The sequence below is a fragment of the Triturus cristatus genome, chromosome 4_2 (genome assembly GCF_964204655.1).
Source record: "Triturus cristatus chromosome 4_2, aTriCri1.1, whole genome shotgun sequence".
Taxonomy (NCBI): Eukaryota; Metazoa; Chordata; class Amphibia; order Caudata; family Salamandridae; genus Triturus; species Triturus cristatus.
Window position 1 is genome coordinate 266,766,456 of NC_140586.1, and position 942,100 is coordinate 267,708,555.

General features: G+C 45.2%; 1 protein-coding gene and 1 pseudogene across 1 annotated transcript; one reads left to right on the top strand and one right to left on the bottom strand.

Moving 5' to 3' along the window:
• The first annotated feature begins 167,954 nt into the window (after nucleotides 1-167,954).
• On the top strand, nucleotides 167,955-169,086 carry LOC146833605 (inhibitor of nuclear factor kappa-B kinase subunit alpha-like; annotated as a pseudogene).
• A 10,043-nt stretch (nucleotides 169,087-179,129) lies between these two features.
• LOC146833606 (cytochrome P450 2D15-like) lies at nucleotides 179,130-744,268 on the bottom strand. The gene is made up of 9 exons (XM_085601485.1): nucleotides 743,497-744,268; nucleotides 695,443-695,614; nucleotides 663,850-664,002; nucleotides 562,569-562,729; nucleotides 524,375-524,548; nucleotides 418,588-418,729; nucleotides 227,106-227,293; nucleotides 186,971-187,112; nucleotides 179,130-179,685 (listed from the first exon to the last, which is right to left on the bottom strand). Exons 1-9 carry the CDS (start codon nucleotides 743,704-743,706, stop codon nucleotides 179,507-179,509), a joined length of 1,521 nt encoding a protein of 506 aa, XP_085457611.1. The 5' UTR covers nucleotides 743,707-744,268; the 3' UTR covers nucleotides 179,130-179,506.
• Nucleotides 744,269-942,100: the final 197,832 nt, after the last annotated feature.

Genomic DNA, 942,100 nt, shown 5'->3' on the forward strand with positions numbered 1-942,100 from the left:
GTCTGTTGCACAATGTTGTTCAGGAAAATAATCTGTTGTAGTATAAGGCATGCTATAAATAGTGCCTCTGTTCCCTGAACCTGCCATTCCTTCGTCCCCCAGACTGATTTAATGTCTATTGTGTCTTTCCATAGGTCGAAACGCTGTTCAGATAGTTGGGCAATAAATGATGCAGAGTATATCTGTTTTGTGTTAGTAAGCATACATTTCTTTGCAGATTTAGGTGCAAACTTATAATAATACGAGCATGGATCTGATGTATTAAACCCAGAAAAATAAGCAAATGTTCGTACAAATGTTTGTGAACTACCTTTTGGTGGTGTTGGGCAATGTTCCCATTGATGGTATGTAAAAACATTACGTGATGCATTTGTTTTATGTTAAAAAATGATGACTATAGTTTTGATAACAGTAAATTGTGTGGAAATCAATATAACCATCAAACATTTCATTTTTCGGGAATGCAGCAGATTGCTCGAAATCAGACATCATACTGTTACCATTTTAAAATTCCAATCGTCAGAGTATGTAATAGAGGTGATGATATAATTTGAAGAAATTTTGAATACATAAGGTATTTTCAAAAGTTCCGTGGAACCACATACATCATGAGAAACTCTGACCCAAACTATTCCGTCAGGAACGGGAACCCCTATAATGTTCACAGAGGACAGGTCTCTCTGTTCACGATGAGATGACAAATGAGGTTTCAGTACCAGGTTCACATGTGATACTGCGAAGCATTCTGGGAGATACTATCCATTCATGAGCAAGAAAAAGATAGTCACACCCCTATCTAGAAGAGTAGAAACAATATTCCAGTTATTATCCAGAGCTGTTGGCATGGTGAAACTAAGTATGTCTTTTTCAAAAGTATGTAAAAATCATGAAGTTGTTTTCTGCAGGAAACTGGAGATGGCGGAGACTCAGGTTCACATAGATCCAGAGAAAAACTGTCAAAATCAATAAAGTAGCTAGATGTGGTTCAATCTATCTTTGCTAGCCTAGCATGTATTGTTGAACTTGTAGATGTCGCCTGTAGAGGCATGTTTATGTAGATGTTGGTGTTAGGCCGAATTGATATTTGTGTTTCATTTGTGTTTTGATGTTCAATTTCAATAGGAACGAGTTCCATTTCATTGTTGGAAACTCCATTACTTCGAATCGTTGACTCTTCGAATGTTATAAGTCTTTCTGTCTGTACTTCCTGTATGTTAGTAAGAGGAGATTGGCTGCTATTCAGGAGCCCATGTGGCATGCTATTCAAGATCAGCCACATAGTGTGGTTTGATCCGATCAATGGAGACAAATCTCTTTTCTTTCTTGCCGGCAGGAGGCAGAATTAGTACTGTTCTTGTTCCTTCGACAGCCAGGACAGTTACAGGCATTCTGTATGATGGACCAAATTCTTTCTAGTCCACAATCTTTTCTCTACCCAGATCCCCAACCTTTGTGATCCAGGCAGGTCTTGCCATTACTGATTTGACTTCCCCAGTTGTGGTGCATTTTACTTGGACGTTGCTTTGTTGTTGCCCAGAATTCATTGAGTTCCTGTAAAACAGCCAAAAATGTATTGATGTCAAATGCTTTTTTATCCACCACTGTGCTGCCACAATCGAGGTCAGGTACCCATATTCTCATCCTAAATAGGACTTTGTAACGGGTAATACTTCCTAGTGAACTTCTTGGCATGTTATTACACACCCTCTGGGCCCCATATAGGCGATTGACCCAACTACCACCCAAACCTAATACCCTTGCTGTTAAAGATTGCTTTAAGACGCGGTTTTTCCTCTCGACGACTGAATTCCCTCGGGATGGTATGGAGAGGAATACTGCAATGCCACACCCAAACTTCCCATGGCTTCCTTGTAAGCCCTAGAGCTAAACGCGGGGCCACGGTCAGAATGTAATGTGCCAACTGCGTATGTCCCTATGAAGACTCGCAACTCTTTCATAGCAGTTTGAGTGTCAGCCGCGTCCGGAGGCCAAACCCACAGGAATCTAGAGCATGAATGTACTTCCACCAAGATGTACTTGTAAGCCCCACCAGATTGTAAGGGACCCCGTGCTCTCAATGCCACTAGCGTCAAGCTATCCTGGCTGATGAGGGGTGAAACCCTGAAACCGGTCCTAGGATGCTTGGTTCCAGTTCAGGGAGGACCTGGCCTGGCAGTTCGGGCTGGACTGTTCCCATTGGGCACAGGGTCAAGACTGATTTGCGTATAGATGGGTTCAAACTGGAATGGCATGAGGAGCAAAAAAAGATGGATTTAGGCCCAGATATCTGTTCTGGGGTGAATGTATGACATTGTTCTGCATTCGGTGCAGCAATTGTTGTTTTTGCAATTGTCACCCCGAGTGGGATGGGTGTGCTCAGACGTGGGTCCCATGCTCTCTATACCACTGGAGTCAAGCTATCCTGGCTGATGAGGGGTGAAACCTCAAACTGGTCCTAGAATGCTTGGTTCCAGTCCAGGGAGGACCTGACCTGGCAGTTCAGGCTGGACTGTTCCCATTGGGCACAGGGTAAAGACTGATTTGCATATGGCAGGATTCAAATTGGAATGGCATGGGGAGCAAAAAACAATGGATTTAGGCACAGATCTCTGTACTAGGGTGAGTGTATGACATTGTTCTGCATTCTGTCCATCAATTGTTCTTTTTGCATTTGTCACCCCGAGTGGAACGGGTATGCCCAGACGTGGGTCCTGTGTTCTCCATACAACTGGAATCAAGCTATCCTAGCTGATGAGGGCAGTAGAGGGCAGTAGAGAAACTGTTGCAGTAATCCCTGCATGTGCAGAACCCAGGCTCTTGTGGGCAGCGAGAATTACCGCTAATCTGCGATCCATGTTTGGTATTAATCTATCCCCCACTCCTGGAATCTGAGCATACAGAATGTTCTTTGCATCTAACTTGTAGGAGTACTTGAGTAGAAAGCTTTTTGGCACGGCTGGGCTGTTTTTGCATGAAGCAATGACAGCTACTATTATGTCTCCATCTATTCTCATGCTAGAACAAGTGAATGCAGCTATGGCAGCAGCTTGTACTGTCGCCTTCGTGGCTTCATCACCCAATGAATTCCATTCAACGTGAACACCATCACATTGATGACTTGGTGGCAGGTCTTTTTTTAGCTCTGCCACTTGTTCCCAAAGCAATTTGTGCTTTATTGTGCAACTTTTTGAGTCTTTAAACCCATTCTGACCCCAGTAGTGAACATTTTCATTGTATGACTGGACACAATAGAATGAATGGCACACTGTATCTGTGGGGAATTCCCGATCCTTTTGTATTTGAGCCAGTAATATAGCTCTTAATTCTGCCAGCTGTGCTGTGCAGTCTCCAAGCGACTGCGTCTTCGTACTACTCAGATGGAACTTGCTGTCCTGCATAAGCCCTTTAACGATCACACATGCTGCGCTGTATTGCTGTTTACTTCCTACGGCAAGCTGAGCAGAACCATCAGTGTAAATATTTTATTCATACTGATCTAAAGGCAGGATTTCATACAGGAGTGGATATTCTTGTTCGTACTGCAAGAATGCTAGTGTTTTTAGTGTTGAATCAAATTAGTAGTCTACATCTGTTCTAGTGGGAGAATTAGCCCATTGTATCCATCGTGGATGTAGCGCTTTTGCATTTGGAACGCTAGCTTTTGTAACAGCCTCTAAGGCCGGTGCTCTTTCTTTCACTACTACAGTCTGTATTGCTGTCAGAATTATTTCTGTAGAAGCAAAACGCATTTCAGCGTTCATGCATAAGTGTGATTTGTATGCAATGGGTACCGTTTCGCCTTCATTGAAGGTTAGGTAAATGAATCCTGATTGACCCGCTATAACAGGGATCACCAGATTTGTAGTATTTACACGTGTGTGTAGGTGTTTGGAAGCTATCATGTCAGCTTGTAAGGAACAAGGGATATCAGTGTGTTCCTGTGTCCAATGTCTAATTGAAAAATCAGATCTGATTAATTTGTAAAAAGGTTCTGCCAAAAAATCAGAATCCCAATACGGATTGTAGATTTTTCAAAGTATTTGGAGGTTAAAGCAGCGTACACTTTTCTAAAAAGTTGGCTGCTAGGCTTTTTCCTCCACTTGATAACTTGTATTCGAAAAATAGGACATTGAGGAGGCTATTTTTGGTTCTTTAAAGTTACATTTGTAGCCTTCAGAGGTGAACCCCAAAATTATGTTGCTCACTCTGGTCAAATGATCCAATAAATCATCATCTGTTAGATAAATATCATCCACATAGGACAATGACTCCTCATCAAAATTTTGAAGTAACTGTTACCCTAGCTGAGAACAACCCGGGGCTATTCTTATACCCTTGGGACAGGCAACAGAATTGACGTTGAGAGCCTAAGGCTGAGAATGCTGTCAAGTACATGCTTTCAGGTGCTATATGTTGGCAGAAAAATCCATTTGAGATGTCTAATGTTCTTGTGTATTTTTTCCGCACAATATTAATCATTAAATGCGGCACTATGTGCATACTGTACTGCAAATGTCTTTGTGCAGGTGTTCAAATGCCAGTAGTCTAAAACTAGACGGTATGAATTGTCAGGTTTCATTACTGGAAACAAAGGATTATTCATTGAAGAGGTGCAATTCTCTATTACACCTTGGTATTCAAGTTGTTCTTGTTTTATTGGGTATTGTCTCAGTGGAGTTGGAGTTATTTTTACTGGTATTACATGGTCAGGTGACTTAGCAGCCCACCCTACATGGTTGCGTTTCAATGTAGGAGCTAATGCAACCGCCCACTCCTGCGCATATGAATGTTTTAGATATACTGGAACAAGGTTGGAAAAAGCAGGTAAAATTACTGTTTCTCCCTTTGGGCACTCCATACCAATTTCAGGCGGCCAATCTTTTTCAGCTAAGAGGATGTCATAGCCAAAAGTCAGGTTCTCCCAAAAGAGATCATTAATTTTTCTGGGTTAGCCCCCCTCCATTTGGAGTGTTATTTTGTATAATGGGTATGGGACACTTACCCTAGTAGCAGGTGTCTCCACAGTGATATGTTCATCCAACGCCACTGTCACCAGAAATGTCATCAGGTTCTAGCGAGCTATTGCTACTTCTGCTGCGCTGTCTAGCATCATCAGAGCCCATTCCCCGTTCAGAAGTTGAGTCCTAAGAATTCTAGGCATGTCTTACTTTAAGACCAGCTACCTTCTTCTTTTTAAATTGAGGTTTTGATTTTGGTTTATCTTCTTTATTGATATTATAGTCTGAAGAACGATGCATATTTCTGGAGTTTGTTCATTCTTCTTGTCTGTGTTTTCACTGTCCTTTCCTCTCTGAGTTTTTTAATAAACCTTGAATGGAACGAGAGGAACTTGTATCAGTATCCTGATACCTGTCAGGTTTTTTAAGGCTATCACGATTCTTAAGGTTATACCTCCGTTGGGAGGGCTTCTGTTGAGGAGACCCACCCCTTGATTGTGATCTATTCTCTCTATTCTTCTTTTTTTATTATCCCATTTCATTTTGGAAGAATCAGGTGCTTGCTTGGTGTTATCTATTTCTGGACAACCCATGAGTTGAGGTTTTGTTGCTCTAGCTCCCAAATTATTTCTACCTAATTCGGCATATGTGTCTTCGATAATTTTAGGTAATTCACGCTCCTGCTGTATAGGAGTGAAATCCCTCAGGCGTTGGCGTATGGCCACTGCTGCTGCCTTCCCTTTTATGTTTGCTAATATATTAGTTGATACCTGGCAACATTTCCTAACAATTTCATCCCTAAGTTCAGAGCAGGTTCTGCTCCGTACTCATTCTGTATCTGTCTTAATACATCTGGTATCACTGCTATTGAAGGGATACCATGAGTTCTGGTATAGATGGCAGCGTAAACTGTATCCCAAGAGGTACAATGACCTATCTGGGGATCTATCCCCATTGGCAAGCAGATTGTTAGCATTCTGTGTTTTTCTTGAGGGCTTGTGTGTAAAAACACTGCCTCTAACTCTGTGATTTTCTGAGCTATCCAGAATGGCATTAGCTCACGTCTAGTGGGCATTTTACCCATAACTGTGTGTAGCGTTTGTCCAGCTGGTGCAGCCCTTGTTGACTGAATTGTGAGTGTTCTCATAACGAACTGTGTCAGATTTCTGTAAAGTTTTATTATTTCTTTGTGTAGTAGATGTAAGTATGCTCTGGCATTGTGTAAATGTTTGGATGCCTTGTGTAAGCCACTAGGACTGGCCAAGTCTCTCCGTCTCGACCGAGTGGACTGAGTCTTACTTTATCTTTTATGAGTGGGAGGGCGCCTTTAAACCAGTTTGTGTGTTCCTGGTAGATAAGCAGAACTTCAATGTCCTCATATGGACAACATTCCTCTGGTATTTCATCTTCAGTGTAAGAATTAAATGTATTTGTGCGTGCATCTGCGGGTGGGAATTTAACCCATGAATAGAAAACCTCTGTCCTGTATGAGTTGTGTGCCTCAATCACGAAATTTACTGTCCCACCTCTTGCTGTGACTCCATAGTCTGCTAATGTTAAAGTAAGGGCAGTTCTTACTTTTTCTGTAATGTTAATATCACCTTCCTGTTCTCGTTCCCCTGCTGCATCTGCTTGTAACGCAGCGTTCTCTTCAACAGACATTGTTGAAAGAGTTTCAAGGAAATTGAGATAAGGTTTTATTCACAATAGGAACTATTTGTCCCTCAAGCTTGAATAAACCTACAGCCAATACATAGGATATGCCATTCATCACTCGAGTGACACATCAGTACACACATCAAAGTCACTTTGCATTCAGTCAGCTGGACACACACATTGCAACACATGCCACTCAATGCTACAAGCTTGCACACTCATACCCAGTGACTCACCATTATGATAAGAAGTTGCGTATGAGCTGACTCTGGATATCATCCTCCTCCTCCTCATCACTTACCTCGTGACCAAGCCCTGGATCCTCCACAGGTGGGTGTTGCTCCTCATCAGGATCAAGGATGAGTGGCACTGCCTTCTCAACGGCCATGTTGTGCAGCATGCAGCACACAATGAAGATTTTGCACACCTTCTCCGGTGCATATGAGAGGGACCCGCCTGTCTTGTCAAGGCACCGGAATCGGCTCTTCAGGAGGCCAAACGTCCTCTCAATCAATCGCCTGGTCTGCCCGTGTGCATTGTTGTACCTGTGACCTGCAGCTGTTCTTGGGTTGCGGAGAGGTGTCATTAGCCATGGCATGTTGGGATATCCAGAGTCCCCTTCATGGAAACATCATGTAAATAAGTGGGTCAGGAGATGCCGTAAGAGCCAAAGATACCGCAACACACAGGACCAACAGAGTATACCCACCAACAAGACATGCTCGTTCGTTGTGCAGCCGCAGCATCATTTGTGGCACCCTGCTACGCCTCATGATGTAGGCATCGTGTGCTGATCCTGGAAAACATGCACAGACATGGGATATCAGCATGTTAGCAAGACACACCACAAGGGCATTTATTGAGTGGTAATGTTTACGGCTGCGATAGGCTTGCTCCTGTGCCTGTGGTGATACCAAAGCCACATGTGTCCCATCAATGGACCCAATGACATGGAGCATCCCTCCCAGGGCATAGAAATCACCCTTGACATCTGTCAACTCCCCAGGAGTGGGAAATTTGATGAACTCATCAAGATGCTCCGACATGGCTGCCAAAACATCACGCAGGACACGGCTGAACATTGTCTGTGACATCCCACCAACATCAGCTATGGTCAATTGAAACGTACCTGTGGCAAAAAAATGTAGGGCTGCCATCACCTTCATCTTTGGGGTCAGCACAGTAGGATACCTGTGTCGTGGTTGGAGGTGTGGTGCCAGCCTGTCGGTCAAGTCCTCAATCAACTGTTGAGTGAATCTGTAACGTCGGATGCAGGCACGTTCCCTCATGGCAGCCAAGTCTGGCATTGTTCTTGGGACAGGCGGCGCCCTGCAAGACATTGTTAGGAATCATGAAGATTGAGAGTTTGCCAACATCAATGTCAATGAACATAGCACATGCTAAACCGCTACTACACATCAGGTAACTATGGAGCCTGGTGTGTGCAATACATCCAGGACACATATGCCACCTTGCTGGCACTCCTACCAAAAGCCAGATACACCTGTTGATTGTCAAGTCTACATGACAGGCCCTGAAATGAGCTGGGGCAAGTCTGAGTGAACAGCCAGAGATATCACCGGAGTGACACACATCCACATAGCTGCATTGGAAGGATGTCATCTCATCCAGACAGTTGACTGCAAGGCACACGCACAGGTCACATGGAATGTCAAATGTACATATGACACACATTGCGATGAAGGGGTAGACGTGACAACAATTAAACACAGCCATTGAGACGACGCAGACATGTATGCCTGGAAAATATGATGTCCGATGCACACAGACCCTACAACCGTGGGAATCCACATGTGGCATGGTGTGCGTAGATGTGTGCCATGCCCATCTCCACACAGACCCATGTTGGATGCACCAACAGCAGATGCAGTTGACGGAACACTAACAGCAAGCTAATGGGAACACATGACACACACCTGACATAGTCACATAGGGGCACGCTGATCGTGACATGTCAGTTGAGAGAGTGTCCCTGTCCCTGGCATCAGGAGACAGGTGCGGGTGGTGATGACTGTGCCATCCCACTGCTGCTGTGCATGACACAGTTGGACTACAGACACACATGTGGCAAGTGGCAAGGTGATGTGTGCCACATAGTGCCCCATCACACATGACATGTGTAGACAGGTCATCACACATCAATTGTGCAACTAGATGAGATGACATGTGCAATATCACTGGCTGACACACCTAGGGCCTGCACATGAAAGTATGCAATGACAAGTACTTGATGGACATCCTTGTGCGACTCGTAGCCCTTCATTCCTGGCATGTGTACGCCTGTATTACCATAGTAAGCATGTGAAACGCACCGTACACCCGCAATCATCGCGTGTGTACACTTCGTTTCACGATTGTACTTGTGCAGTAGGGGTACGTGTGAAACGCACCGTACACCCGCAATCATCGCGTGTCTACGCTTGATTTCACCATTGTACTTGTGCCGTAGGGGTACGTGTGAAACGCACCGTACACCCGCAATCATTGTGTGTGTAAGCTTCGTTTCACCATTGTACTTGTGCCGTAGGAGTACGTGTGAAACACACCATACACCCGCAATCATCGCGTGTGTACGCTTTGTTTCACCATTGTACTTGTGCCATAGGGGTACGTGTGAAACGCACCGTACACTCGCAATCATCGCGTGTGTACGCTTTGTTTCACCATTGTACTTGTGCCATAGGGGTACATGTGAAACGCACCGTACACCCGCAATCATCGTGTGTGTACGCTTCGTTTCACCATTGTACTTGTGCCGTAGGGGTACGTGTGAAACGCACCATACACACGCAATCATCGCGTGTGTATGCTTTGTTTCACCATTGTACTTGTGCCGTAGGGGTACGTGTGAAACGCACCGTACACCCGCAATCATCCCATGTGTACGCTTCGTTTCACCATTGTACTTGTGCCGTAGGGGTACGTGTGAAACGCACCGTACACACGCAATCATCACGTGTGTATGCTTCGTTTCACCATTGCACTTGTGCCGTAGGGGTACGTGTGAAACGCACCGTACCTGTGTGTGGATTTCAAAATTACATAGGGGACACATAAGGGACAAGTATTAGGCCATAAATGCATGCTGGTTGTCATGGATACTGAGTTTTCCGTTGAAATGTGTCCATCAGGTGTCCTGGAACAGTCAGTTGGCCAAAAAATACAATGTTGCAAAGTGGTTGTTGACTTGACATGATGCTCAAAATTTGAATGGTGCAAATGCGTGTCATAGGTGTATGTTTAAAGGGATTGGAGTAAACGTACGATGCAAATGTGTCTGAGCAATCACTATGTACTCCTCACAATGAATGCCCCTCAGCAAGACAGATATAAGGCATCCAGAACCCATGAGAGGGCACTTGCCTGCACAACTTTCCAGTCGACCACACTGCTGCTGTCTCTGCTTCCTCTGGAAGAAAAGGGTATAAGGAGCACTCCGATTTGTAAGCAAAACTAAATTTACAATTTTGGACGTGTTGGGATGAAGGTATTTCATCTAAGGGTGCTGAGGTACCACATCCGTTGTCACCACGGATGTGAAACTATAAGAGGGTGAAACAAGTGGGAAAACCCACTTGGTACCTCGCACTGTTCACTGAATGGGAAAAAATCCCTAAGTGCAAATTTATCAAAAAATTTTTAGAAAATTAATTCTTAATTAAGAACAAGAGGAATGTGTTTATGGTATTTAAACGATTTTTACAACAAGAAAACAGCAAAAAATTAATCATCACATAAGCATTGTTCATTTCACAATACGTTTAACAATGAATTGGTACACCATATTCAATTTGGATAAATGTACAATGAACTTAAATTTCTGAAGAAGAAAATAATCAAGTTGTATTTGTTATCATTGTTGTTGGAGCCCAATGCATTTCGGGATTTGTGGAATCCCTTCATCAGGGGCAGTCTAGAAAATAAACAAACAAAACCATGTAGATAAGGAACCTTAACCTCTTGAGTGCCCATGACGAGATGGTCTCGTCATGGGCCGTGGTTGCGCTGTGCCCATGACGAGACTATCTCGTCATGAACCCCGCCCGCTAATGAAAGGGCCGGCACAGGGCGGGGAAAGGGCGGGGCACTCAAGGGGTTAAAGATTCAAGCAAAATTTGGGTTGATGCTCAAGTGGTGGAGACGCATGCATGTGTAACCTCGGTGACGGTTACTGATATTGTCGAGTCAAGTGCACATGTTCCAAAATGGTGGGATTAGTATATAAGTATGGTAAAGAAAAGAGAAACGTGAACAAAGATGTCAGGTAGGGTAGAAAACCAACAAGATCTTCAGGATGTGACGAGTGAAAGATGAGAAACGTGAAAAATTATGAAAATGGGAACTAGCCTCAAGTGCTGAAGAAAGTGAACGTTGAAACACTCACCTCAATGAAGCACCAATGATGAAGAGTCAATGGGTGACCAGCCAGTCAGTCGCTTTAAACAAACTATTAAGGTACTGGAGTGTAAGGAAAAAATAAAACGATGATGTAGCCTTGTATTCAAGATCCAGCCTTACTGAACTGAGCTGAGTATAAATGAAAAGTAAGCGTTTACCTGAAGTCTCGGCGAGACTGTTGAAGAAGCTGTGTTTCCGGGCAATGTCGTGGAATTGTAAACCGGGCATGAGCGTATGCTGGCGGGAGATGCGTGGGCGAGTCCACAAGAAACAATCTGTAAACTCTGGACCATGTCACGTACTGTGGAGAGGGCCCAGCCATTCACCCTGGAGGAGAATGGGGCCTTGCTGGACGTCCTCCTCCCACAGTACCCCAAGCTGTATGGGAGACCAGGGGAGCAGGTGAGTGCTGTCTCCACTACCTTTCCCTATGCACCTGTTGTGTGACTGTCACTTCTGGCATTGTGTCCAGGTGTGACAGACATGCAATGTTGTTTAGAGTGGGTCCCAGGGGGGAACATGCTTATGTCTCTCATGCAGAGCATGAGGTAGTTCCTGTGTGCACTCCTCACTTGCATTGTGCTTACTGTGACATTCACTGCATAGTGCATGACACATTCAGCCTGGCAAATCCTTGGTGGCTTTGTTTCCTATTGTCCTGAGGTGAGTCAGTGGTCCCTCCGGTGTGACAGGTGACTGTACCCACAGATGTGTATGAGTTGAGTGGACCTGTGGTGAGAGTGTCCAAATGATGTGTACAACCTCATGGACATTGATGTGTGTCAATGTTCCTTGTCATGTGGGTGAGTGTCTGTGTGAAGTGTTGCACCACAGCTGCATGGAGGAGGCAACAGATCTACCCATCTGATGTGAGGAGTAAGCCGTGCTGTGTGTCTGACTTGCAGAGCTGGCACGACGCCTGTGACACCCCACTGGTAAGTGGCACATGTGCAGAGTGAGGGTTGTATCCGCTGTTGTGACTGACAGGCGAGTGATCTGTGCCTGGGTGTGTCTGTCTAGTCTGCTGAGGGTGCGTCAGTGGTGTGGGACATGTGACTGCTTGAAAACGTGCTGGCCATCAGCCTGCTGTTGCATGTGCTGCACAGTGTGTGCCATGATCAGTGAGTGTGTCGCACCCCTCATGCCACCTGTTGACTTTCAATGCATTGGGGCTTGCACACAGGCCAATTTCTTATTGTGAATGATGCAATTCCTGTCAGCATCCTATGCCCTGTTCAACATTTTAAAGATGTTCAAATGTGTGTCTCTGGGACATGGATCAGGTGAATTGATGTTGTGTCACTTTGTCATCCTGACAGGTAACTGCCTACGAGAAGGGGGTGATCTGGAGGGACATCGTCAGGGCCGTGAGATCTGCAGGGGAGCGTAGTCGGAGCCTGCCCCAGGTCCGCAAAAGGTGGCAGGACATCCGGTGCTGGACCCGGCGGATCGCCCGGGTCCAGCTTGGGATCGACTCTCCACGCCCCCACGGCGGGTGCCGACGCCTGACCCCCCACATGAGCCGGGTCCTGGCGGTGGTAATCCCTGACCTCGATAGGCAGTTACAGGAGAGACTGCATCAACGAGGGGGTAGGTACATGGCTGTTTGTTGTGTTATGTGTCACCAGCTTTTGGGAGTGCTCTGTAGCCTGGATACACTCCCAGAGTTTATATGTGCAGTGCATTTTCTGTTCCCCAATGTCACCTGGTGCTCTTTTTCATCCCTTCCCCTCCTTGGCATGTGTCCCATGGTCTGTGTGTAATCACATTTGCTCATGGTCATCTAAGGTTCCAGTAAATCTAAGTGCACATTGCTTTCTGCATCATGTGGGAGGGTGGTCTGTGACTTGTGTTGGTACCTTGCCTGTGCCATGACCTGTTCACTATGATCTGTATCAATCACATTGACTCAGGTATGGGTGGTTGTGCGGGAGAGGCCTACATGGGCACCCCTGATTTTTCCTTGCCAGGTCTGACCTGTGTGTGAGAATTGGCTGTACAAAGGATCACCATGCAGTGCCCCTGTAATGCTGGCCAGTGCTTAATGTTCGTGTTTTGCAGCCTGTGTAATTTTTTCAAAAACATTATTCCTGCTCATACATTTTTGGCACCTATGTGTGGTTCAGATGCAACGCAGTTTGGACTTTGTGTGCTGACATCTGTGTGGACATTCTGGCTTTCCAATGAGGGTGTCTCCACAGTACAGCTATGCTTTTTAACAACCCAATTGCAGGCCCAGTAGCTTATGCATTGTCCTGGGTGTGGACATTGGTGCCACTCCAGATGATAGGCAGTAGGTCATATGTATAGCCAACTGTGTAATCAGGTGACAGATGGCCATGTGACAACTGACATAATTGAAGTTGTTACTCTAAAAAAATTGTACCTTGGCACTCACAGCACTTGTCAACAGTTCTTTATGTTTTACATGTGGTAATTTGATGATTTGTGTTGAGAACACTGATGTGCCTGCATGAAAGATGTCTCCCAAGGAAGTGCACACCAAACAACATTTCCACTTTCATGGAACACGCTGGCACCTTTGCAAATAAGCCACTGTTAGAATTAAATGGTGTTGCAGATACTCCATATACATGTTCCCACAGTGGTCTGGATTTTGTGAGACTCCTTTGTTGTTGGTGATACAAACTAACAAGTCTCAAGACATCCAGACCTCCGTGGGCCCATGTATAGGTACTTTCTGCAACACCATTCATTTCTAACAGTGGCTTTTTGGAAAAGGTGCCAGCTTCTTCAATGACAGTGTAAATGTAGTTTTGTGTGCTCTGCCTTGTAAGACATATTTCAAGCAGGCACATGAGTGTTCTTTTTGCGAAATGGCAAATTGGCACATTCCAAACATGTCGATTGTGTAAAGTATTGTGAGTCCCAAGGTACCAACATTTTTTTGTTTTGTGTTCCAAAGGACTTACAGGTCTCTGAGTGTGGTGACACCTTGAGTATTGAGGTGTTTCAGTTTACATTGGGTGCACCACTACTGTTTCTTTCAGGGTAAACAAGAGGTGGCATGACTTCATTGTATTGCTGTGCTCACCTGTTCACAGACACTCGCTTCTCAGTGTATTTCTCATTCAAGTAGTGGCCTGGTGTGTTCTTTTTTTCCTTGTGTCCAAGTGGCATAGTGGGTCTACCAACTGGGCAATACCGTGCTTACATATGTGCGGAGTAATCTAGCTGTTACTCATGATGCATTGCCTGATATGCACTGTGACCAATTGCTTTTTGTGCTCATGTGTCAGATGTATACAGGTGACTGATGCATTTCGGTTTCTTCTCCTTGCCCACAGCATCATCATTCGCAACGGAGGGAGACACCTGCACGGATCTGGAGGAGGGACCCAGCGACAGTGCCACCAGTGCTGTGGAGTCAGGAGGAGCCAGTGGCACGGAGGGCGAGGCGAGTCAGTCAGAGGACCTGTCTGGACACGATACCAGCTACGACGCCGACGGGTCAGACGCTGACCTCCTGGGGGAGGCGGAGGCTGCAACACCACCTGGCAGCATCCCTACATCTGTCCCCGCCTCCTCCGTTACCATCTCCGCCCTCCCAGTTGCTCCCGTCCCTTCTGTCCGTGCAGAGGCCCACCATGTCTCCTTTGGCCCAGGCACCGCACCCCCTGCCCCTGTCACCCCTGCTGCCCTCAGTGAAGAGTCTGTGGACATACTGCAGCAGTTACAGGTTGGGCAGGCATCGGTGCTGAATGTCCTCCATGAACACACTCAACTGCTCACACAGATGGTGTCGTTCATGAAGGGCATGTCAGCAACGATGTCTGACCAATGCAGGATTCTGCAGTCCATGGACTCTTCCCTGACGGCAGCAGTTAGTCTCCTGCAGCGCTCCATCCCCCCCTACCCATCCACACTTCCCTCTCCCATGCCTGTCCAACACACACCCAGACTGTCACGGGCACGCACCCCACCAGACACAGCCAGAAAACCCCCAAGTAAGGCAAAGCACACACCTCCTGGTATGCACACTCAGGGGGATGTAGGCACACCCACAGGGTCTGGGAACAGATGACATACACACAGTCCGCAGTCCTCACAACCCTGTTCCTCCAAAACCACTCCCCTTGGCTCCCCTGCCAAACTCTCACCCAAGGAGATCTTTATGGGTGAGCTGGACCTCGCCCCCACTGAGCGACCACCCCACAAGCGGGTGAGGAAGTCCCCGGGCACGGAAGTTGAGTCCCCCACCAGGTCGACCCCCTCCCCCAAGAGAGCTGCACCCCATCCCTCACCCACCACACCCTCTGTTGACCCTGGGGAATCCTCAGGTGCAGGGGTTCAGATGGAGGCACTGGCAGTGGTGTGCAGTGCCGAGCTCGCCTCCACCTTCGGTGCTGCCCCACCCCCTGTGGTGGAGACATCCCACCCTGCACCCGCAAGACCTACCCTTCCCCCTCCTGTCCCTGCATTGCCTGGTACTGCCACAGATGATGCGCTCCCCGGTCGACAAACCTTGAGGTTCCTTTGTGCAGGCAAGCTAGGGGTAGACGCGGTCCCCTACGTCCCCCCTTGAACTTGAAATATGGACTGGCCATTGGCCTCTGTAAATAGTCTATTTTTGCTACTCTTTTTTTGTGCTGAATAAAGCCTTTATTTTTACTTTCAACACTATTGCATTTCAGGTACTTGATGTTGGTGCTGAGGCTTCTGGAGTAGGTGTTCTGGTAATGTGTTAGGGTTCTGAGAAATGTTTTTGTATGATGGTCATGAGGTGGACCATGGTATCTGTGTGCCATCACAATGTCTCTGCAAAGAATCATTGGTAGTGTGTGTTAATTTTGTTTAGAGACATTGTCCCAAGGAGTGTTCCTTCCTCTGTGGCACCTGACATCTTCCCTGCAAACAGTTGCACAATTGTTGTGCTGACCTGTGTCAACATTTCCTTTGTTGGTGACGCATCCCTTCAAAAATGGCCATGCCTGCTCACCGATGTCTCCTGCTGAATCGTCTGTGCCATCCTTGCTAGTCACTGTACTTGTGTTTTGAGCATGTCGAAATGCCTTCATGGTCAAATTCCCCCTTTTCAGCACTATGGATCTGTGTACTCACGGCCTACCACACAAATGGTACTTGTTATGTAGGGTATTTGGGCACCTGACTGACAATTGTGGGCATTGTATCTAGGGGACTTCCACCCTATTCCTTCCATGAGAGACACCATCTTGGTGGCTGGACCAGCACCTGGACATTCCTATCAGTCCTGGGATGTGCGTGACAGGCTATCTTAGTTTTGTAGGCAGTTACATGACTATACAGTCTGTGGCATGATATCAGGGTGTGTATTGTGCTGCATCCACCATGGGTGGGTATGCATGTGTTATATGTCCTCACACCCACATGTGCTGTGTCATGCAGTGTGTGAAAGACATCCATCCACCTGGGAGTGGGACACTGCTGTCAGTGATGTGTTGTCATAGCACTATCATCATAGTCCAAAGTTAGGGATGCGTCCATACCACCATGTAGGTGTGGTCATCTGATAATGATGTACACCCCCCCATACCTCTGTCCACTGCTGGGAGTCGTCTGCACCCACCCCCATATGTCTGGACACTGCTGGTATTCATCTGCACACACCCCTCATATTGCAGGCCACTGCTGGGAGTCCTGTGCACCCACCCCCATATGTCTGGACACTGCTGGTATTCATCTGCACACACCCCTCATATTGCAGGCCACTACTGGGAGTCCTGTGCACCCACCCCCATATGTCTCTGTCCACTGCTGGGATTCATCTGCACCCACCCCCATGTCTCTGTCCACTGCTGGGAGTCCTCTGCACCCACCCCCATGTCTCTGTCCACTGCTGGGAGTCCTGTGCACCCACCCCATATGTCTGGACACTGCTGGTATTCATCTGCACACGCCCTTCATATTGCAGGCCACTGCTGGGAGTCCTGTGCACCCACCCCCATGTATCTGTCCACTGCTGGGAGTCCTGTGCACCCACCCCCATATGTCTGGACACTGCTGGTATTCATCTGCACACACCCCTCATATTGCAGGCCACTGCTGGGAGTCCTGTGCACCCACCCCCATATGTCTCTGTCCACTGCTGGGAGTCCTCTGCACCCACCCCCATGTCTCTGTCCACTGCTGGGAGTCGTCTGCACCCACCCCCATGTCTCTGTCCACTGCTGGGAGTCGTCTGCACCCACCCCCTTGTCTCTGTCCACTGCTGGGAGTCTTCTGCACCCACCCCCATGTCTCTGTCCACTGCTGGAAGTCGTCTGCACCCATCCCCATATGTCTGGACACTGCTGGTATTCATCTGCACACACCCCTCATTTTGCAGGCCACTGCTGGGAGTCCTGTGCACCCACCCCCATATGTCTGGACACTGCTGGTATTCATCTGCGCACACCCCTCATATTGCAGGCCACTGCTGGGAGTCCTGTGCACCCACCCCCATATGTCTCTGTCCACTGCTGGGAGTCGTCTGCACCCACCCCCATGTCTCTGTCCACTGCTGGGAGTCCTCTGCACCCACCCCTATGTCTCTGTCCACTGCTGGGAGTCCTGTGCACCCATCCCCATATGTCTGGACACTGCTGGTATTCATCTGCACACACCCCTCATATTGCAGGCCACTGCTGGGAGTCCTGTGCACCCACCCCCATGTCTCTGTCCACTGCTGGGAGTCCTGTGCACCCACCCCCATATGTCTGGACACTGCTGGTATTCATCTGCACACACCCCTCATATTGCAGGCAACTGCTGGGAGTCCTGTGCACCCACCCCCATGTCTCTGTCCACTGCTGGGAGTCTTCTGCACCCACCCCCATGTCTCTGTCCACTGCTGGGAGTCGTCTGCCCCCACCCCCATATGTCTGGACACTGCTGGTATTCATCTGCACACACCCCTCATATTGCAGGCCACTGCTGGGAGTCCTGTGCACCCACCCCCATATGTCTCTGTCCACTGCTGGGAGTCGTCTGCACCCACCCCCATGTCTCTGTCCACTGCTGGGAGTCCCCTGCACCCACCCCCATGTCTCTGTCCACTGCTGGGAGTCCTGTGCACCCACCCCCATATGTCTGGACACTGCTGGTATTCATCTGCACACACCCCTCATATTGCAGGCCACTGCTGGGAGTCCTCTGCACCCACCCCCATGTCTCTGTCCACTGCTGGGAGTCATCTGCACCCACCCCTATGTCTCTGTCCACTGCTGGGAGTCGTCTGCACCCACCCCCATGTCTCTGTCCACTGCTGGGAGTCTTCTGCACCCACCCCCAAGTCTCTGTCCACTGCTGGGAGTCCTGTGCACCCACCCCCATATGTCTGGAAACAGGGCCCCCAACTACCTTTTGTAACAAGATTAATAAGCGGTCTATTTTGCTCGCTTTCCGCTATTGCACGTGAATTATGCCACCGCAGAGCAATGGCCACAATACTTGGTGATACCCTAATACTTGGCAATGGCCACAATACTTGGCGATACCAATCAGGCTACCTTGGGACATGCAACTACTGTACCGTAGTATAGCCCAGACCAGGCATACTAAATCTATAACTACATTCCTTTTCTTTCCTCTTTATTAATGAAGAGAACGTTTGTATGCCTGGAACTCCCAACTCCATACACAACCTTACACTTCAACAGGATCTACCATGTTAGGAACAGCACTCTATACCTGAGTAGTCATATCCTTTGCCATTTAACACGTGGTTTTACGTTTATCTCACTTCACAGATAGCTAATTGGCTAGCCTGTGATACCGCCACAAGCTGATTGAAGCACTAATACCTGTCGCTCTAGGTGAGTTTCACCTTAACAATATGACATGCTACTTATTCTCCTATGCGATGAATTAAATTGGTTTTAATTATGAGATGTCTACCACTTAAGGGTGTAAAGAATGACTTTATCACCACCCTTAGACTTGATCCGCCAATTGGCACTCACTTAGGTTTTTTACCTGCACTTTGACATAGACAATAACGGGCACATCAGCAGACTGATGTCATATGCCTCACAATGGTTTGCTTGGCTTGAGGTATGCACGGTCGCAAACATAAGCAAATATGATCCTGATGTTAATTCTGATATTCCCTTCTCCGCAGGTTGCTCCATTGCGACGATTGGCACACCTTAGTGGTGCCAGACCCAGATAGTGATATTATCACCCTCTGTACACTGTAGATAGAAACACACACAGGTCCTGACGAAATGCCATGAGGGCATGAAACATGTCGACCACAAGAGTAGGAGACAGTTAGAGACAAATACAAGTCACACTAACTGTCCATCTTCCTCTAACTTTTTAATGAGGTGGACAGCTGTCCTGAATAAACACAATTAACAGACTATCCAACCTTTTTTAACTCACTCCACTCATCTACATTCCAAGAGGCCCCTCACACCCACGCACTAAACGGCAAGGAACAAAAGATCTCCGCCAAAGCGCCCGACGAGGAGCAGGCCCAGATGATGAAGCATGACACCTAGCTTGCTGGGTGTGTGAGGGCATTAGTTCCTAATATGGGAACTCCCCTTCCCTACCTATAGGTTCATTGAGTCCAGTCAATATTGACCGATTTGAGAATTGACCTCACAAACAAACCATCCTCCTTAGGAACTGCATACCCTTTCTAAATATAGTCCTGTGCACCCACCCCCATATGTCTGGACACTGCTGGTATTCATCTGCACACACCCCTCATATTGCAGGCCACTGCTGGGAGTCCTGTGCACCCACCCCCATGTCTCTGTCCACTGCTGGGAGTCCTCTGCACCCACCCCCATGTCTCTGTCCACTGCTGGGAGTCCTCTGCACCCACCCCCATGTCTCTGTCCACTGCTGGGAGTCCTCTGCACCCACCCCCATGTCTCTGTCCACTGCTGGGAGTCCTGGGCACCCACCCCCATATGTCTGGACACTGCTGGTATTCATCTGCACACACCCCTCATATTGCAGGCCACTGCTGGGAGTCCTGTGCACCCACCCCCATATGTCTGGACACTGCTGGTATTCATCTGCACACATCCCTCATATTGCAGGCCACTGCTGGGAGTCCTGTGCACCCACCCCCATATGTCTGGACACTGCTGTTATTCATCTGCACACACCCCTCATATTGCAGGCCACTGCTGGGAGTCCTGTGCACCCACCCCCATATGTCTGGACACTGCTGGTATTCATCTGCATCCACCCCCATGTCTCTGTCCACTGCTGGGAGTCCTCTGCACCCACCCCCATGTCTCTGTCCACTGTTGGGAGTCCTGTGCACCTACCCCCATATGTCTGGACACTGCTGGTATTTATCTGCACCCACCCCTATATGTGTGGCCACTGCTGGGAATCCTCTGTACCCACCCACCCCCTTGGAGCAGTACACTGCTGGCCTGGACCTACACACACACCAATATGAAGGTAACATGCAGGGCCAGTCTGTAAGCCCACATTCCTGGCGTGTGTACGCCTCGTATCCCAAATGTACTGGTGCCGTAGGAGGACGTGTGAAACGCACCGTACCCACGCATTCATTGCGTGTGTACGGTCCGTATCACTATTGTACTGGTGCCGTAGGGGTACGTGTGAAACGCACCGTACCCACGCATTCATTGCATGTGTACGGTCAGTATCACTGTTCTACTGGTGCCATAGGGGTACGTGTGGAACGCACCGTACCCACGCATTCATTGCGTGTGTACGGTCCGTATCACTGTTCTACTGGTGCCGTAGGGGTACGTGTGGAACGCACCGTACCCACGCATTCATTGCATGTGTACGGTCTGTATCACTGTTCTACTGGTGCCGTAGGGGTACGTGTGAAACGCACCGTACCCACGCATTCATTGCGTGTGTACGCCGGTCCGTATCACTGTTCTACTGGTGCCGTAGGGGTATGTGAGGAACGCACTGTACCCGCGCATTCATTGCGTGTGTACGGTCCGTATGACTGTTCTACTGGTGCTGTAGGGGTACGTGTGGAACGCACTGTACCCACGCATTCATTGCGTGTGTACGGTTCGTATGACTGTTCTACTGGTGCCGTAGGGGGTACGTGTGCAACGCACCGTACCCACGCATTCATTGCATGCGTACGGTCCGTATCACTGTTCTACTGGTGCTAGGGGTACGTGTGCAACGCACCGTACACATCCACTTCCGTTGTTGCGGTACGCAGGGGTTGCTGGCCACGCCCCCCAAGTGACCAGACCCTGGTGGTAATGTATGGACTCCATATTATAGGTTTTGCTTTTGGTATGGGGTATGTTTCCTGCCCCTCACCCCCCCCCCGGCCCCTGGGTGTTGTTCTCACCTTCTGCGGCATGTGCGTCGGGTCCGGTGCACCAGGTCGTAGGCTAGGAGGACCGGGATGACACGTACAATGGGTTCATGGTGTGTACGTCGCGTACCGGGGCTGCGTTGCGTAGCGGTTCGCGTTGGACTCTGCTTTTCCGGCTGTGTTTGGCTCCCGTAAAAAAAGAGCCGTACGGAGTGACGTAGGGACGAATCATACTTGCTGGGCCAGAAAACGCTGCTTGAATGCGTCCGGACGTCGCGTACAAGCTGTTCCGGATCAGAATTGTTTTTTTTTTTTACCCGTACGGTGTTTTGAACGAAACGTACGGAAATAGGCTTTCTGTACGAATCGTACTTCCTAGGTTGTACGGACAGTTTAATGGGTATGAGTCGTACGGAGAAAAAGCTCCATACAATGATTCGTACAGCCGTATTCCCAGGAATGGAATCGGCCCCTTTATGTTTAAGTGAAATGAACACAGCACTTTTACACAGTTCAGTTTCAGAGGTTCAAAAGTTTGTGATGATATACAGTTTAGTTTTTTTGGTTCACCAGAGGAGTGTGGAGAAAGTGAGAGCTTGATAAGTGTAGGTGTTGAAGAATATGGGAAAGATATTAGTATTGATGAGTTGCAGAAGAAATTACAAAGTTTAAGACAGTTTCATGTGAAAAAACAAACCAGGAGGTCGATTAGGATGGGGTTCGGAAAAGCATTCCGACCACCGTGGTAGCGGAAATTAACCGTCCGCATGTACCAAGGCAAAACCGGCGATCAGATTAGGATGCACCGCCAGAAAAATCCAACCGCCACGGACTTGCTACGAAAAGACCAAAAACCGCCGTTCGACCAGCGAAATGACCACAAGTGAAATTACGATACAATGGCGGTGCCAGAGGAACAATCATTTGTATCCGACCGCCGCGATCGCAGTAAATGGTGAATGGTAGAGCCGACGGAACGACTGTTGCATTCCAACCGCCGCGCGGAAAGAGTAATGGCGGTCGAAGGCAACCACACAACAAGCCTACCAAGTGTGGCTGTATATCTGGCTCAGCCTAAAAAAACATCTAACACACCCCAATGACACATCCCCATGGCAACTAAAAAATACAATCCCAGGTCAACCCACACAACACACCTGACATGAATACTCTATTTTGACCCACCCACATAGCTGAGTATAAGTCCAGCCGCTTCCCTGCCCAGAATCCTTTGCACAACTACAGAACTGAAGGGCCCAACCCCAAGCACAAAGGAGAGGCAAATCAGCACACATCGCACCATCACAACCACACACACACACCACACACACCACCACCACCACCTTCACACCTGCAGCTTACACCCATTTGCACATCACACACCATGTCACATAAGAAAATGCCCAAATTCAATGACAATGAGTTTTCAATAATGGTAGATGAGATAATCAGAGTAGAACCACAATTGTTTGGAAGCATGGTCCAAAAGACACAAGTAGCCACAAAAAATCAAATGTGGGCAAGGATAGTCAACAAAGTCAATTCAGTAGGGACCACACCAAGCACCCCGATGGACATCAAGAGGAGGTGGCATGACCTCAAGAGCAGGGTGAAAGAGCGTGCCAACAAGAACCATGAGCTGGCTCAGGGGACTGGCGGTGGCCCTCCCATTCCACCACTAACATTCAGTGAAGGTGCTTTTCACACTGCATCCAGGGAGTCTCACTGGAATACCCAGATGAGTGGTGGCTGGTAAGTACCAACAAATGTCTCACATTACACTGCTATGTACTGTCTTGCCCAAATACAAAGCTACCCTTCCTAAACACAAATGCACTTACGTACAACACACTCTTCCCAACACATGTCTCACAGATCTAACATTTCCTTCCTCTGAATCGCCCCAAAGCTAGCTAGCAAGATTTCCATGGGGGCATGTGGACAGGCAGCCAGCACTACAACTTCCACCAGGCCTCCTTGTCCCGCAGCTGAGCAGGATGGTAGACTCCTCCCACGCATAACCCTGTGGCAGCCATTTCATTGCACTCCTCAAACTAACAGGTAGGTAGCCTGCTCATGCCCTTCTGTCTCACCCCTGAGAAGTATGTAACACTCCCTCCATCCAAGAGCCATGCGTAACCTATTCCCCTCCTCTGCTCCACTGCACAGTGAGCTAGCCTTCTGAACAGGGAGGGGTGTTTGTGGGTGGTAAGCCTGCACTACAACTCCCACCAGGCCCCCTTGTCCCACAACTGAGCAGGATGGAGCACTCCCCCCCCACCCGGAAGATTATGGCAGCCATTTCATTGCTCACCAACACCTAACATGTAGGTAGCCATCTTAACAGGGATGGGTGTTTGTGGGTGGGAATCCTGTACTATAACTCTCACCAGGCCCCCTTGTCCCACAGCTGAGCAGGATAGAGCACTCCCCCCACCCAGAAGCATGTGGCAGCCATTTGATTGCTCTCATCAAACTAGCAGTTAGGTAGCCATCTTAACAGGAGGGGTGTTTGTGGGTGGGAAGCCTGCACTACAACTCGCACCAGCCACCCTTGACCCACTGCTGAGCAGGATGGAGCACTCCCCACACCCAGAACCATGTGGCAGTCATTTCCCTCCAATGTGTCACCAAACAGGTAGTTAGTCAGAGTCATATGACCACACCAGCACTCACATGTCATCCAACTTGGCATAGATCCAAAAGCCACATCCAGTGTGCAGGCAGCTAAGTGCACATAACTCTCACAGAAATTAAACTTTGACTCACCAAGTCAAATGTGGAAGAAATTGAGGACCCAATCATGCACAGAATACAATGCGTAAGTGCCATGGTGTCAGAGCATGAAGACCCATATGGACACAAAACTTGCATGGTCAATCTGACAAACAAAGTGAAGTACATGATATGAAAAAGGTATGTATAACATTACAATGGCTAGTTCTTGCTCAGCTGAAATTGATTCCATGAAGAGCAAACAAAAAAGACGCATCACATAAAGTTTATGTGCCGCAAGTTGTTAGATGATGGCATGTCCTTGTAATCACACAATCTGTACGTGGCACATGGTTTCAATTCACATTTCCCACCATGGACAAGTAATGTATGCACCTCAACATCATGTCATGTTGCTCAGAATCTTGTTGCCATACCAAGTGTTTGCAATGTAAAGTGTTTGGTGTATCAAATGTAACATCCTAAAGTCTAACACCAAGCTTGTGGAGTGCACTTCAATGACCATTTGACCTCTGTTCAAAAGGAGATCCACACCACTAACCTGCAGAGTCTGTCTCCCCCCCAGAACATAAACTCTCAGATGCAGACTCCCTATGTTTCTCGGATGAGGAGCAGCAACCTGGCCCATCTGGACTGCCAGGGTGCACCACATTGACCCCTGCTACAATGACCTGTGCAGCGTCAACCACCACCATCACCACTGCTGCCTGTAACACTCACCCTGCCTCAATGGTTACCAACACCACAACGCAATCAGAGGATAGCAGGGAGAGTGTGCGGGTGCGTCTAGTGCCAAGGGCACAGGTCTGGGTCAGCAGGGCAGGTGTGAGGGCAGTTGGGGGACAAATACAGGAGGACACTGGGACCGAAACCCTGGCCACCATCGCAAGAGTCCTTGGTGCATATGAACAGAACCAGGGACAGATGGGCCAGGTTGTGGAAGAAGTGCGTGAGCTCTGCTTGCTGCTGAGGTCCATGGACACACGTATGTGCGAACTTGTGGACCTCATGGGCCAGCTTGTGGGTGTTCTGAGGGACAGACATTCGGCCTAAATGACAGCTCAACCCCCCTCCAGTGGCCCATCTGCTGATACTCCCACCACCTCAGCTGCGGCCAGAGAGAGGGGTGAGCTGCAACAAAATGACTCCTCAGACACCGCTGAGCCTGCAGCAGAGGCCCCCCTGCCAAATGCTTGAGGGGCCATCCGAGAAACACCAGGGGAGGATCACGTGGCAATGCACCATCCAGATGCTAGTCGCTGAACCAGCCATGATGGCACCTGTGTTCCCCTTGACATTGAATTTGTTGACTATCCTTACCCACATTGCCATGTTGATGGCAGGAGTCTGTTGGACTGTGTGACTACATCTATGTGGTGCTACTCTATTTGTCTTATTTACTAGACCTGGGCGGTAAATTCCGTTCCGCTCGCGGAATTTGGGTAATTTCGCGTTCCGCGGAGAACACGGAATTGCCCAAAATTCTGCGTTCCGCAGCTTCGCGGAATTTTTTGCTTGTTCACGTTCCCAAAATGCGTGTTTGCGAGATATTTCACCCCGAGCACGCAAACAGGGTTCGCAAACAGGAAAAAAGCTTTGCGAACAACTAATTAAGCGTGTTCGCGGAATTTCTGTGTGCTCGCGGAGATTTTTTACCGTTTTGCGGAGCTTTGCCTAGCGCGACTACGCAAATTCCGCCCACCCCTATTATTTACCATCACTGATAACTCATAAATTCACTTAGCACAATTTAGTAAATAATCACTTCTCTGTCACAAATACTTATTGTAAATAAACACTCTTTACACACCTATGTCTTTGTGTTAGCTCCATGTTTATCACAGTATGTACAATGTCCACTCTGCTTCCAATGTATCACACGTTCTGATTGTGACAAGGCATTGAGAGGGCGAAGGAACCTAGAAAGACACAAGAGATTGCTATTTACTTGTCAGGTGATGCCATCACAGCTAGAACACACCACTATCCATCAACGTACAAAAACCAGCACACATAACAATGAGCAACAACATCATCATAGACATGAGGTACCTGGATAAAGATACCCTGTGCCACACATATCAGCCATTAGCACAGAGCCAACAACAGCCAGCAGTCAAAAAGATCATCTATGCCTTGCCACTACCATCAAAGACAACAGACAATGTCACTATTGTAAAATGTCACTTACACTCAAGGGGAGTAGTTGTCGATGAGCTGTTGACGCAGGTCAACATCTTCCTCTTTTCCACTATCGTCGTCACTGGGCATGTGTGGGATTGCAGGGGGGGCATCTGCTGCTCATCATCATCCAGGAGCAGGGGATCTCTTTGCGCAAGGCCAAGTTGTGGTGCATGCAGCATGCAACTATGATCTGACACACCTTGTGGGGAGAGTAGAGAAGTGCACCTCCGCTCTTGTACAGGCACCGGAATCTAGACTTCAGAAGCCCAAAAGTACGCTCCACCCCACGATGTGTCCTCCCATGTGCATCATTGTAGCAGACTTCACCCGGGGTCCTTGGATTCCTGAGTGGGCTCAGCAACCAAGACCAGTTGGGATACGCAGAGTCACCTAGGTGTGAGATACAGATTGCAATTTACTAATATAAACAGTAGCTGAGAACAGCATGTCACTCATACAGCACATTACTTGACTCTGCATAATCACCAACAAGTCACACACGTTCCGGATGCAGATTTTCCATCAATTGTGGGATGCTGCTGTTACGCAGTATGTAGGAGTCATGTGCATAACCGGGGAATTTGGCACAGACATGGGAGATAATCATATCCGCTTGGCATACCATTTGCATATTAATGGAATGGAAATCTTTCCTGTTCTGGTAGATGTGCTCACGTGCCTCTGGTGAAACTAGGCCAACTTGTGTGCAGTCAATGGCGCCAACAACATTAGGTATGTGTCCAAGATCATACAAATCACCCTTCACACCTGCCAATTCATGTCTCCTTGGGAAGTGGATGTAGCGGTCCTTGTATGTCATCATTGCGGACAGGACATAACGTAGCGCCGTGCTGAACATAGCTTGAGACATCCCACCGGCGATGGCCACTGTGTACTGAAACAAATCAGTTGCAAAGATATGCAGGGCCTCCATCACCTTAACTGTTGGCATCAAAGCAGTCAGATAGGTTCTGTAAGACCTCAGATGGTGCTCCAACTGACCACATACGTCTTGAAGGGTAAGGCGATCCAGACGGAATTTCCTTATGATGTCCTCATCCTCCATGTTCGCCAGCACTGGGAACGGACGATTCACATTTGGTTGTCTCCTACATAATATGAAAGGGAACACATATCAATCTAATTCCCCTATGAGATGTGTCAAACATCTTACACCTTGACTGACGCAGCGCCAACAATGACTGGACTGTACCAACAGCTTAATGTACAAGTCACTTGCATGGACACCTTAATCTCATGTAGTCGTACATGTGGTCAGTATGTACATACTGACTATCTCCCAAACAGATTCTGACTATGTTAATGGTAAATGGTACACTCCTACATCTTGTGTCCCCAGTCCTGGGAGTAATTGACACAGCACATGTTGGAAGCAGCAACATTGCTGACTTCTATGTACCTGCTGTACCTGCCACACCTTCTTGCTTAAGTTGCACAGAGCACAGCTTTTCAACACAATGAGCACAGTGTGTGTAAGCGGTTCAACTATCAGAATCAATACTGCAATGTGCACAGTGAAATAGGCACATTATGTGGTCAGTCCATCATTACTGTGGGTTGATTAGCCTTCTCACACATTGACATGTTTACAAATATGAAACATCATTACACGCCAAATCTGTGTACTTGCACACAAATATCATAGGTGACATGTGAGTAAGTACATGCCAATGCATGTAATCATGTGCACTGACATGGCATGTGTAGGCATCAGTGAGTTAAATGTCACACTAGCATTACATTTTGCAAACAGATGCTGTACTACATTGTGAAGGTATAGTGTTCAATGATGAAAATTGGCTATTGCTATTGCTAGAACATGTGTCCATAGGTGCGGTATGCGTACTCCGCCACCTTGATCATGGTCATTGGCCACAATTGAAAAATGCAGGATTGCACTAGCGACCGCCTGGCCCCGTGTTGTGCCACCGCCAATGCCCATGCCATTGCAGCCAATGGGATCTGCGATCGCGGTAGTGAAATACAATTTTGAAACCCGCGCTAGGCGTGCTCCGCTACCGCAGGCCAAGTCATTGGTTATGATTGAAAGATGCCAAATAATGGTAGCGACCGCCTGGCCCTCAGGGTGTGCCACCGCCAATGCCCATGCAATTGCAGCCAATGGAAACTGTGATTGCAGTAGTGAAATACAATTTTGAAACCCGCGGTAGGCGTACTCCACTACCATGGGCCCGGACATTGGTTACAATTGAAAGATGCCAAATCGCGGTAGCAACCGCCTGGCTTCCGCGGTGTGACACCGCCTGTGCCAATGCCATTGCAGCCATTTGGAACCACGATCACGGTAGTGAAATACAATTTTGAAACTTGCGCTAGGCATGCTCTGCTTCCGCGGTCCCGGTTATTGGATACAATTGAATAATGCTAACCACGCAGACCAATTGCAGCAGCAGAGTACCACAGAAACAACCCCATGGGCCTATAAATCTCTGTGAGGGAGCCACACATTTCACTTGCATTCAGACACTGCTGCCTGCCATTCTTCACTACCAACTGCTGCTGTTCCTGTATACTGGATCCAGTGATTGCGAGAGCTGAGAACATCAGGGCCAGTCCTTTCACCTCAGAGGAGCTGGAGGTCCTGGTGGACAAGGTCCTTGCACAGTATGGGAGGCTGTATGGTGTGCCAGATGTACTGGTAAGTGTTTCAGAGTAAAAGTTTGAGAGTGCTCAGAATGCTTACATGATGTTTCTCTGCAGTAGTATGTGCCTGTGAGTGCAAGTCAATGGGCATGCATCCATATTTTTCCTATAGCATGCTCCATACATGGCCTATTAAGAATTGCATTTGAGTATGTGGGGAGGATGGCAACATGGACATTTCTACAGCCCTTCTTCAGCAAAAAAAAAAAACGTTGGTCTGAGACTGGGTAATGTAAATGTGTGATACACTGCCTAGCATGCTGACTTCATGTGAATGGATTGTGTAGCCTTATTTCCACAGATCCATGGCTGCATTGAAGGATGAGAGTGACATGCAGTGTTTTGGCAGCCATACAGTTACACTGCTGGTTTGAAACAGACATTGCCTGTGCCAAGTGATGCCATAGTCCATTAAGTCTTCACTTGCTCATTTGTGACATTACAAATGTATTTTGTCCAGAGGGTACTGAATGCTGTGGGTACAGTTCTCAAATTGCCCCTATGGTGATGAGTACAATGCCTGAGTGTAACACTCTTGGTGGCAATTCACCAATGACACATCAGATAAATGTAAGTTGGAGATGTCATCCTTCTATTGATTTCATTATGTGTTCAGTCTCGAATGTGTAGGCACTGTGTGCCCTATAATATTGTACTTGCATGTAATTTCTCTGATGGCCCACGTTTTACCTCAGTGTGAGTCCCTCTGGCCTGCATAGAAAGTGCCTAATGTTACAAGGACCCATCACTAAATGGACTGAGTGAAACTTATGTGTTGTCCACCACCCTATTTCTCACTGACTTTCTTAGGCCTGAGGATTGCATAAAACAGGACTACACCTTGTGAGAAATGTGCGAGAATGTAAGACCATGGCCCTAAATGTGACTACCATGACACATGTAGTCATTCACTGGTCAAGGACATTGAGGGGTGTGTAGTGTTGGACACAGTGAGTCTGCCCCAACACATCATTTCCAATGTATTGTATGTCATGCTCACTCACATACTGCATCATAGATGAGGGCCATTTTCACAGTGCTTGCTGTGCTGGCACTCTGCATGAATATGAGATGGCCATGTACTGTGTCCATCATTATACATGTATACATTTCTATGAGCTTATTTGATGCAAGTGTACTATGTGTCATACTGTATGGCCTCTGCTCAACATTTTTGTATTTGTGTGGTATGTATTTTCAGGTTCCAGTACTGACACACAGTGGTACATAAAACCGTGTCACTGAAACTTCGTCTTCTTGTCTCCCATGCCTGCAGCTTAAGGTCCACCAGCGTCAGGCGATATGGAGGACGATTGCACTCAAGGTGCGGGCTCTGGGTGTCTCCAACCGACGGCACACACACTGACACAAGAGGTAGGATGACATCTGCCGGCTGAGCAAAAACATGGCAGAGATTACGCTGGGTGTGCTCCCTCAGTGTGGTAGGTTGGCCGCAGGAGCATGACACCACTAATGGCCCGCATCTTGGCAGTGACACAGCCAGAGCTGGATGGATGCATGAGGGCCCATCAGCAGCAAGTTAGGGGTGAGTATTCAGCTAAGTGTGAGCTAAGTGTGACTTTGGGTGTAAGTGACTGCATGAATCCCAAACATGAGTCAGTGGGAAGCTCTGTGATGTCTCTAGTGTGATGCAATGGCTTCTAAGTGGCCTCAGTGTTGAGTGCAGCTGTTCTGAATTTATACAACATGTGGTTTCTCATGTGTTTAAAACCATGACCCTTGTCATTGACAGATGAGATGTGGCCTTGTGACATATGCTGCAGTATGAGTGTCATAGACATCACCTGGCAGTAAACAGCAGTGATTATCGTGTTAGGGTGCATTCATAGTGTGTTGTGCATAACAGATAATTTGTGAAATCTACACATCTGACACCAATGTACAACTGTAGTTGTGCTTCAAAGCACAACATGGTGAATTTCAGGAGCTTGTAGCCATTGCAAAACGACATTTTGGAGTTTGTATCTGCGGTGTTCCCTTAAAGTGACTGCATATGTGGCAGAGACAACATGTTTTGATGTATATCTATCTCACCTACAGGCACGTAGGCATGCTTACAGAGAATAGTATGTGTGTTTACAGTGTGGCACAGGGCCAGGTATTTGGCTGTGTCAACACCACATGGAGCATTACTATCAACTATGCATGTTTCCATGCATCTTCTGATGATTGCATAAATGTAGCAGATGCTGACTGTACATGGTGGAGTCCAACATGGAAGTATCATTTTAAACTTTTGTGCTTTGCTTGCATATGATGTTTGTGAGTATGGCACCATACTGAACCCATGTCTCTGTCTCTTGCAGCATCTACCGAGGGCAGGCAAGGACGGGGAATGGACACCAGTTGGGAAGCTTTTGGCATGACTGCTACACATGAGTTCCCTGACACTGAGTGACCAGCGCCTCGGAGGGGGACAGGAGTGCCCTGGATGATTCCCGCCCGGAAACACCAACCTCCACAACTTCAGACTCCAGCGGTGACTCCTCGATGTTGGCGGGCACAAGAAGTTCCATACCTGCCTCTTCTTCTACCACACCTCGTCCAGTGCCCACCCTCCCGGATGCTCCCACAAGTGATGTCCGTGCATGCAGCCCTAGGAAGGGTAGAGTCTCCTTCTGCCCAGGCACCACTGCCCCTGCCCCTGTCTCCCCTCCTGCCCTCAGTGTGTAGGCGGTCAACCTTTTGCGGCAGCTGTGTGTGGGTCAGACTGCTCTCCTGAATGCCTTCCAGGATCATGACTAGAAGGTGGCACAGGTAGTTGCCTTCATGGAGGGCATTCATTCTGACGTGGGTGGCCTACACCAAACTGTCCAGTCTTTGTCCTCCACAGTGACGGCAGCCCTCATGCACAAAGTCCTCCACATGCAGCACACAACAGCATCACTCGAAGCTTACCAGACCACAGACACCATCACCCCAACACAAAACGGGCACACATGAGCGCAAAACCAAAAGCCCATCACGTGACACTCAGGGGCATCATGCCAAGAAGCAGGCATCAACACCACATTCATCAAAATCACCACCATCCAAGGGCACCCTCATCACCACACCTTCTCCCAAAGATCAACAAACACTTGCCCTGTCTTCTGTGAACCTGGTGCCTGCAACGGCTAAGCCCAACCACATTTCAAAGGCAAATTCACCCACAACGTCAACTCCCACCCACACCTCTGTGAAGCAGGGACAAGAGAGCAAAGTGGGGGTTTACCTCGACAACAGGGGATGCGGGGGAAGATGCAAAGCCACCCCAAGAATACTACCAGGTCCAGCAAATCCCTAAGGGGAGAGCCACCTGATACACCTCTGATGGAGAGTGAGGCTGTTGTGCCCACCTCACTTCCCACTCCGGCCAAGACACTTGTGGGCTATTGAATCCCCAAGCAGTTGAGACCAGCCCTCAACATACACCCTCAACCACTGTGCCTCCACGCAGCATGTCTCCACCTCCCCGTGCCACCACTCCACCTTGTCCAAGCAGCCCTCAGGCTCCCACCAGCCACGGATGCCTCTACCTCAGCCAATTCTCCCTCTCCCAGGTCCAGTCCTCCAGGCTCTAGAATTAGATCAGGATATATGTTCACACTCATAGTTACTCTGTCAGCAAATGATTCTTGTGACAAGACAATAACATTTCTGTATAGGTACCCAATGAAAAGGCACGGTAGCCGAAAACCAGCATCACAGCTTCTGCCACAAATGCATCCTAATTCTAGAGCCTTGAAGAAGTCCCTTGCAGGGACAAAACGCGTCAACTAATTGGATTGTGAATATTGAATTTTATCTGCTTGATTCATTCATCACCTTCAATAAAGAATTACTTTTAAAAGAAAACAAGAGCGCATGGACTTGAAGAATTTCTTCAGATTATCAATAATAACTTTGGTCTAAATATTCTTTGACTATATTGATGATTTTTTGAGTGCGAATTCCAATCTTTCTTGCTGTAATAACTTTGGGTTTTCCAAATAAGGAGTGGAGAGGGGTGCACTCCTAGGTTTTCCTGCACCAGCATAGCTTGCCCTAATATTTATTGACAAGTAACCCTCTTTCTCGCTCTTTTTGTAAGCTCGCATGGGTGGTACAGCTTTCTCCCACCTTGCCCCACTTTATTGGAACCAACTTCCTATCCACTTGCGTCAATGCAGAAACTTCCTGGTTTTTAGAAAGCTGCTGAAAATCATGCTGTTCTGATTCATCACCCCCTTGGTTGGTTATGACAGTCACAGCGCGGAGATACCCCTGCTGGGCTGATTCAGGCGCTTTACAAATTAAATTATCTAAAAAATAAATAAAAAGATTTCTCCAACAGCTGTGCCTTAACTGCCCATATGTAGCACCTGGGCTGTGGTGATTCCCATGGCAGTGGATGGTGTTACCCATTTCCTGTGCAGTTTCTCATGCACACATGTGCGGACTAGAAATATGGACTGGCCACTGGCCTTGCTGTTTTGAACTTTTGATGCCCATTTCCTGTGCAGTTTGTCATATACAGATGTTCATACTAGGACGTTTTACTGGCCAATGGCCTTGATGTTTTGCACTTTTGATGTCTAGCTGGGTCTGGTGGCTCAGTGGACTAATGCATCCACTGCAGGGGCCTGTGTTTGACCTCATGGTCACAGGCTCAAATCCCGGTGGGGCCAAGATGCCCCGTTGCTGGAGTGAATGTGCGCTTTGCAAATACACGTTATGTTATGTTATCTGGATTATATGTAATAAAGATTGTTACTCATGTTGTCTGCTTTGTCGCTGCCCTTGATAAATAAAAGGATTTATGTATGGGTATAGGACTATAAGTTCTGTATGCCACTTTCACATTGGCAATTACTTGATTAACTTTTTCAGAGGTTTACAGAGGTGACAGGCACTTTTGTTCTTCTTGAGTCTGAGGCTTGAGGGTGCAATCATTCTATGCTCAGGTTTGCTCAATTGTACACGTCATGTTAGGATGCAATACCACAACAGAGGTGAATTCTATCCACAGGATTATTTGCGGGGGTGGCCAGGGTCCGTCAGATCTGTGGGATCTTTCTTGATGTGTGAACAGCAGTGTTGATGTTTAGTCATCTTTATTAGGCCTGTCTTCATAGTCACATGGTTACATTTGAATGTGTACACGTGAATAGTCATACAGTGTGATTGGCCTGTCATTGTCAGTAGTGTTGATGTGTATGTGCCCCTGCACATGCCAACTACACACATGTATCATCCAGGTAATGAGTGCCTGTTTGGTTACATTGCCAGACATTTGCTTCAGATTGTGGGCACATGGAGGAGTTGTAGGTTGAGAACTGTGCAGTGTGTCTGTGTGTCCTTGCACTCCTGGGGGACATCTACCTGTTGCGGCTGTCAGTTGTGAGTATGCAGAGTGTGTCGCTGCAAAGTGTGTGTTGTGTTTTGTTGATTGGAAATAGGTCTTATTTAAGTTTGTGCTCACTGTGCTGACCTGCTCAGACACACTGACATTATTTGTGAGTTTTCTTATGCATTTCGGTCACTTGACACATTTTTGGGACAAGTACAGTATGTGGTATTAGGAGTCATACCATACCCTATAGGTGCTTCTGATGCCTACACATTGTGAGTTACTCCTCTATGTGTTTTTGCACTGTACACTACTCACCTGTGCAAAACTGATGTGCACACCACTTCACTCTCATGTCTTCCACCCTATGCCTTGTCAGTGTGTGACCCTCCCCACCACTTCATAGTGTGACACTATACTGTGAGAGGATGATCTGTGTACTGGACCAATGTGCCACTCTGGACAGTTTCGCAGTTAGTTATGTGTTATTTTCATCTACTTGGTTGCAGTCATGGTTGCTCATGTGCAGTGCATCTGTTTGAGCAGCACAGTCCTCTAGTCATGTTGTTTGCATCTGGGTTTTCCTGAGTTGTGCAGCTGTGGTAATGGCTAAGCTGTATGTCTGTTTGCTGAGGTACTTCTACCCTTCCTGAGTGTGATGTGATCTGTGTGCTGTGATGATTTGTGGTGTGGAAGTTTATTGTGGGGCACTCAGACAAGTGTGCTACTGGTTTTGTTGATGTTCACACACTGCTTACTGTGCATGCAGTGCTGCTGTCAGTGTATGTTGCCTTGTACTTGACTGGTGTGCATCCCCCTGATGTTGGGCTGAGTTGACTATGTGATAAATTGTTTTTGGCATATGTTGTGTTTTTGTTTTTGATGGATGAAGTGTTTGGCCTTTGTTGGCTCTTTCTAGTGACAGGTGCATGTGTGTGTGATGTTCTATTTGCATGAGATTGTGTTAGAGTAGTTTGTGCATTGTAATACATTCAGATGTGTGTTGAATGTGTAGTGTGCATTTTGTGTGTGTATGTCACATGCAGCAATGTGGAGTCTTGTTCATGAACTTGTTTTGAGTGCAAAATAATGCTATGTCCTCCTATATTTAACCTGTCACTTGTCAGGATTCTGCATGTGCATGCTTGTAGTACACATTAACACCATGCTCACTTGATGACTGGTGTGGTGTCTATGTCTGTGTTAGCTGAGTTGTCCCATTGATCACAATTAGTGTTCATGATTGGCATTTGATGATGCAATTCTTGTTTGGGTTAGGGTATGGTATCTGTGCATTTATCCAGAGTGAAAATGTTGTGCAATCCTGTTCTGTCTAGGCTTACATTGCCTATCTGCTGTTTGCCTGTACATGGCTGAGCTTGTTGAACTTCTTTGGATGTTGTTTGGGATATTTGTGTTTGACTTTTGGTTTTTGATCAGCATTGGTTCAGACATCCCTGAGTGTATAATTGGTTGTCAGGAGACTCACAGGACCTTATTTGCACTTTTATGTGTGTTTGTAGCAGGTGTTGAGTGTTGCAGGTGTGAGATGGGTAGATGAGGTGTATGTCTGAAGGTCCTACTTGGGTTTGACAGTCAGGGAGTGTGACAATGAGCCATGTGTGTTGTACTGGTGGCATAGACATATCAAGTTAGTTGACAGAGATGTGGGGCTTGTCGCTGTGTGGCTTCTGACACTTCCTATCATTCCTGTGCTGAGGCATAGCTTGCATCGCTGTATCCCAGAGATATTGCACAGATGTCACTTTGGTTTAATTTCAATCACTGTGCCTCCCATGTCTGATTTGATGGCCTAAGAGTAGTGTGATATGTTCCTCCTCTTGCATGTTATGTACAAATGCTATGTGGCTTGCTCCATGGTTTCACTGCACTGTGCACTCCACTTTGGGCTAGTCCATTTATTGGCAAACATTGCTGCTGACCTAGGGTATGTGAATGTGGCAGAGTGACACATGACATGCAGTGTGAACAGTTCAGGGGTTGTTAATATGCAGACTGAGTCTTCATTTCTTAATTTACTCACTTTGATTCACATGAGTGGAAGGCAGGTGTGAGGAGGAGGGTTGTCCAGCCCCTGACCTTCTGTGCAGGGTGTTCATCTTCACCACCACCTACCTCCCAGTAAATCTACCTTGCCCTTTGATGTGTGAGGCGCGAGTTTGAGCCACAACTGGCTGCTAAATAGTGCATTGGGGGGCACAAGAGGGGCACACAGCATGTTCAGAAATGGATGTGGGAAGCATGCTGTGGGCTGTGGCCAACTGATGTGGCTCACCATGTGAGTAGGGTGAAGGTAGAGCCCTGGGAACCTGCCCAGACAGACCATGCCTGGCGCCAGCCCTGCCTACTACATTGTGCGCAGGTTTTCCCGTGTCTTCACTGCAGCGGTGACATTGGGACATTGCAGTGATTTCGCTGTTGATGGGTGACCCCGATGCGGAAGTGTGGATTTCTAGCAAGCAGGAAATATCAGAGTACACTGGTGGATATGTTCCTGTCTCCACCAGAGTGTTTGATGTGGACAGGAACCGTATTTCAGCACAGGAGTTGTGTGCTGTGGTTGTATGCGGAGATGTGTTATTTCTGGTGTTGACCACGGCGACGTCTTATCTGCTGGTAGTAGATCAGGTACAGCAGCGGAAGGCTTGAAGAGGGATTCCAGTTTCGATCTCCGCAGTAGTGCTTCCGCCATCTCCGAGTGGCAGGTTTCTCCGCTGTGTTGTGATGGGCTGTTTGAGGCTTCGTGATTTGTCCGGCAGTCGTAACGTCGTTCCGCAGGGCGGTCTTTCTCTATTGGCTCCCTCCGCCACTGTTGCGGAAGGAAATTCCTGGTGGATCCGGTAACTCCACAGCAGAGGGGAAATGGGCTATCTTTGAACATTGTAATATGGCGGTCACGCGAACCACCGCTGGAGTGCGGAAAAGGATGTTTTCCGCCAGCAACACAGATGTGCCAAACACCGCCATCCTAATGAGCCCCTATGTTTCTATTTGTTATTGAAGTACTCACTATAGAATTCAAACTAGGAATGTTGATTTATATTTAAAAAGTGAAAAGGACAAAAAATGTAAGTGCCAGCAATTTGGTGCTTATTTGTAGGTAGAAGGTCAGTTTGAGTTGGCTGCTGATCAAGTTATTTGTAAAAACTGTTACAAAAAATTAGAAGAAAACAAAATTCCAGCTAGAGCAGTGCATGACAACTTAGAGTTGGTAGCTATTCATCAGGAACTGGCAGATTTGAATGCATATGAGTCCATTCTTATTCAATCTGTACACTCATTTCAGGCCATAGTTCATATGGAGCCTAAAACAGGTAAGCTGCCACCAACAGATTTACAAAGAGGCCTGAAAGCAAGAGTTGTGTACTTACCTTTAAGATTTAAAAAAAAAAATATTGAAACTGTTGGTGTTGACAGGGAGGAAAATGAGCCAGTAGTTATTCTAGTAAATGGTGTACCAACAAAGAGTCGAAAAATCTGGCAAGAGTTTGTAGATGTTAATAAACTTCAAAAGGCTACATGATATCTGGTACAGAATAATATTTATCATAAGAATGTAAATGTTGATGAACAGGTAATTTCAAGTGGCCAAATAGAATATGTGGACAAGTCCAAGAGTGAAGAGATTTTTTAACATTATACTATACATCCTCTACATTCAAAGGAGATGATTCGAAACAGTATTGAATTATTTCAAATGAAGGCAGCAAAGGGAACTCCCATTAGTGTATGGGAAAAAAGTTTAGAAGCTCATTGTTTTCCACAGCTATTCCCCACTGGAGAAGGTGGATGATTTGATGAGCGTGCTGTATGGATTCCAGCTTCAGAATACCGCTCAACAAGATTGTACTGTGAAGATCCAAGATTTTGACAACGCATTCTATACATATTTCAACTTCTGTTTGAACATGATTTGTCTACAGTTTCATATGCAGTGAATCACATATTAAAAACAGGAGTTCATCTTCCGCATGTTTCTACAAAAGAATTAATGGACAAAGTTCAACAAATAGATGAAAATGTATAGTCTCAGTTAATTAATTTGATGGCGTGTCAATGTGGTAGCAATGAATACTGGTTTCGTTGTCACAGTGAACTTAAATGTATGTTACAAAACGTAGGTACCCCTGCATGGTTTGTAACACTTAGCTGTGCTGAATGTGCATGGGACGATTTACTTGAATTTCTACGATAAGCAAATTCAATTGTTATAAATATTGACTTGAAGAACCCTGGAGAACTTTGTTCCTTGGATCCTGTAAATGTTTGCAGGTATTTTAACCATAGGTATTAAAGTGTGATGTCCTTTATCTGCAATAAAAATATTCCTCCTCTTGGAGAAGTTACTGATTTCTTTTGGCGAAAAGAGTACCAAGCCAGAGGTGCTCCTGATATACACATGCTATTATGGATAAAAAATGTTCAGAAATTTGGAACTGATACTAATGAAACTGTTTTGTCTTTCATTGAACTGTATGTTACATGTACCATTCCAAGACAAGGAGGAGAAAAGAGCTTGAGACAACAAGTTTTACGGTTTCAAAGTCATCGATGTGGGAAATATTGTCGACGAAAATACAAATGTAAAGGTAAATTTTATACAAAATGTCGTTTTGGATTCACATGTCCAATAATTTCTAAGGGAATAGGAAATAGTTTTTTGTCAGCAGTAAGGCATACAGTAACTCAGAAATCTCTGAAAAATACACATAACTTAAAAAGAACTGAAGATTTAAAATACATTAATGACTACAATCCAGTTTTTTTGAAAATGTGGAATGCAAACATGGATAATCAATATGTTGCAGATAATTCAATTGTTGTTGCTCGCTATGTTACATCATATATAACCAAATCTGACAAGGCAGAGATGAAAAAAATGTGGGAAGAAATTTCACAAGAGAGGAGTCTAAGTAAGAAATTGTACAGCTTTAGCTTGAAAATGCTTTCCCATTGAGAGATTGGATCCTATGAATGTGTGGATCACTTGAGCTCTGACAGTTTATATTCAAAGTCAAGAGGAATTATTTGGGTAAGTTTAGGTCTTGCCTCTACACGAAATATTGAAGCATTTACAAGAAATTGAATAATTAGCACAGAATGAACCAGAGAGTATAGATATTGTTAAAACGAATATGTTTGGTACATACTATCCCAAAAGGAGTCCACATCTCAAAAACCTATCTCTGTATGAAATACTTCACCACTACAGCTTTAAAAGAAAAGTTATAGAAAATATAAAAGAAGAACATTTTACAGTAATTGGATGTGATGGATATGTAGTAAAACATGCCAAAGGAAATCTTATTAACCACAGAAAACTAAGCTGCGAAAGTCTAGATAAGAGGGAATTTTTCTATTTAGCACTTCTGCAACTGTTCAAACCTTGGTGTAGTGAAACCAAATTACTTGGAGATTTCGACTGCTATGAAGATTCTTTGAATGCAAGTAAAGATGATATTCAGTGCTCAATTTTCCCTACATATCTACAAATGTTAAATGATGAGATGGAACAAGAAACTACTATTGCCGCTGAAATAGCTAGAGAAAGTTCTCAAGATAGTCAAAGTTCTGGTCCACTGAGTCAAGATCCCCTGGGACAACCAATTATTGAAAATGAAGACGCAATAGCTATGAATGAGGTAGAAACTGCAATGCAACAAGCACAACAGGATATTATTCAATTAGAAAAGTTTGAAGAGAAATAAATATATCTACAAGTGATACAACAAATACAACATGGTTTGCTGCATGAAAAAAAAGAATGCCAATATTCATCATTTAACCCTATTCTACTCAGTGGTCAAGCTGGAACAGGAAAACGTTTCTTAATTAAAGTTTTGACCAGTTGAGAGGTCCAAATGAATTAGCAGCACACAACAATAAAGGAATTACTTTACATAGATTACTTATGCTACCAAATGAACATGATAATAAATTGGAATATCAGAAGTTATCTGGAGAAGCTTGTTATGAAGTGTCAAGAGAACTGAAGAAAATGAAACATTTATTCATTGATGAGGTGAGCATGGTCTCAAACTTAATGCTTGCCTTTGTACACTTGAGAATGCAACAAATTTTAAAAACAGATTATGATGTTTTGTTTGGAGGAAACATTTAATTGTATTCGGACATCTACTACAACTAACTCCTGTAAAAGTACAACCTGTTTTTAAAACACTTGTCCATGAAGACACTAGGATATCTTTTGGAAGTACTGGAAATGTGAACATTTGGTTACATTTTGAATATAAAGAACTTATTACGAATATGCGGCAAACAAGTGATGAAGATTAAGGAAATATTCTTCAAAGCATAGGAATCGGTGTCTTGACGAAACATGTGAAACAAGCTTTAGAAAGTCAGCTACTAAGGAACTTGTTTACAACTGGAAACACAGCGGCTGAAGTAATGGACAATAAGCTTGGAGAAAAGCAGTCTATAGTTTGCCTAATGCCTACACTCAAGAGTGTTCTACATTTAATCAAGAACTTTTGAAACTGGAAAAACAATAAATAGTAGAAATTGAAGCTATTTTTAAATTGATCACCATGGAGTGACTATTATTCTTACAGAGAAACTACAGCCTAATTGCATTCTTTGGAAAAGTCTGTATCTAAAGCTGCAGGCTTAGAAAAGACTTTACATGTATGTATAAACTGTCAGGTAATTTTGCGGCATGATCTGAATATAGAAGAAGGTTTAGTAAATGGAGCCATGGAAAAAAGTTGTTGATTTTGCAAAATTTCAGAACAGAGATGAAATAGGATTTTTGATTATAAAATGTAATTAGATGAAAGAGGTAAGACAGTTTGGGCATTGTGTTGTATGTTTTTTGCTTGTAAAAGATTTGTATGTTTGCAGAAAACAGTTTACTATTTAGCATGTGCAGTAACTATTCATAAATCTCAAGGTTTAAGTATAGACAATGCTTTTGGAAAAATTGGAACAACAGTGTTCAAAGAGAGAATGGCATGCATTGCATTGTCTCGAGTAAGAACATTGTCTGGTATATATTTGATAGATTTCAATGAGAAAAAGGTTAGTGTTGATGCAAATTGCGCAAGAGAGTATAATCATTTAAGAAAACTTTATACAACTGATTTAGGTGAATATCCCATATATGAGAAATGTGTAGTGTGTCCAAAATAGAAATATGTCAAACACTCAATTGAGGTTCCAAAAAAGAAAACAATTGAAAAGAAACTTGGAGGTGTAAAGAAAAAGAAAATGGAAACTATGGATGACATTGTAGGATACCAGTTGGAAAATAGTTCAGGTATCAACTGTTATGCTAATGTGATTCAGAATGTTGTGTTTTATGTACAAGATCTTCATTATGAAATCATGGGAAATTGTGAAAAAATATTCTGTTCTTTACTACAGCATGTATTTCAACAGTTGGTAACTGACAGAAGTAAAATTCATACTGCTTCTGTAATTCGGCATCTTTTGGATATTTGTACTGGTCCTTTGACATTTACTCTTAATATACAACAAGAGGCACAAGAACTTCTAATCCTTATGCTTGGAGTATTAGAACATGAAGGAATACAGATTGAAAACTTATTTGGGCTAAGTTACAGATGGGATCATAAATGTAAAGAGTGTTAATTTACTTTCCCTACTGAAATACAGAGAGAACGATTCATATACTTGACGATACCAGACTTCAAATCAGTACCTTTTAACAAATTGATAAAAACAGCCAATAAGGATATGAAATGTTCGCATTGCAGATCAGAGATGTTGTCTATATCACATATATATTACATAATATAATATGCAATAACGTGAAAAATGTTTAATGTTTATTTATATGTTACTTGCTTCTAATATAAATTATGTGGATCCTTTACACTATTTGAAAACTATCATCAAGTTGCTGATGTAATCACCCAGGCAGTCATCCTTTAAGGCAAACACTACCTATGTTCTCATGTATTCTCTCTAGCATAACTCTTGCACTAATAGGATAACCCAGGCATTATCCTTGCATTGTTCCTTTTACACAGAAACAATCCATACATTTATCCAATCAGCCAGGCAATACCCCTGTACTCATGCAATCACCAGTGCACTGCCCATGTATTCATAAATCACTCAGGCACTACTCTTGCACTCAACTATTCACTCAGGCACTACCCATGCACTCATTCATTCTCTCAGGTACTACACATGCACTCATGCAATGACCCAGGGATTACTCTTGCAGACATCCCTTTACTCAGGCACTACCCTTGCATTGATCTAAGCACCCAGACATTACTCTTGAAGTCATGCAATCGCCCAGGCACTACCCATGCACTTATCCAATCACCCAGGCAGTACCTCTGCACTTATGGAATCACCCAGGCACTGCCCATGTACTCATGCAATCACTCAGAATCTATTCTTGCACTCAACCATTTACTGGGGCACTCCCTTGCACTCATGCAATCAAGGAGGCACTCTCCAAACAAACATCTAATCACTCAGGCATTAACCATACATTAATGCAATCACCCAGGCACTACTCTTCCACTCAAACATTCACTCAGGCACTACCCATGCACTCATCCAGTCATTCAGGCACTTCCCAAGCACTCATGCAATGACTCAGGCATTACCATTAAACTCACACTTTCACTCATGTACTTCTCATACACTCATCCAATTACTCAGACACTACTCCTGCACTCATGGATTCACCCAGGCACTACCCATGCACTCATCCAATTACCCAGGCATTACTCTTACAGTCATACTTTTACTCAGGCACTACCCATGCACTGATGTAAGCACCCAGACATTACCCTTGCACTCATAAAGTCACTCAGGCAGTACTTATGCACTCATCCAATCACCCAGACAGTACCTTTGTGCTTATACATTTACCCAGGCACTACCGATGCATTCATGTAATCACGCTCATACTTTTACTCAGGTACTTGATACACACTCATACAATCACCCAGGCACTCCCCCTGCACTCATGCAATCACATACGACCTACCTATGCACTCCCGCAATCAAGGAGGCACTACCTATACACCTATCCAGTGAATCAGGCATTACCTACGCAATCGTGCAATCACTCACTCACTACTCTTGTACTCAACCATTCACTGAGACAGTGCCCATGCACTCATCATTCACTCAGGCACTACCCATGCACTCATACAATCAAGGAGGCACTTCCTATACACACACCCAATCAATGAGACATTACCTATGCAGTCATGCAATCACCCAGGCACTACTCTTCCACTCAACCATTCACTCAAGCACTATCCATGCACTCATCCATTCAGTCAGGCTGTATGTAAACACTCTTCCAATGACCCAGGTACTACAGCTGGACTAATACATTCACTCAGGCACAACCCATGCACTCATATATTCCTCCGAGCACTACCCATGCAATGACCCAGGCATTTGCCTTGCACTTATGCTTTCACTCAGGTTTTTCCCATGTGCTCATACAATCACCCAGGCACACCCCCTGCACTTATGCAATCACCCAGGCACTACCCATGTACTCATGCAATCACTCAGGTACTACTCTTGCACTCAACTATTCACTCAGGCACTACCCATGCACTCATCCATTCTCTCAGGCACCACCCATGCACTAATCCAATGACCCAGGCATTACTCTTACAGTCATCCTTTTATTCAAGCACTACCCATGCACCGATGTAAGCACCCAGACATTACCCTTGTACTCATAAAGTCACTCGGACAGTACTTATGCGCTCATCCAATCACCCAGACAGTATATCTGTACTTATACATTCACCCAGACACTACCCATGCGCTCTTTCAATGATCCAGGCATTAGCCTTGCACTCATACTTTCACTCAGGTACTTTGCATGCACTCATACAATCACACAGGCACTACCCCTGCACTCATGCAATCACATAGGACCTACCTATGTACTCATGCAATCAAGGAGGCACTACCTATACACACATCCAATCAATCAGGCAGTACCTATGCAATCGTGCAATCACTCACTCACTCACTACTCTTGCACTCAACCATTCACTGAGACAGTCCCCATGCTCTGATCCATTCACTCAGGCACTACCCCTGCACTCATACAATCAAGGAGGCACTACCTATACACACATCCAAACAATTAGACAATGCCTACGCGTTCGTGCAATCACTCACTTACTACTCTTTCACTCAACCATTCACTCAGGCACTACCCATGCACTCATCCATTCCCTCAAGCACAACCCATGCACTCATCCATTCACTCTCCAATCATCTAGGCAATACACATGCACTCATAGAAACCCTCAGGCAGTACTGTTGCACTCATTCTTTCACTCTGGCAGTAGCCATGCATTCATGCAATCACCCAGACACTACATATATACTCATACAATGACCCAGGCACTATGAATGCACTAATGCAGTCATTCAAACACTACTCTTACACTCAACCATTCACACAGGTATTATGCATACACTCATCCATTCACAGGCTGTATGTAAACACTCTTCCAATGACCCAGGTACTACAGCTGGACTAATACATTCACTCAGGCACAACCCATGCACTCATATATTCCTCCGAGCACTACCCATGCAATGACCCAGGCATTTGCCTTGCACTTATGCTTTCACTCAGGGTTTTCCCATGTGCTCATACAATCACCCAGGCACACCCCCTGCACTTATGCAATCACCCAGGCACTACCCATGTACTCATGCAATCACTCAGGTACTACTCTTGCACTCAACTATTCACTCAGGCACTACCCATGCACTCATCCATTCTCTCAGGCACCACCCATGCACTAATCCAATGACCCAGGCATTACTCTTACAGTCATCCTTTTATTCAAGCACTACCCATGCACCGATGTAAGCACCCAGACATTACCCTTGTACTCATAAAGTCACTCGGACAGTACTTATGCGCTCATCCAATCACCCAGACAGTATATCTGTACTTATACATTCACCCAGACACTACCCATGCGCTCTTTCAATGATCCAGGCATTAGCCTTGCACTCATACTTTCACTCAGGTACTTTGCATGCACTCATACAATCACACAGGCACTACCCCTGCACTCATGCAATCACATAGGACCTACCTATGTACTCATGCAATCAAGGAGGCACTACCTATACACACATCCAATCAATCAGGCAGTACCTATGCAATCGTGCAATCACTCACTCACTCACTACTCTTGCACTCAACCATTCACTGAGACAGTCCCCATGCTCTGATCCATTCACTCAGGCACTACCCCTGCACTCATACAATCAAGGAGGCACTACCTATACACACATCCAAACAATTAGACAATGCCTACGCGTTCGTGCAATCACTCACTTACTACTCTTTCACTCAACCATTCACTCAGGCACTACCCATGCACTCATCCATTCCCTCAAGCACAACCCATGCACTCATCCATTCACTCTCCAATCATCTAGGCAATACACATGCACTCATAGAAACCCTCAGGCAGTACTGTTGCACTCATTTTTTCACTCTGGCAGTAGCCATGCATTCATGCAATCACCCAGACACTACATATATACTCATACAATGACCCAGGCACTATGAATGCACTAATGCAGTCATTCAAACACTACTCTTACACTCAACCATTCACACAGGTATTATGCATACAGTCATCCATTCACTCTGCCACTAATTATGCAGATATCAAATCACACAAGGACTATTCTTTTACTTATTCATTCACTTACGTATTATGCATGCGTTCATCCACTCACTGAGACACTACTTGTACACAACTCTAACATTGATCATACACACATTTATACAAGCAATCACTTTCACTACAAACGATTCTTCTATTTTTAACCAGTTTAGGTGGTTCCATTAAAACCTTTTTTTTTTTTAGCAATTTTTTATTTTTTTATTTTTTAAAGTTCGTGGGAGTTTTTTGTTTTTTTTAAAAGAAATAAAAAAAGTTAAAGAGTCCAACTGTGCTGTTTCTTTTAAATAAAGAAACAGAAGCAACAAAACAAAACAAAAACATAAATTAACACTTATGTGCTCCGACAAGAGTCTTGATAGTGTCAATGGAGAGCTCTCCAACACAAAGAGTTATCTTGCATTTTCTGCAGTGGATGCCAGCATCCGCCAACTCCGGAACAATGAGAGGTTGTGGAGTAGTCAAAACAACCTCTGCAGATGTTGATGGTTGAGCTCCATCATCACTGGCTGCTTGCTGTCTTCTTTGGCGCTCCACCTCTCATGCAAGATGAACAGGGTGTATTGTTTCCAGGTGCTTATTCATTGAAGAAGAACCATATGAGTACTTCTCCTCTGATCCTCTGGAGAGGACTTGATGGCAGATTGTGCAAGTTACCTTCCGAGCGTTGACTTTCTTTTCACCTTCGGATACTGTAAAGAAAGCCCACACAATACTTTCCTATCTCATCTTAACTGGCTCCTCCACCTCCTCCATCTCCTCCTGCTGCTCTTCAGGAAACGCTGATGCCATTTTATATTTTCAAAAATGAAGAACACCCCAAAAAATACAACATTTACAGAGCCTACAAAACAGGTAGTCTTTAAGGCAGGCACACCCAACATGAAGGGACTGGAATAGGTGTTGGTTCCACCCACCAAGAGAATGAAAAGCTTTTTATGTGGAGTCACGTAGGGGTCACACACCCTACGCGTTTGCATCGTGCACCCGTAAAATGTACTAAATGTAATTTAAAACTGTAAATTACTATTAGGATAGATATTGTGTTTCAAAGTATTTCAATGGAAAGTCTTTATGCAAAACAGATATTTAAACTTGAAACATTTATATTTCATACTTTTGAAAATTACGCCGGAGTCGTATCCCCTAAGCGTACCTGAAAATATGTGATGGCAGAGTTCGCGATCCCTATGCGTCCAGTGCGGGATGGTGCTGCATACGTAAAAATGTGCTTTAAACATCTTAACAATATTTCACAAGAACGCTAATACAAATTTTTAGGATTGATTAATACACCTCTTTTATAAAAAAAAATATTATTTCAGTGTAAGTATGTATTTTTGGATTACATTCATGTAACGGATTTGCGCACCCAATGTGTAGATCCGCTACCAGTATGCGATACCTTCTCTTCCACAAAAAACTGTTAAAAACATTTTAAAACAAATTTGTAACATCTTTATTACTATTTTTATGTACTTCGTAATAAGCCTTCTTGTCAAAAAATATATTTACTAATTCTAAATATGTATTTTAGAATAATATTCTTATAACGGATCAGTGCACCCATCGTGTAGGTTCGCGTACGGTACACAACTCTTTTCTTTGTTTAAAAAAAATATATATAAAGAAGATAGTTATCATAAGAAAAGAACATAACAACTTTCATACTATTAAAAGCAATCATACAAAATTTAATTTAGCAAAAAATACTTAACAAACTATGCTAAACTTTTTTTATTTTTTATTTTTGAATTCAAAATTCTGGTATGTAATATCACACTGTACAAAATTACAAACAAGAAAACAATGTTAATTCAAATAAATAACACTAAATCTTTGATCAACTATGTTATATATTTTTTTAAAAGTGATTATAATTATTTTAAAACTTTATAAAAAATACTTTAAAAAACAAAGACAAAAATAATACTTACAAACATCTTTTCATAAATAAAATGGTTTAAAAATACGTAGAAATTCACTGAAAAAAAACAGAGGTTTCAGGGACGTTATAGTTAGGAATTAGCAATTAAAAAACATTAAAAATTAATTGAACAAACTGAGGTTTTAGTTACATTATAGTTAGGCTGGCATTTACTCATACAAAACAAGAGAAATTCAGCCGTTATAGTTAGCTGAGCTAACTATAAATCACACCCCTGCAATGCACTGCTGATTATGTCACATATTACATCACTCATGACATGTTCAGTGACATCACTGATGACATCACTGATGACATCTCAAATGACATCACCAATGACATCACTGATGACATCATCCACTTAATATCTGATGCACCTCCTCACACCCTAATATAACATTTTATACACCCACTCTAAAATATAGACTACCATTCTCAAAACCTTAGATACACCAATACCAGTTAGTACATACCCACTCATTGATTCAAAGGTGTACAGACATCCACTCACTCACCCATACAGTTACTCATTCACACAGTCACTCATCAATACAGCCACTAATATATGCACTCATATACCCATACAGACTCACACCCCACCACTCACCCATAGAGTTACTCACACACCTAGTCAATCACCCAAATAATCAATCACACTGCCATGTACTCACCTATACAGTAACCTCACTTATTCATACAGATACTAACACATACTACCTCTCTTATACAAATACTGACACAAGCACACACTAATCCATACAGCCACTCCCACAATCACTCACTCTCACATATAGTCACTTATATACTCTAGCATTCACATATACTGCCTTTCACATATGTAGTTTGCCACATATATACCACTGAGACATCCATGCACTCACCACCACAGCCATACACATGCTCACTCACCCATACAACCCCTAGCAGAGGCATTCATGAACCCATACACCCAGTGATTCACCCACTCACACATCCATGCAGGGAGTCACAACCCCCTTACCTTCCCACACGGACACTCAGGCACCCATACAGGTACTCAGACAACCAATCAATAGCCCAAGTAGACACTCATGTAGCTACTCACAAACCCATGCAGCCACTTACACACCAACTGAAAGACTGATACAGACACTCATACAGATTAGTCACTCACCTATACATTCACTGGGACACGTATAGTCAGTTACTTACACAGTCCGTCATGCATCACCCACAGAATCATCCATACAGACTCTCATACACCCACTCATTCTTCAATACACCTTGGCGTATATATATATATATATATATATATATATATATGTAAATCCAAAGATGCGGCACTCAGGGAAGAGATTTTTCAAAAGTGAATTTATTTGCCAAACAGCTCCACCAACGCGTTTCAGCCAACAAGGCCTTGGTCACGGTCAGTGAGTCCTTTCTCTATTGCACCTTATATACATCCACTAGATCGTAATGTTGCATTGTGGGTGATGTAGTGCATTTAAAAACCAAAAGTGTGTATAGATCCAGAAGGGTACTCAAAATCGACTGTTAAATAACAGGAAAAGAGAATTTCAACTGAGTTACGGTCTAGTACCAGACATTTCATATAAGTTTGAATTATAGTGCTAGTAGAAAAACGATAAGTGACATTACTATCATGATATCTGACAGTGTAGATTACATGCTCAAGTAATTGTATAGTACAATTATTATATAAGTGGCATAATTAATGTAAAATGCAAAGGTTTCAAAGTCCTATGTTTTCTAGGGCGGAAGTAGAAAAAGGAGGAACACAAACAAGAAGAGAAAGCAAGTTAGTTGAGAGAGTAGAGGTCCCAATCAGGTTCATCGGAGATCAACAACTTCATCATGTAACGGGACTTTATTCCAGGTGTACATAAAGTTCTTCGTCATTATTCATGCCTCGCGGGTTCTTCGTTTTGAGTTTAATTATGTAGCGTGATTCAAGTTGGCGAAGTTTCCTGATTCTATTGCCACCTCGCTCATTCACTGGGATGGTGTCAATCCCATAGTAACACATTGATCTCCAGTCCCCCTTCTGGCAGAGTATCATGTGTTTAGCAGTTGCGTAGGCGATGTCTTTATTTTTCACTGCTCGAATGTGTTCAAGAATACGCTTTTTTAGTGGGCAGATGGTGCTCCCCACATATTGCTGTCCACAGGTGCATTCAATGACGTAGATCACGAATTTGGTGTTGCAAGTTATTCTTGTCCTTATTGTTACAATGTTTCCGTTAGGCTCTGTAATAGTTCTTGTGTTTTTGCCAATCTTGCATGCCTTGCACGAATTGCATTTAGTAAACCCATTTTGTTTTTCCGTTAGCCAAGTTGTTTCTTCTTTTTGTACAAAATGGCTTTTGACAAGCATATCCCTGAGAGATTTGGTTTTCCTGTATGTAACAGTTGGTTTGGTGCCAACTAGTTTTCCTATGTCTGGATCTTTCATGATTAGGTGCCAATGTTTTCTGATTTTGCCCATGATGGTGCTGCTTTCTTTACTGTAGGTAGTTACAAATCTCGGTATTTGTTTTTCATCTTCAGGTATTGGTGTCATTTTGGGTATTAGGGTCTCTGCTCGGCTCTTTTTGTCAATTCTTTTTTTGTTTTTCTTGAGAGTGGGTTCTGAGTAACCTCTTTCTCTGAACCTTTCCATGGATTCGTGAATTTTGTCTTCGGCATCTTCTGGTTTAGAGCAGTTCCGTTTTAATCGCATAAATTCCCCATAGGGAATACTGTCCAGAAGGGGCTTGGGGTGGAAGCTGGTTCCGTGCAGGATACTGTTTGTTGCTGTTTCCTTTCTGTATAATGTAGAGTGAATCTGATCGTTCTCAATGTAGATCAGAGTGTCCAGGAAAGGGATTTCGGACCTGCTCATACTGTATGTAAAGGATAGGCCGATTTCATTGTTGTTCAGTTTCTCAAAATACTTTTTGAAATCTTCATCTGTGCCATTCCAAATTAAAAACAGATCGTCGATGTAACGAACCCATAAAACAGTCTTTTCTAGTTCTTCCTGGTTGTCAAGATTCCACGCAATAGTTTTCTCCCACCATCCCATGGTGATATTGGCGTAGTTTACAGAGAAGGAAATGCCCATGGCTGTTCCGCACATTTGTTTGAACAGTTCCTTATTGAAACAAAAAATGTTGTTCGTAAGACACATTTCGATCATGCTGAGAAGCATTTGAGTGTGTTTTTTTTCCGTGATTTTCCTTTGTCTCAAAAAGTAATTGCATGCTTCCAGACCCACCTCATGTCGTATAGATGTGTATAATGAAACCGCATCTATGGTGATCAGCAGAAACTGATTGTTCCAGGATATCCCATTCAAGACACGCAGGAAGTCTCCGGTGTCCCTAATGTAGGAGCTCATGCTGCGGGCTATTGGAGCAAGGAAGTGGTCCACATATTCTGATACGTTCTCAAACATAGAGTCACATGAGGACACGATCGGTCTGCCCGGTGGATGGTGTAGGGTTTTGTGGATTTTAGGCAGAAAGTATATAGTAGGAATAGTAGGGAATTCGTTCGTCATGAATTTCAATTCCTCTGCGCTAATTAGGTTTTCGTTGTGCCATTTGGTTAGTTTTTCATTAAGGTTCTTAATCATTGTGTTCATTGGATTAGTAGTAATCCTGTTGTAATTTGAGGTATTGTTCAATTGTCTGTATGCTTCGTTCAGGTAATCTTCAGTGTTTAGAAGTACTGTATTGCCGCCTTTATCCGCCGGTTTTATTATCAGATTTTTATTTTGCATCAGGTTTTTGATTGCTTCTCGTTCTTTTTTGCTCATGTTCTCTCTGTTTGTAACATTTCTGGTAGTTGTAATTTTATCCAGTTCTTCAATTACTGCCTCGCTAAATTGGTCGAAGCGATTTCCAGGTGGTAAGACAGGGCAATACTTTGATTTCTTCTTAAGTCCGCTGTCTGGTCTTTTGTCTGTTTCTATTGCCAGGTGTTCAAGAAGTTGTTCCTCAGTCATCTCATCATCATTTAGGTCAAATAAGAGATCAAAGATATTTTTTAAATCAGTTGCTTGGTCAATACTTAGCATGGGTTCCTGGTTTGGAGGAGATTCATCATTAGATATCTGTACGTTCATCATCTCTTTGGAGGCTTTGTTTGCGTGGATTTTAGCAAGTTTCAGTTTACGAATATATTTATACAGATCTATCCTCACTTGAGTATGGTCAAAATGACTTTCTGGGCAGAAAGATAATCCTTTGTTTAGTGCGGATTCTTCTTCAGGTGTGAGTACATGTTTAGAAAGGTTAATGATCAGGTTGACATTGTGTGTTTTTATTTTCGGTTCCGAAGCGAATATTGTCTTTTTCCGCTTAGCGCGTCTGGTTTTTCTAGTACTTGTGAGGGGTGTTCTCCCCTTCCTCGTCCGCGGTTTTGGTTTCTTCCGCGGCCTCTTCCTCGTGTCAAGGTCTGATCTACATGCATCAGCCGCATTTCCTCTAAAAAATTCGTTTTTGGGCCAGGTGTTACTCCAGTGTTAGATTCTCCTTCACTAAGGTCTGATTCCCCTTCAGTTGTGCTGTCTGTTGATCTTGGAATCTGTGCGGGGTAATTTTTCTTTAAAGTTTCGAACCTTTTAGCAAAAGTGAGGATTCTTCCATAACGATAGTCTTGTTCGTCTCGTATAAATTTTCGTTTTTTTCGTTCCTGAATTTCATTCTCGTATTTTTCCAGTCTTGACTCCATGTCTTTGCGTAATTTTGTAACTTCCTCCAAGTTTGAATGTGCTTGTATCAATGTCTCTAATTCTTCAAGATGTTTTGTTATTTCCAGCAAGTCGATGTTTGCGTGTTTAATTAAGATGCGCATCATGTTCATGGAACATTGGGCGTTATTTTCTGCCCACTCTTCCAGTAGTTCAATTTTAGTATCAGGATGTGTTGGCATTGTGAAGATACGAAGTCCTCTAGGGACTCGTTTGACTTCTATATAATTCTCAAGTGCAAGTATCTCCCAACTTTTGTTGATTTCCCTCTTGTATAGTCTCTCCATTTTATTGAATTGTTGTTTGATAGTAAGATCAGCCGGTGATGTCGTTACTCTGGAGGTAACGTCCTCTGTCTGTTCCGTGGGTTCCGTCACTTTAAATAAAGTTGCCACTGTCATCGCTCGTTTTCCTTTGCGAGCTTCCATTTTTACAATTCCTGTTTTATTTAAGTCGAAAAAACACACTGGAGCTGTGTGTGAATTGTGGCATATATTGCTATGGTCTCTTTCCCAATGTGTCTGTGAGGAGGCTCCCGCTGTATAGGTATACAGATCGGGTCGTGTGCGTCCTACAACAAACAAACAGTCGCTTCGAGAAGTGCGCTATGTATCAGGCAGATGTCACTCACCCTGACGAAGACTCCCGTGCGGGCGGCGTCCTCCGACTCCGTCCTACGGCGCTTGCTCACAGGGCGAGTTGCTTTCATCCAACGTGGAGACGTGCACTCTCGGGTGCTCCCAGGTCAGTTAATCGCCAAAACAAAGGGACCCAAAATTCCGGGGCACACTGGCAGCGGGTGCTCTGCATACGGGCCGGATCCAGGCCCCAAAATTCAAACGTAAATCCAAAGATGCGGCACTCAGGGAAGAGATTTTTCAAAAGTGAATTTATTTGCCAAACAGCTCCACCAACGCGTTTCAGCCAACAAGGCCTTGGTCACGGTCAGTGAGTCCTTTCTCTATTGCACCTTATATACATCCACTAGATCGTAATGTTGCATTGTGGGTGATGTAGTGCATTTAAAAACCAAAAGTGTGTATAGATCCAGAAGGGTACTCAAAATCGACTGTTAAATAACAGGAAAAGAGAATTTCAACTGAGTTACGGTCTAGTACCAGACATTTCATATAAGTTTGAATTATAGTGCTAGTAGAAAAACGATAAGTGACATTACTAGCAGAGCACCCGCTGCCAGTGTGCCCCGGAATTTTGGGTCCCTTTGTTTTGGCGATATATATATATATATATATATATATATATATATATATATATATATATATATATATATTACCTACTGGCGGTCGCCAGTAGGTATTTATAGTTAGGACCAAGATTCCATAGGAAGAACATTTTTTGTTTTGCTTATAACTTTGGCGTCGTTTGATGAATCTTCATGAAATTTTCCAAACTAATTCTTTGTTCATATCAGTTCCTATGTTCAAAGGTTGGGGGTGATTCATCAAGGGGGGGGCGAGAAAAAATGGGGGTCCCAAAACGTGTTTTCTCCATGTTAATTTCCGTAGGAAACTTTAGACAAGGCTACAGGTCGAATGGGTGAATGGAATTATCCCAAATTTGGCAGGGAGAAGGGTCTTGGTCTAGAAAGCACGCTTGTGTTTATTTGGTGTTAATCTGTTCAGTAGTTTTTGAGAAATATAGAAATTTACATAAATCGATATTTGGGAATTCTGCCATCTGATTAGCTGAGGCGTTACAAGCACGAGCTTGCTGCTTATTGGTTGTGAGCACTGCGAGTGGTTGCAGCTAGGAAGTGTTGACCACCATTTTGTTATTCCGTTGAAGTGAGTAAGGGGAAAAAAGGGCAAAAAGAGTAGGAAAGAGGAGGGTAGGAGCGCTGTGAGGTCTGTGGGGTGGTTAGGGTGTGCTATACAGGGAGTGTGAAGCTATGTATTCACCCCTACAAGTGTGAAAGTGCTGTTTTGCCCATAGTGAGATGGTGCTGAGGTGAGGTGCGGTACACTCGGGGATGAAACCGTGAGCTGATTGCTGTAAACTGATGTGCTCTGGGCGCTGTAGGATACTGGAAGCTGTAGCATAGCTGTGCAAGTGGTGTTAGTATGGGTTTGGAGTACGGCAGTGTGAGCTCTGTGGGGTGGTTAGGGTGTGCTATACAGGGAGTGTGAATTATTCACCCCTAGCGGAGTGAAAGTGCTGTTTTGACCAGAGTGAGATGGTGCTGAGGTGAGGTGCCAGTACACTCGGGGATGAAACCGTGAGCTGATTGCTGTAAACTGATGTGCTCCTGGTGCTGTAGCATACTGGCCGCTGTAGCATAGCCATGCAAGTGGTGTTAGTATGGGTTTAGACTAGAGCAGGAGTGGGAAGCAAACTACTCACCCCTACCGGTCTGAAGACTCGAATGGAGTGTTTTAGCAAGCAGAAATAAAGAAATAATCGTGAAGAATATAATGCAGAATGTTGCAATGCCACAGAAGACAAATGGTGAAATCAGGTGTGTTTAAGAAAGTGGCTGTGTGGGATAAAGCGATGGAGTCTGCAAGTTATATAAAAAAGTGTCTTTATGTAAGTGCCATAAATGGTACCACTGGTGCAAGAGCTAAGGCATCCAGCTGAGGCAAACTCCAACCGCTTCTGTTGTATTCAAACATAAGCTCTTGCATCAGTCAATTCCACATTACATGTTACAGTTCCATGTGACATAAACAATACCTATTAGTCAGTCAATCCACTTTATTCGATTAGTTAAAATCATAAAAGTACAATACACAACATACAAAAAACACATTCCTAAAAAAGCATTTGAGCGAGATGTATAAAACAATGACACTTGTGTATTTCATCATAGCCAAATATCTCAAAGTTAAAAAAGTTCCATAAAATATTGTCAATAAGATTTATACATTGATTAAGATGGGGTATATTTTTTTCTGAGCCTTACAGCAGCAACAAGATAACAAGCAATATTAAAAATATCCCAGGGATTACTCAGCATTTGCAAATAAAGTAACGCAGGTCTGACATGTACAAAACCCATTCCTTTCAGTATAGGGATTAAAATCTTCCAACGGATATCAATATAAAAATCACAGAACATCATGAAATGTAAAGTATTTTGTGGTTAATAATTATCACATTGACAGGGTTCTGCATCCTCAGGTTTACACCCAACGAGAAGTGAATCAAATTAAAACGGAACCTGGTCAGGAGCCAGCGATGGAAAGGCTTGGTCACAATTTTCAAATAGGGTTCAATTAAAATAGTTGTTTTTATCAAGAAATGTGCCCTAACTAAGGGTTTCTGTAGCTCCTATTCTTCCCGTTCCATCATCAATGTATTCATAAAATTCATTTTGACCCACTTCACGTCTTCCTTCCTGATCCTTTCTGGGACTTCAAATAGTTCTGGTCGCCCTATTTTAGATAACATACGCTTAACATAGGACAGCCACTTAATATTACTAGAATTATCGAGTTTGACACAGGACCGCAAGATCTGGTGATTCAGGGTTAATTCTGGGTTGAGCCAGGTCTTAAGCCAACAAAGCAACGGCGCTATGCTCAAGATGTCAGAGACATAGCTCAACCCTAATTCTTGATGTAGAGCAAAATTTGGGGTGGATTGAGGTACAGACAGGAGGCTACGTATAAATATATTTTCAGCTATCTGTACCCCCGCCTGCTGTTTAAATCCCCATATAGATGAACCATAGGCCGCAATAGCCAGACACTTCGATCTATATATCTTAAGAATGGCCTCTACAGGTCGGGCCCCCAAACACTGGGTAAACCCTAATAGGGATGAAGTAGATCTAATGACTGCATTTTTCCTAATTTTTTGTTGGGGTGTCCAAGAAGGTCTTTCATCAAATAATACCCCTAGGTATGTAAAAGAGGACACCGTAGACACTTCCAACCCATTACAATAAAAAGATTTAGCTTTTCTAGCTCTATAACCTGTTGTCATAATATGTGACTTCCCGATGTTCACTACCAGGTCCAAGGACTGCATGCAGGCCCCAAAGGCATCCAAAAGCCGCTGGAGGCCAACCGCAGTGCATGCTAAAAGAACAGCATCGTCCGCGTATAGGAGAACCGGAATTTGACAATCTCCTATATGCGGAATATCCAGGCTCGCTTCCACTAGAGACTTGTCCAGGTCGTTAATATAAAGTGTAAAAAGCAGAGGCGCCAATATGCACCCCTGACGAATGCCCCTTCCTGATTTAAAAGACCTTGTACATTTGCCATCCTGGGAAATCCTAACTGATGCTGAGAGGTCACGATGAAGATCAGCCAGAAAATACACTAGACAAGAGTCAATACCCATTTCCAACAAGATATTCCATAGCTTCGACCTGTTAACCAGGTCGAACGCTGAGTATAAGTCCATAAATGCCGTCTTCAGGAAACCTTCTTTAGCCATGGTATGTTTACTCATTAATAAGTATAGGTTAAGACACTGGTCCATAGTGCTTCTGCCTTATCTAAAACCATACTGTAAGTTAGATAAAATCTTATTATCAGTAGCCCAATCTGTAATTTTAGTTAAAATCACCTTACCTAGTATTTCAACAGAAGAATCAATCAGAGATATCGGTCTATAGCACCGTGGATCCCCTCTCTGACATTTTTTGAAAACTGGGATAATAATCGACTAGGACCAGGATTCGGGAAACCCTAGCGATCCAGAGGCGTTAAAAACATTGGTTAATATTTTCGCCCAAAATTTAGGGTTACATTTATAAAGATCTGCAGGAACGAAGGTCTGGGCCAGGTGCCTTATTACTAGAGGTCTCATTTATAGCTCTCTCAATTTCCTCCTCATTAAAAACAAGTGGTACTATGTCTTGCTGTGATGATGGCCTGGGGATAGTGTCCAGTTCCTCAGTGGAGACATAAATTGCCTCAAAATGGGATAGCCACTGTACCTCTGTGATATTGCTTTCCTGTAAGTCGTTTTCCAGATCGGGGAAGAACGGCGTGTTAACATTAGTCCAAAATCTTGAACTATCCTTTAACACCTTGACAGTTAATAGAGCATTCCACACCTCTGACTTAATCTCTGATTTCTGCCTATGGACAGCTGTCTTATACTGCCTCCATAATCTCGCTATCAATACCTTATCTTGAGGTGAGCTTTTCAATGCTAAAACTAGGGAGCGGTGAGCACGTGAACAGTTGCAATCGAACCATCTTTCTCCACAGATAGTTCTAGGTTTGATGTTAGTGGTCATATCACGAGCTATCAGTCTGCAAATGCCATCAAGGGCTCTAAGAACCACATCCTTAGGACTAGAGGAATCAGCACATGTTATGATACGCCCTATAGTTTTCGTGCACAAGTCCGTGAAAAAGGTATCATGCGTCACTTTAGACCACTTAAGCCTCCTCCCCTGATCACGAGTTACCACACTACTAGCTCCCAGATTCTTTCCTCTTAATCCCAATAGACCACAACTTTTATCCAGTTCTAATATGACAGGATTGTGATCGCTAAAAGACGACAGCCTAGCATTATAAAATACTACCTTACCTAACAGCATGGGGGACAGGAATATATAAACAATAATAGTATCTCTGGCCTTAGATTAAAACGCAGGACACCGATCAGAATGATTAAAAAAGCTGGGTTCAAAAAGATCGGCTTCAGTCAAAAGGGCCTCTAATCTCTTCCCCTGTATTGAATGCTCAAAGTGAGGGATGGTCGAGTGACTGTGCCCAAGGTGATCATCGATAGAGCAATGCAAATCACACAAGTGTATATTAAAATCACCCATAAGTAATATGTGATAAGAAGTGGATTGCTTCGACCTATAATCTTCTAGAAAGAGTTTCAAATTACTCAAGTGTTGGTTCATAAAATCACCTTCTCCAGAATTATAAAAATTTACAAGTTAGTAGAGTTACTAACTTCTACTATCAAGCAGTTAAAAGAATCTACCTCTATCCTTTTTGTAGATCCCATTAGCTTAAGGGAAAGAAGAAGCATTAGTCCACCCTTTGCTCTACCAGCTGGGGCAGGGCGGGCAGATAGAAAGTAAGAACTGAACCCGTCCAGCCAAAAGCTATCCCCCCTGTCCCATGTTTCCTGAAGAGCAATTATATCATATGATTTTATGGAATCTATCCAATTTGGGTCATCTCTTTTAGATCTAAGACCCGCGATGTTCCAGCTGATAATTCTACAGTTAGTGGAGATTTCAGCTCCTATGTCACCTAGGGTATAGACGTTAGGGCTTAATTCAAGTATACAGTCCTCGTTCCCCGCCAGTCAATCATTCCTATCCATCTGGGTAAATGAGAGAAATCTGTTAGAGAGAGGTAAACCTTCCTCTTCGAGCCTTGACAACTGGCCTACTAGTTTTGAAGATACTACTCCTCCTCCACTTACTTTACCAGGGCAGAGTACAGGACTTTTACTGTGAGAGGGGCACATCAGGGACTGTTGAAAAATAGTAGAACTAGTAACGCTTAGCCTGTCAGGAGCTCGTGATGCACTTACTGGGGGGTAGAAATAACCTAATGGCAAGGCCCTAATACCCCCCCATGTGACTCAGTGGCGTCCCAAAACAGCCTGTTGACTATATCCTGTTTGTTAAAATTGGCTATAATACAGTCACCAGGTACATGTTTGGGTCGATTACCCACCCAGGAAACCCGTCTAGCCATTATAATGTGAGTAGAGCAGTAATAGTCACACCAGTTTTTTGTCTTACCCACCAGAGCAGCTGTTATTATTATTATTTGGAGTTTTATATCGCGCACGGTTACCCTTGAGCATCCCAGCGCTATCCAGAGACCGACCAAAGCCAACACATGACACACTAGTCTGGGAAAAGATGAGTTTTTAATAGTTTGCGGAAACGCCGAGTACTAATCTCTGCCCGCAGAACAAGTGGAAGCGAGTTCCAAGCGGAGGCCGTGTCCACTGAGAGCCTTCTCCCTCCAGTACGGGCTCGTCTTACTCTAGGAGACTGGAGGAGGAATTTATGATCCGAACGGAGGGCCCTTGCTGCTTTATAGGGTTGGATCATATTCCTTAAGATCGCAGGACCCTTCCCCTGCAGACTCTTCTGTGCCATAAAGAGTGCTTTAAAGGTTACTCTTTGCCGCACCGGAAGCCAGTGAAGCGCCTTTAGTGCCGGTTTGGCGGACTGCCTTCTGGGAACGTTTGTAAGCAGTCTGGCCGCTGCGTTTTGCACCTGCTGCAACTTCTTAAATGTAGATTCTGGCGCGCCCAAAAAGAGTGCATTGCTGTAATCCAGCCTTGAAATGATGAGCCCCTGTATAAGCAATTTATGGGAGGTGTCAGGGAGGAGTGACAGAATCTTGCGGGCTGACCGGAGCATACCAAAACATACACCAGCGGTCTTTTTGGCGTGTGTTCTAAATGTCAGATCCTGCTCCAGCCACACCCCCAGGCTCTTGATCTCCTTCTTCGGGCTGGGAGGGGCTCCCATGCAGTCAGGCCAGCTACTGGGAGACAGAGCAAAAGACGTTTGGCCTAAGATCATGAGCTCAGTCTTTGAGCCATTCAGTTTAAGGGATGAAGTCGACATCCACCTAAACACTTCCTCCAAGCAAGAATGAAGTACCGCAGGTTGCTTCTCTAATTGAGAGAGCCCAACCACCAACTGCGTGTCATCCGCGTAGCTAATGATGTTAAAGCCGAACGGAGACACCACATCCTCCAGGGGGGCCATATATACATTAAATAAGCTGTTGATTCATTATCAGGGCCACAGGAATGGCTTCTGGGGGGAGATTACTTCTGCTATCATTAGGTCTTATATTTCTCTTTTGCTGAGCAGGATTCTCGTTAATTACCGTGGACAAACCATTTAATTGCATATTGGCTAGACATATCAACATGGGGGGATTTCCCTCCCCCTAGGCCCAGATCTTGAGAAACCTCAGGTCTACCAACAGAATTAGGCTTTACTCCCCCCCTCCGAGAGTGAGAATGGTTGAGTGCCTAGATGTTTCCCTCGAAGAATGGGCGTGGTTGCTAATAGAGGAGTAGGTAACAAGCCTAAATTAGCATTAACTTCCAGCGTATGCTTTGTATCCCTCATGAAAGAATACATGAAGGAATCCAACCGCACACATTTTTTCTTTAAATCCACCACACAAGAGTTCAAAGTATCAATTACATCTTTAGCGATACTATTCAATATAGATTCAAACCGAGCACTAAAAATGTCCTCAACCAAATTCCGTAATGTCAATTGAATATTCTCATCCACCCCGACACCATCTTGGGGGTACTGTTTTTAGAGCCCTTATGCCGCTTACTGGCTTTTCTGCTGGTACGTTTTTCCCCTACGGACCCCTCAATTGGGCCCCTTAGTGTCCTTTCCTCAGCCAGTGTGGGAACTTCGGGTATTACATCCACACCCCCTGACACTGCAGTATCGTGGGTCTGAGCTTCACTCCTCGCACTTGGGCCACTAATCAGCACCACCAGTTCCAAAGGTACGGGAATGTGTGGCAGAGGATCAGTTGCCTCAATCCATTCTCCATGATTTTGGCTTGAACCCAGTCCCAGTTCCTTTTCAGCGTTAGCTATCTCCTTGCTCAAGGCTCCCACGGCCGAGGTCAAGTATGAAATTATAGATGGAGACTTTCTAGGGATTTTGGCTTTTATGTGACATAAACAATACCTATTAGACATGAATGACTGTAAATTGTAGAATGAAAATAAAGGTAGGATACGATTACCACACTGTGCCAACCAGTTCCTAAACAATGCCGTATTTTTTGATCTTGATCGCCAGTTCATTAGCAGAGGCTGAGGATGAGCTAATTTGTGTGAAAGGGCTTCATGGATAAGAGGCAGGTAGAGAGACGTGTGTACAAAGAATAGATATGGTTTCAAAATAGATGTCGGGTTTAGGCTAATTTAGCAGGTAAATAGCATGTTTGCATAGGCCATACATCATCCATCCTTGGTTAGTGTGGAGAGGTAAGGGCCAATAAGGAAAACAGAGTTCAAATGCCTTAGCATACTTAGAAAGTTATTATATGAAAATAGTTCATTTGAAGTGTATTACAAAATTTTATAGGAAAAAGTAAAAAAAGGTGGAAAAAATCAATCCAAGAATAAAGTGAATTTCTTACAAGTCTTGGAGATTGCAGTCCGGAAGTTCTTCAGCGGCTTGAGATGCGTAATGTTCCAAGAGACGATTGTTGCCATCGTGTGAGAGAAGCGAATGTAAATGTAAATGTCAAGGTACTTATAGAGCGCACTGTCACCAGACGGCCACCTTGCAGTGTCGCCTTTGCGGTTTCCTGGCGCTGATACTCATACCGCTGTAGAACCCCTCCTGGCTTTCCCTGTGAAGAGTCCACTCCTGGTCGCCCCCAGGGTGAAGCCAGGCATCCTTAGCGCTGTTGGGGCCGGTGTGGAGGCTAAGCAAGCTATTGCCCAGAGTTGCAGCGTGGGGCCCGTGATTAGAATAGGCACCGAGGCGAGAATAGACAGGTCCGAGGAAATTGAGCCCGAGCCCCGCCGAGGCGGGAATCGAACCCTGGTCCCTGGCCAGAACTCTGCTTCAGGGTCTGCCGCTCTAACCATTGAGCCACACTCCTCCACTCCAATTCGATCCAATTCATATCCTCGAAGGGACAGTAATGTTCCTCGAATGTTGGAGCAGCAATTTGAATTGGCAGGCAATCTGCGATGTTGTCAAAGGTCACATGTTGCAGGAGATCTTTCGCTGCTGCGCAGAAATCCCATTCCGCCAGGATACCTTTTTGCGTTGCATCCGCCATTGCTCCACTGCCCGAACAATCAAATTCATGGTTTTCAAGATACTCCATTACCTGCTGGATATCGGGAGCATTTGCTGGGATGTTGGCAAGGCATAGATCCATTCGCCAGTCGATTGGGCAAGTTTTGCAATAAAAAGATGGTTGCACGCAGATTCTATATGTGTAAATAAATGCCATGCTGTAGCTGGCTCCGATAATAGATAGAGGCAGGCAGCCAAAAAGTTGTTCCATTTTTTCATGGTATCGATGTAGCTTCGCGTAGAGGCGTGTTCTGTCGGACATGCTTGTTACCACAGGGAGCGTAGCCATTTTTAACAAGCTAAAATAGTAGTAGGATGGCCGCAAATAGAGCGAGAATTATGGGCACTGTTGCTGTTATTCCAGAGATGATCGAATGAATGAAGTCTGGTATTAGACTAAAAACAGTTTGAAAGCCTGTGAGAAGGCCGGAGGAGACAATGTTAAACAAGCATTTATGAGAGTTTGAGCTATTGGCATTGTAAATGACAATGCCTTTTATTTATGTTTTGATCTTTAAAACATCAATAAAAGTCATTGTCATTTACAATGCCAATAACTTAAACTCGCTTAAATGCGATACCTATTGCTTTGCAAATCCTAGTTGAATACTGTGCTTCAAAGGACCTGGAGCAGGATTATGATAAGGCCTGATGTAGGATCATCTTTCTCCAACAATCCTACCCCAAGTCATACTCACTGCTTGAAAGACCGGCAGCGAAGCCCACCCCAGCTAGACTTCCCTTCAGATCAGTGATCCTTGCTTCCTCTGAATCCCTTCCATCAAACTTTCAGCTCTGTCCTTGTCAAACATGTAAACTCTGATCAGCTGTCAAACTCATTGGAGTCTACATTAGAGATATCAGGTATCACCTACTCCTAGGCCTCCGAACCAGAGGTGTAGCAAGGGTGCCAAGATACCTAATGCAACAAGGAAACTGACTACCCCAAGCTCCTTGTTATGTTTAAACAGATCCGGAGCCGGTGCAACTGCACCTACTGCACAATCGATAGCTTTGACCCGTCTCCGACCATGTGAAATAAATTCACCTGAAGCTGTTCATTGTGAGTCATTCATGTGGCTAGTGGGAAAAACCTAGCTTTACCTCTTTCAGTAACTTGCACATTACATCATCAGTCCATCATGCACCTGACAAGTGAGCCATATTTAGCTATGGGGGGGGCCGTCTTTAATATGCTTCATAGATCCCAGCAGATGAGGGGTGGCTGAATACACATCACGGCGCCTCGCACGGACAGAAACAGGTCAGATCCAGGACAGGCTGTAACTCACCGGCTGATGGAATATCGGCACAGGCGGCGACGGGCTGTGAGCCCCCAATTAGTGATGATAGAGACTGCTCTACCCCGGCCACGCAAACGACATGATTCCGTACAAAAGTTTCTTTTGTTACCGGATAAAAATATGCATTTAATTCAAGGTCTCCCAAAAAAGCAGGAACTGTGACACAAACATCACGTGCAATGCCATACGTGTTGCTATGGCTGCAGCTTGTACACAGGACTGGAGAGGAACACATTCTATTATCACAAAAGCTACACAAAAACAAAAGGCCTCAGTCTGCCTCCGAGAGTCAGGCAGCACCGGGTCCTACCGAGAGCTGGGTTCTGATTAAACGTTTTTTAACTGATGAACTTCTAATTTGTATATAATTCCACACACATTTAGTAAATGTTTATGATTCTGCTGGCACTCCTGGCTATGCACACGCACACAAGCCATTGGATCACCGTTCGGCTACGATTTTGTGACTTTGGAATTTAAATTACGCAAGTGAGCGCACAGCTACTAATCGTAATAAGCTGTTGCCACGCCATTGTGCGAATGAAAAAAAAAAGGGCTCACCCAGTAATTAAAAGACACTGTGTAACGCCGCAAGTAAAAGATCCAGTCCGGGTGGGCGGGGCCAAATGGAAACAGGGCTGTAACAAGGAGGGACTAAGAAGCCTCATTTACAATCGAAAGCCTGCTTTTAGCATGGATGATGACACAAGCCAATGGGTACAAGGGGCGGGGCTTAAACTCCACATCTGAAATATCCAGATTACAAGAAGCCTCGCAGAGCGAGCAGCGCATGCGCGCTACAACGCAGGTCTGCGAGACCTAAAAAGCACTATGAAGCGGCAACGCAGGCCGTGACATAGAGCTATTTTTTTCTGACTTCTGGTGGGGGTAGGCTCCATAGACAACGGGATGGAGGGTGGTAAGGAGCAATAGGATGGTAAAAAAAAAAATAGTCCTATGACATTTCCAGAAATTGCCGTGTCATAGCGCTATTTTTTTCTTATAGCGGTGGGTGTGGGGCAAAACAGCAGGTGGTGGGAGAGAAGAAGCCACACAGACTATGGAAGGGTGGTGGTGGTGGGATAAAAGCAACATGAACACCTGTGGGGCAGAATCAGTATGGGAAGCAGAAATAAAATAGTACCTAAAGCACAGTGAGCAGTGGAAGGAAAACAGAAGGACACTAATAAAACTAAATCAATCAGTACATGGTTGCTGCTTCAAACTGTTGAACAGGAAGTGCCATCTGCAGGAGCTGGTCACATAGGAAGTAACGAATAAGAGTGATAATGAAGCCAATTTTTGATAAGTACTGGGCGGTCTCCAAGCCCCTTACAGTACACAATAACCCTCGCAGCGACAGTGCACACACTGTCGGCAGGCGAGACATAAAAATGATAAAACAGGCAAAACATCCCTCAAAAGAAATGAAAAAGTGTGAACAAAATTAGAATCCATATTTATGACTGCAGCTTCCCAGCCCATTGGTATCTTTTGAAGGCCCTATATGTCACTCTGCCTCAGCCAAAAAGCATTTGAGGCAAAAGCATTCTCTTATTTCTTCATAACTTTTGTACAGAACCACACGCTGCCTTTTGACCACCAGGTGAATTTACAACGATTAAGGCACAGTGAGAGGGGCAATGTTTTTCTTGATTCCTGGGGCCACATCCAATAAATGTTAAATACTCCACAGGCCAGCACCAACAAGACAACATATTCAATTTAAAATCTTGCAGACATTTTAAAATTTAACAGCACTGATCCTCAATTGAAGACACTAAATAAACGTATTTTTAAATATGATTTTTCTATTACAAAAACAAGCATTCACACTTAATTCAAGAAACTAGAACATCATATTTTTCAGGAAGATTTACTCATCACAAAAAAAATATATATATATTTTTAAAGTCCAAAAAGATACATTTACTTTGCATCTGCCAATACCTCCTTTAAAGATTGATATTATATATCTCACACAATTAAAACCATCAACTATAGACAGACAATCTAAGATTTGGTGTAATATATACTGTACATTTCATTAATATTAAACCCTCAAGACAATGTAAACACAAAATAAAAAAGACTAATTGCAACTCTAAGCATAACTTATGCAACAACACCACAAAACACCCAGCTTTGAAATGAGTATTTCAAGAATGTTAGTTGGTTTAGAAAGGCTTTCACCACCTCCCACTTCTGTCACACAGTTGAACATAGAGATGCTGCCAGGAATGCAAGAGCCACAAGCCAGCGTGAAATACTTGTGGACAGTGATTCTGTTCATAACAAAACGCCGCCGCAGTACTTCTAGAATCGTGGAGCTATAACATTTGCATCCAAACAATGTACTACGCGCTGACCAAAGATAGCAATGTTCATAGAGACAGGCTCGTTTACAGAAGTCAAACTGCGTTGCTTCAACGAGCAATTCATTCAAACGTGGGCTGGGTAAACATGCAACAAGTTCAGGTTGATGTCTCATGTGCATCACTCTGTTCCATACTGTTTTGTAAATATTACCACGCTCTCTAATTACAAGACAGATGATCATGTCCCCAGGCAGTGAATAGAGAGGTTGGTCAACAGTGACACACCCAGCCGGGTGTGTCTTGGCTGCTAATACCCTGTCATCTGATGATTCCTGGCATACTTCTAGCGACAGAACAAAATGATAAAATAATATTTTTTAAAAGACTAATAAATATACCAGGAATATCTATACTGACGGCAGATTGCAGTCTGTTCGCCCCTGGCTATGCCTTTTCCCTAGACGCTAGGGAGATTATAGTAGAAACATTTGACTGGTCAAGGTGATGTGGTAATCTCAATAAAGTGCCACAGGCCAACTCTCTGACGGATTTTCCTACATGTGGCCATCTCGCACCAGCCGGAAGTTTTCACAGAACACAAAGCGCCTAGGGGAACAATCTCAAAAATATTGAGTCAGAAGAAACGTGGCAGCATTATGCAATGAATCGCCTCGCCAAATACTTTGCATTTTCTGTTATATAATTCTTACTAGCAAAGACTCAATAACACACACCTAGGACAGGCACAAAAACATTCACCCGGAAAAGAGACGTGGTTTTCTGATCTCTAAACAAGAGGTCGGTCACTAAAACCAGACGTAACAAAGCTAACCGCCTACCCCGCTATTTCGCCAAAAACATTCTTCAGTCCACTCCTGCATTGAGAATGTGCGATGCCCAGACCTGCAGATGTGTGCCCGCTCTTTAAGAGTGTGCACAGTGTTTGTAAACATGATCCCCACGCACTTTCAATCGGCGTCGTTTTCAAGGCAGACGTAACGTAACCAGTTTAGACGGCAGGTGCCAATGAGTGCAGACTGCGTGCGCCGTATCACGCAAGGCCGAGCTCACGACAAAGGGAAAACGTGATGGGGTGGATACATGTTGCAAAAGAGACAGAGAGACGTCGGCCAGCCTAGCTAGCTCACATCAGAGGAATGCTGCTTCAAAAGCAAACGGAAGAACATACTCGTAAAGTTGGAAAGTCTGCATGATTTGGCATTACATGTAAAGTGGTAAAGATGGCATTTCCCAACTAACACTTTCAAGAAAGACAAGCCCGGCGATCGGCGGAGCGTTGCGTGCGCGCGCTTGGGGGCGTGTGCGTCTGCGCTTCTCAGAAGCGCGTCCACAGACCCCGATCGCTGCGCGTGCCTCGGTCTGTCTCCCTTGAAAGGCATCACGGTAACAATAGTTCTCGTTGGCGGCAGCGCTTCGCGCTGCAACGCCAGCGAGACCTAAAAAGGGTGCCATACCTTAAATGTCAGATGTGTTGAAATTTGTGTAACAATTCACAAAGTGTAATGGGAGGTTTGTATTTAAAAGGGAGTGTATTTTACTTGAAGTTTGTGCTATCTGCAGTCGAATTACTTTTGGAGAAGTGAGGGACACTTCTGTTTGAAACAAAAGCGCTTTCAATTTGCTCCGTTTAATAAAATCTGTTTTCAAAGTAGGTATTGAAGGTCAAGTTGAACTTTGGGAGATACTTTGTGTGTGTGGGAATAGAGATTGCCAGAGGAAGTTATCCGGTTTGAACCAGTAAGGACATACGGTATGCCAGCTAACATTGCGTAGCAGTCCATGTTATTAAGAAGCAGATAACTGCCGTTAGAAAGCTGTGTGAATGTTGGTCTGATTGTGGCAGTTGGCGTGCTTTTAAGAAAGCACGCAAGATTGGGGGCTGTAAGCTTAGAATCGTTGTGCAGTTGGACATTCATGCATAGTAATGAATGACTGCCATTATGGTCGCACTTTTCACCTGTGAGAAAAACTTCTGTATCCTCTTTAAGACAGCAATATGTAAATGGGAGAAACCACTGCTCGTAAATAAACAAGCTACCGTATATAATCACATACAACATGACAAACAACATGTACACCTAGCAGACACAACGACACTACGTACTGTGGGAACCGTGGCTAACCATTTACACAAACCAAACATGGCATGGCACCTCTGCCACACAATGCAGAATGCGGGGAGAGATGGGAGCAAAGTATGTGCGAAGGTGGCAAGTGATTCTCGATTATAAAAGTATACAATGCAAAGTGTTGAGGGGACTTGACGAAGAGACTTGAGTATGCAGAGCACAGACATTTACATGTCAACATACACTGATGGTCTACTGAGTGAAGTCGACAGTGGACGCAACCATGATAGTACAGTCAGTAGGGAAGATTTCGAAAACATGGAGCGTACGTGCCCCCTTTCCCCCCAAATCTTTAGCGTAGTGTGCTGGCTCGGCGTACGCAAGGCTAGCATAGGGGTATGAATAAAAGGCACGTTTCTCTGGGCGTGGTTCTCTTCCGGAATGGCGAACATGTCGATCAGGTCTGCGCAGCTTACACCGCCATGAGGCTGACGCCGTGAGTGAGGGTGGCTGTGGGAATAATGCTCTCAGCCTGCTGCTACCCAGAAACAGTCTTGGCCGCTGCGACGCACATATGCCCCACAGTTCACCTTTCGACACCGTCATATGTGAAAGAGGGCCCCCACGTGCCAGCGGAAGCTTTTGGGCTGAGGTCTGCGAGCTGGGAAGGCTCCTGAGATCAACACTGGCTACAGCGACACAGGCAGACAGCACCCAGCCTGAGGCCCAGCACCATGAAGTGCTCTGTATACTACTAACACAGTAGTCGAAGAGGTACCAACAGTGGAACAGTGTCTTGATCCCACAATGGACGATGTTAGAACTGCATCTGAGAGTGCAGATGAAGGTACTCCTTTCGACCAGCTGTAACCAACTCTAGGTCCCAACAGTGGAACGGTGTCTTGATCCCACAATGGACAATGTTAGAACTACATCTGAGAGTGGAGATGAAGGTACTCCCTTTGACCAGGTGCAAGCAACTCTAGCTCCCAACAGTGGAACGGTGTCTTGATCCCACAATGGACGATGTCCAATATTACCAACTGCTTGTGAATTTTCACAGAAGTCCCTGCGTTAACGTGCATCAGACTGTGCTGACGTAGCTAAGTGCTGCACATGATTATTGTGCTTGGTTGACACCAGTCGGTGGAGTACACCGCGGTACAGCAGGTCCGAACAGTGGAACGGGGTCTTGATCCGAAAATGGACGATGTTAGAACTGCATCTGAGAGTGAAGATGAAGGTACTCCCTTCGACCAGGTGTAACAAACTCTAGGTCCCAACAGTGGAACGGTGTCTTGATACCAGAATGGATGATGTCCGATACTACGTGCTGCTTGGTTTTCACAGAACTCCCTCCGTTGAGGTGCATCAGACTCTCTGCTCCCGTAGCTAATTGCTGCACATGATTATTGGGGTTGGGTGACTGCAGTCGGTGGAGTACACCACGGTACAGCAGGTCCGAACAGTGGAACGGGGTCTTGATCAAACAATGGACGATGTTAGAACTGTATCTGAGAATTGAGATGAAGGTACTCCCTTCGACCAGGTGCAAGCAACTCTAGGTCCCAACAACAGTGGAACGGTGTCTTGATCCCAAAATGGACGATGTCCGATATTACTTGCTGCTTGGTTTTGACAGAACTCCCTCCGTTGTGGTGCATCAGACTCTGTGCTTCCGTAGCTAACTGCTGCGCATGATTATTGGGCTTGGTTGACTGCAGTCGGTGGAGTTCACCGTGGTACAGCAGGTGGGAACAGTGAAACGGGGTCTTGATTCCGTGATTGCGGATGTCAGAAGTTAAAGTTTGTGATATTTCTGTGTACCCAGTTTGATCAGGTGCAACCAACTGCGTGCATCCGAATCCAACAGCACGTAGCTGTGAGGCGTTAATGACAACTGCCTCTGGCCTAGAGTGCGGTCAGCAGGGCTCACAGTTCAGATGGAGTGGTGATTGTTTAATTGTGATTGTTTAATTACAGAATCCAGTAGGCAACTAACTACAACGTCTATTGAAATATACACAATAGCCTTTTAGTATACTTGCTTGAAGAAGTTTTATAAGATGACTTATAGGTCTAGTACAATGACCAAATTCTTCTTGGTAGTGGTAAAGAACACTATAACAGTGTACACAGTGGACAGCAGAGATCGCAATTCGAATTGTTTTGATTTATTTAATGCAGAGTTTTGTGTAATTTATTTTGTTGTATTTTGTGAAGAGGACGTGAGAAAAAGTATTCATGGAAGACTGTGCTCACTACTGCCTTCAATTTACACTGCAGACAGCAGAGTTCACAATTCAGATCGTGTAGCTATTGTAGATGACGCAGTCCGCCATTCATCCATAGAGTTACTCACACACCTAGTCAGTCAGGCAAAGAATCAATCACATACCCATTTACTCATATATACAGTTATACACACCAACTGCGCTATTTATACAGACACCACATCACTTATTTATGCAGATACTAACACATACTTACTGTCTTATACAATTACTGATACAAGCAGACACTTTTATACATCCACTCCTTCAAATAACTTACTCCGCGGTACGCAAAATTACACAATTTCCACAAATTCCGCAAGCGGAATGGAATTTACCACCCAGGCTTAGTTTATATACTCCAACACTCACATATACTGCCTTAAAACATATGTAGTTACTCACACATATACCAGTGAGACATTAATTCACTCACCAACACACCCATACACACACTAACTCACCCATACAGCCCTTCCCAGATGTACTTTTGAAACCATACAACCAGTGAATCATCCACTCAGACATGTATGCGCAGAGTCACACACTCCCCACCCACCCACCCACACAGACACTCAGGCACTCATACAGATACTCGGCCAAAAAATCAATAACCCATATAGACACTCATGTAGCTACTCACCAACCCATGCAGCCGCTTATACACCAACTGGGACACTAATACAGACTTTCACACAGTTTAGTCACTAACCCATACATTCAGTAACACATGTTCAATCACTCAGTTATACAGTCAGGCACGCACCTACTAAATAATCCATTCAGGGACTTGTACATTCACTCTTTCTTCAATACACCTTGGCATAGATATATATGAAAAATATTTAAACTTTACAGAAACACACATTCACTGGATGATGTCATTTGAGATGTCATCAGTGATGTCATCAGTGATGTCACTGACCATGTCATGAGTGATGTAATATGTGACGTCATCACCAGTGCATTGCGGGCGCACGAGTTATAGTTAGCTCAACTAACTATAACAGGCGAATTTCTCTGGTTTTATATGAGTCAAATGTCCAACTAACTATAACATCCCTGAAACCTATGTTTTTTTCAGTGAATATATATATATATATATATATATATATATATATATATATGTAATATTCTTAAACTTTTTAGAAACACACACTCACTGGATGATGTCATCAGTGATGTAATATGTGACATCATCAGCAGTGCATTGCGAGGGTACAAGTTATAGTTAGCTAAGCTAACTATAATGGCTGAATTTCTCCAGTTTTGTATGAATAAAAGTAAGCCTAACTATAACGCAACTGAAACCTCTGTTTTTTTCATTGAATTTCTAAGGTTTTTTAAATGCTAATTCCTAACTATTGCATCCCTGAAACCTCTGTATTTTTCAGTGAATTTATAAGGTTTTTTAAATGCTAATTTCCAACTATAACGTCCCTGAAACCTCAGTTTTTTTAAAATGAATATATATAAACACACACACACACTTTTATACAATAATATATTTATGGATGCATAAATTTAAAACGTAATTTTAACTACCCATACCAATAACCTTCCTGATCCCTAAAGATTCCTTACAACCCATTGAACCCTATCCTTTTGTGAACCATAAAACCCTGCAAGACCACCTTACACTACCCTTCCCTGAACATTAAAAATATCTGTACAACTCCTTAGTGCTACCCTTCCCTTAAAGCTATAAACCCTTTATTAGGCATTACAACCATCCGTAAACAATAAGAATGCCTTACAGCCCCATAACACTGCCCTTCCTGAAACCTAAAACCCTTGACCCTACCCTTTCCTGAACCCTAACAAACCCTTATTAGCCGGCCATAACACTACCCATTCCTAAACCACAAAATTAACCTTGACTCCTCTTATCACTGCCTTTCCCTGAACTCTAAAAAACCCTTGTTACTCCTTATTCCCTAAAAACCTATTACCTTAAACCCTTTTACAATGTGTTGTTACTGTAACACACTGTAACTTATATTGTAATTCTAGAAACATTGTAGTGTCATACATGGTGCTGAATACACTTTGGTGGTGTCTGACTATATTATATATCCTTTTCAGCCAAACTGTGAGTGAAACTGAGACAATGTGCTATCTTAGTGTCCTCATGCCTTCCTCTGGCACAGGCACTGTCCGTTTTTAAGGGCGCAATCCCCCACCTTTTTCTAACATATGTTCGGGTGAGGCAGTTAGGTGCTGTACGTTCACTAAATGCGCAGGTGCCTGGCTGCCTAAGCTGACATTTTCCAGGATGAAGGTTTCAGAGCCTTGTAGGTGTGACCTTCTTAGCCCAGCAAAGCACTGGAGTTCCTTCCCCTCAAGACAAGGGGGTGCACCATATATAGACACCAAACTGGGCACTTCAGTTTTACGCCCTGAAGTGCCCAGGGCCCATGGTCCATCAGAGAAGCCCCGTCACAGAGTGGGGTGGGATTAGCAGTCTTGCTAACCCCGTCCTACTCAGTGATGGGAAAAGGACTGCTGTCTCCTCTACTTGTTTGACCCATAATAAGGTTAGCGAACAAAAGGAGGTGGCAGTCCCAATCCTCCAGTAACAACGAGGCATCCATCTTGTGACTCTATCTTGTCACCGCAGCCTGGTACGTTATTTTTAATTTTGGGTGCCTGGCATCTATGTATGAATGTATGTATGTATATTTGTGCATGCTGTGAATGGGTGAGAGCGTGTGTATTTGCTCCTGAATGGTGGGTATACATGTGAGTGCTTGGGAATGTATGGGTGAGTTTGTGTGTATGGTGATGTGTAAGTGTGGATGTGTGTGTGTGTGTGTGTGTGTGTGTGTGTGTGTGGGCGTTGCCCACCTGCCTACCTTAAATTACAAACCAGCCATGCTCTGGCAGACTGCAGAAAACTCCTGATAAGATGGGCTCAATTTTCCCACAAATTAAAAATGCACAATTGAAAAAAGCAGCCAAAATGAGTCAAAACTGAGGGATTTTTGAAGCTAGTGTGGGACGAAGTGGAGTTGAGCCATCCAAAGCCCAGGGATAGAGACAAGCTGCGAGCCTGGTTGACTTTCAGTTATATTAGGGACATTCTTGTTGTCCAGTCAGTCAGTTTTAAATGTATTATTTGGCTGCACAAGTGTGTACTCTGTGTTGCCCTCATGTCTAAAGTTTGGTAGTTGATTGCGTAACTGTGAGCAACCCTCAGTGAGCCTTCATCCTACTGGCTGACCACAGCACACTTTACTGAACCCTACCTTTGTTCCTGTATCCTAAGGAGCAATTAATGTTAGCTGCAGAGGTGCAGGCCCCCTGTTGTAGTCAGGACTGCGAATTGCTAAGAGCTCCTGAAACTTTTTCTTAAGGGACTGGTTAGACTAGTGTATGGCACATGCAAAACAATCTCTATTGACTTAAACAATGCATATGACAGGTTAGTACTCAATGTCAGTGACCCATGTGGGCTGTTTTGTTAGTGAATCCTTTTTGAACAGTGCACATCCTGAACATATATATTTCAAGGCGCTCTCATATGTGTTATTGACCTCACTAGCACGTATGAAGCACCTTGAAAAACGTAAGCTCAACATATGTGCTGTAGAATAGAGGTTTGTGATCCAATTTATTATTAAAGAGAGCAAAGCCAAGGGTGGATTCTGGCTTGAAGATACTATACACAAGCTGAGTCTTCAGAATAACTGCTACGTAGATCATGCCACTAACATTTTAGAATATAAGATGTTAAAAATTAGAAAAAGTGGATTCCTTTAACTCTCAGGCTTCATTCCTCAGTACATCACATAGAAGTAATACAAATATGAGTTTTTAAACATACACTGAGAACTATTCCTGGCCTTGCCCTCATGACAACGCTATCAGTGAATTCAGAGGTAGGTCAGTTACGGATACCCTATAGACAAGGGCCATTGGAATTATGCCATTCAGCGGCCACAGCTTTTTTGCATACTTATGAATTTGCCACAATTTCCACATAATTCTACATCTGCTGTGTAATCTGAAGATTTTAACAAAAAAAATGTTTTAAGCTCAAAAGGATGAAAAGTTACCTAAACATGGCAACATGGGTTCATGCACAGTTGATGGCCCTTTTCAAAATCTTTTGGTTGGGTATTTTGGTATTTGGTAGTGAGAATGCTACTACTGAGGTGTAATCTTTGCCCAGACAGTATTGGCATGTGTAAACATTACAAAAACAATGAACAGTATCACAAAATGTGCAACATTTGGCTGCATACTTTGCTTTTTCTTGACGCATAATTTAGACATCCCTGCTGCATAATTTTAGGCTATTCTGATGCATAATTCCAGTGGCCCTGCCTATATAATAGAATATGTAGTTATGTGGACTAGATTCTAATTATGGCTGGAGCAACGTTATAGGTTATGAAATCAAACATGAGGTTTTTGTACTAGAGGTGGGCGTGCCACTGAAAACTCGAGGCATGTTCAAGCCAGATGATGGCTCTGGCTCAGTTCCAGGTTTGCTTGGTCCCTGGAGCCCAAAATAAGCCAAGCGTTCATGTTGCTGCTTGCTGCCTGCCACTCAGGTTGTCATCTAATGCACCAAGAAATGAAGACAAAAATTTGATGACATACCTTTGCTGTAAATTTTTGAAGTAAAACAGACAAGAGAAAAGCAGATGCCTGGCTAGTGGCTGAATTGTACAGTGCTAAACAAGAAATCCCAGCTTCCCTGCTTGCAACATTGTGTGATTATGTGCAAATATTATGTTTCACAAATACTCCTTTTTCTTCATTATTACATTTGAGAGAGCCTTCAAATATGGGCCATCAGGATGTATGCTATCAAATAAGGTCTTATTTTTTGTTTGATATAGTGTTATGTTGCTCCATCTTTATTACAAATCTACCCCACAAAAATGTGGGTACGAATATGTTATGTGTTTGTGTAAAGCAAACTATCACTCAGGAGAGCATCCTGGCGCTGAGCAGATGAGTGTGCCTAGCCATGCTTAGGACAAGGAAGGATGATGAGTAGAAAAGCTGAGGGGCATATTTACAAGCCCCTTGCACCACATTTGCGTCACTTTTAACATGGGAAAAGTGACGCAAAAGTGGCGCAAGGGGCTAGTAAATGTGCCCCTGAGTTTTCAGCTTATTGCTGGATTAAGGAAAAGAGGAGGATCTGGGGGTCTTTGGCCATGCATAAGAGGGTAAGTTACTGTGCACGATGGTTGGTTAAGGTGTATGTGGTTCTGGGCACGGGAGTGGTGGATGTGGATGGGTGTTTGAGGTCTTGAGGGAGGTGCAAGTGAAGACTCCCTTTGTGGTGTGTAGAACAGTGTGGCAAGTGGCAGGAGGGATCGAGAGCACAGAGGAACACGGTCGGTACGGGGATAATCAGGGTTCCATGCACTGGGCGCAGTCTAGGTATAGACGTACTTGCCATGGCATGCTAGCAGCGCAGTCACTGCACATCTGCACTGTGATAGACATGTAGGGGCAGATTTACAAGCCCCATGCGCCACTTTTACGCCGCCGTTGCGTCACTTTAATGACGCAGTGGTGGCGCAAAGCTAGCGCCATGCTGCAACAGATTTACAACGTGACGCATCTAGGGAGATGCGTCACGTTGTAAAGCCCTGCGCCACATTAAACCCGCGTCAGGTTTAATGTATGCAGGGTGGGCGTTACGTCGGAAAAAGCCTCGGAAAAGTGACGCAGTGAAATCTACAAGATTTCACGCAGTCACTTTTCCGACGCTGGTGCGTCAAATCCTTACGCCTGCTTCAAGCAAGCGTAAGGCGTGATGCACCATGTTAAGGATAGGGCAGGTTGGAACAGTGCTGGAGTTGCGTCGCGCTTACGCCGGCAGATGCGTCTCACATCTGCTTGTCCTTGCGCCACGATGCACCACATTGTAAATGCGGCGCATCTGCGGTGGCACAAGGGCAAACTTGCGTGACGCATCTTCCCTGGCGCATCCCTGCGGATTTGCAGGGATGCGCCAGGGAACGTAAATCTGCCCCTAAGTAGGTGCTGGGAGGGTGGGAAGTGCTGTGGGCGGAGCTGAGAAGGTGCATGATACTGGGGAATGAGAACAAGGTCAGGAGCACTGGGATGAGGAAAGGGTGGCAAAATTGGAAAAACAGAGGCAAAACTAGCCGAAAACAGGGCACAGAGAAGTACACAATACCAAGAGAAAACTAGCTGAAATGGGGCACAGACAAGGGTAAAATCACAGAACAAAGAGCCGCAAACAAGAGCATAGAATGGGCCACAGACAAGGGCAAAAATGAAGCATAAAGAGGCACAAACAAGGACTAAAATGAAGCATATAGAGGCTAAGACAAGGGTTGAAACGGCAAGAAAATGGGCACAGAGAGGCAAAAAAACAAAAGCAAAACAAGCAGAAAATGGGCACAGAAGAATCACAAAACAAGGGAAAACAAGCAGGAAAAGAGACACATACAAGAGCCAAATAAAAGCATGAAGAAACTTAAACAGGTAGAAACGAGCAGAAAATGGGATACACAAGGACAAAAACGAAGCACAAAGAGGCACAAACAACCCAGAAACCAGCAAAAAAAATGGGGCACAAGAGAGTCAGAAAGCGGGGAAAATTAGGTACAAACAAAGGCAAAAACAAAACACACAGAGGTACAAACAAGTGCGGAGAGGCATAAACAAGGTTTGAAACAAGAAGAAAAGTGTCACAGAGATGCAAAAAACAATGGAAAAACAGGACACAGACAAGGGCAAACATTACGCACAAACAAGGGGAAAATGAGCCCATCATGCAATGTCATCTCGAATTGTGCACTGTACAAAAAACATAAAATAGGATTTAGGCGCTTTCATATGTTTATAGTGCACTCACTATAACATACGAGAGCTCCTTTGAACACTCTAGCTCAGAATGTGCGCTTTACAAAAATGTGTTTTTTAATGTTCAGCATACACTATCCGAAACTCAACCAGCAGTTAGTCATCTTACCGGCTGCGGAGGGGCATTCCAGGGGCTCACTTCTGCATATACCAGCCCCGCTTCAACCTCAAAAGTCTGTAGAGAGGGAGCCCTGGGGCGGCTGGGAATGAGAGTCTGGGGTGGCTTGCTGTGGGGTTAGTGTACAGGCCCTGCGACCCAAACTGTACTGCAGCGAATGGCGTATAACTGGACTGTCTGCGGTCTGATCCTGCAAGTGTTATCAACGTGCGCCTGTATACAACCCCTTCGCTCGCTGAGCCACCGGAGGCCCCCAGTTCACTTTCTAAAGTGGGCTCTGCAATTTCCATTGAACTTCGCTTTGATTAGCTGTGAGTGTCATGTGCTTTTCAGTGTGCATTATACACACTATTCACCATATCTATTTCATTCATATCCTTATCCAGTTCAGTCAATATTTTGTGTACGTTAATGTGATTCTTATCCAATTTCAGTTATGCACCTATCTCACTGTTCAAGATTTTTTAAATGAGCTTATATGCTATATGAGCTCAATATAAAACAGTACACTTTCTAGCACTAGATCACAGTACAGTACACACATGGAACAACATATCCTATAATCAGGGTTGCTGGAATTATGTGATTCTGCAGCTGTTGCATTTTTACGCTTAATTATGGATTTGCCACATAATCCACCATCTGCCGCATAATCTGCAGATTTTAGGAAAAACAAATGTTGCTTCTAGCTCAAATGGATGAAAACATAAGAAAAACATAAAAACACATGACAACACCTGGTTCAGAGCACTGGAAGGCCCCCTTGAATACGTAGTTTGGTCATCTTTCGTTTGCTTGTTGCTGCATTTGGTATTCAATCAATTAATCTTATCTTTATTTCGACAAATAGTCATAAAAGTTCATACAGTTTAAAAAAACAATAACATTTAGAAAAATAACTATAGAATGGAAGTTGAGAATACAATACCATAACAAACATACAACTAATAAAAAAATTTAGCAGCGGGGAGAAGCCGATATTACAGATCATCCCAGTATTAATAGGAAGTATAAGGTACCTACATAGAGGCTTTGGACTTAAAAAGCCCATATCAGGACGTTTAATGAGTTAGACCAAGTACATAAAACTTCAAGCTAAGGGCACACTAGTCTTCTTTTCCTCCACATAGATGCAAGAAATGATGATACTGCAAATACTGTTTGCCTGGATAAGTCTGTTTTAAGCAGCCTATAAGCTGACATACATTGAGTGAACCCCAAGTTCCTACAAACAGGCACAATCCAATACTTCCTAGTCTTTTTATAAGCAGGGCAGAAAAATAGTATATGTAAATCAGTTTCCTGCTCTACATCACAGCTAGGACAGTTTCCAGGGGAAAGCGGTGACCATTTGCTAGTAAAAGCTCTTATGGGAAGTGTACCGTATCTCCACTGCAAATAGAGTTTTCTAGTAAAATAAGGTCTAATCTCACTCAAAGCCTCCTCAAAGTAGTAGAAGTCTTTACCTATTAAGAAAGTTTGTATTAAAATAGAAGATTGAGATTTAGAAATAGATTCTACTATTTTAGACTCATAGTAAGAATTAATAAGATGCTTTCGGGAAACAGTAGAACAAGTTGTCGCCGGGTCTGACCACAGCTCTGAAAAGCCTAATAAGCCTAGTTCCTTCTTCACAAAACTAAGCCAAGGATGTTTCCCTGCACTAGGTAGGCTCAGAACTTCCGTTAATTCATTTCTGTACACCTGGAGCTCTGGAGTAGTCCAGATCCTCCGCCAAAAGATTAGAGGTTTAAGTCCAAGAACTTGATCGATAGGGCGCAAGCCCAGATCAAGTCTCAGTGGAAGTAGGGGCGTACTCAAGGGAAGGGCTAGCAATTGCCTTAAAAACTTAGATTCTATAGATGGAATCTCAGAACAGCATTTGATCCCCCAAAGTTCAGCTCCATATACTACACGACCACGAGCCTGCAGTTTATATATTTCGAGAGGTGGGCCAATCGGTTTTGCACATGATGTGTTAAAAAATTTCATTATCCCCCCAGTTGCTTGAACTAATTTCAACTGGGCCTTAGTTTGATGTGGAACCCAGGTCATTCTTTCGTTTAGGGTAAGCCCCAAATAGTCGAAGGTATGGACCCTTTCTAAAGTGATCCCCCCTATAGACGGATTTGGGCGCGTCGTGGTTGGAGGATTAAAAATCATAAATTTAGTTTTAAGGGTATTAATTTCTAAGCCCTGCTCCAAACAAAATAACTCAAAGCCATCCAAAAACCCGCTGTAAGCCTAAAGGGGATTTGGAAAGCAATAGAGTATCGTCTGCAAACATTATCGCTGGAACCCTATTACCAGCGAGTTTAGGGGCATCGCTATTAATAACCTTATTTAGATATGAGAAGGCTCCATTGACGTAGAGACAGAAAAGGGTAGGAGCCAAAACGCACCCCTGTCTGACTCCTTTGTCAACGGTAAATCTAGATGTTAGGACCCCATTCTTCCCACACCTAACTTGTGCAAAATTTCCCTTGTGAAGACGAATTACCATGTTCAGTAAAGAGTCAGGGACGCCCAACTTTGATAAAACAGACCACAGTTTAAATCTAGGAACCAAATCAAAAGCCGCACGCAGATCCACGAACACAGTGTATAACGAACCACCCTCCACCCTTACAGTCTTCCAATACAGCATCGTAAGGCGAAAAATTTGGTCCAAGGTTGAAACATTTTTTCTAAACCCTGCCTGGTAGGGACTAAGGATGGAGAACTCCTCCATCCAGTCTCTAAGACGCTCTAGAATCAACCTTGCAAACATTTTTGGGGGAACGTCTATGAGCCTTTTTTGAAAACTGGCACTATCTCGGCTCCAAGCCAAGTGCTGGGTATTGCCATACCCTTCTGAATTGCATTAAATAGCGCCGTTAAGTAAGGGGCCCAGACCAGCGGTTCATTTTTAAAAAGATCGCCAGGAAGTTTGTCCAAGCCCGGCGCTTTGCCAGCAGGGAGACTAGATAATATATCAGAAACTTCCTGTTCCCCAAAATCATTTCCATATTGAGAAGTAGAAGATTTGTTCAAATTTTCCCCCTCAGCCGAAACATTAATGGGAAAGTCACTAGCATAGAGGGAAGAAAAGTGGCCTTCCCAAACACTGGCAGCGATGTTAGGGGCTATCGCTGATACAGGTTCCGATGAACCCGTATTAACAATTTGCCAGAACTTGCGGGGATCTTTTTTTTGTAGTGCCTCAATTAGTTTATCCCAGTTATCACTGTCCCACTCTGACTTAGCATGGGCAATTAGTTGCTTATATTCCCAACGTTTCTATCTAATTAAGGCCTTATTATTATTAGACTTAACAGCTTCGAGGAGTTGTGTTTTTACTTTCCTGCAAGCAGTGTTGTACCAAGTTGGTATGGTACGGCTCTTGCTTTTTTTAGGCACTAAAGGATTTAACACATTGGCCAAAATGGTGATTAACTCCAAATTTAAGTCCTCAAATTTTTTATAAGTTTCAGAAGTGGGAACATGCAACGGTAGGGAACCTACAGCTTCCAATAGCGGAATTACCTTCCCATAGAGTTCAGGAATTGCACCGGGGATGTTAACTAGTTTTTCCCACCTCACCCTACGTCTATTGCTGGATAGATGGTAACCTGTATCGGAAACCCTCATTTCAGTACCTGGGGTAGTACAAGTCCCCGGAAGTAGGAACTGAAGAATCAGTGGATTATGGTCGCTATCTTCCCTTGGTATAACCTTAAAATCTAGCACCTTATCCCACGCACGGGTCTCAACAAATATATAGTCCAACAAAGACTCTTTACCGGGTTTATTGAAAGTACACTTGGCAGGGACATCTGATTTGGTACGTGCCCTAATTGAATATTTTAGAGTTAGGGCCGTAATCTGGACAACCAAAGGCGTCCATGACCTGGGTGAATTACCCACAACTGGGGGTATTGTCCAATAATCATCCTCCTCCTGGATGTCGGAACGGGCTCAAAATGACAGTTGAAATCTCCCCCTATTAGGAGGATAGGGCCCAGGGGAATAGTATTTAAAAATATCGAAAGCTCGTCAATGGTATTCGACTCCGCTGTAATGTTCACCGGTCTGGAATAAACATTGATCAAAGTGAGCCGCACATCATTTCGCCACACTAAAATCACACACTCGACATCAGAAGATGCCGTGTCCACAACTGTCGCCTGACAACCAAGATGAGTACGGACCCAGATGGTCAAGCCCCCTGATGGTCTACCCTGCCCCCCCACCTAGCTGGGATCGAAAAAGAGGCAAAACCGCTCCGGAAGTGTTCATCCCTTGCCCAGGTTTCTTGGAAGAGACATATATCATTCTTGTCTATAAACTGTCCCCACTCGGGGCACATTAGTTTATTGCCAATCCCAGCTATATTCCAAGATAAAATTTTCAACTGCGCAAGGGAAGATGGGATTTCCAAAATTGGGTCCACAATAGCTTCACTGGTTGTTTGGTTTACAACCCCCAAGCTGTTCGCATTAGTCGTAATCAGTTCAGCTAGGGGTAGAAGAGAAAGGGAAGATCTAGATAATATACTTTTGACTACATCCACCCGCTCTGGACCATCCTTAATCACTGCTATAGTTCTAGGTTCGATTCGAGAGCTTTTCATCCTATCCCTAGCGGCAACAAGCAGCTGACCCACTGGATTAGAATTAATAGGTAGTCAATCTATCTCGCTCAAACATCTGAACCTGTTATAATCTCTCAGGTACTGAGTGGTACTTAGGGGATGATGACTATTCATAGACCCTCTAAAACGACTTGTGCAACCCACCCTCGTCCACCCTGATTCTTGAACCTCAACATGGCGGCTACTAAGTGGTGGATAGAAGAAAGCCAATGGAAGAGTCCGAATCAAGTATTCTTCCTCTATATGGCGGCAGCTCAGAATAAAAGAGACTGCTCCAGCATCCCTTAGGTTTACAACAACACAATCTCCACTAATAATTTTCTTTGATGGTCCCACCCATTGCACTCTTCTAACCATCAAAATTTCACCAGAAAAGTTTGGGGGGAGAGGTCTATACTTATTTAACCAACTTACTACTTTATTCTTAAGTGACGCAAATGATTCTTCTTTTGCTTTAGTAAGTTTGGGAACTCCCGCTAGAACAACAACCAATGGCGCTGCTTCCGGACGGAGATTTAATATTTGTTCCTTCCCCAGGGTATTGGCCTCCTGAGGTTCTTGCTCTGTGCCCAAAACGGGCTTGTCCACCCCCTCACTAAGGGAGGAGGGGACAGAAAGCTTACTCTCTAATGCAGCAGCCTGTAAATGAAGAGGGGGGTTTGCCGGAGTTGGAACAACTGGTGGGAGGATGAGATTAGGTAAACACTCAGTTAATACAGTGTCAACCCTCCCCCTTCTCGAACTTGATGGGATACATTGATGATCGGACCTAGGCTCAATAGCCCTTTCTATATTTGCCAGCCTAGAATCTATTTGGTCAAGTTTAGTGAGAAGGGGGTTCAGTAAAGATTTCAGAAGACCCTCGAAATCCTGCATATGGGGATCAGCCCTTACCCGGGTGTTACCACTATTGATCATGGTAGAAAAATGATCTACCAGGGCGGTCTGGATGGAATGAAAGGCCGGTAGAGATGCAGGGTCATTTGCTGGAGAAGACATCGCCTTAGAATTAACCCCTCGAGAGGAGTCTAAAAGAGGTGTAGCCGCAAGTGTCCTTTGCTTTTTACTTCCCTCAGCAAGTGGTCCCCTTTTTCTTTTAGGCACAGCCCCCTCCCTATTGGCTCTTAAGCTCTTACGGCTGGGTTCAGGTCCTCTATCAAGCGTTTGATTAGATACAGGAAGAAGATTAGGACTATTAAGGGGCAAGGAGGGGACAATATTTCCACCAGAGGGGCACACAGGGACTGAAGGGATATTTGCCTCTAAACGGTCACTAAGCAATGCAGGCTCACAAAGCATATTGGGCCTATCGGGTGTTCTTACATTAGCTATGTGACCAAGAGACGATCTTTTGGCATTGTCAATGCCTTGCGAGAGCAGCCTATCCAAAATAGTTATCTCATTAGAAATTAGGGAGTTGGCTCTAAGCAAAAAACAATCCAATGTGCCCGACATTGATACACTAGACGAGAGAGCTTTACTTCTAGTCTACCTAGTCGACATTTCCTATATACCTGAAATAAATAGACCCCAAGGGTAGCAATCTCTGAACAGGCGGAACAATAACGTACGAACAACCAAGAGGAATGGCCCGGTCCGGTCTGAATCGGTCTGTAACAGGCCCGCCCTTGGCCCGGGCTTTGCCCGCGCTGCGTGACTATACACAAGAGTTTTCAATGCAACGCAGGAGGGCGGAGTCACAAGGAAGAGGCAGCAGGTGAGTGATGGAGGGCTGCTGGACCTCGCAGTCCCGTGGGCAAACTCCCTCGAAGGCAACAACAGGCTCCCGAATGGCTCCCGCGAAGTGGGGGCCGTGAGGCGTTTTGTAGCGTCCTTAACAGGGAGGCGGAGTCACAAGGAAGAGGCAGCAGGTGAGTGATGGAGGGCTGCTGGACCTTGCAGTCCCGTGGGCAAACTCCCTCGAAGGCAACAACAGGCTCCCGAACGGCTCCCGCGAAGCGGGGGCCGTGAGGCGTTTTGTAGCGTCCTTAACAGGGAGGCGGAGTCACAAGGAAGAGGCAGCAGGTGAGTGATGGAGGGCTGCTGACCTCGCAGTCCCGTGGGCAAACTCCCTCGAAGGCAACAACACGCTCCCGAACGGCTCCCGCGAAGCGGGGGCCGTGAGGCGTTTTGTAGCGTCCTTAACAGGGAGGCGGAGTCACAAGGAAGAGGCAGCAGGTGAGTGATGGAGGGCTGCTGGACCTCGCAGTCCCATGGGCAAACTCCCTCGAAGGCAACAACAGGCTCCCGAACGGCACCCTCGAAGCGGGGGCCGTGAGGCGTTTTGTAGCGTCCTTAACAGGGAGGCGGAGTCACAAGGAAGAGGCAGCAGGTGAATGATGGAGGGCTGCTGGACCTTGCAGTCCCGTGGGCAAACTCCCTCGAAGGCAACAACAGGCTCCCGAACGGCACCCGTGAAGCGGGGGCCGTGAGGCGTTTTGTAGCATCCTTAACAGGGAGGCGGAGTCACAAGGAAGAGGCAGCAGGTGAGTGATGGAGAGCTGCTGGACCTCGCAGTCCCGTGGGCAAACTCCCTCGAAGGCAACAACAGGTTCCCGAACGGCCCCGCGAAGCAGGGCCGTGAGGCGTTTTGTAGCGACCTTAACAGGGAGGCGGAGTCACCAGGAAGAGGCAGCAGGTGAGTGATGGAGGGCTGCTGGACCTCGCAGTCCCGTGGGCAAACTCCCTCGAAGGCAACAACAGGCTCCCGAACGGCTCCCGCGAAGCGGGGGCCGTGAGGCGTTTAGTAGCGTCCTTAACAGGGAGGCCGAGTCACAAGGAAGAGGCAGCAGGTGAGTGATGGAGCGCTGCTGGACCTCGCAGTCCCGTGGGCAAACTCCCTCGAAGGCAACAACAGGCTCCCGAACGGCACCCAGTTGGTACTAAGATGAAATCTTTTCACAGACAATCAATCAATAAATCAATAGATTTGTAGAGCGTTACTCGTCACCCATGAGGGTATCCAGGCGCTGGCAGGGTCCAGTTGATTAGCCGAATAGCCAGGTCTTCAGGGACTTTCATAACTCTGGAAAACATGGGGAGGTCCGTAGATGAAAGGGTAGCTCTGGTGAGGCAGGAGGAAAGCCACCTGAGAGCTGCTCTTTGGATGCCTATGTTGTGCAGCCTTGTGATGAGTTAGTGGTGGGAGACTGTATCGAAGGATGCTGAGAGGTGTGGGAGGATCAGAGCTGCAGATGCTTCTAAGTAGAGTAGAGCTTGGATGTCATCGGCAGCTGCGTTGAGGGCTGTCTCGGTGCTGGGGTTGCTGAGGAATCCAGATTGGGACTGGGAGTCAAGCAGAAGTTCCATTCCAGATGCGAGGAGAGTTATTGGTTGATGGTTTTTTCTAATACCTTGTCCGGGAACGGGAGCAGGGAGATTGGCCGATAGTTGTTGAGCACCAACACAAACTTGCTTACCTATTGGAGCTAGAAAACCCAGATGTCTCTTTTTTAAAGAATATTGGGCAGATTCAGCATCTGGCCCTGATTTTTAATAAAGCTATTACTTAAGGTTACGACCTAATCAGGGTGGTTAGACTACATAAGCAAGGAGGTGGAATAGTGATTATTCACTTCAAAGCCACTTTCAAGCCCCTTGGCACCTTAACTGTGAAGCACTTATTTTCAATTTAAAAATTTGCTATACTTATTCCTTTAACGGTCTCCTGATTTATCGCACCGCAGGTCCCAAGGAAAGATTGTCAGTCAGTTATTCGATCTTTTATAAACAGACCATAAACGCACACAAATACGTATAAAATTTTCGGACCAATAAATATACATATATACAAGGTTAAAATGAGTATTAAACAAATTCACTGTGATCCAAGTAAGACCATTAAAATCATTTAAATAAAAAAATTAATGATTAAAATTGCACAATACTAGTAGGATGTGAGCCCTCCTTTTTCCTCTTCCTAAAACAGGCCCATAAAAATGAAGCGGTACAAAAGGGGGTGGTAATGGACGGAGCATCAGAACCAATCAAACACTCACACCCAGTCAACAGATCTGGGTTTGATCCATCACCGTTCTTTAGCCCACTCTGCCACCCCAGTTCAGACAAGGCCATATGCAAATCAGTCTGACCCTGTGCCTCATGGGAACAGTCCAGCCCGAACTGCCAAGCCATGTCTTCCCTGGACCGGAAACAAGCTTCCTAGGACCGGTTTCTGGCATTTCAGCCGTCTTCAGCCAGGCTTGCTTGAATCCAGTGGCAAAGTGAGCAAGGGACTCAACGTCTGAGCATACCCTGCCAACTTATGGCGAACAAAGTGGTACAAAAGGGGGTGGTGATGGACGGAGCATCAGAACCAATCAAACACTCACACCCAGTCAACAGATCTGGGTTTGATCCATCACCGTTCTTTAGCCCACTCTGCCACCCCAGTTCAGACAAGGCCATATGCAAATCAGTCTGACCCTGTGCCTCATGGGAACAGTCCAGCCCGAACTGCCAAGCCATGTCTTCCCTGGACCGGAAACAAGCTTCCTAGGACCGGTTTCTGGCATTTCAGCCGTCTTCAGCCAGGCTTGCTTGAATCCAGTGGCAAAGTGAGCAAGGGACTCAACGTCTGAGCATACCCTGCCAACTTATGGTGAACAAAGCGGTACAAAAGGGGGTGGTGATGGACGGAGCATCAGAACCAATCAAACACTCACACCCAGTCAACAGATCTGGGTTTGATCCATCACCGTTCTTTAGCCCACTCTGCCACCCCAGTTCAGACAAGGCCATATGCAAATCAGTCTGACCCTGTGCCTCATGGGAACAGTCCAGCCCGAACTGCCAAGCCATGTCTTCCCTGGACCGGAAACAAGCGACACAGAAACATACATATGGGTCCGATAAGGCCTTTAGAAAGTCTATGGCGTCCCTGCATTGCCTAAAATGATGGTGCCTCAGGATTGGAAGTATAAATGTTTTCCTTTCCTCTGAATAATTTCTGCAGAATAATACGATATGTAAGTCTGACTGCACGGCATGGTTATTACAAGGGCAGCGTGCCAGATCTGCTAGTCTGTATTTATTTTATGGGTAAACCAGGAGTTACGGAATCATATTCAGTCTAAAGCGCAATAAAATAAATCTATGCTGTGCATTATTTATACGACATAAATAATGGAAACCTTCTCCTGGTATTGATGAAACTAGATCGTATGCAATGGAGGAGTGATGGATACGGTATTTTTCCCTTTGTGCATAATTTAATCTTCGAGTATATAAATCCGTTATCCGTTTCTTCGTGACCTCTTTACAGCAATCGAGATCCTGAAAAAGCTTTCCCAGATTTCCTGTGGTAATAGTGGCTGGGAGGTTAGGTCCCCTTCAGTCGTCCCTGAAGGGCATTGTGCGGCTCGTGTAAAATTAAGGTTGGAGGTAGCATTTAAGGGCTGTGTTACAACGCTGGTGGGGCCACCAGATGATTTAGGTGATGTTTGTGTTGGTATTGCCACTGGGAGTGGCCCCCGTGGGTCGCTCAATGGTACTGAATCAGTAATTGTAGACGTTATTGGTAGAGAATCATGCATCAGAGGCATACGGGCTAATGGAGTCCGATTCTGCGATTCTAACTCTGCCAGTTGCAGTTCTATTTGGGACAATTTAGCGAGAATGGGAACAATTATTTAGCCTTAATGTAATCTCTGTCCCGATAGGATTCCACTGCAGAACCTGAGACGACAGAGTGGTTGATGGCGTTAGTGGTGCTATCTTTTTAAAGTGCATAGGGTGCCCCCTTGTTTGAACAGTTTTAGATTCAGGGGCACAAGTGTTTTTAAATTTTCTAAGTTTAGCGCCGTTAGTAGTCCCCCCTGCTCTGGTTCGCTTGGCAGGTGGAAGTGGTGAAGACTAATCCAATAACGAGACATTCTGAGAAGGGCTATCTAAACCCCTTCCCGAAACACTCTCTGTAGATGGATTTGGGTCTAATGGAAGAGCTGTTAGGGTTACAGGTACTGGCAACTGAATTGCTGGGGAAGTAGTAGTCTCTAGGGCTGAGGGCAAACCTAATATTAGGAAGGTCGTATCCAAAGAAAGACGTCTCTCCGTCAGCTCTATCTCGTGTGAGAGAACACTTGCTGCTCTGACTAAGAAGGAGTCCAGCGTGGCTCCAACCCTCCCTCCAGTCTTCTCTTTTAAACCCTTTCCTTTTGACATGGCAGCAGGCAGGAAATGTAAATGATAGACAGTACCTTATCCAGATGCAGATGAAAGAGAGTGGGCCTAGCCGAGCCTCCTTCAGGTTCCAATGGGTGTGGACGAGGCCGCCCTTGGCCTGGGCTTTGCCCGGGCACGCCTGCGCGCGTCCCACACTGCGGGAGCCCAGGCCACCTCTTATGCACCTCCTGGCGCTTGTGAAGTAAGTTGGCACCTCCCCTGGCGCATTGGAGTGTGGGCGTTGGAGTCCCCACCTCAAAATGCGGGTGATGTGGTAGACAGAAGGGCAAATCAGCAAGGGCTCCCCAAGGATAGGTTGACCCAATCACTGCTAGGATTCATGGAATGTTGTGTAATACCCCAAATTTCCAATTTCAGGGGATTTTAACTTCCCTTTAGAATCTGCACATGACATGGATAGGGAACATCTAATGGATAACCTACAGAGTTTTGAGTTCCTATAAAGCGTGAAACATCCAACTCATGAAGCCAATCCTATGATTAATGGCATTTTTACAAATAAGATTTAGTTGTTAATCTTTAGTTCAACAACAGGTATCCTACCTTAAGGATTCTGCACATGCCATCTCAATTTTTGAAGGAAATATCTTCAACAGGGTGACCCAGTTCTTGGTCACCCTGGATATTGAAGATTTATATACCAACAATCCCCGGATGAAACCATCACAGTAGTAGGGTCCCTGTTAGAAAGGACAGATATCCATGGTGGCAGCATGGAGTTCATCTTGAGCTGCATCACAATGGTGTTAAAAAATAATTTGTTTCTATTTGAAGAAGACTTATTCCAGCAGGTGAGTGGGACCAGCATGGGAGCCACTTGTGCTCCCAGTCTGGCCTGCCTATACGTGGGGGAATTTGAAGCCAAACATGTCTTCAATGAAGCGGCGCCATTCTTTGAGAACGTGAGTCATTGGCCTGCTTCATTGATGACATAGTTTTTATTTGGGAAGGCAGTGAGGAGGAATTAGAGGAGTTCATCATGTGGCTGAACCTGGGGGACCCCAATTTAAGGTTCACAGAACAATATAGCAAAGAGAAAATTTGTTTTTAGATATCTGTATTAAAGACAACAATGGAAGCCTATTGGTGGAGCTTTACACCAAGCCAATCGATAAAAACACTCTTTTACATAATGAGAGATTCCATTCAAAAGCCCCGAGGGATAATATTCCCTTTGGACAGTTTCTACGGTTGTGTAGAAATTGTTCATCTATGTCGGATTTCAATAGACATTCAGATATGCTTAAATTAAAAGTGAAAGATCGAGGCTATCCCAGAAAACTGATTAACCAATCGTATAAACAGCTAAATATTACGTTCGAGACTACATGTTAGATCAAGGTAGAACAAGAAATTCTGAATCAAACAAAGAGAAACTAGTATTTGTTAGTCAGTTCTCTGTTAGGAATTACCAATGTGGAATGTGTTCTATTTGTGAACACTGTATGGTGGCAAAGAAGCTTAATTTTAATGGTCAGGAAATCATCTGCAATAGTTTGAACAATTGCCGCAGTAAAAACTTGATTTATCTTTTAACATGCCCTTTCGGTTTAGGGTATGTTGGTGAAACCAGTCGCGAACTCCGAATAAGAGTGTTAGAACACAAATCAGCACTCAGAATGAATAAAGAGAATGCACCCCTGACTGAACATTTTTCCAAATTGAACCACAGATGCAATGATTTTCGTTGGTTTATTCTGGAAAGAATTTCAGGTAATAAGAGAGGAGGCGATTTAGAAAAGAAAATGAAACTGAGGGAACAGTGGTATATCTTCAAACTAAACACTGTGCATAATGGACACAATTCCAGAGAGGATTGAATGTCCATTATTTGATAAAATCGTCTCATTAATTATAAAACAAAGGGATCATTAATGGACTGGATGCCCATGATTTTATAACATCACGTTTCACATTATATGAGAAAGGGATCTTTATTTCAGTCTAGGACCAGTTGGAATATCTGTAAATAATGTCCAGGAAACTAATCATACCTTATGGGTCATTTTTATCATCACCCTGTGGGATCTTACACCAGGTGACCCGTTGTGGTTATGGGAAAATAATTGTATTATTAAAAGAAACACTGGGCACCTATAATTAAAATTAGATTCATGCCCAGCTTATAGAATATATTGGGTTGTTTGTTGGATTTCCTTTTTTTATTTGAACAGTCACTGGGCAACAAGTAGATCATTAGGATATTAGGCTTTGAGCGCTTCACTTTAATGCAGGTAGCGTTAAGGAGCAGGGTGTTTGACAACTGGAGTGTAGCGTTCTAGTCTTCGCGTGTGCGCGATGACATAGGACGCGCCGGCCATCTTAGAAGATCGGCAGTTAGCGCGGAGCCGTGGGGCGGATCGCACGTCTCCAGGCGCTCTCCCTTGATGATAGTAATTAATGCACTAAATACCTGATATCGAGCAACGACTGTGTGCCTGTGTCATTAACCCCTGGTGGGGCAAATCACAACATTACAACTAGCGACGAGACTGGGACCCGGGGGGAACAGATAAGTACCCAGGAGGAGCCCAGAACCCAAGTGAGCAGATACCACGAACCAAGGAAGCACAGAGACACCAAGCAGGCACAATACAGTAAGGAGAGCGCAGCAGAGGGGAAGGCAAGGACTAATGCAGAAAGCACAGTGCACACTGGAGAAATAATAGCTGCAGCTGGTGCATCGGCACGGGCGGAAGTACGGCGATCCACACAGCCACACCCCAAGGCAAGGGATAGTGGGTAGAGCAACCGCACAGGAAGGACACGGCCCACCAGAAGGGAAACCCAGCGACCGGGGAAGTGCGCAGGCCAGAACTCCTGTTCAAGGGAAGCAGACGGACCGCCGAAGGACCTGGCGGAGCAAGCAGGACACAGACAAGGAGGTGGAGCAGAGGGGCAACAGAGTCCCCCACGCATACCAAGGCAAAGTGCGCCAGGTAGCCCAAGGGGTGAAGAAGAGTCACCGGGAAGAAGAGCAGACATGTGCGCCCAACCGTTCTCACTCACGACTCCCATCCCATTCCTGCCGAAACCAGGAGACCCGTCGATGAAGTGGGAAGACTGGAGAGAATACTTTATGAACTATCTGGAAGTCCTAGAAGATGAAAACGGAGAAGCATTTCCAAGTAAGAGAAGGAAGAGAATATTACTTCACAACCTAGGCCCAGAAGGCATCAGAGTGTTCCAGAACATAGTCCCGATGCTACGACAAGCGGCAGATGATGACGTATTCCAACATGCCATTGACGACCTGAACAAGCATTATAGACCGGCAGTGTGCACGTCCATAGACTGATACAACTTCCAACAAAGGAAACAGGCAGCGGGAGAGTCGGTAGAGGAGTATGTGGCCGCTCTGAGAAAGTTAGCGGCCACGTGTAAATTTGTAGCGCTGCACGACGAATTCATAAAGGATCAGATCATAATGCACACGATGAACGCGATGATCCAGGACAAGCTGTGGGTGAATGGAGAGGCGACCTTGAAGGAAGTTATAGCCATGGTGAAGAAGGCGGAGCTGTCAAAGAGATGCGCGGAGGCGGCAAAGAGAGAGACAACAGTCAGGCCCATGGTGAACAAAGTCACCGAAGTGGAACCACTGGAAAGAAGCAAGGGATCGACGGGGGACGTGAGAGGGCAGGCAAAATGGACGCCCAAGTCAGCACCGGCGAAGAAGCCGAGTAATGAAGGCCCGAACAAGTGCTACCGGTGCGGCAGTCTGTCCCATCCAGCCTACGACAAACGTTGTACTGCGTTCCGAGCGAAATGCATGTTTTGCGGTATAGTAGGCCATTACGAGAAAGTGTGTCGCAGAAAACAAAAGAGAACAGCGGTAAAGTATGTTGCACAGGAAACAGAGGTGGAAGGTGAAGAGGAAGAGATAGACGATGGAGTGTTGTGCATAGAAGAACACATACTGGGAATAGACTGCAACCGTCCCAAGAAACCCCAGTGTGACCTGGTGATAGGAGGGATACCGATAAAGATGGTAGCGGATTCAGGATCTCCGTACACCATAATACAAAAGACGGTATGGGAAGATCACTTCAAAGGCCACCTAGGGAAGCACCTGGAGCCCCCAGACATTCGTCCAGTCACATTCACGGGAGACCCTATCCCCATGGTGGGGTACAGAAGATTGAAATTCGAATTCAAAGAACGGAACGCGACATGCAAACTGTACGTGGCAGAGAAAGGCCCTTCGGTGCTAGGGTGGATTGACCAAGGAGACCTAGGAATACAATTGAACCCGGGAGGCATCACGCAAGTCTTGATGACCGGTGAAGAACAACGACCAGTTACAGGGAAACTGAAAGAGGAATTCCCCACAGTGTTCAGTGGCAAGGTTGGAAAATTAACTAAATTCACACACAAGATAGAACTCAGGGCGGAAGCGAAACCGGTGTGTCACAAAGTAAGGAACATTCCGATGGCAATCAGAGAGAACATACAACTGGAATTACGCAGATTAGAGGACAGTGGCATCATAGAACCGATCACCAGCGCAGAATGATTAGCTCCATTGGTGGTAGCAATGAAACCGAATGGCAAGGTGCGTCTATGTGTGGACTTGAGAGAATTGAACAAGAAATTCCCACTACCGAGGATAGACGAAATGCTGGCAATGACCAAAGGGCTGAAATGGTTCTCTACCATCGACCTCACATCAGCATACCACCAGATAGCCCTACAACACACATGCAGGAAACTGACGTTGTTCATAACCCCGTTCGGATGCTACCAGTTTCGCAGGATGCCATTCGGGCTAGCCTTGGCAGCGGCAGTATTCCAGAAACTCATGCACAGACTATTCAAAGAAGTAGAGGGTGTTCAGTACTTCCAAGATGACATCTTGGTAATGGGGAAGTGCAAAGCAGACCATGATGCCAAGCTGTCCACGGTTCTACATGTCTTGGAACGTAATGGACTCACAGCAGAGTGGGACGAATGCCGGTTCAGGATGACAGCAGTTACCTACCTGGGGCATGAGATCAGTGACCAAGGTATCACACCTAAACAATCCAATATCAAAGCTATATGTGATGCACCATCCCCTGGACCAAGGAAGAAGTCAGTTCATTCCTAGGCATGGCTGAATTCTACAGCAAATTTGTGCCTCACTTTGCTACCAAGACACACCACCTACGTCAACTCCTACGGGATAAAACAACCTTCAAATGGACTGAAGAGACTCAGGGAGAGTTCCAGAAGATCAAGACAGACATCAGCACAGCAGTCCCCTTGAGCGGTTATGATCAACAAGCCAGGTCAGTGTTGACGATTCTAGTGAAAGGGGCCTGGGTGCGGTCTTGATGCAAGAAACGAAGGAAGGGGAACTAAACACCCTCAGCTTCGCATCCAGAGCCTTATTGCCCATGGAACAAAAGTACAGCGTGATAGAAAAGGAAATGTTGGCAGCAGTATGGGCAATGGAGAAATTCCTCCAATTCCTATGCGGCACAAGATTCAGGATCAGAACCGACCACAAACCCCTGGTCAAAGTCCTCACATCATCGGCACATGCCCATGCGATCCCCCGCATAGCGAAAATGACTTTTAAACTACTGGATTACTGGTACGATGTAGAACACATTCCAGGAACCCGAAACAAAGTAGCAGACTACCTCAGTCGTGTTGCAGCCATGGAGGAAGCTCAGAGAGACTCTGAGGAAGAAGACCTTAGAGTGGCATTCACGGAGGATCATGAACGGGTGATAGGCAAAGAGGAGTGGAAGGAAGTGTACAAGGCTGACATGGACATCGAGGAGGTCAAAAAGTACACCCTTGAGGGTTGGCCCGAAAAGAGACACATGAGGATATCGCTCCGATAATTCTTCGAAGTGAGAGAGGAGTTATCAGTGGGTGACTGAGGGATCTTCCTGCGGAGAGGCAAAAAAGTAGTTCCGCCCCACGCGTTGGTGCCCCGTCTACTAGCCATCATACACGAAGGACACCTAGGCATTGTGAAAACGAAGCTTAGGGCGAAGCAGATGTATTGGTGGCCAGCGATGGACAACCAGATAGAGAGGCACGTGCGGGAGTGTGAACAATGCCAAAGAGCGGACAAGTCTCAAAGCATGATGCGTCCTCCCTTAGGAAAAATTTACAACCCTACTAACCCTTGGGAAGATTTGTCGATAGACATCTTAGGGACGATATTGGACAACCAAGGAGTCCAGAAATACGTGGCAGTAATGGTGGACCGGTACTCAAAGTGGCCTGAAGTGGACATACAGGAAGACATGGACACTGACAAAATATTAAAATTTCTAACCACTGTTTTCCTCAGAGAGGGGATTCCACGCTCTCTTCTAAGTGACAATGGGCCCCAGTTCACTTCAGACAAATGGAATGCGTATATGGGGAGGAATGGGACAAAAGTCAAACATACCTCCATATACCATCCAGCGGGGAACGGACTAGCCGACAGGTTTAACAGAGTCATCATGGGCTCGATACAATCAGCGATAGGATCAGGGAAGGATTGGGAGAAAGAACTCATGTGCATGTTGTGGGCGTATAGGATTACCCTAACAAGCACAGGATACAGTCCCTTCCAAATTCTCCGAGGCCGAGACCTGTTCACGAGAGACAATGTTGTCTGGAAGGAGCGCACGATTACAAGCAAGTGGTCTCCCGCGGTAGTACAACATAATCTGGAAAAGGCCCAGAGAATATATACCGAACATTATAACAGGAGGAGGAATGTCAATGAGGCCGAGTTGGAGAGAGGTGAATGGGTGCGAGTAAAACTAGCCCAGTTAAGGAGAAAGGGCGACAGTAAGTTCAGTGCGCCCATGCAAGTAGAAGAAGTCTACAACCGAGCAGCTTTATTAAGTAACGGGAAAGTCTGGTCCCAAGATAGGATGTCCAAATGCAACAAAATCCTGGGATGGAGTGAGAAAGAGAGTGGACAAACTGGAACCCCCCAGATACCAGGAGTGGAGAACAATCTGGAGAGAGTGGGATCGGGGGTAATCAGAGAAAGAGGAGGAGAAGAAGAAGTAGAGGAAAGGAGTGATCCGAGAGCGGAGGAGGAGTCGAGAAGCACTCTCAGCTCGCCGTGCGGAGGAGTTCCCTGGAGTGGAGAAGGAAGAGGAACCAGGAACACCCAAGAAATAGCTGAGTACACTTCCATGACTCCGGTGAGGCGAACCCGCATGGGGAGAGCTGTGGTAAGGCCGTTGAAGTACAAAGACTTTGAGATGGGAGAAGGGAACCAGGCGAACAGCAATTAACCTATAGACATTCGTTTATTTGTAAATTGTTGTAACTGTAAAGGGAGGAGATATGTAGTGTAGCGTTCTAGTCTTCGCGTGTGCGCGATGACCTAGAACGTGGCGGCCATCTTAGAAGATCGGCAGTTAGCGCGGAGCCGTGGGGCGGATCGCACGTCTCCCGGCGCTCTCCCTTAATGATAGTAATTAATGCAATAAATACCTGATATCGAGCAACGACTGTGTGCCTGTGTCATTAACCCCTGGTGGGGCAAATCACAACATTACAACAACATGCACCTAATAAAGTTCTCTGTGTTGGAAAAAGGCATGTAAAAAACGACCGAACTTTGCAGCACAAAGACGTGTGTCACGTGCTTCTTACGCTTACGTTTACACCGGAGCAAATAGTGGGCGGGCATATAAACAGCGCGGTGTATCAGAGCTGCGTTTTACAGCCACATGAAAAATTGAAGGCACGCCGGCTCCCTGTATGAGGTAAGCGAGTAGTTAGGAACGTGAGCAGGATCGAGGTTAGAAATGTAGGTTCTTCAAGATCATGAGAGCAATACGGTAGGCCCCTAGCAGCTCCGGTAGCTAGTATATCGGGGAAGGGACTTTGAAGGCAATAACTGGATTGAAATAGAGCCGCTTTCAGTACGCGGTGGGACAGGTTACAAACATTTAGAATTGGCAAGGTTGTAGCGATTTAAGTCCTTCGGCACCGCATGGCCAAAACATTTTTGTTTTGTATTATAAATTGGATAGGGATTTTAGAAACAATCGAATATGGGTAAAATCTGCAGTCAACTAAGTTTCCATACACTGTAAGGGTAACATATTATTGTTTGTTTTGGCAGTTCTGAGAGGGCCACAGAAACAAAAGGACCCTAAGAACAAACAAATAAATACAAAAGTAAGTTACTAGTCATGCCCATAAGTTACTATTGTGTGTGTATAAAATTATAACACTAGAAAGAGTGGTTATCGCGTGTCTTTTTAATTGTGTGGATTGGAATCAAGGATTCGTGTTTTTTATAAGGAAACAACCGTACAAGAAGGGATTCCGGATAATGGTGAAACTTCACTAGTTGACCGGAGGTGGGTGAAACTTAGTTTTCAGCACCTATTTTTATAACTAGAACTATAGATACATTGTTGGTTCTTTTAAAATAATTAATGTTTCATTTGATATAGGTAAATAAAGAATGGTGAGTATGGGAAGCCGTTCACGTCAAAATTACAGATCCCCATATACGACTCCTTCTGAAATGCATATTATGATGCAAAATGATTATGAAACACACCAGAATGAATGTAATATCTGTCAAGGTAAATATGATACCTGGCAGAGTGAATCTGACTTGAACCAAAACAAATATGAAACCTGGCAGAGTGAATATACTCCTTAGTGATTAATATGAATAACACACACTGTGAATTGAATAAGAGATATATCGAAATATACATCAATGGTACTTTAATGAGTATGGCCCTCACTATAAAAAATGTATCAATCAGTGAAACAAATACAATATGCATCAAAAAGAATGGGACATTCCTTGAAATGACTGACACATGCCAGGAGGAATATGACATACATTAAAATTAATATGACAGATTGAAATGAATGCACGTTACTGAAATGAATATATTATATTCTGAAAAGAATATAATGCATAATGAAATTGTAATAACATACAATGAAATGAACATAACACATGTTGCAATTAATATAAATTGAGTTGAAATGAATATTATCTAGATTGCAATGAACATGAGATATACAGAAATCAATAGGAGATGATTTCAAATGAATATGGCTTGTGTTGAAAGGAATATAAGCCCATTGAACTGAATTTGACATGCCATAAAATGAGTATGAACAAAGCTGAAATTCTCATGACATTTGTCAAAATTAATATGGCATGCATTGAAATTAATATGATACATATTTAAATGAATATGATATATGTTAAAATGGATAAGTTGCATCTTAAAATGAATATGACAAGTGTTAATATGAATAAAACATTGACTGAAATAAATATAACATTGATTGAAAAAAATCTAAAACATGTTAAAATGAATATGAAATGAGTTGAAATTAATATGAGGTCCATTGAAATTAATTTGACATGTATTAAAATGAATACGAGTAACATCAAAATGAACATGACATTTATGAAAACTAATACAGCTTGCTTTGAAAGTAATTTGATACACATTGACATGATTATGATAGGTGTTGAAATGGATATGATTCATGTTAAATTAATGTAAGATGTATTATTTTGAATGAGACATCTATTGAAATATGCTAAGATGAATAGGACATGCATTGAAATGAATATGAGCCCCATTAAATTTGATTCAAAATGCCTTAAATGAATATGACCAATACTGAAAATAAAATGAAATTTGTCAAAATGAATATGTTATCCTTTAAAATTAATATGATATACATCAAAATGAATATTTCATGCATTGAAATGAATATGACCTATGTTGAAATAGATGTGACCCATGTTAAAATTATTCTGACAGGTGTTAAGGTGAATCTGACATCTATTGAAATTAATATGACATTCATTGAAAGGAATATGACATGTTAAGATGAATATGAACCACTTTGAAATGAATATGACACCTGTTGAAATTAATATGGCCACATCAAAATGAATATGGCATTTATTAAAATGAATATGGCATTTTATGCAATGAATATGAAACTATTTGAGATTAATGTAGCATGCTTTGAAATAATAAGCACACATCGAAATGAACACAAGACATGTTTAAATGAATATGACCCCTGTTCAAATGAATACGGCTTGCAATGAACTTATGTTGATTTACTTTAAAATTAGTATTACATATAGAATTGAATATTACATATTCTGAAAGAATATGATAAGGACTAAATAGAATTAACTAAAATTAATATAACACAAATGTAATAGAATATAAAACAAGGAACCAGCCTTTACCATGCATCCATTACATCCATCCATTTGCAACGCAGGTAAGTATTCTACATTTGTCTCACTGTACTTATCACATAGGTAAGTAGTTTTGTAAATAACACAATTTTTTTATGTGGGCGGAGAGGTAAAGGGAGGTAAGGATGATTTTAGGGTTTAGTGATGGTTAGAGGTAGAGGGAGGTAAGAATAATATTTGGTTTTAGGGGTGGTAGAGGTAAAGGGAGGTAATGGTGATTTTGGGGTTTATGAATTGTTTTGAGGTAAAGGGAGGTAAGGAATAAAAAAGGGTCTCTCATGTACAAAATAAAAAGAAAACCCTCACACATATACATTTATATATATTTACATATATATCCATATACATGGGTGTGCACACAAATGTATATATCTTTATTGTTTGAGGATTACAATGCCGTCTAAATTATGCAAAAGAGGAAGCAGGGAACTCTGGGTAGTTCCCAAGTTTATATGGAGTTTAGCTCCTTTCTATGGAGCACTCTACAACACCACTGAATCTGCTCACCTCAAATGTCCATTTTTCTAGCAAAGTTTCTAAGCATAGGATTTGTACAGTGTGATCCACTCCAAGCTAGCAAGTGACTAAGGGCCTGATTACGACTTTGGCAGTCTTGGATTGGGCTGCCACACCAGCGCCATGCTCCAAGACCGCCAAACCCATAGTCTGGCCACTCGCCGTATTCCAATTGGAATACAGGTCGGGCAGTCCTGCGGCAGCTGGCCGGCCCACAGCGGTGCCTATCAAAGACTCATATGTGAACCTTAGAAAGCCAGCGCAGTGTAACTGCCACAGCGCGTTCCAGCGCGGCATGGACTGTGGAGTTTATGTTGTGCTGGAACAGGGGGCGCATGCAGACAGGGGTGGAAACCATGTGCCCCCTGCCTGCATTCCCTGGCCCAGAGGCAACAGGGGGCACCCTCAGTTTCCACACTTTTCATGGTGGGCTTACCGCCATGAAAACCGTAGCGGTGAGGGAAATTCGTAATATGCTTGGCAGTGCCACAGCAGCACCACCAGCATATTGTGGGCCTCAGACCGCTGCAAGACTGACAGGGATTGTGGATCCCTGTGGTAACAGCAGTCCTATGGGCAGTCTGACCGTCAAACTCGCAATACGGCAATTGGACCACTGGTAGCCCACCGCCTCCGCGAGTTTGGTGGTCCATCAGACTGCCAAATTCTTAATCAGACCCTAAGTCTTTTGTCGTTTTTAGAACAATGTTTTTAAACATAGGATTAGCTAGCGCCATCCATGACGAGATATAAAATAACCAAGGTGTTTTACCACTTCAGGCACTGTATCACAACTTTGAATTAAATAAAAGCAACCCTTGACACATGAGTCAATCAGTCAATCATGTGACTTGTAACGTGCAACTACTCACCCATAAGGGTCTCAAAGCGCTGGGGGTGTGTGGGGAGAAGACTGCTGATCTGTCGAAGGCACTGTGGTTCAGTCGAAGAGCCAGCTCTTGAGGTCCTTTCTGAATCGAGGCAGTGATGATGATTGCCTGAGGTGGAGATGCACTGTTTTCCTAGTCTTTACTGGAGGAGAAGGATCTTCTTCCGGCCGTGGTCTTATGGATACGTGACCAGGGCCAGTTGAGCTGATCGGAGGTCTCTGGTGGTTGACTGGAATGCGAGACGGTGGTTGAGTTACACAGGCCCCACGTCATGTAGGGCTTTGCAGGCACGTGTGAGGAGCTTGAAGGTGATTCATTTGTTGAGTGGGACCAGTGGAGGTCTCTAAGTTGGTGGGTGATGTGGTTGTGGTGGGGGATATTGTGGATGAGTCTGGCAGAGACGTTCTGAATGTTCTGCAGTTTCTTGAGGTGTTTCTAATTGATGCCGGCTTAGAGTGTTTTGCCGTAATTGAGTCTGCTGCTGATGAGTGTGTGGGTGAACATCTTTCTGGACTTGGTGGGGATCCACTTGAAGATCCTTCGGAGCAGGTGTAGCATGTGGAATCAGGATGATGAGACTGTGTTGATCTGGTGGCGCATGGTGAGCGAGGAGTCCAGAATGATGCAGAGGTTTCGTGTGTGATCTGTGAGTGTGGGGGGATCCAAAATCTGTGGGCCACCAGGAGTCGTCCCAGGCAGAGGGGGTGGAGACCAGGATGAGGATTTCAGTCTGCTCTGAGTTGAGCTTGAGGCAGCTGTCCTTCATCCAGGTGGTGACAGCTTTCATCCCGTCATTGAAGTTGTTCTTGGCGACTGTGGGTTCGTTGGTGAGGGATAGGATCAGCTGGGTGTTGTGGGCGTAGGCAAAGATGTTGAGTTTGTGGTTCCTGACGATGGCTGCAAGTGGGTCCATGTAGCTGTTGAAGAGAGTGGGGCCCAGGGAGGATCCCTGAGGCACTCTGCATCTGATCTCTGTGGGTTCAGAGTGTAACTGTGGTAGTCTGACTCTCTATGTTTTATCAGTGAGGAAGAAGCGGATCCCTTCCAGGGCTTTGTCACCGATGCTGGCTTCATAGAGTCTTGTGCATAGGGTGTGGTGGGAGATGGTGTCGAAGATGGCCGAGAGGTCCAGGAGGATGAGGGCTGCAGTTTTGCCTTGGTCAAGGAAGGTGCAGACGTCATCTGTGGCTGTGAAGAGTGAGGTCTTGGTGCTGTGGTTGCTTCGGAAGACGTATTGGGAGAGGTCCAGGATGTGGTTCTCTTCAATGAACTCAGAAAGTTGGGCGTTGATTGCCTTCTCGATGACCTTGGCTAAGAAAGGGAGCAGAGAGATGGGTCTGAAGTTCTTGAGGTCCTTCGGGTCAGCAGAGGGTTTCTTCAGCAAGGGGTTGATCTCTGAGTGTTTCCAGTCTTTCAGGAAGGTGTCAGAGTTGATGGAGCAGTTGATGATGCACCAGAGTTCGGGGCGATGGAGGTGGCGGCTCTGTTGAAGATGTGGTTCAGGCATGGGTCCGAGGGGGCTCCAGACAGAATGCTCTTCATGATCTTGAGGGTGTTTTCAGCAATAAGGGGAGTCCCACTGAGCAGGGTCTGCTGGGGTCCGGTGTCATTTGGTGTGGTGGTTGCGGGTGGGGTGAGAGGGTCTTGGGTATTGAGGCTGTTGTAGATCTACTTAATCTTGCAGTGGAGGAAGGTGCTGCGGATGTTGCAAAGATCTTGGGAGGGTGGGATGTCTGCTGTCTCTGTGCTGGGTTTGGCACATTTTTTGACCATGGCGAAAATGTATTTGCTGTTCAGTGCGTTGTTGTTGATCCTTTCTTGTGGGGCAGCTTTCTTTGTTCTAATGAGGCGGTGGTGTGCAATGACAGCGGTTTTGAAGACTGAGTGTTCCTCTGGGGTCTTGCTGCTCCTTCATCTCTCCTTGAGTCATCTACAGGTGCGTCTGGACTCATGAAAGGCGGGAAAGAACCAGCTGGCTTTTTGGAGTGTTGCTTGCCTGAGGTTTTCTTGAGGGTAGCCAGTGTGTCGGCGCAGTTGGAGATCCATCGGTGGTTGCGTGCTGAGGTATTAGTGTCCGCAGATGTCGAAGGTGGGGTTTCGTTGAGGGAGGTGGTGAGCTGTTCTTCGTGACCTTGTTCCAATTTCTGCAAGAGTATCGGGGGGTCAGAGTGGTGTACGGTGGGTTTGGATGCAGCGGTGGTCAGTCCAAAGGAGCTCCGAGGTGTGGCTGAGGGTGATGTTGCCATTTGCGGAGAGGATGGGGTTGAGCGTGTGTCCTACTGAGTAGGTTGGGGAGGTGACCCGTAGTTTGAGTCTGACAGTGGTGAGGTCCTCCAGCAGGGATGATGTGTTCTTGTTGTTAGGGTTGTACAGGTGAAAGTTGAGGTCACCGAAGAGGATGTAGTCTGCGGAGGCCAGAGCGTGTGGTGCGTTGAAGTCGATGATGGAGTCGCTGAAGGGTGGACAGGGTCTGTAGATGAGGGTGCCACAAAGGGTTGTGTTCGGGTTGGTATGGACCTGGAAGTGCAGGTGCTCCATGTTAGGCGAGTGGTCGTCCGAGTGGGTGTGGAGGTGGAGGGTACTTTTGTGTACGATGAGGATGCCTCCATCTGGTTTATTGATGCAGTTCTTGTGAATGATCTTGTAGTCATCCGGGATGGCGGTGGTGATGTCCGGGGCAGAGGTGGAGTTCATCCAGGTTTCAATGAGGAAGATGATGTCGGGGTTGATGGAGTAGAATAGGTCCCAGATCTCCACTGCGCTTTTGTGGAGGGAGCATGTGTTGAGAAGGATACAGCTGAGGCGACTGGGTCCAGTATTTGCCGGCCGTGTGGTGGGTAGGGCTGGAGTGCAGTGGCAGGCGAAGGTACAACTGCAGTTTTGGCAGGTAAAAGGGCTTTGGGTGTCATTTGGCGATGCCCGGCGGCAAGCAGTGTGGCTGTCAGTTGTTTAAGGCATGGAGGGTGTTGGTGTCATAGTGGTGAATGGTCCGAGGACCAGGGTCCGTGGGGCTGGGCGTGGTCCAGGAGCCTTCGGCATGCAGCAGTGTGGCTGCCATTAAGTAACGTGAGGGGGAGGTCTGGACAGCTGGGGGGCGGGAGAAGGCGGTAAGGTGCGTTGGAGGAGGGTGGGGCTGCAGGGAAAAGCAGTGGTTGGGACACGGCGAGGAAAATGTACAAAAGTGAACACAGGAAAAAGTGGAAAAGCGGAAAAATGCAGAAAGTGACAGAAAAGCAGAAAAATGCCGAAAGTGAAAAAGTGACAGAAAAGCAGAAATCATGTAAGGAGTAAAAAAGAGAAGGTGGCAGTCCCAAACAGCGTGCCTCAGCAGAGTGTGTCAGCAGTCACTCACACAGAGTCTCTCGGTGGATTTTCAGGCCCTGCAGGGGCAGCAAGAGCATACCAGGGCCCCACAATGTCAGTCAGGGCGGGCATGAATGCACTCCAGAGCCGCCACAGGTCCCCTCATACCAACAAGCTCTGGCCAGCCATGGCGAGAAGCGCTGGCCAGCTGTGGTGACCCCACACCCAAGAAGGCAGCTGCGTCCGAGGCCGGCACCAGGCGCAGAATCCCGACCTGCAAGGCCACATGGGTGAGGCACGGCTGGCACACCACAACCTGGGACACCCCCAGCAGGTAGCCTCTCAGCTACGCTGCCCAGGCTCCCCACCAACCCAATCAAGGCTGTGTGCAGCCGCAGCAAATCCAGGAGAGAGGTAGGAAAAAATGGGGGGAAAGATGCCCCAGGGAAGTTTGGATAATGGAATAGTTCCTCCGGCCGGCTCAACAAATGTTTAGCTCTTATTAGAGCTCTCCAGAGAGAGACAGCTTTGTCCAAACACAAGACAGCACCCAGTATAGGTTTCTCACACACATATATTTGCATACTTATATAAATATATACATATAGGAGTGTGTGCACAAACATATGACTATACATACATATAGGTACATATTTATATATATATATATACACACACACACACACATATATATATATATAAAAAAAGAAGCAGAGAACTCTGGGTAGTTCTCAGGTTTAGGTGGAAGGCAGCTCCTGTATTAAGCACCCTCAACACCAGCAACACTCTAAATTAGATCACCTCAAATGTCTGCTTTTCTATCAAAGTGTTAAAGCGTAGGATTAGCACAGTGCCATCCACGCCGAGATAGAAAGGGACAAAGTCATTTGCCATTTCTACAGCAAAGTTTTCAAGCATAGGACTAGCACAGTGATATTCAAGCCGAGTAATAAAATGACAATAGACTTTTAACATTTCAGGCACAGTATTACAGCTTTGAATGGTAAAATACCAACCAAGCCAACCTGAAATGAATAAAAGCAACCCTGACATGTGTTTCGCTCTCATTAGAGCTCTACCGAGAGGTATAGCTTTGTCCAGACACAAGGAAGCACCCAGTATAAGTCAAAACAATACCCTTTCAGGCTTAGAGTGACACATAAATTATGCAAAAAAGAAGCAGAGAATTCTGGCTAGTTCTCAAGCTTAGGTTGAAAGCAGCTCCTGTATAGAGCACCCTCAACACCAGTGACACTCTAAATTTGGTCATCTCAGATGTCTGCTTTTCTATCAAAGACTTTGATAGAAAAGCAGACATTTGTCACTATAAAAACAACATCCAGAGTAAGAGGGGCAGTCCTCGTGGGAGGCTACAGCAGGAGAAAAAGAGGTACTAAGGAGAGACTTAGAAACAAATTAACCAATGAACAAAAAACAATTCAAAAAGACAGTCAAAGGAGCCAATTAAGTACATAGCCAGAAAATGGGCAGGATGTCAAGCCCATATTCTGAAACCAGCATGTCTCGAAGAGACAGCGCAAGTCTTAAGCGAGACCTAGAAATGTTAAAAGGAATACAACACTCAATAATTCATCACTGAGCCTATATTCACAGTGTGGGGATGAAATGTTAGGGAAGAGTGATGAAAGATAAATCAGGGCTGATAGAGATCAGAAATGAAAGGGTGATGGATGGGGATAAGGACTGAGACTAAGGCATGAAGAGTAAGTGGTGCGAGATGAGAAGTACTGCATGAGGTATGAGGAGCAAGAGATAAGCAGTGAAAAAAGGTAAACGAGGGATGAGTGATTAGGAGTGAAGGCTGAGAAATGAAGACTGAAGAGTAAGAGTACAAAACCAAGGATGAAGGCTGAGGGATGAGGAATGAGAAGTAAGGGATGAGAGTTAAAGAGTGAGTAATTGTTAGTGAGAGATTAAGAAAGAGATGTGAAAGGTTATTGAGGGACAAGGAATAATTAGTGATGATAAAGGATGAAGAGTAAGAGAGGAGAAGTGTAGGACAAGCAGTGAGAGAAGAGAGGTAAAGAATGAGGTAAAAATGAGGTGTGAGGGTTGAAAGATGAGGGATGATGACTGAGGGTTGAGGCCTGAGCAGTGAAAAATGAGAAGAGTGTGGGACAAGGAATCTGGCAGGAGTAAGGTGTAAGCGATAAGGTATGAGGAAGGAAAGAAGAGATGTAAAGGTCTCAGGATGAAGAAAGAGAAGTGAAAAATGAGAAATGAGGGCTTCGGGATAGGAAGCAAGGAATGAAAAGCAATGAGGTCAGAATGAAAATTGAGGAATGGGAGATGAAGATTGAGGGATGAGAAGTCTGAAGTAAGGCAATAAAGAGATGAAAATGAAACTGAAGAGTGAGAGATGAGGAATGAGAGATAAAGAGTGAGGTATGAGGTCTGAAAGTAGAAGAGTGTCGGATGGGATGAGGAACTAGCACTGATAAATAAGAATTGAATGGTGACGTGGAGAATGGGGGTTAAGGAGGGAGGTTTGATGAATGAGGGGTGATCACTGAGTCATGAGGACAAAGGAAATTGGAGATAGGGATGAGTGATAAGGAATACGTAATAAGAACAGAGGCATGTGGTGTGAGGTATTAGATTGCCCTAAAATAGACAGGGTGGTGAACATTTTAGGATATCACAATTTGTCAATTGCACTTATCAAGCAAAGCGAAAGGAAGAGGTGAAATCCAAGAGGTATAGAATGAGCGATTAGGTGTAAAAGGTGAGGAAGAATGAAGGGAGGATGAGGGAAGAAGGATGAGGGTCCAGGGCTTCTGGAGCATTTGATTGTTGTTAAGGACACACCGAACCTCCAAAAGGACCTTCTTGTAAGAAGATTCAGAAGTTTGAGATCATTTGGAGCATTTTTGTCAAAAATCGCCATAGCTTGACCGACCTGTCGTCAACAGCCAAAACCGGCGACATCAAACCGTGACTTGCCCTTGTCATTGTTGTGTGCTCTATCACCGTGGATAGTTCTCCTGCCCTTCCCTAATGGAGAACTCAACCCAGGAGAACCTTTCATGTCAGGGGCTAGTCACTCCACCCCATTTAGGGCATAAAAACGATTTGAGGTGGGAATTGTAAAAGCAACAGGCCTCATCACATGCTCAATAGGAGTCCTTACAGGGCCAATGCAAATACATGACCTTTTTTTTGCAAAATTATCACATTCCCTAAAACATAATGGTTTATAAAAATACCCCAGCTGGAATAACCCAATCATAGACTCTGTCCTGAGTTGGGGAAGCTGGCCAAATAACCACTGCCATTACCTGGGGATCTGAAATTTATAATTATGCAATCACTACAATGATCCTTGGGTCCCGACATCAACCACCCCACTCTCCATGTGAGCGAAATCTCATTAGCCATGTAATAGGGGAACTTCCTCTGTTGGGCCAGCCAATTTAAATCATGTATTAGTTAATTCGTCCTAGCCCTACATACGAATCATTGATTCACATTCAACTCAGGAACTCTTACCAAAACAAGTACATAGGCGCAAGATGCTGTGGTGAGACCGGTCACTGGTTGCCTCTGTATGGATACTGGGGTATTTAGAATAGGTGGCTGTATCCCCGCAGCTCTAGTGTTAAAGGACAACGAGGCCTTATTAACTGCTAATGCTGTGTATGTGTGAAAAGTACTTGCAACCTCAGTCCCTTTACCATGGCTAATTACAGCATCTCTAGGTAAAGTGGCTGTGTAGCTGGTGCTAGAGTCCTTAACCAATTTGAGTTGGCAGTTGGAGGTCATAACCTGGGCACCATCCTCTACTACTGGTATTGAACATACAACTTGCTTTTGCTGGGATAAAACGCAACCGAGGCCCCTTTGGATGGCCTCCAACCGCACTATCAATGAGGAAAGTTCTTTATGTGGATAGTCTTTAATTTTTTCCAAATTGAACTCTGACATCCGCAGCCCCAGGAGGTGTAAGCATGATCCCCTCTAGGATGGAATTATAAGGGTCAATAATGTTCGAGTCAGCATATGGGCTAGCAGGGGCTAGAGGGGACTGAGACGTGTGCTGCTGTTTAGGCGGTTTGGTGGCTCAAGAAGGTCGAGATGTAACATTCAGGCACGCCCCTGTTGGATTATGGGACAAATGTGCCTCCTCATCACTGGCTTGGTTGTTACCCAACCTCAAATGGTCCACTGCACTATTTGTACCAGTTGGGCTGCATGATAAGGAGCCGTCCAAGCTTGAAACATTTAGGACTTCCTGAGACAATAGTCTCTCAGTCAAGGCTATTTCTGTGGAAATTATCTCCATAGTCCTCTGCAACATTTTATCGATGCAAGTAGTCTTAGAGGGAGAAGGTTCTTTCGCCTCAACCTCCTGGGGTTTGCGTTTTCCCATTGTAATTTGGCGTTATCAAAACCTCAAGATCATGAGAGGCAGTATCCACAGAATAGCAACCAGGGTAGAGCTATACCCAAACACGTTAACACCTCCATGCTATTCAGCTCTCCAATACAATAATAGATAGACCCCAGGATCACGAGGACAGAGGGTGGGCCCAGCCTCCTCCGGGCTCTATCAGGGGTAAGGACATGTCAGGCCGTGGCCCGCGCTGCAGGAGTTTGGGGATTGCTTTAAGCGCTAAACACACTCCTCCCCTGGCTGCAGGTGCACGTCTCCTGGAGCGATGGCAGCTAGGACATGGAGTCCCCAAACAGTGGTGTAAGTCCAAAGAGTAAAATGGGGGATGGATGGTGACATGGTGGGAATGTTTATACACACTGATTCCAGGACAAAAGCTCTAAATCTAATAGTATCTGAAGCGCCATCTCGACCCCATTGTAGCTTTGATGAATGCCACTATGGTTTGGAGATGCCGTCCTGATGTGTTAAAAAATGTTCTGAGAAAAGAGGGATACTGTTGTATTGTTAATCTATTAAAATATATGCTGCCCCATGTGTTAAGGCACTGTATTTACTACAGGGAAGTTTATTGTTTTGTATAGAGTTCATATAACACAAAAGTGAATTTAAAATAAATAAAAAAATAAAAAAATTACAGAATGGTTTAAATATGAGAACTCTTGAAATTGATATAAATAACCGTGAGGCAAATAACACTTTTCTTGAAATTAATATATGCATCACTGGAATTGGATATGAATCACATTGTGTTGCATAGAATACTGAATGAAATGGATAAGGATGTGAATTAATTGGATATGGTGAATTGTGTGTATAACACATACTGAAAAGCACGTGACACCGACAGCCAATCACTGTTGGATCTTCTGACGCCGCATTTTGGCGTAGGGAAGTTAATGGTTCAGTGCGCTGGTGGGCGTGGATCCTGTCGGAGGTCAGGGCGCTGTGGCCCTTGCGTTCACCCCATACCACGAGCTCCGCTCGCATTTATGAACGGCAGGGAAATCCTGGAGTGTCCATGCCCATTATTGCTACTCAGTGCGGAGCCTTGATGACCATCAGCGGCTGAAGGAGTGAGGCGGGCATGGCCAGGCTTGCTCCGTGCTTGATGCATCTTTGGGCCCTTTGACACGGCGCATGTCCTATAAACTGTTATGGGAACTAAATTTCCTACAGCTGCGAAGCACTGCAGCCGCGCTCTCAGGTGTCCATCAGCGCCACCCACCCGAGCTCTAGCCGAGTGTCGCTGCTGTATCGTAGCGAGGAGCCACTGCTGCCCCTCGGAGATGCATATTTTTGGTTGAGAGAGGCTGTGGTGGTGATAGCGTCTGCGGCCACGAGGCCGTGGCCGGATGCGCTAGCGGTGAGAACACCGTTCTACTCGGCGTGCCAGCGGACTCCTCTCTCCCTTATGAGCCCCTGTTGGTCAGCCGGCCCATGTACGGAGGTAGTACGAGCAGGGCCGGCTTTAGGGCAGTGCGACCGGTGCCACCTTCCTGGGGGCGCCGTGTTTGAAAGTTTATTTTGCCTTTGAAGCACCTGCTGCAGCGTTTCTTTCCGCCTGCAATTACCAGGCCTCACATAAATGTCAAGATAACTTGTGTGATTAATTATCTTCCTGGAGAGAGATCAGCATTTTGTATAGTTGAGGTTTTGACTTGGGTGAAGTTAGTGCAGAGGGTTAATATGCCTGCTGCAAAGAACGTGTACCAAGTAGATTGCAGAGTGCGTGTGATGTAAACTGATCAGCTGGTTACTGCTTTCACAAGAGACATCCTTTTATTACTTGCAATTTATAACTTAAAGTCCTAATATAGAATAGCGAGCTATTAACTTTAATCCTAGAACTGCATACACACTGCAAAGTATACATTATTAGAACATTGATTAATGTTGCAAAAAGGGTTAATTTGGCTAGAAACCGATTCTTATTATTAAAGAAAACTCCCAACTATGCTGTTTATTTTTCGACTCTGAGTTTGTGCTTCTCCACACCAAGCACTCAAACTATACTGCCTACCAGTATGGATGACACGTGACTCCTACACTTTTAGTCCTTTGGCTTATGTAACATTTCCTAGACACTGATTTACACACGTATGATTGATTGTCTCTGTGTAATGTGTGTGTGATTCAAAGTGCTCGGACACCCTACACTGGTATGAGTGGCGCTATATAACTAATTCAATGCATCTGAGAGAGTGTGGTCATGGAGACTTGGGGACATATCAAAAACAGCCGGCGATAATTATCGCTGAGCGCACTTAGCGCTCGGATAATTATCGCTGGCTAGCGCCGATTTTTATCGCTGAGATAGCGTGCTATTAGCAACGCTTATCTCAATAGCGATAAAAATCCTGGCGCTAAGTGGCTAACGTGAATCTCACGTTAGCTTGTTGATAGGGACAGACAAACTTAGCCATGATATCCTCCTTCCATAGGATATCATGGCTAAGTCAGAAAAATACCAGACGTAAAAAAGCAGCGTTAACCGCGATTAGCGCTGCTTTTTTGTCTCTAACAGGGTTAGCGATATTCTTGATAATAGGAGAAATGTCGCTTAGCGACATTTCTCCTATTATTTTACTCTGGAACGCCCCCTTTGCATCTCATTAGAGATGCAAGGGGAAGCGTAGAGTAAAAGGGTGCTAACATGCGAATTTGCATGTTAGCACCCTGTTGTTGATAGGGTGCTAGTTTTATCTCTGCTTTTTTGGCTTTTAAAGCCAAAAAAGCAGAGATAAAGCCCTTGTTGATATGCCCCTTGGTCACTGTTAAAGGGTGCTAGTGAGAGAATCCGTGGTGGAGGTGGTCATTGGGGGGGGCGCCAACAAACATTGTCGCAGAGGGCGCCACCAGCACTAAAGCCGGCCCTGAGTACGAGCTACCTTCCGGATCTCTACTGGCGCCCTGGAAAGTGCTACTGTATGAGGCTCCATTGCTACATGATGTCCATCCTGATCCTAGCGTGCAAGCTGTTACCACACTCCTTATAAGGCCCTCAAAGTAGTGTGCCATTAAATACTGAAAGTGATGGAGATAGACGCTTCGGCATCAGATCAGCGCTCTATAACAAGGTGATGCAATTTCCATCTGGGCCTGCATCCTGGCTAAACACGGGCTGCGCGCTGAATCAGCATCCTGCCAACCCTCCCGATTCAGGTGGGAGACCACCGATTTCAAGGCTAGTCTCGCACCTCCTGATTCCTGCTGAGAAAACCCCGATTCCTCTGTGGGCTTCTCCGTACAGGCACAGTTTGTGTGACTCAAAGTATCCCTTACCAGTGCCAGTGACCTTCTCTCCCTGCAGGCCAGTGTACATTTTTGTCACGCTCTCTGCTGGCCATGGCACTTTCTTCGTGCTCTGGGAAAAGCAAATAGGTCTCACCTATTGTGTACAAGTGAGTGGATTGTGGAAAAGGGAGCTAAGCAGTGTAGTCAGTCAGGGAGCGGAGAGCGTTGAAGACACACAGTTAAGGGTGAAAGTTCCAGAAACAAGCCATTGGCTCTCTGGTGCTCAATAACAAAGAGGGCAAGCAGTTATTTCAAAGATGCTCACTAGCCCACCTAATCATCCCTAGTGATGAGCTGGACAAGTGTAGATCACAACCCCCATTAATGAGCTAAAAAAGCAGATAGTGGTGAGAGGCTAGCAGAGTCCTGTAGTGTGCACCTATTCAAATAAATCAGCAATTTGGAAGCGGCTTTTGAGACCCTCTGAAGAATTACAGAAGTATTGACATGATGCCCGAGAACAATATTTGCAGTCTTGTAGTTGTATCTTGAGAGCCACTTTTGTAATCGTCTGTAGAGTGAAAAATGTTCAATGTGATCCTTATCAGCTATTGTCCTTATTTTAGTTTGTAAAATATGTACCACGGCTCTGTGTTGAGAAAGTGGTCTTTTTAATTCCTTGCCTGCTCATGACGGAACCACTCCGTCATGAGCCACGGGCGCCGTGTGCTCATGACGGAGTGGTTCCGTCATGCTGCGGCCGTTGGCGGCCGCTCCGCCCTCGCGGCACTGATTCCACGCCTGTGCGGGCGAACAATGCAAGTGGGCGGAGTCGTGACGGAACCACTCCGTCATGAGCACAGCGCGCCCGTGGCTCATGACGGAGTGGTTCCGTCACGAGCATGGCTGCGCCACTAACACCCCGAACCCCCCCAGCGCCGCGGCAAAATTTGTGCCGCGGCGAAGGGGTTAAACCATACTGCTTATGTTTTGTAATGAGATAAACAAAGGACATTGAAATGGGTCCCTTCCAGGCAAAAACACTAATTGATTTCTGAATGATGAGTGTAAGAGGATAAAGGTAACCATGTTGTTCCTGCCTACATTTCACATGCTTTACTTAATCTTGCATTCCCTATGTTTTCGCTTTTTCCAAGATGGTGGTACTTTTTTTTATGCAGCATAATACTCTTGTCTAGTGCATAATTTTAATTGAGTCGCATCCAGGTGTTTATAGAGGGGCACAATTGGGTTGTAGCTGAAGGCAGTATGAGTTTCTCTCAGTGGGGCCGTATGGTGTTCAGTGGGGAGGGGGAGGATGTGGCACTATGGCCAAAGCTGCTGAATTTAGAATTGAGAAACCAGGTTCAAACTTCATGACCAGTCCACCAGACCACTCTCCTGAGGAAGCACATTCCCATGCTACACCATAGAAGCCCTGGTGTCTTAGTGTTAGATTTGGTGGTCTCTAGTTGGCATAGGTAGGTACCTGTGACAAATGGGGACCCTTGCATCTAGTCAGGGTAAGGGGGTACACTCCTAAAATAACCCCTGCTCACCCCCATGGTAGCTTGGCACGAGCAGACAGGCTTATCTCAGAGGCAGTGTGTAAAGCATTTGTGAACACATACAGTAATCAAGTGACAACACTACAGATGGACACCACACCAGGTTTATATCAAAAGTATTCTTTGTATAGACTTATCACAAGACCACAAATGACAAAAATCCACAATACTGTACTTAAAATGGTAGAATTAGCTTAGTTCTCTTAAGATGGTAAATGCGACACTCCGAGTTCAATATACCTTAAGATGCGTAACGCAAGACAACGAAAGTGTTGCAAGGATGGTGATGCGTTGAAGATCTGGTGCATAGAAACAAAGATGGCGTCTTCTTGGTGCGACACGATGCGAGTCGCGACAGGCCCTGCAACACGCTTCCCGGTGATGCGGCGGCATCTGATGCGACGCCGATCCTCTTCTCTGGTGATGCGAGTTGCTTCGCCAACAATGCAAGCTGTGACAGACCCTGCGACACGCTTCCCAGTGAGGCGGCGGTGTCTGATGCAACGTCGATCCTCTTCTCCGGCGATGCGAGGCACTTTCTCGTTGTGAAGTGGCAGTGCAGTGACACACTTCTTGCTCATGAGTCACGCTTGCAGTTCCTTGCGACACGCAGTCCCTCAGAAAGCCTCGCAAAACAGCAGGCACTTCCAAATAACTCTTGGGGAGCTGGTGAGTGAAGTCTGTTGTCCCTGAGACTTCAGCATGAGGCAAGCTCTTTTCTCAAGCCCTTGGAGATCCTTCACAAGTTGAATAAAGTACACAAAGTTCCTTTCTCCTCTCTTTGGCAGTCAGGCAACCACTGCAGGCCAATCCCTCAAGCTTAGGGATAGTCTCTCTGGTCTCTGTCTCTCTGGTTCCGCTCCTCAGCAAAGGTTTCTTCTTGTGTACCAAAGTGATCTAAAGTTCTTGGGTCCCAATATTTATACTCAGTTTCTCTTTGTTCTCTGAAGGCAGAGAGGCCTTTGCCTAGTCCAAACCAGTTCTGGTCAGTCCTGGAGCCCTCTGTTTACATGACTCCTTTCCTTTCACAGTGCAGGGCAGAGACATCAGACGCACCACAGGAGGTTGAGCCAGCATTGTGGAGGGAAGGCACAGCCCTATTCAGGTCCCAGGTGCAACTCCTCCCACCCATCTACATGGAGATCTATATTCAGCCTGTCTCCTGGAATTTCCCCAGCCCCTGTCACTCAAACTCCAGACAAGGAATACACAACCTAGCAGAAGCATGTTTGGATGGTTAGACAAGAAAATAACTACTTTCAAAAAGTGGTATTTTCAAACACAGAATGTTAAAAGCAACTTCACTAAAAGATGTATTTTATCATTCTGAGTTCAGGCATACTAAACTCGAATTTCTACCATGCTGCCTGAGTCAGTTAGGATTATAAGATGTAATAATCAAACTGCCCATTCTGGCCTATGGAGAACAGTTAGCCTTGCAATAGTGAAAAACTAAAATGCTGTAATTCACTTTTAGGACATGCCACACACATCAGAGCTTGTCCTACCTTATACTTACAATGCACCCTGCTCTTGGGCCTACCATAGGGGTGTCTGATATGAAGAAAAGGGAAGGTTTAGGGACTGGCAAGTGGGTGCACTTGCCCAGTCAGCATGGCAGTACCAAACTGCACCCAGGATCTGCAATGGCAAGCCTTAGACACACTTTTACAGGCTGCTTCTGTGGGTGGGTCAACCAGTGCTGCAATTCGGATTACCAGCCCTGGTCACTCCTGGTGCACTGTACTAGGGTCTGACAGGTAATCCAAACCAGGCAATCATGGAATCACTAATCCATACATGAATTTACAATAGGTAGTACTTGTACTGTGGCAATGGATAGCAGTGGCACAGTGCCCAAAGCATCTAACACCAGCAAAAACACGAGGCAACAGCAAAAAGTGAAAGGGAGACCCACGCCAAGGTGCCAGGTCTAACACTTAGCACAAGCAGGTGGAACCTAACAGTGGCACGTGTGGGTTAAACTCGAAGACCTGTCCACCACAATCCATACTGAAGTTCACCTCCAGACTTGCGGATGAGCCAAAGCAGCACACCCTAGCACAACAGTAACTGTCACTGAGGTCACAGGATCCCTGAGGCCAGTCTGCCTCACCCATTGGGACCTCAATTGGCCTTGTTTTATTAGTAGAAGTGCAACTCCCCAGGTATTGGTAATGTATGATTTGCACGCACTCCAAAGTACGTGGCTTATTTACAAGCCCCTATCGCCACCACAGCGTCACTTTCAGTGAGGATGTGATGGCGGTAGGGGCCTCGGCTTATTTACAAGGCAGCAGTAAGCCACTTAACATGGCTTAACGCTGCCTTGTAAATAAGGCACCCCTCACGCTGTATTTAGCATGAAAAGGGAGGGCAATGGGTGTTGCAGTGGTCGTTCCACCCACCCATTGATTTTGATGCTGCCCCCTATTTACAAAGGATGCGTAAATAGAAGGCAGTGCCAAAATTAAGACCAGGGAAAATCTGGTCTTAAACAGGCGAAATGAGAAGAAATGCTTTATTTCTCCTCGTTTTTGCTGTTTCCATGTGTGCTAACACACCTCGAATGAGCAAAGAGGTAGGAGATCCTTCAAATCCCATGCACTTATTAAGAAAAACGCACTATAAGTATCATTGCAGTCCATTATCCAAAGAGGAATCTGGGCCAGGATAACATCTAAAGGAAATATACCAACAATGATACATCATTCCTTTGCTATGTGAACAAACCTCCCTTCTCTCGACAGATCCTAGGATTGAAGGAGGTGCAAGGGAATAAGCAGTGGAAGTAGGGAGGTGTGGGAAACAGGGAAAGTGCAACAAAGGAAAAAGCAGTGGTGGGGTCGGGGGAGGTGGTGATCAGTGGACGGAGCATGAGGGCGGGTGGGAGGGGACAGAGCTTGCAAAAGCATGAGCTCTCTGTAGAGTGCTGAAAAAGAAATAAAAAAAGTAGGTCCAAAAGTGATCGTAAAAGCGGGAGCAGTGGTTGTTTTACAGTACTTGGTCCATACTCTGGTCGGAGGGCTAAACACTAAAAGAGGCATTACCATACATGCCAGGGGCAAATGGTGACAAAGAATATGAGACAGTCAATGGAGTGAGCAAATGGGAAGCATGTGGGCTGGCTAAGGCCCACATATTCAACACAGCAGTCTCCTTGATACAGTACATGGACTGTCTAGCCAAGACCTAAAAAAAACCTGGTGTGACAGCCTCAGTCGCACCAGCAATCCCTGCCTGCCCAGAGCAGAAATTAATATACTTCACCTGTTGCAGTTCTTGCACCGGGTGACTGCTGCTCACATCAGAGAAAGGACCTGTCTGTGCTGGTTCCCGAAACTGATGAGGCACATAAGAAATACCCTCCAAAGAATAGAAGAGATGAGGGTTTACTACTCTATAGTAGTCCTCGAATACTTGGTGAGTATTTGCCAACCTCGCAGTACTTTTGACAAGTAGGGAGAGTAAAAATACGGGCATGTTACATACATGCAAACATTTTAGAACAGCAAAAAGGGAGATTTTGAAAACAAAAATCGAGCTAAAGGTTCTTGCCCATTGACTTCTAATGAAGCAGGGGCTATTTCAGGATGGAGACACCTAAAAGAAAGCCATTTTTGGCTTCTGAATCAGGAGTCTCCAAGTCTGTTGGAATGTATGTGTTGGTGCGGATTATGAGCTTGAACAAACATGGGCCAGCAACCCTGGACGTGTGGGCTTCCATTTGTCCCTGTCTATAACCATTTAGTTCTTGGGCACAGAGGAAATGTCAACTGTAGTCGAGCGATAATGTAACATAATGCCCCCTCTGCCTGGTGTCTAAATTTTGAAAAAGCAGCCAAGTCGTCCCATGTCATGTGCGACTACTTCACCCAGCCCTGACTGTTTATTACACTACTCAACATTGTGAGCCTTGTAGTTTTATTTTTACAATTAAAGTATGGCCATAGATAATACAGCATGTTCCGCGCGGATGCCCAAACAGCCAGAGCTTAGGGATTCTGCCGACAGGGACTGCTCTTGTGTGAGTTGGACAACATGTTTGCCACGTTCTCTCTGCCTGCCACAGCGCTTTCTCTGTGCTCCTGACAGGTACAGGAAAAAAATTGTATTTACACTTCCGATATCTGATCCTGCGGAAGCACGTTTGCAAGTCCCACACATGACAATAGACCTGATTCAGGCCTCATTAGAAGTCAATGGGAAAAAAACATTCTCCCGTTTATTTTTTTAAAAACCTCCGGCTTTCCTCTTCTAAAATATTGGCATGTATGGGAGTGCTTTGATAGTATACACTCCTCGTCGCTTGTTCCCATTATCTGCTGGACTCTCAGCGCTGGATTCTGTCTGCGGCCACCATGACTCCTGCCTCTGTCTAGGGTTTACATGCTTTTCACTGCTGACCGAAGGGCTGACGCCTATCTGCTGCCTACACTTTCCCTGCCAAGCTGTTTACTAGCTGTCTCTAACCTTGCTATAATTTCTGTGCCTCCCGAGCATCAGGAGTTTATTCTTAGGAGGCACACTGGGTGCATTAGTACCTCTCAGACTGCTGCCTGGCACCACTGGGGTGTCACAGGCCTTCCATCTTCTTACCATCGCCAGTGGAGGCATTGTTTCTACTAAGTTTCTCCTGAAGAAGGAGATCACTGGAGGACCCTTGATGAGTGTACACTACTTTCCACAGTTCTCTCTATTAATGATATGCACCCAGCGGGGGGTGGTCCCTTTAGGGCTCCAGGGCTATGCCCCCACCTTGTTATACCAAGAGAGAATAATAATCTTTTATTCACTTTGGTATAAAAAGAAAAGGTTAAGGCAGCTCTGTTAGAGACAATGTCTGGTGCAGGCACATAAAGGCACCTGCACCAGCCATCAGAGAGTATCTGCGGCTGTTGAAACCCTCAGCTCTGGCCTCAGGCCCCTGACATTCCTTAGTGCCTCCCAATCTGTGACGTGGTAAAGTGTCACAGATAAAGTTAGACACCGGTGTTGCAGCCTGAAGCCCTGCAGTGCCTGAGGCCACATATCAATCTGCAAGTCACCCCACCCTTTCCGAGCTTGTCCCAGAGTTGGGAAAGGGTGGGGTGAATGAGCAGAGTCTGAAAACTCGAATCTGCGACTGCACAGGTTTGAGGTTTCAGTTTTAATTGTCCAAAGCTGAAAGGTTCAGCAGCAAAAGGGACCTGCATAGACAGCAAGGTAAGTAAAAATGCTTTTAAATAGTGTGTATGTATATGTGAGTGTGTGTCCATGAGAGTGTGCGTATTTGTGTGCATGTATGTGTGAGTAAAAGAGTGTCAATGAAGGAGTGAGTCAAAGTGAGGACTGTGAGTGATAAGAGTGAGAATGAATGAGTGAGGGAAACAGACAGAGAGTGTAACTGAATGTTACTGTTTGTGAGACTGAGGGAGTCTTAGTGAGTCAGAATGAGTGGGACAGTGAGTCAGTGTGAGAGAGTGATACTGAATGAGTCAGAGTGAGCAAGAATGATTGTGTCTGAGGACCTTTGGAGTTTGGTGAGGTCTCAGTGGCAGGAAGAGACAGTCTTTACGGATTGTCAAGTCTGGCAGTGGCGGGCAAGGTTTCGTGCCCAAATGTCCACAGCAGGTTTTCTGTTCTTGGGGTCAATAGCTCTTCTTTGTCCTTTCTCTTAGGTCCATCAGATCTGAAGTTTAGCGGCTTAGGTATGCCGCCTTATATACTAAATGTAGGGGCATTAAATGTAGTACCAGGTAATGTCCATTTCGCCATCTCCCTTAGGTTGACTATACCCTCTGTATGACCCCTCCCACTGGGGAATGGGTATACCCATAACATGATGATTTCCCTCCAAATCAAGATTGAGGGGAATGAAAAATGTGTTTCACCTCGCCTGCTACACCTTAGCCGAGGTGCTAGCTGAAGGTGGGCATGCCTCCTGTGCTTTCTAGTATTCCCACCTGTCCTCCTGCCAAGAGTGAGGTTATGACAGGAGGGTTGGCATCCTCCACTAGTTGGAGCTGCCTGCTTTACATTTCAAAGATGGAATGGCCTTTGAAGCTTTGCACCCTGGAAGACTGTTCCTGCCCTGGAGGAGGTGTGAATCACCTCCGCTGGGAGGAGACTTTGTTCCCGGCCTCTGAGAGCGCAGGCTCTCACCCCATGAGGTCAGGTACACATCTAGTGGTGGCAGCTGGCTGGGAATGGTCAGTAACCACACTAGCAGTCTGTAGGTTTTCAGGGGGCATCTGATGTTTGGTACCAAACATCTGTGGGTACAGTGAAGCCACCATAGAGCTAGCAAACTCATAATGACAAGTGTCCTGCCCATGTACTCGATATGGCTTTTCTGTGCACTTACAGTATCCAAGAATGGACTTAAATATTGTAGGGGCATATCTGCTCCCGCAGCTAAATCCACACCTGAAGTATAGTGTACCCTGCCTTAGGGCTGGTAAGGCCTGCTGTAGGGGTGACTTACCTATATCACAGGCAGTGACTGTAGTTGACTCTTCTAGTTTTGCTTGCATCAAGGCATGCAGCCTGCAGTCGCAGTTTGCATATCCTTGGTGAGGGGACCCTAGTATCGCACAATTGGTGCTGCAGCCCCAGTGGTCCCTCTTCAGTTCCTATGCCTTTGGTAACAGACGTAGCCTCTACTAGGGACCTATAAAGTGGTCTGAAGCTGTGCCAGTTGTAGGGAGCACTTGCACTGATCAGCAGTGGCAAAGTGCCCAAAGCATCTAGACCAGCAAAAACGAAATCCAGCACACAGCAAAAATACAGTGGGCAGAGGCAAAAAGACAGGGGAAACCACGCCAAGGATGCCAGGTCTAATACTTTCTCCATTTATTAACTATGAAGACTGCTTTTCTAATGCCTATTAGAAATCGACCAGAAGGGTCAGCGAATTGCAGGCACTCTCTGTTCACCCTCCGTACAACATCTTCTATCCGGACAATCTGGTACTTTGAACACATGCCTCCTTCCTGTAGGTTGTGATTCCTTTCCATGTAGGCCAGAATATCACACTGCCTAACTTCTTTTCTCCACCTCACAGGAGGAGAGACTTCACGGTCTGGACCCAAAGAGAGAGTAGTAGCTCTACCTTGATCGCACAAAGCAGTTCCAGGTAGACGATCAACTCTTTGTGGGGTACCTAGGGGCTAAGAAAGGGAAGGCTGTGCTGAAACTGACCTCCTCAAGAGGGATAATGCTTTGCATAAATATCTGCTATGCATTGACCAATGTGTTTATTCAAGACAAGGGAACCCAAGAGGTGTACAAGGACCTTGGGTCGCAATTTACTATAAAAACACTGGTCCTTGTTGAAGGTCAATTTTTGGTGAAAATAAATATAGAAGGAAATCAGTTCTATATAATTACTAACCAGCCAGATAGTAAGATTTAATCAACAAAAATATCTGGTGGTCACACTGCATATGACTAAAGTGGGACACAGTCCTGTATCCAAAGCATACATGTGGAGACAATTAACAGAAAGGACAAATAATCAGGCAAAACAAAGTGCTTGTTTGTAAATGTAACGGGTTTAAACAAGCGTAATAATCAATAACAGCTGCTACACGTTACATCTAGATAAGTGTGTGTGCACTGTGTTTTTAAAAGTCGACGACGTTTTGATCCCTTTTACATGGTTATTGGGATCAACATCAGGACAACATTAGATAAATGCCTGAAGGACATACATCTTAGTATAAACCGTAATAGGTACTAAGTGCTAGGAGTCCGTGGCCACTAGGTGGTTCAATGCTAAGCGACGGGAGCGGCTCGGGGTGCTTGAGTCGGTTTAAATCAGTGCTAAGGAAATGCCGTTGCTTGGGGTCTTGAAGTTAGGCATAATATGCCATGGTAGTCAATTATTTGAAATAGCGGGCGTTGCTGAAAGCAAGGGTTCTGTTTACCGTGTACCACGGTAGCTTCGGCTGTATGGATGCCCGCAGTGCTCTAAGCAAGGGGTCCGTGTGTAGGATCTGGCAGTAGGGGCTGCACGTCAACGTGGCACATATGACTTTCAGTGTAGGCAGCCGGTCGGTGCTCGAAAGCAGGGGGTCCTAGACGGCAGGATGACCGTCAGTGTGAAGCACGGTGGCTTGAATGGATGAAGCAACCCCCTGAGGGCTTACGTACTCATTCCACCAGAGCCAAGGCTGTGACCACTGAGTTTTCCCAAGGAGTCCCTGTCCTGGACATCTGTCAGGCAGCAACATGGGCATCTCTGCACATGTTAACCAAGCACTACTGCCTGGACAGTCAGGTCCAGCATGCTTCTTGCTGCTCACAAAAGCCAAGTGCAGCAGATTCAGTCTGCCTGGCATCCTTTTGCAAGCTCAGCATTTTCTGAGCAATGACTAATGATGAGGGTCCAGACTTGCAAAGTTCATCAGCCTGAGGGGGGACATCCTATGACACTCCTAGTTCCTCTATGACCAATGGCTCCCAGGCCATGACAAACCTACTTTTGCCATAGTTCCTCTTTGTGTTACTCTAAACAGGCCAAAAATGCAATGTGTCAGAGCAAATCCACTATGACAAAGGTCTTGGCCACACTAAACCTGGGCTCTGAGGCTGTGGGTGTGAGTGGGGAGTGTACCATGGTAATCCTAGTGCCGTCCCACATCTAGCACTAAAATGCAGTTTGAAGCACTCTCTGTACCTAGAACAAACCCAGAGACTGACTCCTGGTAGGTCACAACAAAGCACGGTCTATCAGTAAAAGGCATTAGATACAAAAGAATAGTCTTGGTATCCTTTTCTCTCTCTGTCAATTGTTAGATGTGGCTCAACAGAACTGTTAAGCATGATTGGACATTACAGTGCCAACAGCCTCCCCTGTGAATATTCTGTAGCATTCCGAGAGGTCATCTCTGCCCATTCAAGTCAGCCTATTTGCTTCTGGGATGCAGTTCACACATTTTGCACACCTATTACCAGGTTTGAGAACAGCTTGGGAGTTGGCAAAAGTGAATGCTATTTAGCCTTGTGAGAGAGATCAGGCAGAATAATGTTAACTTTCTTTTAATATTTCTATTTATTATAAATTCAAAATCACTCTGACTCTCTATAGAGGACAGCAAAACCTCAAACATACATGGACGTCATTGGTAGGCTTTCAGGTCTATGAGATTGACGGCTTTGTGATCCAAACAGCACAGCAGGGAAGGGTGTGGCTGGAATCTGTGCTGCCTGTTTTCTTCACGTGTTTTTCAATGTGTTCCTGTCCACAATCCCTCCTCTTCCTGAGCAGCCCCGTTCAGTGTCCAAGTGAGCTCTACAACTTGCATTGAACTCCACTGTGATTGGCTGTCAGAGTCATGTGCTTTTCAGTATGTGTTATACACACAATTCACCATATCCAATTCATTCATATCCTTATCCAGTTCATTCAATATTCTATACAACACAATGTGATTCATATCCAATTTCAGTGGTGTCCCTATTCATATCGAGAACAGTGTTATTTGCCTCACTGTTAGTTATATCAACTTCAAAATGTGTCTTATTGAAACCATCCTACTGGCTAGTCGTTCAAATGTATGTGTTTCGTAGAAGCTTGCTTTTGTTTGGTTTATGACCTTTATTTCTCCAACATTTTACCTCTGTTTGCGCACTCTTCTCGCAATGTTCCTTTATTTTTGGATTTGTTTAAAATGTATGCAATACCCTTATTCCAGAAGCAACATTTTACTTAGTTTAATTAGGTGAATTTATATTTTTTATATTTTTTGCTTTCTGGTTGTGCCTCTTTTATTTATGTGCAGGCTTGACACATTTTTTACGGATGTTCCTTTAGGATGTGTAGTGATGTCACTGGGTTACTGTATGTGTTTACAAATGCTTTACACACTGCCTCTGAGATAAGCCTGTCTTCTCGTGCCTATCTACTAAGGGGGTGAGCAGGGGTTAATTTAGGAGTGTACCCCCTTACCCTGACTAGACACAAGGGTCTCTATTTGGTCAAAGGTGCCTACCTCTGCCAAATAGAGACCCCCAAATCTAACACTGCCCATATGGTTCATTCAGCTTTCATCAGGGCCTCTCTACCTTCCTGACTATGGGTAAGTATGCAGGGTATACCAATAACATTTTTTTACGGAATCCCTGCAACTGTCCAGAAAAAGGTAATCTACAAACTCTCACTTGGTTGCCTGAGCATTAGGGTTAGGAAGGGAGGAAAAGAAAGAGCTGCAGTCTTCCAAGTTCCCAGGAGCAGGTTGTCATAAGAAGCATGCGGCAAGGCCTAGAGTGGCGCTCCCCCATCCCCCAAACCTCGGATCAGGCTGGGGAGCTTCTGTCTCAATATCAGTAGTCCTGGGACAAACAAGGATGGAGGACATCAGGTGCAATTCTAAAGTGGCTGCCTCAATCAGAAGTTTGGCGGTATTTAGTGTACAGAAAGTATTTTAAACTTGTTAGCTCGTAGCGCAAATATTGGTTAGCTCAGTCTACGTTGCTTGAACCCTCCTCTGGGACAGGAGGCTCATGCGGTGACACAAACAGTCTTAGTTTTTGATGCATTTCTGCACAAAAGGTGCAGTGCTTTGAGAAGTAAGGAAAAGGTAGGGCCTGTTGCAATGCATGATCTTAAGTAGCACTGGATACAGCATTGCACAGTGTATTCCAGCTTGGCACAGTTTTCAGTTAATGTCAAACACCCACACCGGGCCCCTTGGACTGTTAGCGTGAAATACAGAACGATGGAAAGAGTGATGTTCTCGTGTGTCAGAACGTCACTGTCTGCTTTTCTCAGGCCAGGTGAACATTCTAGAGATAATTGAGCCCCATGTGAGAGGCTAGGACCCAGAGATCTGTAAGCCCTTTCCACAGCGAACAATGCGAAAAGCTGTCAGCTCCACAAAGGTATTTGAGAAGCCATATTGCCTGTGTTTGTTGCCTCAGGCATAAGTATGACTCATAGGTTGTTGCATTATGATCTGGCTGTAAGTGCTCGCTCTTCACTTTTAGGACATTTAGTACTTAAATGATGTTTACTATTTTTTTCATTGTAGTCAGCCGTGTTGCGCTAGTTTCATCTATAGTAATCCATTTTTCTTGCTTGCTGAGAGCAGTGGTTTGCGTGTCCACTCTGGAGTAAAGCATTTCAATCTTGTTATCTATAGATGTCAAGCTTTACTGGATATGTACTAGGTGCAAATTAATTTTGTCGTCATCCGTTTCCATGATGGCTCCCTGAGAGGATAATGCTTGTTCCGATGAGTGAGCTATGTCTGTCCTCTTGGTTTCAAAGTCCAATTTAGCTTACATGGTGTCATCCTTCCCCATCATGCATACAAGGGTATAGGTAATTGGGCATTGCATGAAGCTCCCAGATGCACAGTAGAGGTAGGATATGTGATCATTGGTGGATGCTGTGGTTGCTGGCGGAGCTCAGCTGTGAATTGAGGGCACACGCCCTACAGTACATATGCTGCAGATCTCAACATTCTCAATGCAGTCCACTTCTCTCCAGATCACCCCAACGTCGCTAGGACGAGGGACTGGACACCCGACAGAATTTTACACAATGAAGGCATTGAAGTCTATGTCCACTTTTGCTCCTGACACTGGAAATACAGCAGGCTACCCTCAAGGTTAGTCCCAGTAACGATGCACAGCAGCCAATCAATTTGCTTTAGGGTTTCAAGGGGGCCAAATACAATGCAAGAGCCCATCCCAGGCCAAGCAATTGCAGTGGGGCCAAGCTGTGCTGTGTAGCACCTGTACATACCACAGGGGTACTTTAAAAGGATATATGGGCCTCAGTGGTGGGCATCAGTAACATGCCGAGATGAGGGCGACCCCAAGGCCAAGCAGGCCCCTCTCGAACTCACAGGGCGCTCACCTGTCCCCATGGACATATATATTTTCCTCAGTGCCACTGCGGAGAGTAGGATCTGCTTTCTTTGGTTACTCCCACTTTTTGCTGGTGTTTCACTGTTTTTCGAATTTAGTCTGGCTGTGTCCCTGCTATCCAGGACCCCAGCCTAGCTGCTTCCTCTCTAAATTGATTTCATGTACAATAGGTACACTCCAGTTTGGTTACTGGGGTACCCTTGTGAGTCGCTAGTATATGGTACACTAGGTACTAAGGGCATAGGTACCCCAGAGGCCTACCAGGGGCTGCTGCATGTATTATGCCACCCCTGAGAAGCCTTCCAAAATGACACCACAGGACTGCTACTGCAGCCTGGGTAAGGTGGTGCATACACCCCTTACTAAGATATAGGTTACCTATATCTACCTTTAATCACTTCAAATATAAACCTATCAGTCACTCCTATGGCAGGCCTTATCAATCCTGAAGGCAGAGTGCTTGGTTTTGTGTGAGAGGGTGCCAATGCATGAGCTTGGCCCCATTGCAGCTTTCAGAGCCTATTCTCTGAGACTGTTCAGTGATGCAGCGAGACCATATACTCTTAAGTGCATTATAACCTTGCGGTAAATGCTAACTTTGGAATGGCTGCATGGAAACATGTAGTGTTTGGTGTCAAACACTTTGGAATCCTACCCCCCCCCCGCCAGTCCTGGCAGCGGGGGTAGAATTCCACCCTTCTAGGGGGAGAGACATGTACACACTGGTCTCACTGGTAATAGTTTAAAAGAGCCCTGGCATCACAAAATGGATGCTGCAGCCACAGACACGAGTCTGGCCTCCTGCTGCTGACCGAACCTCCAGCAGGGGAGGCCTGGACAATAGGTTTCCTGTCACAGGGAGGTGTAACCACCTCCCGGACAGGCTTTAGTGTATTGGGGCTGGGTAGGTGCACTCTGAGAGTGCTTTGAAGTCAGCACTGGGGGCACATTTGGTGTCCCTGTGCATAGCCCAGTTCAAACCGGTTGCAGGGGCTACCAGCCCCTGCTCTGGCTCAAAACTGGACAAAGGAAATGGGTGTAGCCACCCCTCTTTCCAGACCCTCCCATAGGTGGGTCCCCAGAGTATGTCCAACCCCTTTCTTTAGTTTAGTCCATTGTTAATTGAGGCCGTCCTGAAGGGTCGGGGGCCCCGGTACTCGGAGGTTTGTGTTTGGATATATATATATATATATATATATATATATATATGGAAAATTCTCCAATTAAAGGGAGCCCCTATATATATATATATATATATATATATATATATATATATATATATATATATATGGAAAATTCTCCAATTAAAGGGAGCCCCCATCCTGCAGGGCGGCTTCACAGAAAGGGGCATGGAGCATTCCATGATTTGGCACACCAAAAAAAAAGAGAAGTGAACCCCAACTCGGTAAATCACTGGCTTTATTGTGTCTCAAGGGTGGCAGAGCATCAGTCCTTACGCGTTTTGGTTGTTGGTCATGGCCTTGCTCACAGGTGAGGAAAGTCTCATTGAATAAACTCGCATCATTTAAATCACAATGATCACGTGACCCGGTGCAATCCTACATTTCCAAAAATGCACCGGGGTGTTGATGCAAACTGTGGTAGATGTACAATAATGCTGAATAGCATCTTGATGCCACAGTCTGATTAAAATCATTGCCCAGTGCTTGGACTGTGATGTAATGTAGATCTTGCTGGATAGAGTCCCAAATCGCAGTTTAAAAGTCTGCATGCAATGTAATGTTAAAAAAATGAAATGTCACATATAAATTGTGTAGCGTTTACCTTCCATGTTTAAAGTCCTCATGATGTACTGCCCATGGTATCACCATATCTTTGAACACAATGCCAGAGAGACCAAGTTGGCAAGAGGAGACATAACTTCTCTTGTACTCCCTTGCAAAAATACCTGGGAAATCCTTTTTGTCTGCATGTCGTCACATGGGACATATATTTATATATCTATGCATATATATAAATGTATATATGTGTGTGTGTGTGTTTATTTTTTAACCTCTACCCACTTCCTACAACCAAAAATTATCCTTACCTCCCTTTACTTGTAACCACCTTTAAACCCTAAAGTCATCCTTACCTCCCTTTATCTCTGTGCGCACATAAAAAATTATCTTATTTACAAAAATACTTACCTGCCTGATAAATTGCTGTGTGACAAATGTAGAAATACTTAATTGTGTGGCAAATGGATGCATGTAATTGATGCGTGGTAAAGGCTGGCTCCTGTGTGTAATATTCATTTTAGTTACTTCATTTTTAGTCCTTATCATATCCTTTCAGAATATGTAATATTAATTTTAATATGTAATATTAATTTATTTTACAGCTGCTCAACATAAGTTCAATGCAAGCCATGTTCATTTAAGCAGGGGTCATACTCATTTAAACATGGCTTGTGTTCATTTCGTTATGTGGTTTATTCATTTCAAAGCATGCTACATTTATCTCACATAGTTTCATATTTATTTCAAAAGGTGTCATATTAATTTTAATAAATGTCATGTTAATTTTGATGTGGGCCATATTAATTTCACCAGGTGTCATATTCATTTCAAAGTGGTTCATATTCATCTTAGCATGTGTCCTATTCCTTTCAATGAATGTCATATTTATTTCAATTGATGTCATATTCACCTTAACACCTGCCATAATATTTTCAACATGGGTCATTTCCATTTCAACATAGGTCATATTTATTTCAGTACATGTAATATTTGTTTTGATGTGTGTCAGATTAATTTCAAAGCATTATATATTCATTTTGACAGGTTTCATTTTAATTTCAGCATTGGTCATACTTTTTTTAAGACAAGTTGAATATATTTCAATGGGGCTCATATTAATTTCATTGCATGTCATAGTCATCTTAGCATGTATTATACTCCTTTCAATGGATGTCTCATTCATATTAACACATCTTATATTCATTCTAACATGAAACATATCCATTTCAACAGGTATTATAATCATGTTAATGTGCATCATATTACTTTCAATGTAACCCGTCTTCATTTTGATAAATACCATGTTCATTTTAACGTTATTTGTATTAATTTTGAAACATGTCAAATTAATTTCAATGAAGCTCATATTCATTTCAACACATTGAATATTCATTTTAGCATGTGTTATATTCCTTTCAATCAATGTTATATTTATTTCAATGGATACCATATGCATATTAACGCTTGTCATATTAATTTTAGGATGCAACTTTTCCAGTTTAGCACATATCATATTCACTTCAATATGTGTCATATTCATATCAATGCAAGCCATATTCATTGTGACAAATGCCATGAGAATTTCAGCTTGGACATACTCTTTTTAAGGCATGTCTACTTCAATTCAATGGGGCTTATAATCATTTCAGCACAAGCCAGATTCATTTTAAATCATCTTCTATTTATTTCTGTATATCTCATATTCATTGGAATCTGGGTAACAAACATTTCACCACAATTCATATTCATTGCAACATGTGTAATGCTTATTTCAGTTTATGTTATATTATTTTCAATGTGCATTATATTCTTTTCAGGATACAATATATTCATTTCAGTAACTTACATTCATTTCAATGTCATATTCATTTCAATGCATGCCGTATACCTCTTGGCATATGTCAGTCATTTCAAGAAATGTCCCATTCTGTCTGATGCATATTGTATACATTTCAGTAATAGCTATATTATTTACAGTGAGTGCCATATTTATTTTAGCATGATTGATATGTATTTCAGTACTGCTCTTATTCAGTTTGTACTGCGTTTTATTCATATCATTCACTAAGCAGCATATTCAATCTGCCAGGTTTCATATTTGTTTTGATTCAAGTCAGATTCACTCTGCCAGGTATCATAATTATTTTGACACATATTACATTAATTCTGGTGTGTGTCATATTCATTTTGCAGCAGGCTATGGATTTCAGAAGGTGTCCTATATGGGGATCTGTAATTTTGACATGAACGGCTTCCCATAGGTGAGCGTATTTTAGAACAGGGCATGAAGAAACATAGCCCAAATACATAACGAAGCTTTCACTCTATAAAGCACATATTAGTAGTAGGCCTTTTTAATACAACCACGTTTGACCAAACAATTGATAATATTGATAGGAAGGTGAGGTAACGCATTGAATTAAAAAGACACTATTGTTGTGTCCTCTTTATGTGGTCTCGCAATAGGTGAAACAAATTCCAGTTCACTGATACGAACAGTTGGATCCATGTATCCGTGATCAACTAGTACCTTAATTATAAAGAACCATGAATTATAGGTAAGCACTGCATTATATTACATAATAACGGTAGAATTGTGTATATATAGAAGTGCATGAGAGAACATATTGGTGTGGAACAAAGGAGCAGAGTATATGGCATGAATGCAATTAAAACACTGTGGGTACCAAGAAGTTTTGTATGTTGGTATCACAAACGGTATAGTGTTTATGCTTTTCTCTTCTGTCTTGAAAAGCTTATTAGGAATCTGTGCCATGTTGTTTTTATTTCTAATAATGTTGTTTCTTTTTATGATGTTAGTATCAGCATTGATGTAATGATTTGTCTGCAGTACTTATTGATTTATCATATATTTGTATTGTAGATGTTTTATTCACCGAGAGTACTATTCCATGTAGTCTTGATAAAGAAGGTCCAACTATTACTAAACCTTCGAAACGCATCGACGCCTGTCCACCATAAACTCACCACTCTCAATTCACCCCAAATGCTGATGAATTTTGAAACATTGGGGTGTTTTGTACAGTGTTTGGTAGTGGTTGTGGTACCCAATGACAAAAATGTAATGTCTTTATCATCTCTCGCGTTGTGTTTCTAACAATAATCTTGTGAAATTGTTGTTTTTAGTGTTTTACATCTGTTTTTCAGATGAAATGTTTTTTTTAATTTTGTATTACAATTTTAATAAAGTCAGCATATTAATGCATCACCTGTAGGTTTCTGTGCCAACACGTAGACTATTGGTGTTTACAGTGTCACCCTTGAGTGAATGTTGAATAGTGGATTGACGAATGGTTGTGGTGTCTGTGAAGGAATCTTGTGGAAGTTGTAATTCCTATTGGTATTCCCAGAGGACACCTAATTTAGAATTTTTACAAATAATCCTGACGTAGTGGTTAAGAAAATTGTGCTGCTGGCCTGGACAGACCACAGGGACATTGTTTTCAAATGAGGTATTTACACGATAAAGTGTTCTACTTCCAATGCATCTGCAGCGATAAAATACAGCCCCTGGAAGAATATTGGCGATCTCAAACTAAATAATCTGTTGTGTGAGTCTAAGGCCATTATTAATGCTGACACTGATGTTGAGCAAGCATCTGCTAATTATGTCGGCTGGATAAATAAAGCAGTTGCCCACTTTGCTACTCTAACAATCAGGCCAAAGCATAGGTCAACACCCTTGGCGCTATGGTATTCTCAGGTGCTTAGAGAACTCAAACAAAAATGCAGGCTACAGCAGCAGCACTAAAGGCCCGTTTATATTCAGAGGAAAAAATCAAATATAAAACGCTGATAAAGGAATATAAAAAAAATATATAGGTGCAACCAAAACAAACCTTTTGACGGAAAAAATGCAGCAACTCCACTACGGAGCTATTTAACACAGTGAGGCAATTATCCAGCTTCTGTAATAAACACATGAGACAAACAACTTTGTGATAAAATATCAGATTTTTTTGGGACTAAAATAAATAAAACATTTCTGGAATTTAACATCAGAAAACTCAGAGCCCCAACCAATTACAGAGATGGCTGAGAAAACCATTTCTGCTGAATTATGTCAATACCCTTCTACTTTGGCCACCTTTACCCCACTTACTGAAGAGAAATATCTAAATCGGGTGGCCCGTCAGACCTTTTGCCTCCTCAGATTCTCCACCCGGTATCAAAGACTATTTCAGTCCATTCTACTGTAGTCCTTAATAAGATCCTTATTTCTGGCTGCTTTCAAGTTACGTGGGAAAAGGCATCCATCTTACCTTTCTATAGAAACCCTCACTTGACCCCCTTGATGTGAAGAATTATAGGCCAATTTAGCACCTTCCCCTACCAGTCTAGTTCCTAGAAAGGCTATGGAATAAGGGATCATGCTGTTCTTGAAACCACTAACCTCCTTGACTCTTCATAACATGGGTTCAGACCCAATTATTGTATGAAATCTGCCCTGGTGGCGGCCACAGAACAAAATCAGAATTACCATAGATGGAGGGGGCAAGGCAGTATTGATCTTGTTTGACCTTTTGGCAGCTTTCGACATGGTCAACCATTTCCTGCTAGCCAACCATCCTGATAGAATTGGTATAAAGGGTACAGCCTTAAAACTTATTACCTCTTTTTTGACCCATAGAAAGCAAGTGATTGCTCTGGAGGACTTTACCTCTGACCTGTTCAATCTCTCCTGTGGGGTTACCCAGGGATCTTCATTGAGTCCTGTCCTTTTTAATGCCTACATTATTCCTTTGATTAAACTTATCCGATCAGGTGGCATTTTAGTTTTTTTACTATTCAAACGATCCAAATTGTTGTGCCTCTATCTTTGGAACCAGAAAGTGTGGCTAAGAAATGTAATACCTGCATGGGTAGCATTTTTGATTGGCTGCAGAAGAATTGGTTCAAACTAAATCCCAACAAAATGGAGGTACTGGTCTTTGTCAACAATACCTCCTATTGAAAATCTACTTGGTGGCCCTCCAATCTCGGGTCCTGCCCAATTTCAGTCCAGAAAGCAAAAATTGTAGGTGTTATCTTTGACGCCAGGCTAGCATTCATGGACTACACAAATCAGTTAACGTCCTCCTGCTTTCTCACTCTAAAAGTATTTTTTTAAATTCTTCTCTTCCTCCCAATAGAATTAAGATAAACAGTTATAATTGCTCTAGTAGTTTCCAAAGTAAGCTATTGCAACCCCTTGTATTTAGGCTCTCAAACTTGCATACAAAATAAATTGCAGACTCTTCAAAATGCAGCAGCCCAGGTTCTGATGAACCTTCCAAACTTTTGCTCAGTCTCCCAAACAATTAAGGAACTGCATTGGTTACCAATCAGGGCCTGAATCAAGTTCAAAGCTTTATGTTCGGCACATAAGGCTCTGCACCAAGTTGGTCCACTCTTTTTCCCAAACTTCTTTAAATTGTATGTACCTACACGCACCCTGTGGTCCTGTGTAACAACACAGGTAATCAGTTCCAGAATTAAAAAGTGCACTGGGAAGGAAGACATTTTTCCTACTCTGCCTGTACATGGTGGAACTCTATGCCTGACCACCTCCGAGCACAGCCTAATCATCTGAATTTTAGGAAACAACAATAAACTTGGCTCGTCTGCTCCTCCATTCAATTTCCCTTCTCTGCCTTGTCCAGTAACAATCAGGTCTGACACTAGCGCCAAGATGCTGATTTTCGTATTTGTGTGCTTTATAAAATAATCAACATAACGTAACAAGAAGCTGGAGTTGTTGGGGGTGATGAAGCCCTCCAGTTGCTCCATGTCCAGTCCTGTGGTTCTGGCCCCAAAACTAGCCCTGCAAGTCACCACACCTGAACTGAGGTTCTGTGTGGATTACAGAGGGCTACATTCTGTGACCAAGACTGATGCTCATCCTATTCCTAGGTTGATGAGTTCACTGAGAGGATAGGGGCTGCCCAGTACATGAGTACCTTTGATCTTACATCAGGGTACTGGCAGATTGCCCTAACAGATGGGAGCCAAGGACGAGGTCAGTCTTCTCCACTCCAGAGGGCCACTATCAGTTTAGGGTGAAGTTATTTGGATTACCACTTTTTAGAGGCTGGTGAACCAGCTCCTTGCTGGTTTGGGGGCCTTCTCAACTGCCTACCTGGATGACATAGCTGTCTTCAAGAGCAGTTGGGAGGATCATCTCTTTGTCCTCCGGGAAGTGCATCAGACCCTGCAATGGGCAAACCTGACTCTCAATGGCAGTAAGTGCCAAGTAGGGCAGGGGTCTGTGGTATACCCGAGACACCCGATGGACAGGAGGAATGTGGAACTCCTTCAGGCCAAGACAGAATCCATCATGGCCTTGCAGCCCCCAAAACCCAGACTGAGATCAGAGTCTTCTTGGACCTCACTGGGTACTATAGGAGGTTTGTCAAGGGTTGTTGCACAATTGCTGCCCCCTTGACTAACCTGACTTCCAAGAAGCAGCCCTAAAATGTGATATGAACAGAGGCTTGCCAAAAGCATTGGACTCCCTGAAGCAAGCCATGTGTAAAGCTCCTGCGCTCAAGGCCCCTGACTTCTCCAAAGAATTTATTATTCAGACTGATGCCTATAGGGACAGTACTTTCACAGCTCAATGAAGAGGGCCTTGACAAACCTCCAGCCTTCATCTTCAGGAGGTTACTACCCAGGCAACAGAGGTAGAGTGCAATAGAGAGAGAAGCTTTGCTGTGGTCTGGGCTCGGAAGACGCTGAGGCCATATCTGTTGCCACTCACTTCCTGATTCAGGTTGACCACAGAACCATCAAGTGGCTTATGCAAATGCAGGGTGAAAATCCCAAACTTATGAAGTGGTTTCCCTATAGGGTATGGACTTTAAAAAAATATATATATTTTATTTGTGAATTTTCAAAAGAAAAAAAGAACAATGTACATTCGTTCAAATCAGAGCTTTGGCAGGGTAATTCCATTATGTAGAGATTATTCGGCAGAACATAACATTACACAATTTGGCACGATAAATATTCACAGACATGACAGTATGCTAAAGTGCATTTTATGATAGGATAGACAATACAGTATTGTTATAAAAAAAATCAGTCATCACACATTAGATACTGTGAGCAGATAAGCAGTGAGTGGACCCCAAATATCATGAGGCTTCAATGTAGTGGGCAATTCCTCAGCATAGCATGTGAGCTGATCCCGACAATATGTCAAGTCCTGCAACCATAGTTTAGTGGAGGGCGAAGACCGCCCCCCCCAACCCATGGAGACTCTGCGTTTAGCGAATAGCAAGATAGAGCTACAAATTTCCTATGAGATGCCTTGATATTTGCTACGGAGCCCAATAGGCACAGCTGTGGAGTACATGCTATGGGCAGCCCCACCATCTGATGCGGAATTTGCGTGACTGTTCTCCAATACTCATCCACCTTCGGACAATCCCAGGCTAAGTGATAGAAATTGGCGTCCAAGGCACCATAGCGCCTACATCGGTCAGAATCTCTCAACCCACACTTATACAGCTGTGCCGGGGTATAATACATTTGGTGTAAATATTTAAAATGCACCAATCCCAGGTTCCCATTCGCTGTTAATTGTCCAGTCAGACAGCAGCAGTCAAACCATTCCTTTTCAAGAAGCGGTTCAGGGAGCTTGTCGTTCCATTTAGACAACGTAGACATATCCATCGCAGCCGCATTCCCCTATGAGGCATGATATAGTCTTGTGACCAACTTGGCTCTGGATGTGATAGTGTATATAAGTTGCAATGCTTCAAGTGTTTGCGGCTCTGCAGGGAACTGTGGATAAGGCATACGCATGGCAGATCGCAGCCTAGTGTAGACAAACAACTGCATGGTAGTGGCATTGCACACAGCAGGTATATTGTCAGACGCTACAAAATGACCCCCAGGAAACACATCTTCCATGGTGATCAGAGCCATGTCACTAAGGGTCCTTAATGTACCAGTTTCTTGTGTAACAGAGAGTTCGTAGTGATGTAATAATGGCATGCCAGGAGCATATAATGGTAATTTCTGTGCCCATTTCCCTAACTCACGCCAGGCCCTGGCTGTAGTCTGGACAGTGTCAAATTCCCCTTTCTCAAATACCGTGTGTTTGTTGACTATCATAGCTTTAAGTGGTATAGGGTGTACCGCACCAGCCTCCACCGCCACATGGGGTATATAAGCTGGATCTTGTTGCCAATAATACGCGTAATGGGCCTGCTCACAGAGGTAGTAGAGATGAAAGTCTGGTGCTGTGAACCCCCCTTGCTTGTAAGGAAGTGTAAGCTTTTCCCATTTGAGATGAGGCTTTTTACCTCCCCATGCCAACGCGATCAAGAGGGAGCGGAGCTGATCAAAACGGTGTTGTGTTAAATGTACTGGTATGTTTAAAAATAGATATAAAAAGCGTGGTAGGATTATCATCTTCATGAGTGCTATACGATCTGCAAAGGATAAGGGTAATTTGATCCGACTTACTTGCCCCTTAAGACGCGTGACGGCCGTGCCATAATTGGATTGTACGACCGTTTGTGGGTCCCTGTGGAGTCATCTTCTTAAGTATTTTACAGTGTCAGTACACCATGTTAAGGTATAATCTAGGTCGATGTGGTGTGTGTTATCCGTAAGGGGTAGTATGAGTGATTTGGACCAGCTGATTCCCAATCCAGAGAACCATTCAAACCGTATATACACCCGAATGAGTTGTGCAAGTTGTGTAGCGGGGTCCCGAATATACAACACCATGTCATCAGCATGCATGGAAACCGCCAAGGGGCGTTGCTAAAAACGTAGTGCTGCCTGCGCATAGCATTGCCTCAAAATCCACGCCAACGGTTCCAGTATGAGCGCAAATAGTAACGGCCGCGTGCCGCGCTGAATAGTAAAAGTCTCCGACAGCTGACTGTTAACCCTCACACGAGATAGTTGGTTAGTATAAGGTAGCTTGATCTAATTAGTTAAAATAAACGGTACACCCATGCGATGCAAAATTGCAAACATATAAGACCAGAAGATAGAATCAAAGGCCTTTGCAGCATCTAGGAGCACCGCAACTGCCGGTAATGTGGGCTCCAGTACATGCATTACAGCAAAGAGCGTTCTTAAATTATGGGCCGTAGGGCGAGCTGGGACGAACCCAGATTGATCAGGGAGGACCATACCGGGAAGACACAACTTCAATCTTGTTGCTAATACCTTCGCTAAAATATTAACATCCGTATTGATCAATGATAGTGATCTATATACACTCACATTCAAGTTCAACACAGACAGATGTTACACTATTCGCCACTTCATTAACTGTCTTTCTAGCTATGTGGTGTATGTTCTGATCTGTGGGTGTAACAAAATCTATGTGGGCAGCACTGTGAGACCACTCAAGAGTCGCATACAGGAGCATCGCAGAGCAGCTTTACATGGAGATACTACGTACGCTCTAGTCTCACATACCTGTACAGAAGGAGTGGATAGGTCTAAGTTCCGTTTTCATGGCATTGACGTGGCTCTACCAATGAATAGAGGTGGGGATAGGGAACTCAGACTTAGGCAATTGGAGGCAAGATGGATTTGTATTTTGCGATCGGTTACGCTAGGTTTCAATAGTGATAATGAAATGCATTACTTTCTATAAATCTGTACAGCGTAGAAAGACATAATGCTTATTGAAATACCTATGTGTTTGGACTTGTAACATGTCACTATTTGTGAATTATGTTCTGTGTGTTCTAATTTGACAAATGTGAATTTTGTGATGTGCTGTCCATGTTTGACATGTAATATATTCGTACACTGTAAGATACCCGTAACCTCTTTGTCTGTACTGTTTCACTCATGTTTTATTCTTGTTGGCTGTATTATTGAATCAACTCAATTACACTCCTTCACATGGTGTAATTCTTGGACTATATCGGTCACTGGTGTGGATATACTCCATCCATGCTTTTTGTTCCATCCTTGTTACTCTCTGGTCTCATATCCTCCCGGACTCTGGGTATTTTCCGAGTCTCATAATTCATAACTATTGTCAATACGACTTTTATACCCTCTTTACACATTGGATCCAATAAAAAATAAGATGTTTTCAGGACGTACCGTGTCCCACACATATGACTGCTTTACAGTCGTTTCTGCTGTATCTTGCACGTTTTACTCTTTTGACAATTGCAAAGAAAAATGTTTTTGGATTTTATTGTAGGCCCCCAGCGTCTATGTAACACGGAGTCAGTGTACCTTTGGCTTACTAATGCCTTGTTTTTACATGTGTTGCTTAAAGTGCATTTTAGGTTTCACATGGCTTTAAATGCACACGATTGTTCCTTTTCGATACGGTCCGGTTCCGTTTTGAATGCATTTCATAATCATACTTATTAACGATACGGTTTTCTTTCAGATTAACCGTTTTTGATTTGGACGAATACCGCTCCCTTACGTAATTTTAATCTTATTACTATGTTTTAAGTAACGTTGGACATTATTCGGGCTATGCTTACGCTATCGTAGTAATGATCACCTTATACCGGAACCATCCAAAGATGGCGCAGCACATACGTCCGATAGCTTGGTGCTTGCCGGATACAGGAAATGACATCACTTATTGAAAACCGGAACCACTCCAAGATGGAGTAGTCAGGATGCATACACTGTCTAGTTCATACTCCTTATCGGGGACATCCCGGAAGCGCACGCCTTGGCGCCGAAATATAAAGGCCACTTTGACATTTCCTCTGGTAACCGTTCCGACACGACGGCAAGCACGGCGTTATTGACCCCCCGAAAGTACAACTTGGAATACTCTACTCGAAGTAAGCATGGGTCTGGGTTTTTAGCGTGTCTTCCTTGTATTCGATTACAAATTTGTGATCACAATAGATGTACTCCAGCCAAACGTTTTACTTGAGTCGTATGATGGCTTTTTAACTGCTAAATTAGGGTAGGGCTACCATGCGCATGTTGCGAATATGGCTGAGTAGGGTAGCGGTTTGAAGAGAATTTCTGTTTTTTTGTTAAACGTAGCTAACGGGACTTTGCTCTATCTATGGGGGCTTCACATACGTGCAGTTCAGCTCCTCTGACTGACTGACGATGTTGGCGTAAAGTTTCAATTACACAAGTGTATTTGTAATGAATATTATTCTATCAAGTGAGTTTTTGTCATGGGTAGGATCTAGTTTTGCTTTGCTCAGGTTCGCTTTAGTAGGACTCTGATCTTGCATCGAATACCTCATGTTTGACTTTGAGTTTGCTGTGCTATTCATTTTCCTTACTGATCATAATAGGCCCACTTACGGATAGGGCGTATTTGTATTACATTTGGGCAGATACCAGCCCTTTTACCTAGTGTCGTTTCTCACGAAAGAGTTTGTTTCTCAAATTTGATATTTAATTTTTTTCTCAGACCTAATACTACTAGGACTCCTTGAGAACTCTCATCCCGGATGTACTTTATGACTTATGAGCATTTACGTTTCACTCTTCATTTTGGTGAGTGTATTTCTATGTCTCTGAGCCTTAAGGACAACTGATTTTAATTTCTCCCTAAGAATATACTTATATGTGGCTTTATTATCTATAGATTCTACCTACACTGTATGCGACGACACCTGTGGAACATACTTTGTGCATCTACGTTTAATATTGCGTGGTAAGCGTTTCACATCTCGCTTCCCTCTTCTCAAATAATTCACCTTAGACTTTATCTTTTATTGGGTCCGTGTTTGTTTTAGACACCTGTTCAATTGGGGAAAGTAATAAGGTGTCGCTAACAGGGCTTAAGACCTTGTGCTCTCGTGCATTTCTTTTTGGCAACCTTGTCCAGTCACATGAGCTAGCCTTTTTGTCACCACTATGCTAGTTCAGTTTCTCGCACGCCCCACACGGGTCACATGGGTGACTAAGTCAACTCACGGCAGTTCACCAACCTGGTCTATTCCGCACTTATATTGTTGAACCAACTTGTTGCTGTTTTTCCCTATCTGTCATCAGCATGCTCTTTTTCTTTTCTTTCATTTTCATTTCTCTTTAACGTCTCTTTTCCTTACTTCATTTTGCTCTCACTATGGTTTGTAAATGAATTCTCTATGTGTACCGAGTAAGGATACATTCCATATTTTTGTATGATTCCCAAACAGCCTTGAAAAAGCCCATGTTTGGGCGAAACGCGTTGGCTGTGAACATTGTCGCACTGTGTCTAGGAATAAAGAACACCTGAATACTGCGAATATTTCGTGTGAACTGAAAATTTGTGCTTGTGTTGTATTACTTCTATACAGCTTTCTCTTGTGTTGCCTCTCATATTTCTATAAAAACAATCTATATGCATTGCACCTCTCCGGTGGTTTGTCAGGCTTTAATAGCGTAATTACGAGTGCCTCACTTAGGGTCGGCGGCAAGCATTGCGTCTCGTATGCTTCCTCATACAACTGGAGAAGACAAGGGACGAGCAGATCTATATATTCTTTGTAGAATTCCGCTGGCAACCCATCGGTACCGGCAGACTTTCCGTTTGGCAGCGCAACAATCGCGTCCCGTAGTTCATCTAGGCTAAGGGGATGCATTAGGAACTCCTGCTGCCCCCGCGAGAGCCATACCAGTGCGATATTGTCTAAATATTTTGCAAGTTCTGCCTCGTCTGCTGCCTGGCGATGTGCATACATCCCCGCATAATATTCTGCAAAGGTCTTAAGTATATTGGGTGTATCGTAATGTGTGACTTCATCTGCGATGACCGCTTTGATTAGACAAGTTTTATGGTGTGGCTCAATCATGTGGCTGGCCAGTGCTCTACCCGGTCTTCCAGCTTCGCCATAGTATCGAGCAGTGCCCCGGCGCGACATATACCTGATTTCTTGATCCGCCACCTCATTATACTCTGTGATTTTAGCTTTGATAAGTGCCAGCGTGGAAGGATCTGCTGTTTGTTCATAACAGCGCTCGAGATTAGGCCTGGGCGGTAAATTACGTTCCGCTCACGGAATTTGCGGAATTTCGGTAATTTCGCGTTCCGCGGAGAACGCGAAATTGCCCAAAATTCTGCTTTCCGCGACTTCGCGAAATTTTTTCATTGTTCGCGTTCTCAAAATGCGTGTTCGCGAGATATTTTTCCCCGAGCACGCAAACAGCAACTGTGAACAGAAAAAAGCATCGCAAACAAGCAATTCCGCGTGTTCGCGGAATTTCTGCATGTTCGCGGAGATTTTTTACCGTTTCGCGGAGATTTGCGTAACGCGATTACGCAAATTCCGCCCACCCCTACTCGAGATACCACAATTCCCTCTCAAGTGCAGATATAGTGCGGTGCAGCGATTTTAGCACCCCAGCCTGCAGACCTATACAGGCCCCCCGTATAGTCACTTTAAATGCTTCCCAAAGCATTTCGATAGTCTGAACCGATCCTGTGTTATGCGAGAAGTAGTCAGCTATGGTTTCACGGACACCCTCACATAAAACTTGGTATAAGAGGGAAGACGGTTGCAGTCGCCATTGGTATTGGGAGGGGATGCGAGATTGCGCAATGTGCTGAGGTGCACCGGGGAGTGGTCGGATAATGTCCGAGGTAGATGTTTAATCTGTACAGTCCATGTAGCGACATTGTGTGTGACTAGCCAGTAGTCTATGCGTGACAATGACTGGCGTGCATATGAGTGGGACGTACCTTCCCGGGAACCTGGATGCCTCAACCGCCAAATGTCCGTAAGCCCTAAGGATACCATACCATCACACACAGACACAGTGGCTTTCTTGGGAGGGGGATCCACTGTTGACACTATCCAATACAGGATTTAGAACAGTGTTAAAATCGCCCCCACAGATAATGTCTGATGAAGGTAGTTTATATAGCTTGCCCCATAATGTGTCATAAAATGCAGGATCATCAACATTTGGACCATAAAGTTTAACGACAACCATCTGCGTGCCATAGAGTGTTCCCTGCACTATAATGTATCGCCCTTCTTCCTCTTCCTCTACGTGTATTGGTACAAAAGGAATGCCCTTCTTTATAAGAATCATCACACTCCACACATAGGAGGAGTAAGATGCGGCTAGACGCACCCCCGCCCATCTGGTAGCAACAGTGGAAACAGCACGTTTGTTAAGGTGAGTTTCTTGCAATAGGGCAACCTGTATATGATGACAATCAAGGTATGATAGTACCTGCTACACTTTTTTAGGGTTGTTAAGCCCTATAACATTCCAACTTAACCACAACAGTGGGGATGGTTTGGGATCAGTCATTTTGTTCTATGATGTGGAGTATATCCGTGCCATTGCCTAGATAAAAGAGGTTAGTATAAACCCTGCTCTGCCAATATAAAATGTTCAAAGCTCTAAGAATGTGATAGCGTTCCCCAACAAGTCCCCCCACCCACAGCAGCATTAGAACCTTGCTGCGATATCCCTGTTCCAAAACAAAACAGCATATACACAATTGCATCTGTAAATCCTTGAAAATACCATGAGAAAAAGCATAAATCACCATTACAAAGGCACCAAAGAGCGCCAGAACAAAAGAAAACACATTGTGGGGAATACCCATACTGTGGGTCAGTAGTAGCCATCAGCCCCGCAAATTAACAGGGTGGGTCAAGACCAAAGAGGTAGGCCAACCAGCCATCAGCGTATGAACAATTGACGTGCCCCCGTATAGGATGCCATCAAAGAGCAACTTTGTAGAGTAATCAACCTACAATACCCAAAATTTGAAACATTTTACAGACGACATAGAACTAGCAGAACATAATAGGTGATACAATAAAAGATCCAATATTAGCTGATAACCACATAAAGCACTGACAATAATTGGCCATAATATTCAAGATGCCAACTGGAGCCATTAGGGACAGTGCAACTAAGTAGAACTAACAGTATGAGTCTCACGTGTTCAGCCCTCAGAGTCCGAGTCAGCACCCCTTTCACGAATGGACTTCTGCCACTCAATCCGTCGAATATATTGGAGTACATCTTTGGGCGTTGTGAAAATGCTTGCCTTTCCCGCATGTTGGATCCGCAGACGGGCAGGATACAGGATCGCATACTGGATGTGTAGGGATTGTAATTTCTTTTTGACAGCTTGAAATTCACCACGTGCCTGTTGTACGGCGACAGTAAATTCTGGAAAGAGTTCAACCTTCATTCCCTGATAGTCCAGATTGCCTTTTTCCCTGGCCAAGCGAAGTGCTGTGCCCCGATCCCGATAATTCAAAGTCTGGCTATGATAGGACGAGGTGGAGCCCTAGGCACAGGGTGGGCAACCAGTGAACGGCGGGCCCGTTCCACTATGAGCACCTTGGAAAAATGATCAGCACCCAGGAGAGATACCAGCAGCGTCTTGACAAAGGATTCCATGGGCCCGAAATGCCCATTATGCAAAGGTTGTTCCTGCAGGACAGAGCCTCGATGTCCTCGTTCTTCGCACTTATCACCTCCAGAAGCTTCTTCATACTGGCGCAGGAGGAGCTGACAGCCTCCACGCGATCTTCAGTAGTCGATATACATTGCTCTGCCTCCGCTATCTGCGTACCATATTTATCTATTTTCATCGCCATGGTGTCCATACGTTGGTTAATGTGGTCAATTTTTACATCTATAGACTGGAAGCTCTGTTGCATGCTTAACATCAGGCGCTATAGTTTTGTAGTTGATCCTGCTTCAGGATCCGGGTCCGTGTCCGAGGTGTTAGGGGTTTGGGCTTTTGTGTGTTTTTTTATTTCAAATTGCAACTTGCTCTGCTGCTTGTCTGTCCTGCCCATTATGGCTATGGTCCAGTGCAGGCAATGAACAGACAGATGATCAGAGGCTTAGGTATAGACAGATCGCCACAGAACCAGGACCCAGCTGAGAATTAAACGTGAGCCTGGACCCCACCACCTATTGCACAGCAGGAAGACAGTTTAGAAAAACTGATGTATGCCTCTGAGAATGTTATTCATGCAAGTGGTCCGCAGCCGCCCGGTTCCGTAGATCCCTTCAAACAGTGCAGTACCCCAGGCAGTCATGAGCTGAGTTGCAGCAGGAAGGCACAGGAGCAGGGCCACCGCCAGTCGGAACAATCAGTTTAAAGACCAGACTCACAGCAAATCCGGGGAAAGCGTCTCCACAATACAGAAACCAGTAGATCCAGAGATTGTGCACCAAAACATATGGAACACAGCCAGCAGCACCACAGAAAAGACCGCGTGTAGTCACATTGACGTTGGTTTCCTGTCAGAGTATATGAACAGGCAGACTTCCCAAAATGTAGAGGCCCAGCACGTCCCAGCAATAGCAGCAGACTGTAAGGTGGTACTCAGGCACCAAGGATTATGAAGAGGAGACCAAGCATTAGACTCACCAGCAGCCAGCCAGTTTGACAGCACTCACACAGGCCAGGTTTCGCAGACACAGCTTGCAGAGGCAGGAGGGCCACAATGTCGAAATCGGGGGTAAATGTGTACAGTTAACTGAAAAATGCAGCACTCGTTACCATACATGCCAACACTCCCGATTCAGGCGTGAGACTACCGATTTGAAGGCTAGTCTCCCGCCTCCCGATTCCTGCAAGCAAAAACCCGATTCCTCGGGGTTTCAGCTGACAGGGCTTGGTAATGTGTAACGTGCTAATTCTTCCAGCAATAGTCAGAATGGCGATGCAGGGGCTCTAGAAGGGGTGAAAAACCAACAAAGCCCCATTAACAACCGTATGGTCTTTTAAACACCTGTGAAGTACTGGGGGGGGGGGGGGCGGCTGTGTGTGTACCCGGAAGCTGTTTCAGCCCGGGCTGACGGGGGAGGAGGGGGGGGATGTATGCACTGACCGCAACCTGCCAGGCCAGTGCACAACTCTTGCATCCCCCTCTTTCTCTGCCTGCCATTGCGCTCCATGCTTCTGAAAGGTGATAAAAAAATACACGTGAATTTGCTTTCAAATGTCCGATCCTGCAGCAGCACAGTTCCAAAGTCCATACATGACAGAAACCCGATTTAAGGCCCCATTCTCCCGATTTTTTTTTTTATTTTTAAATCTCCCACTTTGCTCTTCTGAAATGTTGGCATGTATGCTCGTTACCGCTATAATTATGTCCGTCTCCAGGCTCGCTAACAGCCGTCACACTGTGGAGCAGTTCTTTAGATGCAGTGGCGCCCAGCTCCTCAGCGGGCCGCCTCCAGCCGGGAAGGGGGGCTTGGGGGGGGAAGGCGACCGCAGGGAGTCCCCACCCCCGGGCAGTTTGGGAGGGGGCGTGTGGAGGGAGGGGTTTGCTGGCCCTGCGCGGTCTTTTCGAACTTGGGCTTGTTGGTAGGGAAAAGATAGCCCAAATGCAGCCCAAGTGGAGCCCAAATGTATCGAAATGTTGCCCAGGTATAAATACCTTGGGCGCCCGCCCCCGGCCACCATTTTAGGTTTGGTGACCTGGTGGCCGGGAGCTAGGATAGTGTCGTGTTTTTTGTCGAGGACTGTCAGTTAGGGGTATTGTCTGCCGGTATTGCTGTTCTATTGTGATGGCGTCGCAAGATTATCGGGTTCTTGAGGCCCTCCGGTTGCTGTCTGAAGCAGGCCGTATGGATTTAGTCGTGGGTGAGGTGGCGGGGCCGTCGCGCCCTACGCGTCAGGCCTCTGCCGGAGTGGCGGCTGCGGTGGCGGCGTGCTCATCGCCGAAGCGGGTGAAGCCAACGACGGTGAGTGAGCGGGGCCGCTCGCGTCTACGTAAGGCGGCCCCCGCTCGTGTCGCTTCGCCGGGTGGGTTGGGTGCGGTGGGGGGTGTGTCGGCGGGGGGGCGGGCCTTTCTTTGGTGCCGGCGAGCGTTTCTCCCTCCCCCGTGGTGGGAGCTAAGCGCGGGGGCGGGCGCGGGTTGAAAAGACGCGCGTCGTCTGCTCCGAAGGGCGAGGTGTTGAGCGCGAGGGAGGGGGGACGCGCGCGGAGTGCGGAGGGGGCGGAGGTGTTGTTCCCTGTCCCGGTTAAGGAGCGTGGGGGTTTCCCTGAGGCGGAGCTTGCGGGGGTGAAGGGGGACAGGCCTGTGAGGTGGGTAGAGGTGAGAGGGGCTATGAGGCAGGGGTGAGGTCCTCAAGGGATTCAGCGTCGGGAGGGCTGGGGTTGGTGAAGTCGCATGAGTGGTGCAGGTTGGGGAGGGTGCAACAGGCGAGTGGGGTGTCAGGGCCTGATAGCCCCTTGTTGTTTTCCCCGGATTCTTCGGCGGGGGGCGCGGGTTTTTCGGTGGGGGCGAGCTCGCTGGGGGAAGGGGAATGGGCGCAGGTGGAGGGGTGGTGTTCGGCGCAGGACTTGAGGTGGCAGGGGGAGCAGGGGTTTTTGGAGCGGGGGAGTTTAGAGCAGCTGGAGGTCCAGGGAGGGGCGGGCTGGCAGGCCGTAGGTGAGGAGTTTGTTGGGGGGGCTGGGGAAGGGGAATGTGGGGAAGATGGTTGGTTTGTTGGGGTCGGGGAGACAATTGGGGGGGGTGTGGCGAGCGAGGGCCTGGATATTTTTCCCTCCTGGGCAGAGGTTGTAAGGGGTCTTGGTGGGGAGGGAGCGGGGGGGTGGTCGAGTGCCAGGGGGTCGGTCACGGGAGGTGGCAGCGGGTCGAGGGTGGTGTATGGGGCGAGCGGGCGGGCCCGTTCTAGGCCGGTTAGGTCGCTGTCTATGGGGAGAGGTTATGGCGAGGTTGCGGCGTCGGCGCTGGGTCACGCTAGGCTGGAATGGAGTGAAGATGAGGAGGAGAGGGTAGCGCCGCAGAGTGTGGGAGTGGGACGAGTGAGTGCGTCGGTTAGTGGGGTGTCGAGTGCGGGTTGTTTGCGTGGTTTTGGATCACGGGCAGCTAGTGGTTTTATTGCTCCTGGCACACCAGTCCAAACTTTTTCTTTCCAGGATAGGTCAAGTAGCAGAGCAGCAGACTCGGTAGGGCGAGGTGCGGCCCATTATCGCCGAGGAGAAGGGAGGATGAGGCCTTGCGCGGCACATTCCGTACCGGCGGGGGATCCCGTCGCGGCCAGCTCACGAAGGTCCGGCGCGGCCTCGCTGGCCCCAACGTCACGCCGGTCGAGGTGGACGGAATTTTCTGAGAGGATGGACAGTTGTGTTAGGCGGTGTAGAGGGGAGGACCGGCGTGTACAGTCGGCTCCCCCGCAGGATGGCTTTAAGGCCGCGGAGGCCGGTAGTGCTCATTCAGGGTCCGGTAAGGCCCGTGTGGTGGATTTTGCTCCAGAAGAGTTGATGGTGGATGAGCCACTACTCCTGGATTATGATGAGGACAGCCCCGAGGAAGGGGAGATTCGGGGCTCCGAGGGGGGGGGAATTTCTCATGTTTCTCATAGTCTGTTGCAGGTTCCGGGTGTGGCACCTAGCGCACAGTCCTTGGTGGTGAAGCCTACAGGAGAGCACGGCCCGTCAGCGAGGGCGCATCCTCCACGGGATTCTTCTGCACGGGGAATGAGGCGGTCGGAGTCGGTCCGCACACCCTCGTTAGAGCCAGGTGAGAGCGCAAAAACACAGGCCAAACCTATTATGGTGTCTGTGGGGTCTGGGGAGGACGGGGGTGGGGGTCTGTCCGAGGGGAGATTATATAGAGGCAAGTATGTGAAGGACACGGGGGTTGGTACGGGGACGGAGGGAGCATTGTGTGGGGCCAAGGTGGAGAGTGGGTCTAAGGCGGAGGCAGGCGATGGTAAGGAAAAGCCGCAGAGCAAGGAACTAAAGATCAAGAAGCTCCCCTATATGGGGGTGACTAAGCCCCTGGGTGCGCATTTAATGCTGGTGACGAAAGAGCGTATTTGGAAGGGCGAATATGTTGAGATTCTGAAACTGTTACACAGGGAGGTGAGGTCTAAGGAGGGTTCTAAAGAGGAGGAGTACGAGTTGGCCAAACGCCCTAAGGTGCCGCTGACGATCGAGAATTGGACAGCAGCGTTTTTAATTTATGCTAGTGTCTACTGCGAAAAGTTTCCCGAGCGCTGCGTAGCCATATTTAAGTATATGGACGTTATTCGAAAGGCTCAAATCACGGGTACGGGTTATGCTTGGGCCCAGTATGACGAGGAATTTCGAGCCCGTATGGCTTGGGATGCTGAAGCTAAATGGGGTGAGTTGGATAATGACCTGTGGCAACATACCATGGGGGCCGCACCAGGGGGTAAGACGATTTTTACGGCTAGTGGTCTGCCGTTAGTTTATCGGCCCTTTCAGGGGAAGCCCACCCGGGGTGGGGTGGGAGGCTCAGCCGCATCACAGTCTGGGGCCGGGGCTTGTTGGGATTACAACAAGGGTCTGTGCACGCGAGAGTACTGTAAATACAAACACGAGTGTTCTAAGTGCGGCAAGCGGCACCCCCTCGTCAACTGCTGGGGAGTTAGGCCCTCAGGAGGGCAGCAAGCAGGTGCAGGGTTGTCTGGCAGCGCGCAGCAGTCACAGGGTGGGCGGGGGGGTAGGGGCGCACAAGGTTCTGGGCCAAAGGGCTCCTACGCCAATTAAACTGGATCGGCTGCAGGCTGCCTTGGATGGCTACGGGGACTTGGTGGCAAAGCGAACTCTTTTGGATGGTTTCAGGTGGGGTTTTCATTTGGGGTACCACGGGCCCCGGCAGAGAAGGTGGGCGGATAATTTGAAATCCGCGGCAGAACACAAGCTGGTGGTGAGGGAGAAATTGCGGAAGGAAGTGCGTGAGGGAAGGATGGCAGGCCCGTTTGGAGAGTGGCCAGTTCCTAATTTGATCATTTCCCCTATTGGTGTGGTGCCCAAGAAAGAGGAGGGGCAGTTTCGGCTGATTCAGCATTTGTCATGGCCTGAAGGGTCGTCAGTCAATGATTTTATCGATGAAGACGCTGCTTCGGTGTCATACTCCTCAGTTGACGTTGCCATGTCACTGGTTGTGGCCGCGGGCGCAGCTGCAGGGATGGCAAAGTGCGATATTAAGTCGGCTTTCCGGCTGCTCCCGGTTCATCCGGACGACTGGCCTTTGTTGGGCATACAATTTGAGGGTGAGTGGTATGTGGATAAGGCGCTACCTATGGGCTGCTCGGTGTCCTGTGCTCTGTTTGAGCTCTTCAGCACTTTTTTGCAGTGGTTTTTCACGCATCGCACTGGTCACAGCTGGGTCACACATTATTTGGATGATTTCTTTTTTGTGGGCTCTTCGGGCTCTTCGGAGTGCCGACGTGCGTTGGAGTCGTTTCAGGAGCTTATGGAGGAGTTGGGGGTGCCGTTAGCTCCGGAGAAAACAATGGGGCCGGATACTGTCATTTCATTTCTGGGCATTGAACTTGACTCAGTTGCGATGCAGGCTCGGTTGCCCGCGGATAAGAAATCCAAAATGTTGGTTTTGCTGGAGGAGATGTTGGCTCGACCGAAGGTAACGGTGAAGGAAATACAGGTGTTGTTAGGCCATCTAAACTTTGCTTGTAGGGTGGTTCGGGCGGGGCGGACTTTCTGTCGGCGCCTGGGCCGGGCTTTAGCAGGCCGGCACTTGCCTCATCATCATGTGCGCCTGTCGGCAGGGGTGAAGGAGGATCTGCGGATGTGGTCCTTTTTCTTGCACTCATTTAACGGGGTGCCCTTGGCCAGGGACGAGGATGTACAGTGGGACGTGCAGCTGTTTTCAGATGCAGCGGGCAGTGAAGGTTTTGGCATTTACTGGCAGGGGCATTGGTGTGCGGAGCAGTGGCCTCAGGAGTGGAAGAATGGTGGGCGGAGCATTGCCTTTTTGGAACTTTTCCCACTGTTGGTGGCGTTGACAATCTGGGGCGCAGAGCTGGAACACAAGAGGGTACTTTTCCGTGTGGACAACATGGCGGTGGTGCAAATCGTCAATAGACAATCGGCCAGGGACGAGCAGATTTTGAAATTAATGAGGGTGTTTGTGCTGGGCTGTTTGCGCTATGACATTTCATTCAGGGCTTTGCATGTGCCGGGTGTGGACAATGACATTGCGGATGCTTTGTCTCGTTCACAGTGGGGGAGATTCCATGGGCTGGCCAAGGAGGCGGACAGGACACCGACCCCGATGCCGGAGCACCTTTGGTCGGTCGGCAACGCAGGGTGTTTCAACTGGTGGTAGGTTCCTTGTCGGTTTCCACGCGTACGGCGTACACATTGGCATGGAATGAATTTTTGGCTTCAGGTGCTAGTAGGAGGGACGAGCCGGGGCGCAGTTCGGAGGATGTGGTTCATTTTATCCTTGACCTCATTGAGAAGGGTTTGTCGCGAGTCACTATTGCGGGGAAGCTGGCTGGGGTGGCGTTCATGGGTAAGCTTTTTTGGGGTTATGCCCCGTCTGCTGGGGAAATAGGTCGCAGGATGCTGGAGGGGTGGGCGAGGGAACGGGGCGGTACTGGGGTGTCCCGTTTGCCGATTTCCTGGCAGACGCTGGCTCGTTTGCTGGCTGTGTTGCCTGCAGTTTGCATTGATGAGTTTGAAGTTGCATTGTTTTCTACCCTTATGGTTTTCATGTTTTTTGGAGCTTTCAGGGTTTCGGAGCTCCTGGGGACCAAGGTGAAGCGGGGGATTTGTTGGCAGGATGTTTTCCTATCGGACACAGGTGTACACGTTTGGTTGGCCAGTTCCAAAACAGATCAGAAGGGGGTGGGAAAAGGGGTTTGGTTGGAAGCAGGATCCCCTAGTTGCACATGCCCGCTGCGCTTGGCCCGGCAATGGAGGACGCTCTCAGGGGGGGATGGGGGTGAGTTAGTTTTTCAGCACAGGGACGGGGCGCGCGTCTCTGACTATCAGCTGCGTATGGTCCTGCGTAAGGGGTTGCAGCAGTTGGGGTTGGATGGAGCTCAGTTTGGGACACATTCTTTCAGGATTGGGGCAGCGACTGAGGCGCATAACCGGGGTTGGTCGCAGGGCGACATAATGCGCTTGGGGCGTTGGTCTTCTTCCTGCTTTCACAAATATGTGCGGGAGGATCCTCCTTCGGCGCCTGCGTCCATTGTTTTGGTGTGAGTCTCATATTTGTTTTTCATTTCAGGTTCGGTGGCCGGGCCACACACGAGGGAGTTGACGGTGTGGATTGTGGGGCATTCCTTCGTCAAGTGGGCGCACGTTCAGGCGTGCAAAAGTTATTTTGGGGAAAGTTTGGGTTTCAATGGCAGCCTTTTTCGACTGGTATGGAAGGGAATGGGGGGGATGCTTTGGAGGGAGCTGATCCCCTGTCTGAATAAAGCCATGGTGAGGGGTCAATGCCCGGATATTCTCTTAATTCACTTGGGGGAGAATGATCTTTGTAGTGTGAAAAGGGTGGTATTGTTGCGAGCCATGAAAAGAGACTTGGCGTTGTTGAAAGAGCAGTGGTCGGGTTGTCATGTTCTCTGGACAGAATTGGTCCCGCGGAGGGTGTGGAGAGGGGCGTTGAAGCCCAGGGCGGTTGATAGGTCTCGGAGGAAAGTGAATTTGGAGATCTCCCGGTTTTGTCGAGATTTGGGCTTTGGGAGAGTCACCCATAAAGATATCCGTTTTGAGGCGGTAGAGTTTTTTCGGGGAGATGGGGTCCATTTGTCGAGGTTGGGCATGGATCTTTATTTGTTGGAGCTCAGGGAGGTCTTGTCTCGGTGCTTGAGGGGGCAGAATCAAGCTCGTTGTGCTTAAAGCCTTTTTTGTTGGGGGGCAGAAAGAGGGGAGGGTAGTTGCACCGCCCCCCTCTTTCTGGGTGGCGGGGGTTATGGTGAATTCTGGTCAGTTTTACCGGAAGTTGGTGGAGTTATTGGGGTTGAGTTGGGGTTATCGACAGGAAAAGGTTAGTTTGGGAAGTTTAGTTCGGTTACACAGTTTGGGGGCCGATAGCTGGAAAGGGGCAGGCAGGGGAGTTTTGGTTAACAGAAGGTTTGGATTTAGAGATTGTTGGGGGGTTATACAGGAGTGTAATGTTTTATAATGTTTTATAATGTTTTTATATTGTTGTAATGTTGTAATGTACGGGCGGGGGCGGGCTCGAAGGTATTTAGGGGAGGGGGCGGGGGGCGGGGCTAGGCATGTTATATTTAGTGAGGCCTAGTTTTGGAAGGCGTTTCGGCCAAGGATTTTAATTTGTAATGTGCACCTGTTTCCAATAAAGCGGCCTTTTACACACAATATTCTTGTCAGTGGCCTGCTTCCCCCCCTCCACCCCTCCCTCCCAAGGGGGGCTTGGGGGGGAAGGCGACCGCAGGGAGTCCCCACCCCCGGGCAGTTTGGGAGGGGGCGTGTGGAGGGAGGGGTTTGCTGGCCCTGCGCGGTCTTTTCGAACTTGGGCTTGTTGGTAGGGAAAAGATAGCCCAAATGCAGCCCAAGTGGAGCCCAAATGTATCGAAATGTTGCCCAGGTATAAATACCTTGGGCGCCCGCCCCCGGCCACCATTTTAGGTTTGGTGACCTGGTGGCCGGGAGCTAGGATAGTGTCGTGTTTTTTGTCCCCACCCTCCCCTCCCTCAAAAAACACGTTTTTGGGTTTTTTGCCCCCCTTTTGGTTTTGTTTCGGGGTTTTTCGTTTGGGGTTTTTTAGTGTAGGTTTTCCGTTTTTTCCCTTTGGCGTTTTTCCCCAGGCGTTTTGTGGGAACAGGTGTGCAAGGGGTTTTTGCTATGTTTGTACCTTGTCGCTTGGAGCAGGTGCGGTGCGGGGGTTATGGTGAATTCTGGTCAGTTTTACCGGAAGTTGGTGGAGTTATTGGGGTTGAGTTGGGGTTATCGACAGGAAAAGGTTAGTTTGGGAAGTTTAGTTCGGTTACACAGTTTGGGGGCCGATAGCTGGAAAGGGGCAGGCAGGGGAGTTTTGGTTAACAGAAGGTTTGGATTTAGAGATTGTTGGGGGGTTATACAGGAGTGTAATGTTTTATAATGTTTTATAATGTTTTTATATTGTTGTAATGTTGTAATGTACGGGCGGGGGCGGGCTCGAAAGTATTTAGGGGAGGGGGCGGGGGGCGGGGCTAGGCATGTTATATTTAGTGAGGCCTAGTTTTGGAAGGCGTTTCGGCCAAGGATTTTAATTTGTAATGTGCACCTGTTTCCAATAAAGCGGCCTTTTACACACAATATTCTTGTCAGTGGCCTGCTTCCCCCCCTCCACCCCTCCCTCCCAAAATGGCGCCGAAGATGGAGATCGCGCGCCGCCGCCCAAGCAGCGATGCCAAACGAGCCCACTCGCAGGAGAGATGCGGGCCGTGCACAAAAAAGCCCGATATGGAGACCGACACTGCAGGCTAGATCAGGGCTCAAAGCCCACCGCATATAGATGCCCCAAAGTACCACTGAGTGCGGCAGTAACCAAGAGCGGGACGGGTGCCGCAACACCGGTAGCTCACCTCGAGTCCACAGCTCCGGCAACGGCGGACGTCCGAGCAGATCAACAGGATTATAATGCAGGCGCCACACAAAACACCATCTGGCGTGCCTCCGCGGTGTTTAGAGGCAGACGTCCCGAATGTACAGAACAGCAGCAGGGCACAGGTGAGTCCCAGCAGCGGAGCTCAGCAGCCAGGGCACCCTGGGGCCGCCATCTTGCGCAGATCAGGAAAAACGCTGTATAAAGTGTGTCACAGGGCATTGAAGAGCCGCAGCAACAACCTCAGAATGCTCCTCTGTGCCCCAGAAGTCCTGATATATTACTTACAGCCGTGAATGGCTGTTATGTTGGGCCCTAGGCCCTCATGCTCGGCAGCAGTAACGGACACAGACACATAGTTGGGGTAGTAGGGAACTGGCCACGAGCACGTGCTCTCGGCCCTTTTATTACCCTCGTCACCTGACCCAGTGACGTAGGTGGTGGGTGGGTGTAAAGAGTATTACACACATGCATGAACACTAGAACGTGTCCATGCTAGGACACTACATTCCTCCCAATTTTTAATAACAAAAACCCAAAGTCAAAGTTCAACCTGGGGGAGAAAGAAAGATATACACAGATGTAATACAGTGACCAAACTTCTGCAGAGTCGCTCACACTTCAGCTGCTTGGAGTCACAGACGATGTTCTTCCTGTCGCGGACGATGTTCTTCCTGTCGCGTAGACCACCAGTTCACTGTGGCACCAGCCTGGGTGCTCGATGGATCCAGTCTGTTGACGACTCTGCTTTGAAGTTGTACTCACTGTCTTTTCTTCACTTTATTTCCATGGCGACAAACGCAGTTGAAGTTCTTGTGGTTCACCGCTAGATGTTGCCGTTCATCTTTTAGTCCAGTCCTATTCTTCATCGGTGGCGTGTATTCTGTTTTAGCAAAAGACGGGTTGTTCGCAAGAACACCCCTCTCACCAGGATGCCCCTCTCGCAGGTGTTCCCCTGCCACGGGATATCCCTGAGGCCCTCTTCATCAGATCTGGCCTGGGTTGTGTGTCCTGTATCGTGTTACTCCCATGCCGATAAGTGCGGGTGCGGAGGAGACGACAGGTCTCACCTCAGATTCCGCAGTCAGACCTGGAGGGTAGCTGTTGGCTCCTGTCTTTCGCGCGCGATGTCTTCATCCTCCTGGGACCTTTGCTGAAGGGCGGCTGATGACCATCTCTCGTCGCGGGGATGCTCTCTCTCACTGGCATCCCTGAGGCCTTTGCCCCTGAGTCACCACGGCTGGCATTGTCCAGTGTCCGCGTGACCCCAAAGGTGGATGTTCCGAACGGTCCGGCCTGCTCACCTCTGCAGATCCCAGGTATGGTGAATGCATCGTCAAGCAGATGGTCTTCTCTCCGTGCCACGGGTGTTCACAGGACTTGCTCTCCATGTTCTGGCACTTGTCGCCTTCCTTATCTTCAGGGTGTGAGTAGTCTTGCCACACTCCTCTCTCTTTCCTCGATTCTTTTCTCCGTGAGGGTGTCGAGTCACTCTGACTTCTTCTCCTTCTTCTTGCAGTGGCAACCATGCCACTCAGATCTCTTTCTTTCCCCTTTTTCCTTTTAGTGGCAGACGTGCCACTCTGATGTCATCTTCCTTCTTTTATTGTAGTGGCAAATGTGCCACTCCGACATCTTCTTTGGCTTGTGGTGGCAAACGTGCCACTCCGATCTCTTCTTTCTTGTAGTGGCAAACGTGCCACTCCGATATCTTCTTCCCTTCGCTTCACGACCTACTCTGGACCGTTTCTCTTCTCCTCTTGGTCTGGCCAGGCTTCTCCATGCAGCGCGCGCACTCTGCACGTGTTCCCCCTGGTCTTGTCCTCGTCCGAGAACACTCTCTCCATCTTCCTCAGCATTCCGAGTTAGGGTCGTGACTTTCTCTTCATCTTCTCCTTTTCACCAGTTACTTTGGTTGTTGAAGTTCGTGGGGCCATACTCTTGGTCCTCTTCGTTCTTCTTGAGCTTCTTGGACCACTTGACGGTCCGAGCTGCCGATCACTGTCAGGATACCTTCGGTGTTGTCGTCAGACCTCTTGTTCTGTCGCTTCACTGACCCGTGCGTCGGTTACCTCCTTTTGCAACCCCTGGCGGGTTGGCTTCTGTGGTGCGACCATTTGGCAGGTCGGCTTGGCCTTTGTGGTGCGACCATTTGGCTGGTCGGCTTGACCTTTAAGGTGCGACCATTTGGCTGGTCGGCTTGACGAGGTGTGTCACGTCGTGTGACTACCTGTGTTCGCTGCCTTGTCAGGCGCTGGTGCACGCTCATCTTCGTACCGTCGTGGTACATCCTCAGTGTAGCGTTGCTCCTTGTACCGTGATCTCTTGATGTGGTGGCTTCTTGGCGCCACTGGGTGTGGCTCGACATCCTTGCCCGCCAGTGTCGGATACTTGCTGCGCCCATCCTCTTCAGTGGGTTCCTCTCCTGTAGGCGCTGCAGTGTACCTTCCGCGTCCGGGGTACACCTGCGCTGAGTCCTTTAGTTCGCTCGAGGGTTCGCTCCACTTGATGCGGCGACAGCGCAGTCCTTGCTGGGGTGGATGTGGCTTGACACCGTTTTTCCTTCTTCCTCCTTGTCGCTGTGGGATGGTGCTGCATCCCTGTGGCACACCGTCTCTTCTTCCTTGCGCTTCTGTCGCGTTCCTGCGCTTCTGGCGCATTCCTGTGCGCCTCCGTCGCGTTCCCGTGCACTCACCATTGTGCATCAGTCTGCCCTTGCGGTACATGCCTCGCTGCCTCTTCTCCAATCCTTCTATTCTTCTTCCAGCAGCTGGTGCAATACTGCCCTCCGGCCACTAGATGGCAGTGCAAGGTATGCTCTTCCCTCCATTCAGCAGCAACCTTCTCTGCTGCACATGTTTTCTTCATTGTTCTTTCACTTTCCAGGCTTCGGTAGAGTGCAGACGGGCTGGAGCTACAACAGAGCAGTGGAGGGCAGGACACGAGCCTCGACAGCAGGTACGTTTTTTTTTTTCATTTACTTTCTTTGGAGGCAGGGGGCACAGGCTTATGGGCTGCTCAGAGGGAGAGGCAACACTCTGCGGGGCACAATGACAGTCAGTGCCATCACGCGCACCGCTTTAGTTTACTTTTGGCGCTGCTGGCCATTTGCCTCTCCAGTAGGCGCTGCTGGGGGTCCTGCGAGGTTGGGCATGATCCGGATGGCCGGCGGCGGCCGTTCCTCACTGTTGTGATCACCCTCCCTGCCCGCGGCAGCTTCCTGCAGTCCTCGCGCGGCAGGGGGGGGTGTGTACTCGCAGAACTCCTCGCCTCTTTCGGCGTGTATTTATTTATTTAATGCCGTGAGCGGCGCTGGCCGCGTACAGTTCCGTGGGTGTCTCCCTCCCTCCCGTGGCAGCCTCGCTCACTTCTCCTGCTGCGCGGGCGGGGGGGGGAAACGGTGGTAGTGTAGCTCTTCGACTACGGGCCGCCAGCACTCTTCTTTGCTCTCCCGCCCCCCCCCCGCAGCCTCATTCAGCTTGCTTGCCACGCGGGGAGCGGGCGGGGAGACGGGGTCTCCGTGATGCGGCTTCTGAGGGTGGGCTGCTCTTACACCGGTGCTGCTTCTTCCTTCGGCCGCGGACCGGGCACTCCCTTTTCTCTTCCCACACCCCGCCGCAGCAGCCTCTCCTTCCATACGCAGCGCGGCGGGGAGGGGGGGTGCTACTGTCGTTGCTCGACTGCGGGTGGGCTCCGCTTTTACTTGGTGAGCTGCTCTCCTCGGGCCACGGGCCGGACGCTTGCTTCGGGCTCCTCACTTGCGGCGGGCATGTAGCGCTTCCCCCAGGGTGGAGGAGGAGCGGGGTGGGCACCCGCTGTCTCCCGTTTATCTTTCTGGCTCACCTCCGGCTTACGGGCCTCCTCCCTCCCGCGGGTGGGCTCCGCGTGGTTTCCTCCTGTTGCGAGGGTCGTGGCCGACGCGGGTGGGCTCCGCTCGGACCACTCATCGACCGGGCACGGCGGCAGGCTCGACAGGGTCGGGTGGGCACCCGACCTCCTCCTGCGGGGCCACGGCGTCGCGGCCAATGCGGGTGGGCTCCGCTCGGCGTGACTTCACCACGGGGCACTGCGGCAGGGTTTTACGGGGTCGGGGTGGGCACCCGACTTCCGCGCTTTTCCTTCCGGGGCTCGTCGCACGCCCGGCGGGCGATCAGGCGCTGTTCTCGCCTGCTGGGGTGCCTCTCCACAGGCATCTCCTCTCCCCCTTTCAGATTGCTGGGCTGCTGCACGCTGGGGCTTAGACCCTCGTCGCCATTGTTATGTTGGGCCCTAGGCCCTCATGCTCGGCAGCAGTAACGGACACAGACACATAGTTGGGGTAGTAGGGAACTGGCCACGAGCACGTGCGCTCGGCCCTTTTATTACCCTCGTCACCTGACCCAGTGACGTAGGTGGTGGGTGGGTGTAAAGAGTATTACACACATGCATGAACACTAGAACGTGTCCATGCTAGGACACTACAAATGGCACCAAGTAATGAGGATATTAGGCGGATTATTGTCTTGACCAGCAGAGCAGCACTAAAGTGCAGCCATCTTGCTGTGGGCTCACTAGCGCCCACCTAGGGTATGGATTTTAGGGTGGAGCACAGACCAGGAGTAGACCATGCCGGGGCTGATGGTTTGTTCAGTTTCTTTCGCCTTGGTGATGAGAACACCCTAGAGGTTATGTACCTCTCCCCACTTTCAGCTGGGAGGCACAGGTGTTGGACCTGTCATCCTAATGGTGGTCTTCCTCCAACCTTTTGCCTGCTTATCTGCACATTTTGCTGTATCCTGTCATTGGCCTTAGGACTCTGAGCACTTCACCACTGCAAATCAGTGCTAAAGTGCATGTGCTTTTCCCCTAAACATGTTGATATTGGTATATACCTGATTGGCATAATAAGGTTACCTGTAAGTCCCTTGTAAAGAGGTACACCGTGCATCCAGGGCCTGTCATCTAAATGGTACTAGTGGGCCTGCAGCACTGGTTGTGCCAATCACACACGTAGCTTTTCAAACCTGTCTCAGGCCTGCCATTGCAGGGCATGGGTATGCAGTTCAATGCCACTTCGACTTGGCATTTAAAACCTTTTGCCAAACCTAAACTCCCCTTTTATTACACATACGTTACCCCGAAGGGAGGCCCTCAGTGACCCTAAGGGCAGGGTGCTGTGTAACTATAAGGCAGGACATGTACTTGTAAGTTTTACATGTCCAAATAGTGACCAACAGCCAAATTTGTTTTTCACAGCTCTGAGACCTACTCCTTCCAAAGTCTAGCACTGGTGAGTTCTTGAACACATTTTAAGCTGTAATTCCTGATTAAAAGGGAGTAGATACTTATGTTAAAAATCTTTGGAATAGTGGTGATAAATTCTCTTTAATGGTAATGTTGGGTTTGACATTACCGTTTTAGAAATGCCACTTTTAGAGGACCTGGCTTGGCAGTTCGGTTTGGACTCTTCCCATGAGGCACAGGGTCAAGACTGATTTGCATATGGCTGGGTCTAAACTGAAGTGGCATGGTGAGCAAAAGAACGATGGATTTAACCCATATCTCTTGACTGGGGGTGAATGTATGATTAATTCAGCATTCTGTCCATCATTTGTTTGCGTAGCACTTTTAGAAAGTGGGCATTTCTCTGCTCTTAACTTTGCTCCGTGTGTCTGCAGTCTGTCTCCAGTATCTGTCTGGGCTGAGTGACAGCTACACTTTGTGCAGTCCCTCTAGACAGCCGCAACACAGGAAGGGCTGGGATTGAAAGGGAATGTATGTGCATTCATCTGCATTCTGATATCCTTCCTGGGCAGGAAGGGGAGAAGAGGCTCACACTTACATCGGAATAGGTTGTATCTTGCCCTCACACAAAGGGCTTTTTTATCCCCTTCTGGAAGTCTGGAGCCAGGGCTGGCCTGAAAGGGATCCTTGTGCACTTCAGAGAGTTCCTTTGAAGTCACCCCTACATCAAAGGAAACAATAACAGGAGTAAGGCCGTTAACCCAGGTGAGACTGGGCATAGTATGCAACAAACAACAGTGTCTCAACTGGAAAATATTTACTGACAGGGCAAATAAAGGCAATTAAATAAATCACAATCAGAAAGGGAAGCAAGGGAAGGGAGACCACAGCGTATTTAAGTAGTTTGAGGAGCACTACAGTACACATGAATATACATTGACAATGACACACAACTTGAGCACTGTGCGTGCTAGTGAAAAAGTGGGCGGCGCAGTGACACAAGGGTGCAGAGAACAGCGTAAACAGCGATAACGGGTAAAGTGGTCAAAAATGCAAATTATATACAGTGTATATATACAAAATTTCAGATAAATAGATTGACCACAACAGTGCCCAAGTTCTAGGCAGGGTAGTCAACGGCATTTCAACCTGAAATATTGCAGGTCATCATCAGGCCAATGGTCAAAAGTTTGAGGGTAGTGCTCTATAGGAAGAGGAGAGGGAGAAAGAATAAGTATCTGTGAGGTGCAGGGGGAAGGTGAACAATAGATAAGGTGAGTGGAGATTACCTAACAAAGAGTCCAAGGTAACGGTGTGAGTGAATCAAGAGTTAACAATTCAAGGGGCATCGGGAAACCAGGTTGGAGCTGTATAGGGATGAGGACAAGGTAAGGAAACATCAGAATGAATGTAAAGGCAGCAGAAACAAAACAAAACTATCCCAGAGTGTGTATGAATAATTACCCAATAAAAGGTCCTGTAACTTTTGCCAGCAATGTGCGAAGGACTAACACTGTATGAAGATCCAAAGCGGGCCGTGTAAGTAATTCCAAGGTCCACTCGGTAAGGGGGCGTGGCAAAGGATCTGAAGGAAGGGAGGGGTAAATTAAGTATACAAAAGGCGAGCTTGAAAAAACAATAAAGTCATGGCAGAACCGGCACTTACATGCAGATGGCGATGGCACAATGGCTCGAGAATTCCTAGGATTGGAGCGGAGGAGTGAAGCCTCGCAGAGTGAAGCCGGGTCGAGGACGAGTGAAGTGTCCTTGAACACCGGAGTGCCAAACAGGGATAGTGAAGTACCCGGAAGTAGGATGATGTGACGCGAGTGACGCGAGTCACGAGAGGTGGAGAACTAGACAGGGGAAAGAAAAGGATCGTCGTGGCCCCCCAGGGGGACCAAGGGGTGCTGATTAAGGGACGAAGTACACCGAGCGTGCTAGGTTCAAGGCTGCTCTTGGGCTATACCAAACAAATAATATACAATAAATATTCCTGCATCATGTCACTTAACAGTAATTACATTGTGTTAATCATAATTTCCATATTATGCGAAACAGGGCTCAATAAGGCAGGTAGTTAAGCAATAACTGAGTGGATCCACTGGAGGGGAAATAATGAACGTGAAACAGACAAAGGTGGTGGCATAGTGATCATGGACATGGAGAACTATGACAACGAGATCCTACACCAACTGAAAAATACCTCTCGCTATCGACCTTTACCCAAAGATCCCCTCTCTGAAATTCGGATCCAAATACAATCTGTCACAACACATGCCCTTGACTCTGGCATCATCACTAAAAAAGAACACGCTTTTCTCAATGACCCTCACCCCCCAGCTATTTATGTACTACCCAAGGTCCTCAAGAACTCAACCAACCCCCCTGGACGACCGATAGTTTCTGGTTGTGGTTCCATTCTGGAACCACTTGGTAAATACATTGACTCTTTTCATAAATAATTTGTACAATTAACTGACACTTTTGTAAGGGACAGCACACATCTCATCAACATCGCATAGCAATGACCTCATGATAGGTCTAGACATTGAGGCATTATTCCCCACTCTGAAGGCCTCTCTGTCATTACACAACTCCTTGATGCACGTCCCAGACCAGTCCGCATACCCACTGATTTCATCATTGATCTACTACGCATTGCTCTCACCAAGATTTATTTTCTCTACAAAGACACATTCTTTCTACAAATCAAAGGTGTAGCCATGGGGGCGTGTTTCACCCTAATTTTGCTATTCTTTATGTCCACCATCTCAAAACCACTCTCTTTCTATCAACACACAATCCTTTCCTTATCCAAGTCAACCTCTGGTGTCGATACATCGATGATATTCTCTTATTCTGGCACGGCACACATGAAGACCTGGCAGCCTTCATAACCTGGCTTAACAACTGCCAAAACCACCTCAAATTTACATCTGATGTCAGAACTAATGACCTACCTTTCCTTGACCTCACTCTGCACGTCGAGGACGGTATCTTAGGTACGGCCCTAAACCGCAAACCTACAGAGCGTAACACTTTCCTTATGTACTGGAGTTATCATCCCAGAGGCCTCAGGGACGGCTTACCCTACGGTCAATTTCTCTGAATCCGCAGAAATTGTAAATGGCGCAAGGACTACTTCAAAGAAGCAGCCATCCTCACACAAAAATTGATTGCCAGAGGCTACCCAAAACGGATTGTTTCCCGTGCATCCAAAAGGGCATGGCTCTGCCACAGAAAGATCATACTCTCCCCCTCACCCAAACGCACCAACCAACGCATCCCATTTGTCTCGACGTACAGTCCCTCGAGCAACTTGGTCAGTAGGGTTATAAAAAGAAACTGGCCCATACTGCGCACCCATGCACCCTTCATAGAACCTCAAATGGGCAGCAACCTAGCAGATAAACTTGTCCATGCTATCACCTGGCCCCAAATTTAAAGTAAAACCCAAACAGTTACATCACTCTGGGGGCTACCACCTACCCTAGGACACTACAAATGCCAGTCCTGTACAGCCTGTAACTTCACCTACAACGCTAAAGAATTAGTAAACGCAGGACATTCTTACAAACTCAAAAACTTCACAAACTGTCGCACAACTAACGTCATCTACGTGATACGATGCCCGTGTAATCTTTTATACATCGGCCAAACCAACCAGATGGCACAGCAACGCATCTTTGAGTAGCAGAGCCACATTAGATGCAACTTCGAAACAGCTCCCTTGGTCATCCACTACAGAGGAAAAATCCACTCTGAAACAGACTTGACCTGGTTGGTGATTGACCACCCCACGCTGCCACTCAGGGGTGGCAACCTACAATTGTTACTGAATAAATGTGAATGCAGGTGGATTGCACGCTGCAACTCCATTGAAAATGGGTTGAACACCCAAGATGAATGGAATTCAGTTATTACAGCCCCATGAACCCACCTCTTGTTCCTCGGTCCGTATTTACACAGCCCAATGCCCCACCTATACAGAGTTTGCGGTCAGACACCTAGGATGATCATATATTCAGGTTGTTCCCAATCTATCGTTATACCACCACACGTACCCTTCACTGTTGTCATTTCTATCAACACAACTATACCAGGTCATTTGGCTGGGACCCCCAGTCTCTCCCTTGGCCCCCACTCTTTACAACATCAGCATTATGTGAACATATGTGTTAGTAATATTTGTACGAATGGTTATTCACTTATCTGCAGGCATTTTGCCATTCCCATGTTAAAAATAATTGTGCTTGATCTCCTAAACCATACTTGAAATTCTATGACTGGTTATTTAATCTGCCTTTGTTGTTTCTCCTATGCAATGCTTGCCTCACGTTCATTATTTCCTCTCCGGTGGATCCAATCAGTTATTATATAACTACCTGCCTTATTGAGCCCTGTTTCACATAATATGGAAATTATGATTAACACAAGGTAATTACTGTTAAGTGACATGATGCGGGAATATTTATTGATTATTATTTGTTTTGTGTAGCTCAAGAGCAGCCGTGAACCTAGCAGGCTCAGTGTACTTTGTCCCTTAATCAGCACCCCTTGGTCCCCCTGGGGGCCCACGACGATCCTTTTCTTTCCCCTGTCTAGTTCTCTGCCCCTCGTGACTCGTGTCACGTCATCCTACTTCCGGGTACTTCTCTCTTCCCTTCCTTCAGATCCTTCGCCATGCCCCATTACCGAGTGGCCCTTGGAATTACTTACACTGCCCGCTTTGGATCTTCATACAGTGTTAGTCCTTCGCAAATTGCTGGCAAAAGTTACAGGACCTTTTATTGGGTAACTATTCATACACACTCTGTGATAGTTTGGTTATGTTCCTGCTGCCTTTACATCCATCCTGATGTTTCCTTACCTTGCCTCATCCCTATACAGCTCCAATCCGGTTTCCTGATGCCCCCTTGAATTGTTAACTCTTGATTCACTCAGACCATTACCTTGGACTCTTTGTTAGGTAATCTCCACTCACCTCATCTATTGTTCACCTTCTCCCTGGGCCTCTCAGATACTTATTCTTTCTCCCTCTCCTCTTTCTATAGAGCACTACCCTCAAACATTTGACCATTGTCCTGATGATGACCTGCAATAATTCAGGTTGAAACGCTGTTGACTACCCAGTCTAGAACTCGGGCACTGTTGTGGTCAATCTATTTATCTGACATTTTGTATATAAATACTGTATATATTTTGCATTTTTGACCACTTTACCTGTTATCGCCGTTTACGCTGTTCTCTGCACCCTTGTGTCACTGTGCCGCCCACTTTTTCACTAGCACGCACACTGCTCAAGTTGTGTCATCGTCAATGTATATTCATGTGTACTGTAGTGCTCCTCAAACTACTTACATAAATTATTATTTTTTCACCCTACCATCACTCTGGGGTCTCCTTTATCTTGCTTCCCTTTCTGATTGTGATTTATTTCATTGCCTTTATTTGTTCTGTCTGTAAATATTTTCCAGTTGAGACCCTGTTGTTTGTTGCACCCCTACATTAAAGGCACTCTTGGGTATACATCTTAGGGCTCTGGCCCTACCAAATCAGTATGCAAATGGACCTGGGAAGGTCTCTGCTGGAGTAAATACTGCTGTGCTGTAAGGATTGCTACTTTGCCTTGATAGTTCTGAGGAACTGCGTCTCTGCTTTGCTGAGCTGCCCTGCTGACTGCTGATTTCTGCCCTGCTGATAAAAAGGACAAGATCCATCTCACTTGAACTCAGAGTGATTCCAAGAGCTTGCTGGCTTGCCTCCTATTTTATGAAGTCTCAGGGAAACAAAAGACTTCCCGCAATCCTGCTGGTGCTGCTGGACTCTGCTGTCTGTGAGTCCTACCCTTGCCTGAGGTGCCCATTCCAGTCTTGGGCCTCAGAATTGGGTTTCTGGAGCTTTTTCCTACCTCAATATCGATGCAGCAGTGACTTTGTGTTAATTGGAACCGAAGCATCACCTTCGATGCCAAAGCAGCAGCTGCTCGAAGACAGCAGTTCTACACCCAGCACAGCTCATCTCGGATGGGCAAAGTGGCTTGACATCAACGCTGCACCTGCATCATAAAGGGGTTTGATACCGAAGTTTCCATTGATGGTGTAAATCAGCGACGACGCGCGGCTCCATCTACGGATCAACAACGACGCGGCGACTCCTTGACTCCTTGCCTCGAGTCTTCGACGTCGACCAAATTCCATCCAAGGTATTTCTTCAGCTGGACCTGTCTGGGTCCTGTAGCCAGTCTGCCTTCAATTGCAGCTGGCCTGAACGTTGACTTTGCACCAGTCCCTCGCGATCTGAAGTAACATTTTGGCGGCTAGTGACTTCTAAGCACTGTTTTTCTATTTAATCTTTAAGAATTCATATCTCAACTTCTACTTATTGGATTTTTTTCATTTTGGTCTTGCTTTACTCAGATAACTATTCACCATTTTTCTTAACCTGTGTGGAGTCCTTTTGTGATATTTCATTGAGTTACTATATTTCAAGTGTTGCACAAATACTTTACGCCTCTTAAGTTAAGCCTGACTGTTCTGTGCCAAGGTACCAGAGGGTGAGCACAGGTTAATTTAGGAATGTATCTGACTTACCCTGGCTAGGGTGGTGGTCCATACTTGGACAAAGTGTAAACCTCTGCCAACTAGAGGCCCCATTTCTAACAGAGAAGTTCTTGAATGAATACCTTATGATTTGGGTCAGTTTGGGTTGTCATCTTTATGGTGCCCACAGAAGGCTATACTAAATGGGTTGGAGTGGTCCGAGCACTCTGGTGAGAGTTGGTTGAGAAAAGTCTAAAAGAATATGGGTAAAATCATGTGGTTGAGTGTATTTTCCTTTTTAAGTTGGTGGGTATTATTTTTTATGTCATTAGGAGATGTTGATGTCTTTAAAAGAGTTTCCCACCGACTTCATGTTGGGATGCCCTGACAGCTTGAAGTCTTTCCACAAGCATAATTGGTGTTGGTATAGGTGACTAGAAATTCAATTATTTTACAGACTGGTGATTTGTAGCTCAAGTGAAAAGTGGTTGCTTGGTGGGTGTGAATCCTAGTTGGTGGAGAAGCTTTACTGACTGTAATGCTGAAGTGAGTTTCTCTAACTGTAAAATTGATTTGTGCGTCATGGAGAGGCCTTTGTTGAACATGTGAGGTTGCGGCTGGTGTGTTATTTTGTGCCCATGTTGGATGATTTGATCAAGGGCAGGAGATATGTTTGGAGCGCCATGCAGTTCATGATAAATGCAATGTCTAGGCTGTGCGATAAAGTTTGCTATGCTCGCTAAGTGTCTGTGATTGAAGTGTGCATTGATGAATGCAATTGCGCATGGAGGTGTGGTAATAGATTGAAGGTGTGGGGATTAGATCAATTGTGATGTAGACGAGTTTGTTAGGTGCATGAGTGCATGCTGCTACATGGTGTCACTGTCATTCAATTATGCCTTAACTTGAATATGCTGAGAGTAAGATGCCATTGGTTTTTGTATAGGCTGACTGTGATAGGTCAGGTGGAGGCCACTGGGCTGAAGGATTTCAGTACATCTTAAAAACAGAAAAATAGGTCCAGGATTCTGATAGCTCATGTCCGTCTTGAGAAGGTTCATGCCCAGCCTAATGAGGTATGATTTCCTATCTTGGTAAGGGCTCAAGTCTAGCCTTCTGGAGTCTACTATCCTTCTCACTGAGTACTCATGTTTAACCATATGTGGGTTCAGGTCCACTTTTCTAATGTGTCCTGTCCATGATTCTATTGATCCACGTCCAGCAGGCACTTTAAAGGCTTAACTTTAGTCCACAGTGTTGCAAACTCATGTTTACCCTGCTTAGATTTAATGCCTTACCTACTAAGAGCTCATGTACAATCGTCTGAGATTCATGTCTAATCTTCAAAGTGCACATTCCCGTCCTTCTGAGTACTCATGTCCAACCTCTTGGGGTCTCATATTCAGCCTGCTTAAGTCTTATGTCCACTAATCTGATGGTTTATATCCAACCTAGGGAGAGCCCATTTACACTCAGGGCTCCTGTACACCGCACTGCGGGTTAACATCTAATTGGCCACAGTAAGGGTGTACCTTGAGGCATCTACTCTGATTCAATTAATTGTATAGCCTGGTATGAGTTCATCTCTATCTTTTTTGAGCTCATATTCAGTGTCCACCCTGAGGGACCTGTTGTGATAAGAGCTAAAGGCATCTCATTGAAAATATTCCTTATTGCATTTCGTGAGTGAGTGCATATGTGTGTGTGTCTGCCTGTGTGTGTGTCTGTCTGTGTGTGTGCGGGAGAGAGAGAGAAAGACAAAAATATATTTTCTTTGATTTTGAATTATACTTATCAAATTTTATAACAACCTTTAAACTTTTCATCTTTCTTTTAAAAAAGTTAAAACATAGCTAAAGTAAACACATAACTTTTAAACATTCTTACTAAAATTGGAATACAAATAAATATGTTAATGAGGGTGGGTAAGTGTTATGTAATATTATTTAGAAGTGTGTATTTATAACTTAATTTCTCATATATGTAAAATATTAGATTTTTAATACACATTTAATTTAATGAATTATTGCAAAGAACATTTTATTTTACTAGCTTCAAGGTGATAATAAAACTTTTTTAATTATACTACATTAGTATTAAGCATTAGAATGTCTTTTTTTTTTTTTAAATAAACTTTTTTACATTTCCTCACTCTGTCCGGTATTGAGAGCTCCACCTCGGTGCTGGAGCTTCTCACCATCAGTTGCTTGACAGTTACACCATCATGTGCAAAGTTACTACTAGTAACTTTACAATAGTAAAGCTCCACTCCCTCGTTTGAGGGGTGTAAACATGTAAGTATGCAGCTAGGTACACTAAAAATCTACTCTGGGAATTTGCTGACTAGAAAAAGAATTGAAAGATACCCCTTGGTGTAAGATGAGATATATATTTAAGTAAATATGTAGATGTAGATTTACCTTTGTGAATCAGCCCTATATAGTTATTGAGCTGTCTGTATTTTACAAATGATTCTACAATATTTTGTAGAAACCTTTTTAGTGCAGCTGTAGGAATTTGCAAATATGACATCCCTCTAAATGGCCATGACACTCCTCTAAATATGTAGAAACTGTAAGGCCAGAGTAGCGGCATACTACAGGAAGATAGGCAAGGAGGCATGTAATAATAACAACACCATAGCACTTCATATCACACTTCTGCCATCACAAGCCAATGTAAATTATAAGTGTTGGTATTATTCATTTTAAAGGAACAAAACTTACCATCTCTCAAAGGATGGACGGCTGAGCTGACCTCACCGAAATTCAACTTCATGACTTTCAGCTCACAGCCGCAGTCAGTTTGGATGTTTAACTCACTGACCCTTCTTTCTGGTGTTAGTTTGATAATAAGTAATTATATAGCAAAAACATAATCTGAATTGCCTCTAAGCACTACAGCATGTACATAGACTGTATCAGTTCCTTAGTAGGCGTATACATCTATTCCCTGTGTCTTGTTTGTACTGTGGCATTTTTTATTACTAAATTACGTTTTTTATATATCGCGAACAGCTACTTTTAAAGAATGTTCCCGCTCTGCAACATGAGTATTATGGGAGGGAGGAACGAGAACATTACTGGCCAAAAGGATAGGTTTTTAATGATTTGCGAAAGCCAGATGTAGGGGAAGATTTTCAACTACTGGCGCATCTCTGCAAATCAGCAGTGATGCGCCAGAACTGATGCGTCACGTAATCCCCCCCTTGCGCCACGACGGATGCGTCGCATTTACAATGCGGCGCACCATGGTGCAAGGAGGGGAAGATGCGTGACGCATCTTGTGGCGTACGGGTGGCGCATTGCTGGAGTCGCGTCGCAAGCGCGACACAACTCCTGCAATGCACAGGGGCCGCCCATACTTAACATGGTGCGTCACGCCTGCTTCAAGCAGGCGTAAGGATTTGATGCAGCAGCGTCGTAAAACTGACTCAGTGAAGTCTTGCAGATTTCACTGCGTCAGTTTTACGGGGCTTTCCTGCGAGGGAACGCCAACCCGGTGACAGAACGCCCACATGAAACCTGACGCAGGTTTCATGTGGCGCAGGGCTTTACAACGTGACGCATCTGCCTAGATGCGTCACGTTGTAAATAAGTTGCAACGTGGCACATGGTTCACGCCGCTGCTGCGTCAGAAAAGTGACGCAACAGCAGCGTAAAAGTGTCGCAAGGGGCTTGTAAATTTGCCCCTCAGTTTCAATACTGAGATGTATTGGGATGCAGTTCCTTATTTTGGCTGTGCGTACTAGAAAGGAGATCCCATCACGTCTAGGTCTTTTGAAGTAGGGGGCTGCTATCAGGTGGGCACTTCTGGGCCATAGATTTCTGCTAGCTTGGTTCTCTTAGATTCTTAATTTAGACAAGTGGGGCCAGCGTTTTGCAGAGCCCCGTGTGTAGTATGTGCTTTAAAGGTGATCCTTTTGCAGACTGGAAGCTATTGCAGTTTGGCTAGGAATGGTAAGGTAGGGGTACCATTTTGGAGATTGAAAAGAAGATGTACTGCTGTGTTTTAGACGACCTGTAAATGGCGGATTAGGTATGCCGATAGTCCCACATACAAGGCGTTCGTGTAGTCCACTCTAGAGAGAATTGTGACATGGACCACGGTTTTTCAGGTCTCGTCTACAAGAAGGTGTAGGAAGTTTTTGAGTGCCCTTAGGATCCATATGCAGTTTCTGGAAACTGTGAATCTGGGTCTTGAAAGATAAGTTACTATTGAAGATCACTCAGAGATTTCTCGCTGATTGAGTAGGTGGAGGGGGGTATGTCCATCCTTTAGCCAAGCGCCTGACCTGCCCGGGTTGGGGTTTAACCCTAACAATAGGATTTACATTTTATCCACGTTGAATTGAAGATGAATTTACCTTAGCCAGCCTAAGACTGCTCTCATGCAGTTAGAAAAGGACTTCTCTATAGTGTCTGAGTTTACCTCATGGGAGAAAACCAACTGAGTGTCATTGGTATATGGGATGATAGTGATGCTGAAAAACTCTACCAGGGTGGCAAGTGGTAACATTTAAACATTAAATAATGTTGAGCTTAGAGATGAGCCTTGCGGTACCCCACATTGGAGTGGTTTGGCCTTGGAGAAGTGAAGGTTCATTCAGACTGAGTGTTCCCCCTGGGTGGGAAACAGGTCAAGCACTTCAAGGCGGTTTCTCTGATTTCACAGTTAGAGAGGCATTGTAGAAGAATGTTATGGGGGACAGTGTTGAAAGCCGCCAACAGGTTTAAAAGAATCAGGGCGGCATTGTGTCTATACCAGGACAGCCGAGTACTCAAGAATATGCATTCTGCAGCACACATTGAAGGAGCAAAAAGCCATTAATGACTATTTATGTGCAGGAATATGTCCCATCCCGCACATAAACAATCATCAAATAATGACGATGCGGGGCGCGGCCAAGCCCACAGCCAAGATGGCCGCATTGCATTGGAGCTCCAGCAGTATCTGCCTGCAACATCGCTAGAAGGGAGCTCAACACACATTCACCCACATCCTAAACATGGAACTGCACCCCATCTTCCGGAAGGGCTGGGTCAGCTACGTTGTATATTTGTTCAATAACAGCAAGACAGCATATGAAGGACCCTTTGCTCCCAGAAGTTTGTCCGAGTGTGTGAATTACATTGTTCAGGACAGCAAAATTCAGTTGCCTATTGCTCAGCTAAGGAAAGGGTGGGCAGAAGCTGTGCATTACGTTTCTAGATTGAAAGATGACTACAGCCGACTCTTCCAAGGACAAAGAACTGCAATGCTGAGCCTTCTCCGATACAATGCTAATATGACTAAAATGAAGAACACAATGGTGTCCGCCTCGCAACAGCTCCTAGCTAAGCTAGACTTTTTCCAGCCAAGTATCCTCATTGACCTGGACCGCTACAATGACCAGATGGCATATAGAATATCCTCAGAAAAGATGCTCAAAGCCTGGAAGGAAAAGGAAGAAAAGGCAATCCAGTGTGCAAAGGCTGCAAAAATGAGCTACCTAGGTGAACACATCATGGTCCTACACACAGAAATTGTGAAACTACAGAGAAGTCCCTATACCCAACGCCAAAGGGATGTCAGAGAGAACCTGGACCAAAGAGCCATGGAGTTATACGAGCAACTGAAACCACGATCACCAGAGCATGGCTAGAGCGAAAGCACAGAGATGGTGAAGATCATCATACAAACTGTACAGAGCCAGGATCGTGTCCTCATAGAGCTGTTTGGCCATCTCAGCAAATTGTTGGGGTGTAAGCAGAAGATCATCGGCTTGATTCCCAGAATTGAGATGGTGCTAAGTAATATTAAGGAAGCAGACACCTCTCTGATGCAGATGCATGGCAAGAGCCAGCGGGAGATCTGGCACTTACTCAAAATTGCCTGTATGCAGAGCTCTTCTCGATCCCTTGTAACATCTAGTTTTGAAGTGCCTGCCACCCCCGACACCAGTGTGGTGTCCCCAGACTACTTGTGGAAATATTCCACATCCGTTGTCCCCAATGACGGACACCTAAGAAGGAGAGCCATGTACACGTATGATAGCTGAAAATCAGGAAAACCTGGGCTGTCTCTGCACTTTAATACAGGAAGCCAGACAAGAACAGAGTAAGAGCATGATGAGCTTGGACTGGAGTTGGCTGTCATAATATGAATGGACCATCCATCTGTCTGACTGATATTGGAAAAGGGTCTGATCATGAAATGAAGTTCAGGAGTGTGTGTACTTCTTTGGATAAGGAAACCTTCCTTCTCCAGCGAGCTATTCTATGGACGTCATGCACAAAGAGAAGTGCCTCATATTGATACTGGGGTTCCAGCTACATTTCTGATAGACTCTGGTGTTTTTCCTTATCTTCAGTGTGTGTTTTTTTAAAGACAACTAAGATCTAGGAGTTATGGCCAATGGGTTGAGGGGAATGGGTGGCCTCATAACCTGGAACATTGGTCAGTCAAAGTACTTTTTGTGAGTGCATAGCAGAGGCACAAGGGGGAGACTAATCACCGCACTTAAGCAGACAAGCACACACAACAGATACAGAGCAGCACTCGTTTGAACTGTTTATAATCACAAACCGAAAACATAATGAGTTCTTTACATGACCTAGGGCCTCATGTAGGTAGCCAAATACCGGTCGGTAACGGCCGATTTTCGGTAATTATACCGTTACCGACCGGTATTTTGGCTTTTGAGATGTAGGGGGAGAATTTCATGATTCGTATTTACCGAATCGGTAAATTTACAGATTCGGTAGATACCGAATCATGAAATGAGATGTAGGGGGAGTGTGTGGTGGGTGTGGGGATTCGTTATTTACCACCAAATAAAGGTTGGTGGTAAATGACGAATAGGTGAAAAAAAGCATTTTTGTGCACGTTTAAGTGTGCAATGTGGCAGACATACATGCCCGTAGGGCATTTATGTGCGCCACATGTGCACACATGGCCGAATCAGGGGTGCAACAGGGTGTCAATGTGACACCCTGCCACCCTTGCATGTGCTCCCCCATTACCGAATCGGTATTTACCGATTCGGTAATGAGGCATACCTTCCCATCAATGGGAAGGTATGCCTCATTACCGAATCGGTAAATACCGATTCGGTAATTACCGAATTTTTCCGATTCGGTAATATTTACCGACTCATTACCTACATTGCATTTACCACTTCATAAATACCGAATCGGTATGATTCGGTATTTATGAAGTGGTAAATGCCAGCCCACCTACATAAGGCCCCTACTCTTTTCTGCTGAAGCAAACATGAGCACTAATCAGCCACCGAGATAAAGAGCCCTTCTTGTTGCTCCATGCGTTTTCCCTGGGGCTGCAGAGGAGATTGTGTTCTTGCGGAGTAGAACGGTTCCCTCAGAATTTGTTGTTCGAGAACTGGAGGCCATTGTTCAGAAATTAATTACCTGAGGTAGTGTGAGGGAAATAGTTTCACGACTTTGAATGATGCAACCTTGCTTGTCCACACACAGACCTCTTATAGAAGACCTCCAGTTCGAAAGGGCACACAGTACTGCTTAATGGTCTTATCATTGGTTCAGTGGTAGAGACCTTTTTCAGGGAGCACTGGCAACCACATTTACACATCCTAGGCTCCAGAGAGCCCAAAGGTATTCTTGTTGGGTGGTTTATTTTGAAGTTTGCCCAAACAAGTAACTTTCTCTACAAGGACTCAGTTTTAATTAGGCCAGTGAGTGAAAAACTCTTATAAGGGACATGGAGCTATGTTTGGCATTCCTCCATGGACACAGCAGATATCCCGGTCTCTGGATGAGTATACTATGAAGTGAACTAAAATCCGATCACAATGGCTCTGTATGTGTAAAAGAGCAGCGGGGGCATTAGGGCCTCAGGAGTTTTCCTCACTGTTTGTGAGGGGCCTCACAAACAGTGTCAGCTGCCAGCAGTTTGCAGTGGGGACAGGGAGCCTTCAACACCGCTGGGGTGGGACTCGTCCCCTAGCAGGCCTCTCTCCACTCGCAGTGCAGGAGGTGACGTCACCCTCCTGGCACCGATAAGATCTTCTCGGCACTCCCTCAGCACAGGGAGTGTGCGGGCGTGCCCGGGCCATGTCCGGGCAAAGCCTGGGCCAAGGGCAGGCCCATCTGCGCCCGTCCACGCCAGACCGAGGCAGGGGAGGGCCACCCTATTTGGCTTACATCTTTGTAACTCGGGGCCCAGTTGTGGAATACCGATCCCAAGCGCTAAGAAACGCATAATGGATTGAACTTGTGTTGGGCGATTCCTCCTAAAACTTTGATAAGCAGAAAGGAAGTGAGCTAATAAGCGAAAGAACTAAGGGGACAATTTGGATGGAGGGCGGATGTTCTCCGCCGGGCGGGCGGTTGCAACCGCTGGACCGGCGGCGGACATCCACCCACTATCGAAGCCCTGTACACCACCGGTCCGATTAGCATTGCGGTCGTGACCGCCACGGTCGGATTTCCACGGCGGAGCATAATAATTGGACCAGCGGTTTTCCCGCGGTCCTGGCAGGCGATATATTCCCGCTACCATGGCGGTCGGGGTGCTTTTCCGCATGCCATCCTAATGGACCTCTTAATCTTTTTATTTTGGTTTTGCTTCAACCTCCCTCCTTCTTCAAAAGACTGTGTGACTTTTAATGATTTTATAGTAGGGTAGATCTGTAAGTAAGACAGGTCTACGGTCCAGCTAGTCTGATTAGGGTTTGTGTAGTATACTGAACATTTTATGTTATGTACTGAATGCTGTTGTAAATAATTCCTTGTGATTAGCATATTTTAGCATATTTTGACCTGTTTTCCATTCTGATATTATCTATTTTTAGCTTAAGTCTCGTGGGTCATTATTATATCGTACCTAGCCCTTTTACTTCACTTGGAATTTTGTATCCCCTCACTATAATTCAATAATCACCTTACCTGGAGCCCTTCCATTTTGGTACCTGACATTTTTGCACTTTTGCATTTTGCACCTTGCATTTTTGCATTTTTGCGCAGTGCATCTCTTGTAGTCTGCATTTTTGCACTTTGCTCTTTGCACCTTGTACTCTGAGGACACGGTTCTTAGGGATATAGTAGTAATAGTCCGGATGTCGAAGCGCAAACCACAAAAACAACAAAAACTTTGTAGTTGACCCCCCATGTGCCACAATTGATTCCTATCTAGTGCGGGCGGTTAGCGCAATTAACGTAAAAATAGATAGGGCGGAACGCAGCATCTCATTATGTGTGTGCATGGTGAAGGAAGACATGGTCGAGGTGGGTTGTGGGATTGACCAACAAGAAGTGGAGGTTGTCCCCTTAATGGGCAACAAGGCACCTCCCCAATAACGGGGTACAGGGAACTTTGGTACAGATTTATATACATTATCGCCACAACTGCATTCGCCTAGTGGTTCACCTACCCCGAAAAGGAAAAGGGGTTGTAAAAAAATCCAGGTGAAAACAGGGACTACTAATAAAAGTAAGAAAGGCCCATCATTGAACTCAATTGTCAATGTACGCGAAGATCCCCCTGATCTAGGTCTTCTGGCAGATATACAAATTAACCAGATTGTAGCTCTTTTAACCCAAAAGCTAGAAGTATAATTATAGCCACTTCACGATAAACTAGACAAACTCAATGGGGAAGTCGCTAAGCTCAGCGGTATAATAAAACATATTAGTGAAAATCCCAGGGAGAAGACGAATGGGATATTGGGGGGACCCGTTGATCAACTACCGCAGGGGTTAACCACCGCTAACATGGGAACTAGTACCCCAAGTATTAACATTAGGGATAATAGGGACTGCGGGGGCCAAGGTAGAAAACCGCTAGGGAACAAAATCAGTGCCAATATGACCTCAACTCACCCTAACCAGAGTGTGACCATGATTAATCAACCCCGTCCTGGCAGAGGGGATAGGATTGAAAGGGTTCAGATGATCCTGAATCCAAACAAACAAGATGAGATGGGGGCCCCTGAGGGAAGAACTGGTATGTAAATAAATGTACCCCCTGAATGCTGCACATATGTGGCAGTTTTGGTGAATGTACCTCAGCTTGAGCCGGGCCAAAAGGAATTGGATTATACTTTAAAAAATAAAGTGGTACACTGGTTGAACAAGAATTGTGGATACCCAGTGGGTTGGGCTGACCAGATACTCTTAACTAGAAGAGTAAGCTGGATTGGCCCCTTAGAAAAGTCACTGTAAGGTGATTGTATTATCATCAATTTTAAGAGCCCAAACTGGGCTAGGGGCACTTTGGAAAGAGTGGTTGTACCATTACATAATGATCCCAATGTAGTTTTATTACCTTTAGGTTTTTTTATAGACACCTAAAGCCACACATAATAGTGGAGGAGACCAGGGGAAATTTAGAGCTAAGCCAGCAGTGCCAGCACAGCTATTTTATACATTACCAGTATCTAATAGATTTTAAACCCTAAGTTCGCTTCAAGAAAATGATTGACAGAGCACTGCCCGTCTACCCAACGTGGTGAATAGACACGACGGAGATGGGCCGACGGAAGAAGAGCTGACAGGAGACAGCGTATCTAACGTTGCCAAGCCTTTTTTTAATCATGCCTAATTCCACACCCATTGCCACAAATCCACCTGTAACACACCCTTCTACTAGGGAGAAGGATGCTGGTATAGGTGAATACTCTGAAAGTAAAGGGATTCTGCCAGTAATCACTAAACACTTACCTGCAATGATCCCCCCTATTAGTGAGGAAGATGTGAGCATATGTGAACACCTAGATGATAATATAGGGAATTTGCCAGTTAACGGCTATACTACCGTTACTTGGAATATAGCCGGACTGGCAAATAAAAAGGATTCGCTGGGCTGGGGAGATTTTTTTAATAAACATGATATAATTTGTTTACAAGAAACCTGGGGTATAGAACCTGTACATTTGAAGGGTTTAACTCCTATGTTCTGCCTGCATCAACCTCCCCTGCAGGCAGAGCTAAAGGTGGGTTGTTAATTCTTTTGTCAAATAAATTGGTAGTTAGAAGGGTGATCAAAATAGGAAATCACTCGCAGATATTGTGGATGCATTATAAAGATGGGTGGGATGTTTTGCTGGTTAATTTTTACAATAATATTTTTGATTCAACTCGCCATAATGTAGTACTTGAATTAGAGAAGGGGATAGATAATTTGGTTAAAGCAGTGAATACTAACTTTGCAATTGTATGGGTCGGGGATTTTAATACACCAATATGCCTACTATCTATGACTAAAGTTTGTGGGTTTAAGAGCGATGAAGAGGATGATTGTATACACTTCCCACACAATATTTATGGAGATTCCCTAAATACAGCATTGGCCAAATATGATCTCGATTTAATGCAATGTGCACAAGATAGGAATGGTAGGGAGATACCAAGGTTTATTGGAAGAAATGCTAATACTAAGATTGATCATGTTTTAGTATCCAAAAGTATTGTACATCTATGCTTAACTCTGAGGATTGGCCAATTGCTACTTAGGGGTCGATTCCGATCCTGTATTTTTTTTTCCCGTACGACTCATATCCGTAAATTTTTCCATAAGAATCGTACAAGTCCCGTCCGACCCATGAAGTACGATTCGTATGTAAAAAATACATACGGATCCGCCCTATCCGTACGAATCAGATCGGGAAAAGTTGTACGAGACGGACCTGGACACTTTTCCGTACGAAGCCTAAAAATACAGTCCGACCGTACAAGTATGATCCGGACCGGCTTTCCGATTTACGAATTGTACAGAAAACGTCCTGTACACGGGGAATGACTTGTACATATGCAATGTCGGTGTACGCACCGTACCCACGCATTCATTGCGTGTGTACGGTCCGTATCACAGTTCTAATGGTGCCTAGGGGTACGTGTGCAACACACCGTACACGTCCACTTCCGTCGATGCGGTATGCAGGGGTTGCTGGGCACGCCCCCCCAAGTGACCATATCCTGGTGGTAATGTATGGGCTCCATATTATAGGTTTGGCTTTGGGTATGGGGTATGTTTCCTGCCCCTCACCCCCACCCTGGCCCCTGGGTGTTGTTCTTACCTTCTGCGGTGTGTGCGTCGGGTCCGGTGCACCAGGTCGTAGGCCAAGAGGACCGGGATGACACGTACGACGGGGTTCATGGCATGTACGTCGCGTACCGGGGCTCCGTTTGTAGGATTCTGCTTTCACGGCTGTTTTTCGCTCCCGTAATCAAAGAGACGTACGTAGTGTCGTAGGGACGAATCGTACTTGCTGGGCCGGAAATCGCTGCTTAAATACGTCCGGACGTCGCGTACAAGCTGTTCCGGATCAGAATCGATGTTTTTTTTTAGCCGTATGGTCTTTTGTACGATTCGTACGGAAAAAGGCTTTCTGTACGAATCGTACTTCCTAGGTTGTAAGAAGAGTTTACCGGGTACGAGTCGTACGGAGAAAACACTCCGTACAGCGATTCATATGGCCTTTTTCCAGGATTGGAAGCGGCCCCTTAGTGATCATAATTGTATTATTTTATGCCAATGCTTATTTGGGGCAACAAATTTGTAATGCAACAAATGGTTACTGGTAATATTACCCCGTTTAGACCAAACGGTACAAGAATTAAGTGGAAAGGTATTAAACCAGCTAAAGTTTTAAATAATATTATTATAGAATGTGGTAAGGAGATTTCTGATTGCCTTGAAGTGGAGGTTAAACCTACAATGATATTAATCAATTTTTGTAAAATTAATGATACTATTGACAAGATAATGACTGCACCACCCAGAGAAAAATCTACACAAAGTAGGGGTTGGTTTAACCATGTATGTACCCAGTCTCTGAACCAACTAAAACAGGCACTTTGTAGTGGACCAAGGAATACGGTATTAGTTCAAAAGTTAAGATCAGACTACAAATCAGCCCTTAAGCTGAGGAAGAGGGAGCTCCAAGAGGAGGCATGGGATAAACTATCATTGGCTGCGGGTACATCTAATAATAAGCTTTTTTGGGAAACTGTTAAATCGCCTTTTCTCAAGAATGAATATCTGCCTGAACTACTGTCCCATGTTAGCTGTGAGGAATGGATGCTATACTTCTCCGGCATTTTTAACCCACATGATCATGATGTTCTTCAAAATCCTAGTCTAATAGAATGAAAATGGCCTATCATTCCCCTAAATATCATGCTTGATGAGGTTGAATTAGGAATTAGGGGTAGCAATGGCAGAAAAGCCCCGGGCCCCGACGGTGTCCCCATATGTTTATAAAACGGTGCCAGATCTATGGGGCCTGATACTCACTAGAGTTTTTAATGCTGCAGTCACTGAGTGTGCCCCTCTTACATGAGGCCAATCAGTTATTATCTCCATCTACAAAAAGAGGAATAAATCAGAAGCTAAAAATTATCGTCCGATTTCCCTTTTGGACTCTTCAGTAAATGTGATGAGCAGGGTTTTATTAGTAAGACTGGAGGTGTGGATAACGGTGAATGGGATGTTATCACAGGCTCAATATGGTTTTAGAAAATGGTTAGGTACGATAGAGAAATGTATACTTCTAGAGCTTTTAATGGGCAAATATACATGTGCTAAACAAGGGTGTCTTTTTTATGCTTTGCTGATCTTAGTAGTGCTTTTGATCTAGTGGATCATGCCATTCTCTGGCTAGTTTAACTTAATCTTGGTGCCCCAGAGCCCATTATTTATTTTCTTGTGAGGTTATATGACAAATTATCAACTAGAGTCCGGTATGGCCAACGAGGTGAATGTACAACAAATTTTAAGGTCATACGTGGCATCTGCCAAGGCTGTGTCTTAGCGCCATTGCTTTTTACCTTATTTATAAATGAAGTTGACGCAGTTCTTAAGTTGGTGCAGGCGGATGCACCCCAAGCTGCACGTCAGGCCGTACCAGTTCTGCTATATGCAGACGATGCTGTGCTTTTATCAAGAACCCCGTTTGGCCTACAGCGATTAATAGATAGGTTCGCAGTCTTTATTACTGGAAGGAAGTTGTTAACTAATAAGGCTAAAACATATACTATGGTATGTGGTATAAAATCCAGGAAATTGAACGCTTTTTTTAAAGATGGGGCGAGAGTGGAAACTGTTGACAATTTCTGTTATCTGGGGATAACTTTTTCTGGTAACGGTAATTGGTCATCCAACCTGTCTAATGTGTGTGCAAAGATGTCAAAAAGTGTGCATGGGGTCTTTTGGTTTGCATCCAAACTGGATGAACGATGTTTCAAGTACATAACAGACATCTATAAAGCTAGGTGTGCCTCTATTGCATTATATGGTGCAGGGGTGTGGGGCCACAATACCAGTCAGGAATTGCAATTAGAGGAACATTCCTTCTTAAAAAAACTTTTATGCCTTCCTGCATCTGCATCCTCTGTCAATACATTGTGAAGTGGGGCTAAGATAGCTGTCAGATCTGATCGCTCTGAAACCTTGAATGCTCTGGAGATCAATTTGGTGTAAAGAGGAGACAACATTTACCCAATCTATGGTCCAGGATTGCTTGAAATTGGACAAATGTTTATCGATCCACTAGCAAAAATAAATAGCAGATGTTAACAGACATCTATTTAGGATCATGATCTGGGAAAGCCCAACTGATGTGATGGACCTGTCTAAACAGGAGATAAAGAACACATTTCTGGCCCATAAAAATGAGTGTAGGATGAGAATTGTTGGGAAACAAGCCATATACCTGCTTTACCAATCGATTGTAGATATTGATAGCTTTCAAACCTATCTGTCACTAGTTTCAAGACCCTCACATCGTTTTGTACTAACAAGGATGAGATTGGGTATTGTTCACCATTTAATTGCATTTCCCGAAATGAAAATACGCACTGTCACTTTATGCCCATGTGATGAGTATTCTAAACAGAGCACTATGCACTTTCTACTTCTGTGTGGTTTATACCTGAATCATAGACTTTATCTTAAACCCTTGATCAAGAAATACAATGTAAATACTACTAATGCAGCTCTGAGCCTATTGTTTGCACTAACAGATCCCGAGATGTATTTTTCTGTTGCCACGTTTATCTTAAAATCTATTCATGTAAGAAAAAGTATTGTTTTTTTAACAGTTTTTAACTGATTTTAATGTACTAACTAATTAAGATTATATCTGTGTAATTGGATTTAATTGTTTGTATATGTATATTTGCTGCTTTTCTGGTGCTACACAAACCGAATAAAGCTTGCTGAACCGATGTGTATAAGAGCACTCTCTTTCATTTACGGCTTTAGTGTTTTCTCTGAGAAGAACTAAAGTATGCAGAGGAGTAAAAAATAGTTTCAACTTATATGTGAATCACCCAGGATCTTTTATGTTGGAAGACTCAGGCAAAAGATCCTGGTTAAAACAGTCAGTGCCAGTAGAATTCGTGCCATCGTGTTAACCTTTTGTAAAAATAGATTTGTTGATTTCCACAGTACATGCACAACCAATTAAACCATTCCTAATGTGTTTGTTAATTTACTGAAGTGTGAATATAAGTAACTATTTTGAGGTTTCAATGGTTTTATTTAGATAATGTAACTAAGAGAAACACTTCTATTGATTTCTTTAATAAAAACAAATCAAATAATGACGATTTGCTACTATGTGTGCTGCACAATGCAGCACACATTGAAGTAACAAATAGCCATTATGGATTGTTTATGTACAGGAAGGGAACAATTATTCCCTGCATCACAGGCACCCTTGCACTATGGTGAAAGGGTGCTGGCATTGGCGCTAGGCAGCTAAATTTAGCATCAGCACACACAGGGGTGCGCTGTATTGTTGCCAATATGGTGAATCCCTGCATTATGGAAATGTCGGCGCGGGACTGCCAAATTTGGTGCAGCCCCGCGCTCCGACATTGTCTAGGAAATATGCCCCCTAATGTTTCTCCTTGGAGAAAAGCTTTATAATGGGTTAAGTTCAAAATAGCACACCTTTAAGGTGTGTACTAAACAATTAGCTGCCAGTGACTCACCACAATGGTTCCCTCAACAATTGTTAAACAAGAGCTCTTGGTGGTTTATTTGACTTTTAGCTGCTGCCAGCTATAAAGCAAACATTGTTTAATAAACCGGGGATCCCATATAATTCTTACCAGGCCATGAAAAAAGAGGTCAATAAAAAAAAAGCAATGTATGAAAATCTCAGTTACTGCCTATTCATCTGTCAAGGTCAATTTAAAACGCTGGAGAAACCAAATGTTCCATGATTCGTTTAATGAGGAATTCAAATCATACACAAGCCCACAAATGTTCATTATGTTATATTCACAGACAGGAAATATACATTTCAGTATGGAATTTCAAAACAATATGCCAACAAAGGTATGGTTTACATTTAATTTACATTTTTATATTCCAAAATAAAATTATTTATTTTGTCTCAAGTGTGTTAAGTGCTCTCCTATTTTATCATCATTTCAAATTTGCATGCTCTTTTTACATGAACATAAAGGGGGGGGGGGGTTTAAAGGGTGCATCATTTAAACTCCAGATATCATTTCCTGGAAGAACCACCTATGACTTCATTGTTTCAGATATCATCGTGGTGAGATGCTTGGCATGCAGGGTGATGTTCCTTCATCTTACTTCGGCACATAACTGGTAAGGCGTGGGAGCTCTAATGATACTATCAATGGTCTCCTCACTTGGCCTTGGCTGCTTCCTTGGAATGGAGAACGTGAACTGCTGAAGAAAAATGGTGAAGAAGAGGAAGAGCTCCATCCTGGCCAGCTGCTCCCCCAAACAGACGCGGCGTCCTGTGAGACAAGGGTAAAAGTGAAAAGAAATATTTCAAAAAGTGAAACCAAGCTGAAGCTTTTTAATATTTTGTGGGATAATACCTTTCCACCATCTAACCAAGCATCAGAACAGTGTATAATATTGTAATAATAACGTGCCCTAAAAGTATTACTATTAATCTTTCAGAAAATTGTGCTTAGCGTTCAAATTCTTTTCACTTTTATCAGCGTTAATTAACATATGCTCCGCCCCTTAATACCAACAATAAAAATAAGATGTAAAGAACAAAAGACTTGATGGAAGCTAAGAGAAAAATTGCAAAACAGTGGGCTTAATTTAAACTTTGGCCAAGCTAGCAATTATTTCTAATGCATTGGCAGGAACAGCTGTCACAGAGGCTCTTTTTAATACTGTTTACAGTTTGGTGCAGGTCTTCCATGCCAGTTGGAGCATTTAGCAGTTTTCACTGCCCCTTTACCCATGTACCTGAGAAGCCCAGGTCAAAAAAGGTACCTCTACACTGATTCTAGGCTTAAATCCCATCTGCCATGGGCGTGATCATAATGCCTACTCTGCTAGGAGAAACGTAAAGTAGGAGGAAGGTATTGTGAACTTCAGTGGACAATCAAAGTACGCTACTCTCACACTCTTGACTCTGCGTGTTCTAACCAAACAGATTGCTCTAAGCCCTGGCATGGATTTCCAGTAACAAAGTCTGGAGTGTGACCATTCTCTTGGGTCATTACTTATGTGTGGCTAAGCTACTCAGACTGCCCTGTTTGGTGGCTGAAGGATGTTACTGACCTACTGATCTTTTTATTGGTTTTCTGTGCTGTGTTGTATCACCTACAAATCACAAGGCTGCTGTGGTACATCAGAGCAGAGTGGGAACATACATCACAAGAGGCATCTACCAGCATCCCAAGAACATCAAGTGCTTTTCTGTCCTATTCTTTGATGCAGTGGAGAAGGTCACAGTTCTGAAGAAAAAATCTGGGCAGATGCACTCATTGGGTGGTAACAGCAGAGGGCCTCTTTTCTATCAATCAATGTTTTCACCAACTGACTCAGTAACACAGAGAAATACTTCTCTTAGGGTACACCCTGGGAACTCCCTCTCAGTCTCCAGACTAAGCTCTTTTACACGTTATGCATACTGGCATTCAGGCACTTCCAGGGAGTCCCATGTGCACCGTCTGTTGCCATCAACAGTAGCCATCTTCTGTAGGTCTGTTTGAAGCACTGCCATTTATGGTGCTAAAAGAAGTCAGGCATGAGGCATAGAGGGTACCTTCACAATACTAATCCACTTAATCGCCTGCTACTTTCCACTCATTCACTCCCTGATGGGATGCCCTTACAAAGTGTTCTGTGAACAGGTAGCATATGGTCACAATTAAAATGTATTCAGCCTCAAATGATGCTCAGACCGCTAAGATAATAGTCTTTAAGTACTGAAAGAAGTGGGGCTAGAAAATATATATGCAAGTAATGGGTCCTCATTCTGCCATAAATTGCATAAACGTTTACAAGTAATCACTTATATTTCATTTTGTGATTTGATTTTTAACTAGAATTACATTTTATGAAGGATATTTTAGAAGCTGTCAGAGGATCTTGGATCTTTACCAAGTTAGATCCAGAGGGGGGCTTTATTCATTGCAAGGAGTGGCTATAAATAGGAGATAGCTTTTTGGACATCCTTTGGGCATTATGAATACTTGGTCAGTCCCTACAGATTCAGCAATGCCCCTTAAGTATTCCGTATATTTACGGACAGTGTATTCTCGTATATATAAAATATATTTGTCATCATACAACTTGATGATATGTTGATGTTGTTCAAGACTGCACCAGCTCATTAAAATCATGCTCAAGAACCTTTATGTCATCTTTGAATAATCAATTCAGCTGTAAACCCAAGGAGTGCCAATTTGGGGTTGAAGAAATTGAATATTTATGGTATATTTTAACTCCTGAAGGACTAACAATGGGCCCAAGCTTTTTTGGCTTTGATGGAAAGACTATCAACATCTGTTATCAGATTTATGGGAATTGTAACTTTTTTTAGCAATGATTTGTAAAGTGAAATCACCAGAATCCTAAATATAGAACAATTACAAAATGGATTCTGCTGGGATTCTCGAACAGGAAAGACATTTAAGAAGTTAAAGGCTGTCCTAACTGGTGCACTACTTCTCCGGCATCCAAACACAACCAAGATATTTGCGGTTGAAACTGGTGCCTCAAAATTCATTTAAGGGAAGGACATTAACAAGAGTAGAATGATGAACCAAGCACACCCTATGTTTTAATCCCTCTACATACTTTCTTCAGCTGAATGCAATTACTCCATGATAGACAGAGAACTTTTAGCAATGAAAGCAGCCGGCATGGATGGGAGACATACACTTGTGCGTGGCAGACACACGTTTGAGATCAGAACTGACCATAGGAACTTAAAAACCTTATCGACTGTAGGACTAGTTGGCAAGTAAATTCGGCCTACTTCTTTTTCACTACAATCGAAAGCATTTAGCATATTCTTTGCCCAGGAGGTATTCAAGGGAGAAAGAATATGAGACTCAAGCCATCATTCTCGTTCAACGAGTAATCTATGTAATCTCAACCTTTATTGATGAAGTTTGTTGAAAAAAGCAAAACATAAACAGTGAGAAGGTTAAACAATTGACTGAAAAGCATGCACTAAATGGCTGAGCTGTATTTCTTCTGTTCAACACTATAGGGCTGATTAGGATGCCGTTCAGAGTTTCCTATGACCAACATCCCTGCGGTTACTAGACCGACCAACCGTGGGTCAGCGGTCCGAAAACACAATTACAATGCAACCGCACATGTTTTCATAAGACATCCTACAACAAAACTGGGAACTACCTACCTTACGCCTAGTTTGCTTATAATGATAGAATTCAGGGTGCCAAAAAGGTTACTCCTTTGTTTTGTATGCAAGGGTTCCATCAAAGACATGGCTGTAAACTAATTAGATCACCAACTTTAAGATAAGCTGTCTCTAACGTGTTTCAAAATCTGGCTGCATTTAGGGATCTAGGTAAGAAAATCTGCAAGCAGCCTAAGACTATAAGAATTTTTTTTAGATAAAGATAGATAACATTAATCTGATTGTGTCATTAATGAGAACATCTGATTTATCACCATGATTATTGCTACCTAACCATGGTTGATTTAACTTAGATCCCTAACTCTTAGGTCATTTTCCCATCACTCATAAGATTAATCTTGTAACTGTCCATCTGAAGTTGCCCTCCATTTGGAAAGTATATCAGATATTTCACAAATCAGAGCTTTTATTTCTGATCTTTCCTCTTGAGTTTCCTTACCCCCTCCTTCAGTTGTGGAAAAAGGTTCAGTGATCGAATATTGATGCTAAAAACATCGATGTTCTAAATATCCAAAAAAAACTTGACTACAAAAATATCGACTCCAATACCTTAACAGGTAAGTACAAAAATATTGAAGTGAAAAATATAGATGTGACAAATATGAATTAACAATATAAATAAAATAATATATGTTAAATCTAAAAAATATTAATATAATTTTGAACACAATTAAATACATTTATTATACTTTAACTAAATATAAAAAATAAACTTAATTTAAAAAAATATAAAGACACAAACATAATAATATATACGTATACATATATTTACTTTAAAATAATTTATTAACTATTATCTTTATTTAAGTTTTAAACTTTCAAATTATATAAAAATAAAAAATATACATATCTCAATAATTTAAAATAAAAAAATAACCATTCTATAATTAATTAAAACATTTAACTATTAAAAAAAAATAAAACGTACATTTCACAATTCAATAAATACAACAGTAGGGAAAATGTTGGATAGAGGAATAATTAAATTTACTATTCCAACTCCCGTGAGTGCAACAGTAGGGAAAGTGTTGGATATCGAAGTCGTAAAAATTACTATTCCCACTCCAGTGAGTGCAACAGTAGGGAAAGTATTGGATAGCGGAGGGGTAAGAATTACTATTCCCACACCAAACAGAGCACCAGTAGGGAACATTTTGGATACTGGATGGGAAATAATTACTATTCTCACTCCAGTGAGTGCAACAGTAGGGAAAGTATTGTATAGCGGAGGGGTAAGAATTACTATTCCCACACCAAACAGAGCACCAGTAGGGAACATTTTGGATACTGGATGGGAAATAATTACTATTCCCACTCCAGTGAGTGCAACAGTAGGGAAAGTGCTGGATAGCGGAGGGGTAAAAACTACTTTTTCCACTCCAGTGAGTGCAACAGTAGGGAAAGTATTGTATAGCAGAGGGGTAAGAATTACTATTCCCACTCCAGTGAATGCAACAGTAGGGAAAGTATTGGATAGCGGAGAGGTAACATTTACCATTCCCACTCCAGTGAGTGCAACAGTAGGGAAAATATTGGATAGCAAAGGGGTAAAAATTACAATTCCCACTCCAGTGAGTGCAATAGTATGGAAAGTATTGGATAGCGGGGGGGGGGGGTAAAAATTACTATTTCCACTCCAGTGAGTGCAACAGTAGGGAAAGTATTGGATAGTGAAGAGATACAAATTTCTATTCCCACTCCAGTGAGTGCAACAGTAGGGAAAGTGCTGGATAGTGGAGGGGTAAAAATTACTATTTCCACTCCAATGAGTGCAACAGTAGGGAAAATGCTGGATAGCAGAGGGGTAAAATTTACTATTCCCACTCCAGTGAGTGCAACAGTAGGGAAAGTTTTGATTAAGAATTTTATACCAATCAATTTCTACACTCAGAATCAAGAAAATAGATATTTTGGATCATTCATTGATCTCATACATATCGAATGAGAAGACAATACGAATGCTCAAAGATGGAGACTGAATGCTGTTTGTCTGCAATTAATGGTTAATAATTATTTCGCCTAAAAGTGTTCTACATATACTGCATGTGTCAGGGTCACCCAAATTTCGATTATGTCTCATGTATATAAATTATTTAATTCTACCATTATATCTTTGGAGCAAATTATAAGGTTGTGAATATTTTAAATTTATTCTAATAATCCTGTTAAGTATAGTGTTAAGTATAATGGATCTTGAAAGCTCTTAGCTACTTATCTGTCCTTAAAAAAATATAAAAAACTAAATATATGCTACTAGATAATTAGATGGTAACATTTACATTTTTGGTTAGGATACATTTGATGAATTTATGAAATACTATGCTAAGCTTTTGGATGAACCACAATATATTCATCCTGATGATATTGCTATATTCCTAAAAACGTGTAATTTATCTACTATTTCTTGAGATGAGACACATATGCTAGCTGCTCTGATAAACTTGCATAAAACTGCTGCAGCAAAAAGCACTTGAAAGTCAGATGATTATGCAGTTCATTTATCCCTGAACCATGTGTCCTTCAGGGTAACCAGTGAACACCCTTCAGTTCCTTCCTTGAGGCAACCATTCATTGGCTTCCTCCTTGTCTAAGGTTATCAGAGAGGCAGATCGTCAAAGAACAATTGACCAAATCCAAATCTGACCCATTGTTATAAACATTTAAGCTCCTGGTACATGCTTCCATGACTGGCTTGACACCAACTTTGCATGTGCCCAGCTTCTAGTCCAATGGGTACCGTGGCACTGTAAAAATCCAACCATTTCTGGTGGATTTGGGATATAGTGCTGGGAATTAACTTTTGCTCAAGTGGTGAATACAGTGAATGTGCACCAGATTTAGTAATAGCCAACAGTAGTCACTGGACTAGTGGACTACAACAGTATTGTGTATAGACATTAAGAAATAGACATGGCCCAATTCACCTCTCTGTTACTGTTTATAAGTTAAGCTTTGTAGGGCTCTTCTGGCTATTTTTGGGAGAGTTTGTGGGCACTGCATTGGCCTGAGAGATTTTATAGCAGGTACTGGAAATCTCATGAAAACATGGCAACTTCAAACAGTATATCAAATTTCAGACCGGTGGCAGGCTGATGGCCACATTTAACTATATGAAGAGATTACGCCCTGTGCTTTTTACTGCCAGAACTCATTCTCATTGCAAATTATCCCTATTTGTTCATGGGGCAATGATAATTTATCCTGGTACGGTGCTCACAAAGTGATCTTGGTTCCATTCTTAAAATGTAGGAAAATGATCAAAAACACATAAAAACTTAGCACTTGAATCTTTGGCACTATGATAATGTTTGAGGTCAAATTTCTGGCAAGGACATAGCTGAGGAGTTCTGTTTTTGTTTTTGTCAAAAGCCAAGCACTGAACCTTCAACTATGAAGAGGTATGCCATTGCCGTACTATATTCCGACTGTCTATACTTTCATCACCTCCTTGAGTTAGCATTTGACTACTCTCTGCATTGTTACTGATAGGATTGTGTGCTAAAGGAGAGAACTTTGTTATTTTAATTGGTTCTAATAGAAAATTGGACCCATGACACTAGAATAAATTAATCATACTTTACCATTGGGGTCCACTTATCTGGTAGCCCTAGTACCACTCAAATTAGGTCTCATAAGGAGTATCAAAAATACTTTACATATGCATGACCTAGGTGCTCATGGTGGGATTATGTCTTCAACATCTTCAAGGATATTGCCAGAAAAAATAGATGGCAGGGCAGTTCCTATTTATAATTCCTACCTGCATAACAAATCTCAGCTGTTATTGCTCTACGACATTGTAACCAAAATATTGTTAGATAGAAATAGCATGTTTTAAATATAATTTGTAAACATATTGCACCATTAAAGTTAGTAATAGAAGTCTGCACTCAACGGAGCAATATTTTGGTAAACAATATTTAGGATACACTATTTCTCTTAAATAATATTTTTGCTAACAATATTCTAACATACCCTGGCCATGTGAAAGTCTGATTTATGGCTATACATGGGTTCTTGCAACCATATCGAGTTTCAGGCATGTATTTATTCTTTAGTCTTCTTTTTTTAACATAAGTGATTGTGGTTATATAGTGTGTTTATCAATGTACTTACTTACCTTGGCGACTAAAAGGACATTTCGCAATAGTAGGATTGTCAAAAATATTAAACTCAGAGGACTTTACATCTTTCACCAATTGGATACTCTGTGTCGATGTCATCTATTTATGCCTTCTTATATGCACATAATATGAGCATCATTGTCCTCATATACAAATAAATGTATGTTACAGTCACCTAGCCTATATATCAGACAAGTTTCCTCTATCAACCAGACTGTGCTAATCTACATCTGCAAAGCCTAACAAGCATGTATTTACCTGCAGAAAAAGGCATGAAGGCATCTCGTTTGATGAATTGACCATCTGCGTCCAAGAAGTGTTCTGGATAAAACTGGTATGGCCTTGCCCATATAGACTCATCCTTCAGGACGGACGACAGGTTGAACATGAGCATTGTGCCCTAGAAGTAAAAACTGACGTGTTAAACCATGTAGGTGATGCATTTTTTCTCTATTTCTGCAGGAAAACATAAAGGCTAAATGGACAACACACAAAGAACATTTCTGGTTTGCAGGCTCTTTTAACTTTAAAACTACACTGCTCAGTTCAGGGATAACTGTGAGAAAAGTGATTTATTATATAGTGTGGTTGTGCAACCTCACCATGTAATAAACTCAGAAGTCTGTCTTGGGTCCAGTCAGGCTCATTTACAAAACCTTAGCACAACCTTGTGTAGTTGTGGCTTCAGGCAGTCTGTTTTTGTCAAAGGAAAAAGTATAAAGCATTTAGGAGTAACAAAACAGTTGAATAAGAAAACAACATGAAGGAAATACGACCCCAATTTATAAAAAAAGGTTTTATTTTTATGAATTTCTTGATACTAAAAGAAAAAAAAATGCATAAATTATTAAGTAAATATAAAACCACTGCTTTTCTTTCAAATCACAAACAAGCATTGACAACTACCGTGGTTAGTGGTTACTTTGAATACTTTTGTAAAGTTGTAAACAACTACTCTGGTCCCCTTTGGGCGGCCAACTCCAGCAAGGAGCAAGTCACAGGAGCCAATGAGGCTTACTTGGGCAATTCCCTCACACTCATAGCAATCTCCGTCCAGTCCAGGTTTTAATTGCAAACTGCCTTTGACTTCTATGGAGTGCTCCTGATGAAAAGGACACAGGATGCTGAAGATGGTGAAGGATGCTGAGGATGCTGATCTGATGATGGGGTTCTTCATGGGGCCACTTCTCAGTCCACAGTCAGGGTGGGGTGACTTTGGACACAGGGGTTGATGAACCTTAAAGTCCAGCCAAAACACATTTGCCACTGGTCTCCAGTTGAAATGAAACACATGGTTCACTTTAACTGGTGATAACTCCCAACCTGGGTGATGAAACTGCTCTCAGACAACTCTCCTAGACTTGGGTGCAATTTTTGAGAGTCAGGAGTTGGACTCCGGGGGCGTGGCTTGGCGCCCGAAGGAGATGGCGGCGTTCGGCTAGGAGCTCCGTCCATACCAGGGTCTACCGGCGGTTCGCGCCTCATTTTCCACCAACAAAGGGCAGTCTTCCCTGTCGGAACATGCCAGGATCCTTTTTTGGCGCTGAGGCACAGTTATTTTAGGACTTACAGCTCATTTTATTTTCGGTCGCGGCTCGTTATCGGCCGCGGCCGCCATCTTGTTTACTCTCGCCCGTGATCGCCTCAGCAGCGCGCCTTATCGCGCATGGATCCCCTGGGCGCCTCACGCTTATACTACTGTCCCCAGCACCTCCTGAAGCACAGATGTGGATAATCTGCACTCTAAGGTGACTTTTTTCTTCTCTCTTCAACTATGATTATTTCCGTTGCCTTTTTTCAGCTGACTGGAATTTTCAATTTTCCTCATATATGGCGGCCATCTTTATGACTCTAACCTCCAACATTTTTTACTCCAATTCTGTGGCCTGGCATTTCCCTTCCTTTTTTAATTTGCTCCCTGGTCCTTTTTCAGCTGGGCAGTAAGATATTTCTTTCTTCTTTTTGACCTCACGTTCCATTAGTGTGCTGATGGCGCATTGCTCCAGTCAAGTCCAAAAACGTAGTTATATTAAGAATTCCAAATTATTCACAGCATTGGTTCATCTGGAGGCTTCTCAGTCTTTATCTTCAACCGAGATGACATCAACTGCGGACATCTCCTCACAGCCTTTGGCAAAAGTGAACTCTAAGAGGTTAAAGAAAGACCCGCCTTCGCCTCCTAAGTCCTCCTCGCCCATCTCAATGGAGCTAATCCTCGAAGAGATACGGGCCCTGCGCCCTTACATGGAGGAGACGAATGCTAAATTGCAGATTCTCACTGACAATTGGGCTTCGATGGACGAAAGAGTGTCGTTGGTGGAACGCGACGTTTCCTCTCTTCAGGAATCCGCGTCCAATGTCTCCCACATGCACACGCAGATTTCCTCCCTTCAGAAGCAGGTGGAGGACCTTGAAAATCGCAACAGACGCAACAATCTCCGTCTTTATGGCTTGGTGGAGGGTTGTGAGGGAAATGATCCCATCAGTTTTTTCAAGTCTTTTCTCCCGAAGCTTCTTCACCTACCTGAAGACACTTCACTGAATATCCAACGTGCCCACAGGCTTGGTCGAGCTTCCTCCTCTCCTTACGCGTCAACGAAGCCTAGAGGTGTAATAATGTACTTTCTAGAGTACACAGACTTGCTGAAAGTCCTCTTAGCCGCCAAAGCCTCTCCTCGCCTCACATGGTCAGGCTCCACTTTGTTCTTTGCGCAGGATTATGCCAGGACCACTGCAAACCGTCGCAAGGCCTTCCTAGATATGAGACCTGACCTCCGCTCCATTGGTGCCAGATATGGACTTTTTCATCCTTGTCTATTTAAGGTCACTCATAATAACAAGACTACGACATATGAGGATCCTGCGCGACTTCGAAGTTTCCTGAACTCCTGCGGTCAACCTGACATGGAGATAGCTGGTCCCTCTTCCCACCCACCATGACTTGTTTTCGTAGTTGCGATTTGACTCTCTAATTTGTTCTGCTTTAATCCTTTCATTTTTTGCAGGTTCTTCAGATTGTATGACTTCTAGTTAAGATTATATTTTTCATTTTTTCGTCTGAAAGTGTTGTTCTGGCTCCTCAGTTGGCCATATGTTTGTTTTTTATCTTCGTTGTATTCGAGTTTCTAACCATGTTCTTTTTCTCCCTTCACAGATCATTGTTTTGCGTTCCGTTGTGTTATCTCTGGTTGGACGTCTCCCTCACCCCGAATGCCTTGCCTCTCCCAGTTGGCCCTACCTCCCTCCCCTCATCTCCACGTGTGTTTCCGCTTGTTCCCAGTTCCTGATTGTATTTTTCCCTTGCTACCCCTCGTAAGTACCCTTTATTCCTTAGTTATCATGTTTTGCTATGTTCTATATCTTCTTATCTTACCTCTTCCCTCGTTGCTTTCAGATTTATTGGTGTCGTTACCTTTTCCTTGGCTCTCCTCCATTTCTCTTTCGTCACTCCTTCTTCTCCCCACTGCATACTGGTTCTCTTGCTCGTATTCATCTCCCTTTACCTATTTGATTCTCCCTTGGACCTTACTTACCACTATTTTTCAGAATTACTGTATCTTCTTACCATTCTTTCTATTTTCTTGGCTCTTTCCTATTTTTATGGCCTCACTGGTTCCTCTCTCATTTTTTCTTCTTTCCTTGTTCCATCGCGTCAGCTCTCACCTCATTCTTTTTCTTTCTTGTGCCCTTGCTTGCTCCGAGGCATTTCCTTGTTGTCCTACTCTCCAATTGGCCCACTTTTTGATTAATCCTTAATGTCAGTTCGAATTTTATCCTGGAATGTTAAAGGTCTGCATTCTCCTATCAAGAGACAAAAAATTCTCTCTCATTTAGCCAAATTAAATGTAGATGTTGCCTTCTTACAAGAAACCCATCTGTCTGACGATGAAGCTGCTAAACTTAAGAGAGGTTGGGTGGGTGCTGTATTTTCATCTCCGGGTGATGGTAAAAGAAATGGTGTGGTTGTACTGGTTCGCAAATCTCTTGCTCATTTGCTCTTAGCTTCTGAGTCAGACCCTGAAGGTAGATGGTTGTACGTCAAACTCTCCTTAAAAGGCGTCCCTCTCTCCCTTCTTAATATCTACGCCCCTACTGGTGGTGATCAGGTTTTTTGGCGCGCAATGGCCTCCCGTATCACTGAATTTATTGATGATAATTTTATTTTAGCAGGTGATTGTAACCTACCCCTTGATCCTTTTTTAGACAGAAACTCCAAGGCACCTTATATCCCTAATAAATCTCACAAGCTTTTCGCTCAAGCGGTATCCCAACATAAACTCATTGATGCCTGGCATCTCTGCAATCCCACTTCTAAAGAATTCACCTTCTACTCCCCGACTCACCATTCCCAGTCACGTATTGACTATATTTTCCTCTCCCATCATATGTCCCAATCCCTCACCCACGCTGACATAGGCCCCATCTTATTTTCTGATCATGCCCCCGTTTTGATAAACATTGACATCTTACCCAAGTCCACTGGACCAAAGAGATGGCGCTTCAACAACACCTTACTCCTCGATCCCAAATTCTCCGCCTCCTTTGTAGACTTCACCACAGAATTTTTCACCACTAACGACACACCCACTATGCCTAACTACGTTGTCTGGGACGCCTATAAAGCAGCAGCCAGAGGTTTTATTATCAGCTTTGTAGCTACTAAACGCAAGAATGCTCGTAAAAGCACCAGTGACCTCCTTTGTACGATCAAACAGTTAGAGCATTCCTTCTATACATCCCACTCGCAAGAAAGTCTGACTGCTCTCATTGCCGCTAAGATGCAATATAACAAACAATCCACTGAGGATGCTTCATTGTATTTGTTGAAATCCAGTTCTAAATTCTATGGAGGTAAAAATAAGGCGGGGAAGGTCTTAGCCAATTATTTAAAAGTCAAACAAAACAAACTGAATATTGAATCTGTCTACGATGTTAATTCTGTTTTAAAACATACGGATGTTGAGATTTTAGAGCAATTCTCCCAGTTTTATTCCAAACTCTATTCCTCTGAGACGCACCCCACTGCTCATTCTCTTGCTACTTTCTTTGCCACCATCCAACCACCTTCCAATTTCCCTGTTGATTTATCCGCCCTTGAATCACCAATCTCCAGTGATGAATTACTTACAGCACTTCAGTCACTCAAGAAGGACAAGGCCCCTGGGCCAGACGGATTCACAGTTGAATTTTATCTGCATTTCTCCAAATTGTTGTTGCCCAGACTCCACTCCCTTATTGATTCCTTCATATTAAATGGCTCTTCCTCAGGTACATTCTCAGACGCCCACATTTGTATCATACCCAAAGAAGGCAAAGACACCCAGTATTGTAAGAATTACAGACCAATTTCTTTGGTCAACATTGATTATAAACTGTATGCCAAATCTCTCGCCATTAGATTAGACCCCTATCTTCCCGAATTGCTAGGCCCTGAACAATCTGGCTTCGTCAAAGGTCGCTTCATCACAGATAACACCAGACTTTTGTTTAATGTCCTTTCTAAATCTCCACAGTTCCAACATTCCCTAGCAGCCATTGCCCTAGATGCAGAAAAAGCGTTCGATAGGGTGGAGTGGACTTTCCTTTTCTCCGCCCTCAAATGGTTTGGATTTGGCCCATGTTTTATTTCTTTTATCTCCTTCCTTTATTCCAGCCCTAGAGCGGCGGTTTGTGCCAACGGTCTAGTTTCCTCTTTTTTCAATCTGGGCAGGGGCGTTCGTCAGGGATGCCCTCTTTCCCCTTTTCTTTTTAATTTGGCCCTGGAACCTTTTCTTTCAAAGCTTCGTCAGAATCCCAACTTACACGGTTTCCAAGTCTCCCACACTAACATTAAACTTGCTGCCTACGCAGACGATATTCTATTATTCATGTCTAACCCCGCATCTTCTATTCCCGCATTTCTAGCTGAAGTCCATGACTACTCTCAGATCTCAGGTTATAAGCTAAACAATGACAAGTGTGAGATTTTACCCCTTACTAAGTTCACTTTTAAACCGGACTTTATGGCGTCCAATTTTACTTGGAGCCCCTCACACATCAAATATCTAGGTCTACACATTACTTCCTCCCTCTCTGACACTGTCTCGATGTGCCTCAATAAATGCATCCAGAAATTATCCGACCTCACTTCCAGATGGCACCCATTATACCTCTCCTGGTGGGGCCGTCTTGATACGATTAAAATGATGCTCTCCCCGTTAGTCCTTTACACCATCTCCAACATCCCAATCCCTATCCCTGCTAAGTTCTTTAAGAAAATTAACACTATTCTCTCTTCCTTTCTCTGGTCCGGCAAAAAAGCACGTATGTCCCTGTTCAGATTGCAACTCCCCAAGTCTGAGGGTGGAGTTAACTTTCCGAATTTTCCCGCTTACCACAAGGCATTACTTCTGCGGCAAGCTTCCCATTGGTTGCAAGACCCTGCTGAGCCGTCCCCCTTATGGGTTATCATTGAACGACTTTCCCTATCCCCCTTCACCTTTGCTGAATACCTCTCATTCTCTCGCAAGCCTCACTTTTCCTCCATTCCTATCCACAAGTTTACAGCCAAGTTGCTTCTTTCCACCTCCCCAGGTCCCCCCTCCTCTGTAACAGAGTTTCTTAACTCCACTATCTGGCACAACAACAGTATAACCATCAATCGCAAGCCCCTTTACTGGAAAACCTGGAGACAGAGGGGTTTAATCTGGGTATCTCAACTCTTCTCTAATTCTGATTTCTTATCCTTCTCCGTTCTCAGCCAACACTTCCATCTCCCCCGTTCTTTTGCCTGCAAGTATCTTGCGCTTAAAAATGCAGTCATGTCCACTTATGCTCTTCTCTCTAACCCTCTCATGCATCCTCACCCTCCCAATCCTACCTCACAGCTTCATTCCTTCTTGCGTACTCACCCTACAGCCTCCTCATTATACCACTCATTTCATACGATCCTCACACCTAGACCAAAATCCAAAGTTGAGGAACAGTGGGAATCTGACCTTGCCATCTCTTGGCCCACCTCCCTTTGGGATAAATTATGGACCAAACTCCGCAAGACATCTAGAGCTGCTTCCCTTACACAAACTCTTTTCTTCATATACAACAGACTTCTCTTTTCTCCCCAGGTGTTGAATAAGAGATTTTCTTCTACACCGGATCTCTGTTGGTCCTGTTCTGCTCCTAAGGCCACTCTGTTTCACATGCTTTTCTCTTGCACTTTCACACAAGATTTCTGGACACTAGTTTGGGCCCAAATCAATGCCATATTTCACACTACATCCCCCTTCTCTTTTGTCAATATTTTTTTAGGAAGCCTTTCTCCTTGTTGGGATGACACTGACCTTAATACGCAAATTGTTGATTTGTTGTTAGCTGTTGCTTTCCAGCAAATCACCGTCAACTGGAAAAACTTTACGAATATTTCTTTTAAAGCATGGTGGTACAATGTCTGTTATAATCACAGGCTAGATACTGTTTTTGTGCACCCCCTTAGTTTAGCTGCTAAACGACATGATTTATGGCTTCCTGTAACCTTGTACCTAGATACCTGTGCTAAACGCTCCTCTCATGTATCACCTATTCAGCAAGAGGTCCCTAAGCCTCCCTGAGTGACATTGCTTTTTATTTGCACTATTCTCTCTATATAAGCTACCTTATTGCTCATTATTACCAGCGCTGTTTTTTTTTTTTTGTTATTCAGCCTCAAATTTTTGTTATCCTCTGATTAACTGTATATTTTCATTACCAAGTTTTACTTTTCTCCTCTATTTGAAGATATGTTTGTATTCTTTCTCATGTATTGACACCTTTACTTATCCAATAAAAATCTTTTGAACTTAAAAAAAAGGAGTTGGACTCCCAGGCGGCACTTTGTATGTCAGAGGCAGTGAGGCAATCTTGGGTACCAACTCGCCAAGGCAGTCTTCTTCAGCTTTTTTGGCCCTGTAGCTGTAACAAATAAGTCAGCATACTGAGTCTTGTAGTCACTTCTTCAGTCTGAAACTCGTGGTTGACTTTTCCTCAAGCAGGGCACCACGGGCACAGTCCTCTTTTTTCTAGCCGAAGGAGCAGCATGTGCAGTCCAGTCTTGGCGTAGCCTCTCTTTGCTGGGTCCAGGGAACAGTAGGGACAGCCTTTTCCAGTCCACCTTCCAATATAGTTTTGATCTGAAGTTGTAGGGGTGCCAATCTAATGCCCAGAACTTTCCCTCCAGCATGCAGTGAGTACTAGCCAATGGGCTACCATGTAACCTCTCGCCTGATGACTACTTCGTGAAAATGTGGCATCTAGCTATCACACAATATAATATATTCTGTCAATTCCCAAAATGGCAGGCCCCCCCACTCGGTGTGTGGAGTTTGGTAGCTCACCCTAGAGGTATAGCTACTTAAGAGCTCCGTGCTCATGGGAAAATAGTTTGGCAACTGTTTCCCCCTCTCTGTCCCCTTTGACAACCCATGTACAAGAGCCACCCCGCCACCATTTGCCCTTCAAAGATGACTTCACCTTTGAGGCACGCCTCATGGGCTCACACCCTGTTTGACTTTCCTGCTAGGAAGGGGTAACATATCTTCCAACAGTAGGCCCTTTGTGTTCCTTCCTGTGAGACGTTCACATCACCCCCCCCCCCCCCCCACCACCACCACCAGGAGGGCAGAAGGCTTCCTTGTGGCTAGCACCCGCAAATAATCACTGAAAAACTTTGTGCAACTGAGTGACAACTTTTTAAAGTTGCCATTTACTTAAACATTGAGTCAACTTGAGCAACAGGCTGTGTTTAATGCAACAATTCGTTTTGTACCCTGAAGTACCAACTTTAGTAGTTCCATTCAGAAGTTAGCACAGCTGAGTGGTCAGTGTGTAACCCTGTACTTGCCAATGGGGTTAGAAGTCTTTCCACAGTAAAATGACAATTTGTGGCTTTTACTGTTAGAACATGTAAAAACACAAGCCCCACTTTTTAATATAAAGCAGCCTGACTTGAGGATTATAGGCCTACCTAAGGGGTGACATATATATGTAAAAGAAAGGTCTGGACTTTCTAATTCTTTTAAATGGCAAAGTCGAGTTAGCAGTTCGAAAACTGCTCTGCCACCCTGCAGTGTGAGGCTAGGAGTCATGCTTTGTTTTGTCACACTCTTGCTGGGATTATAAGTGCTGCAGTCCACAAGGGACACTTTAACTTATAGGCCCTAGTTCTAGAGACTTATAAGTAAGTTTGCTTGTGTCAATTGTGGGTGAACCAATCATACATTTATGTTTTAAGGGTCAGAGGACTGGCACTGAGGCCTGTTTGGCACTTTCAGATTGCTAAAATATGTTGTGATTTGGTGTATTCACTCGGACATCTGGTCCACTGAACCATGCACTCTGAGGCAGCCCTTCCTGAATGCATGAAGAACAGAGTCCATAAAAACTGAAGTGACAAATTCTTTCCATCATCTCCATTCTTGCAGACAGTACCGATTTCAGCACTGGGAGCCCTACTGGCTGTGGATTCCATAATGAAATTCTCAGCTTTTTTTGGGAACCTAGGCTATTGTGCTACCTGCCAATATGTTATCTTGAAAAAAGAGACCCTGACAGAATGACTCACTGGATTTGGATTTGTCCTCTCACTGGTCATGTGCTGAGACTTGATCAGCCAATTGTGGCAGTAGTGGTGAGGCAGGCCCTCTGTCACTCGCATTATCATTGCGCTGCCATGGAGTCTCTAAACTGTCATGCCATTTGAGTCTCTAATGCAGAAGTTAACTTAAGTGAAGTATATAACTTGATTCAAGGCACTACACTGCTTAGCAAAACTGCTTCAAACTTGGCACCTGCCAACATATTGTGCCAGATAGCAAATAACATTAAAATGTGAGTCATAAAACCAAACACATAATGGACAGAAAGAATGAGTTAGCTCAACTGCTTGGCTCCTCAGTAGGCTTCTTACTACTTAAGTACAGCTCTTCCTTTTGTCCGTCATTCATGTACAGAATATTAGTATTGGAAGGTGCTGTGATGTGTACGTCATTCCCACTGCCATTCCTGTGATACCAGACCCCCTCAAGTTAATGAATAACTTTGACCTAATATATTTCAGTAGGAGTCTTGCAAGGGGTTTGACTTAGGGGCAGGGTGAATAGGTAATATTAATGGAATCGAAGGGGAGAATAAAATAAGTCCTGAAAGGGTTTGTTTTTTGAGACTGGGGGTCAGGTAAGCAGTTAATAAAATGTTCCTAACCAGGGACTTTTTTCAATCTATGACGATGTATCCAATGATGGATTCACATACATTTACACATAAGTAAAACTACATGTGCAAATTCACTCCTACACTTTGGAGTACATTTACACATTTTGGTTATTGACCATTTCTGAGTGTAAATTTACTACAAAGTGTAGACTTACATGTCTTCTCCCTTTGAAATGGGGAGTGGAGCCATGTTTACTAGTGTATAGTTACTACAGACTAAAGAGATTCAAAAGTAAGTCCAGCACCACACATGGCCAACCACAGATACTGCAGTATACACAAATTTGATTGACAAAATACCTGAATTACTCTCAGGCACTGGTAATTACATGGGTTCACATTCCAGTCCATCATTATTTTGCACATTACGCCACCTCTGTTTGGACCCAACCATATGCAAATCAGTCATGACACTCCTCCAGTAGGAACATTTCAGCCCAAACCACATCAGGCCTGCAGTGAACTGGATCACATGTGAGCTAAGGCAGGTTTTTACCTGATTGTGCCTGATCATTGGTTCCCAGCTTGGTCCCAGTGGCAAGGTGAGTACGGGACCAATGTCAGGGGACACCCGCCGCACCTAGGGTGTCACACTAATGTATACAAGAAAGTGATGGATGGAATGCTCGAATTAATCTTAGTCACTGGTAATTATTAAGGGCCACTTCCAGTCCATTGTTATTTTGTACAACATGCAACCTTAACTTGGACCCAGTAGTATGCCAATCAGTCGTGACTGCTCAGGCCAGATCCTTCATGAACCAGAGCACAAGAAACCCAAGATTGGTTTCATTCTAATTGAGGCTCTTCAGTAAGGCATAGCTTGGCTCCAGGAGCACTTTGACCATGAAAGCCACATCTGAGCATACTCATTGCAATTAAGGCGTAGTACTGAGGTGTAAAAAGAAGTGATGGATTGAATGTTTGAATTATTCTCTGGCAATTACTCTGGGCTTGCAGTCCAGCATTATTCTGCTCACCATACCACCTCAGTTTGGACCCAGCCATATGCGAATGAGTTTTGACCTTGCTGTTGTAGGAATAGTCCAGTGTAAACTTCTGGGTGAGGCCCTCCCTAACCTGTAACATAAAAAAACCAACATTTATTTTGCCTTGATTTGGGCTCGTCAGTAAGAGGCAGGTTGGATCCAGAGGCAAAATGAGCATTGGATCCACCTTTAGGCATATTCATCACTCTTAAGGTGTTGCACCTAAGTATACAAAACATATGATGGATGGAATGCTTGAATTATTCTCAGCCACTGGTAATTATTCTATCTGAGTGATTTCCAATGGTTGATATTAATTCAAGCATTTTATCTATCATTTTGTTCTCTTTGTAGTTGACATCCTAAGTTCAACAGGTATGCCCCAACATGCGTAATGTGCTTATTGTGCCCTAGGACTCAAGCTACAGCTTAAAGATGAGCCCAAGCAGGACATAACAGTTCTGGGGTTGCTTGTGGTCCCTTCTGTGGGGGACCTTGCCTGGACACTAGAAACAGGTTGACCCTATGAGGAGCAGTGAATGTACTGATTTACATAAGGAGGGCCTTTGTCTAGAGTTGCATTGTGGGTGAAAAACAATGCAATGGAATGCAGCTCGAGTGATTGTCAGTGATTAGACTATTTCAAAGCATTCTTTTCATCACTTTTTCTTTGATTGTTCTGAATCTATTAATGACTAGCTAGCTCCTTCAAGTGAACTTTAAAAACACATTTTAACCAAGGCTTCATAATAGTTAAATATCTATTTACTTTTTAATGTCCTTACCCCCTGGCCCAATTTAAAAAGCTCCCATGATAAAAGACAGACATTCATCCACATAGGCTTACACCCATGATGCAAGGTACTTTCTTGGAATTCTAAAAAAATAAACAGGTATACTCCTAGGAAGTTGTACTGTTTTGGATTCCTAGTTTGGGATTGGGCTTCTAGTGCGGCTTGGATTTCTGAAGGAAATTAGTTCTCCATGGAGAATTGTTCACACAGCTTGCCCATTCATTTCTGGTCGATTACCTACATGAGGTCAGCTATTTACAAGGATTTTGGTACAGGGTGAATGCTGTTTGTAGGAGGAGGTTAGTTTACCTAAGGGAGCTTGTGTGTCTAAAGAGTAATGTATGCTTTACATGATTATGTCTACTTAGTAATTACATCTGACATGTGGTACTGATTTTTACAGTGAATTGAACAGCAGTTAATTGGATGATGTAATCAGTGATGTCTTCAATGATGTCATTTAAAATGCCACCAGTGATGCTATCAATGATGTATTTGAACATGTCATGAATGATGTAATATATTAGGTCATAAGCAGTGATGGCATAGGCACAAATTATAGTTAGCTTGCTAAACTACTACTATCACTGACATTGTTGCCTAATTATCACATCCATTTAAAAAAAATTTCAGTGACTTTCTAGGATCTTTTTGAACGTTAAGTAAGCTATAACTATCATACATTACTGTATGTAGTAGTGTCTTGCTTGCATAAACAACCTTGAGTATGTTGAGGGAGAGGGGTCTTGTGAAGAGTGGCACAGAGAACACAGGCTGTGTGTAGTAGTGGCTTCCAATCTAATGGAGAGTTGATTTATGGGGGGAGTGGCCTGTACCTACACTCTGCACACAGAGTATGGGCATTGCATAGTAGAATTTGCTGAGGAACTGGCCTCCAGATGAAGATATGTGTACGATGTGAAGGCTGTGCATAGTAGAGATTGGTGAAGGACTGGCCTCTTTATGAAGCCTCTCTATAGAGCAAAGGCTATGGACAGTAGGGTAGGGCTAGGTGAGAGATTGGCCTCTCTATGAAGACCTCTATACAGAGGGAGGGCTTTGTGCAGTAGGGTTTGCTGAGGTACTGTCCCCGCCATAAAGGCCTTTGTACAGGGCTAAAGCTGTGTGTGGTAGGGTTTGGTGACCTTCTAGCCTGTCCGCAAAGACTTTTGTGCAGAGCGAACACTGTGCGTAGCAGGGATTGATATGAGACTGGCCTCTCGTCAAACACTTCTATGCAGGGTGAAGGCTGTGTCTAGATGGGTTTGATGTGGGACTGGCCTGTCTATCAACACCAAGAGCTCTAAACAGGACAAAGACTCTGCTTAGTAGGGTTTAGTAAAGGACAGGCCTCAAGGCAACACAGACCTCAGTGCAGAGTCAAGGCTGTGCATAGTAGGATTTGATGTGTGACTGGCCTGTCTGCCAAGACCTATGTGCAGGGTGAAGGCTGTGCGTATTGGGGTTTAGTGAGGGACTGGCATGCCCGTAAAGATCTCTTTAGCAGGGTTTGGGGGGCTGACATTTTGTCAAAGATGTCAGTGTAGAGCAAAGGCTGGATGTAGCAGGTTTTATTGAGGTACTAGTCTGTCTGCAAAGACCTCTGTGCAGGGAAAGTGCAGTCTGTAGTAGGATTTGGTGAAGGACTTGCCTGTCCGGAAAGACCTCTCTATAGGGTGAAGCTTGTGCATAGTAGCATTCTAGTGAGAGACTGGGTTGCCTACAAAGACCTATGTGTAGAGTATAGGCTGTGTAGTAGGGTTTTGTGAGGGACAAGCTTGTCATCAAAGACCTCTGTGCAGGGTGAACACTTTTTGTAGTAGGGTTTGATGTGGGACTGATCTGTCTACCAAGAATTCTCTACAAAGTGAAGGATGTGTGTAGTAGGGTTTAGTGAGGGACTGGCCAGATCGCAAAGACCTCTGTGCAGGGTCAAGTCTGTGTATGTAGGCTTTGCGAAGGATTGGCCTGTTCACAAAGGCCTCTCTAAAGAGCAAAAGCTGTGCATAGTATGTTTTATTGGGGGACTGGCCACCACAACCTCTCTACAGTGTGAAAGCTGTGTATGGTAGAGCTCTAGTGAGGTACTAGCCTGTATACAGGGCAACGGCTGTGAATACTAGGGTTTCATGAGGGGCTGGGTTGTTCATTAATACCTTTGTGCAGAGCACAGTCTATGTGTAATGACAAGCATTACCATGTTTATTTCAAATCTTCAAATCAAGCATTTCTATTTGAGACAACATTAAATGAGTGCCAGAACATTTCTTTCACACTCCTCAAACCACATAATGCCACAATATGACCAACCACAATGTATCCTTGCAATCCCCAGCTAAAAACAAAAACCAGCAGGAGCAATTTATTTTTGCTCCTGCAATAAGCGGGTCCAATGGAGTCCCCTGCCCTTCCTCGCGGGCATGGAGTGAAGCCCCTGGGTGATCAACCCCATGACATATGCAGGGGTCAGGCAATGCACCCACAACTACTGTGTGTTGTCCCAGGGGGATAAGGTAATGTATATATTTTACACAGAGGCAGCTGCTACTCTGCTGGTATACTTAGGTAATAGGTTTGATAAGAAAGGCGTCTTTTATTTTTTTAATAACATTTGGCGCTGTTACATGAACATTTCACAAACAAAGTTCACCTGTGAGAAAGTTTCCTTTTTGGCGTAATCACTCCCGATTTTCATGCCCCGATGTTGCTATTTTTCACCCTGCGCTCTGAGACACTGCTAATCAAACCCAGCTCATGGACTCTGAGCCCCAAAAGCTGCTAAAATTTGTAATCCTCTAAATGACATATTTAACTTATTATATGGTGCAGAAATACAAACATGCTATGGAAAGTTAAATATGTACTGTGGACTCCAGCACTTTGTGTGGCGTCCACTAGTGTTTCAAAGGAAAACATGGTTTCAGGCCTTTCACCGTAGCTTGACTGCTGACGTTTAAACTTGCAGCTCAGTCCACCACAATAACCATTTTGACAAGGTAAAAACCTCCTTTAAAATCATGATGTCATGCCTTTGTAGGCTTTTCAGCTTTGAGGATAGGATGCAAGGTAGATAAAAATGTGGTTTGTAGAAGTTTTATGTTGCATGTCCCTGCAGTGACAAGCTCCCATAAGCTATTTTCACCGTGGAAGGCTCTGACTGTCATATGTAGAAACTTCTGCTATCTTGGGTTTGGGACAATCTAGAGAAATGTTACAACCACTACTTATAATATTTAATAAAAATTCCATTTTATGTTGAAGATATATTGGTAATGAATATTTAGGAAGAGTAACTTTTAGAAAGATGCCTTTTCCTGTCGGAAGCTCCTGAGCCTCAATTTGCATTAGCATTAGCCCGAGGCTGCTGCCCCGCTGATGCTTGACCATAAGGAGACATCAAAACTGCTGCTAGAGCAGAAACAATGGCTTAGTGAATCCCGACCATTCCTGGTTTGGGGTAGGGGGAGGAAGGGGTAGACTTTGTTTTTTAGGCCCAGGGTAGCCAGATTGGCATCAGCCCACCGTGACGGGGAGCTGGTCCCAGAACAGTTTAGTGTAGCTGACGAGGAAGAGACTGTTAATTTCTCTAAACACACCCTTGCCTAGCACACAAGTTCCATTCAAGGACAAGATGGCTGTACCATCTTGGATTCTCCCTAGAGTAGTCCATTCCAAGCCAATTTGCTGTACAACACACAGGATGTGTTGCAAAAGTTAGTAGGGTTGCCCCCGAACACTTTATCTCCAATTGGTTAGAGGGTATCGAGGAGTCACTCCCTCATTCAGTGGCTACTGAACTGTACAACAATGGATCGTCCCATCAGCTCCTCAGAACACTCTCTGTATTTTTGGAAGAACAGAAGAAGGGATGCACCTGCTATTTAGGACCTGTGAAAAAATGTGAAGGTCTGGGATTGCACTCGTTTGTACCCAAGACAAACAAGTAAACTCTAAGAGCCAGTTGACTGACCTCCTAAGTGGCAATAGGGACACACCAAGATGAAAGAGGCCTTTTTCTGAAATATCCGCCTGACTAGTTGCAATTGGGCCTAGACTGAACCCTGCTGGCTGCCTTTGTTGGAGTAAGTACTGCCCAATAAGTACTGTCCCTGAGGTCCTTTGACTACGTCTAGCTGGATTTCTCCACTGAAGAGATGCGACGTAGAAAAACTTGGACTTGCAGACTTTTGAAGGAGTGAAAGCAAACACCAAACCAGCCACATTGTCCAGCGAAGACTTCAAGTTGGCCCAGCTTGGATCATTTTGCTACTCAAACAACCTGTTTAGTGGACCCTAGGAGCAAGACAGTCTAACTCAGGTGTGACCTTCTCAGAAACAGACTGGAGGATTCTGAGATCCAAAAAAGATACTAACTGAAAAAGAAGAAATGTTGATGAGGCGGAAAAAGTATCCTACTAATGAAAAGCCTTTCATAGGTGCAAAATGTAAACTTTCCTCACTTGGAGCTATTTCTGCCAAAACTAATGGCTTCTGCTGGACCTTCTCAAATGACTTCATCATGTCAAAGGTGGAGATGACTCAGTATGGCCACTGACATAAACCTCCCAAGACTGGACATAGTTAGGGTTGTTGGTGTTTTGGTCATTTGTCCCCTCGACTGATTTAGAGTGTGTGAACATATAGCCAGTTTTCACTGTCCGTCATCGACAGGTAAATCCTGAAGGTATGGGGCAGTGCAAACTGTAAAATGCTCCCCCCACCATGGGAGAAGTTTGCCATGCGGCTCTGTCATGTAGAAGGAGCCATCAGTCAAAATTAGTAAGCATTGATAGGGGTCACAGTCACAGTAGTTCCTGCCAATGCTAGAGATGTCTACTGGGCTGGCCAATATCTTAAAATTTGGCAGACAGCACTCCATCAGGGTTACAAAGTATTTTATTCCAACACTCTGATGGAGTAAACACCCGACCGCCAAACTCTAAGTCAGTTAGTAAGTCCCAAGGTAACATCTTTGACCTGGATGAACCTACTTGGCTTAAAATATATTCACACATTTTTTCCAACTTAAAAGACTTTTTCTATTTTGCCTATGCTCTAGTATATGAAGATCTCAACCACAAGAGTGGAGATTTTCCTATGCTAAAGTATAGGACATTTTCCCCTGATAATATATTGTTTCATCACTTAAAACCATTCCAATCACTAGAAACATAAGCAATTTTAAAATTCCAAGCCATATGGCTTTTGGAGAATTTTCCATTTATTGTTCAATCAGTACAATCAATAATCATTAAGACAGTGTTAAAGTGCTAGACAAATGGCTTTAAAGGCATTATAAGTTAATCAATATAGCTGATATTGATCACTGCTCCGATGACTGGTAAAAGCAAGATGAATGCGGAGTGAAATATATAATATAGCAGCAAACTTTTATCACCGAGGCAAAGCGCAAAAGACAATTGCGCCAATGAGTAGTAAAAATTAGGTGCAAAGTGCAATATGTGATATAGCAGCGTACATGTATGAAAGGAATTATCACAAGGGCCTAGTGTCCCGACTGGGAGCTAGCTCCTAATTTATGGTTTGCATTTCTCAAAATAAATGTGCCATTTTCCTGCTTTTCGCACAATTCAATGAGTCAAGGAGTTCAAGTTACAAGCTCAGCTGTAGCCAAAAGTCAGATGAGGGACACTGCACTGAGAGCGGGCAAGGAACTTATTCCTTAATCTTGAGACACTTGGCTAAAAGGAACTGCCTTGATGAGCTCTGAAATTGGGGGGCAGTCTGGTGGAGTACGAGAATTAATAACTAGAACCACTTCACATGTTGCTACATCTGAGCTTAACTTCTTGGCCAGCAGTGCCACAAACTTAACCAGAATGGTATTGCCAGGATTGAGGGCAATAATGCCAAATTTATTCCATTCCTGTTTAAGGAGAACTTTCTGCTCTTCTAACAAGGCTTGACAGCTACAAAAAAAGTTCTGAAATGATTCATCATACATGCCAGAGCCCCGGCACATTGTAGATTCCAAAGACTGGTGCCACCTGGCTACAATTTAAAAAAATGGGCACTCCCCAAGCCTGTGCTCCATAAACCTTTGTTTCTTTATATCTTGAGTACATGCAGACCAGAAAGGGTTGGAAATGCCTCAGATGATAAGAGTTGATGACAGCCCAAGCCCTGAGCTTCATCACAGTATCCATGTCAGCCTGATGTGAGACAAGGAGCACTAGCTGTTTAATGCTTAGCTGAAGACATTTTGACTCACGTGTAAAGCCCAAAGTTCTCTGGCATTCAGGAGACTGAAATAGTCCTCAATTTACCATATGGAGCTCTCTGCCTCAACTGCGGAACCTCCTTATGATAAAATATAGGAAAAAGTAAAATAGTTTATTAAATGTGGAAAAAAATTAGGTTTGGAACATTTTGTACAAGGACTATGTTCACTGCATAAAATGTCTTTGTTTATTGTTGTCTGTTTGGCGACAGCTCTGGGTGGGTAAAATCAACAATGATCACCAACAAGCAAGCAAATCTCCCTAGAGAACATCCTTCCCCTACCCTGGACGGACCACTGTGCGGTCCTCTTCAACATCCACACCAAATCCACCACCCCTAGTCACGCCAGCTCCCTTCCCCCAAACAATTCAAGGCCTGGGGCAGTATTTCCCTTACTGCACTAAAATCAAACCTGCAGTCCACTCAACAAGACCTGCCTCACGATCCGGAACTTGCAGCCCTACAATACACACAATGGCTCCTTACCGCCATCGACACCTTGGTCCCTTTAAAAAACATCTCCAAAAACAGAAAGACGCCTTCCGCGCCATGGTTCTCCGAGGCACTGAGACTGGAAAAACAAAAATGTAGAAACCTAGAAAGACACTGGCATCGAGACTATGACACCACATGGAAAACTCGCTACAAGGAAGCAATGGCCAAATACAACGTCTTTTAATTACATAATTACAGAGAAAAGTAAATTCTATCTCACCCAAATCGAAACATCACAATTGTCACACAGCTATTCCATGTTGTAACTAGGCTATCAGGACCAGAGACCAACCCACCCATGACTCCCACGCAAGCCCTCTGTGATTCCCTGGCCACTTTCTTTCAAGAAAAAGATTGCCATATCTACACTACCTTCTCATCACACTCTCCTACCAACAAACCTATCATCACACCCAGCGACGACACAATCTCTCCTAATCCCCCTGAACAACGCCCTACCAACAACAACCCAGAGTCAATTCTATTGGAATTCAGCCAGGTCACTGCAGACCAGATTATAGATCTTATTCCCTCCATTAATTCTGGCTCCCCCAATGACCCATGCCCCCCTCCCACATTAAAACTAACATCTGACATCATAGGCCCCACTCTAGCTTATATCTGCAATTCAATGTTTTCGACAGGAATATACCCTTCCATCTGGAAAAAAAACGTCATCAAGCCTCTTCTAAAGAAACACAACCTCGACCCTTCGGATACCAAGAACTATAAACCAATTGCCTGCCTCCCTTTCCCCGATAAAATCTTCGAAAAAGTGATGAACACTCAGCTCACCCACTTTATCGAGAACAACAATCTCCTAGATGACACCCAATTTGGCTTTAGAAAAGGCCACGGCACCGAAACTGCCCTCATCAAAGCATCTGACGAAATCAGGATGATACTCGATCAGGGAGGTGCCGCAGTCCTAGTGCTGCTAGATCTCTCAGCAGCATTTGACGCAGTCCACAACGCAACCCTAATCGACCGTGTCTCAGCCATAGGCTTTAAAGACACAGCCAAGACCCTCCTAACATCCTTCCTGTCCAAACGCACCCAGTTAGTAAAGCTCGGCGACTTTAATTCCCCACCCTTTGCGCTGCCATGCGGAGTGCCGCAGGGATCCTCGCTAAGTTCAACTTTGTTTAACATATACGTGTCGGACTTGGCCAGGATCATCAAGTCCCATGACCTGCGACTAACCTCCTACGCCGACGATACACAGCTAGTGCTAGAGATTCACAATAACGGAGAAACAGTCTCGGCTAACTTCCAAGAGGGTATGCTTGCCATAAGCTCCTGGTAGGCAAACAATTGTCTCAAATTAAACTCAGACAAAACAGAGGTGATGATCTTCGGCAATCTTTCCCCCAGCTGGTCTCCATCCTGGTGGCCAGCAGAGTTAGGCTCACCTCCGTCCCCTGTCAAAAAAGTAAGAAACTTAGGGGTCATGTCTGACGACAAGCTATCGTTCATTCATCATGCAAACTCAGTCATCTGCGCATCCTTCTTCACCATTAGAATGATAAAGAAACGTTTAACCTACCTCCCACCCAGTGCCGGCAGGACTTTCATTAGCATGCTGGTCATATCTAAGGTAGACTATTGCAATGGTCTACTCATCAACGCCGAGGAAAGAGTCCTAAATAAACTGCAAATGGTGCAAAAATGCAGCAGCCAGGATCCTGTCAGGCACACCCAAGTTCAAACCAATATCTAAGGTGATACGACAGCTTCACTGGTTACCTATCAGGAGCAGAACCAGGTTCAAGGCCCTGTGTATTGCCCACAAGGCAATCCACAACACAGGACCTTAGTGCCTCAAGAGAACTCTAAGCTCCTACAAGCCAGCTAGACCCTTACGATCTTCTGAAGCACACTTGCTAACTATTCCTAGAACTAAAAAAGCCTCTTGGGGAGACAGAAGTTTCACTGTCGCCACCGCTAGACTATGGAACACACTCCCCCTTCATATTAAGGCCATTCCCTCTCTGTCCGCCTTCCGTAAACAGTTAAAAACTTGGCTGTTCAATCAATAAACCACTTACCCTTAGTCCTCCCCACTCAGCCGTTCTCAGCGCCGAGACACCCTCGGGTATTTGTGTGCTCAACAAATTGTTAAATAAAATAAATAAATAAATAACAGCCAGACCAGAGCTGCAGCATAGAATGAATGGGTCAAGTTTATTATATAAACTGCACAAAATGTTTGTTTAGAAAAAGGAGCATTTTGATGGGTTGTCAAGGTCGCCCCTTGTCGGAATTCTTGCCCAGCTGAACCCCATCACCATCCTGAGAAGGATGGTGGCCTGTTCTACACCAAGATTTGCTCCCAAATCACACGCATTCACAGGTAAATGAGGAGCTAGAGCACTATAAGTTGTTCTGGCAGATCAGCACACCCTGTTTTATTGGATAGGCAGCTCTAGGTAGGAGTACAATTTTGTGTATGAATATAATCAACACAAATGCACAATTGTTGAATTGTTTATTCAGTTTGCTATTCTTGTAACACTAGCAACATTATTTTGATCCATTCTATTAATCATTGCAGCACGCGTATTTTACACAATAAATTTTTGACATGCCAGATTGTGTACTTCTTGTGTCCCCCTTTTGGCATGCATGACTTAACATACGAAAGGGTAGGTCTGTTTCTGGGATTTCCTTGGGGAATCAGGGTTGTTATGTTCTGAGGTGGCAGACACCATCTGGTACCTTGTGAGGTTTAGAGGTTCAGATGGTGCACTGTGAGAAAGCCAGGAATTAGGTCAACATGTTCTGATGGTATGTGTGGCCTAGTATCGCATAGTTATGATGGCCATTCTGCCCAAACGCACAGTCTTACAGAAATAGTAGGCCCTGTCCGACATGGTGCCACCAATGTTCTAGGTCAGATACTTATTTAATGGGTCTCCTGAGTAGTTTTCTTTCATGTGCCCAAAGACCCTACTCACCATTTAATCAGAGACGTCCATGGTGTTAGGAAAAAACCCTCCGCAGCAAAATAGGGAACCCTTACATCTGCCTGTAGGTTGTTCAAACTTGAACCTGTAAAAAGATCACCCCACTTTAAATACCCTCTCTGAATTCCACATATTCAAATAGCTAATACAGTACCAGTGGTCATACCACTTAACTGCACACATGTAGTAACACAAATGTTGCTACAACATGGGCTCCTTCAAACAGGAGGTGATTTTACCTTCATTATAGAGGCCCACAAAGCGTATAAAGCAGAGGTATTCTATTAACGGGTAAGATTTCCAGGACCAGAAATTTCACTTACATTTCAGGAACATATAAATTGGTTTGAAGCAGCCATACCACATCTATTATCTAATATCAGACTGGGCCCCCTCAGCAAATACAGGAAAATGTGGCCAGTCCCAGCCAGCTACGGATACTTTACAACGGTCTAGTGAGATTATAGAGATGTATGACACAGTTTGTTATGTGAGCAATAACAACAAACCCAGTGAGGACTGCTCAAGCTTCACAATTGCATTTAACAATGCCAGCAAGTAGTCCAGTCATCTTAAATTCAATTGTAAGATAGTTTCCCACCAGACGTGAGTATATTCTATTCTGGATTACACAAAAAACAAATCAGCTTGAAGCAATGTCTCCCCATACCGGACTTCAAGATAAACATAGAATTCTCACAATGTGCCAACCTCAAGGGATATTCCCCCGGTAGAGGAGTGTGCCACATGCGGCACAGTATTTGGAGCATTCTATACCATCATGCATGGTACATCATCCAGAGCTATTTTGCCAAGTGAGTTTAAACAGATCCAAAATGAATAAGGGGCAGCCCCTGCCCTGGACTTGGGCATGAAGCTATTTGGCAATTATGTCACAGTATCCTCAATTATTTTAAGTAATATTAAAGGGGAAGCACCAGCTTTGGAAGTACGCCAACATCTGGCACAAATACTGTTAACGGATCAGGAGTGGAAACTACCAAAAATCATTTCTGGTGCCAATACATCCATAGATCGAGACAATTTGTGAGACAGACCTAACAAATCACAATGTAGGGGTAATTCTGAAAAGAATAACTCGAAACAGGCATCAAAGTCTTCTAAAAAACACTAGGGCAATAAGAAAAATTAAGAAATGACTAAACCACGGGGGTGGATTCCTCCACAGAAGTTCTCTGAAAAACACTACAATCTGCACAACCATGAACAATTAAACAGCTTGATAGGTATCAGTATACTGATACACGTCTTTCTCATTCCTTTCAAGTCATCCAAAAAATGATCGGAGAGATGAGCTCAATCAGAGCACAGATTGAAGGAGTAAATGAAACCGAAGAAGGACTCAAAATGCTCGTCTGTCTTCATAGTAAAAAAGGAAGCAAAGCTTCCACAAAAAAAGCCTCAATTCAAAAAGAAGGAAGTTGCTGGGATTTCACTTAACATGCCACACATTTTGGGGACTTTGCTTCTGCACAAGGAGTGGGCTGTGACTCTGCTAGGCAATGCAGCAGAAATCATGATCATTTGCCACAATTTTCAAGAGTTTTTGTTGTGAGAGTAACTAATTAGTTTGTTCAGGTGGAAACACCAGATCATAGAATTAGTGCTCAAGACAGATTAGCCAACTCCAAATGGAGAGTGCTATAACTAAAGTTCTCTTTTGGGAGAACCTAACATTTGTATATGACGTTATCATAGCTGAAAAGGATTGGCCACCAGAGTTTGTACAAAAATGTCCTATATGAAGAAAACGTGATATTACCAGCCTTCTCTGCAACCACAATATCCCATTAAGCATGAAGTAAAACAACAGATTGGAGAAATTCTAATACATCTTGAATATCAGGGTGTAATGAAGACTTGCACTTCACCAATGAACACTCCTTTGTTCCAAGTAGCAAAACAAGATCATAGTCAATTAAATAGTCACACGCACACATTTGTACAAAATGCACACAGAGTGAGCAAAAAATACAAAAACATTAGACATTTCAAATGTCTTTTTCTGCAAAATAAAAAATGCATAAAAGGCAGAATTTGACAGCATTTACCACCCTCAGGTCACAACAACGATTCTGTCTATTGCCACAAAGGTAAATGAATAGCCCCAGGTTGTTCTCAGCTGTGTAACAGGACTGTTAGAAAACTTTTGCCATGAAGTACTGTCCTATGTTGATGACATATGTCTAATGGATGATGACTTAGAAACACATCTAACCAGAGTATATCATATTATTGTAGAATTTTCTCAAATAGGCTAGAAATCCAACTTCTGAAATCCAGGATTGAATTTCTCAGTGTCCTGTTTCTGGGATACGAGCTAGCTAATGAAGACAAGAGCTTAGCACCACATTTCCTTGTAAAATGCACTCTCTTGCATCAACCAAATACAATAAAAAAGCTGCAATCACTTTTGGGCTTTCTAAAATTTGATAGATCATACATACCAGATTATGCATAACAGGTAAAACCGTTTTCTGAATTAATCCATCTAGACTTTTCAAGCACACATTAGGCACCAAACATACACATATGTTGCATGCAGTACAAGCTGACATGCTAACTTCAAAACAGTTACATACACATGCCAACAACAAAAACCTGGTGATCCGCATAATCGCCGGGACCACAGTGTACACACGTCACATTCAACGAGGGTTACACAGTGCCAATTGCATAGAAAATAGTATTTATATTCCAATCCAGAGATGCGATTTGCACCAACAGAAAAAATACTGATAGCAGTACAGACAGTTGCAGTGAAAAAAAGATCATTGACTCAGGGTAAATGCATTATTGTCATGACCCTTCCGCTCCACCTCAGACAGATAACATCGCTCCCCATCTTCGTAAGAAATCTCAAAACCTGGCTCTTCGACAGACCCCCTCCTTGATGGACTCGAACCTGCGAATCCCCCCACACCCCCCAGCGCCTTGAGACCCTTACGGGTGAGTAGTCGCGCATAACAAACACCTGATTTGATTTGATTTGACCCTCATTCCAGCCTTAGAAGCTGTCACAAAGGCCAGCATCCTGAACGTAAAAGTCTTACATCCACGATGAATACAGTGAGCCAACTCAGTAACAACAACAGACTTAGACTATGTCTTCGACTCTACATTATAAACACAAGCATACCTACAATATGAACAAGGATACCCTGTACCCAGTGAAATAATGTCTCTACATCATTTGGACTTCATAGTGTGTATTGATAGTTCTGCCCAGCCCGCAGTTGAAATGAAACACCAATACTCCCCCGCTTGCCAAGCAGGGAGGGGTAAAATGAGGGATGGAGTTTTCCTACCTCTAAAAATATTTACGCAGTCACTAGTTGACTGCAATGCACAGGTGGCTGACCTGAAAACTCTAATTCTGGCTCTTGAGAATACTGATCCTGAATTCCCCACAATTATAGTGTATTATTCATATTATTGTACCTAGTCTTACAACGAGTACTTACACTATTGGAACTAGACTAGATTCAGACTCTTAAGGGAATACTGTTAAGCACAAGAGGCTTTGAGGACAGGTGGAAAAACTAATTTAAACACGGGCTCATGCTATCCACAACCTGAGCTACCAACGTGTGGGAATGCATGTTACAGGGAATTCATTGGCTGATGAAGTGGCAATGGCAGCCGTGCGAACTGCTGTTGTAGCTGCAGTGACTTGTTCCAACACGAGGATAGATGGATTCATAATGATGGCTGTCACAGCTTCGTGCAATGGGCCTAATTACGATGGCGGTCGGAAAGCATTCTGAACATCTGTTTCTGAATGGTTTCTCACCAAATCAGGTTCAGGGAGTCCGACCGACTGATTACGATGTTTCCGAACGCAGTTCGGTCAGACTCCTATTGACTTCAATGGCAGCCTGTGTTACCACCCCAACACAGGCTCCCAATGAAGAAAGGGGTGGTCACAGTAAACCTTGCACCTTGTGGCGATCACCCCTTGGTGCCTGCCACACCGGCATGGTTGGAAAGAGGGAAAGCATGGATACCCCCATGGGCCCCAACCGGAGGCCTCTGAGTGAAGAGGGGCCTGCTACGGGCCCCCAAAGTTAGATTCCGACAGTCGATCCATGTTGGACAGACCGATTCGGAAAGGCAGTCCGAATCTGACATCATAATCGCTTGGTCAGAAACGCGGTCCATAGAGATGAACTCGGAGTCTCCGAATGCTGCTCGTACGCGAGTCGGAACCAAGTTCGACAGTGAAAGCGGTTTCCAACCATCGTAATCATTTGGAATCAAAGCTTCTGACATGGATTCGGATGAACCGAATGCGGTTCAGAGCCTTTCCGACCGACATCGTAATCAACCCCTATGTCACCCCCTTAGCAAAATCTTTTCCGGCCAAATACTCCTACCAGCAAAGTGAGCAAAACATTCTGTTTGCTCATCTCCCCGGAGCGGGGGATAGAGTAATTCCAAATGTAGACCACAGGCCAGAATTAATCAAGGCAGCACATTAGGGTCTACCATCTGCTCCTGCAGGGGTGAAGGCTACAGTTTTACTCTTGCAGCAATGCTGCTGGTGTTCAGTTCTACATAAACAGACTAGAGACTATGAGCCAGATGTGCAAACTTTTTTTGTGGTCGCAAATGGGATATCGGTCCATTTGTGACTGCAAAAAAGGGTCCAGCCATGTACAAACGCAATTTTTTGACTCACTGACTCGCAAAATAGCATTTGCGACTCTTGCTATCAGGAAGGGGCGTCCCTTTCTAATAGCGAGTCTCAATGCCATGTACCATTGTTTTGCAACCGCTTTTGCGGTCGCAAAACACTCGCAGTTTATCACCTACTTGAAGTAGGTAGTAAACCACTCGCAAACGGGACTGTACACTACTCCTCCCCTATCATCCTGAGGGGAATTTGATAGAGGAGTGGAAAAAACATGACTTAAAGCAGTCTTTAACAGCTAGAATACTAGGTTCAGGTTGCAGTTGGGTCCACCACCTATATGTGATCCAGAGATCCATAACAATCTGCCAAGAAGATCCTTGGGTGGTCAGACTCCCTATGAGGTCCTGTTTGGGGTTAAGATGTGGGTTCCAGGCCTTGACAATCCTAGTACAATGGCGGCGGAAATTCCTTTTGATATCAGTGAATGCTTGGCAGCGTACAGGAACTGAAATACTTCCAGGATGAACAAAGCAACAAGCTCGAGAAACGTTCTGTCACTAACGAAGTGAAGATACAACCAACAACTCTTGGCTGAATTCCAAAGATCAGGGATCTCGTTTGAGAGATGATTGAGGGCAAGAAGGAATTTGAGCCATCTTACAGAGCGCCTGTGCTAGCTGTTGAAGGTACCAGAACTATATTTTTACCATTGTTTGCTGGTTGTAAACCCAAGAGATTTGCATTGATTGATCTGATCAAACCACACCATGTGGCCAGTCATAAACAGTAGGCCCCAAAGGCTCCTGGGCAGTTACCTGCCTCCTCTCACTACCATACAGGAAATCTGGGTACAAGCTTTAGCCAACAATGAGGTTTCTGATCACTGGCTGGGATGTCTGACACTGAAGTTTTGTTACTTCCAGTCACATCTACCAACACCATACAATCACAGTATGCAAATTCACAGGTTTCAATACCACATGTCAACAACAAAGTTGTTTATTATGATCCAACATTGATATCAACTACCAGTTCCACGCAACGCCGCAAGGTCTCTGCCTTTGCACAAACTGCCTGTGGCTATTTTCTCGATGTTGATGACTTTTCCTTGGATTCTTCAGAATATCCACCACATGGAACATGTGCATTTAAAATGTGGTTTAAAAGACATATTTTATTTCACCTTTGATATACATTTGGATTTCTATTTTGTTGCTTTTCCTTTTCCTTTAAATTGGTTTTGGGACTATTCTTTTTGCTTTCCGAATGGACACTATCTCCCAGAATGCTCTGCTGTTGAACTGGTAACCGAGGTATTGAAGACTCATTCTTCATCACAAAGAGTGTGAAGACACCTGTCCCTTGTGAACACTTTGGAGGTTCCGGCAATTGATTGTATTGTTTGGGATAAGGTAAAATCCCCAAAGGTGCGCCTAAGGCAAGCCCGTCTGAGCCTGTCCGCGCCTGGACCGCGCCCAGCGCCAGAACCCCTGGCCCCCGCACCAACCAGGAAGACCGCCTCCGATACGACGCCAGCACCCTCATCACTCTCAACCCGGGACAAACCCCCACCTGCTGCAGGGCCACCCCGCAGCGCACCCACAGCCCCTTCGCCTGCCAGAACTGCAGCTTCTCCTGCATCGAAGACGCAGAGACACCCGCCACGACAAAACACAAGCAGCTCCGATGCATCCTGATCAATACTCGCTCCGCACGCAAACACGCCGTCGAGCTCTGGGACCTACTCGACACCGCATCACCAGACGTCGCCTTCCTGACCGAGACCTGGATGAACGAAGCCTCCTCTCCAGACATCGCCATAGCCATCCCCGACGGATACAAGATCACCCGCAGAGACCGCACCAACGGAGGAGGAATCGCCATCGTCCACAAGAAGACCATCAGGGTCTCAACAAACACCGACGACACTCTTAGCACCGGCGAACACATGCACTTCCAGATCCACACGGACCCCAAGACCACCCTAAGAGGCACCCTCGTCTACAGACCACCCTGACCCGACCACAATTCTGCGACGCCATCGCCGACTTCATCAACACGCATGCACTGACCTCCACCGACTACATCTTCCTCGGAGACCTGAACTTCCCTCTGGAGAACAACAACGACAGCAACTCCTCCACCCTGATAGACAACCTCGCCAACCTCGGACTGGAATAACTCGTCACGACGCCGACCCACATCGCCGGACACACGCTCAACGCCATCTTCTCCTCAAGCCCACACGTCTCCTTCAGCCACGTCTCCGTTCCCACCTGGACCGACCACCACTGCATCCACTTCACCTTCCGGAAACCCGTCGCACATCACCGCACCCCACAGATCCCTCGTCGCTGCTGGGGCAAAATCACGAAGTACAACTACAGACAAACCTCGCACTCAACCCACTGACCAACCCCTCCAACCCCGACGATGGCGCACACACCCTCAAACGATTGATGGACGACTGCGCCAACACATTAGCCCCGCTGAAAAAACAAACCCTCAAAGACACCAGCAAGAGAGCCAACTGGTTCACCCCGGAACTCCTAGCATCAAAGCACACCTGCCGGAAGTTGGAGAACATATGGCACAGCGAGAAGTCGCTGGGCAGCCGCGCAGCCCACAAAGATGCCATCCGCAACCACCACCACCTCATAAGGACCGCCAAGAGGACCTCCTTCAAAGACCGCCTCGACAACAATGCACACAACAGCAAGGAGCTCTTCAACGTCGTGAAGGAACTCTCCAACCCCAGCTCCAACGCCAACGACATCCCGCCGTCGCAGGCCCTGTGCGACTACCTTGCCACCTTCTTCCACCGCAAGATCACCGACATCCACGATAGCGTCAACCCCCGGATGACCCTAACAGGCCCCAACACGCCGTAACCACCACACCCCACTGGCCACGACCCCCTGCCAACCTGGGCCAACATGAGCATCGAAGACACCATCAAGACCATGGGCACAATCCGCTCCGGCTCGCCGTCTGACCCCTTTCCACACCACATCTTCAACAAAGCCGGCAGCTCCATCGCACCCCATCTGCGCAACATCATCAACCTCTCCTTCGAGACCGCGACCTTCCCTCAAAGCTGGAAACACGCCAAGATCAACCTCCTAGGGAAGAAACCCAAGGCAGACCCAAGCGAACTCAAAAACCTCCGGCCCATCTCCCTGCTTCCGTTCCCAGCTAAGGTAATCGAGAAGATAGTCAACATCCAGCTCACCCGCTACCTCGAAGACAACAGCATCCTGGACCCCTCCCAGTCAGGATTCCGCAGCAGCCACAGCACCGAGACCGCCCTCATCAACACCACAGACGACATCAGAGATGGCGGCCCTCATCCTTCTGGACCTCTCCTCCGCCTTCGACACCGTCTGCCACCGCACACTATGCACACGACTCCACGATGCAGGGATCCAAGACAAGGCCCTGGACTGGACCTCCTCCTTCCTCTCCGGCAGAACCCAGAGAGTCCGCCTCCCCCCGTTCCGATCCGAAGCCTCCGAGGTCATCTGCGGCGTCCCGCAGGGATCCTTCCTCAGCCCGACGCTGTTCAACGTCTACATGGCGCCTCTCGCATGCATCGCCCAACATAACGACCTCAACATAATCTCCTACACCGACGACACACAACTGATCCTCTCCCTCACCAAGGACCCCCTCACCACCAAATCCAACCTCCACCAGGGAATGAAGGCCATTGGCGACTGGATGGAGGATAGCCACCTTAAGCTGAACACAGTCGGAGATCCTCATCCTCGGGCCAACCCCTCAGCATGGGACGACTCCTGGTGGCCCGCGTCGCTGGGGACTCCCCCCGCACCCACCAACCACGCACGCATCCTGGGAGTCATCCTCGACTCGAAACTGACCATGCAACAACGCTGTCTCCTCCACCTGCTTCAACACCCTCCGTATGCTCCACAAGATCTACAGATGGATCCCGACAGACACTAGGAAAACAGTCACCCCGGCCCTACTCAGCAGCAGACTCGACTACGGAAACGCCCTCTAAGCCGGAGCCCCGACCAAGCTAATCAACAGACTGCAAAGAATCCAGAATGCCTCTGCATGCCTGATCCTCGACGTCACGTGCCACAACCACATCACCCCCCACCTGAGAAACCTGCACTGGCTCCCTGTCGACAAAATATTCTTCTTCAAGCTCCTGATCCACGCACACAAGGCACTCCACAAGACCAGCCCAACCTATCTTAACAGTCGACTCTCATTCCACGTACCCAACAGGACACTCCGCTCCGCAGACCTCTCCCTGGCCACCGTCCCACGCGTCTGTAGAACCACAGCCGGAGGCAAATCCTTCTCCCACCACGCCGCCAAGACCTGGAACACCCTCACCCTCATCCTACGACAAACCGAAGACCTTCTAACCTTCAGAAGACAACTCAAGACCTGGCTGTTCGACCAGTAGCAACAGCACCCCCCTCCCCTCCCTCAGCACCTTGAAACCCTTGTGGGTATGTAGTGCGCTTTACAAATGTTTCTGATTGATGATATTTTTGGACATAAAGAAACTTTGCAGATACTGTATGCATTTAAAATATCTTTGAGTGATATTATTACTCCTGGCAACATCTCTGATGATTGGGACATTAACACAGTCAGGTCTTTGCTCGATGAGGTAGAACATTAAACTGTATTTAAGCGTGAAAATATGTAGAATGGACATTTCATTACAATGAAATGTTGTTTTCACCATAATGCGTAACGTTACTTACACAGAGCTAGTACTACACGTGCAATATTTAATTACACACAATGGGAACTTTGTCCTACACTACTTTCGGGTAGCTCCAAAACACTCGCACAGAAGTTTAAATATTTTTCTGACACTAACCCCTTAGACCCAGAGTGTTAATATTATAAAATTCTCCAATTTCACAGCAAAGAAAAATATGCTAACCAACACAAAATGAATTTATTTGGGGGCCCTTTATTTCCCAGTTGTCAACGCAGGGCTATGACTTTTGGAAGGACAGTATTGATTTAAAATTTGTTTGGGGAACTAAGGACTGGCAAGTTCAAGGTAATGAGGATGTGTTTAGAGCATGTATTGTACCAAGACGAATTATTTTTCAGAAGAAAATTGTACAGCAAACATCCTGCCTCAGCCTGGCAAAGATAAAGGATATGAACAAACCAAACATTCCCACATTTTCAAGTTTGGAAATGTTCAACAGTATGCTCAATAATGGTACCTAAATGCTTCACATTCCAGTCCAGAACGATGGCTAGTTCGGCCATTAGAGTCTAATGGTTGTCATGCACGTTTTTTAAACAACATGAAGAGATTTAGCATAAATAGGCCAGACCCATGTTACATGCATAGATAACCTTCAGAAGTAAATACTGCGAGTGGATCTGGGTTTCTAGTACTTTCCAGACTGTCCTCAGAGTAATTCCATCTATCAAGCACTCCTTGGTTTCCAGAGTTTTTGGGGCATACCACATGTCCTATTTCTGATTGTGACCAGAGTGCCAATAGAAACATCGTCTGCGGTAGCTAGAAACAAAATTGTTTTGTCTGAGTCCTGGACAATTTAAACAATCTTGCAGGTTGAAGAGGAAATTTTCAATTTCAGAAATATTAATGTAAAATAGTTTTTTATCCCGCTTTTAAAAGTGCATTTTCGAATTGTCTTTTAAAAGGCAATTTGTCTTTCCTCCTGCTTTTATTAATAAAGAGCGTAGTAGTTTTAAGGTTTTAAGATTTTTAGGTTTCATGACAAATTTAAACTTAGATGCCGGTATATTTTTTAGGATTAATATGAAGCTTTTTAGTTACCTTACAGACAAGTAGTGGGCGTTGTGAAGTTACATAGGCCCTGGGCACAAACACCTCCATTTGAAATGTACACATTTAAAGTTGACATCACTTTAAATGATGACTTTTAACACACATTTGCTTGTGCACCCGTATGGGATAATGTTGTAAGAAAATGGTTTGTTTACATAAATACTTCTTCGTAGCCACACTATCAGGCCTTGAAACATTCTGTACAAGGACTAGGTTCACCACGCTAAATATTGTTGTTTTGTTGTTGTCCATTTGGCCACAGCTCAGGGTGGGTAGAATCAACAATGAGAGCCAGATCAGAGCTCTGGCATAGAACAAATGGGTCAAGTGTATCATATAAACTGCACAAAGCCTTTGTTTAGACAGAGGACTATTTCGATGGGTAGTTATTATCATCCCATGCCAGAATTCTAGCCCAGCTGAATCCATCAACATCCTGAGAAGGATGGTGATCTGTTCTACAACAAGACCGGATCCCAGATGACACACACCCTCAGGTAAATGGGGCTTTGGACCACTTTAAGGTTTTCTGGCAGATCCACACACCCTATGCTTCACAGGATAAGCAGCGCTCGGTAGTAGTCCAATTATATGTATGCACATAATCAACACAAATGCACAATGGTTGAATTGTTTATTCTGTTTTCCATTCTTGTAAATCTGGTAACATTATTTTGCTCCATTCTATTAATCCTTGCAGCATATGTATTCTGCTCAAGAGTCCAATTGCGTCAATAAATATTTGAAACGCTAATTTAGTTAGTTAGTTTTGACATTCATGTTGCCCACATGCACCGCCTTACTGAAATAGTAGGAACAATATATGACAGTGGAACGCTCCTTCGGACTCCAAGAGAGCAACCCCGAAGGAGCGAGTCAGACTGCTCACAGGGCCCAATGACGAAGGGGAACTTATTCTGCCTCTTAGCTCCATGGGTGCAGAAACATTTTTGACCTTTAAGAGAGTCAGAATGGAACTCCTAGAACTCACATCTCTAGGGGGGCCCAGCCTGAATTTCACCTATCATGAATGAGGCATTACCACTCAAATTAGGGAGAGGGAACTGATACTCAGCAACCTGCCTATCTAACACTAGAGTACTGACCTCAGGAGGTCTGAGTGCATAATTTGTGTATGCCGTATTTCACTTTGTGTTCATATAAAAATGCTCCTTATTTCATAAAAGCAAGTATTTGACTGGACAATCATGTATTTTTGCTACTTAAACATATTTTGAGCTGCGAGACTGTGTTCAGCCCCTGCATCTACCTCTCCTGCAGAAGCTTTGGACCTTTTGACCCGCGCTACCACTGAGGGTCAAGTGCTGAAGGGGTACTTGGCCCAATCGCTCAGAATCTATAATAGGTTGCTCCCCGGGACATCAGGAGTAAGAGGCCTCGACCCCCACTGTGCGGTGCAGCAGCTCCTGCTTGCCCCGTGGCCATCTAAACACAGTTCTGACAATTGTAAAATTGGCCTATGCCTTATTGACACATTTATTTCACTTATAAGTGCCTAGTACATGGTGATATATGTACTTAGGGCCGGTACGTTAAATGCTACAAGTGGGCTGCAGCACTCATTGAACCATTCAGTAAAGTAACAGTGAAAAATGTGTGTCGGGCCTGTTATTTCTGCCAGTAGTGCAGTTTTAAACTACCAATTGATGTGGCAAAATACAACTTTTGCCAAGCCTAAAGCCTTCTTTCTAATACTTATAAGTTTCCCAAAGTGTAGGCTCTAAATGGCTATCGAACAGGATGCATGGTATTGAAAAGCAAGACATGTGTACATAGGCTTTACATGTCCTGGCAGTGAAAAAAAAACAAAGTCATTTTTCACTGCAGTAATTCTGGCTCTCCCATAGAAAAGCACTGTGTTACAATACTGCTCCTTATAATGCTTAACTTCAGATTGGGACTAAATAGAAAAATGATTCAAGTATTCAAAATTAATATTTACAAAATGTCAACTTTAAGAAAGTTGCAAAAGGAACAAATCATGGACAGAATGCTGAACAATGCAAACATTCAACCCTAGTCACAAAGATCTGGGTTCAATTCATTCGTTCTTTTGCTCACCACGCCTGCCCAGTTTGGACCCAGCCATATGCAAATCAGTCTTGACCCTGTTCCCCATGGGAATAGTCCAGCCCGAACTGCTGAGCCAGGTCCTCCCTGGACTGGAAACAAGCATCCTGGGACCGGTTTCGGGGCATCACCCCTCTTCAGCCAGGCTAGCTTGAATCCAGTGGTGCAGTGAGCACGGGACCCATGTCTGGGCATACCCTTCCCACTTATGGTGATAAATGGAAAAGGAACAAATGATGGACGGAATGCTGAAAAATGCAAACATTTACCCCCAGTCACAAAGATCCGGGTTTTATCCAAATTGGCATTTTCCTGCCTAAGCCAAATGTTCCTTTTTACCGGTGTCCATGGCCACCTCTCCAGTGCTGTGATGTATGTTCCTCTCAGACAGTGGAGAAAGGGCCTGGGTGTGAAGAGGTGAGGGTCTTTCTGATCGGATAGCTAAAGAGGAGCTGTGCCACTGCCCTGACTGCACATCAAAAAAGTAGCCTGGGGCTGTACCCAGCCCTTCTTGAATTCAGAAGAAGCCCACCCTCTCACTGGCAGATGTAACATACACCTGGGCGTGCCTGCCCTTTACTTCACTAGCCGGGCTGGAACCAAACCCATGGAAATGGGAAGAACTGACCAGAACCAGCTTCAGGGTTAGACAAAGGGATGTCCCCCACCCAGAGGTTGGAACTTGGCATAAAAGTGGCATCTCAAGAACATGAAATCCTCCTGGACCTATGGAGTCTCATGTGGGGGTCAGTCCTGTTGTCTGAAGCCTGAAGGCAGACTAGAGCTGCTTGCCTTGAACCGAGGACCCCAGAAGTGACTCTAATGGACAGTTGGCTGACCTTCTGTTTGAGCTACTGGTACAAATCAAGAGTCCAGATCAAATCAATAGTTTAACAAGCCCTCCAGTGGGCCTCAGAATTTTGTGCCAGTTTGCAATGTTAAACTATTGTAATTGAACCTGGAAGTACACGGAACCCACATGGGTAAAAATTATTGCTGCACTACATGAGGGACTACAAACCCCAGAAGGCAAGACTATCTTGCGAGGCCCAATAGAGGGCATGGTGATATTAATTAGCGCAATGTGTGCAGCACAATTCCGTGACTTTTCTGGTTTCCCTCGGATGAAGGAGCAGGAGCTCTGAAACGCGTAAGGGATTCAATAATCAGAATGGAAAAGCCGGGTGGAAATAAAAAGTTTCGGATGAACCTACCTTTGTGGAGTGGCGTCTTCAATGCTTCAGGGCACATGTTTGGAAGAATATATATATATATATATATATATATATATATATATATATATATATATATATATATATATATATATATATATATATATATATATATATATATATATATATATATATATATATATATATATATAAATCTATAAATTATTATGGTTGTGGGTTTATCTTTTTTTAATTAAGTTTATTTGTTATATTTTGTTAAAATGTATATTACATTTAATTTATTTTGTTAAAATTAATATTAATATTTAATATATTCATTATATATTATTTTAAGTTATATATATTTACATCGATAATTTTTACATCAATATTTTTGAAGTCTGTATTTTCGTTTGTTGATATTTTGATCAATGTTTTTGTCATCGATATTCTATCAGTGAACCACTGGATCTGATGCAGAGGGACCCAGAACCCTGTAGAGCCACACTGCGTAGCTCCTAGCTTAAGGGTTCAGCGCAACGCAGAGCCACACAGTATCACACCACACAGCTCCTCACTGAAGGATTCGCTGGATCAGGCACTGAGTGACACAGAGCTCCTCAGAGTCGTACAGGTGCCAAATGAAAGCTCCACCTGATCCAGCTTGGAGCATCACAGGATGAGACAGAGCCTCACAAAGCCATGCCGCAACATTCTCGCATCAAAGTCAGAAGGTAATACCTCCAGTGGAACAATCATGGTCCTGTATCCGGCTAGTTCTCCATCACAGTCGGCCTGAACTTGTGATTTTGTCCTGGACCTGCGTGACCAGATACCCACAGTTGGTTCTTCGTACCCTTTGCCACTATTTGTTGAATAAGAATTTAAAAGCTTATAACTCTGGTTTTATTGATTTTTTGGGGTTTTTTTTGGTGTCATTATATTTATTAAAGCATTAACTATTTTCCTAAATTGGTTTGGGATTTTTCTAGTGGTGTGTTTCACATTATTACTGTTTGAGTGTTGCAAAAGTGCTTTATTATATACAAATATTATATTATATTTATTATATTGCCTTTAAGGTAAGCCTGACTGACAGTTTTTGTGCCAAGCTACCAGAGGGTTAAGCACAGGTTTATTTTGTGACTTCTGTTGTTCCCTCTGACAAGGACTGTGATTATTCTTTAAGTGGGTTCTCACCCCTTCAAAAAAAATCCATATCTTACAGGATCTAAAATAGATGATTGATAATATTTAATTATAAATTGCTGACTAGAGCAATGACATAAACGGCTTAATGCAGGGGTGCCTGCTTGCAACTCTCCTTTTTTCTCTTGAAACCCATGATTTGCCTAGTAGAGTTGGCTCAGTAAAGGGTGACTCTCCTTAACTTTGTCCAATGTGTTTTGGTTGTCTTCTTTATGCAGATGATGTTATTTTGAAGGATTTAACCTCCAGTAGGCCTTCAAAGACGCCTTCATGCTTTGAAAAAATATGCAGAGGAGCACTTTTTAAAGATAAATATTGTAAAGAGCAAAGTTATGATTTTCAGAACAAAGGGGGCTAGATAAAAAAAAAAAAACTTTAGATTGGACTTTGGAAAATTCTGAAATGAAAATAGTACAGGCTTACTCTTATCTTGACATAATTTTTTCGGGCAATTGCTTAAATGTTGATCACATAAATCACTGTACAAGTAAAGCACAGTCTCAGGCCTCTGCTATTTGTAGACTGTATAAATGTTGTGGGCAGAGGTATTTCACTCATGTGTTATCTGTCTATAAGACAAAAAAACACCTACCTTGAGTAATGCTTGCAAAGTGATATATGTCTGGTGCTGGGCTTTTTGGAGAAAATTAAGGGGCGCATATGACAACAGATTTGCAATTTCAATTTGATGATTCTCCCCCTGCTCTTTGGTTGGAATTCGGCCTACCTTCCACATTTGTACATGCATTAGCTGTGGCTCTGAGGTGGGTGAATAGTAAACTGGGTGACAAATTGGGATCTATTAGAGCTGCACTAAGAATTGACATTTTCCAAATTTTGAAAGAAAGTAGTTGCCTTAAACTCCACTTATTTAAAAGCATTGGATATGTTTGAAACTGTACAGACTGGAGATCTCCAGTTCCCAAAGGATTTATTAAAAAGCTTGAAAAAATCGCTGTACACAGTGAGTAGGAATAGGGCCATCTCATTCCGTCTACAGTTTATGAGGAATTAAATCATAGATGGAAGTAGTATGTACAAACAACCACAACCCTACCTTTTATGGAACCTTCCTCACAGTGTCCGTAGAATCATTTTGCTAATCAGGCTAAATCTATTACCACTATGGGGCCGATTCCGATCTCGGTCGGAAGGGCACTGAATCGGGTTCGGCCGGAAAAACTACGAGCCGTACGCGTGTTTTCCGGCCGACTCGTACAGCTGTACGAGGGAGCAAGTACGATGCGAGCTACATGAAATTCACCGACCAAGTCGTTTCCGGGTCCGAACCGCTCCGTACGTCCCGGTCGGAAGCTAACCGTGGCGTGCAATGGATGCGATTTACAACCGAGCCAGTACAATGCACACGTCGGACAGCCTGTGCGAGCCAAAGTGTCCGGCTCGCAAAAGCTCCCGGAGTTGGACTTTGGGGGTCTGCGTCGGACCCCCTGACACCCGCAGCCCTACGACTTGGACACAGGGGGAGACCTATGGGTCTCCCCAACACAGGCATGTACGGTGCGGGTGGCAGCAACGCATACCCACTGTAGGGGCGCATTTGTTCGAGATGTACCCATTCAGTCAATGGGAGCCCATGTACGACCAGCTCCCATTGACTTCTATGGGAGTCCGACTGAACCGAGTCCGACAGCATACGTGCGCATCGTACTCGCTCGGTCGGACTGTAGGGGTCCGGCTCAGTCGGAAAACACTCCGGATATGATTCGGTCGGAGTGCTTTCTGACCCGGATCGGAATTGACCCCTATGTGTTATTACTGATGCGTTGGAAGGTATTCCAAAGGATGAGAGGTATTTTGAGCTCTGCCTCACCCATGTCCAAAACTTGAACCATATAATTTTTGTATGCCCATATTTCGAAAACTTAGGGCCGGCTTTAGTGCTGGAGGAGCCTGGTGTGAAAACTAAGTTTGCTGCCCCCCACGCCCAATGACCTTTGGATTCTCTCACTATCACAGGGCAAAAGTGCTCCTCATCTCTCCAATTATAAGATATTACTAAATACAGCACCCCCCTGAGGTTAGCACCCTCCTCCACAGCTGAGCGTCCAGTACGACCGCACCGGTCGCATTGCCCTAAAGCAGGCCCTGTACATCTGCACGTCGCCACTTTCAGGGGCCAATTTTCTTGACGCACAATATAACATCGGCTGGTGAGGCTAGGCTTTGCTTGTTTGAACCTCCCTCGGAAAGGGCTAGTGGGAATTTTTTTTAACTTTTTTTGATACTTTTTAATTGTGTTTTAATAGTTTTTCTTTTCTTAGGTATTGTGCAAATATTTTTTGTACCCGATTGAATTGGTGGGAATTGCAAATTGCATCTGCAAATTGCCGGTAATATGATCTTTCGTATTTTATGAGCCAATGTGTGTGCTCACAATTTGATTCCTTTATACTATATTTCTTTTTGGTCTGAATGGACAGACCTGTGCATTTTTTATTCTAGTGAATTTTCTTTCTTACACTTTACCTGTACATTTACATTTAGTTTTTATTATGTAAAAGTGGAGTGTAATGACTTGTTAATACTCTAGCGCTTTTAGCTCATGATTTGTTTTAATTACTTTCTCTTGCGCATTTGCATTATTTTAGCTTCTCCACTTTCTATTGGGGTACTGTATTTTATAATTGCACATTGGTAAAACAAAATGTTAATTTTTTAAATGGAGTTTTACATTTTGTATGCCGCTTAAAAAACAATATTTGGTTTTGTGTATGAATTGTTGTTGTAATGCTGTCACATGGATGGGTTTCATGTGGATCTAGGTTGAGTTCCAAAACATAAATAAAATAAATGATATGAGTAAATTTGAAGGTCCTAATCCATATGCCAATTTGTGAGAATTAAACATAACTGCAGCACTTAAGCCCTGTACAAACCATAAGCAAACAGTGCATAGATAATGGGTTTTAAGCAAGGAGCTGCTTCAAGGAAGCGGTTCACACAGCCTAATCAAAAGCAGTCACAAAAACAAGAAACTCAACTTATTTTTCTTTAAACAGAGAGGAACATAATATAGGAAACATTTTTAAAAAATCACTGGAGTGTTCTCATGGTAGATAAAAACATTGGTAGCTGCCTAGGCAGAGTTCATGTTTCATTACTTCCAGGTCCCTTCAGTCCTCATCCCATTCCTTACTTATGGAGATGATAATCTCCCTGACAAACAAAGAAGAGAGCAATGCTGGGACCCCACCCCCTCCCACCAGGAGTACTTAATCAATAACTCCCATGCCAAGAGAGATAGAGGTTGTTTGCCATCCTCCATCCAAAGTAAAACTCAAAACCATCATTCTTCATCCCGTCTCAAGTGCTTTAGTATGGCAAACAAATAATCACTATTTTTTTCCACAGCCACAGAGGGGTCTTTGGGTTCATGTTCTGCCACTGAGGTACTATTTAGAAGGGATAATTTCTTGACATTGTTTAAAGAATCTATATGTCTAGAACATAAGCAACTGCAGAGGATGGAGTAAGTGAGAAGTAGGTAATTGTGATTTCAGTTGAGCTTCAAACAGATACATCATGTAATAGTGGCATTGATGTATTGTTTTTGAGCATCCTGCTAATAAGCAACAATGGCTGTCAATGGCTAAACTTGTCTTTTGATCTACCAATTGAATGAGTGCCTGTCCTTGGGGTAGGGTTATCTGAATACGACTGGACTCTTTTAAGAGAGGACGTCAGGTTTTAAAGCACTGGAATTACCTTTGGTATGAAGAAGCCATTGACCTCTGTGTCTCTTGATGTCTTGTGAGGTACGCCGAGGGGGACAATATCACTAAAGCGTTGAATTTCATGGACTACAGCATTGGTGTAAGGCATGTTGGCCCGGTCGTCCATCGTAGGCTGCCTCTCTCTTCCGACCACCTGATCAATTTCTTCTTGCACTTTGGCTAGACACAGAGGAAGTAGCAATTGAAATAGGTATTACTTTTAGTTGTTACATATTAGGCATTTTAGGTGAAGAAAGAGTTTTTAAACAAAATTCTGGACATCATTCAATTGGATACAATGTGAAAGATATTATCTGGTGAATTTTTTTCCCCTCAATATTTTAGGTTTTGTACATATTCTAAAGAAACCCTGCTTTGGCCTTTGCCATACCTGTGACTAGAAATTTCCCTTTACAATCCTGGTACAGATCAGAATGTGTTAGTGCAGAAATGTCACAAGAGATGTTTTAAGGCATGGGCAAAGTGGGCTCTGACCCAGGGCCCCAGCCTTCTAGGGGGGTCCTGATAGAGCCAGCTCTGTTCTGCAGAGAGTCGTGCCCTGATGACCTTGAATCCTTTTAAACAGATTTTTGTAAATAGTGTTTTTATATCATTTATTTTTAATGTGTGAGAGTCTATTATAGAAATACAGGACATCCTATGTGAGAAATGGGAGGGTGTCACAGAGATTACTTGAAGAAATTGTCCTTCAATATAATACTTCCAAGCAGGATAGATATGAATATGGGGAAGCTACGGTTCAATGTCTTGCACAGAGATTAAGAGTAAGGCAGTCCCTACAGCGAATATTGGCTATGACCGACCCAGCTGGTAATAGGGTCGAAACAGAAGACGGTATATTGTTTTTTTTTTTATGATTCTAATCAAGAATGATATACTCAGAATGATTTTGAAGAACAAGGCATAGAGAAATGTTGTCAAGAATTCGATCTGAATAGGTTAAACTCAGCAGAGCAGGGGTTATTAGATGAAGTAATAACAATGAATGAATTGGTGGAGGCATGAGGATTGCTTGCAAATGGGAAAGCTGCAGGGCCAGATAAATTACCGCTCAAGATATATCGCCTGCTATATCATGTATTGAAAATTGACATGCTGAATGTCTTTCAAGAAGCTCAGGTTGGGAACCCTCCCCCATCTTGTGATGAGGCCAATATAGTTGTGTTAAAAAAAATAGATAAGCCTCCGGATACAACGGGATCATATAGACCAATATCCTTGTTAAATGCGAATGGGAAAGTTTATGCTAAGATATTAGCTAATAGGTTGGCGAGAGTTATTACGCCTCTGGTTTCTATTTCTCAGCATGGATTTATACCTGGTAGAAGTACGATCAATCACATTCACAGAGTTATCACTGTTATAGACTATGCTAATGTATATCATAGAAGGTTTGGGCTGATATTTCTCGACGCAGAAAAATCGTTTGATCGCGTTTTTTTGGCTTTTTTAGGGGTTATTATGCGGAAGATAGGGTTTGGACAGGGCTATATTAGGGCAATTCAAAGCATGTATAAGTCACCTCGAGCAAGGATTTGTGTGATGGGCAGGGAATCACAGCAAGTTTACATTAGCAGGGGAACAAGGTAGGGATGTCCCTGTTCTCTGTTACTGTTCGTGTTATATATTAATCCATTTGTGATCATGCTAGAACAAAGCGAGCGTATTAGATCTATGAATTGTGGGCAATTTCAGGTGTGTGTCCTAGCTTATGCAGATGATATCGCATTAGCCTCGGCAGACCCTGCACAAGCAACAATAGAGATTGAAAGGCTAGCTGAGGAATTTGGTGTGGTTTCGGGGTATACATTAAATTCGTCTAAAACTCAGGTTGTATGCACTAATCAGTCCTGCCCGGGAGAGATTTGTGTAACTGATGTAGCTAGATATTTAGGCATTAAAATTAGAATGTCTCTCCCGGGCAGATTGATAGAGGTTAATTGGGGCAGTATAGTTTCAGTGGTTAAACAGCAGCTGGATCGTTTGGAGTGTCTCCATTTTACATTGGTGGGGAGACGCAATGTGCTCAAGATGACTGTCTTCCCCAAAATACTTTATTATTTTAGGGCGGTACCGCTAGAATTAACAAAAAAACATTTACAGAGGCTGCAATCCATTTGTCCCTAATTAATTTTTTTATTATTATGTTGGAGAGGTGTGGCTCACTGGTTAGAGGCGGCAGATCTGTAAGCAGAGAATCGGCCAGGGACCAGGGTTCAATTCCCGACGCGGCAGGGTCGTGGACCAGGGTCAAAACGGACTCGGCAATTCTCGCCTCGGTACCTACTCTAACCAGGAACACACTCGGCAACTCTGGGCATTAGCTTGCCTCATCTCCACAACGGCCCCCCACATTCGCCGGGGATGCCTGGTTTCACCTTGGAGATACCCTGGAGGGACCATCTCACAGGGATAGCCAGGACGGGTTCCCCAGCGGTCTACAGCGCCAGGACGCCTCAGGGCAGCAGTGCGCTTTACAAGACACATACATTTACATTTACATTTACATTTGTTTATTGCAAATATGTGGATTTTCTTGACAAGGGAGGATGTGCCTGTTGCAGAAGCTCTATATATCAGTTGCTATTAAGGGAAAGAAGCTAGAAATGTATTAGTAACATTTTGTGAGCCAAGCTACTATAAAAAAAAACACGGTTCAAGGTAATGACTGCAGCATATAAGATATGGAAGGTGGTATGTAAAAAGCTAGTTATCCCACAGATTAACTATTATACACCGCTTAATTCAACCATTAAGTTTCCTGCTATATTTTGGGATTATAAGATGTTGGGTTGGAGGCTTAAGGGGATTAGACAGCTAGGTGATCTATTTGAGGAGGGAGTATTATTTTCATTTGCAGGGCAAGTTGATAGTTATGGACTTCAACAGCATGAATTTTTTTAATATTTGCAAATTCGTGATTTTTTTGTAAAACATCATTTGAACAAGGGTATTATTGTGTCACCGATAGTTTAGGCAATCAGAAAGAGGGCAAGGATAGGGGCAATATATATTATATTAGTTGAGATGCAATCAGACGACCTGGCTGCTCAAGACCTTAAATGGTGAGAACGATTAGGGCAGGTAGGCGAGTTTATGCAGAGTTCGATCGATACTGCAGAGAGGATACTGTTGTCAGCAAACTTGAAAACACAACACTTCAAAACCATATTTGATTTATATCATACACCAGGAAAGATGATGAAGTGGGGTGGAAATAATGATGGGAAGTGTTTTAGATGCAGTATCGACAGAGCTGATATTGTGCATGTGTTTTATGATTGTATTGCGATCTCGCAATTAAAACAGCAAATAGACTTGTTCTTGTCAGAAGTTACAGGGACTTGGAAAAATGTTTTAAATGATCAACCAGCATATATATTTAGATATATGAGGCTCCCTCCTTTGAGATGTGGAGGGCCACATTTTATAATATCTTTAATCTTGAATATAGCCTTTATCAATTGAAGTCACCTAATCGCCAAAAGTTGGGTAGACAGATATGGGATTCAATGATACAACATATGAAATAACTGTCTGATCTTGGCTTTAACATTTGATGATGATGGATTCATGTTTCGCCTATGATTTTTACTGTTGTTCTATTAAGTGTAATTGAAGGAATATCTATGTATTGACTAAAGCATAATTATATGTGTGCTATGGATTGAATAAAAAAAAGAAAAAAAAAGAGATTACTTGAAGTAATATTAGTGAGCTCTTGCTGTGTTACAATACTGAAAACACACATCACTATCCCTGAATATCAGATGCACACGCATTTAGAATTTGATCAAAGAGGATATGAAAGAGGTGAAACTGGATCATAAAATCAAAGCAGTTCTGAACAGGGGCTCCCAAAATACATTTGGCCCATGGCCCCCAAAATCCTTAAAATATCCCTGAATGTCACCCGGAGATGGTATGTTTTTTTAGAGACGATGACTGTAAGGAAGCATACTAAGGAGCGTCAAGATGCTTGAACTCACAGCTACACCCATGCTCCAGCACTAAACCCATGATTCCTCTGCATGTGGAAAGCAGTGTTGTCTGGTGGGATTTGACTCTACACCGTTGCTGCAATTCATTTTCATGCACCTTTTTGGCATTCGAATATCGGTGAGTGAGATTCTTTCTTGACTTTTGACTGTGAACTGAGCTAATGCATCAGGGCCACTGTAATAGAGAGTTGGGTATCTGAAGCTGAAAATGTCAGAGTGCAGTAAAAAATAAAAAAGATCTCTGGAACAGAGGAAATCTCATGAAGAACATGTTTTTTTAACATCATTGCGGACACACTGTTAATTGAAATGCACTTTTCATATATCTGTAAGCCACAGATCTAATCAGTTACACCCTGCTGGATACCAATTTAAAAATAACAGCACTCTTAGGTTAGGTACATCTATAACTCTGCTATTCCAAGTCATGCAGCAATGACTGACAACTCTTGCTGGCAAGTGTACAGAGTGATAGAGAGAACAGTTGAGGTAAAACGGGGGATATTCCACAGAGAGTGCTGAATTCTAATTATGGCATTTTTCTGATTGAGGACTGGCTTTCCTGGTGGAATTCAGCAGTAAAAAATGATGTAAATGTAGGAGGAGTGCGTGTACCCAGAAACAAATCCATTGCACGATGGAGCTGGGATCAGAATGCTTCAAATCTCCATCTTAAAGAGAGAAGGTATGATTGTGTTAAATCTATTGAGGTTGTAAAACATATTGGGGCATACTTATGTGCCTTTCACACAGTACAGCAAGCCACCTTGCTGTGCTGCATGAAAGGGTTGGAATGCACTGTTTTTAACATTATACAACATATTCCTGTCTTTTCCTTGAGCTGGCACCCTTTTGGCTGCCTAGCACCAACACAGGCACCCTTGCGCCATGGTGCAAGGGTGCCTGCTTTGTAAGCAGGATTATTTTTGTGCAGAAAGGGGCACCTTCCTGCACAAAAACAATCCCTTGAGCCATATTCCTCTTTCTGTGTGCTGCAGTGCAGCACGCATAGAAAGAGGTAGAAACAAGGAGAAGTAAAAATATTTCTCCTGGTTATGCCCCACTTGGGAAGTGGTAGCATTTTTTGACGCATTCGCAGGTTTACCAATGATGGCAAATTTGGAAAGCACCAAAATCCATGAGTAAATGCATGGGAACACCCACGCTCCACCCATGGAACACCACCCTTGGGCAGAGTAGCGCATGGCGGCAATTGCACTGCATTGCGCTACTGTGAATTTTTCAAGCCATGCAAGGTGGCCTTGCGTCGCTTGATAAATCAAACTTAGGAGTTGTGTCGCTCTTGCGCTCCATTGCGTTGTGCAAAGGTGACCCAACTCCAACATAAATATACCCCACTGGCTTTAATTGTGTGCATGCTGCGGGTTCCCCTGAGGTGGAATTTAACCTACAGGTGGATGAAAGAGGATACTCCTCATTTAAGAGGTGAAATGTCCCTTGGCAATGCAAAGTACCTCCAAAACAAGCAGAAAATGGACCATTAAAGAGAAGCTAAGAACTGGTTTGTTTTCCTGTGGAGAAGTGGAAAAGGTATGGGCCCTATTTTGCAAGTAAGCGAAAAAGTGAGAAAAAAGTACAATTACTCAAAAAGGTCAAAACTTTGGTCTGATTTATAGGCATTAAAAAGTAAGACATTTTAATTGATTCTACAATTCAGTTCAGACCAAATGATTTGCCTACCTTTTTGCCATCAGATTGGTAATGAATGCAGCATTTTCTTCAACATTTTCTACAAACGATCTTTCTTCTGGAGAGAAGAATCTAGGGCAAAGGTACACAGGTGGCTCAGGAGTTAACAATTTGGCCTAAACATAGCTATTCCAGAAAATAAAGTGTGGGGGGTTATTAGGACTTAAAAGTCAGATCTATTGGCTTTGCCACTGCTTGTTTTAAATAATGTTGAGGTTTCTACACCAAAATGTTAAATTTTAACATTTTGGAAAGGTTGTGTTAAGCTCAGTGTGAGAAACCAGGGCCTGTTTGCAGTGTCCCCCACTTTTTGCCACCATTTTGACTACTAGATGCTGGTTTTCTGACTCTGACTGGGCCCTGGGCTCTGCTAACCCGACAAAGGGTATGTGCTCTAATTCAAAGTACATGGTAATTAGGTATAATTACAATTGGTACAACCTACCTTTAAGTCCGTAGTATATGGAAGGGCATGTAGGTTTAGAGGCCCAGTATATTTAATGCACTTAAGTGTGCAGTACTTGGTGCCTGCTGTAAATGCAACACTGCTTTTCAGGCTCCCGCAGCACAATCTCCTATTGTAAAATTTACGTTTTTAAACATCCCTGCACCATTGGGTACATATCATGGTGCCTGCCACACTGTGCAAGGATGTCTAGGGAGCCAAATACAGAGGGCTAGGGTGAAAGTGGGGCCTGCCAAGGGCCCCCAAATTCAGTTTACGACAGCCACAGGCTCATGGCCGACATGAATTCCAACATGGTTTGGCTGTCAGAAACCAAAATCATAATCCCGACATCAGAAACGCTGTCCTTAAGCAATTATGAGGGCTCTCCAATTGGCAGAGGACTCCTTGAGCCTGTCAGAACTGCGCCAGATTCCCCAGCCGTTTTAAACTCCGACCGCCGTCATAATATGGCTGTTGGACTTTAAACCTACTAATGTTTGTTGAAGGCTTTTCGACCGACATTATAATTAGATCCAATGTCTTTTATAAGCCCTGGTGACAGAAAAGACTGCCAATTTTGTTTTTCCCCATTATAGAAAACTAACGCTATAGGCTAACATGGGAATATTTTAATTAGGTACATATATTGATAGGAGCAGACTAGAAATGCCATTCAAAGACTCTAAATGATAGTTATGATAAATTCAACAACTTACCAGTGTTAGATTTATAATGAGTATTACAGAAAATAAGTTATAGAACATGCTTTTCTGTCAGTCAAAATCCAGCCTTCCAGTTGCCCTCTTCTGATTGGCCAGCCTCTGCTAGCCTGAGACAAGCTACCCTAATGAGGTGGTGTAGCTAGACTGGTCTTCACAGGTGGAATGACACATTAGGACAGCACAGGCTCACCCCCACATCCTGCACCCCTAGCCAAACAGGAGCCCCTGTAAATTGATTAGTAAAGGGGCGGGAAGGGGCGAGTTATAGAATCTTAGCCACACAAGTGGGTTGACTTAGCCAGATCTAATCCTCCATGAGAGAATTTCTCCATCTTGGATTTTAGAAGAATAGTGCTTTCTGGAACAAGTATATGCCACACTTTGGAGCAAGTGGTCATACAGCAGGGTGGTACCCTGCAGCCCATTGGTCAGGAATGTTCCTGCTTGATGTTCAGGAATGCTGAATAAATATTGGAGAGTAGCCGAGCAACTCAGATCTAGAACCTGAAGCAACAAGGAGAAGAAGGACTGCCCTGCTGGAACCCTGATCTGCACCTAAATGACTGTACTCAGGACTGAACTCTGGAGGACTGTACCTGCTACACAATCTGATACTACAGCCCTAAGGACTTTGCCTGGCTTTCACAAGGATTAAGGACTGGACCCCTGAAAGCTGCAGGTTAAAAGAGGCGCCTGCATCATCTCCATCAAACCAAAAATTCCCCATCATGGAGTGTGTCCAATGGACTTTTAAGGATTTGACCTGGTGCACCGCAGTCATTTTAGTCACAACGTTCCAAGGACCATCTCAGAGCTTCTAGACCAGGGGTCTCCAACCTTTTCTGTAGTGAGAGCTACTTCTGCTCAAGGAAAGTCTTCCTGAGCTACTAGCAAATTTTATAACTGTAAAATAGGGACTACACTAGGATCACCCAATGCAAGATTTTCAGTAGTTACCACCCATGTATACCAAATACGGTTACCAGCAGAAATGGTGGGGAAAAGTTAATCAATATTAAATGCCTCCCCTTGACATATGAAGTAACATTCAAATCTTGACATGCCCAGTGGCACAAAGGATATAAGCACAGCAGTACGTCTCCCCAGCTCAGTTTGAATTATCATTCACCAGTTTCTGTAAATGCACATTTTTTTATCAAATACCACTTTCCACTGTGGGCAAACAAACTCAATTTTCCATAAGAAAACCCATTTTTGAAAACTAAAACCGCTTTTAAAATATCAGTTTTCAGTTTTCGAGAAATGCACAGTGCAAACATTAGCTTGTCATTTTCATCATGTACTCCCATTTACAAATGCCTCATATGGACAGACTACTTTGAATTACCAGGTATTACAGTCATATGCCATGGATGCTCACCATAGCACCATGGATGCCTGGATTATGCCAGTAATGCCCACCATTATACTAGGGCCACAGTTGTGCCAAGGCTGGAAACCATACGGATCAGGGGTAAGACCATATATTACTCATGACCATTAATATGCCAGGAATAGGTACATAAAGACCAGTCATGCTCTTAGTAGGTCTATGATGACTGCCAGTATACCACAACTAGACCACAAATACTAAAATAGTCAAGGATGACCATTATTTTGCCATTGGTACTTTTATGCCAGGAATGGACACAATTATGCCAACACACGGCCCAATCGTGCAAGGGGATGTTGGTCATACTCGTGAGATTTGCATGGAGTGACCGCGAGGCAGCTTTGCTCAAAATAAAGGAATTGGAGGAAGAACTACTCAAAGAACCAGACCAAAGCAAACTGGAGGAAAAGAGAGAAGCAATGAAAAAACGTTTGAAAACTTATGAGCAGAAAATAAAAAAACGCAAGGAGGAGAAGTTTGAACGCGATGAACGCGACTATAACCTTGGACGTATACTAACTTTCGCCCAAAAATATGACAATCCAAGAAAGGAGTTAAAGAAGAAACCGACACAGATACCAGTGGATAACCAGGACACCACCGAATCAGATGTCACAGGTGGTGAAACATCGGGTGAGGAGTGGACACGGATAGAAGTCATGGCGCCGAGGCCACCCCTTTTCACGAAGAATTCAAACTGATTCGGAAACAACAGCAACAGGGAGGCAAAGGCAAACCCCCGGAATCCTCGGCAAGAGGAAGAGGAAGACGAGGCGGGGTGGCGGGGGCCGCAAGAAACGACCATTCACCACCAGTCACTCGCAGCAGGAAGGGTTTCAACAAGCGGAGGTAGATGATAACAATCTAACAATCATCAACCTGACACCTAAAATCCTCACCGAAACTGAAATATCGGTGTTGAAACTTGGACTTTCATTCTGTCCACAACGAAAAATGGAATTCGCACAAACACGGATAGACTTATTTAAGTTTACTCGAAAGCTGAAATTATTTAAATATTTCAAATTGAAACCTATTACAAAGAAGAGCCAATCAATAGGTACGAGCGAATCTGAGAGACCTCTGAGAAATTTAACAGGAACTGATCTTGGAACACTACGCACTATGGATAGCCTACTGGAAGTCAATGTGGAGGCTGGCGAGACAACCATCGGTCAAACCCAACTTTTGGCTGATTTGGATGTACCGCAGCAAGGTGGCAAAAGCTCGTTTAAACCGAAATCTGTGTTTCTTCCACAAATGCCCACAGATGCGGTGGACACATTCTCGGATTCAGTCATAAAAGTCATAAAAGACCTACTTCGTTTTCGTAGCGAAGGGAAATATCGGAAAAAAGCCAACAACTTCTCAAGGCAACAACAATTGGCACTAGAAAACCTGTGCAATGACGACACTCTTGTCTGTAAACCTTCAGACAAAGGAGGAAATATTGTCCTATTAACTCAAGAACAATACCATCAGGAAGTGTATCGGCAACTCAATGATCCTTTACACTATGAAAAAAACACCATGCTATTGTACAATCAGGGCATCACGGACTTTCATCTCATGTTGTCTTCCTGGTATAAGAAAAACCTACTGGAGGCAGATGAACATTTGTTCCTGAGATGTTTGAACCCTATCATTCCCACCTTTTACTATCTACCTAAAGTTCATAAGGACATAATAAATCCCCCAGGCAGGCCCATTGTGGCCTCCTTGGGAAGTTTGACCGAACATTTGTCCGTGTACATTGATCATTTTTTGTTCCAACAGGTGGTACTATTGAAATCGTATCTCAGAGATACTAAAGATTTTCTGGTACAAATTGAACGAGTGAAATGGGAACAGGGTTTCTGCTTAATGGTGTTAGACATTGCTAGTCTTTACACATGTATAGCACACAGTGATGGACTGAGAGCAGTCAAGCATTTTCTTGCCAATCGCCCACTATGTTTGATGGATCATAGTGCTATGATCATTGAGTTCATTGAATTTTGCCTTACTCATAATGTTTTCATCTATCAGAAACAGCTATACAGACAAGTCTCGGGGACGGCCATGGGCACCTGCTTCGCCCCCAGCTATGCGAATCTTTTCGTAGGCTGGTGGGAGGAGCAGGTGGCATGGGCCGAAACCAACAAAACTTGGACAGATAGAGTTGTGGTCTGGCATCGTTATATCGATGACCTTTTCATAATTTTTAGGGGCTCCCCAGCATTGGCATCTGAATATATACAAATTTTAAACATTAACAATGTTAATTTGAAATTCACAGGGGAGGTGAGCACAGAGGCTGTCAATTACCTGGATCTTAGTGTATTTGTTTCGGAAGGGAAATTACACACTAAATTGTATCGTAAACCCACGGCAGGGAATGCTATTTTACATTCTTCTAGCAGTCACCCTAAAAAACTGATCGTCAGTATCCCCTATGGGGAACTGTTACGTTTAAGGAGAAACAATACCAGGGAGACAGATTTCGATTCTTCAGCTAAAGAAAGCCTTGCACGCTTCAGACAGAGAGGGTATAGTGAGAATATACTTAATAGAGCCCTCAACAAGGCCAAGTGTGCAAATAGAACGGACCTCTTAAGCAACCAATACAAACAGAGGGAGGAAGAAAACACTGGAACATTCAGACTGATCACTACATTTTCTAAGGATGCAGGTCATCTGAGACGCATCCTAAAAAAGAATTGGGCCATTCTTTTTATCAGATACCATCATTGGTAGTGACCTACCTCCTAATCCCCTGGTAACGTTCAAGAAGGCCAGATCCCTTAGGGACACCCTGGTACACAGCTATCAACCTACTGCAGATCCGAAATCACCATTTGGGGCTCTTAATGGTTTTTTCCCCTGTGGTAAGTGTAAGGCCTGCAAGAAAAGTAAAAGGACCTTATCTTACACTGTCCCAGGTTTAGCAACACCGAAGAAAATTACCAAATTTCTCACATGCACCACTCCTTACACCATATACTGTTTGACCTGTCCTTGTGGACTCCGTTATATTGGCAGCACTATTCATCCTGCCAAGATACGGATCCTAGAGCACATGAGGGCTATTGCCAATTTTGACGAGTCCTATCCAGTTGCTCGGCATTTTAATCAATGCCACAAGAGAGATCGTGATTTACTAACATATTTCTGCTTGGATCAAGTACCCATCAACCCTAGGGGAGGTGATAGGATACAAAGACTTAGACGTCTTGAATCACGGTACATAATTGATCTGCAAAGTAAAAATCCGTCTGGTCTGAACAGTAGTGAGGAGTTAGCTGTGCATCTAGGAGAATGATATATTAAACATTAAATTATTTTACTGTATATCTATTATCTGTTACTGTATAGGACGTTTGCATTCGTTGAGTCCTCTCTCTCTCTATATTCTTCTTTCCTATTTTGTCACTACAGGCACTGTTTTAACCATTATGTGTGGAGGATTGAAAGCCGCTGACCACTGTTTTATTTCTTTGAAATATTAGGCTTGTTTTCGCATAGAACGTACGCCCATCCAGGGCTTTATTATTATGATTGTTGATGAAGTGCATTTATTTTGATGCTTCTAGTCACCATTTGATACGTTCTAGCGGAATAATGAGATATCATGCTTGCTTTCGCGTTATAAGAATGTATGCCCATCCCGGGCTTTATCACTGTTGGTGAATTGCATTTATTGTGATGCTTGATGGTACGTTCAAAGATGGCGGAATATTAACATCCTGATTTCAGGATTCTGTTAGTCTTTCTACCATGTTGATTGTTAACATGAGCGCGAAACATGAATTTAAAACAGGGGCGATGCTGGCGTTCCGAGCTTAACATCGAGAAAGGCGAGTTGCCGAAACGCGTCTGTTATGAACGCCAAGGGTTCCTAATAAATCATCTTTTGGAACTCTCCCCCCGTGAGTGCTGTCGTCTGTGTTCCGGTATGATTACCGATTGGCAGTGTGGAGCTGTAATATATATATATATTATATTTATCATTGGGACTTTCCTTTTGTTCAGTTACCAATTTCGACTACACTCAAACCAGAATAGACTTGTTCCAATATATTCGTAAATTGAAACTATGTAAATATTTTTACAATGTCAACAAAAAGTCAAATATCACGACAACAACAGACAATCTGAGTGCCACTGCCAGCGATCTACAAGTAGCAGATATGCCACTTTTACAGAATCTACAAGAATTACAACAAGAAATGAGCCAGATATCTCCGGGTGATGCGGCAATCAGCTTAGATGTTAACATTTTCAAACGGATGCAAAGTCCCTTCAGACCTAAATCCATCTTTTCTCCAGTTATGCCCAGGGATGGCATTGACATATTTTCGGACAATGTCATCAAAGATCTTAAAGAATTAGCTTTAATTAGTAATAAGAACTTTACTACGAATTACAACAATAGATCTTTTGAGTACAACGCACTAATCCGAAAAATTAAATCGAGAAAAGATATAATGGTCAGGTGGTCTGATAAGGGCGGCAACATTGTCCTATGGCCCACAGATATGTACCATAGAGAGGCAATGTCACAATTACAGGATGCAGATTGCTACAGCCGCATCAGCTCCACATACTCCACAGGGGTGAAAGAACGTTTTCACAGAGCCCTGTACGAATGGAAGGGAATGGGACTGTTATCTAAAGAAGAGATGGATTTTCTTAAAAATGATTACCCAGTAACCCCAGAATTGTATCTTATTCCTAAGATTCATAAAAACCCTATGTGTCCCCCGGGAAGACCTATTATTTCAGCTATAGGGGGTCTCTTCGAGAATACCAGCAGATACATTGATTATTTTCTCCAACCCTTTGTTCGTAGTTTACCTTCCTACATTGGAGATACTGGGGACTTTTTGACTAAAATAGAAAATCAACAGTGGAATGATAATTGTATTTTCTTGACACTTGATGTACAGAGCCTGTATACAAGCATTAGGCATGATGATGGTCTGAATGCTATGAAATTTTTCTTGAACAAAAGGCCATTAGAGTTGTACCAACATACAGCCATGCTACTAGACATGGCCAAGTGGTGTTTAAACAACAATGTTTTTTTGTATGACAGGCTACACTATCAACAAATTCAAGGTACGGCCATGGGTACTTGCTTCGCCCCCAGCTATGCTAATTTGCATATGGGCTGGTGGGAGGAGCGAGTACTCATGGTCGAGTACCCATCAGAGATACAGGAGAATGTGAAATTGTACACCAGGTATATAGATGACATCTTTATCCTGTGGGAAGGCACAGAACAAAGTGCCTTAAAGTTTTCTGAAGATCTTAACAATAATCAGTTAAATTTAAAATTCACTAGTACTGCCAGCAAAGAGTCAATTCATTTTTTAGATTTGGAACTGTTTATACAAGAAGGCAACATAGAAACACGATCTTATAGAAAGAGCACATCAGGGAATTCTATCCTACATGCCAGCAGTTTCCATCCCAGCAAATTGATTGAGAGTATTCCCTATGGGGAGTGTCTGAGGATGAAAAGAAACTGCAGTTCTTCTAACAGTTTTAACCAAGCTAAAGAAGAACTCTTTGACAGGCTTAACAACAGGGGGTACAAACCAGAGATCCTCTATAAAGCAGAAAACAAATGTGCCACAGTGGAAAGATCAAAACTACTTAAAAGAGATAAAACTATTTACATTCCACCAGGCGACCCTCCAGCAAGCACACCACCTAGACTCATCACTGGTTTCAATATCTATCACACAAATATTCGCAGAATACTCACTAAACATTGGCAAGCGGTAAGAAGTGATCCAACAATAGGAGAAATATGCAGCAAACCACCACAAATCACATTTAGACGAGCAAAATCAATGAGGCAGGAGCTAGTTTGTAATTCACCTAGACTAGACACCAAAACAGATTGGCTCAAAGCAAGAAATGGATTTTACAAATGTGCGAAATGTAAGGCGTGCAAGTTTGGGGTCAACACCCGCAGCCTTATTTTACCTTTTAAACACACTCCTTTTGAAATCCGCAGCAATTTCACCTGCAAAACAGAATTTGCAGTGTATGTTCTCAAGTGTACCTGCAATAAATTATACGTAGGTAGTACTATCCATCAAGTACACGTACGAATCCTGCAACACCTACGTGCTATCAATACTGATGATCCATCTTACCCTGTAGCACGTCACATAAACACTACACATAGTGGTAGAAGTGAGGATCTCACATATTTTGTGATAGATAGTGTTCCAAAAAACATTCGGGGAGGAAACAGATTACTGTCTCTGCGCAAACTCGAATCTAGATACATTGTGCTACTGAATAGCAAGATTCCAAATGGACTCAATGCGGACGAAGCTCTAAGTGTACATCTGCAATAATAAAAGTGAAACTAATGTAACACAGTTTATTTAGCATTTAGATAATACAATACTGTGTGTTCACCTGTTTATTTTGAAAGACTACTTCTTTTGTGTTTTTTGCTCACTCTTCTACAGCACAGGTTTAAACTTTTGGCACAAGCCTAGATGAATATTAGCTTGTTTTTCCTTAAGGCGGTATAAAGTTTCATTTTGTAGTCACAAGAAGCCACTACCCACTTGGGTTCAATTGATTGGTTAGCGAGTTAATGCAACTATACTAAAACACATATTTTAAATGTTTACATTTTATGTTCGACAATGAAATTAAATGCTTGCGCAAACAGTATTACTCTGTACATACATTTGGTGATTTAAAGTAACACTCACAGTGACTCTTTCTATGTTTATGATTAACCGCCAAAAGTTAACTAGCCAAAGGTGTATTTAAGCACTGTAATAATGTCTTACCTGTGTTCAGTGACCAAGGCGGCAAGTCCGTCGAAACGCGTTTGGCTTTGGTGTGAAGAATAAAAACTTTTCTTGATGGATTTCCCACGGTGTCAGCGCCTCTTCAGTATCGCTTGAATTGGGTTGTACAATATATATATATATATATATATATATATATATTTGGCAGTTCTTGGCACCAGGCATAGTTTCAGGAAGCAGTAGTGTTTATTATGGACACACATAAATGTTGATGAATCTCTTAATTTTTTCTCGTCTGGATCATACCCTGTTCTCCTCGGGTTTTGAGCTGATCATGCATCTAACAGACACATTTTCACTCTGACTCCTGCAGTCACGCACTTTGGTAAGTAAGCACTGATTACAGCTCAGGCTACTGCTGCCATAGTTTTTTGATTGTGCACTGTTCACACACATGTTGTGACTGATAAAGGAGGGACCACAACATGGTCAATCTCCCTCTGGCTTAATTATATCGAGATTGGATACAGACTATCATGTAGCAGGTCCTATAAGCCGACATAGTGTGTGTTTGTGTGTTAGTATTAGTTACTGTTATACGTTTGGCTGGCTGTCACTCTAAGGGTCTTGAGATGATCGGTGCTGCCTTCTTTAATAGGCACCTACTCTCTGAATTTGATACTGGGCTTGACTCACCTCAGAGAGCTACTTTGAAGGTACTAGCGAGCTACCAGTAGCTCCCGAGCTACTCGTTGGAGACCCCTGTTCTAGACTCTTGGGACCACATTCATCAAAGTTAGGAATGGCGATTCCTAAATTGCGATTCTTAAGAAACCGCAATTTAGGAATAGCAATTCCTTATGCATGTGGGAATCGCAAAAGAAATTGCGATTTCTACACATTCCTTATTTGCGACTCGCAAATTGCGAATCGCAAATATGGAATTGCTTCCCATTCAGAATCAATAGAAATTGCATGCGCAATTTGCAATTGCGCATGCAATTTCAAGGGTGCAAGGGTGTCAAAAGGACACCCTGATGCACCCCTGAAATTGCAATTTAAAAACATATTGCACACACACATGCCCCAAGGGCATGTATGTGTATAACACAGAACTTTGAAAAATGCATTTCTGTGCATTTTTCAAAGTTCTCGTAAATTATCATCAACTTTGAGTTGATGGTAATTTGCGTTTCTTAAATGCGAAATCACAATTTGTTGGGTTGCAATGCATTTAGAGAATCCCAATTTGCGATTCCCTAAATACAATTGCAATTTAAGTAATTGCAAATTTAGAAATTACTTAAATAGTGATTTTTGCATTTGGGAAGATGCATCTCAAATGCAAAAATTGCGGAAGCAAAGGGGCAGATTCTGCGAATCTGCCCCTTTGCGACCACAATTTCCAATCATGTATGTGCCCCTTGGATTGGTGATCTGGACACCCTGAACCCACAAAAGGAACTTCAGGAAGAGTTTCCAGAAGTGTGAAGAAGTTTTGGTAAAAAGATCCAGAAGTTGACAAGGTGCATTGTGGTCAAAGATCCCAGAGGCAAATCAGAGAATCTGACCTCTTGGCTGGTGCATTGGACCACCTTCCTGCAACAAGAAATACTTCTGGAAGTAAAAGTAAAAATGTTACATCATAGGTGGCCTGAACTCTGGACTTTGTCCCGATTCAGCGTGACCGTTTTTAACCCGTTAAGCGCAATTTGCTTCTAAGCGCTAGTTTTTCTTTTGTTATAAAAAAAATTCATATCTCTGGTCCCTTACACTGGATTTTTGTCATTTTGGTGTCCATTTGTTCATAAAAATATAACCTAGTTTTATACATTGGTGTTGGATTGCTAGATTGTATTGTGTCTTACTTATTTAATTTATTGGTGGTTTTGCAATGCTTTACACTCCTGCCTAGTAAGTTAAGCCTGCCTGCTTGTTGCCAGCTACCAAGGGTTCAGCAAGGGAATAACTTATGGAGACCATGGCTGAACCTTTTATTGTGTGTGTGGCCTTATTACAAATGGTAGGGCCCTTCTTATCACTACTAATAAACCACTTTCCAACAGTCTGGAATTTGAAAGGAATGAGCAAGTGGTCTGACCAATCCAATTTGAAAAGATTGTGGAGATTGTATGTGATGTTTCTTCTTTAGGTGATTCAGCTTCAAGCTAAGGGTTTAACCCTGACGATCACACAGCATCACTCATGGCTGTTCTTATATTGCACCAGCACTTTATTAGGTTACTCATTGGTTGGTAATGAGGACCAATCTATCTTCCACCTTCTCTGTAAAAATGATTGTCTTTAGGCATTTGCACTTTATCTAACCTTTTTGCTGCTATAAATGAGGAATGACTAGTTAGTAGTCATCTTGCTGACTAGCGTGGCAACCTCAGTATGTTTCAAATTGCCAATAATATAGTTTTAACATGTACAAATGCAATCTTTTTTTAAATAATTGAATCTGTTTTCAAAATGTAAAGGTTTTCAATGACCATAAACAATAACGATTATTAATATAAGCACACAGTTTTTAATAAAGATATCAAGCAATTGATTTTGTGGAATAGATATGAGGTTTTAGATCTGCCCTGTAGAAACTGTCTGTAATGTAACCTGCGGTGAGTGATTATAATTTTCACGTGAATCATGCCTATGAAGGGTCTTGCATTTTTGTATAGTGTCAATTTGCAAGCTGCTGATTTGGTATTACTAAACTGGACAAGGAGTTATGTTGACAACATGAGATGGTATTGTGGGACAGGGAGATTGGTGACTACTGGGAGGGCTGTGGGCATGGTACTCGGCATGATTAAATTTGGGTAGGAGTAGCTTTATTCCTCGTTTTGGTCCAGACTTTCTTGATTGAAGTTGCCATTATGCTGACTGGTTTCATATCCCAAGAGGTGTGTGAATGATAATGGGGCATTGGGGGCAATTGAGGAAGACAGTTAATGGTGTAGTCACCACAGATGGTTAGCGTGGTATTAGTCTAGCCATTAACCTTTATGATGTCAAACTGGAATGAAGATATGAAGGATGATATTCAAAGATTGAATATTGCCCTTCTCATGTAATTCAGGATGATGTGATGTGTCACTTTTCTGGGTATGGCAACCTGAAATTGTACATTTCATCCGATAACTGATTGTTGGGGGTCTTTGAAACCTAAAGAAACCATAATGTATCATTTCAAGAGGGTGTGAGTAAGTTAGTTTTAATAGAGTGCATCCTGAGAGGTTTCTGTGTTGATTACCAAGGACTGGTGTTTGTGGTATTGGAGGAGTACTTCAGATACACCTAAGGGAATAGGAGCTCTTTGGTGTTGTTAAATGTGTCCATGCTGGTGTCTGGTGTGATATTAAGCCCTCATTGTTTTAGGGCTGTTAGTCATAATATGGTCAGAGAAAACATAAATACTATGGATCATGAAAAGCAGATTCAATATTAAAAAGACACAATATGCAGCCTTTGGAGATCATTAAGTACAAACAAAAAGTATGGAACAAAGATGTCACATTAGGTGCAAAAGGTATACATAAATATGACAACATATTTTTGATAACACATTAAGGTGCATTGGGGTACACAATCATCCTTGGAGGCAAATCACCATGAGCCTGGAATCCTTTAAGTAGTACAGATCACATTTATTCAACAGATCCTGCCTTAAATGTTGTCCATTTCTGAGCCTACGCTACCCCTTAGTGTAACTTTATCACTTTAAATACAAATTTAAAAGCCTAGGAAATCTATTATCCTTTTCCTCTTAAACCTGTAATCTAATTCCCTGCTTGAACTGAGCTCTTTTTTCCTGCCACCAGAAAAACCCACCCTAGAGGTGTTCTTTCTGTCCTCTTTCTCTGAAATGCCCTTCTTTGCCTTCCATCATTCATTCAGCCCTTCTATAACTGTAATTAAATAAGTCCTGCTTCCCAATACCAAGAAGTACATCCCATCTGGCCAAAATAATATAGGTATCATGTACACTATGTCTACATTATGTAGCACACTAATATTTCTTGATTTCCAAAAGGCTCCTTCCTTGCCTTGTTCATGACCTCTGGCTTCCTTGCTACCCTCCACACGCGCCTCAGTAACAAAATTGTCCACATCAAATCTTTCACCCTCACCCTTCCTGCACATCAACAAGCCTTTTTTCATCACTTTTAAACGTTCCAGTCACAACAGCTGCTCCAGGTCGATCTGTCGTAAATGTATCACTACCAAGCCTGGCCTTTGCCAACTCTCTTTCAAATACCATCACATACACAGTAAATCCCCCTAATTTAATTCCATACTCCAGTTACCTTGCTATCTACTAATCCCAACTGCTGGCCATAGCATTGCCTCTTTGCATGCTCCTCTTGCCACTACATAATAGAATAGCCACAGATTCATAGATTTATATTTCTCTTTTCTTTCCTTCTGGTGGTGTCCCCCCTATGAAGACTATATCTATAGAGACAATGGTTCACTGAGGTTTCAATCTCATATCAGGAACCTTTATTCTGCTTATAGCGGATTATATTACTCACCTATGGATATATAAATCCCACATACGTGTAAACTTAACGATAATATACAAAGTTGCACAAACAAAATATTTGAAAATAGGATAGCAAAAGTATTAACAATAATTGACGACAATTGATGTAAACACAAAAGTTATAAATAAAATAACATATTATGAAATGTACGACAAAACATTCAAAAGTTATGTACATGATGGATGTTTGCCCAGGTGTATCAACAATATAGGAACAGATTGAACATAGAGATATTTACACTACTGTATTTATACAATCTAACAATAGATTACATACTAATATGATGACAAAATGAAAGAATAGTAAAGTATAGATACATATAATAACATACATAAGAAATTACGTCAAGAAGAGGTAATGTAATTAAACATTAAATGACCCAAAACAATATACAGAAAAGCTGAAAGATATTATAGTAACAACAAAAACCAGTCATAAATTATGTATATTAAGGATTATTTACAAACGTATATGTACATAAAGGATTATTTACAAAAATCAATGTACAGTATAGGAATAAACCACACACAATGTTTTGTGTCAAGTCTTAGAAAGGGATGCAGAGTTACATGATGTAAACAGTTATAATATTGCATTCATTCCTCTACTGAGTTGGTTGTTGATTTACTTCTAAAGATCCACTTGCATTCCAGTCTGTTCAGCAAGGATTGAATATCTCCCCCCCTAGGCTGGGGTCTGATAGTGTCAATAACTTGTCAGTGAAACTCATTCTCAGTGTGTGTGGCACTGAAGAAATGTTCCACCCAACATCAAAACACCATCGAACATAGACACATATAGACCCCAACTTTTGACTCCAAATTTAAGAAACAATGGAAGGAGTCAACATCTTTGTATCTACGCCACACTTCGTTTCACTAGTCACCCACCACTGAACTTTCATTCGTATTTGTGAGCACTGGATCTTATACAAAAATTACAATTTATTGAAAAATGTCAGGAAAAAAATTCTTGTGTAATAATGGTTATTTTTTAATATATTTTTTGTATTTGTGTGAAACCTGTTTGTTGGAAACCGTTAATTGCTATATATTGGATGTGTACACATTTATGGGATTTGTATATTCACAGTTGAGAAACATTGTCCTCTATATGAAGTGCAGAGGTTGTGATATGAGAATGAAACCTCAGTAAACCACTGTCTCTCTGTTATATTGTAGTGCCCCAGATTCCTGAAACACTTGGGCTTGTCCTTGTTTCCGCTACTTCCAACTCTATGAAGATGTCACAAATAATAACCTGCTGTTCTACCACATTTTTGTTTGGGTGCAAGGTAAATAACAAAACAGGGAAACTGATTCTGATAAAAAACAATGGAATCCATTACATACTAACCATGTAATCATCATTGCCATCATTACAAAACAGTATTAGGATCAAATAAACACTGACTTCCCAGAAAATCATTAGCAGCACTACCAACTAAAAAAGTGCCATGCCAAATAGCAGCAATAACTGGTAGCAAAGTGAAAAAGAGCAAAAAGTGCAAAACGTGCAGTAGCAGCAATACCTAGTAAAAAGTGAGAAAGTACAAGCAGTGCAAATCAAATTAAATGCATTTCCCAATACATATGAAGATTCAATTAGCCATATATCACTTTTAAATACGCATAATACAGTTTACTGTCTTCTCCATAGCTCAATAACATTAGCAGCAAAGCCTAGTACAAAAGTGCAAAAATGCAAAAAGTATGATTACCATATACAATGACAGCAATACCTGGCATACAAATGCGGGAGCACAATCATGAAAATCCAAGCAAGATGAAATACATTTCCTAATTTACATATATAGAAAAATCAAATATTTTATGACCCCCATGGAATGGATTCCATACTTACTGGAAAAATTCAATTTACCATATTCCATTGTTAAACAAAAAATAATACAGTTTTACCAGAAATGGTACACCATTCCAAAAAGTACATCACTATTAAATAGGGCCCCACATTGCTTTTCTTTTTGGGATATGACTATTAGTACTGCAAAACCTGGGAACCATTCCTAAGGACCAATGCTGCATTCTTGAATAAAAACACTGTTGCCCATTGTTGCCTTAAATCTACGCTGAAGAGCCCCTGCCGGATTGACATAGGCTTCTTTAAAAGTTTGAGTCTGAATCATTTTGCTTTATCATTGATAGGACGATGGAATCATAGCTGTTTTCCAAGACTACAAGATCAGTGAATAAACCACCGGCATCACTATTAATATGAAATATCACTGATATTTACGCAAGTGGTTTACTTCTTGCAATGAACCAAGCAACACCAGCATTGGCATCCTGGAAATTCTAGTTTGGGTACTGCAACTAATTTCCTGAAAGACCTCACTCCAGAATTGCTGTAAGCTAGGCCAGTCAAAAAACCCAGCCACACCTACCAGTGCATTACACCTGAAGCACTGATCAAGAAGAGATGGAAACATCTTATTCAGCCTATATAGTATATAATAGGCTATCCATCATGACAAAATTTACATTCTTTTATATTTCGCAGCTCTTAATGATCTGTGTCCTGCCTCACAAAGAAACTGCCATTCTTTTCGATTTTGAATGTGCAATTAGTTTCCAGGAAAAACCTTTGCAGCAATTCAGATAGTAATTTCTGATTGGTGTGCTGGTGCAGCTAGTGATACCAGTTCCCCACTCCCTATAACTTGGTTACATTTATACGATGGCCTCACTCATAATCACAGAACTGGTTTTAAGAAAACTTCTAATTTGATCAAAACTAAAACTGAGTTGTCACTGGGACAAAATCAGATGAGAGAGGGGTGCTGTGAGCACCCCACTCCACCCAAATCTATCTATTTGACTTGACCCACCCAGGGGGCAGGAAAAAAAATAGAAGCTGATCATCTGTGAATTTGCTGTGAATAGTGTTTTCAAAAACTATTTTGAACCCAGGCCCTGTGGGACCCCACTCCCAGGTTTTCCTACCCTGCCCGCATATGCATTTTATCCACGTTTTTCTTAGGATTTGTCCGAGTCCGACTTCCATGATGAATGCCACCACTTTCTCTTTGAAGTGGTGTCAGCCAATCAGATCTCACCATGAGATCTGTCGGATCCAAGGAGCATGTGTGTCCCTAGATGTACATACATCTTTCTTTTTTAATAACGCCAAAACTACTGAATGGATTGACACCAAATTAAAAAAGGGGCTCTTTCTGGATTAAGATCTAGCTTTCTGCTAACTTTGGTATCATTTCATCAAAGAGTCACCTTGAACCCATATATTTTCAATGAAAAAAACAAAGGTTACAGAGTTGTCATAATTAGGTTCAGGATTCACTCGCACTAAACCAGAGAAATTCAGCAGTTAAAGTTAACTGAGCTAACTATAACTCGTGTAATTTGAGATGTTATCCGTGATGTCATTAGTGATGTCACCGATCATTTCATGAGTGATGTAATATGTGAGATCATAAGCAATGTATTTTGGTGGCATGAGTTATAGCTATCTTAGCTCACTATCACTGCTGAATTTCTCTAGTTTCATACAAGTGAAACATTAGCCTAACTATAACGTCTCGTTAACCTTTGGGTTTTTTTCAGTGAATTTCTAAGGTTTTTTTAAATTCCATTTCTGAACTATAACATCACTGTAACCTTTGTTTTTTTCAGCAAATGTCTAAGGTTTTTTAAATTTTAATTCCTAACTATAATGTCCCTGTAATTTTTTTTTTTTCAATGAATTACTGTTTTTTGAGTGGTGGAGAAAGTGGGTGTAGCCTCCAAAGACCACTTAACAATCCCTCTGTGTGTGACTAATTGGAGATAACAGAAAGGGTAGATGGCCCCAAAGAACGTCCTTGTGGGCCAACTGTCCCTCCTATAACCTCAAGTAAGTCCCACAGAACAGGATTGCTAGGACTTGATAGGAAGCCAAGCCCCCTTTTGCCACCACTCTGCAAATGCGCACAAGTTGGGTGATTAAGTCCCCTTGGCTATTGAAGGTCCTTGGGGGCCAACAACCACCTCCTGTTACCTCCAGCATGTGCCACACAATGGGTTTGCTAAGAGCCTTTCGGTGGCCATTCCCTCTTTCTCCACCACTTTGCAGACACGCCTCCTGGCGCACTACTCATTGGGGAAGAAGTCCACTTTAGTCCTGAGGCCTTCAGGAGGCAAGGGGACCTCATCCCTCTCGCCAACAGTATGCTGAGAGGCGTGTTTGCAGAGTGGTGGGACAAGGGGGCATGGCCTCTGACCACCTCTCAGCAATCCCACTGTGTGGGGCTTACTGGAGGTAACAGGAGGGCTAGCTGGCCCCTAAGGACCCTCATGAGCCAAGGGGCGTCATCCTCTAACTAGTAATGCACCAGGAGGCACATTTGCAGAGTAGTGGAGAAGGGGGCATGGGCCCCAAAAATGGCTTAGCAACCCCACTGTGTGGGACTTGCTGGAGGTAACAGGTGGAGTTGTTGGCCCCCAAGGACCCTCAAAAGCCAAGGGGACTTCATCCCCCTACTAGTAGTGCACCGGGTGGTGATTTTGCAGAGTGTTGGAGAAAGGGGAGTGGCCTTCTACCAGGTCTCAGCAATCTGGCTTTTTGGGACTTACTGGAGGTAATAGGAGGGGTAGTTGGCACCAAGGATGTCTTTGGGGGCCAAGTACCCCTCCTGTTATCTCCAAAAAGGCCCACGTGGTGAGACTGCTAAGAGGTCTTTGGAGGCCATGTCTCCTTTCTCCAGCTTTCTGCAAATTTGGCTCATGGTGCACTGCTGCTTAGGGGATGGCATCTCAAATCAGATCACTGATGACATCTTCCACAGACCCACACACACTCACACCCCCAGACAACCTCTAACATGCCAACTCACACACCCCGGGACATACAGGAGCCGGCCCTGGGGGGTGGTGTTCCCCAGGGCAATCCACAGCTCCATGAGGGGAACTCTATGGACCCCTTCCAACATACAAGTTAGCCAGGGGGAGATAGTGGTCCCCGGGCCAGGGGTCCAAGATCGACCCACTACATTAATGCATTTCTGCCCGTGTCATTTTTGAGAAATCGCCCTTAGGCGTGGTGGTCCCTGAGTCTGTTGGGAGCTGCATGAGCCCTCCACATTCACCCCGGTGAGATGGAGGTCCGTGGGGCTGCAGGGGTGGCCGTATGGCCCCAGAATTAATTTTAAATTCAGCCCCAGGGAAGTGGTGGTCCACCCGACTTTGGGGAGTGTGCCCTCTGCAATATTTCACAGTTTCCCAGGGAGGTGGTGGTCTGGGAGATCACACAGCCCCCACATTCATTTACATCTGCACCAGGGAGGTCGCAGCCCCCAGGGCTGGGAGCAACCTAGTGGGCCCACCCACATACATAATAAGAAGAGCCCTGTGGAAGTGGCAGTCACTGGGGCTTTCATAAGCCCAATAGGTATATTAATGATATGCCAAGAGGATCTGGACCACTAGGGGGTTACTGAAAAGCAAGCGCAGAAGGCCACGTTTACCTTTTGAAAAAGGTTTTGCCACAAATTCATGTATTTTGTGATTTCACTGCAATTCTTTTTATTTAAAATAATTATTTTCTAGCCTTTCGGGGCCCCTCTGGAAGCCCTGGACCAACTTTATGGGGTCAGGGTATTCCTACCCTGCCCCCTTTTCTTTATTTTATTTGTGGGTCTCATCTCAAGCTGTGTCCCAAGATGGCCACCAACACTTCCTGGTTGAAATGTTGGCAACCAATCCGAGCTCTGAATTCCCTGCACGAGGTCATCTTTTTTCTCGACATATCCTCATCCATATAATCACAAATTTTATTTTTACATTTCTAAACAATTATTGAACGGATTGCCATAAAATAACAAAAAGTGCAATCTGCATAACCAAATCTACCTTTCTAACAAATTTGTGAATGTGTGTTTATATATATATTTTTATCTTGTATTATTAAATTTACATTATATTTATGTTATATATTAAAATATTTAAGATTTAGTATTTTAAATTATGTATATATATATATATATATATATATATATATATATATATATATATATATATATATATATATATATATATATATATATATATATTCAATGAAAAAACCATAGGTTTCACACATGTTATAGTTAGCGGAAATTTTACTGATAAAAAACCAATGAAATTCCCCCGTTATAGTTAGTGCTGGCAACTATAACTCACGCGACCGCAATCCTCTGCTGATGCTAATACTGTATTTAGACACTTATTTGCCCATGTCTTCTTCCATACATTTTTAGCTATACATATATTACAAATATTTTTTTTTATAAAGACACATATGTCATCAGCAGAAGATTGCGGTCGCGTGAGTTATAGTTGCCAGCACTAACTATAACGGGGGAATTTCATTGGTTTTTTATCAGTAAAATTTCCGCTAACTATAACATGTGTGAAACCTATGGTTTTTTCATTGAATTTGTACGGTTTTTTAAATGCTAAGTTACTTTACGCCATTCGTGGCGTGCGCGCCCACTTAACGCAGTTCGTTCCGTGCGCGCACGGTGGGCACGCAGTGCGATGACAAAGCAAGAAAGCACGTCAACAAATCTGTTTCTGCTTTCCTCCGTGACTATGGTATGGGTGCCATTTACCACAACAACTTGCGTTATGACATGCAAGACATTTATAGAGGAGATGGTGTGCACTTCAATGATGAAGGGAACAGAGTCTTCCTCTTGAACCTTAGACTCTGCATCGGTACTTACTTGTAGGTACCACTAAAAAATCATTTCATAAACACAACGGCTCTTTTTAGAGCCCCCTAATATCTAAACACTTAAATCTGATTTTCATTTTTTTTTTTTTTTTTTTCTACCGTACGCTTACCGTAAGCTTACCGTACGCGTACCCCGTGATTTTTTTTAAAATCAATAAATGTTTTCTTTGTACTTTACAGTCCTTCTTTGACCCCCTCACAAATGTAAGGGGGTCTGTAACTCTCCTCATTGCCCCCTTTTCTTGTTTTCACTCTTTTTTTTCTGAGTGAAATACACAAAATGGCGGCCGCCGCTTCCTGGTTTCGGCCGATTCGAATGTTTACTAAGATCTAAGAGCCAATCAGAATCGCGCTCGCGCACGCCACCGTACGCTTACGGTAAGCGTACGGTAAGCGTACCGTAAGCGGGCTCAGATATATATATTGATTTAAAGGCTATTTTCTCAGAATCTACTGAACAGATTTACACCAAACCTACAAAAGGCACTTCCTTGACCTAGGGACTACCTCTCTGCCAAATTTCGAGTAATTCTGTTCAGCAGTTCGGGCTGTAGCTCGTTCTAAAGGTCCTATGGAAAAATGCATGGGGAAAACGCGTTTTGGGACCCCCCTTTTATCTCAGCCCCCGCTTGACGGATCCCCCCGAGACTTTCAGGGTAGGAGCGGAGCGTAGCGCCCCACCTATTTTGAGAAATTCGCGAGGATTCATCGACCGGCGCCAAAGTTATTCAAAATAGAATGTTGAGGTTTTCCTATGGAAAAGGGGTCCTAACTATAACTACCTACTGGCGACCGCCAGTAGGTAATATATATATATATATATATATATTATGTATATATATATATGCTTAAATGAACTGAATTAAACTTTGCCATTCAGCCCTACATGGAAATGCATCCACATGAAGCAAATGAAGGCCCTGTTCTTTCCGGAAAAATGAACTGAGCAAATAAGTACTTTGGGGGCATATTTTCAAGGATGGCATTAAAAATTATCACCGGTTTAGCGGCAGAAAACTGCCACTAAAGCGGCGATAAGGGACTTGATGACATGCCCTTGAGAATTCCAGTAGAAGTCCATGTTCTGGAGTGAACATGGGCTTCTATTGGAATTCTCCAGGGCATATTATCAAGCCCATTATCGCCGCTTTGACCGGCGATAATTTTAACGCCGTCCTTGATAATATGCCCCTTGGACTTTGTGGAAGGATGCAGTGCATTATGGATATTGGAGTCCTAGCAAACTCGAATTTTTGATCATGGACTGCCAACTCAAACATTACAATAAATTGTGCAATCGCAGTATATTGAAGAGAGTGTGGACTTGCATTAGTGTCTTTTGATTTCTTAAGCGTGAGAAACAATGGATTGCACGTACTGATTGCAAGCGTAATTTATAAAAAGGAGAAAGCACCCATACCTGAGTCCTTCCTTTCTGTCTGACTTTGCAATGTATTTAAGTTCCTCAAACACCGGCCCCTTGAATTTGCACATGATTAAGATCCATGGGGATTGAAATGCATAATGCAATGTAGGTTGTTGTGCTGCTGACTTACCTTCTGGAATAAAGAAGTTTGAAACTACTCTAGTTTGGAGGGCTTGACTCGCATGCAGGGAGTGTGCATGAGTTTTCGTTCCCAAATATATATATATATTAAGATCAATATTTTTGCATGTTTTTTAATGGCACTGGTGTGAAACGATATTTAATTGTATGGAGATACAATATTTTTTTTTATAATATTTTTGTCACACAATATTTTTGTTATCAATTTTGTGTCCGTGATCCACATGCGCACATCACAAACTGTTATGATAACATGATATAATTGTGCTGCTTTGAGTATACTAGGTCCTGAAGAAAGCCCCCCTGACCCATCTGGGCAAACCACAGGGCTGAATCATGTCGACCTTTTTATGGACACTCAGTGCGGTAGACCAATAGGAGGTCTTCCTACGCCCTACACTGTTTTTAAACAATCTCGGACCTAGACCGATTAAAAATACTATCAAGGTATACAAGTTTTTAGTACCACATTTAGAATTCACCTCACCAGAGCACGTTCATTTCCTTTTTCATTGATCACTACTAAAATAACCAGTGGTTCACCTCCGGATGGGGGTAGCATTTGACAAAAAACAAACCCAATGATGATGCTATCATGTTTTTAAACAAACAGGGCGGAGAATCAAGATATACCGCCTTACAACTTGAGCACATGAATGAGGGTTTTTTATTGAAATACATGAATGTTGCAAACCCTGGTTACTCAGGTCAAGTGATCCATTCCCTTTTGATATTAAGTATTAATGCAAGGAAGCTGAAAGGATCACAATTCCTTCCTTCTCCCTCCTTTTGATTTAATATAACCTTAGCAGCGGACAGCTGTGGGAGTGATTCCTAACCAAAATATCCTGTTTTTCACACTCCTAAGTAAGGGTTGGCAAATTAAAATAGATGGCTGATACCTTAGGTCTCAGTTACTTAACAGAAGAAATAAAAGCAATTCTTTCCCTACCCTCATTACTACAAGAAACGGACTTGACGCAAACCCTAGTAACAACCAAATGATTGGGATGAACTCTCTGAAACAAAAAAAGAACAAGTGAGGCCTGCCATCCATGGAATAATTATGACGAAGTATCTCTGGCCAATGCAGCACCCAAAGGACTTTGGGTCAACAACGCTCCACGCATTTTCCTCCAAGATATAGCCTTCCGGAAAGATTGGTCGGCGATATCATGGAAGTGCACGGGAGACTACCTGGTACTCATAATAAAAACAGCTACAAGACTGACAGAAGCACTCACTATCAAAACACAAGTAAGTGAGGCCAAACTGAAGAATATGGAACATATCACAGTATACAAAAAAAGAGTTGAAGAAATCAACCAAGAAATGACTGAGACAGAAGAATACATCACACAAAACAAGATACAAAAACTAGGAAAAGATCTGAAAAGATTCTCAGTGGAGAAAATGCACCCCTATATCGCTGAAGACTATAGGGCTCCCGACAATCTGTCCAATAATAACTCCAGCGGAGGGACTTCCAAAGATGGCTCTGACTGGAGTGGCGATGAAACCACCACGTCAAGAAGATACAGAGGACAGAACAGACGTCAACATCGTCGAAGGCCAAATACCTGGCATACACCATATTACGGAAATCAACCACCACCAGGGGCTTTTCAACTAATTAACCCACATTTCACGGGTGGATGAACCCGTACTTCCAAGAACCACCACCAATGGGACCACCTTTGGCACCACTGACCAGAACTACGCACAGAAACCGCCTTTTTTAGGGAGAGGTCAGACCAACCAGAGGACCAAGAGGAAAGGAGTAACATGGACGGACCAGGAGCTTGACAAGCACAAAACTTGGAACAATCACGACATGCTTATAATCAACCAAACAGACACAGTCCTATCCAGTGAACAAGAAAATGTCCTCAACAAAGGACTTGGTTACGTACCAACTCCCCCCTTAGATACATTCAAATTGCAATGTGAAATGGCAGTATTTAATTCATTTATTTAATTCAGTTTATGCTGAATGCTGAATTGTATGAATTTGACCCTAATGTTCCTAGATATTTCCAAATAGAAAGTCCGGATTTTTTCTCTCTCCTTATCATGGAATCCCTATCTCCCATCTATTCTGTACAGTTGTGAGAGGACTGTATGTGTATTCACATATAGCCTTGGCAAGCCAACTAACTAGTCTTTGCCTGAATCCCATTGTATGGATATATTTATGATGGCCTATGTTTGTGGTTCTGTAGCCACCATGTACCAGTGAACACTAAGGGAACTAGCTAGCACTGCAAGCTAAAAATGTACTTCTATGTATAATAAATTGATTTTTAAGTTATCAAAGGGTAGGAGATGTCTCACGCAAAAAGGATTACCTAATGTCAGGACACCAGCTGTACCTGGATATCTGGTGCATATGGAACAACCTTAACAATTAGACGCAAAGTTTTTGATAAACCGATGTGGCATATGCAATAGTCATGAGTTAGTAGCGGATACCTTTGTCAATGGTGAGAAAAGACATTATTTGTAACAGTTGTTAGGGTGACTGTCCTGGCTGTAGCAAGCTATACAATATACCTATTGTCACTGAGTTGCCTAGTAATGATGTTCAAAGTGTCTGGTTCTCAAACCCATTTTATCTATTGGGAACATGAACTTTCCCTGGGTCACTCTACAGCATTGAGTGTGCCAAATCATCTCCCCTCACATAGTGTATAAGGTGTGAAAGAATTTTCCCAGGAGATTGGCAAAGTAGCACCATAGCCAGGGCTACACTGCCCTTTTGGAAAGAGCAACACTACCTGACACTGATAGCTGCAATCTTGACTAGAAGGTCATCTGTCAGTGGAGTGCTGTTACCACCGTGGTGACATTGCAGTCTGGTAAATCATATTACGAATGGTGGATGTTTATTTCCAAATAATTAAATGTATCCCCCCGCCCTTGCAGCAACTCGTTACTAATGCTCATCTGCACCTTTGGAGTTTGAGGAAGAAGAGGAAACAGGCATAATTTGCATCAATTTACCGTGAGATCAGATATACTAGCAAATAAATTTAGGGTGGAGGTAATAATGGCAGGTATCTCAGTCACCTTCGTCAGACACACCAACATATTTTCAGTGCATATAGACACTGAGTTGAATCGTCTCCCAGCAGGATGCCCCATTCCTCATCATCATGCTGCAACCTAATAGCCAAAAGCTACACCGCCAGAGCAAAATGGAGGGGAAAGAGTGAACAACCCTGTCTGACTCCCCGCAGAATCGTGTCAGGGCCCAATATGAGTTTCCCCATCATAACTCTTGCCGATGGTGCTGTTTAAAACAATTTAATCATGGCATCATACTCCAACCTTTTCCATTTCTCTTTAGCAAAAAAAGAATCCTACTCCAGTGAATCTAATGTTTTTTTCAAGGTCCAATACCATACATGCAGTACGCAACCCGAAATGGGGGTGCAAACTTTTTATTTCAATAAAATCTTCTAAGGTGTAGGGAAGTGCTGATCCCTGGCACAAAGCCAACCTGGTAAGCAGGAATCAGCAACGGGATCAGTGGCAAAAGGCAAACATTTTTCTGAAAATTTTGTAGCCAAGAGTTTAGAATAGCCAGGGGTCGATATAAGTCTAGTCACCCGTGTTTTTGCCAGGCTTAGGGATTCAGATAAGGAGGGCATCTCTAGGCGAGTGGGGGGAGGCTCACATCCTCAATTCCTGCCTGATAATGACTCGCCAAATGTGGAATAAGCAGATCAGAGTATTTCCTTTGAAAATCTATCAGTAGCTCATCAGGGCCGGGAGTTTTGTATGGGGTGAGTGAGGCCACTGCCCCACTAATCTCCAAATGTCTTATAGGCTTGTCCAGTTTGTGATGTTGTTAATGTGTGATTTGCAGGATTATATATTTGATAACAATTCTTCTATATCAATAGGTGGGCAGGTGTGTGTGGATTGCCACTTGAGTACAGGCTGTATTATTCAGGCCTACACAGATGTATGCAATAGGGTATTGTGCCTGTTCTTGCCTTATTAGCCAAGCTAACAGCGCACCCAACTTATTGCCCTCAGCATGTGTTATTGCCCCATAGTCAGCATAATTAGTTCGTCATAGGCATTTGAGGAAAACTGCATGTTTGGAGTGTGCTTTCACTGGTTTATCCATATGCTGTGTACTAGTAATCACCTGAAATTCCAGGTATGGAATTGAGTTTTCCAACGTGTAAATCGCCAGATCCAAGGCTTTCCTAGCCCCTAGTACTATATGCATTCAATGTCCTCTGATGTTAATGCCTTCCCTTTATAGACCTTGAAGAAGAGAAGAAGATTATGTTGAAAGCATGTCTCTAGGATTTTATGAAGAGTGACATGAAAACCCAGGTCTGCCAGCTCCGTAGGTTGCAAATGCAATGTCGGTAGAGGCGAAGCCCAGAACCCACCTGCAGGCCTAGTCTCAGGAGGCTATGGTCGGATAGCACCGTAACCAGGTATTCTGTGCATGTCATTCTGGCGCTGAGAAAAGTCAAGCATATTATCCTGTCAAGCCTAACATGTAAGCTATGATGGGAGGATACAAGGAATTAATGCGAGCCCTAGTCATTTTGGTGGCAAAAATCAATCAAGGCTCAGTGGTCTAATCAGCAGGCAAAGTGCTTAGCATTATGCATAGTGGGTGCCTGAAATAGTGGGGAATATGATCTGTCCAGTGCCACATTTAATACACAGTTAATGTTCTGCTCATCAACCAAAGGATTACAGCCATTGTGCTCACTTAGTTGATGAATTCTCTAGAAAGGCTGCTTGATTCATGTTGGGTGCAAAAAGGATGGCCAGTACCAACTGACTGCAATCCAGGCTACCCTTTATAGAACATACCGGTCCTCCTTATCAATGATTGTAGTGTGTGAATGAAATGAGACATCAACTTATTCCAGATAAGAGGGCTTTGGGAAAAAACAGAGAAATTGTGTTATGATACCCAGTCCTCTCTAGCATTTCTGTAAGCACATCACCACAAGGTTAGAAATGTGTGATTTCTGTAGGAATGCCAAATGCATTCCTTGCCTTTTCAAGTAAGAGAAAATAGCTTAGCGCTTGCTGGCATTGCGCATTTCCGGTACGTTTCAGGTTATAAGGTTTAAGTCACCCAACAATTACAATGTAAATTAATGAGCTGTTATGAAGTTTTTTGGTGTTAGTGTGGTGCGGTCCTAAAAATATTTTTCCCTATGTCTTCCGCTACTTCGAAAAGAAACTGAAGTAAACCAAACCATATAAATCAATGGGCAAGAGACAATTGGTCTCTTGTCTAAACACAGAAATGTGGTAATACATTGTGTAACAGGGGCAGGCAGACATTTCAGTGGCTTCCAGAGCCCTTGTACTATATCACTGTATGTACAAGTCTACTACATTTAGAGCACAGCAAGCCCGGAACCATCCCCACTACCCTTATCGGGAGCATATAATCAGTGGGACTCGCCTGGGGTGGCTACTCTGTTGGTGTAGAGGTGTATTGCCCCACTTAAAATCCCCCCACACCCATGAAAAATAAAATGGTAATTTATTACCATTTGATTTTTCATCCCTGTCCCGAGCCAAGCATCAGGATGGGGGTGGGGTAGCTGCTCAGTGACAGCAGCAGGGAGGAGGGTGGGCTGTCCATGCACTTATGTTTAAAGTGCGCATGTCTTTTTGGCCGGCCGTCTTGGGACGGCCAGCCACACATGCACACTTTAAACATCTCTAAGACAGCTGGGTTATAGTCAGTGCAGGACTCCAGTGTGCTGTGGAGCACATAGTGAGGCCGCTCCCTCCAATCAGGGCGCTGCTCTCACAGCATGAAAGCAGTGCCCTGGTCAGCATTACAATATAGGCATTGTACATTATTTTCTCGCTTCACATTGGAGCAGTAACGTTTACTGGCTCAATGATAGCTAATTAGACATTTTAGAGGGTGACAAAATATCATCAGCTGTCTGTGGAGGTCACATCTGGCAGTGCTGCCAACTCCGCCAGGAAGAGGGCGATAATGTAATCTGCTCCTCACTAGATGAATCATACTGGCCTTGGTCTGAGGTCATACCTACATCCCAGAAGGATGCTACCATTTCCAGCACAGAGTGTTTTGCCTTTTGCTACTTGCTCCGTAGCGGGTAGTGAATCTTTAAGCAGCAGTGTTTTAGACTTATAGTTATTGCAATGGCTTGAACCCTGCAACCAGTCCCCAGCAGGATTCAATGACGCATTAGTTGGTTGTTACTCAATCCAATCCCAAGAGTCAGTTGTTTGTGCTGTTACAATTCTGAATTTTGCCACAAATAGGCCAAAACTATTGTATCTAGCCAAGATAAAAACTTACCATAGGGCGGTCTGTAAAGCCCGTGCCGCCTATTTTTCTCGTGAAATTAATTCGAGCACCAATCCCACTAAATTAATATTTAAGGTGCTTAAGGATCTTACAGCCAGTAGAGCTCCAGTTGCCGATATTTGTTCGGCCTCTCACTGTGAGGGCTTGGCAGCCTTTTTCGTGAAAAAGGTGGAGGCCATTTTTCGTTCTTTCCCTGGTTCATCTGTTCCTTTGGGGAAACTGGATTCCGGCTCAAAAACTATCATGTCTCTGCGCTCCTTCCCTGAGCTCTCGATGTAGGAATTCAATAAAATCGCAGCAAAAGTTAAATCAGGTTCTCCTATGGACCCTCTTCGTCCTGCCCAATTTAGAGAATCTGCAACTTTATGCTTTCCTCCGCTCTGCGATCTCGTAAATTTATCTTTGAAGTCTGGTTCTGTTCCTGACAGTTGGAAACAAGTGCAGCTGATGCCTATTTTGAAAAAACCTGCTCTAGATCCTCTAAAATTTGAGAATTACCGTCCCATTTCCCTTCTTCCTTGGGTGGCAAAATTGACTGAGGCCCATGTTAATACTACTCTATGTAACTATATCCATTCTGCCAATATTTTGGATCCTTCTCAGAACGGTTTTCGACCGGGCCATAGTACTGAGACTGCGCTTCTCTCTATGGTTGAGTACTTGCGCACTTTGGTGGACTCTGGTCAAACGGCGGCTCTTGTGCTTTTGGATCTCTGTCTCCCACGCAATTCTACTACAGCGTTTGGTTGAGGCTGGTGTCGATCACGTGGCACTTGAATGGTTTCGATCGTTCCTATCTGGTCGCACTTTCAGGGCCCTTAGCCCTCCTTACCAGTCTAAATCCCATTTCATCACACAGGGTGTCCCACAGGGGTCAGCTCTTAGCCCCACACTCTTTAATATCTATGTTCAGCCGCTGGCTGCTGTCGTCAAGCAATGTAATCTGACCATGGTGTCTTATGCTGACGACACGCAGCTGGCGGTTGCAATAAGTGGGGCGTCTGACCTAGAGGCCACCAAATTTTGTGAGGGAATCAGGTCGGTGGCCTGTTGGTTGACAGACAATTGTTTGCAACTGAACGCAAAAAAAACTGAGGCGCTGATTGTTGGCAACCAGAGCCAACTATGGGGTGATCGTTGGTGGCCATCTGAGCTTGGCCCTACCCCTCTTCCTGCCACCGAGGTAAAAAATCTTGGCATATGGCTAGATTCCAAACTTAGTTTTGTTCCTCATACTAAGAAAATCGCTGCCATGTGCTTCGGGACTCTTCGTAGGCTCAGACCCACTTTCAAATTCTTTGACGCTCCAACCAGACAGCTTATTGTACAAGCTACCATTCTGTCTCGGTTGGACTAGGCGAGTTCCCTCTTGCTTGGAGCTAATCAGGCCGAACTCTGTAGACTCCAACGAGTTCAAAACGCAGCCGCCAGGGCTTTGATCGGCTTGCCGAGATTTTGCTCGGCCAAAAAATCTATTCATGGACTTCATTGGCTCCCTGTTTGTCAGAGGATTAAGTTTAAGGCTCTCTGCCTCTCGTTTAAAATTCTGAAGCATTCTTCCCCCCAGATTCTGGAACATCTTATCTCGCCGTATGTACCATCGCGGTCCTTAAGATCTTCAGGGGCCTATTTGGTTACAGTTCCACGTTTTAAAAGGGTTAGGGCCGGGGGGCGTTCTTTCAGTGTGCTTGCTGCCAAGCTTTGGTACTCACTTCCTCTCCATATTCGCGCCATTGATGAACTTTTGACTTTCAGAAAGGCTGTTAAGACCTTCCTGTTTTCTTTGGATGCCTAGTACTATCATGGCCTGTTCATTGGCTGCTTGTGTGCTGGTCCCTTGTTTAGAAGCGCCGGGACGCCCCTTTGCTGGGGCAGCTGTGCGCTATATAAATTTGGTTAACATAACATAACATAACATAACATAACATAACAATGGCTCCCACGTGGACTTGAACCCTGCAACCAGTCCCCAGCAGGATTCAATGACGCATTAGTTGGTTGTTACTTAATCCAATCCCAAGAGTCAGTTGTTTGTGCTGTTACAATTCTGAATTTTGCCACAAATAGAAGTGTGTATATGAAGCCCAACTCCTGCTGTTTGAGTTAGATGCCTGTGAGTGAGGAGCAGCAGCGCTGCACCACAACAGTATAGTCTGGAAACAGCATAAATCGATGATTGTCAATTGTTAAGGAGTACAACCTGACTAGGGCTCGCATTAATCCCTTTTAAGATTTCTTCGTGGTCTTTTTAGAGTAGCAATTTCACCGGTACAGTCCATGCAGTGAAGTAACAGCCTTAGGCAATCTCACTGCGATACATTTCCATTTGCAATAGACACTGCAATGGGACTGCTGCACTGCCTGCCTGACAGACAAGGAGGAAACTTGTAATCTGGCTGGCGGGCTGCAGTTGAGTTTGGCAGTCTGGGAGCAGGGTGCTGGCATGATGGCCCATCCCAGGCCACCAAAGTTCTAATCAGGCCCTTAGGGTCTGATTAATAGTTTGTCCCAAGACTGCCGCACCCATGATGGTGGTCTGACTGCCGCCTGCTCGTTGGTTCGACAACCTGAGTATGAGGTTGGCGGTCAACCCGCAGCAAGCCCGATGCAAGACAGCCGCCACTGCCAGGATCCTGGTTACCGATGAGGAGGCAGGGGGGAAAGCGACAGGGTATGGAGGCAGTGCTTCTGCCAGCAGCACCCCACCTATTCTGACCTGCCTTTCCATCCACCATTTTATGGCGGGGACGCTGCCATGAAAAAAACATACAGAAAGGCAGGTTTTGGGGGTGAAAACATGTCTCCAAAGCGAGTGTGCCCTGGAGACATGTTCATGTTGATGTGTGACCCCATGCCATCTGTATGGTTGCACACACTGTTGCTCCTGCAGCTAGGTAGCAGTGTGCCCGACTGCTCAGATGCACTTCAACAGGGCTGGCATTGGATGTGGCTCTTTCTTAGAGCCGCAGCATGCCGCCACCATACCTACACCGCAGCAAGACCGCCAGCCCCGTGGTTAAGTTGCAATGCAGAGTTCTTCTTGCCAGAGTCGTAAAATGGCCCTTAATCATCAAAATATTGATAACATCACATAATGTAACATAAAACATTCAGTTCAAAATAAAACATTTTACCCAAGTATGATAAAAGAAATTTATATATTACAAAATGAATACTAGAAATTCTAAAATTTCAGTAAGTTACAAAATTACCAAAAATATTATATTAAACAAAATAACTTAAACTACTAACTTTTATAAACGTTTAAATTAAAAACGTAAATATTTATATTATACATTTTAATAAAAATCTGGATATTTAATAAATACTTCCAACCATTCATAAACTTTAAAAAAAATACAATTGCATAGATTGAAAATAACAAAAGTATCGATAAAAATGTACTTAATAATTCTTATACATATAAAAAAAAATTACCTTGATAAATATAAACATTTAAAATGTTTGACATTTGTTTACATTTTACATTTTTTTACCGGTATGACATTTTACATAAAAATAATGTAATATTTGTAATGTGAATCATCCAAACAATACCAACTACACTATTTAATATGCATTTTTTTTAAATTAATGGCCTCATAATGATGTCAGTTAGAGACCTCTGGTCGGCGGTCCCGAAACTGCAATTATGATGTGACTGCACATGGTGCGGTTGCAAACTCCCATTCTCTATGGGAGTTTGCGTGGTGGTCAGTAACCGGCAGCAAGCACAAGCTCCCATAGAGAAATGGGAGCTTCTGTAAATCCCTGCACAATACAGCATGGATTTACTGAGTGGCAAGTGCCCCTCAGGCCCAAAACTATTGGCTCAGACGAGAAGGGGGTCCTGCTAGGGGCCCCCAAAGCCACTTTCCAACAGGCTTTCCATGTCGTAAAACCCAACATGGAAAGCCAGTCGGAAACCAACATCGCAATCCAGATTGCTAGAAATGCCGTCCTGAAGGGATTATGTGAGGTTTCCAACTGGCTGATGGGCTCCTTGAGCTTATTGGAAGCCAGTCGGTTTGACCGTCTGGTGTGGACTATGACCCCCATCATTGAAATATGGCAGTCAGAGTTCAAATCATGGATGTCAGTCGGTAATCCTCCGAAGAGCAGTCAGAGGCTTACCATCCGACATCGAAATCAGGCCCTTTATGTCTATTTTTAAAACATTTAAATATATCAAATAAAATATATCATATATAATATTTAATATAACATTAAAGGTATTGAAAATTTATTAGAATAAAATAAATTTTAAAATTCAAAACAAGTACTTTGCATAGCTTTCAAATAATTAATAAATCTTTTTTAAATGTATTTAAAAAATATGAACTTCCCTCCCTTCTCCTCTAATAACGCAACATCTCACTGCTAAAGAAATAATTCAATAACAATTTTAAAATGTGAATACAATTTAAAATCCAAGTTTAAAAAATTCAAAAAATTATCATAAATGAAAAAATAAAAAAATTACAATCAGAATAAAAAAATTAAATTCATTACATACTAATTAACACAAAAAAATCATATTTTTTACAATGATATTTACTGCAGTAATATTTTTAACAATTATATTGAAAACAACACTAAAAATTATATTTTTCACTTCGATATGCATGTCAATTATATATTTGAAGTCCCAATATTCTTGACACAATATTTCCAAACCATGATATTTTTCATCTGATATGTTGTCCAAGCACCCACCCACCAGTGAAGCACAGCAACCTTGCTGATTGAACACAGCACATGCATTTTAGGCTTGAGGCTTGTGCTTCCTCAGACTGTGTGTCAATCAGTGAGGGTGCACCTTGCCAAACTTGTCACTGGGTTGTGTAGTATCAGCCGTCACTGAACACACTTCATCCCGTGATAAGCTGCGAAGGAGGTGGGGCACTCCTGCAATCATCCAGACACTAGAGTTGCACTAATTTAAACATCCAACCACTATCTATGCATATATTGAATTATTGAGGCATTAGTCATGCACGTCTCTAATCATTCAGTCACTACTCATGAACTCATTTAAACACCCAGATAGTAGTGATATACTCATGCAAACACACAGGCAGTAACTATGCAGATATGGAATGACCCATGGAGTTCTCACATACTCAGGGAATCACCTAGGTACTACCTATGCACTCACCCAGAGAGTATTGATGTATTCAACCACAAACACATGTATTTACAAATTTTAGTGAGGAATAGGTAGTCTTCTAGAACCATCTGTTGAATAATATATGCAACCTGCCACACACTCTTTACATGCACTCGGAAGAATTAGTGTGCTATATGCTCTGATAGAGATTAATGTGCAGATTTTTATATGCACCATTTCCCAAAATTTTAATCTGACACATCTAAGTAGAAAAGTCCTGATATACAAAACACACCTGTGACACAGTGGTAGAGAGGCACAAAATAGTTCTTACGTTGTGTTTTCGGATTTACAGTGTTGAGACACTCTATGCACTTCTACACTTTCGTTGATATTCATTTTAAAATTTACTACAGAAGGGATAAACCGGACTTTCACCATGTATAAGTGAGAACTGAGATATGGTGCAGCTGTGTTGTAGGAGGGAGTGCTATAATGTTAAAAGGTAACTAATAAATTATGTTTTGTGCTTTGCTTTGGGTTTGATATACTGAAGTAAGTGTATATAGTTATATAGCTAGGTTCATCTGTATATTTTAAATGGCAACCTCACATAAAAACTGTTTATATTATGTATAAGTGAGTAGTAAAGTAGTTGGTATGTTGGCTAGAGTAACAATTAAATTATACTTTTTATTACAGAACAATATCTACATAACTTCAGAATGCCTACAAAAACTCAGAATAAAAAGCATCGGAAGCAACTACAGTAGTTATACAGAACTGAGACACAAATAGGGCAAAATGCAGAAAAAGTGGTGAAAGAAAAAAGAGCTAATGGTGAGAGGATAGCATCATTTCTTAAAAGCATATGTGGACACCTGCAAAGATTACAACATAATGAAATTAAGAAACAGACTATGAGAAAGAATAAGAGTGGGCATTATCTATATTACAAAAACAGGAAGGAATATAACAAAGATGGACAGGCCTTAACCAGGATACAGAAACAGTTCAAGGAAATCAGAGCCATAATGTTTCGTAGTAGAGTGGTTGTAAATCTACTGAGAAATATGAAGAAGTATAGAAGAAGGAGAGAGGCACTGAAACAGAAAGAACAAGTTGTGGGAGTAGTTGATAAGTCCTTTGCTTTGAAGAGGAAGGTTTTCATTTTGATTATAAATTAAATGAAGACTCTTGACAAAATGGTGTTGTGGAAGAGGAGACAAAACCAGAAGAAAAGATTAGTGAATAGTAGTAACTTTTGTACAGTTTTTAGGGGAGAATGGATACATACTTTTAGTACAGAGACTTTCTTTAATGAAGAAAGCTATCTCTAGGACAACACATTAGTTCACGCTATTGATGAAAGAGGACAATGTTATAAAATTAAGAATGTCACTCCTATAGCAAAAGAGGTGATGGTACCTAGAAATGTAGAACAAGTTATTCCAGAAGACGTACAGGGAAGGCATAGTCAGGCCCGTGTATACAAATGGAATTGTAGTGGTGTTTGTAGTATTTAACAGCAATCTATTGATATATTAAGAAACTTTCTACCTTTCTATCTTTTCAAGGCGAAGTTTAAAGCACTAAATAAGTACTTTACAAGAATAGTATCCTTGCAAAGTTAGAAAGCATACAAATTTACAGGGACACTTGCTAGCTTGTTTATCAAAGAAAGTGTGCCAAATCGCCTTTCATCATTTCAGGATGTTATCTGTACACCACTCAAGAATGCAAACTTGCTTTAGTTAGGAGGCATTACTATGTGAAAACTTCTGCTTTATGTCTTGGAGAAATAAATAGAGCACTTATGCATGGTATTGTGGCAGAGGTAGAAAAGGTTTGTGATGATGTGCAGTTTCGTTTCTTTGGTCCAGAACTGGAATCTAGCGAAAATGAAAAGTTGATAACAGGAGGAATTGCAGAACAGGACACAGGAATTACAGTCGATAATTTTGAAGAAGAGATTACAAAATTTACCAAAGTGTGCTCATAAAAAACTGAGTATGTTATTATATGTTGTCGAAGTACTCACTTCAAGATTCAAACACAGACTGTTGAATTGTATTTAAAAAGTGAAAAAGAAAATAGTGATAATTGGCGAAAGTTTGCTGTGTACTTATTTTTAGAGGAATGCTTTGACTTGTTCACACAGCTAATTATATGTATGTACTGTTACAATAAATTAGAGGATGATAAAATGCTTGCTAGATCTGTGCATAACAAGTTAGAATTGGTTCCCATTCCAGAGTTTATTACAGACAACTCAATTGCTGATGTGCAGTACGTCACCTCATATAACAAAGTCAGAGAAAACTGAGATGAAGGACTGTGGAAGGAGATTTCAGCAGAAAAGAGTTTTAAAAACAAATTTTACAGTCTTAGTTTGAAAATGCTTCCTCACAGAGAGGTAGGCTGTTATGAATGCGTAGACCGGTTAAGCTCAGCTAGTTTGTTTTCTAAATCTAGAGGAGTTTAGGGCTTGCTAACTCTCATAACAGAGTACTGACGTCTTTTCATGAAATCAAATATTTTGTAGAATTTGAGCAAAACAGTACAGATGTTGTGAAGACTGACATGCTGGATACGTACTATCCAAGAAGGAATCCTCATCTGGAAAGGATGTGTCTGTATGAAATACTTCAACATTATACATTCAGAAATAATGTCAGTGAAAACATAGAAGAAGGAAAATTTGCTATTGTTGGATGTGAAGGATGTTTGGTCAGACATAGCCAAGGAAATGTAATCAACCATCGAAAACTAAGTTGCCAAACTCCACACAAAATAGAGTTTTTCGATTTAGCCTTGTTGAAGTTGTTCAAGCCATGGCGAACTGACAGCGAGCTACCTGAAGAATTTGATTGTTATGAAGACTAATTCAAGACAGTGAAATACAACGTTCGGAGCTCTGTATTTCCAGTGTATCTTTAAAATGTTGAGAGATGAGATTGAACAAGAAGAAACAATTATTGCTAAGATAGCAAGAGAGAGCTGTCAGAGCAGTAAAAGTTCAGCACCTGGAAGTCAAGATCCTCTTGGACAGCCAATCAATTCAAAATGAAGCTGCAATAGCCATGAATGAGTTGGAAAATGCAATGCAGCAAGCAATATAGGAAACTGTGGATCTATAGCAACTAATACAGCAATTGAATACAGATCAGAAAGATATTTTTGAAGAAGTAAAAGGTAAAGTAGAACGTGGATTTCTGCATGAGAAAAAGAGTGTGCATGTTTTGCATATAAACCAGTTTTATTGTACATGAGTTGTCAAGCTGAACCTGAATAAAGCTTCTTGATTAAAGTACTGCCAAGGTATCTACAGAAGACAACAGATTCCAATTTGTCAGGTGTAGTTACTGCGCCAACAGGCTTAGTTGCACATAACATTAAAGAAATTGCCCTTCATCAATTATTAATGCTGCCTATTGAATATGACAACAAATTAGGATACAACAAATTATCTGGTGATGCTTGTCACGAGGTAGCAAGAGTATTAGAAATTAAAGCTACTAATTATTGATGAAGTTATCATGGTGTCTAACCTACTACTAACTTTTATATATTTAAGAATGCACCAGATATTAAAAACTGACTGAGACATGCTTTTTGGAGGAAAACATTAAATAGTCTTTGGAGACCTGCTACAACTAACTCCAGTAAAAGGGCAACCTGTATTCAAGAAACTACTTCATACTGAAACAAGAAATCCACTAGGATTTATTGGAAATGTAAACATTTGAGTAAACTTTCAATACAAAGAGTTAATAAAAAATATGAGCCAAGCATCAAATATGCAATACGGAGATATACTAAAAGAGATAAGAGTGGGAGTCCTCACAAAGGAAGCAAAGAGAGCTTTACAATCCTGTCTCATCAAAAATCTGTTTCCAACTAATATTTCAGCTGCAGAAGTAATGTATGATTTTGTTAAGTACAAGAAGTATATTGTTTGTTTGAAGCCAACCTTTAAGGAGTATAGTAAATTTAATGAACAATCAATGCAACTGGGAAAAGAAGAGATCATCAAAATTAGAGCAAAAAATAATATGGAACATCAAGGAGTTACCGTGCTACTAACAGAAAAGCTGCAATCAAAATTGGATAGTTTAGAAGAGTCTGTGTCGAAAACTGCAGGATTAGAAAAACAGTTACATATCTGTAAAAATTGGCGTGTATTCTTACGTCGCAATTTAAATGTTGAAGAAGGGCTAGTGAATAGTGCTATGGGTAAAGTTATGAGAAGTATTAATTATCAAACAGGAATGATGTGGAATACTTAGCCATAAAATGTGATGATGTTGGTGAAGTTAAGCAGATTAGTAGATGTGTTGTATATTTTCTAATTGTAAAAGATTTGTACGTCCAGTAATAGCAGTTTCTAGTCCCTTTAGCGTATGCAGTAACTATCCAAAAATCACAAGGTTTAAGTGTAGATACAGGTCTTGTTAATATTGGTAGTGGTGTATTAAAAGAAGGAATGTCATATGTAGCTTTGTTGTAAAAGAGAACATTGTCTGGTTTATTTCTAATTGATTTTGATGAGAAAAAAAAGTGAGTGCTGACGTGAGCTGCGTAAGGGAGTATAATCGGTGAAAAGGTCGGTATGCTCCTCATTCAGACCAGTATCTTGTATTTGAAATACTGATTGAGTCCAAAGCATAAAATATCACAGCAGTCTAGCATAGCTGAAGAAAAAGAAAAACAACAAAGTCCTAAGAGAAGAAAACTGCAACTTAATGAGGTAATGGAAGGCTATCACTTTGATAATAAATCTGGAGGGAACTGTTATGCAAATGTAGTGGTAAATGGACTGTACGATTTGCCTCATTTTACAAATTCTATTAAAGAAAAAGTATATAATAAAATGTCTTCACTACTATGTAGTTTACTTAAAGAATTAAGAAGTGAGAGAACTATTATACATTCTGCTTTTGGAAAAAGAAAACTTACAAATGAGTGTACTGGATCAGCAGTGTTTTCTCAAAATCTTCAGCAGGATGTTCAAGAATTTTTAATGCTAATGCTAGGATTATTAGAGGAAGAAGATGTGAATATCAATGAATCATTTGGTTAACTTATAGCTGGAACCATAACTGTGAAGATTGTGAATTCACATCTAGCACTGAAACCAATTCAGAATGATTCCTCTACTTTACCATATTGTAAAGCTGTACCCTTTGAAAATGTATCTAAAACGCCCACCAAGATATGATCTGTCCAAACGGCAAATCAGAACTTAGGTCTACACTGTTACTATAGAGGTATGGAAAATATGTCATAGTCATGCTACACTGTTGCAGAGTCGATGGTGCTAAATTAGTAACTGAAATTACAAACTCTATAGCTGGCCAAATTTCCATTTCAAAAATAACTTTCACAACTATAGCAATCATATTTCAGGAAGGAGTTAATATAACCTCTGGGTACAACACATTATATTTACGATATCAAACAAAATGGACAGAGTGCAATGACATACAAATGGCATTCAAATCAAGACTACCTAAAATATTACCAAACTCACATCTGCTATTTCAGGGCAATTTAGGATAACAAAATGTGGTATTGTGTTGACATGTATATTAATTATTTGTTTCTGAGATATTATTCAGCATATTAGGGGTATTGTCTACAGTAAGGTGTTAGAAATGAAAGACTGTAACTGTGGGAAAGCAATTTATAAAACTTTACAGGACTACATTCTGTTACTACAGATAAATGCAAAATGGAAGTATTATATTACCAGCAACCTTAAGTTTCACGTAAGAAGTCTCTTCACCACTAAAAAAACCCTTTTTGATTCTGCTACACCGATTTTTTTGTACTACTGGGTGGTATGCTTTTCGTACATGGACTAAGAACATTTTAGACATCATTTGGCCTAACATGGATGATGTTTACAAAAGGATATCCAAAACTGAAAACTGCTTCATAATTTTGGGATATTTTATACTAGATATAAAAATATCAGAAACAGTTGTAACATAGTTGCTTTCATTAAGGTAGTAACCAATCAGCATGCCACTATTAAAAACTTGTAGTGAGTTAAATCCACAGTATCCCATATTTGTAATGATGTACTATGCACATTTGGGTTTATTTTACAATCCATTGATTGTGTTTTCCCCACTGTTGGAAGATGATGCTTCACACAGACCACTGTTGAAATTGAAGAAGTATGAAAGCTAAAAACAGTAAAAAACAGTAAAACATTTTGCGGGACATTTTCATCTCTGTAACGACTTGGAGTTTTACACTTAAGAGGGGCTGACACCTATCACAGTGTTGGACACAGAGTGACTCTCTCCCCCCCTCTTTCAGACATCAATAAAAAATAAGGATCAATTTGAATATGCTGATCCATTATATATGGTGTTCATGAGATTACATTTATTAGACAGTGACATTCAGGACACTCACGATTGTTCCTTTAAGCCCCAGACTCATTTGACGGATTTTTCTACGGATGAATATTATACCTACACTGACTGCAGAGGAATGGATATGCAATATCCTCTTGATTAAACAAGGATAGATATCTCTCAATTTTTGGTGCCTTGAAGAAGTCCAAATGTATATGGAAGAAATGTGTTGGCTGACTTTTTAATATACAATAATGATACAACAATAAAAAAGAAGAGGTTCAACAACCTCGGGAACACTGTGGATATATTTGAAACTATTGGGACTGTGGAAGTGGTACACTGCTGTTTGCTTTGTTTATTTGTTTTCACCTAATGTAGGTTGGCACTTGTTGGACAGAGGGTACCTACAATGAGTGAACACATTGCTATATTGAAATTACCTGATTGAACAAATTAATTGTTGAGAGATATCAGTTGTGTGTGCGGCATTTACTCATCCAATCACTGAGGGATTTCCAATAAATTCATGTGCTTACTAGGCATGGGCAAAATTTCCGTTCCGCTCGCGGAAAATGCGATAATTTGACATTTTGGCGTTCCGCGGAGAGCTCGAAAATGTCAAAATTTTCGCATTCCACAGCTTAGCGATAATTTGTTTCTTGCTCGCGCTGTAAAATAATACATTCTTGCGCGCGCGCGATCGCCTTACCTGAATCCCCGCGTTCGCCGACAAGTTTTCCCGATCCGGTCGTGTTCTCCACGAGATGTTGGATTGTTGGTAGCCATTTGCGCTGTCTCGCGACAGTTCGCGCCCGCAGTAATGTCATTGGTCGCGCGATCACGTCTTTCTTCTCGCGATCATGCACCGCGAGAAGAGTGAAAACAAGATGGCCGTGCCCGCGAGCAACCGCATGGGTAAGTTGGCAAGCCGCGACCACGCAGAAAATACCGCGAACGGGTGGGAAAAAACTTCCGCATCTTCGCAATATCTCCGCGTGTTTGCGGAGATTTTTAACATTTTCGCGATAATTTGCGAAAGTCACTTTCGCAGATTCCACCCACCCCTAGTGCTTACTCAGGCACTATCCATACATTTATCCAATGAACCAGACACTATCCATGCAGTCATCCAATTCCCCAGACACTATTGAGGCACTCACCCAGTCACTCAGGCGGTACCCATGGAGTCATCCCTCCATTCAGGAACTGCCCATGCAGTCATGGAATCACCAAGGCACTACACTTGCACTCTTTCATTCATTCAGACACTGCACTTGCACTCATCCATTAACCCAGGCACTACACTAGCAGTCCTCTAGTCACCCAGGTGGTGGTCAGGAAGTGATCCATTCACTCAGGTACTACCCATGCATTCATGCAATCGCACTGGCACTGCACTTGCACTCATCTATTAACCCAGGCATCCCTCTTGCACTTATCCATTTACCCAGGCACTGCACTTGCACTTATCCAATATCCAGGCAGAACACTTGTATCCATGCAATTACCCAGGCACTGCACTTGTACTCGTTTATTCACCAAGCACTGCACTTGCACTCATCCATTCACCCAGGCACTACATTTGCTCTTATCTATTCACCCAGGCCCTACACTTGAACTTATCTATTCAACCAGACACTGCACTTGCACTCATATAATCGATCAGACACTACACTTGCATCCATACAATCACCCAGGCACTACCCATGCACTAATCCATTCACCAAAGAACTTCACTTGTAGTCATCTATTCACCCACAGAGTACACTTGCACTCAATAAGTCGTCCAAGCAATAATGAAACACTCATCCAATCACCCATGCATTTATCTAATCACCCAGGCACTGCACTTGCACTCATCCAATCACCCAGACTTTACTTGTGCACTCATCCAATCACCCAGGCATTGCAGTTGCACTCATCCATTCACCTCAGCACTACACTTGCATTCATCCAATCACCCAGACTCTACTTATGCACTCATTCATTCCCCCTACACTTCAGTTGCACTCATCCTTTCACTCAGGTACTACATCTGCACTCATCCATTTATCCCAGCACCACACTTGCACTCATCCAATCACCCAGACTCTACTTATTCACTCATCATTTTACGCAGGCACTGCAGTTGCACTAATCCATTCACCTAGCCACTACACTTGCTCTCATCCAATCACCCAGACTGTACTCATGCACACATCCAATCATCAGTGGTCAACTCATGCACGCATTCAGTCATCCATGCACCACTCATGCAGGCACTTAATCATCCGTGCACCATTCATGCAGTAATTCAATCATCCATGCACCACTCAAGCAGTCATTCAATCATCCATGCACCACTCATACACTCATTCCAACATGCATACATACCTTATCTTTTTTAACTGTAAAAGGCGGTTCCAAAATTAACCTTTCTTTGTTTTTTAAATAGTTTTTTTCCTTTTTATAATTTCTCATTTCTTTTGTTCTTTTTATACAATCAAAAATGGGAACTTGGGCAGGAGAACTTATGAAAGTCTGCACTGAATAATGTGCAAAAACTATAAAAGGGGCAAAAACGAGCACTTGTGATTTTTCGCAGCTTTGCGAATAGCAGCAAAAGACTGCTCACCAGCAGTTATAACAACCCTACAGTCCATACAATATGCGCCCATTCTAGATAACTCTGGAGACATATCAGTGGTAGTAGACTAGACATCTGATGGCACTTTATGTCCAGGAATTGTTGGTGCTGCAATTGATGTTGATGGTCCTCCGCTTTCTCTTTGCTTTATTGCAAGTTGGAGACGTTTCCCATGGTAGGTCATGAGGTGGTATAACATGGACGATATACCAAATGAACACTTTTTGTTTGTCCATCTAGAGAGAGTCTTGTCACAGATGGTGCATTGTACTATCTTTGCCACTGTTTTAGATTCCCCAGATGGGATTTTGAAAAAGTCCCATGCTACACTTGCTCTCTTTTGTGGGGCGGCCCCTCTTCTTCCAAATCTTCAGTCTCCCCCTCCACCACATCCTGATCTTGCTGTTGTTCCTGCTAACCTCATCTCCTTCCTGTGTTGCCATGTTTGTAAGCAAAAAAAGGCCAAAAACTCTGTGCACCAAGATAGATCCACCTGCTCAGAATAAAGTTCTATGTAAGAACATTCAAGAATGAGGGGCGTGTACCTCCTATGAATTTTGCTCAAACTTATATTTTTTAATGATAATCCTTGCTTTCCCGATCATGTGCTATTCGCAATGACAAACATGTTCGTGATTACCATGCAGAAGCACTAATTCAAAATAGAAGTTAAAGTCATTTTCTTTAAAAGTAGAAACAAAATCACAACTTATATTTCACAACTTTTATTAGTATGATAGTGAACAGCTACACTAAAACTTGCTTACAATATCTCTATATTGGTGTTTCTGAGTTTATGACCAATACACAGTATACGCGATTAAAGACATCACCGAGATTTCTGATGTGGCTGCGAAAACAGGAAGCGCTAAGCAAAAGTGGTTTGTACAAAAATTATTATAAAAAGAGAACTTTAAAGAGAACATCACTAAACAACTAGTGCAAACAACAATTAAAATATGTGTAAATCCGCGAATGATGGGAATGTTAAGTAAAAGTGATTTTGTTAAAAAAATTACTATAGACAGACACCTTTAAAGAAGAGAGCAGTAAACAACCAGTGTCAAACATTAATTATAATAGGTGTAGATATGTGTTTTAGAGTATCTATAAAACATGCAGTATCCACAAATAGCAATGTCACCGTGGTCACCGGAATCGCGGCGAATACAGAGAAACAATAAGTAAAAGTGGTTTTGTACAGAAAACATTATAGACAAACAATTTTAAACAGAAGATCACTAAACAACTACTCTCAATGATGAAAATAGTTAGAATTGAATCAAGCTAAGTTACAACTAATCAGATGTTATAGTGAACAAATATATTTGACAAAATGTTGGAAATTCACTGAAAAAAATGAAATGATACAGGTACATTATAGTTAGCAAATAGAATTAGAAAAACCTAATAATTTCACTGAAAAAAACAAACTTTACAGGGACGTTAGAGTTAGAAAATAGCATTTAAAAAACATTACAGGTTCACTAAAATAACAAAACTTTACAGGGATGTTATAGTTAAGAATAGAATTAAAAAACCTTAAAGATTCACTAAAAAAAGAGACATTATAGTTAGGAATTAGCATTTAAAAAAACCTTAGAAATCCACAGAAAAAACAAAGGTTACAGGGATGTTATAGTTAGGGTCAGGTTTCACTCATACAAAACCAGTGAAATTCAGCAGTTATAACTCGCCCTCCTACAATGCACTGCTTATGACCTCACATATTACATCACTCATGACATGGTCAGTGGTATCAATGATGGTTTCTCAAATGACATGACTGATGACATCATCCACAGAACCTCTGACATACCCACACACACCCCAATATAACCTTTCATACACCCACCCCAACTTCCACACTAACATTTTCAAATCATTGGCACACCCATACCAGTACTTACATACCCACTCACTGATTTATAGGTCTACACATATCCACTCAGTCACCCATACAGCAACTAATAAGCCAACTCACTCACTAATACACCTACTGATATATCTACTCATATACCCATACAGCAACTCACACATGTCAGTCACCCATAGAGCTACTCACACACCTAATCACTCACCCATAGAGTCAATCACACATGCACCCACTCACTTATTCATACAGATACTAACACATACTCACCTATACAGTCACTGGCACAAGCACACACTCACCCATACAGCCACTCTCACAATCACTCGCTCACACATACAGTCACTCATATACCTATGATGCCTTTCACATATGCTGTTACTCACCCATATACCACTGACATATCCATTTACTCACTGACACAGCCATAGACAAACTCAGTCACCCATACAGCCCCTCACAGAAGTACTCACTAAGCCATACAGCCACTGACTCACCCACTCACTTATCAATGAAAGCAGTCACACACACCCTCCACCCACAACAGACACTTATACCCCCTAAAGGTACTCAGACATCTGATCAATTACCTGCACAGCCACTCACATACCCACTCACCAACACAAGCAGCCACTTAGACACCAGCTGACATTCACACAACCTAGTCACTCACCCATACATTCACTGGGACACCTAATCACTAATTTCTACAGCCAGTCACGTACCCACTGAATCATATGCAGAGGCACTCATACACCCACTGATTCACCAATTCACCTTGGTATATATATTTAACATTAATAACTTTTTAAAAACACTCACAGTCGCTGAAGGCTGTGATCAGTGATGTCATTTGAGATGTTATCAGTGATGTTGCTGACCATGTCGTGAGTGATGTAATATGTGAGGTCATAAGCAGTGCATTGCGGGCACATGAGCTATAGTTAGTTTAGCAAACTGTGACTGCTGAATTTCACTGGTTTTGTACGAGTGAAACCTGAGTCTACTATAATGTCACTGTAACCTTTTTTTTCAGTGAATATATATATGTATTCACTGAAAAAACCCACAGGTTTCGGGGTCTTTATAGTTAGTGTGACTTTTCACTCGTACAAAACCAGAGAAATTCAGCCATTAAAACTCATGCCCGCGCAATGCACTGCTGATGACATCACATATTACATCACTCATGACATGGTCAGTGACATCACTGATGACATCACTGATAACATCTCAAATGAATGAATGTTATTCATTTAAATGCTTTCAATTTCCTAATAAAGAATTATGACAAAAAAATAATGTGATATATATGATGATTCAGTCAGTGTGTGACTGACTGTATAAGTGAGTGATTATACATGTCTCAGGGAATGTATGGGTGAGTGACTAATCTGTGTGAATGTCTGTCAGTTGGTTGTAAGTGGATGTATGGGTTGGTGAATAGGTACATGAGTGTCTATAAGGGTTATTGATTGGTTGTCTGAGTACCTGTATGGGTGCCTGAGTATCTGTGTGTTGTGTGACTACCTGCATGGATGTGTGAGTGGGTGATTTACTGGGTGCATGGGTTCATGAGTGCTTCTGCGAGAGGCTGTATGGGTGAGTGAGTGCGCATATGGCTATGTTGGTGAGTGAATGGATGTCTCAGTGGTATATGTGTGAGTAACTTCATATGTGAATGGCAGTATATGTGAGTGTTGGAGTATATAAGTGACTGTATGTGAGAGTGAGTGATTGTGAGAATAGATGTATGTATGAGCGTGTGCTTGTGTCAGTGATTGTATAAGAGAGTAAGCATGTGTTAGGATCTGTATGAATAAGTGAGGTGGCATGTGTAAAACTGTATAGGTTAGTAAATGACAGTGTGATTGACTCTTTGTGTGACTGACTAGGTATGTGAGTAACTCTATGGGTGAGTGGCAGTGTGCGAGAGTCTGTATGGGTGTATGAGTGCATATACTAGTGGCTGTATTGATGAGTGACTGCATGTATGAGAGACTGTATGAGAGAGTGAGTGGATATGTTTATAGACTTATGAATCAGTGAGTGGGTATGTGCTAGCTGGTATTGGTGTGTCTATGGTTTTAAGAATGGTAGTCTGTAGTTTAGAGTGGGTGTATAAAAGGTTATATTAGGGTGTGAGCAGGTGCATCAGAGATTAAGTGGATGATGTCATCAGTGATGTAATTTGAGATGTCATCAGTGATGTCATCAGTGATGTCACTGACCATGTCATGAGTGATGTAATATGTGATGTCATCAGCAGTGCATTATGAGGGCGTGAGTTATAGCTAGCTCAGCTAACTATAACGGCTGAATTTCTCTGGTTTTGTACAAGTGAAATGTTAGACTAACTATAAAGTCCCTGAAACCTGTGGTTTTTTCAGTGAATATCTGAGGTTTTTTAAATGCAAATTTCTAACTATACCGTCCCTGAACCCTGTGTTTTTTTAGTGAATTTCGAAGGTTTTTTAAATGCTAATTTCTATCTATGACATCCCTTAAACTGGTGTTATTTAGTGAATTTCTAAGGTTTTTTAAATGCTAATTTCTAACTACATCTAGATAGGTAAGACATTTGCAGAAAGAGAAAGAAAGGCGCAGAAAGAAACAAGAGAAGTGCAGAAAGAAGCAAGGAAAGTGCAGAAAGAGGCAAGAAAAGTTCAGAAAAAAGCAAGACAGGTGCAAAAATAGGAAGAAAGGTGCAGATAGAAGCAGGAGAAGGGATGAAAGAGGCAAGAGAGGTGCAGAAAGAAGCAAGAGAAGTGTGGAAAGAAGCAAGAGAGGTACAGATAAAAGCAAGAGAGTTGCAAATAGAAGAGAGTGAGGTGCAGAAAGAAGGAGAAAGTACAGAAAGAGGCAAGTGGGTGCAGAAAGAGGCAAAAGAGATGCAGAAAGAAACAAGAGAGGTCCAGAAAGAGGCAAGAGAGGTGTAGAAAGAAGCAAGAGAGGTGCAGAAAGAGGAAGAAAGGTCCAGAAAGAGGCAAGAGAAGTGCAGAAAGAAGCAAGAGAGGTGCAGAAAGAGGCAAGAGAGGTACAGAAACAGAAGTGCAGAAAGAGGCAAGAGAGGTACAGAAAGAGGCAAGAGTGGAGCAGTAAGGCAAGAGAGGTGCAGATAGAGGCAAGATAGGTGCAGAAAGAGTCAAGAAGGGTGCAGAAAGAGGCAAGAGAGGTGCAGAAAGAAGAGAGTGAGGTGTAGGAAGAGGCAAGAGGTGGTGAAAAAGGCAATGTAGGTGCAGAAAGAGGCAAGCGAGGTATAGCAAGAGGCTAGAGTGCTGCAGAAAGAGGCAAGAAAGGTGCAGAAAGAGGCAAGAAAGTTACAAAAAGAAGAGAGTGAACTGCAGGAAGAGGCATGAAAAGTGCAGAAAGAGACAAGAGAGGTACAGAAAGAGGCAAGAGAGGTGCACAAAGAGGCAAAAGAGGTGCACAAAGAGGCAAGAGAGGTGTATAAAGAGGCAAGAGAGGTGAAGAAAGAGGAAGAAAGGCACAGAAAGAGGCAGGTGAGGTACAGAAAGAGGCATGAGGAGTGCAGAAAGAAGCAAGAGAGGGGCCGAAAGAGGAAAGAGAGTTGCAGAAAGAGACAAGAGAGGTGCAGAAAGAGGCAAAAGAGGTGCAGAAAGGCAAGAGAGGTACAGAAAGAAGAGAGTGAGCTGCAGAAAGAGGCAAGAGGGATATATATGTATATATTCAATGTCCTCTCACTCTTACGAGGAAGGAATCAGCACTCAGGTTGTAGTTTAGAAGTATTTAATCTGCAATGGACATGATCCACGCGTTTTGGCTCCTCCAAACCCTGATCACGATACAAGACATCATTGTAGCTTCCTTATTTAAATCATTAACAAAGGACTACATATTACATTAAACCAAAAAACTGTCTCTCATATTGACCTGGGGCGAGAAAGCAAAAGACACACAATTGATGGACGGCATGCAGAACAAATCAAAACAATCACCCCCAGTCAAGAGATCTGGGTTAAATCCATCATTCTTTTGTTCACCATGCCACCCCGATTTAGTCCTGGCTATATGCAAATCAGTCCTGACCCTGTGCTCATGGGAACAGTCCAGCCCGAACTGCCAAGCCAGATCCTCCCTGGACCGGTAACAAGCATCCTAGGACCGGTTTCGGGGTTTCACCCCTCTTCAGGCAGGATAGCTTGATTCCAGTGGCACAGTGAGCCCAGGACTCACGTCTGAGCATACCTGGCGCACTTAGGGCGAGAAAGCAAAAGACACACAATTGATGGACGGAATGCAGAACAAATCAAAACATCTTTTGCTAGGATGCTTGTTTCCAGTCCAGGGAGGACCTGGCTTGGCAGTTCGGGCTGGACTGTTCCCATGAGGCACAGGGTGAAGACTGATTTGCATATGGCTGGGTTCAAACTGGAATGGCATGGTGAGCAAAAAAACGATAGATTTAGGCCCAGATCTCTGTACTGGGGTGAATGTAGGACATTGTTCTGCATTCTGTCCATCAACTGTTGTTAGTGCATTTGTCACCCCGAGTGGGACGGGTATGCTCAGACGTGAGTCCTGTGCTTTCCATGCCACTGGAATCAATCTATCCTGGCTGAAGAGGGGTGAAACCCCGAAACCGGTCCTAGGATGCTTATTTCCAGTCCAGGGAGGACCTGGCTTGGCAGTTCGGGCTGGACTGTTCTGTGGTACTTTGAAATTTGGGACCGCGTGGGAGACAGGGCCCTACCCCAGCCTCTTACGGTATTAGCGAACCGCGAATAGTCAATGCGGTATGTACAAGTGCTTTGTATAACGTTTTAGCGATAAATGCACTGTGTATACGATATTATACATTGACTTCGTGGGTTCCATCTTAGAGCGGTGGCCATCTTATAGTTGCCTTCACATAGGCTACACATCACGAACAAATACGGGCCCTTAGAATACATGTACTTTCTGTTTGACTTCTCTGTGACCTGTGCAGCTTGGCTCCGCTGCCCCAGGTCAGTCCGGTCTCACGAGCTCCCCGTCCTACGGCCACCTGTGATTAGCATCAGGGTTTGACACACCATAAAGCCTTTTCATCCCACACAAGCCTCCGGCTGACTCTTCCTGTTTTATGGCTTGTTTTCCAAACGAGAGATGCCCGTGTTTATTGGAGCCTGTTGATATCTGATGTGGGATCTGAGCCTCGCTGGGTAAATAATTGTGGGCTGGCCTAACTGGAATGTGGGATGGTCATCATGACTCTGCCTTTTCGTTTGTAATGTATACACGTGAATGACCATATCGTAAAACAAGGAATGTGTGCCTGAAGCATGATATTTTGTATTTAAGGAGAAGCCCGTTTCTGTACTTTTAAGCAGTCTCCTGAGAACATACTATGGGGCAGATTTATGACGTCTGGCGCATCTCTGCTAATCAGCAGAGATGCGCCAGAAGAGTTGCGATGCATCTGCCCACCCGTGCGCCACCATTGATGCGCTGCATTTACAATGCAGCGCACCGTGGCACTCGGATGGGCAGATGCGTGACGCATCTCCTGTCGGAAAGGCGGTGCACTGCTGGAGTTGCGTCGCAAGCACGACGCAGCTCCAGCAAGGCTCGGGGGTGCCCTATCCCTTACATGCTGCGTCAATCCTTACGCCTGCTTCAAGCAGGCGCAGGGTTTTGACGCAGCAAGGCCTTAAAAGTGACTGAGTGAAATCTTGTAGATTTCACTCAGCCACTTTTAGGAGGCGTTCCTGCGCCGGAACGTCCCCCCCCTGTGCAGGAACGCCTATATGTGGCGCAGGGCTTTACAACGTGACGCATCTGCCAGATGCGTCACGTTGTAAATACCCCGCAGCATGGCGCAGGATTTGCGCCGCCGCTGCGTCACAAAAGTGACGCAACGGCGGCGTAAATGAGGCGCAAGGGGCTCATAAATCTGCCCCATTGTGTTGTACTTCTCGGATACCTGTAATTGGTCTGCAGCCAATAAATCGATCTTTGACTTCACCCAGAAGACTCTGTGTTTCTGTAGGTCTGAAACAGGAAGAACCCGAAGTCTTAGGGTGTGTTCCCCTGCACCGCTGGGCTTAAAATTCCCAGTACTTCAGTTGGCGCCCAACGTAAGGCTCGATTTCAGCGGTACCAGTCCAAGCCAGAGGTTCGTGAGGAGCGTCGTGTGAAAATTCCGCAGGAAGGCCGCCACTTCATCGACCCCTGCATGTCGACGTGGTCCGAAAGTCTTTTCTGCGAGGTTCTCCGCGTCCCGACGGCTACGAAGGACTGCTGCCCTGATTAATCACCCTGTTTTGGACCCTTGACGATTTTGGTAGAGCGAAACAATCGAGAAAGTCTTCTGGTGACGCCATCGATCATCAATATTCAGTTAAGTATAAGTGGAGCGTCTCCCAGTTTGTTTGGTATCCTTCGGGAATTTGGTATCCTTCGGGATCATTTTGATTTGGAGCTTGCAAGTCCCAAAGCCAGAGGACTCGTGTATTCACGAGACTATCGTAATCGATAATCCTTTGAAGTTTGAAACTAGACTAGTGAGCGAAGATGCCAGGTTCTAGTGTATTTGGTAGATTGTTTTGTTTGGGTTGTGGAAGGGATTTCCAGTTAGAGGATTCATGCCCGGTTCCTCCAATTGGAACTCCAACCTATGAGCTTTATGTAAAACATGGCGTGGGCCCCATTGCATATAATGAAGTATGGATCCGATACACCAGAAAGGACGGTGTTTTAAAATGGCCCCAAAATGGTAGTTTCGATACAGATATCTTAGATAATTTGGAAGTTAAATTGTTTAAAAAGTAAGCCCGGCCGGCGATGTTTGATTCTTTCCGCCTATGGTGAAAGGAAGCCAAACAGAAGGAAATTAAGCTAGCGAAAAGGAATAAGAGAGAAAGAGGTATGTCAATGATGCAAGCAGCTGTGCAATTTAAAGATAATGAGGAGGAACAAATGAATGAACAGCTACATAGACAGCGCAAACTAGGGATCGATAAATGTTACCCTGTTTTATCACCCCTTGTGCAAGATGAGACAAAAGAGATAGAAAAGGATTCCCTAATGTCCCATTTGCTAAGTTCGCCACCCCCATATGCGCAAAATGCCACAGTGCCTCCACAGCTTGTAAATGCGCAGCCTCCAGTAAATATGCCGCAAGCCTTCCCACAGCCGCCAGCTCCTCCTCAGCTGGCTCCTATCCCTGCAGTGCAGCCTTCTCAAGGGCCGCCAGTTTTGTTACCTGTTGCCCCTGCGCTTCCTGCGACTTTGCCCGGTACGTCAGCTGCCTCCCCTGGCGCTCTTTCTCACACTACCCAGGCACCTGTATCTGAATCCGCTTTTCTTCCCTCTGTCTATCCCCCCGTTTTCGCCTCAACTTCTCCTTCAGCACGACAAAGACTGGCTAATGTAGTCACTAGTTTAATGTCGCCTCTCTTTTTAGATCATCTAGTGTGACTCCTAGTTTACAACGCAAGCAATTGCGCAGTCTGCTGCCTGGTCCTGAAGAGAAGGAGGTGTTAGATCATCTGGCGCGTAGGTGGATTGGTTTCCCTTCACTCTATAATGTGGAATCTGTTGTTAACGTTTTTCACCAATGGGATGCCCCAAAACAGAGATATGTCTTTGACAAAATGTGTGAATGCCTCTGTGAGGAATTGGAGGATCATTGTTCAAGCACAATCCCGCAGGAATTGTGTCGCGTGCAATTTGATTTTGGAACAGGTATAATTGTGGGTCCCGATGTAGATAAAGCGGTTGCGACTATACTGTCCTTTAGAAATGGCGATTGTCAACAATCATTGTTTGAACCAGAATTCCCTGGGGAGAAAAAGGGAAAAGTGCGACAATACCCTATGAGGGAAGTCCCTCCGGTATGGAAGGAAGCCGTTGCGGCTGATGCCGCTCGAGGTATTGCTGCTGCTCCAGCACATTTTCAGCGTGTTTGGGTACATGTCCCATGGAAGCGTTCGGAGGTGTTAGCGCTTAAGCAGACATTGCCTGACCCCCGTAAAAACCCTGCAGGATATTATAAGGAGTTATCACAAAGTGCAGAATCGTGTGTCATGAATCTGGCTGACATAGATATGTTGTTTTGGAATGTTGTTCCACAGCCTTTATGGGGATCCATTCGTAATACGGATCATGCTGCAGAACTAGGAGACACATGGGCTAATATCATTGCCGCAGACACTAGACAAATTGGTGGTGCAAAACCTGAGCCCCTCGTAGCAGAACTCCCTGGTAGAATTATCACTTACATGAAAACTACAATGCCTGTGATGCGCGTGAATTGGGATAAACTATCCGCATGTAAGCAAAAGAAAGATGAAACAGTGTCCGATTTCTTTACAAGGTTTGAAGAAATGTTTATCGACCACAGTGGTCAAGACATGAGTACTGAAGGTGGCCAACGGTTATTTGTGGATAAATTTGTGCAGAATCTACTTCCCGAGCTATGTAAGAAATTAAAAGACTCAGAGAGTTCTTGGGCTGTTTCCTCTTCAGCGCAAAAACTGGCTACTGCACAGTATTACGAAAATAGAGATAAAGACGAGAAAGATAGAACAGACAAGAAAACGAAAGAACTGAAAACGAAGGTCCTTTTGCAGCAGGCTTACCCGCCACGTGGAGGACAGAATAATTATAGGCAAACCCAAGGTAACTATCAGCAACCCCAACAGTTTCAGAATAATCAGCAAATGAATGGGTATTATCAACCACGTATCCCTGTAGGTCCCAATCAATGTTCATATTGCAGAGAGGAAGGTCATTTCAAATACAGTTGTCCTAAATTAATGCAGCGTACTAGTAATGCGTATGGCGCAAGAGGTAGAGGTGGTCAGCAAGCTCCTAGAGGTAGAGGGCGTGGAAATGTTCCCCAGAACGCGCGTCCTCTTCCGCCTCAAAATACGATAAATAGCTTTGATCAGCAAGCCAATGCTACTGGTAATACAGCTCAGTACTATAATAATGATTATTATGCAGAAGACGACAATGTGGAAGGTAATGATTACTAGGACAGCCATAGACAGAGAGAGGGAGTTGTTTCAGTACCAGTGGATCAGAGTGGACCATATGTTAAAGTGACTACAGCGGGTGTAACAGAGCCCTTTCTGCTGGACACTGGTGCTGCAAAGAGTTCAATTATGCATTCAAAACTCCCTGGCGCGCCTTTGTCTGGTGAAATTAATGTTTCAGTAGGTTTTTCTGGCGCCCCAGTTAGGAACCCGATTTCTAGTCCTATGCCACTTTCCGATGGACCTTGTGAGCTAAAAGCACCCCTGATCCTAACAACAGGTTGTGGTGAAAATCTATTAGGATTAGATTTGCTAAAAAGATTGCATGCAACACTATATTGTTCTCCCTCAGGAGTGCAACTTACATTAGGTAAGGAAGTGATTTCCCCTATGTATTTGTCTAAGAATGCAATGCCGCCTGAATTATCATCCCTTCCGGATGTCCTTTGGGCTACTGGTCCCAATGATGTGGGACTCTTGGAAATACCGCCATATGTGGTCACTTTGAAAGCCAATTTCAGATTTCCATGCATTCCCCAGTACAAAATCTCCAATGAAGGTCAGAAAGCGTTGTTAGCAGTTGTCAGTGATTTGATTAAAAAGGGTGTAATTGAAGAGACAAGAGGCAACGTTTGCAATAGTCCTGTTTTACCTGTCTTAAAACGAACGGACCCTTCACAGCCACCTGTTTACAGATTTGTGATTGATCTTAGAGAGGTTAATAAGATTGTTGTGCCACAGTTTCCAGTTGTCCCTGATATAACTGCCTTGTTAACTATGATTCCAGCCTCCGCTGCATGGTTCTCAGTGATCGATTTAAAGAATGCTTTCTTTAGCATCCCAATTGCAGAAGAGAGCAGAGACATTTTTGGCTTCAATTTAGGAGGTTGAAGCTTCCGCTTTAAACACGCTCCCCAGGGCTACTGTGAAAGTCCATCAATATACAGTCAAGCTTTAAAAACACAGCTTGATGCACTGGTTTTACCTAGCAGCGCTATCCTTATTCAGTATTTTGACGATTTACTAATCGCTGCGGATACTGAAAAGATTTGCAAAGAAGCTACATTGTCATTGTTGCGTCATTTGTCTGCCTTCCATCACAAAGTGTCTCTCTCAAAATTGCAATATTGTCGACAAGAAGTGACCTACTTAGGTCATCTCTTATCGAAGGAGGGAAGGAAACTGACCCCAGAACGAATTCAAGACATTGCACAATTAAGTGTGCCAAGAACACAGAGAGAAGTGCGTGCTTTCTTGGGCATTACTTCGTATTGTAGGCACTGGATACCAAATGTTTCTTTGCTGGCAAAACCTTTGTTAGCATTAACATGTAAAGACACACCAAATCCCATTCCATGGTCTGAAGAGTGTCAGAAAAGTTTTTTGGAATTGCGTGATGCATTATGTTCAGCTCCTGTATTGGGTACCCCTGACTACAGCAAGCCTTTTACATTGTATGTTCATGAAAAGGACGGTTGTGCATTATCAGTGTTGACACAGCCTTTTGGCGACAGACCGCGTCCATGTGCGTATTTTTCGTCAACCTTGGACCCGGTAGCGAGGGCATTGCCAAGTTGTTTGAGAGCTACAGCTGCAGCAGCTGCATATGCTATCACGACTTTGTACACGATTGTTGAGACTGCACGAGTGCCACATAATTCGGCTCAAGCAGCAGAATTGATTGCCCTTACAAGAGCATGTGTGTTGTCTGAAGGAATGAAAGTGAACATATATACTGACAGCCAGTACGCCTTTGGTGTGGCCCATAGTTTTTGGGGACTGTGGAAGGAACGTGGGTTCCTGACTTCGCATGGAGCTAAAATTCAGAATGGCAAGTTGGTGAATGATCTCCTTGAGTCACTGACCCTACCGTTACAAGTTGCGATTATGAAATGCAGTGCGCACAAGAAAATCACTGATGATGTTGGTCGTGGTAATGTGTTTGCTGATGAAATCACGAAAGAAACAGCAAAAGATGTAAAGACTCGAATGTATGTTGCAGGCCCTGCAAGATGGGTTGGTGATGTTGGAATGTGTGAAAACACGATAGAGAGTGTGAAGTCCCTTCAAGCTGAAGCCACAGAGAAAGAGTTGAGCAAGTGGAGAGAAAGTACGGGTAAATTGGATGAGAATGGTTGTTGGGTTGATTTGTCAGAACATCGGCGATGGTTGTTACCTGATGCATATGTGCTTCCAGTGGTTACTATGGCACATGGAATGGCACATATCAGTATGAAAGGAATCTGTAAGTTGTTGGCTCCAGTATGGCAGAATGCTGGAATTCCTAAGTGTGCAGAGAATGTGGTCAAGAATTGTATGGTATGTTTGAAACACAACCCTGGTAGGGGAACCCCAACTCCAGCTGGTCATTTTGCGCCCCCATCATATCCATTTGAAGTTTCGCAGCTAGATTTTATCCACATGGAAAGATGCAACAACCTGAAATATGTATTGGTTGTTGTTTGCGCTTTTTCAAAATGGATAGAAGCATATCCCCTAAAAGACAACACTGCTTTGTCCACAGCCAAAGCCCTTGTGAAAGAATTTTTTTCCTAGGTTTGGAATGCCAACAATGGTGTGGAGTGATAATGGGAGTGAGTTTGTGGGTCGAGTGATGAAGAATGTGTGTGAGGGGCTAGGGATAAAACAGAAGTTTCACGCTGCAAATCACCCCCAATCAGCTGGATTAGTAGAGTGCTACAATGGCACTCTAAAACTCAAGCTGGCCAAAATCTAGGCGAGCTCCGGTCTTAAATGGCCTGACGCTCTGCCTCTAGCACTCCTATCCACCAGAATGACTGTGCACTCACGAGTGGGACTCAGTCCATACGAAGTGGTTTTTGGCCGTCCGGCCAATGTATGGGGTGTGCCAAGACCGACAAAATTCAGCAAAATCGACCATCCAGTACTGCTTGATTATTTGTACGAATTGATGGCTAAATTGCGTGTTTTACACCAACAGGTGCATGATACTCTCCCCCAGGCCTCTGAAGCTCCAGGACACCCTATCGACCCTGGCACGTGGGTTCTCATCAAGAACTTCCAGCGAAAGAGCAACGATGAGCCCCGTTGGATTGGCCCTCACCTCGTACTTCTGTCTACAAGATCAGCTGTTCGAGTAAAGGGGAAAAAGAATTGGATTCACGGCGCCCACATCAAGAGGATCCCTTTGCCTCTACCATAGGACCAGTGGGTCCAGGAGGGTATCGGCGATTCTGAAACTGACACCGTACCTCATTTTGTACCATTCAGTGATGCACGCGTAAGAGGCACAACTTCAGCACAAGAAAGTGACGATATTTTGCAAGAAGCTGTACCACCGTCAATTTGATTGGACACCACAGAGCCTGAACTCTTGTTTCAAGACCAGACAGTAGCTGGTAGAAACTGCTACAACCTGAGACCAAGGCCTATGGACAAATAAAGATTCCCTTCCCTTACTATTTTTTGATATTATAGCTCTCCCATCTGAAGGACTTTCTTGATTTTTGTTTTTCGAACCACCATCCGGGTTCAGCCGCAGGGTCGCGGTGCCAAGACTTTGGGGTACAGGCCGAAGATGTTAGGTCAACGGTTCTGGTTGGTCTAGGGCGTTACCTGGACCGACAGGCGTACTCCTCACCAGAAGATACTCACCCGCCGCGAGCGGCCCGATTAGAGTATAGAGTCTTTCAAGATGGAGAAACTCGCTGAGGAAATGAACTTTAAAACGAAAATATGTAAAATAATGAAGAGCAAACGTTTTGTATTTTTATGTTTGTTTATACTATGTAGTATGATAGTGTTTACTGTAGGATTTGTATTTTTCTCCTCTCAAGAGCCCATTGCACCCACTGTACAGCCTATACCCCCTCCTACTGTCTCCTCACACTCTTTCCACCCTCTGCCTGAACACGAACAAGCTAGACGGTCCGAGTTTGTAAACAACTCGTTTATTCAGCTCCTGCACCAGCACCAACTAGTCATGAATACAACCAATTGTTGGGTGTGTGGTCTAATGCCACATACCATTAACAAGGGTATTCCTTATCTAGTGCTGCCGTTTAGTTACAATGGATCGTCATGGGCATTCCAGACCATGTTTCTTTTTGCATTAGATGCCTACTCCCCGCGACAACCGCGTTCCATCAGACCTAGCACAAATAATAAAGCTTTAATGAAAGGAGTAGCCGATATGAGCAGAGATATTGACGCATACTCATCTATTCCCAAGGATGAATTGCGAGCTTATGTAGGGTGGAACGTGACGGGGTATAGCATCAGTCTGGGTGAAAGGCAGCGGAAAATTTCATCCCCAATTTGGGTCGTACCCCACATAGGTCGGTTCTGTTTACAAGGTAATGGTCAGAATCCAAGAGCTCAACTGGGGAAAAGTGACTGTACTGAAACGTACACTTTCCCATCACAGTTTTCCCCTGCGTTTTTGGCTGCCAAGGGTACATATTTTGTCTGCAATGACCGAGCATATACATGGTTGCCCCCTGATTTCTCGGGCACATGTTATATTGCAAATCTGCTACCGCCAACATTTACTGCTGCCTCTGACTATCACAAAACCAGAGTTGTGAGAGGCGTGATTAGTAAGGAGGATACTGCCGGTCAGGAAGCGGGAGACTTCTTTTTGGGTTTCCTGCCGTTTTGGGGACCGATGGTCAATAGTAGGAACCTGAGACAACTGACTCGTGTGGTTGAATCCACTGTTAATGTTACGGCTGGTGCCCTCGGTAATTTGACAGCTGAGCTCCAAGCGGATCGCCTCATGACTTTGCAGAACCGTATGGTTCTAGACGTCATACTTGCAGACCGCGGTGGGGTATGTAAGGTCATCCAATCTTGTTGTTGCATTTTCATACCAGATAACGCTCCAACAGTGTATCAAGCCATCTCCAAACTGCATAAAATATCTGAATCTATTCACGTGGATAAAGGAGATTGGTCACTGGTGGGGTGGTTCTGGGAACTGATATCTGCCTGAGGTTGGAAGATTCTGATGGTCATTGGAATGATCTTAGCCATTCTTTTCCTGTTCTGTCTGTGTATACAGTGTGCTCCTGCGATATGTGGCCTTTTTGCTACATTATGTGTAAGGAAACATGTATCGAGGGACGAGCTAAGTAATAGGATGATGCTACAGCAACATCTCCATGACTTTGTGAATATTGACCTAGACTCGGATTGATGTGAGCACAAATATTGCCTATGTAAGGACAAAAGGAGGGTCTGTGGTACTTTGAAATTTGGGACCGCGTGGGAGACAGGGCCCTACCCCTGCCTCTTACGGTATTAGCGAACCGCGAATAGTCAATGCGGTATGTACAAGTGCTTTGTATAACGTTTTAGCGATAAATGCACTGTGTATACGATATTATACATTGACTTCGTGGGTTCCATCTTAGAGCGGTGGCCATCTTATAGTTGCCCTCACATAGGCTACACATCACGAACAAATACGGGCCCTTAGAATACATGTACTTTCTGTTTGACTTCTCTGTGACCTGTGCAGCTTGGCTCCGCTGCCCCAGGTCAGTCCGGTCTCACGAGCTCCCTGTCCTACGGCCACCTGTGATTAGCATCAGGGTTTGACACACCATAAAGCCTTTTCATCCCACACAAGCCTCCGGCTAATCTCTTTCACACCTGACTCTTCCTGTTTTATGGCTTGTTTTCCAAACGAGAGATGCCCGTGTTTATTGGGGCCTGTTGATATCTGATGTGGGATCTGAGCCTCGCTGGGTAAATAATGGTGGGCTGGCCTAACTGGAATGTGGGATGGTCATCATGACTCTGCCTTTTCGTTTGTAATGTATACACGTGAATGACCATATCATAAAACAAGGAATGTGTGCCTGAAGCATGATATTTTGTATTTAAGGAGAAGCCCGTTTCTGTACTTTTAAGCAGTCTCCTGAGAACATACATTGTGTTGTACTTCTCGGATACCTGTAATTGGTCTGCAGCCAATAAATCGATCTTTGACTTCACCCAGAAGACTCTGTGATTCTGTAGGTCTGAAACAGGAAGAACCCGAAGTCTTAGGGTGTGTTCCCCTGCACCGCTGGGCTTAAAATTCCCAGTACTTCAGTTCCCATGAGGCACAGGGTCAAGACTGATTTGCATATGGCTGGGTTCAAACTGGAATGGCATGGTGAGCAAAAAAACAATGGATTTAGGCCCAGATCTCTGTACTGGGGTGAATGTATGACATTGTTCTGCATTCTGTCCATCAACTGTTGTTTTTGCATTTGTTACCCCGAGTGGGACGGGTATGCTCAGACGTGAGTCCTGTGCTCTCCATGCCACTGGAATCAAGCTATCCTGGCTGAAGAGGGGTGAAACCCCGAAACCAGTCCTAGGATACTTGTTTCCCGTCCAGGGAGGACCTGGCTTGGCAGTTCGGGCTGGACTGTTCCCATGAGGCACAGGGTCAAGACTGATTTGCATATGGCTGGGTTCAAACTGGAATGGCATGGTGAGCAAAAAAACGATGGATTTAGGCCCAGATCTCTGTAGTGGGGTGAATGTATAACATTGTTCTGCTTTCTGTCCATCAACTGTTGTTTTTGCATTTGTCACCCCGAGTGGGACGGGTATGCTCAGACGTGAGTGCTGTGCTCTCCATGCCACTGGAATCAAGCTATCTTGGCTGAAGAGGGGTGAAACCCCGAAACCGGTCCTAGGATGCTTGTTTCCAGTTCAGGGAGGACCTGGCTTGGCAGTTCGGGCTGGACTATTCCCATGAGGCACAGGGTCAAGACTGATTTGCATATGGCTGGGTTCAAACTGGAATGGCATGGTGAGCAAAAAAACGATGGATTTAGGCCCAGATCTCTGTACTGGGGTGAATGTATGACATTGTTCTGCATTCTGTCCATCAACTGTTGTTAGTGCATTTGTCACCCCGAGTGGGACGGGTATGCTCAGACGCGAGTCCTGTGCTTTCCATGCCACTGGAATCAAGCTATCCTGGCTGAAGAGGGGTGAAACCCCGAAACCGGTCCTAGGATGCTTATTTCCAGTCCAGGGAGGACCTGGCTTGGCAGTTCGGGCTGGACTGTTCCCATGAGGCACAGGGTCAAGACTGATTTGCATATGGCTGGGTTCAAACTGGAATGGCATGTGAGCAAAAAAACGATGGATTTAGGCCTAGATCTCTGTACTGGGGTGAATGTATGACATTGTTCTGCATTCTGTCCATCAACTGTTGTTTTTGCATTTGTCACCCCGAGAGGGACGGGTATGCTCAGACGTAAGTCCTGTGCTCTCCGTGCCACTGGAATCAAGCTATCCTGGCTGAAGAGGGGTGAAACCCCGAAACCAGTCCTAGGATACTTGTTTCCAGTCCAGGGAGGACCTGGCTTGGCAGTTCGGGCTGGACTGTTCCCATGAGGCACAGGGTCAAGACTGATTTGCATATGGCTGGGTTCAAACTGGAATGGCATGGTGAGCAAAAAAACGATGGATTTAGGCCCAGATCTCTGTAGTGGGGTGAATGTATGACATTGTTCTGCTTTCTGTCCATCAACTGTTGTTTTTGCATTTGTCACCCCGAGTGGGACGGGTATGCTCAGACGTGAGTGCTGTGCTCTCCATGCCACTGGAATCAAGCTATCCTGGCTGAAGAGGGGTGAAACCCCGAAACCGGTCCTAGGAAGATTGTTTCCAGTTCAGGGAGGACCTGGCTTGGCAGTTCGGGCTGGACTGTTCCCATGAGGCACAGGGTCAAGACTGATTTGCATATGGCTGGGTTCAAACTGGAATGGCATGGTGAGCAAAAAAACAATGGATTTAGGCCCAGATCTCAGTACTGGGGTGAATGTATGACATTGTTCTGCATTCTGTCCATCAACTGTTGTTTTTGCATTTGTCACCCCGAGTGGGACGGGTATGCTCAGACGTGAGTGCTGTGCTCTCCATGCCACTGGAATCAAGCTATCCTGGCTGAAGAGGGGTGAAACCCCGAAACCGGTCCTAGGATGCTTGTTTCCAGTTCAGGGAGGACATGGCTTGGCAGTTTGGGCTGGACTGTTCCCATGAGGCACAGGGTCAAGACTGATTTGCATATAGCTATGTTCAAACTGGAATGGCATGGTGAGCAAAAAAACAATGGATTTAGGCCCAGATCTCTGTACTGGGGTTAAATTATGACATTGTTCTGCATTCTGTCCATCAACTGTTGTTTTTTGCATTTGTCACCCAGAGTGGGACGGGTATGCTCAGACATGAGTCCTGTGCTCTCCATGCCACTGGAATCAAGCTATCCTGGCTGAAGAGGGGTGAAACCCCGAAACCGGTCCTAGGATGCTTGTTTCCAGTCCAGGGAGGACTTGGCTTGGCAGTTTGGGCTGGACTGTTCCCATGAGGCACAGGGTCAAGACTGATTTGCATATGGCTGGGTTCAAACTGGAATGGCATGGTGAGCAAAAAAACGATGGATTTAGGCCCAGATCTCTGTACTGGGGTGAATGTATGATATTGTTCTGCATTCTGTCCATCAACTGTTGTTTTTGCATTTGTCACCCCGAGTGGGACGGGTATGCTCAGACTTGAGTCCTGTGCTCTCCATGCCACTGGAATGAAGCTATCCTGGCTGAAGAGGGGTGAAACCCTGAAACCAGTCCTAGGATGCTTGTTTCCAGTCCAGGGAGGACCTGGCTTGGCAGTTCGGGCTGGACTGTACCCATGAGGCACAGGGTCAAAACTGATTTGCATATGGCTGGGTTCAAACTGGAATGGCATGGTGAGCAAAAAAACAATGGATTTAGGCCCAGATCTCTGTACTGGGGTGAATGTATGACATTGTTCTGCATTCTGTCCATCAACTGTTGTTTTTTGCATTTGTCACCCCGAGTGGGACGGGTATGCTCAGACATGAGTCCTGTGCTCTCCATGCCACTGGAATCAAGCTATCCTGGCTGAAGAGGGGTGAAACCCCGAAACCAGTCCTAGGATACTTGTTTCCAGTCCATGGAGGACCTGGCTTGGCAGTTTGGGCTGGACTGTTCCCATGAGGCACAGGGTCAAGACTGATTTGCATATGGCTGGGTTCAAACTGGAATGGCATGTTGAGCAAAAAAACGATGGATTTAGGCCCAGATCTCTGTAGTGGGGTGAATGTGAGACATTGTTCTGCTTTCTGTCCATCAACTGTTGTTTTTGCATTTGTCACCCCGAGTGGGACGGGTATGCTCAGACGTGAGTGCTGTGCTCTCCATGCCACTGGAATCAAGCTATCCTGGCTGAAGAGGGGTGAAACCCCGAAACCGGTCCTAGGATGCTTGTTTCCAGTTCAGGGAGGACCTGGCTTGGCAGTTTGGGCTGGACTGTTCCCATGAGGCACAGGGTCAAGACTGATTTGCATATGGCTGGGTTCAAACTGGAATGGCATGGTGAGCAAAAAAACGATGGATTTAGGCCCAGATCTCTGTACTGGGGTGAATGTATGACATTGTTCTGCATTCTGTCCATCAACTGTTGTTTTTGCATTTGTCACCCCGAGTGCGACGGGTATGCTCAGACGTGAGTCCTGTGCTCTCCATGCCACTGTAATCATGCTATCCTGGCTGAAGAGGGGTGAAACCCCGAAACCACTCCTAGGATGCCTGTTTCCAGTCCAGGGAGGACCTGGCTTGGCAGTTCGGGCTTGTCTGTTCCCATGAGGCACAGGGTCAAGACTGATTTGCATATGGCTGGGTTCAAACTGGAATGGCATGGTGAGCAAAAAAACGATGGATTTCGGCCCAGATCTCTGTACTGGGGTGAATGTATGACATTGTTCTGCATTCTGTCCATCAACTGTTGTTTTTGCATTTGTCACCCCGAGTGGGACGGGTATGCTCAGACGTGAGTCCTGTGCTCTCCATGCCACTGGAATCAAGCTATCCTGGCTGAAGAGGGGTGAAACTCCGAAACCAGTCCTAGGATGCTTGTTTCCAGTCCAGGGAGGACCTGGCTTGGCAGTTCGGGCTGGACTGTTCCCATGAGGCACAGGGTCAAGACTGATTTGCATATGGCTGGGTTCAAACTGGAATGGCATGGTGAGCAAAAAAACAATGGATTTAGGCCCAGATCTCTGTACTGGGGTTAATGTATGACATTGTTCTGCATTCTGTCCATCAACTGTTGCTTTTTGCATTTGTCACCCCGAGTGGGACGGGATGCTCAGACATGAGTCCTGTGCTCTCCATGCCATTGGAATCAAGCTATCCTGGCTGAAGAGGGGTGAAACCCCGAAACCGGTCCTAGGATGCTTGTTTCCAGTCCAGGGAGGACTTGGCTTGGCAGTTTAGGCTGGACTGTTCCCATGAGGCACAGGGTCAAGACTGATTTGCATATGGCTGGGTTCAAACTGGAATGGCATGGTGAGCAAAAAAACGATGGATTTAGGCCCAGATCTCTGTACTGGGGTGAATGTATGACATTGTTCTGCATTCTGTCCATCAACTGTTGTTTTTGCATTTGTCACCCCGAGTGGGACGGGTATGCTCAGACGTGGGTCCTGTGCTCTCCATGCCACTGGAATCAAGCTATCCTGGCTGGAAGAGGGGTGAAACCCCGAAACCGGTCCTAGGATGCTTGTTTCCAGTCCAGGGAGGACCTGGCTTGGCAGTTCGGGTTGGACTGTTCCCATGAGGCACAGGGTCAAGACTGATTTGCACATGGCTGGGTTCAAACTAGGCCTGGGCCAAAAATCCGTTCCGTTCGCGGAAATTGCGATATTTTGGCATTTTCGCGTTCCGCGGAAAGCGCGAAAATGTCAAAATTTCCGCATTCCGCAGCTTAGCGATAATTTTTTTCTTGCTCGCGCTGTAAAACAATACATTCTCTCGCGCGCGCGATCGCCTTACCTGAATCCCTGCGTTCTCCGACAAGTTTTCTTGACCCGGTCGCGTTCTCCACGAGATGTTGAATTTTGGTAGCCATTTTGCGCTGTCTCGCGAGAGTTCGCGGCCGCATTCAAGTCATTTTTCACGCGATCACGTCATTTGTCGCGCGATTACGTCTTTCTTCTCGCGATCATGCACCGCGCGAGTATGAGAAGATTGAGATCTCGAACATATCATTCTACATCGCGAGCCAGAGAATGAGGACGCGGGCACATGAAATCGAACGCGAACAGGAGAAAGAGACAGCGAACACGTCATATCCAACGCGACAGGGACAAAGAAGAGAACGCGATCATATCGTTTTCGACACGCCGGCGGAAGTAATGTGAAGCTGGAGAACTCAACAACGTAAAATTTACAATTTGGAGAGGAATATCGGCTCTAGCAGCATGAAACCATCTGCAAATACTGATTTTGGATGAAAAGAACTCCTTACATTCACATTTGGCTTTCCTTTTTTGTGCAAGGAGTCATTTTTTTTTTACAAGGTGGAGAGAGGGAGGAAGTGACACAGATTCTCCAACTTCCTGTTCCTGTCCAGCAGGCTCCTCCCAGTGCTTTGTCCATCTCCTGCTCATTCTGCCTTTGGATTTGGAGCTGGAAAGATCACTCTTTTTGTCTGCTGCATCATTGCAATTGGATTTCAGGATTTTTGGAATAGGATATTTTACAAGTAAGTGGTTGTTGTGTTTGATTGTGGGCATTGCAGTTGTTGTGTAACTACAATTTATTTTTGATAATTAATTATCATCATTCCTTTTTTTTTTTTAATTTTTTTTAATTTTGTGGGTTGTAGTAGTAGGCCCGAGCTAGCCATGGGCATGGCCTCATGGGTGTGTGTGTGCATGATGAAGCAACTGTTCCTTTTGTTTTTTGAATATATTACATTTTCAATCACATTTAGGGCATGGATGGCATTGGATTGAGTTGGGGAAGTGTGTTTTTTGGGGTGGCCTTGCTGATGTTGTTGGGCCTGGCCATGTGGCTGGTGGCCATTTTGAGGCCTAGGCCTGCAAGCTTGCCTGGCCTTGTCTGCCAACAGGCCTGCTTTCATCCACTGCTACCAGAGCAGGTAGCCACAGCTTTAGTAATCTACTGTTTTCTGTTTGCTCTGTTGAATTTAGACATCATTTAGGGCATGGATGGCATTGGATTGAGTTGGGGAAGTGTGTTTTTTGGGGTGGCCTTGCTGATGTTGTTGGGCCTGGCCATGTGGCTGGTGGCCATTTTGAGGCCTAGGCCTGCAAGCTTGCCTGGCCTTGTCTGCCAACAGGCCTGCTTTCATCCACTGCTACCAGAGCAGGTAGCCACAGCTTTAGTAATCTACTGTTTTCTGTGTGCTCTGTTGAATTTAGGCATCATTTTGGGCATGGATGGCATTGGATTGAGTTGGGGAAGTGTGTTTTTTGGGGTGGCCTTGCTGATGTTGTTGGGCCTGGCCATGTGGCTGGTGGCCATTTTGAGGCCTAGGCCTGCAAGCTTGCCTGGCCTTGTCTGCCAACAGGCCTGATTTCATCCACTGCTACCAGAGCAGGTAGCCACAGCTTTAGTAATCTACTGTTTTCTGTTTGCTCTGTTGAATTTAGACATCATTTAGGGCATGGATGGCATTGGATTGAGTTGGGAAAGTGTGTTTTTTGGGGTGGCCTTGCTGATGTTGTTGGGCCTGGCCATGTGGCTGGTGGCCATTTTGAGGCCTAGGCCTGCAAGCTTGCCTGGCCTTGTCTGCCAACAGGCCTGCTTTCATCCACTGCTACCAGAGCAGGTAGCCACAGCTTTAGTAATCTACTGTTTTCTGTGTGCTCTGTTGAATTTAGGCATCATTTTGGGCATGGATGGCATTGGATTGAGTTGGGGAAGTGTGTTTTTTGGGGTGGCCTTGCTGATGTTGTTGGGCCTGGCCATGTGGCTGGTGGCCATTTTGAGGCCTAGGCCTGCAAGCTTGCCTGGCCTTGTCTGCCAACAGGCCTGCTTTCATCCACTGCTACCAGAGCAGGTAGCCACAGCTTTAGTAATCTACTGTTTTCTGTGTGCTCTGTTGAATTTAGGCATCATTTTGGGCATGGATGGCATTGGATTGAGTTGGGGAAGTGTGTTTTTTGGGGTGGCCTTGCTGATGTTGTTGGGCCTGGCCATGTGGCTGGTGGCCATTTTGAGGCCTAGGCCTGCAAGCTTGCCTGGCCTTGTCTGCCAGCAGGCCTGCTTTCATCCACTGCTACCAGAGCAGGTAGCCACAGCTTTAGTAATCTACTGTTTTCTGTGTGCTCTGTTGAATTTAGGCATCATTTTGGGCATGGATGGCATTGGATTGAGTTGGGGAAGTGTGTTTTTTGGGGTGGCCTTGCTGATGTTGTTGGGCCTGGCCATGTGGCTGGTGGCCATTTTGAGGCCTAGGCCTGCAAGCTTGCCTGGCCTTGTCTGCCAGCAGGCCTGCTTTCATCCACTGCTACCAGAGCAGGTAGCCACAGCTTTAGTAATCTACTGTTTTCTGTGTGCTCTGTTGAATTTAGGCATCATTTTGGGCATGGATGGCATTGGATTGAGTTGGGGAAGTGTGTTTTTTGGGGTGGCCTTGCTGATGTTGTTGGGCCTGGCCATGTGGCTGGTGGCCATTTTGAGGCCTAGGCCTGCAAGCTTGCCTGGCCTTGTCTGCCAGCAGGCCTGCTTTCATCCACTGCTACCAGAGCAGGTAGCCACAGCTTTATTGATCAAGTGTTTTCTATGTGATCTGTTGAATTTTTAGACATCACCTTCCTGAGAGTGTAGTGTGTCTGTACACAGTACTAGTAGTATAACATAGCTCTAGTTAAAAAAAATTCATAAATGGCTAGACTATCTTTTGTTTGCACTAGTACAGTACTAAGTAACTGAACCACAAAAACAAATGCAACATTTCACTGATGTTCTTCTCCTGTCTTCTTTGCTTTTAGGTGCACAAAAGACAGAGTAGGAGGTGTCATCGGCATCACCTGGCTACCCGTTGTACTGCCAGCCAGACAGAAGTCCTGCTGCGCATCACGCCCACGTGTGACCAGAACTTGTTGTGCATCTGCCTCCTGCCTGACGTCGGAATAAGATGGCCCCAAAGAAAGGTACCAGGTCCAGTACCAAGAAAGTTGCTGGTGAGAAGAAGGAACAGAAAAAGGAAGTGCCATTAACCACGACTGGTGGTGTGCCGGCCAAGGTTTTTTTTGGCACCAAAGCGTTGTCCGGGAACCAAGCTGGGAGCAGCACAGCGGTCCAGCAACCCCACCAACCTAGGCCCAAGGGCTTTACTGTCGCAGAGGTAGCCAGTCTACTAACGGGCAGCGATGTTGAAGAAATGTCATTACCGCAAAGTAGTACACAATCAAGTTCAACGCAGGCGCAAACTCAGCAGATCAGTGTGCAGCCGCCGCAACAAGAACAGCAGCAGCAGCCGCCGCAACAAGAACAGCAGCAGCAGCCGCCGCAACAAGAACAGCAGCAGCAGCCGCCGCAACAAGAACAGCAGCAGCAGCCGCCGCAACAAGAACAGCAGCAGCAGCCGCCACAACAAGAACAGCAGCAGCAGCCGCCGCAACCAGAACAGCAGCAGCAGCCGCCGCAACCAGAACAGCAGCAGCCGCCGCAACCAGAACAGCAGCAGCCGCCGCAACCAGAACAGCAGCAGCCGCCACAACAGCCCACCATAGTAGTTGTTGCTCCTGACGTAGGGGCATTTCAGGAAATCGAGCTTCCTGCAGACAAAGCGGAGCGAAGTCAAACCACTGTTTCAGAACATCTATTGTCTTCCAGACCACCAGCAAGGAAAAGGAGGCTTAGTCCATCATCTTCTTCTTCAAGCCCCGCTTCTGATGATCGTGATGACACTTGGGTCCCACCAGCTCGGTCTGAGAGTGAAGTACGCCACAAGACATTGCTTCTGAAAAGGAAGGTCCCAGAAAAACTTAGAGTTATGGAGGTAGATGTAGAAGAGGGGGGTGATGAGGTTGATGAAGACGAGCCAGTCATCACGCACATTACTCCCGCCCCAAAGGGATTGGAGACCGACATTCTAACCCTATCCAGAAAGGCTGCTACTGAGCGGGATGTAGCACGGATCTCACCAACACAGGTTACACCACCACTACCTCCAGCTGCCATATTTTCCAAGGCCCGGCAGGGACCTACATCCAGCTCAACCACCTCAGTAGGAAGTGGTAGTAAAAGTCACAGTGTAGGTGGACAGGGTCACATATTTTCAAGCACCCCCTCAAGTTCATCTGGTGTTGAAAGTGGCACATCCAGCAGTGCCAGAAAGTTCTCCTCCCCAGTTTGGGACTTCTTTTCTGTTAGCGCCAAGGAGGAGAACGTTGCTATATGCGCAATTTGTTGGCAAGGTGTTCGGCGTGGTAAGCTTGGTACAAACTATGGTACCGGAGGACAAGCAAGTCATCTCAGAATACACCACACTATTGTGTGGGATGATCACCTACTTAAGTTAAAAGAAAGTAGGAAAACGAAACCCTTTGAAGTTGGTCAGGAATCAGGGAGCGATATTATTGTGGTGGCAGGTGAAGAACAGGGAGGCATTTCGAGCCCTGTCTCCAGTAGTGCAGTCACTGCAGTGGTAACGCCCACATCCTCCTCAGTAACATCAGAGTGGCACCGCAGTAAGAGCCATACTCAGAGTGTGGGTGAGACACCAAGGCGACCGGCGAGTACCTCAATGAGACAATCTGTGTCGTTGAGCCTTAGTGGGTTAATGGCACCACTAAGGAAAGTAAGCCAGCCTACCATTGACAGCATGTTTAGGTTGGAGGGGCAGTTCCAACGCAACCACCCAACGGCACGATTGTACAATGCAAAGCTGGCTAAAATGTTAGCGCTGGACCTTCTTCCTTTTTCATTTGTGGAAGGGGTGGGTTTCCTTGAATTTGTGTCTGCCATCTGCCCGAAATGGAAAGTTCCAAGCCGGTCCTATTTCGCAAGAATTGCTGTTCCGGCACTACATCATGATGTGCTGGAATTGGTTGGACAAGCTTTGCAGAAGAGTGCTGTGCACAGTATCCACCTGACAACAGACATGTGGACCAGTTGCCAAGCCACAGATTACATGTGTATCACTGCACACTGGATCTCTTTTGTGGGGGTTAAAGATCAACTATCTGCACGAGGTGTTGTTGACACAGCTGCGATTTTTGAAGGTACTCGGAAACATGCAACTGTAGCCATGTTCGCCATGGAGAAATCTCATACGGCTGAAAACATTTTAGAAGAGTTTCGCACCAAGGTTTTGGAATGGCTGCAGCCCAGAGGGCTTGGTATTGGTTTTGTTGCCACAGACAATGGCAGTAATGTACTTAAGGCCATGGAACTTGGTTCCTATTTCAGGGTTCCGTGTTTGGCACACTGCATAAACATTATAGTGCAAGACTTTCTGAAAAAAGAACCCATAGTAAGCAATTTACTGTCCATCTGCCGAAGAATATGCACTCATTTCAGCCATTCTTTTAAAGCTCGGAAGCTGCTGAGGATCCTCCAACGTGAGCGTAGGGTGCCAGTCAAGGCACTCATCCAGGAGGTGGCAACACGTTGGAACTCAACGTATTACATGCTTGATCGTCTGTATGAACAGCACAGGTCACTCAATGATTATGTCTGGTACAGAAGCAGTGATGCTAGTGTTAAAGGCATGACCCTTCAGAGGGAGCAATGGACCCTAATTCAATGCCTGACTGAGATGCTGTCTCCTTTTGAGGTCTTCACACGTGAAGTCAGCAAGGAGGACTGTACAATGGGCCAAGCTATCCCATTGTTGCAAATGCTAGAGCATGAGCTGAATAATGTGTCTGAATCCTACAAAGGTGTAGAGGACAGAAGGCAAGCCCATGACTTGGTGGAGAGCTTATCCAGGCGCTTATCAGAAAATGTAAGGATACAAAATAAAATTTTGTCACAAGAACATTACATTTGTGCCACAATTCTGGATCCACGTGCAAAATTAGGACTATTCCGTTCTTTTTCCGACACTGATGTTGCCCGCTACAAAAGTTGTATAGCTGAAGCAGCCATCAAGTTTGAAAACGAAGGGCTGCTAATTAAAAGCCCGCCACATCAACCCACAACAAGTACTGATACTGAAGCAGGCCATGCAGAATCAAGTGCAACTTCGTCGGCTGAGGGCAGTGCGGTTGGCTCACAATCGCAACACTCACCATCACCATTGACTACAAAAACAATAACTGGATCATTCGGACGAGTACAATCATTATCAGATTGGTATGTAAAGATGGGCCTTAAGCACAGTGCTGATGCACAGAAAAAACAGCACAAAAGCTTACCAGCAGCAACCCTGAACATTGAGCGGATGGTCCAGGCCTATCTGGACGACCCAACAGAGGTGTACGTTGATCAAAACCCAGTGCAGTATTGGCATAGGAAAAGGTCTGAATGGCCACAGCTCAGCAGGCTGGCGATAAGCTATCTGGCTTGCCCTGTCGCAAGTGTCTCTTCCGAACGTGTTTTCAGTGCTGCAAGTTCCATTGTAACCTTGAGAAGGACCAGTCTATCTCCCAAAAACGTGGAGAGGTTAACAATGATCAAAATGAATCAGCACTTCATACCACCGAATTACACAATGCATGAATCAACAGAGGAAGATGAGGACAGCGGCTCAGGTGACGGAAGTATTGTGTCAGATGATTACCTACTACTGGAAGATCCCCCAGAGTTTGAGGACGAGCTATACTTCCCTGACAATTAGGCTCGCACTTACTGTCTTCCTCCCTTTTTTCCCCCTTTGTTTGTGTCTGTTGTTCCGGTTATAAACTTGTGAATCGCAACCAATGCATTATCACCTTCTTCTAATCTTCTAATTTAAGATACAAGTTTCAGGTGTCTGCCATTTGACACTACAGTCCTCAGAATCCAGCTCCTCCGCTCAATCATACTGCATCTCCTGGTCAATTCCATTTCCCTCATGAATGATGATTGGATGATGGTAACAACAAATTCAAACTTTCCTCGTCCTTCCAAAACAAGTGGACCATGAATCTGATGACTTCTATAGCTAACCTCCTTCAGAGCCGAGAGAGACTGGCCATTAACTGAAAATAAGATGCAACAGGTAATGATTGATGCCATGCATTGTCCGCAGAAAAGCAGACTGAGTGATGTAGATTTTGTTGTGTGTGTTGCGCATGAACGAATTGATGTAATTGTGCACTGCCACTAATCAACATTCTACAGAACACACTAATTTTCCTCTTCTGGCAAACAAGAAATGTGTACTTCTCCTGCATCTTGGTGATACATTGCTTTTAATTCAATACAGGAAGGGGACTCACTCAATCTGCGCAATGCAAATGACTGTGACTTAACAGCACCGTCCATCATGATGATGGCGAAAGAGACGGCCTGCAGCGTTAACGAGATGAGATGCAACAGGTAATGATTGATGCCATGCATTGGCCGCAGAATAGCAGACTGAATGATGTAGATTTTGTGGTGTGTTGCGCATGAATTGATGTAATTGTGCACTGCCACTAATCAACTTTCTACAGAACACACTAGTAATTACTAATTTTCCCCTTCTGGCAAACAAGAAATGTGTACTTCTCTCCTGCATCTTGGTGATACATTGCTTTTAATTCAATACAGGAAGGGGACTCACTCAATCTGCGCAATGCAAATGACTGTGACTCAACAGCACCGTCCATCATGATGATGGCGAAAGAGACGGCCTGCAGCGTTAACGAGATGAGATGCAACAGGTAATGATTGATGCCATGCATTGGCCGCAGAATAGCAGACTGAATGATGTAGATTTTGTGGTGTGTTGCGCATGAATTGATGTACTTGTGCACTGCCACTAATCAACTTTCTACAGAACACACTAGTAATTACTAATTTTCCTCTTCTGGCAAACAAGAAATGTGTACTTCTCCTGCATCTTGGTGATACATTGCTTTTAATTCAATACAGGGAGGGGACTCACTCAATCTGCGCAATGCAAATGACTGTGACTTAACAGCACCGTCCGTCATGATGATGGCGAAAGAGACGGCCCGTTAACTTAAGATGAGAAGGAACAGGTAATAAATGATGATAATTATTGGCATGCATTGGACACCTGACTCTGAGCTATTGGTCTTTGTGTTTGCGTTGTTTGTTGTGCACAAAGTGATGTCAAAGTGTACTAGTGGTAATCTATCTTTCTGTACACAATAAAGAATGACTCAAGTCAGTAATATTTATATTTCTACTCTTGTTGTGTTATAAAAATTACACTTGTACTGCAGGCCGATCTTCAGTCAGTAGAAGTATCAGAGCTGATGATGAAGTCAGGAGGATGTTTCATGAGTGGCATAAAACGGAAAAGCCTAAAGGTAAACACGTGAACAACAACCACAGCACACCCAAATGTCTGTGTACAAGTTGAATAGAGTGTAGCGGTGGGATGACTGCAGTGCATTGATTTTACTAACTTTAACTGTAAAATGCTATGTCTGGAATGGATAATGTGCTTTGCGTTTGTCCAACTCTTTGAGAGAAAAAAAAAAGGACTCTAAAGTGTTAACGTAGGATGTGCTAATGGTAAGCACTGTGGGCCTGATCTCTCCTGTTACTGTTGAAGGTCTATGCTGGAAACAGACTACAGTAGAGATGATGCATATGCATACATGCCACCTCGGAAAGTGTTCTTGTTGCACTACACCATCACTTGTGCATTTGTTTTCACTTTCTTTCTGAATATCCCCTTTGGTTTTCAATCTAAAATTACAGGCCGGGCCTTGTCCAAAACTTTGTAAAACATTACAATGCATATTAATTACCTTACCAATCAATCACCTTTTTATTCCAGCCGGGCAGTGGCGAGTGGTGAGGCGACACACCCAAGATTGATGGACGAGAGGAGCAAGAGGAATGCCGAGATGCAAAAAACCAGTCCACATTTTTGACCAGGATAAGACAGTAACAGTATCCACTTTTCACTTCTTTTAAATAATTTGATTAATATCTTGTATACATTCTTTACAACAGTGTGTTCTTGGAGTTGTTATTATCAATAATCATTACGTTTGCTCTGTGTTTACGATTCTTCACTACCAATATTTAAAATTTCTATTTGCTATCTGTTAAAGTATTAAGGCCGGAACAGAACAAGAAATAGAAGTGTATGTAATCCGGGTCTCATCATGCATGCATTTCCTTTTTTATACCTTAACATATGGAATGGATATGGTATGGTAGTCTTCAATGATTGTCGTTTGTTTGTCTATGTATGCATACTGTTTTTCTATGTCAAACCTTTCCCAAAATCCCCCTTCCCATCCAATCAACGGACCCTAACCCTCTTCCCCCGGGCTGTGTGACTTATTGTCGAGGTGTAACTAAATTAAATGTACACCAATACTTAATCACACACTTGCTGGGGCGGATGTGGTGAAAGCAACACTACTTCAATTTCAATGCAGAGCGATGATCTTCTTCTGCTTGCCCACCCATGAGTAGGATATTTCACAGGTTATTTTATTTAACAAAGGAACATATACCTCAGCATGAATTGCCGGCATTGATTGGATTTGTTTGTTGTCATTCCTCATATACAGCACTAACTGTTAGACTGTAGGCATAGCCAAGTCGACAAAACTATAGTTTGTAACTCTGTCTAGTAGGCTATCCTCATAATAACCAGCATTCAGTTTTTTTGTCAAATATTTGAGCATATAATTGTTGCTCGGTAAATTCTGTGATGTACTTCATTCAACTACTCCTCTAACAGTCTCTCAAAGGCGATTGACTATCTCCTTTTCTTTTTTTGGAAATGCTGCCACCCTGCCAGTGTATACTACTACTACTATACTACCACCACCACCCCAATCATGGCATGTATGAAAAAGGAAACCATCTTCACCATGCAGCCAGTGCTGTGCCACAGTTGGACATAAACATCAAGCACCGGTAAGAGAGAAGTTTGGGGGAGGCAGAATCAATAATGGACATGTAGTCAATGATGTCAGTTTCAAACACCACTCCAAGGAATGCATAGTAGGACCAGTCAATGAGTGAGGTGTGTCGCATCTATCTGTTTGTGTCTTATACAGTCAGCAAATTATTGAAATCAAACACACGCTATGGGCGGCCATGCACCAGCAAAGAAACAGTGTGATGTAAAACAGTTACCCCACCTACAAAACATTAACAACATTGCATGTAACATAGAAAAATATATTTAATTGACCCTAACAAATAAACTAAACCCACAAAAGCTAACCCACCCGCCTCCCTAACCCCAACGACTGTCCATAGAAATAGAGAACGCCCAAACGAGAAGAACGAACAGGAATTAAAAAAGGGGCAGTGACAGGGACTAACTGGTGGGGCGGGACTGGAGGAGGACACGAATCTGGTCCTCTAAATGGGCGACGCGGCGTCTAAGGCCGCGGCAGTTGCAGCCACAGTGGGGGGGGGCACCGGAGATGGCACGGTGGCGGCGGGCAGCCGCCCGGCGGTGGCGCCATACCGCTGGAGGGCGGTGGCTGGGGCCCGGGGCAATGGAGGAGCCTTCAGTAGCTGCAGCAGCCTCCTCCTCCTCCTCGGCTAGGACCACCAGCCGCCGGTATTCCTGCTGGATTGCCTCCAGCTTCCGGCGCCGTGCCTTGGCAGCCAACTCCTTACGGTTGACTTTCTGAGTTGCTGTGTATCAAAAAGAAAAAAACAAGACAATTGTAAAATATAGTCTTAATAAAACAGTACGACAAGGTAATTATTTATACACATAGTGGCATGGTAGAGTAGCACTATAAAATAAAGCACAGTAGTACATAACATTTTAAATGTCGCCCGTCCTTCTTCCTTCCACCTGTCTTACACTTTTTAGTTGAACAGTGCACCAGGTGCTCTTCTCCATAAAACTTTCAAAGCGGAGTTGAAATCAGATAGATGAGGACATTGGTTACTCAATACTCCGGCTCCTAGTCCTATACCAATTAAAGGGAATTCTAGTCTTCTAGTTCACTCTTCAAACGTCCCCAAGAACTCATACTTACTTACGACATCGGATAGCGGGCGGACTTTGTCCGCCCGCCATCCGACTGCTAAAAAGGGTGGGGGTCCAGTGGGGACAATTAATTAGGATGATGCGCCCGGCACAGTGGCGGGCGCACCCTGTTATTTTAAATTTAAATTCTGGTTGGCTTTGCTGAAAGCAATGCTAAAATGTTGTGCTGCTTTTCCAAGCACAACATGACGGGCCTCGCACGGAGCCTGTCACGTTTTGCTTTGAAAGTCGGGGGGGTACCATAGCATCGGTAGGTACCCTCCATGGGGGCCCCCAAGCATACTCTGCAATGTGTGCATGCCTTTCCGTGGCGGACGGTAATGCCGCCACGCAAAGGCATTCCAAAATGCAGATTATATGGCTGCCGGTGTGGTGAGAGAGACACCACCGCCATATTGAACCCTTTTACGCCTAGACATGTCTGAATATTTTCTACAGGGATGGCGGGAGGTTGGCCCCTGCTGTGACGGCAGTGAATTCCAGCCAGCCCGGCGGGGGCAATACGCCCACCATCCTAATGGGGCCCTAATTCACAACTGTACAGTATACATATACATACAGTACACCTTTGCAGTGAGTGTGCTGTCAAGTTCAACAATAGTTAAAGATTATGAATCTAACTTACCACCGCCTGCCACTGGTGCTGCCACTCCCCCTCCGTTGCTATCTGCAACTGCCGCATCCTCGCCCTCTGCGTCGCCTTCGCTGGCCCCAGCAATGGTGGTCGGTAGTGCGCCTAGAAAACATTACACATTTATTAGGCAACATATACACCTCCCCCCTATTGATCAGTAGCAAGGTTGAAAAATGAGTTAATACTAACATAAATCACTAGTACAAATCAGGTAGTAGTAGAGTAGACACTAAGTTATATGATCATTGTAGCATTTGCTTGATTAGCCCTAGCCATGCACATGTGACGTTACCTTTACCTTGCAGCTTCTTAAGACACCTTTGAACCCACATGACCTGCCTCACACTGCTACTGTCTAGTCTACGCGCTGCGTACAGGCGGTCAACAAACATTAACAAGCCACTTTTTTAGGAAGAACTGGTGTACTACTGTTACTGTTAGTCCATATTGCTTATCCATAGATGCTACACTTTTTGGCACGGCTGAGAAATGCTTGCAAGTTGCAATATACTAACGCACACCATTTCTTTTTTCGCATTACAGACGCAAGATTCGCTTCTACGAACCAGAGCTTCTGAACGATGCACCAACTACCAGTACTAGGTTCTTCTGAGGTGAGGGGTCCCTTCACTCACATCTTCATTTATAAATGTATATAAACTAAATTGCTATGGGATGGTGGTGCTGCCTTCCACCACTTCAGTTATCATGATTTAATTCCCAACTGTATAAGTGTAACAATGTATATTGTTTTAATGTTATTGATTTGCCGGTTGGTGCTGCTAAGAAAACAGTGTACAGACCTTCTCAAATTGAAATAAAAATTTTAAACTTACATATACTTTGTGGTATTTGGTGTGGAGTGGACTAACTTACACGAGTGAGCAAATTAAAGTAAGGGTGTGCATGTGAATTGCTTCCACGACAGAGGTTGGGTGTGTTAATGTGCTGGGTTGTCTACTTGTTGGTTATCTTGGGGGGAGGGTTCCGAGACCTAATAGGTATGACAAGACAGTACTATAGTCAAGCAGTGGAATTGTGGTGGGTGCGGAATTTCTGATTGAGGTGTGCAAGGAAGGTCCAACCTACCATCACCAACATCCTATTTTCTGGTGCAAATGTATGTGCAAGATCCCTACAACAGTTGTATGTCCTATAGGGTATCATATCAAAATATTAAGAAATCTGGTAGGGCTGTTGCTGTGAATTTTCAAAGCCTAAACATCAACAAGAGTAAAAAGTAGTACAAGACAACGACCCAACGGATTGTATGAGCTACTGGTGAATATGAGTTTTATATTACAACCTTTCACAAAGAGTGGCACTGGCCAACTGGGCAAGACTAGCTACTACAGTACAGACAGACAGACTGATAGTATGTAGTAGTACTCAGTCATCATAGCGGAGGCAGGGATAAGCTTTTTGAAACCGTACAGATCGAAGGATAATTGGTGGTAAAAAAATAGCATTTGGAAACACACTATAGTTCGGGAGAAATGGGGCAGTAAAAGTTATGGAATAAGAAATATTATTAAAAACAAGAAGACTTACTGGGGCCAGCAGAGGAGCCCTCAGCGGTGTCCTCCTGGTGGTGTTCCTGTCCCGCCGACTGCCCAGTCCCTGCCCGTCTGCCCCTGGGTGCTGATGAACAGGAAAGATATAAGAAAGAGACAAACATTGATGGATGGTGTCAACTTAAGCAAATACAATATTTTTCAACAACGGTCAAAAAACACATATGTAAACAATTGCAATAACTACATTGACCGATCTCATCTGGTCAACATGTAATATCGGGGGATTCGCAGTTCGACTACTTAAGTTACTATTTATCAACAGTAATCCATTCTTCCATTCTGATTCCAGAAAACTAAGTTACAAGTAAGCCTAAGTATTAGTACAACGTACCACCCAACCTAGCCCACCTATTCCAGGCATGCCAATTGTACATTAAGTATGCATTTCCACTGTATTCCTCAACAATGTGTATGATCCAATCATGGAGGACACATGAACATGACTACATTTTTTGTATACACCAAATTTTGGTTTGATTGATGCTGATCTGCTACTGCTGAGTAACTGCAAAGCCTACCTCAACTCATTGAACAAACTAGAAAGGTTCTAAAGACTGGCGTACTAGCAGCACGTAACTGAGTGAGGGGGGCATCACGCATACCACTAACCAATTAGAAGCTCATACAAAGTACCTAAACCTATGTATCAATCCGCCCCTATCTATTAGTGACAGGACAAAGTAAGGAGTGGACGTGAGTCACTGTAGCATTACGTAACTTAATTTCTCTAAAATAAACTCGTAAAGAATCACGCTAAGCAAGCGCAAACGCAAAGCTGCAAACAAGTAAGATTAGTAGTAGCGCAGAAGAGCACCTGTGTCATAATCACAGAAGACTTTTAAACGTTATTAACCTGGAATGTATTGCAAGCAGCAACATTCTAGCTGGTTGGAAGCAAAAAAAGATATTCGCAATATATAACATAGAGCAGAAGAACAGACACAAAGTTGTAATAATTAAATAGGTACTCACCAAGCCCCGGGACCTCCACTCCTAGCAGGTCCAGCAGGTCCTGCTCACGGTCCAGGATGTCGGACCACCGGTGCGTCAGCTGTGCCTGGGTGCGCCGGACCCCAGAGATGCGCGACACTGCCCGGCGCACCTTCCCCCACCGCTGCCGACGCTCCCGGAGGCCGTACCCGGACCCAGGCCTGCCACCTGCTGCCAGGGTTGAGGGGAGGTGGCGCTGCACAAAGAAAATTAGTGCAGCCAACTCCGCCTCCCCAAATAAGGCCCGTGCATGCACCCCTTGTGGGCGTCGCCTTCCGCAAGGAAGGCGGTCGCGGCTCTGGCTGCGCCGGCGAACAGCCCTGCCCTTGGACATGGTTCTGGGGACGGGGCGGGAAAGAAAAGGTAAAATAAATAAAGGAGTAAAGGAAATAAATAGCGGGCAATACAAAGAGAAAAAGTAGCTAAAAAACAAAAAAAAAGTACACAAAAACAAAAAATATAGAGGCAGGAAAATAGTTAGAGAAATAATAAGTAATAAAGATCCAAAAAAAGTGGCTATAAACAAAGGATTGAAAAGATTTAGGGAGGATTGAAAATCAGGCCCCAGAACCATGCAATAGAGTAGGAAACAAGATGGCCGCGCACGTTGCGACCACGTGCGCAAGTTCGCGCGATATTTTCTCCCTGAGCAAGCAAAAAGCAACGCGATCAAGTAAAAGCGATCGCGAACAGGAAATATCGACCGCGAACATGCATTGCGCGACCCGGAACAGGAAGTAAACAACGCCAGAGGGCGGGACAAGTGAAAACAAGATGGCCGCGCCCGTGAGCGACCGCATGGGTAAGTTGGCGACCCGCGAACACGCAAAAAATACCGCGAACAGGCGGCAAAAAAACTTCCGCATCTTCGCGATATTTCCGGCGTGTTTGCGGAGATTTTCTGCATTCTCGCGATAATTTGCGGAAGTTAATTCCGCAAATTCCGCCCACCCCTAGTTCAAACTGGAATGGCATGGTGAGCAAAAAAACGATGGATTAAGGCCCAGATCTCTGTATTGGGGTGAATGTATGACATTGTTCTGCATTCTGTCCATCAACTGTTGTTTTTGCATTTGTCACCCCGAGTGGGACGGGTATGCTCAGACGTGAGTCCTGTTCTCTCCATGCCACTGGAATCAAGCTATCCTGGCTGAAGAGGGGTGAAACCCCGAAACCGGTCCTAGGATGCTTGTTTCCAGTCCAGGGAGGACCTGGCTTGGCAGTTCGGGCTGGACTGTTTCCATGAGGCACAGGGTCAAGACTGATTTGCATATGGCTGGGTTCAAACTGGAATGGCATGGTGAGCAAAAAAACAATGGATTTAGGCCCAGATCTCTGTATTGGGGTGAATGTATGACATTGTTCTGCATTCTGTCCATCAACTGTTGTTTTTGCATTTGTCACCCCGAGTGGGACGGGTATGCTCAGACATGAGTTCTGTGCTCTCCATGCCAATGGAATCAAGCTATCCTGGCTGAAGAGGGGTGAAACACCGAAACCGATCCTAGGATGCTTGTTTCCAGTCCAGGGAGGACTTGGCTTGGCAGTTTGGGCTGGACTGTTCCCACGAGACACAGGGTCAAGACTGATTTGCATATGGCTGGGTTCAAACTGGAATGGCATGGTGAGCAAAAAACGATGGATTTAGGCCCAGATCTCTGTACTGGGGTGAATGTATGACATTGTTCTGCATTCTGTCCATCAACTGTTGTTTTTGCATTTGTCACCCCGAGTGGGACGGGTATGCTCAGACGTGAGTCCTGTTCTCTCCATGCCACTGGAATGAAGCTATTCTGGCTGAAGAGGGGTGAAACCCCGAAACCAGTCCTAGGATGCTTGTTTCCAGTCCAGGGAGGACCTGGCTTGGCAGTTCGGGCTGGACTGTACCCATGAGGCACAGGGTCAAAACTGATTTGCATATGGCTGGGTTCAAACTGGAATGGCATGGTGAGCAAAAAAACAATGGATTTAGGCCCAGATCTCTGTACTGGGGTGAATGTATGACATTGTTCTGCATTCTGTCCATCAACTGTTGTTTTTGCATTTGTCACCCTGAGTGGGACGGGTATGCTCAGACGTGAGTCCTGTGCTCTCCATGCCACTGGAATCAAGCTATCCTGGCTGGAAGAGGGGTGAAACCCCGAAACCGGTCCTAGGATGCTTGTTTCCAGTCCAGGGAGGACCTGGCTTGGCAGTTCGGGCTGGACTGTTTCCATGAGGCACAGGGTCAAGACTGATTTGCATATGGCTGGGTTCAAACTGGAATGGCATGGTGAGCAAAGAAACAATGGATTTAGGCCCAGATCTCTGTACTGGGGTGAATGTATGACATTGTTCTGCATTCTGTCCATCAACTGTTGTTTTTGCATTTGTCACCCCGAGAGGGACGGGTATGCTCAGACGTGAGTCCTGTGCTCTCCATGCCACTGGAATCAAGCTATCCTGGCTGAAGAGGGGAAACCCCAAAACCGGTCTTAGGATGCTTGTTTCCAGTCCAGGGAGGACCTGGCTTGGCAGTTCGGGCTGGACTGTACCCATGAGGCACAGGGTCAAGACTGATTTGCATATGGCTGGGTTCAAACTGGAATGGCATGGTGAGCAAAAAAACGATGGATTTAGGCCCAGATCTCTGTACTGGGGTGAATGTATGACATTGTTCTGCATTCTGTCCATCAACTGTTGTTTTTACATTTGTTACCCCGAGTGGGAATGGCATGCTCTGACGTGAGTCCTGTGCTCTCCATGCCACTGGAATCAAGCTATCCTGGCTTAAGAGGGGTGAAACCCCGAAACCGGTGCTAGGATGCTTGTTTCCAGTACAGGGAGAACCTGGCTTGGCAGTTCGGGCTTGTCACCCCGAGTGGGACGGGTATGCTCAGACGTGAGTCCTGTGCTCTCCATGCCACTGGAATCAAGCTATCCTGGCTGAAGAGGGGTGAAACCCCGAAACCAGTCCTAGGATGCTTGTTTCCAGTCCAGGGAGGACCTGGCTTGGCAGTTCGGGCTTGACTGTTCCCATGAGGCACAGGGTCAAGACTGATTTGCATATGGCTGGGTTCAAACTGGAATGGCATGGTGAGCAAAAAAACGATGGATTTAGGCCCAGATCTCTGTACTGGGGTGAATGTATGACATTGATCTGCATTCTGTCCATCAACTGTTGGTTTTGCATTTGTCACCCCGAGTGGGACGGGTATGCTCAGATGTGAGTCCTGTGCTCTCCATGCCACTGGAATCAAGATATCCTGGCTGAAGAGGGGTGAAACTCCGAAACCAGTCCTAGGATGCTTGTTTCCAGTCCAGGGAGGACCTGGCTTGGCAGTTCAGGCTGGACTGTTCCCACGAGGCACAGGGTCAAGACTGATTTGCATATGGCTGGGTTCAAACTGGAATGGCATGGTGAGCAAAAAAACAATGGATTTAGGCCCAGATCTCTGTACTGGGGTTAAATTATGACATTGTTCTGCATTCTGTCCATCAACTGTTGTTTTTTGCACTTGTCACCCCGAGTGGGACGGGTATGCTCAGACATGAGTCCTGTGCTCTCCATGCCACTGGAATCAAGCTATCCTGGCTGAAGAGGGGTGAAACCCCGAAACCGGTCCTAGGATGCTTGTTTCCAGTCCAGGGAGGACTTGGCTTGGCAGTTTGGGCTGGACTGTTCCCATGAGGCACAGGGTCAAGACTGATTTGCATATGGCTGGGTTCAAACTGGAATGGCATGGTGAGCAAAAAAACGATGGATTTAGGCCCAGATCTCTGTACTGGGGTGAATGTATGATATTGTTCTGCATTCTGTCCATCAACTGTTGTTTTTGCATTTGTCACCCCGAGTGGGACGGGTATGCTCAGACTTGAGTCCTGTGCTCTCCATGCCACTGGAATGAAGCTATCCTGGCTGAAGAGGGGTGAAACCCCGAAACCAGTCCTAGGATGCTTGTTTCCAGTCCAGGGAGGACCTGGCTTGGCAGTTCGGGCTGGACTTTTCCCTTGAGGCACAGGGTCAAGACTGATTTGCATATGGCTGGGTTCAAACTGGAATGGCATGGTGAGCAAAAAAACGATGGATTTAGGCCCAGATCTCTGTGGTGGGGTGAATGTGTAACATTGTTCTGCTTTCTGTCCATCAACTGTTGTTTTTGCATTTGTCACCCGGAGTGGGACGCGTATGCTCAGACGTGAGTGCTGTGCTCTCCATGCCACTGGAATCAAGCTATCCTGGCTGAAGAGGGGTGAAACCCTGAAACCGGTCCTAGGATGCTTGTTTCCAGTTCAGGGAGGACATGGCTTGGCAGTTTGGGCTGGACTGTTCCCATGAGGCACAGGGTCAAGACTGATTTGCATATAACTGGGTTCAAACTGGAATTGCATGGTGAGCAAAAAAACAATGGATTTAGGCCCAGATCTCTGTACTGGGGTGAATGTATGACATTGTTCTGCATTCTGTCCATCAACTGTTGTTTTTGCATTTGTCACCCCGAGTGGGACGGGTATTCTCAGACGTGAGTCCTGTGCTCTCCATGCCACTGGAATCAAGCTATCCTGGCTGAAGAGGGGTGAAACCCCGAAACCAGTCCTAGGATGCTTGTTTCCAGTCCAGGGAGGACCTGGCTTGGCAGTTCGGGCTTGACTGTTCCCATGAGGCACAGGGTCAAGACTGATTTGCATATGGCTGGGTTCAAACTGGAATGGCATGGTGAGCAAAAAAACGATGGATTTAGGCCCAGATCTCTGTACTGGGGTGAATGTATGAAATTGATCTGCATTCTGTCCATCAACTGTTGGTTTTGCATTTGTCACCCCGAGTGGGACGGGTATGCTCAGATGTGAGTCCTGTGCTCTCCATGCCACTGGAATCAAGCTATCCTGGCTGAAGAGGGGTGAAACTCCGAAACCAGTCCTAGGATGCTTGTTTCCAGTCCAGGGAGGACCTGGCTTGGCAGTTCGGGCTGGACTGTTCCCATGAGGCACAGGGTCAAGACTGATTTGCATATGGCTGGGTTCAAACTGGAATGGCATGGTGAGCAAAAAAACAATGGATTTAGGCCCAGATCTCTGTACTGGGGTTAAATTATGACATTGTTCTGCATTCTGTCCATCAACTGTTGTTTTTTGCATTTGTCACCCCGAGTGGGACGGGTATGCTCAGACATGAGTCCTGTGCTCTCCATGCCACTGGAATCAAGCTATCCTGGCTGAAGAGGGTTGAAACCCCGAAACCGGTCCTAGGATGCTTGTTTCCAGTCCAGGGAGGACTTGGCTTGGCAGTTTGGGCTGGACTGTTCCCATGAGGCACAGGGTCAAGACTGATTTGCATATGGCTGGGTTCAAACTGGAATGGCATGGTGAGCAAAAAAACGATGGATTTAGGCCCAGATCTCTGTACTGGGGTGAATGTATGATATTGTTCTGCATTCTGTCCATCAACTGTTGTTTTTGCATTTGTCACCCCGAGTGGGACGGGTATGCTCAGACTTGAGTCCTGTGCTCTCCATGCCACTGGAATGAAGCTATCCTGGCTGAAGAGGGGTGAAACTCTGAAACCAGTCCTAGGATGCTTGTTTCCAGTCCAGGGAGGACCTGGCTTGGCAGTTCGGGCTGGACTGTACCCATGAGGTTCAGGGTCAAAACTGATTTGCATATGGCTGGGTTCAAACTGGAATGGCATGGTGAGCAAAAAAACAATGGATTTAGGCCCAGATCTCTGTACTGGGGTGAATGTATGACATTGTTCTGCATTCTGTCCATCAACTGTTGTTTTTGCATTTGTCACCCCGAGTGGGACGGGTATGCTCAGACGTGAGTCCTGTGCTCTCCATGCCACGGGAATCAAGCTATCCTGGCTGAAGAGGGGTGAAACCCCGAAACCAGTCCTAGGATACTTGTTTCCAGTCCATGGAGGACCTGGCTTGGCAGTTCGGGCTGGACTGTTCCCATGAGGCACAGGGTCAAGACTGATTTGCATATGGCTGGGTTCAAACTGGAATGGCATGGTGAGCAAAAAAACAATGGATTTAGGCCCAGATCTCTGTACTGGGGTGAATGTATGACATTGTTCTGCATTCTGTCCATCAACTGTTGTTTTTGCATTTGTCACCCCGAGTGGGACGGGTATGCTCAGACGTGAGTCCTGTGCTCTCCATGCCACTGTAATCATGCTATCCTGGCTGAAGAGGGGTAAGACCCCGAAACCACTCCTAGGATGCTTGTTTCCAGTCCAGGGAGGACCTGGCTTGGCAGTTCGGGCTTGCCTGTTCCCATGAGGCACAGGGTCAAGACTGATTTGCATATGGCTGGGTTCAAACTGGAATGGCATGGTGAGCAAAAAAACGATGGATTTAGGCCCAGATCTCTGTACTGGGGTGAATGTATGACATTGTTCTGCATTCTGTCCATCAACTGTTGTTTTTGCATTTGTCACCCCGAGTGGGACGGGTATGCTCAGACGTGAGTCCTGTGCTCTCCATGCCATTGGAATCAAGCTATCCTGGCTGAAGAGGGGTGAAACTCCTAAACCAGTCCTAGGATGCTTGTTTCCAGTCCAGGGAGGACCTGGCTTGGCAGTTCGGGCTGGACTGTTCCCATGAGGCAGATGGTCAAGACTGATTTGCATATGGCTGGGTTCAAACTGGAATGGCATGGTGAGCAAAAAAACAATGGATTTAGGCCCAGATCTCTGTACTGGGGTTAATGTATGACATTGTTCTGCATTCTGTCCATCAACTGTTGTTTTTTGCATTTGTCACCCCGAGTGGGACGGGATGCTCAGACATGTGTCCTGTGCTCTCCATGCCATTGGAATCAAGCTATCCTGGCTGAAGAGGGGTGAAACCCTGAAACCAGTCCTAGGATGCTTGTTTCCAGTCCAGGGAAGACCTGGCTTGGCCGTTCGGGCTGGACTGTACCCATGAGGCACAGGGTCAAAACTGATTTGCATATGGCTGGGTTCAAACTGGAATGGCATGGTGAGCAAAAAAACGATGGATTTAGGCCCAGATCTCTGTACTGGGGTGAATGTATGACATTGTTCTGCATTCTGTCCATCAACTGTTGTTTTTGCATTTGTCACCCCGAGTGGGACGGGTATGCTCAGACGTGAGTCCTGTGCTCTCCATGCCACTGGAATCAAGCTATCCTGGCTGGAAGAGGGGTGAAACCCCGAAACCGGTCCTAGGATGCTTGTTTCCAGTCCAGGGAGGGCCTGGCTTGGGAGTTCGGGTTGGTCTGTTCCCATGAGGCACAGGGTCAAGACTGATTTGCATATGGCTGGGTTCAAACTGGAATGGCATGGTGAGCAAAAAAACGATGGATTAAGGCCCAGATCTCTGTACTAGGGTGAATGTATGACATTGTTCTGCATTCTGTCCATCAACTGTTGTTTTTGCATTTGTCACCCCGAGTGGGACGGGTATGCTCAGACGTGAGTCCTGTTCTCTCCATGCCACTGGAATCAAGCTATCCTGGCTGAAGAGGGGTGAAACCCCGAAACCGGTCCTAGGATGCTTGTTTTCAGTCCAGGGAGGACCTGGCTTGGCAGTTCGGGCTGGACTGTTTCCATGAGGCACAGGGTCAAGACTGATTTGCATATGGCTGGGTTCAAACTGGAATGGCATGGTGAGCAAAAAAACAATGGATTTAGGCCCAGATCTCTGTATTGGGGTGAATGTATGACATTGTTCTGCATTCTGTCCATCAACTGTTGTTTTTTGCATTTGTCACCCCGAGTGGGACGGGTATGCTCAGACATGAGTTCTGTGCTCTCCATGCAACTGGAGTCAAGCTATCCTGGCTGAAGAGGGGTGAAACACCGAAACCGATCCTAGGATGCTTGTTTCCAGTCCAGGGAGGACTTGGCTTGGCAGTTTGGGCTGGACTGTTCCCATAAGACACAGGGTCAAGACGGATTTGCATATGGCTGGGTTCAAACTGGAATGGCATGGTGAGCAAAAAACGATGGATTTAGGCCCAGATCTCTGTACTGGGGTGAATGTATGACATTGTTCTGCATTCTGTCCATCAACTGTTGTTTTTGCATTTGTCACCCCGAGTGGGACGGGTATGCTCAGACGTGAGTCCTGTTCTCTCCATGCCACTGGAATAAAGCTATCCTGGCTGAAGAGGGGTGAAAGCCCGAAACCAGTCCTAGGATGCTTGTTTCCAGTCCAGGGAGGACCTGGCTTGGCAGTTCGGGCTGGACTGTATCCATGAGGCACAGGGTCAAAACTGATTTGCATATGGCTGGGTTCAAACTGGAATGGCATGGTGAGCAAAAAAACGATGGATTTAGGCCCAGATCTCTGTACTGGGGTGAATGTATGACATTGTTCTGCATTCTGTCCATCAACTGTTGTTTTTGCATTTGTCACCCTGAGTGGGACGGGTATGCTCAGACGTGAGTCCTGTGCTCTCCATGCCACTGGAATCAAGCTATCCTGGCTGGAAGAGGGGTGAAACACCGAAACCGGTCCTAGGATGCTTGTTTCCAGTCCAGGGAGGACCTGGCTTGGCAGTTCGGGCTGGACTGTTTCCATGAGGCACAGGGTCAAGACTGATTTGCATATGGCTGGGTTCAAACTGGAATGGCATGGTGAGCAAAGAAACAATGGATTTAGGCCCAGATCTCTGTACTGGGGTGAATGTATGACATTGTTCTGCATTCTGTCCATCAACTGTTGTTTATTGCATTTGTCACCCCGAGAGGGACGGGTATGCTCAGACGTGAGTCCTGTGCTCTCCATGCCACTGGAATCAAGCTATCCTGGCTGAAGAGGGGAAACCCCAAAACCGGTCTTAGGATGCTTGTTTCCAGTCCAGGGAGGACCTGGCTTGGCAGTTCGGGCTGGACTGTACCCATGAGGCACAGGGTCAAGACTGATTTGCATATGGCTGGGTTCAAACTGGAATGGCATGGTGAGCAAAAAAACGATGGCTTTAGGCCCAGATCTCTGTACTGGGGTGAATGTATGACATTGTTCTGCATTCTGTCCATCAACTGTTGTTTTTACATTTGTCACCCCGAGTGGGAATGGCATGCTTTGACGTGAGTCCTGTGCTCTCCATGCCACTGGAATCAAGCTATCCTGGCTTAAGAGGGGTGAAACCCCGAAACCGGTGCTGGGATGCTTGTTTCCAGTACAGGGAGAACCTGGCTTGGCAGTTCGGGCTTGTCACCCCGAGTGGGACGGGTATGCTCAGACGTGAGTCCTGTGCTCTCCATGCCACTGGAATCAAGCTATCCTGGCTGAAGAGGGGTGAAACCCCGAAACCAGTCCTAGGATGCTTGTTTCCAGTCCAGGGAGGACGTGGCTTGGCAGTTCGGGCTTGACTGTTCCCATGAGGCACAGGGTCAAGACTAATTTGCATATGGCTGGGTTCAAACTGGAATGGCATGGTGAGCAAAAAAACGATGGATTTAGGCCCAGATCTCTGTACTGGGGTGAATGTATGACATTGATCTGCATTCTGTCCATCAACTGTTGGTTTTCCATTTGTCACCCCGAGTGGGACGGGTATGCTCAGATGTGAGTCCTGTGCTCTCCATGCCACTGGAATCAAGCTATCCTGGCTGAAGAGGGGTGAAACTCCGAAACCAGTCCTAGGATGCTTGTTTCCAGTCCAGGGAGGTCCTGGCTTGGCAGTTCGGGCTGGACTGTTCCCATGAGGCACAGGGTCAAGACTGATTTGCATATGGCTGGGTTCAAACTGGAATGGCATGGTGAGCAAAAAAACAATGGATTTAGGCCCAGATCTCTGTACTGGGGTTAAATGATGACATTGTTCTGCATTCTGTCCATCAACTGTTGTTTTTTGCATTTGTCACCCCGAGTGGGACGGGTATGCTCAGACATGAGTCCTGTGCTCTCCATGCCACTGGAATCAAGCTATCCTGGCTGAAGAGGGGTGAAACCCCGAAACCGGTCCTAGGATGCTTGTTTCCAGTCCAGGGAGGACTTGGCTTGGCAGTTCGGGCTGGACTGTTCCCATGAGGCACAGGGTCAAGACTGATTTGCATATGGCTGGGTACAAACTGGAATGGCATGGTGAGCAAAAAAACAATGGATTTAGGCCCAGATCTCTGTACTGGGGTGAATGTATGACATTGTTCTGCATTCTGTCCATCAACTGTTGTTTTTTGCATTTGTCACCCCGAGTGGGACGGGATGCTCAGACATGAGTCCTGTGCTCTCCATGCCATTGGAATCAAGCTATCCTGGCTGAAGAGGGGTGAAACCCCGAAACCGGTCCTAGGATGCTTGTTTCCAGTCCAGGGAGGACTTGGCTTGGCAGTTTAGGCTGGACTGTTCCCATGAGGCACAGGGTCAAGACTGATTTGCATATAACTGGGTTCAAACTGGAATTGCATGGTGAGCAAAAAAACAATGGATTTAGGCCCAGATCTCTGTACTGGGGTGAATGTATGACATTGTTCTGCATTCTGTCCATCAACTGTTGTTTTTGCATTTGTCACCCCGAGTGGGACGGGTATGCTCAGACGTGAGTCCTGTGCTCTCCATGCCACTGGAATCAAGCTATCCTGGCTGAAGAGGGGTGAAACCCCGAAACCAGTCCTAGGATGCTTGTTTCCAGTCCAGGGAGGACCTGGCTTGGCAGTTCAGGCTTGACTGTTCCCATGAGGCACAGGGTCAAGACTGATTTGCATATGGCTGGGTTCAAACTGGAATGGCATGGTGAGCAAAAAAACGATGGATTTAGGCCCAGATCTCTGTACTGGGGTGAATGTATGACATTGATCTGCATTCTGTCCATCAACTGTTGGTTTTGCATTTGTCACCCCGAGTGGGACGGGTATGCTCAGATGTGAGTCCTGTGCTCTCCATGCCACTGGAATCAAGCTATCCTGGCTGAAGAGGGGTGGAACTCCGAAACCAGGCCTAGGATGCTTGTTTCCAGTCCAGGGAGGACCTGGCTTGGCAGTTCGGGCTTGCCTGTTCCCATGAGGCACAGGGTCAAGACTGATTTGCATATGGCTGGGTTCAAACTGGAATGGCATGGTGAGCAAAAAAACGATGGATTTAGGCCCAGATCTCTGTACTGGGGTGAATGTATGACATTGTTCTGCATTCTGTCCATCAACTGTTGTTTTTGCATTTGTCACCCCGAGTGGGAGGGGTATGCTCAGACGTGAGTCCTGTGCTCTCCATGCCACTGGAATCAAGCTATCCTGGCTGAAGAGGGGTGAAACTCCTAAACCAGTCCTAGGATGCTTGTTTCCAGTCCAGGGAGGACCTGGCTTGGCAGTTCGGGCTGGACTGTTCCCATGAGGCACAGGGTCAAGACTGATTTGCATATGGCTGGGTTCAAACTGGAATGGCATGGTGAGCAAAAAAACAATGGATTTAGGCCCAGATCTCTGTACTGGGGTTAATGTATGACATTGTTCTGCATTCTGTCCATCAACTGTTGTTTTTTGCATTTGTCACCCCGAGTGGGACGGGATGCTCAGACATGTGTCCTGTGCTCTCCATGCCATTGGAATCAAGCTATCCTGGCTGAAGAGGGGTGAAACCCCGAAACCGGTCCTAGGATGCTTGTTTCCAGTCCAGGGAGGACTTGGCTTGGCAGTTTAGGCTGGACTGTTCCCATGAGGCACAGGGTCAAGACTGATTTGCATATGGCTGGGTTCAAACTGGAATGGCATGGTGAGCAAAAAAACGATGAATTTAGGCCCAGATCTCTGTACTGGGGTGAATGTATGACATTGTTCTGCATTCTGTCCATCAACTGTTGTTTTTGCATTTGTCACCCCGAGTGGGACGGGTATGCTCAGACGTGAGTCCTGTGCTCTCCATGCCACTGGAATGAAGCTATCCTGGCTGAAGAGGGGTGAAACCCTGAAACCAGTCCTAGGATGCTTGTTTCCAGTCCAGGGAGGACGTGGCTTGGCAGTTCGGGCTTGACTGTTCCCATGAGGCACAGGGTCAAGACTAATTTGCATATGGCTGGGTTCAAACTGGAATGGCATGGTGAGCAAAAAAACGATGGATTTAGGCCCAGATCTCTGTACTGGGGTGAATGTATGACATTGATCTGCATTCTGTCCATCAACTGTTGTTTTTGCATTTGTCACCCCGAGTGGGACGGGTATGCTCAGACGTGAGTCCTGTGCTCTCCATGCCACTGGAATCAAGCTATCCTGGCTGGAAGAGGGGTGAAACCCCGAAACCGGTCCTAGGATGCTTGTTTCCAGTCCAGGGAGGGCCTGGCTTGGGAGTTCGGGTTGGTCTGTTCCCATGAGGCACAGGGTCAAGACTGATTTGCATATGGCTGGGTTCAAATTGGAATGGCATGGTGAGCAAAAAAACGATGGATTAAGGCCCAGATCTCTGTATTGGGGTGAATGTATGACATTGTTCTGCATTCTGTCCATCAACTGTTGTTTTTGCATTTGTCACCCCGAGTGGGACGGGTATGCTCAGACGTGAGTCCTGTTCTCTCCATGCCACTGGAATCAAGCTATCCTGGCTGAAGAGGGGTGAAACCCTGAAACCGGTCCTAGGATGCTTGTTTCCAGTCCAGGGAGGACCTGGCTTGGCAGTTCGGGCTGGACTGTTTCCATGAGGCACAGGGTCAAGACTGATTTGCATATGGCTGGGTTCAAACTGGAATGGCATGGTGAGCAAAAAAACAATGGATTTAGGCCCAGATCTCTGTACTGGGGTGAATGTATGACATTGTTCTGCATTCTGTCCATCAACTGTTGTTTTTGCATTTGTCACCCCGAGTGGGACGGGTATGCTCAGACATGAGTTCTGTGCTCTCCATGCAACTGGAATCAAGCTATCCTGGCTGAAGAGGGGTGAAACACCGAAACCGATCCTAGGATGCTTGTTTCCAGTCCAGGGAGGACTTGGCTTGGCAGTTTGGGCTGGACTGTTCCCATAAGACACAGGGTCAAGACGGATTTGCATATGGCTGGGTTCAAACTGGAATGGCATGGTGAGCAAAAAACGATGGATTTAGGCCCAGATCTCTGTACTGGGGTGAATGTATGACATTGTTCTGCATTCTGTCCATCAACTGTTGTTTTTGCATTTGTCACCCCGAGTGGGACGGGTATGCTCAGACGTGAGTCCTGTTCTCTCCATGCCACTGGAATGAAGCTATCCTGGCTGAAGAGGGGTGAAACCCCGAAACCAGTCCTAGGATGCTTGTTTCCAGTCCAGGGAGGACCTGGCTTGGCAGTTCGGGCTGGACTGTATCCATGAGGCACAGGGTCAAAACTGATTTGCATATAGCTGGGTTCAAACTGGAATGGCATGGTGAGCAAAAAAACGATGGATTTAGGCCCAGATATCTGTACTGGGGTGAATGTATGACATTGTTCTGCATTCTGTCCATCAACTGTTGTTTTTGCATTTGTCACCCTGAGTGGGACGGGTATGCTCAGACGTGAGTCCTGTGCTCTCCATGCCACTGGAATCAAGCTATCCTGGCTGGAAGAGGGGTGAAACACCGAAACCGGTCCTAGGATGCTTGTTTCCAGTCCAGGGAGGACCTGGCTTGGCAGTTCGGGCTGGACTGTTTCCATGAGGCACAGGGTCAAGACTGATTTGCATATGGCTGGGTTCAAACTGGAATGGCATGGTGAGCAAAGAAACAATGGATTTAGGCCCAGATCTCTGTACTGGGGTGAATGTATGACATTGTTCTGCATTCTGTCCATCAACTGTTGTTTATTGCATTTGTCACCCCGAGAGGGACGGGTATGCTCAGACGTGAGTCCTGTGCTCTCCATGCCACTGGAATCAAGCTATCCTGGCTGAAGAGGGGAAACCCCAAAACCGGTCTTAGGATGCTTGTTTCCAGTCCAGGGAGGACCTGGCTTGGCAGTTCGGGCTGGACTGTACCCATGAGGCACAGGGTCAAGACTGATTTGCATATGGCTGGGTTCAAACTGGAATGGCATGGTGAGCAAAAAAACGATGGATTTAGGCCCAGATCTCTGTACTGGGGTGAATGTATGACATTGTTCTGCATTCTGTCCATCAACTGTTGTTTTTACATTTGTCACCCCGAGTGGGAATGGCATGCTCTGACGTGAGTCCTGTGCTCTCCATGCCACTGGAATCAAGCTATCCTGGCTTAAGAGGGGTGAAACCCCGAAACCGGTGCTAGGATGCTTGTTTCCAGTACAGGGAGAACCTGGCTTGGCAGTTCGGGCTTGTCACCCCGAGTGGGACGGGTATGCTCAGACGTGAGTCCTGTGCTCTCCATGCCACTGGAATCAAGCTATCCTGGCTGAAGAGGGGTGAAACCCCGAAACCAGTCCTAGGATGCTTGTTTCCAGTCCAGGGAGGACGTGGCTTGGCAGTTCGGGCTTGACTGTTCCCATGAGGCACAGGGTCAAGACTAATTTGCATATGGCTGGGTTCAAACTGGAATGGCATGGTGAGCAAAAAAACGATGGATTTAGGCCCAGATCTCTGTACTGGGGTGAATGTATGACATTGATCTGCATTCTGTCCATCAACTGTTGGTTTTGCATTTGTCACCCCGAGTGGGACGGGTATGCTCAGATGTGAGTCCTGTGCTCTCCATGCCACTGGAATCAAGCTATCCTGGCTGAAGAGGGATGAAACTCCGAAACCAGTCCTAGGATGCTTGTTTCCAGTCCAGGGAGGTCCTGGCTTGGCAGTTCGGGCTGGACTGTTCCCATGAGGCACAGGGTCAAGACTGATTTGCATATGGCTGGGTTCAAACTGGAATGGCATGGTGAGCAAAAAAACAATGGATTTAGGCCCAGATCTCTGTACTGGGGTTAAATTATGACATTGTTCTGCATTCTGTCCATCAACTGTTGTTTTTTGCATTTGTCACCCCGAGTGGGACGGGTATGCTCAGACATGAGTCCTGTGCTCTCCATGCCACTGGAATCAAGCTATCCTGGCTGAAGAGGGGTGAAACCCCGAAACCGGTCCTAGGATGCTTGTTTCCAGTCCAGGGAGGACTTGGCTTGGCAGTTCGGGCTGGACTGTTCCCATGAGGCACAGGGTCAAGACTGATTTGCATATGGCTGGGTACAAACTGGAATGGCATGGTGAGCAAAAAAACAATGGATTTAGGCCCAGATCTCTGTACTGGGGTGAATGTATGACATTGTTCTGCATTCTGTCCATCAACTGTTGTTTTTTGCATTTGTCACCCCGAGTGGGACGGGATGCTCAGACATGAGTCCTGTGCTCTCCATGCCATTGGAATCAAGCTATCCTGGCTGAAGAGGGGTGAAACCCCGAAACCGGTCCTAGGATGCTTGTTTCCAGTCCAGGGAGGACTTGGCTTGGCAGTTTAGGCTGGACTGTTCCCATGAGGCACAGGGTCAAGACTGATTTGCATATGGCTGGGTTCAAACTGGAATGGCATGGTGAGCAAAAAAACGATGGATTTAGGCCCAGATCTCTGTACTGGGGTGAATGTATGACATTGTTCTGCATTCTGTCCATCAACTGTTGTTTTTGCATTTGTCACCCCGAGTGGGACGGGTATGCTCAGACGTGAGTCCTGTGCTCTCCATGCCACTGGAATGAAGCTATCCTGGCTGAAGAGGGGTGAAACCCTGAAACCAGTCCTAGGATGCTTGTTTCCAGTCCAGGGAAGACCCGGCTTGGCAGTTCGGGCTGGACTGTACCCATGAGGCACAGGGTCAAAACTGATTTGCATATGGCTGGGTTCAAACTGGAATGGCATGGTGAGCAAAAAAACGATGGATTTAGGCCCAGATCTCTGTACTGGGGTGAATGTATGACATTGTTCTGCATTCTGTCCATCAACTGTTGTTTTTGCATTTGTCACCCTGAGTGGGACGGGTATGCTCAGACGTGAGTCCTGTGCTCTCCATGCCACTGGAATCAAGCTATCCTGGCTGGAAGAGGGGTGAAACCCCGAAACCGGTCCTAGGATGCTTGTTTCCAGTCCAGGGAGGACCTGGCTTGGCAGTTCGGGCTGGACTGTTTCCATGAGGCACAGGGTCAAGACTGATTTGCATATGGCTGGGTTCAAACTGGAATGGCATGGTGAGCAAAAAAACAATGGATTCAGGCCCAGATCTCTGTACTGGGGTTAATGTATGACATTGTTCTGCATTCTGTCCATCAACTGTTGTTTTTGCATTTGTCACCCAGAGTGGGACGGGTATGCTCAGACATGAGTTCTGTGATCTCCATGCCACTGGAATCAAGCTATCCTGGCTGAAGAGGGGTGAAACACCGAAACCGATCCTAGGATGCTTGTTTCCAGTCCAGGGAGGACTTGGCTTGGCAGTTTGGGCTGGACTGTTCCCATGAGGCACAGGGTCAAGACTGATTTGCATATGGCTGGGTTCAAACTGGAATGGCATGGTGAGCAAAAAAACTATGGATTTAGGCCCAGATCTCTGTACTGGGGTGAATGTATGACATTGTTCTGCATTCTGTCCATCAACTGTTGTTTTTGCATTTGTCACCCCGAGTGGGACGGGTATGCTCAGACATGAGTTCTGTGCTCTCCATGCAACTGGAATCAAGCTATCCTGGCTGAAGAGGGGTGAAACACCGAAACCGATCCTAGGATGCTTGTTTCCAGTCCATGGAGGACTTGGCTTGGCAGTTTGGGCTGGACTGTTCCCATGAGACACAGGGTCAAGACTGATTTGCATATGGCTGGGTTCAAACTGGAATGGCATGGTGAGCAAAAAATGATGGATTTAGGCCCAGATCTCTGTAGTGGGGTGAATGTATGACATTGTTCTGCATTCTGTCCATCAACTGTTGTTTTTGCATTTGTCACCCCGAGTGGGACGGGTATGCTCAGACGTGAGTCCTGTTCTCTCCATGCCACTGGAATGAAGCTATCCAGGCTGAAGAGGGGTGAAACCCCGAAACCAGTCCTAGGATGCTTGTTTCCAGTCCAGGGAGGACCTGGCTTGGCAGTTCGGGCTGGACTGTATCCATGAGGCACAGGCTCAAAACTGATTTGCATATGGCTGGGTTCAAACTGGAATGGCATGGTGAGCAAAAAAACAATGGATTTAGGCCCAGATCTCTGTACTGGGGTGAATGTATGACATTGTTCTGCATTCTGTCCATCAACTGTTGTTTTTGCATTTGTCACCCTGAGTGGGACGGGTATGCTCAGACGTGAGTCCTGTGCTCTCCATGCCACTGGAATCAAGCTATCCTGGCTGGAAGAGGGGTGAAACCCCGAAACCGGTCCTAGGATGCATGTTTCCAGTCCAGGGAGGACCTGGCTTGGCAGTTCGGGCTGGACTGTTTCCATGAGGCACAGGGTCAAGACTGATTTGCATATGGCTGGGTTCAAACTGGAATGGCATGGTGAGCAAAGAAACAATGGATTTAGGCCCAGATCTCTGTACTGGGGTGAATGTATGACATTGTTCTGCATTCTGTCCATCAACTGTTGTTTATTGCATTTGTCACCCCGAGAGGGACGGGTATGCTCAGACGTGAGTCCTGTGCTCTCCATGCCACTGGAATCAAGCTATCCTGGCTGAAGAGGGGAAACCCCAAAACCGGTCTTAGGATGCTTGTTTCCAGTCCAGGGAGGACCTGGCTTGGCAGTTCGGGCTGGACCGTACCCATGAGGCACAGGGTCAAGACTGATTTGCATATGGCTGGGTTCAAACTGGAATGGCATGGTGAGCAAAAAAACGATGGATTTAGGCCCAGATCTCTGTACTGGGGTGAATGTATGACATTGTTCTGCATTCTGTCCATCAACTGTTGTTTTTACATTTGTCACCCCGAGTGGGAATGGCATGCTCTGACGTGAGTCCTGTGCTCTCCATGCCACTGGAATCAAGCTATCCTGGCTTAAGAGGGATGAAACCCCGAAACCGGTGCTAGGATGCTTGTTTAAAGTACAGGGAGAACCTGGCTTGGCAGTTCGGGCTTGTCACCCCGAGTGGGACGGGTATGCTCAGACGTGAGTCCTGTGCTCTCCATGCCACTGGAATCAAGCTATCCTGGCTGAAGAGGGGTGAAACCCCGAAACCAGTCCTAGGATGCTTGTTTCCAGTCCAGGGACGACGTGGCTTGGCAGTTTGGGCTTGACTGTTCCCATGAGGCACAGGGTCAAGACTAATCTGCATATGGATGGGTTCAAACTGGAATGGCATGGTGAGCAAAAAAACGATGGATTTAGGCCCAGATCTCTGTACTGGGGTGAATGTATGACATTGATCTGCATTCTGTCCATCAACTGTTGGTTTTGCATTTGTCACCCCGAGTGGGACGGGTATGCTCAGATGTGAGTCCTGTGCTCTCCATGCCACTGGAATCAAGCTATCCTGGCTGAAGAGGGGTGAAACTCCGAAACCAGTCCTAGGATGCTTGTTTCCAGTCCAGGGAGGTCCTGGCTTGGCAGTTCGGGCTGGACTGTTCCCATGAGGCACAGGGTCAAGACTGATTTGCATATGGCTGGGTTCAAACTGGAATGGCATGGTGAGCAAAAAAACGATGGATTTAGGCCCAGATCTCTGTACTGGGGTGAATGTATGATATTGTTCTGCATTCTGTCCATCAACTGTTGTTTTTGCATTTGTCACCCCGAGTGGGACGGGTATGCTCAGACTTGAGTCCTGTGCTCTCCATGCCACTGGAATGAAGCTATCCTGGCTGAAGAGGGGTGAAACCCTGAAACCAGTCCTAGGATGCTTGTTTCCAGTCCAGGGAGGACCTGGCTTGGCAGTTCGGGCTGGACTGTACCCATGAGGCACAGGGTCAAAACTGATTTGCATTTGGCTGGGTTCAAACTGGAATGGCATGGTGAGCAAAAAAACAATGGATTTAGGCCCAGATCTCTGTACTGGGGTGAATGTATGACATTGTTCTGCATTCTGTCCATCAACTGTTGTTTTTGCATTTGTCACCCCGAGTGGGACGGGTATGCTCAGACGTGAGTCCTGTGCTCTCCATGCCACTGGAATCAAGCTATCCTGGCTGAAGAGGGGGGAAACCCCGAAACCAGTCCTAGGATACTTGTTTCCAGTCCATGGAGGACCTGGCTTGGCAGTTCGGGCTGGACTGTTCCCATGAGGCACAGGGTCAAGACTGATTTGCATATGGCTGGGTTCAAACTGGAATGGCATGGTGAGCAAAAAAACGATGGATTTAGGCCCAGATCTCTGTAGTGGGGTGAATGTGTGACATTGTTCTGCTTTCTGTCCATCAACTGTTGTTTTTGCATTTGTCACCCCGAGTGGGACGGGTATGCTCAGACGTGAGTGCTGTGCTCTCCATGCCACTGGAATCAAGCTATCCTGGCTGAAGAGGGGTGAAACCCAGAAACCGGTCCTAGGATGCTTGTTTCCAGTTCAGGGAGGACCTGGCTTGGCAGTTTGGGCTGGACTGTTCCCATGAGGCACAGGGTCAAGACTGATTTGCATATGGCTGGGTTCAAACTGGAATGGCATGGTGAGCAAAAAAACAATGGATTTAGGCCCAGATCTCTGTACTGGGGTGAATGTATGACATTGTTCTGCATTCTGTCCATCAACTGTTGTTTTTGCATTTGTCACCCTGAGTGGGACGGGTATGCTCAGACGTGAGTCCTGTGCTCTCCATGCCACTGTAATCATGCTATCCTGGCTGAAGAGGGCTGAAACCCCGAAACCACTCCTAGGATGCTTGTTTCCAGTCCAGGGAGGACCTGGCTTGGCAGTTCGGGCTTGACTGTTCCCATGAGGCACAGGGTCAAGACTGATTTGCATATGGCTGGGTTCAAACTGGAATGGCATGGTGAGCAAAAAAACGATGGATTTAGGCCCAGATCTCTGTACTAGGGTGAATGTATGACATTGTTCTGCATTCTGTCCATCAACTGTTGTTTTTGCATTTGTCACCCCGAGTGGGACGGGTATGCTCAGACGTGAGTCCTGTGCTCTCCATGCCACTGGAATCAAGCTATCCTGGCTGAAGAGGGGTGAAACTCCGAAACCAGTCCTAGGATGCTTGTTTCCAGTCCAGGGAGGACCTGGCTTGGCAGTTCGGGCTGGACTGTTCCCATGAGGCACAGGGTCAAGACTGATTTGCATATGGCTGGGTTCAAACTGGAATGGCATGGTGAGCAAAAAAACAATGGATTTAGGCCCAGATCTCTGTACTGGGGTGAATGTATGACATTGTTCTGCATTCTGTCCATCAACTGTTGTTTTTTGCATTTGTCACCCCGAGTGGGACGGGATGCTCAGACATGAGTCCTGTGCTCTCCATGCCATTGGAATCAAGCTATCCTGGCTGAAGAGGGGTGAAACCCCGAAACCGGTCCTAGGATGCTTGTTTCCAGTCCAGGGAGGACTTGGCTTAGCAGTTTAGGCTGGACTGTTCCCATGAGGCACAGGGTCAAGACTGATTTGCATATGGCTGGGTTCAAACTGGAATGGCATGGTGAGCAAAAAAACAATGGATTTAGGCCCAGATCTCTGTACTGGGGTGAATGTATGACATTGTTCTGCATTCTGTCCATCAACTGTTGTTTTTGCATTTGTCACCCCGAGTGGGACGGGTATGCTCAGACGTGAGTCCTGTGCTCTCCATGCCACTGGAATGAAGCTATCCTGGCTGAAGAGGGGTGAAACCCTGAAACCAGTCCTAGGATGCTTGTTTCCAGTCCAGGGAAGACCTGGCTTGGCAGTTCGGGGTGGACTGTACCCATGAGGCACAGGGTCAAAACTGATTTGCATATGGCTGGGTTCAAACTGGAATGGCATGGTGAGCAAAAAAACGATGGATTTAGGCCCAGATCTCTGTACTGGGGTGAATGTATGACATTGTTCTGCATTCTGTCCATCAACTGTTGTTTTTGCATTTGTCACCCTGAGTGGGACGGGTATGCTCAGACGTGAGTCCTGTGCTCTCCATGCCACTGGAATCAAGCTATCCTGGCTGGAAGAGGGGTGAAACCCCGAAACCGGTCCTAGGATACTTGTTTCCAGTCCAGGGAGGACCTGGCTTGGCAGTTCGGGCTGGACTTTTTCCATGAGGCACAGGGTCAAGACTGATTTGCATATGGCTGGGTTCAAACTGGAATGGCATGGTGAGCAAAAAAACGATGGATTTAGGCCCAGATCTCTGTACTGGGGTGAATGTATGACATTGTTCTGCATTCTGTCCATCAACTGTTGTTTTTGCATTTGTCACCCAGAGTGGGACGGGTATGCTCAGACATGAGTTCTGTGATCTCCATGCAACTGGAATCAAGCTATCCTGGCTGAAGAGGGGTGAAACACCGAAACCGATCCTAGGATGCTTGTTTCCAGTCCAGGGAGGACCTGGCTTGGCAGTTCGGGCTGGACTGTTTCCATGAGGCACAGGGTCAAGACTGATTTGCATATGGCTGGGTTCAAACTGGAATGGCATGGTGAGCAAAGAAACAATGGATTTAGGCCCAGATCTCTGTACTGGGGTGAATGTATGACATTGTTCTGCATTCTGTCCATCAACTGTTGTTTATTGCATTTGTCACCCCGAGAGGGACGGGTATGCTCAGACGTGAGTCCTGTGCTCTCCATGCCACTGGAATCAAGCTATCCTGGCTGAAGAGGGGAAACCCCAAAACCGGTCTTAGGATGCTTGTTTCCAGTCCAGGGAGGACCTGGCTTGGCAGTTCGGGCTGGACTGTACCCATGAGGCACAGGGTCAAGACTGATTTGCATATGGCTGGGTTCAAACTGGAATGGCATGGTGAGCAAAAAAAACGATGGATTTAGGCCCAGATCTCTGTACTGGGGTGAATGTATGACGTTGTTCTGCATTCTGTCCATCAACTGTTGTTTTTACATTTGTCACCCCGAGTGGGAATGGCATGCTCTGACGTGAGTCCTGTGCTCTCCATGCCACTGGAATCAAGCTATCCTGGCTTAAGAGGGGTGAAACCCCGAAACCGGTGCTAGGATGCTTGTTTCCAGTACAGGGAGAACCTGGCTTGGCAGTTCGGGCTTGTCACCCCGAGTGGGACGGGTATGCTCAGACGTGAGTCCTGTGCTCTCCATGCCACTGGAATCAAGCTATCCTGGCTGAAGAGGGGTGAAACCCCGAAACCAGTCCTAGGATGCTTGTTTCCAGTCCAGGGAGGACGTGGCTTGGCAGTTCGGGCTTGACTGTTCCCATGAGGCACAGGGTCAAGACTAATTTGCATATGGCTGGGTTCAAACTGGAATGGCATGGTGAGCAAAAAAACGATGGATTTAGGCCCATATCTCTGTACTGGGGTGAATGTATGACATTGATCTGCATTCTGTCCATCAACTGTTGGTTTTGCATTTGTCACCCCGAGTGGGACGGGTATGCTCAGATGTGAGTCCTGTGCTCTCCATGCCACTGGAATCAAGCTATCCTGGCTGAAGAGGGATGAAACTCCGAAACCAGTCCTAGGATGCTTGTTTCCAGTCCAGGGAGGTCCTGGCTTGGCAGTTCGGCCTGGACTGTTCCCATGAGGCACAGGGTCAAGACTGATTTGCATATGGCTGGGTTCAAACTGGAATGGCATGGTGAGCAAAAAAACGATGGATTTAGGCCCAGATCTCTGTACTGGGGTGAATGTATGACATTGTTCTGCATTCTGTCCATCAACTGTTGTTTTTGCATTTGTCACCCCGAGTGGGACGGGTATGCTCAGACGTGAGTCCTGTGCTCTCCATGCCACTGGAATCAAGCTATCCTGGCTGAAGAGGGGTGAAACCCCGAAACCGGTCCTAGGATGCTTGTTTCCAGTCCAGGGAGGACTTGGCTTGGCAGTTCGGGCTGGACTGTTCCCATGAGGCACAGGGTCAAGACTGATTTGCATATGGCTGGGTACAAACTGGAATGGCATGGTGAGCAAAAAAACAATGGATTTAGGCCCAGATCTCTGTACTGGGGTGAATGTATGACATTGTTCTGCATTCTGTCCATCAACTGTTGTTTTTTGCATTTGTCACCCCGAGTGGGACGGGATGCTCAGACATGAGTCCTGTGCTCTCCATGCCATTGGAATCAAGCTATCCTGGCTGAAGAGGGGTGAAACCCCGAAACCGGTCCTAGGATGCTTGTTTCCAGTCCAGGGAGGACTTGGCTTGGCAGTTTAGGCTGGACTGTTCCCATGAGGCACAGGGTCAAGACTGATTTGCATATGGCTGGGTTCAAACTGGAATGGCATGGTGAGGAAAAAAACGATGGATTTAGGCCCAGATCTCTGTACTGGGGTGAATGTATGACATTGTTCTGCATTCTGTCCATCAACTGTTGTTTTTGCATTTGTCACCCCGAGTGGGACGGGTATGCTCAGACGTGAGTCCTGTGCTCTCCATGCCACTGGAATGAAGCTATCCTGGCTGAAGAGGGGTGAAACCCTGAAACCAGTCCTAGGATGCTTGTTTCCAGTCCAGGGAAGACCCGGCTTGGCAGTTCGGGCTGGACTGTACCCATGAGGCACAGGGTCAAAACTGATTTGCATATGGCTGGGTTCAAACTGGAATGGCATGGTGAGCAAAAAAACGATGGATTTAGGCCCAGATCTCTGTACTGGGGTGAATGTATGACATTGTTCTGCATTCTGTCCATCAACTGTTGTTTTTGCATTTGTCACCCTGAGTGGGACGGGTATGCTCAGACGTGAGTCCTGTGCTCTCCATGCCACTGGAATCAACCTATCCTGGCTGGAAGAGGGGTGAAACACCGAAACCGGTCCTAGGATGCTTGTTTCCAGTCCAGGGAGGACCTGGCTTGGCAGTTCGGGCTGGACTGTTTCCATGAGGCACAGGGTCAAGACTGATTTGCATATGGCTGGGTTCAAACTGGAATGGCATGGTGAGCAAAGAAACAATGGATTTAGGCCCAGATCTCTGTACTGGGGTGAATGTATGACATTGTTCTGCATTCTGTCCATCAACTGTTGTTTATTGCATTTGTCACCCCGAGAGGGACGGGTATGCTCAGACGTGAGTCCTGTGCTCTCCATGCCACTGGAATCAAGCTATCCTGGCTGAAGAGGGGAAACCCCAAAACCGGTCTTAGGATGCTTGTTTCCAGTCCAGGGAGGACCTGGCTTGGCAGTTCGGGCTGGACTGTACCCATGAGGCACAGGGTCAAGACTGATTTGCATATGGCTGGGTTCAAACTGGAATGGCATGGTGAGCAAAAAAACGATGGATTTAGGCCCAGATCTCTGTACTGGGGTGAATGTATGACATTGTTCTGCATTCTGTCCATCAACTGTTGTTTTTACATTTGTCACCCCGAGTGGGAATGGCATGCTCTGACGTGAGTCCTGTGCTCTCCATGCCACTGGAATCAAGCTATCCTGGCTTAAGAGGGGTGAAACCCCGAAACCGGTGCTAGGATGCTTGTTTCCAGTACAGGGAGAACCTGGCTTGGCAGTTCGGGCTTGTCACCCCGAGTGGGACGGGTATGCTCAGACGTGAGTCCTGTGCTCTCCATGCCACTGGAATCAAGCTATCCTGGCTGAAGAGGGGTGAAACCCCGAAACCAGTCCTAGGATGCTTGTTTCCAGTCCAGGGAGGACGTGGCTTGGCAGTTCGGGCTTGACTGTTCCCATGAGGCACAGGGTCAAGACTAATTTGCATATGGCTGGGTTCAAACTGGAATGGCATGGTGAGCAAAAAAACGATGGATTTAGGCCCAGATCTCTGTACTGGGGTGAATGTATGACATTGATCTGCATTCTGTCCATCAACTGTTGGTTTTGCATTTGTCACCCCGAGTGGGACGGGTATGCTCAGATGTGAGTCCTGTGCTCTCCATGCCACTGGAATCAAGCTATCCTGGCTGAAGAGGGATGAAACTCCGAAACCAGTCCTAGGATGCTTGTTTCCAGTCCAGGGAGGTCCTGGCTTGGCAGTTCGGGCTGGACTGTTCCCATGAGGCACAGGGTCAAGACTGATTTGCATATGGCTGGGTTCAAACTGGAATGGCATGGTGAGCAAAAAAACAATGGATTTAGGCCCAGATCTCTGTACTGGGGTTAAATTATGACATTGTTCTGCATTCTGTCCATCAACTGTTGTTTTTTGCATTTGTCACCCCGAGTGGGACGGGTATGCTCAGACATGAGTCCTGTGCTCTCCATGCCACTGGAATCAAGCTATCCTGGCTGAAGAGGGGTGAAACCCCGAAACCGGTCCTAGGATGCTTGTTTCCAGTCCAGGGAGGACTTGGCTTGGCAGTTCGGGCTGGACTGTTCCCATGAGGCACAGGGTCAAGACTGATTTGCATATGGCTGGGTACAAACTGGAATGGCATGGTGAGCAAAAAAACAATGGATTTAGGCCCAGATCTCTGTACTGGGGTGAATGTATGACATTGTTCTGCATTCTGTCCATCAACTGTTGTTTTTTGCATTTGTCACCCCGAGTGGGACGGGATGCTCAGACATGAGTCCTGTGCTCTCCATGCCATTGGAATCAAGCTATCCTGGCTGAAGAGGGGTGAAACCCCGAAACCGGTCCTAGGATGCTTGTTTCCAGTCCAGGGAGGACTTGGCTTGGCAGTTTAGGCTGGACTGTTCCCATGAGGCACAGGGTCAAGACTGATTTGCATATGGCTGGGTTCAAACTGGAATGGCATGGTGAGCAAAAAAACGATGGATTTAGGCCCAGATCTCTGTACTGGGGTGAATGTATGACATTGTTCTGCATTCTGTCCATCAACTGTTGTTTTTGCATTTGTCACCCCGAGTGGGACGGGTATGCTCAGACGTGAGTCCTGTGCTCTCCATGCCACTGGAATGAAGCTATCCTGGCTGAAGAGGGGTGAAACCCTGAAACCAGTCCTAGGATGCTTGTTTCCAGTCCAGGGAAGACCCGGCTTGGCAGTTCGGGCTGGACTGTACCCATGAGGCACAGGGTCAAAACTGATTTGCATATGGCTGGGTTCAAACTGGAATGGCATGGTGAGCAAAAAAACGATGGATTTAGGCCCAGATCTCTGTACTGGGGTGAATGTATGACATTGTTCTGCATTCTGTCCATCAACTGTTGTTTTTGCATTTGTCACCCTGAGTGGGACGGGTATGCTCAGACGTGAGTCCTGTGCTCTCCATGCCACTGGAATCAAGCTATCCTGGCTGAAGAGGGGAAACCCCAAAACCGGTCTTAGGATGCTTGTTTCCAGTCCAGGGAGGACCTGGCTTGGCAGTTCGGGCTGGACTGTTCCCATGAGGCACAGGGTCAAGACTGATTTGCATATGGCTGGGTACAAACTGGAATGGCATGGTGAGCAAAAAAACAATGGATTTAGGCCCAGATCTCTGTACTGGGGTGAATGTATGACATTGTTCTGCATTCTGTCCATCAACTGTTGTTTTTTGCATTTGTCACCCCGAGTGGGACGGGATGCTCAGACATGAGTCCTGTGCTCTCCATGCCATTGGAATCAAGCTATCCTGGCTGAAGAGGGGTGAAACCCAGAAACCGGTCCTAGGATGCTTGTTTCCAGTCCAGGGAGGACTTGGCTTGGCAGTTTAGGCTGGACTGTTCCCATGAGGCACAGGGTCAAGACTGATTTGCATATGGCTGGGTTCAAACTGGAATGGCATGGTGAGCAAAAAAACGATGGATTTAGGCCCAGATCTCTGTACTGGGGTGAATGTATGACATTGTTCTGCATTCTGTCCATCAACTGTTGTTTTTGCATTTGTCACCCCGAGTGGGACGGGTATGCTCAGACGTGAGTCCTGTGCTCTCCATGCCACTGGAATGAAGCTATCCTGGCTGAAGAGGGGTGAAACCCTGAAACCAGTCCTAGGATGCTTGTTTCCAGTCCAGGGAAGACCCGGCTTGGCAGTTCGGGCTGGACTGTACCCATGAGGCACAGGGTCAAAACTGATTTGCATATGGCTGGGTTCAAACTGGAATGGCATGGTGAGCAAAAAAACGATGGATTTAGGCCCAGATCTCTGTACTGGGGTGAATGTATGACATTGTTCCGCATTCTGTCCATCAACTGTTGTTTTTGCATTTGTCACCCTGAGTGGGACGGGTATGCTCAGACGTGAGTCCTGTGCTCTCCATGCCACTGGAATCAAGCTATCCTGGCTGGAAGAGGGGTGAAACACCGAAACCGGTCCTAGGATGCTTGTTTCCAGTCCAGGGAGGACCTGGCTTGGCAGTTCGGGCTGGACTGTTTCCATGAGGCACAGGGTCAAGACTGATTTGCATATGGCTGGGTTCAAACTGGAATGGCATGGTGAGAAAAGAAACAATGGATTTAGGCCCAGATCTCTGTACTGGGGTGAATGTATGACATTGTTCTGCATTCTGTCCATCAACTGTTGTTTATTGCATTTGTCACCCCGAGAGGGACGGGTATGCTCAGACGTGAGTCCTGTGCTCTCCATGCCACTGGAATCAAGCTATCCTGGCTGAAGAGGGGAAACCCCAAAACCGGTCTTAGGATGCTTGTTTCCAGTCCAGGGAGGACCTGGCTTGGCAGTTCGGGCTGGACTGTACCCATGAGGCACAGGGTCAAGACTGATTTGCATATGGCTGGGTTCAAACTGGAATGGCATGGTGAGCAAAAAAACGATGGATTTAGGCCCAGATCTCTGTACTGGGGTGAATGTATGACATTGTTCTGCATTCTGTCCATCAACTGTTGTTTTTACATTTGTCACCCCGAGTGGGAATGGCATGCTCTGACGTGAGTCCTGTGCTCTCCATGCCACTGGAATCAAGCTATCCTGGCTTAAGAGGGGTGAAACCCCGAAACCGGTGCTAGGATGCTTGTTTCCAGTACAGGGAGAACCTGGCTTGGCAGTTCGGGCTTGTCACCCCGAGTGGGACGGGTATGCTCAGACGTGAGTCCTGTGCTCTCCATGCCACTGGAATCAAGCTATCCTGGCTGAAGAGGGGTGAAACCCCGAAACCAGTCCTAGGATGCTTGTTTCCAGTCCAGGGAGGACGTGGCTTGGCAGTTCGGGCTTGACTGTTCCCATGAGGCACAGGGTCAAGACTAATTTGCATATGGCTGGGTTCAAACTGGAATGGCATGGTGAGCAAAAAAACGATGGATTTAGGCCCAGATCTCTGTACTGGGGTGAATGTATGACATTGATCTGCATTCTGTCCATCAACTGTTGGTTTTGCATTTGTCACCCCGAGTGGGACGGGTATGCTCAGATGTGAGTCCTGTGCTCTCCATGCCACTGGAATCAAGCTATCCTGGCTGAAGAGGGATGAAACTCCGAAACCAGTCCTAGGATGCTTGTTTCCAGTCCAGGGAGGTCCTGGCTTGGCAGTTCGGGCTGGACTGTTCCCATGAGGCACAGGGTCAAGACTGATTTGCATATGGCTGGGTTCAAACTGGAATGGCATGGTGAGCAAAAAAACAATGGATTTAGGCCCAGATCTCTGTACTGGGGTTAAATTATGACATTGTTCTGCATTCTGTCCATCAACTGTTGTTTTTTGCATTTGTCACCCCGAGTGGGACGGGTATGCTCAGACATGAGTCCTGTGCTCTCCATGCCACTGGAATCAAGCTATCCTGGCTGAAGAGGGGTGAAACCCCGAAACCGGTCCTAGGATGCTTGTTTCCAGTCCAGGGAGGACTTGGCTTGGCAGTTCGGGCTGGACTGTTCCCATGAGGCACAGGGTCAAGACTGATTTGCATATGGCTGGGTACAAACTGGAATGGCATGGTGAGCAAAAAAACAATGGATTTAGGCCCAGATCTCTGTACTGGGGTGAATGTATGACATTGTTCTGCATTCTGTCCATCAACTGTTGTTTTTTGCATTTGTCACCCCGAGTGGGACGGGATGCTCAGACATGAGTCCTGTGCTCTCCATGCCATTGGAATCAAGCTATCCTGGCTGAAGAGGGGTAAAACCCCGAAACCGGTCCTAGGATGCTTGTTTCCAGTCCAGGGAGGACTTGGCTTGGCAGTTTAGGCTGGACTGTTCCCATGAGGCACAGGGTCAAGACTGATTTGCATATGGCTGGGTTCAAACTGGAATGGCATGGTGAGCAAAAAAACGATGGATTTAGGCCCAGATCTCTGTACTGGGGTGAATGTATGACATTGTTCTGCATTCTGTCCATCAACTGTTGTTTTTGCATTTGTCACCCCGAGTGGGACGGGTATGCTCAGACGTGAGTCCTGTGCTCTCCATGCCACTGGAATGAAGCTATCCTGGCTGAAGAGGGGTGAAACCCTGAAACCAGTCCTAGGATGCTTGTTTCCAGTCCAGGGAAGACCCGGCTTGGCAGTTCGGGCTGGACTGTACCCATGAGGCACAGGGTCAAAACTGATTTGCATATGGCTGGGTTCAAACTGGAATGGCATGGTGAGCAAAAAAACGATGGATTTAGGCCCAGATCTCTGTACTGGGGTGAATGTATGACATTGTTCTGCATTCTGTCCATCAACTGTTGTTTTTGCATTTGTCACCCTGAGTGGGACGGGTATGCTCAGACGTGAGTCCTGTGCTCTCCATGCCACTGGAATCAAGCTATCCTGGCTGGAAGAGGGGTGAAACCCCGAAACCGGTCCTAGGATGCTTGTTTCCAGTCCAGGGAGGACCTGGCTTGGCAGTTCGGGCTGGACTGTTTCCATGAGGCACAGGGTCAAGACTGATTTGCATATGGCTGGGTTCAAACTGGAATGGCATGGTGAGCAAAAAAACAATGGATTCAGGCCCAGATCTCTGTACTGGGGTTATTTTTGACATTGTTCTGCATTCTGTCCATCAACTGTTGTTTTTGCATTTGTCACCCAGAGTGGGACGGGTATGCTCAGACATGAGTTCTGTGATCTCCATGCCACTGGAATCAAGCTATCCTGGCTGAAGAGGGGTGAAACACCGAAACCGATCCTAGGATGCTTGTTTCCAGTCCAGGGAGGACTTGGCTTGGCAGTTTGGGCTGGACTGTTCCCATGAGGCACAGGGTCAAGACTGATTTGCATATGGCTGGGTTCAAACTGGAATGGCATGGTGAGCAAAAAAACTATGGATTTAGGCCCAGATCTCTGTACTGGGGTGAATGTATGACATTGTTCTGCATTCTGTCCATCAACTGTTGTTTTTGCATTTGTCACCCCGAGTGGGACGGGTATGCTCAGACATGAGTTCTGTGCTCTCCATGCAACTGGAATCAAGCTATCCTGGCTGAAGAGGGGTGAAACACCGAAACCGATCCTAGGATGCTTGTTTCCAGTCCATGGAGGACTTGGCTTGGCAGTTTGGGCTGGACTGTTCCCATGAGACACAGGGTCAAGACTGATTTGCATATGGCTGGGTTCAAACTGGAATGGCATGGTGAGCAAAAAATGATGGATTTAGGCCCAGATCTCTGTAGTGGGGTGAATGTATGACATTGTTCTGCATTCTGTCCATCAACTGTTGTTTTTGCATTTGTCACCCCGAGTGGGACGGGTATGCTCAGACGTGAGTCCTGTTCTCTCCATGCCACTGGAATGAAGCTATCCAGGCTGAAGAGGGGTGAAACCCCGAAACCAGTCCTAGGATGCTTGTTTCCAGTCCAGGGAGGACCTGGCTTGGCAGTTCGGGCTGGACTGTATCCATGAGGCACAGGCTCAAAACTGATTTGCATATGGCTGGGTTCAAACTGGAATGGCATGGTGAGCAAAAAAACAATGGATTTAGGCCCAGATCTCTGTACTGGGGTGAATGTATGACATTGTTCTGCATTCTGTCCATCAACTGTTGTTTTTGCATTTGTCACCCTGAGTGGGACGGGTATGCTCAGACGTGAGTCCTGTGCTCTCCATGCCACTGGAATCAAGCTATCCTGGCTGGAAGAGGGGTGAAACCCCGAAACCGGTCCTAGGATGCATGTTTCCAGTCCAGGGAGGACCTGGCTTGGCAGTTCGGGCTGGACTGTTTCCATGAGGCACAGGGTCAAGACTGATTTGCATATGGCTGGGTTCAAACTGGAATGGCATGGTGAGCAAAGAAACAATGGATTTAGGCCCAGATCTCTGTACTGGGGTGAATGTATGACATTGTTCTGCATTCTGTCCATCAACTGTTGTTTATTGCATTTGTCACCCCGAGAGGGACGGGTATGCTCAGACGTGAGTCCTGTGCTCTCCATGCCACTGGAATCAAGCTATCCTGGCTGAAGAGGGGAAACCCCAAAACCGGTCTTAGGATGCTTGTTTCCAGTCCAGGGAGGACCTGGCTTGGCAGTTCGGGCTGGACCGTACCCATGAGGCACAGGGTCAAGACTGATTTGCATATGGCTGGGTTCAAACTGGAATGGCATGGTGAGCAAAAAAACGATGGATTTAGGCCCAGATCTCTGTACTGGGGTGAATGTATGACATTGTTCTGCATTCTGTCCATCAACTGTTGTTTTTACATTTGTCACCCCGAGTGGGAATGGCATGCTCTGACGTGAGTCCTGTGCTCTCCATGCCACTGGAATCAAGCTATCCTGGCTTAAGAGGGATGAAACCCCGAAACCGGTGCTAGGATGCTTGTTTAAAGTACAGGGAGAACCTGGCTTGGCAGTTCGGGCTTGTCACCCCGAGTGGGACGGGTATGCTCAGACGTGAGTCCTGTGCTCTCCATGCCACTGGAATCAAGCTATCCTGGCTGAAGAGGGGTGAAACCCCGAAACCAGTCCTAGGATGCTTGTTTCCAGTCCAGGGACGACGTGGCTTGGCAGTTTGGGCTTGACTGTTCCCATGAGGCACAGGGTCAAGACTAATCTGCATATGGATGGGTTCAAACTGGAATGGCATGGTGAGCAAAAAAACGATGGATTTAGGCCCAGATCTCTGTACTGGGGTGAATGTATGACATTGATCTGCATTCTGTCCATCAACTGTTGGTTTTGCATTTGTCACCCCGAGTGGGACGGGTATGCTCAGATGTGAGTCCTGTGCTCTCCATGCCACTGGAATCAAGCTATCCTGGCTGAAGAGGGGTGAAACTCCGAAACCAGTCCTAGGATGCTTGTTTCCAGTCCAGGGAGGTCCTGGCTTGGCAGTTCGGGCTGGACTGTTCCCATGAGGCACAGGGTCAAGACTGATTTGCATATGGCTGGGTTCAAACTGGAATGGCATGGTGAGCAAAAAAACGATGGATTTAGGCCCAGATCTCTGTACTGGGGTGAATGTATGATATTGTTCTGCATTCTGTCCATCAACTGTTGTTTTTGCATTTGTCACCCCGAGTGGGACGGGTATGCTCAGACTTGAGTCCTGTGCTCTCCATGCCACTGGAATGAAGCTATCCTGGCTGAAGAGGGGTGAAACCCTGAAACCAGTCCTAGGATGCTTGTTTCCAGTCCAGGGAGGACCTGGCTTGGCAGTTCGGGCTGGACTGTACCCATGAGGCACAGGGTCAAAACTGATTTGCATTTGGCTGGGTTCAAACTGGAATGGCATGGTGAGCAAAAAAACAATGGATTTAGGCCCAGATCTCTGTACTGGGGTGAATGTATGACATTGTTCTGCATTCTGTCCATCAACTGTTGTTTTTGCATTTGTCACCCCGAGTGGGACGGGTATGCTCAGACGTGAGTCCTGTGCTCTCCATGCCACTGGAATCAAGCTATCCTGGCTGAAGAGGGGGGAAACCCCGAAACCAGTCCTAGGATACTTGTTTCCAGTCCATGGAGGACCTGGCTTGGCAGTTCGGGCTGGACTGTTCCCATGAGGCACAGGGTCAAGACTGATTTGCATATGGCTGGGTTCAAACTGGAATGGCATGGTGAGCAAAAAAACGATGGATTTAGGCCCAGATCTCTGTAGTGGGGTGAATGTGTGACATTGTTCTGCTTTCTGTCCATCAACTGTTGTTTTTGCATTTGTCACCCCGAGTGGGACGGGTATGCTCAGACGTGAGTGCTGTGCTCTCCATGCCACTGGAATCAAGCTATCCTGGCTGAAGAGGGGTGAAACCCAGAAACCGGTCCTAGGATGCTTGTTTCCAGTTCAGGGAGGACCTGGCTTGGCAGTTTGGGCTGGACTGTTCCCATGAGGCACAGGGTCAAGACTGATTTGCATATGGCTGGGTTCAAACTGGAATGGCATGGTGAGCAAAAAAACAATGGATTTAGGCCCAGATCTCTGTACTGGGGTGAATGTATGACATTGTTCTGCATTCTGTCCATCAACTGTTGTTTTTGCATTTGTCACCCTGAGTGGGACGGGTATGCTCAGACGTGAGTCCTGTGCTCTCCATGCCACTGTAATCATGCTATCCTGGCTGAAGAGGGCTGAAACCCCGAAACCACTCCTAGGATGCTTGTTTCCAGTCCAGGGAGGACCTGGCTTGGCAGTTCGGGCTTGACTGTTCCCATGAGGCACAGGGTCAAGACTGATTTGCATATGGCTGGGTTCAAACTGGAATGGCATGGTGAGCAAAAAAACGATGGATTTAGGCCCAGATCTCTGTACTAGGGTGAATGTATGACATTGTTCTGCATTCTGTCCATCAACTGTTGTTTTTGCATTTGTCACCCCGAGTGGGACGGGTATGCTCAGACGTGAGTCCTGTGCTCTCCATGCCACTGGAATCAAGCTATCCTGGCTGAAGAGGGGTGAAACTCCGAAACCAGTCCTAGGATGCTTGTTTCCAGTCCAGGGAGGACCTGGCTTGGCAGTTCGGGCTGGACTGTTCCCATGAGGCACAGGGTCAAGACTGATTTGCATATGGCTGGGTTCAAACTGGAATGGCATGGTGAGCAAAAAAACAATGGATTTAGGCCCAGATCTCTGTACTGGGGTGAATGTATGACATTGTTCTGCATTCTGTCCATCAACTGTTGTTTTTTGCATTTGTCACCCCGAGTGGGACGGGATGCTCAGACATGAGTCCTGTGCTCTCCATGCCATTGGAATCAAGCTATCCTGGCTGAAGAGGGGTGAAACCCCGAAACCGGTCCTAGGATGCTTGTTTCCAGTCCAGGGAGGACTTGGCTTAGCAGTTTAGGCTGGACTGTTCCCATGAGGCACAGGGTCAAGACTGATTTGCATATGGCTGGGTTCAAACTGGAATGGCATGGTGAGCAAAAAAACAATGGATTTAGGCCCAGATCTCTGTACTGGGGTGAAAGTATGACATTGTTCTGCATTCTGTCCATCAACTGTTGTTTTTGCATTTGTCACCCCGAGTGGGACGGGTATGCTCAGACGTGAGTCCTGTGCTCTCCATGCCACTGGAATGAAGCTATCCTGGCTGAAGAGGGGTGAAACCCTGAAACCAGTCCTAGGATGCTTGTTTCCAGTCCAGGGAAGACCTGGCTTGGCAGTTCGGGGTGGACTGTACCCATGAGGCACAGGGTCAAAACTGATTTGCATATGGCTGGGTTCAAACTGGAATGGCATGGTGAGCAAAAAAACGATGGATTTAGGCCCAGATCTCTGTACTGGGGTGAATGTATGACATTGTTCTGCATTCTGTCCATCAACTGTTGTTTTTGCATTTGTCACCCTGAGTGGGACGGGTATGCTCAGACGTGAGTCCTGTGCTCTCCATGCCACTGGAATCAAGCTATCCTGGCTGGAAGAGGGGTGAAACCCCGAAACCGGTCCTAGGATACTTGTTTCCAGTCCAGGGAGGACCTGGCTTGGCAGTTCGGGCTGGACTGTTTCCATGAGGCACAGGGTCAAGACTGATTTGCATATGGCTGGGTTCAAACTGGAATGGCATGGTGAGCAAAAAAACGATGGATTTAGGCCCAGATCTCTGTACTGGGGTGAATGTATGACATTGTTCTGCATTCTGTCCATCAACTGTTGTTTTTGCATTTGTCACCCAGAGTGGGACGGGTATGCTCAGACATGAGTTCTGTGATCTCCATGCAACTGGAATCAAGCTATCCTGGCTGAAGAGGGGTGAAACACCGAAACCGATCCTAGGATGCTTGTTTCCAGTCCAGGGAGGACCTGGCTTGGCAGTTCGGGCTGGACTGTTTCCATGAGGCACAGGGTCAAGACTGATTTGCATATGGCTGGGTTCAAACTGGAATGGCATGGTGAGCAAAGAAACAATGGATTTAGGCCCAGATCTCTGTACTGGGGTGAATGTATGACATTGTTCTGCATTCTGTCCATCAACTGTTGTTTATTGCATTTGTCACCCCGAGAGGGACGGGTATGCTCAGACGTGAGTCCTGTGCTCTCCATGCCACTGGAATCAAGCTATCCTGGCTGAAGAGGGGAAACCCCAAAACCGGTCTTAGGATGCTTGTTTCCAGTCCAGGGAGGACCTGGCTTGGCAGTTCGGGCTGGACTGTACCCATGAGGCACAGGGTCAAGACTGATTTGCATATGGCTGGGTTCAAACTGGAATGGCATGGTGAGCAAAAAAAACGATGGATTTAGGCCCAGATCTCTGTACTGGGGTGAATGTATGACGTTGTTCTGCATTCTGTCCATCAACTGTTGTTTTTACATTTGTCACCCCGAGTGGGAATGGCATGCTCTGACGTGAGTCCTGTGCTCTCCATGCCACTGGAATCAAGCTATCCTGGCTTAAGAGGGGTGAAACCCCGAAACCGGTGCTAGGATGCTTGTTTCCAGTACAGGGAGAACCTGGCTTGGCAGTTCGGGCTTGTCACCCCGAGTGGGACGGGTATGCTCAGACGTGAGTCCTGTGCTCTCCATGCCACTGGAATCAAGCTATCCTGGCTGAAGAGGGGTGAAACCCCGAAACCAGTCCTAGGATGCTTGTTTCCAGTCCAGGGAGGACGTGGCTTGGCAGTTCGGGCTTGACTGTTCCCATGAGGCACAGGGTCAAGACTAATTTGCATATGGCTGGGTTCAAACTGGAATGGCATGGTGAGCAAAAAAACGATGGATTTAGGCCCATATCTCTGTACTGGGGTGAATGTATGACATTGATCTGCATTCTGTCCATCAACTGTTGGTTTTGCATTTGTCACCCCGAGTGGGACGGGTATGCTCAGATGTGAGTCCTGTGCTCTCCATGCCACTGGAATCAAGCTATCCTGGCTGAAGAGGGATGAAACTCCGAAACCAGTCCTAGGATGCTTGTTTCCAGTCCAGGGAGGTCCTGGCTTGGCAGTTCGGGCTGGACTGTTCCCATGAGGCACAGGGTCAAGACTGATTTGCATATGGCTGGGTTCAAACTGGAATGGCATGGTGAGCAAAAAAACAATGGATTTAGGCCCAGATCTCTGTACTGGGGTTAAATTATGACATTGTTCTGCATTCTGTCCATCAACTGTTGTTTTTTGCATTTGTCACCCCGAGTGGGACGGGTATGCTCAGACATGAGTCCTGTGCTCTCCATGCCACTGGAATCAAGCTATCCTGGCTGAAGAGGGGTGAAACCCCGAAACCGGTCCTAGGATGCTTGTTTCCAGTCCAGGGAGGACTTGGCTTGGCAGTTCGGGCTGGACTGTTCCCATGAGGCACAGGGTCAAGACTGATTTGCATATGGCTGGGTACAAACTGGAATGGCATGGTGAGCAAAAAAACAATGGATTTAGGCCCAGATCTCTGTACTGGGGTGAATGTATGACATTGTTCTGCATTCTGTCCATCAACTGTTGTTTTTTGCATTTGTCACCCCGAGTGGGACGGGATGCTCAGACATGAGTCCTGTGCTCTCCATGCCATTGGAATCAAGCTATCCTGGCTGAAGAGGGGTGAAACCCCGAAACCGGTCCTAGGATGCTTGTTTCCAGTCCAGGGAGGACTTGGCTTGGCAGTTTAGGCTGGACTGTTCCCATGAGGCACAGGGTCAAGACTGATTTGCATATGGCTGGGTTCAAACTGGAATGGCATGGTGAGCAAAAAAACGATGGATTTAGGCCCAGATCTCTGTACTGGGGTGAATGTATGACATTGTTCTGCATTCTGTCCATCAACTGTTGTTTTTGCATTTGTCACCCCGAGTGGGACGGGTATGCTCAGACGTGAGTCCTGTGCTCTCCATGCCACTGGAATGAAGCTATCCTGGCTGAAGAGGGGTGAAACCCTGAAACCAGTCCTAGGATGCTTGTTTCCAGTCCAGGGAAGACCCGGCTTGGCAGTTCGGGCTGGACTGTACCCATGAGGCACAGGGTCAAAACTGATTTGCATATGGCTGGGTTCAAACTGGAATGGCATGGTGAGCAAAAAAACGATGGATTTAGGCCCAGATCTCTGTACTGGGGTGAATGTATGACATTGTTCTGCATTCTGTCCATCAACTGTTGTTTTTGCATTTGTCACCCTGAGTGGGACGGGTATGCTCAGACGTGAGTCCTGTGCTCTCCATGCCACTGGAATCAAGCTATCCTGGCTGGAAGAGGGGTGAAACCCCGAAACCGGTCCTAGGATGCTTGTTTCCAGTCCAGGGAGGACCTGGCTTGGCAGTTCGGGCTGGACTGTTTCCATGAGGCACAGGGTCAAGACTGATTTGCATATGGCTGGGTTCAAACTGGAATGGCATGGTGAGCAAAAAAACAATGGATTCAGGCCCAGATCTCTGTACTGGGGTTAATGTATGACATTGTTCTGCATTCTGTCCATCAACTGTTGTTTTTGCATTTGTCACCCAGAGTGGGACGGGTATGCTCAGACATGAGTTCTGTGATCTCCATGCCACTGGAATCAAGCTATCCTGGCTGAAGAGGGGTGAAACACCGAAACCGATCCTAGGATGCTTGTTTCCAGTCCATGGAGGACTTGGCTTGGCAGTTTGGGCTGGACTGTTCCCATGAGACACAGGGTCAAGACTGATTTGCATATGGCTGGGTTCAAACTGGAATGGCATGGTGAGCAAAAAATGATGGATTTAGGCCCAGATCTCTGTAGTGGGGTGAATGTATGACATTGTTCTGCATTCTGTCCATCAACTGTTGTTTTTGCATTTGTCACCCCGAGTGGGACGGGTATGCTCAGACGTGAGTCCTGTTCTCTCCATGCCACTGGAATGAAGCTATCCAGGCTGAAGAGGGGTGAAACCCCGAAACCAGTCCTAGGATGCTTGTTTCCAGTCCAGGGAGGACCTGGCTTGGCAGTTCGGGCTGGACTGTATCCATGAGGCACAGGCTCAAAACTGATTTGCATATGGCTGGGTTCAAACTGGAATGGCATGGTGAGCAAAAAAACAATGGATTTAGGCCCAGATCTCTGTACTGGGGTGAATGTATGACATTGTTCTGCATTCTGTCCATCAACTGTTGTTTTTGCATTTGTCACCCTGAGTGGGACGGGTATGCTCAGACGTGAGTCCTGTGCTCTCCATGCCACTGGAATCAAGCTATCCTGGCTGGAAGAGGGGTGAAACCCCGAAACCGGTCCTAGGATGCATGTTTCCAGTCCAGGGAGGACCTGGCTTGGCAGTTCGGGCTGGACTGTTTCCATGAGGCACAGGGTCAAGACTGATTTGCATATGGCTGGGTTCAAACTGGAATGGCATGGTGAGCAAAGAAACAATGGATTTAGGCCCAGATCTCTGTACTGGGGTGAATGTATGACATTGTTCTGCATTCTGTCCATCAACTGTTGTTTATTGCATTTGTCACCCCGAGAGGGACGGGTATGCTCAGACGTGAGTCCTGTGCTCTCCATGCCACTGGAATCAAGCTATCCTGGCTGAAGAGGGGAAACCCCAAAACCGGTCTTAGGATGCTTGCTTCCAGTCCAGGGAGGACCTGGCTTGGCAGTTCGGGCTGGACCGTACCCATGAGGCACAGGGTCAAGACTGATTTGCATATGGCTGGGTTCAAACTGGAATGGCATGGTGAGCAAAAAAACGATGGATTTAGGCCCAGATCTCTGTACTGGGGTGAATGTATGACATTGTTCTGCATTCTGTCCATCAACTGTTGTTTTTACATTTGTCACCCCGAGTGGGAATGGCATGCTCTGACGTGAGTCCTGTGCTCTCCATGCCACTGGAATCAAGCTATCCTGGCTTAAGAGGGATGAAACCCCGAAACCGGTGCTAGGATGCTTGTTTAAAGTACAGGGAGAACCTGGCTTGGCAGTTCGGGCTTGTCACCCCGAGTGGGACGGGTATGCTCAGACGTGAGTCCTGTGCTCTCCATGCCACTGGAATCAAGCTATCCTGGCTGAAGAGGGGTGAAACCCCGAAACCAGTCCTAGGATGCTTGTTTCCAGTCCAGGGACGACGTGGCTTGGCAGTTTGGGCTTGACTGTTCCCATGAGGCACAGGGTCAAGACTAATCTGCATATGGATGGGTTCAAACTGGAATGGCATGGTGAGCAAAAAAACGATGGATTTAGGCCCAGATCTCTGTACTGGGGTGAATGTATGACATTGATCTGCATTCTGTCCATCAACTGTTGGTTTTGCATTTGTCACCCCGAGTGGGACGGGTATGCTCAGATGTGAGTCCTGTGCTCTCCATGCCACTGGAATCAAGCTATCCTGGCTGAAGAGGGGTGAAACTCCGAAACCAGTCCTAGGATGCTTGTTTCCAGTCCAGGGAGGTCCTGGCTTGGCAGTTCGGGCTGGACTGTTCCCATGAGGCACAGGGTCAAGACTGATTTGCATATGGCTGGGTTCAAACTGGAATGGCATGGTGAGCAAAAAAACGATGGATTTAGGCCCAGATCTCTGTACTGGGGTGAATGTATGATATTGTTCTGCATTCTGTCCATCAACTGTTGTTTTTGCATTTGTCACCCCGAGTGGGACGGGTATGCTCAGACTTGAGTCCTGTGCTCTCCATGCCACTGGAATGATTCTATCCTGGCTGAAGAGGGGTGAAACCCTGAAACCAGTCCTAGGATGCTTGTTTCCAGTCCAGGGAGGACCTGGCTTGGCAGTTCGGGCTGGACTGTACCCATGAGGCACAGGGTCAAAACTGATTTGCATTTGGCTGGGTTCAAACTGGAATGGCATGGTGAGCAAAAAAACAATGGATTTAGGCCCAGATCTCTGTACTGGGGTGAATGTATGACATTGTTCTGCATTCGGTCCATCAACTGTTGTTTTTGCATTTGTCACCCCGAGTGGGACGGGTATGCTCAGACGTGAGTCCTGTGCTCTCCATGCCACTGGAATCAAGCTATCCTGGCTGAAGAGGGGGGAAACCCCGAAACCAGTCCTAGGATACTTGTTTCCAGTCCATGGAGGACCTGGCTTGGCAGTTCGGGCTGGACTGTTCCCATGAGGCACAGGGTCAAGACTGATTTGCATATGGCTGGGTTCAAACTGGAATGGCATGGTGAGCAAAAAAACGATGGATTTAGGCCCAGATCTCTGTAGTGGGGTGAATGTGTGACATTGTTCTGCTTTCTGTCCATCAACTGTTGTTTTTGCATTTGTCACCCCGAGTGGGACGGGTATGCTCAGACGTGAGTGCTGTGCTCTCCATGCCACTGGAATCAAGCTATCCTGGCTGAAGAGGGGTGAAACCCAGAAACCGGTCCTAGGATGCTTGTTTCCAGTTCAGGGAGGACCTGGCTTGGCAGTTTGGGCTGGACTGTTCCCATGAGGCACAGGGTCAAGACTGATTTGCATATGGCTGGGTTCAAACTGGAATGGCATGGTGAGCAAAAAAACAATGGATTTAGGCCCAGATCTCTGTACTGGGGTGAATGTATGACATTGTTCTGCATTCTGTCCATCAACTGTTGTTTTTGCATTTGTCACCCTGAGTGGGACGGTATGCTCAGACGTGAGTCCTGTGCTCTCCATGCCACTGTAATCATGCTATCCTGGCTGAAGAGGGCTGAAACCCCGAAACCACTCCTAGGATGCTTGTTTCCAGTCCAGGGAGGACCTGGCTTGGCAGTTCGGGCTTGACTGTTCCCATGAGGCACAGGGTCAAGACTGATTTGCATATGGCTGGGTTCAAACTGGAATGGCATGGTGAGCAAAAAAACGATGGATTTAGGCCCAGATCTCTGTACTAGGGTGAATGTATGACATTGTTCTGCATTCTGTCCATCAACTGTTGTTTTTGCATTTGTCACCCCGAGTGGGACGGGTATGCTCAGACGTGAGTCCTGTGCTCTCCATGCCACTGGAATCAAGCTATCCTGGCTGAAGAGGGGTGAAACTCCGAAACCAGTCCTAGGATGCTTGTTTCCAGTCCAGGGAGGACCTGGCTTGGCAGTTCGGGCTGGACTGTTCCCATGAGGCACAGGGTCAAGACTGATTTGCATATGGCTGGGTTCAAACTGGAATGGCATGGTGAGCAAAAAAACAATGGATTTAGGCCCAGATCTCTGTACTGGGGTGAATGTATGACATTGTTCTGCATTCTGTCCATCAACTGTTGTTTTTTGCATTTGTCACCCCGAGTGGGACGGGATGCTCAGACATGAGTCCTGTGCTCTCCATGCCATTGGAATCAAGCTATCCTGGCTGAAGAGGGGTGAAACCCTGAAACCAGTCCTAGGATGCTTGTTTCCAGTCCAGGGAAGACCTGGCTTGGCAGTTCGGGGTGGACTGTACCCATGAGGCACAGGGTCAAAACTGATTTGCATATGGCTGGGTTCAAACTGGAATGGCATGGTGAGCAAAAAAACGATGGATTTAGGCCCAGATCTCTGTACTGGGGTGAATGTATGACATTGTTCTGCATTCTGTCCATCAACTGTTGTTTTTGCATTTGTCACCCTGAGTGGGACGGGTATGCTCAGACGTGAGTCCTGTGCTCTCCATGCCACTGGAATCAAGCTATCCTGGCTGGAAGAGGGGTGAAACCCCGAAACCGGTCCTAGGATACTTGTTTCCAGTCCAGGGAGGACCTGGCTTGGCAGTTCGGGCTGGACTGTTTCCATGAGGCACAGGGTCAAGACTGATTTGCATATGGCTGGGTTCAAACTGGAATGGCATGGTGAGCAAAAAAACGATGGATTTAGGCCCAGATCTCTGTACTGGGGTGAATGTATGACATTGTTCTGCATTCTGTCCATCAACTGTTGTTTTTGCATTTGTCACCCAGAGTGGGACGGGTATGCTCAGACATGAGTTCTGTGATCTCCATGCAACTGGAATCAAGCTATCCTGGCTGAAGAGGGGTGAAACACCGAAACCGATCCTAGGATGCTTGTTTCCAGTCCAGGGAGGACCTGGCTTGGCAGTTCGGGCTGGACTGTTTCCATGAGGCACAGGGTCAAGACTGATTTGCATATGGCTGGGTTCAAACTGGAATGGCATGGTGAGCAAAGAAACAATGGATTTAGGCCCAGATCTCTGTACTGGGGTGAATGTATGACATTGTTCTGCATTCTGTCCATCAACTGTTGTTTATTGCATTTGTCACCCCGAGAGGGACGGGTATGCTCAGACGTGAGTCCTGTGCTCTCCATGCCACTGGAATCAAGCTATCCTGGCTGAAGAGGGGAAACCCCAAAACCGGTCTTAGGATGCTTGTTTCCAGTCCAGGGAGGACCTGGCTTGGCAGTTCGGGCTGGACTGTACCCATGAGGCACAGGGTCAAGACTGATTTGCATATGGCTGGGTTCAAACTGGAATGGCATGGTGAGCAAAAAAAACGATGGATTTAGGCCCAGATCTCTGTACTGGGGTGAATGTATGACGTTGTTCTGCATTCTGTCCATCAACTGTTGTTTTTACATTTGTCACCCCGAGTGGGAATGGCATGCTCTGACGTGAGTCCTGTGCTCTCCATGCCACTGGAATCAAGCTATCCTGGCTTAAGAGGGGTGAAACCCCGAAACCGGTGCTAGGATGCTTGTTTCCAGTACAGGGAGAACCTGGCTTGGCAGTTCGGGCTTGTCACCCCGAGTGGGACGGGTATGCTCAGACGTGAGTCCTGTGCTCTCTATGCCACTGGAATCAAGCTATCCTGGCTGGAAGAGGGGTGAAACCCCAAAACCGGTCCTAGGATGCTTGTTTCCTGTCCAGGGAGGACCTGGCTTGGCAGTTCGGGCTGGACTGTTTCCATGAGGCACAGGGTCAAGACTGATTTGCATATGGCTGGGTTCAAACTGGAATGGCATGGTGAGCAAAAAAACGATGGATTTAGGCCCAGATCTCTGTACTGGGGTGAATGTATGACATTGTTCTGCATTCTGTCCATCAACTGTTGTTTTTGCATTTGTCACCCTGAGTGAGACGGGTATGCTCAGACGTGAGTCCTGTGCTCTCCATGCCACTGGAATCAAGCTATCCTGGCTGGAAGAGGGGTGAAACCCCGAAACCGGTCCTAGGATGCTTGTTTCCAGTCCAGGGAGGACCTGGCTTGGCAGTTCGGGCTGGACTGTTTCCATAAGGCACAGGGTCAAGACTGATTTGCATATGGCTGGGTTCAAACTGGAATGGCATGGTGAGCAAAGAAACAATGGATTTAGGCCCAGATCTCTGTACTGGGGTGAATGTATGACATTGTTCTGCATTCTGTCCATCAACTGTTGTTTATTGCATTTGTCACCCCGAGAGGGACGGGTATGCTCAGACGTGAGTCCTGTGCTCTCCATGCCACTGGAATCAAGCTATCCTGGCTGAAGAGGGGAAACCCCAAAACCGGTCTTAGGATGCTTGTTTCCAGTCCAGGGAGGACCTGGCTTGGCAGTTCGGGCTGGACTGTACCCATGAGGCACAGGGTCAAGACTGATTTGCATATGGCTGGGTTCAAACTGGAATGGCATGGTGAGCAAAAAAACGATGGATTTAGGCCCAGATCTCTGTACTGGGGTGAATGTATGACATTGTTCTGCATTCTGTCCATCAACTGTTGTTTTTACATTTGTCACCCTGAGTGGGAATGGCATGCTCTGACGTGAGTCCTGTGCTCTCCATGCCACTGGAATCAAGCTATCCTGGCTTAAGAGGGGTGAAACCCTGAAACCGGTGCTAGGATGCTTGTTTCCAGTACAGGGAGAACCTGGCTTGGCAGTTCGGGCTTGTCACCCCGAGTGGGACGGGTATGCTCAGACGTGAGTCCTGTGCTCTCCATGCCACTGGAATCAAGCTATCCTGGCTGAAGAGGGGTGAAACCCCGAAACCAGTCCTAGGATGCTTGTTTCCAGTCCAGGGAGGACGTGGCTTGGCAGTTCGGGCTTGACTGTTCCCATGAGGCACAGGGTCAAGACTAATTTGCATATGGCTGGGTTCAAACTGGAATGGCATGGTGAGCAAAAAAACGATGGATTTAGGCCCATATCTCTGTACTGGGGTGAATGTATGACATTGATCTGCATTCTGTCCATCAACTGTTGGTTTTGCATTTGTCACCCCGAGTGGGACGGGTATGCTCAGATGTGAGTCCTGTGCTCTCCATGCCACTGGAATCAAGCTATCCTGGCTGAAGAGGGATGAAACTCCGAAACCAGTCCTAGGATGCTTGTTTCCAGTCCAGGGAGGTCCTGGCTTGGCAGTTCGGGCTGGACTGTTCCCATGAGGCACAGGGTCAAGACTGATTTGCATATGGCTGGGTTCAAACTGGAATGGCATGGTGAGCAAAAAAACAATGGATTTAGGCCCAGATCTCTGTACTGGGGTTAAATTATGACATTGTTCTGCATTCTGTCCATCAACTGTTGTTTTTTGCATTTGTCACCCCGAGTGGGACAGGTATGCTCAGACATGAGTCCTGTGCTCTCCATGCCACTGGAATCAAGCTATCCTGGCTGAAGAGGGGTGAAACCCCGAAACCGGTCCTAGGATGCTTGTTTCCAGTCCAGGGAGGACTTGGCTTGGCAGTTCGGGCTGGACTGTTCCCATGAGGCACAGGGTCAAGACTGATTTGCATATGGCTGGGTACAAACTGGAATGGCATGGTGAGCAAAAAAACAATGGATTTAGGCCCAGATCTCTGTACTGGGGTGAATGTATGACATTGTTCTGCATTCTGTCCATCAACTGTTGTTTTTTGCATTTGTCACCCCGAGTGGGACGGGATGCTCAGACATGAGTCCTGTGCTCTCCATGCCATTGGAATCAAGCTATCCTGGCTGAAGAGGGGTGAAACCCCGAAACCGGTCCTAGGATGCTTGTTTCCAGTCCAGGGAGGACTTGGCTTGGCAGTTTAGGCTGGACTGTTCCCATGAGGCACAGGGTCAAGACTGATTTGCATATGGCTGGGTTCAAACTGGAACGGCATGGTGAGCAAAAAAACGATGGATTTAGGCCCAGATCTCTGTACTGGGGTGAATGTATGACATTGTTCTGCATTCTGTCCATCAACTGTTGTTTTTGCATTTGTCACCCCGAGTGGGACGGGTATGCTCAGACGTGAGTCCTGTGCTCTCCATGCCACTGGAATGAAGCTATCCTGGCTGAAGAGGGGTGAAACCCTGAAACCAGTCCTAGGATGCTTGTTTCCAGTCCAGGGAAGACCCGGCTTGGCAGTTCGGGCTGGACTGTACCCATGAGGCACAGGGTCAAAACTGATTTGCATATGGCTGGGTTCAAACTGGAATGGCATGGTGAGCAAAAAAACGATGGATTTAGGCCCAGATCTCTGTACTGGGGTGAATGTATGACATTGTTCTGCATTCTGTCCATCAACTGTTGTTTTTGCATTTGTCACCCTGAGTGGGACGGGTATGCTCAGACGTGAGTCCTGTGCTCTCCATGCCACTGGAATCAAGCTATCCTGGCTGGAAGAGGGGTGAAACCCCGAAACCGGTCCTAGGATGCTTGTTTCCAGTCCAGGGAGGACCTGGCTTGGCAGTTCGGGCTGGACTGTTTCCATGAGGCACAGGGTCAAGACTGATTTGCATATGGCTGGGTTCAAACTGGAATGGCATGGTGAGCAAAAAAACAATGGATTCAGGCCCAGATCTCTGTACTGGGGTTAATGTATGACATTGTTCTGCATTCTGTCCATCAACTGTTGTTTTTGCATTTGTCACCCAGAGTGGGACGGGTATGCTCAGACATGAGTTCTGTGATCTCCATGCCACTGGAATCAAGCTATCCTGGCTGAAGAGGGGTGAAACACCGAAACCGATCCTAGGATGCTTGTTTCCAGTCCAGGGAGGACTTGGCTTGGCAGTTTGGGCTGGACTGTTCCCATGAGGCACAGGGTCAAGACTGATTTGCATATGGCTGGGTTCAAACTGGAATGGCATGGTGAGCAAAAAAACGATGGATTTAGGCCCAGATCTCTGTACTGGGGTGAATGTATGACATTGTTCTGCATTCTGTCCATCAACTGTTGTTTTTGCATTTGTCACCCCGAGTGGGACGGGTATGCTCAGACATGAGTTCTGTGCTCTCCATGCAACTGGAATCAAGCTATCCTGGCTGAAGAGGGGTGAAACACCGAAACCGATCCTAGGATGCTTGTTTCCAGTCCATGGAGGACTTGGCTTGGCAGTTTGGGCTGGACTGTTCCCATGAGACACAGGGTCAAGACTGATTTGCATATGGCTGGGTTCAAACTGGAATGGCATGGTGAGCAAAAAACGATGGATTTAGGCCCAGATCTCTGTAGTGGGGTGAATGTATGACATTGTTCTGCATTCTGTCCATCAACTGTTGTTTTTGCATTTGTCACCCCGAGTGGGACGGGTATGCTCAGACGTGAGTCCTGTTCTCTCCATGCCACTGGAATGAAGCTATCCAGGCTGAAGAGGGGTGAAACCCCGAAACCAGTCCTAGGATGCTTGTTTCCAGTCCAGGGAGGACCTGGCTTGGCAGTTCGGGCTGGACTGTATCCATGAGGCACAGGGTCAAAACTGATTTGCATATGGCTGGGTTCAAACTGGAATGGCATGGTGAGCAAAAAAACAATGGATTTAGGCCCAGATCTCTGTACTGGGGTGAATGTATGACATTGTTCTGCATTCTGTCCATCAACTGTTGTTTTTGCATTTGTCACCCTGAGTGGGACGGGTATGCTCAGACGTGAGTCCTGTGCTCTCCATGCCACTGGAATCAAGCTATCCTGGCTGGAAGAGGGGTGAAACCCCGAAACCGGTCCTAGGATGCATGTTTCCAATCCAGGGAGGACCTGGCTTGGCAGTTCGGGCTGGACTGTTTCCATGAGGCACAGGGTCAAGACTGATTTGCATATGGCTGGGTTCAAACTGGAATGGCATGGTGAGCAAAGAAACAATGGATTTAGGCCCAGATCTCTGTACTGGGGTGAATGTATGACATTGTTCTGCATTCTGTCCATCAACTGTTGTTTATTGCATTTGTCACCCCGAGAGGGACGGGTATGCTCAGACGTGAGTCCTGTGCTCTCCATGCCACTGGAATCAAGCTATCCTGGCTGAAGAGGGGAAACCCCAAAACCGGTCTTAGGATGCTTGTTTCCAGTCCAGGGAGGACCTGGCTTGGCAGTTCGGGCTGGACCGTACCCATGAGGCACAGGGTCAAGACTGATTTGCATATGGCTGGGTTCAAACTGGAATGGCATGGTGAGCAAAAAAACGATGGATTTAGGCCCAGATCTCTGTACTGGGGTGAATGTATGACATTGTTCTGCATTCTGTCCATCAACTGTTGTATTTGCATTTGTCACCCCGAGTGGGACGGGTATGCTCTGACGTGAGTCCTGTGCTCTCCATGCCACTGGAATCAAGCTATCCTGGCTTAAGAGGGATGAAACCCCGAAACCGGTGCTAGGATGCTTGTTTAAAGTACAGGGAGAACCTGGCTTGGCAGTTCGGGCTTGTCACCCCGAGTGGGACGGGTATGCTCAGACGTGAGTCCTGTGCTCTCCATGCCACTGGAATCAAGCTATCCTGGCTGAAGAGGGGTGAAACCCCGAAACCAGTCCTAGGATGCTTGTTTCCAGTCCAGGGACGACGTGGCTTGGCAGTTTGGGCTTGACTGTTCCCATGAGGCACAGGGTCAAGACTAATCTGCATATGGATGGGTTCAAACTGGAATGGCATGGTGAGCAAAAAAACGATGGATTTAGGCCCAGATCTCTGTACTGGGGTGAATGTATGACATTGATCTGCATTCTGTCCATCAACTGTTGGTTTTGCATTTGTCACCCCGAGTGGGACGGGTATGCTCAGATGTGAGTCCTGTGCTCTCCATGCCACTGGAATCAAGCTATCCTGGCTGAAGAGGGGTGAAACTCCGAAACCAGTCCTAGGATTCTTGTTTCCAGTCCAGGGAGGTCCTGGCTTGGCAGTTCGGGCTGGACTGTTCCCATGAGGCACAGGGTCAAGACTGATTTGCATATGGCTGGGTTCAAACTGGAATGGCATGGTGAGCAAAAAATCGATGGATTTAGGCCCAGATCTCTGTACTGGGGTGAATGTATGATATTGTTCTGCATTCTGTCCATCAACTGTTGTTTTTGCATTTGTCACCCCGAGTGGGACGGGTATGCTCAGACTTGAGTCCTGTGCTCTCCATGCCACTGGAATGAAGCTATCCTGGCTGAAGAGGGGTGAAACCCTGAAACCAGTCCTAGGATGCTTGTTTCCAGTCCAGGGAGGACCTGGCTTGGCAGTTCGGGCTGGACTGTACCCATGAGGCACAGGGTCAAAACTGATTTGCATTTGGCTGGGTTCAAACTGGAATGGCATGGTGAGCAAAAAAACAATGGATTTAGGCCCAGATCTCTGTACTGGGGTGAATGTATGACATTGTTCTGCATTCTGTCCATCAACTGTTGTTTTTGCATTTGTCACCCCGAGTGGGACGGGTATGCTCAGACGTGAGTCCTGTGCTCTCCATGCCACTGGAATCAAGCTATCCTGGCTGAAGAGGGGGGAAACCCCGAAACCAGTCCTAGGATACTTGTTTCCAGTCCATGGAGGACCTGGCTTGGCAGTTCGGGCTGGACTGTTCCCATGAGGCACAGGGTCAAGACTGATTTGCATATGGCTGGGTTCAAACTGGAATGGCATGGTGAGCAAAAAAACGATGGATTTAGGCCCAGATCTCTGTAGTGGGGTGAATGTGTGACATTGTTCTGCTTTCTGTCCATCAACTGTTGTTTTTGCATTTGTCACCCCGAGTGGGACGGGTATGCTCAGACGTGAGTGCTGTGCTCTCCATGCCACTGGAATCAAGCTATCCTGGCTGAAGAGGGGTGAAACCCAGAAACCGGTCCTAGGATGCTTGTTTCCAGTTCAGGGAGGACCTGGCTTGGCAGTTTGGGCTGGACTGTTCCCATGAGGCACAGGGTCAAGACTGATTTGCATATGGCTGGGTTCAAACTGGAATGGCATGGTGAGCAAAAAAACAATGGATTTAGGCCCAGATCTCTGTACTGGGGTGAATGTATGACATTGTTCTGCATTCTGTCCATCAACTGTTGTTTTTGCATTTGTCACCCTGAGTGGGACGGGTATGCTCAGACGTGAGTCCTGTGCTCTCCATGCCACTGTAATCATGCTATCCTGGCTGAAGAGGGGTGAAACCCCGAAACCACTCCTAGGATGCTTGTTTCCAGTCCAGGGAGGACCTGGCTTGGCAGTTCGGGCTTGACTGTTCCCATGAGGCACAGGGTCAAGACTGATTTGCATATGGTTGGGTTCAAACTGGAATGGCATGGTGAGCAAAAAAACGATGGATTTAGGCCCAGATCTCTGTACTAGGGTGAATGTATGACATTGTTCTGCATTCTGTCCATCAACTGTTGTTTTTGCATTTGTCACCCCGAGTGGGACGGGTATGCTCAGACGTGAGTCCTGTGCTCTCCATGCCACTGGAATCAAGCTATCCTGGCTGAAGAGGGGTGAAACTCCGAAACCAGTCCTAGGATGCTTGTTTCCAGTCCAGGGAGGACCTGGCTTGGCAGTTCGGGCTGGACTGTTCCCATGAGGCACAGGGTCAAGACTGATTTGCATATGGCTGGGTTCAAACTGGAATGGCATGGTGAGCAAAAAAACAATGGATTTAGGCCCAGATCTCTGTACTGGGGTGAATGTATGACATTGTTCTGCATTCTGTCCATCAACTGTTGTTTTTTGCATTTGTCACCCCGAGTGGGACGGGATGCTCAGACATGAGTCCTGTGCTCTCCATGCCATTGGAATCAAGCTATCCTGGCTGAAGAGGGGTGAAACCCCGAAACCGGTCCTAGGATGCTTGTTTCCAGTCCAGGGAGGACTTGGCTTAGCAGTTTAGGCTGGACTGTTCCCATGAGGCACAGGGTCAAGACTGATTTGCATATGGCTGGGTTCAAACTGGAATGGCATGGTGAGCAAAAAAACAATGGATTTAGGCCCAGATCTCTGTACTGGGGTGAATGTATGACATTGTTCTGCATTCTGTCCATCAACTGTTGTTTTTGCATTTGTCACCCCGAGTGGGACGGGTATGCTCAGACGTGAGTCCTGTGCTCTCCATGCCACTGGAATGAAGCTATCCTGGCTGAAGAGGGGTGAAACCCTGAAACCAGTCCTAGGATGCTTGTTTCCAGTCCAGGGAAGACCTGGCTTGGCAGTTCGGGGTGGACTGTACCCATGAGGCACAGGGTCAAAACTGATTTGCATATGGCTGGGTTCAAACTGGAATGGCATGGTGAGCAAAAAAACGATGGATTTAGGCCCAGATCTCTGTACTGGGGTGAATGTATGACATTGTTCTGCATTCTGTCCATCAACTGTTGTTTTTGCATTTGTCACCCTGAGTGGGACGGGTATGCTCAGACGTGAGTCCTGTGCTCTCCATGCCACTGGAATCAAGCTATCCTGGCTGGAAGAGGGGTGAAACCCCGAAACCGGTCCTAGGATACTTGTTTCCAGTCCAGGGAGGACCTGGCTTGGCAGTTCGGGCTGGACTGTTTCCATGAGGCACAGGGTCAAGACTGATTTGCATATGGCTGGGTTCAAACTGGAATGGCATGGTGAGCAAAAAAACGATGGATTTAGGCCCAGATCTCTGTACTGGGGTGAATGTATGACATTGTTCTGCATTCTGTCCATCAACTGTTGTTTTTGCATTTGTCACCCAGAGTGGGACGGGTATGCTCAGACATGAGTTCTGTGATCTCCATGCCACTGGAATCAAGCTATCCTGGCTGAAGAGGGGTGAAACACCGAAACCGATCCTAGGATGCTTGTTTCCAGTCCAGGGAGGACTTGGCTTGGCAGTTTGGGCTGGACTGTTCCCATGAGGCACAGGGTCAAGACTGATTTGCATATGGCTGGGTTCAAACTGGAATGGCATGGTGAGCAAAAAAACGATGGATTTAGGCCCAGATCTCTGTACTGGGGTGAATGTATGACATTGTTCTGCATTCTGTCCATCAACTGTTGTTTTTGCATTTGTCACCCCGAGTGGGACGGGTATGCTCAGACATGAGTTATGTGCTCTCCATGCAACTGGAATCAAGCTATCCTGGCTGAAGAGGGGTGAAACACCGAAACCGATCCTAGGATGCTTGTTTCCAGTCCAGGGAGGACCTGGCTTGGCAGTTCGGGCTGGACTGTTTCCATGAGGCACAGGGTCAAGACTGATTTGCATATGGCTGGGTTCAAACTGGAATGGCATGGTGAGCAAAGAAACAATGGATTTAGGCCCAGATCTCTGTACTGGGGTGAATGTATGACATTGTTCTGCATTCTGTCCATCAACTGTTGTTTATTGCATTTGTCACCCCGAGAGGGACGGGTATGCTCAGACGTGAGTCCTGTGCTCTCCATGCCACTGGAATCAAGCTATCCTGGCTGAAGAGGGGAAACCCCAAAACCGGTCTTAGGATGCTTGTTTCTAGTCCAGGGAGGACCTGGCTTGGCAGTTCGGGCTGGACTGTACCCATGAGGCACAGGGTCAAGACTGATTTGCATATGGCTGGGTTCAAACTGGAATGGCATGGTGAGCAAAAAAAACGATGGATTTAGGCCCAGATCTCTGTACTGGGGTGAATGTATGACGTTGTTCTGCATTCTGTCCATCAACTGTTGTTTTTACATTTGTCACCCCGAGTGGGAATGGCATGCTCTGACGTGAGTCCTGTGCTCTCCATGCCACTGGAATCAAGCTATCCTGGCTTAAGAGGGGTGAAACCCCGAAACCGGTGCTAGGATGCTTGTTTCCAGTACAGGGAGAACCTGGCTTGGCAGTTCGGGCTTGTCACCCCGAGTGGGACGGGTATGCTCAGACGTGAGTCCTGTGCTCTCCATGCCACTGGAATCAAGCTATCCTGGCTGGAAGAGGGGTGAAACCCCAAAACCGGTCCTAGGATGCTTGTTTCCTGTCCAGGGAGGACCTGGCTTGGCAGTTCGGGCTGGACTGTTTCCATGAGGCACAGGGTCAAGACTGATTTGCATATGGCTGGGTTCAAACTGGAATGGCATGGTGAGCAAAAAAACGATGGATTTAGGCCCAGATCTCTGTACTGGGGTGAATGTATGACATTGTTCTGCATTCTGTCCATCAACTGTTGTTTTTGCATTTGTCACCCTGAGTGAGACGGGTATGCTCAGACGTGAGTCCTGTGCTCTCCATGCCACTGGAATCAAGCTATCCTGGCTGGAAGAGGGGTGAAACCCCGAAACCGGTCCTAGGATGCTTGTTTCCAGTCCAGGGAGGACCTGGCTTGGCAGTTCGGGCTGGACTGTTTCCATAAGGCACAGGGTCAAGACTGATTTGCATATGGCTGGGTTCAAACTGGAATGGCATGGTGAGCAAAAAAACGATGGATTTAGGCCCAGATCTCTGTACTGGGGTGAATGTATGACATTGTTCTGCATTCTGTCCATCAACTGTTGTTTTTACATTTGTCACCCTGAGTGGGAATGGCATGCTCTGACGTGAGTCCTGTGCTCTCCATGCCACTGGAATCAAGCTATCCTGGCTTAAGAGGGGTGAAACCCTGAAACCGGTGCTAGGATGCTTGTTTCCAGTACAGGGAGAACCTGGCTTGGCAGTTCGGGCTTGTCACCCCGAGTGGGACGGGTATGCTCAGACGTGAGTCCTGTGCTCTCCATGCCACTGGAATCAAGCTATCCTGGCTGAAGAGGGGTGAAACCCCGAAACCAGTCCTAGGATGCTTGTTTCCAGTCCAGGGAGGACGTGGCTTGGCAGTTCGGGCTTGACTGTTCCCATGAGGCACAGGGTCAAGACTAATTTGCACATGGCTGGGTTCAAACTGGAATGGCATGGTGAGCAAAAAAACGATGGATTTAGGCCCAGATCTCTGTACTGGGGTGAATGTATGACATTGATCTGCATTCTGTCCATCAACTGTTGGTTTTGCATTTGTCACCCCGAGTGGGACGGGTATGCTCAGATGTGAGTCCTGTGCTCTCCATGCCACTGGAATCAAGCTATCCTGGCTGAAGAGGGGTGAAACACCGAAACCGGTCCTAGGATGCTTGTTTCCAGTCCAGGGAGGACTTGGCTTGGCAGTTTGGGCTGGACTGTTCCCATGAGGCACAGGGTCAAGACTGATTTGCATATGGCTGGGTTCAAACTGGAATGGCATGGTGAGCAAAAAAACGGTGGATTTAGGCCCAGATCTCTGTACTGGGGTGAATGTATGATATTGTTCTGCATTCTGTCCATCAACTGTTGTTTTTGCATTTGTCACCCCGAGTGGGACGGGTAGGCTCAGACTTGAGTCCTGTGCTCTCCATGCCACTGGAATGAAGCTATCCTGGCTGAAGAGGGGTGAAACCCTGAAACCAGTCCTAGGATGCTTGTTTCCAGTCCAGGGAGGACCTGGCTTGGCAGTTCGGGCTGGACTGTACCCATGAGGCACAGGGTCAAAACTGATTTGCATATGGCTGGGTTCAAACTGGAATGGCATGGTGAGCAAAAAAACAATGGATTTAGGCCCAGATCTCTTTACTGGGGTGAATTTATGACATTGTTCTGCATTCTGTCCATCAACTGTTGTTTTTGCATTTGTCACCCCGAGTGGGACGGGTATGCTCAGACGTGAGTCCTGTGCTCTCCATGCCACTGGAATCAAGCTATCCTGGCTGAAGAGGGGTGAAACCCCGAAACCAGTCCTAGGATACTTGTTTCCAGTCCATGGAGGACCTGGCTTGGCAGTTCAGGCTGGACTGTTCCCATGAGGCACAGGGTCAAGACTGATTTGCATATGGCTGGGTTCAAACTGGAATGGCATGGTGAGCAAAAAAACGATGGATTTAGGCCCAGATCTCTGTAGTGGGGTGAATGTGTGACATTGTTCTGCTTTCTGTCCATCAACTGTTGTTTTTGCATTTGTCACCCCGAGTGGGACGGGTATGCTCAAACGTGAGTGCTGTGCTCTCCATGCCACTGGAATCAAGCTATCCTGGCTGAAGAGGGGTGAAACCCCGAAACCGGTCCTAGGATGCTTGTTTCCAGTTCAGGGAGGACCTGGCTTGGCAGTTTGGGCTGGACTGTTCCCATGAGGCACAGGGTCAAGACTGATTTGCATATGGCTGGGTTCAAACTGGAATGGCATGGTGAGCAAAAAAACAATGGATTTAGGCCCAGATCTCTGTACTGGGGTGAATGTATGACATTGTTCTGCATTCTGTCCATCAACTGTTGTATTTGCATTTGTCACCCCGAGTGGGGCGGGTATGCTCAGACGTGAGTCCTGTGCTCTCCATGCCACTGTAATCATGCTATCCTGGCTGAAGAGGGGTGAAACCCCGAAACCACTCCTAGGATGCTTGTTTCCAGTCCAGGGAGGACCTGGCTTGGCAGTTCGGGCTTGACTGTTCCCATGAGGCACAGGGTCAAGACTGATTTGCATATGGCTGGGTTCAAACTGGAATGGCATGGTGAGCAAAAAAACGATGGATTTAGGCCCAGATCTCTGTACTGGGGTGAATGTATGACATTGTTCTGCATTCTGTCCATCAACTGTTGTTTTTGCATTTGTCACCCCGAGTGGGACGGGTATGCTCAGACGTGAGTCCTGTGCTCTCCATGCCACTGGAATCAAGCTATCCTGGCTGAAGAGGGGTGAAACCCCGAAACCAGTCCTAGGATACTTGTTTCCAGTCCATGGAGGACCTGGCTTGGCAGTTCGGGCTGGACTGTTCCCATGAGGCACAGGGTCAAGACTGATTTGCATATGGCTGGGTTCAAACTGGAATGGCATGGTGAGCAAAAAAACGATGGATTTAGGCCCAGATCTCTGTACGGGGGTGAATGTATGACATTGTTCTGCATTCTGTCCATCAACTGTTGTTTTTGCATTTGTCACCCTGAGTGGGACGGGTATGCTCAGACGTGAGTCCTGTGCTCTCCATGCCACTGGAATTAAGCTATCCTGGCTGGAAGAGGGGTGAATCCCCGAAACCGGTCCTAGGATGCTTGTTTCCTGTCCAGGGAGGACCTGGCTTGGCAGTTCGGGCTGGACTGTTTCCATGAGGCACAGGGTCAAGACTGATTTGCATATGGCTGGGTTCAAACTGGAATGGCATGGTGAGCAAAAAAACAATGGATTTAGGCCCAGATCTCTGTACTGGGGTGAATGTATGACATTGTTCTGCATTCTGTCCATCAACTGTTGTTTTTGCATTTGTCACCCAGAGTGGGACGGGTATGCTCAGACATGAGTTCTGTGATCTCCATGCCACTGGAATCAAGCTATCCTGGCTGAAGAGGGGTGAAACACCGAAACCGATCCTAGGATGCTTGTTTCCAGTCCAGGGAGGACTTGGCTTGGCAGTTTGGGCTGGACTGTTCCCATGAGGCACAGGGTCAAGACTGATTTGCATATGGCTGGGTTCAAACTGGAATGGCATGGTGAGCAAAAAAACGATGGATTTAGGCCCAGATCTCTGTACTGGGGTGAATGTATGACATTGTTCTGCATTCTGTCCATCAACTGTTGTTTTTGCATTTGTCACCCCGAGTGGGACGGGTATGCTCAGACATGAGTTCTGTGCTCTCCATGCAACTGGAATCAAGCTATCCTGGCTGAAGAGGGGTGAAACACCGAAACCCATCCTAGGATGCCTGTTTCCAGTCCAGGGAGGACTTGGCTTGGCAGTTTGGGCTGGACTGTTCCCATGAGACACAGGGTCCAGACTGATTTGCATATGGCTGGGTTCAAACTGGAATGGCATGGTGAGCAAAAAACGATGGATTTAGGCACAGATCTCTGTACTGGGGTGAATAAATGACATTGTTCTGCATTCTGTCCATCAACTGTTGTTTTTGCATTTGTCACCCCGAGTGGGACGGGTATGCTCAGACGTGAATCCTGTTCTCTCCATGCCACTGGAATGAAGCTATCCTGGCTGAAGAGGGGTGAAACCCCGAAACCAGTCCTAGGATGCTTGTTTCCAGTCCAGGGAGGACCTGGCTTGGCAGTTCGGGCTGGACTGTACCCATGAGGCACAGGGTCAAGACTGATTTGCATATGGCTGGGTTCAAACTGGAATGGCATGGTGAGCAAAAAAACGATGGATTTAGGCCCAGATCTCTGTACTGGGGTGAATGTATGACATTGTTCTGCATTCTGTCCATCAACTGTTGTTTTTACATTTGTCACCCTGAGTGGGAATGGCATGCTCTGACGTGAGTCCTGTGCTCTCCATGCCACTGGAATCAAGCTATCCTGGCTTAAGAGGGGTGAAACCCTGAAACCGGTGCTAGGATGCTTGTTTCCAGTACAGGGAGAACCTGGCTTGGCAGTTCGGGCTTGTCACCCCGAGTGGGACGGGTATGCTCAGACGTGAGTCCTGTGCTCTCCATGCCACTGGAATCAAGCTATCCTGGCTGAAGAGGGGTGAAACCCCGAAACCAGTCCTAGGATGCTTGTTTCCAGTCCAGGGAGGACGTGGCTTGGCAGTTCGGGCTTGACTGTTCCCATGAGGCACAGGGTCAAGACTAATTTGCATATGACTGGGTTCAAACTGGAATGGCATGGTGAGCAAAAAAACGATGGATTTAGGCCCAGATCTCTGTACTGGGGTGAATGTATGACATTGATCTGCATTCTGTCCATCAACTGTTGGTTTTGCATTTGTCACCCCGAGTGGGACGGGTATGCTCAGATGTGAGTCCTGTGCTCTCCATGCCACTGGAATCAAGCTATCCTGGCTGAAGAGGGGTGAAACTCCGAAACCAGTCCTAGGATGCTTGTTTCCAGTCCAGGGAGGTCCTGGCTTGGCAGTTCGGGCTGGACTGTTCCCATGAGGCACAGGGTCAAGACTGATTTGCATATGGCTGGGTTCAAACTGGAATGGCATGGTGAGCAAAAAAAACAATGGATTTAGGCCCAGATCTCTGTACTGGGGTTAAATTATGACATTGTTCTGCATTCTGTCCATCAACTGTTGTTTTTTGCATTTGTCACCCCGAGTGGGACGGGTATGCTCAGACATGAGTCCTGTGCTCTCCATGCCACTGGAATCAAGCTATCCTGGCTGAAGAGGGGTGAAACACCGAAACCGGTCCTAGGATGCTTGTTTCCAGTCCAGGGAGGACTTGGCTTGGCAGTTTGGGCTGGACTGTTCCCATGAGGCACAGGGTCAAGACTGATTTGCATATGGCTGGGTTCAAACTGGAATGGCATGGTGAGCAAAAAAACGATGGATTTAGGCCCAGATCTCTGTAATGGGGTGAATGTATGATATTGTTCTGCATTCTGTCCATCAACTGTTGTTTTTGCATTTGTCACCCCGAGTGGGACGGGTAGGCTCAGACTTGAGTCCTGTGCTCTCCATGCCACTGGAATGAAGCTATCCTGGCTGAAGAGGGGTGAAACCCTGAAACCAGTCCTAGGATGATGCTTGTTTCCAGTCCAGGGAGGACCTGGCTTGGCAGTTCGGGCTGGACTGTACCCATGAGGCACAGGGTCAAAACTGATTTGCATATGGCTGGGTTCAAACTGGAATGGCATGGTGAGCAAAAAAACAATGGATTTAGGCCCAGATCTCTTTACTGGGGTGTATTTATGACATTGTTCTGCATTCTGTCCATCAACTGTTGTTTTTGCATTTGTCACCCCGAGTGGGACGGGTATGCTCAGACGTGAGTCCTGTGCTCTCCATGCCACTGGAATCAAGCTATCCTGGCTGAAGAGGGGTGAAACCCCGAAACCAGTCCTAGGATACTTGTTTCCAGTCCATGGAGGACCTGGCTTGGCAGTTCGGGCTGGACTGTTCCCATGAGGCACAGGGTCAAGACTGATTTGCATATGGCTGGGTTCAAACTGGAATGGCATGGTGAGCAAAAAAACGATGGATTTAGGCCCAGATCTCTGTAGTGGGGTGAATGTGTGACATTGTTCTGCTTTCTGTCCATCAACTGTTGTTTTTGCATTTGTCACCCCGAGTGGGACGGGTATGCTCAAACGTGAGTGCTGTGCTCTCCATGCCACTGGAATCAAGCTATCCTGGCTGAAGAGGGGTGAAACCCCGAAACCGGTCCTAGGATGCTTGTTTCCAGTTCAGGGAGGACCTGGCTTGGCAGTTTGGGCTGGACTGTTCCCATGAGGCACAGGGTCAAGACTGATTTGCATATGGCTGGGTTCAAACTGGAATGGCATGGTGAGCAAAAAAACAATGGATTTAGGCCCAGATCTCTGTACTGGGGTGAATGTATGACATTGTTCTGCATTCTGTCCATCAACTGTTGTATTTGCATTTGTCACCCCGAGTGGGGCGGGTATGCTCAGACGTGAGTCCTGTGCTCTCCATGCCACTGTAATCATGCTATCCTGGCTGAAGAGGGGTGAAACCCCGAAACCACTCCTAGGATGCTTGTTTCCAGTCCAGGGAGGACCTGGCTTGGCAGTTCGGGCTTGACTGTTCCCATGAGGCACAGGGTCAAGACTGATTTGCATATGGCTGGGTTCAAACTGGAATGGCATGGTGAGCAAAAAAACGATTGATTTAGGCCCAGATCTCTGTACTGGGGTGAATGTATGACATTGTTCTGCATTCTGTCCATCAACTGTTGTTTTTGCATTTGTCACCCCGAGTGGGACGGGTATGCTCAGACGTGAGTCCTGTGCTCTCCATGCCACTGGAATCAAGCTATCCTGGCTGAAGAGGGGTGAAACCCCGAAACCAGTCCTAGGATACTTGTTTCCAGTCCATGGAGGACCTGGCTTGGCAGTTCGGGCTGGACTGTTCCCATGAGGCACAGGGTCAAGACTGATTTGCATATGGCTGGGTTCAAACTGGAATGGCATGGTGAGCAAAAAAACGATGGATTTAGGCCCAGATCTCTGTACGGGGGTGAATGTATGACATTGTTCTGCATTCTGTCCATCAACTGTTGTTTTTGCATTTGTCACCCTGAGTGGGACGGGTATGCTCAGACGTGAGTCCTGTGCTCTCCATGCCACTGGAATTAAGCTATCCTGGCTGGAAGAGGGGTGAAACCCCGAAACCGGTCCTAGGATGCTTGTTTCCTGTCCAGGGAGGACCTGGCTTGGCAGTTCGGGCTGGACTGTTTCCATGAGGCACAGGGTCAAGACTGATTTGCATATGGCTGGGTTCAAACTGGAATGGCATGGTGAGCAAAAAAACAATGGATTTAGGCCCAGATCTCTGTACTGGGGTGAATGTATGACATTGTTCTGCATTCTGTCCATCAACTGTTGTTTTTGCATTTGTCACCCAGAGTGGGACGGGTATGCTCAGACATGAGTTCTGTGATCTCCATGCCACTGGAATCAAGCTATCCTGGCTGAAGAGGGGTGAAACACCGAAACCGATCCTAGGATGCTTGTTTCCAGTCCAGGGAGGACTTGGCTTGGCAGTTTGGGCTGGACTGTTCCCATGAGGCACAGGGTCAAGACTGATTTGCATATGGCTGGGTTCAAACTGGAATGGCATGGTGAGCAAAAAAACGATGGATTTAGGCCCAGATCTCTGTACTGGGGTGAATGTATGACATTGTTCTGCATTCTGTCCATCAACTGTTGTTTTTGCATTTGTCACCCCGAGTGGGACGGGTATGCTCAGACATGAGTTCTGTGCTCTCCATGCAACTGGAATCAAGCTATCCTGGCTGAAGAGGGGTGAAACACCGAAACCGATCCTAGGATGCCTGTTTCCAGTCCAGGGAGGACTTGGCTTGGCAGTTTGGGCTGGACTGTTCTCATGAGACACAGGGTCCAGACTGATTTGCATATGGCTGGGTTCAAACTGGAATGGCATGGTGAGCAAAAAACGATGGATTTAGGCACAGATCTCTGTACTGGGGTGAATGTATGACATTGTTCTGCATTCTGTCCATCAACTGTTGTTTTTGCATTTGTCACCCCGAGTGGGACGGGTATGCTCAGACGTGAATCCTGTTCTCTCCATGCCACTGGAATGAAGCTATCCTGGCTGAAGAGGGGTGAAACCCCGAAACCAGTCCTAGGATGCTTGTTTCCAGTCCAGGGAGGACCTGGCTTGGCAGTTCGGGCTGGACTGTATCCATGAGGCACAGGGTCAAAACTGATTTGCATATGGCTGGGTTCAAACTGGAATGGCATGGTGAGCAAAAAAACGATGGATTTAGGCCCAGATCTCTGTACTGGGGTGAATGTATGACATTGTTCTGCATTCTGTCCATCAACTGTTGTTTTTGCATTTGTCACCCTGAGTGAGACGGGTATGCTCAGACGTGAGTCCTGTGCTCTCCATGCCACTGGAATCAAGTTATCCTGGCTGGAAGGGGGGTGAAACCCCGAAACCGGTCCTAGGATGCTTGTTTCCAGTCCAGGGAGGACCTGGCTTGGCAGTTCGGGCTGGACTGTTTCCATAAGGCACAGGGTCAAGACTGATTTGCATATGGCTGGGTTCAAACTGGAATGGCATGGTGAGCAAAGAAACAATGGATTTAGGCCCAGATCTCTGTACTGGGGTGAATGTATGACATTGTTCTGCATTCTGTCCATCAACTGTTGTTTATTGCATTTGTCACCCCGAGAGGGACGGGTATGCTCAGACGTGAGTCCTGTGCTCTCCATGCCACTGGAATCAAGCTATCCTGGCTGAAGAGGGGAAACCCCAAAACCGGTCTTAGGATGCTTGTTTCCAGTCCAGGGAGGACCTGGCTTGGCAGTTCGGGCTGGACTGTACCCATGAGGCACAGGGTCAAGACTGATTTGCATATGGCTGGGTTCAAACTGGAATGGCATGGTGAGCAAAAAAACGATGGATTTAGGCCCAGATCTCTGTACTGGGGTGAATGTATGACATTGTTCTGCATTCTGTCCATCAACTGTTGTTTTTACATTTGTCACCCCGAGTGGGAATGGCATGCTCTGACGTGAGTCCTGTGCTCTCCATGCCACTGGAATCAAGCTATCCTGGCTTAAGAGGGGTGAAACCCCGAAACCGGTGCTAGGATGCTTGTTTCCAGTACAGGGAGAACCTGGCTTGGCAGTTCGGGCTTGTCACCCCGAGTGGGACGGGTATGCTCAGACGTGAGTCCTGTGCTCTCCATGCCACTGGAATCAAGCTATCCTGGCTGAAGAGGGGTGAAACCCCGAAACCAGTCCTAGGATGCTTGTTTCCAGTCCAGGGAGGACGTGGCTTGGCAGTTCGGGCTTGACTGTTCCCATGAGGCACAGGGTCAAGACTAATTTGCATATGGCTGGGTTCAGACTGGAATGGCATGGTGAGCAAAAAAACGATGGATTTAGGCCCAGATCTCTGTACTGGGGTGAATGTATGACATTGATCTGCATTCTGTCCATCAACTGTTGGTTTTGCATTTGTCACCCCGAGTGGGACGGGTATGCTCAGATGTGAGTCCTGTGCTCTCCATGCCACTGGAATCAAGCTATCCTGGCTGAAGAGGGGTGAAACTCCGAAACCAGTCCTAGGATGCTTGTTTCCAGTCCAGGGAGGTCCTGGCTTGGCAGTTCAGGCTGGACTGTTCCCATGAGGCACAGGGTCAAGCCTGATTTGCATATGGCTGGGTTCAAACTGGAATGGCATGGTGAGCAAAAAAACAATGGATTTAGGCCCAGATCTCTGTACTGGGGTTAAAATATGACATTGTTCTGCATTCTGTCCATCAACTGTTGTTTTTTGCATTTGTCACCCCGAGTGGGACGGGTATGCTCAGACATGAGTCCTGTGCTCTCCATGCCACTGGAATCAAGCTATCCTGGCTGAAGAGGGGTGAAACCCCGAAACCGGTCCTAGGATGCTTGTTTCCAGTCCAGGGAGGACTTGGCTTGGCAGTTTGGGCTGGACTGTTCCCATGAGGTACAGGGTCAAGACTGATTTGCATATGGCTGGGTTCAAACTGGAATGGCATGGTGAGCAAAAAAACGATGGATTTAGGCCCAGATCTCTGTACTGGGGTGAATGTATGATATTGTTCTGCATTCTGTCCATCAACTGTTGTTTTTGCATTTGTCACCCCGAGTGGGACGGGTATGCTCAGACTTGAGTCCTGTGCTCTCCATGCCACTGGAATGAAGCTATCCTGGCTGAAGAGGGGTGAAACCCTGAAACCAGTCCTAGGATGCTTGTTTCCAGTCCAGGGAGGACCTGGCTTGGCAGTTCGGGCTGGACTGTACCCATGAGGCACAGGGTCAAAACTGATTTGCATATGGCTGGGTTCAAACTGGAATGGCATGGTGAGCAAAAAAACAATGGATTTAGGCATAGATCTCTGTACTGGGGTGAATGTATAACATTGTTCTGCATTCTGTCCATCAACTGTTGTTTTTGCATTTGTCACCCCGAGTGGGACGGGTATGCTCAGACGTGAGTCCTGTGCTCTCCATGCCACTGGAATCAAGCTATCCTGGCTGAAGAGGGGTGAAACCCCGAAACCAGTCCTAGGATACTTGTTTCCAGTCCATGGAGGACCTGGCTTGGCAGTTCGGGCTGGACTGTTCCCATGAGGCACAGGGTCAAGACTGATTTGCATATGGCTGGGTTCAAACTGGAATGGCATGGTGAGCAAAAAAACGATGGATTTAGGCCCAGATCTCTGTAGTGGGGTGAATGTGTGACATTGTTCTGCTTTCTGTCCATCAACTGTTGTTTTTGCATTTGTCACCCCGAGTGGGACGGGTATGCTCAGACGTGAGTGCTGTGCTCTCCATGCCACTGGAATCAAGCTATCCTGGCTGAAGAGGGGTGAAACCCCGAAACCGGTCCTAGGATGCTTGTTTCCAGTTTAGGGAAGACCTGGCTTGGCAGTTTGGGCTGGACTGTTCCCATGAGGCACAGGGTCAAGACTGATTTGCATATGGCTGGGTTCAAACTGGAATGGCATGGTGAGCAAAAAAACAATGGATTTAGGCCCAGATCTCTGTACTGGGGTGAATGTATGACATTGTTCTGCATTCTGTCCATCAACTGTTGTATTTGCATTTGTCACCCCGAGTGGGACGGGTATGCTCAGACGTGAGTCCTGTGCTCTCCATGCCACTGTAATCATGCTATCCTGGCTGAAGAGGGGTGAAACCCCGAAACCACTCCTAGGATGCTTGTTTCCAGTCCAGGGAGGACCTGGCTTGGCAGTTCGGGCTTGACTGTTCCCATGAGGCACAGGGTCAAGACTGATTTGCATATGGCTGGGTTCAAACTGGAATGGCATGGTGAGCAAAAAAACGATGGATTTAGGCCCAGATCTCTGTACTGGGGTGAATGTATGACATTGTTCTGCATTCTGTCCATCAACTGTTGTTTTTGCATTTGTCACCCCGAGTGGGACGGGTATGCTCAGACGTGAGTCCTGTGCTCTCCATGCCACTGGAATCAAGCTATCCTGGCTGAAGAGGGGTGAAACTCCGAAACCAGTCCTAGGATGCTTGTTTCCAGTCCAGGGAGGTCCTGGCTTGGCAGTTCGGGCTGGACTGTTCCCATGAGGCACAGGGTCAAGACTGATTTGCATATGGCTGGGTTCAAACTGGAATGGCATGGTGAGCAGAAAACGATGGATTTAGGCCCAGATCTCTGTACTGGGGTGAATGTATGACATTGTTCTGCATTCTGTCCATCAACTGTTGTTTTTGCATTTGTCACCCTGAGTGGGACGGGTATGCTCAGACGTGAGTCCTGTGCTCTCCATGCCACTGGAATCAAGCTATCCTGGCTGGAAGAGGGGTGAAACCCCGAAACCGGTCCTAGGATGCTTGTTTCCAGTCCAGGGAGGACCTGGCTTGGCAGTTCGGGCTGGACTGTTTCCATGAGGCACAGGGTCAAGACTGATTTGCATATGGCTGGGTTCAAACTGGAATGGCATGGTGAGCAAAAAAACGATGGATTTAGGCCCAGATCTCTGTACTGGGGTGAATGTATGACATTGTTCTGCATTCTGTCCATCAACTGTTGTTTTTGCATTTATCACTCCGAGTGGGACGGGTATGCTCAGACGTGAGTCCTGTGCTCTCCATGCCACTGGAATCAAGCTATCCTGGCTGAAGAGGGGTGAAACTCCGAAACCAGTCCTAGGATGCTTGTTTCCAGTCCAGGGAGGTCCTGGCTTGGCAGTTCGGGCTGGACTGTTCCCATGAGGCACAGGGTCAAGACTGATTTGCATATGGCTGGGTTCAAACTGAAATGGCATGGTGAGCAAAAAACGATGGATTTAGGCCCAGATCTCTGTACTGGGGTGAATGTATGACATTGTTCTGCATTCTGTCCATCAACTGTTGTTTTTGCATTTGTCACCCCGAGTGGGACGGGTATGCTCAGACGTGAGTCCTGTGCTCTCCATGCCACTGGAATCAAGCTATCCTGGCTGAAGAGGGGAAACCCCAAAACCGGTCTTAGGATGCTTGTTTCTAGTCCAGGGAGGACCTGGCTTGGCAGTTCGGGCTGGACTGTACCCATAAGGCACAGGGTCAAGACTGATTTGCATATGGCTGGGTTCAAACTGGAATGGCATGGTGAGCAAAAAAACGATGGATTTAGGCCCAGATCTCTGTACTGGGGTGAATGTATGACATTGTTCTGCATTCTGTCCATCAACTGTTGTTTTTACATTTGTCACCCCGAGTGGGAATGGCATGCTCTGACGTGAGTCCTGTGCTCTCCATGCCACTGGAATCAAGCTATCCTGGCTTAAGAGGGGTGAAACCCCGAAACCGGTGCTAGGATGCTTGTTTCCAGTACAGGGAGAACCTGGCTTGGCGGTTCGGGCTGGACTGTTCCAATGAGGCACAGGGTAAGACTGATTTGCATATGGCTGGGTTCAAACTGGAATGGCATGGTGAGCAAAACAACGATGGATTTAGGCCCAGATCTCTGTAATGGGGTGAATGTATGACATTGTTCTGCATTCTGTCCATCAACTGTTGTTTTTGCATTTGTCACCTCGAGTGGGACGGGGATGCTCAGACGTGAGTCCTGTGCTCTCCATGCCACTGGAATCAAGCTATCCTGGCTGGAAGGGGGGTGAAACCCCGAAACCGGTCCTAGGATGCTTGTTTCCAGTCCAGGGAGGACCTGGCTTGGCAGTTCGGGCTGGACTGTTTCCATAAGGCACAGGGTCAAGACTGATTTGCATATGGCTGGGTTCAAACTGGAATGGCATGGTGAGCAAAGAAACAATGGATTTAGGCCCAGATCTCTGAACTGGGGTGAATGTATGACATTGTTCTGCATTCTGTCCATCAACTGTTGTTTATTGCATTTGTCACCCCGAGAGGGACGGGTATGCTCAGACGTGAGTCCTGTGCTCTCCATGCCACTGGAATCAAGCTATCCTGGCTGAAGAGGGGAAACCCCAAAACCGGTCTTAGGATGCTTGTTTCCAGTCCAGGGAGGACCTGGCTTGGCAGTTCGGGCTGGACTGTACCCATGAGGCACAGGGTCAAGACTGATTTGCATATGGCTGGGTTCAAACTGGAATGGCATGGTGAGCAAAAAAACGATGGATTTAGGCCCAGATCTCTGTACTGGGGTGAATGTATGACATTGTTCTGCATTCTGTCCATCAACTGTTGTTTTTACATTTGTCACCCCGAGTGGGAATGGCATGCTCTGACGTGAGTCCTGTGCTCTCCATGCCACTGGAATCAAGCTATCCTGGCTTAAGAGGGGTGAAACCCCGAAACCGGTGCTAGGATGCTTGTTTCCAGTACAGGGAGAACCTGGCTTGGCAGTTCGGGCTTGTCACCCCGAGTGGGACGGGTATGCTCAGACGTGAGTCCTGTGCTCTCCATGCCACTGGAATCAAGCTATCCTGGCTGAAGAGGGGTGAAACCCCGAAACCAGTCCTAGGATGCTTGTTTCCAGTCCAGGGAGGACGTGGCTTGGCAGTTCGGGCTTGACTGTTCCCATGAGGCACAGGGTCAAGACTAATTTGCATATGGCTGGGTTCAAACTGGAATGGCATGGTGAGCAAAAAAACGATGGATTTAGGCCCAGATCTCTGTACTGGGGTGAATGTATGACATTGATCTGCATTCTGTCCATCAACTGTTGGTTTTGCATTTGTCACCCCGAGTGGGACGGGTATGCTCAGATGTGAGTCCTGTGCTCTCCATGCCACTGGAATCAAGCTATCCTGGCTGAAGAGGGGTGAAACTCCGAAACCAGTCCTAGGATGCTTGTTTCCAGTCCAGGGAGGTCCTGGCTTGGCAGTTCGGGCTGGACTGTTCCCATGAGGCACAGGGTCAAGCCTGATTTGCATATGGCTGGGTTCAAACTGGAATGGCATGGTGAGCAAAAAAACAATGGATTTAGGCCCAGATCTCTGTACTGGGGTTAAAATATGACATTGTTCTGCATTCTGTCCATCAACTGTTGTTTTTTGCATTTGTCACCCCGAGTGGGACGGGTATGCTCAGACATGAGTCCTGTGCTCTCCATGCCACTGGAATCAAGCTATCCTGGCTGAAGAGGGGTGAAACCCCGAAACCGGTCCTAGGATGCTTGTTTCCAGTCCAGGGAGGACTTGGCTTGGCAGTTTGGGCTGGACTGTTCCCATGAGGTACAGGGTCAAGACTGATTTGCATATGGCTGGGTTCAAACTGGAATGGCATGGTGAGCAAAAAAACGATGGATTTAGGCCCAGATCTCTGTACTGGGGTGAATGTATGACATTGTTCTGCATTCTGTCCATCAACTGTTGTTTTTGCATTTGTCACCCCGAGTGGGACGGGTATGCTCAGACGTGAGTCCTGTGCTCTCCATGCCACTGGAATCAAGCTATCCTGGCTGAAGAGGGGAAACCCCAAAACCGGTCTTAGGATGCTTGTTTCTAGTCCAGGGAGGACCTGGCTTGGCAGTTCGGGCTGGACTGTACCCATAAGGCACAGGGTCAAGACTGATTTGCATATGGCTGGGTTCAAACTGGAATGGCATGGTGAGCAAAAAAACGATGGATTTAGGCCCAGATCTCTGTACTGGGGTGAATGTATGACATTGTTCTGCATTCTGTCCATCAACTGTTGTTTTTACATTTGTCACCCCGAGTGGGAATGGCATGCTCTGACGTGAGTCCTGTGCTCTCCATGCCACTGGAATCAAGCTATCCTGGCTTAAGAGGGGTGAAACCCCGAAACCGGTGCTAGGATGCTTGTTTCCAGTACAGGGAGAACCTGGCTTGGCGGTTCGGGCTGGACTGTTCCAATGAGGCACAGGGTAAGACTGATTTGCATATGGCTGGGTTCAAACTGGAATGGCATGGTGAGCAAAACAACGATGGATTTAGGCCCAGATCTCTGTAATGGGGTGAATGTATGACATTGTTCTGCATTCTGTCCATCAACTGTTGTTTTTGCATTTGTCACCTCGAGTGGGACGGGGATGCTCAGACGTGAGTCCTGTGCTCTCCATGCCACTGGAATCAAGCTATCCTGGCTGGAAGGGGGGTGAAACCCCGAAACCGGTCCTAGGATGCTTGTTTCCAGTCCAGGGAGGACCTGGCTTGGCAGTTCGGGCTGGACTGTTTCCATAAGGCACAGGGTCAAGACTGATTTGCATATGGCTGGGTTCAAACTGGAATGGCATGGTGAGCAAAGAAACAATGGATTTAGGCCCAGATCTCTGTACTGGGGTGAATGTATGACATTGTTCTGCATTCTGTCCATCAACTGTTGTTTATTGCATTTGTCACCCCGAGAGGGACGGGTATGCTCAGACGTGAGTCCTGTGCTCTCCATTCCACTGGAATCAAGCTTTCCTGGCTGAAGAGGGGAAACCCCAAAACCGGTCTTAGGATGCTTGTTTCCAGTCCAGGGAGGACCTGGCTTGGCAGTTCGGGCTGGACTGTACCCATGAGGCACAGGGTCAAGACTGATTTGCATATGGCTGGGTTCAAACTGGAATGGCATGGTGAGCAAAAAAACGATGGATTTAGGCCCAGATCTCTGTACTGGGGTGAATGTATGACATTGTTCTGCATTCTGTCCATCAACTGTTGTTTTTACATTTGTCACCCCGAGTGGGAATGGCATGCTCTGACGTGAGTCCTGTGCTCTCCATGCCACTGGAATCAAGCTATCCTGGCTTAAGAGGGGTGAAACCCCGAAACCGGTGCTAGGATGCTTGTTTCCAGTACAGGGAGAACCTGGCTTGGCAGTTCGGGCTTGTCACCCCGAGTGGGACGGGTATGCTCAGACGTGAGTCCTGTGCTCTCCATGCCACTGGAATCAAGCTATCCTGGCTGAAGAGGGGTGAAACCCCGAAACCAGTCCTAGGATGCTTGTTTCCAGTCCAGGGAGGACGTGGCTTGGCAGTTCGGGCTTGACTGTTCCCATGAGGCACAGGGTCAAGACTAATTTGCATATGGCTGGGTTCAAACTGGAATGGCATGGTGAGCAAAAAAACGATGGATTTAGGCCCAGATCTCTGTACTGGGGTGAATGTATGACATTGATCTGCATTCTGTCCATCAACTGTTGGTTTTGCATTTGTCACCCCGAGTGGGACGGGTATGCTCAGATGTGAGTCCTGTGCTCTCCATGCCACTGGAATCAAGCTATCCTGGCTGAAGAGGGGTGAAACTCCGAAACCAGTCCTAGGATGCTTGTTTCCAGTCCAGGGAGGTCCTGGCTTGGCAGTTCGGGCTGGACTGTTCCCATGAGGCACAGGGTCAAGCCTGATTTGCATATGGCTGGGTTCAAACTGGAATGGCATGGTGAGCAAAAAAACAATGGATTTAGGCCCAGATATCTGTACTGGGGTTAAAATATGACATTGTTCTGCATTCTGTCCATCAACTGTTGTTTTTTGCATTTGTCACCCCGAGTGGGACGGGTATGCTCAGACATGAGTCCTGTGCTCTCCATGCCACTGGAATCAAGCTATCCTGGCTGAAGAGGGGTGAAACCCCGAAACCGGTCCTAGGATGCTTGTTTCCAGTCCAGGGAGGACTTGGCTTGGCAGTTTGGGCTGGACTGTTCCCATGAGGTACAGGGTCAAGACTGATTTGCATATGGCTGGGTTCAAACTGGAATGGCATGGTGAGCAAAAAAACGATGGATTTAGGCCCAGATCTCTGTACTGGGGTGAATGTATGATATTGTTCTGCATTCTGTCCATCAACTGTTGTTTTTGCATTTGTCACCCCGAGTGGGACGGGTATGCTCAGACTTGAGTCCTGTGCTCTCCATGCCACTGGAATGAAGCTATCCTGGCTGAAGAGGGGTGAAACCCTGAAACCAGTCCTAGGATGCTTGTTTCCAGTCCAGGGAGGACCTGGCTTGGCAGTTCGGGCTGGACTGTTCCCATGAGGCACAGGGTCAAGACTGATTTGCATATGGCTGGGTTCAAACTGGAATGGCATGGTGAGCAAAAAAACAATGGATTTAGGCCCAGATCTCTGTACTGGGGTGAATGTATGACATTGTTCTGCATTCTGTCCATCAACTGTTGTATTTGCATTTGTCACCCCGAGTGGGGCGGGTATGCTCAGACGTGAGTCCTGTGCTCTCCATGCCACTGTAATCATGCTATCCTGGCTGAAGAGGGGTGAAACCCCGAAACCACTCCTAGGATGCTTGTTTCCAGTCCAGGGAGGACCTGGCTTGGCAGTTCGGGCTTGACTGTTCCCATGAGGCACAGGGTCAAGACTGATTTGCATATGGCTGGGTTCAAACTGGAATGGCATGGTGAGCAAAAAAACGATGGATTTAGGCCCAGATCTCTGTACTGGGGTGAATGTATGACATTGTTCTGCATTCTGTCCATCAACTGTTGTTTTTGCATTTGTCACCCCGAGTGGGACGGGTATGCTCAGACGTGAGTCCTGTGCTCTCCATGCCACTGGAATCAAGCTATCCTGGCTGAAGAGGGGTGAAACCCCGAAACCAGTCCTAGGATACTTGTTTCCAGTCCATGGAGGACCTGGCTTGGCAGTTCGGGCTGGACTGTTCCCATGAGGCACAGGGTCAAGACTGATTTGCATATGGCTGGGTTCAAACTGGAATGGCATGGTGAGCAAAAAAACGATGGATTTAGGCCCAGATCTCTGTACGGGGGTGAATGTATGACATTGTTCTGCATTCTGTCCATCAACTGTTGTTTTTGCATTTGTCACCCTGAGTGGGACGGGTATGCTCAGACGTGAGTCCTGTGCTCTCCATGCCACTGGAATTAAGCTATCCTGGCTGGAAGAGGGGTGAATCCCCGAAACCGGTCCTAGGATGCTTGTTTCCTGTCCAGGGAGGACCTGGCTTGGCAGTTCGGGCTGGACTGTTTCCATGAGGCACAGGGTCAAGACTGATTTGCATATGGCTGGGTTCAAACTGGAATGGCATGGTGAGCAAAAAAACAATGGATTTAGGCCCAGATCTCTGTACTGGGGTGAATGTATGACATTGTTCTGCATTCTGTCCATCAACTGTTGTTTTTGCATTTGTCACCCAGAGTGGGACGGGTATGCTCAGACATGAGTTCTGTGATCTCCATGCCACTGGAATCAAGCTATCCTGGCTGAAGAGGGGTGAAACACCGAAACCGATCCTAGGATGCTTGTTTCCAGTCCAGGGAGGACTTGGCTTGGCAGTTTGGGCTGGACTGTTCCCATGAGGCACAGGGTCAAGACTGATTTGCATATGGCTGGGTTCAAACTGGAATGGCATGGTGAGCAAAAAAACGATGGATTTAGGCCCAGATCTCTGTACTGGGGTGAATGTATGACATTGTTCTGCATTCTGTCCATCAACTGTTGTTTTTGCATTTGTCACCCCGAGTGGGACGGGTATGCTCAGACATGAGTTCTGTGCTCTCCATGCAACTGGAATCAAGCTATCCTGGCTGAAGAGGGGTGAAACACCGAAACCCATCCTAGGATGCCTGTTTCCAGTCCAGGGAGGACTTGGCTTGGCAGTTTGGGCTGGACTGTTCCCATGAGACACAGGGTCCAGACTGATTTGCATATGGCTGGGTTCAAACTGGAATGGCATGGTGAGCAAAAAACGATGGATTTAGGCACAGATCTCTGTACTGGGGTGAATAAATGACATTGTTCTGCATTCTGTCCATCAACTGTTGTTTTTGCATTTGTCACCCCGAGTGGGACGGGTATGCTCAGACGTGAATCCTGTTCTCTCCATGCCACTGGAATGAAGCTATCCTGGCTGAAGAGGGGTGAAACCCCGAAACCAGTCCTAGGATGCTTGTTTCCAGTCCAGGGAGGACCTGGCTTGGCAGTTCGGGCTGGACTGTACCCATGAGGCACAGGGTCAAGACTGATTTGCATATGGCTGGGTTCAAACTGGAATGGCATGGTGAGCAAAAAAACGATGGATTTAGGCCCAGATCTCTGTACTGGGGTGAATGTATGACATTGTTCTGCATTCTGTCCATCAACTGTTGTTTTTACATTTGTCACCCTGAGTGGGAATGGCATGCTCTGACGTGAGTCCTGTGCTCTCCATGCCACTGGAATCAAGCTATCCTGGCTTAAGAGGGGTGAAACCCTGAAACCGGTGCTAGGATGCTTGTTTCCAGTACAGGGAGAACCTGGCTTGGCAGTTCGGGCTTGTCACCCCGAGTGGGACGGGTATGCTCAGACGTGAGTCCTGTGCTCTCCATGCCACTGGAATCAAGCTATCCTGGCTGAAGAGGGGTGAAACCCCGAAACCAGTCCTAGGATGCTTGTTTCCAGTCCAGGGAGGACGTGGCTTGGCAGTTCGGGCTTGACTGTTCCCATGAGGCACAGGGTCAAGACTAATTTGCATATGACTGGGTTCAAACTGGAATGGCATGGTGAGCAAAAAAACGATGGATTTAGGCCCAGATCTCTGTACTGGGGTGAATGTATGACATTGATCTGCATTCTGTCCATCAACTGTTGGTTTTGCATTTGTCACCCCGAGTGGGACGGGTATGCTCAGATGTGAGTCCTGTGCTCTCCATGCCACTGGAATCAAGCTATCCTGGCTGAAGAGGGGTGAAACTCCGAAACCAGTCCTAGGATGCTTGTTTCCAGTCCAGGGAGGTCCTGGCTTGGCAGTTCGGGCTGGACTGTTCCCATGAGGCACAGGGTCAAGACTGATTTGCATATGGCTGGGTTCAAACTGGAATGGCATGGTGAGCAAAAAAAACAATGGATTTAGGCCCAGATCTCTGTACTGGGGTTAAATTATGACATTGTTCTGCATTCTGTCCATCAACTGTTGTTTTTTGCATTTGTCACCCCGAGTGGGACGGGTATGCTCAGACATGAGTCCTGTGCTCTCCATGCCACTGGAATCAAGCTATCCTGGCTGAAGAGGGGTGAAACACCGAAACCGGTCCTAGGATGCTTGTTTCCAGTCCAGGGAGGACTTGGCTTGGCAGTTTGGGCTGGACTGTTCCCATGAGGCACAGGGTCAAGACTGATTTGCATATGGCTGGGTTCAAACTGGAATGGCATGGTGAGCAAAAAAACGATGGATTTAGGCCCAGATCTCTGTAATGGGGTGAATGTATGATATTGTTCTGCATTCTGTCCATCAACTGTTGTTTTTGCATTTGTCACCCCGAGTGGGACGGGTAGGCTCAGACTTGAGTCCTGTGCTCTCCATGCCACTGGAATGAAGCTATCCTGGCTGAAGAGGGGTGAAACCCTGAAACCAGTCCTAGGATGATGCTTGTTTCCAGTCCAGGGAGGACCTGGCTTGGCAGTTCGGGCTGGACTGTACCCATGAGGCACAGGGTCAAAACTGATTTGCATATGGCTGGGTTCAAACTGGAATGGCATGGTGAGCAAAAAAACAATGGATTTAGGCCCAGATCTCTTTACTGGGGTGTATTTATGACATTGTTCTGCATTCTGTCCATCAACTGTTGTTTTTGCATTTGTCACCCCGAGTGGGACGGGTATGCTCAGACGTGAGTCCTGTGCTCTCCATGCCACTGGAATCAAGCTATCCTGGCTGAAGAGGGGTGAAACCCCGAAACCAGTCCTAGGATACTTGTTTCCAGTCCATGGAGGACCTGGCTTGGCAGTTCGGGCTGGACTGTTCCCATGAGGCACAGGGTCAAGACTGATTTGCATATGGCTGGGTTCAAACTGGAATGGCATGGTGAGCAAAAAAACGATGGATTTAGGCCCAGATCTCTGTAGTGGGGTGAATGTGTGACATTGTTCTGCTTTCTGTCCATCAACTGTTGTTTTTGCATTTGTCACCCCGAGTGGGACGGGTATGCTCAAACGTGAGTGCTGTGCTCTCCATGCCACTGGAATCAAGCTATCCTGGCTGAAGAGGGGTGAAACCCCGAAACCGGTCCTAGGATGCTTGTTTCCAGTTCAGGGAGGACCTGGCTTGGCAGTTTGGGCTGGACTGTTCCCATGAGGCACAGGGTCAAGACTGATTTGCATATGGCTGGGTTCAAACTGGAATGGCATGGTGAGCAAAAAAACAATGGATTTAGGCCCAGATCTCTGTACTGGGGTGAATGTATGACATTGTTCTGCATTCTGTCCATCAACTGTTGTATTTGCATTTGTCACCCCGAGTGGGGCGGGTATGCTCAGACGTGAGTCCTGTGCTCTCCATGCCACTGTAATCATGCTATCCTGGCTGAAGAGGGGTGAAACCCCGAAACCACTCCTAGGATGCTTGTTTCCAGTCCAGGGAGGACCTGGCTTGGCAGTTCGGGCTTGACTGTTCCCATGAGGCACAGGGTCAAGACTGATTTGCATATGGCTGGGTTCAAACTGGAATGGCATGGTGAGCAAAAAAACGATTGATTTAGGCCCAGATCTCTGTACTGGGGTGAATGTATGACATTGTTCTGCATTCTGTCCATCAACTGTTGTTTTTGCATTTGTCACCCCGAGTGGGACGGGTATGCTCAGACGTGAGTCCTGTGCTCTCCATGCCACTGGAATCAAGCTATCCTGGCTGAAGAGGGGTGAAACCCCGAAACCAGTCCTAGGATACTTGTTTCCAGTCCATGGAGGACCTGGCTTGGCAGTTCGGGCTGGACTGTTCCCATGAGGCACAGGGTCAAGACTGATTTGCATATGGCTGGGTTCAAACTGGAATGGCATGGTGAGCAAAAAAACGATGGATTTAGGCCCAGATCTCTGTACGGGGGTGAATGTATGACATTGTTCTGCATTCTGTCCATCAACTGTTGTTTTTGCATTTGTCACCCTGAGTGGGACGGGTATGCTCAGACGTGAGTCCTGTGCTCTCCATGCCACTGGAATTAAGCTATCCTGGCTGGAAGAGGGGTGAAACCCCGAAACCGGTCCTAGGATGCTTGTTTCCTGTCCAGGGAGGACCTGGCTTGGCAGTTCGGGCTGGACTGTTTCCATGAGGCACAGGGTCAAGACTGATTTGCATATGGCTGGGTTCAAACTGGAATGGCATGGTGAGCAAAAAAACAATGGATTTAGGCCCAGATCTCTGTACTGGGGTGAATGTATGACATTGTTCTGCATTCTGTCCATCAACTGTTGTTTTTGCATTTGTCACCCAGAGTGGGACGGGTATGCTCAGACATGAGTTCTGTGATCTCCATGCCACTGGAATCAAGCTATCCTGGCTGAAGAGGGGTGAAACACCGAAACCGATCCTAGGATGCTTGTTTCCAGTCCAGGGAGGACTTGGCTTGGCAGTTTGGGCTGGACTGTTCCCATGAGGCACAGGGTCAAGACTGATTTGCATATGGCTGGGTTCAAACTGGAATGGCATGGTGAGCAAAAAAACGATGGATTTAGGCCCAGATCTCTGTACTGGGGTGAATGTATGACATTGTTCTGCATTCTGTCCATCAACTGTTGTTTTTGCATTTGTCACCCCGAGTGGGACGGGTATGCTCAGACATGAGTTCTGTGCTCTCCATGCAACTGGAATCAAGCTATCCTGGCTGAAGAGGGGTGAAACACCGAAACCGATCCTAGGATGCCTGTTTCCAGTCCAGGGAGGACTTGGCTTGGCAGTTTGGGCTGGACTGTTCTCATGAGACACAGGGTCCAGACTGATTTGCATATGGCTGGGTTCAAACTGGAATGGCATGGTGAGCAAAAAACGATGGATTTAGGCACAGATCTCTGTACTGGGGTGAATGTATGACATTGTTCTGCATTCTGTCCATCAACTGTTGTTTTTGCATTTGTCACCCCGAGTGGGACGGGTATGCTCAGACGTGAATCCTGTTCTCTCCATGCCACTGGAATGAAGCTATCCTGGCTGAAGAGGGGTGAAACCCCGAAACCAGTCCTAGGATGCTTGTTTCCAGTCCAGGGAGGACCTGGCTTGGCAGTTCGGGCTGGACTGTATCCATGAGGCACAGGGTCAAAACTGATTTGCATATGGCTGGGTTCAAACTGGAATGGCATGGTGAGCAAAAAAACGATGGATTTAGGCCCAGATCTCTGTACTGGGGTGAATGTATGACATTGTTCTGCATTCTGTCCATCAACTGTTGTTTTTGCATTTGTCACCCTGAGTGAGACGGGTATGCTCAGACGTGAGTCCTGTGCTCTCCATGCCACTGGAATCAAGCTATCCTGGCTGGAAGGGGGGTGAAACCCCGAAACCGGTCCTAGGATGCTTGTTTCCAGTCCAGGGAGGACCTGGCTTGGCAGTTCGGGCTGGACTGTTTCCATAAGGCACAGGGTCAAGACTGATTTGCATATGGCTGGGTTCAAACTGGAATGGCATGGTGAGCAAAGAAACAATGGATTTAGGCCCAGATCTCTGTACTGGGGTGAATGTATGACATTGTTCTGCATTCTGTCCATCAACTGTTGTTTATTGCATTTGTCACCCCGAGAGGGACGGGTATGCTCAGACGTGAGTCCTGTGCTCTCCATGCCACTGGAATCAAGCTATCCTGGCTGAAGAGGGGAAACCCCAAAACCGGTCTTAGGATGCTTGTTTCCAGTCCAGGGAGGACCTGGCTTGGCAGTTCGGGCTGGACTGTACCCATGAGGCACAGGGTCAAGACTGATTTGCATATGGCTGGGTTCAAACTGGAATGGCATGGTGAGCAAAAAAACGATGGATTTAGGCCCAGATCTCTGTACTGGGGTGAATGTATGACATTGTTCTGCATTCTGTCCATCAACTGTTGTTTTTACATTTGTCACCCCGAGTGGGAATGGCATGCTCTGACGTGAGTCCTGTGCTCTCCATGCCACTGGAATCAAGCTATCCTGGCTTAAGAGGGGTGAAACCCCGAAACCGGTGCTAGGATGCTTGTTTCCAGTACAGGGAGAACCTGGCTTGGCAGTTCGGGCTTGTCACCCCGAGTGGGACGGGTATGCTCAGACGTGAGTCCTGTGCTCTCCATGCCACTGGAATCAAGCTATCCTGGCTGAAGAGGGGTGAAATCCCGAAACCAGTCCTAGGATGCTTGTTTCCAGTCCAGGGAGGACGTGGCTTGGCAGTTCGGGCTTGACTGTTCCCATGAGGCACAGGGTCAAGACTAATTTGCATATGGCTGGGTTCAGACTGGAATGGCATGGTGAGCAAAAAAACGATGGATTTAGGCCCAGATCTCTGTACTGGGGTGAATGTATGACATTGATCTGCATTCTGTCCATCAACTGTTGGTTTTGCATTTGTCACCCCGAGTGGGACGGGTATGCTCAGATGTGAGTCCTGTGCTCTCCATGCCACTGGAATCAAGCTATCCTGGCTGAAGAGGGGTGAAACCCTGAAACCAGTCCTAGGATGCTTGTTTCCAGTCCAGGGAGGACCTGGCTTGGCAGTTCGGGCTGGACTGTACCCATGAGGCACAGGGTCAAAACTGATTTGCATATGGCTGGGTTCAAACTGGAATGGCATGGTGAGCAAAAAAACAATGGATTTAGGCATAGATCTCTGTACTGGGGTGAATGTATAACATTGTTCTGCATTCTGTCCATCAACTGTTGTTTTTGCATTTGTCACCCCGAGTGGGACGGGTATGCTCAGACGTGAGTCCTGTGCTCTCCATGCCACTGGAATCAAGCTATCCTGGCTGAAGAGGGGTGAAACCCCGAAACCAGTCCTAGGATACTTGTTTCCAGTCCATGGAGGACCTGGCTTGGCAGTTCGGGCTGGACTGTTCCCATGAGGCACAGGGTCAAGACTGATTTGCATATGGCTGGGTTCAAACTGGAATGGCATGGTGAGCAAAAAAACGATGGATTTAGGCCCAGATCTCTGTAGTGGGGTGAATGTGTGACATTGTTCTGCTTTCTGTCCATCAACTGTTGTTTTTGCATTTGTCACCCCGAGTGGGACGGGTATGCTCAGACGTGAGTGCTGTGCTCTGCATGCCACTGGAATCAAGCTATCCTGGCTGAAGAGGGGTGAAACCCCGAAACCGGTCCTAGGATGCTTGTTTCCAGTTTAGGGAAGACCTGGCTTGGCAGTTTGGGCTGGACTGTTCCCATGAGGCACAGGGTCAAGACTGATTTGCATATGGCTGGGTTCAAACTGGAATGGCATGGTGAGCAAAAAAACAATGGATTTAGGCCCAGATCTCTGTACTGGGGTGAATGTATGACATTGTTCTGCATTCTGTCCATCAACTGTTGTATTTGCATTTGTCACCCCGAGTGGGACGGGTATGCTCAGACGTGAGTCCTGTGCTCTCCATGCCACTGTAATCATGCTATCCTGGCTGAAGAGGGGTGAAACCCCGAAACCACTCCTAGGATGCTTGTTTCCAGTCCAGGGAGGACCTGGCTTGGCAGTTCGGGCTTGACTGTTCCCATGAGGCACAGGGTCAAGACTGATTTGCATATGGCTGGGTTCAAACTGGAATGGCATGGTGAGCAAAAAAACGATGGATTTAGGCCCAGATCTCTGTACTGGGGTGAATGTATGACATTGTTCTGCATTCTGTCCATCAACTGTTGTTTTTGCATTTGTCACCCCGAGTGGGACGGGTATGCTCAGACGTGAGTCCTGTGCTCTCCATGCCACTGGAATCAAGCTATCCTGGCTGAAGAGGGGTGAAACTCCGAAACCAGTCCTAGGATGCTTGTTTCCAGTCCAGGGAGGTCCTGGCTTGGCAGTTCGGGCTGGACTGTTCCCATGAGGCACAGGGTCAAGACTGATTTGCATATGGCTGGGTTCAAACTGGAATGGCATGGTGAGCAGAAAACGATGGATTTAGGCCCAGATCTCTGTACTGGGGTGAATGTATGACATTGTTCTGCATTCTGTCCATCAACTGTTGTTTTTGCATTTGTCACCCTGAGTGGGACGGGTATGCTCAGACGTGAGTCCTGTGCTCTCCATGCCACTGGAATCAAGCTATCCTGGCTGGAAGAGGGGTGAAACCCCGAAACCGGTCCTAGGATGCTTGTTTCCAGTCCAGGGAGGACCTGGCTTGGCAGTTCGGGCTGGACTGTTTCCATGAGGCACAGGGTCAAGACTGATTTGCATATGGCTGGGTTCAAACTGGAATGGCATGGTGAGCAAAAAAACGATGGATTTAGGCCCAGATCTCTGTACTGGGGTGAATGTATGACATTGTTCTGCATTCTGTCCATCAACTGTTGTTTTTGCATTTATCACTCCGAGTGGGACGGGTATGCTCAGACGTGAGTCCTGTGCTCTCCATGCCACTGGAATCAAGCTATCCTGGCTGAAGAGGGGTGAAACTCCGAAACCAGTCCTAGGATGCTTGTTTCCAGTCCAGGGAGGTCCTGGCTTGGCAGTTCGGGCTGGACTGTTCCCATGAGGCACAGGGTCAAGACTGATTTGCATATGGCTGGGTTCAAACTGAAATGGCATGGTGAGCAAGAAACGATGGATTTAGGCCCAGATCTCTGTACTGGGGTGAATGTATGACATTGTTCTGCATTCTGTCCATCAACTGTTGTTTTTGCATTTGTCACCCCGAGTGGGACGGGTATGCTCAGACGTGAGTCCTGTGCTCTCCATGCCACTGGAATCAAGCTATCCTGGCTGAAGAGGGGAAACCCCAAAACCGGTCTTAGGATGCTTGTTTCTAGTCCAGGGAGGACCTGGCTTGGCAGTTCGGGCTGGACTGTACCCATAAGGCACAGGGTCAAGACTGATTTGCATATGGCTGGGTTCAAACTGGAATGGCATGGTGAGCAAAAAAACGATGGATTTAGGCCCAGATCTCTGTACTGGGGTGAATGTATGACATTGTTCTGCATTCTGTCCATCAACTGTTGTTTTTACATTTGTCACCCCGAGTGGGAATGGCATGCTCTGACGTGAGTCCTGTGCTCTCCATGCCACTGGAATCAAGCTATCCTGGCTTAAGAGGGGTGAAACCCCGAAACCGGTGCTAGGATGCTTGTTTCCAGTACAGGGAGAACCTGGCTTGGCGGTTCGGGCTGGACTGTTCCAATGAGGCACAGGGTAAGACTGATTTGCATATGGCTGGGTTCAAACTGGATTGGCATGGTGAGCAAAACAACGATGGATTTAGGCCCAGATCTCTGTAATGGGGTGAATGTATGACATTGTTCTGCATTCTGTCCATCAACTGTTGTTTTTGCATTTGTCACCTCGAGTGGGACGGGGATGCTCAGACGTGAGTCCTGTGCTCTCCATGCCACTGGAATCAAGCTATCCTGGCTGGAAGGGGGGTGAAACCCCGAAACCGGTCCTAGGATGCTTGTTTCCAGTCCAGGGAGGACCTGGCTTGGCAGTTCGGGCTGGACTGTTTCCATAAGGCACAGGGTCAAGACTGATTTGCATATGGCTGGGTTCAAACTGGAATGGCATGGTGAGCAAAGAAACAATGGATTTAGGCCCAGATCTCTGAACTGGGGTGAATGTATGACATTGTTCTGCATTCTGTCCATCAACTGTTGTTTATTGCATTTGTCACCCCGAGAGGGACGGGTATGCTCAGACGTGAGTCCTGTGCTCTCCATGCCACTGGAATCAAGCTATCCTGGCTGAAGAGGGGAAACCCCAAAACCGGTCTTAGGATGCTTGTTTCCAGTCCAGGGAGGACCTGGCTTGGCAGTTCGGGCTGGACTGTACCCATGAGGCACAGGGTCAAGACTGATTTGCATATGGCTGGGTTCAAACTGGAATGGCATGGTGAGCAAAAAAACGATGGATTTAGGCCCAGATCTCTGTACTGGGGTGAATGTATGACATTGTTCTGCATTCTGTCCATCAACTGTTGTTTTTACATTTGTCACCCCGAGTGGGAATGGCATGCTCTGACGTGAGTCCTGTGCTCTCCATGCCACTGGAATCAAGCTATCCTGGCTTAAGAGGGGTGAAACCCCGAAACCGGTGCTAGGATGCTTGTTTCCAGTACAGGGAGAACCTGGCTTGGCAGTTCGGGCTTGTCACCCCGAGTGGGACGGGTATGCTCAGACGTGAGTCCTGTGCTCTCCATGCCACTGGAATCAAGCTATCCTGGCTGAAGAGGGGTGAAACCCCGAAACCAGTCCTAGGATGCTTGTTTCCAGTCCAGGGAGGACGTGGCTTGGCAGTTCGGGCTTGACTGTTCCCATGAGGCACAGGGTCAAGACTAATTTGCATATGGCTGGGTTCAAACTGGAATGGCATGGTGAGCAAAAAAACGATGGATTTAGGCCCAGATCTCTGTACTGGGGTGAATGTATGACATTGATCTGCATTCTGTCCATCAACTGTTGGTTTTGCATTTGTCACCCCGAGTGGGACGGGTATGCTCAGATGTGAGTCCTGTGCTCTCCATGCCACTGGAATCAAGCTATCCTGGCTGAAGAGGGGTGAAACTCCGAAACCAGTCCTAGGATGCTTGTTTCCAGTCCAGGGAGGTCCTGGCTTGGCAGTTCGGGCTGGACTGTTCCCATGAGGCACAGGGTCAAGCCTGATTTGCATATGGCTGGGTTCAAACTGGAATGGCATGGTGAGCAAAAAAACAATGGATTTAGGCCCAGATCTCTGTACTGGGGTTAAAATATGACATTGTTCTGCATTCTGTCCATCAACTGTTGTTTTTTGCATTTGTCACCCCGAGTGGGACGGGTATGCTCAGACATGAGTCCTGTGCTCTCCATGCCACTGGAATCAAGCTATCCTGGCTGAAGAGGGGTGAAACCCCGAAACCGGTCCTAGGATGCTTGTTTCCAGTCCAGGGAGGACTTGGCTTGGCAGTTTGGGCTGGACTGTTCCCATGAGGTACAGGGTCAAGACTGATTTGCATATGGCTGGGTTCAAACTGGAATGGCATGGTGAGCAAAAAAACGATGGATTTAGGCCCAGATCTCTGTACTGGGGTGAATGTATGACATTGTTCTGCATTCTGTCCATCAACTGTTGTTTTTGCATTTGTCACCCCGAGTGGGACGGGTATGCTCAGACGTGAGTCCTGTGCTCTCCATGCCACTGGAATCAAGCTATCCTGGCTGAAGAGGGGAAACCCCAAAACCGGTCTTAGGATGCTTGTTTCTAGTCCAGGGAGGACCTGGCTTGGCAGTTCGGGCTGGACTGTACCCATAAGGCACAGGGTCAAGACTGATTTGCATATGGCTGGGTTCAAACTGGAATGGCATGGTGAGCAAAAAAACGATGGATTTAGGCCCAGATCTCTGTACTGGGGTGAATGTATGACATTGTTCTGCATTCTGTCCATCAACTGTTGTTTTTACATTTGTCACCCCGAGTGGGAATGGCATGCTCTGACGTGAGTCCTGTGCTCTCCATGCCACTGGAATCAAGCTATCCTGGCTTAAGAGGGGTGAAACCCCGAAACCGGTGCTAGGATGCTTGTTTCCAGTACAGGGAGAACCTGGCTTGGCGGTTCGGGCTGGACTGTTCCAATGAGGCACAGGGTAAGACTGATTTGCATATGGCTGGGTTCAAACTGGAATGGCATGGTGAGCAAAACAACGATGGATTTAGGCCCAGATCTCTGTAATGGGGTGAATGTATGACATTGTTCTGCATTCTGTCCATCAACTGTTGTTTTTGCATTTGTCACCTCGAGTGGGACGGGGATGCTCAGACGTGAGTCCTGTGCTCTCCATGCCACTGGAATCAAGCTATCCTGGCTGGAAGGGGGGTGAAACCCCGAAACCGGTCCTAGGATGCTTGTTTCCAGTCCAGGGAGGACCTGGCTTGGCAGTTCGGGCTGGACTGTTTCCATAAGGCACAGGGTCAAGACTGATTTGCATATGGCTGGGTTCAAACTGGAATGGCATGGTGAGCAAAGAAACAATGGATTTAGGCCCAGATCTCTGTACTGGGGTGAATGTATGACATTGTTCTGCATTCTGTCCATCAACTGTTGTTTATTGCATTTGTCACCCCGAGAGGGACGGGTATGCTCAGACGTGAGTCCTGTGCTCTCCATTCCACTGGAATCAAGCTATCCTGGCTGAAGAGGGGAAACCCCAAAACCGGTCTTAGGATGCTTGTTTCCAGTCCAGGGAGGACCTGGCTTGGCAGTTCGGGCTGGACTGTACCCATGAGGCACAGGGTCAAGACTGATTTGCATATGGCTGGGTTCAAACTGGAATGGCATGGTGAGCAAAAAAACGATGGATTTAGGCCCAGATCTCTGTACTGGGGTGAATGTATGACATTGTTCTGCATTCTGTCCATCAACTGTTGTTTTTACATTTGTCACCCCGAGTGGGAATGGCATGCTCTGACGTGAGTCCTGTGCTCTCCATGCCACTGGAATCAAGCTATCCTGGCTTAAGAGGGGTGAAACCCCGAAACCGGTGCTAGGATGCTTGTTTCCAGTACAGGGAGAACCTGGCTTGGCAGTTCGGGCTTGTCACCCCGAGTGGGACGGGTATGCTCAGACGTGAGTCCTGTGCTCTCCATGCCACTGGAATCAAGCTATCCTGGCTGAAGAGGGGTGAAACCCCGAAACCAGTCCTAGGATGCTTGTTTCCAGTCCAGGGAGGACGTGGCTTGGCAGTTCGGGCTTGACTGTTCCCATGAGGCACAGGGTCAAGACTAATTTGCATATGGCTGGGTTCAAACTGGAATGGCATGGTGAGCAAAAAAACGATGGATTTAGGCCCAGATCTCTGTACTGGGGTGAATGTATGACATTGATCTGCATTCTGTCCATCAACTGTTGGTTTTGCATTTGTCACCCCGAGTGGGACGGGTATGCTCAGATGTGAGTCCTGTGCTCTCCATGCCACTGGAATCAAGCTATCCTGGCTGAAGAGGGGTGAAACTCCGAAACCAGTCCTAGGATGCTTGTTTCCAGTCCAGGGAGGTCCTGGCTTGGCAGTTCGGGCTGGACTGTTCCCATGAGGCACAGGGTCAAGCCTGATTTGCATATGGCTGGGTTCAAACTGGAATGGCATGGTGAGCAAAAAAACAATGGATTTAGGCCCAGATATCTGTACTGGGGTTAAAATATGACATTGTTCTGCATTCTGTCCATCAACTGTTGTTTTTTGCATTTGTCACCCCGAGTGGGACGGGTATGCTCAGACATGAGTCCTGTGCTCTCCATGCCACTGGAATCAAGCTATCCTGGCTGAAGAGGGGTGAAACCCCGAAACCGGTCCTAGGATGCTTGTTTCCAGTCCAGGGAGGACTTGGCTTGGCAGTTTGGGCTGGACTGTTCCCATGAGGTACAGGGTCAAGACTGATTTGCATATGGCTGGGTTCAAACTGGAATGGCATGGTGAGCAAAAAAACGATGGATTTAGGCCCAGATCTCTGTACTGGGGTGAATGTATGATATTGTTCTGCATTCTGTCCATCAACTGTTGTTTTTGCATTTGTCACCCCGAGTGGGACGGGTATGCTCAGACTTGAGTCCTGTGCTCTCCATGCCACTGGAATGAAGCTATCCTGGCTGAAGAGGGGTGAAACCCTGAAACCAGTCCTAGGATGCTTGTTTCCAGTCCAGGGAGGACCTGGCTTGGCAGTTCGGGCTGGACTGTACCCATGAGGCACAGGGTCAAAACTGATTTGCATATGGCTGGGTTCAAACTGGAATGGCATGGTGAGCAAAAAAACAATGGATTTAGGCATAGATCTCTGTACTGGGGTGAATGTATAACATTGTTCTGCATTCTGTCCATCAACTGTTGTTTTTGCATTTGTCACCCCGAGTGGGACGGGTATGCTCAGACGTGAGTCCTGTGCTCTCCATGCCACTGGAATCAAGCTATCCTGGCTGAAGAGGGGTGAAACCCCGAAACCAGTCCTAGGATACTTGTTTCCAGTCCATGGAGGACCTGGCTTGGCAGTTCGGGCTGGACTGTTCCCATGAGGCACAGGGTCAAGACTGATTTGCATATGGCTGGGTTCAAACTGGAATGGCATGGTGAGCAAAAAAACGATGGATTTAGGCCCAGATCTCTGTAGTGGGGTGAATGTGTGACATTGTTCTGCTTTCTGTCCATCAACTGTTGTTTTTGCATTTGTCACCCCGAGTGGGACGGGTATGCTCAGACGTGAGTGCTGTGCTCTCCATGCCACTGGAATCAAGCTATCCTGGCTGAAGAGGGGTGAAACCCCGAAACCGGTCCTAGGATGCTTGTTTCCAGTTCAGGGAAGACCTGGCTTGGCAGTTTGGGCTGGACTGTTCCCATGAGGCACAGGGTCAAGACTGATTTGCATATGGCTGGGTTCAAACTGGAATGGCATGGTGAGCAAAAAAACAATGGATTTAGGCCCAGATCTCTGTACTGGGGTGAATGTATGACATTGTTCTGCATTCTGTCCATCAACTGTTGTATTTGCATTTGTCACCCCGAGTGGGACGGGTATGCTCAGACGTGAGTCCTGTGCTCTCCATGCCACTGTAATCATGCTATCCTGGCTGAAGAGGGGTGAAACCCCGAAACCACTCCTAGGATGCTTGTTTCCAGTCCAGGGAGGACCTGGCTTGGCAGTTCGGGCTTGACTGTTCCCATGAGGCACAGGGTCAAGACTGATTTGCATATGGCTGGGTTCAAACTGGAATGGCATGGTGAGCAAAAAAACGATGGATTTAGGCCCAGATCTCTGTACTGGGGTGAATGTATGACATTGTTCTGCATTCTGTCCATCAACTGTTGTTTTTGCATTTGTCACCCCGAGTGGGACGGGTATGCTCAGACGTGAGTCCTGTGCTCTCCATGCCACTGGAATCAAGCTATCCTGGCTGAAGAGGGGTGAAACTCCGAAACCAGTCCTAGGATGCTTGTTTCCAGTCCAGGGAGGTCCTGGCTTGGCAGTTCGGGCTGGACTGTTCCCATGAGGCACAGGGTCAAGACTGATTTGCATATGGCTGGGTTCAAACTGGAATGGCATGGTGAGCAGAAAACGATGGATTTAGGCCCAGATCTCTGTACTGGGGTGAATGTATGACATTGTTCTGCATTCTGTCCATCAACTGTTGTTTTTGCATTTGTCACCCTGAGTGGGACGGGTATGCTCAGACGTGAGTCCTGTGCTCTCCATGCCACTGGAATCAAGCTATCCTGGCTGGAAGAGGGGTGAAACCCCGAAACCGGTCCTAGGATGCTTGTTTCCAGTCCAGGGAGGACCTGGCTTGGCAGTTCGGGCTGGACTGTTTCCATGAGGCACAGGGTCAAGACTGATTTGCATATGGCTGGGTTCAAACTGGAATGGCATGGTGAGCAAAAAAACGATGGATTTAGGCCCAGATCTCTGTACTGGGGTGAATGTATGACATTGTTCTGCATTCTGTCCATCAACTGTTGTTTTTGCATTTATCACTCCGAGTGGGACGGGTATGCTCAGACGTGAGTCCTGTGCTCTCCATGCCACTGGAATCAAGCTATCCTGGCTGAAGAGGGGTGAAACTCCGAAACCAGTCCTAGGATGCTTGTTTCCAGTCCAGGGAGGTCCTGGCTTGGCAGTTCGGGCTGGACTGTTCCCATGAGGCACAGGGTCAAGACTGATTTGCATATGGCTGGGTTCAAATTGAAATGGCATGGTGAGCAAAAAACGATGGATTTAGGCCCAGATCTCTGTACTGGGGTGAATGTATGACATTGTTCTGCATTCTGTCCATCAACTGTTGTTTTTGCATTTGTCACCCCGAGTGGGACGGGTATGCTCAGACGTGAGTCCTGTGCTCTCCATGCCACTGGAATCAAGCTATCCTGGCTGAAGAGGGGAAACCCCAAAACCGGTCTTAGGATGCTTGTTTCTAGTCCAGGGAGGACCTGGCTTGGCAGTTCGGGCTGGACTGTACCCATAAGGCACAGGGTCAAGACTGATTTGCATATGGCTGGGTTCAAACTGGAATGGCATGGTGAGCAAAAAAACGATGGATTTAGGCCCAGATCTCTGTACTGGGGTGAATGTATGACATTGTTCTGCATTCTGTCCATCAACTGTTGTTTTTACATTTGTCACCCCGAGTGGGAATGGCATGCTCTGACGTGAGTCCTGTGCTCTCCATGCCACTGGAATCAAGCTATCCTGGCTTAAGAGGGGTGAAACCCCGAAACCGGTGCTAGGATGCTTGTTTCCAGTACAGGGAGAACCTGGCTTGGCGGTTCGGGCTGGACTGTTCCAATGAGGCACAGGGTAAGACTGATTTGCATATGGCTGGGTTCAAACTGGAATGGCATGGTGAGCAAAACAACGATGGATTTAGGCCCAGATCTCTGTAATGGGGTGAATGTATGACATTGTTCTGCATTCTGTCCATCAACTGTTGTTTTTGCATTTGTCACCTCGAGTGGGACGGGGATGCTCAGACGTGAGTCCTGAGCTCTCCATGCCACTGGAATCAAGCTATCCTGGCTGAAGAGGGGTGAAACCCCGAAGCCGGTCCTAGGATGCTTGTTTCCAGTCCAGGGAGGACTTGGCTTGGCAGTTCGGGCTGGACTGTTCCCATAAGGCACAGGGTCAAGACTGATTTGCATATGGCTGGGTTCAAACTGGAATGGCATGGTGAGCAAAAAAACCATGGATTTAGGCCCAAATCCCTGTACTGGGGTGAATGTATGACTTTGTTCTGCATTCTGTCCATCAACTGTTGTTTTTGCATTTGTCACCCCGAGTGGGACGGGTATGCTCAGACTTGAGTCCTGTGCTCTCCATGCCACTGGAATGAAGCTATCCTGGCTGAAGAGGGGTGAAACCCTGAAACCAGTCCTAGGATGCTTGTTTCCAGTCCAGGGAGGACCTGGCTTGGCAGTTCGGGCTGGACTGTACCCATGAGGCACAGGGTCAAAACTGATTTGCATATGGCTGGGTTCAAACTGGAATGGCATGATGAGCAAAAAAACAATGGATTTAGGCCCAGATCTCTGTACTGGGGTGAATGTATGACATTGTTCTGCATTCTGTCCATCAACTGTTGTTTTTGCATTTGTCACCCCGAGTGGGACGGGTATGCTCAGACGTGAGTCCTGTGCTCTCCATGCCACTGGAATCAAGCTATCCTGGCTGAAGAGGGGTGAAACCCCGAAACCAGTCCTAGGATACTTGTTTCCAGTCCATGGAGGACCTGGCTTGGCAGTTCGGGCTGGACTGTTCCCATGAGGCACAGGGTCAAGACTGATTTGCATATGGCTGGGTTCAAACTGGAATGGCATGGTGAGCAAAAAAACGATGGATTTAGGCCCAGATCTCTGTAGTGGGCTGAATGTGTGACATTGTTCTGCTTTCTGTCCATCAACTGTTGTTTTTGCATTTGTCACCCCGAGTGGGACGGGTATGCTCAGACGTGAGTCCTGTGCTCTCCATGCCACTGGAATCAAGCTATCCTGGCTGGAAGAGGGGTGAAACCCCGAAACCGGTCCTAGGATGCTTGTTTCCAGTCCAGGGAGGACCTGGCTTGGCAGTTCGGGCTGGACTGTTTCCATGAGGCACAGGGTCAAGACTGATTTGCATATGGCTGGGTTCAAACTGGAATGGCATGGTGAGCAAAAAAACGATGGATTTAGGCCCAGATCTCTGTACTGGGGTGAATGTATGACATTGTTCTGCATTCTGTCCATCAACTGTTGTTTTTGCATTTATCACTCCGAGTGGGACGGGTATGCTCAGACGTGAGTCCTGTGCTCTCCATGCCACTGGAATCAAGCTATCCTGGCTGAAGAGGGGTGAAACTCCGAAACCAGTCCTAGGATGCTTGTTTCCAGTCCAGGGAGGTCCTGGCTTGGCAGTTCGGGCTGGACTGTTCCCATGAGGCACAGGGTCAAGACTGATTTGCATATGGCTGGGTTCAAACTGAAATGGCATGGTGAGCAAAAAACGATGGATTTAGGCCCAGATCTCTGTACTGGGGTGAATGTATGACATTGTTCTGCATTCTGTCCATCAACTGTTGTTTTTACATTTGTCACCCCGAGTGGGAATGGCATGCTCTGACGTGAGTCCTGTGCTCTCCATGCCACTGGAATCAAGCTATCCTGGCTGAAGAGGGGAAACCCCAAAACCGGTCTTAGGATGCTTGTTTCTAGTCCAGGGAGGACCTGGCTTGGCAGTTCGGGCTGGACTGTACCCATAAGGCACAGGGTCAAGACTGATTTGCATATGGCTGGGTTCAAACTGGAATGGCATGGTGAGCAAAAAAACGATGGATTTAGGCCCAGATCTCTGTACTGGGGTGAATGTATGACATTGTTCTGCATTCTGTCCATCAACTGTTGTTTTTACATTTGTCACCCCGAGTGGGAATGGCATGCTCTGACGTGAGTCCTGTGCTCTCCATGCCACTGGAATCAAGCTATCCTGGCTTAAGAGGGGTGAAACCCCGAAACCGGTGCTAGGATGCTTGTTTCCAGTACAGGGAGAACCTGGCTTGGTGGTTCGGGCTGGACTGTTCCAATGAGGCACAGGGTAAGACTGATTTGCATATGGCTGGGTTCAAACTGGAATGGCATGGTGAGCAAAACAACGATGGATTTAGGCCCAGATCTCTGTAATGGGGTGAATGTATGACATTGTTCTGCATTCTGTCCATCAACTGTTGTTTTTGCATTTGTCACCTCGAGTGGGACGGGGATGCTCAGACGTGAGTCCTGAGCTCTCCATGCCACTGGAATCAAGCTATCCTGGCTGAAGAGGGGTGAAACCCCGAAGCCGGTCCTAGGATGCTTGTTTCCAGTCCAGGGAGGACTTGGCTTGGCAGTTCGGGCTGGACTGTTCCCATAAGGCACAGGGTCAAGACTGATTTGCATATGGCTGGGTTCAAACTGGAATGGCATGGTGAGCAAAAAAACCATGGATTTAGGCCCAAATCCCTGTACTGGGGTGAATGTATGACTTTGTTCTGCATTCTGTCCATCAACTGTTGTTTTTGCATTTGTCACCCCGAGTGGGACGGGTATGCTCAGACTTGAGTCCTGTGCTCTCCATGCCACTGGAATGAAGCTATCCTGGCTGAAGAGGGGTGAAACCCTGAAACCAGTCCTAGGATGCTTGTTTCCAGTCCAGGGAGGACCTGGCTTGGCAGTTCGGGCTGGACTGTACCCATGAGGCACAGGGTCAAAACTGATTTGCATATGGCTGGGTTCAAACTGGAATGGCATGATGAGCAAAAAAACAATGGATTTAGGCCCAGATCTCTGTACTGGGGTGAATGTATGACATTGTTCTGCATTCTGTCCATCAACTGTTGTTTTTGCATTTGTCACCCCGAGTGGGACGGGTATGCTCAGACGTGAGTCCTGTGCTCTCCATGCCACTGGAATCAAGCTATCCTGGCTGAAGAGGGGTGAAACCCCGAAACCAGTCCTAGGATACTTGTTTCCAGTCCATGGAGGACCTGGCTTGGCAGTTCGGGCTGGACTGTTCCCATGAGGCACAGGGTCAAGACTGATTTGCATATGGCTGGGTTCAAACTGGAATGGCATGGTGAGCAAAAAAACGATGGATTTAGGCCCAGATCTCTGTAGTGGGCTGAATGTGTGACATTGTTCTGCTTTCTGTCCATCAACTGTTGTTTTTGCATTTGTCACCCCGAGTGGGACGGGTATGCTCATCCGTGAGTGCTGTGCTCTCCATGCCACTGGAATCAAGCTATCCTGGCTGAAGAGGGGTGAAACCCCGAAACCGGTCCTAGGATGCTTGTTTCCAGTTCAGGGAGGACCTGGCTTGGCAGTTTGGGCTGGACTGTTCCCATGAGGCACAGGGTCAAGACTGATTTGCATATGGCTGGGTTCAAACTGGAATGGCATGGTGAGCAAAAAAACAATGGATTTAGGCCCAGATCTCTGTACGGGGGTGAATGTATGACATTGTTCTGCATTCTGTCCATCAACTGTTGTATTTGCATTTGTCACCCCGAGTGGGACGGGTATGCTCAGACGTGAGTCCTGTGCTCTCCATGCCACTGTAATCATGCTATCCTGGCTGAAGAGGGGTGAAACCCCGAAACCACTCCTAGGATGCTTGTTTCCAGTCCAGGGAGGACCTGGCTTGGCAGTTCGGGCTTGACTGTTCCCATGAGGCACAGGGTCAAGACTGATTTGCATATGGCTGGGTTCAAACTGGAATGGCATGGTGAGCAAAAAAACGATGGATTTAGGCCCAGATCTCTGTACTGGGGTGAATGTATGACATTGTTCTGCATTCTGTCCATCAACTGTTGTTTTTGCATTTGTCACCCCGAGTGGGACGGGTATGCTCAGACGTGAGTCCTGTGCTCTCCATGCCACTGGAATCAAGCTATCCTGGCTGAAGAGGGGTGAAACTCCAAAACCAGTCCTAGGATGCTTGTTTCCAGTCCAGGGAGGTCCTGGCTTGGCAGTTCGGGCTGGACTGTTCCCCTGAGGCACAGGGTCAAGACTGATTTGCATATGGCTGGGTTCAAACTGGAATGGCATGGTGAGCAAAAAACGATGGATTTAGGCCCAGATCTCTGTACTGGGGTGAAGGTATGACATTGTTCTGCATTCTGTCCATCAACTGTTGTTTTTGCATTTGTCACCCTGAGTGTGACGGGTATGCTCAGACGTGAGTCCTGTGCTCTCCATGCCACTGGAATCAAGCTATCCTGGCTGGAAGAGGGGTGAAACCACGAAACCGGTCCTAGGATGCTTGTTTCCAGTCCAGGGAGGACCTGGCTTGGCAGTTCGGGCTGGACTGTTTCCATGAGGCACAGGGTCAAGACTGATTTGCATATGGCTGGGTTCAAACTGGAATGGCATGGTGAGCAAAGAAACGATGGATTTAGGCCCAGATCTCTGTACTGGGGTGAATGTATGACATTGTTCTGCATTCTGTCCATCAACTGTTGTTTTTGCATTTGTCACCCCGAGTGGGACGGGTATGCTCAGACGTGAGTCCTGTGCTCTCCATGCCACTGGAATCAAGCTATCCTGGCTGAAGAGGGGAAACCCCAAAACCGGTCTTAGGATGCTTGTTTCCAGTCCAGGGAGGACCTGGCTTGGCAGTTCGGGCTGGACTGTACCCATGAGGCACAGGGTCAAGACTGATTTGCATATGGCTGGGTTCAAACTGGAATGGCATGGTGAGCAAAAAAACGATGGATTTAGGCCCAGATCTCTGTACTGGGGTGAATGTATGACATTGTTCTGCATTCTGTCCATCAACTGTTGTTTTTACATTTGTCACCCCGAGTGGGAATGGCATGCTCTGACGTGAGTCCTGTGCTCTCCATGCCACTGGAATCAAGCTATCCTGGCTTAAGAGGGGTGAAACCCCGAAACCGGTGCTAGGATGCTTGTTTCCAGTACAGGGAGAACCTGGCTTGGCAGTTCGGGCTTGTCACCCCGAGTGGGACGGGTATGCTCAGACGTGAGTCCTGTGCTCTCCATGCCACTGGAATCAAGCTATCCTGACTGAAGAGGGGTGAAACCCCGAAACCAGTCCTAGGATGCTTGTTTCCAGTCCAGGGAGGACGTGGCTTGGCAGTTCGGGCTTGACTGTTCCCATGAGGCACAGGGTCAAGACTAATTTTCATATGGCTGGGTTCAAACTGGAATGGCATGGTGAGCAAAAAAACGATGGATTTAGGCCCAGATCTCTGTACTGGGGTGAATGTATGACATTGATCTGCATTCTGTCCATCAACTGTTGGTTTTGCATTTGTCACCCCGAGTGGGACGGGTATGCTCAGATGTGAGTCCTGTGCTCTCCATGCCACTGGAATCAAGCTATCCTGGCTGAAGAGGGGTGAAACTCCGAAACCAGTCCTAGGATGCTTGTTTCCAGTCCAGGGAGGTCCTGGCTTGGCAGTTCGGGCTGGACTGTTCCCATGAGGCACAGGGTCAAGACTGATTTGCATATGGCTGGGTTCAAACTGGAATGGCATGGTGAGCAAAAAAACACTGGATTTAGGCCCAGATCTCTGTACTGGGGTTAAAATATGACATTGTTCTGCATTCTGTCCATCAACTGTTGTTTTTTGCATTTGTCACCCCGAGTGGGACGGGTATGCTCAGACATGAGTCCTGTGCTCTCCATGCCACTGGAATCAAGCTATCCTGGCTGAAGAGGGGTGAAACCCCGAAACCGGTCCTAGGATGCTTGTTTCCAGTCCAGGGAGGACTTGGCTTGGCAGTTTGGGCTGGACTGTTCCGATGAGGTACAGGGTCAAGACTGATTTGCATATGGCTGGGTTCAAACTGGAATGGCATGGTGAGCAAAAAAACGATGGATTTAAAGGCCCAGATCTCTGTACTGGGGTGAATGTATGATATTGTTCTGCATTCTGTCCATCAACTGTTGTTTTTGCATTTGTCACCCCGAGTGGGACGGGTATGCTCAGACTTGAGTCCTGTGCTCTCCATGCCACTGGAATGAAGCTATCCTGGCTGAAGAGGGGTGAAACCCTGAAACCAGTCCTAGGATGCTTGTTTCCAGTCCAGGGAGGACCTGGCTTGGCAGTTCGGGCTGGACTGTACCCATGAGGCACAGGGTCAAAACTGATTTGCATATGGCTGGGTTCAAACTGGAATGGCATGGTGAGCAAAAAAACAATGGATTTAGGCCCAGATCTCTGTACTGGGGTGAATGTATGACATTGTTCTGCATTCTGTCCATCAACTGTTGTTTTTGCATTTGTCACCCCGAGTGGGACGGGTATGCTCAGACGTGAGTCCTGTGCTCTCCATGCCACTGGAATCAAGCTATCCTGGCTGAAGAGGGGTGAAACCCCGAAACCAGTCCAAGGATACTTGTTTCCAGTCCATGGAGGACCTGGCTTGGCAGTTCGGGCTGGACTGTTCCCATGAGGCACAGGGTCAAGACTGATTTGCATATGGCTGGGTTCAAACTGGAATGGCATGGTGAGCAAAAAAACGATGGATTTAGGCCCAGATCTCTGTAGTGGGGTGAATGTGTGACATTGTTCTGCATTCTGTCCATCAACTGTTGTTTTTTGCATTTGTCACCCCGAGTGGGACGGGTATGCTCAGACATGAGTCCTGTGCTCTCAATGCCACTGGAATCAAGCTATCCTGGCTGAAGAGGGGTGAAACCCCGAAACCGGTCCTAGGATGCTTGTTTCCAGTCCAGGGAGGACTTGGCTTGGCAGTTTGGGCTGGACTGTTCCCATGAGGTACAGGGTCAAGACTGATTTGCATATGGCTGGGTTCAAACTGGAATGGCATGGTGAGCAAAAAAACGATGGATTTAAAGGCCCAGATCTCTGTACTGGGGTGAATGTATGATATTGTTCTGCATTCTGTCCATCAACTGTTGTTTTTGCATTTGTCACCCCGAGTGGGACGGGTATGCTCAGACTTGAGTCCTGTGCTCTCCATGCCACTGGAATGAAGCTATCCTGGCTGAAGAGGGGTGAAACCCTGAAACCAGTCCTAGGATGCTTGTTTCCAGTCCAGGGAGGACCTGGCTTGGCAGTTCGGGCTGGACTGTACCCATGAGGCACAGGGTCAAAACTGATTTGCATATGGCTGGGTTCAAACTGGAATGGCATGGTGAGCAAAAAAACAATGGATTTAGGCCCAGATCTCTGTACTGGGGGGAATGTATGACATTGTTCTGCATTCTGTCCATCAACTGTTGTTTTTGCATTTGTCACCCCGAGTGGGACGGGTATGCTCAGACGTGAGTCCTGTGCTCTCCATGCCACTGGAATCAAGCTATCCTGGCTGAAGAGGGGTGAAACCCCGAAACCAGTCCTAGGATACTTGTTTCCAGTCCATGGAGGACCTGGCTTGGCAGTTCGGGCTGGACTGTTCCCATGAGGCACAGGGTCAAGACTGATTTGCATATGGCTGGGTTCAAACTGGAATGGCATGGTGAGCAAAAAAACGATGGATTTAGGCCCAGATCTCTGTAGTGGGGTGAATGTGTGACATTGTTCTGCTTTCTGTCCATCAACTGTTGTTTTTGCATTTGTCACCCCGAGTGGGACGGGTATGCTCAGACATGAGTGCTGTGCTCTCCATGCCACTGGAATCAAGCTATCCTGGCTGAAGAGGGGTGAAACCCCGAAACCGGTCCTAGGATGCTTGTTTCCCGTTCAGGGAAGACCTGGCTTGGCAGTTTGGGCTGGACTGTTCCCATGAGGCACAGGGTCAAGACTGATTTGCATATGGCTGGGTTCAAACTGGAATGGCATGGTGAGCAAAAAAACAATGGATTTAGGCCCAGATCTCTGTACTGGGGTGAATGTATGACATTGTTCTGCATTCTGTCCATCAACTGTTGTATTTGCATTTGTCACCCCGAGTGGGACGGGTATGCTCAGACGTGAGTCCTGTGCTCTCCATGCCACTGTAATCATGCTATCCTGGCTGAAGAGGGGTGAAACCCCGAAACCACTCCTAGGATGCTTGTTTCCAGTCCAGGGAGGACCTGGCTTGGCAGTTCGGGCTTGACTGTTCCCATGAGGCACAGGGTCAAGACTGATTTGCATATGGCTGGGTTCAAACTGGAATGGCATGGTGAGCAAAAAAACGATGGATTTAGGCCCAGATCTCTGTACTGGGGTGAATGTATGACATTGTTCTGCATTCTGTCCATCAACTGTTGTTTTTGCATTTGTCACCCCGAGTGGGACGGGTATGCTCAGACGTGAGTCCTGTGCTCTCCATGCCACTGGAATCAAGCTATCCTGGCTGAAGAGGGGTGAAACTCCGAAACCAGTCCTAGGATGCTTGTTTCCAGTCCAGGGAGGTCCTGGCTTGGCAGTTCGGGCTGGACTGTTCCCATGAGGCACAGGGTTAAGACTGATTTGCATATGGCTGGGTTCAAACTGGAATGGCATGGTGAGCAAAAAACGATGGATTTAGGCCCAGATCTCTGTACTGGGGTGAATGTATGACATTGTTCTGCATTCTGTCCATCAACTGTTGTTTTTGCATTTGTCACCCTGAGTGGGACGGGTATGCTCAGACGTGAGTCCTGTGCTCTCCATGCCACTGGAATCAAGCTATCCTGGCTGGAAGAGGGGTGAAACCCCGAAACCGGTCCTAGGATGCTTGTTTCCAGTCCAGGGAGGACCTGGCTTGGCAGTTCGGGCTGGACTGTTTCCATGAGGCACAGGGTCAAGACTGATTTGCATATGGCTGGGTTCAAACTGGAATGGCATGGTGAGCAAAAAAACGATGGATTTAGGCCCAGATCTCTGTACTGGGGTGAATGTATGACATTGTTCTGCATTCTGTCCATCAACTGTTGTTTTTGCATTTATCACCCCGAGTGGGACGGGTATGCTCAGACGTGAGTCCTGTGCTCTCCATGCCACTGGAATCAAGCTATCCTGGCTGAAGAGGGGTGAAACTCCGAAACCAGTCCTAGGATGCTTGTTTCCAGTCCAGGGAGGTCCTGGCTTGGCAGTTCGGGCTGGACTGTTCCCATGAGGCACAGGGTCAAGACTGATTTGCATATGGCTGGGTTCAAACTGGAATGGCATGGTGAGCAAAAAACGATGGATTTAGGCCCAGATCTCTGTACTGGGGTGAATGTATGACATTGTTCTGCATTCTGTCCATCAACTGTTGTTTTTGCATTTGTCACCCTGAGTGGGACGGGTATGCTCAGACGTGAGTCCTGAGCTCTCCATGCCACTGGAATCAAGCTATCCTGGCTGGAAGAGGGGTGAAACCCCGAAACCGGTCCTAGGATGCTTGTTTCCAGTCCAGGGAGGACCTGGCTTGGCAGTTCGGGCTGGACTGTTTCCATGAGGCACAGGGTCAAGACTGATTTGCATATGGCTGGGTTCAAACTGGAATGGCATGGTGAGCAAAAAAACAATGGATTTAGGCCCAGATCTCTGTACTGGGGTGAATGTATGACATTGTTCTGCATTCTGTCCATCAACTGTTGTTTTTGCATTTGTCACCCAGAGTGGGACGGGTATGCTCAGACATGAGTTCTGTGATCTCCATGCCACTGGAATCAAGCTATCTTGGCTGAAGAGGGCTGAAACACCGAAACCGATCCTAGGATGCTTGTTTCCAGTCCAGGGAGGACTTGGCTTGGCAGTTTGGGCTGGACTGTTCCCATGAGGCATAGGGTCAAGACTGATTTGCATATGGCTGGGTTCAAACTGGAATGGCATAGTGAGCAAAAAAACGATGGATTTAGGCCCAGATCTCTGTACTGGGGTGAATGTATGACATTGTTCTGCATTCTGTCCATCAACTGTTGTTTTTGCATTTGTCACCCTGAGTGGGACGGGTATGCTCAGACGTGAGTCCTGTGCTCTCCATGCCACTGGAATCAAGCTATCCTGGCTGGAAGAGGGGTGAAACCCCGAAACCGGTCCTAGGATGCTTGTTTCCAGTCCAGGGAGGACCTGGCTTGGCAGTTCGGGCTGGACTGTTTCCATGAGGCACAGGGTCAAGACTGATTTGCATATGGCTGGGTTCAAACTGGAATGGCATGGTGAGCAAAGAAACGATGGATTTAGGCCCAGATCTCTGTACTGGGGTGAATGTATGACATTGTTCTGCATTCTGTCCATCAACTGTTGTTTTTGCATTTGTCACCCCGAGTGGGACGGGTATGCTCAGACGTGAGTCCTGTGCTCTCCATGCCACTGGAATCAAGCTATCCTGGCTGAAGAGGGGAAACCCCAAAACCGGTCTTAGGATGCTTGTTTCCAGTCCAGGGAGGACCTGGCTTGGCAGTTCGGGCTGGACTGTACCCATGAGGCACAGGGTCAAGACTGATTTGCATATGGCTGGGTTCAAACTGGAATGGCATAGTGAGCAAAAAAACGATGGATTTAGGCCCAGATCTCTGTACTGGGGTGAATGTATGACATTGTTCTGCATTCTGTCCATCAACTGTTGTTTTTACATTTGTCACCCCGAGTGGGAATGGCATGCTCTGACGTGAGTCCTGTGCTCTCCATGCCACTGGAATCAAGCTATCCTGGCTTAAGAGGGGTGAAACCCCGAAACCGGTGCTAGGATGCTTGTTTCCAGTACAGGGAGAACCTGGCTTGGCGGTTCGGGCTGGACTGTTCCAATGAGGCACAGGGTAAGACTGATTTGCATATGGCTGGGTTCAAACTGGAATGGCATGGTGAGCAAAACAACGATGGATTTAGGCCCAGATCTCTGTAATGGGGTGAATGTATGACATTGTTCTGCATTCTGTCCATCAACTGTTGTTTTTGCATTTGTCACCTCGAGTGGGACGGGGATGCTCAGACGTGAGTCCTGAGCTCTCCATGCCACTGGAATCAAGCTATCCTGGCTGAAGAGGGGTGAAACCCCGAAGCCGGTCCTAGGATGCTTTTTTCCAGTCCAGGGAGGACTTGGCTTGGCAGTTCGGGCTGGACTGTTCCCATAAGGCACAGGGTCAAGACTGATTTGCATATGGCTGGGTTCAAACTGGAATGGCATGGTGAGCAAAAAAACCATGGATTTAGGCCCAGATCCCTGTACTGGGGTGAATGTATGACATTGTTCTGCATTCTGTCCATCAACTGTTGTTTTTGCATTTGTCACCCCGAGTGGGACGGGTATGCTCAGACTTGAGTCCTGTGCTCTCCATGCCACTGGAATGAAGCTATCCTGGCTGAAGAGGGGTGAAACCCTGAAACCAGTCCTAGGATGCTTGTTTCCAGTCCAGGGAGGACCTGGCTTGGCAGTTCGGGCTGGACTGTACCCATGAGGCACAGGGTCAAAACTGATTTGCATATGGCTGGGTTCAAACTGGAATGGCATGGTGAGCAAAAAAACAATGGATTTAGGCCCAGATCTCTGTACTGGGGTGAATGTATGACATTGTTCTGCATTCTGTCCATCAACTGTTGTTTTTGCATTTGTCACCCCGAGTGGGACGGGTATGCTCAGACATGAGTCCTGTGCTCTCCATGCCACTGGAATCAAGCTATCCTGGCTGAAGAGGGGTGAAACACCGAAACCAGTCCTAGGATACTTGTTTCCAGTCCATGGAGGACCTGGCTTGGCAGTTCGGGCTGGACTGTTCCCATGAGGCACAGGGTCAAGACTGATTTGCATATGGCTGGGTTCAAACTGGAATGGCATGGTGAGCAAAAAAACGATGGATTTAGGCCCAGATCTCTGTAGTGGGGTGAATGTGTGACATTGTTCTGCTTTCTGTCCATCAACTGTTGTTTTTGCATTTGTCACCCCGAGTGGGACGGGTATGCTCAGACGTGAGTGCTGTGCTCTCCATGCCACTGGAATCAAGCTATCCTGGCTGAAGAGGGGTGAAACCCCGAAACCGGTCCTAGGATGCTTGTTTCCAGTTCAGGGAGGACCTGGCTTGGCAGTTTGGGCTGGACTGTTCCCATGAGGCACAGGGTCAAGACTGATTTGCATATGGCTGGGTTCAAACTGGAATGGCATGGTGAGCAAAAAAACAATGGATTTAGGCCCAGATCTCTGTACTGGGGTGAATGTATGACATTGTTCTGCATTCTGTCCATCAACTGTTGTATTTGCATTTGTCACCCCGAGTGGGACGGGTATGCTCAGACGTGAGTCCTGTGCTCTCCATGCCACTGTAATCATGCTATCCTGGCTGAAGAGGGGTGAAGCCCCGAAACCACTCCTAGGATGCTTGTTTCCAGTCCAGGGAGGACCTGGCTTGGCAGTTCGGGCTTGACTGTTCCCATGAGGCACAGGGTCAAGACTGATTTGCATATGGCTGGGTTCAAACTGGAATGGCATGGTGAGCAAAAAAACGATGGATTTAGGCCCAGATCTCTTGACTGGGGTGAATGTATGACATTGTTCTGCATTCTGTCCATCAACTGTTGTTTTTGCATTTGTCAGCCCGAGTGGGACGGGTATGCTCAGACGTGAGTCCTGTGCTCTCCATGCCACTGGAATCAAGCTATCCTGGCTGAAAAGGGGTGAAACTCCGAAACCAGTCCTAGGATGCTTGTTTCCAGTCCAGGGAGGTCCTGGCTTGGCAGTTCGGGCTGGACTGTTCCCATGAGGCACAGGGTCAAGACTGATTTGCATATGGCTGGGTTCAAACTGGAATGGCATGGTGAGCAAAAAACAATGGATTTAGGCCCAGATCTCTGTACTGGGGTGAATGTACGACATTGTTCTGCATTCTGTCCATCAACGGTTGTTTTTGCATTTGTCACCCTGAGTGGGACGGGTATGCTCAGACGTGAGTCCTGTGCTCTCCATGCCACTGGAATCAAGCTATCCTGGCTGGAAGAGGGGTGAAACCCCGAAACCGGTCCTAGGATGCTTGTTTCCAGTCCAGGGAGGACCTGGCTTGGCAGTTCGGGCTGGACTGTTTCCATGAGGCACAGGGTCAAGACTGATTTGCATATGGCTGGGTTCAAACTGGAATGGCATGGTGAGCAAAGAAACGATGGATTTAGGCCCAGATCTCTCTACTGGGGTGAATGTATGACATTGTTCTGCATTCTTTCCATCAACTGTTGTTTTTGCATTTGTCACCCCAAATGGGACGGGTATGCTCAGACGTGAGTCCTGTGCTCTCCATGCCACTGGAATCAAGCTATCCTGGCTGAAGAGGGGAAACCCCAAAACCGGTCTTAGGATGCTTGTTTCCAGTCCAGGGAGGACCTGGCTTGGCAGTTCGGGCTGGACTGTACCCATGAGGCACAGGGTCAAGACTGATTTGCATATGGCTGGGTTCAAACTGGAATGGCATGGTGAGCAAAAAAACGATGGATTTAGGCCCAGATCTCTGTACTGGGGTGAATGTATGACATTGTTCTGCATTCTGTCCATCAACTGTTGTTTTTACATTTGTCACCCCGAGTGGGAATGGCATGCTCTGACGTGAGTCCTGTGCTCTCCATGCCACTGGAATCAAGCTATCCTGGCTTAAGAGGGGTGAAACCTAGGCCTGGGCGGTAAATTCCGTTCCGCTCGCGGAATTTGCGGAATTTGCGTAATTTCGCGTTCCGCGGAGAACGCGAAATTGCTAAAAAGTCTGCTTTCCGCGATTTCGCGAAATTTTTGCTTGTTCGCGATCTCAAAATGCGTGTTCGCGAGATATTTCTCCCCGAGCACGCAAACAGCAATTGTGAACAGGAAAAAAGCATCGCGAACAAGCAATTCCGCGTGTTCGCGGAATTTCTGCGTGTTCGCGGAGATTTTTTACCGTTTCGCGGAGATTTGCGTAACGCGATTCCGCAAATTCCGCCCACCCCTAGTGAAACCCCAAAACCGGTGCTAGGATGCTTGTTTCCAGTACAGGGAGAACCTGGCTTGGCGGTTCGGGCTGGACTGTTCCAATGAGGCACAGGGTAAGACTGATTTGCATATGGCTGGGTTCAAACTGGAATGGCATGGTGAGCAAAACAACGATGGATTTAGGCCCAGATCTCTGTAATGGGGTGAATGTATGACATTGTTCTGCATTCTGTCCATCAACTGTTGTTTTTGCATTTGTCACCTCGAGTGGGACGGGGATGCTCAGACGTGAGTCCTGAGCTCTCCATGCCACTGGAATCAAGCTATCCTGGCTGAAGAGGGGTGAAACCCCGAAGCCGGTCCTAGGATGCTTGTTTCCAGTCCAGGGAGGACTTGGCTTGGCAGTTCGGGCTGGACTGTTCCCATAAGGCACAGGGTCAAGACTGATTTGCATATGGCTGGGTTCAAACTGGAATGGCATGGTGAGCAAAAAAACCATGGATTTAGGCCCAGATCCCTGTACTGGGGTGAATGTATGACATTGTTCTGCATTCTGTCCATCAACTGTTGGTTTTGCATTTGTCACCCAGAGTGGGACGGGTATGCTCAGACGTGAGTCCTGTGCTCTCCATGCCACTGGAATCAAGCTATCCTGGCTGAAGAGGGGTGAAACCCCGAAACCAGTCCTAGGATGCTTCTTTCCAGTCCAGGGAGGACCTGGCTTGGAAGTTCGGGCTGGAATGTTCCCATGAGGCACAGGGGCAAGACTGATTTGCATATGGCTGGGTTCAAACTGGAATGGCATGGTGAGCAAAAAACAATGGATTTAGGCCCAGATCTCTGTACTGGGGTGAATGTATGACATTGTTCTGCATTCTGTCCATCAACTGTTGTTTTTGCATTTGTCACCTCGAGTGGGACGGGTATGCTCAGACGTGAGTCCTGTGCTCTCCATGCCACTGGAATCAAGCTATCCTGGCTGAAGAGGGGTGAAACCCCGAAACCGGTCCTAGGATGCTTGTTTCCAGTCCAGGGAGGACCTGGCTTGGCAGTTCGGGCTGGACTGTTCCCATGAGGCACAGGGTCAAGACTGATTTGCATATGGCTGGGTTCAAATTGGAATGGCATGGTGAGCAAAAAAACGATGGATTTAGGCCCAGATCTCTGTACTGGGGTGAATGTATGACATTGTTCTGCATTCTGTGCATCAACTGTTGTGTTTGCATTTCTCATATTGACCTGGTCACGATGCGAAAATTCAGGAATTCATACAATATAGAAAAGAAAACAAGTGTTAATATGCACACAACGTCATTTCAGCATATCTTGCCCCGTGACCGCAGTACCTGTATGTTCGTCAACGTCACTTGTTCATAATAAACATACTTATGATTGCAAACATCAACATAAACAATGGACTACACATTACTTTAAAGTGAAAGGCTATCAGCCCTATTGATCTGGGCACATTGCATATTATAGTGGTTCTTACATGAAAGAAAAGGAAAAAAAAGGGTGGTAATATACACTAACTATCCCTAAATAAATTTCTAGTTATTATAGTTCCATTTCATTCACAGCTCATTTGAGATGTCATGAGTGATGTCATGAGTGATGTCACTGACCATGTCATGAATGATGTGATGTAATGTCTGAGGTCATAAGAAGTGCATTGCGGGGGCATAAGTTATAGTTAGCTCAGGTAACTATAACTGCTGAATTTCAATGGTTTTCTACGAGTGAAATCTGAGTCTAACTATAACGTCCCTGTAATCTTTGTTTTTTTCGTCGAATTTCTAGGTATTTTTCAACATTAAGTAAGATGCCTATCACAATGGATGGTGGGGGTTTGGAAGCAGTGCCAGGCATGGCATTGTGATGCCCCCACCCAAGCGTGCTCCTCCTGCCTCCCCTCCTCCTTGCCATCCATTGTCCAAGTCCAAGCCCCTGCTCCCTCATTACAGCCCTGTGTGGCCGTTGTTTTGCCACTGGCCTTCCCGCCTTCTCTGAACAGTTAGCTTGCTGTCCCATCCACTTCCTCCCTATCCTCTGTTGTCTGAATCCATGCACTAGCCTCCTCCCTCCTGCCATGCATGCTCTGATGTGCTGCCACTGCCCTCCATTAAGCATGATGTCCCAGTCTACTCCTCCTGCCCTCCATTGCCCCATCCCATGCCCCATTGTTGTCCTCCTGCTTAGCCTCTGTGCTTAGCTTGTTGTCCCTACTCTCCTTTCCCCTGCCCTCCAATGTCTGTGTGCATGCCCCTGATCCATCCTTTTTGCCCACCATCTTCCATAGACCTGCCCCTCCTATCTACTCTGAGTGTTCGGTTAAGCAACCATACCCCTCCTACCTACCTAGCATTGTCAAATGACTGTAACCTTTCCCTGCCACCTCCACCCTGCCTGTCCATATTCCATGCCCCTATCCCCTTCCTCCTGTCCTCCTTGGTCCATTTAACTGCCACACCCTTCTGCCCTCCCTTGTCTGTTGGGCTGCAACTCCTCCTCCTGCCTGCCCCGTGTCGTCTGTTGTGAGGTCCCTTCCCCATAACTCTCTTGTCTGTGCCCAGCTCCTACCCCTCCCTTATACCCTCCGTGGTCCTTTGTGCATGCCCCTGCCCCCTCCTTCTTGCCCATCATGGCCATTGTGCTGCCACTAGCCCTTTCGCTTGCCATGCATGGTCTTCTGTGCTCCCACGGCCACTCCCACCATCCCTGTGTGGTCAGCTAGCTGCCCCTGACAAAGCCTGAGCATAATTTGCGGAGTTTTGCTATGCGGAACTCCTCGAAGTTACAAAAAAACTCTGTAAAGATCCGCAAGTGGCAAAGTGTAGTGTGAACTGATGTTTGCACTGGTCTTCCTGTCGCTCAGGTTGAAATTCTATCTAAGCGTCAGCTCACGCTCGCAAATTTACCGTTCACGAACCCGAGTGGGGAAAAAACTCAGCTGCACTATGCGAAGCGGAGTTTTCTGCATTCTGTGAGCTCCGCAGACAGAGCGGAGTTCACCATCCAGGCCTACCCCTCACCCCCTCACACCTTCCCTCCATGGTCTGTGTGTATGCCATTATAGTCTCACTGTTGCTATCCATGGTGTGTTGTGCTTCTAGTGCCCATCCTTCCTGGCCTCCATGGTCAGCTTGCTGATCCTGCCCTGCCCCCTTGCGCTCTGTTTTCCATGTGCAGACCCCTATTCCCTCCCTCCTGTCTTGTCTATGCCAATGTTATGCCCCTGATCCCTCCCTCCTGCCGTTTATGGTCCGTTATGCTGCATCTTTCTCTCCTGTGTGTCCAGTATGGTCAGCTTGCTGCCATTGGTTCTTTCCCCTCTGTTCTCTGTTGTCCATGTGCATGGTCCTGTCCCCTCCCTATTGCTTTCCATAGTTTGTTGTGCTGCACTGCTGTTCCCGCATGCCCTGTGTGGTGTATTGTGCTGCTGCAAACCTTGATGCCTGCCCTGTAAGGTCAGTTTGGTGCACCTGTCCATGTCTCTCCTGTCCTTTGTTATCCAAGTCCATGTCCCTACCCCAATTCCTCCTGCCTTCCATGATACAATGTACCATACTTGCTAACATTCTGGAAAAAAAACTAGGAAATCGATTTTCCCCCTTGACTTAAATTGAAAAAGAGGAGATTGTAGACAAGAGACAGATAAAATAAAGCCCCTTTGGGCTTAAAAACATTGGGCGTTTCCTGCCTGAATCGGCTCTGCTGGCATGTATGGTTGCCTCGTCCTTCTGCCCTCAATGGTTTATTATATTGTGACAGCCTCTCTTGCCTGTCCTGCATTGTTGGTTTGTTGCCCGTGCCCCCTTTCACCTGCCCTCCATGCTGTGCTGCCACTGCCCTTCCTGTCTACCCAGTGTGGTCACATTGTTGCCTCTGCACCCTCCTACCTGCCTTTGAATTTCCGAGTCTGTGCCCCTGACCTCAGCCTCCCAACAGTATCCTAATGAACAACTAAATTGCTAACATAAAATATTTATTACAAAAGTGTGGCACGCCTGATGTCATCTTGATATAATCAAAACTGTAATACCTAAATCATTTCCTTCAGAAGTTATAGGAATTAGAGGGTCTTATTTGCATAGAAGGTATGGTTAGTGCTTTAAAACACTAAAATGAGGACATATTTTCTGAGATTTCAAATAGCGACAAAGCACTTTTAAATTATTTGTTATCTTTATGTTGTTTTATCCAGTTGACCACTTGATTAAATGTTCTGCTTAGGGGAGAGGATGTGGTGTTACTTCCAGAGCTGCAGACTTTGCAATTGAGGAACCAGGTTGGAGTTTCAGCTTCAGCTCAACATTCTGTGATTTTGGTCAAATCACTTACTCTCCCCATGCCTACAACCAAAATGAATTAGGCCTTGTATGATGTAACCAATGCTCATGTAAAGCACTCCAATACCTGACCAGTCTGCACTATATAAAACAGCAAAAAAACAAAGAATAAAAAGTGTTTTCCACACTTCTGTCATTGAGCTATACGTGGGCTACATCTGGGTGATATTTTTGCTACATTTGGGCTCCTTTTTCTCTGGTGGCCAACTTGGGAGACTTCAATTCAATTCAATAAACTTTATTCGATCTGATTAGGAATATAGATCATAAAAGTGTACATAAAACAGTAAATCCTCTTTCTTAATACAATACAATGAAAATTAATTAAAACCAGGTCAAAATAGGTGTTACAAAGCTCAGAGCAACTTCAGGTTAACAGAATAGTAAAGCTCAATGTTTCGCAAGATCAATCTCAAGTTCTTTGTGCAAAATTCACAATAAGGGGGTCCAAGTAGATGCAACACTCCAATACTTGACCAGTCTGCACTATATAAAACTGCAAAAAATAAAAAGTGTTTTTCAATCTTCTGTCATTGGGCTATATGTGGGCTACATCTGGGTGATATTTGTGCTACAGTTGGGCTTTTTTTTCTCTGGTGGCCATCTTGGGAGACTTATTTGTTATGAAATGTCCAAATTTCCTCAGTTACTGCAGTCTCCTCAGTAGGAAATGCTTTCAGTGTTTTTAATTTGATTCCATCAAGAAGGCATTCAGATGTGTCACACATTTGCCATAAATTCAGAATGTTAGCTCTATAATTGCCCCTTCAGATCAATGTAGTAAATCTACTGCTCACCAGGGAGTTAACTGGAAGTCTGCTGCTGGTATTGAAAGTGCATGTTTCAGTCTGCATGTTAGAATTTTTTAATGAAATAGAAGAGGATTTGAGAAGCCACTCAAAATGTGCCCTAATTTTTCTTTCTATGGCAAAATGAACCCCCTCATTTTGTTACTTTTTAAATTAAATGATTTAAGTGTTACCAGTTTATTCCAATCAAGATGGCTTCAGGTGTGCCATACTTTTGTCATAAGTAAGACTGTTAGCGCACTAGTTGTTCTTTAGAACACTGTGGGAAGCTGCTGTAGAACACAAAGGAATCAACTGACAGTCTCTGCCCTTGTTGGATGTAGATGTTTTACTGAGAATGTCAGAGTTCATTCTCAAATGACTGAGAAAGATAATGTGAATTTTCAGAAAATGTGCTCTCATTTTAGCTTCTGGAGCACCTTCAAAACCTCTATGGGAAAAGCACTGACACTATTCCACTTTCATTAGAGCTCTTCTGAGAAGTATAGCTTTGTCCAGACACAAGGGAGTACCCAGTATACGTCAAACAAAAACCTTTTCAGGCATAGAGTGATGCATAAATTATGCAAACAAGGAAGCAGAGAACTCTGGGTATTTCTCATGTTTAGGTGGAAAGCAGCTCCAGTATAGAGCACTCTCAACACCACCGACATTCTAAATTTACTCACCTCAAATGTCTGCTTTTCCATCAAAGTCCTTAAGCTTAGGATTAGCACAGTGCCATGCACGCCCAGATAGAAAGGAATCCGGATTCTTAGCTTTTTTGGATTGTATTGTGTTCAGCAATATTTCTGACACAATATTTTGTAGTTAATGTACAAAGTATGTCAGTTCCATATATTTTTTGAGGATATTTTTGACATGATATTCTTGTCAATCGATGTTGTAGTTGTCAATATTCTGAGATACAACCAGAGTTAAGTATTGATAAATGTGATTAACAGTGTCATAAAGGGGAAACATTGTAGCTGCTGGTTGGATTTGTTAAATGTATGAGAGGTTTAGAAAGCATGATTCAATAATCACTGATTAAACTAGTGGTATTGCAACTTCAAGGTCTCAAGGAATATGGTGTGGAACCCTTTTGTGACTGTATATAATTTTAGCATTTGTTGCTGGGGCCAAGGCTTCATCCGGTCATGGAAATAGAGTGAGGTTATTCACATAAACAGATGTCTTACATGTTTCACATTAATTAGATAGTTTTGTAATAGTTTTAATAACTATTTAAATATACTGTATATGAAATGAAATGATAGGGTAAATAGCGTAAGTTTCCATTGTGAGTTCATGGGATTTGATGGTCAGTAGCCTCACTTCAATATACTTTATGAGGGAGGCAATTTAGAGAGTCGACTGATCTCAAGTTGGTAAGTTTTGATATAAACCTTTTTATCAAAATGTTAATTTGCAAGAGGATAGATGGATCCCTGATATGCGCTAAAATCATTTAATCCAATCTAAACCATCAGTATTAAAAAAAAAGTTGACACTTACTTTGAATGTCAGGGTGGAGCATCATGTACAGTAGCCCAAAGCGTAGAGTTGTAGCAGTGGTCTCTGTCCCCGCTGTGAACAGGTCACCCACTGTCAAGAGGAGATTGAGTTCACAGAAGGAGCTATTAGGGTCACCTTTCACCTAAAAGGGTGTGAACAAAAACGGAGCTTCATCAAAATGTAGTATTGTTATAAATGTTATACAGAGATGATAGAATCAGTAATACTGAGCACAATCTTGCAAATGAGGTGCTAATGTTAGCTTAGCCAATAATTGTGGATACTGTTGACAATTATTGCACAGCAGAGGTCCTGGTAAAATGCAAACAGGGGTGTGTGCCCTGCCCACTCCAGGGCAGGGCACACCATATACTCTCAAGCAAGTCTAAAAACCTTGGCCCCTTGGCAATCAAACTGCAAACACAAGCACTTTTACACCCTTGGCTTATCACTCAGGACAACCAGACATCGGCTGGAGTCTGCCCTTCAGCACACTGTGATACTCACTACAAAGTCAAAATAAGCTCTGCTACCTGAGCCACTGGTACATTTTGAAAAAAGGTAGGCTGTGAATTCTTCTACCCATATTACTTAGCCTAAATTTTATTTTCAGCTTTATGTTGTTTTCAGGAATGCATCTAGGAAAGATGAGGACCAGATCTCAACTTCTATCCACACCCTTTACTCTCAAGTTCACCACTTAAACACCCATCCTATGACCCAAGGGACAGTGTTGCAAGCAGCCAGCATTTTACAAAGTACCATCTGAAAACTAACAAACCCACTAAAGCAAATATAGGAAACCCTTCCATTTAGCAATACATGGTGTTGTAATTTCCTTTATCCAGATTGTGTGTATGGCGGTTGGGAGAGGATGTGGTTCTGGTTGTACAGAAAGAAGTCTATCTAATCCAATGCATTTTTGTGACTGTCCACATTCAGAGAACAGAGCGTTTGGTGGCACACTGTTATAAATGCAAGAGAGGGGTGAGAAGGGAATAAAGTCATTGTTCCATTTGAATTTGAACGGGTCCTCTTGCTCATCCATAACAGTTCTCTCCAAGGGCTGAAACTAGTCTGTGCATCTTGAAGGGTGTTGCTATTTTCAGTAAATTCCAACTTTAATATATCTGGTTTGCTTTGAAAACTAGGTCTCTGTAGGCTGGCTGATGCTCAATTTGCAGCTCCTGGAGTCCCAGGAGGGTCATAGAGATATACAGCAGATGGTGATTGCTTTTGATCCTATAAAGGGCATTCATATCATTTACTGAGTGTCATACTTTGAAAATAATTTAGACATTGTTGATGGGATACACCTTTCTCCTCTATGAATTGTGTTTGAAGCTATTTGGTTGGATCTGGTGTAATTGTTGAGTGTGATCAGGGGGTTCTAGACATTATGAATATCGATAAGGACTTTGCCATTTTCAAATATTTTTTGCTGCAGGTTCTTTCCAAGCTCCCCTGTAATGATGGATGAGGCCGCTAGGGTAAATAAGATACCTGCAACTAATCCTCACTTTGGCCTCCCTTTTTTATTACTTTTGGTCGCTGGTGTGTGGAGGGATATACAACCATCCATCAGCATGTCTTCTATGGCCCAGGTCTCCTGAAAGAAACGTATATCATAACTGCTGTGTCTAGTTAGTAATTTATTGATCGAATGTGGTGGCTGGTAGTGTGATACTTGATTCAAACGTCTCTACCTGCTGGTCCTTTCATATGCTGGTAATTTTTTGTAATCTCTAGCTGTGTCGTTTACTAGGGATGTGGCTCGCTAGTTCCAGTCACCATATGCAGCTGGTTATTGTCTTCTAGTGCTCCAGAGACCATTTTATTCTGACATTTATGGCTTGAACTTTTACCTTTAGATTCAAAACTTCTTTTTTTGAAATGATTTTGAAGAGCAGAATTAGGGTCCTGAAGATACGTTTGGTCTATATTTTCACTTTTATCAGACCCAGGCTCATTTGGTATGAATTATGCCAATATAGGTGAAATGGCATTTATGGTGTTATATTTAGTTGTCTGAAATTTCCATTCTGATTGCGACTGTACTTTTTTCAGGGACATCTTTATGGTCAGTAGAGTTTGCAGTTCCTTGGCCTTTCCTGAAAAAGTAGAGATCAGAGCATTCCTGAGTGTTTTTCGAGAGAGTCATTTCATCTCTCCATGCTGTCCAATAGCAATGTAAGACCTCAAGATATGTAGTTAGCATGTGTATTGGTTCTTGTCTTGTTGGGTCAGATCATTCTATTACCACAACATCTTCAGTCCCTTCAGTAAATCTATCTAACCCAGATTCGCCCCTTCAATCAGGGACTGGAGGAGCCATCAATCAGTTCCCAGGTTTCCTCCAAAAATACTGTGGTTATCAATCCTTTTACCTCTTCACCTCTATTGGATGTAGTCCTATTAAGGCAGAAGACCATGCAAGGGATTCTGTAGACTTTGGTCATGATGAACTTTGACCAGTTGTTGCAAACTAACTATTTGAAGGAAGTCACAATAGAACTTGACAAAATGAACATGTGTCTGCCTTCACTTACTAGGCAGCAGAGGAAATCACAGCTTCTGTTCATTTTGAAAGTTATGGAAACCAGGACTCAAATATTCAGCATTCCTTATTTCCAGAGAATTCTAAGGGTCTAGAGAATGTGCCAGTGTACCTCATCCTACTGTTGATATCTTCAGACAGCCTATGTTAATTTAAAAAGACTTGTTAAATATGGCTATGGGAAATCCACCCTAAAGTATAGGATTCCCACACCTCACAGACAGAGAAAACATATAAAGAATAAAAAATAAAAAGTATAAAATGGGAAAAGCTACATAGGTCGGCCAGAGGTCTTCTCTTAAACAGGAAATTACCTCAAGTGAAATTGTCCATGGAGGAGGACAACCTAATTTATCAACTAAACCCCACCAAGGGAGAAGCCCTTTATGTAATAATGCTGGGATGTCTAAAGCAAAAATAGCAAAAATTGGTCAAATGGTGGGTGAGGGTGGTGTCACTGATAAGGTCCAACCTAAATCCATAGGTTAGATCAAAGAAAGGGCTAAGATGATATTTCCCATGTCTAAGGGGAACCCCAATGCTCAGAAAGAGATATGGGGCTCCGCCATTTCATTGCTTTCTGAGATTGTTACCCCTCATTTCTTAGGCCTTCTATTTATTTGATGTAGACTGCAAGGGAAAGAAAGCAAAAAACATAATCTCAGTTGAACAGATTGAAACTGCTCCAAAGCTTTAAGCAGATACACTCACTCCAAGAAACACCATCTGCAGACCTTGCACATGCAGGCTTCTTGATGGGCAAAGAGGGATCAAGAGCTAACAAGGGTGGACTTTATGTCCTCCCTAATAGCCAGTATTGTGTGCATGGCCAAGGCAGATCTTTTAGGTCTAGGTCTCCGGATAGCAACTGTAGCAGAAGTGTCCATAGAAGATTTGCTAGTAAAGAGAGAAATGGTAATGCCAGTGTTAAATCACCATGAGGCCTATCTTCTAGACAGAGAAATCTTAATATATCCCACTCAGCATTTAATGTAGGCTACCCAAGTTTGAACCAGGTGTCTGGAAATTTACCCCAGCATTATAATATTAATTTAAAGATTGTTATTTCAAATGATAAGTCTCTCCCCTGTGCAGGTTGTGGCCAAGGATGGGAATCTTTGAATCGCTATGCCCCCTTCATAAACCATCAGGGTAATCATGAATCGGAGAAGGAATTAAGCATAGATCATGGAGTTCTCCCGCAAACTCTCATTGGTAAGTTGTATCAGCCACTGCTTTACACTTTTAACAAAAAGTGGATGAATCATCAAATTGCGCTTTTGAAAGAAACATGGTTGCGGGAGGAAAAAAGACCACTAACGTTGAGGGTTTTGTAACTATTACTAGACTGGGGTATGACTGAGGCTGCGGTAGATTATCAGGTGGGCTAATGATGACCCTTATCTCCACTAAAATAGTAACTAAAACTATAGAACTGCTCAAATCACTTCTGGGTACACAGTACAACATAGTGTTCATAATATGCGGGAAATTTGGTTGTGTTTGACTATACAGTCATGGGTCTTCAGAGGAAATTAGACGACTTAGGACTTTATTGTATGGAAAAATGATTAATGATAAATTTTGAGGAAAAGAAGATCCTGGTCTTAGGAAAAAAAGTAGAGAACTGCAAATGGCACTAGGATGAAAATCAGATTGAGATTGTGAGCCTCACGTTCTTAAGTAATTTGAGTTCGGAGACCCATATGGGCTATACAAAGCCCAGGATCTTGAGTCAGTCGGACTCGCTTGTAAAATTCAATCTAATCTATGGTGTACTATCAAGGGCCCCCTAATGAAAGCTTAAAGCAACAACATTTATTTTTTAGCCCTGTACGAGTTGGAGATTTTTTGCGGGGAACGTAGGTATTCTTGGGATGTCCTTGAAAGGGCTGCCTCAAAAGAATATTGTGCTTACCAAAATGTTCAATGGTTCAAGGGATCTGGCATTAATTTAATTTAATAAATGTCCTGATATTTTATGGCCAACTTCTACTTTCTAGGATTTTTTTAACCAATTAGCTCTGAGTGATCGGTTTCCCAAAATCTCAAGGTTGTGTTGGGAGGAGATCCTTGTTAGTGAAAAGGAATGAGCCAGAGCAGTTTTCAATAGGTTTAAATAATTTAAAATGTTGTTTAGTCTTCAGAGGAAGTGTTAGCATGGGATCCCTTCCCCTCAAAGCACTAATTGAAAGATTCAGCAGTCCATTTTTTCGCAATCATTATGTTAACTGTGAGTCAGAGACCCTCAATCATTCTTACTTATACATAGTTTGGGCATGGACTTCTTTTCCTATATAAGTTCTGTCTGCCTGATCAGAAGTATCATTTAAAATTGCTCAAAATTGGGTTTGGCTGCAATCCATTCTATTCTCATCAACAGTGCTATAAAAGCTGGCAAATGTATAATGTGGTGTTCCCGTTTGGCCTAAAGATGAAGTGATCTATATGTCATATTTTGAGAGATTGTTTGTATTTTAAATTAGCGTGAATCAAGTTTTGAAAACCTCAATTTCTTATATAGCAGACAATGTCTAGGCTGGAAGGGGGTGTTAGGAAAAACTATTGTTTCAAAAATACCAGGAGACAAAGATATGGTAAATTAAATATTGTGACACACAAATATCATTGACAAGAATATCTTTTTTTGAGGTATGTAATATCATTGCAAATAAGATCTATGTTTTTAATATATTTTTCACTAATATGTGGGTACAAATAATGTTTTTTAATTTTTTTATGTGCTTTGTTTGATATATTAATTTTATGTCTGACTATTGTATATAGAAACACTATTGTTTTTAAAATATAGCTTGTAATTTTAAGTGAGTTAGAATGTTTTATTAATTTGTAATAGTAATTAACAGTGTCTTAGTGGGTTGTTGGGTTTATAGGAAAATAGTGTGGGAAGTAAATTAGGTATGAAATAATTAGGAATTATTTAATAAATTGCATTTAAATAGCTAATTGATGTTTATCAAGTAATGTATGTAATACTGCTATTTCATTATATGTTATTGCCGGCAATTAGGTGTGTAGGGGTATAGGGTGGGAAGTAATAAGTAATAATTCAATAAATAATATTATTATACTAATTTTGAAATGAATTTTAAATGTGTAAATTGTGGAATACTTATTTAATTTCACTTTATTTTAGTTGGCGGTGCTAGGTTTGTGTGGGGCTAGGGTGGGAAGTTAACTAAGTACTAATTAATTAGCAATTAATTATTAATACCGATTACTTAATTTTAAATATGTAAATTGTGGAATGGTTATTTTTTCACTATATTTTGGGATCGGCTGCAAGCTTTGTAGGGGTACAGGGTGGGAGGTAAATTAATAATTGAGTAACAATATTTTATTAATTGATAAATCTGGTTTTATTGAATAGTAATTTGTAAATTGATTAATTGTTTTTTGTTTTTTTATACACATAAATTACCCAGCGGCGGTCACCACTGGGTAGTTATAGTTAGCATCAAGTTTCCATAGGGAAGACCTTTTTTGTATTGTTGATAACTTTCGTGCCGGTTGATGAATCTCCACGAAGCCTTCCATAAAAGTGCTATGTTTTGTCTAGGTTGTGCATAGAAAGCTTTGGGGTGATTTACTAAGCGGGGACTGATTTTTCCATAGGCACTTTAGACACCTCAAACCACTGACAACCGCTGACCAGATTTACACTAAATATGTGATAAAGCTAGATCTTGGTCCAGAAAGAGGGCTTTTGACTTTTGATATAAATCCATTCAGTAATGTGGGAGAACTTCAGGCTAAAAAAAGGTATATTTCACAATGGGGATCCTTTGCGGATCTTTGGCGATGGATCCACAAATCTGCGAGCCACACCTTGCATTGTGATTGGCTGTCTGTAACTTGAAAAGCAAGTTGTGGCTGCCATCTTAGAACTTGGTCCCCTTCTCCATATAAAACATTTTTCAAAAGTAGAAAGGGACAGGGCAGAGGTACCATGACCCCGGGATCTTTTGTGGGTGCTGTGAAAAGACCCTCTGTATAATTGAACCTAATGATAAACTTATTTTTTGATTGTTCTTTGGATTTAAGAATCATTTGTGTTGCTCAGTGTGACCCCCTAACACTTTGCAGTGGATCCACAAATCCATACACTGTTTAAAAAAAATGAACATACAGAAACATACACACGTATATACACACACTTACCAGTGACATAACTCACACAATCATGTACATATACACATGCACACACTCCCACATACTTAGACAATCTCGCACATACATACTCACCCACACAACTCTGCTCAAGCATCCCCCACACACAGAGTGACACCCAGCTTCACAAATACATAGATACAGTCATCCACACACTTATGTAAGCTCTCATGCTCATATACAGACTCATACATACAGAATCACATGCATACATAGGGCCTGATTTAGATCTTGGCAGATGGGTTCCTCTATCACAACGGTGACATATGGGCCATCCAGCAAAATATAAATCCCATAGGATGTAATGGGATTTATATTTTGCTGGATGGGATATCCATCACAGTTGTGATGGAGTAACTAGTCCGCTGATATCTAAATCAGGGCAATAGTTACTTATACAATTTCGGTAACTGTCACAACTCAACTACATATACACACTTAGATACACATGCACATATCCTCATACTGACAGATACACTTAACCCTCCCCTAAAAGATACAAACACATCATGCATATAAAGTTATATGCACTGTAAATCCTATGCTCAAAATGAAACCCACAGTCACAGAATTCCATGTACTGATATAGACAGAAACACATGTACATAACCTCACAGACACATACTCAACTACACAATCAGACAGAATCTCCCCCTCACACAGAGAAACCCCAACCCACACAATGCACAACAGAGTCACACACACACTTACTTAACCTCACATACTGAATGTTAATGACACATGCATGTAAATAATTATACACAGCACACCTACACAAGCTTTCCACAGACACCAAGACTTACATTTATGGTCACAGTAGAGATGCACAAAGTAATACTCACAATCATAAAATCTCATAATTGTTTAGTCACATACACACACACAGACAACCTTGGAACCACAGACTCTTAGACACTGACATACATATAACGTTTCCCATCACATACACAACCCAGCACATATTCACATAGACAGACATATAAGTGTGAATATATGCACTTAGAAGCTTACATTTACATGCCGATATAGACACAATACAGCCTCTTACACTTTTGCACAGATGTAGATATATTAACATAGACTATAATACATGCTCTCTTGTACACAGACATTGTCCTAAACACCTCTGCAGATACAATTTTGAAACAATTTAGTTTCTACATTTGCCCTGATCCACGTATCAACGGATCCATGGATCCACCATTAGCTTTTATCTAGCAAAAATCATGTTGTAGCCCTAGTAATTAACTCCATGATGAATCTGCAGATCTAGATGACACATAAAGAAATGTGTGTGAAATTGAAAAATGCATTTATACCTCAAATGAGTGGCTCTAAAAAGAGCCTTTGTTTTTACACTGTCTTGTGCACACTTATATATAGAACTGGATACAATCCGGGATGTTATCAAGGAAGATCCAGTTTGCAAATGCTGTGAAATGGACTCCATCCTTCCGTAACACACCTGCCATATCGAAGCGGATGTTATTGTAGTAAATGGAGCCCATGATAGGGTCACTGAGAAATGCAGAAATTGTTTGGTAGACATGTTTCCTAGATTGGTTAATCTTTGGACAAAATTCAGATGACCACTGCAACGTCTGCCTAGTTCAGCCCCTGTGATTGTGCACAGATCATTGCCACCGCAAATCACAATAATGAGGTCTGGGTGCTCGCAATGCAAAATGCTCTTGGGCATAGACAACAATTGATGACACTTCATACCTCTCTAGCCGATCCAAGTGATGTCCATTTGGGAAAATCCAAGATTTTTGTCAATGCCACAATTTTTTGCGCACACTTTAGCCCAAGCCCAAAATACAAAGCTTGTCCCACAAACCACACTCTCACTACAATCCCGGTTTGGAGGAACTGGATTGTGGTAAATTTAAATTACCTAGACTTAATTTATGCGGTAAAAATTCAAAAAGAATAACTCAGTAAAAATAAGAGGCAGAATCCGTGGTATTTGAGGTTATAAAAGGGAATTTATTCCTTACAAAGGAATTGGTTCGAACCAGGCAATCGGGTTCCGTCACCACTGAGGTTCAGGAAGGGATCGGCAATACATTATTGACAGGTTATAATATATATAGTAAATGCATTACAATAAAGACAGATGCAGGAGGCGTAACAGCTGATAGGAAAGATAAGAATACACATACGTAATAAAAAAGGCGTTACAGTAGGCGTGCATAAAGGCGTATACTAGAAACGTCATTTAAGAGGATGTCACAGGTGGGTGGATCCATAAGAGAATCCTGAAATGTCAGCAGAAATACATGGCAGAGATGCGCGCGCAGCCGCATGACGTGTGATTGACGTGTAACTAGAGGGTGAAGGGGACTTGACATTTAGCCCTACATGAGGAGACAGAAGTCTGGGATGTCAGAACAACCTAATCCCAAATCGTATCTATTATCTTGTGTTTAAGGAACTATATTATCTGGAAGGAAAGGTCTCTCAGGCAGAGGCTATCCTATACTAACTACTAGTGCGTGTATAAGCGTCTATGTGTCTACATGTGATGCGAGGGGGCATGGGCCTACCATGGCAACAGAAGTCATGAATTACTTGCTCGGAGACAGTAAGGCCGGGCCCTTTGCTCTGTAGCTGGAAGGATGTTTACCTAAACTACTAGACAGGAATGCATTTCTCGAGGAGCGGAGCAGATAACTTGAAGGCTGAATACAGTCTTGGCAGGCAACAGGCAGGGCCAGGCACCGTTAGCCGCATAGGAAGTAAGACAAAGGTCATGGATACAGATGCAGGTCCAGGCTGGAGCATTCAGAGGCAGAAGCAGGAAAAGGCTCGATGGCAGAATTCAGGGCCTACCTTGCCAGAGCTGGAAAACGTGAAAAGTATACCATATAAAGACGGTGGCAAGGCATACTTAGGAACGGAATATTCGACCCATTCAGGGCGGATCTGAAAGAGGACATGTTGACGTTGGACACAATTGTATTTGCGTCTTCATAGCTTGAAGTGGAGGGAACATACATGTACTTGTAGCATGTACATGGAGCCGTTGGGGTCTAAGATAGGGGACACAATTGATCATAAAAATTCATATTTCCTCATTCCCTCCTTGTCCCCTACGGACCCTTCATGAAATATCGATCCTCAGGAATCCATCAATCTGTTCATGTAACATCATTTGCTCTTCTTTCTTCTTCCGGGATTTTGAATGAGAACTTGAACGTGGAATACATGATGTGGCACACAGGCCGCAAATCGCTGGTCCACATTGTAGACACAGGCAACAACTGAATACTATGAGAAGGCCAATACCTAGGAAGGATAGGACTTTCCATCCCCAGGCTGACAACACGCTCCAGAACCAACCGGACCATGTCCAGGTGCCTGGATTCTGATGTATCTGGCTTGCAATCTTATGAAGACGAGTTATGGCTTTATATACGGATGGCGCGTTTTCTGGAATGAAAACACAGCAACTCGATCCGATGACCCTACAGGCTCCGCCCCTATCGGCTAGGATGACGTCAAGGACAAGACGATTTTGGAGAACAACAATCCGCATCGCAGACTGCTCCTCTGTTAAGTTGCCTAGGGCGGAAGTAGTTTCATTCACTACTGCTTCAAGGGTTCTGGTTAATCTACGTATCAGTTTACTATTTGAGACAACACCTATGTAAGGAAAGAGACCTTTATTGAAGTCTGTATATTGTTCCCATGCTGTTTCAGTGTAGTCAACAATCGGGATATCTCTCTGGGGTCTATTGTGTACTAGATGGGTATTTCTATGATAATCAGGAGGGGCTAGGAAAACAGGTGGCAGAAGGAATGCAATGTAACAGGTACCATCCCAATCTAGAGGTAAACGGATATATGCGGTATGACCACATATGAAGTAGGAATGACGGGAAGCTCTAAATGTAGACTTGCCTTTATCACTGAATTCGATCACAGTAGTACATTTACTATGACCCAGGTGTACTGAACCATTCTTTCTTACACATAATTCACCTTTGACTGGTAATACGGACATAGCAGGCAAGACTAGTGCAGTTTCAGATTCAACATTCAGAATCATGAGGTTAAGTGTAAAATTACCTAATCCATATACTTCATTTTCTAGGTCAGTTCCTGTCCTTTTAGGAAGTCCCTCCTTGTTAGGGTAACAGGCTTTAAGCAAAACTAAGTTCAGGTTTCCCCATACCCAGTTGCTCTGGTAAACTACAGTGTTTGAATCTAAAGAATTAATCAAACTAAACCATGCGCCACAGGAACCATTGTGTGTGAATGAATACGGAAAGAGAGGCAGAACTCCTTTGTATTTCTGATAGGGAGGGAGTCGGCCACATATCCAACAATTTGTAGCATTGCTGGTCTGATGGGAATGATGTAACATACTAATGAATGTGTTGTTGCGCAGCGCAAGTCTATAGGGCAACTCATGTGAAGGTAATTCGCTAAAAGAATGTTCGGCAGTATCATTGTAAGCAGAATGAGCACGCTTGAAAATAGGATAGTACATGTGCAACAGTATACTTGCAGCAATAATCAACAAATTTAGAAAAAAAATAATCAACAATGTCACTATACAGTGACTATGAAGTGATTTACAATATGCACGTTTCTTGAGCTGTTTCTGTCTATCTCTCTCTCGATTTCGGTCTAGAGGATACATGTCAGAGACTAATTCAACCGATTCACCTTGGAGAGGACTTAAACAATCAAATTGTCTGACTTGCTAGACCTTAGTTTCAGTTTGTATTCTTGTGATTCGGTTTTCTCAACCAGGGGGAGTTTTGAATCAGTCTGTGGAAGGGGGCAGGGCTGAGAGTTCAGATCAGACGGTAGTCCATGACATTTCTTGATATGGCTCGAGTGTAGCCAACCCTTGCGACCCTCGACCTTCACTGCTGTCCTCGTGGTCAGAAGTACCAGCTTCGGCGTTTGCCAGCGAGGCTCCAGCGGGCTCCTCCTGTCGAAATTTCTTATGAAGACAAAGTCTCCCGGAACCACTTCATGGGGCTTCACCTCGGTGTTGTCGGGAAAGGCTGCAGCTACCTGTGAACGGCAAGATTGTAGTGCAGACATCAAGGAAGCAAGGTAATCTGTCAGCATATTACAATCAACATCAGTGATTTTACGAGGTATAGGCGTCCCCACATATTTGGTGGCCTACCGAAGACCACCTCGTACGGGGATAGCCCTGTGCGAGAATGTGCTACCATTCTCATGTAAAATAGTGCAACTGGTAAGGCTACTATCCAGTCGACGCCTTTCTCTCTACAGATTTTAGAAAGTCGAATTTTCAGAGTCTGATTATGACGCTCCACGAGACCTGCTGCCTCGGGATGTCGGACACAGTGGAATTTCCATTGATAGCCTAACAAGAGTGAAATGTGTTTCATTAGCTCGGATGAGAACGGCTGGCCGTTATCTGAGTACACGATACGGGGCAAACCATACCGTGGGAAGAATTCACGAACTAACTGTTTGGCAGTAGTCGGGGCAGTGTAATCTGAGACGGGATATGCCTCTGTCCAACGGGAAAGAGCACATACAACTGCGAGGACATATTTGAATCCTCGACAACGTTCCATCTGGATATAATCCATCTGGAGGACTTCAAAAGGGTGATCAGGAGGTTGAAATCCACCCTGCTCTACAGGTACGCCTTTACCTGGATTGAACTGACAACAAATCATACAAGTTCGGACTTTCTGTTTGGCTGCAGCTCGTAAGTGTTTATTAAACCAAATGTTTTGAATACTGTCTAACATAGCTTTTTCTCCTAGATGTGCTGGACTATGTATTGTGTTAATGATAATTTGAACCATTGAGTCGGGGAGAAACCATGTAGATTTTCCCTTCGTCATCCATCCCTGATCTGTTTGGATCCCTCCTAGTTCAGTCCATTTCTTTGTTTCCCCTGGTGTAGCATGTGTCTGTATGTCAATTACATCAAGGGCGGGATCCTTAACTGTCATGCAGTGTGTCGATGTCGGAACTATTGTCTTTGTCACGTCCGTTGCGTGATTCCGATTCTGAGCTGTCTGTTTAGCTGTTCGGTCTGCTAGGTCGTTACCCTGGGAAATAATATCGGTGACTTTTTTATGGGCCTTACACTTCATGATAGATATCGCAGTAGGTAGATGTATTGCATCTAATAGAGCTTGAATGAGGGGACCGTGTTGAATGTTGGCACCATGAGAAGTCAAATAACCTCTCTCTTGCCAAAGGACTCCGAAGTCATGGACAACTCCGAATGCATAACGTGAATCTGTATATATGTTAACTTTTTTATTTTTGGCTTGAATACAGGCTTGTGTCAGAGCGATGAGCTCTGCTGCTTGAGCTGACAAGGTGTTAATACAATTTGTTTCAATGACTTCGGTGTCTGTTGTGACTGCATAAGCGGCCACTAACTCTCCTGTACTTGTTCTCATACATGAACCATCTACATAAAATGTCAGGTCTGGATCTGATAATGGAATGTCTGTCAAGTCTTGTCTGGGTTTCGTCGTAATAGTAATGACTTCAATGCAATCATGTGCCAGTGGGTCTGTTCCACTTAATGGCAAAAGTGTGGCAGGATTTAATGTACTACAACGTCTGATTTCTATGTGTGGCTGAAACAATGTTAGTTCATAACCCGTCAGTCGTGCTATAGTCAAGTGTTGTGTTTGTGTCCGGTTCAAGAGAACCTCTACTGCGTGTGGTACTTGTACTGTCAATTGATGTCCTAATACTATGGAATCGCTTTGTCTGATCGCTAAAGCTGTCGCTGCGACTGATTTCAGGCACGCAGGAAGAGCCTGAGCTACGGGATCTAATGTGCTAGAAAAGTAAGCACACGGCTTGTGTGATCCTGCTTGTTCCTGAGTGAGTACTGACAAGGCAGTACCTTCACGTTCTGTAACAAAAAGTGTAAAAGGCTTACTGTAACATGGTGTCGCTAAAACAGGTGCTTGGCATAAGGCTTTCTTTAAGTCCTCAAAAGCTTGTGTATGTTCTGGAGTCCAAGGGAGGACAGTCGATGTCGCTGCCTCCTGGGTTGTCAACTGAATGAGTGGTTTTGCTAGAAATGCATATTGGGGGATCCACTGCCTACAGTACGAAGTGAGGCCTATGAAGGCCCGTACCTCCTTTTGTGTCTTGGGTGGTGGCATGTTTACAATTAACTGGATGCGATCAGGTGTGAGCTGTCTCCCCCCCTTGGACAGCAAGTGCCCAAGGTACACAACTTGCTGAACACAGAATTGTAGCTTCGAAGGGGACACCTTGTGCCCCTTGTCGGCCAGAAAATGTAAAACCGTCAGTGATGCTTTTTCACATTCGGGTTCGCTTCGGGCGGTGATCAATAGATCATCGACATACTGAAGCAGTGCAGTGTTAACAGGCATGTGGATACTGTCAAGTTGTCTTTTCAGTGCTTGGCTATAGATGCTAGGACTTTCTGTAAATCCTTGAGGTGCGCGTGCGAATTTAAAGCTTCGTCCACTTAAACTAAATCCGAACAAATATTGGCTTTCCGGATCGATTGGGACGCTAAAGAAGGCGTTCTTGAGGTCAATTACAGTAAAGAACGTTGCTTCTGAATCAATAGCTGTCAATAATGAAGAGATATCTGGGACCACGGGATATTGTGGTACAATGCATTTATTCAATTCGCGCAGATCAATAACTAATCGATATACTGGGGGTGCTTTTGGATCAGTTCGTTTAAGAATCGGAATGATCGGAGAATTACATACATTGGAGTCGGTTTCCACAACCACTCCTTGTGCAATGAGCTCGTCAATGATTTGCAGTAAAGCCACTACAGCATCTGGAGGTAACTTGTATTGTCGCATTCGTGGTAATACCACTCCTGCTTTGAGTGTGACTCGATATGGTGTAATGTGCATACAACCTACATCAGTGGGGCCTTGCGCCCATAAATGTGCAGGTAGATTCTGTAACCGGTGATCCATGTCTCTTGACACGTAGTGACCTTTGAAGTCACGCAAAAATAGTCGTACTCCGTCCGGAGAACAACATATTATAGCTCCTAGAGCTTTCAATGTTTTTATACCTAACAAGTTTTCTGGACATGATTTAGTAAGCAATAAATCTGTAGTCCGTGTCAATGGACCAACTGTAAGAGGAAGCGGTTGTGATACTTCGTTAATAGTAGGCTTTCCTGAAAAACCAAGGGAAACATTTTGTGAGCCTGAGAGGGGTGCCCCTGGAACCTCGTCGTGACTTATAGTTGTTCTGCTTGCCCCTGTATCAAGTAAAAACTTTCTGTCTTTCCCTAATACTTGACTCTGTACATAAGGACCCTCTTGATCTACGGGAACCTCAATAAGGGGTACGCCAACTTCCCTCTCTAGGCTATTTCATGTGTATCGCTGATAATCTGGATAGTCAGTTTGTGCATACTGGTACATCTGTTGTGTCGTGTTTTGTGTTGCGGCAATAGGCTGTGACTGTGGTACCGCTACGGTCTGTTGTGCAGCTTGCATAGGCTGTACATTCTGAGGTAATTGTGGTTGGATCTGATCCTGTCTAGGTGGACGTGGTCTCTCCTTGGTTTTACCCGTAGAGATATTATGTTTCAGAACTGTACAATCGTTTATATAATGACCTGGCTGTTTACAATAGTTGCATGTCCCTTTAACGGGAACCGCTGAATTACTGGACTGTGTCGCACCCTTTTTATGACCGTCAGCTGGAACTGACTGAGCAACAAGCATTTTCATTTTCGTGTCTTTCATACGTCTTTGTTCGTGTTCTTGTTCTTCTCTAATTCTATTCTGGTGATACTGTAACATTTGTAACATTTGTGAAGGAGTGTTAGCTTGCCAAGTGCTCTCAACTTTCAATACTCTGTTTTTAACCTGGGGCAGGGAATTCTCGACTAGTTTTGTTACAAAAAGATGTGGATATGACTCGCTATTTGCTTTTAGGCCGCTATTAATACCAAAACATTTTTCAAATCGGGAATAGAAATCACTAGTGTCTTCATCGGGTTTCTGTTTGCAAGCTGATATTGCTCCCCAGTCTTCCTTTTTCGTAGTTAATAAACGTGGCAATACTTGTACTAATAATCCTGGTAATGCTTTAGTTTTGTCTCCAAGCCCTACGCCTGCAGTTCGGGCATTTTCTTTGTTTTCTAATGCTGTCCAATCAATCTTTTGTTCTCCCACCTCCCACTCTTTTTCTTTGAGTCTCTCATAAATACCGGCAGGCAATAATACTTTCAGTATTTTCATAATGTCAGGATAGGTATAATCACCCATGAGTAACATGTCCTTTATTTCACGGTGAAAACCTGCTGGATCTCTGTCATGGCTGGGCACTAATTTTTTCATTTCCAATAGTTCTATTTTAGTTATAGGCGTGTACACGAACACGCGTCTAAAAGTATTATCATCATTTCTAACTGGGTGTACTTCGCGTAAGGGATTCTGTCTGTCTATGTAATACGTTTTTCTTTCCATGGAGGGAGCTGAATCATGCTCTGGACATAGGAAGGCACTGTATCGATGCCGATGTTCTAGAATTTCTTTAATTAGATCGGTACCCATACCTCTCCATTTATTCGTGAGTAATTCTATCAGTATATCAGGTAGGGGACCAGGATCGGAGTGTTCGCCTGTATATAATATAAGGAGATGTTGTATCATGTATATACTAGCTAAACGCTGTTCGTCGGGTGTAAGATTCAGAAACGTGTGTGCTAACGCATCATCACTGTATTTTTAGGAACTGTCAGCCCATTGTACTGCTGACCTGGCTAATTCTTGTTCATCCATAGAATCGAGCACATGGTACCCCCTTCGTTCTCGAAGCAATTTATCAGTAGCCTGGAATAAGTGTTCAGGGGTCCTTGGATTTGAGATAGCTGCTTGAAGAATTCTGTTACATTCTGGACGTATCGGACGTATTGCATTATTAAAAGATCTTCCCTTACCTACATAAGCTATCATTTCTCTAGCTGGTAATTCTAATTGTCCTGTGTTCATTTCTGACTGTTCCTCCTCCTCTCCCTCAGATTCAGTTTTATCTGCCTCTAATCTTCTTTCATGTATTCGTTCTACTTCTTTTCTGATCTTTCGGTACATAACTTCTATACTCTTCTGTTTATCATGTTTTCCGTCTGCTATATTCTGACCCCATCTGGTAAGTACTTGCATTTCCTCCGGATCTACCTCAGGCCTATCTCTGTTTCTGATCAAGCAGTTTATGAAGAAGCGTAACAATAATTTTTGCATGTCCACTTTCTGGTATTCCATGGCCTCGCCAATACTTTCAGGAGCTTGCCCTGTTTGGATAAAGTGATATATTTTGTCTAGATGACCAATCATTCCTGGTAGCGTCATTAGATAGGTCGAAACTCGTCGTAAACGTACTGATGATAGCAACATTCTGTCGTGTTTACCGGGCACTGGATCATATCTACAATCTGTAAGAGGCTCATTAAATATATTGTGATTAGCTGTTTGGGGTGTACGTTGGTGTGCTAAATCCCTATACGTCAACCTAGGTGCTGGCGGTGGCGTGGAAAAACCTCCTGTCGCACCTCCTGTCGCACCTCCTGAGGTGCCAAGTCCAAAAGGATTTGTTGGATGTAGGGTAGAGAGTGTAGATGCAGGAAGGACTGTAGAAACAGGTGGAACGTTTAGAACGTGAGGAGGAGTTTGTTGCTGCGGAGGTGGGGGCAGATGATCTTGGGGTTGAGCGTCGTCAACAGGTGATGCGCGTGGCTGCGCACCATTAGCATATTTGGGGGCGGCATCATCTAAATAGGAAGAAAGGAAAATGTCCTTTGCGGTCTTGGGATGTACTTTAATCGGGAGTAATGGAGGTGGCAGATCTTTTGGTACCTCCAGGGTGGCCTTAGGCAAACCCTCGGCCAGAAGAGGATACATACCATTCATAAGAGTGTTTCGTTGTCTGTCTACTTGTTCTGTTTTTACTCGGATACCTTTGTCAATTAATATGTTTTCTCGGGCTTTGTCTGAATTCTCTCTACTTTTCTCTTCTTTTCTGAACGCTTTCTCTGCGCGTCTATGCGATTCTTTACGCCATAGTTCAATGGCATCTTTCTGTGACTGTCTGGCTTTCTTTTTCCATAATACTTCTTCTACTCTCATGATGCAATCTGCATCCCATGTCCCAGCAGCGGGCCATCTCTGACTCTCTGCTAAATCCTTGGTATAGTCCACCCATAAATCAAGATATAATACGGCATCTAGGCCATGTTTATGGTACATAAAGTACCCTGGAGTGTCCCTAGGTGGAATGGGAACGGCTTCTTCGAGTATCCCTTTTCTAGTTTTTATCTGTCTTAATTTCGAGAATAACGGCATCTTGAACCTTGCTACTTGATTCTTACTCGGACTTGAACACAATTAATACAATAAACACAATAATGAAGATCGAACAATCACTCATACCACGACATTTAAAACATATCAAAACATTTTAGAACGAACAATAATAATTAGAATAAAACTAGTTAACTGCATAATACTAGATATACTGGATGTACTGCTAAACAGTACAGATACACTGCTGAAACAGTGCAGACCGGATCTGTGTACCCAAACCCGTCTTGACCGGCACAAACCAATGTGCACGTCTAAATGCGTCCCCAGCAACGGTACTCACCGGGAAGCACGGAACGGAACAGAAGGCCTCGGAAGTTTGGACTGGACTAGACCAAACTGGACTGGACTCGACTCGTGACTTAGATACTTCGGAACTTCGGAATCTGGTGGGCCTCTGTATACCTCGGATCTTGCTCTCTCAGCTAGGCTCTGGTCGGGATTCTCCGCACTCCTCACCGCCTCGTCTGGGTGTTGATCGCAGCCTCAGTCGCCCCCCGTTGGCCTGAGGGAGATACAGGAAATCCTGCGGGTACGCGTAGTTGTCCGTCCGGCTGTGGCAGGAGACCGGGTCTGCAACGCACCTCCGGCGCGCGGGGTGTGAGAGGTGTCCCTATTCGGGCGCCAATTATGTGGTAAATTTAAATTACCTAGACTTAATTTATGCGGTAAAAATTCAATAAGAATAACTCAGTAAAAATAAGAGGCAGAATCCGAGGTATTTGAGATTATAAAAGGGAATTTATTCCTTACAAAGGAATTGGTTCGAACCAGGCAATCGGGTTCCGTCACCACTGAGGTTCAGGAAGGGATCGGCAATACATTATTGACAGGTTATAATATATATATAGTAAATGCATTACAATAAAGACAGATGCAGGAGGCGTAACAGCTGATAGGAAAGATAAGAATACACATACGTAATAAAAAAGGCGTTACAGTAGGCGTGCATAAAGGCGTATACTAGAAACGTCATTTAAGAGGATGTCACAGGTGGGTGGATCCATAAGAGAATCCTGAAATGTCAGCAGAAATACATGGCAGAGATGCGCGCGCAGCCGCATGACGTGTGATTGACGTGTAACTAGAGGGTGAAGGGGACTTGACATTTAGCCCTACATGAGGAGACAGAAGTCTGGGATGTCAGAACAACCTAATCCCAAATCGTATCTATTATCTTGTGTTTAAGGAACTATATTATCTGGAAGGAAAGGTCTCTCAGGCAGAGGCTATCCTATACTAACTACTAGTGCGTGTATAAGCGTCTATGTGTCTACATGTGATGCGAGGGGGCATGGGCCTACCATGGCAACAGAAGTCATGAATTACTTGCTCGGAGACAGTAAGGCCGGGCCCTTTGCTCTGTAGCTGGAAGGATGTTTACCTAAACTACTAGACAGGAATGCATTTCTCGAGGAGCGGAGCAGATAACTTGAAGGCTGAATACAGTCTTGGCAGGCAACAGGCAGGGCCAGGCACCGTTAGCCGCGCAGGAAGTAAGACAAAGGTCATGGATACAGATGCAGGTCCAGGCTGGAGCATTCAGAGGCAGAAGCAGGAAAAGGCTCGATGGCAGAATTCAGGGCCTACCTTGCCAGAGCTGGAAAACGTGAAAAGTATACCATATAAAGACGGTGGCAAGGCATACTTAGGAACGGAATATTCGACCCATTCAGGGCGGATCTGAAAGAGGACATGTTGACGTTGGACACAATTGTATTTGCGTCTTCATAGCTTGAAGTGGAGGGAACATACATGTACTTGTAGCATGTACATGGAGCCGTTGGGGTCTAAGATAGGGGACACAATTGATCATAAAAATTCATATTTCCTCATTATGCAGGAGATATCGGTAGCAGAATGACAAATTGCAATATTGTGTGTGGATAGTTATGCAAAATAGGAACAAAATTTGCGTGTATTGTGATTGGTTGAAGGTTTACTATAGCACAGTAGGTTAGGTAGTGAATAACTGCCACCTGAATTTTGATTGGGAGATATTAAAAAGTTGATATTTTTTTCGGTTAAACTGTGATGCCAAATGATATTGTTTTTCAGGCTTACAGAGCAACTATCCTTATGAACTTTTAATCTAAACTGGGCTTGTGGAAAAGTGTATGGGGGAAGGGTGTAATAGAGAGTTCACACATTGGGAGAAAGAAAGTAAGTGGCTTGCCTAACCCCTGATTAGTTTACATATGCATTTTACTGTGTGCAAGTTACTCTACATTGAGAACTTTCTATACTAGTTTAAACAATGTTTTTAGTACTAGTATTTTTAATAGCTGTTGAACTAGCAATATGTAGTTAAGACATTTCTCTTATTTTTTCAGATTGTCTCTCCCTATGATGTGTTAATCAATTTCCATTAGGTAGAATATTTAGGTATGTCTTTAAAGAAGCAAATGTAGTGTTCAAAAAGGTTAGTATGTACTCTTATAAAGCTAGTAAACTTACATGTACTACATGAAAATTAGTAACACTATTTGAAAGTTATTGTTTGAATGAAAAATATGTGAACATTTGGCGGAGGAGGGAGTGCAAACTTATACCTTTGAAATATGTAATGATAATATGTGTTAATCTCTGTAATGAAATGAGTGTAATGAAATGTAGAAGTGGGTTGGTAATTTACCAGGTAAATCAAATGGAGTTGTACTATACTATTCCTAAGTCGGAGTGTTCTGGGGCAAAACTATATGTAATAGAGCTTTGGAAAATAATTTCTGCTGTTGTACACATTGCTGCCTGATGAGCTATGTTCAGGGTAACTTCTGTATGTGGAAGAGGGTGGATTCGTATGATAACCTATGTAGACAATGAAAAATATAGTTAAAGTTTGCTTGGATAATCATAGGTTATGTATTTTATGGTACAATGGTGTGTCAGTGAGCAGTGATCTTCATGTGTTAAAGTGTTAATTATAGTGCCTTATATAAGATCTAGTTTGTAATTGTTCGGAGGTACTGGTCTATCTCTAAAGACTTCAATTTAGAGTCCGAGGTTTACATCAAACACCCTAGTCAAGTCAGAAAGTTTGTTCTGTTGTGTAATAGTCACCTCATTTTTAACATTGAAATTTACACTAACTTTTATATTGTTTTGGATTTTCTTTATATATTTCTCTCACTTACTAAATGATAGTTAGAAGAGGCTAGTGTCTCATTATAGATATTTACTGTTTCCTTTAAATACATTTGTGTCTTCTTGGAACAGAACTGAGGATAAGTAGTTTAGCTGCAGCTCATTCATACGATGTACTGGTAGGTGAGGCCACATCTACACATGCCTCTCACTGTAAACAAAGCTGTGCATCAAAGGGCCAGTCCCGAAATACAAATATCACCTAATACTAGGCCTTTGCATATTGGTGTCCCCCTACGGAAAACTCAGAATCAAGTGTGTGCTCTCCAACTAGACACATTATATGCTTTATGGCAAGAGCTTCTGTAATGTACTGATTTCTCTCTAACCAAACCTGTGCATGAAGAGTACAGTCCTCTAGCACACATACCATATAGTGGAAAGAGAAGGCACTTCTACAGACAGCTGTCTCCCTAACTAGCAAAGCTCTACATCAACACACCTTATTCCACTACACACATCACCTAATTCTAGACCTAACCACGTTTTCTTTTCATACTACTGTCTCCCTTAGCAAAGCTGAGAATTAAATGTTTCGTCCTGTAGTACACATATTTGGAGTTTCAAGGATCGAGCTTCTTTAACATACAAGTTTCTCTGTTACCAAACCTGAGCATGATGAGTCCAGTCCCCTACCACAAACAATATGCAGTGGTAGGTGAAGTCACCCATACACACAGCTGACTGCCTACAGAAAGTTTTGCATCAAAGGCCTGCCCCTCAATACACACATCACCTAATACTAGGCCTAGCTACTTCTACATATAGGTATCCTCCTACGGAAAACTCAGAACTAAGTGTGTACTCTCTAACTAGAGACTTTATGTGTTCGATGGCAAGAGCCTCTTTAATAGACACATTTCTACCTTACCAGACCTAAGCATGAAGAGCCCAGTTCCCTAACACACATACCATGTAATGGCAAGAGAAAGCACTTCTACACACAACTCTGTCCCTACCTAAACAAAGCTCTACATCAAAAAGCCACTCCATCACTGTACACATCACCTAATTTCAGGCTTAACCACTTCTGCATACATCAGTCCCCCGAAGCAAAGCTCTGAACTAAGTGTCTAGCTCTCTAGTACACACAGTAGATGTTACATTCAGGAGCCTCTTTCATATACAAGTTTCTCTGAGACCTACCCTCTGCATGAAGATTCCATATCCCTAACACACATACCAAGTAGTGACAATGGGAGCCACTTCTACACAGAGCTCTCTCCCTACCTAAACAAAGCTCTGCATTAACAGGCCAGTCCCACACTGTACACCTCACCTAATTTAGGCCTAACCACTTCTGGGTACAACTGTCCCCCTAAGCAATGCTCAGAATTAATTGCCTAGCCCTCAAGTATACACGTTAGGTGTTAAAGGGCCCCAGCCTCTTTAATATACAATTTTCTTTGTGACCAAACCTCAGCAGGAAGAATCCAGGACCCTACCACAGATAATATGTACTGGTAGATGAAGGGACTCCACAGCTGACTGCCTAAACAAACTTTTCAGCAAAAGGCCAGTCCATCAATACACACATTACCTACTACTAGGCGTAGCCAGTTCTTCAAATAGGTCTCCCTGTTTGAAATCTCGGAACCAATTGTGCACTATCCAACTACACACATTATGTGTTAAATTGCTTGATCCTCCTTAACACACACATTTCTCTCTGACAAGAGCTGAGGATGAAAATCCAGTTCCCTAACGCACACACTGTGTACTGGTTGGTGAAGCCACTTCCAAACACAGTTCAGTCCCTACCTAAACAAAGCTCTGCATCAAAACACCACTTCACCACTGTACACATCAGTAAATATAAGGCCCTGTCACTTCTGCATACAACTATCTCCCTAACCAAAGCTTAGAACAGTGAGCTCAATTCAAGTGGGGCAGAGACCCACCTCAAGTGCGGACATGAAGATACTACTCGTAAATGCCCTTTGTGAATGCCCAAAGACATAAACTTAGATATTTGGTCTAAGTTTAGACCAAACGTCTAAGTGTACCTTTGTGAAAAAGGTCTAAAGTGTCTACTTCACTACTAGACACATTAGTGTTAAAACATCAAAGCCTCTTTAATATACAAGTTTCTCCATGAGCAAACCTCAGCATGAAGAGCTTAGTCCACTACCACACATAACGTGTCCTGGAAGGTGAAGGCACTCGTACACACAGCTGACTGCCTAAAGAAAGCTTTGCATCAAAAAGCCAGACCCTCACTACACACATCACCTAATACTAAGCCTAGCCACTTTTACATATAGCTGTCTACCTATGGAAGAGTCTGAACCAAGTGACTACTCTCCAACTAGACACATTACATGTTCAATGGAATGAGCCTCTTTAATAACCACATTTCTTTCTGACCATACCTGAGCATGAAGAGTTCAGTCTCCTAACACACATACCATTTTGTGGCAGGTGAAGACACTTCTATACACAGGTCTCTCCCTACCTAAACAAAGCTATGCATCAATAGGCCATTCCCCCACTGCACACATCACCTAATTCCAGGCCTAACAACTTCTGCATACAACCATCTCCCTAAGCAAATCTCAGAACGAAGGGTCTGCTTAGCAAAGGTAAATATACACTGTTGTGTAAGTTTACAATTGTTTACTATTCACAAAGGGATTTATGAGTAGTATCTTTACGAGTTTGAATTCTCCTCATGTAAAAAGACCTATCTTTTTAAGTGCAGAGACTCCACATATTTGTGAATCAGGCCCACATTTGTCTAACCCTCTAGTACACATGTTTGATGTTTAAGGGTTCAAACCTTTATAATATACAATTTCTCCATGAGAAAACCTCAGTATGAAGGGTCAAGTCCCATGGCACACATAATGTGTACTGGTAGGTGAAGGTATTTGTACACCCAGGCAACAGCCTAAAGAAAGCTTTGATTCAAGGGGTCTTTCCCTCAACACACACATCAATAAATACTTGGCTTACCTACTTCTAAATATAGGTGTCCCCCTGTGGAAAACAACTAGACACATATATACATTTTTACCTGACCAGACCTTAGCATGAAGAGGCCACTCCCCTAACACACACACCATGTAGTGACAGGAGAAGGCACTTCTACAGACAGCTGTCTCCCTACCTAAACAAGCTCTACATTAACAGACCAGTGCTTCACTACGTGCATCACCTAATTCTAGGCCTAACCATTTCTACAGACAACTGTCCCCCTAAGTAAAGCACAGAAGTATCTATCACTCTACTACGGACAGTATGTATTATATGGTATGCACCTCTTAAACATACAACTTTCTTCCTGGAAAGAGCTGAGCATCAACACTCCAGCCCCAACCACATATAGCATAAAATTGTAGGTGAAGCCACTTATGCGTACAATTCTCTCCCTAAATAAAGTTGTGCATGATAAGGCTACTACCCAAGTGCACACATCACCTACTACCATGCCCACCTGCATACTACTGTCCTACCAGGGAAAAGTCATAATAAATTGACTATTCCCCTACTACATATTTTCTGTTAAATTATGAAACCTCTTCTTATGCTAATTTGATAGTGTGTAGAGATCATTCCAAGAACTAGTAATCCACACCATAGATACCATGTTCTCATATACTGAGCCATTTCTTCAAACAGTACAGTTATCCCTCAAAAGAAATTGTTCCTGTAGAGACCAGGTCTTAACTACACATCATCTTCTACTATAGTGAGTGTTTTTTTACATACAATTTTTATTGTGATCAAAGCTGAGCATGAGCGTTGCACTCCTCTATAACAAGTAATGTATAGTGATAAACTAACCTACTTCTACATACTGGTGTTTCCTTAAAGAAAGGTCTGCATAAAGAGCTGAATCTTCCAGTACACACATTGCCTAATGGTATGCCTGCCACTTTAAGTTGTGAAAGAAGATGCTTTGAAGATGTATTTCATGAATAAAATGACAAATTTCTAAACAATTATTGAATTTTGATAAGATGTTTATTTTCAAAATATACAAAATTGTTTAATATGTATGTTTTTCCATTGTGTCATCCTTCTTCTTTAGGTATTTTAAATCTTTCACATGCCTACTAAGCAGCAAAAAAAAAAAGAAGATAAAATGTGCCTACTACAGGAAAAGAAGTGAGATTACAACAGAATTTTTTTTAGGAGAAAGGTAGTAGATTAAACACAATTTTTGTAAGAGTAAGTGAATAGTTCTTAGAAAAATCATTAGGAAAAGGCCACTTTCAAATAATAATGTAAAGAAAAAGGAAGGGTGTGCGACAATAAAATAACTTGTAAATTAAGAATTTAAAGTGGAGAGTATTTTGAGAAAGAAGTGTGACCAATCTAATGGAAGGAAGAATAAATTCAAGGAGCTTAAAAAACATTTTTTAGGGAAAAGAATAATAAATAATATTCTTAAATTAATGAAGCCAAAGAAGAGGAGGGAAAATTAAAACAGTCAAAAAAACTTGATAGTATTGTAGAGAAGGCTTTTGGAATCAAAAGATAGTTATTTATTTTGATCCTGAACTGAATTAAAACTTTAGATAGATTAGTGTCTTGTCTAAAACAGAAGTGCCAACAAAAGGTACAGATTCCTAGGACTCTAGGGACCAACCTATGCAGCATTTCCGGTGGCAAGTAAGCCTGGGCGTAAAACTCCGACCGTGGAGTTTGTGCAATTCAGAAACTCTGCATTTCGTAGCGAATGCAGAGTTACCATTTAATTCCTCAACGGAGCAGAGTTTTTTTGGTTAGCGCACTCGAAATATCCTTTCACGTGACAAGAGCATCTTGCCGGGCACTTGTGATTGCCCACAAGATATTCAGGCCCATTGCGGGTGCCACGAGATTTGCTAGCCGGACGCATGCTCCCGTGAGATGTAGCGGTCGTCAACGCGTCATTCGGGCACCCCAGCGACTTCCGGCAGATGTATTCTGCTGTATGTGATCCTGAACGCACAGAATCTACTCCGACTGTAACCTGGGGAAGATCTCTCCTCGAGAAGCATCAAAATCTTGCCAAAATGACGATTTGGATTTAAAAGCCTCCTCGAACTGACATTTAACGTTGTTTTTTTGTGCAAGGAGTACTTTTTTTACAACTGGAAGGAAGTGCCCTAGAGTCTCAAACTTCCTGGGACAGATTTGCGAGTTCTGGTGCATCCCTGCAAATCAGCAGGGATGCGCCAGAAAACATGTGACATGCAATTCCCTCCCTGCGTCACCACAAATGGGTTGCATTTACAATGCGGCGCACCGTGGCGCTGGGATAGGGTGATGCGTGTCGCATTCTGTGGCGTAAGGCAGCGCATTGCTGGAGCTCCAGCAATGCTCAGGGGCACCCTATGCCTAACATGCTGCATCACTCTTTACGCCTGCTTCAAGGAGGCGCAGGCTTTTGATGTAGCATGGACGAAAAGTGACTCAGTGAAATCTTGTAGATTTCATTATGTCACTTTTACGAGGCGTTCCTGCGATGGAACACCAACCCGGCGCCGGAACGCCCACATGAAACCTAACGCAGGTTTCATGTGGCGCAGGTTTTACAATGTGACGCATCTCCTTGATGCATCTGAGTGTCAGTGGAAGTTTATTCCAGAGAGAGGGGCCCAGAAAAGAGAGGGCTTTAACCCCTGACCTTGCCTTCCTGATCAGCGCAATTCTGGCGAGACAAAGAATTACACAACAAAGGTTTCTCTGGGGGAGTGTAGAACTTACTTCTGTCTTGTGAGTAGCCTCGGCCAGTTCTGTGGAGGACTTGCTGGGTCACAAGCAGTGTTTTAAAAATAATCCTCTTTCTTACTGGGAGCCAGTGCAGACTCTTAAGAAGACGCGACGCATGGGAATTACAGGGGAGCCCAAAATTTGTTCATACCGAAGCATTCTGAACCAGCTGCAGTCTATCAATCAGGTATTTGTGCAGGCCATAGCCTACCATTTGCCTTTGTTCTACATGTCATGTGGCTACTGGCCAGGGGCTATTCTGTATAGTCAGTGAACTGCCCATAGGCCTGCATGTGATCTTTGTTTTACAGGCCTCCTCCCTCGTGCTGTGACCATGTGGCTGGCAGACATTTTGTGTATCCAGCCAGTGTGCTTTTGCCATACGATTGCATGTCTTCTATGTTGTGGCCATGCCTTCTTGATGGTTGTTATTGTTGTGACCATGTGGCTGGTGACCATTTTGTATAGGCAGCCAGTGTGCTTTTTGCCATAGGCCTGAATGCAGTGGGGAGAGGATGTGGCCTAACAGCTAGAGCGGGTGACACTAAATCTGGGGAACCGGGTTTGAGTGTCAGCATCGTTGCTCGACATCCTGTGATTATGGCCAAATCACTTAATCTCCCAGTGGCCAACAACAATGAATGTGTCTTTATGTAACGCAACTGGTGCTCATGTAAAGCTCTCTGATACCTGATTTCTTCGCTACATAAAACTCCGGAAAAAAATGCGTTCATTGTTTTCTAGACCTCCTACTTTTTGTTGTGACTATGTGGCTGGCAGGCGTTTTCGGTAGGCAGTCAATGTGCGTTTGCCATAGCCTTGCATTTTTTCTTTGTTTGTGGCCATGCTTCCTTGCTGGCTGTTGTTGTTGTTATGCATGCAAAATTTTACTTCTTTTGGACAGCAAAAATGCTGCACAAATTAGTACACTTTCTAGATGTACATGTGCAATATTCTTTTATTTTAATTCACTATGTGGCCTAGTCTGCCAATGGGCCTTCCAGTCAGTAGGCCCAATACTAGTCATTGGTGCATGAAACAACTGTTTCTGCTGATAAAACAGCTTTTTTAGGCCACCCATGGATTTGGTTTGAAATACAAAATATGTTTTTTTGGTGGTATTTCACATTTGTTTTCATGCAAACAGTGTATAGGTGGGGTAATGCCTTTGGAGGATGTGTGTTGTAAATACTTTTAGCCCTGTTAATTTTAGTTTTTGGAATTGCTGAATTAATGCTGTTTTCTCAGTTTTACCATGCCTCCTTTGTCTGTGTGTGTGTTTGCCATAGGCCACCATTTGCCTTTGTTCCTAATGCCATGTGGCCAGGGGCCATTTTTTATATAGTCATTGTCCATGGGCCTGCATCTGTTCTTTGTCTTATTGGCCTCGACCTCCTGCCTTTTTTTGTCGTGACCATGTGACTGGTGGCCATTTTGTGTTTCCACTAGCCAGCCAGTTTGCTTTCCCCGTAGGCCTGTATGTGTTCTCTTGTGATCCATGTGGTCAGTGGCCATTTTGTAAAGCCATCCAGTGTGCTTTCCCCATAAACCTGAATGTATTCTCTTTGTTCCCAATACCTTCCTGCTCAGTGTTGTTGTTGATGACAATGTGGCACTGGCTGGCAGCCATTTTGTGTCCAGCCAGTGTGTCCTTTTACTATAGGCTGCATGGATGGTTGAGCAATGAGATAGCAGTTAAAAATTGTATTATTATATCTTTGAGGATAACTTCATTAATGTTTTTTTTATTTAAATTGTTTCCATTTTTTTAATAATTAGCAAATTATATATATATATATATATATATTTTTTTTTTAAATTAATTTAAAAAAAAGGTTTTGTTTATTTTTCCTTCATACTATTTTCCACATAATCTGGCGTCAATCACCCCCATTTCTGCTATAGGTGCACAACAGCATTAATTGTCCAGGGACTATTCCTTCTATTGTCATTTGTCAGCTGTACCTCCCTGAGTACCACATCACACATGAGTGATGTCTTGTGGCACACAGAAAGCTAACAGTTTCATCTGTATGTTGTCATTTTTGCTCTATCTTATCCTTCCTGAGTGTACAGCCAGTCACCATGAAAGTTTATGTTAGTGTGGCTTTCCGTTTTACAAATAGATACACTGTATTGTTAATTATTTATAATAAGAGTAACCAGTGACTACTCTAAATGATATTCTGTTTGTTTGTACTACTAATTGAACTTCAGCAATGCCACATTTGAATAATGTCCTTCTTGCTTCTTTTCTTTTAGATGCACAACAGACAACATCACCCACAGTACTGCCAGAAAGAAAGACTGTGCATGGCGTGATGCATGAATGACCCACATATCACAGACAGCTCTTCAATTTGTGAAGCTATGTGCCACTGCTAACTGACTGCTTCAAGATGGCCCCAAAGAAAGGTGCTACCAAGAAAGTGGCCAGTGAGAAGAAGAAGGAGCTTACCACCACCACTGGTATGTCGCCCAGATCTTTTTTGGAAGAAAAAAAAACGTGCCTGTTGCACCAGCCTGTGGGGAGCAAGCTGGGAGCAGCACCCCCACATTAGTGGGCCCACCTCAATATAGGCCCAATCCCATGTCTGTCACTGAAGCATCCAGTCTAATCAAGGCAACGCCGATGAGCAAAGATGGTAAAATGTACTTATCACGAAGTAGTACCCAATGATTGCAGGAAACTCAGAGAAGTGGACAGCAACAACAACAGCCAAAACCACTAATAGTAGTTCCTACCGAAGTAGGAGCAGTTCAAGAGATTTAGCTTCATGCTGAGGAAGTAGAGCAATCTGCTCTTTTATAAGATCCATTGTCTTACAGATCTCCAGCTAGAAAAAGGAGGGTGTGTGGTTCATCATCTTCTTCTCCAAGCTTCCTTTCTGATGAACTAGACACCACTTGGTTCCCGCCTCATTCTGGGAGTGAGACACGCCACGAGTTGAGGATAGGGAAAAGGAAGATTCCAGAAAACCTTAGAGTTATGGGGGCAAATGTAGAAGAGGAGGATGATGACAAGCCAGTCATCATGGATGTTAGCCCAGTCCTAGTGGAGCCCGATGTTATCTCATCCCAGCTTTCCAGGGAGGTTGTGGCAGTAGCACCACAGATCCAACCACCACCAGCTACCATATTTGCAAAGTCCCCTCAGTGACCTATATCCAAAATCACCTCAGTAGAAGTAGGTACCGCAGAGAGTCAAACGTCAAAATGCCCAGCTACTGCCAGTTTGTTCAACATTGGCAGTGGCACCAGTATCAGAAAGTTGAGAGTCAGTTTGGGACTTATTTTCAGTTAGCCAGAAGGAGGTGAATATTGCCATATGCTCCTTTTGCAGAGCAAGTGTTAGTCGGGGTAAGCTTGGTACAAACTATGGTACCGGGGGCTAAACAAACCATTTGAGAAAGCACCATACGATCCGTTGGGAGTGTTGTTGGTGAAGTGGGTGAAAGCCGTCTAAGCAGGGAATCTGAATCCGATCCGATTACCTTTGAAGGTTACGCAAAGCATCAAGGCAACAGAGGACAGTGACTGTCCCACTAAAAAGCACATTGAGCCTATCACCACCTACTCTCAAGAAGTCACCTGCATCAGTGGCAACTGGAAAGAAAAAAAATTCAGGCTACTATTCCTGCTGTGTTTAGACGAGAGGGGCAGTATAAACGCAACCATCCAATGGCATGTTTGTTCAAACCAAAGCTGGCTAAAATGTTAGCGATGGACCTCCTCCCTTTATCTTTTGTGGAAAGGGTGGGTTTTCTTGAATTTATGTCGGCTATCTGCCCAAAATGGAAGGTTCCCAGACGGTCTTATTTTGCCAGAGTTGATGTTCCAGCGCTACATCACGATGTGATGAATGCTTGGACAAGCTTTGCAGCAGAGTGATGTTCACAGTATCCACCTGACAACAGACATGTGGACCATTTGCCAAGCGGTTAATTACATGCGCATCACTGCACACTGGATCTCTTTTGTGGGGACTAGAGAAAAAATATCTGCAGGTGTTGATACTGCTAAAGTTTTTTATGCTGCTCAAAGGCATGCAACACTAGCCATGTTTGCCATGGAGAAATCCTATACAGCTGCAAACATTTTGGAAGACTTTAACAACAAGGTCTTTGAATGGCTGCACCCAAGAGGGCATAAGATTGGATTTGTTGCCACGGATAATGGCAGTAATATTGTTAAGGCCATGGCCAATAGTTGCTATTTCATGGTCCTGTGTTTGTTGCACTGCATCAATATCATTGTACAGGGCTTTCACAAAAAAGAAGAACATGTCAGCAACTTACTGTCCACCTACAGAAGAATCTGCACTCACTACAGCCATTCATTTAAAGCCTGGAAACAGCTGAGGGTCATTCAGCGAGATAATAGAATGCTGGTTAAATCACTCACACAGGAGATGCCAATACATTGGAACTTGACTTATTACATGTTTGTTTGAGCAGTACGGGCCTATCAATGAGCATGTCATGCTAAGAAGGGATGCAGCTGTGAAAGGCATGATCATTGAGATGGACGAATGGGGCCTAGTCACATGCCTGACAGAGATGCTTTTCCTTTTGAGGCATTCACATGGCAAGTCAGTAAAGAGGACAGTACCATTGGCCAAGCTATCCTGTTGTTGCACATGCTACAGGAATAGCTAAAGGAGATGTCTGCAATGTAAACAGATGTGGAGAGAAAAAAGATGTGTATGACTTGATGAAGAGCTTATTCCCTTGCTTGTCTGCTAATACAATGGTGCAAGGAGGCATAGTGTCCTCCAAAAATTACATCTGTGCCACAATTCTTGATCCATGGTACAAACCATTACTGTCCACTTTAATTCTTTTTTCAGACGGGATGTTAGAAGATGCAAAACGTGGAAAACTGAGCAAGGCAGTGAGCTATAAAAAGAACAGCAATGAATTAGTGTCTCACCTCTTCAGAGCACAAGTGCTGTATGGCAGTCTTCAAATTCAGAGCCTGACGGCAGTGCTGTTGGCTCACATCAGCCAAAACCAGCAAAAAATAAGACCATCAACAGCAAGATCAGGAGTATCAGCTCCAAAATCTGCAACTGAGTGGTTTCTAGTTGCAGAGTCCAGTGCAGAACACCCTGATCAAAACTCATTAGTGTATTGGTATGGGAAGAGGCGCTAATGGCCAGTGCTCAGCAGTCTGCCAATAAAGTAACTTGCTTGCCCGGTAGCCAGTGTCTCCACTGAGTGTGTCTTCAGTGCTGCTGGTGCCATTGTCACAGTGAGAAGGACCAGTGTCTCGTCCAAAAACTTGGCGAGATTAACCATGATCAAAATGAATGAGCACTTTATACCACCGGATTACTCCATACCTAAAGTCCCACAGGAGGAAGATGAGGGAGACTCAGGTCATGGAAGTAGTGTGTCTAGGCAAATCTTTGGAGTTTGAGGATGAGCTCTACTTCCCTGACTGACTAGTACTAGGCCTGGGGCCAACAACCATATAACTTTCTCTCTCAGTCTCTAGTCTATCACTTTTCTTCTTTTTTTTCTTTGATTCCTCAAAAAAAAAGAAAATATATATATATAGGTGGAAAACACGCTGTGGACCACATTCCAACACTTAAATCTGGCTGAATGCTTAAAATCTCAGTGCAGTGAGGTGTCTTTTCTTTATTGAACACGAAAGAAGGGCATGTTTGTCAAGGAACAATAAAGTTCATTGTAATGAATCTGAAAATGAGTAAATTAACAGAGAGAATATGCGTTCAGAAATTTAACTGAAACTTCATACATATAAAGGCAATGCTATTCCAAATGCCAAAATACTTCAACCTGTGTTAAGTCAAAAAACCCAAAAAGTTGAGTGTACAATTAATTTTTGTAATGACAGCCATCTATATGATGAAGTGTTTTGTTTATGTCTATGTGTATCACGTGGTGATTGTAAAGCACTTATATTCAGGTTGGTAGTTTGGCTCCAAATGTGATCAAGGCAGGGCATCCTGCCGAAACGCGTCATAGCCCTCAAATCTGCAATAATGTGAAATTGGAGAGACTTACCTTGGATTGCTGGGTTGTATTCTGGGGCAAAGCGGTAACGCGCTGGTTTTGTTTTGAATGAATATATATATATATATATATATATATATATATATATATATATATATATATATATATATATATATATATATATATATATATATATATATATATATATATATATATATATATATATATATACATATACATATATACATATATACATATATATTATCTACTGGCGGTCGCCAGTAGGTAGTTATAGTTAGGACCTATTTTCCATAGGAAATCCGCAACATTCTATTCCCACTAAGTCTGGCGCTGATTGACGAATCTTCACAAAATGTTCTAAACATTTGGCCAGCTCCGCTCCGCTCCTACCCTAAAAGTTTCACGGTGATTCGTCAAGCAGGGGCTGAGAAAAAAGGGGGGTCACAAAACGCGTTTTCCCCATGCAATTTCCCATAGGACCTGTTGTCGCAGCTACAGCCCGAACTGCTGAACAGAATTACACCAAATTTGGCAAAGAGGTAGTCCTCAGTTCAGACTCGTGCCTTTTGCTTAAATGGTGTAAATCCGTTCAGTAGTTCCTGAGAAAATTAGAGTTAAATGTTAGTGATATCTATGGCCGGGGAGGATCCGTGCACCCTCCCCGCACCCTCCCCGAACCCTCCCGAAAACGAGCTGAATGCTAATTGGCTGCCAACACTCTGAATCAGGAAGTGTTGGCAGCCATCTTGTGCCTCGGTAGAACCGAGGCACAAGAAAACCGAAAAAAGGCGCAAAACGTGACAAGGGGGCAGGGTAGAAACACCCTGACCCACTAGGCCTGCTCAGGGAGTCCCACAAGGACCCCCAAGGCCCAAAATTTTTTTAAAATTTTTTTTAAATCGCGGGATGCGCGTTGGTTCCGCGCATCCAGCTAACAAAAAAAAACGAAGCCCGGGCTTCCGCGCTTCGTTGTGATTTAGTCCCCGGGGGGGTCAAGTCCCAGGGGCAATATGGTATTATAATGGGAGGCCCAGAGGGGTCCCCCAGGACTGCCACCCCCCGGGGCTTTTGTAAAATACGAGGGGGGGCTCTCAGACCCCCCAGCCCCAGGGACCGCCACCCCCCGGGGCTTCAATAACTTTGTTGGAGGGGCTCTCAGGCCCCCCCAGCCCCAGGGACCGCCACCCCTAGGGCTTAAAAAATGAATGGGGGGCTCACAGCCCCCCCGTGGCCCCGGGGACTGCCACCCCCCGGGGCTTTTAAAAAAATATATATACCCTGTGTGGGGCGGCTCAAGCCCCCCCACACGCCCCGGGGACCGGCACCTCCCCGGGGCTCTAAATATGTAAAATGGGGGGTCCGTGAGGGACCCCCCAGCCCCGGGGACCACCACCCCCTGGGGCTTTGAAAGAGGTGGGAGGGGGCCACGCAGCCCCCCTCCTGGAGCCCTCGATGGCCCTGGGGACCGCCATCCCCCAGGGCCGGCTCCTGTAGTGTCCCGGGGTGCCCACCCCTGGGACACTGCTGTTTGCAATGACAGGGCGGCAGCCTCGTGTCTCCCACCCTGTCATTGCAAACTGCTTTGCTATTTGGAAGAGAGAGCAGGAAACCTGCTCTCTCTTCCAAATAGCAAAGCTGATTGCTTTTCCACATGGGGAGCAGCATGTTAGCTGCTCCCCATGTGGAAAAGCAATGCCGGCTCCCGCAGGAAGCGGGGAGCCGGCTGGGACCGTGGAGGGATTGGGACCCCCCACAGTCCCCAACAAGATGGCCAGGCCCTGGGCAATGAGGTCCCCAGGGCCATAAGTGGCACGGGAGGTGGGCCACGCAGCCCTCCTCCTAAAAAATTTTAAAAATAAAAAAACGGCCCGGGACCTTAAGTGGACACAAGAGGGGGCTACGCAGCCCCCCTCCCGAAAAATATGTTTTTTTTTAAAATAAAAAATGCCCATGCCCCGGGGGATGGGGTCCCCGGGGCAGATTAAGGCCTTGGGAGGGGGGCCACGCGGCCCTCCTTCACAGTATAAAAAAAAATAATTAGGGGGCAGGCCCTGGGGGATGGGGTCCCCAGGGCCAAAAAATAAAAAAAAGAAGGGGGGCTACACAGCCCCCCTTCTTAAAAAGAATTTTATTTTAAAAAAATGGGATCGGGGAGGAGGCCACGCCCCCTCCTTTCATCACTCTGCAAACGCGCCCCCAGATTGGAGTTCCAAAAGTGTGCATTGAAGAAGTTCTGACTTCCCCCCATCCCCATTTCCCTCAAGGACATTGGATGGAAAAACAAATGTGTGCCTACCTCCAACCCTGGGGGTGATCTTCTGTCGTTTCCTACCCTAAAGGAACTTCCCCACTTGTGACATTATAATTCAATTTACACTGACCACTCTTTGCTTTGTGAAAGAATGGAGCACACTGGAAGAACAGGTAAATAGCATGCATTACATGCTGAGTGATTGTTTTTTGATGTGGACTTGTGATGTGTGTTGAGAGATGATTCATTTGGTGGCAGGCAGTGTGGCACTGGTTGTTTGTTTATCTGTAACTATTAGGCAAAAATGTGTTTGTGATGATTTCCAATGTTTGTGGCCTACCGATGGCTGATCAATTGTACCCTAAAAGTTATTTGTTTTCCTTCCTTTATGAGAGATAGTGAGATTCCTTTACTGGGGCAACCCCACAGTCCACACTGCTTTGTTTAATTATTTTCTGCTTTATACTCCTTAAAGAGTCAGACCCAACCAGTTTCTTAGATAATGCAAACACAATCTAGTCGACAAACAAAATGACTCAATGTTTCTCTTCTTGTTGTGAGACAACAAAATTGTACAACAGACCGATCTATTGCATTTTTGTCATGACTTGGGACACAGTTGGTACGGAGTTGGACACCCTATTCAGAGTCAGATACAGGAGGATCAGGGATGATGGAATGACTCAGGGCTTGGGCGTGACTACTTTGAGAACTGCCACTAGAAGACTAGAAGAAGAAGGAAGTTCTACAAATTCACTGAAACCAACCAATTTGATGATAACTTTGATGTGGCCTAAAGGTAAACAGACCTCTGTGTAGTGGTGGTGAGTAGTGAGTGACAGCAGTGCGTTGATTTTACTTGATTGGGAAAATCCTATGTTGCAGGGTGTGTGTGCTCAGTGATGTCTGGCTCGAATTCGAAGCTAAGTGGCAAGTGGGTTGTTGAAGGTACCTGGAAACAGACATTTAGCAATGCTGCCTCTGAGTCTTCTCGGTGCACTCCTTTTTTGTCCTTGATTCTTTAATATCAATTTTGTTTTTCAATCTACCGTCCTTCTTATCCTGTGCCATACTGGAAAAAGAATATAACATACTCATGCTTACCTTACCGAACCATATCCTCCAGGGTCCCAAGATTGACGGACAGTCCAAGAAGACTGCAGATGCAACTCCCAATTTGGTATTACAGTATAATTTTTTCTCTTTAATAATTAGAACTGTGTGTGTTGTTTATTTTTACTTGACTCCTACAGATATTTTAATTTTATATATTTGCTATCTTTCAAAGCTCGGTATCACAGAATGTAAAGTAACTTGGGTCTCTCTGGGGGCAGACAGAAATTTGGTTTGCTTTACCTGTACTACTCATCATTCTTCTATTTCCTTTTCCTCCCATAACAGATTTATGATGGTCGGCTGCCAAGATGAATGTTGTACTTGTGTAGTGTTTGTCTTTGCCAAACCATTCCCTCATATCCCCTTCCCATCCATTCACCAAACCCCCAACCCTCTTCCCCCGAGCTGTGTGATTTATTGAGATGTGACTAAATAACATTTACACCATTAATTGATCACACACTTTGTGGGCCAGATGTGATGAAAGCAACACCAACTCAGTGCAGGGTGAGGATCTTCTTCAGCTCTAAGTGTACCACTCACTGGCAATATTATATTTATATTAACCACCCATGCACAGTATTCAATATTTTTTCAAGGGAACATAATTGCCAGCATCATCTTTCAGGCACTATATTGCGTCAAAGGTTACGCTTGTCCACTTTGTAGCCCGAGTCGACTTCATTTTGTAACTTTTACCAGCTGACCATTCTTATTATTTTAATTTAGCATTGTTTATCATAGTTTCTCTATTGTCTCTCTCCTTCTTGTGTACTAGAAGTCTAGTCTCTGGTGACAGTATTCTTTTTGTTGTAAAGCTTGCAAATAATCATGGTATTAACACTGTTACTTTCACTGTTCAACAAGTGCTCTAGGATGCTTCTGCTACTAACACCACAATGGCACCTTGGGAAACCATGCACTCATCGCTTCATCTAAACAGGTAGAAGAAAAACTGTAAGTAATTCATTGTTGACCTGCAATAATCTATATACAATGGAAATTCACCCCCCCCCCCTCCGAGTCCTTAGGGGTTAATAAAGTTACAGACTGCAGAGACTAAGATGAACGAGTAGTAGGACAAGTGAGGTTACTGCATAACTATTTTGTTGTCATTACACTATCAGCATATTTTGAAAACTGGCTACTGGCCTGCGATAAAGGTAGCAGTGCGAAGTAAAACAGTAACCCCCCAAAAAAGATTTAAATCATAATGTACGACTATAAAAAATGTATTTCCCTAACAACTAATCAACTAATAAACCCACAACTGGCCAACTCCTCTCCCTAACCCCAACCAATGTCCAAAGTAAAAGTACAAACATGAAAATGTACATATAGAAATAAGAAAATCCCCAAAATGCCCCAACTCCCACATTCTCACCCTCTTCCCAACAAGTTCCACCCACCCAAAAAAAGATTAAAAGAGCTGCAAAAGAGGCCTAGAGCTGGGCTAAGAGCTTCCTAACGTGCCTCTCCAAAGTGGGTGCCAGCCTCAGTAGGATGCAGCACTGAAATGCTCCAAAATTAGGGTGAGCAGCAGTGGTGTAAAGTCAGCGAGTAGCTGCCTTGTGACCACGGTGATGGACTACAGTAGGTACTGGAGCCTGGCTGGGGCACAGGGCATTTGCATCTGCAGCCTCCTCCTCCTCCTCAGTCACCAGCTGCTGATGTTCGGCCCTGATGGCCTCCACTTCCTCTGCCGGGTCCTGGCTGCTACATCCTGCCTGTTAGGATGTGTCGGATTGGCAGGCGTATCTATATCAGAAAGAAAAAAGAGAAATTGTAAACAATACTCTTAGCAAAACACATTAAATGATATAGTAGCACAGCAGCAGTGCATTTGGTGGTATCCTCGGGCCATTCGAGGTTGATGTGATTAGAGTTTCAGGCAATATGCCCTATGAAGTATACAAGTATTATTTTTTCTCTTGTCGAGCTAAATTAACATAGGCATGCCATCTCAGCTTAAACTCCAGACAGAAATACTTGTGTCGCATTACAGTGCTACTGTCTACAGGTGTAATAGACAATTATGTCTTTTCACCATGGCTACAAGGCAGATTAATAATCACTATGAATGATATACGCCATGTGAGGTACTACTAACTAATTATAAAGAAGACAATTATGCACATAGACAACCTCCTCTCTGCCCATGGGAAAAGCAATGCACTACACTACAGTACAGGGAAAGGGTTTACGAAAATTGTATTTGGCACGTTCATCACATTCTATCCCATCCACAAAATGCAAAGTCACCGACTCTTAGTTCCACTTTCCTCCCTGACCTCACCCTCCGTCACCACATTTGACATTACTTGTTTACAACAAAATAGATTTGCTTAGCAGTAAGGGCAATATTTATTAACTTAGACTACTGGAGGTAAGTTAGAGGGAATAGGCTAGATAGGTAGACGTTTCACTGATCATCATCATCATCAAGTGCTTAAGCTTTTGCTAGTAGTGAGTCACTTTGTTCAGCAATTATAGATGCAATAATGAAATATATCACTTAGCCAGTGGAAAGTGGTGCATGCAAATAATGTGTTTTTTCAAATTTTATGGAAGTCTGGGACTGAACAAGTGAATGAGTGTGCACTGGGAGTGAAGGGGAAAACAACTATTTATTTTTCAAAATGCCATGGCATTTGTAAAGGGGCCTACACTTTAACTGAGGCAGACGCGCATAGCACAGCCAGGAATGCAGTGCCGCCGATGTAATAGTGCAGCCAAAAGGTCACCTATGACTGTCAATGACGAAAAGCCATTGGTAGGGACTCGGACGGAGGCAATTGATGATGATGGGTGGGTACTAGGAAGGATACATAATAAACATTGAGCTTGAAAACTACAGTGAGTCAAGGGAGTAGTCTGCAATACTACCTCAACCCTTTGAATCAAAAACCTTATTAAAAAACCATTCTAAGCAACAAAAGGTGAGAAGAACGCCACTACAGAGGAGAACCCTAGTCCCTTGTTAACTCTTCTTCCCAGGGATATTTCCATTAATTATTGCATTTTTCTTCTTCATCGTTGTCTTTGCTACTTAGCCACCATTTAAGTTTTAGATTCTCTCCATCCAGTATTCACCTATAAATACCATCCATCCATCCATATATCCATCCATCCAAACATGGCTCTCATTCTCAATGAACCTTTCGCCAACATACATTTGTCATTTATCCACCCGTGTCCTTTGACCCATCAAACCCACCCGAGGATTTGTTTTACCCATAAACTTCCACCCACCCACCCAGGCAGGCATCCTTTCACCTCTCATTCATCCTTCACCCACCCATTCATCCTAACAGCCACCTAAAGTATATGCATTCTTTCACCAATGCACCCTTCTCTTCCAGTCATATTACATTTAACCCGTCCTTCCTTCATCCGTCCTTCTTTCCCTTTTCCATCATCCCATCAAGGTCTGAATCTTCATGAAACTTTCTCTGCTGAGTTGAAGATAGAAGAGGTCATTCATTCCTCAACTCCTGCTGTATATGCTGAGTAAAGAGAGGTGTGTTTAACTGTTCACAAGTCTCAACAGTACACCCTGGCTGGCGCCGCCGTCACTGCTGGCCCCGGCACTGGTGATCGGTGTGGCTAGAAAAAAATTACACATTTTTAGATGCCAGATACGCCTCCCCCTTTTTATTTTGTTAATCACGAAATTGAAAATACACCACACACATCACTACAATTGGGACACAGACAGTATCTTATATCAGGTTAGGCATTTCGTTAGTGGCAAATTCTGAAAACCCTCTCAAGAAAACAACCTGTAAAGAACTGGAGTGGACAGAGCTATTAATGATTCTGAGGGGCATATATACAAGCCCCTATCCCCACCACAACGTCACCTATAGTGACGTTGTGGTGGCGATGGGGGCTGCGCCTTATGTACAAGGTAACGTTGAGCCACTTATTGTGGCTTAACGCTGCCAGTACCACCACTAGGCAGTCCACAAAATATATAAGGGGAGAGGGAAAGCTGACTGGCAAAGCAGAAGAAAGGAAGCTAAAGACAGACTAGTACAGAGACACTTTGAGGTAAAATACAGACACTAGGAATAGTGAAAACAAGTAAATTAGATAATGGAGGAATAACAAGAATTTAGAAATGGATAAATCAAAGACGATTTGGGAAAAAATTAAATTATGAAAAGGGTAGAAATAAATAATTCAAAATAAAGAGCTGTAAAAGTTGGGTAAATATATATTAGTATAAACAACCGGAGGACTTACTGTGGCCAGCAGAGCCATTGGCTGAGGAATGTTCTTCGCACTGGGGGGCACTTCAAGCTCCCTCACCCGCCTCAGATGACCTCTTGCCCTTGGATGCTGATGTAAGACATAAAGCGACAAAAAATAATTTGTGGTAAATAAATAATCTCACCCAAAAGATTTTTTGACAGTAAAAGGCAATTGCAATAAAACAGAACTTTCCTAAATCAGATTGACTAGTAGTAGACTAGTATCGCGGACCGCTCTATCTATTTGTTCCACATTTCCTCAACCTACCTAGCCTGCCTATTCTAAAGACTTTGGAATTACTCATAAATTGCAACAAATGATGTTTACTTTGCTTCTAAGTTCCAATCTCATTTGCAATCATTCTCATCCCCCTTTGAGGGGCCAATCCACCTCGAAAGCATATTGATTGGTTGCTTGTCACTGTACGAGTTACAAAATAAATTTTAAGAACTGAAGTGTGAGGACTCGTGCCACTAAATTACTAATACTAACTACCACTATCTTAGAGAAAGGACAAAGGTGTCTCTAGTCTGTATTAATTAAGTTCTTACATAATCAGCACAGGCAAGCGCAAACAAGTATGATTAAGTAGCGCACTTGTCTAGAATAACGATCACATAATATAAGATTTGCAAATGTAAATTACCTGCATGTGAGCAACATGCTTGCTATTTTGGAAAACAATATTAGCAATAACATATAACAAACAAGTAATAATAATATTAGCAATTAGCTACTCACCAGGCCCCACGACCTCAATCCCTAGCAAGTCCAGCAGGTCCTGCTCTCTGTCCAGGATATCAAACCATCGGTGCGTCAGCTAATTATAGGTGTGCCGGACCCGAGAGCAGTGATACTTTGCTCGGCTTACCCTTGCCCAGCACTGCTGGTGCTCCCTTAGTCAGTATCCAGACCCAGCCCTCCAACCTGCTGTCAGGGTAGAGGGGAGGTGGTGCTGGCCCAAAAAAAACAGTACTGCCACCTCCACCTCAGAAAACAAGGCCCAGGACTGCACCGCTTCCAGGCGCCACCTTCCGCAAGGAAAACGGCACTTGTTGATGCCTTTTTTGGAGAACCCTTCATTGCCATGATGCTGGGGGGACCGGAAGAGAGAAAATGCAGAAAGTATTAAAAAATCAGGAATAAGAGGGAGAAATAAACAAAATTAGGAAGGAAGTAAAGATAAAAATTAAAGTAAAATACTCACCAAAAACACACAAAAAAGTAGAAAAAAACACAAAATACACATTTACAAGAAAAAAGGGTAAGATAATAATTACAAAAGATCAGAAAAAAAGTTTTACAAAGCCAAGATTGAAAAGATTAAAGAAGGATCAATAAGTAGGCCCCAGCTCCATAAACAGTAAGAAACAAGATGACCGTGCCCATGTGCGAACACATGGTGCAGTTTGCGTGATATTTCTGCCCAAACACGCAATATGAGTTGCCGTACGGCGTAAGTGTCACAGGAACAGACGTGACAAGGAATTCTGCCCGCTCATGGAACTCTGCGTAGTGTGGCGGAGTTTTTTGCAGCTTTGCGGAGTTCCTTGTAGTGCTGCTACGCAAACGCCACCCACTCTTAGCTTAATGGTGAGTGGAAACAAGAGTAAGGCTTACTTTAGTGAAGAAAGTTATATTCAAAGCAATAGTTTTTTGTGGCCTGTTGATAGAGGTGGTTCGTCTCATGAGGTATAAGAGGAGCCATTCAAAAGAATAAAAATGTAGCTAGAAATACAGATGAAGTAAGCAGGGATGAACTTTTACAGAACGTCCACAAGCTCTATTGTATGAGTGGCAGTGCAGCAGCTTCTGTAACATAAGGCAAGAATCTATTGACAAGCTTAGATTATTCCTGGGAAAGATTAATAGAAGAAGTTTGAAACAAAAAATAAGGATTTATCAAACTTGATCCATGAAAACTTTAAAAACTACAAGGTCACTCATTGGCTTGCCTATCCAAAGACATATGTGATAGTACTTTCTATTACTTTCAAATGTTGTCAGTCCATCATCCAAAAGTGCGCAATCTAGTTAGAAGTTTGTATTTTGTCAAAAGTCCAGCTCCCTATTTAGAAGCTTTTAAAATCAAATCAAGAGGATTTATAAAGTGCAGATAGTCACCCGCGAGGGTATCCAGGCACTGAGAGCCAAGCTGCATTGAATAGTAAGGTCTTGAGTCAGTTTCTGAACTCCTGGAGGGATGGTGAGGCCCGAAATGGAGTGGGAGGCTATTTCAGGGCCTTCCTGTGAACTAGGAAAAGTACCGTCCTCTACTGTTGCTTTGGCAGATGCAGGGAGTGTAAGTGAGGGAGAGGAGGTGGAGCACGGGGTCTGCAGGGTTGGTGGAAGCTCAGGCAGTGGTTGATATAAGCTGGCCCTTGGTTGTGCAGGGCTTTGTATGCATAGGTCACAATCTTGAATTGGCATCTCTTGTGGGCAGGGAGCCAGTGGAGTTTTTTCAGGTGAGGGGTGATGTGGTCCATCTACGTGAGGCTGTGTATGAGTCCGGCCGCTGAGTTCTGAATAGTCTGCTGTCTCTTCAGGAGGTGTGAGGTAATTCCTGTGTAGAGTACGCTTATGTAGTGCAAGGGGCGGGTGACAAGGGCTTGAGTGACGGTGCATCTGGTAGAGATTGGGAGCCATTTGAAAATCCTTTGTAGCGTGTGCAGGGGGAGGAAGCAGGCAGCGGAGACTGCGTTGATTAGGCTCTTTATGGTGAGTTTGCTGTTCAGGATGATAACGAGGTTCTGGGCATGGTCGATTAGCGTGGAGGAGAGACCCAGTTCAGCAGGCCAGCAGGAGTCGTTCCACAGGGAGGTGTTTTTTCTGAAGACCAGTACTTCTGTCTTGTCAGTGTTGAACTTGAGGCAGTTGTTTTGGATTCAGTCAGCAATACTGGTCAGGCACAGGAAGAAATTGGCACTCATGGTAGATAGGTCTTTGAAAAGAGAGGATGAGCTGGGTGCAGTCTGCATAGGAGAGGATGTTCAGCTCAATGATGCTAATGATGTTGTCCCGGGGGCTTCATGTAGCAGTTAAACAGAGTAGTGCTGAGGGATAAACCTTGAAGGATGCTGCAGATTATGTTTTTGGGCTCCAAGGTGAACGGTGGAAGGCGTATTCTCTTGTTCTTCCATTGAGGAAGCATGTGATCCATTTTAGGGCATCCTCTTGGATTTTAATCTGATGAAGGCTCTTGAGCAGGGTATCAAAAAAGCTTTCAATAAAGCTCTTTTACATGGTGCTATGTCTGCAATTACTACTGTATCTGAAGATATCCAAAATGATTTACTTTGGACCAAAAAGTCAAACAGAAATACAATTAAGTAGTAGTACCATCTACGTCAGACAGTAACAGTACTGGCAATAAATTAGACAACTTAAGGAAAGATATAAGCCAATTTGGTTGTACTTCTGCTGAGATCCTAATCAGGATATGTACAAAGAAAGCAAAAAAAATAGATATCTGTGCAAAAAGTGAAGAGGAAGATCTGTTTCAGTGGTTCAACCTTGCCCTATATTTAATGGCAGAGGCACGGTTTCATTCATATGTAAATCGAGTAGTCTGCAAAAACTGCATACATAGACTTGATGTTAATAAAATGCCTGCTAGAGGTATTCACAATAATTTAGAAAATGTTCCAATTCCTCCAGAACTGAAGGAGTTAAATGTCTATGAGGGTATTTTAATTCACACTGTGCGCCCTTTTCAAGCAATAGTTGGAATGCAGGCACAAAGTGCAACATTATTTCAGTTAGTTAGTGAAAGGTCTTAAAGTAAAAGTTGTTTATCTACCACTAGATTTTAAGCAAAACTTTGAAACTCTTGGCATTAATCCAGAAGTAGAGGAACCATTAGTTCTTTTAGTAAATTGGTTAATATGGAAAAAGTTTTTTTTTAAAGGGATAGATTATCTCAAAAGGGAAAACATTTTCTATAAAGATGTAAATGTAGATCACCATGTAAAATAATAGGAGAAGTGTCGCTAAGCGACATTTCTCCTATTATCAAGAATGTCGCTAACCCTGTTAGAGACAAAAAAAAGCGGCGCTAACCACGGTTAACGCTGCTTTTTTACGTCTGGTATTTTTCTGACTTAGCCATGATATCCTTTGGAAGGAGGATATCATGGCTAAGTTTGCCTGTCCATATCAACAAGGTAACGTGAGATCATCGCTGGCTTTCCAGCGATGATCTCACGTTAGCCTGTTAGCGTGAGGATTTTTATCGCTAATAAGATAAGCGTTGCTAATAGCACGCTATCTCAGCGATAAAAATTCACGCTAGCCGGCGATAATTATCCTGGCGCTAAGTGCGCTTAGAGATAATCATCGCCGGTTGTTGTTGATATGCCCCCAAATTCCTACAGTTTGATGATGCTTCCTCACAGAGAGGTCAGTTCTTATGAGATGTGTGACAATTTAAGCTCCTCTAGTTTATATGGAAATTCTAAATCCATCATCTGGATTAGTTTAGGCCTTGCTTCTACTCGTAACAGATTATTAAACTCTTTTGATGAGACTGAATACCTAGCACAGAAATTGTGAAAATGAATATGCCGGACACTTATTACCCAAATCAAATTGTCCATTTAGAAAATCTCTGTCTGTATGAAGTAGTTCAGTTCTACACATACGCAAACAATGTGGAATAACATTGAAAGTGGCAAAATATCTGTAAATGGGTGCAATGGTTGTTAAGTTGGACACAATAAAGGAAGTCTGTCTTCCCAAAATGCTGATAAATGAGAGTTCTTTTATTTGTCTCTTCTTCAGCTGTTTAAACCTTAGCACCACGAACAAGAACTTTTTGATTCAAAAAGAGGAGACTGTAGCAGTCGATATCGCAAAGGATAGTTCACAAAGAAACAAAAGTTCAGGATCTCAATAGTCAAGATCCACTTGGGCAGCCCAATATGGAGAATGAGGCAGACATTGCAATGAATGAGGTGCAGATTGTTATGGACCAGGTCAAGATTCAAACTATAGACTTGGATAAGTTGGTAGGTCAAATAAATGAAGAGCAACTATAAATATACCAGGTGATAACTGCATCAGTGGACCATGGAATTCAGCATGATATTTGTGAATGTGCATGCACCAAAATTAAGCCTACACTTCTGTATGTTAGTGGACAAGCAGGTAATGGGAAACGTTTTCCGTACAAAAGTGATTACTGCGTAGGTTCACAAAAAAAATGGTTGCAACCTTTATTATGTTTTAACATCACCCACTGGACTTGATGCTCACAATATAAAAATAATTATTTTTATTCGACTAGCAAAGCAAGATAACAAACTGGAGTGCCATATGTTAAGTGGTGATACTTGTCATGGAGTATTAAGAGTTCTGAAGAAGAACACAGTGCGCATGGTGTTAAACTTAATGCTTGCCTGTGTTCACCTGAGAGTGCAAGACGTTCTCAGGACAGACTATGATATTTTGTTTGGTGGTAAACACGTTATAGTGTTTGGGGATCTACTTCAGCTTACCCCTGTGAAAGGTCAGCCAGTGTTTAATAAACTACTCCATGAGCAAACTAGAAATTCATTAGGCAGTTTTAGAAATGTTCATATTTGGCTGAATTTCCAATATGGAGAGCTCACTAACAATATGAGACAGTCTGCAGATGTGGAGTATGGCTATATTTTGAAAGACATTAGAATTGGAATACTTTCAAAAAAAGAAAAATTGCATCTTCAGAGTCGGACATTAACTACTCTGTTTTAAAACCAGAAGTCAGCAACAACTGTAATGGAAGATCTTCAAAAACCTTACCAAAAAATTAAGGGGCCGATTCCGATCCTGGAGAAACCGGGTACGAATCGTCGGACGGAGCGTTTTCTCCGTCCGACTCGTACCCGGTAAAAACACCATACAAACATGCAAGTACGATTCGTACGGAAACACCATTTCCGTACGAATCGTACAAAACACCGGCCGACACAAAAATACATCCGAATGTGATCCAGGACAGCGCATACGCGACATGCGGACGGAGTTAGGCAGCCTTTTACGTACCAGCAAGTACGATTCGTACCGACAGCACTCCGGACGGCAATATTTTTACGGCACCCAAAAAGTGCCAGAAAAGCCAAGTACGCCGCGAAGCTTGAGGAAAAGGGGGCCCGGTACGCGCCGAACACCCCCCCAGCCCCCCGCATATGTACGCGCCGGACCCCCAGCCCCCCCGCGGATGTACGCGCCGGACCCCCAGCCCCCCGCAGATGTACGCGCTGGACCCCCAGCCCCCCCGCGGATGTACGCGCCGAACCCCCAGCCCCCCGTATGTACGGTGCAAACCCCCACCCCCGTATGTACAGTGCGGACCCCCACCCCCGTATGTACGGTGCGGACCCCCACTCGCGTATGTACGGTGCGGACCCCCACCCCCGTATATACGGTGTGGACCCCCACCCCCGTATGTACGGTGCGGACGCCCACCCGCGTATGTACGGTGTGGACCCCCACCCCCGTATGTACGGTGCGGACCCCCACCCCCGTATGTACGGTGCGGACCCCCACCCCCATATGTACAGTGCAGACCCCCACCCCCGTATGTACGGTGCGGACCCCCACTCGCGTATGTACGGTGCGGACCCCCACCCCCGTATATACGGTGCGGACCCCCACCCCCGTATGTACGGTGCGGACCCCCACCCCCATATGTACGGTGCGGACCCCCACCCCCGTATGTACGGTGCGGACCCCCACCCCCGTATGTACGGTGCGGACCCCCACCCGCGTATGTACGGTGCGGACCCCCACCCCCGTATGTACGGTGCGGACCCCCACCCCCGTATGTACGGTGCGGACCCCCACCCCTGTATGTACGGCACGGACCCCCAGCGCTACGCGCTGGGGGTCCGCGCCGTACATACGGGGGTGGGGGTCCGCACCATACATACGGGGGGTGGGGGTCCGCACCGTACATAAAGGGGTGGGGGTCCACACCGTACATACGCGGGTGGGGGGCCACGCCGTACATCCGCGGGGGCTGGGGGGTTGTTCGGCGCATATGCGGGCACATGTTTGGCCGTCTACATGGTTGCTATAGAGGTTCGCTCCGTACGGTGTTTTTACCATACGGTTGTGCATTCGGACGGACGGGACTGATCGTACTTGCGCGTTCGGACTTCGGTTTCCCGATTCGTAGGTAAAACTGTCCGGGGACATGTCGGACACTTTTTCCGACCCGGGGACGTGTCGGGGAATTTTCCCAATGCGATTCGTATGGAGTTTTTTACATACGATTCGTACTTGCCAGTTTGTACGGGACATGTACGATTCGTACGTAAAAAAATCCAGATACGATTCGTACGGGGAATATTTTACACGGATCGGAATCGGCCCCTAAATGTCTTATGCCAACTTTAGATGAGTGTGTATAGTTTAATACAGACATGTTAAAATGAGAGAATGATGACCTCATTGCCCATCCATGCAAAGGCAAGATAAAACATCAAGCTATGAATTTACCATTGTGTTATTCAGTGGTTAAGAAGTTGGGGGGACTAGATAAATCAATGTCTCGAACAGCAGGTTTAGAGAAAAATCTAAGCCTCTGCAGAAAATGTAGAATCATTTTGCGTAGGAATTTGAATGTTGAGGCAGGTTTAGTGAATAGTGCTATGGGAAATGTGCTAGACTTTATCACATATCCCAATAAAAGTGTGTTTGGGCACATTCTCATACAATTTGGCATTATACTTTAACCAAAATAAATAAGAAGGCATAGTGTTAGGTTTCTCTTAGGGAAAGTTTTGTATGTACATAGGGTACAATTTCCTTGATGTTTGGCCTATGCAGTTACTATTCATAATTTTCAAGGATTAAGTATAGATGTAGCACTTATAAATGTAGGATAACAAGTATTCAAGAAGGAATGTGTTCTGTTGCACTGTCACATGTTAGGTCAATGACTGGACTGCCCCTTGTAGATTTTGATAAGAAAAAAATAACTACAGGCAGCTCATATGTCAGGGAGTACAATTGATTGAGAAGTCTGTTTGCTCCTCATCTGGATTAATACCAAATATATGAAAAAGTATCCATCTGTGTCAAACGTAAAGTCAGTAAACTAAAGGAGGAAAGAGATTGGCCAATTCAGGAAAGTTGAAAATCGAGGGTAGTAAAAAAACAACACAAATCATTGGGCATCAGTTCTCCAATGTATCTGGAGTAAACTGTTATTGCAATGTAGTTCTTAATTTTCTTCTTGGGCTACCACCAGTGATAGAAAGAATTGAGGAAAACAAAGAAAAGACATTCTGCAGAGCACTCTGAACTTTGCTAACAACTGTACAATCTATAAAAGATGCTTGTCATCCGCAAAATGTATACATGATTGTGTCGACACATGTATTGGTGTCATAACAGTTTCTCTGAATACCCTGAAAGATGCACAAGAATGTCTAAAAGTAATATTAAACATTACAGAAAATAAGCGTGGACTGATAAATGAAATATTTGGAATGAGCTACTCATGGCTACTTCAATGTACAAATGGTGAATATATCACAACTACTAGAATCCACTGAAAGCAATTAGTGTATGTAACTATACCAGATTGCAAGATTGTGCCATTTGAAAAATTATTAAAGAAAAGTGTGAAAAATAATGTATGTCCAGACTGTAGAGCAGAAGTATTATCAGGTCACAACATAGTGTATTTTAAAAAACCGAATCTGGATGGACAGAGTGTAATGACACTGGTCTTACATTCAAAGCGTTCAACGCAAGATTACCTTGGAAATTGGTAAATTCATATCTCATTTTCCTTCAACCCAAGCTGTCGAAGATGTAGTTATGATTCAAACAAATGGAGTGTGAAAATAGTTTGTGACTGCTAGTGGTGCAAAATATAGGCTATTTATAAATTGTAGTCTGGCATGCACAGTCTTCATGAATTTTTTTTACATCATTACAATTGTTTTACCCTATAGCTCAATAATGACAAACATGTCTTTGAAATTGCCTGAGAACTATTTGATGTGTTTATATTAATTTTTGTTTTCCTACAAGTGATTTTAAAAGGTGCTATATATTACGTGTTCATTATACTTATTTTTAAATAATCCTTTTATTTGAACCCAAAGATGCTGTGTTCAGTCTTATTACCGAACACCCCGTGTATATATAAGTCATCCTTCACATAAATATCTCCATAAACACCTCAATGTTCCACTAAGTACATTCAAAATTATTAGAAACCATAGGTAAAATCCTAAATCCGTCACTATATTTATAATCAACCATTAGGCATAAGATTTCCATTATATACCCATAGTTAAATGTAAACTGTAAGTCAAGTCCACACCACACACAACAACTTATAGTAATCAAACCATTGTGTTTGTATAATTGTGTTTGTAAACACACCTCTTCTCCAATACAGAAATGACTTACTGATTTGGTCAACCTCATCTAAATAGAAATGTCTCCCTGTAGATACATCTGCCTGAACAGTCACGTATATCATGTACTGGTTTGCCATTTTAGTTCTACATAGAGTGAGTGGCCAATTAAAAGTTGGAATGAAAATTTCAATCTCAAACTATATGCACATCCTTTTAGTACATCAACTGTTGAAAATATGCAATTTTTCTTTTAAGGAAAGGTATATATCAAGCAGATATTTCTCTTCTAAACACACTATAAAGTAGAACCCCTATTCTAATCTATATGTAACTTTTCTGATGAAAAATGCCTAGAATAAATACTTCTGTTGCTTACTAATAATAGCAGATAGTAGTCAAAAACATTTGTACATACCATTTCTATCGGACAAGTTTAAACTAGTTATATACGTATTCTAACATTTGTTAAAAAGTTTGCAGGCAAGTTACAATTACTTTTCCTTTATCAAGGAAAGTATTACAAACCAAATGTATTATACAGACACGTTGTTCTTACATGTTTAGCACATATATCATAATTTTCTAGTTCTAGCAATTGTTTCTATTTCTATTTCTGTATTCTACAGATACATCAACCACATGAACACTAGAACATACAGGACGGTTCTGATAATTTATTTGACTGTTTTACACAAATATGAGGTTTTTAAATAAGCTATTTAATAATGTGCACCTTTCTTAAATCCTTTCTACCATAGCACCAGGAAGGAAAGTCTAAAGAAGAGAATAAATAATGGAGTGTCAAAGTGGTTTAAGAAATAGTGATGCTTTTATGATTATTACGTGCTATGATTTAAATTTGAAGGCTGTATTTTAAATTACTCTTTATATGTCTATACTGAGAACAGACACACCGGTAAAGTGTGTATTTAAAGTAAGATATGCATACTGTTGGATGTGGTATCACATACATAATTTCTTTTACATATATTATATGACACACATTCACATACCCATTCTCTCAATTAGCTTTATAGATAGAGTCATAGATTTTTTTAAACAATGTATTACAGATATACCAAACTAGGGGGACTATTACCGTAACGGTATGCGGGACCGTCCGGCATAGGTGCGGCCGTCCCGCTGTGGCCATTTGGATGCCACCATGGCGGTGGCATCCCCATGTACAACATTGTGAGAGCGGTGCTCACAGTACCGCTCACCACAATGCTGTGGATGCACGTTGTGCATTGACATTCACAAGGTGACAGGCACCATGCCAATGCAAGGAGGTACCATAGGTACCCCATGTGCATCCCCCACCCCCCAACTTTCGAGGGGCCCGCAACAGGCCCCCAATATCAGAAACCGCATGCATTTACATGGCGGCAAAGCCGCCATGGAAAGCAAGTCTCCGCAGGCATCGTAATATGGATGGTGGTGTCTTGCAGTCACCGCCACCGTATTGTGGCAGTTTTCCGCCCGGTCGACGAGTTGACCGGCGGAAAAGCGGCGGACGGTCTTACTGTCCACCGTGGACCCCCCAGCCATCCTAATGTGGCGGGGGGTCAATCATGGCAGGATATCGGGCAGATCGGCCCCGTCGGGCTGGCGGTGGCTATAGCTGGCTTGCGGGGGTGATCCACCCGCCATCCTAATGGGCTCCTAAATACGTATACATATACATCACCATAGGTCCACTTTCTCTCACACACACATATATAGTGACTATATAGTCAACTATACCTTTACACGTATATTCTCAAGAACTCAATCGAACCTAGGCACATACCTTCCAAATATGGAGCTACAGATATAGAAGCATATACAACTACACACTGAGAGAGACACACACACACTAATATCCATTTACTCATCAAAACATAGGCACACGTATATACTGATACTCAGACTTCTAAACATACTAAATGAACCTCATATACTGTTTTATTAACATACAATCAAGCTGAACCACAGACTTTAACCTAGAAACACTGAGATTCACACTTATTCATGCCACCTCAGTAAACCATTTATAATCATTAATCATGACGCACAGGTCCACTGGGGCAATCACATCCTCTCTAAGTTCTGCAAACAAATGCAGTCACACTCTTTATACACAATTGCTTATTCATACTCACATACATATGCAAACAGAAACACACACAGATACAATTGACTATCACATATTCAGCCACACATTACTTGAAGAACCTTTTGTATTCAGTTACAGACATTCGTAACTGCAACCACAGAACAAAACCATTTGCATAACTTGACTAATTCTGTCAAACACATGCGCTACAGTTCTGAACACCTTCAACCACTCACTTGTATACTCACACACATCCAGTGTCTCATTTGCACTCACATAGATATGCATGTACACATATAATCAGATTTGTCCATGTGCACTATGTCAGACAGATGCACAATATACAGTACACTAATATAAGCAGACTCAGTCAATCACATATATTTACACTGCGTACACACTCACTCAGTCATATACACACACTTACAGCCAACATTAACTTTCCCAGTCATAATCAGAGACATGCAAGCAGTTTATGTGTAACAGCAACACAGACAACCATGTACACACTTTATTACACTTCTACAATCAAATTCAATCGCACACATACAGAAAATCACTCACATATAAATGTACTCACACATTCAGACACACAAATGCACTCTTGGTCTGCACTCACTCACTCATACACACCACACTCAACTACTAAATATGTTACATCTACACTATCATGCATGTACAGACATGCCCACATTAACTGTAAACCAAAGTATGTAGGCTGCAGGTAGTATGATCTTTAGCACTTTCGAGTGAATACTGTTTGTCGTACTCACTTTTCAACTCATACGACTTCATTCTTAATGTAGGTTTGGTGAATGTCAGGAATTTGATACAGATAAAAGCTGTCCATAGTAGGGCATTAATTTTCGAACAGATGTTGAATATGTTAAGGAACTTGTCTCTCTCCGAACATTTTAAATACCTTGTGCAATGAGGGTTTCCCATATTTCTGTGGTTGATTGTTAATGTAAACCATGCTACCCGTGAAGTGTATGGTACCTCGTCAATGTTGCACATAACACATGCTTGCTAAACCTAAGGGAGTTGTATCTGTGATGGTTTTAATCATGATTCAAATCAGCTATTTTGCAGTTACATTCATAGCTCTAATGCCATATCTGTTTATGGAGCAATATGGGCAAAAGAAGTTTGGATGATGTCATCAGTGTTATAATTTGAGATGTCATCAGTGATCTCATAAATGATGTCATAGAACATGTCATGAGTGATGTCACATGTGAGGTCATAAACAGCGCATGGCAGGGCACAAGTTAACTATAACTGGTAAATATCTAAAAATCTAAATACGGTATTTGTAAAGCACAAACTACTCACTGCTAAGGGTCTCAAGGCGCTGGGGGCCATCGGGGAGATTAAGTGAGCTCTTGCCCAGTTTTATGGTGCTGACCTGAGTTGCCGCCGGGGATCGAACTGTGAGCCCTTGCTCTCCAGAGTCAGCCGCCCTGGCCGCTGTGCCACACCTCTCCCTTATCTGTGTTTTTTTAAGTTCAAAATGGTAATGGTATCACCGACATCTATTCACCTAGCTATAACGTTACTTTAACCTTTGTTTTTTTCAGTGAATTTCTATGGGTTTTTTAAACATAAAGTAACATTTTATGACAATACGTAAAGCCAGGCCCTGCATCGAACTCCGCACAGGCAGCCACCAGGAGGCAACCAATCCCATGCCACACAAGGCCTTCAGTCATGCATGGTGTGCGGTTAGATGCAGGGCCTGTCTTACAGCCAGGTCCTGTTTCCAACTCCCCACAAGCAGCCAACCCCATGCTTCACATAGCCTTTAGCCATGCACTGTGGCATGTTGGCCATAGGGCTTGGCCTGCCGCCATACACTATGACCAAACCCTCCAGGCTGCTAACCCACACCACACACATCCTTTGGTGTGCCCAGTATAGGACTGGCCTTCAGGCACCGGGGCCCCATACCTTGGGGGAAAACATATACATGAATGGGTTGGGGTCATGCAGCCCCCAACCCTTCACTGCCCCTGGGGACCCCACCCCTAGGGCCAGTTTCAATGAAAAAGGTAAATGGGCTGCTTGGCCCACCTCGCTAAACCTTTTTAGCCCCTTGGGGACCGCATCTCCTGGGCCAAAATCTATGGGGGGGAATGCAGTCCCCCACCCTGAGTCTCTTTAGGCAGGCACTGGGGACCTCATTCCTCAGGGTCTTAAGTATTTTAAAGGAGGCACATGGCAACCCTCTCCTAGCCTCATTATCCCTGGGGACCACATCCCACAGGGCCACATTTATTTTAAAGGAGAGGGGGCCATTAAGCTACCTCCCATGAGCCTCATAGGCCCTGGGACCCCATCTCCCAGGGCCAATCTTTTCTAAAGGGCAGGGGGATCCATGGATTCCCTCACCGAGCCTATTAGGCCCTGGAAACTCCATCCCTCAGGACCTTATCTATGTAAAAGGGATGGGGGTACATGTCTCCCCTTCCGGAGCATCATTAGGCCTGGGGAACCCCATCCCGGGCCTTTTTTTCATAAAGGGGACCCAAGTCCTTTTTAGGCACTGAGGACCCATCTCCCAGGGTCTTAAGTATTTTAAAGGTAAGGGTTGCTACATTGCCCTCCTCATTGAGCCTCATTAGGCCCTGGGGACCTCATTCCCCATGGTTAAATTTATTTTAAGGTGGAGGGGCCACGTGGCCACCCTCCCCGAGCCTTATTAGGTTTTGGGGACCACATGGGCTTTTTTTTAAGAAAGGGGAGGAACGGCCTGGCCCCCCTCTCTGAGCCTAATTAGACCCAGGAGAACCTAGGGCCTTCTTTTTTATACGAGGAGGGGGCCGTGTGGCTCCCCTCCTTGGGCCTTATTAGGCATTGGTAAATTCAATCCCCCAGGGTCCTTTTTTGTTTTTTAAAGGGGAGAGAACCCCAAAGCCACCTCCCTGACCTTGAAAAAGCCTAGGAACCCCATCCCCCAGGGCCAATAATTAAATAAAAGGAGAGGGAGGCTGCATGAAGTGAGAATAGTACATTTTATCCCTCTAAAGTCCAACACTTTCCTTACTTTTCCATTGTTTGGAGTAGGAATATTAAATTTCACCCCCACAAATTTTAACGCTTTCCATATAGTTGCAAATTTTATCCCTCTGAAGTCCAACACTTTTCCTACTGTTGCACTGACTGGAGTGGAAATAGTAAATTTTGCCCCTATAAAGTCCTACACTTTCCCTACTGCTGTGCTGGCTGGACTGTGACTAGTTGATGTTACCCCTCCAAAACCCAAAGCTTTCCCTGCTGTTGCCTGTTTGGAGTGAAAACTGTAAATATAACCCCTCCAATGTTCACTACTTTCCCTACTTTTGTGTTGTTTGAAGTGGGAATAACAAATTCCACCCCTCCAAAGTCCATTGCTTTCCCTACTGTTTCACAAATGGGAATGGGAGTGGTAAATTTTACCCCTCCGAAGTCCAATCACTTCCCTACTGTTGTGTAGGCTGGAGGGGGACTAATACATTTCACCCCTTTGAAGTCCAATGCTTTCCCTATTGGGAACAGTAACTTTACCTTTCTGAAGTCCAACGCTTTTCCAAGTGTTGCAATGACTGAAGCAGTATTGGTAAATCTAACTACTCCAAAGTACGACACTTTCCCTATAATTGTGGTAATTGGAGTAGGAATAGTAAATCTAGCGCATCTGAAGTCCAACACTTTCCCCAAAGGTGCATAAACTAGAGTGGAAATAGCATATTTAATATTCTGAAACTCCAATAGTTTTTATAATGAAATAGATTTTTTAGCAATAACTATTTTATTTTTAAAATGTTCTATTATTTGTCTTTATTGAAAAATTTCTTTTAATGTTTATAGTGTCTTTTATAAATTTGTTTTATGGATTTTCATATTGTATTTATTGTCTACATTATTTATAATAAATTCAGCCGTTATAGTTAGCTGAGTTAACTATGACTCTCACCCCCGCAATGCACTGCTTATGTGCATATTACATCACTCATGACATGGTCAGTGGCATCACTGATACTAACAACAAAAACCCCACTGCCTAACAGTTTATTCTAGTAGTGCTAATCGACACTGATATGTATGAACACGCAAAAATACATCTCCCCCACAGCAGAACGCACAAGGTCAGAAATGATTTCTTTTTTTTTTTAAACAGCGAGACAAAGTCTACAGATATATTGAAAATAAATTATATTAAGTTTTTGTGTTAAGTCACATGAGATGTAATGATAAGACATAAATAGCAAAAACAGCTAAACCAGGCACAACCAGTACATAACTACACAATCATTAATTGAGGCCCAAGCAGATTCATTCATTCCCACATTTCCTTAATTACACATGAATCCAGCAAACAAAACTCAAACAATAACATCTAGTATAAAGTACATTCTCCACAACAAAGTTGACAATATTTGAAAGACACAGGTTCCTCGATCACAAGGTAGTGGCGTCAACACAATTTCTTTTCATCAATTAGACCAACATTTTAATATAATTAACACAAAATTTAGATGTCATAGATGGACAATCTTTGAGGGAGACATAAAAACACAAGGAACTCCAGCGCCGACGCGCATTTCGGTGTGTGACCCCAATATTAAGTCTCACCTTCTTCAAGGTGCAGTATCTAGAGAGACATACAGGGAAGCTCCTGGGGAATATAACAACAACAATTTATAAATGAATTCCATGGAGATGAATGTATAAACTAATGAATACTAAGGAAGGGATGGTACAAGGGGAAAGGTATGGTCAAGATGCAGAAAAAACATAAGCAAATAAAATCGGGAGCCGTGCCACCAATATGAAATAGATAGAACTGTAAAATCCATACCAGAATGTAATAAAAAGGAGATACCTAGAGTGAGTGACGAAACTGGGCATTCACATCCTGAAGGCTCCACACCCTTCACACAGTGATGCACGAATTAAAGTGCAATATAGAGAGAATATTAGAGTTAATCCCCCCAAAAAACCACAAGGCACAAACACTCTACCTGGACAAACAGGGATCACATCCGTGTACGGAGCTAGAATCCGGGAGGCAGTGATATGTACCGGGATTCTATTAATGGTAGTAAGTTAAGAGAGGCACACATATTAAAGGTGCATTCATCACAACTGGAAAGTCGAGTGGACCTGGCCCCAATCCAACACATGGATGAACCAAAATGGCCCAGGGAGAGAATCTCCAAGAGATGGAGTCGCCAGGTGACAGCTAGGTGATAAAAAGGGGTCAAAGGCAGGTCAAATGCTTCCTTGAAGGCCGACTATGGAGGATAGATGATCCTGTTAGAATGATACTGGAGCCTGAAAAAGAAAAGGTGGGATAAGATCTACTGGGCAACAAGTGTCCAGGTATTGTTAGAGTGCAGACTATAACAAGTAGTGCTACTCATGGAGTTTGAAGTATGGAAAATGGGGCAGGCGGATAGAGTCAAGCAAAAAGGGATTGCTAGCAAAAATAAAACCAGATGGCTAGAGACTTGCCATGGCTTTCAATGGGCGGGGGTACGTGAGTGTTGGAAAGAGGGGGTAACAAGCCTAGCCCAGGGGGGCAAAGTTCCGGGGTGACTCTCCCAGGAGTCCAGGCTCGAGAAATAATCACGCTGCCAAGATGCAAATCAGAGAACTTGGCCTTAAGGCGCAAAGCCCCTTCACTTACCAGATGGCGGCAGCCAGATAAAGTGTCCATCCAATGGATTCGTGCAGAAAATCAGCATGGGGTCGAAAGGAGACCTCCCATTAGGAGATAGCCATGGATGGATGCTGCAGGCTCTAAATAGTGCTCCGCATAGGTGGACGCAGGCGATGACGTCACGTGGAAACATATGTACTAGAACGCCCATCAATCCCCAAATTTGAAAAGAAGAAATAGAAATCGGTGTCCCAGAAGGAGCGCCATGTTTGAGTGGGGTAAAAAAATACCAATCCAGTACCCCCACAGGAAAAAGTGAGGCCAAGCGAAGGCCATCCGATATATATCATGAATCATGCGATATAACAAAGAAGCTAAACATAGAGCAGAGGCTATAAGTCATGTTGGAAATCTGTAGAAAGAAATAAGGGATTCTTGGTGTGGGGCATACCTATGCCTGACCCTAAGGAAAAAAGTACATACAAATCCAGGTACTGAGAGAAAATGCAGCACCCAGCACACAACGGTAACCCTCCAACAAACCCTAGGGAAAATGGGGAGGAGGGTGCGAGGACCTCCTCTGATACAGGCTAGGAGGCAAGTGATACAGCTAAGACTCTGTAGGGGAAGCAGTAAAAAGAGCCTTGAAGCCCAGTAAAGAGAGAAATATACCTAGAAGGAAAGAATAACAATAATAATGGGAGGCAAGGGTGCCTGGGGATAAGAGACCCGTACTCCAATATAGTTGAAACTAAACATGGAATCGAAAAGGGCGAGAGAAAAAAAAAGTCCACGGGTAGGAGTTGCATCACCCCAAGGAAAAAGCCCCGATGACAAATGAGGTGGGGTGTCTCAATAAACAATGTACAGATGGAGCAGCCAAATTCCAGACAGGAAGAGGGATCATGGAAGGCCTACAGGTCACAAGGTTATTCAAGAATCACATTCTCCCATGGAATGAGTTCATTTAACCCTTTTTCCCGGGTTTGCAAAGTAAAAATCGAAAACACTTCCCTTTTTCTATGGATGGCTGTAGTATCCCTGCCTTGTTAAGGTATAATCTTTTCCAGGATGGACCACCTCAGATCTCCCTCTGTATGGTTCGCTTCCTTCCAATGGTTAACTAGTGGTGCAGATTGTTTAGCTATCCGCATGTTAGATTTATGCTCGCTAATCCTCTTCCTACATTCGCGGCCTGTTTCTCCAACATAGGCCAGATCGCATGGACACAAAAGGATGTTGACAATGTTAGAAGATTGGCAGTTGGGCATCTCTTTGAGAAACACAGTTCTGTTATTTATCCTAATGTTCTCAGCCACAATAGCATTACAGCAGGCGTGGCAAGTACCACATTTGTGGTTGCCTTTGACAGGGTCGCCCCCCCATGATGGACTTTTGGCAAAAAATGTCACTGTCTGTTTTCTTCACCCTAACTAAAAGGTTTCAAAAGTTTTTATTTCTTTCAAAGGCAAAGAGAGGTCTAGGCAATTTTGGTTCATTTTCACTTATGTTAAGTAAAATTGATAATTTGGTGCACTTTGTTCTCAATGTTAGAATGTTTAGTCACGCATACGAGTTCATCTGGCTGCTCTTTGTTGTTAGATCTTAACATGCTCTAACGGTCATAACATTTTGCTCTTTTGAGAGAGTTATTGATTAGTTTTATAGGATATCATCTCATGATAAGTTTGACTTTAAGAATCTCGGCCTGAGTCATGAAGTCCTTAACGGGGGTACAATTTCTTCTTAGTCAAGGGAACTGGCTAAATGGAATTCCATTCTTCTGGCAACAAGGATGGAAACTACTGAAATGTAGTAGTGCATTCCTGGCTGTGGGTTTGGTGCATAATGACACAAACAGATGGGGTGCCCCCATGCTGACCCCCTGTATCTGTTGAAAAAGGTTGCCATTACATTCAAAGAAGTTTTCACTTAGGACCAGGTCAAGACATTCCAAGATGAAAATGAAGTTGGTATAATCTGCCTCTGATGCTAAGACTTCTCCTATGACCCTCATGGCTTCTTTTTGGGGAATGTTATTGTGGAGAGCCTCCAAGTCCATGGTGACTAGGACTTCCCCTTGATCATTATAGGGGAGGCCCTTTATCTTCGAGATAAAGTATCCAGTGTCTTTCACATAGGATGGAAGTTTGTGGACGATGAGTTTGAGGAATAGGTCAACATATTTCGATAGGGGTTCGGTGGCTGCACCAATGGTGGAAAAGATAGGTCTTAAGGGGGGGGGGTTGTCTTTGGGACATCGTATATGACTGGTATAAGGCTAGGTTCAAAGGTAAGGAATTCAGACTCTTTTTTACAGATGGTACCACTCCTGATAGCTTTTTCTACGATATTAGCGATTCTACATTTGAGGCTGGGGTCTGGATTGTTGATGATATTTTTATAATGCCTCTGTGCTCTCAGTAGTTCATACATTTTTTCAACATACTGTGTCATGTCAAAAATCACAATACCTCCCCCCTTATCACAAGGCTTGATGGTAAGTCGATTATTGTTTTTAAGGGAATGACGGACTGTATTCTCTTCTTATACACATTGAAAGGAGGTTTAGGAACAAATCTAGTGGCCTTGAGAATTTTACACATCACAGCCTTTACGAAAATCTCCACCTCAGGACCGAGAAGATCTAAGCTCGGAATGAAGTTGGAAGGAGGTTTCAATCCAGAGGAGTTATCTTCCAGAGTGGTGGGCCTGGTATGGAAAAACATTTTTAATATGATCGTTCAGAAGAAGGCGAACAGGTCCTTCGTAAGTTCGAACCTATTGAGGGTAGAGGCGTGCTCTTGATAGTATCCTCTCTGTTGTTGATTTCGAAACCTCGGGCGGTAGTTGCCCCGTCTGTTCCCTAAAAAACAGTTGTTTGTAGAGGGTCTATCGTAAAGTTCCTGTCTGGATGGATAATTGTTAGTTTGATGTGAGGGGCCCTCACTGTCTGAATCAGTGGTATCTGAGAAGGTGGTCACACGTCTATTTCTCCAGTTGGATGGTCCCTGACCTGATGTATTCTCACTATTAGATGTATACAAACTCTCTGTGAGGTATGGGTAGATACGTTCCTGAGAGAACAATCAAATGTCTTTTCTCAATTTCTCAGTTTTTCTTTTGAGGAGATATTCACAAAAAGAGTCTCACTCAAAACTAATTTCCTCTAATTTCTTCTTACCTTCCTCTAAGCTGTTGTTATGTTTTAGTTTTTCCTCTAGGTCCTGGATTTCCTTATTTAAAATAGAGACCACTTCTCGGGCTGTCTCTGTCATAAGGATCATCCGGTCCCTAGTACATCTGTTAGAAATAAGAGCCCACTTTTCTAGGAACTGTCTGATTTCAATAAATGGGCCAGGTATATTTCTCACCCTAAGACTGATCGGGATGATGCCAGCCTTCAAATATTCTAACATAAAGTCACCTTGTGATTCGGTTCTTTTCGATTTCTTTTTCAAATTGAGTAACTTTATCCACTCTTCATTAAGGCCTTTTGATAGTGTGAAAGGTCGATCTCCCCCTGATGTTTGGCCCAATAGTCTCACAAAATCCTCATACAAAAATCCAAACATCTTAATGCTGTCTATGAATTAAGCCTGGGCGGTAAATGCTGTGCCGCTCGCTGGATTTGCGGAATTTGGGTAATTTCGCGTTTCACTGAGAACACGGAATTGCCCAAAATTCTGCGTTCCGCATCTTTGCAGCATTTCTTGCTCGTTCGCATTCTCAAAATGCGTGTTCGCGAGATATTTCCCTCCGAGCACGCAAACAGCGTTCGCGAACAAGAAAAAAACACCGCAAACAAGCTATTCCGCGTGTTTGTGGAATTTATGCGTGTTAGCAGAGATTTTTACCGTTTCGCGGAGCTTTGCGTAGCGCGACTACGCAAATTCCTCCCACCCCTACTATGAATCAAGAGTCAAACCACGTATTGCTAAAGGGGAACGCCTAACAATTAATAGAATGAGAGAGAGTCCACCAAAAACAGTGCATGCGAATGAAACAAAGAAAAATAGAAAGAATAAACAAAAAAATATGTGTATAAAGAAACTGTTACTGTACACGTCTCCACAAGTAGCACAGGGAACACGAAGTACACCCACTGCACAGGGCTGGGAAAAAGAGACTAATCACACAGAAGGGGGCCCCTGGTCAGATAAGTAGGCAGGGGAAGCAGGAGAAAGCAAAATAATACTAACCACAAAAACCCTACTGCCTCACAGTTTATTCTAGTAGTGCTAATCATCACTGATATGTATGAACACGCAAAAATACCTATCCCCGCCACAGCAGAATGCAGAAGGTCAAAATATATATACATTTTTTAAAACAGCAAGACAAAGTCAACAGATATTTTGAAAATAAAGTACATGAAGTTTATTGTGTTAAGTCACATGAGATGTGATGATAAGACATAAATTGCCAAAAACAGCTAAACCAGGTGCAACCAGTACATAACCACAAAGTCATTCATTCAGGCCAATGCAGACTCATTCATTCCCACATATCCTAAAATACACACGAATCCAGCAAAAAAACCTCACGCAATAACGTGTATAAAATAGTACATCCTCCACATCAAAGTTGACAATATTGGAAAGCCACAGGTTCCTAGATCACAAGGTAGTGGCATCAACACAATTTCTTTTCATCAATTAGACCAACATTTTAATATAATTGATTAACACAAAAATTAGATGTCATAGATGGACAATCTTGGAGGGAGACATAAAAACCCTAGAACTCCAGCGCCGACGCGCGTTTCAGTGTGTGACCCCAATATTAGGTCTCACCTTCTTCCGGGCGCAGCATCTAGAGCGACAAACAGGGAAGCACCTGGGCAATATCACTGATGACATCTCAAATGACATAACTGATTACATCAGTGATTACATCACCCACTGACTGTGGGTGTTTTTACAAAGTTTATGAGTGTTAAATATTTATACCTAGGTGTATTGGTGAATCAGTGGGTGTCTGATTGACTGTATAGATGACTGAGTGGGTGCGTGACTGACTGTATAAGTAAGTGATTAGGTGTCTCAGTGAAACTATGGGTGAGTGGCTGTGTGAATGTGTGTATCTGTCTGGAAAGGGGGTGTGCCATCTGGGAGTTGCCGGCTTCATTTTGTTTTTATTTTAGGAAGGGGGACTGTGTGGCCTCCTTCCCGTGACCCTTCATCGGCCCGAGGGACCCCATCCCATGGGGCCCGACCCATTTTTTATTTTTTTATTAAAATAAAAAGGGTGGGGGGACGTGCCACCCAACGCTGATTGCAGCCAGGAGGACTCCATCCCCCAGGGTTGGACTTTTTTTAAAACCAAAAGTGAAGGGGGGCTGCGAGGCTCCCTTCCCCAGGTCGATTTTGGCTCCAGGAACCTGGAGTGATTCCCTTTTTTTTTTCTCCTTAAGGGCAGGGTAGCTGAGTGGCCACCCTCCTATGCCATTTTCGGCCCCAGGGACCCCATCCCTGGGACATGGCCATCTCCCTGGAAACCATGGGGGGGTGCCAGCAGCCCTCGCAGTTCCTGGCTGGCTCCCACCTCCTGCGGGAGCCGGCATTGCTTTTTACACCTAGAGAGCTGCTGACATGCAGCTTCCTGGGTGTAAAAAGCAAAGTGCTCTGCTTTGAACAAGCAAGAGCAAAATGCTCTCGCTTGTTCAAACTGGAATACTTCTTTGCTATGGGGTGGTGACATAGCAAACTGCAATGACCTGGGGTGGACACCCCGGGACATTGCTGGAGCCAGCCCTGGGGAGTGGTGGTCGCCAGGGCCATTCACGGCTCCATGAGGGGGCCATGCAGAAATTAAGCCCAGGGAGGTGTTGGTCCCAAGGGCTCTGTGTGGCGGTTGAAGCTCCGCACCCATTATTTTTAAATATAGCAGCCACGGGGAGATGTTGGTCCCCGGGGCTACTTAGGGGGGCTGGAGCCCACCCATACATCATTTTAAATATAAGGCCGGGGAGGTGGCAGTCCCCGGGCCTGCAGGGGGCCATGTGGCCCCCGCATATCAGAAAAGTAGCCCCAGGGAGGTGGCAGTCCCAGGGGTTGCATGGGAGGGCTGGAGCCCCGCCCACATATCCTAATAAAATATAGCTCTGGGGAGGTGGCAGTCCCTGGGGTGGCAGGGGGGCCACATGGCCCCCAACTCTTCAAATAATTAGCTCCAGGCAGTTGGCGGTCATTGGGGCTGCGGGGGCCCATGCGGGCCCCGCATATTTATTTTTTATTACCTCTGAGACCTGGTTCACCCGGGGGCCTAAAGTAAATGAAGCGCTGGAGCCTGCATTTTATTTTTTAAAAATCCAATCTAATCCCACCAATTGTTTTTTTTAAATACTTTTTTGGGGCCCTGGGTATCCCTGTAGGATCCTATGAACAGGCCTAGGGGGTCAGGATGTTTCTACCCTACCCCCTTTTTTTAATTTGTAACATTTTTTCTTGTGACTCGGTTCAACGGAGTCACAACATGGCTGTCAACATTTCCTGGTTTGAGGTGTAGATAGCCAATCAGATCTCAGGGACAAGATTAGGAAGGTTCGTGGATCCAACGTGGCCACAGTTGTATATCTGAAAAATCTTTACATTTCTCAGAAACTACTTAATGGATTTACACCATTTAACAAAAAGAGTGCTTTCTGAACCAAGAGCTAGCTCTTTGCCAAATTTGGTGTAATTCCGATCAGCAGTTCGGGCTGTAGCCGTGTCTAAAGTTTCCTATGGAAATTAACATGGAGAAAAAGTGTTTTGTTTTCTCGGCCCCCGCTTGACGAATCACCCCGAAACTTTTACCACAGCAGCTGAAGTGAGTGGCGTATTCGTTTTGAAAATGTTGCTAAGATTCGTCAAACTACGCTAAAGATATTGGCAAATGAAAAAACGTTCTTCCTATGGAAACTAGGTCCTAACTATAACTACCTACTAATATACATATAACCAAAGGTTACAGGGATGTTATAGTTACGCTCAAGCTTCACTCATACAAAACCAGTGAAATTCAGCAGTTATAGTTAGCTGAGCTATATGCAATATGTGAGGTCATAAGCAGTGCATTGCGGGGGCACGAGTTATAGTTAGCTCAACTAACTATAGCAGCTGAATTCCACTGGTTTTGTGCGAGTGAAACCTGAGCCCAACTTTAGCATCCCTGCAACCTATGGTTTTTGAAGTGAATTTCGAAAGTTTTTTTAATTCAATTTCCTATCTATAACGTCCCTGTAAACTTCGGTTTCTGTCAGTGAATTTCTAAGGTTTTTCCAAATGCTAATTCCTAACTATAACGCCCCTATAACCTTTTGTTTTTGTCAGTGAATATCTATGTTTTTTAAGTAGTCATGGCATTTGCAGATTGGTGAAGAAAGAGGGCAGGTCCTCCAACAATCTCTGAGGAATCCCACTGTGTAGCAATAACGAAAGTACCAGTAGAGCTTATTAGCCCCAAGATCCATCAGCATCCAAGAAAACGTAATTACCCATCAGTAGTGCGAAAAGAGACATGTTTGCAGAGTGGTGGAGAAAGGGCTGTGTGGGACTTGCTAGAGGTAAAAGGAGGTGTTGTTCGCCCCCGAGTACACTCAGCAGCCAAGGGGACTTCATCCCCTAACTAGTACTGTGTCAGGAGGCATGTTTGTAGCGAGATAGAGAAAAGGGACGTGCCACAATGACCTCTTGGCAATACCGCATTGTAGGACTTACTGAAGGTAACAGAATGAGGAGGTTGGCCAACAACTCTTCCTGTTACCTCCAGTAAGTCAACACAGTGGGATTGCTCAGGGGTTTTCAAAGGCAATGGCCCCTTTATCCACCACTCTGTAAACTCACCTCCTGGCACACTGCTGGCTGTTGGATGAAGTTGCCTTGGCTCCAGATGGTCCATGGGGCCAACTATCCCTCCTGTTACCTCCAGTAAGCCCCACACAACGGGATTGCTGAGAGGTCTTGGTTGAAGTGCTGGCAGCCAATCAAATTTCTCGTAAACTACTGAATGGCTTTACACCAAATCACAAAAAGCAGACTTTCTGGAACAACATCTAGCTTCCTGCTAAATTTGGTGAAATTCCATTCAGAGGTTCGGGCTGTAGTGATGTACAAAAAATTTAAAATCCGCATAGACATAACAAGGGAAAAACGCATTTTGGGTCCAGTTTTGTCTCGGTCTCTGCCTGACGGAACACCCCAAAACTTTCAACACAGCAGCTGAACCAAAAAGGGGAAGTTTTTAGAAAATTGCAGGACATTTCGTTAAGCGGCACCAAAGTTATTGGCAAAACAAAAAAACGCTTTTACTATGGAAACATTGCACCTGACTATAACTACCTTCTTGGGACCGCCAGTATGTAATATATATATTACCTACTGATGGTTGCAAGTAAGTAATTATAGTTAGGACCTGGTTTCCATTGAAGAGTCATTCACGCACCCACTCACACAAGGATACAAACTCACACAAGCACTCATATAACATATGTTAGAAATAGTATCATTCATTAGTAGTACACAAAGTATACTAATTTAACTTTTGTGGTACCTTGGTATATATTTATAACACCCATGAACAGTGAAGTCATAAGTGATGTAATTTGAGATGTCATGAGTGATGTCATCAGTGAAATCACTGACCATGGCTGTATGGGTCTGTGAGTGCGTGTAAGTGGCTGTATGGGTCTGTGAGTAGGTGCAGGAGAATCTGCGAGGGTCTATGTGTTGGAGCATAAGTGTCTGAGTGGGTGTATAAGTTTCTTTCTGAGTGCATGAGTAAGTGTCTGGGTGGGTCTGTAGGTGGGTGGGAGAGTGTCTGAGTGGGTTTGTGAGTACCTCCATGAGTGTGTGTCAGTCTTTGAGTGAGTCCATGAGTTTTTGAATGAGTCTATGAGTGGGGGTGTGAGTAGGTCTGGGAGTGGGTGCATGAGTCTGTGAGTGGGTCTGTGAGTGGGTGTGTGAGTCTCTGAGTGGGTCTGTGAGTGGGTGTGAGAGTATGTGTGGTTCAGTAAATGGGTGTGAGTGTCTGAGTTGGTCTGTGAGTGGGTGTATGTGTCTATATGGATCTGTGAGGGGGTGCATAAGTGACTGAATGGGTCTGTGAGTGGCTGTGAGAGTGCCTGAGTAGGTCTGTGAATGAGTATGTGAGTGGGTCTGTGAGTGGGTATGTGAGTGGGTCTATGAGTGGGTGTATCAGTGTCTGAGTGGGTCTGTCAGTTGGTGGGTCAGTAGCTGTGTGAGTGACGGGCCACAACAGAACCACACCTGCCCCTTTATCTATAAAGAGTCCACAGTTTTGCACAAATTATCTACTCAAGTGGAGTACTTTCTTCTGGTTTAACTGCTACCTCATTGGGCAAATGTCCAGTGGGTTTTCTACACTACAGCTGCATAATGGGCCATGAGGAAAAAATGTCTCCAATGACCTTCTGGGCATTTCGCCATTGTGTTTTTGCCTTGTGTGTCTGTATCCAGAAATCTGTGATAACATGAATCCTCCTGTAGAGAGGACAATAAGACTACAACAAGATTTCCTTATATTCCGCGGCATGAAGAACAGTGGGAAACACACTTGTGGACCTTTTGAGAAGCTGTCCATCATCCTGGCAAAAGGTGGGAAGATCTTTGCATACTACTAAGGCAGACTGGTAGGTCCGACTAATTATTAGAAGGTGTGGGACACACACAACCCTTTCCCACGGCTAATTTTGGCCCGAGGACCCCTAACGCCGATGCCTGGCCATGTCTCCCTGGGTGCCCTGGCCCTTCCCAGGGCATCCAGTGTGCATGTTGAGGATCGAGGGGGAGCCTCAAGGCCCCGTAGTCCCAGCCATCTCACCCCCTTCTGTGGGAGCCGGCATTGCTCCTGCATGCAAGGAGCTGCATTAAATAAAGCTCCTGGCGTGCAGGAGCAATACTCTAATCTCTTTCCCCTCCCATAATTTTTGTGAGTAGGGATACAGATGAAAACTCTGGGTCTTATGTACAAACCCCTTGCACTGCGTCACTTTTTTTGACTCACCGGCAGCGCAGTGTGCTGCCCCATATTTACACGGCCACGCAAATCCACCCTGCCTGACTTTTCATGGCCATGAACATATGGCCCTTTTTCACAAATCACTTTGTGTGAAAGGGGCGTGCCATGAGTGTTGCTGTGGGTGTTCCCAGGCAGCACCTATGGATTCTGCTGCACTTCCAGATTTACAAAATTTCATAGCCCTGTGAATGCATCGGAATCCTACACCTCCCCAAAGAAGGTGTAAGGATTTGCAACGAGGAGAAACACTTTTACTTGTCCTTGTTTTTTCCTCTTCCAATGTGTTCTGCATTATGCAGCACACATTGAAAGAGGAAAAAGTATTTTGTGATACTTTTTGTGCAGAAAGGTGTCCCTTCCTGTACAAAAACAGTCATCCCCACAATGCAGACACCCTTTCACCATGGTGCAAGGGTGCCTGCGATGGCGCATGGCAGCCAATAGTGCAGCATTCCAAATAAGGCCCTCTGTTTCCAGCAAGTAGGAGCAGTTTGACAACTCCTGCTTGCTGGGAGCACAGTTATGTTTGATCTCACTTGGCAGAAGCTGTCACAACTCCCGCCAAATGAGAGCAAACAGTTATGTCTTGGGGTGAGCACCCCAGTATATAGGGAGCTGGCCCTGGAGGTTGGCGGTCCCCAGGGCCATTAATGGCTCCAGGAGGGGGCCATGCAGCCCCCCTTCTTCTGTTTGCCCAGGCTGGGCCCGGCGAGTTGGTGGTACCCAGAGCTGTCTATGGCCCGGGAGGGGGTCGTGCAGCCCTCTTCTACTTTCAAATTGGCCATTTCCCAAGGTGGTGGTGGTCCCCAGAGTGGGGCTGCACAGTCCCCATCCCTTTGACACACTTCTTTTGTGTACGGGGAGGTGGCAGACCCCATGATATTAGGAAATAGGAGGGGGTTCCATGCGACCCCTCTCTTTCTTTCATTACAAAGCCCTGGGGAGATGATGGTACCGGGGTCTTCTACAGGCCGAAGGAGGGGGATGTGCACCCCCCTCCTACAATAACTTATGCCCTCACTATGCACAGTTTTCCCATCAATAATTTTACTGCAAATGTTACAGTGCTATTATCAATGATGTCATACAATGTCATGAGTGATGTTATATCTAGGGCACAAGTTATAGTTACTTGAAAGAACTATAACTAAAACAGCTGAATTTCTATGATTTTATGCATGTAGCAGTTCAACCCAACTATAATGTCCTTGTAACCTTTGGTTTTTTAGTGAATTTCTATGTTTTTTAATACTATTTCCCAACCATAAAGTCCCTCTAACCTTTGATTTTTTGTGTGTAAATTTCTACGGATTTTTTAATGTAAGTAAGATTCCCATCACAATGCACAGTGGGCGAGGGTTAGACATAGGACCTGAGCTGGCATTGTGCTGCCTCCACCCTAGTTTGCTGCTCCTGCCCCCACTCTTTGCTATCCATTGTCAAAGCCCTTGCCCTTCTCCCTCATTACAGCCCTGTGTAGCCTTTGTTCTGCCAATGCACTTCTTGCTTGTCGTGAACAGTTAGCTTACTGCCCCATCTACTTCCTCCCTAACCTCTGTTGTCCTAGTCCACACACCAGCCCCCTACCACTTGCCCAGCATGATCCCATGTGCTACTACTGCCCTCCATTTTGCTTTATTTCCCTGCCAACTCTTACTGCCCACCTTTGCTCAATTTTATGCCCCATCATTGCCCTCCTGATTAGCCTCAGTGCTAAGCTTTCTGCCCCTAGCCTCCTTCCCCCTGCTGTCCGATATCAGTGCTCATGCCCCTGCTCCCTCCTTTTTGCCCACCATATTCTATTGACCCATGACTGCCCCTTCTAGCTACCATTAGTGTTCTGTTGAGCTGTGACTGCCCCTCCCACCTACCTAGCATGGTCAGACGGCTGCAGCCTGTCCCTGCGACCTCTACCCTGCATGTCTGAGTTCCATGCCCCTATCCCTTCCTTACTGTCCAACATGGTCCATTTTGCTGCCACACCCTTCTGCCTTCAATGCTCTGTAGTGCAGCAACTGCTATTACTGCCTGCCCTGTGTGGTCTGTTGTGAAGCCCCTTTCCCTACCCTCTCGTGTCTGTGTCCATCTTCTACCCCTTCCTTCTGTTCTCCATGGTCCTTTGTGCATGAGCTGCTCCCGCCTTCTTTCCCACCATGCCTGTTGTGCCACCACTAACCCTCCTGCTTGCCAGTCATGGTTGTCTGTGCTGGCATAGCCCATCCCACCTACATTGTGTGGTCAGCTTGCTTCCCCTGACCCGCTCCAACTTTCCCTCCATTGTCTGTGTGTTTGCCATTATAGTATCACTGTTGCCCTCCATGGTGTATTATACTTCCAGTGCCCATCCTGCCTGTCCTCCTTGGTCAGCTTGCACTACTGCCCTGCTTCCTCGCCCCCTGCCCTCTGTTTTCCATGTGCAGGCCCCTGTCTACTCCCTCCTGCCCTGTCTGGTCTATTGTCGTGCCCCTGCCCCCTCCCTCCTGCCCTTCATGGCCCGTTATGCTGCAACTGTCCCTCCTGTCTGTCCGGTATGGTCAGCTTGCTGCCCTTGCATCTTTCCCCTCTGCTCTCTGTTGTCCATGTGCATGGCTCTGTCCACTCTCTATTGCTTTCCATGGTCAAATATGCTACACTGCCGTCCCCCTTGTCCTGTGTGGTGTATTGTGCTGCTGCAACCCCTGTAAGGTCAGTTTGGGTCCCCTGCCCATCTCCCTCCTGCCCTCTGTTATCCGGGTCCATGTCCCTACCCCATTCCTCCTTACCTCTGTGATCCAATGTACCATATGTGCCAACATTTTGAACTTAGTAAGAGGGAGATTTTGAAAACAAACCTGGGGAATTTATTTTCCCCATTGACTTACATTGAGATTGAGATTTAATGTGGGAGGTAGATAAAATAAAGCCCTTTTATGCTTCAAAACATCAGAAGTCTCCTGCTTGAATCCGATCTGTTGGCATATATGGGTATACTGCCAGTGCCTCTTCCTCTGCCTTGCATGGTCTGTGGTGCTGCCACTGCCCGTCCCGCCTGCCCAGCATGGTCAACTTGTTGCAGCTGCACCCTCCTCCCTGCCTCCAATTATCTGAGTCTGTGCCCCTGACCTCTGCCTCCTCCCCACAGTATTCTAATGAACAATTAGATTGCTAACATTCTAATTTTATTACAAAAGTGTGGCACACCTAACGTCATATTGATGTAATCAAAACTGTACTACCTAAAGTATTTCCTTTAGAAATTATAAAAATGAGAGGGTCTTATTTCCATAGCAATTATGGTTAGTGCCCCAAAAAGCTAAAATAGGGGCATAATTTCTGAGTTCTCAAATAGTGATTAAGCACTTTTAAATTATTACCTATGTTTATGTTTTTTCATCCAGTTGATCACTTGAATAAATGCTACACAGAGGATGTGGGGTTACAGCCAGAGCTGCAGACTTTGCAACTGGGGAACCAGGTTCAAGTTTCGGTACCAATTCAACATCCTGTGATTCTGGTCAAATCTCTTAATCTTTCCATGCCTAAAACCAAAATGAATGTGTCCTTTTGTAATGTAACTGATGCTCATGCAAAGCACCTGAATACTCCAGGTCCAGGTCAAGTCGATGCTATATAAAACTGCAACAAAAAAACTAACTGTTTTGCACACTTCTGTCACTGGGTATACTTAGGCTACATATGGGTGATATTATTGCTTCAAGAAAAAAAAGGGCCAAGAAATAATAGTGGTAAAAAAGGTGCTAAAATGTAATTCCCATGCAATTTCCCATTGGTATTTTGAACTTGATTACAGTCCAAACTGCGTGACGGAATTACACCAAATTTGGCAGAAAGGTAGCTCTTGATCCAGAAAGAACACTTTTTGTTATTTGGTGTAAATGTGTTCTGTACTTTTTGAGATATTAAAAGAAATCCAAATTTGTATATCTGGGCAGCGCCTAAGCACAGATCTCATGGTGAGATCAGATTGGCTGTCGGCACTTCAACCAGGAAGTGCAAGCAGCCATCTTTGGATCAATACACATGATAGCACTCCATTGAAATGCATTTGTCAGCAAACATGGATGTGTTAGAGGAGTGTCAGAGGGACTTATGCTGGGTACGAAATTGAGTTATACCTTTTTTTTCCACTTCAGAAATTCGTGAATCCCTTGCGAGGCTCAGCGCAGCACCCATGTAAATCTGCAATGGATCCACAAATCTTGATGCACTTTGAAAACAAACACTTTCAGACCCACTGAGACACCCACACAGGTACTTTGATACCTATTTACAGACCCACACAGGCAGTCAGACATGTACCCACTCACAGACCTATGCAGGCATTCACACATCCACTCACTGAGCCATGCAGGCTCTACCAGACCCGCTCTCAGACCCACATAGGCACTCACACACCCACTCTTATACCTACACAAGCATTGACACACTCACTCTCAGATGCATGTAGACACTCACAAACTGACTCTCATATCCATGTAGGCACTTATATACCCACACATCCACACAGGCACTCACAACCCACACAGGAAGTCTCACAGCCACTCACAGAGCCACTGATACACCCATTCACAGACCCAAGTTGGCACTGACAGACCCATTCACAGACCAACACAGGCACTCACAAACCCAGTCACAGGCCTATGCAGGTACTCACATGCCTATTCACAGACCCTTACAGGTACTCAGAGACCCACCTACATACCCACATAGGCACTTACACACCCACCTACAGACCTACACAACCACTCACACACTCAGATACCCACACATGTACTCTCACACCCAGTGACAGAACCACACAGGCACTCACAGGCTCACTGACAGAGCCATGCAGGCACTCATATACCTAATCAGAAATCCATGCAGGTACTGACAGACCTATTCACACACCCACACAGGTACTCACAGACCTATGCTGATACTCACACACCCACTGACAGACCAATGCATCCACTTATATATCTACTTACAGCCCAATAGAGGCACTCTCACACCTATTCACAGACCCACATAGGCACTCACACACCCACTCACAGTTTCATGCTGGTACTTTCACACCCATTCTGAATCTCCCACTCCCACTCACAGACCCATTCAGACACTCATAGACCCATGCAGACACTTATAGACCCGCTCATAGACCCATGCAAGCACTCAAACTCCCATTCACAGAGACACTTAGGTACTCACACACCTATTGACAGACCCACACAGCTACTCATCTACCCACTCATAGACCCACACAGGTACTCTTATACCCACCTACTCACAGTGACACAGATACCCACTAAGAGACCCACACAGGCAATCTCACACCCAGTCATAGAGCTAATCACACACCCACTCACAGTCCCATGCTGGCACTGACAGACCCATTAACACACCAGCACAGGCACTCACAGACCCAGTCACAGTTCCATAAGGTACTCTGAGACCCACTCACACCCACATAGGCACTCACATACCCACTTACGTAATCACACAACCACACACACATACTCACAGACCCACAGAGCCTCCGACAGACCCACTGAAAGACCCACGCAATCACTCACATCCCCTCATAGACCCACACTGTCACTCGTGAACACACCCACTCACACACCTATACAGTCTCTCACACACCCACTGACACATCCTCAAAACCACTGACCCACTCCCTCAGACACCATACAGACACCCACACAACCACTCACACACCCACTCACTCAATCCCATACCCATACAGTATAAAACACATATATAGACATACTTTATATAACGTTCAGTCTAGCTGTTTAGTAAGATATTCATTTAACATTTCCCTTTGTATTCATTTGTTGAAAAAACTACATCAAAAATGCATTTTTCTTGTTCACGGGGACACCGGAGGTTGCAATGACGTCAGTAGTCGCCAATACAAATGACAAAGTGTAAAACACATATATAGACATATCTTACATAAAGTTTGAGTCTAGCTGTTTAGTACCATATTGATTTAACTTTATTTTAACAATACATTTGCAAAAAGCAACTACTTCAAAAAATAACTTTCAGCAGCGGTACACGCAAATAGCACAGAACTACCAAATAAAGAAACTTCATTGGTTTACACAGTTTCCTTCATGAAAGGAAATACACACCCATTTCTACCTTTTTGAACTTTCCAGGTAGTGGTTACTTTGTGATAGGAGCTCACCCAAACTGATTTTGAAAATTGTACTGGTTTTTAACTTTTCTGGGCAATTTCTACAAAACTAAAATGGCACCAGAAGAATCAGAGGAAGACCAACATCTGGTTGAAGTTGTTGAACACCAGGAGGACTCAGGTGCACATGAACAGTCTTCTGATGAAGAACTAGCAATGAAGAAACAAAGCATATCTTGGGATTTTTTCACTCTTCCATCTGATAAATCGAATACCACATCTAAATTGGTGAGGTGCAGCAAAAGAATATTCATGTAATACAACAAGCATGTTGTACAACTTGAAAACATACCACAAGAAGCACCTTAAAATTGAACAGAGAAACAAAGGAGAGGGATCATCAGTTTCCAGACTCCTCCAGTCCCCTGCTCCTGACGACAAAGTTCCAGCTTAATTGGAGAGAAGATGCAGTGAAATGTCATCAGAACTAAAGTGTTTTGCTACCTTCTGCATGAACTGTAACACCATCATAACACCCGGGGAGCAGTCTGTGGGTGAAATTTTGCAGACTGTGAAAAACCATACTTGTTAATTTTTTTCATTTTTAATTGCAGCAGTTCAAGGACTGTGAAAACATATAAATGAAGAAACATGTATTAGGATTTCATCTTGAACATTAGGCAACCAAAATAAGATACAATGGTGAAGTGGAGAGATTTCTTAGCTGCAACTTGTATTATAGAACCTCCATTTAGATTTTATCTGTTGTAACAGATTACAGTCTTATAATGTTTTATAAATTCCTTTCCTCCAGTTTAAAAGAGCCTTTTTGTTTCTAACAAACTTGCTATAAACAATACCCAAATAGGCTGAACAATGTCGCAGGAACTCATAATTCATATACATGTCAACACAAGACTACATTTTGTTATCCTAAATTGTCCTTAGAACTTCAGGTCAAGAAATATCAGATATAAGTTTGGTAACTTTTTACATAGTCTTGATTTGAATGACATTTCTACGTCATTGCACTCTGTACATCCTCTTTGACATCTTAAATATATTGTGTAAAATGTAGAGGTTATATTAACTCCTTCATGAAATATGATTGCTGTAGTTGTGAAACTTCTGTTTGAAATGGACATTTGTCCAGCTACAAAGTTTGCAATTACAGTTTCTAATTCAGTACCATCCAATCTGCATCGTTGCTCCATGACAATGACATATTTCCCACACCTTTGTAGTAACAATATAGACCAAAGTTCTGATTTGCAGCTTGGACAGGTCATATCTTGATGGGCTTTTTTGGTTAAATCTTCAAAAGCCACAGCTCTAGAATCTGGTAACATCAAGAAGAGGAATCTTTCCAAATTAATTTTAGTGCTAGAGTTGAATCCACAATATTTACACTTATGGTTCAATTTATAAGTTAAACCAAATAATTCATTGATATTCACATACTCTTCCTCTAATCGTCCTAGCATTACCATTAAAATTTCTTGAGCATCCTGCTGAACATTTTGAGAAAAAACTAGTAATGCAGTACACTATACCTTTTAGACCTTTCTACAACTTTGTTGTTGGTAACTTGCCTGTCTTTGGCTCCACACCAACCATAGCCTGAAATTTAGGTACACTTTGGATAAGAATTGACTCATAAATATTTAAACCTTAAAGTGGTTCTGGAATGGGAACCAGTTCTAACTAGTTATGCACAGCTCTAGCAGGTATTTTATTCTCCTCTAATTTATTGTAACAGTACTTACATATAACTTGGTGTGTGGACAAGACAAAGTGTTCCTCTACAAATACGAACACAGCAAAATTTTGCCAGTTATCATTATTTTCTTGAATATTTTTTATATAAAAGTCAACAGTCTGTGTTTCAATCTTTGAGTGAGTGTTTCAACAACATATGCAAACATACTCTGGTTTTTCAGAGCACACTGTGTTAACCTTTGTAATATCTTCTTCAAAGCTATCAACTACAATACATGTGTCCTGTTCTGCAACTCCTCCTCTTGTCAACTCTTCATTTTCCAGAGAGTCTTGCTCTGGACAAAAGAAATGAAACTGTACATCATCACAATCCTTTTCTACCTCTGCCACAGTACCATGCAAAAGTGCTCTATTTGGAATTTTGACATAGTGCAGCATCCTAACTAAAGTTTGCATTGTTGTGAGGCGTACAGCTAACATCCTGAAATGATGAAAGGTGCTTTGGCACACTTTCTTTAATAAACAATGTAGTGAGTGTTCCTTCAAATCTGTATGCTTTCCAACTTTGCAAGGATTTATTCCTTGTAAAGTACTTAGTTTGTGTTTTGAACTTCGCCTTGGAAAGATATGTAGAAATATTCTTAGTTTATCAATGAATTGCGGTTGAATACTACAAACACTACTACAATCCCATTTGTATACAGGGTCTGACTACACCTTCCCTGTACCTCTTCTGCAATAACTTGTTCTACATTTCCAGATACCATCACCTCTTTTGCTATAGGAGTACCATTTTTCATTTCATAACATCGTCCTCTTTCATCAATAGCATTAACTAATGTGATAAAAATGGAGATAGCTTTCTTCATTAAAGAAAGGCTCTGTAGTCGAAGTATGTATCCCTCCTCCATTAAAAACTGTACAAACGGTACTTCTATTCAATATTCATTTCTTCTGGTTTTGTCTCTTCATGTACATCATAATTTTGTCTCCTCTTCAAAGCAAAGGCCTTATCAACCTCTCCCTCAACTTGTTCTTTCTGTTTTAGTGCCTCTATCCTTTTTCTATACTTGTTCATATTTCTCAGTAGATTTAGACCCACTCTACTATGAAACATCCTGGCTCCGATTTCCTTAAACTGTTGCTGTCTCCTAGTTAAGGTGTGTCCATCTTTGTTACATTCTTTCCTGTTCTCGTAATATAGATATTGTCCACTCTTATTCTTTCTCATAGTTTCTTTATATTTTCATTATTTTGTAATCTTTGTAGGTGTCCACATATATTTTTAAGAAATGACCTTGTCCTCTTACCAGTAGCTCCTTTTTCTTTCACCACTTATTCTGCATTTTGCCCCTTCTGCAGAAATACTGTAGTTGCTTCTGTTACATTGTCCTCCAACCTTTTGTAGTCATTCTAACTGTCTGTAAAAAAAATAAGTATATTTTAATTTTTACTCAAGCCAACGTACCAACGACTTTACTACTGACTTACACAGAATACAAAAACATTTTTTTATGTTATGTTGCAGTATTAAATCTACGGATGAATCTAGCTATAAAACTATATGCACATACTTCAATATACCAAACCCAAAACAAAACCTGAAACTTTATTTATTAGTTACCTTTTAACATTATAGCACCCGCTCCTGCAACACAGCTGCACCAAATCTCAGTTCTCACTAATACATGGTGAAAGACCAGTCTATCCCTTCTGTAGTAATTTTTAAAATGAGTATCAGTGAAATTGTAGAAGTACATAAGGTGTCTCAACACTTTAAATCCAAAAACACAACATAAATGCTATTTGTGTGCCTCTCTACAACTGTGTCACTGGTGTATTTAGTATCTCAGTACTTTTCTACTTAGATTATTAGATTAGAATTTTGGGAAATGGTGCATATAAAAATGTGCACATTAATCTCTATCAGAGTATATAGCTCACAAATTCTTCCAAGTACATGCAAAAAGTGTGTGACAGGTTGCATATATAATTCACCAGATGGTTCTATAAGACTACATATTCCTCAATATAACTTGTAAATACATGTGTTTGTGGTTGAATACATCAATACTCCCCGGATGTTTACATGAGTGCATAGGCAGTGCCTAGGTGATTTTCTGAGGATACAGGTAGTAACTGGATGAGTCACTGAGTATGTGAGAACTAAATGGGTCACTCCATATCTGCATAGTTACTGCCTGTGTGTTTGCATGAGCGTATCACTACTATCTGGGTGTTTGGGTGAGTGCATGAGTAGTGCCAGAATGATTAGATAAGTGCATGACCAATGCCTTCATAATTCAATACATGCATAGATAGTGGTTAGATGACTAAATGAGTGCAACTCTGGTGCCTGGATGATTGCAGGAGTGCATAGATAGTATATAGGTGATTCATAAAGTGCATGTATAGTGCATACATGATTTTGCATAGCACCTGGCAGACTGGATGAGTGCATGAGTAGGATTTCAGTGATTGGATGAGTACATGGCTGCTGCCCATGTGTTTTTTGTTGAGTGAACAGGTAGTTCCTGGGTGTTTAGATAAGTACATGGGAAGTGCCTGGATATTGAATGAGTGCATCAGTAGTGCCTGGCTGATTATATGAGTGCATGGCTAGTGTCTGAGTGATTGCATGAGTTCATTGTTAAAGCTCAAGTGATTGGACGAAAGCAATTGTACTGCTGGGGTGATTGTATTAGTCGAAGAGTATTTCCTCAGTAATTGAGTCCACATGTACTAGATGGGTAATAGTTTCACTGCAATGGTACTCCCTGCATAATTAGATGAGTTCATGAGTAGTGCTTGAGTGTTTGGATGAATGCATGGGTTGCGCCTCAGTATTTTAAGGACTGAATAGGTACAGCCTTGGTGATTGTATAAGTAAATGGTAAGTGCCTGGATGATTGGATAAATGCATGGGTAGTGCCTGAATTGTTCAATGACTACATAATTAGTGCCTGTGTAATTGCAAGAGTGCATGTGTAGTACCTGGGTAATTGAATAAGTACGTGGATCCTGCATGAGCGATTTGATGACTGCCTGAGTAGTGGCTGGGTGATTTGCTGAGTAACTGAGTAGTGCCTGACTGAATGTGAAAGCACCTCCATTGCTGTTAGATACATAACAGTTGTGACTATATCTATGACTCATTGTTTAAGTCCTTCTGTCGGTATCAACTACCTGTTTTAGAGTATTTATCCTTTTTCTACTGAGCTATGTGTGAGTGAATTCTAGATATTGCACTTAATATATAATTCGATACATGGATCTCTAGGAGCCTACACGGCTCTGTTATTCAGCATGCACATCAGTGGGTTTCTAAAACTGAAAACAATAATTCTCACTTTTTCAAAGCACTAAACCTTATCTTAATGGCCTACCTACATAATTTCTCAAATATTTCTTGTGTCTTTAAAACATATTTTCAATATTTCTCAAAGCAAATTTACACACTAAGTGAAGCTAGCACACAAACTCTCAAGAGACTTTCTGCACTATTAACCCTCCTCAATTTTAAATGCAACTGGCCAGATGTGCGACCCTTTCGTTTAGCGCCTTGCTATTTGCGACACATTGCGAGTCGTAAATTGATAGTCTCTAAATGTAATGTACAACAGTGTGTTTACACTGTTTTGCGATTCACAATGTGGTCGGAAATTGCGAGGTTCAATAATATAAATGAGCTTCTCGCAATTTGCGAGCCCATGGTGAATGCCAGCCCTCCCAGGGATGGTGGCCTACTGGGCTCAGCAGACCACCATGTCTGAGACTGCTTTTTAATAAAGCAGCTTTTTTTTAAATGCCGCCCATTCTTCTTAAAGGAAAACGGGGTGCATTTAAAAAAAGAATAAAAATAAACATTTTCGTGTCATATTTTAAGGGCAGGCAGTGGTCCCTGGGATCACTGCCTGCCCTTAAAAATTTATTTTGCCAAGCATTTGCAAAGGGGAAGGGGTACCCTTCCCCTCTGCAAGTGCATTACCACCTACTTGCACTAGGTGGTAATTGCGAGTGTTTGGTCGCAAAACATTAGTACATTGTTTTGAGACTCGCAATTTGGAAGGGAATGCCCCTTCCAAATAGGGAGTCGCAAAACATATTTATCGAGTCGAAAAAAAATGACAACTCGCTAAATGGGCTATGTACATGGCCCAATATGTTTTTGCATGGGCAAATGGGTTCACAAACCCCTTTGCGCATGCATAACGGGTTGTACATCTGGCCCAACATGTTTAAAGAAATACATCACCCTCACCACATACATGACATTTTCAACAGCCTTAAAGAACATAGATCACCGTGTAAACATATATGTGATTTCATAATAGATGTACGCCTTTAGGCATTCTTTCCAAATTTTTTAGTTCTCTACATCTTTAAGTAAACTCAAGAGTCTCATCGTACATATAACTATTTGCAACCAGAGAAACCATATCTCACCATCTAAACATATGCAAACTGGTCATATAAGTTAAAAACAGATTGACAAATACTTCATATAATACATACCTAACAAGTATTACTACTCTATAATTCATAGACAGGCACAGCACATTTTCTTATCTTTTATTTGTGACTACACTACTCCTGTTTAGCAATGTGGCTAACAATACTATAATTCCCAGAATGCAAATAACATCCATGTATCTATTCTACCCATATGCTTAACATTTAAAATGTTCCTACTTTTAAATACATTCATCATTGTAACTCTCAACAACACTATACTGTTGTTAGCATGAGCTTTGCTGCCATGATGCTGCTTTTGCACACTTTACTGCATGACTTTATTTTTGCAAGACTATGTTTATGCTTGTCACATGAGAACTGTCTGAGTTCTCTGCTGAGTTACTAGAGTTTAGTCTGAAAATGATGTGCAAGGTCGATGAACAATGCCCCTTGTTATTCTGTTCTGATCAGTCCCTAGCACCTAGACATAACATGCTAAACACAGCTGCACTGCTGGAGACTAGTGCTTTGATATTACGGGGATGCATGTTGTTTTAACACACACTTGGAGAGAGCCCTTTCCATGGAGAAGAGCTATGCTGTTCCTATGATGGCGGTCATTGGGGCTGCGGGGGCCCATGCGGGCCCCGCATATTTATTTTTTATTACCTCTGAGACCTGGTTCACCCGGGGGCCTAAAGTAAATGAAGCGCTGGAGCCTGCATTTTATTTTTTTTAAATCCAATCTAATCCCACCAATTGTTTTTTTTAAATACTTTTTTGGGGCCCTGGGTATCCCTGTAGGATCCTATGAACAGGCCTAGGGGGTCAGGATGTTTCTACCCTACCCCCTTTTTTTAATTTGTAACATTTTTTCTTGTGACTCGGTTCAACGGAGTCACAACATGGCTGTCAACATTTCCTGGTTTGAGGTGTAGATAGCCAATCAGATCTCAAGGACAAGATTAGGAAGGTTCGTGGATCCAACGTGGCCACAGTTGTATATCTGAAAAATCTTTACATTTCTCAGAAACTACTTAATGGATTTACACCATTTAACAAAAAGAGTGCTTTCTGAACCAAGAGCTAGCTCTTTGCCAAATTTGGTGTAATTCCGATCAGCAGTTCGGGCTGTAGCCGTGTCTAAAGTTTCCTATGGAAATTAACATGGAGAAAAAGTGTTTTGTTTTCTCGGCCCCCGCTTGACGAATCACCCCGAAACTTTTACCACAGCAGCTGAAGTGAGTGGCGTATTCGTTTTGAAAATGTTGCTAAGATTCGTCAAACTACGCTAAAGATATTGGCAAATGAAAAAACGTTCTTCCTATGGAAACTAGGTCCTAACTATAACTACCTACTAATATACATATAACCAAAGGTTACAGGGATGTTATAGTTACGCTCAAGCTTCACTCATACAAAACCAGTGAAATTCAGCAGTTATAGTTAGCTGAGCTATATGCAATATGTGAGGTCATAAGCAGTGCATTGCGGGGGCACGAGTTATAGTTAGCTCAACTAACTATAGCAGCTGAATTCCACTGGTTTTGTGCGAGTGAAACCTGAGCCCAACTTTAGCATCCCTGCAACCTATGGTTTTTGAAGTGAATTTCGAAAGTTTTTTTAATTCAATTTCCTATCTATAACGTCCCTGTAAACTTCGGTTTCTGTCAGTGAATTTCTAAGGTTTTTCCAAATGCTAATTCCTAACTATAACGCCCCTATAACCTTTTGTTTTTGTCAGTGAATATCTATGTTTTTTAAGTAGTCATGGCATTTGCAGATTGGTGAAGAAAGAGGGCAGGTCCTCCAACAATCTCTGAGGAATCCCACTGTGTAGCAATAACGAAAGTACCAGTAGAGCTTATTAGCCCCAAGATCCATCAGCATCCAAGAAAACGTAATTACCCATCAGTAGTGCGAAAAGAGACATGTTTGCAGAGTGGTGGAGAAAGGGCTGTGTGGGACTTGCTAGAGGTAAAAGGAGGTGTTGTTCGCCCCGAGTACACTCAGCAGCCAAGGGGACTTCATCCCCTAACTAGTACTGTGTCAGGAGGCATGTTTGTAGCGAGATAGAGAAAAGGGACGTGCCACAATGACCTCTTGGCAATACCGCATTGTAGGACTTACTGAAGGTAACAGAATGAGGAGGTTGGCCAACAACTCTTCCTGTTACCTCCAGTAAGTCAACACAGTGGGATTGCTCAGGGGTTTTCAAAGGCAATGGCCCCTTTATCCACCACTCTGTAAACTCACCTCCTGGCACACTGCTGGCTGTTGGATGAAGTTGCCTTGGCTCCAGATGGTCCATGGGGCCAACTATCCCTCCTGTTACCTCCAGTAAGCCCCACACAACGGGATTGCTGAGAGGTCTTGGTTGAAGTGCTGGCAGCCAATCAAATTTCTCGTAAACTACTGAATGGCTTTACACCAAATCACAAAAAGCAGACTTTCTGGAACAACATCTAGCTTCCTGCTAAATTTGGTGAAATTCCATTCAGAGGTTCGGGCTGTAGTGATGTACAAAAAATTTAAAATCCGCATAGACATAACAAGGGAAAAACGCATTTTGGGTCCAGTTTTGTCTCGGTCTCTGCCTGACGGAACACCCCAAAACTTTCAACACAGCAGCTGAACCAAAAAGGGGAAGTTTTTAGAAAATTGCAGGACATTTCGTTAAGCGGCACCAAAGTTATTGGCAAAACAAAAAAACGCTTTTACTATGGAAACATTGCACCTGACTATAACTACCTTCTTGGGACCGCCAGTATGTAATATATATATTACCTACTGATGGTTGCAAGTAAGTAATTATAGTTAGGACCTGGTTTCCATAGAAGAGTCATTCACGCACCCACTCACACAAGGATACAAACTCACACAAGCACTCATATAACATATGTTAGAAATAGTATCATTCATTAGTAGTACACAAAGTATACTAATTTAACTTTTGTGGTACCTTGGTATATATTTATAACACCCATGAACAGTGAAGTTATAAGTGATGTAATTTGAGATGTCATGAGTGATGTCATCAGTGAAATCACTGACCATGGCTGTATGGGTCTGTGAGTGCGTGTAAGTGGCTGTATGGGTCTGTGAGTAGGTGCAGGAGAATCTGCGAGGGTCTATGTGTTGGAGCATAAGTGTCTGAGTGGGTGTATAAGTTTCTTTCTGAGTGCATGAGTAAGTGTCTGGGTGGGTCTGTAGGTGGGTGGGAGAGTGTCTGAGTGGGTTTGTGAGTGCCTCCATGAGTGTGTGTCAGTCTTTGAGTGAGTCCATGAGTTTTTGAATGAGTCTATGAGTGGGGGTGTGAGTAGGTCTGGGAGTGGGTGCATGAGTCTGTGAGTGGGTCTGTGAGTGGGTGTGTGAGTCTCTGAGTGGGTCTGTGAGTGGGTGTGAGAGTATGTGTGGTTCAGTAAATGGGTGTGAGTGTCTGAGTTGGTCTGTGAGTGGGTGTATGTGTCTATTTGGATCTGTGAGGGGTGCATAAGTGACTGAATGGGTCTGTGAGTGGCTGTGAGAGTGCCTGAGTAGGTCTGTGAATGAGTATGTGAGTGGGTCTGTGAGTGGGTATGTGAGTGGGTCTATGAGTGGGTGTATCAGTGTCTGAGTGGGTCTGTCAGTTGGTGGGTCAGTAGCTGTGTGAGTGACGGGCCACAACAGAACCACACCTGCCCCTTTATCTACAAAGAGTCCACAGTTTTGCACAAATTATCTACTCAAGTGGAGTACTTTCTTCTGGTTTAACTGCTACCTCATTGGGCAAATGTCCAGTGGGTTTTCTACACTACAGCTGCCTAATGGGCCATGAGGAAAAAATGTCTCCAATGACCTTCTGGGCATTTCGCCATTGTGTTTTTGCCTTGTGTGTCTGTATCCAGAAATCTGTGATAACATGAATCCTCCTGTAGAGAGGACAATAAGACTACAACAAGATTTCCTTATATTCCGCGGCATGAAGAACAGTGGGAAACACACTTGTGGACCTTTTGAGAAGCTGTCCATCATCCTGGCAAAAGGTGGGAAGATCTTTGCATACTACTAAGGCAGACTGGTAGGTCCGACTAATTATTAGAAGGTGTGGGACACACACAACCCTTTCCCACGGCTAATTTTGGCCCGAGGACCCCTAACGCCGATGCCTGGCCATGTCTCCCTGGGTGCCCTGGCCCTTCCCAGGGCATCCAGTGTGCATGTTGAGGATCGAGGGGGAGCCTCAAGGCCCCGTAGTCCCAGCCATCTCACCCCCTTCTGTGGGAGCCGGCATTGCTCCTGCATGCAAGGAGCTGCATTAAATAAAGCTCCTGGCGTGCAGGAGCAATACTCTAATCTCTTTCCCCTCCCATAATTTTTGTGAGTAGGGATACAGATGAAAACTCTGGGTCTTATGTACAAACCCCTTGCACTGCGTCACTTTTTTTGACTCACCGGCAGCGCAGTGTGCTGCCCCATATTTACACGGCCACGCAAATCCACCCTGCCTGACTTTTCATGGCCATGAACATATGGCCCTTTTTCACAAATCACTTTGCGTGAAAGGGGCGTGCCATGAGTGTTGCTGTGGGTGTTCCCAGGCAGCACCTATGGATTCTGCTGCACTTCCAGATTTACAAAATTTCATAGCCCTGTGAATGCATCGGAATCCTACACCTCCCCAAAGAAGGTGTAAGGATTTGCAACGAGGAGAAACACTTTTACTTGTCCTTGTTTTTTCCTCTTCCAATGTGTTCTGCATTATGCAGCACACATTGAAAGAGGAAAAAGTATTTTGTGATACTTTTTGTGCAGAAAGGTGTCCCTTCCTGTACAAAAACAGTCATCCCCACAATGCAGACACCCTTTCACCATGGTGCAAGGGTGCCTGCGATGGCGCATGGCAGCCAATAGTGCAGCATTCCAAATAAGGCCCTCTGTTTCCAGCAAGTAGGAGCAGTTTGACAACTCCTGCTTGCTGGGAGCACAGTTATGTTTGATCTCACTTGGCAGAAGCTGTCACAACTCCCGCCAAATGAGAGCAAACAGTTATGTCTTGGGGTGAGCACCCCAGTATATAGGGAGCTGGCCCTGGAGGTTGGCGGTCCCCAGGGCCATTAATGGCTCCAGGAGGGGGCCATGCAGCCCCCCTTCTTCTGTTTGCCCAGGCTGGGCCCGGCGAGTTGGTGGTACCCAGAGCTGTCTATGGCCCGGGAGGGGGTCGTGCAGCCCTCTTCTACTTTCAAATTGGCCATTTCCCAAGGTGGTGGTGGTCCCCAGAGTGGGGCTGCACAGTCCCCATCCCTTTGACACACTTCTTTTGTGTACGGGGAGGTGGCAGACCCCATGATATTAGGAAATAGGAGGGGGTTCCATGCGACCCCTCTCTTTCTTTCATTACAAAGCCCTGGGGAGATGATGGTACCGGGGTCTTCTACAGGCCGAAGGAGGGGGATGTGCACCCCCCTCCTACAATAACTTATGCCCTCACTATGCACAGTTTTCCCATCAATAATTTTACTGCAAATGTTACAGTGCTATTATCAATGATGTCATACAATGTCATGAGTGATGTTATATCTAGGGCACAAGTTATAGTTACTTGAAAGAACTATAACTAAAACAGCTGAATTTCTATGATTTTATGCATGTAGCAGTTCAACCCAACTATAATGTCCTTGTAACCTTTGGTTTTTAGTGAATTTCTATGTTTTTTAATACTATTTCCCAACCATAAAGTCCCTCTAACCTTTGATTTTTTGTGTGTAAATTTCTACGGATTTTTTAATGTAAGTAAGATTCCCATCACAATGCACAGTGGGCGAGGGTTAGACATAGGACCTGAGCTGGCATTGTGCTGCCTCCACCCTAGTTTGCTGCTCCTGCCCCCACTCTTTGCTATCCATTGTCAAAGCCCTTGCCCTTCTCCCTCATTACAGCCCTGTGTAGCCTTTGTTCTGCCAATGCACTTCTTGCTTGTCGTGAACAGTTAGCTTACTGCCCCATCTACTTCCTCCCTAACCTCTGTTGTCCTAGTCCACACACCAGCCCCCTACCACTTGCCCAGCATGATCCCATGTGCTACTACTGCCCTCCATTTTGCTTTATTTCCCTGCCAACTCTTACTGCCCACCTTTGCTCAATTTTATGCCCCATCATTGCCCTCCTGATTAGCCTCAGTGCTAAGCTTTCTGCCCCTAGCCTCCTTCCCCCTGCTGTCCGATATCAGTGCTCATGCCCCTGCTCCCTCCTTTTTGCCCACCATATTCTATTGACCCATGACTGCCCCTTCTAGCTACCATTAGTGTTCTGTTGAGCTGCGACTGCCCCTCCCACCTACCTAGCATGGTCAGACGGCTGCAGCCTGTCCCTGCGACCTCTACCCTGCATGTCTGAGTTCCATGCCCCTATCCCTTCCTTACTGTCCAACATGGTCCATTTTGCTGCCACACCCTTCTGCCTTCAATGCTCTGTAGTGCAGCAACTGCTATTACTGCCTGCCCTGTGTGGTCTGTTGTGAAGCCCCTTTCCCTACCCTCTCGTGTCTGTGTCCATCTTCTACCCCTTCCTTCTGTTCTCCATGGTCCTTTGTGCATGAGCTGCTCCCGCCTTCTTTCCCACCATGCCTGTTGTGCCACCACTAACCCTCCTGCTTGCCAGTCATGGTTGTCTGTGCTGGCATAGCCCATCCCACCTACATTGTGTGGTCAGCTTGCTTCCCCTGACCCGCTCCAACTTTCCCTCCATTGTCTGTGTGTTTGCCATTATAGTATCACTGTTGCCCTCCATGGTGTATTATACTTCCAGTGCCCATCCTGCCTGTCCTCCTTGGTCAGCTTGCACTACTGCCCTGCTTCCTCACCCCCTGCCCTCTGTTTTCCATGTGCAGGCCCCTGTCTACTCCCTCCTGCCCTGTCTGGTCTATTGTCGTGCCCCTGCCCCCTCCCTCCTGCCCTTCATGGTCCGTTATGCTGCAACTGTCCCTCCTGTCTGTCCGGTATGGTCAGCTTGCTGCCCTTGCATCTTTCCCCTCTGCTCTCTGTTGTCCATGTGCATGGCTCTGTCCACTCTCTATTGCTTTCCATGGTCAAATATGCTACACTGCCGTCCCCCTTGTCCTGTGTGGTGTATTGTGCTGCTGCAACCCCTGTAAGGTCAGTTTGGGTCCCCTGCCCATCTCCCTCCTGCCCTCTGTTATCCGGGTCCATGTCCCTACCCCATTCCTCCTTACCTCTGTGATCCAATGTACCATATGTGCCAACATTTTGAACTTAGTAAGAGGGAGATTTTGAAAACAAACCTGGGGAATTTATTTTCCCCATTGACTTACATTGAGATTGAGATTTAATGTGGGAGGTAGATAAAATAAAGCCCTTTTATGCTTCAAAACATCAGAAGTCTCCTGCTTGAATCCGATCTGTTGGCATATATGGGTATACTGCCAGTGCCTCTTCCTCTGCCTTGCATGGTCTGTGGTGCTGCCACTGCCCGTCCCGCCTGCCCAGCATGGTCAACTTGTTGCAGCTGCACCCTCCTCCCTGCCTCCAATTATCTGAGTCTGTGCCCCTGACCTCTGCCTCCCCACAGTATTCTAATGAACAATTAGATTGCTAACATTCTAATTTTATTACAAAAGTGTGGCACACCTAACGTCATATTGATGTAATCAAAACTGTACTACCTAAAGTATTTCCTTTAGAAATTATAAAAATGAGAGGGTCTTATTTCCATAGCAATTATGGTTAGTGCCCCAAAAAGCTAAAATAGGGGCATAATTTCTGAGTTCTCAAATAGTGATTAAGCACTTTTAAATTATTACCTATGTTTATGTTTTTTCATCCAGTTGATCACTTGAATAAATGCTACACAGAGGATGTGGGGTTACAGCCAGAGCTGCAGACTTTGCAACTGGGGAACCAGGTTCAAGTTTCGGTACCAACTCAACATCCTGTGATTCTGGTCAAATCTCTTAATCTTTCCATGCCTAAAACCAAAATGAATGTGTCCTTTTGTAATGTAACTGATGCTCATGCAAAGCACCTGAATACTCCAGGTCCAGGTCAAGTCGATGCTATATAAAACTGCAACAAAAAAACTAACTGTTTTGCACACTTCTGTCACTGGGTATACTTAGGCTACATATGGGTGATATTATTGCTTCAAGAAAAAAAAGGGCCAAGAAATAATAGTGGTAAAAAAGGTGCTAAAATGTAATTCCCATGCAATTTCCCATTGGTATTTTGAACTTGATTACAGTCCAAACTGCGTGACGGAATTACACCAAATTTGGCAGAAAGGTAGCTCTTGATCCAGAAAGAACACTTTTTGTTATTTGGTGTAAATGTGTTCTGTACTTTTTGAGATATTAAAAGAAATCCAAATTTGTATATCTGGGCAGCGCCTAAGCACAGATCTCATGGTGAGATCAGATTGGCTGTCGGCACTTCAACCAGGAAGTGCAAGCAGCCATCTTTGGATCAATACACATGATAGCACTCCATTGAAATGCATTTGTCAGCAAACATGGATGTGTTAGAGGAGTGTCAGAGGGACTTATGCTGGGTACGAAATTGAGTTATACCTTTTTTTTCCACTTCAGAAATTCGTGAATCCCTTGCGAGGCTCAGCGCAGCACCCATGTAAATCTGCAATGGATCCACAAATCTTGATGCACTTTGAAAACAAACACTTTCAGACCCACTGAGACACCCACACAGGTACTTTGATACCTATTTACAGACCCACACAGGCAGTCAGACATGTACCCACTCACAGACCTATGCAGGCATTCACACATCCACTCACTGAGCCATGCAGGCTCTACCAGACCCGCTCTCAGACCCACATAGGCACTCACACACCCACTCTTATACCTACACAAGCATTGACACACTCACTCTCAGATGCATGTAGACACTCACAAACTGACTCTCATATCCATGTAGGCACTTATATACCCACACATCCACACAGGCACTCACAACCCACACAGGAAGTCTCACAGCCACTCACAGAGCCACTGATACACCCATTCACAGACCCAAGTTGGCACTGACAGACCCATTCACAGACCAACACAGGCACTCACAAACCCAGTCACATGCCTATGCAGGTACTCACATGCCTATTCACAGACCCTTACAGGTACTCAGAGACCCACCTACATACCCACATAGGCACTTACACACCCACCTACAGACCTACACAACCACTCACACACTCAGATACCCACACATGTACTCTCACACCCAGTGACAGAACCACACAGGCACTCACAGGCTCACTGACAGAGCCATGCAGGCACTCATATACCTAATCAGAAATCCATGCAGGTACTGACAGACCTATTCACACACCCACACAGGTACTCACAGACCTATGCTGATACTCACACACCCACTGACAGACCAATGCATCCACTTATATATCTACTTACAGCCCAATAGAGGCACTCTCACACCTATTCACAGACCCACATAGGCACTCACACACCCACTCACAGTTTCATGCTGGTACTTTCACACCCATTCTGAATCTCCCACTCCCACTCACAGACCCATTCAGACACTCATAGACCCATGCAGACACTTATAGACCCGCTCATAGACCCATGCAAGCACTCAAACTCCCATTCACAGAGACACTTAGGTACTCACACACCTATTGACAGACCCACACAGCTACTCATCTACCCACTCATAGACCCACACAGGTACTCTTATACCCACCTACTCACAGTGACACAGATACCCACTAAGAGACCCACACAGGCAATCTCACACCCAGTCATAGAGCTAATCACACACCCACTCACAGTCCCATGCTGGCACTGACAGACCCATTAACACACCAGCACAGGCACTCACAGACCCAGTCACAGTTCCATAAGGTACTCTGAGACCCACTCACACCCACATAGGCACTCACATACCCACTTACGTAATCACACAACCACACACACATACTCACAGACCCACAGAGCCTCCGACAGACCCACTGAAAGACCCACGCAATCACTCACATCCCCTCATAGACCCACACTGTCACTCGTGAACACACCCACTCACACACCTATACAGTCTCTCACACACCCACTGACACATCCTCAAAACCACTGACCCACTCCCTCAGACACCATACAGACACCCACACAACCACTCACACACCCACTCACTCAATCCCATACCCATACAGTATAAAACACATATATAGACATACTTTATATAACGTTCAGTCTAGCTGTTTAGTAAGATATTCATTTAACATTTCCCTTTGTATTCATTTGTTGAAAAAACTACATCAAAAATGCATTTTTCTTGTTCACGGGGACACCGGAGGTTGCAATGACGTCAGTAGTCGCCAATACAAATGACAAAGTGTAAAACACATATATAGACATATCTTACATAAAGTTTGAGTCTAGCTGTTTAGTACCATATTGATTTAACTTTATTTTAACAATACATTTGCAAAAAGCAACTACTTCAAAAAATAACTTTCAGCAGCGGTACACGCAAATAGCACAGAACTACCAAATAAAGAAACTTCATTGGTTTACACAGTTTCCTTCATGAAAGGAAATACACACCCATTTCTACCTTTTTGAACTTTCCAGGTAGTGGTTACTTTGTGATAGGAGCTCACCCAAACTGATTTTGAAAATTGTACTGTTTTTTAACTTTTCTGGGCAATTTCTACAAAACTAAAATGGCACCAGAAGAATCAGAGGAAGACCAACATCTGGTTGAAGTTGTTGAACACCAGGAGGACTCAGGTGCACATGAACAGTCTTCTGATGAAGAACTAGCAATGAAGAAACAAAGCATATCTTGGGATTTTTTCACTCTTCCATCTGATAAATCGAATACCACATCTAAATTGGTGAGGTGCAGCAAAAGAATATTCATGTAATACAACAATCATGTTGTACAACTTGAAAACATACCACAAGAAGCACCTTAAAATTGCACAGAGAAACAAAGGAGAGGGATCATCAGTTTCCAGACTCCTCCAGTCCCCTGCTCCTGACGACAAAGTTCCAGCTTAATTGGAGAGAAGATGCAGTGAAATGTCATCAGAACTAAAGTGTTTTGCTACCTTCTGCATGAACTGTAACACCATCATAACACCCGGGGAGCAGTCTGTGGGTGAAATTTTGCAGACTGTGAAAAACCATACTTGTTAATTTTTTTCATTTTTAATTGCAGCAGTTCAAGGACTGTGAAAACATATAAATGAAGAAACATGTATTAGGATTTCATCTTGAACATTAGGCAACCAAAATAAGATACAATGGTGAAGTGGAGAGATTTCTTAGCTGCAACTTGTATTATAGAACCTCCATTTAGATTTTATCTGTTGTAACAGATTACAGTCTTATAATGTTTTATAAATTCCTTTCCTCCAGTTTAAAAGAGCCTTTTTGTTTCTAACAAACTTGCTATAAACAATACCCAAATAGGCTGAACAATGTCGCAGGAACTCATAATTCATATACATGTCAACACAAGACTACATTTTGTTATCCTAAATTGTCCTTAGAACTTCAGGTCAAGAAATATCAGATATAAGTTTGGTAACTTTTTACATAGTCTTGATTTGAATGACATTTCTACGTCATTGCACTCTGTACATCCTCTTTGACATCTTAAATATATTGTGTAAAATGTAGAGGTTATATTAACTCCTTCATGAAATATGATTGCTGTAGTTGTGAAACTTCTGTTTGAAATGGACATTTGTCCAGCTACAAAGTTTGCAATTACAGTTTCTAATTCAGTACCATCCAATCTGCATCGTTGCTGCATGACAATGACATATTTCCCACACCTTTGTAGTAACAATATAGACCAAAGTTCTGATTTGCAGCTTGGACAGGTCATATCTTGATGGGCTTTTTTGGTTAAATCTTCAAAAGCCACAGCTCTAGAATCTGGTAACATCAAGAAGAGGAATCTTTCCAAATTAATTTTAGTGCTAGAGTTGAATCCACAATATTTACACTTATGGTTCAATTTATAAGTTAAACCAAATAATTTATTGATATTCACATACTCTTCCTCTAATCGTCCTAGCATTACCATTAAAATTTCTTGAGCATCCTGCTGAACATTTTGAGAAAAAACTAGTAATGCAGTACACTATACCTTTTAGACCTTTCTACAACTTTGTTGATGGTAACTTGCCTGTCTTTGGCTCCACACCAACCATAGCCTGAAATTTAGGTACACTTTGGATAAGAATTGACTCATAAATATTTAAACCTTAAAGTGGTTCTGGAATGGGAACCAGTTCTAACTAGTTATGCACAGCTCTAGCAGGTATTTTATTCTCCTCTAATTTATTGTAACAGTACTTACATATAACTTGGTGTGTGGACAAGACAAAGTGTTCCTCTACAAATACGAACACAGCAAAATTTTGCCAGTTATCATTATTTTCTTGAATATTTTTTATATAAAAGTCAACAGTCTGTGTTTCAATCTTTGAGTGAGTGTTTCAACAACATATGCAAACATACTCTGGTTTTTCAGAGCACACTGTGTTAACCTTTGTAATATCTTCTTCAAAGCTATCAACTACAATACATGTGTCCTGTTCTGCAACTCCTCCTCTTGTCAACTCTTCATTTTCCAGAGAGTCTTGCTCTGGACAAAAGAAATGAAACTGTACATCATCACAATCCTTTTCTACCTCTGCCACAGTACCATGCAAAAGTGCTCTATTTGGAATTTTGACATAGTGCAGCATCCTAACTAAAGTTTGCATTGTTGTGAGGCGTACAGCTAACATCCTGAAATGATGAAAGGCGCTTTGGCACACTTTCTTTAATAAACAATGTAGTGAGTGTTCCTTCAAATCTGTATGCTTTCCAACTTTGCAAGGATTTATTCCTTATAAAGTACTTAGTTTGTGTTTTGAACTTCGCCTTGGAAAGATATGTAGAAATATTCTTAGTTTATCAATGAATTGCGGTTGAATACTACAAACACTACTACAATCCCATTTGTATACAGGGTCTGACTACACCTTCCCTGTACCTCTTCTGCAATAACTTGTTCTACATTTCCAGATACCATCACCTCTTTTGCTATAGGAGTACCATTTTTCATTTCATAACATCGTCCTCTTTCATCAATAGCATTAACTAATGTGATAAAAATGGAGATAGCTTTCTTCATTAAAGAAAGGCTCTGTAGTCGAAGTATGTATCCCTCCTCCATTAAAAACTGTACAAACGGTACTTCTATTCAATATTCATTTCTTCTGGTTTTGTCTCTTCATGTACATCATAATTTTGTCTCCTCTTCAAAGCAAAGGCCTTATCAACCTCTCCCTCAACTTGTTCTTTCTGTTTTAGTGCCTCTATCCTTTTTCTATACTTGTTCATATTTCTCAGTAGATTTAGACCCACTCTACTATGAAACATCCTGGCTCCGATTTCCTTAAACTGTTGCTGTCTCCTAGTTAAGGTGTGTCCATCTTTGTTACATTCTTTCCTGTTCTCGTAATATAGATATTGTCCACTCTTATTCTTTCTCATAGTTTCTTCATATTTTCATTATTTTGTAATCTTTGTAGGTGTCCACATATATTTTTAAGAAATGACCTTGTCCTCTTACCAGTAGCTCCTTTTTCTTTCACCACTTATTCTGCATTTTGCCCCTTCTGCAGAAATACTGTAGTTGCTTCTGTTACATTGTCCTCCAACCTTTTGTAGTCATTCTAACTGTCTGTAAAAAAAATAAGTATATTTTAATTTTTACTCAAGCCAACGTACCAACGACTTTACTACTGACTTACACAGAATACAAAAACATTTTTTTATGTTATGTTGCAGTATTAAATCTACGGATGAATCTAGCTATAAAACTATATGCACATACTTCAATATACCAAACCCAAAACAAAACCTGAAACTTTATTTATTAGTTACCTTTTAACATTATAGCACCCGCTCCTGCAACACAGCTGCACCAAATCTCAGTTCTCACTAATACATGGTGAAAGACCAGTCTATCCCTTCTGTAGTAATTTTTAAAATGAGTATCAGTGAAATTGTAGAAGTACATAAGGTGTCTCAACACTTTAAATCCAAAAACACAACATAAATGCTATTTGTGTGCCTCTCTACAACTGTGTCACTGGTGTATTTAGTATCTCAGTACTTTTCTACTTAGATTATTAGATTAGAATTTTGGGAAATGGTGCATATAAAAATGTGCACATTAATCTCTATCAGAGTATATAGCTCACAAATTCTTCCAAGTACATGCAAAAAGTGTGTGACAGGTTGCATATATAATTCACCAGATGGTTCTATAAGACTACATATTCCTCAATATAACTTGTAAATACATGTGTTTGTGGTTGAATACATCAATACTCCCCGGATGTTTACATGAGTGCATAGGCAGTGCCTAGGTGATTTTCTGAGGATACAGGTAGTAACTGGATGAGTCACTGAGTATGTGAGAACTAAATGGGTCACTCCATATCTGCATAGTTACTGCCTGTGTGTTTGCATGAGCGTATCACTACTATCTGGGTGTTTGGGTGAGTGCAGGAGTAGTGCCAGAATGATTAGATAAGTGCATGACCAATGCCTTCATAATTCAATACATGCATAGATAGTGGTTAGATGACTAAATGAGTGCAACTCTGGTGCCTGGATGATTGCAGGAGTGCATAGATAGTATATAGGTGATTCATAAAGTGCATGTATAGTGCATACATGATTTTGCATAGCACCTGGCAGACTGGATGAGTGCATGAGTAGGATTTCAGTGATTGGATGAGTACATGGCTGCTGCCCATGTGTTTTTTGTTGAGTGAACAGGTAGTTCCTGGGTGTTTAGATAAGTACATGGGAAGTGCCTGGATATTGAATGAGTGCATCAGTAGTGCCTGGCTGATTATATGAGTGCATGGCTAGTGTCTGAGTGATTGCATGAGTTCATTGTTAAAGCTCAAGTGATTGGACGAAAGCAATTGTACTGCTGGGGTGATTGTATTAGTCGAAGAGTATTTCCTCAGTAATTGAGTCCACATGTACTAGATGGGTAATAGTTTCACTGCAATGGTACTCCCTGCATAATTAGATGAGTTCATGAGTAGTGCTTGAGTGTTTGGATGAATGCATGGGTTGTGCCTCAGTATTTTAAGGACTGAATAGGTACAGCCTTGGTGATTGTATAAGTAAATGGTAAGTGCCTGGATGATTGGATAAATGCATGGGTAGTGCCTGAATTGTTCAATGACTACATAATTAGTGCCTGTGTGATTGCAAGAGTGCATGTGTAGTACCTGGGTAATTGAATAAGTACGTGGATCCTGCATGAGCGATTTGATGACTGCCTGAGTAGTGGCTGGGTGATTTGCTGAGTAACTGAGTAGTGCCTGACTGAATGTGAAAGCACCTCCATTGCTGTTAGATACATAACAGTTGTGACTATATCTATGACTCATTGTTTAAGTCCTTCTGTCGGTATCAAACTACCTGTTTTAGAGTATTTATCCTTTTTCTACTGAGCTATGTGTGAGTGAATTCTAGATATTGCACTTAATATATAATTCGATACATGGATCTCTAGGAGCCTACACAGCTCTGTTATTCAGCATGCACATCAGTGGGTTTCTAAAACTGAAAACAATAATTCTCACTTTTTCAAAGCACTAAACCTTTTCTTAATGGCCTACCTACATAATTTCTCAAATATTTCTTGTGTCTTTAAAACATATTTTCAATATTTCTCAAAGCAAATTTACACACTAAGTGAAGCTAGCACACAAACTCTCAAGAGACTTTCTGCACTATTAACCCTCCTCAATTTTAAATGCAACTGGCCAGATGTGCGACCCTTTCGTTTAGCGCCTTGCTATTTGCGACACATTGCGAGTCGTAAATTGATAGTCTCTAAATGTAATGTACAACAGTGTGTTTACACTGTTTTGCGTTTCACAATGATGTCGGAAATTGCGAGGTTCAATAATATAAATGAGCTTCTCGCAATTTGCGAGCCCATAGTGAATGCCAGCCCTCCCAGGGATGGTGGCCTACTGGGCTCAGCAGACCACCATGTCTGAGACTGCTTTTTAATAAAGCAGCTTTTTTTTAAATGCCGCCCATTCTTCTTAAAGGAAAACGGGGTGCATTTAAAAAAAGAATAAAAATAAACATTTTCGTGTCATATTTTAAGGGCAGGCAGTGGTCCCTGGGATCACTGCCTGCCCTTAAAAATTTATTTTGCCAAGCATTTGCAAAGGGGAAGGGGTACCCTTCCCCTCTGCAAGTGCATTACCACCTACTTGCACTAGGTGGTAATTGCGAGTGTTTGGTCGCAAAACATTAGTACATTGTTTTGAGACTCGCAATTTGGAAGGGAATGCCCCTTCCAAATAGGGAGTCGCAAAACATATTTAGCGAGTCGAAAAAAAATGACAACTCGCTAAATGGGCTATGTACATGGCCCAATATGTTTTTGCATGGGCAAATGGGTTCACAAACCCCTTTGCGCATGCATAACGGGTTGTACATCTGGCCCAACATGTTTAAAGAAATACATCACCCTCACCACATACATGACATTTTCAACAGCCTTAAAGAACATAGATCACCGTGTAAACATATATGTGATTTCATAATAGATGTACGCCTTTAGGCATTCTTTCCCAAATTTTTAGTTCTCTACATCTTTAAGTAAACTCAAGAGTCTCATCGTACATATAACTATTTGCAACCAGAGAAACCATATCTCACCATCTAAACATATGCAAACTGGTCATATAAGTTAAAAACAGATTGACAAATACTTCATATAATACATACCTAACAAGTATTACTACTCTATAATTCATAGACAGGCACAGCACATTTTCTTATCTTTTATTTGTGACTACACTACTCCTGTTTAGCAATGTGGCTAACAATACTATAATTCCCAGAATGCAAATAACATCCATGTATCTATTCTACCCATATGCTTAACATTTAAAATGTACCTACTTTTAAATACATTCATCATTGTAACTCTCAACAACACTATACTGTTGTTAGCATGAGCTTTGCTGCCATGATGCTGCTTTTGCACACTTTACTGCATGACTTTATTTTTGCAAGACTATGTTTATGCTTGTCACATGAGAACTGTCTGAGTTCTCTGCTGAGTTACTAGAGTTTAGTCTGAAAATGATGTGCAAGGTCGATGAGCAATGCCCCTTGTTATTCTGTTCTGATCAGTCCCTAGCACCTAGACATAACATGCTAAACACAGCTGCACTGCTGGAGACTAGTGCTTTGATATTACGGGGATGCATGTTGTTTTAACACACACTTGGAGAGAGCCCTTTCCATGGAGAAGAGCTATGCTGTTCCTATGATGTAAACCTTCCATCTAGGCTTTAAGGTATGGGGTCTGTTGACAAAGCCCAGAGATCTTCATTTATATAATAAACTTCTTCCAGTCAAGGGGAGGGTGGTTAGGCCTTATAGTTCTTTTTCAACTGTCTTTATATAATGACTTTCCCCTTTGTACTCTTTGGGATTGTAACAATGCTAATAGTTTTGAGTTGATGCATTTTGCTGCTGGTAGTGGCTTGTGTGCTGTTTTGTAGAGCACGATAGTTAAAATAAACATTTTGAACGATTACAGTGACTCTGCCAATTCTTATTGTGGACAAGTACGAGTGAGCGAGCGAAAGGGTGTGTCTTGCTACCGCGATTCCTGAGAGAGTCGGGAGTGTTGTGTTCTGGGTTGTCTAATCATTTGTAGCTTCATGATTTTGGAGGAGAATGAATGAGACAATATAGCTAGTGAGTTTTGGGATTTTGGGTACTAAGGTGAAAGGTTGGTACACCCCAATACACCGAGGTCCTCTTTTCGTGCGCATAGTTCTGTGTAGGTGCAGAATCCCCGCAACAACTTCCCAAAACATTTGGTACTAGCATCTTAAACAAATACCCTCTACCAGATACAGTTCATCTGATATACATTTTTCATATCACTGTGATACTCTTTTTTAATCAAACTCCTGCATACAACTCATTTTTAATGTAAATTTTTAAATTATAAATATGTTATGTACATACCTGTCAATAGAGTTTGTAGATTGTATTGTTGTTTTAGCTCTTTTTGGATAGTTTTGACACTGTTAGGATTTGTAAAAACGAAGCACAAGAATGATATTCCACTCTCATACAAAGCAACTATAAAGTGGCAACCTCTTCAACTTTCCACTCTATGATCATGAGAAAGGCAGCAAATGAAATCAGGTCTTTCATTTTAGGCTACTCTTTTCTCCACTCAAGAATGGTAGGCATCTGTTAACCCTTTCCCTTTCTTTCAAAAATAGATTCCTGTCTATGCGTATTTGCGATATTTTTGAGATTATAGAGGAGTAATCATGAGAAAAAACAGGAGTCCAAAACTATATTTAGCTTCAGTTAAATACTGCACAACAGTTTATTACATAGTCCTGAGTTGGAAATTAAAGTTTATCATTACATAAATTGCATCATAACTCCTCAAACTTTCAAAAAATGTTCTGTCTCTTTAACACACTTCCCCCAATACACTCTTAGCTCAGTGTATCAAGCAAACTGGAGGAACGAGTAGGTCACAAGTTCACAGCACATTCTAGAAGGACCATGCTACTTCCAAATCAGATACTGCAGGTGCATCCATTTCTGTATTATATTTCTTTCTTTAAACAACTGCCAATAATAGGACTTCTTGCTAACACATCCAACACACTACCTAATTGTTTTCACTTACATGCTGATCGCATTCAATCAAATATATATTTTTGTTTACAAAGAAAACACCTTCATTTTAACTGTTTTTCATTTGGAAAATCACCTCATTCAGCTCCAGCCTTCTCCTGACTGCTATTTCTCCTTCACTTCAAAATGCTTAGAGTGTGGATTGTTGGCCACAGCTATGTCTATTGGGCTAAAGAGGCTGGAAAAAAAGAAGTATTGACAGGGACGTGGGTTTGCTAAATGGGGAGATTACCTGGTTTGGCCTGAGTGGGTTAAAGTTTTCTCAGTTGCTGGCTTTGATTAAACGCATTGTGGATTGCCAAGCTCCTCACCTCATGATTGTGCACTGTGGTGGCAATTACCTATGTGCATTGATTGGGGTAGGGCTGGAAATCCTAATGAAGGATAACTATGCAGAATTGAGGTTGCTTCTACCGCACACTGTCTTGGTGTACTCCAATATATGCCAAAGACAGAAATGGAAGTGGTCAAATCAATTGTGACCACAGATTGACAAAGCCAGGAAACATGTAAAAAAACGGTTCCTGCATTCCTCAGAGACCATAACATGGGCTCAATCTATAACAACAATCTGTGTTTTTATATACATGTAATTTATAGAAATGATGGAGTTCACTTTACAGAAGAAGGCAACAGGGTGTTTCTAAGTAACCTGAAAATCTGCATATACACACTATCAACACAAAGGCACTTGGCAGAGCCACCTAGCACCTGAAATATTGTAATTTCTTTTTCTAAAGATCCCCTTTTTTGTTTTTGAGAATCTTCAAGACGATGCGTTTTGAGCCTACAATTTAAAGCCTCCTCAGGACAAAGTGGGTCCAGGGTTACCCAAACTCAAACTGATATGTTCTACAGGGACACAAAATTTGCACTTGTATTATTTTAGCTTGAGAACTAATTGAATCGATGGAATCTCGAGGCCACACCGGTAATGCAGGTATTGTTTTTTTAAAAACAAACGTGCTTTGATTGATGAAGTAAATGGGACGTAGCAGTCCTCAGTTTTTGAAGGTCGTTCATATCGGTGATCCGAGAATTCAGCTGGGTAATGTGCAACCAAAATCCTGGTCCCGCTTTGATTCGAGGAGGCATTAAATGGAGGCTGAAATGCGTTGACCCCTACTTTCCAGGATCAACTTCAATCTTTCAGGAAACATTTATGCAACTTATTGAGGTTGTGACCATAGAGATGTCATTTGAGGCAATTTTCCAAAATATACATTAGATGGTCATAAATCTATTAGATTTTGAGACCTGATGGCGGTATTCTCTCATTGTTATTGTCATAAAAGGGTAAATAATCCTCCATTGCGGCTACTTGTGTTCACTTATTTTTAAAGCTAATGTGATGTTTTCTTTGTACTGTGTCATTATTGTGTAGATATGTAATGATCTTTTTAAGTTACACTTTGTCAAAAGATTTTGAACATGAAAAATAATATAAAACAGTGAATAAAAAAATTGTTCTGCTGTGACCTGCTTTACAGTAATGCCCTTTTTCAGCTAGGAGATTCTAATCCTCCTTAGGTGAATTAGTAATTAAGTGTGTACACTAAGTGAGTTTGACTTCTCTACCACCAGAGGTGACAAATGGTAAGTCGTTCCTCTTAAAAACCTCTAGATTGTTCCTGCTTGAGCTTTTTTTTGTTTCTTGCAACTATGTGCGGTGTAGCCTAGGCTCTAGAAGGTTATATGGGCTCCCTTCCTCCTTCATTTTTACTCTTCTGAGTGTTAGCATCTTTCTAAAAACCTCAATGAGTGTCACTGTCAGTGCCCTTTTAGGGACAAGATGACAGATGTAAAGAATCCTATAGGTACCAGACTACTTATGTATCACACCACATGCTCTCTAAATGTGTGTAGAAGAAACTGCATGGGTCTCTTTCTGCTCATTATACAGGGCAGCTAAGTATGAAGCTGTGAGTTCAATTGCTTCCTTGAGATCTGCCTAGCTAAGAGATCTGTGCTTCTGGGCTGAAGGCGGAAGTAGCTCTTTTGTATTTAATGTCTATATTATGAGGAGTTTGGAACGTTTATTCAAGAAATGCAGAAAGTAAGAGCGAATGTGTGTAGTGACATATACCTCTGGATTGCGCTTAAATGACACCTCTTCAAAGCTGTAACACACAAATCAGCTGTTCTGTCGGTTGGCACAGCATGAGACTTGGTTTCTCACCCAATCACATCTCACAGTATTTTAATGTATTACAAAACTTGTGCAATATTTACACCTGCTTATGCTTTCACGAACTGTTTACCAGCTTGGCATGCTAAAAAAACAGTGAGAGGGTTTTTGCTCACAAACAGTATATTTGAACAAATGGCTTTAAAAGGTATATCATGTTCGTACCACTGATCCAATGTCCCAAAAGGCACCGATGTTAAAAATAGACCTTTCCATCGGCTTCAAAAATGCGCTAGCCAAGACTCTTTTAGAACTGAAATAATACTGGGGTTTCCATCCAGCCCTCATTAGTCACTGGTATGTTGTTGTATAATTTAAATTTGTGTTCTGCCTACTCCAGCATCCAGCATAGGGCAATCTGCTTGTTCACAAAGAGCACGTTCACTCACAAAGTACTTGCATGCATTTTCAGGCCAAAGAAATATTTTGAGGTTCTACTAATTGACCCATAAATAAATATTACAAAAACCATGATAAAATACAACGAGCATTGACAAAGCCAAAAGGCTAAGCACCAATTCAAGAGCTATTGGCCTAGTCAATGTGTGCTTCATCACCACTCAAAGGCAGTTTTTGAGACAACATTCCTAAACAAACTTTGTGTTTTCTGTGCAGACATAATTCAACAACAAACCACATAATTGTTCTGAACAACACAATTACATAATACACCACATACATTCTATCCACACCATATAATTCACTATCATACCACAAAATTCAACAGCACACCATATAATTAAACTCCACTACATAACACTGCGATGGAGCCATGAATCCATGGCAAAAATGTTTCAAAATCAAATGCGGGCTCCCACTCTTGTTTCTACTAAGATCAACGGGGGGGGCAAGGTCCAGGGGGCATGCAGAGTCCAATTTTTAAAAAAGTAGGGGGCGCATGGGACCTCTCCCCAAGGGCTTCATAATGCCCAGGAACCGCCACCTTCCAGGGACTAATGCCATTTTTTGTTAGGTGGACCGCGCTGACCTCTCTGGCGCGCCGGGGACCACACCTCTCCAGGGCTTTAATTGTAAAATGGTGCAGGGGGCAACACAGATCCCCCTGGGCTCTGGGGACCACCAACTCCCTAGGTTTTATGTAAATATGTTGAGGGAGCGGGAGTTCGGAGACCAGCACCACGCCGGGGCTTTCTTGTTTTATAAGAAGTGGGCCTTCTCCTGGGCCTTTCTCGGCCCCGGGGACCACCACTTCCTAGGGGCAGCCTGTTCACATAGAAGCAGGGGGTGTGCAGCCTCACTCCTGGAGCAACACATGACCCTGGGGATAACCATCTCCTGCTATGTCTCAGGGTGCTCACCCCTGGGTAATAGCTGTTTAATTTAGCTTGGCAGGAGGTAGTAGCTCTCATAGAGCAAAAGAAAACACTCTGGTTCCAGAGGGCGAGAGATGTCAAAGTGTTCTCGGCAGCTGGAAGCGAAGGTTTCATCATTTTCTCTGTCCATAGACATGCAGGCAAAGACGGAGATGAAATGATTACTCCTGCTTGGACAGATCTGCCTTTCCAGCAGCTCCCTCCTTGTAACAGCGATGCCAGCTTCCGCAAAATTCGGATTGCCGGCTGGGACCATGGGGGCCTTAAGGCTTCCCCTGCGGTCCACGTGAAATGAGCCGAAAGAGGTTGAATAGAGGTCAGAAAAGAGTAGCAAGATGCAAAATAATGGTGAGAAACGGGCAGAAAGAGGCAGAATAATGGCCTGAAATTAACAGAGAGAGGCAGAATAAAGGACAATAATGAGCAGGAAGAGGCAAGATAAAGTTAAGAAACGAGCAGAAAGAGTCAAAATAAAGGCCACCAACAAAGAAAAAAGAGCCAAAATAGAGGTCAGCGGCGATCAGAAAGAGGCAAGATTAAGGTCAGAAACAAGCAGAAAGAGGCAGAATAAAGGTCAGACAAAAGCAGAAAGAGGGAAAATAAAGGTCAGCAACTAACAGAAAGAGGAAACATAGAGGCCACCAAAAAGTCAAAAGAGGCAAATTAGAGGCCAGCAAAGAGTAGAAAGGGGTGAAATAGAGGTCAGAAACGAGCGGAAGGAGCCATAATATTGGTCAGCAGTGATCAGAAAGAGACAAGATAAAGGTCAGAAACAAGCAGAAAGAGGCAGAATAAAGGTCAGAGAAAAGCAGAAAGAAGGATTATAAAGGTCAGCAACGAGCAGAAAGAGACAAAATAGAGGCCAGCAACAAACAGAATGAGGGAAAACAGGTAAGAAACAAGCAGAAAGAGGGAAAATAAAGGTCAGCAACTAACAGAAAGAGGAAACATAGAGGCCAGCAAAGAGTCAAAAGAGGCAAAATAGAGGTCAGAAACAAGCAGAGGGAGCCAAAATATTGGTCAGCAGTGATCAGAAAGAGGCAAGATAAAGGTCAGAAAGAAGCAGAAAGAGGCAGAATAAAGGTCAGAAAAGAGCAGAAAAAGGGATAAAAAAGGTCAGCAACGAGCAGAAAGAGACAAAATAGTGGCCAGCAATGAACAGAATGATGCAAGATAGAGGTAAGAAACAAGCAGAAAGAGGAAAAATAAAGGACAGCAATGAGCAGAAAGAGGTAAAACAGAGGTCAGAAGTTAGCAGGAAGAGGCAAAATAAAGGCAAACAATAAGAAGAAACAGTCAAAATAGAGATCAGAAACTTGCAGAAAGAGGTAAAATAGAGGTCAGAAATGTGCAGAAGGGGCAAAATAAAGGCCAGCAACAAGCAGAAAGAGGCAAAATAGAAATCAGCCACAAGCAGAAACAGACAAAATAGAGGTCAGAAATGAGGATAAAGAGGAAAAATAAAGGTCAACAATGAGCAGAATGAGGTAATATAAAGGTCAGAAACAAGCAGAAAGAGGCAAAATAGAGGTCAGAAACGAGCAAAAAGAGGCCAAATAAAGACCAGAAACAAGCAAAAGAGGCAAATTAAAGGCCAGCCACGAACACAATTAGGCAAAATATAGGTCAGAAACAAGCAGAAAGAGGGAAAATAAAGGTCAGCAATGAGCAGAAAGAGGCAAAATAAAGGTCAGAAGTAAGCAGAAAAAAGGCAGAAAACAAGCAGATAATGGGCAGAACCTACTCAGGCACTCATGCACCCACTCACAGATCTACTCAGAGACTCAAACCCAATTCATAGACCCACTCAGAGACTCATACACCTACTCAGAGCACCCACTCAAAAACTCATGCACCCACTCACGGACCTATTCAGACACTCATGCAGTCACTCACAGACTGACTGACACACTCATGGAGGAACTCGCAAACCCACTCAGAAACTCTTGCACCCACTCACAGACCTAGTCAGACACTCATGCACCCACTCAGAAACTCATACACCCATCCAGACTCTCACACACCCACTCATACACCTATAGAGACACTCATGCACTCACACACATACCCACTGAGACACTCATGCACTCACTCCCAAAGGTTACAGGTTACAATTTGTAAATAACATTAAAAGAAATGTAGATATCCACTAAAAAAAACAAAGGTTACAAGGATTTTTATAGTTAGGAAATAGAATTTAAAAAAACCTTATAAATTCACAGAAAAAACAAACGGTTACAGGGAAGTATAGCAAGGAAATATAATTTAAAAAACCTTCAAAATTCACTGAAAATACCCAAAGGTTACAGGGCGCTATATTTAGGCTCAGATTACACTCATACAAAACCAGTGAAATTCAGCAGTTATTGCTACCTGAGCTAACTATAACACCTCGGCTCCGAAGACTTTTGTTCTCAGCTTTGAATATTCTACAGCTAACAGCTGCGTGCAGAGCTACAGCAAGAGCTGTGAAAAGGGGCTGAAGTCAGCCCCTTGTTCTCCGCGGCTTGTCTGAACTCCTTTTTGTAGTTCAGCTAAGCCAGGGAGACCCAGGATCTGAGCAGCAGTTGCCCCACCCTCCATCTGAAGCCCTAGAACCACTGAGCTACAGGAGGAAGAAAGAGGTAAGGCTGCATGTGTCCTCCTGTATGGTCTGAGTCTTTCTTTTTCCTCTGCCTAATTAATATATTTCCAAGAGGTTGCGGAAAGAGAACAGCAGAGGCAATGTATTAGGACATTGAAATGTTGAGAGCAGCGGGCCTACAGCAGTTCATATAGGCTGATGCTGCTTCATTGTCTTCAATGGCACTCCCAACATTCCAGTGTTGTCATATTTGTGAACTGTAATGTTTGTGAACCTTGGAAGAAGCCTAGAACAACCTGAAACAGACAAGGCTCAGTGCAATTCCTTATTAATATGATATCCGGTGTTGGTTGGCTTTTAGCTACTGATTTTAACAGATGGATATTATCAATATTTACTCAAATGGAGGATGATAAAACATCCTTGCAAACACTAGATACTTTGCATCATTTTAAGTTTCTTAAAGATGGTTGCAAGCCTAATTTTTCTTGAACATGAAAATAAGATAACAAAACAACAAACACAATAGCAACAAACACATCTAGGGTACCTGCAAAGCAACGGACATTTTCTTGGAGTTCATACTCGCATGTAAGTATAAAGTGAAGGTATGCCATTGACACTAGTGCCTGTGGTCATACAAGGGTGATTGTCTAAAAGCTCACAGGGCACAGAGTGGACAACAAAAGTCCTGGCTAATCGACAAGATGATGGACTGCCCACTTGGCATGCCAGAGAAAAGAAATAAAGAAATGGATAAAATAATAACAGGTGGTGCAAAGAGGGGTGTGCTTGCCAGCCTGAATCAGCACTGTATCATCCTTTTGTATACTTAAACACAACACAAATTCTAGTAATGTTACATAAAGTTAGTCCCTACCTCTAGTAAAATGCCTATACATGTCAGGGTACATCCCTTACCTTATCCACTTCCTCCAAGAAGGCATCGATAAAGTCCCTCTTCATGTTTGGGTCGTAGGTCTTCTTATGCTCTGTGATGATGCCCCTCAGAAAGTCAAAGATATTGTCTTGTGCTCTGAAAAGGTCAGAGGCAACTCCAGGGACATGGATCAAGGCAGGGATCACATTTATCAACTGAAGGGCACAATAAGAAGAAAGATTATGCTGGAGCAACTACAATGGAATTTTCATAATGCTATTCTCACTGCATACTAAAAAAACACGAGGGGTCTATTAAGAAATTGCTAATGGCTCTTTTCAGAGGAGGGGTAAGAGAAATAAAAAAAATATGGAATTTCTCTATTTTGATGGACATTTCTCAATGCAAATGGGGTAAGTAGGTGGAGTCTAAAAATCTCCCATATCATCCTCTAACGTACCTTGGAACATCTTCTTTTTTGGAAATAGTCAACACTGGAATGATCTCAAGAATGTGAAATTCATGTCAGAGTCTGAAAGTTATACCTGTGACACATGAGACATGCCTATTTTCTCTTACTCCTAATTCATGAAAAATAAATTTCTAGGTAAATTCTTAAAAAATTATTGTTAAATATTTTGATAAATCCATTAAGGGGTTTATCCGAGCTCATGGACCTTATTTGAAATGAAATGATTTTAGCCTAACATATGTTTGAATAAATTCTAAGGCGAAGACACAATGGTGTTTTATGCCAAGAGAATTTCCATCCATACTTACTTTGGGGTTTCAGTGCCAGTGCTATGTATTGAGTGCACTGTCCCCACAGTGCCCCTTTAAATAGTTGTGCCGAGTGCAAACAGGGAAATTGCACCCTATTAAAATCAATGTGTTGTCTCAGGGCAGCACATTAGCGAAAGACAGAGCGACTGCTGGAATCAGCCTCTCGAGCTTTTACTGTGCAGGCAGTTGCAGACTCTTTTACCCCTTCAGGGGGCTGTTCATAGGGGGAGCACTGCTAGTGCATCACCTCTTTGTGGCTGTGATTAGCTGGGTTGATAAGGGAATGTTGCCCTTAAATTTTGAAATCAATAATTACATATAGATATGATCTTTATACATTGAGGGGCAAGATATAAAACCAATAAATGAAGAATACCACCCTTAACCTTTTTTGTACATCTGGATTAGGATTCAGTGGTACAGAATGTAGCCCAGACAATAATATATTCTAAACAAGAATAAGTGTATTGGTGTGTAGTTCACTCCAGGATGGGTATGATCTTAGTTGTCCCCTGCAACTTGAAGCCACAGTATCTTGACATTAAGTCCGTTGTTATGGGTACACAACCTGCACAAGGAGCACGGGCCTGGGAGGCATTAGTAGAGGCGCTGCGAAGGCCTGTCAGAGACTTGCAAGATGAACCAGAACCTCTTTTGGATGGCGGGCCACAGGGAGCTGTAGGGGGAGCGCAAGACCAGGAAGAGCATTAGACAGGGAAAGCGCCAGGCAACACGGGGAGGGAGGCCGTACCTTAGAGAAGGCACATTTCCGGTAAACCATAAGGATCAGTCAACATGAAACATGGTATACGGAACGGAGCACACTGGAGGGGGAGGGGGGGAGCAGGGATGGGAAGGAGCTGATAGATTGGCGGTTGGGGGGGATTGAATGATTCGGAAAATATTTGTGACTCGATATAAGGATGTTAAGCTGTTACTTGCACATTAAAACAATAAAAAACTTTTCAAAAAAAAAAAAATGGGTATACAACCTGCACATCCACTGTTGTTCTGTGTTTAATGGTGGTATGGAGTCTGACAATCACAGTTATCATCATTTTTTTCTAGGACCACCAATGTCAAGTCATTGACAGTGTGTCCGAGTGCTGTCGCTTTTGCGTCCGTTTTCGGACGAAAAGCGGCAATAATTTTAACGCCCTATTAGCAAGGACACGCTAACGCGTGAATCCATGCTTTTTCGCCCTTTCCCTTAACGCCCAGCTTTGCATCTCTAATGAGATGCAAAGTGGGCATTCCTCACAAGAATAACGGGAGAAATGTCGCTAAGCGACATTTCTCCTATTATCAAGCCTCACGTTAAGAAGCATAGCGACGAGAAAAGTAGCGATAACCTCTGTTATCGCTACTTTCCTTACGCCTGCTTTGAAACTGACTTAGCCATGATATCCTATGGAAGGTGGATATCATGGCTAAGTATGTGTATCCCTATCAGCAAGCTATCGCCAAAAGTTGTGCGATGATCGCTGCATTTCCAGCGATAATCGCACAGTTGGCAGCTTGCACTCTGAATTTTATCGCTTTGGAGATAAGCGTTGCTAATAGCACGCTATCTCCACAATAATATTCAGAGTTGGCCGGCGATAATTATCCTCGCGCTAAGTGCGCTTAGCGATAATTATCGCCGGCCCTTGCTGATATGCCCCTACATTCCTATGACCACAGTATTAGAAAGCTAATAATCATTGAGCATTTTTCCATTTTGCCGTCGCAAACAAGTGTAAATGAACAAAAACTGAATACACTGAGACTTTGGCTCACTCCTTACTATGTATGCTGGCAGGAGTAATTTTATCTGACAAACTCCTATGAAGTATCTACATCCACCACATGATGATGACCTCTATCACCATATGTTCACTGTGCATGACACATACAAATGGCTATATGTACATGAATAAAAGTGAATATTGCTTTTCCCTTTTTTCACATCTTTTTCACTTACATTGGGTGCACAATAGTATCCATTTCACATTGAGACTAGTTCATAGCAATTACTGATTTTGATTGCACATGTATCTTTTTTTGCAATTCTTTTTTCCCTTTTATCTTTCCAGGGAATGGCATACCAATTCCTCAAAGTATGCAAATAAATGTACTTCCTATTAGGTATATATGGTTCCAGAATGGATTTTCCTAGCTGTGAGCAGTGTAAACTGATAATTAGAGGTCCTACAGAAAGCCTACCGACTTACTTGAGCATAAGATAGCTGAAACATGTAGACCACATTGAGATGTGGAGGATTAATAATCTGTCCCTAGCACATCCAATTTTTTCTTAATTTTACTCCTTCCCTGTTTTATTAAAGTGGCATTGCTTTGGGATATGAGGTTATTTTAACAGCTTTTGCAGATCTCACCATATTTCTACACCAATGTCCAAAAGCAGCTGTTCTCAGAATTCAGGTAACTCTTAATGTGGACTTTAACCTTCTAGCTTGAGCTCGAGCTTGAGTGCAGTTTCTGGAGATCTGAGTCTGACCATGTTTACCTATGCCAGTACACTAGGCATAATATTCAGTAAGCTCCAACTGACTAACGCAGGTTCTTAAGGCTGGAGTTATGTTTCCCCCAACAAGGAGATGTCCAGCTGCACCTGTGTCCTCTTAGTGGGGCTTACATAAACAAGGACAGAGGCATGTTGGTCTCCCATCCACACCCTCTTCTGGGGAACTTAGAGAATGGCTAACGTAATGTATGAGGAGAAGCTCAGTATAACCCAGATCATCAAACAGAATAAAATCAGTTGTGGATCCAAAAACTCAAAGAAGACATCAGTTGATAAAGGTAAAAAAACAAATACTATAAAAACTGAAAATTACAGGGTTTCGCAAAAATATTAATAAGATGAAACCTGCTTGGATCGAGTACCCCCATAATACGTACTAACAATAAGTAGAAATAGTGAACTAATGTGCACCACACATAAACACGGGAGATTGCTTAGCACATGTCTGTAATAACACGTAAACAAATAATTGTAATAATCTTGGGGTTTGGAAAAATAAACAAAAAAGTTGCATGAATAGGCCGCATGGACTTTAGTGTTTTGTATGTTGCATCCTGCTTCAAAATAAATAGATAGCGCCACTTTTGCCATATGCTTATGTCAGGTAACACTAATGGGGAGCAACGCACAGGTGGATGGTAGACAGTAAGGGTTGAAATGTCATATGATTAATGAATATCTATATTTCATTTGTTTTAGTGGATTGGATGGGAAGCCATTTTTTATTTAATTTTTCCATTGTAAAGGGAGGGCTTGGAATGGGAGTGAGACTGTCAGGACAAAGCAGCCAAAAGCGCTGAACAAAACAGAAGATGCCTAAGAGTTGAAGGCTGTGATGATGAATGCCTGCCAAGGGCTGTGATCGATCGTGTGAAAGACGACAACTTCAGCAGATGATGTTTTATTTAAATAAAGAATGTCTAAATGTAACGTTTGTAAATTTTATGTGAAAGAACTGAGAGTCAGGCTATGGGAAAGGCTGGGGAACAATAGTATAGTCAAATGTTAGTGAAGTCACCGTGGTATGACATCCCACCCCCCAAAATCACTTGTCAAGTTTTATGAAAATCTCAACTAATGTGGAACGGACATGTAGGGTTTAGACTATAATTGGGGTGCCTTTAGGGGTGTGGTTTAGAGGTCTTGGGCTGGAAGGAGAGAAGAGGGAGCTACGTCGCTGTCCATCGGTTTCTTGTGCAGAGAGGCCTAGCTGTTTCTATCCTATCTTATTCCTGACTGAAACTTTGCTTTTCCTGAATCACCTATTGGGGAACCTTTGTCATCTCCTAGGTCCATGGGTTGGTTTTTCCTACAGACAGATAGGTTTGCATTTAGCCTATGATGTTCTTAGCATCAATGCATTTATCTTTGAAATCTTTTGTCTCCTCATCTATCCCTCCGTTAGGTTTATACTGTTTAGCATAATTATTCTGCTGAACCCTTATGTCTCTTACTCTGTCCACTCCTTCATTTGTATAATGTCATTGTGATGACGAGTCTAACATGAAGGTTGTATATTTTTGGGATCATGAGACTCAATATTTGTTATTGTGACCTGATGTATTATGAGCATTTACATTAAGTTTTTAGATAAACTCACTTATTAACCTTACCAAGAGTTTTTGGTTAATCTTACAGATGTATTGTGAGTTAGTGTCTTATCATTACCATCAACTACTCAACTAATTGGTCCATCGACCAAGTAGAGGAAGAGTTGATATTAATATTAGTTATTTGAATAAAATGTTTAAGGAGATTTTATATGAAAATAAGAAATAAATAAAACAAATTGACTCCAGCACATCAGGGATTCTGGTTGAATGTGTATGGGCCATTATAGTGATTTGTTGAGTATCGGTCCCTGATCGATTTTTGGTATTGGCGCTGGATCAGTTTCATGGTAGCAGAGGACGGTTTAATTATTGATTAGTTTGGTAATGATTATTGATTATTGATTATAGGCTCTTAACACAAAGGGTTAGTGTCAAGTTCTATGTTGTCTAGAGCTCCAGGTACGGAGATACCTGAGGAATCCCGGGAAGGAATCTGCTGGAAGTAGGCAGAAGGAGAGTGTGATAAAGAAATCACACTGCAGAAGTACTTTGTCATACAAATTTCCCTAGATATAACACCTACAGCCCTCCATAACTTTTAGGAATTATTTTCAACAAAGCTTGTCTGAAGGGTAAAATTAACGCTGGTCGTTATTAGGACTCATAGTGAGAAAAAGCTGTAAACTTTTGCAAAGGGAGGGTCAGTAGAAGGAGTAATACTGACGCCAGAAAAGGCCGCGCTGACATTGGTCAGGCAGTGGGCGTACACTATACGGTGATTGGTTGATGGCGTGAGACGCGCTAGAGTTGGTTGAGACCTTGTTTACGTAGCAGTGCTGTGATTGGTTGGTTGGTGTCAGACGTGCTTGTATATGACAAAAGTTAACCAATAAAGTGAGTAGAATTACGGAAAGGTTGTTTTTTGTTTATACATGATAAGACCCATTAGTGGTGGGAGTCAGAAAATGAAGTTAATGCAGAAAAGAAATAATTTTTTCAAAGAAGGACAAAGCAATTGTGACTAGAGAGGGAATTCCGATTCCGCCTCCCAAAACGCCTGCTTCTTTTATGATGTTAGAACAAGGATGTCACACCTGTATGTGGTTGGTAAATTGGATTGAGTACACAAAGGGTGATGGTGTTTTAGCTTTTCCGCAACATGGTACATTTAATGTGAGGACATTGCAAAATTTGAGGAACCAAATGAATTCCTTATTCCCTAATCCTAGATTGACTCAGTATGAAGCATTAGAAGAATGGGAAGTGGAAGCATTTGAGAGTGAAAAATACAGAATTGGTAAAAGAGGTTACAGAAGTATGATGTTCAGATATCCCTTTGAGAGTAGAGATGAAAAATTGAAAAGATGGAGAAGAGATGTAGTAACGGAAGGATTGTACCCAGTTTTAACAGTTCATGAGCAGACTGGAAGTAAAAGTAAAGAAAAGAGAAACCATTTAGAAACTCCATGTATAAGAGGTGATATGAATGATTCTGATGATGATGCATTGATAGAAGTATCCATGAATAGAAAACCTCCGCCATATGAGGAAAATTTAGGGGTTGTGACTCCAAGTGCCCCGCAATTGGGAACCCTGTTGACTCCGCAAGTTACAGATGTAGGGAAAGTAATGAGAGAGAATGAAGCAAAGATGTTGAATAAGGCCAAATTAGAACAGGTTCAGAAATTGAATCAGCTGAATTTGAATGCAGAAGCATTGCCGGTACTGGTAACCATTGGGCACGTAGTACCGTTGTATGGAGATAGACAGAATGTAACTAAGGTACATGCATTAGCTGTGCCAGGTAGCAGCGTTAGGAATAGTGTAAGTGGGAATGAACAGGCAAATGTGAATAACACTTTGTTAGATCTTCCGATTAATGAGCTGATAACTGAGACCCCACAGAGAATTGTTCAATTTGAGCCTAGAAGAATAGAACAAAATGATACTCCAGTAGCAGGGAGTTCCACAGGTCCCTCAGCGGAAGAGTTAAACAATTGGATAAAAGAAATGACGAATCCAAAACCACAACCACAGAGTATAAATGTGAGCCAGTTAAAGGGTGACTTAGACAAAATGATTATTGGAACCTTAAGCCCAGACAGATTAGGAAATTATTGTGAGGAAGAAATGTTGTTTTTGTGTAAATGTATAACCTGGAGAGCAAATAATTTACATGAAAAGATATCTGGAGCTGCTAGTGAGTATGGCGTAGATATAGAAAAATCGAAGGTGTTGCAAAAATTATACAGATTGGCTTTTACTAATAAGGCTTAGAAAGTTTGAATGCTTCAGGAAAAAGGCTACAGGTAAAGGAGATAATGAATATTCTCAAGAAATGGGGAGATGTAGATCGTTGGTAAGTTAGATGGTCTAAAAGGAAGGAAGATGCAGCAAATAAAAGAGCGACTATGTTTCTTATGAAAGAAACTGAACGGATTGAAAGGGTGTGTCCAATTAGAGAAGTACCAGGTGGTGGATATGTACATGTTCCATGGTCAAGACAGGATATATTGTCTTTTACAAATGATTTTCCCAGGCTGAGAGAGAAATCGGTTGAATGGTATAAACAGGTAGATAGGTTTGTCACGGTGTTGAAATTTTTGCTAAAGGATTTAGATGGATTATTTGATATTGTTGTTCCTGCTGATTTATGGACAGAGTGTAAGATTACTGTTGATTGGCCAAAAGAGGAAAACCATAGGGATCCTAAAACAGGTGCACCATCAGAAGAAGTAATGAAAACGTATAATCAGGTAATCACTTTCTTAAAAGGGAATATCTCTCCAAAAGAAACAGATTGGGTTAAGATTGACAGAACTACCCAGGAACCTAAAGAGTCAGTTCATGCTTATTATGAATGACTGCTTCAGGTGTTTAAAACAGTATAGTGGGTTTGAAAATATTGGAGATAAAGATATGGGACATTTTGTGTATCGCTTTGTGTTCGGATTAAGGCCGGAGATTAGTAACATGAGTCAACAGCATTTAATTTGCTGGCAGAGCAAGACAGTGAATGAAATCCTACGGTATGCAAAGTATTGCAGTGATGAAATTGACAGTAAACGTAAAAAGTTAAAGGAGAAAATGATGTGGGCACAAGTAAAGGTAGCTGAACAGCAAGAAAACAGTAATAGTCAAACAAATGGACAGAGTCAAAATGGGCAGAATTTCAGTGGAGGTAAGGGTAAGGGAAAAATGAGTAAGGAAGAAGCAATGAAGAAATTCCCTTGTCATGCGTGCAGAAAGTTTGGATATTGGAGGAATGAGTGTAGAACTGCTAACAAAAATAATGGGAAAACAAAATTTAATTCCACAGAAGCAGAATGAGGTGGGTGTAAATCTACAGCAACAGCAGTAGATAGTTACGCAACAGGTACAGGTGCCACAAGCTCCCAATTCGAGTCATGTGACTGCTCAGGTGCAAAGGTACAATGTGAACTCCAGATATCACGAAGGAGACCCGATTGGTAAGAATAAAGGTGTGAGTCAGCCATATTGGATGCAATGCAATGGAAATGATTCAGACTCATCTCAATGACGGTGCCTGAGGGGGGAGGAAGAGTGCGTACTTGGCGCATCTATAGCGGTAGATCAGTAAGGTCCATTTGTTGACGGAAAACTAAAAGGGAATGATATAACATTTTTAGTGGACACTGGCGCTACCTGTTCTACTGTGAGAGCAGCAGAAATTCCAAACCTACCCCTCTCGGGAGAAACTATCCAAGTTGTAGGAGTCTTGAATAAACATATTCGAACACCAGTCATAAATCCTATAGAAGTTCATATTGGAAACTTCAAAGACATGCATCGGTTTGTGGAATGTGACGCAAATCCGGTAAATCTCTTGGGAAGAGATTTGCTGTGCAAAATGAATTGCACCATCTATTGTACCCCAGATGGAATTGCATTGATGACAAGAGTAGATCCAATTCAGATAAGAGTAAAGAATGACGCTGTGTACCCAAACACACCACAATACAAAATGAGTCCAGAAGTAATTGAAAGAGTTGCTCCAGTAATTGATCAAATGATTGATCAGGGAATCCTAAAGGAAATATTGAGCAGTCCTTGTAAATCGCCTATCATAGCTATCAAAAAGCCTAATGAGAAGTACCGGATAGTGCAGGATCTGCATAAAATAAATGAAATTGTAGTGCCCTGTTGCCCAGTAGTACCGAATACAGCAGTAATTCTTTTTCAAATTCCTTGTGATGCAGAATGATACACAGTGATTGATTTGTGTCAAGCATTTTTTAAATTCCTTTGCATCCGGATAGCCAGTATTTATTTGCTTTCTGATTCGGAGACTTTGTTTTGGCATGGTGCCGAGTTCTTCAAGGGTATACAGAGAGTCCTTCAATCTTTAATCAGATCTTGAAAAAAGTCTAGAGACTTTAGTCTTGCCAGGAAATTCGGTTTTGGTTCAGTACATTGATGAGCTATTGGTGGCATCAAAGGCACAAGAGGCATGCGTCAGGGACACAATTGCCTTATTAAATCATCTTGTGGATGGAGAACAAAAGGTGTCCCCAGCAAAACTACAATTTTGCAAACAGGAAGTACCGTACCTTGGACACAAAATAGAAAAGGGAGTAAGAAAAGTAACCCCAGAAAGAATCTGATTATAAAACAAATGAATCCCCCCAAAACTCAGAAAGAGGTTCTGAATGTTTTTGTGAATGGTTGGCTATTGTCGCTAGTGGATACGTAGTTTCTCACTGATTGCAAAACCCTTACAGAAATTGACTCAAAAGGATGTGAAGAATACGATTGTTTTGGATGATGAAGCCATGGATGCTTTCATAAAATTGAGAAGTAGTCTTTGTAGAGCACCTGCACTAGGAATGCCAGACTACACCAACATATTTGCATTGTACTGTTGTGAGAGAGATGGATGTGCACTCTCAGTCCTAACTCAAAAACATGGAATGACACAACGTCCAGTAGCATACTTTTCTGCTTCCCTGGATACAGTGGCTTCAGCATTGCCAGGATGTTTGAAAGCAGTAGCAGCTACTTGCATGAGTCTGGAGCAGAGTGAACCAATTGTGATGGGTTATCCTGTCAAGGTGTACATGCCACATTCTGTTGAGATTCTTTTGACACGCACTAGGACCCAGTACCTTCCCTCTAATCGGCTGACTAAGTATGAAAGAGTAATTCTGGGTGCTGGAAATGTGACTGTAGTCCGGTGCACCACTGTGAACCCAGCGACTCTATTGCCAAATTCACGCTGTGAGTAAGTGAAAGAGGAAGCTGATCATGATTGTTTGGATGTGACAGAGTTATGCACGAAGCCTAGGCCCGACATTGAAGACAGTCCATTAGAAGATTCAGATTGCGTGTTGTTTGTTGATGGGTCATGTTTGAGAAATAAAAGAGGTGAATTACGTTCTGCCTATGCTGTCTGTACTTTAGAAGGCGTCATTGAAGCATCCTGTCTGAAAGGAGTAAACTCCGCACAGATAGCTGAGCTGATAGCTCTGTCTGTAGAAAGAGAGCAGATGATGAGCTGTGTGTGTACCAGGGCGAGAGACCAGTCTTACCAGACTCTTTGCTTTCTCACATGGCCAGGGTGTACCATGAACATGCACATATTGGAAAAGACGCAATGATCAGACTATTCAAGCAGACATGGTGTAATCCGAAGTTTCTAAAAAGAAAATACCATCAACCCACTGACGTGTTTTTAACCCCAAAGCCAACATAGTTAAGTGGATCATACAGAAAAGTTGGTATATTTTATCAGATTTTTATTTTCCGAAACCGATGTTTTCCTTTAGAAGAAGCAGGAATTTGCACCAAGAACTAGTCAAATCAGGCAGAAATTTTGGGATAACCCCTGTTTGTTGGGCATTTTAAGTGCCAACATTGATTGGCCTACAAATTTACTACCAAGAGTAAGAAGGTTACATTGAATGGTATCATAAAAAGCAGATGAAATTCTTACATTGTACCACCAAGAATGTTATTTACTATGCAAAGTGTCTAAGGGAAAAAAGAGATACATAGACAAAATAACACAACTAATTAAAATGCGTATTTTACAATACAAATCTCGGATTAAATGACTGGAGCAAGCGGCACCTATGGTTGATCATTACAGCCTCATGAACCATTCAGAGGACGATATGAGTTGGTCAGTCTTCTTTGTGGCACAAAGCAACCCTAGAGGAGGATTTATTCAATCGATATTGGTGAACCCAGGAGCAGAGATGATCGAAAAAGACAGCGACCTATGGTTTAAATGATCTAAATGAAATATGGTCCTTGAAATGACTAATTGGGGTGACTTCTTTGTAATCAGTGTAGCAAACGTTTTGATATTCACATGAAGTGTAGAAATGGAGGGGCAGATTTATGTTTCCTGGCGCATCCCTGCAAATCAGCAGGGATGCGCCAGGAATGATGCGTCACGCAAGTTTACCCTTGCGCCACCACAGATGCGCCGCATTTACAATGCAGCGCATCATGGCGCAAGGATAAACAGATGCGTGACGCATCTGATGACATAAGGGCGGCGCATTGCTGGAGTCGTGTCGCAAGCACAACGCAACTCCAGCAAGACTCAGGGGCTGCCCATACCGAACATGCTGCGTCATGCCTTATGCCTGCTTCAAGCAGGCGCAGGGTTTTGACGCAGCAGCGTCGGAAAAGTGACTCTGAAATCTTGTAGATTTCACTGTGTCACTTTTCCAAGGCTTTTTCTGACGGAACGCCCACCCTGCATACATTAAACCTGATGCAGGTTTAATGTAGCGCAGGGCTTTACAACGTGACGCATCTCCCTAGATGCGTCACGTTGTAAATAAGGCGCAACATGGCACATGGTTTACGCCGCCGCTGCGTCACAGAAGTGACGCAACGGCGGCGTAAATGTCTCGCAAGGGGCTTGTAAATCTGCCCCGGAGTGTTTTTATGATTTTATGTTTTATATTTTTTACACTTTTACATTATGATGTATGTGTTTCTGATTGCTTTAGAAGTTAAGTTAATGTCTTTTCAATATTTAATTCTACTATGCGTGCCTTTTTAACCTGAACTTGGTATAAGACACAATATCCATTATAAGATGGCCATCGAACGGAGGTCACATGACAAATTCCTAGCATGCCACACATGGATAATTGTTCCTGGAAGATACTGGAGCTTTAAGATTGAGTGAGAGATGCAAGGCGCCCACAACTGCTCCTAAATTGGTATGGTGAAGCAATGTGGAGCAACAATTGGAGATGTGGGTAATAGTTATATACATTTCGATTTATTCGGTCAATGACCATTAAAGTGCATAATAATAAATACATTAAAGCATTTAAAACTCTTACAAATCACATTAAAAAAGCATCTATAAATACAGTGAGAAAAATTATTTCATTTGGCAAACACGATACCCTCTTTTCGACAGATCAGCACATGATAGCTCTCTCCTATCTCTTATCAGTCCTTTATGACTGAGAGTACATCAATTCATATTGCTAGCAGTAATATACATTTTTAAATCAGCACATAACATATCTGTCATAAAGGGTATTGTAGTCCTTCAGAAAAACAGTGCAAAACAAAACAGTATTGCGTCCTCAAATTTTTAAATGGTACCAAGTAAAAGTAATAATCACTATATCATAGTAGAGTCTAGATAAAACCATAAAGTGCTATGTTTCTCCTGGAAACAGTATACATGTTAAGTTCCTTAAAATAAGAGTCACTTTGGCTGCGACTGTTCTTCCAACTCAATATGTTCAGGAACCTCACTTACAGCCTGGGACAATAACCTCTGACACTTGAACCAGAAACTCAGCAAAAATCGACTTATAGCAAATACAAAGAAGGGTGTGGTGTCAGATGTTAATATTCTCAAAGCCACCCCACATTGCCAAATACCCAGTCTCCAACAGACCAGACAAATCCATTTCCTGAGATAAGGAGTATATTCAGTGCAAAAGAAAAGGATATGTTCCACAGTCTCTTGTACATCACTGCTGAATTCGACCCCCAAACCGTAAATGGCCTTAAAGGTAAGCAATAAACATATACACAAGACTGGGTCTAAGAAGGTATAAACACCATCAACTGCGGTTCAAATCCCTATATCTTTCAAAGTATTGTTTAAAACACCCGGTGTATGTGACGTGCGAGTTCTTACACTGAGAAGATCATTAGTGGGGATTGCCATAAGTAACAACTCTGTATTAAGTTTTTATAAAACTATAAAAATTAAAAATGGAAGGTGAATGGCTGTTGGTGACTACCCCAACCTAAGAAAAGAGGGGAGTACAAAATACCCAAAGATATAGGGATTTGAACCGCAGTTGATGGTGTTTATACCTTCTTAGACCCAGTCTTGTGTATATATTTATTGCTTGAGAGGAGGGCGACTTGGGTTTATTTCCCTCTATAGCTCCTTATTGTGTGCTTAAAGGTAAGCAGCCAAACCTAAATCTCACAAAAAGATTTTTCGCTATAGGTGGTGAGATCTGATCATAAAATGGCTCAAATTACGCATGGGACTTAAATTACATGATCTCAGACATCAGGCGCCCCGCCGATCTGTTGGTCGCATACTGGTTTTCTACGTATGCCCAGTATTTAGCTTTAAATGTTGCAATATCATTCTTACTGATAAGTTTTGGGCTTTCCACAAATGAGACATACAATATACACCACGATTTTATGTATCTAAACCAGGGAATCCGTTTGGCACCACTTAGGTTTAGAACTTCTTTCAAGGATCTGCAATATTGGGATATTTCTGGGGTGGACCAAATACGTGACCAGTAGTTGCATGGCTTAATTGCTGCCACATCATCAATTCTCCTCAGCCCTAGATTTTAAAAAAAGGGGAGTCACCGGGGTATCAATTGGAACTGGGATCAAGGCCCTAGCAAATGTATTCTCACTCACCGCTAACCTGTGGAGGTCCCCGTGCCCCCAAAGCTCAGCACCTTAAAGTGCCACATTTTGCGCTTTCATTCTATAGATCTCTAGGGCAGGAGTAATTGACTTGGACCAAGACTGCTTATAAAAGTGCAGTATGGTTTGAGACTTATAGTATAATGTTAGTTGGCTTTTATCTATTCGGGCCCCCAACTAAATTTTTCTGTTAGTCTTATGCCCAGATAATCAAATTTGGACACCCTCTCTAGTGATTTCCCCTTTATCTTTACTGATCTGCACTTCCCCTTAGTCTTGCCAAAAACATATATTTTGTTTTTTCGGTATTCTATTCCAAGCCTCTGGCCTCACAGAAACCCATACATTTATTAATTAGCCTTTGGAGTCCTATTGGGAACCTGGATAAGAGTAACGAGTCGTCAGCGAACAGCAGAATCAGTACCTTCCCACCGTTCAACGATAGGAAATCATCTACACAATCTACACAATTAAAAAAGGTTGGTTTTGCCGTTCTGATGAGTTTATTGTATCTGCTCCTTTTTAGTCTAAGAGTTTTTAGTACATCCGTGGATGGAGCTGTTCTCCAGGCATGTTCTGCTAGTCTAAGACTGCGTTTGTCCGAATTTAGGCTGCCATTGAACCAAGGTTTGGAGTTTTTGATGGGCTTTCTTTTTAGTTGAAGGGGGGCAGTTGCATTCAGGGCAGAGAGCATGGCGTTGTTATAGTGATCAGTGAGGTCGTGAACGTTGGCCATGTTAACAGGGGGCAGTAGGGAGGTAGTGCAGTGAGATATGAGCTCATTGATGTTGCTATTATGGAGGGATCTTTTCCAATGTTTTTGTTTTACTGGTTGTGATCTAATGGAGTTGCAGATTTCAAGGAAACGGAAGGTGTTATAGTGATGGTCTGACCAGTCACAGAGAATAGAATCGAGTTGGATGGAACTGGGATTAGCGATGATTAGATCGAGGGTCGCGCCTAGGTTGTGCGTGGGACTGTCACATATTGGGTCAGGCAGAGATCATTAAGGACATTTTTGAGAGTATTAATCACCTGATCAAATGGGTCATTCCAGTGGAGGTTGAAGTCTCCAAGGAAAATCAGGGGGCAGTGACGGCCCAGGTTGGAGGAGATGGTTTCCATAGTATGTTCAATAAAGGGGGGGTTGTCACCCGGCGGGTGATAGAAGATGTGCATGGTACAGATCGATCTCTGCTTCCTAGTGATATCTATGCATAGATATTCGCAGGATGAGAGAGTAGCTGAGGGGGCCTGTTGAGCTGAGAGAGAGCTATGGTAGATGCAGGCTATACCTCCAGCCGTTTTCTTAGCTCGATCGAGACTGATAATGTTGTGGCTGGGCAGGACTAGAATGTCAAGGATGGGGCCTGAGAAGTCAGTGAGCCAGGTTTCGATAAGGATAAGGGGGTCGAGTTCCTGAGCCAGGATGAGATCAGCGAGGTCAGTGGCATGTTTCACCGCTGATCTGCAGTAAAGTTGCAGGCATTTCAGGTGTGCTTTGTGTTCAGTGGAGGGTGGTTGTGTGATAGGTAATCTACATGAGGTTGTTGCAGTTGAGGGTATTGGTGTTGAGACTGGAGGCTCTATGCGGGTTAAGTGTGATGCAATGAATAGCCTCCATGTTGTCCTGTATGGGCTTTTCCGTTTCAGGGGGATTTATAGGGGTGGATTGTGAAGATCCAGAGGGGGCTGATGCGGATGAATGGGGGGCGTTGTACGTTCGGAGGAGGGAGAGAAGATCAGGTTCTGATAGCTGATTGTTGGATCTGGCAGGTCTGGATGGGGCGTTGGGGTATGGGGAGGTATATCAGTTCCGGCCTGGGGTTTTCAGCCGTGGGTTGGTCCGTAGCATTGTATGGGGGATAGCATTGTGGGGGGATACAGGGATAGGGTGGTGCTGGGGTAAGTGCAGGTACTCCTGCGATGACTTGCTGGAGGCGATGTCATGGGCTAGGTCTGCAGTGGTGTTAATGAGATTTTGAATGGCTGTTTTGAGATTAAGAAGTTCCTGGTTGATTTCCTTGAGCTTAGCAGCCAGATCCGCTGGTGGTTCGTGGTTCGTGTGGATGTGAGGAGAGGTGAGGTTCATTCTGGTGGATGTAGGTGAGTGCAAATAAGGGGGACGAGGGGGAGGGGGGACCGCTTCAGTGGAGGATTTCCGTCTCAGATGGAAAGGAGAAAATTGTGAGCGGGCGCTAGGGTTATGGGGCATTGCTTTACTGGAGGAAAGCGGGCCAGCCAACTGTGGGGAATTATGTGGGAGAGAGTTCGAAGGAAAGGGAGAGTGGGGGTGAGGGGGAGGTGGTCGGGGCTAGGGATAGCAGCTCTTTCAACTAAGCAGGAATGGAGTTGGGAAGTTCTGGGTGGTCTCTACAGGGTGAATGAGTATGTGGTGCATGGGTATGGTGGGACTGAGGTCCTATGTGAGTTGTTCAAAATCCGGGGGGTAGTTGACCGGTGGTGGTGGGACAGTAGCACGTGCTCCGGTTTGCCATGAGCTGGAGTTATTGGAAGGTCATTCCTTGGGTGTATAGGGGTCTCACTATGGTCAAGTGATTTTTTAATGCGGTCGAATCTTTCATCTTTCATCAAAGATGGCCAGATTGAGGTCGGTGGCCTGGATTAGTATTGTCCCATTGTTACAGATAGAAATAGTAACATTTGCTCTGAATGTGGGTGAGGTCACAGCCAATAGTCTAGGACCGTGGGGGAATTTTTTAGCCGGGCAATTCTGAGTAAGGAGTGGAAGGCAGTTCTCCACTGAGCTCTTCTTTTGGTATGAAAGATAAGGTCACTAGTAATTGCACCTTTTTTTTAACAGAAATAGGGGTCAGAGATAAGGGTTTCTGGATTATCTTTGAGTAATCTGTGTTTTAGAGATGTAACAGCATTTTTGGAGAGGTTGAGTGGGTAATTAATTGTGTGGCTATTTGAGCCCAATTTCTTGAGTCTGTAGTCCAGTCATTTGTGCATCATACTCATTCGTTCGGAATCAGGCTCCATTGCGCTGCACGATGCGTCTGCACATGAGTCGGATGGACAAGATTGGGTTTCGGAAACAATTCGGTCGACGTGGACGAGATCTTCGCATCGTACTTGGTCGTTCGGAATGGGGGACGATGCGGTCGGAAACATAAACTCCGAATTGGATTTACACATTCCGGAACCTGTCTGGAGGCCTTCTTAACAACATCGGAATTGAGCCCTAAACGGAATGACCCATAACATTTGTGAAACCGTCATCATATGTGTCTGTGTTTAGAGAAAGTCCAATGCCCCGCATAGCGAGCCCCCCTCCTGTGTTCTCTGCCCAAGAACGTGTGTTCAGACTGAAATATGGGTGTGTAAACAAATAAACCAGCAGGCACCCGAAAATAAACCCCAAAACTAAACCCATTGTAAACTAAAGTCTCTGGATTGGGAACAGCAAATTGATGCCATCCCCAAGAAAGTCTATCACTTGGGGGTGGTGATACATCCTGGTGTCCTCCGTCCGTCTCAGGTCCCCCTGCCCACCTGCTCTGTTGGCCATGTCGCCTCAGGCCAGTTCATTGTTGCTCATGTCTTCTGTCAGCTTGGCCAGGAGCGCCTTTCATTCGGTCGCCATTGTTACTGGGTCTGGATCAGACCCTCTGCTTTCCCCAGGTACTTTCTTCCATCGCTCTCTATTGTCTTGCCTCCGAAGTCTGAGGGCGACATTTGGCCAAGGGTTGTCGTGGAGATCAATTTGTAGGAGGACGGCTGCTGCTGTGAAGGAGGAGAGTTGTTGGAGTTGGTCCTGTCACTTGAAAATCAGATGGAACGGATGGCCTCAAGAATAAGGTACTTTCTGATCACACTGGAAGCTAGTTGTTGGACGGAACTCCTGTCGCTCCAGGAGAGTTGAAACTGCTAGATACTGATATAAGTGGATAGTATGCCCTTTAAATTGGATGTCAGATTGCTTACAAGCCTTTTTCAGGATTGTTACCTTGAGTTGGAAGTTATGTACGCATGTGGGTATGTCTAGAGTTCGTGCTCTCCCTGATTTCCAGCTCTCCACTCTGAGTTCTGTCTAGGCGAATGGGAATTGGCGTAGCCCCTCCGAGGATGTGTGTGAAAAGCTGAACCACATATGTCTCTATATAATCCCCTTCTGCATTCCTGGGGGCTCCCCTGATGCAAATGTTGTTTCTCCGAGAGCGGTTTTCTAAATCCTCCGCATGAGCTTGGAGATCTACTTGTTGCTCTGATAGCCTAATAATTTCCTGTTGTAATTGTTGGATCTCTTCATCGCATGAGGTGCCCTGCTCCTCTAAGGAATCTACTCTCTGGCAGATGTCCGTCACCTCATTGCGGACTGTCTGTAATTCACTTGCTAGATCCTGCTTGACTGCTAGTGGATCTTCCTTGAGCCCTAGAAATAGGGTCTAGGTATGGGCGGGTAATAGGGTCTCTAGATCTTCCTGTGTCAGGGAAAAAGCTCTACTTTGCCCTCCCTTGGTCTCGCTTTCCTGTGGCGCCCAGATTTTGCAAACATGTATTTTATGGAGCCTCCCTTTTTCGTTCTTCCAGTCGCCACCTTGCCCAGTGTTGAACTTTGTCTTGTGATCTTTCTCACTGGCTGTTTAGTTCTAACACTTGAGCTGAGGTGGGATAGTTTCTGTTGGGAGTCTCAACTTCTCCAACCTACATCTGGCTTGATTAGGTTAACTCGTGGCCTCGGTCTGCGTGGCGGGTCAAGGATGGTGGGCCTTTTACTTCTCCATCTTCACTGGGGCCATTCGGGGCCATCCAATTAGTCTCTCACTCCAGGCCTTGCATATCTCCCTGAGACTCTCATAGTTGGTGTCTCGTCCCAGCTCTCCTCAAGTGAGATTCCTGTTGTTTTCAGTCTCCGACTCTCAATTGTCGGCCTCAGTGGGTCTCCCTTCTCCCAGATTCTAATGTTGTGGTTGGGCCTGGTCACCAATGTGTTGATGCCGGCCCCTCCTTTCTATCTAACAGGGGTATGCCCCAGTGCTCCCAGTGTGTTTTCCCTTCATCGCCTTCTATCCTCCTTCCTCTGTCTGCTCTAGCACTGTAGCACTCCGTGGGCTTCTCCTCGCGTGCTGCCTGTTCTCTCTTTTGGGGGTACCTCTTCTCCTATGTTCAGGCTGCTCACTCCATTTGTTTTACTGCAAGTCGATCTCCTGTGGGTTTCGCCCCCTTCCCCTGTGTCCTCGGGGCAAGTTGGCATTTCAAAGCAGCGTTTTTTAGGGGGGGGGCCCACGTGGATCCCTTCTTTGGCAGTTCTGGACCTGCGCTTATCAATGAGCTTTTTGATGAGAGTGTTGGGGCCCACCAATCCCTCCTGCTGCCACCGCTCTGATGGTCCCTCTCTGGCTCCTGTCAAGGCCTGGGTTTCAATGTGGGCAGAGGCCTCACCGATCCGGGCCTCGCCACTTGTCTCAGTTCATTCCTGCCCCTCACTGTTGCTGTTGCCACTGGGAGTCCCCTCCTATTATCTTCTGGGTGTGAGATATGGAAGGGTCCATCGAATGCTCCACTGCTCTTCGCTTTTGCGGCCCTGCCGAGCATGTCTTGCCGGCCACGATCGGGCCCTGGGTTGCAGTACGAGTAAGGCCTTCGTCCCTCCTCACTGCCGCTGCCATTCAGGCCTACTTTTCTTATTCCGCCAGCTCTCCCAGGTGGGGTGGGGCCCACAGGGCTTTGTCATAGGTCTTTCTCTATGCACCGTAGCAGTGTACCTGTGCGTTCACTGCAATGCAGACTCCCGGAGCTGGCCTCTTCCTTCTGTGGTCGGCACGCCACTGTCCCCTCTGGCACCGCTCTAGGCTCAAGAGACCGCGTTGTCTAGTGGTTCACCTCTCCTTCTTCACTGTGCAAGGGCCCAGCTTCTTGCTCATAGTCTCCGGAGGCTTGCTCAGCTTCCGCCCTCATTTCAGGATGGATTCTTCTTTGTTTGGGGTCAGGGCCTTCCACTACGCCCCATCCCCTGCTCTGGGCATTACAACCGGCTATGTCAGGTTAATTTTACTTTCCTGGGGTTGCTCTGTGTAGCTCCGCTTGTCAACCATCGGGCTCTGTCAAGGCAAGGCTATAGTCAGGGCGGGAGGAAGTTCCAAGCTCGGGCAAGCACGAAGCAGAGGAGAGATGCATTTCACTCTGTCGCCATTTTGGCCACGCCCCAACCATCAGCATTTTGAACAAAAACTGGGGGGGTTACACAAAGGGACAGTTTCCTATAGGAAGCCTTTGCTGTGGTTTGGTCCCTGAAGAAGCTGACCCATACTTGATTGGGACTCATTTCCAGGTTCAAACCAACCACAGCCCTCTTAGGTGGCTGATGCAGATGAGAGGAGAAAACCCCAATTTGTTGTGATGGTCCATTCACCTACAGGGTATGGACTTTACAGTGGAACAGAGACCTGAGGGTGACCATGCCAGGTGCAGATGGCCTGTCCAGGATTTTCCACTTAGATCGTGCAAACTACCATGGTATAGGTTAGTTGCTCATCACTGTTTGTATGGGGGTCACGTAGGAAAGTGCCCATTTTGTATGGTCACCCTCATACATTTTCCCCAATACTGATGGTTATGACTCTTAAAGTGCACTAGAGCCTGCTAACAAAGCCCCAGTGCCAGTGCTTTCTCCCTAAATACGATACATGTGAATTGGTAACCCAAATAGGCAAGGATCTTAACAGCCTTATAAGTCACTTGTAATTGGTACCAGTGGCACCCAGGGCATGGGAGTTACGTCAGTCACCAGGGCCAGAAGCACTGCTTGTGCCACACTGAGTTGCTCAAGTAAACAGATGACAGCAGGTATGCCATTGCATACTGTGTGCAATACAAACTACTCAAACTCGACTTTGCCATTTCCATGAGTGGCAAGGTCACAGCGCTCTTTTTAATATAGGTCTGTCTCCCCTAAGGTAGCCCTACTGAGCCCCGGAGTCAGGGTGCATTATATTAAAGGTATGGACATATAAGTGCAAGCTTATATGTCCCTATAGTAGCCCCCTTCTATTAGGGGCTACTATAAGTGATCAGGGGGTCATAGGATAAAATGGGCTGGCCCCTGGGCACACCCAAGTTGCCAGCTCCTTTATGGATCCCATGAAAGGCATCATGCTTGGTATTAAACAAGTTTTGTCATCAAACTTGGCTTTTTTCCAAGGTCAGAGTCAATGTGGCATGCACCCAGGTGCCTACCTTAGAGGTCAAAGTCAAAAGAAATTTTAATAGGTTGCAAAGACCATAAAAGTACAAAAGACAAACTCATTAATACAATTGTTTTACAGATAAGATAAAATGTTCAATCAAGATAAAAAAAATTCTCAAATATATCATCATTTCATAAACTTTCACAGCACGACTCGATAAGAGCAAAATATGAAATCCCAACAAATGACAGCAAAGTAAAATTATATTTAAAACTAATGCAAACCTTGAGAAGACAGTAGCGCCATAATAACAGTTAACAAAGTCATTGTGCCCATGACACACAATTTGACATAAAAAAAATGACCTAGGACTACACATAAAATCCAAATAGTAGGGATCAATCCATAAAAAACACATAGTAATCTTGTGTTCTAAAAATGTACAACTCACGTAGCAAAGCAAGAGCAGCTATTATTCCCAACATAAAACTTTGGCTCAATATGATTAAAGTGTACAGAAACCTTTTGCATGTAATCCCAAGCATAGTGTATCATTAAGGAATGCCTACTAGTGGAGGGCAGCAAATCAGAAAAAATAAGAAACTGCCTAAGATAACTCACGTTACCCCAGCAGTTTAGCTCCAATGCTCCAGCTCTAGTGTAGATATTTGGCAACAGCACATACAATGTGTTCCTTTGTCTCGGCATGTGGCAGCCTAAGTGCCATTAAGCACTGTCTTGCCCCGAGCTGTCTACAAATCAGGAGCATCCAGCACTTCCTCAGACGTGCATAGCCAGGGTAAAATAAGAAAAAAAGTCTGTCAGCAGGGGTTAGAATATAATCAAGGAAACATTCAAACTCGCTGTGTGGTTTGAGACCCAACAAATTTGTGATAAGTGATCCTTGTTTCCTATTGCTCACGTCAGAGCCCCACACGTGTCCAGAAAGTATCTTTGAGAAGGTCCTTAGAAAGATGTAAAGAGCTTTGTGAGGAGCATATTGCCAGATCATTTCCTATTATCTGTAAACTATCTCGGTTGTTCCACGGAATATGGGTCTCCTGTAGACAGATAATTTCCGGTGTGATAAATCGAAAAAACTCAAACACTTTTGATCTCTTGGCTCTATCATTCAGGCCCGCAATATTAACTGAACAAATATGTATTTTATCCATACTTTACTATAAGATTACTCCATCTTAACATTTTACCATTCCAACTTTTATTTATCCCTTCCTTTTGTACATTTCTAATTCTGTTCAGCTTTGCGTACCTGATCTGGCGTTTCTTCCCCCCTAGACCTCCCCCAACCCCCCTCCCCACCCTTGCATCCCTCCCAATCCTCCCTACCTCAACCCTACCCATGAAAGCCACTAGACCTTGGTCTAGTAATGATGTGTCAGCTCTATGTGTGATCCGAAAAGACCCCCTATTTCCTATTAGCCCAATAAAAAAAAATAAAAAAACACATTCCCTGAAAAAAAAATGTCTTCTTATTTTTTTCCCTTCTTCTCCCCTTTTTGTCGGATTAATTATCCAAATTCACTTATTCATTTCTTTTTTTTGTTTTACACCTTCTCATATCATATCACCCTAAGTGAACTCTCAAGTTTTCCTGACTTTTTCCTAGCTTATCCATATACATCTAGTCTACTCTTTCTATGATTTTTTTTTGTTTATCTCCTCCAAAAATTCCTTAGCTTTAATTTCAGAGGTGAAAAAGCGAGTTCTATCTCCACTTATTATTTTAAGTTTTGCAGGATTCAGGAGAAATGCCTGAGCTCCCTTTTCTTGGAATGGTGTAATCATCTGTCGTAACCGCCAGCGTCTCTCCACTGTCACATGGCAAAAATCTGGCCTTGTAAAAAATTCCACATCCCCCATATGTCTCTTACAATCAGGCCTTGCTTTTTCGAAAACTATCTGACGTAAAAGATAGTTTCCAAAAAAAACTAGCACCGCGCGGGGTCTTGTATTAGAACTTGTCTGTGGTTTCTGATGTTTCTGACTCATCGGGACCCTATGTGTGCGTTGCACTTCCTGATCCCAATTCCATCCTTCGACCTCGGGGAATGCCTTAGGCAACAGTTCAACCATATAGGTTCTCATATCCACCGCCCCTTTGTCTTCTGGGATACCCATGAACCGCAGATTATTCCTACGCTGGCGGTTTTCCTGATCTTCGAGCTTCCATTGAATATCTACAAGTCTGGCTTCCTGAGCTGTAGTCTGCTGCTGTGTATTCATCAGCTCCGTCTCCATATTATTCGTTCCAGCCTCGAGATCTGTTAGTCGGTCCGAGATCTCTGTACACACTTTGGCAATTTTGCGGACTGATCCTTGGATTTTCCGTATGGCTGCCTGGGATCGCCTATTGTCTTGTTTGGATTCCTCCCTATGTGCCATAACCGACTGCAATATTGCGTCCATGGTTGATAGAGGTACTGATTCCGTATTGGCGGTTGTCTCAGAATTACCCCCCACCAACTGACTAGTGGATGTATAATCCCAGTTTAAATCTTGTGTTCCCCTTTAATTACAGCTACCAGAGATTTAGCTGGCCTACGTATCGTTGTTGTGGAGTCTCTACCGCTAGTTTCTCTACCACTTGTATTATGTGGGCTTTCACTATCGTCTTCGACCTCATTGCTACTACCACTTATAGATTGGGCCGACTCCACCAGTGACTCTGTGTCCTCGGAGAGGGAATAGTAGTAATCTGTCATCTCGATGTCCGTCTCCTTCCCTTGTTGTATTCTCCGTAATAGCTGCTGTGGTCATAATTGAGCTGGATTATCCGGTGCTATTATGGTTGTATCCTTTAGCTTATGGGGGGTGTGGGAGCTTGGGTTGATTTCACCTTTAACTAAATATGTCAAGTTTCCCTTTTTGAATTGATCACGATCACGATCATGGCCCTTAGCTTGCTTGCCTTTTACCCCCCGCTGCTGCTGTTGTGTTAGCTGGCTTCCTTCTACTGTATCGATTTCCTCGTCAGATAAGGCAGCATTAATTTTACCCACTGCTACCTCCTACTGATGATTATCCAGAACCCCACCGTCCATCACATCGCTCCCCACATTAGTGTCATTCTCTCCTTGAGGGGCTAGAGGTATAGTAGGCACATCCATATTGCCCCCCCCAGTAATCACCAAATCCGCTATATCCATTGTCCGCTCTTGTCTAGCATACCCATATTCCGTGGAACAACCGAGATAGTTTACAGATAATAGGATATGATCTGGCAATATGCTCCTCACAAACTTCAAAGATAAGAGGTGTAGCTATTTTTGTTAATCGTCGAGTAGGTATTATTAAACGGACTTTGGCAGACAAATGGGGTAGATGGGCTATCATAACACTAGGCACTGGTGTAACAATTGTGTCTATCTATGCGTCAAATCAAGACGATCCAGAACTCTGGGAGGAGTTAGAATTAGAGCTTGCTACTTGGTCAACCCCACTAATAGTATGTGGCGATTTTAATATACATATTGATAGCTCAAAGGCAGTGGGGGAAAAGTATAAAGGACGTAAACCACGGGTACATCAGGCAATAAACAACTTTAAGCTCAGTCATGGTTTGATAGATGTATGGGAATATAAAAAAGATATAGATCCAGGATATACTTATTTTTCCTATTCGCATCAAAAACACTTTCGTTTAGATTATTTTTTGGTGTCTGCCAATTTACTGGGGAAGCTGAGATCAATAAATTGCCTTGTATCTTCTCGGATCACAATCCACTTATGCTAAAAATTAGAGGTCAGACTTTGGAAAGAGAATCCCGTTCCTGGTCGTTTGATAGGAAATTACTGTCAGATGATAAGTTTATAAAGTATATTAAAAAATGGACTAGAGGATTCTTTGAAATAAACCGATATAGTGCTTCGCGAACAATTGTGTGGGATACATATAAAGGGTGCTTGAGGGGCGAAATAATAAGCTATGTGGGGCAACAGCGGAAACTATGGAAAAACCAGATCACCTCTTTAATGACTAATTTAGCACAGCTAGAAACGGAATATACTAAATTGCAATCTCAGGGGCTGGGGGAGACGGATAGATTAATGACCATTAAAAACCAGATAATGATAGGCAAGTCAGAGATTAATAACGTGTTTCACAAGCAGACAGCTCAGACATACCAAACATACCGTAGCCAGATGTACGAATATGGGGAAAAGGCAGGTAGACTTCTGGCTCTACGAACTAGACAAAAGGCCACCAGAAATAATATAAAAGAAATCAAAAATTTGGAAGGACAAGTTGAAACTGCCCCTGTTAAGATAATGGAGGTCTTTAAACAATATTATACTAAATTATATCAACAAGATCCTTGTGATAACAACTTAATAACGGAAGGGGAATATCTACAGCTTAAAAAATTAGACCCAGCTATACGTTTGGAATTAGAAGAAGAGATTACGTTGGAAGAGACGCTTCTAGCCATAAATTCACTCTCTTCAGGGAAGGCCGCTGGCCCAGACAAAATTCTGATAGAGTTATATAAATTGCTTCATGGTGATCTGGCAGTCTTTCTTCATGATCTGTTTTTAGATGTTCAATATCGTGGGATTCCCCCCAATACATGGAAGGAAACAGATATAATTATATTTCATAAGAAGGGAAAACCACCTGCAGCACCAGGTTCTTATCGGCCCATCTCATTGATAAATTCAGATGCCAAAATATACTCTAAGATTCTGCCAACTCGGCTCCAGAGAATTATTGCCAGTTTGGTCTCACCCTGGCAACACGGCTTTGTGCCAGAAAGGGGAACAACGGATCATATTAGACGAATAATATCCTTGCTAGATATAGCCGCGGGGGGGGGTGAACTGGCAGTGATTCTCTTGGATGCCGAGAAGGCATTTGACAGAGTGATGTGGCAATATCTCTGGGAGGCATTAGCGGAGCGAGGGATCGGCCCTAAAATGATAACAGCCATTCAGGCAATGTATTGTCAACCTTATGCTAGATTACAAATGATGGGAATGGCATCAGGTCCGATAGAGGTGGCAAGGGGTACCCGGCAAGGCTGTCCATGCTCCCCAATCCTATTTGCTATATATCTGGATCCATTTATCAATCAGATAATAGAGAATTCAGTGACTGAACCTTATAAAACCAACGGATATGAGACAAAAATACTTGCATATGCCGACGATATTGCTGTAGTTACACCAAATCCAATAACAGCAATAGCAGAAGTTGGAAGACTGGCGGAGGAATTTGGAAATAGATCTGGTTATTGTCTCAATAAAGGGAAGACGCAGATAATCTCCACTAGAGCAATAAGCTTACAAGACCACCGCCAGATAGAAACTGCAACCTACCTTGGGGTGAAGATTGGGTCTGATCTGGATACATTATGGGCAAACAATATTGACCCAATATTAGAGGATATATCCTCTGAGCTTCGTAGATTGGATAAATTACATTTAACGATAGTGGGTAGAGTAAATGTGTTAAAAATGAAGATCTTTCCTAGAATTTTGTATTTATTTCGAGCAATTCCATTAGAACTATCATTTAGCACATTCCAGAGAATGAATTCAATGTTTTCCAATTTTATTTGGAGTTACCAAAAAACAAGACGGGCAATGCGGACAATGACTCTCCCACGAGAGAGAGGGGGGTGGGCTGCCCCAAATTTATATTATTACTATCTGTCGACCTTTTTGCAAGAAATTGGTGTTTTGTTGGGTACAGATAGCGATGTGGGTGAGGACGATCTACCATCCATATATCAACTTAAAGTGGGGAAAGAAGCAGTAGCGCTCCTCCTCAGACGATTAGAACCTAAATATTATTAAAAAAAAGCATTCCAAATGCTTGAAAGCTGCCAGAACGATATGGAACCAAATAAGCAAGATTATGAATATTTCAAAATGTAATAGATATACTCCATTGTGGGGAACTACGATATTTCCACCTGAGCTCATGGATAATATGACAAGAGAGTGGGCACAGGTAGGTATTCAGAGAATTGGGGACCTACTTAACGATAATTTAGACATATTACCGTTTCAGGAACTGGCGCAGAAGTTTAAGATCAATAACAGATCATATTTTAAATATATCCAAATAAGGGGATGTATTAAGAATCAAGTCAGGAAACAGGAGAGTCTCAGAGTAATACCGCTAATGGAAATGATATATCGGGAAAAAGAGAGGATTGGAGTGCTCTTTAAAATAATAATGGAAACAATACCCGATGATTTGGAAAAAACAGAGATAAAGTGGGCATCCAAATTAGGGGATGATGATACAGATGTAGACATGTCACTAAAGCTGAGTGAGAATATTTTTATGGCTGCTAACCTTCAGGCCCAACATTATAAAACCCTCTTTAATTTATATTATACACCAGCAAAACTTTACGGATGGGGTAAACGAGACAATGATCAATGCCCTAGATGTCAACATAGTCCAGCGGACATTACTCATATGTTTTATGCATGTAAAACTTTGATGCCGTTGAAAAAGGGTATAGAAACTTTCTGGTATGATTCGATCAACTATACAATCGAAATAAGTGCGCCATTGATGCTTTTGCGATATGATACTCGAATTAGTCTAACATCGATACATCGGGATTTTGTCTTTGTTTCAATAGCAGTCGCTAGGCTACTAATAGCCACGGCGTGGAAAGATATGGAGCCACCGGTATATGCACATTGGCTGTATCGCTTACTGAATATATACAATATGGAAATGGCTTTATATAAAAACAAGGGCCTTCGAGCTAGGAAAAAAGGGGATGAGATCTGGGCCCCAGTTATTAATTGGTTAGAAAGAAGTCATGATGAGTTGGAGGAGAGGACAGGAATAGGGTAAAGGGGATAAGAGAAGACTTGAAAGTGAAATGGTTAAATTGATTTATGGCTCATCTATGCTTCATTTTTTATTTTTTTTTTGCTTCCTCTATATGTTTGATTTTATTAATTTTTGACTGCTATAAGATTGAACCCTAATGTATCTACTTCTTTATCTGTATGTTTGTTTGTACCTGACGGCATAAAATAAAAAAATAAAAAAATAAAAAAAAGAAAGATGTCAAGAGCACCCATTATCTTCCCAGTGGTCCTCAAAGCCTAGTTGGAACAAGGTGTTCGTAAAATGGCATACCCACTTTATTTTACAGTTCTTATCTGTGTTGACTATTTCTTAGAAAGAGCTGGGGTATGCTTTAACCTATGCCAATGTAGGACAGGTCTTAATTGTGCCATGCTTTACCACCCTTGTCGTACCGCTGAGGTAACAATGTTGTGCTTTTTGGGAGGCTCAAAAAAGATCTTAAAAAATATATTTCCTAGCTACACCCAACTCAAGCAGTCCTGAGGAACTTCATAGTTTGGCACCATTTGAAACGCCGCCCTCTGCCTTGTTAATGTAGACCTTTAGACCTGGTAAAATCTGCCTTACTTTTAAAGTCTGATACATCCTTAATATTTCAGACGCATGTTGGCACAAATTCCAACTGCTTTTCTTATCTTGTGGAGACCATAGCAAGTTCATAGCTAGCCTTATTCCAAGGTAATCAAAAGCGATTACTCGAGCTAGGCTTCTTCCCTTGAGAATGATGGAATCTCTAAATGATCTGTGGGGGTTAATGAATTTTATTTTTGTGTGATTTATCACCAACCCCTTGATCAGCACAAAAGGTAGCAAATTGATTCACTAAGGTCTGCATTCCAACTGGGTTCTTAGACACCAACAAGGTGTCATCTGCAAAATAAATTGGAGGAACCTTTCAACCTGCGATCCTTGGTGCATCACTCTTGCAGTCTTCAAGATAAGCTACCATATCATTAAGGTAAACAGAGAACAAAGTTGGGGCAAGTACGCATCCCTGACTTACTCCTTTGTGTGTCCCTGTTAAGGGTAGGCGTAGTTGGCAGAGTACCACTACACGGAATTCTGCAGAATTGAAAAAAAACTCTGTGAACTCCGCTACGAAACTCCGTTCTGTCTCATCCCCATTAATAAACAGAAACCTCACACACCTTTGAGAAAACAACAAGTAACTCTATCTTTACATACAAAAATGCATACAGTCATCTCACAAAAGTGAAAATGAAAATATAGCAAGCAGTGAGAGAGGTGATGATTTTGGTTTCCTCCCTAACCTAGGGAGACAACCAAGCAGATGCCTTGAACACAAAGAGCACATCATGCTGAATGATTCGGTGGTGGTCCCATCCTCCTAGTACCACCCCAAGCACAGTTATGGACAAAAATACAATCCCAACCAAAGGCCCTGCAAAGCATTATGGGACGAGATTCTAGAACGCAGTGAATATTATAGTATACAATATCAAAACATTCCTTAAGACGCCGGCTCTCGGGCTCAGCTGAGAGCTAACACTATAATATTCACTGCACTTTAGAATCTCACCCCATAATGCTTTGCTGGGCCTTTGGTTGGCATTGTATTTTTGTCCATAACTTTGCTTGGGGTGGTCCTCGGAGGATGGGACCACCCCAATCGGTGAGCATGATATGCTCTTGTATTCAAGGCATCTGCTAGGTTAGGGGAGACCCCAAAATCATCACCTCTCTCATTGCCTAGTATTTTTCCGAGTTCACTTTTGTGAATTGGTTATATGCGTTTTAGCATATAAAGGTAAAGTTGTTTTATCAAAGGGTTGTGGATGCAGTAGCTAACTCTGCTATGTGGCGGAGTCGGAATTATTGCATAAATTCAGTGTTTTCAGTGTAATGCATAGTTAACAAATCTCCGCATCCTCCGTTAGCAGAGCGTAGTTCATTGCCCATGGTTAGTCCCTGTATGTTCTGGAACCCTTGTGTACTTGAGCACATGTGTCTTGATGCAAACGTATCAAGACACTCGGTAAGTAAGGGGGAATATTGTTCTATTTCAATGACTCTCAAAGTTTGTGGTGGGGGACAAGGTCAAAAGCCGACTTCAAGTCCAATACATACTAGATATAGATGTAGTTGCAGCAAAACAACTGTCTTCCAGTAAATGTTTAAAACATGAAGACTTGGTCGATAGTGCTTATATCTCTCCTTAAGCCTGCTTGCTAGTTTGATAGGGAATCATGCTTCTCTATCCAGAGGTCAAGGTTATTCAAGATTTGCCTACAAAAGACCTTCTGGCTAAAATCAAAAAGACTTATTGGCCTATAGTTTAAAGGTGAGTTCCTATACCCATTTTTATTAAACTGGAACAATCTTCGCTCCTTTCCAGTTGTTAGGGATGTCCACACCCTCCAATATTGCATTGAACAATTTATTTATAGAAATGGCCCACTTCTCTATGTCAGGATAAAAAAGGTCCCCTGGAACCCCATCAGACCCAGCAGCCTTACCAAGAGTAATGCTCTTAATAGCACACACAGTTTCATTTAGCTCTTTGGTTAAAGGGGAAGGTGTTACTTGTGACTGTAAACCTAGTGATGCACAAACGTCCACATCAATCCCCAATGGTAGACCATATAGATCGGAAAAATGTTTATACCATGTTTCCGGCGGATAGAATTTGCTAGGTGATATTTACCACTCTGCCCCCCATTAGCCACCAGGAGTCAAACATTTCCTGACATCCTTAGATTTACTGCATCTTATAATTCCTCCCAAATCTGGGTATCCCAGTTACTGTTCACTTTTACGTGGGCATGTTTATACTGCTTTTTAAAAAATCTGATACCATCAAAACTACCACTTCCCAGGGCTTGGAGTAGCTCATTTTCACTGTCCTACAATACTTATTATACCACTAGCTAAGTGCACCCACAAGGGGATATCTATGAAACAATTGCCTATGGTGTTGAGATGTTTCCCGATGTATGGTTGAAATTGCAGAATTTTTATCTTGCTGTGTCACGGGGCTATCTAATTCCTCTATAACATCTGAAAGATCCTTTTTCATCACAGCCCTCAGATCTGGTTTTACTGCTATCTTGGCCCATTTAACTCTACATCTATTGTTTGATGGACTCAAACTCCTCGAAAGTGAAAGTGGAACATCCTCCAGATGGTAATTTAAATCACACAGTATGCAATGGATGGTGTTAATGGATGGTGTTATGGTCACTATCCTCTCTAGTAACAACCTTCATATCCATTGTAGATCTCCACAGAGGGAGAGCAAGCAGTATGTAGTCAATCCTACTGGTTTGACCTGGACGATTGTAAGTGGGAAGTGCGTGCAAGTCAGACTTCATGTGCCCATTACACGCTCTCAGTCTGAATGTAAGCGCTAGTGAGAGTAATTGGTAAGCTACTTTAGTCCACCGCTACAGAGGCTCAATATCTATTGCAGGGACACCCCATTCCTCATCCTTTGCAGTAACGGAGTAGCTATTATTATGGAGTGGTTCAAAGGTGGTATTGAAATCACCCGCTATAATTAAAGTATCATGTATGTCAAATTGATCCCCATGGGCCATAAGTAATTTCAGTGTAGTTGTTTCAACTCCTCCACTAATCACTCGATTATACACACTGTATAAAGAATGTGCATGAATATTCATCCCTGAAATAGTTATAACTTGAATGTCAGGTGAGGTGTTAGCAAGTGGACATAATCTAACATTTAATGAAGCCTGTACCCATATTAGAAGACCACCAAAAGAGTGTCTTTCACATTATAACTAGTAGAAAAAAGACAAAGAAATTTACAGAGCCAGGCCTATGTACAGAGTCTAGACTCCATGTTTCGTGTAACCAACATATATCATACAGGTATAAGAATGTACCCCATGTGGGGTCACCAAGCTTGGAGCTTACACCGACCACATTCCAAGACAAGATGTTAGTAGTGTTTGGATGCTTGGTTTCATTGTCCAATGGTAAAAACAGTGTCTCCGCCTGGTCAGGTACACAAGATGGAGCCCTCCCCTCTAAATGAGTTACATGCTGTATTACCTATTTAGCAACAGAGGGCTCCCCTTCCCAAGTAGTAATGTGATGGTTTGTGTTGCCAAGTCAGTCCACCATAGAAGTTCCTAAATCTTTAGTGGAGGTTGAGGATAAGGAGTTAGGGAGGAAAGGAAGAGTGAACAGTGGATTAAGTTTAAATCAAATTGCAGTGCCTAGCAGGAAATTTTATGCAATTCAAGTCCCACAAGCCCTTCAACCATAACGGTATCCTTTAATCTTAACTCAATATAATCAAAGTCCTCCTCTTATACTGACAAATCATGGAATATTTTCACATATAAAATGCCTGGGTGGTTTAAAGAATAGCAATTACTGACAGACATTATATGATTAATGCACTTATCTACTAATGAGTCCACATCCTTTCTAGCCCCCGGTGACAATTTTGGGACCTTCATCATGGACACACAGCCAGGTCTCCCTCTGCGATCCTCAAACTCACTCCTTTTAGCTCTCCCTGTAGAACCCCTTATAGTTGGTCTATCGAAGTCGAAACCTATTACAAGCTGCTATCCAATAGACATAACTGGTGGCCTGGGATCAGCTGGTAAAACCCATGAACTTATAGAGGCAAAAGAGGGTGCTCTTTGCTATGATTTAGAGATGGGGGACTCTAGATGGAGGGATGCTCACGGTGTGATCCAAGGGCGTGAACAAGGTTAGATTTGTCACTGCTATTTTTACGCTTATTTTGAACAACTATTAGACTTGTATATTTACTCATAAGTAAATTGGCAGAAACCCTACTTCTTTGTAGACTTTAAGGTCAGCCAATAATGCTGCTACCTGTAGTCTCAGATCAATTACCTCACTCTGTAGCCTCTTGACCATCATGACAATACCAGCGATATCAACATTATCACTGGGATCCAATACAGAATTATAAACAGAATCAGCCAAAGGTCAGCCCATCGCTATATGATGCTCAGATGTTTGCTTAATGCCCTCACTCTCTCCCAGCTCGATACACAATTGGGGGTCTGAAAGAACAAAATACCTATTAGTATATTAAATAGCAGGTTCCAATGGCACAGTTACATGCTGCTTGGAATTCATTTTGATAGGTTAGTCTCAAATGGCCTTCAGAGCCACACCAGATGTTAAGGCCTCCAAGCCTCCTGAGCCTTCGCTGAATTTAGGGGATTTAATTTTGCGGTTGTTTGCAAATATGGGAGCAACTTTGCCAACCACTGTCTCTTGGTTCCCTATGTTCAAGCCTTTACCCTTGCCTTTATCATTCCCCAAAAGCATTTTAACTTCCTAAAGTAGAGTGTCACTGTTCTTAAGAATTGCATTAGCTTGAGGTCCTTCCTCTGAGTCAATAGGCGTATGCTCGAAGCTTTTCTTCATTTTCCCTGGCAAGATCTCAGTTGTTTTACGCTTACCTATTCGAAAAGCTCCTGTGCAGATGTGATTTATCAAGCTGGGCCACAACATCCCGTCCTAGTGCACCTAAAGAAAAAAAAGCCAAAGGGCTGGTACAGGAGAAATACAGTAGGGAGCCATATTGAGGTGCGATAGTGGCAGATACCAAAACTCTCCCCACACTCCTCCAAAGTTTTCATCTATGAGTAGTCAGGCATGGGAATGATGCCATATCCCAGCATGAGGCCAAGGGAAAAGTACAAAAAGATAAAAGCAGGAGCACTGATAGAATTTGACTACAAGGTATCAGATGATTAAAGTCCTCACACGCTCGCCAAAGTTATTACAAAAGAAATGCAAGCCAGCATAAAGCGGGTGTGTCACAGGCTGAAAACAGTCAGATATCTCACAAGACCTCCAATGTTCTCCCTCTTAGTGTGACAGGCTTGGGGCTAAGTTTCATCCTAACCTGGAGCCAAAAAACACACAAAGTTGTAGGCGATGATGATGTGAAAGATCCTACCAAAGATGCAGACGGTGCTTAGGAGACACAGCCAAGAGGGGTGGAACTGCCCCAGCTTTTCCTAGCGCTGATGGGTGCAGGACAGGCCCGCTTGGCCCAGTTATGGCCCACGCGTGTGAGGTGTTAGTTGCTTTTAAGCGCACAGCGCAGGAGAGAAGCAACAAACCTCACCTCTCCTGAGGCAGGTATTTTGGGACTCGAAGTCCCTAGACATCAGGCAGCAACAGTCCCTGTATGTACTATAGAGGTTGCCCAACTGGTTGCCCCAGCCTTTCCTGTGCCCTGACTGACAGCCTGCAGCCGCTGCACCAAGATAGGAATCGGACTCGCTGATTGGAGGTCGAGATACTCCCAGGAGTCAGATACAAAAGCCTGCCTAGAAGGGAGTTGTGAAAGATCCCAGGAGTCAGATATAAAGGCCTGCCTTGGAGACATGTGTTACCTCCACCCCAACAGGATGCCTAATAAAGTGGCACATCAAGGCAGTGAGCTTCAAAGCCTTTCACCACCTCTGATATGCAAGTGGGCTTCCTCCCAGAGGATGAAAAGCCAACCTGCTGCCCCAGCCACATTTGCCTCCCGGGTAGGTGGGACAATTAGACAGTCAGCAGGTTTACACCCCCGAAGGCTAGCCACACCCCCAGGAGGACTACCTGGTCTTTGCAGCCAAGGGAGATTTGTGCCATTTTAGAAGTGGCAGAATAAAGGATTCTGGGTGGAAAAGATGCCACACTCCACAGGAAACGGTCACCTCAGCGGTGGCTGCCAGCACTCACGCCTCTAACATTCCTAGATCTAGGATTTAAAGGTCTTCCTTGGCAACAGAACTTTAGATCCGAATCAACTTGCAACCAAGGAGAAAGAAGAGACATGAGCCTGCGACTTCAGGAATTGCACAAAGCAATGATGTGATAACCTGCACCTGCAGCAGCCACCTTGCAACTGTATGACTGCGATTCGTCCCAGACCAGAGACTGGTTCCAAAGGAAATAGCAACTCCTCTGAGAGCCAAAGGCAACTTCAGAACTCCTTTGGACTAGACGTGGTAGGCCCCTGCATCCCGCAGATAAAGCACAAGTCCGTAACCAAATAATCACTGCCCATCAGGCCCGCTGAGGGATTGCCTGAAAGTAAATGGTCTAGTGCATTGTGGGAAATGTAGTCCTGACCTACAGCAAGTTTCAGAAGGCTACCATTTTCATCCGGACTCCAGCAGATCAAAGTAACCCAAGGCTGAGCTTGCCGCTGCCAAGGCTTGTTGGTGGCCAGTCCTGCTACCATTACCTTTGTTCGACGCTGTGCCTTGAGGGAACCCTGTAGCACCTTCAACCCAATGACTCAGTGGCCCCACTGTTGAGATTTTGCACCTGTTTCCTCACCAGCACCATCCAAGCGATAAAACAAGCCAACCTGCGGCTCCGGCTTTAGCACCAGGGACAGCCAGGACAAATCTGCACCCGTGCCCTACAATCCAGGCAAAATTCAACTGACTGCTGTGACCTGGTCCTGAGACCCGCATCACCTTACCACCCCGTGTTTTCCACTGAACTTGACCTGCAAGCAACCGATTGTCACTAGTGATTTTCCCTATTGACCACAGCATTAGATTTTGCTATAGTGAAAGGCACTGATTTAGTTTTTGCTTTGAAAATCCATAACTCCGGTTATACTCATCCTATTATCTTCATTTTGATGTCTTATTTTATATAGAAATCTGCTTTATTTGTATAAATTGGTGTCAGACTTCTTTGTAGTCGTGTCAATTAGTTAGCATCCATGTTGGTACTCTAAACCGCTTAACACATGTTCCTCTAGTAAAGCCTAGTTGCTCTGTTCCACTCTACTAGGACTGAGCTTGATATATATTAGTATGAATCCAAAGGACCTACTTAGGGTAATGTGAGATTATTGCATTGTGAAGCCTAACTAGCCTCACTGCATAAAACTTGGCTTACCTGAAATTTCCTTTGGAACAGCATTTTAAAGTTGCCCCTGAGAGAAGCTGCAGTACTTTCTCAAATGTGAACTTTTCTACAAAAAGCTTAGTAGCAAAAGATCTGTTGATAGATGTAAAACTACTCTTACACTAGTATTCATTTTTTTGTGTGCCACATTTTTTATCAATTTTGGGATGACAGATTTTGACCCTGGCAAGAGCATTACTAAAGCATGGACAGGGATGCTCGCTTCATATACTGCAGGACCAGCAGCCAGGGCCCCTGACATGCTGCTGATTTGATTACACCGCTTTACCCTAGTACACCACCCCTGGGGGCAGGGGCAGATGATGCTCTTCATGCTTCAGCATTTCTAATCAAGACCTGCATCTGAACCACATGGTTACCATGAGGGTACAATGTTGTGCCCAAAAAGACACTGCATCACATCAGGTCTCCTTGCTATCCAACATACTGCCATAATAGAAATAGCCACAAAAGCCTACCTATTCCCTTTACTTTCAGATCCTATTAATAAATCAATCCTAGAGTTGGCCAATCTCATAATGGGAAACCAGTGCACAATTTCCTCAAGACATACATATCCTGTCCACCTACTGTCAAATGTGAAACAACTGATTGACTATTTGAACTTTTATTATCCCAAACCAGTTTCTTCTTGTATTATCTATTGCTATAAGCACATAATGCTTCAATCATCACCACCAAAATATCTCCAAATCTTTTAATCTTGGAGTGGTATGGGATAGTGAACAGATTAACTACAATAAAGATGAGATGCATGAGGAAGGTTTTTAAAGTAGAAGATGCTGATGATATAACTGAAGTATCTGCGGGGCACTGCAAATGCCCGCAGGTAATGAGCATTCCTACTGAAAGGCTGCCCCACTCTTTAATGGGGTCCACCTGGAAAGCTGAAAAAAGAGGGGCTATCATGCAGATAAACTGCAGATCTATTTTGAAGCGTAAAATCTGAAATCAGCAAAACTGACCACCTCTTCTTTGCCCATTATTCTAATCCTTTGCTCAAGATATTCCATTTTAAATTAATTATTTCCAAACTAAAGGACATCTCGGAGGACAGACATTGAACCTAATAACATAGCCCACCACTCATAGAAAACTTATCATCAGCAGCTACAGCAAAGGAACAACTATGACTCAGTTATAATTTAGGCCAAGGATAAGAATCTCAGATCCATTTGATGAAGCCTTCAGCAATGTGGTCACTCATATGGAAATCATATCCCTGTGCACCCTGTGAAATACATTGTCCCTGACCCAATAGCAATTTCTGTACAACAAAATATTTATTGCCACTTTTTGAATGATACTCACTTTATGAAAACTGTGAATTACTCTAGATGCTTATGGACTAAACACATTACCAGGTTTCAAGCTTTACTTATGCTGAATATCCAGAAATGATGTACCCGACTAAATCTGGGTTTCTATAAATGGGATAAATTCCATATTTTATGAGAGATATTTATGAAACCATAATCCTACCATTTTTAATTGATTGTATTTCAGGTGCTCTCTGTGGCAGTCCTGGATATATTTTGCCTTCAATTGTCTTTCAATACCTATGTCTGGCGAAACAAAACAGCGTTGAATACTTAAAGAAAGATGTGTTGATAAGAAGGATATATGGTTTATTTTGACTGCCAATCTAAAGAGAACGAGTTTGCTTTTAATCCGCTCACTAGACGTTTTCCCAAATTCTTCCACATATGAGACTATGGCTGAACCATACTAATTTGCTCATGTTCTTTTTGCATTCTCACATGGGCCTTGCTCCAAATTTTCATTGAATGACAGTTGGTCTGAACACCAAAACCTTTTCCGAGAGTAGTGGTATCTCATTCCTACCCTAGCTGGGAGGCACTCCTGAATTTCTAGGAATAATACACACTCATAGAACATTCTTTCCGAATGAGGAATCCTTATATTGGACCAATATCACAAGATTTTAAAATTGAACACAAGTGGAAATTAAATTGGTCAATTATCACCTGTAGCCCGAGTAGAAGGTATCTTAGAGCTGATAAAACAGCTTTCATTCCCTTAATTTTGAAAGCTTAGTTCTCCATCCCCACTACATTTTTTTCATTTTCTCAATCTGAGAGCAGTCATTCATAGGCATCCTTGATTCCGAAAAAAGATTGTTTTAGAGGTGCTACCCAGTCACAATGTCTATAATTGTCCGCAATTTGTTGATTTCCTGGGAATGTGCTAAAAGCACACTATGTGAGTGAAACAGATACAGAAAATATAGGAAAACATCATGAGCACTGGGGATTCTTGACTACTGCTCAATGCACTAAAAGATTATTAAAACAAAAATTGAAGGAAGATGATTTGTTTCTATAAGTTTCATTGTCATATTGTTTGTCTACAATTACAGATATTTCACACCCATACCCTCTGTGTTTGCCAATAAAGTGATCACTAAATTAAAATAATAGCAATTAAAAGTTACAGGATGGCTGCAAAATTTTAATGGCTGCACAAATAGGTGCTCTAATAGTGTTCTTCACTTACCTGTGCAAGTAATCCAGTGCTTGCTTTTAATATATTCTCAAATACTGCCAGCACTTTTAGGAAATTTTTGTCATCATACTCGAAGCGGTCCCCAAAAACGATGGAGCAGATCACATTGCTCACTCCATTGTTTATCATGAGATGTGGGTCAAATGCACAGCCTAGAAAGAGAAAGCACAGGAGAGACAACATTAAGCAGGTTTTATCGGTCTGATGTTACAAAAGAGCACCTGATTACCAAAGATGTGGTCAACAATTCCTGATTCGAGCCCTGAAGAGACCACAGCTCTGGGCTCTGGCCCAGATGGCAAATAGGAAGGCAGACCTTAGCCTGGAAAATAAGAAACATTGACTAACTTCTCTGGGAAAATTGATATACAGCCCCAGGTTCAGGACCTTGGGGAGAATGAACTGAGTCCTTTTGATGTAGTATCCTTTGGCTCATCAGTAGCTGAACTAAAGATGGGTACCTGTTCTAGACATGCTGACACAGTTGTAAATCAATCATGACTATCACCAACATGCTAAGACTTAAAGTACAGAAATGCTCAGATATAAGAATTTCTAAATATATGTTGCATATAAAGGCTCATTGTAAGTGTTAGACTTGGCATCTTTTGGCGTGTTTCCCCTGAGATTTTGCTTTCTGACCTCCCGGTTTTTACTCTGTTTTTGCTAGCTTAGTGTCTCTGCGCACTTTCTCACTACTGATCAGTGGTAAAGTGCAAGTGGTCCTGTTGTAAATTGTGTTATGGATTGGTGTTTCCATGATTGGCATATTTGATTTATGTGTCAGTCCCTAGTAAAGTATACTGAGGGGGATATTCTCAAGAACGTGCGATAATTATCACCAAAATAGGTTAACACAATCTCTCATATCGCGGGAAAATAACGCTGTGTTAACGTCACATTCTCAACACGGCAGTAACATGAGATAGTGTCCCGATTATGTGTAAAATGTCTGCGATAACATTACCGGGATTGCGATACAAATAGAAACCAGAACGCGAAAAAACTGGCGTTGGGCCCAACCGCGATGGCAAAATCAGCGATAAGCTGTGCCAGGCCTGCAATTCACTCACGTTAGGTGGGAAAAATCACTCTAAAAGCAGAAAAAAAAACACAAACAAAAGCAAACATCTGCGAAGCACAATGGAGGTAGCCGGAGCAGGAACAGAGGACGACCCCACAAGCCCCCCGGAGGCCCAGGCTGGGACCTCGGGGTCAGAGAAGGGCAAGGACAAGAAGAAGAGAAAGACGCGGTTCAGTCCGCAGGAAAACAGGATCCAGATAATGGAGGTGATAAAATACCATCAACAACTGTTTGTCATCTCCAATGTGTCATTGGCGACAAAAAATGGAATATGGCAGTCCATCGTGGACAAGGTGAATGCAATCGGAGTGCTGAGTAGGACAGTGGAAGAGGTCAAGAGGCGCTTGAAAGATGTGAAGTGCAAAACCAAGCAGAAACTCGGCAACAACCAGAAGGCAGCAATGCAGACTGGTGGTGGGAGTCCAGCACCACAGGAGGAGCTGGACGAGATGGAGGAACTGGTGTCCACAGTCATCAGTGTGGAGATGGTGGCAGGAGTTGGGGGACCGGACACTGCTTGACAGGAGCCGACACAACAGCAAAAGGGTGAGTAATGACCAGGGACTGGGGAGACGAGGGGAGATGGGCACAATGGCACACATGCACAATTAAGCATAGCACAGTGCACAGCCACAATGACTCTGGAGCATGTCCCTGATCCCCTTGGCACACTGCAGCACACCTAGAAACTGCAAGTAGGCCCCCGTCAACTATGTGTCCAAGGGGGCCCTCCCCACACATCACTAATCTCACAACAAACCCATGCACATGTGCTGAACCCAGCAAAGCTGCGGGTCCGTGACCCACACTGACAATGCAAGTGACACTGCAATACGATTAGCATGGCTGCAATCCCATTATCATGACATGGTGCATGCCACAAGATTGAGGTGGCTGAGTGTAGACCACATCCATAAGGGAGCAGGTCACACTCTGACACATCCACGTGCACAAACAACCCCTGACGTCAACAAGACATATGCGGACAAACCATGCCCAAGAGTCCCAACTCCCACCAAGAGCCCAATTTACCCAAGTCTGCAACATCTCAGCACTGTATGAGCACAGAACTGAAAGGCACACCACCTGAAAGGGATAAGGGCCAGCAAAATCAGAGTTGCAGGGGCGACTCTCCCACAATGCAGCACACAAACATAAGAAGCAGAGCACATCAACATTGACAACAATGTGGTACAAACTGCAACACATTCACAACAGAACAGAGGACACAACTGCTGCTGCTTGTGTGTAGAAACTGGCCAATCACATATGGCATAGCAGGGAAATGTGAGATGATGATGTACAAGTACAAACACACATTCATGATGTTGTCGAAATGTCCACTGTCCCGCATCAAATAGGCAGCTCCTCCCGAACAGTCACAATGTACATTGTCATGCAGTCTGTATGTAAACTTGTACAATGCGTCAACTTACATGTGAACACAATGTTAAACTGCATCTCCCCTTCACATTACAGAGGGAGAATCAACACCTCCTGCGGAGCAGACCCAACAACTCTTCACTGATGACGAAGAGGACCTCCCTGTCGACACTGACGCCCTCCAACAGCTCATGGACACCCTCAGCACCCCACCCCCAGGAGCTGGGCAGCCAGCTGCATCGATCAGACCTCACCTCCTGCATAGACCACACAGCATGAAGCACCAACCACCATGGATATCTCCCAGGACCCACACGAACAACACATGGCCTTCCAACGACGTGTGTTAGGGTGCCAGGAGAAGATGGCTGATCAGGTGAGGGTGGGGTTCAATTGCATGGCAGCCAAACTAGATGCCATATGTGGGTGTCTAAGTTCTATCAGGGACCACTTACATTTCCTAACGGACACCCACAGTCTGCTCTATGCTCTCCAACGATCCATGGATGGCATTGTTAGAGTCCTGACTCAGAGACAAGGACAACTGTCTACTCAGAGTGGCTCCAGCGGGTGTCATCCGGGAGTTGGGACACATATGGAAAGAATGTCTGCCACGCTGCACACCAGCGTGATGTAGCTGGTATTTACTATGTCCTGCAGACCCTCATCATGGCATTGCTGCCACAAGGCCTTTCGCAGATGAATGCTGCTGCTGCTTCGACATCCACATCTCCGCCCCCTGATGTGTCAGTGCCACACAGTGCTGGAGACAGAACAACACCACCCACATGTGAGGCACATGAAACATCAGAGAACGAAGATGCGGATGATTCTGCCGTACAGGTAAGAAGGAAGCAGTAGCATTCATCTCCGCCATATGGCCTGTTTCTGCTTGGTTCTGTCCTCTGCATCATCACCTTCCACTGTCCCCCATTGCACTCTGCGACACTCACCTTGGACCTCGACATGGACTGCCATATTCTGTTTGGTCACCAATGACACAGCTATCAGACTCTTCATCTCCCGATGTACTTGTCATTCCCTGAAGGACTCTGGCTGGCCCTCCACGGGCCAAAAATGTAAAGTGAGGTTTGCATGGCCCTGTACTGCTCCAGCTACAACACTCCACTGAATGTGCATTAAACATTCAAATTCACACAGATGTGTTATGTCACTGATCATTCAAGTGTGAATGTATGGATGAATGTAGGGTCAGTGATTCCCCCTTACGTCCATCTTGCTCATGTTCTGGGACTTGGGTCACAGAGTGCAACATTAGCGATTGCGGTCTGGGTGGCGCCGAAACTACAACAGAGAGACACACATTAGTTAATTCCTTGTCCAGACCAGAACGGAACCACGCCCACAGCCCCAGGGTTATTGTTCACACCCCCACGCTGGACTGGCATACGCCAGGCCAGCCCACTCTGCTTCCACTTACGGGGGGGACACAACAATGCTACATGACCCAGGTCTTCCCTGTAGTGATCTGCTGATCACAGGTCTATTTGTCAGCATGCCACAGCCACTCTCTGAGGGCTGGTTTACACCCACACTACACCCATCCAGCACAGGCGTCACAGGACATGTGACCCTGCCAATAAAACAGGCCGGGCGCATGTGCTCGAGGCCATTTCCACTATCGGAGAGTGTCCGTATGCTCATTATTTATGCATGAGGTCCTAGGGTCCAACCACTTCACATTCCCCACTGCTGGAGGAGACATGATGGTGTCCGCACCATGGGACTCAATCATAAAGGGCCCATGACTTGTGGTGCACAGAGTTGGTGGCAGCCGAGGCACTTTGGCCGGCACGGGCCTACCGCCACGAGATGGTGACTTGCAGTGCACAGAGTTGGTGGCAGCCGAGGCACCTTGGCTGACACGGGCCTACTGCCACGAGACAGTGACTTGCGGTGCACAGAGTTAGTGGCACCAGAGCTGAGCGGGTGTGCAGCCTGTGATGATGAGTACGCCTCGATACGCCGTCCTACCAATCAGGAGTCGATTTGAATTGTGAGCCCAGCTGGACCGCGTGTACGCCAAAGGCAGCAGCCTGCAAAGACATGGCACCACGGCGCGGTGCTACAGGGTGCGCTGGGGACCTGTGGCGCGGAATCCACCGATCGGCTGAGGAGGTTGCACCAGCACGTGGTGGGCCCTATTGGAGACACGCCAGTGGTGGCAGGTGAGCATTGAGGACTGGGTGCGCAGGGTCGGGCAGTCATCGCTGGGCGGCAGACCAGTCTGGGGACCAGGTCTGGGGTGCTTGCGGAAGATGTAGGAATCATGCACACTGCCTGGGAAGTTTGTGACGACATTGGTAAACAGGCCCGGTTGGTCCACTTTTGCCTGCGCATTGATGGAATGCGTGTGGTTTCTGTTGCGGTGATTGTGTGCAGTGTCAGCAGGGATCACAAGTAGTACATGTGTGCATTCAATTGCCCCCAACACATGCAGGAAGCCTGCTATGGCGTAGTTCCCTTGCTTGGTCTCCAGCTGTTCCTGCGCAGTGTGGGGGAAGTGAAGGTGCAGGGGTATCAAGCTGATACAAACCGTGATGCTTACAGGTATGATAAATCCTGCCTAATGAGACCGTAACAGAAGTTTGTGCGGTCGTGACCTTTCTTTTCTTTTCTACAAAGGTTACGACTACACAAACTTCTGTTACAGTCTTTTTGGGCAGGATTGATCATACCTGTTAGCATTCCGGTTTTTCCAAGTGCAATACACTGTACCAGATTACGTTTGTGACCATACGGACGCTTGACCATTGTCACCATTTATCCAACAGGTTTCTCAATACGGACTTTCGGAATATGGAATTGTATTGGGGAGTTCCCGGACCATATACAGTTAATTGGATCCACAAGTAACCCTGATGAAGTTCCCCGTTGGGAATGGAACACGTTGGCTGATGTTTTTGTTTTGTTAATTTATGTTTTTTATAATAAAGAACTCTTTTTCCACTACTGTTGTCTACTGGACTTCATGACCTGGTGCACACCCTTTTCAGAAACTACAATCTTGGATCTGGAGTACAGAGGTGCCAGGCAACGGCTGGGGTTGGGGTTGGTTGCGCAGGAACACTACGAATTGGGACTAGCGTGTGGTGCGGATTCAGGGGCCCGCTGTTGCTTTTTTGGACATGCATCCAAGACATGTGTGAGAAAGTTTGAAAGGGCTGGCTGTGAGACTCCTCCGACTCTGGCAGTTGTTGGTTGGAAGGTACCAGAGGCCAACAGGTGCAGCACAGCCAGCAGCTTTGTCTGCGGAGGGATGTTGGTTGTCCACTGTGTTGGTACCATCAGCCTGTGGGCAATGTGGTTCAGGATGCGGAGGATGGTTGTCCTTTTGAGCCTGTAGTGGGCAATGACATCCTCTGGCGTAAAGTCTCTGAGGCTGTTGCATTTTCAGACGGTTCGCTGTCATGTTCTGCGCTGCCTCGGTGGTAGTCCGGGGGGGGTCCTGGGGTGGGGTGGTCCTGGGGGGTTGGTGGTGGGTGTTGTGGCCCTCTTGGGTCTCCAAGCTGCATGATCATTGGCTCCATGGCATCTGTTGGCCTTCAGACGTGGCTCTGGGCTGGGCTCCCTTTCATACTGCAGGTTGTCGTCCTGCTTAACACCAGTAAAAGGCAGGTGTTAAATCCCTGCTGCTAACGCGCCTTATCGCCTGTTTTTGGATCGCATCGCAGATCTGGCTGGTTATCGCAAAGTGGTGTTTTCGTGTGTTTTTGCACGGGAACACCTAGTCTGCATATGATTAGCGTTAGTTGTGGCTCTCACCGGTGGCGATGTGTTTTGCGGCAGCTATCGCTGGAAAACTGATATCAGCTGTTTGCACCAGCTTCAGAATGAGCCGATAATTCTTTCGCCACTTTTGCTGCGCTAAAGTACCGATAACTCGGTGATAAATCCTTGAGAATATGCCCCTGAGTGTGCTATTAGTAGGGCTGCAGCACTGGATGGTGCCACACATACAAACCGCCTGTAAAAGTAACTCTGGTCTGCCATTGCAGAGCCTGTGTGCAGTCTGGGACTGCCCTGTTGACTTGGCAAGTGTACCCACTTGGCAGGCCCTAACCTTCCCTTTTCTTACATCTCAGTTACCCCTAAGGTAGGCCCGAGGTACCCCAGTGAGCAGGGTGCAGTGTATGTGAAAGGTAGGACATGCCCTGGTGTGTGTGGCATATCCTGATAGTGAATTACTGCCAATTTTGTTTTTCACTATTGCAAGGCTACCTGTTCCCATAGGACAGAATGGGGAGTTTGTTTATAACATCTTATAAACATATCTGGCCCTGGGAACCAGGTAGAGAAATGAAGTTTAGTATGCCTGAAATCTAAAGATGCGCTCTTTTAGTGAAGGTGATTTTTATATTCTGTGTTAAAAAATCCCACTTTTAGAAAGTAGGTATTTTCTTGCTCATCCATCCAGTAGGCCTCTGCTGAGGTTGTGGATTGACTGACTGGGTTTTGGATGACTGGGGAAAAGCAGTGGCTCCAGATAGTCAGGAAAGGGCTGTATCGACCTTGCCTGCATTTAGAACAGGGGGAGGAGATTTCCTTTCATCCGAATGGGCCTGGTCTGCCTCTGACAATGCCGTCTACACCTCCTGCCAGGAGGCCAAAGCAGAGAGGGCAGAACTGGTTCTGGTTAGGCACAGACTCTGTCTGCCTGAGAGGGCAAAGGATTTTGGGCAATAAAATTGGGGCCCAAATCCCTGAACTTTAGAACTCCTTTGGACCAAGAAGACTGCCACGAAGAAGAGCTGGAGAAGCTGTGAGGAGGAACTACCACTTTGCTGAGTGCTTTGCTGTGTTGGCCTGCAGTGGCTGCTTCTGTCTTTGGCAGTGAAAGGACTGGACTGAACTTTCTGCAATCTATTTTTGTGAGTTTCTCCAAGGGTTTAAAGTAGAGCTTGCCCCCTGTTCAAGAAATCTCAGAAACAGCAAAGACATCAAGTTCTTCTCTGCCCTCAGCGCTGGAAGCTGTGTGTTTTGTGCTGCAGCAAGAAGAAAAAGCAACCCAACACCATCTACGACGCCGCTGCTGACTCCGTGTCCTGAAGGCACTGCAGAGGGTAACGCCACAACGTCGCACAGCAACCCTGGTCTCACCAACGATGCCTGCTGATGCCGCCACTGAGCCACTGCTTGCACCGCGATCTGTGGACACCGCACTCTGCACCGCCTCACTTCACAACACGGCCTTGGTAAGCTCGACTATGCCAGTCCACGCCGAAATCAATGCTGCTGCTTGCACCGTGGTTCGATGGCACCGCTCATAGAGTCACATGATTCACCTCCGTCATCCCGCACCGCAGCCTTGGACTACGCACACCGGTGCCATTGACTCCAGTTCGTCAGCCGACAACAGCGCTACAGCAATGACGACGCTGCTTGCACCTTGACCTGCCAGCACCGCGACAAGCACTGCATCACTTCGCACCGCGGCCCTGTTCTCACTGACGATGCCATCTGACTCCGCCACCGAGCCGCTGCTCGCACTGTGACCTGAGGGCAATGCACACCACACTGCTGCACTTTGCCCTGCGGCACCCGACGCCTGCCGACGCCAGAGCTCCTGATTTTAATTGCGAGGACTTTGATCTGAAATGCGTGTGACTTCGAGGGCCCGATGACTCGTGCACTGACCTCCGGAACCAACGCCTGTGGACGTCGTGCTTTCGAAAGCTCCACGAGAGGTCGCTGACATGCTACATTTCTAAAGGTACTGTTTTGTGGGTCTTCCCGACACCGTAGCTGGCCTGCGATGCCGCGGTCAGCTAGAAATGTTTGGATTTGTTTGTTCACGATGAGTGATAGCCCCGGACGGAGCTATCAACTTCAAGGAACTGTGTAACAAGGTTATTTTGATAACTGAAAAGTACTGTATTGTGGATGTTTATTGTTTTTGGTCAATATATAAATATATTGGAATATTTTTCTAAACTGATGTGGAGTACTTTTGTAGTGCTTACACTGTATTACTGTTGGTTATGTGCAAATACTTAACACACTGCCTCTGAGATAAGCCTTTCTGCTCATGCCAAGCTACCAAGGGGGTGAGCAGGCGTTATTTTAGGAGTTTATCCCCCTTACCCTGACTAGAAGTAAGGGTCCCTATTTGGACAAAGGTACCTAACTCTGCCAACTACAGACCCCCATTTCTAACAGTAAGGAACTGCCTCTTTTTGCATGATTGCGCCCAGTTATTGTATTGATGCTGCTGGTTATTTCAACTCTGTAAGTGCACCGAGTCCTGGCAAATTGGCCTCAGTGGGAGTGCTCTGGACCTTAAAAAGGAATGTCTGATTGGCTCCCCAGCAATCGGCACATATAAACTTTCTTATAATTCGCTAGTATATATTACTAGAGGTACCATGGGCCTGTAAGTTAAAGTGTCCCTTGTGGACTGCAGCACTTATCACAAATGTGGCAACAGAAAGCATTAACCACCAGCCAGCCATTTCCAGCTTTCACAGCTGTTTCTAACTTGATTCTGGCTTGTTTTTGACTTTATAAATTCACAAAAAGGTAACCAGATGGTGGATCCTAGCTACTCACCAAAACAAACAAAAGTGAGTGGGAAAGGGACATATGCACACATGTGTTAAGACGAGAACCCTCACTCACCCTAAGGTGACATGCTTTATCATTGGGCTCCCTCTTACACACTGGGACCGCAAGGTACCCAGTGTGAGCTACAACTCCCCCGCAGGAGAGGAGGGTAAGGTGTTTTATGTCATCCATGTAGGGCAGGTAGAGGGGCAGAGTGCAAAATAAATTTCTAAAGTGGTGAATTAAAAATATCTTCTGGTTGACAGGGTCAATCCTTTATTGATGTCTCCAGTGGATAGATTAAAATAGGGATATAGATGTTCCCTATTTGGATAAGGTCAACATCTTTCTGCCTTAATAGACTGAAAAGTTCTTAGGATTCTTCAGGACCATTCGCTGTGTCACTCAATTTGTGCGAAACAAATCTATATATAAGAAAGTACCATACTTTTACTGGTATGGAAATTGTCTGTGGTACCAGCCAAAGGTCAGGTCAACATTTTGTAAGGATAGAAAAACACACAACAAAGCATAGTATGCATATTTACAGTCCCAATTGTTAAACACTAGTGTCTATTACCATCACTGCAAAAGTGTATAATCATACTTTGTGAACAGTTAATAATCCAGTCTCACCAATTGGAGACTACTAGTCAATGTCCACCTTCATAAGTCCTATAGTAGCAAGTATCAGTACTCTGAAGGTATAAAAATCATAGTAGGTATATGGTCAGACATTATTAAAACAAAATCTCCTTCTGTTGCTGATAATAACCCAATGTCACATAATATATTAGAGCACAGAATGGTGTGCCTCAAAACGTTGGCACATAAAGGGCTTCGTTCAAGTTATCTGTATGCAGTAACCTCCATATATGATCAGGTCTGTAAAGGTTATCTGGGCGTATAGATACAAACTACCATCCATATGGAACATGGACAAACTATATGTTGGGCTTATTGTCCCTTGTTGTACATGGGCTCACAGCACAACCTATGGAGTGCCCATGTATTTATGTATAACTTCCATCCTCATTTCTCAATAGTACTCCCAAATGCAGAAAACAGTATCCGTGCTGTTGTATTTTATACATAGAAGAGCAATGCTCTTGTTACAACATTACCAGCACACCTTAGAAAAGCGGAGCGCACACCACTATTATTTCGGAATGAAGCGCTCACTATAAAACATTTCAGGAAAGAACTAAAATTTAAAAAATTCAAGTGGCAGTGATGCAGCACTCGTTATTTACACTTTAGAACTACAATTTAAATAATTCAAGTGGCAGTGATGCGGAACTCGTTATTTACAATTTACAAAGTGTAGCGCTCATCTGCCGTCTCACTACCACGTGGCAGATGAGCGCGACACTGCTCTCCGTTTTAAGTGGTTTGCGTGGTTTGCACCAATGGTGCCTTACTGTACTCTCCTGGCTGCATTCTTAAACACCAAAGGCTGAAGGGGGAGAGCCAGTGTTCTGCCCCTTGATTTTATGTATGATGAGCCGGAAGTGAACAGAGGATCTACTTCCGGTTCACGGGAAAGTTGGTAAAAGTAGTTCCCGCTACCTCTGGCTGCAAAAACTCGTGCTGACGCTCACAATATTCCTATGGACCAGAATATAATCACTGGAGAACACAGGATGGGTTTCAGCAGTATGTATATGGCATGATGAACAGTATGTTCATCAAATACGCTAATGTCATGTGTATTGGGGCATGTACATGTTACAATTATACACACACATGGCATATGTAGTGGTGTCAAACCATATAGGATATGCGTGTTTGTATAAAAATATGTTTGGAACTTAGACATACTGGAAAATACAGAGTAAGTAGAGTCATATAATATCCCTTTCTTAAGAGACTCATGTTGGATAATCAAGGTATGCATCAACCAAGGGTCAGACATGGTATAAAAATCTCTCCTTAAATCGTATATATTACAGTAGACATCCTCATCTCTTGAGTCTCATGATGGATGTGAGGGGTACGTAGACTCCGCAGGTTAAGCATGATTAGTGGCAACCTATCTCCTTATATTATATGTACTACAGTGAGCACCAAGGGATATCGTCGTTCAGTCCTATAACATGACTCCTGGTGCAAAACACCAAACGCTGTTCCCTTCTGAAGAGCACTCACTCTAAGGGACCGATTTGTGTGTTGTAGTTGGGTTTGTCAATGACCACCCAAGATAGATCGTCCTCTGTGTGGTGCATTTCAAACTAGTGTCTTGTCAGTTGTGTATTAGACTTCTTGCATCTAATATAGCTGCCATGCTCTACAATTCTGTGTTTGACTCTTGGTGTTGTCATGGCAATGTACACTGTACATAAGTGAACAGGGGCATGTGATCATATAGATTACACCCCATGGGTTGCAATTAGTGTGGTTATTCAATTGCCATGGTGTCTGTAAACCCAGATCTAAATGTTTTGTGTGTTTTGTCAAAGGACACACTGAACAGCTCCCACATGGAAAATGTCCCACCACTGGTGGTCCTCCCCATAGTGATAGTTGTCTCTCTTGTGTTTTTCGGCTCTTTGGTCGTGTGTGTACCAAGAGACCCTTCAAGTTACTGCTCCGTTTAACAGAAAATAAGGGTCTGTCAAGGGATAGTTCTCCTGTGTTCAAAATATTCCAACTTTTATTTATTGCTTTCTTGACTCTATCCGTTGAATGGCTAAACGTTGTCACACACACTATTCTGTTTGTTTTCTCCTTGTTGTTATGTGCCTCCAGGGGGGGCCTCTCTATTATTATTGCATGCTCTTTTGGATGTTCAACATACGAGGTGGTAAGGGTGTTGTCTCGCCTGTAGTTCGCTGCTTAAATTTGAGGCAAGTTGTATGTATTTAGCTACCTCTGTACAATTTTTCCAGAGCCTTAAAAACTGACCTACAGGGAGATTGTTCAACAGTGCGCGGGGCTGAAAGCTAGAGTTGCTCAATAGAGAATTGCGTGCCATGGGCTTTTGAAAATCTTTAGGATAAAGACGGAGATCTAGAAAAGACACTTCTGTAGCACATGATTCGCCAGTAAAGCATAGATTACGATCTCGAGAGTTCAGACAACCGGAGAAGGTATCTAGGGACCCTGGTCTCCCTCCCAGATGACCAAGATATGATCTATATAACGCCTCCACAGTTTCTAATTCTGTTGAAATGGGTTGGTGAAAAAGTCGATATTCTTTGTTTCAAATCCATGCATGTATAGATTTGCCATGCTAGGTGCAAATGTGCTGCCCATGGAAGTGCCATTGGTTTGCCAGTATAACTGGCCATCAAACATGAAGACATAGGTGCCAATTACGATCCGGTAAAAACCGGGTACGAACCGTCGGACGGAGCATATTCTCCATCCGACGCGTACCCGGTCGTAACAAAATACAAACATGGAAGTACGATTCGCACGGAACCAACAGTTCCGTACGAATCGTACAAAACCCCGACCGACGAAAATAAACATACAAATTTGATCCGGGAAAGCGCAGACGTGACGTCGGGACGCACGCAGCCTGCCATTCACAAACCAGGAATTACGATTCGCACCGACGTCATCCCGCACGGTGAATATTTTCCGGCTGCCAAAAACTGCCGGGAAATCAGGACGACGCGAACAAGGAGGACCTGTACGCGACGGACAGACAGGACGACGCGAACAAGGAGTACCTGTACGCGACGGACAGACATGGACCCGAACCTACGTGTCATCCCGGCCCTCATAGCAGTCGACCTCCTCTACAGGTTCGGACGCAGACGCCGCAGAAGGTCAGAACAACACAAGGAGGGGGGAAAAGGGGTGGGGGGTGGCAGGACCAGGGGCAGGCCACAAAACCCCCACCAAAGTCACACAGCACACATGCCCTGGACATACCTGACCCTCAGGCCCTGGTCACTACGAGGGGGTGGGGGCGTGTCCAGCAAAGTCAGCGACGGCCACAACGGAAGGGCTTGATGATGCGAACCGGCAACACAACAATACAGGTACGTCCCGTACCCACGCCTTAGGAGCGTGGGTACGAGTCGTACCACGCCCATACCTATGTCACCCCAACAATGGCGGGACGGCTCGTACCCACGTGGCAAAGGCCTGGGTACGGCCCGCACAAGCATTCCACAGCGTGGGTATGGATATGTACGGACTGTACCCCCACCCGCGTATGCATGGAGCGTACCCCCCACCCCAACAGTGTAAGTACGGACCGTACCCCCACCCCGTATGTATGGAGCATACCCCCCACCCCAACAGTGTACGTACGGACCGTACCCTCACCCGCGAATGCATGGAGCGTACCCCCCACCCCAACAGTGTAAGTACGACACGTACCCCCACCCGCATATGCATGGAGCGTACCGCCCACCCCAACAGTGTAAGTACGGACCGTACCCCCACCCCCGTATATATGGAGCGTACCCCCCACCCCAACAGTGTACGTACGGACCGTACCCCCACCCGCGAATGCATAGAGCGTACCCCCCACCCCAACAGTGTAAGTACGGACCGTACCCCCACCCCCGTATGTATGGAGCGTACCCCCCACCCCAACAGTGTACGTACGGACCGTACCCTCACCCGCAAATGCATGGATCGTACCCCCCACCCCAACAGTGTAAGTATGGACCGTACCCCCACCCCCATATGTATGGAGCGTACCCCCTACCCCAACAGTGTACGTATGGACCGTACCCTCACCCACGAATGCATGGAGCATACCCCCACCCCAACAGTGTAAGTACGACACGTACCCCCACCCGCGTATGCATGGAGCGTACCCCCCACCCCAACAGTGTAAGTACGACATGTACCCCCACCCGCGTATGCATGGAGCGTACCCCCCACCCCAACAGTGTAAGTATGACACGTACCCCCACCCGCGTACTTATGGAGCGTACCCCCCCAACAGTGTAAGTACGGACCGTACCATCACCCACGTATGCATGGAGCGTACCCCCCACCCCAACAGTGCAAGTACGACACGTACCCCCACCCGCATATGCATGGAGCGTACCCCCCACCCCAACAGTGTAAGTACGACATGTACCCCCACCCGCGTATGCATGGAGCGTACCCCCCACCCCAACAGTGTAAGTACGACACGTACCCCCACCCACGTACGCATGGAGCGTACCCCCCACCCCAACAGCGTAAGTAAGACACGTACCCCCACCCACGTATGCATGGAGCATGCCCCCACCCCAACAGTGTAAGTATGACACGTACCCCCACCCGCGTATGCATGGAGCGTACCCCCCATGCCAACAGTGTAAGTACGAGCCGTACCCTCACCCGCGTATGCATGGAGCGTACCCCCCATGCCAACAGTGTAAGTACGACACGTACCCCCACCCGCGTATGCATGGAGCGTACCCCCCATGCCAACAGTGTACGTACGGACCGTACCCCCACCCCCGTATGCATGGAGCGTACCCCCCACCCCAACAGTGTAAGTACGACACGTACCCCCACCCACGTATGCATGGAGCGTACCCACACCCGTGTATGTCCTAAGCGTACATATTGTGAAATAGGAGGGGTGTGTGCAGAGTCCTCCCAGCAGTGCCCAGAGACAGGAAGGGTGTGTGCAGAGTCCTCCCAGCAGTGCCCAGACATGAGAGGGGTGGGTGCAGAGTCCTCCCAGCAGTGCCTAGAGACAGGAGGGGTGTGTGCAGAGTCCTCCCAGCAGTGCCCAGAGACAGGAGGGGTGTGTGGAGAGTCCTCCCAGCAGTGCCCAGAGACAGGAGGGGTGGGTGCCTAACACTCCCAGCAATGCCCAGAGACAGGAGGGGTGTGTGCAGAGTCCTCCCAGCAGTGCCCAGACATGAGAGGGGTGGGTGCAGAGTCCTCCCAGCAGTGCCCAGACACAGGAGGGGTGTGTGCAGAGTCCTCCCAGCAGTGCCCAGACATGAGAGGGGTGGGTGCAGAGTCCTCCCAGCAGTGCCCAGACACAGGAGGGGTGTGTGCAGAGTCCTCCCAGCAGTGCCCAGACATGAGAGGGGTGGGTGCAGAGTCCTCCCAGCAGTGCCCAGACACAGGAGGGGTGTGTGCAGAGTCCTCCCAGCAGTGCCCAGAGACAGGAGGGGTGGGTGCAGAGTCCTCCCAGCAGTGCCCAGAGACAGGAGGGGTGTGTGCAGAGTCCTCCCAGCAGTGCCCAGACATGAGAGGGGTGGGTGCAGAGTCCTCCCAGCAGTGCCCAGACACAGGAGGGGTGTGTGCAGAGTCCTCCCAGCAGTGCCCAGACATGAGAGGGGTGGGTGCAGAGTCCTCCCAGCAGTGCCCAGACACAGGAGGGGTGTGTGCAGAGTCCTCCCAGCAGTGCCCAGAGACAGGAGGGGTGGGTGCCTAACACTCCCAGCATTGCCCATGGAACGCAAAGGGTGGAGTAGCCACAGATACCATGCCCACAAATGTCAGTCAGGTGCACAAAGACCCTGCAGTACATGTACCACATGTGTGCGAGGCTGGGAGCATGCATAGCGCAGAAAAGAAAACATGTCCACATGAAGTCATGTCAATAGTCCACATACACAAGTACAATGACTACCAAGGATGCCACGAATGATGCAGGTGGAGACATCGCTCAGCATGCATGTGCAAAGTTGAAGGAGTCCGTCACACACCCAGCTAATGTACACACAGCTCAGCGCTAAATATTGGGAACACCCTGCAGGGAAGATGTCAGGGTACACAGAGGAAGGAATACACCTTGGGACAATTTCACCATGCAGTAACTGCTTACATGAACAGAGAAACCTAGCTAACACCGTGTGATGGCACACAGATACCAGGGTCCCCCCTATGACCAGCACACTACTACATTTTCCACACACCCAACACATGATTACCACCCAAAATCATGTAGCAGCCCCACCAACAGCAACATCAGAAAAGCAGTAGTGTTCAAAGGAAACAAAAATGGCTTTAATCAGCATGATCTTAAATAGTGTGTTCGTAGAAAGTTCAATATTTACAAAGCCCATAGGGCAGTCCATGAGTCACAGCTGGATGGGGGACACAGTGGGATGCGTGTCCCCTAGCTTGCCTGCACTGTTAGATTCCGTCGTCTTCCACAGGGGTGAGGGCATCATGTGGGGGGGAAGGAACAGGCACCGGAGGGACAGGAGGTTGAAGGGTAGGCGTTGTGGGTGCAGGGATGGAGGACTCCACCACAGGGGGTGGGGCAGGGCCAAAGGTGGACTCTAGGAGCTCGCTGCACACCTTAGCACCTTAGCAAGGTCCTCCAGGGAATCCCCTGCACCCGAAGGAACCACAGGCCCCAAGGAGGGGGGGGGGGGGTCAGAGGGATGGGTCGCAGTGCCACTGGGGGAAGGTGTAGAGAAGGGGGGGGGACTCAACCACCCTGACCGGGGACTCCCTTGACCGCTTGCGGGGTGGTGTCACTGTGGGGCTCAGGGACAGAGCGGCCATGAAGGAGTCTTTGCCGGATATGTGGCCAGGAGAGCTGAGGGGAGGGGATTTGGAGGGAGTGGATTTGTTGGAATGTGGACTCCCACTCTGGCTGCGTGTCTTACGTTTGCCCCCCGACCCAGTGGGTGTGCCTACTTCACCCTGTGTGTGCGTGCCAGGAGGTGTGCGGGTGACCTTCCCTGCTGGTGTGGTGCCTGTGTCCGTCGTGGTGTGTGCATGCTGACGTCTGGGTATACGTGGGACAGGCATGGGAGTGGGAAGTGTGGATGGGGCAGGGGTAGGGGGTTGGATGAAGCGCTGCAGGAGACCCACTGCTGCAGTCAGTGTTGAGTCTATCGACCTCAGCAAGCTGCGTTGGTCAGCCTGCGATGAGTGAATGCCCTCCAAGTATGCCTCCATGTTGTTGAGGACCTGGCTGTGGCCATGGAGGACATTAAGGATCGCAGCCTGACCAATCTGCAACTGCCGCTGGATGTCCACAGACTCGGCATTGGCGGCAGCAGTGGAGACTGGGGCAGGGGGTGCGATGCCTGGCAGGAAGGAGACATGCGGTGACTGGGCACGCTGGGAAGGGACACGAGCAAGTGGGAGGCGGCTGATGGCAATGGAGGGGGCGGAGCGAGATGTTGTGCTGCTGTCAGATGGTGGTGCAGCCTCCGCCCACTTGGAGAGATCATCCTCGGACCCGTCAGCTTCATACTCTGTTGTGTCTGGGCACTGCTGGGAGTGTTAGGCACCCACCCCAGCAGTGGAGACTGGGGCAGGGGGTGCGGTGCCTGGCAGGAAGGAGACATGCGGTGACTGGGCACGCTGGGAAGGGACACGAGCAAGTGGGAGGCGGCTGATGGCAATGGAGGGGGCGGGGCGAGATGTTGTGCTGCTGTCAGATGGTGGTGCAGCCTCCGCCCACTTGGAGAGATCATCCTCGGACCCGTCAGCTTCATACTCTGTTGTGCCAGTCGACAGGTCCCCGGCTTCACTCTCCTCCGCCTCAGTCCCACTCGATGTGCCAGCCACGATGTCACCGCTGGCACTGGTGCTCGGTCCCTCTGCTCCGTCTGTGCCCATGTCTCCCTCCGTGTCCCCCGACGATGCTGTGGGCAGGGTGAAGAGACAGAATTTAATCGTACACCTGTATACATATGTCACATGAGTCCAATCTACATAGGTTACAGTGCATAGCCTGAAACAAAAGAAGAGTTACATCTACAAAACAAGGTACATATGTAGGGCATGCAAGACACAGTTGTTTGACCCACCATGCCACTGAAAAACTATGGAGAGCATGACACAATAGCAAATGACATGAAATGGAATTTTGACTGAGGAGCAAGGCCCTGGGGACAATCCAGCACTGCATCTGCACCACACAGCGTGGCAGGAAATAGGGATGAGCAGGGACCATATCCAGGAACTAGAGGCACATGCAGCATAGGTAATACTGAAAACATGCCCACCCTGACTGGCTCACTGCACCTTGAGTGTATGTCCAGACAAACATCACACACTGGCCAGTCCTAGCAAGGAGATTTCAGGTTTTGACATGTAGGCCATGCCCGCACCACCCACCCCCTACATGAGACAAATCTTTGGAGACACAGGAAGCACTTACATCTCTTAGTCTGGGTGAAATACACATGGGATGCAAAAATGCAATATTGCACATAAAATACCCAAGGTGCGCCTGTCCAAATAATCATGTACAAATGGGCATCATCAGATGATTGTAACAAGACACACAGGCAATGGCCACCGTGAGTATGAACAAAGAAAATCATGTCAGGCTGTACAGTGGACACTTGTACTACATTTCACGTCAATATACATTGGGCCAGGGGACAATGGCACAGAGCACAACCTATGCTGTAGACACAGAGATTGTCGACATTTTCGGATTACACACATGATACCTAGGAAAATATGCCCCTGGGGACAGTAGTGGCCACACAACTCCATGCTCCTGAATGGGAATGACTGCAACACACGCTACCATCCCTGCACTATGCGTACCGCACACTCATGCACATCATGTCACAGGCCAGCACATAGGACATGCGTGCTGTAAAGCCTCACACTTGAGCGACTAACTCCCATGTCTGGACTCAGCATTAGTGCCAACTGACATGGAACCCACAAGTCCAGAACTGGACAGGGCAAAGGCAAGGTCCCAAAACCTGTTACACACCACCCCCACACATGATGCTGCAGGCATAGTACACGTGGAGAAGGTGCCAGGCTACATAACCTTGTGACGGAGTGACTACACACAGACCAGGGAACACATTGCAAGGAGGGGAAGAGAGGCAGGAGAGCACTGCAATACTGTGGGTAACAGGATCTGCACAGCACCATTAAACCCTGGCAGTGTATCCATGGAACAGTGCACTTACAAATGCTGGTGAAACACAACAAACACACATGTACCTACCCCCTTCCTGCTGCTGCATCTCCTGTAAGCGCCTGTCCAAGTCTAGAAATACCACCGCCAGCACACGCTTGTGGATGTGGGAGAGACGGCGGCGCCCGCGGTTCTTATGGCTCTCAGGTGAGTCCCCCAGCAGGACCCGTGCGATCCTCTGCATCCAGCACCGGATATCCTGCCAGCGTTTCCTCACCTGGGACAGGCGCCGCTTCCGATCATCCGCACTCCTCACGGCGCTGACGGCGGTCAGCCATATCTGCTCCTTGGCAGAGGCGCCTACCTGTGAGGATGAACAAGTGACACTACATCAATACACCTGCAACATGTCACAGAGACACATATGAGAAGAAATTAGCTGGTTACAACAAGGCATGTCATGCAGCCAACGCATTGCACCTTTGCCATAGGGACATTCTCCTCTGGGGAAGGGCAAAAGCAGTACGTGCCAGTGAAAGTACAGGTGGAATGAGGGCAAAGACACAATCAATGATCAAGGCTCACACTGTGCATCACACCCACCCCTCCTGCGTCTGGGCACTGCTGGGAGGACTCTGCACCCACCCCTCCTGTCTCTGGGCACTGCTGGGAGGACTCTGCACACACCCCTCCTGTTTCTGGGCACTGCTGGGAGGACTCTGAACCCACCCCTCTCATGTCTGGGCACTGCTGGGAGGACTCTGCACACACCCCTCCTGTCTCTGGGCACGGCTGGGAGGACTCTGCACCCACCCCTCCTGTCTCTGGGCACTTCTGGGAGGACTCTGCACACACCCCTCCTGTCTGGGCACTGCTGGGAGTGTTAGGCACCCACCCCTCCTGTCTCTGGGCACTGCTGGGAGGACTCTGCACCCACCCCTCCTGTCTCTGGGCACTGCTGGGAGTGTTAGGCACCCACCCCTCCTGTCTCTGGGCACTGCTGGGAGGACTCTGCACCCACCCCTCCTGTCTCTGGGCACTGCTGGGAGGACTCTGCACACACCCCTCCTGTCTCTGGGCACTGCTGGGAGGACTCTGCACCCACCTCTCCTGTCTCTGGGCACTTCTGGGAGGACTCTGCACCCACCCCTCCTGTCTCTGGGCACTGATGGGAGGACTCTGCACCCACCCCTCTCATGTCTGGGCACTGCTGGGAGGACTCTGCACACACCCCTCCTGTCTCTGGGCACTGCTGGGAGGACTCTGCACCCACCCCTCCTGTCTCTGGGCACTGCTGGGAGGACTCTGCACACACCCCTCCTGTCTCTGGGCACTGCTGGGAGTGTTAGGCACCCACCCCTCCTGTCGCTGGGCACTGCTGGGAGGACTCTGCACACACCCCTCCTGTCTCTGGGCACTGCTGGGAGTGTTAGGCACCCACCCCTCCTGTCTCTGGGCACTGCTGGGAGGACTCTGCACCCACCCCTCCTGTCTCTGGGCACTGCTGGGAGACATCAGGCATTCCCCCCCCCCGGGACCCACCCTACAGTACATAGCATGTGTGTTACACGTGGACACAATGGCAGAAGTCACAGTCACAAAAAAGGGACACAGTCTGTGCTAGTGGACTCTGCACTCACCTGATAACCTGCTCGCCCATACAGCATGGGGTACTGTGGGAGGATCACATCCAGCAAAGACAGGTTCTCCTCCAGGGTGAATGGCTGTGACCTCTCCACAGCCCTTGACATGGTTGCAGGGAATCAGTAGCAGCAGCTGGGTCGTGGAATACAAAGATGTGCAGGCAAGTGCTCCCTCATGGGACCTGGCTGCCTTATATCTGCCTTGCTGGCCTATTTCATGCACAGGAGTACAGAGTGATTGGTCACTCAAATTTGCATCCTATGTTTCCTCCAATCCCTTCAAACCTAGCAGTCAGAGGGTTCTTAATGTGTTTTTTTCTTGAGCATGATGTCAACCCCAGAACCACATTGCAACAAAGTAGATTCATCCCAACTGACTTCTGCTGTGCACCTTCCGGAAAATTTCAAACTTTAAACTTGGTCTCCATGACAACCAGCATGCATGTGTAGGCCTTTATACTTGTCCCTCATGTGTCCCCTATGTGATTTGGAGCTTCACACACAGGTACGGTGCGTTCCGGGGCCCTAGGGCACCCCAAATGCATAGCAACGGCCCGTACAGGCGTGTGTACGCTCCGTACCACTATGGGTGTTCTCGCGTATGCCTACTCATAGTGATAGTGAGCGTACAGGCGTGTGTACGGTCCGTACCACCATGAGTACGCATACGCGAGAACACCCATAGTGATATTGAGCGTACAGGCGTGTGTACGCTCCGTCTCACTATGGGTGTTCTCGCGTATGCGTACTCATAGTGATAGTGAGCGTACAGGCGTGTGTACGGTCCGTACCACCATGAGTACGCATACGCGAGAACACCCATAGTGATAGTGAGCGTACAGGCGTGTGTACGGTCCGTACCACCATGAGTACGCATACGCGAGAACACCCATAGTGAGACGGGCCGTACAGGCGTGTGTACGCTCCGTACCACTATGGGTGTTCTCGCGTATGCGTACTCATAGTGATAGTGAGCGTACAGGCGTGTGTACGGTCCGTACCAAGATGAGTACGCATACGCGAGAACACCCAGAGTGAGACGGGCCGTACAGGCGTGTGTACGCTCCTTACCACTATGGGTGTTCTCGCGTATGCGTACTCATAGTGATAGTGAGCGTACAGGCGTGTGTACGGTCCGTCTCACTATGGGTGTTCTCGCGTATGCGTACTCATGGTGGTACGGACCGTACACACGCCTGTACGCTCACTATCACTATGAGTACGCATACGCGAGAACACCCATAGTGAGACGGAGCGTACACACGCCTGTACGGCCCGTCTCACTATGGGTGTTCTCGCGTATGCGTACTCATAGTGATAGTGAGCATACAGGCGTGTGTACGGTCCGTACCACCATGAGTACGCATACGCGAGAACAACCATAGTGGTACGGAGCGTACACGCATGTGTACGCTCACTATCCCTAGGGGTACACATACGGCAGCACTCCCATAGTGATACTGGAACGTACACAGGCCCTTTTTGCAAAAGTACGGTGCTTTTCACACATCACAGTGGTGACAGGCAGCACACAGGAAGGAATAGGGCTGACATACTTGTCCATGGATGGACATCAAGGCATTGTCTGGGCAGTACTACATGTGTGGGGCACAGGTGTGAAAGGCTGTGATGTGGCACATTACTCCTGAGTCGAGAAGGCACCAGATGTATGATGAGATGTGTACACATGTAATGTGTGACGGTGCAATGTGTGCCAGGCATGCCCTTGACTCCTTTGACATGTGTGCATGTCATACTGCACACTTGGGTTGAGCATCACTGGCATGGCACGGACAACAACACAGGCAAGTGTCCCCTGAGGCCCGGTACAGGGGTTACCACACCTGACATGTCACTACCCACGGTGCACGATGTGACTATGTCATGTATGTGTGGGGGGTTCACAGTAGGTTGATGTTGGAGCTCCCTCAGAAGCAGCAGCTGTTGCAGCAACCAACATGTGTCTGTGTGTAGATTGACATGGCACACTGTTCCGCACACCATGCCACATGTGGTATTGGATGTGAGGTGCGTATGTATGCATGGGACACGGAGTAGCCTAACAAGGACATGTCTGCATCCTGTCCATGAATGTGTGGTGAGTCATGACATGTACACCTTCATGGCAAGGTGTGTGGGCTGTCCTAGTGTAATGTCATGTGACCTGTGGCTCTAGTGTTCCGCTCCCAGTCTCTGCAATCGACATCCTACTTCTGCTGATGTGTGGATGTATGTCACTCCTGTGTGGCGTCTGGCTGTTCACTTACACTGGGACACAGCTAATCGCATGCCATGGCATGTGGAGGTTCACCATCTCCGTGTGTAGCTGGGTCTTGGTAGGGGTGTCACCTGGCAGCCATACGTGTCCAGGGCATGTGGCACATACCTGACTCCGTATGTAGCATATGTGTATTGACAGATTAACATGTGCTCTGTACAAATAAATTGCTGTTGTGGTGCACTCACTCTTCCTTGTCACTTCCAAATTACTGCAGAGTGCCGCCTCTTGCCCGACCAATTCCGGACTTGGCTGCCATGCGGGAGAATGACTGTATCCGGTGCTACCGCTTCCCCCAACGGTTGATTCTGGAGTTGACGGCGAGACTGGCACCACACCTGCAACCACTGCACAGGTATCCTACGGCACTGACACCCAAGCTGAAGGTAATGGCAGCCCTACATTTTCTTGCCACGGGTACCTTTCAAAATACCATAGCTCATGTTGGTGGCATGTCCCAGAGCATGTTCTGCCGTGTGCTGCATGATTTCGTAGAGGCCATGTTGATTCACCTGGATGACTTCATCCATTTCCCAACCCCTGCAATGTTGACTGGGGTCAAGCGTGGATTCTATGCCCTGGGAGGGATGCCCCATGTCATTGGATCCATAGATGGGACACGTGTGGCTTTGGTACCACCACAGGCACAGGAGGTAGCGTACAGGAATCGCAAACACTACCACTCCATCAATGCCCTTGTGGTGTGTCTGTCCAACATGGTGATTTCACATGTCTGTGCTCGTTTTCCAGGATCAGCACACGATGCCTACATCATGAGGCGTAGCAGGATGCCTGAAATGATGATGCAGCTGCGCAACGAACGAGCATGTGTTGTTGGTGGGTACAGTCTGTCTGTCCTGTATTTTGCGTAGACTTCCAGCACGACCGCTTTTCCTGTCCTACTTATGTCCATGTGTTTTCCATGTAGGGGACGCTGGCTATCCCAACATGCCATGGCTGATCACACCTCTCCGCAACCCCATCACACCGGCCCAGCTCCGCTACAACACCGCCCATGGCCGGACAAGGCGAGTGATAGAGAGGACGTTTGGCCTCCTGAAGAGCCGATTCCGATGCCTCCACAAGACCGGCGGCGCACTCCCATATGCCCCGGCGAAGGTCTGCAAAATCTTCATGGTCTGCTGCATGCTGCACAATATGGCAGATGAGAAAGCTGTGCCACTCATCCTGGATCAAGATGATCAGGACCATCCACCCGTGGAGGACGAAGGGCTTGGCAATGGGGCTAGTGATGTGGAGGACGTGGTTCCGCAAGAGGACATCCGGACTCGGCTCATACGTGACTTCTTTGCTTAGTGGTGAGTACCAGTGTCTGTGTGTGCATGCATTGGTCCCCGTGTGGCATGTGTTGCGATGTGTGTGTCCATCTGCATGTATGCCACGTGAGTCAGAGGTGTGTGTGGATGTGTCACTGGAGTGATGGTGCCAGTGATGTGTATTTCCCCAGTCATAATTGTGACTTGGCATGTTGTCATCCTTACATGTGTCGAGTACATGCACATGCAAGTGGCTGTGCTTTTTGTGGCTGACTTCTTGTGTGTCTCTCATCCCCAGGTACTTGCGCATGCCGTCTGCTGGTTGCATTGTTGTGGCACTGCTATTCCTCATGGACACGTCATCGTGTGCTGACTCAGCGTTACACGCACGGACATGTTTGGAAGTCTCCTTAGGGTAAGGGATGCATCAGGGGTGTATTGGGTGTGGCTGTTGTTTCCAATGTGTGCACACTGCCTCTGTCGATGTTTGGTTCCTCTGCAGACATGTCGCATCACCATGGAACACATTACATGCAGCTGGGTACACCTGAATAGATGGTCAGACTTGTTGACAGTCATCAGTGATGGGATTGTGGAATGTGATGATGGCATCAATGTGTGTTACACTGCCCTCGGACACATACGGTTTGCCTTGGCTTGACATGCTGTGGGACTTCCACATCAGCGGATCAATGGTGTATGGCAGTCTCTCCGTGAGCAGCAGGGGGTGTTTAGCTGTTAGCTGACACTTGTGTGCCAGTTCCATGGCTATCAGGCATTTGCGCTGCAGAAGGGGGGTTCCAGTGTTGGACCCACATGTGACTCCACATGACCCGTTCATGTGTACTCCGAGTTGCCTCTGCAATCCCGAATACATGACTATTAAAGGTGTCCCTATGCCTCCAAGGTGCCTCTTCTCAGTCAATGCTGGTGTGTTGCCACGGTGCATCCGGCATGTCTGGCATGGTTTTCCGTGATAGTGGCTATGTGTCTATGTGTCGAGTAGCAATATGCAAGCTGTTTGTGTGAGATTAGACTGTGTATTGTGCATGTAGTCAATGACTGTGTGGGTATTGTGACATGTGCCATCCCCATGCATCCAACGTTGGCCAGGCCACCATTCTCTGCATCCACCTGACTCAAGCTTGCAGGACATGGTTCTGCCACCTGTCCACACATACCTGGGTGCCCCCCAGGACACTCCACATGATCCCTGACCTCTGCGCATGGCTGTCGCTGTACTCAATCTGTCTGTCGGCACGGTTGTGCAGCCACCCCCTCAGCTGGTTGGGCCCATCACGGGTGTGTATGGTGCTCCTTGTCTGTCTTGCCTAATACAAGGTGACCCATGTGTGTCCTGTGCCAGACTCAGGCCCCAGGGTTTGGATGGTTGAAGTCAAATGAGAACTCAGGCATGGTTAGACTTGACAAGACACATGTGAGGTAATAATGCACTCAGTAGGCATCTTCTCTTTATGGTGTGACTATTTATTTTGGTTGGGGTAGGGGGGGGGTTGACATGAGGGGCTTTCCGGGGTGTGTGGAATCCAAAGTTCACTAGGGGAGTTGGTGTCCTTGCCATTGTGAATCCTCAGAGTCCATGCCACAGTCTTTGTCAACATTGGTCAGACAGTGACCAGCAAGTCCATGTGGCAGAGAATGTCTTTTGCTGCTGTGCTGCTGTTGCTCCAGTGGGCCAGGTGCCAGGCCAGGTGTCCTGGGAGATGGTGCTGTTGCGCCGACCCTCACGGTCTTTTCCGTGGACGACCCGCCCTCCTGCGGGGACCCTCAGAAGCAGGCCGTGATGATGTTTGGAATGCTCCGTCGGATGTCTCCTCCTCCTCCTCATCCCTCCCTGTGGGTGGTGATGTTCTACGCCTGCTGGCACAGGGAGGGTTGCCCATGTTGTCGGCCATCCGACGGAGTGTACTGTGAATTCCTGTGAACACCGTCACGAGCTCAGCCTGTCTGTCCTCCATCCTCCGTTGGTGTTGCAGTAGACAGGCATGTTGCTCCGCATGTTGCTGGGCCTGCTGGGTCTTGATCTCATCGAGGGTCCCCTTCATCTCATTGAGGGTGGACACAACCTGGGCCATGCCCGTGGTGTCCTGCCGGTATGTGTCCAGGATGTTTCGGACATGGGAATATACCGGTTCCGCAGCCAACCGGTCAGGCTCGTGCCTCCGCCGTCCTCCACTCCCACCACCCCTGCCCACTTGCACCTGGCCTGCCGTTGTGGGCACATCGGGTCTGCGGGACCCCTGAGGGGTGGCATATGCATTGCCGCCTGCCTCCTCCTGGGTGCCCGGGACACCGTGTCCCTCCTGGTCAGCCTGGCTGCATTGTGGTAGTGGGGCAGGGATCCTGGGTGTCTCCTGGGATGTGGCAGGAGTGGGGGTGGTGGTTGGCCCAGTTGTACCTGACGCAGGTGCTGCAGGTCGTTGGACACCAGAGGGGCCAGGTTGGCCGGGGGCGGGTTCGTCCACAGAGTGGTGAGAGTCGTCGCTGGCGGTGGCTCCATCATCCTGCCGAGCCGGGTCCTGTGAGTCTTCCCCCCCAGTGTTGGGGGGTGATCCACGACGTTGACCTGTGTGTGAGAGAGACAATGTTAATTTTGTTCCATGCAACATCCATGTTTCATTGGTTTCTAAGTTGGCACATTTCCTCTGGGAATTTGGATATGTCTTGCATTCCACTCACAGTGCACTTGTACATGGGTATGTCCCTTGGACACAGCTTTTGCGACTTTACCTATGTGTGGCACAGTGTTACTTGCTGCGTCAATTGTGACTGCAGTCAGCAGTGGAGTGGGCAGGTGTGGCGAGCCATGCATTGGCGCCTTCCCTGTTGCACTGTACGTGGGCACATGGAGTGGTTCCACACACTTGGATAATGCTGGTAGCTGTCATTGTGCTCGTGCACAGTTTGTGACATGGCCCTGTGTTTTGCCATGGAGAAGAGGGGGGGGTTCTGGCACTGGCCACCCTTGTCTACATGCACGCAGTCTACCTGCTGATTAGCAGACATTCCCACACCCCACAAGGCTGATTTGCTCCCCTGTGTGTCCCTTTCTCGCTCCCTCTCTGTCCCCCTCTCCCTCCCTCTGTGTGTCGGCCTCCTCCCTCTGTCCGTCTCCCTGTGTCTCCCTCCCTCTCTGTCCCCCTCTCCCTCCCTCTGTGTGTCAGCCTCCTCCCTCTGTCCGTCTCCCTCTGTCTCCCTCCCTCTATGTCCCCCTCTCCCTCCCTCCGTGTGTCAGCCTCCTCCCTCTGTCCGTCTCCCTCTGTCTCCCTTTCTCCCTCCCTCTGTCACCCTCCTCCCTCTGTCCGTCTCCCTCTGTCAACCTCCTCCCTCTGTCCGTCTCCCTCTGACTCCCTTTCTCCCTCCCTCCCTCTGTCTACCTCCTCCCTCTGTCCGTCTCCCTCTGTCTCCCTTTCTCCCTCCCTCTGTCAGCCTCCTCCCTCTGTCCGTCTCCCTCTGTCAACCTCCTCCCTCTGTCCGTCTCCCTCTGTCTCCCTTTCTCCCTCCCTCTGTCACCCTCCTCCCTCCCTCTGTCTGTCTCCCTGTGTCCACCTCTGTCTCCCTCCCTCTCTGTCCCCCTCTCCCTCCCTCTGTGTGTCACCCTCTGTCACCTCAGCCCAGCTTCCTGGGCACACACTGTTAGCAGATCTTTGAATGGCCCTTGGATTGTTGATGTGAGTTTGTTTCTGATCTCCAGGCACCCATTGGGTGTGGTGTGTGTGTCTGCACCGCTGCTGTGGTGGTGTGTGCTGCCACTCTTTCACAGTGTTGGCTGTTCATTAGCTGCTGTCATGTGCAACAACGTGCCGTCACCCCCATGTGTTGATGCAAGGCGTCCGCCATTTGCTGGCGAGTCTTTCCTGTGTGGGGACACACTGTTTGTCTGGCTGTGACCTAGGCCATATGGGCAGAGGGCATTGTTGTCTGCTTCTGATTTGCACTATGTGAGTTTTTGGGCCCACACTCCCGCCATCTGGCTTACCGTGTCATGTGTTGGTGTTTTCTGTGGCCTGTGACTTGACATTGTCCAGCTGGGTGCATGGGGCATGGTGGCGCCAGTGGCATGTGCGTGTTCATGGAGTGTGGTTGAGTCATGCGATAGCTTGGGGTGGTTGCGTGCCTGTTTGTGAGTTTGGTTGTGGATGACGTTCCCCCCATGTGAGGTGAGTTGTTTGTGTACTCACCCGGGTCTCGGAGTCCTTCTAATCCGTCGACTGCCACCACCGGCAGTATGGCCATCACCCTCTCCTCCCAGGGATGGTATTCTACGCGTCTGCAGGGCGGCCCTCCTCCAGTGACGTTGACCTGGTTGTGGTCGTCGGTCATTTTGGCTCGGACCCTCCTCCGCAGATCATACCACCTGGCTTGGCATTCATGCCTGGTCCTTCTGGTGTCCGCAACAGCATTCACAGCATCGACGATGGTCTGCCACATGGCTGTTTTTTCAGAAATGCTGGTCTGTCTGACCAATGTTCCAAAGAGGTGTGGCTCAACTCTGAGGATTTCATCGACAAGGACCTCCAACTCTCGGCTAGTGAACTTTGGATTCTTGTTAGTGGGCATGGTGAGGGGTGTGGGTGTGGATGGGGGGGTGGTGTGGATGGTTGTGGGTGTGTGGGTGTGGTTGTTTAAGGGTGTGTGTGAATGTGATGTGTCGGTGTTTGTAAAGGTGTGTGTGTGAAGGTGTGCAAGTGTAAGGTGTGGTAAAGCTTCTAGTATGGTGCTGTAGGTTGTCTGTGGGGTCTGGCAGCAGTGAGTCTGTTGCAAAGGCTCATGGTTTGTGTGTGTGGTCCCTTTTTATTGGTCCATTGGTGGGTGTGGCTGTGTTTGAACTTTGGGTGGGTGTGTTATAAGGAGTGGTTGTGTTTTGGGCCTCTGTTTTGGATTTTGGCAGTTGCAGGTCAGTGATTGTGTTGTTTTTGAGGTTGTTGGACATGTTTAGTGGCTTTGTGCCATTCGAATGGTGTATTCTTGTGTTGTTTTGCTTTGTCCTGGTTGTGTACGTGCGTTTTTAACGTGTGTACGGTGTGTACTTCGGGCATTTTGTTGTACAGTGCTGTCCTTGTGTCTGGCTTGGTACGACTCGTACATGCGCGATGTTGTGTGAAGGTGCTGGTGTTGGGGCCTGGGGTACGCTCCATACGTCCGCAGGTGAGGGTAAGGTGCGTACATACACGGGGGTACGACACGTACACGGGTGTACATACACGGGTGGGGGTACGACTCGAACGTACACGGGTGTACATACACGGGGGGTTCGACACGTACACGGGTGTACATACACGGGTGGGGGTACGACACGTACACGGGTGTACATACACGGGTGGGGGTGCGACACGTACACGGGTGTACATACATGGGTGGGGGTACGACTCGAACGTACACGGGTGTACATACACGGGTGGGGGTACGACACGTACACGGGTGTACATACACGGGTGGGGGTACGACTCGAACGTACACGGGTGTACATACACGGGTGGGGGTAAGACACGTACACGGGTGTACATACACGGGTGGGGGTACGACACGTACACGGGTGTACATACACAGGGGGGTACGACACGTACACGGGTGTACATACACGGGGGGATACGACTCAAACGTACACGGGTGTGGTACGACTCGAACGTACACGGGTGTTCATACACGGGGGTTCGACACGTACACGGGTGTACATACACGGGTGGGGGTAGGACTCGAACGTACGGGGCTGGGGGGGTGTTGGGCGTGTATGCGGGCACATGTCGGCATGGTTGCTATGGGAGTTCGGTGCGGACGGTGTTTTTTCCATGCGGTTGTAAGATCGGACGCACAGGATGGATCGTGATTCCGCGGTCGGACTTCACTTTTCACATTTGTACGGTAAATCGTCCGGGGACGTTTCGGACACGTTTTCTGACCCGAGGACGTGTGGGGACTTATTCCCAATGCGATTCGTACGGTCTTTCTCCCATGCGATTCGTAATTGGCAGTTTGTACGGCACTTGTACGATTCGTACGGTAAAAAGACCGGATACGAGTCGGACGGGCCATTTTTTTACCGGATCGTAATTGGCACCATATTCTTTTAGTGCTAGTTTGGCAGTGTATGATGAAAGAGTTGGGTGTCTGGTCCATGCGTGGATATCCTTCAAGAAGGTGGTATGTGGTATCCAAAGTATCGTGCTGAGGAATATTGGTGTGCAGCGACTCAACATCATATGCAACCATCATGTTAGTATGTGGGTCAAAGGATATTGTTTCCAAAAGTATGAGTACATGCTTTGTGTCCTGAAGATAGGATGGCATATCAGCCACTATAGGGCGTAAGAAGTGGTCTACAAATTGTGAGAGTGGTTCTAGGAGAGAACCAATCCCCGAAACAATGGGTCGTCCTGGTGGTGGTCTTTTCTCTTTGTGGATCTATGGTAAGATATAAAATGCCGGTACTTTAGGATGTTTCTGGATAAGAAACTCGGCTTCACTTTTTGTGATCCAATCCGACTCTCTTCCTTCATCTATCAAGGTTTGTAACTTGGTAGTGGGGTCCCGTTGGATAGGTTTGTAAAATCTGTTGTCCCTCAACTGTCTCATGCATTCATTTCAGTAGACCTCTGTGTCCAAAATTACTGTGGCTCCGCCCTTATCAGCTGGTTTAATAGTAATAGTGGCATCATTGCCTAGTGCTTCCACACACTTCCTCTCAACTTTAGAGATGTTGCAAAATGGTTTACGAGTGCGGTCTTTATTTGACTCATATTCTTTCATCACAGCCTTCTAAAATGTGGCGACTTCCAACGGTACTTGTTGAAGCGTGGGTAAAAAGGTTGATTTGTTCCTCAATCCCGTGTTGGAGTTTGCAATGGGTGTTCCAATCTCATTATTGGAAAAGAAGAAGTGGAGGCTTACTTTGCAAAAAAAACTTGGCTAGTTCCTTATGTATCATGAAGTTTTTGCCCAATTTAGTAGGTACAACAAAACCCAGTCCCTTTGCTAGAACTTGATTTTCCAAGTCTGAGAGTATTTTACTACTCAAGTTCACAATCAGATTGTCTGGTCGCTTGTGAATGCCATGGGTTCAATCGTCATGCTCCTGGTCACCCTCTGTTTTTGACTTTAAAGTAATGGCAATATGGCAAAGCCTAAAACTTCCTTTTTATATTTATGAGTCATCCCTAAGCCAGGCCTACTGAGCCCTAAAGGCAGGGTTCATTATATTAAAAAGATGGACATGTGTTTTAAAAACGTACATGTCCTGACATGTAACTTTTGCACAAATGGCAACATTAAAAAGCTGCCACACACACACACACAACCACACACAACCACACACACAACCACACCCACACAACCACAACCACACCACCACAACCACACATAACCACACACAACCACACAACCACACCCATACACACAGCCACACACACAACCACACACACAAACAACCATATGCACAACCACACACAAAACCACAACCACAACCACACATACAACCACACACAATCACACACACACACACAACCACACACACACAACCACACACACAACTACACACACACACAAAGACACACACACAACCACACACACACATAACCACACACACACAACCACAACCACACACACACAACCACATACACAACCACACATCCACACCCACAACTGCACCTGCACCCACAACCGCACCCACACCCACAACCACAACCACACACTCACAACCACACACACACTCACAACCACACACACACAACCACACACACAACCACACCAAGCATTGGCATAGCCAATAGGTCTCGCCTTTGGGACCTTATAAGTGTTTAGCCACGCAAAAGTTGATGTGGTTGCACCAAGGATACTGTGCTGCATAACTAAATACTTAGAAGGTCCCAAAAGGGAGACCTATTGGATATGCCAATGCTTGTTTAATATATGTATAACATTTTTAGAAGTTACAAATTTTTTTTAAGTAAATTATCCGTTTTAGTACTGTAGCGGGTTGTGGGTTTATAAGGAAATAGGGTGGGAAATAATTTAATCATAGTAAATTAAATAATAATTTTTAGGAATTATTATTAATTTTTAATAACATTTTGCGTTTTAGTTCTGTAGTGGGTTGTGGCTTTATAGGGGAATAGGGTGGAGAGTAATTTACTTGTAAGTAATAATTAATTTTTATTTATTGAGATTGATAATTAATTTATTGCTAATTAATTTGAAATTAATTTTTATTAATTGATTAATTGATAATTATATTAATTGTATTAATATATTATTGGAGTGGGTTGTAGGTTTATAGGGGAATAGGGTGGGAAGAAATGTAATTGTAATTAAGTCATTATTAATTTTTATTTTTGGGCATTGATAATTTATTGTTAATTAATTATTAACTGGTAATACATTTTTATTAATGATCATTTATTGGTATTAATTTATTGTTAATTAAGTTGTAATTGGTAATTAATTTTTATTAATTATTATTAATTGATGTTGATAATTAATCTATTGTTAATTAATTATTAATTTTTATTAATTGATGAATTAATAATTAAATTAATTGTGTGAAATTTTATGCGAAGTGGGTTGTGTGTTTATTGGGGAATAGGGTGGGAAGAAATTTAATGTTATTAAAGTAATTATTACGTTTTATTTATTGGTATTTTTAATTAATTTATTGTTAATGCATTAATAAATCATTATTTAATTACAAAAATTATTTAATTTATAAGTATGTTATTTTGAACCCTTACGCTATCCAATGCTTTCCCTACTGTTGCACTCTTTGGAATGGAAATAGTAATTTTTACCCCTACGCTATCCAACACTTTCCCTACAGTTGCGCTCACTGGAGTGGGAATAGTAATTTTTACCCCTACGCTATCCAACACTTTCCTTACTGTTGCACTCTGTGGAGAAAGTATACATAATATTTTATATATGTATATGTTCAATTTATTTTAACATTATGGGCACCATTACGATGTCCGTCCGCCACCGTAACGGTATGCGGGGCCGCCCGACAGGGATGCGGCGGTCCCGGTGTGCCTATTATGATGCGCCCGCTACACTGGCAGGCGCATCCCGCATATTTTACATTGTGGCAGGTGGTGCTACAAGCAGCACCGGCCGCAATGTAAAAACTGAATGTTGTGCATTTGCATGCACAACTTGACAGGCACTGCGCGCTGCCTGCCACCTTGTGCATGCAAGTGTCGGGGGTACCATGGGTACCCACCAAGTGCACCCCCCACCCCCTCAACACCCCGGGGGCCCGCAACGGGCCCCCACCATATTATACATGTTTTCCACCCGGTCGACGAGTCGACCTGCGGAAGAGCAGCAGACGGTCTTTCCGTCCGCCGCAGACCCCCCAGCCATCCTAATATGGCAGAGGGTCTTCCGCCCGCAATCCTAATGGGGCCCTATATGTATTAGTTAGTATTTATGAACCTGTTTTAATATTTTTAACTATGTTTCTTTTAATTATATGTATTATTTACTTTATTTTACATTATTTTTTTTTTTTTATTTTTTTTTTAAACCGTTTATTACAAAACTCAAAAAATATACAAAGATGGGCCTACAACCTTCCGGCCGGCCGCTAGTAAACAAAAGGAGCATATGATACACATTGTAGAGCGCGCGTTGCGGCTGAGGAAGATGCACAGGAGTTAGCAGCGTTGATAGCCACACCTTCCGGACCCCACTGTACGGTTTCATTTTAGACTGAAATAACAACCAGAAAAAAAAAAAAAAAAAAAAAAAACCCACAAGGCAATCTACAATCAGAAATAGCAGCATGTGCTCCCCTGAGAGGGGGACCCTACCAATCCATAGGAGTATCAAGAAGGGGAAGAGATCAGGATTAGGGCTGGGTAAAACTCAATGCCCGGAACAGGGAAGATGGGTCGGCTACGGGGATGGGGCAGGCGACGGATCGGGCAATAACGGTGGAGTACAGATTCCCCCGCGGTAGGCGTTCCAGGGGCCCCAGACTTTCACCCATGTCCCAGGCTTACCTCTCGCAACATACACCACCTTTTCCCGAAACATGCACCAATCCATATGCTCCTTCCAGGCCGAGACAGTCGGGGACCTCTGAGATCCCCACAGTTGAGCAATATCACGCTTGGCCACCATATATCCCAGAGTCACCCACCACGTCTGTGGCGCCGAGTAGTCGGTAGGTTCCCACACATTCAACAGGCATCTCCTCGCTTCGGGTAGCAGCACCACATGCGTAACCACACGCAGGACCTCATGCACACCACGCCAGAATCGCTCCACCTCCGGGCATTCCCACAATATATGCAGAAAGGTCCCCAAAGCGCCACACCCACGCTTCCACAACCCGTCCACAGCATAGCCCATACGCAGAAGCCTCGGCCCCGTCATGTAGACTCTGTGGAGTATCTTGAGCTGGACGAAGCGAAGGCGGGCCGGTATGGCCACCTCTTTCGGGGAGGCCACCGCAAGGGTCCAGTCCTCGTCGTCCAGCTCCAGTCCATCGGCAACCCAAGCCTCACGAAGGGCAGTCAGCAATCCCGTGCGGTCATTGATCAGTTTTTTGTAGATCAGTGAGATCGTGCTGTCCGGAACGTGTCCATCCAGCACTCTATCCTCAAGGGGGGAACACTCCGGGATGGCTGCAACGTCCGGGAAGACGGAGCCCAGTGCATGACGGATCTGCAAATACCGAAAGTACTCCCTGCCATGCAAGTGGAACTCCGTCTGCAACATCTCGAACGTTTGAAATCCTCCACTCGTCCAGAGATCCCCCACCTTGCTAATGCCTATCATGTCCCACTTCTCGAAGCCCTTCGAGGTCCACAGGGAACCACTATACCCGGACGCGTATAGTGGTGACGCCCGGGTCAGACGATCCTTCCACCCCATCGCCACATTAGCCGCGTGCCACACTCGCACCATGACACGCGTGGGGCCGGTCAGCCGAGCGTCGGGCGTGCTGGAGTAGAGCGCTCGATTATAGTCCCCACCCGGGAGTAGCATCTTATCCATTTCGAATGCCGGGTTTAAAGCGGGCCCATACAGGCCGTGATTAATCGCAGCCAGCTGGGAGGCCCAATAGTATCGTTTGATATCCGGGAGGGCAATCCCGCCGTCATACCATGGGAGCGTCAGCTTCGCCAGGGCGATACGCGGCCTCCCGTCCCAGAACAGGCGGCGCTGTAAACTCTCCACCTCACGGAAGTAGCGCGCTGGGACGGGGTCCATAGTATTCTGCAAAGCGTAGAGGAAGCGCGGCAGAGACATCATCTTAAACAATGCCGCCCGGCCGAGCGGCGAGAGCGGCAAGCGCCGCCAGCGCGTGACATCTTCCTTCAGGCGCTGGAGGGGGGGAAGCAAGTTCCGATCATACCGGGCCTCCGGGTCCAGAGCAATGAAGACACCCAGGTACCGAAATCCCTGCGGGGCGATCTGGATCGGACAGCCCCGCGAGAGAATGGGCGCCTCCCCAGAGAGAACATACACGCACGATTTAGCCCAGTTGATGACAAGGCCGGAGTTACGACCAAATGAATGCAAAACATCAACCAGTACTATAAGTCAGTTACGTGGGGAAGCTAGGTACAAGAGGATGTCATCAGCGTATAGGGATACGCGGTCCTCATGCTCGGGGGTCCAACGGAGACCACGGATGGAAGGCTCCCACCGCAGCCACTCTGCCAGGGGCTCCAAGGCAAGCGCAAACAGGAGCGGCGATAAGGGGCAGCCCTGCCGCGTGCCCCGGCCCAGCTCGAACGGAGCCGATACTCTGCCGTTCACCACCACCTGCGCCAATGGGCCCGAATACAGCAATTTGACCCAACTGATGAACCCTGCGCCAAAGCCAAACTTCGCAAGCATCGCCCAGATGTATGGCCATTCAAGCGTATCAAACGCCATGGTGGCGTCCAGGGATGCCAAAATGGCCGGCTCCCGTATGTACTGAACACGTGCAAGCACCCCATGCAAACGCCGCAAGTTAAGAGCTGTGTTACGATGGGGAATAAAGCCGGACTGATCCTGGTGAACCAGTTCGCCCACCACGCCGACCAGTCGATTGGCCAGGACCTTGGCGAGAATTTTAGGCTCCGCGTTCAGTAGCGAAATGGGCCGATAGGAGGTAACCCGGTCCCGAGGTCTCCCCTCCTTGTGGATAACCACGATTGTAGCCAGACGCTGGTCCAGCGGGAGGGAGCCCACCGAATGGGCCTCCAGGAACATCGATCGGAGATGTGGTGCCAGCGTATCCGGTCTCAATTTGTACAACTTTCATGGGGAGACCATTAGGACCCATGGCCTTGCCGGAAGCGACCGAACGTATGGCGAGGGCAATTTCGTCGGAGGTTGGAGCGGCGTCCAACGACACTCTGTCCTCCTCCGAAAGGGAAGGCAGTGCGATATCCCTGAGCAGGGTACGGGAATCCTCTTCAGAGCAGGAAGACACCGGGGAATACACCCCACGGAAATAGACCGCGAAGCAGGAGACAATTTCTTCCGGCTCAGTAACACACACACCGTCTGTTTTCTCAATCAGCGGGACTACACGACTCGCTCTCTCCTTTTTGTCAAGCCACGCAATCAATTTACCAGCCTTATCACCCACATCATACAATCTCCCCTGTTGCTCTCTACTGAGGCCCCTGGCTGCCTCCGTGACGAGGGCCCTATAGGCCGCTTGCTTGAGTTGGAGGACATGTAATACGGCATCCGTCACCCCACTTTCTAGATTACCCTCCAACTCGGCTATCTCAGCTTCCACCCGGGTCACCTCCTCCCGCTCGCGCCTCCGGGTGTGGGAAATGAGGGACAGGGCCTCTCCTCGTAGTACTGTCTTGAATGCCTCCCACAGTGAGACAGCCGAAGGCACGGACCCCACATTCTCGTCAAAGTAGCGCTGGAGGGATTTAATCAATTCAGCGCGAATAGTGGGGTCGCGCAAGTACCAGGGATTGATCGGGACCACCCTACCCTCACCCCTCGGAAAAAGGTCCAGGTGTAACAGGAGCGGGGAATGGTCCGAGATACCCCGTGCCAAATGGCGCACCTCTCCCACCCTCCCAACATAGGCCGCCGGGACCAGGACATAATCTAGTCATGAGAGACTACCATGGGCCCCCGAATGGAAGGTATACTGTAACTGCGTGGTATGTTTTAAACGCCAGCAATCCACCAATCCCAAAGTGTCCAATAGACCAGAGAGCCACGCTTGGTCCCGGGGGAGGTCCCTAGGGGGGTGACGATCCACAGTCCCGGAAACCACCGCATTGAAATCCCCCCCCACCACCAGAATCCCCCCCGGAAGGCCAAGGAGGAGGCGCCCCAGGTCCGCAAAGGTAGTCGACTGCAGCCCCGGTGGGACGTATACTGACACAAAAACCACCACTTTGCCCTCCATCCTTTCCACCAAGACCGCATAACGTCCCCTGTCGTCATGGAGCACCTCATCAATCTCCAGCGGAAGCAAGTTCTTAACCATGATGCCCACACCCCTTGAGCCAGACGTAAAGCCCGAATGGGCCACTAGCCGATAGCCACGCCGATTCATGGCGCAGAAGGAGTTGCCAATGAGGTGTGTCTCCTGCAAAAAAACTACATCGGGCGAGATGCGCTTCAAGAACTGCAGGACCACCCCACGTTTAATCCTGTCCCCCAGTCCATTCACGTTCCAGGACAACAGAGTTAGTGCCCTACCCCCCATCATAGACAAGAGCCACCATTCGTCCCCCCGAGAGCACTATAGAGCTAGCACAATGATACTTTTGCCTTGTGGTGAAAAAAACAACACCCCCCCATCCCTACCCACCCACCCCAACAAAACTCCCCCCTCCCTGCACCCCTGCATGAGCCCGAACAGCCCCCCCAACGTGCAGTGTGCCTGTCGCCCCATATATATAATAAAAACTAGCTAAGCCCCCTAGAGGAGGAGGGAGAACCCCCAAGAGACCCCATACAACCTCCATAGGAGGGGAAATTATACAGACAGATGCTTAATCGAGAGTGGCAACATTTTTGTCCAGAGTGAAGCCCAACATCACCCCCTCAGTCCCGATCCAGTGTGCCGTCCCCCCCCGCCGCCCCCCCCCCCGCCCCCCAGATCATGATCCCCAGACAGAGTGTCCAGCCAGTCTCCGGCCGCTTCGGGGCGATCAAAAAAGTGCGTGCGACCCTCTACCTCCACTCGCAGCTTGGCTGGGAAGAGCATTGCGTATTTAAGGTTCAAGTCCCGAAGACGGCGCTTGACGCCCTGGAAGCTCAGTCTCTGCTTCTGGACCGCTGGGGTGAAATCCGGATAAAAGTTCACCTCCATGTTGTCAAGCTTAACCGGCCCGAAAAGTCTGGAGGCTTGCAGGATAGCGTCTCTGTCCCGAAAGTTGAAAATCCGGGCAATGAGGGGCCGCGGAGGGGCCCCGACCTTCGGCCTTCCCCCGGGAACCCTGTGGGCCCGCTCCACCGCGAAGAATTTACTCAGCCCCCGTGGCTGGAGATGGGTAGCGATCAGGTCCTCCACAAATAGGTCCGCCGCCGCTTCCTCCCGTCCCTCGGGTACTCCGATGATGCGGATGTTGTTTCTCCGGGCCCGACTCTCGGAGTCCTCCAGGCGCCGATCCATAAGCGCGCTCGCCTGACTAAGCCGGCGCACCTCTGTTTGTAGCGCCGCCACATCGGTAGTAAGGCCCGATGCGGTGTGGGCCAAAGAATCAACTCCGTCGTTGGTCTTGGAAAGATCGGCCCTCACCAGGCCAACATCCACGAGGACCGAGTCGATCTTCTGTGCCAGTGTGTCGAACCGCTGGCCTACCGAGGCCTTCATCTCGGCAATGGCGCCCATGACATCCCGCAGAGTCAGATCCGTGGGCAGGTCCGGGGCATCAGGAGGGTCCTCAGGGGATTGGTGCGGTCCGCCGGGAGATCCCTTCTGGAGGGTATAGCGGTCCATACTGTTGGCCTGATGGGTGGTGCCACGCCGGGTCGGCTTGGTCTTTGCCCGGTCTCCATCTTGTTTGGTGGCCATGGCCACTAGTCTCCCGGTCGCACCAGTCACGTCGTGAAGGGCAGGCAATCAGGGCCACAAGCTCCGGGGGGGGGCCACCCCCGATCGGCGGGGTGGGTCACAGCCGGCGGGCAGGCCAAGTCTCCCAGCGAGACCACACCAACGCAAAGAGCCCCGTGACCCAACCCTGCAGTGATTGCAAGGGGGTGCGAAAGCGAAAGTGCGGAGTGCGCGACTCGCCAGGCCCGGCCCGCCGCTGTTGTTCACTTTGTCACTGGGTCACCCCTCAGCGCAAATCCGGGGTCTGGCGAGGAGAAGGCCGCAGACTTCAATCGGTGCTCACTCCGGTGTCCGAGGTCCGATTTGACAACGGGAAACGGGTGCCACCTCAGCTCAGGCTCACCAACACATTCCCCTCATCCGAGACAGGATAAATTCAGGATAGTCGTGGGAGGTTGCGGAGGTCCTCGGGAGCCTCGCACCTACGCGGCCCTCTTGGTTGCGCGCTAGGCTCCTCCTCTACATTATTTTTTAACGTCTAAAAAAAAACAATATTTTTTACAACTATATTTTTGACATCAATATTTTTTGGGCGATATTTTTGTACTTACCATGGTGTAGATAGGATGTCGATATTCTTGACTTCGATATTTTTGCAAAGATATTTTGGTACCTCGATATTCGGTCCGTCGATATTTTGTCAGTGATCCGTATTTTTATGATCCATTTCTTTAACTGGATCGAATAAATATATTTGAATTGATTTAAATTTAGCTATGAGGGCATGCTTATGGTGACCAGTTTCAACAGTGAGTCAATTGCAGGGACAGAAAAGGTCCAGTTAAGCAGTTGCCTTGCAGTTATAGCTATCTCCAGTGGATCATTTAACATTTTCAGTCAATAAAATCTGGTGAGGGGTTAAATACAAAGTATATATTACAAACCCTAGTCAGCAGCACTTCAAATCTAGCATTCTTCAATTAACAGAATTTAGTTGATTGATGCCACTAACCAGTAAAATGAGCACAGTGCAGATTCAAATATCTCCATCACCAGCATGATCCCCAAGGTATAGATGGCTGAGAGTTATTTATAAATAAAACGACTAACACAGTCATAAAAGCAGTAAAAACCACATTAAATATCTTACACAGATGTCAGTAAAGAAATTTGGAAAAGCCCCTACTTTCTACCCTTTTTAATAGCTCCCTAGATTACTAAATAATAAATAAAAACAGTTAAATGACTTTTTAACAATTATACAATTCCCAAATAACAAATTGCCTCATTTGCCTGCAAGTCCAAAGAAATTATGCTACGGAAAAACAGACAAAAGGGTCATTAAGATTTAAAAGAAAATACAAAGCAGGGTGGCATTGTGAACAATTACATTGTCTTAAAAGAGGTAAGGTATATCTGGCTCTTTGTACTTTATAAAAGTGACAGAAAAAAAGACATGTAGATTAGATTGTTCAGAAAAGTTATCACATGGCAAGATGGCCGCTGACTGATCTCAGTGGTAGTCGTTGCTGCTACCATCTCCCCCCCTGGGGGTTTACACTGGACACTGGACACTGGGTATACTGGATACTGGATACTGGCCCCCAACTGAGATGCTGCGATTAAGCTGGCACACGAAAGGATGGTGATTTACTCACATACCTGGCTGTCTTTCAAGAGCTGTTTGAGGAGAGCTGTTTTGGCGAGTATCGCTGCAAGGAGGCTGCTGCTCGCTTGGCTGTCTGCAAGCTTCGCTGATAGAGATCCGATGGTTGGCGGTAAAAGAATGGATCCGAGAACGGCGAGGATGACGGGGGATAAATCTGGCGCATTATCAAGATCAGCGGTGCCTCCTGCCCTCCAAGGCGCTCAAGTGCCACAATTGATTACCGGATTTTCTGGCCGGGGTCGAGCCGTGTCAGCCAAGGGGAAATCGACAAAAAAAGCCGGTTTTAATGCTGTGGGACCGGCCCCGATTTCTATGAGTGCCCTGGATGCCTCTGCTGCTTGTGGTAAACAAGCTGAGGCCAAGGAACCCTCCCTACGGCAATCTACAGTCCTGGAGGCGTTCGGGACGACGATGTGCTCCCCGGTGCAGGCTGCATCTGCAAGTGAAAATTTGGCAGCGAGTTTGAAGACCGGAGGGCAGACTGTAGCTGGAAACGAGGGAGACGAGCAAGGAAATCGAATAAGGAGCATAGTTGACCCTGGGGCTCCCCCTGCAGGGGCTAAGCAGGTACTGTGCACTACAGAAGCTTCACCTGAATGCTTAATCTACGATGGTAAAAATTCACAAAACGAAAATAATGGAGAAGGTGGATTAAGAAAAGTTCAACAGGGAGCTGCTACAAAGAAAGAGCTAATCATGGTGTGCAAAAAAAAACCGCAAGTTGAGCTAAACTCTCCCATAAACGGCTCCAGAAATAATAGTGATGCAGATTTCAATGAAGACTTTAATGAGGACTTTAATGCCTTGGGCAAGCAAAGTGTGAAGAATGTACAAGAACGAAGGAGCAGCATAACTATTAAGGGCAGGGTACCACTCAGCCCTTCGGACGCCGATAAATTCTATTCGGTAAGCGAGGACTCAGACAATTTTTCTAGCAGTGAAGAAAAATCATCAGGAGAGTCAGATTCAGCGGCTTCTTCTGCCTCCCAGGGGGCGGCAGCACGCAGATGCATGACCCTGAAGCGGAGGTCAAAACAACTGCTGAATGCAAGATTAGAAGCGACTGCAGTCAAGGAACTAAACTGGGATTACTCAGCTACTAGCCAAGTGTATGGGGATACACCAGTGGCACCGGAAGCTCTTGGAGAAGCTGCCCCTCCGGCATCACTTGATCTGCTATACTCCACCCTTAAGCAGATGCAAGGGGAGGCCAGGCAGGAGAGCCGCAGGGCACGTCAGGCGACCAAAAAACTTCAAATATCATTACAAAAGGTAAATAAGCTGTATACGGATATGGTTGAAAGGGTGGACCAGGTCGAGTTAAGAACTGAGAGACTGGAGGAAGAAGTAGAGAAGATTCAGGTATCCAAGAAGGAACAGGAGAAGCGAACGGAAGATTTCATGTGGAAAATTGAGGACTTTGAGAACCGGCAGAGACGGAATAATGTTAGACTCCTGGGCCTTGAGGAAAATATCGAGGGTGGTGATATCCTGGCCTTTGTGGTATCCCTACTGAAGGGTGCCTTTCCAGATCTCTCTCATTGGGACTGGTCCACCGAGGTGCAGAGGGCACATCGGTATCCTCTTACAGCTAGAAAGGGCCAGAATTCAGGTCAGACGATGTACCCTAGAGTAATCCTTGTCTATATTGGGAATTTTCTATTAAGGCAAGCCATATTAGATATGGCAAAACCTCATACTAAACGGTGCTTTAACGGACATACCTTTTTTGCTAGGCCTGATTTCTGCCATAGTACAGTAGAGAGAAGGTGGAGAATGCGGCAGATGATTGCTCCCTTTCAGGAGAGGGGCTGCGAGGCATACTTGTTGTACCCAGCTAGGCTCAAGGTGGTGCTGAATGGTCGGGTCCGAATGTTTACGTCAGAGATCAAAGCACAAGAATATCTATTAGAATTGAAATCCACTAAGTGAAGGCCAAGGAGTGGAGTTTAAAAAAAAAAAAAGGATGGGGGTAAACAACAAGGATTAAAGAGCCAAAGCTTAGCCTAGACCCAGTACCTGGCGGGGGGGAACCCAGGGGGGAGATGTAGCAGCGCTGACCAGAGTTGATCAGTTAAGCTACCACATATAGGTCATGCTTGACCTATTTGCCTGTGATGGGATTGGGGGGGGTGGGGGAGGGGGTGGGAGTGGGGGTGGGAGTGGGGGTAGGGGTGTGGGTGGGGTGGGGGCTGGTCTCAACGAGGCCTGGGGAGTAGAAGTGGGAGGGGGAAGGAGACGTAAGAGCACAGCACAGCACGGAGCACTCTGGGTGGTACTAGGGAGATGTCGGATTTTTGGAGTAACAAGCCTACGGTATAACATTAAGCTTTAGTTAAATCATTAAAATGAGTATTAGAGTGGCAACTATTAATGTATGTGGTCTCAATGATCAACAAAAGAGGTTTAGAGTAGCTGCATATCTTAGGACACTTCGCATAGATATTTTGTGCTTGCAAGAGACTCACATTGAGGAAATAAGAGGGTATCTTTTGGAACAGCTGGGATTTAAGTTACTTACAGCCACTAAACAAGGGGTAAGGACAAGGGGTGTAGCCGTTCTAGCTAGTCACCAAAAACTAACGATTAAAAAAAAGGCTGCTGATAAATGGGGGCGCTGGGCCTTGGTAGAATGTATGCTCCAGGAGGAAACATTTACTATCTGTACTGTATACGGGTCAACAGCTGACGACCCAGAACTTTTGGAATTTTTAGAAGTAGAATTAGCTTTGTGGCCTGCCCCAGTGATAATGTGTGGGGATTTTAACATTGATGGTATTGGTAGATCTTGGGGGGGCACCGAAGGGGCTTACAGCGGCCGGAAAAAAAAAGTTTACTGCGCCCTTACCAATCTTTTGCGGAATAATGCTTTGGTAGATGTATGGGGGCGACTCAGACCCAATGATGCGGGTAGCACTTTTTTTTCTGTACCTCACAAATCAATTTTCAGATTAGATTACTTTTTTGTTTCAAGCACAATATTAGCTAGGTGTAGTATAGAAAAACACCCCCGGGTTGTTTCTGACCACAACCCTTTAGTACTTACTGTTACTCTGACGGGGTGCTCTCAGCCGAAACGAGAATGGACATTTGAAAGAGGGCTCTTGGTGGAACCGGAATATCTAACTCATATGAATCAATGGATACCGCTTTTTTGGAGGGTTAATCGTGGTAGTACAGGGGCAGGAATGGTCTGGGACGCCTTTAAGGCTGGAGTGAGAGGTGAAACTCTAAGTTATAGTCTGCTACGCCAAAAAAAGGAAGCAGCACTTTTGGATAAACTCTGTAAAGCATTAGCATTGGCAGAAGAGGAATTGCTGACCGCAATTGCTACTTGCAACTCATTGGAGAGTATTATGCTTAGAATTGCAGCCATACGATCAGAGATAGGGGATATCTCAACAATAAAGATAGCTGCGCGATACTTAGCAAAAAGACAAATATGTCATGAATATAGTGAAAAGGTGGGGCAAATATTAGCTGCTAGAACAAGGCAAATGAGTGCTATCGGAGAAATTTCTGAGATCAACGATAGTAACGGCTCCCTTGTAACAAGCATACCTGAGATTCGCAATGTGTTTCGTAACTATTATCTAAATTTATATAGCGAGGAGCAGTTGATGGAGGAGAACGGGATCCAAGAATATTTGGGAGAAATTTCTAGGGAAACTATCACAGAAATAGAAAGGGATAGCCTGGAAGGAGAAATTACGCAGGATGAAATCTACGCAGCACTTAGTGACCTACCCTCGGGTAAAGCTGCTGGGCCTGATAGAATTCCTCTCGAATTTTACAAAATATTTAAGGAGGCTATCGGCCCAGACCTGATAAATATTATCAAGATGGCTCAGTTAGGCCATGCTGTGCCCGAATCCTGGTCAAAGGCCGAGATAATAGTCTTCCTTAAAAAAGGCAAGCTACCAAGAGATCCTGGCTCCTATAGGCCTATCACACTAATGAATAGTGATGCAAAGATCTATTCTAAGGTTTTAGCAATGCGGCTTAATTTAATTATTGGCAAAATGGTACATCCCTGTCAACATGGATTTATATCAGGGAGAGGGACTACTCAACATATACGTAGAGTTATAACACTATTCGACTCCACAATAGTCTCGGGAGAACCTATGGCTTTAATTTTAATGGATGCTGAAAAAGCCTTTGACCGGGTCTCATGGGGCTATTTATGGGCTGTTTTAAGCTGGTTTGGGATCGGAGCTGGATATATAAATGCAATACAGGCTCTCTATCGAGATCCAATGGCTCATCTAAAAATAAATGGCGGATATACGGAACCTTTGGCGATCAAGCGTGGTACACGGCAGGGTTGTCCATCTTCACCCTTGCTTTTCGCTTTGTATATCGATCCACTTATCCGAAGATTAGAGGCCATTGAAGGAATACACCCAATTATATCACAGGGACTGGAGTCTAAGATACTGGCCTACGCGGATGATATCGCGGTGATAACCTCTAAACCTGGGGAAGCATTAGTGGCAATTGAAAACGAAGCTTCAGTCTTCGGGTCGGTTTCTGGATATGCGCTTAATCAAACAAAAACGCAAATTGTGAAAAATAAGCTGACTGTGATTGATGATTCTAGGGTGGTAGACTCGGCAACATATCTTGGTATAGTTATAACCGCAGATTTGGATATTTTAGTAGAGAGAAATATCAAACCAATTATACAACAAGTTACAAAGGATTTGGATAGAATGAATAATCTCCATTTATCAATAGTTGGATGTACTAATGTTGTTAAGATGATAATATTGCCCAAAATTCTATATCTTTTCAGGACAATCCCTCTGGAATTTGAGAAAAGATGGTTTGTAACCTTAGAACATCTGGTTAACAGATTTATATGGGCCCATGGCAAAACAAGAAGAGCAATGCGATTTATGTCACTCCCGAGGGAAAGAGGAGGCTGGTCAGTTCCTGACTTTCGGATGTATTATTGGGCTGCAGCTCTACAATATATGGGGATTCTAGTTGGTGCGCAGGATAAGGAACTATCAAATGGTCTTCCAGAGATATACAAACTATTGTTAGGAGAAGAAGCAACTAATTGTTTTCTACAATTTAAAGAACCTAGCTACTTTAAGCGGACTAGATTCAAGACAATCTTGGCAGCTTATAAAATTTGGAGGGCATTAGGGAAGAAAATAGGTATTGGTAGGATACATTACTATACACAGTTATATAAGAACCCCAATTTTCCGGAAACTTTTTCCGATAGAGTTATGGCAGATTGGGGGCGACTGGGAATCCAAAAGGTTGGAGACATTATGGGGGTAAGGGGAATCTTTTCTTTTGCGGAAATCCAGGCTTCATATGGGGTGGATAAAATACACTTCTTTAAATATCTACAGATCCGTAGTTTTTTAAAGGAGAAGACAGGTGGGGTGATTGGGTTCTCCCCAATAAAAATTATGGATACACTAAAAAAGGGTCAAGAATGTACTATTAAGAAAATATATTCTGATCTGGCTTTATTAAAGGCTGATGACATTGAAAAACATGGTAAAAAATGGGGAGATAAACTTGGTATAAAACAGGAGGTTTTTGAAAGGTCACTAGAACTGGGACAAACTGTTCTTTGTTTAGCAGGATTACAGGCCCAACACTATAAAACTATTTTTTCATTATATTATACTCCTGCAAAAATCGCCCAATGGGGCGGGCAGGAGGGAATTACGTGCCCTAGATGCGAGTGTAATGAGGCAGATTTGATCCATATGATGTCAACCTGTCCTAATCTGATGAACTTAAAAGGAGAAATTGAGAATTTTTTTATCCATTCTCTAAAAATTAAGCTGCATCTTAACTCAGCAATAATCCTGTTGGGAATTGGGGAAGAAGATGCAGCATTAAGGACCTCAGAATATTTTATATTTCTATCTATGGCGGTCTTACGAATCTGTATCTGCACGGCGTGGTTAGATCCTAACCCACCAACCTTTCAGCAATGGATTTCCAGGCTTCTTTCAATCTTCAACCTCGAAAGAGGAATTTATGATCGGAAAGGGAAGAAGGGGAGGATATTAGGGGAACGTATTTGGGGTCCTGTACAGAATTGGAAGAAAGAGCTACAAGGTAGTACTGTACGAGCTAATTAATTTTGTGATTTATAGTCTAAAGAAAAAGGAACGCACTTAGCTTTACTCTTTTTTGCAATGTACCTCTAAATCTATGTTGTATTATGTTTTAGTCTTTTATTATTTAGTCTTTTTTTTTTTCCCCCCATTTTGGTTTCTTTTTCTTCTCATGTACCCAGTGTAAAATGAAATATATGATTAATTGCTGTGCTTTTTATGAAAAATAAAAAATATAATTAAAAAAAAAAAAAAAAGAAAAGTTATCACATGGCCAAGGAATCAGATCTTTAAAAGAATACCTTTTCGCAGGGAAGCCCAGCGTCAAAGGAATTAAGTTCATGCGAAACCTCAGAGGCATGAACAGGTCCTGTGGGTTTCTGACTCTCTAAATACGAATACTCTCCCTCCATTGGCAACAGGGTCAGTTAGTACAACATTACAGAGGATTTAGCATGATTCTTTTCATTTCTATTGCATGCTGCCTTTGCTAGAAATAATGCCTTTAGTCTATTTTTTGTGGAATTTAGAGCAAGAATTCTGGTTTGTGAATAGTTCAGGTAAGCCTTATGAACTCAGCGTAGCTTTAACATACTGCAACTAGATAATTTTCTTTACATTGACCAGTGACAGGCAGTTTTTTTTATTATGTCTGAGTTACATTTTCCGAGTTTCTTTTCCAAATTGAGAGCCATAGTATGATAGGGGTAAGTCGTATGATATGAGTCATGTAGGGTAAGCCTAATTCTAAATGGCAAATGTAGTTAGAAAATGTGTCGGGAAGGAGACTACCCTCTTAAAAAAACATCCTCTAGTTTTTGGAGAGAGTCTGTTGAGGCTGTCCCCCACAGCCCTGCCTCATATGTTGTGGCTGAAATTGTTTTAGCACTATAAATCTTTTTTATGGTAGCAATGGGTTTAGAGCCCAATTGTTTAATAAAGTTAGAAACCGCTAGCATTGTTGGCTCCATTGTTAATTCCCTACCATCCACCAGGTGTGACCATGATTGTTTTTTGTCAAATTAAACCCCTAAATAGGGAAAGGTGTCCACCACTTCCAGTTTTCGAGTTCCAATATAAAATAATTGAGTTCTCTTAGAGGGGGCTAGCCCAGACACTAAAACAAGAGATTTGGACTTGTTTACTCTTAGATCCAGAGATGTCATAAAACTCACATAAGCCTCTGTAAGGTGTTGTAGTGCTCCCTCTGTCCTGGCTATTAGGACACCATCATCTGCGTAGGCCAGAATCGGGAGCGTAAAGGGTAAAAAGAGGGGACGTCTAAAGTGGAGCCAATCAGAGTGGTCTCCACACCATAAGTGTAAAGCAAAAATAAGGATGGGGCAAGGACGAAGCCTTGTCTAATGCCCCTCATAATCTTAAAAGTTTGTTTGCATTCCCCATTCTTTCTATATCGCATACATGCTGATGCCTGTAAATACATCTGGTGAATGAAGTTGATTAATTGTGCATCTATGGCTCTCTCCTCCATTATTTCCTTCAGTTTGGCACTGCCTACACAGTCAAACGCGGCGGTTAGGTCCATAAATTTCAGATAAGTCTGTCCGCCCTTAGCTGCAGTGTATTTGGAAATGCTCAAATTCAGACACTGGTCTAACAATCCTCTGCCCCTCTGAGTACAATACTGGGCTGGGATCAGAATGTTTTTATCCCTCACACCAATCTTCTAGCCTGTTTGACAGGATGCGTCCCATCAATTTCACAGTGCTATCTGAAAGGAAGATGGGATGATAATTCTGGGGTTTAGATGTATCTCCCTTTTCATAGATTAGCACTATAATGCTTGTTTTCCACAAAGGTAAGGGACCTCGCTTGGATATTACGTTAAATATGATAGTTAGTATTGGGGCACGCAAGTCTTGATGTTCTAAGAAGAAATTGATAGGTACATCATCTGGGCCCGGTACTTTTGCACAGCTACACTTATCCGGGGCGATTCTTATTTCGTCCAGATTGAATGACAAATACTCCATTGAGGGTTAAGGAGCACCAGGTGGCTCACACATGGATTCGATCTCATACCCAAAGATCTTACCAAAATGGGCCGCCCAGGCATCCTCACCCACATGGTTATCCAGTGTAATCTCTATTATTCTTGAAAAAAGGAGCATTTATCGACTTCACGGATTCTCTGCTACTCTTGGAAGATGCAGCCTTTGTCAGATTCCCCTAGGCATCTTCTTTGAATTCCATTTCTCTATTTTCCCTGGCTGACTTATACATCTTGCATAGTGCCTTAATCAAGACCTGATCACTGGGATGCGCTCTGGGTGCCATTCGCAGGTCTTTTACAGCTCTTCTACAGGCGTCGTACAACTATTGGTTTCCCGAAGCCTCCTTGGGAGTTTTAGATCGGGTCAGGGCTGATTTTATTTCCCCAAGTAATGATAAGAACTTTGGGAGCAGATTATCTGGAGAAGCATTGGTATCTAAGCATTTAAGGACTGAGTCCAACTTGCTAGATAATATCTGTTGGACACCTCTTTCCTTGTCAATGTTGTCCCATTTAGGTTGGTAACCATTGGGTCTCGCTAGGATTGGCTTTGGAACCTTTTCTGTTTGGGATTTCTTAAAGTCGAGCCCAAACATCATGAGGAATAGTGTTGCGTGATCACTGAAGTTGGAAAATTTGGTGTCTATGTGAAAGATATTTCCATGGTGGGGAACAGAGGCTACTATGAAATCAATTGTAGATTCGTAGTCGCCACGGAGAAAAGTTTTATCAAAACCTCCTCTGTCTGGGTGTAACTTATTACACAATCAATCAAACTTTATTCGGTTTTTGTTTGCAAAACCATAAAAGTTACACAGATACAATACATAAAGACAATAAAATATTAACAGTATTTTTTTTAAAAAACAGACTCTGTTACCTCACTGTAAATAATCTAAAAACATGTCTAAAAGAGAAAATTCTACTTGTCCATAAAGTGCCTAGATTTCAAAGATGCTTTTAAAAACCGTACTATAAAAATGATACAATCATCCTTCAACGATTGAAGGTACATAAGAGCTGGCCTGACTTGGTTAAAATTTAATTTCTTTAAAATAGGAACTGAAAAATGCACCCTGGGAACTTCATATAAGTTATAAAAAAACATAAAGTGCAGCAAATCCTGAGGAGACTTTCCTTCGCAGCCACAGGACGCTAGCACTTGACCTCTGGAAGCTCCCTTAGGTCTTGCTAACAGGAGGTGAAAAAGGTTGAACCGGAACCTAGTTAAAAGAAATTTTTCATGTGTCGTCAAGAACCCCATACGATATGGTTCTGACAAAGGTGTTGATTTAAGCGGTAGGTATGCTTGAACACTCGGTTTCTGGACCTCTACTGTATCCCGATCTGCTTGCCTTCGGATCAGAAAGGCAGACTTAGTTAATTCCACATCCTTTCTTACGATAACATCTGGGTTAAGAAATAGGATGCCCCGCCCAATCCATTCGAACCCTTTTTTAATATAGTTAAGCCAGGGAATACAAACCATATTATCTAGGGCCAGACAATTTTTTAAGATCAAATGAGTGAGGATTAGGTCTTTATTTAACCAACACTTTAGCCAGAAAATCAGAGGGCGTAAGGCAAGAGTGTTACTTAGGTAGGGGACACCCAATTCCTTGTGTACCCCCATATTCGAGGTTCCTCGTGGGACACATTTTAATCTTTTTAAAAACCCATTTTCTACTACCTGGAGGAGTTCTGTTGCCGTGTATCCCCAAATCTCACTACCATAGGATGCTATCGCTAGACTTTTTGCTTGATACACATGCAACATTGCTTCAGTTGGTTTCTTCCCCACTTTTGGGACAAAATTTAAAATTGCTGCATTTGCCCGTACCAGATCCCCTTAAGTTGATCGTCAAATAAGACCCCTAAATAAGAGAAAACATTTATGCGGGGAATCTTAATATTACCAGTTCTGAACTGGAAGCTCCTCTTCATATGCCTCCCCACCCTCATGACATAGGACTTTGAGGTATTGATCGACAAGTCCCGATCTGACATAAAACCTGAGAATGCAGCCAAAAGAGCTTGGAGACCCAGTTCAGTTCTGGATAGTAGGACGGCATCGTCCGCATAAAGCAAGACGGGGACGCCCCGCCGTCCCACATAGGGGAAATCAGCTCCAGATGCGCTCAACACATTTTCCAAATCATTAATATAAAAATTAAATAAAAAAGGCGCCAAAATACAACCCTGACGGACACCCTTCTTAATCTCGAAGTCCCTTGTTACCTGCAGATCCTGAGAGTACCTAACGTTAGCTGTGGTCGTTGAATGCAGGTCCTCAAGAAAGTTGACAATGCTGTTTTCCACCCCCATTGCCCTCATGGACTGCCATAGCTTAGCCCTGTTTACACAGTCAAAAGCAGATGACAAATCCATGAAGGCAAGGTGATTGGTTCCAGAATGTACTACAGTGTATTTATTCAGTATCATAAAAAGATTAAGACACTGAGCAAGAGTGGAGCGCCCCGGTCGGAAGCCATACTGGACGTCCGACAATATCTTGTTCTCATCCGCCCAGCTTGTAAGTCTCTGTAAAAGGACACGACCCACCACTTTGACCACTGAATCGATAAGCGAAATTGGTCTATAACAGTGAGTACTGTTTCTATTGCCCTTTTTAAAAACTGGGACTATGGTTGAAGAAGCCCATGATTGGGGGCACCCATTCTTAGCCGCGGCATTAAATAGGGACTCAAGAATCGGAGCCCAAAACAGAGGCTCCGATTTGAATAAATCCGGGGGATCCTGTCTGGGCCTGGAGCTTTATTTATGGTTAGCCCTTGGATCGCTTCCAGGATCTCATTCATGTCAAAACTTATCACAGCACCTTTCCTATTTTCGGGCTCTCTATAAGTAGGATCAAGCGGACACTCAAACATAGTTTTAAAGTGACATACCCACTCCTCATCTGTGATGTGAGCCACAAGGCCCACACCTCCTTCCTTATCAAACAGGGGTCCATTCACAACACTCCGAAACCTGGCACTGTTCCTCAGAGTACTAGAGTCAATCAGCTCCTTCCAGGCATCTTCCTGCAGGGCTCCCTTGCGTTTGGTCAGGGCTAGCTTATATTCCCTACGACAGCCACGGATTGGATTCTCGGTCTTGCTGTCAGAGCTTCCCTCAACCGTTTAGCCGATTTGGAGCAGCTGGCATCAAACCATCTGGGGCCCTGTGACACAGTGCCTCTAGCCGGAGCACTTAACAATTCCACCACTGTTTGCGCTATTACCTCGTGGGCGCCAAGGATCTCGTTGGGAGTGGACCTCTCAGATGTGCATAATTTTAGTTCCTGGGCACAAGATGTTTTCACCTTATTAAAAAAATGAACGGGAGACACCTGGGACCATTTTAGTCTGCGATTTCCATCAGTTGATTTCAGGGTACCCCTATTCAAAACCTCCCCCGTTTTTATCAATAGTGGGCCCGACATATAGACAGATACAGGGTTATGGTCACTGAATTCACTAACTACAATGTTAAAACCACTACAAAAAGATTGTAGCGATGAAGAAATTAAAATAAAGTCAATGAATGATCCTCTTCCAGTTCCTTTGAACGTTGGTAAAGGGAACTTGGTATGAGGGTCAGTTAAGGACATCGTAACCACTAGATCTAGTTCATTTAACATATTGTTTCACAGTTCCCCTTGAAGATGGTATTCAAAATGAAAGCCCCTCATACGGGGACAACCCAACTCCGAGATACAAGATGATAAGGGGTCACCGCAAGGGTGTATATTGAAATCACCAGAAATCAAAAAGTAACAAAATCTGTGGCCCATGGTTTGTTTTATCATTGCACCCAGATTGGTGATATTGCACACCTCACGCAGACGAACCGTCGAGTTATAAAAGTTAAAGACTCCCCATCTAGTGTCCCCCCTACTTACTGACAATGCCAGAATTCCTAAATATGTAGATGGGTCACCTGCAACTTACAGTCAATGGCCACCGAAATGTAAGTAGCTAGGCCCTCCCCCTAGGTCTACCACTTGCCGATAGAATGGCCTGGACAAAAAATGCCTTGAAGCCTTCCAAAAAAAGGTCACAGTCCACCGACCACGTTTCTTGTAAGCAAATTATAGTGTATTCCTTCACGTAACATACCCACCGAGGATCTAGGAACTTATTAGCCAGCCCAGCAATGTTCCAGGATTAAAAGTTATTAAGCCTCACTGCTGTATGGCTCACAGCTGCTGCCCCTAAAGCCTGAAGAGGAGTAACTGATAATGATCCAGGGGACACAGGGACGTTAAGTTAATCGCAGTTCTCAAAGCCGGATAATGCTGCAAATCTGTTATCTGTCACCAATGTGTGGGTGCCACATAACTGCCCATCCAAAGCAGGAGTTAAATGGGCTAAGGCGAAAGGCTGTTGCCTGGGAGCTGGATTATTTAACCAACCTCCTCGTTAGCGTACCCTATGGCCATTAGCTAGCATATCCCTGTAGGGGACAGACTTGTAAAAATAACCCAAGGGTAAAGCCTGAATAACAGATCTGGTAAGCGGAGTGAGGCTAATGTCCCTGGATAAAATGCGCCCAGCAGTAAAGGGGTTGTCAAAATTTACGATAACGCAATCACCAGGGTCCAATTTACGTGAGGTCCCTATCCAACTAACCCTACGTGCCATAAGAATATTTTTGTATACACAATGACCCATGGTGGTATTGTGGGTAAACCTGGTGCTAATAAGGCTATTCTTATCTTGTGCATCACCAGTTGCTACAAACCTTACAGTAGACCCACCCCCTGCTCCTTCCCCCACAACTCTTTTGCCCCTTATGACTGTGTCATCTATGTGTGGGAGGACTAATTGGGGGCATAACTGGAGGATTACATCCTAAAGTCCCCTCCAGCTTGGCCAACCTAGCCACTATCACACTTATTTTTTTAAACATAGGGTCTAGTAAAGTGGATAGCATAGTTTCTAGCCTACTCCGAAAATTCCCCTCCTTGGTGTTATCAAATAGTTGCTCTGGCGTAAACTGATTCATAGAGGTGGGATGGTTTTTTTTACATGCCAAGGGCAAGGGGTGTGGGTGATTCGGGTAAGAAGATCAGCTGCTGGCATTGGGCCTGGTGGACCGGGTAGGTACGTTACGCTTGTTAACCTGGGCCCCTTGTCCCCCCTTCTGGAGTTCCCCTGGGGCCCCAGAACTCACCCTGGAGCAGGAAAAGAAGATGTAAACAGACTTTTTCTGTGCATAAACCCCCCATTATTGAGGTTATGTAATTTCTCTTCAATCCTCTCCAGTCTGTTAGTTAACAGCTGGAGCAGCGACAAAACCATCTGTTCTAGTTTTATGATGATTGACTACGTCCATCTCTTTTTCTATGTTGAATTCCTTGAGGGAATTGTGCAGCAAACAAATTTGCATGCAGAACAATTTCTGAGGGAGCATGGAGGTACTCTCAGGCCTTATTCTGGGGCACACCGGTGGACTTTCAGTTCACTTGAGGAGTTGAAGACATTTTTGGGCCTTACTTTCAAAATGAGCTTAAGGCACAAACCAAGCTTGCAGTCCTGTACAAATGGTGGCTGTTGTTCAGGCAGTACATTCCAAGCAAAAGAGTTCACTATGGCTTCAGTTTGTACTGCTGTATGAGGGATCTACTGGCTATGTACACAGATTGACAGTGCATACACGGAAGGACACTACTTAAAAAAGGTTGCACTCCAATACTAGGAATCTCTGATAAAATTGTATGGGAGCTTGTCCAGACACACCTTCCCAAAGGATATAAACTTTATGTGGACAACTTTTATTCAGGAGGAGAGCAGCTTAGTAATCTGTACAAATCTGGCACTGTGGCATGCAGCACAGTTCATTGTTGCCACACAGGATTTCCGCAGGAGATTGTTTGTAAGAAACCCCAAAACTTCAGGGCACGGTGTTGCAATCCCACAAACCGCTCACAGTCAATTTCTCTAATAGATGTGATGTGGACATACATGCTCACTACAGTTCATAATGAGAACACTTCCCCCATCATGGTATGCCCATGTACTTTATTGCAACAAGTACATTGGCGGAGTGATAAGAATGACAACGTTCTTCAGCCTGACAATGAGAGTTGTAAAACTTGCGCTTGGTTTAAGAAGCTGTTTACCCACCTGATCCAGATGGCAACATACAATGCATATGTTGTTTATCATCAGACCACCACAGGAAGACCCATGTCTTAGCTCGACTTTCAGATGACCGTCATTGAAAGTCTTGTGATACAGAAGCAGCAGCCTCCACTTCATATGGCCGGGAGCACATATTAAGGCTGCAGGATCAACACTTTGCTGACTGCATTCCTGCAACAGCTAAAAAGGCTCAATAATGTCGTTGTTACAGAGTCTGCTATAAGCAAGAAAAGGAGGCAGCTCTGTGTTTACCACTTGTTTTATGTTGTACAGTACAAAAGTGAAGAATTGGAAAATTTACTGAGGGGAAGCTGCCATAACATATACATTTTAATGGCCGCGCATGAATGCCTACCTTCCATGGTCCACTACTTCACTAGGCAAGCAGCCGTAGTTTCCTATACTTGAAGGAATAATGGACTTCCTTATGGCATGCTTAATACCTTTATTCACCATCAGAACCTGGTAGGTGTTCTGTTTGCTGAATGACAAGTGCATTATGGTCACCACACTGAACATAAGTGTGGACAGAGCCCATGTTGTCATGGAGTAAACTGTGTAGCAAAAATGTAAAGACTTGGCAAGTTTTTGAAGTGCCCTTCGGGGATCTTAGGCAGTCTTTCCCAGTATGTTTGCCATAGTTTCATCTTAAATAGATATGTTCACTTAGTTTGAGGACTGTGTGCCTTGCATGGCAGTCTCAGACACCCCCAACTTGTTTCCACAAACTAGAAGGAATTAGATTTAGCAGAGTGAGTGTGATAAAGGCACATGTGAGGCATTGTTTCTTGAGCTTCAAATAGCTAGCAAAAGACAGCATTAGTAAAGGTTTACATGGAAAGTATACAGGACTAGTCACGGCTTTGAAGGCGACAAAGACATGAATAGGTAGGAATATCTTAGGCTAGGTGTGCTTTCACAGGGATATCACATAGGCATATGGTAGATAGGAAAGGTAGTACAGATACATATGACTTTACCTCATCTTCACCAACTGACTCAACCCCATTGGAGTTGCACTCACCCAATACTGAATTACTCCCTCACTCAACTAAGCAGATGACTCCAAACCATACCGAACACAGCAGGCAGCCTGTTCGCTCAATCTCCCACCCCGCACGCACCATGCACCTCAAACAGTTCCACTGGCTCCCTATTAACAGTTCTTTTAAAACTCCAGACACACACACATTCTAAACCTTACAAAACACTAGCCCAGCATACCTCAAAACAACCTCAGATTTCAGAAACCTTCAGGCACCTTTGCTCAGCTGACTTGTTCTTGCGCACATCCTATGCATATGCAGCACCAGCACAGGGAGAAGTGACTTATCCTAATTTGCTCAGAAATGGTAGAATAGCCTGCCTGTACACATCTGTGCCATCTCTAAAATGATTCCAATCCATCCAAAGCTGAACACTTGGCTCTTAAACTAGGTGAATCCATGGATCAGCCCTGACTGCTTCTGGGTGACTGATGTTGTGCTTTACCAACACAAAATGTATTATAGACAACTCTGCACCTAAGGCTACATGTATGGGTGACATATGCATCCTGCTTGCCATGTTCATCCTCCGTCATAACAGAGCAGAGGTTCAGTGTGCTGTATGACTAGTGCATTACAGTGACAGCACTGCACATAACAGCTGATGGGACATATGCCACATTCTCACTGATTACCTTGTATGCCAAAAACAAATGTTCTTAGAAGCTTAGGGGTGCTCTTTAGGGAACTCAGGCAGGCTTTCTTTAAGACCTGTCAGCATTAGATTTCCCCAAACTTTTTGCCTCTCTGTCTCATTTTGCCAGACTTATTTTTGTTAGCCTTAGGATTCTGTCCACTTTCCCATTGATAACCAGTGCTAAAGTGCTTGTGCTCACTCCTATAAAACATGGTTAAATTGGCTTATACCCAGTGGGCATATCTAATGTATTGATAAGGCTCTTGTAGAGTGGTATAGCATATATCCAGGGCCTGTAAATTAAATGCTACCAGTGGACCTCCAGTACTTATTGTGCCACCCCAATTAAGTAGCACCGTAAACCATGCCCCAGATCTGCCACTGCAGCCTGAATGCAGTTTTAAATTGTCATGTCGACTTGACAATAAAACTTCCTTGCCAAGCTCTAAACACTCCTTTTGTTACATATAAGTCACCCTTAAGGTAGGTTCTAGGTAGCCCATAGGTCAGGGTGCATTGTAATTAAAAGGTTGGGCATGTACTTGTAAGCTTTACATGTCCTGGTAGTGAAAAATCCCAGAATTCATTTTTCACTACTGCAAGGCCTAACATTCCCAAAGGATAATATTGGAGATTCTTTATTACATTTAATAGGTTGCATTTTCCAATTGGGAGCAGGTAGGTATTTCATGTTTAGTGTCTTTGGAATTGTAATAAGAAACCCTACTTAATGGTAAAGTTGTTTTTTGACTACGATTTCGAAAACGCCACTTTTAGAAAGAATAATTTACAGTTGATGGACAGAATGCTGAACAAATTAAATATTCACCCCAGTCACAGATCTGGGTTTAATCCATAGTTTGTTTGCATGCCACACCATTCCAGTTTAGACCCAGCAATATCCAAATCAGTCTTGACCCTGCTCCCATTGGGAACAGTCCGGCCCGAACTGCAAGACCTGGTCCTCCCTGGACCAGAAACAAGCATCCTGTGACAGGTTTCAAGGCATCACGCCTCATCAGCCAGGCTAGCTTGAATCTGGTGGCATAGTGAGCACCGGACCCACATCTGGCCATACCCTTTCCACTTAGGGCAACAAATGTAAAAAGAACAGATGATGAATGGAATGCTGAACAAATCTAACATTCACCCCCCCAGTCACAGATCTGGTTTGAAGCCATCTTTTTTTTGCACACCACGCCATTCCAGTTTAGACCCAGCCATATGCAAATCAGTATTGACCCTGCTTCCCATGGGAACACTCCAGCCTGCCATGCCCCCCCCCCCCGGACCAGAAACAAGCATCCTGGGACCGGTTTCGGGGTATCACCCTCATCAGCCAGGCAAGCTCGAATCACGGTGACCGAGCGAGCACGTGACCCACGTCTGGACCTGCCCTTCCCACTTATGGCAAAAAATGCAAAAATAACAGATGGATAGCACTTTTCTGCTGTCCTTAGCCCTGTTGGGCCTGCAGTCTGTCTTGGATCATATGACTAGTTGTAACTGACAGTTAGACTTAGTGAATTTCTCCCAGACAGTCACACAATTGAAGGATTAGGTGTACCTGAATGGGCCATCTACTGGCAGGATCGGTGGGTGGAGCTGAGCACATCCCCACTTGCCACTGAATAGGGAGTGCTTTGCCTTTACACAAAGGACTTATCACCTCAACATTGTCACTGCAACCAGTTTGAAACCAGGGTAGAAGAGTCCGAAAATTAAATGCACTTCGAACAACTGTCTAGAAGCTTCTCCCACCCTCCAGAGAGGAGGCACAAGGGTTTAAAAATAGGAACTCAGACACCAACTCTTCAGTTTATTCCTGGACCCGATGAAGGACTCTACTCTCAGAGGACTTCCTGCTGCTGTGGCATGCTAAGCACTCTACAAGACTGTTTTGCTGTACCTGGAAGGACTGCTTTACTGGCTAGAGCCTGCCTTGAACATTCAAAGGTCAGTCCTGCTATTCAGCCATGCATCTCCACCTCCTGCACCCATTACTACCAAAGTGACTCCAAGGGCTATTTTGCTGGCCTCCTGTTCGGAGCAACAGGGACACAAAAAGATCTCACCACCTTGAACCGACACGTGGACCCAGCCTCAGTGAGCCCTGAACCCCTAGGAGGTGTCCAGACAGTCTTGGGTTCTTGGTTGTGGTGCTAAATATGCCCAGATGGACAAATCCCAAAACGGAGGACTTAGCAAGAAAGTATTTGACCATAAACTGCTCTGAGAAGCAAGAATAGACTGGAACCAACCTGTGGGCCTGTCCGCACGAGGTGCGTCGCTGGTTGGATTGAATTTGTGTCTTCTTTCCCTATGTTCTTCTCCACAGCAGCAAATCCTATTTCGAAATCCTTCACCTAAGGTGTATACGGCCTTGTGGAATTGCCTTCCGCTACAGCCCTCTGCCTCCTCCCGCTGGAGATTGTCAATTTCCAAAAAAAGAGTCCAAATATAGGAATCTTCACTGCAGCTTTTACCCAAGGCTATCGGGTGACAATGCTTTCTCCTTGGAAATCTCCTGCAGCCTTGCCCTGCTGAATTTTACATTCTCAGAGCAGGTTTCTTAATTTTTTTTTAAGTCGGACGATAAGCGCTGTCCAGGCCTAATCCACTTCTTGTATCCGAACTGCGCTCCATCTCGGTCGGTCATTTTTTTAAAGTTTGATTCGGTCTAGCGTGACTAGATCTCCGAGGTTGACACTTTGATCTTTTAGGCATTAGCATTTACTAACAACTCTAAAAATTCATAACGCTGGTTCTACTAATTGGATTTTTGTCATTTTGGTGTCAAATAATTTATTAAAAAGTACTCTATTTTTCTAATTTAATGTGGGATTTTTCTTGTGATGTGTTTTCATCTTATTATTGTTTGTGTGCTGTATAAATACAAATTGCCTCTAAGTTAACCCCTTCACTGCTAGGCCTTCCCCCACCTGTGCTAAGCCTTTTTTTGGCTATTTCGGAGAGTTCGCGCTTAGGCCCCTGTTACATTTTGACCACATAAGGTATCCACGCCAAATTTGCGTCCTTTTCTTACAACATTCTGGGGATTCTAAAGGTATGGGGTTAGATCTTTGTCTTTAACATAGTAAGGCTTTTCTAATACAATTAAGGCTATGTAAATATCTAGATGTGCGAGTTGCCATGTATATTACGATTAAGAGCACAATTAGACATTTTTAACACCAAGGTTTCAAAGTACCAGGAAGAATTACTAATGTGCTATAAATGTGGCTTAAACCACTAGCGCGGGGTTAGTGATCATGTCGGTACCGTAATTGCAGTAGAAGGCATACCCATCACTATCACCCTAGTCTGCGATCCTTGATATTAAACTGCGCCTTGTAGTGAGTACATATCGCGCATGAATTTATTTAACAATTTACATACGTCAATGCAATATATTAATAGCTGTACAAGTCAGTTGCATGACAATGTTTTCTGTTTGACGGTTTCCCTTTTCCAAACGACATATTCATGGTAAAGGTTGATGACAGATATATGTGTCATGTGAAATTAACTAGAGCATACTTACTAAAGTGTAATATTTCGATTTTACTACCACCATAGAACATACTTACTGAAGTGTAATATTCCTATTTTGCTACTACCATTGCTACATTCGATGGTTTCTGTTTAGATTGACAGCCAGATTGTTATTTCATCCGTGTTCCACTGTGTCTTGACCTGTTAGGTACACTACCAGCACATCATTATGATTTTTATAGACAGGTGTCCATACTACATAACAGAGTTGTGTACATTCTTATTGTTTCAGAGCGGGGCTCCTTTCCCTGAGTTGTAACCAGGTTGAGGTGGGTTAGCTTGTCCTACAAATTTGGGTGAATAGATAATACACGTTTTTGGACTCAATGGTGATATATGACTAATCAGTCATTATAATCTTGTACCATGTTGGGATCTATACACTATTTTGATTTCTTGCAATTTTTCTGTGTCTCATTTTTACAGACAAGTTCCAGTAATACCAAATCACACACAGGATTACTGGTTTTGTATCATTGTTTATTTCTTCCTCACATTTTATAGCAGCAGCTTTGTTTATTAATCCTTTGGTCCTGATGAAAGCCTATATACTTTTATAGATTGCAAAGGCTGAAAAATGTCGACCACTTCATACATCTTAGCAGTTTAATTTTACACTGCTTTGCACTGCTTTTTAATCCTGCCAGTTCGGATGAGTCAATAAAGAATCTTTTCATCCGAACTAGGTAGTTTTAAATTAAATTTTCCCTCACTTATCGAGCTGCACCCTCATAACACCTTATTATTCACATATGGGATTTTAGCATCCGTAACAACTTTTGAAAATTAACAAAAACATCCCAGAGCTCTACCTCACAGTGAGGGAGATGTAGCACTCAGTGGAACTAGGTTTTCCCACTGGGAGGAGAAACCTATATGATGAAGCATGCCACCTATGGTGGGTGAGGGCCTTCATCTTGAAAGGGATTGCTCCCCTTTTGGGGTTTGTTAGAGAGACTCAGATTCACCTCTTTTCTTCCTTTCTCTTCCCATACTGGTTTCAGGCTATTATAGACCCGAGAATTCCTTTGCGTTATGATTGTAATTTTAGGGAAATTACTTCTCTCAGGTCTCTAAACTAAATCCCTTGGACCCTCCTTTCGAGTTCCTTGTGTTATGATTCTAAAGGTACCCAGGGTTTGTGGATTCCACTGGAGGGGGCCCAGAAATTAGCCAAAATACAGCTAAATTTGGTTTTTTGGGGGAAAAATGGGAAAAAAGTGCTGCAAATGAAAGCGTCTGGGTTTTTTCCTACAAATGGTATCAAAAAAGGGTTTGTGGGGCTGAAATCACCATTTTCACAGCTTTTAGGGAATGACAGACTTTTGTCAGGAAACCAAAACATTTTACACAGTTTTGGCATTTTTCTGGGACAAAGCCTATTTTTGCTATTTTTTGTGCTTTTAACCTCCTTCCAGTTAATGGTAGACATGGGTATGAAAGTAATAATAGATCCTGGAAAGCTATACATTTTTGAATAGTAGACAAAATTCTGAAATCAGCAAGGGGTCATTTGTGTAGCTCCTTCAAGGTTTCTTTATCGAAACTAACAGTTAAATATATGAAAAATTGAAAATTAGTTGAAAAAAACAGTCTTTGGTGTCAACGTTTTCACTTGTAACTTCATCTAATTATGACAGCTCTTTGAAAGCTATATACCTTTATATCCGGAAGACCTTACTCGTTGTGGAGATATATAGGACTTGTAGGTTCACCAAGAACCCGACGAACCCAGAGCCAAAAACTGAGCAGCGACTCGCAATGTTTTTTTATTATGTATCGGGTATATAGCAATTATTATGGGAAAATGTATACATGGAAAAATCATTATGAAAGACACCTATGTATTTCTGAAATGGGAACAAAATATAGAGTTTAGAAACAGTAGATATGAGTAAATTTCCAAAATTAGGAATACTCATACTAGCATGAGAATAATCGATCATTTTTCAAAATTACTTCTTTTTTACACATTGTCTTTCATTTGGAAGGCAGAAATGCATCAAAAGTCAATAGGTAATAACATGCTTTACAAATCTGAATTACCCTATGTCTCTCGATAAAAATGGTACTTCACTTGTGTGGGTAGGCATAGTGCCCACAACAGCAAACGGCTCAAAACTTAACGTGATCACACCACATTTTCACAATCAAAAATTACCCTTTTTTTGCAAAGTGTCTAGCTGTAGTTTTTGAACCCTAGCTCCGCCGGCACCTAGGTAAACCTAGCAAACCTATACATTTTTGAAAACTAGACACCCAGAGGAATCCAGGATGGGGTGACTTGACTGGCTCTCACCAGGTTCTGTTAACCAGAATCCCTTACAAACCTAAAAGAATGTAAATAAAACCATATTTTCTTCACATTTCTGTGGTGGAAGGTTCTGGAATCTGCGTGGATCCACAATTTTCCACCCACCCCGTGTTGCCCAAAGTCTTCCGAGAAAAATGGTATCTCACTTGCATGGGTTGGCCTAGTGCCTGTGACAAGAAACGGCACAAAACACAACGTGGACACACCACAATTTCACAGTGAAAAATGACCCTTTTTTGGCAAAGTGTCTAGCTGTAGTTTTTGAACCCTAGCTCTGCTGGCACCTAGGGAAACCTAGCAAACCTTTACATTTTTAAAAACTAGACACCCAGGGAAATCCAGGATGGGGTGACTTGACTGGCTCCCAGCAGGTTCTGTTACCCAGAATCCCTTGCAAACCTAAAACATTGACAAAAAAAACATTTTCCTCACAATTCTGTGGTGGAAAGTTCTGGAATCTGCGTGGATCCACAAATTTCCACCCCCCCCCCGCGTTTCCCGAAGTCTTCCGAGAAAAATGGTACCTCACTTGTGTGGGTAGGCCTAGTGTCCGCGACAGGAAACGGCACAAAACGCAACGTGGACACACCTCAATTTCACAGTGAAAAAATGACCCTTTTTTGACAAAGTGCCCAGCTGTAGTTTTTTAACCCTAGCTCTGCCGGCACCTAGGAAAACCTAGCAAACCTATACATTTTTGAAAACTAGACACACAGAGGAATCCAGATTGGGTTACTCGATTGCCTCTCACCAGGTTCTGTTACCCAGAATCCCTTGCAAACCAAAAAATGTGTCAAAAAAATCTAATTTTCCTCACATTTCTGTGGTGGAAAGTTCTGGAATCTGTGTTGATCCACAAATTTCCACCCATCCCGTGTTCCCCAAAGTGTTCCGAGAACAATGGTGCCTCTCTTGTGTGGTTAGGCCTAGTGCCCGCGACAGGAAACGGGACAAAACGCAACGTGGACACACCACAATTTCACAGTGAAAAACAACCCTTTTTTGGCAAAGTGCCTAGCTGTAGTTTTTGAACCCTAGCTCTGCCGGCACCTAGGGAAACCTAGCAAATCTATACATTTTTTAAAACTAGACACCGAGGCAAATCCAGGATGGGGTGACTCGACTGCCTCTCACTAAGTTATGTTACCCAGAATCCCTTGCAAACCTAAATAATTGTCAAAAAAACACATAATCCTCAAATTTCTGTGATGGAAAGTTCTGGAATCTGCGTGGATCCACAAATTTCCACCCACCCCACATTCCCCAAAGTCTTCCAATAAAAATGGTACCTCACTTGTGTGGGTAGGCCTAGTGCCTGCCACAGGAAATGGCGCAAAACACAACATGAACACACCACAATTTCATAGTGAAAAATTACCCTTTTTTGGCAAATTGCCTAGCTGTAGTTGTTGAACCGTAGCTCTACCGGGACCTAGGAAAACCTAGCCAACCTATACATTTCTAAAAACTAGACACCCGGGGGTTTCCAGGGAGGTATGGCGAGCATGGATCCCCCAATGTTTTCTTACCCAGAATCCCCTGCAAACCTCAAATTTAGCTGAAAAAATCACTTTTTTCACTTATCTTTGTGTGGGAAAGTTGTGGCATCACCGGGCTGACACAAATTTCCTACCACCCAGCGTTCCCCCGGGTCTCCCAATAAATATGGTACCTCACTCGTGTGGGAGGCCCAAGTACACGCGACAGACAAAGACCCAAAACGGATTGAGGCAACATCAAAATTGCCTATCTCAAAACGACCTGGTTTCGCAAGGGGGGTCCCCTGGGTTTTTGGGCCCGTGCTCGGCGGCCATCTAGGGAAACCTACCAAACCCACACATTTCTGAAAACTAGACAGCCGGGGGATTCCAGGGAGGTATGGCTTGTGTGGATCCCCCAAAGTTTCCTTACCCAGAATCCCCTGCAAACCTATTTAGCTGAAAATATCACTTTTCCCACACATTTATGTGTAGGAAAGTTGTGGCATCACCGGGCTGACCCAAATTTCCTACCACCCAGTGTTCCCCCGGGTCTCCTGATAAAAATGGTGCATCACTTCTGTGGGAGGCCCAAGTACACACAGAAGAAAAGGGGCCAAAACATATTGAGGCGACATCAAAATTGTCTATCTCAAAACGACGTGGATTTGCAAGGGGGGTCACCTGGGTTTTTTGCCCCGTGCTCGGCGGCCTTCTAGGGAAACCTATCAAAGCTATACATTTCTGAAAACTAGACACCAGGGGGATTCCAGGGAGGTATGGCTTGCGTGGATCCCCCGATGTTTCCTTAACCAGAATCCCCTGCAAACCTCAAATTTAGCTGAAAAAATCACTTTTCCACACATTTTTGTGTAGGAAAGTTGTGGCATCACTGAGCTGACAGAAATTTCCTGCCACCCAGGATTCCCCCGGGTCTCCCGATAAAAATGGTGCCTCACTCATGTGGGAGGCACAAGTCCACATGGCAGACAAGGGCTCAAAACTTATTGAGGCGACATCAAAATTGCCTATCTCAAAACGACCTGGTTGCGCAAGGGGGTCACCTGGTTTTTTGGCCCTGTGCTCGGCGGCCATCTAGGAAAACCTACCAAACCCACACATTTGCGAAAACTAGACACCCGGGGGATTCCAGGGAGGTATGGCTTGCGTGGATCCCCCGATGTTTCCATAAGCAGAATACCCTGCAAACCTCAAATTTAGCTGAAAAAATCACTTTTCCACACATTTTCGTGTAGGAAAGTTGTGGCATCACTGAGCTGACAGAAATTTCCTGCCACCCAGGATACCCCTGGGTCTCCCAATAAAAATGGTGATCACTCGTGTGGGAGGCACAAAAACCCGCGACACAAAAATGTATGGAAAAAGTGATTTTTTTCAGCTAAATTTGAGGTGTGCAGGGGATTCTGGGTAAGAAAACGTTGGGGGATGCATGCAAGCCATACCTCTCTCGAATCCCCTGGCTGTCTAGTTTTCAGAAATGTGTGGGGTTGGTAGGTTTCCCTACCTGGCCGCCGAGCAAGGGCCCAAAAACCCAGGTGTACCCCCTTGCAAATCCCGGTCGTTTTGTTATAGGCAATTTTGATGTTGCCTCAATACGTTTTGGGCCCTTGCCTGTCGAGTGTACATGGGGCTCCCACACGAGTGAGGCACCATTTTTATTGGGAGACCTGCGGGAACGCTGGGTGGTAGGAAATTTGTGTCAGCCCAGTGATGCCACAACTTTCCCACACAAAAATGTACGGAAAAAGTGATTTTTTTCAGCTAAATTTGAGGTGTGCAGGGGATTCTGGGTAAGAAAACTTTGGGGGATCCACGCAAGCCATACATCTCTTGAATCCCCTGGCTGTCTAGTTTTCAGAAATGTGTGGGGTTGGTAGGATTCCCTACCTGGCGCCGAGCACGGTGCCAAAAACCCAGGTGAACCCCCTTGCAAAACCCGGTTGTTTTGTTATAGGGAATTTTGATGTTGCCTCAATACGTTTTGGGCCCTTGCCTGTCGCGGGTACATGAGCCTCCCACATGAGTGAGGCACCATTTTTATCGGGAGACCTGGGGGAATGCTGGGCGGTAGGAAATTTGTGTCAGCCCGGTGGTGGCACAACTTTCCCACACAAAAATGTGTGGAAAAAGTGATTTTTTTCAGCTATATTTGAGGTGTGCAGGGGATTCTGGGTAAGAAAATGTTGGGGGATTCACGCAAGCCATACCTCCCTGGAATCCCCTGGGTGTCTAGTTTTCAGAAATGTGTGGGTTTGGTCGGTTTCCCTAGCTGGCCGCCGAGCCCGGGGCCAAAAACTCATGGGACCGCACTTGAAAAACAGGTTGGTTTGTGATAGGTAATTTTGATGTCGCCTCACTAGGTTTTGGGCCCTTGCCTGTCACGGGTACTTGACCCACCCACACGAGTGAGGTACCATTTTTATCGGGAGGCCTGGGGGAATGCTGTGTGGAAGGAAAATTGTGGATCCATGCAGATTTCAGAACTTTCCCACAACAGAATTGTGAGGAAAATGTTTTTTTTTTTTACAAAGTTTGAGGTTTACAAGGGATTCTGGGTAGCAGAACCTGGTGAGAGCCAGACAAGTCACCCCTTCCTGGATTGCCCTTGGTGTCTAGTTTTAACAAATTTACAGGTTTGTTAGGTTTCCCTATGTGCCAGCTGCGCTAGGGCCCAAAATCCACAGGTAGGCACCTTGCTTAAGAAAGTCAGAGCCTAGTGGGCTTTCTGCTGCCCTGGGGGGGAATCGGGGAGGGGGGGTCAATCCGATATGCCCCCAAGGGGGGCAGAAAGTCTGTGGCTATTTTATGTGGGGGTGGGGGCATTGGTAAGACCGTTTTGGTCAGCCCCCACCCCCACGCATAAAAAAAGCCTGCGTAATCACTGGTGCCTAGTGGGCTTTCTGCCTCCCAGGGGGCAGATCAGGGGCCACTGCCCCATCTGCCCTCCCAGGGGGCAGAAAGACTGGAATTTCTCTGGGGGTGGGGTGGGGGTATTGTCATGCCCATTTTGGGCAGCCCCTACACGAATTAAACAAAAAAATCCCTGGTTTCTGGTGGGCTTTCTGCCCCTCGGGGGGCCAAATTGGGGGCTACAGCTTCCACCTGCCTCCCGGGGGGCAGAAAGACTGTCATTTTTGTGGGGGGTAGCGGCATTGTTGTGCCCATTTCGGGCAGCCCCCACCCTAACAAAAATTGCGCAAAACAAATCCCTGGTGTTTAGTGGGCTTTCTGCCCCCCAGGGGGGCAGAAAGGCTGTAATGGTGGTGGGGGCATTGGCATGCCTGTTTCGGGCAGCCCCCACCCTAAAAACAAATGCTAAAAAAAATCCCTTGCGTCAAGTGGGCTTTCGCCCCCCAGGGGGCCAGATTGGTGGCTACTGCCCCCATCTGTTCACCAGGGGGGCAAAAAGGCTGTAATGGTGGTGGAGGGGTGGGGGCATTGGCGTGCCTATTTTGGGCAGCCACCACCCTAAAACAAATTGTGCAAAAAAAATCCCTGGTGTTTAGTGGGCTTTCTGCCCTCCCTGTGCGGCAGATTGGGGGCTATCGCCCCCATCTGCCCCCCAGGGGGGGCAGAAAGGATGTAATGGTGGCAGGGGGTGGGGGCATTGGCATGCCCATTTTGGGCAGCCCCCACCCTAAAACAAATTGTGCAAAAACAAATCCCTTCCATTTAGTGGGCTTTCTGCCCCCCGGGGGGCAGATTGAGAGCTACTGTCCCATCTGCCCCCTGGGGGGGCAGAAAGGCTGTAATGGTGGCGGGGTGGGGGCATTGGTGTGCCTGTTTCGAGGGGGCAAAAAGACTGAATTGTGCCCATTACTTTATGGTGCCTAGTGGGTGAATCTCTGCTTGGGGATCGCCCTCCTGGGGCGATCCCCAAGCAGGGATCCACTGGGGTACCATTGGGAAGATGAGATTCTCCCCTTTCCAACGATACCTCTCTCGTTTTTTTACGTGCTCAGGGGGCGGAGATAGCCCCCTGAGCACGTAGAAAGTGAAACTGAAATGAGCCTAAAGGCTCATTTCAGTTTCGGTTTCTGTAAAATGACGTCAGCGCAACATGCGCGCAGATCGTCAATTCACAGAAACTGAGGGGGGGGGCCTCGGGAGCTGGGGAAGCTCCTGTGATCACAGAAGAGAAATAGAAATCCCTCTGCTGTCTGCAGCAGAGGGGTTTCGTGCCCCTGTCCTCATGACGGAATGGTTCCGTCATGAGCACAGGGGCACCGATGCTCATGACGGAACAATTCCGTCATGAGCATCGAAGGGGTTAAACCTGACTACTTTTAGTGCCAAGCTACCCAGGGTTAAGCATAGGTTAAAATTGTGACATTTTGTAGTTTCCTACAAGGAACTGTGGCTCATACCCCAGTCAACCAACAACCCAGTTTCTCACTCTTCCCCAGCATTTTTATCTTAATTTCGAAAGTAGATATATTCACTCAGTTTGAGGACTGTGAGCCTTGCATGGAAGTCTCGGACACCCCAAACTTGCATCCACAAACTAGAAGGAGTTGGATTTAGCACAGTGAGTGAGCGAAAGGCACATGAAAAACACCTCTTCCTGAGCTTAATGTGGATGTCATTGAAGCTGTGAGAAAAGTTTCACTGGGCATGCATTCTGCGAGGAATAGAGTGTCGATAGAGGTGAATACTTGTCAGGTAGTAAAAACAAGTTCAAACTTTTTATTCATTTGTGAAGATCGTGGATGCACCAACCGTCAACATGTCTAAACACATTTGTTTATCGAGGTTTTGTTTGTGATGTGCTTATATGCAAGTTAGTTGATGACTGGTTGAGAGGTTCTTTCGAAAGAGCATTGTGTCCTGTGGTGTATTATGATGTAAGTGCACTGATCTATTGAATTAAGCAAATGGGTGGTGGCATGAAAGACTTGTGTGTTGTGCATGAACAGCTTGAATGGACCATACAGTGGTTGGTGCTTTGATGCAGCTTTATGGCTCACCTCCAGTAGTCTTGGTTTCAGTATTCTGGCCCTGTGATTAGTATCTGTTCTTTGAAACTAACACCTCTGGAAGTGGTAAAATCAACCACTATGAGTGGTGGATACACTTGTGCCGGAATTATATATGTGATGGTAAGGATGCTCTGCCGCAACTGTGACAGAGTATTCTTACCACCAAGAAAAAGGTCTGGCTGCCTGATTTATATGCCGACAGACCACTCGTGCAAACATGGCGAAAAGTCTCTGGCATGGTTATGACCCAACTGAATAAGGACCGTCTGAGGCTGACCTCCATGTCCGCTCACATGATTTAGATGGGTGGACATACAGGTACGTTTTCTCTGCCTATCATCACCTGGAACACCCTGGCGATAAGGGAAGGGAACACTGTCTAACACCCCCTTTGCCATAGGAGATACCTCCCATGGCGAGAGGGGCAATCCTTTTTATTTTCCAAATTCCGCTTAAGTGGGGTAATGCTGGGTAGTAGAATATTGTGCATACCGGCAACTTGCGGAAGTTTCCAACACAGAAATGTAAGAACATTTGTGATTTCAGACAAAGTTTAAGGTTTGCAGGGATTCTGGATAAATAAAACTGGGAGGAGCCATACAAGTCACCCCACCTTGGATTCCCACAGGTGTCTTGTTTTCAAGAAAGGGACAAGTTTGCTATGTTTCCTATGGTGCCAGCTGAGCTAATACCCACAATCCACAGCTACAAACATTGCATAAAAAGGGTTATTGTTCAGTAGAAAAATGTGATGTGTCCATGTTGCATTTTGGCCCCTTCCCTTACACAGGCACTAGCTTACCCACAAACGTGAGGTATCGTTTTTATCGGGAGACCTGGGGGAATGCTAGATGGAAGGGAGTTTGTAGCTCCCTGTAGTTTCCAGGTTTCTCCATCACACAAATGTGATTAAAATGTGTTTCCTTAGTTAAGGTTTGAGGTTTGCAAGGGATTCTGGATAATAAAACCTGGTGAGAGCTGCCACACACAAGATTATCCTAGATTCGGCTAGGTGTCTGTTTTTCAAAAATGCTCAGGTTTGCTAGGTTTCGTCAGGTGCCACCTGAGCTAGGGCCAAACATCCACTGCTACTCACATTAGGAAAAAAAGGTAGGTTTTAAGTGGGAAATGTGATACCTCCATGTTGTGTTTTGGCCTGTTTCCTAATGCGGGCATTAGGCCTACCCACAAAAGTGAGGTACAATTTGTATCAAAAGACATGTGGAAAGATAGAATAGTAGAACATTTGTTATTACCAATTGAATTTTGCTGCTTTTATGTCTTCCAAATGTAAGCCCTTGAGGTAAGAAAGAAGACATTTTGAAAAATACCCTCTAGATCACATTTTAGTACAGGTGCCCACAAATTCAGAGATGTATCCATATTTGTAAAGCGCAAACTACTCACCATTACGGGTCTCAAGGCGCTGGGGGCAGCCGTGGAAATTAAGTGAGCCATTGCCCAGAGGCACATAGTGCTGAGCTGAGCAGCCACTGGAGCTGGGATTGAACCGTGATCCTTATGCTCCGAAGTCAGCTGCCCTGGCCACTGCACCACACCTCTCCACATGTACAAATATCCACTGCTCCTAAACTCCATACCTTGTGCCCATTTCAGAAACAGATACGTTTCCTTGATGCCCATTTTTCACTCTACATATTTCACCATATTATTTACTCGATATTCAGTACACAATAAAAAAATGCTGTAAAGTGCAGCTCAATTGTTGGCTCTGGGTACCTCAGGTTCTTGGAGAACCTACAAACACTATATATCCCCACAATCAGAAGGGTTTAGCAGAAATGATTGTATATTACTTTTGTAAATCAGCGATTATGACAAAAAGTTACAGATAAAAACTTTTTCACAAATGGTGTTTTTTCCAGACTCGTTTTCAATATTTCTTAATTTTAACAGTTAGTTTATTTGAGAAAACCTAGAGGGATCTACAAGTAGGACCACTACCTGAATTTTGGAATGTTGTCTCATTTTCAGAAAGCTATAGATTCCTGTATCACAAATGAGGTTCACACTGGTTCCACCACAAACTGGAAGTAGGTTGAAAGGCAAAGAAAATAGGAAAAATAGACTACCTCTTTGAAAAATGCCAAAAATGAGGGTATAAAAATGTTGTTTTTGTTTCAACCATGCAATGTTCCTGAAAGCTGGGAAGATGTGACTTTACCACAGCATAAAGTTAGTTTACGCTATTTTCAGTAAAAGCCCAAAAAGACTTAGCACAGGGGTGGGGTGCCTGGGGATTTGAATTAACAGCATTTAAGGGGTTAACATTATTTAGCTTCTGTTTCGCATTCCTCATTGTTATTTTCTTCATGGTCAGTCCCCGTTAGTCCCACTCAAGCCTTGTCTTTTTCATCTTTCTTTGTAGATACTTAACTGTCAGAGGTCAGCAGTGCCCATGGGCCTTTCCCGTATACCTGTTGGGCTCCTGGCTCATAATAGCACCATCCTCTGCTAGAACCAGTAAGCTGTGTTACATTTGTTATTTGTTCCATGCCACTTGGCTAGTTATCCACCATCTGTCCTTTGTCTTCCAGTTAGTCCAATCTACCTACCCATGTAACATCAAGTCAGAGTGGTGTTGTCCCTAGAAACAGGCAAACTCAAAGTAGAGTGGACTTCAGTCTCAGATTTCTCTCTCACTCCCTTCCCATTTCTCTCTCCTGATTTCTGATGGCACATTCTATTATGCTCACCAGCACACATATTTCAACAGGTTTGCAATGTCAAAAACCTGACGGTGCGCCATGCCACAAATGGACCTGTTTGAGAGACCAATTCAGATGATGGTTCACACATTTAATTTGTTTTATAAAGAGCTTGAGGTCACACAGCAGGAATTAGTAATTTTGCTTAATCAATTGACTGAATTAATACCTAGTTTAGGCAAGGCAACACTACTATGCTCTCATAATGACAACTCTATGAGAAGTTTTTCTAACCCAGAACAAAATGCAAATAGTAGCACAGGAGCAGAACTAAATCCACCTGTCACTCCTAATTTGGCTTTAGCGCCACCAGGCGGGGATCGGAGAGCATCCTCATAATTTTGAAAGCTGTATGGCCCAATGCCAACTGTATTTTTTAGTAAGACTATAATTATTCCCAGAGGACACAGCCAAAGTTAATGTTGTGATCTTGTTTTTTAACAAAGTTGCATTGATGTGGGAAACACCATTCACATTAAATTAAATTCCCCTGTTAAGCTAGATCTACTTCATGTCCCAGTTCATTTCTGTTTTAGGTAAGGGTCATACAATCCAACGGGCTCATACTGGCTTGTTAACTCTCAAAAAAGGCTGTCAAGACCTAGTGGATCACATGAATAATTTCCAGCAACTGACATCTGATGCTGCTTGGAAGGGTGAGTTAGCAGCTGCAACATGTTACCGGATCTATCAAATACCATTAAAGTAGTGAAAATGCACCCCCCCTCCCCCGCAGCAAAAAAACCCATGCAAATTGGAGTGCTGCAAAAGACCATGTCCATAAATGAAAAGGAGTGTGGTAGAAAATCAGGAGGTTTATGTGTAAAAGTTGTGGAAAGAAATGACAATAGGTGAGAGCTTGCCCTAACGTACAGGGAAATGAGTCAGTTTATCCTTGAATAATTGACCCTGGACAAGATAACAGAGTAGTGAAGTGTCCATTACAGATAAAGCTCATTATTTCTTGCAGGTAATGATGTTTACATCTCAAAGGCCAGTCATGGTCCTTGCCCCGGTTGATTCTGAAGTCTGCAGATGTTTAATGGACATTCAGCTTCAAGCAGCCCAATAGAGTCTAATCAAGGAAAAATAAGTTAAGTAAAGAATTTAAGGAACAGATGGGACAAATGGAAGAGAATGTAACTTGTAAGTAATTGATGCTTTCCCGTTGTTCTGGGCATTACATGGTTTAAGAAACTTTGATTTCCAAAAACAGCAACCAAAATGATCCACAGCCTGATTCACAAAGGTAACTGACACTTCTGAGTAATTTAAACTTTTGAGTAAGTTTACTACTTTTTGTTTATTCACAAAATCAGAGTGCAAGTGACTATTAAAAAAAAGGTAGTAAGTGCAGCATGACACATGGCCAACCACTGGCACTGAAAATAATAGAGGTGGGGAATTAAAATAAAGCCCCTTAAAATATTAATATTAAATTGAAGTATCATTGTTATTATTTCATAGAGTTAAAAGTACATAATTTATATTAAAAATATATAAAATGGTACATATTTATTATTTAACTAAAAAGCATTTTAAACATCTATTTAGAATTGAAAAATAAATTTCAAATATTGTTTTTTTTTTTTAAATAGCACTATTTTAATCTTGTATTAATTCAATGTGCCACTTTTAATAATCATTGATACATATTAAACATGGGAATGCATTTTTTTTATTTTAAACTTCAATTTGTTTTTTAATTTAATTCAGTATATTTCCATTAATTAAAGGTGTATTACAAAATCAAGTTGATAGCGCTGTAGATTTTTTGTTTTGTCCTGCATTTAAAATAAATACATAAAGTTATATTATATTAATATTTAACAAAAAAAACAGATTTATTTTCAAGTATACTGCTTTGTTAACTTACCTTATGCTTTACAATGCAGAGATTCTTGATGGAGATCTGATCTAAGAAGCTAATCTCACAAATTCAAATTACCTGACTATTGTATAGTTGTCAAACTGCTTAAATTCTTCCTATCTTTGCATATCCTTGTTAATGCATATATAGCTTATATATCCATATGGGTGACTTTGAGTACATCCTATCTATCATCAGAAGTAGCTGTCAAACACTGAGCTCAGAAAACTCCTTAACATAATAGGCGAGACAAATTTAGAGTAATACCAGCCCTTTCCTTTTTAGCCTTCCTGATGCCAAACGCCTCCTCTACTATGACATAATCTGACGAATCCATTGAAGAGTGTCCAACTCTTTATGTTTTCACAACTAGAAGTCTAAGAGAAAATAACTTGACCTGGCAAAATACCTCTACTTCTCTGAAGAAAAAGTACAATGCATCTGTGTCTTTTGCTACTAAGCTTTGTTAAGATGTAAATCTTGCATTAATTGATTATGGGACATTAGATATTCTTGATTGGTAGGCTCAGGATAGTTACACAGGAATGGGCACATTTTTACAACATTGTTGTCAGACCCCGTTCATGGGTCAGGGAGCAAGCAGGGGCTACTGGGCCGTCAACAGTGGGGGTTGAGTTCATTTACTTTTGATGGCCTAGAGACCATCCTACCATGGCTCTGCAAAGTGAGCCAAGTAAAACTCTTCAGCACTTGACTCTCAGTGGTTGCAATGGCGAGCAATAACATGTCTCTCAGGGAGGTAGTGTGGGGTCACACGAGCTCAGCATTCAATATACACACATCCTTATAAAGGATTGTACACCCCAGTACTTGACTTTCGAAAAGAAAAGATGATTTCTTACACACTAGGACTAAAAAACACTCACAGATATAAGTAGAATTCTAGTTAGTGTCCTGGGACTAGAGTCCATTAACACCTCTCCCTTCTATGGTCCCTGGACTCAGATTGATGTCCCCTTGGGCATGATGTAGCAACAATTCTATGCAGTTTTACCCTCAACAGTCATAATAGCTTACAGTGTTGCAGTGTCTGTACAGTTCCTCACATAAAAAAGCAGATACAAGGCTTCTGACCAGGCCAAGTTTTATTCTTCCTGCTAGCTTTGGCGCTCCCTCACTTCTGGGAATGAGAGCGAGCATGAGCCAGTCGACTTGGGCGGCACTTCCTCGTGGACATGTCTACAGCTGATCAGTTGATTAAAAACTTCTCCAAAGGGCACTAGACCTCAGCAGTCCCAGAGCTGTGTCTTGCAGCCTACCCAGCTGTGCAGGTCTGCAAGGTTACAGTAACACGTCAGTTAAGCCATTTGCAACAGTAGAGGAGATGGGTGGGCATTAATGAGTGAGTCTCCATCTCAGGTCCTGCTGCATTCAAGTACTTCATGGCACAGCAGCTCTGATCATAGAACACTCGATCCCTTGGTACAGTGGTACCCAAGCAAGCCCAGAAGTACACTTCCAGGCCCCAAGGCCTCAGGGGCACCACTTAGAAACTCTCAGGGTGTCCGGCAGACGGTAACAGCAAAGTTGAGTCCAGGTCCAGTTGCAGCTTGTCAGCTAAGACTCTTCATAGGAATGTCCTCTTAAGCTTTTATATGTACGTGGAGGCACCCAGGTGATCATCCTTAAAGATTTGTATGTCTTTGGATTTCAAGTGAAAGGTGGTCCAAGCTCCACAGGTCCTTTTCATAGGTCACATATGCCAAGTGCAGCAGGTTTCATTTTGGCTGGTATCTTTTCTCATTCCCAACAGCTTAGGAAGGCATGGTGAGGGCCAAGCTTTGTAGGGTACATCAATCTATGGGTGGGGGACACACTAAGACACTTCTAGTTACTCTCTAACCAATAGAGTAAAGGTTCCCATGTCCTGACCTCCCTACTTCTGCAGTAGTTCCTATTTGCTGTACTACAAACAGGCCCAAAATGCAATGTATCAGTACATTTTCAAGATGGCGAATGTCTTCGGCCGCACTAAAATTGGGCTCTCAGGACAGGGGATGTGCATGGGAGAATCATTGGGAAATCACCATTGTCCTACTACCTCTAACTCTAAAATACAGTTAAAAGCAGGCGCTGTACAACTGCAAACCCAGAGTTGGGACGTCTGGTAGGATAAAAGCAAGGTCCTTCAGCAACCAGACAAGGGGTACACAAGAATTGTCTTAATATCTTATTCTCTCGTTTGAAAGTGCTCCCCAATCACAACAAGTGGCTCAATACCTGTCAAGCATGCACTCTGAATATTCTATGGCGTTCAAAAGAGTTACCTCTGCCTATTCATTTCAATCCATTGTTTGCTCTTGGGAGGCATTTCACACTTCTTTCACACCTATTCTCAGACTTAAACACAACCTGAGAGCTGGCAGAGGCTTCTGCTATTTAGCCTTTTGACAGTTCAGGCAGGTAAATGGAAGCATTTTGTTAATATTTATTAACAATCAACTTCACTATTGAATTAGATTTCTAATAACAATTAAAAATAGTGTCTTTGCTATTTTTCTAGCCTGTCCAGGTCCCAAAATACAGTATACTCTGGTAATCTACATAGGACAGTTATGACTGCAACAGTGAATATAGCTTTTAGTGCCTTGTCACTATAGGGACATGGAGACATAGTAACATTAAATATCTACATTCCTTATTCTTAAATACATTTCCTCTACCATGCGGGCTACAAGGCTTACATATGGATGACATAGTAATATTTAAAAGGAAGGGTTTTGCCTGTTGTAAATGTTTATTTTAACAATCGACACTGCAGCAGTCAGGCTACAATTCCTGAAGCTGTTTTCCTTGTCACACTCGTAGATGGCATGATAAGTGCTGCAGTACACAGGTGACTTTTCATACGATGGGTGTATTTCTGCACCGTACATTATGGCTTTATTGGAAAAAATTAAATAAACCAAACATTGATTAGCACATTTCTACCTGTTTTATGGGTCAGAGCACATACACTGGGCACAAGACAACAGTGCCCCTGTGCGCAGCAGAATATATGATGGAATTCCGCATGCGTTTTTCACGCATACCTTAGGAACTCCGTCATTTGAACAAATGCGTCTTTAGCACGTATTTTTTCTGCATGCAAGTAATTTTAACAGCTTACCTTAGGGGGCGCTGGATATTGGAATAGTTTCATTTACTATTCCAACGCCAGTCAGCGTAACAATAGGGAAGGTGTAGTGAAGGCACAGCATGATTCCGGCTTATGGGATTTGACTTTATATGTCTCCAGGAGACATGGTCCACAAAGGAAATAACACTAAACGGCTACTCTTATACGGTTCATGCTATCCCCTCTCCCTCAGGTAGGGCTAAAGGTGAGCTGGCAATGCTAATTTCAGTCAAATTTGAAAGCATAAAAGTTACTATTGTGGGTACTTCCCCCTGGTTCCAGTTAGTTTTGATCTCTAATCTGTTACAAGTGAAACTATTGATGATTAACTGGTATTATCATATTTTCAACCAAAACACTTGCTAGGTTATTGAGGCTTTACAGTCGGAATTTAATATGCTTTCAGAGAAGTGGCAACCCTTGTGTATCCTTTGGGTTGGAGATTTTAACTATTCAATCTGTCCGCATAGTTCTGGACACGCATGTGGGATGTCAAGTATGGGAGGGCAGCCTCTGGCACATTTTAATCACTCTATCCAGGGTGATGCTCTTAACTTTATTGTCATGGCGAATGACCTGGCTCTCATAAATGATCTAGCTAATAACTCTTTAACACAATACCCCACTTATCTGGGAGGAGGTAGAGAGCACTATTGATTTTATGTTTATCTCACATAAGTTTTTGCAGCTTATTGGCGGCTTTGAGGTAGAGCCAAATTGTGCAAGCGATCATAATCCACTGATTATGGTAATTAACATAATAGCTCATCCTGGTAATTCCGTGGGCACTAAAGTCTCCTTTAATCCCAACAAGGGAGTAATACTTAGATGGAACAATATAAAACCTATTGAGTTCGAAGCCAAAGTTGTTGCATCAAATTATGACTCATTCCTGAAGTGCTTAGCCCATGACACACCACCTGTTGAGATTATCCAGGATTTTCAGCAGATTTGTTTATGTAGCTAAAAATCTTACAAAAACAACTAAGACCGTGGCCCACCTGGAGAAAAGGTGGTTTAACTCGGATTGTACAAAAGCGCACAAAACACTGAAATTGGCTTTAAACGCACACCCTCGAGATAGGGCTCAGATTAAATCTGCACGGAAGGCCTATAAAGTCTCAGTCAAACAGAGGAAGGGAGAATTAAGGTGCTTAGCCTGGGCTGATTTAGAAAGAGCAAGTACCCTTAAGAACTCAGCTAGCTTCTGGGAGGTTATAAACCGCCCATTATTTAAGGAGGAGGTGGGTAGGATGGATTCCCTGATTCTGGGGGACGTTTGGGAAGCTCACTACACGGCTATTTTTAATCCAAGTGGTCGCATATTTGAGGTTCCCAGCGAGGCTTTGCCCCAGGATCTAATTTCGGCCTCCCACCTGAGTGTATCAATCTCTGTAAGTGAGGTCGAGGAAGCCATAGCTAAAGGAATAAGCATGAAAGCCCCCGGCCCACTGGACCTTTTTAAAGCTAACTCTACCCTCTGGGCCCCATTATTAGCTAATGTGTTTAAAGCAGTGATAATTGGTCCTATCCCGGCATCCTGGAAGGAAGCCATAGTGGTCCCTGTTTTTAAAAAGGGTAATAGGAGTGACCCTTCTTCCTACAGGCCAATCTCCTTAATAGATGCAACTGCAAAACTGTAGGGTAGGGTTCTCCTTGAAAGATCACAGTATGGCTTCAGGAGGGGTATGGGTACCAACGAACAGTGCCTCAACTTGTCTCTGATTAGGGGCAAGTACATGTGGGCCAGGAAGGGTTCTATCCACCTGGCCTTCATGGACTTGTCCAGCGCTTTTGATAATGTAAACCGGGACAAGTTGTGGGAGCTGATAGGAAACATGGGCATGGAGGAACCCTTGGTCTCACTTCTTCGAAGGCTTCATGCTTCTACATCAGTAAGCATTAGATATGGTCCCAAGGGTGAAACAACTAGGCCCATTCCATCGACTGAAAGTGTTCCTCAGGCATGCATCTTGGCCCCTTTTCTTTTTATTGTCTACACTAATGGTCTTGATGCTTACCTGTCAGAGAAAGTTGTTGATTGCCCACGTATTGGGTGCACCCGGGTCCCACTTCTTTCTTATGCGGACGATACTGTCTGGATGGCTTTAACAGCAAATGGCCTACAAAAATCCCTTGATGCATTTTCTGATTTTATGTTATCGCTTTATTTAAGGGTTAACTTTGTGAGATCTTACATTATGGTCGGTGGAGCAAGAAAGACCAAAACTAGAAACCATGCAGTTGGCTTACATAGGATTGACACAATGGAAAATTTGAATTACTTAGGGAACATTTTTAACAATAGACTAAAATGGGACTCGTTTGTAACCTCAAGGAAACATAATGCGGGCAGAATGGTTGAGGGACTTTTTCGCTTTGCATCTAAATTGGGGCAAAAACCTGTGCCTGAACTTTTTACACTATATAAAGCCAAATGAGTCCCAGTTTAAAATATGGTGCAGGTGTTTGGGGATATCACAATACTGGTCAGTTGCAAATTATGGAGAATAAATTTATTAAAAGGCTGCTGAAATCCCCAAACAAGGCCCCCACAAGATTTTGTCACCACCAGGTGGGGCTTGATTATGTTGGAGATCGTATTAATGTTGCCCCTTTACTTTTATGTGCCAAAATCTGGTTATCGGAAGAGCTGACATTTACCAGAGACATTATTAAAGACTGTCTTAATCTTGACGGTGCTTTCGTGATCCCTTGGATATGATTTGTTAGAGATAATTTTTATAAGCTGGATTTGGGACACTATTTTGACTGTCCCTCTAGTATTTGTGAAAACGCGAAAGGAATCAGAAAAGAGGCCCATTCTATTACGGCAAAGACCCACCGCTCCCTATGAAGGCGACAGGACCCCTTGTTCATTTTTGCCCCAATTGCAATTTTATTTTAATTTTACCACAATCAGATACGTTTTTATTTAACAAGATTCTGTTTACTGACTATACACTTTTTAGTGGCTTTCTCGATACAACTCAAAGCACAACGCACTTTATGCTTTTTTGCACCTTATACCAGGAACCTAGGAGGAAATTTTTTGTTCCGATCCTTAAAAAAATTAGACCATGTTCCTATATTGCTACGTTTGATTATCTGCATTCCTTGGCCACACTTGAAATATGGATTGGGGTCTCTAATTTTATTAAAGCAGCACTTGCCATTAGAAAACGTTATTAGCTGTTGTAGTTGTTCAGATTATTTTAAAATGTATTACTGTATTTTATTAATGTGCTTTGTCCGAGACCAGATTTTAACCACTTATATTATAGTGTCAATTTATAATTCACGTGGGATCTTACAAATTGTTCTCTGTTTTTAAAGAGGTCGTGTTAGCCTTGAATTGTATTGCTGAACGTATGTACTTTTATGGTTTTCTTTCTTGAAACCAAATAAAGTTTTTTTGATTTTGATTTGATTCCGGCATTCATGCTGTGTCCCATGCAGAGTCCACCACATCTTCATGATTCTGACCCACAATCGCAGGAGTGTCAGCAGCCCACTGCAACACAGATCACTTTCTGTAATCCTCCGCTCTTACAGACCCAATGCATGGGAGACACAGTAAATTTCACTCCTCCTGGACAGTCAATCCTCCTTCAGGGTTAGCAGGTTCTTTCACTCTCTCAACATGTAGACTGGCTTCCAGGTACTCTAGAGGGGTGGTCAGCTCTTGCAGCAATCGCTCAACGCAGATAATGTCCACTCGTTTCTGGGAAGGGTTGTATCAGCCAAACACTAGCTCTGGTTGCACAGCCATCCTCTGAATATTCTGTGAAGCTTTCCATTCCTTGGTTAAAGAGAAATTGGAACTAGAGCAACAAGTGAGTCAGGGGGTCTCAATTTAATACAGTCAAAGCAGACAGCAGGTTTTCTTTCAAATGTCCTTTCCAGGTTGATTCCAGACACAGCTTAGGCATAAAGTGATGCTCCTCACAGGAGGGTTTTTTCAGCTTCAAGGACCCACAAAAGAGACACTAAGAGCTGTGAACTTTCTGCACCTGGCTGTCATCCCCCATACTGAAGAGCGATCAGGAGAATGACAAAAGGTTGCCTACCAAAGCAGTCCCTTTCATCTTGATCAACAGAGATTTCAGTCCATACCTTCACCCCCACCATCCACTAAATGGTAGTACTAGAGGAAGATTAATCAGCAGCTCCTCTCAGGAAAATGCGTAATCAAGTTTCTAAAGGCAACTTGTTTCCTCATTCCTAACTTCAGAGTCTAGATCTCCTCGTGTCATGCACTCACCTGGTACCAACCCCCGAGAAGACACTGGAGCCGAAGCTGGACCTCCTATCCCACCCAAGACAATGCAGATTTAGGAAACAAAACATGAGAGTCCACAATGTCCCCTGTGGGGGAGAGAAGGGTTGGAATGAAATAAGAAGAGAGAGACTTGTGATACTGGATTTAGTCAGCGGCGGTGCGAAACTGCGTAACAAAATTAATCACTTCTGAGACTGTCTACGTTTGTGAGGTAGATGTACACTGGACCAGAACCTCTGGCACCGCCCCAAATGCGGACATTAAGATAGCACCCGTAAATGTCCTTTGTGAATTCCCAAAGTCATAAACTTAGGCATATGGTCTAAATTTAGACCAAACGTCTAAATTTACCTTTGTGAATCGGGCCCCATAGTCTTTGAAGATGGAGATACTCAGTCCTGTTCACTTCTGTTGGAGGTTTAGTTCTCACTTACCTGATATCAAGTATTTAGCCTAGTTCTTCAACTTGTCTGAAGTTCGAAGAAGATCTCAAAGCCTTGACTCAGGGAGACACAGGGGGGTCTAGATTAGCTGTGCAGGATGGAGTGAGGAGGAAGACGTCAAGGGAGTGGATGCTACCTGAACCACCGGTTCAGATGGACTCTGAGGAGACTGGAGCTCTTCTTGGTTCTGGCAGGATTCTTTAGGTGAGTGGGAAGGGCAAACCTTATTCTACAGGGAGTGAGGCCAAGCCATGATTTAGGTTTGGGTGGGCATATATACCCTCTTGAAGGCTTGATAGATCATGTGCAGAATGTGCAGGTGCTGGGGTAACACTAGCCATGAGAAATGCTGGGGATGCATCAGTCATGAGGGTGATGGGGGAACATCAGTTATGAGGAATGCTGGAGGAGCGTCAGTCATGAGGGGTGCTGAAGGGGAGCATGGGTCATGAGGATGCTGGGGAAGCATCAGTCAGGAATATCATAGTGGGCATAGGGTGACAAAGGTGTAAATCAACATGAACCCTGCATGCTAGACTGCTATATAAAGCAGCATTAACTTGCCACAACTATGCACAAGATGCAAGAGGGGATTGTGACAGAGAGGTAACACAAGGGGGTCATGACACCTCACTCCAGTTTCAGGCATTTTAGCAATACGCTTCCACTGTTAAGGAAAACAACCTCACCTCCATTATGTGGATAAGGCTAGGCCAGAGCATCAAAATGGATTCCACAGGTGTCCATTACTCTGACTCACTGGCACATACAATGCATGTGACAGTCTGGAAAAATACACAAACATGCACAACATATACTTTGGACATTAGTGCTAGGATTTAGTTTAGCACATAGAAACAGAGCTTTAAATGAATGGGTCAGATGAAAAGGTATGCCTGTAACTTATGGATTCACAAAACATGGTATGACTATGCTCCTACCACCACTCTATGTAAAAAAGCCACAACACGGATAGCATTCCACTGTATAATGAGTGCATGCATTGTGCCTCCATCCAGGTCGCCAGACAGGTGTGAGGCTACGGCCCAAAGAAAAAAAGCAGGAACCCAGATATACACAGTTAGGCACTCAGGATATGGGAACAAGACTGTACATCCTGTTCCAACAATAGCAGATAATATTGTTGGATTTTGTTTAACTATTTCAATACAGGGTTAAGTCCTTTTGTTACATATTTTTTATGATTTGCCTGTAAAAGTACTCTATTAATCATTGCATCTTTGCTTTCCATTTTTATACCCTAAGATAGTGTATAATAAAGATTTGTTGAAATGCAAAAGTGGTGTTTCGTGACTTCTCAGTATTGAGTGGGGAAGCTACCAAAAATACCCTGCAAGAGTTTCAGGCAAGTGTGAGCAATCTTCATACTGACCCACCTACATGAAATAGCCCATGAGTGGGACAGTGACACTGCTAGCAATTTCCTCTTTTCTGTGGTCCAAATGAAATCTACAGAAAGGCCAATTCTTTGGAATTTATCAGGGATCTAGGTATATTGATTTATTAGTTTGCTATTTAATGGTTTTATCGGTTTTAATGGGAATAGGACAACACATTTTGTGACTTGCAAACTCTGGCCCGCCACAATATAAGAATTATGTTTGTGAATATTTTGCTCTATTTTCGAAAGCGGCCCTTATGGTAGGGGCTTCCACCACAGTGTTTCTGTACCATTCTAGATGAGGGAGGGGAAAACATTAAACATGTCTGTCATAAAATCCATAGGTAGGATCTTTTTAAAGTAAAAATCTTCAATAAAAGTTCTTTATGAAGCTTGAAGTAAGTCCTCACGCATAGTTTTGATCCAACTTGTCACCAATTTATGTTGTGTCGTAGGTAAGGAGTTCCAGTAGACGTGGTTAAGTTACAGATGAATACGTTTATTGTTCTTAGATGTAAGTAGGTTTTCCAGTAAATATGTAAACAAGGCCCCACCAGGAGCAGCCTCTCTGCTGCTCAACCCAGGATCCAACTGACACTCTGCCTCACAGCAATCCACACATTCCAATGACATCACCATCCACACCAACATTCTACCCATACCATTCACACTGGCTGAGCAGCAGAGGCAGAGAAACAGGGATGATGTAAGGTACAAAACCTTAGATCTAACACTGTCACTCACTCCAGACCAACAATTTTATTAAATGGTGGAGGCACACAATAAAAGGGTCAACTGAAGTACTGAATAGAAGGGGCAAACATATGGAAGATAGTTCAAAGTAGAGAGGTAAAGAGCCAAAAAGCACTCTGTCACAACGGCAGCAGAGTACCCTCTCTGCTAAACTCTTGGTCCACCTTCCTATTTAGAGGTTGGGCAGACCACCAGTTTACACAGATGAAGTAAAATGTACTCCTTCAGCTTAAACCTTGCTCCGACAGACAAACGGCAGACATACCGTTGGAGGGCAGCCATCTGACCAGCTGCCTAATTTAGAGTGAGCGGTTGAATGGCTTTTTTTACTGTCTGTTAAAGCGTGGTATATCCTGGTTAGGGACAGTAATAAAAGAATAACGAACTTACAACATGGGAGAAAACATCCATGTCTGGGGGCATTCATTTTTTTATTTTTCAATAGCAAACTCCTGCTTTAGAAGTATGCTTTTGAAAAAAAAAAACCGTTTGAAAAGTCTGACGGCCAGTCGTCATGTTTAACGGATGTGTCAGTCAAATTTTCCTACATAGACAGGCATCGCCATGACAGTGGCTCCTGAGAATGTATAGAGATGTCCACAGGGCTGGGAGACATCTTTCACTTTAGAAAGTGGAATACAGGCAGGGTGGCAGACAAAATGTCCTCCGTTACTAAGTCGCCTTTTATCTGTCTGCCAAAGCATAAATCAGACTGTAAGAAATTGGGTTACTGGTTCACTGGGGTTTTAGCCCTGGCAAGCAGCAAACACAATCCTTGTCAGGGTAAGGTACAAGCAAACCCAGAATTAACCGGCGCTCACCCCCTGACAGCTTGGCACAGAGCAGTCAGGCTTAACTTAGAGGCAGGGTGTAAAGCATTTGTGCAACACTTCAAACAATAATACAGAGTAAACAGCACACAAAAAGGATCCCACACCACATTAGAAAAATAGAACTTTCTTTGATAAATAGAACACCATCAAAACAAAAATCCAATCAGTAGAACCAAAGATATCCAGTTTTAAAGATTGAAGTAAAAATAGCACCAAAAAAGCACAAAGCACCAACTGTGGATATCTGGTTGTACCGTACCTGAATAAAGTCCCAAGTTCAGGCCAACCACAATGGAGTGTAAGCTGGCTGCAGGGACCCAGTTAGGCCTGCTGAACAAAGTACCTTAAATCCTGGTTTGCAGAGCATTACAAAGATGCATTGCGCCGCTGAAGTGATGTGTCAGTCCCAAGAACTGGTGAGGCTTCATTAGGAGGGCCCGCATCACAACTGAGAATGCCATCGATGCGGCTTGTAATGCACAGTCCAGCGCTGAGGAAGCGAGGTGATTCATCGGTTCTAAAGAGTTACGAGCCTGCTATGCAGAGTCTGGCATCATCATTGAGGCAACCATCAATTTAGGCATCCCGGGGCCTGCATCAAGGATGTGTCATACAGTAGGGTTGAGACAGTAAATCTGAAGAGCGACGATGTGATGCGGATCTTTGCAACGGGTTCAATCCACGCAGTGTTGAGGATGCATCGGGCCAGCCAAATAGCCTTTAGAGTCACTTTGAGTTCAAGAGAGTCAAGTCCAGCGCTTCTCACCCAGGTAAGGGGCAGCATGTCAGCAGTTCTTTAAGAGCAGCAGTTCAGCAGAGTGGGAGTCCTGGTAGTGGAACAGCAGTCTTTCTTCCTGGCAGAGTATCCACAGGTCCCAAAGAGTACTGGCATGGTGGTGTCTGAGCTCCAGTATTTATAGTCAATTAATTTTTCTACAAATAAAGTATAGAGCTTTTTTATGAATGTGGGGTCTAACTTTATGCCTCCAGGGGAGTACAAGAAATGATGAGTGAGACTATGACAATAGTATGAATTGTATGTGAGATTTGTTTAGGTTACCCAAAGGGAGTTTTTACTTGACTGGATAGTCCTTTATACCATATTGGGCCTATGAAGGGGGGGAGTTTCTAGAGGTTTCCTTTTGACTCTCTCAGGCACCCTGGCTCCAGACTAACCAAAGGGGTTTGAAGTCCTGTGTGTGGAGGCAGGACACAGCTTGTTCAGGTGTAAGTGGGACTGTGCCCAGCTCCTCTCACCCATTCTCCCAGTGATGGCCCATCCTAGCACACCTAAGCTCCCTATTGAGTGTGACTTTTTAGGAGGAATACACAAATCCCATCTGTCAGCTACACTGAGTCACCTGACCATGGACAGGCTACAGGCACTAAATTGGCAAAATTCTAAAAGTGCTATTTAAGAATTGCAATTTAAAATCCGACTTCACCATAAGTTAGGATTTTAAATTGTGATTCCAGAGACACCAAACATGAACCAATTATCTCTTTCCATTTGGAAATTGCACTTCTAAAATGTAATAACGCACTAAGGCAACTCCAATGTTATCCTAATGGAGAGATAGGCCTTGCAGTAGTGAAAAACGAATTTATGAGTTGTTCACTACCAGAACATGTCCATGTCCTACTTTTTAAATACATTGCACCCTGTCCTCAGGGATGTCCAAGGCCTACACTAGGAGTGACTTATATGTATTAAAAAGGAAGGCTTGGGTCTGGAAAAAGGTTTATTTTGCCAGGTTGAAATGGCAATTAAAAACTGCACACACTCAGGCTCAATGGCAGGCCCAAGACATTTTTGAAGGGCTACTTATGTAGCTGAACCAGTGCTGTAGACCCACTAGAAGCATTTAATTTACAGGCCCTAAGCACCTGTAGCACCACTTTCAAAGGGACTTACAAGTAAATTAAATATGGCAAATGGGTATAAGACAATGTTACCATGTGTTAAGGGGTGAGGACATGCACTTTAGTACTGGTTAGCAGTGGTAAAGTGTGCAGAGTCCCAAGGCCAGCAGAAACGAGATCAGAAATATAGATGAGGAAAGCAAAAGATCTTGGATGACCCTGTAGAATGAACTTCCCTGCTTAGGCAACAGAACTCGGAGGATGGCCCTACAGGAGCACTTGTCAGTTCTACGCTCTTCTGAATGCAGTTGGGTTCCTCTGTCTATACTCTCCTGAGCCATTGAACTGTGGATGTTGCCTGTTCAGCACCTAACCTTAACTTGCTTACAGATGCATCCTAGTAGGCAGACAGTACCATTATGGCCAAGAAAGTAACATGGCCCATTGCACCCCTTTAATTAGACTTCTGTCTTCAACCTAAGGAAAAATGTGTCCATAAGGAGAGCAACCAGGAGACCTGAACTTCCACCTGGAGAACAACAACGACAATAACACCACCACCCTACTAGACAACCTCGCCAACCTCAGACTCAAGCAACTGGTGAACACCCCCACCCACTACGCCGACCACACGCTCGACCCCATCTTCTCGGCCAGCAACCACGTTACCTTCAGCCACTCTACCGGACTACACTGGACCGACCACAGATGCATCCATTTCATCTACAAGAAGACCACATCCCACCACTATCCACAACAGATCCCCCGCAGATGCTGGAGCAAAGTCACCACAGACCAGCTTACCACATCACTGAGCCAGAACCCACCAATCAACACCGCGGACACCAACGACGCAGCCCGCAACCTCACACAGTGGATCATCAACTGCACCGACACCCTTGCACCACTGAAGAACCCTCCAGACAAGCCCAGCAACAGGAAAGCCACATGGTTCACCGACGACCTCAAAGAATCGAAGAAATCATGCCGAACCCTCGAGAAAACCTGGTGCCATGAACAGACGACAGAAAACCTGACAGCCCTCAAGAACGCCACTCGCAAACACCACCAGCTGATCTGCACCACCAAAAAGACATTGTTCAAAGAGCGGCTGGACAACAACATACACAACAGCAAGGAACTCATCAGCATCGTAAAAGATCTCGCCAACCCCAGCGCCAACAGCAACGACATCACAACGTCACAAGACCTTTGCAACTCCCTCGCCACGTTCTTTCACCGCAAGATCACCGACATACACGACAGCTTTGGCGATCAGACTCAGACTCTGCCCCCAGCCACAGAACCAACACCCCGAGTACCACCCTCAGCACTGAAGATGCCACCCACGTTATGAACACCATCCACTCCGGTTCTCCTTCCGACCCATGCCCTCACCACATCTTCAACAAAGCCGACACCATCATCGCACCCCACCTCCGGAACATCATAAACAACTCCCTCACGTCCGCCACCTTCCCAGAGAGCTGAAAGCACGCGGAGATCAACGCCATACTGAAGAAACCCACGGCAAACCCTAAAGACCTCAAGAACTTCCGCCCCATCTCTCTTCTTCCCTTCCCTGCAAAAGTCATCGAGAAGACCATCAATAAACAGCTGACCGCATTACTCAAGGCAAATGTCTTTCTCGACCCATCCCAGTCCATCTTTCGAGCCAACCACAGCACCGAGACTGCCCTCATCGCAGCCACCGACGACATCAGGACCCTGCTTGACAACGGGGAAACAACCGCTCTCATCCTCCTAGACCTCTCATACACCTTTGATACAGTCTGCCATCGCACCCTAATAACCCGCCTCCACAACGCCGGGAGCCAAGGTAATGCCCTGAACTGGATCACCTCGTTCCTCTCTGGCAGAACCCATAGAGTCCACCTTCCTCCCTTCCGCTCAGCGGCCACCGAGATCATCTGCGGCGTACCCCAAGGCTCTTCACTCAGCCCAACCCTCTTCAACATCTACATGAGCCCCCTCTCCGCCATCGCATGCAAGCACAACCTCAACATCATCTCATACGCCGACGACACCCAGCTGATACTCTCCCTCACCAAAGACCCAGCCACGGCCAAATCCAACCTCCAGGAAGGAATGAAAAATGTCGCGGAATGGATGAAACTCAGCCGTCTCAAACTGAACTCAGACAAGACGGAGGTCCTCATCCTCGGACCATCCCCATCCACCTGGGACGACTCCTGGTGGCCCACAGCGCTGGGCACTGCACCGACACCCACGGACCACGCACGCAACCTGGGATTCATCCTGGACTCCTCCCTCATGATGACCAAGCAAGTCAACGCCATCTCATCCTCATGCTTCAACACCCTGCGCATGCTCCGAAAGATCTTCTGGTGGATCCCTACCGAAACCAGAAAGACGGTCACCCAGGCCCTCGTCACCAGCCGACTGGACTACGGGAACGCAGGAACCACAGCCAAACTTCAGAAAAGGCTCCAGCGCATACAGAACGCATCCGCATGACTCGTCCTCGACATCCCTCGCCACAGCCACATATCTGCCCACCTGAGAGACCTGCACTGGCTTCCCGTCAGCAAAAGGATCACCTTCAGGCTCCTCACCCACGCACACAAAGCTCCACAACACGGGCCCCGAATACCTCAACAGCCGCCTCACGTTCCACACTCCAACCCGCCAGCTCCGCTCCGCCAGCCCCGCCCTCGCCAGCGTACCACGGATTCGCAGAACCACCTCCGGAAGAAGATCATTCTCTTACCTGGCTGCCAAGACGTGGAACTCCCTACCCACCCACCTACGACTGACACAGGACCATCTCACCTTCAGGAAACACCTCAAGACCTGGCTCTTCCAGCAGTAGCAGCACCCCGCCCCCTTCAGCGCCTTGAGACCGTCACGGGTGAGTAGTGCGCTTTATAAATGTTTTGATTGATTGATTGATTGAACCACCAGGAGCCAGGCCCATGGCCATATACTGCCAAGTGGAAGCTCTAAGAAGGGAAGGGATATTGGGTAGGCCTCTCTTCCAGCCTTGAGGTTGATAAGGAGTTATTTATGGGCTCCTGTGTGTTTTCTGACCTCCGAGGTTTTTAAGAGTGAGAAGCAATAGCCTCAGGTGTTTTGCATCCTACATCCGCTTTACCTCCTTACAGTTCCAGGGTGGTATCCTGACACTGGCCAATCAACCAAGAGTCCTCTGTTTCCATGCACCTTAATCTGGGCCCCAGTACCCTCCGCTTGGGAGTAGTACCCCCAGAAAACTGAACAGTCAGGGTGCCCTTGGCAGCCCCCCCTGACAGTTCTCCTGCCCCCAGCTGCAACTCATTCCCCAGAATGCAGTCTATGGGCATCTGGGGACTAACAAAGACCTTCCTCAATGTCACAGCTCAACCCCACACCAGGGCTGCCAGGGCGATAGGGTGGAAATATTCCTGCCCATAAATCTAAGTTACCCTACAATCCTGGCCGGCGTACTGCTCTGGGGAAATTAGCCTTTCATCTGCCGTGGGTCCAACACATCCCCTCAGACTTTTAAAGCTAGTGTGATGTCAATTACATTCGAGATTTTCGTGAGTGAAAAAGGCAATGAGCAAATACAACAGAGCTTTTCTAATGGACTGGCAGATTAGCTCGAGATGGAGGTCCAAAAACATAATATCTGTAGAACAAGCAGGCGAAGGAATGAATAAATACTACCCAAAAGTAGGGGAGGGATTGTTTAAGCTGTGAGTGGGACACAGATACATTGACATATTATTTAGCTGTTCAGTGGCTTTCTCAGTTTGCATTGCAAAATGCCAAGGATGTCTATGAATAAATGCCTCAATTGAATCAACTTTTCTTTACAGAACATGAATGCTTTTATTCTGTGAATTCTCTTTGAGACTTATGGAACACCATTCACTTATGGTGTCAGATGATGCCTTCTCCACTTATAATTAAACCATATACATGTGGTCTGGAGCAGTATCTTCGCAAGGAGGATACTTATCTGAACCATTCCTATTTGTCAAGTATATCCGGGCCCAGAATTACCAGGTCAGCAAACTCAAAACTTGGCATTTTGTAACATGGATCCCAGACTAGGACCAGTGTGCGTTGCTACTTGGGAAATATGTGCCTGTGGCACACAGCCTCTTTCCTCACTAATCCTGTTCAGTGAATGAACTGCAAATGTTCCTGACTGTTCTCCCCTCATCAGCTCTGCTCTCCCCCTGCCCCCTTGCCACCCCTACCACCCACACGATGGGCCTAAAGAAAGCTCCCTCACCTACTGGCCACCTGCTTCAAAGTGGTGGTAAACTGATGTGGATTCGGATTCATGTGTTAATGCCAGTTCCAGTGGAAATAAATTGTAATCATCAGATTTAGGTCCAGCAATACCAGTCAGAATCACAGATTTCAGGCCCACAGTAGCACTGCACCTAAATCTGAGGAACTCATAATGAGGCCCTAGAAACAAACTAGGTTGTTTGCAGTAATGGAATATGTTCACTCTCCATTGATAGCCCTGCCATAGCCACATACAAGCATAGCAAAGGTTAGTCTGATAGCAGAGGCAGAGGAAAACTCATGTGTGCATGGATCGCAGAATGCTGAATTCATGACTCATCCGAGACACGCAAATACCAGAGTCCTGGTCACCCTGTGAGACCCATGTGAATCTTGTTTGTCCCTGCATGTGGTACGAGTCTGCTGGGGAGCTGTTGCTGCCTTTTTTGGGCCAACTTGAGAGCTGCAGGGGCTGAGCTGTTGTGCTGAACAGCCGCTGGGGACTCCATCTCCCTCAACCTCCTGCATGACTATCAGCTGCTCTCACCTATTTATTTATTTATCAAGTGTTTTATATAGCACAAACATGACCCAATCAGTGGACAGGAAAAGATATGTGTGCATACAGGAATATCTGAACTTGAAAGAATACGTCAAATTTAAAAAAAAATCATCCACTGAACACCCAAAAACAGACCCCTCTGTGCCTGTTCGCAGCCTGGCCGGGCCCTTTCTCTTGGCTCTGGACCACAAAACTTTGTTAATTGACTCTAGGAAGCCACTCTGCTGTGAACGGGGAGAAGCTATGCCAGTCTGGTTTGCTGTTTTATCGCACCACTGGGGCAAACTACAATCCCCATCGTCCCTACAATGCCACACAAGCATATAAGCACAACGCCGACTCACGGCAACTGTAGCTGCTCTGTTCTGAAAGAGGAGAAGCTGTGCCCATCTGGTTTGCTGTATCATCGCACTACTGGGGGAAACTAGAATCCCCTACAACACCACACACACATGTAGGTGCGACACCGACCTGAGGTAACTGTAGCTGCTCTGCTGTGAAAGGGAAGAAGCTGTGCCCGTCGGGTTTGCTGTTTCATAACAACCTTGGTGGAAACTACAATCCCCATTGTCCCTACAATGCAACACGTGCATATAAGCGTAGGCCCGTCAAAGCCCGTCGGAGCCCAGAAGAGTCTGGGCTTGGTCCCTCCCCCAACATCCTTTATTCAGACCCGGACCAACATGTTGTTAGAATATGGGAAAACGTAAATCAAAAGTCGCCGAACAAGGAGGTGAGGCCATCAACACCTTGGACTCCTTAACCAGTGATGTGATATCCAAAGTGATCAAACTGGCTGAATGGTGGCTCTCCGTGGGTGAAGTGAGATTGCTGCCACAAATAAAGGACCTTCCAGACCTTGCTACATTGACCACGCGTGATGACCACCCACTAAGCTAATGTAACAATGCAATAAGCCAATGTAATGATCCCTCAAATACCACAGAGGGGTGAAAGTGGCTACCCCATGGAACCACCAGTCAAGAGGAAAATAAGCAGCATGAGGAATACTTGGCTGTAAATAAAATGGCAAGGGTGGATATATCAACTGAGGCTGAGACAGCAGTGGGAACTGCGCATGATAATGATGACTTATGGCTAAGAATAGAGTAGGTCCTTACATCAATCCTGCAACCGGTCCTTGGCAGACTGACTAAAATTGAACAAAACTTAGCCATACTCATTAACAGAGAGGTTGGGACTCGAGATGTGGGAAAATTAGTGCTTGGGGCCCCTCAGGCACTGTCAAAGGTCAATGAACCTTCCTCTCCACGGTCCCTTGGCGCGACTGGCCTGCCTGAAATACCACAACAGAGGGTGACTACCCTAAGGGGGAGCTGAGAGGAGGGAGGGTTGCTCTAATTCCAACCCCTAACCCTCGATGAGGAGCAATCAAAGTGCCCCACCAACTTTTAATCAGTGTCCACAACCACTACAATCCACCCAATCCTCGCAAAGGCCCACTAGTGTAACAGCAGACACCCTTGCTGTACAAGGATTGAGGGCCCCTGAATCCTCTAGAGTGGGGTAGATAAGATCGAATGAGATATGGGTGGATGGAAATAGGCAGAAGTCATATGGGTTCAAAGTCCATATGAGGCTAGACCTTCCCCCAGCAGCCTGCCCATATGTTATCATCTTGGCAAATACCACGGAACTGGGCAAAACCCAGAGTCAATGGAGCAATTAATGTCCAAAGCCTTACACTGGATGACCAAGTACAATAAAGGGGGATTGTGATCTTTCTAGTCATATAATTTGGGCTAGGAGAGTTGCATGGGTACGACTTGCCCCTAAAATAGCAGGTGGGGATTGTATAGTGCTCAACAATAATAATCGCCACTTGGTGGGGGAATCTGATGAACACACTACCTAACTATCCTTCATCTGGAACCCAGATTTATGCACTCCTATTGGGCTTTTTGTACAAACCCTGAAGGACATATCTAAGGGCACAGGGCTTGGGCAGTTTCAGATCCTACCCCACCACTAGCCAGCCTACTAAAGAAATAGATAGTGCTCCAATACATATAAGCAACCAATTTGCTTCACTGGACTGACTGGAGGAAGATTGTATGGCCCGCCAGTACATAGGAGCTGCATTATGAACTCGCAGAAGCCCCTAACTATAAATAAGAATGTCACTCTAAAAATAATTACTTGAAACATAGCGGGCTTAAGGTTGCAGTTGGCTGATCTAGATTGGGTTAGGTATGTACCCGCCAATGATCTAATATGCTTGCAGGAAACCTGGGAAACAGGTACAGGCATAGACTGGTTTCGTTCTTACCATATTTCAGGGATTCCCTCAAGACCAGGCAGAGCAAGAGGGGGCATCCTGACCTTGATTAGAAAAACACTAAGGGGCCGATTGCGATGCCGCCCGGAAAAACTCCGAACTGCATCCGATTCAGTTGAATCCGATTCGGATGCCTTGTTTCCGAGCGACTTGGACACATTTTCGGACGACCGATCATGATATCTCGAAACCGTCCGAACTGTCCGACTCAGTTCCGAACGGTATTCGGAGTAACGGTGTTGGTCAGAGCCGAATCGTACAGGTCTACGTGGCCGCATTTCCGGACGAGCGATTAGGGTGTTGGATTCGGACATCCTTTCTGAATCGGTTGTTCTGACATAGATCGGCTGTCGGAATCTGACTTTGGGGGCCTGTAGCGGGCCCCCCTTTACCCGGGGCCCTCCGAATTGGGCCCGTGTGTGTACCCATTGGCCCCCCTTTCCCTGCATGTCCTCATTCAGAGCACAAGCTCCCATTGAAGTCAATAGGAGTCCGACCGAACGGACACACCGTAATCAGTCGGTTGGACTCCCTGAACCCGAGTCTTTCGGAAAGCATTCCAAAGCCGATTCAGTTGGACTACTTTCCGGACGACATCGTAATCAGGCCCTAAGTCTCAAAGATATTGGATTTTATAATGAGTCCCCAAATTATCACATTTTGGCATGTGAAGGATATAGGGAAAAGAATTTGCTCCTAATGAATTACTATAACATCAATCGAGCATGCAATTGTGTCTATCACTATAGCGCATAGTTTTATTATATCCTATGGATGGGAGATTTTAATGCCCATAGTTACGATAAGATGGTCAAAATGGTGTGTGGCTTGATTGATGAGAAGGGGGAAGTAACACCGCATTTCCTGCATCATGACTTTGATAATGCCATCAACAGACTGCTCATAATAAGAAACCTAGAAATAATTAATGAAACCGATGCCCTTACAGGATCGTTAGCGAAAACATTTGGCCATACTATCCAGGGCTTCATCACTGATAATATAGTTTTATCTGCAGCCCAAAATGATAATTTCACTAATATTTAAACAGAATGTTTAGCCTTAAGTGATCACGCAGCCTTATCCTGCCAACTGCACTGGGAAGGACTAAACAATCCCTTGATGACCATAGTATCAAAACAATACGTCTCAAGTAAGAAGGGAATTGTCCTCAAATGGAGTAAGATCAATAAGGAGGAACTTATCACTTTGATCATACCCAATACATAAAAGGAGGTAATGTCCTGTCTAAATCCTCATACAGAGGCGAGCAGTGTAGTGACATCATTTGAGATCTTATTGGGCGAAGTAAGAACTAACTTGACCCAGTCAGTGTCTACCGACAGTCCGCTGGTTTGATGCGGCTTGCACAAAGACATTAAAATATTACATTTAGCCCTTAGGATCTGCCCGAGAGATAAGTACCTATTTAGGAACTCACAGTACCAATATAAAGAAGCACCGAAGGCTAGACTTAAAACCCTACAGGAGGAGACGTGCGATAACCTGCTTCAGGCAGCCATCTCAAAAAACTCAAGGGAATGCTGATCTGTAATTAATGCCCCGTTCTTGAAAAATGGTACAGATCCTAACTTAGACACCAATGTGGATGAAGACATATGGGTGGCCCACTTTTGTAAAATATTCAGATTGCCACCTGAGGCTAGAGAACCTCCGCTGAGTGATAGAATGTCAGAGCTAAAAGGTAATTTTTCCTTTGAAATGGCTGAGGTCAGAAATGGGCTAGCTCACAGCAGTTCTGCTCAAGCCCTGGGCCCAGATGAGGCAACCGTAGATTTTTTGGGGGAAAAGTCCAAATTGAAGGTACCATTATTGACCAATGTTTTTAACACTATAGCTAAGGTAGGGCCTGTAGACTCCAAGAAAATGACAATTATAATCCCCATTTTCAAAAAAGGGGAGAAGTCGCTGTCAAAAAACTAGAAAACGATATCCCTTTTACATGGGACAGCTATATTGGTATGGCGATTATTATTGAATAGATTAGACAAGTAGGCCAAGGAGAGGAATATCCTAATACCAGTACAGTACGGTTTTAAAAAGGGGAGAGGGACACTCTCCCCTGGACTGCGTCTTCCATACCCAGCTTTGGAGAGTCATTGAAGAGATGAGCGTAGAGGACACAATAATAAACTTCATCCGTCAACTGTACTCTAAAGCTACAGCTTGTGTCCAGTAAGGAAAATTATGGGGAATGTACAAGGTAGTTCCACATTTAAAGGGGAGTCAGGCAAGGGTGAGTTAGTGCACCCTTCCTATTCTCAATTTATACAAATGGTGTGGAAGCAGCCCTACGTATTCCAATACTCCTCTATGCAGACAATGCATGCTAATAGCCTGGACCGGGTTGGCAGTGCAGAAACAAATGGCGGAGTATGTAAAATATATGAAAAACCTGGACCTTCAGGTTAATGAAGCAAAATCTTTTATATTAGTAACAGGGCAGCAGCTGAAGAAACTTCCGTTCTTCCATATAGCTGGCCGCCAACTGGAATTGATGGAAACCTTTTCATATCTAGGGGTCTTGTTCGACAGAATGCACACATGAGATCATATGGTAGCCAATAGATGTCTTCTATTGGAAAAAAAGCATAGAGAACATATTTACCTTCATTAAAAAACTTAGGTCCAAACTGCTGGAGGCAATAAAAAAGATCTACATGACCAAAGTCATCTCCGTAGCCAAATACGGGGCAGGAGTGTGGGGCATGGTGAATGTAGCTGCTCCCCAACGTGTTGAGGTTATCTTCCTCAAGAAGCTGTTAGCCCTTCACAGAAGCTGTTCAAAGTTTAATCGTCACACTGAATTGGATGTACTATACATGACAGATTCTGCGTGTTTAGCCCCCATATTATTGTGACACTCAGTGTGGAGAAGGGAGACTGTAAATATAACCCAGTGCATTATGATGGATTGCTTAAACCTTCATTATGTGCACAAGTTTACATGACTACAAAATGTAAAAAATACTCTGAGGTTTATCGGTTTGCAGGCTTTGTTTGACACCCTGGCTAACTGATTGAGAATCTCTAAAATAAGAATAAAAAGGTTATTTTTATGAATGATGGAGAGAGAGAGAGATAGGAAAATAATCGAAACAAACTTATTATAAAATTATATCTAATGACTCCTACAATTAATTTCAATGTAAATTCACACTTAACCTTTGTGTCAAATCCCCAACATCAAATTATTCTAGTAAGGTTCCAAGTAAATCACATTCCTATTATGATGGGCTATCGCATGGGAACCTACTCTATTCAAGCCTTGCCGGCCTGCCCGTGCTATGGAACATCTCTCCAAACAGACTTGCATATCATCTTTTTATGGTAATTTTATTTGGCCCAGAGGAAAAGATTCAGTCTGCCCCTCATGCGCAAATATAAATTTAGGCAATGTCGCCCAGCAACATATCTTTACAAATGATGGTGGATCCGGTTGTATGTCACCATTTAGCATCCTTCCTATGGCTCTCAATAAAGCACAAGAGATCCCAACTGCAGGTCTGAGGGTGAAATATTAATCGCTATAACGTTCATTGGGATGGCAATCCCACCCCTGCACTTCACTTGCACTGTCTCTCTTTATATTAACTCATAAGGATTTTATCTATTTATCTAATATAACATAGAGTATCTATTTTTAATCTATTATGAATGGTTTTACTGTACATTTGTTGTAAAAATGCACTAGATATTAGGAAAAATCCTAGAAAGTAAGAAAGATTGGCTGAAATTATAACTAAGTAGGTAGGAGCTCTTAGCGGACCCTTCGCTGAGATTTGTTCCCTCCTTCTATATTTCGCAATGTTTCATTTGGACCCTATAAAGTGGGGAAGAGCGAGACAGGATAGTGTTTTGTTATTAATTCCTTACTATGCACTGACACTTTTGGAACCTAATTGTATTTTATTGTATTGCTTTTATTATTGTACTTTTATGCCCTTCACTTTCTTCAGATCAAATAAAGTGATAATGATGACTCATCCCAAATAAAAAGAAAACCGTTCAGCCATGATTTTATATTCAATATGTTAGAAATAGGGTCTATAGTTGGCAGAGTTATGCACCTTGACCAAGTAAGGGCCTTTCCTTCTATTCAGGGTAGGGAGATTTCACTTCTAAAATAGCCCCTGCTCACTCCCTTGGTAGCTTGGCACGAGCAGTCAGCCTGAGCTCGAAGGCAATTTATAAGTCAGGATTATCTCAGAAACATTTGCACATAACACACAGTAATGCAGTGAAAACACTACAAAAGTACACCACACCAATTTTAGGAAAATCGCCAATATTTATCGGTGTAAAACAAGACTATAGCAATAAAAATCCGACATACAGTTATCTGGATACAAATAATGCAAAAATAGGCTTTAAATACAGTTCCTTGAAGTTGTTATCTCCCTCCAGGGCTATCACGGCCTTGTGAACAAATAAATCTAACAATTCAGGTTAGACCGCAAGGTCACAGGCCAGGTACTGTGTGGGGAAGATGCACAAACAGTATCTTGGAAATGCAGGTCGTCGTGGAGCTTGTGATGAGCTCTGAAGAGCCGGAGTCGGCAGGCATCAGTTCCGGAGGCTGGTGCAGGAGTAATCAGGCCCTTGAAGTCACACGCGTGCAAATCGAACTCCGTGAGGTTGAAGTCAGGAGCACTGGCGTCGATTGGCATCGGGGCTGCAGTGCAAAGTGGAGCAGTGCGACGTGCAGTGCACTTGGGATGCGGTGCAAGCAGCAGCTCGGTGACAGCGTCAAGCGGCATCGGTGAGACCAGGGCTGCGGTGTGAAGCAGGGCAGTGCTCATTGGGGTGCAGGCAGGTCGCGGTGCAAGCAGCAGTGTTATCACTGCTGAAGTGCTGTAGCCATTCTGGGGTTGATGGGGCATGCGTCATTGGGCCATGGCTGTGGTGTGGGACAGGGCGGTGCATCAAGTAACTCACGGGCGATGCCCCTAGGCCACGGTGCACGCAGCAGCATTGATGTCGGAGTGAGGCGTAGTCATCAGGGACACTAGGGTGGCAATGTGAAGTGAGGAGTTGCGAAGTACAGTGACCTCAGGTCATGTGCAAGTAGCAGCTTGGTGGCATCGTCGGGCGTCGGTGAGTCCAGGGTTGTGGTGCGAATCAGACTGTGCTCTCTGCAGTGCCAACAGGTCACGAAGCGGGCTGCAGCAGCGTTGATGGCATAGGGTTGCTTTTTCTTCTGCAGCAACTGAAACACAAAGTTTCAGATGCGGGTACCCAGAGGATGGTGAAGTCTTTGGTGTGCCTGATACTTCCAACAGGAGGCTAGCTCTACTTCAGACCCTTGGAGAATCTTTAACAGCAGGATTCAAGAAAATTCCAGTCCAATCCTTTCACTGCCCAAGACAGAAGCAACAACTGGTGGTCAACCCAACAAATCAATCAACAGAAAAGGGGCAGAACTCCTCCTGGCAGCTCTTCCAGCTCTTCTTCCTGGGAGGGTCCTTAGTCCATAAGTGTTCTAAAGTTCTAGGTTCAGGGTGCCAATATTTATACCACTTTTTTCCTTTGAGGTTTTTGGAAGAAAGCCTCTTGGCTCAGTAAAAACAGTTCTTTCATTCCTGGTCCAGCTTCACTACAGGAGATGGAGACAGCAGTGTGCAGAGCAAACACAGCCTATTCAGGTGCTATTGAAAACTTCTCCCATCGCTCTAAATGCAGAAAGGTCTAGTCAGCCTGGCTATGAGTCACCCAGGAAAGTCAGGACCCACTTTTACCCCCTTGCGACAGTCTAGAGTGAATGCACATCCCCAGCTCCTTTCATTCTAAAACCAGATGGTGAATACACAAACAGGCATAAGCACACAGGCTGGTTAAGCAAGAAAATGCTAACTTTCTAAAAGTTGCATTTTAAAACACAAAATTTAAAAACCACCATCACTAAAAGGTTTGTTATATTATTCTGAGTTCAGAGAGCCTACACTTCAAATTTCTAGCTGTTCCCAATGGAAAGTTACACTTGTAAAAACGTAACAAGCAGCTCCCATGTTAACCTTTGGGAGCGCTAGCACTTGCAATAGTGAAAGTGTCACTATCAGGACATGTAACACAGCACTACATGTCCTACCTTTCACATACATTGCACCCTGCCCAGGGGGTACATTAGGCCTACCTTAGGGGTGTCTTAAATGTTAGCAAAGGGAAGGTTGGGGCCCGGCAAGTGGGTGCACTTGCCAGGTCGACATGGCAGTTAAAACTGTGTGCAGACACTGCAGTGGCAGGTCTGAGAAACCTTTGAAAACTACTTGTGTGGGTGACACAACCAGTGCTTCAGGCCCACTAGTAGCATTTGACTTACAGGCCCTGGGCACACATAGTGAACTGTACAAGGGACTTATTAGTAAATAAAATATGCCAGTCATGGATATACCATCAGCAACACGATTTACATGGGGAACATATGCACTTTAGCACTGAATAGAAGTGGTAAGGTGTCCAGAGTCCTAGAACCAACCAGAAATAGGTAAAAAATAGGAGGTCAACAAGCAAAATGTCTGGGGATAAACCCACTAACAATGCCAGGTCTAACACAATAATGTGATGTCATTAGCTAAATGCCACGCCCACCTAATTATGATGACATCTTATGAAATTACATTGCATGACCTTTTCTTCTAATCTCATTACAGGGCAATTATTTCTATAATCTTTGAGACTAAAATTAGAATAGGACGCAACATCATTAAATGTAAAAACTGCTATTATACTTGTACAGTTAATAATTTAAGACAAACACTTTTATGAAGCGGATTAAGGTTTGCTTAAGTTACCAAACATATGATAAGATGCTCCCATGATGCTCTTGGGGTGCAGCCTTGATATGTTAGAAACACAGCAATCATACAAGGCTAGTTGCAACCATCATATACCGAACATGAGCATATAACACCAAACAAAAGCTTAAATCCTCAAGTACACCATTGTATGACATATAGTCAAGTTCAGTCTCACAAGCATAGACACAGCTTCAATGCCCAGTGTCAGATTCAAAGACGTAGGCAAAACAATGATATACCTCAAACCAAACACCACATATGTACGTATGCATTTTCATTAGTTTATGTACACCCTCAGATGATCTACAGTTTTGAGCAATAACTACTTATTATACCTCGTATAGGCCTCTAACACCCAGATGTAGCTACCTATGCCAGAATACAGTTCTATACACAGGTATAGCCACTTATGCACAGGAATGTCCTCAAATGCCTAAGCACAAACACATGAGGCTAAATCAGCCAGGTTTTACCTTCTACTCCCCAGAAGATCCTATGGATCCTGAGCAGTAGGGCCTGTGGAAGCCTGTGAGAGTGACAGGCAGAGTAGAAATTAGTGCAGCTCTTCCACAGCATTACAACCTGTTCCCCCACACAAACTCTGGTGCAGGTAGCACTGCTGAGGTTGAGAATTTATCCTGCGCATTCCAATGCGGAATGGTAGTGGGACCTGCAGGGCCAGGGGAAGAGGAACTCTCAATAGTAGGTCTGTTTACATTTTGAAGCGACTTCAGCACAGGTACAAGAGAAGAAGCTGAAGCTCTTGAGGCCTGTTCCACATCCCTATTTGAAGTTGATGAGCTGAGGGTCATGAGAATTATAATTCAGAAATTAAACATTGGTCAGGGAGAGACCTGTTTGATTTCTGTCCTTGGCACTGCCCTTGCGATCTGTATACCTGAAATCACAGTTGTAATAGAAGGGTTGACATCAGTTGACTCATAGTTACTGGTTTTATTCACTCTGGCCGAAATGGTATCCCTGCAACAATCTCTACCAGAGGGGGACATACAGCTGATTGATTTGCAGGGCGATGTGATGCTCTTCAACATTAGAAACTTACCACCCTTGGACTTGAAGGCAGAGCAGAGAAATCCAGCCTCTTCCGTCACTCTCTCCGCCAGGGACTTCTTTCCCAGACCAAAATCTCTCAGAGTAGAGAGCGAGAACCTCCTAATATCCTTCCATGTCTGGCCATATCTTGCCATCACCACTCCTGTAGATTTAAAACACAAACACAATAGTAAATTTACAAGCAGTCAGTCCTTTCAGGGTACATTAGAATTCTGCACTGTCCCCTGTGTGATAATGAAAATAAAATAACTTCTAGGAGAATCTAGGAAAATAATGTATGGAAACATACGTATGTAAATCATACATTTTTGATAAACTGCACATTAGTGTCATCATGGGCCTACGTGAGTCTTTGAAGAAGCTAGTTGCAGGTAATTGTTGCCAGGAGAGATGATCAAAGGACTGAAAAAGGGCAGATGTACTGTAGGTTCATTCGATTGCAAGCAAATGATGTCTAGAAATTTATATTTTGTAGGTTTGAGTTTAATGTAAAATGAAGGCCTGACTAATGAGGATCATCCTGATAGCACAAATCTGTATAAAGTTGTCAAACCACGTCCCTTACAAACAAGATATGCTTTTTGAAAGGCAGGTGTGCTCAAATGATGACAACATGTATTTCTGTGACCTTTTATCGTAAGTAACAGCCTTGAATCGTCGCAGGGAAGAGAACTCATGAATTGAAAGCTTCCTGTAATATCAATGTCCCGTGCATTTGTAAATTGATATGAAGGATTTTGTCCATGAGGCTCAGTACCCTAAGAGAAGCATAAACCAGTTTGTTGTACGATTAATGACAATCTATCTGATATAGCAGCCCAATACCGAGAAATAAAGTGAGGCGGAGCACAAATATATGCATGTCATCAGTCTCTAAAATACAGCCTGAGGACAAAAGACGTAGGAGTCACAATTACAGATGAATTATTTCTTAAGATAAAAAATATTTAGAAAAGAAAAGATAGTGGTCGACGGTCACAGCCATCAGAGCTAATGTGCTACTATTCTATTCTCTCGTGTGCTTATTCCCTCACATATTAATAGCACCCACCACTCGTTAGCATTACTGGATTGATGAGAGATGTTTACACGGTTCAAGCTTCCATTGTTACTCTTTGACTGTGCCCTGGGAGGGAGCCATAATCCTCTCTGCTTCCTACATATTGGCCAGCTTGCAGTGGGCCTCCTAGCAGTGCATGTTGACAAGATATTTATGGAACTGGACTCTCAGCTGATTGGGGTAAAGCTCTCTGCAAAACCTGGGCAGGATTCTGATCATCTGGAAGGCAGGTAGGAAGGGATTTGTTGTAGTGTCTGTGGATGATCCAGAACCTTGCTCGGGCACAGTGATAGCTCTACACACCTCAAATTAAGCTGAGACCCTGATGACGCTACAAGCTCCCAGGGTGACAAAAGCAATAGTCTTTATCCATTAAGTCTCCTCTAATTCTGGGAAGACAAAGCCTCTTCCTTTGCCACCTAAGGGGCATATTAACAAGGGCCGGCGATAAATATTGCAAAGCGCGCTTAGCGCTTTCATATTTATCGCCGACTATCTCTGGAATTTATCGTCCGGTTAGCGCGTTATCAACAACGCGCTAACCGATCTCCGTTTTCCATGGTGGAAAACAGCGATATCCTAGATGATAGGGCCTGTGGTCTTAGCCACAGAATCCACCCCCCATGTTAAGTATGCCTTAGTCAGGAATTTAACTGACGTTAAATTCCTGCGTTATGGCATATTTAATGCGATTTAAATAATCGCTACCCTTCCTTGTTAATATCGCGAAGCTGCCTTCGCGATATTTTTCCTGGTTGGTTTCACAGCCATACCTACTTTGCATCTCATTAGCGATGCAATGTTAGGCGTGCTGGAAACGGGCGCTAAGTCAGCAAAACACGCGATAAGGCGATAAAATGATCGCCGCTTTTCGTCCGCCTTGTTAACATGCCCCTAAGTTTCCTACATGCAAAACTGTGTATTAAGAAGTCTTCTTCCAAGCCGCCTCCTCTGGTACTTTCCTCGTGTATTATGAATTTAAAGTGCTGATGGAGCAGGTAGTGCAAAATTTTGTATACCTCCTCTATTTTACATGAAAATACTAATTATATAATCTATTAATTATAATATTATTAAACGAGTGCTGCATGTATATTAATCAACATTATAAAAACACAAATTACACATGGGATATTGCTATTTGCATGGCTAAATAACTCATATAACTAAAATCTGTACGCATATTAATAATAGTATATGGGGTAATAGTATATCGCATGATATATATTGCTTTTGTGTCGTTTGCATCTTCGTGGAGGATCGAAAAGGTGAATATAATTGCTTTAAATGTCACTATATGCTAGATAAATACTAATACATAAAGGGATTAGTAAGGGGTTAACATTAGAATAATCATTTCTATGTATTAATTATTCTTTTGTGTTTGTTTCGCTTAGGTTGACATTGGGGCCTAATCCAAAATGGTGGCTGACACCGTATACAGAAGTGGCCACCATCTCGTGAAGCGCGGGGTCAGCTGCGCATGTCCGGTCGGTATCATGAACTTCTTGGCAACCATTATACATCATGTTCCCGGTCAAGGATAAGAATTTGGTGGTCTGACAAGATAAGGGAACAATCAAGCATACAAGCCGATACTAAAGCGAACCAGTAGCATCACAACTCGGACTGAACTGAGAATCTGGGAATAAGAATCGGACAATCCCAACCAGCAAATAACCACTGTTCTTGGCCTAAAAATGTATCATGTTAACCTGAGATTTATTATAAAATAGGTAGTAGAATAGGGAGGGGGCGACGCCTTTTCTTGATGGTCCGGATGCTGCCTGATCGTCTGATGACTGCAAACTCTTCCCAACCAAACGGGGCAATCATAGATGCTTGCACGATTTCTGGTCCTTTGATAAATCTTGGGACTATAACGTGCTGAGCAGAGGACTTTGGACTCTGAGCCTTGGCCTGCTTTATTCGGACAATTGATGACAAAATTCGGTTATGCAGAGCCAATGAATAATAGGACCCCAGATAGCCAGATTAGGTAAATATGATGTTCTGCGATTTACTTAAATTGATCTAGAAATTCTGAACTTTGACGAGACAAATGCAAATATAAATCAGTATGAAATTTTAGATAAACAAATACTGATTAACAAGAAATGATGAGTTTGTGGTTTTTGGTTAAGAGAAATAAGGATTCTGAGTCTTAAAAATGTGTTTTAGCTGGTTCTAAATCACCAACAACCAATCCAACTAATTGGTCCGTCGACCAAGTGGGTGGAGTGCCTTGATGTTTAGGATTAGGGATCTATAGGCGATGAATGCTAATGTATAATTTGTAAAATAACTCTTCTCTCCCTATAGGTTATAAGGTGTTCCCCCACATGTCCAGCGCAAGAAACACTTCATCCCTCCGGTATGCAGATTTGTGAGAGAGATGTATGAGTTTTGGTGTTATGAGCCCCACCAATGACTGCGTGTGTGAATGAGCTAATGTGATGTTGGGTCTGTGATGCAGGGAGGATATTTGAAAATTTGCCCTGTTTCCCGGTTTCGCGCTGGATCAGTGACATCTCAAGACAGCAGGGAAAGCAAAAACGAATGTGGTAACTGACACATTGCCAGAGGTATTTCTGCCAGTCTGCCGCCATGGACGAGCTACTTTTCTTTCCGTCAGACACTTGAAAAGTAAACAACAGATCATGATGGGCCATATTAACAAGGCGGCGCTATAAAATTATCGCCGCTTTTGCGGCCGTTTTTGGCAGAAAAGCGGCAATAATTTTATCGCCTTATTAGCAAAGACACGCTATCGTGTGTTTTGCTGACTCTGCGCCCATTTCCAGCACGCCTAACTTTGCATCGCTAATGAGATGCAAAGTAGGCGTGGCTGTGAAACCAACCAGGGAAAATATCGCGAAGGCAGCTTCGCGATATTAACAAGGAACGGTAGCGATTATTTAAATCTCGTTAAGTATGCCTTAACGTAGGAATTTAACGTCAGTTAAATTCCTGACTAAGGCGTACTTAACATGGGGGGTGGATTCTGTGGTTAAGACCACAGGCCCTATCATCTAGGATATCGCTGTTTATCACTATCTCTGGAATTTTTATCGCCTTGGCGATGCGCGTTGTTGATAACGCTCTAACCGGGCGATAAATTCCAGAGATAGCCGGCGATAAATATGCAAGCGCTAAGCGCGCTTTGCGATATTTATCGCCGGCCCTTATTAATATGCCCCGTGTGGCTTTACCCATAGCCAGCAACCTCAGCTCTTATTGTTGGTTATGGTAAAAGATATGGTGACTCCTAAGCGCCGATCTGAAATGTAGCTTTTCGGAGCACTTGTAACCGTTCGTTTCCTTCTCACTTTAGATCATTTTTTCCAGACACTTTTCTATTTATTAATTTCCTCACCCAGGAAACCTTTGCTTGCTTAGCGCTGTCTAAGAGAAGATTTTGCAGTCACTGAACAAGTTATAATATTTTGCTCATTACAGTCCTTTTGATAAAACAAAGACCCGATGTCTTTGTAGAGAGCTTTTTACATTTTTATGTGTATGTGAATAGTGGATATAGTACATAAATTTACCTTTTTTGTGTTTTGTATTTTTCTTTCATGTTTGTTGCGTGGTGTTTTCCTATCCCTATTGCCTCCTAGTTTTTTTCTTTTTCACCTTAGTGGTTTACTTTTCCTCTTTTTCTTCCCGTTTTCCACCACAATCGTGGCATTCTCCCATGCCCCTCCCATCATTGCTGACCTAATTTTAGGCCAATTTATTTGCGTTAGAAAATCTACTTACCTTCCGACTTTCGCCTCAAGTTGCCTATTGTACCTTTGTTCCTTTCTGACTCGCTCTGCTGCCGCTCTCGCACTCTGCCATGGTAACTGCGAATGCTTTGCAGTCGTGGTTCTATGACACGTTTACTGGCACAGCCAATAAGGGTATGACTCTATGACCTGTCTGTGCAGCTTTGTGACGTGCTCCGTTGTCACTCTTACACATTCCATGTTTCCCAGGTTGCGTGATAGGGTCATTCTATATTGGCAGGACCAAAGAGCATATACCATACGAAACAACATCCTCTCCCATAAAAGGCTGGGTTTCCCATGTTACAGGCAGAAGAAGTTCCGTGTCATCAATCTCCTTAAGTCAATACTATTCTAGTAAGTAAATGATGAGGCCACAGAACCAAGTTCACAGAATGCACGGTCAATAGCAACACGATGTTGAACAAAACAGCTGAAAACCCTTCACTTTCCTTATAACAATATTAATTTGTAGGAAAAAATTACCGTTGATGCCGCCTACCTCCAATAGTAAAAGCATTGTAGGAGAATCCTAAAATGAATTGTGTTATTTCTTCCTTTCATTCGTCAGAAACATTTAACTGACATTTTAGTTTAAATACATTGTTTTAAACTATAGAATCTATTAGAGAAGCCATCATTGCTCCAGTGGCGGTGGCATGGCTCGCGGGTAGCAGGGCAGGAGCGTATGCAGGGCTGGAGGGGTGTGCTCAATATTAAAAAATTAAAAAATAAACACTTGCGCTGGGTCCCGCTTCTCTGCTCCTGCTCTCCTCGTCTTGGCTCGAGGAACAGGAAGCACAGCCAGGCTCCCCTGACCAATCACAACACTGCAATGAAGTGTTGTGATTGGTCTGGGCATCCTGGTTCGATGCTCAGCCAGGGAATAGGGGTCTGGGGATGTTCTTCAAGCAGGCTGTACTGCATGACTGCTTGGGAAGCCCAAGAGGGCAGGACAAACAGTCATGTGTACTTAGGAGTGGACAAACCACTCCTCCCCTGCCCTGCTCCAAGAGCAGTGCAGCACTGCCTGTCTGCCCGCAAAGCAGCACTGAAATATAAAATAATAATAACTTAAAGTTATTACCATTTTATGTTTCCTTTACATTGCACTGCTTAAAAGCAGTGGGGGGCGACACTCCTCCGCCATTGCAGGGGAGCCGCATGTTTGTAGTCAGAAATATCGAAAATGGAATAGTAAGTGACAACAACATCATGACCAAAAAATCAAAAACGGGAATATATATATATATTTTTTTTAAGTCCTCACTCACCTCAGAAAAAAGAGAAAACATTTCATTTTTTTCTGCTCTTATCGTTTGAGAGGGGTACCAACCACCAACGGGCATACTCCAATAAAAACCAACCTTTCTGCGGCTGTGTCTCTCATGCGGTACGATACCGATATTGCTTAATTGTTCGGAATCCGTAAGGGCCCTGAAACAGTCCAGGAGTGTTAGCCGGTGTAATCATTGGATGTGAATTTATACTTATATCAACAATATGACCTCAACAGTTAATTCATACCCCTTCTATACCCTCTAACCAAACAGTTAATGGTTTCCAGAAAGCTTTCTTTTTGGACTTTTTCCCTGAAAGATCCATTCTAGACATATATCTAAGGGATTCCAGCCAATCCGAGTATTGTGGAGTTATATTGCTTACCCATTTGCGGGAAAACTTCCCTTCTGGCCAGTAGTACTGCATAAAACAACAAATCTCTAGCAGTTCCTGCTAATTCCTCATCCACCCCAAAGATAACCAGAGAAAGGCTTACCTTTATTAGCCGACCCAGACTACCTGTCATGGTTGTTTCTACTTTACTCCAGAACTCACTGATTTCTGGACATAGGAAGAACATGTGGACATCGGTTGCCTTTTCCAACCCACATTTCGCGCAGCTAGTTCGGCTTCCTTTCCCCATCTTAGATAGTTTCTCTGGTGATATGTATGCCCTATTAAGTGAGAAAAGGTGGTTTCTTCTTAAAAAAGTGGGTTTAACTGTAATGTAAAGAGTGTGCATAGATACTTGCCAAATATACTGCAACTGGTCCAGAGGCAAGTACTTTCCCCACAGCTCCTCCGCCAGAGTGAATTCTCCATCCATGATGTCTTGAAGGTGCCAATACCAAAGAGATACTTCTTTACATCCCGGTGGCTTACCAAAATATTACCAGAGCCCAATGTCGATACCTTGCTTTGCACCCAACTTTTTAGTTGTATGTACTTAAACTTTGAGAGGGTACCCATCATCAAACCATTTAAGTCATAACAAGGTAACAAATTTCCATCTCTAGACAGATCCCCCCAGACCTTTAGGTTGGCGTCTCTGATTGGTAACGCCAACTTATCGTTAAGGCACTCGGGGGTCCCTGGAGAAGCCCAAATCGGGGCAGAATGAGAATAATAGTCTATTTTCAACAGGCGTCATATGTGATACCACATTGATGCCATCGAATGCAGTACCTTCAATTGAACTTTTTTAAGAATTTGGGATCTCCAAATTTAAAAAGGAAGCCATTGGGCTTTATGTTTTGCTCTTTTAGCATGGCTGAGAACATTGAGCCTATTATGGATCCATCAGGAATCTTTATAAGCATTCTGGAGTTTTTTAATTGGAAGGCCCAAGTGTAAAGTTGAATGTCTAGCAAAGATAGACCTCCCTTCTTCTTCGTAGCTTCTTCCAAGAGATCCTAATCCCTTTATTAGCCTAAATAAAGGAATTAATTGCTTGCTGAATACCGTGTATAGTGGCTTTATTGAAGTGTAACGGTAGTGAGTTAAATAGGAAAGTGATTTTCGGCAGGATACGTATTTTGACCAGGCTGAATCTCCCTAGAATAGTTAATGGGAGTTGAATCCAGTTTTTCATTAATTGAGCTATGTCTTTAAACACTCTTCTTAGATTCATTTCAGCAATTTGGTTGATGTCCTGGACTATTCTAAGGCCAAGATATTGCATCTCCTTTTTAATTAATGGATTGCAGCTAACTTGATTCCATATCATTGCTTCGGTCTTGAGTTCATTTACTGAATACCCCGATATTCTTCCAAATTCTGTCACTATACGAAACATAATAGGTAGAGCAGCATCTAGATTGGAAGAGTATACCATGAGGTCGTCAGCATATAATAAAACTTTTTTAACCCAGTTACCCTGACAAAAAGGTGGGATGCCAGTTGAGTGTCTAATTCTAAAGGCCAGGGGTTCCATATGCAAATTAAAAAAAAGGGGGGAAAGGGGGCAACCCTGTCTTGTGCCTCTAAGGATCTTGAAAGAAGAAGATAATCTGCCATTTACTAATACTCTTGCGACTGGATCTTTGTATATTAGTTTTATGGTCTGACAGAAGTTATCACCCAAATTATATCTTTTTAATACAGAGAACAGGTAGGACCATCGGACCTTGTCAAATGCCTTAGAGGCGTCCAATGTTGTTATGGCTAACGGTGTACTAGAGCAAGTTGCGAAATTGATAGCCCCTATAAGCTCATAAGAGAGCTCATGTAGGTATCTCCCTTTTACGAAACCTCTCTGATCTTCGTGTATTATATTCCCCGCGATTTTGGCTAACCTGTCAGATAAAATTTTGGTGAAAAGTTTATAATCTGAATTTAAAAGTGATATTGGTCTATAAGACACACAGGATACAGAATTTTTACCCGATTTCAAAATAAGGGTAATTGTAGCTTCGTTCCACGATTTTGGTAATTGTATTCCCTGACCCAATATCTTACTTATCACTGATGTTAAGAGCGGGAATATCTCCTCTACTAAGATCTTGTACACCTCTATTGGAATGCCATCTGGCCCTGCCGCTCTACCCCCTTTCCTAGTTTGAATTACTTTAACTACTTCCTCCTTAGTGATTTCTTCATTTAGAGTATTTCATTGACTAATATCTATAGGTCTAATGGATTCGTCGAGCCAGTCCTCTGCCTCAGAACCTACAGTATCTTCTTTTTCTTCTGTGTACAGGTCACTAAAGAAATCCTTAAAGGCCTCCCTTATCTCGGTCTCCCTACTCAGTGTGACTCCAGACTGTTCTTCTTTGATCTCCTTAATCCTATTCCTGTTCCGATCTGTCTTAACTTTCCAAGCTAAAAGTTTTCCCGCACCCTCTCCATACTCGAAATGTGGCAGCTTACTGGTCTCCCACCTTTTTTTTATTCTTAATTGGAGGATCTCAGATAGTTGATTCTTCTTAAGTAGCTGCTGCTTTTCAAGTTCTTCTCTGTTCTCCTCTGAGTCAGATCTTTTTATTTCTAGTTCTATATTTTTCATCTCCTCCTCTAGTTGTGAAATTTATCTTATATATGTCCTATTTCTATGACTCGTTATACTGGTGATTTTGCCCCTTCTAAAGGCCTTTGGACTATCCCACACTATTCCGTTTGATGCCGAGCCTATATTATTCACAGTAAATTCTCTAACCTCAGATTTAAGAGATTCCATTGCTTTGTTATCTATCAATATAGTTCGATCCAATGTCCACCTAATCTCTTCATGCTTACTGCTGTTTTTTAGTGTTAAGAGTACCGCCGCGTGATCTGATAAGTGGGCAGCCTTATATTCGATGTCTAAAATGTCCTCTCTAAGACCCCAATCAACATGAAAATAGTCAATTCTAGACCTACTGCCATATTTTTTGTCATGAAAGGATATTCCCAGTAGGGTTCCTACTCTCGCTCTCCAAAGATCACATAATGTATGTTGGGTCATCATATTTTTCAATAGTGCACGTGAATTTGGAGTTGGTATGGTTCTGGTTTTACTTGATTTATCCAATTTTAAATCTAAGACAACATTAAAATCCCCTACCATAATTATTGGACCAGAGAAGACTAGGAGATTAGTGAATAGGTTTGTCAATGGTTCACAATCATCATGATTCGGGCTGTAATAGCCTACTAGCGTCAATGATCTATCATCAATTTTAGCTTCTGCAATAATCCACCTATCCCCTTTATCTGTTTTTGTACGCATTACCCAAACTTTTGTCTGTTTTTTTACTATTATAGCCACCCCCCTGATATTCCCACTCTGATCTGTACAGAAAACTTGTTGTACCCATCTTAATTTTCCAAAGATATCTAGACATTCCTTTTTCAACAGGTGTGTTTCTTGCAAGATCAAAATTTGAGCGGGAGAGTCTCTTAGGTATTGGAGTAGCCTAGCCCTTCGACCCTTCACCCGTAAACCATTTACATTCCAAGTTAATATCTGTATGGACATATCTCTGATATTGTAGTTCTAGATGTAAAAACTGATGCTGAGGTGTTTGAGTAATTTTTATTATTTTTCACATATGCTCCCCACCCTGTGACACCCTTCCCCCCCCTCATCCCCCTGGAGAACCCACCCCTGCTTCATCATCTTGGACCAGATGTTAGTCCAAGTTAGACCTTTTGTTCCATTTTCTTCCCGTCTCGCCAAGTCTCACTAAGTGTAAACACATAAAAATAACTAGCTCTTAAAAGAAAAATCTCCTCCTATGTGTGTGCCTATAGTACATATTCAGTACGAGTGCCTAAGTACATATCATTTTTTTTTCTTTTTTGACTAACTTCCTCCTCTGCTCCCTCCATCACCACCTCCCCCCTTAATGCTTTCTAGCACATCATCTGCCTCTCTTATGCTCCTAACCATATGCATTTTATTATTAAACATGACTCGCAGAGAGGCTGGGAATTTCAGCTGTTACGGTTGCCCCAACTTTTTTGAAGTCTTCCATATGCCTCCCAAGTTCCCACTGTCTGTCTAAGGTGACTCGCGATAAGTCTGATCGTATTTCAAAAGAGAAATCAGGACCCTTTAGGGTTTTAAGTTTCAGCGCTGCTATCAACATTTTTTCTTTAAGAGTAAGTATGGAAGTTAATAAGGATCTTTCTTGCCTTTGTTCTTCCCGGGGTTTTTCTGAAGGGATCCCTGTGTATTCTTTGAATGTATTTGGCAATCTCCATTTCACTTTCCTCCACCTGAACTGCTGCTTTTATGAGAGCTACTACATATGTTTTTAGGTCCTCCCTCTCTTTTCCTTCTGGAACGTTAAGTATCCTCAAATAATTTTTTCTAGAATTATTTTCCAACTGCTCAACTTTTTCCAGAAGCCCCTGTTCCTCGTTACGCAGTGCCTGAAGTTCCATTCTATTACTAACTAGGTCCTTTTTTAGCTTCTCCACTGTGTCTTCCAGGATCTCTGTCCTATCTGCTAGCATATCAAGTTTCTTTTCCAGGGTTTCACAGAATCCACAAATCTCACGTTGGTTTACCTCGGATTTCAAAAACCCGCTCCTTATTTCTGCCGATAGGTTCCCCATCATTGTCTCTAACAAATTAACCAGGTGAGCGCTTGACTCAATATTCGGGTCTCTACTACTAGAAGCTGTACTGATTGTTGTGTTTATATCTGGTCTTGTAATGCTAGTATCTGGTCTATATCCACCGTGGTCACTGCCAGCGATGTGTCCAATGTGACCTGTAACCTGTGGGTCAGTTGGGTTGTTGACCCTTTGGTGTAATATTTCATCGGGAGATTCAGATGTTACAGAGTTTGCGAGACCCTTGCTCATATCATTTATTTCGCCTTTATCCTGTATTAATTTTATACCACTCTCCATAGCAACGGGGACGGAATCTGTAGCCATATTAGTCATAGGCACAACAGTTGGACTTGAGCTTGAACCTACTAATACAGGTTGCCAGGGTCTTTTTAGGGCAAGTACTGAAGGTTGAACTTTGAAATATGAGCGCAACGATGGTGTAATCTTAAGTTTAGGCTCTATACAGTCACCTTTCTTTTTTTGTTTTCTGCCCTTCTTTTTTGGTTTCCTGCTTCAAATTACACCTGGGCGACCCCTTTTTTGGGCCTTCTGAAGCTTCAATAGTGAGGCTGGGGGGGCTAAATCACCCTCTGAGACCTGTCCTCCTCTTTGCCCAATACACTCGCTTTGCCTACCTTGTTCCTCTTTTTTCCCCTCCACTAAGGGACCCTCTTTACCACGGTCACCAGACTGTCCGGATTCTGGAAGGAGACAAGCGACAGAGGAATCGGAGGGCTCAGGCTACTACCCCAGGTAAGACACATAAATGCAGCAATGCGGTTGTAATACTCGGAGATTTAGTGTAAAAGAGAACGTTCAGGCGCAATGCAAGGCTCGACCGGGAGCTTCTGGAGCTTGCAACCTTCGCGTTACGCGGCCGCCATGTTCTCCCCTCAGCAAAAATGGGAATATTTATGTAATAGGTGCAACACAGAAAACGCTTTTCCTATGGATCCGCTGACCTTAATATAACTACCCAATGGTTACCGCAACTGGGTAATATATATTTTAATAGTATAAATAAATATATACATATGCACCTATTAAAAATGGGAATATTTATATAAAAGGTGCATATGTATATATTTATTTATACTATTTAAATATATATTACCCAGTGGCGGTAACCATTGGGTAGTTATATTAAGGTCAGCGGTTCCATAGGAAAAGCGTTTTTTGTGTTGGAAATAACTTTGGCAACGTTAGATGAATCTCTACAAAGCTTTCCAGAAGTGTGCTACTTTTTGAATAGTTTGTGCAGAGAAAGTTTTGGGCTGATCCCTCAAGCGGGGGCTGAGAAAAAGGGGGGTTCCAAACATAAAATCCCCATGCAGTTTCCATAGACCTTTAGACAAGGCTATAGCAAAAACTGCTGAATGGAATTACACCAATTTTGGCAGGAGACTAGAACTTGGTCAATAGATTGTGCTTACTGTGATTTGGTGTAAGTCAGTTCAGTAATTTCTGAGAAACTAATATTAAAAAATAATTGTACATCTAAATGGTTGGGTCTGCGAGAGGCTTGAGAGATTCTCGGGGGAGCGCCAAATTAAAAACAGAGTGTTCTGATTGGTCCAGGGAGCAATATTTCCAAAGGGCTATCCTGCTCCAATGGGAGTCAGACTCTTGCAGGAGCAAGCAATCTAATTGGCTACCAGCAACATCAGGAAAAGGTTAATGGCAGCCATTGCAGGATTCGGGTACTTGGTCCGCTGTCCTAAAGGAAGAAATCAAAAGTAATATAGGAGGCAGGGTAGGGATGCTCTGACACCCTAGGCCCCATGTGTGAGGGGGGAGAGGGACCCACCCAGAGCCAAAAACAAAAATAAAATCTGTCAAAATGGGACTTCTGCAGGATTGGAGAAAAAAAAAGGGCGGCCGGGCAGCAGTCATTACATTTAGGCCCCGGAGAGCCCACCCCACGGGCTGTATACAATAAGGGGTAGGAGGGCTGTATGCCCCCTGAGCCAATAAGGCCCTGAGGAGCCAACCCTTAGGGGCAAATTTTGTATATGGGGGAAGGAGGCCAGGCGAATCTGTCTAATAACTCAAGGCTGCTTACAAATATTACACATTCGTACTTCCTCCATCCTTAACCCCCGGTTCTATTCCCCTTCAGCTGCACCACTTCTATACTAGTCATGCCTCACACTGCTCAGTATTTTTGTTTGGACTTCGACATAAGTTTACTAGGACTGTACTAATGGTGCACCATAGCTATCCATATAGCCCACCTATTAGTGATACGTTAAATGTTCAAATATGTTCATGCCCTGATTATATACGAGAGATCATTGTGCCTTTCATGCTATTTCTCTCCCTCTGTTAATTGTCACAAATGTTCTCATGTTCTGTCCTTACGATTAACACAAGAGATCGCTTTTGTTTCTCATACTCATTCTCTCCCACAGTTTGTCTGGGACCTGCTTTGTCACATACTTATCCTTCCTTTCCTACCCCCACCCCCCTTACTGCAGCGTCACCCCAGACACGCCCCCACCACGATCACATGACCTTGTGATTTCACACCACCCGGAAGTACCAAAGGGTTCATTACAACAGCTACTGCTGTGCACTTTTCCCTAAACCGCACATGACTGTGGCAGTTCAACGCTGATTGGAGCGTCTCCCCCCGTCCTGGATTCATTCCACAACAAAAGGTAAGCTTCGCCGATCCGAGTGTCACTCACTCTGCTCCGCTTCTTACTGTCTGTGTCCTGATACTCCCCGTTACTCTCGCTTTAGGTCTCCCCCTTCCGTACCCTATTCGTGGGTCACAGAGGAGTTCAAGATTAATACCACCCGTGTACCGCCGATACCGATCCTCGCTCACGGCACCCCTACACAGAGGCCACAAGCCCCGACCCTGTGTTTTTCTCCCAAGGTAAGCCTCCTTCTTCTTTCGCATCACTTCACCCCTCGTGAACTTACGGCTCCCGCCTCACATTCTCCCCCTCCCCCACAGGATTTCTGACATCCGACGGAGCATTGAAGATAGTAGCTGCCCCACAGCCCCCTTGTAACTGGATGGATTCCTCCTGCCAGATTGAGGACACGGGACCGTGTCCCATTCAGGTAGATTCCCTTCACTGCTATTCACGACCCGCACGCACAAAGTATCATGCACCGCAGCCTTTATTAGTTTTTCCATTCCCGGCTATTCCAGCCCCCAGTTCTAACCCAATAAGACGGTGTCCGCAACGCTACCTTGTACCCCTCCTTGACCTTGCATGTACCACCTAGCCTGACCCTCAGGTAGGCCCAATCGCCTGCGCTGTTCTTACCTACACACTCTCACCTTCCTCCCTCCTCTCACTCCCTGACCCTTATCCATTCGCTCCTTGTACAGCACCACCTATCCCTCAACCCGGTCCTGAAGATGATCCTGATTTAGTAGGATCGAAACGTCGTTGACTCCTCAGCGCAACTGACGGCGCAGTACCTTTCGTGGTTCAATTAAATTTATGTCATTACCTGCTTAAACATTGTAAATCGTTTTCTTGAACCACCGAATTCACTGTATATATTTTACCATTTTTTCACCTTGCGCCTTTTCGCTGATTTCACATTGTCACTTGCATCGCCACTTCTATGTGTCACGAGCACAATTGAGCACCAAGTCCAATTCGGGCTGCCTATGCATTCTATGCCTACAGTGCTGTTAAAACTGTACCTTCTTAATTGTGACTTTATTTATATATTGCCAAGTGCACATTTCAAAAATCTATCAAGAGTCTCCCTTTTTCTTTGCATGTAATGTATTGTACATACGTGTTTAACTGACTCCCTACCAGTTGAGATTTTGCTGCTTCTTCTCACGTACCTACCCAGATTTCAACCTGGTTTATGGGTTATACTCCTGCTGCTTTTACTACAAATATAAGGGGCATATTTATCATAGGCTTTGCATCAACCTGCACCATGAAAGTTGACGCAGGGCAGTGCAAAACATGCAATGAGATTTATCAAGCCATGCATGGCCACTCTGCGTCGCTTGGTAAATCTAGTGTAATGCAAGGCAGCGCAAGTTGCTGCATTGCATTACACTGTATGGTGAGTGCGTGACATGGGTGGAGCTTGGGTGTTCCCACACATCCACCCATATATTTTGACGGAGTTCCAGATTTACCAAGAGTGTTAGACCTGGGAATGCATCAGATTTCTATGCCTCTCCAACCAGAGGCACAACAAGGAGGAATATCTTTATCTCTTCCAGTTGTATCCTCTTTCAAAGTGTGCTGCTTTCTGAAGCACAAATAGAAAGAGGAAAATGCCTATGAGGGTTGTTTTTGTGCAAGAAAGTGCCCCCTTTTGCACAAAAACAATCCTGACTACAACGCGGGCATCGTTGCACCATGGTGCAAGGGTGGCTGCGTTTGCACTAGGCAGCACATTGTACACCAGCGCTGGGAAATGACAGGAATGAGCCATACAGTGTAAAGTATGGCGCATTCCTTGCCCTTTCCCTATCATGCAGCACAGCAAGGTGACTTGCTGCGCTGCATGATTTGTTAATAAATATGAGCCGTATTATCTTCTACGTAGAATTTTACTCCTGCTGAAAACTTTCTCAGATATTACATCACTGATGACATATGTGTCTTTCTGAAAAATAAATATTTGTAATATATGTATAGCTAAAGATTAATGGAAGAAGACATGGGTAAATAAGTGTCTAAATACAGTGATGTAATATCTGACGTCATCAGCAGAGGATTGCGGTCGTGTGAGTTATAGTTGCCTGCACTAACTATAACGGGGGAATTTCATTGGTTTTTTACGAGAATGTCCAGCTAACTATAACATGTGTGAAAACTATGGTTTTTTAAGTGAATATATATATATATATATATATATATATGTTTTTTTTTGGGGGGACTATGAGTCAGGCCGAGTCCTGACATTCGCGAAGAAATTTGATCTACCTAGAAAATCGATTCAAGAGGCAAGAAAGACTAATATAGTGCAGATGAGAGATATGTCAGAATCTGAACTAGAAATTGAGCAATCAGACCTGGAAGGAGCGACAAATATGACAGAGAATGTAGGTGGAAGAGTAAATTTTCCCCAGGAATATAAAGTAATTCAACAGCCATGGTGACAACTTCCCCAGAGGACAAGACCCCCAGATCAAGAAAAAGGAAAACAAGAAGGGGTAAAAAAGGCAAATCAACAATACACTCCGATAGTTACAAGAAGCAAAAGAGGGACCAACAAGAAGTGAGTCGAGATGATCTGACCATAGTAAATCTATCGAAAAGAAAACTAACGAATAAAGACGAACAAGTGCTAAGCAAGGGACTATCATTTTGTCCAACAAATAGATGGGATTACGTTCAGACACCTATTGACCTTTATCTTTTTACACGTAAACTGAAACTGAAAAAAATGTTCCATGGAAAAAAATCGAAACCCTCAATTGATCCAGACCGGACAATTGACCCGACGGATCTATTAACTGGGAGAGACTTACTAGCTTTACGAGCCCTTCATGATCTGGGAGGAGAATCAATAGAGCTCATTGCAATACAACCGGCAGATGACACAGAGTTCCTTGAACAAATCGAGCTAGCACAAGCAGGAATTGCTAGCAATGTCAAGCAAAATCGAGATTCGTTCCAAGAACAGCATTTGATATGATCGATAGCTTCCATGAGGTAGTAATTAAAGATTTGGACAAATTGAGAACTAATCCTAAAGAAAATCAAAAACAACATCAGAACATTTCTTTAGAGGAATGCCAAGCAATCAAAGCTTTACAAGAAGATCTGTCAGTAATAATCAAGCCGTCAGATGAAGGCGGGAACATTTTTCTGCAAGATAGTACCTCATATGAAATGGAAGCCTTGAGACAATTAAGTGATCACACATGCTATGTAAAAATCTCTACTAAAGAATATAATCAAAGCATTTTAGAGTTTTATGGAATGATTGATTTTTGGAGAAATAAGGGGATTCTAAGTCAAGATGAGTATGGCTTTATAAAAGTAGATCATCCTGTCACTTCGACATTCTACCATATCCCTAAATTACACAAAAATGAAAAAAGACCCCCGGGGAGACCGATTGTTTTCTCAAGGGGTAGCCTCTTGGAGAATACTTCCATTTTAGTAAATGCTGTTCTCTGCCCTTTTGTTTTTGATTTAGTATCGTATATCAAAGATAGCACTGATTTTATTAAATTGATTGCTAACACCAGTTGGGAAGATTCCTTCCTGCTGGTTACTTTAGACATCGCCAGTCTGTACACATGTATCAACCGCGGACAGGGAGAAGCGGCCATAAAATCTTTTTTAAAAACCAGACCTCTTAAAAATACAGTACATAATCAGGTGATTTTACAATTTTTGTCATTCTGTTTGAACAACAATATTTTTGCATTTGGGGAACAACTATATCCAGAGGCAAGGTACTGCGATGGGCACATGCTTCACCCCCAGCTACGCGAATTTATTAGTGCGCTGGTTGGAGAAGCACGTGGCCTGGTCAGGTACCAATGAGGTGTGGGCACAAAAGATAGGAATTTGTACCCACTTTGCAGATGACATATTCTTTGTTTGGACAGGCAATAGAGAAGATCTAGAAGAATATGTTAATAATCTAAACTCTAATGATGTCAATCTTCATTTTTCGAGTACCATCAGCAAACAAGAAGTGCCCTATTTAGATCTACTAGTATACGTCGATAATGATACATTAAAAACTAAGCTGTTTTATAAACCCACAGCAGGTAATGCGACCTTACATTTTACTAGTCAGCACCCACGATGCCTAGTAAATAGTATTCTGTATGGGGAGTGTCTTTGCCTAAAAAGGAATAATACAACAAAGGAAGACAATGAAACAGCCACAAAGCAAGCAGTTTGCCGTTTTGGACAAAGAGGTTACCCACAGAAAGTTCAATGGTCAGCAATTGCCAGAGCAGATGAACGTAAAAGGGAAGATCTTTTGAACAGACCCCAAAGAGAGAATAGTGATTATGTGACCAGATTGATTTTAATCTTTTCCTCAGACTCAGGGAGTATCCGCCAGATTTAAAAAAATCATTGGAATATACTCCAGGCAGATGTAGTTATTGGTCAACAGATGACAAAATATCCTAGAATAACATACAGGAAAAATATTTCCCTTAAGGATATGTTGGTGCATAGTCATTATTCTAAAAAAGAAGCCAGTTCACATGAAGTGAAAGGTTCATATCCATGCTTAAAATGTAAAGCGTTTAGAAACAGGACCACAGTGAAAAACTGCAATATTCCTGGTAGTAGTCAATCTAAAGCTATTACCAAACTATTAAACTGCAACTCTGACTTCACGGTCTACTGTCTGGTGTGTCCGTGCAACCTACGTAATATGGGGAGCACGATACACCAGACCAAAAAGAGAATCCTGGAACATATTCAATAACCAAGAAGGATGTAAATTATCCAGTGGCAAGGCATTTCACGGAGAAACAGAAAAGTAACAGCAATCTACTGAAACTCTTTTGTCTGGATCGAGTCCTACCACTCAGGAGAGGGGGTGATCGGATTAGAGTATTAAGGCAATTAGAATCAAAATACATAGTAGAACTCCGCACTCTAGTTCCATATGGTTTAAATTGTGAAGAAGAAATGTCTAAGATTGCCCAATAAAGACAACATTCTTATGCAGTTTGTAGCTGTCACTAGTTTGGTCCTCCCTGGTGCTCATATCTTCTCCACCAAGAGGACTACTTCCTGCCATCTATTTGGACTTAGAGGCTATTCTTGTATGTCGATGCATCTACTACTGACAATTGACTTGCTTTATATGGGTCATTTTCTTATTTTCACCATTGCCTTCAATGAAAGAATAGTTTGTTGGATGTGGCGGACGCTTATTTCCTAACAGTGGCATCAAAATGTGTTGTTTAATTTTCATCTTGCTATTTCAGCAACTGGACTTGTTAATAAAGATATTTGCATTTTATATCGCATTGTCTTTCTCAAAATCTGAAATTGCTTCTGCACAAAAGTTAGGACAAATCTCCATTCCTCCACCAAACTGGATTTGGAGACAACTCTAATAGCAAGGTTTCCTATGTGGAAAAAACACAGAAATAAAATTGAAGAAATGTTACCTATTAAAGACGCTACACGTAAGACAAACATCATGTTAAGTAAAAATGCAAAGATTCTAGCTATTGCCCCAAAAGAGTTACTACATTTTGGGGCCGATTCCGATCCTGGAAAAACCGGGTACGAACCGTCGGTCAGAGCGTTTTCTCCGTCCGACTCGTACCCGGTAAAAACACCATACAAACTTGCAAATACGATTCGTACGGAAACACCATTTCCGTACGAGTCGGAAAAAACACCGACCGACAGCAAAATACATACGAATGTGATCCGGGACACCGCGGACGTGACGTCCGGACGGAGTTAGGCATGTTTTTACGTCCCAGCAAGTACGATTCGTACCGACAGCAGTCGGGACGGCAATATTTTTACGGCACCCAAAAAGTGCTGGAAAAGCGAAGTACGCCGCGATGCGAGCGGAATAGGGGGCCCGGTACGCGCCGTCCCCCCCAGCCCCCCGTATGTATGCGCCGTCCCCCCCAGCCTCCCGTATGTACGTGCCATCCATCCCCCCCAGGCCCGCGGATGCACGCGCCGTCCCCCCCAGCCCCGCGGATGGACGCGCCGTACCCCCCCAGCCACGTGGATGGACGTACCATACCCCCAGCCCCCCCGCGGATGGATGCGCCATACCCCCAGCCAGCCCCCTGTGTGTACAGTGCGGACCCCCACCCGTGTACGCACTGGGGGTCCGCACCGTACCTACACGGGTGGGGGTACGTGCCATACATACACGGGTGGGGGTCCGCACTGTACCTGGGGGGGTACGCACCGTACATACACGGGTGGGGGTCCACGCCGTACATACACGGGTGGGGGTCCGCACCATACCTAGGGGGGGTACGCGCCGTACATACACGGGTGGGGGTCCGTGCCGTACATACACGGGTGGGGGTCCGCACCGTACATACACGGGTGGGGGTCCGCACCGTACCTAGGGGGGTACGCGCCGTACATACACGGGTGGGGGTCTGCGCCGTACATACACGGGTGGGGGTCTGCACCGTACATACACGGGTGGGGGTCCGCACCATACCTGGGGGGGTACGCGCCGTACATACATGGGTGGGGGTCTGCGCCGAACATACATGGGTGGGGGTCCGCACCGTACACATGGGGGGCTGGCTGGGGGTACGGCGCGTCCATCCGTGGGGGGGCTGGGGGTACGGCGCGTCCATCCGCGGGGCTGGGGGGGTACGGCGCGTCCATCCGCGGGGCTGGGGGGGGCGGCACGTCCATCCGCGGGGCTGGAGGGTCGGCGCGTCCATCTGCGGGGGGGCTGGGGGTACGGCGCGTCCATCTGCGGGGCTGGGGGGGGTACGGCGCGTCCATCCACGGGGCTGGGGGGGTACGGCGTGTCCATCCGCGGGGCTGGGGGTGGTACGGCGCGTCCATCCGCGGGGCTGTGGGGGGGGACGGCGCATCCATCCGCGGGGCTGAGGGTGTACGGCGCGTCCATCCGCGGGGCTGGGGGGGACGGCGCGTACATACGGGGGGCTGGGGGGGTGTTCGGCGCGTATCGGGCACTTGTTTGGACGTCTCCATGGTTGCTATAGGAGTTCGCTCCGGGCGGACTTTTTACCATACGGTTGTACAATCGGACGGACGGTACGAATCGTACTTGCGCGCTCGGACTTCAGTTTTCAGATTCGTACGTAAAAATGTCAGGGGACGTGTCGGACACCTTTTCCGACCCGAGGACGTGTCGGGGAATTTACCCAATGCGATTCGTATGGACTTTTTCACATACGAATCGTACTTGCCAGTTTGTACGGGACTTGTACGATTCGTACGGTAAAAAATCCATATACGATTCGTACGGGGAATATTTTTCCAGGATCGGAATTGGCCCCATAATGTTTGGGTTGCCAAGGATGAGGAGCTAATGGAATCTACATGAGAAACAGTCAAACAACAATCTAATCAATGTTTTAACAATATTGGGAAGCTTAGGTCATTAAAAATCATCAATAACACAGCAACTTGGACTTGATTCCAAAGCCTTCACGGTCCAATTGTTCATTCACTACATAATTCAAAGACCTGAAAAATGGAATTTCCAAAAAGAAATTTAGAGCACTCATCAATTTACTTTCCAGATCCAAATATCTTATTAATTTACCACAATTATTATATGATAATGCGTAACCTACACAGCTGATCCAAATTGCTTTATTGTGTGTGCTCAGATTTTAGTTATCAAAAGACACACAGATGATGGATGGAATGCGCAGCGAATCAAACATTCACCCCAGTCAAGAGATCTGGGTTAAATCCATTGTTCTTTTGCTCACCATGCCACCCCAGTTTAGACCCAGCCATATGCACATCAGTCTTGACCCTGTTCCCCAAAGGAACTGTCCAGCCAGAATTGCCAAGCCAGGTCCTCCCTGGACCGGAAACAAGAAACCTGGGACCGGTTTAGGAGAATCACCCCTCATCAGCCAGGCTAGCTTGAATTCAGTGACACAGTGAGCCCGGGACCCACGCCTGGGAATATCCAGCGCACTTAGGGCAAGAAAGCAAAAGACACACAGATGAAGGAAGGAATGAAGAGTGAATCAAACATTCACCGCAAGTCAAGAGATCTGGGTGAAATCCCCTGTTCTTTTGCTCACCATGCCACCCCAGTTTAGGCCAAACCCTTTGCAAATCAGTCTTGACCGAGTTCTTGATGGGAACAGTCCAGCCAAAACTGCCACACCAGGACCTCCCTGGACTGAAAACAAGCATCCTGGGACTGGTTTCAGGGTATCACCCCTCATCAGCCAGGCTAGCTTCAATTCACTGACAAAGTGAGCCGTATACCTAGCCCACTTAGGGCCAGAAAGCAAAAGACATACATATGATGGACGGAATGCAGGATGAATCAAACATTTACCTCCAGTCAATAGATTTGGGTTAAGCCCATCATTCCTTTGCTCACCATGCCACCCCAACTGCGACCCAGCCATATGCAAATCAGTCTTCACCCTATTACTGATGGGCACAGTCCAGCCTAAACTGCCAAGCCAGGTCCTCCCTGGACTGGAGACAGTCATCCTGGGACCGGTTTCGGGGCATCATCCCATATCAACCAGGCTAGCTTGAATCCAGTGACACAGTGAGCTTGGGACCCACGTCTGGGTGTACCTGGCACACTTAGGGCGAGAAAGCAAAAGACACACAGATGATGGACAGAAAGCAGAGGAAATTAAACATTCTCCACCAGTCAAGCGATCTGGGTTACATCCATGGTACTTTTGCTCACCATGCCACCCCAGTTTAGACCCAGCCATATGCAAATCAGTCTTGACACTGTTCCTCATCGAAACAGCCCAGCCCGAACTGCCAAGCCAGGTCCTCCCTGGACCTGGAACAAGCAACCTGGGACCGGTTTTAGAGCATCACCCCTCATCAGTCAGGCTAGCTTGAATCCAGTGAAACAGTGATCCTAGGACCCATGTCAGGGCATACCCAGCGCACTAAGGGCAAGAAACCAAAAGACACACAGATGATGGACAGAATGCAGAGTCAATCAAACATTCACCCCCAATCCAGAGATCTGGGTTAAATTAATCGTTCTTCTGCTCACCTTGCCACCTCAGTTTAGACCCAGCCATATGCAAATCAGTCTTGACCTTGTTCCTCATGGGAACACTCCAGCCCGGACTGCCAAGCCAGGTCCTCCCTGGACCGGAAGCAAGCATCATGAGACCGGTGTCAGAGTGTTACCCTTCATCAGCTAGGCAAGCTTGCATCTAGTGGCACAGTGAGCAAGGGACCCCCACCTCGGCATAACCATTCCATTTAGGACAAAAAGTGTTGCTGCAAACAAATGATGGACGGAATGCTGAATGAATCATACATTCACCCCCAGTCAAGATACCTGGGTTAAATCCATTGTTCTTTTGCTCACATGAAGAACAGGGTCAGGACTGATTTTCATATGGCATGTTTACGCAACACTTTTTGTTTTACGTGTGGGTTCTGTGCTTTGCAGGGATATAGGGTGGGAAGTTACTTATTATTAATAAATATTTTGCAATTATTTATAATTATTTAATTGATAGTTATTTATGTTAAATATAGAAAAAAAATGTATGTTACATTTAACTTGCAGGTTGTGGGTTTTGTATGGGTATAGCGAGAGAAGTAAATTAAGTTTAATTATTTAAAATATGTATGTATATTATAAATAAATATTTAATTGATAATTAATTATGTACATTGTGCAATATTTGTTTTGGGGGGTGTTTTGTGTTTTTGTATGGGTAGAGGATTTGTAGGAAATTACAATAATTAATAAACAGTTTTAATGTTTAATAATTGTTAAATTGTTAATTATATAAATATGTAATTAAAATATTGTTTAGGTTATATGTGTGATTTGTATTTGTAGGAGTAAATGATGGGAAGTTAATTAAATATAATGCATTTATTTTGTAGTTAATTAGTATTATTAATTGTTCAATCGATTGTTAATTATGTACATTTTTCAATTAAAGTTTTTAAAATGTATATATTAGGTGTGGGTTGTTTTTTTGTACGGATAAAGGGTGGAAAGCTAATTAAATGGAATTGTTTTATTCACAGTCAATTAGTCTTAATATTTTAATAAATATTTAATAATGTAAAATTTGTAAATAATAAAAAGTTAGACATTTAATTTTAGATGTGTAGTATGTAGCTTGTAGAGGTATGGGGTAGAAAGTTACATAAGCAATACCAAAATTAAAAAGAGTACAATTTTTTTTTTAATTGTCATTTATTGTTGTATGTGTTAATTGTGTTATGCTTTTCAATTGTAAATAATGTTTTTGATAAACATAATATTTGTATTCATTTATAATATGTATTAAACATCGTAATAAATGAGTAATTTGATAAATCAAAAAGAATATAGATTTCTTATTTTTAAATATTTTTATTATTTGTTATTTACTATAGATTTGAAATTATTTATCTTACTTGAAGTGAAATAGTCTGTTTCTTCTAATACTGCATATGGTGCAGTGGCAGTAGTCCATTTCACCCCTCCGTAATCCAACACTTTCCCTACTATTGCACTGACTGGAGTGGGAATATACACAATTTTACCCCTCCAAAATCCAACACTTTTGCTACTGTTGCATTGACTGGAGTGGGAATAGTAAATCGTACCCCTCCACAATCCAACACTTTCCCTAATGTTGTACTGACTGGGGTGGGAATAGTACATTTTACCCATCCACAATCCTACACTTTCCCTACTGTAGTACTGAGTGGAGTAGAAAAAGTAAATATAGCCCTCTTACATCCAACACTTGCCCTACTGTTGCATTTACTCTAGTTTTACTGGTACATTTTACACCTCCTGAGTTTGACACTTTATCTACTATTTACAAGTTGTAGTGGGCATAGTATATGTATTAGTTTTAGAAATTTGTAGTTAACTTTATATTGTTGACATTTATATTAATTTGTTTTTTGTTATCTAAAATTATATTTATAATTATTAATGTTTTTAATATTTTATTTATTTTTAGTAAATTATAAATTGTTGTTTTGTTTGATTTTTTTATTTGCAATATTAATGGATTGCTCTTTAAATATTGTATGTTTTTGATCTATGTATATATATTCATTTTTTATATTAATACATTTTTTAAAGTATTACAAAATAATCTAAATTAAATAAAATATTTAATATTTTTTAATTAGATATATGAACATATTTTTTTATAATAATTTATATCTGTGTGTTTTCGTTTTTGAAAATAATTATAATTTTTATATTTTTCTAAAAATTATTATATATCATTTATTCTGATTATATTGATATTATTATTTAATGTAATTAATGTTTAATATTTAAATGTATATATATTTAAAAATCGCTACTTGAGACAACTGTCTTAGTAAAAAAAAATGTTTTAAATACTGTTGACATTTTAATTATAAGTTTATGGAGTCGATATTTTTAAAATCAATATTTTTGCCTCAATATTTTTGTATGTAGCTATTTTGGTAGTCGTTATTTTCCCAGTGAACCCACCCAATTTTAAATGACATGCTTTATCTACGACTTTGCTTCCAGCCTTGAGCTGAGGACCATGACAAGTTTTGGGAATGACTTTAGTGAGTGACAGTATGCTTCCACACATTGATAAAGGGTTTAAAATTGAGTATTGGGATGTAAGGTAACTTTATTGAAACTACTCCCTTACATAAGATTAAAGACAGACTTTTGGGACGTGAGGTAGGTGACTAAGAACTCAGGGCCTCCTTACGATGTTGGTCGGAGTTTCTCCGACCGACACCATTGTGGTTTGTAAACCAACCAACCTCAGGTTGGTGGTTCCGACTGCCTCATTTGGATAAGACCACACATGGTGCAGTGGCAAACTTTCATTTTTCATTGGAGCTTGTGCTGCTGGCGGAAAACGCACCCAGTGCAAGCTTCCGTTGAAAAATTGAAGTTTGTAAACATCTCTGCACCGTGTGGCAGGCACCTCATGGTGCCTGCCACATGGTGCAGGCTGTTGAGGGGGAAATGGCGAGGCAGCAGAGAGACAGGGTCTCTGCTAGGGGCCCTCAATGTCACTTTCTGACAGCCTTTTCATGTTGGAAAGGCCGACATAGAACGGCTGTCGGAAATCGACATCATAATCCTGATGGCGGAAAGGCTGGGCGTAAGGGATTATGAGTTCTTTCCTACCATGTCGGTCGGAAAGCCTCCGACCAGCGGTCGAAGGCTTTCTGACCAACATCGTAATCAGGCCCTTAGATAGGTATGACACCATGGTCGCAAGTATGTCAGCTACAGCTCAGAGATGCATTCTCCAGTAGAACGTGCTAAGTAGAAACAAATAAGATAGAGAGCTTCTTGAAATGTGTATCCCTTCACAGGAGCAAAAGCCTGGTTTCAATTGAACATTGCAGTACTATGTGGATTACTTAGGGCTCGATTACGATGTCGGTCGGAGGCCCCCGACCAACACCGTTGCGGTCTGGGTATCAATCAACAGACCTCCAGCACAACATGGTGCTGTCGCATACTCCATTTCTCCATGGGAGCTTTTGCTACGCCTGTAAACAGATTGTAGCGTATTTCCCATAGAGAAATGGGAGCTTGTGCAAATCCCTGGACTGTACAGGGATTTTCAGGGGGCACTGCCCCCTCAGCCCCCAACTGGAGGCCGCAGGGAGAAGAGGCCCTGCTAGGGGCCCACAAAGTCGCTTTCCGACAGGCTTTCCATGTCAGAAAACCTGTCATGGAAAGCCTGTCGGAAACGGACATTGTAATCTCAATGGGGGAAATGCCATTTTATGGGATTACGTTGCATTCTCCGACTGGCTGAAGGGCTTCTGGAGCCCGTCAGAATCCAGCCGGAATGACCGGCCAGTTTCACTTTACGCCGCCTAGATTGTAATTAGGCAGTCAGAAGTGAAACTGAGGTGTGATTTGGAAAGCCTCCGACCTGAAGTTCCCACTTCAGAACTCAAAACCTCCACTAGGCCACGTTGGTGTAGCTTACTTGTCACATTCATAAGCCTTTTAAGGATACATTTTGAATAGATTGTATAACTGGGCCAGGGGTGAAGCAAAATGTTTCTATTTGCAATAAAACCAAACCATTCATGATAGGAAGTGTGACAATGTACAAATTGAAAAAATAGGCGAGACTGTAGATATAGTTGGGAATTGTTATTGCCCTCAAAAGAATAAAGGCTCAAGTGTTTTATACTGGTTTTCATCTGGGTGGGTGATTCAGAAACATTTTACAACCCTGAATCTTAACACATTCTGGATTACTTCACAGACTCTAAATCATTACGATGGCAGTCGGAAAAGCTCCAAGCGGCATTCGGTTTGTCCGAATCCGTGTCGGAACCCATGTTTCCGACCAACTCAGAAACATTTCCGACCGACCCATTACGATGGTAGGTAACCGTTCGTTCCTTCCGACTCGGTTTTAACCGGCATTCGGAGGAACCGAGTAGGCCCGAGCCGACTCGTACGGTTCTATCGACTAGGTTTCTGGCCCACAGATTACGATGTCAGATTTGGACAGCCTTTCCGACTCGGTTTGTCGTAATTGGTTGATCCGACTCCCCAAACCCGAGTCGTTCGGAAACCATTCCGACACAAGTTGCTTGGAATGCTATTCAACCAACATCGTAATGAGGCCCTAAGATGTGTTATTACATCTTAGGGGCCAAGTCTAATGTCGGATGGATTGGAGTCCATCCCACATTGGTCAGGAACTGGAACCAAACAACCTCTCGTCATAGGTTCTAGACCTGCAAGTAGGATGCAACCGAACCCAGTTTGATCGCAATCCTATACTTAACAATGGGATCATGCATTCCAAACGGAATGCATGCTCGCATCGTTAAGTGCAGAGGTGCAGTTCATCCCTGCATGCCGTGCGAGGCACCCCTGCTGGGGGCCCCCAGAGACAGTTTCCCAATGCCTTTCTGTGTCAGAAAAGGCAGGCACAGAAAGGCAGTGGAAAACTGCCATATTACTCCCTCGGCTGGAAAGTACTGAAGGGTTTCCGGATGGCGGACGGGTTAGTCGGAAGCCATCCGGAAAACCAAGTCGGATTCCTTTCCGACCGAACCCATCAGAATGGCTCGTTCGGAAAGGAAATTACAAGTACTGAAAGACGAGTGCCTACATTCAAATGTTCAAAATGTAGAAACAAGAATACTGTATCACAGGGCCAGTATATCATTGGCATTTTAGGCACAATCAGGTAGGTTGCCATTTAGATAGGTCTAAAACATCTAGGCTGTCAGTGTGACCCCGTATTTTCTTCAGTCACACGTCTCGCCTACACCCCCGACTCACGAACTGTAGACTCCTCTCCCCACTTCTATATTTCTCCCACGGGGACCATATTTTATCACATTTTTTCGCGCAGTCCGTGCTGTCATATATAACCTTTTCCGCTTGGTGGCACCAATCAAGGTCAGTTTCCCATTCTGCCACCGCTGGGGGTATGTGTGACCCCCACCTTCTCGCTATGTTGCACTTTGCCACTGCGGCTGCTAAGGCCAGCCAGGTTCTTCTGTGCCTAGGCCAGTCTTCCTCCCCCTTAATCAGCAATAAAAGACCATTGGCATCTACATGTATCTCTTTTCCTGTAACGTTTCCCATTATCGTTGTCACTCTTTGCCAAAACCAGCGAATTATCGGGCATTCTCATATAATATGGAAAAAGGATCCCTCCGCTCTGCAGCCTCTTATGCAGTGCGCCAATTGTACTTTTTGCCATTTGTACAACAGTGTGCAGGGGTAGTAGGAGCGATGTAGCATCCTAAACTGTATTAATCTGAATCGCGACCTATTCACTATCTCTCTAGGTCCCTGTGACGCATAGGTCCACTCTTCATCTTCTATATTACCTAAATCCACCATCCAGGCTGCTCGTAGGGAGGTCAGGGGGTCTGGTGCGTTATATACCATTTTAAAAAATATTGTAGAAGTCCATTTGTCTAGTATGGGATCTGATAATAAATCTGTCTTCCAGAGGGAGACAGATTATGTCTATTTGGTGGCTCCAAAAGGGCAAAATATGGATGTTGCCAAAGGGTTGCTGAGGTAGGAAACATTCAGGGGCCCATTACGATGGCGGTAGCACCACTACAGTCAGGATGTCTGTGGCAGGTCCACCGCCATCGCATCATGCAAGACCGCCTGCCGCATTAGGATGGTGGGCAGATGGTCGGAGCTCATTGGACAGTCAAACGGACTGTAATCCCTACAACTGTGGTGATGCCTGTACAGGCACCGCCGTAGGGATTGCAATGTTTGTTTCCGCCAGCAGTTTCATGGCGGTTAACCCGCCATGAAAAGGCAGGCGGAAAGTGACTTGGGGCCCATGGCGGGTCCCCCTTTCTCCCTGGACCTCCACCATGGGCTCTGGGGGCAATTATGGTGCCCCCTAAACATCCCTGCACGATGTGACAGGCACCACATGGTGCAGGGATGTTGGAAGTTTGAAATGTCTTTTTCTGTATTGCAGCGTGTGCTGCAGCCCGCAGCACACGCCGCAATACAACAGATACACATTGCGACTTTCAAGGCGGTCGCATCGTAATACCGGAAACGGGACTGGTCCCATTCCCGACAGGATGGCGGTTGGACGAAAGTGCGATCCCCATCATAATGAGGCCCTTAGTGTTAGAAATTCAAACCATGTCAAATGTTTTGAGATTGAATTGAGCTTTAATTCTGCCAATAGACAGGTACTTCAGTCAGACTTGTTCTAACATCATTTGGGAGCCGATTCCGATCCTGTAAAACCCGTGTACAAATGGTCGTACGGAGCGTTTTCTCCGTACGACTCGTACCCGGGAAATCCACCGTACAAACCAGCAAGTACGATTCATACAGAAATACCATTTCCGTACGAATCGTAAAAAACACAGTGCGGCTAAAAAATACATACAATTCCGATCCTGGACAGCGCGTACACGACGTCCGCACGGAGTCAGGCAGCGTTTTACAGACCAGCAAGTACGATTCGTACCCACAGCACTCCGCACGGCTATATTTTTACGCGAGCCAAAAAGTGCCGGAAAAGTTAAGTACGCCGCGATGCACGAGGAAAAGGGGGCCCGGTACGCACCGTACCCCCAGCCCCCCGTATGTACGCAACGTACCCCCAGCCCCCCGGATGTACGCACCGTACCCCCAGCCCCCCGCATGTACGCACCGTACCCCCAGCCCCCTGGATGTACGTACCGTACCCCCAGCCGCCCGTATGTAGGCACCGTACCCCCAGCCCCCCGGATGTAGGCACCGTACCCCCAGCTCCCCGTATGTACGCACCGTACCGCCAGCCCCCCGTATGTACGCACTGTACCCCCAGCCCCCCGGATGTATGCACCATACTCCCAGCCCCCGGATGTACGCACCGTACCCCGAGCGCTACACGCTGGGGGTACGGTGCATACATACGGGGGTCTGGGGGTACGGTGCGTACATACGGGGGCTGGGGGTACGGTGCGTACATACGGGGGCTGAGGGTATGCGCTGGGGGTACGGTGCGTACATATGGGAGGCTGGGGGTACGGTGTTCGGGTATGGTGCGTACAGGTGCGGGGCTGTGCTACGGTGTTGGGGTACGGTGTGTACAGGTGCGGGGCTGTGCTACGGTGTTGGGGTACGGTGCGGAGGGGGGGTACGGTGCTGACATACGGGGGTATGGTGCTGACATGTGCGGGGTGAGGGGGGCTGTGCGACTCGTATCCAGGCACAAGTTTACCCGTGTACATGTAGGCTACAGTGTTCACTCTGTACGGGGCCTTTTACATGCGGTTGTGTATTCGGACGGGCGTTACGGATCGTACTTGCGCGCTCGGACTTCTGTTTTACGATTTGCACGTAAAAATGTCCGGCTCCCTATCGGACACTTTTCCCGACGCTATTCGGACGTAAAAATTTACGGCTCCCTCTCGGACCATTTTCCCGACGCAATTCGTATGTATTTTTCATGTACGAATCGTACTTCGCAGTTTTTACGGTAGTTGTCCGATTCGTACGTGAAAATATACGGATACGAGTCGTACGCAATTTTTTTTTCCCGGATCGGAATCGGCACCTTGGTGTATAACATTGACAGCTTTTTGGAGATTTTGCCGCAGTAATATACATTTTGGTTTCATCATGGTGAAGGTCCCGCAGCAGGATGAACACTAGCAATTAATAATTTAAAGCCAGGCTCGCACTTAGGACTTCAATCTATTTTTAAGAAGAATTTGAGCGAAATATACATTACTTCCAATGACAATCATATGTGATCTAGGCTTCATATATTGACTTCACATTGTGGAAAGGAACTACTTTTTTTGTTCTTAAAGGTAAAATATTTCTTGGGATTTCCCCACTTCCCTCCCTGGATTTGTGGAAAAGACTGACCTTTTCCAGGTTGAAAATGGGTAAGAAAAAGCTTGCGAATGTCTACAATAATGTAGGTTTATAGGATTGCACTAGGATAGCCCAAATTCCCAGCTCATTCGAGCTCTGGAGCACCTAATCCACACCAATGCTTGATTTCCTTACATAAAACTGTTTGTATGAGTATTTCCTTAAACAAACTTTTTGGAATTCCGCGGAGTTTTTGCGGAACACTTCCTTAGATCAACTGCTTTCAATTCCAAAAGGTGATTTTACTCTGGTAATACAGGGTATGTGCTACGAAGAACAAACAAAAAAAAATTAAACAGCTTTTTTGGATCAGATCCAGAGAGTTTAATGGCATGACAAGTTATGCTAGCTGTGTTCATTGCCAAAATATTGCAGAAGACCTTAGTCAGTTTCAAAATGTCCTATTGCTATGGACTGGGACACAAACCTGTATTATCCTCATGGAAGCCAAACTTCTTGATGAGTATATTAGGCGGGCGGTCGGAAGTGTCGTCGGATTTGGCAATGAGCCCCTCCTTCACGGACTCGAACCCACTAATGATCACCACGTTATCCCAGCAGAACTGCAAGCTGAAGACATCGCCATACGTTTTCCTCAGCTGCAGCAAAGAAAGCGGGGAAATAGAGGGGAAAACATTAAGGCCAGTGAAGAAAACATTTTAAAATGCTGCTATTGGATGTCCTTAATGTTAAGTAAGGCAGTGAGTGGTTGGTGTTAAAACCTTGTACCACCATATTATGAAAGCAGATTTGTTGATGCGGTAATGTGTGACGAAGATACTAGTGCATATTTGTTGTGCTGAGTTTTGTTGTGATGGTGATGTGTTGTGGTTTTTTTACTGTCGTGTTTTCTGTGCTGCATTATTCCATTGTGTTATTGCTGTTATCATGTGTTTGTATTTGTGTCGTGTTTGTGCTGGCACTATAATTTTTGTGCTGTTATTTTGCTTTGCGTTTTGTTATTGTTTTGTTTTCTGTTGTGCTGTGTGAGTGCTTTAGAATTAAGAAAAACACAACTACTTTTCCAGCCCAAAGCATCACATTCCTTTTAAGTTCCAGTGGCAACAAACATTTACTACAAACATTTACTACTACATTTACTGTCTATTGTGCTCAAAACTATAGCAGAGACGGGTCTTAAATAAACACTTTCAGTGATTACTTGTAATCTATCGATCAAACACAGAAAGAGAAAGAGACATACATTATGGCTTGTGGACTGATGGGATATAGAAACTGAATGAGGGCCTGAAAAGAGAGTAGAGGAGATAGAAAGGCATACTCACCATTAGATACAAGCACAGGTGTTACATAGACTTTAGTAACCGTTAATTGATAACTCAAACTGAGGGGCATATTTATGGGAAAATGTTGGAGTGCGCAGCTGTGCCAAATTTGGCAGCGCCGAGCTCCAACATATTCAAAATACAGGTATGCGCCATATTCACAAGAATATGGTGCACCCCTGTGTTTCCCCTAGCACTGGCACTAAATGCAGCTGCCTAGTGCCAATGCAGTACAAAAGGGGGTGGTGATGGACGGAGCATCAGAACCAATCAAACACTCACACCCAGTCAACTGATCCGGCCATCACCACCCCCTTTTGTACCGCTTAGTTCGCCAGGATATGCTCAGACGTTGAGTCCCTTGCTCACTTTGCCACTGGATTCAAGCAAGCCTGGCTGAAGACGGCTGCAATGCCAGAAACCGGTCCTAGGAAGCTTGTTTCCGGTCCAGGGAAGGCATTTCTTGGCATTTCGGGCTGGACTGTTCCCATGAGGCACAGGGTCAGACTGATTTGCATATGGCCATGTCTGAATTGGGGTGGCAGAGTGGGCTAAAGAATGGTGATGGATTAAACCCAGATCAGTTGACTGGGGGTGAGTGCTTGCAATGTTCAACACTCCGTCCATCATTTCCTTTGGTTTTTGCTTTGTTCGCCATAAGTTGGCAGGGTTTTCTCAGACGTGAGTCCCTTGCTCACTTTGCCACTGGATTCAAGCAAGCCTGGCTGAAGACGGCTGAAATGCCAGAAACCGGTCCTAGGAAGCTTGTTTCCGGTCCAGGGAAGGCATGGCTTGGCAGTTCGGGCTGCACTGTTCCCAAGAGGCACAGGGTCAGACTGATTTGCATATGGCCATGTCTGAACTGGGGTGGCAGAGTGGGCTAAAGAACGGTGATGGATCAAACTCAGATCTGTGGACTGGGTGTGTGTGTTTGATTGGCTCTGATGCTCCGTCCATTACCACCCCCTTTTGTACCGCCTAGTGCCAATGCAGGCACCTTTGCAGAACAGGGTAAGGGTGCCTGCAATGCAGGCAATGATTGTTTATGTTCAGGAAGGTGCCACTTCCTGCACATAAACAATCACTCATGGCATTTTGCTCTTTCTATGTGTGCTGCAGAATGCAGCACACATACAAAAAGCAAAAACGAGGAGAAATAATTTTATTTCTCCTCGTTTTGCAATTCTAACGCCTTCTCTTGCATGGTGTTAGTTTTTGGAGCTGCCTCGAATTTACACCTCCTTTTGAATCTGGGGCAGCATCAGAAGCAATAGGTGTTGAAGGGAACACCAATAGCAACATCGACTGCTCAGCCATTTCATGCTAAGTGACCTTAATGCCATTTTGTAAATATGGAAAAGGGCATATTGCCACCATAACATCGCTAAAAGTGACTCTATGGTGGTGATATCCCCTTGTAAGTATGCCCCTGAGTTGTTATGCTGGGGCAAAAGCAGTGGAGGACAGAGTGTGCACCTTCACCAGAGACTAAATGAAAATGACAAAATGTCCATGTTCATTGTGACAGGTAACTTGTCCCAAGGGACCCTTCATTTCCACAAAAAATTAATGGTCCACATTACCACTGATGTCAATGACAATTTCTCTTTATTGACCTACAAAAGCTTTGCAAGGCATGGCCAACACTCCAAGAGTGCAGACGAATCCTGCAAAGTGAATAAGGATGCACCCTAAGAATTGTAATGTACCATACTGAGAAAATAGATATAATCTCAACTCCTTAAAAGATTGCAGAAGAAAAGTGGGAGTGCACAGGGTGGACTTGTTGTCCAGATACCTGGGAGTGCTTGACTCCTGACATGGACTACATTCATTGAAGTAGGGTGAAGTAATCGTGCGGGGACTTTTTTCAATGTTGAGACAACCTAAATGATGCTGCAAGTAGACAGGGTCACAGGACACCTGCCTGAGAAGTCCTGTAAGAAAACAATTTGTATGCTTGCAATATTGCTGCAGAGAATCGGTGTTTATCAAGGTAACTGACTTTAACCAAAACCTTTCAGCTTCTGCCGAGCCACGGGTTGAGGGTCTCTAGTAAAAATTATCTGGAAATTCCTGACCCTTAGTAGGAGTTTTATTTAAATTTCTATTTTTTCTTAGTGTAGTTATATTTTTCCCCCTATTAAGTAAATAAGGGGCATATTAACAAGGGCCGGCGATACATATCGCAAAGCGCGCTTAGCGCTTGCATATTTATCGCCGGCTATCTCTGGAATTTATCACCCGGTTTGCGCGTTATTAACAACGCACATTGCAGAGGCGATAAAAATTCCAGAGATAGTTGGGATATTGCCGTTTTCCATGGTGGAAGACGGCGATATATTAGATGATAGGGCCTGTGGTCTTAGCCACAAAATACACCCCCCATGATAAGTATGCCTTAGTCAGGAATTTAACAGACGTTAAATTCCTGCGTTAAGGCATACTTAACGCGAGTTTAAAAATCGCTACACTCCCTTGTTAGTATCGCGAAGCTGCCTTCACAATATTTTCCCAAGGGAGTCTTGTCAGGCACGCCTCCTTTGCATCTCATTAGCGATGCGATCTGAGGCGTGCTGCAAACGGGCGCTAAGTCAGCAAGACACGCGATAGCGTGTCTTCGCTGATAAGGCGATGAAATTATCGCCACTTTTCGCCCAAAAACGGACGCAAAAGCGGCGATAATTTCATATCGCCGCCTTGTTAATATGCCCCTAAGTTCTTATCACCAGAACTTCTTGTGCCTTCTTAAGGTTTACGCTTTGCTTTTAACCCATTTGAATGCAAATGGGTTAAGAGTTAGCTATTTCCCTAAGAATCGATGCACCCGACAATTGAAACCCTTTTACATTCACAAACCCTGAAATTTAGGGAATTATAGTGTTTTTGACCACAACATGGTATTTGAGTATGTCTTAAACCCGTTTTGTGAGTTGTAAAAGCCTGTCCAACTCACAAAGGGGGTTGTAAATAAGCCCTATTTGCAAATAGGTGGTGTGAAAGAGATGTTGCCTCCTAATCGCGAATAGAATTGGCATGTATCAATGGTTTGAGAGAGAAATTGTGATTACCAACCTTTGAAAAGTTATGGACACCTCAAAGGGTGTTGTAAATGACTCGCAAAGTGAAAGCTGTCCTCGTGCCATTGAGTGATTTTGGTAGTAGTGGCATCATTGAGACTGTTAATTTGAAGTAAACGGTATGATGGACTGTTCTTTCACTAAGATAAGTTCCTCTGCCATGAATATGGCATGAAAATATAGACTATATCATGTCTTATCCTTATGGTAAATTGAACACTTTAAGGCCATCGAGAATCCCTGCAGTCAGGTGGAAGTCAGATCTTGTAATCCAGGCATTGAGGTCTAGGTTGCATTGATTAGATTAGTCAATTATGATGTCCAATACAGAGTTCTGTAGGGTGTTAGTGAATGTTGTATTATGTAGAGGTTGACAGTAGGTTAGAAAGAATGAGGTGGTAAGGTTTGGGAGTTCTGACCAGCAAGTAAACAAAGATTCACACTCTGGTGTTAGGTTATTGGTATATGAATGTACCCTGCATTATGTACAGTCTTGTCCAACTGCGAGTATCTGGTATCTTGTTTATTGGATTTTCACCCTAGCCTCATGCTAATCTAGTTTTGCACAAAGGCCTAGACCAGTGTCTTCATGTGTATCTGGGCCTGAACTTGCACTATACCAAGTGGGTCATGTCAGATGTGCTCTCCATAGTGACAGAGACCAATTGTCCCTGTCACAGGTTCAAGCATGTATCACTGTGGCAGTAGCATGTCATATTTTTTGTGATCTTAGTGTAACCAGACCTTTTTTCTGGTGTCACAGAAGTGTAGTCTACTGACCCACAGGAGTAAAGTTCCACTGCAATAGACAAATCTTGACCCCTGAACTGATATCCTGAGTGCATGTGAACATGTATGTATGTGTGTGGTCTGTGAGCAGCACACATTGTGAATGTGTTAGTGAACCAGAGGAAGAAAGGCATGTGGGTTCCATTTTGGAAGTCCCAAGCCTGTTCATGTGAGCAGGATTGAGGTGAGATTTCAATTTCAGATAAAGGAAGTATATTGCTGACATTTCAGAGACTGGATGGAAGGTACGTGAACACTGAATGGGGGAAAGAGGAGACAAGCCCCCTTATAAATGCAATGAGGCCCATTTGCTGTAGAGAGCTGTTGATTAGTCTCCCTAAATAATGTCACTTGGTGGATGGCAAGGCAGAATGTGTGAAGGCCCCCTTAAGAAAGGGGATAGTCTTTAGTATCTCTTCCTGGTTACTGGCCAGTGTGGCTGTGGTAGCCAAGTGCAGAGTGTTGACACCTCTTTGTTCCTCTGTTGTTGCCACTGCAACCTGGGGACAACCCTACTCTGAGGAGCATCACTCTAGACAAAGGCCGAGTCTTAAAGACAGCCTGAGATGGATACATGATAGAAGAACCTGGTTCTGAAAGTGCAGATAGAGAATATACACTAACATATCCGCTGTACCTGTAAAAAAATAAAAGTTGTTGACCTACTTCTTCCAGTTCCAAGTTCTCTTCGACAAAGAATGGGATGGTCCCCATAGTACCTGGGGGACAACTGCGCAACCCGGGCTGGTGTTTGCCTGACAGCCAGCTCACCGGAGCCTGACCTGAAAGAAGAGCTGTTCCTTGCCATGCAATGCCTGGGGGCTCCTGTCTGGTAAAAGAGGGATGGAGCGAGTAAACCCTGCAGGAGTGGACTACTTGAGTGGCCTACAGTAGTGAACACTGTTGCTTAGGGTTCATCTGACAGAGACAGATGGAATCATGCCTAGCAGCTCCAAGCCCACAGCCAGTCTCTATTGCATAAAATGGAGTCATGGCACTGCAGAAGTTTGTCACCCTGCTGACATTGCTGATGCAGCCATAGAACTTGTCCCAAAGTGTGCCTGAGTGGTCTGCACCTCTGTAGAGAAAATTATTGCTAAATCATGACACTCACCAAGTGTACCTGAATAGATTTTGCTGGTGCAGGAATGGCATTTGTCTAGAGTTAGCTCAAGTGTTCTGGGCCGCTAAAGAAGATAATTGTGTAGGCCCCTGGACTTGTCCAGCATGTGCTGTGTCAACTACACAGCTAAAAGTGAAGCTACTGATATGAGACACTTGCCACTGCATGCCCGAGTTACTGTGCAGCTGTGAGGGGCTGACCAAGAGTTCATCTGAAAGGATGTAGCAACCGCTGCTGCACTAAAGCATCTTCAAGCCACTCAGCTGAAGGACATGGACCTGGGATCAGAAGAGGACTAAAATGCTGCCCCGACCTAGGGAGGACCAAGCCACTGAGTTGATAACTCAATCAGTCCAGCTGGAATTAGTCCATGCTGTGACCTGTGACCCACTCTTCATCGATGCCCTTTGTCTAGAAGAAGACAGCTGCACTCTTGCTGCTGCCTCCGGACAATACGGCATAGCCCACATCTGCTCAACTGGAGATGCGCCTGGAACTGGCTTGTCTCATTTGTGTCAATTAGGGTGACAACTGGATAGAAGATCAGAGCTCACTCATATTGAACTATCATAGTGCACCTTTCTGAATGAACTTGTGATTTGCTAACAAGGGGTGCAATTTATTGGCACCATTTTTGGATCAGGTGAATCCTTTTGATTTGTTCATATGCTGACCCTAGAATTCGGCCAATCTCACTTCATTAGTTCCTCACAAGGTGTTTTGACTGCCCCCTGTTGAGGAACCTTAACTCTGTTAACTCCTCCCTTTTAGCCCATATGTGGGCACCATTGATGCACTGACTCTGGCCCCATTCCAGCAGACACCCACTTTTTACCATGTTACAGAAAACCTGAGCTCTTGCCTTCAATTCAGTTGTCATCTTGATTGCCATGATAGTCATTCATTCTGTTTGCCAGCCCTGCATCCACAATCATTCAGCTTAGGACCACATAACCCGTTTCCATAGTGCTTAGCTGTGGTCTCCAGTCCTGATGATGACATCTCACTCACAACTGAGGTCAAAATACCACTGGCTAACCAACACATGAACTTCCCAACCGCTTATGTTTCATACACTTTTGAGTCCGAGAGTAATTTGTTTTTCTCTTTATACACGTTACTCCCTCACATTTGCCACACCGTGTGATCACTTTTCAGAGCTCTTAATTGATTATTGTTGAGTACTAATAAATAAAGATATTTCTATCTGGTTGGTTGTACATTATGATTAAAACATTTGATTTTTCCTCTTGGGTGAATTATGCATCTGTATATTGATAAATTCATGATTTGAATTAGTCCGCAGTGAACTGTTGTTTTCTGTATCAAAATAATTGCTCTTATTGCTTGATCGGCGTATTTAGTCAACCCTTTTGTTAGATTACTGCCAAGCATGGGCACTGCAGTGTCCTGAGAGTTAGAAATGATGGAACCCTTTTGGCTCATGATAGACTCCGTTGAAATGTGTCATAAGTGTTAGAGCAAAATGCAATGAAGCCTGGTTTAAAATTCGAGTTCGCAGTTACACAAAGGCAAATAAAGTAGTGTAATACTAAGCCCCGTGTGTGGTGTAGTCATTTGCGAGTAATCAGGCTGGGGAGAATGCTACAACTGGCAACGAGCTTGGGGACAATTAAACCGAAGAACGATAGTGCTCTCCCAGAGAGTTTACCGTGGTCCAATCAAACTGAATGTGCATGCCAAGTGTTGCAGTCGAAGTACAGAACCTACGCTTAACGCATGTGGATTCAAAGCGCACCTCAAGCCATTGTAAAAAAGTTGAAAACCACAAAAGCACTGCAATGAAATCTACGTGTCGGTGACCAAGCACCTGCTGGTCAGAACGTACTAAAAGGTACTGCACTGCTATGCAATATATAGTCAGACATAATACGGAGCGTTAATACTGAAGGCAGATGCAAACACATTTTCAAAGATCAGCTATTGATAATCACAAATTGCAAGATAACATTACAATTATAAAGTGGTGAAGACAAAAAGCATGCAAAGAGCGGCCAAAGGATTAAACTGTTATTTACTCACCAGAACCCGGGTAAAGTTAGCCGGTACAACTTCAGCACCAGCCGGCGCAACAGGGGTTGTATTTGACAAGTGCGCCACAATCACCACAATCTTTGATATCTTCAGAATAGTGAATGGTGTTCATGGAGGCGACTACTGAGGCCGTTTTTTCAAAAGTCATTCAGGATGATCCAGAGGCAAGCACATCTCAAGGCTTCAGAGATGGCCCACACAAGCAGGTTCAGGATGACAAGCCAAGGGAGCTGGTGAGAGCTCCACCCTCAATGTCAGCTACTTCCATAAATGGCTACAATGCTTCCGCTTTCCTGAAACTACCACCACCATTCCATACAGCCAGAGAGCAAAAAATGTTTTACGATAGATGGACTGCTTGGATGGAGACATTTGATGATTTCATTGATGCACTTGAAGAGACTGATACCAAAAAGATTATCAAGTATCTCAATAATCTTGCTGGTGATATTGTAAAAGAAGTCATAAAGAAAATGCTGCGAACTGACAAAGAAGTCACATATCAGATTAAAGAAGGGTTGAATCTCAAGTTTAATCTATACCAAATGTTTATTACGAATTATAAATCTTCAACCAAGAACGCCAGAAAGTTAGTAAAACCATTTCTAAATTTGTAGAGACTTGACACGCTTATCAGAAATTTAGTTCAGTTAATTTAATAATGAAGAAGTTATGAGTATGAGAGTTATTGACAGATGCTTGTCAGATTCCTAGGGAAGACGAATACTGAGAAAAACTCTTAGTCTGGAGCGATTGTTAGTGGCTGCCAGAGCCGAAGAGCATGCCGATAGACAAGCTGCTGGCATGGAGGCGGGAGGTGCCTGAAATGAATCCGTCATGAGTGTGAAAAGTAAGCCAAAACAAAAGACTGAAGGACACAAAGTGATGTCTACATGTAAAAAGAAGCTGTGCTTTAGATGTGGATTTTCATTTCCACACAAAGGCAAATATCCTGCTTTTGGACAGATATGTAAAGTGTGTGGTGAGAAGAACTATTTTGTGATGGTTTGCAGGGCAAAGGAAAAACTAAGTGCAACGTTCGACGCACACCCACATGGTCAAGTGGCAACATCAGTTAAGACAAATCGACACTGAACGAAGTTGATTGTCATCTAAATCCTCATCAAACAGTTATTCTGTATCAGTATCAAGTGAAAGTGCAGAAACGTATTGTGCCTTGTCGATGTTTCCCTCAGAAAAGTGTGCACATGTTGGTTGGCCGCCATGTCAGTCAAGAAAGATCAATATGCCAAAGTACCAAAGTCCTTAAAACCTTATGCGAAGATTACACGGTCGTTAGATACCTTTCATTATCGACAGTGATGCAACGATAAACATTATGTTTGAGGAGAAATATAATGAATTATCTCCATTGCTGCAACTTACGCCTTCAAAGCCAAATTGTATACATGGGCTACATCGACGCCCTTAAAAAGTCAATGTTCATTTGTAGCGAAGCACAAGAAAACGAAGGTGCAAGCACCCATCCATGTCCTTCAAGGCACTGCATCAAGTGCCAGTCTATTCATTTTCAGCACAGCCGCTGATATGGGACTGATTTCCGTGAATCACAACATAAATGCGCACCGCAGTATAGTAAGTCAGTTCCCTTCGTTATTTCATACTTTGGGAAAGATTTAGACCATGAAAGTTAAGTTACATATTAATGAGGATATCTGTCCTGTTGCTCAGAGACAGAGACAAATTGCTTTCTATCTGCAAGAAGTTATTGAAAAAGAACTTGGATCACTACTTAAGCATGATATTGTTGAGAGCTCCACTGGTCCTATGCCATGGGTTTCCCTTAGTAGTAGTGCCTAAAAAGGACCTTGTCAGTCCACTCAAGAAAAACTTTATTTGGTTTTCACAACCATAAAGCATGATACTGAAAATTTTGTTTAAAAAAATCAATTACAAAGATTTAAAACAAAGTTTCATGATAAGATCATTCATTTAAAAAATAAAAATTGTTTTTTTTTACAATTCATGTAAAGTTTCCAACTCGTTTATGACCTAGTTCATTTTTTATTGTCCACTATTCGGAAAAGTGTATCAATCAAGGTAAGAAACTTCGCCCCTCGACAGATTAAGATGGTTGATGTGCCCCCATCCAACAAGTTACAGTTTGTCTACAGGTACGAAAGTTACGTTCTTTTAAAATGAGTTTTAAAAGTCTCCTTCTTGCTTCTTTCACTGTAGGGCAGACACACATCAAATGGCATAAAGATTCATTATAATATCCACATAAACGGCAATTTGCATTTAGATGTTTTCTTTTCCATGTTTGTCGCAAATCCTTCGTTTCATATTCTCCAAACCGGAACAACTTGAAACTCTTTTTTAGAACCAATCGAAAATGTGCCACTAAATAAGCTTGCGGTTTTGGTTTAACGTTAGAATTTAGGACCATTTATTTGTTTATATTCTTATAAACATTTCTAAGAATGTTTGCGTTTTACCAGTAATTTCTTGTCTTCGAAAAAGGACAGATTTTTTGCGGCACTATTACACATTCTATTAAATGCCGCCCTTTCCATCTTACTGTCCCATGCCCCTTGTATGTCTAGTGCCGCCAATGCTGATCGTAAGTATTCGCCCCATGAGTACGATGTATTCAATTCAAACTGAGCCTTTATTTCAGTCCAACATAGGTTATTTAGAGAACCAGGATCTGAGGAACGGAGTTTCTAACACAGTTTCACAAAAACAGATTGTCGCTGGAATTCCTGATTTTGTAAGCCGAATTCCAGGCGGATCTGTGCTGGTGAAATACTTTTCGTAAGATTAAAAACGGCTCTATACACCTTTATCTGTAGTTCGTTTAAGACTTAAAATTCCTGGCCATGCCATATTTCCAAACCGTATGCCAGTGCCGGAAGTAATTGAGAGGCCATTACTTTCAAAAGATGACTGTATGATGGGCAACTCAGTTTTTGTTTCAATTGTTTATATGCAAAGATTAGTGTTTGAGCCTTTGCTCTTTTCTGTTCAGTGAAGGACATAGCTCGACCCAAGTTAACCCCCAGATACTTATAGGTACAAACGTCCTCTTTTTGTTTGTCTTTGGCAAACCACCTGAACTTTCCTGGACTAGGGCCTGCTAATCGCACAACTTTTGTTTTTTTCTTATTTATCTCTAGCCCTTGCTGGTCGAAATAATTTATCAGGTGGTTAATGACTCTTTGCAAGCCAATTGGAGTTTGGCTCAAGACCACTATATCATCTGCATATTGCAGGTACTGTATATGGTCTTCAGCTAACTTTGGAGGAAGACCGTTTATTTTTAGCAAATAAGATTGCAGGTCTGCGAGGTACAGGTTAAAAAGGCTTGGGGCAAAACACAACCCTGTTTCAGGCCATTGTAAATGTTTATTTTGGACGATAGAATGCTACCGTCTCCCAGCTTCACCCTTGCCCAGGTTTCACTATGGAGAGCTACTATGGCGCTAATTAGTTGTTGTGGTAATCCCCATTCTTTTAGTTTCATCCAGAGTCGATCTCGTGGGACTCTGTCAAAGGTGGATTTTAGATCTATAAAACATGCAAAAAGTCCTGTGTTCTTAATTGTGGCTTTTTCCGTGAGGATTGCTAACGCTGCCAGGTACGTAGTTGTACCCATTCCTTGTCTGAAACCAGTTTGATTTTTGGGGATTATACCGTGTGACTCTGTCCATGCTTGTAGATCTAACAGGATGCAAGATGCATAAAGTTTTTCCTCCACGTCCATCAAGGCTATAAGCCTATAATTCCCAGGCTCATTGCAACTTCCGTTCTTATAAATGGGGTGAAATAGACTCCCTTTCCAAGAATATAGAGACTTATTTTGAGAGTACAGATAATTGAATAGTGGCGTGAGGTATTTGCCCAAAGATCTGGTTCTTGTTTAAAAAGTGCGTTTGGAAGGCCATTTGGCCCTGCTGCTCCCTCTGTTTTCAGTTTTGTTATTACTTCTTTTAGTTGTGTACTGTTGGTTAAAGGGTTTGAGCCACTCTGGCATAATTCCTTAAGGTCTTTTTCAGGTTGCACGTTTTCCAGAGTTGATGGACAGTTTGCGATTGCACTCTGCTTTTCCTCCTGCAAGGCTTCCAGATCACATTCCAGCCTCGGTTGCTCATCATTCTTTGTGAAGTTATATAAGTTTTGTATGTGTTGTGCCCATTTTACCTTGCTTATTCCTGCCATTTGGTACGTTTTTGTTCCCTTTATTAACTTGTTTATTATGCCACAAAACTCGCAGCTGTTTGGCAATTTGCTGGCCCAAAGTAATTGCTCCCAGAGTTTTTCCATATGCTCTTATTTTGCACTCCTCCTTGTATGTCTTCCTCATATCTTTAATGTGCTGCTTGTTTACTATTTTTCCTGCTCTTGCTGTGACTGTTCTTTTTCTCACCGCCTTTGCTATTTCCCTTTTCTGGTCACGCAGCTGAATATTATACCATGGTTCGTATATTCTTCCCTGTGGTCCTGGGCATACTGGAAGTGCTGCAAATGTATTAACTAAGGTTTTCCCTAACGTTTCCCAAGCCTCTTCTAATGATAGAACACTGTGCGACCCACTATTGTTTATATATTTATGTGCGACATCCATAGTTCATTTGATGTTTTTGCCGCGCCATTTTAGCTTCCTTAAGTTGTATATTACAGGCATTTCTGTTAAAGTTGTGGTGATCTTTTTCTCAAACTAATTTGCATGCAAAGCTAGAACTTGAGGAAGGTGGTCGCTTTCAGGGCGGGATTGGATATGGAACGATTCAACTAAATGGAGTAATTCATTACTAACCATTGTGTAATCAATAGTGGATTGTTTTTTCCCACTTAAGAAGGTAATGCCAGCTGGCCGGTCTCCCTTTATTTTTCCATTCAGAAAGTATACACCAAGGGTTTCCAATTCATGTTTTTGGTTATTGACCTCAAGCTCCTTTTGACATACTCTTTTTTTCAAATTAGTCCATATTATTTTAGTATTAAAATCACGTGAGATTATCAACTCACTGCCTTGGTGGTTGGTTTGCAAGACCTTTACCAAGTTTGTCAGGCGGGACAATAAAAAGGACATTGAAGGACCTGTACGCATATACGTTGACATGCGTCAGGCCAACAAGGCAATTGAATGAAAAGGACATCCAGGACCACATATTGCTGACACGATAATGCAATTAAATGGTGCAAAGATCTTCTCTCGCCTTGATTTAAATGAAGGTTATCATCAGTTAGAACTTGAACAAGATTGCAGGTACATTACAATCTTTTCTACAAATGTTGATCTGTTTTGGTGTGTCAGCCACTGCAGGACTATTTCAAGACGTTATTCGACGTATCATGCAGCTTGTCATGAATGCATTCAATTACAGCGATGACATATTGGTTTTTGGAGGTACACAAAAGTAGCACGATAAAGCTCTTACACAAGTATGTAATTTACTTGCAGAAGCAGGTTTGACTTTGAATGCAGACAAGTGTGAATTCCATAAGACGAAGCTAAAATTCTTTGGCCATATCTTTTCTGATGAGGGTATAACAACAGATCCTGCTAAAGTGCAAGCGCTGTGAAATGCTGATCCCCCACAAGATGTTTCTATGCTGCGTTCAATTTTTGGCATGGCCAGTTACTGTTGCAGATACATACAAGACTTTGCCACTGTAAGTGCTTCACTGAGAGACTTGACAGAAAATAATATTTAATTTCATTGGTCACATGATTGTGAGAAAAGCTTTAAAAGGATCAGATAAGCCATTGAGAATGCCACTGACATGGCATGCTTTAATCTGATGCTTCATACAGAGGTTGTTGTTGATGTAGCCCAGTTGGGTCAGGCGCTATCCTTGAACAGCACAGCGGACACCCAAACACTCAAAGGCATATTGTGGCATATGCAAGTAGAAGTTTGTCTCAAACAGAACATGCTTACTCACAACCTGAAAAAGAAAGCTTAGCCGTGGTATTGGCTTGTAAACATTTCCATGTATTCCTGAGCCGAAAACCTTTTTACACTGGTAACTGATCATCAAGCTTTACTGACTATTTGGCAATCCAAAGGCCAAAATACCTCCTTGCATTGAACGATAGGGACTACGGTTACAAGTATAATTATACCATTTTGCATCGCCCATGGAACGATCTGAACCCTGCTGATTACTTTTCCAGAGTGCCTATAGAAGGTCATGGTACTCTATCCAAGATGGCTGAGGCCTATATTAACTTCATTATAAAATAGAACACACCAGCTGCCATTTCATTAGCCCAGTTTATCACTGCCTCGAGCCATGATAGTGACATGTTAAAGATGAAGGATATAATTACACATCAGTCATGGAACTAACACACTCGACAGCTCACCATAGATGGTGAATATCAAGAATACAAAAATGTCAAGGATGAACTGTCCATAACTCAGGAAGGAGTTATACTACAAAGGTCAAGAATCCTGATTCTGGAGAGTCTACCACAGAAAATAATTGAAGTGACCTATGAAGGACATCGAGGAATCATTGCCAGAAAACGAGCTCTCTGGGACAGTGTCTGGTTTCCTTATCTTGATGACAGTTTTGCAAAGGAATTAAAGGCCTGACATCTATGCAGCTGCCTTTCTACAAAAACTGGTCCACTCGACAATGGATATCACCTGCTGGTGATTATTGATGAATACTCACTTTCATTAATTGAATATTTTTCTTCTCTTACTCAAGAACGAGTCATTGAAAGACTAGATGTCATCTTCGCAACATGGGTCTTCCAGCCAAAGTGAAGTCTGCCCATGGCCACTCTTTAAATAGTCAAGAGTTTAAAGATGTCTTGGAGCATTTGAATATAAAGCACCAGAAGAGCACACCATTGTGGCCACAGGCCAACGGACTTTATGGGAGTTTTATGAGTACACTAGAGAAAGCAGTACAGCATGCTACTCTTGAGAAGCTCGATTTGAAAACTCTGTTTAGTTTTACATTGAGAGCTTATTGTTCATCACCACACTCAAACCTGCGACATTGATGTTCGGGAGAGTAATGAACACCAATTTTCCTCAATTGATCAATCAGAGAAAGAAAAATGAGAAAGCAACTCAGGAGACAGACTTGGTGAACAAACAAAAGATAAAAGCATATGCTGACTAAAGACGATGTGCGAAGAACATCATCTTTAAGAAAGAAGATCGAGCGCTTGCATGGCAGATGCAGAGAAGAAAATCGATTCTCCATTTGATGCACAACCTTTTCAAATGGTGTCTACCAAGAGACACATGGTGACTGCCCAGCGCACTTGGAAGTCTATTACCAGAGACTCTTCTCATTTTTGACAAATAACTAATCGTTCATCAGATCTAACTGTTTAAGGAGAGACTGGGCCTGAAACATCAGTGACTGCTGTTAATTCTACACCATTGATACAGATCCTGGACATTGGTGATCATAGTTCCTAGTTTCCAAGAACAAGATCAGGTTGACTAATTAAAGTGCCAAAAAAATTGATTGAGACATTTAATTGTATATGCCCATCTATGTATGATTTGTAAAACAAAAAGTCTTTTGTTTAACAGAGGGAGAAATTAGTTTGTATATGCATCAAGGAAGGCTTTTGCGATTCCTTAACTGTGATTATAAAATAATCGCAGCAGCAGTTCTTTGCAGGCTCCCATTGAAATCGACGACGCGACCCGACTCCAAAAGACACCTATGCACCCGGCTTCCCTGGGTGAGGTGACTCGAGTACTCCGGTTCTCCCATGGGTGCTAGCCCTAGAACTTCTTAAGTCCAAAAGGGTTAGGTCCTGACTTGATTTGAAGTGTCCCTAATCTTTATATTTCCAACCGCGACATTGCCCATAGAAGATAACAGGAACCCGCGGTTGTGTTCACACACTGCATACAGTCCCCGTGGGTACCTTGTGTCACTACCTTGGGTGGTTCCTTGGGGTCCCAGCGATTCTACAGGCTCTAGGCCTTGTGTCTATCCCAGCCGTGGTTCTTATACCACTTTTTTGTTATATGGTTTGGTACGCCCCTAGGGCCCAAATGTGTATGTGTGCTATTACTGATACTTGCTAACTTGTAAACTAAGTACTTCGAACTCCAGTCTCATAAAGAGAATAGAGGGGTGTGTTTGAACCTAAAAACATATATTTTGAATATATACCTGGTGTGGCTGTCCTTTCATTTGATCATTCAAGAGATTATAGACTGGTAAAACAAGCTGCTTTACATTCCTTCAAGACTTAGCCTGAAGGCTTCTCTCCATAGCTACCACTAGGATAGCTTTCAATAAAGGTTGTCTTTAACCAATTCACCATAAGGGGTTCTTTGGACTGATACAAGGTGCCCACTAGAACCAGTGGACAGCATATATCAGGCCACCTTCTCACCATAAGAAATATTCATTGAACACGTTTTTTTCATTTTTTCTTGAAATAAATGGAAGTTAATTTTCCTGGAAGGCTTCCAAGTTGCATAAAGCCCTAAGTCAAGGTTCCAGCACATCTGAGTTGAGTATACGGAGCCCTCACAGTTTTACGTTTATGCTTCATGCTGCTGTATTTAGTTTCATCATTAATCTGTGTAACAAAGAGCTGAAATACACGTAGGAGAAACTACTAGGACACAGTAGTTATCTTCAGTGGGCTTTCCATGGCTGCATGCAGGTAGCATAGTATGCAAGCAGATATGATGGAAGAAACCCACCCACTGGAGGTTAAGATATTATCAGGTCACCTTCCATGACCTCTCGGAATTAACCTATTTGATAGCAGTAGAAGACACCAGGTGAAACTCTGGGACTTGATTGCAGATCCATAACAAGCACTGGGGCACACACTCACGCATGGAAAGGGACAACACATGCTACCGCGATCTGGCATTGCCTGATCACAGATTAAATTCAGACACATGGTTGGATCCATCTTTTTAGCTGGGTTTATGGGCCTGAATGTATTTTACGGAGTGCACAGAACCTTCAAATGGATTTGTTGCTCAACAGAAGCTCTACTGGGTCCTCACTGCCTAGTACTCTACTCTCATGAGTTCTTCTTTAGTGCCAAGCCATAGGTTGTATTGAAAGCATCCAGGAGGGAATGGAAAGGTGTTTGTGAGTTTTCAATACAGTGGGGAATTTTAAGCAACGGAACGACGTCCTTAAGCATCACAGGGCTTCATCTTTACAATGTTGGTTAGCCGTGCTCCCAACTTATCATGCGTATTCAGCAACAGCTACATGAGCTCTACTGTTCTCTTCATTTTTTCCTGAAGACTTAGTAGTTCTAAACTATCACCCTACTCTTAAGGTTAACAGCAGGTATCACTCGCATCACGTTAAAACCCTCCCGTGGTCTTTTAAGGACATCCATCTCCACTACCACATCTGCAACTGGCTAATGATCATGCCAACGGTTGAAAGTTCAGCGAATGGGCTGTGCAAGACAACCTTTTGAATAAGTAATGGTGATATGATTTTTATAGAAACAAAGATTGTGGATTGAAAAGTTATTCTAACCTTAATGAAAAGCCCATAAACAGAGCAGTGGGGAGCCTGGTCCAGGAAAAAGCGGTCTTGGATTGTATTAGGCGGATCCAGGAGAGATCACCTAACTAATTTATTGCATCATATCATATGAACATTAAATTGTTCAGTAGCTGGACAAATTAGATTTTTTTTTATCGTATCAGTGGAGCTGCTGATTTTTGTGGGTTAGTCTGATAATTCTAGGACCTTCGACGCCTCACCCAACCCTCAACATAATGCTCATATATTTTATTTCAGCTCTCATGCACTGACCCTATAAAATTCATAAAATAATTAACTTAAGGGCAGAATTGCTGCTGTAGATGTATTTGTGACTAACAGCTTTTTCTGGAATAGCGTCACACTTAATTGCCTGAGTTTGTGTATATGATTTCTTGTCTTCTGTGTTTTGTGTCTCCACCAACCAACTTTGACCTATTTGTTAAATAAATGAGATTTTATGTGTTTTCATGGACATTGTGTCTGGTCCTAATTGTCTCTTTCAGTAAATGTATAATTGTGAGTTATAGGGACACTTGTACTTTTAAAGCATATATTTTATTTCATCCTTTCAACAAGTCTTTTTTCATCCAAATACATACAGTGACATAAATGCCACTAAAGCAAGTTGTGCTAATATTAGAGATGTCCAGCACATCACAGTCAACTACTGCACTTTGATGCGACTCCCTGTGACTTTCTCCAATAGAATGTATTAATATTAATCTGACCTATGTATTCACATCATTCTCGACAAACGTGTGCTCCTAAGAATAGTATTACACGTCTTGGTCCAAATACCATTAAGAGGGGTCACTGCAATGTGCCACATAGCCCTGGCTGTGTCAGTATGGGAGAGACATTTATAGAGGCCTGCAAGGGACAGTATTGCCTTTTTGGTACACATACAAACAAAGGACGACACCTGTTTCTTAAAGAGAAATAGGACATGCTAGGTAATAGCATCCTCTTGCAAATTTCTCATGAGGGTGACCGTACCACACAGAAAAAAATAGGCTCATGGCGAGCAGTGAGTTTGGTCTCGGATGGGAAAGGGTAATGTCGGTTCAGAGTCAAAGGTAGCCTTTAAAAACCTTTGGAAACTTTGGAACGTCTGTCAAGTTTGCAAAACACTTATACATTTCATTGTGGCACTTCATATAAGTGTGTGATTCACAAAAGATGGCAATGGTTGTGTTCCAAATCCCAATTTATATTTTGTTAATCAATACAGCATGACAGATTAATATGACATTCGTACTTTCGCATTGTTATGGAGCTTGAAACGTTGTACAGAGCAATTTTTCCCTACAAAGTCGTGTCATTAATATTTTATGGTATGAACAGTTATCATGATATGAAACATCAAATACACAACAATGCAGCAATGACCTCAGATCTGGAACACCAGTGAGAATACTTAACTTGGATGACGCTCCCTTGAAAAACGGCGACCTTAAGTAAACAAACTGGAATCACCTCTTCATAGCGACGAAGTGAGGACAGCCATGCTTCCCTATCAACTAAAAAGCCTTTTTTTCCGATGGCTTCTCCTGCCTTCAGTCAGGGCCTTTTAAATTTCTTGCAATGCTGTTGAACTATTTTCCAGACACGGAAAGCTCAATGCTATGATGGCAGATACTAATTCACCCCAGATCTACAACTTTCTCCTCCTGTCAATCTAAGGCTCTAAGGCGATAACTTCCCCAAAATGTAACCTTACAACAACTGCCATGAGAGGTAGCTACTTTTGAAAAAGCAGTTATTCAACACTTTAATGTCAACAAAAACAGGGCTATTAAACCCTTTTTCAATATGAGCAAAGCAGAAGAACGGTGTGCGCAAGAACTTGGCTCTGATTCTTCTATTGTCATCAAACAAGCAGATAAGGGTGGGGCGACAGTGTTGATGGATGCTACTTCCTATCGTACAGAGTGTCTTAGACAACTAAATAATCTCAAGTACTATAAACCTATCAAATGTGATCCTACAAACAGATTACAGATTGTCATTCGTAGTCTAGTTCAAGAAGGTTTGGAAGCAGGATGGATTACCAGAAATGAGGCCGAATTCCTGAATCCGAAACATCCATTCCTAAGGTCCCGGAATTCTACATCTTGCCCAAGATACATAAGAATCAGACACCACCTCCTGGTAGACCTATAGTATCTGGCATTGGTTCTATATTAGAACCATTATCGCAATTTGTTGACTGGTTTTTACGACCATTGGTGGCACAGATGCCATCATACCTGCAAGACACCAAACATGTTCTATCCTTCTTGACTACCATTGAATTCGATCCCACTAAACATCTTATGGCCTCATTTTATGTGGAGGCCTTGTATACTAACATTCCACAAGAAGAAACCCTCCGCACCATCAAAGTTCTATTGGACGAAAATCCTCATAGTGATCAAACACCTACAGCCTTTGTAATGAAGTGTGCTGAACTAGCGATGAGAGAGAATTATTTTTCTTTCGAAGAACAACTGTATTGGCAAGTCATGGGCATGTCTATGGGCAGTACTTGTGCTCCCAGTATGGCCAATTTGTTCATGCATTGGTTTGAGGTCACTCATATATATCCTGAGCATAATCCCTTCCACAGCAAGCTGTTGCGGTGGAAGCGATATATCGAAGATATCCTAATTATTTGGGAAGGTGACAATAATTCACTATCAGAATTCTCTTTTTGGCTTAATTCTCTTAACATCCACCTCAATTTCACATGGGAAGCCAGAAATGAGACCTTGCCCTTCCTTGATTTGAGATTATACCCACATGAAGGTAAAATTTACACAAAATTATATCAGAAACCCATGGCATGTAATTCCTTGCTTAACTACAAAAGTTTCCATCCTAGGGCACTTCGGGATAATCTCCCTATCGGACAATTTTTACAGTTAAGAAGAAACTGTACTGAACTTGTGACATATCATAAACATGCTACCAATCTCAGTGCGCAACTTCAAACACGTTAATATCCAGCAGGTTTGGTTCGCAAGGCAAATAAGAGAGCTATGAACAATAACAGAGAAGCTTTGCTAGAAACAATTGTCAAACCATCCTCCGATCGCTTGGTTTGTGTCAGTACTTTCAGCCATCTCATCACAACCATAAAGAAGGCAATCAATACCAACTGGAACATCCTTAATAAGGGTAACAAAACTTGTGAGAAACCCCTCTTTGCATTTAGACGAAGTAGGAATCTGGGTAACATCTTAGTACATTCTCGGCCGAGAGTCACTAGTGTCGCTAGTCAGCTATGAACAATCAATACAGGTACACCAGTTCTAGGGCATTATCCATGTGGATCTTGTGTGGTATGTCACCTCACCACACAAACATTTTCAAAAGATCTGGGATTAAAAACGCACTGGCGTCTTACTTCACACACCAATTGCAATTCAGATGGAGTTGTTTACCTCATTCAGTGTCCCTGCAAACTGTACTATGTAGGCATGACTACTCGTAAGGTAAAAACCAGGTTGATTGAACATAAAAGTTCCATCAAGTGTAAGAAATCCAACACAAAATTGACCAGGCACTTTCTAGATGCAAACCACTCTGAAATGGATCTCGAATGGGTGGTTCTTGATAAACCCCATTATCATAGGAACGTGGGTCCTTTAGAGACAGTTTTGTTCCGAAGAGAACAACGATAACTGTTCAGATTGGGCAGTCATATCAATGGGCTCAATGATGACATATCCTGGTGTGCACTGAACTCCCATTGATAGAAGCGACATTGTCTCATTATAACATCACTAACCTCATTCCCATCTAGATCGTTTTGTGGTATAGGATTTAGTATAAGAGGTCAGTTTTTTCAGCTTTTTCTATACCAATATGCTGCTTAGAATAATAATAGGTTAGTGATGGCTATAGGCAATCAAAGTGTATATTACATTTTTACGCACTTCCTATTTACTCACTCCCTGCTATGGCTCATGTATACCAACTGTTAATTTCTAATATGACATCTATAGACTGACTGCCATTTTATGCGCAGGGAGACAATTTTGGAGCATCCTGGAGACCACTATTCACCTTACGCGCATGTCTCCTGTAGGTGGTTGTATTGAACACATGGAGACATTGGATGATGTATTGGAGGGTGACGTTTTTTCTATTTATTTCTATACCCCTTGTTAGAAAACCCCGGGCAACCGAGGTTAGCAGTCACCTGGTTTTTCCCAACACACACTGTGGTAGCTTGGCTCGAGCGGTAAGGAAGGCACCGTGTTAAGCGTACGTCACACCCTCACAATAACCATGCGTTCATCCGTTCCAAAAACGACTCTACACCGTAAAAATTTATGAAAATATCTCTGTGTTTATCTTGTTTTCTCTTAGTTGCAGGTTAAATAAATAATAACACACTTACAGTACACAAAGCTTCTTCTGTAAAAAGGATAGGTCAAATAAATAAGCTCAGATCATAAATAATCAATGAATAAATAGATGTGCATAAAATACATAGGCAAATAAATACTGCGAGGGAATAAATACTGTGAGACAATAAATACTGTGAGACAATAAATACTGTGAGACAATAAATAGGATAAATACAAAGAATACAATACTCTCAATAAATATAAGCCATCAGTACACTTTCAAATCAGGTCACATTTGTGAGGTACTATGGGTTGATTCGGCCCAATCACAGCTTGTGGTTATGTGGATGGCCTGAGGGTGTCTCACCTAGCTTGGATAAGGCTGAGGCTAAAACTGAGGTAGGTCAAGGGTAACTCAGGAGTCTGGCTTCCCCAAACTACACTACCCCCCCCCACACAGGTCACTGTATCAGTCTCAGTCCACCACTGGCACTCCCAGGCTGGTCCTAACACCTCTCTATCCCCTAGGATGGTCTCTTAGGGCTCCACAGGGCCTTAGGCGCCCTCTATTCCACTTACTGCCCTTTTTATGAACTTCCGACTTCGCCGGAGTCGTGTCGACGCCGTGTGGCGGTTCCGGTTCGATGTCGCTAGCCGGCCTCGGCTCGATGTCAGTTCCTGTTGACGCCGCGAGGCGGCTCCGGATCGATGTCGGCGGACGGCCTCGGCCCGATGTCAGTTCCTGTTGACGCCGTGAGGCGGTTCCGGATCGATGTCGGCGGACGGCCTCGGCTCGATGTCGGTCTCCGGCGTCACAGGGTCACGATCTCCCTACTTCCGGGTGTCTCCGGAGTGCGACCTCCACTCCCGACCTCCGGTGCTCTTCTCTTCAGGTTCCGGCGACTCCGGAGTGCGATCTCCACTCCCGACCTCCGGTGCTCCTTTCCTCCGGTTCCGGCGACTCCGGAGTGCGATCTCCACTCCCGACCTCCGGCACGATTCTCCTCGGTCCCGGCGGCTCCGGAGTGCGATCTCCACTCCCGACCTCCGGTACGCTTCACCTCGGTCTCCGGCGACTCCGGAGGGCGGACTTCACTCCCCCGTCGACGCCGCACACTCGACCTCAGGTGTCTTCCCTCCTCGACCTCTGGTACTCTCCACGACCTCCGTCGGCGCCCTCTCTCGACCTCTGGTGGCTCCGGGTACGACGTCTGCTTTCCAGTCAGCGCCGCTTCTTCACCTCCGGCCCCAGGTCTCTAGGCTTCTCGACGTCGGACTCCAGGGAAACCAATAAACAGGTCAGGAACTTGCTGTTCTTCACTTCCAAGGCCTGTTCCGGCTGTTCAGGTCCTTGTGTTGGTTCTTCTTGACTTTATCCCGCACAGGGCTCCAGGTTGGGCTCAGTCAGTAGGGACTAGTATCAAGGGTGGGTTTATGGACCCCACTCCAGGCACAAGTTTCCACCCCTGCTGCCTCACTCCTTCCTCCTTCAGGTTTTTGCTGCTCTCCCTTCACCAGTCAGGTGCCAACTGCTGCCTTCCAACTGCCAACTGCCAACTGTCAACCTGAGATGGTTTCCCAACATTCCAAACCTGCCTCCCTCTGTCCCAGGGTTCTAGAATGTTCTGGAAGGTACTAGTAGGTTCCAGTGATGTCACAGGTGACAATGGGTGGCCACCATTTTGTGTCTCAGGCCCTCAGACAGAAGTTCCAGGGGTAGGGAAAATGGCTCCCTGACCCTGCATCAACACTAAAAAGTCTGGTGGTTCCCAAAAAGGAAAAATTCTAACAGGGTTTGAGGCAAAAGTGGGACAAAATAAATAATGATGAGGAGGGACCACCCAAAGGGCTGACAGGTCTAACACCCCTCATTATTTTTATTTCTATACCCCTCAATATCTGCCATTCCAATAAAGGGATTATATTTAAAAAAATTACAACATAGATCACGTGATTAGTATTTTCTCGTAATCCACTTAAGCAACTGTTGTATGTTCTAATTCCTTTATGCCAAATGTTTTCGATACAAAATACATATACTGACATGTTGATGATTGATAATTTAACACGTCGACAGTCAAACAATTTCTAGCGCCCTGGGCTGTGTGTTTTGTACTTCGTTTTTGTACCCATCACGATCGTTGTATACACACGTAGTTACGCTGAGCACGCAATCACGTGATTCGCCTTTCGGAACACTTCCGCATAAATACAAACACGCTTTAGTTACGCGTTACTCCCGGCAGAGTCCGTGAAGCAGTGCCACGCGAAGTTCAAGTAAGCTACTTTTGAGAATTTGGGTTTTTATGTTAAGCCTCATTTACGTTGCTCAGGTAACACTTTCGATCACACGATCGTTCTTTCGATTGCTGGTACAATTACCTCCCTTTAAGCTGTCAGTGTTCCCTGTATGAGTTTCTATCAAGGGACAGGCAACTAGGGATGGCAGCCATCGCAATTTTAATCGCATGGTCCATAGTATTTAGTGCGTTACTACTCGTGATAGAGTATTTAGCATTTGATTTAATACAGCTAATTGTCGTGTTTGGTTAGAATATTTTACATCAAGCAATAATATTTTACACTAGCAATATAACTAAGAAGGTGTGTCCTATATGATGGTCTGTACTATGAGCTAGACCTTATAAACAGAAGAGTACATTCATTTTTAACTTGAATAGCATATCGAGCGTGATGTAAGACTCTGAAGTCGGTCGAGTTGACACACACGAAGTATGCTTTCGGTAAGACTTAAGTTTTTTCAACTATATGATTCTTACCACCGTTTGGGCAATGGTCACATGGGTGAATATTAATTGAAGTATATTATTACATATTTTGTTGTTTTTCAGAGCCCATTGACCTATTACGTTGAACGATTGTCCGTAGGAAGGTCAAGTATTTGAGGCCTAAGTATACATTTCTTATGATTTGAGCACTGATATTGCAGAGAGACTTTTCATTGATCCTGACGAATGCCATGAACAGCTATGTCACCTGGGCAGAAACATGTTGGTCAATAGATAGGGTATATCCAACCCTATACCCACTTGCTTTTTAATCACCATCATTTAGGCAGGAAGAATAAAATTGTTGCCCCTAAATAGATAGTTTTCAACCTTCACTTTAAATTATCATTTTTTCACCTTTTGCACTCTGCCCCTCATCACCGTTTCGAGTTGGCTCTGTTTAACTTTGACCCTAAAGTATACTTTGAAATGTTGGCACCCCTACAGAGGAGATACTTCACACTCAAACCCACACAGATCGAGTGGTCTTTATGTAAAATTGAAGTTTAGAGTTAGACAGCCATATTAGAAAGTTATATTTCTGGACACCAAAAACGTATTTGAGAAGGCTGACTAGAATTTAATAGAATTAGGGGGGTATTCACAAGGAGCTATCGCCGATTTATCCCCACATTAACGCACCAAAAGTGGAAACAGAATTAACACCCCATTCACAATCCGGTGAAAACTGCAGACATCGCCAGTATCTACGCGATAACTGCCCAAAAATTTAACATCACGGTGGACACCACCAACTAACACTAATGAGATGCAGAGTAGGTGTTCCCGTGCAAAAACACACGAAAAAACCACAACACCACTTTCACAACGAACTGCCAGATCCGCGATGCGAGTCAAAACCACGCGATAAGCCGCGTTAGCCGCAGGTATTTAACACCTGCCTTATGCAGGTGTAAAGACGGACGACTCCCTGCAGTAGGCAACGGAGCCCCGCACACAGCCACACCAGAAGAACAAACTACGTCATGGAGCTACTCATCATGCAGCTCGGAGCCCCAACAGGACCACAACACCCACCGCCACCACCCTCAGGAACTCCACCAACCCCTGGACCCGGACCCGCCCCCCCACCCCGGACCACCACAGAGGCAGCGCAGAGTAAGACAGCGGACCTACCGAAAACGCACCACTCTCACAGACCTAACGCCCGCAGAAGTCATTGCCCACTACAGGCTCAAAAAGACAACCATCCTCCGCATCATGACCCACATTGCCCACAGGCTGGCGGTACCAACACAGTGGACAACCAACCTCCCTCCGCAGACAAAGCTGCTGGCTGTGTGACATCTGTTGGCCTCTGGTACCTTCCAACCAACAACTGCCAGAGTTGGAGGGGTCTCACAGCCAGCCCTATCAAAGTTCATCACACCTGTCCTGGATGCCATCCTCAGCTTCATACCCCAGTACCTTCACTTCCCCAACACTTCGCAGGAACAGCTGGAGACAAAGCAAGGCTTCTACGCAATAGCCGGATTCCCGGCCATGTTGGGGGCAATTGACTGCACACATGTCCCACTTGTGCCCCCTGCGGATACTGAACACCACTACCGCAACAGAAAGCATCAGCATTCCATCAATGTGCAGGCAATAGTGGACCACCGGGGACTCTTCACCAATGTCGTCACCAACTACCCAGGTAGTGTGCATGATTCCTTCATCTTCCGACAGTCCATCATCAACCAGCGCTTCCTGGATGACACATTTGGAGCGGGACTGCTTGTAGGTAAGTGTCAAAGCAACACATCACACACCCCAAAGCCACCAACACACAATGCACAACTGTGGAAATGCACACGTGACCTAACCACATACAACATGTCAAACTACACGACCACCTACCAGACACGACAACATCACTCCATGGTCATCCTGGGCTACCCCTGCACTCAATACAGACATTACATGGCACCACAGCCACACAACAGCTGAACGTGTGGAGATGCGGAATGCAGCCATGTGCGAGGATGCATGTGACCCATGAATGTGAATGTACACAACGAGAAGTGAGGCGTGGATGTGCAGGACAGACATGGGTATGCAAACCACAGACATGTCCATGCAGACAACAACTGCTGGTGACTGGAGAGTAGTGAGCAGTGGAAGCAGCAATGTCACCCCGGCTAAGGAACAGATTGCGGAAGTGTCGCACGCTGCGTCCCCCCCTGTGTGCTTCAGCGTAGTGGATTGGCCCTGAGTACGCCAGGGCTGTGCAGGGGTGTGGTGGCAAACCCCGTTGCGCAGGGTGTGGCCCACTTCCGGGAATGCCAACATCACTGACAGTGCAGAGCCACACGGCCTGCCAAAAGGTCGATGCCATGAGCAGCGGGACCTGCGACCCTGTGCGCCAGCTGCACCCCAGGACGCTGATGCACAGACCAGGCCTAACCGCCCCAGCGCACCACGGCCACACTGCTCAGCTGCCGACACCGTCGTGTGTCGAAGCGGGCCCAACACGTGCTGGTGCAACCTCCAGGCCCCAGTCATGCGAGCTCAGCAGCCTCGGCAGTCCATCGCTGGCCCCCCCGACACTGGCCCACATCACTCCTTACTTATTGACATGCTCCACCGGCGTCCTCTTCGGACCAGTAGGTCCCACATGTGGAACAGTGTCTTGAGTCCTTAATGGCAGTGACCCCAAGTCCGTGGCAGCGGCCACAGCACCAGACTCCCTTCGATCAGTGTGGCATAATTCCATTAAGCAGGCCTGCGACACATAATGCCACTAACCCTGTGCGCCATGAGTGTCCGTCATCCGCCGGAAGAACATCAGAGCAGAGCTTGTTCCTGACACTGCTTATTTTCTCTTTATAATCTGTGTTTTTAAACTTGCACTATCGCCGCTTTTTAAAAACTTGAAACCTGCTCACTCACTGTAATTGAATTGAATTATTGTGTTACCGGGTCAGTGACTAGGTCACTCTCCGCACCTTTCCTTAGCCAACAGGAGGGTTAGACTTCAGCTGGGAGGGGGACGGAGCCCTTGACTCCGGCACAGGCTATAAATCTTTGCCTGCGGCGCAAGTGCGCGTCTGAGCAGAGCTTGTTCGTGACACTGCTTACTTTCTCTTTATAATCTGTGTTTTTAAACTTGCACTTTCGCCGCCTTTTAAAAACTTGAAACCTGCTCACTCACTGTAATTGAATTGAATTATTGTGTTACCGGGTCAGTGACTAGGTCACTCCCCGCACCTTTCATTAGCCAACAGGAAGGTTAGACTTCAGCTGGGAGGGGGCGGAGCCCTTGACACCGGCACAGGCTATAAATGTATGCCTGCGGCACGAGTGCGCGTCTGAGCAGACCTTGTTCGTGACACTGCTTACTTTCTCTTTATAATCTGTGTTTTTAAACTTGCACTTTCGCCGCTTTTTAAAAACTTGAAACCTGCTCACTCACTGTAATTGAATTGAATTATTGTGTTGCCGGGTCAGTGACTAGGTCACTCCCTGCATCGTTTCTTAGCCAACAGGAAGGTTAGACTTCAGCTGGGAGGGGGGCGGAGCCCTTGACGCCGGCACAGGCTATAAATCCATGCCTGCGGTGCGAGCGCACCACTGGCGCGCCGAAGGCACGCCTAAGGCAAACCCGTCTGCGCCCGTCCGCGCCAGGCCGGAGCACGGGGCATGTTATTCTGTCCAAAAATATAGCTACTCAGCTGCTAGTCTTAATAACATGGCACCCATAAAAGTGCAATTGCTAGAAAATCATCTGGTACAAAAATTGCAAAACCTGGAGCTTCTAAATCCTAACCCTAGACCTTACACCGACACTACAAATAAAGGTGAACAGTTCACAAGCCCGGTAGCTTTGCCTACAATTGTTACGAACGCAGGTCTGAACAAACGGCTAGTCTGTGGTGAAACTTCAACTAGAAATCTATAACACATTGATTACTGATTCACCAGACATGCTCCTATTGACTGAAACTTGGCTCACGGAGGAATCCTTCCCTGAGATTTTAGCAGCCCTTCCTGACAATTATTCTTTTTTTCATACTGACAGATTCCTAGGAAAAAGAGGGGGTGGAGTGGCTGCTGCTATTAAAAAAGAACTAACCGCTAATACCAAGCCTCACTTTGAAATGCCATCAGTTGATTCCTTAGTAGTTAAATTGGATCTATACAACAGTACTCTACTATGTGTAGTATTGTATAGACCCTCCAAATCGATGCCGGATTTTCCCAAAGCTCTAGCAAATCATATTGCGTCTTTGACTACAGATTACAATAACGTTCTGGTCGTGGGTGATCTAAACTACTGGGCTAATGAAGTAGATGAGAGAACTTTGTCTAAGGAACTCACGCAGTCCCTCACCAGCCTCAACCTCACCCAACATATTCATTCTCCCACGCACATTAGAGGCCATACTCTTGACCAAGTGTGGTCTACTAATGTTACTCTACATAACTTGGTAACTCAACCATGTGCATGGTCAGATCATTACATCATTAGTTTTCATTTGAATAATTTGTCACTATTGAAACAATTATCCCACTCAAGAAGCACCTTTAGAAACTGGAATCGAGTTGACTTGAAAGCACTCCTGGATACTCTTTCCTGTGAGCAGGTTGCCCCTGAATGAGATTTAGACAACAGGGAAAGAGAGATCACTGATTGGCAAAGGAAGGCATTTAACATGTATGCCGCCCTTCAGACAAAAAACTCTCGCCTTAGGCAACATGAAGCATCTAAATGGTTCACAAAGGAGTTGAAAACTTTAAAACTTCATGTACGCCAAGCCGAACGGAAATGGCGGAAATTGTATTCAGCACAGGCTAAAACGAAATATATAGCAAAATTACATGAGTACAAAATAGCTATTGTGGAGACTAAAAGAGTTTTCTTCACTAATAAAGTACTCAACTCTGACAATAGCTCTAAGGAAATTTTCAGGATTGCGAAAGAACTTTCCAATCCGAGCCGCGTGGCTCCACCCGTTGAGGCCAACCAGGAACTATGCAACGATCTGAATTCCTTTTTCGTGGAAAAAATAAAGAAAATTAAAAACTCTATTGTTTGTAATAATAATAATAATAATAATAATAATAATATTGAAGACAGTGTGGCTCATTTGAATCCCTTCTCTCTCGATACCTTTCCTATGCTAGACAGGAAATTTTTTATGGATTTGGTAGCGTAGGTCAAATCTGGCTCCCCTAAGGAGGAATGCCCCATTAATATAAATAAAGCAATTTACCGGGCCTTCCCCGATACCATCCTTGAGCTCCTTAATCTTTCTATGTCCCAAGGAATCGTACCGTCAGCTTTTAAGGAAGCAGTAGTCATTCCACTTAAAAAACACAGGGTCTAGATCCCAAAAAACTGGAACATTATACACCTATATAACTACTCCAGTTTCCAGCAAAATTACTGGAAACTCATGTAGCAACCTTAGTTCCTTTCTAGAAGCGTCCAAGTTTCTGGACACTCACCAGGCAGGCTTTTGCCCTGCGCATTCCACCGAATCTGTGATCCTATCCCTCTTGGATGATCTTAAAGGACAGGCTGACATTGATCACACTCAGGCCCTGATCCTCCTCGACCTGTCTGCAGCATTTGACACCGTGAACCACAAAAGTTTTTTTGACCGTATTGCCGCACCGGGTCTTGGGGGCTCGGCACTGGACTGGTTTGGGTCCTTTTTAGAGGACCGCAAACAATCGGTGTGGCTCTCGCCCTACAAATCCAACACTGTTGAAATGAGTTGTGATGTCCCACAGGGTTCTTCCCTTTCGCCGATCCTTTTTAATGTTTAAATACACTCCCAAATCTGGAGTCTTCGGCAGATGGGGGTAAAGATCTTTAACTATGCTGACGACATGCAGCTGATTTTCACTCTGGAGAATTCCACTGAATGCAAAGATTTTGTTAGGAGCTCTATGATGTATTTAAAAGCCTGGATGGATAAGAAGCAACTAAAACTCAACTCCGAAAAAACTGAGATAATCATTCCGAGCAATAAACTTACTCATTGGACACTCGCCTACTGGCCCCCTGAGTTAGATGCGGCCCCAATTCCCAAACCAGCGATAAAGAGTTTGGGTCTTCACATCGACTCTGACCTCTCTATGAGTGCCCAAATTGGCGCAGTTACTTCTGCCTGCTTTGTCCAACTCCGTAATCTGCGTAAGATCAGACGTTCCTTTAGTAAAGAGGCCAGTATTCAAATTGTGATTGGCCTTATCCTATAAAAAAAATGATTATGGAAATGCCCTCTATCTTGGCATTCCATTATATTTGAGACACCGTCTTCAGTTGATTCAGAATCAAGCAGCTAGAATCATCTATCTTAAGGACAGAAGATGTCACATCACCCCGCTACATTTGCGGAACCTGTAGTGTCCTGTGTTCTCCTGTGGAGGGGTTGCTGTTTGTACCGGGACATTGTCAATGTCGAGGTGCACTTCTGCTTATGTGCGTATGCTGCACGGTGGGCGAGTCGCTCCTGTGGCTCTGATTTGTCTGCCACTGGTCTCTTTAATGCGGTGGGGCTATCGGTTCTGTTCTTCCATGGTGCTTGGATGCTGTGGTGTACATGTTGTCCTCTGTAGTCAGTCAGGGTGCATCCGTGGTACTCCGCTGTTGATGTTTTTTTTCTGTGGCATTTTCCATAGGCTGTTCTTGTGCTTTTTCCCGCATTACGTGTGTGTATTGCTGCCCTCGTGCTCGTTGTCACTGTTTTCTTTTCGCGCCTAGGCCCATCGCAGTTTTTTTGGTGTTGTGGTTTGTGTTTTTATGTCCGTTGAGGTAGTTGTATCGCAGACATTGTCCGCGGTTCCGGCAGACTATCGCATGGTACCGCCTTGTTGTGAATTCCACGTTGACACTGGGTTATTTTCCTGCGATAGGCTGCGATGTGTAAAGTTGCGTTAACATTTTTTGGTGATGTTTAGCACACGTTCTTGTGAATATACCCCTTAGTGTTGCAGAAATACAAATCTGGCTATGCCATGTCTTCTATGTTTCTCAAGTGAGGAAAATATGGTAGGTCACTAGATAGGAAAGATTTTGAGGATGCTAGCACCCTGGGGATGGTAGGTGGCCAGCTCCACAACGGACAACACTTCCTGTGTGGGAGAGAAAAAGTGGGGAGCAAAGGGCCTTCCAGGGAAGGATGTTGCACGGTTTCCATCAGTGGAAACTACATTTGACGAAACTAAAACAAGTAGTGTATTAGCAAGTGAATGAATGAATAAATACATAAGTCTAGTCCAGTATCTCACCTCTGTGAGAATCCTTCCCAAAGTGGCGAACACCTCATGCCCATGGTTTATTAAAATCCTATAACCAACTATTTGTGCTTGTCAGCACGGGTGGAAGTCGATAAACATCGCTCACCTTAACTGACCCAGTTGATAGGTACCTACCAAGGTTGTCTAATATCCCTGATACAATTTGCCCTGACTTTAGTGGTTATTAGCAGAGACTATTGGGAACAACCAATACAGTTATTGTCTATCCTCTCCTGGATCACAAATGATCCAGCCTTACACCCTTTCAATATCATGTAGAATACAGCTATGACACGTCCACATGTATTCGTACTAAAGGGTTGCAAAGCAGTGTACAGCATCAAAACACTAACGAACAAATATTATGCAGTAAACATCTATCACTTATGAGATCAGTTTTGGGCAACTCGAAATTCACACCCGGTCTCAACATGGGCCAGGTTGCATTGGTAGGTAATGAGAGGTCATACAAACCTAGTTCACTTTTTAGGTGTCGCCTGACCCAGCGCATGTGCTGGTCTGGCGAGACTTTTAGTGAGGCCTTAAAAAATGCTACCATGGCCGGCCTAGAGCTTGAGTGCATGTGCGCTGACGTGCGCCGCGCTTGATCGCCATCACGATCACTTTCGCGGCCGCACGGCCGCTTTGATGTTCTCCGTTCGGTCTTAAGGCGCTTTGTAATTTAATATATTCATCTAAAGTATCATATAGATAGTGCCCTCCTCTACCAAGGATAGGGAAAACGTTGTCTAATGTGCCATTAACCTTTTGGCTCAACTGTTATAAGGATATGCTTCATATGTGGTAGACCTGGACTGTTGCCCAGAATTTTGGGAAAGAAATGCTTTCACCGATCAAAACTATAATCAATGTTTCTTGCCACCTGATCTGATAAGTATCCTGCTAGTTGCTCCCCGAAGAGACGACACAAACATGCTAAGTTCACGGACAAGCAAAATTATATTGTCAATGAGATTCATCTTGAGCATTGCTAGATCCTACCTCTGAAGCCACGAATAGACCTTTCGTTTTCAAAAATATGGGATCTAGTACAAATGGAAAATGTAATCTCGACAGCCAGGTGCTAGTATGGCATGTTTGAGGCAATTTGGTCACTTTTCATTGACTATGAAAAGGGCCACAGTGAAAGTTCGTAGAGTGTTGGGCTTTTTGATGTTAGGGCATGGCTTGTGAGAAGGAACGCTAGGCATAGACTTTCACCATCCTGTCGCGGCTGTCATAGGCTTATCACTTCAAATATAAGGCACACTGATCCAAATTCCTAGCTATATTACTCCTCTGGTAATCCTCATCTGTGCTTATTATTGGGATTCTGCTGTATACACTTTATGTCTACAACCTTCTACTAATATGAGCACAGTATTGCTTACAGACGTTCCTAGTTGTGTGTATATCTGCCGTCTCAATAAGAAAGTTGTTTAAAAACATCAGAATTGAAAGATGTATATTAAATCCTGAAAGATTAGTTACCACATCTAAAAGAATACAGATTTAAATGTGAGGTGAAATAGAATAGAATCCTTACATTTTTCTTTATTTTTCGAGGTGTTTTCCTGCACAGCAGTTTATGCATACAACTGGGCCACGACACATACATTAAAGTTGGCTTTCATATGATTTAATGCAAACTAAGTAATCCTCTTGCAGAGAAAAGGAGACAAAAGGCAAGATTTAAGCAGAGCATTGTACAAAAAAACACAGAAAAAACGCAGCATTGTCTCAAGGCTTATTTATGCCTTTGCATATATAGCTTAAGCCAAGCGTGAAATCCTACAGGCCCAGCATTCTCGGTGTTCCAGCATATATATTTCACCTAGCTGTGTTTCTAAAGACCACTGAAACTTGACAAGTTCATAATAACTGCCCACAATGGTGGCCTCTACCTGAACGTATCGCTTGCAGTTCACATGTTTCCAATACCTCAACCCTACAGTGACCTTAATTCCCTACAATTTGGCACATGCTAATCCTAAAAGGCTAAAATCAGTTTTATAAGCTCCAGAAGGGGTTGTATGAATGTTCTATTACTAGTTTTGGTAAATATTCGAATCTATAAAGTGAATGGTTAGGAACATCCATTCCTCAAACAACATTTACTCTTCCTTCCAAGTTCAACTTGTACATCGGGAGTCTTTGCAAGAAGCCTTTCTCTGATAGGGTTACTGGTTTACAGTTACAGCCTGGTTAATCCCATGTAACTACAGACCTCGGCGCCAGTCAAAGTGCACTTCCCTTGTAACTGGAGCACAATACAACTCTAAGGACGAGGACACAAGGACATTTACAATTGCTCTTATAAATCTGATAATTGAGCTTGAAGATTGCGTTAAAACTCTTTTACTTTTTTGTATTTCCCTAACCCCCAAGTATTTGTGTTAGGCCTAAAAAAAACGTAATGTGGGTTCACTGCCACAACAGCCCTGTCAAAAACAGTGTGGGCCATTTATAATTCGGCAGAGCATGTGCACCACTATAAATCAGAGATTCTCCCACAATCCCATATTCACAGTTACCCCGTCTCTAGTTAGGGTCAAGAGTGGCGCTGGCTTTCTGACAGTGAAGCCTCTGCTGGCTCCAATGTCAGAAATCCTTAACTTATGGCAAATCTGCCAAAGGACGGCAAGGACATAGTGAGGGTTGTCCTGCTCCATTTAGGGCGGAATGACCACCACTAGATTTTCCTACCTGTGACCAACACAAAAGGCATGGTGGCTCCAAGCTGGAAAATTGTGCAATGGCGCCCATACGCATGGACCTCACTCCTTGAGTGGCAAGATCCACTATATTTGGTTGTTGTTGTTTTTTTTAAACTCTCAATTTTGGAGTCTATTCTTGGAAAAAAACGTTTACAGAGTGGGCATAAATATGGCACCCGCTTGGAAAGCTTCACTGCATTCATTGGTGCTGCCACAACAATGGCTCCTTTGAAGGCAAAAAGATCCCTCATTGCATGGAGGGGCTTTCTATGTGTGAAAAGCAGACTTCTGCTAGGAAGGCAGAGGCGATGGCCTCACCAACCTGCTATCTTGACAGACCTCCAGGCATATAATAAATGACCCTCAAAGTTTCTACCCAACTTACATTTAGGGAAACAATTTATACATTTGACTCTTCACCTCTTTTTCAGCAGTTTAAGTCTATTCAAAGCCTTTTCGAAAGTTGGAAATATGCTTAGGCTTCTTATTTTGGGTTGTATGACACTCACCCTATTTAGAGAACAGTATGTCCCACAGATAAACATTAATATTGACTCGTTCATGGGTGAAAGCAGCTAGTGTAGAGGTTGCCATTTTAAATGCTGAAAGATCAGCAGCTGTCTGAAGAGTGAGAATTTTGCAGCTGATACAGGAATGGATCACTGACAGATAGGATTCAGCAGGAAACGTTATCATGGGACTTGATTGTAATTTTTGCATATTGGGCTGGTAAGGAGGACTGATGAGCAGAGATTTCCAGAAATAATAAGGATTTTTTTAGCAAGAGTTTTGTCAAATGTTCTTGAGAAAGGACTGCCCAGTAATAATTTCAAGTAATTGGTGCGGGAATTTGGTGCGGGATAACATTTTACAGTGCATATTGTTGCAGTTGGAAGCAGACAATTGTTGAAATGGGAATTAAAGGCTGGATCAGGGAATTGTGATGTAAAAAAAGCTGAGAAACTTGATGTCAATTGAACTTTCAAAATTCATATGGAAGTTGATATTGGGGTAGGTGAGTGGATCTAAGTGGTACATGATTATGGTGTTCTCTTGTATGGATGCTCTGTGGGCATTTTGTAGGGAGAAGAAACATTATTTCAGAGTTAGATGATGGGTGACTATATAACTTTGTAAAAGATGAGAGATTAGTTGTGATGATCACAGACTAGTAAGGTCACTTAGTTGGAAGCGCTGGGAGAGCTATCTCTGTGTCTCTCACAGTCATCGTTGGCATTCTGCTGAGAAAATGACTGAAGAAGTTGGGGGCTGTGGAGAAGATACTGGGGAACTGTTCCTTGGGGGTAAGGGCTGCAACAGAGGCATCTAGGATAGGGCTGAATATTGACTCCCAAACAGAAGTAATTTTAAAATATATTTTTAAAGGATATTTGTATCATTCCCAAACCCCCTTCAAAACATCAACATCAGAAATTCCAAAGCTTGTTTTTCTAACCAACTACTGCTTGCAGAAACGTAAAGGGTCATGCAGCTGAAGTCTGAATAAAGGATTTTTATTGGCTGAGAGGGCAACAGAGTAGGCTTAAAAATGGTGTGAAAGGAAAAGGATATTATCGTAAATCTGCTTATCAGTGTTATTTGTTATGACAATTTTAGTGAAGTAAACTTGGTGAAAGGCGAAAAGAGACATAAGGGATGAAACAACAGTACCGGCGCAGCGTGACATAATGCTCGCGGCAAAGCACCTTACACCGCAAAGGACCTTACGCTGTCATTACAGCGCAAGTCGTCACAACGACTTGCGCTTAATGGCGCTATACACTAAGGAATAGTATGATTTACTATTCCAACACCTTCCCTACTGTTACATAGGCTGGAGTTGGAATAGTAAATCATACTATTCCTAAGTCCAGCGCCCTGCAGCGCAAGTCATTGTAACGACTTGCGTTGTAATAACTGCGATGTAACATACCGCGGTCTAAAGACCGCGTTGTAACATCACATATTCAATGCTCCCATCAGGGATATAAAATAATATTTTCAGTGGGACTAACCTGGTCCCTGTATCCTGCCGAACACTCCAATGTGATAGGCCTGAATGTGTGACTTTGTGTCGGTTCGGCAAGATCAGGTAATCGCAGTTGGCACTTTTCTCTTTTAGGTGCTCTACTTACATTAATCAATTCAATTCAATTCAATTATTTCTTTATTCAAACTTCCGAAGACAGATCATAAAAGGTACACATTATATTAATCAACATTAAAACCAGTCTCCTATAAAAAAAAACCACAAATTCCATTTAAAATACAAAATATCGCAGACATAAACAATGGTTTGGTTGTAGCTAAAGGGACAGTGCAAGCAAACTGAATAGCAGCAAGTATAATCCAATGACATTATATATTAGAATCAGTCTTGTAAACGAGCTAGCAGCAACAATAAGCATTATAGCAGCAATACAAATACAACAAATACAGGAGCTGATAAAATGCATAAATATTAAAACAACATACTCCTTTTTGCTAAAGTGCATTTCAGAAAACTCGCAACAACTAAGCAAACGTCACAGTCATTAAGTTGCAAGAGAAAATACAAGCTTGCTTTGCATTTAGAAAACGTATACCTGCGCAGGAGCGGTAACAAAAATTTCCTAGTGAACGGAAGGTAAAATTGACAAAACAACACACAATGTAAAATAGTTTGACTCGAATGTTCATCACAAGGGCAAGTAGTCATAGTTTCAGGAGAATAATGGCCCAAGGGGAAACATATCAACCAGGATAATGACCCCAGCCTAAATCTGGTCAGCAAATTCCTTTAGTAAAATGTTTTGACATATAAAAGATACGGGGCGTTAAAGGGAGGTTCTTAAATAAGACAATAATCCCTGACAGTGGGTTTGGACACTTAAGATAATTCCCTAGAGGATTCTTTGTGCTTTCGGAAGTTATCCAACACCCTCTGTCGCTCCCCTTTGCAAATTGATTCTGGGTGCTCAAACCGTGAGGTACAACCAAGTTCCATGAAGCAAGTTTTGATGTATTGGAGCCAAGGAATAAAGAGGCCTCGGGAACAACTTAAACAGTCTCTAATAATTGCCCGGTTTAATTCAGCTTCTTCGTTTGCCCAGATAGAACACCAAGCGACTAGAGGTGACGCATTTATAGTGTCTTGAACATATTCAAGACCTAACGCCAAATGGAGTGAAAAATGCAGCGATGAGGGGTCACTCCTAGTACTCTACGACAAAATCTATTCTCCTCAATCTGTATAGCAAGTACATCCCTGCTTCCCCAAATACCCGTACCATATGTTAAAATGGGTATACATTTACGATTATAAATCTCTAACATTGGGGCAATGGGCTTTTTACCCATGGCCATTGCAAGGGAGAAAGTCGTCCCAACTGCTCACATATATTGTATTATTCTATTTTTTATGCAAGTGTGTCATGTGCAACCTTCCTCAAATTCCAGGCCTAGATATGGGAAGGAACTAACCCTCTCCAGTCTCTTGCCCTCTACGTTCAGACAACAGGATTTAGCATTTTTGGGGGCACAAATTATTATAAAAGATTTCTTATAGTTTGGTTCCAGCCCCAGGTCCTTCATAAAACTGACATAGCTGGCAATGAGTTTTCTTAGCCCATTGGCATTCCTTACCAAAAGGACTGCGTCGTCCGCATAGAGTAGCGCTGGGCCTTTTTCTCCACTTGTGGGACCTCAGTCCCAACTGAAGCTAAAGTATTCTCCAAGTCGTTAGTGTAGAGGAGGAATAAAATTGGGGCAAGGACGCAGCCTTGGCGCACCCCACGCTTGATATTAAAAGACTCTGAACACTCTCTAGCATTACCATACCTCACTGAGTTAGAAAGATCATGATGAGGGAGCCTCAGAAAGGAGACTAGCCCCACAGCGACTCCCATGTTTGTTAGAATGTCCCACAACTGAGAGTGTGAGACATAGTCAAACGCACTGGTCAGGTCCATAAAGGCCAGATGAATTGAAGCACCCTTCGCATATTTATATTTCGCCAAAATGAGATGGAGGTTGAGGCACTGTTCGATTGTGCCTAGCCCCTTCCTAAAGCCATACTGACTGGGGGCTAAGATATGGTTGACATTAATCCAGTCCAATAGGCGATGAAGCACAACTCTCCCAATGACTTTGATGGAGGAATCCAAAAAGGGATATCGGTCGGTAACATTAGGGATCGTGCATGTTTCCCTTTTTAAAAACAGGCACTATGACTGATGAACGCCAAGACTTTAGCACTCCCTCTCTACAAACTGAGTTAAAAACTACAATGAGTCCCGGAGTCCAGAATACTTGATCTTCCTTAAATAAATCCAATGGAATTCCATCTGGCCCTGGGGCCTTCTTGCCTTTACTATTATCAATTGCCTTTCGGACTTCCTCTTCATTAAAAACAAGATTTTGACATACTATGTTCGACTGTACTGGAACAACCATCGCAGTAGAATCAATACAGTAGAGACCAGCATAATGCAGCACCCAAGTCTCAGATGATATATGAACGGTTACTTCATCAGCCGGTAGGGTGGGAGATAAAACTGCCCGTACTGTTTTCCAGAAGGCTTGGGGATCTTTGGAACAGCAAGCACCCACTATTAGATCCCACTTCTCCTCCTTCAAGACTAACTTTCTTTTTTTTTGTGGGAAACTTGTACAGTTTCCTGCTTTCCCTAATTGCAATCTGGTCTAGAGTAAGATGTTATTAGCTTCTCTACGGGCATTGTCAAACCAAGAATGTGCATGAAGGCGTGGCTGGGTAATGTGTCTAGAGAGTAGAATTTTGGCTTTATCTAGTAGGTCTTTAAAACTCGATAGAATGCGGGCTGAATCAAGTGGCATACAATTGCAGCTAAGCACCAGGGCTGAACTAATAGGTATCACCTGGGACATTATGATGTTCATGTTCGCTGAACATCATACCACCCTACGCCCTGCGTCCTTAGTGGATAGTGCCTCAGTAGGTGGAAATTTTGGCTTTTTTGCCATGCATGGCAGCACTATCTTTGCAGAGATAGGATTGTGATCACTATAGGACTGAATAAGAACCTCACAGTCTTTAATAAGGGGAAACATGCTCCAGGTGACAAAAATATAATCAATAACGCTTCCTGCACACCGTCCTATACAAGTAGGAAAATGTTGGACTGTCAATTTAGGGGCCCTATTAACCATACCTTGTTCTAGTAAATAGGAAAATAGGGCCCGCCCCTAGCATCCATCATATTATGGTCCGCATCTTGGGAGTTTGGCTCAAAGGAAGTTGATGAAAGGGACAGAGGATACCCTAATTTTGCATTGAAGTCCCCTGCCACCAACAGCTTGAAAGGGAAATCCGCTCGAGCCTCTCTCTCCACAAGCTTGTCAATCAACACAAATAGGCCATGAAACTCACCTTTGGAAGAAAAGTTGGTATTATAGAAATGTATCTAATACAGCTTATGACGATCATTCCATGTAAGACAAAAAGCCTATGCTTCCCCCTTATCGTGTGATAGCTGTACAATCATACCAGTAAGATCTGCGGCGAAGATGTAGGCGAGCGGGGCTCCTCACCCTCGCTGGCAGGCACAGAGACTTCTGGGGGACCGAAACCCAGTTGTGGCGGTGGCAGTAGTGTTGCGGGCTCCCACGGCCCAGGAAGCAGAACCTGTGCTTGGGGATGCCTGTGGCGCAGATGTAGGCGAGTGGGGCTCCTCCCCCTCGCTGCCAGGCACAGAGACCTCTGGGGGACCCAGTCCCAGTTGCAGCGGTGGCAGTAGTGTTACGGGCTCTCACGGCCTGGGAAGCAGGACCTGAACTGCGGGATGCCTGCGGCGCAGATGTAGGCGTGTGGGGCTCCTCCCCCTCGCTGGGAGGCACAGAGACTTCTGGGGGATCAAGTCCCAGTTGTGGCGGTGGCAGTAGTATTGCGGGCTCTCATGGCCCGGGAAGCAGAACCCGCACTGCGGGATGCCTGCGGCGCAGATGTAGGCGAGCGGGGCTCCTCCCCCTTACTGGTAGGCACAGAGACTCCTGGGGGACGGAGTCCCAGTTGCAGCTGTGGCAGTAGTGTTGCGGGCTCTCACGGCCCGGGAAGCAGGACCCCTTACATTAAAACTATCAAATTGCACATCTCCAGTTTTATTGATTGGATTTTGTCATTTTTGTGTCAAATATTTATTGAATTTCAGTCTATTTTTCCAAATTGGTACGGGATTTTTCTTGTGTTGTGTTTTCACTTTATGGCTGTTTTGTGCTGCATAAATACTTTGCACATTGCTCCTAAGTTATGCCTGACTGCTTTTGTTTCACGTTACCAGAGGGTTACGCATATGTTAATTTAGTGACTGTTTGTGGTTCACACTGACAAGGATTATGGCTGTTTTTGAGGTGGGCTCACACCCTCTTAAACCAACAACTCAATTCCTCACACACCAAACACATAAATGGTTAGGAACATGCGGTAGGCATTTATTTTTAGTTCCAAGTTAAACTTGAACCAAGGAGTTCCTCGTCTCAATGGCAACAGCCTTTGCACGCAACTGATCTCTGATTTGTATTCTGGTTTGCAGTTAAAGCCTGGCTAACACCAGATCTTTTCACAAGACAAAGCCCTTGGCCTCCACATGCATAAAATGACACAACTCTAATGATGCTTACATAGTCAGATTGATAATTGTTCTTGAAAATCTGATAATTGAGCCTGAGCTGTAATGAAACCTTTTTGCATTGTGGCTCCATGGGCCCCAAAGTACCTGTGAATGCGAATATTATGCTTAAGTAACCAAAGAATGGGAGAAGTGTGAGAATAACCCTGTTAAAAACAAAGGGGCAGATTCGGAGATCAACAGAGAGAAGGGTGAGAAAATTGATGGCAATTGAAATGTTAAGGTTCATATAAAGCGTGTCACTAGAGTCATGGTGGAATAAATTGAAAATGTTGTTCAGGGTATATTTTTCATGGGTGTTCTATGGGGAATTACAACTCAGAGGGAAAGTTGGTTAAAGAAAGGGGATGTTTTGTAATGATCAAAGAAAGATCAGGTGGGTAAGAGTAAGGTCATTTGGCTGGGGGCATCGGGCGAACTATCTATGTGTCTCCGGGTGTCATTGTTAGTATTCAGTTAGAAAAATGTTGTGCACAACAAGATGATGCTAAGACTGAGCAAGATGGGAACTATGGAGTATATACTGGGGAATTATTCTTAAGGGGAAAAGGGCTCCAACATAAGAGTCCAAGACAGATAGATGGCCTGATGGAAGTATTTTTCACTACATTAAATAGGTATTTGCTTCATACCCAACCCCCTTCCTATCATCAACATGTATAAGTCTCAAGCTTGTTTTTCTGCACACACACTGGTTAAAGGATGTTGAAGGATCATGGCCTCTCACATCAGAATAGAGGGCATTCATGGTCTTAGTGGTCCAGAAAGTAGGCAGAAAATAGCCACATGTAAGAAAAGAAGTAAGAAGCTTTAACAAATTAACCGTCCTTAACATGGGGAAGGTGGCATTGGAGGGGAGAAATTGATACCCAAAATGGTGTAAAGGGCCAACAAAAGTTACCCTATATTTGCTCATCAATAACATTAGGGACAATGATTTTGTTAAAGGGAACTTGGCGAAAGGTTCAAAGAGACCTTTCACCAAGGGACATACCAGAGCATCATTAGGCTTGGTTCAGAATGAATAAAGCTATTCATAGGAGGGTTTGCAGAACTGCATCAAACCAGTAGCTGTTGAAAAGCTGACCAGTAAAATGAATGGGGGGGATGAGACGGTATTTAGAGATAGATGGTAAGGAGAGGGTAGCACCTGATGAAAGACGGTAACTGAGGGGGTGGGGCGGGGTTTGTCAAGGTGGCCCACAGATTGTTTATGTATTACATGTGCATTTAATGAAGGAAATATGTTAACATTTTTAAGAAGAGTAGGGAGTAGAGGAGTTTGCGTAGTCAGTATAGTCCTCAGTGGAGAGCTTTTCCTGGATGCAAGTTCTCATGGTGGCAGGTGCTACAGGATATTATTTTTAGTTTGCGTTGCTTCAGATATTGGGGATAACACAATCAGCCTTGTTCCAGCAAAGACCACAAAGCAAGGTGACCCTAAGGATAAAGAAGGAAGCCTGTCATCCCTTGGGAATGTCAGTGAATAGTGCAATTGGCCTGCATAGCCTGGCTGTTATTGGGTAGTTTCTATTGGGGAAATTGGGAATGTGCGTGGGAAACCACAAGTAGTCAGCTGACTTCCAACTCAGATTATGGCTACGCAGCCATCCGTTCCACACTTTAGCTTTGTACATTTCATAATGAGGAAGAGATTTTATTTTTGTGAGACTCTTGGTGCGCTTGCTATAAATATTGAGTTATTGATATCAATCCTAGTATGCATGAAGTTCACGTATGTGTTACATATAGTTATTGTTTATTTTGGTTACGTCAGGGAAGGGAAACAAGACTAGCAGAGCAGATTTGTGAGGATCTGTAGCCAGTAGCCCCTAGTGTATACCAGCACACAGGTAGTGAACCACTGAAGGTTGTAAAGATGCTAAAAAAATGCTGAGGATGCTGAAACGATTTTGAGGGTCTTCCTATGACTGCATCTTGGTCCTTGAGCTTGGGGGAACTTTGGCCTCAGGGGTCAATCTGCCACGAGTATGGGTGAAGTCCAGCACTAGGCCAGTTGTCACTGGTCTACTGGTCTCTGGTTACAGCAAAACCAGTAGTTTCCTTCGGTTGAAGATAACTTCCTTGCTGGGTGACTAAATGCAACAGGGAACAGCAGGGATGTCCTTCTTTGGTCCTCACTCCAGTACACAAATTATTTGAGGTCGGGTGCCAAAAGTGCCACTTTTATGCCCACTATGAGCCTAGGGGGATATGGCAACTAACTAGCCAATGCGCTACCAGTCCCCCATCCTCCTGATGATGACTTCCTGTAAAGTGTGGCATCCAGCTGGCCCATAATGTACAATGCTGCCAACTCCCAACATGACATAACCCTTCCCTCAGTGTGTGGAGCTTCCTAGTCCAACCCAGAGGTGTGGCTCCCTAGGGGGATACACTCCTCTTGAAAAAATGGTTTGACAACAGTTTCTCCCTCTCTGTCCGAAACACTGGAATGTTTGCCGAAACAAAAAAAGCAGTCCCTTTTGAGTAGACTACCATTTGCCCTTCAAAAGTGGCTTCCACCTTGAAGCTCGCCTTTTGGGCTCACACCTACTTTGGCTATCCTGCCAGGAGGAGGTCACATCTCCTCCCTCTGAGGTCCTTTGTTCCTCTTCTTGAGATTTTTTCTCATCTCTACCCAGGAGGGCAGTTTGTCTCAAGCACAGCAGCTGTGTGCAACCAAAAACGGCTACTGGAAACTTTGGGCATCAAAGTGATCACTTTCCAAAGTTCCCATTTGTGAAATAGGTACACTAAAATCGACTGACTTGAGCAAAAAGTTGGGTTTAATGCAATGATTCTTTTGATAGCCTGGAGTACGATGTTTAGTAGTCCCACTTGGAAGCTAGCACTGCAGAGTTGTTGGCGTGTATCTGCATACTCGCCAATAGGGCTGCTAGCCTTGTCACAGTAAAAACAGCAATGGTGGGTTTTTACAGTCAGGACATGTAAGGTTGATAAACACATGTCCTTCTTTTTCATATAATTCACCCTGTCTTTAGGGCTCCGTAGGCCTGCCTTAGGGGTGACCTATAGATATTAAAAGGAAGGTTTGGTGTTTGTTTAAAAATCGTTCTTTCAGTCTGCAATGGCTCTGCCACACTTGTGGCACAATAAATGCAGAAGTCTATGTGGGACTCTTACCTTACAGGCCCTTAGTACAACTGGTACCATATACTAAGGACTTATAAGTAAGTAAACGTATGCCAATTGTGGGTGAGCCAATTAGACATATACCGTTTATGAGTCAGAGGACTGACACTGTGGTCTGATTGGCTGGACGCAGTGCATTTTCAAAGTCGAAAACACAGCAGCACCAGCACAAAAGTATGGGGATTATCATGCAAAAAGAGGCATTTCCTTACAAGGCATAATACATGATTTTGCCTGTTGGAAGCGAAGTTGTAATGGAGTATGTATCAGTTTACCTAATATTTCAGAAACCCCCTTGTTCCCAGTCAAGAGGTATTGTATTAAATGTTTCTGTGAATTTCACTGCTACTTCATCTAACAACTTAGAGGAGTGAGGGCTCACCAGACTGAGGAATGTACCCCAGTTAGTAGCCACAAAGAAAAAGATATTTCCCTTGCAGGATTCAAATGGGGTACAAGTACTGGTGCCAAAGTTTTTAAGGACTCATATGTTTAATCTTCTACACCTCAAAAAAGGGGCGGGTATTCGTTCCTTTGCTCAATGCAGGTGCCCAATGCCATATTTGGCCCTAAGAGCCAAAAGCCCCTGAGGGCTGAGACTGGTTAAAATAGGATGAGAAAAGAAGGAGGAACAGTGGGTTCGGGAAGATAGAGTTCCATCAATAGTTCTAGAAGAAGAAAGAAAGACCAGCATGTCTAGGACAGTTAATTAAGAGCACTAGGTCAACAGAGTGGTGGATTTAGTTGGTGGCTGAAAGCCATGATTAAAATGACAGGTATGCTAAAAGGGGTTTGGGTCATTAATCCCAAGAGGGTGGCACTTTTTGAAGGAAAGGGTGGTTTCGGAATTTTACTCCAGTCATGGACCGACCTGTGCACTGACTGACAAGTGCATAACCTTATATTTTCAGTGGCCTCTTGGGCATATTATTTATGCACTAGTCATCTGTGAAGAGCCACTGCAAAGCTGGATTTCACCCTTACGGCAATGCTTGGAAGCAGCAAACATTTTCTCCACACCACTGAAAGTTACGTGGTCTGGACTCTTATATTTGAATGAACGATTTTGCCAATGTCCTGGTTATAACATTAACTTGTTTTCTATACTTGTGAAGGCATGCATACCCATGACCTTTATAGTCTTGGCACTAACTCAGAGAAATAATGGGTTAACTGAATTTACTTCATGCCCCGTGGTTGCATAAAACCGGCACTTGGCTCGGCACTGTGCTGGAAAAGTCTGTCATGATATGGCCCTTGTTGCTGTCTCCTCCTACTCTTTGTTCTCCAATAGACTTTTGTGCCTCCACAAATACAAATATCCCAGTCATTCTTTCCTAAATACATTCATAATTGTTCTCCTCGCTGTCCCTCTCCCACGGCCCTCCCTCTTTTAGAAATATCCATGTTCCAAAAGCACCAAGTGTCAACAAGTCCTGTGTGACATCTTCAACTAGTCCTTCTTATTTTTAGGTCTCGTCTAAAGCTGCATATATGCTTTCTGTTGCGAGACATATCGTCATCTGACAGTGGTCTTAGAGCCCACCCATTATTTGCCATTTGTTCGCTTCAGTGTCACACTCATATCCTTGCTTCTAATTCATCAGCTTCCAAAGGATTTCCTTCCTCGTCTTGTCTTTGACCCTCCCTTGGAGCATTGGCTTGTGTCTAGCCACTGCTAATTTTACAGGCGCTACTTATTAAAGCACACCACAAGAGTATTTGTGTGTTTTCAGCTGTCTCACTTGTGCACTTCTCCCCCCTCTGTGTTCTACGTTCATGCCCTCCCTGAGTTGCCGTTCTTCCTTCCTCCCTTCCCAGTTTCTCTTGCTGGTTTTGCTTGTCCACCACCTTTTTCTCCGTTTGATCCCCATGACCATTGTCACCCGCCCACCCTCCGTTGCTGGTATTTTTCCCCAGCCCATATGTTTGTGTGTTTCCCCAACCCCTCCCGCCTGCCATTGTCTGTGTGCTTCCCCATCCCTCTTGCCTGTCCTCCATTGTCTGTGTGGTTCCCCAGCCCCGTCCGCCCACCCCTCTCAGTTGTGAGCTTGCTTTCCCATCTCCTCCTGCCAACCCTTCATTGTCAACTTGCTCCTCCAGCCCTTCCCCCTCAACCGCCATTGTCAGCTTGCTCTTACATAATCCGTTTTCAGTTTGCACTCCCATCCACCATTGTTACCTTAGCTCCCCAGCTCCCCGCGCCCACCCACCATTGTCAAGATGCTCTCCCTGCCTCTGAGCTTACTTCCCCAGCCCCTCCTGCCCACCCTACATTGCCAGCTTGCTCCCCCAGCTCTCCCACCCTCCCTCGATTGTCAGCTTACTTATCCAGTCCTCCCTGCCTAACCTACGTTGTCATACTACTTTACCAGCCCCTCAGCTTGCTTCCCCAGCCCTTCCTGCTCACTCTCCAATGCCAACTGCTGCCTCAGCCCCTTCCACCACCCTCCATTGTCAGCTTGCTTCCCCAGCCCTTCCTGCACACCCTGGATTGTCAGGTTGCTTCCCCAGCTCTCCTACCCACCCTCGATTGTCAGCTTACTTACGCAGCCCTTCCTGCCTAACCTGCGTTGTCAGCAGGGCCAGACTGGGAACCGAAACGGGCCTTGGCCAACTGTTCGTCCAGCCCCCCTGTGGGACGGGGGGAGGGGGGGTTGCGGCCGAGCAGTTTGCTAGGGCCATTTCCGGCCGATTTTGGCACATGGGTGCGATATTGCTGGCCCCCCCCCCGGTAACAAAAACAGCCCACTAGAGGCCCAAATCCGGCCCCCAACCTGGCGGCCCATCGGGGAAACACCCGGTGCCCGCTAAGGCCAGTCTGGCCCTGGTTGTCAGTCTGATTTACCAGCCCTTAAGCTTGCTTTCCCAGACCTTCCTGCTCACTCGCCAATGCTAACTGCTGCCTCAGCCCTTTCCTTCCACCCTCTGTTGTCAGATTGCTCTCCCAGCCCCCCATATAAACCCTTAACTCTAGCCACGTCGTAGTTCTTTTTTTTATTTATTTTTTTGCCATGCTGCACAGCATGGCTAAAAATCATTGCCAAAGTCAATAGCTCTCTAAGGCGAGACCTATTTATTGAGATTATGAAGTGAAGCTACATGTACCAGAATTCAATTTGCTGTGGGTTAGAAAAAAGTCAGTATTAACGTAAAAAGTCATAAATTACTTGGAACCGCGTGATAACTATATTTTTGTTTCACTGCTCTCTACAGTCTCTCTGCCCCTTCCCCACTCTATACGTCACGTGCACCTGAAATACCTTTTATAGCAACGTTTGGCCCAGCCCGCAATCGATTTTCTCAGGGTCAGGCTCGAAGTTGGTGACATTGTTCTCCGGCACATGAGCTCAAACTCCGTGCCACACTAGTATGTGGTATTTTCTTTAGCACCGAGTTGTGCTTACGGCGCACGAGCTGTATTCTGGCAGCTGCCGCTTCCTTCCCTCACAGCTTCTGAGATAAGCAGCATTCGGACCTGTGCTTTCATTGAGCACGACTCATTATGACGTCTTAACACGCGTATGGCGCATTATTACAGGCGAATTGTGACGCAATGTTCTTATTACAGGCGCGTTCTAACGTCAGTGGGAACCCATCATAAAAAAATAAAGTACCACAACTGACAGAGAGGTAGCGCTTCGTTTCGCCCTTCTGCTATAGCTTGCTTGCGTTGCTATTAATGTTTCTTCTTCCTACTCTACACTTTACAACACATTCGAACAACATACGTTGGCTAAAAGCCTTCTCTGAACCCAGACTTACCTGATTACAGTATTTGGTGAGACATTTGAAATCCACCTGCAAAATATTCCCAACGAAGGGCAGGGAGGTGGGTCCGGGTGGGTAGCGGCTCCAACTCCTCCGGCGTCTCATGAAATCAAGGATCAGCGCAAAGACGGTGAAGAAGAGGGCCAGCATCGTCAGGAAGGTACCCGAGGGCAGGAGGGACCAGGGTGCGGAGAGGAGACTCATGCTGGCTACCTCCGACTCGCTACCAAAAGTACACTTTCTGTCTCTCCGTTCCTTTCTTCTCGCACCGTGTTTTAAATGTCAGTGCCTTTATAATATTCAGTTGAGCGCCAAAATACCAGCACAGTCTGCTAGTGATCGCCCTCTCCTTGTAGATGTTATTGCCCCCACCACTTCTATGCCTTTCTCTCTCTTAGATGGTCCATCTTACTGTGTTTACAGATCTCGCCGCCCCTCTCCACTTTAATTAACTCACTTCCACGCTTTTATCGATTCTTCTCGCTCTTCCTCGCTCCCCCAATTTCGTAGAGTTTCTATCGTTCACCCTCCTCTCCCCGTCTGTCTTCCCCAGTTAAATGCAGCTTCTGCCTGCTAGCCTCTCCTCTCTTTCCTCGCCTCTCTTGTCTCCTCCCAAGTACATGTAGCGACTACCTTTCAGCCTCCTCTCTCTCCTGTCCTCTGCTCACCTCCGTGTCCTTCCAGTTATTCACCGCCTCTACCTGTCCCTCTTTGCTCCTCTCCTTATTTATCTGTGTGTTTCTGCAGGCATGTGATCTGTTGGACTGATGCTTTACTCACACATTGGCCGTCACATGAAAGAAAGAGGAGGGGTGGTGTAAACCAGCTGAGTCATTAAAAGCGTGTCAGCACCTGATGTTTGGCGATCCAAGCTGTGACACAGCCAATAGGCAGGCCACTGGAATTACGCAGCAGGGGAGAGCCAAATTATGCTGCAGAGTTGAGTATAATATTCAGCAAGAAAAAAGATGTAACAACACATAATGTGATAATATTACTTTAATATTTTCTCATTTTTTACACATCAACACTGGGCATTGGTTGCACCTTAATAGTACCAGTTTAACAGCCAAATATAGCAATAAGCAACATAGGGCGACCAGTTAACCTTTGCACAGCCACACGTTTCGCTGCATTTTTAGTAACTTTTGAACCATTTGAGCTAGAAACACACTTTTTGGTGTTAAAATCTGCAGATTGTGCAGTAGATAATGGATTATTTGGCAAATGCAGCAAATCCATAACTATGCGAAAAAAAACTCCACGCAATTGAATAATTCCAGTGGCCCTGTCAATAGGTTTGGCTTTTGCATAATGTCTGAATATGTAGACATAGATTACACACAAATGCCCATATATAGACAGAGCAACAAACCTACAGGTATCAATTCATATCAATTCACACCGAACATCACACTAACAAACAATCTCAAACACGGGACGAGTCAATTAGGTGCCTGTGCACAACTTCCTACAGTCATCTATGCTTAATTCAATTGCTGCTAGAAAAGGTCTGAGGGCAGCAGTATTGCCCAGAGTCCATCCACCCACTGAAGCTATCTTGGGGAGCATAAAATGCCCCCCCCCCCTCGGACAGGCGCAACCATTGCCCCAACACAAAACCCCCTGATCCCACACAGCAGTCACACATAGTCTTTCCACCTGTTTAGACCAGATGGAAAATATATGCATGTTTTCAATAAAATGGGAAAATACTGCCTCATAAAACACTCAGTAAATCTGGGTGCAAGCAGTTATTCCCAATTTCAGTTTAAAAACTCATAATTGTATTCTATTGTACTGTAATTGCATTTATAAAGTGCTTACTACCCCTGACAAGGCATCAAAGCGCTTTTTGGCGAGTAGCACGCTACCCTGAAATCCGTAAAGGTTTAGTGGTGAATTAGTATAGTGAAATATGAAAGTAATTTGAGTGATGGATATGTTTATGTTAGTCATTTATTTGGATTGAGAAGGATAGAGAAAGGTGTAGAAGAGGTAAAAACGTTTGCTTTTATATAGTGCTTGCTACCCCTGATGAGGTGTTGAAGTGCTTTTTCGGCAAGTAGCACGCTACTCCGGAACCCAGAAAGGATTAGTGGTGAATAAGTAGAGTGAAATAAGAAACCAATTTGAGTGGTGTGCATGTTAGTCTGTTATTTTGGTTGAAAAGGATAGTGGAGAGATGGAAGGGAAGGATTTAGATTTGTGTTTTTAATGTTTTTTTGTTTGTTTTGGAGCTCATCGCAGTAGGAGGAGGCTTGGGGTGAGCAAAAGGGAGGTGGAGGGGGATGAGTAGGAGGGGGTGAAGGGGAAAGAATCAGAGGGAGGGTTTAGAAAGTCTTGTTTTGGGGATCGGAATAATAAAATGAGGTAAAAGAGGATGTAAGGAGGGGTGGAGTAGGGAAGAGTCTCGAAAGGGTTATTTTGGGGATCATAGTAGTGGTATGGGGTTTGGGATGAATGAGAGAGTGGAGGTAATGGATATATTGATAGCGTTATAGGGTGAGAAATAGGGTAGTGCATTGGAAAGAGTAGTAGAAAGAGGTTTGGGATAAGTCAGGGAGTTGAGCTTGAGGATATATTGAGAGCGGTATAGGGTGAAAAACTGGGTAGTGCATTGGACATGCTGAATTAGAATAAAAGTAATACATAATTAAAATTAATAAATATATAGATCCAAAAGTAATAATAATATAGATACATTAGTACATGGAAGGTATATAGATGCATAAAAGAAGGTAGACTATGTAGATTATGGATGCAATAAATAAACTCTGGCTTTTAAGTGTTGTTGTATTTTTAACTAGTTTTATTTATTTATATATATATATATATACATATATATATATATATTTATATATATATATATATATACTTTTTTTTTGTAGATCAATAGTGAAGCATTTGTAAATAAATAGTTATGATAAAAAGATTTACTTATTTTTGCAGTTACTTGTATACATATTAAAAACATAGAATAATGTAATATGTACATTTGTTAAGCAGAACTAATGAATATCTATATATAATACGTTTTTTTAAAACATAAGTATTCTACACATATATGGGTACATATCAATAGTACAAATAAATGGTTACATACAGAGAGATATGCTGTGTCTTTCTATCTGTTTGCATATGGTGGTTATGTGGGGAAGAGCCAATTCTTGAGTAGTTTTCTGAATTTAAGGTGGTTATCCGTGGATCTTATGTTGGGGGTAAAGAGTTCCACAGTTTGGCTGCTTGAACAGGCAATGATGTGCCACCCATTGTTTTTTATAGTAACTTGGGCTTTTGAGGCGAGGTGCCACTCTAGAGCGGAGGTTAATTTATTGAATGTGTTTGGTGACTTTATTCCTGAAGAAGAGTGGTCCTGTTCCATGTATCGCTTTGTGGGTGATACAAAGCAGCTTGAACGTGGATCTTCTGGCAATCGGTAACCAATGCAGGGCTTTCAAGGCAGGGGAGATGAGGTCTTGGGGTTTTATATGTAATGGTAGTCTGGCAGCCGAGTTCTGAATCAGTTGTAGTCTTTTTATGGTCGTTAAAGATGATCTGTGGTAGAGGCTATTGGCTTAATCAAGTTTGGACAAAACAAGGGAGATGGTAGCCTGGACTATGAGTGGAAATTCCAAATGGGGGAAGATTAGTCGCAAAGTTTTTATAGTAACAAAGCTTGATCCTGCTAGTTTGTCCACTCAGACATTTATCGATAGCTTAGAATCCATCATCATTCCGAGGTTTCTCACTTCCTTTGATATTTTAAGGGGTGTTCCCAGATCGCCACACATGAGTATTTCCATTTTGGAAGCATTCAATTTGAGATGGCTCCACGTCATCCATTGATCCACGGCTCTGAGACTACTGAAAATTGGCACGTTTCCAATGTCTTTGGGGCATTGCAGTTGAAGGAGTATTTGTGTGTCATCCACATAGTTATAGCGCGTGAGGTGAAATTGTTTGATCAGTGCCGGTAATGACTTCATGTAGATGTTGAAAAGCATGGGCGAGATAATTGAGCCTTGAGGGACCCCTGCTTTTGTGAAGTGCGATTTGGACAAGAAAGTTGGGGTATGGATAACAGTTCTGTTGCAAAGGTTGGACATGATCCAGTCTAGAGCAGTCCCCTCTATGCCATCTTCGTCGAGTCTTTGTTTTAGAGTGTCATGGTCAACCGTGTCAAAGGCAGCTGAGAGGTCCAAGAGAATTAGCGCAGCAACCCTATTGCAGTCAAATGTGTTCTTCAGGTCATCCCAGATGGCAAGGAGGGCATATTTTGTATTTCTTCCTGGACGGAATCATGTATGGAAGTCTGAAAGTATGGCATTCTCTTCAATGAATTGTGACATCTGGGTGAAAGCTGCTCTTTCCATCAGTTTGTTAATAGGTCCATTTGAAATCGGTCCGTTGTTGTCAGGGTTCAGCGGGTCTAAGTTTGTTTTCTTTTGTAATGGGCATATTTATGACTTTTTGAGTTTTTCTGGAAATATTCCGGTAGATAAGGTAGTTGTTGATGATTCTCTTCACTGGAGTGACAGCAGTTGTTGCTAGAAGGTTGGCTATAGTTGTTGGACTTAGCAGAGAAGGTTGTAGCCGATAAATTTAATTCGGGCCACCCGGTGTCTCCACTGCAAAGCCTGGTCAACTAATAATGAGGGGATCTCTATCCAGTCCTGAAAATAAAAGATGATGCATTGAATGGCAATAAAAGTCTCAGCCACTGGCAGTGACTTGGATCACAATATAGTCCTTTGTTTTTCCCTACTATGCTACTTCAGAGAGGGACCAGCCATATACAAATTAGGACCCAGATTTACTAAGTACTTGTGTCGCCATTCCATCATGCAAGGCAACACAAGCCCATAAGTCAAATTTACTGTGCCAGGCAGAGCCACCTTGCATGGCTCTGTGTGGCATAGTATGTCTGGAGTATCACAAGGCAGCACAAGGCTCTGCTTTGCACTACTTTGAGCTGGGAAGGCATTCCATGGGTGGTGTGAGTGTTCACACACATCCACCCATGTTTTTTGCTCATTCCCAAAATTACTAACACTATTAAACCTGGGAATGCATCAAAATGCTACACCTTCCCAAGTTACGCGTAATGAGGAGGAGTATATTTATTTCTCCTTGTTGTTTCCTCTTTCTGCAGCACACATAGAAAGAGGAAAGTGCCTTGGAGGATTGTTTTTCAGCAGGATGGTGCCCCTGCCTGCACAAAAACAATCCTGCCTGTAATGCAGGCACCCTTGCACTGTAGTGCAGGGTTACCTGCATTGGCATGTGACAGCCATAACTGTCCCAACACAGAGAGAGAGCAGGAATGCACCATATGTATGTAAATATGGTGCATTCCTGCCTTCTTCATTTGATGCAGCGCCAGCCAGTTATTTTGCTGTGTTGCATTGCGCCAAATATTAGTAAATCTGGCCCTAGATTCCGTTGTTCTCCAATAGTAACTGTCCAGCCTGAACTGACATAACAGGTCCCATCCATACATGTTTTAGAAACACAAGGATCCACCTTCAGACGATTAGAATCATGTACTCGCAGGTAGTGTGTGTTTCCTGCAATGGTTGGAAGCACACAGTGTTTGTTTGAACCCCCCTCACACACCAAAAGGGCCCTTGGTGTCATGCTTCATCATGGGGGTCTTCCCGCCCCGCTGCGGGACGGGGCGTGCTACGACCTACAACTACGTGGGAGCACTGATTTTCAAAACAACTATGTGTCGTGTAGGAAAGTGAGTGGAAGGTTCAGGAGTGAGTGAAGCAGTGAATTAAAAAGTACCTGGCTCTGATGGACTAAAAAACTTTAATAATCTCTGGAGCTGGTACTGCTTAATAGGTGGGTTGGAGGTACATTGCTTTAATGGGCAATCCCTCCTGTGAACGTCAACATGTTTCGAAGCACTCAGGCTTCTTCTTCAGGACCAAACAAGATCCCTTCTGTACTCACTCTAATATCGAGCAGATGTCGAAAAAATATTCCAAAGTGAATAAATGTTCAAAAGTGATATATGTACAAGTAGTGCTACTACGTGATAGGCATGCTAAATTGTCATGCACACGATACAATACCCACTAGGTATTTTACTCAGTAATCTGAAAGAGAAACACGACATTTAAAATTGCAAGACATATACTTCATCCAGCGTTTTATCGGTGACCTGTAAGGAAGGTGATATATACTGATAAATATTCTCCTTAGCCTTAATTGAGTGGTAAACACTGGTGCTGTGTCCTGCAAGTGAAATGACCATACAATACACACAAACACTGAACATAAAACACACACTCTATATTGTGAAATCCAGCTGTTGTAATATCTGAGAATAAATTGCTTCTGAACACTAGAAGTATCCATCTTAGTCATAGACGATTATTAGTGCCTTGAGAAAGTAAAAAACATGGAAACATACATACATACTTTTCCTCAATGGAGATAATGCCCCATGAGCATTAGAACTGGTGGGAAGGGTGTCTATAGTCACACTCTGGGGGTGAAAAAACAGAGTTACATTAGGGAAAGCTTGTAAACCCAAAGGCTATTCATGTCTGCCCCTTCCTCACGTGTGACTAGGCTATGCCATACTCACGACTTCAAGGACACTGCCTCGCAAGGATAGCGCCAACCCACGGCTCCTTAAATAGTGATCTTAAATGGACGAAATTGCCACCAAAAAAGTCTTCCGTCGGAGCAGTACTGAACTGTTCAATGCGCCACGGATGTTGTTACCCCGAGTAGCTTCCTGTTAGGCGACCTCATCTCAGGGAGAAATAAATAGGATCTTTCAGGCTAGACCGCTAATCTACATAGCGGGAAGGATGTGTGCCCATTATGCCTCGGAGGTAGTTTGTAAGAGCTTCCTCCTGCAGCGACCCCGCCACAGGATGAGATCCTGCCACCAGGGGCATAGTATCGCTCCTGTTAGACGACGGCTGCGTAGAGCGTGTAGTACTACGTCTGTCAACTAGACCGCTTTACCTGCGTGAGAATGCCGTGGTGATGCCTCCTGCGCCTCATGTAATTGGTCCTTCTTATGCAGTTTTAACTGGATGTGTAGGAACTGATGCAGAATCAATGTAAGGGATTTGAGATTAATGGCAGTGCTCATCGCAGTAGCTGACACACTGCCTAGCGTTTGTGATGTTAAAAAAGCAAAAACGGGGTACTAATGGATTATTACTGGATAAGGCATTATGATGATCGTGGGATGGGTGATCTTATATAGTTCATATATTGAAAGACACCACTGGTCTGTTAACGAATGCCAGTTTTACAGCGACCCCACTCAATGCGGGGCCTTGGTTTCTGTATGTTCAAGAAGGAATATAGTGGTTCATTCTCTGATGTAACCTCACTAATGAGTAGCCTCTCGTTCAAATGAATTGGAACGTGCTTCAATTCGATGGTACCAGGTGAATTGGCCCCAGGGTATGTCATCATTGAGATTGAGACCCACTACGTTGTTCCTTCTCCAAAAAGCCAGTCTCGCCATTAAGTTGTTCTATGACCGTCCATAATAAATCCTCCACGGTGTGTCCGGTGGTTAGGTAGTGCGTCGCCATTTTAGTTGTACTCCTCTTGCAGGGAACGTTGCTCTTGTATTCACCGATGCGGACCTTAACTGGTCTTGTTGTCATACCAATATACTCCAAGCCACATGGGCATGTGATCATGTACACAAAGTTTCTAGTATTGCAATTGGTGAATCTCCTTTGTTCCCACTCGGTTCCATTCCTGAATTTTATGTTTCTACTTTTCTTAGTGAGGTGGTACGTGCTGCAATTCCCGCATGGGTGATGCCCCTGCACTGGAGGGAGGAGTGGATTCTCAATGGTCATGGGTAGTCCTGCACGTGGTCTTGTGTGGACCAGTATGTCCTTCAAATTCCTGCCCCTTTTATGTGCAAACATGGGATTTGGGAGGTTGAGGTTACCGCAGTTGATGATTCTCCAATGCTTATTAACAATCTTAGATACCTGGTTTGAGTGGGTGTTTACCATTTACTAGGGACATATAGGGGTAACTGAAGGGGAGCCACTCATGGCACAGTCTTTGGGAAAGAGATCTGGCACTGGAAACCTTGTAAGCAGGGACCCAGTGCACTTACAGTTCAAAATCACATCAGGCACCAGGCAGAAAGTGGGGGCTCACTATGCATTTCATTTCATAAGGCTTTATTCGGAGCTTTAGACACAAGTCCATAAAAGCAAAACAGATCAACAATTACAATAAACATAACCATAAAAAAATAAAAATAAATTGCGAAACAGATTACATGGTTAAAACATTTAAATAGCTAAAACAGCATACTAGGCCTTGCTTTGATTGCTAGTAGGAGGAAGGTGGCAGTAAAAAAACATACATCAGGATAAGGTTTAAAAAGCAACTTCATAGCATCTTGTGTAGTCCTGACTCCATATTTTAACAAAATAGGCTTAAGGTAGGCTTGGCGAAAGTTGGTATATAGTTTACACAGTAAAAGAAAGTGCATGGTGCTTTGGACTGATACATTGTCACATGGGCAAGGGCCAACCGGGAATTTTTTAGTACACGGGTAGGCCGCCAGGTGGTGGACTATCCCGAACCTTAGTCTGGTAATTACATACCGATGGGAGGGCCGGGTGACTAGACTTAGAAACGGCTGAAAACCCTCGATTTCACAGAATCTGCCGTAAAACATACATGTACTTAAATTACTACTAGTCCTTTCCCGTTTCTGTAGCTTAAAATTCATAAAAACCGACTTCATCACGTCTTTGGTCAAACTGGTGGGGGCATGACAGTCATCTTTAAGGTTAATACCAAAAATCTCTATGTAACAGTTGAAGACAAATTTAATCCAGGGAATTTTTAGGTGGCCGTCAATGGAGAGACAATCTCCAATGATTGCTCTATTTAAGGAGGTCTCTTCCTTTGCCCAAATAGAGCGCCACAGCAATAAAGGCCTTATGGTCAGTAGGTCAGAAAGATGGAAAATACCTAGTTCTCTGTGGACCAAATCGTTGGTAGCTGATTTCGGCAAACACAGAAGCCTTTTAAGGAATAGGTTTTCCTCCACTTGCAAATTCCCTGCCTTAATGTGCCCCCACACCCCTGCTCCATAGAGGGCCACAGAGAGACATCTCATTTGAAAGATTTTTAGCATGTCTTTAATTCTTTTGTCTCCAATTTTGGTAGCAAATTTAAACACCCCGTGGGAGCTTTTGGCCACCTTGGCCCGGACGCAGTTTATCTCTCTTGTCCAGCTTCCCGTTTTCGAAAAAGTGATGCCGAGGTAATTAAAAGACACCACTGTTAAAACTTTGTGTCCTTCAATAAAAAAGGCATGGGGTTTTTTACATCCTACGCCACACTCCATAACAAAGGTCTTAGATTTATTAATCAGCAACTTCCTGTCCTTGATGAACAGTGAAAACCTGTCCATCAAGCGCTGTAGTCCAATTGGGGTCCTAGACAAGATTACAGCGTCGTCCGCATAGAGAAGTACGGGGACGCTGAAATCTCTAATTTTTGGTGCATCGGCCGCTACCTCCTTTAAGACTAGATCAACTTCGTTAATAAAAAGAATAAAAAGTAGGGGGGCGAGCACACACCCTTGTCTGATGCCCCGCCTGACACTAAATTTGGGGGTGCACTCCCCTGCCTGACCATAACGGACACTAGAATTTAATTTAAGATAGAGTCTCGCTAAAAAATAAACAATGGGCCCCGGAGCTCCCATTTCTAATAATTTGGCCCATAAGATATTGTGGTCTACCATATCAAAAGCGCTGCTCAGGTCGGCAAAGCAGAGATAGAGGGATCCTTTTTTGGCCTTTGTATACTTCCCAATTATTAGGTCAAGGTTGAGGCATTGCTCTAACGTCCCTCTGCCCTTCCTGAAACCGTATTGGGAATCGGCCAGGATATTCTGGGACTCCACCCATTCTTCCAGCCTAACCATAAGTACCCGACTCATGATTTTCACCGAAGAGTCCAGAAGGGAGATTGGGCGGTAGTTCTTCGCGTCCCCTTTCTCTCCTTTCTTATAAATTGGTACAATTATAGATTCCTCCCATGTATGAGGAACCCCGTTGCATACAGCAGCATTAAATACCTTTGTAAGCAACGGGCCCCAAATCTCGGGAACTGCTTTATATACGTCGATGGGTACCCCATCAGGCCCCTGGGCCTTCCCACCCCTACTAGATTTAATGCTGTCCCTAACTTCGGCAGTTGTAATATCCAAGGGGATAACAGGCCATCTATCTTCATATACTCCCCTGATTCTGGCCGAGTCGAAGATCAGAGAGAAGTGGGTGACCCAGCTCTCCATGCTGACATTAGCCGATAATTCAGGCATCTTGTCATCTTTTAGAAAAGGGCTGTTAACAGTTGCCCAAAAAAGGGAGGAATCAGCGGTGATGCAAAAAGAGGCTCTTTCCCAGAGGGCCCCTAAGGAGATATTTAGAGGAGTCTAGGACAACATTGCAAGTCCTATAGGAGAGCTTTTTTGAGACTTGGAGAGAGTGGAAAAGGACCTGGATGAGCTTGGACAAAGTGTTGTTACTCTAAAAGAGACCAGAGACAGTACGGACGTAGAGCTGAAATTATTACGCAAAGATCTACTTGAGCAGGGCGACCAAAACACCACACCACAAGCTAAACTCAAAACCTTTGAGGACAGCTCCATAAGAAATATTAGAATAAGGAGTAACAGTGGGTGTGAAAGGCAAGGGTTTAAAAGTCTTAGCAAAAAGATAATTGCGAATAGGCTCAAAAGTGCATACTGGTCTGTATCGAAATCAAATACCAAGGACATGGTCACCAAGCAGTATCACTGGGAGGCAGTTCTAACTCAACTTTTTGCAGAGCAGACAGACTCTCTAAGGCCCAATCACCAAAAAGGTTGATAATTAAAGCATTGAAAGGGCTACAGATACCTGAAGCCCCAGGTCCAGATGTGCTCATGGACTCACCACTGCTTCCATTAGACATCCTGTCCAAGGCTAATTGGTATTCTGACAAAAGTATACAACGAAATAGCGAACACTGAGATAGTCACACAGTCAGTGTCAAAGACTTGAATTTCTTTTTTCCTTAAGAAGGGTAAATCGACTGACGGATGTGGCTCTTATCGGCCGATCTCATTACTCACTTTAGATACAAAAATCTATTCTGAAATCACAGCCAACCAACTCCTGGTCATCCATCTCATAGACATTGGCAACAAGAGAAGAAGGGGGGCAAACCTGTTCCTGCTGAAAGCTAAAAAAGCGTCCACCAGGGTTTGCTGGTCTTCCTCAAAGAATTCCTGAAGGCTTGTTACCTGGAGGAGCGGTTTGTAAACATGGCCTTGTCAGGATATCACAGTCCAGTAGCCAAGATTAGGTCAATGACTTGAAGACAAAGGCAGTAAATGTAGGTTGGGGACGCCTAAGGACTGCCCCCTCCCTTTGCTTTGTATTTGAAACCACTAGCTCAGCATATCCAAAACCATACATGGGCTGACATAAGGACGAGACAAATTTAAGATGTTGCTCCCCACAGATTATATACTGGTCATGCTGTCAGGTCCAAAGCCATCCCTGCCCCTGTTAATGAAGGAACTAGATAAGTCCAGCAAGCTAGCAGACTTTCACTTCAAAATGGCAAAGTCGGAAATCCTGAACATCCACATACCTAAAAAGTATGAATTTTGGTAACTCCTTGATCATATGAAGTACCTGGACATTCAAGTGGGAGCCACCTTCAGAAGCACGCATGATGCTATCTTGCACCCACTGCTGAGAGAAGTACAAGGGGAGTTACAAAGCTGGCACAAACATGCTCTCTTTTGGCATGGTTGCATTGCCGCAATAAAAATGGCTACAGGGCCAAGAATACTATTTCTTTGCAAACCCATTCTTACGAGAATGGACATAACTTAAAACATCTGCAAAGGGATCGTTTAGATTACACAGAGAAGGGGTAGTTTCGTTTTTACATACTCTAAAAGACAAACTTTCGCTTCACTGGGTAATCTACAGTACATTAAATGGGGGAGGGTTGGAGGTACCAAACCCAAGGGTCTACTACCAGATGCACATCTGTCCAACCTTTTCGAATGGTCTAGAGCTGAGATGGAAAGGCACTGGTGTTTTATTGGTCACTACCTGGCAAGAGGTAATTTATGAACCTCTGAAACATCGACACCCTAACTTAGCATCTTCCCCGGTCACTAGAAAGACTGTACACATTTGGGATGCAATTGGTGAGTCGCTAGGTTCAGTACAACAAATATCACCTTTTACCCGTTTTTTGGTACTTCCGACTTTCAGCCTGAAATGGACAGTGTGGCATTCGAGCGGTGGAGACTAGGGCGATGTGTTGCAATCGGGGAAATATTTACTAAAGTGAGTTTTAATCCTTCAAACAGTTTAAAGCCGATCACGGTCTTAGGAAGGCAGAAATATTCCAATACATGCAGATTCGGCACTGGGTGAGGCAAAAAGAAATCAGAGCAGCAGCTTCAACTTTGAAAAAATGTCAACAGGTGAGTGAAAACAGGCGTTCAATCTTCAAAGATTTACAAACCATTACTGGAGGGAAAATTGGCCAATGGGACACCTAGACAACTCACCCTGAAAAAGGAACTAGGCATCTCCCTAAGAAGGAATAATGGGCTATCCTGGCACAACACAGATAGAGGAATCAGGCATGTATAAGGAGAGAAGCTGAATGTAAGATATTACAACACTGGGATTGGACACAACCTTCTTCATACCACTAATGTCTCTACCTCTCCTCAGTGCTAGAGAGGGTGAAATGGTGGAGGCATGACCACTCACATTCTCTGAACCTGCTAGAAAACGTACTCAGTTCTGGGATGTGGCCTTCAAAGCCATACAAGTGATGATATCCACCCCCATACACAAGGAACCACTTAGAGCCACATGTACAACAGTTTCCTTTTGCGTCTTGCAATTTGCGAGTCACAAAGGAAATGTACTATTGTGTCTCAGACACATTTTGCGCTTCCCAATGGTGTCGCAAATGACCTGCCTCATTGATATTCATGAGCCAGGTCGCAATTTGCGATCCATTAGGAATGGTCAATAACACAGGGATGGTGGCCTGCTGGGGACAGCAGATCCCCATATCTTAGTTTGCTTTTTAAATAAAGCAACTTTTTTTTTAAATGCAGCCTGTTTTCCTAAAAGAAAAACGGGATGTGTTTCAAACACAAAAAGTAAACATTTCAGTTTCATTTTTTAAGAGTAGGCAGTGGTTCATGGGACCACTGCCTGCTCTTAAAAAACATCTTCGATACCAATCACAAAAGGGAAGGGGTCCCCCGGGGACCCCTTATCGTTTGCAACTGGCTTACCGCCTACTTGAAGTAGGCGGTAAACTATGATTGTTTTGCAACCGCATTCCGGTCGCAAAACAATCGTACGTTGCTTTGATACCTGCTATTAAAATGGACACCCTTGGCATGCCCCTTTCTAATAGCGACTCGCAAACCCTATTCTGCGCGTCAGTAACAGGTTACTGACTCACAAAATAGGGTTGATATATGCAACAACCCTTTCTACCAGTCGCAAACACCCAAATCTCTGTTTGTAACCACTAAAACGGTTGTACATGTAGCCCTTAGTGTAGTAATAGCACGAAGCTGGATACCAGGTGGGGAAATATGCTAAACGTTCTAAACATAGGAATGCCTTCCAACTAGAGGCTGGACAATCAATTCTAGTGAAAGGGGAACACAACCAGATAATTAATGACTAGTATGGGAAGGTAGGGCTAGTTCCATTGATGGAAAAAAGCATGCATATTCTTCATGATGGCGAGAGGAACTTTGAGAAAATGTGAAACCCCCCTCTTAGCACACTTTGTAAAGAACTTTACCGGTCTGGCCTGCCCCAGGGCATTAAGGGCCAGTTGTATGACCCTACTAATTTGCGAATCTCAAATTGTGTCGTTTTGCGACTCACAATTTGGAACTCCCAAATTGGAATTCATAACAGTGGCTCAGTCACTGTTTGCGATTCCTAATGGAGTCACAAATTGCAGGCCTCATTAATATTCATGAGGCAGGTGCAATTTGCAACCCCATTAGGAATGGCTAGCACTCCCATGGATGGTGGCCTGCTGGGGTCAGCAGACCACCATGTCTGTGACTGTTTTTTTAAATAAAGCAGTTTTGTTTTTTCTAGGAAAACGGGATGCATTTCTGTTTCATTTTTTAAGGGCAGGCTTTGGTCCCTGGGACCACTACCTGCTCTTAGAAAATATATTCACATCCATTCACAAAGGCGAAGGGGTCCCCTGGGGACCCTTTCACGATTGCGAGTAGCTTACCACCTACTTTAAGTAGGTGGTAAACTGCAAGTGTTTTGCTGCCGCAAATGAGGTTGCAAAACAATGGTAAATTCCATTGCGACTCGCTATTAGGAAAGGATGCCCCTTTCTAATAGCCAGAGTCGCAAAGTCGCAAATGATATTTTGCGAGTCGGTGACTCGCAAAATAGTGTTTGTACATGCCAGGACCCTTTTTTCAGTTGCAAACAGGCCGATTGCCCGTTTGCAACCACAAAAAACGGTCGTACATCTGGCTCTAGGAGCCTTAAAGAGGATAATATTTTAAGATCACCATCTCTGTTTTATATTAGGGGAGTTGGAGTTTTTGCTACAGATTATCTCTTACTGACTGGCTGCTTTTGGGTTCCCTTGTGGTGGAGGGAAAAGGGGGTACTGGATAGTGACAAAAATAAACTTATTTGTTCAAATTGTCCTTTTTTTCTTTTAATCTCTCTTAATTGTGTTACATAATGTTGAATACTAAAATATAGAACCATAAACCAGCAAATCCATTAAATTAGAGCCAAAATATGAATGTATTACGCTAGAGTCATTTGACTGATGTCCAATAAAGAAAATCAGATGAGTAAAAATCTGTTCACAGTAAACGGAGGTACACAAATTGAGGTCCATAGTGTAAGCAGACAGCACCCCAGCTCTCGTTCCCTGGTATATTCCACTCCTATCTTGCCAACAGGTGCCCTCCGCAAAACACTTGCAGTGATTTGGTATGTTGCATACATGTTCTGGTGCTCTGGTCTATAGCACTCTGGTTGAAATGCCCTGACACATTCTGGTAGAAACTAGGGTGTCGGATCTGGTTGATCTCAGTAGTGTCCAATGTCTGACATTCTGGCTCGGGTGTGCAGACCCCAGGGTCTGTTGATCCAATTTGTATGTGCTGTACCCCATTTAAGTACTCCATTTATATGCAGAACCCTAGCTTTCATACCCTAGCCCATGTTATCTTTAGCCTTGCTCCTTGTTTTTGGAGTCTAAACTGGATTCTTCATTATTCCAATTGCATATGAGTGTGATGTTTCAAACTGTTTTAATTCTTGTCAATCAGTGACACTTCATCACAGAGTGGGGTGTGATCAGCAGTTCACTGACCCCATTTCACTCTGTAATGACGTTGGGACTACTGCCTTCCCTTATTGGCTGACCCAAGGTCAGCCAATGAGGGAAGGTAGCAGACCTAATCCTCTTGAGACCTCCAAGGTAGAGCTGCAGGTAAGTGTGTGTGTTTTAATAAAAATCAATGTTTGGTGTGTGCGTGTATGTATGATTGTTTGGTAATGAGTGTTGTGAATGGATGTGTTTCGCGTGTGAGTGCAAAGCTGTTAGTGTGTATGTGTGTGGGTGCGTGTGTGTCCCGTCTGCCCCCCCCCCCTTTCTCCTAAATTTACCAGACGTCACTGGGTAGCTTATAGAAGCAGAACTTTACACGTGTGGGTCAGTAGGCCTACACTCTAGTGACTCCACTGTCTATCTTCTAGGGCATGCTTGTTTTATTTTTTTGTCCTCATTTGCCATTACCTCCATCTACCCAAGACAGCCAACCATCACACATCTGCCTTAGAATGTTTTTGTCGGTCTATCCGCCATATCATATTCCAGGCAAAATGTGTTAATAGTGCGGGAGACTACCTCATTAGGCAGAAAAACGGAGAGGCACCAGTCAGTAGTAACAGACCCAGAGCTTACATGCGGGGGGGACCACTTCCCAGGATCTTCTGGAGCCTAGTTGACATAATCATCGGACCCGGGAAAAAAAATAAATAACAAAAAAAAAAAAAAAATGGTATCCTAGCTCCAATTTATTAGCAAATCCCAGAAATACAGATTCTTTTTGGAGCATGATCTAGCCAAGTCAGTCTTGGAAGCTTCATACAATGATGTCAGCCAAGCTATGTGTGATGGGGCTTTGGCTTCTACCCAGACTTTACATATTTGTCGTCTTGCGAGAATAATAGAGTAAAAGAGAAAAGACTTTGCCTGTCCATTTATGTTTGCCTCCTGTCCAAAAAATATTAACGGGAGAGTAACATTCAGTGATATACTTAAAATAGATTCCAGAGTAGCTGTTACTTCCTCCCAGAATAACCTAGTAGCCGGGCATTCCATAAACATGTGTATATCTGAGGCTGCCACCAAATTACACTTATTACATTTCTTCCCTGGAAGAAACTTGGAGAGCCTTAAGGGTGAAAAATAGGCCCGGTGCAGGGTAAACAAGTGGTTACGTCTTAGCCAGGCTGGTTTCACTATTTCATAAAGAAAAGAAAAGGATCTAATCCATAAATCCTCACACTGGAGGGCAAACTCGTTTCCCCATAACTTATCTGGCAAGACAAAATCTCCATCCGCCTCCTCTACCATAGACCAGTACCAGATAGCCACTTCTTTGCCCCCTTCTTGCTTTTCTACAAGTTGTTTTTCAAACTGGCTATATTTCCCCACTTGAAGACCCTTCCTGTTTTGTGCACGTGCCCAACTGTCCAACTGTAAATATTTAAACCTAGAAAAAGCCATACCCACCTTGTCCCTCAACACCTCCCAATCTTGTACCCTGCCATCCTCCAATAATTCTCCCCATCTTTGAATCCCAGCGTCCTTTAACGGAATTGCTAAACTGCCCTGCATACAAGGTGGGAGCCCGGGAGAGTCCCAGACCGGAGCAAAGTTTGAGTAGTAATGTAGCCTGACATTTTTTCTGATCTGAACCCAGTTTAATATGGCTGACTGCAGAATCTTTAGTCTAACTTTCTTAAAGTATTTCATGTCTCCAAACTTAAATAGAAAACCATCCGGTGGTATGTCTACTCCCCTTAACATGGCCCTGAACATAACCCCCAAAGATGATATTGCGGGGGTTTTCAAAAGCATCCTAGAATAGGTTAGCTGGAATGCCCATGCATAATATAACAGGTCTGGCAAAGTCAACCCCCCCTTTTCCCTCCTCCTTCTCAATTTCTTCCAGGTCAACCTTGCTGTTCTAAAATTCCAGATGAAAGAATTTATTTCTCGCTGGCTTTTCTCCACTTTTTTCCGATCGAAGGGCAGGGGAATTGAGTTAAAAATAAAAGTAAATTTTGGTAATATGGACATTTTGACTAAATTTATTCTCCCAAAAATCGAGAGTGGCAAAAACGTCCATGATCTCAAAAGTTTCCTACAGTCCGTAGCAACCCGATCTAAATTGATCTGTGCCAAGCTTCCTATATCCTGAGTGAAATGTATTCCCAGGTATCTCATTGATGGTACGACTGTAGACTGTATATTTGGAACGTTCCAACACATAATCTCTGTTTTACTGGGATTGATGTCATATCTAGGGCATGCTTGTTGTGTCACTTCAGGCCCCAGGATAGGTCTAGGACTTCACTCATGCCAAGAGACAGACCTCGGCCACTGCACACACACTCTAGTAGTGTGACACCAGGGCCAAAATCAAAAACTAAGATACCAGATACATGCAGTCGAGCCGTCAGGGCAGGGGAAGGCAATTCTACTCCACACATGGGATAGTTGTGTCCCAACACATACCATCAAAAGAACTAAAGAAACTCGGTCTTCTCTTAGTAAACTCATGAAAGATACATCTTGCTTAATTGAAAATAAATACCTTCAGAAATTCTCTTCTAGTACTCATTAAATGACTCCACATGTGAACCATTCCCAAAATTCACATGAATTGCATTAATGGCCTGTTCCTACACATGTTACCGAGGGGTAGTAAGTGCTACGTTAATTCACAGTACAAGTAGATTCATTCTCTTCATGTGCTATTTCACTTGTCTAGTCTCTGTTCTTTATCTAGCATTTGTGTTATCAGCAGCCTCCCTTTGCCAAGGGTTTCTGTTGCCCCATGACACCTACACCAATGTATTTCCTGAGCCTATGTTAGCGTGTCCACACTGTGACAGGAGAGTGCAGGCACATTATCCTTAGCCATAAGAAGCAGAGACTTAAGAGGGAAGACCTCCTTATGCCTTAAGCTTCAATAATAAAAAATAAATAGTCCCTTGAAGCGTACTTTCTCCAGAAAGGCCCCTAGGGTCTGGAACTTCTCCCTAGCTAAGATCCATACAGCCACCTCATTCACACTTTTAATGAACTGCCTGAAGAATAACCTACTGTTCACCTATTTACCCCTCGGGCTGTTGACGCTCTAGTCCAGGTTCTGAGCATCAGTATGTGACCTCATCGCAGCCCCACAAAAAGTGCACTGTTATGCCCGGAGACAAAGGGAGTAGCTAGCATTGGCGCAGCAGGTGCAGTGGCACCGCGGTCAGAGCCTCGAGGAGCCCATTGATCCCTAATAATTGCTGTATTTTCCTCTCCTATCAGCAGTCAGGGGGATCAGTGTCCTTCTGTGCACCAGAGCCCATGGCATCCTTACTACTCTCCTGTCTGAGACCAAATTAAATCTGATTCTCGGGAAGAGCAGTTTTCAAGTAATAGCATCTACTGCTTTCTTAAAAACTGTACAGCTGTGTTTTTTTTCCTCTCCTGCTGTAAACTTGTTTGACCTGCGAATTGAGATATCCGTCACACGCATTTCATATCTCAGAGAGTGAAAAGGAGGTGTGTGCAATCAGAAATGGTTTATCATTCCAACTGGTGAAAGGCCAAAGTGGTTATCAAAAGGTTGGTGGACTTTGGAAGAAACAGACCTGTTTTTTATCTTTTATTCAGCAAAATGCTTGTTCTTTATTGAACTTCGGGAAAGTGTTGCCAAATTGGCTCGTGCTGTATTGGTCTTGTCCCGTCGGTAATCAGAAAGGCGAAGAGACAGCTTGCACTACACTGACCCTGCGTTGAAAACAGAGGATCCAATGCGTGCTTAACTCTGACCAGAAAGAGAGTAAGAGATACGAGTGCCCTGCGTTGACACGCCATCCAGAGTGGAGAAGACACTGGAGCACTCCACTGAACCGTCAGCGAAAGAAAAACATTTAGGGGCAGATTTACAAGCCCCTTGCGACATGTTTGCGCCGCTGTTGCATCACCTTTTGTGATGTATCGGCGGCGTAGACAATGCACTAGGTTGTGTCCAATTTGCAACTTGACGCATCTGGGGAGATGCATCACCTTGTAAAGACCTGCGCCACATTGTACCTACATCAGGTATAATGTATGCAGGGTGGGCACTCCCATGCAGGAAAGCCTCAGCAGACATAAGAAGTGATGCAGTCTATTAAGTATAGGCCTCCCCCAAGCACTGCTGGAGTTGCGTCATGCTTGCAATACAACTTCAGCAATGCGTGACTTTTGCGCCGACAGATGCGTCAGAATTTCTGACACATCTGTCAAAACTTGTCCCATGATGCACCACATTGTAAATACGACGCATCCATAGTGGAGCAAGGGTTTCTTTGTCCGGTGCAAGGAAACTAACGCATCCCTTCTCTAATGCAGGGATGCGTCAGTTTCTTGTAAAGAAGCCCCTTCCAGTGTGCTTTAAATATTTCCTTGCGAGAGAGAGGAGAAATCAGTGCATGCCCTGAACTGATCCAGTATTCCGAAAACAGAAGTTGATGTGTGTACTGACTTGACCCTTCCCGCCTGTGTGTACGCCTTTACTCCTCAGTCAAATAAGATGAATCAACATGGGTGCTACATGAATCCTTTGGTGATAGAGCAGAAATCACTATTTGCCCTAAAAAGACCCTTTAATATGAGAACAAAATTCAATTTGTGCACTAACTTACTTATCATGGAGAGGAGAATTCAACATGTACAGTCCTCTAATCATAAGTAAAAGCAGAGAGGGTACTGCGTGCACTACTCCGTGTCTTTAGTTGAACAGTGTCCGACCATTTTTCCAGTTCCCCTACAGAATGTAGGATAAACAATCCTGGTAACGTACTGCGTTTTGCCTCTAAAACTCCAGATACCAGATACTACTGTAAGTGGTCTAAATTTTCAAACAAATCCTTTTAAACATTGACTTAAAGGGGTGGTGAGGTTGAACAATCAATATTTACTCTTGGAGGGCAATGTATGATGTTACAATGCATACGTTCACAACGCATGCCTTTACAACCCAGTTTTTACATCGCAACATCCTTTACAACGCATGCATTTACATTGCATGCCACTACAACGAATGTTTTAAAACTACATTTACAACGAATTCCTTTACATTGCATTATACCTTTACAACGCATACCATTGCAACGCATACCATTATATTGCATTTAAGGTAAGTGTTGGATAGTGTAGGGGCAAAAATGACTATTCTAACTCCTGGGGGTGCAACAGTAGGGTAATTGTTGGATAGTGTAGGGGTAAAAATGACGGGGGTGCAACAGTAGGGTAAGTGTTGGGTAGTGTAGGGGTAAAAATTACTATTCTAACTCCAGGGGGTGCAACAGTAGGGTAAGTGTTGGATAGTGTAGGGGTACTATGTGTTGTAATGGTATGCGTTGTAGTGACATGCGTTGTAGTGTCATCCGTTGTAGTGACATGCAATATAATGGCTGCGTTGTACTGACATGCGTTGTAAAGGATGTTGCGATGTAATGACTACATTGTAAATGTAGCGCAATGTAATGACTGCATTGTAAAGGTTGTTTCCCTTTGGAGGGTAATGTTGGTTTACAAGCTCAGACACACTCAAATAAATATTGATCCATAGATGCCCAGGTGGACTGGAGGTCATGCAGAAGTCTCCCTTGAGCTGCTCCTGTGGGTGGCACAACTGCAATCCACTCACCTAAGAGGGTTAAGAAATATTAGGAAGTTCTTAAGCAGGGTTGGCAAAGGATGTTTGATGGGGCCAAAATTGTGTATGGCCTTCTTGCCATCTGGCACACCAGGAGGCCGTAGAAGCTTTTTGGGAGGTTCGTAGCACCCCATCACCTTCCTTTGTGATGTGTGGACTTGTAGAGGTGGTGCAAGGCGACAGGGAATTTCAAATGACTAATGATTGATATGTCAGGGCTGTTTAAGAAAGGAGAGCGTATGGTTGGATGTTTGTGAGTTTTGGAATGAGAGAGCTTTAGCTTTAGGGGCAGGACGTTTGGCAAAAAATGTATTTAAAGAATGACATGGGTATTCACTTAACTATAAAGCTTCTACAAAGGATTTGATTGTGTGTTTTACAGGCCTGGTCTAATAAAGCGACCTTTCTCATTTAAAGTGTTGGTGTTTGTTTGACCATTTCGTCCTATACGTTGTTAGTCCAGACAGTGTTATGGAAAAAGATTAAAGGATGGATTTAGAGTTTTGTAGATACCGGACATCTGCCAAAAGGTAGCGGATGCCCAATCCACCCCACTTAGGGGCAGATTTATGTTCCCTGGCGCATCCCTGCAAATCAGCATGGATGCGCCAGGGAAGATGCGTCACGCAAGTTTGCCCTTGCGCCACCGCAGATGCGCCGCATTTACAATGCGGTGCATCGTGGCGCATGGACAAGCAGATGTGTGACGTATCTGCCGGCATAAGGTTGGCGCAGTGCTGAAGTTGTGTCGCAAGCGCGACGCAACTTCAGCACTGTTCCAACCTACCCCATACCTAACATGGTGCATCAAGCCTTACGCCTGCTTCAAGCAGGCGCAGGGTTTTGACGCATCAGCGTTGGGAAAGTGACTCAGTGAAATCTTATAGATTTCACTGAGTCACTTTTCAGGGGCGTTCCTGTGACGGAACGCCCCTCCTGAGTAGAATCGCCCACATGAAACCTGACGCAGGTTTCATGTGGCGCAGGGCTTTACACCGTGACGCATCTCCATAGATGCGTCACGATGTAAATGGGGCACAACATGGTGCAGGGTTTACGCCGCCGCTGCGTCACAAAAGTGGCGCAACGGTGGCGTAAAAGTGGCGCAACTCCAACATAGATCTGCCCCTTAGTGTATTGATGCTTATGCCCTCTAAAAAGTCAAGTAGGACATTTCCTGCTTTTTGACAGATTTTACACATCTGCTGAACTCAAAATCAGGCACCAAGGCTTACGTTCACTAGTACGTTAAATTGATTAGTAAACAGGCAACAATGATAACAGTAAAATACCTGTCGACCCAGGACAGGGATAGTCTGACCTCTCTCAGCAGAAGTAGCTCAGCTAAAGCATACACCTGCGTGCTCGGATCTGGGCACCCAGCCTAGTTGCTGCATGCGTGACTTGAACGAGCAGAGCTGTATAATCAGGTCTTTATTGAGCACAAATCAATGCTGTTTGATCCTAGGCCTTTTCTAAAGTTTAACTGAGAAGTCTCGTGCTTGGCTCAAGAAAGGGGGGTGCTAGAGCTGGTGATAAGGTCGCTTCTGGCAGTTTTATCAGCCTCAGGTGTGCACGCCTCGTACACGTTGCTGTGATCACTTGAATATGCAGTCACCGGGTTGGAGGGCCAGAGTTGGGATGAACCCTTTTCAGACACCCTGGTGCAGATTTACAAGCCCCTAGCTCCACCCGTACGTCACTTTTCCCATGATAAAAATGACGCAAAAGTGGCGCAAGGGGCTTGTAAATAAGCTCCCCTGTTGGTAAATACTGACAGACAGATCGGTGTAGGGAGGCCTGAAGACACCACATCAACAAAGATAACAGGGTTTAAAAGGCAACGATGGAGGAAGAGTGCCTCAAAATACCCAACAAACATTAGCATCAGGGCCGGCGCTAGGGCGGTGCGACCGGAGCTACCGCACCGGTTGCTGCCTTCCAGGGGGCGCCGTGTTTGCAAGTTTAGTATGTTTTTCAAGCACCTGCTGCAGCGTTTCTTTCCTCCGGCAATTGCCAGGCCTCACAAAATGTCAAGAAAACTCGTGTGATTAATTATCTCCCTGGAGAGAGATCAGTGTTTTGTATAGTTGAGGTTTTGACCTATGTGAATTTAGTACAGAGGGTTAATATGCCTGCTGCAAAGAAGGTGTACCAAGTAGATTACAGAGTGCATATAATGTAAACAGATCAGCAGGTTACTGCTTTTAAAAAATACATCCTTTTGTTAGTTGCAATTTATAACTTAAAGTCCTAATATTCAACAGTGAGCTATTAACTTTCATCATAGAACTGCATACACACTGCAAAGTATACATTAGAACATTGATTAATGTTGCATAAAGGGTTAATTTGGCTAGAAATCGATTATTATTATTGAAAAAAAACTCTCAACTATGCTGTTTCTTTTTAGACTCTGAGTTTGTGCTTCTCCAGACCAAGCACTCTTAAACTATATTGCCTAGCAGTATGCATGACATGTACCTCCACTTTTAGTCCTTTGGCTTATGTAACATTTCCTATACACTGATTTACATATGTATGATTGATTGTCTCTGTGTAATGTGTGTTTGATGCAAAGGGCTCTGACACCCTACACTTGTACGAGTGGCGCTATGTAACTAATTCAATGCATTTGAGAGAGCACTGTTAAAGGGTGCTTGTGAGAGAATCCGTGGTGGAGGTGGTCATTGGGGGGGGGGGGGGCGCCAACAAACATTGTCGCACAGGGCACCACCAGCGCTAAAGCCGGCCCTGATTAGCATTTTACTACTCAGGCTCTTGAGGTTTTCCCTTTCTCCTCTTGGGCGAGGATGCTTTTGCACTGGGTCTCTCTCCTAGATCAAATATTGAGAGAAGTGGAAAGTGGTGATGTCAGCATTGCAGCAGTGGAAGTAGTACTGTGGTCATAGACAGGCTCTTTGACACAGGCAGCAGATCATCAAGGCGCAGCTAACCGGTAATGACTGAGGTGATGAAACCAGGCTCACAAGGCAGGCTCCCTTCTCCCCCAGTTGAGGCAGCTGGGAGCTATGTATTTCAGGCCTGAAGTCAGTCCTTGACTCTTATAGGAGGAAAGCAACAAAATATAGTCCATGACCCAACCCTTTTCTGAGTTCCTGCATTAGGCGTCACAAAGGTCAACAATGAACAATTTGATTAAATAGTAAGGACAGATTATATTCAGTATTTGTGGGAGTTGGCGCTAGACCAGCTGGTCATTTCTTCAGTGACACTTGGAAATATGGAGGGAAACAACCAAATCTAAATGCCTTCTTTAGTAGTTCAGTCAGGTACAGTGGTAACCAGGCATCCCAAAATATGCACAGTGTCTAGGAATTTATGGAGATCACCAACATTTCCTAATACTAGGAATAACATTTGTTTATTCAAGACAAGTGTCAGCCAATCATAGGCTGTTGCTTGGACTGCAGTCCATCTTCCTGAGGTGGCCGAAGAAAATGGGGAATGGCAAAGAACAAAACCATTTCATCCGAGTAAGAGCACCTCCCCCACCCTCGGCCTCTGTATTTCCAAAGTGTTGCTTCTTGAAGACAACATGCTGACCTGCTTTAACTTGCTGCAAATCTTGGAGTAAATATAATATGCCCCTCTCTCCTCTACAGAATAGTTTGCTCATTACAAGAGACACGCAGCAACCTCACTAGAATGACCTGTTCTGGGGCTGGTATGAGAAGGAGCTGTACAGGAATATGTAGGGGGACTAAGAAGACACAGCTACAAGCAAAGTCTACAGCTGTCGTTATCGTAAGGCACTGTCACACACATGCCTGGGAACCACAGCCCGGAGAATCCCAACCTCCTTATCTACAGGGGCGTGGCCAGGCTACCCACCAAGATGGCTACCCACCAAGATGGCCGCGTAGCGCTGTAGCTCCGCCATCCGACCCGACATCCTTGCCCCTTCTCTGCATAATATTGAGTCATCCTCCCCACGAATTACAGATTCGGACGCCGCAGAGTGCCCCCCTAGGACTCGTGGCATACCAACATCAGTGGAAGCCGTAGAGCCCAAGATAGAGCGAGTGGGGCTTGGCGCAGCACGGCCTGTTAAGTGTGGGCTCGCGCTGGAGGCTGGCGTGCGCATGCCGGCGGTTCCATGAAGATCTGCTTTGCGGCCCTGTGGAGGGTTGCTGACCTGAGGTCTGAGGTGCAACGATGTTAGCGGTCCAGAAAGGGGCTCCTGCATATTGCCGCCGACTCCCAGGCCCACAGGTAAACCAACCTGCACAGCTCCCGGAGGTCCTGCGGCGAGAGGAGCTGCAGGCGAGCCTGGCGGCCAGCCACCCGGCTGGTTGGGCCAGTCGTGTAGGGGCTGGGAGTCAGGAAAACTACGGACCTTATAAGGGTAACAAGAGACCTTTGGATTAACTGTGTGCCACAGCCCTGCATGATTGGACTTGTGGCCTGGGCTGTGCTGCACATGCACGATCCCAGGGCTTGAGCCGTGCTCTGACTCATGTGGACACCTACCTGCTCCTCCGCTTGTTGTGCCACATCACGCATCCGTCCTGGGCAGCTCGGCTGCTGAGCCCTGTGATCACTATATGACGGCCTACATGACCTTCCCAGGCTAGTGGTGGGACCCAGGCACTCGCTGGTTGTGTCCCTCCTCACTGCATGACGCTGCACCACCGGGGCCGCCATAGATCACCACCAGGGAGCAGACCAAGGCATGGTGTGGAAAGACCCTAAGCAAAGGGTACTACAATACACCAAGCCAAGTGGAGCACCTGGACAACATGGGGACTAAATTAAATGTGCATGACCATTTGGACACAGTGGAGGGCAGGGTGTCCGATCTGGAGGACCGGACCTCGCAATCCGCCAAACGCCTGGACCGTGTGGAAAAAATATTGAAGAATGTTGACATGAAGAATGAAGATTTAGAGGCAAGAAATAGGCGTAGCAACGTGCTCATTCTTGGGGTCCTGGAGTCCACAAATACTGGCCGCATGGATACCTTTGTGGAAACCTTGCTTACAGATTTATTTGGCAGGGAGTCCTTCACCACTACCTTCCTAATAGAGCGGGCGCATCGCATACTCGGGCCATGACCCAATCCGAGAGACCCGCCAAGACCGATTTTGTCCCGCCTGCTTAACTCCAGTGATAGAGATACAGCATTACTAGCACCGGAATATGGCACCCTATCCTGGCTGGGATCCACGATCGCGTTGTTGCCAGACTTCACCGCCTTGGTTCAGGAGGCGAGGAGAAAATATACTGGTGTGAAGGCCTTGCTCCAAAATCTAGGCCTTAATTAACGCATGATATATCCAGCCCGTGTATGAGTGAACATTGCGGGGAGATCTTGAGTATTTGATACCCCTTCAGAGGTCCAGGAGTTTTGCCGAAACTACAGGGGAAATAGTGGTACCCAAGGAAAACACCCTCCTAGAGTCTCTCCCCTCCATAGCGGTTTGGTGACCAGTGTGGAGCTATTCTCCTCGGAATTAATAGAACTGCTGTCCCCAGCGCACCTTGTTAGATCCGCTCTGAGGTTCTAATCTTGTTTTTGAAGGGCAAATGTTTGTCTGTATCAGTTTTTTAACCAATCCTTTCAAAGTTGAGTAAGATGGCAAGGTGTTGCCTCACCCCAAGTGTGTATCACATTAGATTGGATATATTATCTAGAATGTATGATGTTCTCTCCAATTCCTCATCACGTGTGGGGGATATCATGTTGCATTCTGTGTATTAGGCAATGGGGGATTTCCCTGCAGTTGGGTGTGCAGGGTTGGGTGGGGGGTGGAGGGGGGATTGTTTGTTGATATTGTATACCATCACTTCCTTTTTCTTCACTCGTTGTAGCTGGTATAAAGTTTTAAATGATGCACAAACAGTCTCATTCCTAAACCAGGTGATTGACTGTATGGGGTAAAATATCCACCTTCTCACACCTAACACTGATCACCTGGTACGTAAGGGGCTTAAATAATGCCAGAAAGGGGAATCAGGTGTTGAAATACTTGCAGAGACACCAGGTAGATGTTGTGTTTCTTCAAGTAACACACTTGCCGAAAACAACAGCGACTCATTTCGCTACGGCATGAGGCCCCCACAGATATTTTGCGAATTACAGTAAGTACGCTAGAGGAAGAGCCATTCTCATATAAAAGCATTTGCTTTTTCAGCTCTCCAGAGTTCGCTCAGACAGTGGTGAGGGCCGGTACACAATGGTGGTGGGGCATCTCATGGGCTGATTGATAGCATTTGTATGTGTATATGTGCCTAACATAGATGACCCAGAATTCTTTCATGATCTGCATGCACAGATTCTTCAGTTACATGTAGACTATGTCTGCATGGGTGGGGATTTGAACCTCCTGCTAGAATCTACACGAGATAGCACATCCACTCCCCTGACACAAAGCCTCACTCACGCCGCGCTTTATTAGACCTATGCAATGCACTCAGACTTATGGATGCGTGGCGACACTGTCGACCCGGGGACATTGCATATACCCACAATTCTGTACAGCACGACACTTGGACACGACTGGACTTCTGGCTTGTATCTCCCAACTTGGCTGCTTGGTATCCCAACATTTTCCCAGAACGCTCTCTGATCATTCCCCCGTTGTCTTGACACTTAAGGTCCCACGTCTGGAGGGATGTGAAAGGCAGTGGAGGTTTCCCAGGCAGGCCTTGCTGGATGAGGTCTTCCGTTCTGAAACACATTAAGCCGTTCTTCAATATTTTGAGCTAAATAAGGGGTCGGTACAACCCTGGGCCATGCTCTGGGAGGCGTTTAAGGCCTATCGGAGGGGGGGTCTGTAACTCCAAGAATGCCGAGGTGCTGAGGGACTTGAGACGCACTCTAACAAGCATTGAGTGGCAGCTGGGCTTACTTGATCAGGGGTGGTCAGTGGACCTGTTCCGAATCAGCATGGTCGCCGCCTGGCACTTTTAACGGAATATAAGGAAGCTGCGGAGCGTGAGGCACACTTCCTATGCAAATATGCTACTGGACGACAATATGGAGAGGGAGAGAGGCCTGGTCGCACATTGGCACGGCTCCTAAGGCCCCCCGTGGGTCGGTCATACATTGCCTATCTCCACACCTCACAGGGGCAGACTTTAACTGCCACCCCCGAGCTGAATTCTTAGGTTATTATTCTAATCTGTACTCAACGCGAGTGACACATAGCAAAGAAGACCGCGCTGCATACCTAGCATAAATTTCACTAGTATGGCTCGATAAAGTTATGCAGCAATTTTTAGCGGAGCCCTTTTCTACCAAGGAAATCATCAGGGTCATTGATGCCGTGAACGGGTCGACCGCCCCAGGTCGTGATGGTTGTTACTGGAAATTTCTATAAGGCCTACAAAAACACTGTTAGCTCCATACCTCCTTGAGGTTTACAACAAAGCTCTTGAAAGGCAAGAGCTCCCCCCCACGCTGCAGGAAGCTGTGGTAATTTTGCTCCCGAAGCCCGAGAAAGACCCACTACTTTGTGGGTCATATAGGCCACTGTCATTGTTAAATCTCGACTAGAAGATTCTGGCTAAAATGATAGCGCTAAGACTGGCTCTGCTGTTGGATCAGATTACTTTGCCTGCCCAGTCGGGCTTCGTCCAACGCAGATCAATGGCTCTGAAACTCTGCACGCTTTTTGCTGTTATCCATTGGATAGCCCCAGAAGTTCCGGCGGCGGCTGTGCTACTTGACGCGGAAAAGGCCTTCGACTCCTTGGAGTGGCTTTTTATCCTTGCCGTCATGCGGAAGATGGGTATGCCGAAAGATTTCATTGACCTCACTGCATTGCTCGATGCCTCATCCACTGCTAGACTCAGACTAAATGGCACATTATCTTCCCACTTTAAACTTCCTTGCTGCACCAGGCAGGGCTGTCCGCTATCACTGTTGTTTTTTATCATAGTGCTGGACCCCCTGGTCAGGCAGCTGTAAGAACGGCACTTACATAGGGGGCTTCAATTTAACACGGTCCCTCTACTGATCTCACTTTATGCCGATGACATCGTATTGTATGTTCGCCACCCTCAAGAGAATTTAGATCCACTCATTAGAGAGGTCATCCGATTTGGTGGACTGGCCATAAACTGGGGAAAATTGGAAATCTTCCTACTGACACCTTGCACTCCTATGGGGATGCGAATTCCCCCTGACGTGGTGTGACAAATCCACTAGATATCTGGATATACAAATCCATAAGTAGGTCAAGCAGATTGTCATGCTGAACTATGGCCCAGCATTACATGCGCTTGAGCAACAGGTTGAACGTTGGATAAAACTTCCCCCCTCGATGGCTGGTAGGTAGCGATCATTAAAATGGTTGTGCTCCCCAAATTATTATATTTGTTTCAGAATATCCCCATTCCGTTGCCCAACAAATTCTTTTAAACGCTTTGTCCTTACCTTATTAGGTTTGGGGTGGCGGCAGAGCCAGGGTCAGCTGGGACACGTTGACCCTGCCATAAGAGAGGGGAGGTCTTGGGATCCCCAATTTCCAGATTTATTGTTAAGTTGCGCAATGCAGTTTTCAGCATTCCTGGTTACCACCCTGACACATGAATACCTTACTCTAAACCTGAGGCTAACCTAGTGCTTCCCGCTCCACTTGGAACGATATTACCAAAGGGATTTCCCAGGGACCCATGTGACATCCAGACTGTGTCCACCACCAACTGAGCCTGGATAAAGCTAACGTGTGTGACTGGTGGACATTCATTATACTCCTCTGCCATACCGATAGTCAATAACCCACAGAAGAAAAGCTGGTTCAATGCACACTTATTACATACTAATTAGACATGATTGGGGATCTATTTCCGGGAGGACATGTCTTTTCTAGCTTCGAGGAAGCAAGGTTTAGTGAGGCATCCTTTATGGTCCATTTCATTCTCAGTAGGATCCACAGTGCACTGATAGCACAGGTCACTGAGTTTCCCTTGGAACCTGAGTTTTTTCTACCACCGACCCTGCTGATCACAAATAAGGGGGGGATCACCTCATCTCTAAATTATACAGAGCCTGTATGGCATTACTCCCCAGCAGAGACACAAAGATCCAAGAGACTTGAGAACGGGACCTGGGGCACCCTATAGAAGACACCAACTTGTCCTTTTGCTGTACCCAGACCAAAGAAGTTTCCTTGAACAGTCAACATAAACTGATTCACTTTAAATTCCTGTGGAGGGCATACATGTCCCCAGCGACACTAAACTCTATAGATCCCTCACGTTCACACACTTGTCATAAGTGTGGAGCACAACAGGCAGACTTCGCTCACATGACCTGGAACTGTGTGAAGATAGGGGATATTGGAGAGCTGTTCACACAATCCTTTCACGTATGGCACACCTTGAAATCAACCTTATGCCCGAGGTAGCTCTGCTGGGATATGTGTACAACTTCCCTAAGCAATTGCGCATATTTGTTTCCATTGCTTTATTACTAGCCAAACAGGAGAGAGTGCTGCCCTGGGGAAACAAAATCACCCCTACAACTAAAGCCTGGCTTAATAGCCTCATTTATTGCAACATGAATTGTGAGCTGTTTACAACAACCTTACCATTGACATCAAGGCACAAGGACATCTGGAGACCTCTGAAGAGCTACTTGCTAGAGTCTGAGGCAGCCCCATTATCACAGCTGCCTGCAGGGATAGTTCCCACAGAGGTGGGTTGACCCACAGTTTCCACGCTATGTATTGATATATGACACATGTCGATTGAATGGGTATGGAGGGCTGCATGTATGTCAGTGTTGCCGGGATCTAGGTGTTTTGTGCACATGTCGCCACTGGCAATCAGTATTTTGTGCTTTTTACTCAGAGATGGTGTTACTGTACTGCTACATTGTGAAATTGCTACATATTGTTGTAAATTTAACATGAAAATGGTGAATAAAGTTACAAAACTCTCCTCATCTACAGGCAAACATGACATAAACATATATCTTAGTCTCAGTGAATGTGATGGGACCCTGTCATGACATACTGCATGATTTACCTGGGAGGGAAAGAAGGAAGCCTGCCAAACCCGAAGTGCAGATAACAAGGTATATACTCCTTGACTATAAATCACACCTCAAATTGGAGACAATAATCCGCCATGTTGGAAGGAGTTTCAGTCTGGAAAAACTCAATCTCAGCAGAGTTAAGTGCTCTACTGGGGAGCATGCATGTTGCCAAAACATATTTAGCATCTTATAACTAAACCGATACATTCAGGAACTCAATAACACAAAACAACCACAAAAGGGGTAAAAAACAAGGAGTCTGCACACTACACAGACGTATTATCCAGAAAAGAGACATCAGTGTGCATACCAGACTGAGCCATCTGTGAGAGACGTCATTGTCGAGCACTGAGATGACCCTTTATTCAAATGAGATGAGTCACTATGTAAACTGCTTTGACTCCTCGGTCAGAAGAGAGGGATCAACCAGTGCTATAGTCCAAGCTCTTATCTTAGAGCCCATAAATTGTCTTGCAGGTCTTTGATCTGCTAAACAGCTGAGGAGCTACCTAATTGTTACAGTGGCCTTGTAAAGATTGAGAAATTAGGCCTTTATCCATCAAATAGCAAGAGAACACTATGTTCACTGTTTTGACCACTGTGTATCTGTGAAGTGCAGAAAGGAACTGAACTGAAATCGGAGAAATGTGTCAGGGGCCTGCTCACAAACTTCTTTTTGTACTACGTTTACTTGTTCTACAATAGTACTATAAAAGTACTGCCAAAATGCTACTGACATACCTAGGAGTGTAGATCTTCAGTTCTCCTGTCTGTTATCGGGAGAGATCAGCACAAATGTAAGTTTACTACTTAGGGTCTGATTACAAGTTTGGCGGTCATGGTACTGCAGTCGAAACGAATGTATAATCACCGATGCACCCTTGGCGGTCTGCCCACCCTATTAAAATGCATGTGGTTACATAGGCAAAATCTCCACCATGGAGGCGGCGGGATAGGCCAATGCATCTGTCGGAGGGTGGACCGCCTCTGTTATTGCCGGAAAAATCATGATGTGCCTTGCCGTGGCGGTCCAACCACCACATCTGAGCTGGTGGAAAGGGAGGGATATTAGGCTGAAACCCACTTGTACTCGGCATTCACACATCCTGTGCTGCCATGGAGCCAATCATAAACGTTGTGACGCTGCTGTTCCTGATTAATGGCGTCCAAACCCGACACCGTCTGGGATGCAACCGACAGTAGGCTATACTCTTACCCATTACATCGACTCTTCAGTAGATAGATGCCCTGCCATGGACCTGCCAAGGGGTTTAGGGTCCCTGGGTCAAACATATTTTATGAGCCTCTGTTCGTAATTTTTCTCAATGTATGATCCAATTACTGCTCTATGATGCAATCTTTGGCAGGTTACTACACTGCACAGGCACATTCTACCAATGTCGGCATGTATTCGCATCTCATAATCAGTGATAGTGATGTTTGCATTAAATTGTGTCACACAACAGCACCTCCTCATCAATATCACACCTATTGATATATGTGACACCCTCACATTGCTCACATGCTAGGTCATGTTGTAATATCAAAATACATCTAGATGATTACACCAGTTCAGTGCTTGTAAAAATAGGTGCCCTGGGCTCTGCTGCCTGCCATAGGGGGTGTGGCCAAACTGGTGCATTCCTACACCAATGGTGGGAATGCCCAACTCTTCAGACATATTGGGGGAGGGTCATGTCAGCACTGTCCTCAACATGCCACAAAACCATCGAAGTCTCGCCCTGCTTGTGTCTTCTAAATATCTGAGTAGCCACTGATATGACAAGAGCAGAGAGAATATGGGTCTCTCTTGGCTATGTGGTAGCGAAACGCAACGTAGCGAGAACCTGGAAGGGTGTACTTAAACCCAAGCTTTGTGACTGGGAGTCCAATATGGACTGGTACATGCAAGCAGAGAGAATGGTGTACAAAAGTAGAGGTTGCCCACAAAAATGGACAAGGATTTGGGAAGCATGGAATGTGTGTAGGGGGATGATATGCATACACTTTGATGACACCTCCCCACAGTTGACGGACCATGGGAGGGAATAATGTCAATATCACCACATATTGTATAAGACACTTGTTTGAAGTATTGATCAAATGTAACATCAAGATGAATAATGCATCAATGCACAGAAACTGTTTGAAATTCTTGAAAATGCACTGCACCTTGTCCTCTTTTGTTTTGATTTTCCCTGTTTTTGTTTATTCAATAAAAATAAATGATTAATAAAAATATACATCTGCATGGATGTGTCATGAAATTGAAACACAACTTCTCTGCTAAATCTCTGTAATGGACTGTCATGCATCATCCATATTAAAAGGTAATATCAGGTAAATGGGATTCCAATGAATCGGTGTGAGAAGCATTCAAAGGTCACAATGTAAAGACTCGCTGAAGAATATATATGCCTCTACCAGTGGGGCCCCTGAAAGGCAGGGGCCATGGGCCACAGTCCACTTTGCACATGCCTCAAAACCTCTATGTGCACAGAACCTGTGAATTGAAGTATATCAGGGACAATCAATAGAATAACCAAGTGCCATGCATCTGTGGGAAATGAGTAAGTGTAAGTCATGAAAGCAAACACAGCCAAGTCAAGCAGAAATACTTATCATATGAAATACCACCCAATGCAATGTCAGCCCAAATTGTAATTCATCCCACATATCCATCCATTGAACATTTCCCCTTGTCTTGTGCGACTCCAGCACTGGTTCCAAGGTCAGATCATAATAACTACTTCAAATGCATCATCAATCAGGGTGAAATAAACACAACTGTAGTCGCACATCCGAAAGTATCAAAAAACATCAAATAGTTAGAAAACTAATGGTAGGACTAATGTGCACTAAAACATGCACAGTTTTTCATTCCTCCGAAATGAACAAATGGAGTAAAGCAAATCCCTATGCCAGTCCATGAACACAATGTGTGGTCCAGCACACTGCCATGCCACTAGATTTGCCTTTCATGACACTGCCAAGGGAATTTCCCCAAGAAGGGGCATCCAGTGGGCAGTCCAGGCACCTCAATGAAGTCACTTGAGAGGGGTCGGGTCGGTATTGGGAGGGATGGGTTTGGTTCTGGGAGGGGTGGCCCTGACTTTGGGAGGTGTGTTTTTGGTTCTGGGAGGGGTTTTGGTCTTAGGGGTACGGCTAGGTTTAGTGGTGGGGGATCAGGTTTTTTAGGGGTGGATTGAGATGTGAAAAGGATGGGTTGGGGTGCGGAAGAGGTGCTTTTGGCTTTGGGAGGGGGGTCAGCTTTGACAGGGTTAAGCGCAAATAAAAGGTTTTCATAGGGAAAATGGGCAGGAAGTTCAGGAGGGAGTAGGGGTTGGGAGATAGAGGGTCAGGTGTGGACGGGTGTGCTGTTGGTGCATGTGTCTGTTTGACTTATGTATCTTGTTTGTGTTTTGTAGGGGTCTGTTATATGGGTGAGTGTGGGCATTTGCATTTTTTGATGGTGTGTGATGTGGACGTGCTGGGATTGATGGATGCTGTGGATGGGTCTGGTGATGCAGGTGTGGTGTCTGGGGTAATTCTGCTGGTGGTTGATGGGTCTGTGGGTGTGAGTGTGGTGTCTGGGGCAATGCTGGGGGTGGTTAATGGGTCTGTGGGTGTGGGTGAGGTTTCTGGGGTAATGCAGTTGGTGGTTGATGAGTCTGTGGGTAATGCTGAGGATGGTGCATGGGTCTGGTGGTGCGGGTGTGGAGTCTGGGATAATGCTGGGGGTGTTTGATGGGTCTGTGGGTTTGGGCAAGCTGTCTGGGGGAATGCTGGGTATTGGGGATGGGTCTGTGGATGCTGTGTGGTAATTGGGGGTATGTTGGGGTGGTGGTGAGGGGGTGAGTGCCAGGTAAGTGGTTGTATACTTGTGTGTTTTCTGGTATGTCTGTTTATGTGTGCTGCTTCGGCTGTTTAAGTGTGTGTATGCATATGTGTGAGTGTGCTTGGGACAGGCATGGAATAGGGGATTTGGATGGAGAAGAGGCAGGATGTGGGGTGGAAGTTTAGGATGGGTAGAAGGCTGTCACGAGGGAGGAGACCAGAGATTGATAAGACCACTGTAGGCCAGACATAGCACAGTAAATGCTTTCCAGGTAGGTCACCATCTGTTGCAGATGGCGTCCTTGCCCGATGGCATTCATAATTGCTGTCTGACCCACAGAGATGTTTCTCAGGAGGTCAGTAGCCTCCTCACTCGGGGCAGTGGGGGTAATAGGGGTAGGGGCTGGGGTGCCTGGAGCAAAGGAGAAGGCTCCCCTCTTAGGGAGCGAGCCTGGTCAATTGGGTGGGGAGCAACAGGGAGGGTGGAGATGGATGGGGCAGACAAGAATGGTGTGGGTAAAGGTCCTGTGTGTTCCGCCACCACTAGGGAGTGTCCACTTGAGGTTGATTCTGAAGATGATGGCATTGAGTCTGTGTCCTCTGTGGCATTCCCCTTACCTCTGGGCCACTGGCTCCCTTTAGTCTGTTGTATCACGACCTGAGCCACTGTATCTAGCTGCTTCCCCAATGATGTTGGCCCTGTCTCCACCATTTGCCTGGGATGATGCTGAAATGACATTTAAATTAGCTTTATTGCATGTACAGGAACACACTTAATACACAGCTTTGATCACAGAACATTAAGAAACTGTACAGTAGGCTCCAGCTGCAAGGTCTACTTTAGCGACTTCAACATTATTATGAGCACATGCATGCATGCTACATGACCTGTAAACAGTTGCTCACAGTGAAGTCATACCCACAGACAGCTCCAATTGCATGAATCAAGTTGTCCGATCTCCATCCTCATGTATATAGTTGGATACTTGATCACCTTGTATAGTTTGGCTCTTGTAGTATACCTTAGTTACCTTATGTCATCAACTAGAATGGCAATGACAAATTTATTCCTACAGGTTCCGCACAAGGCCCTGCAATCAGCAAAAGATCCTATACCTAATACCACATCATGATGAAATGATGGTCAACTAATACAGCTGTGTTGCATCAATATGTACAGTAGCAGGAAGAAGGTGACAATAAAATGCTCATTTCACACTGTTGTCAATTCCTAATAGAAACGTTCTCATTGCTCAACTGCCTGGCCCAAATATTTGGAAGATTTGTCTATAACTATTCACAGCATAGTGAATCATCTAAGCCCAGAGACATCCCTAGTCCTAATTGGTACTTGTGAGAACACCATTCTTATACTGAATACCTAAAAGCCAATAGACCATTGAAGGTTGTTGAGGCTCAGGGAATCTCCATTCTATGAAAAGGTAGTTTAGCCTGTGTCCTAATGGGAAGGCACATCACAGTACCTTTTTGTCTCACAAACAAAAATTCCATTGTATTACTTAGTGAAGACACTCACACATGATCCCTATATTTCTGCATGTCACTCCCTGATGCATGTCACCAGTCAGTTAATGAACCTTGACAAATCAACATGTGCAATTCAGATAACTGAATACTCCCACATCAATGGTATGGAAATTCACATTGTGAGAAATTACTGTAAATCTACCTGTCATGTCCTTCTTTGCTCATCAATTGGGCCTGACTAATGACATTGAATAATGGCTTAGGGTGTGTGTGACCTACCTACTAATGTCTGTACTCTCCTGTCTGGGGTAACACATGAACGGTATACCCATCACAAATAACTATTTTCAAATACAGATTGTCCTACATACGCATTTGTAATAGAATCAGACATTAACCTATAAACACACGTAGATCATGTATGAAACAGTAGTGCAGCTAATACTACACCAGGGAAAGGTACACATGCCAACATGTAGGCACTAATCCTGATGGTACAAGTGATGTTTGCTATCTCATTTCACTGTACAATCCCTACTTACCAAGGGGAAGTATTGCCCAGTGTGCATGTCTTGCAACAGCCAACCACATCTGCACCCTTTAAACCTTTATAACCCAATTGCCTTGAGACAGATGGGTTAAAGAAAGTAAAAGCCTCCACTGCTCTTGTGAGAGCTAATAAAAGCTGTGCCATCTAATTCTAGTGCTACTGTCATGCTGGTTAACCGCATGGGAGCAGCCAGGATTAGTTAGGGGAGTTAGTTGGGGCCCTGGATGTCACAACAGAAAAAGAGGATCGGAACGAGGAGGATGCAGCAAGCACAATAAGTAATGTTTTATTTGCTTTATTTTAAAAATGTATTTCTTTTATGTACCCACCTACCCACCATCCATTTGCCTGATACTCCACTTGGCATAGTTGCCAGCCGCCACTGCACTAGGGGCCCAATTCACAAAGGTAGACTTAGATGTTTGGTTCAAGCTTAGACCAAACGTCTAAGTTTACGATGTTGGGAATTCACAAAGAGCATTTACGAGAACTAGGCCCGATTTACAAAGGTAAACTTAGATGCTTGGTCTTAAGTTTTAACAAACGTCTGAGTTTATGACTTTGGGGAATCAAAAAGGGCTTTACGGGTAGTATCTTTATGTTCAAACTCGGGGCGGAGAGCTGGCCCAAGTGCCAACATAAAGATAGTACTCATAAATGTCCTTTCTGAATTCTCACAGTCTTAAACTTAGATGTTTGGTCAAATTTTAAACCAAACGTCTACATTTTCTTTTGTGACTCGGGCCCAAAGTTGGCAATGTAACATGTATAACTCTGGCCAGGACTCACCCCCTTGTAGCTGCTGTCGGGCCTTTAACCGCCCATCAAGCTGCGGGTAGGCCACCACCAGTTTGCGGGCCATTAGGGGGGTCAGGGTCCGGTGCTCACCCCATAGGCATTGGGAGGACAGCCCCAGCCGGACCTCAGTCATCTTCTGAGGTCCAGCGCCTCAGGTCCTCCCACCTCTTATGGCAATGGATGCTGTGCTGGTGATAGGCTCCCAGGATCCACACCTTCTGGACAATAGCTCTCCAAATGGCTTGCTTATGACATGCGTTGACCTGTATGGATGCAATAGATGAAGAAACAGATTATAAAAGCACGTTTTAGGATATTGATTTGGTTGATACACATTTTGTATACAACTAGCACAGGAATTAATAGTGTGCACACTACACATACAATCATCCCATGTTGAGCACTACAAAGACAATGAATACACACTTCTGTAGTCATCTGCTGACTATCATCAGCCCTGGTCATGACCTGTACTGAAGGGCTGGCATGTATGTCACTAACAGCTTCCTCTCTTGGGATGTGTGGACATGTGGACAACTTAATGGGATATCATACGATGTCTGATTGAGTTTATGTGGTATATACTGCATCAAAGGGCACACATTTGTCATATGTGGCACTGTTATAGGGACATACCATTGTATGTCTTGTTTGATTGGTTGACTGTAACAAAGCTAATATTTCACATATGAAATTCTTTTCAGAAGTAATCAACTATCTGCACTATTAATGTGTCACATATGCAATAGGCCTGTACAATGTAAGCATGACTTATGGAAAAGAGAAATAGACATGTGGTAGTAAGGGGCCTGTCACTAGTACATGTCACACATTGACAATGCGGGTCGATGGAAAAAAGTGTCAGCTCAGGGTGTTACCTCAAGTCTCCATTCTAAATGTAGTCCATGTAAAAGCAATCAGGGCTAATATTGGTTCATAAAACCCATTTTGGGAACATCCAAGGATCATTAGGTCTACAGGGAGATTAATCTGTGCATCAGTTGTATTGCCATGGCCCAGATTGGGCACACTTATTGTCAGACCTCGTTCTCTGCAGACCGAGCATACTAATCACACATAAACATCACATTTCCACTGCTTTAACAAATAAAAGTACATCTTGTTGTCATGCAATTAGTCACTTCAAGGTTGTGTGGCACTCTGAAGGTGTCTGCAAACTCCCATACAACAGTTTAGTGAACCCTGATTGGGGCTGGGTGATATGGGGTTCTGTACTTATAAATAACATCATTCTCAACTGCTTTTTACAGTATACATACACAGCTCATGCTGTAAAGCCTATACACTTCTTTGCACACTTATCATGATCTGATCAGCAAATATATGATGGGTACCATGAAATGTATACATGCATAGATGTGCACATGCAACACAAGTAGGATCTAAGAATTATCACACATCAAAATGGTGATGTTAAGTACACAAAGCACAGTACTCCACAATCCATTAAATCATTGTCCTATGTAGGAAGCACAAGATGTTACAATAGTAATTTGGATTCACTCTGGGACTCAGAGGCACATTGTAGCCTGTGTGAGTGGAAAGGATGGAGTTGAATAGAGTAAAATATGTATGTGAGATAGTTACCTGCTCCTCTGGTAAGCCATAGAGCTGGCCATACAAGAGAAGAACCTCTTCAACCAGTTTCCTCAGCTCCTCCAGAGAGAAGGCAGGGGCCTTCACACCTGCTTGGCCAGGCATGATTTCTCCCATAGGTAGCAAACAGGAGCTAAAGTGGAGGAGGTGTGGATAGCAGCAGTGTTAGGAGACGAGTGAGTTATTTCTAAAACCGTGGCGTACATGTAGGCCACGTATGCAGTCATCAGCGTAGACTGACATAGCCATTGGGTTGCGACCATCATAACCACCAACGTTAGCCTATGGATGTGTCAGCTGTGGATAAAACCACTCACTGTGCAGTTTACTTCCGCCCAGGGCGTTAGGTTTCAAAAGTCCTATTTGCGAGGTCAGGCATCCGCCATTTTAGCGGTTGGAACTACAGTATTGGTGGCTGTTAAATGTGTTGTAACATGTTTAAAGTTGTTTTACTCCATTGCTCTATATATTCCTGTACACAAGCATCAGTGTAGAGAATTGCTGCGCATAAAGGGTATTTTACACAGTACACCGACTGTGACGGTATTTTGGGAGAACAATTCCCAATTTACAGTATTAGGGTGCTCATTATATATTTTTGGATGTATGATGTATACATTTCTGTTACAGACAAATGTGAAAACCACAATAGAGATTATAAGTGGATGTTGGACAGTAGACAATTATTATGTGAACTATGTGTAATGCTTTCTGAACCAGTTACATTTTGTCATATTACTTTTGACTTACTCTACATATATGGTCCTCTGGACACTGTGATCAATGTTCAAAATTGTTTTCACTCTGGCCCTCAGCCGTGGGAGAGGAAAGAGATGACAGCCTCCAGTGTACCACCCATTTACAGACCTTCAGACCATATGAAAAAGGGATGTCATCAATAATTTTTGTTTACATAGGCAAATAATACAGGATTTATGTCATCAGTTGGAGCCTGATCTCCTTCCTTAAAACAATAGTCCCACACGTATTCCACCTATTGTGAGACTAATGGCAGTACTGCATTTTCTGGCCACAGGTTCCTTTCAAAACACTGGGGCTAGATGTTGTGGTACAACCAATGTTCAGTGGTGTACTAGAAGACGTGCTATGAGCAATGAAGAAACACATTGATAGCTGCATCCAGTTCCCCAGATGTGAGGATTTAGCCGATATGAAGGTTGAAGTTTATGGATTTGGTTGCATCCCAGATGTTGTCGGAAGCCATAAGTATTCTGGGTATGGAATGGGTTGAGTGAATGTTTGTTTAAATATGTGTACGTCACAGTGAGATGCAAGCAATCAAATGTGAATAATACAAGTACCAGGCCTGTTGAACTGTTAGGTGTTGGAAGAAGAGACCACAAAATGCTTTTCCTTTAACCTTTTCAATATTGTTGTTAAAGGAAAACATTTGCTTCTAACTAATGAGGACGTTTTCTGTGTGTAGTGTTTTGGTGAGGGGCTTTTGACAGGCCTTTTACCTGCTTGCAAATGAAGTGGCAGGTATGGTTTTATTAATTACAGCTATGGTCGGACACTTCTAGAAAAGCAATATAATATTTCCTTTATAAATATGTGTTGCTCTAGATTATTTAGCTTACATAGAAAATGATGGAAGGTAAAGACCAGGGTGCTGGCTGAGGGTCTGCACATAGAGACCAAGAACCTCTACTGACTATCTGGCAGTGATGATAGACAATGGGATTTAAAAATAAATAAATAGATTTTTATATACCTCGCACAACGAAGTTCATTGCATTGTTAAAATGATATAGTGCTTTAAACACTTGACCACCAGACCTAATTTGGTACAGGTTCCAGTGTGGCATCTTCATGGAATCCTTTAGGCCTACACCTGTGATGAATTATGCAGCACCCACAAAACAGGTTGTTCCTTGCTATGAAATATTTTCTCCACTGCAAAGGCATCTATTGTATGGATTACCAAGATGGTGAGACTTCCTTGCCAGAATTAAAACGCAATATACACTTCACAAAAACATTTGCAGGAGGGGCTCAGCCTAATGAATTACCTGATCAGCATGTTAATGTAAATCAAACTGTCCCATAATGCGCTTTTTCAAGCTTCTTGGCCTCTCTGTTAAGTTTTGGTTGGCACCAGATGTGTTGGCACTATCACAGCATATTCACCAGACCAAAAAATCGGATTACTTTGTGCCATGGCTATTTTATAATATCTGCAGAGGCAATTTATCATATATATTAATAAAGGTTTAATGATATTACCACTACCTTATCTCTAACCAGGTGTATTTTCGCGGGGCCTGTGATCATTTGAGGAATAGCATTGCTCTCTGAACCTTGACATTTTTGTTTATCTCTGTTGTCAATGGCTTGTGATTTGTATATCATATGATAGGCGATTTTACCTTGCATAAACACAGCTTCTATGTAGCCTGTAATGCATATAATTCCTTTTCATACCATTTAGCTGGAGAAACTGAGGGAAGTCATGGTAGAATAGGTATTTATGCCCTCCACTTTCAAAGTTCACCAGCCACCACTGGACTGCACCTCTGCAGCTAATACAGTTGCCCCTCTGGATACAGGCACAAAGGTAGGGTTCAGTAAAGTGTGCTGGGGTCAGCCAGTTGGACGAATGCTAACTGAGGGTTACTCACAGTTATGCAATAAACAATCACACTTCAAACATGAGAGCAACACAGAGCACACACGTGTGCAGCCAAAAAATACATGTTTCACTGGCTGAATGGACAACAAGGATGCCTCTAATATGACTGAGAGTCAGCCATGGTGGCAACTTGTCTCGATCCCTGTGCTTTGGATGGCTCAATTCAACTTCGTCCCACACAAAATGTAAAAGATCCCTCAGTTTGGGTTCGTTTTTGGCTATTTTCGTTTAATTTGAGGGAAAATTGAGGTTATCCTTTCAGGAAGTGCCAAAGCATGGGCAGTTGGTAATTTGAGCGGGGGGTGGGGGGGGGGGGCAGGCTGCACATGCACACATACACATATTCACCCCCACCAATGTACATAAATGCATACTCACCCATACATTCACACATATACCCACCATTCATGAGCACATACACATGCATGCAACCATTCACAGCACACACACATAGGCATACATTCATACATACACAAAGGCACCCAACATGAAAAATAACTTACCAGGCCACGGCGACAAGATAGGGTCGCAGGAGGGAGTCCTTGTGACTACTGGAGGATTGTTACTGCCCCCTCATTTTTTATTTGCTAACCTTATTATGTGTCATTGAAGGAGAGAAGACAGCAGTCCCTTACTCATCAGAGAGTAGGATGGGGTCAGTAAGATGGCTAAACCCACCCAACTCTGTGACAAGACTTTACTGATGGACAGTCAGCCCTGGGCATTTCAGGGCTTAAAACTGAAGCGCCCAAGTCATACTCTATATGTGATGCACCCCCCTCCTAATGAGGGGAAGGACCTCCAGTGCTTTGTCGTGCTGAGGAGGTCACACCCACAGGGCTCTGAAACCTTCATCCTGGCAAATTTCAGCTCAGACAGCCGGGTACCTGCACATTTACCACATGTACAGCGCCTATCTGTCTGACCCAAATATAAGTTGGAAAAAGATATGGGATGGTGCCCTTAAGAACGGATCGTACCTGTGCCAGAGGAAGACATGATAACACTAAGATAGCACAGCATCTCAGTTTTACGCACAATTCGCTACAGTTGCAACACATTGTAGAAGGGTCCAAGGTAATGGCCTTTTGGAGATTAAGGGGTAGAAAGGGTTTTTATAGTTTAGGAAAGGGCAGTGATAAGGGTTTTTTATGGTTTAGCGATGGGAAGTGTTAAGGGGAAATAAGGTGTTTTAAGGGTTCAGGGAAGGGTAGGGTTAAAGGGTGGTAAGTGTTTTAGGTTTATGAAGGGCAATGTTAAGGGGTTGTAAGCCATTTATAGTGTTTAGGGATGGCATCAAGTCCTAGTAAGGGGTTCATAGCTTTGAGGGAAGTGTAGCGTTAAAAGGTAGTTAGGCATTTTTAGGGTTCAGGGAAAGGTAGTGTAAAGTGATAGTAAAGGGTTTTAGGATTCAGGAAAGAGCAGCGTTCAAGGGGTAGTACGTAGTCAGGGATCAGGAAAGATATTGCTATGGGTAGTTAAAATTATGTTTTCAATATATATATATATATATATATATATATATATATATATATATATATATATATATATTATATATATTTTTTTCCCACCAACAAGTTTTACGCCACACACCAGGAGTTGGTTCTGCAAATGTGTTTATGCAGCCCACCATCACCAACACGTTTTGACTAACAAGTCTTGATCACGGTTAGGTGAGTCCCTCCTGAGTTTCTCTATTTATACAAAATTTCCACATAGCTTTTAATTGAGCATGGTGTGATATGTAGTTCCAGAGACAGTGAGTTTGTTAAAAACATTGGGTCCATTGAACACGTTTTAAAAAAAATCTATTTCCGTTAATTATATACATCTCAATGGTGTGGAATTGGTTATTACCCATTTGGTTTTCAATTTTGTCTTCGAGATCCGACTAGTGCCAGTTTCTATGGGGTCTTATGTTGTCTTGTCCATATTCAATGGATGTCACATATTGTTACAGCCCAGCTATTCTCCAAAGGATTGTTTACAACCCTTTGTAGCTATAGAACAGAACAGGCAGGGTGAACGTCAACAAATGTGCAAAACATTTAGAAGTACCAATACAGTTAAAATCAAAAACACACCACAATAAATATCCAACTCCAATTTATAAACATACAGCCTCATGCATCAAGCCAAAATCCAGTCGGTAAAATACCGATTCGCTAATAGCTCCCGGTATTGAGTTAAAAATACCCAATCCCAATGCATCAACCCAAAAGCAAAAATCGCTATTTAAGGAATCCTTAAATAGCGATTCCTTAAATAGCGATAGCATTTAAGGAATCCCAAATAGAGATTCCTTAATTTAAGGAATCTCAATTTGGGATTCCTTAAATGCAATGCATAAAAGTTAAAAATTTAGCAAATTCGCTAATAGGGGGAGCAAATTACCATGAAGATGAACTGCATGGTAATTTGCTAAAAGTTTGAAAAATGCACTTTTGTGCATTTTTCAAAGTTTCATGTTGCGCACACACATGCCCATAGAGCATGTGTGTGTGCAACATATGTGCACATATCAATTTCAGGGGTGCAATAGGGTGTCATTTTGACACCCTTGCACCCTTGAAATTGCATGAGCAATTAGCGAGAACCTACTGGTACTCATTATTTGCTCATGCAATCTCCAATTCATTCCTATGGGCCTGGAGGCCCATAGGAATGATTGGGATGGCATTCCTTAATTGCTACTCGCAATTTGCTAGTAGCAATTAAGGAAAGTTAAGGAATCGCTATTTGAATAGAGATTCCTACATGCATAGCCTTTTGCTATTCCTTATTAGCGATTCCTTATTTTTCGCTAATAAGGAATCGCAAATGGCATTGTTGATGCATGTGCCCCATAGAGAATAATTTAATGAACAAAGTTATACTAAAATGACAAAAATCCAATAAAGGTTATCAGAGATGTGAAGTTTTTAAGTATTAAATGAAAATAGTGCCAAAAAGTGTTAGGTGCCAACTGCGGTGATCTACCTGCACATGAACATTACCTAGGCACGATTTGAAGCTGAACTTGACCATGAGCCAGATACAGAAAGCAGGTTCATCTCGGTCGGACGTTTTTACCTTCTGACTTAGGAGCATATTTACTAGAAAATGACGCAACACGGCGCTACTGCTCCGAGCTCAGTCATTAGGAAACGGAAGGGATGTGTCGTATTTATAGCAATACAATGCATCCCTGCTCTTTCCTCTGCACTGGTGCACAATTGGCTGCCTGGCGCCAAAGCAGGCACTCTTTCACCATGGTGTAAGGCTGCCGACGTTTCAGGAATGATTGCTTTTGTATGAGAAGGGAAACCTTCTTGCACAAAAACAATAATTGATGGTGTTTTCCTCCTTTTATGTGTGCTGCAAAATGCAGCACACACATAAAGAGCAAAAAAATAGAAGAAATAAATGTATATCTCCTCGTTGCGCCACTTTAACACCTCCCCTGGGGAGGAATGTCTCTCAACAGCCAGATACTTTTGACACCTTCGCTAGATGAAGATTTCTATTTTTGGATTTATTCACTTTTTTGGAGTTCGGGATTCATTCATTACGGCAAGGCTGAAAGCTGTAACCTAGCAGGGCTCCATGAGCCTGGATAGCCTTTCAGCGACCTCCTGCTGAAATGAACTTTCTACTTCGAAAAAGCTCTGAGCAGGAGCAACCTGAATCTTTGGGCCAGCAGCAACACACCTTCATCTGATTGACTCGCCAGGTCTGTCCTTGTCCCAAAGAGGTTATTTGAGCCAAAACGTGCTTAAGTCGCAGGTTTCGCAAAATGTTAGGAGTAGTACACTTTGATACACCCAGCTGTATCAGAACCTCAGAAACAGGACTTGAAGATCAATACTCTCTCCAGCTGGAGCCACCAGCAGGAGCCACCAGCAGGGTCTCGGGCAGGTTTAGTTAGAACTGTCAGCTGGGCACTTCAGGAAATTGAGCTTCTTGCAGCTTGTTATATCTAGTTAGCTTAACTCGAGGTCAGCCAACGGAACCTTGGAGTACACTTTTTTGTCCTGGGTGCAAGTGGCAAGCAGGTCCAGCACTTGAGGTTCCTCTCCACAGGTGGTTTAACAGCAGATGCAGTCCTTTGTCTGTCTTCCACAAGTCCAGAAGTTTTCTGAAGGAGGTTTTAGGGTTGCTGCTTTTATGCCTGGCACTAGCTTGTGGGGGTGCGTGACTCCTGGGCTCTCTCTAACCAATAGGAAATACTTTCTGCAGGGTTAAACCTGACTACTTTTGCACCAGTTCCTTTGTGCCCTGCTGTAAGCAATCCTGCAGTGCCCCTCTCTATGTAAATCCAACATGACATAACCTTTCTTCCTCTGTGCAGAGTTCCAATGCCCATTGTTAGAAATAGGTTCTCTAGATGGCAGTGGTTTGTACCCTGTCCAAGTGGAGACCCTCACTCTCGTCAGGGTAAGTGAGTTCCACAACTAAGATAACCCCTGCTCACCTCCTTGGCAGCATGGCACAGAGCAGGTAGGCTTATCCCAGAGGCAATGTGTAAAGTATTTGTGTATACATATACAGTAATGCAGTGAAAACACTACAAAAAGACTCCACACCATCTTAGAAACATAGCTAACATGTATCTGAATCAAACACGACCAAAACTACAAACATCCAAAATTCACAAGTCAAGATATGGATTTTCAAATATTAGATAAATGTGTAGTTCTTAAAAATCAAAGACATTGCAAGACGCAGCAGAGGTGAAGTTGCGAAAAACCAGGTGATGCGACAATTCCGTAAAGTTATAGGGGAGGGGAATGCATCGGTTCCTTACCGGTAGGCAGGGGAGGTAAACCGTCAGTTCCTTACTGCTACAGGGGAGGTGATGGGTAATTTTCAGGCAGGATGCCTCAGTTCCTTACTGCAGTGTGGTGTCAATGAAGAAATCAGCCCCCAGGGACAATGTGTCAAAAGTCAAGTCACACTGCGTCGATTCCATAGCATTAAAGCAGACATTACATTGGAGTCGGTGCAATGCATCATGGACTTTGGTAATGCAGGGCTTGAGACTCATGCAGCAGCAGTTCTTTGGAAGTAATGCAACAAAAAGCTGTGGCCTGCGTCAAGTGTGGACCATGCTCTGTGCAGGCAGTGGCAATGTGTCGAGTTTTGGCAGTGCTGCACTGGTTCAGAACAATACTTGGAGTCGATGCGTGGATTCTCTTCTTGGTATCATCAGAACTCACTTCCAAGGGCCCAGGAACTCTATTCGGAACCACTTGGCAGTGTAGGGCTCACAGCAGCAGAGTCCAGGTGACGTATTTGATGGCCCTGAGACTTCTTAACAGCAGGCAAACTCAAATCAAGCCCCTGGAGAACTTTGGAAGCAGGATTTAGAAAGCAAAGTCCAGTCTTTTTACTCCCAGGACAGAAGCAGCAAGCCAACACAGTGAAGCAAAAGCAAAGTGGCAGTCCCTCCTGACAGCAATCCAGCTATTATTTATGGCAGAATGTCCTCAACCCAGAAGTGTTCTTAGTATATGGTGTCACAGTTCCAGTACTTATAACTATTTCGGCCTTTGAAGTAGGGAAACTTCAAAGAAAAGTCTTTGTAGTACGTAAGACTCTTTGCCCTTCCTTCCCTGGCTCCAGACACCCTACATGGGATGGACACTTCTTTGTGTGAGGACAGACACAGCCCTATTCAGGTTACTCATCACCTCCCACCACTCTAGCTCAGGAAGGTCCATCAACCTGGTGATGGGCCATCAGGATATGCAGGGCTCACCTCAGCTCCCTTTGTGTAACGGTCTAGAGTAAATGTGCAAACAGCTCAACTGTCATCCTGACCCAGAAGTGTATTCAAAGACAGGCAGAGGCACAAAAAGGTTAAAGTAAAAAAATCCCAACTTTCAAAAAGTGTTACAGCAAACAAATGATGGACGGAATGCTGACAATGCAAACATTCTCCCCCAGTCAAAAGATCTGGGTTAAATCCATCGTTCTTTTGCCCACTACGCCACCCCAGTTTGGACCCAGCCATATGCAAATCACTCTCAACTCTGTGCCCCATGGGAACAGTCCAGACCGAACTGCCAGGCCAGGTCCTCCCTAGACCGGAAACAAGCATCCTGGGACAGGTTTCAGGGCATGTCACCCTTCTTCAGCCAGGCTAGCTTGAATCCAGTGGCACAGTGAGCAAGGGACCCACGTCTGGGCATACCCATCCCACTTAGGGCGAAAAGTGTTACAGCAAACAAATGATGGACGAAATGCTGACAATGCAAACATTCTCCCCCAGTCAAAAGACCTGGGTTAAATCCATCGTTCTTTTGCCCACTACCCCACCCCAGTTTGGACCCAGCCATATACAAATCAGCCTTGACCCTGTGCCCCATGGGAACAGTCCAGACGGAACTGCCAGGCCAGGTCCTCCCTGGACTGGAAACAAGCATCACGGGACAGGTTTCAGGGTATGTCACTCTTCTTCAGTCAGGATAGCTTGAATCCAGTGGCACAGTGAGCAAGAGACCCACGTCTGGGCATACCCATCCCACTTAGGGTGAAAAGTGTTACAGCAAACAAATCAGTCTCGACTGTTCCCATGGGGCACAGGGTCAAGACTGATTTGCATATGGCTGGGCCCAAACTGAGGTGGCGTAGAGTAATAAAAGGGAAGTTTTGAACATTGCAAGTGCATGCACTTGCCAGGTCGAAATGGTAGTTTAAAACTGCACACACAGACACTGCATTGGCATGTCTGCGGCATGTTTGCAGGGCTGCTCATGTGGGTGAGACACAGTCAATGCAGCAGACCCACTAGTAGTATCTGATTTACAGGCCCTGGGCACACACAGTATACAGTCCTAGGGTCTTACTAGTAAATCAAATATGCCAATCATGGAGAAACTAATTGCCATTACATTTTAAACATATCACACTTTCACTTTAGCACTGGTCAGCAGTGGGAAAGTGCCCTAATACCAGCAAAAACAAAATGCAGCACACAGTCAAAAACAGATGGTCAGAGGCAAAAGACAGGGGCAACATGCCAAAAGATGCCAGGTCTAACACCCATCATAGAATTGTGGCAAGGAAAATGAGCAACCCCTCCTCTGTAGTAACTCAAAACCAGTTCTAGGAGCAACTTTTCTCCCACTAGGAATGCTGACTAGGGGTAGGAAGGGCTGTGCAGTGTGAACACACAACAGGCTGCAGAAAACTCTTGATAAGATGAGCTCAATTTACCCACAAATAAAAAATGCACAATTGCAAAACCAGGCAAAAATGAGTTGAAACTGAAAGATTTTTGAAGTTAGTGAGGGACGAAGTGGAGTTGAGCAATCCAAATCCTAGGGATAGAGACAAGCTACTAGCCTGCTTGACAGTCATATTTGGGACTTTCTTGTTGTCCAGTTAGTCAGCGTTAAATGTATTATTTGGCTGCACAAGTTTGTGCTCTGTGTTATCCTCATGTCTAAAGTTTGGTAGTTTATTCCATAATTGTGAGCAACCCTCAGTGAGCCTTTGTCCTACTGGCTAACCACAGCACACTTTACTGAACCCTGCCTTTGTGCATGTATCCTCAGGAGCAATTGATGTTAGCTGCAGAGGTGCAGGCCCACTGTTTTAGTTAGGAATGTGAATAGCTAAGATCTCCTGAAATGTTTTCTTAAAGGATCAGTTAGACTAGTGTAAGGGCCATGCAAAACAATCTCTATTGAGTTAAACAGAAATGCACATGACAGGCTGGTACTCAATGTCATTGACCCATGTGGGCTATTTTGTTAGTGAATCCTTTTTATACAGTGCACATCCTGAACACACGTATTTCAAGGCGCTCTTATATGTCTCATTGATCTCACTGGCACATATGAAGCACCTTGAAAAACTTAAGGTCAACAAATGTGCTGTACAATAGAGGTTTGTACGCCAACAAATTATTATAGAGAGCAAGGGTTGATTCTGGCTCGAAGATTCCATGCACAAGCCGCTTCTTCAGAATAACCGCTACGTAGATCATGCCACAAACATTTTAGAATATAAGATGTTCAAACTTACAAAAAGTGGACTTCTTTAATACTCTCAAGCTTCATTCCTCAGTATATCACATAGAAGTAATAAAAATAAGAGTTTTTAAACATACACTGAGAACCATTCCTGGCCTCGCCCTCAAGACAACTCTATCAGTGAACTCAGAGCTAGGTCAGTTACGAATACCCTTTATATAAGGGTCACTGTAATTATGCAATTCAGCGGCCACAGCTTTTTTGCATGGATTTTTATGGATTTGCCACATAATCCAACATCTGCTGTATAATCTGTAGATTTTAACAAAAATAATTGTTTTCAGCTCAAAAGTATGAAAAGTTACAAAAATATTGCAACATTGGTTTGTGTGCAGTAGATGGCCTTTTCTAAATATTTTGGTTGTTTTGGGGGGATTTGGTTGTGAAACTGCTACTACTGAGGTGCAATCTTTGCCCAGTCAGTATTGCCATGTGTAAACATTACAAAACAATGGTTAGTATCACAGAATGTGCCATATTGTGCTGCATAATTTGCCTTTTCTTGCTGCATAATTTAGTCATCACTGCTTCATAATTTGGTGCTATTCTGATGCAAAATCCCAGTGGCCCTGCCTATATAATAGAATATGTAGTTATGTGGACTAGATTCCAATTATGGCTGGAGCAACATTATAGGTTAAGAAATCAAACATGAGGCTTTTGTACTAAAGGTGGGCGAGCCACTGAAAACCCAAGGCATGTTCAAGCCTACCTGGAGCCCAAAACGAGCCAAGCTTTCATGTGGCTGCTTGCTGCCTGCCACCCAGGCTGTCACCTCATGCACCAAGAAATGAAGACAAAACTTTCATGACAAACCTTTGATGTAAAATGTTTGAAGTAAAACAGACAAGATAAAAGCAGATACCCGGCTAGTGGCTGAATTGTACAGTGCTAAACAAGAAATCCCAGCTTCCCTGCTTGCAAAATTGTGTTATTCTGTGCAAAAATTATAGTTTACAAAGACTCATTTGAGAGAGACTTCAAATATAGGCCAACAGGATGTATGCTATCCAATAAGGTCTTATTCTTTGTTTAATAGAGTGTTATGTTGCTCCGTCTTTAATACAAATCTACACCACAAAAAATGTGGGTACTAATATGTTATGTGTTTGTGTAAAGCAAACTATCACTCAGGAGGGCATCCTGGCATTGAGTAGATGAGTCTGCCTAGCCATGCTAAGGACAAGGCAGGATGGTGAGTGGAAAAGCTGAGTTTTTAGCTTATTGCTGGATTCAGGAAAACAGGAGGATCTGGGTGTGTTTTGCCATGCATAAGACGGTGAGTTGCTGTGTGCACCATGGTTGGTTAAGGTGCATGTGGGGTTCTGGGTGCAGGAGTGGTGAATGTGGACTGGTGTTTGAGGGCTTGAGGGAGGTGCAAGTAAAGACTCCTTTTGTGCTGTGTGGAGCAGTGAGGCATGTTGCAGGAGGGGTTGAGAGTGCAGAGGAACACGAGGGCATATCATCAAGGGCAATATCGCCGCTGTAGCAGCACTTTTTGCCGCGAAAGCGGCAATATTTTTATCGCCCTATCAGCAAGCTGTCTCTAACAGCTGTTAGCGACAGTTTACTGGCAATAGCGCCCCTTGTGAGCACGTCTCCCATTGCATCGCTAATGAGATGCAAAGGAGGTGTGCCTGACAAGACTCCCGTAGGAAACTATCGCTAACCTAGCTTCGTCATATTGACAAGGAGGGTTAGCGATATTTAAAATCACGTTAAGTATGCCTTAACGCAGGAATTTAACGCATGAATTTAACGTCTGTTAAATTCCTGACTAAGGCATACCTAACATGAGGGGTGGATTGTGTGGCTAAGCCCACAGGCCCTATCATCTAGGATATCGCCGTTTTCCACCATGGAAAACGGCGATATCCACACTATCTCTGGAATTTTTATCGCCTCGGCGATGCGCGTTGTTGATAACGTGCTAACCGGGTGATAAATTCCAGAGATAGCCAGCGATAAATATGCAAGCGCTAAGCGCGCTTTGCGATATTTATCGCCGGACCTTGATAATATGCCCCTCGGTTCCCTGCACTGGATGCAGTCCAGGCATGGACGGACTTGCAATGGCATGCTAGCATCGCAGTCACTGCACGTTTCCATTGCGATAGACATTAAGGTGCCGATTCCGATCCTGGAAAAATATTCCCCGTACGATACGAATCGTATAAGTGCCATACAAACTGGCAAGTACGATTCGTATGGTAAAAAATCCATACGAATCGCATCGGGAACATTCCCCGACACGTCCTTGGGTTGGAAATAGTGTCCGACACGTCCCCGGACATTTGTACCTACGAATCGGTAAACTGAAGTCCGAGCGCGTAAGTACGATCCGTCCTGTCCGTCCGAATGCAGAACCGTATGGAAAAAACACCCAACGGAGCGAACTCCCATAGGAACCATGGAGACGTCTAAACATGTGCCTGCATACGTGCCGAACACCCCCCCAGCCCACCCCCCCAAGTATGCGCCGTACCCCCAGGCCCCCGTATGTACGCACCGTGCCCTCAGCCCCCCGTATCTATGTGCCGTACCCCCAGCCCCTCGTATGTACGCGCCGTACCCCCAGCCCCCCTGTATGTACACACCGTACCCCCAGCCCCTCGTATGTACGCACCGTACCCCCAGCCCCCCGTATGTACGTGCCGTGCCCCCACCCCGTAGGTACGGAGCATACCCCCACCCCCGTATGTATGGTGCGGACACCCAGCGATGCACTGGGGGTACGCCCCACGCCTACGAGGTGGTGGTACACACCGTCCATAGGGGGGGTGGGGGTACACACCGTCCATACGGGGGGCTGGGGGTAAGGCGCGTACATACGGGGGGCTGGGGGCACGGCACGTACATACGGGGGGCTGGGGGTACGGCGCGTACATACGAGGGGCTGGGGGTACGGCGCATACAGACGGGGGGCTGGGGGCACGGCGCGTACATACGGGGGGCTGGGGGCACGGCGCATACATATGGGGGGCTGGGGGCACGGTGCGTACATATGGGGGCTGGGGGTACGGCGCGTACATACAGGGGGGCTGGGGGCACGCCGCGTACATACGGGGGCTGGGGGTACGGCGCGTACATACCGGGGCTGGGGCTATGTGCTGGGGGACGGTGCATACATAGGGGGGGATGGGGGTGCGGTGCATACATACGAGGGGCTGGGGGTACGCACCGTCCATAGGTTCGTGGGGGTACACACCGTACCCCCAGCACCCCGTATGTACGCGCCTTACCCTCGGTTACCGTATGTACGCGCCGTACCCCCAGGCCCCTACACCCTGCCCGTGCCTGTACGCACCCTACCCCAGGCCCCCACACCAGCACCCACACCCAGCATAGCGCATGTACGAGTCGTACCACGCCATAGCAAATGTGAGCACTGTACAACAACATGGCCGATGTACGCACCTTACAGACGCTAAAAACACACATACTGAACCAGGACACTGCAAAACAACACAAGGAGAGTCAATTCGAATCGCACAACACCACTAAACACGTCCAACAAGCCCAAAAACACCCAAAACACTGACCTGCAACAGCCAAACAGGTAAACAGAGGCCCAAATCACCACCACTGCTTACAACACACCCACCCAAATTTCAAACACAGCCACACCCACAAATGGACCAATAAAAAGGGCCCACACACACAAATCATGAGCCTTTGCAACAGACCCACTGCTGCCAGACACCACAGACAACCCACAGCACCATACTCGAACCTTTACTACACCTTACACTTGCACACCTCACACAACCACCTTCACAAACACCCCCATCACATTCACACACACACTTTCACAACCACACCCACACACCCACAACCATCCACACCCACACCCCACACTATGCCCACAGACAAGAATCCAAAGTTCACAAGGAACGAGCTAGAGATCCTTGTCAACGAAATCATCAGAGTCGAGCCACAGCTCTTTGGAACATTGGTCAGACAGACCAGCATCTCAGAAAAATCAGCCATGTGGCAGAGGATCGTCGAGAGGGTCAATGCTGTTGCGCCCATCAGAAGGACCAGGCATGAATGCCAAGCCAGGTGGTACGATCTGCGGAGGACGGTCCGCCGCAAAATGACGGACGAATACAACCAGGGCAACATCACTGGAGGTGGCCCGCCCCGCAGACCGGTTCACTACCATCCCTGGGAGGAGAAGGTGATGCGCACGCTGCCGCCGGTGGGAGTACACGGAGTAGAAGGAGTCGCCGAGCCTGGTGAGTACACAAACAACTCACCTCACATGGGGGGAACCGCATCAACAACCCAACTCCCAATAATGCCCGCAACTACCCCAAAGCCATCACCGGACACAACCACACTCCATAAACACGCACATGCCACTAGCAGCTCCATGCCCCATGCACCAAGCAAGGCCATGCCAAGTCACAGGCCACACAAAACACCAACACAAGACAGGATGTCCGTGATGCTGTGAGGGGAGGCCTCCATAAAAACATTGTGCAACTCAGAAGCAGACACCAATGCCCTCAGCCCATATGGCCTAGGGCAGAGATATACAAACAGTGTGTCCCGACACTGTACTGTGTCGCCTGCAAATGGTGGCCGCGTCACAGGATGACATGGGTATGAAGGCCCAATTTGCACATAACAGCAGCTAATGAAGAGGCATCACTGTGAAAGAGTGTCAGCACACACCGCCGCAGCAGCGCAGACTCAGAGACACTCAGCCCAATAGGGGCCGGGAGATCCTGAACAAAGCCACATGAACAAGCCAATGGCCTTTGAACGACCTGCAAAGTGTGTGCGCCCAGGAAGCTGGGCTGAGGTGACAGAGGGTGACAGACAGACAGAGGGAGAAGGAGAGAGAGGGAGGGAGACAGAGGGAGGAGGGTGACAGAGGGAGGGAGAGAGGGAGACAGAGGGAGACTAAATAACCCTTGGGTGGTGTGGCCATGGCCGCTCGTCAGCAGGTGCACAGTGTGCATGTTGACAAAGACTGGCAGTGCGTGAAACACCCTTATTGCGTTTGGAAACCACTGGGCCATGTGTCAAACTGTGCACGAGTAGATCTTTGCTGCAGGCACAAACCTAACCTTACACCCAGTATACCCACCCACTGTGTTTGGTAGCACCCAGTCACAAATGCTAAAGTTACCTACCTGCATTCTACAATAGACATGAAAATGCACCATTTGTCCACGTACAGTGCAACACATAAGCCGGTTCTGCATTGCTCGCTACGCACGCTCGCTACACAGCATACTGCGTTCAAAATTGATGCAACAACAAAGACTGTGTCACACATAGGAAAAGTCATGAGAGCTGTGGTCAAGGGATATACCCATGCACAATGCACAGGGACCTGCAAAGTACAGACAAGGTAGATGACACTTGGCCCTGCTGTAGACAGCACAAGGCAATCCTGTGACCACTGTACACTCAAACACCAACTCCACATGCCAGCCTACCTACCACTGGAACTCACATTCACTGTCATGCCAGCATGCACCATGATGGGATAGACACAGCACCTTGTAGACCCAATAACTAATCACACCACACCCAACAGCATGCCCGGTCACACACCCCCCCCCCTTACACAAGCACACACCCCCGGGGTAGGCAACGCAAATTGGCACTCCCACAATGGAAATGTCACACAACAAGACCAATCCATAGACAAATAAGCATCCCAACATCCATTAGACAGGCCAAATAACCAGGAGTACATATCAATCAGTCCCCCGCAACATAACCATCCACAAGTGCACTGTGATAGGAATGCTAGACATATCCAACTACCCTGAGGAACTGTGCCAACTTGAATATGTATGAAACATGGATGTGGCATGAAACACCATTAACATTGTCTCTCTCTCACACACAGGGCAACGTCGTCGATCTCCCACCAACACTGGGGGGGAAGAATCACAGGACCAGGCTCCGCGTGACCACGACCCCACCGGCAGCGATGACTCTCACCACTCCGTGGATGACCCCGACCAACCTGGCCCCTCTGGTGCCCAACCACCTGCAGCACCTGCATCAGGTACAACTGTGCCAACCACCACCCCCATTCCTGCCACATCCCAGGATACACACAGGAGCCCTGCCCGCACACAACGCAGCCAGTCTGACCAGGAGGGACAAGGTACTCCGGGCACCCAGGAGTAGGCAGGCGACCCCGCAAATGCCATCCCTCAGGGGTCTTGGATACCCGATGTGCCCACAACGGCAGGCCAGGCTCAAGTGGGCAGGGGTGGTGGGAGTGGAGGACGGCGGAGGCGCGAACCTGACCAGACAGCTGAGGAACCGGTCATGTCACACGACCGCAACATCCTGGAGACATACCGGCGTGACACCAGGGGCATCAGCCAGGCCGTGGAGGCCCTGAATGAGATCAGGAACGTGCAGGCCCAGCAATATGCCAGTCAACAGCAACACCAAGGACGGATGGAGGCACGACTGGCTGAGCTTGTGACGGTGCAAACGGACATGACCCGTGTACTCCGTCGGATGGCCGAAAACATGGGCAACCCTCCCTGTGCCACCAGGCGTAGATCACCACCAGCCACAGGGAGGGATCAGGAGGAGAAGGAATCGTCCGACGGGGCATCACATGCATCGTCACGGCCTGCTTCTGAGGGTCCCCGGAGGAAGGTGGGTCATCCACGCAAAAGACCGTGAGAGTCAGCGGACCATCACCATCTCCCAGGTCACCTGGCCTGGCACCTGGACCTCTGGCGCAACAGCTGTACCTCATACAATGACATTCTGTGCCACATGGACTTGCTGGTCACTGTCTGACCAATGTTGACAAAGACTGTGGCATGGACTCTGATGACTTCCAATGGCAAGGATCCCAACTCCCCCTGTGAACTTTGGATTACAGACACCCGGCGAGCACCACTTTTCAACCCCCCAACACGTACCCCACCACTAATAAAATACATAGAAATCACGAGATGATGCCGTCAATTTTGCATTATTCCATAACATGTGTGTGGTGGGAACTCAAACCATGCCTGAGTCTTGAAGTAACTCCAACCATGCATACCCTGGGCACTGAGTCTGGCACAGGACACACATGGGTCACAATGTATCATCCAATACAGACATGGAGCACCATACTCACCAGTGATGGGCCCAACCAGCTGAGGGGGTGCCTGCACAACTGTGCCGACAGACCTATTTCGAAGAGCAACAGTCATGCGCAGAGGTCAGGGATCATGTGGAGTGTCCTGGGGTGGGAGTCCCAGGTATGTGTAGCCAGGTGGGAGAACTATGTCCTGCATGCAGGAGTCAGGAGGATGTGGAGAATGGTGGCCAGGCCAAGGTTGGATGCATGGAGATGGCACAATGGGGTCTTGGATGACAGTGCCACAAGGTTGTGTTGTGGTCGTGGTCGTGGGCTGCATTCTGAGTGTGGACGTGGATTGTGAAGGTCATCCTGCAGCTGACAGTGATCCAATGCACCTATCTCTGTTAGACAGTGATGTGGCTGGCTCGCCCGATGTTGAAGCAGAGCAGTGCAGATGCGCCCTGTATGTGGACAAGTCTCATGGGAGTTGTAACGTACTTATCCGTAGAGTGCAGGGTAGGATTAGACACGGATGTTGTAGTTGACCAGGGGGATGGTCTGGCTTGCCTTGAGGTGGATCGAAATGTGGATATCGTGCATTATGCCGAGTGTGCTGAAGCCTGAGGTACAGATGCTGGTGATCAGCATAGCACATGTGAGCAAGCAATCCATGATGCACACCAGCTAGTGTGCGTGGACACTGTGTGCCTGTGCAGGGCCCTTGCGGGTGCGACACAAGCAGTTGACCCAGCGGTAAGGGGACAATCCGCAGATGAACACCTCAGTCGTGTACAAGTCCAGCATCAGGTGGCCGATGTTCAGCCATCTGCCAATGGATACCATGCATTAGTCAAAATGACAACTGGCAAGGACTGCATCTTTGGGGAGGGTGAGGAGCACCTGGCTGTCAATGGGACAGCAGATGATGATGAGATGCAGTGCGCATGTCATGGTGTCGAGGGGGATCCTGAACACATTGTAGACTGACACGCTGAGACATGATACCTGTGCCATGTGTCCCACAACGACACCATACTACATGCAGAGGCCTGGAGGACCACTCCCATGGCCTTGTAGGGGTACAGAGCCGGTGGGGAGTAGGAGGGACATGACCTGGTTGGTGTGACAGGGCCTGGAAGGTGTGCCAGCGCTGTGTAGGCATTTGGAGTTGCACACTCATCATGCAAAGGTGTTGTGTGGGCGACGAGTGCATGCCTGAGTGTATGCAACTGATGTATTGGATGGACATAGCTTGGTGGGTGCCCTCAACATCATGGTGTGGCGTGATCTGTCACATGCAAGGACATAAGGCACGTGCAATGTGCACGTAGCATGTGCAGACGGTCCAGCCATTGCCACCGCAACTGTGTCACACACAAGCAGATTACACCAAAATAAAATGGGTGGAGGGAGGAAGGGGGGTGTGACTTGGAGGCGTGTATGTGAGGGCAAATATAGAAACTCTGTGTGCCCTTGCCGCAGGGCCTGCAGCAGCAAGCACCATGTCCCGAAAACCATGCCACGGCCATGATACGGTCCGTACACGCGTGTGTAGGGTCCGTCAAACTATGGCGTACGCCTACGGCGACACAATCATAGTGAGACGGACCCTACACATGCGTGTACGGACCGTATCACCATGGCGTACGCCTACGGCGACACAACCATAGTCATACGGACCCTACACACGCGTGTACGGACCGTATCACCATGGCGTACACCTACGGCGACACAACCATAGTGAGACGCACCCTACACACGCGTGTACGGACCGTATCACTGGAGTAGTGGTGCCCTAGGGGCGTGGAACGCACCGTACCTGTGTGTGTATAGTGAAATTACATAGGGGACACATGAGGGACAAGTATAAGGGCCTAAATGCATGCTGGTTGTCATGGAGACCGAGTTTAAAATTCAAAATTTTACATCAGGTGGCCAGCAGAAGTCGGTTGGAGACAATATACAAAGTTGCAAAGTGGTTGTTGACTTCACATCATGCTCATTTTTTTAAACATGCAAAGGCACCCACTGGGGTAGGTTTAAAGGGATTGGAGGAAACGTAGGATGCAAATGAGATTGACCAATCACTCTGTACTCCTGTACATGTAACAGCCCAGCAAGGCAAATATAAGGCAGCCAGGCCCCATGAGAGAGCACTTGCCTGCACAACCTTTCATTCCACACCACTGCTGCTGCCTCTGGCACCATGTCCAGATCTGTGGAGAGGGCACAGCCATTCACCCAGGAGGAGAACCAGGCCCTGCTGGATGTGATCCTCCCACAGTACCCCAGCCTGTATGGGAGACCAGGGGTGCAGGTGAGTGGTGACTCCATTAGCATAGACTGTGCCCCTTTTTTGTGACTGTCACTTCTGGCATTGTGTCCAGGTGTGACAGACATGCAATGTTCTTAAGAGTGGGTCCCGGGGGGGGGGGGGAATGCCTCATGTCTTCCATGCAGAGCATGCTGTAGTGCATGTCTGCACTCCTCACTTGCATAGTGCTTACTGTGACAATTACTGCATGGTGCACGCCACATTCAGCCTGGCTAATCCTCATGGGAATGTTGTTTCTACAGTCCTGATGTGATTCTGTGGTCCCCCCAGTGTGACAGGTGACTGTACCCCCAGATGTGTGTGAGTTGAGTGTACCTGTGCTGAGAGTGTCCAAATGATGTGTGCGTCCCCTGGACATTGGTGTGTGTGTGTAAGTCCCCTGTCATGTGGGTGAGTGTCTATGTGGAGTGTTGCACCCCAGCTGCATGAGGGATGCAAAAACCCTACCCATCTGATGTGAGCAGGGAGCAGTGCTGTGTGTCTGACGTGCTGAGCCTGCCCCACACCTGTGACACTCCCCAGTCTAGTGGCACATGTGCAGAGTGATGTGTGTACCCGAAGTTGCCACTGGCAGGTGATTGTCCTGTGCCTGTGTGTGTCTGTGTACCCTGCTGAGGTAGCGTCAGTGGCCTGGGGCATGTGACTGCTTTGAGGTGCTGTACATAATCGTGGTGTAGCTTGTGATGCACAGTGTGAGCCATGATCATTGTTTGTGTCGCACCCCTCATTCCACCTGTGTACTTTCAATGCCAAGTAGTGCATTTTGCCTTCCCCAGAGGAGAATGTCCGTATGACAAAGGTGCTATGATTCTGCTGCATACTATGCCCTGTTCAAACCAGCCAAATTGTTCTAATGTCTGTCTCTGTGACATGTAGCATGTATATTTAAGTAGTCTCACTTTCTCATCCTCACAGGTAGGCGCCTATGCCAAGGGGGTGATTTGGAGGGAAGCCGTCAGTGCCGTGAGGTCGGTGGAGGGTCGAAAGCGGCGCCTGGCCCAGGTGAGGAAACGCTGGCAGGATATCTGGTGCTGGACGAGGAGGATTGCCCGGGACCTGCTGGGGGACTCACCAGAGAGCCATAAGAACCGTGGGCGGCGGCGTCTGACCCACCAGATGAAGCGTGTCCTGGCGGTGGTCTTCCCTGACTTGGATAGGCGCTTAGCGGAGAAGCAGCAGCAGGAAGGGGGTAGGTACATGTGTGTTTGTTGTGTGTCACCAGCTTTTGGAAGTGCCCAGTCGCATGGATACACTGGCAGGGTTTATATGTGCAGTGCATATCCTGTTCCACAAAGTCAACCCCTGCTGTTCTTCCTCCCTTCCCCTCCTTGACATGTGTTCCCGGGTCTGTTGGTAGTCACTCTTGCACAAGGTTATCTAGGCTGGCAGTCACTCAAAGTGCCCAATGCTTGCAGCATCATGTGTGGGATTGGTCTGTGACATGTGTTGTGAGCTTGCCTGTGCCCTGGCCAGTTCAGTCATTGTGGGGTCCATGTTAGGTGGCACTGCTGCTGAGTCGCGACATAGGAGTGTGTCTTAAAAGTGGACTGCCTTACAGCATGCATGACCAATGTTGTGCCCTCAGACATGATGTGCATGAGTGTGAGATATGCATAGTGCAGGGACGGTCGCTTCTGTTGCAGTCATATCCATACAGGACCATGGAGGAGTGTGGCCACTACAGTCCCCTGGGGCACCTTTTCCTAGGTATCATGTGTGTCATCCAACATTGTGGACATTCTCTGTGTCTTCAGCATAGGTTGGGCTCTGTGGCATTGTACCCTTTCCTCATTTGTATTTACGTTAAGTGTACTACATGTGTCCACTGTACAGGGTGACCCAATTTGGATTGTGCATACTCACAGTGGCCGGTGCCTGTGTGTTTTGGTACAACTATCTGATGATGGTTGTTTGTCAATCATATGTGTGGACAGGCGCTCGAGGGTTAGTTCGTGTACATTCAGGATTTCTTGAAGGGATTTTTAGTAATCCCCGAGTAAGAGGTGTAAGTACTTCCTCTGTGTCACTCACATTGTCTCAGGTAGGGAGGGTTTGTGCGGGCAAGGCCTACATGTCCAAAACGGATGTGTCCATGCCAGGTCTGGCCTGTGTGTGATGATTGTCTGAACATACACTCAACATGCAGTGACCCAGTCATGTTGGGCAGGGTTTAATTTATTTGCTAAGCAGCATGTGCCCAAAGTTAAAAGACATGGTTCATGCTCATCCCTTTTTTGGCTACGGTGTGTGGTCCAGATGCAGTACTCGACTGTCCCCAGAGGCTAGCTCCTCTGTCTAATTTGATATCAAGTTCTTTGCTGTTGTGTCATGCTCTCCATTGTTTTTCAGTGGCATGGTGGGTCAACCAACTGTGTGGTGAAGGGCCTACATATGTGCGTAGTATTGTAGATGTAACTCATGTTGCTTTTCATGCTATGCACTGTGACCTATGTAGTTTTGAATCATGTGTCATATGTATGCAGGTGTCTGATTATTTCCTGTCTCTTCACCTTGCCCACAGCATCGTCGGGGGAAACCGAGGGAGACACTGGCACGGACCATGAGGAGGGATCCAGCAGCGGTGCCACCAGTGCTGGCGAGTCTGGCTCAGCGAGTGGCACGGAGGCGGAGGGGAGTGCGGCGGAGGACCTGTCCAGTCCCACCACCGACTATGACGCTGACGGGTCCGAGGCTGAGCTCCCAGAGGAGGCGGACGCTGCTCCCAGAGCTGAAAGCAGCACTCCATCTGTCGCCGCCCCTCCATTCCCATCACCCGCCTCCCAGTTGCTCGGGTCCCTTCCCTCCGTGCTAGGCGCCAACAGGTCTCCTTCGGGCCAGGCACTGCGCCCCCTGCCCCTGTCTCCCCTGCTGCCGTCAATGCCGAGTCTGTGGACATTCTGCGGCAGTTGCAGGTTGGTCAGGCATCGATGCTTACTGTCCTCCATGGCCACACCACACTGCTGACGCAGATGGTGTCGTACTTGGAGGGCATGTCAGCAGTGATGTCTGATCAACGGATGTTGCTGAGGTCCATAGACTCGTCACTGACTGCAGTAGTGGATCTCCAGCAGCGCTCCGTCCCCCCCCTACCCCTGCACCATCCACACTTCCCACTCCCATGCCTGTCCCACGCACACCCAGACGTCCCCATGCATGCACCCCACCAGACACAGGCAGCACACCACCAGGGAAGGCCAAGCGCACTCCTCCAGTCATGCACACACAGGGGGAAGTAGGCACACCCACTGGGTCTGGGGGCAAACGGCAGGCACGCAGCCACAGTGGGAGTCCGCAGTCCTCACGACCCACTTCCTCCAAATCCACTCCCCTTGACTCCCCTGCCCAACAGTCGGACAAGGAGTCCTTCTTGGCCAGTCTGTCGCTCAGCCCCAGTGTGACACCACCCCGTAAGCGGTCGAGACAGTCCCCGGGCAGGGGAGTTGAGTCCCCCCCCTGTCCACACCCTCCCCCAGTAGCGCTACAACCCATCCCTCCGACCCCCCCCCTCCTTGGGGCCTGTTGTTTCTCCGGGTGCAGGGGAGACGCTTGAAGATCTGCCAGAAGTGTGCAGCGCCGAGCTCGCCTCCACCTTTGGCGCTGCCCCACCCCCTGGTGTGGAGTCGTCCGTCCCTGCACCCACCACACCTACCCTTGCCCCTCCTGTCCCTGCGGTGTCTGGTCCTTCCACCCCCATGATGCCCCCCCTTCTGTGGATGAAATGGAACAGTGAACTGTGCAGGCAAGCTAGGGGAGACACGTCCCTAAGTGTCCCCCACCAGGACTATTCACATGGCCTGGCCTATAGGCCCTCTATAATCTGGACATTCATTTTGATAATATTATTTTCTGCTGAATAAAGCATTGTTTTTTCTTTTGCACACTAATGCTTTCCTGGACTTGCTGTTGGTGATGCTGCTCCATGATTTGGGGTGGTGATAATGTGTTAGGTGTCTGGGAAATGTTGTAGTGTGCTGCTCATGGGGTGGCCCTTGGTATCTGTGTGCCATCACAAGGTCTCAGCAAATAATCTTTGGTCATGTAAGCTCTTACTGTATGGTGACATTGTCCCTATGTGTGTTCCTTCCTCTGTGGACCCTGACATCTTCCCTGCAGGCTGTTTCCCATTTGTTGTGCTGAGCTGTGTCTACATATCCTGGGTGTGTGATGGATCCCTTCAACCTTGGGCTTGCATGCTCAGCAATGTCTCCAACTGCATCATTTGTGGCATCCTTGGTGGTCACTGTACTAGTGTATGGAGTATGTTAACATGACTTCATGTGGACATGTTCCCTTTTACGCCCTATGCATGTGTGTACTCCCAGCCTCGCGCACATGTGTTACGTGTTCTGCAGGGTCTTTGGTCACATGACTGATAATTGTGGGCATTGTATCTGTGGGTACTCCACCCTTTACCTTCCATGGGAGGAAACAACTTGTTGGCTGCCCCAGCACCTGTACATTCCTATCATTCCTGGACTGTGCGTGACAGTGTGTGTTCCCTTTGGGTCTCTTGGTTTAGTAGGGTGGCACATGAGTATACAGTCTTGTTGCATGCTCTCATTGTGTGTATTGTGCACCAGGGGTGGGTATGCATGTGTAATTTGTCATCACACCCACATGTGGTGTGTCATGCAGTGGGGGATGGACATCCACCCTCATGGGAGTGGGACACTGCTGTCAGTGATGTGTTGGCATGCCACTCTCAATATTGTCGCACTTTGTGTGAGCCTTCATGCACCCATGGTGTTTTGCTAATTGTAGGATGGTGTACACACCTCCATGTCTCTGTCCACTGCTGGGGGGACTCTGCACCCACCCCTCCTATGTCTGGGCACTGCTGGGAGTGGTAGGCACCCACCCCTCCTATGTCTGGGCACTGCTGGGAGGACTCTGCACCCACCCCTCCTATGTCTGGGCACAGCTGGGAGTGATAGGCACCCACCACTCCTACGTCTGGGCACTGCTGGGAGTGATAGGCACCCACCCCTCCTATGTCTGGGCACTGCTGGGAGTGATAGGCACCCACCCCTCCTATGTCTGGGCACTGCTGGGGGGACTCTGCACCCACCCCTTCTATGTCTGGGCACTGCTGGGAGGACTCTGCACCCACCCCTCCTATGTCTGGGCACTGCTGGGGGGACTCTGCACCCACCCCTCATATGTCTGGGCACTGCTGGGAGTACTCTGCACCCACCCCTCCTATGTCTGGGCACTGCTGGGGGGTACCTGCACCCACCCCTCCTATGTCTGGGCACTGCGGGGGCTGATGGCCACACACCCCTATGTGTCTGTCCACTGGCATGGTAAGAGCCGTACCCACATCTTACGGCCTGGGTATGGGCCGTACCCCTACGGCACCCCAACAATGGCGGTACGGCCCGTTCCCATGCCTTTGGGACGTGGGTACGGCCCGTACCACGTGTACCCCTACATCACCACTGCAATGGTGGTAGGGGCCGTACCCACCCTCCAAAGGCATGGGTACGGCCCGTCCCGCCATTGTTGGGGTGACGTAGGGGCGTCCGTGGTATGACCCGTACCCAAGCTCTCAAGGCGTGGGTACGGGCCGTACCCCTAGGGCACCCCAACAATGGCGGTACGGCCCGTACCCATGCCTTGAGAGCGTGGATACGGGTCGTACCACGGACACCCCTACGTCACCCCAACAATGGCGGTACGGCCCATTCCCATGCCTTTGGGACGTGGGTACGGCCCATACCACGTGTACCCCTACATCACCACTGCAATGGTGGTACGGGCCGTATCCACGCTCTCAAGGCATGGGTACGGGCCGTCCCGCCATTGTTGGGGTGACGTAGGGGTGTCCGTGGTACGACCCGTACCCACGCTCTCAAGGCGTGGGTACGGGCCGTACCCCTATGGCACCCCAACAATGGCGGTACGGCCCGTACCCATGCCTTGAGAGCGTGGGTACGGGTCGTACCACGGACACCCCTACGTCACCCCAACAATGGCGGTACGGCCCGTACCCATGCCTTTGGAGCGTGGGTACGGCCTGTATCACCATTGCAGTGGTGATGTAGGGGTACACGTGGTACGGGCCGTACCCACGTCCCAAAGGCATGGGAACGGGCCGTCCCACCATTGTTGGGGTGACGTAGGGGTGTCCATGGTATGACCCGTACCCACGCTCTCAAGGCGTGGGTACGGGCCGTACCCCTACGGCACCCCAACAATGGCGGTACGGCCCGTACCCATGCCTTGAGAGCGTGGGTACGGGTCGTACCACGGACACACCCACGTCACCCCAACAATGGAGGTACGGCCCGTACCCATGCCTTTGGAGCATGGGTACGGCCCGTACCACCATTGCAGTGGTGATGTAGGGGTACACGTGGTACGGGCCGTACCCACGTCCCAAAGGCATGGGAACGGGCCGTACCGCCATTGTTGGGGTGACATAGGGGTGGGCGTGGTACGACCTGTACCCACGCTCTTGAGGCGTGGGTACGGTGCGTACCACAATTTTTGTGATGCCGGTTCGCGTCCATGTTGACTTCCGTTGTGGCGGACGCAGGCCTTGGTGGGGACGCCCCCACCCCCGAAGTGACCAGGCTCTGGGGGTCAGGTATGTACAGGGCATGTGTGATTTTGGACTTGGGTGGGGGTTATGTTTCCTGCCCCTGCCCCCCCCCCTTTGCCCCTGGGTGTTGTTCTGACCTTCTGCGGCGTCTGTGGCGGTTCCTGTACACCAGGTGGACTGCTATGAGGGCCGGGATGACACGTAGGTTGGGCACTGCTGGGAGGACTCTGCACCCACCCCTCCTATGTCTGGGCACTGCTGGGGGGAACCTGCACCCACCCCTCCTATGTCTGGGCACTGCGGGGGCTGATGGCCACACACCCCTATGTGTCTGTCCACTGGCGTGGTACGAGCCGTACCCACATCTTACGGCCTGGGTATGGGCCGTACCCCTACGGCACCCCAACAATGGCGGTACGGCCCGTTCCCATGCCTTTGGGACGTGGGTACGGCCCGTACCACGTGTACCCCTACATCACCACTGCAATGGTGGTACGGGCCGTACCCACGCTCCAAAGGCATGGGTACGGCCCGTCCCGCGTGGTACGCACCGTACCCACGCCTCAAGGGCGTGGGTACAGGTCGTACCACGCCCACCCCTATGTCACCCCAATAATGGCGGTACGGCCCGTTCCCATGCCTTTGGGACGTGGGTACGGCCCGTACCACGTGTACCCCTATATCACCACTGCAATGGTGGTACGGGCCGTACCCATGCTCCAAAGGCATGGGTACGGGCCGTACCGCCATTGTTGGGGTGACGTGGGGGTGTCCGTGGTACGACCCGTACCCACGCTCTCAAGGCATGGGTACGGGCAGTACCGCCATTGTTGGGGTGCCATAGGGGTACGGCCCGTACCCACGCCTTGAGAGCGTGGGTACGGGTCGTACCACGGACACCCCTACGTCACCCCAACAATGGTGGGACGGCCCGTTCCCATGCCTTTGGGACGTGGGTACGGCCCGTACCACGTGTACCCCTACATCACCACTGCAATGGTGGTACGGGCCGTACCCACGCTCCAAAGGCATGGGTACGGGCTGTCCCGCCATTGTTGGGGTGCCGTAGGGGTGTCCGTCGTACGACCTGTATCCACGCTCTCAAGGCATGGGTACGGGCTGTACCGCCATTGTTGGGGTGCCGTAGGGGTACGGCACGTACCCACGCCTTGAGAGCGTGGGTACAGGTCGTACCACGGACACCCCTACGTCACCCCAACAATGGCGGTATGGCCCATTCCCATGCCTTTGGGACGTGGGTACGGCCCATACCACGTGTACCCCTACATCACCACTGCAATGGTGGTACGGGCCGTATCCACGGTCTCAAGGCATGGGTACGGGCCGTCCCGCCATTGTTGGGGTGACGTAGGGGGGCCCGTGGTACGACCTGTACCCACGCTCTCAAGGCGTGGGTACGTGCCGTACCCCTACGGCACCCCAACAATGGCGGTACAGCCCGTACCCATGCCTTGAGAGCGTGGATACAGGTCGTACGACGGACACCCCTACGGCACCCCAACAATGGCGGGACAGCCCGTACCCATGCCTTTGGAGCGTGGGTACGGCCCGTACCACCATTGCAGTGGTGATGTAGGGGTACACGTGGTACGGGCCGTACCCACGTCCCAAAGGCATGGGAACGGGCCGTCCCACCATTGTTGGGGTGACGTAGGGGTGTCCGTGGTACGACCCGTACCCACGCTCTCAAGGCGTGGGTACGGGCCGTACCCCTATGGCACCCCAACAATGGCGGTACTGCCCGTACCCATGCCTTGAGAGCGTGGGTACGGGTCGTACCACGGACACCCCCACGTCACCCCAACAATGGCGGTACGGCCCGTACCCATGCCTTTGGAGCATGGGTACGGCCCGTACCACCATTGCAGTGGTGATATAGGGGTACACGTGGTACGGGCCGTACCCACGTCCCAAAGGCATGGGAACGGGCCGTACCGCCATTATTGGGGTGACATAGGGGTGGGCGTGGTACGACCTGTACCCACGCCCTTGAGGCGTGGGTACGGTGCGTACCACAATTTTTGTGATGCCGGTTCGCGTCCATGTTGACTTCCGTTGTGGCGGACGCAGGCCTTGGTGGGGACGCCCCCACCCCCGAAGTGACCAGGCTCTGGGGGTCAGGTATGTACAGGGCATGTGTGATTTTGGACTTGGGTGGGGGTTATGTTTCCTGCCCCTGCCCCCCCCCCCTTTGCCCCTGGGTGTTGTTCTGACCTTCTGCGGCGTCTGCGGCGGTTCCTGTACACCAGGTGGACTGCTATGAGGGCCGGGATGACACGTAGGTTGGGGTCCATGGCTGTCCGTCGCGTACAGGTGCTCCTTCTGCGCGTCGTCCTGATTTCCCGGCAGTTTTTGGCTGCTGTAAAATATTGTCCGTGAGGAGTGACGTGGGCACGAATCGTACTTGCTGGTTCGTGAAACGCTGCCTGACTCCGTCCGGACGTCACGTCCGCTGTGTCCCAGATCAGAATTGTGGGTATTTTTTTGTCGGTCGGTGATTTTTACGATTCGTACGCAAATGGTGTTTGCGTACGAATCGTATGGTATTTTTCCCGGGTACGAGTCGGACGGAGAAAACGCTCTGACCGACGGTTCGTACCCGGGTTTTAACGGATCGGAATCGGCACCTAAGTGGGTGCTGAGAGGGTGGGAAGTGCTGTGGGCGGAGCTGAGAAGGCGCATGAAGCTGGAGAACGAGAACAAGGTTAGGAGCACTGGAAAGGTGGCAAAATTGAAAAAAGAGGGGCAAAACTAGCAGAAAATTGGGCACAGAGAGGCACACAAAACCAGGAGAAAACGAACTGAAAATGGGACACAGACAAGCTTAAAATCACAGAACAAAAGCCACAAACAAGAGCATAAAATAGGCAACAAACGAGGGCATAAAATTAAGCATACAGAGGCACAAACAAGGACTAATACGAAGCATACAAAGGCACAGACAAGGGTTGAAATGAGAAGAAAATGGGAACAAAGAGGCAAAAATCAAGGGCAAAACAAGCAGAAAACGGGGCACAGAAGAATCACAAAACAAGGGAAAACAAACAGGCAGAAACAAGCAGAAAATAGGACACACAAGAACAAAAATGAAGCACAAAGATGCACAAACAACCCAGAAACAAGCAAAAAAATGGGGCACGAGAGCGTCAGAAAGCAGGGAAAATGAGGTACAGACAAAGGCAAAAACAAAACACACGGAGGTACAAACATGAGCTAAAACGAAGTGCTGAGAGGTGTGAACAAGGGGTGAAATGAGAAGAAAAGTGGAACAGGGAGGCATAAAACAAGGGAAAACAGGACACAGACAAGGGCAAACATTACACACAAACATGGGGAAAATGAGCCCGTCATTCAATGTCATCTCGAATTGTGCACTGTACAGAAAAATAGGATTTAGGCGCTTTCATGTTTATAATGCACTCACTAGTACATACGAGAGCGCCTTTGAACACTAGAGCTCAGAATGTGCACTTTACAAACATTTATTTTTGAATGTACAGCATACATGATCCGAAACTCAACCAGCAGTCAATTATCCGGTGGCTCCATGTCATTTTACCAGCTGCAGCGGGGCACTCCAGGGGCTTACTTCTGCATATACCAACCCCACTTCAGCCTCAAAAGTCTGTCGATCAAGATTCCTTTCACCTTGTAGCTTCCTTAGCTTCAAGTAATCCTTTAGCACATTGCGTCTCGGGCCGGCGGCGGTGATCCTTACTCACAGCCTCAGTTACGATGACGGCTGAGCCACAAACAGCAATACATCAGCGTGGACGATGTTTCATGCTACGGGGGCAATGCGATAACGGGGCCACCTCGTAAACAGTACCATGGACCACACAGCAGTCTCAGGCGTGCAAAAGCGCCACACACCAAGCGTCGCTGAGACACGGTTGGAAACTTTTAAGTTCCTGAGTTTCCACAACAGGGGAACAGCTCTCCTCGGGCTCTTAGAGACACGCTACTTCAGGTCACAGCACACAGCAAAGTCCTCACAAGCAGGGGGACACAGCACACAGCAAAGTCCCTCAGTCTTGAGTTCAAGGGTTTCAGCTCTCACATTTATGCCGCTAAATGCCTTTGAAGTCTTTGTGTTCAGGGGGCTTTGACCCTTGTCCAAACCAGACCTTGGTGTCTTCCTGCCAGTGCACACCCTCCTCCTTTGATAGTCAGGGTCTGGGACCCAGATGCTCAGCAGGAGGGGGAGCCATCCTTTTGCGGCATCAACACAGCCCGCTCCACACCCAGGGGGCTACTCCTCCCACCTACATCAAACGCAGGCCAGCCTGTTGCTGTCTTACCTTCTCCTCCCTTGGGTCAGGACACTTCCCAGACCCTGTCACATCTAAACCCAGGCAGGCAATATACAACAAGGCAGAAGCACACAACATGACAAGAAAGCAGCCACTTCTAAAAGCGTGGTTTCTAAACACACAATTCAAAAATCATCTTCACAAAAAGATGTGTTATTAAATTCTGAGTTCAGGCACACTAAACTCCATCTCTCCATCATATGCCTATGGGGAGATATGCAGGAATCATGGGACACAGCATTCCCCATTCTGTCCTATGGGCAAGATGGCCTTGCAACAGTGAAAAACGAATTTGGAAGTATTTCACTGTTAGGGCATGGTACACACCTCAGTACATGTCCTACCTTTCACATACACTGCACCCTGCCCAGGGGGATACCTTGGGCCTACTATAGGGGTGTCTGATGTGCATAAAAAGGGAAGGTAAGGCCTGGCAAGTGGGTGCAGGACAACAGGGCAGTTAACAAACTGAGCGCAGGCACTGAAGTGGCAGGCCTGAGATCTCTTCTTAGGGCTACTTGTGTGGGTGGCACAATTATTGCTGCAGGCCCACTAGTAGCATTTATTACCAGCCCTGGCACACTTTACTAGGGACTTTACTAGTAAGACAAACATACCAACTATGGACAACCAATTACAATAACACTTTATACAGGGAGCACTTGCACTTTGACACTGATCAGCAGTGGCAAAGTGCCCAGGGCATCTAAGCCAGCAAAACAAAATCCATCACAGCATCAAAAATGGAGGAGGTAGAGGCAAAAAGTCAGGGATAACCACGCCAAGGATCAATTTGATCAAAATGATTATATTACCGAAAATTACATTCTTTTTTAATACTATTCCCTTACATTTTGAAAAACAGGCGATTGACAAATTACAGCAAGCAATCAATTAATTTGTATGGGCGTACAGGCCACGAAGATAGCCTGGAAGAAGCTAAGGCACAGGAGGGAGAAAGTGGGCCTTACACTCCCCAATCTTCAGTATTATGCCTGGGCTTTTCAGTTATCACACTCAAGGATGCTGTTGAAATCCCCAGATCACTCGGAGAGGGAGGTCATGTTCTCTGATATGCTAAAAGGAATGGGGTTGCCGCTTGAGGAGTTTCTTTTTAAATATGGCGATCAAAAGTTCTTCAAGAAGATCAGGCTGAAGGTTCTCCTGGGAATGGCCCGGACATGGGCTAGAATTAGGCAATGCACAGGCCTAAATTACTTTTCAAGTTTAGCGCCTCTGTGGGACTCTCCAGGGGCTCCAGACTGTCTGAAAGACAAATTAGCTATACCACTCAGAACAGCAGGGTTTAAGGTGTGGAGGGATTTGGCTTCTGACGGTTTACTTTTATCATGGTCGTCACTTCACAACAGGCTAGAGGAGGGCATGTCTAGGTTTAAGTATCTACAGCTGCAGAATTGGTCCCAGAATCTTAAAAAACCTATAGGTATAGGGAAAACTCTGGAGGAGCAATTAGTATTGAGGCCGGTGGGAAGCAAAGAGGTCTCTTTCTTTTATTGGTCGATAGAAGAAGCCGTTGATGGAGATTTTAAACTAGCAGAAGAACTGTGGGGAGCCTCTATGCCAGATAAACACTCGGAAGACCTGTGTCAGACTTCCTTTAACACTCTGTTTGCTACCGTAAAACCAGCCTGGATTACAAGGAATCACTATTTTACTACCCACAGGGCCTATTCATTTCCTGCAAGACTTTCTAAAATAGAGAAGGGCCCCCCAGTCATCTGCAAGAAGTGTGACCTAGTAAATGCCTCAGATATACATATGTTTAAGGAGTGCCCAGCGATTATCGAATACTGGGAGAAAGTAGGGGCAACTTTAGCAGACATCTTGGGACTCCCAGTCCAAATTTGTCTCGCCTTCATTATCTTTGGCACAGCTAGTGAAGTTACAGGCCCTGCTAGGGGGTTCCTATTCTATGCAATTTTGCTGGCTAGGAAAGACATTTTCAGGAGATAGATAGAAGCTACACCTCCCACTCATACGGAATGGCTGTCCTCCCTATATAAGACCTCCAAGACTGATTTGGGTGGATTGCAGAATAGTAAGAAGAAAGCACTATGGGATTGTTTACTAAATTGGTCTCAGCTCCAGTCTTTTTTGGGGCGAGTTTAATTTAGGGATTTAAGTTGTTTAAGTTTAAGTTATTATGTTGGCACGTTGGGAAATATTTTTTGTTTTTTGGATCCTATGATTATGCCTCTCTGGAAACTCTCAGACTGTGTTGGGCCCTTCTTCCCAGTTCCCACACCGTGTGGGCCAACACTAACAGTCTTCGGCTACAACTTACCAGAAGAGAGTGAGACCACCCCTGTTCCAAAAAGGGGCCAGTGACATTCTGTGGGATTGTTGTACACCGGTAGGCGGGCGCTGTCCCCGGGTTCCATTTCGATTGCCTACGTCTCCTCGAAACTGAGTAACGGCAACGACACCCTACTTTCTGTCGACTGGGGTCTGAGGCGAATGAGGATAAAACATTTATTTTTTTTAAACATTGGCAAATTACACAAGGCCGCAAGTTCCCCACAGTACTCTGTTTGGGGAAAGCTCCTCTGTAATCACTAACTACGATCTACTGGCTCCAAGTGAGTCACTGGCCTCCAAGGCACTCACTCTCACTTGATATGCTAAAGGCAGAGGCCCATTGTCATTCGGAAGGGGATAATCAGCTTCAGTCAGAATGACAATGGGCCTGCCCACAGTCTATGAGAAGTCAGAGAGGGGCTGCTGCAGCCTCTGGAGTTCAACAGAGAAGTGCGAGCTGGCCCCTGAGAACATTTAATCTCTTGGGGCTTCTTGCAGGGGAACAGCACAGTTTGCTGTAATTAATCTCCAAAATTACAGATAAAAGGTGTCCATAAAAGGAATGATTACGGAAAAAGGACATCACACCAAAATGACGGACAGTCCGTGAAATTTACGGAGGATTGGTCACCCTCCCTGAGGCCTCCCTCCCTGACAGTCCAGCCTCACCTCTGGTCATGTTCCATCTTGTAACTAAGTTTTAGCTGTGGCCCCCTCCATCCTCTAAGGCGTTCTGTCTCCACTAGACCACTCCCTTTATAGTCCAGTCACAACTTTGGTCCTTCCCCACTGTCCCATCTCACCTCAGCCCCCACTTTCATATGCTGTCTGCTCTCACCCCCCTGCTGTCCCATCACACATCTGGTCTCCCTGTTCCAGACAACCCCATGTCAGCTCCTCCTTCCATTCTCCAATGTCTCCTTTGGCCCAACCACTGTAGCCCCATCTAACCTAAAACCCCCACTCTCCCCACTATACGGTCTCACCTGAGTCCCCCTCTCCTTCCACTGCCCTGTCTCACCTCTGGCCCGGTACCCTCTCTGACAGCTGTTTTGTGTGGCTCAATACCACCTGCTTCCCCCAACTTACCTCTGAAACCCACCCCTATGCTTCGCAGTCTCAACTCTGGTCCCGTATACCCTCTGCCTGTGTCCAGTGTGGTTCACCTCCCGCACTGTCCAATTTCTCTTCTGACCCTCTGTAGGAAGCTGGCTCTGGATATACTATAACGAAGTGAGGTATAGTGTGCACAGGATCCAGTGGAACCCCAAAGGTAGGCAGAGGTAAACATAGATAGCACCTTACTCTCATTTTTGTGGTAGAGTGGGCGAGCAGTAAGGCTTTGTCAGAGGGTAGTGTTAAGCATTTGTTGTACACACTCAATTAGCAAATGATTGTCACACATTCAAATACTGAACTCAGACCAATGTTGTTTGTATGAAGATATTCTTTTAAGTATTTTATTTCCTAGAACCAAGCAAGCCTGGCACAATTAAGTGATAAGTACTTTGCAGTAATAATGTAGTTTGTAAACAGTTTGTATTGCAGTTGTATATATACTTTTAATTTGATTACAGTAGAACTACTAGTAATGCAATGCTTTCAAAGATTGTACATATAATTTGTATTGGCTTTTCAGTAGAATGTCAAGTAGATTACTTTACAGATAAATGTTTTTACACAGTGCAGAATACCTAGATACTGCACTGGGATATTGCCTGTAAACAGGTAAGTAAAATAGTTTTTGTTATTTGGTTACAGTTTTCAAGACTTTTATAGATTTTCCAACTCCACACTTAGAAACATTTCACAGAAAAACAGTCAATGTTATCCTAAGGAAAAAAATAGGGTATTGATTCAAAGGTAGGTATTCAGTTGTGGGAGTTGGTATTCTGGGGGTAGACTCAGGGGTCCTCCTGGGTCATGGATGCACTCTTGTTACACCCTCAGCGGCACTAGGGCGAATGGGTGCAGAGTGCTGAAGCCCAATATTATTAAATGGGGGATAAGAGGCCTCCGGTTGGTGGTTACTGGCGAGCAAGCCACAAGGTTGTCGGGTCCAAGTTCCTGATGTTAGGCTCAGAGCAAAGGGGGATCCGGTTTAGCACACAAAGTGCACCCTCAGCGGCGCAGGGGCAGCTGGGTGCAGGGTGCTGTTTTAGCACCGGGTGCCCTGTTGTTTTCAATGGAGATTTTCTGTTTTGGTTTTTAGCGGCAGGCTCGGTCGAGGAAGACTGCTGGAGGGAACCAACAGCTGGGCAGGTAAGTTGGGGGGCTCGAGACACACCTCGGGTTCTTTTCTCCAGGGAACACGGCGGCTGGATGCAGAGGTTTCTTTTGAGGTCGGACTTCACCTTACCTGGCCACTCGCGGTTGGGAGGGGTCTCCATGCAGAGTCTGCAGGCAATGTCGGGGAGACGTGGAGGGGTCAACCCACAGTGGACTCGGACTCTGGAGCGCTGGGGGATCTCGCTGGGACTGGCGGACCAATCCAACGTTTGCCGTTGGCGTCAGGTGCAGTGGTGGTTCCAGACATCGGGTTTCTTTGTCCTCAGCAGGCTCGGAGTCTTTCTTGGCTATTTCTTTTGAACAGAGCTGCCGTTCCCCGGAGATTCGGTCTTTGTTGAAGGCAGTCAGTCCTCCCAGGGTTCTGAAGGTCGCTGACTGCAAGACAGGGCGACTTCTGGTGCAGGATCTCTGGAAACTGCAAACATGGTGGTAGGGCTGGGGAAAAGTTAGTTGTTCTCTGCAGTCTCCTCTGCTGGGCGTCTTATTTTGTCCTTATTTTTCGTAGGTTGTGGGAATCGGCCTTCTTTGTTCAGGGATGTCCCCCAAATACTGTATTTAGGGGGTGTTTTAGGGGCCTTGAGGTAAGTAGCCAATGGGCTACTGACCTTAAGGTGACTACACCCTTTGTGTGCTCACCCCACGTGGGAGAGTGGGCACAATTCCTAGTCCTTATTGGAGAGTGCCTGCCATTTGCAAAATGGCTTGCACTGAAGAGTGGGCTTCACCTCGCCTCCCCCACCTGAGGGGTGGGGTTGGCAGAGGTGGGCACACCTTCTGGGCTGTGCTAATTTTTCCTGCCTGTCTTCACGCCGAAAAGAAGGGGAGACATGAAGGGGGCCTCCTCCTGATAGCAGGAGAGGCTGGGGTTTACATTACAAAGGTGCAAGGCCTTTGAAACTCCCCTGCCACAGATGCCTCTACCTGGCCTGGGGGAGGTGTGAACACCTCTGCACAGGAAAGGCTTTGTTTCTGGGCTCAGGAAGCGATGACTCCCACCCCAGGGGTCCAGAAACATGTCTTGAGGTTGCAGGCTGGTATGTACCAGTCAGGGAACCCACCAGAGGCAGGTCGTTTTTCAGGGGGCATCTTGAAGATGCCTTCTGAGTGCATTATTCATTAAATCCCACACTGGTCTCAGTGTGAATTTAATATGTTGAGAAGTTTGATATCAAACTTCTCAATTTCCAGTAAAGCCATTATGGTACTGTGGAGTTCGTAATGGCAAACTCCCAGCAAGAAATTCTCTTAATGGCAGTACTGCACCTACAATGTCTAAGAATTGACTTAGGCATTGTAGGGGTACAGGGCTTGTGCACCTGTACCCTTACCAATGGCATAGTGCACCCAGCTAGAGGGGTGGCTGATCTATGCCAGGGCAGTAAGTTGTAGGCATGGCACACAGGGATGTGTGCCATGTCGATTCTTCACTTTGTTCTGCACCAAACACGCAGCCTGCAAAGGCAGTGTGTGAGTGTAAATGTACAGGGCCTCTAAGGGTGGCACAATAAGTATTGCAACACTTAGAGACCTTCCCTGGTCACAGTGCCCAGGGTACCTGTGTCCCATTTACCAGGGACTGACCTGTGGCCAGAGAGTGCCAATTGGGGGTGCAAGGTACAGTTTTTGGGAAAGAACAGAGGCCCTGGGATCCTGATTGGCAGGGACCCAGGGCACATCAAGTCAAAGTGCATCAGTAGTCTGGCTGTTGGACCCGGCCTCGTGGCATGGTCCTTACCCCCGTGGATTGTGCCCGTTCCTCGCCCCGGCCTTCACGGGCCACCCTTCTGAACTGCACCGAGGCCCTTCATCCTGAGCTGCACGAGGTCGCATACCCCTCGTGGCTCCGCCATCTTGTTGGCACCCACGTGACTCTGTGCACCCCGGCCTCGACCCCAGCGAAGCCCCGACATCGAGGCACCACGAACTGGCCAGGGGGTGCCGCAGGAACCATTCATCGCCCCCGGCGGAGGACAGTATCGATGGGACCCCCAACTGTCCTCCCCTCTCGAGGTGTGATCGCCCTGCAAATCCCTTGGGCCTGGCGCCTCTCCTGCTGGGCGTCTGGCCACCTCCACCCGGCCTCTCCGCCCCCCACCGGGCGCCTGGGTCCGGACATCAAAGGGCTCCAGACCTATATCTGGGGCGACCCCGCCACAGATCGGCAGTTGTATCCCGGAGTCGAGAGCCCTGCTGATTGAATCGCGGCTGACCCTACGGAGAAGAACTCTTGTCGGAACCATCACGAGCCCTGCTGACTGCGTCGCGGCTCCTTCTTGTGAACACTTTGAAGCCACCTGGAACATCGGAGCCCTGCTGACGCTGTCGCGGCCCAACCTCGCTGAAACCTCCCTCGGAGCCCTGCTGACGACGTCGCGGCTCGAGCTGAGCAGAACCCATCTTGAGAGCCCTGCTGATTGGATCGCGGCTCTCCACGAACTGTACGCCAGAGCCCTGCTGACGCCGTCGCGGCTCGACCCCTCCGAGATCCGGAGGTCCTCCAGCTTGAGGATAAGAACTGGGCCCCAGGTACCCTCGTACCGCACTCCTGCCAAAGACTGTCCCGCTACCCCTACCCTTCCAAAGAGACACTGAGACTTTTGGTGGATCCCGCGATCCCATCGTGTAAATATTGACCTCGTAACCTTTTTATTGCTGATAAAGAATTGCTTGTCTTGAGACAACCTCCTTGAGTCCTGTGTGGTGGTGTTACTGGGCTAGTACGTGATAGGAGAAGGATCTCTCAGGAGACTTCTCGGCAGCGCTCGGCTACTTCGTACAGTGTGAGGGCCCCCCCCTTGGTGGTCTCGCCGACTCCTCGGGGTCCGCCTTCCAACATTTAAAGTGGGAGGTTTACTGCAGCAGAAACCCAGCTTCCTACACCCTCCACATCCTGAAGTCCCATCTCACCTCTAGGCCCCTTTCCCCTGTGCCAGCTCTAGCACTCCTCCGCCAGAGCCTAATACTATGTGTGGTTCCTTTCCCCATAGACCCATTTCTCTGTTGTAATTGGATGGTAGAGTCTTCTCACAAGAGTCTTGATCCACTCAGGTAGGTGCTAAGTTATTTATTTCATTCTTAGGCCCTTAGGTTGCACCTCTGCCCTGTTTCACCTCCGGTCCTGTCTATTTTCTTATCGCCTGTCGCCCACGGTTCCCTCCCATCTCTGGCCTACTTGACCCCACTGTTCCCTCTCTCCATAGCTCTGTCTCACCTCTGGTCTCCTTCCCTCGTAGACCTGTGCCTCTTCTGATCAGCGCTCCTGTAGACCCACCTCACCTCTAACCGCCTTCACTCTCTGCCCCTTGTCTCTTGCAGCCCACTTCCACTAGCTGCCCATCTCAGCTCTAGCCTGCCTCTGACCGCTGCTCCATTCCACTTGTGCACCCCCCAATGAGCTGTTTCACCCCTGGCCCATTCCCCCCCCCAAGCCACAATTCACTTCTGCCCCCCCCTTCCCACTGTCCTGTCTCAAGTCTGCCCCCTCCATGTCCGTTCACACACCCTACACTCTTCTTGTCTCTGGCTCTACTGTATCCTAGGTCCATGTCGTCTTTTGCTCCCTCCCATATCCTTACCTCACCTCTAGCTCCCATCCCACCAGCTGCCTGTCTCGTCTCTGCCACCGCCCTCCCCCACCACTGTCACTGGTCCCCTCTTGTCACAATCTTAACAAAGGGCATAGGAGCTACTATATTCCTGGGGAAGATACAGACAGCCGTGGGGCGAGTCCAGATGTCTCTGCTCGTGCATTGGCTCTTAGTGCCAACCCAGAGCCTGGCCTGACTCTCGGAGCCAAGACACTAGCAGAGACATTGAAAGATATACATCAGGTGGCAAATGTCATAGAAAATATGGTAAAGCTACTTTCAAATGAAAAATGATTTTTCAAAAATGTTCAGAGACTCAATTCAGTACATACGATTGGAAGTACAAAGGACTGATACCATACAAATATTAAAAGTCGTTTTAAAAAAACAACACATAATTCAAGAATACCTCATGATGATCTGACGATAAACCATGAGTAACCTAAAACGTGTCAGATGGTCTATCTATACTGTTATTAAATGTGAAGCAAGCTTATTTTACAATAACCATATAAGAAGTGAGGTTTTTGTAGAGCACTGATCCTGAACTGAATTACTCCAATGAGCTCTCAAGCTGGTCGGTTAAGGTAGATGATGCATCGTGAACTAAAGGATGGGACCGGGATCACACAATTTGGTTAAATGGGAAAGCTGGGATTTGAGCCCAGGTTTCCCAGTTGAACATTGTACAATTCAGACACTGCAGGGTTACATTCTTCTCTCACCCGTTTAACACCAAAGGTTAGTGGAATATTTCAGAGATACTGAGGATCAAACACAGTGACACAACGAGTCTATCTGACGTTACAGTGCACTTCGCCTGTGTCTCTTTGAAGATCTGTAACCTTAAGATGAAACTCTGTAGGGACTCCAAGACCTCTTTTTCCACTAATGATTCCGTTGCAGCCAGTGAGTTGCTTATCCTCTACTATATCGTTCTGTTTCAGGCGAGCCAAGCAGGAATATTAAGATAAAAAAGCATCCGCTGCTGTCCCTTGTGCTGCTGGCACGGCTAGCATGAAAAAACCGATTAATTTTAGAAGAGGCTCAATACCTCAGTGACAGAAATTAAATATTTAACAAAAATAAATGTCATATAGCCAGCACGGAGTTTGATCCTTGGGTTACAGCACTTAAAGTTGACTTTGGTGCTGTGCTGCATGGCTTCAGATAGTCGTGTTCTGTCTGCCACTGTGTGATCTTCAATTTCTGCTTCAAAATATCGGGAGGGGGTGGGGGGTTATTACATGCTGTGTTCCCACACCAAGGAATCTGGGTGAACACACCTTCCCTGCCCCAGGGTTCCTGCCAAGAGTATAACACATGCCCCTGCAGCGGGGGGGGGGGGGGGGGGGGGGGGGTCAGAAACCTCCAGGTGGTCCCCAACTCACCAATACGGGCCATATTCAGCCCAAGGTCAATGAATATCTTTGAAATACGGAAGACTCCTGGGCATCTCATCATATTCTGCAAGGGGCCTCCATCATTTTGCTTTGCACCACTCGTTCCTACATCCAAAATCTCACCACTATATTGTGTCATCTCTTATCCCACCTCCCTGTCTCATGTTTGGCCACTCTAACCCCACTATCCTGCACTACGTCACCTTTAGCTTTGCCTCACTTGAACGGGCCTCCCCTCCTTTTGACAGATCCTCCTCTGGTCCATGCCTTCCTGTTCTATCTCTCATATTGCCTGTGATATTTTTTTGTCTCCTCTTGCTGCCATCCTCCAGTTGTCCAGTGCCACCCCTGGCCCCCATCCCTGGTAGATCACCTCAATGCCCCCCTCTGTCTCACCCCACCCATGGCCTACCTCCCCTACTCTCCTGTGTACCCCTGGCCCTCTTGTCCTGTTGCACTGTGTTGCCTCAGGCCCCTTCTCACCTGATTAGCCTTCGTAATACAGTCCTCACTCTCTGCATACCGCCTTTTCACTTCTGGCTCTCCTCTAGTGCTGTGTTTACACTCCTCCCTCTACCCCCATAGACCCTCTCAACTCTTTCTCCCCTCCCCTGCTGTCCTGTCTCACCCCTGGTTTCCCTCTCTCCTCTGTCCCACCTCACCTCAACCCTTGATTTTTTATTTTTTTTCTTGCAAATTTGTATAGCGCAAACTCGAACCGAAGGTATTGGAGCGCTTTACATGAGCACCGTATTTACATTATACATTCAGGCACGGGGAGATTAAGTGATTTGCCCAGAATCACAGGATGTGGACGCGACACCGAGGCTCGAACCCTGGTTTCCAGCACCAAAGTCGGCAGTCTAGCCAACGGACCACATCCTCTCCTTGATGCCTTGTCCCACATCTGGATCACTCCCACATTGCCCCCTAACACCTCTTGCCCATGCCTTAGGCTGCCCCATCTCACTTCTTGCCCACTTTCAGATGCAGCACATCGCCTCCCTCCTGCTAGCACATATCTCCTCTCTCTCCTCCCACAATAACCCATTCCACCAGCCTAATCGCCACTGCCCCTACTCTCCTGTGGTGCCCCGCTACCCCACCGTGCTCCTGCTGGTGACCATCCCCCTCACCCCTCCTCCAGCAGTCCTGTGTCAACTCTGGTCCCTCCTCAGGACTGCCCCCCTCCCCACTCCACCTCCACAATCCAGCGTCAATTCTGGACCCTCCTCACTACAGACCCTCCCACTCCACCTCCTGTGTGAACTCTGGCCCCTCCACACTACTGACCCCCCCACTTCACCTCCCCAGTCCTGTGTCAACTCTAGCCCCTCCTAACTACTGAGCCCCCACTCCATCTCCGCAAACCTGTGTCAACTCTGGCCCCTCCTCACTACTGGCCAACTCCACCTCCTATGTCAACTCTGGCCTCTCCTCACTACTGGTCCCCAACTCCACCACCGCAGTCCTGTGTCAACTCTGGCCCTCCCACACTACTGGACACCCCCACTCCACCTCCTGTGTCAACTCTGGTCCCATCTCTCTACTGGCCATCCCCCACTACACCTCCTGTGTCAACTCTGGCCCCTTCTAACTACTGACCCACTCCACCTCCTGTGTCAACTCTGGCTCCTTCTAACTACTGAACCCGCCACTCCACCTCCGCAATCCTGTGTCAACTCTGGACCCCCCTCGCTATTGACCCCCCCTCTCCACCTCCGCAATCCTGTGTCAACTCTGGCCCCTCCGTACTACTGGCCACCCACTCCACCTCCTGTGTCATAATCTGGACTGTCCTCACTACTGGCCACCCCCCACTCCACCTCCTGTGTCAACTCTGGCCCCACCTCTCTACTGAGCCCCCCACTCCACCTCCACAATCCTGTGTCAACTCTGGTCCCTCCTACCTACTTGACCACCTCCCCCACACTCCACCTCCATACTGACCACCTCACCCCCACTCCACCTCAACAATCCTGTGTCAACTCTGGTCCCCCCTCACTACAGACCCCCCCACTCCACCTCCTGTGTCATAATCTGGCCCCTCCGCACTACTGGCCATCCCCCCACTCCACCTCCTGTGTCAACTCTGGCCCCTCCTCACTACTGGCCACCCCTCACTCCACCTCCTGTGTCAACTCTGGTCCCTCCTCACTACTGACCAGTAGCGGCTCGTGGAGGGAGTGTCGCGGGGTGGTGCGGCGGGGCGGGGAAGGGGCAGGGGCAGGGCGGGGGTAGTAAACTCTGGCTCACGGCCGACCGGAGTAATGTAAGTAAATAAATAAATAAAACAAATTTCATTGCGTGTGCTGAAACTGATTTGGTGTTTCAGTGCGCGCAATGAAATACGTTTTATTTATTGATTTACTTACATTACTCCGGTCGGCCATGAGCTGGAGTTTACTTCCCCCCACCCTGCCCCTTCCCCCACTTGCCCCACTCCCTCCATGAGCCGCTACTGCTACTGACCATCCCCCACTCCACCGTCTTTGTCATCTCTGGTCCCTCCCCAATACAGACCCCGCCCCACTCCACCTCGCAGTCCTGTGTCACCTCTGGCCCCTCCTAACTACTGACCCCCCCAGTCCACCTCCTGTGTCAACTCTGGCCTCTTCTCTCTGCCCTGTCTCACCTCTGGCCCAGGCAGCCACCTGTCTCTCATGGCCCACCTCCAGCTGCTGGACTGTCTCATCTCTAGAGCCCCTTTGATGCTGTACTTTATCATCCCTGGCCACAGGGACCACTTTCTTGCCTCAATTCTGCCACCCTACTGTAGCCCAGTGTCACAGAAAGACGCCCTCCCTCTCTGTCCTGTCCTGTCTTACCATGCTCCCCTACCTGTACTGATTCGACTAAGGATTCACTCTGCCAACTCTCCCCATAACTTGCCTCATCTCTGACTACCTCCCCCTGTAGCCCAGTGTCTCCTTGGCACTGGAGCCTCCCCCCCCCCTGCTGCTCTCACTCCCCGTACTCTCACCATTCACATCTGGCCTCCCTCCACCAAGTCCACTCTGCTCCTCTTACCTATGTCGAACAGTCTTATCTCTGGACCCACTCCCTGCCGACTTTTGCCCCTTTCCCCAGCTGACCCCTGCGCCTTTTCTGCTCTCCAACGCTGTTTACCCTCCGGACCTCTTTCCAATGTACACCAGTCTCAGCATTTGCCTTCTCCAAAGTGTCCTACCTTACCTCTGCCCCTTCATTTCTGAGCCAGCCTCTCTTATGCCTCCCTCCTCTTTCCCCCTTCTAGCCTTGTGTGTGTCTCTGCTGTTCTTCCCTCGCACTTGTTGACATATGGTTGGTGAGGCTGAATTCTCAAGAATACAATGAGCGGACATTATCTAGGGCCATCAATTTACGCAAGAATTATAAATCACAGAAATCGACTGATTGGCGGCATCATCTTTACAAGTAATAAAGTACACAAAGTTAAGACACCTTCATTCAAACTCATCGGGCTCTCCTGAAACATGTAATAGCGCTTGGATGACCATCAAGGGTTAATTTAGCACCGCACAAAAAACAAATGTGGATGATGGTGGACAATGAAAAGCAAGGCGTTCACTGATTTTAAACTCAGCCTTCAAAGAAGTTGACAAGGTTAAATGTGATAATAAGAGCTTGTTTTTGGCCTACTAAGCACTGGAAATAATATTAGTTACTTTAAACCACATTCAGTATACTCGTTTTACTCTCCTCTGAAGAATGGAAAGCCATCTTCAGATTGGAACGTGTTACCTGTGTTCACTTCCTGTCGCAGTCGTAACTGCAGGTCATTGGTTTATATCCTCTTAGTATAGCTCAGTGAGTTAATCGTTTTATGGCATACATTATTTCATAACATGCAGTTCACAATGCCCCTTCCTGCTAAAATAGCTCACTGAGTTTGCCCTTATTGCAAAACGCAGCATGTCATCTTGCAGGTTTTCACTTATTTTAAAACTCCTCTAAGGCCGACAAAATGGGTACCTTAGTATGTAACCCCAAATAATATGTGTCAGAACACAATTCAATTCGTGCTGTTTCTTATAAAATTGTTAGTCATCATTTAAAGAAACTTTATTCGAATTTTCAATTTTTTTTAAATCATAAAAGCGAAACAAACATTATGCATACACCATTGGGGTGCAAACATAAGAAATAAATTACATAAAAGAATACAATTGATCAAATGGTTAAACCTTTCCGTTTAGCGACAGGTGATTTTAGAAAGCAGCCCACGTAAAAACAAACCTGAGTATTGGGCACTACAGGTAAAAAATGCAAAGCAGGCTTCCACTGACGAAATCTGCAAGCGTTTACAATCGGGTTCAAAAGGTTTATAGTTAACAGTGCATCCAATTTACAAAAAATAAGGCAGAATGCACAATCACATGAGCAAACTAAAACAGAACCCTTATCATATTGACCCAGGAGAAAGCAGAGTAAAGACCTAATGGATCGTAAGCGGGATTTTGCTAAAAGAGATCTTTCCCAAGAGCTCGGAATCCAACTCGGGTATTGCTCAAGCTTATGCGTAGGTTGTAAGGGACTTATTTACAAGCCAATTGCGCCACTTTTGCGTCATTTTTAACATGGGAAAAGTGACGTACGGGTGGCGCAAGGTGCTTGTAAATCTGCTGCTAAGACTGCAGAATCACGCAAGTTGAGTTTCCTGAACTACTCCTGCTCCCTAGAAGCCTGGGCAAATAACAGAAACAGCTATTTAATCCTTGGGATTGTAGCTTTGGTAAGAGAGGATGGGGATAAAAACAATCCCTCCCAACCAATAGCAATAGACATGCATCTCACCTAATTCAGCCAGGAGATGGTGGGGGCCTTTCTGAAAGTCAGGCAATCCATGATCATCTCTCTGTTCAAGGAGGTAAAAGTATTGGCCCAGACTGAGGTCCTAAGGCCAAGCGGAGCCATCTTCCTCAAGTCTGATATGTAAGTGACCCCCAGCCCCTCATGGGGGAAATAGTGTGGGGCAGAAGGTGAAAGTCGAGGAGTCGGTGACAGAAGCGATTCTCCTCTACCTGAATAGAAGTAACCTCTCTGTAACCCCGCACTATACATTAGAACTGGTAGGCATTTGTGCTGAAAGACCTCAAACAGGGGCTGGACTGGTTTATTGCCCAAAGTTAAATTGTGCACCCACAGAGCATTAAAAAGGAGGCACCTGTTTGCAATGCAAGGCAACCATGTGGATGTCTAGTCAAAAACAACTCCCAGGTATGGAAAATTTGAGACCCTTTCAATACGCCTACCTTTAATCAGGAATGAGCCTTCCTTCTTGGATCTAGCACTGGAGACCATATATTTAGTGTTAGCTGGGTTAATGTTGAGATCTGAACATTCCACAAAGGTAACAAAGCTACTGATGAGGGTCCCTTGACCATTCAGAGTGCAAGACATTAGCACAGCGTCATCTGCATAAAGCAGAGCAGGAACAGGTATGGTCCTACTCATGGGCGTGTCCTTCCCTGTGGTTGCTTAGCAAGCATTCAACCCATTAATGTACAATGAAAACAAAATTGGGGCCAGGACACAACCCTGATGAACACCTCGCTGAAGCTCGAAAGACTCTGTACATCTCCCACCTGGCCCAAACCTGACGGAAGTGTTACCCCCACAATGCAGGGCATGAAGAAAAGTAATCAGTTCCATGTTGAGCCCATAATCAGAAAGAATGTCCCAGAGCTTACTGCAGCTAACTCTATCGAAAGGACTACTGAGGTCCATGAAGGAGAGAAACAGTGAGCCTCCATTAGCAAGTGGGTATTTGCTAATAACTAAGTGGAGATTAAGACTTTGCTTGATAGTATCCAGGCCTTCCCTAAACTCATAGAGTTTGGGGGAAATTACGTGATTAGTGCTAGACCGCTTCTTAGTCCTTCTAAGGGCTATGCCCTGATAACCTTGACCATCGAGTCCACACGTGAGATTGATCTATAGCACTGTGGATCATCTCTAGAACCCTTTTTATAAACTAGGATGATCACTGCACTAAGCCAAGACTGGGGGAAGCCAAAAGTCATAATTGCAATTACATATTTAAACCTGCATATTTTACATATGCAGCTCAAGAAATTAAAATGTGTCCTATTGTGGTTTGTGTCTAACATCTGAACTGATACGCAGAGCGTATCATTGTTTACGGTGATGAAGGTGAGCCTGGACCTAAAGGGGCAGAATTATTAAGATTTGAAGCAACGCAGAGCTGCACCTAACTTTGCTGTGTCACTTTGTGTCAAAGCTATAGAGCAGAGCGGTTCCATATTTACATAGATATGGCACAGCTTCTCTCTCTCCCTGCACCTGACCACTTTTGGCTCCCGTGTACCATGCAGACACCCCTGCACCATCCTGCAATGGTGGGTGCTCAATGTCTACCATAGGTTTCACACCGGATGGCTAACTTTTCAGTTTAAAAACATGTACTTAGACATCGTTTAATGTGTCTCCAAGTTTGTTTATGTGCTGTACATACAGTACAACACCCATGTAAATGTGGAAAAGTCTGGAAAAAAGAAAATTGTCTGCAATGTTATGCATGCCCAGTGGAAGCTTATTTTTTATGCAAATGCCTGTCAACCAATATTAGTAGATAGGATTTGCTTTAGAACTCATGGGTGGCTGCACTGGAATGCAACGTACCTCACATGGTCCGCTCCTTGGTGTAAAGTAGTCATGGTCCCTGGTGCATGCAAAAAACAAATTAGCCCCTTTAACTGCTGTTGGTGTAGTAAAATACAACAATTATCAGAGTTCCATGGTCCCCTCATTGTCACTGTGCCTGCTGCACTAATGACAGCTGCGCCCCTGAAAGCAGCTCTAGTTTGGGCTACTTTAAAACACAAAACAAGTATTGCGCTGGAATGTGAATCCCAATACAATACTTCCAGTCAGCATCAGTTTTGTGATGCAGGCCAGGTGTAATCTGTTAGTAAGTCTGGGCCCAAGCGTGTCTATTTCAAGATGAACTGCTTTTAACGTCTGTCACTTGCTTCCGTCCATGACCAAATTTGGACAAATGGAATGCTTGAAATAAAACATTTGACTCAGCACCCTAGATAGCGAATAAACCACCACGCAAAGCTCTCCAGTCTCCCAGAAATTGCATTAAATGTGCATGGTTGGCACTGCATCTATCTCGCTATCAGCACATCCAAATTAGTAAACTTGGCAGGACCGGAACTAGCCAGAACTGGTTCCTACCACAAAAGAAAAAAAATGATGATACTGGAACCCAGCTTGTCCTTGCTCCATTCCAGCCAAGCACACAATATGAACCCAATTCTGATTGGATGATATGTCTGATGGAGAAGCTTCCATTGTGTGCGCCATGTCCACCCACTTCCATATATGAACAAATAAATCAATTTATGAAATACGGCATGAGATTGTAAGCACAGGCCACACTACTGGCAAAGCACAGAAAAACTAATTGTGAGATCAAGAAAAGAGGAAGCTAGGGCGGCGTGGTTTGGACGTCGGCGAAGATGTCGGCGTGAGCCTTCGTCTCCTCCCATGGTGATGCCCGAGTCTGTATTTCCACCCGGCTCCCGCATTGATCGATGTCATCTTTGATATTAATATAGTGGCGGAGTGTATGAAGAACACAGCGATATTGATTTGAGGAGATTTTGAGCATCTACGAAGGTAGTGGCGGCTCCGCAGTCTCTGCCCCTCTCTAACTCTTGCTCATCCCGGCCACACGCCGGACATCATCGTGCCTGCAGTACAACCGGAGCCAAGGAGTGAGTGTGTGCCCGGGGTCGGCCTCAACTGTGTAACAGGGCAACCCTTGGATACGGGTCTGTCCCAGCACAAGATAAATGCAGGAATTGCAGGAATTCAAGCCTTCCAGCCTTATTAGCTGTCGAGTAAGACCGCGCGCGTCTGCACCTAAGATGGCAGCCGTCCCTGCGTTCTGTGGCTGACCCACGCTTTCAGCCAGCACTTTCAATCCACTGCAGCAGTACTTGATCTTCGATCCTCCCAACAGCTAAGTGTATAATTTTTACTTACATAGCCTGCATATGCGCATAGCCTGTGCTCACATTACGCCACTGATGCACATCACAAGTCAAGCGTCACTTGCTAATGAGCTTCATCGCAACTAATGGAGCGTTCACCACAGCACTTCTGAATGCGAGGGGCTCGGCTGCAAACAGTTGGGATGGTGCACTGAAGCGCTATTAATAGACTGAGCGACTGGTGGCTAAGGGGCATATCTGAACACTAAACCCCCCAACGCCTGCACAGTTTATAACGAGTGGTATACAGACAAAATGGCGGCCAAATCGTTGCGAATGATGCAATGATGATCGGCGCGAATGTTGATCGGCACGAATAATGCAAAAACAACGGCAGCTTATGCCTAACGGGGTCTGAATGTACTGAGACTAATTTGAAACAAAACAAAACGCAATTAATGTGATGTGATTAAATGTGTATCTTGAAATGCAACCAGATGCCTGGCTTTAAGATGGCTGCTGCCATAGGAAAGCCTTAACATGCCTTTGTTTAACCTTAAGCTTAGCCTGACTTTAAGATGGCTGCTGCTGCTATAGGAAGACCTTAGCATGTACCTTAGCATGTATCAGTAGCCAGGCAACGCACCTAGCGCATTGTACACGCTGTAATCAGTAGTTAGGCACATCCAGCCAACAAACAAGGATAAACAGGATATCCAACATCGTTAGGATAATCAAGACTAGCCTACAAGCTAATGCCTACCAATTATGAAGCTGCAAGTGTGGCTACAATCAGTCTAAATAGTTAGGATAATCAAGGCTAGCCTACGTACTACTATCTAACAACTATCAACTACAAGTGCGGCTGCAACCAGTCTAAATAGAGTAACCAGTGCTTGTGCCATGAGCATCAAGGCCAATTATACCACGAGTTCCACGCATAACAGGCACGCGGCAGAGAAACGGAAATCACCAAAAAAATGGCAGAAAAAGGAAGCTAAGAACCTCAGGAGACTCAAAGCTGATCATCCAAATCCAGATTCTCCTACAAAAGGCAAACGCGACATCCATGCAACAAAGGATACCATATTAAGCAAACTGGCAGAGGTTCATGATCTTGCAAAGTCAACGAAGGATGAAATCCACGCAATTAGACAGTATATTATACACACTAACGTCAGATTATCTGACACGGAAGGCAGAATTAGCCAGCTAGAAGACACCGAAACTAAAGTATGTAAATCCCTCAAAAACCTAACAATCACAACAGACTCTTTAACATAACTCTTGTCAGGGCTCAAGGACAGGAACAGAAGAAGGAACCTAAGAATTTTTGGGATACCGGAAGGAGAGGAAGATCCTTCAGGCTCATGCATTGCCTTCTTGGAAAACTGGTTCACGCAAGCCACTAACTTGTCTTTTAGCAAACCGCTGGAATTTGACAGGGCCTATCAGGTCCCAACTAGAGCTGTAGCAAACCAGAAAACACCAAGGCCAATTGTATGCAAACCCCTCCGCTACCAACATGTAGAGCAGATCCTTGCCTTTATGCGCCAAAACAACCATATCCGGGGGAAAAACAGCAAAATCTTCATCTCTCAAGACTACAGCAAAGAAACTGTGGACACCAGGAAGGGGTTCCTAGCACTTCAGCCAAGACTACGAGCCTTGAACTATCAATTTGCCTTCGCGGGTCCTGCAAAATTTCATGTAATAATTCAGAGGTCTCCGCACTTCTTCACAGATCACCTACAACTAAAAAGATTCCTCGATGGACCAGATAATCCATTTATGAACACGGCGACCTCAAGCCCCTCCACTACAGGCTCTTAGGCCACTTAACCTAACTTGATGCTTTGATGTGATGTAATGTTCACAAGTGTTTTCTATCCTTAAGCAGGTTGTTTCCTTTTGTACATCGTTGTTTGTTCTCACTTAACTGCTAGCCTATATTGGCCTCTATTGAACCTGTCCTTTATTGAACCTGTCCTCCACATAGGTCTTAAGCACAGGTAACCAGATATTCAGGTAACCTATTACGTTTAGCCAATTAGCTAGCCCTATTCTCTATCATTAGATATTGCTGAAGTGATGGGTACTGACCAACATTTCCTTCACTCTGTGTCACACCGTTAATTTGCGTAATGCATACACTATAATGCGCTAATACATGCACCAATAGTACGCTATGTACGCTCTGTATGCTATATATATAATGTATGCTATGTATTGCAATGATCTATATCACAATCTAATGCGCTCAGTTCTCAGCTATTAGTTTCCTAGACGTTAAAGTTCTGTACGTTATATATAGCGCTCCCGGTTTTATGGTATTTATTTTTTGGACATTTCCGTCTGTATTTATCCATATTTATTTTTTACTAATTTTATCTGCATTTATCCATATTTATTTTGGGTATTGTGAAAAAATGTATCTGAAATGAGCATATTTCTACATTTATTTGACCGATAACTATGTACGACTGGCTAGTTTCAGGGATATAAACACACTCAGATGATAAAATATGCTCTTAGAAGAAAACATGCACATTTTAATATCCAGGTTGTGCATAGCTATTACTGTTTAAGGTTCTTTACTAAAATTACCTTTCGATCGACAGAGCTATTGGCCTGGTAGCCATGATAGACAGCATTTAGAATCGCTCAAAAAACAACCCAATTTCCATTTTTATCCTCATTTAAAAATAAATACAGATAGGGAAATAAATGGTTTTCTGTCTGTATCTATCTGTAAAAATCAGTAAAAACTGAAAACAGGGAGCCCTAGTTATATACTATGCTATGTATTGCAATGATCGATATCACAAACTAATGCACTCAGTTCTCAGCTATTAGTTCCTAGACGCTGAAGTTCATTACTTCTTAAGCCACACAATGGTCACATGCGCCCAACACACTCTTGTCGGGCTCCCATGGGAGGGGAGCTCTCTTCCCTTGTCACCATGCCTGTTATCCACATTCAGGGTTGGGTGGGAGGTTTAGGGATGAGGGGGGTAGGGTTAGGGTTTTGGTTCCTGTTTTCCTTACATTATTTTTCATTACTTACTGTGTTTTCCGTCTTGTTCATAATTGTTTTCCTTGCTCAAGTGCCTTGCCTATCTCTTCAGGTTATGATCTCCGCAGTGATTCCCACAGTGACAGCCTCACACACACAGGTGTTGCCAAATTGTATGTGAAGCACTATAGACATGACATATCTTTTTACACAGGTACAAAGTTTTACTACTCAAAGGTCATGTCTTATAGCACTAACTCTGTATGTATAGGGTGTACCTCGCTGCTCGGCAAATACCAAATATGTGTCATGTCTCTATGCCTTTATACCATGCATTTTCTGTTAGATACCATGTCTTTTAATGATATCTTTATACACAAAGGTGAAAACACATTGATTTGTATGCTCAATGTAAGTGACAAGCCTCTCCACCCAAGTATTATACCATGTATCTCAAGTCCGTTGTTTCACAGTGATAACTTGGCAGATATGGGAGGAACCCCTCTGAATGATATGCCTCATACATATGACATACACATATGGCTAACGGATTCAACGCGAATATGGCTACTAACTTCATTGCATACACAATTTGTGGTCACAACCTCTCTATACATAGTGAGTAAAGGGCACAAAAATGACTGCAGAGCTAAAGGCCCTCCTACGATGTTGACAATGCACCCATGATGCCGCAAATCTCATCAAGTACCTTAGCCCATAACAACCTCAACATAGTCTCACTGAACATTAAGGGCTTATACCACCCTGTCAAACGAAAGAAGATACTTGACTACCTCCACAAACGAAAGGGTGACGTCTTCCTACTTCAGGAGACAAAGATCGACTCAAAACAATTTAACTCACTTAGAAATAGGTCTTACAGCGACGTTGCTGGCTGTGACGCAATAAGAAAGAAAAATGATGTCCTGACTCTGGTAACAAAGTAATCAAACATTGACATAGTGGCAAGTACATCTGATACTAAAGGGAGGTGGGCTACAACAAAATTATCAAAAGACAACACAGAGTTTTACATTACTAATATTTACACCCCCAACAAATATGGCTTGGATTTCTGGGAAGATTTCAGCAATCAAATTGACACAATCCCAGATACTGCTATGCACATACTAGAGGGCGATTTCAACCTACCCATGGATCCGACATTAGACAGGGACTCACGCTGACTGTTTCGCACAAACAACTCTCACAAAGCCCTTAATAATCTCTGCACACGTTTCAATCTGGTAGACACTTGGAGGTTACAGAATCCCACAGGAAGGGAATATACATTCTACTCCTCCCCACATAACTCCTACTCATGCATTGATTACCTACTTATCTCCGGTAATGCCATAGCAAGAATCGAGGAAACCTCAATCAAGCCAAGAGTGATCTCGGACCTCTCATGCATCAGTTTATCTATATCAGATCCGAAGCCTTTCAAAAATCAACCTCTCTGGAGGCTTAACAATGAAGTTTTAGAAAAAGAGTCCCATAGACAAATCATTGAAAGCACGATACAGAACTACCTTTTGTCTAACAAACAGGGCGACACATCGGACCTCACACGTTGGGAGGCTTTGAAGAGTACCATCAGAGGAGAGATCATTAAAAGCAGAGCTGCCATGAATAAGGACTTCAATAACAATCATGAACAACTAGAAATAGAAATTGCCATATTAGAGGGGAAACATGTTATATCAAGAGATACCTCAGTCCTGAACGAAATAGTGAAAAAGAAATATGAGTATAATAAAATTCTCAGTGACAGCGCAGGAATATGGATAAGCAAACAAAAAAGCATCAAGCTCTGTGAGTCCAACAAGGCAGGTAAGAGCTTCGCTTCATAATTAAAGTTTAAATTACAGAAGAATACGATTAAGAGCCTAATAGACCAAAAAGGTTCAGCTCACTCTGACCCTGACAAAATTGCAGGTATTTTTAAGGACTTTTATAGCACTCTGTATAGCAAGAATCAAGATTTGGACAGCACAAAAACACAAGACTATCTAGACGAATGCACACTCCCTACCCTCTCAGATCAAGAACAACTCGAAATCAATAGCCCAATCACTGCTTCAGAAATTGAAATCTCAATTAACTCCCTTAAAATTGTAAAGGCTCCGGGCCCTGATGGGTTTAATGCTAAGTTTTACAAATGCTTCTCATCGATACTAACTGTACCACTTTTAAACTTGTTCCACGAATTTAGTGACTCTGGCCAAGTTAATGGGACACGAGCAGAAGCCATTATAGCAGTAATCGCCAAAGAGGGGAAGGAGCCAACTCTCCCCAAAAATTATAGGCCTATATCTATAATTAATCTAGACTGCAAAATGTATGCAATGATCTTCGCCAAACGCCTTCAAACATTTTTGGCCAAACTTATCCACCCCTCGAAAGTTGTTTTTTTAAAAGGTAGACTATCCAGTGATAACAGCCATATCCTAGCACATATACTAGAGAAAGCCAAACTTATTGACTCGCGCACATTGATTGATGGAGGGATGCTCCATTGGGAAGACTGGTCTAAAAACGGCAGAAATCTAGTCAAAAACCTTTTTACAGGGACCCTCCCATTAGCTTTTTCCGTCCTCCAGACTCGTTACGAGCTACAACCGATGGATTTTAATAAATTCCTAAAGCTAAAATCTCTCCTCTCGATGCGTTCCATCAAACCCTCTGACACATCAATAATCTCAAAGATGTCACAGCTACTAAAGTCAGGACACACTGTCTCTAAAATATACAAACTTCTCTCCCCTAAACCGCGCAAGTCTCACATGAAATGCAAAATAAAATGGGAATCTGAACCCAACTCCAGCAATATCCCATATGACTGGGAGAAAATACATATCACCCCATTTTCGAATAAAATATCTCCAATATTGTCACAAACCAAACTCATGCTAATAAATAGGACATACTGGACACCCGAAAAAATCTTTCAACTTAATCTTAGTGAGATCCCGACATGCTGGAACTGTAAATCTCACGTCGGCAACCTCGCCCACATGCTCTTCCGTTGCCCTACCTTACAAGCATACTGGGACAAAATCTACGAATGTATAGGCAATACTTTCAACATAACTCCTCCAAGGGAAGTTTCCTATATTATATTAGGTTTTCTGGACCCTAAGATCGAAGACGTGAATGACCGTTACCTGCTAGATCTCATGCTCACTTTAGCCTGTACAATTGTATTGTGTAAGTGGAAAAACTCCAAAGAAGTTTCTTTTAGAATGTGGCAAGAATGGCTATCCTTCCTTAGAGGAGCAGGTAATGGCTCACTTCATACCTCTCCCTGGCGTAAATCCCACAGGAAACTATGGAAGTCCCTTGATGCGTCGTCTTTCTCATACGACCCCCCGTGAAACCTGACCTAAGTCCCCAAGACATAATGCGTATTTTATGCTATATTTACGACGATACTCCTGTACTGGATTGTATTTCCTCCATCCGAAATTGTGTAAATGTACCGGCTTGTCACACCTGTACCAAATATAGTGTTGTAAATATTTTTTGAACATACATGGGGAATTGTGCTTGTCCAACCACCTGTACGTCACTGCGGGCTCACTGCAAATACCATGGCAAGGCACTTGAGTAACTTGTAATTCTTTCTACTCACTTATTTACGTTGTTTCTCTCATGATTTGTATTTCTCAGGATTTGTTTTTGTATTTCTCATGATTTACATTTCTCATGATTTCATTACTGTATTGTATAGTTATTTGTTCTTTTCTTAAAATTCAATAATGAGGATTTGAAACAAAAAGAAAAGAGGAAGCTATTAAAAATGAGAGTGAGTGAATGAATCAATTGGGTGAGTGAGCATGGAAGTGATCAGACAAGAGACCGATTAGCTGAATAAATCAGTTAGGAAACGTGTGCCTGGTTGATCGAGATATAAAGCAAGCAATTGAGCATATTAATTCTAGGCACTGTAGACCAAAGGTGATTGGTTTCCTTCAGTGACAGCAGAGCACATATTGTCGCCCTTAGGGATTTAGCAAAGTCCCATTATCGGCAACTTCCCCCACCCACAGTCTGAGCATGCATGAATAAATAAATACACAAGACCACTTTTGTTATGGGAAATATTGCTGCAGGTTTATTCCATACAAAAGTATGCAATATGGTGGGTTATCTTACGGGTGATCCAAGGGCAGGCAGCTGTACCAACCTATGCTGCCCCGGCCGCCTGATGTGCCATCACTGTGGGACACCCAATCAGTGCTACACCTTTTGGTGATCCTCCTCCGGATCACGTGACACATTGGTCTCTTATTACTCACGCCCTTTTCAGGGCGGAGCATAACAAGGTATACCCCCAGTTGGGCAGGCCCCCAACCGCCCGAAGGATTGACGGGGCGCCGTCGTGGTTTTCCAGGAACCTGCCCTGAGGCTCCTGGTCTTTGGCTCTGGCACCCCTACTATGCCACGCAGAGGTACCCTTACTGTACCCATCTGCCGCAGAGGTACCCTTACTGTACCCGTCTGCTTCCAGATCGCCCTGTAACTCCGCCACAGCTGTGGAGGCGGCCCCCGTCGCCGTCAGAGCCACCCCACCAGAGCTCATTTCTGACCTGCAACCTGCTTTCTAGGGCCTCGTGCATGTCCAGTGGAAAGTGTCCATGCCCACCTGTGACAAATGCACCCCATGTTTGTCAACCTAACCTAGGCGCACGCCTGGATGGCAATGGTGACAATAGACCCCATCTTTAGCAAAGTAGCCTTTAACATTAGCCTGAATCAGCTCGTGTCTGATGAAACCCAGACCCCTCTGGTCTGCGAACTTATGCCATGAACAGTTCCCTCTTACAGGGATGTTCAACATTGACCCATGTAGTTTCTGATTTCACCAAAACAGCACATTTCACACATGCAACCGCTCATTTCCAGGCCTCCTGCAAATCTAAGGGAAGAGATCCCTCCCTACTGGTTATAGATGAACCCCATCTACATCACAATAGCCCTTGACGTTAGTCTGGATCAGCTATTGTCTGATGAAACCAAAGAACCTTCTGGCCTGTGAACCTGTGCCAAGAACTATTCACCCTCCTGCGGGAAAGATCCACTGTCTCACATGCCCTAGCCCCGTGCCAACTCTGGGCGGGATGATTTCAGGCACCAAGGCTCACATTGCCCCATCTATTTGCTGATCCCACCTAGCTGCCATCCTTCTAGCACCGTGTGTGCCTGAACCTGAAGTACTGGGTTTTTAAAACCCAGCGGTGCAGGGGAACACACCCTAAGACTTCGGGTTCTTCCTGTTTCAGACCTACAGAAACACAGAGTCTTCTGGGTGAAGTCAAAGATCAGTTTATTGGCTGCAGACCAATTACAGGTATCCGAGAAGTACAACACAATGTATGTTCTCAGGAGACTGCTTAAAATTACAGAAACGGGCTTCTCCTTAAATACAAAATATCATGCTTCAGGCATACATTCCTCGTTTTACGATATGGTCATTCACATGTATTCATTACAAACGAAAAGGCAGAGTCATGATGACCATCCCACATTCCAGTTTAAGCCAGCCCGCAATTATTTACCCAGCGAGGCTCAGATCCCACATCAGATATCAACAGGCCCCAATAAACACGGGCATCTCCTGTTTGTAAAACAAGCCATAAAGCAGGAAGAGTCAGGTGTGAAAGAGATTAGCCGGAGGCTTGTGTGGGATGAAAAGGCTTTATGGTGTGTCAAACCCTGATGCTAATCACAGGTGGCCGTAGGACGGGGAGCTCGTGGGACCGGACTGACCTGGGGCGGTGGAGCCAAGTCGCACAGGTCACAGAGAAGTCAAAGGAAGGCACATGTGTTCTAAAGGCCCGTACTTGTTCGTAATGTGTAGCCTATGTGAGGGCAACCATAAGATGGCCACCGCTCTAAGATGGAACCCACGAAGTCAATGTGTAACATCGTACACATAGTGCATTTATCGATGAAATGTTATGCAAAGCACTTGTACATACCGCATTGGTCATTCGCGGTTCGCTAATACCGGAATAGACAGGGGTAGGGCCCTGCCTCCTACGCGGTCCCAAATTTTCAAGTACCACAGACCCTCCTTTTGCCCTTACATAGGCAATACCTATACTCATATCAATCCGAGTCCAGGTCTATATTCATGAAGTCATGGAGATGTTGCTGTAGCGAGAAAGTAAAGAGAAGGATCTATATGATAGAGGTCTAGGGTGGGGTACTTAGGAAGGGGGGAGACAGCATGAGTGTCTCATGTTGCCCTCACACATCCCGAGGGATGTCATGCTTCATCATCGGGCGGTGCTCCTCGTCGGGCCGGCGGTGCAATGCCCTACGGGTCCCCCGAAGGGTCTCTTTAGCGGAGATCTTTTAAGAGCGCTGCCGTTTGGTGCATGCGGGTATGTGGAGGGGAAGTACCAAGGTCAGTGGTGCTAGTGGTGTGTGCAGGAATAAAAATACCTAAGGGTTACCAGGGAAGCTAGTTTAATAAGAAGGTACCCTTGGTACATTAAAATACGTGGCAAAAGTGTTACTAATTAAAACGTGATGTGTTTAGTAGTAACTAAAGGTACAGGTCAATTGGTCGACATGTTTCGCGCCTAGTGGTGGTCAAAATGATCCGGGGCGCTTCATCAGGACCAGTAGAGGTGAATAGTGTGGGGAGAGGTGCCCAGACTATGTGTAGTGGCGGGGGGTAAAATATCGCCCTCCCACTCGGCAATAAAGGGGGGGGGTTTAGTGTCTCCTAAACAGGTGGTGTCTGCAGGGAGAGGTATGTTATGCCCCCTTTGAATTAGACCTAAAGTAGGAGCTGGAGTTGCTCCTTGAGTTTAAAAAGCGGCGTAGGAGGCCCACACCATCTAGGGGGGTTGCTCAGGTGACGGCACTGGAAACCTGCCCGGTCCTGACGCCTGCTCGAGCAGGCGTCAGGACCGGGCAGGTTTCCAGTGCCGTCACCTGAGCAACCCCCCTAGATGGTGTGGGCCTCCTACGCCGCTTTTTAAACTCAAGGAGCAACTCCAGCTCCTACTTTAGGTCTAATTCAAAGGGGGCATAACATACCTCTCCCTGCAGACACCACCTGTTTAGGAGACACTAAACCGCCCCCCCTTTATTGCCGAGTGGGAGGGCGATATTTTACCCCCCGCCACTACACATAGTCTGGGCACCTCTCCCCACACTATTCACCTCTACTGGTCCTGATGAAGCGCCCCGGATCATTTTGACCACCACTAGGCGCGAAACATGTCGACCAATTGACCTGTACCTTTAGTTACTACTAAACACATCACGTTTTAATTAGTAACACTTTTGCCACGTATTTTAATGTACCAAGGGTACCTTCTTATTAAACTAGCTTCCCTGGTAACCCTTAGGTATTTTTATTCCTGCACACACCACTAGCACCACTGACCTTGGTACTTCCCCTCCACATACCCGCATGCACCAAACGGCAGCGCTCTTAAAAGATCTCCGCTAAAGAGACCCTTCGGGGGACCCGTAGGGCATTGCACCGCCGGCCCGACGAGGAGCACCGCCCGATGATGAAGCATGACATCCCTCGGGATGTGTGAGGGCAACATGAGACACTCATGCTGTCTCCCCCCTTCCTAAGTACCCCACCCTAGACCTCTATCATATAGATCCTTCTCTTTACTTTCTCTCTGTTGAGGTACGGTCTGGGTTGATTTTCAATCAGACCGACCCTGGAACAGTGCCTTACAGTAATTACCCAATTGACTTTTCGGAGCACAGGCACTGGACCACTAACCTGCTCCTGGTCCCCCCCCTCCCTCCTTTTTTGGATACAGATGTTGCTGTAGCATCATCCTATTACTTAGCTCGTCCCTCGATACAGGTTTCCTTACACATAATGTAGCTCAGAGGCCACATATCGCAGGAGCACACTGTATACACAGACAGAACAGGAAAAGAATGGCTAAGATCATTCCAATGACCATCAAAATCTTCCAACCCCAGGCAGATATCATTTCCCAGAACCACCCCATCAGTGACCAATCTCCCTTATCCACGTGTATGGATTCAGATATTTTATGCAGTTTGGAGATGGCTTGATAAACTGTTGGAGCGTTATCTGGTATGAAAATGCAACAGCTAGATTGGATAACCTTACATACCCCACCGCGGTCTGCAAGTATGACGTCTAGAACCATACGGTTCTGCAAAGTCATGAGGCGATCCGCTTGGAGCTCAGCTGTCAAATTACCAAGGGCACCAGCCGTAACATTAACAGTGGATTCAACCACACGAGTCAGTTGTCTCAGGTTCCTACTATTGACCATCGGTCCCCAAAACGGCAGGAAACCCAAAAAGAAGTCTCCTGCTTCCTGACCGGCAGTATCCTCCTTACTAATCACTCCTCTCACAACTCTGGTCTTGTGATAATCAGAGGCAGCAGTAAATGTTGGCGGTAGCAAATTTACAATATAACATGTGCCCGAGAAATCAGGGGGCAACCATGTATATGCTTGGTCATTGCAGACAAAATATGTACCCTTGGCAGCCAAAAACGCAGGGGAAAACTGTGATGGAAAAGTGTACGTTTCAGTACAGTCACTTTTCCCCAGTTGAGCTCCTGGATTCTGACCATTACCTTGTAAACAGAACCGACCTATGTGGGGTACGACCCAAATTGGGGATGAGATTTTTCGCTGCCTTTCACCCAGACTAATGCTATACCCCGTCGCGTTCCAACCTACATAAGCTCGCAATTCATCCTTGGGAATAGATGAGTATGCGTCGATATCTCTGCTCATATCGGCAACTCCTTTCATTAAAGCTTTAATATTGGTGCTAGGTCTGATGGAACGCGGTTGTCGCGGGGAGTAGGCATCTAATGCAAAAAGAAACATGGTCTGGAATGTCCATGACGATCCATTATAGCTAAACGGCAGCACTAGATAAGGAATACCCTTGTTAATGGTATGTGGCATTAAACCACACACCCAGCAATTGGTTGTATTCATGACTAGTTGGTGCTGGTGCAGGAGCTGAATGAACGAGTTGTTTACAAACTCGGACCGTCTAGCTTGTTCGTGTTCAGGCAGAGGGTGGAAAGAGTGCAAGGAGACAGTAGGAGGAGGTATAGGCTGTTCAGTGGGCACAAATGGTACTTGAGAGGAGAAGAATACATAACCTACAGTAAACACCATCATACTAAATAATAAAAACAGACATAATAATACAAAACGTTTGCTCTTCATGATTCTACATATTTTCGTTTTAAAGTTCATTTCTTCAGCGGGTCTCTCCATCTTGAAAAACTCCATCCTCTAATCGTGCCGCTCGCGGCGGGTGAGTATCTTCTGCTAAGGAGTACGCCTGTCAGTCCAGGGAACGCCCTAGACCAACCAGAACCGTTGACCTAACGTCTTCGGCCTATACCCCAAAGTCTTGGCACCGCGATCCTGCGGCTGAACCCTGATGGTGGTTCGAAAAACAAAAATCAAGAAAGTCCTTCAGATGGGAGAGTTACAATATCAAAAAAAAATAGTAAGGGAAGGGAATCTTTATTTGTCCATAGGCCTTGGTCTCAAGTTGTATCTATGTCTGCCAGGTACTGTCTGGTCTTGGAACAAGAGTTCAGGCTCTGTGTTGTCCAATCGAATTGACGGTGGCACAGCTTCTTGCAAAATATCGTCACTTTCTTGTTCTGAAGTTGTGCCTCTTATGCGTGCATCACTAAATGGTACAAAACGAGGCACAGTGTCTGTTTCAGAGTCAGCGATACCCTCCTGGACCCACTGGTCATATGGTAGAGGCAAAGGGATCCGTTTGCAGTCGGCGCCGTGAATCCAATTCTTTTTCCCTTTTACTCGAACCGCTGATCTTGTCGATAGAAGTACGAGGTGAGGGCCAATCCAACGGGGCTCATTGTTGCTCTTTCGCTGAAAGTTCTTCACGAGAACCCACGTGCCAGGGTCGATATGGTGTCCTGGAGCTTCAGAGGCCTGGGGGAGAGTATCATGCACCTGTTGGTGTAAAACACGCAATTTAGCCGTCAATTCATACAAATAGTCCAGCAGTACTGGATGTTCGATTTCGCTGAATTTTGTCGGTCTTGGCACACCCCATACATTGGCTGGGTGGCCAAAAATGATCTCATATGGGCTAAGTCCCACTCGTGAATGCACAGTCATTCTGGTGGATAGGAGTGCTAAAGGCAGAGCGTCAGGCCATTTAAGACCGGAGCTCGCCTGGATTTTGGCCAGCTTGAGCTTCAGAGTGCCATTGTAGCACTCTACTAATCCAGCTGATTGGGGGTGATTTGCAGCGTGGAATTTTTGCTTTATCCCTAACCCCTCACACACATTCTTCATCACTCGACCCACAAATTCACTCCCATTATCACTCCACACCATTCTTGGCATTCCAAACCTAGGGAAAAATTCTTTCACAAGGGCTTTGGCTGTGGATAAAGCAGTGTTGTCTTTTAGGGGATATGCTTCTATCCATTTTGAAAAAGCGCAAACAACAACCAGTACATATTTCAAGTTGTTGCACCTTTCCATGTGGATAAAATCTAGCTGCAAAACCTCAAATGGATATGATGGAGGCGCAAAATGACCAGCTGGAGTCGGGGTTCCCCTACCAGGGTTGTATTTCAAACATACCATACAATTCTTGACCACATTCTCTGCACACTTGGGAATTCCAGCGTTCTGCCATATTGGAGCCAACAACTTACAGATTCCTTTCACACTGATATGTGCCATTCCATGTGCCATAGTAACTACTGGAAGCACATATGCATCAGGTAACAACCATCGCCGGTGTTCTGACAAATCAATCCAACAACCATTCTCATCCAATTTACCCGCACTTTCTCTCCACTTGCTCAACTCTTTCTCTGTGGCTTCAGCTTGAAGGGACTTCACACTCTCTATCGTGTCTTCACACATTCCAACATCACCAACCCATCTTGCAGGGCCTGCAACATACATTCGAGTCTTCACATCTTTTGCTGTTTCTTTCGCGATTTCGTCAGCAAATGCATTACCACGACAAACATCATCAGTGACTTTCTTGTGCGCACTGCATTTCATAATTGCAACTTGTAACGGTAGGGTCAGTGACTCAAGGAGATCATTCACCAACTTGCCATTCTGAATTTTAGCTCCATGCGAAGTCAGGAACCCACGTTCTTTCCACAATCGCCCAAAACTATGAGCCACGCCAAAGGCGTACTGGCTGTCAGTATATATGTTCACTTTCATTCCTTCAGACAACACGCATGCTCTTGTAAGGGCAATTAATTCTGCTGCTTGAGCCGAATTATGTGGCACACGTGCAGTTTCAACAATCGTGTGCAAAGTCGTGATAGCATATGCAGCAGTCGTATCACCATTCGGAAGCTTGAAGCACGAAACATCCACCCATAAGGTACCATCACACTCAGTCAGGGGAGTATCTTTAAGATCTATTCTTCCTTTCGTCTCTTCTTCTGTTCTGAACAGACAATCATGTTGCTCAATCTCATCTATGTCTGCTGGAATCGGCAATAATGTAGCTGGATTCAACGTGTTGCATCTCTTTATGTGTATATGGTTTGCCAACAGTGTCAATTCATATCCTGACAATCGAGCACTAGTTAAGTGCTGTGTCTTGGTCCTGTTTAACAATGTGTCCACAGCATGTGGAACCATTACAATCAATGTGTTATCCATTACCAGTCCAGCAGACTGTCGAATAGACATAGCTGCTGCGGCTGTAGCTCTCAGACAACTTGGCAATGCCCTCGCTACTGGGTCCAAAGTTGACGAAAAATATGCGCATGGACGCGGTCTGTCGCCAAAAGGCTGTGTTAACACTGATAATGCGCAACCATCTTTTTCGTGAACATACAATGTAAAAGGCTTGCTGTAGTCAGGGGTACCCAACACAGGAGCTGAACATAATGCATCACGCAATTCCCAAAAACTTTTCTGACACTCCTCAGACCATGGGACAGGATTCGGTGTGTCTTTACATGTTAATGCTAACAAGGGTTTTGCCAGCAAAGAGAAATTCGGTATCCAATGCCTACAGTATGAAGTAATGCCCAAGAAAGCACGCACTTCTCTCTGTGTTCTTGGCACACTTAATTGTGCAATGGCTTGAATTCTTTCTGGGGTCAGTTTCCTTCCCTCCTTCGATAAGAGATGACCTAAGTAGGTCACTTCTTGTCGACAATATTGCAGTTTTGAGAGAGACACTTTGTGATGAAAGGCAGACAAATGACGCAACAATGACAATGTAGCTTCTTTGCAAATCTTTTCAGTATCCGCGGCGATTAGTAAATCGTCAACGTACTGAATAAGGATAGCGCCACTAGGTAAAACAACTGCATCAAGCTGCGCTTTTAAAGCCTGACTGTATATTGATGGACTTTCACAGTAGCCCTGTGGAGCGCGTTTAAAGCGGAAGCTTCGACCTCCTAAACTGAAGCCAAAAATGTCCCTACTCTCCTCTGCAATTGGGATGCTAAAGAAAGCATTCTTTAAATCGATCACTGAGAACCATGCAGCGGAGGCTGGAATCATAGTTAACAAGGCAGTTATATCAGGGAAAACTGGAAACTGTGGCACAACAATCTTATTAACCTCTCTAAGATCAATCACAAATCTGTAAACAGGTGGCTGTGAAGGGTCCGTTCGTTTTAAGACAGGTAAAACCGGACTATTGCAAATGTTGCCTCTTGTTTCTTCAATTACACCCTATTTAATCAAATCGCTGACAATTGCTAACAATGCTCTCTGACCTTCATTGGAGATCTTGTACTGGGGAATGCGTGGCAATCTGACATTGGCCTTTAAAGTGACCACGTATGGCGGTATTTCCAAGAGACCCACATCATTGGGACCAGTAGCCCAAAGGACATCCGGAAGGGATGACAATTCAGGCGGCAATGCATTCTTTGACAAATAGATTGGGGAAATCACTTCCTTACCCAATGTAAGTTGTACTCCTGAAGGAGAACAATATAGCGTTGCATGCAATCTTTTTAACAAATCTAATCCTAGCAGATTTTCACCACAACCTGTCGTTAGGATGAGGGGTGCTTTTAGCTCACAAGGGCCAACAGAAAGGGGCATAGGACTAGAAATCGGGTTCCTAACTGGGCCGCCAGAAAAACCTACTGAAACATTCATTTGGCCAGACAAAGGCGCGCCAAGGAGTTTTGAATGCATAATTGAACTCTTTGCAGCACCAGTGTCCAGCAGAAAGGGCTCTGTTACACCCGCTGTAGTCACCTTAACATACGGTCCACTATGATCCACTGGTACTGAAACAACTCCCTCTCTCTGTCTGTGGCTGTCCTAGTAATCATTACCTTCCACATTGTCGTCTTCTGCATAATAATCATTATTATAGTACTGAGCTGTATTACCAGTTGCATTGGCTTGCTGATCAAAGCTATTTATCGTATTTTGAGGCGGAAGAGGACGCGCGTTCTGGGGAACATTTCCACGCCCTCTACCTCTAGGAGCTTGCTGACTACCTCTACCTCTCGTGCCATACGCATTATTAGTACGCTGCATTAATTTAGGACAACTATACTTAAAATGACCTTCCTCTCTGCAATATGAACATTGATTGGGACCTATAGGAATACGTGGTTGATAATACCCATTCATTTGCTGGTTATTCTGAAACTGTTGGGGTTGCTGATAGATACCTTGGGTTTGCCTATAATTATTCTGTCCTCCACGTGGCGGATAAGCCTGCTATAAAAGGACCTTCGTTTTCAGTTCTTTCGTTTTCTTGTCTGTTCTATCCTTCTCGTCTTTATCTCTATTTTCGTAATACTGTGCAGTAGCCAGTATTTGCCCTGAAGAGGAAACAGCCCAAGAACTTTCTGAATCTTTTAATTTCTTACACAACTCGGGAAGTAGATTCTGCACAAATTTATCCACAAATAACCGTTGGCCACCTTCAGTACTCATGTCTTGACCACTGTGGTCGATAAACGTTTCTTCAAACCTTGTAAAGAAATCGGACACTGTTTCATCTTTCTTCTGCTTGCATGCAGATAGTTTATCCCAATTCACGCGCATCGCTGGCATTAAAGTTTTCATGTATGTAATAATTCTACCAGGGAGGTCTGCTACCAAAGGGTCAGGCTTCGCGCCACCAACTTGTCTAGTGTCTGCAGCAACGATATTAGCCCATGTGCCCCCTAGTTCTGCAGCATGATCCGTATTACGAATGGATCCCCATAAAGGCTGTGGAACCACATTCCCGAACAACATATCTATGTCAGCCAGATTCATGACACATGAGTCTGCAGTTTGTGATAACTCCTTATAATATCCTGCAGGGTTTTTACGGGGGTCAGGCAATGTCTGTTTAAGCGCTATCACCTCAGAACGCTTCCATGGGACATGTACCCAAACACGCTGAAAATGTGCTAAGACAGGTGGAACAGCATTTGGATCAGCAGGTCTCCAAACTGGGGGAACCTCACGCATCGGATATTGGCGCGCTTTTACCTTCTTCCCCACAGGGAATTCCTGTTCGAACAATGATTGTTGACAATCGCCATTCCTGAAGGACAGTAAAGTCGCAATTGCTCTATCTACATCGGGACCCACAATTGTACCTGTTCCAAAATCAAATCGCACGCGACACAATTCCTGCGGGATTGTGTTTGAACCATGATCCTCCAATTCCTCACAGAGGAATTCACACATTTTGTCAAACACATACCTCTGTTTCGGGGCATCCCATTGGTAGAAAACGTTAACAACTGATTCCACCTCATAGAGTGAAGGGAAACCAATCCACCTACGCGCCAGATGATCTAACACCTCCTTCTCTTCAGGACCAGGCAGCTGACTGCGCAATTGCTTACGTTGTAAACCAGGGGTCACACTAGATGACCCAAAGAGAGGTGACATTAAACTAGTAACTACATTAGCTAGACGTTGTCGTGCTGAAGGAGAAGTTGAGGCGAAAACGGGGGGAAAGACAGAGGGAAGAAAAGCGGATGCAGACCAAGATAATCTACAGACTGCAGTCGCTCGCTTCGAAAAGGTAACTACCGAGGCCTTGAATAAACTGGCCCCAGTACAATCTCGGCGCCGAGCCAGAAAGAGACCATCTGCTCCCTGGTTTTCGGATTCCCTCAGGCTCCTTAGGCAGGAGGTGAGGAGAAAGGAGAGGCTCTGGCATACTAGCTGGGACCTTAAGAACAAGGAAGCCCATAAACTCCTTGTTAAAAAATACAAGGCTGCAATCTTGCAAGCTAAACAAGATTACTTTGTTACTGTGACCACCTCGCTCTCCTCCTCGAAGGAGCTCTTTAAAACGGTGGATTCCCTGGTCAAACTGCAAGCCCCTGACCCTGTTATTCCTTCGCAGGATCTATGCGACAAGATAGCCTCCTTTTTCCACACTAAAATCCAAGATATCCATCTGGCCCTCGAGGAACAAAGAGCTGGTCTTAGTGCTTCTATACCTGGGGTAGAGATGAGTCTGACCATCTCAGAAATCTCCCCCTCAAGCACCCTGGACTCTTTTCCTCCGTTGGTCCTGCAAGATCTCGATTTACTGCTAACTAAGACTAAGTCTGGTTCCCCTCTGGATAGCTGTCCACTGAAAGTCATCAAGCAGTGTAGGGATACCCGCTTACCCCCACTGCTACAGGTAATGAATCTAGCTATCAGAGATGGTATCTTCCCTATGGAATGGAAGAAGGCGGTAGTAAAACCCTTGTTGAAAAAGCCCTCCTTGGACCCGGGTGATCTAAAAAACTACCGGCCTATCTCTCTGCTCCCTGCCCCAGCGAAGATGCTTGAGACTTATCTCAACGGGCATCTCGCTGTTTTTGTGGAGGGTTCGGAATGCTTAGATCCTTCCCAGCATGGATTTAGAAGAGAATTCAGCACCGAGTCAGCCCTCACTATCGTGTTAGATAAAATTCGCACGACAGTAGATGAGGGCCAGACCTCTCTCCTGGTCCTGCTGGATCTAACTGCGGCCTTCGATACCCTCTCCCCCTCAGTCCTTACATCTCGACTGAGGGAGGTGGGGGTGAAGAACGCAGCGTTGGATCTTTTGACCTCCTTCCTCACAGGGAGGGAGCAGAGAGTCAAGCTGGGGGAGTTCCTATCTCCATCCCGATCTGTGCTATGTGGGGTCCCTCAAGGGTCGGCTCTTAGCCCAACCCTTTTTAATATCTATGTGACCCCACTGGCCAAACTAATAAGATCTTTCGGGATGGAGGTAGTCTCTTATGCAGATGACACTCAAATCCTCGTCTCTCTTCCCCATTCTGATGATCTAATCGCCTCCAGGTTTAGATCTTGTATGGAGGCGGTTGGTCACTGGATGATTCAGAACTCTCTAAAACTGAATGGGGAGAAGACTGAGGTGATGGTGTTTGGGGGGAAAGAAAACATCTGGTCCGCCAATTGGTGGCCTGACTCACTAGGGACATGCCCTTCCCCTACAACTTCTGCCAAGAACCTCGGGGTGCTAATTGATCCTGCTCTCGACTTATGCAGCCAGGTGAGCAGAACTGTTTCCACCTGCTGGGGTCTGATTCATACCCTACGAAGGATCAGGAATTATCTCTCCCTGCAGGCAAGAAAACAAATAGCTGTGGCGCTCATTGGATCGCGCTTGGACTACTGTAATGCACTGTATGCTGGGCTTAACAAAGGCCAGCTGCATCGCTTACAGGTAGTCCAAAACGCTATAGCCAGATTTGTCCTGGACACCCCCAGACGCTCTTCGGCCTCCGCAGCCAGGAAAACACTGCATTGGCTGCCGGTAGAACACCGAATTCGTTTCAAGGTCCTATGCATGACCTACAGAGCCATTGCCAAAAATAGCGACACAGGAATTGGGTCCATCATCTCCCACTATATTCCAGGAAGGAACTTGCGCTCCTCTGGGAAATTGCGTCTGACTACTCCCCGTGTGCGGAAAGCCAAGTGGGGGGGTAGAGCCTTCTCCACTCTTGCTCCTAAGTGGTGGAACGACCTCCCCCTGGACCTGAGATCTCTCTCGTCCTTACAGGACTTTCGTTCCGCTCTAAAAACTCTTCTCTTTCGGCAAGCCTACATGTAAGGTCTCCTGTCTCCTCCTTTGATCATTTACTGGTTTTTGTTAGGCGCCTTGATACCTGAGGGTTATTGTTCTGCGCAATATAAATTTCTTTTCATTCATTCATTCATGCAGATACAGGGGCAGCGTTAGGAAGAGTGCCAAGGGAGGCAGCTGATGTACTAGGCAAAGTCGCAGGAAGCGCAGGGGCAACAGGTAACAAAACTGGCGGCCCTTGAGAGGGCTGTACTGCAGGGATAGGAGCCAGCTGAGGAGGAGCTGGCGGCTGTGGGAAGGCTTGCGGCACATTAACTGGAGGCTGCACATTCACGAGTTGTGGAGGCGCTGTGGCATTTTGCGCATACGGGGGTGGTGAACTTAGCAAATGGGACATTAGGGAATCCTTTTCTTTCTCTTTTGTCTCATCTTGTACAAGGGGTGACAAAACTGGGTAACATTTATCAATCCCTAGTTTGCGCTGTCTATGTAACTGCTCATTCATTTGTTCCTCCTCATTATCTTTAAATTGCACAGCTGCTTGCATCATTGACATACCTCTTTCTCTCTTATTCCTTTTCGCTAGCTTAATTTCCTTCTGTTTGGCTTCCTTTCGCCATAGGCGGAAAGAATCAAACATCGCCGGCCGGGCTTTCTTTTTAAACAATTTAACTTCCAAATTATCTAAGATATCTGTATCGAAACTACCATTTTGGGGCCATTTTAAAACATCGTCCTTTCTGGTGTATCGGATCCATACTTCATTATATGCAATGGGGCCCACGCCATGTTTGACATAAAGCTCATAAGTTGGAGTTCCAATTGGAGGAACCGGACATGAATCCTCTAATTGGGAATCCCTTCTACAACCCAAACAAAACAATCTTCCAAATACACTAGAACTAGGCATCTTCGCTCACTAGTCTAGTTTCAATCTTCAAAGGATTATCGAATACGATAGTCTCGTGAATACACGAGTCCTCTGGCTTTGGCACTTGCAAGTTCCAAATCAAAGCGATTCCGAAGGATACCAAATTCCCGAAGGATACCAAACAAACAGGGAGACGCTCCACTTATACTTAACTGAATATCGATGGCGTCACCAGAAGACTCTCTCGATTGTTTCGCTCTACCAAATCGTCAAGGGTCCAAAACAGGGCGATTAATCAGGGCAGCAGTCCTTCGTAGCCGTCGGGACACGGAGAACCTCGCAGAAAAGACTTTCGGACCACGTCGACATGCAGGGGTCGATGAAGTGGTGGCCTTCCTTCGGAATTTCCACACGAAGCTCCTCACGAACCTCTGGCTTGGACCGGTACCGCTGAAATCGCCCAACATTGGGCGCCAACTGAAGTACTGGGTTTTTAAAACCCAGCGGTGCAGGGGAACACACCCTAAGACTTCGGGTTCTTCCTGTTTCAGACCTACAGAAACACAGAGTCTTCTGGGTGAAGTCAAAGATCAGTTTATTGGCTGCAGACCAATTACAGGTATCCGAGAAGTACAACACAATGTATGTTCTCAGGAGACTGCTTAAAATTACAGAAACGGGCTTCTCCTTAAATACAAAATATCATGCTTCAGGCACACATTCCTCGTTTTACGATATGGTCATTCACATGTATTCATTACAAACGAAAAGGCAGAGTCATGATGACCATCCCACATTCCAGTTTAAGCCAGCCCGCAATTATTTACCCAGCGAGGCTCAGATCCCACATCAGATATCAACAGGCCCCAATAAACACGGGCATCTCCTGTTTGTAAAACAAGCCATAAAGCAGGAAGAGTCAGGTGTGAAAGAGATTAGCCGGAGGCTTGTGTGGGATGAAAAGGCTTTATGGTGTGTCAAACCCTGATGCTAATCACAGGTGGCCGTAGGACGGGGAGCTCGTGGGACCGGACTGACCTGGGGCGGTGGAGCCGAGTCGCACAGGTCACAGAGAAGTCAAAGGAAGGCACATGTGTTCTAAAGGCCCGTACTTGTTCGTAATGTGTAGCCTATGTGAGGGCAACCATAAGATGGCCACCGCTCTAAGATGGAACCCACGAAGTCAATGTGTAACATCGTACACATAGTGCATTTATCGATGAAATGTTATGCAAAGCACTTGTACATACCGCATTGGCCATTCGCGGTTCGCTAATACCGGAATAGACAGGGGTAGGGCCCTGCCTCCTACGCGGTCCCAAATTTTAAAGTACCACAAACCCCTGTGCCCGACATCTATGGAACAGCAGCCCACTTGTTAGGTAACCGCTCCCACCCCCGCCTGCATACTTAGGCTATTCGGGGCGAGGAGGATTATGCTTAACCTTTGCAGTCCCTTTGCTTTCTAAATCATCACGCACAGGAATGTTCATAACTAGCAGTATGTGACAATGAGCAAGGGTGCCCTCCTGCCTTTGTCGTGCATCCCTTATTCCTTATGGGAATTCCGCCAGCTCAGTTCCCTCTGTGGTGAAACTCCCTAGGCATACCAGCTAAGAGAATCTGTCTGATTTATTACAGTGCGCACTGAGCGATATGGTGCCTAACATTAAGGATTGACTACATCCTACCTAACCCCCATCCTAGAATATTCCCGAAAAGAGGGGCAGGGGCGTTCACACTGCCCACCCTTGGGCAACCCCATAGGTGGAAGATTACCTGCTCCGCTTAATTTTAATCATTGTTGATCACTGGACGTGCCAAATGTTCTTTTTCATAGTAGCCTTTTGTGCTTGACACCTTGTTTCCCCATTTCTTGGGATGGCAGCACACTATGCTGGCTGACAGCGTCACCACCCAGCGAGGCTACCATAGCTAACCAGGCGGGCATTTGAGCTTAACTGCAGGAACATGTCACCTACCCTTGGTTCTGGTGTGCACTTACTTCCCCCATTGACCAGACGGTTGCACAAACCCCTCTGATTGCTAACCCCTGGTGAACACCTTAATGGTATCAAAGCTGGTTTGAAACAATATATGTCTTGTGCCCACTATTGGAGACATCTCACCCTTTTGTGCAATTACAACTTATGCAGCGCACCCCGCTTGCCTAACTGCCGTCGGATCACAGATGCACAGTACCTGCTGTCCACCTCTGACCCTGGATGCTTTAAACCTGCCAAAGTGACGGAAACCAAGATTCCCAGTTCCCTGTTTAGCTGCAGTACACCTTCAGTGGGGCCGCTAGGAGATATCACAAACCGCATTGGTCATGCAAACGTTAGATACACAATTTTCACCTGGGCGTACCTCTAAATGAGAAAGGCTCCACAGAGCTGTAAGGCCAGAGACACACATATATATATTGTACCCACTATTGGAGACAACACACCCCTTCGTGTAGTGACAACTACACAGGTGCCTACACAAGTCACCCAACAGACAAGTTAGCTCTGACTACCTTGTGTTCTGGTGTCAGATTTGGAAAGAGCCTTGCCTCCACTTGCTTCCCCCTGGGAAACACCCAATGCCCGTGCTCTGGCTGCAACGGGGCGATGCCCTCGTGTAGCATCGAACCCCTGGTCAACTAAGAGTGGCACTCCAACTTTTTAAACCTACACCTTGAACATGGGTGGAATCTAGCTCTCCCCAAACGTCTGTTGGTGTAACCCACCGACATGCCTCCTGTTCAGTTCAAGTCAGTAATTCATGGCACTGACAACCATAAGGGCCTACTGATGGACTGTGTAAATGCGTCCCAGGGTGACCTTACACAATAGGCTTGGTGTGAATGGGTGCTAAAATTACCCGGCTTAAGGGCAATCCCTTTGATAATCACTCCTGACAAGATGTGCCAATACAGGTAGAAGCAAGAGTTATCCAGCCCACCTTACTTCCTGTCCCAGTTATCTGAGTAAATTAGTGAAAGATGCACGTTTGAACTGGCAGCTGATACTGTTAATTACGTCTGCAAATGCTCTGCTCAGAGCAGCTCGCTAGACAATGGCTCCCATTGAAAGGCGGTGCCAAAAGACCTCCAAGCACTTAAGGCGGTACCTCTGAGTAGGGCTCTAATCTAACAGATGCCCCTTGCATCGGATACCGCCTCTGGCTGTAAGCCGCTCAGTGCTACTGATGCTCTGGTGCTTCCTGACCCACAGCCAGCTCACCCTGATATAATCCGCTCGTGACTGGGACTCAACAGTGCGGTGAAAGCACGAGACATCCTAGCCTGACCTTAGCTCTTCACCAGGCTCCCACACAAGAGCCCGCCACAAACCTTGTGGCCTAAAACATTCGCCCTGTGGGGCGGTTGCGAATCGACTGCAAACCACTCCTGGCATTCTCTACCAATGTTATAAATGGAGTTTCTGGTTGGCTAGGGTATGCCCCTAAGCCTGGCCGAACCCACCTCTCTAGTTGGGAGAAGGGAGCACACACTTAGGCTGACACCTGCCCACCCCCTAGGTGGCTGGGCAGAGACTTTGGCTTATCCCAGAGGCAGTGTAAATTTAATGTGACAACCGCACTCCCATAGTGGCACACTACAGTAGAGACTCCATACCAGTTTATTTTAATTACCCTTCGTATCGTCCATACAAGAGAGGCTTAGTACCATCTGCCCCTATTACCCTGTGCTACCGAACCTCATCATGACATCACAGGGATTATATAACTCACTAGGTCAATCGGGCCACCATCTTACAGCTCAGGAGTGAGAAAAGTCTTTCTAACGTAGCAAACCAACGGTTTATACGTAAGTGACTGCCCCCCTTATGGACGACCAAACCAAGGGTGAAGCAATGGGAGCATGAGGCCTTAAGCAACGGGTGTCTTTGTGTATTGGAAACATTAATTAACCACGCAAAGAACCATGGACATCCCCTTAAATGTGAGTCACCAGATCGTCAAAGAAATATTGATGGATTCGAGACATAGGCGCCATCCAAACTACTGAATTAATTGGTCCTTTGAAAGAAAAGCATTGAATGAATCGCTCAACAAAGTCAAAGGACCTATCAAACCGCTTTGGTCTACCTTGCTGAGAAGGATGGAGCGATGTCCATTATTGGTATTAGTGAATGAAGACATTATTCCTTCATGTGCAGCCAAAGTGAGAAACACTGCCCCCAAGTTGCCTTCCCACTTTATGGCACCCTGGCCGTACAAATTGGTTTAATGCACCAATAATCAACCCCAAATTGATATACTGTTTTGCCCCACCCAGGGCACCCTGTCCGGTTACTGCCAAGGCAGGCGCCCCGCAACGCAAAAATGATATCAAGTCTGTGATGTCATAGTCGCGACCTCTGGCATATTCTCATAAATCGCCGTATATGACTGACACCGCACTCTCATCCTATGCTTTGTGTGATCTTGGCCCACTTTAGTGTGAGCAGAGCCCCGCAATGCATACTTGGCTTCATGGTCGATAATGCACACGTAAACTACCCTAGCTGCTCCTTGCCGCTGGGTCGTCCTACCCTATGGAGCCCTTCAGAAAGACCAGGGAACATTATATCACCCTCAACACTTAAGCTTAAATCTTTGCTTAGCATAGGTGCTGAAAGCGATGTGTACACCTTCCACCTGGTCCCGGACACAGCGGTAAAGAGTTCCAGAAGGACCTGGCCAATATAAAAGACAAAAAAATACCCTCCCGAGCACATCAATCACAAAGTTATATTTGAATGTCCATAGGTTTATTCATCTTCTTTTCAAATCAAGTTTCCTTCAATCGGTACAGCACTCTTGTCCGTGCGTCCAAAACATTCAATGTAGTGAATTCATCCAACATAAATCATATCATTGGCAGCCAACATGTGTTTCGTCATGCTATATCAAGCATCTTTGACTTCTTCAGGGCTGAAATGTAGTTGCCAAGTTCACAACTTGTACCTTGATCCGTAATATTAAAACAACGTAGAACTCTCTCACCTTATATCATTCTGATGTATCTCCACGGATGAAACAGTATAATTGAATGGGGCATTTGGACCAAATAGTAAACTAATAACTTTATCCTGAGTAGTTGCCAGATTGGATGTATCTGATGTTTCACAATGTACTGACCTCTCAAATAGCCCACAGTCTTACAAAGGCTCAATATTACAAGTGATTCTAGAAAAAAGGGATCCACAGTTGCCTTCCAATGATATACTTAATGCTCTTCTCAATGTTGATCTTAAGACTTATGCTTGTATCCTATTGATGAAACTGGAATTATCACCAGAAATATAATCCCATAACGTTAAACCAGCTCCATACAGTGTTATAAAACCTGATAATTTACCATTTGGTTGACATCTATAATTTAGATGTTTGCTTCCAGCATCACAAAATAGGAATTGATGAGATACACCATTGCCTTCCTTGGAAAACATTTTCTACCTGGGGTATAGGTTTTATATGGAACCAAAGCACTCTCAAGCGTATATTAAACAGGAAGTAAAATGTCACAAAGTGAAGAAACACGTGTTGGCTGCCGTTTTAATGAAGTATACAAGGCTGATAAATCATATGTAACAAATTACATGTTTTTGTAAATTAAACTCTCACATATGTTTTGCAATAAATGAGGAATTGTGCTTGTCATACAAGTCTGTAATGTTTGGACATTTACTTCTTGTTTATTACCGCTTGAGAGTGCTTTGGTTCCATATATAACTCATGTTTAACCCACTGATATCACTATCAGTGTGGGTCTGCACCTTTGGTAGTAGGGTGCCCTAACCCATACAGCACCTCAACATTACTTTGATTTTCTCCCAACGTACAATTTTCCCACTCTACTTTCTGATCCTCTCATACGAGGTGGGAGGAGTTGGCCTAACGGCTAGGGCGGTCGACCTCAAATCTGAGGAACTGGGTTCAAGTCTCACCAATGACGCTGAACATCCTGTGATTCTGGGCAAATCACTTAATCTCCCTGTGCCAAACAAAAATAAATGTGTCCTCATGTAATGCAACTGGTGCTATGTAAAGTGCTCTGATACCCGATTCGGGTCAAGTTCACGCTATATAAAACTCTGTAAAAAAAAAAAAAACCTGTTAGCACTAAAAACCATCTGCTTATTATTATCTACCTGAGGTATACCTGGTATTCAGAACAATTCAAACCCTTTGCAGTCTTCATCCCAGCGTGCGTCACTCCATGCTTATAGTCTCTAAAGTTCCCTCTGAAATTTTCAGAAAAAAGTACAACAGCACCTCATAAAAGCAAAATTCGATTATTAATGACACTGACAGGCTGCACCTTCTTACAACACAAGAGCTAGTGCAAGGTTAACTACGAAGTTAATCTCTATGGCAGATTTCCTCTGAATTTCACATCTAGGTTTGTGGGTCCTTTTAAGGGAGGAGGAAGGGCGCAAAAGGCAGCAATCAGGCTAAAAGAACCACCAAGATGGCATATAACCCTATTGTACATGTTTCTCAAGTACAATAACCTACATCACGGACAAGAACACCTCCACCAGCAACAAGCATTAATGGTACACTAGAATATGAGGCAGATGCTATCATGGACCCAAGATTCCATCATAGATAATTGCAGTATCTAGTGGATGAAGGGGGCAGCTTATTTCTGAGAGGTCATGTGAACAAGCTGCAGTCGTAGATGCTCCCAACTAGTTAAACAGTTCCATAAACAGTTCCTCGAGAAGTCAAAACTATGTGTCAGATAATGTAAGAAGGATTCTATGTGGGCAGCGAGGGGTGCTGTCAGGATTCCAACACAGAAAAAGCATGGAAGAGCTTATTTGGCAACTTGTATATTAAGATCATGTGCAAGAAGAGGCATTGTATCATAATTCCCAGAGTGAACTGGAGTTACCAGATATAGGCTGGGTGGGGGCTGGAGGCAATAGAAGATGGGACAGTAAGCTCTTAAGCACAGCTAGACCGCTAATCACCACAAGGATGGGGCTTCCTCAAGTGAGAGTCACTTCTAAGTCATCAGTGGCATACTATCCATTTCAAGCATTGCTTTGTGCCTGGCTACATCTCATGGCTGCATTGGCTCTCCGCTCCCATAGAGTTTGTCCACTCTGCCTAATATCCCAGCACTTTTAATCTGTTCCTCCTTATTTGGCTTTCTCCTCCTCTGTTTGTCAATATCTGAGATTTGTGTTGCTGCTGCTGTGTAATTTTATCAGTTCTTTGGCACGCTGGGAATCAGTGCTGGTATCCTGGTTGATGTCTGGTCTCTACAGCAGCCCCTCCATATTGGAGCAGGACAAGATTACTACCCATTTTGAAAGGCTCTATCTTATTACACTTTGATCTGGTTCTAGCAGTCTTATACATATCATCCTTACCCAGAGAATTCACCATCCACCAAATACAGCAACAGGCCACCTGCCACACTGGAAGCCAACACCTTTCAGGTCCGGGACCTACCAACACCATTAATTATCAGCAATCTCTCCTGTGTTTCTGTTCCTCTTTCTAGTTTTCCCCATATTTCTCAGTTGAGATGATTGAATCCTCAGAACCTCTACAGAGATTCACGTACAACTCAACTCAAAGTTTAACAAGGGCTCCTGACTCCTCCTTCCACCCTGTGACTGGAACTGCTTTCCAATGGCCAAACAGTAGTCTCCTGTTTGCCCGCATCAAGGATTCACCGGGAAATCAAAATTACACCTAAGTTCAAGAGAAATTGACCCTGCATGTGACCGGGCTGGATAGAGACCGAATGCCTAGAAACCTGCCCTAAGGAGCCAATCACTGAAAGAATTACCAGAAAGAACTTTCCTAGCGGTTGTATAAAAGTGGGACTCGTAAGTAATTTTATCCACCTCCAGATGACCAGTTCACGGTGCTGAGTCTCACCCATGAAGGTCACTCCAAAAGGGGGCAAGAAAAAAAGATTTATCCTACTCAGAGATTTTTCCACACTGAAAAAATGTTCAGCAGGACCTATAGATAAAGGCATCCACCCTCATGGAACCCTGCCCAACTATAGCTTCTAGTCTTGCCCGTACGAAGAGTTTGAGAACAAAAATGTGATTATGTGCAAAGGTAAGTCCATGGACCTGAGTGAGGTAGCAAATTTATCTGAAGCTCAAATCAACTTCCGCAGCTTTGTCCTGCTCTGAGCTTATGTTGCCAACATGAATGGCTTCAAATGAAGCTCACAGCTGATGTATCTGACTTCAATGGACACCTGCTGGCCTCAGTTATTGATCCCTTCCTGCTGAAAGACTTTTGACTTCAATGTCTTGGACTAAATTCAAAGGTGCAATCTTGAAAGGGACAACCAGCTTGATGTGTCCAACCTCTGCTCCATAACAGTCGGCAGGAAAGTGTGCCTAAATTCGGGTCAACCATGATCTTAAGTAAACACTTAGCACTTACTTGAACTGAACACATACTTCTCTCTGGATTTCCTGATGCTTGTTCCATAGCTATCAGGAGCTGAGCAGAGATTTACTCAGAACTGTGTTTTATGTTTAGATTTGTTTTATTGTAGTCTGGATTAAGGCAATCATCAAAGCAGTTGTAGGAGTGTCAACATTCGGCCCTTACCAGCCCCACATTTTTATAATCACAAGGAAAGAATACAAAACAAAACAAGCAAGGTGAACTAGGAATAGAAATATCCCCTCCCTTTCCCACACAAACCCTTCACGAGGGTGCCAGAGCTAAAAAAGGAATAATCCAGTAGGGTCCAATCATTTGTGTCTCACATGTGCTGGGAACCAGTGTTGTGCTGGGTCGATGTGGTTAATTTTAAGATTCTTAGATATCTCTGACAGGTTAGTTATGTGAACTCTTGTGACAAGAGTGCAATAAATGGCTTCCAGGTTTCGCTGAAAGAGTTGTTGTGTAAGTGTGAGAGATAGCCTTTCCATACCCAAAAGATGCCATAGGTGTGCAGCCAATTCAGTCTTGTAGGGACCCTGACAGTACCCCAGTGGGGCAATATGGATTGATGTGCTGCCCCTAAAGCTAATGCTATGTGTCGGCCTCTTCTAGATGTAAGCGGTAAAGTTTGTGGATTAGGGAGACCCATTACAACATATGCAGGGAACCTGGGCAGTTGGGTGTCGAAATGTGTATCTATGTCTGTTAGGGTTTCTGTCCGAAACTGTGCTAATTTAGGGCAGTCCCAAAGGATATGAAGCAATGTCCTAGGGTTGTTGCCACTTCTCCTGCAGCTATCTGTTTTCTTAGGGTTCTCTCTGTGTAGGCGCACAGGATGTGGCAATTTTCGTTGCCGTTTCCATACTGGCCACGTTAGATACTGTGTGCCTTGCTCTATAGTATATATCTTCCCACTCCTTGGTAATGAGACGCCTACCTATCTCCCTCTCCCATCTAATTTTCACCGGGTTATCTAGGTCAGGCGGGGTTTGTGAGAGAATGGTATATAGTTCTGAGACAAGGCGCCTGTCGGTCTCTTTAGCCAGGAGCCATTTCTCAAACTTGGTGAGGTGTCGCTGCACCGCCTCCCTCGTTGTAGGTTGCATCACCCAGTATCGAATCTATGCATACCTAAATCGCTCTGTCTCTGGGACCCCATTCTCAGTGCGTAGAGTGTCAAATGGAATAAAGCCATCCTCGTCAAAGAAGTGGCCTGTTGATCGTTGTCCATCCCTTTGCCACTTTTTAGAAGCAGCGATGTCCAAAACCGTAATTAGGTGCTCTTCGTCCCCAGATTGAATCCCCATAATCCCGGGTTTATCCCGAATTCTTTAGGCAAACGGCTCCATATAAGGAGTAAACAGCAGGGGCGACAAAGGACATCCTTGCAGAGTGCCATGTCTGATGGGAAAACGGGGAGATGCTCTGCCATTGACACCAACCGATGGACACAGCCTGCCATAGCTGCCTATAACCCAAGAACAGAACCGCTCTCCTAAGCCGAATTGTTTAAGGACAGCAGATATATAGGGTCAATGGAAAAAGCATGGATTCACTTGGAGAGCTCAGAACTGTATTTTGACCAAACAAGATTCTGTTTATCTGATTAGTAAAGGTCACCCCCTCCCAAGTTCATAACACTATAAAATGACAGTGCATAACTTTTGTCTCCTATTATATAGTCACACTCTGTTTTCACATACCATCATTGAATAATGTTGATAATGCTGAAATAATCAGCTTGTTTTGACGCCATACAGTTTCTGAGTTATTCATTAATTATCATTATCTTACAAATTCCCAGTTCACATAAGAACTATCTCGTAACGCACATAAAAGCGACCCTCAATTTTCACCCATGTATTGCCCTATGTTGCCCCCACTTTCCCTGTAAGGATGTCCCCTGAATTTTCCTCGGAATACCTTCTCTTCCTTTAAATTGGGCATGATTATACAAATGTACACACATAAGTATTTTGCTCTGGGTTTATTACTTTCAGAGCTAGGTGGTCCTTTCAATCAATATACATTTCTACATCATGACATTATGATGAACAGATTCCCCCAATAGGCCTCCATGCAAGGTTTTAGTGCAGGTACATGGTCAATTTAATTACATTGCATAAGTCTACGTTTTTACAACCTGGTCTCCTAGAACTGGCAGATGCTGAGCCTTGTGATAAATTGTTGGTGGTAAGGAACTTTTTTGACTTTAAATGCTGCAAGACAATCTTGTAATCTCTTAGATGTGGAACTTACTGAGCTTCCCTCATCACTTGAAAGATGACTGATTTTGGGGGGGTGGATAATAGCAATCTTTTTGGGGCAGGTGACACGTAGATGTTTGGCTCATCACAGTCCATATGGCCAAACAAAACTCCAAAGAAATGTAATGTGATTTCGCAAGCTTCACAATAAAGCTGTGAAGAGGCTTTCAAACTGTAGGAGTTTTCACAATGGTTTCCTTGAAAAGATTCCTCTGAAGTTTGTCTTTGCTTGAGCTGAAAAACTATAAATAAAAATCTAAAAAAAAAATTGTAAAAAAAGAGATTCCTCTGGAATGCAAGAAGATTTGACTTATTGCCCCATTAGTGGGTGGGGCGAGGTTGAGAGATTCTGCAGATTAGGGGAGCAAATTTAAGTTAAGCCGGTGGTCAGGATGGTGCTGAATGTGGAATCAGTGCAGCAGGTTTGAGAGCAGCTCTTTTCCTGTCAAAAGTGCTGGAACAATTTTCAGAGAGGGGGTGCTTCCAACAATGTTACATCACTGCATTCATAGGGATTGTGAACTATCTAAACTTTTCACAAAGAACAAGCACAGCAAATGAGCCACATCCATTTAACAGGAGTTGTAAAGATGTGCTATGTAGCCACTGCTGCACTTTGAAGCACATTATTGCAATTACACTATTAAAGCATGGTGTGGTAGAACAGTGTCACTTACTGACAGCATATTTTATCTTCCTTGAAGTGGCCACAAGATTTGGCACTGGCATTCAGTTTTACTGATAAAACTACACAGCGCACAAATGGCACTTGTGTGGAAATTGGGTTTCAGCAAATATTTACTATTCCCACTTCACCAAGTAAAGTGCCTTGATTTGTTTTGATCCTATTAAAATCTTTGTTTCTATCAGACTTCCGAATTACCATAAAATGTGCTTCTTTTGTGCTTACCTAACTGCTAGTATATTTTGAAATATTTGTACAGTTCCTATACAGGTATTTGCTTTTTGTTGTGTGGTAGAAAAAAACAGCCATCCTACAGCCTTTCCTTTCACACTGCCTGTACCACAGCCAGATTGTCAGATAGTTCACTTTACAAAATCTTCTAAATGTGGAGACAGAGCAAGAGAGGTAAACACCAATCTCCATGTTAAGAAATAAACAGCAATTTGTCATAGGACATAGCCTGACCTTTGAACTCTGTCTTTGTATGCACAGCAAATGTGACAAGATAAAAACAAAATGTAAAGGCATTTCTATTGCTCTTTCTCCTTCTAAACAACAATGTTCATTTTAGGGGTGCTGCATCACCTCTGTTTCCACTGCCTATGCTTCCTGGCAGTTCTGAAGTGTATGTAAGTTGTAGTGTGTAGAGGAAATGTCCAAACAAGACAAAGGTGAGGGCAAAGGATGGAATAGCAAGTTGTGCACTCTCTGAAACCACACATTTTTATGCATTTTTATTTATTTATCTTATTTAGAAGTGCAGACTAATGGTTATGGACTACTTTTCAAGTAAAACACGAAAAGAGCAAACCAATGGCATTGTATTGACAGCAAAAATCGAAGGATGATCTGGGAATGAGCCACACACAGCATTAGTTATGGAGATATTTGTGAAAAAGAAAAGTTTTCATAGAAGAAAAGTTGGGAATTTATGCAGATTTAAAGTTAAAGATTTTTCTTTTCAGAGGACGCAGTATAGAGTTTAGCAATAGTCACCATATTCTTATTCTGATTACAACTGTATTTCATTAAAAATACTGCCAATAAAAAAGCACAATTAGATAACAAATGAGTAAGCTAGAAATGCTAATTAAGATACAAAAGAAATGATGAATAGATAATAGGGAAGATAAGCTGACATTCCATCAGTAAAATATTTTATTTAGTGCACCTTTTTCCAAACTACCAGCCTGTCCATATATGTTTTGCCTACTGAAATTGAAAAGCAACATCATTAGTACCCTTACCCTTTCATAACAGAGATTATCTATAGTTTGGTAGATAGAGTCAAAGATCAGAAAATTGACTTAATTCTCTTCCTGTCAATGCTCAATCTAATAACAATACAAAGAAGGAGGGCATGCCCAACACAAGAAACATTATTTGCCACAGTTGGACTCCCCCATGTGGTTGTTCATAAATTCAATGTTCCTCCAATGGTCAGACTTTACCACTGACATAGAATTACAGTTAAAATACTCTGCGTCTTTTCCAAATAGTTAATTCCTAATCTCAGCAATAAAAGCGTCTCATATTTGTCCAGAGCGAAGTGAAGGTCTTAGCCAAATTCTTAGCATCACAGCAATATGTTTGCCCTGGTGTCGACGAGCAGCATTCTCACTCCCTGGGGTTTCTGGAGGGAAACGTGTGGAGTGACAAAAGATTGCTGGAGCCCAGTTGGGGCAGTGATCCTCATTAACGTGACCTGAGCCAATGCACCAGAAGAGAAGTTGCGGCATGACCTGAGCTGCTGCGCCAACATGGAAGATGCAGCATGACCAAAGCCACTGTGCCCAAAGACAAAACAGCAGCATGAACTGAGCCACATTCACGTGAGGTGGGAGCTGTGCTGGGACTTGCCAACCGACAGAGAAAAGCCAATGCATGATTGCATCATCCTGAGACCAAACTGTGAGTGGCCACACCCTACAGGACCAGATCGACCCAAGCTGGGCAGCATAGAGCCTAGAGCACCTGCTTACCCAGCTTGTGTGTGCTCCTCAGTCCCCCAGAACAAACATCATTGCCTGTAAGGGCTAGCCCCAGTCACCGCAGGACTCAGAGCAGTGGCCTCAGAGGAGATATGACCACCTGGAGAGACACTAAAAAGAAATGCTTGCTTGCACTCTCTCAGAAGTGGGAGAGAGGGAAAGAGAAGGAGATGCATGTTGGTTGCGTGATAGTGCTGATCGAAACACAGATTGATAAACCTTTCTTTGTGAGATAAATGGAACTATAAATGAAACGGTGCACATTAAGAGAGTACTGGGGAAATCTGCACCTGAGCCTAATCATGCTTGACACTGATCTGGGGATGGGACCACCAGGACAATAAGGGGAAGACAGGGGATAATAGCTAAAACAGTGCAGACAACCTCAAGAGCCTTGCAGACTAAAGGGTCTTTTACGATGTCGGTCAGAATTCCTCCAACGTCAGGTCGGAGGCTTTACGACCGACATCGTCGGTTTCAATTCCGACCACCTAATAACAATGTAGGCGGTCAGAATTGAAACCGGCTCGTCATTCTGGCTGGATTCTGACAGGCTCAAGGAGACTGATCCATAATCCCAATGGACGGCGTTTTCGCCATTGGGATTACGATGCTCTAATACCCCACAGGCCTTCCATGCCGGGCTTTCTGACATGGAAAGCCTGTAAGATAGCGAGTTTCCTCTTTGCTGCCTCCAGCTGGGAGGCAACTCCGACTAACATCATAATAGTTGTATCTCGTTCATGTCATATGCATAGTATGCATTTCTAATGTGCAGTAAAGTACTTTTCTTCTTGAAAGTAAAACACTGGGTTGGACAGTCATTTTTACACTGTGCCATCACTACCACTGAGAATCAAGTGCTGAAGAGGTTGTACTTGGTCCAATTTTCACAGCCATAGTAGAATGGACTTTGGCACATCAGAGGCAAATGACCTTAAACACCATAGTGGAAGCCTAGTAACCCTTCCTTCCCTGTGGTCCCCAGAACAGGGTCTGGAAATATAGTGAACATAAGTAGTGCTTTTTGGTAGCCGTTGGACTGGTTGGTTATCAGTAGTCAGAGATGTAGGCTCAGAGGACTTGAACTTGGCTGGAGAATCAAATACTCAAAGGTGAGATGACAGGATGGTTTCACTATTGCCATAGAAACGTTACTAAAACTCACCATACTAAAATAGATCGTAACTCGGTCTGACTAAAAGAAGTTGCTTTTTATGGATCGCAATTTGGTAGCAAATGGCTGGTAGACAATCCACATACCATATGAATCTTAAATTGTAAAAAAAAAAAGGGACCTGGAGTGGTCTCATCCCGTAGAAGGATCGATGTTTCCTGAACTATTTTCATATTAAAGGTATCATTTTTGGCGGCCTCATTGTGAAATTTTGATTGATAGGGGCGGGGAGGAGCAAGATGGCGGGCTGAAACGCCACAGAGCTGCAGCATCTCGGAGGTCCCTGCTATACGCGCTACACTCGAATAGAAATTGGGCCTAACCTGGCAGATTAATGTGGTGATATGGTCATCTAAACCAGCATTACGGACTCTATTCGGAAAATAAAGAATAAGGTGCTACGACGGAAGGTTCTCATGTACTAATTGAAAACTGATACATCAACTTTTCAAAGCACTACGGCGGCTGTTGTGGGCGGCTCATATTGCTGTGCCGACGGTGTTCGGGTGGTCGGAGCCCCGCCTGCCTGACAGAGTGAGACTCGCGCTCTTCGTATCCCCAGTGTTTCCAGCCTTCTATTCTGCGGACTCGGATTCTGGCACCATGGCTCCAAAAATGGTAGCACGGGGAACTCGCACTGGGCGGAATGCTCAAGCCGCAGCAACTGAGGTTGTAACTCAGGGGAATCTTACCTCTGCTGTGAGCAGGACTAGTAACCACAATAGAAACAGACAGATACCATCCCCAACTGAGAGACCATCTGAGAGACCAGCATCAATTCCTGGTAAGCCGTTGATCCGTCCCCCCTTGTTTGTCGCCATAAGTGATTCTCGGCTCGATAAGAAAAGGAGGCCTTCTGTAGATAATGACGTACTAGTTAATGAAAATGTCGACTCCGTGGGTCTTTCTAAACCGGGACTATGTTCTGTTGAGCCTGTTTTCAATCAGACTATACTTGCTTGTACTGATACGTACTCTACAACCACTGGTTTGTTTGGTGCTGGCAGAGTAATTATGGCGGAGTCCCTGGGCGGCCAGGAGAAGTCTTTAACTGACAAGGGGAATACTAACGGCTCAACGTGTATTGAATATGATCTAGTAGGCACCGCGAACTCAGAAACTCACAACTGCATTTCAGCGGAAGCGTTTCACCAAAATGCTACTGTGGTGACCTGTGCTTCTATCTCAGCTGAATCAGATGGTTTTAACTCAGGGATACAGGTCGCTTCTACTGATGAGAGCGAAACAGTAGATAAAGAGGTGATAGAGATCACGGAAAATTCCGAAGATACAGGTATCAGCTTCAATAACGAAGAGGAGGAATTTAATGAGGAATCAGAGACTTCGGGTAATTTGACGGCAGACTTGGCAAAAAAAATTATGCGTAAAAAAGCGAAATCCAAGGCTAAAAATAAACTTAAAAAAGGCAAAGTCCCGGTTATCTCCAAAGTCTCTGCAACTATTCCAGAACCACGTGGGAAACCTGTCGCTGATAACAGTCCACTCCGTAAATGGATCCAGGCTAACGGGAGGGTGAAGAAAATGGCTCTACGACCCTCTGGTATCAATCCACAAGTGGGAGACCAGACAAAAGAAGTGTCTCCAACTAAATCTCAAACACAGGCTGACATATTAATATCTTCTTCACTGTCTCCCACTTATGGACTCACTTATGTTCTACCAATAACTCTAAAAGCTTCATATGGACTCGATTCTGCTACTGATGCTGCAATGCCAGTTGGAGATGAGTTCTCATCTACAGGTGATGAACGTACTCTTAAACAGATTATAGCTCCCACAGGGGTGAGCGCCCCAGCACCCGACCTGCCAAATACTCCCTTTGTTATCAATTCTGATAGTTCTGGAAAACAGCATCCCCCTCTAAATATTATCTTACAGACTCTGACTGATCAACATAAGGAAACACAGCAACACTTCCTCCAATTAAGGGAAGATAATATCAAGATACAGAATTCCATGCAGGATTTAAACAATAAAATTGGAGGAGTTGTGCAGGATTTGGAAACATTACAACAAAGGGTGCTGGCTGTCGAGGAAACGTCAGCTTGTAATCAGACTGTTGCTAATAACCATCAGGAACAAATCGGACTGCTGCAGAATAAACTGGAAAATATGGAGAATCGACAAAGACGTCTCAATCTTAGACTATTTGGAAAACCTGAAGGATCTGAAGGGGCTGATCCAAGGGCATATATTGTACAACTTTTCCAGAAGGCTTTTCCCGGACTATCGGACTGGGACTGGGACTCGCAGCTTCAGAGAGTCCATAGATTGCCACCTCACTCATCGAACAGGGGGAGTAAATTCCCACGTCCATTTCTGATTTATTTTGGTAATTTTCTGCTAAGACAGGCGGTTTCATTAAAAGCTAGGCCCAATTCTCCGGTTTTAATTGATACTATATCTTTTTTCGTCAGAACTGATTTAAGTAAGAGCACTATGGATAGACGCTGGAAGCTACGCCAGCTCATAGACCCATTTAAATCTTTAGGCGGACAGGTTTTTTTACAAGAACCGGCTCGCCTAAAGGTGATTAATGGGGGGCGTACATATCTATATCTATTTACAGACGAGAAGGAGGCAGAACAAGTGCTTTCAAAATTAACAACCTAGAAACGGAAGAAGAAATTCTTTTTCTCGGGGTGGAAGCGTTAATGACCTCCTTTTTTTTTTCTGATGTCCATGATTTTGTCTCTCTGACACGTATAGCAACAATAATTGATAATTGTCGATAAAAGGAAGAAAAAAAAAAAGAAAGAGAGGGTGAAAAAATAGAATGTTAAAAATATATAACTATAACTTTATTATACATTAAATTGCACATAAACAAATGCATACATGTAGCTTAGCGGGTTGATCTCCTCTGCTGCTACTCTGCAGGGCTGCCCAGTCAGCAGCAGCAGGGTATAAGAGGGTCTCCTCCTCTTACGGACAGGGGGTGGGGTTCTGGGTGGAGTTCACCTGGGTGGGCCTGTAGGGGTAGGGTAGGGGGGGGGAAATTTCTAAAATGATCAGGATGGGAGGGAAGTCACTGAGATATGATATGCTTTTTATGAAACGGTATATGGAATTACAAAAGAATGGGCGGGTGGGAGAAACATATGTAGATGATGTATAGAATTAGATGTATGGCATGGAATGTTGCAGGTCTTAACAGTAGGAATAAAAGGTGACTTGTCTCCGAAGAACTTAAAATGTATAATCCTCAAATAGTTTTACTGTCGGAGACGCAAATTACTTATAAGGATCGTAAGCTACTCGGGCAACTAGGATATGATATTATTGTCTGTTCAGAATGTAATACCCCAACCCGAGGGGTTGCTATCTTAAAACAGAAAAGGCTCAGCTTTGAAATCATTAAAACAAAGGCTGATAAAGGGGGGCGATGGGCCATTGCTCAAATACTTTGGGATAGCAACAGTTATACTTTTTGCGTGTTTTACGGCCCAAATATTGATGACTCTTCTATTATAGTTCGGTTAAATATAGAATTACTTGATAGCTGTGGAGAACTTATGATAATGGGGTATTTCAATCTTATTATGGACTATGACATTGATACTACCAAACACCGAGCTTTTCATAGGATGCGCCGCTCTCGAGCTGCCATTATTGAACTTGGACGTATTCATAACTTAAAAGACGCATGGCGCACATTGTACTCTACCGTTGCAGGCTTTACCTACTATTCAGCACCTCACCAACTATGTTCAAGAATTGATATGGCCTGGGTTCCTGACAACATTTTAGCGAATAGCTTTATGGAGATTTGCCCGAGGGTGGCCTCAGACCATAATCCAATTATTTTATCGTTTACTACCTTACAGAGCCGGCAGAAACCTAGGCCATTCACGTTCCCTAGACATTTGATGTCCAATAAGGACTACGTAACACAATTAAAGGCACATTTAGTTGAGTTTATTGCAATCAATCTAAACTCAGCTGCATCTGGTGTTGTCTGGGATTCTTGTAAAGCTAGTATTCGGGGGTTTACACAGCAGTTTGTATGGATCCAAAATTCACTCTATAAACGTGGTCTGGACACATTGGTTAATAAAGTTAATACATTAGAAAAGCAACTATCATATGCATTGACTCAGGGATCATTAAATGCAATGGATATATGCCAAAAACTATCTAGCTTAAAACTTGACACCAAAACAAGGCTTATGGAGAAAAATATGATTAGCCTACATAAATATCATCTCTCCCAATATGAGGGCGGTGACAGGATAGGTAAAATATTAGCATACAAAGTTGCAGATGATAGGTCTAGAACACTCATAAAAGAAATTAGGGGTCAAAATAATATGATATATACCCAACCAGAACTGATCCTTGAGCAATTTGTGGCATTTTTTAGCGCATTATATACCCCAGAAGAATATCCGGCTATGAACAAGATTCAAGAATATTTAGATACTAATTTAACCAATAAAAAGGAGATTGAAGGAATTGAGTCACTCTCCGAAAACATCACGAGGCAGAGATTAGATTGGCCGTTGCTACCCTTCCTACAGGTAAAGCTGCCGGGGAAGATACCATCCCATTAGACATTTATAAACTATGTATAGAGGAACTATTACCACTATTATCTAATGTGATAGGTAATATAGGGAATGCTGGGAATACACCTAAATCCTGGAATATAACAAGGATTGTCTTTTTTTTTAAAAAAAACAAGCCAGGAGATCAATGTGGGTCATACAGACCCATCTCGCTTATTAATGCAGACGCTAAAATCTTTGCCAAAGTATTGGCCACACGACTAGCTCCACTTAGCCCTCATCTGGTGACCCCTCAACAACATGGCTTTGTTATGGGGAGAGACACTACAGCCCATATTAACATGGCCATTACAGCATTTGATGTAGCCGCGATCAGCTCCACCCCACTCGGTATGATACTCTTAGATGCTGAGAAGGCATTCGACCGAGTGGGGTGGGACTATTTGTGGATAACATTGACAACTATGGGGTTTAAAGGTCAATATCTTAAATGGCTACAGGCTCTTTACGACCATACAACAGCCAAGCTTAGCTATGCTGGGATAACCTCAACTAGCTTTACAATCTCTCGAGGCACACGGCAAGGGTGTCCATTATCACCCTTGCTATTTGCGCTATCTTTGGAGCCTTTTTTATGTGCTTTACAAGCCCACACCAACATCATTCCATTTAAATATGGTATGAACTCATTAAAAATCACGGCTTATGCTAATGATATAGCGATTTATTCAACCAATGTAACTGAAGCTATATTGGGTATCACTGAGGAGGCCGTCAAATTTGGGTCTGTATCAGGCTACAAACTTAATACCCATAAAACACAAGTAGTTATCATGAACTATAAGTCACCGGTCCCGGTTCTAGGTTTGTGTGGAACAGCCTCATATCTTGGTGGCAAAATTTCTTCTAAAATCAATGAAATAGTCACCCTTAATTATGAGGCTCTTCTTAAAGAAACTGCTATTACTTTAAAAAAGTGGCATAAGGTCCCACTTAATACTACCGGTCGGATTAATTTAATTAAAATTAGTATACTTCCCAAATTTCTTTACTTATTTAGGTCTATACCACTCTCGGTTAACAATACTTATTTTAAACGATTAGATGGGATCTTTAGTAGCTATATCTGGGGATACAAGAAAGCCCGTAGATCAATTACTTTACATAAATTACCGTTTAGTCAAGGAGGGCTTAACTTTCCTGATTTTAGATTATATTTCTTTTCAGCTTTTTTAAGTCGTCTCCGCAGTTTGTTTATTCAGAACAGGCAACAATATTATTGTTACAAATTTATGTTGGGCGAGGACTCTAATATGTTTCTAGCTAAAGTGAATGATCCAAACTACTTTAAGCGAGTACAATTTAAGACTATTAGAGACAGTGCTAAAATCTGGCAACTTATTTTAACTAAATGTAACACTTCGTTTTTTCATCCCCAATTATCATTATGGGTGAATCCTGGCTTGCCAGAAATATTTCATGATGGGATATTTAAAGCTTGGAATTTGGCTGGAATAGAAACACTAGGCGATTTATATGGTAATGACTGCTTTCTGGCATATGAGACATTAAAAACGCTATATAAATTACCTGAAATTTCACGTTTCAAATATATTAAAATTTACGATTATCTCATACGCAAAATGAAGGTATTAAATATCTCTGATTCTGACATTTGGAATTGCGTCTATTCCACCAAGGCTAGATCACTTATTAGTGCGGGGTATAGAAGTTTAATTTCTTATAAATTAGATGACTGTGGGAAAATAGCTGAGAAATGGAGAGCAAGACTAGGTATAAACATCACGGCCAATCAGATCTCTGCTGCTATCTGCAGTCTAAATCGGTCTATCCACTCCTCAAGCTTGAGAATCCAACAATACAAAACTATCTGCCAGTTATATTATACTCCCGAAAGAATTTCAAAGTGGTCCAGTAATAATCTAAGTACCGAACGGACTAGGTGTCCCAAATGCGATTCCATAGCTGCTAGCTTAGAACATATGTTTTTTACATGCCCTGGACTTACTGAATTCTGGTCGAAAGTAAAGCAGGGTTTAACCCAGATACTACATCGACCAATAACTCTTAATGTGGCATATGTATTGTTTGGTATACAGACTTTAAACAGCCCACAAGAAGATCTTATACATATTTTAATGGGATGTGCTAGACTGATCATAGCTAGAACATGGATATCAAGCAATCCACCACACGTTATGGAGTGGTGGATACTCGCCAAAGAAACATATATTATGGAGTCATCCCTCGCTAAGATTAGAGGTGCTAAATCTCTGCAGAAGCTAGAAAGAATTTGGGGATCATCTTTTATGTGAGAATTTCCTCCCCTCCCCTTCCTTTTTTTTTTTTTCTCCCCTTTTTCCTGTTTTCTCTTACTGTAACATGTACCTGCTATTTGTCAATAATTATAATAAGTTTACTGTTTAATTGTGAATTCTGTATTCCCAAAGTCCATGATCTAATTTAAATTCGATCTGTTATGTTGTTATTTGCTATTTATGTTGAAAGGTATTGACCTCTTGTCCTGATAAAAAAAAAATTTTTAAAATAAAAAAGAGAAATGTTGATGGATTGGCCTTGAATCTGTTTTTTTAAATTGAAAACAATACATTTTACACAAACAGAATTGGATTGATGGAAACACATTGAATTTTATTTTAATATTTTATTAATGAATTGCCTGGAAAGGAATAGCTTGCATAGTTGAATGCATTAGATGAAAAGATGGCCTTCACTTTTTAAAATTGCAAAGAGAAGTATATGGATTATTGTATTGTTGCATGCATTTCTGAAATAATTAATGAAAGGCACGTAACCTTTTGGTTTGCAATTCTAGAATGATAGCTCAAAGTCATTATACAATTATTGCTTCTAAGGATGTTAAGAATGCAAAATTATCAAGTATTAGCATGATATGCAAATTCGATGGCAGCTATGTTTTTGGTAGTGTGACCAAATATCAGGTGGAGACCATTCTAGCGATCGTCTGCCTGGTGCCTTCCCCCACACTCCTCGCCCCCACACTCAACACACCCTCAACATGGGTGGGTTACTGATACGCAGGACACTGATAAATCCAAGAGGAATGTAATGTTCCCACTTACAGGATTTTTGTAATAACAGGTCAGAATCAGTGATTTCACACATATTAATGTATGTTTTTCCATACTATATCACCTCGTGGAGCTCTACTGCTTTAAACAGGTCAGCTTTGTCCTAACTGATAGAAATACCAGATTATCTTCCAAGGGGGTTTATTTCTCTGATTAAGGCAGCGGGTGCTCTGTTTGTTTATTTATAATTTAATGTCATTCTCATACAGCAACACAAGCAAATCATGCGTCTTAAAAGTCAGTCCTCTGCTAGTATGTGTTTCTCTGAGCCAACAGGCCAGAGGGTCTGTAGCAATAACAAACAGCAGTGGGAAGAGCAGACATCCCGGCCTTGCACTTCTATTTATCTCAAATGCATCTAACATGCACCCATTCACTCTCACCCTAGCAACAGGTGAGGAACACAAGAGAGCCAAAAGGTCTATCATGTATTTCCCTAAGCCGAGTCTAGAGAGTGTGGTCAGTAGAAAGGACCATTCCAAGGAAGCCTTTTTGGCATCTAGTAAGGGTAATAGTGGCAACTTGTAGCATTGGCATCTTGTTACATGTTTACTAGGTTTGGGGAGAACAACATTAATAGCCAGTTACCTGGTTTGAGACAGAAGAACACACACCTCTGGGCCTTCTGTGTAAGCATCTAATAATTGTGACACAAGTATCTCTTTGTCTGCTATATGGAACTTGGCAGTTAAAAGCCATCAATTCCTGACACTTCCTGTTCCCTCCAGGGTCTGTATGTATGGTATGATCTAGTTTACCATACTAGGTTCACATATCAGTTGTCTATGCTGGTAGTCCAGCCAGACCAGGACTGTACCATCCAGGTGGTGCTCTATTTGGAAAATTTCTGCTGCAGTTTGGGATTTGTATAACTGAGAAAGGTATGTTCTTTGCACTTTCCAATTTACATGATCGTGCTGAGACCCTACCTTTCCTCCTGGCCTCTTCTCTTCTCCACTCCATACTGTCTGGCTAATGCACACCTGACCAGATATGTCTCCTCCCTTTGTGCCAGGTCGCAGAAGTCTTTGAGGTTTAACTTTATCTCTGTGAATTTATCAGTATACATGTTTTTCATTCTGGAATTCTAGTTTCTCCCTATCTCTTTCCAGTCACCCCGGATGAGAGCATATATCCTTTCAGATCCCTGAATGTTTAGACATTGCACTGCCACCAGTTTATGCATTGATAGATTCCCAGGGGCATATCTCTAAAAAAACGTGCCCAGGTTTATTCCAAAGAATTTGCTAATAGCTGCGCATAGATCATTATTGAACACTCGGGCCCAGATTTACAAAAAAGTCACAGAACACAGTGCAGCAGACAAAAATGCTGTGCTGCTTGACGTGGAGGGGGAAGGAGAGCACTATATCTACAGAGATATGTCTCTCTCTCCTCTCTCCTCAGCGCCGGAGCTGATTTCAGCTGCTCTGTGCAAGGCACACACCTTAGTACCATAGTGCTAGGGTGCGTTCCTGAGTCTACTATCCTTTTTGTGCTGGAAGGGTACCCTTCCAGTACAAAATACTATATGGAGACACAATTTAAAACATTTCCTCCTTTGCATGTGTACTGCACACTGCAGCACATACGCAAAGTGAGAAAAGAAAGGAGAACTGAAAATATTTCTCCTCTTAATGCCTCCTTTTAAATGACATTAACTTTTGGCGCTAAATCCTGTATACTGTTGTTTGTATATAGGGTTTTGCATCAACATGCATGGGCGGTAGCATGTGAACGGCCATGCACGACTTGTGTAACACCCCCTTGATGCTAAGTAATCAAAGCAGTGGTTTGCACTGCTTTGCATTACTTTCAGGGTAGTTTCCAGAGCAAAACAAGTTTTGCACTGAAAAGTTGATTAAATAAAAAAACATTTTGTACTGGTTAGCGTCACTTTTATGACACTAACCTAGTGCAAAATGCTAGTAAATCCATACCTAGGTCTATGGAAGCATTTGTGGGAAATCTCCAGTTAGCAGGCTATGATCTTATTATTTTCTTATAATACTGGTGAGTTGTCAGACAGTGTGCGTGGGAGATAAATCCTATTAATCTGCCATAATATGATCATATCTGTTATAAACCAGTAGTCTATGCGGGATAGCTTGTTGTGAACAGAAGAGTAAAATGAGTTTGCTTGTACAGTCTTATGTCTAGTTCGCCATAATTTCATGTACATTCACTGTGTCTAATACTTCATTCGCTTCTGCTTGGCTCAGCTGGACCTATCAACTAGTGGATTTACAACAGATTCAAATCAATACCCTATATTATTATCTTTTCTTATACCTTTCTGCATAGTTTCAGCATACTATTAAAGAATATAGGCGTGTACAATTATTGTATATATATTATATATATATATATATATATATATATATATATATATATATATATATATATTACCTACTGGCGGTCGCCAGTAGGTAGTTATAGTTAGGACCACGTTTCCATAGGAAAACCTCAACATTCTATTTTGAATAACTTTGGCGCCGGTCGACGAATCCTCGCGAATTTCTCAAAATAGGTGGGGCGCTACGCTCCGCTCCTACCCTGAAAGTCTCGGGGGGATTCGTCAAGCGGGGGCTGAGATAAAAGGGGGGTCCCAAAACGCGTTTTTCCCATGCATTTTTCCATAGGACCTTTAGAACGAGCTACAGCCCGAACGGCTGAACAGAATTACTAGAAATTTGGCAGAGAGGTAGTCCCTATGTCAAGGAAGTGCCTTTTGTAGGTTTGGTGTAAATCTGTTCAGTAGATTCTGAGAAAATAGCCTTTAAATCAATATATATATCTGAGCCCGCTTACGGTACGCTTACCGTACGCTTACGGTAAGCTTACGGTACGCGTACGGTGGCGTGCGCGAGCGCGATTCTGATTGGCTCTTAGATCTTAGTAAACATTCGAATCGGTCGAAACCAGGAAGTGGCGGCCGCCATTTTGTGTATTTCACTCTGAAAAAAAAGAGTGAAAACAAGGAAAGGGGGCAATGAGGAGAGTTACAGACCCCCTAACATTTGTAAGGGGGTCAAAGAAGGACAGAAAAGTACAAAAAAAACATTTATTGATTTAAAAAAAATCACGGGGTACGCGTACGGTAAGCTTACGGTAAGCGTACGGTAAAAAAAAAAAAAAAAAGATAAATGAAAAGCAGATTTAAGAGTTTAGAAATTAGGGAGCTCTAAAAAGAGCTGTTGTGTTTATGAAGTCATTTTTTTAGTGGTACCTACAAGTAAGTACCGATGCAGAGTCTAAGGTTCAAGAGGAAGACTCTGTTCCCTTCATCATTGAAGTGCACACCATCTCCTCTATAAATGTCTTGCATGTCATAACGCAAGTTGTTGTGGTAAATGGCACCCATACCATAGTCACGGAGGAAAGCAGAAACAGATTTGTTGACGTGCTTTCTTGCTTTGTCAATCTGTGGACAGAAATGATTGGACCAGTTCCATTTTTGCCTTTGGCATATGTTGGAAAACACAAAGGCAGTTTTAGGGAAAAGTGTAAACAGTTGTGCAAAGGTGTCCTTCATAAGCATTTCCAGACCTACCCCAGTCAAAGTGCCTAGGTCATTGCCACCACAGTGCACTATTATGAGGTCAGGGTGTTGGATTTGAATGAAGGATTTCACCAATGGCATCAATTGGTGCCACTTTAACCCTCTCTGATCAATCCATTTAATGTCTACATTTGGCAAAGCAAGGTCTCTCACCATATCTGTTTTCTCTGCAAACTTTTCACTCCAGAAGACATAGCTGTGCCCTACAATCCACACTGTGAACATCTTCAAAGGAGAACTGGATGCACTCAGGAGGTGTCTTTCAGTAGAATGGCAATAAGAAAAGAAAGACAGTTTGGAAATGGAGGCATACATATTTTTTTAAAACAAAAAGAACTGATTGGCTGTTTCATACCATTCTAGAATAAAAACTAGGCTGTATGTGAAAATTAATAGAAGCATGTTTTGTATTGGTACAAAAAAATGTGTAACCAAAGAACAGTACTATGGATTTGCTGTAAGGTTTGAAAAGTCAAGCACTCTTGCTCTGTGGAATTGAAACATTGTGTGTCGAACTTCTGACCTAACTGCACACAGCAGTGTTCCATGAGCTGTTGCTATGGTAGCAGGCAGAAGTCAAGTTGGGGGAAGGGTACTAGGCAGAAGTCAAGTTGGGGGCAGGGTACTTTTGGAAAAGGGTTGGTTTTCAACCAATAGAAATGTGTGAATACATGTGAAAAAAAGGGGGAAGCACTGAGATTTGAAACTTACATGTATATGTGTGGAAAAATAGAGGGAAAGTTTGCCATTATCTGGTTCTGCTGAGAGGAGAGAGGTGAACAGAACAGAGATCCTGGCTCTGATAATCTGCTGTTTGAGTGTCACATTTCTTTCACAACTAACTAATTTTAAAGGTGAGTTTACAGTTTGAGAGGGGATGTATGTGGTAACTTAAGAAATGAATAATAGAAATGGGAATTGTTTTTGTTGTAGTTACACATGGTGGTTTCATAATGTGTCAGTGTGTAAAAGTGATTTACACTTGCCCCGAAAAAAAAAAAGAGCAGTAAGTGTGCTTTCAAATTGGCAAAGAAATTTCGTTTTGGCACTAATGTGAAAACATGACTCTGTGTGCATAGAAGAATTATAGGCAGAGATTTATTGCGTCTTGCTCTGGTGATTTCACAGTTGCATTAGATGGAAAGGGGGAGCGAATTTTTGGGGGAAGAAGCAGAGGCTTAGCACACACCCATGTCCTTGCCGTGTATAGTCATGCACAGTATTTACAAGCGAGTGGGGTTTTCAGGTTTCAGTCTGTAATGCAAATACATTCAGCATCACTAAGGCTGGTTGCCCTTGGTGGAGTGTAGGCAGTCACAGAGAATGCACATGGTGGTGGTCTGAAAAAAAAACAGCTTGGACACGTGCAATTAAATAAATCAAAAATAGTGGTTTCATAATGTGTCAGTCTGTAAAAGTGATTTCAAATTGTAAAAAGAGATTTTCACTTGGCCCGAAAAAAAAAGAGCAGTAAGTGTGCTTTCAAATTGGCAAAGAAATTTCGTTTTGGCACTAATGTGAAAACATGACTCTGTGTGCATAGAAGAATTATAGGCAGAGATTTATTGCGTCTTGCTCTGGTGATTTCACAGTTGCATTAGATGGAAAGGGGGAGCGAATTTTTGGGGGAAGAAGCAGAGTCTTAGCACACACCCATGTGCTTGCCGTGTATAGTCATGCACAGTATTTAGAAGCCAGTGGGGTTTTCAGGTTTAAGTCTGTAATGCAAATACATTCAGCATCACTAAGGCTGGTTGCCCTTGCTGGAGTGTAGGCAGTCACAGAGAATGCACATGGTGGTGGTCTGAAAAAAAAACAGCTTGGACACGTGCAATTAAATAAATCAAAAATAGTGGTTTCATAATGTGTCAGTCTGTAAAAGTGATTTCAAATTGTAAAAAGAGATTTTCACTTGGCCCGAAAAAAAAAGAGCAGTAAGTGTGCTTTCAAATTGGCAAAGAAATTTCGTTTTGGCACTAATGTGAAAACATGACTCTGTGTGCATAGAAGAATTATAGGCAGAGATTTATTGCGTCTTGCTCTGGTGATTTCACAGTTGCATTAGATGGAAAGGGGGAGCGAATTTTTGGGGGAAGAAGCAGAGTCTTAGCACACACCCATGTGCTTGCCGTGTATAGTCATGCACAGTATTTAGAAGCCAGTGGGGTTTTCAGGTTTAAGTCTGTAATGCAAATACATTCAGCATCACTAAGGCTGGTTGCCCTTGCTGGAGTGTAGGCAGTCACAGAGAATGCACATGGTGGTGGTCTGGAAAAAAAAACAGCTTGGACACGTGCAATTAAATAAATCAAAAATAGTGGTTTCATAATGTGTCAGTCTGTAAAAGTGATTTCAAATTGTAAAAAGAGATTTTCACTTGGCCCGAAAAAAAAAGAGCAGTAAGTGTGCTTTGAAATTGGCAAAGAAATTTCGTTTTGGCACTAATGTGAAAACATGACTCTGTGTGCATAGAAGAATTATAGGCAGAGATTTATTGCGTCTTGCTCTGGTGATTTCACAGTTGCATTAGATGGAAAGGGGGAGCGAATTATTGGGGGAAGAAGCAGAGGCTTAGCACACACCCATGTCCTTGCCGTGTATAGTCATGCACAGTATTTACAAGCCAGTGGGGTTTTCAGGTTTAAGTCTGTAATGCAAATACATTCAGCATCACTAAGGCTGGTTGCCCTTGCTGGAGTGTAGGCAGTCACAGAGAATGCACATGGTGGTGGTCTGAAAAAAAAACAGCTTGGACACGTGCAATTAAATAAATCAAAAATAGTGGTTTCATAATGTGTCAGTCTGTAAAAGTGATTTCAAATTGTAAAAAGATATTTTCACTTGGCCCGAAAAAAAAAGAGCAGTAAGTGTGCTTTCAAATTGGCAAAGAAATTTCGTTTTGGCACTAATGTGAAAACATGACTCTGTGTGCATAGAAGAATTATAGGCAGAGATTTATTGCGTCTTGCTCTGGTGATTTCACAGTTGCATTAGATGGAAAGGGGGAGCGAATTTTTGGGGGAAGAAGCAGAGGCTTAGCACACACCCATGTCCTTGCCGTGTATAGTCATGCACAGTATTTACAAGCCAGTGGGGTTTTCAGGTTTAAGTCTGTAATGCAAAGACATTCAGCATCACTAAGGCTGGTTGCCCTTGGTGGAGTGTAGGCAGTCACAGAGAATGCACATGGTGGTGGTCTGAAAAAAAAACAGCTTGGACACGTGCAATTAAATAAATCAAAAATAGTGGTTTCATAATGTGTCAGTCTGTAAAAGTGATTTCAAATTGTAAAAAGAGATTTTCACTTGGCCCGAAAAAAAAAGAGCAGTAAGTGTGCTTTCAAATTGGCAAAGAAATTTCGTTTTGGCACTAATGTGATAACATGACTCTGTGTGCATAGAAGAATTATAGGCAGAGATTTATTGCGTCTTGCTCTGGTGATTTCACAGTTGCATTAGATGGAAAGGGGGAGCGAATTTTTGGGGGAAGAAGCAGAGGCTTAGCACACACCCATGTCCTTGCCGTGTATAGTCATGCACAGTATTTACAAGCCAGTGGGGTTTTCAGGTTTAAGTCTGTAATGCAAATACATTCAGCATCACTAAGGCTGGTTGCCCTTGGTGGAGTGTAGGCAGTCACAGAGAATGCACATGGTGTTGGTCTGAAAAAAAAACAGCTTGGACACGTCCAATTAAATAAATCAAAAATAGTGGTTTCATAATGTGTCAGTCTGTAAAAGTGATTTCAAATTGTAAAAAGAGATTTTCACTTGGCCCGAAAAAAAAAGAGCAGTAAGTGTGCTTTGAAATTGGCAAAGAAATTTCGTTTTGGCACTAATGTGAAAACATGACTCTGTGTGCATAGAAGAATTATAGGCAGAGATTTATTGCGTCTTGCTCTGGTGATTTCACAGTTGCATTAGATGGAAAGGGGGAGCGAATTTTTGGGGGAAGAAGCAGAGGCTTAGCACACACCCATGTCCTTGCCGTGTATAGTCATGCACAGTATTTACAAGCCAGTGGGGTTTTCAGGTTTAAGTCTGTAATGCAAATACATTCAGCATCACTAAGGCTGGTTGCCCTTGCTGGAGTGTAGGCAGTCACAGAGAATACACATGGTGGTGGTCTGAAAAAACAGCTTGGACACGTGCAATTAAATAAATCAAAAATAGTGGTTTCATAATGTGTCAATCTGTAAAAGTGATTTCAAATTGTAAAAAGAGATTTTCACTTGGCCCGAAAAAAAAAGAGCAGTAAGTGTGCTTTCAAATTGGCAAAGAAATTTCGTTTTGGGACTAATGTGAAAACATGACTCTGTGTGCATAGAAGAATTATAGGCAGAGATTTATTGCGTCTTGCTCTGGTGATTTCACAGTTGCATTAGATGGAAAGGGGGAGCGAATTATTGGGGGAAGAAGCAGAGGCTTAGCACACACCCATGTCCTTGCCGTGTATAGTCATGCACAGTATTTACAAGCCAGTGGGGTTTTCAGGTTTAAGTCTGTAATGCAAATACATTCAGCATCACTAAGGCTGGTTGCCCTTGGTGGAGTGTAGCACTGTGGACATGGGCTTTTTAAAAAATCTGAAAAGTGGTTTCATAATGTGACAGTTTGTAAAAGAGATTTTCACTTGCCCAAAAAAAAGAGCAGTTTGTGTGCATTCAAATTGGCAAAGAAATTTCGTTTTGTGACTATTGTGAAAAGAAATGTAGTAATATATTTAAATACAATAACAGATTTTTTTTTTAGTTTTTTTCAGGTATTGCTGAAGAACAGTGAACAAAATTTAAGATGCCTACAAAATCTCGAGTTCAAAAAACGCTAAAAAAAAAACTATATTTGAAGACAACTGGAGGACCAAAGTTAGTAGAAGATGCTGATGTTGGGAAAAAGAAAAAATCTTCTGGTAAGCAAAAAAAACAATTCCTAAACAAAATATTTAAAACAAAGAAAAATGTACAAAATGTCTGTTCTCGGAAAAATGTAACAAAACATAGAGAACAGCAAAAAATTGAGAATTTAGTTAATGCAAATATACCTTCTGCAATTGAAAAGTTTAACATAAACAGAAAAACAGCATTTAAAGAGATACGTAGAAAAATGTTTCAGAGAAGAGTTATGTCCAATTTGATAAAGGATATAAAGAAATATAAGCAAAAGGCTAAATATTACAAGAGAAAAAAAGAAATTGAAGCCATTGCAGCAAAAGCATTAGAAATAAAAAGGAAACTATTCATATTAATTTTGAATAGGATGCGTACATTAGATAAAATGGTTAATGTACTGAAATCACAAAGCAAAAGCAAAAGAGTAGTGAACAGAACAAACTTTTGTAAAGTGTTTTTAGGAAAGTGGATGCATAGTTCAAGTAGTGAACCTTTTTTTAATGAAGAGAGCTATTTTCAAAGTAATAGTTTGCTGCATGCAGTTGACACCAGAGGTCGTTCATACGAAGTAAAAAATGGTTGCATAATGGAGAAGGAGATAATGGTTCCAAGAGATGAGGTACAAGTGATGGCAGATGAGGCAATGGGGAGACGTCCTAAAGCCCCAGTGTACACTTGGAATTGTAGTAGTATTTGCACTGTGCGTCAGGAATCTATTGACAGATTTCGAGAGTTTCTAAGAGAATATAGTAAAAAAAGTGTAAAACAAAAGATTAAGGTGCTTCAAAGTCTGGATCCATGCAGAGTGAGAGAGAATACTGGTTTGCAGGGTCATTCTCTTGCTTGTCTATCTAGAAAAGTGTGCAATAGTGTTTTCCATCATTTTAGGATGCTGGCTGTTCATCATACTGAAATGAGAAAGTTTGTGAGACGGTTGTATTTTGCCAAAAGTCCAGCAATAAAGTTAAATGAATTGAATAGGGCTCTGTTCCGAGGAACGGTATCAGATGTAGAGAAGGTTGTTGATGAAATTCAGTTTTGTTACTTTGGTCCTGAACAAAACAGTGCAGAGAAGGACACAGTAAATGAGGAAGAAGTGGAAGAGAATGTAGAACCCTCTGTAAGTAACACATTTAATGATCACATAACAAAATTTGCAATAGTCTCTAATGAAAGACCAAATTTTACTTGTATTTGTTGCCGCAGAACTCATTATAGAAAACAAACTAGGAATGTTGATCTCTACAGAAAGAGTGAAAATGAAGATAATTATAAGTGGAAGGATTTTGCCACATATATATTTCTAGAAAATTGTTTTGAATTGGGTGAAGATCAGCGTATTTGTAAATACTGTTATAACAAGTTAGAGGAAAATAGAATGCCGACCAGAGCTGTACATAATAATTTAGAATTGGATGCTATTCCTGCTGAACTTTCTGAATTAAATACATATGAGTCTATACTCATTCAATGTGTTCATCCGTTCCAGACCATAGTACGTATGGAGCCCAAAACTGGTAAATTACCTCCTTCAGATTTACTGAGAGGTTTAAAAGGTAGAGTGGTGTATTTGCCCTTGGATTTGAAAAAAAATATGGAAACTATTGATGCGGATACTTTGGAAACTGAACCATTAATTATTCTGGTTAATGGTGTACCTACAAAGAATAAGAAGATTTGGCAGGAGCTGGTAGATGTGCGGAAAGTACAAAGAGCAAATTTGTATTTGAAAAAAAATAACAAATGGTATGAATCAATTTATATAGAAGAAGAAGAAGAAGAAGAAGATTTACAAGGAGACACAGAAACACCAACTGGACAAATTGAAAAAGTGGACAAGTCAAAGGAAGAAGAAATTTATGAACATTTTAGCATACATCCTCTCCATTCGAAAGAAGTTATGGGAGACAATATTGATCTCTTTCAGATGAAGAAAGCAAAAGGAAATCCCGTGAGTGTATGGGAGGAGAGCTTGGAAGCTCGATGTTTTCCCCAGCTGTTTCCTAAAGGAAAAGGAGGACGATACGATGAACGTCCAGAACAGATTCCAGCTTCAGAGTATCGAACTACAAGACTATATGCTGAAGATCCCAGATTTCGACAAAGTATTCCTTATTTGTTCCATCTTTTATTTGAAAGCGACTTGTCTGCACTGTCTTATGCAGTAAATCACATTTTAAAAAGTGGAGTACATTTACAAAATGTGTCTGCTAAGGATTTTATGGAGAAAGTGCAGCACCGAGATGATCATTTGGAAACACAACTGATCAATCTGATGGCTTGTCAGCGTGGGACAAATGAATATTGGTACCGACGCCATGGTGAACTAAAATGCATGTTACGCAATTTAGGAACACCAACATGGTTCCTTACCCTAAGCTGTGCCGAGTACGCTTGGGATGATTTACTGGATTTTCTACGAGAGGCCAATTCAAACATTAAAAACATCGAATACAAGACAGCAGGAGAACTGTGCTCATTGGATCCGGTTAATGTTTGCAGATATTTCAATCATAGATTTGAGGCTATGATGTCCTTCATCTGCAATAAAAAAAATCCACCCCTTGGAGAAGTAGTGGATTTCTTTTGGAGAAAAGAGTACCAGGCAAGAGGTGCTCCTCATATTCATATGCTGCTGTGGATCAAGGATGCCCCAAAGTTTGGAACAGATACTGATGAAGCAGTGTTATCTTACATTGAAGAATATGCAACATGTGCTATACCAAAAAGCACAGAAGAGAACAAGTTAAAGGAGCAAGTTCTACGTTTCCAAAGTCATCGGTGTGGAAAATACTGTCGACGGAAATACAAGAGCAAAGAAAAATACTACACTAAATGTCGATTTGGATTTCCTAGACCTGTTCTTTCAAATGGAAGAGTCAACAGTTTTATGTCAGCTGTGAGACATACTATCACAAGAAAATCACCTAAGAATACCTACAACCTTAAAAGAAAAGAAGAATCTAAAAATATAAATGACTACAACCCAGTCATTTTATCCATGTGGAACGCTAACATGGATATACAGTATGTTGCTGACAATTCCATTGCTGTTGCTCGATATGTAACGTCTTACATTACGAAATCAGAAAAAACAGAATTGAAGGAAATGTGGGAAGAGATTTCTCACGAGAAGACTGTCAGTAAGAAGCTGTACAGTTTCAGTTTGAAGATGTTATCGCATCGAGAAATTGGATCCTACGAATGTTCAGATAGGTTATCTTCTGCAAGTCTCTACTCGAAGTCAAGAAGAATAATTTGGGCAAGTTTAGGCCTTGCAGCAATGAGAAATCGGGTACTGAAATCTGTTGGAGAAATTGAATATTTGGCTGAGAATGACCCAGAAAGTACAGATATATTGAAAACAAACATGTTGGACACATATTATCCCAAGAGAAGTCATCATCTGGAGAACATGTGTCTCTATGAAGTGTTACAGAACTACATTTATTCACGGAAAGCTGCAGAAGACATCAACAGTGGAAAATATAAAGTTGTTGGTGAAGAAGGATGTTTGGTGAAGCAAACCAAAGGAAGTTTGATAAATCACCGGAAGCTGAGTTGCGACACTACCGACAAGAAAGAATTTTACTACTTGGCTCTTTTACAGTTGTTTAAACCATGGCGTACAGAGGATGAACTACTGGGAGAATTCCAGAGCTATGAAGATTCTTTTAATGCTTGTAAAGACAGCATACAATGCAGTACATTCTCAACTTATCTGCAAATGTTAAATGAAGAAATTGAACAGGAAACTACAATTGCAGCAGAAATAGCTAGAGACAGTTCTCAGGACAGCCAAAGTTCAGGAACATACAGTCAAGATCCCCTAGGACAACCAATCGTTGAAAATGAAGCATCAATAGCCATGAATGAAGTGGAAACGGCTATGAATCAAGGTCAAGAAGAATTTATAGACTTAGAAAATTTGGAAAGACAACTGAATCAAGAGCAGCAACAAATTTATGAAGAGATCAAAAACAAAATTGATCACGGATTTCTACATATCAAAAAAGAGTGCTCATGCACATCATTTCATCCAATCAGGATGTATGTAAGCGGACAAGCTGGCACTGGAAAAAGTTTCCTAATTAAAGTCATCAGAAGCTACCTAAAGCAAAAAACGGATTCTACTTTGTCTTGTGTGGTTACTGCTCCAACTGGGTTAGCAGCATATAACATAAAAGGAATCACCTTACATCGTTTGCTAATGTTACCAGTGGAGCATGAGAACAAAATACAATTCAACAAGCTAACTGGAGAAGCATCCTTGGAAGTTTCAAGAGTATTGAAGAAGATGCAAGTTCTCATTATTGATGAGGTGAGCATGGTATCGAACTTAATGCTTGCCTTTGTGCATTTAAGAATGCAGCAAATTTTGAAGACAGACTATGACGTGTTATTTGGTGGAAAACACGTCATAGTTTTTGGGGATCTTTTGCAACTTACTCCAGTTAAAGGACAACCAGTGTTTAATACTGTGACACATGAAGACACGAAGAAGTCATTGGGAAGCATTGGAAATACAAATATTTGGTCCTTCTTTGAGTACAAGGAACTTACAACTAATATGAGGCAAGCAAACGATGAAGAATATGGAAGTATTCTGAAAGATATCAGGATTGGAATACTCACAGAAGTTGGGAAAAAAGCATTACAGAGTCGGCTGCTACATAATTTATTTCCAAAGGAAGAAATAGTTGCAGAGAAAATATACAAGAATATTGCAGAAAACAAAAGTGTCATCTGCTTAATGCCAACTCTACGTGAATGCTCAATATTTAATGAGGAGCTTTTGAAATTGGAAAAGGAAGACATCAGGAAATTGGAAGCAGTGGACAAAATTGAGGATGGAAGAATTACTGTCACAGTAACAGGCAAACTGAAAAATAAATTGGACTCACTAGAGAAGAACATCTCCAAAACAGCAGGATTAGAAAAAAATCTATATGTTTGCATGAACTGTAGAGTGTTTTTAAGGAGAAATTTGGATGTTGAGAAAGGCTTAGTGAATGGAGCAATGGGAAGAGTTGTGGGTTTTATTAATTATCAGAAAAAAGAAGGAATTGAATGTTTAAAAATAAAATTTGATCAGATAGAAGAAGTTAAAGATATTTGTCGTTGTACAGTTCGTTTTATGCTTGTGAAAGACTTATATGTACGTAGGAAGCAGTTTCCGTTTTCTCTAGCATATGCTGTAACTATTCACAAGTCTCAAGGATTGACTGTAGATTGTGCATTTGTGAACATTGGTTCAACTGTGTTCAAAGAAGGTATGGCATATGTAGCTTTGTCACGAGTCAAAACATTATCAGGTTTATTCATGATAGACTTTGATGACTCAAAAGTTAGTGCTGATACAAACTGTGTAAAGGAGTATAATAGATTAAGAAGAAGCTATGCTCCTCATTTAGGTCAGTATCCTGTGTTGGAGAAACGTGTAGTTTCTCGTAAAAGGAGAAATGAGAATATCTGTAATGAAGATATAGAGAAGAGGAAAAAAAAGAGGAGTGATGTAATTGCAAGCAAAAAGAAAAAGGAAAATGAAGAACAGGTTGTAGGATGTCATTTTGAAAATAGCTCTGGTGTCAACTGCTATGCAAATGTAGTGCTGAATGTTGCATTTTATCTGGAAAGTTTGCAAGAGCAGATAATAGTAAATCAGGGAAAAAGATTCTGTTCAGAGCTGAGTCTCCTTTTTCAAAAGCTGAGTAAAGATAAAACTCAAATAGAAAGTGCTACTGACATTAGAAAACTTTTAGATGTATGTTCAGGACGAACACAGTTTTCTCAAAATGAACAGCAAGATGCACACGAATTTTTGATGTATTTTCTTCAGGTAGTGGAAGAAGAAGGAGTTCCCATTGACATTTTTTTTGGTCTCTCTTATAAATGGGAACATAGTTGTGATAATTGTTATAATATATGTGGCTCTATTGTTTTTTTTTTTTTTTTTTTTTTTTTGAAAACCTTTATTGAACAGTTCAATAAGAACAAGTATGGGCCTACAACCCCCCAGGGCCGGCCGCTAAGCAATCAGGGCAATAACGACAAGTACAAACACAGGCAGCACTTCGGGGAGCAAAATCGTACTACTATTACTGTGAACAGCGTAAGTAGGGCACCAGGAGAAAAGGTTTTCATTTTATAATGAGACAAGGCAGTAGGATCAGGTGACAAGCAATTTTAAAACAACAATCACGGATCTGCAGAGTAATGAATGTTAGCGATTTACAGCAATCTGTTAGGTCGATGGCGCAAACACAAGAACATCAGGATGGGCAAGAACATAATATACAGTTGCGCCCGCAGGCCCCCGCCAAAACTCCCCAAGAACACCTCGGAAGTTGTGAACGCATGGAACGGCAACGAGGCATAACAACAGGGAGTGTATCACGCTGATCCCGGAAAAAGAAAAAACAAAAAGAGTCAGAGAAGAAAAAGGAGGCCATGGAAAAGGAGATGAAAGAATACAGAATCCCCTCCCCCAACCCCCCACCCTGCACCTCTGCAAATGAGTACGGCCCCCCCCCCCAGCAGTGTGCCTGTCGCCCTGGAACCAGACCCGAAATATAGAAGAGTAGGGAAAAAGAGGTAGGAAAAGACCCCCACCGGGCGGGGGGGTAGAGAAAGCATTTATAAACTTGGAGGAGGGCCTTCATAACAGACCCCCGGCGTTCTCCCTCCCGCACGGTAAGGTTCCCCTAAAGTGAACAAGGAACAGCACCAAGACAATCTTCTCAAACCACGATGGGGAGCATTATGCACCTATTGTGCCAGTAGCCACGTCAGGAGAGCACGCCACCCCTAAGCCCGCCCGTCCACTAGGCGACCACCCCAGAGGGGCAGCCTCATCCCTGACCACTCTTCGGAATTCTGCCCACGCCAACCCCTCGACCCAGCATCACACCCAATGTTCCCAGGCAGAGAAATGTCCAACAACGACAGAGAAGCGACACACACAGGTGGGGTGGAAGTCTCTGAGGAACACAGTCCGCCGCGTGAAGAAACTGGCTTCCCAGGGCTGCCCTAGGATCTGTACTGCATGCAGGGTTCAGGGAGGCAGAAGCAGCCAAAGCAGACATTAGTTGCCGGAGTTGTCCCTGAGTCGTAGGAGGGCATGTACGGGACGAGGCCACCACAGCACACACAGGTCCATCGCCTCCGGGAGAGATCAGGCCCTCAGAAGGTCGAACACACTGTAGCATACTGGCCGGGGCGTCTAGTCGTGCACTAACCTCAGGGGCGGCCGCCACAGCATCCTCCTGCGCGCAGTGTGGGTAGTCTCTGCGTTCGTGTGAACAGGCGGGCCGCCACTGCCCCAACTCCGACGCAACACCATCGAGCCTATTCCCTAGGATCACGAAACCATGAACAAAGGAGGAGTGAAGAGTACCAAGAGCCTCGAGGAGGTCGCCGTACCCCAGCTCAGCTCTCTGCGCTCTTGCCGCCATACTCCCAGAAGTCGTACGCTCACAGGCCCGCCGCGACCCAGCGGACAGGATGGTAGGCTTCATCGCCCAAAGATGGCCGCCAAGTATGCCCGACCCTCACCGGGGCCGAGACAAACGTCGCGGTGTCCACGTCGCGGGTGGCCGGGTTCCGGGGGCAAGCAAAAAACTATCCTTGGTCACGGGCAACCGTCGTCCCCACCACGGACCAGCCCCCGCAGAAATCCGGGGGCGGCCCGCCGCGATCGGGGCAGGATACGGACGGCGGCCGGGCAGCTCACCAGCAAGGCAGGGGCAGCCACCGGAGGATCCAAAATTTGCACCCCCGGTCATGCACTCGGTCCGCTACGCTGGACAGTAGAAGTGACCATGTCGAAATGTAGGCCGAGTCCGGCACCGCTCCGGTGACCGACTCCACCCAGTCACCACTGGCCGCTGTTGTCGCACTGCCACCCGGCCACGGCGTCCACTCGATGTCCCGGCTCCAGGGCCGCGTCGGCCGCAAAGTTCAGATGCGATTTTCTCCGGCGATACCGCAGCTAGCAACTTCGGAGTCAGACAGTCGGGAGCCCCCCTCCTTCAGAAACACGACCACGTAGCACAGGTTGAGGATCTCAGGCAGGATATCCGTGCGGGATGCGGAGGTTCACGGAGCCGGGAGTCTACGCTGCCGTCCCGGTCGCCATCTTGGCTCCTCCCCCTGTGGCTCTATTGTTGATAATGAAAGGTTTATTTATTTGACATTGCCAGAGAGTAAAACAGTCACTTTTGCAAAATTAGTTAAAGATGCTAATCATAGCATGAAATGTGGTGAGTGTAATTCTGACATGTTATCAACATTAATTTTAAGGGAATACGGACAGTATGTAATTTTAATGATGCAACGATGTAGAGCTGATGGATCAAAATTGGATACTTTAATAAAGAAGTTTACAGGACAGCAATTATCAATTTCAGGAAAAACTTTTGTAACTGTTGCAATAATTTTCCATGATGGACCTACTGTTACTTCTGGACATTACACAGTTTATCTAAAATGTGAAAAAGGCTGGACACTGTGTAATGATTCCCAATTGATTTTCAAACAACGTTTGCCTTTTGATTTAGCAAATTCCTATCTAATCTTCCTGAAACCTAAATTTTAGAGAGACTTGGCAAGATCTGGACAAAATAATTTTACCATTTTACTGGATTACCATTGCAATTTTGTAGAAAAAATATTTTTAAAATTATCATTTGGCCTAAAGGAAAGATAACCAATTGTAATGTGGACTTTTTTAATTTTTAATGCAATTTTGAAAAACCAATAATTTAGAGATAATCGGTAACTTCTGCACATTTTAAATTTTGGAATGCTATTGAACTGCCATTGGAATTTTTTTTCAAAAATGATTTAAAAAATTACTATTTGGCCATGTGGAAAAGTAAGCAATTCTATTGTGGACTAAATAAATTATTCAAAAAATTTTCGTGAACCAAAATGTTACAGAGAATCGGTGAGATCTGGACAGATTAAACTTTAGAATTTTAATGGATTTCCCTTGGAAATTTATTCCAGGAAAAAAAAAAAAAATACTATTTGGCCTAAAGGAAATAAAATCAGATGTATTTTGGAGTTATTTGAGATATAATATTGTGATTATACTTCTCAAACAAACATATCAGACGGTATTTTAAAGAAAAAAGTATTGTTTTTAGATGATATTTTTTTAGAATAATATGCATTTCTGTAATGATAAGTTTAAGTGAGAAGAGATTCTGGGCTTTTTTAATACAATCTTTGTGATTGTTAATTTTTTTTGCCCGCTGTAAAATGATGAATGCAATTGCTTTCACAATTAATAGTGAAATGCAATTTATTCTGAAAACAGCAAAAATAAGGCAAAAATATTTTTTGGTAAAAAATGTAAATATGTGTACTGTATTATTAAATGGTTTAAAAATATTAATACTTTTTTCTTTATTTTCAGATCGATATAGAAAATTTTCGGAAACTACAACCATTTTAAAAACTATTTTTTAAAAAAACAAATGAATAAATATTTTTTTGAGTGAGTATGGTAAGTCAATAATAAAAATTGTAGTCTCTCAAGGACTTTATAATGTGATAAATGATTTTTAGTGTTTTTTTTTAAAAAATAAAAAAAAGGTACGCTTACCGTACGCGTACGGTAAAAAAAAAAAAAAAAAAGTTTTTAAAAACAAGTAAAAAAACGATGGAAGATAAGGTTGGCTCTTAAAAGAACCGTTGTGTTCATGCAGGGACAGAGGAAAGGAAGCATGGGAAAATCATTCAAAGCTACAAATGTGCTGATCTATTTTGTTGTTCACTAGGGAAACACTGGTCTCCCTATGACAAATTAGACCTTTACAAAATGTGCAATGAATATCAACCTTCCGAAATCGAAGGTTCATTTCCAGAGGGCCAGCAAAAGGAGATTCTCCCCCCACAGATGAAGGGCTCACCTGACCTGCAGAAGAAGGAGTAAGCCCTGCAGGTGATGGTCCAGGCTGAGCTGCTGTGGATGTACTGGCTCGTCTTTCTGAAGAGTTACCTCCAAAAAGATGACCATGTGTCCTTCTGTGTACATCCTGGAGGTGTCTCTTCATGGTGTGATTCCCAAAGGAATACTTCCTGTTAGGATTACCTCTAGAAAGTACACGCTTACACAGCTTGCAAGTAACTAAGGGTGCATTCACCTTTTGCTGGCCTTCTGGAAAAGTAAAATAATCCCAAACATAAGAAGGCTTTACTTTCCTCGCTCTCTGCCTCAAGACAGTGCTGCTGGTGCTAGCCTCACTCTCAGAAGAGCTCTGCTGTTCTGCCATCGTATCCCAAAGACAAACCAGCTCCTTCTCCCAAGGGATCACAAGCAGAAATGAGGGGAATGGGTGTGGTGTAGGAGAGTTCTAGAACTGAAAGTACTTTCAACCAATCAAAAGTTGTGTTTCATGATCACATGACCTACCGTACGCTTACGGTACGCTTACGGTGCGCTTACGGCAAAAAGTACGCATGCGCGTAAAAAAGACACGCGCTTGCGCGCATGCGCATAACAGTCACTCCCCGGCACTTCCGCGTAACGTGCGCGTGTGGCGTAAGCGCGCACGCGACCCACGCGCAGTACGCGCGGCTACGCAAAGTACGTAACTATACGCAAGCAGCGTAGATAGATTACGGGCGTTGCGTAAACCGTACGCTTACCGTGAGCTTACGGTACGCGTACTATAAAAAAAAAAAAAAAAATCTGGAAATAAATTTTACATGTTTATTTTAAAAAATTTATATAAAATAAATATTTAATGATTTTAAAAATTTAAGCATAGTCTTTATAAAAGGTAAGAAAATTAAATTAAAAATATGTTTGAAAAAAATGAAGAATAAAAAAAAAAAATAGCATTTAAAAAACCTTGCAAATTCACTGAAAAAACCATGGGTTTCACACACGTTATAGTTAGGAATTAGCATTTAAAAAACCTTAGAAATTCACTGAAAAAACCATAGGTTTCACACACGTTATAGTTAGGAATTAGCATTTAAAAAACCTTAGAAATTCAGTGAAAAAACCATAGGTTTCACACATGTTATAGTTAGCTGGACATTTTAAAAAACCAATGAAATTGCCCCGTTATAGTTAGTTCAGCTAACTATAACTCGCGCGCCCGCAATGCACTGCTGATGACGTCACATATTACATCACTCATGACATGGTCAGTGACATCACTCATGACATCACTGATGACATCTCAAATGACATCACTGATGACATCACTGATGACATCATCCAGTGAATGTGTGTTTTTCTGAAAATTAAATATGTTTTATATATGTATATCTCAAGGTTGATAGAAGAATAAATGGGTATATTACTGTCTAAATGGATGATTTCTTTTTGAAAAATTGATTGTGTAACTGACTGATTAAGTGTATCATAGTGAATACATGGCTTAGTGAGTAATATTTAAATATGTAAATATCTGTATCATTTTTTCACTTTGTGTATAAGTGGCTGCATGGGTTGGTGAGTAGCTACATGGGTGTCTATATAGGTTATTAGTTGGTTTTTTGAGTATTAGTCTGAGTGTCTGCATGGTTCGGTGGGGGGTATGACGTAGTGCATAGGTGCATGAATGAGTGACTCACTGTTTGTATGTGTTGAACAGAGCATGTGTGCAGGACTGCATGGGTGGATGCGTGTGTGTATTGGTGTGTTAGTGAGTGAATGACTGTCTCAATAGTGTCTTTATGAGTAACTACATATTGTTTTAAACTAGTATATGTGACTATTGGTGTATATATGTGAGTATATGTGAGAGGGAGAGATTGAAAGAGTTCCTGTATGAATATGTATGTGTTTCTATAAGTGATTGTTTAAAAGACTAAGTATGTGTAAGTTTCCGTAGAAGTAAGTGTGGTGGTGTGTGTATAACTGTATATGCAGGTGAATGTATGTTTGATTCTTTATTAGCATGAGTGACTATGTGTGTGAGTAACTCTATGGATGAGTGGCATTATGTAACAGGATGTATAGGTGTATGAGTACATATGATGAGTGAGTACATGTATGAGTGACTGTATAGGACTGTTGGTGAATGAGTGGATGTGTATGTTGATCTTAGAATTACTGAAGAGGTTGTTGTAACTGGTATTGGTATGTCCATTGTTTTGAAAATTTTAGTCTCTATTTTTGAATGTGTGTATCAAAGCTTATATTAAGGTGAGAGGAGGTCTGCCACTCTATCACAAGGATGATGTCATCAGTGATGTCATCAGTGATGTCATTTGAGATGTCATCAGTGATGTCATGAGTGATGTCACTGACCATGTCATGAGTGATGTAATATGTGACGTCATCAGCAGTGCATTGCGGGCGCGCGAGTTATAGTTAGCTGAACTAACTATAACGGGGCAATTTCATTGGTTTTTTACGAGTAAAATGTCCAGCTAACTATAACATGTGTGAAACCTATGGTTTTTTCACTGAATATATATATATATATATATAGTTGGAAATGGCCTTTTCTGAAGGCTCACCAACAAACATTTTGCCTTCCTCCTCCCCTTTTTGCTGGATTCATTTTTGTTGGTTTAGGGTCTTGTGATATCCACCTTTCACAAATTTGTAGCCTGGCTATCAATAGCAGAAGAAACAACAGCCCTTTTTGCCATTTATTCCAAAGGTTTAGTGTTGTATCGGTTCCAAATAATAATAGGGAGTGGCTTACCTTTACTTTGCCTAAAACTTTGGACAACGCACCACTGACATAGCTCCCATAGAGGCCTAAATCTTGACACTCCACAACCATATGCTTGTCATCAGCATCTGTCGCACAGCACCTTTTAGACATTGATACACCTAGCTCCGTCTTGGCCATATTTAGGGGGGTCCAGAAGGACCTATCAAGCGTAAAGAGATGATTTCACTTTATTGGAGTCAGCTTCACTGTCTCGTACAGAAAAACAAAGGATATTTGTGATGGAGCGTAAAAGTTTAATGACGATTTCCTCTATCAATTCTCACCATCAAATGAGATGTACATCAATAATTTTGATAAAAAAGTGTAAAATGGTTGAGGACCAAAAAGGTGAGATTTTCTACTGCACCAGAAAAGCATGCAGAAATGTTTTGAAAATGTGAAACACGTAAATAAAGAGAGATTTTGAAAAGAAGTCACTAGAAATGACGAATCACTCTGTGCTAGTGCAGTTCATTGATGAATAATTAGTGGCATCAGAAACTAAAGAAGCATGTGTTCCAGATACTGTGGCCCTACTGGATCACTTGGCATTCAGTGGGCACAAGGTGTCATCAGCCAAACTGCAGTATTGCAAGAGAGAAGTCCTCTATTTGGGACACCACATTGAAAAGGGAGTCAGAAAAGTGTCACAATATCGAATCACTGCTATATTGCAGATGAATCCACCGAGTACACAAAAGGAAATTTTAACGTTCTTGGGAATGGTTGACTACTGCAGGCAGTGGATTCTGAGTTTTTCATTTATAGCCAAGCCACTTCAGAGACTGACACAAATATGTAACAGATCCTGTTCCTTGGGATGAGGAATACATGCGCTCTTTTGTTGAACTGCGAGACAGTTTGTGTCAAGCTACGGCATTTGAAATGCCTGACTTTAACAAGAGTTTTAAACTATTTTGCAGAGAACGCGAAGGTTGTGCACTATCAGTTCTAACGCAAATGCACGGAGCTGCATGCAGACAAGTTGCATATTTTTCAGCTACATTGGATCCTGTGGCTGCTGCTTTACCTGGGAGTTTGAAAGCTGTTACTGAGACATGCATGAGTTTGGAACAGTGTGAGAACATTGAGATGGGACATCCATTGAAAGTGTATGTGCCACATTCAGTTGAGATTTTGTTAACACGAACTAGAACACAGCATCTCACGAGTAGTCGGTTAACAAAATATGGGTGCAGAGAATATGACTGTGATGAAATGTACGAGTTTGAATTCAGCTACCTTGATGCTGTGAAGAGGACATAAAGTTGTGATAGAAGAAGCTGATCATGATTGTCTTGATGTGACTGAGATGTGTACCAAACTGTGTACTGACATACAAGATACTCCGTTGCCAGAGTCAGACCATGTACTGTTTGTGGATGGATTATGCTTGAGAGATTCAGGAGGTACCTTGTGAGCAGCAAATGCGATTTTTACTGTAGTGGGTGTGGTTGAACATCATGGTTGAAAGGAGTGTATTCCGCACAGGTTGCTGAATTGATCGCACTTACCAGGGCTTGCAGCATTACCGAACAAATGAAAGTAACCATATTCACAGTTAGTCATTATGGTTTCAGGGTGGTGCATGATTTTGGGCAGTTTTGGTGTTAACGTGGGTTTATGACCTCTCCGGGTTCACCTATCCGAACTGGAGTGTGTAAAAAACGTATTGATGGCACTACAGCTGCTGGCTCAGATTGCGGTGGTGAAGTGTTCCGCCCACCAAACTGGACATGATTATGTCACCGTCGGCAGTCGATATGCCGATGAGACTGCACGTTATTGCACTCTAAATTCTTATGCATTCAATGGGGAATCTTTGAAGGAACAGTCTGATGACACGGAATGCAGATTAATGTTTTCAGTTGTTGAAACTTGGGAAGAAATCAGAGAATTACAAAATTCAGTACCACAGGCAGAAACAGACGGGTGGATTAAAACAGGATGTATTCGCAGACAGGATGATGAGGTTTGGGTTTACAAGGATGGGAAACCTGTGTTGCCAGATAGCCTACTGTCACTGATTTTTTTTTTTTAAACATATTTTATTTCCTTTTGCATATATCATTGTAATCAATGGTCCATTATTACATTCCTACATTTATCCACATAACTTGTTTCCTTATGTTGCATTACTTTGTCATGTAATACATTTCTGTATGGCTGATATCTCAGGTACATTAAGTCTGGATTCATATCTTTCATGCATTCATAAAAAGTGACCCCCCCTCCCCAAATTTCCCCCAACTACCCCCCGCCCTCCCCTGCACTGCTGTTTCCTAGGGTATTGTGATGAGTCCATCTACTACCATGTGTCGTGTATTCCCTTCGTGTTAGGGCATTTCATGTCAATCCTGCTTCTTCCTGGGTTCTTTTACCTCTATGGGCCCCCTTCCCCCGGTGCCTGTTCCATTCTCCCTTCCTATTCCTGCCTCATGGGACTCCCCTGCCTGGAGGGACCTATAGGAGTGGTGGATTTAGATCCTCGGCCAGTGCTCTTCATTTCTTCCACTAGAATCTCCCATGCTTGAGCTATCTCAACCCTGCCTGTGCCCCTTCTCGCGTTTCTGAGCAGGATTCTGCCCTCACAGCTTGCCCATTTCTCCACCTCTTGCTTCCATCTATGTATGCTGGGGCCATTTGGCGCCTTCCATTTACTAGTTATTTCTCGCTTCGCCAATATGAGGGCAAGGTCCTGAAATTAGTCCATAACTTTAGTCTTTAATGTGTGGGGTAACATATTAAGTAGGATGTGTTCTGGCGTGCATGGTACTATCAGCTCTGTTAGTCGTGCCGTTTCCCTTGTCACTTCTTGCCAGTAATTCATTAGGGACTGACAGCTCCACATCATGTGTATAAAATGTCCCCCTCCTTTCTCTGCATCGCGGGCACTCTGCATCTTCCCCGTGGAGGAACCGGTTGCTTCTTTCCGGGGTAATGTACGCCCAATGTAACATGTAGAAGCTAATCAGGCTGAAGCGTGCATTACAGGAAACTTTGGCGGTCCTTTGTAGTATGTTTCCTATCTTTGTCCTATAGTGGTCTGCCCAAATCTTCCACCCATCTATTCCTTAACTCACCCAGTGGGTGTGTAGAGTCTCGTCTGATGGCGCTGTATAAACATGTGACTTTGTGGTACCCTCCGCCAGGCCTATGTATTCGCAGGTGGCATGACTCAGTGGTTCAGTCGTCCCCATCCCCCAGTGCCTTTGCATTGCCACCATGACTGCCCTATACAGCAGGAAGTGTCCCTGTGGGATATCCCAATCTGTACTAAATTCTTCAAAAATGAGTAGCTCCCTGTCTCTGTATAGGTCTCCAATTTTTGTGACCCCTGCTTGTTCCCACTCCTCTATCCTCTTCCACTGTCCCCCATGCGGGAGCACCCTGAGAAGTGTTAGTGACAATTCTGGCGAATATGGGCGTTTTGTCTAGGTCTTTTTGTAGCCACCTACCCCAGCAACGCCGAATCACCCTGTGTTTGTTGGTACGGACGTGCCGCGTCTTCACGGTTCCTAACAGGGATCCAAAGACATCTGCCCTTTCCAGGGTGAAGGGAGGCGTCCCTCTGTCTGGTGCTAGACTTTCCGCCACCCATTGCGTAAACCTCTGCAGTTGGCCTTCTAAGTAATATGTCTCCATCTCTGGTACTGCTAGTCCCCCTTCCAGCTGCGCCCTTTTTAATGTGGTTAGAGCAACCGTCCTTCTACTCGCCCCCATACAAAGGCTGAGATACATGAGTCCAGCTCTCGAAGCCATACTCTCGGTATCCACACCGGAAGCGTGGTAAAGAAATACAATACACGTGCAAAGTAAGGTAACAGTTCCTAAAGAAGTATATATGCCAGTATGGTCTACTATGCAAGAAGAGAGGAAATGGAGGGATGGCAAAGTGTCTCAGGCAAGGTTCGAGAGTGGTAGTGTAATGGAGACTAGAAACTCCTGGATGGTACTAGAAGTGCCCTCACACACCCTTGCGGGTGCAAAGCATCATCATCGGGCGGTGCTCCTCGTGGGGGTGGCGCTGCAGTCCCTCACGGGCCCTCGGAAGGGCTCTCTATCGGAGATCTTTTGGTGGAGTCGCCGTAGTTGTGCGTGTGGGTGTGTGGGGAGGGTGGGTGTGGTGGTGAGACTAAAAAGACCTAATGGTGCCCTAACTATTTATTGGTGGGTCCAAGAGGTCTGCTAAAAATAACGGGGAATGATGTTATATAAACATTCTGAGTGGGGAAAAAAAGGATGTAAATACGTCCCACTGCTCTCGACCCGTAAGAGTGAGGGTTTAAAGTGAGAGAGAGGGGGTATAAGTGGTGGTCAACATGTTTCGCGCTGTCGCCGGTCCCTAATGGATCCTAGCGCTTCATCAGGACCAAGGTGGTGGTTAAAAAGAAAGGGATGGGATTCAGACAAAAGGGGAGAGTATTTCCCTCTTCTACTTATCTGCTCCTTGTCCCCCCATTCTCCTTGAAGTGTGTATACAAAGAAATACAATAGCCTTGGGAGAGCCACCATTTTTATCAAGGAGATCCTTCCCACCACCAACAGAGGGAGACCCCCCAAAAGGCCATGTTGCCCATAAGTGATCGTAATGCTCCCCCCACATTCCCCTCCTGCACGTCCAGCATGGAATGGAAGATCTTCGCTCCCAAATATCGAAAGCACTGGGGTTCCCACTGCAGCTCCCCCAGTCCCTCAGGTGGTGGAGTGCCCGCCACCATTGGGAAAAGCCGAGATTTCTGCCAATTAACATGGAGCTTTGATAGTGCACCAAACCCCTCCATCATGTTCCTGGCTCCTCTCAGCTCTCCCTCTTTGTATTTTAGGAAGAGCATTAGCTCGTCGGTATACAGCGCTATGTGACGCGTTTGTCCTCCTAATTGCAGGCCCTTGTACCCTCCCCCGGTCCGTGCCCTGCACGCCAGCAGTTCCACAGCTAGAGCGAACAATAGAGGGGAGAAGGGACACCCCTGGCACATGTCCCTCTCCGCCCAGTACTGTGTTGATATTGTGGGCCCCTATTGACTCGGGCCACTGGGTCAGCATACAGCAACCTTACCCACCTTATGAACCCGTGCCCGATCCCCATTTTTGCTAGGACGGCGTTTACAAAACTCCCACTCCAGGCCATCGAACGCCTTCTCTATGTCTATTGCAAATATCAATCTATCCTGTTCCTCTTCTTTACCCAGTGCTAGTATGGCGAGAAGGCGCCGTATATTCAGAGAGGTGTTTCCACTCGATATAAACCCCGCCTGATCCTGGTGGACCAGGGAAGTCATGTGTGGGAGCAACCTTGTCGCCATCAGTTTACTTAGAATTTGAAAATCGAGGTTTAACATTGACAGGGGTCTGTAGCTTTTGCACTTCCATGCCAGCTTTATTCTGGTCCTGCCTCCAGAATCCCGGACAAGCTCATTTCTAGATCTTGGACTTGTTTCTTTCTTCCCTTGAACTAAATTGCTTTCCTCAGCCCTTAATTGTTGGCTCCAGTGCTTTAAACTGCTTTTTTATGTTGTGAGGGAGAGTACCTTCACTTCTCAGCAGAGGAGCACTACTTCTAATTGGAGAGCACATGCTCTGATCAAAAGCAAGCAGGATAGTACTCTGGAATAGGGTGCCTGCACTTTTACATTCCCATTTCCAGTACTGGTCAAAGTAGTTAGGGTGTAAAGGGTATAAGAAGCGCACATATAGTATTCACACTAAATATTACTAAGAAACTAAATAATATGGTGCATCCAGAAAAGGGAGAGAAAACACCCTAACCCCTCCAAGTTTCAATCATATGATTGATTACAACATTCACAATTTTTCGGAGCACACGTCACCAAAAATAATCAAGAACATTCATCAGAGAATAATGCAAATAGATAGATTGTTTTCTTATTCTTCTTCTTGTTTAATTTCAAAAATTCTTCCAATCCCTTGCTTAATAGACAAGGCAATGGTCTTTCATGGTGTCTGTTTTAATCACAAATGACCGTACTTTCAAAGTAAATCTTACCTTGATAAAGGTAATTTATGGTAGTACTAGTTATCCGCAAAATGAAATCCTATAAAATATCCAGATTACAAAGCCTTGTATTGGGTATGGCCCAAAGTTAATACGTCGATTCTGCAGGATTATAAAATAAATACATTTGTAGCACCCTATTACCGAACTCTATCATCCAACAATTAACTATTATCAAATTATAGTCCAAGGTTATTATCAACAGAAAGAAAGCGCTATTATAAAATACCGTATTCTTACTCAATGCATCTTAGAACATAGCATTCTATTTATCTCATGTCTTGTGATAACAAGATAATATTGCTAACAAACTGGTACCTTCATGTACAATGTAATATTATAAATTATGCAACACGTTTGCTCCTGTGCAGCCATTCCTTTACTGAGTCTTTTGTGTTGATTTCTAGTTCTTAGTCGTGTTTTGACCTCCAGACTCTTGATTTTTATGACCTCATGCTGGGACCTAGTGTAGCTGCTTCAGTCATTACACTGCATCAGACCTCGGATTCCAGTGTTCATGTAGCTGCCAAATGAATATAGTAAGTGTCAACGCAAGTAGGGGTCGAAACATCATCAGCACTTATAGACGTAAAGACACTATTTGCATGGATTTTTTTTTCATACGAAGTATAACAAATTATAACAGTCTAATTATCATAAGCATGCTCTCATGATTCTTTTCCACTTTGTATGTTTTGCTTTTGACGTTGTATTTCTTTGATCATCTTATCCGGGCAATACATTTTTTGTTATCACCAGAACTGTGGGGTCACCTTCACGTTTGAGCACTGTTTCTCATGAATACAGCCTATGTCTATGCGCAATTCCATATCTAAAATTGACATCATTTATTTTCCCTTTATATGTGGTTTCATTCCAATTATGCTTCTCTATTTATAAAATGTTTGTTTTCTAGATATATGTTACTTAACTATCCTTTGTCACAAAATGATTATCACAAATGGTACCCAGTTGGACAATTTAGCTTTGTATACAAGTAGAGCTCTGGCAGCTGGATGAGGTACTACTATGTCTGTGAGGAAAGGGTCCTCTAAACCAGAATAGGCTATGATGTAATGGGTTGGGGGCATCTGGCAGGACCTGAACCAGTAGAAGTTCGTGTGCTGGACTGCTGGGTCACCCCACTGATGTGCACCTTGATTGACCCTTCCCAAGAGCAACATCCAGGGGTGGTACCCCAGGAACTCCAACACAGTGAAAACCGTAGGTGTCTGGAACACAGAGTTAAGGTAAGCAGCGCAGAACATGTGCTGAGGCTGGAAAAGCACCGCAAAGTGAAGTAGGCACATAATGAAATTCAGAAGAGGGATGGTATTACTCTCCTCTCCCTTAAGACACTTAAGGTCTCCTGGAGGAGCGAGGCTTCCTATCAAAGATGTGGGGAACTCAAGGCTGATGATAGTTTTTGTGCTAGTGTGACCACAACGCAGACATCATTGCACTATGGCACATGGGTCCTGTCTCCTCCCTCCTATGTACTAATATTTGCTTTAGCATTCATTTCTTTAAGTGCATCTCCTTTTGCACATATATTGGATCACCAAAATAATAATCATTAGGTTCCATTCAAAACTTTACAATCATTACCTCATTTTGTTAAATACAACGTGTTTTATCTCAGAAATAATTTTTTATCAATTGATTCTTGTCATTGTTTCCTCAGGCGCACTAGTCTGCCGCTTTTGCATTCCATGACTTCCTTAAGGTAGCCTTCGGTCGGAGGCTTTCAGACCGCCATCGTCGGTTTAAATTCCGACCGGCTGATTGTGATGCAGCAGGTCGGAATAGAAACCAGCCGGTCATTCCTGCTGGCTTCCGGCCCGTCGGCCCATCGGACCCGGCTCATAATTCCTAAGGGCGGGACTTTCCCCCTTGGGATTACGATGCACGGTTTCTGACAGGGTTTCCATGTCGGCCTGTCTGACATGGAAACCATGTTGGAAAGCATGTTTGGGGGGCCCAAGCAGGGCCCCCTTGTGTGTGCGGCCTCCGGTTGGGGGCCGAGTGGGCACCTATGGTGGCTCCCTGTTGATCCCTGTACCCCATGGCAGGCACCTTGAGGTCAAACCCACCCTAATCTCCTGCCTCATATAACAATTTATTAACAGCCCTTCAAGCAGCACTTCTGGTGCTTATAAGCACCCCTTGCTACAGATAAATACAAACTTTTTTTTGCAGCTCGTCATACTACAGTGGATATGTTTCTTTGTGTTATAAATAGCAGGTGTTACTATTACACAAATGCAATTTGCCGACCTCTGCAGGATAAAATGCCAAGTATGCCCTGCGGTGAAGATTGAAGCTTGTCATCTAGAGATGACCATGACTTGGGGTGCACCCTCCCAACTGGGGACATACAGGAAGCTCCGCAAGACTCTCATTTCAAGAAAAGAAAACTCCAAAGCAAGTTATTGCCAGTGGCAGTCGGTGACCCTCAAAAGAAGAGTCGTCGAGCCAGTGCTACACCCAGTAGCAGGCGCTGTGATAAATCACAATGCCTTTAGGCTCACTTTCCAAAGCTCTCAATCATGGCTCATTAAGAGACTGTATAATGGTCTGTGACTGAGAGCTCTGAAATTAAGGCTTAAGTCAATGAGAGTATCTCACAGTGCCTGTCAGTGGGCCACGAAGATACAAATATAACGAAAAATGTACTCTCCCACACTCCTCGTCTTGATTGTAGTTAGTGCAACGGTACCTCATGGAGCCTCAGCCAATTACCCTCTCCAAATCCTAATACTGTTCTCATGCTGCAGATGAGCAGCATGTGAGCAGTGCCAGGATTGGCTGGAGCGGACTGCCTTGACGCTCCAGCAGGCACAGAGGGCCTGTGCCTGCTCTCCGCCCGGCTGTCTAAGAAAGCTAGGTGGAGAGGTTTACACTGTGCATGTCAAGATGGCCGTCACAAGACAGCCGGCCAAAGAAACATGCGCAGTGCAAACTGGTGGAGTGAGCACCACTCCCCTGCTGCCAGTCAGCAGCAGCCCCACACCCAAACACTGGCAACTGGGGGGCAACGCTCCTCTGCCCTAATCAGGGAGCCGCCTTTGGGTATTACCTTTCATTAGGTGGTCAAATGTGCAGAGTGCTAATTAGTTAAGCATGTGCAGAAGCTACATATGACATTTTGTGACATATGTGCTTCTGTTTGACTCGCCTACACTGTCAGGGGATCTTTGGGAAGAGCAGCCGTGTACTGCTGCTGGCTTGGTCACCGGGGGCCTGTTTTCATTATGAATAAGCACATCTGCAGGCTCACACGTGCATGCCTGCGCCCTTGCTTTACATATTTAAGCACTTGCGGTATGCTGCTTCGAAAGTACATGCAGCGTTAAAATATTTGAGCTTGTTCTTGTTTTAGTCCAAAGCAGGCATGTTTATTGATTGCGTGAAAATATAAGTGTGACCCTGAAGCGCTTGTGAACACCGATTATTGCTAAAGTTTACTACTAAACAAGCAGTCACAAGTGCAGTTGCCTTGCAGGCACTTGAGTCATGATTTGAATGGTGCAGTAGGTGCAGTGGCACAGGGGCCAAAAGGTCTAAGAAACCCACTGAACACCAATTATTGCCATATTTTACAACTAAACAAGCAGTCACAAGTGTATTTACTTTGCAGGCACTAGGGTCATGATTTTTATCTGTGTGTCATGGTCAATGATTGATTTCTCTGCCAGGGCAATCCCTCAATTGGGTTGCCCTTTCATTTCCAGATTTGGGGCTGGAGTTGCAGACATCAGATCATTAACTGTTTAAGACTTTAAGACCTTAGAGGAGGTGTTCCTTAATGGGCATGTGCTATTTTTAATAGCAGTGGCATCAGTTCATTGTTTGAGAGAAGTACGTGCCCCTGTGCCACCATCCCCCTTAGCCAAGAGTCCGCTAGGTGCATTGGTATTGCGACCAGGTCCCTGAATGTTTCCCAATAGAATTCCTTTTCTATAATTTGAACAACAAAGGAATTGTGACTGCTATTCCAGACTGCAGAAAAGAGGGCTTACAGCTTTCTGGTATTTTTTTGGGGGGAGTTCTATGAAGCGGGCACTGTGCAGCCATGGGAGAACCATATGATACTACACACAAAGAATGATTGAAATATCCAATTCAAATCTGTCTTCTTGTTCTATTATTGAAATAATCAACATTTGAAAATCTCTCAAGGGAGATTGGACCACATAAGTTACATAAATGTTTGACTGAATTGGAAATTGGAGGAAGAGTTGGATCTCTTCAGTGCCACTTCTGATTTCTTCTCCACCAAGAAAACAGAAGATCAATCTTCGGATATTAAGGATCACTGGTACAGCAAACCAGCCATAAGGGAATCAATTTACCGGTGGGAAATCTTCATTGAGGTCTTATGGGTATCTTTTACATACAAATCTAGGAAAATTAAATTTTTCAATTCTATTTCATTCCCTAAATAGAATTCTGGGACAGAATTGTAAAGAAGAAGAATCCCCAATTTCCTCATCTCGTATATTTGAAAAAAGTCTGATTCCCTTCATTTCATATTGGTTTGGGGCTGCCCCAAAGTTTTCCTTTATGTCATAAATTCTCCCCCAGATCAGTACCTAAAATATATATATATATCACTCTATTATGTTCTACTCCTCCTCAGGTTCAACACCCTTAGGATCAGGCTACTCTGCCTATCTGTGATGATTGGCAACTGGTGGCTTTTGTCTAGCCAGTATGACAGCAGGAACATCAGAATCAATAATTTTTCTGTAAATCGGCAATCATAAGAGAAATATCAGGAGAACAATTGCCAACCCCAGAACCAGCGTGTGACATTTCAGGAGTCTTGTGTTTTTAATGCACTACCATGCTTCCATGCCAAGAATCAAAGATCTCCCACAACACGACCACCTTCAGTGATCTTGTTCCCATAAACAATGGAGGCCCCTTTAAGAGTTTGCTGGGAAATGGAAGAAAGACCTGATTTCCATATCAGTTAACTTTGGGCCTCAAATTACGAGGAGTTTCGCGCTATCCTAAAAATATGTTTTAACATTGTCACAACAGGTAAGTCACTTGAGGTAGTTCACTTGCCGACATAGGTAAACAGAAGGGTGTCATAAGTGGGGGACCTTTTAGGTTCTGATTTATCAGTATGTACTTCAGTGGCACTCAGTATGTACGGGGTGCTGACCTAGTGTCAGCTGCTTGAACTAGCGGTGAAGAATCTCTCATGTGCCAGACAAAGTTGAAGCATGTAAAAATAAACCAACATGCTGCTTCAAGAAATAGTTTGGATTTAAAGAAAAAAGATTTGCACCTGACATTAAAAGCAAAAAGGTAAATTCCTATCTTCTTATTTCTTTTAATTAGTATTAGCATTATTATTATTTAAATTATTCCTACTTTTGTTTCCTATTAATACTATATTGCGCATAAGAAAGTCATTGGATTGCTACATTACACTTTTCTATATTTAAAATAAATATTAATTAGGTTACACATGAAGAAAAGATTTGAAAGTGGACACCAAAAGAGAAAGAGAAGTTACTAGCAGCTAAGTTATCTAATTTGCCTAAAGTTGAAAGTTAATTTGCTGTGAAAAAAGCTTAACCCAGTGAGGGTGATGATAATTGCTTTGACGACCAGGAGCCTTACACATCCAAATCATCTGTTAAATGGATGGTACAAATATAACTGTCACAGCAGATGATGCAGAAGACCAAATAGAACCCCAACAAAATACAAATATGCAAAATCTGATGACAGTGGTGTTTGGAATGCTTTAATTGATTAATGAACGCATATTGTTTTGAATTTCAAAAAGAGCCCTCTGATTGTTCACACAGGAAATATGTGTTTGAGCAATCCAAGCAGCTTAAAAAAACAATTAAGATTGCTTTTGTGGTCTTTTTTGGAAGGCTAGTATATTTCCAAGAAACTAGCTGTTTTTATTGTTTTATTTGCAAGATTTTCTCAATTTTATCATCAGTTCTAGCTAATCATGCTTTTAATAACTGGTAAAATTCAAAGTTACAAAAACAGATAAAAAAGATTATTGGTGACAAGTGCATCAATGTATTGCTGGACTTATATGCACTTTAGCAGAATACCAATGCCATTTTAGTATAACTCATAGCCACATTTGATCCATTTCTTATTGATCATATTGAACAATATGACTATACTTTACCTGAAAAGCCAGTTTATTTGTCCATAACAATATTTGATGAACTCATTGACATTAGGGCAAACAAGTAAGACAATGGGGCATATTTACAAGGGCATTGCGCCACGGGAACGTTACTTTAAATGATGTTCCTGTGACGCAAAGCCCTGCTCCATATTTACAAGGTGGCGTTAAGCCACTTAGCGTGGCTTAACGCCACCTTGTAAATATGTCCCTCACAGCAGCAGTCCGCTACGGCAAAGGGGCAGGCAATGGGTGTTGCTGTAGGCGTTCCACCACAACACCCATTGCATTTGGACGCTGCCCCTATTTACAAGCGTGGCATAAATATGGCGCAGCTCCAAAAATAAGACCAGGGAAAACCTGGTCTCAAACAGGTACGACAAGAAGAACGGATTCATTTTTCCTCATTTTTGCTGTTTCTATGTGTGCTGCATTCTGCAGTACACATGCAAACAAAAAATGACATCAGTGATTGTTTATGTGCAGAAATGGACACCTTCCTGCACATAAACAATCATGCCCTACACTATGGTGCAAGGGTGCCTGCATTGGCACTAGGCAGCTAAATGTAGTGCCAGAGCTAGGAAAAACACAGGGGCGCGCCACATTCTTGTAAATACGGCGCATCCCTGCATTTTGAAACTGTTGGACCGTGGCTTAACACTGCTCTTCCCCCAATGTATTTTGGATCATTTTAGTCAAGGTGGTTACTTCAGTTTGTTGATTTCAAATCAGAACTCTCACATGTTGACCAAATGACAGTCATTGTAAGATATGCATCTTCTCATGATGGCCAGCCTATTGAATTTTTTTCAACATTCATTCAATCAGAAAACCATCCTGGAGAAAATGTAGCCTATGAGTGATGTGATTATTTTATACATGAACGCAAAGTTGATTTTAGGAAATGGAGTGGTCAGGCCTATGATAATGTTGCAACCTGCCTGGAAAATCTGAACATATGCAGCAAAGAAAGTAGGAAACAAATAAATATGTCATACATATTTCCTGTGTTGGGCATTCACTAAATCTTGCAAGTGCTAGAGGCAGTTGATTGTTGTGTAGATAAATTGAGGTTCCTACAGTTGTGCAGCAAGTATAAAGATTTGTGCCTGCTTCCACAAAACGATAGGCAATTCTACAATCATATTTGCGTTCTAAATATGCTGTAGTAAAACATCTTTCCAATACTAGATCAGAATCATCTACTGCAGCAATTGTGAACAATTATGATTCTATTAATGATGGTATAATTAAAAGTCAGGATGAAATAAAATGAAAATTATACTGCCAGACAAAGTCTAGTTTTATTCTGGATAAAATGAGGGAGTTTGATTTCATCAATCAATCAAAAACCACTTTATTCGATTAATTAAAATCATAAAAGTGTACAATTCAATAATCACAATTAAAAACATTTCACAATTACTTAGTTAAAAAGGAAATTAAATAATCCTGGTGGTACAGATTTATAACACTAGTTTGATTTCATGTTTACACTTATACTGTGGATTGTATTTTTGAGCAGTTTTATAGAAGCTTCAACATTTTACTAGATACTCAATCGTAATAAGGTACATGTGAAAAATTAGACGCGTCAGTATATCATTTCCTAAAAGAAACCAAAAAGATTGAAATTAAATTGAAAAAATGGTCAGAGGCGTTGTCAAATGTAGACTATAAATATATAAATAAGAGAAGTAATGTTAAGAACAATTAAATGACCGAAATGCATTGATTAGCTGTGCTCCATAGATAAATATACACTAAAATTATTCATACCATCATGGATTCCTTAGAAATTAAATTACAAAGCAAAACACAAGTATATGAAAATGTTTCATGTAAACATTGAGGTGCCGATTCCGATCCTGGGAAAATTTCCCCCGTACGAATCGTATCCGGATTTTTTTCCGTACGAATCGTACAAGTAGCGTACAAACTGCCAAGTACGATTCGCATGGGAAAAACTCCATACGAATCACATCCGGAACATTTCCCCATACGTCCTCGGGTCGGAAAATGTGTCCGACACATCCCCGGACAGAAAAATGAAGTCCGACCGCGCAAGTACGATCACTCCCGTCCTTTCGATTTTACAACTGTATGGAGAAAACACCGTACGGACCGAACTCCTATAGCAACCATGGAGACATGTGCCCGCATACGCGCCGAACACCCCACCCCAGACCCCGTATGTACGCGCAGAACACCCCCCCAGCCCTCGTATGTACGCGCCGAACCCCCCCATCCCCCGCATGTACGTGCCAAACGCCCCCACCCGCGGATGTATGCGCCGAACCCCCACCAGTGTATGTATGGAGCGTACCCCCACCCGTGTATGTATGGAGCGTACCCACACCCCACCAGTGTATGTACGGAGCGTACCCCCACCCGTGTATGTACGGACCGTATCTCCACCTGTGTATGCATGGAGCGTACCCACACCCCACCCGTGTATGTATGTAGCGTACCCACACCCCACCAGTGTATGTACGGACCGTACCCCCACCCGTGTATGTACAGACCATACCCCCACCTGTGTATGCATGGAGCGTACCAACTCCCCACCCGTGTATGTACGGACCGTACCCCCACCCGTGTATGAATGGAGCGTACCAACACCCCACCAGTGTATGTACGGACCGTACCCCCACCTGTGTATGTACAGACCATACCCCCACCTGTGTATGCATGGAGCGTACCAACTCCCCACCCGTGTATGTACGGACCGTACCCCCACCCGTGTATGAATGGAGTGTACCAACACCCCACCAGTGTATGTACGGACCGTACCCCCACCCGTGTATGAATGGAGTGTACCAACACCCCACCAGTGTATGTACGGACCGTACCCCCACCCGTGTATGTACGGACCGTACCCCCACCCGTGTATGCATGGAGTGTACCAGCTCCCCACCCGTGTATGTACGGACCGTACCCCCACCCATGTATGAATGGAGTGTACCAACACCCCACCAGTGTATGTATGGAGCGTACCCCCACCCGTGTATGTATGGAGCGTACCCACACCCCACCTGTGTAAGTACGGACCGTACCCCCACCCGTGAATGAATGGAGCGTACCAACACCCCACCAGTGTATGTACGGACCGTACCCCCACCCGTTTATGAATGGAGCGTACCAACACCCCACCAGTGTATGTACGGAGCGTACTCCCAGCCCCCCCTGTATGTACGGTGCGAAACACCACCACCGATGGACGGTGCGGACCAACACCCTGCCCGTGTCTGTACGCACCCTACCCCAGGCCCCCACACCAGCACCCTCACCCAACATCGCGCATGTACGAGTCGTACTAAGCCATAGCAAAGGACAGCACTGTACAACTACATGGCCCATGTACGCACCGTACAGACGCAAAAAACACTCGTACTGAACCAGGACAAACCAAAGAAACACAAGGAGAGTCAATTTGATGCACGCAACACCACAAAACATGTCCAACAAGCCCAAATACATCCTATACACTGACCTGCAACTGACAAACAGCTAAACAGAGGCCCAAACTACTACCACTCCTTCTAACACACCTACCCAAAGTTCAAACACAGCCACACCCACAAATGGACCAATAAAAAGGCCCAGCCCACACGAACCATGATCCTTTGCAACAGATCCCCTACTGCCAGACCACAGAGACAACGCACTGCACCATACTACATACATCAATACACCTTACACTTGCACTCCTTCACACAACCACCATCACAAACACCCCCTCATCACATTCACACACACACACCTGCACAACCACACTCACACCCCCACAACCATCCACCCCCACACCCCCACAACCATCCACACCCACACCCCACACCATGCCCACTAACAAGAATCCATAGTTCACAAAGGAGGAGCTGGAGGTCCTTGTCGACGAAATCGTCAGAGTCGAGCCACAGCTCTTTGGAACATTGGTCAGACGGACCAGCATTTCCGAAAAATCTGCCATGTGGGAGAGGATTGTCAATTCTGTGAATGCTGTTGGGTCCACCAGAAGGACCAGGCATGAGTGCCAAGCCAGGTGGTACAATCTGCGGAGGACGGTCCGCCGCAAAATGACGGACGAGCACAACCAGGCCAACATCACTGGAGGAGGGCCGCCCCGCAGACTGGTACACTACCATCCCTGGGAGGAGAAGGTGATGGCCACGCTGCCGCCGGTGGGAGTAGACGGAGTAGAAGGAGTCCAAGAGCCTGGTGAGTACACAAACAACTCACCTCGCATGGGGGGAACGCCATACACAACCAAAATACCAATCATGCACGCAACCCCCCCAAAGCCAGCACCGTACACAACCACACTCCAAAAACACACACATGCCACTAGCGCCTCCATGCCCCAAGCAAGGCCATGCCAAGTCACAGGCCACACAAAACACCAACACAAGACAGGATGTCCCCGATGCCGGGAGGGTGGGCCTCAAAACTAACATAGAGCAACTCTGAAGCACACAACAATGCCCTCAGCCCATATGGCTTAGGGCACAGCCATACAAACAGTGTGTCCCCACACAGTACTGTTTTGCCTGCTAATGGTGGCCGCGTTGCAGGACGACATGGGTATGAAGGCACAATTTGCACATAACAGCAGCTAATGAAGACGCATCACTCTGAAAGAGTGTCAGCACACACCGCCACAGCAGCAGCGCAGACTCAAACCCTCCGACCAATGGGTGCCCGCAGAGAAGAAACAAACCCACATGAACAAGCCAATGGCCTTTGAAAGACCTGCAAACTGTGTGTGCCCAGGAAGCTGGGCTGAGGTGACAGAGGGTGACACACAGAGGGAGGGAGAGGGGGAGAGAGAGGGACGGAGACAGAGGTGGACACAGGGAGACAGACAGAGGGAGGGAGGAGGCTGACAGAGGGAGGGAGAAAGGGAGACAGAGGGAGACGGACAGTGGGAGGAGGGTGACGGAGGGAGGGATAAAGGGAGACGGACAGAGGGAGGAGGCTGACAGAGGGAGGGAGAAAGGGAGACAGAGAGAGACGGACAGTGGGAGGAGGGTGACAGAGGGAGGGAGAAAGGGAGACAGAGGGAGACGGACAGTGGGAGGAGGGTGACAGAGGAAGGGATAAAGGGAGACGGACAGAGGGAGGAGGCTGACAGAGGGAGGGAGAAAGGGAGACAGAGGGAGACAGACAGAGGGAGGAGGCTGACAGAGGGAGGGAGAAAGGAAGAGGGAGATGGACAGTGGGAGGAGGGTGACAGAGGGAGGGAGAAAGTGAGACAGAGGGAGACGGACAGAGGGAGGAGGCTGACAGAGGGAGGGAGAAAGTGAGACAGAGGGAGACGGGACATTGGGAGGAGGCTGACAGAGGAAGGGAGAAAGGGAGACAGAGGGAGACGGATAGTGGGAGGAGGGTGACAGAGGGAGGGATAAAGGGAGACAGAGGGAGACGGACAGTGGGAGGAGGCTGACAGAGGGAGGGAGAAAGGGAGACAGAGGGAGATGGACAGTGGGAGGAGGCTGACAGAGGGAGGGAGAAAGGGAGACGGACAGAGGGAGGAGGCTGACAGAGGGAAGGAGAAAGGGAGACAGAGGGAGATCAAATCACCCTTGGGTGGTGTGGCCATGTCCGCTCGTCAGCAGGTGGACTGTGTGCATGTAGACAAGGTTTGGCAGTGAGGGAACCTCCCTTCAACCTTTGATAAACACTGGGCCATGTGTCAATCTGTGCATGAGTACATCCGTGCTGCAGGCACAAACATAACCTTACACCCAGTATACCCACCCACTGTGTTTGTCAGAACCCTGTCACAAATGGTTAATTTACCTACCTGCATTCTCAAATAGCATGGAAAAAACACCATTTGGCCACGTACAGTGCAACACGTAAGGCGGCTCTGCATGGCTTGCTACGCCCGCTCACTACATTGCTGACTGCGTTCCCAAAAGATGCATCAACTAAGATTGTGTCACACATAGGTAAAGTGTCGAAAGCTGTGGCCAAGGGACATACCCATGCACAAGTGCACTGTGAGAGGAATGCTAGCCAAATCCAACCACCCAGAGGAACTGTGCCAAATCAAAAATGAATGAAACATGGATGTCACATGTAACACAATTAACACTGTCTCTCTCACACACAGGTCAACGTCGTCGATCTCCCCCCAACACTGGGGGGGAAGACTCACAGGACCAGGCTCTGCGTGAAGAGGACCCCACCGGCAGCGACACTCTCGCCACCATGACCCAGACCAACCTGGCCCCTCTGGTGTTCAACCACCTGCAGCACCTGCGTCAGGTACAACTGTGCCAACCACCACCCCCATTCCTGCCACATCCCAGGAGACACCCAGGAGCCCTGCCCGCACACAACAACACAGCCAGTCTGTTCAGGAGGGACAAGGTGCTCCGGGCACCCAGGAGGAGGCAGGCGACACCGCAAATGCCATCCCTCAGGGGTCCCGGAGACCCGATGTGCCCACAACGGCAGGCCAGGCGCAAGTGGGCAGGGGTGGTGGGAGTGGAGGACGGCGGAGGCACGAACCTGACCAGTTGGCTCAGGAACCGGTAATGTCACACGTCAGCAACATCCTCGACTCATACCGGCGTGACGCCAGGGGCATGGTCCAGATTGCGTCCACCCTCACAGACATCAAGGGGACCCTCGAGGAGATGAAGACCCTGCAGGCCGAGCAACATGCCTGTCAACAGCGACACCAAGGATGGATGGAGGCAAGACAGGCTGAGCTCGTGGCGGTGCAAACGGACATGACCCGTGTACTCCGTCGGATCGCCGAAAACATGGGCAACCCTCCCTGTGCCACCAGGCGAAGAACATCACCACCCACAGGGAGGGATCAGGAGGAGGAGGATTCATCCGACGGAGCATCACAAGCATCGTCACGGCCTGTTTCTGAGGGTCCCCGCAGGAGGGTGGGTCGTCCACGCAAAAGACCGTGAGAGTCAGCGGAACATCACCATCTCCCAGGTCACCTGGCATGGCACCTGGCCCTCTGGCACAACAGCAGCACATCAGCAAATGACATTCTCTTCCACATGGCCTTGCTGGTCACTGTCTGACCAATGTAGACAAAGACTGTGGCATAGACTCTGATGACTTTCAATGGCATGGATACCAACTCCCCCTGTGAACTTTGGATTCTACACTCCCGCCAAGCACCTCTTGTCATCCCCCCAAACACGTGCCCCACCACAAATAAAAATCATCACAATCACCAGATGATGCCGTCATTTTGCATTATTCCACTACATGTGTGTGTTGTAAAGTCAAACCATGCCTGATTTCAGTAGTAACTCCAACCATCCATACCCTGGGGTCTGAGTCTGACACAGGACACACATGGGTCACAATGTATCATCCAAGGACGACATGTAGCACCATACTCACCCGTGATATGCCCAACCAGCTGAGGGGGTGCCCGCACAACTGTGCCTACAGACCTATTTAGAAGAGCAACAGTCATGCGCAGAGGTCAGGGATCATGTGGAGTGTCCTGGGGTGCTACTCCCAGGTATGTGTAGACACGTGGCAGAACCATGTCCTGCATGCTTGAGTCAGGTGGATGTGGAGAATGGTGGGCCGGCCAAGGTTGAATGCATGGAGATGGCACAATGGGGTGTTGGATCACAGTGCCACAAGGTTGTGTTGTGGTTGTGGGCTGCATCCTGAGTGTGTGCGTGGATTGAGAAGGTCATCCTGCAGCTGGCAGTGATCCACTCCCCCCATCTCTGTTGGACGTTGATGTGGCCTGGTCGCCGGATGTAGAAGCAGAGCTGTGCAGATGCACCCTGGATGTGGACAAGTATCATGGGATTTGTAACGCACATGTCCGTAGAGTGTATGGTAGGATTAGACACGGATGTCGTAGTTGACCTGGGGGATGGTCTCCCTCTTGCCTTGAGGTGGATGGAACTGGGGATCTTATGCATAATGCAGAGTGTGCTGCCGCATGAGGCACAGATGCTGCTGATCAGCATAGCACATGTCAGCAAGCAATCCATGATGAACACCAGCTCGTTTGCGTGGACACTGGGTGCCCTTGCTGCAGGGCCTGCAGCAGCATGAGCCATGTCAAGAAAACAATGCCACAAGTAGCACACAAAGACAAGGATCTCAGGAAGGAACTATGCAAAAGGTGTATGTCAAGGAAGGAATGTCTGGTTCAACATGGCACACACACACACAATGGATTCACATGCAGCACAGTGGCCGTCGTGGATACTGACATGCCACAATACCTACACAGCCATGGACATCATGCACAATACAGATTCTAATCCCTGACAAACAGCTTGCATCTTGCTACTCTACACATAGACTCATATGCACCATCTCTGAGAACAATGCCAGACATGCCGCATGCACAGTGGCAACAGACCACCATTGACAGAGATGAGGCACCTTGGAGGCAGAGGGACACCTTTATTACTCATGTGTGTCGGAATGCTAATGCAACTCTGTCAACACATACACAGGTCATGTGGATGAACACGTGGGACCAACACTGGCACCCCCCTTTGCACCACAGATGCTGGAAATCCATAGCACTGGCACACAAGTGACGGGTTACAGCTAAACACCCCCTGCTGCTCACGGAGAGGCTGCTATACACCATTGAGCCCCTAATGGGGAATTCACACACCATGTCAACCCGGTGCAACCCGTATGTTTCCGAGGGCAGTGTTACACACATTGATGGCTTCATCACAATCCACAATCCCATTACAGATGGCTGTCACCAAGTCTGACCATCAATTCAGGTGAATTCAGCTCCTTGTCATGTGCCCCATGGTGATTCTACATGTATGTAAAGTATCCAAACATGAACAGGAGCAGTGCACACACATTCAAAACAAATACCACTCCCAAAAAGCCGTGCTGCATCCCTTACCCTAAGGAGATTTTCAAACTTGTCCGTGCATGTAACGCTGATTCAGCACATGTTGCTGTGTTCATGAGGAATAGCAGGAGCACAACAATGCCACCAGCAGACAGCATGCGCAAGTACCTGTGGATGAGAGACACACCAGAAGTCAGCCAAAAGAAGCACATCCGCATGCATGTGCATGTACTCGACACGTATAAGGTTGTCAACATGCTAGGTGACAATGATGACTCTGGAAAAACATTCTTCTATTGCACCATCACTCGAGTGACACATCCAAACACACCTCTGAGTCACTTGGCAGACATGCAGATGGACACACACATTGCAACACATGCCACACAAGGCCCAATGCGTGCACACTCAGACACTGGAACTCACCACTAAGCAAAGAAGTTGCGTATGAGCCGACTCCGGATGTCCTCTACCGCCTCCTCCTCCTCCACATCACTTGCCTCGTGATCAAGCCCTTCATCCTCCACGGGTGGATGGTCCTGCTCATCTGGATCCAGGATGAGTGGCACAGCTTTCTCCACTGCCATGTTGTGCAGCATGCAGCACACGAGGAAGATCTTGAAGACCATCACCGGTGCATATGGGAGTGCGCCACCGGTCTTGTGGAGGCAACGGAATCGGCTCTTCAGGAGGCCAAACGTCCTCTCTATCACTCGCCTGGTCCGCCCAATGGCGTTGTTGTAGTGGTGATCGGCAGCCGTGGTGAGGTTGCGGAGAGGCGTGATCAGCCATGGCATGTTGGGATAGCCAGCGTCCCCTACATGGAAACATCATGGACAACAGTGGGTCAGGAGAAGCAGTAAGACAGGAAGATGACGTTAAATACAGGACTGCCAGAGTATACCCACCAACAATACATGCTCGTTCGTTGCGCAGCTGCAGCATCATTTCAGGCACCCTGCTACGCCTCATGATGTAGGCATCGTGTGCTGATCCTGGAAAACGAGCACAGACATGTGAAATCACCATGTTGGCAAGACACACCACAAGGGCATTAACGGAGTGGTAATGCTTGCGGTTCCTATACGCTACCTCCTGTGCCTGTGGTGGTACCAAAGCCACATGTGTTCCATCTATGGACCCAATGACATGGGGCATCCCTCCCAGGGCATAGAACTCACGCTTGACACCTGTCAACTGCTCAGGAGTTGGGAATTTTATGAACTCATCCAGGTGATCCAACATGGCCTCTAAAAAATCATGCAGAACACGGCTGAACATGGTTTGGGACATGCCACCGACATGGGCAATGGTATGTTGAAAGGTACCCGTGGCAAAGAAATGTAGGGCTGCCATCACCTTCATCTTGGGTGTCAGTGCAGTAGGATACCTGTGTAGCGGTTGGAGTTGTGGTGCCAGCCATGTCGTCAAGTCCTCAATCAAATGTTGGAGGAAGCGGTAGCGGCGTATACAGTCATGTTCCCACAGGTCAGCCAAGTCCGGAATTGGACCAAACACCTAGGGTGACAGAGGGAGGGAGAAAGTGAGACAGAGGGAGACGGACAGAGGGAGGAGGCTGACAGAGGGAGGGAGAAAGTGAGACAGAGGGAGACGGGACATTGGGAGGAGGCTGACAGAGGAAGGGAGAAAGGGAGACAGAGGGAGACGGATAGTGGGAGGAGGGTGACAGAGGGAGGGATAAAGGGAGACAGAGGGAGACGGACAGTGGGAGGAGGCTGACAGAGGGAGGGAGAAAGGGAGACAGAGGGAGATGGACAGTGGGAGGAGGCTGACAGAGGGAGGGAGAAAGGGAGACGGACAGAGGGAGGAGGCTGACAGAGGGAAGGAGAAAGGGAGACAGAGGGAGATCAAATCACCCTTGGGTGGTGTGGCCATGTCCGCTCGTCAGCAGGTGGACTGTGTGCATGTAGACAAGGTTTGGCAGTGAGGGAACCTCCCTTCAACCTTTGATAAACACTGGGCCATGTGTCAATCTGTGCATGAGTACATCCGTGCTGCAGGCACAAACATAACCTTACACCCAGTATACCCACCCACTGTGTTTGTCAGAACCCTGTCACAAATGGTTAATTTACCTACCTGCATTCTCAAATAGCATGGAAAAAACACCATTTGGCCACGTACAGTGCAACACGTAAGGCGGCTCTGCATGGCTTGCTACGCCCGCTCACTACATTGCTGACTGCGTTCCCAAAAGATGCATCAACTAAGATTGTGTCACACATAGGTAAAGTGTCGAAAGCTGTGGCCAAGGGACATACCCATGCACAAGTGCACTGTGAGAGGAATGCTAGCCAAATCCAACCACCCAGAGGAACTGTGCCAAATCAAAAATGAATGAAACATGGATGTCACATGTAACACAATTAACACTGTCTCTCTCACACACAGGTCAACGTCGTCGATCTCCCCCCAACACTGGGGGGGAAGACTCACAGGACCAGGCTCTGCGTGAAGAGGACCCCACCGGCAGCGACACTCTCGCCACCATGACCCAGACCAACCTGGCCCCTCTGGTGTTCAACCACCTGCAGCACCTGCGTCAGGTACAACTGTGCCAACCACCACCCCCATTCCTGCCACATCCCAGGAGACACCCAGGAGCCCTGCCCGCACACAACAACACAGCCAGTCTGTTCAGGAGGGACAAGGTGCTCCGGGCACCCAGGAGGAGGCAGGCGACACCGCAAATGCCATCCCTCAGGGGTCCCGGAGACCCGATGTGCCCACAACGGCAGGCCAGGCGCAAGTGGGCAGGGGTGGTGGGAGTGGAGGACGGCGGAGGCACGAACCTGACCAGTTGGCTCAGGAACCGGTAATGTCACACGTCAGCAACATCCTCGACTCATACCGGCGTGACGCCAGGGGCATGGTCCAGATTGCGTCCACCCTCACAGACATCAAGGGGACCCTCGAGGAGATGAAGACCCTGCAGGCCGAGCAACATGCCTGTCAACAGCGACACCAAGGATGGATGGAGGCAAGACAGGCTGAGCTCGTGGCGGTGCAAACGGACATGACCCGTGTACTCCGTCGGATCGCCGAAAACATGGGCAACCCTCCCTGTGCCACCAGGCGAAGAACATCACCACCCACAGGGAGGGATCAGGAGGAGGAGGATTCATCCGACGGAGCATCACAAGCATCGTCACGGCCTGTTTCTGAGGGTCCCCGCAGGAGGGTGGGTCGTCCACGCAAAAGACCGTGAGAGTCAGCGGAACATCACCATCTCCCAGGTCACCTGGCATGGCACCTGGCCCTCTGGCACAACAGCAGCACATCAGCAAATGACATTCTCTTCCACATGGCCTTGCTGGTCACTGTCTGACCAATGTAGACAAAGACTGTGGCATAGACTCTGATGACTTTCAATGGCATGGATACCAACTCCCCCTGTGAACTTTGGATTCTACACTCCCGCCAAGCACCTCTTGTCATCCCCCCAAACACGTGCCCCACCACAAATAAAAATCATCACAATCACCAGATGATGCCGTCATTTTGCATTATTCCACTACATGTGTGTGTTGTAAAGTCAAACCATGCCTGATTTCAGTAGTAACTCCAACCATCCATACCCTGGGGTCTGAGTCTGACACAGGACACACATGGGTCACAATGTATCATCCAAGGACGACATGTAGCACCATACTCACCCGTGATATGCCCAACCAGCTGAGGGGGTGCCCGCACAACTGTGCCTACAGACCTATTTAGAAGAGCAACAGTCATGCGCAGAGGTCAGGGATCATGTGGAGTGTCCTGGGGTGCTACTCCCAGGTATGTGTAGACACGTGGCAGAACCATGTCCTGCATGCTTGAGTCAGGTGGATGTGGAGAATGGTGGGCCGGCCAAGGTTGAATGCATGGAGATGGCACAATGGGGTGTTGGATCACAGTGCCACAAGGTTGTGTTGTGGTTGTGGGCTGCATCCTGAGTGTGTGCGTGGATTGAGAAGGTCATCCTGCAGCTGGCAGTGATCCACTCCCCCCATCTCTGTTGGACGTTGATGTGGCCTGGTCGCCGGATGTAGAAGCAGAGCTGTGCAGATGCACCCTGGATGTGGACAAGTATCATGGGATTTGTAACGCACATGTCCGTAGAGTGTATGGTAGGATTAGACACGGATGTCGTAGTTGACCTGGGGGATGGTCTCCCTCTTGCCTTGAGGTGGATGGAACTGGGGATCTTATGCATAATGCAGAGTGTGCTGCCGCATGAGGCACAGATGCTGCTGATCAGCATAGCACATGTCAGCAAGCAATCCATGATGAACACCAGCTCGTTTGCGTGGACACTGGGTGCCCTTGCTGCAGGGCCTGCAGCAGCATGAGCCATGTCAAGAAAACAATGCCACAAGTAGCACACAAAGACAAGGATCTCAGGAAGGAACTATGCAAAAGGTGTATGTCAAGGAAGGAATGTCTGGTTCAACATGGCACACACACACACAATGGATTCACATGCAGCACAGTGGCCGTCGTGGATACTGACATGCCACAATACCTACACAGCCATGGACATCATGCACAATACAGATTCTAATCCCTGACAAACAGCTTGCATCTTGCTACTCTACACATAGACTCATATGCACCATCTCTGAGAACAATGCCAGACATGCCGCATGCACAGTGGCAACAGACCACCATTGACAGAGATGAGGCACCTTGGAGGCAGAGGGACACCTTTATTACTCATGTGTGTCGGAATGCTAATGCAACTCTGTCAACACATACACAGGTCATGTGGATGAACACGTGGGACCAACACTGGCACCCCCCTTTGCACCACAGATGCTGGAAATCCATAGCACTGGCACACAAGTGACGGGTTACAGCTAAACACCCCCTGCTGCTCACGGAGAGGCTGCTATACACCATTGAGCCCCTAATGGGGAATTCACACACCATGTCAACCCGGTGCAACCCGTATGTTTCCGAGGGCAGTGTTACACACATTGATGGCTTCATCACAATCCACAATCCCATTACAGATGGCTGTCACCAAGTCTGACCATCAATTCAGGTGAATTCAGCTCCTTGTCATGTGCCCCATGGTGATTCTACATGTATGTAAAGTATCCAAACATGAACAGGAGCAGTGCACACACATTCAAAACAAATACCACTCCCAAAAAGCCGTGCTGCATCCCTTACCCTAAGGAGATTTTCAAACTTGTCCGTGCATGTAACGCTGATTCAGCACATGTTGCTGTGTTCATGAGGAATAGCAGGAGCACAACAATGCCACCAGCAGACAGCATGCGCAAGTACCTGTGGATGAGAGACACACCAGAAGTCAGCCAAAAGAAGCACATCCGCATGCATGTGCATGTACTCGACACGTATAAGGTTGTCAACATGCTAGGTGACAATGATGACTCTGGAAAAACATTCTTCTATTGCACCATCACTCGAGTGACACATCCAAACACACCTCTGAGTCACTTGGCAGACATGCAGATGGACACACACATTGCAACACATGCCACACAAGGCCCAATGCGTGCACACTCAGACACTGGAACTCACCACTAAGCAAAGAAGTTGCGTATGAGCCGACTCCGGATGTCCTCTACCGCCTCCTCCTCCTCCACATCACTTGCCTCGTGATCAAGCCCTTCATCCTCCACGGGTGGATGGTCCTGCTCATCTGGATCCAGGATGAGTGGCACAGCTTTCTCCACTGCCATGTTGTGCAGCATGCAGCACACGAGGAAGATCTTGAAGACCATCACCGGTGCATATGGGAGTGCGCCACCGGTCTTGTGGAGGCAACGGAATCGGCTCTTCAGGAGGCCAAACGTCCTCTCTATCACTCGCCTGGTCCGCCCAATGGCGTTGTTGTAGTGGTGATCGGCAGCCGTGGTGAGGTTGCGGAGAGGCGTGATCAGCCATGGCATGTTGGGATAGCCAGCGTCCCCTACATGGAAACATCATGGACAACAGTGGGTCAGGAGAAGCAGTAAGACAGGAAGATGACGTTAAATACAGGACTGCCAGAGTATACCCACCAACAATACATGCTCGTTCGTTGCGCAGCTGCAGCATCATTTCAGGCACCCTGCTACGCCTCATGATGTAGGCATCGTGTGCTGATCCTGGAAAACGAGCACAGACATGTGAAATCACCATGTTGGCAAGACACACCACAAGGGCATTAACGGAGTGGTAATGCTTGCGGTTCCTATACGCTACCTCCTGTGCCTGTGGTGGTACCAAAGCCACATGTGTTCCATCTATGGACCCAATGACATGGGGCATCCCTCCCAGGGCATAGAACTCACGCTTGACACCTGTCAACTGCTCAGGAGTTGGGAATTTTATGAACTCATCCAGGTGATCCAACATGGCCTCTAAAAAATCATGCAGAACACGGCTGAACATGGTTTGGGACATGCCACCGACATGGGCAATGGTATGTTGAAAGGTACCCGTGGCAAAGAAATGTAGGGCTGCCATCACCTTCATCTTGGGTGTCAGTGCAGTAGGATACCTGTGTAGCGGTTGGAGTTGTGGTGCCAGCCATGTCGTCAAGTCCTCAATCAAATGTTGGAGGAAGCGGTAGCGGCGTATACAGTCATGTTCCCACAGGTCAGCCAAGTCCGGAATTGGTCGAGGGAGAGGTGGAGCCCTGCAGTGAATTAGAAGGGACAACAAAGAGTGAGTACAGTACACCACCAATGTCAATGTACTGAGCACATGTTCAACAGGCAATACACATATGCTACATACAGAGTCAGGTCTGTGCAATATGCCCTGGACACGTATGCCAGGCAGGTGACACTCCTACCAAGAGTCAGCTACAAACGTTGATTCTCAACCTCAATATGCCATGCCATGAAACTAGCTGTGGACCAGTGTAAGTGAACAGGCAGACGCATTACAGGAGTTACAGACATCCACATATGTGCAGAAGAAGGATGTTTATTGTACAGACAGGTTGCGGAACACTAGAGGCACAGGTCACATGTCATAGAAAAAGGACAGACCACACACCTTGCCATGAAGGATTACATGTCAAGACTGATCACACATACATTGAGAGTATGCAGATATGTCCTTGTTTTGAAACTCCGTGTCGATGCATACATACACACCTTATGTCGGATTACACATGTGGGCTGGTGTGCGTAACAGTGTGCCATGCCCATCTACACACAGACACATGTTGGTTGCAGCAACTGCAGATGCATTTGACCAAACACCTACAGCAAACCTATGGGAACACATGACAAACACATGACATAGTTACAGCGTGCAATGCGGGCCTTCACATGTCAGGGGTAATATTCCGTGTACCTGGCATCAGGGGACATTTGCAGGTGTCGGTGACTGTGCCATGCCAGTGACGCATGGCTCAACAAGTCTGTACTACATGCACACATTTCAAAGGAGTGAAGGGGATGTGTGGCACATAGGGCACCATCACACATGACATGTGTACACAGCTCATCATACTTTTATTAGCTTCACACCTCAGGAGTATAGTGCCACATCACAGCCTGACCCACGTGTGCCTGTGACATGTAGTACTGCACAGACAATGCCTTGACAATGCCTTGATGTCCAGCCTTGGCCAAGTATGACAGCTCAATTCCTTTCTGTGTGCCGCCTGTCACCACTGTCAGGTGTGAAATGCACCGTACATACGCTCTGAGGGCGTGTGTAGGATCCCTATCACTGTGGGAGTGCTGGCGTATGCGTACGCCATAGTGATACGGACCGTACTCGCGTGTGTAGGGTCCCTATCACTATGGGAGTGCTGGCGTATGCGTACGCCACAGTGATACGGACCGTACACGCGTGTGTAGGGTCCCTATCACTATGGGAGTGCTGGCGTATGCGTACGCCACAGTGATACGGACCGTACACGTGTGTGTAGGGTCCCTATCACTATGGGAGTGCTGGCGTATGCGTATGCCATAGTGTTAGGTACCGACCCTACACACGCGTGTACGGTCCGTATCACTGTGGCGTACGCATACGCCAGCACTCCCATAGTGATAGGGACCCTACACACGCGTGTACGGTCCGTATCACTGTGGCGTACGCATACGCCAGCACTCCCATAGTGATAGGGACCCTACACACACGTGTACAGTCCGTATCACTGTGGCGTACGCATACGCCAGCACTCCCATAGTGATAGGGACCCTACACACGCGTGTACGGTCCGTATCACTGTGGCATACGCCAGCACTCCCATAGTGATAGGGACCCTACACACGCGTGTACGGTCCATATCACTGTGGCGTACGCATACGCCAGCACTCCCATAGTGATAGGGACCCTACACACGCATGTACGGTCCGTATCACTGTGGCGTACGCATACGCCAGCACTCCCATAGTGATAGGGACCCTACACACGTGTGTACGGTCCGTATCACTGCATTTGGGGTGCCCTAGAGCCATGGAACGGACCGTATCTGTGTGTAAATATTGAAATAACATAGGGGACACATGAGGGACAAGTATAAGGGCCTAAATGCATGCTGGTTGTCACGGAGACCCAGTTTAAAGTTTGAATTATTGCATCAGGTGGCCAGCAGAAGTCGGTTGGAAACAATATACTTTGTTGCAAAGTGGTTGTTGACATGACATCATGCTCAGTTTTTAAACCATGCAAAGCCACTCACTGGGGTAGGTTTAAAGGGATTGGAGGAAACGTAGGATGCTAATGTGACTGACCAATCACTCTGTACTCCTGTAAATGAAACAGGCCAGCAAGGCAGATATAAGGCAGCCAGGTCCCATGAGAGAGCACTTGCCTGCACATCCTTTCATTCCACAACACTGCTGCTGCTCGTGATTCCTCTGGCACCATGTCCAGGTCTGTGGAGAGGGCCCAGCCATTCACCATGGAGGAGAATATGGCGTTGGTGGATGTGATCCTCCCACAGTACACCATGCTGTATGGTCGACCAGGGGAGCAGGTGAGTGCAGACTCCACTAGCTTAGACTGTGCCCCTTTTTTGTGACTGTGACTTCTGGCATTGTGTCCCTGTGTGACAGACATGCAATGTTGTTTCGAGTGGGTCCCAGGGTGGGGAAGGCCTCATGTCTCCCATGCAGAGCATGCTGTGGTTCCTGTGTGCACTCCTCACTTGCATTGTGCTTACTGTGACAATCAATGCATGGTGCATGCCACATTCTGCCTTGCTACTCCTCCTGGGAATGTTGTTGCTACAGTCCTGATGTGATTCTGTGGTCCCCCCAGTGTGACAGGTGACAGTACCCATAGATGTGTGTTTGTTTAGTGTACCTGTGCTGTGAGTGTCCAAATGATGTGTTCGTCCCCTGGACATTGGTGTGTGTGTAAGTCCCCTGTCATGTGGGTGAGTGCATATGGGGAGTGTTGCACACCAGCTGCATGAGGGATGGATATACCCTGCCCATGTGATGTGAGCAAGGAGCAGTGCTGTGTGACTGCCGTGCTGAGCCAGCCCCACACCTGTGACACCCCCCAGTCTAGTGGCACATGGGCAGAGTGAGGTTTGTACTCGCAGTTGGCAATGGCAGGTGATTGTCCTGTGCCTGTGTGTGTCTGTGTACTCTGCTGAGGTAGCGTCAGTGGGCTGGGGCATGTGACTGCTTTGAGGTGCTGTACATAATCCTTGTGTAGCTTGTGTTGCAGGATCATTGATTGTGTGGCACCCCTCATGCCACCTGTGTACTTTGAATGCCACGTAGTGCATTTTGCCTTCCACAGTGGATTATGTCCCTATGACAAATGTGCAATGAGTTGCCTGCATACCATGGCCTGTTCAAAGAAGACAAATTGTTAATTTGTGTGTCTCTGTGTCTTTGCTCAGGTGAATTAAAGTATTCTCACTTTTCCATCCTCACAGGTAGGCGTCCATGCCAAGGGGGAGATATGGAAGCAAGCCGTCAGTGCCGTGAGGAAGATGGAGGGTCGGAAGCGGCACCTAGCCCAGGTGAGGAAACGCTGGCAGGATATCCGGTGCTGGACGAGGAGGATTGCACGGGTCCTGCTGGGGGACTCACCTGAGAGCCGGAAGAACCGTGGGCACCGGCGTCTGACCCACATCAAGAAGCGTGTGCTGGCGGTGGTCTTCCCCGACTTGGAAAGGCACTTACAGGAGAAGCAGCAGCAGGAAGGGGGTAGGTACATGTGTGTTTGTTGTGTGTCACCAGCTTTTGGAAGTGCGCAGTTGCATGGATACACTGCCAGGGTTTACATGTGCAGTGCATAACCAGTTCCCCAAAGTAAACCGGTGCTGTTCTTCCTCCCTTCCCCTCCTTGCCATGTGTTCCCTGGTCTGTGTGTAGTCACTCTTGCACAAGGTAATCTAGGCTAGCAGTTAATCCAAGTGCCCAATGCTTGCAGCATCATGTGTGGGGGTGGAGTGTAACAGGTTTTGGGACCTTGGCTGTGCCCTGGCCAGTTCAGTCATTGTGGGGTCCATGTCAGTTGGCACTGATGCTGAGTCCCAACATAGGAGTGTGTCTTTAAAGTGTACTACCTTCCAGCATGCATGTCCAATGTTGTGCCCTCTGACATGATGTCCATGAGTGGGATTAATGCATAGTGCAGGGACGGTTGCTTCAGTTGCAGTCATATCCATCCAGGACCATGGAGGTGTGTGGCCACTACCGTGCCCTGGGGCACCTTTTCCTAGGTATCATGTGTGTCATCCAACTATGTGGACATTCTCTGTGTCTTCGGCATAGGTTGGGCTCTGTGGCATTGTACCCTGGCCTCATCTGTATTGACGTAAACTGTGCTACATGTGTCCACTGTACAGTGTGACCCAATTTTGCTTGTGCATACTCACAGTGGGCAGTGCCTGTGTGTCTTGGAACGACAATCTGATGATGGTTGATTGTCAATGATATATGTGGACAGGCGCACCAGGGGTAGTTTGTGTACAATCAGGATTTAGTGCAGGCCATGTGTTTTTATCCCAGAGTAAGAGGTGTAAGTACTTCCTCTGTCTCAATCACATTGTCTCAGGTAGGGGGTGCTTTGTGCGGGAAAGGCCTACATGTCCAAATCTGAAGTCTCCCTGCTAGGTCTGGCCTGTGTGTGATGTTTGTCTGGACATACACTCAAGGTGCAGTGACCCAGTCATGTTTTGCATGTTTTAATGTATTAGCTTTGCAGCATGTGCAAAAAGTTAATAGACATGGTTCCTGCTCATCCCTTTTTTGTCAACGCTGTGTGGTACAGATGCTGTGCACGATTGTCCCCAGAGCCTGGCTCCTCTGTCCTATTTGATATCAAGGAATTTGCTGTTGGGTCATGCTCTCCATTGTTTCTCAATGGCATTATGGGTCAACCAACTGTGTGTTGCAGGGCCTACATATGTACCTTGTGTTGTAGATGTTACTCATGTTGCTTTTCAGGCTATGCACTGTGACCTATGTAGATTTGACTCATGTGACATATGTATACAGGTGTCTGATTATTTCCTGTCTCTTGACCTTGCCCACAGCATCGTCGGGGGACTCCGAGGGAGACACTGGCACGGACCGTGAGGAGGGAGCAGGCACCAGTGGCAGCAGTGCTGTCTTGTCTGGCGCATCGAGTGGCACGGAGGCTGAGGGGAGTGAGGCGGAGGACCTGTCCAGTAACACCACCGACTATGACGCTGACGGGTCCGAGGCTGATCTCCCAGAGGGGGTGGAGGCTGCTCCCACAGCTGACAGCAGCCCTCGATCTCTACCCGCCCCCTCGATTCCCATCACCGGCCTCCCACTTGCTCTGGTCCCTTCCCGCCGTGCTAGGTCACCACGTGTCTCCTTCTTGCCAGGCACCGCACCCCCTGCCCCTGTCTCCACTGCTGCCGCCAATGCCGAGTCTGTGGACATCCTGCGCCAGTTGCAGGTTGGTCAGATAGCAATGCTTAATGTCCTCCATGGCCACACATGAGTGCTCACCCAGATGGAGGCATACATGGAGGGCATCTCAGCTGCGCAGTCTGACCAACGCCAGTTGCTGAGGTCCATTGACTCGACACTGACTGCAGCAGTGGGTCTCCTGCAGCGCTACGTCCCCCCTCCTACCCCTGCACCATCCACACTTCCCACTCCCATGGTTGTCCAAAGCACACCCAGACGTACCCATGCACGCACCCCACCAGACACAGGCACCGCACCACCAGGGAAGGCCAAGCGCACACCTCCTGTCACGCACACACAGGGTGAAGTAGGCACACCCACTGGGTCGGGGGGCAAATGGAAGACACGCAGCCACAGTGGGAGTCCACATTCATCACAACCCACTACCTCCAAATCCACTCCCCTCAGCTCTCCTGGCCAGGATTCCACCAAAGAATCCTTCTTGGCCGCTCTGTCCCTGAGCCCCAAAGTGACACCACCCCGCAAGCGGTCAAAGGAGTCCCCGGTCAGGGTGGTTGAGTCCCCCCCCTGTCCACACCCTCCCCCAGTAGTGCTGCGACCCATCCCTCCGAACCCCCCCCCTCCTTGCGGCCTGTGGTTCCTTCGGGTGCAGGGGAGACGCTGGAGGACCTTGCAACCGTGTGCAGCGCCATTCTGACCTCCACCTTTGGCGCTGCCCCACCCCCTGTGGTGGAGTCCTCCGTCCCTGCACCCACAACACCTACCCTTGCCCCTCCTGTCCCTGTGGTGCCTGGTCCTTCCCCCCCACATGATGCCCCCCCCTGTGGAAGCAAAGGAGGTATGAACTGTGCAGGCAAGCTAGGGGATATGCGTCCCTATGTATCCCCCACCAGGAATTGGACTATGGACTGCCCTATGGGCCTTGTACATATTCAACTTTTAATAACAATTCTTTTTTTAATGCTGAATAAAGCTATGTTTTTTTCCCTTTGCACACTACTGCTTTTCTGGTATTGTTGTTGGTGGTGCTGCTCCATGTTTGGGGTGGGGATAATGTGTTAGGTGTCTGGCAAATGTAGTGGTGTGCTGCTCATGGGATGGACCTTGGTATCTGTGTGCCATCACAAGGTATTTGCGAAATAACTTTGTTCATGTATGCTCTTACTGCATGGTGACATTGTCCCAAGGTGTGTTCCTTCCTCTGTGGACCCTGACATCTTCCCTGCAGGGTGTTTCCTAAATGTTGTGCTGAGCTGTGTCTACATATCCTTGGTGTGTGACGGATCCGTTCTACTTTGGCCATGCATGCTGGGCAATGTCTCCACCTGCATCATTTGTGGCATCCTTGGTGGTCACTGTACTTGTGTGTGGAGTATATTGAAGTTACTTCATGTGGACATGTTCCCTTTTACACACTATGCATGTGTGTACTCCCAGCCTCACACACATGTTACGTGTTCTGCAGGGTCTTTGAGCACCTGACTGACAATTGTGGGCATTGTATCTGTGGGTACTGCACCCTTTTCTTTCCATGGGCACTGCTGGGAGGACTCTGCACCCACCCCTCCTGTGTCTGGGCACTGCTGGGAGGACTCTGCACCCACCCCTCCTGTGTCTGGACACTGCTGGGAGGACTCTGCACACACCCCTCCTGTGTCTGGGCACTGCTGGGAGGACTCTGCACCCACCCCTCCTATGTCTGGGCACTGCTGGGAGGACTCTGCACCCACCCCTCCTATGTCTGGGCACTGCTGGGAGTGATAGGCACCCACCCCTCCTATGTCTGGGCACTGCTGGGAGGACTCTGCACCCACCCCTCCTGTGTCTGGGCACTGCTGGGAGGACTCTGCACCCACCCCTCCTGTGTCTGGGCACTGCTGGGAGGACTCTGCACCCACCCCTCCTATGTCTGGGCACTGCAGGGAGGACTCTGCACCCACCCCTCCTGTGTCTGGGCACTGCTGGGAGTGATAGGCACCCACCCCTCCTATGTCTGGGCACTGCTGGGAGGACTCTGCACCCACCCCTGCTGTGTCTGGGCACTGCTGGGAGGACTCTGCACACACCCCTCCTGTGTCTGGGCACTGCTGGGAGGACTCTGCACACACCCCTCCTGTGTCTGGGCACTGCTGGGAGGACTCTGCACACACCCTTCCTATGTCTGCGCACTGCTGGGAGTGATCGGCACACACCCCTCCTGTGTCTGGGCACTGCTGGGAGGACTCTGCACACACCCCTCCTGTGTCTGGGCACTGCTGGGAGGACTCTGCACACACCCTTCCTATGTCTGGGCACTGCTGGGAGTGATAGGCACACACCCCTCCTGTGTCTGGGCACTGCTGGGAGGACTCTGCACACACCCCTCCTGTGTCTGGGCACTGCTGGGAGGACTCTGCACACACCCCTCCTATGTCTGGGCACTGCTGGGAGGACTCTGCCCACACCCCTCCTATGTCTGGGCACTGCTGGGAGTGATAGGCAGACCCCCAATGGGGTGCCGTAGGGGTACGCACCGTACCCAGGCCTTCAGGGCGTGGGTACGGTTCGTACCACGCGTACCCCTACATCACTCCAACAATGCTGGTACGGCCCGTACCCAGGCCTTTAGTACGTGGGTACGGGCCGTACCGCCATTGTTGTGGTGATGTAGTGGTGGGCGTGGTACGGCCCGTACCCACGCTCTTAAGGCCTGGGTACGGTACGTACCGGTATTGTTGTGTCACCGGTTCGCGTCAACATCCACTTCCGTTGTGGCGGACGCTTACGTTGCTGGACACGCCCCCACCCCCTCGAGGTGACCAGGTCCTGCAGGTCAGGTATGTCCAGGGCATGTGTAATTTGTGACTTGTGTGGGGGTTATGTGTCCTGCCCCTGCCCCCCCCCCCCTTTGCCCCTGGGTGTTATTCTGACCTTCTGCGGCGTCTGCGTCGGTGCCTGTAGAGCAGGTGGACTGCTATGAGGGCTGGGATGACACGTAGGTTCGGGTCCATGGCTGTCCGTCGCTTACAGGTGCTCCTTGTGCGCGTCGTCCTGATTTCCCGGCAGTTTTTGGCAGCCGGAAATTATAATCCGTGCGGGGTGACGTCGTTGCAGATCGTACTTCCTGGTTCGTGAACCGCAGCCTGAATGCGTCCCGACGTCACGTCGGAGCATTCCCGGATCACATTCTTATGTATATTTTCGTCGGTCGATCTTTTTTACGATTCGTACGGAAATGGTGTTTCCGTGGGAATCGTACTTCCATGTTTGTAATGTTTATTTCCCGGGTAGAAAACGCTCCGACCGACGGTTCGTACCCGGTTTCTCCAGGATCCGAATCGGCACCTTAGAGTCTGGTGTCGAGGAGACAGGAGCAAGCTACTAGGTAAAAGGTCATCTGTTTAGAATCGTTATTGTCTTGTGGATGGGACAATGGATCTGAAAATGGGGTATACATCAATGGGACTATTCTGAAAGATATGACAAGAGATCTGCACTGGGCAAATTTAGGAAAGGTCCTGACTAGATACTACTCTAAGGACAAACAATTAAACATTTAATTTCACCCAAAAACTCCTTCACACCAGTTCCCAAGACACAAGGAACAATCAAAATACAGATTCTTCTTGGAATAGGTAAACTCCCATCTTTCCCATGGATCACTGACATAATATCGACTACAAAAATATAGACTTACAAAAATATCGATGCCAAAATATAGAATACCAAAATATCGACTCCCTATCTCCAAACAGGAAAATACAAAAATATAGAATCCAAAATATCGTTGTAAATAATATAGTTAGTCAAAATATCGAATTTTTTAAATGTTTTAAAAGTAATGTAAAATTAATGAAATAATACATATAATTAACTGACACATACTTAAAAATACTTAAATAACATTAAAATTAATAAATAATTAATGTAAGTAAAAAAAATATTTAATACATATATATTAACGTAATATTTATTAAAAATATTAAATATTTTCTGCGTAGGATAGCGGGCGGGTAAAATTTACTATTACCACTCCAGTAAGTGCAATAGTAGGGAAAGCGTTGGATAGCGGGAGGGTAAAAATTACTATTCCCACTCCAGAGAATGCAACAGTAGAGAAAGCGTTGGATAGCGGGAGAGTAAAAATTACTATTCCCAGTCCAAAGAGTGCAACAGTAGGGAAAGCGTTGGATAGCGTAGGGGTAAAAATTACTATTCCCACTCCAGAGAGTACAAACGTAGGGAAAGCATTGGATAGCGGGAGGATAAAATTTACTATTCTCACTCCAGTGAGTGCAACAGTAGGGAAAGCGTTGGATAGTGTAGGGGTAAAAATTACTATTCCCACTCCAGAGAGTGCAACAGTAGGGAAAGCATTGGATAGCGTAGGGATAAAAATTACTATTCCCACTCCAGAGAGTGCAACAGTAGGGAAAGCGTTGGATAGCGGGAGGGTAAAATTTACTATTCCCACTCCAGTGAGTGCAACAGTAGGGAAAGCGTTGGATAGCGTAGTGGTGAAAATTACTATTCCCACTCCAGTGAGTGCAACAGTAGGGAAAGCATTGGATAGCGTAGGGGTAAAAATTACTATTCCCACTCCAGAGAGTGCAACAGTAGAGAAAGCGTTGGATAGCGTAGGGATAAAAATTACTATTCCCACTCCAGAGAGTGCAACAGTAGGGAAAGCATTGGATAGCGTAGGGATAAAAATTACTATTCCCACTCCAGTGAGTGCAACAGTAGGGAAAGCATTGGATAGCGTAGGGGTAAAAATTACTATTCCCACTCCAGCGAGTGCAACAGTAGGGAAAGCGTTGGATAGCGTAGGGATAAAAATTACTATTCCCACTCCAGAGAGTGCAACAGTAGGGAAAGCGTTGGATAGCGGGAGGGTAAAATTTACTATTCCCACTCCAGCGAGTGCAACAGTAGGGAAAGCGTTGGATAGCGTAGGGGTAAAAATTACTATTCCCACTCCAGAGAGTGCAACAGTAGGGAAAGCATTGGATAGCGTAGGGATACAAATTACTATTCCCACTCCAGAGAGTGCAACAGTAGGGAAAGCGTTGCAAAGCAGTAGGGTAAAAATTACTATTCCCACTCAAGTAAGTGCAAAAGTAGGGAAAATAATAAATTAATATTTTGTTAACAATTAATTAATTATTAATACCAAAACAAGTATTACAATAATTACCAATCACACAAGATTTAATAATTGATTATTTATAAATACCAATATATTTTTGTTTAATTAATTACCTATTAATAATTAATTAACAACCAATTGTTTTTCAATAACAAACATTAATAAATGCTAATAATACCAATTAATCATTAATTAATAATATATTGATTAACGATATACACAAATTATTTAAATAATACATTTTTTACAATTATATTACTTCCCACCCTATTCCCCTATAAACCCACAACCCGCTACAGAAGTAAAACGCTAAATTAAATTAAAGATATATTAATTAACAATATACACACATCAATTAAATAATTAATTATTTACAATTATATTACTTCCCACCATATTCCCCTATAAACACACTACCCACTACAATTATTAAATAAATACAATTAACATAATTATCAATTAAACAATTAATACAAATTAATTACCAATTAATAATAATTATTTACCAATTAATAATTAATCAACAACCAATTAATTTTCAATACCAATTAATAATTAACTAATAACAATTAAATTACTTCCCACCCTATTCCCCTATAAACCCACAACCTGCTACAGAAGTAAAACGCAAAATTAAATTAAAAATTATTAATAATTCCAATAAATTATTATTTAATGTATTATAATTAAATTACTTCCCACCCTACTCCCCTATAAACCCACAACCCGCTACGGAATTAAATTACACAAAAATAAAATAACATAAAATTAATTACTTTAAAAATATTCTAACATACATTACAATATTAATACATACTTTTAACACATATACTAACACTTAAAACACTATAAAAAATTCGATATTTTTAACAACTATATTATGACTGTCGATATTATTTACTTCTATATTATTGCAATCGATATTTCTTACCTGTTTTTCGATATTCTTCACCACTATATTTTGGTAATTCGATATTCTGTCCATTCTATATTTAAAACTCGATATTCTGTCCACTCGATATTTTTTTTTCGATATTATGTCTATTTACCCTTTCCCATCACTGAGCAAAGGAGCACATAGCTGCATGACCTTGGATTTATCATCAGGTAGGATCGCATGGTACAGAAGGCTTCTTTTCATCTCCACACAATGTCGGAATCAGAATTTTTACTAGTTAAAATACCTAATCTAATCTCCACTAAAGACAAACAACAAACTTCTCTTCTAACTAGCACATGTTATCTTGCTCCTAGAATGAAAAGCAAAACATGAAAGAAAAATGCAAGGAACATTTAATTGATCATGGAAAATCATTTGAGGCCTACTCTTATTCAAGATTACTTAAGAAATTACATGTTATTAAATGTGAATATACTGAGAAACTAAAAACTATACTTGGAAGTGCAGCTTCTGTATACGTTTTTACACCACATTAAAACATGGATTAGAATATAGATTGCCTAAATTATAATGTATATATAATCCACTCCTTGTGTCGCTCTCCTCCCATGAGTCTCCTGTGGTCAGAGGAGCCCCGCGCTGGAGTATGAGGTCCGGCTTCTATGTTGGCGATTGCTGTTGACAGGGTGTGGCCGGTTCGAGAATGGGAGTGGGTAACGATTGAGGCTCGCTGACTCAGGCTGTGGCTGTCATGACCTCAAACATAGTTTTGGGGCTCCCATGGACCTACCACTGCCTGCTATTGTTCTGGGCTATTTTCCGGAGGAAACAAGGAATGCCAGGCCGCGGGATAAAGAAAATGGCCGCAGCCAGAACAGGTGTGGCAATAGGACTCCCTCCCTCCGTTAGTTCTCTGGAAGACCCTGGTAAGGAGATGTAGGGGGGTAAGAAACCTGAAGGAATTTCTGGCAGGGGCAAATCCAAGCCAAATAGCTTGGATAGTGAATCTAAATATAGTAAACGATCTGGAAAGGCAGACTTGCCCAGTGACGCTAAGGGGTCTCAACCACTAATCCCTGCCTTATTTGCGGTCAGCAGCAAAGCCCCCACTGTGGATAATGGAGGACTGAATCTGGCAAGTGGGTCGGGGAGTAAGGCAGATAACCCGCTGGGAAGGGGGAAGGTAAAAATACCCCTCTCTGTACACCTGAGGCAAGTGGAAGTCTCAAATAGTGGTGCTACTCAACATAGTGAAAAATTACCCCAAAATAGTGAGCCTAATTTAATGTTAAAGCTGGGGGAGGACACGTTATCGGGCTGTGCGTTTATCTTGGCCATAGCTTGTGACGGAGATACTGTAAATGGAAACAGTGACCACGGTCTTAAAAACCAAAGACAGATGATTGAATTACACTCACAATCTCAGTTGATGGGACAATCAGTGATTACCGGTCACATGGAGATCCAAGCAGCCAGAGCCACAGGGGGCGAACCCGAAATCCTCGTGACAAGAGGTCAGAGCTGGTACTTTAATGGGAAGCAGCCAATAACCATGGTTAAATCTCCCGATATTGAAGAGAATTTAATTTTGCTCACGAATGATTCAGATCTCTCCAACATGGAGAATTTGTCATCTTCTTTAAGTGATGAACTGGTTGCCTATTCTTCCTCCAGTGATGCTCTTGATAATGCTACTTGTTTAGCACAGCGCAAACTATCAGGGAAGGGAGAAATGGGAAAATAAAAGAAGGGGAGGCTGTGGTGAAGACTCCGATAGGAGTAGGAAGGATGCCTCTATGGAGAATCTAAGATGGGACTACTCGTCAACCCAGCTGGTATTCTCGACAGAGAAACCTGGGGGAGCTCCAAAAGAACTCAATGATATGGCAGGGGGTATCTCCTTAGAACCATCTACCATTGAAGGCTCGCTGGCTGTAATTTTCTAAACGATAAAACACAAAATAATTGCCCGGAACTATAAAGAAAATAAATAAGACATGCTTGGAACACGTCCCACGCCAGTATTACTATATGCAGACGATGCTGTCCTTATTTCTAGGACAGCTAACGGGCTGCGACTCCTAATAGATAATTTTGTATCTTACATGTCCGAAAAAGATCTACAGCTAAACTTAAAGAAAACATTTGTTATGACATGTGGGAGTAACCGATCTAAGAATAGACAACACCATGTGGGCGGGGTTTCCATTAATAGAGTCTTATCTTTCTCATACCTGGGGATGCTTTTTAATAGGAATGGTTCATGGAACACACATATTGAATCATCCAATATGACATTTTTAAGAATCACGGAGAGTATTTTTAGATTCTCCACAAAACTAGGAAATAAACCTACCCGTGAAATTCTAACTTTGTACCGGAGTAAATGTGTCTCAGGGGTCTGCTATGGGGCTACAATCTGGAGGAGAGCTAACACCGCCTCCCTACAAACCCAAGAAACAACTTTTTTAAAAGATTGTTGGCAGTCCCTAAGGCTACAGCTAACTATATAGTCCACAAAGAATTGTCGGCCCCATATCTTAGTGATACGATAAATATGGCTGGCCTGACATTCTGGAGAGGGATATGGGCAATGGAGGAAACAAAATTTACTCAAGATATAATAATGGATTGATTGACCCTAGACCACAGCCGGAAAATGCCATGGTTGGAGCACATTTTTAATCTGTTAACACGCTGCAAAGTAGAAATTGATAAAAGGAACCCGACATCTATTTTAGAGCTCAGTAAAAGCGACCTGAAGCTCAAATATCTAAACGTTATGGAAAACGAAAGGAACAGGGTCGCCATCAATAAATCTAGTGTTGTCTCTTATTGCGAACGTCCACTCACGATGACTTTACAACCTTATCTAACGCTGGTAAGAAACATCCAACATAGATTTTATCTAACCAGATTAAGGATGGGGACATTACATTTTTTATTTGCATTCCGAAAAATGGAAAAATGGGGTCATAAATTACCAAATTGCCCGTGTGACGGTAAAACAACACACTCCACGTTGCATTTTATTCTGTTTTGTAGTTTTTATGGAGATATCCGGAAATCAATTTTAAAGCCCCTTTTTTTATCGAATAGGCTTTATAATTACAAACAAGCTTTTAATTTTATTTGTAGTTTGGAAAACTTGAAAATTATAAACTCTGTGATCCGATATGTGCAACTTGCTATTAAAAAAAGAAAGGACTACACATATTTGTATGCACTATTATATGAAAAAATGGATGAAAACTGTTACATTCCCCAATTTTATTATTTACAATGAAATTAAAATGTACTTGTACTTTATTTAAACTCATGTACTTATGACTTCTTATACTGACAAGACAATGTACTAAGATAAGACACTGCACTATGCACTTTACGTATCCTTTTGCACTAAATAAGCACCACCACTTTTAATTAGAATGAATAATTTTGTCAAATTGTATGTGTAATAACTTGAATTGCTTATAATCCCTAATGGCTGCCTCATAATAGCTCCATGTTTCTTTTATATATTGTGTATGTATCAGGATTAAGCTCTGTTATATCTTAACCTGTATAAACACAATTTGCCATTTTCATGATTTTAATTATGATGTAATGTAGGAATGATTTTCCTTGAATAATATGCTTTTATGGTGATTTACTTGCACTGAATAAAGCTGAATTTGAATTTGAAATAAGACATGCTCTGATATTACTGGCAGAATAACTGTGGTGGAGGAACGGACGGAGTGTCTTGAGCTTGACATCAATGCTCTTAAAATACAGAAATCCTCACAGTAAGCCGCCATGGCTGATGTCCTCTGGAAGCTGGAGGATCAACAAAACACACAGAGAAAAAATAACTTGAGAGTTCTGGGGATGCCTGAGGGAGTGAAAGGCTGGACGTAAGAGCCTATATAGTTAAACTATTAAGGGGCACCTTCCCGGAAAAAACAAAGTGGAATTGGGAGGCAGAAATTCAATGTGCCTACAGATTCCCCCTGGATGCTGAAGAAGACTCAGCCCAATGAATTAGAGAGACCCAGGGCTATTCTGGTCTATTTTGGGAATTTCTTGCTGCGTCAAGAACTAATTGATCAAGCTCGCCCTAATTAGAAAAAGGAATTTGAGGGTGTCACATTTTTTGTTAGACCGGATTTTGCACATGCCGCAGTAGAGAGGCAATGGCGGTTGCGACAACTCTTCAACCCGTTTCAGAAAATTGGGACCAAGGTATACCTCCAAAATCCTGCCCATTTGAAAGTGGTATATAAGGGGCATACCTGTAGTTTTACGTCTGAGATTGTAGCCCAGGAATATCTAAAGGAAATTAGTGGTGGGCTGGCCCCAAGCCTGTAGGAAAATAACTAGAGGTCGTAAAGGCAGCCCGGGGTAAAACTGAGATGAGTTAACAGTTAGTTAAGTCAGTTAAAAGGGGCTATTGAGCCCAACGTTTGATAACACTTGGAGAAAGTTACCCACTATGGTTATCCTTGGGCTTTTTCTGGTTTGTTTATTTCTTATCTTGGGGGGACACGGCAGTGGAGCAACCAGGGAAGCTTGCTTCCATGGGTGCTATCATTCAAAGGGTACAGAGACACAATAAGAAAAGGGGAATGGTAAATTTATTGGTTGACCAGCGTCCAGATATTATGGGTGGTGATTCTAAGAAGGAGTTAGAAGTAGGGAGGACATGAGTAAATTGAGAATTGCCACCGTGAATATTTGTGGGCTTAATGATAAAAAGAAGAGGACTAAAGTGGCTTTTGAATTACAAGTTTTAGAGGCTATTATCTGTCTCCAGGAGACACATATTGAGGGATCCCAATTGTCACTGTTTGATTCGTTAGGGTTTAAACCAGTTGGTGGTACTCTTCAAGGTACTCTGACATGTGGGTTTATTCTGAAGCTCTTTACACTTCTTTACACAAACGCATTCAGAGAGATATGGACGATGGGGTATTACAGAGTTTTGCTCTGATGCAAGAAGATTTACCTTGTGTTCTGTATATGGGTCCATTTTAGACAATCCCGGGTTATTTGACTGAATTAGTATCATGGCCGTCACCTATAGTTTTCTGCGGGGACTTAAATATTATTCTATCAACTAGCTGCTCTTGCGAGGAGCATTATAAGTATTGTGGAAGGAAGCCAAAGGTATTTCTGTCTCGTAGAGGGCTCTGTTAAGATCATATGCTGATGGATGTTTGGCAGATAAAGAGACCTATGGAACACAGTTATACTTTTTTTCTTTTCTACATCAGTCACACGCTCGGTTAGATTTTTCTTTTGTATCACAATCTGTCATTCAAGACTGTAATATTGAAATCTAACCCGGGGTCATGTCTGATCATATTTCCCTTGTGTTGGTGTTAAAGAAGGGAACTCATTGGAGTTTTGAGCGAGCGTTATTAATTAATAGTGACTATGTCACATGAGAAAATGGATACTGATATTCCTTAGGTACAACTTGAGGAGCGCATCTGTGGAAGTTGTCTGGGGCACTCTGAAAGCTGGGAATCGGGGGTAGACCTTACAATTTACTTTAAGCAGGAGAAAAGAGGAAAAACAGAGAATGCAGGAGCTATACTCTACACTAGCCATGGAAGAAAGGAAACTAATAGTTGCAACTCAACAGAAAAATCACATTCAAGAGGCCTAACTGGGGGTAACTTTGGCAAAAGCTGTCATTAATGAGATTACCACAGCAAAAATAGAAGATAATTATACAGTGTGGAGGGAGAAAGACTATGAATGTAGTGAGCAAATTGGTCATATTCTTGCCACCAGGGTGAGGCAGAAGGGCGGTCAAAATGAAGTTTGAGAAATACGAGATCCCGTACAAGGTATGATTTCTGACCCGGTAGGAATAAGGATGGCTTTTAAAAGATACCATCAATCCTTGTATTTGGAAACTAGCAAGGCTTAGGCCATGGCTATAGGATGCTTTTTAGATTCGATACAACTCCTGAGATTTTGTGAAGGAGAACGTCAGGGTCTAGAGGGGGCTCCTACTTGGGAAGAGATCTTAGCGGCTGTCACTTCTCTTGCAGCAGGTTAAGCAGCTGGCATTGATGGCATCCCGGTAGAATTCTATAGGGGATTTGCACCAGAATTGCGGGACTGTCTAACCATCCTGTTTGCACATATCTTTAAAGGAAACAACCCTCTGGTTCTTGGTCTCAGGCAAATATTGTGGTCTTTCCTAAGAAGAACATCTGGCAACAGAACTTGAGTCCTACAGACCGATCACCCTGATTAATGGGAACTCTAAGATATATTCGAAAGTTCTTGCCTCTCATTTGTCCCCAACTATTAGTAACATAGTGTCCGGACAGCAATACAGGTTTATACCCGGGAGAGGCACTACGGATCATATCAGAAGAGTAATCTCTATGTTCAATGCTGCCCAGGTAGCGGGAGACCCCATGGCTTTGATTCAGTTGGATGCAGAGAAAGCTTTTGATAAGGTCTGTTGGCACTATCTGCAGATGGAGAGGGTAAACATTGGGCCCGAATTCTTGTTTGGCATCAAAACTCTATACTTTTATCCAGAAGCTAGAGTGTTTGTTGCAGGGGAGCTCTCTAAGTCGTGTGAGATCTCGAGGGGGCTAGGCAGGGCTGACCCTGCTCCCCACTCTTATTTACTTTGTACATAGACACATTTAAACGTAGGCTTTAGCAAAATATCTGCATTCTCCTTATGGTTTTTAGTGGTTGGGATACCAAAAATCTAGCTTATGCAGATGACATAGCCTTAGTTACACCGGAACGGTCCATAGCTCTTGCTGAGATAGAGAAAGAGGCGAGTGAGTTTGGGCTGATTTCGGGCTATTCGTTAAACAAGGAAAAAACTGTGATTTTGGTTCATAGTGGGATTACCCTGGAGGATGTTTGTGTAGCCACAAGTGTGGTATATTTGGGAATCACTATTGCCCACGATTTGGACATTATCGTTAAACAAAATCTTGAGCCCTTTATTGAAATGTCAAAAAGAGAATTATGTAGGTTAAATAACCTACATTTATCCTTGGTAGGGAGGTGTAACATAATTAAAATACTTTTTCCCCCAAAATCCTTTATTGTTTGCATGCTATCCCTTTAGAGATAGGACATTTGTGGTTTAAGAAACTGGAAGAGTGGGTGTCTCGATTTGTCTGGGCATATGCTAAACCAAGAAGGGCCCTACAATTTCTGACACTTCCTAGAGATAGAGGCGGTGGAGGTTACCAACTGTTAAATTATATTATTGGGCTACCATACTGCAACATTTTTTGGTTTTACTGCAAGACAAACCACCCACACAAGTAGAAGTTGAGTACTTCCCCTCCCCTTCTGAGTTATTGATAGGCGAGGGGGCTTGGGGAAATCTATGGAGACAAATTGAACTCAATTATTTTAAGAGAGTCTATTTTAATATCTTATTGAATGCTTTTAAAGTTTGGTCAATGGATCGTAAATTAATGGGATTAGGGAAACGTAATTTTTATACTCCATTAAGTAATAATGGGAACCTTCCAGAGATCTTTGC

Bases quoted from the DNA above. Each gene is read 5' to 3' on its own strand.
- LOC146833606 (XM_085601485.1), bottom strand. From the start codon at position 743,706: ATGAGTCTCCTCTCCGCACCCTGGTCCCTCCTGCCCTCGGGTACCTTC. The intron at 524,549-562,568 runs GTAAGTGAAGAA...TGTGCCCTTCAG, and splicing joins GCACTGGATTACTTGCACAG to TTGATAAATGTGATCCCTGC. The intron at 418,730-524,374 runs GTAAGGGATGTA...ACACCCTTTTAG, and splicing joins TCTTGGAGGAAGTGGATAAG to GTGAAAGGTGACCCTAATAG.